Source organism: Trichosurus vulpecula, chromosome 5, assembly GCF_011100635.1.
Source record: "Trichosurus vulpecula isolate mTriVul1 chromosome 5, mTriVul1.pri, whole genome shotgun sequence".
Lineage (NCBI taxonomy): Eukaryota > Metazoa > Chordata > Mammalia > Diprotodontia > Phalangeridae > Trichosurus > Trichosurus vulpecula.
In genome coordinates, this window is record NC_050577.1 from 58333624 (window position 1) to 59330094 (window position 996471).

At 36.7% G+C, this 996471-nt stretch overlaps 1 protein-coding gene across 1 annotated transcript; it reads left to right on the plus strand.

The window, feature by feature from the left end:
* Positions 1-54404: 54404 nt before the first annotated feature.
* MALRD1 (MAM and LDL receptor class A domain containing 1) lies at positions 54405-936046 on the plus strand (the record flags this gene model as incomplete). The annotated part of the gene is made up of 42 exons (XM_036760519.1): positions 54405-54597; positions 64025-64165; positions 82784-82878; positions 82966-83127; positions 98540-98636; positions 117868-117987; positions 121783-121929; positions 139127-139281; positions 165625-165717; positions 168808-169015; positions 183351-183497; positions 189142-189239; positions 211710-211883; positions 219101-219221; positions 221397-221531; positions 241252-241404; positions 242201-242306; positions 247494-247861; positions 254097-254509; positions 306645-306732; positions 325891-326067; positions 347374-347536; positions 403229-403385; positions 408222-408332; positions 410909-411122; positions 430104-430351; positions 436397-436688; positions 504151-504396; positions 506309-506466; positions 592962-593145; positions 671531-671659; positions 706794-706955; positions 741144-741301; positions 772529-772730; positions 806800-807063; positions 833972-834097; positions 840368-840434; positions 905292-905374; positions 905462-905558; positions 931857-931929; positions 933581-933646; positions 935966-936046. Coding segments are annotated over 42 exons (6672 nt in total), but the record flags the coding sequence as incomplete, so codon positions are not given.
* Between the last annotated feature and the right edge of the window lie 60425 nt (positions 936047-996471).

The window sequence follows — 996471 nt, forward strand, 5'->3', positions numbered from 1 at the left end:
CCCAGCCTATTACTTGACTTTTTACTGTTTGTTAAAGAAGGGCTCTACTTCCAGGGTAGAGGGCACACTGTCCCAAGTTTCAGGGGTTTTGTACAGCTATTTTCAGAAATACTTCTAGGGACCTGTAAGATTTCATTTCTTCCAAGGTGGTATGATTTAAGGAGAGGTGTTTACTACTCTCCTGGCCTGTGCTCTGGTCTGTGAGCAACCACAAGCACTCTTTTCTGCCCTGAAACTGTGAGGGGGGACCCTTCTCCACTGCAGCTGCAAGGTCTGCTGTGAAAGTGCTCCTCTTTGCCCTGGGACTGCCATCCAGGACTGCAACTGGATCTCAATGTGAGCAAAGCAACAGAGTATGGCCTCAGTGCTAGCAAAAAGACCCCTGTAATCTCCTTCTGACCACTTATTCAACCTCTTTACTGTCTATGGACTGGGAGCGCTGGAAGTAGCAGCTGCCTCTGTCATTACCACTGCTGATTCAGTCACTCAGAAGGCCTCCTCCTGGTTTGCTGGGGAAGGGGCTGTGCTGGCATGGCCTGTGCTAGACTGTGCACTTCTCTCCCTGTGGTGCAACACACCTTTCCTGCTGACCTTCCAAGTTTTCTTAAGCTGCAGATTTGTTTCACTCCATCTTTTTTTGTGGGTTCTGCAGCTCTAGGATTTTTTTAGTCATTTTTAAAGGTATTCGGAGAGTTTGAGGGGAGAACTCAGGCAAGTCACTGCCTTTACTCTGCCATCTTGGTTTGCCTCCCAGGAATAGATTTTTTAAAAGTGGAGAAGAAAGAGCAGGGTCATACAAAGCTGAGCCAGAAAGAACCTGCAATCTACTGAACAACCAGTGAAAAGAGAAAGAAGGCAGAACTGAGCTTCGGCAGAGTAAGGATATTGAAAACAACAAATAACCTTATAGAAATCTCAGAGCCAAACTCTAGTGTTTATACAGATATATTCACCCAAGGAAGTTCCTAGACAAAGGTCTTCTTGTTTCCCAACTTCCCCTCCCAGTGACTGTCTACCCATTATCTGTTGCTTCAATATCAACATAATGTGTTCCTTCATTGGACAAATGTTTCTGGCTACCTGAATCTTGTGAATCAAATAAAATGAGACAACATATGTAGGGACTTTGCAAGCCTTAAAACACTATAAAATACTGTTGTTGTTATTAACAACCATCAGGAGGCCAGAGTTTGACTAGAGATGTATATGCATTTAACTTAAGGCAGAGATTCAAAACTATGCCTAAATGTTAGGAATTGTCCTAACTGGGGGCTCAGAGAAATTTTGATTGTACTCATAACTTTTTTTTTCTGAAATAAACTCCCTAAAGCCTCAGAGGAGGAAAGCAAGTAGATGTTTATCTTGCTCCTAGGCATTGTTGTTTAGACACTTTTCAGTTGTGTCTGACTCTTCATGACTCCATTTGAAGTTTTCTTGGCAAAGATACTGGTTTCCCATTTCTTCCTCCAGCTTATTTTACTGATGAGGGAAGTTAGGCAACCAGGGTTAAGTGACTTGTCCAGGGTTACACAGCTAGTAACTGTCTGAGATTGGATTTGAAGTCAGATCCTCCTGATTCTAGAGCCAGTGCTCTATCCACTATGCAATCTAGCTGTGCAGCTAGGCTTAACATGAACTAATTACTGTAGTTATTGTTACAGGATACTACAGTAATAACCTAAGAACATTTTTTGTCCTTTTAAAAATGTCATTTAGATGATCCATAGATCTCCTAGAATTCCTGAAATTTGAGAGGCAGTGTGCTATAGTGAATGATAAGCCAGCCTTGGATTCAGAAAACGCTGGGTTTGTATCTTGCAAATCTCTATATGTCAAGCAATTTTCTAAGACAACAAGTTACATGAAAGTTGTCTGTCAGTGAAGGGATTTCCCATGAAGACTTTATTATGCTGATGAAATAATATGTCTGGACTAAAATAAAGCAAAATAAATTTTTGCTTTTGGATGTATAAAATGGAATCTGAACTGAAATGTGTTGCAGATTGTTTCATTTTGATTCTATTGAGAAAAGTAATAAAAATGAAATGTTAACACAAATAGCCCAACTTAGATTTCCAGATCTAAAGTAGAGAAGAAGTAAAATGTACATATCTACTAATTCTTACCTAAAAATCTCTTTGTATCAAATGCTTAGGTTTGAACTCGGGAATAAAATTTTTGCATACTGAAAATATTTGACAATGTTTTCAGTAACCAAATAGCTTTTGCAGTTGTCTTCTTGAATACTTCTATCAGAGATGTAATAAAAATATACAATCTGAAAATTAAGTTTGAATTGGCCTAAGTTTTGAGAGGAAAGCCAGAGAAAATATTGATGAGACCAGGATTATTGTTTTAGCATAAAAATTTGTTTGGCCTCAGGCCGACACTCTTAGTTTCATAGATATTATGTAAAGCTAAAGTATTCATAAATATATAAATATCCATTGTACATGTACACTTAATTTCTGAAAAATATGCTAGTTAACATTATTTTCTATCTTATTTTGTTCACGTTTTTAATTGATGAATTTTAGTTTTGTATCATGTTACTTTTCTAATGTATCCTCTTTCCTCTTACCATTGAACTTTTAACAAAGACTGGAAGGGAAAAATAAAAACAAAATGGTTCAGCAAAACCAAACAGTACATTATATATGTCCAGTAGTTTATGTAACATTCCATATCTATCATCTTTAACCTCTGTTGTGAAGAGAGGGCAGGGAATTTTCTCAACTTTCTCCAGAGCCAACAAGGTACAGTGGAGAGAGTACTGACCCTGCAGTCAAAAAACTTAATTTCTAATCCAACTGCAGGCATTTACTAGCTGCGTGACCAAGGGCAAATCATTTAACCTCTGTTTGCCTCAGTTTCCTTATTTGTAAAATGGAGATAATAATAGCACCCACCTCCCAGGGTTGTTGTGAGGATCAAATGAGATGATAATTGTAAAAACTTTAGCACAGTGCCAGGCACATAGTAAGCACTATATAAACATTAATTATTTTATTCAACCACACTCAGTTACCCATCCCCACCCCACCCACTATTCTTTCTGTTAGACATTGTTTCCCTGTTGGTTCTTACATCACTTTCCATCAGTCATATAAGCCTTCCTTATATATTCAATTATATTCATCTGTTAGAGTGCACCCATAACACAAAACCATTCCCCAGTTGATGAATACCCAGTTTCTTTTTAGTTGTTTGCTACTATCAAATGCTACAATGCATGTTTAAGCATGTATGGGTCCTTTCTTTTTGTCTTTGACATCCTTGTGGTATAGACCTAGTAGTGGGCGGTCAGAAGGTATGGGGATTTTAGTCACTTGTTTTCATAATTCCAAATTACTGTCCTCAAAGATTATTGGACCAATTCACATTCCTACCAGCAGTTTATTAGTGTGCCTCTCTTTGTACGACCTCTCCAATAGTTTTATCTTTTATCATCATTGCCAATCTGCCGGCTCCTTTCCTGGTTTCTATCTGCTTGTCTGACCTTCTCTTCCTCCTTTTGTGTCTTCTCACCCATCTACCACCCACCTCTACCTTCTACAGTGGTTTCCAGAATTTTTTTTTCTTGCTTTAGACAACATATCTACTATGCTAAAATACTTACTATGCCAAGAAGGCAAGTGAGATTTTGTTCACTTCTCACGTCCTCAGAACACATTGATGACCATGACATATCATTATTTCTATTATTGTAGAAGCCTAGCAGCCAGGTGAGAAACTGTCAGGAAGAAATCTGAATCAGGGCTTAATTCCCTGGGCCACTGGCTTTTACGACTCATTGTACCTTTTACTCTTGGTTATATCTTGGTTCAATGGTTAACAATTGTGGGCAGGTCCATGTGAGAGGTTGATTTTTTATTTTTGGGTGAATGCTGAGATTTTCTTGTGGATTCAAATTCAACAAACATTTATTAGGCATCATACTATGTGTAAGGAATAGGTAAAAAAACAAAACAAAACAAATTGAAAACCAGTCTTTGCCTTCAAGGAGCTAGAATATATGTATATACATATATATATATATGTAGAACTATATACACAAGACAAATTTGAGAACGGAGCAAGTACTAAACTTCTGTCCTTCTTCAACCTTCTTTCCCTTTAAGTATCTCAAATTAATATGATGCAACTTCCCTGGGAAAAATTGCCTTCCAAGTTGTGTGGTGAAACTTGAAGCCAAAGGACTTCTTCTATATATGTATCTTACTACCAATATCTGGGTATTGTCTTATACTCTTCCCCAACCCATCTTAAATCCAGTTCTTTTACCTATTTCCTGTTTATCTTGTATACACTTTGCTTTGTACATATTTGTTTGCATGTTCTCTCCTCCATTAGATTGGAAGCTCCTTGATGACAGCGGCTGTCTTTTACCTATTTTTGTATCTCCAGTGCTTAAAACAGTGCCTGATACCATATTAGGCACTAAAAATACATGTTTATTGAATTGAACCAGTATGCAGAACCCTGTAGCCCATTCCTATCTAGAAGTGTCGGAATTAATGAACTCAATTAATTGATGAAATGAAACCAAAGTTCTGCTATTCTATTCATCACCCTACCGGGTGCTTCCATATACTTGTCATCCTATTTCAGTACCCTATGTAGCTATTGGTTTTATTTTTAAAAATATTTGAATACTTACGATATGTTGGGCAGTGTGGGAGGTGAATGAGATAATTTATCCTTCAGGGAGTTTACAGTGGGTGTGAATTTAGGGATTTAATCTGACTCTCTCATTTTATAAACCAGGAAACCAAGGCCCAGAAGAAGGAAGCAGCCTATGCAGAAGTAGTATTTATGACAATCATTTGGTTCCATTAGTATGTATCCTTTTGTTCTTACCCAAGTAATTTAGGCATTTTTTTCCCATTTGTTAGCAGAGTTGTATTAATCTTCAATTCCAGTATTTTACTCTTAATGCTAGTCTTTCTGTCCCAAGTAGAATCAGAGAGGTGGTCAGTTTAGATCATATCCAACTCCAGAAATGTATCACATGAAGAATAGCTTCCCTGGTGCATCACTTTCTCATTTCCAGCTCATTTACTTTCCATCTACAAAACCATTTGGTGCTTCTATTACACAGTGAATGATTTTCCAATTTAAACCATATTCATTCATATTTTACTTAGTTTTGTTTTGCCATAAAAATGCTCTTTAGGTTAAGACTTAATGTTTACCTCCTGATTAAATAGTTTTTAGACCCATTTAATTCGTTTGAAGCTTCGGTCTGTAGAGGGGGTTTGGGGCATTATAATTCAGTGCATCATGTTTCCATGCAATTGGAAAGGAAATATTCTTGACAAAATCATTAGTGGCTTTATGTGATATAAATATGAATGTCTACTTTTGACCCTCCAAATCTTCTCAATGATGTATTGTTATACTTACGAACAGAAGACCAGCTGGTTAGACCATCTTGTTAATGAGGTCAAAGTCCATTTACTCAAGAGTCTATCTAGTCCAGTTTGCTATGCTATGTTCCATTGTGCCATCTTTTACTAAACCATTTTTACATAAAAAACAATGGCTGACGTTTGTCTAGTATTTTACATATATGATGTAATTGATTTAATTTTTACAATCCTGTAATAGACGTTTTTTTCTTTTGGAAGGAGAGTGTCCAAACTTGTGATTTCATCCTTGTGTGGAAACTGTCCATTAGTTGCGGATAAGCAACTCATCTTTAATTTATAGTCTTAGAGACAGACCGTTGCATTGGGGCCCTGAGAGGTTAAATGGCTTGCATGTAGAGCCACAGACAGTATGTCAGTAGCAGGACTTGAATCCATGTCTTTTTGATTCTGAGACTGGCTCTATTCCCCCATTGTCCTTTGAGCTTTTGTTTACAGCTGTATTATCATTCCCAGTTTACACATGAAGGATCTGAGATTCAGAAAAGTTGAGTGAGCTACCCAAATGCACAACACACAAATAGCAAGTAAACATCCAAAGCAGGACTGGAGCCCAAGTTTTTCTTAACTCTATTTCCAGTTCTTTCTCTACAAACTCTATTTCATGCTGTCTCTCAGCCACCTGTAAAGATAAGCTGCTGTTCACACTGGAGAAGAGATAAACCATGGGAACATTTAAGTCAGCATGGATCAGTTGCCTCTTCTGAAAAACAAACAGTATAAAGCAGGCACCAATCCTATTGATGGTGGTCAGTGATGTCAGTGGTCTTTGATTACAAAAGACCACACACATACAGGGGATGCATGGTCCTATATGCATGTGCAATAACCCAGAGCTGCCTCCCTGACCAAGCTTGTTGGGTCTTTCAGTGTCCATTGTGCCATATATGAATGGCCATGACATGTCGAAAATCTCCATGTTGGATTTGGACTAGGTCATTATTCCCTTGTCCTCTCAGTATTTTAATCATGTTTTATTTGACATCTTTCCCTCCCTTCCTTTCCTGTCCTGAATTTAGATTTTTTTTTTCATGTAAGATTTTATTTTGTGGATGCAGCCAGTGTCAGCCAATATCGCCATGGCTGAGGTTTATGATTTACTGAGTGACAGGAAAGGGTATATTAAAGTCTCATGTCTTAAAAATGGATCAACTAATTTTCAAAAACAGACCTGAGGATAATGTTGGTTCCTAACTGCATGTTCTGGGTTTTCTGCTTTGTTTTTCATTTTTGCCTTTCCACAGTGTGACATCTAGTTGTCTTTACTGAATGTAGTTTTTCCTATTCATTTTCTTCTCTGCATTAGATAGGTGCATGTATGCCAATTGCTGGCCTGATGAAGGAAATGAGCATCCTTACAACTCTCTTCTTTGTGTTTCTGTGTCTTGGTTCTTTTGTCCAGGGTTAATATATTGCTTAATATCTACCTGTAAAATTCATAACAGCACTTTGTGTATGATCATGTTTATATGATTCACTTGGGAGATACTTGGAGGTCATGGAGAAGATCCGCAGAAAAATATTGAAAGTAAAGGGTAAGATAGATCAATGATAAAAGAGTTTATCTTTCACAACTGAGAAAAGAGAAGACTCGGGTTTGACTTAGTAGCCTTCAATACGATTAAAGAACTATTATATACACATTGGTCATAATTTGTTTTTTATTTCTGCTAAATGTTGAAAATCTGGTGCAAATCAAAGCAGAAGTATTTAAAGGAGAGACTCCTCTTGGGAGTTGGGACATCCCTTTGGTGACCTGTGGTGCTAATTAGAATCTTTTATACCTTTTTAGACTGGGGATAGGGTAGTACAATGGTGACCTGCCACACAGAAAACTCTGCCTAGTGGTCTGGTGACATGGTGGTGTGTCTGACCACTTTTGTGGAGTTCACATGAATCTGGTTTAAATGTAAGTGTGAGATACACTATAGATTATGACTGGGTGTTAAAGAAATTTGTGAATTCCCTTTCTTGGGAAATTATGGGACTATCATAACTGTCTTTTATACTATAGGTATAAATCATCCAGGTCAGATGACCTCATTCTAATAATGATGATGATGATGGTGATGATGTTAAAAATTATAATAGCTAACAATGAAATAGTATTTTAAGGTTTGAGAAGATATTTGTCCTATGGGACTCAGCTTGGGGAAGTTATTAGATAGAGCTAAAGGATAATAAAAATACTACTGTGCCTTGATATTTGTGCATTATCTGATTATCTTTGCTACTTAATTAAAACACACACACACACACACACACACGTGCACACACCCATTCTCGTAATTCTTGCTGTTGTGTTCTTAGTAATAAAACAAGAGGGGACAAAAGATGGGACAAATGTTCTTCCATAAGAAATCAACCGTAAAGAGCTGAGAGACCAAGTTTGTGGCTGGTCAACTGTGACTTAGTAACAGCCACAGAGGGATTTGATATTTTCAAAATGAAAGTTCCTGGCTATGTTGCTTCTTCATCATACTAGCTTCTTTCAACCTCTACCTCTGCTGTGATATTTTCTGTAGATAAAGGTAATGATTCTGTCTATGTGCCCAAGCTTTATATTCTGGGAATGAAGATAAAGGAAAATAAATGTTGACTTTGATATTCTCTGTGATAGCAATTGGGTTTCACTAAGTGGCAAATGAAATGGCATTAGACATGCGTCATGAGAAGGGGAAAAGGTAGCTCATAGAAAGCAGAAAGCAACCATGAAGGGAACTGAAAGGGATTTCAGTAGAGTGGTGCCCATTTTGGCTTTCCCTTGAATTATTAAATAGGCCATATAGCTTGTGGTCACTGTAACTGCTCTGACATTATCCTCTAGAAAGTTTTTTTTTTGGTAAAGAAACCTCTTGGCCATAGGGATTCTGGAATACTTATTACTTATTCAATATAGTTTGACATCTTGCTTTCTCTTTTTTCTTATAAAGAATTTGATCACTACCTAGAGATGGAAAATATCTATATTTGGATTAAAATGAATACTAGGCCACAGTTAAATGCCCTAATAACTATTGTTCTCAGGACAAGTCAAATTCAATTCAACAAACAAAAATTGAAAAAAGGCACAGGTAGAGTGGAAAACGTACTGGATTTGCAGACAGAGAATCTGAATCCTGGCTCTGTCTTTTACTACTTTGGGTAAGTTCCTTAAGCCCTTTGGGCCCCAGTTCTTAATTTATAAAATGAGGGGATTGTATTAGATAGCCTCTGAGGCTTCTGGCTCTAAATCAAACATATTATCCTATTATTTATTGTGATTATGAGATGCTAGGAGCATTAGGTCATCCCCCTCTATTTGTCTCTGGGAAAGACATGCATGAAAGATGCATAGGAGGGGCAGGCTTGGATGGGTTTTTATATGCATTTTGGAGAAAATAATGACATTGATAAGTTCACAGATTCCCTTAAGTATCTGAGTATTGAAAGTACAATGAACTCTTCATGTTGCTAGAAAGTAAGTGTAGGCAAACAGGTTCCCCTCAGACTCTTCAGGAAGTGGAATATTAGTACCCTTAAGTTCCAAGATCCATTGGTAGTTAATATTTGTTCCCTCTAACTTTTGCTTTGATTTGTGACTTATTATTATGAAGTGACATTTGAAGAAATAGCAGAACCTTCTCAGAAAGTGAGCTTCCAACTTCCACGCATTGTAAGCAAAGTTTGACTGCCTGTGTCCAAGTACAAGATTGCACAAATTCAATTTTAGCCTTAGGCATGAGGAGGCTGACAATCGTGAGAAACCTAGAAGTTTTTCTTTTAGTCAACTGTAGTTTGAAAAACCATAGGCATCAGCACCAGAATACAGAAACAGATAGCTAGACAGCTAGAATAAGACTATATCCTTTCTAATGGCTTCTGTGTTCACCGTACTATATTTTCTCACATATAAGAAAATATTGAATGCCCATTTTATTCTGGTTTCACATAATGGAGTTTGAACATAAAACAATAACCTAAGCTTTAAACAGATCTTAACAATAAAAGGAAAGGAAAGAAATTGAAGGTGCTTCTAGATAATTCTCACTTTGGCCTATTTTGCATTTGTCCTATGTGAATCCAGAAAGAAGGAAATTTTGGACAAATAAAAGGCACTACGATCTTTAAAATGCATGCAATAAATTTAGAGTTTGCTTTCTCCAGAGGTATCACAAGTAGAAAATAGGAATACCTTTAAGAAGTATTTGTATATACTCAGGATGATAGATCTAAGATGTATTATTAAGTGACATAAGGAATGTTTCAGGGCATATCACACACCTTTTGAAGTTTAATTCTTGCAGGGTCAACAGTAGTAGCTCCCACCAAAGACCACTTTGTGCTTTATACAGAGATGGTCAACATGACCACTTTGGCAATTCTTACGTCCTCAAACAATCATTGGCCAAACACTAGGCACTTAATACAATATTGTTAAATTCAATTGGCCAACCTAGGTTGTTAGATTATTTAATTTGGGCTTAATATACCTTAATCTAATTGTAAATATTTTCTTAGAATTTCTGATTGTGATGATGGATGATGGAAGCACTGTCTATGGTAGTAGGACAGGATACAGAAATTCGGAAGCTTTCTCTGAAATCCACTTCCTACTATAGGGAGCTGGAAATAATTCAAGAACTGGTATCTGGACTTGAGGGATCTGTGATTTAGGTTGATCTTTTGGGTTCTTGTAGATGATTTTAATAATCATTTGTTAAACACTTGTTATATGCAAGGCACTGTGGATACTTTCATACTTTAATGAATCTGTATTACCAACCTGGAGACCTGGGAAAGACCTTCGTTTAAAAAGGCCAAGCTCTCTCACTGCATCTGGGGCCATCTCTAGTTGTCCTGATCTATTCTTGCCACTGGACTCACATGGCTCCAGAGGAGAAAGTGAGGCTGGTGACTTTGCACAGCCCTCCCTCACTTAAATTCAATTCACATAAAAGTCACGGCATCACCTTCCTGATGTCATGGTCCTCTTTCAGAACAATGGACAAACAACATTACCAATCTATGCGTACTCCATCCAATGAGACAAATCTCAATACATTCGTGTCTTTTTATTCTGTGTTACTCTTGTCCATGGCTATAGAAATACAAGGCTATAGAAATACAAGATGAACACTTGTCAGATACATTGTCTATGGGGACTTTTGTTGCCCTGGGTTGGACTAAGCCTCTGAGTTCTCTTCCAACTCTGAGATTCTGTTACTCTGTAATTCCTAATATTAACCTGTGACTGGGAGGGTACACTCAAAGTGGGTGGGTGGGGGGGAATATTTTATGGTACTATGGAAAGAGCCCGGGCTCTGGAATCTGGACTTGGCCTCAAATCCTGGCTCTAATACTTAATTAGTTATTCGATCTTGGTGTAACTCACTTAACCCTTTTAGGCCTCAAGGTCTTCATTGTCAAAATGAGGGGATGGGACTAGAGGGCAGTGACAGACAGAGCAGAAGAGGCAGCCAGAAGCTCAGACTTAAGAATGCCTCCTTAAGCCTCTACTCTAGCTGCAACATGGGGGCAGTCACCATGCTTCTCAGATGGGCCCACCCTTCCTCACTCCTCATAGGACAACGTAGAATTATACAGTGCTACCTAGAAAGTCAAGGCAGATAGAATTACTCCTTTTTTAAGGTCCACTGAGTAGGTCAATCTCCCTGTCTTAGTGGCCAAACATATCCTGAAACACCTTTGATACAGACTCCCCTTTTTTTCCTAATCCATTTGAAGTGAGGGACCAAGGGGCTACTCAGAGTTTCCTGTACTATCCCAAAGCAACAAGGCCTTCAGGAATGAACTTATACTTTCAGGATGTGGCCAGGGAAATTTAGCAATCACTACATGGGGTGCAACCCTAGTTAAATAAACATTATCAGTACAATTTAAGGGAAAGGTAGGCTGGTGGCCTCTGGTAAATCACAAACCACTGAATACAAACATGATGCTGACAGGTCTAAAATGTCACAGAAGATGGATAAGGCCTGTGAAAGGATGTCAGAATGAAACCACTGGTATTACTTGGTCACATCCTTCCATCTCAGTACCATTTAAAAGTAGGTATTCATTTATTGTCATTTTTTCTCCTAATGGAAAAAGATATACATAAGACTTCTTAGTAGAATATAAGCTCCTCGAGGGCAGGGAGTATTTCATTTTTGTCTTTGTATCTTCTTTGCCTAGTACATAGACTTGATAAATGCTTGTTGACTTTAATTGAATAGAAAATGTCATCTTTGACTTCATGAGAGATCACCAAACACATAGTATCATTGGATTAGCTCTATGCCAGCAACATTATTACTTACTGCTATACATAAGCACTTCACACTGTTTTGTATTCTGGTTGTCTTAAACAAGATACACTACTTGACAGCTTTCATTAGGGTGTTTTGGCTTCAGATGGTATCGGATTCATTTCCATTATTCAAATAGAAATTCTTTTCTACTTAGAGGAGAAAAGCACCTGACATCTCCATTCATTAACTTCAAACAGACTGATTGATTCTGTAGTAAAAATCTAACGGGTACAATTCAGATGATCATTCTGGTAATGCTGCTTTAGCAGTCCCATAGGAAAGGTCCAGCTTCCATTGTACTTATATCCCATAAAGGATTGAATGCTTAACTGTGACCAGATTGGTTTTGTATTTCTCAGCATGCATGTCTGGGAGGAAAGATGGGAAAGATTATGATAATCTTCTGATTGCATATATACTATGTGGTGATGGCACAAAACAATTCCTGTATCAAAACCACCAAGATTAGAAAGCGTCTAGGCCTTCCTTTTTAGAATTTGGCAAGCTGCATCCTACTACCAGGAACACTGCTGTATTTGCCTTCTATATAGCGATAGGGCAAATGGGCATAATTTGAAAAGGAGTGTTTTGGAATTCATCTTTCTATAAACCAATCAGAACCCTGCCCCGCTCTCATCTTTTCCCAGCACCAAGTTCACTTTCAGAACATTCAAAGAAATGTTTTCAGAGTTGTGTTGTGTGATTTATAGCAGTTTGGGAAAGATGGGAATCACTGTATACTGGAGAGTTATTTCTTAGGCTCATAGATTTAGAACTGGAAGAGGTTGTCTAGTTTAATTTTCTAATTTTATGAAGGGGATATTGAAGCCCCAAAGAGGCAAGATTCAAACTTGGGTCCATTGACTCCAAATCTAGCATGATTTCCTTTATATTACATTGCCTCTCTTAATTTGTTGGTTTAAAAAGTAAAGCTACTCTGGCTCTTTCTAGATTGGTATTTGCATTTTATTCATTGTTGCTTGTTAAGACTCTGAGCACTGTTACTTATTAACGTGCTTAAATCCATTTTATCAAGATTCAATTTATGATCTAATCTAAGTATTCAGTTAGAATATAGGTCTTGAAAGTTGCTCTTAGGGAAAGAAAAGGGCAAGCAAATATATTAACATATAATACTGATATTGCTTCCCATCTTGGCATACTACTAGGTACCAGATGAACCAGAGATTTAATGATCTGATGACTCTACGCTTATCAACCTAGAGAATTTAAGAGGTAGAAGAAACTTAAGGAGTCATCTAGTTTAACTTTGTTTTATATGAAAAGAAATAAGGGAAAATTGATATAAACTTGCATACCTTAAAGAAACCTTAAAAGAATATCTATTTTTTTCCTTTCTTCAGGGTTTGCATTCCTTCCTAAAAAGTTCTTTACTTGACTTCTTGAAAGTCTCCAAAGAAAGGGATGAACTTTACAAATTTTCTTTATAAGCTAATTCAGTATCTCAAGCTATTGCATAAAGAACTTAGCAGGTTTGTTTATTAAGCACAAGGATGTAACAGACTGGCATAAAATTGAATATTTCATTTGTTGTCCATACCTACATTGATTTTCAAGGTGACCCAAAAGAGTGGATTAGATGCTGTAATTAATTTTTTTCTTGTGTTCACAAAACCCCAAAATATAAGAAATGGAGGAGACCTTAGGGGCTGTATCGCCCAACTGTTACCTGCCCAAGAATCCGCTCTAAATCATCACTGACAAGTAGTCCCCCAGCCTCTGCTTGAAGACTTCTGGTGAGAAGAAGCTGACTACCCTCAAGAAGCAGGCCATTCTGTGTTCTAAATGGAAGTTGTTTATTACTTCAATTCTTAGACTGTTGTTGTTTTAGTTGTTTTCAGTCATGTCCAACTCTTCATGACCCCTTTTGGGGATTTTCTTGGCAAAGATACTGGAATGATTTGCCATATACTTTTCCAGCTCATTTTCCAGATGAGGAAACTGAGGCAAACAGAGTTAAGTGACTTGTCCAAGGTCATATAGATAGTAATTGTCTGAGGCCAGATTTGAACTTAGGGCTTCCTGACTCTAGGACTCTATTCACTGCTCCATGTAGCTGTCCAGTCCTTAGACTGCTATTCTACATCTTCTGCCCCCTGTTTCCAGTTTTGCTTTCTGGAACCAGGCAAAATAAATCTAATCTTTCTTTCACATGACTGCCTTTCAAATACTTATCTGCTCATCCTTTTCTCTTCTCGGCCAAACATTCCTAGTTCCTTCAATTAATTCTTTTATAGCATGATCTCTAGTTGTCACGTCATCTTGGTGGTTTTTCTCTGGATATGCTTCAACTTGTCCACGTCCTTTTTAAAATGTGGCACCCTGAGTGGGACATGGCACTCCAGAAGCATTCTGACCAGCTCAGAGTACAGTAGAATTATCATTTCCCTCTCTAGACATTATACTTTTCAGACAGCTAGTTAAGGATACCATAGCTTTTCTCAATGTCACATTGTACTGTTGACTCTTACAGAGTTTGCAATCTACTAAACCTCCCACATCTTTTTCAAAAATAGGCTTGTTTGTCTACCTGTATCTTCCTTATCCTATATTTGTAGAATTGATTGTCTTTTGAACCTGGAAAGAGAACTTTAAATAAATCTCTATTGAATTTCATATTTCATATTATTAACCTTAATCTCTTATTCTAGACTTTTGAGAAATCTTTGGGTCCTAACATGGTCATGCAATGTCCTATACACTAACCCTCCTAGGTGCATCATCTACAAATCTGACAGACATCCCCTGTGTGCTTCTCTCTTAGTTATCAACAAAACTTTTGAAAAGCACAAAGTCAAGGGCCAATCCCTGGGTCACTCTATTAAAGTTTTGCTTCTTTTACTAAGGTCATTCAGTTAGTTATAAATCCAGTTAATTGTGTATGATCATTGACCATTCCTTTAGTCATGTACCCTAGAATTTTGCTATGGCTAGAATTCAGTTTTACTGCTCTATCATTATAGATTGCAGTCTTTCTTTCTTAAAGCAATCATGATAAGGCTTGACCCTTTTCAATCTTGCAGAGATCACTAACAGTGGGTCACTAACCACAGTCACCAGTTTTTATTCCAGGTCCCTAAGAGTGACTTGTTCAGGACAAGTGGCAGTGTGCTGGGTGTTTTTATATCTCCTTACTTATCTTCAGATTCAGCTTCCTTGTTATACATTTTTGTTATACCTTCTCCAGTCACATGATTACAATGCTTGAAAAAGAAAATGGAAACAGAATAACAACTAAACAGTTCTATGTTCTCCTGGTTGTCATTATTGTGCCTTTCTTCCTGGTCCAGTCCCTTTTTTCTTCATCCTCTTGCCCACAATAAAGCTTAAAAAGACTCCTTCCTTCCTTCCTTCCTCCCTCCCTCCCTCCTACCTCTCTCTGTCTCTCTCTCTCTGTATGTGTTTGCATTCAGACAAAATAATGAAGAGGGAAAAAAGATAATTTTTCTTTTTTCCTGGGGAAAAAGTACCTCAAATTCTAGGGGAAAAAAGTCTTAATGTGTTGAATAGAGTATGGCCCAATTTCATTGCTATGGCTCATCTAGTTAAGCCAGTTATATAATAACCTTGGCCAAGATCTTCTTTCTGAAATTGTAATGGGTAGTACATTAAAAAGTTGTATTTTTTGAAATTAATTTAGTCTAAAATAGTTTCATTTTCCATAAGTATCTCCATTTGCAGCTTAATGGTTTTTTTCCTTGAGCCTGAAAGTGAAATTGAGTGGAAGAGTTTTCTTTTTATCTTAAATACCGTAGTGCTTTTAACCCTAACTTAACACCAGGCTAGTATGAATTCTTTAAGTTCCCATCTGAAGTAAGTAATATTTTATTCACTCATTCAACAAGCATTTATTATATGACTACTATGTGAAAAGCATATAATAGGTGCTAAGAATACAAAGAAAAAAATAGTTTCTGCCTTTAAGGACATGCACATTCTATTGGAGAGAAATGATGTATACATAGAAAATTAAATACAAAACATACAGAAAAGTAATTTCTGAAGGAGGGCACTAGCCACTGAGGATATTAAGACAGGCATTCTCTATTAGGTTGCATTTGAACTGAACATTTGAAGAAAGGGTACATTCTAGACCTGAGGGAAAGCCGTGTGCAAAAGCATGGAGACAGAAGTTAGAACTTCCTATAGAGAGAATAGCAAACAAGTCAATTTGCCTGGACCATTGAGTGTGTGAAAGAGCAATGTGCAATAAATCTAGAGCGGTTGGCCAGAGGAAGATTACAAAAGGCTTTAAATTCCAAACCAAAGTTTGGATCTTATCTTAGAGTCAAGCTTCTTGAGCAAGGAAGTATCATAGTTAGACATATGCTTTAAATTTTTGCCATCCACTTAGTGGATGGAGTGGAGAGGTAAGAGACTGAAGGCAGGGAGACCAACTAGGAGGCCACTGCAATAGTTTAAAGACATGAAGAGGATGGTAGCTGTGTGAGTGGCGATGGGATATTTTTGTGAGACACTGTGGAGGTAGAATTGACAACTGATTGGATATGAATAATGAAGAAAAAGGGATAGATTTGCTTGATTTTGAGGTTGGGAAGGATGGTGGTGCCCCCAAACAGGAATAAGGAAATTAGGAAGAGATGAGGGTTTGGAGCAAAAGAAGAGTCCTGTTTCAGACATGGTGAGTTTAAGATGCCAATGGGACTTTATTGTAGGTATCTAATAGACAGTTGGTGATACAGGACTAGAACTCAGGAGAGATACTGTTGGGCTAGGCATACAGTTTGGCCCTTTCACATAGAGGCAAAAGTATAAGTGACATTATCATGACAGTTGTCTTTCTCTTTCTTTGTGTCTCTCTGTCTGTGTCTCTCTATCTGTGTCTCTCTGTCTCTGTCTGTCTCTGTCTCTCCCTCAGAAAACAAAACCCATTGAAGTAAATATTTTCTTTTTTTTGTGACTGGCCTAGGCTTAGACCTCAAAGTTTCCATCTTTTATTATAGCTGATAGTAGTGATATATATTGGGATAGCTGTGTTGTCTGGAATCTATTTTATTTGCTTCTTTCTAGGGAAGGCAGCATCATATACTAGCATTATATGCTTAGAGTCTAGTGACTTGGGTTTTAGTTCTTGGCTAAAACATTTATTAACTGTGGAATTATTTTTAAGTCACATAACTTTGCTGTGCTACAGCTTCTCTATTTGTCAAATAGGGCTATAGCATTCTACCTACCTTTCAAAGTTGTTTTTAGGAAAGCACTTTACAGAGTGACCTTATGGTGCAGTAAAAATGAGTCATTATTATTTCTTTTATTAGCAACTTGTTATGGTCAAGACGATGAACTTAGTTGGCAAATATTTTTGTGAAAATGAGAGAAGCCAACACAAAGAAGGGAGTTGGTCCTGTCACAGCAAGCACCAACATTCCTGTTTGTACAGATATCAGATTACAACTTAAATTACTCTCTTGTATTAGCTTGGAATTACTTCAGAGCTGCAAATGTTTCTTATATTTTTGTGAAAGAAGGTGAAAATGAAGCAGAAAATTTGGAATGAATTGGGTATTTAGAAGGAAATTTTAACCTTTAAATATCTGGTTTAGATTTGAATCTAGTTGGAACCAGTCAGGATAATTTTTGATTATTTCATTCATCCATTCATTCAACAAATATTTACTGAAGGTTAAGACACCAACACTAGTAGAATGCTGGACATGGTATTAGGCAGATCTTGTGACACTAGCTATTTGACCCTAGTGTGTTGGTAAGCAAAAGGGGCTCTTAGCACTTACTTCAACCAAGTGCCCTTGAAGAGTTTGGCTTTTGTTTCCTTTGAGTAATTCAGTATATTTCATTGAGCCTTACTAGGTGCTAAGCCCCAGGCCCAAACCCCTGTTAGGTGTAAAACCTATGTGGGTGTGGATTGGTAACTAAGGTGGGGCCTGAGGTGGGGCTAACTCTGGGGAGGGCCTAGTTTACACACGAGTTTGAGTGACATATCTTGGACAGCAGAGGCATTTAGACCACGTGGGTTTAAGTTGCCTCTTTGTGACGATTCTAGGTCACATGGGTGAGTTGCATGTGTGACTCACCCCTGACCCTGAAAAAGATATAAAACCAGGGGTTGGCTTTCTCTTCCCCGGAGCTCTTACCCACAGCAGTGGTGGCGCAAATGATTCTGGGCCAGCCCACGTTATAAGCTCCCGGGCTGAACCTAGATGTTGGTAACTATGAATCTGTATTTGGTCTGTCTGTCGATGTTGGTAATTTGTTTAGGGCTGTCACTCACGATGGTGTTGATGTGGAGACTCCAGGCAGCTGTAACTAAGAAGCCCTTCAGCTCATAAACCCCGATGCTGAGATTTTGTTAAACTCTGGTAACTATGAATTAGGATTTGAATCAGACAAGGTCTGTCTGTTGATGTTTGTAATTTGTTTGTATTTTTCTCTGGAGTTCAGGGTGCTGGTCTTTTCCCCTGAACTAAGTGAATGATATTTGTATGTTGAATTAAAGTAAGCTTGTCAACCCCTTAACGTTGCTTTCCTTACTAAAGCAGATCAAAAGAACCTGTGCTTTTGCAGTGTGTTGGCAGCTTTCTGGGTGCTGGTTGTTGGTGGATCTTACACCCCCACAGAAGCTGCTAGCCGGATTGTTGAAACACCTAGGCACCTAATTTCTCATTCCCCTTTGGCAACTCCCTTGTCTTATATCCTAATTTAGAGGTAGATCTCTCTTTGGGTTAACTGAAGGCAGACCAGACACCAATGAAATCATAGGACTTTGGCATATTGCTGTATTAAATTGACATAAATCTAGCTAACTGTCATGCCCATTATTACTTAAAAATATGTTAGAGAAATAATGGGAAATGCAAATCAAAACAATTCTGAGATATTACTTACTAGCAAAGATCACAAAACTTGATAATGGTCAGTGTTAGAGGGGGTTACAGATAAAGCAGAACACTAATATACTTGGGGTGTGTGGGGAAATTGGTCTAAGCATTTTGGAAAGTAATTTTGAATTATGTTAAGAGAGGTGACTGAAATGATGATACCCTTTGACACAGAGATTCATATCTAGGAATATACCTGATGGAGGTCAAAGACAAAGTAAGAAAAAATACCTAATATAAATGAAGCACTTTTTATGCTACCAAAGGTCCAGAAACAAAGTAGATCCTCTTTGTTTGGGAAATGGTTAAGAAAGTTTTAAATGAATGTAATGCTACTGTGTTGTAAGAAAAAAATACATATGAGGAATTCTGAGAAACATGGGAAGACTTCAATGAACTGACATAGAATAAAGTGAACAGAATCAGGAAAATATTCACAGTGGCTATAGGAATGAAAATAACAATAAAAATAAAAATAGACTGGAAACTGATCACTGTATAATTATATTAAATGAGTTTTGCACCACAAAAGAGATGAGAAAATATTCTCTCTTCATAGGAGTGTGCGACAGGTGTGGAATATTACATCCTCTGTCGGATATGGTTTTTGCATCAGTTATTTTGTTGAACTGTGCTTTTCTTTTTTTAATCCTTTGTTATAAGGAATGGATCTCTGGAAAAGAGGCAGCAGATATACTCAGAAATGAGGGTGATAAGAAAATAAAATATACAAATAAAAAGAAAAAAAGGAAATGATATTAAAACCTTTTTTATTATGGTTATTGTCAAATGATAGTTTCAAATACATTTTTCAGTCTGTAGGGACTTTATTTTTTTTTAAATTCTGAATTTAAAAGACACCAAATAAAATGGACATTTCCATATAAAGAAACAGCTTAGAAAAAGGTGGCTTGTACATGAAAGTGCAAATCATTCAACATGCAATTTTCATACCTATTCTGCTTGTTTATGTTTCCTTCTGTTCCTTTCTCTGCATTTAAAAAAAGTTCTTTGGTCACCCTCTTTTTTTTCTTTTTTGGTCAAGATTATTGCTAACCCTATTTTCTCTCTCCTCGGGGTTTTCTTTGGGTTCTACTTGCTTCATTCTGAATAAGTTCATGCAAGTCTTTCCAGGTTTTTCTGAAACTATTCTTTTGTCATTAGAGCAGTAGCACTGTTATATTTGTGTGTTATAATTTGTACCACTATTCCCCATTTGATGTCATTGTAAGCTCTTTGAAGGCAGGGACTGACATTTGCTTTTCTTTGTATCCTCATCATTTAGCATAGTGCCTGGCACAGAGTAAGTAATTCAGAAACATTTATTGAATGATGGAATGATTGTTGATTGATAAATACCCCTTTGTTTCCAGCTCTTTACTGTAACAAGAGCTGCTTTAAGTATTTTTGTACAAATGGGTCATTTTCCTCCTTCTTTGATCTCTTTGGGGTTGCAGGCCCAACAATGGTATTACTGGATCAAAGGATAGCCACAGTTTATGACTTTGGGAGCATAGTTTCAATTTAATTGCAATGGCAGAACCAATTCATAGCTTTACCATCAGTGAATTAGTGTGCCTATTTTTCTGCAGACTTTTCAAAAATGGCTATTTTCCTTTCTTGTTATCTTTGAATATATGAAAAATTCAACAGGGAACCTCAGAATTATTTTAATATGCATTTCTCTAATTATTAGTGATTTGAGCACTTTTTTGTATGTTGGCTGAAAGCATGAATTTCTTCCTTTGAGAACTGCCTTTTCATATCATTTGACCATTTACCTGCTCGGGAATGGTTCTTGTTCTTATACATTTGAATCATTTTTTATTTATTTTGGTTATCAGATTCTTATTAGAGAAACTTGTGGCAAATATTTCACCTCATTCACCTGTTTCTCTACTCATTTTAACTTAATTGAGTTTGTACAAAAGCCTTTTAATTTTATGTAACAAAAATTTTCGATCTTCTGTGATCTCTGTGCTTTGTTTATGAACTTCATGCATTTTGGGGACAGGTATTTCATTCCTTGCCCCTCGGATTTGTCTATGATGTGACTTTTTATATCTGTCATTTATCCATGTGGAACTTATCTTATGGTGTAAGATATTGGTCAATACTAATTTACGCCACGTTGCTTTTAAAATCTCCCAGTAGTTTTTGTGGAAAAATGAATACTTATCTTACTAGTTGAGGTGTTTGAATTCACTTGAAAAGAATACATATTCTTTGCTTCTTCAAATTAGTTCATCTGTTACTTCCAACTTATTGGCAATTCAAAATCCTTGGTTTCTTTGTTAGCTTTTTAATTTTACTTGTCATTTTCTGAGAATAGAGTATTGAATTCCCATCCTATTTTTATATATTTTGGTTGTTTCTTCTATCACTGTTATTAAACAAAGTTTTTTGTCCATTTAAGTGAAAAATTATTATATATTTGTTATTCACTTTTCTTCCACCATTTTGTAATGTAATTATGATTATTTCTTTTTTCTAATTCCATTTTCAGATACCATTACTAGAACTGTTATGTTTTTGAATTTTTAGTTTTATGAAGAGTTTTGACCCATCTTTTTTTTAAATCTAGTTCTATTTTTGCATTAAATATTTCCTCCCTCTGAACAATAAATTTATGATGTTCATTTCTTCCAATGAGGTATTTCACATTGTCTTCTATTTTTTCGTTCTTTTGATTCTGTTTTACAATTTCTTGATTTAAGGTAGTATTTTCTTCAGTGGTCTTTTGGACCTCCTTTTCCATTTGGCTATTTTAAGGCATTCTTCTCCTCATTGGCTTTTTGGAGCACTTTTGCCATTTGAGTTAGTCTATTTTTAAGGTGTTATTTTCTTCAGTATTTTTTTGGGTCTCCTTTAGCAAGTCATTGACTTGTTTTTCATGATTTTCTCACATCACTCTCATTTCTCTTCCTAATTTTTCCTTTACTTCTCTTACTTGCTTTTCCAAATCTTTTTAGAGCTCTTCCATGGCCTGAGAGCAATTTGTATTTTTCTTGGAGGCTTTTGATGTGGGCCCTTTGACTTTGTTGACTTCTTCTGGTTATATGTTTTAATCTTCTTTGGCACCAAAAAAATGATTCTGTAGTCTGAGTCCTTTTCCTCTGCTTGTTCATGCTCCCATCCAGCTATTTGACCCTTGAGGTTTTTGTCAGGGTGTGGTGGCTTTCTGAGTGGCAAGTACTTTGTCCCAAGCTTCAGGGGTCTTGCACTGCTGTTTTCAGACACAGTAAGCTCTGCCACACCAGCACTCCTCCTCCCCTGAGAACCACCAGCTAGGACCGCGACCCAGATCCAAGCAGGACAAAGCAAGAGAACCCTGCCTCTGAGCCAGCAAAGCACTCCCTGCACTCCTGCTCTGATCTGCCACTTGATTCCTCCCACCAGGTGGGCCTGGGGCTGGAAGCAGCTGCTGGAGCTTCCTGCTGCTGCTGCTGCTGCAGCACCTCTGCCACCCCAGAACTGGGGCTGGACCATACACTTCTCTCACCCAGATCCAGAAGTTTTCCCACTGATCTGCTAAGTTGTCTTTGGCGTTTGTGGGCTGAGAAGTCTGGTAACTGCTATAGCTTGGTGATTCATGGCCCTAAGGTCTGTTCCACCTGATCTATTCCTGGCCTGGTCATTCCTGGTGTGGTCTATGCTGGGCTGTGCTCTGCTCCCTTCCCAGTGACCATACAGGCAGTCCTTGGCTGGAGACCTGCTTCCCTCTGTTATTTCATGGTTTCTATAGCTTTATAATTTGTTCAGAGCCATTTTTTTACAGGAATTTGGAGAGATTTGGGGGACAACTTAAGTGAGTCCCTGTTTTCCAGCCACCACCTTGGCTCCTCCCCCATGATATTCATTTCTTGATATAGTCTTTAACACTTTTTCTTTTGGTTAGAAAAATTTAACCATTTATATTTATTGTTATCTATAATGATTGATTTGCTTTGTCTTTTCTTCCTGGTTTTCTTAATATTGCCTAGATAGAATGAAATCTATTTTGTTCATCTATAATTATTTAAAGTCATTAATTTGCAAATTATTTTCCATTTAAACTTTCTAAAGTAGACAAGATTGGGTAAAACTCTGAGAGAACATATGATATAAGAAATTATATTAAAATATTAATTACATTGATTTCATATTCATAAAAAATAACAGAGGAAAAATGTCAATATTGGACCAAACTAATTAAAAATAAAAAATTGAAACTGAGTTGTAAGTGACCAACAAAAATTGTAATATACATTAAACCTATTACTTCTTATAGTTAAGATTTAATGTACATTGATGGTAGTGGGATGTATGTATTCTTTTTAACAATAATAGAAACAATTACATTAGAACTTGGAATATAATGATAGCATGATGATGTATCAACAATCCAGCTAGCAGCTGCTGTGAGGGTGTAAAGCCAGCAACAACCAGCTCACAGAACGCTGCAAGCCCAGGTCCTTTTCATCTGCTTTATTAAGGAAAGCAACATTAAGGGGTTAACAATCTTACTTTAATCCAGCATACCAATACAATTTACTTAGTTCAGGGGAAAAAACCAGCACCCTGAATTACAGACCAAATACAATTTGTACTTATCAACATCTGAGTGTTCAGCCGGGGAGCTCATTAGAACGGCTGGCCCAGGGTCACATGCCACTCCTGCTGTGGCTCAGAGTGCTGAGTGAGAATGCTAACCTCTGTGCTTATATATCCTGTTCAGGTGACCTCACCCAGGCTGGGTATGGAGAAGTTCCCCGTCCCCAATATCACATCAGATACAAATTAGTGGCTCCCAATTGTCTCAGTGCTGAGAAATACAAAAACATCCCACTTTATCTGCCCCATTCAAACAAAGGCCAGAATCGTTAAGGGTCAACAGCAAAAAGTCCCACCTTAATTACTATTACAGATGATGAACACAAAAGGATAAAGAATGCAAAAAAAATCCTTATTTACTACTAATAAAATACTTAGCAGGTAGAAAAACAATAACAAAAAATTCAGTAGATTAGAAACAGAAACGTAAAAATATCAGAGACAAAACTCCTCTATTGAATATCAGGAAAGCACTGAAGTAATAACAAAAAGCAGAGGCATATTATTTGCTTTATTAATTTTATTTGAGGTAGTTGAAATCTAGTTTGACCTTCTGTGAATATTTATGTTTCAACTAGTTAATTCTCACATTATCATAGCTTCTTAATTGGTCCTCCTGCCTTCAATTTATCCTCTCTCCATTTTGTTCTTCACACATGCTGTTGACAATGATGATAATAACAGCAGTAATAATACCCTCCATTTATGTTAATAGCATGCATTTGCATTATTTCTAGTAGTTTTGTGGCTTTCTTAAAATGATTTTGTGAGCTTTGCCATGCAAATATTATCTTCATTTTACCAATGGAAAACAGTGTGACACTGTGGATAGAGGGCCCTTTGAAACTAGGAAGACCTGGGTTCAAGTCCCACCAATGACACATGTTGGCTTTGTGGTTTTGGGCAAGTTATGCCCCCTCTCAGTGCTTTAGGACTATAGTTGAAGACTTTATGTTGCAGAGAAGTGACTGACCTCCATTGATTGAAGGAAGTAGCTCATCTGGGGATTCCCTATATCAATGAAGTTATCATTACTGGTCCAGTCACTCTCTCCATTCAAATGAGGAAGGTAAGGTTTAAGGAGATTAAGTGACTTGTTCAAAGTCACACAACCTGCAAGTGCCAAATGAAGGACACAGGTATAGTTTTTTAAACTATTTTATTTATTTTTAATATTCATTTAAACATTTTGAGTTCCAAAATTTCCCTCCCCCACTCATTGAGAAGGTAAACAATATGATATCATTTATGCTTGTGAAATCATGCAAAACATATTTCCACATTTGTTGTGTTGTCATACTTATCAGTTCTTTCTCTGGATATGGATAGCATTTCCATTATGAGTCCTTTGGAATTGTCTTGGATCACTGTATTGAGTAGAGTCCCTGAGTCTTTCATAGTTGATCATCATTACACTATTGCTATGCACAATATTCTCTTGGTTCTGCTCACTTCACTTTGAGAAGTAGTTCTTCTGCCTGTAACTTCAGTGTTCTTTGTACTGCACCACATTTCCTCTAAGGACAATGAGATCTAGACATGTTTACAGGTACATGTACAGTTAGCAAAAGTACATATAAAGGTCTTTTAACTCAGTGAATATATTACCTAATAAATTTGACTCATAAAGTGAATTAAATTTTGACATTTTAAAATCTGACATGAGTTCCCACCAATTCCATTTCACAATACATCAGGCTGAAAATTTTTAAGGAGGTGTTTAAGATGGCAGTGAGCCCCATTTATGCTAGGCATTTTAGTATACCAGGAACTGTTTTATTCCTATATATGCTACACAGTCCATTTATTAATTAACTTGTTTTATAGATCTTTCAATGTCATAGAGAAGATTCCCAGCTCTGGGAATTATCTATACACTACAGTGTATAGATAATTGGCCTTGGAATCATGAAGACTTGGGCTCAAGTCCCCTAGACTATATGACCTTGAGCATGTAATTTAACCTCTTAGTGCCCCAGGCACCATTCTAAGACTATAAGTTGTAAAAGAGTTAATAACATGATTCAGTGAAGGGAGTTTTCTTACCAGAAAATTCCATAGAACAATTTAATCAAATTTTATTGAGACAAAAATAGTTATCTTTAATATGTTAATGTATAACGCAAACTCCTTGAGTACTCATATGGGGAGATTTTCTAGCACAATTTGTTTCCCACATTCCCTAGTGTATGTCCTTTCTTCCAAGTATTAGATATTCATTAAATATTTTTGATCTGATAATTTAGCACCTGCATTATTAATTTTGTAAACAGAAATTCTTTCTAGTAGAACAAAGGACACCTATACTTCCATATATGTACAACATTAGATAAGTACATTCTCACCAAATGGCCTATAGGACCTTAGGACACAGTTCCTTTATCTGATTATTATGGTTTCTTGTAGAAAGAACTGCTCTGCTTATGATTTTCCTTTGGAAGGAAGGAAGAGCTCTCTTCTGCTTTTTTCACCCTTCTAAAAGCCCTGAACTCACCTTAGTGCATTTTTATAAAAGAGAATAACTTCAGGCTTATCAGACTGCTTTCATGGTATATTAAATTTCTGGGCAAGAAGTTGGTCTATTATATCATTCTGGAATGAATATTTTTGATATCTTTAATTGGAGATCCTGAATTTTAATGACCTCAGTCAAATGTTGAAGAAGTGACATAACCGGCTGAGCTTCTTTTTCCTGTTTTTGTCTTTCAGTCATTCTTCACGGGCTTTTGAAGCCTAATACCTATTTGACCATGACAAGTCCATTTAAACACTTCATGTTCCTCTTTCCCTGTTTTCTATATCTGAGAGCTGTATTTGAAGGTTTTTTTTCCTAAAGCATCATTTCAGTTTAAATAATTTATAATCAATGTGATATTTCTAGACTGATCATTTATATATCATATGCCTGGGTGTTTTATTTTTGAAATAGAATTTTAATAGGAATTAAGTCAATTAGAATATATCTGACAATCACTGTGGCTTACCTTCATGTAGAAAAATAAGCCTTTTAAAATCTTTTCATAAGGAGAAATGTGCCTGTTTGCTAATACTGCGATGAGGATTGCTTGTGAGTCTCTCATTAAAGCTGAGGCTTACATTAAAATGATTCCTTGTCTCCCTAGTTTAAGGAAGATTGGCTTTACTTGAGCCATGGGTTTTGATTTGTTTCTTTTTCTGCTTGCTGAGTGAACAATTTTCAAGTCAGCAGTTTCTCAGTGAGACCTTTCAGAGTATCTTTGCCAAGTTCTGAATGGAACAAGACTATTACAATTTGCATTTTAAATATGGTATAGACATGATGAGAGTTCTGTTTAATTACTAATGCTGATATGGTCAACTCCGATTTTTCAATTTCATCATCTTCATCCTCCTTTTTTTTGACTTCTTGATTCTTTTCTTCATCTTTTGTTGTCCTCTTCCTCCTAGACTCAACTTTGAGGCATTGTTTCCAGTTCATTATTACCTCCACTAGAGCCATACCCCAAGAGAAAACAAAGAAGGTAAAGCTTACCTATTCAATTGTACTTGTCTATGCCAAGTAAAAGACTAAAAGGAAGAGGTTAAGAATCTTGACTAAAAGGACATTTCCCCAGAAGAGTCCCAGATATTCTCTTAGTGGGACAATGTGGAAATTAGTCAGAGGGTTAGCTTTGGAATATGAAAAGCTTTGGTTCAAATCCTACCTTAGACACTTACTAGCTGTGTGACCCTGGACAAGTCACTTGACCTCTTTGATACTCAGTTTCCTCAAATGTAAAATGAAGGATTTGGATACAGTGGTCTGTTAAGTCCCTTCTTGCTCTATGATCCTATGAGATGATAGACAACTGTACTTTAGGAAATTTAAAATTTGTCCTTATGGTATGATTTCAAAGGTATCATAAAAGATTCTCACCACTTGAGACCAACAATATCTAACTTGTCTCACTGCTGCCCAAATTCTACCATTCGTGTTTCGTTGTTTTGGCTTAAGAGATTTTCTTCTGAAAATGAAAATACCCCAGAAGGATAATTTCCCCTAAATGTTATTGGTAACTTATGCCTTACTGTACATGTTTCATACTTTCATGTCAGGGAACTGAAAGTGTTGAATATGACTGACTACGTCAAGACAAGATAAGAAGCTACCAAATGCCTAAAGGAGAAGATGTCACAGTGTAAGAAAAGTGTCAGAGGGGAGAAGAAAAGCACTTGGTTTTTGCATAGGCATCAATGCTCAGTTTTAAACTTCTCATTCCACATAAATGGTGCCCTGACTTTATCCCACATAGGGGCACCTATAAACTTGGGTGAGTTCTTAATGCTTTCCCTCAGCTTTTATAAAGCTACATATGGACTCCTGAATAAAATGTGTGTGTGTGTGTGTGTGTGTGTGTGCATGTGTGTATGTGTATGTGTATGTGTGTCTGTAACCACTCTTGTCACTTGTGAGGTCATAGGATACCAAGATGGGGAGTCACTGAGACCCAGGCCTGAATTGTGGACTCCTTTAGATCTTGTCACTTTCAGAGTTCTCCATAAACTCCAGTGATCCTTGGGATGGTCATCACAGATAACTGAGAATTGTCTTTCTTTTAACAACTTTCAATCTAGGAACTGTCTCCAGAAAGGATTAAAGAGGCCAGATTCGTGGCTCGTGTCCATTACCCATAAGTTATAGCTGTCACTGATAATTACAAAACAGCTCAGTCCACACTATGCTAATGGCCATAGAGAGACAAGTTGTGTTGGAGGATGAATGCCAAAGCACTGGGGGAATGTGCCCAAATTGTAATTAGCTTGTGGAGTTTGAAAGACTTGAACATGATTTGAGCCTTCTGATGATCTAGGTTCGATTTTTCATTGTTTAACATTATCATTTACTCATTTATTCAGCGTAATTCATTCTTTTTTAATTCAGAGTGATCATGGCATCACATACACCCCATGTTGGGAAAAGCAAAATGAGTTTATGACTGGACATATACCTGGTATTACATGGAATCATTAAAAATAAATTAATCATTTGTTAATAACCTTAAATGCCAGGTAACATGCTGGGCTCTTGGTAACAGAAGACACAGTCTCTGACTTCAAGAAGCTTATATTTTACTGAGCGGGTACAACATGTACAACCAATTAACATATATTTGTTGAGTGTTTACTATGCACCAGGCCCCGTAAACAGCTAAGTAAATGCAAAGTTTTTTTTTTTTTGAGGGAGGTGGGGAAAGAGGCACCTGAGATTTAAGACGTATATTTTCAGTTAAATAAGAGCATGCATAAGAAAAAAGGCAGAGGAGGGAAAAAGCAGTAGTAGAGATTTACTAGTGAATACCAAGGGGTTACTAAACCTCCCTTTTGGGAAATTATTTTCAAATACTTTTGATTAGAAGAAAGTATTAAAAATAATTGCCTATGCTCATAAATTTTAGTTGCTTACAGGGACTAATATCTAAATTTAATAGGAGGGACAGGATTTTTGGATTGCAAATGAGATGGTTTAAATTCTGATTCCAGAAATTTTATCTGTGCAAGGGAAATTCACAGCAGCAACAGCATTAACTCAGCCATGACCTGGGTCTGGAATTCAGAATAAAAAAGGAAGTCTAAGTAAAAAAATCCAGGATGTACCCAGAGCTTCTTGAGTCTGCAGGAGGACGAAACATCTTGTGTTCCCCGTATCCAGCCTCAGTTATCACTTAACATGCCATGAATGTACGCATAACTTCAGAAAGACTATTCTGAGGCAAAATCTGCACAAGCCTTGGTGATTTCATTTACTTCCACAGAATTGATGACAACCTCTGTAGTGATGATTCTTTAATCTGTATTTCAATCTTTGTCTTTTCCTTGAACCCTAGAATCGTATTTCCAACTACCTGTTGCACATTTCTTCCTGGTTGAAAAATAGTTTTCCACGTTGACTACAGCATGTCTAACTTCCTTATTTCTGTCCTAACAAATATTTCTTTAATGAGTGAATAAACGAGTGAAAGGAATGCTTTATCTCTTGGAAAAATAGAATGCTTCATAGGACAGCCAATTATTATAAAATAATGTTTTAACCTAAGCATAGGGCAGGGAGGAGGAAGAAGGCATGTATAAGTATGAAGATCAGTGAAGTTGATGGCTTTTCTTTTTAATAGTTTGTATAAGCGTAAGGTTTTCAAATTTAGTTACTCAACACATGCATTCAGTGTTTATTAGTAGTACTAACTGTAAACGTTGCCATTGATGGTTCAATGGATTATTGGTCATGTCAGTGCGAGTTCTCCCTACATGTCCTCCCATCTTGTGGATTATCATCAAAGTCTTTCTGTAAATCCATTGTAGAGGATCTATTCTACTTGGTAAGGACCTTCCTTTGGCTCTTTGAGAATTTTGTCAGTACTGGTACAACACATGGGCTTTCCAGTTACTATTTATCATTTTTGTTACCTGGCACAGAATAAGAAGTACTAACAAAACATTGCCCTTCACACTTGGGGCATACTCACTCATAAACACACATGGTGTTACGGTGAGAAGAGTAGACACAGAGAAAACAGTAGAGAAAGACACATGCAGGGAATACACATGGCTAAAGCAGCTCACACTTTCCACACTTTTGGGCTTTTGTATCTTTTATCTTCTTTGCTCCTCTCTGAGCAGGATTTTCTGCAGCACTCTCTGCACCTGCTCCTTTTCACAACTCAACTCTGCAGCAAGACTCTCCGGGCTAGTTCTCTGCTGTGTATGGCATCTTCTGTTGGGTGAATTGCTCCACTGCATAATACCATAATCAAGCTAGTCAAGGAGGAGAGAGATATCTCCCTATTTGTTGGTATCTGAAAGAAATACAAAAGGAAAATGCGAAGAGTGATTCCTTCTCAAGGCCTAAGTTCTTCTTCCAATATTAACTCTTTTCAATGGATAGGGATGACTCTATCAACTCAATTGACAGTATTCCCCAGTTTAGAATGATGAGATAAAAGATGGTGTTTGCTTTTTCTAGGCTACCCCTTTGGGACCTGACTGATCATTCAGTTAGCCAATGACTAGAGTTCTACAACTTCATCAAGTTTGATTGAGGAGACAATTCACACCTACAAAAGGAGCCAACAAGTGTAAATAATTCTTTACACTTCTTTTGTATCTCTTTTTACATACAACTGAAATGTTATGAAAGGTCTGAGAAGACTTCTTGAAGGAGATAGCATTTGAGCAGAATCTCAGAGTACAGGCCAAGTTGGGGAGTGTACATTTCAGGCATTGGAAATAGTGAGAGTAAAGACAATGGAACTGAGAAAGCTCTGGGACATCAGTGCCCTCTATGAGTTTATGATCTTTGAGCTATCTCCCTTCAAAGTTTACACATATGAAAACAAACTTATTTTGTCCCTTAAACTAGCTAACTCTAGCTAATTTCCCTATTTCTATATGTCTGTTAGTCACCTTTGGCTGGTAATATCAGTCTTTTGTAGTCCCTTTTCCCTTGCCCTCCATAACTATTCACTTGTGAAATCCTGTTGATTCTTCATTCAGAAGATACCTTGAATTGATCCCCATTTTTCACTTTTTAAGGCCACCAGACTACTTATTATATGTTCTAAGTATAATGGCCTGTCTTCTTCCTTCAACCTGTATTGTAGTTATTCACGAAGGTGACTTCATTGTTTCTTTTTCTCTTTATTCATTCACCAAACTTCTAAAATGGAAAACTCTACTTTTCTTCTGAATTGGTTCTTTGTTTTAATGTTTTCACTAAAAACTAAAACATGTATTCAAACAGATAATAATTTGGGTGCCTGGGAATGTAAGGACAAGAAAGAAGCATCATAGCGAATGTCTTCCTTATCTCATGTAAAGGTTAGGTAAGTTGTGGCAGCTGATTGTAAAGCTTCTCTGTTTTTCTAGGACAGTATCTCTGATCCCTTTAAATGCTAAAACTGCAGCTACACAAATAATGTTTTGCCAGAAATGTGATCATTTAAGTACTATAGGTGCTAATAAGCAGTTCTCATCACTTTGTGGAAATAGTCTTTGGGGGTAATGGCACTGAGATTTTGGTGGTTTCATTTAAGGCAGGTAGGTGGCCTCAGAAGGTAGAGCACTGGACCTAAAGTCAGGAAGATTTAAGTTCAGATATTGCCTCAGACACTTCCTAGGTGTGTGACCTTGGACAAGTCACTTAAGCTCTCTCAGCCTTAGTTTCCTTATTTATACAACATGGACAATAACAACTGCCTCATAGGGAGAGGTGAAGGTCAAATGTCATCAGATTTGTGAAGTACTTTGCAAACATTTGTGAGGAATATAAATGCTAGAAATCATGATTTTGCTCCTTGGATTGATATGATTTCTTGAGGATTTGTGCTATAAGCACTATCGTTGATTTCTATTCCTCTATGACACTTCCTTCTGTGTGAATTTTCAGTTCATACCAATTAATCACCAAACATGTATTATTCATCCACCACATGTCAGGCACTCTCTTGGGCATGGGGGAACAAAGAAACCCTTTTCTTAAGGACCTTACATTCTTTCAGAAGATATGATGTTTATTTATAGACAAGTATATACCAAATAAATACAAAGAAAGGCAAAGTAGTTAATTAATTACAAGGCAATTATGGTGGGAGAGCAGTAGCTACTTGGAGGAGTCCAGGAAAGTCTCCATGTTGAAGATGACGTCTGAGAGACATTTTGCGAGACAGAGGTGATGGAGACAACATGTTATAGGCATGTGAGGTAGGACAAAGACACAGAAATTGAGGGAGTGCTGTGTGAGAGAATGAGGGAACAGGCCAGTTTGGCTTAACTGTGGAATGTGGGGGAGGCAGTCATGTCTAATGGAATTGAAAGGAAGGGCTGGGGCTAAGTTGTGAAGGACTTTAAAAGCCAACCCAAAGAGGTTAGACTTGATCCTAGAGGCAATAGGGAGTCACTACAATTTCTTGAGAAGGGGAGTGATATGGGTCAGATCTGAGTTGATAGAAAATACAGCTGAGTGGAAGATGGATTGGAGTGGGAGGAGATTTGTTAAGAGACCAGTGTAGGAAGACAAGTTAGGAGACTTAGGATACCAATTGGGATAACCCAGGGGTGGGGAACCTGTGGCTTTGAGGCCACATATAGCCCTCTAGGTCCTTGGGTGTGGCTTTATGACTGAGTTCAAGTTTTACAGAACAAATTATTTATATTAAGGGGATTTGTTCTGTGAGGTTTGGATTTAGTCAAAGGGCCACACATGAGGACCTAGAGAGCCACATGTGGCTGCAGGTTCCCCACCCCTGGGATAACCCATCGTTCTTTAGGTGAGAAGTGATGATGACCTGACCTAAGATGATAGCTGTGTTAGTAGAGATGAATTGGCCCTGAGAGATATAGGAGTAGAAATGATAAGACAAGGCAAGGGATTAAAAATATAGACCTAGAGTGAAGAATTGAGGATAATGTTCAAATTGTGACCCTGGGAGACTGGAAAATGGATATAAGGAAGCTTTGAAGAGGTATGGTAAGAAAGATAATGAACTCTCTTGTGACATGTTGAGTTTGAGGTCTCTCCAGGATATCTAGTTCAGAATGTCCAATAGGCAACTGGCAATGCTTGTGTGTATGTATATATGTAGGTATGTGTGTATATGTATGTATAGCTGTGTAAATGCATACACATATACACATATAAAAATGTATGTGTATTTCCTATCTCCCCCTTGTTTTGCCAATTTTGTCCTACACACACACACACACACACACACATCTGAGTCATCTAGACAGATCTAGTTAAGTGTCTGTGACCAGGTATCCCTGACTGCCGGCCCAGCACTTCTATCTGTTGCATCATGTAGCTGCCAATGGGTAACACCAGTGACATAGCCTATTTTTTTCTTTTGGTAGTGATCATTATTCCGAAGTTATGGTGCTGCACCTCCTTTGATTCACCCAAGCTAAAGTTATTAATGGGCTAGAAGTCCGGGCAAACTCAGAATAGCTACTCAGGCCATTAAATCATAGTCATTTCTTTCTCCCCAAAAGATGATTCCTTTTTATCATTTATCAGCAAGTATTTAGGATAATGTCTTCTATCAATCTGGATCATATAATGAGATGACATACTTGATTATGCAGTTTGCTTCAATGAATTCATTTGGTGAGTAGCTACAACCCTGAGCTATTCAAGGAGAAAGTTAAGAACTTGCAGAACGTACAAATTACCAGTCAACTCTGTCCTCACTTCTGACTAGAATCCTCCCCTTCCTTCAAGGCTAAAACCAAGTGCCCTCAAAGTCTTCCTGACATACACTATTATTAGCTATTTCTTCCCTCAAATTATATCCTATTTATTCCTCTGCTTATAAGTTGTATCCTCACTGTGGACCTTAGTGGAATACAATCTCCTTGAGGACAGAAATTATTTTTCAATTTATTTTTATATCTTTATAGTGCCTTGCACATAGTAGGAAACCTAATAAATGCATGCCAACTGAGTTGAGTTAAGTTTACATGTAAAATCACTAGGTAGTCTGTAAATATAGAAATAAGGAAATTGTTTTGGTAAAAAACACATGAAGTTTAAACAAAATAATAACATTACCTTTTAGGACAGATTTTCTTAACGTGTGTGTATATGTATGGGTGTGTGTGTGTGTGTGTGTGTATGTGTGCATGCGCACATGTGTGTGTGGTGGATCCCTTTGGTAGTCTGGCAAGGGCTATGCAGGCTTCAGAAAAAAGTTTTTAAATAATGGAAGGAAACATTAGTTTTCCCTTAGTGTTTAGTGAAATAAAGATGTATTTTTTCCCATCCAAGTTTATAAACCCTCTAAAATCTATCCACAGACCTGACCCAGGTTAAGATCCTCTGCTTTAGAGAAACATTTTCAATGCAGTTTTTTTTTATTACTCTCTCTAGTCCTGAAAATAATTTGGATAAAAATATGGTGGTGACATTGGAGCTCGAAGCTGAGTCATCTCTTCATAGCAGATGAATTTAACTTAAATTTCAATTCTTCCTACTTGTTTTGTCCACTATTTGGTGAAAAGACTAATCATGGTCAATGGAATGGAAAAGCAGAAATGAAAGAGAGAAGCCACGGGCCTGAATTATCTGACCTTTAGGTAATTGAGAGCTGGCTGTCCTCAATGCTCTAGAAAAATCAGCCCAGAGTCCAATTTAATCAAACATATTTATAACTTAGGCCTTTACATTTGTAATTTAACAATTGAATTAGTTCCATTTTACTGAAAGCAGATGGTATGTAATGATTGCCATCCTGATTGGAAAAAAAGGGGGACTGTCAATACTTGTTAAGTATGGATTAAGCCAAGGGTTGCTGTGACTGCTTGGGTTTTCATTAGTATCATTCATCCCATTTCAGTTTTGGCAGGTAAAATATGGAGAAATCACATACATTGCCTACCCACCATCCATCTTGGCACATCTGCCTTAAAATTAAGTAGTTTAGGAGTTGTGAATTCTTCTGGAAATAATTTTTTTCATTATTTTAGCTAGAAAATAAAATTGCTCTTGTGTAAACACAGACAGCAGTTTGCATATTTTAAAATGCATTACATTTGTGAAATTTTACCCTTAAGCGCAGAGTGCTGTGAGATGGTTGTGACTATGCACATCACATTTCCAGTTAGGAGGTATATAGTATGCTGCATAAGATTATGTTAAATTTAAATGATGCTTTCTGTTATCAGATTCCACTACCATATTTTGCTTTGTGCAAATATAGTCTAGTAGTTATACAAAACTATAAGGCCAATTGTGCTGAGCCTTACTTTCCCTTTTCTGCTTTCTTCTTGGAAGGAACCTGGAGCCATTGTAATTTCATGTGGAAGTATTCTGATTATACAGAGAGGAACAAATGGCTAAATTATTCATTGGATCATTCATTCAATAAACCCTTGTGAAGCACTGACTATTCATCAGCTGTTAGGAAAAAAAAAGTTCAAGCTATTTTTTCTATGTCTTGTTAGTGTGAGGAATGACTTTTTTTCTCCTGGAATAATTTGCATTGGTGAAATATTTTTTATTTTTAATATTTCTTCCCCCTTCTCCAACCAAGAACCCATGCTAATCATTGTTATTGTTTTCAGGGAAGATCCTGCTTTAGGGATGGACATGGTTGGTGGTCCTTGGTGTGGACACGTTTATCTACTCTTGGGGCCCAAATTATCTTTAGGTTGCAACCATCTTTATTTCCTGTTGCTTCTAGGAGCTCATATCTCATTTTCCTTTATCTTCCCTTATAATCTTCTTTGCTTAATTTTAGAGCAAGAAGATATTCATTTTTCAAGGATGGTTTCAAAGCATTTACTTTTTCTTTGTTCAGAAACTTCCACTATAAAAGGAAAATGATGAGAAAAAGAAAGTTTGTTAATGCACTTATGGCTTGAGATAGGAGGAACAGGAGAATATTTAAATGTGGCAGAGAGATACTAGGTCATTTTCCCCAAGCAGCCATTGTGCATCTGGCCTAACATCTCTAGGAAATTTGGGATTGGTGATATAAAAAAATGATACAATGGGAACCCTTTGAGGTTTCTTATCAAAACAGAAGTTTTGCTGGAAGATGAGGGTTTAAATAAAATGAGTCATGACTTAAAAATGCAGGGTGAAGCACAAATTATTTCTTATATTGTCCTCACTTGGCCTTACCTACTCTCTCCCTCTTCTCAAGTGCCTATGTTTTTTTTTTTTTTTTGCAGGGCAAAAAAGGACACAGAAATATATTCTTTCAGGACAGATGAGGAGATAAGCATTTTTGTAAGCAGATGTAATAGATGTCTGCAAACGGACACTATGAGGTTTATGGTTCAACTAATCAATTGAAATTTATTAAGCACTTTTTCTGTGCCAGGCACTGTACTAATTTCTGGGTATACAAAAAGAGGCAAAAGACAGTCTGCCCTCAAGGAGTTTACAGTCTTATGGGGAAGATAACATGAAAATAAATATAAGCAAATAAACTACTTACAGGACAAATAGGAAACAATTAATAGAGGGAATGCACTAGAATTAAGAGGGGCTTTCTGTAACATAAGATTTTACTTGGGACTTAGAGGAAGCCAGAGAAGTCAGTAGGCAGAATTGAGGAGGAAAAATGGTGTAATGGCAAGCAAAGTGGGACTTATTGCTGTTTTTTCTTTAGGAGTGCTTCTCAGCACTGAGGGAACCAAGTGCCTTTGATTGAGTCTTGCCTTTGTTTGAATCAGGAGTCTTAGAGTGAAACAAGAGTCCTTGATTGGAAAGAGAATATATTTAGAGAGGTGAGCTTTTGCTTTGGGGCTCACTCATTGGAAGAATGTTCACATGTTTTGGCCAGATGAGACTCTGGGTAGCTGTTAAGGGACACCCTGGCTTTGAAAGCCCAGATGTTGATGTTTCTCTCTCTGGTAACTGTATTGTTATATTCTGTATTGAAGTATTAGAAGCCTGTCTGTTGATTTGTGTTATCTTTTCTGTTTATAATTTCTGTTTGTATTTGCAAAGAAGTTCAGGGTGCTGACTTTTTCCCCTGAACTAAGTGAATGACATATGTATGTTTAATTAAACTAAGATTGTTGACCCCTGAAACAGCTATCTTCCCTTAGCAAAGCATATCTAAGAACCTGCACTAGCAGCCATCCTGGGTATGCCAGTGTCGTTGCTGTTACATGTGGTTAGAAAAAAAAATGCCCTTATCTAAGAGATGGAGTGTCTTATTTATTGTATAGTGGCCAATGTCACTGGATAGAAAAGCATATGGTAGGGAGTAAGCTGTAAGAAGATTGGAAAGTGGGAGGGGGGCTAGGTTATGGTGGGCTATCCCCAAATAGAGTGTTTTATATTTGACCCTGGAGGCCATAAAGAGGTACTAGAGTTAAATGGGGAATGACATGGTCAGACCTGTGCTTTAGGAAAATCACTTTGGTAACTGAACAGAGGATGGGTTGGAATGGGGAGAGAGACATCTATTTGCAATAGTCCAGGCATGAAGTGATGAATGCCTGCAAAGTGGTGTAAATGTCAGAGGAAAAAGGGGATGTAGTTCATTGGAAAAAGCCTTCTCTGGTAGCCCTGAGAATGATGTGAATCATTGCCATTTTGGAACCAGAAGATAGATTTGAATCATACCCAGGAGTTTTTTATTTTATTTTTATAATTTTTTTTCATCTTTTTATTATTTAATATTTTTAATTTTCAACATTGATTTCTACAAGATTTCGAGTTACGAAATTTCTCCCTGTTTCTACCCTCCCCCATGCCAAGATGGCATATATTCTGATTGCCCCATTTCCCAGTCTGCCCTCCCTTCTGTCACCCACTCCCTCCCCCCCCAATCCCCTTTCCCTTTACTTTCTTGTAGAGCAAGATAGATTTCTATACCCTTTGCCCATATATCTTATTCCCCAGTTGCATGTAAAAGCAAATATTTTTGAGCATTTGTCTTTAGAACTTTGAGTTCCAAATTCTCTCCCTTCTTCCCTCCCCACCCACCCTCCTTGAGAAGGCAAGCAATTCAACATAGGTCACACATGTATCATTATGCAAAACACTTCCATAATAGTCATGTTGTGAAAAAACTAACTGTATTTCCCTCCATCCTATCCTGTCCCCTGTTATTCAGTTTTGTCCCTTGACCCTGTACCTTTTCAAAAATGTTTGCTTTTGATTACCTCCTCCCTTCTATCATCCCCCCTCTCTTATCCCCTTCCCCCTACTTTCCAGTAGAGTAAGATACCCAACTGAGTGTATATGTTATTCCCTTGTTAAGTCAAATCCAATGAGAACAAGATTCACTCATTCCCTTTCACCTGCCCCCTCTTGCTTTCCAATAGAACTGCTTTTTCTTCATGCCCAGGAGTTTTAAAGGAGATACAGCCTATAAGAAAGGAGAGTGAAAGAAAGGAGTAGGGACAGCAGCAGCCTTGGGGAGAATTCCCACCCCTGCCCAAGACTTGATAAACTAAGTTGGAAAGAATTGGTAGCACAGGGGTAATGGATAAAAGGGGTAATTAAAAAGGAGAACTGAATTGTAGTGGAGAATGACAGGATCAAAAGGGACCTTTGAGTTCTTGAAGGTATCTTAGAACAGTTAATATAGATTGAAATGGCCAGCACTTGTCACTTCTTCAAGGATTGAGGGAAGTGTCTAAAAAGGTCGACGCTTTTCCTGAATCTCCTCCTGCATCTATCCAGTAGTTGACATTGTAATATACACTGCTTGCTTCTTTCTCTCAGTATTCCCTGTATACTGATCTTGCTATAAGTGTAACTAAGCAAGGGTCAGTTGGAAATATTAAAAAAATTAAATAAGGACAAAGTACCCAGACTATCTGGATATCAGGATTTTTCTTAACTGGGGGCTGTGAGGTTTTATAATTATATGAATAATTTGTATCAGATATGTCTACAATATAGCAGAGGAAGAGAAACCTAAGTGACATTATTTTGTCCCTTGGATAAAAAATGAGTTAATTGTTGTGAGTGATTAAATCCTCAGAGAGAAGGGTACTATGAAGGAGAAGATGCACTTAAGAAAAGGTCATAGTAAGGTATCAATAAAGGCAGCTGGCCCTATTAAGCAGGAAGGCAGGAGAAGAAAGAATAAAGTACTTACCTATCAACTCTGCCTTCCACAGTGACACCCACCAGGATTGCACAGTCAGTCTCATTTCGATTAGAATTAAAATCATTGTATTTAAGAGTTTCAAGAGATCTTAGAGGTCATCTAGTTCATCCTCTTCATTTTGCAAGCTGAAGCCAAGAGAAGTTAAATGATTGTCAAATGTCCCACAGAGCAAGAGTACACTGGTTTGGTCTTTTTTTGAAGCATTTTGGGGGCTCATTTAGCTAATTTGAGGAGTTGTTTCTATCTCTTATGGTACTATTCCTTTATATATTTACATTCCTTGTCCAGCAGGCTAGAATCTTTGAGCTAGGAGACTGTGATGTAGTGGGGAGGACCTTGGCCTAGGTCCTGGTTCTGCCATATAGTTTCATGGTCTTGAACAAATCAGTTTTTATCTCTGGGCCAATGTTTCCTGATCTGTAAAATGTGGAGTTTGAATGATATTCTATGAATCTATTATCAATCTATTTGCCTCCAAGTTCTGTACCCTTTTTCTTATATTGCCTTCAGAGAACAAATTTTATACACACATGTATGTATGTTTACGTGTATGTGTGTACATATATGTATACACACATGCACATGTACACACACACTAATAATGATTTGTTTAGCTTCAAAATATTTGCTCTTCTTTTTTTATTGAGTTCTCCCCTTCTGCTTCCCTATTGTTGAGCAGGAAATATAATATTTTGTTCTCTGCATAATTTTCTTTCCTCCTGTTTGTATCCTTCCCCGATGATCTTCTGATGAATAACAGCAGTCTTGAAGCTCTCAAGACTGTATTCACATGATCATCAATTTAGAGCAGGAAGGGAACCATAGGAGTCATCTAATTTTCATTTTACATATGAGAAAACTGTAGCTTGGAAAGGTTAAGTCATTTGCATAGGGTCAAACAGGTAGCAAGTTAGAGAACTAGCATTTTCAAAAGGGGTATAAACATGGCAATTGAATAGGATTTTCAGTTCAGGAAGAATGGACAAATAGACACTAGTTTTCTCTCCATCTGCTATAACGTATACTACTCAAAGAGTGCACTCCTTTACATTTGATTACACTCAGATATAGCCAATCTGTACTTAAGTTGATTTTATTTTCTATGCAGAATTGAGATAGATTAGAGAGAAAAACTGAGCAGAATGAGTGAAGCTTGCCAGGAAGTAGAAAACAATTTTCTTTGCTTCAGGAAGCATTTACTAACTAATGACTATGTTCTAGGTACTGTGTTAGGTTCTAGGTGAGATACAAAGGAAAAAAAAAACCAACAGTCTCTCCTTTCCAGGAGTTTACCTCTCACTGAACAACTGAAACGGATGCAGTTATTGAAATCAGGTTCATGTTTCTATCCTTTCAGCCTCTTTGTACTCATCTGATTTTCTCTCCTTGAATCTTTGTTAATGTTGCTGGTCATAACCCCCTTTGGGCTGAAAGCATCACATTTGTATAGAACCGGAAGTCAATGTTTTGCAGTTGAAAGAGTATTGATGTAAATCTGGAACACCTGGGTTCAATTCCATTATCTAAAACTAATTACTACCTTGGGCAAGTCAACTAATTTCCTCGTTTGTAAACTGAGTGGGTTTTTCTAGATGGCCTCAGGTCTTGCCTAGTTCTAGATCTATGTAACTATGACACAAGGCAGATATCTCAACCTTTTCCCTCTTTTTCCTTTGCTTTCTTTCAACTTTAATATGTTCCTCAAAGAGAACTAAAATTGATCATCTTTTAAACATAGGAATGAGAAGCAGATCTGGGAAAGAATGTTCTAGTCTAATTCATTCCAGTGGAATAAGGTAAAGAGGAAAGGAGCCCAGATATCATTTAGTTTTTCATTGACATCTTAAAAATCCCTGGGCTCTGAGGCCACTCAGTCATCTTTTTTTTTCTTTTTGAGCTTCTTATAAATTTTCTTTCCATGAAGCCTGATAACAATAGATACCCTGCCCCTCTCCTCTCTTTCTCCTTTTGCCAAATATTAAAAGGTGAGGGAAGGGTGAAACACAAATGTAAATGTCAAGACACTCTGTACCTCTGAGATTTAATTATATCATCTGGCAAATTTCATGTTTTGGTTATTTGTCCAGCTTATATTTTTAAGCCTAGAAGGCCAGGGTTGTTTTTTGCCATATGCCTTGCCAAGGGCCAAGGGTTTTAGTCATTCAGCTAATAGCCACACTCTTGTTACTCAGAGTTATACCTTATTCTACAAAACCAGACTATTCCTCTCCTTCCTTGGGAATTATCCCAAGTGTGCACTGGTAGACATTCCTGTTTTTGTTCTTCTCTTGCCAAGATGTTCATATCTAGCTGCTTTAATCTTTTCTCATAAATCAATTCCTTCTTTCTTCAAATCATTTTTCTTTGGCATGACTCTTTGGACTCCCTCCAGTGAGTATAATCTTTGAGGAGCTGATGCCTCAGAAGAGGAATGTGATACTCTGTCACCTTCCCCATGTACAGAGGGATGATTATTTCTCTGTCCTGTGATCAGCATTTCCTGCTGTGAAGTCTAATAGCATTAGCCTCTGTTGTTGACTTGTGGGGGTGCCAAGTGATATTGAATGCTTCACCCACTCTCCCTCCTTAATCTCTTCTCATTGCGGCTCTCTATGTTTCTCCCTTTCATTGGAAAACCAGAGAAACACCTGCTGATTGTCATCATCATCTACAAATTTATTAAGCACCTTCTGAATAGATGCCATCATTCTCAAGGCTCAGATCCAAATTTGCTTAATACAATTTTCTTAACTGTTCCACTATTAATTATTGAAAAATTCAAGCCAGGTTGTTGTATTTTCAAAGTTAATGGAGAGTATAGAGACCAACCAAACTGACCCATTTGTGTTTTGTCACTGAAATTCCATATTTGTGTTGGATTCAGAGTCAGGCAAGCCTGGATTCAAACCTCATCTCTGACATTTACTGCATAGGTGACTATAGGAAAATCATTTAATCTCTGTGATTTGGGGTAATTGATTCATCTATAAAGCAGGAATAATAATACATCTAGTGTTGTGCTCTTGTGCCCTAGGGTTGTTGTGAGACTCAAGTTAGATAAGATTGGTAAAGAGCTTAATAATTTTCTTTTGGAGGGGGGAAGGCAGGGCAATTTGAGTTAAGTGACTTGCCCGAGGTCACACAGCTAGTAAGTATGTCAAGTGTCTGAGGCTGGATTTGAACTCAGGTCCTCCTGACTCCAGAGCAGGTGCTGTACTCACTGTGCCCTAACCTTCATAAGTTTAAAAACTCAAGGTAGGTGTCGGTTATAATTATTTATATAATGCTTTCCTCACACCTGTCTTGGGAAGGAGTGCAAGTATTATTATCCCATTTAATAGGTGAGGCTCAGAGGGAAGTAACTTTCTTATGATTGTATAGTTAGTGTTAGGTTTGAGAAATGAACCCAGGGTCTTTGCCTCCAAGTTCTGTACCCTTTTCCTTATATTGCCTTCAGAGGACAAATTTTATACACACATGTATGTATATGCGTATGTGTACAAGTGTACATATATGTATACACACATGCACATGTACACACACACTGATAATGATTCGTTTAGCTTCAAAGTATTTGCTCTTCTATTGGCTTATTTTCCCCACTTGTATATGGCTCATCTCTGTAGACATTTCCTAAGTAAGCTACCATATCACTGAGGCTAGAGGCATTGTTTGAAATAAAGTGTGAACTTCTTCAACCAATGAATTTTAACTCTAACATGAGTTACATAAAGGGGAAAATGTTCCTGAGAAATACAATTGTTTTCTTTTCTGTTTTAAAATGCATGTTAAGCTGATCATAACCGAGAGTAAGAAGTCTCAAATCTCATACAGATAGCTGAAGTAGTAAATTGAATTTATGTAAGACTGATAAAATATCTTTGGGCTTTTCAGCATCAGAGACTCCCAATGTGGAACCCCTCTCAAGCAATTGCAGACTGCCTGTGACTTAGCAACTAATACCTGGGCAGTTATCTGAGAAGTCCTGAAAAATTAAGCAACTTGCCTAAACTGTAAAGTTGGCTTCAGTTGGACTTAGGTCTGCCCAACTCTAAGTCTACCACCCTGTCCATATGCTGCCTCTCCTGAAGCATTTGATTAAAAAAAATAATTATTTGATTTTTAGTTTTCAGCATTCTCTTTTATAAAATTTTGTTTTAAATTTCCCCTTCCCCTCTCCCCCATCCCCAAGATGGCACACCATCTTATAGAGGCTATACATGTACAATCATATTAAACATCTTTCTATATTAGTCATGTTGTAAAGAAGAATCTGGAAGCATTTGTTAACCAAATGCCTTGCAAGAAAGGATAGAAAAGATGTCAAAGACCTGAACAATGAGAATAGGAGGTGGGTGGCAAGACTGAGGAAGAACTTATGGACAAAATGCTTTGCTTATATCAAGGACATTCTGCAGCATTCTTGATGGTCAAAATCATGCAGGCTTGTCAGGGCTGTGATCTGTACAAGTAGTAGAAGTACCACCTGGATAAGATTGGAAATCCTTTTGGGAATCAAAGTAGATGGAAAAGCTAAGGATAGTTGTGCTTGAGAATTGAGGATGGATTTTTCTCTTTTCATACCTCATAGTTCAGAAGCCTAGGAACTACAGATAATCCCTTGAGGGTCAAATAGGTAGGAGATAATATGAAGGCAAGAATTTTGTGTTAGGAAAGGGACAGAAAAATCTCATTTTGAGGCTAGTTTTTAAACGAATGAGGATTGTTCTTATATTAACTCTTTGAGCTTCCAGTCATAGTACATTTTGGGTTCATTTCCTATATCCATTTCCTGTACAGCATGCACTTCTTGTCACTCAGTGGTATTAATCTCACAACTGTTTTCAAGAAAGAATAGCTCCAGGCAAAATGTTATAACTGGATATATCGACTTCTGTATCATGGAGACAGAACTTAAACAGATGTGTTATGTAGGAGTCCTTCTCTAGGTAGAAATTCAACTTCCTTTCAGTGAAATACTTCTTCCTATGAAGCTGCATTGTTATCACTCCAAGACAAATCTGTAATTATTCTAATGTCTACCCCAAGCCAAATTCCACTTTTCTCAGTACAAATCCGGGTGTTATTTACCACTAAAAGAGCTGTTATAAGTATTTTGGGGCATATGGATCCTTTTCCTCAGAGTCAGGAGGATCTGAATTGCATCCTATATTGCATATACTAACTAGTTATGTGATACTGGTAAGGACAATTAACCTTCATCTGCCTCGGTGTTCTCATCTGTAAGATGGGTATAACAAGAACACCTACGTAAGAAGGTGAGGGTCAAGTGGGATGCCATGTTTAAAGTGCTTCCCATGTGTTAAAAACTGGATAAATGCTCATGGTTATCTTCTTGTTTTTCTTGTTCTTATTCTTTTCCCTTCCTTCCTTTCCTTCCTTTCCTTCCTTCCTTTCCTTCCTTCCTTTCCTTCCTTTCTTCCTTTCCTTCCTTCCTTCCTTCCTTCCTTCCTTCCTTCCTTCCTTCCTTCCTTCCTTCCTTCCTTCCTTCCTTCCTTCCCTAATCTCTCAATTCCAGTGCTTTCTTTAACCTATTTCTTACTTTCCTGCATATAGCTTGTTTGCATGTTTTCTCCCCCATTAGATTGTAAGCACCTTGAGGTCATGGACTGTCTCTTGCCTCTTTTTTGGGTATCCCTAGCACTTAGCATAGTGACTGGCACATAGTAGGTGCTTAACAAATATTTCTTGTTTGATTCATGATAATTGACAACATAGAGAAAGTAGAACAATCCATATTTATCTTGCTTTTTTTTCCTTTTGTACCAAGAAAAGTAAACTTTGGATTGGAAAAGACCCAGCAAACATGACTAACAGGGAGTTGTACATTAGACCCTGGGGATACAATGATGAGAGATGACATCATTCCTGCTCTTAAGTGAATAAGGCAGACAGAACAAATAAAAAATATGCTTGGTATGAGGCAAATTGTTCTAATGGCATAGAAGAGAATACAACATACTTAACAATTTTTAGGAGTAAATAATTTACCATGGAAGGGATCAAAATGGCTTTTTAGAGGAGGTTGGTACCTGATAAATGAATAAGAAACAAGGCCTCAAAAACCTAGCCTATGTAGTTTACATTACCAGAAGCTCACAAATGGGAGAGTGAGTCTTGTTTTGGTAGATCTTGCATTTATTCAAGCGACTGCTCTGTCTTGTCAGACTGGCTCAGGGCATTTCAGGAAAACATGCTGGTAGCAATGGCCTCACTTATTTAAAAAAAAAAACCAACACCTCAGAACAAAAGGAAATACAACATAGCAAATGCCATTTTCCCAGTGTGTGAAGTGGTTCAGAGAGTTTATCTTTGTGCTCTTATAAACTTTTTGAAAAATGAAGCATTTCCCATTTGTTTGTGAAATCTTAGCTCTTAGACGATAGCTCCATTTTTAACAGCTAGAGCTCCTGACTTTCCCCCCTCCTATCTGGTTATTTGTTTTTCAAGGCAGAACAAATTATAAGCAAAAACATTTATCTTTCTATAGGGGATAGACATGGTACAAAATGCTTATGAAATATAAGCCTCCTCTGGATAAATAAACTTGAGAACAGTATTTCATTCAACAAATATTTGAAGGCCTGTTATGTACATAACCCTGTAATAGACTCTGTGGGTAACCTAAAAAGTGTAATACAGTTCCTGCTCTCATTCAGTTCACAGTGGAATGAAGAAGGCAAATAGGAGGATTCTTCTTGAATGAAGAGGGCCTTCTAATGTCCTACAAATAGAAAAATTCTCTACAAATTGAGTGCCTTCAGTTGAACCTTTTTGTGAATGACATTATACTAATGGCATCAAGCCATTCTAAAACATAACATGGTCCCCCTAAATGAGACTGGGATAGTAACCGAAATGGGAAAGAACAAGGCAAGTAAATATAGAATATTCAGATTATAGCATGCTGGTAGACCAGCAGCCCTTTGAGTCAGGACATTAGCACATGTGTCTCAGGCACGCATTAAAGGTGAACAATGAACTGGACCCAGGAAAGATGGGGGTGGGGAAGATCAGGGTTGATTGCTTTGGGGGAGTTATATAATGTGTTTGCTGATGCTCACTGGTGGAAGAAAACCTGTCTTTGAACTATCTTTAAAACATTAATCCTCAGACTCCCCCACAATTATATGAGGTTGGGAAACATTGAACCCCATGACCTTGAAAGAATCACAGTTGCTGATGACCTTAAAGCAATGGATTTAAGTGAACTATACTAGCTCGTGTGAATAGAAAGATCAGTGTCATGTGGAACTGGAAAAGGAGGTAGTCTGGTTAAGGACAGCAAGCATGGGATAGTTGATGGAAAGTTTAAGGGCTCTACTGCTTACCAAGAAATGTCGCCAGAGGAGAAAACAGAACAAAACTCAATCAATTGCCCTACAAATAGAAGGATTCTCTACAAATGTTGAGAGTCTCATTTTTACCTTTTGTGGATAAGTGAATAGCATCGAGAAATTCTAGAACATTTTAGCCATTCTCCATCATTGTGGAAAGATCCTCTGTCGAGGATTTATGGAAAGCTCTCTACTATACAGGATGAAAAAAAGTGGGAAATCATTGCTTTCTGCACTGGTGGAAGTATATCACACTAATCAGATAATATAGCCATCAATGTAGAAGTTGGAGGGAAAATAAGATATATGCAAATAAAAGGACATGCAGTGTATACTACAAAGAATTATGCGAAGTTAGTAAGATAGAGATAGGGAGAGAGAGGGACAGAATGCTAGACTTGAAGCCAGGAAGACCTGGGCTCAAATCCTGCCTCAGATATTTAAGAACAGCTTGTGATATTGTCAAACATCTTCTTGTAGATATTATCTTCTCTTCATGAGTCTTCATGACAATGCTCTCTCTCCTACTTGTCTGACCATTCCTTCTCAGTCTCCTTTACTGGATCTTCATCTGGGCCATGACAATAAACTCTTGGTTTCCCCTAAGACTCTGTCCTGTGCTCTCTTTTCTCTTCCCTCTATGCTATCTCACTTGATGATTTCCTAAGCTCTCACATATTCATCTCTATGCAGATTATTCTTTTTTGTTTTTGCAGGGGGGAAGGCAGGGCAGTTGGGGTAAAGTGACTTGCCGAAGGTCACATGGCTAGGAAGTGTGTCAAGTGTCTGAGACTGGATTTGAACTCAGATCTTTCTGACTCCAGGGCTGGTGCTCTACTCACTGCGCCACCTAGCTGCTGCTATATGCAGATTATTCTTAAATTTTTTATATAGCCCTAACTTCTCTCATGACTTCTAGTCTTGCATCTCCAAATAGATACTGGCTATCTCAAATTAGTAATCTGGTAGATATCTTAAACTGATATATCCAAAACTGAATTCAGTATTTCTGCTTCCCCCTCTCAGCTTCCCCCATTTCCTAGTTTCTTTATTACTCTTTTAAAAAATTTAAACAAATGCTAGAACTTAAATACATAATAAGAAAAGAAAAAGAAACATTATAAACTCAGATATAAAATAAGAAGAAACATATTATGTGAACAGCAGAACATAGGAGGGGATTCAAAATATATAGCAATAACTTATTATTTAAAGAAAGCCTATACATTAAATACTGTGCATTAAGTTGAAAACTCAGTCTTTGCTTCCTTGTAGGTTTTCTTTTGTTCTCTGCCGTATAGTTTTTACTCTGTTCTTTTTTCCCCCTTCCTCCCTCTTACCTACCATCCCAAGGCTATAATTGAGCGTGGATATAGTTTTATATATATATGTATTGATATATACATACATGTATACATATATACACATACACACATACATAAACATATACTTTCCCTAAGAGATTCTACTCCTAATCCCATTTTTATGTTTGCGCTTATCTTTCCCCCCCCCATTTCTCCTAGCTCCTCTACTTTACTTCTACCTGCTACCTTGCCCTCCTATTACTTAACCTACCCCCACTCCAGCAATGCCTCCCTTTTCCTCCCATTCTCCAAAATCTAACCACCCTTCTATACACCCTTTTGACCTATTCCCCCATCATCCTCTCTAAAGATCCCTGCTTTATCCTCTCCCCCTCCCTATCCCCTTAGAGTTTTAGTTCTTTTTTAAATTTAGAAGACTTTTATACTCTTCTACATGTATATGTGTTTTCCCCTTTTAAACTCATTCCCAATGAAAGTAGGTGTCCAGAACTAACAGTTCCCCTCCCCCATCTGATTCCTCTGTATTGGTTCTTCCTCTTGCACCTCATTTGTATAGGATAATTACTCTTTTAGCTGTTCTTGAACAATTTTACTTTGTGAAGTCACATCATATTCAGGTCTACCCCCAATCTTCTTATAAGCTACCTAATTACTAGTAACAATCTTAGACATAGGCTTTACATTTTTCCATACATAAAAGGTAAAAATATTATCTTTATTGAATCCCTTGTAATTGGTCATTGATATATATTGTTCTATTTTATATTTCTTATATTTCTCTTGGCTCTTGTATGTCAAATCTTCTATTGAGTTCAGGGTTTTTTTTTTTAAACAGAGTCCTGAAAGTCTGACAGTTGATCAAATGTCCATATTTTTCCGTTCACAATTATACTTAGCTTTGCTGGGTGTGATATTTTTGGGCAGAGGCCCAGTTCTTTTGCTCTTTGATATAATTCGAAGACCTGCGATCTTTTAGTGTCACCAATGCTAGGTCTTGTGTGATTCTAATTGTGGTACTATCATATATAAATTGTTTTTTTTCTTGTTGCTTGTAATATTTTGTTCTTGATCTGGGGGTTTTGGAATTTAACTATAATATTCCCATGAGTTTTCCTTGTAGGATCTCTTTCAAGTGGTGATCAGTGGGTTTTTTCTATTTCTGCTTTCCCCTCTTCTTCTAATGCTTCAGGACAATTTCCTTTAATTATTTCTTGTATTATTATATCAAGATTCTTTTTTATCAGAACTTTCAGATAGTCCAATTGCTCTTATGTTTTCTCTTCTTCATCTGTTCTCTAGATCTGTTGTTTTTCTTATGAGATGCTTCACATTCTCTTCTATTTTTTTCATTCTTTATATTTTGTTTTTTTTTAATTACTTTATCTCTTGTAACTTCTCTGGCTTTCCCTTGCCCAATTCTGATTTTCAAGGAGTCATTTTATTCCTTAAGGTTCTGAACTCCTTTTCTAATTGGTTGACTCTCTTGCCATAATCTTCTTGTTTTCCTTGCATTATTCTTATTTTTCTTTTTAATTTTTCCTCAGTTTCTCTCATTTGATTTTTAAAGTCTTTTTAAAGTTTTTCAATGAATTCTTTTTGGGCAAGTGACCATTCGACATCCCTCTTTGTGGTAGAAGAGGGTTTCTTTGCTTCAGTATCCTCCTCTGAAGTTGAACCCAGTCTTCTCTATTTCCATAGTAACTCTCTATGGTTGTATTCTTTCTCCTTTGCTTGTGCATTTTCTGGTAACAATTTAGTTTTTATGATCACCTGTAGTTCTGGGGCATGGGGGATGGTGCCTCTGGCCTCTGATCTTTTTCAGTTCTCCCCTCTGACCCTGAACTCAAACCAAGATATCGAACCTCCTGTAAGTGCCCACACTCAGTGGTGCCCCTGTCCCACCGCTTCTGTACTTACCCACCATCTGCTGGTTCCTTCTCACCCCCACCATGTGTCTGCAGCAAAGCTGGGTCTGGCATTCCTTGTCAGCAGAGGTTCCTTAGATCTTACCCAGGTCAGATGCCCAACTCCCCTCACTGTCCTGGGGGTAAAATTTTCTGTGGCAGGCTGAGACAGCCTCTTAACCCTGTTAACCCCAGGGCTTGCCTCTAGTTGTTAAAGCAACTTGCTGCTTGTTGTTAAAGTGGACCCAAGCCTGGAGGTGTTTATTCTTCACAGAGAGGAAATCTAGTCCTGGGATTTTTCTTCCGGTCTTGTCCAATTGTCCCAAGAGGACCCCTGTTCTGCCCCCTACTCTTAATTGTTTTCATGGCTCTATGTTTGAGGAAAATCTTGAGAGCTTGAAATTTTCTGACCTACTCTGTCATCTTCCCAGAATCCTCTCTCTCTATTACTCTTAATGGTACCACTAGCCTCCCAGTCAGCCAGACTTGTACCTAGGGATCATGATTGATTCTTCACTCTCATCCTCCATATCTAATCTGTTGCCAGGTCCTGTCAATTCTACCTTCACACCATCTCATTTAAATAAGCTTCTTTCTTTCCTCTGACACTGACACCGCCCTGGTGGAACCCCTAATTAATTCACATATGGACTATTGCAACCGCCCTTTGGTTGGTCTCCCTAATTCAAATGTCTCTCTACTCTAGTCCATCTTCTCCTCACTTGCCAAAGTGATCTTCTTAAAGCACAGATCTGACCATGTCTTCCTACTCAGTAAACCCCAGTGGCTCCATAGTGCCCCAGGATTAAATGTAAAATCCTCTATTTAGCTTTTGAAGCTATTTACAACTTGACCCCTCTCTACCTTTCTAGGATTCTTATACTTTAAGCCCCTCTACATACTCCACAATACAGAGACACTGGCTTTCTTGCTGTTGCTCACATTAGATACTCCATATCCTAACTCCATGTGTTTTTCTTCCTTTTTTTGAGGTGGCGGGGAGAGGCTGTCCTCCATTCCTGAAATTCTTTCCCTCCTCACCTCTGCCTCATGGCTTCGTGAAAGTCTCGTTTAAAATCCCATCTTCAGCTGGTTCCCCTTCAATGTTAATACCTTCTTTCTGAAATTATCTTCAGTTTACCTTGTATAGAACTTGCTTGTACATAGTCATTTGCATGTTGTGCCATTAGATTGTGAGCTCCTTGAGAGTAGAGACTTGTTTTTGCTTTTGTGTCCATAGTGCTAGTGGAATATAATAGGCTCCTAATAAATGCTCATTGACTTGAATTCATACACTCTTTAAGCCTCAGACAATCTCTAAGACTATAAATTCCTCTAAGTTAGTGGTAGAAGAATTTCCCACATGGACAAAATCACAGGTTCTTGATGCATTGTATGTCCTTTATGAAGGACAGAAATAAGCAAAGTTTTTCAGAAGGCAATGGGGATATAAATCTGCTAATATTTTTTGAAAGGAGAAATGAAAATTATGGGCAAGTACCCAGAATTCTTGAAATCCATTTGAAAGAAACAAAGGAAATAAGATTGCATGCATTCTGCAAAGATACTTGATACGATGATTATACATGACTGTATCTTGGCAACTTGGAATACTGTCACCTTTATTAATCCCATGAAGGCCTTTTAAAAAATGCACTTGGAGATTATCTTGTGTTTGTATTGCTTTGTAATCTTCCAATAAATAGGATGGAACCATCATAACTCCTATCACTGCTTGATTACTATGGGGTTATTTCTTTTTTTTTCTGCCTGCCTAGTTGGGATGGGGAGGAGAGGAGAGGGAAATCACCATATAAAATGATAAAAGACATTCCATTTAAAAAATATATTTTTGGTGGAAAAACCTAGTATTTTGTCACATAAGATGTAAGAGCATTATATTGAGTTATGGTAGGTGTTATTAACACAGCACATGATTTGTCTAAATGATAAAGAAGCCTTAAAACAATGTGTATTATTGTTGTTATCAGAGGTTAGGGTATCAACAGTTAACAAAGCAGTATACAAGCTGGAATTAATCAATAAACAGCTGTGGCACCAACACATTTTTTTTTTCCTCTGTGGAAGACAGTGAAACTGTGAAGATACTATGGAACATGAATTCAGAACTGGGCTACTAAGGGTAATCATTCAAGCATTCTGATCTCCCTTAGTTTGCCTGCCTCCCAATAGCTTTGATTAGAGAAGAAAAACAGGGAGCAGAGCGCCCATTTAAAGTCTGAGTTTAGTCATTTACTTTGTAATGGAGGATGATGGAGTGTTGCATCAGAATTCTTTGGCCATTAGGATGGGTTATAAGACTCTGACATCAAAACGCCATTCCTTGAAAAATAACATATGAATTTATGCTATTGTGAGGGCATGCCAAGCGATATGTGCCTTCTATAGTACAGAGCTGCTTTGTGCGTGTGTGTATGTGTGTGTGTGTGTGTGTGTGTGAGTGTGTATGTTCTCTTTCCAATGCACTTAAGTTTTTAATGAATGTTAATTAATTCCAAGTTCCTAGCACCATGTTGGGCACATATTAAGCAGTTACTGAATATTTATTTTTGTTTATTAAATGGAAAGATGGGCAGAATGACATTTGGGAAATGGAGGAGAAAATTTATAGAACAATAGAAGAAATTCAAAGAGGTAAAGTGATTTCCTTGAGTTAGAGACAATTGAGTGGTAGATCAAAGAGCCAAGCGGGAACCCAATTTTCTTGGTTCTCAATTTTTTTTTTTAATAAATGAATTCTGTTTTAAAAAGAATTAGTAGCAATTATTCATACACTTTTCTAACACTTAGTCTTTTGAAATACTAAGATATATTTCTAGTTTTCTCTATTTTTCATCCTTGAATTTCTTCTCAAAGTACCATGAGACATTTGGTTTATGGTTCTACTTCTTTTATTAATTAAATCCAAGCTTTCTTGGTAATACAACTGAGTATGCCTTAATAAAAGCAGACTGTCCAGAAAAAGAAAAGTGATATGCCCAGGTTGATCAGAACCATATCCATAGGGCTATATTCTGTTTTAGGTGCTACCTTTTAAGGGTGGCATGGGCAAACTAGAACATGGAAAGAGAAATAATGATGATAAATATCTTTATACTATTATGTGAAGAAGAGTTTCAGGAAACGAAATTATTTAGCCTAATAAGAGAAGACCTAGAGAAGGACATAATTGCAATCTTTCATTATCTGAAGGTTTAGAATATTACAAAACAGTACAGAACCTTCTTAATGAGAACTTCCTAAACCCCTCAATTGCGTAATAAGACACAAGTTAAAAAACAAAATGAATGATGAAGGCCCATTATCCAGACTATATATAGTATGCAGTTCAATGGATAGTCCATGTAAGTGGTCCAAAAGTACATAAGTCTTGGAGAGACACTGCAGATTGATCAAAAGATAAGCCCAGAATTGAATGGAAAGAAAATGATTATCTTGATTGTGTTGGAAAAATTCTTTAATGCTTTCAACAATTCCAAATTTCTTTCTGAAACAGAAATCCATCTCTTGTTTTTTTAAATACCAATGTCTGTCAAGGTTAAGTGGCTGTAAGTTATAGAATATTTATAGTATTTGTAGTACTTATATTATTTATAGCACTTTACGGCTGGCAAAGCACTTTACCTATGTTATCTCACTTGATTTTAAGAATAAGCCATAAAGTAGGTTCTATTATTCTCAGAACTTTTAAATGAGGAAATTGAAATTTAGAGAAATTAAGTAATTTCCCCCAAGTCTGCTAAATGTCTGAGGAAGAATTTGCATTCAGGTCCTCCTGATTCCAAGTTCAGTGCTCTATCTGCTATTCCGCCTACTTGCCTTATGACAATCTTGAAAATTTCAAAGTTGAAGGTGACCCAAGGAGTATGTACGGTGAGATATATGGTAGATGTAAATGTAGCATATTACCAGCAATGAACTGAATGGAAAAAATTGATACAAAAGAAATGAATTAGTCAGAATTTAGAATGAATGTTAATAAGTAGAAGCTTCAGGAAAGGAGATTTTGGTTAAATGTTAGGGAAAATTTTTTTTAGCATATGACATGGTCCAAAAGTGTATTTTGAAGATTATTGAATGCTCTTCTCATTGTGTTCAAGCAAAGGGTAACTAATTACCTGTCAGGGTGCTCCACCCCTAGGTGGCTCAGTGCACAGAGTGCTGGTTTTGGAGTCAGGAAAATATAAGTTCAAATGCTCTCAGACACTAGCTATGTGACCCTGGGCAAGTCACTCAGCCTCTCAGTCTGTTTCTCCAACTGTAAGATGGGGATAATAATGGCACCCATCTCCCTGGATTGCTGTGAGAATCAATTGAGATAAGGTATATAAAGCACTTTGCAAATTTTATGTAAATTATGCTCATTACTGTTTGCCATTATTAATTATCGAGTGAGTTTCTACCTAGGATAAAAGTTTGGATTGAATGACACCTGAGGTCCTTTATAACATAATAATTTTGTGATTGAAAGACCTTGTGAAATTCACTTCACTTCCCTAGCCTTCAGTTACCTCATTTGTCAATGGTGTTTCAGGTCCCTTTCAATCTAAAATAAATCCTATGATTTTATGTAGATTGAATTTAGAAATCCAGGGCAAAGATTTTCTATAGATGATGAATAATTCATTTTGATGACTTAGTCTAACAATGAGGTTTACAGCTTTGGTGCCTGCACAGCTGCTATAGCTGCTGTCTTCTCCTGCTGTAGGAAGGGTGCCAATAAGCATTTTGAATTATGTAAAAGTGATATGCACAGTCTATATAATTCATGCATTGCTATCTATAGGAATGGTGCAATTATTCAAGTTAAATATTTTCTAAAGACACACCTCTGAAGAGAATGAATAAATGGACTTAGGAGTCATCTTTAATGAAGAATCCCAGAGAGTCAGCAAGTTTGTTGTATTGGTGGAAGTGGGACAGGAAAACACGTTGGATAGGGAGAGAGTTAGATGTGATGATGGCATTGTTTCTAGTCATTGACTAAGTATTAATAGTGAGGGGTAATATTTTTTTAGACCGGACAGTTTCTTTAGAACATTTCCAATGAACAAAGTTGGTTGCTTCCTTCAATTTTTTTGTGTTTTCACTTCTCTGCTAATTCAAGAAGGAAGAGGGATCCAATGCAATACTGGGTTCTCTTTGACTCTGGACAACACATATAATAACTTCACAGGTCCCTGTGAAGATAACAACGATGACTTGCCTTGTAAGTAAATGCTCTTGTCCCTTTGTTAAAAAGTTCATGTTAACTTTGCTTATTATATTGAGCTTAAATTCACGGGGTTGAGATTCATTGAGTTATCTGCTATTTGGAGAGATTCTGGGACTAGAGATTCTTGGATGTCTTTTGTGCATAATGATGAACACTATTTAATAGTGGTGGGCATCTATTTTACTTTGATGTTCAATTGGATCCATGATCTCATGGGTGCGTATATTGCCTCCAACAATGCAGTTTGCAACCCATCCATATTAGTCCATATTGCATGATTCTTGTATGAATCCTCCCTAAAGTTGGCCTTAAAGGAGTCCATCCAATGTATTTGGAGCAACCTATTTATTTTGCTACATAGACAATGTTTAATCATTTCTGGTTTAAATTAATTGGAAAACTGAGAGAATGCTATATGCTATTTTATTTTAGATTAGATTCTTTGATAGGGACAGGAAAAAGAAACTAAAAATTAATGCCACAATCCCTTTTCTTTTAAGCTGTGGTGAAAGCAAAATTCAACAAAAGCTTTCTTTTGTGGCTAACTCTTCCACCATGTAATCAATCTGAGGGCATATAATGGTAATGAATATTGTGGGGGAGAAATCAGAATTCAGCCAAGAGAGCATTCTCCCAAATGTAGTTTTTACATTGGTGTCTTTAAAAAAATCCTCCACTAATATTCTAATTGGATGTTTTGTTGTGATGTGGAAGTGACTTTGAGCTCTCGAGAATCATTGCCAGAAAAGTATGAGCTCTCGGTGATCCTTCTAAGCTGAAAAGTCTTCGAGTATGACTCTGGTGATGGGCCTGGAACCAACTGTCTGAGTGTGAACCTAAATAAATTTGGAGAGGCTCATGGCCTAGTCGGCCACAGGTTGATGGATATATTTGGTCCCAGAAATTCTTGAAGACTATCTACTAAGTCACAAAGGAGTTATGATCTGTATCAGTGGAGAGAATGCACACATGGACAAAACTTCTCATAAAAACATATATACCTGTCAGGAGCATTGCTAAACAAAGCTTGGTTCTGTTCTATTTGTGTGTAAAGTGGACTATGAATAAAAATTCTGCTTAGTTGTTCACCTCATGACCTTAAAGTGAGGTATTTGGATCTTGCAGGGTAGCTGAATCTTAGCAAGTAAATTGGTTTGCTGACTCTCTCAGTCCTCCAGTCTGCCAGTCTATTTTGTCTCTTTATCCATTGTCTCTTGTTGAGGAACCAGGCCAGAGAAAGAAATGTGTCTTTGTTCTACATGTGGCTGTCCCCATATGTTCTTATACAAAAATGTCAGTATGTGAGAATGTTGTATTTCAGCAATGGAGGAGTGAATATCCATTATGACTGATCTTGTATTTGGGCAGCTTTAATGGAATATTTTGAGAGAAATATTAGAATTGGCTGTGGGGATTAAAATTGTCCAACCTACAATAAAAGAGACTGAGGCAGAGCTCTAAGCCAATGGCATTTTATTAAAGGGTCCTTGGTCCCCTCTAATAAAGTGGACCTCAGATCTTCCTCACAATCTGTGATGCCCCTGTCTTGTCCTGTACCTTGTTTTTATAGCATTTGATACCCAAATATGCAAAGACGCATAACAAAAAACAGAACTCATGGGTTGATAGACCTTGCTTTTGAGGGCCAAAAATGACATATTCTTGTGGGGGGGAGGGGCACAGGTTGGGTGAAGCATGGGGCATCTCCATTGACTTTGTGGTCATAAGATGGTCACCTGCTTGCTTATTTTGGACAAGAGAGAATGGTGCAAAAGTACAAAGATAACTTGGGGGACTTTCCAAAGCATCAAGACATCCCACCCATGCGGTGTTTGGACATGGATTTTGAGTAAAACAGGCTGGAGATATCTTTGTCAGTATTCTCATGGTAGTGTAAGTGAGCCTTATACTTGATAAACAAGTAGTGAACATTACATTAAAGTTTGAGACCCACTATGAGAACCTATCTATCTCCATATTACCTATGTAGAATATTAAACTGATTAATACTGATTGGAATAGAGTAGGCATCCAAATGAATTATTTCTCACATGGAACTAACTTTTAGAAAAGGAATATGTAGTACATTAGAAAAAAAAAAAACAACAACCACTGGCTTTAGAATCATAAGACCTGAGTTCAAATGCTAGCTCTGCTACCTGTTACTTAAGTGAACTTGGGTAAGATATTTTCCCCTTTTCTGGGTCTCAGTTTCCTCTCCTTCAAATAAAGAGTTTGGACCAAATGATCTCTAAGTCCCTTCAAGCTCAAAATCCTACTATCCACTGGAAACTTTTACTGCTTAATTACATGTGTTATCTGAGGCTAGCAGGCCTTTAGTTTGAGTAAATTTTTTAACTTGAAAATGGGCCTAACTTATCTGCTGTTTCATTTTTATGTTTCATTTGAGAAATATTAGTGGGTGATTACAATGAAGCTGCCATATTTCCTTGTGTGGTGCACTGAAATTGAGTTTCTGATTTTTATTTTGTACTTGTTTGTCTTGCATGGATGTAGGCTGCTAATATTAGTTCCACTTAATGAAAGTCATTACTGAAAAAAATTTTCTTCGCCATGGAGCTAAAGCAGGTTAATGATTTTCTTCCTGCTGTTTAAAAGAGTGATCATATTGTGGGTACTTAGAAACTGTTAAGTGCTTGGACAAAGTTCAAGGGAGTACAAGGATTCATTTGTATGTGTCCAATTTCTCCATGGAAGCTAAATGTGAGGGTTCTGCCCCTTGCTCCAGACTCTGTAAAGGACTCTTTCCCAGATGCTTCCTTTGCCAAGTCACAAAGATGAACTACTCGGCCAGTTTGACAAGATGTACAAAGTCCTTTCTTTTATTGATATCTAGGAAGCTCCTTTTTAGCACTCTTGCTGTGATAGCATGCATGGCCCTGCTTCAGGGAAAAGGTTAATGTGAAAGCAGGAGGAAGCATTTGAGTGGGAAAGGTCTCTGTTGCATGAAAAATTCTAATAACTGTCAGCCCTGGAGAAGAGCAGGGGATGGATCTGTAGAGTAAACAGATTTCAATTTAAATGTTACATTGTGCGGTCACCTCTTGGCTTCTAAAGTTTTCCATTTTCATCTCTGAGTAGTCTCTGCTTTGATATTTCACTTGCAAGGCAGTGAGAAAAAGCTGAAGATAAATTCAGGATTACTTTTAAGAGTTGAGTTTCTTTTGTTGACTCTTCTCTGGGGAAGAAGGTTGTGAAAAAATTATGATTCTCAAGTTATTTCATCAAATACAATAATGTGTTTGTGTCTCTGTAGGGATTAGTTCCTTTAAAAAGAAACCCAGCAAACTAGTGGAGCCACAAAAATATATATATTTTTTCCCCTTCTATTTAATCCATTTCTCTGCTTCAAACAAGATAAGCTATTTTTAACCAACATTCAACCAATCAACATGCCTTTCTTAAGTACCTCCCATGTGCTAGGTACTACACCAGGTGCCAGATATATAAATGTAGCTCTAAAAGACTCTGAGAATCCTTTTTCCAACTCGCATTTGTACTGTCAGGTTGTATTCCCTGAGCTCAGCTATAATTCCCCCTCAGAATTCTAGGGGTATTCTCAAGCCTACGGATGACAGATTTAATTATGGAAAGTGGTTCTTTCAGCTATGTTGATGTGACTATAAACATGTATACAGAAGCTCCAAGCAAGATAATTCAAGAATTATTAGAATAGTTTTCCAGACACTGTAATACAGTGGAGAAGAACAATGGCTGGAGTCAGAGGACCTGGGTTCAAATCCTGCCTCTGAAACTCACTGTCTGTATGATCTTGGAAAAGTCATTTGATGTCTCTTTGTCTCACTTTCCCCAACTGTAAAATGAGAGGGTTGAATTAAATGACTTCAGAGGTCTCTTGCAGCATTGAGTCTATGATTCTGATTCACTTAACCCTGGGCCTCAGTTTTATTATTCAGTTGTTTTCAGTCCTGTCCATTTGGGATTTCCTTGGAAGAGACACTGAAGTGGTTTGCCATTTCCTTCTCCAGTTCATTTTATAGATGAACGAACTGAGGTGAATGGGGTTAAGTGACTTGGCCAGGGTCACACAGCTAGTAAGCATCTGAGGCCAGATTTGAACTTGGGAAGATGAGTCTTCATGACTCCAGGCCTGCTATTCTATCCACTATACTTCCTAGTTCCCCTCCTCAGTTTACTCATCTGTAAAAACATGGAATTGTACTGGATGACTTTTCATCTCCCTTTTATCACTGGCTCTATGATCTTGTGATCTTATTAGGTTAGGAATAAAGAAGATTTTTAAAAAACACCTCTTCACAATATACTTTTAAATAACCTAGCTGTTATTGGTGATTCATCAGTGTCTTTTGCAAGAGTTAGCTGAACATATCTGATCATTAGACTAAATTTATAACAAGGAGAAATCCCCTGCTGAGAATCTCCTGAGGAAAGAAAATATTTTCATTATTTTTTGTTCTTTCTAACACATCTAGAATTCACCATCATCCTGACATATGTTAAGGCATAAAGGGCAGTGCTAACAGCCACCATGCTGAAGAGTTGAAATACTTTTTGTAGCTGGTAATTTCAAGCTTTTTAAATATGGTTGGCATTCGTACACACATGTATGCTTGCCTCTGTAATGGTATAAATAAGCTAAGAGAACAGCATTTGTAGAACCTTATAAAGTACATCTTCAAGTAACTTCACTGCGTGGCTAGAACAAAGGCATCATGAGAGCCACTCCTGTATATTCCGTGTGTCATAATCGATATTTGTTGGGTTCATTTGGTTTAGATTACATAGTTAGGTGAGATAATAGAAGTAAAAATGAAACTAAAAGGCCGCCAACTCTGATTAAAGCATAATTGCCCAACTTAGTCCTGTAGAACAGATTGCAAAATGCTTCCTTTCTTTCAGTAGAGAAATATGGAGGACTAGGGATGTGAAATGGTACCTGATGTTGCCAGATGCAGTGGCTATGTTGGTAAGTTTTCTTGTTTTCCCCTCTCTTACTGGGGAGGGTTACTTCAGGAGAAGGGAGTATTTATCAGAAAAAAAACAATTTCATTTAGAAGAAAAAAAGTATCAGTAACACTTGACAAAAGATAAATAGGTGTACTGGATATTTGGCAATAAGGAAAACACTGGGCTATGAAAGGCAGTGGGGGAAGTAAGGTGACACAGTGGATTGAATGCTGGGTCTGGGGTCAGGAAGACTCCTCTTTCTGAGTTCAAATCTGGCCTCAGCCACTTATTAGCTGTGTGACCCTGGGCAAGTCACTTAATCCAATTTGCCTCAGTTTCCTCATCTGCAAAATGAGCTGGAGAAGGAAATAGCAAACAACTCCAGTATATTTCCCAAGAAAACCCCAAAAGAGGTCACAAAAAGTCAGACATAACTGAAAACAACTGAAGAATAATAACAAATGAAAGGCAGGAGAATTGGGTTATAGTTCTTAGTCTTTCACTACCTAGCTGTTTTACATTGACCAACCAACTTACCCTCTCTAATTTTCCTTTCTAATGTATAAACATAGGGGGTGAATCCAGTAATCTTAGAGGTTCCTTTCAATTTAAATTCAATTTAACCAACATTCACTAAGTTTCTTCATTGTTCCAGGACTTGTGCTAGGCACTGCAAATATTAAGATAAACAGTGATTCCTTGTCTTCAGTGAGCTTACTATGGGGATATCACATGCACGCAAATATTATAATTATTAATACAAGTTGGAGCTTGGTTGGGGCAAAGGACAAAGAAATCCAGATGTAATACTCTAAGAAAATTTGAGGAGGCAGATATTATTATGGTATCAGGCAGCAGACTTGAAACCACTAAAGATTTTCAGTTGAGGAGATCCAGGAAGTTTTCATTGTGATATCTGAGCTAGGCCTCAAAAGAAGAGAGGGATGTTAGGCTGTTATAGGAAGAGCAGTATAGTCCAAGCTTAGAGAATGGCATATGCAAATAAAAAGAGTTGGTACAGTGTAGTATAAAATGGGGGATCATACAGTTTGGTTGGAATGTCATGTGTATGAAGAGGATTGGTTTGGAATGAAATTGAAAGTTTGGTTGGGTACAGATCATTGAAGGCCTAAATATCAAGTTAAGAAGACCACTTTCTGTCATAAATGAAGTGGGAACCCATAGGGATTTTTGGGTAGGGGAGTGACTTGGTCACTTCTGTGCGATAGGTAAATGATTTTGGAAGCTGTGTGAAGGATGAATAGGAGAAGGGAGAGATGAGGCAGGAAGACCACTCTGGAGGGTATTACAACAGTCCAGGGAAGATATCCTGAAATAGGGTGGTTGGAGATAATATGTAGGGGCCATAAAGGCTGGTGGAGGAGATATTATGGAGGAAGAATGGAAGGGTTGTCCTAAAGTCTTTACTCAGTGAAGACATATCTGCAGAGGTTGGAGATCCTAAGGCCCAAGTATGTCTCTTTGAGATTTTACCATGAGCTCAGCCTGCACTAATTGGGCTACAAAGAATGAGCACTGTCTTCACAATGTGTCAAGATTCTGTCCCTAGAATTTGTTTGGCAAGTGATTTTGTTTATAAATTCACATAGATTAGAACGGGTAGAGACCATGGAGGTCATCCATTCAAACTCTCCTCATTTTTCCAATGAGATAACCAAGGCCCACAGAGATTGTGGTTTGCTATGGGTCATGCAAGAGGTAGATAAAGATCCTGAGATTTGAACTTAGGCTCTTTGACTCCAATCCATTGCTTTTTATGGTATGCCATGATGATGGAGATGTGGATGTGGCTGATTAAGGAATGAAGAGAGTAAAAAATGACTCCAAGGCTGGATAAGTGGGATGATGATGATGCCATCAAAAGAAATAAGGAAGTTAGCAGGAGGACTAGGTTTGGAGGGAGGGGCAAGTTAATTTTCCCTTGACTGAGGATCATGGCTCTTTGTCGGTTTTCTGCTTCTTCTCATAGAAGTCTAGGCATGTTCTACTGCAGGACTACAGAATCAGCACTGCATGAAGACCATAGAGATTTAAAGTTTGTATAAGAATTTAATTTTCCACAAACTTTTCTGGGACATCAAATTGGCATTATTAAATCTGAACAAGAGTAAAGTGGAAGCTGTTGCTATAGGGTACAGAAAGACTATTATATTTGCTGCAATCAAGCTTTATTATGCCTTTCCAGATATATTTCAAATGACTTCCCCTCACTTCCTCTATGTTACAGACATCAAGGATTGGAATACTTGCTGTTTCACACACAGAGAATTCAATAGATCAGTAAGTCAAGCAATTAATAAACATTTATTAAGCACCTACTATGTGCCAGACACTGCACTAAGCATTCCATTACCATCACTTGTCTTTATGCCTTTACACAGGCTGTCTGCTGTGTTAGGAATATTCTCACTTCCATTCTTGGAGTCCTTTTCCTTTCTTCAAGGCTCACCTCCAATTGGAGTCTTTGCTTATCAACTGGGTATTTCCTTATCACCTAGCCCTGCCCCTCCTTGAATATTTTGTATTTATTTTAATAGTGTTGACTTCTGGGCAAACATATTCTTTTCTCCTAGTAGAAGGTGTTTAGTGTACAAGGTTCCCTTGAGATGTAGGAAAATGAGAGAAACTGGATCATCAGCTGAGAAGAATAGCTAACAGGCCCCATGCCCTTTGTGCCATTGGTGCAACTATACGTGAAGTCTTGTGCCATGTGCTTTGACCCTTTCTGTTCCCTACTGCCTTTATTTGTTTTTATTGTCTTCACCTGATAATCACTCCTCTCCACCTACCTCCTTCTTTCTGCTCCCTGTGGAGATTCTGGAATATAGACATAGCATTGATGAAGAACCAAAACCACATTTCTGTTCAATAAAAAAACCTTCTTGGGGACTTATAAACTTCTGTCTTAAAGGTTTTTTTTCCCATTTAATAAAATGTGAAGGAAAGAGGACCAACAAAGCAGCATTATGGTTCATTATCCCTGGGAACATAGGAATAACTTTCTAAACGGATGCTGATGATTTTACCTATGTCACCAAAATCCTCAGTGTTTTAGTATTAACTTTAGTCATGGTGATATGCCTAATAGCAATCCTTTTGAATAAAAATAGGGAATAAATAATAGAAAATTATGTTTTGTATTCTGCCTGCCTCAAAAAGGGAGTTGATATGACATACTATGTTAAAAGATATATTTAACAGGAAAATTAAGAATAAAACCAGAAGAAAAACCAATTGAAAAATAGAGGAATAGAGTACCAGACAGTTGGAATGAGTTGGTTCCTGTAGGTAAGCACTGAATCTAACTTTGAATTCCCTAGCAGCTAAGGCAAAAACAGAAACACATTGGATTATGTAGTATTTATTGCCCGATAAAAGGAAGCATGCATAAGAATTCATTTAAAAAGACAAACTTTTTTCCCTGATGCTGAATTTTAGAAAGAACTTATCACATGAATCCTAATATAAGGAACAGGCAGTAACCTAATAGATAATATCTTTGACTCTGATTTTGCAAAGAATGAAGAACCATTCTTCAAATGGATTTAAAAAAAGTTAGTTCTCTTTAGGGAATGAAAGCAAAACCTTAAATCTTAACTAAGTGAAGATATTTCTGCAGGGGACTGAGAAAAGATAGTTCATATATGTTACTTTTTGGATTTTACCAGGAGCCCAGCTTGTACAGATTAAGTGAAAAGGATTGTCTTTAAAGTACTGAATTTGTTGTATCATTTTGCTGCCCCAAACCTTCAATGGCTCTCCATTGTTAGTAGGATAAATTACCAACTTTTCCACCAAACATTGAAGGTCCGTCACTGTTTGGTCTCAACTTTCTTTTGAATCTTTATTTCTTTTTACTTCTCTACACAACCCCTTTGCTTTATGGATAAACCCGAATATGTCTTTTGCTTTCTAATTAAAGAAATTTATGATGGTTTTCCCACTCAAAGTACTTGTGTCCATCGGATCGTGGTTCTCTGTTAGGAATGCAGAGGCTGTTGGAGGAGGAGGGATGCTGGATGAAGCTTTAAGGGTTATCATTCTCTACTATTAATTCATACGGATTTTACCTTTTTGAGATTCTCTCTTCTTTTGTCCTATGGATTCAGTTGCACTTGTTCTATATCTAGTGTACAATTCCTCTTCTTTTTTTGGGGGGGGGAGGGAGTTTTTAAGAGTTAAAGAGGTCTGGAGAAAGTGTGTACTATGCCATATTTCTGGTCACATGACCCAGAAGTCTCAGACTCATTTCTTTAATCTGCAAAAGAGAGAAAACCATACTTATACTAAATATCTTTATAAAATTGTTGTAAGGAAAATATTTTGTAATCTATTAAGTGATAAACAAATGAGCTAGTAAGTGTAATATTATTACTAGTGGAACTAGTGCCAACAGAAGCTAAAAGCCAAATTGAATTTTGAAAACTGAAATGAATTCTTCTCCAATTAGGTTCATCTGACAAAAAGTGTGATTTTGAAGTTGACTTCTTCGTGATGACACTTGATGGTAGTATCCAGGTGGGCTGGACTAAGAAGAATGGAATTACTAGTACTTCACCTCCATACTACAATCACAATGGAAATGAGTCTGGTAAAAATGTTTAATTAATAGTTATTTTCTGATTTTTGGTATATCTATGGGGGTATTCTAAGAATTCTCCTTCTTAAAACAAAGGAAAATGATTTTTATTTATTTTTATATTTCTTTGCTCTGTTGATTTGAGGATGATATAGTTTTACAAAATTAATAAAAATTCTTCTCAATGATTCAGTGAAGAGAATAACTTTCAACCACTATTACTGATGTAGATGCTGCTTGATTGGTTGTGACTTTCATTGGTAAGCTATTTTTTTAAAGTGGTGATATTTTCACACCTTAAGTAACTTATGGCTACTTTGATTTCATTTCATGTTGTCTGCTTTTTGTGCCTTTTACTGTCTTATCTCAAATATTCACCATCTCTCAAAAAAAGCAAACAAACCACAAATAAAAATTCTTCTCAGTTGCACATGGTCTATAGTTACTCTTCTTTCTCTCCCTAACTCCCTACCTCCTTTTCCTTCTATCCACTGTCCCCTTCTGGTGCTTTCTCTCCCTCTTTAGGTATGTCACTTCTAAATTTGATTGTCTGAATGAAAGGCTAAATTCAAGACATTTTCACTACTTTTAAAGAAGCTTCATCATAGCAAACAGTGACTGAGACTAGAAGTAAGTTTAATTATGTGCATTTAATAATAGCTGATAGTTCTAGAGTACTTTAAAGTTTGTAAAATGCTTTACATTCTGACAACCTGGTGAGGCTAGGTACTATGAGCATTATTATCAGCAGTGTTGTCTCATAAAGCAGAGAGGGGTAGGGGAGAGTAAATCCAGTTTAAAGAAAAACTGGCAAGACATACAAAATCATCCCAAGGGCATTTAAGAATGAAAATGGAAGGAGGAGAACAGACAGAAGAAAACAGAAAAAAGACCTGCAGACCTTTCTAACAAATTATTTTTTCCATCAAGGACAGTGAAGTCAAGATACTTACATCAAAACATTACAGTTTAAGACATGCTCAGAGGGAAGGTAAAAATGGTGCCAGAGAGAACAAAGCAGAGATGGAGAAATCAGATGGATTGGAATATTTTTATACACACACACATATACACACATATATGTGTTTATTCTCTCTATGTATATAAATGCTAATATATAATATAAATATAGTATGTTGTATAATATATGTATATATGTATATATACATATATATGAGAGAGAAAGAGAGAGAGAGAGAGAGAGAGAGAACTTTGCTGAAGTGACACAATTATGAGGGCATGAGGGATTGATAGATAAGTTATCTGAGGGAGGGGGAAATACCAAAAAATATAGTTAAGATAGAAGGTGAGTGAGAAACATCAATAGCCACTGATATTTATGTCTACTTTCCCATCTACAAAAGATCTTCAAGATTTATCTATTCATGAAAAGGGCATTTTCATGAGAGAATTGGTAGGGAACAAGAAGGCTTTCTCAAGAAATATTTATCATTGGATCTAGGGTAGGTAGGTGGTGTACTGGTCCTGGAGTCCGAGCGACCTGAGTTCAAATCCAGACTCAGACACTTGATACTTACTAACTGTGGGATCCTGGACAATTCACTTAACCCGATTGCCTCATACACACACACACACACAAACACACACACACACACACAAATATACACACACAAAATAAAAGCCAAAAGAATGGATGACATTTATCATTTCCCAACTGAATAAAAGATGTGCAAAATAGAAGATTCCACTGAGCTTTTTGTTAATTATGAAAAAACCTTAATGTTACCTTTTCAACAAACTTCCCATTCTTAAATCAAAATCTTACAGATTCCTTGGAAGATGCAGGGATAGGCCCAATCAAGGTCCCATTTGATGAATATAAGCCTGAGCGAGGCAAGGCATAAAACAAGGAGTTATAAGTTTGCCATAGGTGTTTGCCACAGTGTCAGAGGAGTCCCAGTGCACGGTTTAGGACAGTTTCTCTGTGGAAGGACTCCTTATGCTTTTGTATAAAGATGATGTGGTATTGATTACATCAAGCCTCAAAAGCTTGCAGAACTTTCTCTTTGAGATCTATATAATCATTTAAAAGAATTTTGTCTAAATACCTTACATAGGGAAGACCGAGCAGAGGACATATGTCTTTTGATCATATTATACAATGTATTTGATGGGGAAACTATAAAACTTCTCCATCAATATGAACATCTGGGAAATGCAGCACATAGCAATAACAAGTTGGGACCAGGGTTGAACAGCAAGAGGAGAAAGTGAGCTGGATTGCTTTTGGGAAATTTTAATGTTCCTTTAAAGACCCCAAACTTCCTAAGAAAGCCCGGGTCCATCTTCTTTAAAACCCAAATTATACCAGGGTTGATGTGTGGAAGCAAGACACAGAATACTGCAATTAAAAAAGAATATCTTACAGAGGGCAATGAAGACATTCATAGCAGATGTGAAGACACTGCAACATATAATCAATATGGAACTTCAAAGAACAGAAGTAAAAGATATCTGATAGGAAGAGAAGATAGGTGGGTCAGGTGGCAGATGAGAGAGGAGCAGCTTGTGTGCTTCTCTGATATCTTCACAATGTCAGGATAAATCATTAAAGGGCTTCACCAAATTGAGCGCAACTTCTGTAGTTAAATAATGGAAGGACTTGTATAACAAGCACCTAGGATGATTGACAAGAACTTCCAAATGGATGTGATTAAAGATCTGTTTGCATATTTACACATAGAAAAATTGAGGTTAAGAGTTTGAGGGACTTTGCCTGTGGGCACACAGCTAATAAATATCAGAGTTAGCATTCAGACTTAGGGTTTTCTGACTCCAGATTCATCATTCCATCCATCCTATTAGTCTATGATGTCTCCACTTAAACACCTATGTTTCTGAAAACAGATTATTTATTTTGAAACTTTCATTTGAATCCATGGTGATTCAGTCTTATGATATGTGTTCAGTATTCTAGTTAAACACAGAAATGCAGGTTAAAAAACAAATGTTGTTTTCCAGTCTGCCTCTAAAGAACAAAACTGATGCTTAGTTGTTTCATTGTTAAACATTGGCCAATTGGAATCTCTTTTTCCAAGTCACAAAATTACCTCTTAATTATTATAGAAAATTTTTGAATAATTAACTTTATGGAATTATTTCTGCCTCTGCTCCAAAATATTGCTTGTATTGTTCCACGTATAATCAGTGCTTTCAGAAGTTTTGAAAGTCAAGGATGAAAATCTATTAGAATGTTTAAAGTATTGTTCGGTCAATATTTGAAATCTACTAAGACTCAGTGCAAAGTAATTAAAGCATCATATTGATTTTTGTAAAATATGGAATTGGATTCAAATAAAATCCTTGTGATTAAAGCAAATTCAAATAAGGCTCTTAAACATTTTTAAATGAAGAGAATCATTATATTAGTCTTAACAATAATTAAAATAGTGCCAAGAAGAGAAAAATAGTATGAGTCTGAGACTCATTTTTCTGTTCCTGAGTAAGTAGATGATGCTTTTAATAATTCCAGGGGTCAAGTGATGTCAGAGTGGATTTATTCTGTTATTTATAGTGCTTAATTTGCCATAAATATGAAATCTAAAGGTTGTTTATGATGTCCTATAATTTTATGTGAGGAAAGTAATTTACCCTGTTAGTTTAAAGTTTTAACTGTAATATGTTTTTTCTTTTATTCTTAAATAGCAAGGAATTTTTTATTCTGATCAACTAATAAATTATGGGCTGAAATACATGAATAATGAAACACGTGCAATATGTCAAATTATCCAAACTGATTTAATATAATTTTTTCTATTAGTTAATTGTGTGACCTTGGCCAAATTGCTTTGCACCTTAGTCTCCTTATCCATAAAATTATATTTCTGAAATACCGTAAGGTATCTGTGTTGCTCCATTGCTCCAAAACCTTCATTGGCTCCTAATTGTTTCTAAGATAACAGATCTTCAGCCTAGTTCTTCACGGTCTTGCAGCCAGCTACCTTTCCAGTCTTACTCCATGTACCTTCCTTGACTTGCTGTCCTATTAGCTATTTCCATAACCAATCTTCTCTTTTCCATGAAATATACTTCTTCCTCACCGTTGCCTTTTAACATTTTAAAACACATCCTTTAAAATATGTCTCAGGTGCCATCTCCTAACAAGAGGTCTTTCTTAATTCCATTGTATTTCCTTTTAATGCCAATTGTTAGTGTTCTCACTCTCTTGAAATTGTCATATGTAACACTGTAATTTTTAAAAATTAACTTATCTGGGTTCATGTTGTATTTCCCCAATAGGATATAAGCTTCTTGAATGCATAGACTTATTTTTTTTTCTTTAAATCTTCTATGACTAGCATAGTGCATTGTATACAGTAGGCACTTCATAAATGTTTATTGAATTGGTTTGAAGAGCCTGGTCCAGAGAGAGGTAAAATTCCTTTCAGCTTTCTCATTCAATGATTCTATCACTCCTATTTCCTTTTATCTAAATGACTCCTAGTGTGATATTGTTCAGTCATCTTTTCAGTTGTGTCTGACTCTTCATGACCTCATTTGGGGTTTTCTTGACAAAGATACTGGAGTGCTTTGCCATTTCCTTCTCCAGCTCATTTCACAGATGAGGAGACTGAAACAAACAGGGTTAAGTGACTTGCCCAGGGTCACACAGCTAATAAGTGACTGAGGCTAGATTTGAACTCAGAAAGATGAGTCTGCTTCCCTTCAGGCCTGGCAGTCTATGCGCTATGGCACCACCTAGCTGCCAACTCCTAGTGTAGTCCAAGTCTAAATAGAATCACTACTGAAACATCCATTTGATTATGTGAGGCTGACTTAATTCCAATGTATTTATGCAATGGATATGCGTTGCAATGGACATTATTGGCTGACATACATACGTCTCTGAGATCATACGTTCATCAAAATATTGAACAATTGAAAATATTTCATGGATTCTGCTTCAGATTTGTTGAATTGAATATGTTACTGATAGCTATTTAGTCTGTGTTTGAGTGCTCAAGACCTCTGGGCTTTTATTCAAGAGTAATCAAAATCTATAATCCAAAGACTGATGAAAAAGCCTATTTCACACTTCTTGACAAAGAGATAATGTACTAGAGATGCAGTATGAGAAGCGCATTCTCAGATGTAATTAATGTGTTGATTTGGCTTGTTGGACTATGCATATTTATTACATAAGAGGGATTCTACTGGGGCCTTGGGATAGATTGGCTAGATATGCAAAGAAAAAAGGACATTCAAATAGACTTTAAAAAATAAACAAAAGAAAACCAAAGAAGGGTAGAAGGGACAAAATCAAATAGTACAGTTTTGTTGCTACCTATTAAATATTATATGCAAATGTTTCTTTAAAAGCTGTAGGCAACAGAAATACATTGTTTCTTATAGAATAATCTTGTGCTATGTATATTCAAATGTTTGTTGATGAGGAAGTTCACAATAAAAAAGAAAATTGAATTATCTTAAAAAATTGATAATATGGGGAGGTACGCACCGATGTATATTTCTAGGATATTTTGGTGCTATGTGCTATACTATATAGTGGATGGATTAATGGGCCTTAAGTGAGGAAGACTTGGGTTTGAAATTGCTTCAGATATTTTCAAGCTAAGTTATGTGACTCTGGGCAAGATGCATAACTCGTCTGAACTTTTATCTCCATATCTGTAAAGGGTGGACAGAATGCTCATAAAACAGTTAAAAATTCAATTTTTCAGAACCGGAATTTTGAAATCAGTTGACTTTGAAAAATACTGTAAATTGAATGAATAAATGAAAAAGTACTGTGTTTACTGTATGGTCTAATCAAGATACCCAGAAAACTCTTTTTCTCATTAAAAAATGGTCATTTGTTTTGGTTCCCTTTCAGCAGAACAGTACGCAAAATTGACTTTTACCTATAGTTTCACTCTTTACTTTTATTAGTGTTGAGGGCAGCATCCAGGTAAGGACAACTATTCAGTGATGGTTGCTGATCACTCAAGGGATCGTGTTACTTTTTATTTTTTGATGTTTTCAGCTTCAGGATTGCTCCTCTCCTTGCCCTCTGTCATTGTCAGTTTTGTGATACTTTTAATCACTCTTTTGTGTTTCTGCCATTGCCCAGTTGGACAGCCATGGAGATAGAATAGTGCGGGTGTGTGGTGGTGGCAGATGGGAAACAGCAGGAAATTTGGGAGCGAGTACATAGGAAGAAGAAGAAGCAATCTATATCAACTCTGATTTGTATTTGTTAGAGGCCCTCTTTTCCTTTTGGCAAGTTTTTAAGCATTGTGTATGCTTCCTCAATCTCTAAACATCCATCTATATACTATATTATTTATATTACAGATTACTAACACAATATTCTAGGGGTTAGATGGTATGCTATGATTCACCAAATAAAGTTTCATTGTTTACTGGATAATTGGAATTCTGGGTTTTTATCTCTTCCCTTCTCCCACACCACCTCCCATCCCAGTCCTTTGTTTGTTCTGTTGCTTATATATCAAACTAATAAAATTTTAGAGTGAGTTCAATTCTGACACGATTTTGAATCCACTGATGTATCAATGGGGGTTTGCAACAAAATAATTAGTAGACAGACAAAGTTATAAATAACTTTCCACCATTTATCAGAGCCACATAAAATAGTGCTTTCTTTAGTTTTCCCTAGAGAAATTTTTTTCCTATGGAACATCCTGTTACCTTCTGGTAGGATTGTCCCTAAATGATAGAAGACAGATGGCTTGTTTATTTATTGATTAAATTTATAAAGTTGTGCTTCTCCAAGGCATAAATATAAAATCATAGCTAACAAATATGAAAACCTTAAATAATATTATATGAAAATAAAATATTGTTTTACTTACTGCACCCCTTCTCTCAGAATTACATTGCCTAGAAGAGTAGAGGTCAAAGGATTTGAACAAAAGGTCATCAGAATTATTTTGTGCTGTTATATTACGCTTTCGGTTCCTTGAATAAAGAATCTAAAGCTGATATCAGGGACATGCAAATTGTCTTTAAAATATCTTGGTAATGAGGAAGAGAAGTCTTTAAGTTACCTGGGGTTGAAACTTTAGGCTGTGATGAGGCAACATGGTTTTTATAAAGAGCTTTTTCTTTGAACTCAGAGGAAATAGGTTAGAATCTTAACTCTGATACTTACTGCCTATATAATCTTAGGCAAGTGATGTATTTTGAGAGCTGGCTTCAGAGCCAAGATGACCTGTGCTTAGGATCTGCTTCTGACGCTGACCCAGGGTCTGTCCCTTTGCCCTCTAGGGCTCCAGGCAATTCTCTTAAGACCATAGGTTTCAAACTAGGTACTAATTTGCACTGGTTTCTTCATCTGGTAGTAAGTTCCTTGAGGGCAGGAACACTGTCTTTCAACTCTTTTTATATCCCCAGCATTGAGCTCATGGTAGGCACTTAATAAATGTTTATTGATTGAATTGATTGATTGGTAGTTTCCTATGAAGTCACAAGCATAGGCCCTATTTCCTTAATTGGTCTCTATATTTTGAGAATATTTTGTTCCACATAGCTTAGAGATTGTGAGTATTTGATATGATAACATCTATGAAAAAAGCATTCTTAGCTTTGTTTTTTTACAGATCATTGTTATTTCTGGATGATTGTGGGCAACAGTCATATTTATGATAATGGTTTGCTTTCAGTCTGAATTATTCATGGAATTTTCATATTTTGAGATATGTGTTTATAGTGTAGGGATTTGTCATCTGATCTATTAACAATGGCAAACTTCTGATGTATAATTCTAGTGGTCATGTTGTTATGTCTTCCTACACAATTTGTTCAAGCATTCCCCAACCAAAGGACATCCCTTTTGTTTCTAGGTTTTTTGTTTTTGTCTCCACAAAAAGAGCTACTAGCAATATTTTCATACATATGGGACCTTTTTTTCCTTTGTTTGATTTCTCTTGGTATAGCACTAATAGTTGTATAGCTGAGTCAAAGGATTTTGTTTAATAAGTTTCTTTTTTGTCTTTTTTTTTTGGAGGGGGGAAGGCAGGGCAATTGGGGTTAAGTGACCTTGCCCAAGGTCACACAGCTAGTAAGTGTGTCAAGTGTCTGAGGCGGCATTTGAACTCAGGTCCTCCTGACTCCAGGGCAGGTGCTTTACTCACTGCGCTACCTAGCTGCCCCGTTTAATAACTTTCAATAATTGCTTAATAACTCTTTGTGTGTAATTACAGATTTCTTCCATAATGCTTATACTCATTCATGGGCCCATTGATAGTTAGTCAATGTGCTTGTTTTCCCATAGCTACTCTAACATTTGTCATTTTCCCTTTTTTTGTCATCTTTGCCAATCTTCCAGATATGAGATGGAATTACTTTGTCTTTTTCTTTATGAGTAATTAAAAACATTTTTAAAAAAATCTGGAAACAGCCTGGATTATTCTCTCTGATGATTGCCTTTCAGATCCTGACCTAGACCATTCATCAATTGAGGAATGGCTCTTGTCCTTAAAAGTTTAAATCCCTATATTTAAATTTAAATCCTTATATTTCTTGGAAATGAGGCCTTTATCAGAGGAACTTTTTGCAAAGATTTTCCCTTTCCCCCAGTTGTTTCCTCTTTATTCTTCACTTTATTGGATGTTTTTGTGCAAAGACTTTTTAAATTTCATGCAGTCAAAATTTTATAAAAGAAAAAAGATGAAAAGAATAAAATGAATTTTAATAACTACAATTCCTGTGATTTGGCCTTTAATGGATTTTTCTTTCTCAAATAGTCTAGAGAAGATGCTTGCATGCTAGTTCATTTATTCAATTACCAAAAAAGTAATAATTTTATCCACTTTTGCCATAGTCCTCTGAAAACTAAGTGGGAGTGAGCCATAGTACAATAATAACTTGCCACAGGGCCATTTCAAACTCAGTTCCATTGAATTTAAGAGAAGAATGAGAACCATAATAGCAATTGTAATAGTAGTTAATATTTCTGTAGTACTTAGTGGTTTATGGGACACTTTACATACATTATTCCAATTAGGCTTGCTGCTTAACCACCCTGTGACTGTTGTTATTCTGTCTTTAGAGATGAAGAGACTGAGTTTAAGAGGCAATATAATTTGTCTCAGGTGATATGGCCAGTTAGGGGCACAAGTGGAATTCAAAAGTCAAGTCTTCTCTGCCTAAAGCCAGTGTTCTTTCGAGCACGGCACTTCAGAAGTGAGGCCTAGTTTCAACGTCTCCTCTTGCTTATAGTTGTCTGGTCAACCTCTTGAAAGGATGTGTTAAGTAAAATATTGGTTTGATTAAAAGTAGTATCTATTCCATATAGAAGTAATCAGGTTCAAAGATTTCTGAGATATGGTAAGTATTTCCTCCCTGTTATCTGAACTTAGCCAGATTCCAGTTACAATTGAATACATATTTCTATTTCCAAACCTTTTGAAGGTGTGACCTTGGCTTTAGGCCATAGACCTTGTCCTGTTGATTCATCTCTGTATGTCTTTTATGAGCACTGCAACTTGCTTTACTTGGGGCTGTTGTAGAAAATAGACATTAGACTTATTCTATTACTTTTCCTTCTTTCAAGTGCCTTTGGATCTGTTGGTTACTCCATACAGGCTGTAGGAAGATTTATTTTCTTCTTTTTATCCTGAGGTGTGAAAGTATTTGATGAGGGGGAGGAAGGTCCAGAAATGTGCTTTCATTTATTTGTGGAGTACATGCTGTGGAAATTCCTTCCTATGATTCAGATGGGCCATTTTCCCATCACTTGGAGTTTTAGAAAGCTATCTACTAGCATCAAGAGGAAATTGCTCATGGCCATGTAGTCAGTGTGTACAGGGGGCAAGCAGGACTAACACCCAGGTTTTTCTGAATCCAAGGTCACCCCTTAATCCATTCTGCAACCTGACTCTCAGAAGTCTTATGAGAGTTGGAATGGTTTTCCTGTTACATTTCAAAAGAAAAGTGGCCTAAAGAATGGCTCACTTTTTTTTTGAGGTTCAAGAGCTGTATTCAGTCCAGTCAAAATGACATGATGTAGTCTTTGGTACTTGGCTCTAATGCCTTCTTACTTTCTGTGCTTTCCTTTTCTTCCACAGACTTCGTTCTGATTATGGCATGTTCTCCAACATCTAACCAGTTAAACTGGAAGTTCCCTTTGTTCAGCAAGCACTGAAACAGCTACATATGATTTAAGAATACAAAACCTGAAAGTTTGCTTTGATATTGTTATTTTGTAATCTTCATAATTGGTCCATCGGGCATGTTTTATAACGCAATTACTTTAAATATTTGCTGAGTATTTGCTTTATGGGAATAGGTTTAAAATGGCAGATTTATGAAGCATATAAACAAAACTGAAATTAATATGGTGCTAAGATGAATGGGACATACAGTCTTTGTAAATTTTGTATTTATAGGCAACCTAACTGCAGAGAAAATGAGAAATCTGTTGTGAGGATAGTAAAGCGCCTTCCTAATGGCCAAGGCTGGAAGTCTGTCATCTCAGCCTCTTAAGGCTTGCTTTAAAGAAAAGACTCTCTATCTACTCCTGAAGTCAGAAGGAGGGGCAGAACTAGGTGGTGGGTGAGAGAATGAGTATGTTAGAGATATTGGAGCAGGGCTACTTTGTATAGTTCTGAATCTCTCCTCATGGCTCACATATAGACTTAGGATCTGAGGACAGCGGAATGAAAAATGTGCCTTGGGCAGTGTTGTATCTTTTGCTAGGAGCTGTATACTGTGAAGCTACGCCACCTTGAGTAAGTTGCTTCATTCACTCCTCTGGGCCTCAGTTTCTTTACCTACAAAATGAGGTCATTGGTCCAAATGATACACAGGTTGCCTTTGAACCACAAAGTTCTCTGATCTTCAATTTTTTTTTTTTTTGCTATCTAAAGTTCTGTGATTCCATTATTTCATTTCTCTTAATAACTTAAACACTTTTTATATACTAAAGAATACAGCAAAAAGCTAAGCATTTTATTGGGAGGAGGGAGAGAGGGAAAGGATTTCTACCATGCATTTTTATAAGCAAAAATTTTAAGGTTGAAGAAAAGTTTGAAAATCCTTTCCCCTATGCCACCTGACAGTATATTATAGACATTTTTTCTCTCTCCTTCATGGGGAGCAGGGATAAGAATCCTTAATCACACAGAAAAAATGAGAATGTTTCTAAATTTAAATTTTCCTATTTTTAAATTTGAAGGTGAGATTTTAATTTACCATCTAACATGATATAGGCTAATTCACAGTGTTCAATTAAATGCAGAGATGGCAGTCTAGTTATCTTGTAATAATCCCAGATGAAATTTATAAAGAGCTTCGAGTCTTGCAAAGTACTTCAGATACATTGGCTTATTTAAGTTTCAGAATAACCTGCGATATTGATATGATTATCCCATTTTAGAGATGGGGAGACTGAGGTTCAAAGTTCATGGTAACAAATGCTAATCATTATTAGAAAAAGATGTAAAACCAGAACAACTCCAAGGCCAATACTCTTATTCACTATTCCATGTTGCTCTCCCTTCATAAAACTGCACTGCTTACATATTTAAACAATTTATATGTTTTGATGGATGCTAGTTCAAGTACTCTTTTATTACTTGAAACAGCATGTGCCATTAAACTTGATTTCTGTGACCAAAAGTTTTTTTTTTTAATAAAGATGATGAATGGAACTTTTCAAAATGCTTTCTTTAGAATGAGAATAATTTTTCTTCCAAGCCTTGGGGTTGTCCTTTGTTAAATGAACAATTATAAAACCAATTTAAGGCTTGCTGAATGTGAGTATCATTCACATTGCTAATAATGTAATAATTAAAATATTATTTGGGAACAATTCCCATATTGTTCGTTATAATTATTTGATATTTTATATAATTAGCATTTGCTTCTTTGGCTGAATATGAAATGAGCAAAACTCAATGGCAGTTAATTTCTATCACTATTGCTCCTGGACTTTGTTCCAGTGTACCTTAAAAGTTACAGGATAATTCATTTTATGAATGGGAGTGTCAAAGTCCCAATGTCTTGCTTTCACATTTCATGACTTCTCAGGAATTCCCTTTTTTCATCCTTATGGGCCACATGGGTGGCCTTTTCTTTCTCCAAGCAATATGCACATTGCTCTAGAATCTTTCTATTGAACATGGGCTTTCAATAAGAATGGAGTTCTTAACCATTCTGGGGGCCCTAGATCTCTACAGTAACTAGCTGGCACTGAGCCTGGAATCAGGAAGATCTGAGTTCAAATCCATCCTCAGATGCTTCCTAGCTAAGTCACTTAACTACTTCAGTTTCCTCAACTGTAAAATGGGGATAGTAACAGCAGGTACATCCTTGTGAAGATAAATGAGTTAGTATTTATAAAGCACTTAGTATAGTGCTTGGTACATAATGGGCACTTAGTAAAATGTCTATTACTTTCCATTTCCCTTCCTTTAGCAGTCTGATGAAGCCTATTGACTCTTCAGAATAATGTTTTTAAATATGTAAGATTAAAGAGGAAACTAATTATATTGAAATATGGTTATTTAAATGTTTAAAATCACAAAGTTCATGGACTGCAGGTTAAGCATCTCTACCTTAGAAAGTAAGACTTGAACACTCTTGAACTTGGGATTACTCTCAAGGTAACTCCTGAGCTGGTGCTGCCCAAGAAATCTTCCCTGTCTGCTAGAAGGATAGATGTTAGGATTATGCTAATTATGACATGATACTAATAATAAAATCTTATATTTGTATAGCACCTACTTTATGCCAGGCAGTGTACTTTACAATTCTTATCTCATTTAATCCTCACAACAACCCTGGCAAGTAGGTGCTATTATGATTGCCATTTTACATATGGAGGAACTGAGGCAAACAGAGGTTAAGTGACTTGCCAAGGTGTAACAACAATGTTGCTAGCAGCTACTGTGGCTGTGTAAGACCAATAACATCAGCACACAGAAGGGCTGCCAACACAGGTTCTTTGATCTGCTTTTCTAAGGAAAGCACCTTTAAGGAGTTAAAAATCTCACTTTAATCAAACATACATATATAATTCACTTAGTTCAGGGGGAAAAGCCAGCAGCCTGAACTTCAGAGCAAATACAAACAGAAAATATCAACAGATCAAATAACACAAACCAGTAGACAGGCTTCTAGCTTTCTGTCCAATATCTCAGTACATGGTTACCAGGGAAGCAACAACATCTGTTTTCAAGCTGGGGGGCTCCTTAACAATGGCTATCCAAAGTCTCATCTGGTCAAATCAGACAACACTCTTCCAGTGAGTGACAGCCCCAAACAAAACACTAACCCCTGAGTTTATATATCCTGTTCAGGGTCAAAGGGCATCACAACCCCGAGATTCAAACCTATGTGAAATAGGCTTTCTTGTTTCTTAAGCAGGTAATCAGAGACTTCCAGATTTAATCAAAGAAACAAAGGCCAGACTCATCAAAGGCACTTGATTACTTCAGTGCTCCAAAAGGGAAAACAGTAAAAAAAAGTCACCCCTTAATTACCAATACACAAGGGTCATACAGCTAGAAACTCTCTAAGGTGGGATTTGAAAAGAGGTCTTCCTGACTCTATGCTCAATGCTTTGTCCAGTGTACCCCTAAACATCCCTATTCTGGTTGATTTTATAAATGACTATTTAATAGACTTACATCTGCATGATAGGAGTAGGAGTCCATAAAATCCTACTCCAAATCCTCATTGTGGTATAGAGGTGATCCTGAGGCCATGGAGTCAATCCCAGTGGAATGCAAGAAAGATCTAGCAGTTCCTACCAAGCTAGAAAGACTTTTAGTACAGACTTTGAAACACTTTTTCCACCCTGAGGACTGACCCAGTTTAGGACAGAGAATAGAAGTTAAATACCAGCAGGCTGCCCCAGGGTGATGAATATTTTGGCCATGGTAATTCATGAACCAGAGAAAAATACAAAATGCTTCTTGGTCCTATTCATTCTCTTATGAAGTAATCAAGGAATGGACATTACTTCATAAGAGAATAAATTTACATTCTTGATACTGAAGAAATCAGAAGACAAATGGAAGTTGTGGTTAAATGAAAGAATGGCTCACAGCTTCTCCTTACAGGGGCAAGTAAGGGGATTGGTGGACTTGGTTTTATCATGTGTCCTTGGGTCCTTTGGTGTGAATAATAAATCTTATGATGTGGTAATATGCATTTGAGTTTAGACCATTCAAAGTTATAATTATGGCAATTGGTTCCACCCCGAAGGAATTAGGCAGTGCTAATTCAAATAATGTGACCACTCCACAGGATTCATTATTCACACTAATCAGGACTTAGCATACAAAAAAAAATAATGAAAATAATTACAGCTTCTACACCAAGATTTGTGGTTGCTAATGAAGAGCTTGACAAGACCCTTCAAATAAAATTAGCATACACTTTGACATCCAGTGACTTCATCGCAAAGACGAACATAGGAGAAAAGGGCAAAAAAATCTTGAAAATTTAGAGATCAGAGATTTGTAGACTTATTTGGAATCTTTTCATGATATTTACTTGCAAAAAGAATTTTTAAATTTCCGTGACTGCCAAGGTAAAATAACATTCTTGCATCAAATTGTTTACTCTAGTGTTAGGAAAAATCTTTTAATTGCTTGCTTTAATGGTATTTTTTCAGTCTTTTCACCTATCTGCTGCATTTGACATTGTTGGCCATCATCTTCTTCAATATTGTTTTCTCCCTGGGTTTTTGTGATGCTATTCCTTCTAGGTTTTCCTACTACCTATCTGACTGCTCCTTCTCAGTCTCCCGGCTAGCTTATCTCTATCTGCCTCCTAATTGTGGATGTTCTTTAAGATTCTGTCCTCATCTTCTTCTTCTACACTGTCTTTCTTGGTGATCTTATCAGTTTCCATAAGTTTAGTCGTTATCTCTACGCAGATGACAGATCTAGCTATACCTCCTCCTGAGCTTCAGTTCCACATCACCCATTGCATATTAGGCATCTTGATTTTGGTGTCCTAGAGACATATCAAACTTGATTTGTCCAGAATAGAACTCATTATCTTTCCCCAATGCCTTCCCCTCTTCTGTTCTCCATTTAAGCTAAAGGTACTTTCATTCCTCTAGTATCCCAGCTACATAAGTTTGAAATTGTCTTTGGAGAGTAGACTGAGCCAATATAATAAAAATGACAATTCTACCTAAATTAATCAATTTATTCAATGCCATACCAATCAAACTACCAAAAAATTATTTTATAGAGCTAGAAAAAAATAACAAAATTCATCTGGAAGAACAAAAGGTCAAGGAAATTAAGGGAATCAGTGGGAAAAAATGTGAAGGAAGGTGGTCTAGCCTTACTAGATCTCAAACTGTATTATAAAGTGGTAAATATCAAAGCAATCTGATACTGGCTAAGAAATAGAGTAGTGGCTCAGTGGAATAGATTAGGCACATATTACATTATAGTAAATGACCATAGCAATCCAGTATATGAGAAATCTAAAAATGAAAGCTTTTGGAACAAAAACTCATTATTTGACAAAAACTGCTGGGAAAACTAGAAAATAGTGTGGCAGAAACTAGGTATAGAGCAATATCTTATGCCATATGCCAAGATATGGTCAAAATGGGTACATGATTTACACATAAAGGGCAATACCATAAGTAAATTAGAAGAACATAGAATAGCTTATTCATCAGATCTATGGATAAGGGAAGAATTTAGGACAAAACAAAACATAGAGAGCATTACAAAATATAAAATAGGTAACTTTGATGATATAAAATTAAAAAGTTTTTGCACAAACAAAACAAATGTAGCCAAAATTAAAGAAAAGCAGAAAACTGAATATTTTTTTTTGCAACAAGAATCTCTGATAAAGGCCTTATTTCTCAAATATATAGAGAACTGAGTCAAATTGATAAGAATGTGAGTCATTCCCCAGTTGATAAGTGGCCATAGGATATGAACAGGCAGTTTTCAAATTAAGAAATTAAAGCTATCTATAGTCATTAAAATACTCTCAATCACTATTGCTTACACAAATGCAAATTAAAACAACTCTGAGGTGCCACCTCACACCTATTATATTGACTGATATGATAAAAATGGAAAATGATAGATGTTGGACAATAAATGATAAAAAATGATAAATGTTGGACTAGGACACTAATGCACTGTTGGTGGAGTTATAAACTGATCCAACCATTCTGGAGAACAATTTGGAATTATGCCCAAAGGGATATAAAACCATACATACCCTTTGGTCTAGCAATACCTCTGTATCCCAAAGAGTTTTTTTTAAATGGGAAAAGGACTTATTTATACAAAAATATTTATAGCAGCTCTTTTTGTGGTGGCAAAGAATTGGATAATGAGAGGATGCTCATCAATTGGGGAATGATTGCACAACCTGTGGTATATGATTGTGATAGAATATTGTTGTGCTATAAGAAATGACGAGGAGGATGATTTCAGAAAAAAAGTTGGAAAGACTTACATGGACTGATGCAAAGTGAAATGAGAAGAATCAGGAATACATTTTACACATCAATAGCAATATTGTATGATGAAGAATTGTGAATGACATAGCTATTCTCAGCAATACAGTGATCCAAGACAATCTCAAAGGACTTATGATGAAGCATACTATCCGCTTCCAGAGAAAGAACTGTTATTGACTGAATACAGACTGAAGTCTGCTATTCTTAATTTCTTTCTTTTTTAAATTATTTTTTAAAATTCAAGTCTTCTTGTACAAAATGACTAATATGGAAATATTTTACATGTTTGTAAAACCCATATTGGATTGCTTACCATTTCAAGGAAGGCATGGAGGGAGGGATAGAATTTGCAACTCAAAACTTTAAGAAATTGTTAAAAATTGGTTTAACATGTAATTGGGGAAAAATAAAATATTATTTTTAAAAAAGAATTGTCTTTGACTCCTCATTCTCCTTTGGTCAAAGTGCATTGACAAATCTTACCTTTTTAATACTAACAGAATAGTCTACATAAAGCCTTTCTTAATTTCACCCTATTGCTAGTGTCTTCCCTAACTACTTTGTATTTAAGGACCCTGCATTTATTATATATTTTGTCAGTTTTATTTATTCTATATGTATGTGAGTGTGTATATATGTTCATCCATACACATATTTTCTCCCCTAATGGCATGTAAACTCCTTGAGAATAGAGGGGTTTTTTTTGTATTGGTATACCAAGTGCCTAGCAGAGTACATGGCAAATGGTAAGCATTTAATAAATGCTTGATGAGTGATTGCAAATTGTGTGTTGGTGGGGAGAGTTAGGGGAAATTTGTCTAACTAGGACTTTACACTATGATCCTACAGTAATATAAAAAAACCTACACTAAAATGCCATTATATTCATAACTGTATGTGTTTGGTCATGGAATTCAGATGATAAGACAAATTTTCCTCATTTAGGGAGTTAGATGGCTTAACAGAGAGAGTGCTGAATTCAAATTTGACACATAATAGATGTGTGACCTTGGGTAGTCACTTACCTATCTCTGCCTGAGTTTGTTCATCTGTAAAAACGGGGATAATAACAGCATTTACCTCTCAGGGTTGTATGAGCATACAATGAAATAGCACTTGGATTTTGTTTTCTGCAAATTTAAACACATTATTATTATATCTTCATAGAGAAGTGGGAGAGCATGGGATTGGAATGTCACATACACTAGCAGATGGTTGCTTTTTGGTTAGTTTTTCTCAACTGCTTTGCTCTGGTACAAGGAAAGATTTAGTGCTGGGATCAGTATGTTAGAGTTAGTTATTAATGGTATAAAAATGTAAAGACAAAAACAGAATAGAATCCCTTGAAAAGACAGGAAAACAATGGTATTCCAAGCAATAGGCAACAATGATGTCAGAGTGTTATGTTGGTGATCCACTGACATGTTCCATAAGACAGGCAAAAGGGGTTAAAATGTATATTTCACACATCTAGTAGTTTCGTGTCGTTCAGTTGTTTTAGTAGTGTCTGATTCTTTGTAACTCAGTTTTGGGTTTTCTTGGCAAAGATACTGCAATAGTTTGCCATTCCCTTCTCCAGCTCATTTTACAAATGAGGAATTTGATGCAAACGTAGTTAAGTGACTTGCCCAAGGTCATACAGATAGTAAATGTCTAAAGCTGGATTTGAACTCAGGTCTTCCTGACTTCAGGCCTGATGCTTTATCCACTGTGCCATTTAGCTACCCACATATCTGCTGTGGGATATTTTACTAAGCTCCCTCTTCTACCAAAATCTATTTTGTATTTATTTCAAGCACTTACTAAACTCCTATTCTATGATGAGGCACTGAACTTGGGGTGCACAACTTGATCTTTGCTCTAGATAGTCTTTCTGCAGTGTCTATGCTGTTTCTAGTTGATGTCACCAAGTAGAGGTATGAATTTCACAGAGCATTTTATTATGTTGACTTCTGTAGTAATAAATCAATTCAGTAAGGGGGAAAAAGGAATTGAGTGGAAAAAAATCCACTAGTCATGTCAAGTGACGGAATTCTCATTCTCTACCCCACAAATGCCAGCATTATGTAGATATAGCCCCGAGAATGTATCACTTTCTCTGTATAAGTGATATTTTATCTTATACCACTGGTATTTTCGGCGTCTGTGAAACCTGTAACTCTAACATTCCCATTATTCTTTTTTAACAGCCTATTTCCTCTCACTGTCCTCCAAAGCTGGTTCCTCTCCTGCAAACATAAAAAGCAGAGTTCTCCTTCCAACTAATAGCCGACAGCCTTGCCAGGTACTTATAAGCACCCTTTTTCCATTATCCTTTTTTCTTTGTGGGTACTTTTTGGTTATTAAACACATTTTTATCCCCCCACCCCAGGTCACATTTTATCACTATTCCAGCCATGCGAAGATGAATATAAGTGTTGGTCTCCAGACTATATGTGGCAATCATTTTCAGAACATATGGCAAAACTCAGCAGGGTCCCCAAATCAGTGGGAAAAGGATGCCATCGAGATCAATAGCAGTCAGAAATTTCAGGTATGGATGCTTTCATACTCAGAGACCCTTTGGAGAGCAGATGCTATCACAGAAACATGGATGTTATCCCTAAAGTCACAATAAGCCTAAAATAAGAATTTTTTTTTCTTTTTTTAAAAAATTTATTTATTTAACATATTTAGTTTTCAGTTTGTTTTTTAATTTAATTTAATTTAATTACATATTTAGTTTTCAGCATTGATTTTCACAAGAATTTGAATTACAAATTTTCTCCCCATTTCTACCCTCCCCCACCCACTCCAAGATGACATATATTCTGGTTGGCCTGTTCCCCATTCAGCCCTCCCTTCTGTCACCCCACTCTCCTCCCATCCCCTTTTCCCTTCCTTTCTTGTAGGGCAAGATAAATTTCTATGCCCCCTTGCCTGTGTATCTTATTTTCTAGTTGCATGCAAAAACTTTTTTTTGTTTGTTTTTGAACATCTGTTTGTAAAACTTTGAGTTCCAAATTCTCTCCCCTCTTCCCTTCCCACCCACCCTTCCTAAGACGTCAAGCAATTCAACATAGGCCACATGTATATCATTATGTATAATCCTTCCACAATACTCATGTTGTGAAAGACTAACTATATTTTGCCCCTTCCCAACCCATCCCTCTTTATTGAATTTTCTCCCTTGACCCTGTCCCCTTTTGAAAGTGTTTGTTTTTGATTACCTCCACCCCCATCTGCCCTCCCCTCCATCATCCCCCTCCCTTTTTTTATCTTCTTCCCTCTTCTTTCCTGTGGGGTAAGATACCCAGTTGAGTATGTATAGTATTCCCTCCTCAGGCCAAATCTGATGAGAGCAAGATTCATTCATTCCCCCCTCACCTGCCCTCTGCCCTCCTCCCACAGAACTGCTTCCTCTTGCCACCTTTATGCGAGATATCTTCCCTTCATCTTCAACTCACCCTGTGTCCTCTCTCTCTCTCTCTCTCTCTGTGTATATACACACACACACACACACACACACACACACACACACACACACACATACATATATACATACATGCACATTCACTTATATATATATACAAAAACACACACACACATATATATATGCATATTCTTTCAGCTACTATGATATTGAGGTCTCATGAATCATACACATCATCTTTCTATGTAGGAATGTAAAAAAAACATTTCAACTTTAGTAAGTCCCTTATGATTTCTCTTTCTTGTTTACCTTTTCATGCTTCTCTTGATTCTTATGTTTGAAAGTCAAATTTTCTATTCAGCTCTGGTCTTTTCACTGAGAAAGCTTGAAAGTCCTCTATTTTATTGAAAATCCATATTTTGCCTTGGAACATGATACTCAGTTTTGCTGGGTAGGTGATTCTAGGTTTTAATCCTAGCTCCATTGACCTCTGGAATATAGTATTCCAAGCCCTTCCATCTCTTAATGTAGAAGCTGCCAGATCTTGGGTTATTCTGATTGTGTTTCCTCAATACTCAAATTGTTTCTTTCTGGCTGCTTGAAGTATTTTCTCCTTGATCTGGGAGCTCTGGAATTTGGTGACAGTATTCCTAGGAGATTTATTTTTTGGGATCTATTTGAGGAGGCGATTGGTGGATTCTTTCAATTTCTGTTTTGCCCTGTGGCTCTAGAATATCAGGGCAGTTGTCCTTAATAATTTCTTGAAAGATGATATCTAGGCTCTTTTTTTGATCATGGCTTTCAGGTAGTCCAATAATTTTTAAATGATCTCTCCTGGATCTATTTTCCAGGTCAGTGGTTTTTCCAATGAGATATTTCACATTGTCTTCCATTTTTTCATTCCTTTGGTTCTGTTTTATAATATCTTGATTTCTCATAAAGTCACTAGCTTCCACTTGCTCCAATCTAATTTTTAAGGTAGTATTTTCTTCAGTGGTCCGTTGGACCTCCTTTTCCCTTTGGCTAATTCTGCTTTTCAAGGCATTCTTCTCCTCATTGGCTTTTTGGAACTCTTTTGCCATTTGAGTTAGTCTATTTTTTAAGGTGTTGTTTTCTTCAGTGTATTTTTCAGTATTTTTTTGAATCTCCTTTAGCAAGTCATTGACTTGTTTTTCACGGTTTTCTCGCATCCTTCTTATTTCTCTTCCCAATTTTTCCTCTACTTCTCTAACTTGCTTTTCCAAATCCTTTTTGAGCGCTTCCATGGCCTGGGACCAGTTCATGTTTTTCTTGGAGGCTTTTGTTGTAGGCTCTTGCACTTTGTTGACTTCTTCTGGCTGTATGTTTTGGTCTTCTTTGTCACCAAAGAAAGAATCCAAAGTCTGAGACTGAATCTGGGTGTGTTTTCGCTGCCTGACCATATTCCCAACCAACTAACTTGACCCTTGAGTTTTTCAGCGGGGTATGACTGCTTGTAGACTAAAAAGGTCTATGTTCCACGTTTGGGGGGGATGCGCCAGCTCTGCTACACCAGCACTCCTCCTTCCCCAAGAACCCCCAACCTGGACTGGGCTTAGATCTTCAGCAGGCTGTGCACTCCTGCTCTGATCTGCCACTTAGTTCCTCCCACCGGGTGGGCCTGGGGCCAGAAGCAACAGCAGCTGTAGCTGCCCCATCTCCGCTGCCCCAGGGGTGGTGGCCGAACTGTTAACTCCTTCCACTTCCGAAGCTTTTCCCACTAACTTTCTCTGCTTTCTTTGGTGTTTGTGGATTGAGATGTCTGGTAACTGCTGCAGCTCACTGATTCAGGGTGCTAGGGCCCACTCTGCCCGGCTCCTGGTCTGGTTGGTCCCAGCCGCTCATGCTGGGCTCTGCTCTGCTCCCAGCTCCCAGCTTCCAGCTCCCAGCTCCGTGTGGGATAGACCTCACCCAGAGACCATCCAGGCTGTCCTGGGCTGGGTCCCTGCTTCCCTCTGCTGTTTTGTGGGTTCTGCAGTTCTAGAATTGGTTCGGAGCCATTATTTATAGGTTTTTGTAGCGATTTGGCAGGGAGCTCATGCTAGTCCCAGCTTTCCAGTCCTAAAATAAGAATTATATGGTAGATACTCAGTATTTGTTAAATGTCTTAATGCTGAATATTTGTGCCATTAAAATGTATCACTCGAGTGGCTATTTTTAGTTTAAATACATAAAATGCTTTAAGAGTTTAAATATAAATATTGGTTATTACTGTTATTATTTATGTATCCCCAGTGCTTATCACAGTGCTTATCAAATAGTAAATACTGAACTCTTGCTTTTTTTCATTCATTCATGTAATGTGATGTATGATATACTGTGTGGGACACAGAGATGATCTAGAGAAATATCACTGCCTTCAAAGAGTTCAAAATATTTTATAATATTTAACTTGCCTTGGAGTCGGGAAGAGTTGGGTTCTAAACCTGTCTTAGAGACTTACTGGTCATGTTATTCTAAACAGGTCACCATACTTGCTTCCATAGAAGGAGTGCTGATCTGAAGAAAAGACCAGTTTAAATCTAGTTTTAACCACTTAATATGTGTGGCCTTGGTCAAATCTCTTTACTTTTTGTGGGTCTCAGTTTTCTCATTATGAAAATGAGTTCATTAAACTCTGTCCTCAAATGTCTCTTCCAGCTCTAAATGCATGATTCTGTGATTTTTTATCTTAATATGTTAACTTCTGCTTCCTGAACCTGTTTTATTGACTTGTCTTTTCTCACACATTTTACCACATAGCATGGTAGAGAAAGCACTCATCTTGAAGTCAGAAGGGCCCGTTTGGAATACCAGCCGCCAGCTCAGACATCTCTCAAGTCACTGTTTTTATCTGATAGATCTGTGATTTAGTTGCCATAGGTAACTCCTAATGATTAATCCCAGTCTACCAAGGTAGATTAGTGTTTGTTTATTTTGCAAGTCATAACCCTTGAGAATAGCCTGGGAGCAAAGAGAGATTAAATGACTCAATCTCCGTTATACAACTAGTATTTGTCAGAGACAGGACTTGAACCCATATCTGCTTGAAGGGAGCAGGCTCTCTACCCCCTATCCTAATGCTGCTTTTGAGACAAGTCATTAAACCTCAATTTCCTCATTTATATCATGAGAACTGTAATTTGACTCTATCTGTGCATTGTAGGGAAAATGCTCCATTAACCTTGAAGTGAAATATGTCTATTAATATTATTATTCCCCCTTTTTGGTGCCATGGTAAACAGAGTTTTTAATCTAAATCCAACACAGGCAGGATGACCTAAGTTCTAATCCTGTCTCAGGCACACTTAATAGTGATGTGAGCTTGGACAGGCCACTTAACCTTTTTTTAGTAACAACAAGTACCACCACCACCACCTTACAAGGCTTTTGTGAGGCTCAAATGAGAAAAATATATAAAATATTTCATAAATCTTAAAGTGATATACAAATGTTAGATGCTAATAAGGTTTTTTCTTATTATTCCCTTTTCTCCCAAATGATAATGTCCTTTTTTGACTTTACTCTTCCCTGTGCTTTGTGGAGAGAGATTGACATTGAGAAAGTGGGAGGAAAGAGAGTATTTGCCACAAATACTAATTTCAGCTGCAGAGAATTTAACTCTAATAAATATTCCATTTATTCCATTGACTATCCCAAATAGGAAACAAGACACATTTTCAGAATCATTTTGAGAATTAAGCCAATATAGCCCATAAAGGACAAATTGATCTATGCATCACTATAAAACCCAAATATTGTGGAAACCATCATCAAATGTTTACAATGAGAAGTTCAGGAAAAGTATTACATATTTTAACACTTGGGGCAGCCAGGCAAAAATGTGAAGATCAGAACAGAAGCCCATGGTATTTTACTTAGCTACTGAAGTGCTCATTCTTTAAAGCTGGTTTGTGGGCCTGCGGCAACCAAGCAGCTCTGCTGAAATTAATCATTTCTTATCATCGATGAATACCACTCATGATGAATGACATCACCAACTCACATGTATTAAGCACCTGGAAGCTGTAGAGAATGGTCCGGGAATTAAAATACTCAGCTTCAAGTGTGGTCTCTGTTGCTTACTGGTTGTGTGATCTTGGGTAAAGCACTTAGGCGCCTTAAGCCTCAGGTTCCTAGTTTAAAAATGGAGAGAGTAGCACCTATATGTTCTACCTTACATGTGGCTGTGACAAAATGAAAGAATGTATGTAAAGTATATTTTAAACCAGAAAGCATTATATAGATATCAGTTGCTATGATAATGATGATCACAGTCTAGGTTTTAGGGAAGATAAAAGCATACAAGATGTGGTTCCTGCCTTCAAGGAGACTGTAGTCTACAATAGTAGGGAGCTTATACTTGACCATTATTAGATTTTCTAATATAGTCTTTAAATTTTTTTAACTGGGCCTATCTCACTCAGCCTAGAAGTACAGGGGTACTCATGGATTCCACCCCACTGCTGATTGGCATGGGAGCTTTGACCCGCTCAGTTTCTTACCTTGGCCAGTTGGCTTTTCCTTAGGCAGCCCAGTGGCCTTCTGCCCATGGGGCTTAGCATACTAATGCCGAACAATTCAGCTAAGTCAACTGCAGTTCAGAAGTCTCAAGCTCAAGAGATTGATCAATCTCAGCCTTCTTAGTAGTTGGACTTACAGCCATGGGCCACCATGCTAAGTCTAATATATCCTCTTTGGTTGTGATCTTCTTTGTGATGCTATCACAACTCGTGATCAAATGTGATAGTGCATGGGTTAGCCCTTTGTGGACTAGGAAACTGTAAACTAGTGTGAGATAATGTAATCAGTAACATCTGGCACAACAAATTAGCTAGCAGGAGACCTGGAACTGAATCTCTGCTCTAGTTCCTTTGTTCTGGAAGAGGGAAATGGATTGGGAAATTTATATGAACACAGACATGTACAAATGTACAAGGCAGGATAATTATGTAGAAGCTGGGCCTCCCAGAATCTCAATTAGAAGGAGTCCAACCTGTGCCAGAGGGGTGTGTGTGTGTGTGTGTGTGTGTGTGTGAGAGAGAGAGAGAGAGGGAGGAAGGGAGGGAGAGAGAGAGAGAGAGAGAAAACAGCTGTCATCAAGTATTTAAAGAGTTATCACATAGAAGAGAGATTAACTTTTTCTGCTTGTACCTGGAGGACAGAACTAGAAGATATGGGAAGACATTTTAAGGAGGCAGATCTAAACTACATGTAAAGAAGGAAGAAGGGAATAAGCATTTATTAAACGTCTTCTAGTTTATTAAGCCCCCTGTGCTAAGTGCTTTAAAAATATTATCTCATTTAATCCTCATAACAACCTTGACAGGTAAGTGCTATCATGATCTCCATTTTACAGTTGAAGAGACCAAGGTTGATGGAAATGAAGAGACTCGTCCAGGGCAACACTGCCAGGAATTGTCTCAGGATAGATTTGAACTAAGGTCTCACTGACTCTACTCCCAGTGCACTATCCACTGTGCCACCTATCTGCCTTGATGTAAAGAAACAGTTCCTGATAGAGCTTTCCAAAAGGAAAATGTTCTGCCTTGAAATGGAGAGAGCTCCCCTTCACTAAAACCTTTGAGTGAAGTCCATGATGTTGTAGAGGAAATTTTATATTTTTATCCCAGGACTCAGCACAGACACTCATTTTTTTCTCTAGCTTTTTTCTTACTCTTCAGTGTACCAAAAAATCAGGGACACTTCCCAGGAATGATGGGGACACTCACTCACTAATCCCACGAGTATTTGTCCTGTCTGTCTCTGTCTCTCTTCTCTCTGTCTCTCTCTGTCTCTGTCTCTCTCCCTGTCTCTGTCTCTCTGTCTCTGTCTCTCTCACACTTATACATACATGCACACACACACACTCACACACACACACAGTTTTGGTCTATCAGCAGACCTGAATCATTGGGGGGGGTATAGATAAAAAAAATCTACCTTTTAAAGCTTCTTCTTTTTACCCTTTGGTAGCACTTCCTGCATGAAGAGTGGCTACAAAATGCAAACATAAGACAGTGATTAAATGTGTATAGTGGCTAAAAATATCTCACTGGGCTGAACTCCAAAATATGCCATCTCAAGTGTCAGTCCTCCGGAGCTGAGATAGCAGGGCAGTTCACTGGAGTGCTTTAAAATGCTGTGGTGGCTTAAGGAAAGCAGATGCATATATATTAATCTTTGCCTCCCTCAATACTTTATTTGCTGATGTGAAAACGGTTCTTCCACCTTCGAGGCTTTTTAAAAAGCAGGAGGCCTATGACTCCCTGGGGGCCCTTTAGCTACACAAATCTTCCAGGCTGCAGGTATGCCATAGCTGTAGCCTGTTGGCAAGTAAGCAGATGTTTGTTTCCTTTGTTTGGATGGCCTGCTGCAGGCCTATGCTGGACTGGTAACACAGGCTTGCCCAATTTAAAGGATGTTGCTCCTGAAAAGTTTTCAAGGGAGCCTGCTTGCAGGAATTCAATGATCCAAACGTCCCCTTGTATTACCTTCCACCTCGTTAATTTCCAAGACTGCAGACCACTCAGTCCTCCCCGACTCCCTCTCCACCTGGACTTCTGATGTTTTCAGCCCTTTAATTTTTAGAAATCTTCAAAAGAAAGACTTCTGTTCCAGCCCAGGCTCTGGAATATCACAGACTTGGAGAAAAAAATCTGCCTGCTCTTTCTCTTTCCATGTCCTCCATCTCTACAGCATCATATGAAATGGAATGGGAATGCATTTTATTCAGTGCTTATTATGTGCCAAACACTACAAATAGACATGGAAATACAAACATACACACAAATACATATACAGCCACTGTTCTCAAGGAGCTCACACTATAATTGGGGTAAACAACACATAAAAGAAGGCTCAGTTCTTGGCAGACCAAGGAAATGCCAAGTGATACTTAGGTTATAAAAGGAAAACAGTAGGGCATATGGTAAGGACCTTTGGAGGCAATGGCAGGGCCAATGGGCATTTAGTACGTAGTGGGAACTGGATAAATGGGGCAACAGGGTTGTGGCTGGGGAAGGTAATGGTCTGTGGCTCTGAGACATCTCATCTGGTGGTTCTGGTCCCTTTGTTCAGGTACCCTTTGGCAGGTTGAAGTGGAGAAGTGGAAGGTCCCTTGCCTTCCCTTTGGGGTGTCCAAGGATGGAGTTGATCAGTGGTCAGATTAAGGCAAGAACATGTCAAACTGGGACTACAACTTCAAGAGTCTTCTTCTCCCTTTTTAAAATAAATTAAGCATTTATTAAAAGTGCCTACTATATGTCAGGCAAAGTACCAGGCATTGGGGATGCCAAAAAATGAAAAATGAAGTAGTTCGTATTCTCAATGGGGATTACATATTGATGGAAGAGAAAAATTTACTTCTACATAGGCATGTAAAACTATATACAATAAGTACAAGATAAATTTATGGAGGGGCACTAGTAGCTGGTGGCAGGGGGCAAAGAGGATCAAAAAAGATTTCATGTAGAAAGAGCAACTGAACACTTTTTGAAAGGAACCAAGGATGGTTTCAAGGATGGACAGATGTCCAGTACTTAGACTTGTTTTGGGAATGATGCCCAAATAATTAAGAGAGGCACCTTTTCTTTTAGAGCACATATTCTTAATTGGGGGTGGTGGTGTCTATAAACTTCATTTAAAAAAATTGATGACAGCATTTCAATATGATTGATTCCTTTTGTTATTCTAGAGTCTTATATTTGAGAAAGTTTTTATTGAGAAGTAATTGCTTATTATAATTTAAAGAAATGCCTTTTCCATTATATTAGCTCAAGATTATATATTAATCACATATCATATGCTAGGTATTGAGGGAACAGCCTAGGAACTGTACTTTAACTGTTTACAGACATTGACCAAAATAAAAGACAAACTCTGTAAAATCTCTTCTTCACTGGGTCAATTGATATCGTCTGGGTATTAACAGATGAGGGCAATCCCTCCCTCACCCCCTCCATCTTCCCCTTTCTGTTTCTCTAAATGTACATGCATACATATGCTTACATATACATATGTTAAATTTTAGCCATAAATACTTGATTTTACTATTGTCCTGAAGTAAAATCAACGAGGCTAAAAATAAATTATATGAAGCACAAAGCAGAAATCCGACTCCAAAGTCAAAGTGTATCACATCTGGAGGCAGGGCTATAGATTATTTTTAGTGAATGCATTGCTTTAGTGGAGAAAAATTAATATTCTTTATTAGATAAATTGCTGAATATGATTTCATAGGTGAAATATTTCAACTGTTAAGCAAAGTAAGCAGAATTGATGTCTGAATTTTAAAGAGGTATTGAAAGAATGTATTGATTTGCTATTATCTAGCTGGCATTTCTTAAAAATGCTTCTTAATATAAGAAGTTTCTTTGTAATATTTTATTTGCAAAGAACATGATTGATCCATAGAGATATTAGAAAAAAGCACAAGTCAAGAGTTATAGTGTCAGAATAAAAACTCCCAGGTACTATCTGTTGGCTTGGGTACTTTTTTAATTTTTCATGAAGATGGAAAAACAAATATTATTTGTGTCATGGTGGTCTGACTCTCACACAGAGCATCTTAGATCTGTCACCTGAGGCCTTCTGCACATTCATTTCCCCATTATACTTGCCTTACCCCATTTCACTTAAAAGAACTGACATCCCTAATATCATCTTCCTGCAACCAATTTTCTGATGAGAAATTAATGTACGAATAATCCTAATCAAGACAATTTTGTTACATGGATCTTGGGCAAGAAAATTTTAGCTGATCTGGGCCGTAATTTTCTCAAATGTGCCTAAATGGACTAAATGTAACTAAACGGACTAAATGTATTCTGAAAATCCCTTTGGTTCTAACAAACAAAGATTCTCTCTTCCTTTACTGACTTGATTTGTCTTTCAATTGAATTAAAAAAAATTAAGTACCTTTGATAACACTTCAGTAACACTGTGTTGATATTGTTAGGTATACAAAAAGGTAAAAGACACTGTCCTTGATCTCTAGCAGTTTATAATGTGACTTGGGGAGATAACACAATTAAAATGTTTCTTAAATATTAAGCTAAATCCTTTGAGTATTTTCATACAGGCACTAGGGAGTTATTGAGGATTTGGGGTTAAGGGAATGACATGGTAAGAGAAGTTTTTGGGAATATTGATCTAGTAGTGGGGTACAGAATGACTTTGTAGGGAAATCATCTAGTTCAGGGCTTCTTAAACTTTTTCCACTCAGGACCCCTTTTTGTGTTTTAGCAGCATTTTCTAGCATTGTGTTCACTAAGGGTGTGTGCAGTGCGAAGTGCACATACTTTTTTTTTTTTTCAGAACTAGTACTAGTGAAGTTGCCTGGTGCACTATGGGCAAGTACTGCCAGAAACACCTTGGATTCATTACGTTTGATTTTTTTGGGTGGGAGGGGGGAAGGCAGGGCAATTGGGACTAAGTGACTTGCCCAAGGTCACACAGCCAGTAAGTGTGTCAAGTGTCCAAGGCCACATTTGAACTCAGGTCCTCTTGACTCCAAGGCCGGTGCTCTACTCACTGTGCCACCTATCTGCCCCCCACATTTGATTTTTAATTAATTTTTGGTTGTTGCGTGTTCAGAAATCTTTTACTGTTGCCATATTTTTTGTTACTGAGACCCATGGTTTAAGACACACAACTAGTCAACTTCTATGTTATCCCAGGTGTGAACTGTCTCAACTACCATTTGACAGGTAGGAAGGAAGGGAATAAGGAAGGAAAGGATTTGAGAGGCAGAAAGCATTAAGAGAAATGAATGACTAATTAATTGGACATAGGAGTGAAGAAGATAGAGGCATCTGAGATTTTGTGCCTAGATGACTGGGAGACTTATGGTTAATTTGACAGAAAAGGGGAAATCAGAATAGAGAACCAGTTTTTGGATATAATGTGGGATTTCCTTTTAGAAATATTAAATATGAAGAGATTTCATTCTATTAAAGACACAAAAAAAACCTTATCCTTCCATTCATCCCTCTCAGCTCCACTGTCTCTCCCTGCTCGACTGCCTATTCCTTTCAATATGCCTCAGATTTTAAAGTCATCATTATAGATGGTCCTAAAAGCCCAGAGGATGCTTGAATTCTCTAAGAAAGAGAGCTTTACTCTTAGTTCAGGAAAAAATAAAGCATAACTGCTTGGAAAATCCTTCAAGGAGCATAAAAATTTTAATCTGGAGAGAAGGGCTTTTGCATTCTTCTCCTATAGCACTATTCATGCAGCAACTTGAGTCCCATTTGTTAAAATTGTTATAAAAACAGTTCTGCCAGAATCATCATATTTTTCAGTTCTTCTCCAACATGGTTGTTTCCTTTTTATTAGTCATATAATTGTTCTGTCCATTGTCAACAGAACAGGGATTTTCTTATAAAGCATATATTTGTGAGTTTCTGGGTAATTTGTTGTTTAGTTCTCAGTCTATTGGGTTTTGAAAAGCATGTCAGGGAACAGCTGGTTTAGTTTGAAATGGCTTACTCTGGATGACTAAGCATAAACCAGTGGATTATTGCATTGCAAAACTAACCACTACGGACCATTGGTGGGTTTTGATTTTTTATTTTCAATTGAGAAAACACCAAATTGTGAGTTTCCATATACATAGCAGAATAGAAAAAGCAGATTGTGCTTGGAAGTGCAGATCTCTTTTAATATATAGCTAGCTTTGCTTTGGCTCAGTGATTGTTAAGATCACTAGGGTAAACTGTACTGACTGTTTTGCCAAGTCATCATGTGGGGTGGACCGTGAATTCAGCCATCACTTAACCACACCACGAGTGGCTCTGTAGCATGAGTAACACATCGATTTGCATTGGTCACTGTAGCAAATGCCCAAATATTATCAAAGGATTATATTCAGCTGATTCAGGTAGTTGGTTGAATAATTCCATTCTGATTCACTTAGTTTAATAAGGCCAGGGTTATTTCTTTTGGTACTGACCTGTGCTAGGTCTTTGCATGTGCAATAAATCAAACAGCCTAGATACTCTTTTTTTTTAGCCACTTTAACAATCAAATCCTGAGTCATTTTGGCTATTGTGAATACCCAAATTAACTACGAAGGCCCCATGAAGGAAGACACTATCTGCATTCAGAGAAAAAACTGATACATAGAGTTATGTATAGAATGATTTTACATCTATATATGTACATACATATGTATCAGTGTCTAACGGTAAAAAAAATCAAACACTACACTGTGGCTTTAGACAAGGTGTCATGGGCAGACATCAGTATTGTCTGCAGAAAAACAGAAGTTTTAAGACAAGCCTAAAAATATGTTAGAGTTTAGGAGTAGAACAAGACAGATTCAGTGATATTGAGACCAGCAATTAAAATGAACTCCAAGATGGATCAAAGGAAGGTGAACAGTCAAGAGTTAGGAAGACCATTCAAGGAAATTTTGAAAAAGAATGATGAGTTTAGGAGGGAATATAACGAGTTCAATTTTAGACATAGTGAGTTTGAGGAGCTTATAGTAAATGTAGGTAAAGATGTCCTTTAGGTGCTTGTTGATGCTAATCTGGAGTTGAGTAGAGAGATCAGACCTAAAAATTCTATATTTGCAGGTTGATAAGATCACCTGTGGAGGCAGAATAGTGGCCCAAAGTGTGCATAAAAGAAAACTGAGACCAAGAGAAGTTCAGCGAATTGCCCAAGATTACACTGTATAGTACGGAGCAAAGCTAAGGTTCGAACTCAGGTCCTCTCATTCCAAATCCAGTGAGTATAGTCTAGTTCTTGGAAAACTTAATCTACACGTGTTTCCAATTGCTATCTTGGGGCTAAGCCTTCTTGATTAAATGCAGATTTGCCTAGTCCACTATATTTTGCTTGATCCAGCCAAGCCTGGACTATGTTTTACTTCGTATTATCCAGACTATCCATTCGTGCCATCCTGCCATTTGCCCTGACACCTATATAACCTGTCTTTCTCCTCTATAACACCCTTGTTGTAGGCTTCATAACAAAATTAGTAATGCCATTGCTTTTAGAAAGGACATGTCCATTGACTACCATATGTATCAGTTCATCATCTTTGTGACCCACCAAACCATCATTCTCTGTACTCCTATTTCTTATATGTATTATCTCTACTTATTGCAAAGTAGATGCTAATGAGAGCAGGGACTGCCTCACTTTTTCTTTTCATACTCCTAGCATTTTAGCCGTATCTAGCACAGGGTAAGTATTTAATAAATGATTTTTCATTCATCCATTATCTCAGATGCTTTATGCTGGGACATCATGTAAAGACTTCTTCTTGTAGTGTTTCATCTTTTCATAATCACCGAAGCCTAGCTAGCCTCAGCAGACACTGCATTTCTGATCACCCCTGGGTGAGCACATTTTCATCTTCCATCAAGAGGGGCTATTGGCATATTACTAGCCCTGCCTCCCCTTTGTTTCCATGATGCTGTTCTTTCAGAATTCTCCTCCTGCTTACTCTTTTACTGGTTCTGATTCTTTCTCCATCCCCTAAGTCTAGGAGTCTCTCAAGGATCTATTTGGAACTCTCTTCTACTCTTTACTCTATACTCCCTCTGTTGGTGACATCAGCAGTTCTCATGGGCTCAATGATCATGTCTATATTAAAAAAAAACCAAAAAACCTCTTAATTCTATATTTTCTCCTGAAGTCAAGACTAGCATCACCAAGCACCTGCTGGACAAGTACTCTCTATGACTCTCATAAGCTCCTTAAACTCAATTAAATGTACATTATATTTCCTCCCAAAGTCACCTTCTTTTGAACTTTCTTGCTCCTGTTAAGCCTAACACTGTCTTTCTAATTACCAAGGAATATTTTTTTGATTCTTCCCTCTTCCTGTCCTCTGTTTCTCTCCCCTCCCTTCATCATATCCAGTCAATTGCATATCCTGTCATATCTGCTTTTACAGTATCTCTCCCATCTACCTCACAAAAACATGACCATAGTTTAGGCCCTCATTACCTCTTACCTGGATTATTATAATAACTTCCAAAATTGGTTTCTCTGATTCTAGTCTCATCTTTTTCCTAATCATCTTCTGCATAGCTGCCAAAATAATCTCCTCAGCCAAATATCTGATATTACTTCCTTGTTCAAAAATCTTCATTGGCTCCCTATGGTCCCTAAGTTGAAATAAAGACTTTAGAGACCACTACTGAAAGTTTTGCACAATCTGGTCCAAGCCTGAGTTTTAAAAGTTATTTAGCATTATAATGTATGTTATCTTTCAGCCAAACTGACTTAACTTCTTTTCCCTGATATTGCCATCCCATCTCCTGCCTCCATATTTGTATGCAGTCTGTCCTTTATGCCTAGAATGTACTGTCTTCTCACCTTCTCTTCCAGAATCCTTAGCTTCTGTTGGCCGCTAAGCTCAGGGACCTACGCAAAGAAATTCAGCAGGCTACTTATTAGTGCTCTCCCTCTGCTAAGTTTTCTTGCACTTACCTGCCTGCTTACGTGTTCCAACAGTGGACTATAAGTTTTTGAGTCAGGGACTTTTAAAAAAATCTTTAGGGCAGTGTTTTATACACAGTAGGTGCTTAATCAGTGTTTATTAAATCAAATTAAACTGAGCCAATCCTAGCATGTGGCTGGCTCATGCAGAATGGTTAGCTTAAAAACAACAATAACAACACCGATGCTAGCAACAGTGGTATATTACTAACATTTATATAAAACTTATAGATCTGCAAAGCGCTTTTACAAATATTATTTCATTTCAGACAACAACCTAGTGAGGTAGGTGCTATTAATTACTTGTGGGAAGAACTTCTTGGAAGTTCAATTTACTCATAAGAGAGTTTGATGTAAGTGCCACCATTAAATTTAAGTCATGTATTTAGTTATATCTTCCTAATTCCAAGTCCAGTGTGTGATCTAGCTTAGAAGGCTAGCTAAACTACAGGCTCTACTTAGAGGAGGAGTTGTATTTAGGTTAGCTTAACTAGAGTGAAGCATCTACTAAGAGGAGATCTGACAAAAGTCGATTGGTATTGTTTGTGAAGATAGCCAGACAAGTCTGTTCTGCCATGCTTGTATCCAGTCTGGCTGTCTCTTACAGACAGAGATGTAGCGTCAAGATGGATATTAGCTTAGGTATAAGCATTTTGTTGTTCGGTCATTTCAGTTGTGTCTTTGTGACACCATTTAGAGTTTCCTTGGCAAAGGTACTACAGTAGATTTTTAGTAAACACTTATGGGATTTTCTATTTCCCTCCCTCCAGTAGTGGTTTTTTTTTAATTTTTATTTTTTTGAGGCAATCATGGGTAAGTGACTTGCCCAGGGTCTCACAGTTAGTGTCTGAGGCCAGATTTGAACTCAGGTTCTCCAGATTCCAGGGTTGGTGCTCTATCCACTACACCACCTAGGTGGCCCCCTCCAGTGGAGTTTATGTGATATGTGCTAACATCTATTTCTAAATATATTTTATATTCCCTTCATTCATGTAACAGTTTCCTCTTTATAACTCATTTTATACAAGATAGTGAGACACTGATGCTTCCTTTGCCTTCTTTTGCTATACAACAGGTTGTTATTCAAGGCCAAAGGTTTTCAACTGATGAAGAAGAAGAAACTATAGCGATTGATGGTATATCATTCAGTGAAGGATGTCAACCTGACCTCAGTAAGAGCATGTTCTTTCCTACCTTATCGTCATTAAACATAGTAAGGTCAACGTAATGTCACCATTGCTATAATTTTAGAGAGGTTTTCATTTGGTGTTTAAATTTTGGTATGGCTTATTTTTATTGCCCTAATCATTTTCTCAATGGTTCAATTATTGGAGTATATAAATGAAGTAAAGAGGTTGAAATTTTCTCTTTAATTTGACCATTATAGTTAGTGAAACATGTTAACCCAGTCTCCCTAACGACTGGGCATTATGTTTCAGAATTGTATGTAATGGTGTTACATAGGAGTGGTGTGGATTGTGGGAAGCATGTTCATCATGGTAGATTTTATGGGAAATGAAATTTCATGGGGAAAAGAAAATGGGTGTGTCTACAAATGCATACTTCTGCTTTCCTAGAGAAATGCATACATTATTCCTTTGAAAGATATAATTGGCTATCCTATTATTTATATGATATATCAAATAATTTTAGGCTATTTAGCTAGCCATACCAGATATTTATGGGTTTAAGATCTACTTTTGGGTCTGCATTATGTATAGATGGATTAATGAAAAACTACTTAATTGTGGACTCTCACATCCATTTTCCTCTCTATGGATTCCATTTTAAGGAAAATCAATATGTTAACTTCAGAGGTGGGGGTGAAATCAATTTTATGCAACAATCAGTCAATTTAACTTTGTGTAGATATAGCAATCAGTTTGTTGATTCAACTTTTCACTTTATAATTGGTTATTGCAATGTCATTTGGGTAAAATCGAAGAAGGAGGTTTTCCTGGTCATTTACATGTTCTGTAAAAATGATTAAATGCTGCTTTTCAGAATTCTGGATTTACGCCTCAGATAGTCCTTTCAAAGGCAACTTTTTTCTTGACTGTGAAGTTTGAAACCAAAGACTTCCTTCATGAGCCAGGAAGATCAAAACTTAGAGTAGAAATATCATATGATTAGCATTATTAAGTATATGAAGCAAGTGTGAGCTTTTGAGTATCAGCAGATGGATAAAAATTTTTCTAATCAAAGTACAGGGGAAAGATTGGACATTTCAGTGTTAAATGAATATTGTTTAATGAGACTGAACTTCAAATGTTATTTAGTTAAATTAACAATGCCTATAACCAGATCTTAAAAAAAGTAAAAATAAATTTCCTCTCAATCTTGAACATGTTTTACACATGAAACCTCTTATCAACAAGGAAGTTGATGAGAAGTGTAATTCTTGCTAGCTGGAAGGAGGGGCTGGAAGCTAATGGCAGGTAAGATTCCTGAGGGATGAGGGAAACCTTGGGATCTTTTGAACTGTGCGAAGAGGAGAGGATTTTACAGGTACAGTTGTGTGCTAGTGACGAGCTGACTGAAAATGGAAGGAGCTGATACCCCAAAACAAATATAATTGTTGGCGGTTGAAACCTTGTTGGGCTAACTAATTTGATCAAAGAGTTATTTGGATGAATATAACTGGATGCTTGTATGACTGCTTGCTGCACAGCAACTAGGACCTGATGAAGGTTTGCTTTCTATTCTTCATACCATGGCTTCCTTTCCTTCCCCTCCTACTCTTCAAAAATAGCTGCTTGGCCGACTGGTATCAATCAAGTCTCTGTCTATTTAAAATCTTGTTCATTTTCTCTGTGTACTTTTAAAATGAAGTTTTGTCTTCATATAAATGTAAGCTGATCTTTTTCGCATTCTGAACAAGTGTTTGCTATAATATAATGGATAGCTCAGGATGGCTGAAAAACAAAAGGGAACCACTGTGATCAGTTGTCCTAGACTTTGTAAGCATATGGTAAAATCTCTCCATTAACACAAAGTGAGGCTTCATGTATGAAACATGCAATGGAATATGTGACTAATCATCTCCTTTTGTCACCTCATTGTCACATGCCTCTCCCTTCTTCCCCCTTTATTGCTTAATTTTTATCCTCAATTGGTTGTTAGAGCCTACTACCATCTTCCCCTCTATCCTTTATATAATTTCCTTCTTATCTGCTAGGCCTTTCTAAATAGAAAAATATGCAAAACTCATTTGCTTCCATGCTAGGTATCACCTGTCTTTTTTCTTTATCACAACACCATGTTTGTATCTCTCCTTTGTTGTTAAGCCTGGAGTTGGCATTCTGCTTTCTGCATATCTCTGTCAATAAATGTGTAGGATAGTGACTTTGTGAGGTCACAGAATCCATCTTTTCTTTGATTAGTCTCTTTATTCAAGCACATAGGAAGATAGTGAGCCCTCAGTCGATTTTGACTTTTTCCAACTGATAATTATTTTTTTGAAGGTGCTAGTGAATTTCTCTGGGTTAAATGAGATCCAAGTTTCTGAAAATTGAGCTTGAGGGAAATTCTACATTTACTGGGTTGCTCTGGAAGAATGCAGATAACATGTTACATCTAAATAATAAAATTTAAAGAGAATGTCACAATCATGTTATGGGCAGCCACAGAATAGGATGAGAGTGTGCCACAGGCTAGAAAGCATGACAGTTTTTGAGAGTGTTGGTAGTTTTTGAATGTTTTTCCATTATAGATTAATACTCTCATAAATATAAATAGGGAAACAAAAGAGAATTTCATGCCCAATAAAATGATAAAAATCTATATATTTTGACTGAAAATGGTATGAAATTAAAAAAAAGAAATGCTAGCTATTTATTGACTTTACATTCCCTTCTACTCTTTTAAGTTTGTGTACCTTTAAAGTTTTTGCCATTTTTTCCCTGAGCAAACATTTGCTCTGAATCCGATAAAAATCAGCTTATATTGATATGAAGACAAAAATTCATTGTAAAAGTACAGACAGAAAATGAACAAGGTTTTCAAAAAACAGAAACTTGGTTGATACTGGTTGGTCAAGCAGTTGTTAAGGAGAAGAAGGTAGAAAGAAGTCCAGGATATGAAGAAGAAAATGCAGACATTCCCTTTTATTCATTTTTGGTTGGTATTGCAAATAAAGCAGTATGAATACTTTTTGGAGATGATTGCTTTATTTCCTTATAATCATATTTCTAAAATATATTCTATGAGAGGGATTGCAAAAGCAAAGGATATGCTCAACTTTTTGTTGCTTATTTTATATTGCTAGATTGCTTTTCAATAGGTTTGCACCAATTTTGTTCAGTCAACAATGGAATAGGGTATATTTTCCTTGCAGACCTATGAACATTGAATTTTAACCTTTTCTATTGTTTTCCCAAATTTGACAGATTTTACTTAGTTTTTATCTGATAATCAGAGTCTTCATCAGTTTTAGAGCTGAAGGAGACTTTGAGGATGCCTGCCTCTCATTTTCCAAATGTTTTGTAAATAATTTTCATTATAAAAATGATTTTATCTTAATATTCCATAATTTGTCCTTTTTATTCAAAAGTTTCTTCCATTTGTTTGATGGGTATAATGTTTCTTTCCTCTCCATAAATGAAATAATATATTATTCCTTTTGTAACTTTATCTTTTTATACTGTATGGTATTAGGTATAGTTCTAAATTATTATTATAATTTTGCAATTATGCTATACAATATATTCTCAGCATTTTCATTGAATAATTATTCTTGTCTCAATGAGCTTTTTTCTATTTTTTGCTGTGAACTTAGCAAATACCAAATAAAACAAGCATTTCCATATGTACTGTGGAAGAGGAGAGGATTATACATTAAATTATAAATTCTGTTATTCAGGGCTTGCTTTTCTTTTTAAGTAAATAATAAATTTAACATGTGATTTTCTTCCTAGAAATTATGTAGTCTTTTAATGTTTTCAAGACAATCTACGTCATTTCTTGTTTTTGTTTTTAAAATTTTATTTTTTGTAATTCATGTAAAAACAATTTTAACATTAATTTTTTAAAAAAAATCAATTTCCTAGTTCCCTCTTTGAGATGGCAAGGAATCGGGTATAGGTTATACATGTGCAGTCACACAAAGCACACTTTTCCATGTTAGTTATGTTGTAAAAGAAAACACAGACAAAAAACTTCATAAAAATAAAGTGAAAAATAATATTCTTCACATCTGCATTCAGACTGCATCAGTTCTTTCTCTGGAGATGGATAGCATTTTTCATCATAAGTCCTTCAGAATTATCTTGGATGTGTTGCTGAGAATAGCTAAGTCATTCATTGCTGATCATTGTACAATACTGCTGTTACTGTGTAGTGTTCTCCTAGTTCTACTCACCACACTCTGCATCAGTTCATATAAGTTTTTCCAGGTTTTTCTGAGAGCATCCTGCTTGTCATTTTTTATAGCACAGTAGTATTCCATCACAATCTTATACCGCAATTTGTTCAGCCATTCCCCAACTGATGAGCGTTCCCTCTATTTCCAATTCTTTGCCACCACAAAAAAGCTGCTATAAGTATTTTCATACATGTGGTTTTCTTTCATGATCAATTTTTGTGTAGGTTGCACGTACAACTAAGAAAAAGGTATATTCCTTTTTATTCACATTGAGTTTTCTCCAGAAGTTTATCATAGCTAACTTTTCTGAAATTCTATTCATCTCTTTAACTTCTTTCTTGTGTATTTTTGGTTAGATTTATCTGGTTCTGAGAGGGGAAAGTCAAGGTACCACATCAGTATAGTTTTGCTGTCTATTTTCTTTAAGAATTTGCATGCTATACCACTTAGTGCACATATAATGTTCTCTTCATTCTGCCAAATTTTATTAATGTCCTTATTTCTGTAGAACTTCCATCATCTGTCATTTTTACCAGTCTGATGGGGTCATACAAACCACAAGTGTCATAGCTATAACTTTAAGACCCCCTGATCCTCAGTTTAGTCCTCTTCCCACTTCACCCCTGTTGCCTCTCTAAAACTAAAATATTAATAACTAACTTTTGGGTTGCAGTTTACAATTCACATAGCTCTTTCTATACCTTGTTTAATATGATCTTCCCAAACAAACTTGTTATGTGGGAAGGACAAACACCATAACCCTATTTTACTTCAATTGACCTGTAGGTACACATAATATGCCCAACAGCAAATGCTTAATATCATGAAGGTCTGAAGAGACTATCTTTAGAGTGATTACAGTTGAGAATTGAGAAAGAAGGTGAATTAATTTCCTTCCTCCTCCAAATCAGAAGGACCATATTGAGGTAAAATTGAAGATTACTAATGCCTTGACTACATCTCTTTTTGTTAATTTTTTAAAATTTTACATTAAACAACCATTAAATAGAATGGGGATTTGCAGATACACAGTAGAAGAGGAAGCTGGCACTGTGGAACACTTGGAGCTTGGTTAGACATTGAAGGCACCATGGTTATCTATTGCATGCTGAACCATCCCCACTTGTTTTGACTTTTGTCTTTCCGCTGGATTCTGATGACTCTGGAAGAGAGAATGGGGCTGATGACTTCACCCAACTCTGCCTCACTTAAATTTATGTATGAATCAAAAGACACCACCCATACTATTTTACCATTTTTACCTATCACAAAGTTCTGTGGTGACTGATAAGTGATGAAGCAGCAGGTGCAGATATACTGGAAGATGTAGTCACCACCCTGAAAACAGGCATCCCAGGCCATAGAGTCATCTCACTGAGTTGAAGCGGCAGTGGGATTCAGCAGCCCCCTGGGTCTCTGAGCATTTTTTTGAAGAACCACATTGCTCACCTCCTGGTGTGAGTAAGGGGGGCTAGAAAAGTTGCTCCAAAAAATCGTCTGCTTCATCCAAGCCTAGCTTGTTTACTGTGACCCTGTGGTCAAAAGACAAAAAAAATGTAAAGCTGATATAAAAAAGTTAGTAAAGACGATCCCACTCAGTATTGGTACATGGAATATGTGCATGCTTATGGGAGACACAAAATACAGTAGATCTGAAAGATAAAGGTCTTGTTGAAAGAGAACTCAGTAGGCATCACATCCAAATGGCAGCCCTAAGTGAAATAAGGCTGGCAAATAAAGTCTAGCTTACCAAAGTTACAGCTGCATACATGTTTTTTTCTGTAGTGACTGCAGTGAAATGGAATGCTGTGTAGGTTTTGTAATCAAAACAAATCCAGTCAATAAGCTTGTATGCCTTACCAAAAGGAGAAACAACAGACTCATGTCAATGCAACTGCCACTTGTAGGAAAGCATTTTGCCACCATCACAAGCATGTATGCTCCCACCTTGATGAACCCTAATGAGGTCAAAGAAAGAGAACAAGTTTATAATTCTGGATGACTTTAATGCAAGAGTAGGTGCATACTGTAAGACATGGGAGGGAGTCTTTGGGAGGAATGGAGTCAGAAACAGCACCAGCAATGGTAACTTGCTACTGAAGACTTGTGTGACTCATGACCTTTTAATCATCAACACTGTTTTATGTTTACCTAAACACAACAAAACTTCATGGATGTACCCTTGCAGCAAACATTGGCATTTAATAGACTATGTCATTGTAAGGAGAAGAGATAGACAGAATGTGAGAGGGATGAAGGTGATGTGTGGCACAGAGTGCTGGACTAATCATAGACTTATCCTTTTCAAGCTAAATATTCACATTAAAAAAGTAGCTGCTTTAAGGCAAAATGACTACCAGAAGACTTAATGTCAACAGATTAGAGTACTTCTCTGAGTGGAAACAGTTTGTTGCTAACTTGAAACAAAAGCTAAGATACACAGTTGGCAATAGTAGAGCAGAAAAGGATTGGGCAGCTTTCAGAGATTTGGTGTAAGGCACTGCATCTACTCATCTGGGCTAGAACACTTGCAAACATCAAGACTGATTTGATGAAAATTATGGGTAAATTCAGAAGCTGCTTAATGAAAAACAAGAAATCCACAGGGTTTACCAGCAGTGAAGTTTAGAGAGATGCAAGATTTTTGGCTCAATTAAAAGGCAGATGAAATTCAGTTTTACCCTGATAGTAATAATCCAAAGTGCTTTTATGATGCCCTGAAGGCTATTTATGGGTCAAAAATCCATGGTCCATCTCAAGTACTCATTGTGATAGAGCCATATTGATTAGTGATAAAGACATGATCCTGGAGAGATAGGCTGAACACATCCATAGTGTTTTCAACAGACTGTCATCAATCAATGCTGAAGTCAGTCCCACTCTATCTGAATTTCCAACTGAAGAGGAGGTTTTGAATGCCGTTGGGCTCCTCTCATGTGGCAAAGTGCCTCATGCTGATTCTATTCCAGCTGAGATTTGCAAGACGGAGGGACCACTCCTCATACAAGAGCTGACTGAAATATTCCAGGTTATACATAAAGAGGAGGTTGTCCCCTGGGAATTCAAGGATGCCTCCATTGCCCATCGGTAAAGAAAACAGATTGTCCTGTGACAACCACAGAGAGGTCTCTCTGTTAGCCATTGCTAATAAGATTCTTGCCGGAGTCCTCCTTAATATGCTGATCCTTCACCTGGAAGGTAGTCATTTACCTGAGAGCCAGTGCGGCTTCAGAAAGTGTTGAGGAACAGTTTATATGTTGTTTGCTGCCCACTAACTCCAGGAGAAATGCCAGGAGCAGAATGTAGGTTTGTATACAGCATTCATCCAAGACCTTTGATTCTGTTACTTATGAGGGCTTGTGGAAAATTATGTCAAAATTTGGCTGCTTAGAGAAGTTCATTGTATGTATTGCATGTCAGTTTCATGATGGTATGCTTGCATGGGTTCTGGCTAATGGACGATGTTCTTTCACTTTCCTAGTCACCAATGGAGTGAAGCAAGGCTGTGTGCTTGTTCCCATGCCTTTTAACACAATGATTTCATCAATGTCAGATGCCTTCAATGAGGATGAAAATGGCATCAAGGTCAGCTACTGAACTGATGGAAAATTATTTAACTCAAAAAGGCTACAAGTCAAGACTCAAGTGGAAGGAAAGTTGGTACATGATTTTTTATTCTCAGATGATCGTTCACTCAGTGCAGTCTCTGAAGCTGAGATGCGACAAAATATGTACTGATTTTCCACTGATTGTGTTAATTTTGTCCAAATAACTAACACCAAGAAAACACAGGTTCTCCACCAGCCAGCACCATATCATCCATACATGGAACCATCAGTTACAACAAATGGAGAAATTTTAATACAGTGGTTAAGTTCACTCACTCTGGCAGTATAACTTCCAGGGATGTACACATAGAAGATGAGGTTGATGCATGCATTGCTAGAGATAGCTCAATATTTGGGAGGCTCTGAAGGTAAGTGTGAGAAAGAAGTTTTGGCCTGCCTACCAAACTGAAGGTTTAGAGAGCCATTGTGCTGACCTCATTTTTGTATGCTTGTGAAACATGGACAGTATATATCAGTAGCTTCCCAGGACACTGAATCACTTCCATTTGAATCATCTGAGGAAGATTCTGAAGATCACCTGGCAAGATAAGGTACTGGATACTGAGGAGGTTTTTTGAACTAAACTGCCAAGCATTCAAACTCTGCTGCAGAGAGCGCAACTATAATTGGCTGGCTGTGTTTTTTGAATGCTAGATGTATGTTTGCTTAAAATACTATTTTATGAAAAACTCACACAAGGCAAGCATTCACACTGAGACCAGAGGAAGAGATACAAGGACACTCTCAAGGTCTTTCTGAAGAATATCAGAATCAATTGTGTGAGATAGAAGATGCTGGCAAAGGACTGCTCAGCATGGTGTGCCTATATCAAAAAAGGCTCTATACTCTATGAGTGACTTAAAAGCAACATGGGATGTGCAAATTTAAAGATATCTCCACTCCATACGTTCTTATGGACTATTTGTGCCTGGCCTATGGTAAAGCCTTCCAAGTTTGTATTGGTCTGATCTGCCATAGTAGGACAAACTGCACCTTGACTCCAACCAGGTGTTGCAACAATTCAGCTAGCAGCTGTTGTGGGGATGAAAGACCAACACAAGCCCAACAACAAGAACACTGCCAGCACAGGTTCTTTTGATCTGTTTACTAAGGAAAGTAACATTAAGGGGTTAAAAATTTTACTTTAAACTAACATATACATATAAACTCACTTAGTTCAGGAGTAAAAGGCAGCAGCCTGAACTTCAGAGCAAATACAAACAAATTACAAATATACACAATAGAAACAAACCAAATCACAATTCATAGTTACCAAGAAACCATCAACATCTGGGTTGACAAGTCAGGAAGCTCTCAGAGTAGCTGCCCAGATTCCCATGCCAACACTCCTCCAGGAGTGAAAGCCTCAAGCAAATAGCTCTGTTCTCTCTTTTTATACAATCTTTGGATGTCATCAAACATCATCTGAGCAACCAGAACTTAAGCGCCTACTATTGGCTCTGGTCTTAGCAACTCCCCTTAGGGCCCTGGGGGCTTCACACCCACATCTGCTTAGCACCTAGTAATTAGGGTTTTGCACCTAGTAAGACTCAATCAAAAACACTTAACTAGTTTAGCATTCTAAAACAGCAAAAAAGGTCCCCACTTAATTAATATTATACCAAGCAATGTCATTTTTGTCTTCCTTGAGAACAAAGGATGACAACAATACAAGTAGAAGAGAAAAATCAAAGATCGTACGTGCAAGTCTAGGGCTCATGTATAATTTGTTTTTCTTTTTAAGCATATGTTATGATCAATTTTTAAAGCTGCCTTGTTTGTCTGGTCTTCTTTTAAGCCTTTCCTTCTGTTCTTTCCATTTAAAAAAGAGATGGACTTGATCATATTTTGTCTTAATCTTCTTAGGTCCATGTGAAAAGGAGGTATAAAAAAACTATTTACCTTTGTGTATTGATACTTTTTCTGGAAATCTTTATGTCTCTTTAGAAGTCCGTGTTTTATTTTCCCCTGATTGTGCATTCTGATTGACAGTGATTGACAGATATATGTTGATCAAGCCACATAGATGTTTTTAAATAGTGAAACAAAGTACAGGATCTTTAGCCCATAGAAAAGACGACTGGGATCTAGCAGACAGAGCAGCTTTCTCCAAGTATTTGAAGGGCTTTCATGTTGAAGAAACTTGTTTTGTTTGGCCCCAGAGGACAGTATTAAAAACTAAGGATGGAAGTTGTAAAATGGTAAATATGAGCTCCTTTGTAAAGAAAAAATTCCTGACCATTAGAGCTGTCCCCAAAGTGGAATGGACTGCCTCAGAAGGTAGTGGGCTGTTTCTCAGTGAAGAGTTTCGAGCAAAGGCTGGATGACCACATGCTGGGATGCTTTTTGTAGGGAGGGCAGTCTTGTTCACTCACAGGTTTGACCAGATGGTCTGTGAGGAGTCTTCCAGCTCTTGAGGTTCTGTGATGTTTTAGTTATGAGCTTCAAAAGGAGCACTGCAGTTGGCTGGGCAGAATGCAACTTTTTTTTGGCACTGCTTGAAAAGGAAGTTTTTATTTAGGAAACTTAAACCTTTGACAGCTGGGGGTGGGTACACCATAAACTATTTTTCTTAATATGAATTTTAGTTTAAATATAAAAACATGCCATGCAACATTACTTGTCAATACTTTAAAATATATGATATTTATTCCTTCAAATGTGGGGATTCAGGATGACTAATTCTTCTATCCCATCATTAATGCAAAGGCAGGCTTCTAGAGCACTGAAATCTGGGCTCTAATTAAAAAAAATTAAGTGTGTTATACTTAGTTTAGGCTTTTTTTTTTCTGTCGAAGATGAACATGAAAATCTGTTCTTCCCTGAAGCCATGCATTGTGCTGTTAGCTGAATAAAATTAATCAGAGCCATGCTGTTGCTTTGTTGTACCAAAAATCTGGTGGTGCTTTCAAAATGAGCTGTACTTGTCTCATCTCTCCATTTATCCTTGGAAAAATCCCTTTTCAAACTTAAATGCTTGTTAACAGTCATTAATTAAAAAATTCCCTCTTTGGAGATTGAGCAAAATCTACTTTTTAAAACTTTAGGTAGAACTGTTAAAATCAGTCGGTAAACATTTATTAAGTGCCTATTACATGCCAGATATCCTTCTAAGTGCTAGGGATACAACAAAAGATGAAAAACAGTCTCTGATCTGAAGGAGCTCACAGTCTAATGGTGAAGACAACATGCAAACACTTATGCTTACAAAAAAAGGTATACATAGGATAAATTGGAGATAATCAGGAGAAGGAGGGCATTGGAATCAAGGGGGATCAGAAAAGGCTTTATGTAGAAGATAGGGTTTTAGCTGGGTCTTGAAGGAATCCAGGGAAACCAGAAGATACTGCGGCGGGAGACAATTCCATGCATAGGAAGCAGCCAGAGACAATACCCAATCAGGAGATGGAGTGTCTTGTGTGAGGAACAGAAAGGTGGCCAGTGTCATGAGATTTCAGGGTACATGACGGAGTGGTATAAGGTATAAGAAGGCTTGAAAGGTGAAGAGGGAGCAGATTATTAAGGGTGTAAACAGAGGACTTAATATTTGATTCAAGCAGTGATAGGGAACCATTGGAATCTATTGCGTGTGTGTATGTGTATGTAATATGTGACATGATCAGAGCTATGCTTTTAGATGATCTCTTTGACAGCTGAGTGGGAGTTGTACTCAAGTGGGGAGAGACTTGTGACAGGGAGGCCAACCAGCAGGCTTGGTCTCCCTGCCATTTAACAGAAATTAATAAATTAATTAGAATGTTGTTCATCACACCTAAATATAATTAATAACAAAGAAGTACAAATTCGGGGTCTTCTATGAGATTATGAATTAGGGAAATTCCAATGTAGAAATTCCTTCCTTTGATGCATATTGACAAGTCTATAGCTCTCACCGAGCAGATCTCTGGAAAGCTTGTGAAGCCTATGGACACTTTCTTAGGAATAATGTTTTTAAATGCATAAAATAAAGTACATGGGATTGCCAAGGAGTTAATTATATTGCTATATGGTGATCAAAATACAGAAAAATGTTCACAAACCAGGGTAATTACCCTTGACTTAAAGAGTGACTTAGGGATACTGACAATTTAAGTAACTTGCCTATGTTCAGTCATTTTTCGATTATGTCCTATTCTTCGTGACATCGTTTGGGATTTTCTTGGTAAAGATATTGGAATGGTTTGCCATTTCTTCTCCAGATCTTTTTACATATGAGGAAACTTGAGGCAAACAGAGTTAAGTGATTTGCCTAGGGTCACACAGCTAGTAAGTATCTGAGGTTTGAATTCAGGTCTTCCTGAGTCCAGGCCCAGTGCTCTATCCATGGCTGCCTGTAGTCACACAATTACTACGTATCAGTGGTAGTACTTGAATGCAGGTCTTGCTCAGCTCAGGGCCAGCTCTTTCTCTGCTATGACATGCTATCTCTTGTTGCTTTTCATTGTTAAATATAATTAATAATAAATACCAGTACAGAACTATGAGTTTGGTAGGTGCAATAAATGCTTATTGAATTGAATAATAGTGGTGTATGATCATTTGAATATCCAAGTTGTGAAATATCTGAAGATCAACAGCTTTTATACACTTGGTTGAAACATATAGAGTTTCTCATGTCTGTTCCAATAATTTAAATAAATGCATATCAAGTAATTCCCAGAAGTCAGAGCCACAGGGGTGAGTAATTAAATCTATCAACAAAAGTTAATTGAGTGGCTACTACCTGGCATGCGCTGTGCCAGGATTATCAACAGACAGCTCTAGGGAAAAATAAAACTCTTCAAAATTATAGGACACAAGTTTCAATTGTAAGAATTTCATCCTTCGTTGCTTGTTAGGTTGGGAATTTGGTACCCAAACATCCAGGAAATATATTATCCCAAAATTAAAAGTATAAACTTAAATAAAGTATGTATTCTGATAATAGAATGTAGAGGTTGTGTTTCTTTCTTTTTCTTTTTTAAAACATTTTTATTTAAAGTTTTGAGCTCCAAATTCTATCCCTCCCCTCCCCGCTCCCTGAGACAGTAAGCAATGAGATATAGGTTATACATGTGCAATTATGCATAATATTTCCACATTAGTAATTTTGTACAAGAAGACTTGAATAAAAGAAAAAAATGAAAGTAAAAAATAGCACGCTTCAGCCTGTATTCAAACAATATCAGTTATTTCTCTGGAGGCAGATAGTATGCTTTATCATTTGTCCTTTGGGATTGTTTTGGATCATTGTACTGCTGAGAATAGTCAAGTCATTCACAGTTCTTCATCAAACAATATTATGGTTACTGTGTTCAACATTCTCCTGGTTCTGTTCACTTCACTACACATCAGTTCATGTAAGTCTTTCCAGGTTTTTCTGAAATCATCCTGCTTGTCATTTCTTATAGCACAATTATTATATTCTGTTACAATCACATAAGGCTTGTATTTCTAAAGGAATAAATGTTTTAATTCTTCAGCAGAGAGTTCTTTATCTCTCTTCTATCAAGGGAAGGCAACATGAAGTAGAGAATGAAATGCTGGTCTTGGATTCATAAGATCTGGTTCAGACACTGCCTAGCTATGTGATTCTTCTGGGCAAGTCACTTAACCTTTCTGAAACTCAGTTTCCTTATCTGTAAAATTAAAAGCTTAGACTCAGTGATCTCTAAGGTCCCTTACAGCTCTAAATCTATGATCATATGAAAAGGGATACAGCTATCTTTTTCATTTGAAAAAAAAACCTGACAATGAAGATGTTGACTCTATATAGTTGATTATTTTTCTTGTTATGTTTAGAAAAACAAACACGTTGTTCCATTTGTTTTAATATTCTTTTAAATTCTTTTTTTTAGTGAAATTATGTAATGAATCTTAATTAGGAAAGTAGCTTATTGCATGGATTACTCAATGGTTTCTGGAAGGCTTGAACTTTTGGAAGCAGAGCTAAATTTCAGTTTACAGGATCACATGATGGGAGATCATGTAGTCTTTTTTATGTCTTCACATCATACTCTTCATTAGTGTGCTGGTAAAGATTTAACAATCAGCCCTCTAAAAATGCTTGCACAACATTTAAGTTTAACCAGCATTATTAACATTTTTCCCTATCACTTTATTGTCAACAAAACAATAAATCAAGCCCCAATTTTTAGTGTTTGGCTGTTTTCAAGGGAAAAAGGCTCAAGCTGAAAATCTAACAGCTCTTGTGTGGTGGCTTGAGCTAACTCCAGCATACCTCTGATAACTGCCCAAAATAAAGGAAACTCTGATATCTAGAAATCAATTATTTTTTTTTCTTTTTAACCTGGTAGAGAAACATATTCCATAACTTCATTTTGTAGCTTTTTAAAAGATTACTACAAAGCAATAACTACCAAGACAAGGTCCCTATGAATCTTGAGGGACAGACAAGAGCTTGTCTTCTCAATTCTGCTTTTATAACAAAAGACAGTCACTTATATTTACTGACATTATATGCCCTGGTGATCACACTCTTGTGATCCGTTGCACTAGTCAGTTAGTCAGGGCTGCTCTTTTCTTTTAGAAGACTGTTAGGTCTCCAACAACAAAGCCTCCTAAAGATAATCTAAATCACATTTAGCAATACCTGGCATCTTGCTAAATGGTACCACACCTGATGGAACACAGTATAATAGAGAAGACACTGGCTAGAAAGCCAAGAGGACCTGGGTTGAAATCCAAGCTTTATTACTTACTATGTCAATGACCATGGGCTTTTCTCGGCATCGTATTTTATTCCAACCCAGGGCTCTTATCTCTAGAATATAAACTCCTAGAGAGTATGAATTATTTTGTTCTTTGTATTTACATCCATAGTGACTAGCACCTTGCCAGGCTCTAAATAAATGCTTAACAATTGACTGATCTTGAAAATACTCCTCTTAAAGAAGCGATAGTTTCTGGGTGGGGCAATAAATAACTGATTTGTGGGTATAATAGATGTTGACATAATGTAGTAAAGAACTTTGTAAGTAAAATATTATATCTGTTAATTAACAAGCATTTATTATGCAAATATGTGCTAAGAGCTGGGGATATAGAGAAAGGCAACAACTGGACCTTGTCCCTAAGGAGCTCACATTCCAATTGGGGAGAGAAAATGCAAATAACTATGTGCATACCAATAGAAACAATATAAATGAAAGATTGCCTCAGAGGGGAAGCACTAGCAATGAGGAGGACCAGGAAAGGCCTCTTGCAGGAGATGGGATTCCATCTAAGTTTGATGGAAGCTAGAGAAGCTGGAAGGAGGGGATGAGGAAGGAGAACATTCAAGTCATGGGAGATAACCAGTAAAAAGGCACAGATTAGGTAGATAGTGGACTGTGAGCAAGGACAGTGAGAAGGCACTGTGTCACTGAATCAAAGACTACAGAGAGGCAGTCAAAGTATCAGAAAACTTAGTCAGGGACTAAGGGGAAAACCTAAAAAGAGGGTGTTTATATTTGATCCTGCAGATAATAGGGAGCTACTGGAGTTTATTAAATAGGAGAGGGTGTGATATGGTCAGTCTTGTGCTTTAGGACGATCACTTTGGCAGGTGAGAAGAACATGGATTAAAGTAGAGACTTGAGATTCGATCAACCAGAAGGCTCTTGCAGAGTCTTGGGGTGAGGTTATAAGAGCCTACACAAAGGTGGTAGGTATGTAAGTAGAGAGAAAGTCATATATACAAGAGATGTAAAAGTACACATTACAGGACTTGGACAAATAAGACCAGTAGAGTGAGTTTGAAAGAGGAGTCCAGGATGACAGCAAGATTATAAGGCTAGATGACTGGGAGGACGTTTGTACCCTAAATAGTAAGTAAAAAAAAATGGGAAGAGTGGAAGAATTTGGGAAAGTAGGGCAATATAATGAGTGGAATTTAGACAATTTGCACTTGAGATATCCAAAAGGCAGTTGATGATGAGAGATGAGCTCGGGAGAAAGTTCAAGATGGTTTTATAGATATACAAGTCATCTACATAGATATGCAGCTCCCTGTGGGAGCTAATGAGATCACCAAATGAAGTAATTTAGAGTGAGAAGAAAAAAGGGCTCCACATAGATCCTTGGGAGACAAAAATATTTAGTGGCTATGACCTGGATGAAGATCCAGAAAAGGTGACTTAGAAGGAGTGACCAGGTAGGTAGGAAAATAACCAAGAGAAAACAAGACTAAAAACCTAGAGGGTAGAGAGTATTCAAGAGAAGAGACAGATCAACAGTGTCAAAGGCTGATAAGAGGTTAAAAAAGAGGAGTCAGAAAAAAGCCATTAAATTTATCAATTAAGATGTAATTGATAACCTTATCAAGACATTTCATTTGAATGATGAGGTTGGAAGTTAGATATCATGGGGTTTATAATTGAGAAGAGAAAACAGGAAGAGAGTGTAGAAGGAGTTTAGCTATAAAAAGAGAAGAGATATGGTATGATAGCTAGTGTGGATGAGATGAAGTGAAGGTTTGGATTTTTTTTTTTGAAGGAGAATGTAAGGGTGCATTTGTAGGCACCAGAGAAGCAGCCAATAGTCAGTGACAGAAGATTAGTGAGAGCCTGGGGATGACAGAAGGAGCAATGTACCGGAGAAGATAGTATAGAAATGCCATGATGATGATGGTGCCTGTGGTGGTGGCAGTAATAGAACAAACTCCCAAATGCAGATATATCACACTACTATAACATAGGGTTCTGAGATTTGGGCCCTGAGCTGTCATCATATCTGGACTTTTGGCCAGGTTCATATTACCTGTCTCTGTAAGATAAGATTTTCAATGTGGCCATGTTCCAGGAACTGCTGCCACAAAGTCTGAGATGTTGGCATTGCCTCAGACTGGTCATGGCTGACAAATGGAGGATTTTTAGAAACTGCAAAGGAATTTTCCACAGCAGCTCTTGGTGAAAAGTGAGAAAGATAGTCAGAAGTTTGGCCAGGTATTGACAGCACTTTGTGATAGTGGAATCTGAAACTGTTCCATATCTTTTTAAGGAGTAGGGAGAGGAAATAGCTTTGTCTCCTTCTCTTAGAATATAAACTCTTTGCAATCAGAGATTGTTTTATTTATTCCTCCTTTCAAAGGAAGTGCATCCCTGAAATGTTCTGGCCATTTAACATTCAAATATGGGCCTATAGTCTTTGTTCTACAGATGGAAGCCTACTCTATATCTGTTGTGACCATACTGTTCCAGCAGTTCACCAATGCAGAAGTTCCCTTCCTATTTACTTCATGCCAATTAACACAACTTCATTTTTAATTCCACACAATTTGTGCTTAACTACTTCACTATTTTTATTTACAGTAATTTCCATCTTTTGACTTGCATGAGCAGTGACAAATTAGAGAGATAAAGTACACTATTCAATTGAACTATGGCCAATACTTAATTATGTAGCTCTAGGGGCCACAGATTTGTAGCTATTATATGAAGTAACGAAAATTATGGGTTTAATTGTTTCATGGTAATTGTTATTGTACAATTTTTGGATCATTTATTGCCAACCCTCCCTCAATTGCATATGCTATTTTATTTCTAGTGGATCCTACATTTCAAAGGATTTGCATATTCATAGTCTGCAAACTCCTATTAGGAGAAACCAGATTATGTATGCATCCATAATTCATTTTCATAACCAATTACTTTAGTTTTTATCACAAACATATGAATAGATAAATAGGTCTTCTCTATTCAGCCATAGATGACTGGAGTTACCCTTAAAACTCTTGATCTATATTAGGTTCTATTTACCTTTAGAATACTGTATAATAAGCCTTCAATTGATGGGTTCTTGTTTCAATTCCAAAGCTAGACTGGAGGTCCTACGTCTCTTCAAACCTCCAAGTAACTGAGCCTCATGAGTCTCCAACGGGACCTGATCTTCAATGAAGAGATGTGTCAGCTGGGGCTACTATTGTTACTAGCACAAATACAGATCTCCTGGTCTCTGAGATTTGTCAGTGGAAGCTCTCAGAGAATTGTAGAACTTATCTTACTGTCCCAGTGGGAGCTACACCTTAAGTTGCTGGATGGGGTAGAGGAAATAAACAGGTAGAAATAATAGTGAGAGAACATCAAAAGAACATCCTCATGGTTTCATGATATGGTCAAGTTTGGCCACAGAGAAAGGAAACAATCCTATGGATGGAATGACTAAAGGTGCCCTGTGGTGCATTGGATCATGGTGATTTCTTTGATGTTATTGACAATGCTTCTTCCTTTCTCTAGAGAAGGCTAGTATCAAAACACACAGTCTGTATTAGGGAATATTAGAAGAAGATAAAGATAATAAAGAGAAAAAAAAACCTTATACAAAAGATTCATGTTGGAAGTATATGTCACAGCATCATGGTGAGGAGTAGTAGAATAGTATCAAGAATGCCAGATGTGGAGTCAGAAATTCTTTGTTTGAATATAGGGTCAATCCATGTGTTACTATCTGTATGATTTTGTCCAATACACTTAACCTCTCTTGGCCTCTAATTCAGTCATAGTTTGAAGCCTGGCTCTGCCATTTATTACCTCTATGATTTTGGAAAGTTTCCTTAGGCTCTCTGAGCCTTGGCTTCCTCATCTGTAAATTGAAGATGTTGAACTCCATAGCCTCTGGGACCCTTTAGAGCTCAAGTGATCATTTTATGATCCTAGGATCCATAAAAGTAGGAACCTGGACCAAATGAACTCCAAGGCTCTTTCCAGATCTAAATTCTATTGCCCATTAGGGTTAATTTTTGAAGGTTAATCCAGTAATCATAACTAGGAGGGTATACCATTGAAGAGAAAAAATAAAAAAACAAAATCATGAGCATCCTTTTTGTTTAGACAATTATAGATAATGGCCACCCATTCAGAAAGAACTCTCTCTTTCATCTCCTCCCTTAACTATAAACATCATTTAATCACAATAGTATTGATTTTTGAATAATCCATTGATGAAACTATTCTCAGATATTGTGATAATTAGCTTGAGCCAGAGGAAGGAGTGTTTCTGGGGAACAGAGAAATGGGTAACAGAATTACGGATCTGGACTTAGAAGCAATTTTAGAGGTTATCTGGTCCAATCCATTTATTACATAGATGAAGAAACTGAGTCCCAAAGATGTTAAATGATTTTCCTAAGGTCACATGGTGGTCAAACTAGCATTTGAACCAGGGTCCTTGGACTCCAATCTAGCACTCTTTCCATTTTTCCATCTGGCTCTTCTAATTTCTCTCTCTAAACTTGTTCGCAGTGTAGACAATGAGTTTCTCCAAGCTTAGTTTCTTTTCCTGGCCTAGCTAAGAGATTTGCTTAAAAAAATAGAGATTGAGCATTGTGGAGAGAAGGGCATCCTCCTGGACAGTTGGATAACTTTTTTCTGAAAGAAAAGTAAATGCTGTCCTCCCAAGTTCTTTAGACTTTGCACATAATAATCACATTTCACTTTTTGCTAATCTTTTTAACAGGTGAAATCTTACCATGTCAAGAAAGATTGAATACCTGTGATTGGACACACCAGCCAGATACAAGTCTGTGCTGTGATGAAAATGGCTTTGACCATGAGGTTGCAAATGAAAAATCCTGCTGTAAGTGGTAAAGTAGAGAGACTGCCTGGGCCCCTCCTTGATTGGTGAATATTGTGTAATCATTGCTTTTCTGGGAGGGTGGCAGTTCATAGAACTCAGGGCACAATAAGAATGCTTATTAGTTAATTTCCCTTCTACACGAAAATTATTACTCAATTTCTATCTAGATAGTGATAGCTTGCTAGATACTGATAGCCCAAGGTATTGCCATATTATTCAGAAAAAAGATCTCATTAAAACTATCTTTATTTAATAAAAGAAAATTCAGTAGCACATTGTAACAACAATGTTGCTAGAAACTGTTGTGGGGGTGAAAGACCAATAACACCAGCACGTAGAAGGGCTGCTAGCACAGGTTCTTTGATCTGCTTTTCTAAGGAAAGCAACTTTAAGGGGTTAACAATCTCACTTTAATTAAACATACATGTACCATTCACTTAGTTCAAGAAGAAAAGCCAGCACCCTGAACTTCAGAGCAAATACAAACAGAAATTACAAGCATACATTATATAAACAGAGCAAACACACACAGAAATCAGCACGCAGTCCTTTATCTGTCTGACAGGAGAATTACATAGTTACCAGAGAAGCACCAAAGTTTTCAAACTCTGGGGGATCCAGCAGCTACCCAGAGTTTCATCTTGTCAAATCACATGACACTCTTCCAGTGAGTGAGAGCCCCAAACAAAATGCCAACCTCAGAGTTTATATACACTTCTTCAGGATCAAAGGGCATCACAACCATGTGACTCAAAACCATGTGAACTAGGCTTTCTTGTTTCTTGTCAAAGACTCTTGATTCAATCAAAGAAACAAAAGACAAGGAATAGTCCACTTTGCTTGCCTTTACATTTGAAAGGCAAGACTCATCAAAGGTACTTGATTACCTTAGCATTCTAAAAAAGAAAACAAAAAATCCCACCCTAATTACCATAACACACATATAGTAGGTATTTAATATTTATGAATTTGATTCTTAAAATTCACAAGGTTTCATTAAAATTAAATCATTTATGGTTGTGTGATAAAGTTGGTAGAGGGGGTGACCTTGAAATCACAAAGACCTAGGTTCAGTTTCTATTTCTGGTACATACTGGGTGTGTGACCATGGGCAAGTCATTTTATTTCTCAGTGCCCCAGGAAATTGTCTTAAGATTGGAATTCTTAACCTGGGGTCAGAAAACTTTTTTTTTTCAACATAAGTTTCCTTTATAATCCTATAATTTTACTTTATGCATTTATATACATTATATCTGAGAAGGTTTCTCCAGGCTTTACCAGACTGCCAAAAGGCCCTGTGACACAAACATGTTTAAAAACCCAAATTGCTAATTTGTGTCAGAGGAAATGGGGGGGCATTCGTTTACCCATGAAATCATAGGTCAAAGTACTGCCAACCCATCTACAAAATACATGGAAACACATAATACTCTATCTCTTTGCAGCAGAGTGATAGGACTCCATTTAATAAACAGGAGAATTGAGGTGAGGCTGGGTGGGCTTTGCATGCTCTGCCATCTGAAGGTCGGCTTATACTTCTTTTTTCTATTTTCCTTCCTGTCAAAATTGGTACCAAGTCAGAGATGGGTAGCAGAATTTTAACTGGGATTTGAGAGAGAGGGGAGCCCAATCCAAATGACATCTCTAGTCTGGGCTGTTTGATTGAAAATCTCTCTACCCTACCCCACTTTTCTTGTGTACTCTGCACTGTCACCTTCTCACCATCTTATTCCTTGACCATCAAATGGAATGAGGCTGTCCTAGAACCTGGGGTAAGCCATAGGTTGGATAGGAGGGGGAGTAGTGATTCTCACTGTCTTCTAGTGGCTTAGATTTTGGAAAAGAGAGAAGGTGCTCACAGTCTTCTTCATTTTCACCACCTTTGAGTGGCCTCCTCTTGTCTGTGCTTTGCCTTTGGAGTTCAGTTTTCTTTCCAGTTTGCTTGCTCTGGTCCCCAGTTTCTCAGGGACAGGTCTATTATTCCCCTCACCCCAAGTTTTTCAGCCACCTGGGTTTGGAGGTACTCCTTTTCTCTACTAGCTACTTCTCCCTGAGTTCAAGGATTCGGTTATTAATAGAGAGGAAAAAAACATTATATAGCCCCTTCTAGGTGCCAGGCACTGTGCTAAGTGCTTTTTACAAATATTATTTCATTTGATACTACCTTGTTTCATTTAACCACATGACACAGGGTTAGCTTTTACAAAGGAATATTTACTTCTAAGATATAGCCAGAACGAACATACATTTTTCCTGACACATTTGCGATAACTCTTCCTTTACCAGCTCAGTCTCTTAGGTATAGGGGAAGAGATTAGGCTGACAATTTATCTCAGTTACTTTGGTTCTACCAACTTCAAGTCCAAAGCCTTTATCATAGCCTGGCTTCTGCTGGGCTGGACTCCCAAATGTCACTGTCTAAGGATAATTGCTTTCTGCTCCTAAAAGCCTCAGTACTGGGCTGACTGTAACACCTGACTTGTATTCCTGGACTCCCTGATTCCCAAGGCTCATATCAGAGAGACCCATTACCTAAAGCTAGAAGGAAAAAGAATGAACCAAAAGGCTGAAGACTCATGCAGGCAGGCAACAAAGTATTTCTATAGTGTTTATGATATGCTGGGGATACAAATAAACATAAACAAAAAAGAAAAAAAGACAGCCCCTGCCCTCATGGAGCTTAGCTTCTAGTGGAGTAAGACAAGCTATAAAAGGGAGCTGAAAAGCCCCCAAGGAGGGCAAGGAGGTGAAGTCTGGAGATTCAGAAGCATGCCAGGGAGGGAAATGAAGGACAACTGTCTTAGGAACCTCCCCAAAACAGAGGACCAAGAAGGAACTCTTTAGTGGGAGAAACAGTACTGAAGGGAAGAAAGTTCTAGAGTGAGAAGACCCAAGGTACTCAGGAAAGTTCCAGGTGCATGGGGGGAGGGAGGCAATTTGGCTTGGGAGATGGAGAAGTAACTCCTAAACCTAATCCTCTTATGGATGGCAAGCCATGGTTCTACTCCCTCTAAGAGGAATGCATTAAAAGTCCCTAACTCATGATGATTCAGATGTTTTGAAGAAACTGATAGTTTGGGCTATGCAACCAATAGAAAAGATTCCTCCCAACTAGGTGGTAGGACATTGCAGAATGTTCAAACATGGTTTTTCAGTCTCCCAAAAATAATTACCGAGGGCCTTTCACAGGGATAACACTATCTTAGGTAGTCTAGAAATGTAACAGACCTCCTTGTTATATGCACTGGCTATCATCCAGCTATGCAGTATTGCTGGTTCCCATGTTCACATATCCTCTGCCTCTCCACCACCTACCATGCTGTCCTCCCTCACTCCCACTCCTACTCTTATCATCCCCCAATCTTCACAGAGTTTGAGGGACCCTTAATTGATACAGTGGAGATTTACTAGCTTACTAAACAGTGAATCTATTTGGGAGGCAGGGGCCCAGGGGATTTGCCCCCACCTTTTCTAGAGCTTCACTTTCTATGAATGTCCCCCACTCCTCGCCCTCAGATTAAGGCATCTCAGAACCTCTGGACACAGGAGAGAAGATATCCTTCTTAGGATGATGGTGACCTAGAACATGGAACAATTAAGGGAAGGAGGTCCAGAAGAGAAGGCAGAAGGAGTGGCCCCATGTTGTCACGGGTAGTAACTTAACAATAAATTGCTTAAAAACAATTCTGAGTAATCAGACACAAAGTAGTTTACCCAAGTTGAATCATGAGAGAATTAGGCGTAGGATTCTTTGTTGTTCCCTCATAAAAAGCAGAGCTTTTTCTCCCCCTGTAGCATGTCAGTTTTGTGGATTTGAGTCTGATATGTGTGGATGGAGTTCTGCAACATCTGCCAAAGAAATTTCCTGGGTGCGTACAAAAGCAAGAGAGAAACTAGGGTTTAAATCAGCACCTCTGAGGGACCACAGTGGTGATACGGAAGGTAAGGAAAGAAGGACGTTGTTTTGTGTTAGTCTTAGGAATGTGTTTTTATTGCAGGAATATTAGAAAATGCCACTGGGTGTTTTGATGGAAATACTATGTGTTAAAAAGGTTGAGATTGGTACCATAGCTATAGTCTGAACACTTTAAGGATAGTGATTTCTTCAGCAAGGGTCCTTCTTCCACAGATACATGTGGCAAATCATCTAAAGTAAACCAATGGTGTCAAACTCAAATAGAAATGAATCTCTGCTGCTTGCATATTGATTAAGAAAACTGCAAATTAGCATTGCCTCTGTTGTATTTTCATTTATTTATATTGGATTTTTATAATTCCCAATTACATTTTAATCTGGTGGGAATTAACAGCCCAAGGATAGGAAGTTTGTCACTTCTAAACCACAGGTTCTTAACCTGGGAGCCAAGGAACCCCAAGGAAGTGTGTGAATACATTTCAAAGGCTCTGTACACTTGGGTGTGGGAAAAATTACCTCTTTATTTTCACTAACCTCTAATCAAAATTGATGCTTTTCTGTAATTATTTAAAAAATATGATTCTGAGCAGAGGTCCATAGATTTCACCAGTCTATTGATGGGCTCAGTGATACAAAGAATGTTAAGACCTTTGCTCTAACCTGCTGTGAATAGTTTTGACCTTGCTCTAAATTGCTGTGAGTGGTATTGGTTTGCGGCATTTATGACTAGAGGCCAAAAAGAATTCGTTAGCTAGTGGCCAACCTTCTAGTCATGCGCTTCTCTAAAGTAGGCTAGTTTGGATAATAGATACCAAATCCATCATGGGATTTGTACGTGAAGCCCTTCCAGACATTTAAAGTTTCTTTTCAACTGGCCTTCAAGAGCCCAGGATTACCCATGTGAGGCTTTGGAGCAGGACTTGAATGAAAATGTCTTTCTACTTATTAGAAACTGGTAGAAAGGTATCTCTTCCCTAGATGTTTAGAGATTGAGTTACCCTGGATTATATTTTTACTAGCCTAGTTTTTATTATTTTATTAATGCCAGAAAAAAGATTATACTCAGTGACAGACTTGAAAAAAGACAGAAGCCATTTTGTATTCTACTTCCTTATCCTCCCTGTCATTGCAGTACTGTTAGTGAGTTGTTTTTCCTGCTCCACCCTGCCTCCCTCCTCCAGTCTCTAACCTCTAATCACCATCTGCCAGTGTACTCTGATCACATTTATTGAATTCCCATTATTATCAACACTATGCTATGTACTGTGGGAGATAGAGGAAAACACATTGCATATGCCATTAAAGTAATCCCAAAGCATTAGGAACAATGACAGCAAAAAAGCTAAATATTCTCCTTGATTCCTGAAAGTACTATTAGTGTTGTGAGTGTTTGAGTAAAGGAGGCAGATGTGGGTTTTAGTCCTGGATCTATTACTAAAAATTCTTCATGGTCCAAGCAAATTGTTAAACTTTTCTAGGCTTAGTACCCCAATAAGGCCTAATAGTACCCAACTTATTTATATCAGCTACATGAAGTAAATTAAAATATGTGAAGGTTTTGGAAAAAATGAAGTGCCATACAGTGTCAAGATGAAATTCATTTCGAATTAATAATACTTATTAAGTGTCTACTATTTATGAGGTACTGTGCTACACAGTGAGGACACAGAGAAGAAAACAACAGTTTCTACTCTCAAAGATCTTACAATCTAATAATTATTGTATTCTGATATACAAAGAAGTATTTTAATAGGTAGAATGTGATGAGAGTAAAGAAGATCAAAGAAAATACCAAAAGAAAAAGAAAGAAAAAGAAACCTTTTGAAGAAGAACAGGTCATGATCAATTGGGGAAAATGAGGGGAATCTTCATGAAGGATATAGGGCCTGAGCTGGATTTTGTGGAAAAAGAATTGAAATAGATAGAAATAAAGAGGGAACATATTAAGGCATGGTGGGTAACTGTACAAAGGCATATACATGGCAGAGTGCAGAACAAGATCAGGGGACAGCTGGTCCAGTTTGGTTAGAACGTAGCAGAGTACACAAAGGGCAGGGAAAGTAGCATCAAATATGTTAGATCTTTTTCTAGGTTTAACCCAGATCAAGGAGAACCATAAATATCAGGCTGAAAGGTTTTAATTCTAGCACAGAGATAGGAGAGAGACATTGAAGATGATGGCTGCTGATGTTACTATTTTTATTATAATCATCAACCAATCAACCATAAAGCGTTTTGTCCACTTTATGCCAAGCACCATGCCAGGCACTGGAGATACAAGTATGAGTCAAACAATCTCTAGTCATGAGGAGCTTATACTCAGCATCATTATTTTAAACCTGGACAATCAAATGAGATGGACAAGGGATTTCTATTTTATGTTTTATCTGAATTGTATTCAGCTTCAGAGAATATTGTTATTGGCAATGATAGGAGCACCACCCTATTTGGACCTGGCTACCTCAGTATGCTGTGTCCTCTTTTTGGAAGTGGTGGTGATACTGAAGAAGGTGAAATCAGGAAGAGAGGCTGAGTCAGACCACCCACATAGAGAAGAAATTTGTGCTGGATTTTAAAGGCACACAGGGATCAGTTTTCAGAGTTTCTCAAAGAGGGAGAAGATTCCAAAAGAATGAAAAAAGATGACACTCTTACAAAAAGAAAAAGAAGATACAATGGGAACACATTTGTATCTACAGACCTCTAGGCCTACTTTCTCATCACTCTAAAATCTTTAGGAAATTCCTCCATGCATATATCAAGGGTATTGTGAATAAAATCACTAGAAGGGAATAGTTAGGCTTCCCCAAATGATTTTCTTCTACAATCCATGTTCCCACTATTGTATCCTAACTAAGAAGTAGGGGAAATTCAAGATTTGGCCTCCATAGATAGCTGTTAATTTAAAAAAAATCAGTTGGCTCAGTAGACAATATTGCAGTCTCTCATCCAACAACATGTCCTTCTCATATATGTTAAAATAATAGAGGATTCTTTAGTGGTGTGTCAATTACTTGGCATAAGCAGTTATTGTGATATACTTTCATTTTTTCACAGCATTGGTGCTTCTGTTGATGAGAGGCTAACTCAGAGCATATTGTCTTTACCAGATGAAGTCATATGGAGCTTTATCACCCACTTTAATTTACTTACCTGTTGAGAGCTGGATTTTATGCCATGTACAAGTGTCTCACTGTTCTCTCTTTGTTGTTATTTTTAATTTTGTGGCTTTTAAGCATGGATATCACTCCAAGGACATAAGCCAAAGTTGAGGCACTTAAAGAGCACATTCCAGGGACTCTTGGAGACATTGAAGTAGCTGTTGGTGTGGGGAAGTGAATCATTTTAAGGATCACTCAAGTCCCAAATGGAACAAGATCAGTCAGACTGACTGAAGCTCAAAAGAAAGTACAGTTGTGAACATAAGAATATTGTCAAGAACTGACAAAATATTTCTGCAAAACAGCTGAATTTACCCTCTGAAAACAAGCAGAAGGCTTTATTGTTTCTTTAACAAAATAGCTTGGTTTTCTTGAAGGTGGAAGACCACAAGGAGACCAGTTTGAAGAAAAAAAGTTAATAAACATTTCAATGAAGAACAAAATACTTGTCACAGCCAAGACAGTACAAATACTGAAGTATCAAAAACTAGAAAGAAGGACGTCTTTATTCATAGAACTCATTTTTTCAGGAATGTTTATACAAAACCATTTGATCAAAAGAAAACCACAAGTTGTTCTTACATCTTTCTCAGCCTCTTCTCTTTCAGATTTATTGTTCTGCTAACATATCACTTACCATAATCATCAATTCTTTTATCATGTTCTAGTGTGACCTTTATCCAGGCTAGCTTCCTATTACTTTCTCCATGTATTAACACTCTGTCGAGTCAATCAATTAACCAACAAGCATTTATTAAGTATCTGCTCTGTGCCAGGAACTGTGTTTGGCATCTAGAATGTCAAAATTCTGATGCCCTAAATGCCCCAACTAATTACTTTTTCTCAGCCTCTGACTGTTTTTCTCTCTGTCTGTTCATCTAGGTCGCTATGTCCTGTGATTTTATGGGGGACAAGAAATCATAGGTCTTTTTTGATGGTGGAGAGTCCAAATGGTGGATGGTTAGATTTTCCAAATGCTTCTTTTTTTATAGACCAAGGACTGAACCTCAGAACACTTCAAAGACTCCTCAGTGAAACTTATACTCATTTGAAAGAGATTGATCTAACCAACCATCCTGGTTGAGCTTTATAACCTGAGTTCTGAAAACTTAGAAAAAAATTTTGGGTATTTTTGTATTTGTATTTGAAATACTTGTATATTGTATTTATGTATTAAATACTTGTATTTCAATATGATTAGTTTCCCTTGTAATCCTATGTATTTGATTTGATGCAGTGAAAAGCCATTGCTCTAGGAAGTGGTCCATAGGCTTCACCAGACTGAAAAGGGGTCCACAATATTAAAAAGTTAAAAAATCTTCTTGAATAAAGTCCTCTAGCATATTTTGGGTAAACCCTTCACGGAGGATTTGTGGAGAGATATGGACAAGAATTGCATAGGAGCACAAGGTATAGATCTGCCCCAAAGGAGGAGGCATCTGGCTTGATGGGGTCATAAGTCATAGAACTGCAGAATTCTAGAATCAGAAGGGTTCTTAGAGGTCATGCTTTCCAACCTGTGCCTGAGAAAGAATCCATTCTACAGCAGCTGTGACAAATGGTGTACTTAAAGACCTCGAGTGATAAGGAGCCCATGACATCCGGAAGCAGCTCATTCAATTTTTAGGCAGTTTTAGTTGTCAGTAAATTTTCCTTCACTGCAAGTTGAACTTTAACCCTTAGCAATACCTTAGTTCTGCCCCCCAGGGCCAAGGATGTAAGAATACAGATGTATCGATCTATGTGAGAAGCCAGAATACACTGCTCCTCACTGAAACATCAATAGTGTCTTTTACTCTGTGACTACTAAATCATATGTCAGAAGAAAGCAGTCACTACTCTTCAGTGATACCTTTTTGCTTGTCTCGATGTGAGAAAAGGGATTTTTCATTAAAAAATGAATGTTTTGTGGTGTCTACATATTTTTTTAGGAAAGGGAGTTAGAGCATCTTTATTAAAGGAAAAGTATTAAATAATATTTAGTAGATACTAGTCTTCTAAATTATATTGACCTGTCTCAATTACTGTGTTTTGCATGTTCATTTAAAGAAGAATCTGAGAGTTTTCAAAAGCATAGAAAAATTGAAGTGACTTTCATTAGTACTATTTCTAAAGGAGATTAATTGGGATTTAACTTCTGCTTTCGAATGCAATTTTTCCTGCCATAAATTTGGAAGAAAGACTAATTAAGTTATGAAATCATGAGGAAATCAGAATTTCCCCCCAAAATGTGGTTGTGCTACTATTACTCAGAAAAATAAAAAAACAAAAAGATGAGAAGATTATACAAAACAGCACAGGGAGATCATATGTAGGAAGGAGATACTATGCAATCGACTATATTTTAAATTTATCCAAATTTATTTTAATTTTCCACTTTTCTTCTATCTGCAATTTTTATAGCATGTAATCCTCCCAGTAGATAGGGTGCCAGGCCTGGAGTAAGGAAGACTCATCTTCCAGAATTAAAATGTGGCCTAAGACACTTACTGGCCATGTGACCCTGGCCAAGTCACTTCATCCTGTTTGCCTCAGTTTTCTCATCTCTGAAATGAACTAGAGAAGGAAATGTCAAACCTCTCCAGTATCTTTGCCAAGAAAACCCCAAATGAGATCACCAAGCACTGGACATGACTGACCAACAAGCCCTCTTACACATCTCTTCCTTCCTGATACTTTCTTCACTGTCACCTGTGACATTTTTCACTCATTCATCTTCCTATTTTCATGTGCACATTATGTAGAAAACAGGCTGCTGAATTTGAAGTTAGGAAGACCTGAGTTTGAAAGCTGTCTGATTCTGAATAGCTGTGTAACCTTGGCCAAGTTATTTAACCCTTCTGAGTGTCAGTTTACTCATCTATAAAATGGAGCTATTATACTTGTAGTATCTGCTACATAAACAGAGTTGTTTTGAGGATTGAACGAAATAAATATGTTATTGACTATCTGAATGTCCCTTCCCAGCCCTCTTCTCTTGTTCATATATTGCTTTCAGTCTCACAAATCTCTGTCCTTCTCTCTTCTTTCTTGATCCAGTGTTTAGCACAATGTGTGGCATACAGTAAATGCTTAATAAATGTTTATTCATTGACTCATCTACTTGCATGGCTTCTATTATCAACCATATACAGAGCTACACCTCCAGCCCCGAATGCTCAAACCCCTCCGAGCCCTGCTTCTGCTCTGCAGCTGCTTTCTGTATATCTCTACTTGGATGTCCCATCAGCACCGTTAATGCTCTATCTCAGTTGTAACTTCTTTGACCTTCTCCCCACAATTTGCCTCTCCTTTACCAACTACATTCAGCCACATGCCAAGTCCTATCAATTCCAAATCTATCATTTCCCTCTGCCTCATCCCTGTATTTAGATTCCTCAGCTATGTCCCCAACTCAAGTTCATTCTTATTCCTAATTAGTCTCCAGGCTCCATCCTCTTCATTCTCCAAATCACAACACAGCTGCCAAAACCATTTTCCCTAAGGCAGAGATCTGACTGTGATTCACCCCTGCTCAGACATTTTTGATAAAATATACTTTCACCTGGCGTTTAAGATCCCCAAGCTATATGCCACAACCTGGTTTCCAGGCTTATTTGACCCTGTTGCCTTCACGCATTCTCTGTATTCTAGACAAATGGGATTCTTTGTTGTTGCCTGAGCTCAACCTGGCCTCTCCAGCTTCTCTGCGGTTTTATAGGATTTTATCTACTTGGAATGAAACCCCTCTTCCATCCTTGCCTGTTCAAATCACTCTTCCTTTAAGGGCTAAGTCAGTGGTTACCTTTGCCATGAAGCTTTCCCTGGTCTCACTACCTGGAAGCAATCTCTTCCTGCTTGTATTTTCTTATGACATTTTGCTCCTCTATTGCTCATAAAACAATCTTCCTTTTGTCACACTTCACTGTGTATGTTAGATTTTAGTAAGCTCCTTAATCATAGCTAACATTTATATACAGCTTACTATGTGCCAGGCACTGTGCTAAGTGCTTTATAATTAATATTCTATTTGATCCTCAAAACAGCACTGGGAGGTAAGTGCTATTATTATCCCCATTTTACAAATAAGGAAAACAAGGCAGACAGAAGTAAAGTGACTTCCCCCAGGATTGCACAGCTAGCAAGTATCTGAGGCTAGATTTGAACTTGGGTCTTCCTGGAACTAGGCCCAGTGCTCTAGGTAGGCACTCTGCTGCCACCTACCTCAAGGATAGGGACTGTGTTGGTTTTCATCTCTCTGTCTCCAATGCGTGCACAATGCCTTTCATTCTATAGATAATATGTTTGTTGGATTGCAGTTAATATGTTCTGTGATGGAAAGGGCATACTGGGCTTGGAGACAGAAGACATGGGCGGCTTGTGTCCTCATTAGCTCTGTAGCCAAGCGGAGATCTTTTCAACTTTCTGGGCTTCTGTTTCCTTATATGTAAACTCAGATGTCTGTGTTTTGGATTCAAAATTCATCACTTAATTTTCTTTTTATAACTTTGTGTAAACTGTTTGATTTCATTTCCTTCTTCATGCTTTCTCTAAATCTGTATTGTTCTTAATCTTGCACGCAATGACCAGAGCCATCTTTTTTGTTTGTTTGTTTGTCTTTGTTTTCACAACTCTAAGTCTATTAAGCAATTTTTTATCTCTGTAAACAGCCCTTATTTCTGCTTCAGTGGAATTTCAAACTGTGCTGCCTGGTTCTTACCTCTTGATCTTAAAAAGGAAATAAACCATGCCTCTATTTCCAAAGTATTCTTCAGCATAGACTTTATGGAGATTTTATTGACAAAGAAATTGGGAGTAGGATAATATAGTTTAAGTTGCCTGAAATGATTTAAGATATTTTGTTACAGCTTTAAAAAAATATATCTTCTACATTAAAAGAATTTGTTACTTTGCAGAATTCCTCTATATCTTTTACTTCTTTCATTTCAATAAAAGAAACTTTCCTTATCTAATATCTATTCCTGAGAACTCATTTGCTTGGTTTTCTTGCAATGTGACTAAATAAATATCTCAAGTTGGCCTGAGTTTTACATTTATGTACTGTTTTTTTTTTGTTTTAGTGGATCAAACTGTGTAGGTATTAAGCATCTAACTTTCTTTTCCTTTCCCTGTATGTGTACAAAATTCTGGCTCAGTCTAACAGCTCTATCCCCACTTGATAGAAATCTGGATTATTGTCTTGCCTGCTGTCATCACATTTTAGAAGACTTTGTCACTCCTCCTTGCTATTCATTAAGTAACACTGCTTATTAGCCTCCCTTTTCTTTGTTCTCCCTTTTCAATCTTCTCTGGCCATTTTCTTTTTTCTTGATAAACTGTCTGCTTTTATGCCTCATTGTCGCCTTCTTGCCAGAATTGTATCTTCTATCGAACAAAGGGAGCACCCTATAGTTTGGCTGGCCTCAAAGGAATGAGCTAGCACAGTGAATTAAATGATAATTTCAAATCATCAGCCTCTTATAAAATACAGTTATTATATTTGAGTGCTTGTTATTATGTAGTCATAAATGTGTGGAGGATATAACACTCACATCATCTGTATACTAAAGTATCTGATAGGGTTAAAATGGAATTTCAGCTAAGATTTTCAATTCATTTAGTAGCTACAGCATACAGTGAGCCCTCCTCTCTTTTGTACTTTTGGCAAGACTCAAGTGATGTATTGCAAAGAGGAGAGACTAAAGAAAATATGTCATTGGTCCTCATTTTCCATTATTAACACTGCATGTCCATTCTATCCCTTAATGTTTTCATTGATTTGGCATGTAGGTGGTACAGAAGTTAGTGTCTTGGGCTTGCACATGAGTACAAATCCTAGCTGTGTGGCCCTGGGGCAAGTCACTCAATCGCCCTCACTCTGTTTAGGAATTGGACTGCTAATGTCCCTTCCAGCTTTCTGTGTATGATTATGCATCTTTTATATGTGACTGGATGGGCTACTCTCTCCCTGAGTGTAACCAGGTTGAAAAAAAAATCTTTTCTGATTCCTGGCTTTGTGGTTGTTGTCTGGACCACATTTTCATTGGTGTTGAGAATTCTTGGCAGTCTCATTCCTGAATTACGAAATGAATGAGTGAAAAAAGCACTTATTGAGAATTTACTATGTGCCAGGCATTATACTAATACAAACACAAAAGCAAAGATTATCCTTGACCTCAAGGAACTTACTACAGAAAACACGTATCGGGGAATGGTGAAGAATTCAATTCAGCAGCCATTGATTAGGTTCAAGGCACCCTACAAAGTCCTGATGATGCAAAGCTAACAATGACACAGGTCCTGCCTTTAAGAATTTACCATCTACCAAGAAGGATATGGCATCTACACAGACAAGTGAAAAACAGGGCAGGGTGTGATGGAGACAAAGGAAAGATTCACTTAAAAGGCTTTAATAAAATTCAAGGAAGCAGTGACAATTTGAACCCTATTAATTAGGGAAGTCTTTAAGAAGAAAGATCCACCTGAGCTGGGCCTTGAAGGAAAAGAAGGATTCTGAAAAGCAGAGACATATTGGATGTGAATATACAGATATAGGAAATAGCAGGTCACTATTTCCAATACCTATATAATTTAGTCTGCCAGGAGTAACGCTAAATAAGATATAATCATGTTAAATAAGGGGGATTACATCCAGATTGTAGAAGATCTTATTCCAGGCTAATGAGTTTATACTATGAATATAATATAATAATATATAATATGTGAATAATGAGCCAGTAAAGATTTTTGAGCTGGAGAGTGGTATGACCAAACTCATACCTTAGAAAAATTCTTTCATCATCTGTGTGAAGAATGCATTGGAGAGGAGTGAAACAAGAAATGGATATTAGTTTGGAGATAACTATAATAATTCAGGTTTACACATGTTCAGACTCTGAACTAGGGTGATGATCGTGTGATTTGAGAAGAAAGGAAAATGTGAGACATGTGGAGTTAGAACCAGGGCCTTGGCCACTGATTGGGTATGAGGGAAGGAAAGGAATGGGAAGAGTCAAAGAAGAGTGTAGGGTTCCAAGCTTGGATGACCAAAAGAATGTTAATGCCATCAACAAAAATAAGGAAATGGGAAGAAGGCACAAATTTAGTGGGGGATGGTGGTGATTCTGATATGACCATGTTATATTTGAGGTGCTAGGACATCTAAGTCAGAGGAAATAGTTGAAGAAGCAGTATTGACATCTGTGGACAGATGTGCTTCGAGAATATTTGTTGTTGCTCAGTCATTTCAGTCTTGTCCAACTCTTTGTGACCCCATTTGGGGTTTTCTTGGCAAAGATCATGGAGTGGTTTGCCATTTCCTTCTCCAGCTCACTTTACAGGTGACAAAACAGGCAACTACAGTTAAGTGACTTGTCCAAGGTCACACAGCTAGTAAGTGTCTGAAGCTGTATTTGAACTCAGTTCTATCTACTGTGTTACCATCCATCTTAGACAATGAACTCAAGAAGGGAGAGAATATAGAGAGAGAACAGAAGAGGACAACAAGGCAGACACTTAAACAATACCACACTTAACAAGAAAGAGAGTGATACTGAACCAGAATAGGAGACATTTACACATATGTATGTGCAGTTTACTAATATTTGCAACTTGAATTTCTGTGATAATTGTGCTTGACACATGTTCTACAAACCAAATATCTCTTAATGAAATTGGTTTGGATGATGAGAAATCTGGGGCAAGTCTGCTCTCTCTCTACTTGAACGCTCATCGGAAGTGAGGAGAAAAGGAAGTGACCTGTGTCTGGTTCAGGTTTCTTGGCTTCTGACTTTGCTAAAGAAGTAGGTGGAGCTATTAAAGACAAAGGCTGAGGGAAGGGGAAATGAAGAGGAGAGAGGACAAACAAAGGAAAAGTCAGGGAGGAATGAAAAAAAGGAGAAAGGGAAAAAAGACTATGGCTTTCAGATGGAGAAAAACAACGTGACATAAAATTTGTTCATACTCCTTGCAGGTGCAGAGATTTTTGCCCGAGCAAAGGTGGCATGCTGAGGCTTAGATTGCCTAGACATCTTCACCTCTCTGAGTATGGCAATGTTTTGAAAAAAGTGGGAGTACCCCACTTATTTAATTGGAGAAGGCTGGCAAGCTACCTCTCATCGGGAAGTGCTCTGCTAGGGAGAAAAAAAGAATCCACATTATGGAAAACATATTTTTGCCTCCACTGGTATTTTTAACTTTGCTGGTTAAATTTCTACAATGAACCGTGTACCTGGAAATAATTTTGTCCATTACTAGAAGCACTACTGTATCTTAATCAGGGGTCCATGAACTTGCTTTAAAAATAGTTTGATTATTACATTCACAAATAATTGGTTTCCCTCATAATCCTATGTATTTTATTTTGTGCATTTAAACAATTATTCTGAGAAGGGTCCATAGGTTTCACCAGACTGCCAAAGGGGTCCATGACACATATGAAAAAGATTAAGAGCCTCTGCTCTCTGTATTTTTTTTTCTTTTGGTATGTGTACTGAAGAAGCAGCTAAATGGGATAGTGGATAGAATGCCAGACTTGGAGTCAAAAAGGTTTGAATTCAAATCTCGCCTGAGACACTTAATGGCTCTGCTCTCTGGGCAAGACATTAAACCTTTCCCAGCCTCAGTTATGTCATTAGTAAACTGAGGATAATAATAGCACCTACCTCTTAGGGTTGTTATGAGGATCCAAGGAGATAATAAGTGTAAATGCTTTGTAAAACTCAAGTGTGATGAAAATGCTAGATAAGCAAACAATAATAACAGAGTTTCTAAGAAAGCTGATACTTACTCAGACCTTTAACATTTATAATGCACTCTTCAGGCATTGTCTCACTTGAGGTACTCAACAACCCAGTGAGATGAGCATTATGGATATCATGCCCATTTTGTAGTTTTGGAAGTAGAGACTGGGAGAGGTTACGGAATTACCCAATGTTCCACAGCTAACAAATCTGAGAGGTAGGACTCTAACTCTGGTCCTCTGACCAGTACTTTTCAGACTAAATTTTGCAGAAATGATAAGAATATTCTTGTGGAACAGATTATTATACTACCCCTTTTTCCCTATCTCACCCATTATTTGCTTAGAAGGCCTAGACAGCATCCTCCAATCATAGTTTCTGAAGCGACTCCCACCAAGGCCTCTAGGGCACTGTGCTAAGCTAGGCTTCTATACCAGAGACCAAAGAAAGAGGGAAAAAGTAGTATGTACAAACATTTATAACAGTTCTTTTCAAACACCCAAATATTATAAACTAGGGGGCTATTTAATGAGCAATGTATGTATATAATAAAATATTATTGTAACATAAAAGTGATAAAGGAAAAGTGATATAGGAAACTGGGAAGACCTCTATGCACTACAGTGAAGTAAACAGAGCTTGGAAAAAAAAATTGAATAATGACAACGAAAACAATATTGCAGGGAAAACAACTTTGAAAAATTTAGGAACTATGATCAATGTGAAGATAAACCATGAATCCAGAGGATTAAAGATGAATCAGGCCACCTACCACTTGCCAGAGAAGTGATGGACTTCGAATATAGAATGAAATATACATTTTCAGGAATGCATTGTTTACAAATTTGCTTTGTTGGACTCTACATGTTTGTAATGAAAATTTTGTTTTTCTTCTCTTTTTCTGCCTTTCTTGCCTTCTTTATTTTTTCCTTCCTTCCTTCCCCCTTCCTTCCTTTCCTTTCCCTTCTCTTCCCTTCCCTTTTCACAAACATATTTTACCTTGAGTTATAGTAATTTGTATGCATGTGATATCTCTCTCCCTTAAACTGTCAGTCATCCTCATTCCCTACATATTTTGCTTTTTTTGGAAGTTTTCTGTGTTCAAGGATTAGGTCATTTGTATCATTTTTTATGCTGCAGCCTTGCACAGTATCTAACACATCATACACATTTTAAAAACATCTTTGTTGAATTAAGTTGAATTCAATGCCTGATAGAAAACTTTGAAAATCTTCCCTTTCAAGAATTTGACATAACATAACATGATATAACCTGAATTTTTTTCTTATGTACTAAAAAACTACTTGAATTCAGTACTTTAAATATACTCTCTTATCCACCTGATTCTTGTTTCCCAAACAAATGTATTATCTTCCTTTGGACTATCATCATTTCTTAAAAGGAGCTGTGGTATCAGGCCCAGAGGGCTAGGCCTCTTTTGATGAACAAACTAATGCCGAATTCTTGTTGTACCATAAGTTAGATTTCTGAGAATCACACATACTGAAGCGATTTCATTATACTTTAATTTGTTCTTTACATGTTTTGTTTTCCTTTTAAAATCATTTTAGTATGTGAAGGAGGTGCCCAATACCACTAAAACAACATATACTATATTACCACAAACTCAGGATGAAAACAAGATTTTTAACCTTTCTAGTGACTCATGATCTTTCTTCTAAAGTAATTAAAAACCCTGTAAAGATTAAATTCATGTGGTAGTAGCAGTTTTGCTCATTAGCCTAACCAGTCTGCACAAATTTACTATAATGCACTTATAGTTTTCATAAGTGCAGGTAGAGATGCCAGGCACTTGGTAAAAAAACAAGCAAACATGAATGATATTTATGAAAGACTTTGAGTTTTGACACTTAGAGTCAAAAACTTCTCTATTGGATCTTGGTATATGGTAAATCAAGAAAGATCCAAAATGGTTTTCTACCTCAGACGAAAAGATAATGTTTCCATTTTGTTCTGTGAAACAGAACTTAAAACTGAAGTTGCGTGGGGCTCTGGAAGCCTTACATTTCCTGGTTCATTTTGTGAAATGCAGCACATTTTCCTCTCCCCACTTCCCATTTCACGTATTATATACCTCAAAGTTAGTTCTATATATCAAAGGGATACCCAACAGTAAAAACTGAAAAGCTACTGAGAAAGCAGTACAAAAGTTCTAGCAACACCGCGCCCAAACAAAAACAAGAATGATTAGAGACTAACTGAAAACACAAGGCTGTCAAATAGATGGTGCCATATTTGAGGAGATAGAAATTATTCTAATAGGAAAATGATTCCAGTAATTCTAATTCCTTTCATCTTCATCAAAATTTATCTTTAGAAATTAGAAGATTGGATATCTAGTAGACTATGTATTTATAATAAAAATTTACCATGTATACATCATATCATGAACTAGAGAATAGTACAAAAGTTAGAAGGTACCTTAGAGATCATTTTAGCATAGTGCCTGATACATAGTGGAAACTTAATAAATGCTTGCTATTTGAGTGATTTGTTGCATCAGGGATGATTTGTGCTTCAGTCAAGTCACATTACATGATCAGGGAAGACTTTTTCTCCTCTGGGATTCCATTCAATTAAGCAAATGTTTATAAGGAACAAGACACTCCTTGTCTTGGCCCTGGACATTTTCTCTAGCTTTCCCTCTTGCTTAGAATTTTCTCCTTTGTCATATCTGCCCACTGGATTCCCTAGTTTCCTTTACATCCTAAATAAAATCCTATCTTTTATAGGATGCATTTCCCAGCCCCTCTTGATTCTAGAGTCTTCCCTTCTTATTTCCTATTTATGCTATATATAGCTTGTTTGTACGTATTAGTTTACTTGTCTCTCCCATTAGATTTTGAGCTTCTTATGGGTGAACCTGTCTTTTGCCTCTTTTTGCATTCCCAGAGCTTTACACAATACTTGGTACGTAGCCAATGATTAATAAATGCTTATTGACTGATCGTATGCAAGGCATTGTGCTAGGTAGTAGGGATACTAACAACACTCAGGCTCAGTTAAGTGGCAATCTCATAGGATAAGATATATATACTATCAAGTATTATGCAGGTTGAACAGGATAACTGCAAGACAGATTCTAGACAAAGTGTTATAAGGAATTTGGTAATTTGAGGAGGAAGCTAGTAGACCAAGGAGAGTTTCATGGAACAAGCAGCACCTGAGATGTGCCCTTTGAATGTCAACAAGCAAAAATGTAAAGCATTCTACTTTAGGGGAAGAACCTACAGATGTAAATGAGGGCAGGAGACTATAAAGTAAGACTGGGAGAGAGTATAATTTGACTGTAACATAGGGACTGTAAAAGGAAGGAACATGAAATAAGCTTGAAAAGTGGTTAGAAGGAAGATTGTGGAGGGCATTGAATGAGGTTCAGAAACTTGCTTCTTATACTGTAGGTAATATGGAGCAATGGAGGAATTTTGGGCAAAGGAATGATGAAGAATGATCACAGAATCATAGATTTGGAGCCAGTGGGGATGTATGGCACCATCTTGTACAATCCCCTCATTTTAAAGATGAGGAGGTTGAGATCCAGAGAAATGAAGTGATGACCAAGGTCATCTAAACAGTAAAGATGAGGGACAATAGAGATGATAGAAAGAATATTGACTTTTTCTATTGTGCCATATGTGATGAGATCTGTGCATTAGAGAGATTATTTTTGCATCAGGATGGCTTTAACCAAGCACAACTAATGTCAGAGAGACACGTTTGGAGGGCTACTACAATAGTTCATTGGAAAAATGTGGACTATGATAGTGCCATTGTGAATGAAGAGAAAAATAAGAGAGATATTGTCAAGATGAAATCCAAAGGAAATAGCAATTGATTGGGAGTAGGAAATAGAGAGATAAACCAAATATTATTCTGAGATTTGAAACTTGGATGACTGGGAGGACAGTGTTGCATCAGTAGAAATAGGGAAGGTGGAAAGATGAACAGTTTCTGGTAAGATTATGGTGATGAGATCAGTCTTGTATGTATTGAATGTGAGAAGTGATGAGAAGTCCATCAGATAGAAAAATCTCATAGACATTTTAAAATGTGTACATAGAGGTAAAGGGAGAGACTCTACTGGGTATTTGGAATCTAGGTAATTTGCAGTCATCTGACTAGTAACACTAACCGAAACCTTGGTAATCAATGAAATCACTTATAAAAATAACATAAAGAGAAAGAAATATTAAATATGGAGTCTTGGAAGGTTTCCAAATTAAAGACACTAAAGAGGAATAATCAAACAGATCTGAGAAGAACCAGAGCAGTATCACTGGAACTGAGGCAGGCAAGAGTAACATTAAGAATGGGGTGATTAACATTGTTAAATATTTCATAAAGGTCAAAGAGGTTGAGCACTAAGAGGGGGCCATTATACTTATAAATTAAAGGCTTACTGTTGACCTTGGGAGACAGCCTGGCATAGTGGCTAGAGAGCCTACCTCATTGGACTCTGGAAGGATCGCTCAACTTCTTTATACCCAGGGTGCCTCTTTGAAAAGTATGTTACTGATACAGGGACACTTGCACATATTTTTAAACAGAAGAGAAATAATCAGAAGAGAGGGAGAGACGAAGGATGAATAATTTAAAAAAAAGTTCAGTAGAGCAAGATCTCAGAGAGCACTGGATGGGACAATGGTGATGATGTGATTAAGGGCATAAATAGATGAGTCAGCTTTGGCAAGATGAGGCCCATTTGTCTTCTTAGCCTAGAAGAAAGAGGATTTAGGTGGTGACACAAAAAGATTTTGAGAAGTATAGATGAATGAGTTCTTGGCATAACAACTGGGTGACATACATGGCAATACTCTGCCAAGTGAATAGAAGGAGTGGCATGTAGCAATGAGGCCAGTGGAAGGTAGACACCACGAATTTGTGGTGTAGTATAGATAGCACCATCCTTTCTTTCGTTTCATCAGTGGTCTATAGCTTGACTCTAGGAATGGAGGTTGATGGTGGAGGGTAGCCCAGGTTTGATGGTCCCATGAAGGACACAAAGTAGAGAATCAAGTTTAGAGGATGGTGCATTGCCAAATGGCTAACTTTAAAGTCAGGATTTGAAAGGAGGGAAGTGGTACTGGAAGAGTGGTGATTTACTAAGGGAACAGGCAGGAACCAAAGAACTAGAGGTTATGATGTGCTAGAGAAGCATTCTATAATTTCATTTGATTCCATTGATTGGCTGTTTTATACCCTTTAAAACAAAGCAGTTCTATTTTGGTGCCATTTTGCAAAAAAGTATATAAATATAGTAATTTTGTTTAAAAAAGTAATGAAAAATATAAAATGTCACATGCTCCCCTTTTTCTTTTCAGGTCACTACATGTGGGTGGGAGCTAATAATGGCACATTTTCCAGAAGTGCTTATCTTACCAGCTCCAAGTGCTACTGCTTTGGGAAACATTGCCATCTTCAATTTTATTATTCTATGGCAGACAGTGTTCTGACTGTGGGACTGTATAATAATAAGGTAAGGAGACGTGTTCACTTTTAGATTTGATAATGAAATTCCTTCTCTTATCAACATGTTTATCTACTTAACAAATATTTACTATAGGGCACGGCTGCTCAGAGATGGGAGAGACTTTAAAGGTCAGCCGTCTAGGCCAACTGATGCCCCAACAGGCAGCCCTTAAACAAGAACCCAAACTCTAACACCCTTGACCAGTAATCATCTAAGCTCCATTCAATGATTTCTAGTCTTGGTGAACTTACTGTCTTATGAGACAGCCCATGCCACTTCTGAATTCCTTTAATAATTGCAACATATTCCTTTAAATTGAGCTAAACAGTACCTGTCTACAGACCACTTCTTTGTCCTAGTTTTACACTTTAGGGTCAAGTAGAAGAATCTTTATTCCTCTTCTTTTTGTCAGCATTTATAATATTAGGATACACCCTTCTTATCCCCTGAAGCCTTGTTTTTTCCTGGGTACCATTCTTCCAGTTCCTTCAATCCATCCTCCCATCTTGATAGTCAGTAGCCAGTAAATACTTATTAAGAGTCTCCTATGTGTTATCACTGTACTAGGAATACAAATACATAGTACTGGGAATACAAGTACTAGGAATACAAATACATAAAGGAAAGACAGCCCCTTCCCCCAAGAAACATACAATATATCAGGGAAAGACAATAAACAAAAGGAAGCTAACAGGAGGGTGGGGTGCCAGAGTCTGCCATATTACACTACAAATTCATATTGAATTTCTACTCAGCAAAATCTAGTCTATTAATGGATTATCATCAAATGTGGATACATATATTTATTTACATGATCATACTGTATATTTACTGTAGTTTGAATCCTGATTCTGCTACCTACTTCTGTGTAACTTTGGGCAATTTACAACCTCTCTCAGCCTCAGTTTATACATCCTATTTTGAAATGAGCTCCAAATCTTGGGTCTGATGAACCCCCTGATCTCTATACCTATTAGACCTCTATATCTATTAGAAATGAGCAATCTACAATTAATTACTATGAGAATTACTCTAGAATTTAATTTCTGTCATATTACATACAGGGATAATACATGATGAATGTAGGCTGCTTGCTGTAAATGAAAGTCATTTCACAGTTAGTAATTGCACATAAAGTCTAGGACACCCTGGGGAAACTGATGAAGCAGTTAAAAGAGAAGGCTGGAGGAAACATCGAAAAGATCAAATGTTCATTTTTTTCTGGTTGTGTACCATTGAACCTAAGTAGCCCTTGATTCCTGTCCTTTTTCTTGACCTGTGTGGCCTCCTCTTGAATGCCAACAGTTGAGCATCAGGGGGCTGAACAGATATAGCTGTGCCAAACCTCATTGTTTGATGTTCAGCCAAGTGGAGATGCTGAGGGAAGTCGTGGAGTGAAGCCAAGGTCATGTTGGAAGGGATGGTAGAGATTTGGCACTTCAGGTCAGGTAGAAGGGCAGATGGGGAGAGGACCAATGTCATGCTACCTTTTGCTTCAGGGGTGAAGGAAAAAGAGTGTTGAGTAAATCTATTGTGGTTTTTCAGATGACATCAAGGGTCCTCAGAGATAGATGACAAGAACAAAAGTAGAATATTTGATCAAAGCATGAAGTTGAAACCATGGCAGCATTTTCTCTTGCAGCCTTAAGGCATGCATCAAAGCCAAAATGCACTAGTTATCAGCACCAGGCGATGGTGATAATGACTTTTATCGAAAGAGTCAGTCCCTCTTTGATAATTTAAGACTTTGTAATTTATGTGGTTGTGCTCTGTAACAGGTGGGGGGGGAGTCTAGGATGGAGTAAACTGTAGAAAAGGATAAGTCAACTGGGGCTTCTCTGATGACAGCTTTGTGAGGGGAGAAGAATCAAGATAAAATGGAGGGGACAGGGATGGATTTGCATACGGCACAGTGGGCCCAAGGACATCTCCAAACACTACCTTGTGTTTGAATGCTTAGCCCTGGACATATTTACTTCTTTTGTCTAGAAAATTTACTCTGTGTTGGAACTGAGCAGGTCAGAGGTGAGAATGGGTGGAATTGGGTAAACAAGCAGATGCCAGTATAGGTACACGGGGACATTCCGTATTCCTTCCTTGTGCCATGCGTATCTAAGTTTTCACCTTCTTCTATATAATTTATCATATCCAGATTGCAAAGTAAAAATTTAGGGCTTATAAAGCCACAGAAATAAGAAACAGAGTGGTTAGTGAAAAGAGGGCAAGATTTGAAATCAGAAGAATTCGATTTTAATTCTGGCTCTGTCCCCAACTACCCGTGTGACCTGGGGCAAGTTACTTAGCCTATGTGAGTCCCAGCTTCCTCATTTGTAAAACGTAGGCATAGAATTAAATGATTTCCTCACTATTTGTTCCTTCCACTTTCAGATGACCTCCCATCTAACTCCATCTGTATCTTGCAAGCTCATAGTTTTTTTTTTAAATATATTCTCTCCCCTATTTCACTATGAGCTTCTTGAGGGCAGAGATGTGTTTTTATCTTTCTTTGTATCCCCAGAGATTAGCACAATGCTTGGTGCACAGTAAGTGATGAGACTGATTGGCTGACTGGCCACTATTAGTTAACAACAACCACAACAGTAAGAACTCATACTTTTGTAGTGCTTATTATTTGCCAGGCAATGTGCAAAGCACTTTATGTATCTCACGTGATCCTCACAAAATCCTGGGAGGTAGATGTTTCTGTTTTCATCTCCATTTTACAAATGAGAAAACTTAGTGAAAGAGATTAAATGTCTTGTCCAGGATCATGCAGCTATTAAATGTCTGAGGCTAGATTTGAAATCAGATCTTCCTCACTCTAGTTTGGTTCTCTCACCCCATCTAGTTGCCCAATAATTTTGAAACCTAATTTTAGCTCAATCTTATTCATTCATTTTTTCAATTAGTATTAATTAAGTACTTACTTTGTGTCAGGTACTGCAATAAATTCTAGGAATACAAAGATAAAAAAAAAGTCTTCCTTTTAAGGGCCTTACATGCAAAGTAATTTCAAGAGTGGAAGGTGGAGTGGCATATGAGGTCAGCAACGATTTTTTTTTTCCATTCTATTAATTGGTTGGCTGAGATACAGAATATAGTTAAATTTCTGAGTAGAGAGGGAATCAGTTAACCATCAAGCATTTATTAAGCACCTATTATATCTACATCATCACACTAGACACTGGGACTATAAAAGGTGATTTGAAGAGATACTGTATTTTAAATGCTATATAAATACAGGCCATTATAATTATCCTTCTTTGTCCTGTCATCACATGGGACTAGCAATTTTCTGGGTATTCTGCTCCCCTCTATTTGTCTTTGCTTGGGGTAAAAATAAAAAGAGAAGGGAAGGAGCTCTGTACTTTGTCTAGGACTCCTCATTCTCAGTCGACCAATGAAATCCCAAGTTATTAGTTAGAATGCTGTAACAATAATGTTGTAAAAAAGAATATTAAAATATTCTTGCTCATTCTGTGACCAAGCTGTTGAACCCCCTGACCTCTATACCTATTAGACCTCTATACCTATTAGAAATGAGCAATCTACAATTAATTACTATGAGAATTACTCTAGAATTTAATTTCTGTCATATTACATACAGGGATAATATATGATGAATGTAGGCTGCTTGCTGTAAAAGGCCTTCCCTTTGGACAAAGAAATTAAAGTTAATAATACATTAAAATTACTTATTCCAAGTATGTATTTAATATCCTTGGTTTCCTTTTTTTAAATCATTCTTGTAGGGGCAAGGATTATTTAAACCTGTTTTTTTTGTTACCAACAAAATACAGTTTTAAAAAAGTTTCAAAGTAGGCTTTCTAGAAGTTGAGAATCCTGGGAGGAATCAGATAGAGGTGTGTACAATAGTTCAAGATCATTAATTATCAATGTGCCCAAGCTATTTAAAGTGAATCAATATCTTGTTTTGCCACTGGCGATCAAGTACATTTGAAATGGTGATAAGGAGATCTGGCCCTTGCATTTGTGTATGAGATAGGAGGTCAAGAAATTTTTTAATAAGTGAAATTGATTTGAGGAGTAATGAAGAGAGAACCATAGGAGATACAGATAAAGGACTGGCATGGTGTTGAGCCCATGGTGAGATCTGCATGGGAAAGTGAGAGGCGATGAATCTAGTCTGGACTTGAGCATTTGTCTGTATGTGTACACATATGTATTTATATGGGCTGGAGTTTTGAATCACTAGGTAATGATGAAACATTAAATATAATAATTCTAGTGATTTGTAGAACTTGGCTTCAGCTTAGCCACCAAAAAAAATTAACATTTTTATTTTAGCTCCATTGTGCCTTCTGTCCTGATAGGAAGGAAGAAAATGTTTACCAGACTGGGCATAGTTAATGAAAAAAATGGAGACAATTTAATGCACATACCAGAACTGGCTACTGACTAGCCTCAGTTCAATCTGACTTTATCCTGCCTTTGGAGAATGTCTTACTCTTTTTGTTGTTCTGATTCAAAGTTTCTTAAATTGGGGTCCTTAAACCTACTTTTAAAAATTTGATAACTCTATTTCAAAATGGTTTTCTTTGTAACCCTATATATTTTGTACATACAGAAACACAATTTTGAGAAGACATCCATAGTTTTTGCCATATTATGAAAGGTACACATGGCACCTAAAATGTTGAGTCTCCTTCTCTATTTTAATTGCTATATTTTGGATATAGAAAAGGTATGTGAACTGTTTCATTTTCACAATGGAATAATTCACTGCTATGATCCCATTTAAGTCAAAGATTCGTGTTTTATTTCAAACTTTGATGGAAAAGTACTTGAGTCATCCATTTGCCCAGATTAATCCCACTATAAATTGAACCCTAAGGCTGTGAAGAAATTTAAGAGCTTTTAAAGGTAAGTGGGCATGACCATAGGCAGGCAGTGTGGTGTAGGGAATGGAGAGCAGGTCTCAGAGTCTGGAAGATCTCAGTTAAGTTTCACCTTCTACATGCACTGATTATGTGATCTAGAATAAGTCACTTAATCTCACTGTCCCAAATACTTCTCTGAAATGACAAATTTTAGAGGAGGTACCAAACTGCATTGGTAGGAGGAGTTGCTTCATTGGGAATTCCAATTCTCAATAAACTCATAGCTCTGGACCAAAAAATACAGAGCTATAGAAAAATTTTACAAATAGAAGTCTAGTCTATGTCTTCTTAGATTGCCAAGTATATGTCTTTTTGATTGCTAAATTTTGTTTTGAATTTAGTCCTTTTTTGGTACAAGGATATTGTAAAGTATTATCCCAAATGGAAGGGGGAATTGAAGGATCCTGAGACATGGAGTTCATTCAATTTGGGGGGTACAGATGAGTGCCAGGACAGCAAATAGTTTGCCTCACTCTGCATTCAGACTCTATAGTTCTTTCTCTGGATGTAGATAGCTCTCTCCTTCATGAGTCCTTAAGAGTTGTCTTTAAACCTTGTATTGCTGAGAAGAGCCAAGTCTATCAAGGCTAGTAATCACAGAATACATATATCTGTGGTTCTGGTTCTTCTCCATTTACTCAGCATTATATCATGTAGGTTTTTTCAGGTTATTATGAAGTCCGTATCTCCCCCATTTCTTATAGCACAATAGTATTCCATTACATTCATATACCACAACTTGTTCAGCCATTCCCCAATTGATGGGCATTACCTTGATTTCCAATTTTTTGCTACCACAAAAAGAGCCCCTATAAATATTTTTGTACATGTGGGTCCCTTTCCCACTTGTGTGATGTCTTTGGGATACAGCCCATTGTATTGCTGGGTCAAAGGGTATGCACATTTTTATAGCCCTTTGGGCATAGTTCCAAATTGCTCTCCAGAATGGCTGGATCAGTTCACAACTCCACCAGCAATGTAACAGTGTTCCAATTTTCCCACATCCTCTCCAGCATTTATCATTTTCCTGTTTTGTCATGTTAGCCAGTCTGGCAGGAGAGATGTGATACCTAAGAGTTGTTTTGATTTGCATTTCTCTAATCAGTAGTGATTTTGAGCATTTTTTCATATGCCTATAGATATCTTTAATTTCTTCCTCTGAAAACTGCCTGTTCATATCCTTTGACCATTTCTCAACTGGGGAATCACTTGTATTCCTATAAATTTTGCTCAGTTCCCTCTATATTTTAGAGATGAGGCCTTTATCAGAGACACTAGTTATAAAGATTTCCTCCCAGTTTTCTGTTTCCCTCCTAATCTTTGTTGCATTGGCTTTGTTTATGCAAAAACTTTTCCCTTTAACATAATCAGAATTATCCATTTTGCATTTTGTAATGCTCTCTATCTCTTGTCTCATGAATTCTTTCCTTTCCCATAAATCTGACAGGTAAACTATTCCTTGCTCTCCCAAATTGCTTATAGTATCAGCCTTTATTCCTAAATCATGAACCCATTTTGACTTTATTTTGGTATATGGCGTAAGATATTGGTCTATGCCCAGTTTTTGCCCTACCATTTTCAAATTTGCCCAGCAGTTTTTGTGAAATAGTGAATTCTTAGCCCAGAAGTTGGATTCTTTGGGGTTATCAAAGAGTAGATTGCTTATAGTCATTGACTACTGCGTCTTGTGTACCTAACTTATTCCAATGATCTACCACTCTGTTTCTTAGCCAGTACCAAGTAGTTTTGATGACTGCTGTTTTATAGTACAGTTTAATATCTGGTATGGTTAGGCCACCTTCTCTAGTATTTTCATTAATTCCCTAGATATTCGGGACCTCTTGTTCTTCCGGATGAATTTTGTTATTATTTTATCCAGCTCTGTAAAATAATTTTTTGGTAATTTGATTGGAATGGTGCTGAATAAGTAAATTAATTTAGGTAAAATTGTCATTTTTATTATATTAGCTCAGCTTAACCATGAGCAACTGATGTTTTTCCATTTATTTAGAGCTGACTTTATTTGTGTGAAAGTGCTTTGTAATTATGTTCATATAGGCCCTGGGTTTGTCTTGGCAGGTAGACTCCCAAATATTTTATAGTGTCTACAGTAACATTAAATGGAATTTCTCTTTCTATCTCTTGCTGTTGGGCTTTGTTAGTAATGTATAGGAATGCTGAAGATTTATGTGAGTTTATTTTATATCCTGCAACTTTGCTAAAGTTGTTTATTATTCCAAGTAGTTTTTTTATTTGATTCTCTGGCATTCTCTAAGTAAATCATCATATTGTCTACAAAAAGTGATAATTTAGTTTCTTCTTGGCCTATTCTAATTCCTTCAATTTCTTTTTCTTCTCTTATTGCTACGCTAATATTTTCCAGTACCAAATTGAATAATAAAGGGGTGATAATGGACACCCTTGTTTCACCCTTGATCTTATTGGGAATGCATCTAGCTTATACCCATTACAAATAATGCTTGTTGATGGTTTTAGGTAGATGCTATTTATAATTTTAAGGAAGGCTCTGTTTATTCCTATGCTTTCTAGTGTTTTTAATAGGAATAGATGTTATGTTTTGTCAAAGGCTTTTTCTGCATCTATTGAGATGATCATGTTTTCTGCTATTTTGATGTTTATATGAACAATTATGCTGGTAGTTTTCCTAATATTGAACCAGCCTTTCATTCCTGATATAAATCCTATGTGGTCATAGTATATTATTCTCCTGATAAGTTGCTGTAGTCTTTTTGCTAATATTTTGTTTAAAAATTTTGTATCAATATTCATTAGGGAAATTGGTCTGTAATTTTTTTTCTCTGTTTTGACTCTTCTTGGGTTAGATATTAGTACCATATCTGTGTCATAAAAAGAAGTTGGTGGGACTCCTTCACCTGTTTTCCCAAATAATCTATAAAGTATAGGAATTAATTGTTCTTTAATTGTTTGATAGAATTCACATGTAAAACTATCTGGCCCTGGAGATTTTTTCCTAGGGAGTTTATTGATGACTTGCTCAATTTCTTTTTCTGAGATGGGGTTATTTAGGTATTTTACTTCCTCTTCTGTTATCCTGGGCAATTTATATTTTTGTAAATATTCATCCATTTCCCTAAAGTTATCAAATTTATGAGCATGCAATTGGGCAAAATAATTCCTAATTATTGTTTTAATTTCCTCTTCATTGGAGGTGAATTCACCCTTTTCATTTTTGATACTGGTAATTTGGTTTTCTTTTTTCTTTTTTTAATCAAATCGACCAAAGTTGTTATTTTTATTGTTTTTTTCATAAATGTCCTTTTTCTAGCTTTTTCAGTTGCGTGCCCAATTCATTGATCTCCTTTTTCCCTATTTTATTCATGTAAGCATTTACAGATATAAAACTTGCCCTAAGGACTGCTTTTGCTGCATCCCATAAGTTTTAGTACTTTGTCTCATTATTGTCATTCTCTTGAATGAAGTTACTAATTGTTTCTATGACTTGTTCTTTGACCTACTCATTCTTTAGAATTAGATTATTTAGTTTTAAATTAATTTTTAGTTTATTTTTCCATGGTTCTTTATTACAAATAATTTTTATTGCATCATGATCTGACAAGGATGCTTTGACTACTTCTGTCTTTCTGCACCAGATTGTGAGGTTTTTATGCCCTAGTACATGGTCAATTTTTGAGTATGTGTCATATACCGCTGAGAAGAAAGTATATTCCTTTTTATCCCCATTCAGTTTTTCCAGGGGTCTATCATATCTGCCTTTTCTAAAATTCTGTTTACCTCCTTAACTTTTTTCTTATTTATTTTGAGGTTAGATTTATCAAGTTCAGAAAGGGGCAGGTTGAGGTCTCCCACTATTATCGTTTTGCTGTCTATTTCTTCCTTTAGCTCCCTTAACTTCTTCTCTAAGAATCTGCATGCTATACCACTTGGTACATATATGTTAATTAATGACATTGCTTCATTGTTTAAGGTGCCTTTTAGCAGGATGTGGTGTCCTTCCTTATCTCTTTTGATTAGATCTTTCTTTGCTTTTGCTTTGTCTGAGATTAGGATTGCTACCCCTGCTTTTTTTACTTTAGCTGAAACACAGTCTATTCTACTCCAGCCTTTTACCTTTACCCTGTGCGTATCCCCCTGTTTCAAATGTGTTTCTTGTAAACAGCATATTGTAGGATTATGGTTTTTAATCCCTTCTGCTATCCACCTCCGTTTTATGGGAGAGTTCATCCCATTCACATTCACAGTTATGATTTCTTTCTGCATCTGTTTCTTCATCCTATTTCCTCATCCCATTTATGCTTTTATTTCTCCCTTTCCCCTTTCACTCCTCAACAAAGTTTTGTTTTGACTGCCACCTTCCTCAGTTTACCCTACCCCTTGATTCCCCTCCCTTATCTTACCGTTTTCCACTTCCTGATTCTTCCCTCCCTTCTGACCACCCCTCTCCCTTTTCTTTCCCTTTTCCCCTCCTACTGCCTGTAGGACAAGTTTGATTTCTATATCTATCAGGGTATGTTACTTTCTTCTTGAACCAAATCCAATGAGAGTAAAGTTCAATACTGCTCTTCTCCCTCCCTTCTTTCGCTCTACTATAATATGCTTTTGTGCCTCTTCATTTGATGTAATTTACCCTTTTCTGCTACCTCCTTACCTCTTCTCCCAGAACCATCCCTTTATATCTCTTAATTAAATTTTTATCATTACATCAGTCATTTTATACTGACACCCACAGTCTATGTATATCCTTTTCAATTGTCATAATAACTGTACTATTCTCAAGACTGACATATGTATAAAACATATATAAAACAAAACAATCTTATATAGGGATGTAACTAATTTTCCTTATTGATTAACTAGGGCTTTTCCCCCCATTTTCCTTTTTAGGTCTCTCTTGAGTTTTATATTTGAAGATCAAATTTTCCATTGAGCTCTGGCCTTCAACTCACCCTACGCCCTCTCTCTCTCTCTCTATATATATATACATATATACACATACATATATACATACACATACACACACACATATATATACATGCATATATATATATGTATGTATATATATGTATGTGTATATATATATGTATGTGTGTGTGTATATATATATATATATATATATATATATATATATATATGTCCATATTCCCTTCAGCTACCCTAATACTGAGGTCTCATGAATTGTACACATAGGTGTCATTGCTTATAACATAAGAGGGTTGGACTAGTTGACTTCTGGTCATTACCAGTTGTAAAACTGTGATCTTATGAAATATATTTTATTTGATGGTTTTAAGATACTACTGTAAAATTTTAAAAGTGTTACAGCTTTCTTTAATTTTGTAGTCTGGTGTTAATTCCCTAGATATTTTGGCATTGGTCTTTAAGTTTTTATCTTTTCATTTTTCTGGCTGAATTGTTTTTATGTAAATATATAATTTTTAAAAATGATTGATATTATTGATATACTTTCCTTTATGTCACTCTTAAATAGATCATTACCTACCATTCTCCTTTAATTTTAATATTCAGATGATTTATTCATTTTGAATTTATTGTAGTGTGTGGTGTTAGATATGTCTAAACGTAACTTTTACCAATTAACCATTCAGTTTTCTTAGAAGTTAACGTATAATAACTCACTCCTATCCCAATAATTTTTTAAAAATAGTATTTTTATAATTATATGTAAATACAATTGTTACATTAATTTAAAATTTTTTGAGTTCCAAAATTTTTTATTCCTTCTCTTACTACCTCCTTCCTAAGGCAGTTAGCAATTTGATATAGACTATGTATGTGCAGTCATGAAAAGCATATTTCCGTATTAGTCATGTTGTGAAAGAAGAAACAGGACAAAAGAAAAGAAGAATGAAAAAAATAAAGTGAAAATAGTATCCTTTGATCTGCCTTCAGCTGCCATCATTTCTTTCTCTGGATGTAGATAGCATTTTCTATCATGAGTTCTTTATTGCTGAGAAGAAATAAATCATTCTTGGTTGATCATTGCACAATATTGTTGTTATTGTGTACAGTGTCCTCCTGGTTCTGCTCACTTCACTTTGCATGAATTCATGTAAGCCTTTTCTAGTTTTTCTGAAATCTTCCTGCTCATTATTTCTTATTGTGCAATAGTATTCCATTCCATTCACAAACCACAACTTGTTCACAACTTGCCCTCAGTTGATAGGCATTCCCTCAATCTCCAATTCTTTGCTACCACAAAAATAGCTACTATAAAATGTTTTTGTGCATTTAGGTTCTTTCCCCTTTTTAATGATCTCTTTGGGATATATTCCTAGTAGGGGTATTATTGGATTAAAAGGTGTGTACAGTTTGATTGCCCTGTAGGCATAGCTCCAAATTGCTCTCCAGGATGGTTAGATCACAACTCCATTAATAGTGCATCAGTGTTCAAATTTTTTCACATCCTTTCCAGAATTTATCATTTTCCTTTTCTGCTATATCAGCTTATCTGTTAGGTGTGAGGTGGTACCTCAAAATTGTTTTAATTTGCATTTCTCTAATCAATAGTGATTTAGAACATTTCTTCATATGACTACAAATAGATTTGATTTCTTCATTTGAAAATTGCTTATTCATATCTTTTGACCATTTATCAACTGGGGAATGACTTGTAGTCTTTTAAAATTGACTCAGTTCTCTATATATTTGAGAAATGAGGCCTTTATCAGAGATACTTCCTATAGAGATTGTTTCCCAGCTTTCTGCTTTCCTTCTAATATTGACTGCATTGGTTTCATTTGTGGAAAATCTTTTAAATTTAATATAATAAAAACTATCTACTTTATATTTCATAATATTATCTATATCTTGTTAGGTCAGAAATTCTTCTGTTGTCCATGGATGTGAGAAGTAAACTATTCCTTGCTCTGCTAATTTGCTTATGGTTATCACCCTTTATGTCTAAATTATGTACTCACTTTGACTTTATCTTGGTATATGGTTTAAGGCGTTGATCTTTGACTGGTTTCTGCCATACTGTTTTCCAGTTTTCTTTGCAGTTTTTTGTCAAATGGTGAATTCTTATCCCAGAAGTTGGGGTCTTTGGGCTTATCAAATTATTATGTTACTAGGGTTATTTACTAATGTGTCTTGTGTGCCTAATCTAGTCCACTGATCTACCACTCTGTTTCTTAATCAGTACTAGATAGTTTTAATGATTGTGGCTTTATAATATATTTTGTAATCTGGTATGGCTAGGGCACCTTAATTTGCATTTTTTATTAATTTTCTTGATATTCCTGACCTTTTGTTCTTCCAGGTGAATTTTGTTTCTATTTTTTCTAGCTTTATAAAATAGTTTTTTTGAAGTTTAATTTGTATGGCAATGAATAAGTAAGTTAATTTAGGTAGAACTGTCATTTTTATCATGTTGGCTTTGCCTACCCATGAGCAATTGATATTTTCCCAATTGTTTAGATCTGACAGTATTTGTGTGGAAAATGTTTTGTAATTGTTACTGGATGTATCTTGGCAGGTAGACTCCCTAGTATTTTATTTTGTCCATGTTTATTTTAAATGGAATTTCTCTTAAAATCTCTTGCTGCTGGACTTTGTTTGGTAATATATAGAGATACTGATGATTTATGTGGGTTTACTTACATTCTGCAACTTTATTAAAGTTGTTAATTATTTCAAATAGTTTTTTTTTGTTGAGACTCTAGGGTTCTCTAAGTATACTTTCATATTATCTACAAAGAGTGATAATTTTGTTTCCTCATTGCCTATTCTAATTCCTTTAATTTCTTTTTCTTCTCTTTTTTCCAAAGCTAGTATTTCTAGTACAATATTGAATAATAGTGGTGGTAATGGGGATTCTTGCTTCACCCCTGATTTTACTGGGAAGGTTTCTAGCTTATCCCTATTACAAATAATGTTTGCTGGTGGTTTTAGATATTACTTATGCATTTAAGGAGAGCTCCATTGATTCCTATGCTCTCTGGTGTTTTTGATAGGAATGGGTGCTATATCTTGTCAAAAGTTTTTTCTACGTTTGTTGAGACAATCATATGATTTCTGTTGCTTTTTTTTATTAATATGGTCAATTATGCTGATAGTTTTCCTAATATTGAATCAGCCCTGAATTCCTGGTATAAATCCCACAAGGATCACAATGTGTGATCCTTGTGATATATAGTTGTAATCTCTTTGCTAGTATATTATTTAAAATTTTTGCATCAATATTCATTAGGGAAAGTGTTCTATAGTTTTCTTTCCCTGTTTTAGCTCTTCCTGGTTTAGGTATCAGACCCATATTTGTGTCATAAAAGGAATTTTATAGGACTACTTTGCCCATTTTCCCAAATAGTTCATATAGTATCAGAATTATTTTTTCTTCAGATGTTTTAGTAGAACTTGCTTGTGAACCCAGTTGACCATGGGGATTTTTTTCTTAGAGAATTCATTGGTTACTTTTTCAGTTTCATTTTTTTCTAAGATTGGGTTATTTGAGTATTCTATTTCCTCTTCTTTTAATCTGGGCAATTTATGTTTTTGTAAATATTCATCAATTTCACTTAGATTGTCAGATTTATTGACATATAATTAGGAAAAATATTTTCTAATGATTGCTTTAATTTCCTCTTCATTGGTGGCAAATTCGGTCTTTTCATTTTTGATACTGGAAATTTGGTTTTCTTCTTTCTTTTTTTAAAATCAAGTTCACCAAGGTTTATCTATCTAATGGGTTTTTTCATATAGCCAGCTCCTAGTTAAATTTTATTAGCTCAACAATTTTCTTGCTTTCAATTTTAGTAATCTTACCTTTTGTTTTCAGGATTTCCAATTTGGTCCTCAATTGGGGATTTTTTAATGTCATCCCCTTAAAGTTACCTTATATCTGTACCCTCTGTCTATGTCTACTCCTTCTAACTACAGTAATAGTGATACAATTCTTTAGAATTACATGTATCATTTTTCCATGTAGGGATGTATTTATTGAATCTCAATTTTTTTCTCTTTCCTTTTAAGCTTTTTATTCTCCTCTTGAGTCTTGAATTTGAAAATCATTTTTTTGGTTCAATTATGGTGTTTTCATTGGGAAAGCTTGAAAGCCTTCTATTTGATTGAATGACCATTTTTTCCCACCAGAAGCATTATTCTCAGTTTTGCTGGGTGTAGCATTAGCTCCTTTGCCTTCTGGAATAGCATATTCCATGACCTATGATCCTTTAATATCAAAACTGTTAAATCTTGTGTAATCCTGACTATGACTCCCTAATATTTGAATTGTTTCTTTTTGGCTTCTTGCAATATTTTCTCCTTGACCTGAGAATTTGAAATTCTGGATTTGGCTATACTGTTCCTGAGACTTCATTTCGTGATCTCTTTCCAGAAGCGATTAGTGGATTCTTTCAATATCTATTTTACCCTCTGGTTCTAGCATGTCAGCACAGTTTTCTTTGATAATTTCTTGATATATGATGCTCAGGTACTTTTTTGATTATGTCTTTCATGTAGTCCAATAATTCTTAAATTATCTCACGTGGATCCTTTTTTCAGGTCAGTTGTTTTCCAATGAGGTAATTTACATTTCTTCTATTTTTTTCATTCTGTTGATTTTATTTGATTGATTCTTGATGTCTCGTAGAGTCATTAGCTTCCACTTGTCTAATTCTAATTTTTAAGGAGTTATTTCCTTCAGTTAGCTTTTTTACTTTCTTTTTTATTTGACCAATTCTATGTTTTAGGGAGTTATTTTCTTCAGTAAATTTTTGTATCTGTTTTTCCATTTTACTGTGCTTCCTTTATTAAGCTTTGAAGCTTTGACTTTTTTCCCCCATGATTCTTTTTCATCACTTTCATTTCTTTTCCCAGTTTTTCTTCTACCTCTCTTTTTTATTTTTAATCTCCTTTTGGAACTCTTCCAGGAGTTCTTTTTGGGCTTGAGACTAACATATATCTTTCTTTGAGGCTTTGCAAATAGATATTTCCACATTGTTGTCCTCTTCTGAGTCATCCCTGTCACCATAAAAACTTTCTATGCTTAGGTTCTTTCCTTCCTTCCTTCTCTTTTTTATTCATCTTTCCCAGCCTATATCATTACTTTTAAAATTGAGCTCTGCTTCTGGGGTGGAAGGGACACTGTCCCAAGCTTCTTATGTGAGGGGCTGCAGGCCCTGGCTTTTTGCATGGTGCTGTGCTGGTGCTGTCCTGAGGCCCACAGGGGACCCTTGCGCTATGCTAGGCCAGTGAGCGTCTGGTGCCTTGCAAGGTCCTGTGCTGGGGTGGAGTTGGGGACAGTTGGTGCTCTGTGGTGCCATGTAGTACTTCAAGGGTCTCATGGCTTACCTGGTACTGCACTGAGGCACATGGTGGGGCCTTGCAGTGAAGTCTGCCCATTTGCCTGGTGCTGTCCTGGGGCTCAGTCTCTCCCACTGGCTTGCTGAGGCAGGACATGCTGCTGGCTTGTTGGAATGTTGCCTGCCCTGGCCTGTACTCCTGTTTTTAATTGAGTGAGACAGACATTTCCTGTTGACCTTTTTAGCTGTCTTGGGCTAGAAACTTGTTTTACCTCATCTTTTTGTTGTTTTTGCCATTCCAGAATTTGTTTTGGGGTGCTATTTTATAGTTCTTAGGAGGTGAATATGGGAGAGTTTAGGAGATTTTCTGCTCGATCTATCATCTTGGCCCTCAGAAGTCTGTCCCAATAATTTGTTTCCAGTGTATCAAATAGTATGTCGCGTGTTCGGCGTTAAATCTCTCTTATATACTCTATTCCATTAACTTACTTTTCTATTTTTCCAGATAATTTAATAATTTTTGTGTATAATATTTGAAATCTAGGAGAAATTTCCTTTTTTTAATTTTTAGCTTTACATATGAATTTTATTATTATTTAATCTAAAAAGTCTAATTTTGCCTAATTCAATAAGATATCTTGATGTTATTTAGATATATCATTAAAATTATGCAGTAATTTGAGTTTTTTCATCTTTATTGTATTAATATTGTTGTCATGAATATTGAACACTGCCTTAATATTTAGTTTGTCCTTATTTTCTATAAGAGCACATAGTTTACTTTTTTTGTAAATAAATTCTGTATGTATTTGGGCATATTAACTACCAGATATTTATTTTCTTGTTATACTAATGGTTTTTTTCAATTCATTTCTTTTTAAAATTATTTTATTAATAACACATAGACGTACTGATATTTTGTGGGTTTATTTTGTGCAGTGCCTCATTTCTGAAGCAATTATTATTATTATTTATTTTGCTTTGTTTTGTTTTTGTTTGTGCCCTCGAATTTTCCAAATAAAATATTTGCAATTTGAGATAGCTTTGGCTCATCTAAATACATTTCTGGAAAGGTTAAATTTGAGATTACTTGCTGTTAGTATCTTATGAAGTCTATAATGTTTCACTTTGTCCTATTTTCAATTTCAGACTCATTCATATTTTTCTGGGAGATTAATAACTCCCAGGTACTTTGATTTATAGTGATCTCCAGTCTTCTAGTGCTATTTGATTATTTTGTCATCAATTTTTGTATTTTTGTCTTCCATTTGGTCTGTTCCATTCCATTGATTTATTAAGATTTTCAACTCATTATTCCAAGTTCCTTTTCTATTCCTTTACTGATTTCATCTCTACCTTTATAGATAACAGGTCTTTATGTCATCCAAAAATTTTTATTAGGCATTTTCTATGCGTAAGGCACTATTTATCTAGCTAGGTTTATTAAAAATTCTTAAGGTTCTTGTGATAGTCTTATTTTTAATTCTGCGGTGATGATGGCCTGTTCTTCACTCCTTCCAAAAACTTTAAAAGCTTACTTATTTTTTCTTTCATTTTGATATTTTTTTCTTGCTTACTAATTTTGTCAATTGTTCTGACACACACATGCTGGGAGATGATTTTTAGAATATGTGTCTTTTACATTCTTTTTTGTTGTGATATTACTTTATTTGGCATATTTGTTGTTATTCATAGGTTAAGAAGGTAACTAGTATGAGTCACAACCACTCTCCCATCCTGTTACCCAGAACCACTTTATTTTCAGGAAGCTCTATCACATGTGGACTAGAAAAGAAAGAACAAGGCAAACTCATACACAGGATTTAGAATCTTTTATAGCTAGCCCAGGTTTGTGGTAATTCCAAGTCAATACCATCTGATCATTCTTGGGAATTAAGGGATAGTTTTTGGTCTTTATCCAGTGCTTTCTCATAGGTGGGGATCCACACCATGAGTCAAAACAGATGGCACCTTTGTTGACTATGTGAGGCAAAGTTCAGTGTGTCTTGGATACTTCATTGCTGATCCACTAGGTTGGTAATCTCTCTCTAATGCTGAAACACACTGGCAAAGACATCTGTTTATGTTTGTGGGGAATTTCAGGTCAGATCTCGTTATATATCTTTATTTCCCAAGCATACCCCTGACATTTTTAATGTTCGCTATATTCCCTGTAAGGAACTAGAAAATGAGAAGAGTCCTAGATAAATTTAAAGTAGATTTTTACTTTCACTGTGTCTTTTATTTTGAGAATATCTTGCTGAAAACTGTTTCTCCTCTAGAAATTTACTTAAAGAAATGGAATTAAGCTTTCAGTCAGTAAGAAAATAGAAGAAATGTCAAAAAAAATTGTACAGGAAAATTATGAAGCAGGCAGATACATAAAGAGAGAGAGAGACACAGTGCAATCAACGAATCCACTAAGTGACATTTTAAAAAAACAATTCTTAAAGCAGAAGAAAAAGGTTAAGGATGGAGTAAAAATAGTCTGATGATTCAGCAAACAACTAACGTTTATTAAATGCCTGCTACTTGTAAGATGCTATGCTAATGTCTGGAAAACAATGTAAAAAATGAAAATTGTCATGCCCAAGGTGCTTAAATTCTATCCAGAGAAGTAGAAAATGTACATTATTAAATATAGTACAAGGCAAAAGGAAAAAAGGAACCAAAAGGGGGTGGGGTGAGATAGTCCTCTATGGAGGAGGTAGTACCTGAGTTGGTCCTTGAAGGAAGATACATTTTTTTGAAGGGTCAAAAGAAGAAGGGAGTGTGCTGCAGAATTGGAAAACAAATAGGGTCAAAGACTTGGAGTTAGGAAATGGAGTCTCCAGGTTGAGTAATAGCTTATAGTCCAGTTTTGATGGAACACAGAGTTTGTCAAGAGGATAGGGACTGACACATATTTCATTGGTATAGACTCTCTAGTATAGAGACTTCCTATACAAGGAAATATCCTTTATGTAAGCAGGTCAGCTCCTTGTCTACAGTCTAGACTTTTAGAAAGTTAATCTTCTGATAGGTTAAATTACTTGTCTGAAATCATACAGTTAGTATTTATTAGAGGCAAGACTTGAACCCAGATTTTCCTGGCTCTGAATCCGGTCACTATACCATACTGAAGAGGAGCATTTCTATATAAGACTGAAAAGGTAGCTGGGAATCAGACTGTCGTGGGTCTTGAGATTATTTTGGCAGCTTGCGAAGGATGAGTTAGGGAGGGAGGACCATTAGCCTGTTATGGTAGTACTGGTGAGAGAGATGAGGGCTTAAAATAATTATTGGATATTTGGATAGAAAGTGAGATGAGACATGTTGTGGAGGTATGATCAGTAAAACTTGGCAATGATAGCTCTGAGAGTGATGATGGAGAGAGAGGAGTCAAGGATCATTCCAAGGCTATGAATACAGGGACTTGGGAAGACCTGGTTACCATCAATAGGAATAAGGAAGGTTGGAAGAAAAGGAGGTATGTGGGTGGAAGATAATGAATCTTGGTTTGGATGTGCTGAGTTTGAGAAACTCAACTAGCAAGTCTTTGCCAAAGAGTGACTAGAGCTTAAGAGAGGTATTAGGGATGGAAATTTAGATTTGGGAGTCATCTCTATAGAAAAGTGAAGAGATGATGCTTGGGAGATGAGGAGCAGTAGAAGAGATTACATGTAGAGAGAGAAGAAAAAAAGACCCAGGTCAAAGTCCTAGGGAGTTCTCATTCTATGGGGAAGAGAGAAGGGTGGGAAATATATAATAATAGCAAAGGAGACTGAGGAGCAAAGGTATTCCCAGTCCTCTTGTCAGCCTCTTCTTCTGTCTAGAGACTTTAGATAAAGCATAACCATCATGAGGAGGTTTTAGCCAGTGGGTCAATGTTTTCTGCTGAGACTCAAGTTTCCCTGATCATAAGAATGTGGAAAGTTACTGAAAAGAAGAGATTGAGGATAAAGGGAAAGATTAAGCGGGAGTTCGAGGTGGGAAAGAGAGAAAGCCGAAATGTCCATGGGAGTGACAGAATTGAGCTAGATGGATACAAGAGTTGCGGGGAGAGGTTGGGGATTTTGAAGGGCGGGGAACTTTCACTATGGGGGACAACAACCCTAAGTCAATGGTATTCAGAAACCAGAATTGTGAATTTGGGAGCCAATTTAAATTGGCTTTAATTCAATAACATCTGCTGAGTGATCACTGTGTAAAGACTTTTTCCAGGCCCTCAGTTGAGACCAAAAAGGAGCAAGTTGTTCTCGGTTAGTTGTGCAGAGGTCAATATACAGCATTTTAATTGATACTAGGCCACCTCTTTGAAAACAAAAGTGAGTCCACAAAGGTTAGGTTTAAAGAATTATTAGGTTAAAGAACCAGCACATGCTTTAGGAAAGCAATAACCACTATCTAGGGATATATCTATATCTATATCTATATCTATATCTATATCTATATATATATATATATATCTATATATATATATCTACATATATATGCACATATATATTAATTTCTACTTTGGAAGCCTTTTTTAGAACATTTTCTTTGAAAAGTCTTATTATCCATATCAGAATTTTCCTTACCAATAGTTCATTTTCAGTTAGCTTTTCATCATTTTATTTTTAAAAAATTATTTGAATGAGAGAAAATATTTTTGGAAATGTTATGACTAGTTTGGCACACCATGTGCCCTTTAATACCAAGAGGGAGATGATGACCATTCTCTAGGCACTATTGGAATCTTCAGTATTGCTTTCTGCTCCTCTCTTCTTGGGACCTCTAAGCTACACTAACCTCCCATCATGGCCACTTTTGTGCTGGATAGTGGGCATGAAATCTTGAGCATTCCCAGGAGGGGGAGATGATTTGCTAAAGAGGAAAATGCAACCTAGAATTGATGGCATTTCAGACAAAGCTATCTGGCTCTGGTTCTTAGTCATTTACCATTTTTGGCCCTATGACACTGAATCCCAATATTAATGGGGCCTCAGAGGCCACCTAATAAGCTATTACCTGAAGAATTCTCCCTACTGCATGCTTCAGGAGCAGTCATATACATCTGCTTCAAGTCCTCCAGGGAAGTCAACATTTCGGGGGCAACCCTGTCACCCTAACCAGGTCAGAGTCTAGGGTTTGCTCACTCCTCCACTTTAATGCTGTAGCTCTTATAGGGACAGTGACCTGTCCCTAACCCTTCCCCTACAAAGACATGGATCTCTGGGCGTTCAATATTTTTAATGATCGGTTGTTAATTTTCTACTTGCAATGCCTGTTATTAACATGTAGATGTCTGGAGTTTACAGTAATAAAATTTACCTTTACTTTAACGAGGGCTGGGGGGAGGAGAGAAGGCTATAGAATCAACTTTTCTGTACCTGGGGTTTCACCAAAGTAGCACTACTACCCTGGACTAGATAGGCTTCATATAAATTGAGTGGAAGGTCTTGTTTTAACATTCTTTTCCCTAGTGGGAATGAGGAGGTCAGGTTGAGAACAAAAAGAAAGAAAAGAAAGAAAAAAGAAAAGCAAAAAAGGGACACTTTTAGGGGAATATTTTCCTTGGAGGTTAAAATAGTTCTATCAGCCTCATCCTAGGAAAGCAAAAGGAGTTTTTGTGACTAATAAAAAACTAGAGCATCGTTTGAAATATTTTTTTAGGGAGCTATTCAATTTTTCTGTGCCACCCATTGAGGTTACATAGATATGTGTCTGAGAGCAGGGCACAGAAATAGAATAAAAGCCCATTTCATTTTTTGTTGTTTAGAGGAAGGTGATTTTTATTTTATGATTCGTGTCATCAGTACAGAAGAGAATGCTAGGAAAATCTAGATCTCATTCATAATATGCCATTATGTTTGGGGCGTGAATAGCCATTTCAGTTTGGAAAGGGCTTTGATGAATTTGTGGGGAAAATGTAAATGCACTCACTCCTCTTCAACTGGAGCTTGGGGAGTCCATTAGTCATTTTGCAAAAAGAAGCCCATTTGCTCTAAATTACTCCCAGAAAATAGAAGTGGGGGAAACTGATGAATGCTCCTTGACACAACAGTTAGACTAAAAGCATCTATGGTTGGCGCTGCTGAGGTCTTTGGTGCTGAATAATAGAAGTTGAGGAGAAAATAATAGAAAGAAAAATGCAAGCCTCTCCTAACCCTAACCCCAACCTACCCTGGCATAGCATCGCTAAACACAATAACTATCAGCTGCTATAAAGTGGGCACTATAAGGCTGTCCCTTAGACCTTGTTGTCCTCTGAAGGTTTCATTAGCTAGCATTTGTATAGTGCCATAAAATTTATAAAATATTTTACAAATATCTTTTGTTTTGTTCTCACAACAGCCCTAGGAAATAGGTACTATTACTCTACTTTACAGATGAAGAAACTGAGGCAGGCGGAGGTTAAATAACTTGCCCAGGATCACACAACTAGTAAGTATCTGAAGTCACATTTGAATTCAGGTCTTCCTGACTCCAGGTCCAGAGACCTATCCACCACACCACTAGCTGCCTTTTAGTTACTACTCTTTAGCAGTAACATAGCCAGAATGTTAATTTAGTGTGTTTATACTGGTCTATGAAATGAACAGTTGAGATATTATCGTTAAATGGTTTTGAACAGGAGGAATAATATTAACTTAGATGTGTATACCATTTGTAGATATAGAGTAACACAATACTACTTTGTCAAGTCGACAAGCTTTATTGAGTACTTATTTGCCAGATGCTGTGCAGAGCGCTTTGTAACCATAACATTACACATGATACAAAAACACATTTATTAAGCACAAAAAAGCATTCATTAAGACTATGTATTACTATGTAGCTGATTCTGTGCTGGGTGCTGGCGATACAAAGGAAAAAAAAAACCAAATCAATTCCTGTCTTCAAGGGGAGAGAATAAACAGGGAAATGGAGGCCAGGTCAGGGGGTTTTAAACTCGTGGGTCACAGGGATGTTGAGTTGATGTCAAGTCAAGTCAAGGTGCATTTTTAAAGCCCCTACGATGTGCTAGGCACTGTTTGAAGCTCTGGAAATATAGAGAAAGGCAAAAAGACCCTGCCCCATAAAAACCCTAACTCTAGCTCTCAAGGAGCTCAGTCTATTAGGGGAGACCCCCCTACAAAATTGGAGGTGATCTCTCTGGGAAGGGACTAAGATTAGTGAGACTTTAGCTGAGACTTGAAGGAATCCAAGGAAGTCAGGAGGCAGAGATGAGCGAGAACATTCTGGGCAGTCAATTAGCATGCCCTTTTTGGAAGGTATTTTAGTATTGACTTGTTAAGTGTTTAGAGACAGAGGTAGAAAGCTGGAGAAAGGGGATATATGATGGTAGGATAGACAAGATGGCCCCACTAGATCAGATGGGAAATATGGTCTGGATTAGGGCTTTATAAATATAGTGGGCTGGGTGAATATACACTTGAATATCCAGTGGTAGGATTCAAATGAATTAACAACCTGTTCTCCAGGGAACTGAGAAGAAGCACTGCCCCCACAGCTGATGTGACAGGTGCAGGCCCCATCCCCGCTAACAACTGGTTGCAGACCTAAGCCTAAAATTAGGTAGGGGTTCTACCGAACAGATGCGAACTGGCTGAATCTCGCCACTGTCAGCATATCTATGAAAACAGCTCAGCAACAGGGAAAGAATCCCAAGACTAAGTGGGTTGACTGCCCCAGGGACTTTGATCATGGTTTCTGGAGGTCTAGTCTATTTCAGGAAAAGTGGGTCAATAGTAGGAAAGTTGCAAAAACGTAAAGGATGGAATGGGTCTGGGGCTAACTAAATACAGTAGGCTAGGTAATTTTGTACTTATTCACCAATCAAGAGAGCTCATTAGCATATGACTGATTATTTTTGTTAAGAGGAAGCATGGTACAAATTCTAGTGATGCCTCAAATCCTGCTTCTGCTTCGCCTTGTGACTGTAGGAAGTGATTGATCCTCTCAGTGCCTCAGGATGCCTCCTAGGACTTCTCTACTGGCATACACACTGTTCACTATGCAAGGCATTCCATCACTTGGGCTGTACCCTTTAACCTGGATGCACTCCCTCCTCTCTATTGTCTCAGAGGTTTACTCTCTTCCTTTAAAACTCAGTTCAGTCCTGATTTCCACCTCTGCAATTGCAAATGACTTCCTTCCAGAAATGATTGTGTATCTACTTTGCATGTATTTACAAAGTAATCTCTTCCCACTGTAATTCCCCTTTCCCATAGAATGTAAGCTCCTTGAGGGCAGGTTCAATTTGATTTTTTTTTAATCTTTTTTTGTCCTAGCACCCAAGACTGTACAGTGCCTGGCACTTAGCAGGCACATGAAAATGCAAGCTGAATTAATTAATAAGCTATGTCATAAGAGAGTTGAGATGTGTGTTGATGGAGTGAGTTTCCATGATGAAATTATAAATGCTTTGCTACTGTTAAAAACTATTCAGTGATAATATATGGTTTGTCATATTGATCAGTGTACTTACAGCTGTGTGAATGCTGATGGTATTAACCCTATTTTACAGATTATGAGATCATAGACTTAGAGCCGGAAAGAACCTCAGACGTCATTTCCAATGTGTAATTTTTTTGCCTTTGTATCACCGATGTCTGACATAGAAGAGGTGCTTAATAAATACATGTGGATTAGGTGATCTGAGATGAGTCAATGGAGAGCAAGCAAGATTAATGAGCAAAGTCAAGTTGCTAGTAAATGGAGAACCAGAATTCAAACAGAGAAGGTCTGACAACAAAACTAACTCTCTTTCCTCTGTACCAAGTGGTCTCTTTCAACCTAGACTCATTGTGCATGTGTGTGTGTGTGTGTGTGTGTGTGTGTGTGTGTGTGTGTGTGTTTGGTGAGGTGTAGTTCTGGGACTGAAGTCAGGAAGAACTGGATTCATATATGAGCAAAGACACTAACTAGCTATATGATCCTCAGCAAGTCACTCTGTTTGCCTCAATTTCTTCAACTGTAATATAGGGGTGATAATAGCACCAAACTCCTAGAATTGTTAGGATCAAATGAGGAAATCATTGTAATATGCTTAGTGCATAGGGCTGGCACATAGTAGGTACATAATAATTGCACATTTCCTTCTTCTGTAATGAATCAAAATATACATGCAAATATATGTAGGATATACTCTAATATATTTAGAATTTGAAATTCAGGGCAGCGACCAGAGAGCAAAGGAGTGAGAAATGGATAAGTACAGGGGAACTCTTTGGGAAAAATGAAATAAATGAAACAAAGTGAAAGTATTAGGGTAGGAAAGGTTACTAAGTAGATAAATGCTTACATTGAGAAAAATGCACAGCATGTAGAATTTGGTTTGAACCTAAATGACATGGTCAAATATAGTTTCTGTGCTCATAATAAAGGTAGAAATAGAGGGAATCCCAGGTCTCAGGCTGAGTGATTTTGATGTTATTCAGTTCATTTTCATGGTCCCAATGCATGATGGGAAATGACAGAACAAAGAGGCAAGCATCTTTGAACATCAGAGTCAATGTCCTCACAGGAGGTGTAATACATGGGCAAGTCAAATTGACGGACATTTTTATAGAGAAGATTAAGAGGGAAATGTGGTTATCTTCCCAAATACTAAATCATCTTTGTTATAATGGATGAATACATGGAGCTATAGTGAACGTTTTGGATCTGGCCCTTCGTAGATTAGTAATCTTTGACCTATAATCTAGAAGCAACAAATTAGCAACAAATTATCATTTTACTCTACACACATATGTATGTATATATACACATACATGTATACCTACATATATACACGTCTACATACACATATACAGACACGTATGTGTATATACATATATATGTATATATATATGTGTATGTGTGTGTGTGTGTGTGTGTGTGTGTGTGTGTGTGTGTTCTTGCCTAAACACACAGAGCCTGTTTCCTCCCAGGGCTATACCAGACTTCCTCCCTTCAGCTTATTGTAATAGCACCAGTGATTGAACTCTATTTGGGTTGCTACCTCAACCTTACTACATTTGCCCCAAGTTGAAATATTCCTCATTAAGACTATATATATGTATGTATACATACATACCTATATAAAGAGAGACAGAGGGAGAGATGGGGGGGAGAGAAAGAGACAGAGAGAGAGAGAGACAGAGAGAGAGAGAGACAGACAGACAGACAGACAGAGACAGAGAGAGAGAAGGAAGAAAGAGAATGTAATAATCACTTATACCTAGCCAGGATTGTATACCAGTATACACTTGGTTCTATACTCTTGGGGAAAATTTTTTTCCTTCCAAATTCAATTGGAAGGGGGTAGTGCAAGAACCCACATTGTCCCATTTGTGGCATTGACTGAGGTGACGGGGGGAAGCCACTGCTAGAGTTTTGGCAACTTTCAATCTCACCATTTTACTTCATTTAAGAAAAGACAGCTCTCTACACTTGCGTATGACTTACACCATGGCAGGCACAGCTAATGACACTACATTTATTGCTCGTGGGGTAGTTTTGTTCATTTTAAGTTAGTGTTACTTTTGCTGAACTATTTTTTCTTTATTATTCTTTGTTACAAAGGATAGCTATCTGGTTAGAGAAATAGAGGGGGAGAGATACCTTTGAAATAAAGATATGTATATATCTACTGCTTATATCTGTGTGACCTTAGAGCAAGACACTTAACCTCCATGGGTCTCAGTTTCCTATTGTATAAAACTAAGGGGTGCTTTAGATGATCATTAAGATCCCTTCTAGTTTAAGTCTATAATCTTATTAAAAATATAAAATAAAAAATATGAGAATGAAATTGGGGACAGGAGGGAGTAATTTTATTTTTTTTGTTCTTTTTTTATTTGACTTTGTTAATTTATTTTTAATTTTTGACTTTCATTCCACAAGATCTTGAGTTCCAAATTTGCTCCCCATCTCTTCCCTTACCCTCCTCCAAGACAATGTGCACTCTGATTATCCCTTCTCCCAATCTTCCTTCCCTTGTATCACACCCCCCCCCCTTTGCTTATCCCATTCCTTTCTACTTTCCTGTAGGGCAAGATAGATTTCTATACCTCATTGCCTATATATCTTATTTCCCAGTTGCATGTAAAAACAATTTTAACATTCATTTGTAAAATTTTGAGTTCCATATTCTCCCCACTTTGAGTTTCATATTCCCTCCAGAAGGGAGCCATTTTAAGAAATAACATTCAAATGTTCTTTTTTCCTGCAATCCACAGGGGAAGGAAATACTATGGACAAGTAATGCTTCAACTGTGGGTGACTGGGTGAAAGGAGAAGTGTCTGTGCCAGAGACCATGACACAATTTAAGGTACTAAAGGGGAAATGATCAATATTTATCTCTTTTATAAAAGTTTCATATGCATTTTTGATTTGACAGCATGCAATCCATTTTCTCATATAAGCCTCAAAATTGGGACTGTACTCTTAAGGTTACTGGATGCTTCTGGCACAGACTAGGTCAACATGACATGAGTAGGACAACTATAAAATTGTTCTGGCACAATGGATGGAGTGCTAGACTTGAAATCGAGAATAACTAGGATCCAATTCCACCTCTGACACTAGATTTGTGACCCTGGGTAAATCACTTAACCTCTTTGTGTCTGAGATTTATTATATCTGCATTACCGGAAAGAGTTCCTATATTGCCAAAATCACCACTCCTTAGTAGAATAGAGGAGTCCTAACGCGCTCTGGTGCTACTTGTGTGGTTTTCATTTTCCTCAGCTTCACTGAGAGCCTTGAGTTGCTTTTCCATAGAACTATATCGAACATTCAGGCAGGCAGAGAGATAACTTGTTATTTTGACTTCACCTGTGTATTAGATATGGCAGTGTCCTATATGGGGCCATTTATGTTTCTGTGTGTTCATGGCCAACTATGTAAACCTGGGACATACCTGAATTTCTGCTACTTTTAAAAACTTGATGGGAGGCTACTGAGATTTTATATTCAGCAGGGCATTGGGAGTATTAATAAGGCTTCTTTTATAATGGGGAAGCTCCTCTTCTGTTTGCATTTACTCTGTCTGGAGTGAATTAAAATAGGAACCGGTGTGGGTTATGTCTATTTATACAGCGATATAATTATACAGTCATGGCAAAGATTTTTGCATTTGGCTGATCCTATCAGTCTTGTTGCTTTGTTCTCCAGACTCAGAGCTCTGCATTCACAAATAAGAAGCAGAAGAGGAGAAACAAGGAGATAGGTAGAGAAGACCACATTTTGCTCTTTATATTCCATATGATACATAGGCTGTCTTTCCTGAACTGTATCATTTTTGTAGCAAACTCCGAAAACTTCAGTTTTTCTCTTGGCCTCTTACACTCACCTTTCCACACACATACATTCTTATTTTTGTTTCCTGCTGACATCTAGTTTTTAACCCCCAAAGGTACCACTGTTACATTGGTTTTGGAATATTATTTACTGTATGTAACTGAAGGATAAAATTTGAATGAAGTTTCAGGTTCAGATTTAAAGTGAAAAACAGAGATCAATAGATATTGTTGCTGTGGTCATCGAATGCCTGGAGGATAATAAATGCTTAATCAGTGCTTGGTGCCTTGACTTGTTGGTAGTATTGCTGTTTTTAAACTCACTGGAAGACGCTTTTGGTTTCCAAACTCTCATCATGGCCACCTGCACTTGACATCCAATTAATGAAGAAACAGGATGATTTCTATGATCTAAATGTGACATCGCATCAAGTTTTAAAATCTAAATTTTTTCACCAAATATTTGATTGCTGTTTTTCTGTGATAGCCCAAAGTTCTAGTAGAAATTTTTTATAATTATCATGGGACAAGGTTTTTAGTTAAATTCTATTTTTCAAAATATTTATTCCAAAATATCAGTGTTTTAGTTGACTGTGGCATAGTGAACAGAATGATGGTTGTAGGGTCAAGATGGCCTGGGTTCTATCTATGGTGCATATTACTTGTGTGGTCATAGAAAAAATAACTAATCCCTTCAAGCCTGTTTCATCATCTCTAAAATGAGGACTAAGAATGCCAATTATAGCTGTCTCACAGAGTTGTTTGCAGCAGATTGTGGGTTAATCTATATAACACAGTAGGCAAACCTTGAAGCATTAAATAACTATAAACTGTTACTAATTTTGTTCTTATATGAGATACAATTTAAGGTTTACATTCCTTTCTAGGACTAAGTGTCCTTACCAATACTTCATTTTAGGTAATGTATACATATATTGTATATATATGTATACACACACACACACACATATATGTATATATATATATATACATATGTATGTATATATATCTATATATATATTGTACCATCTCTGTCTTTCTTTCTCTTTCTCTCTCACTCACACACACACACACACACACACACACACACACACACACACAATTAACTCAGGAGTATATATAAATTCAGTTGAATTTATATAGCCTGTTAAGAAATAGAAAACATAAATCTTTTAATAACTTTACCTCTTGATCTCTCTATTTTAAAGGACTGTTAAGAAAACATAATCATGGTGTTTGTGGCTAGGATTATTTCCTAAATAGAGAGGTAATGGCTTAAGGGGTTCCCAGGAGATTTCTGATCTGTTGATTTGGCTACACCCCATTTGATACAGTTAAGAAATGTTTCCTTCAGTTAAGTGAATAAATGAAACTTGAAACAGGCTGAGCTCAGATTTGAGATTTCCTCAGAATGCTCTATCTGCATGGGGCACAAATGGCCCCAAATTTTCCTTGCGAATAGGAAAGGAGAGGATGAAAGCACAAGGTCAGTCTTTTGATCACCTAGTGTGGCTTCTGATTCAACCCACTCTTTGTAGGGCCAACATCCTTTTATATGTTGTAAACCAGTCAACAAGTATTTGTTAAAGCAACTACTATGTGTTAGGCATTGGGGAGGGGAAGGGAACAAGCATTTATATGGCCACTGTTATTGCCAGGCACTGTGCTAAGTGCTTTAGAAATATTAAATTATTTGAGCCTCTCAAGGTAGGTGAAAGGTAGGTGTTGTTATTTGCCCCATTTCACGGTGAAGGAAATTGAGGTGAACAGAGGTTAAGTGACTTGTCCAGGGTCACACAGCTAGTAAGTTTCTGAGGCTAGATTTGAACTCATCTTCTTGACTCCACACCCTGTGCTGTATGCACTGTGCCACCTAGCTACTTAGGTGCCGCTGGGGACATTAGTACAAAGAATGAAACAATTCCTACTTGTGAAACCCTCACGTTGTATTGGAGAAAGTAAATACACATAAAAGTGAATAGAGCATAAATATGAAGCAGTTGTCCACTCTACATTATTTTTATTATTCAGAGGCTGTATTAACACTCCTCATTCTATAAGTGATTTTTTTAAAGACTCATTTTATGTTCATCAAAATGTTTAAAACTCAATTTCGATAGTTTGTTTTTGAAGGGACTACACAGAGTGAGTTGGGTTTTATTGGCCTGGATAGCCTCCAGGTCTATGCCTGTGAAGAAGCACAGACGCAACGTCTTTGCCGAGCAGAAGAATTCTCTTGTGCCAGTGGCCAGTGCATCCCTTATGAGTCGGTATGTGATTACCAGCAGGACTGCTCTGACCATAGTGATGAAGATCCCTCAGCATGCTGTGAGTGAATTAAGGCTTGTCTTGGTGTCATTCATCTATCTCCATCTGTTCTGATTAGGGGGATTGCTCAACCCATTAAACAAAAAAAGGAAAGCAGTATTTATTTATTTAATTAATCTATTTAATATTTTTAGTTTTCAGCATTGATTTTCACAAGAGTTTGAATTACAAATTTTCTTCTCATTTCTACCTTCCCCCCACACACTCCAAGATGGCATATATTCTGGTTGCCTCATTCCCCAGTCAGCCCTCCCTTCTGTCACCCCACTCCCCTCCCATCCCCTTTTCCCTTACTGTCTTGTAGGGAAAGATAAATTTCTACGCCTTGCCTGTATATCTTCTTTCCTAGTTGCATGCAAAAACTGTTTTTGAATATCTGTTTTTAAAACTTTGAGTTCCAAATTCTCTCCCCTCTTCTCTCCCCACCACCCTCCCTAAGAAGGCAAGCAATTCAACATAGGCTACGTGTGTATCATTATGTAAAACCCTTCCACAATAATCATGTTGTGAAAGACTAACTATATTTTGCTCCTTGCTATCCTATCCCCCTTTATTGAATTTTCTCCTTTGACCCTGTCCCTTTTTGAAACTGTTTGTTTTTGATTAGACCTTCCCCCATCTGCCTTCCCTTCTATCATTCCCCCTTTTTATGTCCTTCCTCCTTCTTTCCTGTGGGGTAAGATACCCAATTGAGTGTGTATGTTATTCCCTCCTCAGGTCAAATCTGATAAGAGCAAGATTCACTCATTCCCCCTCACCTGCCACCTGCCACCTCTTCCCTTCCTACAGAACTGCTTTTTTGCCACTTTTATGCAAGATAATTCACCCCATTCTATCTGTCCCTTTCTCCCTCTCTCAATACATTCCTCTCTCATCCCTTAATTTGATTTTATTTTTTAGATATCATCCCTTCATATTCAACTCACCCTGTGCCCTCTGTCTGTCTATCTGTCTTTCTGTCTGTCTATCTATCTATCTATCTATCTATCATCTATCTATCTATCTTTTCCCTTCAGCTACCCTAATACTGAGGCCTCATAAATTATACGCATCATCTTTCCATGTAGGAATGTAAACAAAACAGTTCAACTTTAGTAAGTCTCTTGTGATTTCTCTTTCTTATTTACCTTTACATGCTTCTCTTGATTCTTGTGTTTGAAAGTCAAATTTTCTATTCAGCTCTCATCTTTTCACTGAGAAAGCTTGAAAGTCCTCTATTTTATTGAAAATCCATATTTTGCCTTGGAGCATGATATTCAGTTTTGCTGGGTAGGTGATTCTTGGTTTTAATCCTAGCTCCACTGACCTCCTGAATATCATGTTCCAAGCCCTTCTATCCCTTAATGTAGAAACTGCTAGATCTTGTGTTATTCTGATTGTGTTTCTACAATACTCAAATTGTTTCTTTCTGGCTGCTTGCAGTATTTTCTCCTTGATCTGGGAGCTCTGGAATTTGGCAACAATATTCCTAGGATTTTTATTTTTGGGATCTTTTTCAGGAGGCGATTGGTGGATTCTTTCAATTTCTATTTTACCCTCTAGCTCTAGAATATCAGGGCAGTTCTCCTTAATAATTTGTTGAAAGATGATATTTAGGCTCTATTTTGATCATGGCTTTCAGGTATTCCAATAATTTTTTAAATGATCTCTCCTGGATCTATTTTCCAGGTCAGTGTTTTTTCCAATGAGATACTTCACATTGTTTCCCAATTTTTCATTCCTTTGGTTCTGTTTTATAATGTCTTGATTTCTCATCAAGTCACTAGTTTCCACTTGCTCCAATCTAATTTTTAAGGTAGTATTTTCTTCAGTGGTCTTTTGGACCTCCTTTTCCATTTGGCTTATTTTGCCTTTCAAGGCATTCTTCTCCTCATACCCTTTTTGGAGCTCTTTTGCCATTTGAGTTATTCTATTTTTTAAGGTATTATTTTCTTCAGTATTTTGGGGGGTTTCCTTTAGCAAGTTATTGAATTGTTTTTCATGGTTTTCTTGCATCACTCTCACTTCCCTTCCCAATTTTTCCTCTACTTCTCTAACTTGCTTTTCCAAATCCTTTTTGAGCTCTTCCATGGCCTGAGACCAGTTCATGTTTTTCTTGGAGGCTTTTGTTGTAGGCTCTTTGACTTTGTTGACTTCTTCTGGCTGTATGTTTTGGTCTTCTTTGTCACCAAAGAAAGATTCCAAAGTCTGACTCTGAATCTGAGTCTGTTTTCGCTGCCTGTTCATGTTCCCAGCCAACTTACTTGACCCTTGAGTTTTTTGTCAGGGTATGACTGTTTGTAGAGTAGAGAGTACTTTGTCCCAAGCTTGAGGGGCTGCACTGTTGTTTCAGAGCTATTTCTACACAGCAAGCTCTGCCACACCAGCACTCCTCCTCCCCCAAGAACTGCCAACCCGGAGGGGACTCATATCTAAGCTGGTTCTGTACTCCAGCTCAGATCTGCCACTTAATTCCTCCCACCAGGTGGGCCTGGTGCTGGAAGCAACTGCAGCTGTTGTTCTGTAAGCAGCCTCAGAGCTGCATCACCTCCATGGCCCCCGGCCAAACTGTGAGCTCCTTTCACTCTGTCCCAGAAGCTTTTTCCACTAACCTTCTCTGTTATCTTTGGTGTTTGTGGGTTGAGAAGACTGGTAACTGCCACAGCTCACTGATTCAGGGCGCTAGGGCCTGTTCTGCCCAGCTCCTGGTCTGGCTGGTCCTGGCACGGCTCACGCTGGGCTCTGCTTTGCTCTGCTCCCAGTTCCTTGTGATAGACCTTACCCAGTGACCATCCAGGCTGTCCTGGGCTGGAGCCCTGCTTCCCTCTGCTATTTTGTGGGTTTTGCAGTTTTAGAATTTGTTCACAGCCACTTTTATAGGTGTTTGGTGGGACCTGGCGGGGAGCTCACACAGGTCTCTGCTTTCCAGCTGCCATCTTGGCTCCGTCCCCAGGAATGCAGTATTTATTCTTGTTAAACTCACCCTTTGTAAAAATGTGATTTCTTCAGTCTCCTTGGGGGCTCACTTCCTCCTTTGTCCCAGGTAAGGTTACATCCATTTTTTCTACTTAGCAATTAAAAAAAGGAGCACTGGAGAAATGGATGAAGGGCCGAACCTGATCTTTAAAAGACCTGGAGAAGAGAAGGCTCAGGGTGAATGTGTTAACTGTATTTAATTATTTGAAGAGTTGCTACATGGAGAAGAACTTAGGCTTCTTCTTTCTTGCCGTAGATGGTAAAACCAGGAGCTGTGGGTAGAAGCTGTGAACCAAATTTAGGCTTGATGTGGAAACAATTGCCCAACTATTAAAGCTTTCTAAGAGTGTGATGGCCTGCCACAGATAGTGATGAACTCCTCCTCTGTGGCAGGCTTTTAGCAGAGGGTAGATAAAATTTGTTACATATGTTAGAGTAGCTTGGCTAAGATAATTGCTGATTTCTTTTTCAACTCTCAAAATGATGTGATGCCATAATTTTAATACTGACTACAGACAAGTCAATTAACCTCAACTCTTTAAGAGTATAAGGTAGAAAAGTTGCCCATTTGTGACAGTGGGGAGTTTCCCACATTGATGAGAGACCTCTTCTTTTAACCAAAATGAACAGGCTCTATGTGTTTAGGAAGAGGGCGCTGCATGGGAAAGAAACTCTCTGTACCTTCAAAAATATACTGTGTAGGATTCTATCTCCACTGAGCCTAGTACTTTCTACTTCCAGCCAAGTCAGAAGTTAGCAAGTAGGACTACCTTGTCTCAAGGTAGTATAGCCACAGAAACCCAACACTTGGCTCTTATTTTTCCCCAACGATGGGCACCTACAGAGATCGTGTGGGGTAATGGGGAGTGCTGAAAACCTGAGTTCAAATACACATCTAACATTTATTTGCTGTGTGACCTGGGGTGAGGCACCAGACTTCCCTGTTCCTTAAGTGACTCTATGCAACTTAATTCCTTAGTCATAGAAGTGTTAGAATATACCTAGTAAAATTCCACACTGAAAGTTTCCCATGTTGATGACATCATAACCCCTTTCATGTATTCATGCGTGCGCTTGACATTGACATGAGTTGGTTTCTAAGGGTCAGAGAAACCAATACTCCTGAACTTTAATGAAGTCTCTTTCATTGTGGCAATACCAACCAGGGAGTACTCTTTTTATTGAAATGTAAGTATTTGAAAACCCGTATGTCAAGCACCTGTAATTTAATTGATTTATGAATTCCCATCATGGGAACTCCTTCCACCAGAGGAAAATTGCATTCCATTTATAACTTAAAGTCTCAGAGGCTCAGAGAGTTTGCACGTATTACCCAGCCTCATTCAATTAGTCAAGGCTGGAGCAGAATTTGAAAACAGGTTTTCCAGACTTCAAGTCTATCATCCTATACGATGCTGCCTCTCTCTTACTTGAAAGAAAATGTAATTTAATTTAGGACTTTCATGATGGGGTATGCTATGTAATCTAAGAATTCGTCTGAAGTCACTAAGACTTTTGTGGCTTCTTACAACACAAGTATTCTGTCTCAATTAGTTTCCTGTCTCTATCAGGGACAGTAGTTTTCATTTAAAAGTTGACATTTTTTTGCTGAGGTGATTTTAACTTAGTGAGATATCTTGTTGAACAAGAGATAAATATGGCAGTAAGATAAATGCCAACTTTTTAATGAAAATTCCTGTGTAGGTATATTAGGAAGGCAGAATTTATGATTTCAAAGAGAATCTCATATATGCCTAAAAGGTCTGGAACTGCAAGATGTAAGGAATTCTCTAGGCAGAAGGCAGGAGAACTAAAGCGTGTATTTACACTCCACAGTAACAAGCCCACAAACCAGCGCCCCCATTTTGATATTTTCATCAAAAGCTTCCAGGCCCAATAAGTCTGCCTTACAAGGGTAACCAGGAGGCCACAGAGAAGTGAGATGGTATAAGGCAAAATCGTATACATGCTTCCCCTCTACGGTAAGAAGATTACCCACTAGCCTCTAGTCAGCTCTGCTACCGACAGCTCAGCTTCGGCTGTAGGCGTCTCTGGCTCCAACCGGAAAAGGAAAGGAGGATCTTCAAGCTGTCCTCTCCCCTCTTATAGAGTTTTTGACATCATCAAGCGCCGCCTGAACGACCAGGGCTGATTGGTTCTTGAGTTGGCCCCTCCCCCTAGCGTAGACCACATTAACACACCTCCCCTCAGCCAGCGCCATGACTCGTCACACAGGAAGCTCTGGTCCTGCCCTGGAAGAGCAAGCCCCAGCGTCCAGGGAAGCTCAACGAGGCAAGCTGAGTCATTCAAAGAAAACAAAGTCCATTCTGGCTACAGTAGGGAATGCTTTTGATGATAGGAAGGAAGGGATAAGACAGAGAGAAGAGAAAGACACAGACAGACGTAAGAGGGGAGAAGAGGGAGAACCCCATGGATGGTCAGCCTGTCAGGAAACTCTAAGTAAATTTTAGTTCCTCAACTGACTGAGTTAGCTTGTTTTCAACCTCTTAATAAAAAAATGTCCAGCGGGAGTTACTTGGGGATTTTATGGGACATAGAGTGAAGCCTGTCCTCCCTTGTCATGATTAAATCTTTTAAAGTATGAGATGAGATTCCTGTTCTAGGTATTATTTGCAAAAGTGATAGGATTCTGTCTGGTGCTCACCATTTGGTGACTTCTCTTAGGTAAATTCATCTTTCTGACAGCCTCCATCCCTCTTAATACCAGGTATCAAACACACCAGCATCACCTCACTTTTCAATTAAACATTTTGACTCACGTTTGTGTTCCTGTAATTAAAAGATTCAGCATGTTTTCTACTTTTCTTTTCCTGATCAAAATTCCTTCCTGGTATACGGGTACATGTCTTACATTCTAATTTTGGATACAATCCCAGTCTCTTCTTTCAATAAGGTTCCTCCTGATACCCTCCTGGCATATCTCCAGCAGTACAGTATCTCCTGATACTCTTCTGGCATTTCTCCAAGACAGATGAAAACAGAAGCAGCCATCTGCAACAGATAACAGATAGTGTTATTTCCTAGGATTTTAAATTTTCTATATAATGGGATCCTCTTTGACCAAAAGGAAAATAACCCTTTCTCTTAATTGCTGCCAAGTTGATATAGCAGATGTAACATAAAAATGTCATGGTCATTATAAATACTATATCAATTATTTACACATTTTATCCTAACATTGAGTATTTCATGCTAATAATTTTACATTTATTATTCCTCTGGGAACATGTTATCCTTCACATACCACAAAAAGCAAAAAAATATGAATCGGAATACCACTTTAAAACTTCTAAAATATAGCTTTCAAGTTTTAGAATTTGCAATTCATGTTTTTTCCTCAAAAATAATTCATAGGCCATGTGATGAAAAACCTCCAGTACCACCTTTCCTGTATGCTTAAGAATAAAATCTTTAGGTTGCTGTATCTCTTTTGCATGGTTTGAATAGCATTTAAAATACCTTCCGTATTTGGGGACTTCTGTCATTGTTACTTCACAAAGATCATAGTGTATACACACAGACACTTATATACATGTGTATGTGCATATATACATTTGAATATGTGCATATATACACACCCACTCAAACACACCCACACAAACACAAACATGAGTATAACTACTATGTTCAAGGAAACATGCTAGGTTCTAGCAACATAAAAGCAATGACTATGAAGTTGCTACTCTTTAGAAAGTTGTTTTTTACTAGGGAGACAAATGTCCCTAAGAGACAGACTGGGTTCTTTCTTCTTTCTCCAGAGAAATGCCTTTCCATGTGAATGATTCAAAAACTTTCTCACATTTTAACATGAATTATTAATCAAGTAGGCCATTATTGGGTCATGTGCAATGCTCTAGAGATACAAAGAAAATGAACTATGTTCAATAATGTAAAAATAATAATTTTAAAAATTGTATATTCTTGCAGAATGTTTTCAATGAATAAAATTATATTTCAACACCTCAGTTTTCTGGAGAAATTATCCATAATTCAGTTTAGTAACTTGAGCAAAAAAAAAAGAGCATTAAGCAACCAAAATGGATATAACAGTCTATGTTCTACTCCTAGGAAGCCACAAAGGGCCCCATCCAGGGAATTTTAAATTATCATTTCAAACACAGCTCTACTAAGCTTGATTATCTCATTTCCTAGTCTACAGTATTTTGAAAGCAGCTGATTTGAAAGGCTGTTTTCAGAATTGTTAGAGTTAATTTACTGACCACCAAGAGCAGCAAGAAGTGGTCATTGTTAGCTGGAGACAGAAAAACTATAAAAAAGACAAGAGCACAAAAAAAGAAACAATCTGAAAACATTTAGTGTAAGGTCAAACAACCCTATGCTTTTCAATGATTCCTGAGAAAAACAGTATATTGTACCTCAGTTAAATAATTGACCCTATGTCAATAAAAAGTGAATTTTATTCAGTAGAAGATTCTCTTTTTAAGAAGATACAATTCTGGAGGGGTAGTGTGCTACCCTGAGAGTGACAGTACCCCTCCCCCATCACTCCTGGTCTAGACTACCAATCCTCTTTCGAGTCTAGTCCTCCCAGTCATCATCTGGGAAAGCAGCTCACCTGGAGAAGGGGTCAACTACTGAGCAATTACTATCCACAGAGGAGGGAAGCCAGTCTTGCTGAAGAAGCAAGGGAGACACGGGGGCAAATCAAACAACCATCACCACCTTGACCAACTTTTTTCATATTCTAGTGGAAATATCTCAAGACCCTGAATCCCAAAACCTTGGGGTTAGCAATTCTTCTGGTTGTCTCTTCAGCCATCATCTTGGGAAGTAAATCCTGTGGATATGCCACCTACAGTCATAGTTACTGAAAACCTAGAGAAGAAAGTTCTTGGCATAAATATCCTTGGTGCTATCAAATCATTCTAAATCAGAAACTGATGTAATGTTATCAGACATGACATTAGAGACATTATGGTGCTACTGCACTGTAAGAATTATAAGACCTTTCTACCTCACCTGCAACCACAATTGTCCATATGTATTATCTTCCCTAATAGGACATTAGCTCCTTGAGAACAGATACTATCTTAAATGTTTATTTGTATCCTGAGTACTTAACAGCATGCTTTGCATGTAGTAAGCACTTAATAAATGCTTTTTATTCATTTATTCATGAATATCATCTCAATTTTTCCAAGTATGTCCTAAAAAGACATTTACAAAATCAATTATCTGTAAAATCCACTTATGTAGAACTCAGTGCTTCTCCGAAATAATGAATAGGAGGAATTGCTGCATAATAGATTTGAAAGGGCACTCAAATGTTTAAATGTATATGTGATTTTGTCAATGCAGACATTCATTTAAGTGATTCAGATGGCCACCCATCCTCCCTAAACCCTTTCCTAGGAAACTCTCAACATTGTATCCCAACAATTCAACTCAAGGGGTCCACGCAACATGCTGAAGGCCTTCCTCACTTTATTTTGACATCAAGAAAACATGAGAGTGCAGGGCCCCATTGGTGATCATTGCTGATTTTTGCCACATGATCAGTCCATCTTCTTTTTTGACCATATTTAATTTTGGTGGCAGATTTACTCAGATTCCTCTTTGTTATGTGGCTGCCTGCTTACAAAAATTATACATTTTTCCATTGCCTTTTGAGTGAGTGATTGGCTTAATTCTTTTGAGTTTATAACTTTCATCCTGGAGACTGAAATACTTCAGAGTTTGATGCAATCTAAGAAATTATTTTTGCCACAGTAGCATCTGGAGGACCCCATCATCTATAGAGAAAGCCTCTTCTAGTTGGAATCTCTACCACATCTCCACCATGACAGTAGCAAACATCTCTAGTGAACATAAATATCCATGTTTTTTGCCTGACCTGGTAATATTGATCAGAGATTGAACAAGGTCAACACACAATAGTGCAATGGAATCTTGCATCTCCATCTTTTAGTCAATCACATGATGATAGAGATGGGGTCTATAGTGTAGTATATTACTCATGAAAGGCTTTCCATTTGCTAATTGTATCCTTATTAAGGATTTCCAGTTACAGTGTGTGTTATTCTCACCATTTTAAAATCATTGAGCGATCAATTTATGAGGTATATGAAGGAGGAGAAGATGCCAAAGTCTGGAAAAAATCTTTCATCTTTTTAATATCTCCCCCTCCCACAAAAAAGAAAGACAATGAAGATAATATATTAAAACTATGTCCACTTACTACTGAACAAATATTAAGAAATCTTGATTCTACGTCTCTTTTTTTTTACTACTGAATGCTAGTTCTTTACATAATTGTAGCACCTAAACCTATGTAGATAAATACACCATTAAGTTCCTCCATGCACCAAAAGACATTGGACTGTAGGCTTGGGTATGGTACAGATTATAGGAAATTCAGTGTTTTACTTTATTATAACCTGATCTTGATTTCTACCATCAGAGATTTTTCTTTGGTTATTATCAGTTAATCCATAAGAATTTCTTAATTGTCCATACGCACCAAATTTTTTTTAAACTCCGAATTGAACCCTTGATCTTTTAATTTTTGTCTCAAAGTGCTTCTAGTTCAATAACATATAAAAATATGGATTTATGAAATTTTAGGACTGAAAGAGACCATAAAAGCCTCCTCCTATTAGAGAAGTGTAGATTAAGGGCCATGGCTGGGTGAAGGGATTTGACCAAAATCTCATAGCTAGTTAATGATAAACCTGGATTTAGAATTAAATCTTTTGATTCTCTGGGTCCTGTTGTAATACAGAAATAAATGTCTTTATCTGTATTTGGTTAATTGTAAAATCTTGCATGTGAGTCTGAGCCTGGTAGTGGGAATAATACTTTTGAGTCGGAAGAGTCCTGGATCTGATGCATCCTGATTGCAAGACCTTGGTCAAGTCCCTTAAACTTTCTCTAACTCACTTTTACGTGAAATGTTTATGTTCCATATTAATTAATGGAATTATTGTGACAGAAGTATTTTATAAGCCAGTGGTATCAAAGTCAAATAGAAATTGAGGTCACTAACTAAACATAAAGATCCTTTCAGGCCATGTACTGACATAGTTTTATAATGTAATATCTATTTTTATTGTATTTTTTATTTTGTTAAGTATTTCCCAATTAATTTTAATCTGGTGCAGACTGCATTTAGGAGTATTATGGGCCGTATGATTGACATCTCCGTAACGTAAATTGTAAAGAGCTAAAGAAATGTAAGCTACCATAATGTTTCATTGCACAATATCTTTGAGTGTCTGGTCTTGAAAAATTCCCTACATAGGATCAAACTTTTCATATTAAAATGTAGGCTTCTTAAGGACAAAGGATATTCCTATGTCTTGGTTTGGCATACCATTGAGCACCTGATAGGTGTTCAATAAATATTAACCAAAAATATTAGCAGTCAATTTCTGCACCAATTAGCCATTACTTATTTATTCCTGTATCCTTTTTCTTATGTCATACAGAAATTCTTCACTGCTGAACTAGAAGCTTTGTAAATATTTGAATGTATAAGATTGGAGACAATTTGCCTCATTTGTGAAAAAATGAGGCTCCTTTTGCTTTGCACGTACAAAACTGGTTCGCTAGACAGCGAACCAGAGGATTATTGTACTCCAAGAACATTGCTCATCATACTGATGAATCTGCAGTGCACATTTTCTCAAATCATTAGTGGTGTTATGTCCCATACTCTGATTATGGATAGAGGAGTGTTTCCCATAATCACAAACACTCATAAAAAATATTCAAAGGGACTTGATAATGAAGGCAGTTTTCAGTTTGGACAGGGATAGAATATTCTTCAGGTTTTATTAATGTTTGAACACCCAAAACTATCCTAGGAGATTGCACAACTTAGTTGCCAGAATCAATTTGACTCTCAAGACTTTCTTCACACTTGATCAAACTTTGCTCACTATACCTTAACTTCCTGAATTATGTAGGGGATGGGAATTAATGGAAGACACTTAACTCAGCTGATTGAGCTTGACTCGTAATTTATAGCTCAGCCATTTTCTGGAATATTTGTACTTAACTAAAATCCAAAACTTACTAATGCTCAAATTATCATGGGAAAAACATTGTTGGACAGACAATTAATCCACTATGGTGTTGTTGTCATTTGTCCTTCATTCTCGAAGAAGACCAACTTGTTTTCAGATTGTTGGACGCTGATAGATCTCAAACATTAACCTTCACAAGGACGGTAATATTTACTTTTTTTTAAAGTGAAATGGCTGACCTATGTAATGGTATAAAATGTAATGGGATCTTTTTCTATCCAAGTTACATTTGTAATAAAACAATGGTCTGATTTTGGTTCTTTGTGTCCATGGCCAGCTATGTACATATTCATACACACATATTACACACATATAAATACATGTGCATGGTCTCTGTATAGGATGATGGGGATCATAGATGTAGACCTTTAGAGGTCATATAGTCCAAATGACTCATTTTACACATGAGAAAACTGAGTCTTAGAGATATTAAATGACTTTCCTAAGGTTACACAGCTCATCGGTGGCAGTAAAAATTTGGACTCAGGTCCTCAGCCTTCAAATCCAGTGATCTCTTTACTGTACCACACTATGAGAAAAGGTAGTTTTTGTAACTTTCAGTACTTTGGTATATATGTATCCACTTGAGTTCTCCCTCTTCCTACCACTGGTCATCCATTACTTACTGCTGAAAGATGAGGTAGTGCTGGGTGGGTGCTAGCTACAGTGGTGAGGGCCAGATTTTCCTGGACATAGACTGGCTCCCCTGGGGAAAGTCTTTCTTTCCTTGAAGGGTCAGTGTTCTGGGGAGAGGAGGTAGCTTAGCTAGCAGAAGAGAGTGCCCTGGGCCAAGTCTTTAGTTCTGATTTCCAAGAGAAATTGTGTCTTTAAAAAATTGTATCAGCTCAGGCCAATGTTCCACTTGAGGCTCTGTATGTTTTTCTAATTCATAAATCACTGTAGAATCAGTATAGAACTTTTCTCCTGCTAGGTTATTGGCAGAGAATAAGGACTTCACAGAGGGAGGAAGTGTTGGAGCATGTTTTAAAGGGCTAGTTACAAACTCTTGGGCAGCTGTCTAGGTGACCCTTGCCCATTGCCTGATAGCTCACAATCTCTGCAACCCTACCATGCCACTCTTTATTCAGACAAGGGGATTTCTCTTTTGCAATATAAACACTTTTGGTATTGACATTTTGTCAACTCCTCTCTGTATCCAGAGATGACAAAAGAAATGTCCTAGGAAACAGGAGATTGCTATTTAACAATACTATTGAATGATATGGTGTAGGCATATCAGGGCTGAGTATGTTTTTTTGCAAAGGCCTTCTGATTAATACAGTGCAGCCAAGCCCCTCATTTTGTTGCCTTGGAAATTTGTTTAGTGCAGAAATATATAGTTAAGAGAATCAAAACATACCATTTGTGCATTTTCATCTTGTCTTATAGGATAACTGCCTAAGTAAGCATTGCAGCACCTAGAGGTCCAAGCATTTAATCAGCATACAGATAGCTTTAGCAGTATTGTGGTTTGTATATTCCACTTTAATGTGTTAACAATTGACATGTAACTAATGAGCTACCAGATCAAAAGGCCGGGCATTCCTATTTAAATAAATGTGAAAATTCTATAATGACCAAGATCTAGTTAGCTGTTGCAATATATAAATATATAAATGAAGAATGTGATATTATTTTTGATGGAAATTCATTTTAGGTTCAATCTATTGGTAATGGAGTCTTCCTGAACTTCAGACCTTTCACTGGCACGGTAGCACTCACTGGGAGGTAGTTGTGTCATTGTGTACCCCCAAATGCTGATAGAACATTTGCATACAGCTTCATAGTATATTTTATTAACTCATCCTCACCACAGTCATTGGAAATAGGTCTTTTACAGATGAGGATATTATGGAAGACAGAAGTCTTAACATACATTTTCCAAGGTTACAAATAAAGATAGCAAAAAATCTTAGTTTAGGCGAAGCTTTAACAAGCTGGTAGATGTGTCAGTGAGAGAGAGCAGACTTTAGAGAGTAGTTGGGATAGAGAAAAGTGTCAAATGCCTTTCTTTCTTTTCTTTCTTCTGCCAGTCCTCCTTCTTTCTTTCCCATTTCCTTCCTTTTTTCTTTAGTTTTCCCCTTTCTTCCCTTCCCCTGCAGTTTTATTGGTGCTTTTAATATTTTATGTCCCAATCATTTCCTGATAGTATTCCCCTTGCTGGTCCTTTCTCACCAACCTTCCATTGTAAGAAATAAAAGTAGTTACAAAAAGTGGATGGAGAAGGTGACTGTTTCTGCCAATGTAATACTCCCATTCCCTCACCAATCTATTTCATTATCTTTTGAACACTGGCCCTCATATTCAATTTGACGTATAAGCTAATCGTGTAACCCTAGGGTACCTAGATGGTGTAATGGATAGAGTGCCAAGTCTGGAGTCAGGAAGACTCCTCTTCCTGAGTTCAAATCTGGCCTCAGACATGAACTAGCTGTGTGACTCTGGGCAAGTCACTTCACCATTTGCCTCAGTTTCTCATCTATAAAATGAACTGGAGAAAAAGATGGCAAACCACTCCAGTATCTTTGCCATATGAAATCGTAAAAAGTCATACGCAACTGAAGTAACTAAACAACAAAATCAAATGCCTTCTTTTCTCTTACCTTTTCCAGACTTGGCTTTTAATTCACAGCTTAGCCCTCTGGAACCACGCTGCCCAATATCCCAGCTGTGGTCCTGCAGCTAGGTGAAGAAAAGAAACCATAGATTGTAAATACCTTCTAGAATTTATTTTCTCTTGGTGATAAAGAGAGGAGCCTTTACTAACAAATTAACTTACATGCTAGGAAAAAAAAAGTTGTGGGGTATAATCAACAACTTAGAAGGCTTAATTCACCAATAATTCCAAATGGCACAAATTTTTTTAGATAGTGGATAAAACTATTAACTGAGAAAGCAAAGTGAGGCAAACAGTAAGGGACCTTACCTGGAATTAAATTTGTGTCTCTTCAAAGATTTTCTCACCACAACGCTCAACAGGTTTACATTTGACAAGCAAATTAGTCGCTCTCTGAAAAGCAGTGAAGTTTCACCTAGTTTCATTAAAGGACCCTGCCAATCAGAATGTTGTATGCCAGGCCATGGAATGGAAGAATTTAGGAAATCGTGAGGCCTCACATAATACATGTTAAGCTTCGATGGGTTTAGAAAGACTAATTGTGACTCAATGGCTAGAAAACAGTCTTTTTCAAATTGGCATGATTTTTTACTTGTAATGACCCAGCTGTACTGCACACAACTGGTTTGATGTCATGTAACATTTTACTTAATGTTCTCACATATTTTGTTTTTTTTTTCTTCCTGGGCCTTAGCAAATTATACTATGTGTAATTTTGAGTCTGATTTTTGTGATTGGAAACCATTATGGACAAAGGAGTCACCCTGGAAAATATCGAAAGGATTGACTTTCAGAGAATTTGCTCTACCTCGCACAGATCATACAACAAAGAGTGAATATGGTAGGACTTTTACATTTTTTTTCTTATAGTGAATTGAAAGTTTGGTGAGAATTGCTGTATTGAACATTTTTGTCATGGGTACGCAGAATCTGGTGGAATAGTGGATCAGTCTTGGGTCTCAGGTCAAGAAGATCTGTATATATATATATATATATATATATATATATATATATATATATATATATATATGAATTGTGCCTCTCCACATTCATGAAAATCACAAATCTTACATGTATTTAAGTATTTAACCTTTGGAACTATTAAACTATATCTTGGTTCCTCTGACTTCCTCAACTGATCTATACAGGGAGCAGTAAACTTATATAAGCATATATCCCCTATTTTTCTTCAATATTTTCCCTCAATATATAGATTTGAATTAGTGAGAAGTGTAATCTGTCACTTTTTTGTACTTCTAAAAGTTAAAGAAAAGTTAATACAGATAAAACTGCTATTAAAATTCTTCCTAGTGGCCTCAAATTATGAGATTTTGTTGAAGTGGTTTAGCAGAGCTACTCTAACCACACAAAAACAAAGAAAAATAGTTTCATCTTCCCTGTGCAAAATAGCAATATTTTAGCACCATCCATGTAGCAAGTCCTCAAGTAGTGGGATGTAATTAAGCTACTTTTCATCTTTTCCATTTTTGAACAAACAACTCCTTTTAATCTGCTTATTTTCACTAATTCTATAATTTTTCCGTATCTTTCTAAAATGATCTACTTAGCACCTTAACAGAAACCCACCAAATGCCAAATAAAAGAAATGATTGCTTAAACATCCCAAGATCTTGTTCACTTTTAAAAAATAATGACACCAAATTGTAAATTTTTTGAGTTTGTGGTTCACTGACCTCCAAAAGTACTTGTTCCTACTTAACATCATCCTGATTTATTTTTCTTTGGTAATTTCTAAAGAAGAATACCAAAGAAATAGCAGCCAGTACAGTCTTTGACCTTTAATCTGCTAGACAAACCTCTTAAACTCAGTTAATTGTGTCATGACAGAATAAGTTCTTTGTCTTTATGTTGGTGCTAATCAGCTTCATCTTGGCACTAAGATTTTGTGCTCATGATAGTGATGTTAAGAAGGTGGAGACAGAGTCAAGTTGGATATAGCTGGTTATAGATGTCAGAAGAACATTTTATCAAGAACTACATATTGTCTACTTGAAAGAACTGTTTTCATCTACTAAAAACTGGTGCTATGATGTGATGAACCAATAATGCTGTGTCCTCTGCAAAGAAAATCCCATATACAAAATGGCATTCTTTTTCATTTAAGGAGCATTTTTTCAGTACCACTATATGTGTGTGTGCATATACACACATATATGTTTACATATTACATATGTATATACACATACATATATGTGTATACATGTACTTAGGTGTGAGGTGAAGGTATTCATGAGGCTAGGTGTGAGGGACACAAAAAATCATAATTAAAATAGTTTCTTTCTTAAGGAACTTACATTTAAATGGAGGAATACAGCATTCATAAAGTTTAGCAAGTAAAAGAAAATTGAAGAAGAGAGAGCACTGACAGCTAGTGAGGTCAGGAAAGACTTCCTGTAGGACCTGGCACCTCCCTCTGTAATATCAATTAAATTGGGACTTTTTTACTGTTTTAGAATTATAGATTAATTAAGTGTCTTTGATTGAGCCTTACTAGGTGCAAAGCCCCAGGCTGAAACCCTTAATTACTAGGTATTAAGCCTATGTGGATATGAAGCCCTCAGGGTCCTAAGGGGTGTTGCTAAGACCAGAGCCTATAGAAAAAGCATAAGTTCTAAGTTTGATGATGGCTAAAGAGTGTATAAAAAGAGAGAACAGAGCTATTTGCTTGAGGGTCTCACTCCTCTGGAGCAGTGCTGGCAAAGGACTCTGGGTAGCCACTTTAAGAGCCTCCTGGCTCACCCAGATGTTGATGGTTTCTTGGTAACTATGAATTGTATTTGGTCCATTTATAATGTATGTTTGTAATTTGTATTTGCTCTGAAGTTCAGAGTGCTAGTTTTCCCCCCGAACTAAGTGAATAATATTTATATGTTGGATTGAAATAAGATTATTAACCCTTTAACATTGCTTTCCTTAGTAAAGCACATCAAAAGACCCTGTACTGGCAGCATTCTTGTTGGGCTTGTGTTGGTCTTTCACCCTCACAGTAGCTGCTAGCCGAATTGTTGCAACACTCCTTTAAGCCTTGAAGATTTCTATAGTTTGAGTTGAGGAAGTACTGAATTCCAGGAATATCAGACCACCTGGGACAAAGCATGGACACTGGAGACCATGCTAAATTCAAGATTTTAACCAACTAGTTAATTAAGAAGCATTTATTAAAAACTTACTATGTGCTAAGCTCTGTGCTAAGTCCTGCAGCAACAAAGAAAGGCGAAAAAAGAATTCCTGCCCTGTCAGGAACTCACATTGTAATGGGGAGAGACAAGATGCAAATAACTACTTAGCTAGGTACTTAATCTTGTGTGTGTATGTATGTATGTATATGTATGTATGTATGTATGTATATGTATGTATGTATGTATGTATATGTATGTGTATGAGAGAGAGAGAGCGCGAAAGCACAAATGTAAGATAAAATGGAAAGAAAGGAAAAAGCACAAATGCTTGGCCTGGGAAATACCAACTGGCTGAAAAGAGAGTATATAAAAGAGGGTAATATGAGTTAATCTGGAAAGGTTGGCTGAAACCATATTGTGGAAGGCTTTAAATTCTAAGATTTAGCCCCTGAAAACTTGGGTAAGCGAATGACAAGTCAAATATTCTATTTAAACTGAAATAATAGTAGTTTATAAGCCCACATTATGGATCAAATCTTACACTGAACATATTGTTGTTTTTAGGCCTACCTAATAATGGCAGCCTGTGTAGGATGTATTCTAAAAGTTTCCTAGTAAGTCACCTGTGATAAATTTTATATTACCAGACCCTCTTTTTGTTGTTGTATAGTATAAACAATTTATAAAAATAAAGCTGAGCTCATGAACCTGGGGACCAATGTCCAGATCTACCTTGTGAAGATAAGAGAAAAGACAAGTTTTGACTTGTAGAAGGTGAAAAGGAAGATGTCTGAACTAGATCTTACAAACTCTTTGGTCCCAGGGGTAATTGAGGATTACCTATCTTCCATTGCCTTCCCTTTTGGATTGCTTCCAATTTATCTTACATGTGCACAGTTGTTTGTGTTGTCTCTTGGATTAGAATACAATCCCCTTAAGTCCAGGGTCCATGTTTTTGCTTTTCTTTTTATCCCCAGTATTTAGCACAGTGTCTGGCCTATAGCAAATACTTAATAAAAGTCTGATGGACTGCCATTTACAGACTTATCAGCATAAGTGAGTAAACAGAAGAAATAGAGAGAATGAAAGGGTAAGGAAAAAGTAGATAGAGAAGAGAAGGAGAAAAATGAAGGAAAGGGGAAAAACTAACCAATACGTTTGTGGAAGGCTGGTGATGGTAGAGTTCCATGAGCAACTCAATTCAATTTAATGTTTACTAAGGCCATCTCTCCTTCTCTCTTCTATCTCTCTGTCTCTCTGTCATCTGTCTCATAAGACACAGTGCTAGTTGCCCAGGATATGCAAATAATAAGGAATGGACCTGTGACCGCCTTTGTATAAGGAATTTCTGGATTAGAAAAATCTCTACCTCTACTTTCCTTGATTTCCTATTCAAGGGTACAAAAGAAATTGGCCTTGTCCCCAAGGAATCTGAATCCTACTGAGTGATGTAGCATGAATGCATATAAGTAACTGTCGAATTAATGTGAAGTGATAATTTCAAAAAGTAGTGCTAACAACTACGGACATTACAAAAAGCCTAGTACAGGTAGGAGATGGCCTCTGTTTTTTGCTTTGAATGACCAGTAGAACTTTTAAGAGGTCAAATTGAGGAGGTGCCAAGGATATGCTTTTCCTTCTTTGGGGATTCTTCTTTGTTGATTCAGGTTCTCATAAAGGTTTGATGTTCAAGTTTTGCTGTAGTTCTGAGTTGCTCAAGTAGGGGATTCTTTGGAAGTGTCATCAAACCTACCATTTTTAGATGTCCAAATTTAACATTACATGGAGTTTTAGAATTAGAAAGGGCCCGTACGTAATTACAGATAATTACATAACTATAAAAACATAAGGTAAAAACTAAGATTTAAAACCAAAGAAGGGATAATGGTGATTAAGAATGGTTGGGTATGTGCCCATGGACTATAAATAATTACATGTATTACACAGTTATATATCATGTATATAGGATCATAGGACTCTTCATTTTGCATGTGGTGAAATGAAGGAAGAGTGAGATTAAATGATTTGTTCAGAATCCTTGTTATTGTCTAAGGTAGTGTTTGAACTCAAGTCTCTCCGACTGCAAGCCTAGTATGTTTCCCATTAGATTGCCTTGCAGTTTCTGTTTTAGAATATAAACTTCTCAAGGGCACCTGCCATTAGCACAGTTGGTTGGCATCTAATCAGAGCTTAATAAATACTTATGACTTGATTATCATCATTTTTTCTATTTCAGATTCAAAACATGAGTTTGATTTGTCTCAATTCAGTCTCCATTATTTCTAGATATGGACCTTGGAATTCTTCTCTTCTTCCTACTCCACCAACTTTTTCCCTTGTTCCCTAGTTAAATAACTTCTTTTGGTTTTGAGATTTTAAAAACTACTTTAAAAACCACACTACCAGTGTAGCTAGATTCTAGTGTTACGGATTCCCACTGCAAGTTGGTTGGTTCAGTCTGTGGCACTGCATATCAAATATGACTTGACATTTAGCTCTGAATTTCCTTTCCTTCTGTGTAATTGCATTGACACATATCTATGAAAATGGTGTTCAGAACCTGCTCTTGTTCAGTCACAATGGCTGACTTGCCAAGTTGCACATCAGTGTGTGTTTATCAGAGGGCAGGTTCAAGCCTTTGATGTTGTTTTGCAGAGGAAGCTTCCTTGTAAGTTTTCACCATTCAGTGATGCTAACCCTGACAGCAGCCAACGTGTGTTAAGGTTGGAGACGATATAAGATGTTATCCTCTTCTACCCTTGCCTTCAGCGCATCTGCTATAGTCAGAATCCTGAGGCAGTTATTTTGCCAAAGTTCAGATTAGATCTTTAATTAAGCTTTCATCCCCACTAGCACAGATAACAATGTCGAGCTGGCAGGCCCCAGGAGAAAGGGAGCTTATTTCATTGGTCCATGCCATTCAGAACTTTGTGAAGATGTTTAAAAAATAGAGCTCTCATGGGAATTTCATAAGGGCAAGTTGAATACATAACAGTGAGCTTAGATGCCTAATTTAATTTTGATTTCAAAGTCTATTTACATGACCAATTGTCAGTGGAAAACATTCTTTAGGGGTTACAGATGAAAACTCATTTTAAAAAATCAATTAGACTTGATTCATATCAAAATACTCAGTATTATCAATAGAATAAAATTTAAAGAAAGAATTTTTGATTATTTGCAAAGTTTACTGGGTAGTGAGTAGAAATGTAATTTATGTCATATCTGAATAATAAAATAAATTGGGTATTTGGGAGGATTTAATGTTAGAGAAAAGAGTTCCTGATACTAAATGGATAATGATGTAGTTTTAAGTATATCTAATGCCACTTTATTTATTTTTAGGGTCATTCATTTATTTTGGTGCAGGCCTACATCCTGGTGTGTCTCATCTTGGTGGTCCTTTCCTTACTGCGTTACATCCTGCCTCTGCTTCCTGCCAGGTACCCAACTCTTCTCAATCACTGCTACCAGTTCATTAGTTTTAAATTGAAGCCTCTGACACATTTAGCTTATTACCTTATGTTTACAAAGTGCTTTGTACTTTTACAAAATGTTTTCATTTCATGTGATCTTCCTAAGAATTCAGTGAGTTAGATAATGCATGTGTAATATTATTCCATTTTACACATGAAGAGACTGAGACTCTGAGAGATTGTAACTCACTCTAAAATGACCCAGATAGTAAATAGCAGAACAATGTTTTGCTATCATGTTAATGAGGAATTGGATGATTTCTTTTATTCGCCACCCATCCTGCCATCCCAGGATGCCATTTGTCAAAAACTATAACCCTCTTTTTAGACACTGGAAATTGGTATTGATAATACTAACCATTGTGGCCTTTTTCCTTTAACTATTTTCCCCCATTCTGTTCATTCAATAACTTAAAATATGTATATAATGCCAACATGTTAAAATGGTACAGTTAATTCAGTTGAACAACCAGTAATTTCAAGTGTGTGTGTGTGTGTGTGTGTGTGTGTGTGTGTGTGTGTGTGTTGAGTTGGTCAAAACAGTTGTCAAGTCTTCCTGACTGTAGAGTCATTGCTCTATGCACAGGCCACCTAGCAGCCTCATTTATGTACATGAAGAACATTTATAAAACAGATATGGGGCAACACTGGGGGCATAGGTAGAGGGATGAACTAGCAGTTAGAGAGATGAGGAGACCCCCTCGTATGGAGGGGGAGGTTGAGCTGAATGTTGAAGGAAGCCAGGCATTCAAAGTGGCCAAATAAATAATCATCTCTAATCAGACCCACTTTCTCATCTAGTTCCCAGGTTCTACAAACTCCTGAGCTCACTAGCACAAGGCCAACCCCAGTGTTTTGGGGGCATTTAATTTACTGGTCAGTAACTTTCCTCTCCTTCTCCCTGTCATCACTTAACTTGGCACAAGGTGGTAAAAATAAGAAAACCATCAAGAGATCAATAGTTGTCACTTTCCACCTCATTGCCCAGACTCAAGAGGTTGAAAGGATTCATCAGGCTCCACTAGAGATCAATTGGGCATGAGCAGGGGTTACGAATCAGATTACTTTCAGAATCCAATGTGGAACAAATTGAAATGGGATTTTCCTCCATTCCCCCATTCCATTTCCCCAGGATGCCTTCCTCTTGACCTTTCTATTTCTTATTGCGTGGTTAGTTTGGATGATGCCTAACCTTCCCTTCTTTCCTACTTCTATTTAACCTCTCCTGTCTCAGCAAATTGGTAGATTTACCTTTAAATAACCTGGAATCACTTAATTTATTGTTTAAAGTACTTCATGAGCTGTATATAAATGCTATTACTATTAGTCTTACTGTAAATAGGCAGACAGAGCTAGATGGAAAAGTGGATAGGGTGCTGGGACTGGAGTCAGGAAGACCTGAGTTCAAATCTAGCCTCAAACACTTATCTATTAGCTGTATATCCCTGGAAAAGTCACTTAACTTCTGTTCACCTCAGTTTCCTCACCTATAAGATAACAATGGTTAGTATATTTGTCACCACATTGGACCAAAATGCAAGGTTTAATCATTGGCATTAAAAAAAAAACTTAAGTACTTGCTTCAGCGGCACATGTACTAAACCTGGAATGATGCAGAGAAAATGAGCACATCCTCCTAGGAGGGATGAAATATTCCATATTTCTATAGAAGTGGATGTATGATATACCCTGGTCAAGTCAATGGTATACAATGAAGAAAAAAATTACTTTTGGAATGTTTCAGGGAGAACTATTAGAAAATGGGAAAAAGGAAGGAATTGGAAGAACAGAAAAGAAAAAGGGAAAAGTTCAGTTCAGTGGTGGGAGGGGGGTCCCACTGAGTAACACATCCATAAGGGGAGAGGTCTGTTTTGTAATAGGGGATGAGGACCTGACAATGATTAATCCAGAGGGAGCTGTTGCTCAGGGAGCCCATTTTCTGAGAGGGTATTAAACCTCTATGGACTGCTTAATGCGTCAGAAGAAGGGGACTCAGAATTTCTCAGAACAACTGACATGTAGAAGAGCATGGCTCTACTGAGGAGATTTCATGGAAAATGGGAAAGAAAACGATCATGGGGAGGACGGGTTAGAAATGGATAACATGATCAAGGGACACAAGAATATCTCTATCATAGGACAATACTTCTATCTTTACCTCCTATAGGAACTGATACTTTTAAGAAAAAATGAAGACTTCTAAGAATAAGTCAAAGTGACGGTAAAGAGAGGAAGGTCTGCAAAGTGATTAAATTTTATTTAGAGATGAATCTACTCTATATCACCCCCAACAAGTGTGCATCTTTGGTTGGAGACCCTCAATAAGGAAGGAGAAATCTATCCCCAGCTGCCAACTTTGCTTGCTTGTACCCTGCTTCTATTGTTATATCCATGAGATCATCTCAGCTGTGCCTCTCCCTCTCCCTTTACCCCCAGGTCAGGAAGGCTTCAGTCAGTGCTATGGAAACATGTGGTGCCATATCTAAGAAAGACTTGAATGAAAAGAGTGGGATTGTGGGATCATACATTTAGAGCAAGAAGTGGGGTCAGAGGTGATGTAAATCAATGCCCTCATTTTACTGATGATAAAACTGATGCCTAGGAAGATGAAAGGACTTCACCTAAAGTCCTACAAGGGAGCAAATACCAGCGGCGTGACTCAGACCCAGACCTTTTTTCTCTAGAGTCTGTCTTCTTTCTAAGGAGACTGCGAAAAGTACTCTGGCTCTGAAGTCAGAAATGGTTGTTGTTCAGTCATTTCAGTCATGTCTGACTCTCTGTGACCCCATTTGGGGTTTTCTTGGCAAAGATACTAGAGTAGTTTGCCATTTCCTACTCCAGCTCACTTTACAGATAAGGAAACTGAGGCAAATAGCGTTAAATGACTTGCTCAGGGTCACACAGCTAGTAACCGAGGCCACATTTGAACTCATGAAGATGAGTCTTTTCATTCCAAGTCTGGTACTCTATACACTGTACCATTCAGCTGTCCCTGGAATCAGAGAACCTGGCTTCCAATCCCACTTGTGATGCTTACTTCCTTATAGTCATGGGCAAGTCCCTAGGCCTCAATTTTCTTATCTATGCAAAAAAGAGAGAATGAACTAAAATGACCTCTTAATCTAGCTCTAAAACAATGCTTCTGTGATCTTTCTACACTTTGCTTAATCCTTCTGGAGAAGGTGCCTGCCTGCTGCCTTTTCTTTCTACTAGAAAGATGAAGGATTAGACCTATTTACAGTTGAGATAGGGTTAATTGGTTAGTGCTGCACTGTTTACTCTCTAGAGGGAAAGCAGCAAGGGTTTTATTGGGCTGTCTGGGACAGTATTTGCAGACTGGAATTAATTTGATAAATACTCCTTGATTTAAAATTGTCTAAACATATACATATTTATATGTATACACATACATATCGCATTTCACCATATGCCTATATATATATATCATGTTAACATAAGTGAATAGATAGCATATTATATATATACATATATATATATATATATCACCATATGTTAATATCCCCTATATTAACTCATGGTGATATATGTTGTTTTGGTATAAAAGTTCCAGTAAAAAATGAACATACCAGGGGCTTCTGGTAATTAGCTTTGCTGGTCAGTCATCCTGATCAGAACATGCTGTTAATAGTTGTCCTTCCTGAACAATAGGTACAACTTATTATAAAAAGTTGTAGAGGGCCAGAATGAACATCCTTTCATCCAAAGAAAACCTTCATTAGGTGATTATGTCATTTTCCCCTACAGCAAGCAATGTACAAGCCAATAGAGCTAAGTCTTTCTTTTTAAGGATTTTGAGGAAATGTGGGCATCTTTTTGAAGCTAGTTTTCCCAGCGCATGGTTTTAGGATCATTTAGCAAGGCTTGCCCAAGCTTGATGTATGGTCAGCCCATACCATCAACAGGCACATATGTTCTGTAAATAATCAGTACTCAAGATGTAGGCCCTCATTTAAAAGCTACAGCACCACTACCACCTTTGGCGTCTGGTGGAAACTTGGCATTTTTCCTTGGAATATCCAGGAGGTATGAGGATTAGGCCATCTGGCAGCCTGGAGCTAATCATTCTTGGGTGGGACTTAATGCACGTTTGTTCATTGTTGTCAGTGAACTAGAAAATACAAAATGAGGTGGTTAATAAGCCTATTGTCATTTGTAGAGCTTGACTATTTGGGATATTGTACAAATTGCAGAAGGTTTGCCATGTAGAAACTTAAATAAAACAAGGGTGAGGGTATAAAATTAATGGGGTCTTGTATTACCATGTATTGGGAATGGCTAGCTATGATTGGAATATGATTGAAATGGTGAGTGAAGGAGAAATAATATTTTTTCTTAAAAAATAAAATTAATGGGCTCTTTTTAATTGTTTTTGGTACATAATAATTAATTGGCAAAGGAAGGCTGAGAGAAAATCTGCATAAGCAGACTAAGACATTTTATACTGTCCTGTCTTATTTGATAGGGTTTGGAACCAGAGAACTTGAGGATGCTAAGCACTGGAGAGATCAAGGAATTTGCCCAAGGTCCCATAGCTAGGTAGGGCAAGAATTGGGAGAAGAACAATCTGTAGTGTTCTAACCACTACACTATTCCAGGTCTTGATGATGTTGGTAAGAAAGAATGTAGGTATGAAGATATGTTAATATGTGTAGAAAGAGCAGGGGCAGGATTGCAATGGACAAAAAAGAGTAAACTGAAGGAGATAGAATAGGCAGAAGAGCAAGTGGAAGTGGGGAAGAGGAAGAAACAAGTATTTATTAAGCATTTACTATGTGCCAAACACTGTGCTAAGCACTAAAACTTTTATCATATTTGATCTACATGACAACCCTACAAAATAGGGGCTATTATTATCCCCATTTTATAGATAAAGAAAATGAGGCAGACAAAGGTTAGACAAACTTTCCCAGGGTCACCCAGCTGGCAGCTAGTCAGTGAGGCTGGATTTGAACTCTAGTCTTGCATACCTGTCCAACCCCAGCACTCTATTTACTGCACTACCTAGCTGTAAGTTAAATAAATTTGTTATATTATTCATTCTTGTCAAAAGGATCATATGCCTTGAATGATGGGTTAATACATGTACTTTGCAGATGTAAAATGTTATATAAACATTAGCTATTATCATTCCTAGTAATAATATTATTTTTGCTACATTTGCCTGAGTGGCAGTTATGTTTAACTGATAACAGTCTTTGATACAACCTTGATGGTATAAGATTGGATTAATTAGGACCATTGCCCCTTTGAGAAATCATGTTCTTCACACGGTCATGCTCAGTAATGTCAAATATTGAGTCAATAAGAAAGTATAAAAAGAAGTAAAAATCAAAGGAATGGGAGAGTGATGTACAATGATAGTGCAGAAGCAGCTGAAATCAGTTTTGGGACCCCTTTTCCTGCCTCTAGCCAGTCATTCCCCAAAAGTGATGATGCTATGGCTTAGGCCAGTATTCTGATGGCTCCCTTCTTTTCTGTGTTCTTTGGTCAAGGTTTTTTCTAGAGATCCATAGGCTCCTTAAGGGGAAAGGCCATAGGGCCTTGTGACTCAAAGATCGCTGTGTCTATGCTATTGAGTGTCCTGAGGAAACTTTCTGTGTAGGTCTGGAGGCAGGAAATAGTGTTTCTCAATAGAGCAGGAGTCTGATTTTTGAGAGAGAGCTATTTCGGGGAAATGGTGGCTTGTAGGGCATATCAGATGTGGAAAAATGACTGAGGTATAGAAAAGAGCAACATTAAAAAAAAGCAAGCCAAAAGAATGGGCAGGACATTCAACAAGCACAGAGTTGGAAGAAGGCATTCCAAGAACAGCAAACAGAATGAAGCAGTTACAGAAGTAGGAAACTTCAGCAAGTATAAGTAGGTGGGGATGTAAGAAAGAGTCCAGTTTGTCCGGAGTGAAGACTATGTAGCAAGATGAATGAGCTAAAGCTAGAAAAGTGGGGCCAGATAACAGAGGGCCTTGAATGCCAAGTGCTGGAGTTCAAATTTTCTCGAGACTCAATAGGGAATGTTGGAAAGCTTTGGGCAGAGGGATGGCAAGAGGGATAGCTCTGAAAATAGGATTAGTCTGGCAGCTTCGTGAAGCATGGGTTGGAGGTGGGAGAAGGAAACGTGGAACTTGAGAAAATCTATAGGAAGGCATATACATTAGTCCAGGTGGGGTGGAATGATGGACTCTGCTTGTAGTGCATTAATAATGTTCTTAAAGAGGAGACAGATCCCAGAGGTACTGGGAGGTGAGGGAAGCAAAAGCCATCTAATGAAAATAAGAGAGTGAGTAAAAAGGAGTACCATTAATAGAATTAAGGATGTTAAAAGGAAGAACAGGATTAAGGAAAAAGATAATAAGCTCAGTTTTTGTCATGTTGAGTCTAAAGTGTTGTCAGGAAATCAGGGTTAATAATGACGATGTCCTTAAGGTGCCTGAAGTTTTGCTCATGGCATTTGGAAGATGGAACAGGGCTAGAGGTTCAGAATGGGTAGCTATTTGCATAGATACATAGTTATTGGTTGGTTGTTGTTCTTCATTGTCAAAGAGGACAAAAATGACGTCACTATGTCGGATTCAAGGTACAGTGTGTCTGCTCAGACCAACATAAGCTCTGAAGGCTCTACCACAGGTTGGACATAAATAATCCAGCTGAACATTTGGAGTGGAGATGTCTCTAAATGTGCACATCTCTCATTTCCTTTGAGGTGCTGCAATTCTGCTTTACTCATAGAGCACAGCACCTTCTTTGATACAGGCACGCCATGCTGAGTGGCCCTCTGTCAGTGTCTTCCATGTCTCACAATCAATTCCAAAGTTCTCCAGTGAGACCTTGAGCATGTCCTTGTATTACCTCTTCTGACTACCATGTAATTCGTAGATGTAGAAGCTGTGTAAATGGAATGCACGAGACTGCTAAAGGAGAGAGTCATAGCAATGATGGCCTGCTTTTATATAGTGTTTTGAGGTCTGCAAAGCACTTTGCAGATGTATCATTTTACTCTCACAACTGTGCGAGGTAAGTGCTATTATTATCCGTATTTCATAGATGGGGAAACTAAGGCAGACAAGTCAAGTGACTGACTGAGGATCACATAGAGATGAGATCAAAGTGTAGAACAATGATAAATGTTCACAGTGAGGGAGTGGAGAAAGAAAAGCACTCAATGATGGTGGGGAACAAAGGACCATTACAGAAGTAGCAGGAAAAGCAGAAGATTGGAGTGTCATCAGAGTCAAAGGGAGTGAGTGTGACCAGAAGGGGGAGTAGCTGACATTGTCAGATACTACACAGAGATCAAGGACTAGGAGGATGGAAAGAAACTTTTTGCATTTTCTGATTATATCATTGACAACTTTTGAGAGGCAGTCTCAGCACAACAGTAGGGATTGGAGTCAGTTGGGAAGAAGGAGTGTGATGTGGGAAACTTTTACAGAAGTTTGAAAGTCAGAGTAAGAGAGTCAAGGGAAAGGTTTTTATACAACTGTGGAAACCTGAGCATTATTTTAGGCAGCTGGACTGCAGTACATTTCATGAAATGACTGTCTTCTACCACCTCTCACCAAATACCTTATCGCTCTGTTAAGCATTTTTGGTTGGTATATAAGGGAATAGTCTGACTCCACCACCACCAAATGTTGATGTGATCAGCCAGTCCCTTTGTCATCACTGCCCTAGCTGAAATTGACACCTCTCCACCTTCTCAATATACCAATATCCTGATAGTGATTACTGGCTGGACAAGGTCTTGGAGGAGGTTCATATAGAAGAATTAACCCGGGGTTTCTGAGCTTCCCTCTGGGAGGTTAGACAGAAAGGGAAGCTGGCTTCATTCAGTTAGAAGGAGTTGCCACTGATGAGAACTATCCCCATAAAAACCTGGTTTATTTTTCATCTAGCACTATAACTTGGAGCCAATCCTATTTCTTCTGTTTGATCAGTTTAATATCTAGGAAAACAGTCAGAAGTCTCACCCATGGAATACGTGGACTACTAGCCATGGAGCTTTTAAAATCGTGGATTATTGACAAAATGTGCAGGTTATTCTTAGAACTAAAAAGTCAGGTTATGTTTTTAGAGGAGATTTTAATATTCTGCTTGTTGTATTTAAATGGATCATAACAATTAGAAGCAGAATTCTATAGCCACGGACACTGTTTATGGTAGAATGTGAAAACATCATAGGAATGACAAAGTAATTTTTTTTTCAAAATTGCTATGGCAGCAGTTTACTGATTTTAGCAAATTTTAATGACTGATGTTTTCCCCTTGGATTTGTATCCAGTAGGGTACAGAGCTATACTACTTAAAAATCCATTTTTTTTAGTATAAGAAATCTGTTGTATGATACCTGACTGATAGCAACACAGGGAGTCATACCTGAAATGGCAAAGAAGATAGAGAAAGAGTGGGTGCTCCAGGATTAGGAAAAAGCAGAATGGGGATGAGAAGAGAATAGAGGAATACTGAGGGAGGGGAAGAAGTAGAAGCTAATATCACTGAGTAATATCACAATTAAGCTAATATCACAATTAAGGAAGGAGGAGAGTTTTATAAAAGAAATAAAAGAAAGCAGAACAATAATTGGGGAGAAAAAGATGAAGTGAAGACTTTAAACTTCCAAATTTTGTTGTTGAGTCATTTCAGTCATATCTGACTCTTATCTCATTTGAGGTTTTCTTGCCAAAGATAGTGGAGTGTTTTGTCATTTCCTTCTCCAGCTAATTTTACAGAGGAGGAAACTGAGGCAAACAAGGTTAAGTGACTTGCCCAAGGTCACATAGCTATAAAGTGTTTGAAGTCAAATTTGTACTGAGGTCTTCTTAATTCCAGGCTGGGTGGTCTATCCTCTGGAGCACCTAGCTGCTCAAACTTCCAGATAATGACTTGTACAATGCTGGCATCCCAAACATAATTGGTTTTCCCAATGGTTACTTATTTCCTCAGTGTTTTTTTGTGGCCTTGAGCTAACAAAGCTTGTTCTTTGAAAGCAGAAGGAGAATACAACATCTAAGATCTTATGATCTTAGGGAATCTTTGCCTCATCCACAAACTAAAATATGTGGTCTCAGATAACATGATGTCTCCTACATTTTCTGACTTGTACCTAATTGGCTGTTTTTGCTTTAAGAGTAAAGAGAGATATTCAACATCTTCTGAAAATGAGGAGACAATTAAAAGATTTAAAACATTTTAAGCTTCAGATTTTTCCCTCTAAAATATGATAATAAATCTAGGTTTTTAGAAATTATCAAACCACTTGAAGTTCTTGGCAACAGAACAAAGGTCAAGGGTCTGTGACAGCAATATAATGTATTTAAAACTCTTGGGAAATGGGAGCAAGCTGCCTTTATTAGTAGCATTTTGATTAATTTCATTTTAGTGAGTTGTTCATGGAACACAGTTCATTTTATCTGAAAGATAATGGGGAAAACATTCTTTAAAACTGATAAGTGAAGGAGGACGTTTTAAAAGGTCAGCTTAAAATATTATAGTTTTGATGAGGCTTGGAAATAATTAGAAGCACTTTTCGAATATTACTTTTTTCATCCCACTCCATTTCTTAAGTAAAACGAAGGCTTTCCGAAGGCCTTGCCTTCTCATTTAAAACAACATGTGTTTGCTGTTTTTTATTTTGGCTAATTGGAGGCTATGTGGTTGTGTAAGGGAGAATTGAATTCAAACAATGGTTTGAGTTGGAGGAATAGGCTGTGTTTTCAATAGAAACAATCTGAGAGCAAATTCTCCTGTGTATTAATTAACTCCATCAATAGAGGAGATTTCATAGCAATACATCTGCCCCTAGAGGTTGGAGCCAATGGATGCAGTATGGCGGTTGACTAAACCCCTATAGAATCAGCCTATGTTTTTTTCTGCCCAGACTGCTTTATCATTTATCAGAACTGGATGGATGAAACATTCAGTGATTTGGGGTCTCTTCTGATTGGATTGTGGTTGTATAGTTATAATCTCAGCCCTTATATTTCTCTACTAGGTTTTTATCTGACCAGGTCACTTTGTAGATAAGGTCTGGGGAGGGAGTAGAAAGTAGAAATCTTTTAAGTAAAAGGCTTCGTTGATTCCACTATGTAGATGAAGGCACACCCAGAAACAGACAAGTCCACTGGCATGCACACTTACACATTTGTAAATGCAAACCGTAGATAGTTGCTAAACTCATGGAGAGCAGGTCCAATGGTGGTGATGTCAGAGGGTCAGGTGGAGCACTCTGGTGTGTATACCATGAAATCTTGAAAACAACCTTATTTCAGTGGATTCATTTAATTCTGTAAAGTTCTGGTGAGTGTTACTTAAGTGAAAAAAAGGGATCCTTTGTATCTTTGGTGATACGTAGTCTCACCGATTGAAAGACAATGAACACTTCTTTGTCCTGTGTAGAAATAGCTTCAAATGGGGCAGTCTGGGGAATGGCACTAATCAATCTCATTTTATTCTCAGCTGCTTCTAAGTTGGGGGGGCATTGCTTATTATCTGCCAACTTTCTAAATAGAGTGTTCATCTGAGATAGTCCTGGGTGAGAGAAAGGGGGTATTCTGCAGTCCTTTGATGGAGTTGTCAGCCTGTAATTTATTTTTGTCTTTCATATAAATGAATAAACACGTTCAAATAGTCCCTGATTTAGTAGGACTAAAATAATTTTACTCTACCAGTTAGAAGGTTAACAAGTCATTAACTGAGCATACATATTGCTTCACTATAAGTATTAATGCATCATTCATACCATAGTCTCCACTGGGGTAGCTAGGTGGTGCAGAGAATAGAGTGCCAGTCCTAGAGTCAGGAAAACCTGAGTTCAAATTTGGCCTCAGACACTTCCTAGTCGTGTGACCCTGAGCAAGCCACTTAACCTCAATTTCTTCATCTATAAAATATGGATGATAATAGCATCTACCTCCCAGAGCTGTTGTAAGGAGTGAGAATCAAACGACTTAGTGATTGTAAAGTGTTTACACAGTGACTTCAATTATTAGTACTAGTACTACTACTACTAGCACCTCTCACATCAGTCAGATTTGACCCTTTAAACCTTTAATTCTAGATATTGATATCGCTACTTATCCAGTCAATATGGGAGTTATTTTATATTTGTCATTAATAAAAATTTAGTTTCACAGGTTGTCCCGAGGTAGAAGTCACATTTCTTCTAGGGCAGCCAGAATTATTTCAATTCAATTCAGTACACATATATTAAGCACTAACAGGATGGTTTTAAGTTGGTAGAGACAATATATATATATAGTTCCTGGCACATAGTACTTCCTTAATAAAGTTTTACTTATTACGTGATTGTTTTGCAAACTTTAGAGAGTTTATAGATGGCTCAATAAATATATACACACACATACACCGTATATGTGTATATATATATATATATAGATATAGATATATAGATATAGATATACACATAATATACACACGTATGTATGTGTTTATATATGCTTAAGTACATATGTATGTGTGTATATATATTTACACTACATATATACATTATTATATGCAATGTTGGTCATGGGATCATTTAAAGCACTGTGCCATATCTCAAATGTAATGGAGCCTATGTTTAATCCTGGGTCCAACTCATCATTCTCCAGTCAGGGGACTGGCCATATAACTATATAGCATAGTCTTATTTTAGGCAGTTTTTACCCATTTACTTTTCCTTGTATGAATTTTTAGGCAGATTTGTTTTGAATTATCATACATCTCATTGACAAGGCCTCTAATGTTTTGGAGCTTGATCCTATCAATATTTCATCCACAAACAGGAACATCTGGAATTCTTCACCATTTATAGGGAATTTCTCTTCTATTTGGAATTTTTGCAAGAAATGTTCCATGGCTATATCTCTGTTGAGTACACACCTTCTTGGCTTATGCCTTTTTCTCTATTAATAATCAGAGAGCCATTGGATAGAATTGTTTCCAAGGCTTAATTTGACAAGGAATCGTGTCTAATCTTAACATATGCATGATATACTTCTCATTGGGGGAAGGTTATTAAGGCTGCATTTTCCCCCACTACATAAAATTCTTTTTTGGTGATCCACAAACAATAAACACGAAAACATCTTGTACTCATTTTCTGCATCTTCCAGCCAATTGTGTGATGGTAAAATTATGGTCTCCTCTGCAGACCTCTTTTCTCTTTGTATATTTCATTCTTATAAAGATTTTATAACAACGAGTAAGTAGGCACATGAGTCAGTAGTTATTTTCCTTTCAATGCAGAAATTCTTCTGGCCCTGTTGTATGGTTGCAAATCTTGGAACATCATGAGCTTCAAGGAGTAAAACTTATAGGAAACCTAAAGGCATTAGTTCTCCATGGTAGGCACAAGTAGGTCATGGTTTATGGTTATTGATTTGTAGGATCAGAGATTTAGAGATGTAAGGAGCCATGAGGACATCCAGTCTAATTCCTTCATTTTACAATCAAGGAAGAAGAGGCCAGAGAGGCTAAGCAATTTGCTGAAGGTCTCACAGGTAATACATGATATAACCTGAGATTTGAACCTATTTTCTCTGACTCCAGATCCAATACTCTTTCTTTTAAAGCATACATTTAAGGCATGATTTAAAGGCCATCAATGAGAAAATTTATGATCAGAAGAGAAAATGGACTGGTTATGTGTGCAGTGTGAAGGATAATAAATAGTCCAAGTATTCCAGTAATACCCCACAATATATGATCTAAAAGAAGGCCTTTTAGCATATTAGTGGAACTTCTATAGAGGAATTGTGAAAAAATATGGATAAGGATCAACAGAAAAAGGAGACACAGATGGGTCACAATTTGCACATGTGGAAGGAATATTCCCATTGATGACCTCACAGATGCAAAAAAATTATTAGCATATTGCTTGGTATGTAGGGGGAGTTATATAAATGCCTATCTCTACCTCTACTGATCATGAAAGCCTTGAACTAACAGTTCTTACATGCAGGATAAGCACCACAAGAACACATCTGGGGTAAGAAGTAAGAAAAATTCAGTTGAGAGAGGCAGAGAAGACTCCAGGCCTGGCACTCCATCTACTGCACCATCTAGCTGCCCAGCACCTAGTGTGGTGTCTTACATATAATAGACGATTAATGTTGAAATGAATCTTACAGAGTTGGTGCTGAATAAATAAATCTTGGTTGCATTCATTTAGTCTTAAGACTCATAGAAAGTACACAGAGAGTAAAGGGGGAGAAAGGGAGAGTATAGAGGTACAAGGCAGAGATGTTACAGCTCTACCTTCTTTGTATTATTTGGATAACATTCTTTATTGGAACAGTCTCGCTTGAATAGGATATTGGACCATGGCACAAAAGTGGCATGACATAGAGGGTGAAGGGAGGCTTCCTAAAGGGTAGAAGGTTATGACCTACACAGTTGGTAAAACCTGTTTAAAATGTATTTTTTAATCTGACTAGAGCAGAAAGTGTGGGGAAGAGAATGGTTGGAGAGGACATTTTTCAAATAAAAGAATACTGGTGGACTTTGAAACCTTAGTTCCTAATATGTCTTAGCTAAATATATTTTGGGAAATTTACAATATGGTAATTGAGAAAAGTTACCCTGGAAACTTTGTTTAGAATAAATTTTAAGGGCTAAGACCATAGGTAGCTGAGGAGACTACAGTTCAATTGAATTTACACTACAGTTCCACTTGGGCTCAGATTTCTAATATTCATATTAGTTGAATATTTAATATGTAAAATGGCATGGGAATATAGAAGTGACCAAGACACAGGATCAAAATTTCATAGATTTAGATGTGGAAAGAAACTTCAAAACCATCGAATGTCTTTCCTTCATTTTACCTTTGAAGAAACTCAGGTTCTGAGAATTTAATTGACTCACCCAAAGTCTCACAGGTGTTAAGTGGTTATAATACCTATTATAAATTATTATAATACCTATAGTACCTACCTAAAAGCAATTTGCAATTTAGTAGGGGGAAATTCTGTATATATTTTTATGTTTAAAATAGACCATCACACATTAAAGTATAAAAAACCTTATATTACTTGTTTTTTTATTCAAAAGATATATTTTTCATGAAATATGAGAATTTTATTGACCCCATAATAGGAAAAAAGTAACTCTTTTCAAATTTTTATGCAAATCCTGTAAAAATGGCAAATTAAATAAAAGTTCTAAAATCCTTGCCAGTTCAGGCTGGATCCCTTTGGTATTTGCTCCTGCTACATGATTAAAGTATGGTTATGTAGTGAATGACAGTTTGACAGGTTGGAATCCAGGTGGGGCTTGCACCTCTCCTGTACAGCTCATTTTCTGGTGTTCGCTATTGCATATTAACAAGCCCAGGACATGTTGTAATTTATGGTAGGAAGCTACAATTTAATTGTCATTGGGGAATACTAATTAAATCTTTCAACAATATTTTAATTAAGATACAACCATTTTGATTCTGAGTTCTTATAAATGTGAAGGCTGAAACTGGCAGTAAAGCATTTAAAGTTTGGTCCCTCGAAAAGGGTTAGGGCATGTGTTCATTTGGTGGCAAAGACAGAGCTAATGTGAAAACTGAGAGTAAAACTCTAATATAAGCTGAAGTAATAGAAAGGGCCCTGGTCCAGGGGAGCTGTGGTTTCATATTTTGACTTTGGTCATATCTTATTAGCTCTTGATGAATCACTTAGCACCTCTGAGTTTCAATTCCATTGTGGTTATTTCACAATAACACTACTTTCCCTATCTACAGCTCAGGTTTGGAATGAAGAAGGCACTCTGTGAACCTTAAAATGATATTTTAAAGTGAATTAATATTATCTCTTGAGCTGAAACATTAAGAAAAGGGAACAAGTTTGCGAATGGTTGCTTTCATTGACTCTGAACTGGTTTCCTGCAGGGTTATTAACAGCAGACCTAGAAAAGAACAAAGCTGCAAAAATAAAGGGATAGATGCTTAAGGATGAAGGAAACAATGGGAAAGGATATGAAAACCCAGAGCACCTGAAATGGATCCCCTCTGTGCTTTTAGAAAAGAGTTCTATTCCTGACAGTCTTTCTTTGTTCAGTTCTGTGTTCTTTCCATCTTTAAATTTTAGTGGTCATCTCTTTGTGGGAGGATGAGATGGCCACTTTACAAATTTAGTATGTTGAAATCATGTCAGCACAGTATTTTCAGCTATAAAGTTGTAAGAAGACCAGATAGTAGGGAAATAAGAAGTGACTTTGGGAAAGCCACTTAACCCCTCTTGCCCTCAATTTCCTCAACAGTAAAATAAAGAGGTTGAACAAGGTGGCATCCAAGTCCTCTTCTGGATCTAAATCTAGGTCAGTATGATCACAGTGGTGTGACCTATCTTGTACTAGCTAATGACTATTGCTCTACCAACTCTCCTATAACTTTTGCTTCACCATAGAGTCAGTTACCAGATTTTAAGGTGGTGTAACTGATAACTGTCTTTTGTATTAGAATCCTTGGTAAGAAAGTATAAAGGTTAAGAGGGGCAAGAGATTTAAGTCTCTCTGAATGCCTTCTTCCTCTAAAAAAAGAGCTATTACAATGATGATAGGTTATTGTTAATCACATGAGTGTAGGATGAGACAATTAGTATTGTGATAGGTTAGGGAGATGTGCAAGGAATATGAGTGAAGGAGTGTGTGTGTGTTCTTAGAAGTGGTGCTTAATGTTTTATGGGCCCTTGCAAGGATAAACACATTTTAGGTGGGTTTTGAATGCACGCTAATCTGTCTCTTAGTGAGCTACATTCTGCGTGGATAATAAAAGCAGTAAGATCAAAGCATTGTAGAGGCAGGGGTAGAAGGAACCTTGGACATCCCTTTTTAATTTTTACAAAAGAGGAGCTTGAGTCCTAGATAGGATAAGGGACCAGTCCAAGGTCACATAGTTAATAAGCACCAGGGGTATGGTTTGAACGGAGGGATCTTTCTGATTTGAGAAAGAATGATCTATCCACTATTAGTGCATGTCATAGAACCCTCAATTTAGAGCTTGATGGGACTCTGGAGATAAGCAAGTCCAACTCTTCATCTGATAGATGAGAACACTGAAAACCAGAGTGGCTAAATAGCTTGCCCAAAGTCACCTGACTCAGAGTCATGATTCGTAGCCAGGTCCTGTGACTCCAAATCCATCACTTTTCCCAGTGTACCATGTACTCTCCTAAAAACCTAAGTTCCTTTACATCTGTAGGGGCTGAAATTATATAAGAGGTAAAGAACACAGTGTCATATAAGCCTTGTAAGTTCTGTGGTGAGTGAATCAAATAAAGTGAAAATTGGCCGAATAACAATTCATACAAATGGATGTGAATATGCAGGGTGTTGCAAAAGTCTCAGTGCAGTTAAGATTAAACAACTTCAGAAGCACAAATGGTACAATATTACAAATATGTCTCTTGAAAATGTATCTACATTTTTATACTTGTGTATTATTTTTTGTACAATGTCTTTAATTTTAAAGTTGACGAGATAAGACATCCTGTCATCATGCATTTTTTGTGTGTGACAGTTTCTGGATACCACTTTCTCAGATTAGTGGATTGGCAGGGGAGATCCTCTTGTTTTGCCACCTTGGTCACCTGATCTATTGCTATCAGTCTTTTTCTTGTGCAGTTATGTTAAACTGTCGTGTATGCATCAAAGCTTCATTCTTTGGATTATTTTAAGGCAAGAGTTACAAATAAAATTTTTTCAGTCACAACACCAATTGATGAGTTTTACAAAGGTCAAAAACTGACTAGAGGAACAAGGCATTGTTGAATTTTAATAAGAAGATAATCAACATTTAAAAATATTAAATATCTTTTCAAATTTTTAAAATGTAGTATTTTTACTTCTGAAGTTATTAAAGCTTAAAGCTATCCTAAGATTTTTGGGACATGGTATATTTGATAACTGAAAATTTCTTTTTGAAATAAGAAGTGGGAACAGCTTGCTTATCTCCATGCTTCCTTCATAGAGGTAAATAGCTGTCCAGTTCCAGCCGTCTTGTAAACAGTCTATTCATTTCTTTAAAGTCATGCCTAGGAAGCTGGATGACAGCATTTCAGGAAAGAAGAGTTCTGGGCCACCTTCACAGGAGCAGAGTAATACTGCAAATGACCATCCTCTTGTAGATTTGTAGATTTTCATGGTAATATAGTAGAGTGTCTGTGTACTTCCGTTGTGCTCTCTCTGTCTCTGGTGATTGTGTTCAGGAAGAGAAACCAATGGTATTTCTCAGTTCTTATCCTCCTCCAGTACAGTATTTAACATTACTCACCAACACCCTTATTATTTTTTCCTCCATTTACTTCTGTGACCCTGAACTCTTCTGCTTTTCCTCCTATTCTTCTGGCCTCTCTGCCTTTCATTGATTCCTCTTTCTTTTCTTGTTTCTTCTACAGAGATATTCTCCAAGATAAAGAGCTTCTCTCTCTCTCCCTCTCTCTCTCTCTTTCTCTCTCTCTCTCTCTCTCTCTCTCTCTCTCTCTCTCTCTCTCTCTCTCTCATCCTTCCTTTAAAGCTCTTATCTATGTATGACTCCAACTCTCACTTTTATGTGGATGACGAAGAAATCTCTAACTCAAGTTCCAACCTTTCCCCTGGACTCCAGGGCCGTGCAGTTTCAGCTGCAGACTTGTTGGAGAGGGTAGAACACTGGACTCATAGAATACCTGTATTTTGAGTCCCGATTCTGCCACTTATTGTTACTTGTATAGTTTTGAGCAAGTCACATGATTCACCTGAGCTGCCTATGTGCTTGTGAAATGGGCACAATAGTATTTGCACAACCAACTTTACAGGGCTATTATGAGAAAAGTGTTTTATTAACTATAAAGGATTATATCAACGTAAGGGAAGGTACTGGAGCTGTGACTTCACTTGTGTAGGGACTTCCCAGGTGAGGGAACTCTCTTTTAGTGTAGACCAGCCTCTGTTTTACAATTTATAGTTTTAGAAAGTTGCCTGGGGGCACTCAGAGGTTAAATGAGCTGCTCATGATCACACAGCCAGTATGTTTCAGAGGTAAGACTGGAACACAGGTCTTCCAAGGCTGGCTGACTATCCACTGAGCCAGGCTGCTCCTCTAGAAACTTAAGCTGTTATTGAATGTCAGTCAACTGGATAACTGATTATCCTGCTGGTGTTTTGAACAAAAGCTGCCTTAGATCTGTTCTTCATCTTGAGTTCCCCTCTTCTGTCAGTAGAACCTGAATCTTTCCAATTATTTGGGCTCCAGATCTCAGTCAGTCATCTTTGACTCTTTCTTCTTTATCTTTCCTCTGCCCAGACTCTTTTCTAAGCCTACTGGACTTGAGACTGAATTTTATCACGATACTTCCATTGAGTGTACCTCCATAATGATCCCTTTCCATTTCCACTCTTTGTTATCACACCACTACAGTAGACTCTCATGAGCTTTTTCCTGGCTCATTGATATATCCTCCAAAGTGTTTCCCCCGACTCTTCTCCCTCTACTTTTCTATTCACCAATCTGTGTTTCACATCCCTGTCAGGATATTTTTTTTACTTTTAAAAAAAATATTATTTTATTTTTAATTTACAACATTCAGTTCCACAGGTTTTTGGGTTCCAAATTTTCTCTCCCTCCATCTCCTCCCCCTGCACCTCCACCAAGACAGCATGTAATCCAATGTAGGGTCTACATTTAACTTCACATTGAACTTATTTTTTTAATTTATTTTTTAAATCATTTTTATTTATTTAATATTTTTAGTTTGCAGCATTAATTTTCACAAGAGTTTGAATTACAAATTTTCTCCCCATTTCTACCCTCCCCCACACTCCAAGACAGCATATATTCTGATTGCCCCATTCCCCAGTCAACCCTCCCTTCTGTTGCCCCACTCCCCCCATCCTCTTTTCCCTTAGTTTCTTGTAGGGTAAGATAGATTTTTATGCCCCATTGCCTGTGTATCTTATTTCCTAGTTTCAAGCAAAAACCTTTTTTTGAATATCTGCTTTTAAAACTTTGAGTTCCAAATTCTCTCCCCTCTTCCCTCCATACCCACCCTCCCTAAGAAGGCAAGCAATTCAATGTAGGCCACATGTGTATCATAATGCAAAACCCTTCCACAATACTCATGTTATAAAAGACTATGTTTGGCGCCTTCCTATCCTATTCCCCTTTATTCAATTTTCTGCCTTGACCCTGTCCCTTTTCAAAAGTGTTTGCTTTTGATTACCTCCTTCCCCTATCTTCCCTACCTTCTATTGTCCCCCCTTTTTTATCTCCTTCCTCCTTCTTTCCTGTGGGGTAAGATACTCAATTGAGTGTGTATGTTATTCCCTCCTCAAGTCAAATCAGATGAGAGCAATATTCACTCATTCCCCCTCACCTGCCCCCTCTTCCCTTCCTACAGAACTGCTTTTTCTTGCCCCTTTTATAATAATTTACCCCATTCTATCTCTCCATCTCTCCCTTTCTCCCTCTCTCCCTATATTCCTCTCTCATCCCTTAATTTTATTTTTTTAGATATCTTCCCTTCATATTCAACTCACCCTGTGCTCTCTATGTGTGTTCGTATATATATATATATATATACACACACACACACACACACACATATACACACACACACATATATATATTTATGTATATTCCCTTCAGCTACCCTAATACTGAGGTCTCATGAATTATACACATCATCTTTCCATGTAGGAATGTAAACAAACAGTTCAACTTTAGTAAGTCCCTTATGATTTCTCTTTCTTGTTTACCTTTTCATGCTTCTCTTGATTCTTGTGTTTGAAAGTCAAATTTTCTATTCAGCTCTGGTCTTTTCACTGAGAAAGCTTGAAAGTCCTCTGTTTTATTGAAAATTCATATTTTGCCTTGGAGCATGATACTCAGTTTTGCTGGGTAGGTGATTCTAGGTTTTAATCCTAGCTCCATTGACCTCTGGAATATCCTATTCCAAGCCCTTCGATCCCTTAATGTAGAAGCTGCTAGATCTTGTATTATCCTGATTGTGTTTCCACAGTCCTCAAATTGTTTCTTTCTGGCTGCTTGCAGTATTTTCTCCTTGATCTGAGAGCTCTGGAATTTGGCGACAATATTCCTGGGATTTTTCTTTTTGGGATCTTTTTGAGGAGGTGATCTGTGGATTCTTTCAATTTCTATTTTACCCTCTAGCTCTAGAATATCAGGGAAGATCTCCTCGATAATTTCTTGAAAGATGTTATCTAGGCTTTTTTTTATCATGGCTTTCAGGTAGTCCAATAATTTTTAAATGATCTCTCCTGGATCTATATTCTAGGTCAGTGGTTTTTCCGATGAGATAGTTCACATTGTCTTCCATTTTTTTCATTCCTTTGGTTCTGTTTGATAATATCTTGATTTCTCATCAAGTCACTAGCTTCCACTTGCTCCAATCTAATTTTTAAGGTAGTATTTTCTTCAGTGGTCTTTTGGACCTCCTTTTCCATTTGGCTAACTCTGCCTTTCAAGGCATTCTTCTCCTTATTGGCTTTTTGGAGCTCTTTCTCCGTTTGAGTTAGTCTATTTTTAAGGTGTTATTTTCTTCAGTATTTTTGGGTCTCCTTTAGTCAGTCATTGACTTGTTTTTCATGGTTTTCTTGCATCATTCTCATTTCTCTTCCCAATTTTTCCTCTACTTCTCTAACTTGCTTTTCTAAATCCTTTTTGAGCTCTACCATGGCCTGAGTCCAGTTCATGTTTTTCTTGGAGGCTTTTGATTTAGGTTCTTTGACTTTGTTGACTTCTTCTGGCTATATGTTTGGGTCTTCTTTGCCATCAAAGAAAGATTCCAAAGTCTGAGTCTGGATCTGAGTCCATTTTCGCTGCCTGGCCATGTTCCCAGCCAACTACTTGACCCTTGAGTTTTTTGTCGGGGTATGACTGCTTGTAGAGTAGAGAGTACCAAGCTTGAGGGGTTGTGCTATTGTTTTCATAACTATTTCTACACAGCCAGCTCTGCCACACCAGCTCTCCTCCTCCCCCAAGAACCGCCAACCTGGACCACAACTCAGATCTTAAGCAGCCTCTGCACTCCTGCTCTGATCTGCCACTTAATTCCTCCCACCAGGTGGGCCTGGGGCTGGAAGCAACTATAGCTGTAGTTCTGTAGCTGGACCACCTCTGCTTCCCTCGAGGTGGTGGCTGAACTGTGAACTCCTTTCCTTCTGTCCCCTCAGCTTTTCCCACTAACCTCCTCTGTTGTCTTTGGTGTTGCCCACTAACCTTCTCTGTTGTCTTTGGTGTTTGTGGGTTGAGAAGTCTGGTAAGTGCCACAGCTCACTGATTCAGGGCACTATGGCCTGTTGCACCCAGCTCCTGGTCTGGTTGATCCAGGCACAGCCCACACTGGGCTCTGCTCCCAACAGGGTGTAATAGACCTTATCCAGTGACAATCCAGGCTGTCCTGGACTGGAGCCCTGCTTCTCTCTGCTATTCCATGGGTTCTGCAGCTCTAGAATTTGTTCAGAGCCATTTTTATAGGTTTTTGGAGGGCCCTAGGGGTGAGCTCATGCAAGTCCCTGCTTTCCAGCTGCCATCTTGGCTCTGCCCCTCCACATTGAATTTATTTACATAATACTCCAGTTATAGAGAAGAGTTGTAACTAATGGGATGAATCATGAGAGAGGAGAAACAAAACCAAAAAAAAGGAAAAAAAGAGAGCAAATAGTTTGCCTCAATCTGCATTCAGATTCTATAATTCTTCCTCTGGATGTACATAGCTTTTTCCATCATGAGTCTTTTGGAGCTGTCTTTGAAACTTGTATGGATGAGAGGAGTCAAGTATATCAAAGTTAGTCCTTACAGACACCATGTTTCTGTAATTGTGTATAATGATCACCTGGTTCTGCTCCCCCGACTCAGCATCAGTTCATATGAGTCTATCCAGGTTCTAACGAAGTCCATCTGTTCCTCATTTCTTATTGCACAATAGTATTCCATTACATTCATATTCCACAGTTTGTTTAGCCATTCCCTAATTGATGGGCATTCCCTTGATTTCCAATTCTTTGCTACCACAGAGAGCTGGTATAAATATTTTTGTACATACAGGTCCCTTTCCCAGTTATGTGATCTCTTTGGGATATAGCCCTAGGAGTGGTATTGCTGGGTCAAACAGTATGCACACTTTTATAGCCCTTTGGGCATAGTTCCAAATTGTTCTCCAGAATTGCTGGATCAGTTCAAAACCCCACCAACAATGTAGCAATGTTCCAATTTTCCCACATCCTCTCCAGCATTTATCATTTTCCTGTTTTGTTATTTTAGCCAATCTGACTTCTCTACCCATCTTTCTTTGGGTGACACCCATTCCTTGAGGAAGAGTAAATCGAGAAGGCTTAAGTTATAAAAATTATTTATGCCATTAAAACTATGTAAAATATGATTGATATATGTTAATATGATCTTTTTTATATTCCCTTAAAATCTTTTCAACAGGTACGGTTTTGGTATTATTTGTCCCAGAATTCACAGCTCTCAGTTTTTACAAGGACATCTGTAGATAGTGAGTTACAGAAGCAAGGAGACCTTCTAGAATTTCCCAAATCTCAGTGGACACAAGCAAATATCCCTGTTCATTCTATGTCTGGAGAATCATTTCTGCCTTTTCAGGTAAGTAAGGAAAAATATCATCAAAGTAGTTTATGTGATGTCATATATGTTAATTGCCAGCTTCTTTTGAGTCAATGGAATCAGTATCCACCCCCACCCATTCATTCATCCATCTCTCTGTCTAACCATCCATCCATCCATTCATCCATCTATATATGGCACTTTATTATGCATGAAATTCCAATGTGTCACATTAAAGTATAGGACATCAGTAGGGAGCTAAGGAAGATTTTATACAAGAGAGTGACACAGTCATGACTGTGCATTGGTAAGATTCCTCTGGAAGTGGTGTGAAGGATGATTTGGAGAAAAGGGGTTGTAGTCAGTGATGACAAGATTTAAAGAAAGCCTTCCTTTGATGCTTCATATTATGAGTTTGAGCTGGTGTTCTCAAAGATCATGTTGATGGAGCAAAAACTCTACTAGTTCTATTAAGTGTGAAAGGTAGGAGTTAAGTAAGGAACTACATAATTCTTGTCTAAGGACCATTCTAGGTAAGCTGCAAAAGGCTCACCAAATCAAGGTGATGGATCTTTTGATTATGATAGTTCTAAGAAAGAATAGTATCTACTAAGTCATAGAGAGCTGCAATCTGCTTCAGATAAATAAAGAACCCTTGCCAGGAAAATCATAGATTGTTGAAATATGTTTAATATACATGACCAATATTCTATTAGTTAAATATTTATAATATGACAAACTGGTTATCTACATTTATTAAAAAAGACCTATCTTCATGGATTCTGGTGAGACGATCAATCAGTTATTAAGTGAGGATGTATTGCTAAACACTGTTCCAGGCACTGGGTACAAAGAAAAAAATGAAACAGTTTGTACCTTCAAAATATTAGTATCAAGGAAGATAATAAGTAAGAGGCTAAGGGTGAGCTCATGAGAAGTGGAGAAGAGAAAAATATTTTGGAAAATCATTTTATTTTCTGCCAGAAGTATTGTTGGATATGACAGGTGCTGAGAGAGGGAACTGATGTGAGATCAAAAGTCCTAACTCTGACTTCTCCAGGGTCACCCAGTTAGTAAGTGTCTGAGGCTGGTCTTAAACTCTGGTTTTGCTAACCCCAAGTCCTGAGATCTATCCACTCTATGACTAGCTGCTTCAAAAAACACACAGAGCCTCTACTCAAAACCTTTTCAGATGTGTGTAGGATCTGACAGAATTTTCAATCTGTTGGTTTAGCCTTTGAGAACCTTGGGTTATTCTCATACCATGATGTGGTATGTGACTTAACTGAAGCTAGATAATTATATAAGAAAAATTCTGCTAAGTCAATGGTTTCCTGTCTTTCTAGAAGTCCTTTTATTCATAGTAAATAGGGAGGCAGTTCCAGAATTTTGGTTTATCTTCTAACAGGAGCAAAAATCAATTTTGTTCTGAAAATCTGGTTTCAATAGTAAAGGCAATCTTAATTCTTTGAAGATCTTGGAATTAACTTGGTTTTTCTGAGTCCTCCAATCTGAAGATGGCTCTTGGTTAATCTGAATTTTTTCATTCTATTCTGAGTGTCTCTGGGATTTCTCTAGTCCAGGTCGTGGCTTCACTAATAAGTCTGAGAAATAAATTCCTCATGATTTTAGTTGCCGGTCATTTTTGAGCTGTTGCACATACCAGGAATTTATCCCATTCTGAAGTTCTTATAGATCTAAATGTATTTTAGTGCCTGGATACCACCAAGTTTTATGTCCTTCTGAACTCACCTTTTCTGACTTCTAAAATCCATGAGATGTTAGCATATTGGTTTATTGTAACATATCAATATGCTCAATTCTTAGTCACAGCAGACTAATGTGAAAACAGGCTTTAAGGTCAGCCTCATTCAGTCTGGGAATTTTAAAGGACTGAGGCACTAACTGGTCTCTAATGGGCTATCCTTGAATGTATGGTTATTTAAAAGTCAAACTGATGATTTCCAAGAGTGTATCATTCCTCATATACAGAAAACTAAGAGGCCAAACTTCGGATTTCTTCAACTTATTATGGAAGGAAAAATACTGGGTAATCTTTGAAGTTTTTCCTCTTTATTATAGCAGTTATAGAGTTAAGAAAGCTTCCATGTTTTGCCATATTGGTAGGTAATATTTTTATTACTTTATTTTTATAAAAGAGCTGTAAGGTAATTAGCAATAATATTTTCTAATTCAGTTATAAATTTTGACCTGCTCAGATTTCTCATTTGCTATACTTAAAAGTTAAGAGTGAAGGAATGAATGAAAAGTCATTCATCAAACACTTATGATGTATTAAGTGCTATGCTAAACATTGGGAGCATATAAATATGGAAGGGATACATTCCTACCTTCAAAAATCTTCCATTTTATTTGGAGGGGGGGCATTGACACATATAAGCAATTGAGGACAATTGAAGAACGTTTTGGTCTAGGAAATTATAAGATTCATGAGTGGAGCCATAAAGCAAGTTAATTGAGGTGCTTTGTTCAGAAGAAATAGTATTGTTAATTTTATTATCACTGTCAGAGGATAAGAAGGGGCTGAACAATGCAAGAATATGTGACTGGTTAGATGTAATATTCTCTTATTATTAGATATAATAATTAGGCTAGCATGGCCAGAAGGTATGATTTCTAAGGCTCAGTAACTGAAGTCATCATTTCTGGAAAGACTGTTTACAGAGTCCAGCAACAAAAGGGTGATGCGGTAGGACAATGTCCCTTGTGAAAAATGTAATAATGTAATATATACATGGAGCAGGGGAAAGTAACTGGACTTTGAACTGGAGGACTTAGATTTAAATCCTGTCTCAGCTGCTTAGTGTCTGTAAATCAGTTGGCATCTCAATTTTCTCACCATTCAGTGAAGAGATTGGGCTAGATGTCTTCTCAGGTCCTCTTTAAATCTAAATTAGAGATTCCATGAGTTCTCTTTCTTTAACTTATGTCCCCAACTTTAGTGATGAGGCAACATCAAACCATTAGACTAAAAACTCTTGAGAGCATGGGTTGCTCCATATTTCCAAGTACCTGGCATATAGTAAGCACTTAAATGTTTCTTGATTGACCATCTATAATCTTTAACATTTACAAAAAACTTGTGAATATTGTATTTCTTCATAGGCACACATCTTTGGAGCCTCACACTGATACCATATTGATCTAGGTTCCTTGCACATTTACTATTGTTATGAATAATGTATGTCATATAAAATAAATTTGACATTTGTATTTGATTCTCTACAATAATGACTGATACTAGGTGTCAAGTATTTACTGGAGTCAATAATTATAATCAATATTAATTTCTTGACATTATTTGAAAGTTTCACTGAAAGTTAAGATTTATAGGTAGGAGTGAAAATGTATTCTTTCTGAAGTTGTTTGGTTGTTGGTGATCTGATTCTGGGCCTTCATTAAAATTTATTTTGTAAGGCAACACTTCTATAGTATTCACTCTAACTCAATGGTCTCTTTATCAAATTACAAAGAGATTGTTCTGTTCCTATTTTCCTTCCTTTCTGCTTATTACTCATAGTCTCTCTTTTTCTACCTATTTTCTCTTCTTTGTCTTCTCCTCTCTCACCTTTCCCTTTCTTCCTCTCAAAAGCAATCTATCTAAATAATTATAATAGAACCAAAGGCTAACTTAGCCTGTTGAGAATTTCTTTGGAAAATCAATGCTTATTTTTCCAAAGATGAAAAATGAAGTAAATATGACATGTACTTAAAATGCAAAATAACACACAGGAGTTTTAAACTTTATATATGTAAATATAATACTTATTTTGGGAATCTGGGCCATCTAAGATTGATTTAATTTTTAAATTCTTAAATTAGATTCTGCACTTCTGAAAGTGGAGGCTCTCCCTTTTTCCTATGTGCCTTTTGTTGAGGCAGCTTTTCTGAAACTCTCGAAGTTTATGCTTTGGAAAATGTGTTGATTGATTGATTAATTTCCTATCAGAAGTACTGGCTTTAGCTTGAACTCAATAATTCTGGTCAGTTCAAATGATTAAATTTAAGAGCTGGGTTATTGTTCAGTCATGTCCAATACTTTGTGACCCCTTTTGGGGTTTTCTTGGCAAAGATATTGACTTGTCATTTCCTTCTTCAAATCAATTTATGGATGAAGAAACTGAGGCAAACAGAATTAAGTGACTTGCCCAGGGTCACACAGCTAGTAAGTGTCTGAGGCCACATTTGAACTCAGGAAGATGAGTCTTACTGACTCCAGGCTGAGCACTCTATCCCCTTATTTTCTTATGCCTTAAGGTGAGAATTAATCTCTAACCAAAATCAAGGGATACCTTTTTTTGAGAGACATGTGATTTTATTGATATAGGGAGATTCTGGTAAGGGCACCCCCTCCACCAATGCAGCTTAGGGTCTGCTCAGCTACTTCTTGCCATATAAAATTCCATGTGTCCCTGCAAGGTTAAGAGCCTTGCCTGGGGTCACACATTCTGAGTGGGGCAGAGACAGGACCAGAGTCCAACTCTTCTTTCTGGCTGGTGCTCTTTAGCTTTCTGTCTACGATACCCAGCTCTCTCTCCCCAAGTGGGGAGGCAGGATGAAGGGAAGAGAAGGATTTCTTTTATTTCTTTTCATTTATTTAAAGATGTAAGTACTATAATTAAGTAAATAGTTAACAGTATGATCTGTATTAGTGTAGGAGAACAAAGATGTGAATAAATTCTATATCCTTTTATTTGGATTTGGAAGGTTGACATTGAAATATAAATATCTGGACCTTTTGGCAATTTTCTTAAGGAAGGCAATGTTACCACATTGTAAAGACTCAACTGAAGAGACCCAAAATATTCTCCAATGCTCCAATTAGCCTTGGCTTCAATTCTGAGAATAAAACAGTATTCCTCCCAGATTGATGCAGAACACCAATCTGAATAGAGCTATTACTCTTTCAAGTATCCCTTAGAGAAGGGACAATGATTGCTTTTGGCTTTGCATAATGAACCTGAAAGCTCCATGAAAAGAGTAATAAAAGAAGTTTGAGATGTTGACAAAGGAAAAAAAAAACAAGTAAGTAGAGTAATTGATTATTTGCAGCAAACTTTAAAAATTTGAAAACAAGGTTTCCTGTAAGTAAACTTCAATGTGGATAAGTTCTCCTTTGATAATAAGAATTGATGATAATTTGCAAAAACTGTGTTTGTTAAAAAAAAAAATCCAGTCACTTAAACCTGAGTAATAAGGGTATATATTCAGGTGCAAATGAATAATGGTTTTCAAAAAAGAATTATCAAGGCCTTTAAAGAGTTATAAGAGGGTCATATTGCTCTCAGTCACAATCAGAGTCACAACTGCATCAATCACAATCTGGCTACATCCGTCCACCGAATGTGTACTTTCCATCCTCAAAAACACAGTCAGTGGGTCTGAATAAAAACAAAAGTCAACAGGCAAAGACTTTACTGGAATGTTTAGTTATGAGCTGAGGATTCCAAGTGAATCTGGAGACCTGATGTTTTGGGTGACATGGTTTGTTGGCCACAAGAAAGATGGGTGTGAGGAAGAAAGGGTCAGGAATTCCTCACAAATAACTTGGATAAAGGACACAAGGATCTACTTCACCTAGTCTCAGCTTTGCTAGCCACACCCTATTAATATGTTTGTGTCTTTGAGTAAATGATCCATTTAGGCTTGGCTTTCTTCCCTTTCTTATGATCTTGGCACCTTGGGATTGGTACAGTTGTGCAGTTAGGGCATCATGAAGTGTTCATATTGAAGTGATCTGATGGGAATCACTTGTTATGAGTCTTTATCATGGGAGGACCCAAATAGTTGTTTCCAGGGTGAATGGAGGCCTGTCTCTGTCAGAGCTCCAGCTCCTGTTTTTTTTTTTAACCATGTTCCCTTTAAAGCTTGGAGAGTGGCTCTGACTTAGGCCTTCCCCTTTTGGGTTTCATTACCTATCGGTGGCTGTATTTTTCACTGCTTCACCCTTCTCTGCCATGCCCTGTGCACATCCTTACACACTGAATAGGAAAAAAAAATACTTTGAAGTCAATCACATAGAAACCTTCTCTTTGAATTGCCTGCAGATTTATCTCAATGTCAAAGACATAGCTTTCCGAGTAGTGTGAAGAAGGACTTAGGTAAGCTGAGTCAATGTGAGAAAGTAATGCAATACTCATGTGCAACCAATTTGTTTTGTTTCTGCAATGGATGCAGATTTCAGTGCAGTGACCTATGAGTTTGGCAAATTGTATCAGAAGTAAAGATGTCTAATACGAATTTTCTGACTATGCCATGGTCTGGCTATTTTATGCATGTCCTTCTCCAGAAATGCTTTTGAAGTTACTCCTGACACTTTTTTTGTAATCCTTGGTTTGTTTTATTTTTTTAACTGAGGGATAAGGACTACACCCAAGATTTCATTAGACTAGAGGGAACTCCCAGGTGAGGAAACTCCTTCTTCCAATGTGGATCAGCACCTTTGCTGCAACTTAAAGACTTAGTGAATTCTTTAGAGTACTGAGAAGTTGTGACTTTCCCAAGGTCATCCATTCAGTATTAGATGTGACTCTTGTACTCAAATCTCCCTGGTTTTAGGGTTGGCTCTCTACCTCATTTATCTCAGAGGATAGCAAAATTGTATCAGAAGTTATTATGAAGAAAGTATATACATATATATATATGTAATATGTTGAAAAATCACATCAGTAATTGATAAGAGTGTTAGATTTAATTGCATTTAAATATATGGCTTACGGTTGTTTTAGAATATGAATTTTATTAATGAGTGGCTGTGGGGTTAGTGTTTGTGTTATATATCTTTCTAAGTGTGTTTATGTATGTATATCCACAAATATATATGTATGTATTTACATATTCCTGTATGGAAATATATCAGTGCCTTCAGCAGGCCCATTACAAATTAATTCATGCCTCAATTAAATTGAGTTGTAAACCACCACAGTTGATTACCAGAAGTAGCTCATTTACAATGCATATCACTCTTAATGGTTCCAATGGGAAGCCATCCCTTCAGATGTGATGAATGTTGCCATTTTTATTTGAAACAAGGTTATCTAAGTTATGAAGGTGACCCAAGTTGCTGTCAAAGCATTTGTGGCCTTCTAAATGTGGGATTTGGTTTCTTTGGTTCCCAAAAGAATTTCCAGAAACTGAAAAAACTGAGTGGTTGCAAAATGTTTTTACTTCCCATCCTGGGAATTTTCTAGAAATGCATTTTTTGGAGGATAAATTTTGTGTCTTTGCCATTACAGCTCATTTTACAAGCTACTGTTTTTTCAAAAAATGCCACTGCTGCCGTAGATGACATCAGTATAACTCCAGATTGTGGCATTTCTCTCAAGCCGCTTTCAAATACAAACATCAAAAGGAAAGGCAAGTATTTTATTCCTGTTACTACAACCATTCAGGCCTGTTTGACAGTAAAGAAAAAAAATGCATGAAAATCACATTGTTACCTGTCTTATTGTTACACTAATTTGGATCTTCTGGTATTCAGATAGTAACACAATTTTAATGAGGGAAAACATATTTCATAGTGTGCTTCACAAAGCCATGGGCCCATTTCCTGACATCAGCATTATAAAGACTTGTCATGTAGTAATTGCTCAATAAATATTCTTTTCTTCCCTCCGCTCTCCTTTTCTCCCTTTATCCTTCCCTACTTTTCTTTTCCCTTGCCTTCCTTCATTCCTCTCTTTGTTCATTCATTCATTCTTTCATTCTCTTCTTCTCTTTATTCTTTCTTTTTTCTTTCTTTCTTCTCCTTTTTGACTTAATTCAAGGCAGAATTTCTTGCCCTAGGTTCACAGACACTCAAGTGGTTTCCTTGAATAAATTATAGAGGACCCAAAAACTTGGATGGGAAAAAATAATTCAGTAGTTGGTTTCCTTTGTAATCTTATATATTTTATTTTATGTATTTAAAGAACAGTAGTCTGAAAAAGAGTCTGTAGGATTCACCAGACTGCAAAAGGAGTCCATGACATACAAAAAGCTTATGGATTTTTGCTTTAATAAAATAATTCCACAATAGGTTAGAAATCCTTTTACATACTCTTTCAGACAGCTCTGTGAAAGTTGTTTCCTACTAATATGAATTTGACAGTGCAAATGAACATATAATGAAATTCATTTTTTAGAGGAGGAGTTGAAAGGAGTTCAAAAAATTGTCAATTTTCCCCTTGTAATGCTTAAGTTCATCTAGATAGTTAAAAAAAAGGTTGATGTTAGGGTGCTTAAACTTATACACCTCTAAAGAATGATTGGAACTTGCTTTATATGCTTCATTATTTTGTACATAGAGAATTGAACACCATATTGATATAATAAGGACAAAGTGAATCAAAATCATCAATCTTGTTTTGTCTTGTTTTCTGGTCTTAACTATTCTACTTACCATTTGCAGTCTTCTGTTTCTTAAGCTCTACAAAGATTCTAATACTAATCCTTCCCTTCACCTTCATTGTGATCTCGATTTCTTGACCCTTTTCTGTTCTTCTGGTCTCTTTCTCCAACTCAGTTCTCACTTGTCTCCATTGGAGACAAGTGGTCCCATGATGTATTGCATTTATGATTCACTTCCCCAATCCCAGAATCTCTTACCACCTTAGATCTGTAATTTTCCAATTCTTGATTTTTCTGTTGCTGTTCTTCTGGGCTTAGTCAGGGCCTATGTTTCTTTCTACTGTAGTGGATCATAAATTTGTGGAGAGACATATATTCAGATAATTATTTAATTCCTTAATTTAAGGCCACAAATGACAGTCTACCAGAAGTTGTTGCCATATTGTTTATTATGTCTGTTCACATGTGATGAATGACTTTGCTTGGTAAAATGGAAGATTTTATGCTGATTTCAACCTATATCTATTTAATTAAGCTCATCTCTAATCTGAGCTATAACTAGACATCTTGATAAATTGAGAAAATTAGATGGCAGAGGAGGGGGACATTGTCATGCAAAGGCCTGTCTGGTCCCAGCTTTACATACGTATAACAGGAGAAGAGGTGGCTCATTTCTCAAAGAGGATGGCTCTGAGACACTGGATGTGGTAACCTGGAAGAGGCCTTTAAATTGAGGCACAAAGATGATGGTTGCTGCAGAGAACTGTGCTTCTCTTGGGATAATATGCTACTCCCTCCTTCCCTAACACCACAGACATAGGATCAGAGTATCATAGATTTAGAGGTGGAAAGAAATTAAAGAGGACACCAAATTTAACCACCTCAATTTATAGATGATGAAAATGAGAGATTAAATGACTATCCAAGGTCACAAAGTTAGCAAGTGTCCAAGGCAAGATTTGAACTCAGGTCTTCCTGTGTCCTAGTCCTAGGTCCTATTCATTTACCTAGAGTCCCCAGGAAAAGCTCTGCTTGCCATTGTCCTGGTCACAGTGAGGACTCTGATTTAATTAAACAAAATTCAACCTGATTTAATGCAATTCAGACTGTAAATTCTTTCAAAATCCGACCTTCTTTACTGTAAGCCTAGGTTTCAAAAAAAATGTTCTGATGGCAATTATGCATTGTGTTTATCTTCTGAAGGGGAAGAGACTGTTGCTCAGCCTGGCAGTTGTGAAGTTGGGTTTGTGCCATGTGAAGATGCAAGCTGTATTTTATCTAGCAAAGTGTGCGATTTTACACCTGACTGCCCAAATGGAACCGATGAAGCCCATTGTGGTATGTGAAACCACTGAGTAACTACTCACCCTGCAAATATTTGTATGCGTTTTTACTTTGTACCTTAATGCTAAGTGCCTATCATTTCATTAAGAGTGGCTAATGAAGTTGATAAGAACTCAATCTTCCACTAAGCACAGAGTTGTCTTGACCCCTAGATGTACTCAGCTCAGTCCCTACATATGGAGCAACCTAAAGCAAATTGGAGAGGAGCAAAGATAGAAGGACAGTGATCTGTTACAGATGTTCTTTAAATGACTAACCTTGATACATCCAGTGTACTTGCCACCATCTTGATGAATAGTGATTACTTTCTATTGTTTATGATTAATTACAGCTATTAGCATTTACATAGAGTTGTAAGGTTTGCAAAGCACTTTACAAATATTATCTCATTTGATCCTTACAAGAAGGCTGAGAGGTAGGTGCTCTTACTATCATCCACATTTTACAGATGAGGAAACTGAGGCAGACAGGCTGAGTGGTTTGCCCAAGGTCAAAAATCTAGCACGTCTGAGACAAGATTTGAATTCAGGTCCAGGGCTGTAGCCCCACAATAGTGTTCTCTGTTTTGGCTGCTACGAGCTGTAGCGTATGACCAATAAACTAGTCAAAAGGTTGTTATAATACTGTAACATTTGTTTTAAATCCTTGGCAGTGCTTTTCAAGTTTTTCCTTTTGAAGGTAAGATTTCCCCTCTTCTGGGGCAGTACAGCTTTCATATCATGAATTCATACTTGTGTATATGGTTGAACACTGGGATAGATGAGTGATCTCCCTGATCTGCCTCTTTCCCCCCAAAAGGCCTCTTCCTTTTTTGTTCTTCCTTGTATATCAAAGATGTTCGTGTTTACTGAAAGTTAAATTCATAATCAAAAAGAAAAGTTAAAATCAATTCAATTTAGTAAACATTTATTAAGCATTTATAATATGCTAGGCACTGTGCTAAGTACAGGAAATGCAAATAAGCAAAAGGGTTGTTGCCCTGAAGGAGCTTACAATCTAATGGGAGAAAAGAACACAGAAAAGGAAGCAGGAAGGAGAGGACACCAGGGGATGTCCTGAAGATAGCCTGATCCAAGGAGTCAATCAAGTGGAGAAGCTAGTGGAAAACAGAGTTATTTGGAAAGTTGAGATCCTGGATGTCTGGAAGGTTTGGATAGGATTTTAGTGCACCACCCTTTGGCCTTCCAGTCAGAGGGGAGAGGCAACTGAGGGGATTGGGTATCAAAAACAGAGTCAATTAGCAAGGAGATGAGATTTCAGGTTAGGGATCAGCTTATCCTGAGTTGGGCATGATATTGCATGGAATCAAAACCAAGTGAAGATGCAGATGGAAAACTCTGGTCAGGAAGCAGTGTTCTAAAGCATGTATTTAAGTGATCAGAGACCTTCATTTATCCTCCCAAAGAGGTGAGATTGTCTGTTATGAATCTTATGCAAGTGTTTAGTGTACTAGAGTGGAAGCAAGGTGATTTTCTGGATCTGCTGCTCACTTCTTCTGGCCTGACAACCATGGTGGGAAAGGGGTTGGGAATCTATATGTCCATCAAGCATTATTATTTTGATCTTCATTCAATGAACATTGAGCTTCAACAACATATATAATGTGATTATATTATGGATAAGCACACTCTCTTCTAAACTCATTAAATAGTATGTCTTGCAAATGTGCTTACTATTTTCCAAATGTATGTAGCTTTGGTTGTGATAGAGTACCAACTGATGTGAAAGCATTACTATATGCATAATAATTTTTTCCCATGGTAGATTTTCTCAATTGATAGAGATTAGTAATACATATACTATGAAGAATGCTGCTCAGTGGAAGGATCCCTAGATTTGAAGTTACAGTATGTGAATTCATATCCTGGCTCTGTAGATTTTCTCTCTTAGATAAGCCAATTTACTCGTTGGACAAGCCACTAATATCCTTGAGACATCAACATCTTTACCTGTAAAATGAGGCAGTTGGATTAGATTATCTCCAAGTTCCCTTCCAGCTCTAAATCAAGGTGTGGATGTATGAAATTGTTTAAAGAGTATTTTATGTTTTTACAACACCTCCCAATTCATACTTCTCACTTCCTCTCAGAATTGTTAGCCAAACTAACCAACACATTTAAAGCAGCTTAACATCCATTTTGTTATTGTTGAGTCACTTCAGTCATGGTCAACTCTTCATGGCCCCATTTTGGGTTTTCTTGGCAAAGATATCGGAGTAGTTTGCTATTTCCTTCTCCAGCTCATTTTATGGATGAGGAAACTGAGGCAAACAGGGTTAAGTGACTCACTCAGGGTCACAAAGCTAGGAAGTGTCTGAGGCCAGATTTGAATTGAGGAAGATGAGTATTCCTGATTCTAGGCCTGGCACTCTATATATACACTGTGCCATCTAGCTTCCCCTAACATCTACAGTGTTCAGTTAAAAAATAGTGATGTTTATTGGTGTTTTTTGTTTGTATATTTTCTGCATTTCCCATTGTGTGAGTTTGTTTGCTATTAGGGTTTAAATTCTTTTTCAGTCAAGTAAAATGAAGCTTTAATGGCACTCCTCTCTGAAGATATCTCATGCATTCATAAAAATCATACAATGTTCCTTGGTGCATGGGACCATAGAGATAGATATCTTTGTTTAATAATCTTCTGATCATTAATTTCAAGGGAAACATAAAATAGGCAAGAGGTATATGTTTTTTTCTTGTTTTATTCTTTTTTTAAAATCAAATTAATTTATTTTTGGTTTTCAACATTCACTTCTATAAGATTTTGAGTTTTAAATTTTCTCTCCTTCCCTCCTCCTCTCTCAAAGATAGTGTGCAGTCTGATATAGACTTTACATATACATTCATATTAAACATATTTTCACATTAATTATGTTCTAAAGAAGAATTAGAATAAATTGGAGCAAACACAAGAAAGAAGAAACAAAAAAAGAGAGCACATAGTATGCTCCAATCTGCATTCAGACTCCATAGTTCTTTTTTGGGATGTGGCTAGCCTTTCCCATCATGAGTCTTTTAGAGTTGTCTTAGATCCTTGCCTTGGTCGGAAGAGCTAAGTCTATCGAAGTCAGTTATCATACAATGTTGCTGTTAGTGTGTACAGTGTTCTTCTGGTTCTGCTCACTTCCCTCAGCATCAGCTCATGTCAGTAATTTCAGGTTTTTTGAAGTTCACCTGATCATCATTTCTTATGGAACAATAGTATTCCATTACATTCATATGCCACAACTTGTTCAGCCATTCCCTAGTTGATGGGCATCCCCTCAGTTTCCAATTCTTGGCCACCACAAAAAGAGCCGCTATAATTTTTTTTTTATATATGCGTGGGTCCTTTTCCTATTTTTATGATCTCTTTGTGATACAGATGTAGAAGTGGTATTGCTGGATCAAAGGGTATGCATAGTTTTATAGCCCTTTGGACATAGTTTCAAATTATTCTCCGGAATGGTAAGATCAGAACACAACTCCACCAACAATGCATTAGTGTTCCAATTTTTCCACATCTTCAACATTTATCATTTTCCTGTTTTGTCATGTTAGTCAATCTGTTAGGTGTGATATGGTACCTCAGAGTTGTTTTGATTTGCATTTTGGCACGTGTTGAGAAAGCTATTTGCCACTGTCAGGGAAGGTGTTTAACACAGAGTCTGGAGGGAAGACAGAGTCCCTGTAAATGATGAGGCCCTCTAAATGCTCCTATTTTCAGATGGCATTGAGATATGATTATCACATGTTATAAAACATTAAAGAGTCATAAAGGAAATAGATGTATATGTAGGACTCTATCAAGGAGGATGTTTAGGACAGAGTTCAAAGAAAATTCCTATGGATGGAGAAGTGTTGCAGAGGCACTTTTCTGCAAGTAACATTGTGCTGATTATATAGAGTCCTAAAACATTGCAGAGTTCTTTCCCCATTCCAAAAGTGAGATCTATGATTAATCCTAAGTATCCATGTGGGAAAACTAAGTGGATGAATAATGCATGCTTTTGAAACCATGATTTGCGTTTGGATGGAGAGTACAAAGAAATGATTCGTTACTACATATTTCTCGGACATATTATAAATGGATGATAAACTGAGCTCAGTTCTGTACTGAGTAGGAACAGTGTGGGCTATATTACATTTTGTGAATTGTGCAGAATTTTTTTACTGTCATTTCACTTCTATTTGCCTAATTAATCTTAAATATCCTTGATTTTTTAAAAACTACATGTGATAAAGATGAGAAAGCCCATAAGTAACTAGAAAAGCTCCACAGATTATAATGATATATTTTATATCTGAGATCCCATTTTATGTTTTTGAACTCCAGCCTAGAGTATGCAATTATTTATTATTATTTTAAATGTGGAACTCTAAACTTACTTGTAATTTGGAGCAGGAACTTGTTTCATTTGTCCTACATGTGATAAGATTTTGCCTGATGTCATAATTCTGAAAGACATTTAAGAAGCATGATACAGTACAGGAAAAAAAAATATGATTTTGAATGTTTTAGATTTTTGGCTAAATGCTTGTGTGAATCACAGAAATAGAAATGTGTTTGCTTTCCAGAAGAGAGAAGGGCCTAAGATAATGTTCTAAGAAATAATATTCATACTAAGTGATTTTTTAGAAATAGTTTTAGTGCTTTGAAATAAATTGTATCTATGGTTTTCTCATTTATCACTCCAGCTTAATAGTAGATTTGATCTACATGGGCAACTCTTACTAGTTATCTTTCATGATCTAACTGCACTGAATGAAAGTATTAATTCCCCACAGCCTCCTTTCTTTCTACTTTCTGTTTTCTGTTTGTGTGTGTCATAGTCTAATGATCAGTCCTATTTATTTAATATTTGCTAGAAATTATGTATTTGAAAAATAAACTTCTCTGGGTAGGTCTGTCGGTTTTAAACTTTAGATCTTGCAGATTAAGATATTCCTATAAGGCACTTATCAATATGATTATAAATTGCTTTTTATGAAACTTTTATAGTGATATGTTCAGATTATGGGCATTTCCCTTTTCCCATATCTCATTTCTTCATCACCTCTCTGCAGACTAGATTAAAAGTTCTCTCAAAAGCATACTATGGTAAATAAATCATTTCCAGCTGACAAAAGTTAAATCATTTTTTTAATCCTTCATCTTAATTTTCTGTCCTCAAATTAAAGATCCAGATGCAGGATTCCAGTCCCCAAACCACTCAAGTGTTATATAATTATGGAAAGTTGTAATACGGTGTTATTAGTGAAGGATTATCATTTCAGTGATGTCAAGCTAACCAATGAAGAGAAACTCCATTAATTCTCATTCATGGTAATTATTGATCACCTGGAGAAAGAAAAGAAATTGTAGTAACCTCAGCAAGTCCTGTTGGTATGGGGTTAGGAAGAAACTGTTGGTTGGATTAGTCTTTGCTTTGAATGGCTCTTTTTTAAACTGAGGAAGATAAGAAAAGGAGTAAAATAGCATAGAGAAATGTAAGGATTTATCTTCAGTTGTTTTTTTTCTAATTGTAATTTTCTACCAGCAAAAAATGATGCACAATGAACATAAGTACATCATATCATGTCACCAATAATGATCAGCAATAACTTGGGCATGAGACATAGTATAAAATATATCATCAATGACACACGACCAGAAAAAAAGTACTCTGTGTGTATTGAGATGGACAAACAAGACAGATAAATGGATACCTCAACTGCTACTTTGGTAGCATATGTTAAATAATCTGTTCTTCGGACACAGAGATCTGGGGGTCTTTATAAGTTGGATATGCATAAAGTTTTGGCAAAAAGGCACTCTGTAAAATAAACATATAATCCTACTCAAAAAAGGAGAATCAAGATGAACTATATGAAACAAGTCTATAGGAAAAACTATCAATTCCCAGTTGATAGATTCTCATACAATCCTGTCTTGTGTTCCAAGGCAGCCTGAACATAAAACCAAGCAGAGAGAGATAAAGAGTAAGAGAGGATAGAGAAGAAAAAGAAAATGGAAAAAAAGAGACTTGAGATAGCTCTTCCACTCATCAGAAAGCTAGCAATTTGTCTACAAATAAATGTGTGTGTGTGTGTGTGTGTGTGTGTGTGTGTGTGTGTGTGTGTGTGAGAGAGAGAGAGAGAGAGAGAGAGAGAGAGAGAGAGAGGGGGGGGGGGGTCGGGAAAGAGGGAGAAAAAGGGAGGAGAAAGCGAGGGAGAGGGAGAAGGAGAAGAGACATTTCAAACTGATACTTCCCAGAGACCAACCATGAAAGAAGAAAGCAAGAAACATAAAGAATGGATACCCAAGAAAAACTGGATAAAGCCCTGCCTGCTACTTTGGATCAAAGTCATCCATATCCACTTATGTGCCCTCCTTCTGAGACAAAGACTTTAATCCTGTTGCTTTAGACAGAGAGTAATAGTATATTACTCCTCTCCAAAATGTATGTAGTATCTCTTATCCAAGCTCTTTTAGTAGAGTAGGTGATAAAGTGAAGATATTTAGGCTAATCCTTAATTTTCCACTAATAATATCTTTAATTGTTTCCTAGAAAACATTTGCTTTGGGAAAAAGTTATCCAGTGGATTATTCTACTCATCTGATTATCCAGCTTGTTTCTAATTGTTCTTCTGTCTTCCATGTACAATTGACCTAGTTCAGTTATCATTTTATCATTGTCTTTGTCTTTTTTACTCTCATTTTATTTTTTGCCAAATTAATCTTAACTATCCTTGGTTACTTTTTTACTGTAAGTGATATATTTGAGAAAGCTCACAAGTAACTCAAAAAGCTCTATAAATTATAATGATATTTCACATATCTGAGATCCAATGTATGTGTTAGGGTATAGGAGGAAGACACAACAACAACAACAAAAAAAACAATTGAATTCCTCATCAACTTTTACCCTTTATAACTTTACTACCAGGACCAATATGATCTCTCTTTTTTGTTGTTATTGCTATTGTTGTTGAGTTGTTCCAGTTGTGTCCAACTCTTTGTGACCCTCTTTGGGGTTTTCTCGGCCAAGATACTGAAATGGTTTGTCATTTCCTTCTCCAGCTCACTTTTGCAGATGAGGAAACTGAGGCAAACAAGTTTAAGGGACTTGACCAGGGTCACAAGCTAGTAAGTGTCTGAAGCTGGATTTGAACTCGGGTCTTCCAGATTCCATGCCCTTCACTCTATCCACTTCACCACCTAACTTCCCTAAAATATGAATGAATTGGACTGGATGGCCTTTAGAAGCTAATTACTTTTATTAAGGACCTTATTATCTTTTAGTTGCTCAGTCATGTCTGATTCTCTGTAACTTCATGGACCATACCATCCATTGTGTTTTCTTGGCAAAGATACTAGAGTGGTTTGCCATTTCCTTCTCCAGTGGATTAGGGTAAACAGAGGTTAAATGACTTCTCCAGGGTCACAAGTCTAGTAAGTGTTTGAGGCCAGATTTGAACTCAGGTTTTCTGACTCTAGGCCTAGTAATTTATCCACTGAGCCACTTAACTGCCTAATGATCTCTCTATCCCTCCACGAAACTGGAGAGTTTCTTCTATAGCACCAAGTTGATTTAAATTTACCTAATGAGCTGACCAGAAAAAAAGAAGTGTTTGGATGGCTATGTTAGTGAAACACCAATGGGCATTTAACATGGAACAGTGTTTCTTATACGCAACATTCAAAGAGTCTTTGTTGAATATTTAATCTTCAATCTATCAACAAATGCCTCTCAGGAAGACAAGAGTGTCCCAAATGAAGCATTTAAGTCGCGTTTGATAGTGCAGGATTGAGTACTCACTGGCTGTAAGGCATTGTGCTAGGTGCTGTGGGGCTTATAGAAAACTAGAACATAAATATGCTGTCCTCAGGGAATAGCATGGTAGATCACTGGACTTGGGATGAAGAAGATCTGTGTTTGAATCCCACCTGAGGTGCTTATTGTAATACTTTGACCAAGTTGCTCAATCTCTCTGACATTTTCTGCAAAATGAGAGGTTCAGTTGGATGACCTCTGTGGTTCTCTCCAACTCAAATCCTGATCTTATAGCCTAGGCGAGATGGAAAAGACATGAAAGTACCAGGAAATGTTCTGGACATACTGTAGAAATTCAGAGAAAAGAAAAAAAATACCAGATGGAATGATTAATGAAAACTTCATGAAGGAGATGAATCTTAATTGATTACTTTACATAGGGTGGGGAATTTGAACTCAATGGGGTGAAATGTCAAGACAGTTCTATGGCTCAGTAGATAGAGCACTGTGCTTAAAGTGAAGAAGAACTGAGTTCAGACACTTACTAACTGTAACTTTGGGTATGTCATTTAACTTCTCCCACGTGCAGTTTCCTTCTCTGTAAATTCCCAGTCTCACAGGGTTGTAGTGAGGATCAAATAAAAGAGCATAGGAGTGCTTTGCAAACCTTAAAGGTTTTATTAGTATTTATAGAATACTAGCTGTTATCATCATCATTATGACATTACTATCATTAATAATTATGAGAATAAATTTAGTATCACAATGCAACTATTTTTTCCAACAGTTTTCTAATTGAATAATGATTCATTGCCCTAGTATTTTTCAGTCTTGGATTTATCAAGTGGTCATCTCTTAAATATATTAAGTACTGTTTTATAAGATCCTCGGTGAATTGTTGGAGGTTTTAAATAGCAGTAACTCTCCTCTAGCTGAACTCTTTTCCTTGTGAGGTAGCAGATTACTGCGATAGACTTCTGATTAGTCTCTTTGCCTCATCTCTCGCCATGCAAATTTATCCTCAACTTTGCTGCAAAATTGATTTTTCTAAACACTGGGTCTCACCATGTGATTTCCAGACTCAATAAACTTCACTACCTCTCTAAGATCAAATATTAAAGATTCCTACTTATTTCTACCTCCTGGCTCCTTTCAAGGCCACCCTCTTTCCCCAATACCTCCAACTTTAATTATGTGGCAGCTAGGTAGTAGAATGGATAGAATATTGGACCTGGAGTCAGGAAGACCTGATTTCAAATCTAGCCTCAGATGCTTCCTAACTGTAACCTCAGGCAAGTCACTTAACCTCTGTCTTCTTTGTTTTCCTCAACTGTAAAATGGGAATAATGACAGCATATTTGTAAAGTGCCTAGCCTAATGCCTAGCACATAGTAGGTGCTATGTGTATATGTATGTGTGTGTGTATACACATATATGTATATATACGTATATATAAAAATACATACATATATATATGTATATATGTATATATATATATATATATATAATAAAGTAGTAGTAGCTAGCTAACTATGCTATGCTATAAATACTTTGTAGTTGAATATCCAGCAAGGGAACTGACTAGTTGAGTAGGAAAAGTGAAAAAGCTAAGAGTATCCAGAAGAGGCCAATTGTTAGTGCCTGCAGAGAGACTGAGAAGGATGAGGATTGAGAAAAGGCCTAAGAGATCATTAGTGATTTTGGCCAGAACAGTTTCAGCTGAATGAAGAGGTCAGAAGTCAAATTGCAGAAGGCTTATAATTAAATGAGAGCAGAGAAAGTAGAAGGAGTTAGTGTAAATTGCCTTCTCAAAGAAAGTATCAAGGAAGGATATGATATGATATAGTAGCTAATAAGAATGGTACCATCATGTAGGGATTTTTTTTTTCCTTTCAGGCTGGGGAAGACATGGGCATGTTTTTAGGCAGCAGAGAAAGATGTAGTAGATTAGGAGAGATTGAAAATTAGTAAATTGGGATGATAGAGAAGGCATTTGGATGGAGAAAACAGGAAGGAATGAGACCAAGGATACATGGAGAAAGGTGTGGTATGGCAAAAAGAATGACCACCTGTATTGGTAACTAAGGTTGGACTTGCTTACTGTTTTAGAATGATAAATTAATTAAGTCTCTTTGCTTGAGCCTTATTAGGTGCAAAGCCCCGGGCCCAAACCCCTAATTACTAGGTGCTAAGCATATGTGGGTGTGAAGCCCTCAGGTCCTAAGGGGAGTTGCTAAGACCAGAGCAAATAGTAGGAGCCTAAGTTCTGTGCTCAGATGATGTTTGATGATGGCTAAAGAGTGTATAAAAAGAGAGAACAGCGCTATTTGCTAGGGGCTCTCACTCTTGGAGGAGTGTTGATGTGGAGACCCTGGGCAGCTGTGGTTAAGAGCCCTCCAGCTTGTCAATGCAGATGTTGATACCTTCCTGGTAACTATGAATTGTATTTGGTCTGTTTATGATGTATCTTTGTAATTTGTTTGTATTTGCTCTGAGATTCAGGGTGCTGTTTTTTCCCCTGAACTAAGTGAATGATACATGTGTATGTTGGATTAAAGTGGGATTGTTAACCCCTTAACATTGCTTTCCTTAGTAAGGCAGATCAAAAGAACCTGTGCTGTCTTTCACCCCCACAGCAGCTGCTTGCTGAATTGTTGCGACACCACCTCTTCTTGTGAGATGGTGGAAGGAGAAGATAGTAGGGGAATCCATTTGAGTAATGGGAGGTGAGGAGAAAGAGATAAGAGGGGGCTTTCAGTGAATGTTCTTAATTGTTTTTCCCTATCAAGTATGAACCAAGGTAAAAGGGTAGAAGGAGAGGGTGCCATGGAAGACAAGGACGGATGAAAAAAATGGAATAGTCTCTGTCATCAATGAGAGTGATTAGAGAGGTGTGAAAGGATTTCAGTGCTGCAGTGAAGAGATCCAATTGAGTTGATGTAACATAAATCAGTGGTGAATCCAGTCAGTATGGTTTTGTGACTTTCTCTAGCTTCGATCAATAACGCAGGAATGAGAATAGGTCACACTGTTTATAGTTTTCTCTTAGCTCTGACTCCTTTATTACTTTAGGTAAGTGGCTTTAGAAACTTCTAGCTCATCTTTTTAGTATGTTTTGAAGGTCTTCTCTCTTCTGCAGATCTGGGGAGGGGGAGATAAAGACAGGATGCTTGGAATGCAAATTTCTTGTATAGATGATATAAGCCTGTAGAAGTTGAAATATTTTTCCTTCATATTCAACTTTGATTTTGCATTAAAAATGGAGATTTTAGAATGTTTGATGTACTTTTAAAGGAATAGACTTCAGTGGATTCTGCCCTGCCCCTTCCACCCCCTATATTCTAGTAATTACAAAAGGAAACTTTAAAAGGCAATAAGCCTGCTGTCATTTGAGACATCAGTATTATTGAGGAAAATCATTTCACTTGAAAAGAAAGCCTTGAAAAAGACAGTTTTTGAACTATTTCCAGAGTAATTTATTATTGTGTCCTTGGGTATGTGTGGTTTTATTATACTCCTCCCCCGCCCAGCCCCATTCAGCTCACTCCTTAGATTTAAAAAAATCATGATCAATGTTCTGTTTCCTGTTCTAAATCAACTTTAAAAAAATAATATTGCAAAAAAATGTTTGTTCAATCACTAGGCCCCTGAAGAGAACATAATAAACATATTTAAAATTCTTCTGCTTTAAGAAATGCCTCAAGAAAAACTTCAGACACCACCCAATTCATATATGCAAAGACAGGGGGCTTGTGCATCCATTAGGGCCTTTTGTTGAATGATGACAGGATCCCACTTACACTCCCATAGGGAAATGATAACGCAAGAATATTTCTTCTCTTGGTGCTGCTTTCATACGATATACTAGCTCACAGGGTAAAAGGAGATGATGGTGCCTCCCCCCCCCCTTTTTTTTTTAAAATAAAGACTTGGTCTCTCTATCTTGCCAACTCTGAAAGGGCTGGGGCTACACACAGGTCCGATCTCAATTAAATCTTCAAGGTAGCTTTGATTTGCTGTGTTACTGACCTGGGATAATTCCTCCCTACAAGGCAACCTAGAGCTCACCTCCCTCTACAACTCCGCGCCCCCCACCCCATGCCCAGAAATCATCATGTTAATGCAAAACTTAATTTTAAAAGCCTGTTGGCTTAGCCCACTATAGCTCAGAACTCTTAAACTTGAGTCATTCAGTAGCATTTAGTCTCTGTTTCCCCAGTAGTTGGGACGACCATGAAACCAGACAGCCTCTTTTGGTGATTGCTTTATTTTTTACGCTTTAAAGAACTTGTTTTTTAATGACATGTAAACATTTTTTACATTAGTTTTTAAAAAGTTTGAGTTCCAAATTTTCTCCCTCATTGCCCTTCACTCTCCTTGACAAGGCAAGCTCTTGGTTTTAGAGAGATACTACTGATCACTTTAAGGAAAGGTCCTTTTTTCCCCTATGCTTTCCAGTGTTGTTGTTGTTGTTGTTTTTAATAGGAACGAGTGTTACATTTTTTCAATAGCTTTTTCTGCCTCTGTTGAGATAATTGTATTATTTCTGTTTTGTTATTGCTATGGTCAATTAACTTTGCTAATATTGAATCAGCCCTGCATTTCTGGTACAAATCCCACCCTGTTATTGTGTATGATCTTTGTGATATATTGCTGTAATCTCCTTGCTATTATTTTATTTAAATTTTGGGCATTGATATTCATTTAGGAAATTGGTCTATAGTTTTCTTTCTCTGTCTTTGCTCTTTCAGGTTTCGGTTTCAGCCCCATATTTGTGTCATAAGGGAATTTGGTGGGACTCCTTCTTTGCCTATTTCCCCAAATAGTTTATATAGTATTGGGATTAATTGTTCTTTAAATGTTCAGCAAAATTTGCTTGTGAATCCGTTTGGTCCTGGTGATTTTTTTTTCTTGGAAAACTCATTGGTGCCTTGCTCAATCTCTTTTTCTAAGATAGGGTTATTTAAGTATTCTATTTCCTTTTCTGTTAATGTTAGTGATATATATTTTTGTAAATATTTATCCATTTCAGTTACGCTATTAGATTTTTTGACCTATAATTGGGCAAAATAGCTTCTAATAATTGCTTTAATTTCATCTTTGCCCTTTTGGTTCTTTTTTTTTAATCGAATTAACTAGTAGTTTCTTTCACTTTTTTTTACAAAACCAGCTCCTAATTTTATTTCTTAGTATGTTTTTCTTTCAGTTTATTAATCTCTCCTTTTATTTTCAGGATTTCCAATTTGATGCTTAATTAGAGTTTTTAATTTGTTCTTTTTCTAGTTTTTGTTAGTTGCATGTTCAACTCACTGATCTATTCTTTCTCTATTTTATACAGAAAGGTGTTTAGAGATATAAATTTTCCCCTAAGTACTTCTTTGCCTGTATCCCATTAATTCTGGTATATTGTCTCGTTGTCATTCTCTTTAATGAAATTATCATTTTTGTGATTCGTTCTTTGATCCACCCATTCCTTAGGATTAGATTATTTCATTTCCAGTTAATTTTTAATCTAGATTTTGATGGCCCTTTATTGAATGCAATTTTATTGTATTATGATCTGAAAAGGATTTATATGATTGTTCTATTTTTCTGCATTTAGTTATGTGGCTTTTATATCATAATACGTTGTTAATTTTTGTGTAGGTTCCATGTACCACTGCAAAAAAGGTACATTCCTTTCTATTCCAAATCCATTTTCTCCAGATGTCTGTCGTATTTAATTTTTCTAAAATTCTATTTACCTCGTTTACTTTTTTCTGGTTTATTTTTTGGTTAGATTTATCTAGTCCTGAGAAGGAAAAGTTGAAGTCCCCTACTAGTATAATTTTACTATTTCCTCTTGAAATTCATTTAACTTTTCCAGAATTTGGATGCTATACCATTTGGTACATATATGTTTAGTTTTGATGTTACTTCATTGTTTATGGTACCTTTTAGCAAAATATAGTTTCCCTGCTTATCTCTTTTAATTAGAGCTGTTTAAGCTTTTGCTTTGTCTTAACTCATGATTGATACTGCTGTTTTTTTAACTTCAGCTGAAGCACAATAGATTCTGCTGTAGTCCCTTATTTTTACTCTGTGTGTGTCTCTCTGTTTCAAGTATATTTCATGTAAAAAACACATTATAGGATCCTGGTTTTTAATCCACTCTGCTATCCAGTTCCATTTTATGGGTGAATTCATCCCATTTGTATTCATAGTTATGGTTACTAACTGTGCATTTCCCTCCAACCTGCTTCCCCTACTCCCCTCTCTAGCTTTCTCTCTCTTCCCTTTCATCCAGTCCCAATTCAAAAGTGTTTTGCTTCTAATCATTGCCTCCCCAATTCCACCCTCCCTTCTATCACCACCCCCTTTTCTTACCACTCTCCACACATACTTCTCTATAAAGTAAGATAGATTTATCTTCCCAACCGAATGTTTATCTTATTCCATCTTTTTTTTCTCCCTGGAAGCTCTGGAATTTGGCTACAATATTTTTGAGAGGTTTTATTTTGGAATATTTTTCAGGAGTAATCAGTTGATTCTTTCAGTGTTTATTTTATTCTTTGGTTCTAGCATTACAGGGCAACTTTCCTTGGTAATTTCATGAAATATGATGTGTAGGTTCTTTTTTTGATCATGACTTTCAGATGGTCCAATAATTCTTAAATTATCTCTCCTTGATCCATTTTCTAGGTCAGTTGTTTTTCCAATGAGATAGCTCACTTCTGTTTTTTTCATTCTTTTGATTTTATTTTGTTGTTTCTTGATGTCTCATGGAGTCATTAGCATTCAATTTCCTGATTCTAATTTTTAAGGATCATTTTCTTCTGTAAGCTTCTGTGCCTTCTTTCCCATTTGGCCAATTCTACTTTTAAGGAGTTCTCTTCTGTGAATTTTTATACCACTTTTCCCATTTGGCCAATTCCCCTTTATAAGGAGTTCTTCTCTTCAGTGGATTTGTGTCCCTCTTTTACCATCTAGCCTATTCTGCTTCTTAAGCTGTTATTTTCTTCAGCATTTTTATGCCTTCTTTGCCAAGCTGTTGATTCTTTTTTCATGATTTTCTTGCATTACTCTCATTTATTTCCCAAGTTTTTCTTCTTTCTCTCTTATTTGTTTTTTTAAAATTCTTTTTGAGCACTTCCAGGGCTTATGACTAGTACACATTTTCTTTTGAGGCTTTGCATGTAGCTGCACTGATTTAATTATCCTCTTCTGAGTTTGTGTTTTGATCTTCCCTGTCACCGTAGTAACTTTCTGTGGTCAAGTTCCTTGTTGTTGTTATTATTGTTTGCTCATTTTCCTAGCCTATTTCTTGACCGTTAACTTCATGTTAAAGTTGGCTCTACTTCCAGGGTAGAAGGGGCACTGTCTGAAGCATTAGCATTTTCATGCTAGTGTTTTCAGAGCTAGTTCTGGAGTCTATATGTTTTCAGTTCTTCCAAGGTGGTGTGATCTAAGGAAAGGTATGGTTATTGCTCTCTCTGCTTATGCTATGGTCTGTGAACACCCACAAGCACTCTTTTATGACTTGGAGCTGTTACCCTTCCCCTGTAGTTGCATGCTCTATGGTATTAATGCTCCTCCTTACCCTGGGAGTGTGAAACAGAACTGCTTATGGACAACGCATCAGAGTCCTGCACTCTGTGTCAGCAAAGTTCCCTCATATTCTCCTTCTGACCGGTTATCTGACCCCCTTACCATCTATGGGCTGAAAATTCCAGAATCTGCCGTGGCATATATAGCCACTACCAAAGTCTGGGGCTAGCTTGCTAAGAGACAGTCTATGTAGGCACAACCTGTGCTGACCTTGTTCCACTCTCACTCCAGTGAGACAAACTGGCTGACCTTCAAAGGTGTCCTGGGCCTGGAAAATTGTTTCACCTCTTCCTTTTCTTGATTCATGTTGAGGCATTATTTTAATGTTGTTTATACCTGAAGTTGGGAGAGCTCAAGCAAGTCCTCACCTTTACTCCACCATCTTGGCTCTGCCTTGTGATTACTTTAAAATGCAAAACAATAAAATGAGGGGAGAGTGGACTATGCCTCCTTCTCCTTTTCCTCTCACAATTCTTTTTCTTTCATGCCTTAGCTCCAATGTCTCCTTCTCATAAAGAATTTTTTTTTCTGATTTCCTCTAGTTATTAATGCTTGCTTCCTCCTCAAATTATCTTGTATTCATTTATCTGTATCTGTTTTGTATCACTCTCATCCCCCACCCCCAAGGTCCTTGAGAACAATGGCTGTTCCTTTTTCTTTCTTATCATTGCCCTTGGCAGAGGAAAAAGCCTCTGATTTCCTTCCTCCCTCCCTCCCTCCCTTCCTTCCTCCCTCCCTTCCTTTCTCCCTCCCTCCCTTTCTCCCTCCTCCTCTTCTTCCCTCCTTCTCTTCTTCCCTCCCTCTCTTCTTCCCTCCCTCTCTTCTTCCCTCCCTCTCTTCTTCCCTCCCTCCCTTCTTTCCTCCCTTCTTCCCTCCCTTCCTCCCATCCATCAGAACAAGAGCTCTAGTTGATGAAAATCTCTCTGCAAATACAATGCAGTACAACTTATTTTATATTTATTTTTATTGTTGTTATTACTCAAAATTGCAAATTCACAATTCCAGGTGACTTTCTATGAGGATGTGGGATGGTATTTATTCCCAATTTGTAGCTCAATGCCTGGGGCATTGAGAGTTGAAGTGGCTTGTAAATATAATACTTTTCATTAACAATATGTATTTTTATATTGTTCATTTTAAAAAACCAGATATTCTGAAATTTTAAGTGTTTCAAGACTATGATATTCCATGGTCCCAGCCATATAATATCTCCAGGCTAGGATTATTGTTAAAAAGAAACAAAGAGGGCACTTTGCTCCAGAGAGTAGCTTGGGGTCATTAAAAGCACTAAACGACTTCCCAAATGTAAGATGGGTATGAGCAGCCTGCAGAATATTACTAACGTAAAAGTGCTCAGGAGAAGTATTATAACTGATAGCAGAGAAATAACATGTGATCAGCACAGGAGATGGGGGAGGACATGGAATGAAGGCAAAGGGTCAATTCATGGAAAACTCATGTATTCCATGGGTACCTTAACAAAGTCAAGAAATATAGGGGAAAGACCCCAGCACATTGAGTGGGCTCCTGGCAGAGTATTTATGAGGGCACATAGACAACAGTAACTGGGCTGTGAACTGCACCATTGGAGGGAGTATACACACTGAAGGTCACAGATCTAGCAAAAGACTAAAGAAGCAAACCAGTAGACTTAGCAATTAAACATACAATTCTGTATTGCTGACAGTCTGTATGGATATGTGTTAAGCTTAGGATTTTACTATTTTATTTGTTCTCCTCTGTTACAATGTAAGTTCCTTAAGATTAAGGAAATGTTTTCATCATGTTATAGAAATTGTGTACAATAAATAGTGTTATACATGAAATACTGAATCAATTTTAGATTGTCAGGGTGACAGCAACATGATGACTGAGTATTGTCTTGAAGGAAATGAACAAATTGATTATAAAGTCCTTCTCCAATATAAAATATCATAAAAACTCTAACATGAAAATTCAGCATTGCAGAGTTAATCTTCCTTGTGGTTGGTATATTTTCCACTCCTTGATTTTGGATTAGGCTCAAAGTAATTATCTGAAAAGTGTAAAACATTATAGAAAATCAACTGAACACATTAAATGTCCAAGTTCTTGATGCTATTTAGGTGCAAGTCTTGGCTACAGCTAAATGAATCCCTCACTCTGTAATCCAAATACAAGTGTCACCACATTTTCTTTCTTTTAAATTTAGTGTCAGTCACATAGGATTCGACACATATTCATTTAGTTGAAATTCTTTTTTAGAGAATATTTTTCTCTTCTAGATATAACCATCTGTTTTAGAATTTCTTTAATTTTCTCCCCATGGTAAATCAATCATTGTTCCTGGCATGTTTTCCCCTAATCCCCTAAAGTAGAAGCTGTTTTTTTTTCCTGAAAGTGTGAAGTTCCTATATTATTCCTCAATAGCTCCTTAATTTCTTACATGAGTTCTTTCCCATGGACATTATAAATATTTTAGTTGAGTTTCTACCTGGTGGACATCCTTTCATTATCTATCATTTGATCTAAACATTTTGGTGATCACACAGAGGTGTATTTCTTTTGGCATGTTCAATATTAATGATTTCCACATATAGTGTACAGCTTTGAGTCTTTCATTCTGGTCCTTTGCTATATTTCTTGGTTATTTTTTATTTATTAAATATACATACATATATATATATACATATATATATACATACATATATTTCTCTATGCACCTTATAGAATTTAGGAAGTGCACTTAGCTAGCAGCTACTCTTTGATGAACAGTGGCTTAATATTATGGGTTGATGACAACTCACCTTAAGAATAGAATCATAAATCCAATCCCCAAGTCACACGCTAGATATTTTATGCTTTAAAAATATCCCCAAGATTCAAAATTGAAAGAAGAAAGAAAACAAAAGGAGAAAATCAGAAATACATGGAATATCACTTTGGAGATTTCTTTCAATCTCAATTTAAAGAATTGTCATAAAAGTTCACATTTCTGTATCACTTTACAGTTTAGAGAGGACTCATGTCATAACCCCATGAGGTAAGAAGTACAGATGTTATTCCCTTTTTGTGGGAATAGAACAAACTAAGGATGAGATGAGAAAACTAAGGCTGATAGGCTCACTGTGATTTAACTAGAGTCATGTGGCTGTTAAGTGGCAAAGCTTTTGGATGTTAAGTCCAGCGCTTCTTCCACTCTATACAAAACATCTTTTGGTGAACTGGCTACAACTTAACCTCTATGCAGTTTCTCCTTTTCTCATCTCTACTTTTTCATTAGTCTTCAATTTCTCCTTTTCTACTAGCTGTTTCCCTACAACCTACATATATGGTCTTGTTTTTCCATCCTCCAAAAAGTCTCACTTGATAAAATGTATCATGCTAGCTATTATCCCATATGCCATATCTCTCCTTCCTTTTGTGGCAAACTCCTTGATAAGGGCCGTCTTCAATCGATGCACTTATTTCCTTTCCTCTCACTGTCTTCTTAACCTTTCTGGACTCTGACCTCGTCATTCAACTGAAAACTGCTCTTTACATAGTTTCCAGTGACCTCTTGATTGCAAAATCGAATGAGCCTTTTTCCTTCCTCATCCTTCTAGTCAATCTCTCTGCAGCCTTTGATACTCTCAGTCACTCTCTAATCCTTGATATTCTTTTCGTCTGGGTTTTTGTGAGAACCTTTATTTCCTGGTTCTTTTCTTACCCATCTCACCGCTGCCTTTGCTGGATCTTCATATAGGTCAAGCCCATTGACCGTGAATGTTTCCCAGGTCTCTGTCCTGGGCACTCTTCTCTTTTACCTTTAGACTATTTCACTTGCTATCTTATTGCTTCCCATGGATTAAAATATCACATCTCTGCTGATGATTCTTAGGTTTAACTTTCTTAGCCACATTTTACAGTTTGTGAAATGATACATGTAGTACCTGCCTCATATTGTTATCAAGAGGTTTAGATAGGTTAATAGATGTAAAATGCTTCCAAAAATATAAAGTGCTATAAATCATTTAGAGTATCAACTCAGGCTGATATCCCATATAATAACAGGATGGTATCAGGGATTTTCCCATTTCTTGGGTCTAAGTACCCTGCACAGCAGGAACAAGTTGCTGTCTCATTGCTTCTTGGACCAGATATTGGTTCTGGGAGAAATTAGGGAAGAGTAGGTGAAGGGAATAAACATTTATATAGCCCTTATTATGTATCAGTCACTGTGCTAATTTTTGTTTGTTAGTTTTTTAACAAATACTATCTCATTTGATATTGGAATAGAAGAGCCTTGCTAATGCATAAGAAAAAGTTCATTTCCAGATAGAAAGGGAGCTATAGAAGTCAATCACATCTACCGAAAAATTGACCAATTTATACAAAGAGAAACGTAGGACAAAATCTGTGTTTGTTTTTCAGCTTCCACATGTGACTTTGAAACAGACAGCTGTGGTTGGTTTGAAGCACACAGTGGGGATCATTTTGACTGGGTCCGAAATTCCAGCAGTACCCTCTCCATGGACTTTCAACAGCAGGCCCCAGCTCAAGATCATACTTATAATGAACCTCAAGGTAAGGAGGGAAAAGTGGGGTACGGGAACGTCTCACAGTTTCTCAGTCATGACATTAAGGAAGAGCAGGTTTAAATTGTATCTATTCTGACACCACGACAACCAAAAGGATTCTGTACATGCCACATGTGGAACAAAGTCCGCCCTTTACCCCCCAAAATGAGTTGAAAATTTGTTTGTACTGAACTGATTAAACTTAACACTTGCTTTGGCATTTTCTTGCGAAAGCTTGAGTCAAAGACTAAATTGGAATGCACAGGAGGGCAACTGGGAGAGTGAGGAATGCTAGATTCACATAAAAGAATTAATTGAAGAAAAGAAAGGTATTTAGGTCAGAGAAAAGAAGAGGGGGACACACAATAGCTGCATTCAAGAATTTGAGATGGTTTAGGTTTCTTAAGTTTAGTCCCAGAGTGCAGAATTCGAAGCAGTAGAGGCAAAGCTTGACTAGGTGTCAAGGTAACCTTCCTACATTAGGATTGTCCCAAACCTGGGCTTTCTTAGGGAGTAGGTTTTCTCCTCACTGGAAGTCAAGGCTGGATGACCATCTGCTTGACAGTGTAGAGCAGCATATAAAAAATGAATTGAACTAGGTGGCCTGTGAGTTAGCATCCAACCTTCAGACAGATTATGTGAACCATTAAGTACTTTAAAAAAAACCCAAGATGTGTTGGTTAAAAAAAAATTAGTCCCTGTTTGGTGTGGTATAGGCTAGCCTTAGAGAGGTCACAATCTTTGCTCTAGTACATGACATTTTGTTTCCATCCAATAGGTGAAGCCATTTTTTTTCTCAACAGGACACTTTATGTTCATTCTAAAGACCAGCAGCAGCATTTCACAGGTTGCTGAACTCCAGAGTCCAAGGTTCAGCCAGACAGGACCAGACTGCAGTTTTTCTTTCTGGTAACTATTAAGTGCTATAGTAAATTGATGAAACATCTTTCTTTTGCTCTGCCTGAGAACGAAGCTGGACTTTGTAGTTGTATACTGTGTATTTCCTTTGAAGCAATTACTGACTCTATTCTTTAGTGGTTAATTAAAATTTCTATCCAGTCAGAGGTTGAGGAATAAAATGATATCCAGTGGATTTTGACATTTTGACTTTTTTTTGTTTTTATCTTCAAAAAAACTTTTTTAAACATATGAAAGTTTTTGCAAAGCTCAATATGTGCTTGTGATAAATGGCCTTAGATGGAATTTTGAGGTTAGGGCATTTTTGGAGAAATATTCTTCTTTGAAGTAATTTGGAGTTTCTAAAAAGGCTTTTGGAGTCTCTAAAAAGAGTGAGAATGATTCCCTTGAATATAGTCTTATATATGAAATTCCTGCATACAGCCTGCCCAAAAGAACGTGATGAAACAAGCTTTGGGGTTCTCTTTGCCAGTCCTTTTATTCATTAATTTTTTTAATGACCAAGTAAAGCATACACTTGACCAACAATATCATACCCAAGTTTAGGATAAGTCTTTTCAATTTAACTAACAATTTCCATACAGTTATCAGACACTCATCCACATAGACTTTGATAAATAAATGGTCTCACTGATGTGTTGCAGACCAAAACTTATCCCTGACTTCTCATCCCATCCAATTCTTGTCTGAACTCTTGCCCAAGTCCTTCCAAGATGGTCTATATGATGTACAGGTTTTATTTTGAGTCTTTCATTATTTTGTAGATATCAGCACAGGATTCCACTTGTTATCTCTTGCTCTTTGCTGCATGTTTGGTTATCTCGTTTTCTAACCATACATGTCCTTGATGACATATTTTATATGTCTTATGCTCATCATCACTAATATACTTCAACATATTTATGGCTACCATGTGTCTTTTCATCACCCTTTGTATCATGTGATTTGGATTTTGTAGAGATCACAGTGTTGAGCATCTAGCTTTATTAGATTAAAACTGCATTAAGATTTGGGAATATACTATATAATATGAACCAGATGTAGTTTTTTGTGGGCTCACTCCCTTAATTTACTCATGCCAACATGTCAGGACCCCAAGGAAGACTACTATTCCCCTTAAGGTTTTAGGGGTAACCCTCAGGGTTATTGTTTTCTAATATTATCAATTTTGAGCCCCCATTCATTGTGTTCCCTAATATCATTCAGCCAGTAAAATCCAATTACCTTTGAGAAAAATAATTTACTGAGGAGGTATATTAAGAGCAGTACCTACAAAAACTTCACCCCATCCCATATAGGGATGAATTTTCACATTTCATATACAAAATCCTTTGGAAGAGTGGGTTTATAGTTAAACTACAATGGTAATTTAGCATACTTGTAAATAACATATGAAGGCAATGGGGTTCTTGGATTTCTTTTGCCAGGGATATCTGGCCCCCAAAGTCTTTTTATTTGTAATTCAGGTTATAATAAAATTCTCCTTAGGCTCAACTCTCAGTTGGACTCAATAGATTAATTCCATTCCACAGTCCATAGCCAGCATTTCTTTCTTTTTCAAGGAGTCATGATCCTTGAAGATGCCACCATCCTCAGGGGACTGTCTTCACCTTTGCTTGTAGGTCCTTTCTTTGTCATTAGCTTCTACCACCCTAATAGACTGTCCCTTCAACTATAATTGAGAGTTGGATCTTGAATAAATCTCTTGGTCACCTGGACACTTTCCTGTTGGAATTTTTAATTCACCTAACATCAAGAAGGAATAAACATTAAAGCAAGAGTGGGCATCATGTTCTTACTGCCACGTACCTGGATGGGAAAAGCATCATTGACTTATGTCACACCTGGCAACTTATATCAATTTTCATTTCCTTACTGCTAGGAAGGCAAAAGGATCACAAAGAATCAGAACACTATTTTTATATATAGACTCGCTCAGTTTTAACTCAGCAACTCATGAATCACCAGTTTTGGCTCTTCATCCAACCATACGACTCTTTATCACTACACTACCAGTCACTCAAAGGTAGAAGTAGTTTTGCTAAACCTTCATGTGTTAGATTGGGCAGGCAGAGGATATCTGTCCATGTTGGATATGATCTACCAGCAAGAGCAAATCCAACCATATTCTAAATCCTGTGGATGGTACAAGTGGTTTATTTGGTATAAAAAAGAAATCCTAAACACAAAAGACTCATAGCGAACATTAGCATACCAGCTCAAAATGGGATTAAATAATCTAACATTAATTAACTTAGTAACTATTGTTACATATATTGAAAAGCTGCTACCTAGTCCTCATAAGCATACCCAGCCATTTACAGGGACTACTAATTAGACATGTCACTTTTTCACCTCAGCTTTGCATTGTACAAATAATTTACAGTACAGGTCTGCTGATTTAATAGTCAAGTTTGGGGCATTTCTCTTGTTAGTAGCCTTTTTCTCAAAGAACACTGAGTTACTTGTTGGGGACTCCACTCATTGCTGTCTTTCAGTTCTAACCCAATGGATCCCAGGACCTTCAGACATCTTGGAATCATAAGGTTGCCTCTGGGCATGGGTGCTTCCTTTTCAGCATTGATAGTCATTCCCTTTAAATTAGGACAGAATAAACAGAAACATGAAAAAGGCATCTGGGCCATAAGCAAGGTGCGAGTTCATCTAGTTGAGTGTGCTTGTACTGCTAGAGTGAGGGAAAGGTCACCATGATGCTATGGTAAGATGGACCAGCATTACCCCATGATTCACCGGAAGTCTCATTGTTACTTAATGTCACCTGAAGAATAGAACCAAGAGACCAAGCTGGTAGCTGTTTCTTATTTTAATTTACATAATACCACCAAGTCCTTCCATAATTATAAGGCAGAGGAGGACTTAGGTGCTACTCAGCATTTGCCACATAGTGGCAAAATGTTGTCTATTCATTGCTGGTTCACTACGTTATAATCAGGTCTCAAAAATTCAGAAAAGTCCCAGAACCAGGAAGGGCAACTCCCAGCACACTCCATGAAATGACCTCTGTATACAGTCCAAAAAAATGTACCATACAGTTAACTCAATGGACTTGTCATAGAGCTGCTTGTCATAATCTGGGAATATATATTCTTCATCCACTTGATTTTTACTGCATGCATTAATAGGGCCATCTCTTTTGAGTTTCAAGGATTTTGTTGACAACCTCCTTTAATTGTCTAGAGCTTGATGCAGTCAGCTTGATTCACAACATGAGTTTCTGAAGAGCTCCACTTTCTGAAATCATTCTTTTTAGGGATGTTGTGTAGGATGGGTTCCGTGGCAGGTGAACATCTTTGGCTAGCCTCTATGATTGTGTCTATCAAAGAATCTTGCAGATTGGTTTTAAACAAAGCACTTTGCAAACTAACAGAAATCTGAATAGCTTTTATTTTGCTCTATCCAGTCATGTTTTCCCCCTGGTAATCAGTCAGTCAATATACATGAAGTTCCTATTATTATATCAAGCACGTTGACAGCAACAACAACAAAAAAACAACAACACGTACAACAAAATCTGTATTATCTATGTTTTTTTTTAACTTTAGTGTGATTCTGAAGCTGTGGTTGGCTCTAAAGCATTTCCTCTGTAATGTGGGAATGGGGCTCACCCTAGACCAGTGGGAAATCCTGTCCTTCAGACGTGCACAGTATTTCTCTTTCTGAAGTCTCCTATATAGAAACTGAGTAACTTGCATTTGGGCAAGCTAAAAGCCTGCTTGTTTTCTTCTCACGTGTTGGTATATGCATGGATCCTTTTGATAAAGACCTTAGATGGAGGAGAGGGCTGGCATATGGGTTGGTCAGTGATATCATCTTTTTTAGTTACTAATGACATCTACAATGTTTTCCATTCACTTGGAATCCTTTCCTCCTTGAGACATTTTGAAAATCCCTCCCTGTATGCCTTTAAAATTACACTAACTCCAAGATAGATTTCTCTTGCACATATTTGATCAGGCCCAACTGCCTCTCCTGACTGCTCTTTTGCAAGTGATATTTCCTTTTTCCAATGTAGCACACGTGTTACTAAAGTATTAGAGTCCAAATGTAGTGATTTTCCTGCTTGAGATGATAAGAATAAATGGCTATAGTATTGCTGGCAGATATACTCCATTTCACATCTATTTGTTCTCTTCCTTTTTAGCTTTAGTTTCATCTGTAAATGCTGTCAAGATGATTGGACTTAGTTGCTTATAACACCAAACTTGATGGATGCTCCTTTTCTTCCCATTGTATTGTGAGCCTATAATGCTCATAATCTTCCATCGTGTTTCGCAAATGAGCTTGTGTTCTAAATAATTACTGCATTTGACCACACCCCTTTTCTGGGCAAAGGTATCAACTCTGCTGGCTGAAACAATTTCCATGCTCTTTTGGCCTCCTCAATGTGATGATTGTTTTATACTAGTTAAATATCTCAGAAACGACAGTTGCCACAGACATACTCTTAGCTATTTCTATTTTTTTCAGGATCAATAGTAGCCAATAAACAACCAATAAATATTTATTAAACTCCTACTATGTGTCAGGGACTGTGCTAAATGCAGTTAATCGTTTGTTGGGTAGGACCTTTTGTAACTGGATATAGAGTCTTTCTTTATCTTGATGCTGGATACTAATGATAAGTAAATAAACATTTTCACTCAAAGAAAAGTTTACTGCATTTCAGTCTCTTTTCATTAAAAAAAAGAAAAGACTTGGAAATTCATTTATTGAAAGCATTTACAGAGCATAAGTTGCAGGCATGCTCTTGCATTTATTAAGCATTCTTGTTTTCCTCTGTAGAAACTTTTAAGAAAGGTACTGCATTAAATTCGCACAATTAACATTTTACTTCAGAGTTCATATTGTCAGAATTTATTGTGTTCATTTCTAAAGATGAGAATTTTTCTATCCAACTGTGGATTATAGTTTAATCACGCAGATTCCTACATTGTATACTAAACTCCTTAGAATGGAAATATAGGATCCTGAAAACATGAGAGGCTGAGCAGTGACAGAGAAGCTAATGCCCATATGGTGTAATATGTCTCAGGAAATGAAGAGAAGAAGCATTTGTTTTACTTAATGATTCATTGATCCAGCAGAAGCCAGCATCATTCTGAATTGTTCATATGTTTCACAAACCATTCCATTTCTCTCTTTTCTGTTCTTTTCCAGGTTTTATAACTATGGTGAGGCAGTGGGAGCGGCAGAGATGCAGCTACATGTAGAGGGGACCAATTACTCAACCGCTCTCTGGAGAGTGTTATACAACCAGGGAAACCAATGGTCCAAAGCATTCGTTCAGCTTGGACGCCTCACTCAGCCCTTCTATTTGTCACTGGTAAAAGTCAGTCTTAGAGGTTATGATGGGATCTCAGCTGTTGATGATATCACATTTGAAAACTGTGCCCTTCCTCCTCCTGCTGTGAGTTGTGAAGGCCCCGATCATTTTTGGTGTAGACAGACCAAAGCTTGCATACACCGTCTTCTATTATGTGACCTGGTGGATAATTGTGGCGATAACAGTGATGAGGCTCATTGCAGTAAGTATTTCTAGCCTCTCTTTTATCCTGTTTCTTCTCTTTCAATTCACTGTGCCATTTTTATCCTAGGTGGATGGCCTTAGACTTGATTTCAAAGGTAATCTAGGTCTCTTTGTTCACTTGAAGTTCTCAGGGCTTGCCATTTGAACATTGTCATACAGGGGAATCTCTAATGCGCCTGTTCCAGAAGCTCAGTACAACAGGCCAGATTCGAGTTATCTACCAAGAAGACAATTTTTGCTCTTCTCCTGCAATGACATAGGTCACTTGCCAAAAGGTGACATTTTCTCCTTATTGCTACATTGTATATTTACTAAACAGCAAAAAAAAAAAAGAAATTATAAATTCAAATGAAACACGGACAATGTCATTAGCATTTGGAATTTACAGATGATTTAATAAAATAGTGGCTAATGCAACTCAAGGCTTGACAGTGTTTTGGAGGTAGCCAAATTGGACCTGCCATAAATTCCAATGGATGCAGTTCTTATACTTCATAGAGTCTGTGAGCAGCTAAGAAGCACAGTGTACAGAATGCTAGGCTTAGAGTCAGGAAGAACTGAGTTCAAATGTGGCATCAGGCACTTTATAGCTGTGTGACTGTAGACAAGTCACTTAACTGCTTTCTGCCTCAGTTTCCTGAACTGTAAAATGGGGATAATAATAGAACCTAATTCACAGGGATCAAAGGAGGAAATATTTGTAAAGTATTTAGCACAGGGCCTGGCACATGGTATATAAATGTTAGCTATTAGTGTTGTTATTATCTTTATTATTAATTGTTATGCTTAGCACAGTGTCTGGCATATAGTGTTTAACCAAGTCCTTATTCCCTTTCTTCCTTGCCTTTTTAATTCATCATTGTCATTATGCTTTCCCTCTATGGAGATCACACCATCTCCATGCTTTAGTAGATGATTACAAAACTCCTTGTGTCCAAAATTAAATAACTAACTGGTTGTCAACACTCTAAAGATGAATGTGTTCCAGCTTAACTTGGCAATGTTTCAAACAACACTGCTACAACAGGATTACTACTGAAACCTTCCCAGTTTACTAGGAATTTTTTTTTGTCAAGACAATTGGAGTTAAGTGACTTGCTCAGGGTCACAAAGCTAGTATGTGTCAAGTGTCTAAGGCTAGATTTGAACCCAGGTCCTCTTGACTCCAGGGCCAATGCCCTAGTCTCTTCACTGCACCACCTAGCTGCCCCAGGAATTTATAGTTTTATCATATCCCCCTTCATTTAACTTTTGGTCTACTCAGATTGGCCTTCTTCCTGTTCCTTTAACATAATATCCCATTTCCAGTCTCCATGTCTTTGCACCAGGCTGTCCTCCATACCTGGAACATACTCTCTCTTCACCATTTCCTTAGTTCAGGTGTTTCCTATGTATGATCTTTTATTATCCTCTAACTGCTAGTGCATTTTCCCTAAAACTATTTAGTATTTTGTGTATTTTTTGCATATACACAAATGTGTATATGCTCTCTCTGCCATTGAAAAAAAGTCCCTTGAGGGAAGGAGCTGTTTGATTTTTGTCTTTGGATTGCCAGCACCAAGCACCGAATATTAGGGTGTCCCAAAAAGTCTTAGCTAATTAAGCTTTAATAGCTTAACACTGTACTGACTTCAGAATACCCTGTATAATTGGCTCTTAATAAAATGCTTGTCAATTTACTGATTGGATCTCAGATTTTGTGCTTTACTGGAGTCTCCTTTGAGAACTCCTATGAGTAATATTGGACTGAAACATTCAAAATAGAACTTTGGTGGAGGCACTGAATTTAGCTATCTAATATTTAAAGGTATATTCTGTTATTATCAGTGGATGATCTTGATAAGAAGTATTGACAATGTTCATAGTTTTATGCAGTGTAGCTAGGCAAGCCAGACTTTCAAAAAAATCTTTCAAATTAGTTGCTGACTAGGCATAAATAGGCACACATTAGCCTTGAGATCAGCTAGGTAGGGGTCTAGCTGCACATTCTAATCTACCTTTTATCTTTGTTGTATTGTCTGAAGGACCCACGGCAATGTAAGTAAGGACAGTATTTTTTAAAAATAGCATTTTATTTTTCCCCAATTAAGAAATTAAGATAATTTTATTAATTTTAAGAATTAATTAAGAAAACTAAGAAAAATTTTTAGCATTCATTTTTACAAGATTTAGAATTTCTAATTTTTCTTCCTCCCTCCCTCCCTCCTCTCCTCCTCTCTCCCCTTGCCTCCTCTGAAAATGGTATGCAGTCTGATATAGTTTATATGGCGCTATTATGTAAAACATATTTGTCATGGTCGTGGAAAAAGATCAAAAGCAAATAAGACCACGAGAAAGAATAAAGCAAGTGATAAAAATATGCTTTGATCTGCATTCGGAGTCCATCAGTCCTTTATCTGAATTTGGATAGCATTTTCCTTTGTGAGTCCTTTGTGCTTGTCTTGGATCATTGTGTTATGGAGAAGAGCTGAGACATTCATAATTGATCATCACACAATGTTGCTGACACTGTGTACCATGTTTTCCTGGTTCTGCTTATTTCACTTTGCATCAGTTTGTACAAGTCTTTCCAGGTTTTTCAGAAATTTGTCTGTTCATTTCATATTGCACAACAGTATTCTGTTACATTCATATTCCACAACTTCTTCAGTCATTCCCCAATTGATGGGCATCCCCTCAATTTCCAATATTTTGCCACCACATAAAGGGCTGCTATAAATATTTTTGCCCATGTTGGCCCTTTCCCATTTTTATGATTTCTTTGGGATACAGACCTAGTGGTAGTATTTCTGGGTCAAAGAGTATACACAGTTTGTTGCCCTTTGGGCATAGGAATGACATTCAAAGAAGAATAAAACCTTCTATACCTTCAAAAGGTAGGGCAACATTTCCTGGTGTATGTATATGTATTTACTTTGTTCCTTTTAGGGTAGAGATGGGTACCCCCTTCACCTGACATAGACTTAGAAAATGAAAATTCACTATGTATGTAGTGTTCAGTCAGACATCATAGAAAATGCCTTACCTTTTGTGCCAGTTAAAAATAAAATGCATTTTAAAGGCTCAGACGCCTGACAGTCTACTGACACCTGGGGAATCACACTGCATGTTGCCCAGTCTAACTCACAGCTGGGTTTGATTATTCACAAGTGAAGAAATATCAGATGGAAGTTTACCCCTCATTTGACATTTACTCACTTGGTTACCTTCGTTAGGCCTGAGAGGAAGCACAGCAGTTTTTGTGAGTCGGATGATTTGGGCTTGCTCCACTGCATTTATTCATAGACAATTTTGTTTATCGCATTTTAGTGATTCTTCACCTTAGGCTCCAAGTGCAGTTGCAGAGGTGGATAGTTAAAGATAACTGACATGAAATTTCTAAAACATTAACCTATGGTAATGAAGCTAAAAAAAAGTGGAGACCATCATTTATTCTCTTCATTTTTCTTTCACTGTCCTCCAGCCACACACCATCTCCATGTCTTCTCTGTCCTTCCCAAATAACTCCAAACAACCACATATATGAAGTTGCCATCCTATAAAATCCTGGACTGGATATAAGGATATCGAGTAGACCTGTGATTTCATTAGTACAGAGATTTAAGGAAACCTCTTTCTCCCAATGCAGGTCAGCGCTTTGCAAGTACTCATCAAAATGGAAATGCTAAATACCTTCTAAAGGCATAGCAGTATTTCCTATTGTATGTGTAGGTACTTAATTCTTTTAAGTGTAGAGATGGATAGATAACCCCTTCTCCCACCCTGCCCTAAAATTTCGTGGAGACTGCAACCTTATTGGGGGAGGAAGATTTTTATGCTTAAAACAGCCCACTATACAAGTTTAAAATTAGCTGCTAAATTTATGGTAGATTCCCTTTGCACCTTCTCTTGGCTCCATCCATTTCAATCCAATTGAACCCAACAGGCATTTATTAAGTACCTTGTATGTGTCAGGAGTTTTGCTAGATGTTGGGAACATGGGAAAAAACAAACAAACCAAGACAGTCTCTGCCCCCAGAGAGCATATATTCTCTGGTAATGTAGTTGTTTTTTGTTCTCTTAGAGGACCAAAATGATATCACTATGTTAGAGTCAAGTTACAGTGTGTCTGATTGTGGCTGATAAGACCAATAGGAGCTTGAAATGCTCTACCACCGGTTGGACACAAATAGTCCATATGAACATTTTGGGTGGATTCTCTCAATTTATGCATCTCATGTTTCTTTTGAGCCACTTCAAATTCTGCTTTGCTCATAGAGCACAGCGCCTTCTCTGATGAGGGCACGCCATACTGGGTGGTCCTGTGCCAGTGTCTCCCGTGTCATGCAATCAATTCCAAAGTTCTTAAGAGAGACCTTGAGAGTGTCCTTGTATCACTTTCTTCTGAACACCATGTGAGCACTTGCTCTGTGTGAATTCTCTATGAAATAGTCTTTTAGGCAAGCATACATTTGGCATTTGAACAACATGGCCAGCCCATTGGAGTTGTACTCTCTGCAGTAGAGTTTGAATGCTTGGCACTTTAGTTTGAGAAAGGACTTTAGTGTATTTTCTTTAGTTATTCTGCCAGGTGATCTTTAAAATCTTCCTAAGACAATTCAGATGGAAGCAATTCAGGTTCCTGGCATGGTGCTGGTAGTTCAGATTACACAGGCATACAACAATGAGGTCAGCACAATGGCTCTGTAGACCTTTAGTTTCAGTTGTCAGTCTAATATTTCTTCTTCCCCACACTTTCCTTTGGGGCCTCCCAAACACTGAACTAGTTCTGGCAATGCATATGTCAACCTCATTATCAATGTGTACATCCCCGGAAAGTACACTGCCAAGGTAAGTGAACTTATCCATAGCAAGGTGTAACTCATGGTTCCACGTCCCATGATGTGGTGCTGGCTGATGGAGCACCTGTATTTTCTTGGTGTTAATTGTTAGGCCAAATTAGCACAAGCAGCAGAGAAATGACCCATAATTTGTTGCCTCAACTTCAGAGGCTGCCTTGAGTCCATGGAAGAGATAACTGGGAACGATCATTTCAGGAAGAAAGGAGATCATTTTCAACAATTATACTGCATCTCTCCCATAACTGAGGGACAGGTTATTTCTGCCTTTAAAAATGATAATTTGCAATTCTGATAAGCATTAATGTACTTATAGAAGAACGGATTCTGAGGGCCTTTCTTCAATCTTTGTCCATTCACTGAATATTGTGCTAAGAGCCTTCCAAAAAGATTTATCATATAGCATTTCTTTTGACTCATAATAATGTGAATAAATAAAACAATAAACATGCATAAAACATGACAAATAAGGAAAAATTGTGTGAAGTCCATAACAATTAGAAAAAAACTCAAAAGAATATATGATTGATAGGGGATGGAGTATACAGGCAAGGCTGTGTGGATGAGTAAATAGGAGATAACTATTGAAGGTTGTGTAGGATTTGAGTAGGCAGAAGATGGGACAGAGGTTATTCATGGTGAAGTAAATTATTTAAAGTTATTCTGATGTGACAATGTGTGTGTTGCATGTGGAATAGAGAGGAGGCCTTAAAAATATGGATAGTTAGATAGAGTAGGATTAGCTTTTTCTCTTAAAAACTAGGCAAAGAATGTCATGTTTGATAACTAGAAAAATTAGGGAACTATTAAAAGTTAATTTGGCATTGGTATGAAGGCTGTATTAGAAGGAACCTTGAATCTGGAAGACCAGTAGGAAGAGTTGGAAGATTTTTGCAGCAAACCAGGTGTGAATTGTTGGGCCAAGGTGATAGCAAAAGAAATGGAGAGAAAAGGATGGATGTAAACAATATTTTGCATTAAAAAACAAGTTAATAATAGGGACTTTTGATGTGATTGTTTGGGAAATTAAAGTTAATGAATAATTAAAGCCTAAAACTTTACCTCTGTGAAAACTTTTCAGGGATAGGCTTTGGATTTCATCAACTATGGATACAATTCAACAAAACATTTAGAATATGTAAAAAATAATCTTAATCTTGAAATAAGCAAGTGAAGCTGCAGATTCAAGCAGATTTTGTCCTCGGACAAAAAAGCATTGATGTTTTTGATGTGCTCTAAACAGCTGTAGTTAGTTTTAAGTCACTTTAGTCTGATTTTGATAATGGAGGGTTAACTTGATTGGCAGCAGGTGGAGCCACCATACAATATTCTCTACTGAATTATTGTTTCTTTCTGTTATTTGTCATTCATCCTTTGGTTATTTGTCAATTGCAGCACCTGAACTCTATTGTGATTTTGAAAACGGGCTCTGCAACTGGGAACAAGACAAACAGGATGATTTTGATTGGACAAGAAACCAGGGCTCTACTTCAACACTCAACACAGGACCAATGAAAGACAATACTTTGGGTACAGTTAAAGGGCATTATCTCTACATAGAGTCTTCAAAACCACAGGTCTTCCAAGACAGAGCTGTGTTGCTCAGTCCTATTCTTAATGCCACTAACAATCAAAGTTGCATCTTTCGCTTCCACTATCACATGTATGGAAAGCATATTTACAAGCTGGTGATCTATCAAAGAATTTGGAATAACACAAGGGGAGATATGCTGTGGCAGATGTTTGGAAATCAAGGCAATGGATGGAAAAGGAAAGCTCTCAACATTACCTCGACTCAGCCTTTTCAGGTATGGTTTCATGATAAAGTAGGAAATCAACAAAATGTTTTGAGATTATGAAAAATTACCATTTCTTGAATTAATCAAGTTGAGGTGAGTAATTTGATCCAACTTACTGTAGCCAACTTTTATCACTTAATCAAATGTCTTCCAAGTAACATTTAGTTGAGTACCCCTCTTCCGTTTCCCTCAATAAGGAAGGAAGAGATTTTCTAAAGGTGAATGATATTGAAAACAGCTGTAGGTTAGGTAGAGGCTTTCAGCAGCAGTTCCTTTGGAATGATAACTCTCCTGAAAGATTTCAAATGTTTCTGATAATGGAAAAGGAACAAGGAATCTTTGAGGTGCTAAATATATACATATATAGTATGTATGTGTGCATGTATGTATATACATACATACATACATGTATGTATGTGTATAAACCTAGACACTCCAACTTTACAGATGATGAGGACCAGAGAGGTGAGAAGATATCCCTCCCAGGTCATTCAGCTGTGATTGGAATCCAGGTTTCTTCTTTCCAAATCAGCAAATCCTGCCCCTCCCCCCCACCCCACCCCCCACTGCACCTGTTCTTCCTTAAATTTAAGTGAAAATAAACTTATTAAGAATTTGTTTACTTTATTATTGGTCTAGTGAATTTTCTTATGAAACAATGAAACCTCTTGCTTGTTTCATTCAAACATATTTCTTTTAGTTGAACAAATTTCTTTTAATTTTACATTTTTGTTAAGCTTAGGTCTTTAACCGTTCTGGCCATGATTCTATTCCTCATCAAAAGATCTGGATTCTGGTCATAGACTAAATGGTAGATAGCAGATTATTATGATACAAGATGTGACATGTGATACATTGGAGATTCATAGGCTCATAGATTTAAAGTATAAATGGCCTTTAGAGGCTATTTAGTCCAATCCTCTCCTTTTTCAGATGAGCAAATTCAGGCTGAGAGAGGTGAGTAGTCAAGGGTCATACAAGTAGAAAACATCTGAGGCAGGATTTGAACTCAAGGCTTTTTGATTCCAAGTCCAACATTTTAATCCACTGTGACACCTACTTACATTTTGGATATTATATGAAATAATCATACAGTATGAAATAAGATGAGATGATATCTAGGGAGGAACTTGGCATAATGGATAGTGGGCCCCTTTAGGAGTCAGTAAGCCCTGTTTCTGATGTAGCATATGGGAAAGTCACTTAATTTGCTCTGTGCAATTCTCTGAGCTATATCTTATAAAAAAGGTTGCTAATCTTCATCATTTAACCTGATATAAAACAACATATTTAAGTGTTTTACATAATAGATTAAAAATATTGACCACCTAATGTCTATAGATATTGATGGTATATGACTTCCTAGAGACTCCATTCAGATTGGTCTGATGTACAGATGGCTGTGTGATGATGGCACAAGAGTTAATGTGCCATACGGGGTGTGAAATCTTACTGTGTTGTCACGGTATAAAGGCACATGCAAATCTTTTTAAAGTATCAGAAAATAGACTGTGTAACATGGTCATGACGACATGTTATTTGATTTGAAAAAAATAATTGTAAGTAAATTGTGGTTTAAGTAAAATTTCCATTTCAATGTTAAGACTCCTTAATTTTATTTCCCAACTTCTTTATGGGCAGTTATAAAAAAAGAAGGTAGTTTGGCGGGTGTGAGACCTCACAGGGTTGGTTATGAGCTAGCAGAGAAACCAATTGCCCTGGAGTCTAAAGCATTTCCAGGGAATGAACAATAACCCCTGTTTGAGTTTGAAGCCAGCAGAAGAGTTACAGATGGCCTTCTCCATGTGGTAATGCCCAAGGGTTCTCCTATCCAATTGTGTTATGAAATTTAGACATGATGACTAGCAAAACAGAGACTTTGCAGTTGTACAAATTCATGTCTAAATCTGATACTCAACATTGTTTATTATATAACCAATTTGACATAGTCTTATAGACCATAGAAAAATATCCCAGAGCAGTGATCCCAAGAAAAACCTCATAAGGGCTATTCCCTGAAATTAAAAATCAAAGTCTCTAGGGATAGGATGAGAGTATGACTACTTCTACACTCACTGTGGCAGAACTATTCCTTAACTGATTGGTCGGTAACTGTCAGTTCTCCCTTCCATATGCCATGCATAGCCTTTGGCAGAGACCCCACAGAACCACTATCACCTAGAGAGAATTCAACTAAATGATTCACCCCCCCATATCTATCTTTAATACTTTGCCATTACTTCTCTTGTAGTATATGTGCAAAAAATGGTAGATTTTTTTCCTGTTGCAGTAAATGACCTCTTAATCCATAATAATGCCATCTGACTTTGATCTACAGATCATTTCCCCAATTTATCACTTCCCTCAATGTGTAGATAATGTATTTTTTTCTCTCTTTGACTCAGCTTATTTTTTATTCTTTTGTCTTTTCTATGCTACAGATTTGACAATCGCATGGATTGGGTAGAAAATCCTAGTACTTTTTTATGTTTGTCAACTCTTCTAATGCATTACATTTACATGTGTCAGAAAAACTGTACACTTATCATGAAATTCTGTTGAGTAGTATATGGGAGCACTTTATACGAGGAATCTCTCTGTAGTCACCTTTGCTCACCCATGAAATATTTCATTTGCCAAGGATGCTGTGGAGTGTATTCTTAGGTAGGTTGGAATAGATGGTCTCCAAGGGGTCCCTTCCAGCCCTGAACTCCTATGATTCTACTGCTACCGCCTGTCATAATGAATTTTAGAAAGGTGGATCTGAATATAAGAAAGCACCTATGGAGATATGAATCCAAACAACCCTAAAGAATAGTTAGTTCATTGATAAGCCACTACTCTCACCTACTCCCAAACATGAAAACATGGGTTAGTGTCAGTGTTTCTGCCCCTAGACTGATTCTACACCCCCAGACATCCTATTGTGGAGTTTTGGGGTTGTGGAATTCCCAGAAGTACAGAATTCAGGGCTCTTCCTCCTTACAGGATCATAAAGCCAAAGCTGGAAGGAACCTAAGAGACAATCGAGTCCATCTCCCTCATGCTAGAGATGAGGAATATGAGTTCCAGGGAGGTTATACAATTTACCCAAGGTCACACAGCTATTGTGAATCCATTTGCCTCAAGGGTTGAAGTTCTTTCTGCTGTGCCAAGCTGCCTCTCCTCCTGGTCACAAGTTCATTCTAGTTTATAAATGTGAAAATTTGAGGATATAAGATAGACACATAATAAAAATGATTTTACTTGAAGGAGTGAATATGTACTTAGCCTGAGCATTAAAGGCATTTCTGTTGTTCCTCTGTGTTCATCTACCACCTTAGCTTGTTTTCCTTCAGAATACTCTTCAGTCCTATCTCTAAACCTTTTCTAATCATTGTAAGAAATACGGCTTTCTTAATTTTCTAAAACAAAAACACAAACAAATCTGTTGCCCAACCTTTTTGAAATCCCTGCTAACTCCTTTCCACAGTGGGCCTGTTGGATAGCAACCAAGTACAATACATCATGTTCTGTGCCACCTGCATGAAATTTCCTTGGGAAAATCAATCGGGTACAGCAGGCTGCTGTACAGTGACACTGCCCTAAGGGACATGGAAGAATTCCTATATAAATGAGGAGTGACATCTGCACCAGTCCCTCTTGGAGTGGTCATTGAAAGAGAACTAAATAGATAGAGAAGTCCATCTTGGACATTTTACGAGAGTAGACGCAGGGATAGGACCTGTGATTTTAATAATAAAGGAAACTCCCAGGTGATGAAATTCCCTCTGCAAATGTATATTGACACCTCTGAAACTGTCTTAGAGATCTGCTTAGAACCCTGGGAGTTATGACTCTGACTTACTTAGGGTCACACAGTACGTATTAGGAGCAGAATTTGGACATAGCTTAGCTTTTAGGCAAACTCTCTAGTCACCATACCATTTTGTATTCAGTTTATAAATAATTTTATATTCACAATTTACATTCATATTTACATTAATGATCCAAAGTCCTTTCATATTCAGTGTAGTAAAGATTACAAATTCATTTTCAGACGTGGGTAAATGTGGAAACTTGTTTTCCCAGGCCAGGTAGAGACATATTGAAGGAATTTTTAAAAAATGATCAGTGATGATGAGGGGAGTGTAATATGACAGAAAGATGAATAAAAATACTTCTTAGTTGAAAAATTTGAGATATTTAAAAAGAAGAAAAAATATGAAACAATCTCTGCTCTTGAGAAGCTTCCAGCTGGTTTTCAGTTGTTTTAAATGTCATGACATTATAATTGCTACGATGAATTTGTGTCAGTGAGGACCAAAGAAATAGTTGAATCTAGATTATAAATCTGTTAATGCTACCTGAGGCATGGATTTTGCTGGTTTACTTGGACCTCCTCTAGCAAAACCCGGTGTGTGTGTGTGTGTCTATGTCTGTATCTGTATGTGTGTGCATGTGTATTCAAAGAATTGGAAGAGCACCCTGCCCCTAGCCTTCATTAGCCTTTCTGATGAACCTAGTGCCTAACCACAGCTGTTTTATGATCGGGCAACAAGTAACTCTAAAACAATGTTTCTAATGTTATTATATTTTGAGTTGAATTGTATGAAATGGCCACTATCTCCTTTTTAAACTCTAGACCCTTCCTATTAATAGATTCTATTTTCTTTTAATACCTTGTTCATTCTTGGAGATGATTATTTATGAAGAATATTGAAAGATCAAGCTCCTCTGCTAGTTTGAAGTTGACCAAACTTGTATCAAAATGGAAAAAAAAAAACATTAAATTCTAAGGGATCAAAGTCAGAACCCACCAATTTTTATCTTACTTACTGTGGATATGAATATGAAAAAATAGATTGTCAATAGGAACATCTGATTTAAGGTTCAAGGATTGATGGGATCTGACTGAAGAACCAGAAGAAGGGTCACATAGAGGTAACTCTCATTGCAATACTAATATGTTAGCCAGAAGAGAATCAAATTCCTTGATGCCTACAGTATGTCAAACCATGATCCTGGTCTAATGAAGCACTCTATTAAGCTGGTACTACTTTAATGGCAGTGGCAGCAGAATTTGTTTTTGCACTCCCAATGTTAGTATAATAAAATCAGGGTATGCTGATGATTGAATTGATACAAAAAAAGAAAATTCCACTAATTAATGACTCCTAAGCACTATACATTATGACTTACAAATATGATATTTATGGTCTATTTTCATACCTATCTTTCATTTGGGAGGGTATTTTTAAAAATATATAATTAATATGTATTATGATTGTGTACCTGTGTCGTCTATCCAATAGAATGCAGCCCTAGAAGGCTGGGTTTGCTTCATGTTTATTTTCTTTATAGCCAGCATCTAGTTTGGTACATAGTAGGAGCTTAATAAATATTTGTCGATTGATTTGCCTGTTTTCCACCACAAATTTGTTGTGAATGAAGTGCAAATTACAGCATCGTAATTCATGTGACTTTCTGCTTTGGAATATCATGATGTGCTCCAATACGTATGTTTTTTTTGAGGGGGGGGGAGGTTAAAATGCATTTAGACACTTTTTGACAAAATGTAACACTTTTTTTCACAGCCTATCGTTCAACATATACACCAGCATATATGTTTATCAATCATATCTCTTGGATTTTCTGGGGCCAGTAATTCAACTGTCTGGCAAATAGTAACTGAAAAAAAAAGTCAAACCAGTAAGAATTGCAGTAAGCCTAAAATAGCTTACAAAATATTGAGGACAAAAACAATAACTATAAATTGGAGAATCATCACAATTGCCTATAAAAATCGGTGCCTGTTGGTTCAGTTATTATATATTTATATCTATGTATAAAGCATGCATAATAATCTCCCATCTATAAAGTCCTTTAAGACTTACCAAGTACCTTCCTTAAAATAAGCTCATGGGGTAGATAACCTGAGCATTATTTGTCCCATTCTATAGATAAGAAAACTGAGGCTTAGAGAGTTTAAATAACTTGCCCATGCTTATGTATCTAGCCTAATCTAGGATTTGAACACAGGTCTCCTAACTTCAAGTTGATGCTCTTTCTAGTCACAGAACTGCCTCACAGTGCAGTACCAATCACAACTCTAACATATTGTGTCACTCATCCATTTGGTACTGAAGATGATTTCCATTGGTCTGACACGAAACACTGGCTAAAGATGTTAATTCAGAGACCTAAGCAACTGTGGCAGTGAACCAAATTTCATTGGCTTTGTACCCTAGTTTTTGGTTTGAAAAATACGGTTCTTGAGAATTTATAGCAAACTCCTTCCATAGCAGTCAATAATTCCTGCTCCCTCTACCTCCTTGTCAAAATTGGAAGGTGGAATAAGAACACCCAGGACTATATTCCTTTCCCAGGTGTCTGCTGCATACCGCAATAAGCATACATGGCACGTACACAATCATGGCATTGAATTTACTCAGTGCACTTGCTGGATTGAAGTGAGAGGGCAAAGGTGGCATTTCATTATCAATTCTGAATTATTTTTCTTCCCCAAACTGTACCGTTCTACAGCACGTCTGCTGTGGATATTCTCAGCAGGTGATACTGAAGAAGAAAAAAAGATAGCCAGACAATGATGGGGAATCTGGTTTTAAAACTTGAAAAGAAGGGGTTATTTCTGTTACATGGAATGGCTCAGTCTTATCCAGATAAACACAAGGAAAGTTCTTTCAAATGTATATTTATCTTTGATGATCTAAACTCATTTTAATCTTCTGCTTCACTTCAATTTTGTGTTTTTCTCCTAAGTGATTTTTGAAATGGAACTAGAATATTGAATTGTCCGGGCCTGCTTGCTTATATTGATAAAGCCTAGTGCTGGCTTGAATCTTTGGTGGAAAATCAATGCCTGACATAGTTCCTGCTTGGGAAAAGAAAGTACCAGGCTCCTCTGTAATTCTTTGAAATATCATCACTTTAATTTGATTTATGCCTTCAAACTTTTCCACATTCAGCAAAAAAGCCCACTGAGATGGTTTGTATGAGTCAAGTAGCCAATACACTTAGTTTAGCCCACTTCAGTACTGTCTGTGGAAGTTAGAGAATCTATGTGGATAAGGATGACAGGCTATTCTCTCTCCAAAACTCTTCTACACCTCTGATATACATATTGTCTTGAGGTATCTTCAAATTATCTTGATAACATATAGTTTAGAAAAAATGTGTTTATTTTTTCTTTGGTGTGTGAAAGGTACAGAATTCTGGACCTGTGATTGCATTGGCATTGGGAGTTCCCCAACTGGTTTCCACTGGGGTAAAAATTCCCTCTGCTGATACAGATTGACAACTAATCTATCACTTGTAGGCTATGAGAATTATAAGCAGTTGTACATAAAATAAGGTGTTTATGTGGAGATTCTTATTATTTCTATTAGGATTATAGGGTTCAATGATTTTAAATGCCTCTTGTCTTCATTAATTAATTCAGTATAATGATCTTGAACCTGATTTAATAAATTCATTGAAGTTAATCAAAGATGTTGTTTAAAAAACCTATGGCTTCTCCATGACTATGAGGCAGTCTTATAATTCATTTCTAAAAAAGAGAGCTATTTGTTTTTCCTCCCTTTAGAGTTTATAATGACCTTTATGTTCATTTTCTTATTTGACCCCCAACAACATCTCTATCAGGAGGGCAACAGAGAATATGTATTATAATTTCCATTTTCATTATAAGTAAAAAGAATCTCAAGGAGATTATGATTTGTTCAATGTCACACAGCTATTACATGCCACTGCCAGGACTCAAATCCAGATCTTCTGATTGCAAATTCAAGGTTCTTCCCATTATAATACCATTGCCAGTGTTAAATGAGCTTCAAGAGACTGCTTTTCAGTTACCTTGTTTACTAGTTCCCCAGACATGACCTAGTTTGTTATAACATTTATAATGGAGAACATTTTCAGCTACCTTTCCCTGAAACTTTTATGCTGTCAGCTCAATAAGATTAGGTCTGCTTTTTAATTTAGTAGATGTCTTTCTTTAAAGGGCTTAACATAAACCTATCAAGGAAAAATAAATATTAATTGATGATGGCCTTACTGAGGAAATTTAGCCAATTTGTGGAATGCCCCTCTCCCTCATCTTCTGTAAGATATTTGTGGATAGTGACAGAAGGAGAGAAAAAAGAGGGGATAGATGGAAGGACAGAGAAGGCATATTTCTTGTAATTAAGAGGTTTAGTTTGGAACCTTATATTATACCTGTGATTGTTGGGTATATTGTAGAGGAGCTTGTTGTTCAGGGGGATGGGAAGGAGAATGGAATAAGCATTTATTAAGTTAAGAACTTTTAACAAATACTAATTTGATTTTCATAACTCTGGGAAGTGGGTGCTACTATTATCCCCATTTTATACTTAAGGAAACTGAGGCAGACAGCGATTAAGTGAATTGTTAGGTGTCACACAGCTAGTAAATGTCTGAGGCTAGATTTGAATTCAGGTCTTCTTGACTCCAGGTCCAGTGCTCTATCAACTGTACCACCTAGCTGCCAAACTTCAGCCATGAGTTCTACCATATGACTTTTGGGATCCATTCTAACTGAGATTCTTTGAGTCTGCGATTTACCATCAACATTTGCAATTTCAACCAAATCTCTAGTGCATATGTTAAGATCACACATAAGATTTTATAGAGGTGCACCAATGCTCCTCTGATTATCAATATCAAGCATGAAGCTGAGGTATACACTTGCCAGGTTGCCATGAAGGGCTGCTTGCATTCAGTCCACCTAGAAGGATTCTATAGAGAGTATGCTCCTCCAAATGCCCTAGTTTGCAAATGGCATTGTGATCATTACATCATTCTCTGGAATGATTCCATGCCTCCTAAACAAGATGCATAACCATACACAATGGTTTGGCTTAGCAATCCCTATAGGAAAAGTCATGTGGATAAAGTGCCTCTAGGTCAGACTGAGATATGAAGTCAGATGGATAATCCATTGAGCCTGTCTCTCGGCACATGTATCCTGGACAAACAGTGCATATAGATAGTGATCTGGGTTCAGAATTGCATTGATGGGAAAGTTCAGACTAGATTATATTTGGGAATTTGGACAGACCTAGCTAAGTAAGGGCTTCTTTGTTGTATGGTGAAGCCATTGTTTAGGGCAAGGGCATAAAAGGTGGAGCCATGGATGATTCACACTCTGCAAGTCTAGAGAGAGTACTCAAACTTATGAGATCACAAACACATCATAAAATTATTGTATATACCAAAGATAAAGCAATTGAATTGCATTTTAAAATATTTGGCAGCTGTTCTATGTATTTTATTTGGCTTGATGCTGGGGATTAAAAATACACATTTCATATAAGCAGATGCTTTTGTTCCGAAGTACAGTGATTCCAAATTTGTGATTTAAGCAGTATGGTGTAGATAGAAAATCATAGACTGTTAGAATGACAAGAGACCTGAAAGATTATCTTGTTCAGGGGTTCTTAACCTTTTTGTGCATATGTCATGGACCCCTTTGGCAGTCTGATAGAGACTACTTCAATGTACTGTTATTAACTGCATAAAATATGATACATAGGTTTACAAGGGAAATCAATTTTACTGAAGTTATCAGTTATCAAAGGGCAGCTAGGTTGCACAGTGAATAGAGTCCTGGACCTAGAGTCAGGAAGACTCGTCTTCCTGAGTTCAAATCTGGCCTCAGACACTTTCTAGATGTGTGACCCTGGGCAAGTCACTTTACCCTATTTGCCTCAGTTCCTTAACAGTAAAATGAGCTGGAGAAGGAATGACAAACCACTCCAATATCTTTGCCAAGAAAACCCAAAATGGGGTCATGGAGTCAGACATGACTGAAATGACTGAACATCAACACAATGATCAAAATAGTGAAACTTCCCCCTCCAAAATTTACAGACCACAAGTTAAGAGCCCCTGATTCTATTTCAGCTGCCTTCATATTTTACACGAAGAAATGGGCCAGGTGACTTTAAGTGACTTCTTGAAGATCGCAGATCTGGGACTCACGTGTATCTCTTGACATTTGGTCCAGCTCACATGATGTCTTTTTTTGTGTCAGTTTTTGTGTATGTCTAACCATCTGGCTCTATGATCTATTGATATGAGCACTTCTTTAACCAATGACAATTTTGTACGCTCTTACAGATTGTAGCCCACCCATATCTTGTGATCACTTGTAGGAATCTTATCTAACTCTTGAAATGGGAGAAAGATGTAAAAAGGGGGTGAATTACATATGCCTTAGGTGTTGGCTTTAGCCAAAGTACAGGTAAAAAGGATGAAACACGATGGAAAGACAGAAAGTGGTAAAATTTGGCTAGGATACAGCCTAAATAAAGCAAATCAATGTGAAATTAAGTGAGGGAAAAGCCATATTGCAGAAACCCTTGGAAGCCTGACTTAAAGAGTCTTGATTTTATTGAGTAATTTGTGGGGACTCAACCATTAAATTTTTTTAAAGAAGGAAAGTGCTGTTAGGTGGCTATTTCAGTAATCTAGGCAAGAAGTAGAGGGCCTAAAGTAGAGTGCTGGTTTGGGGAGTGAAAGAAAGAGAGAGAGGAAATTTATTAGATTTAGAATTCAATATTACTGGAAGAAAAAGGAAGTTGAGGCATAACGCTACTTAAATTTATTCTTAGTGTTGCTTCTTGCTGATTTTTTGATGTATTAGATTCAGCTCCATGAAAAAGACATAAAATGCCATGATACAGTTATTTGTTAGATTTCCCTTTCATTATATTTATATTCTATAAATTATATTCTATAATATAATATATTACAGGTACCTGGCATGTAACGGGCACTTGAAACTTAGTGCCACCTGCAATGTTGTTTGACTTAGCATTTACCAAGTGAGTTAATGACTTTAGGCAGGATATGCCTATAGAGTTATTTTTCCCCATGAAGCCTCCAAATATATTTTCTGCTCTCTCTTATTTTATTTTAGTTTTGATATGAATCTCTGATTTCATTATTGTAGAGAAGTCCTATGGAGGAAAACCCCCTTTACCAATATGTCTGGCTAACTTCCCTGCAATTTACAGTTTTGGAGAATTACTATAGACATTGAAAGATTAAGTGACTTGCTAATGGCCACACAATTAGTACATGTAGAAATGGCACATGGATTTAGGGCCCCTTGATTCCCTGTCCAGCCTTGTATATACTGTGCCACTCTGATTCTCATCGTGTGATTCACATACTAGTACTGCAACTAGAATTCAATAGTATTCCGTATATAGTGGAGTATGTCAGATAAGGCCTATTCCACAGAGGTTATATCTTAGTTGTCAAATCCAAAGGCCTTTTTTCAATCCTATTTCTCCTTGACCTCTCTGTAGGCTTTAGCACTGATCACTCTCTCCTCCCTCCTCAGCATTGTCTTCTCTCTAGGTTCTGAGGACTTCACTTTCTTATTTCTCCTTTTACCTATTTTATAACTCCTTAACTTTCTGCTTTTCTGGATCCTCTTCCATGTCATGCCTTTTAACTGCGGTTGTCCCTCATTGTTCTGTCCTGGACCCTCTTCTCTTCTCCCTTTATAACTTCACCTGGTGATCTCAACAGTTCCCACAGATTTAATTACCATCTTTATGTATATGACTCTCAAATCTATCTACCCTGCCTCAAATTCTGCTGACCTATAGGCTCTTGTCTCCCCATTAGATTGTGAACTCCTTGAGGGCAGGAACTGTCTTTTACCTGTCTTTGAATCTCTAGTATTTAACAAAGTACCTGACATATAGTAGAGGCTTCATAAAGTTTACTGATTTTTTTAATTGATGCAGCCATGTAATCCAACATTTTGGTCAAAGATTATTTTAAGCAGCCATCTAACAAAGATCTATATCCATCTACATATCTTTTTCACTATTAAATAAAAGGGTTTGGGTTTTTTTTGGTATAATCTTTATAGACACTGAAAAATTTAGACTCCATGTGCCCATCTTCTTGGGATCTAAGTTGTAAAAAACTGGAAACTAAACTTAGCACTGTATGTACAAAACTATGTAATATCTTTACAAAGGTTTGCGTTGGCAGAGTGAGTTACATTATTCAATCAATTTTTGTTCCATTTAGTCAGGTAGCAATTACAAGCACCCAAAACAAGGGCCCACATCAAATAGTCACAAACACAAACCAACAACACACACACAACAACAACATTGGTTTAAATTGTTTTATCATCTAGATCTTTCTCCTCACTCTGTCTCTGTCTCTCTGCTTCTATGTGTCTCTTGGTCTCTGCCTTTGTTTCTCTTTCTGTCTCTCTCTCTCTCTCTCTCTCTCTCTCTCTCTCTCTCTCTCTCACACACACACACACACACACATAACATACCCCTTTTGATATGTTTGTGGTTCCCCTGTCCAGTATAGGAAACAACTAAAGGGTTGATCATTTTCATACTGAGATTTCTATTTGGGAATTACTTAATAATAGCCAGATTAATATAGTCAGTCTTATTTCACCCTGAAAAGGAAAAAAAATCCTAAAACCTTCACTTCAAAAGGTGGACTATGGTGATTTTTTTTCTTGTTTACATCGATGTTGTCTTTGAAAAGTAAAACAAAAGAAGAACTTTGTTGGTTTTCAGGAAAATCCTGATATTAGCATCGTTATATTTTTATGATATGTTGGATGAAAAAGAAGCACATATGTTGAAAGCTCTTGAAAGGTATTGGCATTGTAGCCTGAAGTTGTTGACAGTTGAGCTGGCTGTGATGAGATCAATCAAATATATCTTTAACCCTTATGTACACATGGGCATACAATATTTTGGAACAAACAGCATTCTATATTATAGTATAGTCATTCTTGTCTTGAGAAGGAGACTGAATTCATCCTGCTAAGGCATATCATCGAAAATTTACCCTTGATTAATGAGTACTAAGAGAAGATGATAGCCAACACTTTAATTACTGACTCACCAAGATAGCTACAATAATATCTATATACCATTTTTCTTTTATTACTTAGTTTCCTCAGAGCTACACTGTATGAAATGATGAAAGAAGTGCCTTATAGATTCAGAGCTCATAGATTGAGAGTTAGATATAATCTAGTCCACCCTTTTCATTTTACAGATTAAGGATCTGCCTAAGTCACCCAGTTAGGAAGCATAAGGTAGAATCCTTACCCATGTCTTCTGGGTAAGATTCAAAATCTGGGTAGCTTTAACTTTGCCTGATTTTCTATAATGGTTGTCATGGGATTCCAGAATCATAGATTTAAAGCTGGAAGTGATGTCAAAGTCTTTCTTGTCTATCTCCCTCATTCTTAAAGGAGGAATGTGAGGACAATAGAGGTTTAGTTACTGGTAAGTGAAAGAGGTAATATTTTTTTCAAAAATTTAATTTATAAATTAACAAGTATTTTCTCCTTATTCCTCTATTGGAAAAAAAGAAAACAAAAAACTTCATAATAAATATGAATTTTTAAGCAAAACAAATGCCCACATTTTATATGTCAACAAATGCATATTTCATTCTTCATCTTAAAACCATCACTTTTTGTAAGGAAGTCATATAGCATATTTCATAATTCATCATCTGGAATGCTGTTTGGTCATTGCATTGATCAGAATTCTTAATTCTTTCAAAATTTGTCCTTAGAATATTGTTGTTATTATATATACATTGTCTTCCTGGATTATTCTCTCCGCATCAGTTCACGTGGATTTTCTCAGATTTCTCTGAAACCATCCCTATAATCATTTCCATCATGTGTTTATCTGTTCCACAATTAATGGGTTTTTACTTAGTTTCCAGTTCTTTACTAGCACAAAAAGATTGCTTGAAAATCAACCACCTTGGCTATGATTTATTTGTATAGAAGTGTTTAATAAAATGGCAATATAATTAGAAGTCAGGGGAGACATTGTATAGTAAAAAGAACATTGGACTCATCTATCACCAGATGTCTGTGGGATCTTCACCAACATACCCCACCTCCTTTCTGTGCCTCACTTTCCTCATCTGCAAGATGAGAGAATTCTCCTAAATGATCACTAAAGTCTTTTCCAATTCTATATTTCCATAAATGAATGCATTGTGCAACTTGAAAAACATATCTTAGTCCTACCTTGGCACTGAAAGTTCAAAAATATTGTTCCTTATTAGTCCCAAGAAGATAACCTTTTAATACTCTTCTACTGTGTTGTTGAGATGAAAAAATGGCACCATATTAAGCACTAGGAACAATGTAATGAAAAATTAGATTGTAATAAAAAAACGAGATTGACTCTAAAGTCAATTTGCTTCAATTTGAAATGCTGAATTAGAGTGAATTGTTTTATGTTCCATCATGTTTACATAGACCTTAACTCATTCTTCACATTGTTCCTTTTGTTGTGGGAGGAAAAAAGTTTTACCTTTGTAAGAAAGAGTCCCTAGTTAATTAGCCTATTAGCTTAGCCCCTTTGATGTTGTTGTTCAGGCATTTGCAGTTGTATCGGACTCTTTGTGAGCCCCTTTTGTTGTTTTCTTGGCAAGGAATGGTTTGCTATTTCCTTCTCCAGCTCATTTTGTAGAAGACACTGAGGCACATAGGGTTAAGTGACTTGCCCAGGGTCACACTGCTAGTAAGTGTCTGAGACTCTATTTGAACTCAGGTCTTCCTGACTCTATCTACTGTGCTGACTAGCTGCCTTAGTTTAACCCCCTGCAAAGCTTGTCATCAGTTGCTTTGGTTTGCTTCTAATGTGAACTTTATTTGATAACCACAAATGTTTATATAGGATGTTATGGTGAGTTATTAAGGTCACTAGTTCTTCAAATATAAAATTAGGAAAATACAGTTTTCCAAGGAGGCACTCGTAAAAAGACTACAAGACAGAGTCAGGAAATGACAGTTGTATTAGTTCATTCCCTTCCTACTCAGAATTTGAGTGACCATAGGTAAATCATGAAACTTCCCTGGATCCTGCTTTCCTCATCTTTAAAACGAGGATGTTGTACCATTTAGCCTTAGAGATTTATTCCAAATGCAAAATCCTCAGAAATCTCAGATATTTTGGACCCTTGAACTAATGACTAAACTTTGCATTTCTGGGAACCTTCTTATACAAGAATGTGACGCAAAATCTAATATTGATCTAAAAACTTTTTCCATAGAAAAAGGCATTAATTTTTTTTTTGAGGCAGTCAGAGTTAAGTGACTTGCCTGGGGTCATAAAACTAATGAGTATCTGAGGTTGGATTTGAATTCAGGTCCTCCTGACACCAGGAACAGTGCTCTGTCCACTACTTCACCTAGTTGTTCCAAGACATTATTATTTATTATTATTTTTCAATTTTTTAACATTTATATTTGAAATTTTGAGTTCTAAATTCTATCCCTCCCTCCTTCCCTATCTACCCTACTCCCTGAGATGGTAAGCAATCAGATATAAGTTATACATGTGCAATTATATAAAACATTTCCATATTAGTCATTTTGTACAAGAAGATTCAAGTAAAAGAAAAAAACTAAGTGAAAAAGTGAAAAATAGTATGCTTCAATATGTATTCAATCAGTTTTCAGTTCTTTCTCTGGAACCTGAAAGTATGCTTCATCATTAGTCCTTTGGGATTGTCTTGAATTATTGTATTGTCAAGAATAGCTAAGTCATTCACAGTTTTTCACTGAACAATATTGTTATGACTGCATGCTTGTTCTGTTCACTTCACTATGTATCAGTTCATGTAAGTCTTTCCAGGTTTTTCTGAAATCATCCATTACAATCATATACCACAGCATGTTTAGCCATTCCCCAATTGATGGGCATCTCTTTGATTTCCAATTCTTAGCCACCACAAAAAAGGGATGCTATAAATAGTTTTGTGCAAATAGGTCCTTTCTCTTTTTTGGATGTCTTTGGGATATAGATATAGCAGTGGTATTGCTGGATCAAAAGGTATACACAATTTTATAGCCCTTCAGAAATAGTTGCAATTTGCTCTCCAGAATGGTTGGATCAGTTCATAACTGATGTCCCAGTTTTCCCACATCCCTTCCAACATCCAACATTTTCCCTTTTTGTTATATTAGCCACTATGATAGATGTAAGGTGATACCTCAGGGTTGTTTTAATTCATGTTTCTCTAATCAATAACAATTTAGAGCATTTTTCATATGAATATAAATAAATGGCTTTGCTTTCTTTGTCTGAAAACCTCCTGTTCATATCTTTTGACCATTTATCAATTGGGGAATGACTTGTATTTGTATAAATTTGACTCAGTTCTCTATATGTTGGAGAAATGAGACCTTTATCAGAGATACTGGTTGCAAATATTCCCCCTAATTTTCTGCTTTCCTTATAATTTTGATTGCATTGGTTTTGTTTGTGCAAAAGCACAATCTAATCTAAATTAGATTGATTGATTAATTAATTAATTAAATTAGATTAGATTGATTAATCTAATCAAAATTATCTATTTTATATTTTGTAATGTTCTCTATATCTTCTTTGCCCCTAAATTCTTCCTTTATCCATCTAACAGATAAACTATTCCATGCTTTCTTAATTTGCTTATGGTATCACCCTTTATGTGTAAATTATATACCCATTTTGACCTTATGTTGGTATATGGTGTGAGATGTTGGTCTATACCTAGTTTCTGCCATACTGTTTTCCAGTTTTCCCAGCAGTTTCTGCCAAATAATGAGTTTTTGTTTCAAAAGCTTAGATCTTTGGGTTTATCATATACTATATTACTGTGATTGTTTACCATAATGTAATTTGTACCTAATCTATTCCACTGATCTAGCACTCTATGTCTTAATTAGTACCAGATTGTTTTGATGATTGTTGCTTTATAATGTAGTTTTAGATCTGATATGGCTAGACAACTTTCCTTCACATTTTTTTTCCTTGATTCCCTTGATATCCCTGAGTCTTCTAGTTCTTTAATGTGGAACCTGCCAAATCCTGTGTAATCCTGATTGTAGCTCCATGATATTTGAATTGTTTCTTTTTTGCAGCTTGCAATACTTTCTCCATGATCTGCGAGCTCTAGAATTTTGTTTATGATGTTCTTGAGAGTTTTCATTTTGGGATCTCTTTCAGGTGGTAATTGGTGATTTCTTTCAATTTCTATTTTGTCCTGTGGTTCTAATATATCAAGGCAGTTTTCTTTGATAATTTCTTGAAAGATGTTTTCCAGGCCTTTTTTTGATGATAGCCTTCAGGTATTCCAATAATTCTTATACTGTCTCTCCTAGATCTATTTTCTAGGTCAGCTGTTTTTCTAATGAGAAATTTCACATTTTATTCTATTTTTAAAAATTTTGTTTTATAATATCTTGATATCTCACAGAACCATTAGTTTCCACTTGTTCAATTCTAATTTTTAAGAAATTGTTTTCTTCAGTGAGCTTTTCTACTTCCTTTTACATTTGGCCAATTCCGTTTTTTAGGGAGTTATTTTCCTCAATATTTTTTTGTACATCTTTTCCCATGCTATTGACTCTTTTTTTTCATGATTCTCTTGTATTGCTCTCATTCCTTTTCCTGATTTTTCTTCTCTAATTTGCTTTTTAAAGTCTTTTTTAAAGTCTTCCAAGAATTCTTTTTGGGCCTGAGACCAAATTACACTTTTTCTTTGAGGCTTCACGTGTAGCCATTTTGACACTATTGTGCTTTTCTAAGTTTATGCCTTGATCCTCCCTATCCCCATAGTAACTTTCTGTAGTCAAGCTTTTTTTTAACTCACTTTTTTTCTGAGGGTTTTTTTTTTTTTTGTGACTTGGTGTTTTTATGTGAGAGTCGGGTGCTGGTCTAGCGCTGTCCAAAGCTTTTAGTGCTGAGGCTCTGGGTCTTACTGATGATTTTCACTGGCCTTCAGGGCTTAGATGCTTGCTTTTTCTGGAGGGTAGGTTACCCTTCTGGCTTGTACTAGGGTGGGGAGGGGTGGGGCTTCCTGTTGGCCTCCTCTCAGTATGGAGTTTAGTTGCTAACCTGCTCCAGGGGTGGGGCCCTGATGCTGGGTTGCTGTGGAAACAGGGTCTCTCTGCTGGTAGGCCTTAGATTGGGGTTTCATTACTGGTCAGCAGTTGGGTTAAGGTCTTGCAGGTGGCTTGTGCTGGGGGTGGGGTCATTGGGGTGAGGCCTTGCTGCCCTGCACAGACTGTTCATTGGTCTACAGGGCTACTGGCTTGTAGGAGGATGGGGCCTCTCTGGTGCGTTGATTCAGGCTTGGAGCCTTGCTGCAGACCCCTTGCTGTGAGGCTTGCTGCTGCTGCTCTTGAACCTGGCTCTCCTTCCACCCCAGTGAAATAGAACTTTCCTACTGGACTGATAAGCTGCTTCCCTGCTCCTATACCAATTCTGAGGCAGTTTTCTAGTTGTTTGGTGGGGAATTTGGGAGGGCTTCAGAGGATTTCTTCCTCACTCCACCATCTCGGCACCAGAAGTCAGGCATTAACTTTTAAAAAAAATTCCACAGTTATATTTATGTCATTAATTCTTGTATGCAAAATACTATACATCCTACAAATGTTTTTTTGTTAATCTGGATGAAAGTGAGATGCATCTGTTTTCATGTGAGCTAGTGGCACATTTGGAATACTAAGAAGATAATCTTTTAGTCAGTATGCTCCCCCTTAAGCTACTTTCTTCCTCTGTTTGATTGTATTTGCTGTGTAATCTAAAATACTCTGTCTTCAACAATAAGTGATATGATTATTATTGTTTTAATGTTATATCTTATAGAGGCTTGCATTAATCCCTCTTCTGCTCTTTTCTTTGGATCTTTATTATCATTAATGAATGGTGTTAGTTTTGTTCACATAAAACCTTCTCCATTGGTGTCAGAGATGGAAGAAAAATGGCAAAACACTTTATTCCTTGACTTTCCTTCCAATAATTTTGACCTGCCTCTAAAAGGACACAGTGCTAAGACTTAAGTATTGTTTTAATTTCTTCTGCTGGAGAGGGCTGGTTTTTAGGGCTTTAATGATCATTTTCTACTGCATTTAAGTTTTTTAGTAATTAGAAATTATAACAACCATTTTTGTGTGTGTTGAAATTGATTCAGAAATCTACTAATTGTAAATTACCTTCAGTTCTAAATCTTTTAGTGACCCATGTTTCTATGCATAAATTTTTCTAGCTATATAACATGCTATATAAAAGTCTAGTACCTCAGTACAGGCTGTAGGTAACTCTGGGTTGTCTATCAAAGATTATCTCACTGAAATCTAAGACTTGGAAGGTCCAACCAAATTGAAAAGACTTTAAGTACTCCAAGAGGTTGTCCACCTTCCTGTCAAACTTCATACAGCAAGCAAAGAGATATTAGGATATGTAAGATATCTAGTATCCACATTGATCTTTTGAATTGCTTAAGGCATATGCATAGAAGGTAAGGATAGTTCCATTTCCGAGGGCTCGAGAGTAGACCAAAGTTGGTATTCTTTTCATGTGAATGAGAGAATGTAGTATTCCTCAATTCCCACTTGAACAGATTAAGCTCTACTGTGCTCTTTAGAGAAACATTTCAAGATATCTTTTGTTGCCTATTTCTGATTGTGATGACTCCAAAAGAACATGAAAACAAGGTCAATTCAAAGTTGAATTGACTGCTCTTTATCTACATTTAGGCTAATCTTTTACCAAAAATGCCTTAAAAGAGTAAAGTTATGTGTTTGTCTTATTGGAAATATTCCTTACGGTGCAAATGACTACAACAACACATAAAATGTATATTGGGCTCTTTATACAGTTGGAAAGAAATCTTATGACATCCAGATTGTATTCATTGGATCATAAAATTAAAGGTAGAAGGAACTTAGAGTTCATCTAGTTTACTTTCTTTATTTTATGGATGGGGACACTCAGTGTGTTTAAGGTATTTGCAAAGGTTACAAAGTGACCTGAGTGGTAAAGAAAGGATTCAAATCCTGGTCTTCTAACTCTAAATTTCATGGCTCGTTTTATTGAAGAGGGAAGCACAATGTCACAGTGGATAGAGTGCTGGGTCAGAAGCCAGGAAGACTCATTTTCCTGAGTTCAAATCTGGCTTCAGACACTTACTAGCTGTGTGACCCTGGGCAAGTCACTTAACCCTGTTTGCTTCAGTTCCTTACCTGTAAAATGAGCTGGAAAAGAAATGGCAAATCAGTCCAGTATCTTTGCCAAGAAAGCACTAAATGGGGTCACAAAGAATTGAACATTACTGCAATGTCCAAACAGCAACAACAAATTTTATTGAATCACTCAGTATTACATACTGCACTCTGTTTAAATTATTTGCTATGATTCTCAAACTCTTCTATTTGTATCACATATTCAAGGAGGAAAGCTAATAAAAATAATCACATTTTAGATACTATTCTTCAGGAGTTGATTTGGGTAGAAGTAGAGAAATATGTCTTTTTTAAAGCAAGAAACATTTTGAATACTTATTTTCCCACTGTTCCTATGAATAAATTTAGGATGGGAAAGGTTTTGGGGGGAATTTTTTATTGTACTTTTTACTGATCCTGTCAACCAAGAGCTTAATAAAGAATGATGGAACAGGTAGCTATGTCTTGATTCTTTTGATCTCATCTCACTGCTTTCTTTCAGCTTGTTACAGTTGGGGAAGTGAAATATTTTCTGCGCGTTGTAGCTCTTGTGTACATCGAACTTTCATTGACTTCTATTTCCCTGACTGTAACCATATAGTGATTCTAAGGACCTTTCTGACTGAAACATTGGGTGGTCAGTCTAGTCCTTGTGACTTGTCCAAATGGCAGTGCTTTCATGTCTTTGTCAATCAGATTGTTGTGAAGAGAGAGCATGTTGATCAGCTTAACCAAAAGTAAAGCTGGAATGATTACAGGAATTTTCTTCTCTGTGTATAAGCACATAATATGTCTTGATTGGTTTATTTACATGTAGCAATAGCTATTTTGGTTGCTGATTAGCCAAAGAGGATGTTTGTCTTAATGGCAAGAAATAAGATCTGATGAAGAGATTTGACTTCCTGGAAGACAAGAATGGAAACAGATTTTTTCTCTCTTATCACATCATTGACCGTTAAAATTAGCACCGTAACTGTCACCAAAAACACTGGTACTTCTGAGTAAAAGGTTCGACTGGTGGTTATGATTTTGTCATGATTTTAATATAATTCTTTTTAATAAATGGAATTCTGAAATGACGAGATCTGACAGTTTTGTCATCTCTCTACAGCTCTTTACATGGTATGAGAACTCAGATTTTAAAAGAATTCTAAAATGAAAGTTATTTTCAACCGTTATCAAAGTACAAGGGAGTAGTCACATTATTTATATAGTATAACTGTGGGGATTAAAATTGTCCAACCTACAAAAGAAACTGAGTCAGAGATCTGAGCCAGTGGCATTTTATTAAAGAATCCACGGTCAGTCTCCAACGAAGTGGACCTCAGATTTTCCTCATGATCTGAGATGTTCCCTTCTTCTGGGCCCTTCTATTTAGAGAGTTTGCTACCCAAATGTGCAAAAGAGGCATGACAAAACACTGAATCTCATTGGTTGGCATATGATATAAAATCTAAAATAAGCAAAAATGACTAGTCAGCAGGGTCACCAGTTGTGTGAAGCAAGGAGTATCTCCAGTGAGTAGGTGGTCATAAGATGGATGTGTTCCTCCTTAGGTTAGGTAGTAGGAGATGGTACAAGCCATACATATGCTCCAAGAAAGTATCAGGGCGGACTTGGTTTGGTCAGGGAATTTGAGCAAAACAGGATGGATATGTCTTTGTCAGCACTCTTGTGGTTGTACCAGTGTATTCTGTAACTGTTAAATGAGTAATGAAAATTGCATTGAAGTTTGTTTGTATTCCTATGTGACTTATACAGCGTATGGATTAATACACTGCTTATTTTTATACCTACTATTAAGTGATTGAGTAAATATGAATTACTAGATGAATAAATGATACAAAAATAAGTAAAATAAAATAATTGCTAACAATTATTACCCCTTATTGTTGTGGTTGTCCTTCGTTCTCAAAGAGGACCATGACATCAGGGAAATGATGACATGACTTGCAGTTGACTTTGATTTGAATGAGGGAGGGCTATGCAAGCTCATCAGCCTTACTTTCTCCTCCAGAGCCACCTGGATTCAGTGACCTGATATTCACCAGCATGACTGGAGATGGCCCAAGAAGAATTAGGAGACCCTGGCCCTTTCAGGCTAAGGTCTTTTCAGGTTTTCACTTTGAGTGAGGTAACAACCATTCAGTGAATAGGACTCTTTAAGAAGTTAATCAATGGATGGCCCCTTCAATCAAAACTCAAAAAAATCAAACTGGGAGGGGAAGACCCTCAGGGTTCCTGGCCAACACAACCTGTGAGGAACCTCTGCCTCTAGCTCTTACCCCTTATAGAATCAAAATGAACTGATTAATACTGATTAGAGTTTGAGTGGGGGTCCTCAGTGAATCAACTTTCTCCTAACTAAACAGTTAAAAATATAAAGACAATCCATGTCAAGTTTGGTTTTTGATCTGAACATGAAATAGTCATTCTCTCCTGCAATGTTGGAGGCATTGGAGTGTCTCCTCATGAGGGGTCATGATAGCATAACAAAGTTTGGACAAATTCCTACCTTGCTGAAAGGCTTTGAGTATTGACTGAGTTGTATTTTGACCATGAGCTGGGTGGCACAATGGATAGAATGTCAGGCCTGGAGTCAGGAAGACTTTAAATCTGACCTCAGGCACTTACCAACTGCTTGACCCTTGGTAAATGACAACCTCTGTCTACCTCTGTCTCATCTGTAAAATGGCAATAAAACTGAAATGGTAAGGAAGAGCAATGTTCTCTGCAAAATCCTTAAAATCTTTCGACTGGTTTCTTCAGATCGCCAGTAAGGCCCCAGACAAGTTAAATGTTTTACTCGTTTGGCTCAAGTGTGAAGAACCACTTGATACCCTTAGTGGTTCACCCTCGATCAAATATAAAGGCGTTTTTGTATTCTTTCCTGGAAGTTTGTTTTTAAAATAAATTTTTGTAGCAAAACTTACACACTTTGGCAGTCCTCTTGACCGCTCTTGCATAGCAACACTGACAAGGTATATTTAATTTCATAGTTCATTCAGTTCCACTCATATACAGTGGTGGTTTGCTTAGAGTTCTGAGGACTTTGATATATTTTTAAAAATTCATTGCTTTTTATTCAGATCTATTGAAATCAAAACTTAAATGGGAGGGAGGAAGGTATGGTGGATAGGACTTGGAGTCATTTATTTAATGGTTAATAAACATGTGTCAGTTACTGTACTGAGCACTGGAAATACCAAATATAAGGGAGAAAAGATAGTCCCTGTCCTCAAGAAGCTTACAACCTAATGGGGGCATAAAATACATCAAGGGAGCTCAAAAGCAGGGGTGGGATGGGGAAGGTACTGGATATGGGGGGACATGGTTGAAAAGTCAGAGAAGTCCCAGAGTAGTAGGGCCAGGAAAGAAAGGAGATGTTCTGACCTGGGCTCCCTCCTTCAGTGGGGGGTTTGGAGTTCATGACTCCACCCTCCAATGAGAAGAACTGAGAGGTGAAGAGGTAGAGGCAGAAAAACCTGGATTCAAATCCCACCTCAAATCATTCATCCTCTTTGTGATTCACTTTCCTTATCCTGTGATAAATAAGTGAATCTTTCAGTGCCCCGGATTTACAACTCTGAGGCTGTAAGTTACATAGTAAGTGATGATTGGCATTTGTAGGGAACATCTCCTCACCTGGGAATTCCTGACATCAGTGTCAAAAAAGAACCACCACCTAAATTTCAAGGCAATGTGATGGGACTGGCTGGCCTTGAAAATGGAAGGACCTGGGTTTAAGACCTGTGTTTGGCACATTCTGGCTGTGTGATCACAAAGTCATTTAATCATTCAGTGGTCCAGTTAACTATTTAAGATTATAAATTAAAATGTGTTGCCAGTTTTCACTGGTAGAGATAAAGCATGAATGTACTTTAAATCAGTAAGTCTCCAAACTAATAAATTCCAAAGTCCTGACATCCTCCTGCTCCCCACCCCAAAAGAAAATCTAACTGTAGGGTAGATATCTTGTTGAAGATACATGCAGTTTAAAGGAAAGAAAAAGTTAGACAGGAGAAAAACAATATTGCTTTACCTGCCAGGCTTAATTTTATTCCCATCTTTTATCAGTCCACAAAACATTGAATGAATGTTGGGGTTGAGTAAATTGGTGAGACCTGAACCTAGAGAGACCTGGCTAGCATGTAAAGCAATGTTGTCTGAGTAACAAGAACTGAGAACTGAGCAACAGGAACTATCTAATACTAAATCACATTGAAACTTCTGAGAGAGACCCTGCCCTCGGTGATCAGGTATTAAGGTTACAAAAATCTGTGTCTATATAGAAGTCAATATTAATATCTATACCTATATCATCTATCTACCTAAACCCAGTTCCTTATCTGCCATGCTGTGCTGCCTCCAATTTACACACACACACACACACACACACACACACACACATACCACACACATGCACATTTATGTAGATTTATAGATATAGCTATAGATATAGGTATGCTTAAAGCTGGAGTGTACTATTCAGTTGGATGGTTATTCTCTTAACTTGGCTTCTGACTCTTAGAACTCTTTTTATGGAGGAGAAAAAACCAAGTTGTTAAGGGTTTTCCCTCTCTTCCCCCTCCACCTACCCCATCTAAAGACTCAGTGCGCATGTGCTCTTCCTTTCTAAAAGAGCTACATCTTAAGTCATGACTAAGAAAAAGAAATGGGGGTGGTGATGAGGAGTCAGAAAGATCTGAATTCAACTTCCACTTCAAATCACTAAATCTCTCTGTTTGATTTTCCCTAACCCATGATAGATAGCTTAGCCTTTCAGCGCCTCTTTGAAGGAAAGTGTAGCACTTCGGTTAAGGACTCCAATGGCAGCAAGAAAATAGAATCCCAGAGAAGTGCCCCATTTGTGCCCGGTGGTAGTTATCTGCAGTGACTAAAAGTCTGGTGGCACATATCGGCAAGTAGAGTAGGTATTAACTCCTATATTGAGTCAGTGGGAACAAAGTAGTAAGACTATCCGAAGACAATGGAGGCTCTGTAGTTTGAGAGGTGTAATTTGCCCCTTCATGTGTGTACCTTAGCCTCATATGCTGCCTAAGTGACTGCCCTTCCAGGTTTGTCTTTTGCCATATATTTTCTATATGTACCCTTCTACATTTACTCTGGCCTCACAGTCCCTATATGTATGACTTTCCATGACTTTAAAAGAGTTAACCTCTCTATTAAAAAAAAGAAATAGAATGGAGAGACCAGCTAGAGGAGACAGCAAAGATTCTATAGGATCTCTAGTCAAGGGAAAGTGTGTTATTTACTCTCTAAGGAGAAGTAATGATCTTTCCCAGTTGGGTTTACCTCTTTATTTTAAGAGAGTATTTATAAACCTCTTTCTGTCAATCACTCCTCACCTTTTCCAAAGCCAAAAGCCTTTAAGTAGTCAAAGGTTTTCAATATATGAATGTGCTTTGGACACATATTTCCTAATGTCGTGCCTGTCCACTGTGTTCCCTGAACACACATATCTGCAATACACACCCCTCCACACAACTACCCTGGCTATACATGTCCTCTACATATGTCTCCTCCTCATTATTATGTGTGTTTGTGAAAAAGCATACCTCAAATTCATGGGAGAAATGCTTATTACTACCTTTCTTTTTTTTAATTTTTAACATTTTTAAGTTTTGAGTTTCAAATTTTATACCTCCCTCCTCTCTTCTCTCCCTTAGATGGTAAGCAATCAGATATAGGTTATACATATGCAGTTATGTAAAACATTTTCATGTTAGTCATTTTGTACAAGATGACTTGAATAAAAGAAAAAAATGAAATAAAGTGGAAAAAATAGCATGTTTCAGTCTATATTTAAACAATATCAGTTCCTTCTCTGGAAGTGGATAACATGCTTTTATCATTAATCCTTTGGGATTATCTTGGATCATCTTATTGCTAAGAATAGCTATGCCCTTTGGGATAGTTCTAAATTGCTCTCCAGAATGGTAGGATCAGTTCACAACTCCACCAAAAGTACATCAGTGTTCCAGTTTTCACACCTACTTTTCCAAATAGTTTTTGTAGTGTTAAGATTAATTGTTCTTTAAATGTTTGGTAGAATTTGCTTGTGAATGTAACTGGTCCTGGGGATTTTTTCTCAAGAAGTTCATTGATGACTTGTAAATTCTTTTCCTAAGACTGGGTTATTTAAGTATTTTATTTCTTCTTCTGTTAATCTGGCTCATCTATATTTTTGTACATATTCATCTATTTCATCCTTTTTTATTTGGCCAATTTTATTTTTAGGGAGTTATTTTCCTTGGTAAATTTTTGTATATCTTTTCCCATTCTATCAATTTTTTTATGACTCTCTTGCATTACTCTTATTTTGTTTCCCAATTTTTCTTCTTTTTTCCTCGAATTTGCTTTTAAAAATTCTTTTTAAGGTTTTTCCAAGAATTCCTTTTGGGTCTGAGACCAAATGACATCTTTCTTTGAGGCTTCACATGTAGCCATTCTGACACTATTGTCCTCTTCTAAGTTTATGCCTTGATCCTCTCTAACCACATAGTATCTTCCTTTAGTCAAGCTCTTTTTTGGGGCTCATTTTTCTGCCTTTTATGTGTGACTTGGTGTTTTTATGTGAGAGTTGGGCTCTGGTCCTGCACTATCCCAAGCTTTTTGTGCTGGGGCTCTAGGTCTTACTGATGGTTTTCGCTGGTATTCAGGGCTTAGCTGCTTGCTTTGTCTGGAGGGTAGGCTTCCCTTCTGGCTTGTACGGGGGGTGGGGCATCCCTGTTAGCCTCCCCTGAGTGTATGGTTTCACTACTGAGCTGCTCCAGGGGTGGGGCCTTGCTGCTGGGTTGCTATGGAATCAGGGTCTCTCTGCTGGTAGACCTCAGAGGTGGGGTCTTGCTGTTAGCCAGTCCCCAGGTAGGGCTTCACTACTGGTCAGCAATGGGGTCAAGGTCTCCCTGGTGGCTTGTGCTTGGGGTGGGGTCTCTGGGGTGGGGCCTTACTGCACTAAACAGACTGCTCACTTGCCTAGGAGCTACTGGCTTGCAGGATGGTGGGGCCTCACTGGTGGACTGCCCCAAGCTTGGATCCTTCTGAAGGACCCCTGCTGTGAAGCTGGCTGCTGCTACAGTTCTTGGACCTGACTCCCTTTCCACCCCAGTGAAATAGACCTTTCCTGCAGGGCTGATAAGCTGTTTTCCTGCTCCTAGATCAATTCTGAGGTGGTTTCTAGTTGTTTGGAAGGGAATTTGGAAGGACTTCAAAAGATTCCTTCCTCACTCCACCATCTTGCCTTAAACCGAAATCACTCTGGATCTCATGAATTGGACAACAATAGGTCCTTGCCCAAGCATCACTTAATGGTTATTTTTTGGGCCCTCCTGGCTCAGAGTGAATGTCAATGGTAACTGTTTCTCTTTTGACTAGCAATCCTCCAAGAAAAGAACTAATGTCCAACTAGTGTGGTAGACACAGATAGACAGCTAGGTGGAGTATGGGCAGAGACTTGAAGTCTCTTAATAGGCACTTAATGGGCACTTAATAGTTGTGTAACCCTGGGTGAGTCACTTAACTTCTGTCTGCCTCAGTTTCCTCAGCTGTAAGATGAGGTTAAAAATAGCACTCACATACCAGTTATGTTGCAGGGATCAAATAAAGTAATATTTATAAAGTACTTTGCAACCTTAAAGCTCCATAGGAATGCTATTATTATTATTAAAACTATTATTATTTTGGCCTTACAAGGAAAAAAAAAACCCTTTCTTACAAATAGAGGTTCTAAGAAGAGAATAAATTGTGACTAAATTGTTTTGAAAATGGCAAGTTTCTTATCATTGGAGGTATTCAAGCAGAGAGAGGTTCTAAATGAGTATGTCGTAGAGGAAATTCATACCCTCCATGGTCCCTTCCAACTGTAGGTAAATGATGTTTTTAGATCTTCTGCCATTTTTCAATTTCTTAATAACTAAATTTTCTGATTTTCTCTTAACCAAATGCTTCCCAGGTTTACAAGAGTTGACATTATATTATAACTGTTTTTCCAAAATGTCTATTGTCTTTTCCTACATCATGACGTTTACCCACTTTGGGTTTTTCTGTTTTCACTCTTTGTCAGCTCATAGTTGTTTTCTGTGAATATCTTAGTCAGGAATATTGGTGACAGAGTATCCAAGCCTTGTTTCTTTGTTGTTTAATGATTTGTCCACTATTAACATGGTGGCTGCCTTCCTGACTTTAAAAAATAAAGTTGTTTAGCATTTTTTTAATTTCCCAAAATAAGCCATGAGACGTAAAATAACACAATGGAGTTTGCAACACTGAATTAAAGTTGTTTAATAATGGCCTTTATATCTCAACTGTCACAGTTCAAAAATATACCTGATAAACAAGCCAAGGACTCGATGTCTTATTTGCCTAAAACATCTAGAGCCTTTATTTACCTCTGATGTCACCAAGTTTGACTCAAGAACACATACAGCTGTCACTGCCAGATGGAGCATCCACCACACACACCTCCCACACATGAGCAATTAAGGAAAAACATAAGGAGAGCTATAGTATTTTCTCCTCCCAAGTTGCCCTGTTATAGAAATAGTATACAATGACTTTTATGCATGGACTGGAGCACTGGACAAAGCAAACCTCTCCAAAGCCCAGTGCTGTATATCATGCATAAATAGCTGGCATAAATAGTATATTGACTATGCCACATTTGATTCAAAACTCTGCTTTTGGCATTTCAGGAGACTGGGATATTCCACAGAGATGCTGAGATGACTGCGTGATTCAGCCTTGCTCTTTATCATAACAGAAAGAACTAGTGAGATGAGTTCTTCAATAAAAAGAATTCTATTAAGCTTGTCAGTAATGAAAAATAATAATTTACTGTCACTGCTATAGTCAGTTGAGGATCCAAATAATCTAGGGATATCAATAAGGTCAGAAAAACCACTCTCTGAAATTAATATTTAAAATAATTAACATATCATAAGTGAATGAGTGAGAATACAAAAAAGTCTCGAAAGACAAGAAAATTATATTGAATTGAAGAAGATTAAATTTAATGGGGATAAATGTAAAGTCTTATACTTGGGTTTAAGAAATTGACTTTATTGGTATGTGATTGGGGAAGCATGACTGGTCAAGAGTTCACTTGAGGCAGCTAGGTGGGGCATTGGAGAGAGTGCTGGACTTTGAGTTATGAAGGCTTGCATTCAAATCTTGCCCCAGACATTTATTAGGTGGGTGACTCTTGGCAAGTCATTTAACTTCTGTATGCCTCAGTTTCCTCATCTGTAAAATAGGGATAGCAATAGCATATACTTCCAGGGTTGTTAAGGATACAATGATACAATATTTATAACATGCTTTGCAAACTTTATGTTGCTATACAAATGCTAACTCTTGGAAAAAAGTATAGGGGGTTTAAGTAAACAGCAATTTAAATATGTCCTAATAGCATCAAATGGAAGTCAAAAAAGCTTACGTAGACTTCGGCTGCATTAAAAGAGCACTGTGTAGGTAGATACAGACAGACAGCTAGGTTGTAGAGTTCTAGACTTGGAGTCCCAAAGATCTGAGTTCAAATCTTGCCCCAGATACTTACCGTTTCACTCAGGGTAAGTCACTAACATCTGTCTGCCTCCGTTTCCTCAGCTGTAAAATGGGATAAAAATAACACCCATGTCCCTGTTATGTTGTAAGGATCACAACTTACCTGAAAGTCTCAGCTTCCAGCAACAAGGAGATGATATTCTTGCTGCCTCCCTTAGACTATACTTGCATCTTGTTAAGTTCTGGGCATCACATTTTAGAAAGGACATAGATAAACTAAAGATTATCCAGAAGATCATCAGGATGCAGAATTTTCTTGAATCCATACTTCACGAAGAACTGGGAATGTTTAATCTGGAGAAGAGAAGACTCTGGGGAGATATGAGAGCTGTCTTCCAATATTTGAAAGACTGTCTTGTGAAAGAGGGATTAAGCTTACTTTGTGTAGCCTAGAGGGTAGAAGTGGGAGCAGTTGGTGGAAATTGCCAAAACACAAATTTAGGTTTGATGTTAGGAAAAATGGCCTTAATGATTAGGACTGCCAAAAAGTAGAATGGACAGTTTCAGAAGGCAGAAGAGCTCCCTGTCATTGGAGGGCTTTAAGCAGAGGGGCAGGGGGAACCACTTATTGGCTTTGTTGTTAGAGGGATTCTTGTGTGGCTAGAAGCTAGGCCAGAGAGCATTTGAGATCCCTTTTAACTTCAATATTTTGTAGTTCTGATCAACTCTGGGTGAAATTATAAAATCCATTTCCTTAATTTTCATTACTGAGTACCAGACCTCAAAGCTCACCAAGGGGCCATCCCAACTTGAGGCCATGACTGAAAGACCAACTACTGTTTTACTCAGCAATAGTGTGCCTTTGCACACAGAAGAGAAATAAACATAAATGAATCTAGACTTTCCAACTGATAGTGTAATAGGAATTTTTCAGTCTGTTCTCTGCTTAAAGACTGCCTTGCCTCCTGAACAGGGGCCTGGGCAGTGACTGGGAACTACAGAGACAAAACAAAAAGGCAAAAGTAACTAGGTAGTTCTAGGCTGAAGCAGAGGTGACAGCCCTCAAATTTTCCTAAGTTTTCCTAAGACAGAATTGTGCCAGTGATCTGTTCAGCAAAACAGCACCAAAAGCCAAAGGTAGAGATTGCAGTGATTCCCTTTATTCTCAGCTTTTGTTCTTAAACCTGAAAGATAGACTCCATTGTGAAAGGCAATGAGATAAAATCCCAATTTGCAAACATCTTGTATATTACAGAACAGTATTTTTAGATTTGTAATAGGCTTTCAAAATCTAGTCTCAATCTCTCATTTTACAGAAAAGGAAACTAATGGCCAAAGAGGTAAGATGACTTATCCAAGATCTTATAGCTGATGTTACAAAGTCAGGATGACCTGGGCCAGCATCATAGTCAATGAATTCATACTGTGATCACTCAAGAGTTGTTAAAAGGTATCTCCATGTTTAACCTGCTTGCACATGTATAACCTATATCAGGTTGCTTGCCGTCTTGGGGAGGGGAGATGAGAGGCAAGGAGGGAGAAAAAATGTGAAACTCAAAATCTTATAAAAAATGCATGTTGAAAGTTATCTTTACATGTCTTTGGAAAAATAAAATAAAATACTATTTACCAAAAAAAGAAAATAAAAGATATCTCAAAATTTGGTTCTCACATAAGATCCAGGAGAAGTTAAAAAAAAGGACAAATTTTCATTTTTTCTCATGAACATTGTGTACTGAACTCATATTCCCTTTGCTAAATAGCAAAATATGGCATATATGTTTTTGTTATAGGAAGTTGACAACATTTTGCTGATAATTTTAAAATAACCACTTACTTTCAGATAGCACTGATGTAGAATGTGAGTCAAGTACCATTCTTTTTTTAATTATTATTTATTTTTAAACATTAAGTAAACATTTGAGTTCCAAATTTGCTTCCTTCCTGAAGCCCCCACCCCACCAATTGAGAAGGCAAGTAATATGATATCAGGTAAAATCAGGTAAAACATTTCCATATTAGCCATGTTGCAAAAAATAAAAAGCAATAAAAAGAAAGTGAAAAAATGTTTCAATATGCACCCATAGTTCACCATTTCTCTCTCTGGAGGTGGAGAGTACTTTTCTTCAGGTGTCCTTTAGAATTGTCTTGGTTCATTGTTTTGATTAGAATAGCTAAGTCATTCACAGTTGATCATCATTACAGTATTGTTTTTATTGTGTACAATACAGTCCTCGTTCTCACTTCACTCTGCATCAGTTTAAATATCTTCCCAGGTTTTTCTGAAACCACTGCCTTCATCATTTCTCATAGCACAATAATATTTCATCACAATTATATACCATAACTTGTTTGGCCATTCCCCAGTTGATGGGTATCCTCTCAATGTTCAATGCTTTGCCACCACAAGAACTGCTATAAATATTTTTGTACATAAAAGTCCTTTTAATCTCTTAGGGATACAGACCTAGGAATGATATTAAGTACCATTCTTTTAAAAGTTTTACTATTAGAAAGAGATAAATCGTGCTATATTTGTAACTTAGGGATAATAGCTTATTATTATTGAATGATGTATTGTTGGGCCACTGTCAGATACATTACGGGAACTAGAGTTCATGCGTGTCACCCACATTCAAATTATGGTGCAGAATAGGCTATACTCTTTCAAGAAAAGCTTCTCTGTTTATAGGTTCAGAAATCTTAGTAGTTACTATAATAAATATATTGAAGTGGGACGTGAATACGCTGTAGAACAGTGGGTTTATATTTCTGCGGTAAAACTATTTTGAAGCTGTACTTTATTTCAATGTAATTTTGCATAATAACAATTCAAGTGAGCTGAAGAGAACAACAGAAATCAGTTAGAGTATCTGGCATCAGTCAACAAAAGGGAAGGAGTCAGACAACTTTCTTTTTCCCTTATTTCTTTGGGTTTACTTGTAGGAGGGAAAAATTCACATTTTTGTAGTCAATCACAATTGAGTTCCAGCTGACCATACCTTTAGGATATTAGGTCCAAATGCCGGGGTCAATTGTTTAGTGGGCTCTGGGGCTGGTTAAATTTTCCCAAGTCACATAAATCTTGTATTTTTTCAAAGCAAAATGAGCAACACTCTGAAAACATGTACGCATCTTGTTGACAAAATAGAGACACAATGAGCATAACAGTTATGCCGAAATGCAATTCTAGTCCAACTGTTCTTGGCCCATTACTTAAATGAGGCCATGTGTTTACAACTTTATGCTGTGGACTTAATGATATTTTAAATAAAATGTAAAAGCGTCTCAAATTTGAAACCTGCTTCATGATGCTGAACAGAATAATGGATCATCTTTTAGCACCCGCGTAGTTAGACATTTTACAGAAGGCAAGACACAGTCTTTTTTAGGTTCCTATTGTAGAATTCTGTGAATTGGAAGGGAATTATAAATGGGATATTAGGTATCAACATGTTGAAAACTGGTTTTGTAAATCTTCTATCACTATAGAGGAACTCCAACCTTTCCATAGTAATAAATTTCATATAAAATGGTTTTTCATAAAATCAGTTTCTGTAAGTTTAGGTGTTTGGCCTAAATTTGAAACATGTTTAGTGTCTAGGTATTTAACTATTCAGTGTGGTTGTAATAGAGAGAGCACTAGACTTGGAATTAGGAAAATCTGGGTTTGAATCCCTTTGTTGACTGTGTGACTCTGAAAATGTTACCAAATGTCTCTTGGTCTCGGTTTCTTTATCTGTAAAATGAGAGAGTTGGAACTAATGTCCTTTGAGGTACTTTTCAACTCTAAGTATACGATCCTATTTATTTATTAAATACTAAAATACATATTTTGAAGTCTTTGAAAATTTCAAAAACTCTTTGCAAATGTAAGATATTGCAATATGACATTAAGGCCACTAGGTGGTGTAGTGGGTAGAGTGCCAGACTTGGAGTAAGGAAGACCTGACTTCAAAATCTTCCTGACACTTATTAGCTGTGTGAGTCTAGGCTTAACCTCTCTCAAGCTCAACTGAGGTAAATGATTTCCGACTGATCCCATAAGTAGTAAATGGCAGATCCAAATTCAAATCCAGGTCTTTGGGCTCCAAATCTGCCATCTTTTTTGTATATTGAACTGCCTTTGATTGAAAGTGAATTTTGGAGTCATCTTTAGATTCCACAGAAACCCTCTCTTTTTTTTCATTTTCTAGCACAGTGATGTTAATGTGACACCATGATTTTCTGGAACTTAATTCCTTTATCTCTAATATTAAAATTTTGGACTGGATGCTCTAAGGTTCCTTAAAAATTCCATGACTATGATTTTGTGATGTCCTCCCTACTCTCACCCCCAATCTTGCAAGACTTATCAGCTTAAGATGGCATTGAGGACGTAATACAGTTGAATAATCACTGAAAAATAATTGTGTATGTCAAGCAGAAAGTGGTGCTTGACAGATGGAGTATTCAAATGTAACGAGGGACTATTTGGTGATGGGGGCATTGTGGGCAAATTTGGGCAAAAAGTAAAAGGAAAGCTCAGAAGGAAGGAAGGAGGGGAGGGAAAAAGGGAGGGAGAGAAGGAATGCCAAGGGAGCTAGGGAAGAGTTTTGAAGCAAAGGATAAGGATTGTCTGATTCTAACTTACAGGGTGATTTGGAGGACTCAAGTGGTAGGGTAAGCAAGATCAAAGTTATAAAGACGATACTTGGCTTTAGGGCCAAGTGTTCACTGTGGAATAATGATGCTTCAGACAAAGCTCAGATCGATTGTACTAAATTGACCAGGCATCCTATTGTATTGCAATGGTTATAGAGAAAGAACATCTTGTTGACAAACTAAAGGCATAATAGAACTGTTGTGTCACGATGAGATTTTATTTAAGTTTAATAGCAATAAATATTATGCAAGCAAAAGTGTGAGTACTTGTTAACAGATCAGACTGCAAATTGATGGGCAATGGTGTGTCTCAAGACCCCAACATTTCATTCTTTGGAGATTGCTAACTTGGGCTGAGAATGGAAGGGACTAAGGTGAGGGTGATAGATGAGGCTTCACCTTCTTTTCATATGGTCCAATTTGAGGGTCTGACATCCAGCTCAAGATAACATGGGGACAAAGTGGTATAAGGAGTGAGGACAAGAAGCGGAGATTGGATATGTGTTCAAATCAAGGCTTAATTCTCAGATCTGCTTTCTTTTTCTTTAGCTTTAGTATTTTGGCCGGGGGGGCGGGGAGAAGGACTGGCACAAAAAGGAGGGACTAGAAATGACAATTTTAGTTCACATGAGGGATTCCACCTCTGTTACCTTAATTTAAATTAATCTCATGGTGAAATAGTAAGATCTGATTGCACCTTCATTTTATAATTATAATGTTTAAGCCTATTGAAGATTGAAGTTAATTTATCTCTTGATTGTAATATGATATATAATTTAGAAATACTAAAACTCTTTCTGGCAGGGAATTTAGCTCTTCACTTGGAGGTCCTTTATGACATAGTCAATTGGAAGAGGTATCACTATAATGTATTTCTTATACCCTATTTTTCTGCTTTGCATAATAGAGCTCCATCTTCTTCACTGAGCAACCAGTCATTCTTACTCTCTCACTATTTTTTTTTATTCCTCATAGACAGACCTTATGCCAATTAGATGTTGCTTTGTAACCTTCAAGTGAATAGGGTCTGCAGAAGTTCTTAGAACTGGAGAAATCAGGAACTATTTATCCTCATTCAAATAATAAACGAGATGTGAAATGAACTTCATGGTAGATGATTCCCCAGAGGTTGTTCTATAACAGCACATGAGTCTGAAGAGTTGCAGCTAGCAAATTAATTTAAAATTGGTCAACATTTGTTCCTTTTAAAATCCACTTAGAAGAGTTTCTAGAGAGACCCAACTAAAAATTGGGAAAATGATCTCAGACTCTGACCCTCCTCGCATGTTTATAAGTGGCAGAGTGGAGTGTGCCTGAAATAACCTTTGTGTTTTGTGAACAGCTGTCTTCTTTGGAAACAGGAAATCAAATAAGTCTCATATGGGCTGAATTCTTAGAGATGATATTTTTCCAGGTTTTGTTCTCACCTATTTAAGAGCAAGAGCACAGAGACTTCCCAGTTGAAGAACCAAGTGCAAGGTTTAAAATTACCCTGATTCCTGGCACAATCTTCCTCCCTCCTTCCTTTTCTTCTTCCCTCCCTCCCTCCCTCCCTTCCTTCCTTCCTTCCTTCATCTCTGTCTGTCTGTCTGCCTCTCTCTCCTTCCCTCTCTCCCCACCTTTAGAGAGCTGTATGAGGAAAGATTGTGGAGGCGGAGAAATAGCCCAGCACTTGTAGCAGGTGGGTGGCCATGCTCCACAGGGCCCCAACAAATTAGAAGCATTCAGTAAACATTCCAGGACACAGGTTTCTCCTCTTGCTCTCATTTGTTTCTGTGCTAAATTGGAAACAGGCTGAATGAAATTGCATAGGGAAATGTGTGGGGTTACAAATAAAACAAACCACATGATTCCAAGCCTGTTTGTGTACAGATATGACTGGAAAGAATGAGGGGAGCTAAAGAGTCATCAGGGCTGAACTAAACATATCAGTGGACTCTAAAAAGGGTAAGTGTGGTAACAGAAAGATATACTGCTAGAATCTTTGCAAAATCATCTCATGGTCACCTCTCCAATTAACTCTGTCTAGCCTGTTCAGAGCAAGATACCTTCATTTGACAGTGGATATGTAGTCAAACTCTGGATCAAAATCCTCTGCTTGTCATTTACTACCTGGGTGAATTTAGCCCCATTATATAACCTCTCCTAGTTCTGCTTCCATAGCTGTAAAACGAAGGAGTTGATTATGTGCCCTCTCATGTTACTTCCATCTCTAAATCTATGACACTATGATAAATATTCATTTGATTTAAACCTCTATTCCCCGAATGATTACTGTATACAAGGCACTGTGCTTAGCTGGTGCAGGGATCACAAAGAAGAGTCCCTGTCTTCATAGGACTTAGCATTTAGCTTAAGCTAGAGATAGGAATTGGGCCTATGATTTCACTGGCATAAAAAAGCTTCTTCCAATGCTGGCCAGCATCTCTTTGGCTATGCAGTGTCAAAGAGTGGCCAATAACATTGAAAGGTTAAGTTATTTGTTCAGGGTCACACAGCCAGTATGTGTCAGAGGCAGGATTTGAATCCAGGTCTTTCTGACTTGGAAGCCAGCTTCCTTTCTATTAGGCAATACAATCAGCTAGCAAAGTAATAAAAAACCCAAACAAACATGGATACATAAAACTGTAATGTATGGAAAAATGTGAACATTCTGTGTGAAAGGTCCAGTCATCGGGAGCATGCCTGACTACTTCGTCAGCTCTACCTCTCCACGTCTTAGCTTCCTTCATGGCACATATCAGCTGCCACCTTCTCCTATATGTACGTGCTTCGTGGTCTCTTCTCCCCTGTTATTCATTCTCGTTCTCCCTCCCTCCCTCCTCCCTCTCCCTCTCTCTCCCTCTTCTTCTACTTACTCGACTAAGGTAGTTAGGTAGTCCTATGGAGAGAATATTGGCCTTGGAGTCAGAAACACCTAAGTTCAAATCCTCCTTCATACACTTACAGTAGGATTCTGGGCAAATTACTTTATCTCAGTTTGCTCATAAGGTAATATACATACAACTCTTTTCAAATCTTTGTTGTTATTCAGCCATTTTCAGCTGTGTCATACTCTTTGTGACCCCATTTGGGGTTTTCTTGGCAGAGATGCTGGAGTGGTTTGCCATTTCCTTCTCCGGGTCATTTTACAGTTGAGGAAACTGAGGTAAACAGGGTTAAGTGATTTGCCCAGGGTCACACAGCTAGTAAGTGCCTGCGGCAGGATTTGAACTCAGGAAGTTGAGTCTTCCTAACTCCAGGCCCGGCACTCTATCCACTGAACCAGTGGTCATTTTCTTCATTGTTATATTATACTACATTGTATCTGTCAAGTGTTATATAGGTGTTTTTAAAAGGTTCTTTAAAAAAAGAAACTGTTTCACCATTGTCTATATACCTCAGCATTCAACAGTCACTTTTCCTATTTGTGTAGAACTGAACGGAGTTTAATTGGATTGTGTTAGGCAGTATCTGTATGCATGCCCCCAACTCCAGCTCCATCCCTACCCCATCTGAAGAGTTCCTGTTTCCTATCTGAGACACTCCAACGATGTCACCAGCTAAAGGCCTTGCCTTAACATCAAACTTAGTATGTCCAAAAAAGAGCTCCTTATAGGGGCAGCTAACACTGGCCCTGGAGTCAGGAAAACCTGAGTTCAAATGTGGCCTCAGACACTTGACACACTTACTAGCTGTGTGACCTTGGCAAGTCACTTAATCCCAATTGCCCTGCCTTCCGCCCTCCAAAAATAAAAAAGCTCCTCAAACTTCTTTCCTCCCCACCCCAAATATGATACTTCTCTAACTTTTCTACTTTTTCTCTTCTGACACCGCCAGTCACCCAGCTACTGTCTTAAAACCCTGGAGTTGTTTTGGTGTCAAGTACCCCTCATCCTTCACTTCCAATCAGTTGCTAAGTCCTGTCAGTTCCACCTCAGCAATATTTCTCTCACCTAGTTCCTCCTTCCCATTCCCTTTCCAACCAGCCCAGGTGGAGTCCTTAGCCAAAGAGTGCTTCTTGCCTCCCGTCTATTCACTCTCTCATCCACACCTGAGACGTCTTCCTCTCACCCCACTCTGATAATACTCCTTATTTCCCAATAAAAAAAACCAATAACAGCTTTAGCTTGCAGAAATTTTTACAATACCATGTACCTATTTTCCTTAATAATTTTGACAAAGGTAGTACAGAATCAAACTCTCAATCCCGGCATTCAAGGCCACCTAAAAAAACACTTTAACTCACCTGCCTAGCCTTGTATCATACTATCCCCCTTTACATATTCTACCTTCCAGTTAAAATGTAGATTACTCCTTGTCCCAGTTTTTACCCTACCTTTTCCCTTGGCTCAAAATGTCCAACGTACCTTAAGTGGAATCTCCATTTTTCAACTCTCTCTGTTGATGTCTCTTTCTTCTTGTAAGGCCCAGTGCACAGGCCATATGGTCCTCCTGACCACCTCCATCTACAAACGGAATGTGACCTATCCTCAGATTTCTCTCAGAGGGCAAAGGAATCAGCATTTTTATAGCATCTACTGTGTACCAGACACTAGTGCTAATATCATAAAGATGATTTACAAATATTATCTCATTTTTATCTTTACAATGTTGTGGTGTAGGTGCTGATGTTGTCCCCGTTTTCCAGTTGACGAAACGGAGGCAAACAGATTTTTTTTAAAAAGTAACTCACCAAGGGCACAAAGCTAGGAGGAGTCTGAAGTCAGATTTAACCTCAGGTCTTCCTGATTCCAGGACCAGAGCTCTCTGCCCTGAGCCACCTAGCTGCCCCCTAAAGAAAGAGGGCACCATACAGTAGAAAGAGTGTAGGACTCTGGGTCACAAAACCCAAGTTTGAATCTTTTCTCCAAAATTTACCCTCTGTGTGTCCTTAGGCAATTTGCTTAACCTCTATGAGCCATAGTTTACTTATCTGTGAATTGGACCTAATAACATTTGTACTACCTTCTTGACAGGATGGTTGCAGGGGGGTATGCTTTGTGAATATTCAGTCAGGAAGACTCATCTTCCTGAGTTCAAATCTGGCCTCAGACATTTACTAGCTGTGTGACCCTGGGCAAGTCACTAAACCCTGTTTGCCTCAGTTTTCTCATCTGTAAAATGAGCTGGGGAAGGAAATGGCAAACCACTCTAGTATCTGTGCCAAGAAAATCCCAAATGGGGTCATGAAGAGTTGGGCAAGACTGAAAAATGACAGAACAACCACAAACAGCAACAAAGCACAAAAGATGTGTGAGGTATTACTTTGTCTGAGACTTTCCTTTCCCCTTATTGTAATCTTTCTTGGATCATAGGTGTTTGTGTACCTTCTTTATCTCCTAAATGTGGTGAGCCACATCATAGCTACATTTGTATCAGGATTGCCTTGATACTTTAATGGATCAGTAAACACTTTCTAGTGTTAGTCAGTGGGGTCAAACTCAAATCATGCAGATTTACTTAGAAAATCACAAATTACCATTGTATATGTTGAGTTGTATTTTTTTTTATCATTTTGTTAAACATTTCCCACTTATATTTTAATCTGCTGCTTGGGGCTGTGGCCCTCAAGTTTGTTACCCCTGAATTGTAGATCATCACCCAGTCATACCCTCCTATTCTCAGTCTCTCTTTTTTCGTATCTTCTTATAAAGCATCTATAGAAGGACAACCAAGAACAAGGAATCTGCCAATTGTGGCTTCACTAGTGGTTTCTATGAAAGAGGGATTTAGTGGAAGAAAGAACTTCAGGGGATGCGAAGCCTGAGTCCAAGGGAAGAGGTGGAATAAGCATTGTTGGAAATAGTAGAGCATGCATGGAAATGTACCTTCTTAAGAAATGGGATTCCAAAGGTCATGGTGGAAGACTTTAGGAGAGGGATAAGAAGAGGTAGAGTGAACTTGGGAGAATTGAGTTTAGTTTTTTTTCAGTTGTGTCTGATTCTTCATGACCTTCTTTGGTATTTTCTTGTTTTGTTTTGTTTTTTGGGGGGAGGGAGGGATCAAAGATGCTGGAATGGTTATCTATTTCTTTCTCCAGCTCATTTTATAGATGAGGAAACTGAGGCAAACAGGGTTAAGTGACTTGCCAGGGTCACATAGCTGGGAAATGCCTGACGCTAGATTTGAACTCAGGTCTTCCTGATTCCAGGCTTGGTGCTCTTTAGAGGAAATGGTGGGGGAAAAGGAAGGAAGCATGTTTAATATGTATATTGGAAGAGTTTGTATGTAATAGAATGGAGCATGGTATAGTGGAAAGAGACTTGGCTTTGGTGTCAGAGGATTGGGATTCAGATTCTACCTCTGCTGCTAGGAGTGTGACCCTGGACAAGTCATTAAACTTCCCTGGGCCTCAGTCCTCATCTATAATATGGGGAGGCTGAAGTAGAAGGACTCTGAGGTTACTTTTTCTCTTTAGATTTATGATCCTTAGACTTTCCTTATCCAGTTTGGCAGGCTTGGTAAGTGACAAGTTCTCTGTATGGGTAGGGCATCCTACTGCCTTCTTTCTTTTACCAGTGAGTAGTAGTAGTGGTAGTGGTGGTGGTGGGGGTGATAGTGTCAGTGGTAGTAGTTGTAGCAGTAGACTCCCATTTATATAATGTTTTGCACTGTATATATTATATTGTTTGGTCCTCCCCACAGCCCTGTGAGGTAGTTGCTATAATTATCCCCATTTTACAGATAGGAAAGCTGAGGCTGAGAGAGAGAGCACTATACATTAAGCTGCTGACATAATAAGATAATAAGTTATAACATCTTTCTCAGTCCACTATTCTGAAAGCTTCAAAAATATTTTGTCTCATCTTGGTGTCCACCTAAGGGACCAAGTTACACTTGGCAGTATGTCACAGGAAAAAGATTTCCTGGCTTAGAACCAGGAAAGATCTATAACCAACCTTTACCTCTCTTATCAGCTGTGAAGTTATGGGCTTATCCCCCAACTTTTGAGACTCAGTTTCCCTTCTTATAAATTGGAATAATCATAGCCCATAACCTCCTAGACTTATTGTGATGACCAAATGAGATCGATTACTTGAAACATTTAATAATTTAAATTTAGTTAAACATTTAGTAATTTCAATTTAGCATTTAAGTCCTATATAAATATCAGCGCTTACTGTTGTCCTGGATTACTTCACCACCAGTGAGTGGTATCCATTTTATGGTTTCTTATCCACTGCCCAGTTTTTTGCGCTAAATAGAAATACACTTTATGAACCATGTTTCTAATGATAAATGACTGATTTTGTTCCACTATTATAGTCATTTTGCTAGCTCTGTGATGCCTTTTCATTTTGCCGCTACAGCGCTAGGAGCCAAGAGTTAGAGAAATAAAATTTATCAAACTAAGTCTAAGTTTTGGTTCATCAAATCTAGCTTCCAGGGTGTGTAGGGAATAAATGGCCTTTCCAGAGATGATGAAAACCACTTATAATGAAGCAGGCAAATACTCACTTCTTGAAGTATGAACTTTCAGATTTCCAAGTCTAAGCTGGTCTGCCAGGGGCTCCCTAAATAATTTTGATTATATGGTAAAGTACAGGACTGTTGACCGAGTGTACAGATGGGGATTTCTCCTTCAGTTTTAGGCCCCTGCCAGAGGCAAGGTATTGGCTCGCTCCACATGACAACTTTAATTTTCCTTTCTTTCTGTATTAATGATACTGGTGCCAGTAGATGACAAAGAAGTTTATACTTCCTAGAGTTGTGGGGGAAAACATGAAGGATGGTTGATTGAAAGGTTGCTCAAGGAGATCAGTGTAGTTTTTAAAGGGAAAACTTGAGCTGAACTCTTGAAAAATCGATTAAAATACTTGAGTATTTGGCATGTGATCACTTTGTAATGCTTTCCAACACATTAGTAACAGAAAAATTGCAACAAAGCTATTGAGATGTGAATATTTTCTGGTGGCATAAATGAAAATTTCATGTGGAATGTACTAAAAGAAAAATCTTATTCTTTAAAAACAAAGTGAAAAGAATCTTTCAGCATGGATTACTTATTATTTACAAAAAGCTTCCCTAGGGTATATGTTATTATTATACGCTAACTTCTCCTAGGGGTAGCTATGTGGCATAGCAGATAGAGTGCTAGGCCTGGAGTCAGGAAGACATGAGTTCAAATTTGGCCTCAGACACTTACTATCTCTGTGACCCTGGGCAAGTCACTTAACCCTATTTGCCTCAATTTCCTCATCTGTAAAATGAACTGGAGAAGGAAATGGCAAACCACTCTAGTATCTTTGCCAAGAAAACCCCAAATGGTGTCATGGAGAGTCAGATACGACTGAAACAAGTAAACAATTTCTACTGGCAACTTTTTTGATTTTTCCCCTAACTCCACACTAATTCACATAATAGCTTCAAGAAAAATAGGTTGTAGGAACTTTGGTTTCATTTTTCAAGGTAACTTCCCTGTGGAATATATACTGGATATTTGAAAGCACTTAGTTGTTTCTAAATTCCGATTTTCTTATAGCACTTTATCTGGCTTGCTCGTTTATCTTGATCACGTTCTACCCAGAACCACATTTATTTATGATCTCCCAGTTAGATTCTAAGTGCCTTGGAGTAGGAACTGTGGTATTTTTCATATTTGTCCTGTTACTTTGTAAATAATATATTTTTAATAAGTTTTTGGTGAATTGAATTGTTGACATCAACTGAAACTATGGTTGTTACCTAAACGATGGCAAAAATTTAAATAGAAATTAGAAAAAATAGTTTGATCCTCCAAGTGTTTCTAAATATTCATATATTTTATATCTTCGTACACATAGACAGAACCTTTGGGTCAGATTGGAGCTAATTTGAGTATGAGGCTATTTGATTCTATTCTAAATAGAACCTCTCATAATTCAGGAACAGAGTGGAGCCAAATGAACAAATTACATCACACCTTTTGTAATCTTTGAAAAGTTCTCATTTGTGTTGTTCCTCATGCATTACTGAAATGATCTCTCACAGCTAAGGGCAAAGTATTTGGATCCAACTAAAATATGTCCTGTACTTTGTACACCAAGCCAGTCATGGCAATTAGAACTAAAACTAGGACTACCCAACTTTTAGGTAATCTTGGAGCAAGCGAAATAACGGGATAGGGGAAGCAAACACTTAGGTACTTCAAAAGACCATCCAAAAGCTTTTCTCATGATGATAATTGGCATATAGATGTGGTTGGGAACTATCCCTTGGGAGTTTTGGGTGGAATGTGTCGAGATTAGAATATTATATAGACAACAGAGTGTGGAAGTACAGATCAGGTGCAGAATACTGGAAGGAATATAAGTTGAAGGAGAAAGCAGGTCTCATTATGGCTGACCCTAAAAAGCTGATATTATTTTCAGAATGAGGGAATGAGTCTTCAGGTATGGGCTTGTATGTGTTGAATAGATTCCAGGGCATTTTCTAGTCCCAATCAATTCCCATGGGGGGACATTAGCAAGGAGACCAGAGATGGCAGATCCTTGGCAGATGCAGGTGTATAATTAAGCATATTTCACTATCCTTCCCCTCTTCCTCCTATCCAGTACTCTCTGCATGAGAAATGGGTTTTGAGGAAGAAACCAAAGCCTCCAGACTATGGATGTCTTTATAATTAGTGATAAGTGTTGAGGAGTTTAAGGATACATGTAAGTAGGTATAGTTGCTAGGGTGATGTACTTACTGTGTATATGCATATATGTTTTTTTCCCAAGATATTTTTAGGGAGACATACTCCAGAAAGAACAAATGGATCCCTCAGAGCAAAGAATTTTTCATGGTTTGGTTTTCCTCTGGCTATATTACCAAAAAATACCATCCATTTGATAAACTAGCCTATTCCTTGTATCTGCAAACCTCTTTAAAAGATCAAATTAACTACAAAACAAAAGGAAACTCCAACCCAACCTTAACATTTTTTTGGGGGGAGTGATATTTTTGAAATGTGTTTTATTATCAGAAAACATTCTTACCCCAATGTCAGTGACATAGTTGGCTATTCAGGGGATTCTGAGATGGCAATAATACAAAATACTACTTTTAGGATCTCGCATTGAGGCTATCACTCGTTACTCCAATAATCCAATGACTCAGTGATTTCACTGATGTGGGTATTCCCTCCAACAATAATGATTATGGCTCATTCATTGTCGTTTATCTTGTGCTACTGTTGTCCACAACCTCCCACAATTTTAGCGTAGGTGAGCAATCCATTGGACTGGAGAGCTTTCTTATTTCTCTTTGATACATGAATACTATTATGGGGCAGATGGTCTATTTATTGGTTATTGCTTGGTCTCACCATGTAAGCAGATTTATCTTTTTTTGCTCATCCATTTCTTTGCTGATGCTCTTAACTCCAATTCTCTTTCTCTTTGTATGAAATGTGTTACTGGTTATTCTCATTATTGGACTTTTCATTACCTTTTCCGTGATTTGTGTTTTCAGTTCTTCAGAGACTTCAGTGTTCCATAGCTTATAGCCAAACACAACAATAAAAGCGTATTCATCTTTTAAAAAACAACACCTTTGTTTCAAGGAAATGTTTGCAGTCATTTAAGAAAAAAAAAGCCTTTTAATTTCCTGAAGGCAATCCAGACTATTCCCTTGTTCGGCTCAATTTTAGCCCTAACCCATTGTCCGTTTGAAGTGCCTGTACTGTACACATACTGAAGAACATAATTTAATATCTATCCAACTGCATTTCTTAGACTGGGCAACAAGCATTATCCATCCATGTGCTGTTTCCTGTGCAGATAATTAGGTGAATCCTTCTAAGTGAAAATAGATTTAATTTGAGACAGCATTTTAATGTATGGTGGAAAGAAAAGAGGACTGCATCTGTCATCAGAAGATGTAGTTTCAATGCTGCGCCTCACTCCACTTACATATGTGACTTCAGGCAAGTTTTTTAATCTCCTTGGGACTTTTCCTCATCCTCAAAATGAAGGAGTTGAAGTAAATTCTGTCTGTGGTCTCTGCCAACTCTAAAACTATAGTCCTATGTTTCCATAATCAGTTTGCTGTGATAGGTACACAGGAGAATTTGAAAGACCAGATAGGAGGATGCTCTCTTTCATTTGTACTTAGAAACCTCATGTAACAGTGTAAACATCTTGGGCAAGCACATGCATCCCTATTTTATGTTTTGCTTGATATAAATTAGCTCAGGATAATTTAATAAGTATATCTTAGTTATTATATTTTATCTTAGTTATTATGTTTTATAGGTATATGTTTATATTTATTATATTATATTATATATTTATAATATATTATATTTATATTATTTATTATTATATTTGTATCATATTTTTTCTTAGTTATAATTTGCTTGATATAAATTAGCTCAGGACAATTTAATGAGTATATCTTAGTTACTATATTTTAATTAATTGAGTAGTTTAGCATGCCTAGGAGACATGGTTCAAGGAAATTTTTTGAGGAATCATTTTACTTTACTGAGTCAGATGCTTCGTTGAATAGCCAACAAAGTGTCATGGTGGGATCTCATATTCTTTAGGCCTTTCAGTCAGTTGGGTTAAGGATGTAGCTTCCTTTGGAATATTATTTATGAAAACCTGCCTATTCTCTTCTAATACTCATGTAAAGAACAACCTTTATGACCATATAGAATGTCTATGTAAAATTGTCATGTAGGATGGAAAGTGGTCATATGGCTTAACAGATATTGATATTCTTTTTTTCACTAATCTTTCGGTCAGTAATAAGATTCATTTATTTGTACATTTGTTGCCTTTGATATCTTCAGATGCCTTAAACATTAATCCCTCAATGTCCTCAAATTTTTATTCCTTTGAGCAGGGATCTCCTTTGAGTAAGCTTGGTCTAATCTAACTTTTTCCCATGTTTACTTTCTTCATATTCTTGTCTGTCTCATAAACACACCTAAAAATTCAAATGTGGTGGTTCTTCAGCCCTTGATGGTGAAGTTTTTTATAAAGATCATTGCAGACAATTTCTGTCTCTTTTTCTTGGTTGTTTTCCTGATCTAAGTTTCATTCTTAATCAATTGGTATTTTAAGCACCTACTATATACTAGGCACCATGCTAAGTTCTGGGGTTACAAAATGAGGCACAGGACAGTCCCTGCCCTTGAGGAGCTTGTTGCAGTCTAGTGGGGGAGACTACATGCAAACAAACACATACAAAACAAGCTTTATATGGAATAAAGAGGACACAATTAAAAGAGGGAAGGCCCAAGAATTCAGAGGGTTAGAGAGGTTTCTTGTAGCAGGTTTGATTTTAGTTGGGACTGAAAGGAAGCCGGGGAGGTCAGTAGAAGGAAGTAAGAAAGGAAAGCATTCCAGGCATGGGGTACAGCCAGAGAAAATGCCCAGAATTGAGAGATGGAATATCTTGTTTGTGGAACTGCCAGGAGACCAGTGTCACTGACTGAAGACAATGTGTCTGGGAGTAAGCTGTAAGAAGGCTGGAGAAGTAGGAGGGATCTAGGTTCATAAAGCATGCTGTGAATGCCAAAAGGAACAACCTCTATTTGATCCTACTGGAGCCACTGGAGTTTACTGCGTAGGGTAGAGGTGGAGGCTAGTGCCATGATTGGACCTGAGCCTTAAGAATTACTAATGGCTGAATGGGGGATGGATTGGAGTGGGGAAAGATTTAAGGTGCCATCATCCTGCCTTAAATCTTTCCCCACTCCAATCCGTCCCCCATTGATGGGCTATTGCAATTTTCCAGGCATGAGGTGATGAGGACCTGCACTAGAGTAGGAGCGGGGTATGACTTTGCTTAGTTGGGCAATTTGCAAGATTTCTAAAAACTTTTTTTAAAACCTCAACTCTTCCCTTTGTTTTATGAAACAACATCAATAACAGTCTTCTACCATCCTTCTATATAAGCTTTTATAAACAAATTCATATTCTAAACCAATGTTGCCCATAGATAACTCTGCTTGGTAACTAGGTCAGGTTTTGTTGATGAAGGAATCTTTCAACCTGTTGGGTCTTCTTGTAATAGCATTTGATTTACAAAGGTTAATTAAACTTCTATGTGGAAATTAATTTGGTCAGTTTCAATATCCCTTTCTCCTTCGCCTTCCAATTTGAGGCGTCAGTAACCTTTTTCAGTAGTACAGATTGCAGATCTTTTCATTTTGTACCACATCTTTTATTATTTTTATTATTTTTTGAGGCAATTGGGGTTAAGTGACATTCACAGGTTGACACAGTGTGTGAGGCCAGTCTGAACTCAGGTCCTCCTGACTGTAAGGGATGCTGTTCTGTCCACTGTGCCACCTATTATTTTAATTCTTTTAACTTTATATTAACTTTTATCATCGCTCTAAGAAGTCAGTATTCTTTTTTATACAAATTCATTAAGGAATGACTTCTACATCAATAATTCAGCTCTTCCTATTTGCTAAAAATACCAAAGAAATTCACTTTTTTGATGGTTGTTATATTTACCAAGTCCAAAAGCTTCTTATTCCTTTCTGAGAGAAATTATTTCTAATATTTAGATAAGTGGCTTCTGTGTAGCCTATATGATTGATGTTTTTCATTCATTACCCTTGGGTTACATTTTTCACTGTCATCTTTGATTTAAAGTCACTGAAAATCAAAATACATATTGATTTAATTTGGAGGATTTTAGGAAGTTCTTTGTAGAATTTATCTACCTCTTCATTCTCTGAAATAAATATTGACCCATTGACTGCAATTATTTTCATAATTGTCCACTTGCAAATACTTATTGTGAACACTGAATGTGAGATGACCAAATGTGCTATTAAATTATCTTTCTTATTGTCTATGGACCTTTGACAAAATTGTTCCCCCTTCTCTCCACTTCCCATACCCACCACCGCCATCTAATCTACTTTATTTTTTTTTCCTCCTAGGAGAACCTGTGAGTCATTCTCCCCCTTACTATAACTCCCTGCTATTTTCTGTTTTCATTTTCAAGAATTCAAGGTTGATTTAATTCAATTCCTTTGATAGTATGTTCATTTGTTCATCACTGGATAAGGAACTCACCTTGAGAGTACTAATAGCTAAGCTAATGTTTATAAGTAGTCGGCAAAATATATGATTATTTATACACTTTTCCCTTTTCTGTGCTGCCACCATTTCTGGAGAAGCAGAAAAGGGTCACACAGGATCAAGGGACATTTTGCATTTAACTTTATATCTTGGGTCACTAGGGCCAAATCGATCTTAGTAGTCATAAATATATCCTACACAAGGGGTGGGTAACCTGTGGCCTTGAGGCCACATGTGGCCTTCTAGGTCCTTAAGTGCAGCCTTTTGACTGAATCCAAATTTTACAGAACAAATGTGAGATTTGGCTTCAGTCAAAAGGACTCACTTAAGCATTTAGAAGGCCACATGTGGCCTCATGGCTGCAGGTTCCTCACCCCTGTTCTATACTTAAGCTTATCCTCAAAAAATTGGTAGTCTGTCTAATTGGTAGGCCTATATTCAGAGGTTTTTTGGAATGGTTTGCATTCCATTGACATAAGCATTGATAATCTAGGGTCACCTTCATGACATGAATAGGTATCAAAATACCCTGTTGTGGAATTATGGCTCATTATTTCTAAAAACAATTAGTGACTCAGAAAATCATGATATCTCATTGGCTCCAGGTGATATCTTTGTTACCAAAATATTATTTCTCTTGATATTAAGCAGTAGGGAAGATAAAGAAAAACAGATCCTTTTATAAGTACTCTATTAACTTATCACCAAAAGGTTAGCCACCAGGGCATAAATTCATCTCACCTCAGCAATTCGTCTACTGAGCTACTGGGAGCTTGATATTCACATCAGTTCCACACATACCACTGAAATTATAGGTCTTTCCCCTCCATGTAATGCAAGTTCCTATAGGTTATCTGTGTTTAAAGTTTGTCAGTATAATCCTAGAAGCTAACAGTGAAGTGCCTCACATATTGAAAGTACTTAGGAAAACTTGACTTATTAGCAAAATCTCATTCCTTGCTAAAGGTTTAGGGCATTGAATAATTAGTTAATTAACTTATTGGTTGAGTTGAATTGATATCTGGTTATTCCTCAAGGTGGGATGGAGAAGTGAGAATATGACATTTTGATGGGAATGGTAGATCTCAAGGTATTTGTAGAAAGCAAATTCTTTTCGAGTCATTTTCTTTTCCAGTGTGACGTTAAAGAAATAAGAGATCATCGTTAACACATTTAGCAAAAGCCCAACATCTTATGTCTCCATCCTATCCCCATAACCTAGTTCAGGTTCTTTTTCCTCTTGCCTAATTTCTCTACTTCAAATCTCTATCCATCTTCTATTCTACTCCATCCACTCAACTTCTATTCAATAGCAAAAGTAAGTTTTTGAAACTTGAATGTTGTTGTTGTTCAGTCTTTTCAGTTGTATCCAACTCTTCGTGACCCCATTTGAAGTTTTCTTGGCAAAGATACTGGAGTGATTTGCAAATTTCTTCTCCAACTAATTTTACAGATGAAGAAACTGAGGCAAACAGAGTTTAGTGACTTTCCCAGGGTGACACAGCTTATAAGTGTCTGAGGCTGAATTTGAACTCAGGTTTTCCTGACTCCAGGCCCTACACTTTGCTGTGCTACCTCTCTGCCCTTTTGAAAGTCTAGGTCTGACTGTATCATCCCCTGCTCATTGAGCTGTGATAACTAGCTTTCTGTTACCTCTAAGACCAAATGTAAAATCCTGTTAGGATAATGTACTGGTCCCTTCCTACTTTCTTGACACACTCTGGGACCTAGAGACACACCGAGTTGCTTGTAGTTCTTTAAACACCAAGCTATCTTTCATTCCTATACCTGCTGTCTCCCATGCCTAGAATGTTCTTTTATCTTATCTTTGCTTCTTCACTTTCCTGACTTCCTCTAGGATTTAGAATAAAATCTCATCTTCAGGAAGCCTTTCCTGGTTGCCCCAGTTATATTGCTTTCCCCTTTCAGATTGACTTTGACCTATTCTGTATGTATCTTGCATATGCCTAGCTATTCACATGTTGTCTTCTCCATTATAATGTGTGCTTCTCTGTGAATCAATATAACCACTTTGGAAAACAATTTGGGATTATGCAAATAAGGTAACTAAAATATATCTACCCTTTGACTCAAAGTTTCTCCTACATTTTTATCACTCAAAAAAAGGAAATGCCCACATACACCAAAATATTTATAACAGCTCTTTTTATGGCAGCAAAGAAATGGAGAAAAAATAGATGCCCATCGATTAGAGAGTGGCTAACCAAATTGTGGTACCTGAATATAATGTGATACCATGATCACATGATGGAATAATGTGATAATTTATGATGAATAAAGAAAATTATGGACTTACATGAATTGGTACAGAGTAAAGTAGGTAGAGCCAAGAAAACAAAATACAATGAGTACAACAATTAGAAAAACCACCATAAACAACTGAAAATGAATGTTGAAAAATTACAAAGAACAAGCTTGGCCCCAAAGAAGAGACAGGAGAAAACACCTCCATCCCACTTCTTTACAGAGGTGGAAGCCCAATGGTTGTAAAATATTGGATATATTTTTGAATATTTACCGTTTATGCTGATATTTCATTTTCCTTTGTTATATGGGATGTCTTTCTCTCTGGAAAGGGGTTGGAGTGTGTTTCAACAATCTGGCTAGCAGCTGTTGTGGGGGTGAAAGACCAACACAAGCCCAACAACAAGAACACTGCCAGCACAGGTTCTTTTGATCTGCTTTACTAAGGAAAGCAACATTAAGGGGTTGACAAGTCTACTTGAATCCAGCATACAGACATCATTCACTTAGTTCAGGGGAAAAAGCCAGCACCCTGAACTTCAGAGCAAAATACAAGCAAATTACAAACATCGACAGACAGACAAATATGATTCATAGTTACCAACATCTAAGTTCAGCCCAGGAGCTCATAACAAGGGCTGGCCCAGAGTCACACATGCCACCATGGCTGTGGGTTAGAGCTCCAAAAAAGAGAAAGCAAACCCCTGGTTTTATATCTTTTTCAGGGTCAAGGGTGAGTCACACATGCGACTCACCCACATGACCTAATCGTCACAAAGAGGCAACTTAAACCCATGTGGTCTAAAAGCCTCTGATGTCCCAAACATGTCACTCAAACTTATGTGTAAACTAGGCCCTCCCCTGAGGCAAGGAGTTCACCAAGGTCTCTCAATCTAATCAAGGAAACAAAGGCCAAACTCTTCAAGGGCACTTGGTTGAACTGAATGCTAAGAGCCCATTTTGTTTACCAACACAGGGTGGCATACAGGAGTCATGCAAAACAAAAAAAAAATTGTCAAGAAAAAATTATTTTAAATAAAAAATATAAGTTCTTTGAGGGACAGGGGCTATTTCCCCTTTATTTATATGACCAGAGCTTAGCTTAGGGATCGGCACATAGTAAATGCATAGACTAAATAGAATCTAGCTGAGAAGAGAAAAAATCATTAGCTTCCTTGGACAAACTTGGTGAAATATAAGAGGACAAAAAGGTTGTATTTCTTCAATTGTCTTTAGTGGTCCTTAGGTGCTATATTATCAGATTCAATGGAATGCCTACTAAGTATGCAACCCATTTGCATAAGTATTAAAATAATTCATCTTGATTAATGTTATTATAGTAAATCTCAGAACTAATCACAACCCGCCATTTCTAATAGGCATTTTATAAGCATTTTATATGTTACTGAAATTTCAGTGGAATTGTAGCTCTTCTAAGCCTCACAAATGTCATAGGAGTTGACTGTGATTAATGTGAATGAGAAAGAGATATAATAATGATTAGCCATTTTTAAACAGTGTCACTGTCTAAAGTATATGTGGGAGAAAAGTCTTAAGGCTGATTTAGAAATGTGTAACCTAGCAAATCTCTTGAGTAGCAATTCAGGCTTAACATTTAATAGGATGTTCATGCCTTCCATACTCCAACCATTTGTGCTGATTGCTTTCTCAGATCTTGGTGGAGGCTGCAGTTGGGGATGGCTTCATGGGTGACATTGCAATCGATGACTTCTCATTTATGGACTGTGCCCTCTACCCTGGTAAGAGAATAGATTTACTGTGTCATTTTATTAGCATTACAAAGCCTGGGTTTTTTATTTTTGTTTTCTTCTTGGGGCAGGTGGAGAGGAAAACATTATGTTGGAAATGTGACAGAAAAACCGAAAGTATTTTCATTCCTATGTATTTTCTGTGTTAAATCTACCTCTTCCCTAAGTTTTCTGTACCCTGTGCTAATGTCCACTGATTTGAATCAAAGAGAACTGGGCTCACAGTTTTACTATGGGCAAATCGCAGTCTCTCTGAGCTTTACCTTCCTCACTCATCGAGCAGATGGGTAAGTATACTAATAAACATAGACTCTATATAGCATATACATAATGTGCCACTAATAAGCAAGTATACTAATACTTGCGACCTGACTTGTAACTCACAGGATTGTTTGTTAAGATTCAATGGGATAGTTTCTCTAAAGTACATTCTATATCATAAAGCACTGTGTATATGCATTCTAATTATTTTTATTATTGTCCTAGGGCCAGATTTTACTTAACTCATGCTTTCACAACTGTTCTGATTGATTATGACCATGAGAAAAATTAATATTTACAATATAGTAGGTATAAGGAAGTGTACTAGACTCTAGACATACAAGGACAAATATGAAATAGCACCTGTCCTCAGGGACCTTACTTTCTTTTGGGAGATTAGAAGCAAACAAATTAATATAAAGTTTATACTTGATAATACAAAGTAATTTCATGGGAGAGAGTCTTAACAATTGGGGGAATTAGAAAACATTTCACGTAGGAGGGTGGCATCTGAAACTTGAAGCTTTTGTTTATATCACATATATATGCATATGTATGTATACAACACATATATTCGTATGTATATATTTATATGTGGTTATTTCTACCTATGTGTATATGTACTGTATAAACATACATACATACATATATGTATATATAGTGTGTGTGTATATGTGTGTGTGTGTGTGTGTGCATATATGAAGGAAATGGCCAACCACTCCAGTATCTTTGCCAAGAAAACCCCATGGACATTACGGTCCATGAGATTTTGAAGAATCAGACCCAACTGAACAACAAATAGCAGGAAAAATTTCCAGGGCAAAAGGAATGCTTAGACTCCTTCAAAATATTTTTTCTTTGAATAGAGAAAATCTGTATAGCATTTTCCTCCTTTTCAGTGTGAAAAAATTGTGGTGTTCCCCCAAAAGCCCCCAAAGACTTTTCTGCACTTAAATGAACTATAAATAAGCATCACAATATCTCTAAAAACTTTTAAAAGGTGGAATAACAGATGAACCATGGGCCTACAGCTTTGACAATAGAACAAATTACTGTGAAATGTTAAAAATGTTGTCACAGAATTCCAATTTGACTATTAACTTATTGATTTCATTTACTTGAATATCTACTGTAGACCTTCCCGTCTTGCATTCTTTTCCTCAAAACAATCAGGAATCAGTATTTGCAGTAACTTGCATGCTTTAAATATTTTCTTAGAAGCTAAAGGTCTGCCAAGTATGACCAGACTTACTCTAATGTCTCAAAAATATTAGCATTTTTTGTCTCATTTTTTAAGGTTTATGTTTTCAAATAGAGTTTAGTTATAAATTAAAACAATAAATTTAGTTGTTTTGATTTCTTTAGTTTGTTGAATATGAATAATGTGTTTTATGATTGAGTATTCAATAAACATTCATCTTAAGGAAATGAAAAATAAAGTCCCAGGGTGCTCACTGTAATGAAATATACTATGCATGTCTGTGTTGGGAAGTAAAGAAAGGCTTAGAGCTGAATGACCTACTTCTCCTGAAAGTATTGCCTTAGGTCTTAGCAGTATGAGGATTTGGCCTGACAAGTCTCATGGTGCCCATGGACAGAGTATAAGACTTAGATTCAGGGAAAACCTAAGAACACACTTTGAACCTTGTGTCAATGTGGCCATGGACAAATTGCTTAACTTCTTATAGCCCCATTTAACCTCATATGTAAAAGGGGAAAATAATAGCACTTCTCTCACAAGATTCTTTTGAAAATCTAATGAGATAGTGTAAGTGGAACCCTTTGTAAACCTTAAAGAACTAAATAAAAGAATGGGAGTTGTGAAAGGATACATTTTTTCTTGATGTAAAGGAAAAAAATAACTGTAGTTATTTGAGCTATCTAAAAGTAAAATGACTTGCCTCTAAGGGAGGAGGCCTCCCCTCATTTGAGCTCTTCAGACAAGACTAGATAACCAGTTATCAATAGGGAGAGTTGATTCTTGGTACATTGTAGAATAGATTCTTGTTGAGGTAAAGTTTGACAAATGGTAGCCTTTGAGGTTCCTTCCAGATCTGAAGTATGGTAGTTCAATGAGAGAATTCTTGGGCATATTGCTGACAACATTGACCACAAGTTGTGTCCTTAATCTGCCTTATCTATCCCCCTGCTAACTCCCTGCTCCAAGACAAGCAATGGAAATGTTTTTGTTAACTCTTAGCAAATTTATGATTGGTAAACAGTTGAAGTGAAAAGATGAGGGTAGTAGTTTTGACCCACGGCTTCTATCTAATGCTCCTCTTATCACAGCTGCACTACTTGGGGAACAAAAGAAATGCACAAGGCTTTGCCTGCCATTCCCTCCTTCCCTCCTCATTCCCTGGCACTAATGCTGGCCATCATCATGGCTCCAATTTCAAAAGGCAAAAGACTTCTCATTTCCCCTAACAAAACATTGGCAGTAACCCAAAGAGGTCGTGGCATTCTAGGCCTGAGAGTAAGAAGGAAGAGTTGTGATTAGTGATAAATAGGAGGAGAAACGAACACAGAGGGCTCTCCTCTTCCATATTTTGCCCTTGTTGTTGTCCTTAATTATCCTACTGATTCCTTTCCACCACTGCTACTTCAAACAGGGAGGTAGGAGAACAGCCAGAGGCCGGGGCAGAGATGTGAAAAATCAGTTGCAGACTCGCGCTAGCCCCAGGCTTCTGGTTAGAATTTTGGAAGAAAGCATGGAACTTTCATCCATGTGGTTTTTGTGTTGGCTTCATAACAAAAGAAACTTTGTTTTGAAATTGCAAAGCCTGTGGAAACCATAGGTTTTATGGAGGAATTGATGAAAATGTCCCAGGAGGTTCAAATGAAAACAAAATTTAGTGGAACCTTCATGGAGAGAAAAGTACTTATTCTTTCAATCCTGTTTTGTTCATGGCTCATTAGTGTAAACAAAAGAGTGAGTATGTGGAAGTGTAGACATGTTATTCCTATGTACTCATGAACAGAACTGTTCTTGCTTCTCATCTAAGCTGAGAATACATTTGCCACCTTCTTACTGTTTATTCTCCCCCTGACCTTCCCCAGTGAGGCACCTAAGCCAAATTTTGCCTGATTTAAAAATTGAGGCATCCTAATAACATACAATATAAAGTAAAAAACTGCTTTTCCTTTTTTGATAATCAGCTGGTTTCTTACATATCTGCTGCTTTGCTGCTGTTCTTTCATTCCTCCTAAGTTTGACATTGTAGACTTTGCCCTATATAGTCTTTCTCTGCTAGCCCAGATTCATTCTCTAACCTTCTCTGGTTTCTCATTTAATTTCCACTGGACCTTCAATTGTGATTCAGCTTCTTTTTGAACTTTTCATCTACTTTGCTTAATTATTTCCTTGACAGAAAAAAAATAGCTCTAGGTTTCAATGTAACCTAAAAAGAAGATGAAGAAAAAGGTCTTTCAAATAAACCATTAGATTTATTCTCGAAGGAGAGTGTTAGCCATGCAGTGTTAAGGGGTAAGATAGCTCTTCTGTGAGGAGATCCTTTGCATTGGATGTTATGCTTTTCTTTCCATTACCTGAATACAATGGATCACAAGAAAGTATGAGGGCTTAGAGGAAGCAGGAAGAATCAAGAAAAGTGTCAAGCTTTTCTGGGGCAGTATTTTTACAGGCAGGGATAGTTGTTAGGAGTATTCTGGATTTTGATAGTAGAGGCAGGAAGGTAGTACAATAGATAGAACTGTGACCATGGTGTCAGGAAGGCCCAAGTTCAAATCTAGCCACAGATACTTATTATCTGTTTCATCCTGGGCAAGTTACCTCTGTCTACCTCAGTTTCCTCATCCGCAAAATGGAGATAATAGCTCTTAGGGTTATTGTTAGGATCAAATGAGATAATATTTGCAAATTACTTTGCAAGCCTTAAAGTGCTATATTTATTATTATCAAATACACTAATATTGACATATAAGTCTGGCAAGAACAGAGCAGCTAATGATTCCTCATCTTGCCTTAGCGATAATTTTATCCTTCAAGAGTAAACAGTTCTATTATGCATTTGAATTATCACCAACAAGAAGAAACTGATTGCTGGAAAATTTGATGATAGGAAATTTGGCAGGAAATTTTGAAGTGATGACTCCATCTTGGAAACTGTGATAAAGAAGATGAAAGATATACATAATCTGATTGTACTCTGTGTATGGGGAGAACAGATCTCAAAAGGCTGAGAGAAAAAAAAAAAGGTAGGATCCTAAGGACTGAAATCTTTGAGTGGAAGGCAACTTAAAAAGGATGGGAAATCCCCAGGAATTAAAATTCAAACACAAAAAGAAAAGTAATTCAATTTAGGAGTAACATAGCGAGCTATCTAAAGAAACAAATATGAATGTTCAAGATACTCATCAACTCATTTAAACTTTGCAAAATACATACTGAGGATGGAAAGAGGAGAAAATAATGGTGGATTCCTACAAAAGTATAACCCAATTCTATAAGTACTATGTGTCAGGAGTGCTGAAGTTGAGTATCCCCTGAGAATGGTGAGGAAATTGAAGACAGCCAAAAGATGTTCTCCTTTCAGACATGTTGGAGAAAAGAAAAGGATCAAAGAATGGATCAAAAATTGGTTCATTTCCTAGAGGAGGTAGTAATTTATGAGAGAGAGGAGGTAGAGCTCCTATTTCATTTCTTTTTTTTCCTGCTCATTAAAATGATTTAGATTGGAAAGTTCAAAACAAAATTCATAGGGTGTTCATACCTAAGAGTCTAAGATGTTTCCATTCCTACGACTTTATTACTCTGTGGACCTTCTATCTGTTGTCTTCGAATGAGTACTGGATTTTAGAGTCAGGAGACCTGGTTTAGAATCCTGGCTCTGTTTCCTGACTGGCTTGGTGGCCTTGGGAAGCTCACTTAACATCTCTAAGCCTCAACTTCCTTATCTGTAAAATGAGGATGATCCACTTTGTACCTCAAGGGGATAGTGAGGAAATCCCTTTGCATGCCCTTGCTGTTCTGTTGGAATGTAATTGATTTTCATTGTTCTCCTCCATAGCCCAGTCAGCAGTAAGATATATACTTCTCTTGAAAGAAAAGGTGGTAAGTTGACTCAGTTAATTTAGAAACCCATGCTGCAACTTTAGAATGTGGGATCACATGCAAATGAAAAGTTTGCAAAACTTTTGATGAGTATCTTGAATATTCATATTTGTTGCTTTAGATAGCTCTCTCTGTTACTCCTCAATGGAATTATTTTTCTTTTTGTGTTTGAATTTTAATTCCTGGGGATTTCCCATCCTTTTTTTTTTTTTTTTGAGTTTTTTAATTGTTACTTTTTTTAAATTAAATTTATTTATTTAACATATTTAGTTTTCAACTTTGGTTTTCACAAGAGTTTGAATTACAATTTTTCTCCCCATTTCTACCCTCCCCCCCACTCCAAGATGGCGTATATTCTGGTTGCCCTGTTCCCCAGTCAGCCCTCCCTTCTGTCACCCCACTCCCCTCCCATCCCCTTTTCCCTTCCTTTCTTGTAGGGCAAGATAAATTTCTACACCCCATTGCCTGTGTATCTTATTTACTAGTTGCATGCAAAAAACTTTTTTTTTTGTTTTTGAAAATCTGTTTTTAAAAACTTTGAGTTCCAAATTCTCCCCCCTCCTCCCTTCCCATCCCCCTCCCCAAGAAGTCAAGCAATTCAACATAGACCACATGTGTATCATTATGTATAACCCTTCCACAATACTCATGTTGTGAAAGACTAACTATATTTTGCTCCTTCCCAACCCCTCCCCCTTTACTGAGTTTTCTCCCTTGACCCTGTCCCCTTTTGAAAGTGTTTGTTTTTGATTACCTCCACCCCCATCTGCCCTCCCCTCCATCATCCCCCCTTTTTTTATCTTCTTCCCTCTTCTTTCCTGTGGGTTAAGATACCCAATTGGGTATGTATGGTATTCCCTCCTCAGGCCAAATCTGATGAGAGCAAGATTAATTCATTCCCCCCTCACCTGCCCTCTCCCCTCGTCCCACAGAACTGCTTCCTCTTGCCACCTTTATGTGAGATAATCCACCCCATTCTATCTCTCCCTATCTCCCTCTCTCAATATGTTCCTCTCTCATCCCTTAATTTGATTTTATTTCTTTTAGATATCTTCCCTTCATCTTCAACTTACCCTATGTCTGCTCTCTCTCTCTATATATATGCACATAGATATATACATACATACACATTCACATATATATATATATAAACATATATACATATATTCATATTCCCTTCAGCTACCCTAATACTGAGGTCTCATGAATCATACACATCATCTTTCCACGTAGGAATGTAAACAAAACAGTTCAACTTTAGTAAGTCCCTTGCAATTTCTTTTTCTTTTTCTTTTTCTTTTTCTTGATTACCTTTTCATGCTTCTCTTGATTCTTGTGTTTGAAAGTCAAATTTTCTGTTCAGTTCTGGTCTTTTCACTGAGAAAGCTTGAAAGTCCTCTATTTTATTAAAAATCCATATTTTGCCTTGGAGCATGATACTCAGTTTTGCTGGGTAGGTGATTCTAGGTTTTAATCCTAGCTCCATTGACCTCCAGAATATCGTATTCCAAGCCCTTCGATCTCTTAATGTAGAAGCTGCCAGATCTTGGGTTATTCTGATTGGGTTTGCACAATACTCAAATTGTTTCTTTCTGGCTGCTTGCAGTATTTTCTCCTTGATCTGGGAGCTCTGGAATTTGGCGACAATATTCCTAGGAGATTTCTTTTTGGGATCTATTAGAGGAGGCGATCAATGGATTCTTTCAATTTCTATTTTGCCCTGTGGCTCTAGAATATCAGGGCAGTTCTCCTTGATAATTTCTTGAAAGATGATATCTAGGCTCTTTTTTTGATCATGGCTTTCAGGTAGTCCAATAATTTTTAAATTATCTCTCCTGGATCTATTTTCCAGGTCAGTGGTTTTTCCAAGGAGATATTTCACATTGTCTTCCATTTTTTCATTCCTTTGGTTCTGTTTTGTAATATCCTGATTTCTCATAAAGTCACTAGCTTCCACTTGCTCCAATCTAATTTTTAAAGTAGTATTTTCTTCAGTGGTCTTTTGGACCTCCTTTTTCATTTGGCTAATTCTGCCTTTCAAGGCATTCTTCTCCTCATTGGCTTTTTGGAGCTCTTTTGCCATTTGAGTTAGTCTATTTTTTAAGGTGTTGTTTTCTTCAGTGTATTTTTCAGTATTTTTTTGGGTCTCCTTTAGCAAGTCATTGACTTGTTTTTCATGGTTTTCTCGCATCCTTTTCATTTCTCTTCCCAATTTTTCTTCTACTTCTCTAACTTGCTTTTCCAAATCCTTTTTGAGCTCTTCCATGGCCTGGGACCAGTTCATGTTTTTCTTGGAGGTTTCTGTTGTAGGCTCTTTGACTTTGTTGACTTCTGGCTGTATGTTTTGGTCTTCTTTGTCACCAAAGAAAGAATCCAAAGTCTGAGACTGAATCTGGGTGCGTTTTCACTGCCTGGCCATATTCCCAACCAACTAACTTGACCCTTGAGTTTTTCAGTGGGGTATGACTGCTTGTGGACTAAAGAGTTCTATGTTCCACATTTGGGGGGATGTGCCAGCTCTGCCACACCAGCACTGCTCCTTCCCCAAGAACCCCCAACCCAGACTGGGCTTAGATGTTCAGCAGACTGTGCACTCCTGCTCTGATCCGCTGCTTAATTCCTCCCACCAGGTGGGCCTGGGGCCGGAAGCAACAACAGCTGTAGCTGCCCCACCTCCGCTGCCCCCGGGGCTGGAAGCCGAACCTCGAACTCCTTCTACTCCTGCAGCTTTTCCCACTAACCTTCTGCGCTGTCTTTGGTGTTTGTGGGTTGAGAAGTCTGGTAACTGCCGCAGCTCACTGATTCAGGGCGCTAGGGCCCGCTCCGCCCGGCTCCTGGTCTGGTTGGTCCACGCCGCTCAGGCTGGGCTCTGCTCCACTCCGTTCCCAGCTCCCAGCTCCCAGCTTAGTGTGGGATAGACCTCACCCAGAGACCATCCAGGCTGTCCTGGGCTGGAGCCCTGCTTCCCTCTGCTGTTTTGTGGGTTCTGCAGTTCTAGAATTGGTTCCGAGCCATTTTTTATAGGTTTTTGGAGGGACTCGGCAGGGAGGTCACGCTAGTCCCGCTTTCCAGCCACCATCTTGGCTCTTCCCCCCTTTCCTATCCTTTTTATGTTGCCTTCCACTCAAAGATTTTAGTCCTTAGGATCCTACCTTTTTTTCTCCTCTCAGCCTTTTGAAATCTGCTCTCCCCATACACAGGGAACAATCAGATTATGTATATCTTTCATCTTCATCACAATTTCTAAGATGGAGTCTTTATTTCCTCCCCCCTGCCAAATTTCCTATCATCAAAATGAAGGTTTTGGTTTACGAATTCATGATTATTCTGACTTAATTGCAGTTTTCCTGATTTATAATAAGTGAATTGACTTACTAATTATTTCTGATGGTCGAACTGACTAGTTCATTAGTTATCATTTTAGTTACATCCTTAATCACCATCTTTATTCATGTAACATTTTTAAAGATTTTTTTCTTATGTCTCCCCTGCTTTTCCTATTTTCTCGGCAGAGGTTCGTGCTAGTCAAAATAAACTAAAAAATGGTGAGGAAGAGGGCCAGAACTTGGTCTTTGTAGAGTACCCTTTTAGTATTAAGCTGCTTAGTATTCTTTCTGCTTTTCTCAAGAAGATAAAGAGCTATATTAATATATAGCATATTAAGCTTCCCTTTCCCTCTGTGTTTCGCTAAGGGGTGTAAAGGCCTCCTGAGAAATACTGAATATCAACATAACGGCAAGAACATGGGGGAAATGCAAATAAGTTTAGGATATTAATAGTACTATAAAAGAGAATGCGGAAGAATCAGAAAGTTCAGTTTTAATTTGTCTGAACTATCGTTGGTTTTTTTGTCAGGCTACCATACCATAAACTTTGAAAGTGGTTAGGTATGTAAATTAAAAGCCTTCTAGTTGGGGTCACCACAAGTTAGAATTTTTATTGTGTTTCTAAGGTTCAAAAACAAAACCAGGAAATATGGAGAGTCAGCTAGCCCAGTTACTCCATTCGAAGACTACAACGGAAATGCTTTTCTCCCTTTTATTTATGCAAAGGCCCATGTCAGAAACAGAGAAGGCCCATTAAAATACTCACATTACAGTTAAAAGGCAGTTCAATTGATATTGCACTTTGCCTGTAGTTAATGTCCATGACAGAATGTCTGGGAAGATGATATATATCAGAGCCTGTTGTACCGTCCAGAGTGTGGTCTGAAAAATGCCGTGTCTGTCATTTGTTAAGACAGTAGTGTGCCAAAAAGGACTAATGGTACTCTGCGTGATATATTAACAAACAACTAAATCTGTTCTAATGGAGCACAAATAAAGAATAACTGTTTTTGAGTAAAAGAGGCTTTCTGCTTGGAAATTTGAAATTAGCAGTTACTCAAGGAATAAAAATATTTGATATTATAGTTGGGTGTCTGGGTGGGGTAGTATATTCTTGATTATTATTATTAATCACTCAGTAAGCAGTTATCAAGTACCTGGTAATCTCAGGCACTGAGCTAGATGTTGCCATTTCTGAGACATAAATGAAGCGGTCCCTACTCTCAAGTTGCTTCTGCACATAAGATCCTAGAATAATAGACCCGGAACTAGAAGAGACCTTAGAAGCCATCTTGAATAATCCCTTCATCTTAAGGAAACTAGTATATACATGTATACATACTTTTTTTTAAAAAGGCTTGACTATGGTAGTTTGTGTCTATGATAGAATGAGATGACAAATTACCAGAATCTACGGGACCATCCAAGAGGCAGCTAGATAGCTTAGTGGATAGAGTTCTGGCCCTGGAGTCAGCAAGACCTGAGTTCAAAAGTGACCTCAGACACTTACTAGCTGTGCAACCCTAGGCAAGTCATTTAACTTCTCTTTGCCTTAATACACTAGAGAAGGAGATGGCAAACCATTCTAGTATCTTTGCCAAGAAAAAATACCACATGGCGTTATAAAGATTTGGGCATGACTGAAAAACTGAACAACAAACTGTACCATCCACACAATATGATCTGAACAATTCCATGTCTGCCATTTGTCAAGATAGTAGTGTGTCAAAAAGGACTAATGCTATCTGTACTGGCAAACAGTTAAATCACAGTTGGTTGCATTTAATTGAACTTGTGTACTATATCCTCTGGACATCTCTCTAGGACTATCAGTTGCAGAGAAAATGCCAGCCTGTATATCAGCAGAGAGAATTTCTTCATTTGGTAGTTCTCTTTATCAGTAAAATCACAGGTTAGTTACCATTCTTTATATGCAAAACAATGTGTTACTTGCTAAAGAAGATACACAATCTTGGCCCTGAGAGCTTACAGTCTAGTAGGCTAGACAGTATACCTACTGACAGTTCAAGACAGGGCAGTAGAAAGTGTGTAGGAAAGTACCAGGGAAGCAGAGGGGAGAATTACTTTTAGTTGGTGGGACTGAGAAGGCTTCACCAAGTTAGTGACATTTAAGCTGGTCCTGTAGGATGGATAAGCTATTAACAAGCAAATACTATAAGCAGATTCCAGATGGAGGGACCAGCTGGGACAAAGGCATGGAAGCATTGTACTAGGAAAGTATCTCTGGCAACAACATGCAGGTTGGATTTTATAAAGGGGAATCTGGAGGAAAGGGAACAGAGAGAAGGTTATTGCAAAAGTACAATTGTGAGGATAATTATGATAATGTAAAGAAAATCAAGTGTTTTGTAATTGTATTGATGAAATTTGGTCTAAGGAAGAGATGAGGAAATATTCCTTTTTCATTCCCTTGGAAAGGTGGGAGACTACGGATACGGCATGTTGTATATACTTTCAGGCACATTTGCTTTGTCAATTGGTTTTGGCTTTTCTTTGTTACGATGGAAAACTTAGTAAATGGTTGTGGGTCATGGTGAATGTGAAAATGCTATATTAAATGAAAGGTATGCATTTTTCTAATATAATAAAGCTATATAATTTTAAAATTTATTTAAAAATAACTATTACAGCTGTTAGATAATAAAGGTACCAACTAGAATTTTAGCTATGGGCATACAAAGGAGGAAATGGGAATGAGAGGCTTTGTAGAGGTGACGCTGGTGACATTGGAGAGGAATCAAAGATGAGTTTGGGAGTTTAAATCTGAGTGACTGGGGAGACAGTGGTGCCATCAACAGAGCTAAACAAAGGAATCTCTGAAGATGAATAGGTTTGGGGGTAAGGGAAAACATTAGCTCATTTTGTCAAATGTCAAGTTTGGAATTCCATGAGGGAGGTCATCCAGGGGGAGGTCCCCCTCAGGGAGCTTGCATTCTAGTTTAGAATGGGGATACAGAAGAAGGCAAGAATTGAAATATACGGAGCCAATGAGAAATTTAGAGGGCACTAGGGATTGAAACTCACTACAGTCTTCTACCCCACCACCCCCTAGTTCTGAATAGAGCTATTAGCATTAGGCACGTCACTTTCTGAATGTTTCAATTAACATACAAATTTATACAATACCTACATCCAGGAAATAGTGTGGAACTGATTGCCACCATAAATTCAGTTTTTAGAAAAAAAAAATTAAATGTCCAATAATCTAATTAAATCTAATCAGCGTTTGTTAAGTGCCTACTTATGTGGTAGGCTGTAGAAGATGCAGAACCCCAAGTAAAAACTATTCCTGCCTTCAAGGAGCTTCTATTCTATAGCAGAGACAGTATGTTATTAGGTAAGTATATATATGGTATTTTGAGGAGCAAAAGTGCATTGACAACTAACAGAATCAGGAAAGGCCTCAAAGGTTTAGTATTTTCTAAATTAATTCAGCCACTTTAAAGTTAATCTTATTACCTCAAAGCCCAAAGGAATTTAAAACCTATGAGAATTTTGCTTGAGTAGAGACCAAAGAAATAGGTTGTTTCTGAACTCCTGAACTGAAATGAGAAATTATTTTTATAATGAAAATTTAAAATCATAGATTTATGGCTCAAAGGGTTCTGGGAGGTAACAAACTATAAACAAAATCTTCTAGCCTTTTTCTCTCCTTTGGTTGTTCCTGCTATCATATTTCATAGCTTTTTCCTCTTTCCCCTGTCTTTTTTCTTCCATTTTCCTCAATGTTAGCTCTCTATCTCTATAAATATAGTTTTCAGTGGGCACTTGTTTTTCCATTATTCAAAAGGGAAAAGAAGGTGGATGGGCAATCTTCCCAGGATTCAGAATGCCAATGAAGGTGATACTCAAAACTTTGGGAGTTAACGTACAACGCAGATTGTTGAGAGAGGGAAAAAAAGAAGCCTGAGAACAGTATTAGAGGGTGTAGAAGACAAAAAACAGGCCAATATGAAGAGCAATTAGAGACATTGAAGTAATGAAATGATACATAATGGATATAGAATGGAGAGGGTTTTTTTATGTCCTGTAGCATTATTTTTATTAATTTATTTATTTTTAGTTTTCAACATTCACTTCCACAAAATTTTGAGTTGCAAAGTTTCTCCCCATCTCTCCCCTCCCCCCCACACCAAGACAGCATGCATTCTGATTGCCCCTTCCCCCAATATGCCCTCCCTTCTTTCACCCCCTCATCTCCTTCCCTTCTATTTTCCTGTAGGAGGAAATAGATTTCTATACCCCATTGCCTGTATATCATATTTCCCAGTTGCATATAAAAACAATTTTTAGCATTTGTTTTTAAAACTTTGAGTTCTACATTCTCTCCCTGCCCAACCACCCTCATTAAGAAGACAAGCAATTTAATATAGGCTATACATATATAGTCACGCAAAACACTTCCATAACAGTCATGTTGTGAAAGACTAACTATATTTCCCTCCATCCTATCCTGCCCCCCCTACTTATTCTATTCTCTTCTTTGACCCTGTCCCTCCTCAAAAGTGTCTGCTTCTTATTACCCCCTACTCCCATTTTCTCTCTCTTCTATCATTACCCCCATCCCCTTCCCCCCTACTTTCATGTAGGGTAAGATAGATTTCTATACCCAATTGAGTGTGTATGTTATTCCCTCCTTAAGCCAAATCCAATGACAGTAAGGTTCATTCATTGCCTCTCACCTCCTCCCTCTTCCCCTCCATTGTAAAAGCTTTTTCTTGCCTCTTTTATGTGAGGTAATTTACCCCATTCTACCTCTCCCTTTCTCCTTCTCCCAGTACATTCCTCTCTCACCCCTTAATTTTATTTTTTAGATATCCCTTCATATTCAAGTCCCCCTGTGCCCTCTGTCTGTCTGTCTATCTGCCTATCTTTCTATTGATTATAACTACCCTAATACTGAGAAAAGTCTCATGAGTTACAAATATCATCTTTCCATGAAGGATTGTAAACAGTTCAACTTTAATAGGTCCCTTATGATTTCTCTTTCCTGTTTACCTTTTCATGCTCTCATGATTCTTGTATTTGAAAGTCAAATTTTCTATTCAGCTCTGATATTTTCATCAAGAATGCTTGAAAGTCCTCTATTTCATTGAACATCCATTTTTTTCCTCTGAAGTATTATACTCAGTTTTGCTGGATAGGTGATTCTTCATTTTAATTCTAGCCCCCTTGATGTTCAGAATATCATATTGCAAGCCCTCCAGTCCCTTAATATAGAATATGCTAAATCTTGTGTTATCTTTATTGTGCTTCCACAATACTTGAATTATTTCTTTCTGGTTGCTTGTAATATTTTCTCTTTGACCTGGGACCTCCAGAATTTGGCTACAATATTCCCAGGAGTTTTCCTTTTGGGGTCTCTTTCAGGAGGTGATCAGTGGATTCTTTCAATATCTACTTTCCCCTCTGGTTCTAGAATATCAGGGCGTTTTCCTTGATAATTTCTTGAAAGATTATGTTGAGGCTCTTTTTCTTTTTTTATCATGGCTTTCAGGTCATCCAATAATTTTTAAATTATCTCTCCTGGATCTATTTTCCAGGTCAGTTATTTTTTCAATGAGATATTTCACATTTTCTTCTACTTTTTTCAATCTTTTGGCTTTGTACTATAATTTCTTGATTTCTCATAAAGTCATTAGCTTCCACTTGTTATATTCTAATTTTTAAGGAATTGTTTTCTTCAGTGAGCTTTTGGACCTCCTTTTCCATTTGGCCAAATCTGCTTTTTAAGGCATTCTTGTCCTCATTGGCTTTTTGGACCTCTTTTGCCATTTGGGTTAGTCTGTTTTTAAGGTGTTATTTTCTTCATCATTTTTTGGGGTCTCCTTTAGCAAGCTGTTGACACATTTTTTCATGATTTATTTGCATCACTCTCATTTCTCTGCCCAATTTGTCTACTATTTCTCTTACTTGATTTTCAAAGTCCTTTTTGAGCTCTTCCATTACTTGCAATCAACTCATATTTTTCTTAGAAGCTTTGGATATAGGAGCTTTGACTTTGTTGTCTTCTTCTGGTTATATGTTTTGATCTTCCTTGTCACCAAAGTAAGAGTCTATAGTCTGATCCCACCCCACCCCCCCCAGTCCCCACACTGTTCATTTTCCCAGTCAATTGCCTGTCTTTTTAGCTCTTTGTTAAGATAGGTCTCTTCTTCCAGTGTGTAGTACACCGTACTGTTCCAAGCTTCAGGGGTTTTGTGCAGCTGTTTTCAGAGATATGTCTAGGGACCTTTCAGTTTCCAATTCTTCTAAGGTAGAATGATCAAAGGAGAGGTGTTTACTCCTTTCTGGGCCTGTGCTCTTTCTGCCTGGGAACTGTGAGGAAGATTCCTTCTCCATAGCCACCACAAGCTCTGCCACACCAGTGCTTCTCCTTGCCCCAGTACCACCACCCATCCCTGATCCAGATCTAAGCCAGGCAAAAAAAGAGAATCCTGCCTCAGCTCCAGCAAAGAGATCCCTGCAATCCCCTATGATCAGTGCTTGATCCCCCACCATCTGTGGGCTGAGAACCCTAGAAGCAGCTGCTGCCACCACTGCCTCTGCTGCCTCAGTGTTGGAGCCAGATCATACTCCTCTCATGTCAGACAGACCTTTCCTACTGACCTTCTATGTTGTCTTTGGCATTTGTGGATTGAGAAGTCTGGAAATCACCACAGCAGCCCATGCTTAACCACATTCTTCTTTCAGACTGGTGCAGCAGACCTTTCCTGTTGACCTGTAAGAAAAGGGGGAACAGTTTTGTTTCCACAGAGTTGAAAGTATTCCACTTCCTCCCCCTCTACCCTCCAGCTTTAGCAGAAACCAGGCCTCTGCTCAGTCAAGTGAAAGGTTAGACACATGCTTAAGCGAGCCATTTGAGAAGGACATGACATAGGCAGTCAGAGGTTTGCATCTGGCCAATGAAGAGCCTGGCAGGAGATTCGAGGTAGGGATCAATAAAAGGACTGACATCCATCTGAGTCCTTTGTACTTTCTCCTGTACTCTTTTCAAAGGATGTACCCATTTATTCAGGAGTCAATGTAAACTATAATTAAAATGTACATTAGTATCTGCAAGTCATTCCTGATTACAATAAACTCCCACAATGTTTAACCATGTACATACAAGATATAGATAGATAAAAAAGCTATCAGGGCCATTTCTAATCATCCTGATCTATACCTTGCCACTGGACCCAGAGAGCTCCAGAAGAGAAAGTGAGGCTGGTGGCTTTGTACAGCCTTCCCTCACTTAAATCCAGTCTACTTGGAAGTCATGGCATGACCTTCCTGATGTCGTGGTCATCTTCAAGAACCAAGGACAAACAACAACAGTAACAGAGATAAAATAGAAGGTAATATTAGAGGAAATGCACCAGCAGTGGAGAAAGAGAAAGGCTTCCTGCAGCAAGAGGATTAGAGCTCAGTCTGGATGGAAGCCATTGGTGACCTTTAAAATCAATCACTCAATCAGTCACTACATATTTATTAAGTGCCTACTAGGGTAAGGAACTGTGCTAAGCACTGGGAATACAAAAAGAGGCTAAAGACAGTCCCTGCCCTAAAGGCATTCACCTTCTAATGGGAGAGACTACAAACAAACTTCCTACAAAGAAGACCCAGAAAAACTAGGACTAATCAGGAGAGGGAAGGCCATAGAATTAAAAGGTGTAGGAAAAAGCTTCTGGTCAATGATGGGATTTCATCTGGAATTTTAAAAACTCAGAGATGCTAGGGGGAGGAAATGAGGAGTGAGAGGAGGGAGGGGAGACAGCCAGAGAGAATGCAGGAAGACAGAGTGACTTTGAGGAACAGTTGTGGAAGACATTTTTATACTCATTTATGGTGGGAGACCCTGAACAGACAGAAGCAAAGCTATAGAAAAGTATGTGTTCCTGTGGGAGTTTTATTCATTTAGAAATTCAACCTTCTGAAGCTTAAATATGTTAAAGTTTCTGATGGAAGAACTCCTTTGAATAAAATTTAAATTTGGGGTACTAAAATTGAATCTCTTTTGTAAATACAGAATTTGTGTGCCAAGTAGCTCCACACTGTTTCCTGGAAGTAGATGTTATATAAATACGCACGTTAATTGAGTTATTCAGAAAGTCACATGCATAAAGCCAGTTCAGCTTATATAGTACTAGGACATAGGGAAGTTGGTTTTACATATTTTAATATCAGTGGAGTACAGGCTGTAGGGAGGGCAGGTTAGGGTAAAACAAACTATGAGATGGAAACAATTGGTTCATCGGGAAATCTCCATAAATGAAGAATGAGGATAGTAAAAATATTTGTTACAGGATATTTATAGGAAAAATAGTTGAAATATGGTATCCAACTTGGGTTAGACAATCCTCTGAACACTCTGTCAAATATGTCATATGCTTGGAGTTTTTTTTTTTTTGGCAGTTATTAAAAGTTGTGCCAAGCCATACACTCAATTTAACTCTTAAAATGAATACTTTTAAGAAAGCTAGATAAGTTAGGAGTACATTCTATGGCCAAAGAACAGTTTTCTCAGTCCAAAATCACTCACTTTTATGGGAATAAAAACTGTACTTTTTGTCCTGTTAGAGCCATGGGTTATACCATTCTGCATTAACCAGGCCAGACAAATCTGTGTCATCTTGGATTAAATACAAGTATAATTAGAGTCATTTTTCTAAGTGCACCTGTTCCTTTGAACCCATCCAAAGAAAGTCACCTTCTTGATGACATTCTAGGTTAAGGAAGATTCCACAGAAACTCTGTTATTTGATTGCAGCAATGTACTGTTTATAAAATGTATATCACATGTAACCCCCCACCACTACTAGCATCACATCAACACCACAACCACAACTCTGGTGTCTCAAAATTCCCAGCATCCTGAGATGATTAGGCTAGAGGAGGATATTTTAGCTTACCCAGTATTATTGTTGAGGCATCTCAAAAGATTTTTATTCTATCTATTCCCTTGAGACATGTAAAACTTCACAGTATTTTTTTTAGATTTACTATTAAATACTTTACACATCCTAGCAAATTGACTCAGCATTGCTTTTTTAGAATTTCTTCACAGCTGTGTGATTGAAGGAGGTGTTCTTCCCTCCAAAATGTCTCAATTACCAAGGTACAAAAGAAAACTTCATTTTCCTCCACCTGACTCTCATTGGAAAGTTTCCTTTCATACCTTTAAATAAAAGATAGAACAGATTTCCATGGGAGTTGTGAAATTCTCAGCATCCCTCTGGAGAAAAGCTTTTTTGGAATTTTTGAGATCACTCAGGTACATTCCTAACTGATTTCATAGGATGGGGCTTAGATAAGGAGAAGTAGATGGCCTCTCATTATTCTTTTCAATCTGTAGTTGGAGAATTTCAGTTATTTTAGCTTTTAAGTGATATACTAAGAGCAGAAATGACTTTGAGGGATCCCTTCCAAGTTTACTGGCATATTATTTTGGAATTTATGCTCTCTGATTATTCAAATTACTGCTAAAGAGAAGCAGCATGGCCTAGTCACTAGAGTGAATCTTTGAAGTCAGGAAGACCCGGATTGAAGAGCTGCCTCTTGGAACAGTGGCTGGGTTATCCTTGGCAAGCCATTAAAACTCTCAGTGACTCAGCAAATTCTTTAAGACTATATCTTACAGAGCAGATGTCAGTCTATATTAGTTGGAGTTCCTCATTGCAAGTTCCCTCTATTGATAAAGTTGCAGATGTATACCCCAAAAAGTACAGATACATTTTTATGAATTTAATCAAATTTCTGAAATTTTTTTTTAACCCAAAGGATATAGACTTCAGACCAAATCATTCATTTGTTGAGGTTTAGGGGCGCTGGGATCCCAAAATAGCAACACACGGGTCCTGCCTTGGATGAATTCAACCCAAAACTTCTTTCAGCCAAAGATGAGGTTTATTAGGGTGGGTGTGATTCTAAAAATCCACCATATTGGCCATACTCTTAAGGAATCTGAGCACTTTAAGGGAGGCAAGATGGATCTTAAATATAGTGGTCAAGGAATGGGAAGATCTGGATGGGAGTGGACAAGTGGTCTGGGGTGACTGTGAGAAGAGATCTAGAAGGAATGAAGGGTGGGAAGTAGCAGGAGGTGATCTGGAGGTAACAGACAATGAAGGGCTAAGGCTAGGTTAGAGGGAACAAAGAATTGGTGGTTTGGGCATGGTGCCACAATGAAAGGCCAGTTGACTGGGAAGGGTCGATGCCTCAGGCAAACGCCAGAGACTTGGCCCTGCGGGAAAGTTCAAGGAGGGGTTTCCAGCCCCCATACCCAATCACATTCACTAAAAGATTAAAAATAAGGCAACTATGCAAAAGGTGAAAGCAGGTGTGCAAACCACTGGAGATTTATTTCCTGTGAATACTAGAATTATCATTGGAGTCTTGATTATCAGCATTGTTCATTACATTTTAATGGAATTAAAGAAACTAAAAATCTGTTGAATTAACATGGGTTTATTATTTCTTCTCCAGGAAACTTGCCAATGAATTTAACACCACCATCAACAACCTTGACTCCAGTAACTCTTCCACCCCACAACTGCACAGATGATGAATTCGTGTGTAGGTCAAATGGCCATTGTATTGAAAAGATTCAGAAATGTGATTTCAGATCCAACTGTCCTGACGAGTCAGATGAGGCTTTTTGTGGTAGGTAAACTCTTGAATGGATGCTATAGGTTCACCTCCAAATAAGCAACACTATTTACTTTTCTATGCATCATAGAATCTCATGACAAATACAGGAATGGTTCACTAGGTTCAGAACATTAGGTTAATTTCTTAATGTATGGTAGATATAAAATTACTGTAGAATAATAATGGGCCTTGGTCCTTCTGAAATTGCAATAAGGTCAAGATAACCTGCTGTGTCCCACAAGGGGCTACATGTCTCAGGATTTATGCCCCAATAACAAGTACAATGGTATAGCATGGTCCCATCAGCCATGTTTTCCAAAGAGATTCCTCATAGACTATCAGAGTTGGAAAGGACCTCATCTAGTCCAACAGATACCTAGATGAGAGAAACGATTATTTTTTCTATTCTTGATAACCAATTATTAGCAGATTAGTCATTAGTAGTGTTTTTTTTTCTTTCTTTTTCCTTATTCAGAGATCAGTCATAGAGTTTCTTAAGGACTGAAGTGCTGATGCTGAGATCTGCCTAATCCCTCAGGAATAAGAGAGTTTACTTCTGATTAAAGTATAAATAGATTCTCCTTTAAGTGAATTCAAGCCCTAGAGCATTAGCCTCACCTCTGGGAAACTCTCCCATTATTCAAATTAAATGGTTTGGGTGGAGATGGATGCTTTTGTCCAGAGCAGCTGAGTCTCATCTAGCAATTTTCTCAGCAGGAGGAGCTGAAGGCTTTCAGCCCACCTTCTCATTCATGCCCTGAAGGATTGTTCATTAATCAGGGTTGATCTCAATTTTCCAAAGGTATTTAATCATTTGGTGATATCCATGGTTCTTCTTTGGCTATCAAGCTACTGGCCATCAATTTATTGATTATTTGCTAGCCTAATTAATAAATTGATTACTAATTACCCAGAAACTCTATTTTTTGTTCTTTTTTTATTCATGTCATAGAGAAGAATGCCTTCTATAATTTCCCTAAAAAGGGGTGTCATCAAGCTTTTTCTCAAAGTCCTCCAGTGAGTGAAAATGAACTATTTCCCAAAGTAACATATTATACTTTGTGATAGCTCTATTTGAATGTATTTTCCTTTTTTTAAGACTAAATTTAACTATTTAACTTGGAAATGTTGTTCTTTAATCTGCCCTCTGAGTCCAAGCAGAAAAGGTTTAATCTTTCTGTATGAAGACCCTCCAAATACTAGAAGAAAGTGTCCATTCCTCTTCCCTCTATATCATCTATTTTCCAGGTTAAATAAGCATCACCAGTTCTCTCAGTTGTTCCTCATGTAATATAGGAGGACCTAAGGTTAAATTGAGCTTCACATACTTACTAGCTACGTGATCCTGGGCAAGTTGCTTAACCTCTGTTTCCTTAGTTTCATCATCTGTAAAAAGGGCATAATAATAACACTTCTTTCCCAGGAATGTTTGATCATAAAATAATATTTGTAATGTGCTTTGCAAACCTTAAAACATTATATAAATATTAGTTTTTATTATTTTAATTATAACATGAATTTGAGATCATTCATCGTTCTAGTTGCCCTTCTCTTGACACTCCAATTAATTGGAATAGCCTTCCTAAAATTTGTTGTGCAGAACTGAATACAATCCTCCAGATTTGGGCTAACTAGGAAATAGTACTGATTTGTCATTATTCATGCCAAAAAATTATACCTCTTTTAATGCAACCTAATTTTTCTTTTTCTTTTTGACAGCCATATCATACTGATAACTCACACCGAGTTTACCATCCCATAAAATCCCCATATTTCTTGCTTACAAAGTGCTGTCAATCATTTCCTCTTCTTTATTATACTTTATCACTATTAAATGTCATTTTATTGAATGTGACCAACATTCTAGCTTGTCAAGACTATTTTGCATCTTGACCGAGTCATACAATCTGCCAGCTATCACTCTTGTGTGAGTATCATCTGAAAATTAGATATTTGTGCCTTTATCCAAATCATTGCTAAAGATGTTAAATAGTACAGAGACAAGCATAGATCCCTTGGGGTAAGCTGCTAGATACCTTCTTCCAAGTTGTAATCAAATCATCAATAAGTTCACTGTGGATCTGGCTATTTAATCAGTTTTGAGTAAAAATAAATATACAATCATTGAGATAACATTTGTTCATCTCCTTAGAAGAAAAGTATGAGAGACTTTATCAAATTCATCACTCATATATAAACTATACCTCTAGCATTCCCCAGATCTAATAAACTAGTTTAGTAACTGTCAAAAAAGGAAACGGAATTAGTTTATAATGACCCATTCTTCTTGACTCCAGGATGTGTTTTTATGACTGCATCTTCTTTTCTACATTTTTGAAAAATTAGAGTCAAACTGAATGGTTTATAATTTTTGGCACTGTGTTCTTTCCTCCAAATTAAAATTTTTGTTTTAACCTTCTCAAATCCTGTAGTACTTCTCCCATTCACCATAATCATTAAAATGTCACTGGTAGTAGTGCAAAATTCAAATCTGCTAGTTTTTATTTTTATTTTTTAGCACTTTTCAGTTTGTCAGGGTCTAATTAATTGAATTCATCAAAGGCAGTTAGTGTCTTATTAAAAGCCATGACAACCAATAAGTAAATAAACAAATAAATAAATGCAAAATATAGAAATAATTTCTTTTTTTAATTTTTTTTAATTTTAATTTTAATTTTTTTGAATTTCTTTATTTTTTTTTTAGTTTACCACACACGGTTCTACATAGTTTTGAGTTCCAGTTTTTCTCCCCTCCCTCCCCCCTCCCTCCCCAAGACGGCATGGAATCTCATATAACTGTCATGTATAACTTCGCATTGAATTAATTTATGCACTAGTCAAGTCGTGGAGAAGAATTTTGACCAATGGAATGAATCATGAGAAAGAAGAAACAGAACCAAAAAAAAAAAAAACCCCAAAAACAAAAACAAAAAAGAAGCAAAAAAGGCGAGCATGTAGTGCGCCTCGATCTGTATTCAAACTTCGCAGTTCTTTCTCTGGATGAAGATAGCATTCTCCATCATGAGTCCCCTGGAGTTGTCCTTGCCCCTTAGGTTGCTGAGAAAAGCACAGTATGTCAGGGTTGGTCCTCACGGAATCCATATATCTGTGGCTGTGCACAACGTTCTCCTGGCTCTGCTCCGCTCACTCAGCATTATGTCGTGTAGGTTTTTCCAGGTTGTTATGAAGTCTGCATCATCCCCATTTCTTATGGCACAATAGTATTCCATCACCTTCATATACCACAGCTTGTTCAGCCATTCCCCAATTGATGGGCATCCCTTTGATTTCCAATTCTTAGCTACCACAAAAAGAGCTGCTATAAATATTTTTGTACATATGGGTCCTTTTCCCGCTTGTGTGATTTCTTTGGGATACAACCCTAGAAGTGGTATTGCTGGGTCAAAGGGTATGAACATTTCTATAGCCCTTTGGGCATAGTTCCAAACTGCTCTCCAAAATGGCTGGATCAGCTCACAACTCCACCAGCAATGCAACAATGTTCCAATTTCCCCGCATCCTTTCCAGCATTTATCATTTTCCTGTTTTGTTATTTTAGCCAATCTGACAGGAGAGATGTGGTCTCTAAGAGTTGTTTTGATTTGCATTTCTCTAATCAGTAGTGATCCAGAGCATTTTTCCATATGCCTGTAGATAGCTTTAATTTCTTCCTCTGAAAACTGCCTGTTCATATCCTTTGACCATTTCTCAATTGGGGAATGGCTTGTATTCCTATATATTTGGCTCAGCTCCCTGTATATTTTAGAGATGAGGCCTTTATCAGAGATACTAGTTGCAAAGATTTTCTCCCAATTTTCTGCTTCCCTCCTAATTCTTGTTGCATTGGCTTTTTTTGTACAAAAACATTTCAATTTGACATAATCAAAACTATCCATTTTGCATTTTGTAATGCTCTCTATCTCTTGTTGGGTCATGAATTCTTTACTTTTCCACAAATCTGATAAGTAAACTATTCCTTGCTTTCCCAAATTACTTAGAGTATCAACTTTTACTCCTAAATCATGAACCCATTTTGATTTTATTTTGGTATATGGTGTAAGATATTGGTCTATGCCCAGTTTTTGCCCTACCATTTTCCAATTTTCCCAACAGTTTTTGTGAAATAGTGAATTATTAGCCCAGAAGCTGGCCTCTTTGGGTTTATCAAAGAGTAGATTGCTAAACTTGTTGATTTCACCTACTTGTGTACCTATGCTATTCCACTGATCCACACCCCTGTTTCTTAACCAGTACCAGCCAGTTTTGATGACTGCTGCTGTGTAGTACAGTTTAATATCTGGTGTGGCTAAGCCACCATCTCTAGCATGTCTTTTCATTAATATCCTAGATACTCTAGACCTCTTGTTTTTCCAAATGAATTTTGTTATTATTTTGTCCAGCTCAGTAAAAAAATTTTTGGTAGTTCGATTGGTATGGCACTGAATAGATAGATTAATTTAGGTAAAATTGTCATTTTTATTATATTAGCTTGGCCTAACCATGAGCAACTGATATTTCTCCATTTATTTAGATCTGATTTTATTCGCGTGAAAAGTGTTTCATAGTTTATGTTCATATAGGCCCTGGGTTTGTCCTGGCAAATAGACTCCCAAATATTTTATAGTGCCTTCAGTAACTTTGAATGGAATTTCTCTTTCTATCTCTTGCTGTTGGGCTTTGTCAGTAATGTATAGGAATGCTGAGGATTTATGTGGGTTTATTTTATATCCTGCAACTTTGCTAAAGTTGTTTATTATTTCAAGTAGTTTTTTACTTGATTCTCTAGGATTCTCTAGATAAATCATCATATCATCTGCAAAAAGTGATAATTTAGTTTCTTCTTTTCCTATTCTAATTCCTTCAATTTCTTTTTCTTCTCTTATTGCTACAGCTAATGTTTCTAGTACCAAATTGAATAATAGGGGTGATAATGGACATCCTTGTTTCACCCCTGATCTTATTGGGAATGCATCTAGCTTATCCCCGTTACAAATAATGCTTGTCGATGGTTTTAGGTAGATGCTATTTATAATTTTGAGGAAGGTTCCACTTATTCCTATGCTTTCTAGTGTTTTTAATAGGAATGGGTGTTGTACTTTGTCAAAGGCTTTTTCTGCGTCTATTGAGATGATCATATGGTTTCTGCTAGTTTTGTTGTTGATATGGTCAATTATGCTAATAGTTTTCCTAATATTGAACCAGCCTTGCATTCCTGGAATAACTCCTACCTGGTCATAGTGTATTATTCTCGTAATGAGTTGCTGCAATCTTTTTGCTAATATTTTATTTAAAATTTTTGCATCAATATTCATTAGAGAAATTGGTCTAAAATTTTCTTTCTCTGTTTTAACTCTACCTGGTTTGGGTATTAGTACCACATTTGTGTCATAAAAAGAATTTGGTAGGACTCCTTCTTCACATATTTTCCCAAATAGTGTACAAAGTATTGGAATTAGTTGTTCTTTAAATGTTTGATAGAATTCACATGTAAAACCATCTGGCCCTGGAGATTTTTTCCTAGAGAGTTCATTGATGGCCTGCTCAATTTCTTTTTCTGATATGGGGTCATTAAGAATTTCACTTCCTTCTCTGTTAGCCTGGGCAGTTTATGTTTTTGTAGATATTCATCCATATCTCTAAGGTTGTCAAATTTATGGGCATACAGTTGAGCAAAATAATTCCTAATTATTGTTTTGATTTCCTCTTAATTAGAGGTGACCTCACCCTTTTCATTTTTGATACTAGTAATTTGATTTTCTTCTTTCTTTTTTTTAATCAAATTGGCCAAAGGTTTATCAATTTTATTGGTTTTTTTCATAAAACCAGCTCTTTGTTTTATTTATTAATTCAATAGTTTTCTTGGTTTCAATTTTATTAATCTCTCCTTTGATTTTCAGTATTTCTAATTTGGTATTTAATTGGGGGTTTTCAATTTGCTCTTTTTCTAGCTTTTTCAGCTGTATGCCCAGATCATTGCTCTCCTCTTTCCCTATTTTATTCATGTAGGCATTTAGAGATATAAAACTTCCCCTAAGAACTGCTTTTGCTGCATCCCATAAGTTTTGGTATGTTGTTTCATTATTGTCATTCTCTTGAATGAAATTATTAATTGTTTCTCTGATTTGTTCTTTGGCCCACTCATTCTTTAGAATTAAATTATTTAGTTTCCAATTAGTTTTTTAGCTTATTTTTCCATGCTACTTTATTAAAAATGATTCTTATTGCATCATGATCTGAAAAGGATGCATTGACTACTTCTGCTTTTCTGCACTGGATTGTGAGGTTTTTATGCCCTAGTACATGGTCAATTTTTGAGTATGTGCCATGTACTTTTGAGAAGAAAGTATATTCCTTTTTATCCCCATTCAGTTTACTCCAGAGGTCTATCATATGTGCCTTTTCTAAAATTCTGTTTACCTCCTTAACTTTTTTCTTATTTATTTTGAGGTTAGATTTATCAAGTTCAGAAAGGGGGAGGTTGAGGTCTCCCAATATTATAGTTTTGCTGTCTATTTCTTCCTGTAACTCCCTTAACCTCTCCTCTAAGAATTTGTATGCCTTACCACTTGGCGCATATATGTTAAGCAATGATATTGCTTCTTTGTTTATGGTGCCTTTTAGCAGGATATAATGTCCTTCCTTATCTCTTTTAATTAGATCTATCTTTACTTTTGCTTTGTCTGAGATTAGGATTGCTACACCTGCTTTTTTTACTTTAGCTGAGGCACAATATATTTTACTCCAGCCTTTTACCTTAACCCTATGTGTATCCCCCTGTTTCAGATGCGTTTCTTGTAAACAGCATATTGTAGGATTATGGTTTTTAATCCATTCTGCTATCTGCTTCTGTTTTGTGAGAATGTTCATCCCCTGTACATTCAGGGTTATGATTTCTATCTGTGTCTTTTTCTCCATCCTTATTCCCCCTGTTTATGCTTTTATTTCTCCCTTTCCCCTTCTCCTCCTCAACAAAGTTTTGCTTTTGACCGCTGCTTTCCTCAGTTAACCCTCCCTCTTTATTCCCCTCCCTTGTCTTACCATTACCCACTTGCTACTTCTCCTCTCCCTTCTGCCCAGCCCCCTCCCTTTTTCCCCCCTTACCCTCCCACTTCCCGTAGGACAAGTTAGATTTCTAAACTTATCAGAGTATTTTATTCCCTTCTTGAACTAGATCAGATGACAGTAAAACTCAAAAACTGCTCTTTTCCCTCCCTTTTTTCCCTCTACTATAATATGTTTTTGTGCCACTTCCTTTGGTGTAATTTACCCTTTTCTACTACCTCCTTACCACTTCCCTCATAGCCCTCCCTTTATATCTCTTATTTATGTTTTATATCTTTACATCAGTTAATTTATACAGGCATTCACAACCTATGTATATCCCTTTCATTTGTCATAATAGTTGTACCATTCACAAGAACGACTTATATATGTATATGTGTATATATATATATATATGTGTGTGTGTGTGTGTGTGTGTGTGTGTGTGTGTGTGTGTGTGTGTGTGTATATATCCATAAAAAACATACATAAGATGATATAATCCCACATAAAGATGTAAACAACCTGCCCTTATTGGTTAATAAGGTTTGTGGGGTTTTTTCCCCCTGGTTACCTTTTTATGTCTCTCTTGGGTTTTGTATTTGGAGATCAAATTTTCCATTGAGTTCTGGCCTTTTCATCAGGAAGGTCTGGAATTCCCTTATTTCATTGAATGTCCATCGCCTTGCCTGGAAAATTATGCTTAGTTTTGCTGGGTAGTTGATCCTTGGTTGTAGTCCCAGCTCCTTTGCCCTTCGGGATATCATATTCCAATTTCTCCTGTCTTTTAATATGGAACCTGAGAGATCCTGCGTGATCCTGACTGTAGTTCCACGATATTTGAATTGCTTCTTTTTGGCTGCTTGCAGTATTTTCTCCTTGAGTTTATAGCTCTGAAATTTGGCTATAATATTTCTTGGTGTTTTCAGTTTGGGATCTCTTTCAGGGGGTGATCGGTGAATACTTTCAATGACTATTTTGCCCTCTGGTTCTAGGACCTCTGGGCAGTTGTCTTTGAAAATTTTTTCGAAGATACTGTCAAGGCTCCTTTTTTTCATTGTGGATTTCCGGTAGGCCAATAACTCTCAGATTGTCTCTCCTGGATCTATTTTCCAGGTCACTTGTTTTGCCAATCAGATATTTCACATTTTTTTCTATTTTTTCATTCTTTACGTTTTGTTTTATTACTTCTTGATGCCTCATAGATTCATTAGCTTCCACTTGCTCAAGTCTAATTTTGAATGACTTAGTGTTTACATTTTGCTTTTGAGTCTCCATTTTCAATTGGTTGATTTCGCCTCTCAGGGTGTCCTTTTCTCTCTCTAGATTCTGAATCTCCATATCCTTTTCACCAATCATATTCTTTAGGGACTTGATTTCATCAGTGAATTTTTTTTTCCATTTTTTCCATATTTTCTTTTAGCTCCCTAATTTGGTTTTTAAAATCCTCCTTTAGCTCTTCCAGCAGTGCTTTTTGGGCTGGAGACCAGTTCATATTAGCTTTTGAGGTATCTGATGTATCTACCGTGTCATTGCTATCCTCTTCTATGTTGATATCTTGATCCTGCCTGTCTCCATAAAAAGAATCTATTTTCCTCGGTTTTTTTGTGTTCTTCTTCATATTGGTTTGCCTTTTGCTGGCTTTACAATGAATTTCTATCTGTGGGTCTCAGGGCTTTCTGTCCCAGCTTTCTTATTCTGGGGTTTGTGAGTCTATAATTATAACCTTCAGTTTCCTGAGGTGTGGGGGAGGGGTCTGGCTCCCTGGTGTCACACTCCCTGTGGGTGCTCTGCAGCACTTGCTTTTCAGCAATGGTCTCAGCTGTTTGTTGTTTGAGCTGATGAATGGCACTTCCCCTGGGGGAGCAAGGTTATGTCTGGGCTCCTGGCGTTGACCCCTGCTGACTCTGCCCCTATGGGACTAATGAACTTCTGCTATTTGACCACTGAAGCCCCACTACTTTCTGCTCAGTTCCAGCATTCTTTTTTTTCCCCCCAGGGATTCTCTGGGTGGGGAGGGGAGGGATTAGAGCTGTTTACCTGGACATTAAGATCTCCCGGAAGTTCAAAAAGCCACGGTTCATACGGTTCATACGTTTGGGCTGCAAACCTCTGGAATCAGTGTATCCCGGTGGCGTTGCGCTGCCTCTCATCGCTTCCACAGACTGCCGTCCTGTGTTGGGAGTCCTGGGGATCTCCGCAGGTTTCGGGCGCCCAGCTTTCTCCCAGCCCATCTCCCACGTGGATTTCTCGGCCAGCCGCTTTCTAAAGTACTGATCTGTGAATAATTGAACCCGTTATGACAAAATTCAAAATCAATACCAAATCAAAAGAAAAAAAATATCACATGCAATTAAAAAAATCTTCTAAAGTAATCTTTTAAAATGATCTTTTGGGTGGGGCAGAGCCAAGATGGCCACATGAAAATAGCATCTTGCTGAAGCTTTCTCACAAGTTCTATCAGATATCTCTAAAAAAGTGAATCTGAGCAGATTTGAGAGAGTCAGAAGCCACTAGCAGACTGAGTGGGGCAAATTTCCAAGCCAGGAGAGTCCAAAAGGTCGATGAGACAGATCTGTAGGCTGGGAGAGTACCCGGTGTGCAGAGTTGCACCAGAAAGCACCAAAGCAGAAGCAGCTGCAGAAACCAGTCAGCGATTCAAGCTAGCAAAAAGCTGGGCGCCCAAAACTGGCAGAGATTCCCCAGGCCTCCCAACACAGGACAGGAGTCTGTCAAAGTGATGGGAGGCAGTAGTGTCTGTGACCATGAGACATCCACTCCTGAGGCTCTTAGCCCAAAGGTTTAAAACATGCCTTCTTGAACTTCTGGGAGACATAATGTCCAGGTAAACAGCTCTCATCTGTCCCTCCCTCACTGACCCAGAGAATTCCTTGGGAAAAATGCTGGAATGGACGATACAGAAGTGGGGCTTCAGTAGCCAAACAGTGGGAATTCTTGAGTTCCAGGAGGGCAGAGTCAGCAAGGGTCAACACCAGGAACCCAGATGTGCCTTTGCATAGGCAGGAGAAGGGGCAGACACCAGCACAGGCAACAGCTGAGACCACTGGTGCTGGAGAGCACCCCCAGGGAAAGAAGAGACTTCTGGCAGCTAGATGACCCCTCCCCCACCCCTCAGGAAACCGAAGGCTATAATACACAAAGCCAGTAACTAGGCTCACAATCCCCAGAACAAGACACTTGGGACAGAGATCCTTGAGCCCCAAAAGCATAAATCCACTGTAAAACCAGGAAAAAGCTAACCAACATGAAGAAGAACATGAAAAAACTGAGGACCATTGATTCTTTTTATGGAGACAGGGAAGATCAAAGTACCAATTCAGAGGAAGACAGCATTGACACTATACCCACATCTGATACCTCAAAAGGGAATGTGAACTGGTCTCAAGCCCAAAAAGCATTCCTTGGAAGAGCTAAAGGAGGATTTTAAAAACCAAGCTAGGGAGGTAAAAGAAAAAATGGAGGAAAACACGACAGATGAGATCATATCTTTAAAAAGTAAAATTGGTGAAGTGGCTAAGAAGATTCAGAATCCAAACAGAGAAAATGACACCCTGAAAGGTAAAATCAACCCATTGGAAAAGGAGAATCAAAAGCAAAATGAAGAGAGCAACTCATTAAAAATTAGAATTGAGCAAGTGGAAGCTAATGACTCTATGAAGCATCAAGAAGTAGTCAAACAAAATGTAAAGAATGAAAAGATAGAAGAAAACATGAAATATCTGATTAGAAAAACAACTGACCTGGAAAATAGATTCAGGAGAGACAATTTAAGGATTATTGGTCTACCAGAAAGCCATGATGAAAAAAAGAGCCTGGACAGTATCTTGGAAGAAATTATCAAAGATAACTGCCCAGAGGTCCTAGAACCAGAGGGGAAAATAGTCATTGAAAGAATCCACCGATCACCCCCTGAAAGAGATCCCAAATTGAAAACTCCTAGAAATATTATAGCCAAATTTTAGAATTACAAAGTCAAGGAGAAAATACTGCAAGCAGCCAAAAAGAAACAATTCAAATATTGTGGAACTACAGCCAGGACCATGCAGGATCTCTCAGCTTCTACATTAAATGACAGGAGAATATGATATTCTAAAGGGCAAAGAAGCTTGGACTGCAACCAAAGATCAACTACCCAGCAAAATTGAGCATAATTTTTCAGGCAAGAAGATGGACATTCAACAAAATAAAGGAATTCCAGACCTTCCTGATGAAAAGGCCAGAACTCAATGGAAAATTTGATCTTCAAATACAAAACTCAAGAGAGACATAAAAAGGTAAACAGGGGGAAATCCCTCCCCCCACAAACCTTGTTAATCAATAAGGGCAAATTGTTTACATCCTTATATAGGATTATATTGTTTTATATATGTTATATATATAAGTGTGTATATATATATATATATATATATATATATATATATATATGGCAATCTTGACAATAGTACAGTTATGATGATTGAAAGGGATACACATAGACTGTGGGTGTCAGTATAAAATAACGGATATAGTGATAAAAACATAATTAAGTGATGTAAAAGGAGGGTTCTGGGAGAAGACGTAAGGAGGTAGTAGAAAAGGGTAAATTACATCAAATGAAGAGGCACAAAACACATTATAGTAGAGGGAAAGATGGGAGGGAGAAGAGTAGTATATGGGCTTTACTCTCATTGGATTTGGTTCAAGGAGAGAATAACATACTCTGAAAAGTAAAGAAATCAAACTTGTCCTACAGGCAGTAGGAGGGGAAAGGGGAAAGAAAAGGGGGTGGGGTCAGAAGGAAGGGAAGAAGTAACAAGGGGAAAAGGGTAAGATAATGGAGGGAAATCAAGAGGGAGGGCAAATTGAGGAACGCAGTTGTCAAAAGCAAAACTCTTTTGAGGAGCAGGAGTGGGGAGGGAGAAATAAAAGCATAAATAGGGAGGGGGGAAACAGGATGGAGAAAAAGACACAGCCTGCAATCATAACTGTGAATGTGAATGGTATGAACTCTCCCATAAAATGGAGGTGGATAGAAGAACGGATTAAAAATCATAATCCTACAATAGGTTGTTTACAAGAAACACATTTGAAACAGGGGGATACACACAGGTTAAAAGTAAAAGGATGGAGTACAATATATTGTGCTTCAGCAAAAGTAAGAAAAGCAGGAGTAGCAATCCTAATCTCAGAAAAAGCAAAAGCAAAGTTAGATCTAATTAAAAGAGATAAGAAAGGACACTACATCCTGCTAAAAGGCACCATAGACAATGAAGCAATATCATTATTTAACATATATGCATCAAGTGGGATAGCATGCAGATTCTTAGAGGAGAAGTTAAGGGAGTTACAGGAAGAAATAAACAGCAAAACCATGCTAGTGGGGGACCTCAGCCTCCCCCTCTCTGAACTTGATAAATCTAACCTCCAAAAAAGAAAGAAGTTAAGGAGTTGAATAGAATTTTAGAAAAGGCATATGTGACAGATATCTGGAGAAAACTGAATGGAGATAAAAAGGAATATACTTTTTTTCTCAGCAGTACAAGGCACATACTCAAAAATTGACCACATACTAGGACATAAAAACCTCACAATCCAGTGCAGAAAGATGGAAATAGTCAATGCATCCTTCTTAGATCATGACACAACAAAATTATTTGTAATAAAGAACCATGGAAAGATAAACTAAAATTAATTGGAAATTAAATAATCTAATCCTAAAGAATGAGTGGGTCAAAGAACAAATCATAGAAACAATTAATAACTTCTTTCAAGAAAATGACAATAATGAGACAACATGCCAAAACTTATGGGATGCAGCAGAAGCAGTTCTTAGGAGAAGTTTTATATCTCTAAATGCTTACATGAATAAAATATATAAAAAGGAGATCAATGGAATGGTCATGCAACTGAAAAAAACCAGAAAAAGAACAAATTGAAAATCCCCAATTAAATTCCAAATTAGAAATACTGAAAAATCAAAGGAGAGATTAATAAAATTGAAATCAAGAAAACTATTGAACTAATAAATAAAACTAAGAACTGGTTTTATGAAAAAAATCAATAAAATTGATAAACGCTTGGTCAGTTTGGTTAAAAAAAGAAAGAAGAAAGCCAAATTACCACTATCAAAAATGAAAAGGGTGAATTCACCTCCAATGAAGAGGAAATTAAAACAATAGTTAGGAATTATTTTGCCCAAATTGTATGCCCATAAATTTGATAACCTCAGATAAATGGATGAATATTTACAAAAATACAAATTGCCCAGGTTAACAGAAGAGAAAGTAAATTACCTAAAGAACCCATCTCAGAAAAAGAAATTGAGCACATTGTCAATGACCTCCCTAGGAAAAAATCTACAGGGCCAAGTGGTTTTACATGTGAATTCTATCAAACATTTAAAGAACAATTAATTCCCATGCTATATAGACTATTTGGGAAAATAGGTGAAGAAGGAGTCCTACCAAATTCTTTTTATGACACAAATATACGACTAATACCCAAACCAGGAAGAGTCAAAAAAGAGAAAGAAAGTTATAAACCAATTTCCCTAATGAATATAAAATATTAGCAGTAAGACTGCAGCAACTTATTAGGAGAATAATATGCTATGACCAGATAGGATTTATTTCAGGAGTGCAAGGCTGGTTCAATATTAGGAAAACTATCAGCATAACTGATGATACCAATAACAAAACTACCAGAAACCATAAGATTATCTCAATAGATGCAGAAATTTTTTTGACAAAATAGAACATCCATTCATATTAAAAACACTAGAAAGCATAGGAATAAACGGAGTCTTCCTAAAAATTGGAACTATCATCTAGCTAAAACCATCAGCAAGCATTATATGTAATGGGGATAAGCTAGATGCATTACCAGTAAGATCCAGGGTGAAACAAGGATGTCCATTATCACCCCTATTATTCAATTTGGTACTAGAAATTTTAGCTGTAGCAATAAGAGAAGAAAAAGAAATTGAAGGAATTAGAATAGGCAAAGAAGAAACTAAATTATCACTTTTTGCAGATGATATGATGATTTACTTAGAGAATCCTAGAGATTCAAGTAAAAAACTACTTGAAATAATAAACAGCTAGCAAAGTTGCAGAATATAAAATAAACCCATCTAAATCCTTGGCATTCCTATATATTACTAATGAAGCCCAACAGCAAGAGATAGAGAAATTCCATTTAAAGTTACTGTAGACACAATAAAATATTTGGGAGTCTACCTGCCAAGACAAACCCAGGGCCTATATGAACACAATTACAAAACACTTCTCATGCAAATAAAGTCAGATCTAATTAAATGTAATAACATCAGTTGCTCATGGTTAGGCCAAGCTAATATAACAAAAATGACTATTTTACCTAAATTAATTTACTTATTTAGTGCCATACCAATCTAACTACCAAAAATTATTTTACAGAGCTAGATAAAATAATAACAAAATTAATCTGGAAGAACAAAAAGTCCAGAATATTGAGGGAATTAATGAAAAGAATTGCTAGGGAAGGTGGCCTAGCCATAACAGATTTCAAAATGTGCTATGAAGCAGCAGTCCTCAAGCTACCTGGTACTGGCTAAGAAACAGAGTGGTAGATCAGTGGAATAGGGTAGGTTCACAAGATATAGGAGTGACCAACTATAGCAATCTACTCTTTGATAAACCCAAATAATCCAGCTTCTGGTTTAAGAATTCACTATTTCACAAAAACTGCTGGGAAAATTGGAAAATAGTATAGCAGAAACTGCGCATAGACTCATATCTTACACCATATGCCAAATAAAGTCATAATGGGTTCATGATTTAGGAATAAAGGCTGATACTATAAGCAATTTGGGAGAGCAAGGAGTAGTTTACCTGTCAGATTTATGGGAAAGGAAAGAATTCATGAGACAACAAGATATAGAGAGCATTACAAAATGCAAAATGGATAATTTTGGTTATGCTAAACTGAAAAGTTTTTGTGTAAACAAAGCCAATGCAACAAAGATTAGGAGGGAAACAGAAAATTGGGAGAAAATCTTTACAACTAGTGTCTCTGATAAAGGCCTCATCTCTAAAATACACAGGGAACTGAGCCAAATTTATAGGAATAAAAGTCATTCCCCAATTGAGAAATTGTCAAAGGATATAAACAGGCAGTTTTCAGAGGAAGAAATTAAAGATACCTATAGTCATCTGAAAAAATGCTTTAAATCACTATTGATTAGAGAAATGCAAATCAAAATAACTCTTTGGTACCACATCTCTCCTGTCAGATTGGCTAACATGACAAAACAGGAAAATGATAAATGCTGGAAAGGATGTGGGAAAATTGGAACATTGCTACATTGCTCGTAGAGTTGTGAACAGATCCAGCCATTCTGGAGAGCAATTTTGAACTATGCCCAAAGGGCTGTAAAAATGTCCATACCCTTTGACACAGCAATACCACTCCTAGGGCTATATCCCAAAGAGATCACACAAGTGGGAAAGGGACCTGTATGTACAAAAATATTTATAGCTGCTCTTTTTGTGGTGACAAAGAATTAGAAATCAAGGGGATGCCCATTAATTTGGGAACGGCTGAACAAGTTGTGGTATATGAATGTAATGGAATACTATTGTGCTATAAGAAATGGGGAAGATACGGACTTCATAACAACCTGGAAAGACCTACATGAGCTGATGCTAAGTAAGAGGAGCAGAACCAGGAGAACATTATACACAGACATATTGATTCTGTGATGACTAACTTTGATAGACTTGGCTCTCCTCAGCAATACAAGGCTCAAAGACAGCTCCAAAGGACTCATTATGGAAAAAGCTAGCTACATCCAGATAAGAACTGTGGAGTCTAAATGAAGATTGAGGCAAACTATTTGCTCTCCTTTTTATTTCCTTCTTTTTTTTCTTCTATCTCATGATTGATTCCATTGGTCATAACTCTTCTTTGCAACCTGATTATCATGTAAATAAGTTTAATGCGAAGGTTTATGTAAAATCTATATAGGACTGCATGCTGTCTTGGGGGGAGGGGAGGAAGGGGAGGGAAGCGAAGAAAATTTGAAACTCAAAAACATGTAAAACTAAGTGTTGTAAACTAAAAATATAAAATCTGATTAAAAAAAAAAGAATGTAAGGTTAGTACCCAGGGGTACCGGATCCTGTTCAAACCACCTCGGGAGAGCTGATTGTTCGATTTTTAGCTACAAATAAAGGCTTGATTGATTGTTTTTTTAAAAGAAGATCTCAGTTCAAATCTTGTTTCAGACCCAAGTTGTGTAACTCTGGATAAGTCACTCAACTTCTCTGAGCCTCATTTTCCTCATCTGTAAAATGAAGAAATTGAACTACATGGCCCCTTCCAAATCTAAATGTATGATCCAAGTAGTTATGCCAAATCATCCTTAACAGGATGGAAATGACAATAAAAGCTATCCAGCCCCCAGCTCCTTCATTTTACAGGTGAGAAAAGTGAGAGCCAGGGAAGTTAAATGACTTATCCACAGTCATATAGGTATTGAGCATCAGAAGCAAAATTTGAAAATCTTTCTTATTTGGGATCTGTGTCTGGGAGAAAGAATGGGGACAATAACAGGAAGGAAATTTAGGTTGTAAAAAAGTATAAATGTAAGATGTAAAAAAAATCAATAAAAATTGTTCATTAAGAAAAAAAAAATAAAATAAAATGGGCTGTTGATTCTAGAAAATGGTAAATAAATAAAAGAATAGACATTGATACAGACTGTCACTGTCTCCTAAGCAAATTTAACTCATGAACTAGTTAGTTGTCATATTGAGAGAAAAGGTACCCACAAATGACCTTAGTCTGGAAATATTAGATACCATTGCTGCATCCTGGGCCATCTCGTCCTCCTAGTGAATATCAGGCCACTGGACCCAGATGGCCCTGGAGGAGAAAGTGAGGCAGATGACCTTGCATAGCCCTCCCTCACTAAAATTAAAGTCAACTGCAAGTCATGTCATCATTTCCCTGATGTCATGGTCGTCTTTGAGAACAAAGAATAAACACAACCAGATACCATTGCCAACTAGAGAGATATTGATGACAAAAGATGCTATAAACATTGGTTTATACTTTTCATTTGTCGAATATTTGTGTGTATATCTGTGTGTGTGTGTGTGTGTGTGTGCATAATATGTGTAGAATTTCATGAAAGAACTTCATGGAAAATCATGAGCAATATCAAATCATAAAACAGTGGGAAATGGTGGAAGGAAATTCAAGTTTACAGAAAGCCTGAAAAAAAAAAACATTTGAGTCAGGTGGTTGAAAAAAAATCAATGCTGAATTTTAGGAGAAGGCAACAAAAAGACAAAAGTGGAAAGGATTGTCAAAATTAATAGAAGAAACTTTGTTTCCTATCAATGATAGAGCAATCAACACATTTGTACTCCAATATAATAGTTTCTAATATTCTACATGGAGAAATAGAAATGACACTAGAGAAAATAAAAGCAAGAAATGCAGTTGAACTGGGCCAAACGTACAGAGGATAGATCCTTATTGGAGGCAACACAATTTTGAGAGTATTACTGTGCCAATTCTCAAGATATTGGAAAGGAGAAGATATAAAAAACTTGCAATAAATCATGGATATTATTACTTATGGCCTTGCAAAAGGAAATTGAGGACATGTTAATAACTATTGACCAATATGCATTTTAATGGCTACAACATCTTTATTAAAATGATCCAAATTCCACTATAAAGGTGCAGATGTTGAAAGGTATGTTGACTCAGTATCCCATTGATCCCAGCTCTTTTTATCAATTAGTGCTGGGAGAGTTTCTGGTGGGGAAGGCGACTCTAAGCCTGCAGCTTTTTTGTATTACGTGCTTTTTAGTTCTTTCTACCTTGGGAAGGAACTGAGATGCAAGAATTCAACCTCTTTTGCTCAGGTGGATCTATTTGGATTGTCTTAAAGTCACCTATAAAAACTGTCCCCACCTTGAAGCTATTGTTAATCTTCAGTCATGGCCCTGTCAATGTGTTGCTACCTTGTCATAATTAGCTCCTCGTAATTCTCTTTTGTCCTGAGTTTTGCCTTGTTGATCAGGGTGAAAAGTCCAAATGGAGAATTTCCGTTTCAACACAGAGAACACATACACGAGAGTTAAAGCAGAAAACTCTCAAGGTCATAATGCCAGTTGTTCAGGCACTGATGAGATGGAGGAGAGAGAATATGTAGGGATGCATCTTACCATTTCTATCAAGGCGAATAAGGCAAAAAACAAAATTAATTGTAAGCAAGCCACTTCTTAAGTGGATCAGTGAGCAAGACAAGGCCTCAGCTGCCCCTGACTGTATGCATTTTGGAGAATCAATGACCTTCATTGGTACTAGCTCACCACTGTTACATATTAGTCCCAGGTTGTTTCTCTCTTTACAGAGAGCAAATGTTCTCTGACTTGTCTTGAGAGTCACCCTTGTCCCACGATTCTCTAGTCCCACCTTCAGCTGGGAAAAGAAAATCTTCCCACAAGTCTCTCTGTCAATAAAGAACTATGTTAGCCATAAGAAACCTAGAAGACACGATATGTATGATACCTGGTAGAAACAAATTTGAATGTACTGAAAGCAGGCCAGTTCATACCTTTCCAGGAAATTTTCTGTGCCAAAACTTTACATTTGAAATGGAACTACTCAATAATCATTACCACTATGACTGAAGAAAATTTAATATTTAATAGATTGAATTCGAGATCAGAAGCCATGAACTTTGGAACATCATTCCTTTTTGCCCCATGTAGATTATATATTTTTAATAGGAACCCTGTCACAGTAATGAGAATAATTGAGTAGATTTTCTTCAGCCAGGTATCAAGTGAGTTTGCATCATGGCACACAGGTTTCACAGTGCCTTGAAAATACAGGCTATAAAGTTTAACTCTTATTTAGTGGCTTATAACTATCTTGTCATCAAATTCCAGGATTCATTTTTAAATGGATACTCTTGGTGTTATATTCTCTTAACCATGCAAAAATAATTCTTAATGAATCTACACACCATAAATTTACTAACCAACCTAGACTAAATAATTCATAAAATCCAGGCTGGTGGTGACTCACTCTGTATGAATATGATTGGATAATAATTATCTCAAATTAAAAAGGGAATTATATCATGTACCACAGATGGAAGACAATACAGTGAATGTTTTTATGCACACATTTTCTCATGGGAAATCATTAAGATCACTAATGTACTGTTTCAGAAATAAGTGAGAAGAATTGTTTTTTTTTAAGATCTTAAAATACATACAAAAAAACTTACTATTCACAATCCATGTATGCCTTTCAGAGTCTTCTAGATTTTCTAATTTCTAATTTGGTGACTTTAGAGATAGAATTTATGGTTTTGGGCAATCAGACTTTTGATGACTTCAAAGTGTTCAAATGAATTTCCATTTGGAACTATCACTATAGTAATCTTGGAACCATTCTGTTTACTTATAAAGGGATTGAAAATGAATGAATGTCCTTTTGTACTGAAATTGACTCTCTGACCCTCCTAAGTTTGCCACATCTTTGTGTGATGAAACTATGATGAACACGCTTTTGTTAGCTACTTAGTGTCTGGAAATCTATGATGGCTTCCAGATTAACCACATTTCCCCCCTTCATTGGCAGTAGGGAGGAAAGAGCTTTACTGTGTCAAATCTTTTCTCAAAGAAGTTAGGTAGATATGCATCCATATGGTTATAACAATTAATGTGATTCTATTTGCTTTAAAGATGTTCCCTTACAGATTATTTTATTAGAACATAGATATATTTGGGAAATGGTGGTGGTTTTTTGACCCACTAGTTAGATATTCATAAAACTGAGAACTAGAAGGGAACTCAGAAGCCATATAGTCCAGTCTCCTCATTTTAGAGAAGAAATTGAAGACTAGAGAGGGTTATTAACTTGCCTGAGGTCCCACAAATAATAAATGGTAGTTGATGTCCTTTTTCTCCAAACAGTATACTTTCCATTGTATGGAGTCAAATAACATTGAATACTTGTCATCGGCAGTGTCCTAAACTATCTTCCATTGCAACAAAAAGACTTCATATAAGTAGTATATTGATGAAATGACACTGGAACAACTGAAAAACAAGAGGTTGATATTGTAAAGTGACGTATTGTCATTTCATGGACCTGCAACTGATGAAAACTGCAGACCCTTCCATAACTTCCTAGGCTTGCATTTATGAGCTGCTGACATATTAAAGAGCCTAATTGTCAGTCTCCAAATTTAGTTAGACTGGCCTTTCAGAGGACAATTTGTCCCAGACCTGTTGTAGTATGGTGTAACCTGATAGAGGTTCCATAGCCTTAGGATCACCTCCACACTACAAATAAACATTTTACTGAAGGCTAAGATATATTGAGTAATGCTCAATTCTGTCTTCAATAATTTAGAATTCATAGATTTCCACATTGGAATTCATAGAATCCCATAGATGAAAATTCATAGATTTTTTTACATTATCAATATGAGTGGGGAAAGGATTTTATAAACAAATGAAGAGAATAAAGAAAAAGCTCTTCCATAGGTGGAAGAGAGATCAGGATACAAGAAATATAGCTACCTAGAAGAATAAAGTTTTAACAAACATTAGAAATTGCATTTTTAAAAATAAACAAAATAATGTCAATATATTCAGATAGAGGCCAATTTATTTTTTAAATGATAAATACAATTCAATCTTAATTGTTTACTAAAGCAAGACTTTTGCCAAGAAAATATAGGCTAAGTAATTTTTAAATGTCTATTTAAAAAGATCATCCACACAATTAGTTTAAATTGTGTCTTCAACTTGAAATATATTGCTCAACCAAATCTCAGAAGAAGAGAATCCCTTCTCCACTCATGTCTTCCAGCGGTACTCATCCCTCCATGCAGTTGTACTTCAGTTTTGAAGGCTATGATGAGATGGCACACAGTTTGTTAGATCCTACGAAGTTAGAAAGGCATTAAGTACCATCCAAGTGATGAATGGACAATTTACTGGGTATTCAAGAATCAGCCTTATTAAGCTTGAGAGGTTTACCATCATGGTGGCCACAAAGTGATGCAATTTGCTGCCTCAGAAACTAGAGGGTGTTACTACATTGTAGAGGGGTTGTTATCTATATTAGTGGAGAAAGTATCCTCCTGGAGAAAATCAAGGACTTTTGAAATTACTGAGATAGGACATAACTGAAGATCAAATTTCTATCCACTCGTGCATTTCTTATGACCAACGTCTTATTATTTTATTTCTTCAGTTATGGAATTCTGCAGCTTTGAAAATGGAAATCTATGTGGATGGTATCAACCAGAATTGATGAAAAGAATTCAAGCTGTCAATACCTTTAGGTGGGGACTTGGAAATGGAGCTAGTATACGTTATGCAGAGGAAAAGCACAGGCCATCAGTGGACCATACAAAGTAAGTGACTGTCCATTTGGATAGCTTTCTTAAGAAGTGTTAACTCAGTCTCCTGGGTCATTAAAAAAAAAAAAACCTGGTTGGGCTAAAAGCATCAGAAGAGCAAAGTTTAGAATTTTAGTGAGGAATATTTCCATAGTTAAATTTACCTGTCTTCTTCCCCTGAAGAACTCTTAAAGAATGTCTCATTCATCCATGTGTGTTTATACATATGCATGTATGTGTGTGTGTATAAATATGTATATGTAGTTTTTTATTACTAGAATAATTTTTCTGGAGTCATATAAAAAAGTGATGGTTACAAAATTATTTGAAACATTTACACATGTATACACATGCTACACAAAATTGTGTATACGTACACATATATACATATATGTAGATGTATATGTGTATATGTATGTGTGTATATATGTATACACACAACACACACATATGTGTGTGTGTATATCTATACATACATATATATATATATATATATATATATATATATATATATATATATAGAGAGAGAGAGAGAGAGAGAGAGAGAGAGAGAGAGAGAGAGAGAGAGAGAGAGAGAGAGAGAGAAAATTTTGGGGTAATTCATCATTTTACTAATGTTAGCATTTTATTACCACAAGAGTTATTGATATTCTTGAATGCCAAAGACCCTTCATGGCAGCAGGCTTACAGTTTATATGCCCTTGGAAGAAAGGCATGAGGATAGCCATCAACTCTGAGTAGTTAACATGCAATGAAAGAGAATGAATATTACAATGAGAGGTGGACCCATTCTGTTGAGGGACTAAGGGAATGTAACTTTGATTATGCCATTTGCTTCTAAATTGCCCAGCTTTGGGCAATCTAATCAAAGACTTTATCCCCACCCAAACCTGTGTAGAACACAAGGGGCTTCCCCAACTTAGATTGAATTCCTTGTAAGTTTGGATGAGGTCTGACCAAATTGAGGAGAAAGTTAATTCAGCCTTCAGAGACAGAGCTTTGAAATGAGGACTTTAGAAAAAGGGGGAATTCTTGATCTCCCCAAATCATTAGTTATTAATAATCATTTCTCTTCAACATATTAACTTTCTGAGACTGATTATAAAATTAAAATATTACTGACATACATATATATGTGAGCTCCATTATCATCTTATAATATCAATCTTAGAAAGTTAGTATGGCCTAGTGAGTAGAGAGGCAATCTTAGAGCCAGGATGATATGCCTTCTAGATCTCATACCCACTGGCCATGTGATCCTGGGCTAGCCACTCAATTTTTCAAAGATTGAGGCAGTTCTTTAAGACCAATGGTGCCAATATCATATAGTAACAATGGCCACTAAACTGTACATGAAGATACGCAGTCTTCATATTGACCTAGAAAACCACATATTAACATTATCTGTGTTAATTAATGTTACCTATGTTTTATTATATTTTTATTTGTTTTGTTAAGTGTTTCCCAATTAGATTTTAGTCTGATTCAGCCACAGTCAGGAATGTTGGTGAGCCACATGTGGTCTGTGAGCTATGTGTTTAACACCTCTATCTAACATCATAAATTGCAGAACAGATGCTGATCCATATTGGGAAACTAAGTTGCTCATTGGGAGCTTCCTGTACATTAAAAATCACAAGTCTGATAAAATCTATCTTAAGACATTTCTATTCTGTAAGCAACAGTGGACTTGACTTTAAAAGACTTGAATTTGAATCCTAGTGTATAAATTGAATTCAGTTTCTTCATCTGTAAAACACAACTATCCCACATAATTGTTGTGAAGTTCATATAAGATAAAATACCAAGAATAGCATGACGCAGTAGAAGAAGTACTAATGTTGAAATCAGAAGGCCCATGTTCCGATTTTAGCTCTGATGCTTATCTCTATGACCTAGTTCCTGTCTCACCTCACATCATCCCATTCCCAGTAAAGAGTCAGGTCTTCAGAGCAAGATTACTTCCCAGCATTGTAGGTATACCCATAAGGAGGGAGGAGTGATTCCCTAATGCCATTTTGCTCTAGGATCTACCAGTATTCTTCTTTCCAAGATTATCAATTGAGAATATGTTTAGTCAGCCAATCCTAAGTAGCTTTGGAAAAATAGGTATTTTTTAAGGTAGTAACTGTAAGGACAATTGGTATGAAACCCTCTCCTCCTCTCACCAACCACCCCATGTGGCACCCTCCCCTCCTCCACTAAGTTTGTGACACCTTCTATCGTAAATACATACCGTATCCATGGGAAAATAGAATGTTTAGAAATCACAAGTGGCAAAGGATTAATTACTAGTTCCCAGTTATCAGAGGTCCTTTTCTCCCATGTGTGGGGAGCTCCAAGCAAAGTGAATATGCCCTTGGTTCTCAATGGAGATAATGCTTCTGTCACTGGGAGATGATCCTCGAATGTTGATGAGTAGGTCACAAGTCCAAAATCTCCTAGATCTTTAAAGCTCACAAGGCGTCACCCTCCTACCTGGGAAAATGGGAGTAGGGCAGGAGGCTGGTCAAGTCTGAAGTGAATAGCTCTCTTTCCCTTATACTCCTCCCCCTTAGGGATTTTACTGGAAACATGTCTGCTCAAATTTCTGGAATACTCTGATTCCAGCAAACTGGGCACATTTATACAGGACTTAGAGGACATGATGCAATCCCTCAGTTGGTTGGAACCTACTTCCTATCTGGCATCATTATACTTGAGCAAATGCCTTGCAAAGAGTTTCCATTCTTAGTCTGACCTATGTTTGATTGATTGAGCATCTTTTCTCTTATTTTAAGTGAAGTGGAATTAAATCTGTCAACCCTAAAATTACATACAAGGTTGCAGATGTGGTAGAGTCTTCAGAAGTCATCTAATTCAAGACTCAATTTTTCACAGGAGGAAGCTGAAGGCTACATACAGTGTAACTTAGGAAGCTCATAAATATATGTAATAAAATAAATATATGTAGTACAATGATAATAATAATAATTGGAATAATTTGGAAAATAATAAAAAATGTATGCAATAAAATAAGTAGGAAAACCAAGAACAGAACCCAGGTTGTCTGATTCCAAATTTAGTACTCTTTTCACTGTACCCAACACCTCCATTTGCTCATCTCTAAAAAGTTAGAATGGGGCAGCTATGTGGCACAGTGTATACAGCCCTGGGCTTGGAATTGAGAAGAGTCTTCATGAGTTCAAAGTCAGCTTCAGATACTAACTAGCTGTGTGACTCTGGGCAAATCACTTAACCCTATTTGCCTCAGTTTCCTCAACTGTAAAATGAGTTGGAGAAGGAAATGACAAGCCACTCCAGTATCTTTGCCAAGAAATTCCCAAATGGGGCCGTGAAGAGTCAGACATGACTGAAAAATGACTGAATAACAAAACAACAAAAAGTAAAAGTAACACACTATCATATGTGATTATCAGGAAAATGCCTTATGTACTCAAAGTGCTATAAAAACATGAGTTCTCTTTCCTTTAAATATTACAATTTAAAATTGCTTAAATTTTAAAATATGTTTAAAATTTAAAATATCTTATCATACTTCTAGACCTTATTATCTTTTATCTCGGTCTGCTATAATTTTTTTTAACTACAGCAAGATTTAGTGATAAACACATTGGCTCTGGAGTCAAAAGATTTTTATTCAAATCCTGCACAAGGTGCTTACTACTTGTATGACTTTGGGCAAATCACTTAACCAGGTCAGGCCTCAGTTTCCTCATCTGTTAAATAAAATGGATTGGACTTTATGGCCTCTGTGATCCCCTCCAACTCTAAATCTTTGATATATTATGACTATTTATTATGCATCAGAAACCGTGCTGGGATAGAAAGAATGGCCAGAGAGCATGTTACTTCAAGCTTGCATTCTGATTGGGGGAACAATGTGCAAAAAGTTGTACATGTCAGATACATACAGAGTAAATGAAAGGTAACTGAAAAGGAAGGCACTTGGTTAGGGAGCATGGACTAGCCTCTTGCACAAGGAGGGATTTGAACTGAGTTTTGAAGGAAACCAAAGGTGGAGGTAAGAAGGGAGAGTACTCCAGACATGGTAGACAGCTAGTGAAGAGGCATCACAGCCCTACGCTTTTCCACTTTTATTTTGCCTGCTCTTTTCCATTCATCCCAATTCCTCTTTCTTCTCACCATGCCAATCACTCCACACATTTTATTGATGTGGGTCAAGACATCTGATTTTCCTTTGCTTTTCTGCAATCACCTGACCTTTTTTTCCTTCTTCCTAAAACACAGTAGCTAAATCTCTGGCCTGGTAGGTGTTAACGATTTTATTAAATACGCAACATGTGCTGTGTTGGAAGATAAAATCTTTCACCTTTTCCTTTGTTGACATTGTGAAAACCTTACTGAAAATGACATTGGAATCCCAAGTCACATGCAGGAAGTACCTTTCTTAATAACTATGTGTTAGATCTTCCTCTACTTCTTGAGTTTTATATTCTATCAGGCTGAAACTATAATACTTCAAAGAAAGTCAGATCTGCAGATAGTGTCCAGCTCCTATTTGCCTCTGGCCAAAATAGAGTTATACTCAAGGAAAAACATTTTACCTAAAGCTTACAGTTAAAAGTACATTTCACAACTCTTTTTTCCTCCTTTTCTCTCTGGCTTTGTTTGGTATATCTGTTATTTTTCTACCCTTTAAAATGAGTTGTAGTTAAACATCTCTTGATTTTAAAGCTCAGCAGCATTGATCAGCATGCTGAAATAATATACAACAGCCATGATTAATAATACTGTGTTTTGATCATAGCTTGACAGTTGGCTACCGTTTGTTGAAATTTCACTGTTGGAGTTTTGCTTGTACTGCCTTGGACTGACAAAAAAATGCGGAGTTAATTGACAATTCTTCTGTGGTCCGTCTGAACATGCCATAACTCATTATCATTCTATCACATCTCCATAAATCTTGTGAGTTTGAAAAGGGAAAAAAGATCATCTAGAATCATGTTCACTCCTAAGTGATAGATAATAGCTAGAATAGTAAGAGCTTCATATAGAACTTAGAGCTTTAAAGTTTGCAAAGAGCTTTACGTGTATTATACTATAACAACCCCATGAGGTAAATGCCGTTATTATGCTCATTTTACGTATGTATATATGTAAAACCTGAGATTGAGAAAGATTAAGGGATTTGCCTAAAGTCCCAGCTAGTAAATGTCCGAGGAAAGATTCAAACATACATTTTTGTGGCTCCATGTCTGATACTGTCCCCATTCTTTCTTCTCAGTGCCTGATAAACATGAAAGTAGAGACATCAGAATGGAATCTAAGGATTGTAGGCTTGATACTTTTATTGCTTCTACTTTCGCAATGTAATGGCACAGCATTAAACTATATTTTCATTTTGAAAACAGTGCAGTGGGTAGATTTTCTTATTTTATTAATTTTTTTTAGATTAGGCTCTGCATCCAAATCACCATGCTCACTTAGTTGGCAGAGTGAGTATAGTTTTTATTCTATGTATTCAGCAATTTTCAAAATGCTAAGTAGTTCTTGCTATTAGCTGGCTTTGGTAAGCATGATAATAAATACACACTCATTCATCACAGATTCTTTAGCCTTCAGAGGCTCCAGTTTCTAAGTTGGTACCTGAGTACTCAGCTCTTATATACAAGATTTGTTTGTCCTTGCTATAATTGTGTTATATTATTGTACATCTACTCTGAGCCATGTTGGTGATTGGTATGGTTTTTATAAAACTAATAAATGGAGAAGGAGTCTTTACTCTCTGTGTCTTTTCTTTCTCCCTCAAAATTTTCAATATACCAAGGAGACTTGGAATCTAATGAAAGACAGTGTAATTGACAAACATGGTATAGTAGGGAGGCTGGGGTATGTGGAGGTAAACTGCTTTAGGAAAGAGATATCACATTTAAAGTTTAATTTATTTTATTGTTATTAGAACAGAAGCTATTGTTGGTCAAAAAGAGACTTCTTGGAAAAGTGAGTTTTAAGAAAAATAATGCGAAGAAAAAAATCTGTCAACCTAAATGTTTAGACTTGACTATAGAGAGAATTTAAATGGCATATTGTAAATCCATTGAATAAAGACCACATTTAAGGTGGTAAAGCAAAACAAATTCCACTTTGGTCATCCATGTCCAAAAATATCTTCCTGGTTTTGCATCTTGAATCCATCACTTGTGTTGTGTTCATTTTTTTCTTAAAGCACCCAACTTGTTTTGGCCTAGGAATGTAGGCAAAGTCCTATAGAACTAATTATTTCATGCTCTGTGCTTCACTGGATCCAATAAGTAATGTACATGCAACTTGATGCTCCTACTGGGCTTCCAAGTATGATTTGTATGCTATACTATTTAATAATTGTTATGACGTTTTCCTGGAGAGGGATTTTTTAGTATAACATCCATCTTATTAACTAATAAGTTGAAGCATAGAATCATAATCTGGTCCAAAGAAAAAATAAAATGGACTTCCTTCCTTGAGCAACACTGGTGACCTGAGGAGAAAAACTTGACCCTATCTCACTGAAATTACTTTTAAAGATTCTTTCATTGAAATGTTATTGAAGCAGAAATGTTCAGGAGCACCTACATTCCAGAGCGTGCAACTATTGCATATTTAAAATATGTCTGAGGATAGAGCTGGAATTTGAAGTATTATATAACTTTTGCCATTTTGAACTTTCCTATGATCTCAGGCCTCTTGTTGTGACCTTTAAAATCAGCCTCATTAGATAAGTCCCTCTCAGCAATGCAAAAATGCTAGTCCCTACTCAAATGTCTATTGTTTGGCACTAGCAAATTTATGTTAAATTTTATCTATTATGAACAGAATACTTTTGTTTTACTCAGTTTGTTAATTTTTTTATCTCTGTAGACAAGGAAAGTCAGCTTTTGAATCCTTGGGTCCAAACATCCATTTTTTGAGTAGATTTCCCTACAATCAGTTGTTTAATAACACCCAAAAGAGGCCCTGTAAATATAAAATCATTGACTCAACAAGACTGATCATTCTAGACCACACTGTTCACCGGGCAAGATGTCTATTTAAATCACTCTATATGTCTGTTGACTCTCAAGAGTGACCACAAAAATGAACTTTATATGTCACAAAGAAACCCAGTGATAACAACTATGTACTCTATGAAGAAAATCATTAGTCTTAACCCTTCTTAATCAGAGTGAATTTTACAGGTGTGCTCTGAATTTTCCTATTAATTATATAGTACTAATCATTTCTGAAAATTCCTTTCATCTTCATTTTCTTTTACCTTTCTAATTCTAGCCAAAGGGGAGCAGGTCTTTCTTTAGCTCCCAAATGGAATGGATTCGTTTTTGAATTTGCTAACTTAAACTATAGGGCTATTTATAAGTAAGAGGGGACAACTGTTTTTAAAAGTACTCTAGGTTACAAAATTTATTTTGTAGTTGTTATGGAGCTATTTGGACATGAAACATCTTATTCAGAGTTGCTGTGGCAGAAGAGAATGCATCAGTTTCTTAAGAGGAGTACATATTGGTAAAGTCTGGGTATCTAAATTGCCCTATTAATACTAGAACACTAACCATTCTTTTGAAAGTGAAAATAAATTATGTGCCCCGTTGTTACAAGTACACCAGCATTCCTGTGCATTTGTTTAGATTCATACACTTTACAGACTGTGCAGGTCCTAAGTAATGCAGGCCGTCTTCACAGGGCATTTCTGAATTTCATCACACTCTATATCTAACTGCTGGATGTGGACATCCTTAACAGCCTCTGTAAAATTGAAAACATAATAATGTATTCTGCTCTACAATAATGATTAGTTACATAAATTTTAGTTCCCATAACATTAAATACTAGCCTTTTTGCATAGATCCTTTTCTGGGAGGAAGATATGCTCTTATTTCATAGATATACTTAGATGTCTTTCACTACCCCCAAATAATTTCTGTCTTCTTGAGAATTTTTTTATATCTGAAGGTAATGCCCCACTATAATTTTAAAGAAATATAAATGAAATCACTACCAGTTAAATTCAAAATAAACCGTAATAATTTGCTTTTACATCTAGGAATACTTTTGTGCAATCAGAATTCATTGTAGTATGATCATGGCATGAAAGTAAGTATAATTGTGCCTCTAAATCCTCAATAATGGCAAATACTCTTATATTGTAATGTACCGCAGTTAAGTTCCCATTCTTTACACTTCTAACATATCAATAATCAACTCTTGCTTTAATTAAGTGAATGAAATGGGTTTTTCATTTTAATTAGACAGTTTTAATATAATGTCATTTAACTCAATGAGAACAATTTTAGCCACATAGGAGCTATATTAGGTAGCGATGGTTGTTACTGAATGGAATATACTGAAGACAACATTCCCAAATTATGTCTCTCTGTGTCTGTGTGTTTATGTATTCTGTGTATGTTTATAAATATATATGTATATGTATATATGTGCGTATATAGATATATGTGTGTGTATATATGTATACATAAGTTAGTTTATTAGATATTCATTTAAGACAGAAATATTGCAACTGATATACAATATAAATTATGTAACTTATGTAACTACATGGATACTAAGGTATGTAATTTTCCTTCTTGTTATAAAAAATATGGCATTTATTGAATATTTTATAATCACATGACAGCTTTTTTCTACATGATAATTGCATTTTAAATATTTCAAATACATTTTCATTGTATATTTCTAGTTTATTTTATTAATAAAATGAAAAAAATCCCTGTCTTCTTCTGTATCAGTAATTAAGGTGGGGCTTTTTACTGTTTTCTCTTTTGGAGCACTTATTTAATCAAGTGACCTTGATGAGTTCACCCTTTGATGGAGGAGTGTTTGATGACCTCCTTACTTCAAGGGAAAGCCTAGTTTACATGGGTTTGAGTTGCATGTTGTGACGCCTTTTGACTCTCAACAGGGTATATAAACTTAGAGGTTGGTGAGTTTTCCTTCGGGGTCTCACTCATGGAAGGAGTGTTGAGACTCTGGGCAAGCCATTGTACCTGCCCCCCAGCTTTGCTAACCCAGACCCACTGGTTCTGTGGTAACTATGAATGGTGCTTTGGTCTGTTTATATTGTCTCTGTAATTTATTTGTATTTGCTCTGAAGTTTAAGGTGCTGGCTTTTCCTCCTGAACTAAGTGAGTTATATTTGCATGTGTGATTAAAGTGAGTTTGTTAACCCCTTAAAGTTACTTTCCTTAGTAAAGCAGATCAAAGAACCTGTGCTGGCAGCTCTCATTGCTAGTCTTGTTGGGTCTTATACCCCAAAAGTTTCTGCTATCTGGATTGTTGTTACATCTTCCCACTGCAGAAATTTTAATGTACTTTAGAGATACATATCCACTAGAACAAAGGAATACACACACACATATACACACATATATATATATATATGTATACATACATACATACATATATATATTTCTAGTGAAGATAATATTAATCTCCCAGAACAGAAAAAATGCATCAGCAAATGAGAATACTCACTCCCCTACCCTTCCATCTACATGACATAGTTGTATGGTAATGCTAGTATTATGACAGAGTTGTCTCAAAATAAAAATTCAATTATAGAGACTTTTGAAAAAAATAAATATTAAAATGTACTGAAATTTTCAACCAATTAGACACCTTATCGTCCACAAAATCTTTTTCTGATATTTCACTGCAGTATAAATATGACCTTGCACTTTGAAAGGCTGTGCCAATTGTTACTTAACCTCTTAGTAGCCCCAGGCAACTGTCTAAGGCTAAGTTGTAAAGCATTTACATTAGTAGAATGAGTTTCTTCACTTTCAGTTCCCTAACTGAATGAATTTACAGGACTAGACCAAAAAAGAAATAACTATAGATGTGTAATGTGTATCAATCTGTAAGTATGTAAATCTGTAAAAATAATGTTACTAGCAGCTGCTGTGGAGGTGTAAGACCAACAACAAGACCAACAGCATCAGCACACAGTAGGGTTGCTAACATAGGTTCTTTGATCTGCTTTTCTAAGGAAAGCAACTTTAAGGGGTTGACAATCTCACTTTAATTAAACATACATACGTCATTCACTTAGTTAAGGGGGAAAAGCCAGCACTCCGGACTTCAGAGAGAATACAAACAGAAATCAAAAGCAGAAATTATAAACAGAGAAAATAACACAAACCAACAGGCAGGCTTCTGTCTGACCATAGCAATGTATACATAGTTACCAGAGAGACAGAGGCACCGACATTTGGGTTTTTAAAGCCTGAGGGCTCCTTAAAGGCTACCCAGAGTCTTGTCTGGTGAAATTACAGGAACTGTCTTCCAATGAGTGAAACCCCAAGCAAAATGCTAACCTCTGAGTATATATGTATACTTCTTCCCAGTCAGAGAGTGTCACAACAATGTGACTCAAACTCATGTGGCTTAGACTTTCTTGTGACTTAAGGAGGTCAGCAAAGACTCTTGATTCAAACAAAGACTCAATCAAAGGCATTTGATTACTTCAGTGCTGAAAAGCACTCCAAAAGAAAAAACAGTGAAAAAGTCCCCCTTTGCTTGCCATTACAAAATCTCTTTAGCATCTACTTGTATTTATAATGCAAACGCACACATTCTGTAATTGTATGTTATTCTCTTACCATCTCAGAAGCACCCAGTATATTTCAAACTATGTTAGTCATTAAAGAAGACTGCTTAAGTTTTTCATGACAATGAAATAATGAGGTAATTTATAAAGTCACACTATTTGGCATATATTATTTCATTGGCTTCAGATCCAAATGTGGCAGAAGTTACTAGATTGATCCCTGGAATGGAAATTTAACTTTTGTGGCAGTTGTTCAGTCATTTCAGTTGTGTCCAAATCTTTATGACTCCTTTTGTGGTTTTTTGGTAAAGATATTGGAATGGTTTGCCATTTCCTTTCCAACTTATTTTACAGATGAGAAAACTGAGGCAAACCAAAATAAGTGACTCCAGGTCCAGAGCTCTATCCACTTTATTTGCCCCAGTTCAATCTACATTGGCTAATTAAACTTAGACAAGCAATTAACTCTTTCATTCCAGATGAAACAGAGGTTTAAATAGCCCTTTTTGTTTGTTTGTTTAGAAGAATGGTTGCCTTCAGCTTTCTTGGAAAGACTAGGATTTCAAATTTTAGGTACAGAGATACTAGATCACACTCTATAGATGCATGGAGACAGAACTTCTCTCAGAGATAATCTAGGCCTATCTATATCTAAGCAGGAATCCAACCTACAATACCTCTGACTTTAGTGGAAGACCTTCAGAGATGGGTTTTCATCCAATACCTCCCTAGCAGTCCCTGTTACACTTTTGGGCAGCTCTAATGATTCAGAAATTTTTCAATATACAGGGATGTAATCAGCCTTTTTGCAACATCTGCCAATCAGTACTTATTCTACCCTTTTAGACCAAGAAAATCTTTGAGACAGAAATTTGTCTTGGGATTTTGGTCCAGGGAGAATATCTCCAGTTTCTTCAAAATTCTTATGGCATGGTTTTGAGTCATGCCATATATTTGGATTCTCCCTTCTAGATGGCTTCAGTTTGCCAATGTCATTCTTCCCATGTGGCATTCAGAACTGACTCAACACAATATTGCTTTTGCAATTTAATGGAATAGAAGACCCTGACTCTGTACTTCATGCTTCAGTTAATATAGTCTTCTATCACATTAACTTTTTGGCTTCTGTGTTTTACCATCAAATAAGTAGATCTTGTACCATTCACTACCACCTTCAGATTTTTTTCACATGAACTTATGTTTGACCCATCCCATATTGGTCCATATGAATTCTGGAACCAAAGTATACGCCTTTACTGTTATCTCAATTTTACTTTAATTTTTGGAGTAGATAATTCTTGAAATTAGTTGTCATGAACCCATACCCCTTTGTTTATTTTAAAGAAAGCATTTCAAGGAGAGAACTAGGACACTAGCAGAGGTACAAAGTTACATGTCAGGTATTTTGTGATTAATCTTCTTTTTAAATCAAATTTATTTCAGTGGACAAATGTCTATTTTCTTTCCTTTCTACCTCCTGCTATTGAAAAAGGAAAAAAAAAGAAACTTTGTAATAAATACATATAACCAAGAAAAATCTGGTCACTTCATTATGTCCAAAAAAATATATGTTTCAACCTTTAATTTGAGTCCATCGCTTCCCTGTCATGGGATGGGTAGTGTGCTTCATCACAAGTCCTGAGAAATTGTCATTGGTTGTTGCATTGATTAGAGTAGAGGAAGTTTTTTCTTCTTACACCAATAAAATCATGGGGCCAGGCCTTATCCCTAGGCTAAATTTTCCTAGAAAATAGTGGCCATTTATGTTGATGTCTGGAAGAAAAAAAAGCTATTTACACTACAATATGGAGTTGGATGTACAAACACTGCAAATGAATAATGCAGCCAGAATTAAATAGTATAAGGAGAACAGATTGAACTACTTTTGGGAAATAAAGCAGTTTTTGAAAGACCCTAAGCTCTCCCCTGAAACAAAAGTTCATCTCTTTCTCCTAATGATTCTTTCTGTGATAACATATGACAGAGAGTAATGGAATACCACAATGTCCAGAGAATTAAAGTTGTAAGTGAGAGAGGCACATGGACACCATGAGTAATCTGCAACATTCTGTCATTGAAGAATTGCATTGGAAAAGTGGTGTAAGCACCAGCATGAGATAGGTATATATCTACTACAGGAGGTGGACTAGTCATGTAAGGAGGGACAGGGAAGAACAAGCCATCTGTTTCATTGAACCGAATTTTCTTAGGAGGTCTAGAGACAGACTCCATCATATTGTGGAGATATTCTGGGGAGGCCATGGATAAGAGTCCCATGGACAGGTTACAGTCTGTACCATAGGAGGGAGTGCCTGCATTGTTGAAAGATATGTTGCTTTTAAGTTTGTTTTAGATCTTGGTAATTGTACTTAACAAGGGTTTGATAATGATATGTTTCCTATGGGGTTTATTGGATGAATTTTGAAGGGTATTTTGAGGTCTCTGTTTGTAGAATGATGATTTGTCACCGGTCGGTCCTTGGAAGACAGTGAGTGCCAGATCATATCATCTTAGGTACTTGCTAGGCAACAAGGTTTTGCAGTCTGCAATATGTTGCACATTTCTTCTCTTTTCTTGTGTTATCTGAATTGACCAGTAAAATTTGATTAAGGACAAGATCCTTAAGGATCATCCCTCTTTAACTTCTGGTGCCAAGAACCTGGTTCTAGATTTGATCTCATTTTTGGCTCTTTGCTGTTTCATGAGAACGCAATGTAATAGAGGCAACAAATTTGATATTTAGAGTGAAGGAATCTTGGTTTAAATCCTGACTCTAACACCTATTGCCTTTTGATGATGTTGGACTAACAATTTCATCTCTCTGGGAATCCATTTCCTTATCTGATAAATGATATGTTGTGATAAAAGTCTATGCTAAAGAGGAACTGAGGCATAAAGGTATGAGCACAATCAATTTATTAGCCAGACCAGCAATTGCCAATAAAAGGGTGTCAATGGTTACTCAGTAACCAAAGACACTTTTGACAGAGCAGCTTTCTATACAGTTGGTTACATAAGGTCCGGTGATGCAGACCAAATTCAGATTGCGATTGGTCTATAAGAAAGGTGAAGAGTAGGATTGTATTTTGCTTATTCATACTTAATTGCAAGAGCAGATCTCCAGAATCCCTGGCAAGGGGCAAAACACAGAGTGGGTCAATATCTTCTTGAAAGTCTCATGGTGGGCAAGCGTTTTATGCACCAGGTTGACATATCCCTCTATGGTCAGCAAAAGCTCACAGCTTACAAACTCTGCAATTGAGGGCTTTACAGTTAATTCCAAATCTGATCCACAAGTATTGACATATACTGATTAGATATAATTCTTAATAAATTATACAAAATAAAGTGGGGTATCAGCTTTCACTTTCACAGAAAGTGTTGGATAAGATGGCTTCTGTGGTTCCTTCAAGCTCTATATCACTGTTATGATCCTCTGGTTTTAGGATACATCTTGAGAAACAAATTATGGTTATATTCAACAAATTCTAGCATATAAATGTCTTATTATTAACCTTTACTATTGTTTGACTAAAGGATGCCTATTTTTCCCCAAAATATTTCTATAGATTTTTTATCATTTTTTATATGTTCTACAAATGCTTCTTATTTCTCAGGTTCCTTTTTGGTTGACTTCTCGAGGACATTTTGAGGTTTATATTTGTGGTTTGAAAATTTATCATCTGCCAATCCATGAAAGATAGTGACTTTCTGATGTAAAAATCTAGACATTAAGTCGTGCTTTTCTAATAATTTGATAACTGTTAGTATTATTTTTTCATCTTGCAATGTTGTGTTATGCTGTTACTATTGTTTCTTTGTATCATAGACATTGATCACAGAATCTGGGCTCCTTAGGGAGCACTTTTTTCTTGTGACAATGACCTGATCCTGAATTGCCGTCTTGAACTCCTCAATTTCCACAAGCAAATCAGTATGACTCAGATATTTGGTTGATATTTTCTTTTTTTCTTGACACTTTGTTGATGGAGTTCACAGAACCATTATCCATGGAAGTAATACTACTATTATTATGATTAATATGACATTTCTGGTCATTTTGCCATTTTGTCATAAAAGGGCATTCTATCCCTAGCTTTCCTTTTTGAAACAAATCTTTAAAAGCCTTATTGTGTAATCTCTACTATTTTCCCCTCAGATCTCTGAGTTTTGTCTTCTCTGGAATTCTCCTTACAAGTGTATGCTATTACTGTTTTCATTCTTGCTTATGCCATCGTCTTTCCATATTTGGTGTTTTTAAAATGCCTGTTTAAAATCTAAGCTTTCTCAGACCTCCCTGAGCAGATATTTTGTTTTCTCTAGACAACCTTCCACTTTTTTTCTGTGTATTACAATTGATTTTTGGTGCATCGTTAGAATTTTTGTTTTTCAGATGCACCCCCCCCATGCATAGATTTATATCTTCTTGGTACAATTCAATTCAACAAGCATTAATTAAGCACCTACTAGGTGCATCATCAATGTTTTGTCAGTCTGTGGGGACTCAAAGACAAAAATAAAACTGCCCCGTCACTGGAGAAGATTATATTCTACTGGCTTTGTTACTGAGCTCGATGTCAGAGAGGAGACTTTGAGGGAAGATGCTCCTCACAGTCTATACCACTATTCTCTAATGTGTTTGCATTCCAAATCTGTGTGAGAGGGGTAAGACAAAGTAACTGGGATATTCTAGTCTTTGATCAAGACAGCACTTATGAAGCAGAACCCCAAACAACAAAGGTACAATTTTGCTCAAAAGAAGGATGACTTTTGATAGGAACTATCAAGCATATAGATCATTACGGCAATACGTAGCTATCAAAAATGACACCTACCTCACAGAATAGAACATTTAGCGATAACGATAAAAATTATAAGACATAATTATTCCTGGAAGAGAACTGCAGTGGGTTAACAGCAAAACCTGCCTGGACACAAGGAGAACATGAATGACTTATGGTCATGTTTCCAACTCCAAGACATTGGGGAGCCTCCTAGGCTTCTTAGAGCTCTGTCTTTCAGAAGAGAAGAGAGCCACAAAGACAATTTAGGTCAGTCCATGTCTTTGCTACTCCTTTTCATGACTGTTCAGAAGGAGGTAGCGAGATGGAGCAAAATCAAGGTAAAAAGATGTCAGCAGACCTTATTGAAGCCCTCCTTACTGTTTCCAGTCAAATAAGGTCATGTGCCTTCTATTTTCTTGTTAGGATCAAATTAGACAATGATTATAAAGTGCTTAACCCATTACATGGCACATAGTGAATGATATATAAAATTAGCTGTTATTATTAATGTGATTATTACATTTATTTGAAGATGTTGGTGCTTCAAATCTAATAACATAACCAATCTTTGTTATTAAATCTTTTTTTTCAGATTGACCATTGGTTATCTTCACTTTTTTCCATTTTTACTTAGTAAACCAAACTGACTTTTCCCTGAAATTCCTTTTTTTTAAAAACAAAATATTAATCTTTCCCCCAAACTGGTTCTATTTTCTAACTTGACCATTCACTACACATAATATTAGAGTTGCTCAGACTTTAATATGACTATCATTGACATAGCAATGATGTGGCATTCTGTCTTTTAATTCTGTTTCAAAATAAATTATAGAAATAATAAGATATTTAGAAACGGGATCTTCATTTCTGGAATGAATTGGATCAAAGGGGATAGGAAAGCATGTTTGTCAGTTCAAGGCTGCACAAAAAAAGAATAAGGTAAAATATACATAGAAGACAAAGACATTTCTCTGAACATCCACTGCTATAATATATTCACTCAGTAGGCATAGACTGTGGATGAGGGCGTTGAAGTAAATTTCATTTATTGTGCTCAATTTTTGGATGGGATGTTCTGACTTTTGCATTTTAAATTAGTATTTCTTTGGAATAAGAAATGGTCTAATTTGATTGAGGTTCTGGAAGCAAGAACTTAAATGGTTTGCATAATGTTCAGGTATTCCTAAGGGGTAAGAATGGGTATCATGTGATGATCATCCACTTCACAGATCTATACTCGAAAACATTATTCAAATCCTTCTAAAAAGTGATAGTATTTAGAACCCCCGTGAAAGCCCTATGTCCTGAGGACTATTCTCAGTGGCCTTTATTCTCAGGGCAATTGTGCTGTTGACCGTGACCATTTTTCCCAAGAAGATGGTCCTGTCTTAACTTCCTCAACTGAAAAGTGATGATGTTCAACAGATTGATTTCTAGGATCCTTTCTGGCTCTAAAATTCTCTTATTTTATGAATCTAAGATGCTACTTTAAGCTTATGGTAGGTAATTCTTTGGAATAATGAAAAGAACAGTGAATTTAGACTCAGAACATGTGAATTTGAATGCTTGTTTCATGCTTCTTATTACTTGTCTAAACTTGGATAACTTCATTCACTTCCTTGAGCCTCAGTTTCACTATCCATAAAATTGTAGAGTTGGCCTAGATAATCTCTTAGTTTTTCTAGTCCTAGACCCTGTTGTAGTATTTAAGGGGCGGGGAGCAAGCTCTTACTGTCCAGGATGAGGGCACATTTTTCTTTCTAGTTTGAAGCATACAGAAAGATAAAAGGATTAGTAGTTGAAATTTAGCAATGTTAGAAAAAAGAGTCCTGTTGTCTTTTTGGCTTGGACAATGCATGTATCTCTCTCTTTGCATATTTAATACATGTAGGCACTCATTAAATATATGTTGATTAAGTGAAATCTCTAAAGAGGCCTTTTGAGATGACTACTAAAATTGTCCAGTGATACCGTGGAATTTTCCCTTAAAATAAAGTCTCTTCTTTGCATTTTAAAAAAATTAATTCAATACACATTTAAGTGCCTGCTATATGCCAGACAATGTGCTTAGGTGCTGGGGGCTGAAAGATGAAAATTTTAGTTTCTGCCCTGAAGGAATCTATATGCTATAAAGAGATGTTGCCATGTACATAGACAAATATAATACAGTGTGGAGAGTGATAAGGGAAAAGGGAGACATCAAAACAATTTCAAAAGAAAATTTAAGGATGGAGAGGGCACTTTTAAATTTAGGGACCATAAAGGGCTACATCAAGGAGGGAGAACCTGAGCCAAGCCTAAAGGGAAGTAAAGGATTCTGAAAGAATGAGATGAAAAATGAAGGCATTTCAAGCACGGAAAGTAACCTGCACACACACACACACACACACACACACACACACACACACACACACACACCTGTGGAGTTTGGAGAAGAGCTTAGAGGTTAGTTTGACTTCAGTATAGAGTGTGAAAGAGCACAGTGATATTATAGCAGGAAAGATATTGGAAAGAGTTGGAAGTTATCTCAGTGGCCATTTAGTACAATCTAAGAATCCCATCAGCAACATATCTCCAATAAGTGCTCATCCAGCCTCTGTAGAGGAGATCAGGAACTCCTGAAGTTACCCCATTCCACTCTCAGATACATATAATTGTTAGGATGTTTTCCTTTAAATGTAGCTTCCACCTGTAGTGTATATCTGCTGCACCGTTTCCTGCCCATTTAGATCAAAGAGATTAAGTCTAATCCCTCTGCAGTGTAGCAGCCTTTCAAACACTTAGAAACAATGAATATATCCTCCCTTAATCTTTCCTTCTTTAAGTAAGACATTTACTATTCTTTCAGTCAATCACCAGGCACCATAATCTACCTAAAGGTCCTTCGCCATCTCAACCTCCCTTCTCTGAGCATTCTCCAGTTGTCCAGCATCCTTTCTAAACTGTGGCGTTCAGAGCTGAATGCAGTAGTCTAGATATGGTCTGAATAGGGCAATGTACTTTGACACTATAGATCACCTAATATAACCTAAGATTTTCGTACACTTTTTCGATTTCTATGTCACACTCATATCGAGATTACAAGCCACCAAAATCCCCAGATCTTTTTCAGAACAGCACCATCCTGCTTCTTGTACTTCTGAACCAAGTGTATGACCTTACATATATTTCTATGAAGTATTATCTTATTATATTTGACTCATAATTATAGTGTCAATATCCTTCACATTCCACTTCTGTTATCTACTTTGTTGTGCCTCCCACCTCTGTATCATTCACATATTTAATAAGCATGACACCTATGCCCTCATCCAAGTCCCTGGTTAAAAAAAATAATAATTAGCACAAGACCAAGGATAACTTTCTGGCACATGTTCACTAGAAACTCATGAATGACTCCTGTTGGGGTGGGATCATTCAAATAGTCCTACACCCACCTGCCTGTGTTACTGACTAGTGTGCATCTCTATTTTTTCAGTAGGGTGTCAGGTGGGACTTTTTGTGGCAGTCAGGTAGTGTAGTGGCTAGAACACTAGACTTGGAGCATGGAAGACCTTAGTTCAAATTCTGCCTCAAACATTTACTAGCTGTTTGACTTTATGACATTTAACTTCAGCTTCAATTTCCACATCTGTAAAGTGGGGATAATAACAGCATCTAATTTACAGGATGGTTGTAAACATCAAAAAAGATACAAGGTGTAGCACTTTACAAACCTTAAAGTGCTATAAATACTGGCTATAGTTTGTATTGATATAAGTAACATCCTAAATGTAACCAAGGATCTCATACCTAACAAAGTACCCGTACCACAATAGGATCATCAGTACCCTGTGTGCATCTGATTGGAGGGCTGGAAGGTGGAGCAAATAACGTTTCCCCAAGTTTCCACTTAAGAAAGTCTCCCATAGCAGCTAACTCTCCATTTCTTATTAGTTGTACTCCTTGGACTGGATTCCAACATGATCATAGTCCTAGGAAACCTTATTGCCAGAAAACTCATCATCTTGCAAAATTGCATCATCAGCTTTGGTATTCACACTTTATCAGTACCTTTTGTGTCCTCTGCCCCTCTGATTGGAAGACTTAAGTGCAAAGCAAAGAACTCTTCCCAAAGCTTCCATTTAAAGAGAGGAACCAACTTTTCATTTCCCACCATCTGCTTTTCTTGGCCTGGATACCATCATGCCTTGGGACTGGGTACTTTCTCTTCCCTCCCAACCTCCTTGCCCCCTTTCAGATATCTTTTGTGTGTTCTCTTTCACCATTAGATTTTTTGGGGGGAGAGGGCTTGGCAGTTGGAGTTAAATGACTTGCGCAGGGTCACATAGCTATTAAGTATCAAGTGTCTGAGGCTGGATTTTAACGTAAGTCCTCCTGTCTCTAGGACCTATGCTCTACCCACTGTACCACATAGCTGTCCCCCTCCCACCTCCCCCCCATTAGATGTTAAGCTCCCTGAGTACATGAGCTATATTTCTTTTTCTTGTTTGTATCCTCAGTACTTAGTGCCTGGATATAGTTGGCACTTAATAAATGTTTGTTTATTGACTGCCTGTAGGAACCACTTATGTAACAGGAAGAAATGGTAAAACCAGTACTTCTGGCAGGTAGTTCTGACAGCTGTGTGATGTATGGATTGAAGATGGGAAGAGACTGGAAGCAGACTTGAAGGCCAATTAGAAAATCATTGCAATAATTGAGGAAAGAATGGGGTAATTTACTTAACTCAAATAAACTTCATCATGAAAAACATAGGTTCTTTTAAACATAGTCAGAAACTTGTATTATTTGGGTCACTTAAGAATGAAATTCAGATGAATTCAATAGTTTGAATAGAGGACAGACATATGACATTAACTGTATATTTTTCATATACACATATATGTGAATATAGTATGTTTTATTTGTATACATGTATAAATAAATAAATCTACATTTTATATAACTATATATTAGCATTTTTTCTATGCCTTTTACTAGTCTGTAAGGCTCATGAAGACAAGGGTCCTGCTTTATCTAAACATGGTACTCCCCTAGCACCTAGCCCACTGTAATTATTCAATAAATTTTTAAAAACTGAAATAGCTGTTCTAGCAACTTTTTGCCTATGAACAAAATTTTCTGAGCCAATGACTAGGCTTTCATGTTGAAGATATAAACTTTCTAATCTTACCTCTCATAGAGCAAGTTTTAGAAGTGAAATTTGCCTCCTGCAGCCTCCTTCTCCCACTCTTCTATTTCTCCCCTTCCTGAAATTCATGTCTGTTTCAAATTGGTCCCCTGAAAATAGCCGTGCTTCACCATGTAACATGTGCGATGACAGCCAAATGAGCAGTGTTTGGCCCCTCAAACTCGAGGGCTATTTATTGCCTTTTCAAAAGGACAAAAATAGGATGACTGTATTATCAGATTCCTGTGCTCCAACAAAGGGGCAATTTTAGGCTTGAAATATTAGTGCTACTCCCAATTCCAAGGTCTTTTTCAGTTTCTCATAGGCTGAAATTGAATTAAAAGGATAACTTTCTGACTATTCCTATCTCTTCAACTGCCCATAATTTTTCAAACAATTGTCCTTTGGGGATGAAATGTTTAATTTTCAATTCTAAAGAACACAAAAATTAAACCTCTCTCTCTTTTTTTGGCTGATAATTATCCCCCAAACCTATATAACTTAATAATACATGGGTCAAACTCACATATATATATATATGTATATATATATATATATATATATATATATATATATACGAATCATGGAGATATTATCTCATAAATAAGCTCACTTAGAATTTTTAGTCTTGGTAAAGTTTCATAAATCCTCAATTAATTAGAACTTCATAGTAGGATGCATTTGTGGAGGATATAGGGTACAGTGGTCTCCCTCCACTGGTGGCTAGTATTACAGCTCTCATTTATTTTTGTTATTTTCACATTTGTAAGTACTTTAGATACATTTTCCCAGTTGGTCTTTGTGCCCTGGGTCACCCATCTAGTAGGTGGTGGAGCTGATATGACTTCCTAATCAGGATTGCTGAGTAGAGATAGCTAGCTGGTAATGACTTAAGTTAGAAACTTCATGTTATGATATCGATAGATTTCCTTACGAGTAAATATTTCCATCCAGCATTAATGAATTCCTGATGGGCCCAGAAAGGCTGAAGGACCACACTCACCATTTTTTCCTAAGAGCATCTTCTGCTCAGGATGCAGACATACAGTATATTCTGGGTTTTAATAAGTTATTTTGGAGTTTAATTAGAGTCAATCTGTCCCCCAGAGTCTGGTTAGGCTGGGATAACTAATAAAAATGTAATTCTGAGGCTACGGAACATAGGACCAGATCTTGAATTTGTTGGTCAGGCTACTTCGCCTTTCTTTACCACCATTTTTACTGTAACACTATATGCTCCAATTCTGTAGGATTTGCTTTAATTTGAATAGCTTTCTAGTATATCTTTTCGTATTATTTATTTTTTTTCTTTGGTCTTTTGGCTCATATCATTTTATTATTTGCTAAAATCAACAAGAAAACTGTGAAATGGTCAAGTTGCCATTTCCAGACAAGTTCAATCCAATCCAGTTCAGTAAACATTAATTAATCACTTATTATTTGCCAATCACTATAGTAGCCGCAGAGGACACAAAGATGTGCAAAGACACTGTTACTCACTTAAAGGAGTTTACCACCTTGTTGGGGGAGGTGGGGGTGGGAGGAGGGTTGGAGTTTGGCATGTACACAAATAACTATAACACAAATTTAACAAATGTGAACTAACTGCTGTTGATGGACAAGTAAGCCCCAAAGTCCCTGTGATAACTATCTCTCAAACCACTGACCTTGCTTCCAACACTGGATCCCCAACCACTGTCCATGAAATGAATCCATGTGGACCATCTGTCTGCCCCTAAACCCTAAGGATCTTAGGTCCCTTTCATCTGAATTGCAGATAAATACTCCTGTATATGTGGTCTCCATGTGTTAGAAGATGAGCTCCACGAGATCAGGGGCTTTCTTTTTTTTATTTGTATCCAGCACTTAGCACAGAGGTTGGCTTATAGTGAGCACAAATAGTAAGTATTTAACAAATGCCCTTCCTTCCCTCCCTCTCTCTCTCCCTCCTGTCCCATTCCCTTCACCCCTCTCATTTCATTCAGTGAATAAATGAGTAAAAAGGCATTTCTTAAGAGCTTACTACATGCCAAACATTACATTAAATACTATTCATGCTAGAACAAGTGAAGGTTCTCCTTGTCCTCAAAGGACTTACATTTTGATAGAAGGAAACTACGTACACAGAGGGGTAGGGGCCAGGGAAGGTGTATATTGCTTTAGAAAACTATATCATTGTAGAGTGGAGCTTTAGGGGAGTAGAATGCCACACTTTTTCTAGTGGCAATATTTATTTATTGTTCCAAAAATGAAAAGAGCTAGGAAGGGAAGTGGGAGGTTATGATATAAGCTGGGTAGGAAAATGGTGAATGAGTCAGGAAGTCAAGTGAAATACGATTGGAGCCTGCTGTACTGAGTGTTGTGTAGGACAATCACCAATTGGGGCTACAAGGTGATACCTCTGGAGCTGAAAGGATTAAGTCAGATTGGTACAATAGATCTAAGAAAGAATGCCTCACTTCTAGCTAGCCTGGTACAGAGCTGGGGTCTGGGCTCTGACCTCCTACCTCCCAATCTAATGCTCTTTCTTTTAGACCAAAGTAGATTCTGAACACGGCAATGATGTGACTTGGGACTACTGTTTGGAAATGGAACTCTTATGCAGATAAGCCTCCTTGTTCTGGCATCAACAATATTGTATTTTAAATGAGCCAAGTGTGCAGACCTCCACAAAAATGCCCAGGCCAAAAGGGAAGTCTTATCAATGGCTTTCACACTGCAAGGAGGATGTCTGTCTATTCATGACAGTGAGCAGGATGACAAATGAATTGGCCCCTTCATGAGCCAATAGATTTAACGGTGGAGGATGCCTAAGCGGTTCATGAATCCTGACAAAGGAGCTTCCCCATCTGTAAAATGATGGGGTTAGACTTAATGATCTTTAGGGTCCCTTCCAGCTCTAGAGCTGTGGTCCAGTGATTGAAGCTATAAATACGTTCATCCTTTTGAGCTTGTACTTTCGGCAGCTCTTCAGGCAGCCACCAGAGCAGGATGACCGTTCCCAGAAAGCATTCAGTCATAAAAGCCCAAGCCAAGAGATGATTGTATTTATCACAGGGTGAATTGAGAGAGCCCACGTGCTCTGCAGGGTAATGTCAATCAGGATCATCCAATTAGAGCTGCAAGGGACCATAGGAGTTATCAAATCTAATCCTCTCGTTTTACAGATGGGGAATCTGAGGCCTAAGAAACTGAAATAATTTGCCCGGGGTCCCACAGCTAGTAAGTCTATGGCAGGATTTGAACAAATGTCTCCCTGGTAATGTACCTAGATTTCTTACAGTATGGTACAGTAAATCTAGAATTGATATTCCAGACTTTTGCCATCTTTCTTCAAGATATTTTGTAACACGTGATAAGATCTTATTGTGTTATGAATAAATGAATAGAAAGTGCCTAGTCTGTGCAAAGCACTGGGGATACAAAGAGAAATATGCTCATACATGATACTGTGACTGGCTCTGAATCTGCATTGTGGAGCCACTTATCATTTCATACTGAATGATAAATTAATCTGTTTCTGAAATGTCAGCCTTATTCCCTGGAAGCTGTATTCACTACACCACCTACCCTACTGCCATCGACTAGCTCTCCACAAGGGCTAAAGGTTACAAAGGCCAAGAAACGCAGTTTAAGAATGCTGTACTGCTGGTAAATGGAGGCAGGGATTCTAAAAAGCCAGAGGTGAACAAGGAAAGCATTCCAGGCATGTAAGACAGCTTGTGCAGAGGACCCAAGGTGGGAAAGAGGATGTCACGAATGTGGGAATATTAAATAAACCACATTTCACTGGACAGTGGAGTGCACCTAGGAGAGTGATAATGAGTTGGACATCAATAATTCTGCGGAGATATGTTGGAGTTAGAGTCTCCACCCTTCCCAAATTAATTAATTTTTTTTGGCATCTACTCATCTATGTATGCTTTGTTTTGCCCATCCTTTTCCCAGAAGAATGAAAGTTTCATGATAGCAGCAGATATTTCTTTTTTTTCTCTTTGGAATTGACTAAACCCAGTGTTTGGCACACAATTTGGGGTTAATAAATGCTTTTTGAGTTGACTGAGACATCATAGTCAAGGACACATGCCTTATACATATGATGTGGAGAGTCTGGCTCAGAATCCACAGTAATGGACATCGTGCCTCCTCTGTCAGGATAATGTATAATTGTTAATTAGCAAGGAGCGTACACCTAGTCTATAGGCTCAGGTCTGAAATACCTTCTTGCTATCTAAATATGGATGGAATAGCAAAGTGATTCTAATATTTTGAAAAGAACAACCTGTCATTTGTTGGCGGGGCTCATCATGTTTATGTGATTACAGCTCATTTACTGAATTTGAAACTAAAATGGTAGCTTCTTATTGGGGGGGATCTATCTAAAAACCTTTGCCTTCATGTTAGATTGTGGCACCACTTATCATTTCATACTGAATAAGTCAACCTGTTCCCAAAATGTTAGCTTTACTCACTGGAAGCAACCTGAAAAGGCATATTATGTGTCATCAGAAGATTCAGAGCCAGGAATAGTGTCATATATGAGCATATCCTCAATGCTTTGCATATAGTAAGCATTTTATTCATTTAGTCATGTTACAATAAGATCTTGTCCCATGTTCTAAAATGTTTTGAAGAAAGATGGCAGAGGTTATATGATATTCCAGGTTTATTCTACCATACTGAAAAAAAAACATAGCTACATTAACATATTGCATTGATAACTAAAGTGGCACTTTCTTACTGTTTCAGAATGATTAATTAAGTGTCTTTGATTGAGCCTTACTAGGTGCAAAGCCCCAGGTCCAAACCCCTAATTATTAGGCGCTAAGCCTACGTGGGCATGAAGCCCTCAGGGTCCTAAGGGGAGTTTGCTAAGACCAGAGCCAATATTAGGAGCCTGAGTTCTGGTCACTCAGATGATGTTTGATGATGGCTAAAGACTGTATAAAAAGAGAGAACAGAGCTATTTGCTTGAGGCTCTGTCTCCTGGAGGAGTGTTGGCTTGGGATTCTGGGCAGCCACTCTAAGACCCTCCTGGATCACCCAAATGTTGATGGTTTCTTGGTAACTATCAATTGTATTTGGTCTGTTTGTAATGTATATTTGTAATTTGTTTGTATTTGCTCTGAAGTTCAGGGTGCTGGCTTTCCCCCTTGAACTAAGTGAATAATATTTGTATGTTGGACTGAAATAAGATTGTTAACATTGCTTTCCTTAGTAAAGCGGATCAAAAGAATCTGTGCTGGCAGCCTTCTTGTTGTTGGGTTTGTGTTGGTCTTTCACCCCCACAGCAGCTGCTAGCCGAATTGTTGAAACACATCTTCACCAACCAAATGGTAATAGGATCTACAGTTAAATTCATGACTCAATTTAGTGACATACTATTATTTTTCCCTTTGTCTGGAATCTCTTATTTCATCTGTCTGAAAACTTCCTCCATGAAGCTGGTTGAATGGCAACTCATATTTAACTTAGGTCAGTGATTGAGCATTTATTAGGTTCCCATGGCATGTTGGCACTGAGCTTGCTGCTAGGGGTACAAAGTCGACGCAAAATAGCTTCTGTCCTCAAGGAGCTTATACTCTCAATGAGGGAGAAAACATGTACACTTATAAGCATATGAAATATATGAAACAAAATAAATACAATTGGGGGATGAGGTACTAGTAGTAGGGCAGATAATGTTATGGTTTTACAGAGTTGTCAAGTGGAAGTGTGAGGCTAAGTGAGTATTCTGGGATCACATAACTATTAAGTGTAAGCATGGGGGCTATATCCAGTTCTTTTTGTTTCTGAGGCCTCTATTCTATTCACTTACATTTATCATCTACTGTGCCTCTCATGGGTTAAGACCGGTTTTTAAAAAAATTGCTATGGTAGATATTTCTGTTCCGTTTGAGGAGAGTATAAGTTTGCAAGATGACAACATGAAAAAAAGATATATCTTTTGCTGTAGCCAAAAGAATTATGGCATTTTCCTGGACAAATTCACAGTTGGCTGAATTCTGGCTTTCTTTGCATGATTGTGTTTTGTTATCTGGTGATCATGGGGTGTAATAATAACTAATGTTGATAAAGGCTTTTAAAGTTTGCAAAGGACTCTCACTCTCTCCATACATATATATATATATATGTGTGTGTGTGTGTGTGTGTGTATGCATATATACACACATATATATATATACATATGTATATATCCACACATATTTGTGTGCATGCTTATAAACATGCACATATATGTATACTTGTGTGTATACATATACATACATACATACAGATATATATGTATGCGAGAACTAATTTTAGCCTCACAATAAACTATGAAGTATATAATGTAGTGTGATCTTCATTTTATAGATGGAGAAACTGAGGCCCAGAGAAGTTATATATCTTGCCATAGTTACTCAGATAATAATTGCATAAAGTGGGATTTGAACCCAACTCTTCCTGACTGCAAGTCCAGATATCTATCTACCATCACATTGCCTCTCCACATTGAATATATGATTACAGTATCTAGTCAATTGTCTGTTTTTCCCCATGACTCTTCATTTGCTGTCATGGTAATAGTTTAATTTCTCTCGTTAATGCCCATTTACTATTTTTATCAAAAGGTATTTTATTTCATGTATGTGTTTATTTTTATCATAGATATATTCTTTTAATTTGATATTTAATTCTTTGTATGAGTGATATGAAAGACTCAACATTGTGTAGTGGATAGATAACCTTGAAGGGGAAAATGTGTGTGTGTGTGTGTGTGTGTGTGTGTGTGTTTGTCCTTTGTTCTTGAAGAGGATCATAACATCAGGCAAATGATAACATGACTTGCAGTTGACTTTGATTTGAGTGAGGGAGGGTCGTCCAAGGTCACCAGCCTCATTTTCTCCTTCAGAGCCATCAGGGTCCAGTGGCTTGGTACTGACCAGGAGGACTGGAGTGAGGTAACACCCGTTCAGTGAATAGGCCTCTTTAAGAAGTGAATTTTGGGGAGGCAATCAGGATTAAATGACTTGCCCAGAGTCACACAGCTAATAAGTATTAAGTATCTGATGTTGTGGGGGTATTGGAGAGAGCACGTGTATACCGAGGAGGCTTGGAGCGCCTTTATCCTAAACAACACATGTATGCCGAGTTGGGGTATAGAGAGCCCACGTACTGACTTATCAGTCCAAGGGCAAGAACAGGCCCCAGGGAAAACCTAGCCTGTATCTATATCCCAGAATGGACTTTCTCAGAGCTGGCCCTCTACAACTTAATATTTTTAAGAATTGGAATGTTTGGGGTAATAAGGTTTGGAGGCATCTTAACTTTTAGAATTATTACTTTTATCATATCATCTTTTGTTACCAGTTTTCATCCATACATATCTGGTTTTTTGTGTCTATATCTTTAAAATATGTGTGTATATACAAACAGATATTGAAGATATATATGTATATATACATATATAAATTTTTATATACATACTATATATATATATATATATTCATTCATTCATTCAAGATATTCTACCAAATTCTAGAAGGTTACAAGTAACTATTTTCCAGCATTTTTTTTATGGTATCAGAAGTCTATCTCACAAACTGTTCAATAAGCTCAGACAAACTAAATAAACCAGATAGGACAATTTCAAAATAATTCTGTTATAATCTTGACTCTTCCATTGAAGAGTTTTATGAACTCTCATTTGAGTTCTATTCATCTTCACTGTTTTAGACTTTTGCCCTGTCATTATTCAATGTTTGCCTACATAGTGGTATTTTTGTTTCTCTTGCTTTTGTTTTCCTCTACTAGTCTATGAGATGTTTTGTTCCTTTACACTTCCATTAGTTTTCAAACATTCATTATTGACTTTTAGCCTTGAATTTATGGGGAGCATCACACAGTCATAGATTTGTACTTGGAAGGGGCATTGGAGGTCACCTGATTCAACTCTTATTTTACAGATGAGGACATCTAGCTTAGAGAATTAAATGACTTATCCAAAGTTCTACACAGCCAGTAAGTGGCAGAGCCAGGATCTCTGCCCTGTTCCTCTAAGATCCTACATTTCTTTCACTGCACCAAGATTAGAACTAATGGTACAAGAAAGGAGAAGTTAGCCATTGTCCACAGACATGACTGCCACAAGTGCATCTGCTATAATATTGGGGATTTTATGAAGCCAGCTTATATGGAAAGAGTAAACAAGATGACTTTGAAAAATCTTGTTATAGAGCTGTGTTGTATCATCTGTAGGTCTTTGATAAAGTCTCTTAAATGTGTATTGTTGCATAAGGATTTTGCAAGACATAACTATAGCAAAAAAGGCAAGGTAGATGGTGCAATGGATAGAGCTCCAGGCCTGAAGTCAGCAAGACTTGAGTTCAAATTCAACCTCAGATACTAGCTGTGTGACTCTAGGCAAGTCACCTAATCCTGTGTGCCTTAGTTTCCTCATCTGTAAAATGAGCTGAAGAAAGAAATAGCAAACCACTCCAGTATCTTTGCTAAGACAACCCCAAATGGAGTCATAAACATGACTGAATGACATGATTGAAATGACTGAACAACAACAACAACCATAGCAGATATAAAAATTGGGGCAACAGAACTCGCTACCAGCTAGGGTAACAGCTAACCCTCCTCTCAGCTGAATAAAAAGATTCTTTTTTTTCATTCCATTAACCTGTCATTAAGAGTGTTGGCTGATAAATTAGCTCCTTCCCCTTCCTTTCTGTAGCATATGTTGGCATTATGCAAGAGCACAATTGTCCACTAAAGGTCAATGATCCTGATAGCTGATGCCCATTCAAGAGATGCATTATCCATCAGTTTCAGGTATTCTGAGTCAATTGCAATGAGTAAACCATCTAGCTTTTTCATCCAAGAGAGAGAAGAAATTAACAATCATTTGGCATGCCCAGCCACGAAAAGAAGGACATTGAGACATAATTATAGGAATTTTAATGAGATACCTTTACAGAGGATATTAGATTTCTCAAGTAAAGGAATGGAATTTTACCTATATTCTCTTAAACTATAACTTAATGGCATCCAAATGAAACTTGGTAGCGAGAACTATATCAAGAAACTGGAGGAAAAAAATTAATTTTCCATAGCTCTTTTAGGGATGTTTGACCTTCCTTCTAATTCCTTGCTTATTTCCTATCCTCTATCCCTCACACTCTGCCCATGCATTCCTCCCTTTAATGCTGTCTGATAGTGCTTTCATTTTCCTGAATCTGAAGGCATTTCTTTCAGAAATTCTTGCCTCCTTTTTCAGTAGCCAGTTTTTCCAATCTTGAACAAACATTACCAAGCATCTCATATAAATAGTTACTGAGTTCTAGAACCTATATGATAGTCCATTCTCATTCTAAGCAAGATGCTGCTGGGTTTAATGGGTGAATGTGTGTTTACACATACATATGTGTATGTATGTATGTATGTTTATGCAGATATTTGGACCAGACTTGTGATTCCATGGCTTTGGGGAACTCCCAGGGAGGAAAATCCCTATCACTTCAGATCTACATCTCTTCTGCAATTTATAATCTAAAGAGAATTTCCATAAGCATTGAGAGGGCCAATGCTTTGTCCAGGGTCACAAAGCTAGTATGTATAAGAAGTAGGACTTAAACTCAGATCTTTCTTGACTATTAGACCAGCCTTCAATCTTCTATACCATCGTATTTCTCACTATATAAATTTATTATACAATAATTTACTTGCCATCTGAATCCTCAATTGTGTTGCAAACTAGAATTGGTAAAAAATGAAAAGCATTACAAATTACAGGGTATAAAGGTTGTAGTTCCATTGTTTAAAAGGTCATCTTAGTAGGAACTTTAAAACCCCATTAATCATTTGCTTTAGAAATGAAGTATTCTATTTTTCTTTTTTATGAGATTTTTCCAACTGAGAACACAGATATGTACAAATTACATTACACATTATTCTGGCAAAATCAGATGTTCCAGAAAAGATTTCAAGTTATTCTTTAATATGGCAATGACTATCCACTTAATGATATCATTTTTGTATGTTTATTCTTACAACCAGAGTGATTGGAGTGAATGAAATTTCCAGCTTCTCCTGCACATGCCATTTTCTAGACTGGGACTTGATAAGGCGATCAATTAATCAATCAAAGGGCATTTGTTAAGTACCTACTACTTTCAAGGCACTGTGCCAAGTGCTGAGGATACAAAGAAAGGCAAAATTAGTCCTTGCCCTCAAAGAGCTCACATTTTAATGGGGAGACAATATGCAAACAACTATGTACTTACAATATGTATCCAGTATACATGGGAGATAATCCTAGAGGGAAGGCTCTAACAATTGAGGTGGGCATGTGAATGGCCTCTTGAAGGAGGTAGGGTTTAAACTGATTTATGAGGGATGCCAGAGGGCAAAGGTGGAGAGAGGGAGCATTCCAACCTTGTGGGACAAATAGTGAAAATCAAAGACTTGGGGAAATGGAGTGTTAGAAATAGAATATCTGGATTGTGGAGAATGCAGGAGAGCAAAGTATAAAAACACCCAGTAGGGCCCAGTTATGAAGGGCTTAAAAGCCAAGTGGAAGATTTTATATTTTATCCTAATGGCAACATGGATCAACTAGAATTTATTGAGTAGGGTGGGTGATATTAGACCTGGTTTAGGAAGATCACTTTGGCAGTTGCATGGATGATAAATTGGAGTAGGAAGAGACTTGAAACTGGAAGTTCAACCAGAGTAAAAGCCAAGGCATTAGGTGATGAGATCCTGCACCAGAGTCTATCAGTGGATTGATTGATATGTCTGAAAGAAACTCAGAGTCTGAACTGATCCTTCACTGCCTTTCTCTTTATTATTTTACAAAGTAGTAATGAAACCATTTTCCCCCTCTTACACATGAGTTTTTAAGAATGATTCTGAAAGTTCAGAGTTTCATTAAAACAAAATTAGTCTCTGGCAGGCTAGACCTATGTGTTTTAATGTGTTGCTGAAACTGTCCTTTGTGTTTTAGTAAGGTTGGGTTATCTCATGGGTTATATATGGGAGCCAGTCTCTGTTGCTGTCCACTGAGTGAACTGTCTCTGTTATTGTTTCTGTTTCTGTTAATGCCCTTTAAATCAGTTTACAATAATCAAGATGGGAATAAATATAGGGAGAGTAATGGACTGCTATCTCTGTGATTCTGTTTTTAATGGGAAAAATTTGTTCTACACAGAGTCAGAAATATGGAGGCACAAATAAGGCAAAGTGTGTCTAGGGATGTATCCATAGATCATTTTGATAGAAAAGATTTTTCTAAAGGAATTCAGCATAAAATATGTTCAATAACAATAAAAATCCTTTATTAATCACCTACAGTGCACATGATACTATGCTAGGCATCAGAAATTCAAGAATAAATACAAAACAGTCTCTGCCCACCGAGAACTTATTTTCTAGCTGAGAAAATTGATATTTTTGAGTGTCAATTAGAAAATCTTTTTTAAAAATAAAGTCTTATATCTACTATATGGCCACTTGATTACTGTGTTCCAGTAGATTTTAAAAAAATACATGGATTTGGGCACTAGACTAGACTATGATTTCATTGCATGGGAAGTCCCAGAAGAGGAAACTCTCTCCTTTAATGGAGAGGAATAGCTTCTTTGCAATTTATGCTACCTATGCCTCTCAAAACATGGATTCAATCAGTATGATTTTATTTCAGGTGAAAATTACCCTTCTGCATGAGGAAAAATAATACAAAGTCATTATGAAAATGTCTTGAGATTTTCTCTGTGGGGAAATTATTTTTAAAATTAAATTTTGATCACATAGCCTACAAACTAAAAAATAATTTCTGCCAGTATTTTCTTTTAATTCTCTTTTTGACTGATAAAACCTACATATGTTATATATATTGAGGACTAAAGCACTGTCTGACAAAACCCTTTTATACTATACTCATACAGTATAAATTCTAAAGGGTGTAATGTGGGTCAGGGGAAAATCTTTGCTTTTGGTTGTAGAAAATATTGCCATGTTTAAGAATAAATAAATATTCTAAAATACATAATATTGAGCACCTGTCAGTGTATCCTATAAGGGGTCATAAAGTATTCCATAAAAATGAAAGAAAGCCATTCTATCTTTTGTTTAGGAAAATGTGCTTTTATAAATGAGACCATATTCTTCCACACTTTAGGCCCATTCATTTTTTATATAGTTCTCAGAACAGGTAATATATTTGTACTCTGAAAATTACCAAAAAATCATCTATATCATACCATTCTCCAGCTTATTGAAACATTACCTAATTGAGATTTCAGTGGTGTTGTTGGATATGCATGGTATGGGCTTTTCAGAAAGACATATGTGAGAGTAATTCACCATCTGAGGTTATAAGCCATTTAAAAGACTTCTAGTTTATACCTAAAATTTTTGCATATTTGGAATACTTATCACCCTTTCCATCAGAGAATAGAAATGTAACAAACAGAACAATGGCAGTGCTGATAAGTCGTTATAGAACAACATAAAGGTCAAGGGATGACAAGTTATGGCCATCTTTTCCTAAATATATGAGGCATTAAAAGTGATATTGCACACTGGTGACAAAATCCAAAGAAAGAATGATGCAGAACGAATCTTGTCTTGTAAATACCGTCATAAGAAAGAGAAGAACAAAGGCTGACTTATCTCTTCACCCAAAGAGCTTGTAAGTCTGAGAGGCTGCTTTATGTACCTGACCTGAGAAGGATCTACTAGCTCTACCAGAGGCCACTGCCATGGTCAAAGGTGATGCATGTGAGTTCACTTTGCAAACAACAGAAAACTGTGTAATACAAGTTATTACTGGAGAATGACTGAGTGAAGCTTGATGCTGTCTTAGGTTATCCCTTGTTTTTGCCTCTCCCTAGAACAGGACTCTAATTGGTCTAAGGTACTTGGTTGGTCACAGCTAAATTTTTAATTGCAACTCAGATTTGGTACAGATAATTAAGTTATTACTGGTGAAAATGATGGGAATGGACACTTACATAGTGCTTGAATGCAAAGCAAGGTTCAGCTAGGTGGTACACTTGATAGAGTGCTAGGATTGAAGTTAGGAAGACTTTATCTCTCTGAGTTCAAATCTGTCCTCAGACACTTATTAACTGTGTGATCCTGAGTGAGTCACTTCATCCAGTTGGCCTCAGTTTCCTCATTTATAAAATAAGCTGGAGAAGGAAATGGCAAATGACGCTAGTATCTTTGCCAAGAAAACCCCAAATGGGATCATAGAGAGTCTTATACAACTGAAACGGCTGAACAACAAACAAAAACAACTGAATGCAAAGCCATTGGTAGACATTTTTTCATCTGAGCCTCTTGACAACTTCAAGATGTTGGCACTACAAAAAATTTTCCTCCAAACAACTATGTGAGTTAGATTGCATGAGTATACTCATTCCTATTTTATGGACAAAGAAACTGAGGCTCTTTGAGGGCTTAAGAGTTTAAGTGGCTTGCTCACAGTCACACAGTTTATTGAATGTGTTTGTGAGAAGCCTGGGATTTAGGCTTCTCCATTCCAAATTCAATAATTGACCCATTTTTCCTATACTTTCTTTGGACAAATTCCAAATTTGAAAATAGAAATACTTTTATGGATATTAAAACATTTTCCTTTCTTAAAACAACCAAGGATAAATAGACATAGTTCGATTCATTGACATCTCATGTCTCTCCCAATACTTTAATTTATGAAACCATTGAAGACATCAGAATATGACAATGAGTGACTTCTTGAGTTGCCACATTAGCATACTTATAAGACCAGGATTTATCCTGACAAATTTATATTCTCCTAGGCTTTTGCTGAATTTTCCCCAGCCCCTCAGTTCTCTGTGTATGTATCACCTAAGGAATGAAGAAAACTTTTTCAAAATAAAGGCATTTTGAATGGTTAGTCTTTTAAGTAGAATGATTATAGAAGACAGAAGATGCAAAAGGCAAATATAAGAAAGCTATCCTTCCTGCTTTGAGGCTCTAAAGAGATAGGGAATGCAGTATTCTGTATGGATACTGTGAGAGTGTGTCTAAGTACACATATAGATGGGCATATGCTGAATTGCAATCAGGTATTTTAGCACCTGGGTCTGACATCATATAACATGCCCTTAAACCAACTTTTAAAGATGAATTTGATTTGAGGAAATGGGAAAGCCCTGCACATTGCCTGTAGTGGGGGAGTCAGAGATTCCAGAAATCTGAACACAAATGGAGACCCTGGAGTACTGAGAGACTGTTGCTATTGGAGAGGATTAATTATTCTTGCTAACTAGACACTAAGATTAGTTGTTTCTATACCACTGAAGGTGTGTAAATGTGTTGGATACTTTCTAAATTCTGGTGCCCTGGGGCAAAGCCTTGTTTGCTCTGCCCTGATTATGGCTCCAAGTCATTGGGATAAGTCTCAGATTCTGTCCCTTGACTGTGACTCCAGGTCATGTTCCATAGGACCATGTACAGATATAAAACATTCAAATTTTTGAATTGTTTTCTATGAAACAGACCAGAATAATTTCAATTAGTTACAATGGAGGCAAAGAAGCTTCTATATAAATATGAACCTTATTAGGCACAGTGTAGATTGTCTTTATAAGTCAAGCTACAAAGAAATAAATATTTCATTTTGCAGGCATACACCTCATTTTATGGATTTTGTTCAAGTGTCTTTTCTAAATGTGTACTTGTTTTTTGTTCTTTTTAATTTCAACTCATTTCCCCATTCTGGGCCTCAATTTCCTTATCTGTAAAACATGAAGTTTGTAATGTATCATATTCTAAAGTTCAACAGTTCTGAATCCATATTTGAAAGCCTTATCTCCCTGTTCCAGATAAATTGTAATCTGCTCAACATCAAGAACTGTAGCTTCTATTTCTTTTGCATTTTGTAAGAAGTGATAAAATGATACTTTTAGTAATTTGATGTGATTTCCTAGTGCATCATTCAGTGCTGTGACACTATTAATTTTCAAGAATACTCTCTTAAATGAATAGATACATCCCTTTTGATGGACCAGTGACCAAACTTAAAAGGAGACTAAGCCATGCAAAATGTTTATATAGAACATGTGATCTGACAAGGGCAAAGAACACCAAGACCATCAATTCCCTGGTCCTATATAGTATGCCTCTTTAATACACCTTAAGTTTATTTCACCTTTTTGATTTGGCATTTACCGCAGGCAGAAGTAATGATATCAGCACTCATATTGTAAAAAGTCATTAATAAAATTGTTCCATCTGTGAAAGTTAGAAATTTGGTCATGGGACAATTTGATGCAGTTTTTATTAGTTACGAAGAATGAATTTTACTTTGGGCTATTTTTAGTAGCCATTTTTTTCTTTTGATTTTTTTAAATTTAGTTTTATTTTATTTTTAGTTCTGAATTATCCTCTTCCCCTTTCAATACAAATAGTTAATCCCAATACAAATATTTAAACCCAATATCCAATACCCAATCTTTAACCCAAATATTTAAACCCAATTCAAATATTTATATTCAAGCAAAACAAATTCCCACATTAGCCATGCCCGCCCCAACCCATAATAAAGAAAAATATACGCTCCCATCTGCAATGAGTTTATCACCTGGAAATGTATAACATGTTTCATCATGGGTCTTGGAATGATGGTTGGTTGTTGCTTTTATTGGTCACTTATGAAGAACAGAATGAGTGATATTGTAGCATCACTGCTAGGTTTGGAATTGGTAAATACGTGGGAAGGATCTAGTCCAACTTCTTTTTGAATTCAAGAAGTCTTATTAAATGCTTATGATATGCCAGGTGCTAGGTATTGTGCTCAGTACTGGGAGATCCAAAAATAGGCAAAAAACAATGAAGTGGTTGACAAGCGATCAGCCATTCTTTGCTTGAATACTTTCAGTGAATGGTAATCTCCTACCTCCTGAATCAGACCATTTCACTTTGGCATAAATGTAGTTGTTAGGAAGTTTTTCCTTTTATAGGCCTGCTCAAAATATGGCCCTCAGGCCCTCCCACCAAATGACTTCAAGCAGCTGTCACATGACCCATGGAAACCAACCATCATTAGTAACTAGAGACAGAGGCAGGCTGACCTTACATTAATCCTCAATATAACTCTTCGCAACATTTAGCCATTGTTCTTAGATTGATCTGACCTATGGAACAAACCACAAAAAGTCTAATACCTTATGAACATGACCCTTCAAATCCATCCATGCCTTCCAAACACCATATCTGTTAGATAAGCCATGGGTATATACAAGACTTACATGAGTAGTATACACACCTCACTCATAGAAAATAATTGAGGTAGTGAAAACTATTTAGACTGAATGTGCAATCTAGAGGTAGACGTATAAATTGATCTCCACAAAGTGACAAAATATTATCTACCTTCTGTGTAGACCAAGTTGTCCCCTCCATCACCCTAACTCTTCCACTTATTTTCAATCTCTCCTTCTCTGGTTGGCTCATATCTGTGTCTTACTTATCCAGAAAATAACCAAAATACTCATTTGATCCTAGCTAAACTATCTTGATAACTAATGTCCTTGAAAAGGCTATCTATAGTAGTTTCTTCCACTTTTCTCTCACTCTCTTTTCAGCCCCTTACAATCTGACCTTTGACTTTATCATTCCACCAAAACTGCTGTCTCTGAAGTTATTAATGATCCTTTAGTTGCCAAATCCAGGTCTTATCTTTTCTCAGTCCTCATTCTTTCTGACCTCTCTGAAGCCTTTTACACTACTGATGATTCTCTCCTCCTTGAAACTCTCTTCTCTCTAGGTTTTTGGACACTGTTCTTTCCTTGTTCTCTTCTTTCCCATTGAGTATTCCTTCTCCAGCTCCCTTGTTTCTTGCTCCAGATCACTTCCTTTAACTGGAAGTATCTCTCAGTTTGCTGTCCTGGACCCCCTTCTCTTCTATTTCTGTACTACTTCATATGGTGATCCCATCAGCTCCCATGGTTTTAATTTAACAGCTCTATGCTAATGATTCGCAAATCCTACCTCTCCTGCCCCATCCTCTCTACTGACCTCCAATCTTACATTTTCAACTGCTTTTCAGACATCTTGAACTAGTTTTCCATTTGACATCTTAAACTCTACATGTCCAAATCAGAGCTCATTATCTTTTCCCCTAAACCTTCTCTTCCACTCCCCTGATCCCAACCCCCACTACATAGAGGTTATCACCTCCCTCCCAGTCCCACAGGCTGCAACCTAGCAGTCCTGCTGAATTCCTCATTATTTCTCACCCTCCAAAGCCAAGCTGTTGCCAGGGACTGTCAATTTCTCTTTTGCAACATCTCTCCAATATGCCCCCTTCTCTCCTCTGCTACTTGTGCCACTTTGGTATAGGTCCTCATCACCTCATGCCTTGATTATTGTAAGCCTGCTGGTAGGTCCACCTGCCTCAAGTCTTTCCTCACTGTAATCCCTTCTCCATTCAGTCACAAGTGATTTTCCTAAAGCACAGGTCCAATTACATCACCCCGCACCTACTCCCTACTCAATAAACTCCTAGGATTTCCTGTTGCCTCCAGGAACAAAAGAGAATGCTGTTTGGCATTCAAAACCCTTCATAGCCTAGACTCCACCTATCATTCCAGTCTTTTTATACCTTACTCCTGTGTTGGCAACCAAAAATGGGCTCCTTAGCACTTAGTCAACAAGTGCCCTTGACTAGTTTGGCTTTTTCCCCTGAACTGAATGCTGTTTGTATGTTGGACTGGAGTAAGCTTGTCGGCCCCTTCACCTTGCTTCCCTTGCTTAAGCTGATGGAAAGAACCTGTGCTTTCCCGGTCAACCCCTTCACCTTGCTTAAGCAGATTGAAAGAACCTGTGCTTTCCCTGGCGTACCTTACACCCCTGCAGTAGCTGGATGGTTAAAAACAACTTCCATTGGAGCCAGAGGCTGCCACAGCTACAGCCACAGCCACAGCCGAAGCAGGAGCTGCCAGTGGCAGAGCTGACCTATGGGAGGAAGCTGAACAAGGACTTCAGGCCAGTGGGTAATCTTTTTACCATAGAGGGGGAAGCATGATTTTGCTTTACGCAATCATGCTTCTCTGTAGCCTCCTGGTTACTCTTTCAAGGCGTACTTATTGGGCCTGGAAGCTTTTGATCAATATATCAAAATGGGGTTGCTGGTTCATGGGTTGGTTACTGTGGAGCCTAAATATATGTTTTGATTCTTCTGCCTTCTACTTTGAGAGTTTCTTATATCCAGCGGTTCCGAACCTTTCAGACATGTATATGATCCTCTTTGAGATTATAAACTCTGCCCTCCTAATACAACTCCCCAACAAGTGTTTTTCAATCCTGTGACATTAGCCTCCTAGCTATTCCTGGAACAAGATTCACCATCCCTTAGCTCCTGACATTTTCTCTGGTTGTCCTCTATGCCTGGAATGCTCTCCCTCCTCTTCTCTGACTATTGACTCCCTGACTTCTTTTAACTCCCAACTGAAATCCCATCTTCAACTGGAAGCCTTCCCTAACCCCTCTTAATTCTAGCACCTTCCCTTTGTTAATAATTTCCTATTTATCTTTGTTACTAATATGTTTGTTAAGAATTTTTGATTCCTTTTGTTAATAATTTCCTATTTATCTTGGATATAGCTTGCTTTGTATGTAATTGTTTAAATGTTGTCTCCCCCATTAGATTGAAAGCTCTTTGAGGGCAGGGACTATATTTTGTTCATTTTTGCATACAGTGTCTGGCACATAGAAGGCACTTAATAAATATTTGACCAAGTATTATATGAAGGCTAGCCTAGCTTCTATGAGTGTATACAAAATTTAAAGTATTCTATAAATATAAAATAGTATAAGATTGCTTAAAGACTTAGTACTTTATGAATCTTTTTTCATTTTGTTCTTGGATTCTTTGAACATTTTTCAGCAAATCTATAGTTAAATTTAAGGTAGCTTATGAATCATTATAACTGTTCCTTCAAGTTTGGGAAGTGTACTAACAAGTTAAGGAGTAAATAGTCACTTGTGAGCTAACTAGAAATGCCTAAACGAATTTTCAAACCATATATTTAAAATAAACATGCTCTTAAATTCCTAAACATTTGAGCCTTCTGTGTTGGCAATTACCTCTGTCATTATCATTTAAATGCTTTCCATGTTCATTTTCATTCCTAGAATAAAAAATCAGATGGGAGAGGCCCAATCAGTCAACAAAACCCCAAAGCAGACTTATGGAATTTTGTACCACAGAATACATATCTAAACATTGGAGTTGAAATCTCTGATCATCATATCTTGGCAAAATCATTCATTCAATGACCATTTACTCAGGACCCACATTTTCAATCTGGTTACAATGCATATTTTTTCTACACACTCATACACATCTAGGCTTATTTGAGTGTCTGACTGACACAGAGGTCAGATATTTCACCATTTCATTATTTTAGTGATAGCAGTTCATGCATTTGTCTATATATTTGCAAATTTCATGTACTTAATCTTTCTTAAGATTACCTTGACTGTGCTCTGTATACATAAGATTAACAGTTTTGGTACAGGTAACCAGAAGTGATTATAGAATACTTTGTAAAAACAAGAAAGGCTACACAAATCTTATAGAATTAAAAGATTTTTCAACGGGATAATTTAGTACTAGGCTTAAACATCTGTGGTTTGGTAGGTAGTTTTCTTCGCATGACTCTTCCTTTACTGGGTTACAGTTGAGGTCAGAAATGAAAATTCCTTAATCCCACGTGACTGTATTTATTTGGAGCTTGGGTGCATGTTGGAGTAGTGGAAAATCCCAGATCATCCACTTCTGGGAGCCTGATATATAGCTTTGGCAAGCAGGAGTTGTGTGGGCAGTCCAGAGGGACTTAGTACTGCCAGAGTTTGATGTTCATCCAAGCTACTCAACCTTCAGTGGTTTACAAATCATTGATGATAGTGTTTCTATTGGCACAAAAGCTCTTCAGCAAAACCACACATTTCATTTAGATTCTTTCTGCACACTTTTTTATTTGTCAATGTTTATTTTTCTTGAAATCAGCTTTTTCTGGCCTCAAAGTGTTGTTCACCAATGAGGGTTGCAAAACCTTGATGCAGAAACTATGACTGTTCCTAATTGAAGTACTTGGCATTTCTAACTTAGTTGTTGGAGAGTGAGTGGTAAAGTCCTCTAGGTGGTTTTTATAAAATATCCACAAATGATATTCATTAGTTCATCTTTATTTCCCAAGTCCAAGGTACAATTTACATCTAAAGCCACTTCATGAAAATCGGAAGTAGTTGTTATTTCAATGTCGAGTACCCTTGTGGTTGTTGAATGAAGTTTAGTGTAGAAAAACAGTGCAAAAAATCCTTCATGGAAAATCTAGAGAGCATCTAATTCAGTCTCTGCCACTACCTTGCTTTATGATCTTGAGGAGGTCAAAAACTCCATAGGTTTTAATTTCCTTAATGAAACAATTGGATCAACTTGACCTAAATAGAAAGGGTCACTTCATTAAAAAACTAGAACACTGGAGGAGGTAATGAGTGGGGGTGGGGGTAGAATAGAGAGAATCACAAAAGAGAAAGCTTTCAGTTTCACGTACATAAAATCTAAAAGTATTTATAGGAGCAAAGAAAAGGTGGTATACCAGATATCTCTTATAAGAATCCAATTTTCCTTTTCCCAGCAAATTTAAGTTTTAGTATTTAAGTTTATAATGTTTCTTTTTCTTTTCTTATTGTATATTTTAAAAAATAAATAAAAAGGAAAAATAAAAAAAAAGAATCCAATTGCCAAAGTATATAGCAAATTTAGACAAAAATATAAAACCAAGAGCCATTCCCCAATGGGATAAGTGGTCAAAAATATGAACACAGAATATTTTTAAAATGAATTGCAAACTATCATCAACCAAATAAGATTCCTCCAAATCAGTATTAATAAGAAAAAATAAACCCGACTCTGACATTTCACCTTACACTGAGAAAATTGGCAAAGATGACAAAAAGTGGAAATATTCTATATATTGGAGGAACTATGGGAAGACAGAAATAACAATACATTGTAGGTGGAGCTGTGAACTGGTCCAATTTTTCTGGAAACTAATTTGGAATTATTTGAACTAAGTCCTTCAACTATTCATTCCCTTTGATGCAGAGATCTCATCCTAGGCATACACTCCAATGATGCCAAATGAATATACCCTATTTCCCCATATATGATGCTCTCTTTTTTGAAAAATTTGGAGTCTAAAAACTGGGTGCCTCTATACAGTGGTTGTAGATTTTTTTACTTGCATTTCCTGCTTTCTCATGCTTGTTATCTTTGTGCTCATTGTTTTGCATTTGTTATCAGTATATTAGGTTATGTTTTGCCATGTTCTGCCCAGAAATGGCTCAGAAAAGATTTTCATACAGTGCTGAATTCAAGTTAAAAGTGATCCAGTTTGCAAAGGTGAATGGAAATCGTGCTGTTGAACATAAGTTTGGTCCTCCTCCAACTGAGAAAACAATCTGAGACTGGCTACGGGAAGAAGAAACCCTACTGAAAACTCCATAGCAGAAGAAGGCCATGAGAGGCAAGTCAGCAAAATGGTCTGATTTAGAGAGGGAATTAAAGATATGGATTGAAGAGCATAGGGCAATTGGAATTCCTGTGTCCACAAAGATGGTTCAGCATGAGGCAAGAAGAATTGCTGATGAAAAAGAAGTTACTGATTTCAAAGGAGGACACAATTGGTGCATCAGGTTCGTGAAACGGAATGGACCAAGCATGTGTACATGCACCGGACTTGCCCAAAAGATGCCTGAAAGCTATGAGCAAATGAATAAAACTTGAGTTCAATAACTTTATGTAATACATTTTTTTTTTCAAATTTCAGGCCCCAAAATTAAGGTGTATCTTATACGTGGGAAAATACGGTGATAATTGACATTAAAAAAAACACTAAAAAGCTTTACTGCGATAGTACATCTTGATTCTGGAGGAGAAAAAAGATGAAATACATTTCCTTCCTCTTGGTAGAGAAGTATAGAAATATGGGAGCAAGATGTTACATACAGTTTCAGATCAAGTATTTTTAATTGCTTTTCCTTAATGGTCATTGTGTGTGTATGTTTGTTTATGTGTGTGTGATTGTGGTTTAAAAAATAAGGATTAATATACCTTTAAATAAAAGGTAAGGGTTTAAGGAAAATCCCATTAACATCTCCACATTGCTTTGTTCAAATCTGTATAGGTTGAATGTATAGGAATCTATCCACAAATAAGATATTTCATTATTTTGAGACACTCATGAAAGAGAAAAGATGTCACTTTCTTTCTTTTGGAAAAGTGAATGTGAATCCTGATAACTTAGGAGTACAGAGGTTTCTTTTGGTGTCAGATCTGGGGTTGTCAGCGAGTCTTGCCCTACCTCACAATCACCAAATAAAGGTAACAGGCATGTGGGCAATTAAACTCCATTTATAAAATTATATAGAATAAGTTTCATCCCCCAAAAGTAATATGAGAACAGATGCCTTTCCACTCCTTTGCAGAGGTGGACCTGCAAGGAAGGTCCATGAGTATGGAACATTGTATATATTGTCAGATTTAAAAAACAAACACGTATTGACTGGTTTAGTTGGTTTTTTCTTTATTCTTTAAAAAAAACCCTTTTTTCATATACAATAGCTGAAATATATCAGATCTTCAGTCTATGTAGCCTGAGAAATGATTGTAAAGGTTTTTATGATTTCAGCATGTTGCATTGGACAGGGTAGATTTTCCATTAAATAGTACAGAATGTGAACTGGACTCTTGTTCGTGTGTTTTAAGAATTCTTTACATACTTTCACCTTTGCTCTAGTATGGCACTTCACTGAAAATTTTAGTTTGTATAATGTTTCTGTGGTAGTGAGAAACAGTAGTCTAATGGAAGAGCTACTGGACTTGGAGCCAAGGACCCAATGTCCAGTGAGGCAGAATCTACTAGCACCTGAGACGGCTCCTTAATTTTTAGATGATGATGATGATGATGTTGATATTTCCCTTTCCATCAAGCCTAAATTTGCCACTAAGCATCTTTCAACTTTTGTTCCTACTATTACCTTCTGAATATGGACCAAAAATTCTAATTCTTTTTACATATGGCAGCTCTTCAAATACTAGAAGGTGCCTATCACTCTGACTATATTTTCTCTTCTTCTGACATCCACAGTTCCTTTCATTCTTATGGTATGAACTCAAGCCTTCTTGCCATTCCCAGCTTCTGGATCCTTTCCAATCCTTTGATGCTTTTCCTAAAACTTGGTAACCAGAAATGAACATAATATTCCAGATGTGGTATAATCATGCATGGCAGAGTACAGAAGGAATATCATCTTCCTAGGGCACAATACAAGGCAGTTCCTAATGTGTATCGAGTCACATTAGTTTTCTTGGCTGCCATACCACACTGCCAAATTCCATTGAGCTTGAGGTCCCCTAACAATCAGATGAGTAGTGGTTAAGCCACACCTTCATTATCTCATACGTGTGCAGTTTATTTTTGGAAACCAAGTATAAGACTTGACATTGAACTCTATCATACTCCAAACCAATGTCAAGATTTGTAAGAGCCCTATGTCATCCAACATATTAGTCATCCTTTCAAGTTTCATGTTATCTGGAATTCGGATAACCATAAAATCTATCCCTTTATTCAAGTCAATAATTAAAATGATTAACTCTATAGGTCCAGAGAAAAGGATCCTTGGGGATGCCTTCTTCCATGATGACAGTGAACCATAAATAACTACTCTTCATTTCTGGTCGTCAACTAACTGTGAATTCATCAAAATCTATTATTATCCACCCAATATCTGTCCATCTTACACAAGAATGTTATAATACACTTCCAATAGGCTTCACTAAAATCTAGTTTAACAGTATCACCTGCCTTCTACCTATCTATCATTCTGCTGACAGTGTCTCAAAAATTGCATTAGCCAGTTTCTTGTGTAATCATCACTCTAGTTTTTCTGAATCGGGTGACCTGAATCCTCAAAGAAAGTTAAATGCTTTCTTACTTTCCCCCATTTGTCTTAGTTATAAATGCTCCATAATTTTTGTTCTCTCATTTCTAGTCCACAGATCATTTTCAGAAGAGAAAACAAACAAAATAAAAGTATCCCCACCGTCTATGTCCCTGCCTGTTATTGTTTCATCCATCGCCCAAAGCAGGCATATTGCTTCTTGGACTCTTTTTTTTTTTTCCATGAGAAAGTTTAGAAATCCTTTAAAAACTGTTCTTTGCTTCCTTTACTAGCTTCTGTTTCCTTCTGAGCTTTAGCCCCTGACACCGGAGGATCAAGACACTTTAAAAATACAGCAACTTCTTAGCTACTCTTCCCTCTCTATCATTTTAAATTGAAATTGTCCAATGAGGTCCCTCTGAAGCACCTGCTCAGACTCATAGATACACCATCCGCTTCTCCCTCTCCTGGCTCCTTTATATAAGGCATATATTTCAAGAATCATATGCAAGGTATGGGGCACATTCCATTAAGGCTTAGTGATTCTGATAAAGCCCACTTTGCTTCATTGTCTTGGGATCCTTCATCTCGTTTGTTCCCTATACAGTATACTTTCACGTGTAGACATTTAAGGCTGTGCATTCTGTGGCTTTCACCTTTCTATTATTTTGTTTCCTTTGCATTTCTAGGTGTCTCAATTGCTTTTTTTCTAACTACATTGTAGCTACTTTCTTCGGTAACTAGCTTGGCAAATAGAAATAACTTTTCCCCTACCTTTCCTTTTTTCATTTTGAAACCCCGTTGATTTGCTTTACAAGAATCAAGGCAAATCAGTTATGACCAACTCATTTTAGATGCACTCCATCCCTGGCTGCAAGCAAGCTGGATGACATAGTAGATAGAGCACTAGAGTTGGAGTTAGGAAGAACTGAGTTCAAATCCTATCCCAGACATTTACTGTGACATGGAAAGTTCATTTAACCTCTGTGAGTCTTGGTTTCTTCATCTGTAAAATGGAAATAAAGACAGCATCAGTGTTACAAGGTCATTGTGAGGATCGAATAAGATAACACAGGTAAAGCTTTTTACAAACTTTCAATCTCTATATAAATACTAGTTGGTATTTTCTTCTCATCCTTATATTTTTTGGTATAGCCCAGATATTTAAATGCCACCGACATGACGTGTTTTCACAAACATCTGTCGTTAGAGATGCATTGTGGTGCAATGAAAAGAAAGTTGGGAAAGAACTCTGAAATGAACTAACAGCATGACCTTAGGCAAGTTCTGTAAATTCCCTAAGCCTCAGTTTTTTCATCTATAGAATAGGGACAATAATCCTTATTCTTCCTACCTGGGGAGGTTTTTTTTTTTTTTGTGAGAAAACCATCTTGTAAGCCTTAAAGTCCTAAAGAATTGGGAGTTGTTTCTATTCTATTTTATAAAACACATTACTATAAAATATAACTCTTCCTTTCCTGTGTAAGAAAAGGGTGATAGGAGCTGCTCCTATTTTCTGGGTGACAGAAATGTTATCTGTGATCATTACTGTTGTTGATTTCTCCATGAACTACATGCTTGAATAAACCCATCTCACACCCTGGTGAGTGTTTATGTAATTCTTCATTTTTCCATTAGGAATCACACATCCATCATATACCCCAATTAATGCCTCTGTGACCACCAGCTCCATATTATACTGCTGCTCTGGTCCAGCATTCATTGCCTGAGTTTAAAATGCAAATGTGACTTGCTTGTTGTTAGCTTTAAAATTTATCCTCTGGCCTTGCATGCCTTCCTTCCCCCTCCTCTGAAAGTGTGTGTGTGTGTGTGTGTGTGTGTGTGTGTGTGTGTGTGTGTTTAGAACATTTAAAGGATTTTTTTTTGTTGGAAATTTACTCAGCAATTTACATTGTTTGACATGATTTTCCTTCCCCTTTCTTTCCTTCCCCCTCTCCTGAAAGTGTGTGTGTGCGTGCGTGTGTGTGCGTGTGTGTGTGTGTGTTTGGAACATTTAAGGAATTGGTTTTTGCTGGAAATCTACTCAGCAATTTATGTTGTTTGACAAAATGATTCTCCTTCCCCCTTGCCTGAAAGTGTGTGGGGTGTGTGTGTGTGTGTGTGTGTGTGTAACATTTAAGGGATTGGTTTTTGTTGGAAATCTACTCAGCAATTTATGTTGTTTGGCATAATGATTCTCCCTACTAGGATTGTATTGGTTTAGAGAAAATATTTCATTTTTTATTTTATTTTGTGCCGTCAAAGTTGAGGGAATAGATAGAGGTGTTTAATCTTGAAAACACATTGTTTACATGTTGGTGTACAACAAGACTGTCTTTATTCTTAGTGGCAGCCTACCTCACATATTCATGTCTTTTAATAATAAAAATAATGATAACAATAATTAGCATTTATATAAGCACTTTAAAATTTTCAAAGTATGTATATTCTCAGAGCAACTCTGTCATATAGGTGCTGTCATTTTCATTAGTTTATAGATGGGAAAATTGATCCTTACAGGGGTTAAGTGATTTGCCCAGGGTCACACATGTAGGAATTGTCTGAAGAGGTATTTAAGCCCCAGTCTTCCTGATTCCAGGCCCAGAGTTCTATCCACAACATCATCTAAACGCCCTTTTTCCCTTCCCTGCAGGCCTTCCTTTCTGGACTACTTATCACCCAAGTATCAATACTAATTCCCTTTTTATAGGACATTGCTCTTATGTGGCTGACAACTAATTTCTCCTATATTAACTGATAACTAATGTTTTAGTTGATGGAGTGTAGCCCTCCCAGAGATATTCATTTCAACCAGAGATTTTTGAAGACTGAACAGTCTTCAAAACCCAAAGGAATAAAGATATAACAGAGGAATGACAGGTACTGAGGTTGATCTTTGAGAGGCATGGAATTTTGCTCAATTTCCTCTCAAATGATCCAATGAGGACAGTGCATACTTTGGCAGAGATTTCATTTTTCTTAGTTTGGGCTCCATATCTTAAAGGGTCATGTTTCTTGACTTTCTGAAGGAATTGATTTAGATAACTTTCAGACAGAAGAACATTTAAGTAAGAACATTTAACTTTTCAAATTAATTGGCTATGGTAAATAACCATAGTAAGTCACTATGGAGAACTTATATTGTCCAAGTTCTCCACTCAATTTTACTAGTCCTTTTCTGAATACCAATGCCACATAACTCTATCTATTTACTGGTTGTTCTAAACGAGAAGCTTCTTCAATACATTTTCCTGAAAAATCATGTTTAAAATGAATATATATGTACATATAAAATCTTTTCTTCTAATCTTTTTTGGGGGGGTGAATGAGGACCTACGACATCTTGGTTTGAGGAAACTGTCTTTCCCAATGCAGATTAATAGCCATTCTGCAATTAATACTCTAACAAATTTGCCTGGGACACTGAGAGCTGAAGTGGGTAAGTAACCTTGGATCACACAGCCAGTGTATGTCAAATGACTTGAACCAAGGTCTTCCTTACTCCAAGGCAAGGAGCCTTTAATCTTTTTTTTTTCTGTCATGAACACCCTTTGACCCCCTCTAAGAATGATGTTTTAAAATGCATGAAATAAAATGCATAGGATTAAAAAAGCAGACCATCATATTGAAATACAATTTAAAAATATTTTTAAGGATAACTTGACTGACCCCAGGTTGAAAACTCCTTCTCTGAGGCCAACTCTTTATCCTTTGTGTTATGTTAACTCTTTTAATTACATGCATAATAATAATCACATTTAACAATGCTGACAGTTCACTTAAAGGGGATTTGTGTTTTTTTTTTTCATCACTACTTCAAGTGCATTTAATTCTCGAGTAAGAATTTCTTTCCCTCTCTCTCTCTCTCTCTCACTCTCTCACTCTCACTCTCACTCTCACTCTCTCACTCCCTAATTCACATTTCAGTTTCTTTATTTGAAAAATGAATGGGTTGGATGAGATGGACTTTGTGTTTTTTTTAATACCCGGTGTTCTCTGACTCTATGTCAGAAAACAAAATCTTTACAGAGATTATACATTAGAATAATGGAAATAGAAGCCATGTGGGTAGCGCCACTAATTTTGGACTCAGGAAAACCATAGGATCATGTGATCATAGATTTAGAGCCAAAAAGGACATTAGAGGCCATTGAGTCCTATCCCAGTCATTTTACAGTTGAGGACATGAAGCCAGAAGAAGTTAAATGAATTGTCCAAGGTCACACAGCTGAGTTTAGTGTCAGAATTCAAACTCTATTCCTCTGATTCCAAATCTAACACCCTTTCTACTGTACCATGCAGTCTGTCTCCAGAAAATTTGGTTTCAAAATCCTCATTTTAAAATGTATTCATAGCCTTAGGCTAGTCACTCTAATGAGGCTGTTTCCTATCTGCTGGAGGGGTAGAAAAATACTTAAGCATTTTCTTCACAGCCTTGTTGTGAGGAAAGTACTGTGTAAACATGAAAGGACTTTTTAAAGTAAACTATTATTCCCCTAATACAATACAAGGTCCTTGCAAAGAGGGAAAATTTCTTAGAGAAATGTTATCTCTCCTCTACCACCTAGCAAGGGTTCTGCATTTAAGACAGGCATTTGATAAAGGCATGTTGAGTTGAAACTATTAGAAACACCCCTAGATTAACAGATAATGTTTTTTCCCTGACCATTCCCACTGATGCCATGCTCCAAGTACTCAGGAGAACTCATAAATTGGAAAGACCAAATGGAAATATCTTTTGACCAGAGCAAGGCAATTGAAGTGAACTAAAATCACTGGGTTTTAAAGAATAGAACCATAGAATTTCAGAGCTGAAAGGGACTTGTAGCGGTCATCTACTCAAATCTTCTGATTTTACAGCTTAGTTTAATGGCTGTTAGTCTGGTTTTCTAACACCCCAGCATTTACCCAGTGATCCCAAGGAGAAGAGAGAAATTATCCAAACACAACTGCTCGCAATTAATTTTAATTTAAAAATATAAATTTTACATATATAAATATATTTATGCATACACATATATGTATACATGTGAATAGATAGTTATCTATAAAACACTTTAATTTGGGAAAGAAGGTATTAGTAAAGGAATATCATTCCAGAAATGGTTCAGGCTCCTCTTTTCTTTACTGTTTTGAACAAAAACTTCTTTTTTTAGAAGCTCTTTGATTTCTCTGTAAAAGCTATAACTTGAGTGATGCAAGAGCATGAAGGTAGCTTTGTACAGGGCAGGGAACGGGGGGGGGTGGTGGTGGTGGGGGGTGGAGGGTGGGGAGGAGGAATTCCGAGTTGGTTTCTGGATGTTCCTAGATTCTGGTCTAAGGAAAATGTGCATTTTTGCACACTGTACAAAACCTACATGGAGCTAAATTTGAATCACTCCATGTTTAGTGAATAGGGAAAAGAGAAGCTAAACTTAAATGAATAGGAATGAAGAAGAGAGGAAGGAAAGGAAAAAGAAAGGAAGGGAAGAAGGAAGGAAGGGGAGAAGGAAGAGAGGGAAGGAGGAAGGAAAGAAGGGAGAGAAGGAAGAAAAGAAGTGAGGAATTATCAAGTGCTCTAACTGCTATGAGTAAAAATAGAAGACAAAATAAGCCCTTCTCTCAAGGAGCTCATATTTTAATGGGGGAGGAGACACATAATGCAAGATTTTGGTTGAATTTGGATGTAAAGGACCCATGATCCTTAGGTTACAGGGGCAAAGCAAATGCTAATGCCTCTTAAATTTTGTGTGTGATTTTTTTAAAAAAATAAGTTTTTATTGATATTTTCTATTTGTTATATCACCACACCATCCCAAGTGCCCTCCCCTCACCCTCTGAGAGAGACACCCCATATGACAAAGAAAATGTTTTTAGAGAGGCAAAAAGGCACGACTGACAGATACGTTGAAAAAGTATGGAAACTGGTGATGGGTAACAATTGTGGATTTCCCACCTCCCCAAAGAGGAGCTAATGAGACCAAATCAAGCTTCTACATTCTGGAGATGGGGTCTCCATGATATTGGAAAGAGAGAGTGGGGACCAGGGTTTAGGAGCCTGTGTTGTGTCCTTGGCCCTGTGTCTTTTTTACTGTTTTCCCTTTTGGAGCACTGAAGTAATCAAATGCCTTTGATGAGTCTGGTCTTTGTTTGAATGGGGCTGGTAAAGTGGTATCTTTTTTGTCTTGTAATGTTTCTCAGCTCTAAGACAATGGAGAGTCATTGAATTCTATCTGATGTGGTACTGGCGGTTGGAGCTTTCCCACACTCTTATTTCTCATACTCTAAATGGTGAGCCTCCAGCCCTCAGGGTCCTAAACAGGGTATATGTGTTGGAAGGTTAGCGTTTCACTTTTGTGGGGTACACTCATTGAAAGAATGTGGGTGAGACTCTGGGCAAGCCATTGAACACGCCCCACCCCAGCTTTGTAACCCACACAGATGTTGGCGCTTCTCTGGTAACTATGTATTACTATGGATAGCCTGGTTTGTGTTAGTTCTCTTTATAAAATGTATGTTTATAACTTTTGTTTGTATTTGCCCTGAAGTCAGGGGGCTGATCTTTTTCCCCTGAACTAAGCGAATGACATATGTATGTTTGATTAAACTGAGATTGTTAACACCTTAAAGTTGCTTTCCTTAGAAAAGCAGATCAAAGAACTTGTGTTAGCAGCCCTTCTGCCTGTTGGTTGTTGTTGGTCTTTCACCCCGACAGTAGTGGCTAGCCACAGTATCAGTACAGCCTCCTGGTGCAGCCTTTCCACAGTTGCTAGTGTGGGAGGTGAAGGAGGGGTGCTAAGTCAACTCAAGGTCAGTGAGCAGTGGTTCATATGCTTTTTTTTTTAACCTTTTGCATTCTGAGTGTCCTAGACTGTGGAAACAGCTAAAGTTACTTTTCTTTTTGGTGCATAATTTCTGTTTGGAGAGGTTCAAGAGGTGGTAGGGATCAGAGAAATGTCTTGTCTGCCATACTGTTGTTCTCCTGACCCAGAACAATACCTCTTTTTTTTTTCTTTTAGTCATTTCCACTAATGAAATGATACCAGCTTCTGATGTTAAGTCACTTGACTGGACCAAGGTTGACTCACAACATTTTTCAGAAGTGGGCCCACTTCTTTTACTGTGTCATGTACTACCTCTAAATTCTCTTCATTTATTCATTCATTCAATAAGCAAGTATTAATTGACTTCTGAGTGACTTTATTAGGCCCTGTAGAAGATAGTCATGGCTCTCACAGATCCTACCCCTCACTACATCCATGCTGCATTTTACAAAAAAAAAAAGAAAGAAAAAAAAGGAAGAAAGAGAGAAAGAAAGAAGTGAGAGAGAGAGAAAGAAAAGAAAAGGCACTCTGATAAGTTAAAAGGCACTGGCGGTAGTATTCTGTGGTGGCCAAAACAACCACAATGGGCTAGAGTACTTTCAGCCAGTTCAACCTTCTTGAGAGTTGATGTGATGGAGATTTGTATACCAACTATAAAATATGAATAAACCTCTATCCTATATTATACCCTATGTCTTTTTCCATTCATGTACTGCTGAAAGGAGTTTGAGGAAGCTGTAATCCTACTGAGTAGATACACATACATATTTATGTCATCTAATTTCAGCTGACCTTTCGCTAATTGAATCTCTATCGAATTCACTTCAGTGGCTTTTCACACCTTCTCTTGTCCTCTCAGGCTCCCCACAATAATATCTCTCTCTACCCTCCCTGCTTAGAAGCTTGACTTTCATTTTGCTCAGAAAATCAAGGCCATTCATTCTGACCTTCCTCTTCACTCTCTTTTTACCTGTCACAAACACTTGATATCATATCCCACTATTTTCCTCTACTCCAGATCCTAAAGAGGATTCTTTTCTCACCAAGGTCATTCCCTTAACATATACTCTAGAGCCTATCCCCTCCCATCTCCTTCAGAAGATTGACCCTTTATCATTATCCCCTTTCACTATACAAATTTCATTTTTTTTATGTCTACTGGCTCTGTCCTTTCAATCCACAAATACACCTAAATCTCCCCTATTGTTAAAAAAAATGCTCTTCCTAGGTGCTACCCTCCCTGTTAGCTATGATCCCATATGTCTCCTTGCTTTCTCAGTGAGACTTCTTGGAAAAAAAAAACAAACCAATAAAAAAAAACTGTCTATACTCAAGGACAACCTTTTCATATCATTAAGCCATTTAATAATTGGGAAATGGATTTTATTTTTTATAAATTAGAATCAATTTGTTGTATATCTTAAAAATTAGACTTTTATTTTAAAAAAAAAACTATTCCAAAGATTTATTGCCAACCGTTACATATTTCCTTTTTAATATCAGTGTTATTAGATTTGTAGAAGCAAAAATCTTTTAAGAATTCATGTAGTGAAAATAATCAGTTTTATCTTTTGTGATCCTCTCTATCTCTTATTTGGTCATAAATTTTCTTCTGTTGATATATTTGATACTTAATCACTTCCATCTTTCTTTAATATATTACTAATATGACTTTTAAAAATCTAAGTCACCTTCCTATTTGGAGCTTATCTTAGTATAAGGAGTGAGGCATTGCTATGAATCTAATTTCTTCTATATTACTGTCAATTTTCCTAGCATTTTAAAAAATGAAATAGTGAGTCCTAGAAAGCTGAAGTTTTTGTGTTTATCAATACAAAGCTCTTAAATAATTTATTTCTTTATGTTGTGTATCTAATTTGTTCTATTGCTTAATCTCTCAATTTTTAAACAATACCAAATTGTTTAGAGAATTACTACCTTACGGTGGATTTGACATCTGACATTACTAGGATCCCTTTGGACCCCCCCCCCATTATTTCCTTTGAGATTACTGACTTTTTTTTGCTTATCTATAGCCATAATTAAAAAAAAATGCTCCAAACAAGTACTAAGTAGAAAAACAGATATTCAATCACTTCTAAGATTCCATTTCACTCCCGTCATCTTGACAGAGATGACAAAAAGGGAAAACTCTAAATGTTGGGGAGGCTGTGGCACGTCGATGTATCATGAAGGGGTGTGACCATTCTGGAAAGCAATTTAGAGTTATATTCTTGAAATTTAGCAAATATCACATGACCTTTGACCAGGCTATCCCGTTGCTAGGTGTTTAACTCTGCCCTTCCCCAAATCAAAAGAAGATGAGAAGGTCCTTTATGGACAGAAATACTTAAAACAACTCTTTTTATTGTAGAAAAAACCAAACTAGAAACTAAAAGAATGCCCATAAGTGATGAATGGCTAAATAAATTGTTGTATTTGAATGTGACAGAACTCTATTGTCTCATAAGAAATAAAGGAAATAGATTATTTCAGAAACATGGAAACACTTTTATGAACAGATACAGTTAAATAAGCAGAAAAAACAATTTATATATAATATCAACATTAGAAAACAATTTTGAAGACTTTATAAACTGATAAAGAAAGAAATGAGCAGAGCCAGAACAATTTATACCACAACAACATTGTAAGGAGAATCAACTTTGAATACTTTAAAAACTATGATTGATGCAAATGATTTTAAAGGACTAATGAAGGAATATATTGTGTACCTTTTTTCAGTCTAGCTTCTAACCTCATTGTTCAACTGAAAATACTCCAAATTACCAGTGATTTCTTAATTGACAAATATGATGGCCTTTTCTTAACGCTACCTATCAACTGCTCATTCTCTCTCACCCCACATATCTTAACAATTACTAATCTTGCTGTTTCTCTGACACCTTCATTCTCTTTTCAGAGACCCTCGTCACCACTTGCCTTGATTATTACAAACAGCCCCCCAATTACTGTCCCTGCCTTAATTCTCTCCCTACTCCATACATCCTCTGCAACTCTGTCAAAGAAATTTCCCAGAAGAACAGATCTGATCACATGACTTTCCTGTTCAACTGACAACTTCTACAGCTTCATTTTACTTCAAGGATTAAATAAAAACTTTGAGCTTTAGCTATTAAAGCCATATACAACCTGGCCTCAATCTGTCCTTCCAATCACATTGGATATTACTTCCCTTCCCACATTCTTTGACCCAATTCAATTGGCTTTGTCTCAGTTCTTCCCTCATGACACTCTCATTTCTCATCATTCTGCTTTAGTCTTTGATATCTGGAATGCACTCCCTCCTTGTATCTATCTCAGAGAGTACCTCTTTCCCCTTCCTTTATGATACAGCTCTCTTCCATAAACCTTCCCAGTCATCCAAAGTGCTAGTCTACCAAATTGCCTCCTATTTAAAGTTTAATGTATAAACTTATTAACTTTATACACAGACACACACGTATGTGTTCATGTACATACACATATATACAAATTTGTTTCCTCCATTAAAATGGAAACTTAATGTGAATAAGGATTATTTCATTCTTTGTACTTGCATCTCCAGTGCTTAGCCTAGTGCCTGGTCCACAATAGGCACTTCTTAAGTACTTGATACTGAATCCCAAAAGGAAAGACTATCCTGGAGGAAAGAGTGGTCAACAGAGAGGTCAATGAATCAAGATATATCAACAACATGTACACATTTAGTGCCTATTATGAGTGCATAGAGATAGATTATGTCATTCGTGGTACTTGTATCCCCAGTGCCTAGCCTAGTGCCTGGTATAGAATAGTCTAACACACTGGCTCTGTATACACAGATATCAGATTCATCCGTGCAGTGATAGTAACTGGACTGTTTCCTCTTGGTTTTTCCCCTACCTTTCTGAACTCTCCCCAGTCTCCTTTCCAGGATCATCATCCATGTCCCTTACTCTAAATATGGATACATCCCAATGGTCTCTTTTGGGCCTCCTTTTTCATCTGTATATTTCACACTTGATGACTTTATCATTTCCATTGATTCAGTTATTATCACTCTGAAGATGAATCTGAGATCTGAGTATATAGCCCCAGGCTTTTTCCTTTGCTACATTACTGCATTGCCAATTGCCTTTTGGACAACACAAACCGAATGTTGATGAGGAAACTGAGGCAAAGAGGGTTAAGTGACTTGCCCAGGGTCACACAGCTAGTAAAATATATAGTCATGGACAGATCACTTCACCTCTCTGGGCCTCAGTTTTTAATATCTGAAAAATAGGGATAGTAATTTGCAATGCATACCTCAATAGGGTTATTATGATGAAAGTCCTTTGAAAACCTTAAAGTAGCCCACTAGTATATTGCTGCTAATTTTATGGTTTCTTTTTCTCTAATGAAACAAATCCTTCTTCTCTACAGAAACACCACAGATGGCTATTATCTCTATGCAGACAGTTCATATGGAAAGTACAATCATACTGCTGACATCGTCACTCCGGTTATTTCACTCACAGGGCCAAAATGTAAGATAGTGTTTTGGAATCACATGAACGGAGCCACAGTCGGCTCTCTCAAGGTACGGCTCCAGCAACTGAATTTTCCATTCCCTGTAATTTAGTGTTATTAAAATCTAGCCTGCTAATAAATGAAAATGAACAATTCACTGCTTCCAGTATGGTATGATTGAGAAAGGTAATAGCAAGAATAAGACCTGAAGAGGTAAATTTCTGTACACAATTTATGACCTTTATCACCTCTCAGAAGTTACAGTTCCATGCAAGTCAATCTGATTCTTGGAATATACTAGACAGTTTTCAGAATCAATATCCTGAGTTCGATGTGGTCAGGTGGACCTACACAAAGCCGTAACCACTCATGGGATCAGTTGTTTTGAATTTTACAACAATGTTCTCCTCTCCAGTGGTCTTTCTTGGCCTGTTCAGACAAAGAGCATTCCCTCTCCCAATCACTCTTGGCATGCACACATCCACACAAAATTTCCGATGTTATTTGGACTGATGCTTCCAATCTTTATTAATTCCACCTTAGGCTTCAGGGAATAAAGTGATCACTGATTTAGGAAAGAAAGGCATGACTTCTCAGCCTGGCCTTGCCATAAGCTAACAATATATGACCTTGGCCAATTTGCTTCATAACGTAAATATGTCTTGAATCCACCAAGTGTGGTTATGTGACTTTCTCTATCTGGGGTAGGTCTATAGCAAAAGAGTAGGAACATCTAAGTCTAGTGGTGAGAATAACACAAGAATGGGCAGGTTGTTAAGCTTTCTTAGTTTCTTCCTCCTTTTTCTGTAAAATGAGGAGGTCAGAGTAGGTGACTTTTTAGTATTCTAGGATTCTATACTTCTCCCGTGGTACCTGAGGTCATAGATTGAGAGTTAAGAGGGACCATAGCATCATCTATTGCACTGAGGTCAAACTCAAATTTGAACATTAAGATCCCCACAGACTGTAAAAATTACATATCAACATTATGTTCTAGAGTATTTTTGTTTGTTAACTATCTCTCAATACATTATGATCTGGTTCAGGCACACTCAAGAGCCTCGTATTAATACATCTATCTGGTGGAACCCCTTCACTTTACACAGGAGACGAACAAGGCCCAAGGAAATTAAGTGACTTGTTCAAGGTCACATTGGTGGCAAGTGGCAAAGTCAGGGTTTGAAGTGAGGTACTGTGACTAGAAATCTAGTGCTATTTCAGCAGTCCTGTATAGTCCTTAGGACAGATTACATGATTCAATGATTCAACTGTTTGCTCTATGACTAGAACGAATGTGTCTGGGTATGACTTTTCTCAAACCAGGCCTCTGGTAGTTTAGATAAAAAAATTAGATGCTCCTAGGTCATTCGACAGTTAAATAATGGTTGACTTGGCGATAGTATTTTCAGGTTACTGAGCAAGGGTCTAACACTTAGCTGCATTCCACATCATACCAGAAAACATATTGAATCAGGAAGGCAGAGTCTGGTGACATTGGGGACCTGTGGACATATTCCTAATACAAATTGCCCAGGCTCCACATGGGCAAACCTTTTATGTTTTTAGGTGACCGTGAAGCTGAAAAACAGCCTGAGATTACCAACTATGCTTAAAATGCCCCCTGCCAAATATATTGTAGGGACAGCTTCCTTGCCTTTTAGGGAATGAGCTAGCTTAACCTACAAGGGACCAGGAGGACCCTGGTTAATATCGATTCTGTTACAGAAGGACCACTACCGATTGTCATCACTTAAGAGACAAACACATTCTCTTGAAAAATTAAAAAAAAAAGAAATAGCAAATTATTGTTCTTTTTTTTAGGACTACTACCTAACATCCTTTAGGCTCATCCTGTTTTTCTTTTGGGCCTGGGAAATGATCATTTTAATTGGTGGTTTAACATATTATTCAATTTCCTTAAGTCAAATGTATGTTTCATCACGGTAAAAGATTTTCCATCTAACCTAAGCCTGTTCTTCTCTCCAGTTGTCTGTGTGGGCAATCTTCCAGAAAGAAAATATCCCACTTTTTATTTTTCTTAAAAAGAGAGTCATTCAGGCAGAAAGACTGCTAAAGATACCTTTGTATTTTAAAGAAGAGTCAGGCGTGTCGGTATTCTGTATGCCAAGAAGGTATGGAGAGTTGGGACCAGTCTGGCCCTAGGGAAGAATTGTAAATACACAATCTATATAAGCTTATTGTCAACCTAAATATTTTATTAAAGGTTCCACTGCCCATTTTGTTCATAGTCCCCAATGTTGTACCCAGGTGGAGACTAAGGGCCCTGTACTACAAGAACTTTGCTCATTCTTTTCCTTTCTCTGTCCTTTATATACCCATCAGCATTCAAATATCTATTTATATTTATGTCTACATATCTATCTTTATAGAGGGATAGATACCATATATACTAAGTATTAATATAATGTATGTAGATAGGCACATAGATAGAAAAGAGAGATTAAGATTCTTTCCCCAAGATAATATTCATTGTTATGTGAAAATGAGTATTAACGGGTTGATTAATTAGATAAACTAGTGTGAACTAATATAGAAATAACAGCTAATATTCATTTGTATCTTCATAATTTAAAAAGGCTGCTTTACCTAAAGGATAGCATTGGGTCCTCATAAAATTTGATTTTCTTTTTTTTTTTAACTGTAAACTAAGCAGTCATGGACAATAAGAAATGTAAGATTCTAGGAACAGGAAAGAATACCATACAAGAGATGTTGAACTTATAAAACATACAGTCCTTTGAAAACACACGTGTGCACACGCGTGCGCGCACACACACACACACACACACTCTTCCTTCTCTTCCTCCTTGTCTCCTTTCTTCTCTTCCCTTCCTCCTCTTCCTCCCTGCCCAACATCCTCTTTTTCCTCTTTACTCTTGTCTACCTCATCTTTGACTTCACTTGGAGCACTGATAAAGGAATTTTAGAAAACAACGTGGATGACATTTGGCTAGGATTGTAAATTTAAAGGTAGAGCAGACCTTAGAAGTGATGCATCCAATCCCCTTTTATATTTGAGGAAACTAAGGTCAAGAGAGGGCAAATGATTTGCCTAAGGTCATTAGGTAGTAAGTGGAAGAAACAGGAGGAAAAACAAGGTCCTCTTATTCCAAATCCAAGGAATTTTCTGCTTCAACACTCTAATACTCAGTCACATTGAGAAACTTGAACTTTAATTTCTGAGATGTTTCTAATTTTATTAAAAAAATACAAGTGTAGGAGTTTTAAATAAACTAAAATAGAGATAAAGTAGTCTTGTGGGTAGAGAGGTGGAACTCATTATTTCCTTTTTTAACTGGCATCAAATCAGATGTGGGTAGACCACCTGGTATCTTTCATCTTCAGGCTCCATTTTTACAAAATGGTAGTGGTTTGAACTGTTTACTACATGAACAATAGATATTATAAGGTTAATTAGTAACATTTTCCACGTTCTGTTATTTTCTCAGAGAAAAATGTATTAATAGAAAGCGTTGTGTCAACCTACATCAGAAATTGGGAAAAAATGCAGCAAAACGATGAAAATCCTAATTCTATAAGCAACAGTAGAATCATTTCTGCACATAGATAATGAGATACCAAATTCTTGTAGATTCTGATATTTTTCCCTTGAGTGCTTTGTTTAAAACGTGGAAGTCAGAGGAAGGCAGACACAGGCATAATTTTCCATTCCTAATAATGACTCTTTACAAAAGCTTTTTATTTTTTGGTTAGAAATTGTGCTTTTGCTGACTTTGATAATATGTTGAATTAACTTGAATTTTATGGACCAAGAATTTTATGACAACTAAGTTGAAAGAGATGATGTTTTGCATGAGGATCAGAAAGTTTGGCTTTGCAAAAAATGTCTTGAAAATTGTTCTAAAAAATAAAGATTATAGTGGCAACCATAAAAGTTAGCTTTATTCTCCGAAATCCAAGGCTCCAAAAACTATTTTAAAATGATTCTTTGGATGTCAAAGATGTAATGTTTCAAAAGAATAAATTAAAGATCCCTTAAGTCAATTATTTTGAGCCATTAACTTCTCTTACTCTTCCTGATGATTGTCAGTAGTTCCCTTGAAGGCTTCTTTCTTGCCATCATAAAGAGAAATTTCTATTATAGCTTTGAGCCAATAAACTAATGTTACTCTTGTACCTGCTGAGACTTATCTGAATTCTCCTTTGGGGGGGGGGGAGGGAGGGGAACAAACAAGGAAAAAACCCAAGAATCTAACACATTGTATTCATTTAATAATTGAATTGTTATTGAAATTGAGATGGCATCTAATCTCTTTGATCCTCAGTTTCCTCACTTTTAAAATGGTGTTAAACTCATTGATTTCTAATTTCTATGGTCATTTCAATCCTGAGAAGTGGAATTCTATTCCAAAATCTTCAAAAAATGTCATTGAAAAAAGGCTTTGTGCTTGACGGATGCTTGATAAATTAACCATTTATAGAGATTATTTTCAAACAGTATACACTGACATATTCATTTATCTTAACTTTCATCAGACAATATTTATTAAATACTCTTACTGAGGCAGCTTGGTGGTGCAGTGACAGGCCATTAGACATGGAGTCAGGATGTCCAGAGTTCAAATCTATCCATAAGCACTTACCAACTATGATCCTGGGCAAGTCACTTAATTTCTTGTACAATGAGGACTTATCTCCCAGGGTTGTTGTGAGGATAAAATAAGATAATATTTAGAAAGGCACTGTGCAACATTCTATAGTAATAATTATTATGATTATTGAACAGCGCTAAATATACAAAGGGAGCACAGGCTCAGTTTCTTCTGTAAGAAGCTTTGATGGCGGGATTTTAGAGTACATTTAAAGCATACTAAAGCTAAATACTGCAGCTAAATACTATTGATAGGCAATTTTTTTTCCCTAGGTACTCATTACGAATGATAATGTGACAACCAGACTTTGGGCACAGACTGGCCCGCAGGGTGACCAGTGGAAAAAAGTAGAGGTGTTTTTAGGTATTCAGTCCAATATTCAGGTTTGTAATCCAATTATTTTCACTGTGAATGTTTGTTGTTGAACTTTTCATTTTAGGTTTGCTCCATAGTATTTTTTCTGAATTAAATTCATGCCCATATATATTTTTCTCTCACCTCATCTCCCCCATCTGGTTGGTAAATCCATGTATTTTCAACTCTTGATTATCTACATATGGATTCTCTCTCTCTCTCTCTCTCTCTCTCTCTCTCTCTCTCTCTCTTTCTCTCACTCTCAATCTCTCTCTCTCTGTTCTGCTTTCTTTCTCTGTCTCCCTCCCTCCCTCTGATCTTCCCTTTCTTTCTGTCTCTCTCCATATTCATGCAACATATATATGTATAGATATATATACACACACATATGTATGTGTGTATATATCTATATGTATCTATCTAGTTTTTTTTAAATGAAAATGCTACTCCCTAACCCGAAATCATCTCAATGGTATTTGATTTAACCCAACAAACATGTATTAAGAGAATACTATGTGCCAGGTACTGTATGAGGTGGTGGGCATAGAAAGTCAGAAACAAAACAGTCACAACCCTGAGGCAGCTTACTATCTATTTCTTGGGTATCTTCCTCTACTGGACAGTTTGTATATTCTCATGGCTTATAAATGTATTTTTTTCTTTTTAATTTTTTTCTTTTTTCCAACTATATGTAAAATTTTTAACATCCATTTTTTTAAAAAAAATTGAGGTCCAAATTCGTTGCTGTCATGCAAAACATATTTCCATATTAGTCATGTTGTGAAAGAAAACAGATAAAAAAACCTCCAAGAAAAATAAAGTATGCTTTGATCTGTATTCAGACTCCACCAGTTCTTTCTTAAATGGATTTTTAATATTAACTTCAGCAAATTATGATTAATAAAATGGACTTATTGAAAAATCATTACACAGAGGGATGTACATTGCTTTTTGAAAGATAGACTTAGTTCAGCTATTATTTATTGAGGAAACATTATATAATTGACAGATTTTTTTTTCCTTCCAGATATTTGTCCTGGGCACACAATCTTTACAGCTTTCCTAATTTTTCCTTTGCATAGATTATGACTCTGTGTGCTCTTGTGTCTTCTGTATTGTTTTTGCTATAATTTTTATTGTTGTTTTCTTTTGTTATTGGATAGTTACTCTAAAAGTTTCTCTTTTACAAATGTTTGAAATTTGAAATTATTGAAAAATCTGTTTAATTCATCTCCTTGCTGTAGTGAGAGATCTAATGGTAGTAACACTGTTCTACTAGTCGAGTACTTGAAACACAAGTACCTCAGCACAAAATGGAATAAAAAATTTGGCACGTGTCTCTTAACACATCAGAAAATGTAGGTTGGAAGTGAATTTGGGAAGCCTGACGACAACTGAGTTAAAGTTGGAATATCATCATATTTCTGAAGAAAAGAACAAAGTTTATGCTCAAAATGCAGTGTGAGGGTCAAAGCGACCTTGTCTGCCCATTATTCTTTAGAGCTTACAGGCAATCATTCTAAATTCACTAAAAAATGAGAGAAAACTTCCTGTGATGAAAGCATATTTGTACCTGGGGGCTAAAATAGAGTGTAAGAGAAACCCATCTAGTAGTCTCCATTAAAAGTTGGGATGTAAAAGTAAGAGAATGTTTGTGTTGTTGAAACAGTGTTTTCATAATTGTCAAATCACCTTGGTTTGCTTGTTCGTTTCAAAGTGCGACATTAATCCTTCTTATTGTGACTTTCTTCTTATTTTTTTAGGCTTTTGATTTCTACAATAGGTACATTTCTTTCAAACAAAATGAAACATTAGAACTCTATTTGGCACACAAATGGATCAAGGGAAACTTACAAGCATTTTACACTCAATAGATTTGGTAAAAATACAAAAAAAAATCCACTCAAAAATAAAAACCTGGTAGCTAGGTTTGGTACCTTTTGCTCATCTGGACAAGTATATTTGGAGGCAGATGAGGAAGTAAGGTAAAAGAAGAAAGCAGCTGTTAGGGAGGTAGCATTGCACAGTGGAACACTGATGACTTTGCAGTCAAGAGCATATGTCACTTTCTACGTATGTGACCTTAGGCAAGTCCCTAAAAGAGACTTTCCTTGCCTAGACCTCAACTTCCTCATCTGCAAAGTTGAGGGACAGTGAACCACATTGCTTTGCAAACCCATCTAGTTCTAAAGCTGTGATGTTATGAATTCTCTTCCTTCAGTGAACTATGCAAGCCAGTGCTTAGCATGTTGCCTAGTACATAAGAGGCATTTAATGAATGTTTATTGACTAATCGACAGGCCAACTCAACTCTTCATGTTTCTCCCTTCCAGATCCAATAAAATTATGAGATAGGAAAGAAGTTATCTCTGATTCCCTTCACTGGTAAAAACACCAGTGCATAGAAATGGTGCATTGACTTCTACCCTTTCTACCAACTTGCTCTACTCCTATGCTTCCTGACTTGGCTCTATCTAGATATAAACTGGTTCCCAAGATTTCTGACTGTACTGAGTCAGCCTTCTAGGTGGCAACTATTTCAGAATTGTCCCCTGAACTTGTTGAATGACAACTCTCTCCAATGGTTCTTTCCATTACTTTGTAGATTGTCTTCAGGGCAATACATGGTGTCAGTTACGTGGGAGATGTAGCAGTGGATGATATTGCCTTTCAAGATTGTTCCCCTCTAATCATCTCAGAGAAAAAATGCACTGCTCAGGAATTCCTGTGTGCTAACAAGCACTGCATCCCAAAGGATAATCGATGTGATTTTGTAGATGATTGTGCTGACAATTCAGATGAGAACCCTTTCATTTGTGGTGAGTAATGTTGTTCTGTGCTGTCATTGCCTTGCCAGTCCCTTCCTTGTGTTTCCCTTCATACAATATAAACTCCTGAGTCATGAACAGAAGCAAATATACTCAAGGATTCCAAATGATTTTTTGTACTAAGATTAGGAAGGAAATGCCTGTGTGTGATGTAAGGACTTATCTCCTAAAGGCCGGTTCATCCCTGATAACATTCACCCCTGATAACACTCATGACCGGGAACTGACTTTTCATAATTTCCTCATGATGACTTGAACCAGATGGGGAATATCTGTACATTCTCCAATGACTGCCCTGCCACCCTTCCCCACCCCAACCTCCATAGGCCAGGCCAGTCTACATCTATTAAACTTTAATTAGATACACAATGTTGATATGAAGAAATTTCTGGAGGAAAATTCTGGGAAAGCAACTGGGGAACACACATAGGATTCCTGCAAGTTACCACTTGAGCTGAACTTTATTTCAAATGGGTTGAGTGGAGGAAGGAGCACTTTTTGAGTGAACAGCCTCTGAAAATCCACAGAACTGAGAGTCAGAATATTCTGTAGAGGAAACAGCATGTGGGCCAGTCTGGCTGGAGTGTAGGGGATGAATGTGAAAAGGCCAGAAAAAAAATAGTCTGGGCCTGGATGGTGAAGGGTTTAGAAAATCAGGTAAAGGAATTTATATTTCAATTCCAAAGGCAAGAGGGACCTACAGGGGCTTCTTGAGCAGGGGAGTGACATGGTCAGATGTAATGAACGAAATTTCAGCATTACCTTATATTCTCACAAATTTTGTATGTAGATTTGGGCATTATCTGGCTAGAGATGTTAGTTAAATCCTTTGCAGCTATGATCACTGAGAGAAAGGACAGAGAGAAAAGATTACCTAGAAGAAAGCATTGGAAAATAGCCATGATGAGACTATTGGACATATGTGATAATGCATCAAAAGAGATTGAAATGTGGTATGGGATCTATAGGAGTTCAACAATTAGAACATAGTACTTTGACAATTGAGGAAGGAAAGAGAATTCAGAAGGAGAGAATGATCACCAGTGTCATAGGATCTGAATGGGATCTTTGAGGTTATCTAGTCCAACTGTTTCATTTTACAGACAAGGACTGAAGCCCAGAGAGATGAAGCAACTTTTCCAGGGCCACACACATAGAATGTAGCAGAGGCAGAATTCCAGCTCACGTCCTCTGACTCCACTACTTCTACCTCACTATGTTGCAGAGAGATCAATAAGGATTGAGCAGGTGAAAGGCTATTGTAACTGTATTTATTGATCAAGAGGTCATTGGTCTCCTTGGAATTAGCAGTCCTGGGTCAGTGGTGGAATCAAAAATCAAAATAGCAGGATTGAGAAGTGAGGAGGAAGAAAATTCTATATGACTTTTCTAAAACTTTGGCAGTGAAGGGAAGGAGTCATGTTGGATGACAACTTTATAACTTTTCTATAGTGTTTATTGGGGTCAACTGGAGGTTCTTGGAGGCTTGAAGAAGGACCTAAATGTGTTTGTAGACAACAAGAAGGCAACCCATATGTCAAAAGAAATTGAAGATAGTAGAGGGAGAGCAGTGATGATAGAAAGGCTAAATAGCTTTAGAAAATGGAAGGGGATAGAGTTGGTGAGGAGAAGGGCTATCTATTAGTGGAGCAAAGAAGGAAAAGGGAAGATAAGGGCTTAAAGGCTAGGATGGAGGAAAAGAGGTAGTTAATGATAAATAGCTTCTCTTTTCTTATGAAAATGAGTTGAATTCCTTTGGTGAGAGGACTACAGGAATGTATGTATCAGATCCTAGAAGAAAGAAGGCTTGGAATAGTGTTGCGGGGGAGCAAGACATAGAGTCAACTATGGAAGACTAAAAAGTTTACCATATAATAGGCAGGGCCCAATATAAATTTTCAAGATCCTTTTCAAATGGCTCACAACTTCTTCAGTACAGGTTTATAGCACATGGGAAAGAGAAGGTTGATGATGGAAATAACCCAGCATTAGGCAGGTCACTAACTTTTCTGTTTCTCAGTATCCTCATTTGCAAAATGATGGGGTTGAACCAGATGACCCTTTCAGCTCTAAAATTCCTACCCAGTAAAATTGGTTTTTCATCTGCACCTAACAACTCCTCCCACCTCTTTTTTTTGGCTTATCTCTTCAGTCATTTTCTGTGTCTGTAACTTGCCCGTTTTTCTTTCTATGCTTTTTTCTTTTGATCTTCACAACAACCTTTTCTGTTAAGTAGGGCAGGTGTTATGCTTTTGATTTTTACTTGTAATTTCACTTAGGCCTCTTCCCCCTCCCCCAAAGATGTAGCTTAAAGCAAACATTTCAGTTTTTGAAGTTTAAATGCAGTCCTGGACTTGTTGGAGCTGCTTGGGCTAAGGATCTAAGAGCTGTCAGAAGTCTTTCCCCTCCCCATGAAAAACTGGCCAATTTTGAGATACTGCAAAGTATGCTGAGGTGTTCTTGCTTACAAAGGTAGGCCCATGTCTGGTAAGACAGACAAAAAGTCATTTTTACCATTCCATTTTACCCCTGGAAGTTCTTTTTGGATAGGCACTTGAAGGGATGTAAGGTACAATACCCAGAGACCATAACAAGGAAGAGATCCTAGCCCTTCAGTGGACTGAAGGTCTTCTTTGATTAAACACACATGGGTGGCCACTTGCATAATTAACATTGGGGTGAAAAGGCTCAATGAATTCCTGATGTTGTATAGGGGAAAAAAAAAGGAAAACTTTCCAGCCCTTAAAAAACCCTAACACAATAAACTTTAGAATAAAGTTTAAGAGGAATCCACATATTCGACTTAGTTTCTCATTTCACAAATATTTATGATAACCAAAGATAGTGGTTTTTGACTCCATATTGCTTGTATTCATTATGTATTTTCTCTGCTTGTTTTTCAGTATGTGTTACAATCTTTGTGTGGCTCATGGCCACCCGCTGAACTATGAATGTTGTTATTATCCCATGATATGTTGCCTTTGGCAAAGCTCTAAAATCTCAGGGGAACAGAAAAGAGGGAAAAGCAGTATCACTGAAATTGTATTCAGGTGTTTGGCTGAAACCCAACTGATTGTTAGATCCAAATGACAAATTCATTTTTAGTTAGAAGGCTAAGTTAAAAAAAAAGACGTTAGGATTGTAAAATCCCTGGCAGACTATGAACAGGTAGAAACCTATCAACACAGTATGTTTCAAAATCAGAGAGGAGTAGAAGATGTAAATCCTTTTTCTTCTAACACCCACTGGATTTAGAGTTCAAGGACATGTATTCATATCCTGGCACTACTACTCTGTGTTTGTGAAACTTTGAAAAAGATATTTGTGTTCCATTAAACTCAGTTTCTTCATCTGAAAATTAGCGAGTTGATTGCATTCAATAAACTCAACAAGATAAATTACTTGGGGGAAGGATTTCCCAGTTGACAAGGACAACTGGAAAAACTAGAAAGTTGTCTGGTTTACAAAAAAAATTGGTGTGGATCAGGATTTCATATCAGCATCATATACCACAAAAATTACAAACTGATCCTCTATTTAAATAGGAAACATCATAGCACTTTTAAGAAAGGGGGAATAAAGGGAGTGAGGTATTTCTCACAACTATGTTTAGGGGGAGAATTTTCAGCAAAACAAGGGATAGAGATGATTACAAAAGATAAACTAGATTTTCAGTTATGTGAAATTGATAAGCTTTTAAAGGAAACAACATTAGTGAAACAAAGATAAGAAGGAAGGCTATAGAATAGGAAAAAAAATCCTTGCATCAGTCACCCCTGGTGATGGTCTGATACCTGAGTTATTGTATAGAGAAGTAATACAAATGTGTACAATCAAGTCATTCCTCGCTACGTAAGCAGGCAAATTTCTCAGAGGAGAGAATCTCATATCATTAATAGATTGTGCCAAATCGCCAATGATAAGAGAAATGTAAATTAAAACAAATGTGACACCATTTCCTGTGATTTGGTCCACCTATTGTATGCAATTATGAGGAAAAAAAGTAACTGAAATATCTATAACCTATGACCCAGAGATCCCAGTGCTAGTAACATACACACAAAAGAAAAGGCCAAGGACAAAAAGAAGTATCTCATGTATACACATACAGACACATACACATGTACATACACACACACACACACACACACATATATATTGCTTGTATTTACCTTGATATGCATCTCTCTCCCTCCCTTTCTCTCTCTCTCTCTCATTCTTTCATTTCTTCTGATAGAATATAAGTTCCTTGAACTCAAGGAGTACTTCAATTCTGTCTTTATACCCCTAGCAACTAGTGCAGTTCCTGGCATCAAATAAGTAATAAATAAGTTCTTAAATGATTAACTGCTTTTATGCCACAATATTCACAGCAGCCTATAAATATCTTAGTAAAAAAATGGAAGGAAGTTGAGAGTCGGTTGTGTTATCTGAAAATAATGAAATATTTCTTGCCCATAACAAACAATAACTATGAAATATTCAGAGAAACATGGAACGACTTTTACAAATGAATGCAAAATAATTAAGCAAGACCAGAAAAATAATCTATGTAATGTCTGTAGCAATTTGTTTAAAAAAAAAAAAGAATGCTGAATACCATGTAAGTGCAATGGCTAAGTCTGACCTCAGGAAAGATTGGTAACTTCAGGCTAAATAGGTGGGCAGATGTGAAGGAGTATATTTGCAAAAGGCTATTCTGTAAAAATAAAAAACATTATTTCAGCTAGATCTCCTCTCCAAACCTTTGCAAGTATAAATTTTATGGTCGTATGCTAGTGTCATCATTGTATGAGAAATGATCATAGTTTCATGGGTTTAGCTGTGGAAAGGACCTCAGAAAGCATATTGCCCAACCTTTCTCACTTTATAAAAGAGATGTCTTGGGCTCAGAGTAGTTTAGTGCCCAAAGTCACATAGATAATAACTGTAAATGATAATGTACACTCAGGTCCTCCGATAGCTTCCTAAAAAATTGTTGAAAGATTAATGTTGGATGTGGAGTCAAACTATAACATAGTAATGATGGCAGTCTAGATTTTTTAGGGTAAAAAAATCCAACTCTTTTTGATCTTTTAGACCTTAAATACTTTCTTGTACAGTTAGAATATAAGATCTTTGAGGGCAAAGGCTATTCCATTTTTTGTCTTGCATTCCTACTACATAACAGAGTGCATTGCACAGAGTAAGTGTTTAATACATGGTTATCCAATCAAACTGAACAGTCAAAGGCTTCATTCCATAAATAATTTAACTGAGACACAAAAAGTTCAGCAAATATTTTGAAATTATACACTTGGTCAATGGAAGAACTGAACACGAAGTGAAACTTTCTGATTCTTAATGTTCTTTACCTGATCTATGTAAAATCTAGACTTTCCTGAAAGAAGAAAATCAGTGAAAACAATTTTGAGAAGATGGGAAATCTAGCCTCCTCACTTTAAACATAGTCTTGCCATAGATAAGGATTTATTTTTCCCTCTCATTACTTACTGGCAAGGGCTCAAGAGAGTTGGAATCTAGTTTCAACATTGCAGTGGTACATTTCTATTGGAGAAACATTTGGCGTTCTCAAATAATTCAGTTCTCAGAGATTTTTATGTCTGATATCAAGTATCAGACAATCCTGTGGTAGAAATGTTGCAAGAACTGGTAATGCAAATCTAATGGCATGCTTGTGTGGTACTGGAGAAATCAGTTATTGCTAAGGAGACCCCTGCCCCACAGGCCCTGAGAAAACCCCAGTTTGCATAAGAAAGAACAGACCTTTTGGCATTTAGTCCCTGGGGCTCCATGACTTCTCCAAGGAATGTCAATAGATAAGATCATCCCACCAAAAGATAACCTGTCAGAATCTTTGATCTGTCCCTGTGCCCCCAGACCACCTTGTGACCTGGTCCATAAATTTCAAGAGATAATTAACCACTGCACCCTGTTTTTTTCTGTATAAATACTACTTTTTCACCCCAATTTGGGGCCATTCTGATTTGGATTGAACCCCAAATGGTTGTAGGCTAATAAATCCTCCATTTAAAACTTATGCTCTGTGGTGTGTCTCACTCACTCTTTGTATACCACTTGTTTCACTGATCACCATTTTTAACTATCATACTTCCAGTCTCTTTGACTAAAACTCCTTGGTGCCATTTAAACAAGTGTTATTTTTAATATTTTAGAATGTAATCTCCTTGAAGGCAGGGACTCTTTCAGTTTTGGTTTTTTATTCCAGCAGGGAGCACAGGACACTCTAAATTCAGAATCAAATAAAATAATTTTAGCAACCTGAGTTAGGGATGGGAAATGGGAGACGTTCTAAATGTAAGGAACAGTGTGAGCATATATACAAAGACTAGAAAACATGATGTTTTAAAAGGTGGTGATCAATCTGATTTAACTAGATCATAGAATATACGAGGGCAAGTCATTTATATATTGTCATCCTGAAGGTTTGGTTAAAGGAGGCAAATGGCTAGGTGATATATAAATTCATATAGTTTATTCCCTTGAAGCTAGCAGATACATGATCAAGGAATCAGAAGCTTTGGATTGACTACAAGAAGAAAGACAAGGTTTAAGTAACAAATCCCAACTACAGTTTATGATCTCCATATTAAAGAAAGGAAGTTCTTAGGTAAACAAGACAGTTGACAAGGGAGGGTCATTTAGAGATTATAATCACAAGATGAAAATGTCTCTAGCTCACTGTTCAGAATGTTGTAGACATTCTGTCACCAACAGGAGAGATACCCCTTGTCAATCTTATCTGGTCTTTGAAGTTGCTGATACAGAAAGGGGGATTTTTAGAATAGAGCAAAAGCAGTTTGGAGGCTTTGGATATTATTGGGGTTCAAATAATCTGAAAGGATTGATAATGTCTATGATTTAACCACATTATAGTAGGGTGAAAAGGCAATCTAGAATCTTGAACCATTACTAAGAAACTTAAATACAAATATTATCTGAAATGATGGTCAATTTACACAAAGAATGATTTTAGCAGCCAATGATTTTTGGAGACTGTGTAAATTAGTGCAGAGTTAAGAAGAGCAAGGCTGAGTCTTGCCTCTGAGATTTCCTGCATTGTCTCCATGACTGGAGCAACTCTCTAATCCTGCTAGTTTCAGAGCAGGAGTCAGCTGGAAACATCAGAGGGGGTATCTTCATTTTCTCCTACACTAGTCCTTAATCCAGTCTCTATCAGGATAAAAATAGTATAGCTACTGATCGTAGGATAATAACACTACTGTATAGTTCTGATCAACTTTGGTGGATAGAAGTTCCCTGTATCAGCAAAATCACAGGTCTACTCTCCTTCCCATCTCTTCCAAAAAACTTTGACAAAACCAAAACAAACAGAAATCTTTCTAGGGCTTCTTAAACTTCTTCCACTTGTGACCCCTTTCTTAGCATTTTGGCAGCATTCTTGGCCTGAGGGCCTGCATTGTGCAAAGTATGCATGCTTTTTATTTAGAACCAAGCCTGCAGTAGTCCCTCCCGGGCAAGCTCCACCCCAAATACCTCAGATTCATTATGCATTTGATTTTTAATTAATTTTTGGTCATTGTGCATTCAGAAACCTTCTACTGTGGCCAAATTTTTTGTGACCCCACATTGGGTTGCAACCCACAGTTTGAGAAGTGCTGGACTTTAGACAATCCATTAATTATAGGCAAAAGGAAGGAGGTTATGCCCAATTTCTTATTGTATAACCTCATGCACTCCCACAACTTCAACTAACACCTTCCTGTGGATGCTCCAAAATCTCAGTCTCCAGATGTTGTCTTCCTTCTGAAGACCAGCTCTACATTCCCAACTGCCTATAGAATACCTCTATCTTTCTGTCCCACTGGCACTTTCAAATTCACCACATTGAAAACCAAATTCATTATCTTATCCCCAGTTCTCTTCTTCCTGCGGATGTCTCTACTAATATATGGGTTAAAATCATTGTCTAAATTACTCAGGTGTGACGCTTCAGAGGAATTTTTCATTTCTCAAAGTCTCTCATCCCTCCTGCTAAGTTAATTTGAAAAGGTCTTTTCTTGAGCTTTCCAATTTTACTACTCATATCTCATTTGGAACATTATAACAGCCTCCAAATGAATCATAACATTCGCCTCCCCTACTCCCCAGGCCATTTCCAATTCTTCCTGAAGGGCAGTCACCCTCTTGCTTCCCTTTCTGTCTCCTCCTCTTCCATTAGAATATAAGCTCTTAGAGGGAAGAGAATATTGTGCTTTCCTGCATTTAAATAGCTAGATAAAGCAAACAATTAATTAGTAAATGCTTACTTACTCTGTTCTAGGCACTTCTTTTGGATCCCTGGTACCTGGTTGTATGATAGTAAGATTAATAAATGTTTTGTCATTCATTTACTGATGAAATAAGACCAATACAAATCAATCTATATGTATATATGTATATACATACACATATATATTATTCGGGGGCAGCTAAGTGATTTAGTAGATGTAGTATCAGGTCTGGAGTCAGGAAAACTCACCTTCCTGAGTTCAAATCAGGCCTCAGACACTGACTAGTTTTGTGACCCTGCACAAGTCACTTAACCCTGTTTCCCTCAGTTTCTACATCTGTAAAATGAGCTAAAGAAGGAAATGACAAACCACTACACAGTATTTTTGCCCCAGATGGGGTTACAAAGAGTCAGACATGACTGAAAATGACTGAACAATTACAATTATTTACTGAGGTTTTGTTATTTTTATCAATATGCAAGTGACAGCATGATATAGTGGAAGTCAGAAGGTACTAGAGTTCAAATACAAGCATGCCACTTAATAAATATATGATCCTGGAGAAGTCACTGAACTTATCAGGATCTAAATTTTTCTCATCTGTATAATGGGTAGCATAATACTTCTGCATAATACTTGTACTTTACGTGGATTTTGTGAGTAAAGCAATTTTTAAAAAGATCTTAAAGCATTATAGAATCTGAGTAGTTATTACTTACATCATAATTCAAGAAAATGGGCCTTACTCTTCTAAAGAAATGAATACTTTAAAAAGTAGGCAGTGTTTCTGTGATTTTATTGAGTGAATGTTGAATGGCTTTTGTTTTACTTTGGAAGATTATGTTAGAAAGTAGGTCAGGCATCTTAAATGTTAATAGGCCCGGCTTCACTAGGACGGATCAGCTGTTTTGAACCCCTGGGATTCATTAGTCCAGGCTGTAACAGAGTGATTGAAGCTCAAAAGCTTTTTCATTAGGTCTCCAAAATAATCAATGGTAGTCCCCTGCCCAACTGAGAGAATTTGTTCTAGTCGTCTACTATAAAGATTTTTAGAATATGTAGTGGTTTCTGTTTTGATATTGGAAGACTGAAGGAAATTACTCTCTCATGGATAATAGTGGTATCACCCATTGTCCTAATTTTAGAAATGCTATTTAATTGTGTGAAGAAAATAAAATGTGAAGACTTCACAGGGAAGATTTGTGTAAATATATATATATATATACTAAGAAATGTTTAAAAATCAAGAAATAGGGAAATAGGGAAGTGGAAAATTCTGAGGACATGAGAGTCTGATGGCTGAGCCTCTGGGAAAGTTTACCCTGAAACTTTTTGTGCTTTTTTTCTGCTTCTGGTTTAAAGATTTCCTCAGTAAGAATAGGGTTGCTGTGACCTGCTTTCCTTTACTATAAAAGTACTGTAAAAGAATGGAGAGGGTCTCCCCCTCCCCTTATTCTATTCTCCTTCTTTAGATTTATAGATGTCACCACAGTTGTAATCATTAACTAAGGGAATGGGAATTGGAGTTTCTGTGCCTTGATTTCTTGGTTCTCTGTCTAGCTTTCATGCTCAGATTGTAAGGCCGCCTCCCAGCCAATGGTGAGAAGGGTCAGAGGTGGGCGGGAATTCTCTTGTGTTAGGTATAATTATTGGTGCTTTGCCTTTTGTAAAGCACCTCCCTTGCTAGGTCTGTTCTGGCAGAGGACTCCCTATTCTTGAGAACTGAATAAAATTTATTTCTGTTCCCACCTTGAGATGGCTCCTTATTATGAATTAACTTTTTAATTGGTGAGGGTCTTTCATCCCACACATTTGGAAAAAAAAAAACAGGATAAAACAGAGAACAGTAGATTGCTTGAGTAGCTTTTATTTTTAAGTAAGAAAAAGTAGTTTGAGGGAAAGCACTATTGTAAGAAGAAACTAAGCATTGGATATATACATGGAAGTCGAGAGTTAGCCATTAAAATGATAAAATAATAGACTCTTAGAATTGCAAAGAACTTTAGAGGTCTTCTAGTCCCTCTGCTTGAATTTCCTTTCCATCTTTTCTTATTAAAAACTGAAGACAATGATATGGGGAGACTGAATACTTTAACAAGAATTCTGTTATTGTCAAACAACTCTAATTATTGAGAGTTTGTTTCTTATACAAAGCCAATTCCATCTCTTTGTAATTTTTGCCTATCAAACATTAGAAGACTTCTCAGTAACTATCCTGTATAGTAGTGTTGGGTTTGGAATCAAAGGAACCAAATTTGAAACTTAGCTTTACCTTATAACTAACTGTGTGTGTGCGTCCATGGGAATTTCTTTCACATCTCTGAGCCTCTATTTCTTTGTGTGTAAAATGAGGAGATTGGTTCATTGATCTATAAGGTCTAAATCTATGATCCTAAGTGATTCTCCTCCTCCTTCCCCTATGTTTTTTCTCTTCAAGGCCATAGCTAGCATCCTTAACTATATGTGATATGATGGGGTTTCTGATCACTTACCATTACATTTACTTTCCGCTAAGCACATTGCCATGTCCCTTTTTAAAGGAAGCCTCATTCCAGATTACAGTGGATATTACTTCCCTTGATCAGATCTCTTGATATCTCTCTCTCTCTCTCTCTCTCTCTCTCTCTCTCTCTCTCTCTCTCTCTCTCTCTCTTTCTCTCTCTCTCTCTCTCTCAGAATATCATCAGAATAATCTTTTCTTTTTGGACTGCACCTGTGATTTCGTTAGAGAAGGGAACTCCCAGAATGAAATTCCCGTTCCCATGGTATCTTTTCTCCAATTGATATTCTTAGAGAGTAGCTTGGAGGTGTTGAGAGATTCAGTGACCTACTTAGAGGCAGATAGCCATGAACCTATATCTTCCTGACTACACCAAACTCACTCTCTGACTTGGACTCTTCATACTTCCATGAATGAAAACCATTACTGCAACATCTTTTGTAGCAGCCATCTAGCATTGTTGATGAATATTGATATGAAGGTTAAGTAAAACTTCAGGTCTTAAACAAATACCATAAAACCAAGTACTCTCATCCTTTATCTATACAATTTCTTTGAAGAAAATATAAATGCCAGAGTTTGCATATATCTGTATGAATTTATTTCCTTAGATTTTTTTTTTTAAATTATGCTTGACTGCCCATTTTCCTATTTAGGTCTGGTAATGAAATTCAACTTCACAGCAGCCACACATTTTGCAATGTCCTTTATAAAGAGACCTAGATTTTCAAAGTAACACCCCCACCACCACCCCAAATCCCTCCTGTTTTGGGGGAACTAAATCAGTGACTAATTGGGAAGCAGTAGTCCCCACATTTAAAGTTGAGTGCTTTAGCTTTAGAATGGAAACATTGGGCTATTATTTGAAATCAATTTTTGTTGTCAAGGTCTTCTTTAATGTAGTCAAGGCAGGTAAAGTATGCCTTATAGGATCCTGGTTTTAGTCTTAAACTGTTGGCCAAACAAAAATCACATCACAATGCGCAACTAGCTCTCTCAAGCACATTGCTAATTCATTCTGCCAGCAAGTTGCGTATATGAAAATGAAATGCATCTTTTCAGCTTGTAATGCTGCCATTGCTTTCCCTGCCTCTAAAATCAAGAAAAGAGAATAGAGAAGCTTGGAAAGTCATCACTTTTAAAGTATATTTAGAGCAAACAGAACTGGGCTGTATACTCTTTGGGCCCTTGGTAAATACTTGTTAAGTGACTGATGACTCATTTTTAGTGATTGCTTTTTGCTCTCACTCCTAGGTTTGACCTTTAAGATGATGGCAAACATAATCCTGACACACTTCTGTATTCAAATAAAGAAGCAGTAGCCTTGGCCTCCTGACTTATCAGATAGATTAGCTTCCGTAAGGCTTTCTGGGCAAAAAGATCTGGTTTCAAGCAGTTACTTTTAGGGCTCAATCTGTTGATGGTAGGGCCATCTTTACTACCCTCTATGCATAATCAAGTATAAACAGATCACGTAATAGCTTTGTTTAAAGCCAGTGTATAAAGGGAGAAATGTGAATAGAGAAAGGGCATACCATAAAACTGAAAATCTATGCTTCTCCCATCTTTCTGATATTTTTTTTTTTCTTTATGCTTCTCTCAAGTACATTGTAAAAGTGCCGTATAAATGATTACGCAGAGGTAGTTAGAGAACATGGCAAACATTTGGGATATGCTACTGTCCGAATTAATGTATTTTTAAATGTATCAAATTTTCAGAATCATAATTGCTTACTTTTCATGAACCAAGACATCCCATATAGTCATACATACATACATCCCATATATTCATACATACGTACAATAAAATTATGTTATTTCACAGTTGCCTGCTTAATAATACAGCAGACATAACTCTACCCTATTTAAATCATTAAATGAATGAAAAATAACTACACTTGTTTTTAGAAGGATAGGGCATGAAAGTGACAGATATGGTCAGAGGTGGTACCTCTTTTGATGATTTAATCATCATTAAGTACAGTGGACAATTAGCACCAGATTTTTTTCCACATGTCTTTTCCTTGAAGCCATGTATGACTCCCATTCATATCCTCTTCTCTCTATCCCCAGAAAGGATTCCCATTTCTGGCCTGCCAGAAATTACTTAGTAGTTAGGTTCATAAACTTAAAACTGGAAAGGATTTAAGAGGTCGTTTATTCCAACATTTTTATTTTGAATACGTGGAAAATCAAGCCCAAAGAAGTTCAAAGTTTTGTCCAGGCTGGATAAGAGGCAGGATTTGAACATAAGACTGCTTACTTCAGAGTCATTGTCTCTACATACATACCATTTCCCCAGTAGAATTAAGTATCGTGAAGATAGGAATGGTTTTTGTTTTATCTTTATGTTCTTAAATCCTAGCATGGTAACTTGTAAATAGCGTGGGAAGCTTCATATACATTTGTTGAATTAAAGTGGAATTACATTTTCAAGAACAGGAAGCTACTATAAAGATTACTTTCCCCCCCTCATGTTACCAGATAAAAAACCACAGAACATGAAAGTTTCCACTACTCACATCTCATTGCAGTCAGGCAAGATCAAAGAATTCATGGTTGCATTTCTACATTCCTCACTGATGATTTGGTGTCAAAAAATTCTGGAAGCGTATCTTCACATGTGTATTTAAAATCAATAGAAAACGTTCACAATGAAGTCTTGCTTTATAACCAGTTTTTCAAAACCCTTTTCATCATATGAAATAAATTGCACATTCATTTTTTTTGAGGGGGGAAAGCAGGGCAATTGGGGTTAAGTGACTTGCCCAAGGTCACACAGCTATGCACATTTACTTATTGTATATTTCTTTAAATTGAGGTTAGATACTCTTCAAACAATAAACATTTTTATTTGCTTGCTCAGTCTTACCAGCCTCATCTGGAAGGTCAATATCCTTCATTCTAGGATGATTTTCTCTGTATGAAAAAAATTACATTGAAACAATTCAGTCTGTAATTCTAAAACAAATAGAATGATAAGGCAAATGTAAGAAACCTTTCCATTCATGTCTATCATTTATTTGGTCTGTTCCCTAATCAATTCAATGAGATTCCAACCATAGATCTTTAACAGTCATCTGAGAGATACCTCCCCATGAAGTGTTGGAATGCCCATGGGAATAGTGCTGATAGGATACTGGTAAATCAAAATAATTGATTAAGTGAAACTTGTGGGATAGAAAGTCTGCTTAGAGGAGTCACCTTTCCCTGTGCTATATAAAATGTCACAAGAGACTTTCTTGGGCCTTGACATATGACAAGTGTTAGATCTAACACATGGCAGTGTTAGGTACTTGCATGCATCCTAAGAAGATAATTCGTAGGCAGTGTTCCCAAACTCCAATCTTTGAGTAGATTGATTGGTTGGCTGATTGATAGAGAGGGCAATATACTCCCAGAATTGAGCTTTCTGGCTAGAGAAGAGAAATTCCTGAGCAATGCTTACTCAAGACAGTCTATCATGTGAGTCACTTTGAGATTTCCTGCAGAAGCATTCATGCTTACTCAATACAGTCTATCATGTGAGTCACTTTGAGATTTCCTGCAGAAGCATTCTTCCTCAGCACAGTTTCAAGAGTTTGAAATTTCATAGATTGAACCTTCTAGAGAGGAGAAGATACCTTAATGCCATTTGCTCCTTGGAAAAAGATGTTTGTCTGTATTTTCCCTGTATAACATTTCTATTTGGAGAGCAAAGCTGGAGAGTTATCTAGACACCAAAGTCTAATCAGAAGATTATTTTGTTCAGTAATCCTCAAAGTATTTTTACTTTTTAAGAAGAGAGTCAGCTACAGTATGGTACTATTAGATTTTGGTGGACTGTTGGGACAGAAACACAGTGAATTTGTTGGGTGTTATGCATTTTCTGTGGAGGGGGAAAAAGTACTTTCATAGATCCAATTTTCATTTGTCTTATTGCATGCTGAAGATTCTATTACATACATTTGGGGAATCTTTGAATACATTAGAAGATTTTATTGGAATGACTCCAGGTGGGGAAAATGGTCCAAACAAAGAAAAAAAATGACTCAGAGTCATTTGATTGCAGAATCATAATTGCTTACTTTTCATGAACCAAGACATCCCATATATACATGCATACACATATATATATACATACATAGTAATTATGTTATTTCACATTTGCCTGATTAACAATCTAGCAGAAATAAGTCCACTCTCTTTAAATCATTAAATGAATGAAAAGGAATGAAAAATCCTCTAGCAATGACTCTAAAATCTTCAAGAGGTAATGTTGGAATCAGAGCACTGAAACATCTCTTTCTCTCTCTTTTGTCTTTCACACATACACATTCATGCTTTTACGTCAAGTAATCATACATTTTCTAAATAATGGCAAAAGTTTAAATTTGCTTTGAATTTAGAATAACAATTTGAATTATTCTTTATTTTAATTAGATTTCTATTCTAGCCATTTGAAACCTCTCCCAAAAGGAAAAAAAAAATATCTAGTCTTTGATAGTGGCCTATAAAGAAATCTATGGCCACTGCAACCTATTAGAGAGGAGAAAACAAATTAAAGTTTGAAACATAAATTTAAAAAATGAATTGGCATTTATAAGGGAACTAGCTATCCTAATGATTTGATGACAGAAATGAGGAATGAAAGATTTGTTTTCTGTGAATAGAAATATTAGAAGTCAAGGTTAAAATAAATATAAAATTAAAAATGCTCTTTTCATAGCCTTTCTTTTAAAGTATTTCTTAACTTTTGAGTCTCAATGCCTTTAAATGCTGTCTGATTTTCTTATTGCTACTTTGCACTGTCTTAAGTTCCTTGTTGGGAGATGTGATTAGTCATCTGAGATTAAGACTATAGCTTCATATCCCCAGAAAGATACTAAAATGATGCTTTTATTTAAAAACATCTATTTCTTGAATTTTTTGAAATAAGGAAGCAATGATTTTTTTTGAGTTTTTATATTCTAGCATAACCCAACATTGTCTTTTTTTTTTTTGCCATAATGGTAAGACTATCCATAAAGAAGTTAGAACATTTTCAAGCTAGGCAAAATTTGCAATATTATCATTCTCACTTCTGATTGGAGTAGGAAGTTACCCCTTGGTTATTCAAGTGGGAGTTGCTATGGTAATTTCCCAGGATGCATTTCTGTAGTCATATAAATTGTGTTCTAGAGAGCATTTTGGATGCTGAAACAACAAGTTGGGGTCTGCTTCTGAAAAGTGGATTCAGATCCAAGTTCTGACAGTGATCGATAAAGGGATATTATATATTTTAAAATTCCATGACTTCATATATTCAATGAAATAACATTACTTTGGTAAATATCTGAGTAATTACTCAGAGTATATGTGAGAAGAATGTCTATGCATAATGATCCATGAGCTCCAATTTATAGTCATTTGAAGCCATTTTGGATTTGTAGAAAAACTAGCACATTTTTTTTTTTAATTTTTCAATAAACAAAGCAGGGCTTTTAAACAGTTCCACAAAGCATTTTCACTATCTATTTTTATCATACTCAAATATGTCACCCTTAGCACTCAATAAAGAACATAAAAAGAACATTAATTTATTCAATCATTTAGCAAATGTTTAATGATTATCTATCATGTACATTGAACTGTGATGGTTATAGATGGAGATGCACATGTTTAAATGATATTTTCCCAAACCTTAAGCAATTTCCCATTTCATAGAGGGGATAAAATATGCAAATAATGCCACTAAACAATAACATTCTAAATAAGCATAATAGAAAGAAAATATGATAAATGTCAAAGAAGAGATGTATAATATTTTACTGGTTAAGGTACAGAGCAACTATACTGTTGGGGGGGGATAAAAAAAACAAGCAGTTTAATAATGAATGACACTTGAACTGGGCCTTGAAAGATCAGCAGAATTTTGGTAGTTTCACCTGGTTGGGAGGTGATTATGGGAGAAAGGAATGCTGTAAGTAAATAAAAAGAGGTGGGGAAGTTGGATAAAGTATTTATAGATCTATGGTCTTATTTGTGTAGATACTCCCTTAGTATAACTAGTTCATACCTTATTATCCAATGCTACTCTTATTCCTATACCCTCAATACTGCATCAAGGCTCCACTCAATATGCTAAGAATGAGACTTGTAGTGTTTTAAACATGATTTATCTCATGACAGATTCATTGCCATTTCTAGAGCTTTTTTAAAAATTTACCTTCTCTTGTTCATTCACTTATTATCCCCTCACCAGGCATTCATTAATGATGTAGCAGCATTATTTTTCCTAGCTTATTCAGTTTTTTTTTCTTTCTCCTTTTGCATAAAGTCATTTTCCTTTTGAGAATTTTTGCCTTTAAATTTTTTTATTATTTTCTTTGGTAAATTTGTATTTTTGTGTTTTAAAAATGATCTCTATCTTTTGCCTATTTTCTCCTTCTTTAGTGTCACCTATTTCTAAGAAAGATGAACCTATGCATGTCTTAAAGGCATCTGTAATGAAAATATGAAAGTATAACAGGTAGACCTTCACAAATGAAATTTTTCACCAGACCGCATATTGACAGTCACATAATTCATTGATTATATACATGCACACTTATACATACATTCATACACATGCTTAAAATAGGGAAATGTTTCTTCACCAGTGGTGTTAACCACTCTTAGGAAGATGTTTATCTTGCAGTCTAAGGGGAAAAGGAATAGGAATTCCCTACAGATAATGAAGTTTTTCAGATGGCATTTACATTTGTCTCATTACATTGTCCTAGTTGTATCAGGTTCTGGGTTAGCATAGATTCTCTTGAGATCTGCAAACATTAAAAAAAATAAATAAAATTTGAACTGACAATTAACATGGCAAAAGACAACAACAAATGGATGAAGAAGGCCATCTGTTTATATTTTGACACAGTTGGATGGACAGTCCATAGCAGTTGTGTACCAGCACCTAAATATAATGCAGACACTGATCATGGTCAATGAATTGGACCTATAATTTAAAAGCATAAAAAAAGAATGGGGTAGATTGCTTTTGGGAAATTATGCACTTCTTTTAACAGCACAAACCTTCACTTTGAAGCAATAGCTCACCTTTTTAACAGAAATATTCATCTGGTATGGTCATGAATCTCAGAACTTCACAGTCTCCAAAGAATCAAAATTCAGGGTGACCCAAAGGTCAATAGAAAGATGTATGGCAGCTATAGCCACATAATAAGTAGCCAGCCACATATTACCACTTATGACATGCATGGAAGATGTGACATAAAAGATGTCTAGGGGAATTATGATGGCAAAGGTAATAGGCCTGTCATACAGTGAGAGAGAGCTAATGGGTGGAAAACTGGAGTGATATACTAATACCCATATAATATTTCCATTTTATGTTTCCATAAAACATCCTCTGTAAGATTTTAAAATGAATTTTAAAAAATTTTTTGTTAAGCTAAGCAGTATGCTACACACTGATGTACATAGAAAAGGATGCACATAGAAAAGAAAAACAGTTCCAGCCCATTCAAGTGGTATGAGCATATATGTCTCTCTCCCTCTATTCCAAAACATTGTTGGTATTGACTAATATATCTCTTCACTAGACATAGAGACTAAGATGGCTTCTAGATTTATTTACTTCCTTGTTGTAGCAATTGATTTATATTACTAAAACTTCCTTAGAAAAGCGTAAGAGTGTCAGTGACTTTTCCTTGTTATAGTTCTTTTCTTTCCTTTCCCCTTTTTCATTTGTTTTCTGGTGTCAGTAACTTTTCTGAATGGGCAAAGATGGAGCTGTTGTAATTGTATATGGTATCTTCTTATTTTTAACCTTTCTTCTAATTTAGTTTTGATTTTTATATGTTTTCTTAAAAGCTGATTTCATATATATATCTTGGTTAGCAAGATATTAAAATTTATGAGTATCTAAATAAAGTAACTAAATCATAGCATTTTCAAGGATAAAAGCTACACATTTTGTAAGGGTATGTTAATGGTCTTGCAATTGTATTTTGATGTTAACTTTGTAAGGATAAGGAAATGAATTAATTCATGGAATCTGCCCAACTTTTTCCCCCAAATCTCTATTTTTACAATCAGTTTCCCACTTATTAGAAAGTTACAGTTTTAAAAGATCTTCCAATATTAAGTTCTGTCTAATGTATAAAGATTGCTCTTTATTTTGGATTATTAGCCTTGATTCAATCTATTTTTCTTGTTTTTTCCTACCTTTACATGGATTTTTTTTAGGTTCATCCATTGGGCGCTGTGATTTTGAATTTGATCTTTGTTTTTGGGAGCAGAGTCAAAATGATATCTTGGACTGGAATCTAAAAGCTGCCAACACCCCACTTACAGGCACTGAGCCAGTTGCTGATCATACCTTTCAAGACCCATCTGGTCATTATATCTTTATAAGGAGTTTATTTCCTCAGCAGCCAATGAGAGAAGCTCACATTTCTAGCCCAATGATAAGCAGAAGGAGCAAAAACTGCAAGGTATGGAAAAGGAAAGAAAAACTTGGTGGAAACTTGCTGACCTATACAGTCAAATTCAGCAAAGTGAGCAAAGATGTATTCCATTCCCAAAACAAAGAAACGCTGGTTATATTCACCCTGGAACATTATTGAGTAGAATGAAGGTGGGGGTAGAGGAAAAAGGGGCACATAATAAACGAATATCTCCTATAGTCAGAAGATGTGTGGGAGACACAAAGTAAATATAATCCCTTGTCCTGAACAAAACGTATACACTTGTAAAAATAAGTGACATAACGTAGTAGTTAATTGGTAAAAATAGTTATGAGATCAGAGTAGAGCCGGACTAGTTGGAAATGACTTGATGGAGGAAGTGAGATTTGTTTCATTTAGAACTAGAAGGAGTTGGATCATGAAGGGTGGAGAGGATTTAACTAGGTATAGTTAGGAAGGACACTATTTCTGGAGATTGAGGAATAGTATAAATAAAGGAGTAGAGGTAAGAATAAACATGAAATATTTGTCAAGCAAATGGGGACACTAGCCTTGCTGGAATTGACTTCACATTGAGGTAAAGTGGGTTGGAGAATAAGGTTGTACAGGGAGTATGAGTCCATGTTATGGAGGCTCTTCTTAAAAGTTAGGCTAAGAAGTTTGGACAAGCATTGCAGAAAATCTTTCTAAAAATGTATTAGTTTCCTTTTTTTTCTTTAGTAAATCTAGTATAATGAACATAATGTTGTTTTTAATTTTTTTCCTCTTGAAAATTTTTGTTAATGGAATGGAGCTATTTTATGGCTGAGGATTCTCCCTGGTGGTAATTTTGAACAACAGTTTTTACTGTCGAGTTTTTTTGTGTGTGAGCAGTTGTAGGTGTCGGAATCTGAGCTCAATCTGGATTGGTTCCAAATAAAAAGGACTGAAAAGTTTTTATGTACATAGTTGGAATAATTGCCTCATATCAGCACATTTGCTAAGCATACTTACAATGTTTACTTTGTTATTTGCTATTTTTTCTAAAAGCGAAATGCAGAAAGGGAAGAACTTATAGCTAATTGAAGATTCTGATTGAGTCCTGGTTAAGATTTCACTATATTAATCTATAGTTGACTCAGGGCAACCAAAAAGGGATATGTCAAGCCAAAATTCTTTTTTTTTTCAGCTTTAGATGTTTTGGACAATTCATTTTGGTAAAGATGTTCAAGATCCCAGACTTACTATAAAGTATTCCATGCACAGAGTTCTGGAAGCCCCAGAATTTTCCAGTCATTTGACAATGACTAGGCCCATTTTTGATAGAGATGACTATGGAAAGATTAATAGCATAGTTCTGAAACGAAAATAGTGATGATCACCATATAAGACCCAATTATTTGGCTTACGATTTTCAAATTATCATGGTATTGATAATAGAAAGCAGGCTCTAGTGTCTGAATGCCTTATTTTTCCATATGAAAATACAACAAAGAACTGCTAAGTCAGTGACTCATAAATATACAAAGTCATCATTCTCAAAATTTATGACATATATGTGTGTTTTTCTTCTTTTAATTATCTTCAATTTATCCTATATATTTATACATCTCTCTCTCTCTCTCTGTGTGCATGTGTGTGTGTGCTTGTGTGCGTGTGTGTATCTTGTTTTTATGTAATTGATTTTATGTTGTCTTCAAAATCTTGACAGAGAAATGATGGACTAAATATGCCAAATGAATGCACATATGGGAATTTGTTTTGATTTACTACGAATATTTACTATGACTTCTTTTCTTTCTTTTTTTTCCTTCAGTAGAGTAGGCTGGTCAGAGAGATAGAAAATAAGTACTTGATAATTGAAAAAAATTCGATCAAAAAAAATTTCAGATTTCTCCTAAAATCCTGGGGGAAGATATAGTAGCCTTATTCTGGTAACATGTTCTGCTGTAGTACAGGTTGGTTTAGTAGTTTCAGAACTTTCTCTCTCTCCCTCCCCCTCCCTCCCTCTCTCTCTCCGTCTCTCTCTCTTTCTCTCTGTCTCTCTCTCTCTCTCTCTGTCTCTGTCTGTCTCTCTCTCCCTCTCCCTCCCTCTCTCTCTCTCTCTCTCTCTCTGTTATATATATTTATATTATCTATATCTTATCTACCTCTGTCTCTTTATCTATCTCTAGCATTTATAACTATCTAAACCATCTCTATATCCATCATCTATATATGTGTACAAGTACACAATACACACATATGTATATATATACCTATGTGTACAATACATACCTGGTATATGATTTATTACTTTTTCTTACCTGATCGTAAAGGCACAAAACAATCAAACTTTATATATAACTCTTGCATTGTGAAAAAAGTAAGTGTGGAAATTTTTGTTTTGTTTTGTTAAGACAGGACAAGGGCCATGGAATGTTACCTTGTAAGTAGACGACTGACTTTGGAGCCAGGAAGAGCTGATTTCATGACCGACCTCTGATATATGTTGTCTGTATAGCCCAGAGCAAATCATTTAATCTCTTATCACTCCAGGCAACTCTCTTAAGACTATAAATTCAGAGCTATTGCCAATACTCATTCTTTGTGCAGTTGACTCATTGAAGTTAGTCTGGTAGAGCAGAGGATGGTTCCTGAAATGCTACATGCATGTACATACATGTGCACACATGCATATGTTCCTTTGGTGCTGACTTGTTCATTTTGAGTTAAGAAAGATAGCATTCAGGAATTCAAATCTACTCATCAAACACTGAGTCCCTAATATGTGTCAGGCACAGTATAGGCCCTCGGGGTACAAAGACAAAAAAGACAGTCCCTGCTTAAATTCTATTAAAGCAATATGACATGGACCTAAAAACTTCAATACAGAGATACTAAACTAACTAATTTTAAGACAGAGAGAAGACTAACAAGTGAGAGATACAGAGAAGTGGCAAGTGTGTTGTGCTTTGAAGGAAATTTGAGTATCTACAAGGTAAAGTTGAGAAGGGAGTGCATCCTCACACTGGGGACCACTTGTGGCAAAGTACAGGGGTGTAAGAGGCTAACCCAGGAAAGGACAATAACTATGAATAATATCCGGGAAAGGGAATGTGTGAAGGGGCTTAGTATGAAATTATGGAAGAACCAGATTGAATCAGTGGCAGGTGGAGGACTTTTGCAATAAAACGAGACCCACAGATTGCTAGAATTATGAAAACAATAATTCAATGGCTACAAAATGTGGGCAGAGTTGGCATTCATTTCATTTTATCCAGTCATTTTGTTGCTCCATAATAGCTAGACTTTTTGGCTACCATAGAAGCAGGTTTTTCCTATTGATGAAGATATGCTGAGCAGCTTCTATGAGTTAGGTAGATGTACTTTAGACCAATTTATACAATAAATTAATAAGCTTCAGTCTTCTGAGCAAAATCAATTTAAGACACTAGTATCTTTGCAAACGTCACACTGCTGGAAATAGAGTAATGTTGGTTTAATCATTGTTAACACATGAGTATAGGAACTATTTTAGAATTTTCAAAGGCTTTTTTGATTGATCTGCTTTGTAAAGGAAATTAGTCTTGTCATAATTACTTCAAGAGCAAATAATCTTCCATTCCTGCTGTGTGATATTTCATTCAACTTATTTCATCATTTAAATCCTATTTTATCTAGAAGTCCACTTGGCATAATGCAAAGAGTAGCAGGCTTGCAGACAGAAGTTTAGAATTAAATCCTGACTCTGACATTTACTTGCTGTGGGTTCTGGGCAAGTCACTTAGCCTCTCTGATACTGAGTTTCCTCATCTGGAAAACTAGGATGATAATACTTAGCTCACTGGCTTATTGAGATGAGATTAAGAATGTGAATGATTATTTTATTGTTCTATTTCCTTAGTGTGTTGGAGGTATATTTTCTCTCTCCCCCCTCCCCCTTCCCCCTTCCCCCGTGTCTGTCTGTCTGTCTGTCTCTCTCTCTCTCTCTCTCTCTCTCTCTCTCTCTCTCTCTCTCTCTTTTTCTCTTCCCTCTTTCTCTCCCTTCCTATAATATTTTAATGGATATAAATTATATAAGAATTTCAAAGTTCAAAAAAGTTACCCTTTTTACCTCCCTTAAACATTCAATCCTTTAAAAAAATCACTAAAGAATTAAAAAAAGTTCTACAATGAATACCAGGTAAAATAATGCAAATTAATAAGAAGAAGCATTAACATAAGTAATCATAAAAGAAAGACAAAATTCTAATTTAGTAACAATTCAAATGCTATTTTTAGTCAAAGATTTGTTTAAAATTTTTTAGTTCAATAATTCCATGATTTTTAAAGAACCTTTTTGCAACCGAGTAGGACTTCTCCCTCTTTTCTTTCCTATCCCCAGAACCATAGTCCCTGCTGTTATAAACATCTGTGAGAATAATAAAGCATGCCTGGAAGAAATGTAGAAAAATTAATGATGAATAGCTCATTGTATGAATATTTATGATATGTATTGAATACAGAGGAGTAAGTGAAACGTCAATGCTGGTAATGATTGGCTCTTGCATGTATAAAATATGTTTATCAGGTAAGCAGGGTTACCTGCCAATTCCAAAGAAAAACACCTTTTATGCTTGACCTTGTGAAACACCCTAAAGCAGCATTTTTACAGAGTTTAAACTGAGTCTTCTTGAAATTTCCACTGAGAAAGAACAAATCCTTAGAAGGAGCTAAATTTGAAGCATATTTTTTATGATCTTGTGTTGTCCTGGTGATTAGTTTACATGGCCCCCAGCAGGAATGTTCCCATTATCCAGAAAAGGAACTGTGAGATATTATCTATGGAAATTCTTTTGTTATTTTTGCATGTGGGCATGATGAAATGGTGCAAGAAAATGGGAAAGTGGAAAATCACACACCAATCATGTGCCTAATTTTGAGTTGGCTGACAAAATTGGAAAAAAAAAATTCCATTGTGCTAAACTAGGTAGCCAAAGGCAAAACCATTACAAATTCTCACCAGGACTATGTTCTACAATTCACTTAATGCAGGACTGGTTAGAAATTATAACCAGGTGAGTTTTCTCCATTTCATTCTGATGCTAGCAAAATGGTTGGTTCTCTGCACCATTAACCTTCAAGGTACATGATCAATTCCAAGGCTGGTCAAGTTTATTTATGGACACCCTCTAATGTTCATGTTGTTTTTGTTAATTTGTTTCAGTTGTGTCTGACTCTGAATGACCCTATTTGAGATTTTCTTGGTAAAGAAACTGGAGTGATTTGCCATTTCCTTCTCTAGCTCATTTTGCAGATGAGGAAACTAAGGCAATCAGGGTTAAACGACTTGTCCAGGGTCACACAGCTAGTAAGTGTTTGAGGCCAGATTTGAACTCAAGTCTTTCTGGCTCCATGTCTGATACTTCATCTATTTTACCACCTAGCTCCCCTAACATGCATGTAGCACCTAGTAACTCTATTAGCACTAAGTGGAATTTGCATTTATTTGATAACATATTTTTATTTTATCAGGCAAATGGTAATCTGAACATCAGTGAACCAGTGTAAAGAGTCTTCAATTTGGAACCAGAGGACAAGGATTTAAACTCTAGCTCTGTCACTTGCCACCTCTGTCCCCTTGGATAGGTCGTTTTTACCTCACTTGGCCTCAGTTACATCATCTATAAATTGAGCAGCTCAGACTAGATTATCTCTTTCAATTTGCTATCTTTGAGAGACCACAGATATGTGATGTGTGAATGTAGATATGTGATCAGATGAGGTCAATCAAGGTGGTATACAGAAATAAATTTTGTTCTGAGGACTCATAGAGGCATAGATATGACCTGGTTTTTCAGAGACTATGTCAGGAAAGTTCACTTTCTGGTAAGTGCTACCTGGTAAGCTGAAATTTTTGTGGTTCCATTCACTAATTTCTTTTTATTGAGTTTTGAGCAATCCTAGCTGTTCTGTGGGTGACTGTGTTTGCAACTGAATTCAGAAAGGGCCAGAGTGGTTAAATATCCCAACTAGTTTCCAGGCATTATAAATAAAAGGGCATATTGTAGTATGAAATCATTGAAGATGAAGAAAATGAATAGGACCACATTAAATGCCATTTTTTTTTAGATAATTTTCCACTATCACATGTATGGAAAAGGTATTGGAGCACTCACCGTTTCTCAGATATCGATCACAAATAAGACGAATGTCCTACTCTGTCTTACTGGAGAACAAGGCAATTACTGGAAGAGGAAAGAACTAATTCTGCACAATGAGGAGGATTTCCAAGTCACCTTTGAAGGTCAAGTTGGGAAAGGTCACAGGGGACATATTGCACTTGATGACATTGTGCTGTCGAAGGACTGTTTGCTGTCCCATTACTCCATTGTCAAGGAATCTCTAACATCACTAACGTCAGGTAAGTTTTGAAATACATTTTATTGATATATTTTGTTTTAACATCTCTCCAATTCCTGCCTGTTATCCCTCTCTATTTAATCCCTTCTCATGAGCCATTTTTATAAGAATTTATTTTTGAAAGCGAGGAAGTGAAGAAAAATTAGCAAAACTGAGTGAACTGAAGAAAAAAAATAGCCAATATATGCAATGTTCCACACCTGTGGACCTCTTCGCCTCCCTTTTTCAAAGTAGAGTGAAGTATTTTCTCATATCTCTATGGAGGCCAAGGTTGTTTGTTGTAATTTTGTAACATTCATTTTCCATTTATGTGTGTGTGTTTTCAATTTATGTTGCTTTCTTGGCCCTGCTTTTTTTCATTTTGCATTAGTTTTCATCTTTCTGTGCTTCTTTGTATTCATCCTATTTGTGATTTCTTAGTTATATTTATCTACCACATTTTGTTCAGCCTTTGTCCAAAGAAAGAGTTTTTACTTTGTTTCCCATTTGCTATCACAAAAATGCACAGCTATAAATACTTTGAGGTTCATAGAGTATTTCTTGTTTTTGGCCTCTCTTGGCGATATTTCTAGCAGTGAAATCTTTGAGTCAATAGGTATAAATTTTTAGCCACTTTATTAGAACAATTTTAAATTGCTTTCCAAAATGGAAATTTGCAGCCTCACCAACAATGAAATATCTTTCCACAATCCCTACATTGACTATTTCCATCTTTTAACATCTTTGTCATTTTGTTGGCTGTGATGTAAAAGCTCAGGGTTGTTTTGATTTGCATTTCTCTTGTTATTAGGTGTTTGAATTTTTTTTTTCATATGATTGTTAATAGTTTGTAATTCTTATTTTGAGAACTGTTTGTTTATATCTTTCGGCCACTCATCTTATAGGGATAGATTTCATACATACATACATACATACATACACACACACATAGAAGCTTTTGCACCCCAAATTAACACATTAACATTAATAAATCAATTAAAATTAATATATAAATATATTTTTACATGCATCCGGAGAAAGATGTAGACAGAGAGGGAGGGAGGGGAACGGAGTGGTGAGCAAGTGGGAGAGAGAGATCTATAAGTTGCCTATAGATCTCAGATATCAAACTCTTATGCAACAAAATTGACAAAAAAAGATTTGTTCCTACTTGATGGCTTCCATTCTTATCCTAGAAGCATTAATTTTTGGGGGGTGTAAAAGCTTTTTTATTTAATGTAATAAATATTGTCTATTATATCTTTTGTAATTGCCTCTTCCTCTTTTTTGATTAAAAATAAAAAAGTGTGTTTCTAATAGATTATATGTTTAAGTCTGAGTTGTAAGAAAAGAGGAAAAGTAGGTGTGATGGCATATACTTGTAATCTGGCTACTAGGAAGGCTAAAGCTGGCAAATCCCTTGAGCTCAAGAGTTCTGATCTACGGTGGGGTATTTGAATCAGTTATATTCTTTGCATGGTATCAGTATGTTGGGAATGAGGGAATAGGAGGCCACAAAGTTTCCTATGGAATGGGCAAATCAGCTGTGATTGGAAATGGAAAAGGTAAAACCCCTGTGGTGATCACTGATAGGATTGGGCCTGTGAGTGTGCACCTGTACTTACAGGCTGGGCAAGATGGGGAGAACAAGTCAGTTTTTTTTTTAAAAGAAAGAAAAGAAAAAAAAGGAAAAGGGAAAAAGGAGGAAGAAATTAAAATGAAATCATAAAAAAATCTAATTACCTCATGTTTTCCAAAGAGGAAAATTAAAGCTAACTTGAATTTAGGAAAGATCCTTAAAGTATTTAAGCTTGTGAAAATGTTTATTCTTCTACTATATTCTATGCCCAAGTCCTTATTAAATCATCAGGGTAATTTATCACAAGTTTTCACCTCCTATGAAATAAATTCACAGTTTGCTCACTTACAGAGAATTCTGTAACTTAAAAAAAGAAGTATCAATGCTATTTTACATTACTACTTGATAGACCTGTGGACGTTTCCTTTGTAATGATTAAGAAGAGTTAAACAAAACGAACAAAGAAATCCCATCTGATAGTATATACAATACTCTGTACCTATAGTCTTCCATCACTCATTTTAGAAAAGACAATCTGTTTCACCTGGTCTTGCTGACAGACCAAAATTTTCATTACATTTAATGAAGTTCAGGGACATTTTGGTATTGCTTTTATTTGTATTATTACAGTTATTGTGCATGTTGTTTTCCTGGTTCTTCCCTATTACCTCTGTTCATACGAACCTTTTAATTTTTCTCTTCATCACTTTCATCATTTGCTACAGTGCAGCAGTGATCAATTGCACTCACTTTTTGTCTAGGTTTGTTGTTGTTACTGTTGTTCTTTTTGCTACATATACTGCAGTGTAGTAGACCCAGCTCTAATAAGCTTCTAAGAGTTAATTGTAAAATTTTCAGCGTGAATATTTATACCTCAGAAATAGGTGGTCACTACAAAGAAGGGTTATGTTTATCACTTTTGTGGATTATCTAGGCCACTCAGATCCCAGTTCAGAAAATGGGAAATAGGAACATCTTTCATCTTGGGGAGGGCCTTACTATTTTGGCCCTGGACTGCTAAGAACCCATGCAGCTGCTTGATTACTTATCTGGCTTGAATTCAATAGGAGTCACCAATTTTATTTCTTCCAGGAAGATGAAGGGTCACTGGGGTTATCACTTGAGCATCTTTTATTTTCTCCAGACTTTTACCGCTGTCATTTGACTTACTGATATAGTCTAAGGATCCCTAGGTCTTGAAATCTACCCTAATTGGTTGTTGTCTTTTAGGCTTGAAGAGGACCAAAACAACATTACTATGTTGGGGTTATCTGACTGTGGCTGACCAGAAAAATATGAGCTTGGAAGGCTCTATCACAGACTGGGCACAAATAGTCTATATGAAGTCTGTATTTGGAGTGGAGATATCTCTAAATTTGTGCATCTCAGATTGATTTTGAGCTGCTTTGCTCCTAGAGCATAGTGCTTTCTTTGAAGAGAACATGCCATATTGGGGAGTTCTGTGCTAGCGTCCCATGTCTTCAAAGTTCTTCAGAGTGTCCTTGAGAATGTCTATAAATTGTTTCTTTTGACCTCTATGTGAGTATTTGCCTTCCATGTGTTCTCCATAAAACAGTCCTTTAGGCAAATGTATGTTTGGCATTTGAATGATGCAACTAGCCCATCAGAATCCCATTGTCTGCAGTAGAGTTCGAACGTTTGGCAATTCAGATGAAGAAAGGACCTGCGTGTCCAGTAACTTATCTTACCATGTGATCTTTAGAATCTTCCTAAGACAATTCAAATGGAAGTAATTCAATTTCCTGGGATGGTGCTGGTATACTGTCCAGGTTTCTCAGGCATAGAACAATAAGTTAGCCCACTGGCTCTGTAGATGATCAGTTCGGTAGGCAGCCTAATACCTCTTCTCTCCCACACTTTTCTTTGGAGCCTCCCAAACACTGAGGTAGCTCTGGCAATGTGTGTCAACCTCATCTTCTGTGTGCACATCCCTGGAAAGTATACTGCCAAAGGTAAATTCATTTACCTTGAGAAATTTAAAAAATTTCTCCACTCGTTGTAACCAGTGCTCCTGGCATTTTTCCTGGAGTTGTTGGGCAGCAAACACCATATCACCCATTCCTCAGCACTTTCTGAAGCCACACTGGCTCTCAGGTGAAGGATTAGCTCATTAAGGACCCTGGCAAGAATCTTGACTGTAATGACTAAGAGAGAGAGCCCCCTGTGATTGTCACAAAACAACCTATTTCCCTTCAGAGATGGAGAGTGGAGGCATCCTTGAGCTCCTGGGGGTTAACTTCCTCTTACCATCAAACCTGGAAAATTTCAGTCAATTTTTGTGTAAGCAGTGGACCCCTTGCTTTGTAAATCTCAGCTGGAATAGAATCAGTACCAGACACTTTGCCACACAAGAGGATCATAATGGCATTCAAAACCTCTTCTTTATTTGGAAATTTGGCTAAGAGAGGGATTGACTTCAACTTGAGGTATACACTCAAAGGCTCCAGCATTGGTTGATGATGGTCCATCGAGAATGTTATGAAAATGTTTATCTCATCTCTACAGGATCATTTCTTTATCACTAATCAATGTGGCTCCATCAGCACTGAGTGGTTCAGATACACCATAGTTCTTTAGCCCATAATTAGCCTTCAGGGCATCATAAAAGCCCTTTGGATTGTTACTATCAGTGTAAAACTGAATTTCACCTGCTTTCTTACTGAGCCAAGAATCAATTCTGCATCTCTCTAAGCTTTACTTGCACTTTACTTTTAATGGTTAAATGTTGCCTTCTAAGTGATGGAGGAGTTTTTGTTTTTCATTGAATAACTTCTGAATTCCCCATCGTTTTTGCTAAACCTTGATGTTTGCAAGTGTTCTGGCTCAGATGAATGAAAGGCCCTACACCAGCTCTCTGAAAACTGCCATTCCTTTTCTACTCCACTATTGCCAACCGTATATTGGTTCAGCTTTCCCTCCAAGTTGACAACAAACTGTTCATACTTGTAGAATTACTCTAATCTGTTGACATTAAGTCTTCTGGTAGTCATCTTGCTTTGAGGCCACCACTTTTGTTGAATGAGAATGTTTCGTTTGCAGAGGATAAGTCTGTGATAAGTCCAGCACTCTGTACCACACATCTCTTCCATTGCTCTCACATCCTGCCTATCTCTTCTCCTTATAATGATATAGTCTATTAAATCTGAATATTTGCTATGAGGGTGCGTCCATGAAGTTTTATTGTGTTTAGGTAAATGGAGGACAGTGTTGGTGACGAGGTCATGAGATGCACAAGTCTTCAGTAGTAAGTAACCATTGATGTTGCTATCTACTCAACCATTAGGATTTCTAAAACTTTCCACCTACCCAATAGATAAGCTTTCTTTTATGTGTAGTATTTCCAATTTAGGGTGTGAGATTCTTGAGAACAAGAGCTAAATCACGTTTTCTATTTGTATCCCCAGCACTTAACACAATGCTTGGCATGTAGTAAATGCTTAATAAATGTTCTATCTTATTTTCTTCCTCCCTCCCTTTCTTTCTTTCTCTTGCTTTTTCCCTCTTTTCTTTATCTCTCTTCCTTTCTTTCCTTTCTTCTTCCCTTCCTTCTATCTATTCATTCATACTTCATATATCTTTGTAGAAACAAAAGACCCTTGAATAAAGAATAAACTAGTGGGTTTTCTTTGAGCAAAAGTCAGTCAACAGAGGGGCAAGTTATTCTTTCTCCTTTCATTTCAAAATGTTTGTTTAAATTATGTCAAGGGAAGATTCCTAAGGAATATTTTCTCATTTGATAGTCAATGAACCTGCCTTAACTTTGGCAGCTTCTTGTGTCCTATTTTCAATAAATATTACAAGGCGTGTTACACTTTGAAATGCATCAGGGAATATGTAAATTCTCAGCTAGAAAAACCCCACCAAAATAAAACAAAAATCCCTAACACATGATCACAGTCTTCTGCACCAGAAAGTCCTTTGCCACAGTTCCTTAGAAGGTCAATCCCTTTCATGGTCCCTAAGTATTTTAATAAGGGCTACTTAGATGGTAACTATCCTGTGTTATCTTCAGAGTCCATTTATGTTATAGAGCATCCTTATATACACTAAGATTTGTTTTTCTTTTAACAGAGGCAGAGAGGGGAGTGAATCTAGTCTTGGTTCTGTAGGCAAGAGGAAGCTGAGTTCAAATTCAGCCCACATCCTCTTAACTGTATGACCAGGGGCAAGTTCTATAAACTGACTGAATCTCAGTTTCTTCGTTGGTCAAATAAAGGAAAGCAGCTAATTCATAGAGTTGTTGTAAGACTTAAGTAAGATAATGTATATAATTTTTGCGATTGTTAAAATGCCTTTAAATATCAGTAATGTCAAAATTAAATTGGATTTTGTTTAAAATGATCTTATTACATTAAAAACTGGAGCAAGGATATTTTTGGAGTTGTATAAACAAATCATCAAGAAAGAATTTCTAAGCTCCTATATCCAAAGAACTTTGTGTGCATCTGTAGAGGACAGTAAGGCTGAGACCTCATCATTATCCTCAGAGAGCTAAGTATCTGATAAATAATGATATTTAGAGAGGCACAGTAACATAGTACAGGAAGGGAGGGGTTAGGATTAGGGAGATCTCGGATAAGGCCTGTCTAATCAGCACTATTCTTATGTCTAGCACAGTACATGACATGTCGGTGATTAATAAGTGCTTGTTGATTGATTTTGTAACTATTCAGAAGTCATTTAAATTCTTCTTGTCCCAGATAACTCTCTTAAGGAAAAGTTACGGAGGAGTTGCCAATTAACTTTAGTGGAGGACATATCAAAATGCAGATTCTAATACCAATGAAATAATAATCAACAAGCCTTTTACTAAGAACCTACTATGTGCTAGGCATTGGAAACACAAGTAGAAACTATGAAGCAATCCCTACTTGCAAGAAGCTTATAGTCTAATGTGGGAAACAAATACACATAAAAATATATACAGAATAAAAATAAAGATAATAAATGCAAATAAATATGAAGTAGTCAAATATATGTTATTTTAGGAGGGAGGGCACTAGTGGCTGAGGGAATCATGAAAAAGATTTGCATAGGAGGCTTTGTGTGAGCTTCACTTTAAAGAAAGTGATTTTATGAAAAGAGATGAGGCTGAAGAACATTACTGGCAAGGGGGACAGCTAGTACAAAGACATGGATTGAGAGATGAATAGAGATCCAGATGAAAACTACAATAATGAATTTAATAACAGTGTGATAAAAATAGTAGCTACAAGTTCTTACTAAATGAGTTGCAAAGAAAAATAGATTTAAGAGAGGGAGAGATCACTTCATGCTGGGATATACCAAAAAAACTGTATAGAAGAGATAGAATTTGAAGTAGGTCATAAAGGACAGGATTTGGGTGAGCAGAGAAGAACAAGATAGGGCATGGCAGGTAGAAAAACAATAGTAAAAATACAGAAATGAATACAGAGAAAAATACAGAGGGCTGTATGAGGGATAAGACATGTGCAGGGAACACTGAATAGACAATTCTAAGGGTCTCAAATATCAGATTAAGAAATTTGGCTTTTATCATGTAATAAAAAATAAACTTGCAGGGAGTGAGTATATGGCATAATCTCAGCAGGATAGATAAGAAAGAATTAACCCAAGAAGGGTTAAAAAAAAGTTCCTCCATATTAGATAATAGCAAAGGTTATGAACAGCTGATAAAACTAGTAAATAAATGTCTATGTTAATAGGAATGATTCTGAAAACTAAAGTGCTAAGTGAATTTGATCAGATATATGCTATAAATCAAAATCATTATCGAAATGGTACATGCAATTAGTTTCAATAAGTGCACATGTAATGAAGTTGATATCAATGTACTGAAAATACTTTTGACTGTATCTAATAAGAGCTGACCTTCATGCAGCACTGTAAAGTTTACAAAGTGTTTTACATACATTTTCCCATTTGATCCTTAAGATCATATGAGATTCTATATTTATTATCACCATTTTATAAATGAGGTAACTGAAGTCATGATTTCACTGAGGTGGGCAGCCCCTGCAGTCATGCAGATTTTAACTCCTTCATAGCTTTGTTATGTCTTCTTCTTCTGTGGCTAGAAAAAACTGACATGAAACAATAGGATTAATTTCTATTTATAAATTCTCCCCAAAGATGGACTCTAAATAAGGCATCATTGTATTTCTCTGCACATAATTTATTCCTTCAAATTGCAAATTCTTGTTTGTGTTATTATCAATGTACTTCTTACTCTCTGGAATTATTGCATCCCCAAAGGAAAAAAAAGTATTGCCCTAACTTTTTTGAAAATAATTTTTCAATTTAATTTTATTTATCTGCGTATTTATGGTTTCTTAGCCCATGATTGTGGCTCCTGTTGCAACAGAAACAATCTGGGAAGACAATGGAAACATGTATGGGGAACAAGATGATGGATTTTCAATTCTTCCAATTGTATTTTTTTTAATAATCAGCATGAATATGCTCTGCTACCCAAGGAAGCATCCTTGATATTTATAGTCTTGTTCAAATTATCCTCCCTGTTAAAAATACAAATGTAATCATTAGTTACTACTTTGACTGCTTAAAATTAAGGTTAAACGAATATACATTATTCTGGTCCAAATGACTTTCTGGATAAAAGATAAAGTAATCCTTAGATTCCGTTAAATTTAACTAACATGTAATATGTTGAAAGTCTTCTTAGACAATAGTCAGTCTTTTCCAAAATGATAATTTAAATGGTGGAGTATTATTTAAAATAACAGAAAGTATGTTTCTCAGAGTAAGAGTGGCAAGGGAGAAGGAAAGATTATTAGTGACAAGATATCATTCATGTTCCAGTGGACTGAAAAGATGTGGAAGTTGGAGCTCATCTGAAATTGGTATTTGGCTTTCCCACAATTATGTAACTGTGGTGAGATACTTAGTTATAAACGTTCTAGTTGGGAACTTAAAACATTGTTTACAGGAAAATATACTTTCTACAATTGAGGATTATTTCAATATAAACCATGTCATTCATTCTGTGGGAAAAAATGCCTGGAATCAGGGTATCTGAGTCCTATTATTTTGACCGAGTTTCTGAAAGCCTAACTCATGATGTGTCTCTTGCTGCAACAGAAGCAATCTGAGAAGGAAGAAACATGTTTTGAGAATTAGATGTTTAATTTTTCAATTTCTCAGATTGCATTTTTATATGTCCAGCATGAATTTACACTGCAACTGAATATTCGTACTATCATAGAATCCTAGAGTTGGAATTGCCTCCTGATGGTCATTTAATTCAACCTTTGCCCAAAACATTAATCCTTTTTTCAAAAGCACTGACAGTTGATCACTTAATCTATTCTGAAAAAAAAAAAACCTCTCATGACAGGGATTTTCAACCTCTCAAGGCAGTCCAGTCCATCTTCAGGCAGTTCTCTGACTGGACAGAAGCTGTTGCTTATATTAAATTCAAATCTATTTGCATAATTTACACTCATTGATCTTAATTCTGTCTTCTGGAAATGCACAGAACAAGTCTAATTCTCTAACATGGCAGCATATAAAATATCTGAAGGCACCTTTGCATACTCCCCATTTCAATATCTTCTCTAACCAAACAAGCCATTAGGTTTAAGCAAAAAAAAAAAAAAAAAGTTGTATGGCGGTTTGAGTTCCGTATAAACGTATACTGCTTCATAAAATACAATGTCCTGGAAAAAGCAGTAAGCTTGCAAATTGAATTTCTGCATATTGGATCCCACTAAACCATGGGCTTTTATTATTAAATTGGGAGTATGTTCCTCCCGAAGAGGAATGGCTTCTAAGATATAACGAAGTCAGACAAAACAGGTAGCAATCTTTTTTCAAACCCCCTATTTAAAGAAAAATAATAGATTTACAAGTTAATCAATTAATCAACATTCATTAATCACCTATGATGTGCTAGGCATTTTGCTAGGAACTGAAGAAAACTTTATCCTTGAATAAAGAAGAATCAAATTAATTATTAAGAAACAAATAAGCAAAGTCAATGTTTTTGTTCCAGGTCTCCTTTAAAGGCTGCCTCTGAATTCCTATTTCCCCTTATTTTATTTTTTTCATTTCTTCTTTCCACTTTTCCTTCTTTCTTTCTTGTCTAGCTGTTGTCAGTGTGTAATCACTTCTAGTTCTGCTAATTTCACTCTGTATCATCTGTTATAGGTCTTCCTTTGTGTACTTCATATTTATCTCACTGGCCATACTGTTAACACACTTCATTTCATCTGGTCCAACCATTCTGGAGAACAATTTGGAACTATGCCAAAAAGACTATAAAACTGTGTATCCTTTGTCCCAACAATACCACTACTAGATTTGTACCCCAAAGAGATTTTTTGAAAAAGGAAAAGGACCTATATGTACAAAAATATTTATAGCAGTTTTTTTTAGTGCTGGTAAAGAATTAGAAATTGAGGGGTAGCCATCAATTGGAGAATGGCTGAACAACTTATGGTACATAGATGTGATGGAATACTAAAACGATGAAGGGGATGGTTTTAGAAAACCTTGTGAAGACTTATATGAACTGATACAAAACAAAATGAGCAGAACTGGAATAATAACAGCAATGTTGTAATGATAATCAACTGTGAAATGTTAGCTACTCTGCTCAATACAATGGACCACAACAATTCAAAAGGACTTATGACAAAAATGCTAGCCCCCTCCAGAGAAAGAACTTAAAAAACTCTGAGTATAGATTGAAGCGTATTTTCTTCTTATTTTTTCTTTTTTTTGTAATATTACTAGAAATATTTTACATGCATAATGGATATCATATTTCTTGCCTTCTTGATGGGTGGGGGAGGGGTTGAAAGGAGTAAGAGAATTGGGGACTGAAAATAAAAATTAAAAAAGAAAAACAATCAAACCAAAAGCTCCCTTTCACCTTAGAGCTCTTCATGTCACATTCATTCCATATTTTTCTCATTCTCAACAAATTCAGACTTTCTTTAGAAGACATTGAACCCCAGGATAGCCGGGCCAATGTGGCTTTTTTTCCTTTCATTTCCTCCTAACACAGTAGTTAAGGAGGTTAGCACACTTTTTGTTCTTCATTCCTTCAAGCTCTCCCTCTACTTTCATTAGTCGGCAATCTCATTTCAGGTTATCCTTTCCACCTGTACACTCCTGACAATATCTTTCTTCCTATAATATTGCATTCTCTAAGTTACTCTGTCTTTTCTCTTAAGGAGTTGAATGTCTGCCTTATAGTCCTTCATACTTGGAGACTGCAATATACACTTTTATATTCCTTCAAAAACTCTGGCTCCCTACTTCACCAGTTTCTTCAACTCCCATAAACTCCAACATTATTCAATGTCCAGCATCCAAAGGGATGCTCATGTCTTAGATCAAACAATTACCTGAAAGTGTGCCACTCTCATAACCTTGATCTCTGCAAGTAACTTCTCTGGTCATAATCTCCTGTGTTTCCATCTTCACTGTGGCCTCCAGTCTCTCTGTCCTTTTCTGTTCTTCAACTCATCATCCCTGCACTAACCCAATTTTCCTGTCTTTACACTCTTGACCTTACAGTTAACCATTTCCACCATACATTGTCCTCTATCATTGGCTCCCTTGTCTCTTTATCCTAATGCCATGCACACTGACAAACTTCAACCCTGAGTCACTCTCTGTCTTTACTCTCCTCATACTGAAAGCATGGGAGGAAGTCCCAATACCTTGCTGATTAAATCCATTACAAATTAATGTTCTCTAATTCCATTTGGTCACCATCGTTGCATGAAAATGCTTTTATTCTGTTTCTTTTTTATTGACTCTTTACTTCACTCCATTAAGTGGTTGTTTAAAATTTAGTCTTCAAGTACATTGTGCTTGTCCCACTTCCTCTCTCAGAAGACTACACCCCCTCTTTCTTTACAGAGAAATTAATGCTATCAGTCATGAGCTCCCTTACCACTCCCCTACTCTGTTCTTCAAACTCTAGGCTCTGTGAAAGAGACTTCTCTTTGTCAAGGTTGAGCAGTACTCTTTCACTGGATCTCATCCCTTATTTCTTTTTCCACATCCTCATATCCCTATATCTTCTAGGAGATTGCTTTCTAGAACATTACCTTCCTCTTTTACCTTCAGACTCCTTTCTTTTATATCTTCCTTTATTGCCTATAAATATGTTCAGGTTTCCTCTATCTTCAAAATAAACAAAAAGCCTTTACTTGACCTACCTCAGCCTTTTAATTATTTCTTCTCCCCATCACTATCAAACTTTATTGTCCCTTGAGGCTCTGCCTAAACCTCTTTCTCTATTCCCTCTGTACAATCTTCCTTAGTGATTTTCTCTTTCATTTGCTCGAAGGCAGAAAAACCGAGATGTTGAGGGAGAGCTTTGTAGTAATAGGGAGCAGCAGTTGGGCCAGAGGCAGTGAGATACAACATGGAGTATCAAGTATAGTATCCAGTGTAATTGGATTCTAAAATGTGTGGAAATGCAGGAAAAGACCAGGTTATAAAGAGTTTCCAATCTCAAACTGAAGATTTTATATTTGATCATGATGATAACAGCTAGCAATTGATTTGAGGTATGTGTGACATGGCCAGACTTGTGCTTTTGGAAAATCACTTTGCAGTTGACTAAAGAATGGATTTTATTGGGAGAGACTAGAGGCAGGAACTCCATTTAGAATGCTATAGCAATAGTACAGGTGAGAGGTGATGAATTCCATGAAAAAGATGATGGCTATGTGAGTGGAAAGAAAGTAATGTATAGGAAAAATATTGTGATAGTAGAAATGTCGAGATTTGTCAGTAGACAAATAGGATAGAGACTTAAGGGACAATGACAAACAGGCAATGAGGTGATAGTGGATAGAACCATGGAAGTTCTCAGGAAGACCTGAGTTCAGATCTGCCATGGACACTTACTAGCAATGGGATCCTGAGCAACTCACTTAACTTCTGTCTGCCTCAATTTCCTTATTTATAAAATGGGAATAATAATAGCACCTCCCCCCCAAGATTGTTGTGAAGATAAGATGAGATAATTTTTGCATAGCGCCTTGGTTTTCATAATTTGATGATAATGATCATCCCAGCAAGACTGATTAAATTCCAGAAGTGAATGTTAGCCTGCTGAATTGCATATGCCCTACTATATCTATAAAGTACTGTTTACCTATGGTCCTAGAATAGGGGCTACAGATTAATCAGACACTTATAATTACAACTGCCCAACATGTGATTACAATCTTTGTATATACACATGCCCAATCCTTTCTGCCCCTTCCTTTGAAATGTGCTTGGGGCAGAGGGTCAATGGGAATTTGAGAAATGAATAGACAATCAGGGTGCAGTTAGGATTGCCTGATTGTACAAATCCCACAGAAAATGACCTGACAGGCTTTGCAGTTGTACTCTAATTTCATAGTCCTCGTAAAAAATTTATTTGCATGCTTGCATTGGAATTAGAAGCAGCTATCCAAGTGAATGACAGTGTCCTAGTCATATATATATAATATATATGTATATATATATATATTCATAATTAGGTTTTTAAAGACTAAATATGCAAAGTACACTGATTTTTCCACTTTGTGAAAATGCATTCATTGCTCAAACCTGTACTTTTCTGTTCATGTTTGGATTATAAGCAGTGAGGTACAAAGAAAATAAGAAGATCTGGCTGTTCCATTTAAGCAAAGATTAATTTTTTTAAAAAAAGAAAGAATTATGGAGTAAAACACAAGGAATAGGAATGCTGACAGCGAACGTTTACCATTTTGAATGGCTAACCCTTTGAAGTAATGGACACTGCTTCTCAGATCTTTCTCTAGAACTTTAGAGGAGAAAGCTGCTTTCAAAGTGAGCTAGGATCATCCCGCTACTTGTACAAGAGATTTTGTCTGCCCTGGTGCACAATTTTTATCTCTCTTTGTCTGCATTCCTAAACTTTGGCCTAAAGAACTTGAATGTAACTTTGAAATTTCCACCCTACCATGAGATTCTGACAGCTTTCTATCTGTCTTTTCCTATGACCCAAATATCACCATGGATTAGGATTAGAGAGATCTGGGATTTGAATATAGGTCCTCTTGCTTCAGTTCCACTACACTATCTCAACAGCTTTCTGAGAAGTTGCTTTGAGAGGCCACTAGGTGGTACAGTGAGTAGAGCTAGGTTGCGCAGTGAGTAGAACACCAGCCCTGGAGTCAGGAGGACCTGAGTTCAAATGAGGCCTCAGACACTTGGCACACTTACTAGCTGTGTGACCTTGGGCAAGTCACTTAACCCCAATTGCCCTGCCTTCATTCCCTCCAAAAAAAAGAAAGAAAAAACAAGTTGTTTTGAGTCCTTTCACCTCAGCATATTTATTATTCATCAATATTGTTGCTTGCAATGAAAGGAGCAAGGATGGGACCTTTGATTTCATTGATGAGGGAAGGAAAGAAACAAGCATTTATTAGGCACCTACTCAGAACCAGGCGTTGTGTTAACGTTTACAAATATTATCTAATTGAATCTTCATAGCAACCATAGGAAATAGGTGCTAATATTAGCCTTATTTTACAGTTGAGGAAGCAGAGGTTTAATTAATTGTCCAGAGTCATAGAGGTAGTATCTAAGGCAGGATTTGAACTCTGGTCTTCCTAACTCCAGCAGCTAGGTGCATAGTAGATAAAGCACGAGCTCTGAAGTCAGGAAGAAAATCTTAGATACTTACTAGCTGTGTGACTCTGGGCAAGTCACTTAACCTTGTTTGCCTGTTTTCACATCTGTAAAATGAGGTGGAGAAGGAATGGTAAACCATTCCATTGTATTTGCTAAGAAAACCCCAGGTGGGAAAGTGAAAAGTAAAACATGATGAAAAAACGACTGAACAACAATTTCCTTACTTCTGGCCTAGCGCTCTATCGACTGAGCCACCAATTTGCTTTGGTGAACTCCTCGATGAGGAAACTATGCAAATGCAAGTTGGTGATTCTTCTGAATGGCAGAGCTCTGTCCTTGGAATAGAAGCATAGGCAATTTCTTTAAATGGCAACTGGGTCATGACATGAATAGAGCCTTGGATTTAGAGTAAGGAAAACCTGGGTTCAAATCTTGTCAGACACTACTAGCTGTGTGACCCAGGGCAAGTCACTTAACTTTTCTCAGTTCCAGTCTCTCTATGTGTAAATTGGGGATATAACCACAGCTGCCTCACAAGGTTGTTACCAAGGCCAAATGAGACAATATGTGCAAAGCACTTTGCAAACCTTAAAGTATTAGATAAATGGTAGCTATATTAGACAATGCTACATGTCCAGAGACAAAGATTGCCCATGAGTTCCAAAAAAAAAAATGGCAGGGTTGTCTGTGTAAATCCATATTTTCTAACACCCAAATCTGGAATGTGCTCTTGAGATGACATTTTCTGTTTTAGTACGGATGCAGTGTTCAGACTTAGAAATGTATTATCTTAATACCATTGACTGGTCCTTTCAGATGAATTAGGAATTCTAATGGAATACTCTTCAACCTAAATGGCCACATTAAGTCATTGAAGATTCATGCAATGGTGTTTAGCATGCCTGACACTGACTACTTTTTGCAAACAATAATAAGGTATATCACTGCAAAGCACATGTCCAGAAGACATGGAGTGCTGGATTTAGAATTGGGGTTTTATATATACATACATATATATATATATATATATATATATATATATATATATATATGTCATACACACACACACACACACACACACACACACATACATATCCATTTTCCCACTGAGGTAGTAAGATCCAGAGAATTTTAGTGACATTCCCAAGACATCATCAATCAACCATCAAATATTTATTAAGCACCTACTACACGCTCTGTATTAAGTGTCAAGGCTGCAGATACAATAAATGAAAGTTCCTACTTGCAAGATGCTAACATTCTGGGGAGAGGGGTGGAGAGAATAACATATATAAGTATATTCAAAATATTAATCAAAAGAATAAATCCATAGCAATTATATGCAAAGTTTGAAAGGAAACGTTTGAGGAGACCAGATTCTGAAAAAAGGTGCTACACGAGTCGCATTTTGGGATAAGAAGAGTAGCAAATATTAGAGTTGGGAATGAAACCCAGGTCCCTGACCCCAATTCCAGCTCCTTGTGTTGAGTCTCCAAGCTAGGCTCTTATCAATATAGTCCGAAAAGTTAGTTTGAAATTTGTTTTTGGCAGTTATTCTTTTCTTTATCAATTTTCAGCCTTCCGAAAAAAACCCAGGGTCCTTAAGGTCATATTACCTGATAGTGATAACCACCATCTGATTTGGGGAGGAGTATATTTCTGTTTAGGAGATAGAGGTCACCAATATCCACTGAAACTTGGAACTACAGAAGCTCTCCTTTTGTATTATTTGTTTTATTTTTCAATTATCAAAACTTTATTTCTCTCCCTTTCACCCCTCCCCCCCATAAAAGAAATACAAAACCCTTTCAGAAAGTACGCAGTATCAAATGAAACAGATTCCCACAGTGACTATGTTCCAAAATGTGTTTTTATTTCTGAATATGAGGTCACAACCTCTCAGTCAGGAGGTAGGTGCTATTCTTTATCATTGGTCCTCTGGAATCATTGTTGGTCTTTGAAATGAGTGGAGTTCTTAACTCTTTCAAAATTGTTTTTTTTTAAATTTCATTGATGTTTTAGTGTCAGATGTTTACAGGAGTAATTCTTTTCCCCCTTTATTATCTCTCACTCTTCAAAGACACCAAGAAATAGGACTTTCCTTTCCCTCCACCCATCAAAATGTACCTGTACAGTTCCCTCCTACTTCTCCTTTCTGCTTGCCAATCTGTTCAATTCCATAAACATTTATTAAATACCTACCTGTATTAAATACCTTGGCAACTAGGTGGCATAGTGGATAGAGTGCCAAGCCTGTTGTCAGGGAGATTCATTTTCCTCAGTTCAAATCTGGCTTCAGATACTTACCAGCTGTGTGACCCTAGGCAAATTACTTAATCCTATTTGCCTCAGTTTCTTCATTTGTAAAATGAGCTAGAGAAGGAAATGACAAACCACTCCAGTACCTTTGCCAAGAAAATCCCAAATGGGGTCACAAGGAATCATACATGACTAAATGACTGAATAACAACAAACAACAAAATACCTACAATGTACAGTGTACCATTCTAGGCAGTACAGATGCAAAACCCAGTCCCAGCCCTCCAGGCCCTTAGATTTTACTGGAAGGATGAAATAAGTGCACAAATAAATACAAAGCAACAAAGCAAAACAGAATAATTTTAAGAGGGAGGGAGGGCCAATATCTAGATAGAGAAAAATCTTGTGTGAATTAAGTAGGTGTTGATGGCTAAAGGGTAATCTTTTTCACGCAACTAGCATGTTTGTGTTTTAATAACTTCTTGAAACAATTGCATTCGTATCTCAAAAGGGATATTAATAGTTCCAATATTAGTAACTTCAATTTAATGGCAGGAAAATATTTCAAGGTTGCATATGTATCCTCTGAAAGAGTACAGCATGCATATTAAAGTTGTACATTTTCCTTTAGGGGTATGATGCTAAAGTCACATCTGTTTTGATTAAGGTTTTCAAATTAAAACCAAAAGGTTGTCTGAAAACCTCATAGAATAGCTGTAACTTACAAGTGATTTGTATTTCATTCTCAATATTGACTTTACAACTTATAAAATGTGAATTATGAATAAGAAGCTGAAAGGTGAAGGGTTACCATCTCTTCCCAGTAATTACCATTTTTTTTAATTAATGACTAACTGTTTAGCTTTTGTTGGTTGTCTTAGATCTGGGAATGCCAGCTTTGATTTTATCTAGTATCTTTGATCTTGGAGGCAGAGTGAAGCTATTTTGGCAAAACTTAATAATGTTCCCAGCCAACTACTTGACCCTTGAGCTTTTTGTCAGGCTATGATTGCCTTCAGAGTGGAGGGTGCTTTGTCCCAAGCTTCAGGGGTCTTGCACTGCTGTTTTCAGAGCTACTTCTACACAGCAAGCTCTGCCACACCAGCACTTCTCCTCCCCCAAGAAGTGCCAACCAGGACTGCAACCCAGATCCAAGCAGAGCAAAGCAAGAGAACTGTGTCTTTGTGCCAGCAAAGCAATCCCTGCACTCCCACTCTGATCCACTGTGCTGCTTGATTCCTCCCACCAAGTGGGCCTGGGGCTGGAAGATTCCTGCTGCTGCTACTGTACCATCTCTGTCACCTCGGGGCTGGGGCTGGACCTCACACTTCTGTCATCCAAATCCAGCAGTTTTCCCACTGACCTGCTAAATTGTCTTTGGTGTTTGTGGGTTGAGAAGTCTGGTAACTGCTACATCTTGGTTATTCATGGCCCTAAGGCCTGCTCCTCCCAGTCTCTTCCCGGCCTGGTTGTTACTGGTGTGGTCCTCGCTGGGCTGCACTCTGCTTCCAGTAAGGTGCAGTAGACCCTTCCCAGTGACCATCCAGGCAGTCCTAGGCAGGGGACCTGCTTCCCTCTGTTATTTTGTGGGTTCTGTAACTCTAGAATTTGTTCAGAGCCATTTTTACAGGTGTTTTGGAGGATTTGGGGGAGAGCTTAAGCAAGTCCCTGTTTTCCAGCCTCCATCTTGGCTCTGCCCTTAAGCACATTTCTTATTATTTTATGTCTGCCAGTACTAGAGGATTTTATCTCATAGGATTGTGTTTTTTAATCAAATCTGTATTTTCCTCAGTATAAGGAACTTCTGATGAGGAGCTCCCTAGCTTCCCCTGCCAATACAGGTAAGTATCTCCTATGCATTTAGAGTATCCTAAAGTTCTAAAGTCTAGAGTATTCTAGAGTTTTCTAGAGAACTGAGACATGAGAACTGAGAAAGCAGTTCAGTGACCTATCCAGGGTCCCATAACCTGTATATGTCAGAGGCGGGACTTGAACCTGGCTCCTCCTGAGTCTGAGTCAAATTATTTTTCTTTCATGCCATGATACTTCTCACAGGATTTCCAAATACTTAATATCTCCTATCAACATCCCCCTATCTTGAGTGAAACATGGCACTCTTCAACCCCTAAATCTTCACCCTATTTTATTTTGGCTTCCCCAAGCTGATGCTATGAACCTTGAGGGATGATCACTACCTCTTATACTTTGTTGTATAACTCACAGAACATAAGATAATTTAGGTATGTTGAGTAGGCACTCAATAAATACTTGATGAATAAATGAAATGACAAACTAATTTATTTTTCATGACCCCAAAATTGTGAACTTAATCATAGATTTTCAGAGTAAAAGGCCACTACATACTAGATGCATTTCATGTTATAATACATGCCAGTGGGAAAATTAGGATGTCTTTTAGAGGAACTCCTCTTTTTCATAAACAAATACAATTCAGGGTAGGTAACCAGTATGGCCAGATAGTAGACATTTAGCATAAAGAGATTTCCGCCCTGCCCCCCCACCCCAAACCACAGTAATATAAATGCATAACAGTGGTAAATACTTTATTCCAAAACTCATATTAAGAGCCATCCAGGTCAATTGTCTTCACCCTGGATCATTTTCGGCAGCTTGGCAGGGGAATTTGCCCTTCCGCACATTCCCACAAACACTCTGAAGCTCTTGAGGATCAATTTCAGTTAATGCTGAATGTTACGATTTCTCACCACCTCTTGGTCTCTACTCTAGGGTACAGTGTGCCATAGAGGGGGAGAAAGAGAAGACATTTGGAAAGAAACAGTGTGCTTAGAATTTAATTCTGATTTCCTAAAGGCCAATTTATCATGAGAAATTTAGGCCTTTTCTGCAGTCACACTGTTACTGAAATTAGTGGAGAGAGCCCAGAAAAGTGCTTCGTAAACTATAGATAAATACGAGTTATTATTAATTCAGCTTAAGTGGAGAGCCCAGACTGTGACATTTTAAATATTATTTAGAGGTGACACAATGTGCCTGGACCCACAGTCACTTTATGCCTGGGCTCTGACATTCAGTAGGTTGTGAGATAGGGGATAATTGACATATAACCCCTTTGATTCTTAGATTTGTGATGCTTGAATATTCTCTTAAGCAGGCCATACCTACACAAAATTGTGTGGTGGGCAAAGTTTTCGTTTGGCTTGTTTGTCATCTTTGTGTGCCCTTTTCATCTCTTTGAGAAGCAGCATGGAGCAGTAGATAAAGGGCTGGAGTGAAAGTCGAGAAGGTCTAGGTTCAAATCCTTACTCAGACACATAGAAGTTGTGTCTTCATAGTGTGTTTTCACGTGTCACTTAAACTGCCTGAACCTTAGCTTCCCAATCTGCAAAATGGTACCTTTTTTACTTACCTCACTTATTGTGACTTATTGGGAGGCTGAAATGAGTTAATTTTATGTAAAGTGCTTTGCAAACCTCAAAATACTATAAAATTTCAGTTCTTATTATTATTTCACTGCTGACCAGATATGCAAAGTAAGAGGCCAACCCTATTACTGAGACATTAGCAGGCTTTAATGCCATGGTAGTATTGTTTGCTTAACTGTGTGGCTACTCCCTCTACTGCTGCAACTAGAAACCCTCTCTGAATGTCTTAAAATTGTTCAGCAGTTGCTGGGGCAGAAAATGAAATGGTCAAGTGATGAGCCTTTTCAAACTTAGCTTACCCGATCCTCAGGTAACAGGCACAGAGTTCTTTTTCGGCTTGTGCCAGAAGGCTTGCCAAGGTAATAGGACCTGATAGAACTTGGGCCCTCTTGGCATAGCCTTCCAAAACCCTTGGTCATTTGTATGTGGGAATGAAGCAGTGGAGGAGAAATGTATTGGAGGAAATGCCAAAGATTAAGACTTGTCCTTTCCCCAAATCTTGAAATACAGAAATTGCTATGGGAGGTTCTTATTGCCAAGTTGTAAGAATATAAGTGAAATACAGTTTAAATCTATCTATCTATCTATTTATCTATATGTGTGTGTACATACACATACCCATATACATATATATGCATGTACACACATATGCAGACATATGTTTAAGACTACACAGATAGGCTTCTAAAGAGGAGCAGTATGAAGAATTTTTCTGAATACATCTGCTCAGCCCTGTCACCTGAAGTAAGGGGATCATCTAGAAATCACCCTAGGGTTAAAAAAGGTTGAAGGAAAATCAGATCTGGCTTCCAAAGCCCCTCCATAACTATTTTTGCTTCAAAAAGTAAAATGAGGATAATACTGCTTGTATTATTCACATCACAGAATTGTGAGGAAAGCACTTTATAAATCTTAAAGTACAATAAAAAAGTATTAGCGTACCCATTTTGCAGATAAGAACACAAGCACAGGGATCTTAAGTGGCTTGTTAAGGGCATCCCAGCTGGTAAGGGTTACCACCAAGTCCAGAACTCAGGCTTTCTTATGCTAAGATCAATTATTCTTCCTCCCATACCATTCTACCTCCAGCAGAACAGAGGTTAAGTAGTAGAGTGTATGGATTTCTTGGTTTTGGAGTAATGAGAACATCAGTTCAAATCCTGCCTAAGATAGTTACTCCCTGCATGGCCATGGGTAAGTTACTTGAATACTTTCAGCCTCAGTTTTCTCATCTGTAAAGTGAGGGTGATAGGCTGGATGGATAGCCTCCAAGGTCCCTTATATCTCTAAATCTCTGATCTCTTCAGAATTTCCTTAAGAAGCATATTAGATTTAGAAAAAAAAAATCTATATAGGATTACTGTAAGGTAAAAGTACAGCTTTCTTTCTTTCTCTGTCTCCTTCCCTCCCTTCCCCACTTCCCTCTCTTTTTCTCTCTCCACCCTTATTTCTCTCCCTCTTTTTAAAATGTGTTGAACTCTGAATAATAGGAATTACAATTTAAGTTTGTCATGTCTTTAGTGATTTTTTCAACAAAATAAAGGAATAGATGTATTTATTAAGCATTCCTGAAAAAAATAAATATTTATACATGTTTATATACTTATAGCTGCTTATACATATAAAAATATTCACAAAATTCCAGTATTATCTTTTCATATTCCAAATTATTTGAGTATCCCATCCAAAGGAACAGATTACAGCCCATCTATGCCTGCCCAACCTGTATGACTTTGTATGTGACTTCCAATAAGCTGACTGCAGAGGTTCCATTTTAGGTGTTGGAGCTTTCTTTGAGATATCTTGACATTACAAGGATCTCAACAGAATGTGTAGGTTGTCCATAAGTTATCCCCCTCCCCTCCATGTGACTAGTCCATCATCTTTACAGATCATACTTGTTTTAGTATTGTGAATAACTTATTGTTTGTGATGTATTTCAGTTATGTCTGACTACCATATGTCTCTCTTTTGGAGTCACCCTCATCTTCAATTTTTTGAAAGTTGTAGAGTTTGAGGTCTCATCGTTATACAGCGTCGCTGAAGAAATTATGGTTTTAAAAAGATGAATATTTGTTTAAGAGGAAAGCTTGGGGCTATTTAAATAAACTTGAAACTTCCTACAGTTAATCCAGCCCATTCTTCTCCTCCTCCTCAATTGCTATTCCATTCCATTGTTCATTTGTGATGTCTTTCCAAGATTTTTATAAACACCCACATACATTTCCATATACACAGGCTGAAGAATAAGCTCTTTAGTTCATCCATGTAAGTACAAATCTTAAGTTCCTTTCATTATTTTTTTTCTGTGTGACTCCTTAATCCAAAACTCTTTGAATGGTTATGGATCTCAATTTGGAGGCTCTGTAATGTCCTGGAACTTAAGGAATCATTGCAATATGAAAGGCAAAGAATAGCATCTGAAGGAGTTCACTATCCATCAGGAATTTGGCTTATACTCTGCATGGCCTCTCTTACATGACAGCAATGAACACCTTTGGAGATCGTGGCTCATTTTGGTTTTTATCTTTCTTGATATTACTAAGCAGAATGTTGCCAAATGAGGCTTTCCCTTATACGTTTCTTTTTTTTTAAATTTAATTTATTTCATATATTTAGTTTTCAGCATTGATTTTCACCAGAGTTTGAATTACGAATTTTCTCCCCATTTCTACCCTCCCGCCCACTCCAAGATGGCATATATTCTGGTTGCCCCGTTCCCCAGTCAGCCCTCCCATCTGTCACCCCGCTCCCCTCGCATCCCCCTTTCCCTTCTTCTCTTGTAGGGCAAGATAAATTTCTATGCCCCATTGCCTGTGTATCTTATTTCCTAGTTGCATGCAAAAACTTTTTTTGTTGTTGTTTTTGAACGTCTGTTTTTAAAACTTTGAGTTCCAAATTCTCTCCCCTCTTCCCTCCCTTCCCACCCTCCCTAAGAAGGCAAGCAATTCAACATAGGTCACATGTGTATCATTATATAAAACCCTTCCACAATACTCATGTTGTGAAAGATTAACCATGTTTTGCTCCTTCCTAACCTATCCCCCTTTATTGTTCTCCCTTGACCCTGTCCCTTTTCAAAAGTGTTTGTTTTTGATTACCTCCTCCCCCTGTCTGCCCTCCCTTCTACCGTCCCCCCTTTTTTATCTTTTCCTCCTTCTTTCCTGTGGAGTAAGATGCCCAATTGAGTGTGTATGGTATTCCCTCCTCAGGTCAAATCTGATGACAGCAAGATTTACTCCTCATTGGCTTTTTGGAACTCTTTCGCCATTTGAGTTAGTCTATTTTTTAAAGTGTTGTTTTCTTCAATATTTTTTTCAGTATTTTTTGGGTCTCCTTTATCAAGTCATTGACTTGTTTTTCATGGTTTTCTCACATCATTCTCATTTCTCGTCCCAATTTTTCCTCTACTTCTCTAACTTGCTTTTCCAAATCCTTTTTGAGTTCTTCCATAGCCTGAGACCAATTCATGTTTTTTTTGAGGCTTTTGGTGTAGGCTCTTTGACTTTGTTGACTTCTTCTGGCTGTATGTTTTGGTCTTTTTCACTGAAGAAAGATTCCAAAGTCTGAGACTGAATCTGAGTGTGTTTTGGCTGCCTGGCCATGTTTCCAGCCAACTTACTTGACCCTTACTCTTGAGTTTTTTGTCAGGGTATGACTGCTTGTAGAGCAAAGAGTACTTTGTTCCAAGTTTGAGGGGGCATGCTGTTGATTTCAGAGCTATTTCTATACAGTCAGTTCTGCCACACCAGCACTCCTCCTTCCTCAAGAACCACCAACCCGGACCTGAGGCAAATCTTCAGCAGGCTCTGCATTCCTGCTCTGATCCACCACTTAATTCCTCCCACCAGGTGGGCCTGGGGCTAGAAGTAACTGCAGCTGTAGTTCTGTAGCTGCACCTCCCCCGCTGCCCCCCAGGGCAGTGGCCGAACCTCGAACTCCTTCCACTCTGTCCCCCACAGCTTTTCCCACTAACCTTCTCTGTTGTCTTTGGTGTTTGTGGGTTGAGAAGTCTGGTAACCGCCACAGCTCACTGATTCAGGGTGCTAGGGCCTGTTCTGCACAGCTCCCTGTCTGGTTGGTCCTGTCACCACCCATGCTGAGCTCTGCTCCCCTCTGCTCCATGAGCGACAGACCTCATCCAGCAACCGTCCAGGCTGTCCTGGGCTGGATCCCTGCTTCCCTCTGCTATTTTGTGGGTTCTGCAGTTCTAGAATTTGTTCAGAGCCATTTTATATAGGTTTTTGGAGGGACGTGGTGGGGAGCTCATGCAAGTCCCTGCTTTCCAGCTGTCATCTTGGCTCTGCCCTTCTCCTTTATACATTTCAATGGAATCTTACTTATTTTTGAATTGTTCATGAAACAGACCTTGTAAAAGGGTGATCTCTTAAGGCAGGAATCTACTCAACTGTGTCTTTTTTTTTAAAGTAGCTAACAAACAATTTCAGTGGGATTATGTGCTCTCTCCATCTTTCATTCAGTTGTGTGAAGGAGAATGTGTGGTACAATATGGGATGTCCATTGTGAAATTTTTATGTTCCTTCTGAAAGTGTCTGAGACTAGATTTGAACTCAAGTCTTCCTGACTCCAGGCCCAGCACTCTATCTGCTGTGCCACCTAAGTGACCTCTCTTTCTGAATGACCTTATCAGTAATGACCTCCATACATGTGTAGATTATTGTTATAAAAATTTGTAGGGATAAAAATGAAGCCTGTAATTTTATTGAAATTTAGAGTGCTCTGAGGTGAGGAAATTCCCTGTGCTGTTAGAGGTTGACAGTTTTCTCCAATTTAGTGATAGAAAGTTGTCGGAGCATTCAAAAGTAGGGGGGCTTACTTAGGGTCAACAGCCTGTATATGTCAGAGGCAATACTTGGAATCTCCTGGCTCAAAAGCCACCTTTCTGTCCTTTATATCCATTGTCTCTCATATTGTTGGAAAAGTATACACATAGGTCCCTACTTATTGATATTACCTTGGTAATATAATAATAATAAAATCCAAGTTTTTTTCCATACTTTTGTTTTATTTACTTGTAGATATCTAAATAGCTCATCTCTTAGTGCCTTTAAAACTGCATCATCTCTAGCATAGGCCATGTCTCTATATAACTGATTTAGTCTAGCTGCTTTTTCTATGATTGTTTTCATTTGAGTCATTTTCATTCCCTCATAATCATATCTATTAGTGTCCAAATGTACTTGCTTCACTCTTCTTGATGGTGAAAAGTTTGTTGTAAAAATTTACTTTGCAGATCTTTTCCATCTTTTATCTGTTTGCTGCCCTCCTTTTATTCTTAAAGATTACGATTAGTACTTTGTTTCTGCATAATGCAGGCTCTCTTTAAACTTTTAAAAATTTATTATTCACTTAACTCCTTCCCACAATTTAAGAGATGATGATGCTCATAATTTCCCATGACCTTTTCCTTTAATAATTTACAAACTTGTGATCTAAACTAGTGAAATCCTTGGGAGCTGTATATCTCCACTTGGTAAATAAGTCAAGTGTTGCCTAAGGTGTTTCTTAGGCTCTTTTGGTAATCTCCACATTATGGTAATTGATTGATACTGGTTAATCTTCTATGTGAAATAGTTTGAATTGTTTTGAGTATCCTTTCCTCAATTTAGTTCCTAATTTTTGGCATCTACAAATTTTTTAAATAGCTCAGATTTTAATTGGTTTGATACTAAGTCTGGAATCAAAAATATTTATATTTTGGAGGGAATAAATGGAAATAATGTGATTTATAAAATTTATAAAATTTTATTTACATATAAAATTTATAAAATTTCCATCTCCTTTTTTTGCTAGCTGTGGTCACCAGATTGTATTTGCTCCAAGATCTGTTATTTACCAAATAATTCAGAAAATGAGAATTAGATCATCCCAGAAAAAAGAATCTTTCAAGACTCCACTTGCCAGTTATCTTTGTTTTAAGCTATTGCTTTAGACTCTCAACCCTACTTCTCCCCTCTCCCCACCCCCAAGGATGAATGCACGTGAAATTGATGCTAATGAAAAAAAATGAAGCTACAACATGCAAATAAACCATTCCAGCTGTTTTATCACAACTGTACCTGCAGCAACGCAGCTTTTCTCATCTTAATGAAGATATTCATGAAATGCCAGGAGAGAAAGTGACATGACATTATTACTTTCATGGTATTACATTAAAGCTTGAAGGCATGTAAAATACCATTTATATGCTTTTTCAAAGAACAGAATGCACCTAGAATGATAGAGAGAATGCTGAGCAAATGTTTGCAATCAATTTTATTCCACAAGAGTGAATTAAACTGTTAGGTCTGTTGCAGGCACATTAGCCAAATGTCTTACTTCTAATAGCTATCCTTATAGATATGTTGAATATTGCATTCTCTAGCATTTTCTTTATTACCTCATTTTAAAGGAGTTATTGTTAATGTTATGGAACACAAAACAATATAAGAGTATAGAGGAAAGATGTTTTCCAATTGGATGAAGCTATTAACTGAGTTTCCTACTATCTCTTCAAAATGATAGTTTGTTTGAAATACTAGAAAGGAGGCTTTTCAACTTGTCCAAGTAGGGATTGAAGTGTGTGTGTGTGTGTGTGTGTGTGTGCGCGTGTGTGTGCCTTCAGAGATGCCTTAACCTTGAAAATAGCATTTCTCAACCTCAACTCTGGATTCTAAGATGCTATTATTTCTCTTAAATATTAGCAGACTTCAAAAACAGAGAAATTGATCAAGGAAATTGATATTTAGGGCTCACTGTTTTGAGCTTGTTTAAAAAAAAACAACTTTCATCCAACCTTTTAAGATCATTCATAAACTTACAATATGGCTGTGTAATCCCTCCCTGGTTGTATGTGATGACAAACAGATGTAGACAAAGGAGTCAGTCATATTCTCAGTACTCTTTCTATATCAGAATGATGGGCAAATGTCTCCAGTATCAAAGAACCCAGTATGTTTTGGCCATTTTTTTTTGAACGGTCAAACTGTTGAGGATAATCAAGTTGAAATGTAAACCGTGGGGCTAAACTGCTATACTGGATTGTATTATGCAGGCAATTCTGGATCAGGAGTTGGAAGAACTGGCTGTTTGAAATTAGTCAAGTCATGTAATTTCTTTAGGCCTTGGTTTTCTCTTCTAAAAAAAAAACCTGAATGAGCTTTGCTTCTTAGATAATGTTTAAAGTCTCTTCCAGGTCTAACATTATATGTAATATATGTGTATATTATATATACCTATTCACACACGTATATACACATGTATGTATATATGTATATACATGCACACATATACATACATTTACATACATACATGTGGATGTATACTTTTTCGACCGAGCTTGTGATTCAGCAGTAGGTAACTCTAGATGCTGAAACTCCATTTATCAATGTACCTGCTTTGAAACTTATAATTTGAGATATTTTCCAGGAGCTTTGAGGGATTAGCTGACATTCCATATGAGTCACAGGCAGAAATTGACCCTGGGTCTTCCTTACTCCTAGGCCTATCTGTTATACCATGATGTCTCTCAGATGCATATGTAAATATCTGAATATTTACAAAGGGAGATATACATATATGCATTTGCATGTAGATTACATACATGACTCATGTATGCATACATAGTTACTGTATACACATACATACACATGCACACATACTGAGAGAATATTATTTCCTCTATTAGATAAGCAGGTTCCATGAGGCCAGGGGACTTATTTTTTTTCTCATAACTTTCTCAGCCTGTAGGATCATAACTATCTAGTGAAAAGGAGAGACAGAGATATTGGCTTATAGTTAAAACTGCAATGTGTGGAATTTAGAGATTACTTAAGCTCAACCCCTTATTTTACAGATTAAAAAAAAAAACTGAATTGTCCAAGGTCATACAAGAGAGGAATGGTCTCTTGATTGGTAGAAAGAAAGAAAGAAGAAGAAAGGAAGAGAAAGAAAAAGAAAGAAGAAAGGGAAGGAAGGAAGAAGGAAGAAAAAGAGTGGAAGGAAGGGAAGGAGAGCTGATAGGGAAAAGAGGAGGGAGGGAAATTCCAAGAACAAAGTCTAAAAGAAATCATGAAGGACTACCTAGAAGCAGACAGGGAGCCCCATAAAAATTTAATTTATCTTGTCCCTTTTTCATTTCCTCTTATGGGAGGAGAACATGTATCCTTAACTCAGCAAATTCAATAAATATTTATTAAATGTCTCTTTAAAACACTTCTGTGAACTAAACTGGGAGATATACAGATATAGACAGCACACTCCCTGCCCTCCATGGAATTGAGAGGAAACTCATTCACTGGACTGCAAACTATAAAGATATAAAGCTGCAGAGAGTCAATTGGAAGGGGAATATATGCCCTACTACTGCAGAATGGCTAAGTGATCTATGCTGTACAAATATAATGAAATATTGTACTGGCAAGAATAAAGAATAAGGGCAATTCAGACAAATGGAAGTCCTGTAAAAATAGAGTGAAACTCAAACTGCACAAATTTATCAATGCTTCTTCAACAGTCTCCTTGCCATTTGAGAAAGGACCTTCCTTCATTCCTAGATTCTGGATCCTAATAAGGACCCATGTTCAAATCAGTACTGAAATCTGGATTGAGAATGTCTATTTTCTACCCAAGTCCCCATTTGTGTGCCCCTCCCCAGGCACCACCTGTGTTTGTTGTTTTCTAATTAGACTGTAAGCTATTTGTGGCAAGAACTATCTTTGCTTTTGTATTTGTATACCCAGAGCTTTCACACAGTGGTTGGTGCATAGCAATCACTTCATATAATAGAGAGGCTTTTTTTAAATTGCTCTAAGAATGGTAAAGTGTTTTATAAATATCATCTCATTTGACTCTCACCTTGTGTGTTAGATGCTATTATCATGCTCATTAGAGCAGAAAACTTAAACAATCGGGAGTTCAGTGATTTGCCCAGGATTAAAAGTAATTGTCTGAGTTTGAATTTGAGCTTAGGTCTTCCGGACTCCAGGTCCCAGCACTCTATCCATTTAGTTGTCTGTTTGCATGAATGAATGAAAAAGCATTTATTTTATATCAAGTACGGTGCTGTGGGCTAGGGACAAACAAGCCAAATGCTTAGTGGAAACAGCAAAATAAAAAAAGGTGACAAAACTTTAATTAACAACAGTGGAGGATGTCAATTTTGTAATAGCAAAGTGAATATATACACATACCTCTGATCTAATAGTTGTTCTGCAAAAGTGGAAAGTGACGCACTATTGATTGTAATCACACAGCTAGGAACTTTTTGCTTTACTTTTTTTTCAGGGAACATACTTTGGAGAAGGATTTTTCTTTTGGAAGTTTATTAGGAAGACTCTGCTGTGTCAAAAAAAAATACACAGATAACAAGATATAAAGATAAATGACACGAAGCCTGCTTTTGATGCAACCCATAGTCTAATAGGACTGTGCTAAATTGCAATCTTCTTGAGGGCAAGGTCTTACCTTATTTATTTTTTTTTATTTTTTTTAAATTAATTAATTAATTTTTAGTTTAAAACATTCACTTCCACAAGCTTTTGAGTTCCAAATTTTCTCCCCTTCCCCCCTGCCCAAGACGGCATGCAATCTGATAGAGGCTCTACATATACATTTACATTAAACATATTTTCACATTAGTCATGTTGCACAGAAGAATTACAACCAATGGAATGAACCACGAGAAAGAAGAAAAAGAAAGCAAATAGTATGCTTCGATCTGCATTCAGACTCTGTAATTCTTTCTCCGGATGTGGATAGCATTTTCTATCAGGAGCCTTTTGGAGTTGTCTTAGAAAGTTGCATTCCTGCAAAGAGCCAAGTCTATCAAAGTTAGTCATTACACAGACTGGCTGTAACTGTGTACAATGTTCTCCTGGTTCTGCTCCCCTCACTCAGTTTCAGTTCATATAAATCTTTCCAGATTTTCCGAAGTCCTGCTCATGATTTCTTATAGCACAATAGTATTCCATTACATTCATATACCACAACTTGTTCAGCCATTCTCCAATTGATGGGCATCCCCTCAACTTCCAGTTCTTTGCCACTACAAAAAGAGCTGCTGTAAATATTTTCGTACATGTGGGTTCTTTTCCCATTTGTATGATCTCTTGTGGATACAGCCCTAGAAGAGTGGTATGGCAGGGTGAAAGGACATGCACATTGTTATAGCCCTTTGGACATAGTTCCAAATGGTTCTCCAAAATTATTGGATCAGTTCATAACTCTACCAACAATGCATTAGTGTTCCAATTTTCCCACATCTTCTCCAGCATTTATCATTTTCCTGTTCTGTCATGTTAGCCAATCTGACAGGTGTGATATGGTACCTAAGAGTTGTTTTGATTTGCATTTCTCTAATCAATAGCGATTTAGAGAATTTTTTTCATATGACCATAGATATCTTTAATTTTTACCTGTGAGAACTGCCTTTTCATATCCTTTGACCATTTATCAACTGGGGAACTCATTTATTCTTTGTATCATTAATGCCCTACACAGTGCAGCAGGTAAAATCAAATTGGAGTAAGACTTTTATACAGATAACCATAAAACAATAAAAAAAAACCTCTGTAGAAAAGATTCATACTGTATAAAAAAGTTAAAATCTACAGTAACAACAATAATAGACAATGATGATAGCTGATTTTTGCAGAACTCAGGTTTATAAATTGTTTTACATAAATTATTTTTAAAAGAATAGCTAACATTTATATAATACTTTACTAAGTCCTTTACAATTATCTCATTTTGTCCTCACAACGACACTGGCAGGTAGGTGATATTACTATCTCCATTTTGCAGATGAAAAAACTGAAGGATAAGAACAAAGTTACATGAGTTGCTGAGAATCACAGAGTTAGTAAATGTCAGGCAGGATTTGAACTCTGATCTTCCTGACTCTAGGCCCCAGCACTCTATCCAGTGTACCAGCTGCTTGCCTTGATTCTCCAGATGGCCCCCTGAGATAGGAGGAGCAGATGTCATGAGCTCCATTTTGGGGAAGAGGAGACTGGAGATTTGAGAGATTAAGTGACTTGCTTAATATCACCCAGGTCATTCTAATTTCAGATTCAGTGTTCCTTCTGTATCCTACTACAGAATGCTTATATAACCCCCACCGCAGCCCAAACTGTGGGTTCCTAATGGCCCTATTTCTTTTGTACTGAATATACTGAGGGAGTCTTAACTACTTATTACTGGAAAGATTATTGAGCCTGCTATAATAGGTACCTGCTATATTGAGTCCCTGCGTAAGTGGAGAAAGGATTTCTTTGGATTTGGAAAGACTATTGAGAGGTAGAGAAAGATTTCGATAGAGGATGTTGAGGAGAGTCAGTACAATGGAGTGTTTCTCTCCCTGGAGCCTCAGATATATGGGGGAGATGATCCTCAACATTTTCCTTGATTTCCAGCACCAGCTACATACATTGAGGGGTAGGGAGGGAAGAAAGAAAACTTAGGAAGTAGAACAAGACAACTATTAAATATACCTCATACCCATATGAAATCTATAGAATTTTTGTGCTCCTAGTAATGTTAGAAACTATTCCCAATACCCTGCTAAGTTAGGAATGATAGAGCATGCGTGACTTCATAAACTCTTCTTTGTGTTTGGGAAATTCCTCACTTTTAAAGCACTTAGTTTCAATAATATTGGGCTTGTGCACTTCTTGGGTTATATAGTATCTCTTTTTCCAGGTAGGACCAGATTATAATTGGCAATTCTACTGCCATATGATTTGAAAGAGAGCAGAATTATTTCTTTGACTGTGCCTTCTATCTTGCAGAAAGCAACTTACTGAGTGTTCATTTCAGAGATTCTTTTAGGAAAGAAAAAGCTTGCTTCTCTTCTCATTTTCAGTTGAGGCTTGATATTTTAGCAAAGATCTGTAGCTCAATTTATGAAGATAAAATAGCTTCTTATGGAATATAGTCATAAATAATTAAAAATAAATTATGCTTTTCAAAGTAAATGAAGGAAGCATATTATGTGATATGGTAAAATTGTTTTATGTTGTTTCACCAGGCAAAATTTGCCATTTTCAAGGTTGAACACTTCCTGGTTGTTGGACTTAGTACTGACATAATAAATAAACATATATTTACGTCTATCACATTTCAGACTTGGCCTTATGAGCCTTACCTTTTCTTGGGGGAAATAACATGCACATATATAAGCATATACAGAATTAAAACAAGGTAATTAGGTAGGCATTAGCATCTGGGAAAGGGATCAGGGAATCTTTCATGTCAAAGGTGATACTTGTGTGTGCTTTTAGGGCAATAAGGGATTCCAAGAAGTTGAGGTAAGGAAAGAGTACATTCCAGTTCCCTTGGTACTGGGTATAGCTGGTACAAAGGCATGTTTATTGATTGATTGATTGATTGATTGAGGTGGGAGATGGACAAACATTATTAGTAGTCAACACTCTTACAGTGCTTCTCCTCCTTAAAACCTGTCACAATTAAACTTAACTAAGGGTAACTTCAGTAGCAGTTTGGTAGCAGTGTAATTAAATAGGCTTTTGTTTAACATATTATAAGTTTACCAAGGAAAACAATGCCAGGCAAAGACTTATCGCTGAAGCATAAGGTCTAGATTTTCTATGGAATCTATGGAAATATATTAATATTCCAGAATTATTTTTAAAGACACTAAACTGAAGTGCTTTAAAAAATCCAAGACTATCTTACAATCAAATATTGAATACATGCTGAGTTTTCAGGATTGTACCAAGCATTCTGTATGATGCAAAAGAAGGAAGACATGGTTCTTACCTTTAATGAGGTTATCATCTATCTGTATAAACAAGGTTAACATGCATAACAAAGAGAAGACTGGATCTAAGGGGGGGAAATATATTTGTGAGAATAGAAAGGCTGACATAAGAGTTAGACATAAGAGAGTGAGAAAAATCTATGTGGGGGAGATGCGATTTGTTCTGAGATGTATAGGGTGGTTCAGATTGCAATGGATAGAAAAACAAATAAGGACATTCTAGGTGAAAGGGAAGACCATGATCAAAGGCAGACGTAAAACATGAGCATGGCATGTGTGAGAAGCAGTGAAAAGATCAGATTGAATGCAGAAAAGAAGAATGGTAGTGAATGGCAGGAAGTGAGGGTGAATACCTAGGGTCTAGCCAGATGTTGGAGGAGTTGAAAGACAAGAAATAGTTGTGGGTCTAATATGGAAAGTAATAATGAATTTTACAAATTCTTGAGTGAATGGAGAGTATAAAAACTAACGAAAGCTGTGTTGTCAGTATCGTGCAGAATGAATTAGATTTGAGTGTCAGAGGCAGGTGCTGACAGCAATAATGGATCTTAGAGGACATCTTGTCTAACTTCCTTATTTTACAGATGAGGAAACTGATGCCCAAAGTGGAGAAATGTCCTCCAATGTAAAAACTCTTCCTAGTATGCCTCTTTTATGTGATATAATTTTCCTCATTCTTCCTTTCCCTTCCCTCTTCTCCCAGTACATCCCTTTTCCTTACCCCCCTTTTTTAGATCATCCCATCATAGCCGAATGAAACCTATGCCATCTGGCTATGCATGCTTCTTCTAAATGCCCTAATAATTATAAAATTCTTTGGATCTACAGGTATCATCTTCCCCTGTAGAAATATAAAGAGTTTAACCATATTAAGTTCCTTATGATTTCTTTTTCATATTTATCTTTTTATGTTTTTCTTGAGTCTTCTGTTTAAATGTAAGATTTTCAATTCAGCTCTGTCTTTTTTTTTTCATCAGGAATGCTTCAAAGTCCTCTTTTTCATTAACTGTCCATTTTTCCCTTCAGGATTATAATTAGTTTTCCTGGGTAGGTTATTCTTGGTTGTCATCCTGATTCCTTTAACTCCCAAAATATTGTATTCCAAGCCCTCCATTCCTTTAAACTGGAGACTACTAAATCTTGTGTGATCCTGACTGGTTCAATGATAGCTGAATTGTTTCTTTCTGACTGCTTGCAATATTTTCTCCTCGATAATTTGGCAATAATATTCCTGGGAGTTTACATTTTTAGATCTCTTTCAAGAAGTGATCTGTGGATTCTTTCAATTTCTATTTTACCTTCTGCTTCTAAGATATCATGGCAGTTTTCCTTGATAATTTCTTGGAAGATGATGTCTAAGCTCTTTCTTTTGATCATGTCTGGTCAGGTAGTCCAGTAACTCTTAAATTATCTCTCCTTGATCTGTTTTCTGAGTCACTTGTTCTTCTGATGAGATAGTTCACATTTTCTCTGCCCACCCCCCAATTCTTTTGACTTTGATTGCTTTTTGATATAAAATGGAATCTTTAGCTTCCAGTTGCCCAATTTTATTTTAAGGAATTTTTTTTAATGGGCTTTTGTGCCCCTCCTTCCATTTGCCAATTCTGCTTTTTAAGGAGTTCCTTTCTTCAGTGAATTTTTGTACCTTTTTTTTCAATTTGGTCAACTCTTTTTAAGAAGTTCTTCACTTCAGTGGATTTGTGTATCTCTTTTACCATTTGGCCAATTCTGTCTTTTAAAGTGTTGTTTTCCTTCAGTATCTTTTGTGCCTCTTTTACTGAGCTGTTGACTCTCTTTTCATACTTTTCTTGCATCACTCTCATTTCTTTTCCCAATTTTTCCTCTAATTACTTTATTTGAAAGTTAAAAATCCTTTTAAAGCTTTTCTGGGAATTCTTGTTGGGTTTGAATTCAATTCACTTTTTTCCCCTTGAGGCTTTGCTTGTAGTTGTTTTGATATCATTGTCTTCTTATGAATTTGTGTCTTAATTTTCCCTGTCACCATAGTAGCTTTGTTGTTGTTGAGGTTCTTTTTTCTTTGTTTACTCATTTTCCAGCCTATTTTTTGACTTAATTTTTTTTGTTGTTGTTAAAGTCGGGCTCTGCTCCTGGGTGGAGGTGGGAGAGCACTGTCCCAAATTTCAGGATTTTTTTTGTGTGCTTCTATTTTCAGAGCTAGTTCTCAGAATCTGTAAGTTTTCCATGCTTCCAAGGTGATATGATCCAAGTAGAGGTGTCCCTGCATACTCCCCTGCAACTTCAAGTGCTCATACCCCTCTTGACCTTGTAACTGTAACCAGGTTCCTTGCTCTCCTGCAGCTAAAAATGTTAGTGCTCTTTTCTGCTTTGGGACTGCTACCAGAGGCCCTGACCTCTTGTTAGTCACCACAAGTACTCTGCCTTGGAACTGTGACTCAAGCCTCTGCTCCCCTGCACAGGTGCTAGTGCTCCTTTGCTATGCAAAACACCTGGTTACTGCTGTTCAAAGGAGCAAGAGAAATCAAGTGGTATGGAAGAGATAATCTCGATTTGAACTGAATTTTGCATTTCTTTTCTGCTCTTAAAACCATGAGCAAATCAATTACCCCTACTGTGGCTTATTTTTTTCTCAACTGTAAAATGAGACAGTTGGGCTAAATGACATTGACAGCCCTTTATGACTCTCAATCTATGATCCTGTGATCCTATGTCCTTCTGCCTAGGCTACTATAATATTTATCGGGCTTTTTGCTTTTAATTACAGGGTAGTAATAAATGTCTTGCTCAGATATCTTACTACAATAATATTTTGAGCACATCATTCATTTTTTTTTTTTTTTGCTTTTTGGCAGGGCAGTTGGGGTTAAGTGACTTGCCCAAGCACATCATTCATTTACTCAAGATTTTTAATGGATTTTCATTACCTATAGAATAGAGCCCAGCATTCTTTTCTTAACCTTTTATGATTTCAGCCCAAATGATCCAAGTGTTTCTTCCCTTACTTTTTTATACAAACTATCTACTCCTTCCAGAGCAGTCTGGTTGAATATACCATATACTTTTCTAACCTTGTCTTACTGTCTATTCTGGATTATTCATTACAAGTTGTACTAACTTGTTCTAAGGTTCTCAAAGGTGGGTCACCACGATGATACTATAACTCACATTTTCTCAGGGTCCAAGAACTAACCTGGTGTGTGTGTGTGTGTGTGTGTGTGTTGTATGACTGTACATTCCTCCTCCTCCTAACTACTGTAGTTCCTGAGACCCCACTAGTTGTTTCCCATTTACACATAATCAGTCTCTGTTATACCATTAACTCAAATATAATACTATAAGGCAATAGCAAGAACAATCATAGTTTTAATTACCCACACCAAAGAAATACAAGAAGAATCAAAACAATACAATCTACCCATAAACCTCAGACACAGTCTCCCACTCATACACACAATGTCCATGGTAGAATGTGGGCAAATACTTATAGAAACCTAGTAGGGAAGGACATGAGGGAGGGAAATCCATAAGTTCAGAGCATTTCACTATTCTATATTGCAGGTATTATATTCTCAGTCCGTTCAGGAAAAATCGGTAACTTTTCTTTGCTAGCTGCTTTCCTTCAGGTCTTTACCTTGCTTGGTCAATTCTTCTTACCTTGCTAGGCAAATCTCTTCTTTTCTTCTCTCAAGCTGATAAAGCAGTGCAAGTTCCTTTAACTTTGGAACCTTTAACAAGGCATTGTGAAAGTGTTGTGGTTTTAGTGACAAAGAGTTCCCTTAACCAGCAAATTGCAAAGCTTCTCAGTTGGATTCTCTGGGAAATTTAAACAAGCCTAGCAAACTCTTCACTCAACAAGAATCGGCTTTAACCAATCAGTTCCTGGGTAGTGAAGTTGCTTTTTGTTGCAAAACTGACTTCACAGAAATATAGACATAAAACCAGTTTTTACCCCTGTTTCTTTCCTTCAAAGCAGAAAGGATAATGGAGACCAATTAGGTACTTCCAATAGATTTCCTTCTCTCAGACTATAGATGTCACATGAGGGCAATAAACTTAAACAAGAGCAGAATGTGCCTTTTTTCCAATAAGCTTCACAGTTACTCCTCCAGCCTATTGTTGTGTTTGTCCTTCATTTTCAAAGAGGACCATGGCATCAGGGAAATGATGACATGACTTACAGTTGATTTTGATTTGAGTGAGGGAGGGCTGTGCAAGGTCACTAGCCTCACTTTCTCCTCCAGAGCCATCTGGATCCAGTGACCAGATATTCATCAGGATAACTGGAGATGACCCAGGATGCAATGGGAGACCCTGGCCCTTTTAGGCTAAGGCCTTTTCATGTACTCACTCAGAGTGATCCCATTTAGTGAATAAGCTTCTTTAAGAAGTGAGTCAAGTGATGATCCCTTTAATCAGAAAAAGAAAAAAAAATTAAGCCGAGAGGGGAAGACCCTCAGGGTTGCTGTTCCAAAGACAAACAGTTACCATTGACATTCACTCTAAGCCAGGAGGGCCCAAAATGCAACCATTAAGTGGAGCTCAAGAGAGCAAGGAGGGAGGCTTGGCTATGAATGTGAAAGCTGAGCATTTTGTATCTGATTTTCAAAGTGATTAGGGAATCACTGGAATTTATTCAGTAGGAGGCTTGTCCTTATGTTTCAGAAAATCACATGGAAACTTAATGGAAGAAAGATTGGAATGGGGAGAGACTTGAGGCCAGTAGACCTACCAGTCATTTATGATGAGGAAGAGGGGAAAAGAGGGCTCTCAAGCCAAATAGCTTTTTTTCCTATTAAATGGGCCTCATAGTGTGGCCAAGGTGTATCCATGTTAAGTTTGAAGAGGGATGAAAAGATTTGGAAGAGCACAAAAAGGCAGAAAATACATATTCGTTGATTTACCAATTCTTATAAAGTATATGGTCATCTAATTTCTCTTCTAAATTGCTATCATTTGCATATTTGATTTCACTTTAAAAATTATCCTTTTGCCTCTTAAAATAAGCCTGTGTGTTAGGTAAGTGGCAATAACCTTGTTTTCATAAACGAGAAAATATTAGCATCATGGATCATTAGTTTTGGAAAGCACACCAGTGGTAACCTAATCTATCCCCCTGCTTTTATAGGGAAACAAACAAGCCTAGAAATAACGGCCTTGAACAAAGCCAAAACATGGTAAATGGCAGAGATGGAATGAGAAACCTAGATCTTTTGTGTTAGAAACACACTTGACACTGAAATTCAGGTATCAAGGACAATTTGTCATGGAAGAATCCAAAGGAATTGGAAAATGTTTCTGGCTAGAAGCAGACTGTTCTTCTTTAGGGAGAAGGAGTACAGAGTACAGAAGGGAGAAAAGTTATATAGGTTAGTTCAGCACATTCCTGCCCTTCAGAGAACGGATTGGTCCATTCCCTTCTGGGTTACACTCTTCCTGATATGCCTCCAGTATGTTTCCTCCTAAATATGGGCAAGCATGACCCTCCTCCCTCATCATACATCCCATGTTCAGTTAGCGAGGCTCCAATTTTATTCAGAGTGGGTCAGGTAACATGTATGAAGTTCATTAAGCATGCTCATTTGTTAAACACTTGTTGACCAGGAGTTAACCCCCACTGGTTTGTGCCGGATTGGCCAGCATCCTGGACCTGTGGTTTTCTCACAATCACTGGTTGTTTTCTGATTGGCTGTCCCCTACCCCCATCTTGGTTAATTTTTTTATTCCCTTTTTTAGTCAAGCTGACAATTAATTATTCTGTGGAAACCTAACTTTTACTAATCTCTCACATTTTGTTTCCTGTTTCAATGCTTATTCTCACATGACATAAAATATTCTCATTCTCTCTCTCTTTCCCTCTCCTTCTCTCTTTTCTCTCTCTCCATCCTTCTATCTGTTTATCTTTGTCCATCTATACATCCTCCCTTCTTTCTATCTATCCATGTATCTATCTATCCCAGACCCTGTAACTTTGTGTAATGTTTGTATGGATAGTGAATAAGGGAGAATAAGAAAAAATATATAATCTCTGTACATAGCTATGCACATACACACACATATATGTATACACACATATGTGTGTGTCTTCTGTCTGCCTGCTCTATGGCTTTTATGATGATAGTCATCAACTTTGTAGTTCACAATTTAAAAATTCTCTAGAAGTTCTTATACAAATGCTACTCCCTCCACATGCCACCAATAAGTGTTCTGAGCCTTTAATGTGAATGGGTAGGGGTTATCCTGGAAGAGGTTGCTGGAGGAATGAGGGAACATAGGGAGGAGCTACATGGTTTGAAAAATAGAAGGGAATAATGAAAATTTCAGGGATGTAAGGGAGAAAAATGATTAATCAAAGAGATCAGGAATAAGGAAAAGCTAAAGAAAATGAAAAAGTGAGAGTTAAGGAGCATCTTAGGTGAGGGCAGACATTCTTGTTTGTGTAGTTTGACCCTGGGTTCCACAGAGTTAACAGTAAATGATGTAGAGAAAGGCCAACCTCTTCATAGGGGAGGAAAGAGCTAAGAAGGAAGAGATATTCTAAAATAGAATTATTAGGAATAATATTGGAACAAATAGGAAATTATAGAATTTGATAAATTCCTGCCAGTGAAATACTGGCTCATCTTTTAATTGCTTTGATCTGCATTTTTTGACCATCTTTCTTCTCCTTAATTTTCCTTATCCTTCTAAAACCATTATGCTGGGTATAAAATCTGACACTTACAAATTTATTTCAAATATTTGCCCCTTGACTTGATTTTCTTCAAAAATTAGGGACAGGATATTTCTTTACATTTGTTCTCACTGTAAATGAGGTTGTTTTCTGTATTTTCTCAAAAAAGTTGGAAGAAGTGATGAGTTCTCACCTCTACTCTTCATTATTTTAAGTACTTTAATTCAATTGCTTTTATCTCCATTGTATTCTAAATAATCTAAGGTTCCTCCCTCTTTTCTTTCTCCTTATTTATAAATCCTGCCATACTTCTACATATCTTAACTACTTATCTTTGAATTCATAAAGTCTCAGCAATGTCTTTCTTAAGGTAAAAGCATCTAAAAATCTGAAATTGAGCTCAGCCATCTACATGGAAGTTTACTGTTTGATAGAATGGCATTATCGCCATTCTCAGCTGGAAGTCCTTTTTTGCATGTCTGAAAATGGAGAAATGCATTCCCCTTCCCTGTTTTAAAATTTTTTCAACACCTGGGAATAATAACTTCTTTGAGACTCAATGCCCTCATCCCTGTACCCTGCATATGTAAGAACAACCAGCTTCCTCTTGCGGCAGAGCAAATAGTGTCTTTTCAAATAATTTTTTTCATTTCAAACACTTAAAATTTCAGAATTCTTTAAGTCATTGCAATTTTTAAGCAATGCTTCTAAAATGAGGTACATTATTCACATTCCCCTGGCTGACATGTCATTACCTTTACATATTATAAATGATGAAGAAAGCCCTTCACTTGGGAAGCTGTGTCCTTGGGTAATATCAATGAGGGAGTTTGAAAACAAAATTCTCTGATGAATGACATGGAGGATCAAAAAACCTCCAAAACACATATCTAATCATCTGATAAAAAAGCTTAGTGATATCAGGATTGGGTGCAAATGACAGTGTGATACAGTGAAGAAAAAGCATATGGGGAAAATAGATACATTTCTTGGGCCATGATGGTTAATGACCCATAAAAGAAAAATAACAGACCATTTCCTAAGTACACAGAGAGTGAGCCCTTAGGATGAGCTTCAAAAGAACCTCTTGGGTGAGTTAAACTTTATGCCTGTGTACAATAAAAGCTTAACTGGATTCCACTGAACCTAGAATTGCTGGCTGCCTTCTCTATCTTATAACCATCATATTCACTTCTAGCTGGGACAGATAAGGTTCTTACTTCATTGGATCTATTACATCTGTGACTGTTTACAAGGTGCTATTCTTCTTTTACTTCCATTTTCCATCTTTTCTTACATAGAAAGAGTGGATTTTTACCAAGAGAAACTTGAGCTGATGATGTGCCACTTGGCTTTCAATCCAAATTAAGGTGGGCAGCCAGAAACAATTTTCAGTGACTCAAGCCACAGCCATCACTTGAGCCTAATAATTCTTGAAGATAAATAATTTAAATTTGAATATGGATAAAATAGATGGCCATTTGCTCTATTTGCTTTGAAGAGCTTCAATAAGTCGATTTGCACACTAGCCTGTCATAGGGATAACCTTTCTTCCTATGTGACTTTGTATTCCAACCAGTATAATGGTAGCTATTATATTTATTATTATTATAGTATTTAGCACAGACAAGGGACCTTCTCTATAGAAGGCCAGTTAAAGTTATATGTTGTCTAGGAGCCAACGAGGAAACAACATAGAACACAGATCTCATTAAAGTGTGGCAGTGATAGGTTCTGAATGTCAGAGGCAGCCTGAGGTCAGCCATGCCAAAAAGGTAGGTCAGTGAATTTTTGGGATGAATGCTAGGCTAGTGAAATAAAGGTAATTGTCCAAATGATGAGTACCAAGTGGAAAATGGTTGCCAAATAGGAAGTAAAGGAGGCTGAAGCAGGACAAAGTGATAAATTAGTAGGTTGTTTTCAAATCAAACCCTCAAAACACAAATGCTACCATTAATCCTTTGGTCTATTTGTAAGGGGAAAATAAAGTAATAATAGCTAGAGAGCATTTAAAAGTATTTTAATGTTTGTAAAGTGCTTCGTTTATGTCAAATCATAATTATAGTTCATTCTTAATCTATAGAGTACTATAAGAGACAGCCTTCATTAGTCCTGAGAGTTGAGAAATTTCTTCAGATGGGAGAGGAAAAACAAAGTGCTCATAATGTTTTCCCTTCCCTCAATCAATTCAGTAACCAGCACCCGTTAAGACCTGCCCTATGTCTGGCACTTTGTTAGATAGAAGACATGCAAAAACAAAGACCAAACTTTTCCTGCTCTTAAGGAGGTCACATTTTATCAGGAGATACAAGGGCAAGTATGTAAGTGTGTGGGGTGTTCAGGAGAACTAGCACCTCTGGTGTGAGGGATTGCTGAGCTTTTTCAGGGCTGCTCATCCACTTTTGGTATCCACCTTCGCTCAACTCCCTCCTGTGACTCTAAGAAGTTTCAACATGGGCAGCGGGCAAGCTTGTAAAGACTTCTGGCAGAACGGGCAGATGAGAATAATTTATTCCAACAGCCATGAAGGTGGCTGAAGCAATTGCTTGGTCAGACATAAAAGATGCCAAGATCATTCACCGAAACTTCTTAATTTTTGTCCTGCCACTGGACTTTGATAAATCAGGAAGAAAGAATGAGGAAGAAGAATTTGTGCAACCCCACCTCACTTAAATACAGTTCAAGTACAAGTCAAGATATTGCCCATCACATTGTGATGTGATTAGTCCTCTTTGAAAACAAAAGACCATCACTACCACCACCAGCACTACCAGCACCACCACCACCACCACCACCACCACCACCATTTACCACCACCACCACCACCAACATATCCATATAAATATAACCAAGCCTGAACCAAAGCTTATACCAGTTAACTCTTGACTTGCTTGTCCCTAAGAACTTCTAAAAATGTTCATTTGTGGCCAAGCCAATTGAAGAACTAGTGCCATGGTGGATGTTTTCTCAGGTAGAACTTTAGAAATCAGGACCTGAAGCAAAGATATTTCCAAGTGGTCAATTGCTAGTATGTGATTTAAATGACCCTATTTATTGCTTCACAGGCTCTGTTTAATTTTCTAGTTCCTCTTTTGATCAAATTTGGCTACATACAGCACATACTTGTATATTATCTAATGTAAAGATATGTCCATTTTCATTTAAGAATGGATTTTCAAAGACTGTCTTGTTTGTTTGATGTTCATAGCAAGGACAGTGTATCACATAGCATCTTCTAAAGAACTCATTATGTCTTCAGTTGTCTTTGGACATATAGAGAATATAACAACATTTATGTTCACCAACTAAAAACACCTCACAGAAATAATATTTTAGAAGCATCGCAACGTGCTGGCTAGGTTTCTTCTTTGAAAAATATTAACTTTTGAAAAGTGGTCAGAAGTAGATCGACATCTTCTCTGGATCATTTAACTTTCATTAATGCCCATAATTTTTGAGCTAAATGAGACTTTAAAGATTGTTGATCTTGTTTTCCTTCTTTTATAGAAGAGGAAAGTTAAATTTAGAGAGGTAAACTAACTTGCCCAAAGTTATAGGGCATAGAAATGCCAAAGCCAGAAAGAAATTCAGAATTTTTGACTCTCAGGCAACAAATCTCTTGTTAACTGACTTGTGTATTCTTTCAACTGGCACTTTGTTTTTTCTGTTCAGAAGTCATGGGTAGTTTTCTTATATTATTTCTTGTATGATGCTATTTTTTCACTTGTGTACTTTTGGGAGATCTATAATCCTTAAATTGTATTTATACATTCTCCCTAAAAGATTAATGTATTTTGCCATACCACTGCCTTTTTCTTTAGTGTTATTCCTTTTTGCTCTCTTCTTCTGGATTTCCCTTTACTTCTGTGTATTTGGATTCCAAATCGCTTGTTTTTTCTTTTATCTCTTTGGTAATTTTCACCATTATTGATTCAAATTTTTCTATTTTGCCAACTATTTCTGTTTTGCAGGCTATAAATTTTCCCTTCACAATTCTTATTTCTCTCTTAAATCATTTCAAAGTGTTCTGATACTCTCTTAGGAATCTACAAGGTCCTCTACTAATCATATGTTTATTTTCCTTTGTCTTGCAATATTTATTCACACACACACACACACACACACAGACTCATTTAGGTGATCTAGAGGTGATATTCCCTTGTGTTGTTAATTTCTTTCCTATTGATTTGTGTTTGAGGTTTTTATTGAGTTTTCTCCCTTCTGAGATCTGTGACAAATTCAGTGTTTTTTTCCCCTTCATATTACCCTTTAGTTCACTTTCTGTCTCTTTCTTTTTTGATGGTGGATTTCACGATACTACAACTCAAAACTGTTTTAACCTCCTCCCCAACTAGGTCTTTAGTATCACTGACTTTGGTCTCTTTCCAAGTAATTTTTAAGTGAACAGGACCCATCTGAATGATAGCCCCCTGTTTTCAGGCCTGGTGGAGTCCCAACCAATGCTATCACACTTCCCCTGTTCCTCAGCTCTGTCTTTGGGAACCACTGAAGCATAAAATGTTTATAAACTGCAGTCCCAGTCAGAGTAAGCTTCTGGCTTTTGCCTTTCCACAGAAGGGGGATGGGGATGGTGAGATTTAAATTGTATTGCAAATTGGCTTCCAAGGATCAGCTTGTGCACTTCTGCTGGAGGGTCAGGGTTAGTGCAGTGCAATGTTCCTGTGTGGGGATGTTGAATGAGTGGGTTTGACATTAGAGATTAGCCATGCTCTTGGTGTTTTAAACCATAGAGATACTTGAAATAGTTTTATCTTTTACCATTACTCCAATTTTGAAAAGGTTTGAGAAATGGTGTGGTTTGGGGAAAGTCCTCTACCTTAGTGGTCATGTGTCCTGTATTCTCTTTTTATTACCTTACAATGTCTGGGAATTATTGAGCCTATCTCCAGTCTTTACTTAGCACTCCCAAAAGTCACCCACATCCTCCTATGGGGAATCCAATCTTACTGAGGTCTTCCTTGACATTGTGCTAAAACAAGATTGATTCATAGCAGTTCACACAGTTAAGCAAATGCATGCAAACCTATAGACGTTCATAGAGCCAAAAGTCATAATAAATACTTATTCATAGACTGAGAAAAGTCATGACAACATGTATTATCTCTAAACCTTACTTATAGTTCTGCTACAACTTCTAGTGCATGAAAAATTCCTATTTTGTCCTAAGATGGGCTTCACCCAGCCATGTGCAAGGTGGTCATTTATTATTCTTCATTTATTTCATTATTCTTTCAGCTTTGTGCTGGAAATAGCATTTCAGCTTATTCATTTTCAAGTGCCATTCCTTTATTATTATGTGTTATCATCTTTCAAATGGTAAAAACCAGGAGATTATATGACCATTTCCAATAATGGGTTGGGACAAATTCCTATTCACCTCTGGTTCTTATTCCCTGCTATTTGCTGTTGTGAATATATTTTTTTTCTTTACTGTGGTACTCTTTATATCCCAAATCCCTTTTTTTCTGTCAAGATGGATAGATATTCCCATAGCTCTCACTATATGAATATTGAAAAAGATTAGCAATAGGCTTTTTTGGGTTTTTCTATAGTAGAATATTCTCTTGGCATTGCACAAGTTCCAACCCCACCCCCTGCCAAAATCCTTCCTGAAACTTATTATGTAGAGTTTTAGGGAGAATATATGCAGCTTATATTAAGGAGATTCATAGTTCCAATTCTCTGCTATGCTTCTTGCTATGCAGATTCACATTTCCAGAGCTGAATGTGAGTTCAGAAACCAATTAATCCGAACACCTCTTTTTTTGGTAAATAGTACTTTATTTTCCCCCCAATTACATGTAAAGATAGTTTTTGACATTTATTTTTTATAAGATTTTGAGTTCCAAATTTTTTCTCCCTCTCTCCCTCCCTTCCCAGGATGGCAAGCAATCTTATATAGATCTTACATGTGCAATCATGTAAACATATTTCCACATTAGTCATGTTGTGAAAAAAGAAACAGAAAAAAGGGCAAAGCCATGAAAAACAAAAAGAGAAAATAGTATGCTTGTATCTACCTTCAAACTCCATAGTTCTTTCTCTGGATGTGCATGGCATTTTCCATCACAAGTGTTTTGGAACTGTCTTGGATCGTTGTGTTCCTGAGAAGAGCTTAGTCAATCATAGTTGATGAACACACAATGTTGCTGTTACTGTGTACAATATTCTGGTTCTGCTCACTTCACTCAGCATCAGTTCACATAAGTCTTTCCAGGTTTTTCTGAAATCTGCTTGCTCATCATTTCTTATGAAACAATAGTATTCAATTACATTCATATACCACATCTTGTTCAGCCATTCCCCAACTGATGGGTATATCCTCAATTTCCATAAAAATTTTTTGTACATTTTGGTCTTTTCCCACTTTTTATGATCTCTTTGTGTTACAGACCTAGGAGTGGTATTGCTGGATCAGAGGATATGCACAGTTTGGTTGCTCTTTGGGCATTTTTGCTCTTCACCAACAATGCATTAGTGTCCAATTTTCCCACATCTTCTCCAACATTTATCACTTTCCTTTTCTGTCATATTAGCCAATTTGATAGATGTGAAGTAGTACCTCAGAGTTGTTTTAATTTGCATTTCTCTAATCAAAAGTGATTTAGAGTATTTTTTCATATGGCTATAGATAGCTTTAATTTCTTCATCTGCCTGTTTATATCCTTTGACAATTTATCAATTGGGGAATGACTTGTATTCTTATAAATTTGACTCATTTCTCTATATATTTGAGAAATGAGGCCTTTATTAGAAATACTTGCTATAAACATTGTTTCCCATCATTCTTTCTTTCTAACATTAGTTGTGTTGGTTTTGCTTGTGCAAAACCTTTCAAATTTAATATAATCAAAATTATGCATTTGGTGTTTACTAAAATTCTCTATCTCTTTTTTGGTTATAAATTTTTCTACTCTGACAGGCAAACTATTTCTTGCTCTTTTAATTTGCTTATGATACCACTCTTTATGTCTGAATCATGTGCCCATTTTGACCTTATCTTGGTATATAGTGTGTGATGTTGGTCTGTGCCTAGTTTCTGCCATACTATTGTCCAGTTTCCCTAGCAGTTTTTTGTTAACTAGTGAGTTGTTATCCAGAAGCTGGAGTCTTTGATTTTATCAAACAGCAGATTACTATAATTATTTACTACTGTGTCTTATGTACCTAACCTATTCCACTGATTCACCACTCTATCTCTTAGCCAGTGCCAAATAATTTTGATGATTGCTGCTTTGTAATATAGTTTTAGATCTGGTATGGCTAGGCCACCTTCCTTTGCATTTTTTTTTCATTAATTCCTTTGATATTCTTGACCTTTGTTCTTCTAGAGGGGAAAGTTGAGTTCCCCCACTAGTATAATTTTATTTTCTATTTCCTCCTGTAACTCATTCAACTTCTTCAAAAATTTAGATGCTATTGTTTCCTTCTTTATCTCTTTTAATTAGATGTATTTTTGTTTTTCCTGAGACCATGATTGCTCCCCCTGCTTTCTTTACTCCAGCTGAAGCATAATAGATTCTGCGTCAGCCCCTTACTTTTACCTTGTGTGTATCTCTTTTCTCCAAAAGTGTTTCTTGTAAACAGGATATTGTGCGATTCTGATTTTTAATAAAATCTGCTATCTGTTTCTCTTTTTATGGGTGAATTCATCCCATTCACATTTATAATTATGATAAGTAACTGTGTATTTACCTCCATACTATTTCCCCCTTGTTTGCCCCACCCCTTACACACCATCCTTTCCATGCTCACAAGTCTTTTACTTCTGATCATCCCTTCCCCAACATACTCTACTTTTTATTTATTTCCCTACCTTCTATTATCCTTGTCCCTTTTTACTTCTTTATAGGGTAAGTTAGGTTTTTATATCCAACTGAATGTGTATGTTATTACCTTTTTGAGCCAATTTTGTTGAAAGTAAGGTTTAAGCTTTGCCTCACACACCTCTCTCCACCACTCCCATCTTTCCCTCCATTATATTTGTTAGACTGATTATTGTTGTCTCATAGAATCATAAGCTTCTGCTTGTCTAATTCTAATTTTTAAGAAATTATTTTCTTCAGTTAGCTTTTGTACCTCCTTCTCCATTTGGCCATTTCTACTTTTACAGGAGTTGTTTTCTTCAGTGGATTTTTTCCCCATTTGGCCAATTCTATTTTTAAGAAGTGGTTTTCTTCAGTCAATTTTTGTGCTTAGTTTTCCAAGTTATCAACTCTTTTTTTCATAACTTTCTTACATAATTCCCATTTCTTTTCCCAATTTTTCTTCTACCTCTTTTATTTGATTTTTAAAATCCTTTTTAAGCTCTTCCAAGAGGATTTTTTTGGGCTTGAGACCAATTCATATTCCCCTTTGAGGCTTTGTATGTAGGCATTTTGATGTTGTATTCCTTTTCTGTTTGTGTTTTGATCTTCCCTGTTGCCATAGTAGCTTTCTTTGGTTAGGGCTCTTTTTTGTTTTTTGTACATTTTAAAAAGTTGAGCTTTGCTCCTGGGTTAGAGGGCATTGACAAAACTTAGTAAATGATTTGATTTGAGAAGCAATGGAGAGGGAAAGGATCATGAGGTTATAAGGTTATATCTATGAGAGACTGGGTAACTGTTGATGACAGAGGGTGAATTTAAAATGAGGGACAGGTTAAGTAGAAGCTAATGACTCCATGAGACATCAAGAAACAATCAAATAAAGTTAAAAGAATGTAAAAACAGAAAAGAATGTGAAACATTTCCTTGGCATAAACAACTGACTCAGAAAATAGATCAAGGTAAGACAATTTAAGAATTTTGGACTATCTAAAATCCATAATTTAAGAGTAAGTCTAGACATCAAATTTGAAGGAATTATCAAGGAAAACCTCCCTGATATCTTAGAACCAGAGAATAAAATGGAAATTTAAAGAATCCCCTGATCCTGAAAGAGATCTCAAAAATGAAAACTCCCAGGAATACTGTAGTCAAATTCTCTGAGCTCCCACGTCAAAGAGAAGTCACTTAAAACAACCAGAAATAAACCATTCAAATATCATGGAGTCACAGTCATGATCATTAGTACATATCACATTAAAGGAGTGGAGGGCTTAGAATATGATATTTCAGAAGGCAAAAGAGCTGGATCCAAGAAAACCTATCTAGTGAAATGGTATATAATTTTTCAAGGGAAAAAGAGTATTTAAGGAAATAGAGGACTCTGAAGGATTCCTGATGAAAAAGAGCTGGATAGAAAATTCGACTTTCAAATACAAGACTCAAGAGAAGCATATAAAAGGAAACATGAAAGAGAAATCATAAGGGACTCAATAATGTTAAACTCTTTACCTTTCTTTGTGGGAAGACAATAAATGGAACTGTCATTATTAAGGAAGTTAGAAGAATTCTATGTTGAAAGGAGCAGGAATTAGTTGATTATTTTAGGGTAATGTTAAAAGGATGGATAGGCAAGAAAGAGCAATGCATTGGGGAAAGGGGCAAAGGAGAGGAAGCATGGGGAAAATTATCTCACATAAAAGAAGTACACAAGAAAGAGGTTTTACAGCGAAGGAGAAAATGGTGATGGTGGGGTGGGCAATGGACCTAACTAAAAGGAATAAGTAGGGAAGCTACATCTTACTAAAGGGCACCACAGATGATGAAGTAAAATTAATAACAAACATATATGAACCAAATGGCATAGCATCCAAATTCTTTAAAGAAAAGTTAAATGAATTATAGGAGGAAATAAGCATAAAGATATACTAGTGGGGGACCTAAACTTTCTCCTATCACAGCAACATAAATATTACTATAAAATAAAGAAAATATATCTAGATTTGGTAGACCTCTGATAAAATTGAATGGGAATAGAAAGGAGAAAACCTTTTTTTTTTCTCAGAAGTTCATGGTATCTTCACAAAAATTGCTCTTCTCTTAGGACCCCTAAAACCCATGACCAAATATAGAAAAACAAAACTATGAAAAACATCGTTTTCAGACCATAATACAATGAAAATTGCATTCAATAAGGGTTTGTGGAAACAGATTAAAAATGATTGAAAATGAAATAATCTAATCTTGAAGAATGAGTGGGTCAAAGAAATAGAAACAATCAATTTCATTAAAGATAATAATGATAAAAACACCCCAAAATTTGCCAGATGCACCCAAGTCAGTACTTAGAAGAAAATCTCTCTCTCTCTCTCTCTCTCCTCTCTCTCTCTCTCTCTCTCTATATATATATATATATATATATATATATATATATATACACACACATATATATGTATATATGCATATATACATATATATATATATATATATATATATCAACAAAAGAGATAAAGAGCAAATCAATGAATTGGGCATTGAACTAAAAAATAACCTAGATAAAGAAGAAATTAAAAATCTCCCATTTAACACCAAAATGGAAATCCTGAAAATACAAGGAGAGACTAACGAAATTAAGCATTCCGCTAATAAATCGAACGAGGAGTTGATTTTAAGGGGGGAAAAGGTGCAATAAAATAGATAAACCATTGGTTAATTTGATTAAGGAAGAGAAAGAAGAAAACCAAATTACTAATATTAAAAAATGAAAGAGGTGAATGTACCACCAATGAAGAGGAAATTAGAACAGCTATTAGGAGTTATTTTGTCCAATTATATGCTAGTAAATCTGACATTCTAAGAGTGGCTGAATATTTACAAAAATATAAACTGCCCAGATTAAGAAGAGGGAAAAAGAATGCTTAATCCTATTTTAGAAAGAAAGAAATGGAACAAGTCATAAATCAGCTCTCTATGAAAAAATCCTGAGGACCAGATGTGTTTACAAGTGAATTCCACTGTACATTTATAAAAAAAAAAAGATTAATCCTAGTAGTATATAAGCTATTTGAAAAAGCTAGATTAAGAAGTTCTATCAGATTCCTTTTATGACACAAATATGGTTTTAATACTTAAATCAGGGAGAGCAAAAGAGAGAAAGAAAACTATAGACCAATTTCCTTAATGACTCTCAATGTAAAAAATTTAAATTAAATTCTAGTAAGGAAATTACAGCAATATATCATGAAGAGCATACATTATGATGAGGTGGGATTCATACCAGGAATGCATTGCTAGCTCAATATTAGGAAAATTATCAGCATAATTGAGCATATCATTAAAAAATGACAAAACCTTATTATATTTATTGACACAGGAAAAGCCTTTGACAAAATACAATGCCTATTTCTATTAAAAACACTAGAAAGCATAGGAACCAATGAAACCTTGGTTAAAATGGTAAGTAGTATCTGTTTAAAACCAAGAGCAAGCATTATCTATAATGGGGATAATCTTGAAGTTTTCTCAATAAGATCAGGGATAAAACAAGGATGTCCATTATCACCATTGTTATTCTGCATTGTACTAGACATGTTAGCTATAGCATGTGCATATCCTTTGCTCCAGAAATAGCTCTACTATGTCTGTATCCCAAAGAAATCAAAGGACCTACTTGTACAAAAATATTTATAGCATCCCTTTTTGTGATGGCAAAGAACTGGTAATTGAGAAGTCCATCAATTGAGAATGGCTGAACAAATTTTAGCATATGATTTGATGGAATACTATTGTACTGAAAAAAATGACAAGCAGGTGGTTTTAGAAAACCTTGGGAAGACTTATGTGAACTGATACAAAATGAAGTGAGCAGAACTAGGAGAACACTGTACACAATAATAAAAACATTGTAATGATAATTAAGTAGTGAAAGACTTAGGAACTCTGATCATGAGAGTGATCCAAGACACTTCCAAAAGGCCTATTTTAAAAAAAGCTTTCTACCTCCACAGATAGAACTCATGGACCCTGAATACAGATGAAAGTATATACCCTTTTCTGCTTTCTTTTTTTTTCTTATTTTATTTTTTTGGTCTGTGTTTTCTTTAACAACATGGCTAATATGGAAGTATGTTTTGCACGACTTCATATACAAGTGATATCAAATTGCTTACCTTCTCAAGGAAGGGATGAGGGCATGAAGGAGGAAGAGATTTTAGAATTTAATTAAAAATATTGTTAAATTTATTTTACATTTAATCATGAAGCATTTAATGAATAAAATATTTAAATTATTTGTGTAAAAGTTTTGTTTATTTAAAATTATTGTTCATCTTGAGAAAGTGCTTAGCAATTGATGATCTAGCCCCGTTTAAGTGTCTTTTCCCTCATTCTCTTTTGGTACAATGTAATTGCTTTTTTAGAAGACCCCCAAATCCTGAGGAGCAGATTCATTAAATGAGTATTTATTGACACTGAAGACATATAAGACAGATAGCCACGAGTCCTTGAGGATTGCCATGTTTCAATTCAACAGACATCCATATAAAGCATTTTTGGAGCAAAAGTATGATTAGAAAACTAGTTTATGGGACTAGAGATAATTTATATGGTATTCCACCCTTTTAAAATATGTACTATATTGCTGTTCTTTTAAAATTTATATTAACATTTATTACTATAGATTCCAATTTTTAACAAATTTAGATATCAAATGTGCGTTACATATTAAAGGAGGCCTGACGAGCACAGTGGAGAATATTGTTTACAAATTGCTGTTCTTGTTTGGAGGTATATTTCTGTTTATTTACTCTAGTTAATATCTGTCTATTTTCTCTTTGATCTGTTTCTCTGTTTCCTTTGCTTTGGATAATAGTCATTCTTCATTCCTTAAATGTCAGCTCTTTATCCTGAGAATAATTACTTCCCATATCTTCCTTCTTCTGCAAAATGCCTGTTATCATGTAAAAGAATCTGTTGCAGCTGTTATAAAGAAGACCCCAGACTCAATTCTGAAGTTGGCATCTCAAGCGTTTCATTCAAGAGGCTGAAGGGTTTCCCCTTTAGATTATTGAGAAGAGGACACAACTCAGAAAGGAAGAGTGCACTGGGTACAGAATCCAGAGAGTAGGCTTTATAGGATTAGTAACTTAGTAACTGAACCTCCAACCCGACCCATTCATGGATCAGGATCGGTCCTGATCCTTCCAGATTACAACATTCCCTATATGCCCATTATAGTTACCAAGCAGTTGCTATACTGTTGCTGACCAGAACTTAACTCTAGCCATTTTGAGCCAGTCTGCCTGAGGCCCCTAACTTTGTGGTTTCTGAGTTCCTCCCATGCATTGCTGACTGGTCAAGCTTTTTATCTTATTATCTCAGCAGCTTTTGAGTTGTCACAAGATTGGGGGCCCTATGGCTCCATCTGTATGGAAACTTATTTCACAAGATTGTCACAGGGGCCCCGTGTCAGCAACCTGTAGGTTGTTACAGGGTCTGGGTCCTCTATGTGGAAACTTATTTCACAAGAGGGGCCCTATGGCTTCATCTGTGTGGAAACTGAACTTTATATTTTACGATATATGTCTTATCCAGCTAAGCATCACTTCTTGTTGATCACCTGCTATGACGCTGGAACGACCATAGTTTATGCAACCAAGAAGCACATGAGCATTTGAAAACTGGGATTTGAATTATACATTTGGTTTGGCTGCACCTGTGCACAGGACAAGAAGATGGTATTAACAATTCATCTTTAGGTTCAATTCAGCGATGACAATAACAAAACCCCATTCACTAAGTGCTTGTTCTGTGCTAGGCACTTGAGATACTCAGACTCAGATGAAAGAGTCCCTGCCCTCATGGAGTTTACATTCTGTTGTATGGCCACAGATGAGTAAATGTAAAAGATAATGTAAAACCGTTTCAGAGAGAGATAGAGAGGGAGAGAGAGAGAAAGAGTGTGTGTGTGTGTGTGTGTGTGTGTGTGTGTGTGTAGGATGGAGAATGGAGGAGGGGTCAGGAAAAAACTCAAGTAGGAGATGGCCCTTGATAGAGATGAGATGAAGAGTGAGTGCATTCTAGTGCCTTTGTTCTCGAGATCAGGCACAGGCTTTGCACATTTTGCAGAAGAAATCAATTTTTTATTGATTGCTTAGATTTATTTTTAGTTTGATTATAGGATGAGACTCCCTTCTTTGGGAAGAGCTAGCTCCAGTAGCTAAGCCAGACTAGCACAGATAGTCCCTTAAGTCTAGTTACCTCTAGATTTAGTGAGTAGACAGTTGAGAAGACTTTATCATTTAATGGCAGATAATTTAGAAGAACAAAATAACCATAAGATTATAAGGTTTTTCAGAAGGTGAAATCCCCGCATCTAGCAGAAAGAAGGGTTGACCAGAGGCCGAGTTCCCCTTTCTGGAAGGTGGAGAAAGGTTAACCAGAGGTTAAGTTTAGCCCCCTTTTCTTTTTCTTTAGCTAGTCTAAGTTGAATAATGGACTCTACTAAAGAAAATGTTGGAGAGTGACTGCTAACCACTGACCACAAGTTCCTCTTACCCAGTACACTTTCTGGTTGCAAAAAGTACCACCTTGAGGAAAGGATGTCTGGTATAGGATTAAAAAGTCTGGAAGAAGCTAACTAGTCAGGTGTCCTCCCTTGTGTGCTTGATTTATGTTCAAAACAAGTTTCTATAATTTTTCCAATTCCTCTGTTTTGTTATAGAAATTATCTCTGTAAATCATTCCTTCTCTCTGACTGCTGAGGAGTCAGGTGACCTGGTTTAATGTGCAAATGCTACCTTCGTAAAGTAAATCATAGTTGGCGCAGTGACTTTGTCCTCATTTTCCTTTTTACTTCAGATAATCAATTTTAATAATCCTTCCCATAGCAGATATAAATAAGCCTTGCACATATGTGCTTAATCAATATTAGTTGAATGAATCAATCATTCCCCATAAAATCTATTAGGCATTAAAAGGAGTTATTGGGAGATGCTAGCTACTTTGAAAGTATTATTTTGTTTATATCTAGGTGAATACCACTATACATATGCTATATGATACCAGGGAATCAAAGTAATTTTTTTAAATGCCCATCTAAGGATAGTACAGGTATTTACTGACATTTTGAGATTCCAATTGAGTCATTAAGTTTTGGAAGTACTCTGTAAAAGCTTTCCTACTTAATGCCCTTTTGGTGTGCAGCAGATCATCTTAAGTGAGTTAGTATTTGTTGTTCAGTCGTTTCAGTTGTGTCTGACTCTTCATGACCCCATTTGGGGTTTTCTTGACAAAGACACTGGACTGGTTTGCCATTTCCTTCTCCAGCTTATTTTACAGTTGAGGAAACTGAGGCAAACAGGGTGAAGTGACTTGTTCAGGATCACACAGCTAATAAGTGTCTGAGTGACACTTGAACTCAGGAAGAGGATTCTTTTTGAATTGAGAACAGACAATTCCTCCCAGTTAATATTTATTAATCACCAAATTGTGCCAGGCACTGGGCTAAATGTAAGCTCTGGGATAGGAAGAAATTCAAAAGATAATCTCTACTCTCAAGGAACCAGTGAGAGTAGGAAATCACAGTATGTCTCTCTCTGTGTGTATGATTAGTGTACATACACATAAATATTTTGTTTACCAGTAATCAGCTGAATATTAATATATGAGGACATGCATAGGATTGAATGCCACCCACAAGCTAGGGTTTGAACAAGCCTGGGCAAAATGGAAAACACTATATAGCCATTGGGAGGCTGGAAATTATAGTGGACATTTACAAGTATTGGGTTAATGATGATCATTGACATGTTAGCCTGTAGCTTATATGATATTGCAAAATCCTGGGGAAAGGAAAAGAAAGGGAATAAATATTTATGTAGTACCTAATGTGTGCCAGGAACTATGATAAGCATTTTACAAATATTATCTCATTTGATCCTTAAAACATCCCTGTAAGGTAAGTGCTGTTTTGTCTTTTTTTTAACATAAAATATTTTTATTATACATGTTTGGAAGTAATTATCTTGCTTCTTTTTGTTTGTTTGTTTTGGAAGGGGGGAAGGCAGAGCAATTGGGGTTAAGTGACTTGCTCAAGGTCACCCAGCTAGTAACTGCATCAAATGGCTGAGGCTGAATTTGAACTCAGGCCCTCCTGACCCCGGGGCCGGTTGCTTTATTCACTGCACCACCTAGCTGCCCCTGTCTTTTTTTTTTAATCCTCATTTTATGGCTGAGGAAACAGAGGCTAAGTGGCTTGCCCAGGGTCACCCAGCCAGTAAGTATCTGGGGTCAAGTTTGAACTCAGTTCCTTCTGTCTCCAGTCCCAGTGTTTCATCTACTTAATGGCCCCCAGAGGGCAGTGTTTAATCAAGCTTGTGCCAAAATACGTTTCCTGTCTCTTTGTTTCCTTTCTTAGCACATCTATCTAATGATAAACTCTTGCAACTGATATTTGGTTTAGTGCAGTTTACAAAAGATACAAATTGGAAATCATTTCTCCTTAACACCAATGCAGACCTCTGCTAACATTTATACTCTATCAATAAAAATAGCCTCAGAAGAGATCTATCTAGAAGTCAAATAGTCCTTTCTTACCTTTCTCCCTGAGTTTGTGTAATGGCTTTGTTCAGCTTGACCTTAGTTCATGGCTTGGCATGAAGCCTCTTGCTATTATGTTCTTTCTCTGTTTCTGTGCTACTCTGCCGATAGCCATTAGAGAGATTATCTAGCAAGATAGCTTAATCGAATTACCACATGGTCTTCTACCAACTGACAATCACAAACATGTAAGCGGCATTTTTTTGAGAATGAGCTCAGAGGCCATTATCATTTAGCAAGCCATAAATGGTTGACTTCCTTGGCTCAGTCTTTACACTCACCATACTATTATGCTCACGGCCAGGGCCCTGGGAATCCTTTCAGACATTCTTGACACCCACTCCTCAACATGCTGGATTTCCTCCTTGTTCTTTCCTGGCTATCAAGAACCTCCCAGAAGAGTGCCCCAGAAGCCCTGCTCTTCTTACATATTGGATTTTCCCCTGCCTCCTCAGCTGGGGCTCACACTGGAAACCAGGAAAGCGTTAATGACCAAGAACAGTTTTGTCTCCTTTAGGGCTCTGTGGTCTTTAACGGAGGAAGTATATAGAGAGGAAGCTTTCCAGCTGCAGTGTTGGGATGTTTTCTTAAGACAGAAGCAAAATCCGCTCTGCTTTGAACCACCTCAGCTCCTTTTTGCTCCTCTTCTGTAGATTTTAACCCTACTTTCTTTTGGATTTATTTGTCTGATGTCTTATCCTAGTCAACCCCTGCCCCTTATTAGTTTGTAAACTACTGAACAGTGATCCTTATTCATTCAGCTTTGCCCCTCGCCCTGTTCCTAGATTTGTGAAATTCACAGAAAGAAATTACCTCTGATAGGGACATTCACAGGGGGTTAGGGAATGCACGGGGGACAATCTTTTCAGTCATCCTTCAGATTAAACCACAGAAGCAGCATCTACTTAGTCTGTCTACATGTAAGACTGACTCTCTTTCAGAAATTTCATGAGTAGCTCACTAATAATTCAATTTTCTATTTATCTGTTCTTTCCTCATATAGTGTAAAGTCCTTGAAGGCTGGTCTGTTTCATTTCTGCCTTTGTATCCTTAGTGTTAAGAAATACAGATTATGATAGATACTTAATAAATGTTTGTTTATCGATTGTTCATTGGCGTGAAGTCAACTTAACCTATGTTAAGTGCCTACTGTTTGCCAGCTACAGTGCTGCATGCTTGGGGAGATGGAAATGAAACAGCCCTTTTCCTGAAGGAGCTTTCATTCAGTTTGGAGAAAAATAGAATAGCATATAGACAGAAAATGAAATGTAAAATATATGCACAACACTTTCTTTTGCAGGAAGGCATATATCTAATATTAAGGAAAATTTGCTAACAATATAATGGAGATTCCAGAGGTCATATTGGAAGGGAGTAGGGTCATGTGAGGGATGAGACTATCAATGAAGGTTTGTGGAAATGTGGAGTGGTGTTTAGGAAAAAGAGCATTAACCAGGAAGATTATTACTTGGGATGACAGGGATTCTGAGTGGAACCAGTGAAAAACAGATTGCCATGACCTCTAGAGTAAAAATCATGATATAATTGTCAATCCCTGAATAAGGGCTGTGTGTGTGTGTGTGTGTGTGTGTGTATGAGCACACATGCCACAAAGGAAGAAAAGATGGTAAGTCTGTGATCCTGCCTCATGCTTCAACCAGAAATGAGGTTGGTGGAGTCTTGGTGTCCATCTGCTTTTTAGGGGTGTGAGACACAGTTTGAGGTATTTATCCCCAAACCTTAGCTAGGCTATCTTTCCCCCCAAGTAATTCATGTATTAAATAGGTTGTCTCCACCTGGGAGAGCTGGGTTGGGATAATCTATCTAAGACTGTCAGTAGGGTCTTTGGTACTGACCTGGCATCTTGTGTGGAAGAGGAAGGGCATCAAGTCAGATTGGAAGCCACCTATTGTTGTTGGGGAAGATCAGATAATGGTGACAAGAACAGCTGACATTTATATAGTCCTTTAAGGTTGTTGCTTTGTAGATGTTCTCTCATTGGACCCTTGTAACAGCCCTGTAAGGAAGGCGCTACTATTATCTTCATGTTTATAGATTACAAAAATTATACTGGTTGATTTCTTAATTGTTCAAGGTTATAAAGTTAGTATCTGGGGCAGGGTTCCACATCAGATCTTTCTGACTCCAAATCCAAAGTCTATTAACTATGATGAGTAGCTGCTCCCAAGAACCATTTTGGTATTCCTCCATTGACCTATTTATTGAAGTACCAAAAGAAACTCCAATTAGGAGAGTACAGTACTTAAAATGTATAATAGGATTGAGCAGATGATCAAGTGTGGCTAACATTATGGCAATAAAATAGTTGCTAACTGTTACTAATGGGTACTTTCTGGGGGACTGATGCTTGAGTGGGATTGCTTTTGGGAAAAAATAATTACTTTTCTCAAGAAGAGCCTATTACCTGCCTTATATTCATTGACTAAAGTAAAACAAAATGCCAAAGTAATTAAACTGGAAATATATTTTTTGTGGGAGAGGGAATCTCAAGCATATAAAAGTACAGTAATTGCTCATTTAAATCTATAGAGGAACTTTGTTTCCTTGTTTCCTTCTGATTCAGAGATTCTTGTTTGTAGCTTCATATGATTAAAATGTTTAGATTGAGAATAAGCCTATTGAACAACTTCTATGCAACAAATAAAGGCCTATAGTTTAAGGGCCAGGTGAAGGTAGGAGGTCTTAGTAAGTTCACCAGAAATAAATGAAACCATTCAAATGAATACTCATCCCTTTCAGATTTGTTGACATAAATGTTAAGATTCAACATACTGATACAAATTCTTCTGCTTAAATAGTATAATCTTCTGAAACTAGCCATTAGACTTACATGTTTATATACATCATATATATCAGTATGTTGATTTGTTTCTCAATAGAGTAATTTAGTTTTCACTTAGATTTTCCTTTTTATTTTTTAGCATCTGTGTTAATTTCATTTTTATTCAAGGACAGAGATTATTTCAAGGATGAATATGTACGTCATTCAAAACAAAGTGTATACACCAAATAAAGTGCCCTTTCTACATTCAAGTCCAACTTTCGAGGCCTAGTACAAGACTCACCTCTTACCTAGTCTTCCTTGATCACCATCTCCTGCTGTTTTAGTACTTATTCATATTCTGCCTTATATTTTTTAACTTCCTCTGGGTTTATGGTATTTGCCTCTTACCTTCCCAGATCAACTATTTCTTATTTTTTCTTACATCCCCGGAAGTGACAGGACCAGTGCTTTGTAAGGAGTAAGTGTTCAATGAGTAATTAGCAAACAAAATGTGTATTAGGGGACTCTTGAAATTTCAAATTGTCAATCCAGATCTACTTGGAAGTTTTTGAAGGTAAGAAAATAATTTTTTTTCTTAGTTTAGGGAACTATTCCCCCTGAAGGTATTTGTAATTTCTAGGTAAATAAAGTTCACAGGTTTTAGAGCACTCATTATCCTTCCAGGTAATTCTTCATTTTGCATATTGTCAATATGAAAACCACCTGTAATTCCTTGGGTTCCATTATAGTGCATAAGATCAGAATACAAAGACGGATACCAGGGAACAGTATAATGAGTTGAAAAGAGTGAATAAAAGTATGTGCAACATTATGGCTGATAGATTCCTATAGTGTTTTGCCTGCTCAGAATTAATCCACTGCCCCTTATATGCTACCAGTCTTCATAAGCCCAAACCACCAAGAAACTGTTAAAATTATAAATTTGTTAAAATCCAAAGGTACTCACTGGACTGTCTTCATTGTATCTCATATATGGCTAGGTTTTAAACCCCTGAAAGTTAAGTTATGTAATGAATGCACCTCACTCTATTCCATCTTGAAACAAGACACATTATAAACTCAGTTAGGAAATATAGTATTGTTTTATACACACACACACACACACACACACACACATATATATATATGAATGTGTGCCTGTCCATATATACATACATATATACACATACACACATACACACATACATACATATACATATATAACTATACACATATACATACACACATTTATATACATACATATATGCATACACATATATACACATGTGTATGTGTGTATATATAAGTATGTATATATATGTGTGTACATATATACGAATATGTGTGTGTATATGTGTATGTGTGTGTATGTCTATATATAGTTCAACAATTCTTTTCAAGCCAGAACCATTAAAGGCTATTTTTCTTTGCAGGTAACTTAGGATTCCACACTTGAGCTCCTCTTATTCAGAGTGATTTTCCAGTACAGAATTGGAGTTAGGGTTAGGTCAGCAAAAAAGGATTTCTCAGACCTTAACTATTATAACTTTGTTACTCTAGAAATGTGAGAAAATAAGCCATGGTGGCTTGAACATGCTCCAGCATTTAAGCATGTCTTAACCTAGAGGCAGTGTGGCAAGGTGGGTAGGTGTTGGTCTTGGAGTCAGGGAAACCTGAATTCCAGCCCTGCCTCTGGTACATAACCAGCTGTATGATTATGGCTAAATTATTTAACCTCTAAGGGTGTCATAAAATTCCCTATAATCTACCCCCTCAAAAAGAAGGGATTTCTCATAGTAAGAATACCTCACCCTGATGAAAACAAAACAAAAACCAGGACCTTAACATAGTTATTTCTACCTTGACCCAATTCTCCCCACTCCCTACTGCCCCCCCAGCCCCCAGCCCTGAATCATGCCCAGGCCCACCCAATCTCGTTGGTAATTATGTAAACTTTGACCTGGTCCATTTTGAAACTGGGTCACTTAGCCCCTTCTTAAGAAGCCTTGTGACACTCCACTCTTAGGGACTTTCCGTACTGATATTGATGCAGTACTTGATGCAGACACCAGATCAGCAATAGCCTTCCTTCATCTTGAAATTCCTGAGCTCAACTGACCCACCAACCTCTGCTTATACCAGGAATCACAGGGATGTGCCTCCATGTCAGGTCAGGCAAGGTAGCTTATTTAGTATTAAATATTAACATTAAACATGCATTTAATACTTAGTTATCACTCTATTATAAAGAAGTTGGCTACTCAAAATCAGGTGTTAACCTTTTATGGTGAGTCATGGGCCCCTTAAAGGCACAAAATAAAATATAGAGAATTACAAAGGAAACCAATTATGTTGACATGCAAGTATCAAAAGACTGTTTTAAAACATAACTTAATAGACGCCCAGTTAAGAGCAACTACTCTAGAGATATTGTTTGGCTGAGGGCTGGTCTCAGAACCAGGAAGACCTGAGTTTAAGGTCTGCATCAGATACTCATTGACTCTGTACCCTTGCTTTGGTAGAAGAAATTCCTCATCTGGAAGTTTCCTAAGCTGATAATATCCACAGATGTAATTTTAACTTTCAGGACTTCCCATGTGGGTCAGTTACCTTCACATGGAAAATAAATCATTATCTGGAGGCTGTAGCTACAAGAGTGTATCTTAGTAGTTAAATCACTAGTTGTGTCCAGAACATTAAGACAGGATAAGAACCCACTCTTCCCTTTCCTCTTTTGGCCCCTTTCTTTTTCCTTCCTTTCCCTTTCCCCAAAAGTGTTAATTGATAGATCTGCACCTTTTGGGAGACGATTGGGCTCCAGGTCTCTATAATTGATGACGTCCAGTACAACGTGTTCCCATCCCTCCCCACCAATGACTTGAAAGACATAAAATCACATTCCCCTCCCTCTCCCCCCTGGGTAAAACAAATCTCATGACAAAATTTTGGTTTACAGAGTTATTATTTTAAAAATATTTGCCACAAATGGAATAGTGGTTTCAAATATTTGATGAAGATCACATGAAGTTTGTTGTTTGGTTTTAATAATAGTAGTACAATTAGTTGACAGAAATTTAGCTTCACTGTTATTTCACATGAGAGATTCCTAGGGGTACTGGCTGACTATAGGCTCCATCTGAATCAACAGTCTATCCATCCATACCATTGGAGGGAATGCCTCCATCAAATGCTTACAAATAAGTTCACATTCTAAACCAACATTAGCTTTGGTTATCATGTTTTTCCTATCAAAGTGATTAAAAATTGAGTCAATTGTGTTTTTTTCTTAGGCATCTTCACTGTGGTGACTATTTAGTGTTATTCTGTAAATATCTCTAAAAATGGGTTGGAGAGCCATTGTCTTAATTTTTGACCATTTCCCATTTTTCAGAGGTAATAGCTTATTGCAGCACTGTTAAGAGCAACGATAACAATAAATAATATGTTTTCACTTTTACCTTTTCTAATTTGATATTGCCTTTGGTATTTGTTCTACTAACTGATAACACATAGGTCATTGACTCTAAAGTCACTTATAGGTATAGGAAGTTGTTTGCTGTTTATGTTTAAAATGACTTCCTTTTTCGTAGGGAATTCTTTAGTATTCACCATATCTGATATCTTCTGACTGTTCTTGAAGATAGTATGTAGGTTATGTACATTTGAGTATTCTGAGCAGTCTATTTTTGGTAAAGAAAGCACAATTTAAGCCTGATCTCAAGTCCATTTAAATGATGAGATGAAATCTGAGTTCCACACCTTCCTCTACATAAGCTCTAGATGGATAGCAATAAGAGCATAAATTGCAGTCACTCTAGTGAGAATATAGAAAAGAGGGAATAGATGCAAAATGCATTACTAAAGTAGAATAGATATGGAAATTACCATATTTCGGACATTGAAATTAATATATTTCAGATGCAAGGACTTGGGAATAGTCAAAGATTGCAATAGAGATTTTAAAAGAACAACACCATTGCTATTTAGAAGATATAAAGAATTCAGAAGGAGAAGCAGGTTTTTTGGGAAAGATATTAAATGTTTGTCATGTTAAGTCTGGGGTTTTAGTAAGACATTCAGATAGAGGCATTCAATGAATACATAGGTAAAATGCACATCTGTATTTCACAGAGATTTTGGATAAGACATAGAGATTTCTGAAGGCCAGTTGTAGGGATGTTAGTTGAAGAATTAGGAGTAGGCAGAACTAGTCAGAAGCTATGGGGAGGAAGATTGAGGACACTTTCACTAGGTAATTGGACTATCTCACTTCAGTAGAAGCATTTAAGTAGAAGCTAGAGGATCACATCTATAGAGTGTTATAGATTCCTAAAAGGGGCAGGGATTTGTGTCAAAATCCTCTAAGCACACTTTCAACTCTAAGATTCTATAAACTTTTTTAGTCTATTATTTTCTATTAAAAACAATTAAGTACAAACCATCTCCAAATCCTTTTTTATATTTTACAATCTCCATTTGAATCTATATGCACTTGGGAAGGGGCAGCTGTGTGGCACACTGGATAGAGTGCTGGTCTTGGAGTCAGGAAGATTCAGTTTCCTGAGTTCATATCTGGTCTCTGACACTTAACCCTATTTGCCTCAGTCTCTTAATCTTTAAAATGAACTAAATAAGGAAATGGCAAACCACTACAGTATTTTTGCCAAGAAAAACCCAAATGGGGTCATAAAGAATCAGACATGACTGAAAAATGCTTGAATAACTATAGTGATTGGCAGAGTCAGGTGACCTAATGGAGAGAGGGCCAGACTTAGAAATGCAGGTTCAAATGCCGACTTTTCCACTTAGTAGGCATGTTGCTTTCATGTGGGGACACCATCTCAGGTGGTTTGGGCAGGTATGTATGTGTGTATACTTGTATATGTGCATGTTCTTACAGTGTGGAGAGAATGTAGTATAAAGACAATGAAGGATATTCTACTTGCATATTTTCACTACAAACTCTCAAGAAGTATCCACAGGGTAGAAGATACAGTCCCTTATTATAGAGAAAAGGCAAATATTTTCACTTGCTTTTAAAATTATTAGTTTCTAATGCACATAGATAGATGTTTCATAGGTTTGGCTAGTTTGACATATCAATGTTTGCAGATTCAAGTTTAAAGAGATTTATTTGTGTTTCCAAATTTGATTATGATAAACTCCATAAGGTAACTACAAGCTTGGCTGCATTTCCTGTGACCCAAGCAACCTCATGCCATGGGTGGTCTTGTTTGGGGATGATATAAAGACACATCTTGTTGGTAAATTAAAAACATAACTTTATTAAAACAGCTAAGTCCAAGATGGTTGAAAAATTTATATTTAAAGACACAGCAATCAAATTCATGATTTCCTTACTAATCCATAACTATTATCAGCATCCTATAACTTTAGCTAGATTTAGCTTTTGTACCTTAATCTCACCACCAGCTTTTTTTTAACAATACTTCTTCCTAACTCATTCTATGTCCTTATATCTACCTCTGAATTCTCCTAAGTCTGTTAAATACCTCAGCAGTTTTAACTCCTTAAGACAGTTTCATATCAAAAGCCCCAAGAACATCTTAAAGTTGCTAGCAGATTTTCTTGATTGCATCCACAAGTGGTTCATTTGTTTTATACTATTTGAATTAATTAAGCAAAGGAAAGGTTGTAGTTTGCCCTTCTATGCCCCTTAACATTTTAAGTCCTCTACATGTTTTTCACATAGATGAAGCTGAGAGATATTTTGTTGTATTTTGTTTTGTTTTCTGTACAGAGCTGAGATTTTATTGTTATAGGGAGTTTCCTGTTGAGGACCTTTCTGTCATTATAAATATACGATTTCTCTCAAGTTTATGACACTGGGATTTTAAGTGGCTTACCCAGGATCACACACTGTCTAAATTAGGATTTGAATCCAGGCCTTCCTGACCCTGAGGCAAGCTCTTTATCTACCATGCCATGCTACCTCTCAGAGAAATTATAGCCATATAGAATTGCTAGGCAGCAATATTATAATATGAAACCTGCCTGAGCATTTTCCCCTTTAATCAAATAAAAGTATTTTCCCACTCTTCCCTGAAAAAGAATATTTTTCCTTCCCAATATCTACCCTGTCAAATATTGCTTGAAATGTTCAACAGAATCATAAACTTACAGTTGAAAGACACTCTTAGGTCTCATCTAGTTCAACAACCCACATGCTGGGCAGGCATCCTTTTTAGAACATTCCTTATAGAAGGTCGTCCATTATAACAAACATAGTGCCCTCTTCTTATCAGAGGCTGCCACTAGCAATCTATAGTTACAACCTTCCTTTTCCAAAGATCCTCAGAAAATGCTCCCCTAAAGGGACAACAACTCTTTTGTAACAAAACATTTTAAGTAAAATTTAAAAACAACAGCATGAAAAACAATGAGGTTCTGAGGTAGCAAATTAAAAGTTCTCTTTTAAGCTTTCTACTTTAAAGAAATGTATTGATATCATTTGATAATACTTTGAGTAGCTCTTTAAGTAAGAGCTTGCTAAAAATAGGTTGAAGAAATATAACTCACCTTTTCCTAAATTTTCTTTCCCTAAAATACTATTTGCTTTTGATGTATTAAGACAAATCATACTTTCCCTCTTCTCTTTTAACGACTTGTCCCCCAATGTTTGGCTAAGAGACATCAGTTTTAGTTTTGAGTAGTTCATTCATTGGGAAAGAATGTTGCTACAGGGACCAGATTTTGTCTCAGAATCTCAACTGAGAGAAGCTTCAAGGAATATACAAGCAAGAATTACCTCTGTCTTGTGTCCAAGAAGCAGTCATCCAAACTTTCTTTTCTTGAAAACCACTTAGAGTCCTGAAGTGGCTGTATAGTGGTTAGCGTAGGCTGTAGACTTATTGTCTCAATCCTTACTCATACTGGCAGGTCAAGTACTGAGGGCTTAGTGGACCTTTTCTACCTCTGGGTGCTAGGGATATTCCTGAGGGGTTGGGGTTTTTTTTTGCTAATGCCACAAAGCTCATATGCCCTAACTGGCATTGTTCCTTCCTTGATTATGGGTTGATTATCAATTGGTCAGTCAGACCATTTTACTAAATTTACTATATTTTAACTACAGCAGTATGATTGACGGCAGTTGTTTTTATTGTTCCGTTGTATGCATACCTTTGTAACCCATGTCACAACCAGTGACATAGCACACCAGTACTGTCCATGGGATTTTCTTGACAAATGATATTGGAGAGGTTTGCCATTTCACCCCAAAGTCTGGGACATGCTTTCTACCAGTACGTAGAACACTTGGGGAAACTGTACACAAATTTACAGAGTAGATGTGGCAAAGGTGTAATTCCTCGTGTCTTGAAGTTCACTTGCTTGCACCAATAAGATGTTCTCCTTAGGTCTGGTATAGCTTTCTACTTGGCTCTAAAAAGACATGAGTCTGTGTCTTTGGTCCCTGTGATTTCTGATGAAGACATTGTCATAAGCTCATCTGAGTACGCTGGCAGGCTGATCATAGGACACTAGAAAATCACCAGGACCTCTGAGTTTCCTGAGGTCTTCCATCAGCAAGAAGGGGACACCAAAACTATGGCTAGGGGCTGTAATCCTTTCCTCCACCCCTAACTGAGTCATTTCACTGACATAACTCACTTGTTTAGCTGTAATATTCTCTTCTCTACACTTTTTTTAAAAATCTCTCTTAATCTCATGTTTTAAACTAGTTTCCCAATTGCTTTCTCTTTTCATCCGTGCTCCTGGCTTGCCTGGCTTAAATGAATACTTCTTGGGCTTCCTTTAAGTCCCAAATAAAATCTCATCTTTGACAATAAGCCTTTCCTGACCCCTCTGAATTCTGGTGCTTTCCCTCTGTTAATCACTTCCTATTTATCCTGTACATAACTTGTTTGTATATATTTGTTTGCATTGTCTCCCCATTAGATTGTGAGCTCCCTAAAACCCGTCTTTTGCCTCTTGTTATATTCCCAGTGCTCAGCACGGTACTTGGCACATAGCTGATACTTAGTAAATGTTTATTGATTAATTAATTGACAGAAGTCCCACAGGCTGTTCTCATTTCCTCAGCCAATCCATATACTCTTCTTATGAAGCATCACTCCAGTTGATTAATGATATTTTTGAACTTATTGTAAAATTTATGATTGATACTTGTTTTCAGCTATTTAAGTTTACAAGCCACATAATTTTATCACTTATTATAGGTGGGGGGTGATCTAATTTGATTTATTCAATCCACCTCCACATTTATGCCACTACTACAATATACCCATGACCTCTCTGGTACTCTATTCCAATATGGGATGTATCTGATTGTTAGGAAGTATTTTTCAATTCAATTATTTGTCTCTTTGCAACATCCAGATCTTGGTCTTAGTTCTTCCTTCTCCATGCAAGTAGAACAAGTGGGAATTGGTGGGATCAATTTAAAACTCAAAAGGGTATAAAATAAAATAATCCAGGTATTTTCTTGGTTTTCAACATCTATACCAGAAATCATGCACCAAGAAGGCAATAATACTTTTCTAGCTGATCTTTTTGTTCAGTATCTCTTTGAGAAAGCCAAGCTCTGTAACTGAAACCTTAAAAGTATTTCCTCTTGTTCTGAATCTGCTACAACTAATTTTAACACTATAGGTAAATTGAAATGGTTCAATTCTGTAGAACACAAAAGGGAAATGCCAGTAATTAAGCCAGATTAGAAAGCATTGTTATATGGGGAAGAATGCATAGATGGAACTTTTCCTTAAAGGCTTTATAAGGGGAAAAAAGTTGATAATGTAGGCTATGTTTATATTTTATACAAAATTAGTAAAATGATAATAGAATGAAGCTTAAGGTACATTGAAGGTATTTCCTTAAAGTGCTTTGGACCCACCCCCTTTTTATTGAGATAATTATATTAGCTCTAACTTTCTAAAACCCTTGCTGGATGAATCATTGGTACCTCCCTCATTCTTCTCTCTTCAGATTCCTGCCCATATGGCTATAGGGAATGTCAGAATGGCAAGTGTTTCCAACCAGAACAGAGCTGCAATTTTGTAGATGACTGTGGGGATAATACCGATGAGAATGAATGTGGAACCTCCTGCACCTTCGAAAATGGCAGCTGTGGTTGGCAAAATTCCCTGGCTGACAACTTTAACTGGATTCTAGGAGTTGGCTCGCCTCTGCTTCTGAGCCCTCCCAGAGATCACACATTTGGAAATGCTACTGGTAAGTCATCAGCTCATTATTGGGGACCTCATCACATTCACCATGCTCATCACGTTGCCTTCCCTGAGAGGGAGCTGGAGAGCTCCGGAGACGTAATTATAGTGCTGTTGCACAGAGAGGCAATATTTAGTAAGTAATCAAAATCTAGTATTAATTACAATGGCTATAGTGTCTTTAGAGGAGAGAAATAGAAGGCTCCATAAATTGACTTTCTTTCAGATGGTATAATGTGAGCTAGATTTTTATTTGGAAATACTACTAGAGATGAGTACTGTGGAAAGAAAAGAAGCATTGGACTAAGAGAAGAAATGTGTTCAGATTCCAGTTGATAGATTCATTGAAGAATAGATGTAGAGCTGGAAAGGAATACTGAGGTCATCTAGTCCAAACCTCCATTTGACACATGAGGAAATTGAGGCTCAGAGACGTTGTGACTTGTCCAAGGTGACATAGGTTGTGAGAAGGGCCAAGTAGTGACTCTGCCGCTCATAAAGAACATGACATACAGAAAAACAATAGACTTCTCAGACCTAACTCTGTCTCTCCTTCTGTAAAACAAAGATGATTTGAGCAGATCTACCTGCCTCATGGTGAGGATCAAATGAGATCACATATGTGAAAGTATGTTGGAAATTTAAAAGTGCAGTGCAGGAAGAAGCCATTTTTACAGTTGTCGTAAAAGATCATTTCTTACTGAGTCAGGGAGGGGGGACTCCTTGGGGAGCTGGGAAGAGAGGGCTGACCTGAGAGTAGGAGGATCTGAGTTTAAATCCCAGGCCTGTCACTTACCACCTGTGTGACCCTGGACAAGTCCCCTGGCTTAGCTGGCTACCAGTTTGCTCATCTATCAAAGGAAGGAGTTAGACTAGATCACCTCTAGGGATGACCATGTGTCACCGTCTGACCCTATAGTGCCCATAGAAATTGGCTCAAGGGGGAAGGCAACAAAAGGGAAGCAGTAGAATAACCTTTAAGTAAATCGAGTGTCCATATGCCCAAAGTCCCCAGGCTTATATTACCGATAGAACTAAAACTCCTTGAAATAAGGGCTTCATTTCATTTCTCTCTCTCTATTCTTTGTCTCTAACATTTAGTAGGCAGTTAATACATGTTTGTTGAATTTGAATATGAAGGGAGCCTAACAGGCTAATCTCTTCTGGTAAATTCAGATTCAGTCCTGTACTCGAGCCAGAGAAATATTTTTAAAAGTCTGTTACAAAGAGCCACACGGCCTGGGATTCACATCTTGGATGCAAATACAAAGCTGAAGCAATTCGCTTATCGCAGTTTGGGTGACCATGTGTTACTTATGTTGCAATTATGGATATGAGGATGCCAGCTCTCTTATTTGCACAGTCAACACATGATGAAATGTGAAAGCTGGCTCGATTTCATTGTTTATATCTCACATAGTGATTTGATTGCATTTAATCATGGTGAAGAAGTATGCCACATCTGTTTCACAAAGGCTGTCCGTTCCCTTTCTTGACCTTAGAGCACCTAGTGAGCAGCTATGCATTGCAATGGCACAATTTTACAAATAAGGCAAAGTTGGCTTGAACTGCCTCCATAAACTCAGGTCCTCCCTGTATGGAGAAGGCTCATAGAGATGTTCCGAGCTGATTAAATGGTCCTATGGTCCCTTGCTGAATTGGTGGTATAAACATCCCCTTCAGATCACCTAATGTTCCCAGTAAGTGCAGTAAAGTACATTTCTCAAGCATTGCCTGTTGGAAATTGTTTGGTAAATGAGTTGGGGACTCTGCTGTTAGGCTTCCTTTTGGTTTTAAATGGAAATGTGTTTGGCAGTTTAGAGTATATGAAATTTAATTAAAAGCACTAATGAAGAATGGAAGCCCCAAATACTTGCTTCACTATTATCATTATAACTGAGTCTATTCCTTGTTCTCAGGGCATTTCTTATTTCTGGAGGCCACTCCAGTAGGCTGGAAAGGTGAGAAAGCCCATCTGAAGAGCACTCAGTGGCAAGAATCTGGTACAGCTTGTACCATGATTTTCTGGTACTTCATATCCAACGAAGCTACAGGATCCATTCAGATACTTGTTAAGGTATGGTTTGAATGTGCTAACACTTTAGGGTGTCTCCTGAGCTGCCTTAGAGATGGCACCACCCAAGGGGATTTAAAACCAAAGGCGGAGGAGCATGTTTTCTTGAGAAAATTCTCTCTTGGCTAGTGTTGCTGCTTGTGGTCAGTGTTTATTGTGAGGTGGAGATGAAACTGCTAGGGGGAAGTGGAGAAAGGAGTGAATTCTGTATCTTTGAGTTCAAGGTCCCAGAATAGGTACCCAGAGCCTTACCATGTATGCATCTTGATAGCCAGGTTATTTCCTTTAAGGTAGACAACTTTCTTTATCTATGCAGCAGGTAGCTAAGGGATGTCCTAGATAGACTGCTAAAATTGGGAATCAGGAAGAGTTGAGGAAGAACTCTGTCATAGACATTTATTAATGTACTTCTGGACACATCACTTATTCTCTCTCAGCCTTATTTTCCCCATCTTTGTGAATGACTGAAAGAGAATTCATTCCTCAAACACATACTATGTGCAAAGCCCTGGGGATACAAATGGAAAAGCTAGAACAATCCCGCTTTCAGAGAGCCTGCATCTAATAGGAGACAACACATGAAGGAGTTTTCAGCTACAAGTCAGATGGGAAGGCCCCATGGTCTCTAGAATTCAGCAGCAAAGCAAATGGTCATGAAGCTTCTTTAATATTCCCACTATTAAAATTATATCCATTGCTGATCTTAAACCATTTGACAGTGCCAAGGACTTTCATGGAAAGGCTTGCTTTTCTTAGTCTTCAGTCACTGTAGCCTGGTATTCCCAGGGCTCTTGGGCTCATCGATGGCTCACTGTGCCATCAGGGTGAGCAATAAAATGGTAGTTAGAGTGGGACTTGGTAGCTCAACTTGCCAAACACATGCTACCTCCTGTCTCTCCCTCTGAGTACCTTGCTGTTTCACCTAGGTTGGCTTCTTGTCCTGAGGGTGGCCCATCTCTACAGGGGTTGCTCTCCTGAATAATGAGGCTGGGGGCTGAGCTGAAAGCAGGGCCAGGGAAGCACTGCCATTCCATGAGATCTTTGCTTTAATGGTCTAACTGTGACAGTAGATCAACAGTTGGTATTGCTGGTGGTATGAAATGGGGATAAGGGTTGTTGGGAGGATCAAATAAGATAATATACATAAGTTGCTTTGCAAACTATTTTATATATAAAACTATTTTAATGTTAGCTATTTCATCATCATCATCGTCATAATCAAAATCATTCATATATTTTACTTTCCCAGTATTTAGTTTGCCTCCCCAAGATAAGTATGTGCATGTGATTTCATTTTTGATTATTTAATAAGGGAATTAATAATAGACTTTAAGATTGTAAGCATTCATAGTGCAAAGGTATTTGGAAAACTAGCAAAGAATTATTCCTTTATTCCAATATTTAGGAAAAATACCACATGCTAACATATTTTTACCAAGGACTGATTGTTTCTTCTGGGAATCTAATTCAGACTTAGAAAGGAACAATTCTTCTGAGAAAAATAACAAAGGGAAAGTGCAATATTAATGTCTCCTGCATTATGTTTCTTTATTTTTAGCAGAGTAAAATGGAATTAACTGAGAGCTGTGTTTAACAAAACCATAAGGTGTGTGTGTGTGTGTGTGTGTGTGTGTGTATGTGTGTGTGTGTGTGCTTGTGTATTCTTATTTGTATGTGTCTGCGTCCCAGGTCTCTAGCTGAAATTACAGGAATATGTACTTTACAAAGATGCTTTACAGGCTGCTACTGTTGTGTTACCCAGTAACACTGGCAGGTCCTGGGTGCTGACACTTTGTGCAGATGTCTGATCTGAATAACAAACAGTTTAACAGCTCTGAAGAGCTAATGCTAACCAAATCTGTGTTTTAGCTACCAAGGGTGGGGAACCTGTGGCCTAGACCACAAAAATCCTTTTATTGGGGATTTATTTTATGAAATTTAGATTCAGTCAAAGGGCTGCATTTGAGGACTTAGAGGGTGACACGTAGCCTTGAGGCCGAGGGTTCCACACCCCTGCTAAACCATCAGAGACTCATTTGAGTATTTTTTCCATTACTATGTGTTCTGTCATACAATAATACCAGAGTAAAGAATCACAAATGCAACCAACTTTACTACAAGGATGTAATTAGCATTGAGAGATGTAAGGCAACACCAATGTAAAGGATAAGATCCTCATGGGAATATTTCAATTGCTTCTTTATGTACGTCTAAGTGCCATCTGAAATTTCATCACTACAAGGGAATTGCCAGGATAGAAAATTCCTCCACAGAAGTCCTTACCCTCAAATTCTGGTGGGGGAGACATGTTAAAAAGCAGACGTGTTCAGGGTACATACAGAGTACATTGAAGGGAATATCAAATGGTAATGCTCATGTAGAATGACCTCAGGCTACTCAGTGGTTAAGTGGATAGAGAACTGGACCCACAGGTAACAAGACCTGAGTTTAAATCTGGCTTCAGACATTTCTGGCTCTGTGAAGGTGTGTAAGTAACTTAACCTGTGCCTGCTTCACTTTCTTCATTCTTAAAGTGGGAGTGATAATAGCACCCACCTTCCAGTGTTTGTGAGTGGATCAAATGATATAACATTTGTAAATTGCTTAATAAAGAGGCAGGAATATAGTAAGTGTACAATAAATGATTTTTTTTTAAAGAATGCATTAGCCTTCTGGGAGCCAAGATAGCAGGGTAAGCAGTAAATTGCGGTAACTCTCCCATATTCACCTCCAAACAAATCCTCGAACAGCAGAACCAGCAAAACTGACAGTGAAGCAGTCTTTTAGCTCGAGAAAATTGGAAGATCGGCAAGAAAGGTCTGTTTCAATAGGGTAAAAGATAAGCCCAGTCCAGGACAGGAAATGTTCCAACAGGCCAACAGCAAGCCCCACCTCAGAAAACCAGTGGGAGATCCTGAGTCCCAGTGTGGTGGAGCAGGTGAACACCAGCACAAGGACCCCCCACATGCCTTAGCATAGCCAGAGGAATGGGCAGACTCCAGCTCCAAGAACCTCTACTTGCTTCAGTCTAGCCCTGGGCAAAAAGACAGCCACCAGTGGCCAGACATCCATGTGCTTCAGTATGGCTTCAGGCAAAAAGGTAGATGCCAACCCTATGAATGCCTAAGCAAACAGGGAGCCTCCAGTGCTGGTGCTTCAGTGTTGCCCCTGGAGAAATGCAGAAACACTTCACCAGCCTCAACAAAGCCAGATGCCACCACTAGGATCCTGGCTCAGCATCAGGTAAGCTGCCACACCCCTACAGCCTCTGGCAGTGCCAGACACCCCCATCCCACCCCCCAGCAGAGCACCAGACAGGAGGGTCCCCAGTGGGCCTCAGGGCAACATCACTGCAGCACCAGGTAAATGGCCAGGGCCTGTAGCCCCTGGCCCAAGAAGCCTGAGACAGTGCCCCTCTCATCCTGGGAGCAAAGCTCAAATTTAAAAGAAAGGAAAAAAAAGCTAGTAAAGATGAGCAAAAAACAACAACAACAAAAGATTCTGACCATAGAAAGTGATTATGGTAACAGAGAAGATCAAGATACAAACTCAAAAGATGACAACAATGTTAAAAAACACCTATGGGCAAAAACCCCCAAAAGAAAACAGGAGGTGGTCTCAAGCACAGAAAGAACTCATGGAAGAGCTCAAAAAGGAGCTTAAAAGTCATATGAGAGATAGAAGAAAATTTGGGAAAAGAAATGAGAGTGATGTAAGAGAACCATGGAAAAAAAGAGCCAACATCTTGGAAAAAGAAAAGAACTGCTTAATAAGTAGAATTGGCCAAATGGAAAAGGAGATACAAAAATCCATTAAAGAAAACAAGTCTTTAAAAAGTACAATTGGCCAAATGGAAAAGGAAGTAAAAAAAGCTAACTGAGGAAAATAACTCCTTAAAAGTTAGAACTGGACAAATGGAAGTTAATGACTCTATGAAAGATCAAGAATTAATCAAATTAGAAAGAATGAAAAAATACAAGAAAATGTAAAATACTTCATAGGAAAAACAACTAACCTGGAAAATAGATCAAGGAGAGACAATGTCAGAATCTTTAGACTATGAACAACTAACCTGGAAAATAGATCAAGGAGAGACAATGTCAGAATCTTTAGACTGTCCAAAAGCCACAATCAAAAGGAGAACCTGTACAGCATCTTTGAAGAAATTATCAAGGACAACTGCCTTCATATCCTAGAACCAGAAGGCAAAATAGGCATTGAAAGAATCCACTGATCACCTCAGGAAAGAGATCCCAAAATAGAAACTCCAAGGAACATTATGGCCAAATTTCAGAACTATCAGGTCAAGGAAAAAGTACTGTAAGTGGCCAGAAAGAAGCAATTCAAATATCAGGGAGCCACAATTAGGATTACAGAGGACTTAGCAGCTACAATATTAAAAAAAGTAGAGGTCATGAAACATGATATTCCATAAGGCAAAGCTAGGACTACAACCAAGGAGGAAAATTGTCATTCAATGAAATGGAAGGATTTCAAGCTTTCATAAGTGGAAGATCAGAATTGAGCAAAAAATTTGATTTCCAAATATCAAGACCCAAAAGAAGCTTAAAAAGGGAAAAGAAAATATAAGGGATTCAATGGAACTGAACTGTTTATGTCCCTATATGGGAAGATGATAGTTGTAATTCTTAAAAATTGTACCACTAATAATGCAACTGGGTGGAATATATATAGGCAGAGGATACAAATATAAGGTTAATTTGAGGGAACGACAAAAAAATTAAATGATGAGAAAGAGGAGTACAATGGGTTCAGAAGGAAGAGGGAGGTAGAAAGGATAAATTTTTTTCAGATGAAGAGGCACAGAAAATGTTTTACAATGGAGAGAAAAGTAGAAAGGTGGGAGATAGGCATTGATTGAACCTTACTCTCATCAGGAGGGAATAATATACACAATCATCTATCTTACCTGGTGGGAAAGTAGGAGGAGAAGAGATTAAGCAAAGGGGGTGGGGGGAGGCTGACAGAAAAGAGGGCAGAAGGATGGTGGCGGGGGGGGGGGGAGGCAGTAGATAGAAGCAAAACACTGTTGAGGAGGGAAAGGGTGAAAGGAGACAGAGGACAAAAAGGAGGAAAAATGGTTGGTGGGATAGTTGGTTGGTTGTTGTCCTTCGTTCTTGAAGAGGACCAAATGACATCACTATACTGCTGTCAAGTTTCAATGTGTCTGACTGTGGCTGATCAGACCAATATGAACTCGGAATGTTCTACCACAGGTAGAACACAAATAGTCCGTGTGAACATTTGGGGTGGAAACTTTAAACTTGCACATCCTGCATTCCTTTGAGCCATTTCAATTCTGCTTTGCTCATAGAGCCTAGCACCTTCTCTGATGTGGGCACACCATGTTGAGCGATCCTGTGCCAGTGTCTCCCACATCACACAGTCAATTCCAAGGTGCTTAAGAGAGACCTTGAGAGTGTCCTTGTATCACTTCTTCTGACCACCATGTGAACACTTGCTGTATTTGAGCTCTCCATAAAATAGTCTTTCTGGCAAGCATATGTTTTGCATTCGAACAATGTGGCCAGCCCATCAGAGTTGTGCTCTCTGAAGCAGAGTTTGAATGATTGGTGGTCTAGTTTGAGTAAGGACCTAAGTGTCTGGTACCTTATCCTGCCAGGTGATCTTCAGAATCTTCCTGAGACAATTCTTATGGAGATGATTCAGTTTCCTGGCATGGTGCTGGTATACTGTCCAGGTTTCACAGGCATACAACAATGAATGAGTACAATGGCTCTGTAGACCCTCAGTTTTGTAGTCAGTCTCCCATATGTTCCTTTGGAGCTTCCCAAACACTGAGCTAGCTCTGGCAATGCATGCATCAACCTCATTATCAATGTGTACATCCCTGGAAAGTATACTACTAAGGTAAGTGAACTTATTCACAGCATTCAAAACTTCTCCATTTGCTGTAATTGATGGTTCCACATATGGATGGTGTGGTGGTGGCTGATGGAGCATCTGTGTTTTCTTGATCTCAGACACAGCAAAAGCAAAAATAGACCTAATTAAAAGAGATAAGGAAGGACACTACATCTTGCTAAAAGGTACCATAGACAATGAAGTAATATCAATATTAAACATATATCCACCAAGTGGTATAGTATCTAAATTTTTTATAATTAATTAATTTTTTGTTTTCAATATTCACTTGCCTAAGATTTTGAGTTTCAAATTTTCTCCCCATCCCTGTCCTCCCCACTCCCCAAGATGGTGTGCAATCTGATATAAGCTCTACTTATACATTCACATTAAACATATTTTCTCATTAGTCATGATGTAAAGAAAAATTAGTACTAATGGGAGTAACCACAAGAAAGTAGAAACAAAACAAAACAACAAAAGAAAAGAAGAGCAAATAATATGCTTCCATCTGCATTCAGACTTCACAGTTCTTCCTCTGGATGTGAATAGCATTTTCCATGAGTATTTTGTAGTTGTCTTGCATTGCTGAGAAGAGCTAAGTCTATCAAAGTCAGTCATCAAAACTGTGTACAATGTTCTCCTCGTTCTGCTCATTTCACTTAGCATCAGTTTGTGTAAGTCTTTCCAGGTTTTTCTGAAGTTCGCCTGATCATCTTTTCTTATAGCCCAATATTCCATTATATTCATTGCAACTTGTTCAGCCATTCCTAATTGATGGACATCCCCTTGATTTCCAATTCTTTGCCACTACCGAAAGAACTGCTATAGATATTTTTGTACATGTGGGTCCTTTTCCCTTTTTTATGATCTCTTTGGTATACACACCTAGTAATGGAATTGCTGTGTCATAGGGTATGCACAGTTCTATAGCCCTTTGGGCTATACTCTTCAGAATGGTTGGATCGGTTCACAACTCCACCACCAATACATTAGTGTTCCAATTTTCCCACATCTTCTCCAACATTTGTCATTTTCGTATTTTGTCATACCGTATAAATTCTTAAAGGAGAAGTTAATTGAATTATAGGTTCATGACCAAACAAGAGATAGAGAGCATTATGAAATATAAAATATATAATTTTGGTTATATTAAATTAAAAAAAAACTTTTGCACAAAAAAACCAATGCAACGAAGATTAGAAGGAAAGCATAAATCTGAGAAACACAGCAACTGTCTCTGATAAGGGCCTAATTTCTCAAATATATGGAGAACTGACTCAAAGTTATAAAAATACAAGCCATTTCCCAATTCACAAATGGTCAAAGGATATGAACAGGTAGTTTTCAGGTGAAGAAATCAAAGCTATCTACAGGCATATGAATCAAAGCTATCTATAAGCTCTAAATAACTTTTGATTAGAGAAATGAAAATTAGAACAACTCTGAGGTACTACCTCATATCTATCAGATTAGCTAACATGACAAAAAAGGAAAATAAGTGTTGAAGAGAATGTGGGAAAATTAAGACACGAAGGCATTGTTGGTGGGGTTGTGAACTGACCCAACCATTCTGGAGAGCAATTTGGATCTGGATTCAGAGTTCATCAGTTCTTTTTCTGGATATGGATAGCATTTTTCTTCATGATTCCTTTGTACTTGTCTTGTATCATTGTGTTGTTGAAAAGAGCTGAGTCATTCAGAGCTGACCATCACACAATGTTGCTGATACTTTGTACAATGTTTTCCTGGTTCTTCTCATTGCATTTGCATCAGTTTCTACAAGTCTTTCCAGGTTTTTCTGAAATCTGCCTTTTCATGATTTCTTAGTATTCCATAGTATTCCATTATAGTATTCCATTATATTCACATATCACAGCTTGTTCAGCCATTCCCCAATTGACGGGCATCTCTTCAATGTCTAATTTTTTTTTGCCACTACAAAAAGAGCTGCTGTTAATATTTTTATACATGTAGGCCCTTTTCCCATTTTATGATCTCTTTGGCATACAGACCTAGTAGAGGTATTGCTGTACCAAAGGGTATGTACAGTTTGGTTGCCCTTTGGGTATAGTTCCAAATTGCTTGAATAGTATGGCTAGGTTTAGATGCACTGTGATATGTATTATTTCAGTTAACATTCACATTGATAAGCTCTTCCATCTGTTCGCATATTTGAGCATAAAATTCCTAGTAATTTGTTTCAATGATGGATTTAGGACAAATCAACTAAATGATATAATCTAAAGCTATGTAGACCTGTTGACTATGCATGTAGTTGGTATTTTGATTTTGAATGTTGAATATTTTTTTGTTCCCCAGTACTTGAATTTCTATTAGTCATAGAACAGTTGGTTCTTCTGAAAAGATAATGGTCAAAACAAATGTAATGTTGCCTTTTAGGTACAGGCAATTGGTGCAAAGCAGTTGAATACTTAAAAATTATTGAACATTTGAATACCCATCACTCTACTTTTGGATTTATTTAGTTACAAATAACACAGAAAGCAAAATAACAATATCAATCTTAAAATGTATGGATGAAATTTTGAAAAATACAATGTTTTTTTCTGGACCCTTACATCCACCTCAAATAAGATGAACAATGTAGCAGAAACATGGGTTTTAACAAGTATTTCACATAGCCTATACAGGTCCTGCTAATATTTAGCAAGCCACATCTTCCTCCCAGTGTTCAATCTAGGATAATTACTTCAATTCCAGTTTACAAATTTCATTAAAAATCAAGCCTGGGTGTTTCACATCTATGATTTATCATCATCATCATCATCATCATCATCACCATCATCATCATCATCATCATCATCATCATCATCATCATCATCATCATCTTTTCTTGCAATACTTGGTTGAAACACCATTTGGAGTGCGGCTGAGATATAGGGTAAGGAGTCTTCCATTTCTCTGATAAGAATTATCCTGTATTTGTGTATCAGTGTCTTATTTCATTCTCTAGTCAGCTTGATCAATATCCTGATGATCCTTCATTTCCATAGTACTCTTCTGGATGCCCCTTCCTGTAGTGCCAATCCTATAGTCAACTGGCAAATCTTATGCATCATGCCGAAGGATAAATGACTTGCCTTTCCTTCCCTCTGTCTTGCCCACCCTTGTGTCCTTGAGATAGCATCCTTGCAATGGTGTATTTTTTTGAAGCTTTACAAGTGAATATTTATTTTGAAGTTATAACAAGAACAGACACACAAATATGCTGCTCTACATTCCTTTGGGGCATACTCTCCCCTGATCCATGACTTCAATCTCTGAAGGAGTAGTTTATCTCAGTTCCCATACAGCATTGATCCCAAGTTCAGATATATTCTCCAAACAAAACTATTAAGGTGATTACAAATGCAGTTAATGGGTATGGATTTGAAGGGACCTTAGAGATGAGCCATCTAGACCAACCTGAACTTGAATAATAATCCCATCTACAACATATGGGTAAAACTTTTAATTACATGAACAAATGGGTATTTGGGAGAGAACCATAATGCTTTCACTGTACTGGACAGATTGTTTTTTTTTTTAAATGGGAGCTCTTTCCAGTACCATCTTGAAACAAAAGATACTTGTATCTTTTTAGACAACCTTTTGAATGAGTGACAAGCACTAACAGCTGCTACCTGAAGAGTTTCATGCTATTTCAGAACTCTTCCCTCTTAAACAAACTAATTAATTTTAAACACTCATCCTGACTGTATGCTTTGGGAGTGTGGAAGAAACTCAAACCTATCCTTTTTTCAGTTCTGATAAAAAGTCCATGTGTTATAGACCAAAATGGACGAGAACAGTAAATACTTTTGGATAAATGGCACTCCTCATTGAAACATACTAGTTCTGCTGAAAAACATGTTAGGTTCTTTTGGTGCCTCATTTTGCCTTATATGGATCTTGGTATTTTGGACATAGCATGAATCTGAAAGGTGATCTAGCTCAATGACTTTATCATCTATGTGAGGAAACTGACGTCCGAAGAGATTAAGTGATTAATCTACAGTTAGCTAGTAGTAGGTTCAAGCGATGCCTTCTCCTGCTATCCCATCCTCATTTGTACAGATGACTACTTCTGAATTATGATACACATTCCTCCTCTTTTCTTCCTGTCTGTATCCTTTTCCCTTTCCATTCCTTTTTAAGATCATCAAAGCATAAATCAAATTATTCTCAAACCCTCCATTTTATTTGATTCCCTCCATGACTCATGTTGACATGACAATTCTTAGGGGATGATTGTATCCACCCCTCCACCACATTCCAAACATGCCATTAGAATAAAAACACTTAATCTTTAAGAAGTCTGTTCTAATTGCTGCTTATATGTGCTTTTTGTGTTTTTCTACACCTTTATATTTGTATTTTAAATTTTCTATTAAGCTCAGGTTTTTTCATCCAAAACACTTAGGAGGCTTCTATTAAAAGTATTTTTCTAATTTACTGCAGGATTACAGAATTGTGTTGGATAAATTATTCTTGATTGTAAGCCTATATCTTTTGGAATATCATATTATATATACTCTACTCTTTTATGATGGTAGCTGGTAGTCTTTTGTAATTCTGACTGTGGTTCATCAGCACTTGAACTATTTCTTTTTGACTCTTTGCGTAAATTTTTCTTTGACCTAGAAGCTTTGAATTTTGGTCATAATGTTCCTAAGTTTTCATTTTCTTGAGGCTTTCTTCAAAATGTGACCACTAGGTTATTTTTTCATCAGTAAACATATATTATGTGTCTACTTTGTGCCAGGCACTGTCTACTATGTGCCAGGTATTGTCCTAAACAATGGGGATTTAAAGATGGGCAAAAGCCAATCTCTGTCCTCAAGAAGTTTCCAATCTAATGGGGGTAGAAAACATTTTTTAAAATAGATAAAAAGTGATGGGGGGTGGTAGTTAACCTGGCACAGGAACATGATGAAATCAGGAGTGATGCTGCGTGAGAAAAGATGAGATGGTTGTCCCATGCATCCACCTTTAATGGAGGATCTGGGAGGATCTACTCTCTACTTTCTTCATTTAGAGGGAGCGGGTCTGGGTGCAATGAATACTGAGGCACTATGAGATTTCAGGGTCAATTTGATCTTTCAGGATAATGAGATTCCAATAAGTTTAAAAGTAAAGCCATAAAGTATAGGAGGGAAGCCAGTTGGGAAATGCCCTCTCCATCTAAGGGATCTGAGCAGTTTTCTTTCATGACTTCTTGAAATATGATAACAAGTCTTGTTTTGTGGTAATAACTTTCAGGTAGCCCAGTGATTTTTAAATTACCCCTATTCAATCTATTTTAGGTCATACATGCTATTACTATATCTTTACAATGACTCCAGAGGGTGGAGTATTAAAATAATGGCCTCATCAGATAAGCTCCCAGGGCTGGGTCTGAATTGGCTTGTCTGGGAGACTGACCTCTGCTGAGAGCCAATGTAGCCATGGAACATAATGTTCCTGGGTGACCTGGGTCAGGATGCAGACAAATCATCATTTATTTTTCCTGTTTCTTCTTGTTTAAAGCTTTTCTGAAGTCCAAAGGCTTACCTGGGTCAGTTCTTGTCTTGTCTAACAAGACAGTTCTCCCCAAGATAATACAGTTTTGTGGTCAATTTTATAATCCTTAAATGCCTCTAGCTAAATGCCACTTTTCTACCCTCTGGAAAAGTGGCACCTTTCCTTAAATTGTATTTAGTCTACCTGCTCCACCTAACTTCCATTTGGGTTCTCTGATGGAACAGAGCTCATAAAGCTTAACTTTTATATATTATACTATATCCCTGTTTATAAGAAGATAAATTTGGGGCTGTCAGTACACCTAATCAATCTTGTAGATGAAGAAATTGAAGACTAAGAAGGTTAAATAATTTACCCAAGGTGTCACTTGTATTAAAATGCAGAGATGGAATTTGAACCCAGGTCTTCTGGCTACACATATCTTTTATTTACTATTGCATCCCATTGTTCTACACTAGATTATAAGCACAGGGTACAGTGGTATAAGGGTACAGAGACCATGTTTATCCAAGAAACTTTACAATGGTAAGGGCAAAAGATTGTGTCAATATTTTGCAAGTGCTTTTGAATGTTCATGAAGAAGAATGCCATTGGAACAAATAAAAATTTATATTTATAGAAAGATGAATGACAAATTTAATATGTTAATGAACTAGATCAAATGATTATTCAAAAAGGAAAATTGTGATCCTTACACTGGCACAAAATAGTCTTATAGGATATTTTTCTGCTCTGTGTGTTCTCAAGGGGCTGAAACTTTTACAAACACACTTTTGCTGATATCATTGATACTGAGACCTTGCAGATAATAGGCTGAATTCCCATTGTTTCAAAGTATTGTGGGAGAAATGTATTATTTTTAACTGTATAGACTACCAGGTCATTTTGCGTATCTGTGTCCTAAGGACCAATGACATGTGTATAATTATTTCCAGATAACAAGAGAAATCGAGATGTGTGAATATCTCTATAGGAATTTCAGGTCTGAAGTGAACCACATTGAATGAATTCCTCTAGGCTCTAATGATTGGAAACATAATGCCATTGTATATCAGAGCCAAGTTCAGAGCAGCCTAAGCAGAAGCAGTCTTGGATGCTGCCATAGCTCTGAGCTCTCCCAGACAGACTCAGCTGTGGGCCCATGGCCAGCTGGAACCAGCAAGTTGCCAAACTGGCTGTTCATAGATTAATGTATTTGGAGGATTTGTCACCTGGATTTAGGGAGCTCTTTCTCAAATGTCATATGTGGGCATAAGTATTGACATCTGGACTAGTATGAGATAAAGGAAGAGGGGGGCAATATGCTAAACTGTGGTTTACCTGTCTCTGGATTTCAGTAACCAATATGCTTAAACTTAAAAAAATTTCTGAGCTTTATTTTGCTACAATGTGAGTAATGATGTGAGTATAATGTCAGCATATCAATTTATTAAGTGCTGGTTAATTTGTTGGTTACTTATTTCCTTTAAAATATCATTTTTTAATTTAAAATACCAGTCTTATTAGAAATAGTCTTTTCATCTCTTAAAAATGGAATTTATATGAAAATTTGTAAAAATATGAAATCAGTCCTTTGTTACTTTTTTGAGTGGTATTCCTTATAAAGATAATGATCTTATCCATTCTGTATGCCTTGATCATAATGATAATGGCATTTGCACCATTAAATTAGTGTCAAACATCTGTTAGAAGTGGGATAGTTTTCCATATGGACTTGGCTTCAACTTACATTCCTTTTAGAGAAGATTGAATCAAGAGTATTTATTTGAGAATAATTATGAGACTGGCTCTGTCATGTAAGAATATTGTTGTGAACTAAAGCTCAGAAGAATATTAGTACTGAATATTAACTGAAAACTAAATATATTTTAAAGGGGCTCCTTTGCCAAACTGGAAGTAGGAGAAAATCAAAGATGGATTCCTTAAGAGCACTGCTTATTTTAGATAGGTTAAACAACAGAGAGAAGAAGGCAATGCTTATTCGTACAATGATTCAATAAGCATTTATTTAGTGCCTACTATATACTAGGTATGGTGTAAGACTTGGAGTATCTAAAGGAAAAAAAAAGTTTCCTACCTTCAAAGAGCTTATATTTTGCTGAGAAGAAAGCATGGCAACCATTAAATACTCCATAAGACTCATAGGGATCTGTGATCTCATTGCCCTGTCAGAAGCTAGATCACAATACATCCATGCCCAACCATCCTTTGTGACTTTTGTTTGTGTCCTCTCCCAAATACACAAGAAGCAGCAGGCAATAGTGGATAAAAATAAGAGTTATGGAAAAATGGGTTCAAATTCTTCCCCTATTACTCATTATCTATTGCAGACCGTGGGTGAATCATTTAACTGTTTAGGCCTTTCTCTCTTGACCTATAAAATTAGGACAGTGAGATTAAATGACTTCTTGGGTCCCTTCTATCTCAAAATCTGTGATTCTGTGGTCTTTCAATATCCCTACTACCTTCAAGATCTAGTCGGATAAACAGGACAAAAATCAGTGAAAAGTGAGATATAATAAATAGCAGTTCAATAAAATAATAAAAATAAATGTCACAGGGATATACTTGAATAGTGCTAGTAATAAATGTCATTTTCCAAAGGTTCATGTAATCACAGAGGGCTGGAAAGACTTTATGAGGGAGCAAAGACTGGAACTGTATTTTTAAAAAATAAGATGGGTGGAATATGGATAAAAGAAGAGAAATAGGAAGGGGCATTTTAAGTTAAAGAGAAGAATATGCACCCAAGTCTGAGAAAACACATTTCTTACCTTCATGCTTTTATACATGTGGTCTCCTTATCTCAGCTTTATAGAATCCTGAGCTTCCTTCAAAGAAAAATTTTGCTGTTTTAAATGCTATACTTTTTGGACTGCCCTCCACCCTAAAGTCATTAATGTTCTCTCCTTCTTGAAATCATTTTTATTCCTTTATCTTTATTCGCTCATGTTTATTCTGTATCTCTCTATTAAACTATAAGCTCCCTCAGAGCAATGACTATTTTCTTTCTGTCTTTGTGCTCCCAGACCCTAACAAACTGTTTGCACATAGTAGATCCTTAATATATGTTTGTGGGATTGAACTGAATATATATTTAGAGATCACTGAGTGTGTATATAAATTTAACACTAGCCAAGTATTTTATTGTGTCATATTAAGCTATTTAAACATTTTATTATTATTTAGCTAATTTTTTATTGATATTAACTTTTGTTATGTTTGTCTTTTTTCTCAGGCAGATTGTCAGTTCCTCTAGAAAACATCCATCCTTCTTTGTATTTGTCACAAACCCTGGAACAGGGCAATTTGCATAGTAGATGCTTACTATATTTTTGTTGATTTGATTTGATATAAATAATCCTAAGGAATTTGGAATGAGTTTATTCAGAAAATTTGAAAGCACTTCATTTACCATTAGGTTGACGGTTAAAAGGCAGGGAGGGGAATGTGTTTCAGGTCCTGAAGTCAAGACTAAGGAAAATATTTATTTGCCTGGATGAAGATGAGAAATATAAGCACATATGTATGGTATCTCTTGTGCTAAGTCTTGCTATGAAATTAGAGAATACTTTCGTTCAGTTGTTCAGTCGTGTCTGACTTATCACCCCATGTCCTATAGTGTGCCAGGCCCTTCTATCCTCCACTGTCTCCTGAAGACTGTCCAAGCCCATGTTCATTGCTTTCATGATGCTATCTATCTCATTCTCTGCTGAAGGCTGATTGCCTTCAATCTTTCCCAACATCAGGGTCTTTTACAATGAGTGCTGTCTTACCAAAATGTTTTATGACCAGAGTGAATTAATTGGCAAATCTGTAGCTGATATTGGTATCCCAATGACTTTCTTCCCCTTGGTATACAATTAGGGGCTCTGTCCTCTACAATGATTATAAGTAGTTATGTGGAGAAAATAGTTAGCTTCCCATCTTTAATGACAGAGGGATGAATTGACAACTGATAACCAATTCAAGTCTCTTAGTAATAGCAGTGATCCTCGGATCACTGGCCCCACTTCCAGCCCAGTCCTGACAGACATTGTGAAAGGAGCCACCCTTATGGAAATGCAACATGGCATCTGCTCCTGCAAGTGCTGTGGCCCCCACCTCCTCAGCAGTCAGAAGACCCTGAAAAAAGTAAATTTTAGCTGCCAAAGTCTTTGGTACTGTGAAATGTTTCAGCATCAGAAATGGATTTATTCATGGAAATGGGCTTAAGGAAGTTATATTGCCATCTGTTCTGTCATTGGACCTTTTATTAGGATACGAGCTTCTTGAGAGCAGGGACTGTCTTTTCTATTTGTGTCTTTAATACTTAGCATAGTACATACTAAGAGCTTATTAAATAATTGTTCATTCGTTCATTTATGAGCTCTAGGGAAGCCGAAGAATTTTAGGTACTGCATTTTTAACGGGTTAACTTGACTGTTATTAGTCATAGGCCGGTTCACCAAATGATATTTAATCTCAGAAATTTGGGCATTCCCACCATTGATGTAGATCACAATACATTGTATGCAACCATGATCCAAGTCCTTCCAAAATTTTGCCACATGGCATCCATTCAATGGGTTGGGGGGGGGGTATTCTTTCATTCTTTCCATACAGGCAAAGGAATAAAGTCTGAATCTGTGAATTTTTTGGTTTGGGGAGCTCCAAGGTGAGGAAACTCCCTCTACTAATGCAGATTAGTATCTTCTCAACCCATGCTTAGAAAGTTGCCTAAGAGCACTAAGAAGATAAGTGTCTTGGCGTATAACATACCCAGTGTGTATAAGAGATGGGACTTAAACTGAAATCTTCCTGACGTTATGTCCAACTCTCTAGCCATTGTTTCTTGATACTTCTCTTCAGATACAACAAAGAAAACCTAATAAAATGAGGAACAAAGACAATGCATGAAATATGGAGTCTGACAGAAGTTTTGTGAGAATTTCTTGCTGCCTCAGTCCCAAGTCATGAAATATTTCCTTGTCAGTCAGTCAAGTATTTATTAGGCTCCTATTATATACTAAGCAATTTGCTAAACTTTGGGGATATAAAGATGAAAGACAGTTCCTGCTTTCAAAGATCTCACATTCTAGTAATTGTTTGTCTTGAGTCAAAAGATGAACAAAAATCCTCTACATCCCAGAAGTCTAAGCAGGCCCTTCTTATCCCCTCCAATTGTTTGAAAACACTTTCAGCTACTTGTCTGAAACAGTAGTTTTTCATAATTAAATTTTAATAATTTTCCATTAGAGCATTCCTGAATTTTTGATAGGGTATTGTTTCTTTATATTTTTAAAGTTGTATTTAAATGTTCCTTATAGTCAAAGGAATACCTGGCTGAATGAAAAAAAAGTATCTGTATCATCAAATGGACAAGTGAAAAACAAGTTTCCAGTTGACCCCAAATTAGCTTAGCTTTCACAGAATGATTTTGTTTCTTAAAAGGAATTTGTTTAAAACATATGATCTAAGCAAGGGATAAATAGAGGAAAAGAACCATGATTATCACAGGGCTTGCTTTCTGTTTGAAATGGTTTTCACATTTGAGATGCTAAAAGATAAGAATATGAATGGAACTGGTTTAACTTATTACATTTACTAGGACAAGCAAGTTGGGAAATTGTCAAAGTCATTGTTTTCCTAGAAATGGCTGCTATCAGGGTTGTGAATTGTTTTTATCATGTCCTTTATTTAAATTACGTCTGGCTTAATCGTGCAATATAATAGTTTGAATGAATTGAAACAAAATTTGAAAACAGATCTTTCTGTGCTTAGGAAAAACATTCACCTATACTTTGCCAAATAATTGGAAGTATAGTGCTCTCTGGGGGCTCCAGATGATTTATCTTGGGTTAGTTTGAATGGAGTACTTGCACATCACAATAGAAATTTCCTTACTCTGGTGCATCCTCTAAAATTCCTGGAAACTTTTTTTGTGCCAAATTCTTCAGACATGTATGTAAGTGATCTTTTTGAGGTAGTAAAGTTAGTCCAATTGTTAGAGGAATTTCCCTCCTTTATATGCATATGTTATTCTAGGAGTTAATATGGAACTAAGTGCATGCTAAATAATTGTATTTAAATTCTCTTTCCTTCTCTAATGCTTAATAGCTGTGTGACCCTGAGCAAGTCACTTCATCTCCTTAAGTCCCAGTTTCCACACCTGTAAAATGAGGGGTTTGGACCATTTGCCCTTTGAGGTCCCTTCCAGCTATGAATTTGTGATACTATCATTTATACAATTACAGACTCACAGCATCCTCTCAGGCTTCCAGCATACATAATACTTCTGTGCTTCATTTCCTATCAGTAAGTCAATCAAGTATTTATTAAGGACTTAATATGTGTCTGGTGCTATGCTAAACAGTACTATCTAAAAATGTACTTCCTTATGAGTATAGAATTATATGGTTAACAATGAAATGGCCTTGTGATCACACCTTAATGAGGATACATTGAAGGAAAGGAGTGTTTACCTGTAATAGTAACTAGGCAGAACTTTTTGACTTTCTTTCTCTTAAGTGCCTTTAAGGAGTCTGGCCTTTGTTTGAATGGGGCAGGTAAAGTGAGATTATTTGTCTTGGAATGTTTCTCAGCACTAAGACAATCAAGAGTCATTGAACTATATATGATACGGTACTGGTGTTCGGAGCTTTCCCACAGTCTGGTGTCAGTGATTTCTCACACCCTAAATAGTAAGCCTTGAGCCCTCAGGGTCCTCAACAGGGCATATGTACTGGAAGGTTAGCATATGACTTTTGGGGGTTACACTCATTGAAAGAATGTGGGTGACAAGACTCTGGGCAAGCCATTTGAAGCCAACCCCCCAGCTTTCTAACCCAGATGTTACTGCTTCTCTGGTAACTATGAATTGTGATTTGATCAGACAAGGTCTATGATGTTTGTAATTCCAGTTAGTGTTTGTCCTGAAGTTCAGGGGGCTGATGTTTTCCCCCTGTTTAGTTAAATTGAGATTTTTAACCCCTTAAGGTTGCTTTCCTTAGAAAAGTAGATCAAAGAACATGTGTTGTCAGCCCTTTCTGTGTGCTCTTGTTGTTGGTCTTACACAGCCACAGTAGCTGCTAGCAATGTTGTTGTTACATTACCCTAGAGAAGAGAAAACTGGAATGGAAAGAAAGTGAGGAACAGTATACGGGTAAATATCTTAACTATTTCATCTTGATGTAGATTGTTCCCAGATCTGTATTGTTATTGTTGTTCAGTCATGTCTGACTCTTCGTGACCAATTCAGTATTTTATTATCAAAAATACTAGAGAGGTTTGCCATTTCCTTCTCTAGCTCATTTTACAGATGAAGAAATGAGGCAAACAGGGTTAAGTGTCTTGCTCAGGGCTACACAGCTAGCAAGTGTCTGATGCCAGATTTGAACTCAGGAAGATGCCTTCCTGACTGCAGGCCCAGCACCACCTAGCTCCTTCAGGTCTACATAACCAACTCTAGTTTCTCTCTTGAGCAAAAGTTACACTCTGTTCACTACATTTTAGACTTTTTAAATTGGATGTTCTCTAGACATTCCAAACTCAACACACAATTCATTACGTTCTCTACCCCCAAACAAAAAAAAATCTCTCCTCCCAACCTTCCTATTGCTCTTTAGGACATTACCATCTTCTCAATCCCATTATCATCACCTAAGTATCATTCCCAACTCCTCATTCACATTTACCTCATGTCCAATCTGTTGCAGATCTTGATATTTCTATCTATTTTGACAATCTCTCAACATAGATATTCCCTTCTCTATACGACATACCCTACTGCGCAGGTTCTCATCACTTTTTTTCTATGATTTTTGATTACTGCAAAAGTTTTGTTTGGTCTTTTGCCTCAAATTTCTCCCTAGCATATCCTTCACTCACCTACTAAAGTAATCTCCTTAAAGTATATCAAACAATGACACCCAGCCCCTACCCCCAATTCAGTAAAATCCAGGGACTTCCTGAGACCTCTAGGATTAAACAAAAAAAAGCCATTGTGACTAAATATCTTCAAATAAGACTCTCCTTCCCTTGAAGTCATGTTTTTTTCACTTGTCCCTCATGTCTGAAATGCTCTCCCCCCTTCACCATTATCCTCTAGCATCCTTGTCTCCCTTTTAGACTCAACTCAGTACGTTCCTGTTCCAGAAGGATTTTCCCCATCTCACCATTGTGTTATTTACACAGTATTTATCTGATATGTACTTAATTATTTGCAGTGTCTCCTTCATTGGAATGTGAGATTCTTAAGGGAAGGAACTGTGATTGTTTTTACCTGTTTTTATACCATGAATTTAGCAAAGAGCTTGGTGTATAGTAAGTGGTTAATAAATGCTTATAGAATTATTAAACTATTAAATGATTATTAAATAAAGGCAACTAAATCCCAAAGGGGCCATGTAGCATTGTAAATAGAGTAATGATCTTGAATCTGGAAAACCTAGGTTCAACTCTGATTTTCACTTTTAAACATTTGTACTACTACTACTACTACTACTACTACTACTACTACTACTACTACTATAACTTTGTACTGCTATTATTATCACTACTACTAATTATTATCATTATTATTAATATATATCATAATTAATACAGGAATAAAAGAATTATTTTATATGATAGCTATTGTTTACTGTTATTAATATTGTTATATGATTAATATGACAATCATTCAATAAATTAAAATTAACATTATTAATAAATAACATTTAATTATATTTTAAATATAATTAATTAGTATTGACTTTTTAATTGAAATTAATACAATAATGAGGTATTGCTAATATTCATAAGCACATTAAGATTTGCAGAGTACTTTACATATATGCCATCACAGTGAGTATAGCTCAAACCAAATTAAAATGTAATTGGGAAATATTTAACAAAATAAATAAAAATGCAATAACATAGATAATATTACATTTTAAAATTAAGACCCTGTGCAGTGGACAGGGATCCTTACATATGATTTCATTACTATTATTTCTATTTGAGTTTTATACTGCTGGTATAGAGGGTATTCTTTAGGAGCTGGTTGAAATAGATGGCCTCAGACGTCTCTTTGAACTCTAAGATTCTGTGATTCCTAAAGATTATATATTGTGTTCAGTTCCATATTAATTTTAAAGTAAAGCTAACTAAGATAAAAGTCAAATAGACTAAGATAAATCAGCCTTTCAGAAACCATATTAATAATTTTCTTTAAAAAGCCTGAGGAGCTGAAACTTCCTGTTGAATTTTACATATAAAAATATGTGAAATACTATGGCTTTAGAATCCTAACCCAGTATGTAGCTTCCAATTAACTTATTTTAGCTTTCCATCTATGGCTCCTACCAAGCTGGAAACTCTCCTGAAACTGTAGAGAGCATAGAACAAACTAGCTAATTATTCTCTTTTCTCCAAATTCTTCATTAGTGTTTCTTTCTGTTAACAAATTACTCATTTGTTATAAGTACAAATGCCAAAGAATCAAATTAATAAAAGGCAAATTCTGCAAAAAAAAAATCTTACTCCAAATTTCTGGATCCTATCTTTCATTATTCTTTTTTCTTGAATATTACCAAATCTAGCTTAACAATTGGTCACCTATCCTTTTCTATTTATTTTTTTTTTCTGAAGGAAGATAGAAGGAATGTTAAAATGATGGTTTGGTAGACTAGTGTGAAATGATTCATCCTTCAGATTGGAATTATACATAGTCTTTCACATCCCTTTTATTCCTAGGATTATATGAGAATTAATGCCATATAGTGTGTCAAAGTTTGTTGTCTCCAGTCATCTCACTTTTCCCTGCTCATCTTTTTTTTCTTATTTTTAAAAACTTATTTGTTTTCTTTTAGTTTTCAACATTGACTTCCATAAGCTTTTGAGTTTTAAATTTTCTCCCCCTACCTCCCTTTCCCCCTCCCCAAGACAGCAGCAGGCAATCTGATATAGGCTCTACAAATACATTTAGCAATCATTTAATCAACAAACATTCATTAAACATCTACTATGTGGTATGAACTATGCTAAGCACTAGAGATACAAAAAGAATAAAAAAATAGTCTTTGTCCTCAAGAAATTTACAATCTAATAGGGAAGAAAACATACAAACAAATATATTCAAAGCAATAGATATACAGGATTAATAGGAAATAATTAACACAGGGAAGGCACTAGAATTAAGAGGTGCTGGAGAAACTTCTTGTAGAAGGTGAGATTTAAGTTGGGACTTAAAGTCAAGGAGATTAGTAGTCGGAGTGGAGTAGAGAGAGTATTCCAGGCATGGGGGACCGCCAGAGAGAATTCCCAGACGCTGCTCATCTTTTGTCCGTTATACTATAAAACAATAAACATAACAGATACTTATTTAGTATTTTGTTATGTATTTTGAGCCACACAACAATCCTATGAAGTGTTTATTATAGTTATTACCATTCCCATTTTATAGAAGAATAAATCTAGGTTCAGAGAGGTTGTGACTTGGGCTATGGTGACACAATGAGAAACCATCAGATTAAGGATTTGCACTCAGATCTTCATGGCTTCAAGCCCAGCATTCTAATCACTAAGCCAAGCTATTTCTCCATTAGGTAGATGCACTAAAATTATGAGATAGCATTATTCAGATCAATATTCTAAAGGGCCCAGTCTGCCTATGAAACTTCAATCCTCTCAAAAACTAATCTCATTTGCATTTGATTATCTAGTTTACTCACATACTCATTTGGATTTGTGATATCTTTGATTTGGAAAGGCATATTAGAACCTATCAGTGCCTGCCATCATACGCAACTCCTGTCCTTATACTCCCATAAATTCGTTGAAAAAGAGTCCTCGCAACCTGCTCTAAGCCTTCCTTGCTTCCTTCTGACATTATAAAGATACCAGTGTAGTGTTTGAATTACCAACCACATAAACAATATGTCATCCTTTCCTGTCATCCATGGACCTGATGGCACATTTTACTCCTCTTCTTCTTAGGGGCATAAGATGATAGATTTCAAATAGAAAAGGGCCTTAGAGAACATCTAGGCCAACCCCCTCATTTTTACAGATGAAGAAACTGAGACCAAGAGAGAGGAAGTGACTTGTCCCTGGTCAAACAAGTTGTAAGTAGAAGAGCTGGCTTTGGAACTCAGGGATTCTGACTTAAAATCCATCATACTTTTCCCTGTACCACAGTTGTTTTTCAAATTCCCAAGTCGTATGGAAACCTGTTTAAATTTATCATGTACCTCTCCTCTCATCTAATTTAAACAGGATAGAAATGATTAATGAGGCTATTTTCTGGAAATTTACATTTTGAGAGTTGGTTCCCTTTTGAATTAACTCAATAGATAAATAAATTTCTCATTATAAGCTTTGAGGGAGTAACCTGAAAGTGGACTTCTTTTGAGGGAAAAGGGTTTATTTTTATTTTGGGAGACAAGGACTCCTTTCTTCAATATGTGACATTAAGCTCAGTAAATGGCTGCCTATTGTGCCTATTTGTAATGCCAAAACAACCTGGTAGTCAGGAGGAATCCCTTGTTGTAGAATTAGAGGTCCTGAGTCCTAATCCTTAATCTGTTGCTTTCTATTTCTGTGACTTGGGACCAAGTCTGAGTAACAAAAGGTCCCAAAAGTGAAACTTGTTAGTTTTGATCTGTTGGTTTGAATAAAATACAAAATGTCACAGTCAGGAGAAATGGTATTAGATGGTCGACTAAAGAGGAAATATTATGTGTTTAACTTCATTTATTAAAAGAGGTCAATCAATGCTTATTGAAATTGAATTTGAATTCCTGATCACCACAGCATGGACACAAAAGATAACATTGACTAACTTCAGTTTAAAAGAATTGGGGATGAGTTGGGCATGAAACTAAAACAAATCTAGAAAAAGAACAAATTAAAACTCCCCAATTAAATACCAAATTGGAAATCCTGAAAATCAAAGGAGAGATTAATAAAATTGAAAGTAAGAAAACCATCAAATAAATTAAACTAGAAGCTGGAAAAAATGATAAAATAGAAAAACCATTGGTTAATTTGATTTAAAAAAAGAAAGAAGGAAACAAAATTATTAGTATCAAAAATGAAATAGATGAATTTACCACCAATGTAGAGGACAGTAAGACAATTGTTAGGAGCCATTTTGCCCAATTATATGCCAATAAATTTGACAATTTTAGTTAAATGGATGAATATCTTAAGAATAAATTACCCAGATTGGCAGCAGAAGAAATAAAATGCTTAAATAACCCAATCTTAAAAAAAGAAATTGAACAAGCCATCAATGAACTTCCTAGTAAAAAATCCCCAGGATGAATTGGATTCACAAGCAAATTCTACCAAACATTTAAAGAATAATTAATCTCAATACCATATAAACTATTTGGAAAAATAGGCAAAGAAGGAATCCTACCAAATTCCTTTTATGAAGCAAATATTGTACTGATACCTAAACCAAGAAGAGCAAAAATAGTGAAAGAAAATTTTAGACAAATTTCCTTAATGAATATTGATGCAAACATTTTAAATAAAATATTAGCAAAGAGATTACAGCAATATATCACAAGAATCATACACTATGACCAGGTGGGATTTATATCAGGAATGCAGGGCTGGTTCAATACTAGGAAAACCATCAGGATAATTGAACATACAAGGAACAAAACCAAGAGAAACTATAGGATTTATATCAATAGATGAAGAAAACGCCCTTGCCAAAATATAACACCCACTCCTATGAAATACACTAGAGAGCACAGGAATAAATGGAGCCTTCTTTAAAATGGTAAGAAATATTTATCTAAAACCATTAGCAAGCATCATCTGTAATAGGGAAGACCTCCTAGTACAATCAGTGGTGAAGCAAAGAGGCCCATTATGACCTCTATCATTTGATATTGTACTAGAAATGTTAGTTATGGCAATAAGAAGAAAAAGAAATTGAAAAAATTAGAGTAGGCAATGAGGAAAGAAACCATCACTCTTTGCAGATGATATGACATACATAGAGAATCCTAAAGAATCAACTAAAATTTACTTGAAATTATTAACAACTTTAGCAAAGTTGCAGGATACAAAATAAACCCACATAAATCATCAGGGTTTTTATATATTACCAACAAAGTTCAGCAACAAGAGAAGAAAGAGAAATTCTATTTTATTAGCTGTAGAAAATATAAAATATTTGGGAGTCTACCAGGCAAGACAAACCCAGGAACTATATGCATGACTACAAAACACTTTTCATACAAAGTTAGACCCAAACAATTGGAAATATATTAATTGATAATGGGTAGGCCAAGGCAATAATAAAAATGATAGCTAAATTAATCTATTCAGTGCCATACCAAACTATCAAAAATTATTTTATAGAGCTAGGAAAAATAATAAAATTCACCTTGAAGAACAAAAGGTCAAGAATATCAAGGGAATTAATGAAGAAAATGTGAAGGAAGGTGGTCTAACCATACCAAATCTCAAACTGTATTATAAAATAGCAATTATCAAAACAATATGGTATTGGCTGAGAAATAGAGTGGTAGATCAATGGAACTGATTAAGTACAAATTACATTATAGTAAATGACCCTAGTAATCTCGTATATGATAAATCCAAAGTTCCAAGTTTTTGGAACAGAAACTCACTTGACAAAAACTGCTGGGAAAACTGGAAAAATTTATGGTAGGAACTAGGCATAGGCCAGTATTTCACACCATATACCAAGAGAAGATCAAAATGGGTACACAATTTAGATATAAAGGATGATATCATAAGCAAATTAGGAGAGCATTGAATTGTTCATCTGTCAGATACATGGATAAAGGAAGAACTTAGGACCAAAGAAGATATAGAGAGCATTAAAAAATGGAAAATAGATAATTTTGATCATATAAAATTAAATAATTTTTTTGTATAAATTAAAACCTTTTGCAACCAAAATTAAAAGGAAAGCAGAAAAGTGGGAAAAAATTACTGCCAGTATGTCTGATGAAGGTCTCATTTCTCAATTATATAGAAAAAATTATATTGAGTCAAATTTATAAAAATGCAAAACATTCCCTAATTGATAAGTGGTCAAAGGCTATGAGAGGCAGTTTTCAAAGAAATCAAATATACCTATGGTCATATAAAAAACTCCAAATCACTATTGATTCGAGAAATGCAAATTAAAAGAACTCTGGGGTATGACCTCACATATATCAGATTGGGTAATATGACATACAAGGAAAATGGTAAATGTTGGGGAAGATGTGGGGAAACTAGGACAATAATGCATTGTTGGTGGAGTTGTGACCTAGTCTAACCATTCTAGAGAGCAATTTGGAGCTATGTCCAAAGAGCAACCAAACCTTTTGATCCAGTAACACCACTGCTAGGTCTCTATCACAAAGACATAAAAAAGGGGAATGAGGAAAGGGCATATTTGTATAAAAATATTTATAGCAGTGGCTAAGAACTGGAAATCAAATGGATGCCCATCAAGCGGGGAATGGCTAAACAAGTTTAGTATCTGATTGTAATGGAATATTATTGTGCTATAAGAAATGATAAGCTGGATGATTTCAGAAAAACTTTGAAAGATTTACATGAACTGATGCAAAGTGAGGTGAACAGCAATGCAGTAGAGCATTATACACAGTAATAGCAAAATTGTATGATAAAGAATTGTGAATGACTTAAGTATTGTCAGCAATACAGTGATTCAAGAAAATCAAAGGAGTAATGTTGAAGCATAATATCAGTATCCAGAGTAAGAACTGATATTGTTAGAATGCAGACTGAAGCATGCTATTTTTTACTTTCTTTCTTTCATTATACAAAATTACTAAAATGGAAATGTTTTATATGATTGCACATATATAACTTATATGTGACTGATTACCATCTCAGAGAGAGGGGAGCAAAGGAGAGAGGGAGAGACAGAATTTGAAACTCAAGACTCAAAAAAACCCAAATATTAAATTTATTTAACATTTAATTGGGTGAAAATATATTTTAAAAATGAATTGAAAAAAAAGAAAATAGGGAGAAATCATTTCAATAAACAGTAGCTTTCATTATGTTCTCATTTCATCTTTCTTTCACTTTGAACCCTGAATTCATTATCTCTGTTTGTGTAAATGTAACATCTGGTTGACTGGATGAGTAAAGCTTATATTCTCTGATAGCAGAACCATGATGACATTCCGTTCTACAGTGTGTTCCTAAAGCCTGGACACATAGGCAAAAATACATATTTTCAAGAAATGAAATAAATGAAAATTTCAACAACATTTTTAATTGGAATATTAACAAGTAACATCTTCAATGTGATTTCCATCATTTGTGATGCAAAGGTTGATGTGCTTTGCAAGATTCACATGAACTCGATGCAGCAACTCCGCATTGCCATCAATTTTAGCACATTCACTCTTATACATTCAATCAAGTGTGTTGCATCTGTGATTTTCATTGAGTACACCTTCTTCTTTAGCATACCACCAAAAAAGAAGTCACTGAACAACACAGAGTCTTTGGTGAAATGGTTAATGAGATGTTAGTGAGATTGCCTATGTGTCTAGACTTTAGGGACACCTGTACTTCAAGCAGACTGCCATATCTATTCCTATTTGTTTTTACAATCACCTGCCTAAGACCGTCAGTCATTTAGGAGATGTTAGAAAAACAGAATGTTGTCAGGAGGCCCACTTATTCTTGTAATATAAAATACTCAAGAGTAAGTTGTTTATTCCTTAAGGACATTGAGATTTGTGGAGATGTTCCATTGCAAAGACCTTTTCCTCTTTTTCTGGTGTGATCAATGTCCACGTGGTCATTATGTCTCAAAGAGAGGAGGATATTAACATGACAGTATATCAGACAATTCACTTAATAACTGTGCTGAGAAAATATAGTCAGTCTCCAGGCCAAATGAAGGTACTGCTTTTATACATTTATAGTAAATTCTAGTGACATGTTTGGGGCTGATTTAAGAAATGAATTAGTCACTTAAAACAAGTAAGAATGCAAAAGGAGACAGCTCTTTAGTCTTAGATAGTATTCTATTTTTAAAAGTACTTCAGTGGTTCCCAACTGTTTCCCCCCCACCCTCCAGACAACCCCTTTTAACAATAACAAAATATTTGTAAACCCTCATGGTAATGTAATATGCTATTCATAGTATTCTTTTAAATTTCTTCATGAAGTATTGAAAATAACAACGATGGTAACTTTTGCTCCCACAAGTCCACATTAAGTACAAAACTTTTAAAATATAAAATTTCATTCTACCTATAATTATAAAAATTCTAAATACAAAAGTCTAAAACTCTAATTATAAAAACAGTTACAAATACTTTATGTGGAAGATTCTATAATCCACAAGACCTTTTATACTTACTACCCATCTATAAGACTTTATATTAAATATTATTATTTAAAGCTTTTTCTTAAACATTAATACCATTTTAAGTGAATTAAGTTAGAAATTGGAAGATGTTTAACATAATACACCAAGGTTAATTTAACATAAGGATATAAGCTTAATTTCAATATTTTTTTTATTTTGATAAACTTTGGGAATATATGGCTCAATGCAAGAAATATAGTTTTAAATGTGCTTCCACATTAAATTTATTTTTGTTTTATCTTAAGAATACTGTTTTTACATGTAGCTGTGGAAAATTAAATACCAAACATATGAAAAAAAGAATATGGAGAAAATTTTCATTCATAGGACTATGTGATGGGATAAAGTAAGAAAAATTCGAAAGCTCTTGAGAGACAGATTTTTTTAAAAGAAATTTTAGCCACCTGAGTAATTGTTAAAAATGAACAGCCATTTTAGATATGAAATATTTATTCCTTTACTAGCAAATGAAAAATACTGTAGTAAATGATAAATGCACTTCATTTTTAGCATTGATTATATGTAAACCAGACTTTTAGGGAAAGAACATTTCTTTCTTCTCTTTTACCACTGTGCCAACTAGAGTTAGAAAATCAACTATATTCTCAAAGAAGCTAATGAACGACTGACTGGTGTCGCCTATCAGTTCATTTGAAAATCTTCCAGGTGGAAGAACAGTAACACAAGTGGAGAATAAGTTTACATTTGAAAACAGTCTTAGTATTGCAATGAGAGGTAATAAAAGGTTTTTCCTCCAGAATGTTTGTGATGGTCTGTGGTGGTTTTAAGATGGTTTATAATGCATGTTCCCGGTGAACATGTTTTGAGAGCCAGAATGTTTTTACTTCAAGAACATAAACATTCATGACATCTTGGTCACATGAATTGACAGGTAATAATATGCAATTACTGGGTAACAGAGGGTATTGAGGAAGCTACTCTGGCATAGTGCTTCCAGGGAGGCTGCCTTCCATATTGATATTGAACTACTTTGGTCCAACCATTTAATTAGTTTGAAATCCAACTACCTAGCACTTAGTATAATGCCTGACATGAAGTAGGTGCTTAATAAATAATTGTTGACCTATCATCTAAGCCATATCTTTCCAACTTGTTCATATAAATAGCATGTGTTTCTTTGTAAAAATAAAAGCTATAAAAATAGCTAGGTAAACTATTCCCACATAATTTCTCTGATGTACCAGTCTTATAAATCCATCAAAGAATGAATTCATTCTGTTGTAGTTGAAACCATGATTGCTTTTTGTGATTACCAATTGATTTTTTTTAAATATTCATTGACAAAAATATGCTCTAGAACTTTGTAGGTAATTGAAATCAATTTTATTGACCTATAGTGTGCCAACTATTTTGCTACCATTTTGAAAACTATCACAATTTTTCCTTCTTTCCTGTGGCAGCTCTCCTGTTCTCCATAGTCTTTTATAGATCACTGAAAATTGGTTAGCAATAATTTATGTATGCCAGGTTTTCATATAGTTTATCTGAGCCTAGTGTCTTGAACTCAAGTGCAGTTAAGTATTACCATATCCATATATATGTGTATATATACATATATTTGGTCTTTTTCTAATCCATTTATTATCACAATCCTAACTCGTAACTCTATCTCTGATTTTCCTTTTTTCTTCAATATAACTCTGAGGCCATTTCTGTTTTCCTTAGATTTTCTTATCAACCCCCGCTCATTCTGGGATTCAAATCTTTGGACACTATTCTTTAAGGATCATGCCATGTTTTTGTATCCACCCTCTTTTACCTGTTCCTGTTTTCATGTTCTTTACATGTCTTTTAAAACTCTAATTTGATTGATAACACTCTATGCAGCAATAGGAAACTCTATGGCGGTAGTTACTATGGTCCTCCTGTGTCATCTTGTGATTGATGAAAATCTGCACTCCCTTGGCTTTATCTTGGTGTCATAACTCTCTTAGTTTCTCAATAACTACTGGGTACTCTACCTAAATGTGAGAATACCACTTTCTTCCTGAATTATAAGTCTACAGTGAATTCAGTAAACCCCATAGCAATAAAATGCTGAAATCATGGAAATAAAAGATGATATAGCAATATTCATGTCAATATTTTATTTATTTATTTTTATTGTTTGATTGATTGTGGAGGCACTTCTTTCCCTGAAAGAGATTCCAACTTTATCAGTGCATTCAGTCATCAAGTTTTTACGGTAGCCTTAAGTAATTTCTGTCCCTGCAAAATCGATTGGTAGCTATCCCTCTCATATTACATTATGCCAATAAATTCTTTTTTTTTTTATGTTTTATTTATTTTATTTTTTTAATGCAATTTATTTATTTAACATATTTGGTTTTCAGCATTGATTTTCACAACAGTTTGGATTACAAATTTTCTCCCCATTTCTGCCCTCCCCCCCCACTCCAAGATGGCGTATATTCTGGTTGCCCTGTTCCCCAGTCAGCCCTCCCCTCTATCACCCCCCTCCCCTCTCATCCCCTTTTCCCTTCCTTTCTTGTAGGGCACGATAAATTTCTACGCCCCATTGCCTGTGTATCTTATTTTTTAGTTTCATACAAAAAGTTTTTTGTTTTTGAACATCTGATTTTAAAAACTTTGAGTTCCAAATTCCCTTCCCTCTTCCCTTCCCACCCACCCTCCCTAAGAAGTTGAGCAATTCAACCTAGGCCACACATGTATTATTATGTATAACCCTTCCACAATATTCATGTTGTGAAAGGCAAACTACATTTTGCTCCTTCCCAACCCATCCCGCTTTATTGAATTTTCTTCCTTGACCCTGTCCCCTTTCCAAAGTGTTTGTTTTGATTACCTCCACCCCCATCTGCCCTCCACTCCATCATCCCCCTGCCTTTTATTTTTTTTTTTATCTTCCTCCCTCTTCTTTCCTGTGGGGTAAGATACCCAACTGAGTATGTATGGTATTCCCCCTCAGGCCAAATCTGATGAGAGCAAGGTTCACTCATTCCCCCCTCACCTGCCCACTCCCCTCCTCTCCTAGAACTGCTTCCTCTTGCCACCTTTATGGGAGATAATCCACCCCATTCTATCTCTCCCTATCTCCCTCTCTCAGTAAGTTACTCTCTCATCCCTTAATTTCATTTTATTTCTTTTAGCTATCTTCCCTTCATCCTCAACTCACCCTGTGTCTGCTCTCTCTCTTTTACATATATATATATATACACATACATACACATACATACATATACACATAGATACATGCATACATACACATTCACTTATATATATACATAAACATATATATATGCATATATATATATGCATATTCCCTTCAACTACCCTAATACTGAGGTCTCATGAATCATACTCATCATCTTTCCATGTAGGAATGTAAACAAAACAGTTCAACTTTAGTAAGTCCCTTGCAATTTCTTTTTCTTGATTACCTTTTCATGCTTCTCTTGATTCTTGTGTTTGAAAGTCAAATTTTCTATTCAGTTCTGGTCTTTTCACTGAGAAAGCTTGAAAGTCCTCCATTTTATTGAAAGTCCATATTTTGCCTTGGAACATGATACTTAGTTTTGCTGGGTAGGTGATTCTAGGTTTTAATCCTAGCTCCATTGACCTCCGGAATATCGCATTCCAAGCCCTTCGATCTCTTAATGTAGAAGCTGCCAGATCTTGGGTTATTCTGATTGGGTTTCCACAATATTCAAATTGTTTCTTTCTGGCTGCTTGCAGTATTTTCTCCTTGATTTGGGAGCTCTGGAATTTGGCAACAATATTCCTAGGAGATTTCTTTTTGGGATCTATTTGCGGAGGCGATCGATGGATTCTTTCAATTTCTATTTTGCCCTGTGGCTCTAGAATATCAGGGCAGTTCTCCTTGATAATTTCCTGAAAGATGGTATCTAGGCTCTTTTTTGATCATGGCTTTCAGGTAGTCCAATAATTTTTAAATTATCTCTCCTGGATCTATTTTCCAGGTCAGTGGTTTTTCCAAGGAGATATTTCACATTGTCTTCCATTTTTTCATTCCTCTGGTTCTGTTTTATAATATCCTGATTTCTCATAAAGTCACTAGCTTCCACTTGCTCCAATCTAATTTTTAAAGTAGTATTTTCTTCAGTGGTCTTTTGGACCTCCTTTTCCATTTGGCTAATTCTGCCTTTCAAGGCATTCTTCTCCTCATTGGCTTTTTGGAGCTCTTTTGCCATTTGAGTTAGTCTATTTTGTAAGGTGCTGTTTTCTTCAGTGTATTTTTTAGTATTTTTTTGGGTCTCCTTTAACAAGTCATTGACTTGTTTTTCATGGTTTTCTCGCATCCTTCTTATTTCTCTTCCCAATTTTTCCTCTACTTCTCTAACTTGCTTTTCCAAATCCTTTTTGAGTTCTTCTATGGTCTGGGGCCAGTTCATGTTTTTCTTGGAGGCTTTGGTTGTAGGCTCTATGACTTTGCTGTCTTCTTTAGGCTGTATGTTTTGGTCTTCTTTGTCACCAAAGAAAGAATCCAAAGTCTGAGACTGAATCTGGGCGCGTTTTCGCGTCCTGGCCATATTCCCAACCAACTGACTTGACCCTTGAGTTTTTCAGTGGGGTATGACTGCTTGTAGATTACAGAGTTCTATGTTCTACGTTTGGGGGGGAGGTGCCAGCTCTGTCAGAGCCGCACTCCTCCTTCCCCAAGGACCCCCAGTCCAGACTGGGCTCAGATCTTCGGCAGGCTGTGCACCCCTGCTGTGATCCGCCACTTAATTCCCCCCACCAGGTGGGCCTGGAGCCGGAAGTAACAACAGCTGTAGCTGCCCCACCTCCGCTGCCCCCAGGGCTGGAAGCCGAACCGCGAACTCCTTCCACTCCCGCAGCTTTTCCCACTAACCTTCTCCACAGTCTTTGGTGTTTGTGGGTCGAGGGGTCTGGTAACTGCTCACGTATTCAGGGCGCTAGGGCCCCCTCCGCCCGGCTTCCGGTCTGGATCGTCCACGCCGCTCAGGCTGGGCTCTGCTCCACTCCGTTCCCAGCTCCCAGCTCCCAGCTCCGTGTGGAATAGAGCTCACCCAGAGACTATCCGGGCTGTCCTGGGCTGGAGCCCTGCTTCCCTCTGCTGTTCTGTGGGTTCTGCCGTTCTAGAATTGGTTCAGAGCCATTTTTATAGGTTTTTGGAGGGACTCGGGTACGGAGCTCACTCTAGTCCGTGCTTACCAGCCGCCATCTTGGCTCCGCCCCTTGCCAATAAATTAATAAATATCATTAGGGCATTTTAGTCTTCTATACTTCAGTGTATCTAGGATTTTATTATGTGGAGACTTATCCAGTTACAATCCTCCTATGTCTTCCCATCATGTTTAATTCTTATCCTTTTTTCCCATAAGGCCTCTTTAGAAGGTCTACAGAATACCTTGGAGAATTTATGTGTGTGTGTGTGTGTATGTGTGTATGTGTGTGTGTGTGTGTGTGTGTGTGTGTGTGTGTGTGTAAACATTCCCTATGTACTAATGCTTTACTGTGTCTTTTCTGTCCATCTATCATCTTTTATGTTTGCTCTGTGATTAGCTCATCTCCTTGGCTAATCATGTTTCTTGTATGTGACTTTTTTTCACCATGCATCTATCTGTATCTTTCTGGAAAATTCCAAATTTGTGGATGTTGTGGAATTCCATTATTTATAGCCACTGGAAAAAATTGTAAAATAAGTTACTTAGCAAAATGAAATTTGGAAATGTTGATTTATCAGACCAAGTATAGATATGCACACATTCATGCTAAAGATGAAGCAATTCTGAAAGAAATGAGGAGCAATTTTTCAACATATCTGAGAAAGTAGAAGAGATCGAACAGGGAAACATCCCCAAAATGTTTTGTCATAAAAGGAAAAAGTGATCAAGAAATCACATGTTAATGCTTTCTCATGTACCTATATTCTCATTACATCAAAGCCTTTATTTATATGATTGATTAATATATTAATGATATTCTTCAAAAAAGGTAGAGAGAAGAGGTAGTCTTTGCAAACAACTTTCTATAGCAGATCACATGTTTATAACTGAACAATTGACTGAGAAGTTTAGAATATCAAAGTTTCCTAAGAATTGAAATTGAAGGTTACCTAAAGGCAATTAGATTACTATATTTTTTAAAATAGGCTTTCCTAAACTAAATAATCATTGGGATTATAAAGGAAAATAAAAATTTTACCATGAGTTACCATGAGTAACTAACAAATATTTCTTCCCATGTTTTAAAAGAAATATTTCCAAGTGGAGCTGCATATTGCTTCTTTGGTGAAAATAATGTGAATTTTTATGAGCTCATGAAATTTATTATTGAGAAAGAGATCACATTTCTGTAGACATAAATTTTTGGTAAAGATTTATAAAATGCATTTATTTACTGGCATGTCAGTCTAAAGTGTCAAAGCAAGTTTGGGTTTTCCAATTGTTCATCCTTCATTATCAAAGAGAACGAATGACATCACAAGGGTGTTGTCATGACTTACACATGGATTGGATTGAAGTGAGGCAAAGCTGTGTGAAATTGTCAGCCTCAGTCTCTCCTCAAAAGTCATCAAAGTCCAGTGGCAAGACAATAGTCAAGATGACTGGCAATATCCCAGGATGCAGTGGATGACCTTGGCCTTTCTAAATTAAGGTCTTTCCCAGGACTTATTTGTCTAAGGCATTCCCTATTCAATGACTAAGAGCTAGGTAAGAATTGAGACAAAAGATAGTATAATTTACCATCAAAAATATTAATCTGGGAGGGAAGACCCTCAAAGTTTCTGGCCAGAACAGAAAAAACGTTATTTACACTCATTTTAAGGTATCAAGGGTTTTCCAGTTGGCAAAAATGTGTTTAGATCCCAGTTCTGCCTCCCTTTTTGTGATCTCGTGTTCTTGGGGAAGCCACTTAACTTCCCTCAGCCTCAGTGTATTCATCTGAGAAGGCCTTTCCTACTCAAGGTTTATGATCCTCTAGTCCTATGACTTGATGGCCTCTGAGGTTATTTACAGCTCTTCATCTACTATCTAGATGTCACAACTCTTTTATTTTAGCCTTGTTAATATTTATAATACTTGCCTGGATTACTTTATTGACTTAATCAATTATTTTAGCTCTAGAGGAACTAAATTTTCTTAAACATAACCTGAAATATACAAGAATAAAAACACATTATGATGCAGTTTTCCCACATACTTCCTGTATCCTTAGAAACAACTTAAATCAAGGGAAGCTTATAGCAAGGTTGAAATATAGCAAGAATGGTATTAAACTCATGATGAATTGTGCTATGTTAACAAGAAGTGCATTATGTTATAGCCCAGGGTAGTTTGGGTTCTAATTCCTTTCTTTCCACATTCAGTTGTAGAGCACAAATTTAGAACTGGAAATATCCTTAGAAGTCATCTAGTCCACTCCTCTCATTTTGCAGAACAGGAAATCAAGGTCCAGGAAAGTTAAATGACTTGCCAAAAGTCATACTGGTAGTAAGTGATAGATAGACTTGGGATCATAGTATCACAAATCCAGTTTTGGAAAGGACCTATAAGGCCATCTATTTGCCCCCTCTTTCATAAGTCTAAGTTAATATGGAATTTGGGGGGGGAAACATAACTGTAGCTTATCCCTGTGATGGCTGTAAAGACATAAACTCAAATCCTAGTTAAATGGTAACAGGGGAGTAAAAGCATGGGGTACATCCCATCATTTCAGATTCCTTCAGGCCCAGAGAGAAGTGTGGAGGGCAAGGATAGAGAAGGTTTCTCTAATATGGAATAACTAGCCACCTGCTTTACTCTAATGGTGAACAATCATTAGAGGTGGAGAACTTAAGTCTCATCAGTTACCTTTGTTCTCGGGTAGATGAAGAAGGCAAAATGTTAACAGTGAGGACATTTTGAGAGACAAAAATGGGTTTAATTTTAATGAGGCTTTATAAAGAATGGTAATAATAAATTGGAAGAACCCCTGCACTTCATTAGAATATTGAAGACAAGAAAATGTAAGGCTAGATAATTCTTGTGTCTAGTTCTTATAGACATTTAGCATAGTGCCTGGCACAGAGTAGGCACTTAAATGCTTGCTCCTCTTCCTCCATTTCACATTCTCAGAAGTTCAGAATATAAGCCCTCAGGAGCGATCTAGCCCAACCTGCATTGGCTAATGATCGATATGATTGGTACCCTTGACAAGTGGTCATCTAGTCTTTGCTTAAAGACCTCAAATTAATGTTAAATCACCACCTAAACCTTGTCTTAGACAGTTCTAAATTGTTAATTTTTCATTATATTAAGGATACTTCACATTGACTAGATTGAAAAAGAAATTTCAGTTAATAATGGAACAAGACCCCTTGAAAAGTAGGTACTTCCATTGATCTAATAACGTGCTGGCCATGTACCTAGAATGAAAGACAACAAATGTTTAGATTCAGTGGTACATTATGTGTCACATATTAAGCAAATCAGAAAAATTATCCCCCACTCCCAGTCATGACAGATGGACCTTCCATGGAGAATTTCTGGAAAGATGTGGATAAGTTGAGAAGCCATGAAAGGGTTGTGAACTTGTGGAGGGAATTCTATATTATTGAACTAACAGAACCATTAAGCTGTCAAAGTAAAAAGGGAACAAGCAAGAAAAATTTCCCTTTTCTATGCTCATGCATTTCTCCTATGTAGGAAATTAATGCGTGTATCTGAGAATAAATAAAGCAGTCAGTTGGAAACTTTTATCATAATACATCATAAGGCTTTTTAACAAAGGAAGAACATTGTTGTTGTTTTTAAATACATTTTTATTGATACCATTGTTTTCACATAGCCTGCTTCCTCCCGTGTCTTTCTCCACTCCTTGTAGAGAGTGTTATTTATAACAGACACTAGTTTTTAAAGTAAGAAAAAAAGAGGAAGGGGAAAAATTATAAAATCCATCAATCCATTAAAATACATTAAAAATGTGACATTGTATGCAGTGACCTGTGCAACTATGGTGCAACGTTACTACTTCTGAAAAGAAGTAGGGAAGTAGTGGATGATTATTTACAACAATCCCCCTAACATGTTGCCTAATATGTTGAGGTCCAGTGATCTTAGCTCTTCTTTGGCAATTACCTTGGAGACACCTGGTAAGTTAAAACCCGTTAAATAATTATTCTGCAGTAGAATGAGAGGGAAAAAAATATATGGGAGGGAGGGAGAATGAGTACTACCAAAAATGTGGTTTATCAGGGAAATTCCTAGTTCAACATGAGCATCTATATCCATCAAAGTGGTATATACATATTTATACATGATAATTAACAAGAACCTTGCTTATCAAATGTGCTCTTTCCCCAGCTGTCTACCATGCCTGAAACGTTCTTCTTCAACTCTACCTTTCAACTTCCTTCGAGACTAAACTCCAATCTTACCTTCTGAAAGAGGTGCCCCACATCGTTAATCTCTTCCCTCTGAGATAACTTTCCATTTACACTGCATATGTCACAGATATACTATGTATGCATAAAGCTGTTTGCATCTTTTCTCTCCCTCTCTACTACCCACACAGCTCTCACCCCCTTGCAGGCCCTCATTATCTCTTACCTGGACGATTGCTGGAATGTTTTAGACGTTCTCCTTGCCTCAAGTCTCATTCCACTTTGAACTATCCTCCACATGGCTGCCAAAGGGATTTTCTGAAAGCACAAATCTGACCATGTCATTTCCCTGAGATTTCTAAGATCAAATATAAACTCCTCTGTTTGGCCCTTCACAGCTTAGCCCCAGTTGACCTTTCCACATTCTATGTTCCTATCAAACTGACCTTGTTACTATGTTCCTCATTATTAAGTCTCCATTTCCTGTCTCTGCTTTTGCACTGACTTTCTCCCATGCTAAAAATGCCCTTCCTCCTCACATCTGCCCCTGAGAATCACTGATTTTCTTTAAGACTCAGCTGAAGCTGCACCTTCAACAGGAAGCTTTTTCTTTTCTTTTTTAAATGTTTATTTATTTTTTCATTTATGGAATAAAACAAGCCTTTCCATAACATAGTATAATTAAAAAAAGATGATTACACATTAAACTGCAAATCCATTATGTATAACTTGCTATTCCTTTTAAATATATGATAAAGTTATCCTGTAAATTTCTTTCTCTTCTTTTTATCCTTGTCCCCTGCCCTAGAGATGGCTACCATTAGACACAAATATGTACATGTGTATATATATATATATATATGTGTATGTATGTATATATATATGCGTGTGTGTGTGTATATACATATATAATCATTCTATACAGACTTCTATTTATCATTTCTTTCTCTGGCTGCAGATAGGCTCTTCCTTCATACATCCTTTGTAGTTAATTTGGGTATTTATAATAGTCAAAAAGGCTTATTCACACAAAATTGTTCTTAAAACAATGTTGCTGTTATTGTAAATGATGTCCTCTTGGTTCTGTTCATTTTACTATTATTTCATGCAGGTCTGTCCTCATTTTTCTCAGATCATTGAGATCCTCATTTCTTATAGCACAGCAATACTCCATCACAAACATGAAGGTTTTTCTTAATCTAGTCACTACCACCCCCAACTACCTTACATATAATTTACATATGCCTCTACCTGCACACATTTTTCTCCAAAATAAAATGCAAGGTTTTTTGGGGGTTTTTTTTTGGGAGCAGGGACCATTTCCATTTGAGTTTGTGTCCTTAGCACCTAGAATAATGTGTGGCACAAAAGAGAGACTTAATAGCTTCTCAGTGATGGGTTCCTCCCAGGTTAGGCAAGAAGGTAAGAGCAAAGATGTAAGATATTTAGTGGATAGTGAATAGCCCAATGCCACTGTAGTGGTTATCTCACTTCTTTGGAAGTGAGGGAGGAAATGTTGAATGATCACTCTAAGAATGCAACATGCCAAGCTTCCTTATCATCCTACAGAGAAATTTTCATTAGTAATTATGGTACTCGTGCCATTTATAATTCATTCATAAAAGATGAGTCATTTAATTGGCAAAAGTTACCAATTCATCAGTTTTGTAAATGGAGCAGACTCCTTTATAATTGTTTATCTAGAAAGACTTCCTTGACAAATATAGAGAATAAATCATTTAGTTAGATGAGTTCATTTAAACATAAAAAGTTGTCTCAGATAGAATTCTTTACATTTTATGAGATGTCTCTTCAGTCATCCATCAATTAAAATCTCCACAAAGGAAAAGAGGTACAAAACAATGGCATTTTCTTGGATTTTAAATGAAATATTTTTTTCCTCCACCCTTTAACATGAATATGTATGCCATTTCTGAATCAATCAATCAGTATTGTTTTTTTTTTCCAGAATGGAGGGCCTTAAACAGTCCTTTGAGCCTTTGATTCAACTTTGTAAGCAGGACCTCAAATCTTGGGAAATAATTGTTTAAATTGAAGCATAATCTAGAGAATCTCATTCTCTTGCCTTAGCCTTCTACAAAATAAGGATGAAAATAAACCTTCTTCCTAACACACATTAGTGTGTGTATATATATATACACACCCATGTGTGTGGATATATATGTGCATATATAAAATTATTAATTTTACAGACCTAGATTGCTCTTAAGAGTATCATCTTCTGGAATGAAGTGAAAAGAATTTCATCTCTAAATAGCCCATTGTAAAGTTTCTTCTTAAGCTTAAGTAAAGTCTCTTCTTAAGAACCAAAGTGCACAAATACAAAAATAGCCATACTCTATCAAAACATATTTCCACACCATCCATGTCCTTAGTGGGGACTATGAATTTTTCTCCTCTCTATTAGGAAACAGGAAATGTTCTTCATCTTCAATCCTCTACAATCATTGCTGGTCATTTCATTAGTCGGAGTTCTTAAATCTATCAAAATTGTTTGTCTCTAGAACGTTTGACAACAAATTGTTCTGGTTCTGTTTACTTCATTGTATCAGTTCATTTAAATTTTTCCACATTTCTCTGAAACCATCCCTATGTTTTTTTTCCCTAGATCACATGTGATTTCCTTCTATAGCTCTATTCTTACTCTTACTAATATTACTTATTTTAACTAACTTTTTTCTTTTTTACCTAAAAAGAGTCCCTCAGCAAATGATTGCATACTAGAGATCTCTTAGTCCAATAAAGGTTGTCTCCTAAGATAGATACTACAGCACAGGCTAGTTGGGTTGAATATATGATATACAGCATCCTAACTCTCACTCAGTTAGCAAACATTTATTAAATGACTACTCTGTGCCAGGCATTGTGCTAAGAGCTGAGGATACAAATACAAAGCAGAAAAACAGTTCATGCTCTTAAGGAGCTTTTAATCTAATGGGGGAAAATAACACAAAAGGAAGCTAAAGAGGGGAGGGGAAGGGAAAACACCTGATCTGGAAGTATGATGAGGTCCAAGGTCTCTAAAGATGGATGGTGGAAAGAAAGGGGAGACCTTAATTCCAAAAGAAGTATGGAGAAGTGTAAGTTGTGCTCAGCTAGAGCTGAGATCACTGTACTTCAGTTCCTCTAATTTTATGATGGAGAGCCAACATTTTGCTCCTGGATGAGAAAAGGAGTGTTGTAGCCTTAGGACTACACACCTGTAGTAGAGGCATGAGAGGCCGTGTTGCATAGTGGGTATATTATTGAACTTAGAGTCATACTTGGGTTCTGATTCTGATTCTGATTTTATATGTACATATATGTACACACATATAAAATATTCTTAAAATTTAAATAAATCTAAAATAATGTAAATAAATTTTTATAATAATTAATATATACATATGATTTATATGTATATGCATATATCTATACACACACATGCACACATATATGGCATATAACCAAGGGGAAATAATTTAACCTTTCTGAGCTTCAGTTTCTTCGTTTTACAAATGAAAAGGCTGTGCTAGGTGGCTTCTAGGGTCCTCACTAGCTCTATACCTAAATCTATCCAGTCAAATGAAATGACCACTAACTGAAAAGACAGAAGATAGCTCAGGAAAGATTGAAAGAAAACTTACCACCATAGGAATAGAAAGTAGGAAAAAAGAATTCCTTTTTGAGATCTGTTTGCAAGACAGTTCTGTAAGTTGTTTGTTTTTAATTAAATGATTGGATATACGTTTTAGTTTTGGACGAAGAAGGATCTCTCTCTCTCCCTCTCTCCCGCTCTCCCTTTCTCTTTCCCTCCCTCCCTCTCTTTCTCCCTCCCTCGCTCTCTCTCTCCCCCTCTTTCTTTGTGTCTGTCTCTCTTCTCTGTCTCTCTCTTTCTATGTCTCTCTCTGTCCCTGTCTTTCTCTCTCTGTCTCTGTCTCTCTGTCTCTGTCTCTTTGTCTCTGTCTCTCTGTCTCTCTCTCTCTTTCTGCTTCTGGGTAGCTAGATTACATCAATGATTAAAAGAAACAAGAAGAAAACATCCAATTCCCTTGACTTCAAGATAAGGCAGTGAGTGGTAGTTTAAAGAATGAATTATCACAGTGCCTCTGGTTTATTGAATTAGGTATCCAAAGACTACAAAATAGTGAAAAACTCCATAGGTTTTTTTCCTTGTAAAACAGAAAAGAAATTTGCATGAATACTTCCCCCAATAGAGAGCTGCTCTTTCAGACAGAAAGACCTGAGTTCAACTCATGCCTCTGACATATACTGGCTATGTGACCCTGGAAAAGTCACTTAATGTCTCATATCTTCAGACAACTCTGTAAGTTTTAGAGAAGGTTGTGATATCCATCCATCCATCCATCCATCCAATTTCTTATCCTGTTTCACTGAGTAAGTTCAGACTCACAACTATGGGGCTTTTAACATTTTAAAATTAAAAAATAGGTATTTATACAGGCCACCTCTTTTTGTAAATTACTTGATTTCAATGGGGATTGAATGCCACATAATAATTGAAAAAAGTTGTTGAGAAATACCTTGAGTGCTTACGAGATGAGACTGTCACACTTTATTAGGTAAAAATTTCTAGATATATCCTATTGCCATTAGAAATTCAAGGAATTATTACTTTGCTAATGGTCTCCATGACCTTTGCTTTTGAGCATTTTCTAGAAAATTCTATATGTTGTCTCTGTATAGAAAGTTGTGTTATTTTTAAAAATTATGCTGTATGCTCTTATATGCTTTAAATATTATTCATTCCTTTTATACCATAGTAATTTTCTTATAACCCCCAACATTTTATCACTCTCCTTCACAGAATCAAGAACAAATAAGCAAAACCAACTGACACAGTGACCATGACTGATGAGTACAACATTTAGTGACTTCCCCATTTCTTTACTGATAATGTGAAGAAGCATTCATTGTCATTTATCTAATAGATTCAGCATTGCCTTTAATCAGGATTCAGTTGCTTTTCAAAGCTGTTTCATTTAAATTCTTAAAACCATCAAACATGTTGTTCTTCTGGTTCTGTTCCCCCCCATCCTATTTTAGCTCATGTATCTTATGTTTCATTGAATTCCCCATATCCCTCATTTCCTCAAACATAGTAATATTCTGTTACATTCATAGGATCTCCCCAATTGATTGCCACCCTCATTGTTTCTGGTTTGGGGCTATTTCAAAGAAAAAGGATTATTTTGTATATTTTTGTGTATATAGGGTCTTTTTGTCTTGGACCCTGTGGCTTTACATTTTTTTGATCAGCAGAAATTTCTGGTTGGCTGGTAACTAATTTGTCTGCTGGTTCCCACAAGGAACGGGGGTTTCTAAGCAAAATCACATCTCCCCTAATAAATAATGCAACCATCATGCCACTGGCAGCTTAGAAAATACAAGGTACTATGGTACAGTGTTCTGTCTGAAGGCCTGGTTTCAGTCCTGCCTCTGACACTTACTGTTGTGACTATTGGCAAGCCGCTAAATTTCCCTGAACCTCAGTTTCTTCATCTGTAAAATGAATGGGTTGGATTAGGTGCCTTTTGTTGCATAGCCAAGCTTTAGATCTATGATCCTTTCATTTTAAGAGCTAAAGGGCTACTTCTAATCATTACTAAAACATTTTCCCAATTAAATGAAATAGGTAGACAAGGTCATGGCCATGGGATGATAGGAGCATAGATTCAGAACTTGAGGAGATCTTAATCTTCATCTAGACCAGTCCTATTATTTTGTAAATGAGGAAACTAAATTCATCTTAAATTTAGTTTAGATGTGAGTGAAAAAGAAAGGATGTCTTATTTCTCAACATCATATGAAACTGGCCTAATGTCAAGAAAACACACACACATAGACGTACACACACACATAAACGTGTGTACATACATGTGTGTGTTCCGAAGACAAAGCTTGATGTATAGTTCCCAGAAAATTGAGCTTTGCAATTAGCATGTTAGAAGAGCATTGTACTAGGCAGAGAATAGCTCAAAGTCTAACCAATAGAAGATGAACTCCTAATGCTTTTGATAAAGCTCAGTGAAGTGGAGGATACATAATTATTTTGGTCATGTTTCAATCAAGGTTACTTTATCATGGCATTTTATGAACTTGTACTAGTGACATACTATTTGTAACAACTTCGATGGGCTTGAGAGCCTCTATGATTCTCAAGATCCCAATTAATAGCTACCAAATACATGTGCCTGCCATCTAGTGGTGAAAAAGCACACTGCAAACAAAGTATGCATCTAACAAGTCTCTTATTTGTAGTAAAATGTTACGTATCCATTTTATACAGTTTCCATAAAGTGAAAATGAAGGCATCAAACCCTCTGCTTATGCATTCTGCATGGATTAGCTGTAATTCTGCCACCTCCACAAAAGCTCTGGCCCATTTTGGTCTCTCTTTACTCTGAGTTTCTTCTATACTTTATCCCACATTTTAGCCCTTAAACACATACTCTATCTTATTATTCCTTATTGTTCCATTGTCTGAGAAAAGGATTCTGCCATTTTGCCATCCATCTCTTGTGCTCAATCAGTGACTATGCCTAGGTCTCTGTCCTCGTTCTTCTCTTCTTGCTATATACTGTCTCTTGGTGGACTCATTCATTCCCATGTGTTCAGTTGTCAACACTAACCACTAAAATAGATATTTAGCCTTCATCTAACTCCAGAAGCTCCATTCCTGAAGCTCCAACCACCTGATAGATATTCTATAGGCATTTCAAATTCAATATGACCAAAGTTAACCTCATCATCTTTCTCTCCAAACCAACACTTCTTCCTAACTTATCTCTTTCTGTTGAGGATATCACCACCTTTCCAACCACCCAGGTTTGCAAAACCAGAATCATCTTCCACCTTGAGTCTTTTTTCCCACAACTCCATATCCAGTCATTCACCTTGCCAATTCAACCACCATCTAAGTTTTTTTTTTCAGCCATTCCTTCCTCTTCTCTTACAGAGATACCACCCCAATTCACTAACCCATCACCTTCCTCCTGGTCTATTGCAAAGCCTTCTGGTTGTTCTCCTTTTCTTTAGTATCTCTGTTCTCAATTCCATATTCCACCATCCGCCTCAATATTATTCCTAAAGCACAAGCCTAATCAGGTCCCTTCTCTGTTCAAAAAAACTTGAGTGAGTCACTCTCTCTTTAATGACTACCTATTGATTCTAGAATAAAATGCAAATTTCCCCAATTGGCATTTAAAGACATTTAAAATCTTGTTCCAGGTGATACCTCCAGATTAATTTCACACAATTGTCTCTTATGTCCTTGATGTCATAGCCAATTTGGACTAGTTTACTGTACCCAGTACAGAACATTCTATCTCTTATTTCCATGGTTTTGTGCAAATGGTTTACCATGTCTACAATGTCTCCTCCATCTAATGGAATCATTGGCACCATTCAAGACTCTACTCAAGTGCCATATCCTAAATGAAGCTATTCTGAGTACTCCAGCTCTTCTACCTCTTGAAATTATTTATTATTCACTTTGTATGTATTCCATATTTGCTTTCATTTCACATGAATTCTATTCATTTTAATCCAGTAAATTCTTTAAGGTGCTATGTCAGTTTAAGAATTTAATTTCTATGTAAAATGAATCCATTCCATCTCATAGATATTTATAATAATTTATTTTTCCTTAGGAGTCATTGTCAGTACTTGTTGGTGAGCTATCCATTTAGTTCACTATTACAAAGGAACAAGTCGTCAATAAGAAAGGCATGTACAATATCTGAGCCAGATTACTTTCCTCGGATGCATTTTTGATTGCTAAAATCATTGCTAAATTGGCATTTGTCACATTGTGTATTTTGAATGCCCTCCAAAGAACCACTTTGGAGAATCACATTGAAAGAGAAAATGATGGTCTCCCTTCCATAGATGTTGCCCATCTCTGGCTCTGCTACAGTCAGTACTGTTATTTTGAAAGAGGGGGAAAAGTTCACAAGAACTTTATGAGAATTACCATATTTGCTGCCTTCTATTAAAACCCAAACAAATCTTCTTTATATGAAGTACAGTCATAGATTATAATTTTAAGTCAGTTCTTTGTTTTCATGGTGTTCTTTTGGAGAAATTCCATTTTTTATCATCACATAGAGAAAGAGGCAAGGAGGGTCCCTCTTAAAGACTGCCTTGTGCTCAACTGCTACTCAGCAGTGATTCACATGTTGAGTTGAAAACCATTTAATCAGACTTCAGCTTGATAAGGAGCTTGTTATATTTTTTTCAGCCTTGCTATTGCATCTCCCCTGAGCCTGCCCAAAATTTACACTATGCCCTTGAATCAGTGCCTTGTTTCTACATGCCCAGTAGTAATCCTGGAAAATGAAAAAAGGGGGGCATCATCTTATGCAGGGACTAGAATATGCAGCAACTGGAGAGATAAGCAATTACATAAATGAACTCCAGAGAAGGAAAAGTAGCATGCCCTGCTTTTCACGCCATCCCCCATGTGAATCAGATCACAAAGAAATGCCTGAGTTGGCACAAATTATGTCCACTCAAGCAGGAGTTCTTATTGCTAAATAAAAATATAGTGTTTAATTATATTTTAATTTTAATTATTTTTCATTCCTGGGTTTGCATATAAAGGTTAGCTGGAATACCTGGTTTCACTCCAATATTTCTAAAAGTCTGTGACTTGATCAGCATAGGGATTCCTTCCAAGGATTCAGATTATAGAGCTTCCACATCCTGGTAGGCTGTTCCCTGACTTGTAGTCACCAAAACAATTGATCAGCTGGTGGTCTGTCTTCTGGTGATGAGCTTCTTTGAACTCAGCCAGACTCTTATTCAAAAGGCAGTGAGATTGGGAATAGGGCTCTCACTTTGGAGTCAAGAAGAGTTGGCTTCCAATCTTATGTATAATACTTCCTGGTTATGGGACACTGAGCAAGGCATTTGGCCTCTGTGGGACTCGCTTTCTTCATCTGTAAACTGAAGGGAAAATTAGCACTTACCTCACTTTACCATTGTGAGGATCAAATGAAATAATCTTATGTAAAGTGCTTTGCAAATCTAGAGACCCTTTAAGATTTGATAAATATCAAATACTGATGTTACATTTATTCTTATATTTTGTTGATTTGGGGTAGAAATGGGCATAGAACAAGGTGGATAGATAGAGATATGATAGAGAGATAGATGATAGATAAATATATACATAAGTTAAATATAAACATTTTATGTTTAATGTTTGGTGGACTATTGCTCATGTAGCTAAAAGGATTATTTATTGGAATTTAATAAAAATAATGAGATATAAATGCATCTTCTCATAGGCTTAATGAAAACATCTTTTGTACATTTCTATTGGCAGAGAGGACTAGAACGATGAGGTGCATTTATCCTGTTCTAAGAAAACTTGTATTTTTCTATTTGATGTCTATCTTTGGAGAGCCTTTAATTCTAAATAGTTTGGGGGTTAGGAATATATTATGTGGTCACATTTATTTAAAATATTCTTAATTTAAATTAAAAATAACTTTAGATTAAAGTTTGGTGGGTAGAGTGCTGAACCTGGAGTCAGGAAGAAATGAGTTCAATTTCTGTCTCAGACACTTACTAGCTATGTCACCCTTGGCAAGTTGCTTAATCTTTCTTTGTCTCAACTGTAATGGGGATGATAATAGCACCTATTTTCCAGGGTTGTTGTGAGCATCTAATTTTATATATATATATGTGTGTGTGTGTGCGTGTGTGTGTGAGAGAGAGAGAGAGAGAGAGAGAGAGAGTGAGTGAGAGAGAGAGACTTCATTTCTAAGTGCATGCAATATTTAACCCTGATAGTCCCAACCCTTTTTCCCTTACCTATTTATTGTTTAAGTGCTTTTAAAAACAATAAACAGATATCTATTTTCTTTCCCTTCTCCCACTGAAGAAAAAAAAAAGAGAGAAAAGAAACAAAATGTCTAGTAACAAATGTGCATAGTCAAGCAAAATACCCTCATTGGCTGTGTGTGTGTGTGTGTGTGTGTGTGAGAGAGAGAGAGAGAGAGAGAGAGAGAGAGAGAGAGAGAGAGGGGAGAGGCTTCATCTGGATGTCACCCTTAAAGGTCTTCCAATTATGCTCTTGAATCGTAAGTTTTTCATAGATCCCGTCTGGAGTTTAATCAATAACATTTAATAAGACCAGTTCATAATGTTAGCCATTACAATTCCTCTGAGAAGTGCTGCCTGTTTCTTCCCTCCTCCCACCCCAGATGTATTCTAAATGATTTTAACCTACTTGTGTGACCTGAGAAAACATCTATCATTTTCCCTTTATTTTGATGAAGGAAGGGGAGAAGGTATTCATTTTTCCCAAGCTGCTTATGGTAATTGGCCCTAGGTTTAGTTGACATTGTACTTTCCCCCCTTTAGATCATTTCTAAATCTATTGTTGTCCTTTTTACTCTCTCCAAACTATGTATTAATCCTTGTATTACAAAGGCATTACATGTTCTTCCCATTGAGCTTTGTCTTCAAGATGCCAATAAAGTGTTTTGATAAACACTGCCATAGCATTTACTTCAATAACTTTATTCTTTATATATCTTGTCTGGAGAAGAGCCAGGGCTTTATAAATATTGTCTTCACCCATTTACTCCATTTGACCTCCAGGTTTATTCACAAAGCATTCAGTTTTTACTTTTTATTGGTACATATAAAGATTTTCACTTATTGGGTACAAGTGATATTTTAATATTGATATTTTGACATCATTGGAGAAAATTTTCGAGATGAAGCTGTTTCATACGCTTTTAGTGGAGACATAGTACTTGCCATTCACATGTATCAAGTTGCCAACAAGATATTTCACTATGATGCTATTAATATTGTTATTCTCATCTTTCTTTCATGAATTTTAGATAGAATTGGTCCCAGGACAAGTCACTACCCTGCTATTATTCTCTTATATTTAATGTTCTATAGATTACTGCACTGGATAAAATATTTTTTTTCTTATAAGTGAGTAAAAGTATTGGGATATAAGTTCATCTTCTCTATGCTTAACAAAAGCATTTTCAGTATTCTAGGAATGACCAAAATGATTGGTATTTCATTCTTTTCCCACATGGCTTTGATTTCTTCTGTCTCTATGTTTTTTTTCTTACAAAATATAGTATGTTTTCCAAACATACATAAGAACAATTTTTACATTATTTTTTTTTACAAAAGAGTTCCAAATTTTCTTCCTCTCATAGAGAAGGCAAATAATTTGATGAAGGTAATACATGTACAGTCATGCACAATATATTTCCGTAGTAGTCATGTTATGGAAGAAAACAGCCCACCCCCTGCCAAAACTAAAAACCCCAAGAAAGTAAAGTAAAAAAAAATATGTGTTCACCTACATTCAGATTCCATTAGGTCTTTCTCTGGAGGTGGGTAGCATTGTTCCTCATAAGTCCTTCAGAATTGTCTTAGATCATTATATCTCTGCTGAGAATAGCTAATTCATTCTCTGTATCTTACAATATTGCTAATACTTTGTTCAATGTTTTTGTGGTTCTGCTCACTTCACTTTGCATCAGTTCAGGTAAGCCTAGGTTTTTCTAAAAGCATTCTGTTCATTTCTTATAGTAAAATAGTATTACATAGCAATATACCATAACTGTTCAGCCATCCCCTAAATTTCTAATTCTTTGCCACCACAAAAAGAGCTACTATAAGTATTTTTGAATATATAGGTTCTTTCCCTTTTTTAAAACTGTGATAGAAATCTAGTAATAGTATTGCTGATTCAGAGGGTATGTACCATTTCATGATCAGTTTGGCATGGTTCCAAATTGCTCCTCAGAATGGTTGGTTCAATTCATAACTCCACCAACAGTGCTTAAGTGTATCAATTTTCCCCAAACCCCTTCATCATTTGTCACTTTCCTTTCCTGTCATATTATTTGTATTTCTCTAATCAATAATGATTTAGAGAAATTTTTAGACAGAACACCAAGGATAGTTTTGACTTTTTTTCTTCTGAAAACTGCTTGGGCAATGTATGTCTCTGTATTTTGAAAGTGCTATTGTGCCACATATTTTGGAAGTATTTGTCATCCTTATATTTATTAAAAGACATTTTATTATTAAAATTATTATATTATTCCTAAGTAATGGGGCTAACAGCATTGATAGTGATGATGCTCCTGCTATGGTTCAATCTATTAGCTGAATTCTCCAGGATATTTTGAGGCCTGTATTTCTACTTTGAAGATTTGTTGACTACTAAATTATAAAAATCAGCAGGCTTCTGAAGTAGGATTCAGGTCCCCTGGCTCTTTTTTCCTGGGTCTTCTTAGGTGCTAAATTTTGGAACCTCCACTGATGTGTTACAAATTGTCTAGTATTTCTTTACATAATCTGCATTAATCAATGTCTGGGCTTCTACAGATATTTTATCTCCAGTTTCTGGGGGCAGTGACTTGATCCTGAAGGGTCATCCCAGCCTTCTCTGTTTCCATAAACAAATCTGCCTGACAGCAATTTTGTTGATGTTTCTTTGTCAACATAACATTAATTGAGATCATATAGGTGTTGCTCATGTAGTTCCTTTGGATTCTTCTCTTGGATTTTTGCCATTTCATAGGCCCCATCTGGAGGCAATCCACTTTCTGTTATATACAATAATCCTACTGGCATACACTTCTTGTCTTTCCTCAGTTTTGCCTGGTAAAGTGATATTGTCCTTGATTTTTGCCTGGTGAGTTTTGTCTGTTTTTTATCTTAGTTTAGCGTGTACACTCAGGACATCTAATAAGTCTTGCCTCTGTGTGTGTGTGTGTGTGTGTGTGTGTGTGTGTGTGTGAGGGAGACAGAGACAGAGAGACAGAAAGAGAGGGAGAGACAGAGAGACATAGAGACAGAGAGTTATTCTTTCAATGCCTGCCATAAGGAGATGGGTCCTAAGTTTCATTAATATTGTATGGTTTGTTGTAGAGATACATTCCAACATCGTTTCTATCCTTTTGTAGTTATAAAAGTGCATATTGTTGTCACTGTTTTCTTTTGTGTGATGTTCAGATAGAAACTTTAACAACAGTCACCATTATTATCACTGTTAGGATGGCTGTATTATTGCTGTTACCAAGCTCATATTTGAAGACATTTTATATATAGATATACATATAGATATAAGTGCTTATAAACTTAGCATAATCTTTGAAACCTTCTTTGCTACAAAGAGGACTTAGAGGAAGAATTTACTGAAGGTCCTTGTAACACAGCTAAGGAATTCTTCTTTTAACTCTTGGTACTCATTAACAAGCATAGTTTAATGAAATAAGTAACGCACATTTATTAATTACTTACTATATGCCAAGCACTGTGCTCAGCCCCTTAGAAATATCACATTTGATCCTTACAACAACTCTAGGAGGTAGGTGCTCATATTATTCTCCCTTTACAAGTGAGGAAGCTGAGATGGACAGAGGTTAAGTGACTTGCACAGAGGTACACATTTAATAAACACTTGAAGCTGGATTTGAGCTAAGGTCTTCAGTTGAAGATCCATCTTCAGGCATATAGCCTACAAATCATCTGTTCTTGTCTTTTAAGTAAGGTGACGTTTTGTACTAAGATTTTTTTTTACCTTTGTGAGGAATGCATATGATTAGAATAAATATTATCATACAAGGACTAACCACTCTCAACTTTGACAAGTCCACAGCAGGATTGGGTGGGGATAGTAACCGTCAAGCTTGTCCCATCTTGTACTTTTGAAGTTTATATATGTGCCCAGGCATAGAGATGAACATTTATCAAAACAAACAAGCAAATCCTGGCACCTTATAATTGAGAGTTCCGAACATGTTTTTTTTCCTTTTTATAATGCCTAAGTCCTACCTTTCTAATATGTCCTGTGTCTCCCCAGTCAGATAACTCAAGACTAGGTTCCTCCACTTTCCCTCAGTGGACCCTCCTCCATAGGATTATGCCTCCAAAGACACCCTGCCTAAACAAGAACCATCAACATCATGAAATGCCCACTTGTAGCAACCCATTGGCTTGCCATAATGACTTTTTAAAATATATATATTTTATTTTATTTTATTTCATTAAATATTTCCCAATTGCATGAGAAAAATTAACATTCACTAAAAATTCTTTTGAGTTCTAAATTCTTTCCATTCCTAGCGCTCTCCCACTACCATTGAGAAGCCAAGCATCATGACATTGATTATACATGTAAAGTCTTGGAAAAACTTTTCCATATAAGCCATGTTACAAAAGAACACACATTCACACACACATAAACCAAATGTATATATGTATATATATGTATATATATATATATATACACATACATAATGTAAAAAAGTATACTTCAATCTATAATCAGAGTTCATCATTTCTCTCTCTCAAAGTAGATAGCATGTTTTGTCATGGCTCTTTTTGAGTTTCTTGGATTATTGTCTTGATCAAAGTAGCTAAGTCTTTCATAGTTGATTATGCTTACAATATTGATATTACTGCATGCAGTGTTCTATTGGTTCTGCTCACTTCACTTTGCACAAGTCCGCATAAGTCTTTCCCAGAAAGAAGTTGGTTATAAACTTAAACATAGATCTGACAAGTATGTTTACCCATTCTCCCCTGATTTGCTTATAATATTACCTTTTATGTCTAAATCTTTTATCTGTTATGAACTTATCTTTGTATATGGTGTAAGGTTTTGCTCTATGCCTAGTTTCTGCCAAACTTCCTCAGTTTTCCCAGCAATTTTTGTCACTTCAGTTTTTATCCCACAAGTTTGGATCTTTATATTTTTTGAAAAATTAGATCACTATGGCCATTTTCTACTGTGTATTGTGTACCTAATCTATTCAACTGAAGTATTTCTTGATTTCATAGCCAATACCAGCTTGTTTTCATGATTGCTACTTTGTAAAATAGTTTGAAATCTGGTACTTCTCAGCCACTTTCCTTTGTAGTTCTTTTCCCAACTGATTCCCATGATATTCTTGCCCTATTTTTCTTCCAGATGAATTTTGTGATTTTTTTTTCTAAATTTAAATCAGCACACCTATAGGCAATTATTTCTCTAATTATTTAGATTTGTCTTTATTTGTGTGAAAAGTGTTTTATAATTGTGTTCACATAATCTCTGGGTTTGTCTTGGCAGATAGGCTCCCAAGTATTTTATATTGTCTACAATTATTTTAAGTGGAATTTCTCTTTTTACCTCTCCCTGCTGAGTTTTGTTGGTAATGTATAGAAATGGTTATGACTTATCTGGGTGTATTTTACATCCTGCAACTTTGCTAAAATTGTTCTTTGTTCCAACTAGTTTTTTAGTTGATTCTCTAGTGTTCTCTAAGTATACTATCATATCATCTGCAAATAGTGATAATTTTGTTTTCTCATTGCCTATTTTTATTCCTCCAATTTATTTTTCTTGTCTCATTGCTGTAACTAGCATTTCTAGTACAGTATTGAATAATAGTTGTGATTATGGACATCCTTCCTTCACCCCTGATCTTACTGGGAAGCTTTTGAGTTTATTCCCTTTACAAATAATGCTTGCTCCTTATCATGTTAAGAGAGGATTCGTTTATTCCTATACTTCATAGTGTTTTTAGTAGTAATTTCAAAAGCTTTTTCTCTGTCTATTCAGATAGTTATATGATTTTTGTGGTCTTTGTTACTGATATGATGAATTATATGTAGAGTTCTCCTAATATGGAGCCAGCCCTGCATACATGATACAATTCCTCCTGGTCATATTGTATGATCTTTGTGATATTACTGTAATCTCCTTGGTAGTATTTCATTTAAAATTTTTGTATTGATAATTGTTAAGGGAGGTGGCCTATAGTTTTCTTTCTCTTTTTTGTTATCCCTAATTTAGGTATCAAAACCATATTTGTGTCATAAAAGGAATATTGTAAGACTTATTTATCATGTTTTTCAAATACTTTATATAGCATTAAGATTAATTGTTCATTAAATGTTTGGTAGAATTCACTTTTCATCCTTCTGGTCCTGGAAATTTATTCTTAGGGAACTCATTTAGGGTTTTTCAAAATTTTTTGAAATGTTGTTATTTAAGTATTGTATTTCCTCTTCTATTAACAAGAGCAGTTTATATTTTTGTAACTATTATTTCATTTCACTTAGATTGTTAGTTTTACTGGCATATAATTCCTTCAACTGCATCTTCATTGATGGTGTATTCACACTGTTAATTTTTGATACTGATAATTTTTAATCAAGTTAGCCAGTAGTTTATTTTATTGTTTTTATAATAAAACACAACACCTAGTTTTATTATTTCAATGTTTTTTCTTTATTTGCAATTTTATTAATCTTCCATTGTTTCCCAGGATTAAAATTTTGGCATTTAATTGGGGATTTTAAATTTGTTCTTTTTCTAGTTTTTTTAGTTGCATGCCCAATTCATTGATCTGCTTATTCTCTCTTTCATCAATTTAAATCTTTAGAGATATGATTTATCCCAAAGTACTTTTTTTGGCTGCATCCCAGAAATTTTTGTATACTATTCCATTATTGTCATTTTATTTAATGAAATTATTGATTGTTTCTATAATTTGTTCTTTCACCCACCAATTTTATGACATTAGATTATTTAATTTCTGATAAATTTTTAATCTCTGCTTCCACAGCCTGTTATTGAATGTACTTTTTATTGCATTATGGTCTGAAAGGTATACATTTAATATTTCATCTTTTTTTTTGCATTTGGATGTGAGGTTTTTTGTGACCTAATGCACAGTTTTTGTGGAGGTACCATATACAGCTCAGGAAAAAGATATACTGTTTTCAATTCCTATTCAGTTTTCTCCAGAGGTCTGTCATATCTAAGTTTTCTTAGATTCTATTCATCTCCATTATCTTTCTTATTTATTTTTTAGTTATAATTATCTAGCTGTGAGAAGGGAAAGTTGAGGTCTCCCACTAGTATTGTTTTACTGTCTATTTCCTGCAATTCATTCAATTTTTCCTTTAAGAATTTGGATGCTATGACATTTCATGTTATATGTTTACCATTGATATTACTTCATAGTCTATGGTGCCTTTTTAGCAAGATGTAGTTTCCCTGCTTATCTCTTTTAATTAGTTCTATCTTTGCTTTTTCTTGTTCTGAGATCATGATTGCTACCCTTGCCTTTTTCACTTTAGCTGAAGCATATTAGATTCTACTAAGTCTATCATTTTAACTCTTTATGTGCCTTTGTTTAAGTGTGTTTCCTATAAATGACGTATATTTGGATTCTGGTTTCTAATCCATTCTGCTATTCACTTCTGTTTTATGGGCTAGTTCATCCTCTTTGAACAGTTAGGATTACTAACTGTTCATTTCCTTCCATCCTACTTTCTTCTGTTTATCCTATCTCTCACTTTTCATCCTGTCCCTATTCTAAAGTCTGTTTTGCTTCTCATCACTGCTTTTCTTCAACCCTCTCCCCTGCCTTTTCTTATCTCTTTCCCCTTCTACTTTCCTTTTGTGTAGATTGATTTTTATACCCAATTGAGTGTGTATATTGTATACATTTTTCATTCTTTGAATCAATTTAGATGTGGGTGAGATTCCAGCATTATCCTCATCTCCACATCATTTTCTCATCCAACTTAAAAGTTTTTTGCTTCATGCCTTTTTTTGTGAAATATTTTCCCCTTTTTCCTCTTCCCTTACCTTCTTCCAGAGCATTCCTCCTCCTCACCCATCATTTTTTAAAATATCATCCCAACATAATTAACTCACTTATGCACCCTCTTTCTAAGTAAAATCTTTCTAACTCCCCCAATAATAATAATGCTCTTAGAAGATATACTTATCATCTTCCCATATAGAAAAGTAAACAGTTTAATCTTATTGTGTCTCTCATGATTTCTCCTTCATGTTTACCATTTTATGCTTTTCTTGGGTCTTATATTTGAAAGTTAAAATTTCAGTTCAGCTCTGGTCTTTTAATCAGAAATGCTTGAAAGTCCTCTATTTCATTAAATATTTACTTTTTCCCTTGAAGGATTACAATCAGTTTTACCAGGTGAGTTATTCTTGGTTGTAAGAATAGCTATTTTTCCTTCTGGAATATCCTATTCCAAGCCCTCTGCTCCTTTAACATAGTAGCTGCTAAATTATGTATGATCATGGCTGTGGCTCCATGCTGTTTGAATGATTGGTTTCTGATTGCTGTAAGTGTTTTTTCTTTGACCTGAGACCTCTGCAATTTGGCTATAATATTCCTGGTAGTTTTTGTTTTGATATCACTTTCTGGTGGTGGTTGGTGGGTTTTTTCAATTTCTATTTTACCCTCTTGTTCTAAGATATTGGGGCAGCTTTCCTTAATGATTTCTTAAAATGTGATGCTTAGGCTCTTTCCTTTGATCATATTTTAGATAATCTAATAATTCCTAAATTATTTCTCCTCAATCTGTTTTCTAAGCCAGTTTTTTTTTCTAATGAGGTAACTCATATTTTCTTCTATTTTTTTCACTTTTTGACTTTGTTTATTTTTTTCTGACATTTCATGTAATCATTAGCTTCCACTTGCATAGTTCTAATTGTTAAGGAATTATTTTCTTCAGTGATTTTTTGTATATGTTTTTTTTTTCATTTGGTCAAGTCTGCTTTTTAAGGAGCCATTTTCATCAGTGAAATTTTGTACCTCTTTTGCCATTTTGCTCATTCTGGTTTTTAAGGCTTTATTTTCTTCAGTATTTTGGTGGTTCTTTTACCAAGCTATTAATTGTCTTTTCATAATGTTCTTCCTTTGCTCTTGTTTCTTAATCTAGTTTTTCCTCTACAACTCTTATTTTATTTTTAAAATAATTTAGTTCTTTTACAAATTCTTATTAGGCTTGTGTCCGTTTCCCAAACTTTTTTTTCTTTGAGACTTTGTTCCAGCTGTTTTGACTTCATCGTCTTCTGCTGAGTTTTTGTCTTGATCTTCTATGTCACCATAGCAGCTTTTTATGATCAATTTCTCCTTTTTTGTTATTGTTTGATCATTTTTCCAATCTATTCCTTCACTTTGAATTTTATGTTAAAGTTGAACTCTGTTCCTGCCATGGTGGAGGCACACAAAAGTTTCAGGCTTTTCTGCCCTGTTGTTTACAGAGCTAGTCCTTCTCTTTGGAATTTTATGGTACTTCCAAGGTGGTGTGACCTGAAGAGAGTTGTGGTCACTGCTCTCCTGCTCTGTGCTCTAGTCTTTACCCACAAAAGCCCCTACTTCCTTTTGACCAGAAATAAAATACTCCTCATGGCCCCTTTTCCTTATTTATTGAATGTATTCCTCTCCACCCTTGAATTGTGATCCAGAAGTAAGTTTTGGCAATCAAGTAGCCAAACAGTGTTCAGTCCAGATGCTAGTGCTAACATAGGGGTCCCCTGTAACCTCTTTCCGGCCAGTTATCAGATTCCTTTACCATCTCCAGCTTGAGAGTTCCCCAAATCTGCTGCTGTTTCTATCACCATCACTTAGTCCCACCATTGGTGTTGTAGCCACATAGCCTATGAACCAGTTTCCACCACTACGTCACAGGTCTCTCCTTCCATCCTCCTAAGTTTTTCTTGGGCTGAAATAATGTCTAAGTATGACATTCTCTTGACTCTTCCACCCCAGAATTCAATCTGTTGCCTTCTTTAAAAGTTTTGTTTTGAAGAGAATGTTGGGAGAGTTCAACTGAGTGTTTCCTCTATTCTACCATCTTGGATCCTGCCATAATAACTTAAGAGGGAATCATGCCACAATAATGTGTAGATTAAAAATGAACGTCGATATAAGGCATAGCATGTATAAGTAAACTGAAATCCTTTTAGTATTGGAAAATATGGCTGAACTATCTATTGGCTGAAAAGTTTTTGCCATATCTGTTTTATATGGTGAGGATTTTTTGAAAATCATCTTATTGTTAAAAGCATAACCAACTGGCACAACTAACTGGCTAAAATGTTCTTTATGTAAGGTATCCCAAAGGTCTTAGGGCAGCTTTAAACTATTAAAGCTTAAATATGATTACAAAGTGCAGGAATTCAGAGTCAGAGGGACATCTGAGGTTATCTAGACAAACCCATACTTGAACAGTAATGACTCACTTTACAGCATCCCCTGCAAGTGGACATGTAGCCTTGCTTCGAAAATCTCTAGTGAAAGACAACAGCCCTTGCTTTCAGGCATAGTCCATTCTACTTTTGGGTAGCTCTGTTTGTTTCTGCTTTTCTTGTGATTTCCCACCATTGCTCCTACTTCTGGTCCCTGAAATTAAGCAGAATGAATCTAATCTCCCTTCCATGATAACCTTTCTAATACTTAATGAGCTCTCCCTTCGTATGTTTTCTTGTCATCAGTTCTCTGATCCTCAGTTCCTTCACCCTATATTGTACAATCTCAAGGTCCCTTACCATTATAGTTTCCCTCCTATGGATGTTCTCTAGCTTATCAGTGTCCTTCCTAAAATGTCACTTTTAGAATGGGGCATGGCATGACCACATCTGCCAGGACTAGGGACTTTTTATTTCTGTCTCTCAAACTTCTCCATGTCTCATAAAACCACATTTGCTTTTTTGATTGCCATGTTGTGCTGATGACATGGGTTGGGCTTTCAGTACATGATATCCCTCAGATCACTTTCAGATGAACTGTTATCTAGGCATACCTAGTCAACTTTACTTGTGAAATTCATTTTTGTATCTAACTTTAAGCCTATGTTTATCTCTATTCAGTTTCCTATTAAATTCTGCCCAGTGCCCTTGTCCATCAAGATCTTATTAGATCCTGACTCTATCATCATATTCACTATCCCTTTCAGATCTGTTACATTTTCATATTTAGTAAGCATGTAGTCTATGTAACCCATCATCCTAGGCCAATAGCTCTTGATTTATATAGACTAGGTCTGGGCTTAGGGATCACCGAACAATATTGTTCCTTTGTCTTTTCCTCATTATGCCCTTATCTATAATTTGTTCTAGGAATTCTCTGAAGAGAGCTCATGTCTTTATTTCTACAGATCTGATAAGAGGAATATTCAGTTCCCATAAAGCACACAAGACAAGGATACATTTATCAATTACAACAGAGCTTTTACCTTAATACACAGAAAATATAAAGTAAATAAGCAATATATTTCTTCCCCAGTGATTCCTAATTTCTTCCAGAGTCCTAAAGTCCTCCAAACTTATAGCCAGTCTCTTCTTTTCACTCTCCTAGGAAGGGAGCTAAACTTTGGGTTGCTAGTGGTTTACCCCTTCATTCCCTCATATACCATATTATGGTGAATTCTTTTTAACAAAGGGAACATTTCCTAGATACATAGTACCAATAAGTATAGAGTACCCTCAGAAGAGGAATTAACTTTGAGCTTCTAGACAGATAACATCTTGTCATCATGGTGAATTCTTCTTCCCTCCACATAGATGCTTAGCCTTATGCTTTTACTCTAGACAGTTTAAACTCTCCTGGAGCAGAAATGTAATTGGGGCAGCTAGTATACTGTTAAGTCCCTTTTTCTTACCACAGAGACCTATACAAGCATATGGTATTACACTTGGATTTCCCTGGAAAGAAATACATTTGGGATTGCTAGACTGGAAACCTAATTTCTTATATCATTCACACCATCCAAATAACCCACATTACAAGAGAACCTTGATCCTGGGGCAGCTAGGTAGTACAGTGGATAGTATTGTTGGTGATGGAGTCAGGAAGACCTGAGTTCAAATCCTGTCCCCATCATTTACTAGATGTGTGACCAGGATAAGTCATTTAAGCTCTCTCAGCCTCAGTTTTTGCCTTTATAAGTGGCAATAATAATAGAATGTGTTTCACACTCGATGTGAAGATCAAATGATGTAACATGTGTAAGGCACTTTTCAAACCTTAATGCACTATACAATTAATGGCTATTATTATTACCATCATTATTAATAATGATTAATCATCTTTAATCGTAAATGTCACCATCATTGTTAATAATTAAATATCCATTATATTTTGGCTCTTCTTTCATTATAATGTCATATTCCCAAACTGTCAGACTTGTGTTATTTTCTTGGCAACTCCCAGGACTGATACTGTTCAGAAAAATCCCCATCTTGCTTGAAATCTAGATTCCAAGACCTTAATGCTTAGAAAAGCCCTTCTCTCTGGTTAGATGTAACCAGAGTGACCTTTGTTTTCTTTGAGTGACTCAGCTTACCTCATTGAGCCTTGCTGGGCGCTGGGGCTTCACTTCCGGGTCAGCACGCTCAGAAACCATGCCAGGAAGAAGAGAACTTCCTGTGTGATGAGTCATGGGGCTGGCTGAGGAGAGGTGTTGACTCCAGAACCATGCCCTATTGGGTGTTAACCTAGTCTACGCTAGGGGGAGAGGCCAACTCAAGAACCAATTGGCCCTGTTCATTCAGGCAGTGCTTGATGATGTCAAAAACTCTATAAGAGGAGAGAGGACAGCTTGAAGACCTCTCTTTCCTTTTCCAGTTGGTGTGGGAGCAGCAGGGAGTATGACTCTGGGCCAGCCCTTGCTCTCGGGCTGAGCCCAGATGTTGGTAACTGTGAATTGTATTGGGTCTGTCTGTTGATATTTGTAATTTGTTTGTATTTTGGTTTTGAGGTTCAGGATGCTGCTTTGTTTTCCCCCGAACTAAATGAATGTTCTGAACTTCAGGGTCCTGGCTGTTTGTTCCCTTGAACTAGCTGACTGTAATCTGTATTTGGCCTGCCTGTTGATGCTTGCCTGTATGCTCCCCTGAACTAACTGAATGCTGGCGTTTTTTGCCCTGAACTAAATGAATGTTGTCTCTATGCTAACTGAATGCTGGATTAAAGTAAGCTGGTCAACCCCTTCACAGTGCTTTCCTTGTTTAAGCAGATAAAAAGAACCTGTGCTTTCCCAGCATCCTGGCAGCCTACTGGGTGCCAGCAGCCTCCTGGATGCTGGCTGTTGGGGGGGGTGGAATCTTACGCCCTCACAGAAGCTGCTAGCCGATTGTTAAAACATTAGAAGACCAGGTTTCTTGACCCTTGGACTTGGAGTTAATAGACAGGAACCATTTACTTATATATTTCTTCTTTCCACAGCTACCAATTAAAAGTTAAAATGTTATGCTGCTGCTCCAGAGTTAGAATCAGAAACTTGACATTGTCCAAGAAATCTCCTCCAAGTTAATGAGAGCAAGCACATGCAGTTCTTATGTCCTTCTACCTCAACATCATGATTCGTTTCTTTTGTGGGTGACTCTTCCACCCCTCCTCGAAAATCTTTGGGGTTGTATGTATTCTCAAGACCTCTCTGGAAGAAAGTTAAAGAAAAAAAAGGTATAGAAGGGAGTGTAGACTCTTTTTATAGGGCAGCATAAAGAACACGCTCACCTCAAACAATTTAAACCACTTCAGTGAAAGCCAATAAGTTCATTTTTGGGGTAGCTAATATCAGTGAAACCCGATTTCCAGAAGAAACCAAGTTGTATGGACATTCCTTGCATATGGAAAAGCAAAAGTCCCAGATAAGATTCACCATCCAGCAAGATTATCACCATGATCAGTGATTATTTTATTAATACCTTTTAAAACTTTATTCTAAAAAACCGGCAAAATTTTAAGTGCCCAAGAGCCAAACTCAGTCTCTAGGACTCTTCTTTTCCAACTTGATATCAAACCATTAATGACTTTTTTAGGTCTGCCTATTAAACTAGTTCTAAAAACTCTTAACTGTAAATTCCCTTGTAGTTCCAAATATGTGATATAACATGATTATTTAGGCCACATTTCTTTTTTGAGAGAATAATACAAGAGGTTTTCTTGAATGCTTAGGAAATGTCTTGTGCATCTAAGTGGCACAGTGGATAGAGCCCTGGGCTTGGAATCAGAAAAACCCATCTTCATGAGTTCAAATATGGCCTCAGATACTTACTAGTTGAATGAGCCTGGACAAGGTACTTAACCCTCTTTGCCTTCGTTCCTCATCTATAAAAATGAGATAGAAAAAGAAATGGTGAACTACTGCAGTATTTTTGCCAAGAAAGCCCCCAAACAAGGTCACAAAGACACAACTAAAATAACTGAACAACAACAAGGGAAATTCTACATAATTTGTAGCTATACAATTCCCTTTGTCTACCAAACTAGTAACTGTGTGTGGGGGAGGGGGGAAGTGGGGGAAGTTTAGTCTAGATGATCTGTTTTTGGTGAAGTCATGTTGACTCTTGATAATCACACTTCTTCTTTTAGATGTTCACTATTTCACTGACAATCCCTTTGAGAATACATTATGCAATTATTAAGAAATGAAGTCAATTTCACTGATATGTAGATTATGGATTCTGTTCTCTTCCCTTAAAATGTTTTTTCGGTTCTACAATAATTTCCACTCACTGTTATTCCACTTGGCTTATGAGCTATCTCATTAAAATGGCATTGTGTGCCATTGAATAGAGTATCTATTTTATTTTTCATATGATCAAATGGTTCTATGCTTTCATTGACCTACAATTTCCTTCCAGTGATGCAGATCCGAAGGAATCTAGACCTATCCTTTCAATATAAATCTTGTATATATTCGCACACAGGTTTATCAAAGGGAGTCCACCAAATGTGCTGAAGCCTTACTTTAATATATCTTGGCCTTGGGAGAATACTAGTAGAGCCCTGAGGCTGCTTTACCTGTCTTTCTTTAGTCTTAGTTTATAACCAGCCCATCTTCTCTTGCCATCATTTGTTTTCCTGATGACAACATTTACCTGTATTCTTCTTCCAAGTTTACCATTGCTTGCCTTTGCCAGTTTGCCTCTCCATGACTTTCTATATGACAGTCACTTTTCTGTTCTTCAGAGACTGTTGTGGTCCATAACCTGTATCCACTCGATACTGCATGATGTCTTCAGTCAGTCCACTTATAAGATGGATGTGAATTAGTCTCAGCAATTTCTACATCCTTTACTCATGATGGTCTCATTTTTAATAAAACTGATTTTGAAATACTTCAGATCATCAGATGAAAGATAATATGTAACTTCCAGATCTTGCATTAGTGTTATTTGCTAAATACAACCAAGAAATGATTTATCTTTAAGGTATAAATTTCAAGGCTTAGCCTATGACAAATTGCACCTTTTACAGCTGTGAGTTTTTAACTTAGATTTCCTAAAGCTATTGATGCGATTAATGTTCCTTAGATTTAAAAAATAGATACATAATAGAAACTAGCCAAATAATTGTATAGCAGAGGGTAGTACAGTAGAAAACAGTAATAGTAGTCTGATGTTAACTGAAGAAATAAAAAGATGAAGATCTGAAGATTCCTATGAAAGTGACAACATCTTCAAGGGCTTCAGAATAGTAGCAAGATAATTAATACCTTCTGGTATTTGTGCAGAGAACAGTAATTGCTTTCTGGCTTCACAGAAACTGATTTAGAGTAGAATGTTAACAAATGGGTTTGCATTTTGCTAATGGGTGGTGAGAAGCTGAATACATCAGATCTAAGCCTTACTGGAACAATGTGCAATAATTATAACAAAATCATGCAATTTTTTAAGCCAGATTTTAATTTGGCCAGAATTTTTTTCTAGGAATAATGTGTCAGAGTATTTGTTTTCCTTTCAAATAGAAAGATGCGGTTGTAAGCCATGAATAAAATTTATGAAGCCTCAATAATTTAGCCTCCAATTTTAACTATGAATAAACAGTGGAGAGCAAGTGAGAATATTTCACTGAGTATTGATATTTAATCAGTGCTTGAAGTAAACCCCCCAAAGAAGCAGACTGATTCTTCATCACCATCCTGTTTTCCCTGGCAGTGAACCCATTGGCAATTGTTACCACTGAGCAGTGATCTCATGGCCACCACACATTCTATGCAACCAGGCGCCATATTAGACAAAGTGTTGGCCTTGGAGGCTAAAAGATCTGAGGTCAAATCCTGCCTCTCTTAGTTAATGTGTGACGCTAGGCAAGTCACTTAACTAGGGAGAGGAATAAAACTATGGTGGTCATGTTGAAGTCATTTCAACTAGAGATTTTGTAAAAGTTTTTTATAAAGACCAGGTCCCCAAAGGGACTATCATATCCTATTGTGAAAATGAATTCTAGGTATTGTGACACAAACATACTCCATCAACCAACTGAACAGAAGAGAACTACTTGAACAAATTACTCTTTAAAAAATAATGATGATGCTTCAAAGGACAAACACACCTGACCGTCAATCACAAGGGAAACTATGGGCCTGGAAGACAGGCTTTGATAAATAGCAAAAGAATAAAGGTTAGTGGAAGTCTGGAAGCCAAGACAAAAGTTGCTAAAAGGAAATAAAATCATGTTTCCAGAAGGATAGCCACAGGTTTCATCCCAGATTGTACAAATTCTTAATAGTCTCTCAGTAATCGGGAAGGTACAAGTCTGACATGGCATTCAATAGCATAGATTCAAACCACCCAGATACAGGATCTTTGCTACGTGTGAATTATTGGCTATAGAAAAAGGGTGCAGAGATTTCCACTCCATGCAAAGAAAATTTTTCTATGAACTAGAGTTTTAAAATGGACATAAAAATGAGCTTTCCAGCAAAAGACAAATTCAGACTGTTCTTTCTTCAGAACAAACTTCAGAAGGTATTGCAGAATAAGACACTTTGTTCTAGGTGACTTTTAAGGTCCCTGAAAAAGTTAAGATTTCATATTTTTAAGTGTACAGAAGAGAACATTTAAGTCTGTTTTTGCCTCAGTCTTTTGTTTGCATAAAAACCAATGATAACATGAAAATTATATCAAAGATATATTTGAGTGCTTCAAAGGATGTGTGCTCACATAAATATAGATAAATCCTTAAACTGTGAAGATAATATTTAATCCTGCATAAATCTTGTCTGTATTTACCTATAAATATTTGGAGGTTCACCTATTGATCATCCACCCTCTTCCTCTTATTTAACTCAGCCCCCAAATAATTGTGAAAACTACAAGATCTGTCATATACATATGTGTATACAAATTTGTATGTATCTCATTTGATATATATGTATATGACAGACACATGATATATACATCATGTATGTGTATATTTACATTCATGTATACATACATATATATATGTCTATCAAGTAAACATACCAAATGAGATCATTATAAAGCACTTATCATACTGCCTGACACATAGTAGGCGCTATATAAATATTAGCTATTATCATTATTATTGTTATTATTATCTACTTATGTAAAAATATGTATATCTGTATGATATTAAAATATTTGTCATCTACATCTATGTGTATATACATATAAAAAGTCAGTCTCTATGTGTTTATGTATGTGTATTATATATTGTCTATTGTGTGTGTTATATACACGTAAACATACATGTATGCAAACACACATGCGTACCCATACACATGTATGTACACAGAGATGTACTTGCCCTATGGGCTTTCTATTTAACTGTATGTATGATCCTGGATGATAGGAATTTTCATTTGCTTCTTGTTTTTCCTCCTGTTTGTGTAGTTAATGCTTTTTGAGTGATTACAGATATTGGTGTTTAGAGGCTTCAAAATATTTTGGGCAATCAGCACACTGTAATATGCAAATGATAGTACCTGGAGGACCTCAGAAGGTTAAAAATAATTTCAAAGGTAGCCTATGAAACTGATTTTGATATTTCAGTATACCACTGATTTCATCACTCTGGATATACCCTTAACCTGAGTAGATCACAATCTATCCAAGTCTCTTGATCTCATATTATTTGTTTCAATGTACTTTAAACATTCCCCCAAAGATGATTGATCTAATCATTCAAAAGTGCTGGAAGACTTCCTCGAGTTCTTTTAATATATTGTGGAGACCAGTTCAGGCCTTAGGATATCCATCTGTTTTCCATTACTGTCACAAGACCATCCCATCTTTTTTCTGATCATAAATCAAATTAGAAAATGGACATAAAATCCTTTATAAACTAAAGAGCTTTGTTTATGTCATTTATTCTTCTTATTATATGTTCTGGAGGATATCTTTTACCCTACTTCACCATTCCAGTCATCACTGCTAATATACTGAAGTCTATGATGCTGCTCAAGGGTCTCTAAATCATTCTTTGAGTTAATTGCAATTATAATTGTTCAAAGATTTTGGTGTTCTGTGATTTGCAGTTACATGGTGCTGTCAGGAGAATATTGGTGTTTTAAGGATAGAGTTTTATTTTCCAAACTCAAACTTGTCAGAATATATTCTCTGATAGCTGCTCACTGATGCTCCTTTTCCTCACATTCCGTCTTCACAGTAAATTTGGCAGGCCTTTGAAGAAGATTCATGTTCCTATGAGTTCCTTTGTACTCCTTTCTACTTATAAATATGGAATAGTAACTTGTTTGCAAGGCCAGACTGGAATAAAAAAGAGATATGGAAGGATACTTCTATATATCCCTTCCATATTAAAAGTAGGAGTACAAATGATATTTGTAGTTTCTGCATGTTTATACATTTGAAATACACCCGAATCTATGTATATAAATACACTTTTGATAGAGTGGGAGCCTCTTTTTGTTTCTTGCTTTCAAAAAGGTTAATTTTATTTTGTTTATCCTCTTACTTCCTTTTTCTTCTTTTTCCTCCTCCTCCTCCTTCTTCTCTCATCATTGTTTCTGAGGGTTAAGAGACTCAAGAATTCTCCTGCTTTTTCTCCCAAACCTACTATTTCAATTTATTCCATGGAAAGGCATCATTATTGCTCCTTCCTACCTTCTTTATGCTGTGATCATTAGAAATTGGATCCTTCACTTTTTCCTCTAACATTATTTTTGTGTATGTACATGTTCACTTCATGGAACTTAATACTGTCAATAGCTTTTCTTCATGAAGGTGGTCTGTATTCCAGGAGTTAAGCTAAATTCCTGTTTCAAAGTAATTATCTGATTGACTTTATATCTGTTTTGATGAACAGTTATTTAAATATTTTTCTAGAAGCTAAAATTTCTCCAATGTGATATATTTTCACATTAAATATGTATACATATGTGTATATATGTGCATGTATATATACACACATATATGTCTACATATGATTTGAAATATATTCTGTTTGCTTAAAACATTTAGCCTTCTATTTTCAAAGGAAAAGCTGTGTGTGAGTTGAGGGTACAACCTGTCAAAATATAGTATTATAAAAGTTGAAAGGCCTCACATACAAGAGACTCAAAATAGGTGTAAAAATAGATTACATCAAGCATATGCCCATGAGTGGTGTCTTGCGAAGAACTCACAATGTGACTTTTTTTCAGAAATACTAAGAAACTCTTGGTAAATTTATATTGAAGAAGAGATGTTCACATATAAAGTGAGTGCCTGAGTATCACTGAAACACATGAAAGTTACTTTTCCTCCTTTGATTCCTGAAACATTCATAAATGTCTAGATGTTTCTCAATAGCCTGCTTTTAGGGAAAACAGCTTTAACATTTTTAGTTTGAATCAAATCAAAATAATCTCCTATAATTTCTTATGCAATCATTGCCTTTGTTCGACATTCTGAGCCCGGCCACATTCAGTCAAAATGTAATCCCTTTATCTGGACGTGGTCAAATGTGAATATTATCAACAATGATACTTAGCATATAATCATTTTACTTCTGCTAATCACAAATGGGAAGTACCCTGGGGGAATAAAATAAGGGCTAGATGTAAAAACCCTATGAGAACTTCCTGATTTTCCTTCTTCATGCTATTTTTTCATTGTCTTTCTTCTACCCACTCTATTAATAAAATAGTAATACTCTGATCTTATTTCTTCTATCCAATGTGATAGTAAAACAGGGTCATTAAATCACAGGGTAGTTAATGTGTTTTCTTGCAGAGATGACTGTTTTTGGCTTCTGATTAGCTTCATCAGTTTAATTATTAATTTAATTAATTATTCATGTTTAGGCATAGCAGAAGCGCCACCTTCTACACAACACCTTTCTTGACCTTCCCCCATTCTCCCAATTATTAGAATTCCCTCCCTCTTGAAATTACTTTGTATTTATTTCGTTCATATGTACATCATATTTACTTACTTGTGATCATATTGTGTGCCTCAGTAGATTGTAAACTGTAAGAGCTTAGGGATTGTTAGCTTTTTCTTTTGTATCCCCTGTACTTAACACAATATCTTGCAATTAGTAAGTTGCTTAATAAATATTTGTTGAATTGAAATAGTAATCTCGATGGTAGGGGCTATTAGCCTCACTCTCTCTTCCAGTTCTCAGCCCAGTGGCAAGACAAAAGTCAAGATGAATGGTGATGGCCCAGCTTATAATTGCCACAGTACCAAGGAGTAGTTTTTTTTTTTTTTTAGCCCAGGTACTGATTCTTCAAGTTTTTTTTTTTTACAGTTTTTTCTTCCTTGGTTGCTTTCTTCACTGAGGCCTTTTGCCTTCCTCCCACTTGTAGTTCTCATTGGTTGAAGTCTTTTAAGAGCCTGCTTACTCAGAGTTACTTATTATATCCTTGAAACACAAAACTACCCTAATTTCTCCTGTCAAATCATCGATAGTCGTATCTTAGTTCCCAAATGTTCATAGATTTTTTCACTTTCTTAGTTTTGCTCTTTTAAATCATAAAACATCTATATGCATATTTGAAGTTCCTATCATGATTCAACTCTGAAGTTTCCAGCAAACTGTCAGTTTGGGGCCCTTGAAATTGTATTTTTTGTCCTTCCTATTTCTCTAACTTTTAATAAATATACTGTATTTTTCTGACATTATAACATTATGTATTGTGTATAACATTATATTAATTAAAAACATTATAATAATTACATATAGCATTATATATTATAATTATAATATTAAACCATTCCTATATAAGCAAGAGAACGCTTGACTTTTTGACAGATCCAAGCATTCAAATCTACACTACAGACTTTTTTCCTCTTCAAAACACCCCCAAATTCCATCTGAAAAGTTGTTTCTTCATGTACATTTTTAGCAGTGAATATTAAAACAAAGTTAATTTTAAAATCACATTAGGTATCAACATGCTCTTCCATAAGAGAAGCAGTACTCCATTTCACTTCATAATCAGTGAAAATATTGTATTTTGTACAAAAATGCTTTTACTTTCTTTTTTATATTAACAATGACTATTTTTGAAAAGGTCAGTGAAGAGACAATAAACCTAACCATATAATTATTAATGCTTAGGCACATCCTGTGAGATTTAACTGCAATTTGAGTTTACTGCCACTAGATGGAAGTGTTGAGTAGCAGAGCCCTTATGGACAAATGTCTCTCAAGGTACTGGAGGACCCTTGAGACTTCGCTAAGACTATTTTGTCCAGCCACACAAACTCTCTCAACACATTTGTCTACATACTAACAAACTTATGCTCCGTACAAGACATATAGGAAACAAGATCACAATTTAAAATAAGAACTGAAAGAAAACTGGTCAAATTTGAACCATCCATGATTTCAGTTGGTTCTTCCTGTTTTCATTTTTGCTTCAGGTATCCTCTAGACATATAGGCCTACACTCATTTGCCCTGTTTTTAACTGTAGCTTCTCTGGACATTTAATCTTTATCTACACTGCACCTAAATGAATTACCCAACTGCCTTTGCTGTTTTGCTGTTTGGAGCAACTCATGTAGAATTGTTTAGATATCCCTGGAACTGAAGCACTAACAAGTATTTTACATAAGTTCATCTGCAAAGATAGTTATTTATAGAAATAGTTTTCTCTGTATGTTCACATGAGTCCCATAGCCCAGAATGGTGAATTGAATTGCTCACGGCCACAGAGCTCCTAGGTGGCTGAACCGGGTCTCAAACAGGACAGAAACTGAACTCAGAGTCAAGCAGGTGGCAACTCACTGCTTGTCTGTACCTTGTTCCCTCCATGTAGCTATCTATAGTCTACCCCAGGGGTGGGGAACCTTTGGCCCTGAGGCTCCAGCTCCTTGAATATAGCCCTTTGACTGAGTCCACATTTTATAGAACAAATGTTTTTTTAAAAGGGGATTTATTCCGTGAAGTTTGGATTCAATCAAAGGGCCACATTTGAGGACCTAAAGGGCCATGTATGACCTTGAGACTGCAGGTTTCTCACCCCTTTAAAGGGAAGCTGTGTATAAACAGGAAATGTGGGTTTCTAAGTCTTTCACAGAATGTAGGAAATAAGATATTTTTTACTTCATCCCTCTATTTTCATTCCTGAGAGCTGATCATAACCTCTGTGGGGCTCAAGCCAATTCAGTACACATGTGGACTATTTAGACATTTCTTTGCTTCTCCAACAGAACCTCAGATGTTACCTTGAGGTCCCCTTTTGGAAGTATCTCTTCTAAACATGTTAAACAGTCTGATTTGCTTCAAACATATATAAACCAGTAAAAACAATTTAAACTATATTTAAAAAAAGCTTTGGTTTCTTCATTGTATCATAGATATAAGTTAAATGTGAATATTCTACAGTGGGTTTATGCCTTAAAAAACCTAATATGATTTGTTGCTAGGTTACCCTCTAATTTCAAAGAAAAAGAAAAGTAAAAACAGATGAGCACTTTAGGGGAAAAATGAATGCCCTAAATAAGATTAAATGGTCCATATAGCCAGTTAAAAAATACAATATAAAGTAAAATTCCAAATGAAATTAATATTTTTGTTCGAAATACCCAGATAAGTATAGGAAAGTATATGTTTTACTTAAAATGTACAAATGATTGCTTTAGTTCAGGGGTTGGAAACCTGTGGCCTCAAGGCCACATGTTGCCCTCTAGGTCCTCAGGTGCACCCCTTTGACTGAATCCAAACTTCACAGACCAAATCCTTTTAATAAAAGGATTCATTTGGTAAAACTTGGACTCAGTCAAAAGGCTGCACCCAAGGACCTAGAAGGTCACATGTGACCTCAAGGCTGCAGGTTCCCCATTCCTCCTTTAATTCTTTTCTTCTTCCAGGTATGGACAAAATAAGTCATCGGCATCATCAATAGTAAATGTGTATGAAGAATAATGCTCTAAGTATAAAATGAGGAGCTTACATCACTTAGAAAAAAGTATTAAAATATATAAAAATGTGTGTATGTATTATATGTGTGTATATTATATTACAATAAAAAGAGGCACTTAACACTCATAAAGGTCAACTATATGTGAATCAGGATACAATTTTTACTTTTGGTAACTTAAATTTAAACAATATTTGTGTACCATGCAATATATAGTCCCCTTAAAGGTAAAATGTTTTTGCCTTTCACCTCTCCATCTAGTTAATGTTTTAACATCTAACTGCCAAATTACCTCTCTCACATGACTAGAATGGTTAGGCTAGTAAACCACTGGAGAGCATTATGTCTGACATTTTAGAAGAACATGCTTTTTGTGCTGAAGATGAATGTAATGTAAGCTAAAACATATGGATAAATGATCCATCTGCAGCATGCATATCTCCCAGGAGTTGTGTAACCCACCATATACTAATAACACTGCTCCTGAAATATGTTCATGCAAATGAATTCCATAAGTAGGAAATGGATTTTTGACATGCCTTGGCAAAATTTAAAATGCCCACTTTCGTCAGCATCTAGCATTTGGAAGAACCATTGTCACTGTTGGAATATGTAAACAATAGGCATGAGCTAGATAGTTTTTTCCTAAAGTCACTGTAATATAATTGGCATGAATTTTGAAGATGACTTGATAACATATTAATAATATCTGTCAGAAAATTATTTAATTAGTCATTCTTGAAACAAAAAAGCCCAACGTCATGTTCTTACATATAATTTTTGTAGAACAAAATAATGCTGGAATCAAAGGTTAGCAAATGAGAAATGCCCATTGTGAAATTGGTTTGGGGGCTTGCCATTTGACTTGAGGGGCTAAAGAAACTAACAAGATATAAAACAGCAACATGTCAAAAACTGTAAATGTTTTTAATATTAAAAACATGATTCTCAACAAACATGAACAGATCATCAATCTATGTTTAGGGTAAATCTTCAAGTAAAATCCTAAAATTCAAATAATTTATATTTTGATGAAAAAAAAGTAAACCTGAAAGACTTTTGACATGTATTCAAATTAAATAGAATGAGTTTTGACGAAATATCTTCATTTTTTAATTGTGTTACTGGGTTCAAAACTTTTTACAAACTTCACACCAAGTTGGCCTAACTATGGTATTTATTCATAAGATACTAATAGGTTTAGTGGATATTCTTCTTCATACAAAAAAGACACAAGATATATGTACTTTCCATCTTCTGCCTCATTTCCCTCCCTTGATTTCTACTTTGCCCTGCTGTGGGCAAGGAAGTGGAAAGGATAGGTAGCTTAATATGAAAAAATAAGTTAAGTCTCAGCAGCCAATTGGATAGATGGCCCACATAGAGAGAGGACTGTGGGATTTTATGTGGAAGTAAGACAAAGGGAACTGAAGCCTGTTAAAAATGGATCAATCTTAGGTTAAGCAGATAAGGCTAAATGAAGAGGTTGGCAGAATTCCCTTAGAGTAAGAGAGTGCATTCATGTATATTCATCAGTTCCTCTAATTGTCTCTATGAACATAATCCTGCTCTTCTCAGTGAAGGGGTCTGTTCTAAGCAGCCTACATTAATCATCCTACAATTCAGCAAGACTGAGTGCAACACCAATGAAGACTAGCTTAAGCTAAGTAGTGTGGAGGACATCAACAGAGAAGTATATAAACAGAAAAAAAGAGAGGTTGTTCATTTAATAAAAGTTAAAGATGACTAGTACCTAGCCTATGTGTTCATTAGACTACACATGAAAATCAGGAATTAAATAGGAAGCACCTCAGTACTTGGGTTGGTCCTGATGTGGAATACTTATTGAAAAACTAAGCAAGAGCTGCACAGGATGAGAAGGTATGACAGGGTTGCCTTCTGTGTCAATGTAGAGGGTATCCAAATGGATGAAATCACACATTCATCAACATGTCATATATAAGGCAGCAATTTCAAGCCTTCATCTTGTAGGCAGTATTTCCTTACTAAATCGAAACATGTATTTTGACTCGAGAAAAAGTGACTCTGTGGATACTAAATTTTAAAGGAAGAAACCGTACAGGAGAATGTTTAGACTTTAAATCTGTATGTAATTAAGAGAACTCTAAAACTGAACAATGAAAGTGTAACACAACAGTTCATCACCACATCAACTTTCATTTTTTAGCTATTTATTCAAAATTGACTCAGACAAGAGTTGGCATGGCTGCGTCACTTCTATAAAACTATTTGAGAAATATTGGAGATCTTTTTAACTAGCCTGTACTTGGTGCTACTGTCAGCTCAGTTAAGATAGCACCATGCACATAACCATTATGAATTTTCCATTTTCACAGGCCACCTTCAAAATCAGAGTCCAATATTTTCAACACTTTAGTTGAAGCGATAGGGTAATCAATTGATCCAATTTTGAAAAGAAAATCCTTTTAAGTATATTACACATTCTTATAATCATGAACTCATTCTCACTTTGTTTTGCTTAACTTTTTTAACCATGTATTTTAAAATCACATCATACACACTCTTGACTCTTTAAATCTTTCAGCAGGCTCTAGGCAAGAGCCATCTAGTTCTGACCTCATTTTGTTTAATGCCATACATCAGCAGCAGAGCTAATATCAGGTGCCATAGAAATCTATCAAAAGTTGAGGAAGATTGTAACTATTTAAAAAATGAATGTCAGGGGACTTGTACATGAAAGAATATGTAACAGAGGGGAAGAAGGAGTATAGAAAAGGCTACTTTTCAAATTAGTGATGTACGTTTAATGACATCATTAAAAAAGGCTTTTAAAGAGCCGCTTCTTCCTCATCTCTTCTGCTACTGCTCTGCCAGAACAGAGTTGCATTCCAAGACAATGGGCATCTGCTCTTAAATGATGATGTAAAGAAAAACCAATCCACTTTTTATAAGCCTTTTAAAATCTTCCTTTTCCTTCCCTGTAGCTGAAATCATAGTATGGTGGCTTTTTGTTTTGACATTTTACCCCCATTATGGGAAAATCAATCAGGGTCCATCAATAGTTTCTGAATCATCCACTCCTCCATGCCTACATCATTAGTGATGCTCACCCTTTAGGGAATGAAGGGGCAACCTCTGACCATGAAGAAATAGTAGCCTTTAAATTAGGGTGGTAAATTGGGTGAAATTGTGGTTAGGACATACTTCTTTCACAAGAAATAAATATATGGAAGCTGGGGAAAAATTAGATGAAGAGCATATGATTTAAGAAGAGGAATCTTAATGTGATGCCTCATTATGGTGCGAAGAGTACATAAGTTCTCGATCAGTATATTGGCTGAGGGTAAGCTCTAATAAGTTCTGCCAAGCAGAAATGAATTCATATAGAAACCTGGCAATATAACAGACACTCCTGCCATAGGATTATCAACCTAGTTAAACTACACAACTCTCATCATTAAAAATGTGGCCACCAGGGACCATCTTATGGGGTTGCTTGGTGGTTTTGGGGTTTTTTTTGTTTCTTGGCCTAGCAGTGCATGAAGACACTCTATCGTGGTGTCAATGTCTTCATTATTGAGAAGAAAATGAGACCATGAATATATCCTTAAATAGTGAAGTATGAGAGAAACAAAAATCTAAATTAACTGTGCTTACTGAGACCCATCAGTAAGAACTAATCATAGAATCAGATCCAGAACTAGAATGGTCCTCAAAGGGCTTGTGGTCTGTGGAAAAAAAAACCAAAAACATCATTTTCAACATTGTTACTATAGAAAAATGTGTCCGAAATTCTAAACAACCAACTTACAAATGAAATCTTGGATGTCAACCTCTTTGTAAACTAGCTCTGTATTTGATTTTGTCAGCACATATATTTGTCACTTGTATTCATGTATTAGAAAAAAAATAAAACTTAATGATGTCTTATCATAACACTCCATTTTAATTTATGTGTATAAAATTCTACATTATTACCATTTCTAAAATATCTCATCCTTTCAAGAAATCACAGTGTATAAGGACATCTTATCTTTTATGCTGTTAAATGGTTAGTGAATTTAAGTAAGACACAAATCCTCTCTTTTACCTATATAGTCCTCATGGGTTCTTCTGCCCTTTTTGCCTATTCTTTTTTTTTCACTTACTGTATGGTTTAGTAAGCCTATGTAAATATAGCCTTGAGATTTTAATTTTTTTCATACTTTATGACTCTCATAGATTGCCTATTGAGACAGAATTTGAATCATAAAATTTATAGTTTTCCATTTTAGTGAAACTAATGTTTTACTCACCCTAGCCTTCCCCTACTTTCTTGCACATAAATTTCATGAATGCTTCTGAGTTGAGATTTTTAGCCTTGTGCAAGAAATACTTTAGTTATTTGGTGTATCAGACTTCATTTTCATGTTATTATTGCCATCTTAATATGGGTCTATCACTGAAATTTCCAATTGTACAACCCTAATGATAAACACATTTTATTAATAGTATAGGTCACAAGTCAACACCAGGTGCTTTGCGGAGAAATTTTTGAAGATGAGGGGTAGCAAGAGCAGCAGTTCCATTTGTTGCATTTATTAGATCACCAAACCACTGCTTTGTTCCCTTTCTCATTCCTCCCAGCCCCATGAGAAAACAGATGAGCTGAGTTATGGCCAATAATTTTGTCATAAAATGCTGTTGAGCTGTTTGTATTGAATTGTTATCAACTCTCATGAATGACAGTGTGCCAAGGGACAGAAACATTCACTCCTAACTGACATCTTCTTCATGACCTTGCTGCCTGCTGTCATTATTCTTTCTGTCAACTGCTTCCTAAGGAGTCGTCGATTCTGTTTTTTACAAATTCTTCTTCTGTGGTCAACCAGCTCATTTTCTTCCCTCATTCAGGAGGAACATTCTTAGAATGTTACCAAATGCAGTTTGGAAGACAGAGCCTGTCTGGCAACAATCCCTAGAAGGGAAAATAAATGGCAATGTCCTAGTTTATGATGCTGTTGGATCACTGAGACTCTACGTATGGAAAATAGCAGGGCCTTAAGAAAAATTTAGCAGTTATGACTTTCAAGCAGACTGGTGGACCTTGGAGAGTCTCAGTGATCCTACTTAGCATTTCCAATGCCTGAAGTGGCAAACCATTTTTGCTCTTTGCCTTCTTTATTGAAAATCTTGATTTGTCAGTGTGACTTTAGGTGCACCATTGTCATCAATTTAAACTTTCATAGTTGAACAAATACGTTGCTTAGTGAGTGTTGTTGTTGTTGTTTTTTATATTGTTATTAATCTAAACCATAAAAGGAAGGTGGCTTGATATAGTGGAAGTCTCCCTCTAGTGCCTGTGGGCAATTCATTTAACTTTCCTGGATCTCAGTTTCCTCGTGTGTAAAATGAGAGGATTGGATTAGATGGCCTGTGTGATAGCTTCCAGTTCTAAATCTATGATTCTAAGTGAAAAGATAAAAAAAAACCTAATATTACCTCCAATTTCTACTGTATTGATTTCTACTTTATTGATTCTACAATATAATCAATTTCATGTTGTATTAACTTTTATAATTGAGTCTACATCTACCTAAAGCCACATTCTATGTTCTTGAGTTGAGCTCAGGAATTCAGTTTTCCTTCTGAGTTAGTTTAAAGTTATAGTGAAAAGAAATGTTGTTCTCTCTCATACTTCTAGGATATCTGTTTGATATCTTTAAGCCCCACGAGTTAACATGGTACTACTCCCAAAAGATATGTAGTTTTTTCTTGCCTGTCCTTATACAATTAGCATAGTTTTTTCAATCTCTTCCAAGGACACAAAAAGTCTGGAAGTTTCAATACCCTCGCAACTATTATTAGATGCAGATGGATCCCATAAAACAATTGACATTCCTTAATTTTCAGATATACGTGTGATTAGCCTCATAAGAATGCCAGTCCACCTTTCTTAGTGTAGTCAATCATAGTGTTCCATGATGAACAAGAACCCTTCTTTCTTGCGCATCAATAAAGAATGTCCCCTCCTTCTCATTGGGGTCACTGGTTTTACTGAGGTTGCCAATCTGGCCCACTTTATTAAAAATTATACACATCACTGTTAATAAACTGATCTTGTTTGGAGTCAGTACCTCAGTCTACATTTAGCAAATTGACTTGAGACATAAGTAAAATTCAATGAAAAAAGAGGGCCTGACTATTTTATAGACTATCAAAGGTTTACAAGTAGGTTGAAAAACATGATGAAACCTACTAAAACCTCTCTCTCTCTCCCTTTATCCCCCTCCCTCTTTTTCTCTTTCCCTCTTCTTCCCTCCCCTCTCCCTTTCCATATGCAATATATATACATGTACATATATGTATATATGTGTGTATATATATGTTTATACACACACACACACACACACTATGCACGTGGAGGTGGATTGACAGTTTTGGTGTGTGTGTGTGTTAGAAGAGGCATGGGGGAATCTTATCTTTTGGGTTTCTTTTTTTTTAAGTTGGAGAAAATAAAACCTGGGGAGATTAAACCACTAAGTGGCTCACTGAAAAAAGAGCCATTTTGAAAAAATATTCCCTAAATACCAAAAATGTTCCTATAAACATAAAAGCATTTTGACTTCCAAGTTAATGCCAAGGATAGTAGCTCATTACCAGATGCTTCTTAAGACACTGTACTGTGCATCATGCAGCTATCCTATATGTAGGAGCCTTCTCAATTTAGTTCCTTTTAATTATATTTTTGAAAATTACATCAGAATAAGCAAGAACTTCAAAAAGAGCCTACATAATTGAAGATTTTTAGAATTTTCAAGCAACCAAGAGAATGAGTAATGAATGAACCTTTGGAAAATATTCAAAAATTCAAATATGAACTATACTAACTATATTTAAGAAAAGTATAGTTTTCTGAATTCAAAATTCTAACTCTCCTGATTTCCATTTTGTCACTTAAATATATTTTTATTTTCTTTGCTATTTCCCAGTAACATTAGAAAAACTTTTATCATTCATTTAAAAATATCATTTATTCCAAATTCTCTCGCTCCCTCCTAACACTGTCCCATTCCTTGAGAAAGCAAACAATATGATATTTGATTATGCAGGTGAAATCATGCAACTTATATTTCCATATTATCCATGTTATAAAAGACCACACATAAAAATAAAGAAAGTGAAAAAGTATGCTTTGGAACTGTCTTGAATCATTGTATTGATCAGAGTAACTAATGCACAATTAATAATCCTTACAATATTGCTGTCATTGTATACAGTGTTCTCTTGGTTCTGCTCACTTCACTTGGCATCAGTTCATATAAGACTTCACAGGCTTTTCTGAAACCATTCTGTTTATCATTTCTTATAGCACAATAGTAAATGTTCCATCACAACCATATACCACAATTTGTTCAGCCATTCTGAAGTTTATGGGTATCCCTCAAATTTCCAATTCTCTGCTATCACAAAAAAAGCTACTATACATATTTTTTCCTGTCACAAAAAGAGCTGCTATAATTCTTTTCTTTGACCTTTTTGGGATACAGTATTAGTTGTATTGTTGGGTCAAAGGATATACGGAATTTTATAGACTCTTGGACACAGTTCCAAATTATTCTCCAGAATGGTTGGATTAGTTCTACAATACTACCAACAGTGCATTAGTGTCCCAGCTTTCCATATGCTCTCCAGCATTTGTCATTTTTCTTTTCTGTCATGTTAGCCAATGTGATAGATGTCAGGCAGTACCTCAGATTTGTTTTAATATGCATTTCTCTAATATGTAGTGATTTAAAGCATTTTTCATCTATCAATAACTTTGATTTTCTTCTTCTGAAAACAGCCTGTCCATATCCTTTGACCATTTATCAATTGAAGAATGGCTCATATTTCTATGAATTTGGCTGAGTTCCCTATATATTTGAAAAATGAGGCTTTTATCAGAGAAACTTGCTATAAAAATATTTGCCCAGTTTCCTGTTTTCCTTCTAATTTTGGCTGCATTAGATTTGTTTGTGCAAAATCTTTTTAGTTTCATGTAATCAAAATTATTCATTTTATTTTGCATCACTGCTCTATCTCTTTATTGGTCATAAACTTTTCCTTTATCCATAAGTCTGACAGGTAAATTTTTCCATCCTCCCTTAATTTACTTTTGATATCACCCTTTATGTCTAAATCCTTTTTTCATTTTGACTTCACTTTGTTGTACAATGGAAGATATCATTCAATAGCTAGTTTCTGCCAAACTGCTTTCCAGTTTCCCCAGCAATTTTTGTCAAGTGGTGACCTGGGAAAGTCACTTAATCCCTTTTGCCCTATCTGCAAAATGAGCTTGAGAATGAAATGGCAAATCACCCCAACACCTTTGCCATGAATAGACAGACACACCTGAAATGACTGCACAACAACAACAAAGATTACTATGGCAACTTACTACTGGATATTACATGCCTAATCTATTCCACTCATCCACCACTCTATTTCTTAGCCAGTACCAGATTGTTTTAGTGATTATCACTTTGTAACATAATTTGAAATCTGGAACTCCTTGGCTTACTTGCTTCACATTTTTTTCATTGATTCCCTTGATAGTGTTTACCTTTTGTTCTTACAGATGAGTTTTATTATATTTTTCTAACTCTATAAGATAGTTCTTGATTGGTATGGTACTGAATAAATAAGTTAGCTTAGGTAGAATTGTCATTTTTATATTTCTTAATTTGTTTAGAACTGGCTTTATTTGTGTGAAGTATTTTACAGTTGTGTTCATGTAATCCGTGGTTTGTCTTGGCTGGTAGACTCCAAAATATTTTATATTATCTGCAGTTATTTTTAATTGAATTTCTCTTTTGATCTCTTCCTGCTGGGTTTTGTTGGTAGTATGTAGACACATTGCTGATTTATGTGAGTTTATTTTATATCCCACAACTTTGCTATAGTTGTTAACTATTTCAATAGTTATTTAGTTGATCCACTAGAGTTCTCAAAGTATACCATCATATCATCTGCAAAGAATGATAGTTTTGTTTCTTCATAGCCTATTTTTATTCCTTCAATTTTTTCCTGCCTCAGTTCTATAGCTAACATCTCTAGTACAATATTGAATAATAATGGTGATAATGGACATCCTTGCTTAACCCCTGATCTTCCTGGAAAGGCTTCTAATTTATCCCTGTTACAGATGCTTGCTAGTGTTTTTAATAGGAATTGGTATTGTGGTTTGTCAAATGTTTTCTCTGCATCTACTGGTATAGTTATATTATTTTTGTTTTCTTTATGTTGTTGATATGATCAATTTTCTTTAAGGCTTTAGTAGCTGTTTTGATATTATCGTATTATTCTAAATTTGTGTCTTGATCTTCCTTGCCCCCAAAACAGTTTTTCATAGTCAGGCTTTTTTTTGTTATTTGCTTATTTTTCTAGCCTATTTCTTGACTTTGAACTTTATGTTAAAGTTGGGTTCTGTTCTGGTATGGAGTGGAAGAGGAACACTTCTAAATTTCAGGGTTTTTTGCACTGCTGTTTTCAGAGGTAGTTCTGGGTATTTGGAAGTTTTCAGTGCTTCCAAGGAAATATAATCTGGGTAGAGCCTTGGGATCACAAGCAATCCTGCCCCTCACAGATCCTACTCCCTTGTAACCAAAAGTTTTCCTCTCTGCCCTTGAACTGAAGTAGATGCTCTGTAAATATGTGATTAAATTCTCACATATATTAAATATTTTCATGTGTCATTCCTTTGCTTAAATTCACAATGGATTTCAGTCTTAAGGGAACATCAAACTTCTCTTTACAACAAAATTTTCTGTAGTTTTCTTACTGATTGAATTCCAAAAGTTTTTTTAATAGCAAAGCAATTGTAAAACAGATGCTTAAAAACTTTTCTTTTTAAACATGAAATTCTGGGGATATATTTTCAAGTTTGATAAATTGTATGTGCTTTAAGACATTATATCATAATTGAATAAAAAGAGCCATTCATTTTTTCAGTCTACTATTTTTGAATTAATATAAAAATGATCTTTCAAGTTTACTATGGTAGACCCAGAAAGACATGATTTAGAGCACAGATTTCCTGAAAACATGGGACATAGAAAAAATGAGCTAGAGATGTTATCGTTAGTTTTCATGTTTTGAGAACCCGCTAGATACACATGGGCAGAAGCTCTAGCATATAAAAATACATAGTGATTAATATAACAGAAGGACATTACATGTCATTAATTTAAATTGAATGTAAGAGCTATTTTAGCTATAATCAAGAAGAGATCAATGCTCAAAGTCTTTCTGATAATGTGAGTATTTCTAGCTCAGCAGGACCTAGTAGAGTTGGTAGAATAAAAGTAGAGTCTGAAATGGAGTGCTGCCTAAATTCCCCAAGGAACCATAAGAGCTGAACTTTAGAGGACACTTATATTGCTTAAAAAGAATAAAATCATGCTGGAAATAGCCCGCGCTATGTGTATTATTTAGACATGGTGCCCACTTTTTTTTTAACAAAATGCATCAGTCATATGACTTTCTTTTAGAAGGTTTTGTGGGGATAATATGAATAAAGTATGTGTAAAAATGCTCTTCAACAAAGTTGGATGTAGGGGTATCATGGTAGAGCATCTTGAGGATTTCTTTGGATTTGGAAGAATTGGTTTCACATCCTAGTAAGGCTGTTTGTTACCTCTGTTACTTTGGGCAAATTTCTCGTATGATCTGCAGCTCAATTTCCTTATCTGCCAAGTGACAGTGGTCTAGATAATCTCTAATGTCTTTTCCTGCCATATGACTATGGTTGTTTGAAGTGCGAACTGAAGACACTTTCTCTTAATAAATTTCTCTACAGTGAACAATGATGTTTCAAATTAGTCCAATGACCTAAGAACTGATTATAGTAGTATACATTTATTGTTGTAGATATGTTTATCCTAATGAAAGACATTTTCCAAAAGAAGTCATCCAACATTTCTCTCCTCCAAATCCAGTCTCACTACTCAGTCCCTTCCAAAGAATGGTGCCTACATGCTTTACCCTTCTCAACCCTTTTCACTGGAACCTGGATTCTACTCCCTCAGACCTTGAGCTCTGAAGGGTGAACATTCTCACTATCTTGCTGGAAAATAGGCTTCTACTTCACTTCCTGGGATTTTCCAAGCTCAGCCACCGTTTTATGTTTTATATTCCCACATCAGAACATAAACTCCTTGAGGTCAAGAATGATCTTGCTTACTAGTATTTTTGTTGCAGTGCTTACTGCAGTTTCTGGTACATCGTAAGCATTTAATAAATGCCTTTTTATCAGTTCATTACAACTTGTTTCGAGTGTCATGTGAAGCTGTGCCTAATAGTATGAAGCAATATTACTAGGGAACATTAAGTGCTGTGAAATCATTTTGCCCCACCCTTCTTATCCTGCCACACCCAATTCTGCCAATATAGTTATTTTTTCAGTCTGCCCTGTCAAGGAAGGTCACAGTCGAGTCCTCTACAAAATATGTTCGGCCTAAGGACTCTCCAAGAAACCAAATACCGAGTACCTCCTTGATCATTCTTCTGTGCAACTCTTTTATAAACTAAAATTAGTGGAGAAAAACCGATAACTAATGACACAAAGCAAGTTTAGAAAACTAAAAATGTCATAGGACCGTAGGTTTAGAGCTGGGAGTTACATGACTAGTCATCTAGGCCAATTCCCTCATTCTACAGGCAACTTGGGCTCAGAAATGTTAAATATCTTGCCCAAGGTCACACAGATAGTGTCAGTGGCAAGATTTGAACTCAAATCCTAATTTAAACTCTAGAGTCATTGATTTTTATCCTATAACACAAAGTATATACATTAACTTAATTTCTTGATATTAGAACATGTATGAATGGATGTATACTGTGTGCTGGAGTCTATGTTAGGCATGTGCAGAAACATTCAAATAACTTTGGTTACCTCTCATAGTATTGGATTGCCACCAGCAAATTCACACTTCATTTTTGGGAAAACTTATAAACTGTGAAAAATGATTTTTCTTAGTAATCAGTATCTTGGAGACTCAGAGTCCCCCGCCCCCTAGTCCCATTCTTCCAAAGTTCTTGAGAAAGATATAACTGATAGTGAGATTACATTGAGTCTTATCCTGGTCAAACTCCAAAACAAGCCGGAATTGATTTCATCAAAGTTATGGAAGCACCATGGTCTTCTGCTGAGGTTTGGGTGGAGGCAAATTATTCTGCCTAGATAGCCCCAGGCTGGGAGTGATCTGGTATGGTTGGACGGGTGATCTGAAAGATTTTCTTCTGTTGGGAGGTAGAATGATAATGGGGTGCTATCAGCCCCTGTTCAGAATGTATATAAACTGGGCACCCCAAACCCCAAGTGAGCCAATTATGGAGTGGCTCCCTTGGGGGGGGAGACCAGTTCTGCACTGTAACTCCCATGCAGTGCATGTGTGTTGCCAGCTTGAGAGAAATTAAAAGCATGGACACAACCCAATTTCATTTGTCCTTTCTTAGAACAAACTTAGGGAAGGTTGACAAAACCATTGCAAAATAATTTGCATGGATTTTTAAGGAAGGGCTCAAACACATTTCTCACTAGAGAATTGCCTAAGACAAGAAAAGTGCTAGTCATTCACTCAATAAGCATTTATCAAGCAGCCTACTGTGTGCCAGAGATTATGTTAAGTGCCAGGGAAACAAAGAAAAGCAAAAGATAGTCCCTACACAAAAAAACCCAAAATCTTCTCAGAGTCATTATACTATTTTTTTAAGAATCCAGTGATAGAATGGATAGAGTCTGAGAAGTAAGACCTGGGTGTTAATTAAGCAATATTGAATTCAATGGAGTGGTGAAAAGAAAAATGGAGAGAAACACCTGCTGACTGCTTGCCGTAGAACCTCCAAGTTTCTTTACATGTATGGGGATTGATGCATTAACAATTCTAACTATAAAAACTAACTATTTAATATCAAGGATTTTGTTTTTTTTTTTTTTTAGTGGGGAGAAGTATTTGTTATGTGCAATAAGGGCATGTTATATGCAAATTTGACCCCATACTTCCCATAACAGTAGAGGATCATGTTTTCAATCGGAATATTTTACCTGAGCTGCTGTCAGGGAGATATGGGATGTTACTATCTCCAAAGAACCAAAGTTAAACATTCCATAGTAGGTAGTGGAAACAATTCATAGTGGATGTTGGCACGTTGCAATATATAACTAATGAGGAACTCTGAAAGAGAACAGGAGTAAGAGATGTTACCAAAGTATTAAGTGATATAAAGAGAAGGTAGTTGGTCAGATAATGGGAATGATAGAGATGACATATGGATGACAAGAATGTACAAGGAGTATTCTCATGATGTTGGAAGAAATTGAGCAAGTCATCTAGCATATTAGATAGGTAACCTGTGAGGATGCTTTTGGAAATGCACAAGAGTCAGTCCAGATGAGAATGCATAGACTGCGATTTGTATTACTGGTGGGAACCCTTGAATTGATGAGATTGCAGATTCATTTGAGAATTTGAGTTCATTTGGGATTCTCTATAATGTTGCAGTATTTGGTTATTCAAGTGAATCTTTTCTCTATTCTCACTACATAACATAAGCAAGAAATAACAAAATGTTAAAAAAATCTTTTTTTCATAGGAAACTCAAAGAGAAGACTGAAGAAGTGCTCTAAATTTTACAGATTAAAAGAATCACCTTCTTGTAATGATATTGTTTAAAAACCATCTTGGGGCTTGGCATACTTAATGAATGGGTATGTAAGAAACAGGCAGATTAATAGAAAATCTTCAGAAGTATAGCCAAGATAAATGAGTTATGCAAATTAGAATTGATTTTCATCAATATCCACATCATTTATGTTGCTGGTCATCAGACACAATTCCTCTACTTATAGCTTTAATTTTAACTAATTATTCTATTGCCTCTAAACCAGTAAGATCTTAATGAAGGAGCTGAAGGCCAATTTTGAAGGGGACTTCTGTCTTTCAGTTAGTACAGATAATTAGCCATCATCATGGATGCATTTTAATGCAGTGAGAGAAAGCCTAGTATTGTGGATAAAGTGCTGGCCTTAGAGTCCAGAAGACCTGGATTCAGGTCCAGCATGTGATATTTACTAGCCATGTGACCCTGGAGAAGTAATTTAATTGTTCAGTGCCTCAGGCTCTTCTATAGGATTTAGTGTCTACCAAAGTCACAGTTGTGTCACAGCTGTTTTAATGAAACTAGTTCCCTTGTGAGGAAGACATTATAATATGAAGACAATATGATAAAAAAATCATCAGCTTAATCTGTCAATCAACTGAAGAAGTCTGTTTGATAATCTAAGGCTTCCCTACAATTAATATAGTACTTTCTTGGATACAGTGACTTTTTTTTTTGCTTTCAGTTGAGCACTTAAAATTCAGTTAATTGGGTATAAATGTTCTACCTACTTTAGCTCTGAGATATGATCAATGCTGTCACTTACTGAAGCCAGGACTATGCTGTGTCTAAATATGGAGATCTCTTATTTTGGAAAGGTGGTTAGCAGATATATCTATAAAGTAGTAAATTTTGTATTCAGAACATCTGCCTACCTAAGCTTTGTTTCCTCTCTACCAGCCCAGGATGGGAGGACCACTGCTTTTCTTAGCTAGGCAAGTTAGGTGCGTCCCATATTAGCATAGGCTGCCTCCCGGAAAGACGATACAGTGGAGAAAAGAATGGATTTGGAAGGCACAGTGACTGGATTTGAATCCTGAACCATTATTGATGAATTGAAAGTAAATGACAACTTTTCTGGCCCTCAGTTTCTTCATATACAATGAGAGAGTTCGAACAAATGAGCACTAAGGCCCCTTCCACCTTGAAATCTATGGTTATATGTCACTTTCTCTTTCTAAGGCTCCCTTCCATGTCATGTAAAAATGAGTATATTAATACCTATAGATCCCACCATATAGGATTATTGTAAGCAGCAAATTCAAGTGTACATAAAGCATGCTGTCAATCTGAAAGTACTATTTATATGCTGTTATTGATGATAAATCTGGAAGGTTTTGCTGCTTCCCAAAGTCTCCTGATTAAAGATCCTCATTTTGTCATGTTCTTGCTTTGAGTTTGGTGACATATATACTTTCATAAGGATCTAGGAATTGAATGGCACAATATAATATAAAGACTTAGCCCCTGTCCTTAAGAACATTGCCATCTGCCTTTCTTTATCACTCATGTGAGTTATATGAGATGATAGATCTCTACTCCTTTGATTATAACTAGCTTCCACCTCATATTGCAGTTGGGCTGCAATTCAAATAGTATTACTAGTTTGACTTGGATTTATATTCATTAAATTGTAGACCTGAAAGTAATTTCTTTAATGAGCCTTCTCTTTTGATTTTTTCCCTTACAGTCAGCAATATCTGCTGCAAAAAACTGCTGTGCATCGCTCTAACTGTACTGGAATCAATGAATTTTAGGAAGTAAAATCACAACTGGACTCAAATGAGCAGAAATGAATACTCTAGAGTCTTAATGATTGAAAAAGCATCAAAGAGATGTTTTATTTTTGCCATCCATATTCTAATGAAAATCGGAATATGAAGAAGAGTTGATCACATAACAAGAGCAAAAGATAACTTATAGATATACTATGTGTTCTCCTGATACCCTTGCATTATCAGGAGAAAACAAATAAGAACCCTCCCATTACCCCAAAATGCAGGCTAATTTCCCTGTGGCAAACATGGGAGAGTATGGACAAGAGTCTCATTGGCTGTTCAAGTATGAATGAGTTGTGATCTGCCTCAAGGAAGTGAATACATCTTTGAGATAATTTACTCAATTGAATATTTGAAAATAAAGACTATTGAAGGGAAATATCTACAGAATATGATAAAATAAATCTCCCATTTTGGGTAACTCATTACTGTTGAAGGAGAGTCAAGTATATTGTCTCCTTGAAAGAGTCAACATAAGCAAAGCAAATATATAACCTCACTAATAGAGATGGGCGATTTCATTGTTTTAAGGAGAGAACTGTGCTTCAGTGGATCAGTGATCTCATTGATACAAGTACTCTTCAACTTGGCAGTTTCACCATATTCATGCCTTTTCATTTTGTGTGTCTATTAACCACACCTTATCACAAATCTTTTACAGGATTACACCCTACATTAAATGCTGGGGATCTTCCATTAGCACCTTTGATACCATGTAGAGACCAGTAGAGTATGTAGTATAGGTTTCAGTTACCAGTCCCTCTCATCCCATGAATGGGCCAACATTTTTTTCCAGTCATACATATCTCTGGTATCATATTTTCTTCCCCTTCTCTTATCTAATTCTTGGTTTGTCATTGATGGGACTATGCTTTCTCAAAATGACAGCACTAGAATAGATGATTTCTAAAGTTCCAACTCTACTTCCAATGATCCTCAATGTAGCTATGGCTCTTTCCATAATTAATTACTTTCTTTTGTAAACTTTAAATTTTCAGACTGAGAAAGGACTTTCAAAAGTGTGGACAGAAGAAGGACTGAATCCTAGCAATTACTGGAAGAAGGCAGAAGTCCCTCTAGGAAAGTTAAGAAATTTTGAAGTTATATTCGAAGGCATCAGAGTAAGGGATCTGGAAGGAGGAGCAGCAATCGATGACATAGAATTTAGGAATTGTAGCACAGGTAAGTCCAAGGCAAGGATTGCCATTAGAATCACTTGCCACCTTACTATTTTGTCTTTATTAAGTATAGATTTACAAACTTTGTTATAACTGTCATCTACTCAAAATAGATGTCCATATTTGTGAAACTTAGATGGACACATTACTGGCTAATATTATTTTCACTCTCTACTTCCCACAAGTAATCCCCTCTCTCTCAGTATTGAATTCCTCACCAATTCTAATATTTGGACATGTTTCTCCTCTTTCAGAAACATTTTTGTAAAGGCCTGTTCAATGTGACAAATTGAATTTGAGCAATTGGAATTTATGAAGTTTATATCAGTAAAATAAATACAGTAGAATGGAAGTAGGAAGCTGGCTAGGAAGGGGTGGCATTTACACATAGGAATTTGACCTGTTCAAACTCTCTTGGCCAAATAGCATTTCTGAGTCAAATGACATCATAAAAAATTCAATAAAGATCTTTAAGTATATCATATTAACTCTCAGGTTTGACTCCTCAGGCACAGAGGCTAAGCCCTAAATCTATAACTATAATTTTAGTTAATTCATAATTTTAATATAAAGTCTTTATTAATCTTTTATCCAAATATTAGCCTTTGAAAATCAAATCAACCAATCTATTATCAGTTACATACTCTATGGCAGACATTCTTAACTATGTGTGTATACACACACATACACACATGTATGTATATATGCACACATGTATATATACAAATATGTGTGTGTACACACACATGCACATGTGTTCATATGTATATAATCCCTTTGGCAGTCAGGTGAAGCCTGACTCCTCAGATTGTTTTGAAATGCATAAAATAAAAGACAAAGGATTACAAAGGAAACCAATTATATTGAAATATATTTATCAAAATATATTTTAAAGTTCATGGAACCCACCTTCTTTATGGTCCACTACATAGTGTGACTTGGGGATTAGCTTCTGTGACTGAGCCATTGAACCTGAATATTAGTTTAAAACTGTGGACCTTCTATTAAAATGCTATTGCAATGAGACCATTCAAAAATGTGGTTTGGGCTTATAGTATCTGCATTTTTGTAAGTAGCACTGTTTCAGAGGGTTCTGCCTAGGAGCAAACTTCAATTATGTTTTTCTCCTTCATTTCCCCCACAAGACACTCCCAGCCATACTGAATAAATCACAGAAAACCAGACTACATGAACTTCAGATGATTTATAGAACAACAAGAAACTCAGAGTACATGGGTCAATTGGTAGAAAGAGGATTGTCTCTGGAGAGAATGGGTGTGACTTTAGTCTTAGTTGTTTGAAGAAAATGGAGTTACAAAGCAAAACATCACATAGCAAATCTGACGTCATAAAAGAATCTCAAATTTTTCCCTGGTAACTTCATTCTGATCCTATTACTCTTGTGGCCAGTAATTGAATCTCCAAATGATCTTGGCAACCTGAACAGAAAAAAAGATTCTTTAAACAAATTCTCCAATGCATTAGAAAGAAAGAAAGAATGGAATTTAGGACAAAGAGGTGGGAATTGAGAGTTTTAATCCCGGATTTGGTCTGTGTTTCTCTTTACTGTTAACCTAGTTGCTATGTTCAGGTTTCCTTCTTTTATTCCTTTTGCTTTCCATGAAACTTCATATCTGCCCTTGAGAGTTCAGCTACTACCTATAATTCATGTGTCCCTTACCTCTTACCTTAAGATATTCCCTATTAATGGTTGCTTCAAGATAGTAAGTTCTCCCTTACTTAAGATCTTCAAGCGAAGACTGAATGATACTGGAAGCCAAAGGTGCGTAAATTCTAAAGAGATTCAGTGACTTGAAGAAAACTGAAGATCTCTCCTCTATCCTACTTTCTTCAACTCACCCTTCATGCAGGCAAAGAAATAGATATCCACCAATGAGTAAGGAGTTCCATTTTAATGGGCTCTGGGACTGGAGTTACATTCCTTCCCTGAGCTAAAACTCTTTGCAGTACCTTGCAAAGATTGTCTGGGGCATATTCATAATCTGTAACCGTAAATACAAGCATCAGTGTTTTAAAACATTTTCCTGGCACCCAACGTAACCAACTTTCTGAACCATTGACACTTAAAACATTAAAACTAATGTACATCAACAGTATCTGCAATGAACATAGAACTATACATAGCATCATCTAGAAGGATACTATAGTAACAACATGCCTACTAGGTGCAGGATGTAATATCTGCACATTTCAAAAGTGTACTCATATATAATACATAGTAATGAATCAAAAGAAATAAGCATGGCTAGCTAACAAATAAAAGCTAGATAGCTGCATATAATACAACTCAAACATAACCAATTGCCCATGATATGAAATATTGCCAAATGAGTATAGCAGTAAAAAAAAAAACAAGCATACTCAAACATGTAGTAATTATCATGTACAGCAGTAAATATGTATTTACATCCATGACGATGTTCACATGGACAGTGTCTAGTATCATTGCCTAGATACATATGTATCCATGAGTATTTTCAGGTTTGTCTGTAACATCATAACTTAGCCTAGTGACTGGTATAATTGTCCTAGTTCTCCTGTCACTCAGTGATGGTTCTCTTTGTCCCTGTACCAGGGCTAGTAGTTAATATGAGCTGACAATCAGAATCATTATAGACTTGTGTACTTGTGGTGGCAGGTATGTCATGTTAATCATCAGTATGTGGATTGAATCTGTACTCTTTGAGTCTCTATAGAAGTTTTGGGGAAGGAAGGAGTCACCTCTGGGTTTAGATCTCTTGCTCTGTAATAATACAACATACTTCCTTCACCGATTGCATCATTTTCAGAAATACCCACATCTGGGTCAGAATGTCTTTGTACAGCTGGTGGACAGTCTCTTTTCTTCAGCCTTTGCCTTGGTTGCCTATTAGTTTTCTCTGTGTGGTCATTTGAAAGTCTAGTGAACTCCTATGGGCAATAGGTGGTTGCAGTGAATAGTCTTCATAGGACTCCCTCCATTTTCAGGGACTATTTTGTAAACAGGTAAGTTGCTCAATCAGACTGGTAAAATCCAGATAGACATAGGAAAATAGTCATTTCTCTTCTTCAGATATAGGTATCTGTTAGTATCCACTACACAAGTTCAAGATTAAAAACCCCTGGTTGCCTCAGAGACAATCCACGATGTCTTGCACCCATGGCATAGTGTGCTGTACTACTTTAATTCTTTTGTTCACAGTTCAGTAATCAGCACATCTCTGTATCTTTTCATTTTCCTTGGTCTCACCACTATCAGTGAAATATAATGACTACTAGAATCTGTGATGATACCATTAATCAGTATTTCTTTGAGACATTTTCTGAGATCTTTCATCGCAGACAGAGGAATACTCTAAGATCTTTTTCTGAGAGGTCAGAAATCTGTGCGCTGAATTTTGTGGGTTGAACATCCCATAGTTCACTCATATAATGAGAACACATCTGTTCTCTTGCTGAATTTTAGCCTCAACCTGTCCTTCTACTCTTCTGCTAATAGGGAGTCCCAAGGTAAAATACTTCAGGATTCACTATAGAAGGTGAACTGTTTGGGCTCCTGTGCTCACTGGAACCTCTTTATCTATTTTTTCCATCCTCATGGATGGTCAGAGTGTGCAGATAGTAGGCATAGTTTGTTGCTTGAAATAATCCTGCTAGAATTAAAAAAAAAACAACTGGAATTAATTCCAATTGATGCTGACACTTCAATGAGTATTGGAGGGTCTGTACATACCAGAGCCAGAGCGTCCACTTTTCAATTGATATAGATGACTTCCTTTGGCAAGTCGCATAACTTGTAATTGCCTCAGTTTCTTCAATTGCAAAATAGTGGTAATGAAAGCTGAGCTCCCAGAGTTATGTTCAAATGAGATAGTATTTGTAAAGCTCTTAGCACTAAATGTTAGCTATTAAAATTGGAAAATGATGATACTTCTAACTTGCTGTCATAGCTAGGTGGTATGGAGCATTGCACCTAGAATCAGTAAGACATGGGTTAAAATACAGCCTTAGATATTAACTAGCTAAGTGATCTTGGGCTAGTGGCTTAACCTCTATTTGCCTCAGTTTCTTCACCTATAAAAATGGGGATAATGATAGTTCCTACCTTCCAGGGCTATTGTGAGTATTAAATGAGATAATATTTTTAAAGCTCTTAGAAAGTGCCTGGCACAAAGTAGGTGCTTAAAAATGTTTATTAATAATTGACTTATTACTTTGTTGTTTTCACATTACTGTTTTGTGGAGAGGGATTTTATACAGTAAGGTACTGAATCAAATGGCCTCTTCTGATTCAAGAAAAGTTCTGGGCATTTTATGTCTGTCATTTTTACATCACCTTCATTTTTCCTGAGCCATCACCAGTCATCTTGACTTATGTCTTGCCACTGAACTCTAATGCCTCTGGAGGACAGAGTAAAGCTAAGGACTTTGTGCAGCTCTGCTTCACTTAAATCTAGTTCACTCACAAGTCAAGACATCACCCTCAGGATGTCATTGGTCCTCTTTGAGAATGAAGGTCAAACAACAGCACAAACTTTCACTTCCAAATACATCACCTACCCTATTCCTCACAGACAGTGATTCCTTTGAACAAAGAATTATAAAAGATCTTTAAAAAAACAAAAAACCCAATTAATTAAAATTAATCAATCCATCATCTAAATCCAGCATTATATGCAGTGTTCCGTACTCAATGTACCTTATTCTGCAAACTATCATAAGGGGGTGCATTCTCTTCTTGGCACCAGATGTGAGTATTAGCTTTGTACAGCATTCGGATTTGATTTTTCCCATTTAGTTTGGTGTACTCATTGTGTGTATTGTTTCCTTGGTTCTGCTCACTTCACTTTGCATCACTTTAATGCATATTTTTCATGTTCTTTTTTTCTTACAGCACAGAAATATTCCATTGCATTAATGTACAACAATTTGTTTTATTTCCTAGTGAATGGGAATCTACTTTGCTTTGGATTCTTTGCTATTTTTTTCTGAATCTAAGGTTCCTTGTAAGATTTTTTTATTGTATTTTTATATTTGTATTCCCAGCAGTTAGCACAGTACCTGACATATACTAAGTGATTAATAAATGTTTATTGCATGATTAAATTATACAATTGTAAAAGGAATTATAATCCCTTTCATTATTATTCCTATAGGCTGAAGTCAAAACTTAAAATCTGATATAAAAATGATGCATGGAAGGAAATACACTATCGGTTTTCATACCCATCTTGATCTGAATAAGAGAAACTTTTTCTACGATTTTTTTTTATCATTCTGAGTCGCCCTCTGTGGCTTATCCTAAAGCTTTCTGTATCCTCTACAATCCTTCATAAATTACAGTGTAGAATTCTTCCTGAATTCAGATACAGAAAAGAGACTGTTATTTTTAGAAAACATTCTATCTCTTATTTTTGAAGGGCAATATCTATGACCCCACAAGTCAAGGCTACAGAACTCCAGTTCTCATTGCCTTATAGAAAAAGTTCATTGTCAATATCTTGCAAATCATATCCACTTAACTAATGTATATGGTTATTTTGCTAACAATTTTCATAATTAATCAAGCTCCTTGACACAAGATATTCATATTCAGAAACCTTGTTGATTCCAACAAGTATAGATTTACGTTTCATAATGTTGGCTAAATTCTCATCGACACTCAGCTACTCTTCCACATTCAGCACTTTTTGTTTTCATATCTCATTTTCCACAGTGGTTAATACAGTTATCTGCTCTGCCACCAATGACCACTCCCAACTTTATGCTTGTTAGAAGTAACATTGCCACTTTTGTCACAAAGACAATTGAAGTCACCTATTGGGAGATCTGTTAATCCCCCTCTTCCATCTCTGAAAATTTCAGCATTTCTTTACCCATTCTCTAATCTTCCCTTTCTGTTCCACTGGAAAGTTCATCCCTACTTCTCTTAAAGCAATGGGTTCTTAAACTGGGTTCTGTGAACTTTTAAGAATGTTTGTATAACTATATGTGATTGGTTTCCTTTGTAATCCTATGTATTTTACATTGTTGCACTTAAAAATATTATTATGAAAAGATATCTATGGGCTTCACCAGTCTGCCAAAGGGATCAATCACAGACAAAACAAAACCAAACAAAAACCCTTAAAAACACCTGACTTTTTAAAATATATATTTATTTCCTTAAATATTTTCCAATTACATATTTTTAAATATCCATTTTAAAATTTTGAATTACAAAACCTTTTCCTACCTCTTGCCATGACCCCCTCACTGAGAAATTTGAATATAGATTGTAAATGTGAAGTTATGCAAACCATACTTCCATATTAGTCATGTTACAAAAGAAAACAGAGACAAAAAGCCCAAGAAAAGTAAAGAAAGTAAAACATATGCTTCAATCTGAACTCAGAGATCATCAGTTTTCTCTCTGGAGATGGATAGTATTTTCCATTGTGACTCTTTTGGAATAGTCTTGTATCATTGTCTTGGTAAGAGTAGCTGTCTTTTATGGTTCCTAAACTTGTGTTGTTCTGAATGTGGCTCCATGATATTTGACTGGTTTCTCTCTGGCTTCTCTTTCTTTCTTTTATTGTTGTATGTTTTTGAGACACAAATTTTAACCTAACTATTGCTTTGGCTACATCCCACAAATTTTGGAATGTTGCCTCATTAGTATCATTCTCTTTAATAATAGTGAAATGATTGATTCTCTATTTTGTTTTTTGACATACTCACCCTCTATGATTAGAATATTTAATTTCCAATGAACTTTGTGTGTATGCTTCCTGGCCCTTTATTGAATGAAATTTTATTGCATTACGATCTGAAAAGTATGCATTTAATATTTATGCTTTTCTGCATTTAGTTGTAACATTTTTATGCCCTAATCCATGGTTAATTTTTGTGAAGGTGCCTTGTATAGCTGAGAAAAAGGTGTACTTCTTTATATTCCCATTAAGTTTTTTTCAAAGATCCATCTTATCTAACTTTTCTAAGATTCCATGCATCTTCTTAACTTCTTTCTTATTTCTCTTATGGTTATATTTATCTAACTCTGAGAAGGGACACTTGATGTCCCCTCTCTTGTGTATTTTTACTGCTCATTTCCTCCTTTAATTAATTCAATTTTTCCTTTAAGAATTTGGATACTATGCCATTTGGCACATATATATTTGTATTGATATTTCTTTATTGTCATTTTATGAAAAATATACTCCCTGCTCTTTTTTTGGACTTTATATAATTATATAGTAACACAAAATAATAACAAAATTATTAATATATTAAAATGGTTATATGAAGAACAATACATTAAAATATCCATGTAAACCCAGATCATACTTTCCCACCAGTACATTCAATGGCAGTGGTAAAGAATGAGCATACACTCGTTAGTGTCCTGGCATGGAAACACATGATGGAGGGTAACTCATGTACTTGGGGTGGTTCACAATTCTAGACTTCAGGTTTCCAAGTTATTGGTCTTTTCAGGACCATCTATACCACACGAAAAGGCTTCTCTGCTCACTGCTTGGCCATTTATCTTCACTACATTTCATCTGGAAAATTTAATTCTTCTCTATTCAACTATAGCCTTTCAAGCTCTTTCAATTAACCATCACCTTGAAAATAAAAGAACTTTAGAAAGTATTAGCTTTTAATGTGAATATCAGTTCTGTTTAAGCCAGAAAACTTCCAGTCTCATAAAACTATCTCTGGAGCTATCTAGAACAGCGTAGCCAAACAATCACTCTCTTGGGTGCTGTGCTGTGCAATCAGAAAGGACCTCATTGAGGAGCTCAGATTCACTCTTTTTTTTCTGTAGAGAGTTCTTTTTTAATTTATTTATTTAACATATTTAGTTTTCAGCATTGATTTTCACAAGAGTTTGAATTACAAATTTTCTCCCCATTTCTACCCTCCCCCCCCACTCCAAGATGGCATATATTCTGGTTGCCCTGTTCCCCAGTCAGCCCTCCCTTCTGTCACCCCACTCCCCTCCCAACCCCTTTTCCCTTCCTTTCTTGTAGGGCAAGATAAATTTCTACACCCCATTGCCTGTGTATCTTATTTTCTAGTTGCATACAAAAACTTTTATTTTTTTGTTTTTGAACATCTGTTTTTAAAACTTTGAGTTCCAAATTCTCTCCCCTCTTCCCTTCCCACCTACCCTCCCTAAGAAGTCAAACAATTCAACATAGGCCACATGTGTATCATTATGTATAACCCTTCCACAATACTCATGTTGTGAAAGACTAACTATATTTTGCTCCTTCCCAACCCATCCCCCTTTATTGAATTTTCTCCCTTGACTCTGTCCCCTTTCGAAAGTGTTTATTTTTGATTACCTCCACCCCTATCTGCCCTCCGCTCCATCATCCCCCCCCCTTTTTTATCTTCTTCCCTCTTCTTTCCTGTGGGGTAAGATACCCAATTGAGTATGTATGGTATTTCCTCCTCAGGCCAAATCTGATGAGAGCAAGATTCACTCATTCCCCCTTCACCTGCCCTCTCCCCTCCTCCCACAGAACTACTTCCTCTTGCCACCTTTATGCGAGATAATCCACCCCATTCTATCTCTCCCTATCTCCGTCTCTCAATATATTCCTCTCTCATCCCTTAATTTGATTTTATTTCTTTTAGATATCTTCCCTTCATCTTCAACTCACTGTGTCTGCTCTCTCTCTCCCTCTCTCTCTCTCTATATATACATACATACACATTCACTTATATATATATATACACATATACATAAACATATACATATATATATATATATATATATATGCATATTCCCTTCAGCTACCCTAATACTGAGGTCTCATGAATCATACATGTCATCTTTCCATGTAGGAGTGTCAACAAAACAGTTCAACTTTAGTAAGTCCCTTGCAATTTCTTTTTCTTGTTCTTTTTCTTGATTACCTTTTCATGCTTCTCTTGATTCTTGTGTTTGAAAGTCAAATTTTCTGTTCAGTTCTGGTCTTTGCACTGAGAAACTTGAAAGTCCTCTGTTTTATTGAAAATCCATATTTTGCCTTGGAGCATGATACTCAGTTTTGCTGGGTAGGTGATTCTAGGTTTTAATCCTAGCTCCATTGACCTCTGGAATATCATATTCCAAGCCCTTTGATCTCTTAATGTAGAAGCTGCCAGATCTTGGGTTATTCTGATTGTGTTTCCACAGTACTCAAATTGTTTCTTTCTGACTGTTTACAGTATTTTCTCCTTTATCTGGGAGCTCTGGAATTTGGCGACAATATTCCTAGGAGATTTCTTTTTGGGGTCTATTTGAGGAGGTGATTGGTGGATTCTTTCAATTTGTATTTTGCCCCGTGGCTCTAGGATATCAGGACAGTTCTCCTTGATAATTTCTTGAAAGATGGTATCTAGGCTCTTTTTTTGATCATGGCTTTCAGGTAGTCCAATAATTTTTAAATTATCTCTCCTGGATCTATTTTCCAGGTCAGTGGTTTTTCCAATGCGATATTTCACATTGTCTTCCATTTTTTCATTCCTTTGGTTCCTGTTTTATAATATCTTGATTTCTCATAAAGCCACTAGCTTCCATTTGCTCCAATCTAATTTTTAAGGTAGTATTTTCTTCAGTGGTCTTTTGGACTTCCTTTTCCATTTGGCTAGTTCTGCCTTTCAAGGTATTCTTCTCCTCATTGGCTTTTTGGAGCTCTTTTGCCATTTGAGTTAGTCTATTTTTTAAGGTGTTGTTTTCTTCAGTGTATTTTTCAGTATTTTTTTAGGTCTCCTTTAGCAAGTCATTGACTTGTTTTTCATGGTTTTCTCATATCCTTCTCATTTCTCTTCCCAATTTTTCCTCTACTTCTCTAACTTGCTTTTCCAAATCCTTTTTGGGCTCTTCCATGGCCTGGGACCAGTTCATGTTTTTCTTGGAGGCTTCTGTTGTAGGCTCTTTGACTTTGTTAACTTCTTCTGTCTCTATGTTTTGGTCTTCTTTGTCACCAAAGAAAGAATCCAAAGTCTGAGGCTGAATCTGTGTGTGTTTTCACTGCCTGGCCATATTCCCAGCCAACTAGCTTGACCCTTGAGTTTTTCAGTGGGATATGACTGCTTGTAGACTAAAGAGTTCTATGTTCTACGTTTGGGGGGGATGCCCCAGCTCTGCCACACCAGCACTTCTCCTTCCCCAAAACCCCCCAACCTGGACTGGGCTTAGATCTTCAGCAGGTTGTGCAGTCCTGCTCTGATTCGCCACTTAATTCCTCCCACCAGGTGGGCCTGGGGCTGGAAGCAACTGCAGCTGTAGCTGCCCCACCTCCACTGCCCCGGGGGCGGTGGCCAAACCGTGAACTCCTTCCACTCCAGCAGCTTTTTCCCACTAACCTTCTCTGCTATCTTTGGTGTTTGTGGGTTGAGAAGTCTGGTAACTGCCGCAGCTCACTGATTCAGGGCGCTAGGGCCCACTCCGCCTGGCTCCTGGTCTGGTTAGTCCATGCCACTCATGCTGGGCTCTGCTCCACTCCCAGCTCCCAGCTCTGTGTGGGATAGACCTCACCCAGAGACCATCCAGGCTGTCCTGGGCTGGAGCCCTGCTTCTCTCCGCTGTTTTGTGGGTTCTGCAGTTCTAGAATTGGTTCAGAGCCATTTCCTATAGGTTTTTGGAGGGACACCTCCCTGCTCTTTAAAAAGCCTTCTCTTAATCTTTCAGTCCTCACAAGCTGGGGTTCCATCTTTCTCTTTTTCTACTATCTTTTCCCTGCCAACATTCTTGAAAAGGTAGTTTATACCTGATGCCTCCACTTCTAGATCAACTACTTTTTAGTCAACTTCTAGTAATCTTGTTCTCCTCCACCCCATATCCTCCAAATCATAACCAGTTCTTCTTCTGAGAATAGTTAAAATATGTATTAGTGTCTGTACCAGTCACCAGGTTTTCTATGTTTGAAAATCTGGTGTTATATTTGATTATCTAACCAGAATAAAGATTTTTAGAAGAGTGACTGGCATTTTTATTTTTGTATCCCCAATACCTAACATTGTTAGCACATAGTAGGCACTTATATGCCTATTTAATTTAATTGAACTACCTTTACCTCCCAATTCTAATTGCATGCTTGTTTCACTCAATTTTGCCTTCATAATGTCTCTTGTGGCATGTTTTTAAAAACTTCCGCTATCACCATTCTAGTACAGACTTTCAGTACCACTTAAATAGACTAGTTCATTAGTTTTCTGATTGCTCATTCAAACTTCACCTCTCCTCCCCCCATTCCCACCCTTATACTCTATCTTATATAAGTCTTCTTTAAGACAGAGCTAATCAATTGTTTTCTCTGCTCAAAAGTTGTGGACAAATCCTAGTATTTACCAAATAAATAATAATTTCTTAGTCTGGAATTCATGGAGTTCAATTCAACAGATATCTCTAAAGTACATTCTCTGTTTAATATATCAATCCAAAACATTCATTAGATACCTGCTGTGTGTCCAGTCATGAAAGTCATCATGGCATGATGTATAGTCAATAAAACCTGGCCAAACGATTGCTTCTTAAGCTTTGTGAGCAAGTCACATTCTCTTAGTGCACCAGGTAACTGAGTACAAGGTGAAAGATATGAACAAATCCTCATTGGTAGAGGGAGTTTCTTCAAATGAGTACCCTTTACAATTGAAATCATAGATCTGATTTAAAAGGGACAGGGGGAAGAAACAGATCGGCCAGGCTCTCAGGATACAAACAAACAAACAAAGGCCCAGCCCTTTCCATGAGGGAACTGTTATTATGTCTGATGAAACATATATAAGTAGATATTTGTATGTATGTGTGTATATATATATATATATATATATGATATATGTTTGTGTGTCTGAGTGTATACATGTATACACACATACATATTAAATACAAGGAAATGAGAGGGAGGCAAGACAGTGGAGTGAGAGCTAGCAACTTTTTCTCCAATTCCCCCAAACCTCTTCCCAAATGACCTAGTTATCTGTTCATATGAGATTTTAAAATAATCCTCTAAAAGTATGTAATTGCCAGCAGTAGCTCAATAATGAAGACTAACGAAAAGTCCTGGATCTACAGGATGGCCTCTAGCATCCTTTCCATCTCTAGATCTAGGATCCTATGGGGATGATGCCTGGTTTAAAATCCATGGATTGCTGCTTTTTAGAAATCCCATTGTCCAAGGTCACACTCTGATTACAATCTATGACTGGAGGGCAGGGCCATGGGCTTTAGGGCCTCTGTTTAAAAGCGAAAGCTTACCACGGTGTTTGTCCCAATTTTCCAACAGCTGCACTGCTGGAACTTTCCAACATGTTACTTTCCAGGTACTTTCTTCTCTCCTCTTGTCAACTTTTCTTTGTGTGTTCTTTTTCCTTAGATTGTAGTTCCTTGAGATCAGGGGTGTCTTTGTTTTCATTTGTATTTTTATCCCCCATACTTAGCACAGTGCCTGGCACAGAGAAGGCACTTAATATATATCGATTACCTGACTAACTATTGTATTCTTTATGAGTTCCTCCTATGGGCATGGAATGGCTCACTGAAATCAAGTGTTCTGTTTCAAAATTCATAGGATTGTAGGGTTTTGAGCTGAAAGAAATCTTATGGATAATGTAGTCCATCCCCATGATGTTAGAGATGATGAAGTTAAGATCAGAGGTTTTATGACTTGTTCAAAGTATGGTAGAAAGAGTACTGACTCTGGGCCACAGGATGTTCATTCAAGACCCAGCTCCGTGAGTTCCTCCCTATCTATACTCACTCATTAAGTTAGAATCAGACTTGAAACTAGGTCCTTCTGCCTTCACTAGGGCAACTAAACTATTTAAATGATTATTCTTTGCTCTCAGTACATAAGTAGCCAGCCCACTGTCTTTTCTAGTCATATGTCATATTGGATCTTTTTTGCAATTTTTCTTGAATTTTCTTGGTTGGCAATGTAGGACTCATAAACAAAAAAATGCTAAAAATTCAGGGGAATGATGGTGGGATTTCTGACATAGAGTGGTAGTAGTAAAATTGGGGAGGATGGTAGGGAGTAGGAAATGGCATAGTTATTCCATGTGATGCACTATGGGTAATTTTTATGACTTTGATTTTGTTATTGTTGTTGTTAATACCTTTTTTTTTCTCTGGGTTGATATTTTTCCCCCAAAGAAAGACAGCTTAGGAAGTCCTCTCCCTTTAGTGCTTCTTCATTTTTGTGTCAGAATATTCTGAAATTAGGATTTGTTTGCATAGAGTAGTTTCTTTGATAATAGAAATTTAAGCAATTATATGTAGTTGATTGATCATGGGACTTAAGAACAGGAAGGCCTGAGTTTCGATCCTGCCTCAGACACTTAATATTATAGATGGGTGACCCTGATCAAACCACTTAACATCGCTCAGACTCAGCTTCCTGTATTTGTATAAAGTGGAGGTGATTATAACATGTTCATTACAAGGTTGTGGTGAGGTTCAAATGAAAATAACATATGTAAAATGGTTTAAACTTTATATACTATACTTTATATACTTTATGTACTAAAGCAGTAAAAAGACGCTACTTGTTTATTATCATTAATGTTATTTTGTCATTGTAAGTGCTGTCTTATCCCTTGCCAGTTAATGATACTGAAATCATAGGGGCCTTCGCAGTGACCCTCATCTCACATCTTATGAATCCGCTACCTTCTTATAGATCTGACTTTGCTTCTAATGAGGGGCAGCATGGCCTCCCATAGAACAAGTTCACAGTGCTAAAGAAATAAAGAATAATGGAATTTAAAAGAGACTGGTCAATATCATTCTACTTTTGATGTTTAATTCATTGTCTCCTGAATAAGTTTCCATAGACAATCTGAAAAAATACTTTTTTCTCCTTACCATCTCCTTATCTTCCATTATTTTTTCTTTGAAAAAGTGTATATGACTCATATAAGTACTTTAAAGAGTAATTGACCTGCCCTAAAAAAAAAGAGGCTCAAGAATAATTGTTTCAGCAAAATGCAACCTTGGATTAAAGTTGAACCTATGAAATCTCAGAATATACGTAAGAATTTGTAAAGAAACAAAGCAAAAAACAAAAACACTGTTAGGCTTCTAGGCTTATCTTCCTCATTGCTTATAAATGTGAAAACCATATTTTGTCTAGATATAAGGAAATGGACTTTTTCATGAGGATCAAATGGGATAATATATGTAAAATGCTTTACAAATTGTAAAGCCCCATATAAATATGAGATATTATTTTGTCATGCATAAAGTAAAATATGCATTACAATTGCATCATGTCATTTTAAAAAGTTTATTGTAAAGAGACAAAAATAGAGGACACTACATTTTCCATGCAAATTTGAAAAATGTGAACTTTTTGAATAGTTAATGATTGTGGAATGAGGATTCTTGACCTTTATGTGTGTGTGTGTTGCAAATCTCTTTGGTATGCTGCTAATCCTTAGGGACCATTTCACAGAAGAACATTTTAAAATATAAAACAATAATATATATGTATATATATATATATATGATCACAAAGGAAACTGATGAAATTAAAATATGATTTTCAATTTCAAAGAATACACAAGTCTCAGGTTTTAAAATATTTTATTTCATTAAATAGTTTAAAATTTCATGTAAAATTTTTTGACAATCTTCTTTGTTTTTAATTTGAGTTCCAAATAGTTTCCCTTCCTCCCTCCCCTGACCTCTCCTTGAGAGGGTAAGCAATTTGATTATATGTGGGAGGTCATGCAAAACATTTTCATATAAGATGTGTTGCAAAAGAAAACACAAACAAAATAATCCAATTATAATTTTAAAAGTTTAAAAATATGCTTCATTTTGCATTCAGATTTCTTTAGTTCTGTCTATGGAGGCAGATAGTGTTTGTCATCCTTGGTCCTTTGGAATTGTCTTGGATCATTGATTTCATCAGAGTAGCTATCTTTCATAGTTGATGATCCTTATAATATTGCTTGCTGTTACTGTGTACAATGTTCTCCTGGTTCTGCTCACCTCACTTCACTTGAGTTCATATAAGTCTTCCCAGGTCTTTCTGAAACCATTCCACTCATCATTTCTTACAGCACAACACTATTCTGTCACACCCCAACTTATTCAGCTGTGCCCCGATTGATGTGCATTCCCTCAATTTCTAGTCATTTGATAACACAAAAGGAGCTGCTATAAATTTTTTGTACCAAAATTTCCTTTTTTTTCCTTTTTTTGATCTTTTTGGGATACAGACCTAGTAGTGCTATTTCTGGGTCCCAAGGCATGCACAGTTTTATATTCCTTTGGGTATAGATCCAAATTGTTCTCCAAAATGTTTGGATTAGTTCACAACTCCATGAACAGGACATTAGTATCCTTATTTCTGCACATCCCCTCCAGCATTTGTCATCCTTCTTGGTCATGTTAGCCAGTCTAATAGGCATGAAGGGTATCTCAGAGTTGTCTTAATCTGAGCATATATTATAAACTACTTGGGCTGAAGGAAGAAATAGATGAGCCATTTGAGAAATGGATCACAAATTTGTCATGAAAGCTTAATATATTAGTGATGGGGAATTTCATCTCTCTGGAAATCAGTAGATCTCCCTTCTCCCTGGCCCTCTCCCTCCTCTTCCTCCTCCTCCTCCTCCTCCTCCTCCTCCTCCTCCTCATTCTCTCTCCCTCTCCCTCTCTCTCTCTCTCTCTCTCTCTCTCTCTCTCTCTCTCTCTCTCTCTTCCTCTCATCTCCTCTTCTCTGTCTCTCCCTCTCCTCCATCTTTTTCTCCTTTTCTTCCCTCCCTTGTATCTTTCCTCTCTTTCTCCTCGCCTTCTTTCTCCTCTGTCGTTTCTCTCCCCTTTCCTACACCCTCGTCCCCCAAGAAAAATCATAGCAACTAAGCAATTCTTAGCTAGCTTTAAAGATAATTCATCCATTATAGAACTGAGGGAGCAACAGGAACTGCTTCTCTGGACCCATTCTGACCAACAAATGTGTTGCAAAATTAGAAATGATGGGAACTTTGGAAGCTTGTGGCATGTCTTTCAAAGACTGGTGGCCACTTCTGATTAGCTTACTAGCTGAAGAAAGAGAGGGCAGACATTGTAGGCATAGGGAGCATCATGAATACTGAGAGTTTTGAGAGCATGGTGCATTTTTGTGAAAGATGGCTAAAAGGTTGTTCAATTGATTGGAACATAAAGTAGATGGCAGGAAGTAATGGTGGACAAGGCTGGCAAGGTCTTACAAGAGATATATTTATGAGTGCTTGTCTGTACTGTTTAGTATCCATGTGTCTGCTTATTTAATTCATGATATTTGACATAATATTTTCAAAACCCTTTTTTAACTTCTGACTTTTTCCTCTGCTCTTTTGCATTCACTCAAACCACCATGTTAATGATTGATTTTTTTTTGAGATGTGGGCATTTTGGAGATTTAAGAAGCTCTTAAGTGAACTTCTAGAGAACCTGAAGTATTTCCAGTTTATTTCTGGCACTTGGGGCAGCTGCTTGTTTGATTTGTTTAGCTGTTTGCATAGTTGCTCTTTTTTGGAGCCTTCTTGCAAACCACAGTGTGTCTTTTGTACCTTGAGATGAAATTTTCTGCCAGGAATTGATATAATTTGTTAAATCTATCATTTATGTCAGAATCAATGCATATCTTCAAATTATATCTGGCCCTTCATGTGACATATTGGTTGGGTAAAATTCCCAAATGCTTCTCAACTGAGAGAAAGCTGTATTTGAAATGATATCAACTTTACATTTCAGCAAATATCTTATCTAGCTCTCCTTGCGGGGGGGAAACCTGCCAAGGTCATATTTGGAAATATTATGATATATGTTGCTAATATAATATTCTGACTATTTCCTCTTCATTGAGGCAGTTAAATCAATGCTCAGATGATATTTCTGTGTATGAAGGAGTGACCACTATGACCTTCAAGTAAGTCACAAAAAGTTAAATGATTTTTGACTCATTTGAAAATAAAAAGGTAGAACTGACTATTCATGTCATCACAGGTCTTTACCTAATAATGCATTATTTTTTCATGTATTACTATGAAACTTTAATATTTTGCATAGAGAATTATAATTTAAGATTTGTATCATACCTGATCTGCTATTTGTAACCGTAACAATTTCTGAGATTTCATATATTACTTTGGTTAATATTCAGTATGACCAGATTATAATTGCATTATCTAGGGAGACAAGTTCATATGTTCTAAGCAAGTTCATGAAAATCACTATGGTCGTACAATGGCTGCCTAATCACCAAGGCTGAGGAGTAGTAGGTTAAAATCACAGAGAAGGTCACTACTTTTTTTACCATCCTACTACACACTGCTGATTTTTGTCTTGATAGACATTTGCCTTCCCTTCTTTGCCTCAGAATTCCTTAGTTACAACTACCTCTTTTTACACATAAGTAGAACTTGATCCCTTCTCCCACCACTTGTTGACCAGGCTAATTGGGCTTACATATGGCCCAGTTAGTCTACAAGTAAATATAAAGACCAGAATTAGAATACCTTTCCTATTTCCCTAGAGATAGACATAAGTGGAATAGCCCTTGCCCTAAGAGAGCTTACATTCTCTTTGGGAAACAAAATATACATATTTAAGTTGCATACACACACACACACACACACACACACACACACACACACACACTATGAGAAAGATAGACAGACAGGCACACACACACAGAGTGTCAGGAAGACCTGAATTCAGATTCTACCTCAGGCACTAGAGACAATAATAACACATGCCTCCCAGGATTTTTATGAGTCTAAAGTAAGGTAATACTTGTGAAGTTCTTTTTCAAATCCTAAAGTGTTATATAAGTGCTTATGATTATTATTGACTTCTTTCATATGCCAACTAAATTTCTATCTTTTACAGGAAGTCTTTCCCACCCCTCCCCCACTAATTCTAGTGTATTCCTTCTACTAATTATTTATAATCTATCCTGCATATAGATTGTTTGTACCTATGTGTTTGTTTCTGGTCTCCATCATTAGACGATTAGAGAGAGGCCTTTAAGATTACTGGCTGTATGATCCTGAGATAATCCTTTAAACTCTTTCTGCCTCAGTTTCTTCATCTGTAAAATGATGATAATGATAGCACCTACCAGCATTGTTGCAAGGATAAAATGAAATAATATTTATAAAGCACTTTGAAAAATTTAAAAGCCCTATATAGATGCTATCATTTTATGATCACAATAATCTAAGGCTATATGAGGTGAATTTCATTGAATAAGTGGTGGTAGTAAGGCAGAAGCATTAATTATTGGGGGGGGTGAAGGGGGAATGGCTCCATTTTTCAAGAACTAGGATTTCAGTCACTTTCTCTCCTTTCACAACATCAAGCAATGATTTTCAAGGAGTTCGCTTCCCCCCAGAAACCCAGAATGTTGCTACGAGGCTCTTTTTGCTCATGTAAAGCCTCACCTTCCATTCAAAATTACACAGATACATCATTGTAGCTGACAGGATTTACAGAGGAATCAGCACCTGACAGTCTATGGTGATGATGATGACGATGATGATGATGGTGGTGGTGGTGGTGGTGGTGATAATTCATAGTTATAAAGTGCTCTAATGTTTGAAAAGTGCTTTACAAATATTTTCTCATTTGGTCTTCACAATAATCCTTGGAGGTAAATGCTTTAATTATAGCTATCTTATAGACAAAGAAACTGGGGCAGACAAAGGTTAAATGCTTTGCACAAGGTCGCTCAGCTAATATGTGTCTGAGGCTGGATTTGAATCCAAGTCCACCACTCTACTTCCTGTGTTACCTAACTGCCAAGAGATATAGATAGATATTGATATCAATATGTAGGTATGACAATAAATAGCAATATGTTATAATATGAGGGTCATAGGAAAGGGTTCTTATCTTAAACTACATTTATCTCTGGAAAGGCAAGCTTCCATCAGTCACAGTCACCAAAATATAAATGAATTTATTAGATTACTAGCTGAGTTCAAGGAAATGACACTCTTTAAAAGGGAAGGAAGAAGAGCTGAAACACATCAGTAACTGGTTTGTGAATATAGACCTGTACAGGATGCCTTGGTAAGGGAGGAAAGGGACATTCATAAGTTCAGTGACAACTCTGGAAACCTATGTCTAGGATAGGATAGAGGAATATTGATGTAGGAATAAGATAAGAGACAATGGTGATAGATAAGCATTTTCTGTTTAGAATTTTACTTAGAGCCAGCCTTTATTGTAGGAATAAACGTTCCCTAAACACTTCCTCATGTGATAACAGACATGAACCTCTTATAATGGCTTAATTTTGTTGCATCTGTATTATGCTAATTAGTGGCAAGACTTGTAAGAGATGAAGGGGAAGAATGAAGCTAAGATGTTTGGAATCAAAGGAAGAGAGTAAAGAGAGCTTTTTCTTTCATCTTCACTCATTTATTTCTGTGATTTATAGACAAACATCATTATCAAGCATCTTTGCTCCCATGTTGAATCACTGAATTTAGAGCTGGAAGAAATTTTAACAACGATTTCAACCAACCCCATCATTTTGTATATGAGAAAACTGAGACAGAGAGAAGTGAAGAGAAACATATAGGTAGGAAGTAGCAGATTCAAAATTTGAATTTGGAAGTTCCAATTCCAAATCCTATGTTCGCTCTCCTACACTAACATAGGAAAAAGCATTGGATATGTAAATTCATTGGTATATGAATTTACCAGTGAGAAACTTCCCTCTATCAATGTAGGTTGGTACCTCCCCTGAAAGTTTAGGTCATCAAGAGGTACCTGAAGCACTAAGAGGTTCTTTGACTCATCCAGGATTACATATTATGTGTCAGAGTATTGACTGGAATTCTGGTCTTCCTGGGCCTGGAGACCAGCATCTATCTCTCCACTTTGCCATGCTATGTCTCATTCCTTCACTACACTTATATTTATAATTCAGCATTATTATTTAAATTCCTATATATGGCATATAAATTGTCATTGTCTATGTTTCTATATTGAACTTACTGTCAACTAAATACATGTATGTATCCATGCATATATATAGAGTGGCATGGAAACATGATAGAAATTAGATATAGTAGGTTCACCTATTTCATCCCAGAGATGATAATATTGACTATATTGTCATATGTAAATACACTAATGACTCAAAAGGCCATTGGGTGACCAGAACTTCTTAGCCTCCTAAGCCTAAATTTTATAATTCAATAAAGATTAACCAGTTCTGAAGTCAGCTGAAAGGTAATTTTATAATACTGGCAATTTATACCCTTAGTTTTTGTATCTCAGCATCTGGTGTATGTTTTAAGCAACTGAACTCTGCTGTCAAGATTAAAGTAGGGTTGTTATCTAATGCATCTGTTTCAAATACAGAAATTCAGAGCCATGACAGAATCAAATTATTTTGACATTGCAAGAGAATCATTTGTCATTTACCTTGAAAATCTTGGACACTGTTTTCTCTTTGCTGGAAAAGCATGGACAAATGAGTTTGTCATGTCAAAGAGGTTTATTTTTTAGGGTATAATTTTAATCATGAAATTCAACTTAAATTTGAAATGAATGTGGTGATAAGTGATTATAACCCAATCAGAGGAGTATGACTCTCTTCATTCACAATGTTCAGAGGTAATAATTACCTGAGTAGAATTTTGAGTGAGGTTTAAATTGCTTTTGATAGCATCAAGTACATTGGAGGTCTTCTACAAATCTAAATACTAGCATTATCCATAGTTCACTTAATTTCTAATTGAGATTTGTTTCACTTATAATGAACATTTACATACTTGTGATTTGGGTTAAGAGGGCTACTTACATGGACTATTTATGAGAATATGGAATTTCAGTTACTAATTGTAGTATATTTTAAAATGTGATATTTGAAGTGAATGCTGACATCTTAAATCTGTCATTTTTACAAGGCATCTCTTGATTTCTATATTATAAAAATGAGGTATGTCATCAATTATTGAAAATATAAGTGCTGAATATAATTAAACTACTGTCCTGAACAATTTTGTAGTATTTTAGGTTGGATTGATACCAACCTGGAGGAATATCTCTAGGAAAGTAAGCTGTTGCCATGTTCTTAGGCTTTCCAGCTTTGTACTTTTGTCAGTGACTCAGATGAAGATATAGAGATTTTGCTTACCAAATACGTAGAAAATACAGGCACAAAGAGACCTAGAGAAGCTGGAAGGATGGAGCCAACCAAATAAGGTATAATTTTTATTTATGTGGAAAAACAAACAACCTAGAGACTTTATATACACCCCTAGAATAGGATAATAGATTTAGAGCAGGAAGGAACCACAGAATCTTTGAGTTATAAATTAAGATATCAGTGCCCACTTTTACAGAACTACATATTCAATATGAGTTAACAGTGAGTTCTATCTCACCACCAAAAGTTAATATTATCTTTGTTGTAATATTTATTCCTATGAAAGGAAACACTTGTTCACTGACCATATCAATGGAAGAGTAGCGAAAAAGAAGAGCTAAGCCTCAACCAGTGATCATCGATTACCTTCAACTTAGCTGTTGCTTCTGTACCTGTGGAACTCTGTCCAATGGATAGTCATAGTCATTGTCATAGTCAATAAACATTTATTTAGCATCTACTGTGTGTTCAGCCCTGTGCTAAATACCAGGGATATAAATAAGAAAAAGAAAGACAGTCCCTGCCCTCAAAGGGCTCATAGTCTAATAGGCTTATGATTGGAGCCATGTGAATTTTATCAGTCAACATTAATATTATAAGCGAAACCAAAAGAATGAAGCTAAGTTGAAGGACAGCTGAAAGATTCTTCTGGGAGAGACAACAAGCAAATGAGAGTTGGTCCTTAATGGAATTTTTTTTCATTACATCCAAAAGTTACCAGATATGGCATTTATTGAAACATTTGTTCATCTACTCATGATAACCATTTGGCAGAATAGTATCATGAAAATTTTCATAGTTTCTTTATGAAAACCTATTGCAAATAGAGAAGAAGCAGTAAATTTCGAGAACTTAGTGAACTGTGACAAACCAACAGATTTAGAGAGTGTAGACAGTTTTCCTTTACCAGTGAAATCAGTGGTCCAGTGCCTACCCTATCTCGTACATGAACACATGGTGACATCAGTGTACAGATGGCAATAGACAAAGCTAGTGATAACAATTAGAAAATAAGGATCAGACATGTGTGGAAGGAGGAACCAAAGACTCGTAGACAACCTAAAGGCCTCACATATATGCATCATGAATATTTTCTATGAGAAAATGAATCACTCAACAAGCAAGGAAGTGTGATAAGTGCTGGGGATACAAAGAGTGGCAAAAGACAGTCCCTCCCCTCAAGAAGCTTATAATGTAGTGGAAAGGATCAAAAGGGACTAGATATGATGAGTACTAAACAACATCCTCTAAATTTTAACTTATTGTATTTTAAGAGAAAGTAAATGACTCATTACTGACATGGGAGTCATTCCTGAATGAGCTATGTGCAAACTTTCAACTTCTTAGACTATGTAACCAAATTAGTTTAAACCTACAATTATGAATGAAAATTATATATATGTATGTGTTATACATATACACATACATACATACACGTGTACACATATGTGGCATGCAGTGTCAAATACACAGACATATATATGTATATATGTATATATATGTATATATATATATGTATATGTATATACACAATGAAAAAAACTCAATTTTGAACTATTCAAGTGAGTTATTGATAATGAAAAAGGGTAATAGCCAGAAGAAAAGACCTAGACATAATATTGTTATATAGAAGTTTAACCATTATAAATCATTTGCAATAACAAGGAGACCAAAATAACCTGAAAATTGCCTCTGTCAGCCAATACTTATTTGCATATTGTACAGAGATTGTGGTCAAAGGCAACAGCTGCTTAGAATATATAAATGCTTGTAAAATCATGTGGAGCAAAATGGAAAATTATGAGTAGTATTATCTCATAAAGCAGAGACACTGAAAGGAGGAGAGAACAACAGCTACCGAGTTATAAGCCTAGATTGACATCTGTATAAAAATTTTCTGAAAATTATCTACAAACATATAAAGGGTGTCCTTGATAAAGGTAATAGTATGGAGCACTCAGATTGTCACAAGGAGTTTTCCACAGTAGGACATATCTTCACATAGGATCATAAATTTACAGCTGGAAGGGATCTTAGATGTCCCTGAGTACAGCTTCTCATTTTACAGATGAGGAAACTGATGCTCAGAGAGGTTGTAATTTTCCCAGGATCATGTAGCCAGCAACCCTTGCAGGTGGAATTTGAACCCATGTTTTCCTGGTTCTAAGTACATCTTTCTATTTAATGTATAGAAAGATGGAGAGAATTCAAGAACTTACTCAAATTATTGCTCGTTATTTATTTTTGAAAATAAGTCATTAGAGCAAAATGCCTCCTCAAATGCTCTCTTCCAATAAGCTATGTACATATGTCAACATTATTCAAGATTCTTTGAAAGATGTAACTGAGCTAACATTTTTCAAAAAGCCTCTAATTATTGGTCTCAGGAGATGCACAAAACCAGCAGTCTATACTTGCAAAGTTGTTTATGACTGTGGTAGAAGAGATCTAGCAAAAAGTCCAAGATGAAGAAGGACTCCTATGAATGATAAGGTGCTCAGCATATACCTATTTGCAACATCACACAAAAGAGTTTGGGCAAACCACACACACACACACACACACACACATGCAGAGACAACTAAGTAACCAAGTGTTCAAAGAATTTTTATGAAGATTAAGTGAGATAATAATTCAACCTGTAAATATCAGTTATTCATCAGTTGAATTGAACATAATCTACAAAGAGGAGGAATTCTTAATCTTCTTCAGTGTCACTGACCTGTTTGGCAGTCTAATGAAGCCTATGTACCCCTTCTCAAAATAAAGTTTTTAAGTATATAAAGTAAGATAAATAAGATTACAAGATACCAGTTATTTTGAAATAAAGATGTTACTTTTTATCCAAACTTACAGACCCCGCCTTAATCTATCCATGCATCTCTGTTAAGATCCTCCTTGAGAAACTTTGAAGCATTCTGTCATCGAAGTTTTAATCTAAAGGATTTTAAGGAGAAATAACAAATGGGTCATTGATCCTGAGGAAGCCCCATGGTAAAAGGGTAAAAATCATGGGGTATAAGAAGATAGCAAGAGAGGAAATTCATACTTTATGACCAAGTATCTTCATTGAAGCCTCTCATACCTACTCAACTGAATGTTAATATCTTCCCTATACAAACTCCTGTGGTACTACTAATCTGAGCTCTATGTGGCAACACTACATTTGCACTTTCTTGTCTCATTAACTTCTGAAAATTCAGCTTTTCAGTTTCCGAATATTCATCATTTTCAATGTCACCAACTATTAAAGAATAATTTAAAAATGCTTAATTAATAGCATACCAAATGGTTGCGAATAAATACCTGTGAATGGTCAGATATTTTATGCCAGGGAAAGGGGGATTCATAATTTTTTGACAGAAATGCAGTTACAGGAAATATTCCTTCCTCATCATTTCATAGGGAGAACTCTGCCCTCTTTCAGCTTTCACACAACCTCTATTTCTATTTCAATTTACAATCACAATTCCTCTATCAAAGAACATCCCATTCTGAATTTTAACTATTCTGTCCTCAAAAAATAGATGTATGATGGTAGCTTGGGCTAAAGTTGAGAATATTATTTTCTTAAGTTATCTTTATTTAAGCCCACTTAAACTATGCGAATATGAATAAAAGAAACTTTACTCCCTGTCTTCTCCCCTTTAGCCAACTTGTTTCTTTATGTTAAATTGTAAAGAGAGAGAAATATTGTATAGTGTAAAGCGCGTTGTACTGACGCTCTGAGGACCTGAATTCTAGAAGTGGCTCTGTTATTAATTATCACAGTCACCTTGAGCAAGTCACACTTACCATCTCTGGATCTTCGTTTCCCCACCTTGTAAAAGAAAGGTATCAACTATAATGTTAGTTATAATCCTGAAGAGTTGGGTAGTCTTACTGCATCTTTTGAAGCCTATGAGAATTTTCTCTCCAACAATACTACAAGCTCCTTGAAGTAAACAGTTATCTGATTTCTTATCTTTTTTCTTATAAACTCCATATTGCCTATAATTGGGTTGAGTGTCCAGTTGGGCCTTGATGATATATATGGACTGGAATTAAAAAGATGATGAATTGTCTGTGAGGGCTAACTAGTACTCAGGAAACTAGGTGGTGCAGTGTATTGACAGTTGAATTCGAAGTAAGGAAGTCCTGAATTAAAATTTTTCCCCTGGCTCTTCCCAGCTGATTGACTCTGAACATGCTGTATGACCTCAGCTTCACTTTTATCATCCCTAAACTGTAATTAAAAATAACACCTATCTAAAGGAGTTTTATAGAGATCAAGCAAAATAACATGAAATGTGCTTTGCAATCATTACAATTATTAAAAATGTGATTATTATTATTATTATTAAAGAACAATGCATCAATAGATAAAGTATATAGAGAAAAGGGTAATTTGGTAAATTCAGTAATTTTGTCACATTAGGAAGAGTTTTGGGTCCATCCCTAGGAGTTCTTTTACCTTAAGATCTGACCTATTATCAGCTTTCGAAAGCTGTGTCATAAATGTTTGAGTTTGGAGCTTCCACTTATTTCAAAACAGTTTTAAAACATGTATCACTACAAACTGATGACAGTTAGAATCTGGTGTTTTGAACTTTCTGACAGTTGAGTTGAATAAATCAAGGAGATAATTGCACCGTGGAACTTCAGGACCGAAAAAAAGACCTTCGAGATAATCTGGTCTAGCCCCCTCATTTTACAAATGAGGAAAGTGAATCCCAGTGAGGTTGTGATTTGCCTCTTCTATCTAGTGGCAGAGCCCAACCTGTATGAAAGTCCTTGGAAAAATACAGGAGCATAGAAATCTTAGGATATTTTTATAACCATTGGTTTGCTTACAATATCTTCTTGAAGACAATATCCTTATGGACTTACCTGATTTGGTGTCATATTTTCATGATATGGAAAAGTAATTTATTGAGGATTTATTACTTCACAAACTCTGTGTGTATATGTGTGTGTATGTGTATGTGCATTCAGAGGGGGCAGGTGATACAAGAAGCCTACATGCTCCCCAGTAAGAAGTTCAACTGTAGAAATAAGACATGAATATTAAAAGTGATAGAAGAGCTTAATAATACTCCAAGACACTATGAGACAGTACAAAACAATCTGTAATTGTATGCAAGATGAGTTATAAGAACAATATAAATTCACAGGTATATGCAAGAAACCACTTGGGATGGAAGGAAGTTTTAATGACTGATGAACCAAATTACAAAGTATTTATTGCATGTCTACTAAATGCAAGGCACTATTGTACCAGCAGATTTAAGAATATAATGAGAATGCACATATATTCTTGGTTACCCAAATTCCCAGAGGTAGGTTACATTGACATCTTTGAGCCTCAGTTTCCTCATCTGTAAAACGAGAAGCTTGACCCAAAGGACCTATATTCTGAAAAGTAAGAATTGCCAAGGGTATCTGGTAGATATTACCCTGTCTTTTAGAGAGGATCCTTAGGCAGACTAGCTCATGTGATTCTCATTTCTAGGTCATTGTCTCACATATATAAATATGAAGGTTAAAGACTCTCCTTTTCATACTACTTTAGAATAAAGATGACTATAATCCAAGTTCTATCTAAAACTTTTATAACTTATGAAATAGGTAGCTACTAAGAGCTATATAAGGGATTATAAGCACTGGGAAAATAACTCATCCATTATGGAAAGAAGCTGTTTGATTTATATTTATTATTTCCTATTTCACATGTCTGATTTCAAAATGAAAGCAGCCTGGTTCTACTTAATTGATGTGATTGCTTCCAATCATGGGATGACCTTTCTAAAGATGAAAATTAAGTCATTTTGTGGATGAGGACACTGAGGTCTAGTGAGGTTGTTACTTGCCCAGTACCACCCAAGTATTTAGCAAGCAAGGTTTGAACCTAGGTTCTCTGACTTGAGAACCGTTCCTCTGTCATTTTAATTTTTTATGGCCAGGGAGTACATGGAATAGAAAGACATCTAAGCCATGGTTTCCATTCTTAAGTAGCTAATAATGGAATTGAAGAGGGGAAAATGATAATGTGGTATAGTGGAAAGAGCACTGACCTGTAGGGCAGAGAACCTGATTACCTGCCTGCTTTTTCACAAGTTAATTTAACCACTCTGGGCCTCAGTTTTCCTCATGTAGGTGGCATAATCAATAGAGTGCAGGACCTGGAGTCAGGAAGACCTGAGTTCAAATGTGGCCTCAGGCATTTACTAGCTGTGTGACCCTGGGCAAGTCACTTAATTGTTTGCCTTAGTTTCATCATTGTGAAACGAGTCCCCAACAGGGTCATTATAAGGATCCAATGAGATACTTGTAAAGCACTTAGCATAGTTGCCTGGCTTATAGTAAATGCTATATAAATGTTAATTATTGTTATTTCTATTATAGTCTGTAAAATGAAGGGGGTGGGCTATATAGCCACTGAGGTCTCTTCTAGCTCTAAATCTATAACATTATGATCCTCATCTATAAGAACTACCAAATGGGCAGTCTAAATAATTAGCACCAGGGAGTTCAGAGGGAGAAGAGATCACTGCAAATTGGGAGGACCGATGAAACAAAGGAAAAGAAGAGGTTAGTCTCAGCTCCAAGAAGAGGAGCAGCATGTGAGATAACATAGTGGTGACAATTAACTTACTTCATTCAGGATGGTGAGGGAGCTGAGGCATACAGGAATAATTAGTACGTGTTCAGGGACAGAGAGTAGGCCAGTCTGGCAGGGGAGGAGGTAGAGGAGTATTGGTGAGAGATTGAGGTTGGAAAAGTACTATGACATCTTGCGGGTCAGTGAACTTAAATGGATGGGAGTGGGTGAATTTAATTCCGGAGATCACTATATAAACTTTCATGGGCAAGAATGCCATAGAAGAAATTGAGTAGTCATTATAAGTCAGTAAAACAAAGAGAAAAGCAATACCGGTATAATTTCAAAAATGACAGAATATCTGTTTGCGTTCAAGACAAACCATTCAAAACCATAGTAATATAAGTCTGTGCTTCAACCACTGATGCCAAAGAGGCCAAACTTAATCAGTTCTGCAAAGGCTGACAACATCCTCTAGAAACAACACACAAAAGAGATGTCATATTCATCATAGGGGGGTGGAATGCTAATGTGGGAAATCAAAAGATAATTGGAAAACAGGCTAGTTTGGCCTTGGAGTACAAAATGAAGCAGGTCAAAGACTAATTGGGTTTTGTCAAGATAACTTGCTGGTCATAGCGGAGACTTTTTCAACAACCCAAAAGGCAATTCTACACATGGTCATCACCAGATGGTCAGTATTGAAATCAGACTGATTATATCCTCTACAGCCAAAGGTGGAGAAGCTGCAATAAGTCAGTTAAAACAAGACCTGGAGCTGACTGTGGCTCAAATCATAAGCTTCTTATTGCAAAATTCAGACTTAAATTGAAGTAGGGAAAGCCATATGATCATATAAGTATGGCCTAAATAACAGCCCTTATAAATATGAAGTGGAAGTGAGGAATAGACGTAAGGGATCAGATCTGGTACATAAGTGCCTGAAGAACTATGGACAGCAGTTCACAATATTGTACAGGAGGCAGCAACAACAACAAAAAAAAAAACGTTCCAAAGAAAAAGGGAAAGAAAGCAGAAATGACTGACTGACGAGGCATTTCAAATAGCTGATTAAAGAAGGAAAATGAAAGGGAGAAGAGAAAGGAAAGTAAATATATATGTATATGTGTATGTATGTGTATATATATATATATATATACATATACATACATACACCATACACATACACACACACAAACACACACACACACACACACACACAAACACACATATATATACACACTCAACTGAATGGAGAATTCCAAAGAATAGAAAAACCGGGAGAACATTGTACATAGAAACAACAACATTGCATAATGATCAACTATGATATACGTAGCTCTTCTCAGCAATATGATGATCCAAGACAATTCCAAAAGGAAAATTTGTCCATACCCAGGATAAGAACTATACTTTTTCATTTTTTTCTTTCTAGTGGTTTTTTCACTTTGTTCTGATTCTTCTTTCATAACATGACTAATGTGGAAATATGTTTAACATGATGTATTGTTAATGTATTGAATGTATTGTTAATGCAGTGGGAAGATCTTTCCCATCCAATTTCCCATGCCCAGGCCCATGTGAACTGCTTAAGTCATATGGAAGCCTAAGTCGCATGAGTTTGAGTTACATGAAGCCTGTGGTGGGAGGAGCTTGTTGAATGGGTGGAACAGGAAGGGGTGGAGCTGAAAGGATGGAGCAGAGCTGAGAGGAAGTGAGACAGAGCAGTCAGAGCTGGGAGAGAGATCAGTTAGTGTAAATGAGAGCCAGGGAGTGATTTTTCTTGAGGCTGTTCATTTGTGGGAAGGCCCTAACAGAAGGAAGGCTCAGGGATTGTGGTGCCCCCTGCATTGCTAATGTGTATAGATTTCTTGTTGCTATGATAGATTTGACATTCTGGTCGTTGGGATTTGGCTTTTTTGTGTTTGAATAAATGTTTTATTTATGTCTTCCATGTGGAGAGTCTGTTGTAGTTTGTGATTCAGAACTGTGCCAGCATATTTATAGCCACTATAGGCACTGTGAATATCTCATTGGTGCTACACACGATTGTACATGTATAACTTATGTCAGATTGCTTGGTGCCTTGAGGAGAGGGAGAGAGGAAGGGGAGAAAAATTTGGAACTCAAAATCTTGTTAAAATGAATGTTGAAAACAGTCTTTACATGTATTTGGGAAAAATAAAATACTATTGAAAAATAGCAAGGAAAGGTAAGAAGCTTTTCTTAAATGAGCAATAACAAAGAAATGGAAGAAAACAATAGAATGGGAAAGACATGAGATTAATTCAAGAAAATTAGAGATATCAAGGGAACATTTCATGAAAAAAGAGATGTGATAGAAGACAAAATGGTAGGGACATAACAGAAATAAAAGGGATTAAGTAGATGTGGCATAATACATAGAAGAAATACATAAGAATGATCCTAACATCACCAATAACCACAATAGAGTAGTTACTGATCTAGAGTCAGAAATCCTGAAGAATGAGGTCGTTGCTAACAATAACGATAGTAGAGGTGAAGGAATTCAAGTTGAGCTGTTTAAAATCCTGAAAGACGGAGCTGTTAAAGTTCTGCTTCCAATACACTAGCAAATTTAGAAAACTCAACAGTGCCCACTGGATTGGAAAATATCAGTTGACATTCCAATCCTAAAGAAGCATAATGCCAAGGGATGTTTGAATTCCTGAACAATTCCACTTGTTTCACATGCCAGCAAGGTTATTCTTAAGATTCTGCAAGCCACACTTCAGCGATATGTGAACCAGAGGCAGAGGAACTAGAGACCAAATTGCCAACATTCACTGGATTATGGAAAAAGCAAGGGAGTTTCAGAAAAAAAAAACACTTTTGCTTCATTGACTACACTAAAGCCTTTGTGTGGATGGTAACAAAATTTGGCCAGTCCTCAAAGAGATAGGAGTACCAGATCATCTTACTTTTCTCCTGAGAAACCTGTTTCTTGGTCAAGAAACAACAGAATTGGACATGAAACAACTGATAGGTTTAAGATTAGAAAAGTAGCATGTCAAGGTTGTATATTCTCACTTTATTTAACTTTCATGCAGAGTACATCATGTGAAATGCTAGGTTAGATTAAGGTTGTCAGGAGAAATATCAACAATCTCAGATATGCAAATGATATTGCTCTGATGAAGGAAAGTGAAGAAGAATTAAGAAGCCTCTGGATGAGGGTGAAAGAGGAGATGCTGGTTTGAAGCTTAACATAAAAAACCTGATAACTTAAGATCTTGGCAGCCATTCCCATCACTTCCTGGCAAATAAAGGGAGAAGAAATGGTAGCAGAGACAGACTTTATATTCTTGGGCTCAAAGATCACTGCAGGTGGTGATTACAGCCATAAAATTAAAAACTGCTTGGTCTTTGGAAGGAAGGATATGGTAAATCTGGACAGCATACTAAAAAACAGAGACATCACCTTGCTGACAAATGTCCTTACAATCAAAGCTATGATTTTTCTGGGAGCAATGTATGGCTGTCAGAGTTGGAATATAAAGAATCTGAGCCCCACAGAATCAGCAGTTTTGAATCGTGGTGCTGGGGAAGACTTTTGAGTTCTTTGGCCAGCAAGAAGATCATATCAATCAATACTGAAAGGAATTAATTTAGAATATTCACTGGAAGGTCAAATATTGAAGCTGAAGCTTAAATATTCTGGCCACATAATGAGAAGACAGAACTCCTTGAAAAAGACTTTGACATTGGGAAAGATTGAAGATGAAAGGAAAAGGGGATGGTAGAGGATGAGATGGATAGTGTCACAGAAGCAATGAATATGAGCTTAGGCAGACTTCAGGATGATAGTGGAGAATGGAAGGGCCTGGCATGGCCATGGGGTCATGAATAGTTGGACATAACTGAACAGCTGAACAATAAATAACAATACCCAATGGGAAAGAAACAAACTCAAATGCATAAATCCATAGCCGTCATGAATGTATGACACATTGAGTTGCTTTTCTGTGTGGACAGGTTGAACAGTAATTCACAAACATGCATGATATGAGAGATTCTCTTTGGAAGTAGAGCTGCTCCCTGGCCACTAAAATTGAAAGTAGTTAGCCAGAGCTATAGTTCTCTGTTCTAAAGATGCCTATAATTTGGATGTTTCCTTCAGCCTGCTTTCTTAGCTAGTTGAAAAAAAAGTTATTGAAGAGAAGAAAATGCAAGATGCTGTATCTGGGACATTCGTGGTAGAACTTATGTTCAAAGTAATTCCATTCCTTTGGCACTTTGGACTCCTTCAAATGGTCCTCTGTGAATCAATGTCTCTCCCTCTATGTGTTGGGTCTTTATGATCTGGCACAAAAATGATGCTATTTTTCTTCATAGAGTGAGTTCGTTGTGGTAAGAGATTGGTCATGGCTGGTACCACCCTAGGGTGACCACGTTGCTAGTTTCTTAACTGAAAATGTGGCGCTTGAAGCCTGACCTATTTCTATTGTCAAGGGAAGATATACAAGGATGAAATCATGGTATAATTACAAAGAAAGGTATGATATAATTAAAAGACTATTTTACTGAAAATTTAAAAAAAAACACCCCACCTAGGTTGTAGTTTGCTGCCCACTAAAGATCAATTATATACCCTTCATTGTTGCTTAATTTCTTTGGGTTTCTTTTTCTCCTCTGTAAAATAAGTAAAGTGACATTAAAAGTTCCTTCTGTCTTTAACATCTTGAATTTATGGTACAGAAACAGCAAGGTTTAGTGAAAAGAACACTGGATTTGAAGTCAGAATACCTGTGATTTGCAATTTACTGGCTATATTACCCTGAAAAATTCTTTTCACCTCTCCAAGTAGCAATTGCCTCCTATGGAAAATGAAGGGGTTGACAGAACCATACTGGAAGTTCTGTTCTAGCTCTTTGCTTATTGTTCAGTTCTTTCAGCCATGTCTGACTCTGTGACTCCATTTGGGGTTTTCTTGGCAAAGATACTGTAGTGGTTTGCCATGTCCTTTTCCAGCTCATTTTATAGATGTGGAAACTGAGGCAAACAGGATCAAGTGACTTGTCCAGGGTCACATGGCTAGTAAGTGTCCAAGGTTGCATTTGAACTCAGGAAGATGAATCTTCCTGACTTCAGGTACAGAACTCTCTCCACTGTGCCACCTAGCTACAGAATCTAACTCTAGATTCTGTAAATCTAGATAATTCTTAATGTCCCTTTAAAGTCTAAAATCCTAATGAATGAGGGGAAGGAGAAGAAGGTCAGGCATTTATCTCACGATCGAGACTGACAGAATATTTTTGCGTAGCATAATCATAATAAAAAAGCCCTTTAAAAGTACTAGAGGTGAGTCAGTTGGATCCAAGTTAGAAGCCACTTAGATTCCAAGCTCTTTCTACCTCTGTGGGCTTGGTCAAATAATTTAAACTCTCAGAGATCCTAGTTTTGGAATTAGGGGTGAGCAAAAATAGGAAAGGGACAGATATCAGAAAAAAAGTAGAAAGAGGAGAGGAGAGAAGTTCAGAGAAACACAAGAATAATCTTTTTGAATGTTTCCTACTTATTTGTAAATGAGAAAGAAAAGAATTAATGTCACCAAAAAATTTTGTATCACTTCTTACATTTTGAGAACTGGTTTCTACTATTCTCGAAGTCAGAGGACTTGGGTTCACTTCCCAGTTCTTCTATTTGCCATCTGTTGGACGTGTAAACAGGCAATTACAACATCACGAGACTTATGTGAAAACCAGGTTTATTACAAGGCAAATGAACATTCATGTGGAACCTAAAAGAGTTCCCAATCCTTACAGAAGTTTGCATATTTATGACGTGCAACAAAAGCAAGAGATGAAAACAGAAGGGGCCATGACATGGGAGGGGAAAGATGCAGTGACCGCCCCCCCACCAAGGGGAGAAGCAAGACAATGACAGAAACCTCTTTCTTTTTCCTTGGGTACCTCTAGACTACCAAGATAGGATGGTCTGCTTATCTGTTATGGACCCTGGCTACACAAGCATTTTCCTGGCCTGCCACAGACTGGCTAGTGCCTGTCTTGCCTCCCAAGGGCACACAGGGAGTCCAGCCTGGAGTGAAAACACCAAATTATGTGAGCTCAGGCAGGGCTTCATCTTGACACATTCAGGGCCTTCTGCATGCTCTGGTTCCAGTGTTTCTGGAAAATATGGCAACTCAAAAAGACAAGTTCAGGGGACTCCTTAACAGCCCTTAACCAATGTTGAGCAACTCATTTAACCTTTGTTTACTACTGTTCTTTTATTAGATAAGGTCAGTTTGAGTCAGTAGCATGATATGACAGCTAAAAACCTGGATGCATCTTAGGGTTCATCAGCTGAGTCATTCAATCTGGGAATAAGAAGCCTTTAATGACACAAACAGAAAGAACAGACAAAAAATCCATACATCATTATGAACTTCCTTTAATTGTGTTTAACTTGATATATAAATTAAATTTAACAAATTAATATCCAATTCATCCCATTTTATATGCTCTTTCTTTTGTCTCATTTTATGTATAAATTCCAGATCTCTGGTCATTGTCATTATTATTTATATAGTTATAATGACTGTATATATTGTTACTTCAATTCTAATTTCTTAACACTACATCACTGTATATCAGTCTTTAATATTTATATATGCATATTCTTTGTGTTTGCCATTTCTTATGGCACAACAATATTCTATTACATTAATATCCCATAATGTGTTCAAATGTTCTCTGTTAATTCTACTTCATATTTGTATCATCTTGACTGGGAGAAAAATCATGATTAGAAGGTATGAGGAAGAGGAGGAACCTCTGAAGGACATGGACAAGTGATTAGCAGGATAAGAAAAATAGGCATATACGGTTACAGAAAGAGGGATTTTCATTAAAGAAATTATTCAGTGATATCAAATGGATTTTCTCTTTTTCTTTCCTGTGAGCAATTAGTTGAAATTAAAAATTATTTGTACTCAGTCATCTTCATTTTCATAAGATCTGTAGTTAGATTAAAACATATTTATGCTTTATGTGTCCTCCAATATTGTTCACACAACTCCCCAACATTAACGCATCTGCTATTTAGTTACCTGTCTGACTTCAGACAAGTCAATAGTGCCCTTAATCTTGGTACCCTTATCTTTAAGATTTGATGATTGTGTAAGAAGATCTTTAAGTTTATTTCTAGTTCTAAACACAATCCCCTACAGTTCCTGCCCTCTTTTATTTGGCATAGCCTGAACACATTTTTAATATTGCACAAAAACATTTGTTATCAGTTTTGATGTGAATACCAATCATGTTCATAGTTGTTTTGTTAACATACAGATGAACCAACAAGTTTCAAAAATCTCACACAGTAGCACAGAATTCACTACTTCTACCTCCCTTTCCCCTATACTTGTGTAATTTATATTCTTAGAAATAAAACTATATATTTTCAGTTTCATTGTTTTGTGCTTTGCATCATTGTAGATCATGCTTTTAGATTTAATTGTTTATTTCTTAATGGTTAATTAGAATTCTCTTAATTGTCCCACCCTGGTGGGGACTGAAATGTGGAATTAGGTGATTATACTGATTATCAAAGGCTCATAGGAATTCACTTGGCTGGAAGATGCTTTCATTTTCTTAACTGCTTCAAAAATAAGCATAGTTCAAAGTAATAAAATATATTTAAAACAGTATTAAAGCAAAATGACTCAACTGAAATAATAGGAAAGGAGATGTTAGAAAATTTTAAAAATTAAATTAAGAAATAGATCATTTTCTACCAATTGGTATTTTTAACTTCTTTGGGCTAGAGAATTATAAATGAGACAGGTTCTTTTCATTCAAACTAACTCCACAATTATTAGACTTTTTGAAAAAAAAAAGATTTTAGTAATAAACAGTAGTAATAAACCCTTACTTTGAGCTAAGAACTCAATATTCTCTGAGTTGACATGAAAGATGGGCCAAAAGTATTTATTTGGTTGGTTGTTTACTTATATTGGCAGGAAAAAAGGTGATCAAAGAAAGGCTAAGACCTTTGCTTATGATGGATGGGATAAAGATCATTTATGGCAGAGAGAAAGCAGAGGGATACTGATTTTGCTTCTGTTTTCTCTATCAAGGAGAATGACCTTTGCACTGGAAATCACACAACAAAAATGACTGACAGGGAGTTGATGCTGAGAGCACTTAAGAGAGTTGCTATCAAAGGGTAGAAACTTTGATGTGTTGTCCCTAGTCCCGCTTGAACTGCATCCAAGGATACTGAAATCATCAGTTGGTCTGATTGTTGAGTCATTGTCAGTGATATTTGAACGATCGTGGAAAATGCAATATGTACTGCAAGAGTAGGCAAGGGTAAATGCTGTCCCAATTTTCAAAATAGGGAGGAGAGGAGAGTGTGCAAATTATAGGCTTGTGACTTTGAGTTCAATTCCAGAGAAATTCTAGAGGGGATCATTAAAGAAAGGATTGGTGAAAATCTGAAAAGGAAAGTTGTGATTATGTAGAGAAAGGATGGCTACAGCAAGAACATGTCAGACGAACCCCATTTACTCTTTTGTATTGTAGATAAAAGGAATACTATGGATAGATTTTTTTATTAAGGCTTTTGCTACAGTGTTTCACACTATTGTTTGGAGAAGTTGGAAAAATATGGATTGGATAATAATTAATTCGATTTAGAACTGGTAAGATGGCTAGACTCAAAGAATATTTTTAATGGTTACCTATTAGTGTTGCATCTGGCCTCCAGCGGAGTAACACAAAGATCTATTTGACCTCAGGCTGTTCCAAATTTTTTATTTTTATCAATTTTGTTTTTTCTAACTTTAGAGATTTCTCATATTTTCTCCTCTCTACTCACATAGCCACAATCCCAGTTCGGGATTTCATCATCTCTTGACACTACTTCTCCAAATCTTCTAAATAGCATCCTTGCCTCGAGTCCTTCTCTACTGTAATCTATCCTCCATATAGCAATCAGATTTTCTGAAAGCATAAGTCTGACTGTGTCACCTACTTCCCCCACCCACACACATTCACAGTTGATAAATGCCAGAGGCTCACTATTGCAAGTCAATAACCATTTTTGGAATGCCTACTATAGGACAGGCTCTGTGTTAAACCCTAGGGATATAAAGATAGGCAAAACCTGTCCCTATGCTCAAGAATCACACATGCTAATAGAGAAGGCAACATCTTAAAAACTAGAGACATAGTAAATAGTAAGAAAGTGGATGGAATCAGGAAAGATTTCTTGCAGAGTGGAGCCATTTCAATTTATTAACTAGGGGAGAGATATAGTCAGACATGCTTTTAGAAAATCACTTTGGGAACTATGTGTAGAATATATTGGAGAGGAGGCCCTTCCAATTCCATTGTACTCCTCAGTTTTGTCAGTAATTTGGATGAAGGCATAGATGCCATATTTAAAATTTGTGGGGAACATGAAACTGGGAGGGACAGCTAATGGATGGTAGGTTTGAGATTCGAGAAAAAGACCTTAATAGACTGGAATAAGGGGCCAAATATTGTACTTAATAAAAACAAATAAAAGTTCTACACTTGTTTTTCAAAACTTAATTATATAAGTATAGGCTAAAAGATGGCAACTAGATAAGAGTCCTCTTGAAATACACTGAAGTTTCAGTGGACTGCAAAGTCAAATAGAGTTAATAATATCATCTTATTTCAGTGATTCCTATTTTCATTATGGTGGGTATTTCCTTCACACAGGCCACGAACCATATATAATTTAGCAAATGATCTCTTTGAGTTACTGTAGCTAAAAATAAATGAATAAAAGTAATTATTAACCTGTACTGTCTGATAATGATTTTCTTAGAATTTAGGTATGATGGTTCTTAGACTAAAGATACACAATCCACTACTGAGTGAAGGTCGGTGGTACAGTAGAGTGCTGGGGTTGCAATCAGGAAGATCTGAGTTTAAATCCGGCTTCAGATGGTTACTACCTATGTGACCCTGGGTAAGTAACTTAAACTTTGTTTGCCTTAGTTTCCTGTAAAGTGGGGATAACAATAGCACCCACCACCCAGGGTTGTTGTGAGGATCAGATGAGATAATATTTTTGAAGCATTTAGCACTGTACCTGGCACATACTAGGTGCTATGCAGATACTGTGATGATGATGATGATGATGGTGCTCAGAGCCTTTCCCTCGAGGAGCTTATATTCCATTTGAAGAAGCAACATGCACACATATGAAAATCTTAAATATATATATATATATACTCAGTAGATATGTGGTAATTGTGAGGGAGAGGAGGCTCTTAGAACTCAGCAGATCTGCATAGGTGCCATGTAGGAGGTACCATGTGACCTGAACTTGGATGGAAACAAAAGATTCTAAAAAATAAAGGTAAGAAGGTGATTGAAGACCAGTCAGAGGGGATAGGAGCCTATGCGATATTGCAGAGATGGGAGAAACAATGGCCTGTGTGAAGAAGAGAAAGTAAAGAAAAAAATTATCTGTAGAAGCAAACCCAATCAAAGAGCTGACCCAAATTGAACACCTAGAAATGTTCATTTTGAAAGTGATATTGTAGAGATTGAGTGAAATTAGGACTACTTACTAAATATAGAAACATTATACTATATAGACTATACACAGAGATAAAGCATTTCGAAGAATGATTGTGTTAGCAGATATATTTAAGGTTATAAATTAAAAGAACAAAGGAGAATTTATTAGCAAAGCATTATAAACATTATACTATATAGACTATACACAGAGATAAAGCATTTCAAAGAATGATTGTATTAGCAGATATATTTAAGGTTATAAATTAAAGAAGAACAAAGGAGAATTTATTAGCAAAGCGTTATAGGTTGAATTATTTGATTCTGTGTTTGTCTCCTTCTTGGAAATTATCCACTCTAGGGGAAATTTAGAGAATTCTGTACCAGTTCCTTAAAATATATACTTTTACTTTTCATAGCATTTTAAAAATCATGACTAAATATTATTATATATGTAATGTATATAGATGCAGTTTCTTAATGTCCTAAATTTAGTTCTTGCCATAAACCTATACTACTTCCATTGATTTCTACAAAGATGAAACTGGAATTCTAAAATCCAAGAGGCTCTGATTTCATTTTTGGATCTTCTGACAGTTGCCAGAAGGTTGAAAGAAAGGGTCAGAGATAATGTTATACTATGATCAAGCTTGTTTGTATTCCTTTTTGTCCAGAAAAACACAACTTGACCACTTATTAACCCTAAAATTTGCACATAAATTGAAAATCATGTAACCAAGACCTTCAGTGAACAAAATATATAAATAGAAGATCAAGGAGACTTATTAAAGATATAAAATCATATGACAGTGTCAGATAATCACTAATTCTTTATAAAGGTCTTTTAATTTCATTATCAGTGCTGCTTCTAGGGCATTGTCTAATTTGACATATTTTAAATTGTGTTGACAATTTTTTTCTTTTATAAAACATTATTGATTTATGATAGCATTTAAGTGTGGATATTTCCTCCCACTGCTAGAACATGTCCCTGTCTATCCTAGCAGAGATGCTATCCTCTTATTATTTTTTCTTTGCTAAATTCTTCTTTCAGAGGCACCTCTGGGGGCATAAAAGGGTGTCATCCTTCTCTTGACATAAAACCCCGCCTACAGTTCCTCCTCTTCTTTGAGGTTCACTTCATCCAGACTTATCACCCAATGATATCCTGAAGGCAGTTCTCTATTAACCCTAGGTCATTCCCCCCCCCCTTATTTCTCAATTCATGTAGTATCTGACACAATCTTCTCTTCCCAACCCTTTGATCTTTTATTTGGGAACTTCAATTTCCATGGTGATATCCTGTCAAATGCACATGCTTCCCTGTTCAACACCATTCTCCTCTCCCTTGAATCTACAGGAATAGACATACCTTTACATCATCATCACTCACTTTTTCACCTTCACAATCTGTAACTATGAAATTCCTCTCCCAGAACATCACCTCCAGGCCTTTCTTCGCTTGTATGTACTTAAATCCTCCTCAGCCCATTATTTGTTTTGCTCCAGGTGAAATTCTCCAGTCCACCCCACCCCCTCCTTGCTTTCTCAGGAAAACAACCTTCTTATGGCCTCGCTTCATTTGCTTCAAAATATTGACCTTCCATTTAGCCAATTAAACTTTCCATGGTCACATTACCCTGAATTCTTTGGCCCAGTGTCCCGTTCCTCCTCATTCCTTTCCAAACAGCCTGGATCACCCCTGGATCACTTTCTAGTCATGTGCTACAGAACACTGCTAGAATACTTCATAGAACTATGTTGCCTCATTCCTCCTTTTGGAGGGGGGGTCATGAGCTGTCAGCTCTTAGCCAGTCCTTCACTTCTGCACAAAAATCCTTTTGTTCTCCCTTCATTGATTCTATCACAATCCCTGAGTAGCTGGTGGAAACCCTTTCTCTCCTTCAGTCATCTGCTCCATCCCTTATGCCTTCCTCTCATAAGAGGACCTAAACTAATACTTCATTGAGGGAAACAAAACAAAACAAAACAAAACAACTGAATCTGTGTCCTAATCTCTGTCTCATCCTTAATTTCATACTTCAAAAAATCTCAGCATCATTCTTCATCCTGTGCTCATTTTCTCCCATCCCAGAAAAAGAAGGGACCTTTCTCCTTGCCAACACTAACCCCTTGACTTGTAGACTTAATCATATCTTCTTCTGAAGGTTACTTCTTCAGTCACCCTTGTTCTGTGCAGAATTTTTAATTTTTCCTTATCCATGGGCTGCTACTCTGCTTTCTATAAAAATGTTTGGATTTCTCCTATCTTAAAGAAAAAAAGGCAATGTATTTTGCCATCCCTTAAAGCTATCCTATATTTCTCCTTCTTTTTCAGAGAAAAAGCCATCTTTGTCCTTGTCTCTACTTTCTTACATATCATTCCCTCCTTAATATCTGGCAATCTTCCTTCTGTTGCAACTACTCTACTGAAATTGTTCTCTCTGAAGGCACTGAGGACATTTTTATTGTTAATCCAAAATTTTCTCGTTCCTCACCTTTCCTGACATCTTTGAAGCATTTAACATTGTGGAACACTCCATTTTCTGGAATTTCTTTCTTCTCTGAGCTACAGGGTGTCCCTAAAGTCTGGACGCATAAGAAAATTGACAGCAATGTGGAGTTATTGCATCGAGTTCATGTGAATCTTGAAAAGCACATCAACCTTTGCATCACAAATGATGGCAATAATATTGAAGATGTTATTTGTTAATATAATTAAATAAAATGTGATTGAAAATTTCGTTCATTTCATTTCTTGAAAATATGCATTTTTGCCTACGTATCCAGACTTTAGGAACAACCTCTATTTCAGTCTCTTTTGCTGGATTACCATGCGTATCCCACTAAATTTCATGTGGATGTTCCCCAAGACTCTGACCTTGTTTCCTTCTTTTCCCATCATCTCTCTCTGTCTCTCTCTCTCTCTCTCTCTCTCTCTCTCTCTCTCCCTCTCCCTACACACACACACACACAGAGAGAGAGAGGAATGTATCCCAAAGTCCATTGGTATGGGACTATCTCTTCATTGGTGGAAATAAATGCCCTGCTTCTTGGTGGTGAGGTGGGGTCAATTTAGCAAGTATGGGAGAGCTTCAGTCTCATTAGTTTTCTTTAGCTCTTTTCGTTTTCATTGGGCTCTTCAGTCTTGTTGGGTTCTGCAGTCATTTAGAGTGTTTCTGGCTTCCAGCTTTAAAAGAGAAGATAGAAAATGCCAATATGCCTTCAAGTTGCTAAGGGAAGAGATACTGGGAAAAGCCTGAATGAAAAGAGTTTGTTGTCTCTATCATGACTTTACCTTCAGATTCCCATATTTGGGACTTCAGGGAAATTCTCATTGGGTGATTTCTAGGACTCTCCCTCATTTGGGCTTTTACCTCACTCCCAATGGGAGAATTTCTTTCCTCTGTATTGTCTGGCAAATATTCTCATATACATCCTTTCTCTGATTTCTATTTTGCTATTAACTTGGATAAATGAAATTTCTTTACTAATTGCTATATATATTCATTGTGGAACCAGTATTTGATGGGAATGGAGTCAAGTTTTGGATATAAAGCTTGGTCCTTCTACCGCAATTAATGAATAGTGATCAGAAGTTTATCTTGAACCTGAAAGCCATATCATATACGCATGTGTGCATGTGTTATATACATACATATATATTCTTTTTTGAATTCTTTATTATTTTTTCATTAAGATTTTTTATTTTTAGTTTACAACACTCAGTTCTGCATGATCCTGAGTTCCAGATTTTCTTCACCCATGCCCCCCTCCCCAAGACAGTATGGAATCTGATATATCTTCTACATATAACTTCACATTGAACTTATTTACACAGTAGTCAAGTTGTAAAGAAGAATTATTACCAATGGAATGAATCATGAGAAAAAAGAAACAAAAACAAAAAAAAAACCAAAAACAAAAAAAGAGAGAAAAAAAAAACAAAAGAAAAAAAAAGAAGAGCAAACAGTTTGCCTCAATTTGCATTCAGTCTCTGTAGTTCTTTCTCTGGCTGTAGATAGTGATGTAGATAGATCTCTCCCTCATGAGTCCTTTGGAGTTGTCTTTGAACCTTGTATTGCTGAGAAGAGCCAAGTCTATCAAGGTTAGTCATCACAGAATCCACATATCTGTGGTTGTGTATAATGTCCTCCCAGGTCTGCTCTGCTCACTCAGCATTATATTGTGTAGGTTTTTCCAGGTTATTATGAAGTCCATATCATCCCCATTTCTTATAGCAAAATAGTATTCCATTACATTCATATACCACAACTTGTTCAGCCATTCCTCAATTGATGGGTGTCCCCTTGATTTCCAATTCTTTGCTACTACAAAAAGAGCTGCTATAAATATTTTTGTACATATCGGTCCTTTTCTCACTTGTGTGATCTCTTTGGGATACAACCCTAGAAGTAACATTGCTGGGTCAAAGGGTATGAACATTTTTATAGACCTTTGGGCATAGTTACAAATTGATCTCCAGAATGGCTGGATCAGTTCACAACTCCACCAGCAGTGTAACAGTGTTCCAATTTTCCTACGTCTCCTCCAGCATTTATCATTTTCCTGTATTATCATTTTAGCCAGTCTGACAGGAGAGATGTGGTACCTAAGAGTTGTTTTGATTTGCATTTCTCTAATCAGTAGTGATTTAGAGCATTTTTCATATTCCTATAAATATCTTTAATTTCTTCCTCTGAAAACTGCCTGTTCATATCCTTTGACCATTTCTCAATTGGGGAATGACTTGTATTCCTATAAATTTGGCTCAGTTCCCTGTATATTTTAGAGATGAGGCCTTTATCAGACACTAGTCATAAAGATTTTATACTATTCCACTGATCCATGACTCTGTTTCTTAGCCAGTACCAGGTAGTTTTGATGACTGCTGCTTTATAGTACAGTTTAATATCTGGTAGGGCTAGGCCACTTTCCCTAGCATTTCTTTTCATTAATTCCCTAGATATTCTAGACCTCTTGTTCTTCCAGATGAATTTTGTTATTATTTTATCCAGCTCTGTAAAATAACTTTTTGGTAGTTTGATGGGTATGGTGCTGAATAAATAAATTAATTTAGGTAAAATTGTCATTTTTGTTATATTAGCTTGGCCTAACCAGGAGCAACTGATATTTTTCCATTTACTTAGATTTGACTTTATTTGTGTGCACAGTGTTTTGTAATTATGTTCATATAGGCCCTGGGTTTGTCTTGGCAGATAGACTCCCAAATATTTTATAGAGTCCACAGTAACTTTAATGGAATTTCTCTTTCTATCTCTTGCTGTTGGGCTTTGTTAGTAATGTATGGGAATGCTGAGGATTTATGTGGGTTTATTTTATATCCTGCAACTTTGCTAAAGTTGTTTATTATTTCAAGTAGTTTTTTTACTTGATTCTCTAGGATTCTCTAAGTAAATCATCATACCATCTGCAAAAAGTGATAATTTAGTTTCTTCTTTGCCTATTCTAATTCCTTCAATTTCTTTTTCTTCTCTTATTGCTACAGCTAGCATTTCCAGTACCAAATTGAATAATAGGGGTGAAAAAGGACATCCTTGTTTCACCCCGATCTTATTGGGAATGCATCTAGCTTATTCCTATTACAAATAGTGCTTGTTGATGGTTTTAGGTAGATGATATTTTATAATTTTAAGGAAGGCTCCATTTATTCCTATGCTTTCTAGTGTTTTTAATAGGAATGGGTGTTGTATTTTGTCAGAGACTTTTTCTGCATCTATTGAGATGATCATATGGTTTCTGCTAGTTTTGTTATTAATATGATCAATTATACTGATAGTTTTCCTAATATTGAACCAGCCTTGCATTCCTGGAATAAATCCTATCTGGTTGTAGTGTATTATTCTTGTGATAAGTTGCTGCAATCTTTTTCCTAATATTTTATTTAAAAATTTTGCCTCAATATCATTAGGGAAATTGGTCTGTAATTTTCTTTCTGTTTTGACTCTTCCTGGTTTAGGTATTAGTACCATATTTGTGTCATAAAAAGAATTTGCTAGGACTCCATCTTCACCTATTTTCCCAAATAGTCTGTAAAGTATAGGAATTAATTGTTCTTTTAATGTTTAATAAAATTCACATGTAAAACCATCTGGCCTTGGAGATTTTTTCCTAGGGAGTTCATTGATGGGTTGTTCAATTTTGTTTCCTGAGATGGGATTATTAAGGTCTTTTATTTCCTCTTCTGTTAACCTGGGCAATTTTTATTTTTGTAGATATTCATCCATATCCCTAAAGTTGTCAAATTTATAGTCATATAATTGGGCAAAATAATTCCTAATTATTGTTTTAATTTCCTCTTCATTGGAGGTGAATTCATCCTTTTCAGTTTTGATACTGGTGATTTGATTTTCTTCTTTCTTTTTTTAAATCAAATTGACCAGAGGTTTATCAATTTTATTGTTTTTTTCATAAAACCCAACCAAGGTGGAGCTAACTCCAGGGAAGGCCTAGTTTACATGTCTGGGACAGCAGAGGCTTTTAGACCACATGGGTTTAAGTTTACCTCTTTGTGACAATTCTAGGTCACGTGGGTGAGTTGCATGTGTGACTCACCCCCAACACTGAAAAAGATATAAAACCAGGGGTTGGCTGTCTTTTCTTTGGAGCTCTTTGCCACAGCAGTGGTGGCATGTGACTCTGGGCCAGCCCTTGTTCTGAGCTCCCAGGCTGAACCTAGATGTTGGTAACTATGAATTGTATTGGGTCTGTCTGTTGATGTTTGTAATTTGTTTGTATTTTGTTCTGAAGTTCAGGGTGCTGGTTTTTTCCCCTGAACTAAGTGAATGCGCTCTGTATGCTGGATTAAAGTAAGCTTGTCAACCTCTTCACCTTGCTTTTCTTGGTTAAACAGGGCAAAAGAACCTGTGCTATTGGCAGCTTTCTGGGTGTTGGCTGTGGGTGGATCTTACACCCCCACAGAAGCTGCTAGCCAGATTGTTGAAACAGCTGTTTACAAGAAACACATTTGAAACACGGGGATACACAAAGGGTAAAGGTAAAAGGCTGGAGAAGAATATATTGTGCTTCAGCTAAAGTAAAAAAAGCAGGGGTAGCAATCCTAATCTCAGACAAAGCAAAAACAAAGATAGATCTAATTAAAAGAGATAAGCAAGGATGCTACATCCTGCTAAAAGGCATCATAAACAATGAAGCAATATCATTATTTAACGTACATGCACCAAGTGGTATAGCAGGCAAATTCATAGAGGAGTTACAGGAAGAAATAGACAGTAAAACCATGCTAGTGGGGGACCTCAACCTCCCCCTCTCAGAACTTGATAAATCTGCAATCAAAATAAACAAGAAAGAAGTTAAAGAGGTGAACAGAATTTTAGAAAAGGCAGATATGATAGATCTCTGGAGAAAACTGAATTGGGATAAAAAGGAATATACTTTTTTTCTCAGTGGTACATGGCATATACTCAAAATTTGACCATGTACTAGGGCATGAAAACCTCACAATTCAGTGGAGAAAGGCAGAAGTAGTCAAAGCATACTGTTCAGATCATGATGAAATAAAAATTATTTGTAACAAAGAACTAGGGGAAAATAAGCTAAAAATTAATTGGAAACTAAATAATCTAATTCTAAAGAATGAGTGGGCCAAAGAAAATCAACTCAGAATCAATCAGAGAAACAATTAAAACTTCATTCAAGAGAATGACAAGAATGAGACAACGTACCAAAACTTATGGGATGCAGCAAAAGCAGTTCTTATTTCTTATCTCTAAATGCTTAAATGAATAAAATAGAGAAAAAACAGATCAATGAATTGGGCATAAAACTGAAAAAGCTAGAAAAAGAACAAACTGAAAATCCCCAATTAAATACCAAATTAGAAATACTGAAAATCAAAAAACCCACATAGGTTTCGCACCTATTAGGGGTTTGGGCCTGGGGCTTAGCACCTAGTAAGGCTCACTGAATTACTCAAAGAAAACAAAGGACATTTCGCTTACCAACACAACAGCATATTGTAGGATTATGGTTTTTAATCCATTCTGATATCCCCTTTCGTTCATCCCATTCACATTCACAGTTATGATCACTATCTGTGTCTTTTTCTCCATCCAATTTGCTCCCTGTTTATGCTTTTGTTTCTCCCTTTCCCCTTCCATTCCTCAACAGAATTTTGCTTTTGACCGCTGCCTTCCTCAGTTTACCCTCCCTCTTGATTCCCCTCCCTTATCTTACCGTTTTCCACTTGCTACTTCTTCCCTCCCTTCTGACCACCCCCCCTTTTTTCCCCCTTCCCCTCCTACTGCCTCTAGGACAAATTAGATTTCTATACATATCAGGGTAGGTTATTCCATTCTTGAACCAAATCTGATGAGAGTAAAGCTCTTTTCCCTCCCTTCTTTCCCTCTACTACAATATGTTTTTGTGCCTCTTCATTTCATGTAATTTATCCTTTTCTGCTATCTCCTTACGTATTCTCCCAGAACTATCCCTTTGCATCTCTTAATTATATTTTTTATCATTATATTGGTTGTTTTATACCGATACCCACTTTCTATGAATATCCCTTTCCTTTGTCATAATAAGTATACAATTCTCAAGATTGAAATATATATAAAACATATATAAACAAAATAATCCTATATCAGGATGTACCTAATTAGCCTTATTGATTAACTTGGGGGTTTATTTTCCCCTGGTTACCTTTTTATGTCTCTCTTGAGTTTTGTATTTGGAGACCAAATTTTCCATTGAGCTCTGGCCTTTTCATCAGGAAGGTCTGTAATTCCCTTATTTCATTGAATGTCCATCTCCTTGCCTGGAAAATTATGCTCCATTTTGCTGGGTAGTTGACCCATGGTTGTAGTCCAAGCTTCTTTGCCTTTTGGAATATCATATTCCAATTTCTCCTGTCATTTAAGGTAGAAGCTGAGAGATCCTGCGTGATCCTGACTGTAGTTCCATGATATTTGAATTGTTTCTTCCTAGCTGCTTGCAGTATTTTCTCCTTGACCTGGTAGTTCTGGAATTTGGCTATAATATTTCTTGGAGTTGTCAGTTTGGGATGTTTTTCAGGGAGTGATCGCTGGATTCTTTCGATGATAATTTTACCCTCTGGTTCTAGGACCTCTGGGCAATTTTCATTAAGGATTTCATGGAAGATACTGTCCATCATAGCTCTCAGGTAGACTAATAATTCTTAGATTGTCTCTCCTGAATCCGTTTTACAGGTCAGTTGTTTTTCCAATCAGATATTTCACGTTTTCTTCTATATTTTCATTCTTTAGATTTTGTTTGACTGATTCTTGATGTCTCATACAGTCATTAGCTACTACTTGCCCAATTCTAATGTTTAATGTTTTGCTTTCTTCCTTTATCTTCTCTATCATCTCCATTTCCATTTGGTTGATTTTACTTTCAATGAGACATTTTCTCCATTTATATTCTGATGTTCCTTAACCAATTTCCCGATTTTACCTTTTATAAAGATTTGTTTTCCTCGTGGAATTTTTTTTCCATTTTTTCTGTTTTTCTTTTACCTCCCTAATTTGGTTTTTAAAGTCCTCCTTGAGTTCTTCTAGGAATGCTTTTTGGTCTGGAGACCAGTTCACTTTCCCTTTTGAGGTTTCAGATGTGGGTGTAGTGTCCATGCTGCCCTCTTCTCAATTGGTATTTTGGTCTTCCCTGTCTCCATAATACGAATCCATCATCTTTGACTTCTTAGTGTGTTTTTTCGTGATGTTTTTTTTTTCCTCCTGGCTTCTAAGGTGGGATCTCTGTTTCTGAGGCTCAGGGGGCTCTGTCCCAAGTTTCTTGTGTTGGAATCTGTGGGTGTGCTCACTGACTTTATGTTCTATGGCCTCTGGTTTAGTGAGGTGTGGGAGAGGGGTGATCTGGCTGCTGGGGGGTCCCCTCTTCCCCAGCACTGTTCTACAGAACGGGTGATCTCAGCACTTGTCTGTGCCATTTCCCCTGGCTGTGCAAAGCCCAGTCTGGTCTGGTGCCTTTGGGTTTTACCGGGGTTGGAGGCCCGTGGGCTAGTTGCTCCAGAGGCTGCAGGCTCTGTGCTCCGACAGACAGACTGCAGTCCTGGCCTGAGAGGCCTGGGTCTGGATTGTAGCTGTAGCCAGTACTTCCGCCCTGGGCCTGTACCTACTCTGGTGTTTCACTGGCCCAGTGCTCTCCCAGACCTGTGTACTGGCTGGATTCCTCTGCTGTTTCTGGTTGGTTTGGTCTGGTGCTATTCCGGGTGCCAGATGCTTCTACCCCTCTCAGTCTACTAGTGGCTTCTAACTCTCTCAAATCTCAGATTCACTTTTTTAGATGTATCTGACAGAATCTGTGAGAGAGCTCAGGTAGTTCCTTCCTTTCACAGTGCCATCTTGGCTCCGCCCATACATATATATTCTAATGTAGCCCATTACCCCCTCTCTGAGGAAAACAGAATGGCTAAGCCTTTGATCCCATCTTCCTGTTTCCCCACCTGGAAGGAATCAAAGTCTCCAGTTATGGCAGAAAGGCTAGAGATATTTATTTTGCTTCCCTTTGAGCCATGCAGTGAGATAGCCCTCACTACATATGCATGCATGCATGTATATGTGTGTATGTATGCATATATCTTCTGGCTTCTGACCTTATCATTCTATCAAAACTCTTCTCTCCAAAGCTACTAGTAATCTCTTAATTGCCAAATCCAATGGTCTTTTCTCAGTCCTCATTCTCAACCTCTCAGCAGCCTCTGTCACTGTTGATCATTCCTCCTGGATACTGTCTTCTGTCTATGTTTTCAGGACACCATTCTTTCCTGGTTTTTCTTCTACCTATCTGACTGCTCTTTTCTCCTTTGCTGGATTCTCCCCTATATCAAACCTTCTAATCCAAGGTGTACCTCTGGGTTTTCTCCTAGGTCCCCATCTCTTCTCTCTCTATATTATTTCACTTGGTGATCTCATCAGCTCCTATGGATTTAATGATTATCTTTATGCTGGTGCATCTCAAATCCTACCTTTTTTGCCCCAGTCTCTCTGCTGACCTTCACTCTCACATCTCCAACTTCCTTTCAGACATTTCAAACTGGATGTCCAGTAAACCTCTTAAATTCAGTAGGTACAAAATAGAACTCATTGTCTTTCCTGTTTCTGTAGAAGGCAACGACATCTTCCAGGCTCAGAGGTCATCCTTCACTCCTCATTATCCTTCACCCCAATATCCAATCTATTGCCAAGATCTGTTGATTTCATCTTTGCAACATCTCTTGAACAGTTTTCCTTCTCTCCTCTGACAATGCTACTACTCTAGTGCAAGCCCTCATTACCTCATACCTCAATTACTTCAATAGTCTGCTGGTGAGTCTGCCTCTTTCAAGTCTCTTCCCACTCCAGTCCATTCTCCATTCAGCCACAAAAATGATTTTCCTAAACTGAAAGTCTAATCATGTCACTGCTCCCCCCCGCTTCTCAGTAAACTACAATGTCTTGCTATTGTCTCCAGGAGGAAAAATAAAATTTTCTGTTTGGCATTCAAAGCTCTCTCCTACTAGCCTTCCTAACTATCCCTCTCCTACTGTTCCAATCTTCTTGATGCCTTACTCCCCAAAATGTACTCTTTAATCCAGTGGCATTGGCCTCCTGGCAATTCCAGGAACAGATACTCCATTTCTTACCTCTAGGCATTCTGTCTGGCTATCCTCCTTGCCTGGAATGAGCTTTCTTTTCCACTCCAACTACAGACATTTCTGGCTTTCTTCAAGTCCCAATTAAAATCCCACCCCTATGGGAACTTTGCCCCAACCCTCCTTTCCCTCTCTAAAGCCCTAATTCTTTGATCCCTCTTATTTTTCTAATTAACTATCTAAGTATACAAGAATACTTTGCATTTGTAGTGATACTTTGTCCACTTCTTTTCTAATCTAAAGAAACCAGCCCAGCCTGCTGAGCCAAATTCTCCTATACAACTAAAGGTTATCTCTCTAAGAATTCAATTACTCAAAAATTTTGACCAAAATATGTTTTTGCTATTTGGTGCTCATCAATGGGGAACAAAAATGTTTACTTGGGGCAATTGGGGTGTGTGTGTGTGTGTGTGTGTGTGTGTGTGTGTTTATGTGGGGTTGGGTAGGGATAGTTAGGTCAACCAGCCACCAATTGAAACCTTTGGGCCAGAGTCAACATGGCCTTCTTTCACCATGAAGAGACTGGGAGGCCAGAGAGGCAGCCTGTGAAAGAAGAGCAGATGGCTGCTTGGAACACAGGGTGAATGCTGAGCCTGGGCTGAACAGTGAATCTAATTAATTTTAAATATATTGGGGAAATTCATTACTCAAAGCCTCCTCATTAAGAATAGTTATGAGAAAGAATCCCAGCCATCCCAAAACAATTTAAAGAATTGATGGATTCATGGTACTTGCCAAGAACTGGTACAAATTTGAGGGGGAAAAGATTCCATTTCTGAGATTTTTCTGTCAACAAGGCAGATGGCAAAAGATGTGTTAGACTTGGTGCTGGAGTTTACTGGGCATCAGGGTGAGGAATAGTTTAAGGAGGTACATAATGGCAAGCTAGCCTGGTACAAGTAGAAGGCACAGCGCCTAGAAAGACCACCATCTCCAATCCCCTTGTATGAACTTAAATGAACACGATGAATTCCTTCTCTCGTTGAGTCCTTTAACTAGGGTAACACAGGTGAGGTCTTTTTTCTATAATAGTTCATGAGTCAAAAAGGACATATTAAGTGCTTACTATGTGTTAGGTACTAGGGCTACAAATATGAAAGTAATACAGTCCCTCTTCTCAGGGAAATTACATTCTAATAGGGCAGGGGTTCTTAGTTTTGGATCTGTGAACTTTTAAAAGAGATGGACAGAGAGAAAGAGGGAGAGAGATAACTGTATGTCAATATAATTGGTTTCCTTTGTAGACACAAAGACACTTTCCCCAGGTGTCACATTGGATAGATTATTGGAGCTAAGAAGACTTGCATTCAAAATTGGCCTCACCCACTAACTAGCTGTGTAACCCTGGGCACACTACTTTATCTCTATTTGCCTCAGGTTGTTTTCAGTTGTGAAATAAGGATCATAATAACAACTATCTCACAGGATTGTTGTGAGGGTCAAATGAAATAATGTTTGTGAAGCACTTAGCTAGTACTTGGCAGAAAGGAGGAGCTAAATGAAGACTTCTTCCCTTCTCCTCCCCTTCCCCCTTTCTAATTAGATGAATTTTTGAACTGAAAAACATTATTCTGAATACATAGCTTTCACCAGACTGACAAAGGGATCCATGATACAAAACAGGTTAAGAACTCCCGTAGTAGGGAGGCATGATATGTTTGCAGATAAAAATACAAGAGATAGAGGAAATAGTTAAAATATCTATGTATATGTGTGTGTATATATACACATTCATATATACATGTATATGTTTGTGTGTGTGTGTGTAGAAAGAGGCACTAACAACTTGGGAAATCAGGTAAGATCTCTTGAAAGTGGTGGTACTTGACCTCTAGGGAACTCTAAGGGAAGCAGGGTTTCCAAGAGGTAGAAGAGGGGATGAGAGCAATCCAGCAATAGGAGAGAGGATGAAAGCTTTCCAGTGATAGAAGTAATCTTTCAAAGGCAAGTAGACAGAATATGGAATAGCACCTAGGTCCATTTGGCTGTGAAATCTAGTAATTAACCCAGAAAGATAAAATGGAGGTGAAGAATCAGATTAGGTTAGGACCTAACAAAGGGATTCATATTTGATACAAGAAGCAATAGAAGCCACTAAGGCTTTTTGAGAAAAGGAATGACATGAGCAGAATCATATTTTACAAATAGCAATTCAACAAAAGTGAAGGAAATTGGCAATGGGAAACCATTTAGGAAGCTATTAGAATTTGAGATGTAATGAGATCCTGAACTCAGGTGGCTATGGTATGAATGAAAATAAAGGGGCAGATGCAAGAGATGAGTAGGTAAAAGCCCAAATACTTGGGTGAAAATGGAGATATTAAGATAGAAAGATAAGACCTAGGTTGCAAATTGGTTGACTGGAAGAAGAGTGCAACTATGGACAGAAAAAAAAAGAAGTTTGAAAGGAGTTTTAACCAGCAAGGGGTTAGGTTGTGAAGGGCTTTGAATGACAGAAGTTTCTATTTCCTCCTGGAGGCCATAGGAAGCCACTGGAGTTTATTGAGTGAGGAGGGGAGGGTGGGTGGATAGTGTGATTGGACCTGCACTTAGGAAAATCACTTTAGTTGCTGAATGGAGGATGGATTGGCATGGGGAGAGACTTGAGGAAGGCAGAGCCACCAGTATCTCTTGCAATGAGGTCTGTCAGCTGACAAGTTGCAGAAATGGAAATTGAGTTCTGGTGTTCTAAATTCACATCCAGTACAGTTTCCGTTCTAGACTTCATCAATCCAAACTCTCATTTTAAGGATGAGGAAATTCAAGTTCAGTGAGATTAGTTGATATTGCTGGGGTAACACAACCAGCACACACTTAGAAGGTTTGGAACCCAGGTCTCCTTGAATCCAGTTCTATTTACAAAATCACATGTCCCTTACAAGTGTGTCTACTGTGTGCATCTGAGGGCAACTGAGAGTATAACTCTAAAAATATGGATCTAAGAGCCAATATTGAAAGTTTCTTCTAATCCAGTTTTTTCTTATTTATTTAAAGGTCTTCATATAACCATAGGTCCCTTTCCTCAGTACTTTTGATCTTGTCACATAGTCACAATTAAATGTCTAATATCTATTTCCAATTCTTGCCATTTGGGGTAGCAATAATCTCTGGAAATCATCTTTCATTGAATTCAGTGGCATTCACTCTTCTTTTACTTTAAGATTCTTAGAGTCACGATTTCCTAGGTACTAGCATCAATTGTCTGACATGTGTTTTGGCCTCTCTTCAGAGTTACCTCATCTTTTGAGTGCATGATCAGTTTTATTGGACAAATAGAACATATTCAAAAAGTGCCAGTTTTCAGAAGATTTCAAAGGCTGAAGTCTTCTCTAGTTTACAGCTAAGGGCTTTTATTTTCATTATCATTATTTGCATCTCCTGCCTCTGACATTTATTCTCCAGAACTAACATAGGCCTGCATGAGAATGGCAAGCCATCTGTGAATAAAGGGCTCATGTGTACTATGTCTTCCCAACCATTTTGTCTGTTGGATATTTTCCCTTTTATTATCCCATATGGTTGCATCTCTATGCAAATCTGTATGGGCTGCGCTCTAGCAAAATCTGCCTGAGCCCTCCAAACTTATTTGATTATAATTAGTTGGCCTTCTTTCTTGTTAAACAAGACTACCCCCTGACTATGTTAGAGGTTCTGATGAAGGGAATAATTGAATGTATTATTTTTCCAAAGCAAAATGCCCTCTGAGGCCTCTCTGAGTTTTGTCTTCAGCTGCACAGGCTGACTGATCTTTCTCATGAGTCAGTTCAGATTTGGAAGTAAGATGAGCTCTTTCAAACATACAAAGATAAATAGATCTTTTCCTGGGCTTCCTAGGAAACCACTTAGCTATCACTGTTCTAGGAGTTGTTTTAGTAGCCTGGAAAATTGAAGGAGCATGGCTTAATAGGAATTGCAATGGGAACCAAGAAAACCTGGGTTCAAATCCTGGCTTTACCATTTACTAACTTTGATCTCATGAGTAAGTCTCTCAAACTCTCTGATCTTTCATTGTTCCAACTGTTAGATGGGGATAATTACACTAGTTCCACCTAACTCACTGGGTCATGATATCATATGTTTAGAGTTGGGAAGGATATAACATCCCCTTCCCCCAAATTCCCATTTTACCAATGGAGCAAAAGATTAAGTGATATGTTTCCCCCTAAGGTCAACAAATCCTTTCTTTCTGACTCTAAACCCACTACTCTTTGGATGCTACAGTGCTGTAAGGATAGTGTGATGATGAGGATGATTGATCAATCTAATTGACTGTTAATTATATACATTTATCAAGTACCAGTTACTCTATGTTAACTATGCTACTGCTAGAGATAGTGTATTTACATGATATTTTAAGATTTGTAAATCATTTTACATGTTATCTCATTTAATCCTCAGAACAGCTCCCTAGGAGAGATATTATTATATTCTCCACTTTACAGGTGGAGAAACTAAGATTCAGAAGCTAGGTGACTTGCCCATGAATGTGAGTTGTTATTATTAGCTTGAAAAATGCCTACCTAGGCCAGAAGCAGCAGGATTTGGGAAGCTGTGAAAAATAATCTATAAAGGTATTTTAAAAATTATATTTATAGAAAATGTGTATCTTCTACCCCCAACACATTCACAGTAAGGCATGTATTGTTCATGTGTGTATATATGTTTTTTATATGTATACATATACAAATATGTGTATATATGTGTATATATATATATAACATGCCTATAAATAATATATGGTGATCTATAGTATGTGGTTACATTTGTGTATGTATATAAACATAACGTGTTATATAAACATAACCATATATTATTAATAGTTACATAGTACACACATATACATATATATGTGTAAAACCATATACGTCTATTTTGAAATACCACAAATACCAAGATCAAATTGAACCTGAAGGATATTCTCTTAAGTAAACTCAGAGAAAAGAGCAGCAAACATGCTCGCTGTCTGTTCTTTATAGCACTGGTCCACACTAGGTAAAATCATATTGTTTAGATAACGCGGTTTATGTTAGATAAGAAGCACTGTTTGTTTCAAAAACTGGTGCATATGTTTGGGAAGGGATGTAAGTATGTGTTAATTACTTTTGAAATTCATGATTTAGAGAAATAGACTATGAGCTGCTCATTTTTAAATATTATAAATATACTTTTTTTCAACTTGTTCCATGGACAATTGGTAAAAAAAAAAAAATATTCCATGAGAACCACTCTCACTGATTCTACCATGGAGTTTAGCCTGACTTTGCACCAAAACTCAGTTAGTTTCTCCTTTGGATGTTATACTTCTATAAACAGAAATTTTCAATGTTTGAAGAATGGGAAGAAAAATATTGGCCTTTTTGGGAATCATCCAGAGAAGCCATTTCCAGTCGCCAGCAGCTACAGTCAGACCAACTTACTGTTTAGTTTTTTTCTACACACCTAGACAAAGAATGAAAGTCTCATTAGTGCAACTTCCACTGATTTTGAAATTGCTGTTTAAGACGTGTTTTACTATAGTCTGTTCAAAAATGTTTAAATGCTCAGAAAGAAAAATGGCCAGGTGACATTAAGAATTCAAATTTGAAAGGATAAAATGGTTTTTGGTAAGAAGCAGGCCTGAGGTTATAAAGGTAATGATTGTATGCTAATATCATATTTATTCCTCTGGATGGAGCCAAGGAGTGTTGACCCATTTGCTACCTCCCACTACAGAGGTGAACCTTAATAAGGGGTTACTACTTAACCTCTCACTATAGAGAAGTTCAACGGCACAAAGAGTGCATGGGAGAGTTACTTAGCAGGTCAGAAGGTTGGTTAGGCAGGGTAACAAAAATATTCTGATTGGATAGTGAGATCATGGAGTTAGTCAAAAAATGAAGGCATCGAAAAGAAATAGAGGATTTTTGTCCTCCTTTCCCCCTTCTCTGCACTCAGGAGGAAGCACAAAAGTGAAAGACAAGGACTAATTTTAAAAGGCTTTGGAGTGGAAGAAGCCACAGTGAGAGGTTAGATGTCTTTGCAAATAGTAATCCTGAGGAAGCCAATTAAAGGCAATTAACCCAAAGTTAAGGAGAAATTCTTGAAACTTCATTCTGATTGAGGCCTTTGATGCTGAACTTGTGCAGAGTTAGCAACAGAAAAGTGGAAATCAGCAGGCAAACTTTCTCAGACCCCAGGGCAGCTTCTCTGGGAAAGGAGAAGAAAAAAAAATACTAGCCCGAAGAGTTCCGACAGTAGAAGAAGGTTTTTGAGTAAGTTCTAATGAGCCCTGGGAGAGAGTCCAAAGTTTGATTAAGTAAAATAGAGATTAATTAGGTGCATGTTAGTTTTCTGGATGCATATATCACAGGATTCTACAGCCAGGTAGGGTAGTTGATAAAACCCTTGACTTGGAATAAAGGATACCTCAGTTCCAATCCTCTGTTACACATATTCAAACTGTACGACCCTGGGAGAGTCACTTAATGTATCTAGCTTCAATCTTTTCTGTAAAATGGAAATAATGGTAGAAGCTATTTCATAGGGTTATTGTAGGTCACAAATGAGATAGTATTAGTAAAGCACTTTGCAAACCTTAGAGTGCTATAAAAATGTTTTCTACTTTTTTCTTCCCCCTCTTCTTTTTATTGTTTTTTACTCCTCCTTCTCCTTTTTGTCTTCCTTCTTTTTCTCCTCCTCTTCTTCCTTCTCCTTCCATTATGACTACAATAAAAATAATGATAATAGTAATAGCTAACATTTATATAGTATTTGCTATATGCCAGGCACTGAACTTTACAATAATCACAACAATCCTGGGTGGTAGGTGGTGTTATCATCCCCATTTTTTACAAATGAGGACACTCAAATAAAGAGAGATTAAGTGACTTATCCAGGGTCACACAGTTAGTGTCTGAGGTAAAATTTGGAATCAGGTCTTCCTGGTCTGCTGCTATAACTTCTACCACCACCACCACCACCACCACCACTACTACTACTACTACACTCTAAAGATTTTTAGATAACTATCTTTGCCCTAAAAGAGGTTTCTTTCCAGTAGTGGCAGCAGAGGAGAAAGGAGATGGGGATACAGATATACAAGAAGAGATGGGGAGTGATAGGGATAAAGGAGGGATCACACAGATTGTCCTGGAAATTTTTGAGGAAATAATACTATTTTTCTGAGAAAAATGATAAAGGCTACATATGGAACGAGCCGTACCTGAAGTGATATGGAAAATAAAATGATTTTGAAAGGTGAAAATGAGGAGAGCGTAGTCCTTTTCTGGGGAATGACTTGAACCATAGAATGGAATGCCAAGAATAAGAAAGAATTAGTGGTCCATTCTGACTGGAATGTAGAGAACATGAAGGGGAATGATGTAGTGTAAGACTAGAGAGGTAAGTGGAGGCCATATTGTGGAGGGTGTGAAATTTTTGGCTATGGAGTTCATAGTTTGCTTTAGAGGCAGTAGAGAATTTGTGAAAGTTTAGAGGAGGGGATGAGAGGCATATGTGGTCATAGTTGTGCCTCAGAAAGAATATTTTCTCTGCTTTATGAGTGATAAATAGAAAAAAGGGAGAGACTGGAGTCTAGAACATGACTTGGGAAGAAAAAGTTAACTTTGGCTAGAGGTGATGGGAGCCCAACCCAGGGAGGTGGCATAGTGTAAGTTCTAAGAAGGAGATGATTTTGAGAGAAGTTGTGGAAGTAGAATCTGCATAATGGATTGAAAGTGAATTATGAGGGAGAGCAAAAGTTACTCAGGTCTTGAGAATGGGTGACTAGCTACTGGCTAGGAGGGGTGTCTTCAAAACAAGTAGAGAACTTTGGGAGAAAGGATGATTCATGGGTAGAAACGATGAGATTGGTTTGTGACAGACCGAATTTGATATATCTTAACACAGATTTGTCCTACAGGCATTTGGCCATGTAGGATTGGAATTTGGGGAAAAGATTGGGCCTGGATATGGATATGGACATGTGTGTAATCAATCAGTAAACATTTATTAAGCACTTACTTTGTGTTAGGCACTGTGCTAAACATTGGGGACACAAAGAGAAGCAAAAAAGACAGTCCCTGCTCACAAGGAACTTAGAGAGCATCTGTACAGAGGTGACTGGAAGATGAGAGTAGAGGAGATCACCAAAAAGAGAACGTAGAGAAAGCCAAAAGAGAAGGGCATAGGAGAGGATAGGTAACCTTTAATCACTCAGAGTATAGGAACAGTAACTCAAGGATTCTTTTTTGTTTTCTTTGGCTTATTTGCACATGGAGAGAAAATTCATAGATAGGTTTAGTCAAATTTTGAGAGGTTTCCATGTTTTTGTTTTTATTTTATCTTGCTGATTTCAAGAAAGCTATTACTAAAATGGGGCAACCAAGCAGCTTAGTGAATGGAAGTAATAGTAGAATCTATTTCATAGGGTTATTGTAGGTCACAAATGAGATAATATGTGTAAAGCACTTTGTAAACCTTAGACTGCTATAAAATGCATTCTGCTTCTTTTTCTTCCTTCTCCTCTTCTTTTCGGATCTTGAGAATGGGATCTTTTGAGGAAAACTCATCTTCCTGAGTGCAAATCAGGCATCAGACACTTAATAGCTGTGTAGGGCAAGTCATTTAATTCTGTTGGCCTCAGTTTCCTCATTTGTAAAATGAGCCGTAGAAGGAAATGGCAAACTGCTCTAGTATCTTTACCAAGAAAACCCCAAATGGGGTCATAAAAAGTCAGACACAACCAAAAAATGACTGAACAACAGCAATAATTATTAAATTATTTATATTAAAAAACACACATTACAGAACAAGTATAATAGAAACTCAAATACTCTTTGTCCTCCAACACAGCACACACACACACACACACACACACACACACACACACACACATAAATACAAAGTAATTAACACAAGTTATTCAGGGGTCATTATCTACAGCTATTAGATTGAGAGTTTGAATAGAAAACTACAATTTCAAATATATTTTAAAATGAACACTTCTCCATGCTCACTTCTGCTTCACAATATATCTTTCTTAAAGTGTTATTAATGACAGGTTGCTTTTTTGTGTGTTTGATGAACTGCTTACAGCACACATTTATTTCATTGCTGTGGACTGGAAGGTATTATTCATAAATACAGGGAAATTTTGAAAAAAATAAGTTGACAAATAATTTCTACATTTGCTCATGTTTCAAATGAAAAGTTCATCTGGAGAAATAGATTGGTTTTAGGTGGGTTTTGTGACATGTCCTACTGTAGGTGATGATTAGTTAGAAATGAACAAGGCTGTACATAATACTAAACCTTCAGCTATTTTTCATGTTAACTGAGTCCAACAGGGATAGATCAGATCATAGATTTAGAGCTAGAAGGAACTTTAAAGGTCGTCCAGTCCAACACCCTCATTTTACAAGTGAGGAGGCTGCGGCCCAGGGAGATTAAGTGACTTGCTCATGGTCATACAGGCAGTTAGCAGCAACGGCAGTCTTTGAACTATAGTCACCAGACAGCAAAGCTAGGGCTCTTCCCAGTATTTCCTTTACTGCTCAGTTCACTGATTCATTATCCACTGGCTCCAAAAGGAATAAGTTTGAAATGTATTGGTTGCAGTATATTCTGTTGTGTTTAATTAAACAAAAATTACATAGTGGTAGTTATGTGCAAAGTTTAGGTACAACCCCATTCCTTTCCATATGGAGATTCCAGGTTAGTAGGGGGAGATAACACATACATAATTAACTATAAGTACAATGTAATTTGTATTAAGTGTGGTAGGTCCAAATCAAGTATTATTATAGTTCTTAGGGGATTTCAAAGAGGGTTTCATGGGGAAGATGGCATCTGACCTAGGGTTTAAAAGGTGAGAAAGATTTCAACAGGCAAGAAGGAAGGCCTTCATAGGCTAAGGGAATAGCATGAGCAGAGCTTCGAAATAGTTGAGGGACAAAAGTTCGTGAGCAGGATGGATGTGCAGGAGAGCAGTACAAGTTTGAAAAGAGTAGATGAGAATTGTAAAGTCTAAACTTTACTCATTAGGTAGTAAAGGGACAAATGAAGTGTTTTGAGTGAAAAAGCTCTTCTCTCCTTCAACATAAAGTTTAGTTGCTACTTACTACACAAAATTATTTCTGTTCCCTTCCTCCAGTTAGTGGTGCTCTGACCACCAACAAATTTATCTTGTATTTGTTTGCTTATTTATCATCCTTCCTTCCTTCCTTCCTTCCTTCCTTCTTTCTTCCCTCCTTCCCTCCCTCTCTCCTTCCCTCTTTCCCTCCCTTCCTCCCTTTTCCTCTTCTTCTCTTTCTCCCTTTCTCCCTCCCTTCCTTCCTCCCTTCCTTCCTTCCTTTTTCCCTTCCTTTCTTTCACCCTTCCTTCCCTATGGTGATGTTCACTAAGTCATTGAAGTTGCAGTCCTGAAACTCAGAATGGTCAGAGACAAAGATAATAGCTGTTGAGGAAACCAGATGGCTGGAGCACTGAACCTGAATGCAGGAAGATCTGAGTTCAGATGTGACATTAGAACAAGAGTGGGGAACCTGAAGCCTCAAGGCCACATGTGGCCCTCTAGGTCCTCAAGTGTGACCCTTTGACTGAATCCAAACTTCGCAAAAAGAGCCTCATCTGAGGACCTAGAGGACCACATGTGGCCTCGAGGCTGCAGGTTCCCAATCCCTGCCTTGGATACTTTGTCACCCTGGACAAGTTACTCTGGCTCAGGTCCCCATCTGTACAATGAAGAAGATAATAGCATCTATCTCCCAAGGTCTTTGTGAGGATGAAATGAGAAATTTGACAAGTGCCATGCAAATGTTAATGTAAATATAAATGCTTATGTTAATATATATATTACCAACAATACAACTGCTTACTATGGTTGTTGTTACTTGAATGGAGTTGATATTTTGAACCACAGAACTGAATGAAATAACCAAGGAAGACAATGTAAGAGAGAAGAGGGCCACATACAGTCATGAGAAACACCTAAATGATGTGATATTGAGGAAGAGTGTGAGTCTGCTAAGGAGAGCCAGAAGGATTGATTAGGGAATTTAGAGGAGAATGGGATAAATGTTAACCGATTTGTCTGGGACCACTTAGCCAGTAAATGTTTCTATATATAGCCAGTAAGTCTATATTGTCACCCAACTGACTTGAGAGAGAACAAAAATACCCTAAAAGAAGGAAAAAGCATCATCAGTGTCAAGTGGTGCTGAGATTTTAATGAGAAAAGAGACTAATTTTTAAGTATTTATTTGTTATTTTTTCCCCAATTGTATGTATGAACAATTTTCAACATTCTTTTTTTAAAATTTTGAGTTCCAAATTCTCTTCCTCCTCTCCCCTCTCATTGAGAAGGCAAGTAATTTGACATCGATTATACATGTGCAGTCATGGAAAACATTGCCATTTTAGTTGTAAAAGAAAATATAAAAATAAAGAAAGTTTTTTAGAAAGGTATGCTTTGATCTGTATTTGAACTACATCAGTTCTTTCTCTGTGGATAGGTAGCATTTTTCCTCGTAAGTCCTTCAGAGTTGTCTTGGATCGTTGTATTGCTGAGAAAAGCTAAGTCATTCACAGTTGATCATCTTAACAATATTGCTGTTATGTTCTCCTGGTTCAACTCATTTCATTTTGCAAGGAGGCTAATTTTTAAAAGGTTATTTGATCTGGCAATTAATATGGCATCAATGGCTCCTGTGAGAATGATTTCAGTAGAGTTTGCAGGAACAGAAGTCAGATCATAAGGAGTTGAAAAGAGTGAAGGGCAGAAATTGCACAGAAAGGATTTTTTTTTATCCTCAGACATGCTGATGTGAAGCTTCCTTTTTTAGTTTCTTCTAGTTGGCAACAGTAGTGCTAAGCTAGGATGTGTTCTCCAACTATCTCCGTGGTGAAATGGATGAAGTCTTTCTATAGGATTACTTTTAGTGCCTGCTGACCTGGCCATTCTCTTATCTTGGAGCATTTCCTGCTTCTCTTCCTCATATAGTGTCTATTGATGCCTGGCACAGTGATATGTGTGTGTTATTGCTAAAAATTTGCCTCTTCTCTCGTCTTGACAATGAATTCTGGTAGACTATAAAATGTGTTTTAAGTAGTGATTTGAATCCAAAGACAAATTTGTTAGAGTTCTTTGCTAAGGCTTTTAGAATTTGTGTGAATTACACACACACACACACACACACACACACACACACACACACACACTCACACACACACACACACACACACACACTGATTCTTAACTACAGAAGATAGTGAAAGTGGCCTTCAGTTTTAAAGTCCATGTTATCTGTGTCTGTGTCAAGTTCTCACATTAATGAGTGTTCCGTCTCTTAAACATTTCAAGATAACCACCTCCCAGAATTCCTTCTGACTTTTGTGGACTTATGGAGTAAAGCATCAAAATCCAAGGCCACAACCATTAAGAGAGTTTAAGGTACAATCTTGAGAATTTGAAGCTTCCAGCAATTTAATTTTATGATGTAGCAAATAGGTAACAGGAGAAAAGATGGAAGGGAGTTGAAAAGGAAAAGAAAAAAAGACAACTGTGGTGGTTCCAGTTTGTATTCTCAACTTAGCAGGAAGACTTAAGCTGGTGGATCCCTTGAAATCAAATTCTAAGCTGCAAGTGACTATTCTAATCAGTTGTCTGCACTATTTGGCTTTAATATAGCAAGCGTCCTAGAGTGGATGGGCTTCTTGGTTGCCTAAGGAAAGGGCAAACCAGTAGGTCAAATCTCCTATGTCACTCAGTAGTGACTATAGGCCTTTGAGTGACCCCTACACTTCCAGCCCAGACAAGATGGGAGATCTGGTATTTATATTTAAAAAAGAAAAAGCAAATATGTGACATTGACAGTGGTCTCTAGGGGGAAAATGGCTGAAGATTATAAATATGTTATGGTCAAAAGAATTCTGTATCCCTTTTCATTTGGTTTCACCTTTGGGGATTTCATTGCTAAGTCTAAAGCTGAACTCATTATCTTTCTCTTGAAAGCCTCCCTCATACTTTTTTTATTACTGTAGAAGGCAACACCATCCTCCCAGTCTATCAGGCTCACAACCTAGGAGTCATGCTAGACAGGATCCCCACTATCCCTCATTCCTCCATATTCAAGCTAATGCCAATGGCTATTGATCTCACTTTTGAACATTTCTCATATATACCCCCTTCCCTCCTCTGGCACTGCCACCACTCTAGTGCAGGCCCTCATAACCACATGCCTGGATTATTAAAATAGCCAGCTGGTGGATGTGGCTGCCTCCAATCTCTCCTCATGCCAACCCATCCTCCATTTAGTCACTAATTCCTAAAGCAAAGGTATGACTAAGTTGGTTAGTCAGACAGCAAACTCCAGTGGCTCCCTATCACCTCCAGCATAAAAAACAAAATCCTCTGTTTTGAATCCTAAGCCTTTCAGAATCTAGCCCTCTCCCATCTTTTCAGTTTTCTTAGACCTTACATCCCTATAAGTACTTTTTGATACAGGGATACTCATCTCCTTTTTGTTCCACAAATAAGGCACTCCATCTCTTGGCTCTGGCCATTTTTTCTTCCTATCATGCATGCCTGAAATGTTCATCCTCTTCTTCTTTGCCCATTGGCTTACCTGGCTTCCTTCAAGTTTTAATGAAAGTCCCACCTTTCGTGACAAGCTGTTCCCAGCCCCTTTTAATTCTAGTGGCTTCCTTCTGTTAATTATTTCCTGTATATACCTTTATCCTGTATATACCATTATCCTGTATATACCTTTTTCTGTGGACATGTGTTTGCATTTTGTTTCTCCCATTAGATCCTAAGCCTATTGAGGTCAGGGACTGTCTTTTGCCTCTTACTGCATTACCAGCACTTAGCACTATACCCAACACATTGGTAGGCTGTAATGGCAAGTAAAGTGGGACTTTTTGTTGTCTTTTGTTTTAGAGTATTTTTCAGTACTAAGGCAATCAAGTGCCTTTGAGTATTGCCTTTGTTTTGATCACCACTCTTCGATTGCATCGGGAGTCTTTGATGACTTGCTTAAATCACAGGAAGACCTAGGTCGAATGGGTTTGAGTCACATGTTTGTGATGCCCTCTCACCCTGAAGAAGTGTATATGTACTCTGCAGTTAGCATCTTGTTTTGGGGACTCACTCATTGGAAGAGTGTTCCTGTGATTTCCCCAGGTGAGACTCTGGGTAGCCGTTAAGGAGACCCCTGGCTTTGAAAACCCAGATATTGATGCTTCTCTCTCTGGTCACTATGTATAGTTAGACATAGATAGACAGAAGCCTGTCTGCTGATTTGTGTTATTTTGCTCTGTTTATATAACTTCTGCTTGTAATTTCTGTTTGTGTTTTCTCTGTAAAATTGAATTGGACAAGAGGACCTCAATGGTATCTTCAAATTCTGAATCACTCTCCTCTGTTCTGTCCTTGATGATATTTAGAGAATTTTGAGTTAGAAAGATTGATGTGCTATATTGTTTGCCTTATTAACCTTTCTATCTTACTATATGATTAGCTAGTAGCTGGAACTTGAAGGAATGGCAAACTCTATCAAAGACTATATGTAAAGATGATTTGTACTGCTAGGAGCAACAGGCATTGTTAGCTCAGCCACTTAGTCATTGGCCCAGAGCAATCCAGGTTGCTCCCCAAGCTTCTACTGCTCACTTGGAGCCCAGAAAATAGAACCACTGATTACACTGATTTTCATCATATACAGAAGTTGTCTTGTCTTTTAAGCCATTCCTTTTGCTATTATATCAATGACCATCCAAAACATTTAAATCCAACCACTTGAGTCCATGTACAAGAGGAAATAGTAAGTATTTAATATGTATATTCTTATACACATATGTGTGGTCTCCCCAGATAAAATGTAAGCTACTCAAGAAACAGGAGAGTTTCATTTTTTGTCTTCATATCCCTAGTGCCTGTAGGTACTTAATAAATGCCTGTTGATTGATAGTGATCTTGATTTCAAAGATCAGTGTTTCAATCTCCTCTATAAGCCAAACTCAGCACAATTAAGCAAGTTCTCCTGATGCCTCCTGTAACTTTTGGATTCAGCTCTTTCTATTTTCTCATCCATCACAGTAAACAAGGCCAAAGTCAAACTCTAGATTTTCCTCTTTGTTCACACCAACTTTTACATATACTCTTACCTCCAAAATCCGTTACTGCACACTTACAAATTATAAAATAATGATAGTAGCTGTCATGCTTACAACACTTTAAAGTTTATAAAACCATCCATGTACATTCTTGTTTTGTACTCACAATTCCATCTGCATGAGATAGGTGTCATAGGTTTGGGTTATGAACCTGTGGTTTTATCTGATTGGGGAGCTCTCTCATATGGAAACTCCCTTCAGCGATGCAAGTCACCAAATCATCTAAAACTTCTCATCTTAGAGAATTTCCAGGGCTACTGAATCATTAAATGATTAGCCATAATCATACCATTTGTATGAATCAGAGGCAAGACTTGATCCAAGTCCTTTCTGAAACAAATGGTGGCTTTTCGTCCACTATTCCTCACCTTCTCTTTTCCCATTATGGGTTTGTAGTCACCATTTTTCAGTTGAGGAAAATGAGTCTGGGTGTTGTCAGGTGATTTGCTCATTGTCACACGGCAAGTGCTAGAGTTTGGATTTGAACCTGTGTCTTCCAATATCATGATGCCTCCCTGGAATAACCTTGATGACCAAAGTCATATTTCATTCTCTTTTCTAACAAAGGATAATCATGGGCTAGCTGATGAACAGATCTGCTATCTCACTTTCACTGGGATATTTCATGGCCAAAAGGAGACCCCATTTTCTCTGCTATAAACTATTTGCATATTAATTCAACTACTTACACTCTAGTGAGATTCATAGATTTTAGAGCTATATTTTATCCCATTTCCGTATCCTAGAACAATAATAACTCATCCTTTTTATGTAGTTTCAATTCTAGCTGTGTGAGATTGGGGAAATCATTTGACCTCTGTTTGCCTCTGTTTCCTCATCTTTAAACTGGGGATCATAATAGCGTCTACCTTAGAGGGATACTGTGAGGATAAAATAAGATAATATTTACAAAGGACTTAGCATGGTACCTGGCACATATCAGATGCTTAATAAATATATGCCCCCTTCCCTTTTTGAAATGTTAGATTTATCTACTCTCCTAGGAAGTGGTTTCCCACTTGGCCCTACCATTGTCTCCCCAACATATTTAAATGTCTCCCCAGCTGCTTAATCTACTGTATACGTGTTCATTTTTCTTATAGCCTTCAGTTATTTTATCTTTCTATATTGATCATATTGTAACAGATTCTATTTGCAGTATGGAATTTGTTGGGGTTTTTCCCCCCTCATAGTGATTTTTAGGATTATGGTGTTTTTCTGCTTACAGTGACATAGGTGAACTTTTCACATGTCCTCCCTACTTCAGTCGTTCAGATTTAAGCAAGGATATGAGCCAAGAGAAAATGGATAAAGTTAAATCCTAGAAAATAAGGAAAGCAACCCCACATATAACCTGTGTGTCTTGAGACCGTTAGCTTGATGGGCAGAATCTATAAAAAATCTGTTCCTTTTATTTTTCTCTAAAACCTAGCATTTGCAGTATTTTTTTCCACTAAACTCAGAGAAGTGTGACTTCCTACTTACACAAATCTTGTTTTCTTTATTTCTCATGCTGAAATTTCTCAATTAGTATGTTGGCAATAACATTGTTGTCAGCTCCTTAAAGAGTGCCTGTCTTGCAGTTGCGGTCTGCATCATTTGTTAGGGTAGGAAACTGGCATCCAAAGAGCCTGACAAATGCCAAGGGCCGGGAATAGAATAAAGGAGCAGCAAATTGAAAAGCCATATCTATCTGAAAGTGAGACCCCATCCATGGGTCAGCAATGAAATTGACAAGGAGGATGAAAGGCCCACAGGAGCATTAGGAATCTGTGTAGGTCCAGGCACAGAACTGGAGGATAAAGCCAGAGATAGAGGAGTATCAGATAATCTAGGAGATGGGACCATAAGAGGAGGTCAGGCTCTAGGGAATCCAGTGACCATGGTAGATCATCCTAGGCCAGGGAATCAACCCATCAAAAAGCATATATTTAAGTGCCTACCCTGTACCAGACACTGTTTTAGGTACTCAGCATACTTGTTTGTCCTTTGTTCTCAAAGAGGGAGGTGATGCCATGACTTGCAAGTGAATTGGATTTAAGTGAAGCAGAGCTGCACAAAGTCCTTAGCTTCACTCTTTCCTCCAGAGGCATTGGAGTTCAGTGGCCATATATGGATCAGGATGGCTAGAGATAACCCCCACTGAGCATACAAAGACAAAGGCAAAACAGCTTTCCACTTGGAGGAGATTATATTCTATGAAGGGAGCCAGTAGGTACAGGGGACAGATCATACTAGCAGCTAGGGAGATAAAAAGACTTCACGTTAAAGAGAAACTAGAGGAAGTCAAGGAATGTAGTAGTACTTTGTTCAATCCAGTTTTGAGGTGATTTCCTATAATCATTCCACAAATAAATATTAAGTACTATAGAAAAAATGAAGAATCTGTCTTGCTGGTGCTCACAATCCAGTGAGGATCATTGAAACAATTTCTTGCACCTACTTGTAGATTTTTTTCTTCTTTTTAAATTTTTTTCCCTGTGGCAGAAGCCAATGATCAGCTGAGTTGGGCTAGTACAGTCATGTAAATTGAGGCACCTGTCTGAAGTGAGGAATTCAGAAAGAGAATATTAACATCAGTTCCTGGTGAGTAGAGTCTGACACCTAGGTTTGTAATCATTTGACTCTTTATCTTCAACGTTTAATCAACAGATATTTTTAAAGAACCTACTATGTGCCAGGAACTGTGCAAGTTTTGGAGGATGCAGATACAAAAGTAAATCAGTACTTGTTCTTTTAGAGGTTGGGGATAGTGTGTGTTGTAGGTGTGGCTTAAGTTCAACACTTTCTTAATTCAGGTTCTATATTGGGGGAAAATGGGACACTCATAAAGGAAGTGGTTTACTTTGCCTTAACACATCCAGGATCTGCAACAAAAATTCAATGGTACTTAGCTTAACTGGCCTTGGCCTTCTGGGTTTCCATCTGGAAACATCATCTGACTGGTCAGTCGGTCATCAGGGTATGGTCACTCACATGATCTTAAGAATGTACCAAGCTTGAGAGACCCCACTTACATGTAGCCTGGACCTTTAATGCACTAGGAAGCTGTATTAGGGCAAATTATGTGGAGGAGGAAGTTGTGTCATGATTAGGGAAGCCAGGTCAGGAGGCTGCTGGTCCTATCGAAATGTTTTTGTATGAAATTGATATCAGATAAGTATATTTCAGAGGAGGCTATTAGCTGGAAAATCAGGATTCCTATAGGAGGTGACACCTGAGTTCAGGGATATCGAGATACTGGAAATTGGAGGTAAAGAGTGCATTTCAGCTTAGTTCGAAGGCATGGAAATGAGAGAGGGAATGTTCCATCTGAGGAACTGTAGGAAGGAGATTGTCTGGACTCATAGTGTAACTGAAGGGGAGGAGTATGTAAAAAGACTGGAAAGGTAGGTTTGCACCACATTATGGAGGGTTTTAAATGACAAAATGATGAGTTTCTATTTTATCTTATAGGTAATAAGGAACCATTAAAAGTCACTGAGTACAGTAGTGACATTATTTGACCTGTGCTTTAGGAAAATCCTTTTGGCAGCTACATAGAAAGGATGTGAAATAGCAAGACCAACTAGGAGAATATTGCAATATTCCAGGAAAAAGTGATGAGACCTTGAACTAGCTCAATGTCTCTGGAAGCGTAGTGAAGGAATCACATCCAAGAGATGTCATGGAGAGAAAAATGACAGGGTTTTACCAAGTACTAATGACAATTTGTCCACTGTCTTTCTGAGCCAACCCTTTCTAACCATTATCATCATCAGCCTGTTTGGCCAGGTTTGAATCAGAGTTGGCTTGATTATTGTAGCAATTTATGAGCTTGTGTCTCTACTCCCATCCTTTCCCTAATATAACTGATCTACAAAACCCTCCTTGCTTTTTCTTCCTCTTTTTTCTCCCTTGAATGATTTTTATTTGACAAAGCAAATTCAGTACTTACATTTTGCAGAGTACTCTGTTAGGCCCAAGTAGAGATACAAATATTAGACAAGATATAATCCCTGTCTTCATAGAGCTTATATTCTAGTTGGAGAAAAAGACTTCACTCTTAGGTATTTTGATAGATTTCTGATCTCACTGACTGTGGTTATTTCCCTCAAAAAGTGAAGATCACGGCCCTCTATGCCTTTTGGTGCTATGCACTGTCTCCCTCTCCCCACAAATCTTCTACTCAGGGTCTCCCCAGTCCTCAGAAGGCCTTTCTTTAGCTCTCATGAAACCAAAGCAATATTGATAACTATAATACAAAATGAAAGGTGCTAAGTGCAAAAAAAGAGTTTATAAATCGGTCACCTTTGCTCAGAGAATGAAACACAAAAAAAGAAAAGACACCTATTTGTGGATTCGAACACTGGCAGTCCCATGGATTTGCTGCCTTGTTGGGATGGACATCTGTGGAGTTGTTGTGGAGAAATGTGGAAGGGAGAAAGGTCTTCTGCCCCACTGCTGTTTGAAGGCCAGACCAGAGCAGTCAGACTTCTAAATGATAGGCATGGAAAAGTGGATCCCCAGAGAGACATTTATAACGGGAAAGCCAGGGTTGCATAGCAGAGAGAGACAACCACAAGGAGAGACCCCACCTCTGGCACATACTAGCTGTGTAACCCTGGTGTGTCTGGCTCTCTGGTCTTTAGAGAACACTCTAATTAATAATCATAATAATACTTATATGGCCCTTACTATATGCCAGGTATGGTGCAAAGTGCTTTAAAGGCATTTCATTTGATCCTTATAACAACCCTGGGGGACAGGTGCTATTATTATCCCCTTTTTATAGATGAAGGGAAACTGAGGCTAACAGAGGTTCAATGACTTGCCCAGGGTTACAGAGCTAGTAAGAATCCAAAGGTGGTTTTGAACTTGGATCTTTCTGACTCCAGACCTGGTGCTCTAACCACTGTACCACTTAGCTGCCCTGAATTCTTATGGGACATTTCCTTACCCAAGATTTTCCATAATGTTATTTGAAGCAGGAAATATTTCTTTTCTTGCTGCAGTCCATTAGCATATTGCTCTTTAAATTCTTTCAGTGTCCTTTTGGTTCCACATTTACTGGGGAGGTTTACCCTGAGCAACATTAGTGAAATACTCTAGTTAAGACATATTTAAAAGAGTCAAAGAACAGATTACTCAAATTGGCCTCAATTCTCTTCTTCCAGGGTAATTATGTGACTTTCCTTCCTGGGGCATAAAAAAAATACAAATACTCTCAAATGCATAGATGTTCATGTGAAATAAGGTCTCCTGGCTGCCCTGAGTTAACTGCACATTTCACATTGCTGTTAATTACAAAGTGTATGGCAGGAGTCCTAAATGAACATGTATGCTCTGAGTTCTTTATTTTCATGGTGCTCCCAGTTTGAATTCTTGGTGATGCTTCAGCTGTGATGCCTTGCACTTCCTTAGTTAGATGAAATACTATTTGTAGGGGAATTCTGGGAACTGGGCTGCTTTCCCTAGCATATCCTGGGAAAGAATCCAGTACTTAGGAAAATACACCTTCAGTCATCAACCTTTCTATAAATGAACACTTTGCGCCGTGGCCAACTTTGGCCAAAGCTCTCCTTGCCCCAGGCCTCTCCACTTCAGGATAATAATTACCTATATGGCAGAAGTATTGCTGGACTATGTTAATTTGTTGAAGTTAATAAAGCACATATTTTAAATGGAAGTGACTTTGAAACTCTGAAGTATTTAATGTTTTTGTGAGTTGCTTGCACTAGGATGGAAGACCTATTCTCACTGTGACCTTTCATATCCTTCTACCTCTCTCTGACTCAATTCCATCATCTGCAAAATGCTGTGTTTTATAAGGATTATAGACAGAAAAAAGAGGGAAAGATTGTAAATGACATTTTAGAAAGAAAGGGGTCCATTTGTAACACTTTTAGTGAATTTTACCAGGTGTCCCTTATAGAACGAGATGCATCATTCAATATTGGTGTCATGATGGATAGCTCACGGCAATTCATCATGCCTATTACAGAATGCCTTGAGTCCTAAGACTACTGAAAAATTTTTTGTATATCAAAATTAATGATAGTTCCAATTGCCTAATGCATTTCCCTTATCCATGGGGACTGTTAAGTCACTGGAATCCTCACAATAACATGTACATATTTGAGAAGAGTATTACTTTGTTTTGGTTATAATCATAGCAAGACCTAAATAGGTTGTCATCTAGCTGACTTGCATGCTTTTGGAATCAACACCCATTTAGTCTGAGGACAAGAAGGAGGTTGGAAAATATGTACTCATCATTACCAAATAAATACAAGAGGTTTCAGCAGAGACTAGCTAGTCCAACCCAGACCTGTTAAATAAGAATGCCTACATCATACTCAACAAGGTTCATGCAGTCTTTGTGTAAAGATGTCTCATATAAAAGTCCACTTCTTCCCAAGGCACTACTTCCCATCCTGCTTTTTGGTAGTTCTAATTGTTATAATATTTTTCCTTCAATTGGGCCTAAATTTGCTTCTTTGCAATGTCTTCCCATTACTACCTTCTGGATAAAATCAAACTTAGTCCCTCTTTTACATGGTCATCCTTAAGATCCTTGAAGACAACTGTCTGCCAGCCAATTACTCATTTCCTGGTACTGTGCTAAATGCTAAATTTCCCTTCACACATTCCTCCCTCCCACTTTGTCTTCTCTTCTCTTCTCCAAATTGAACAGCCTCATTTTCTAAAACTGATCTTCATTTGCCATGACCTTGATCTCCTTCACTGTTCTGCTCATCATCTTCTAGGCATTCTCAAGCTTGTCAATCTCTGTCCTAAAATGTGATGACCATAACTGAAAACCATACCTTGGTTGCAGTGTGTCCAGGGAAGAGTACAGCAGTACTGTTGGCAGTGCAACCCACAATCACACTAGTGTTTTGGCTGTCATATCATAACTTTTGACTCATAACATGCTCACTCTCCCCTAAAACTTCCAGATATTTTCATTGCAAACTATAGCCTAATAATTCTATTTTTGTCTTGGGAGATAGCTTTTTTGAATCCAAATGTAAAACTACATTTTTATTTTTTATTATTAAATTTCATACTCATTAAATTTGGCATAGTGTTCTGGCTTCTAAAGATCTTTTGCATCCTGGCTTTTCCAACAAATTCTACCCCTCTTATTTTAAAAACAAGCAATGGGAGACTCAGAGAGGTAAAGGGATTTGTCAAAAGTTAATCAATTTCTACACATTGACAAAATTAAGAACAAAGTCCAGGCCTCTCGATACCTAGTCCAATACTCTATCTATGACATGGTCTTTAGTAAGCATTGTAGGGAAGCCCTCCCTTTTTATTGAATCAAGTCTTCGAACTTTTATTACAGTGTTTTTACTCCTCCCCCTTCCATAGCGTCTACTAAAGATCCATACCATATAATTCAATTAATTATTAATTGCTGTCACTGATGTATACTCAATAGACAATTGCACAGGAGAAGATGAAAGGGAAAGATAGGTCAAACCAATAGTACTGCACTGTGGAACACAAGGACATAACTAAATAATGAGGCCAGCATTTGATCTACTAGAGGAATATCATTAATGGCATTTGGGTTATGTCCCTGTCATATAGATTAACAGAAACTCAGGAGGAAAGCTGGTAGTATGAAAGACTAAGATTAGTATTCCGTCTTCCCTTTTGTCTGCTATGTGACTGATTCCACTCATCTGTCCAACTGACAAAGTAGAAGAATAGTTATAGTAATTTAAAAATGATGTTGAAGATGGCAGCTGGTAAGCAGAAACTAGTGTGAGCTCCGTACTGAGTCCCTCTAAAAACCTATAAAAAATGGCTCTGAACCAATTCTAGAACGGCAGAACCCACAAAACAGCAGAGGGAAGCAGGGCTCCAGCCCAGGACAGCCTGGATGGTCTCTGGGTGAGGTCGCTCCCACACGGAGCTGGGAGCTGGGAACGGAGTGGAGCAGAACCCAGCCTGAGCGGCGTGGACCATCCAGACCAGAAGCCGGGCGGAGGGGGCCCTAGCGCCCTGAATCAGTGAGCTGCGGCAGTTACCAGACTCCTTAACCCACAAACACCAAAGACAGCGGAGAAGGTTAGTGGGAAAAGCTGTGGGAGTAGAAGGAGTTTGCGGTTCAGCTTCCAGCCCAGGGGGCAGCAGAGGTGGGGCAGCTACAGCTGTTGTTACTTCCGGCTCCAGGCCCACCTGGTGGGAGGAATTAAGTGGCGGATCAGAGCAGGAGTGCACAGCCTGCTGAAGATCTAAGCCCAGTTCGGGTTGGGGGTCGGGGAAGGAGCAGTGCTGGTGCGGCAGGACTGGCACCTCCCCCCCAAACGTGGAACATAGAACTCTGTAGTCTACAAGCAGTCATACCCCACTGCAAACCTCAAAGGTCAAGTTAGTTGGCTGGGAATATGGCCAGGCAGTGAAAACGCACCCAGATTCAGTCTCAGACTTTGCATTCTTTCTTTGCTGACAAAGAAGACCAAAACATACAGCCTAAAGAAGTCAATAAAGTGCAAGAGCCTACACCAAAAGCCTCCAAGAAAAACATGAACTGGTCCCAGGCCAAGGAAGAGCTCAAAAAGGATTTGGAAAAGCAAGTTAGAGAAGTAGAGGAAAATTGGGAAGAGAAATGAGAAGGATGCGAGAAAACCATGAAAAACAAGTCAATGACTTGCTAAAGGAGACCTAAAAAAAATACTTAAAAATACACTGAAGAAAACAACACCTTAAAAAATAGACTAAATCAAATGGCAAAAGAGCTCCAAAAAGCCGATGAGGAGAAGAACGCCTTGAAAGGCAGAACTAGCCAAATGGAAAAGGAGGTCCAAAAGACCACTGAAGAAAATACTACTTTAAAAATTAGATTGGAGCAAGTGGAAGGAAGTGATTTTATGAGAAATCAAGATATTATAAAACAGAACCAAAGGAATGAAAAAATGGAAGATAATGTGAAATATCTCATTGGAAAAACCACTGACCTAGAAAATAGATCCAGGAGAGATAATTTAAAAATTACTGGACTACCTGAAAGCCATGATCAAAAAAAGAGCCTAGATATCATCTTTCAAGAAATTATCAAGGAGAACTGCCCTGATATCCTAGAGCCACAGGGCAAAATAGAAATTGAAAGAATCTATCGATCACCTCCTCAAATAGATCCCAAAAAGAAATCTCCCAGGAATATTGTCGCTAAATTCCAGAGCTCCCAGATCAAGGAGAAAATACTGCAAGCAGCCAGAAAGAAACAATTTGAGTATTGTGGAAACATAATCAGAATAACCCCAGATCTGGCAGCCTCTACATTAAGAGATCGAAAGGCTTGGAATACGATATTCCGGAGGTCAATGGAGCTAGGATTAAAACCTAGAATCACCTACCCAGCAAAAGTGAGTATTATGCTCCAAGGAAAAATATGGATTTTCAATAAAATAGAGGACTTTCAAGCTTTCTCAGTGAAAAGACCAGAACTGAATAGAAAATGTGACTTTCAAACACTAGAATCAAGAGAAGCATGAAAAGGTAATCAAGAAAAAGAACAAGAAAAAGAAATTGTAAGGGACTTACTAAAGGTGAACTGTTTTGTTGACATTCCTACATGGAAACATGATGTGTATGATTCATGAGACCTCAGTATTAGGGTAGCTGAAGGGAATATGCATACATATATGTTTATGTACATATATATATATATATATATATATATATATATGGGTGAATGTGTATATATGTATATATCTATGTGTGTATGTATATATATATATATACATATATATATATATATATATATATATATATATATATATAGATAGATAGAGAGAGAGAGAGAGAGAGAGAGAGAGAGAGAGAGAGGGAGGGAGAGAGCAGACACACAGGGTGAGTTGAAGATGAAGGGAAGATATCTAAATGAAATAAATTCAAATTAAGGGATGAGAGAGGAATATACTGAGAGAGGGAGATAAAGAGAGATAGAATGGGATGGATTATCTCCCATAAAGGTGGCAAGAGGAAGCAGTTCTGTGGGAGGAGGGGAGAGGGCGGATGAGGGGGGAATGAGTCAACATTGCTCTCATAAGATTTGGCCTAAGGAGGGAATACCATACATACCCAATTGGGAATCTTACCCCACAGGAAAGAAGAGGGAAGAAGATAAAAAAAATGGGGGGATGATGGAGGGGAGGGCAGATGGGGTGGAGGTAGTCAAAAACAAACACTTTCGAAAGGGGACAGGGTCAAGGGAGAAAATTCAATAAAGGGGGATGGGTTGGGAAGGAGCAAAATATAGTTAGTCTTTCACAACATGAGTATTGTGGAAGGGTTATACATAATGATACACATGTGGCCTATGTTGAATTGCTTGACTTCTTAGGGAGGGTGGGCGGGAAGGGAAGAGGTGAGAGAATTTGGAACTCAAAGTTTTAAAAACAGATGTTCAAAAACAAACAAAAATGTTTTTGCATGTAACAAGAAAATAAGATACACAGGCAATGGGGCGTAAAAATTTATCTTGCCCTACAAGAAAGGAAGGGAAAAGGGGATGGGAGGGGAGTGGCATGACAGAGGGGAGCGCTGACTGGGGAACAAGGCAACCAGAATATACGCCATCTTGGAGTGGGGGGAGGGTAGAATAGGGAGAAAATTTGTAATCCAAACTCTTGTGAAAATCAATGCTGAAAACTAAATATGTTAAATAAATTAAAAAAAAATTCTCTGAAAAAAAAATGATGTTAAGTCATATTAACTTAGACCTGTCCTCCCAAACCCTTGGCAGAGGTGTGACATCCATATTATATATTACATACATTTTCAAACCTGTTCAATGTATTGATCGCCTCTGCTGATTTTTTTCCTCTTTTCTTTCTTTTTTTCTTTTTTTGTCTTTAAAATACGACTTGTTGAAATGTTGTCATTTCCTTATGAAAAGGGCCTGTGGCCATGGTAGGAAGGACTTCGGAAAGAACAGTTATTTATCTTTTTAAGAAGGATGGTAGTAATAAAAGCAGGTCAGATTGGACCAAGAACTAAATATTATGTCCATTTAATTTTAATAAATTGATGTCTGCTTTAAAAAATAAAAAAAAATTAATATACCACTTATTATACATGATGGTTTTCTTTTTAATTATTATTTATTTATTTAATATTTTTAGTTTTCAGCATTGATTTGCACAAGAGTTTGAATTACAAATTTTCTCCCCATTTCTACCCTCCCCCTCACTCCAAGGTGACATATATTCTGATTGCCCTGTTCCCCAGTCAGCGCTCCCTTCTGTCACCCCACTGCCCCCATCCCCTTTTCCCTTACTTTCTTGTAGGGCAAGATAGATTTCTATGCCGCATTGCCTATATATATTATTTCCTAGTTGCATGTAAAAACTTTTTTTTGAACATCTGTTTTTAAAACTTTGAGTTCTAAATTCTCTCCCTTCTTCCCTCCCTACCCACCCTCCCTAAGAAGGCAAGCAATTCAACATATGCCACATGTGCATCATTATGCAAAACCCTTCCACAGTACTCATGTTGTGAATGACTAACTATATTTTGCTCCTTCCTATCCTATCCCCCTTTATTCAATTTTCTCCCTTGACCCTGTCCCTTTTCAAAAATGTTTATTTTTGATTACCTACTCCCCCTATCTGCCCTCCCTTCTGTCATTCCCTCCCCCACCCCCTGCTTTTTTTATCTCCTTCCTCCTTCTTTCCTGTGGGGTAAGATACCAAATTGATTGTGTATGTTATTCCATTCTCAGGTCAAATCCAATAAGAGCAAGATTCACTCATTCCCCGTCACTTGCCTCCTCTTCCCTTCCAAAACAACTGCTTTTCTTGGCACTTTTATGTGAGATAATTTACCCCATTCTATCTCTCTCTTTCTCCCTCTCTCAATTATTCCTCTCTCATCCTTTAATTTGATTTTATTTAAGATATCATCCTTTCATATTCAACTCACCCTGTGCCCTCTGTCTCTACACACACACACACACACACGCACACACACACACACACACACATATATTCCCTTCAGCTACCCTAATACTGAGGTCTCATGAATTATACACATCATTTTTCCATGTAGGAATGTAAACAAAACAGTTCAACTTTAGTAAGTTCCTTATGGTTTCTCTTTCTCATTTGCCTTTTCATGCTTCTCTTGATTGTTGTGTTTGAAAGTCAAATTTTCTATTCAGCTCTGATCTTTTCACTGAAAAAGCTTGAAAGCCCTCTATTTTATTGAAATTCCATATTTTGCCTTGGGGCACGATACTCAGTTTTGCTGGGTAGGTGATTCTTGGTTTTAATCCTTGCTCCTTTGATCTCCAGAATATCATATTCCAAGCCCTTTGATCTCTTAATGTAGAAACTGCTAGATCTTGTGTTAACCTGATTGTGTTTCCACAATACCCTATACAATGGTTTTCTGGAAGAGGAAGCATTTTGGGAAATTTTGGTTATGTAAAAAACAAAGAGGAATCAATAAAAATAATTTATAACACATTAACTGGATCATGATCAATACAATAGCAGGGAAGAACTATGAAAAAGAGAACAGGATGAAATAACCTCTGTTACTCATATCAGCTTCTTTTAGTCACTGTACATAATAAGTTATTCAATCAAAATCAAAATGTTGAAATGAAATAAATCAGAGGACCTGTATTTCAATACCATCTCTGTACCTTTTTACCTGTTTGACCTTGAACAAGTCAATTAAATTCCGTGGGCTTCAGTTTCTTCATCTGCAAATGAGGGATTTAGAGCAAATGAATTCCAATATCCCTAGTTCGTATAGTAGACTCAGAGTCAACAAGATGTGACTTCAAATTTAGCCTCACACACTTACTAGCTCTGTTCCCCAGGACAAGCCACTTGGCCTATTTTTGTCTCAGTTTCCTCAATTATAAAAAGAGGATAAGAATAGTACCTACTTCTCAGGGTTGTTGTGAGGATCAAATGAAATAATATTTATAAAGCAGTCAGCCCAATCTGGCACATAGTAGGTACTATGTAAGTGATTATAGATCTTATAAATGGTAGTATGATCCCATGAAGAGAAGGAGTATATTTTTATTTAATTAAATATTGACTTAAAACAGTTGTCAGAGGTAGCTGAATATACTGGATAGAAAGTTGTACTAAGTCAGAAAGGCCTGGATTCATAGCCCGTCTCTGTCACATGGCAGCATGGTTCTGGAAAAAATCACTTAACTCAATCCCTTAGCCTAGACAATGCTGTAAGATCATAAATTGCACATGGTTTCTCATCCTCGTCCAGGATTTCCCTATACTGATGAAATCCCAAGTCCTTTCCTCATCCCTGTCCTTATCTTTATTCCTATCTCTATTCTATTGACTTGAATTTCCTGTTGGTTTCAGTTGGAGAGTATTCAGAGGTCTGCCCAGAAGCCACAGATTTCCTGTGTCAAGACAAGAAGTGTATTGAATACCATCTGGTTTGTGACTACAAGCCTGACTGCATGGATAGGTCTGATGAAGCTGATTGCAGTGAGTATTTCTCTCCAGCTTAACATAATGACTTATATGAAATGTATGCTCACAATAACAGTCTGAAGGGATTTATATAATTGTCAGAACTTTCCAGCCTCCTTATGGCTTGGACAAACCAAAAGATTTTCCATAACCTCTCTATATGTCAGCTTCAGCTATTTACTTCATAATGAATACCAGCCATGCTAGATTGTTATCAGGTCTTAACTGTTTGAACTTTGGTAGTTGAATAAAGTCTGCAAAAGTCTGGATAGCCATTGAAAAAAACCACTAGATTTTTCTTTTTCTTCATTGTTTCTATTTATATGAGCTAAACCAAATGGTTTTAGCTGGAACGGATGTTCAGGAGATTGGCTAAATAACATATAAGCTAGAATGTCTTATTAAATAGGTTATTCTGTCTCATTAGAGAGTCAAAAAGAAAGATCTACTTAGAGTTCCTTAATTGTTATTGAACATACTTAAATTATCTTAAAGGGCTGCTAGGTGGCTCAGTGGTTAGATTGTGGTGCGTAGAATCAGGAAAACTCATTTCCCTGACTTTGAGGCAAATCTGGCCTCAGATTTAATAACTGTATGACCCTGAGAAAGTCAGTTAACCTTGTTTGTCTCAGTTTCTTCATCTGTAAAATGAACTAGAGAAGGAAATGGCAAACCCCTCCAGTATTTTTGCCAAGAAAACCCCATATGGGGAGATGAAGAGTTAGACATGACCGAACAACAATAACATCCTCTTAAACGATTTCTTGGAAATTCACATTAATCATAGTGTCCAAAGGGGTAAGTTAAGAAAAAAAACTACAAAGAATATTTAGATCATCATGATAAATTGGAAAGAGTTCAGACAACTTAGGCTCACACTCTATCTCTAAGGCTTAGTTTTTGTGAGACTGTAACTTACCTGGGCTTTAATCTCCTTTTCCATTAAATGAGATGTTTGGACTAGAATTCTAGTTAGATCCCTTTTATCTGCAGATCTATTATACTATGATTCCCAAAACTTTTCTTCCATTCAGGTCATATTGACCTACTTTCACTCAGTCCAGGGATAACAGATTGCTCATTCATCTCCAAATCGTAAATCCTTATGAGAAAGATTTCAAATGAGTCTAATGTTCTTTAGGTCAAGCAGGGTTTCTTAACCTGGAGTCTTTGAACTTTTAAAAAAAATTTAACAATTGTATTTTAATATAATTGGTTTCCTTTTTGGTTCCACTTTAATTTATCCATTTAAAAACATTTTTTTCAGAAAAGGTTCATAGGCTTTAGAAGCAGCCTCTGTTAAAGGAATCTGTAATACAGAAAAAGTTATGATCCCCTGCTTTACAGGTTATCTCATAACTTTTGAATCTATAAGCAATGGTTCAAGTTCTCTTAGAGCATATGAAGTTCCTAACAAAACATTATACATTCTCTTTTTTTTTTTGAAAGTCTGGCTCTTCCTATTACACCCAAGCTGGAAGCACAGAGGCTACTCATGGCTTGATCCCACTGCTGATTGGTGCGGGACCTTTGCCCAACTCTATTTCCATCCTGGGCTAGTTTGCCCTCCTTAGACAACCTGGTGCACTGTCTCCCTTTCCCACCCTCCTACCTCCAGTCTCTGGTACTTCCAAGGTGTCATCTTATTGAAGCCAACATTAGACACCTAATTGGAAGAGTCTCCTAAAGCGTAATAGTCCCCAGATCAAGATAACCATTGGCCTTAGCCTCCTCAAAAGGTGGGATTAAAAATGTGTTCCTCTATCTCTGGCTATACATTTAATTTGATAAAACCTACAGTTATTAAGTGCCTACTATGTGCAAAGCACTGTGGCACACATTGAAGATATGAAGACAGAAGCAAAATAGTCCCTGCCTTCAAGGCACTTACTTTTTCAGGAAGGGAGTGAGAGAAAGAGAAGCCACCATACATGAAGATAAGTAGATACAAAAAACTATACAAAATAAATACAAAGTAATTGTGTGTGTGTGTGTGTATGTGTGTGTGTGTGTGTGTGTTTAGAAGAGTATTAACAATCCAGGATATTAGGAAAAGCCCTCTTTAGGAGGTTACATTTGAATAGTCTTGGAGTCCCAAGAAACACTGAAGGCATATATTGACTTCCTCTACCAGCATAGAAAAAAATACCTTTCAGTAGTATTTGAACAACTATTTCTTCAATGAGCACTGAAATTGCCATACTAAATGTAGGTCCTGATTAGTGTTAATGATAAATCCCAAGAAGAGATCACATTATTTGACTTTACTTTATTTAAAATATATTTGTATTTAAAAAGTAGTAATTGATTCCAGCCCAATGGAAATCTGCAATATGAATTTGACCACTCAGAGAAATTATTTGTACTAATCAGCTGTCATTACCACTGCATCTTAAAAGACTTCTCCAGAACTTTAGGAATGACATAAACTTTAGTTCTATCAAGACACAAATAGAGGAAACAATTCATATTATGAGCCAGTTTGACAAACAGTAATAAAGAAGTCAAAATCTGGGGAAAATTTATGAAAAGTTGCCTAGCAATGGAATATGAGTACGGCACCATTTACCATTCAAAAGATCATGAGGAGCCAGGCTGAAAGGTACTCAGAGGAATTGATCACTGCTAATAAATTATCCTTCTACCTTACCACTCAAGAGTAAATATCTCCTAGACCACCTTACTTTATCAACCATTTCACTGGGGATATCTCTTCTTCCATTACAAGTCTATGCAAAAACATATGAAAAAAAGATACACAAAACACCAAAGAGCATGTTTTAATTGATATAGTGAATATGTTAATTTTGGAGATTATTAAGATTTAATCCTTAAAATGTATTAATCTTTGATATAGAATTATTTTGAGCTTTATAGAGAATGGATGTTCAGTCCCAAGGATCCCCTATGATGATACTGACTGAACACCAAGATTTTTATGAATCATTGGGTCAGTTACAGAGAGAATAATATACATAGGTGAAATAATTTAAATGTGACTGAAAATTTATAAGAGAGGAAGTGTGGTTTAGTGGATAAAGAGCTGACCTCAATCAGAAAGTTCTAAATTCCATACCATCTCTGATATATATATATATAAAAGCTGTGTGACTGTGGGCAGGTATCTTTACCTCTTAGTGACCCCAGGCAATTCTCTACAGTTTTAAATGGTCAAGCATCAGGTTCCAGTCTGTGTTGATAGAGAGTTTTCTAATTGGGAGTTCGCAAAACCAATGATATAACCATTACAGACCAAACAATTCTGGAAAACACGATGCCTAAGTAAATTGTAGTAACTAATCTTGGCCTAGGAATGACCCAGAATTCCCACAGGGAGGCTCGGATGACTAGGACAGAATGATATACAAAAGTTGCATTTTTCCCCCTTTAGGGCAGGATTTCAGAGAAGGACTGGTTACAGAAATTGTGTTATGATGAATTTCACTGACTCTGTAGTTAAAGGACCTGTCTTGAAATTTTACTTCTGTCTCATAGTTACTTAAGTGACCTTGGTCATCCCTTCATCTACCTGTATATTAGATTCCTTACTTTAAGGAATAATAAAGTTGGATAGATGGCCTCTGAGATCTCTCCAGATCGTTGATGCTATTTTAGTAACATTTTTGGTCTCACTCTCTCAACACACAGTTAAAAAAATAGCTTGAGGCCCCCAGAAGGCAATATCTATCAATGTTCCAGGGATGACCTGGAAGTATTGGGCTTTCTGGTACCGTTGCTCATGAGCCCCCACCAGTGTGATAGCCAGTTGAATTCTATTGGTTTTCAGAAAAGAGGGTTCTTGAGAAGGTATAGCAAGATTTTTTAAAATAAAACAATACCGCCCCAAGCTGTCCTCTTGCCCAACAAGGTCCCAAGGTACAACCTCAACCATAAAATCCTGTAGAAATGAGGCAGATGTGTAGAGAACATATGTGCCATAGGGATGCCTTCTTATTTCTGGCTCTGGAAATCTTTTTCTCCCTTTGTGGAGGCCTCATGAAGTTCACTTTATGTATATCTCTCTGATCAGGTTAAAGGATAACTACCATTTTAGAATCCATGGCTGACACTACTCATTGTTACAAAGACTTATAATCTTTGATGGCACTACTGTCATCAAATGACTTCCTTTCCATGTTTCTCTTTCCCTTTGACTTCTGCAGTTTATTCTCTTGTCTATTGCTACCAATTCTGGTCACCACTGGGATTTTGGACGGGGCTTCTCCCTCTCCAAAATTCACACAGTTTCCTTGATATACTCTTAGAATGCTGGGTCACCCAAGAATAGGAAAGAAACAGAAGAGACACATAGCAGCTGGGTGGGACAGGGAGCAACCACTAATCCCCCTAACCAGCAGCTCACAGCAGTCCTCTTCTCATTTGCTTTCAGACCAGAAGAATGAAAGATGGGCCTGCCATTGTATACTCACTCATTTCTAGCCCAACACCCACTGAATCCTTAGTTCTTCTAGTTCTTCAGCCATTGGAAGATTTTTTTTGTCATCATATATTATTACCGTAGCAAAGTGTCACCACACAGTGGTTACACAGTCACATGTGGCTATAAATAGGCTTCCAAGGTCCATGTATTTGATTAGAATCAGGAAGAAATATCTAGGCATGCTGTGCATAAGGAGCCACAAGAGGCAAAACTTAGTATTCTTTAAGGACTTGTTGTCCAGTCCCCCTTCTAAGCTATTTTCTTATCAAAACACTAAACTTTCTTTTAAAAATTATTTAATATTATAGTTTCCACAAGATTTTGAGTTACATATTTTCTCCCCATTTCTACCCTCCCCCCACTCCAAGATGGCATATATTCTAATGGCCCCATTCCCCAATCAGTCCTCCCTTCTGTCACCCCATTCCCCCATTCCCTTTCCCCTCACTTTCTTGTAGGGCAGGATAGATTTCTATGCCCCATTCCCTACATATCTTATTTCTCAGTTGCTTGCAAAGATGAATTTTTCTTTTGAGCATCTGATTTTTTTTTATAAATTTCTTTATTTATTTTTAGTTTACCACACATGGTTCTACATAGTTTTGAGTTCCAGTTTTTCTCCCCTCCCTCCCCCCTCCCTCCCCAAGACAGCATGGAGTCTCATATAACTGTCATGTATAACTTCGCATTGAATTAATTTATGCACTAGTCAAGTCGTGGAAAAGAATTTTGACCAATGGAATGAATCATGAGAAAGAAGAAACAGAACAAAAAAAAAAAACAAACCCAAAAACAAAAACAAAAGAGAAGCAAAAAAGGCCAGCATGTAGTGTGCCTCAGTCTGTATTCAAACTTCGCAGTTCTTTGTCTCGATGAAGATAGCATTCTCCATCGTGAGTCCCCTGGAGTTGTCCTTGCCCCTTAGGTTGCTGAGAAAAGTGCAGTATGTCAGGGTTGGTCCTCATGGAATCCATATATCTGTGGCTGTGCACAACGTTCTCCTGCCTCTGCTCCGCTCACTCAGCATTATGTCGTGTAGGTTTTTCCAGGTTGTTATGAAGTCTGCATCATCCCCATTTCTTATGGCACAATAGTATTCCATCACCTTCATATACCACAGCTTGTTCAGCCATTCACCAATTGATGGGCATCCCTTTGATTTCCAATTCTTGGCTACCACAAAGAGAGCTGCTATAAATATTTTTGTACATATGGGTCCTTTTCCCGCTTGTGTGATTTCTTTGGCATACAACCCTAGAAGTGGTATTGCTGGGTCAAAGGGTATGAACATTTCTATAGCCCTTTGGGCATAGTTCCAAACTGCTCTCCAAAATGGCTGGATCAGCTCACAACTCCACCAGCAATGCAACAATGTTCCAATTTCCCCACATCCTTTCCAGCATTTATCATTTTCCTGTTTTGTTATTTTAGCCAATCTGACAGGAGAGATGTGGTATCTAAGAGTTGTTTTGATTTGCATTTCTCGAATCAGTAGTGATCCAGAGCATTTTTCCATATGCCTGTAGATAGCTTTAATTTCTTCCTCTGAAAACTGCCTGTTCATATCCTTTGACCATTTCTCAATTGGGGAATGGCTTGTATTCCTATGTATTTGGCTCAGCTCCCTGTGTATTTTAGAGATGAGGCCTTTATCAGAGATACTAGTTGCAAAGATTTTCTCCCAATTTTCTGCTTCCCTCCTAATTCTTGTTGCATTGGCTTTTTTTGTACAAAAACATTTCCATTTGACATAATCAAAATTATCCATTTTGCATTTTGTAATGCTCTCTATCTCTTGTTGGGTCATGAATTCTTTACTTTTCCACAAATCTGATAAGTAAACTATTCCTTGCTTTCCCAAATTACTTAGAGTATCAACTTTTACTCCTAAATCATGAACACATTTTGATTTTATTTTGGTATATGGTGTAAGATATTGGTCTATGCCCAGTTTTTGCCCTACCATTTTCCAATTTTCCCAACAGTTTTTGTGAAATAGTGAATTATTAGCCCAGAAGCTGGCCTCTTTGGGTTTATCAAAGAGTAGATTGCTAAACTTGTTGATTTCACCTACTTGTGTACCTATCCTATTCCACTGATCCACACCCCTGTTTCTTAACCAGTACCAGGCAGTTTTGATGACTGCTACAGTTTAATATCTGGTGTGGCTAAGCCACCATCTCTAGCATGTCTTTTCATTAATATCCTAGATACTCTAGACCTCTTGTTTTTCCAAATGAATTTTGTTATTATGTTGTCCAGCTCAGTAAAAAAAAATTTTTGGTAGTTCGATTGGTATGGCACTGAATAGATAGATTAATTTAGGTAGAATTGTCATTTTTATTATATTAGCTCGGCCTAACCATGAGCAACTGATATTTCTCCATTTATTTAGATCTGATTTTATTCGCGTGTAAAGTGTTTCATAGTTATGTTCATATAGGCCCTGGGTTTGTCTTGGCAAATAGACTCCCAAATATTTTATAGTGCCTTCAGTAACTTTGAATGGAATTTCTCTTTCTATCTCTTGCTGTTGGGCTTTTTCAGTGATGTATAGGAATGCTGAGGATTTATGTGGGTTTATTTTATATCCTGCAACTTTGCTAAAATTGTTTATTATTTCAAGTAGTTTTTTACTTGATTCTCTAGGATTCTCTAGATAAATAATCATATCATCTGCAAAAAATGATAATTTAGTTTCTTCTTTTCCTATTCTAATTCCTTCAATTTCTTTTTCTTCTCTTATTGCTACAGCTAATGTTTCTAGTACCAAATTGAATAATAGGGGTGATAATGGACATCCTTGTTTCACCCCTGATCTTATTGGGAATGCATCTAGTTTATCCCCATTACAAATAATGCTTGTTGATGGTTTTAGGTAGATGCCATTTATAATTTTGAGGAAGGTTCCACTTATTTCTATGCTTTCTAGTGTTTTTAATAGGAATGGGTGTTGTACTTTGTCAAAGGCTTTTTCTGCATCTATTGAGATGATCATATGGTTTCTGCTAGTTTTGTTGTTGATATGGTCAATTATGCTAATAGTTTTCCTAATATTGAACCAGCCTTGCATTCCTGGAATAACTCCTACCTGGTCATAGTGTATTATTCTCGTAATGAGTTGCTGCAATCTTTTTGCTAATATTTTATTTAAAATTTTTGCATCAATATTCATTAAAGAAATTGGTCTATAATTTTCTTTCTCTGTTTTGACTCTACCTGGTTTCGGTATTAGTATCATATTTGTGTCATAAAAAGAATTTGGTAGGACTCCTTCTTCACCTATTTTCCCAAATAGTCTACAAAGTATTGGAATTAGTTGTTCTTTAAATGTTTGATAGAATTCACATGTAAAACCATCTGGCCCTGCAGATTTTTTCCTAGGGAATTCGTTGATGGCCTGCTCAATTTCTTTTTCTGATATGGGGTCATTAAGAAATTTCACTTCCTTCTCTGTTAGTCTGGGCAGTTTATGTTTTTGTAGATATTCATCCATATCTCTAAGGTTGTCAAATTTATGGGCATACAGTTGGGCAAAATAATTCCTAATTATTGTTTTGATTTCCTCTTCATTAGAGGTGACCTCACCCTTTTCATTTTTTATACTGGTAATTTGATTTTCTTCTTTCTTTTTTTTTAATCAAATTGGCCAAAGGTTTTTCAATTTTATTGGTTTTTTCATAAAACCAGCTCTTTGTTTTATTTATTAATTCAATAGTTTTCTTGGTTTCAATTTTATTAATCTCTCCTTTGATTTTCAGTATTTCTAATTTGGTATTTAATTGGGGGTTTTCAATTTGCTCTTTTTCTAGCTTTTTCAGCTGTATGCCCAGATCATTGATCTCCTCTTTCCCTATTTATTCATGTAGGCATTTAGAGATATAAAACTTCCCCTAAGAACTGCTTTTGCTGCATCCCATAAGTTTTCGTATGTTGTTTCATTATTGAATGAAATTATGAATGAAATTATTAATTGTTTCTCTGATTTGTTCTTTGGCCCACTCACTCTTTAGAATTAAATTATTTAGTTTCCAATTAGTTTTTAGCTTATTTTTCCATGGTACTTTATTAAAAATGATTCTTATTGCATCATGATCTGAAAAGGATGCATTGACTACTTCTGCTTTTCTGCACTGGATTGTGAGGTTTTTATGCCCTAGTACTTGGTCAATTTTTGAGTATGTGCCATGTACTTTTGAGAAGAAAGTATATTCCTTTTTATCCCCATTCAGTTTTCTCCAGAGGTCTATCATAGGTGCCTTTTCTAAAATTCTGTTTACCTCCTTAACTTTTTTCTTATTTATTTTGAGGTTAGATTTATCAAGTTCAGAAAGGGGGAGGTTGAGGTCTCCCAATATTATAGTTTTGCTGTCTATTTCTTCCTGTAACTCCCTTAACCTCTCCTCTAAGAATTTGTATGCCTTACCACTTGGTGCATATATGTTAAGCAATGATATTGCTTCATTGTTTATGGTGCCTTTTAGCAGGATATAATGTCCTTCCTTATCTCTTTTAATTAGATCTGTCTTTACTTTTGCTTTGTCTGAAATTAGGATTGCTACACCTGCTTTTTTTACTTTAGCTGAGGCACAATATGTTTTACTCCAGCCTTTTACCTTAACCCTATGTGTATCCCCCTGTTTCAGATGCGTTTCTTGTAAACAGCATATTGTAGTATTATGGTTTTTAATCCATTCTGCTATCTGCTTCTGTTTTGTGAGAATGTTCATCCCCTGCACGTTCAGGGTTATGATTTCTATCTGTGTCTTTTTCTCCATCCTAATTCCCGCTGTTTATGCTTTTATTTCTCCCTTTCCCCTTCTCCTCCTCAACAAAGTTTTGCTTTTGACCGCCACTTTCCTCAGTTAACCCTCCCTCTTTATTCCCCTCCCTTATCTTACCGTTACCCACTTGCTACTTCTCCTCTTCCTTCTGCCCACCCCCCTCCCTTTTTCCCCCCTTACCCTCCCACTTCCCGTAGGACAAGTTAGATTTCTAAACTTATCAGAGTATGTTATTCCCTTCTTGAACTAGATCAGATGACAGTAAAGCTCAAATACTGCTCTTCTCCCTCCCTTCTTTCCCTCTACTATAATATGTTTTTGTGCCACTTCCTTTGGTGTAATTTACCCTTTTCTACTACCTCCTTACCACTTCCCTCATAGCCCTCCCTTTATATCTCTTATTTATATTTTATATCTTTACATCAGTTAATTTATACAGGCATTCACAACCTATGTATATCCCTTTCATTTGTCATAATAGTTGTACCATTCACAAGAATGACTTATATATGTATATGTATATATATATACATAAAAAACATACATAAGATGATATAATCCCACATAAAGATGTAAACAACCTGCCCTTATTGGTTAATAAGGTTTGTGGGGTTTTTCCCCCTGGTTACCTTTTTATGTCTCTCTTGGGTTTTGTATTTGGAGATCAAATTTTCCATTGAGTTCTGGCCTTTTCATCAGGAAGGTCTGGAATTCCCTTATTTCATTGAATGTCCATCGCCTTGCCTGAAAAATTATGCTTAGTTTTGCTGGGTAGTTGATCCTTGGTTGTAGTCCCAGCTCCTTTGCCCTTCGGGATATCATATTCCAATTTCTCCTGTCTTTTAATATGGAACCTGAGAGATCCTGCGTGATCCTGACTGTAGTTCCACGATATTTGAATTGCTTCTTTTTGGCTGCTTGCAGTATTTTCTCCTTGAGTTTATAGCTCTGAAATTTGGCTATAATATTTCTTGGTGTTTTCAGTTTGGGATCTCTTTCAGGGGGTGATCGGTGAATTCTTTCAATGACTATTTTGCCCTCTGGTTCTAGGACCTCTGGGCAGTTGTCTTTGATAATTTCTTCGAAGATACTGTCAAGGCTCCTTTTTTTCATTGTGGATTTCCGGTAGGCCAATAACTCTCAGATTGTCTCTCCTGGATCTATTTTCCAGGTCAGTTGTTTTGCCAATCAGATATTTCACATTTTTTTTCTATTTTTTCATTCTTTACGTTTTGTTTTATTACTTCTTGATGCCTCATAGATTCATTAGCTTCTACTTGCTCAAGTCTAATTTTAAATGAGTTAGTGTTTACATTTTGCTTTTGAGCCTCCATTTTCAATTGGTTGATTTCGCCTCTCAGGGTGTCCTTTTCTCTCTCTAGATTCTGAATCTCCGTAGCCATTTCGCCAATCTTATTCTTTAGGGACTTGATTTCATCAGTGGATTTTTTCTCCCTTTTTTCCATTTTTTCCATATTTTATTTTAGCTCCCTAATTTGGTTTTTAAAATCCTCCTTTAGCTCTTCCAGCAGTGCTTTTTGGGCTGGAGACCAGTTCATATTAGCTTTTGAGGTATCTGATGTATCTACCGTGTCATTGCTATCCTCTTCTATGTTGATATTTTGATCCTGCTTGTCTCCATAAAAAGAATCTATTGTCCTCGGTTTTTTTGTGTTCTTCTTCATGTTGGTTTGCCTTTTGCTGGCTTTACAACGAATTTCTATCTGTGGGTCTCAGGGCTTTCTGTCCCAGCTTTCTTATTCTGGGGGTTGTGAGTCTAGAATTAAAACCTTCAGTTTCCTGAGGTGTGGGGGAGGGGGTGGCTCCCTGGCGTCTCACTCCCTGTGGGTGCTCTCCAGCACTTGCTTTTCAGCAATGGTCTCAGCTGTTTGTTGTTTGAGCTGATGTCTGGCACTTCCCCTGGGGGAGCAAGGTTACATCTGTGCCGTTGGCATTGACCCCTGCCGACTCTGCCCCTCTGGGACTAATGGGCTTCTACTATTTGTCCTGTGAGGCCCCACTACTCTCTCCTCTGTTTCAGTTCTCTTTTTTTATTCCCGAGGAATTCTCTGGGTGAGGGGGGGAGGGATTAGAGGATTAGAGCCTTTTACCTGGCCATTGAGTCTTCCGGAAGTTCAAGAAGCCGAGTTCCTGGGTTTTGCAAGCGTCAGGACTGGGTGTTTTCACGGCCGGCGGCGTTGCGCTGCCTCTCGTCGCTCCCACAGACTGCCGACCTGTGTTGGGAGTCCTGGGGATCTCTGCCGGTTTCAGGCACCCAGCTTTCTCCCAGCCAGTCTCCCACGTGGATTTCCCGGCCGGCCGCTTCCGCTTTGGTCTGGAGCAGCCCCACAGCTGAGCACTCTCCGAGCCTACAGGATCGTGTCTTCAGCCTTTCAGACTCTCCCGGCTCGGAAATTTGCCCCACGCAGACTGCTCGCGATTTCTGACTCTCTCAAATCTGATCAAATTCACTTTTTTATAGGAATCTGACAGACCTTGTGAGAGAGCTCCGGTAAGACGCTGCCTTCATGGGGCCATCTTGGCTCCGCCCCTGAGCATCTGATTTTAAAACTTTGATTTCCAAATTCTTTCCCCTCTTCCCTTCCCACCTACCCTCCCTAAGAAGGCAAGCAATTCAACATGGGCCACACATGTATCATTATGTAAAACCCTTCCACAATACTCATGTTGTGAAAGACTAACTATATTTCACTCCATCCTATCCTGTTCCCCTTTATTCAGTTTTCTCCCTTGACCCTGTCCCTTTTCAAAAGTGTTTGCTTTTGATTACCTCCTCCCCATATCTGCCCTCTATTCTACAGACCCCCCTTTTTTATATCCTTCCCCCTACTTTCCTGTGGGGTAAGATACTCCATTGAGGGTGTGTGTTATACCCTCCTCAGGTCAAATCAGATGAGAGCAAGACTCACTCATTCCCTCTCACCTGGCCCCTCTTCCCTTCCAACAGAACTGCTTTTTCTTGCCACTTCTTTGTGAGATGATTTACCCCATTCTATGTCTCCCTTTCTCCCTCTCTTGATATATTTCTCTCTCATTCCTTAATTTGGTTTTATTTTTTTAGATATCTTCCCTCCATATTAAACACACCCTGTGCCCTCTGTCTATGTGTATGTATATTCCCTTCAACTACCCTAATAATGAGAAAGACCTCATGAATCACACACACCATCTTTCTGTGTAGGAATCTAAACAAAACAGTTCAACTTTAGTAAATCCCTTATGAGTTCTCTTTCTAGTTTACCTTTTCATACTTCTCTTGATTCTTGTGTTTGGAAGTCAAATTTTCTGTTCAGCTCTGGTCTTTTCACTGAGAAAGCTTCAAAGTCCTCTATTTTATTGAAAGTCTATATTTTGCCTTGGAGAACTATACTCAGTTTTGCTGGGTAGGTGATTCTTGGTTTTAATCCTAGCTCCTTTGACCTCTGGAATATCATATTCCAAGCCCTTGGATCCCTTAATGTAGAAGCTGCTAGATCTTGTGTTATCCTGATTGTGTTTCCACAGTACTCAAATTGTTTCTTTCTGACTGCTTGCAGTATTTTCTCCTTGACCTGGGAACTCTGGAATTTGGTGACAATATTCCTAGGAGTTTTCTTTTTGGGTTCTTTTTGAGGAGGCAATCTGTGGATTCTTTCAATTTCTATTTTACCCTCTGGCTCTAGAATATCAGGGCAGTTCTCCTTGATAATTTCTTGAAAGATGATATCTAGGCTCTTTTTTTGATCATGGCTTTCAGGTAGTCCAATAATTTTTAAATTCTCTCTCCTGGATGTATTCTCCAGGTCAGTGGTTTTTCCAATGAGATATTTTACATTGTCTTCCATTTTTTCATTCCTTTGGTGCTGTTTTATAATAACTTCATTTCCCATAAAGTCACTAGCTTCCACTTGCTCCAATCTAATTTTTAAGGTGGTAATTTCCTTAGTGGTCTTTTGGACTTCCTTTTCCATTTGGCTAACTGTGGCTTTCAAGAAAATCTTCTCCTCATTGACTTTTTGGAGCTCTTTTGCCATTTGGGTTAGTCTGGTTTTAGGGTCTTATTTTCTTCAGTATTTTTCATCTCCTTTAGCAAGTCATCTTGCCTCTCTCTCATTTCTCTTCCCAATTTTTCCTCTACTTCTCTAATATGCTTTTCCAAATCCTTTTTGAGCTCTTCCATGGCTTCAGACCAATGCATATTTTTCTTAGAGGCTTTTGATGCAGGCTTTTTGACTTTGTTGACTTCTTCTGGCTGTATGTTTTGTTTTTCTTTGTCACCAATAAAAGATTCTAGGGTCTGAGTCTGAGTCTGTGTCCTTTTTCACTGCCTGGCCATGTCCCCAGCCACCTACTTGACCTTTGAGCTTTTTGTCAGGCTATGACTGCTTGTAGAGTAGAGAGTGCTTTCTCCCAAGCTTGAGGGGTTGTGCTGCTTTTTTCAGAGCTACTTCTATTCCATTGTCATTGCAAGCTCTGCCACAGCAGCCCTCCTCTTCTCCCAAGAACAGCCAACCAGGATTGTGATCCAGATCCAAGCAGGGCATAGCAAGCCCTGCACTCCCATTCTGGTCTGCCACTTGATTCCTCCCACCGTGTGAGCCAGGGACTCTGGAAGCAGCTGATGCTGGAGCTCTGGAAGTAGCCACAGGAACTTTTTGCTGCTGCTGTCACCACTGCCACACCACCTCTGCCACCCCCAGGGCTGGGGCTGGCCCGCTTTCTAACTCAATCTAGTAGTTTTCCCACTAACCTGCTCCATAGGCTTTGTTGTTTTGGGGTTGAGAAGTCTGGTAACTGCCACAGCTCAATGATTCATGGCCTAAGGCCTGCTCCAGGCTGACTCCTGGTCTGGTCTGTGCTAGCTCGGTGCACGCTGGGCTGTGCTCCACTCCCAACACCATGCAATAGACCCTTCCAGTGACCATCCAAGCCATCCTAGGCTGGAGACCTGTTTTCTTCTGCTATTTTGTGTGTTCCACAGCTGTAGAATTTGTTCAGAGCCATTTTTTACAGGTGTTTGGAGGGATTTTGGGGAGAGCTTAAGCAAGTCCCTGCTTTCCAGCCACCATCTTGGCTCTGCCCCAATACATTAAAATTTCAAAAAGAAGTCTACCTTTTCAGACTAATGAAAATAGTCCATGATTTTAAAATAATTTTCGTTCTTGTCCACTTGATTATATCTTTTGTAAATTCATTTTCAAAGCAGTATACTCAAATCATGAAACCAAAAGCTCATGTGTTACTTTCTTAAAACAAATTTTTTAAAAATATAAACCTTTGAGACAGATAGTATTCACCTAGTTTTCATTCAGCTCCAATGTTCTTTAGAAATAAAAATGATTACTGACTGTCACTGACAAGATTTTTATCATTTTCCACTCAAATAGTAAACTTAACTCTAGATCTGACTAATGGGAGAGATGAGGAGATTCTGAACTTTCCATTTCTAAACTTCACACTGAAGAGGTCTCATCTACTAGTTAAAAAATTGAAATTGCCAAAGGGCAACATCATATGAAAGGAGAAAAAGAAAATGTCAGTAATGTCATGAAGCCATTGGAGTTAGCCAAGATCCAGCAAGCTCACTAATTCCTTGAAACTTTCTTCCTTTACTTTTCAAGAATCTTTTTGTCCCTGTCAAAAAACAAATGTAATGATTATATATGTAGTAATGAAAGTACTTGCTTCAGTAACCAAATGGTCTCATTTGAATGGCCACACTATCTTTAAATTGAAAAGGACCCCAAAGGTCCATCTAGACCATCTAATACCCGAACAGGGTTATCCACATTGTCCTTGACAAGTGGTAATCCCAGCCTCACTGGGAAGAACTCACTGCTTTACAAGGCATCCCATTTTGCTTTTATCTGGTCCTGATCATTAGAACTTTTGCCTTACTTCAATTTTCCATCTGCTACTGTACTTTGAATTGTTCCTACTTCAGTCCTCTATATCATGTCATGTCTCCCCTAATACTTCACTTCAGCCTAAACAATTTCTAGTTCCTTTAAATGATCTGCATTTGGCATAGCTTCCAGTCCTCTTAACCAGTCTGGTCTTGCCTTTGAATATGTTCCAATCTATCAATGTCCTTTCTAAAATGAGGTACTTAGAATGCAACATGATACTCTACACTTGCTCAGTTTTTGTACTTATAAATGAGAAAGAATGAATGTGTGTATAGATAGATATGTATCCACATATTTATACAAATAAACATATATCTAAAAATTAATGTGGCATGTATAAATACATGAATGTATACATATTTATATGTAGAAATTAATATTTTATATATAGAATTTACAAACATATGCATAATTTAAAGTTTTTAGCATAAGTCTTAAAGAACATTAACTGTTATTTATATTTTGTTAGCCATTAAAAAATTGCTTAGGCTTTGAATTTTCTATTTAGGTTTATCAAGCATCCTTATATAGAGCTTTCTTTTCAAATTTATTTAAGCCAAGAAATTTCTGTCTAGGGTATTTTTACCTTAGCATGCAGTTGAAACACTTGATAAGTATATCATTGTTGTTATCATAGTCTCCTATATTATGCTGTCCTCAATCGTAGAGCTAGAGAGGACTTCAAAGGCCATAGCCAAGCTCCTCTCCTTTTACGGGCAAAGAAACCAAGGGTTATTGAGATGTACTAACTGCCAATTATATAGGACTTCAATGTTTTTCCAAGGGCTCAATGTTCATATGAAACTCACACTAGTCCTGCTAGGTGGGTACTACAGCTATTACTTTTACCCCCATTTTACAGATTAGGAAACTGAGGCTGAAAATCTTTAAGTCACTTGCCCAGCTTATACAGTTTGCAAGTTTTAGAGGCAGAATTTGAATCCAGGTTGTCCTGACTTTAGGTCAGATCTCTTATCCACTATAGCACAATTCCTCATGAAAATTCTCCAGTTAATTGCTTATGCCATCATTTCCTCTCCTTGGAAATGAGGTGGTGATAATAATATACCAAATTCATATCTTTGGTGATGGTGTTGAGGAAATGGGAGTCTGCTTCCATATGTTTAATCTTTTCTTCACTTTTCTACCTGATTTTCCCTCAGACATCAAATATTAATTACCAAAATACCAAGCAGCCTTATAATTTCCCCTGTGACAAGTGATGTTATGCTAATATTATAAATCGAGGTGTAATGAGGTTACAACAGCAAGCTCAAGTACAGAACAAAAGGCCCTTGAATCTTAGCCCTGATTTGCTCTATCTAACCTATAGCATTGAAGTATTATTCTAAATTTAAGGAAATGTTATATCACACACCTATAAAATCCTGCTTCTTGGTGTATGCAGATATGTAAAGGCAGGGTAGACAGTGAAAAGACTTGTTTTTTAAATAAAATTAAAAAGTACTTAATATGTGCCAGTTTCTAGAGATATAAAGAAAAGGAAAATATGGTTCCTGACCTCAAGGAGCTCACAGTCTAATGAGTAAGACAAGCAAACAACTTTTTACATTCAAGATATGTACAGAGTAGATAGAAGGGAATGTCAGAGGGAAGTCACTGTAGTGAAAAGGATTGGAAAGGGCTTCTTGTAAAAGGTCAGATTTGAGTTCAGTCTTGTCAGGGCCTAGTGAATCCATGAGGTGAGGAGGGAGAACAGTCAGTATGGGGGACAACATTTGAAAATTCATAGAATCTGGAGATGGGGTGCTGAATACAAGGATTAGCAAGCAGTCCATTGTCACTGGATCTTTGTTAACATGTGGAGAATAAGATACAGGAAGGCTGAAAGGAGGGAATGAAGAGCTTCAAATGACAGAGTGTTTAAATTTGATACTGGAGGTAAATAAGGGAGTCGTCTAACTTAGTGAGAGGAGAGTGACATGGTTAGACTTGTGCTTTAAGAAGAATCACTTTGAAACAACTGGAAATTGTGGGGATGCTCACCAATTGGGGAATGGCCGAACAAGTTGTGGTATATGATTGTGTTGGAATACTACTCTGCTATAAGATATGATGAGTTCAATCATCTTAGAAAAACATGGAAAGACTTGCATGAAATAATGAAGAGTGAAATGAGCAGAGCCGAGAAGCTGTATACAGTAAAGCAATATTGTTTTAAGAACAACTTTGAGTGAATAAGTCATTTTGACTATTGTAAATACCCAAATTAGCTAGAAAGGACTATGAAGGAAGACACTATCTGCATCAGAGGAAAGATTGATAAATAGAAGTATGTATAGAATGATGTGTGTGTGTGTGTGTGTGTCTAATTGTAGCCATCCCTAGGATGGATGGATGGGGAAAAAAGGAAAAGGAAAAAGATGCATGGTAACTTTATTATTTTATTTATTTTTTATTTTATTATATTATTATTATTATATTTATTTTTAAATTTTTATATTATATTATATTACGTTATGTTATATCATATTATATTATGTATTTATTATAGTATTATTATTTATTACATTTAAAAGGAATAGCAAGTTGTACATAAATGATTTGCAATTTCATGTGCAATAATCTTTTAAAAATCCTACTATGTTATGGAAATGCTTGTATTATTTCACTAATTAAAAACTGAATAAATAAAAAATTAAGAAAAGAATCACTTCGGCAACATAATAAGGTATGAATTAGAGTGGGAAGAGACTTGAGGCAAGAAGAGTAATCAGTAGGTTATTGAAATGGTTGCAGCATGGAGTGATAAGGGTCTGCACTACCATGATTTGTATAGTGGATGGATGGGACACATGTGAGAGATGTTGTGAAGGTAGAAGCTACAAAACTTTCCAAAAGATATCATATGGAGGAGAGTGAGAGTGAAGAGTTGAATATGACACTGAGATTGTAAGCCTGGATGACTAAAAGAAGGGTGGTCATCTTTGTGGTGTTAGGAAACTTGGAAAGAGGGTGCTGAGGTTAGGGTAAAAGATGAGTTGTTTTGGCTCCATTAGACTCAAGATGCCTCCAAACATCTAGTTTGGGCTGTCTAAAAGGCAGCTGGTAACACAGACTAGAGCTCAATAGAGATGTTCTTGCTGGAAGTACAGATCTGGGCATCTTCCACATCAAAATGTTCATTAAACCTGCAGGAGTTGATGAGTTCATTGAGTGAGGTTTTATATAGGGAGAAAATAAGAGGGCCCACCTGGAGACTTGAGGGACATCAACAATTATAACTTCATTTTTGGCGGCCTCAATTCACTCATCTATAAAATGAAGGGATGCTAGCTATTTGGTCTTTAGGTTCCCTTTAGCTCTAAACATTCTATGATGCAGTGAAATAGGTGGTTTAAAATAGGCAGTTATTGTACTTAAGTCTGTATTATATATGAGGGACAAATGACAGGAGTGACTAGAATACCATATATTAACTTGCCAAAATGCAGCATTTTAGAACAAGATCTAAAGACTCAATATTTTGTAGCCGACAGCAAAGCATATCTAAAAATTGAAGGAAACAGCATTTCTCTATCTGATATAGCATTTCCTGAAGTACCAAACATCGTAAGAACTTGATATTACTTATTCCTTTGCCCACATTTATTTTATTAAATTATATAATCATGTATATCTGCATAATATTTTAATTCAGTTATACTCAGAATGTGATCATAATGTAGCACATGATATAAAGCAAGGTGCTGCCTATACCAACAAACATAAAAAAAAATCAAACAATCCCTGCCCTCAGAAAACTAATATTCTACTAGAAAAGGACCAAGCTGCATTAATAGACATATAAAAATATGAAATTATTTTACTTATATTGGTTTTTAAAATGAAAATATGGAGCCTTTTGTTCATTAGTTTTTTGTGTATCAAGTTGTATGCTCCCCATGATTTTGAGTATACTACCCCCTCTACTTTATTCCTCCAAAATTACATTTAAATTGGTAGACCATGTCTCCAAAAAGCAGCTACTTCTTATCAATCAGAGTTTTGGTGGTAATCCCGAGGGACCGTATTCCTAATAATATTGCTCCTGGTCCTTCACTGCTGTCCTCATTGTTAACAATCAACCAGTAGATATCAATTTGCTTTTAAAAAGGGATCCACAGGGAAGGTATGGAAAAAAAGCAATCAGTACAAAACACCATCACCTGAAATAAAAAATACCTCTATTCTCCCACCAATACTTTCTCCAGAGAGAGAGTAGGCTCTAAGTTTAAGCATAGTAGTAAAGAACTTATGTACAGAACACTTAAGGTGTTCTAGTCACACTTGGCACACTTGGAATACTTTCTTAATATTTTCCCTTTGTGGAGTCTTCAAGAAGTTTGCTCTGAGATACAGAGGCAGTAGTCAAGTCCCTCTGCTGCTCAGCTGGGACTACCTGTGGCTGAAGCAAGCCACCCTACCTGCTTCTTGGCCAGGTACCTTCTCTGTTGGCCTGGCCTATTCTACTGATCTCTTTCTGGTGACCATTGCTAATCTTTCAGTATAGCTCTGGGCTTTGGGGAGACCTTGGACAGAACCTCTGAATCTCTTAAACTCATAAAGTCATCTAGGTACTTCCATCTCAGGAATAGGCATTAACCTAAGATGAGGAAAGGATAAAAACAAAGAAACTAAGGCAACCTTGTGCTCCCAGCCAGCATGACTTCATTGGAGACAAGGTTAACACCCAATGGCCCTCGCCCCCCTCATGGGACTACCACAATATAAGCCTGCCTAACAGCCTTAGGAGAAAGAAAGAGAATAATGAAGTTGTTGATCACCCTTGTTGTGTATAAGCTTATTTCTGGATCAGCAACTTAAAACCATCAGTTCTTCCAACTCGGTGGTCATTTAGAGGGAAACAGCCCATCATCACACAATGCTAACCTCTTAGTCGTGTGTTGTCTCCCCTTTCCCCACCACCCTGAAATCTGGGACAGAACCTAGGCAACAAATAAATATGCATGTTTCAAGGACTAGCCCATACACATCATTCTACCCTCATTTACATGAGTTATTCCATCCAATGCTCTTGGAGGTATTGATATGAAAAAAGATACAAATAATTAAATAGTTTCACTTTTCATGAACCACAATCAATTATGTAACCAGACTTGATTAATGGCCAGGATAGACGATGAGCCACATCAAGCAATGTTTGAAGTATTGAAGTGCAAGCTTCTTTTGCTGACTAAGGGAATGGTAATTTCCTTGCAACTATTAAATAGATTCTCTTTGCAGTAAAAGAAATGCATAGCGTGTGTAGACATGCAGATGATTTTATCAGTCCCACAAATGCACATCATAAATATTTATTATTTACGGTGTTGTGAATACATTAAGAAGGTACTGAAGCTGAATCTCCACATTCAGATAATCTATCATGAATAGCAGATAAGTTTCAGGTTCATTTTCTCTTTGATCTCTTTCAAAATAGTACAAGCCAGTTGTACTTTCTCTTGAGATTAAGCCTTCACATTTGGTCTTCACTTACCTGTCTATTTTTACTAATTTAAGAAGAAAAACATGTTCTTCAAGGTAGTACTATGTGAGAGCAGTCTGAATCAGTACTGTAATAAATTTTTTATGTCTCTAGTTTTAGGTATTCAATCTCTTTTTAAGACATAAAGAAGGAAATGAGTTTTTCACTGCAAAGAGAGGCAGATCATCATAGTCAAATTGTGTTTTGAGGTTATGTTCTATTCTTGATAATATTGTGTTAGGAAGAGGTGTACACGTGGTCCCTTCATGTCAAGAAGCTCAAAATCTTTAAACAGATTCAAATGGGCTAAAAGAAAGTATAAATACCCAAGAATTCATATGGCATATTCACAAGTCAGATCACAATGGTTATTTTGAAAGAGGGTGGACAGCATACTTTGGATCCATTGTAGGTCTTTTAGAAATTCCATTAAAATCCTAATGAAAATATAAATGAAGGAAATTTTGGTTTTTTGCAAAAAAAATAGCTTTCAGGATAGGATTTTCTTTGTAGATTGTAGAAATAAATTAATCATGAACATATTATATGATATATGCTCCTCTGTATTGATGACCTCATCAATGTCAGTATTCCCTCAAAAGCTCTACCAGTGAGACTAAACAGATACTGTTTAAATTACTTGGGACAAAATAAAATAATTGTATTTATTGATAATTAATAAACCTTACAACTTTTTTACATGTAAAGTATTATATACTTATGCATATACGTATACATATACATAGTGGTAGTGATTAATAATAACCAACATTTATATAGTGCTTACTATGTGCCAGGCACATAGTAATTACAATTATTGTCTCTCTTGATCCTCACAACAACCCTGGGAGTTAGGTGTTATAATTATCCTCATTTAACAGATGAGTAAACTGAGGCATGCATAATTTAAGTGACATGCCCAGGGTCACAATTTAATATGGTATTTGAACTCAGGTCCTCCTGACTCCAGGCCCAGCACTCTATCCACTGTTCCCTAAATATATGATTTGGCAGTAAGTTCAAAATATTTGAAACATCTTTGATTTATAGACCATTGGATAAGCCTGTCTTTGCCAGAGAACCCATTTTTCAAAGTCTAGCCTTGATTATAACACATATTTTTTCAATAGGGTTTGAATAATTTGAGTTCACAGGACATGCATGTAAATTTATCTCTGTCTCATCTAAATTTATCACTCTTGTGTGATGTTTGGCATTATTTAAGGTGGTGTTTCACTATTCTGTCTGTATTTGGAAATTTTTTTGTTAACTTAAAAACAGTCTTTTTATCTCAGTATATTGAAAAATAGAGTTGTTCCAAAAGTCTTAGTGCAATTTTAAACTTTACTAGCTTAAATAAAAAGCTCTGATAGTTTTAATAGTTTTTTATCAGAGACCATAATTTTTTCAATGGCATAAATTTTTAAGTTCATTTTTATTTTTGATAGTGGATGTTTTATAGTCTAATGAAGATACTCAGACCCTATCTGCTTACCTAGATGTCTTCTGACAGTAATTTTGGTGTAGTCTTGAAAGAAAAAGTGAGTCTCATTTGGAAAAAAAAAAACTTTTTCCCAGGCTTCAGTATTCCTTTGTGTTGTTTTGCCATGACAAGCATTTATATTAATGGAAATACGTTGTAGCTTTAAAATATATACATGTATGTATATTGGAGTCAGAGCCAAGATGGTGGAGAGAAAAGCCAGGAAGTTGCCTGAGCTCTCAACAGTTTCCTTCAGAAGAAAAATTAAATCAAGCCCCTTAAAGAATTTTATAGTGTCAGAGTCCACAAAAAGGCAGACTAAAACAATCTTCCAACCCAAGAGAACTTAGAAGGATTTCAGGAAAGGTCTTCCTCACTTGGATAAAAGCTGAGCAGAGGTGACCTCAGTGGGCAAGACACCAGCAAATCAGGCCCCACAGCAGAAAGCTGGTGACCAGGCCCCTGGTCCCCAGAACAAGAAACTTGGTACAGTGCCCTCTGTACCCCAGGAGCAGAACTCAACTTTTTAAAATGAGCAAAAACCAGAAAAGAGAGCCATGACCATAGAAAGCTACTATGGTGACAGGGAAGATCCAAACACAAACTTGGAAGAAGGCAACAGTGTCATAACGCCTACAGGTGAAACCTGAAAAGGGAATATGAATTGGTCTCAAGCCCAAAAAGCCTTCTTGGAAGAACTTAAAAAAGATTTACAAAATCAAATAAGAACAACCACAGATATATTGATTCTGTGATGACTAACCTTGATAAATTTGGCTCTGCTCAGCAATACAAGGTTTAAAGACAACTCCAAAGGACTCATGATGGAGAGAGCTATCTACATCCAGAGAAAGAACTATGGAGTCTGAATGCAGATTGAGGCAAACTATTTGGCTCTCCTTCTTTTCTTTTGTTTTTTTTTCTTTTTTTGTTTCTTCTTTCTCATGATTCACTCCATTGGTCATAATTCTTCTTTACAACTTGACTATTGTGTACATAAATTTAATATGAAGTTATATGAAGAAGATATATTGGATTCCATGCTGTCTGGGGGAGGAGAGAAAGAGGGGGAGGAAGAAAACCTGGAACTCAAAATCATGCAGAACTGAGTATTGTAAACTAAAAATAAAAAATCTTAATTTAAAAAAAGAAAAAAGTCAAATAAGAGAGGCAGAAAAAAATTAGGGAAAGAAATGAGAGGTATGCAAGAGAGAGTCAACAAATTGGAAAAGGAAGAAAAAAATTGACTGAAGCAAACAATTCCTTAAAAAAATACAATTGAATTGGCTCAATGGAAAAGAAGGTACAAAAGCTAACTGAAGAAAATAATTCCTTAAAAATTAGAATTGGCCAAGTGGAAGTGAATGATTCCATAAGACAACAAGAATAAGTCAAACAAAATCAAAAGAATGAAAAAATAGAAATTACATTTTCTTCTATTTTTTTATTCTAATTTTTTCCACATTGGAAAACAACTAATCTTGAAAATTGATTCATGAGAGATAATTTAAGAATTATTGGCCTACCTGAAAACCATGATCATAAAAAAATCCTGGACAGCATCTTTCAAGAAATTATCAAGTAAAACTGTCCTGATGTCCTAGAACCAGAGGATAAAATAGTCACTGAAAGAATCCACTAATCAACTCCTGAAAGAGATCCCAAAATGAAAACTATAAAAAATATTGTAGCCAAATTCCAGAATTATCAGATCAAGGAGAAAATATGGCAAGCTGCCAGAAAAAAAACAATTCAAATATCAAGGAGCCTCAGTCAGGATTGCACACAATTTAGCAGCTTCTACATTAAATGATTGGTGGTCTTGCATTATGATATTCTGGAATGCAAAGGAGTTGGGATTACAACCAAGAATCAGCTACCCCGCAAAATTGAGCATGATCTTTCAGGGGAAATATGGACATTCAATCAAATAGGGGACTATCAAACCTTCCTGATGAAAAAAACAGAGCTGAACAAAAAATTTGAACTTCAAATACAAAACCCAAGAAAAGCATAGAAAGGTAAACAGGAAAAAAATGTTATTCAATTAGGTTAAACCGTTTACATCTTTTAAAAACTGTTTACATCTTTATACAGGAAGATGATATTTGTAATTCTTGAGAACTATATCTCTATTGGGATACTTAGAGGTAGCATACACAGAAAGTGTGGGTATAAATTGACTTTGATGTGATTGTATTATAAAAAACAAGAAGTGTAAAAAAGATTGTATTTGGGAGAAGAGGAAAGGGGGAGGCAGAATGGAGTAAATTACATCACATGAAGAAATGCATAAGTCCTATTGAGGGAAAGAAGGGAGTGGGGTGAGCATTCTTTGAACCTTACTCTCATCAGATTTGGCTCAAAGAGGGAATAACATATATACTCATTTGGGGAGAGAAATTTATCTTAACATGTAGGGAAGTAGGAAGGGAAAGAGGAAAGAAAAGGGAGACAGGACTGATAGAAGGGAAGGCAGATTGAGGAAGGTGGTGGTCAGAAGCAAAACAGTGGTAAGGAAGGACAGTATAAAAGGAAAGAGAAAAGTATAAACAGAGGAGAAAATAGGATGGAGTGAAATACACAGTAATTATAACTGTGAATGTGAATGTGATGAACTCTCCCATAAAATGGAATTGGGTAGCTGAATGGATTAAAAACCAGAATCTTACAATATGTTATTTACACGAAACAAAGCTGAAGCAGAGAGATATACACAGAGTAAAGGTAAAAGGCTGGAGAAGAATATATTATGCTTCATCTGAAGTAAAAAAAAGCAGGAGTAGCAATCCTGATCTCAGACAAAGCAAAAGTAAAAATAGATCTAATTAAAAGAGACAAGGAAGGAAACAAATCTTGCTAAAATAGACAAATAGACAATGATGTAATATCAGTACTAAACATATATGGACCAAGAGGTATATCATCTGAATTCTTAGAGGAGACGTTAGGTGAGTTACAGAAGAAATAGACAGCAAAACTATACTTGGGGGTACCTCAACTTCCCCCTCTCAGAACTAGACAAATCTAACCAGAAAATAAACAAAGAAGTTAAGGAGGTGAATAGAACTTTAGAAAAGTTAGATCTGAAGAAAATTGAATGGGGATAGAAATGAATATAACTTTCTCTCAGTGGTACATGACACCTACACAAAAACTGACCATATATTAGGGCATAAAAACCTCACAATCAAATAAAAAAATCACAAATATTAAATGCATCCTTTTTAGATCATAATGCAATAAAAATTGTGTGTAATAAAGGGCCATGGAAAGGTAGATTAAAAATTAATAGAAAACTAAATAACCTGATCCTAAAGAATGAGTGGATCAAACAACAAATCACAGAAATAATCAATAATTTCATCAAAAGAAGGACAATTGTGATACAACATACCAAAATTTATGTGATGAAGCCAAAGCAATACTTAAGAGAGATTTTTATATCTCTAAATGCTTACATGAATAAAATAGAGAAAGAGTAGATCAGTGAATTGGGTATGGAATTAAAAAAGCTAGAAAAGAAATAAATTTAAAATCTCCAATTAAATCCCAACTCAGAAATTCTGAAAACCAAAGGAGAGGTTAATAAAATTGAAAGTAAGAAATCTATTAAACAAATGAATAAAATTAAGCTTTTTTATAAAAACAAAACAATAAAATAGATAAACCTTTGGTTAATATGATTTTTTTAAAAAAAGAAAACCAAATTACTAGTATCAAAAATGAAAACAGTGAATTCACCACCAATGAAGAGGAAATTAAAGCAATAATTAGGAGATACTTTACCCAAATGTATGCCAATAAATCTGATGATCTAAGTGAAATGTATATTTATAAAAATACAAATTGCCCCAGATTGACAGAAGAGGAAAAAATATATTTAAATAATCTCATTTTAGTAAAAGACATTGAACAAGCCATCAATAAACTCCCTAAGAAAAACTCTCCAAGAAGAGATGGATTCTTTCAAATTAGTGAATTCTACCAAAATAGTTTATTCTAATTGTTTAAAGAAAAATTAATTCCAATTCTATACAAACTCTTTTGAAAAATAGGTGAAGAAGTAGTCCTACAAAATTTCTTTTATGACACAAAATAAGATGCTGACACCTAAGCCAGGAAAAGCCAAAGCAGAGAAAGTAAAGTACAGACTAATTTCCCTAATGAATATTGATGAAAAAATTTTAAATAAAATGTTAGTAAAGTGATCATAGAAATTTATCATGAGGATAATACACTATGAAAGTACAAGGGTGGTTCAATATTAGGAAAACTATCAGCATAATTGACCATATCAATAACAAAACTAACAGAAATCATATGATTTCTTCAATAGATGCAGAAAAAGCTTTTGACAAAATACATCCTCCATTCTGATGTAAAACATGAGAGATCATAGGATTAAATGGAGCTGTCCTTAAAATTACAAGTAGTATTTGTCTAAAACCATCAGTAAGTATTATTTATAGTGGGGATAAGCTAGAAGCCTCCCCAGTAAGATCAGGAGTGAAACAAGGATGCCCATTATCACCACTGTTATTCAATATTGTACTAGAAATGTTAGCTTTAGTAAGAGGAGGAGAAAAAGAAATTGAAAGACTTGGAATAGGTAATGAGGAAAGAAACCTGTCACTCTTTGCTGATGATATGATGTCATACTTAGAGAATCCTAGAAAATCAAGTAAAAAACTACCTGAAATAATTGACAACCTTAGCAAAGTTGCAGGATGGAGGATAAACTCACGTAAATCATCAGCATTTCTATATATTACCAACAAAGCCCAGGAGCAAGGGATAGAAAGAGAAATTCCATTTAAAATAACTGTAGACTATATCCAATATTTGGGAGCCTACCTACCAAGACAAACCCAGGAACTAAATGAACACAATTGCAAAACACTTTTCACACAAGTAAAATCAGATCTAAACAACTGGAAAATATCAGTTGTTCAAGGGTAGGCAGTCAATGTAACAAAAATGAGAATTCTACCTAAATTAATTTACTTATTCAGTACCACACCAATCAAACTACCAAAGATACTTTATAGTGCTAAAAAAAATAATAACAAAATTCATGCAGAACAATAAAAGTTCAAGAATGTCAAGGGATTAATGAAAAAAAATCCAAAGGAAGGGATTATAAAGCAGCAATCATCAGAACTGCTTAGTACTGACTAAGAAATAGAGTGGTGGATCAGTGGAATAGGTGAGGAATACAAGACACAGTAATAAATGACTATAGTAATCTATTATTTGATAAACCCAAGGACTCCATCTTCTGGGATAAGAACTCGCTATTTGACAAATACACACACACATATGTATACATTATATGTATTTACACACACACACACACGTATATATGTATATGATCTTGCTGTCAAGTTTATGATATACTTTATTTTATGTGCTATCACATTTGATCTTCACAATAACCTTATGACATAGGTGCTATCCTTATCCTCATTTTATAGATGAAGTAACTGAAGGTAAGAAGCGAAGTAGCTTGCCCAGGTGACATGACTAATAAGTGTCTGAGAGAGAATTTGAAATCAAGAATCCTGACTCTAGGTCTTGCCCTCTATCTGGTCTGTCATCTAGTTACCACATTCGTGTGTTACCAAATTTACGTAGCTTTACACAAGATCCTTGTAATGGCAAGTAGGGTGGGACTTTTTTGTTGTTTCTTGTTTTGGACTACTTCTCAGCACTAAGGCAATCAAGTGTCTTTGAGTCTTGCCTTTGTTTGAATCGAGTCATTGAAATGAAACTACATATATACATATATATATGTGTGTGTGTGTGTGTGTGTGTGTGTGTGTGTGTGTGTGTGTGTATATATATATATATATATATGTGATGTGGTGCTATAAAGATCTTTCCCACACCCTTTTTCTAAGTAGATACTAAGCCTTAGATCTACACCCTTTTGCTAAGTAGGAGCTAAGCCCCAGGGCCCTAAGCAGGGTATATATGCTCTGAGGTTGGCATTTTGCTTTGGAGGCACATTCATCGGAAGTGTGTTGGTGATTTGGCCAGACAAGACTCTGGATAGCCATTGGAGCTCCCCCAGGTTTGAAAACCCAAGTGTTGATGCTTGTATCTCTCTGGTAACTGTGTATGTATTGCTATGGTCAGACAGATAGAATCCTGTCTGTTATTTATGTTATTTTGCTCTGTTTATAATTTCTGCTTGTAATTTCTGTTTGTATTTGCTCTAAAGTTCAGGGTGCTGACTTTTAAAGTGAGATTATTAATCCCTTAAAGTTGCTTTCCTTAGAAAAGCAGATCAAAGAACTTGTGCTAGCAGCCCTTATGTGTACTGGCATTCTTGGCCTTACACAGCCAGAGTAGCTGCAAGTAACATTATTGCTACAATCCTATATGAAATTTCTTCCATCCCAGGCTCATCACAAGGTGGCTTCTGGGCAGTATCAATAAGTTTGGAAGGCAGGTATCCTGCCCACAAGCTTAAGCTATGATAGGGCCACAGATGACCAGGCTAAACACAAATTTACCTAGATGGTCTCTTAAGGAGGAAAAATGCCTGATGAATGGAAGCTTCAAAGAGTAGGCTACATAAAATTGAAGTCAAATATCACCCAAAGGTCCATGGAGAGATCAGATAAGAAGATAAGAGGAAGTTTACCACACATTATAAATGAGGATTTATTCTAGATAAGTAGCATAAAGGTTGTCATCAAGGAAACATATGATAAAAAAAACTGGCTGGTAATAGAACAAGAGAAAAGTATAACTGATGAACCACCAGTATGTTCAGTCACATAAGTCAGCAGATAGTTATTTATCCCTTACTTAGGAACTCTGCATGTATTCTTCTGTGGGGGAACGGAAGATAAACAGATCATTTATAGCATTATTTCTACCTTTAATGATTTGATTATCTATTTTATGATACAGACCCAAAATGTATAAACTGTTCAATACAAGAGATGCCATCAGGGAGACAGTGTACAGTTAATTAAGAAATGCATAGTATGGACATTCTGCAAGTGCTTTGAGATGAGTTGGAGGAGAGATCATTGCAGGCTATAGGCACCATGGAAAAATGTACCATGAGCCGACCTGGGGAAAAGAGGTGGAAGAGAGAAGGGAGAGGAAATGGTGTTTCAGGAAGAAGGAGTAGTATGAACAGTCATTAGACACAGGAAGCTTCAAGGAGAGTTTATGTAGTGGAGAAGAGGAAGAGAAACCTGAAAAGGTACATCGAAGTCCCATTAACGAGGGTCTTGACTGCTTTGCTAAGGCTTTTGCCCTTGATCTCCCAGATAATCGAATTTGAAGATTTTTTGAGTGGGGGAGTATCATGCTAAGGTCAGTGATTTAGCAACATTAATCTGGCATCTATTTATAGAGTGGATATTGTAAACTGAAGTGACTGGAGACAGGAAGATTAATTAGCAGCCTTTTATAGCTAGGCAGGCAGGCAATAAATATTTAAGTGCCTACTATGTTTCAGCTGCTGTGCTAAGCCCTGGGCATCCACAGGTGTTAGAGGACCACCCCCCTTCTCAAGGAGCTCACATTCTAATGGAGGAGACAACAAGAAAATAACTTTGCATAAACAAACTATGTACAGGATAAAGTAGAAATAATCAACAGGGTAAAAGCACTAGAATTGATGGGGACTGGGAAAGGCCTCTTGTGGAAGGTGGGATTCTAGACAGGACTTGAAGGAAGCCAGGAGTTGGGTAATGTGTCTTGTTCAAGGAACAGCAGGGAAGCCAGTGTTATTGGATTGCAGTGTGGGGTAATGTAATTAAGATTTGTGAAAGTTGGAAGCCAGACTTCAAGTTCAAAAGAGATGGAAAAGAGATGACATAGATTCACTGATTTTAGAGACTGTGAGACCAAGAGAAGGCAGGCTGAAAATGTATATTTGGATGTTATCTGGATAGAAGAAAAAAATGATACTGTGGGATTAGACAGGTAATGATAAGATAGAAGGGAGATCAAGATCAAATAACATGTTTGTGTTTCAGGGGGTTTTATTTTTTTCTCCAGGCTTAGGGAAATCTAAGCTTGTTCATAACAGCGGGGAATCAACAGAAAGAATGAAAATATCAGAGCAAGAGCAAATGATTAAAGGAGCAAAATGTCATAGAAAGCAGAGAACAGAAAGAAAGAAATCAAGGACATGAGTGATTAGACATGCTGTGGGAGAAAGTAATCTCTGAGATGACAACACAGGACCATTCCATCACACCATATGATCTCATGAGCAAGAGAGAAGGGAACAGAATAGACATGTTGAGACAGATACTGTGAGCAAGAAAAGGTGGAAAATGAATTGGTAATGAATGGCCTCCATCTCCTCAGCAAAATAAAGGCAAAGCCATTTCAAAGAGTGAAGAAGGAACTATGAAGCTATTTGCTTGAGGATGACAGAAGAAATTTCAACTTGAGAATCATTGAGAAGGTTTCAAAGAAAAATGAATGGTGGAGATTTCATGTTAAAGCTGTATAAAAACTTCAAGATCACCTAGACTTGTTGTTCAAGCATTTCAGTCGTGTCTGACACTTTGTGATCACATTTGTGGTTTTCTTGGCAAAGATACTGGAGCAATTTGCCATTTCTTTCTCCAGCTCATTTTGCAAATGAGGAACTGAGTGTAACAACAATGTTACTTGCAGCTATTGTGGCTGTGTAAGGCCAATAACACCAGCACACAGGAGGGCTGCTAGTACAGGTTTGTTGATCTGCTTTTCTAAGGAAATCAACTTTAAGGGGTTTACCATATCTCTTTATTCAAACTTAGTTCAGGGGAAAAAGTCAGCGGCCTGAACTTCAGAGAAAATGCAAACAGAAATTACAAGCAGAAGTTATATAAACAGAGCAAATAACCCAAAGCAACAGGCAGGCTTCTATCTGACCATAGCAATAGTTACCAGAGAGAGAAGCATCGGCACTGGGTTTTCAAAGGTATATACACATATATATATACTTCTTCAGGGTCAGAGAGCATCACAACCATGCAACTCAAGCCCATGTGGCCTAGGCTTTCGAGTGACTTAAGCAGGTCATCAAAGGTTCCTGATTCAATCAAAGACTCTTGATTGAAACAAAGGCAAAACTCAAAGGCATTTGGTTGCCTTAGTGCTGAGAAGCACTCCAAAACAAACAAAAAACAGCAAAAAATCCCCCTCTGCTTGCCATTACACTGAGGCAAACAGGGTTAAGTGACCTGTTTAGGGTCATATAGCTAATAAGTGTCTGAGGCTGGATTTGAATTCAGGAATCTTGCTGACTCTAAGCTCAGTCCTCTATGCACTGCAGCTGTTCTTTGTTGTAGAACCGTAAATCTAGAGTTGGAAAGGACCTCAAAGAACATCTAGTCCACCCCCTTTGTTTACATTTCAGAGCATTAAGGCCCAGAGGGTCAAGTGACTCTTTCACACTCCCACACCTAGGTCTTGGCCAGAGCAGGGATTCTAAACTAGATTCTCTGAATCCAAATCCATTACTCTTTCAAAAGCTTGCTAGTGCCAGTGATAAATAAGAATGTTTTCCAAACATGCAGGTGGGAATGTTTCTCTATATTTTTAAGTCACAGTGCCTTTCTTGTGATTGGAAACATCTAAATGTTTGATGTGTAGGCAGAACATCTGCATGATTGAATTTTTCACTTTTCATCCAAATGTTTAGGCCTAATGTAAACGCACTCTAAATCATACAACAGTGACATAGACAGGCATATAAAAAGACTTAGAAACCCATAAATAGGTATATAAATCAGTGAGATATTTACATCCTGCACAGTGAATAAATGTAATTCATTTGCACGCAATCCAAAAGGTTTCCAGGTTTTCAAGATAAGATGAAATTCCATTTAAGAGGTGAAATGCACATCTTGTAAAAATACCTCTGGAGTGGATTCATATACCTTTGTTCATTTACCTTCATAGTATTGAAGCTTTTTCATTTATATTTTATAACACCAGTTGAGTAATATATTTCTACACAGATAACATGCCTTCCTTTTCTTTGTGATTAACTTATCCCCTTGTGGTAATGCTTTGTGACCTAACCAGAATTGATATTTAGAAACTATCTGCATAGAGCCAAACCTAGATTGTAGTAATTGGGCCTCTATCCCAGATGATGTCATTCATCACCCTCTGGCTTTGGTTTTTGATTGATTATTCCTTTATCCTGCCCAAAGTTACCATTACCTAGGTTCCCATAATAGCACACCCTTCTTTGGACATCCTTCCCATTATGGTGGAATTGACTTCTCCCTTGACCTAATGGGTCTCCTAATATTAAAATCCATGGCCTAATATTAAGCACAGTCCTTGATACATAATACTTGCTTAATAAATAGGCTTTCTTTCTTTTTATCTTTCTTTCTTTCCTTCCTTCTTCCCTCACTCCTTCCTTTTTTCCTTTCTTCCTTCCCTCTCCCTCTCCCTTTCTCTCTCTCCCTCTCAGTCTCCCTCTCTCCCTTTCCCTCTCTCCCCCCATTCCTTCCTTCCTTCTTTCCTTCCTTCCTTCTTTCCTTCCTTTCTTCTTTCCTTCCTTCCTTCCTCCCTTCCTTCCTTCCTTCCTTCCATCCTCCCTTCCTTCCTTTCTTCTTTCCTTCCTTCTTTCCTTCCTTCCTTCTTTTCATCCTGTCTTTCTCTCCTTGCCAGAAAAACAACTCCTTACTGGCTATACTAGTCATGGGTCCTGCATCTTCCAGTCTCCCTCACAATAATAAGCTCATCCCTGGTTCTTTCCCATTTCTTACCTCCTCTGCCCTCACTTTCTTTGGCATCCTCTGAGAAAACTCTTGATTGTGCAGCAGTGAAAAGATAATTGTGCAGCAGCGAAAAGATAAGATTTATGGTAAGATTTGTATTCAAATTTTACCTTTATTATTTGCTAGCTATATGACCTTGACCAAGTCCTTTCATGTCTCTGGGTTTCTGTTTCCTCATCTATAAAATGCTAGAGTTGAACTAAATGACCTCCAAAGTCCTTTCCATTTCTCAATTTATGATCATAAATTCAGGGCAATGAGGGACTCCCCCCTCCTATATTTTGCACATAAATAATTGAGACCCACACAGGTTCCATGACTTTCTCCAGTTTACAAGGCTAGGGCCCCATAATTATAGGAAAATACTTTAGCCCTGAGTCTAATCCTCTCATTTAAAAGATGAGGCAATTAAAGTCAGGAGATTCAATGACTTTCCCGGGTCAGCCATTTGATGTCTTTGAGTGAGAGATTTGGATTTATAAGTGACCTTAGAGGTGCTCTGATCCAACCTCCTTATTTTATAGATGAGAAAATGGAGATTTAAAGCAGTTATTTGTCCAAGATTATACATCTATTAAAAATTCAAAGCAGGATTTGAATCTCTATCCTCTACCTCTGAATCTAATGGTGTTTCTTCCATACTTATCGAATTTTCTCTATCTCATGATAACTCACTGGAACTTGGCTAACGCTTGATGACATTTTATCTCTTGAAACCTTCTCCAAGGTTGGAAACTCCTTTCTTTCACATGACAATATACAAGGACAAGAGGAAGAGTTATGATTCCTCTCTGAATTCATTTACTCTGGCCCCATTGTTCAGCAAAAACCTCACTGCCTTTCATGCTAATCTAGTCTAGATTCTTGCTGCTGTCATAAAGATACATCCATGTCAGTTTCTCTCCCAAATAAGTGCAATAACCACCTCAGTCATCTTCTCCTCTCCAACGTCATCTGTCTTTGACTATCTTGTCTTTCAACTTCCACTCTCTTGTCTACCTTCCTGCAAATATGAGTTATCACAACATCTATGCCACCCTTGATGCCCTCACCTAGATTTGCCCAAGGCACAAAACATTTATATTTAGGTCCCTACATCTGCATAGAGGGTGTGGGAGAACAGTCAGACAAAAGCCACTTCTTTTTAAAATGTAGAAAAGCAAAGGTAATCTCTGTTGATTTATGTTGATGAATTCACCAAATAAGTCATTTAACTTTTGCATCAGGGATTCATGGATAATAGCTGTCTCAAATACACACACGCAGGCATATACATAGAGGGTCTCAAAAGTTTAAAGCCACTGAAGATTTTTGGAGCACCTTGTACAAGGTTTGAAAAAAAAGTCATGATACAAAATGAAGGTTAAATTAGAAGTAACTTCATGATTACTAAAAAATAAAAGTCCTTCAAAGTCTTTGTAGTTTATGATGAATTGGAATTTTATAATTTTTAACAGATACTAGTTTTTGTTTCTTATTATCTATGCATAATATTACATAATAAAATAATATATATGCATATATGTGTGTTTCTGTGTTTATATAATCAGTCAGTTAGCATTAATTAAACATCTACTATGTGCTAAACCCTGCATTAAGCACTGAGAATACAGCAAAAGGCAAAAAGACAGTTCTCAAGCTGCTCACAGTCTAATAAGGGCGAGCCTGCTTTAAAAGGAGGGACATGATGAAGTCTTGCAGTCAGGTGGGGAACGAGGATACTCTGGGCAACCTCCTTAAATGAAGGATCTGGGAGGAGCTCACGGAAAGTCACCCTCTACTCTCTGCAATTGGAAGGGAGGGAGGGACCTTAAGGGTAGGAGGTGACGAAGTGTGAGTTTTAGACCTGATGACATTTTTCAAGATGATGATTTTCTGGAGAATATGAAATCCAGGAGAAGATCTGGGTAGAACATATCTATCGATGAATCTGTACATATATGTGCATATGCATATATACACACAATGTATATATGCACACATATGTGTATATGTATAACGTGTAGGTACAAATGTGTATATATACACACACATATATTATAGTTATATGTTATTATGTCACAGTCATTTCTGGTAATATTCCCCTTCTTTTTAACAAAGACAAGCAAAAACATCTGTTATAGAGACCATGACTGCCATGCCTACAATATTTGGCAGTTCTACCCTAATAATCCTTCCTCATTCTCCATTGTTAAGAGGTAGGTATGTTTCTATTCTCTGGGACCCCCAAGCAATCATTTTCTCCGAAGGACTCAGCTCAGTATTCTTTTGCCCTTAGGTTCATTTACCAGTATCCCAGGCAGTTGCAATTTTGAAAATGCCCCCCACAACTGGACCTCGGCCTGTCACCTTACTCAAGATACACAAGATGATTTAGACTGGAGCATTGGCAACTGGATTCCTTCAAAAACAGAAAGTCATGATTCTGATCACACTCCAGGTAAGGGCCCTTTGAAGTTACCTCTGCTCAGCTGACCCACCAGATTAAAATTGCAATGGCATGAATGGAATCATTTCATGATGCCCAGTTTCCCCTTCCCTTCTTGCCAGGGAAATATATATGTATATATATCCTCATGGTTTGAGCAAGGAGGAAGCTGAGTGATTGTCTGACTCTTCTATTTTACAGATGAGAAGACTGAGACCCAAACCTTTTTTGTTCCCCTCCTCCTTGGTGCCACTATAAGTATTGTTTTATAGCAAATTGTCACATTTATTGTTATTCTTTTACATTAGAAAGTTTAGACAAAGTCTAATTTAGTTTTCAGCTATTAAAAATCTTTGTAATTCACAGGAATTGTGCAAGAATAAATATATTAATAACTCATAAAGTAGTTCTAGGTCATTGTACAAAAACTAATATCCATGGACCTAAACTTTGAGGCAATTCACCATATACATACTGTACAAATTCTGATTACCAAAACACCTGCTAGGATAATCCTTAATATTTTTTGAACACCAGTGAGTTGGTCTGGTGGCATAAGGTATCCTGTTCCAAAGTAGGAGGTAGGTGTACAGGTTTGTCACTGATTTAGAGGTGGAAGGCACCTTGGAAGGCTTTGAGTCTTTCCTAACTGTTTATTTTGTAAGTGAGAAAAATGAAGTTCAGAGAGGTTCTTAATGTTCTGGTGATAGAATTGCAGATTTAGAACCTGAAGGGCCCAGCAAAATAAAGGTAGAAGCAGAGTTTGAAGCAGGCACTGTGGTACAGAGAAAAGAGCACTGGGTTGAAAGACATGCGTTCAAATTCCCTCTCTTCCATTTACTGTCTGTGTGGTCATGGATAAGTCATTCAGCCTCTGAGTCTTAGTTTCCCTCATTTGTAAAATGGAAGGGTTGGGCTAGAAAACTTTTTGTGTCCTGTTCAGCTGTATGTCTCTACTCCTGTGATACCTTCCCCTTCTCCCCCACAGTGATCCTGTGATTTCGCTGGGTTAGAAAGTTTGCAGTGAGGAACTCCATTTACCAAGATTTATATGCACCTTCTCTGCCACTTATAAACTCTGACTTAGGTGCTTATGCCCATTGAGAGGCTTAAATTACTTGCCCACGGTCACACAGACAAGACATATCAGTGGTAAGATTTGAACCCAGAACATCGTGACTCCAAAGTCTGCTATTTCTCTGCTCTGTCACACTACTTCTTTTGATAAATTGATATCTATGTTTTTACTTGTACATATATCTATGTCCGTATCTATGTCTCTCTGTTTTTCTGTCTCCCTCCCTCTTTCTCCTTCTACCTCACACTCTCCTCTCTTTATTTCACATATACATGCATCAATATATGTATATATACGTATATACATATATATATTTTAATGGCAGAACTAACAGCTGATGAGATATTCCTCCAACACCTTTTGATAACATGGAAGTAACCCAGAGCCCAATGCCCACGCAAGCTCTGGTAGATCCCGTGTCACTGGCACAGCTTCTAGCATATGTCTAGAAATAAACTTGATGTTCAATCAAAACCTGCACGACTCGTAAGGGAAGTTCATTACTAGAAGTATGACTGGGAATTATACTGTCATATCAAGTCATGATATAGGTCTATCTTGTTTTGTCTGAAAAAGTACCATGTGAATTGATGTAATCCTTGATTCTTATTGTATAGAAGTCTGAATTTCAAAATAAAAACTAAATCTATGGCAGCATCAGTTGAGGTAATATGGAATATAAACCTCTCATATTCAGTGACAGTTTTGTCTATATCTTTTGTATCTCTAATGTTAGCCTAGTGCCTGGCACACAGTTGATAATTATTGGATGTTTATTGAGTTAAAATATAACAATATTGATCAACAGAGATTGATGAGAACATTTTCATTCCTTTTTTTAAGAAATATTATATTGATATTTTCTCATCACATTCATTTCTCTCCCTTCCATCCCTGCTCTGATAGAACCCTTTCTTGAAACAGAGGCACATATTTTAAGGAGAGTAAAGTAAATGAGAAATCATTTCCCCATATCATATTCTATTTATTTTGCCCATACATATGTTTTTAATCTTGTCTTTTCCAGTGATATTAGAATCTCCTTGGGGGAAGGGGCTGTCATAAAATCACAGAGTTTCAGAGTTGGAAGGGCCCTTGGTAGCCATTTTGTCCTCTATACAAGAGTATTCCTTATTATAATGTGTTATTTCACTTTGTCCTTATGTCTCCACTTTATATCACCCTGTCTAGTTCTTAGCAGATGCTTATACAATGATCATAGGCCCATAGATTAAGAGCTGAAAGGGACCTTAGAGGCCATTGAGTCCAAACTACTTTGATTATAGGGAAAGAAAAGGAAGCTAATAGTTACACGGTTACATAGGTTGTATCTCAAGTCTTCTAACTTCAAGCCCCTCCCTCTATTCGCTGTGTCAACTAGCTGCCAGAATGTCTATTGATTGATGAATTTAGCTGCTCTCATTGGCTATTTAAGAATCTATTTGCCTCATTCTACACATTTATTACATCAGCTTATTGCAGAGAGGAGGAAAATATGCTTCAGCATCAACCTTCTGAAGTCCATATAGGTCTCAGCATTAACTAGAGCTGTAATTGCCTTTTGTGTCTCTTGCTAAGTCCATGGCACTTTCGAATGAATCAGAGAGATGGTTTTATCACTGGAAATGACATTTAAGAAGATGTACGATCATCTACTTTGATAATATATTTTGAAGACCACTGGCTCTTTCTGTCTTGTGGTTGAAACCTTCCATATAAGTTGTCTTTCCCTACTAGTGTCTGAGCTTCTTAGGAGCAGATATTGTTATGTGCACATACACACACACACACACACACACACACACACACATACACACACACACCCCCTCAGGTTTAGCGAAGTGGTTGGTGTATACTAAGTATTTAACAAATACTTTTTTCACATTCATTCACTCATTCTTTCTTGGTTCTTTTACTTCATTTGTGGCAGATGAATACTTCCCATTTTTTTTTGAAATTCTTCATATGTATCTTTTCTTATGGTACGGTTATATTTCCATTTTACAATTTTATTTAGCCACTACCCATTTGATGGGCTTTCTAGACTTTTGTTCCTGAGAGGACAAAGACTGCAATAATATGTTTAGACAGACATGCTGAAGTGACTCTTTTATGGAATTAATTTTGAGAATACCTTAATTTATTTAAAAGGAAGTCATATCTTTCCTTTGCATACAAAATGTAAAATGAGGAAGATAATAGCCCCTTCCTTAGAGGGCTGTTTTGAGGATCAAATGAGATAATATGTGTAAAACACTTAGCAAACCTCTAGAAATGTTTATCAAAATAAAGTGGAAAGTAAAACTAAGGTGAATGCTGAGATCAAGGCAGCAAAAATCTCCTAAAGTGGACAAAGTGAACAGATGGAATTTTTTATTGCTATTGTTGCTGTAACAAACAATGCCATTCCTCAGACAAATAAAAATAGTTTGACAGAAAAGCTTATTATCATCTATTTTAATCATTAGTTGAGTCAGAGACAGTGTAATTTTATAGATTGCTCTTTTCAAAGCAGCTCTGATTATATCATTCTTGATACACTACTATGTCTCAATGCACTTGTTTAGGCGTCTCATAGACAATGGGCTGCTAAATAAATTGTAAGGATCCTAATTAATTTTGACCCTCTGGGAAAAACAAACTTCTTTATAAGAAGGCTGGCAGATTAAATAAACCTAGGACACATCTTTGCACATCTGCAACATTGCTGTTAATTAAAGCTTTATTTATAGACCTTCTTCACTTAGCCTGACAAAGATGAAAAATTGGATACTGAGGAATAGTACTCTAAGTGCCAATCATAGAGTTTTCTGCAGGCCTTTGCCAAGTGATTACCCTAGTTTTGCAGAATGGCTACTAATATGAACCTCTCAACTTGACACATAAATGCAGTACCTAAGCATATTCATTTCTGGAAATTACATATGGAGAGTATGAATTCACAGTAGCATCATGCCCAACAGTGCTGTCTATTTTTCTTTACTCCTCCCTTACTTTATTTTGATTTAATTGGCATTTTGTGGTCTTCCCCAAACCTTGGTAGAAACCTGAATAGTAAGCATCATGTGTTTTATACTTCATATATAACAGACCTGGCTCTCTACTGCGACACTTTACCTACTAGACATCTAGGCAGGCCATCCATACTGTCACTTGTCCATGAGAATGACAGCGGCTTGCCATCTCATCTGCATCTGAACCATCCTGTATCTGTTATCTTCTTCTCCTTTATTCCATGAGCTCCGTGAGATCAGAGACTGTATCACTTTTTTTTCTATTTGTATCCCCAGCACAATGATTGGCTCATAGTAAGCTTGATATTCTCAAAGCATCTAGTATAGTGGTAGACAAGTTATAGGGATTCAAATTCAGTTCAGGAATTGCTTAGGTACCTACTTTTGGCCAGACATTGTAAATATGTGCTAAATAGTATGGTGGCTATAGTCTATATATCACTTTGAAGATAATTACTCCATCTCTCTGTAGCATCAAGGAGATATGAATGTATAATCCATTTGCATAATGGTCTCAGATAAAATGCAATTTCTACTCTTTATTGGTCATATAATTCTGCCATGACATCTAGAAGCCCCAAAATACAAAATCCTTTGGAGAAAAATTCACTTATATGAAATTCTCATTGGCCCTGTTCTGCATTCTTAGGACTTTTGTACCTGGTGCTAATTTGTCTCTACCATAAGTTCAACTCCAAACCTTAATCTGAAACTGATTCTGTCTCTTAGGAGGAGAAATGAAAGGAGCCCTAGGTCAGTAAATCTTGGCTTAGCATCACATCTGTTTCACTGATAGCATGCTGTGACTGTGTACTCAGTTTCTATGAGTCATTCCCCTTTCTTATCCCTTAATGCCTGAGACCTTGCCTTGTTTCCTCATTCACAGTTTAATCAACTTTAAACTGAGGCACTCAGTTTCTTAATTGACAATTAATTGATTGCTAAGATTCAGATTTATGCTCCCCCACTCCACTCTAATTTTCCAATTTTTTCTCATTGAATGTTTACTTTAAAACTTCTTCTTGGGATAATGATGACTCTGGATTCCCAAAGGTTATTCTTGTAGTGTCACAGATAATAGCTTAGTTGCTTAAAAGACCCCTTGCAGAATATCTAGTCCAACGACCTCATTTTGAAGATGGGAAAACGGGCCCAGAGAGGGTAAGTAAATTGAGTGACATCTGTGTGTTTGCTATCTCTTCCAGTTTGTGTCATCTCTAATTATGATAACATATCTTCTATCCTTTCACTGAAATCATTGATAAAAATGTTGAATAGTATTGAGTCACAGGCAAGACCTCTTCACTAGAGTCATCTCTCAGAATTGACTAAAACGGTCCATTAGTTCCAAACCCACATAACTGCATTATCATCAAAACGTCACCTTGTTGAGAAGGATGAGATTTTTATCGTGATGCTAAAATCTAGGTAAATTATATCTATCTATAGCATTCCCCCTCTCTAGCAATTTGTTAAATGGGTCAAAAAATGGAACTGAGATGAGGTTTGTTTGACATGTCCTGCTTTTGATGAAGCTCCTCTGAATCTTGGCAATTAGCCTTTCCTACTCTAAATTTCCATAGCCATTTGATAAAATTACATAATCATTTATGGGGGTATGTTATGGCGGATATGTTAATAGTGGGATTCTTTGCTTACATGGATTGACCTAAAATGTTCCTTCCACCTAAAATCCTGCAATTTAGTTGGTTTGCTAAGAAGTGAGATCAAGTTAATTGGCCTACATGTGTACTCTATTCTTTGTCCTTTAAAAATAAAAGAAATAATGATATTTTCTGTCTTCTTAGCCTATAGCACCTCTCTTGTTTTCAGTGATTTTTCAAATATCACTTTGATTTAATAACATCTGCCAGTTTAGCTAAGTATTCTCTCTGTCTCTCTCTATCTCTCTGTCTGTCTCCCTCTCTATATGTGTGTATATGTATATATATATATATATATATATGCGTTTATATTTATACAATTGCATATGTAAGTACTTATAGATAATATATGTTTGTGTGTTTGCTTAGTTATATTCACATATGCACACAGATATATTGCAAGTAGGGTTTTTTAAACTATCTCCTCAGCATCTCTTGTTTCAAATCGCTGTTAATCATTTTTATTCTCTTTTTTATCCAAAGACCATTCTTCACAGCAGAAAAAATGAGTGAAGTGAGAATTGAATAGTCATACCTTCTCTCCATCATCCAAGTCAAACAGCAGTCCTATCCCTTCTTTCTTTTGTTTCTTCCCTCAGTATAGCTAAAGAAAGTAATCTAATCTTTGTTATCCTTATTCAGTGTCCTTAGTTCATGTTTAGATTTAACACCTAAGATTCTATTCTTAAAATGCTATTCCGTGCTTTTGATTCCCCACATTACTTTCCCTTATTTCCAAATTTTAAAGACGTCTTACCAATCCGTGTTGGTTGGTGATATTCCTACGCAAACAGGTATTTTATACAATTTTCCTGCTCTCTTTCTTTTCTAATAATGGCAAATTATTTTCTTTGCTTCTTCAAAATTTCATTATTGACAGTTTTTCATCCACCCTCAACTTATATTTCCCTACAGAATTTTAAATCTTATAAATCTATATATTCTTTCTCTGAATTCTTTAAGATTCACTCCCAAATTCTAGAGTATATTTTACACCATGCTTGGCTTTTCTCCTTTCTGTCAGTATCAGAGGCAATGTGGTATACTGCAACAGTAACAAATTCAAATAAAATTGGATTGCAATTAAACAACATCTAGGTCACCTCTCACCCCTCACATTTTCTAGATGCAGGATGAATGCAGCTCTCTGAGCCTCAGTTTCCCATATGAACAATAAAAATTATAACATATGTATTTATATACTTCAAGGAGTAGGATTCAATGAGATAATTTATGTCAAGTATTTTTTATGGCTCTAATTTTTTTCTTTTGGAGGGGGGTTAACTGACTTGCCCAAGGTCACACAGCTAGTAAGTGTCAATTGTCTGAGGCCAGATTTGAATTCAGGTCCTCCTGACTCCTGGGCCAGTGCTCTATTCACTGTACCACCTAGCTGCCCCAATGTGAATTATTTTTTAAAGCCCAGGTTGATACATGTATTAGTGGTCTCTTCATCCCTAAATTACCATAATTTCTCTTTCAGCAATTACTTCTTCCTTCATGGTTAGAATTGGGTTCAGAATAGCATTGATTTCCTCCATCCTTTGAAGGATGAAATTATCATGAAGAAAGCCAATGATTTATTAGCTATTCTGCTTTCACCTAAAAGGAAAATTCCAACAGATATCCTAATGATTTTACTATATGATTGTTCTGCTTTAGCCCTGTGATCTGTTTATTGGATTTCTCATCTATTTTCACATGTCCAGTTAATCTGTAGTATGTGTCCTTAATGATATCACTTCTGTGTCTTCCTCCACTGATCCTGTATTCACTTAATTATTTTATTTTTCCCAATTCACAAGAATTTATTTTTCCTCCCTTCTACTTTTGCATATTGAACACCACCAACAACAACAAGGAAAAAATAAAACCCTTATGACAATTTCTTGAATGGCCATGTCTCAAAATGTACATCTCATCCAACATTTTAAATCCATACCCTTCTATCAGGAGGTCATCTCAAGTCATGGTCATTCATTGCATTAATCAGCATTTTTATGTCTTTCAGAGTGGTTTTTCTATTTAGCATGGTAGTCATTATGTAAATTGTTCTCTTGTATCTACTCTCATCATGCTGCATCAAGCCATAGAAGTCTTCCTAGTTTCTTCTGAAACCTTTAATTTTATCATTTCTTATTGAGCAATAATATTTCATCACCAGAATTCTGGAGGTAGAGCCAAGGTGGTGGAGTAGAGAAATGATTCAGCTGACTTCTCCCAAGATTCACCTTCAAAAAACTTTAAAATAATGCCTGAATTCTGGAGTGACAAAGTCAGTGAAAGGTCAGAGTCAGTCTTCCAGTCCAAGACAACTTAGGAGGTCAGAAAGAGGATCTGTGACATGGAGGTAGAGACTGATCTGAAGCCCCATGAATGAAACACCAGTGGTGGGAGTAAGTGGTGGTGACAGAAACAGCAGCAGCTTCCAGACTTCCTAAACTAGATATGGTAAAGAGACCTGGCAACTGGTTAGAAAGAGATTACGGGGGACTTCTATGCAAGTACTGGATGTAGGATAAGACACTGTCAACTTCATTGCTTATACCCACATCTGGGTCATAGTTCAAAGGTGCAGGGGAGCACTTTCAGTCAAGAGGGTGCAAAAGCCATGAGAGGCAGTATCACTTTTGGTCACAAGGGATCAGGGACTACCTGAAAACCATGATGAGAGAAAAAACCTAAACTTTATACTTCAAGAAATCATTAAGGAAAACTGACCCAACAAGCTAGAACTAGAAAGTAAAATAGAAAGTGAAAGAATTTATCATTCACCTATTGAAAGAAATACCCAAATGAAAACTCCTAGGAATATTATGGCCAAATTCCACAGGTCATATATCACAGGAAGAAAAAAACTTTAAGCAGCCAGAAAAAAAATCAAATACCATGGAACCACAGTCAGGAACACACATGATTTAACAGCTACCATGTTAAAAAAGCTGAGGGTTTAGAATGTAATATTAACAGGAGGAAAAAAGCTGGGATTATAACCAAGAATAGCCTACCCAGTAAAACTGAGTATAATTCTTTGGGAGAAAATTGGATGTTTAATAAAATAGAGGATGTTCATATATTCTGATTAAAATACCCAAGTTCAATAAAACAATCTGACTTTCAAATATATGACTGAAGAGATATATGAAAGATAAACATGAAAGAGAAATAATAAGGGCCTCTATAAGGTTAAACAGTTTACCTTTCTATAGGGGAAGATGATAAATGTAATGTTACCATTATTCAGGCAGTTAGAAAGATTTTCTATAGAAAGAGGGAGCAGCAATAAGTTGATTGTGTTGGGATGATATAAAAAATGGACACGTTAGAAAGAGGGATGCCCTGGGAGAAGGGGGAAGGGAGAGGAAGTATGGGGAAAATTATCTCACATAAGAGGTACATAAGGACAGTGGAAGGGGAATTTGGGGGTGGGGTGTCAAGCAATGCTTGAAGCTCATTCACATCTAAATTGATTCAAAGAGGGAAATTCATATATGTGTGTATAGATATACATTAATACACACATGCATATACATACATTCAATTAGTAATAGAAATTTATCTTACCCAATAGGGAAGTAGGAGAAAAGGTGGGTAAGAGAAAAGTTAGGTATCATAAAAGTAAGGGCAGATAAAAGAAGGCAGTGGTCAGAAGCAAAACAAACTTTAGAGGAGGAACAAGATAAGAAATGAGAGAGAAGGATAAACAAAAGGAAACAGGATGGAGGGAAATGCACAGTTAGTGATGATAACTGTGAATGGGATGGACTCACCCAAAAAATGAAAGCAGATAGCACAATAGATTAGAAGTCAGAATCCAATAATATGTAATTTATAAGAAATACACTCGGAACAGAAAGACACACAAAGAATTAAAACAAGGGGGTTTAAGCAGAATCTATTACGCTTCAGCTTAAGTAAAAACAAAAATTCACGGGTAGCAAACATGATTGCTGAGAAAGCAAAAAAATCTAATTAAAAGGAATAAACAGGGAAACTACATCTTGATAAAAGGAACCATAGACAATGAAGTCATATTAATGACATATATATGTACACATATACATATATGTATATGTGTGTATCTACACACGTATGTGTATGTACATATGTATGTGTGTCTATCTATCTGTCTTTCTGTCTATCTATCTATCTATGAATACATCAGATGGCAGAGCATCCACATTCTTAAGGGAAATGTTAACTGAACTACAAGAGGAAATGGATAGTAAAACTATACTATTGGGAGACCTCAACTTTCCTCTCTCAGAGCTAGATAAATATAATGATAAATGAAAAGGAAAGAAATGAAGATTTATAAATCCTAGAAAAGTCAGATATGATAGTCCTCTGGAGAAAATTGAATGAGAGAAGAAGGGAGTATGCCTTTTTGCTCACCTGTACAGGGCACCTTCAAAAATAATTGACCATGTCTTAGGGCATAAAAACCTCACAATCAAATGCAGAAACGCTTAAATATTAGATGTACTCTTGTATGAACCCAGTAAAATAAAAATATATTCAATAAAGGTTCATGGAAGCATAGATTAAAGATTGTTAACTAAATCTAATCCTAAAAAAATGAGTGGATCAAATAACAAATAATAGAAATGATCAATAATTGCATTAAAGAGAATTGCAACAATGATACAACATCCCATTATTTGTGGGATGCACAAAACCGTACTTAGGAGTAATTTTATATCTCTAAGTACATATACCAGTAAAAGAGAAAAAAGAGCAGATCAATGAATTGGACACGCAGGACAAAAAGCTAGGGAAAAAAATTAGAAATCCCTAACATCAAAATGGAAATCCTGGATGTTGAAGTAGAGATTAATACAATAGAAAGTTAAAAAAATAAATGAATAAATAAATAAAACTAGTCTGATTTTATAGAAAAAAATAATCAAGTAGATAATTTGATTTAAAAAAGAAGAAAGCTAAATTACCAGAATTAAACAGTTTGAAGTGTGAAAAGAAGACTGTGTGTTACAGAATATTTAAAAGAGTAGATTTGATATAGGAACAAATGTTAGTTTTTATTGTATATCTGGCATTACATTATTTAAGCAATTGGGTTGCACAGTGGTTAGAGTGCTGGCCTGGAGTCAGGAAGATCTGAGTTCAACTCTGGCCTCAGACATTAGGCTGTCTGACCCTTGGCAAGTTACTCAATCTCTGTTTGCCTCAGTTTCCTCGTATATAAAATATACTTACCTCCAAGGATCAAATGAGATAATAACTATAAAGTACTTAGTACATAATAGGCCATAGATAAATGTTAGTATTATATTGCTTTTTAGTAAAGAATATATTTATTGCTTGCAACTTTCTGTTTAATCATTAGAAGGACAAATTTAGGGAATAGTTTAGGGAAGTATATTTTAAATTTTACGTAGATTTTTCTAGGAAGTTAAACTCCATTAGAAATATATATATATATATATATATATATATATATATATATATATATATATATATATATATATATATATATATATATATATATATATATATATATATATACAACTCTTCCGAAAGGAGGTCAAGGAGAGAAAAATTCAACAATCACTGAATTTCCTGAAAAATCATTGTTTTTGTTTTAAAAAGCCTGGAAACATTATTTTTAATTTTAAAGGAAAACTGCCCAGATTTATTAGAACTAGAGGACAAAGTTAAGATAGAATGAATCTACTGAAGAAAAAATAAAATAGGCAGTCAAAAAGAAGTTCACCTATCAAGGGACCACAAGGATCAAATAAGACTTTGCAACTTCCATGTAGCATTTTAAGAATAAAGATGAAAACTAAGTCCTGAGCAAGTTGAAACATCTAAAAAGGGGGTGTGGGGTGGGGACAGGAATGTGAATTACATGTGAATACAGGGGTTATCTTTTGGGATTATCACTGAGAGGAAAAATAAGATTGACTGATGGACTAGGTTGGATAGTTTTGATTGAAAGAGATAACCAAGGGGGGCGGAGCCAAGATGGTGGCTGTAAAGCAGAGACTAGCGTGAGCTCCCCACCATGTCCCTCCAAAAACCTATAAAAAATGGCTCTGAACCAATTCTAGAACTGCAGAACCCATAAAACAGCAGAGGGAAGCAGGGCTCCAGCCCAGGGCAGCCTGGATGGTCTCTGGGTGAGGTCTATCCCACATGGAGCTGGGAGCAGAGTGGAGTGGAGCAGAGCCCAGCATGAGCAGTGCAGACCAACCAGACCAGGATCTGGGCGGAGCATGCCCTAACGCCCTGAATCAGTGAGCTGCCACAGTTACCAGACTTCTCAACCCACAAACACCAAAGACAACAGAGAAGGTTAGTGGGAAAAGCTGGGGGAGTGGAAGGAGTTTGGGGTTCGACTACCACCCCGGGGGCAGTGGAGGTGGGCCAGCTACAGAACTATAGCTGCAGTTGCTTCCGGCCCCAGGGCCACCTGGTGGGATGAATTAAGTGGCGGATCAGAGCTGGAGTGAAAAGCCTGCTGAAGATCTAAGTCCAGGGGAAGGACAAGTGCTGGTCTGGCAGAGCTGGCGCTTCCCCCCAAGCATGGAACATAGAACTCTTTAGTCTACAAGCAGTCATACCCCGCTGAAAAACTCAAGGATCAAGTTAGTTGTTTGGGAATATGGCCAGGCAGCGAAAAGGCACTCAGATTCAGTCTCAGACTTTGGATTCTTTCTTTGGTGACAAAGAAGACCAAAACATAAAGACAGAAGAAGTCAACAAAGTCAAAGAGCCTACAACAAAAGCCTCCAAGAAAAACATGAACTGATCTCAGCCCATGGAACAGCTCAAAAAGGATTTGGAAAAGCAAGTTAGAGAAGTAGAGGAAAAATTGGGAAGAGAAATGAGAAGGATGAGAGAAAACCATGAAAAACAAATCAATGACTTGCTAAAGGAGACCCCCAAAAAATACTGAAAAATATACTGAAGAAAACAACACCTTAAAAAATAGACTAACTCAAATGGCAAAAGAGCTCCAAAAAGCCAATGAGGAGAAGAATGCCTTGAAAGGCAGAATTAGCCAAATGGAAAAGTAGGTCCAAAAGACCACTGAAGAAAATACTACCTTAAAAATTAGATTGGAGCAAGTGGAAGCTAGTGACTTTATGAGAAATCAACATATTATAAAACAGAACCAAAGGAATGAAAAAATGGAAGACAACGTGAAATATCTCATTGGAAAAACCACTGACCTGGAAAATAGATCCAGGAGAGATAATTTAAAAATTATTGGACTACCTGAAAGCCATGATCAAAAAAACAGCCTAGATATCATCTTTCAAGAAATTATCAAGGAGAATTGCCCTGATATTCTAGAGCCACAGGGCAAAATAGAAATTGAAAGAATCCACCGATCGCCTCCTCAAATAGATCTCAAAAAGAAATCTCTTAGGAATATTGTCGCCAAATTCCCGAGCTCCCAGATCAAAGAGAAAATACTGCAAGCAGCCAGAAAGAAACAATTTGAAGAAACAATAATCAGAATAATAAAAGATCTAACAGCTTCTACATTAAAGGATCGAAGGGCTTGGACTATGATATTCTGGAGGCCAATGGAGCTAGGATTAAAACCAAGAATCACCTACCCAGCAAAATTGAGTATCATGCTCCAAGGCAAAATATGGGCTTTCAGTAAAATAGAGGACTTTCAAGCTTTCTCAGTGAAAAGAACAGAGCTGAATAGAAAATTTGACTTTCAAACACAAGAATCAAGAGAAGTATGAAAAGGTAAACAAGAAAGAGAAATCATAAGGGACTTACTAAAGTTGAACTGTTTTGTTTACATTCCTACATGGAAAGATGATGTGTATGATTCATGAGACCTCAGTATTAGGGTAGCTGAAGGGAATATGCATATGTGTGTGTGTGTATGTTTATGTGTATATATATAAGCATAAGTGAATGTGTATGTATGTATATATGTATGTGTATATATATACATATACATATACATATATATATATATATATATATATATAAAGAGAGAGAGAAAGAGAGAGAGAGGGGGGGGGCACAGGGTGAGTTGAAGATGAAGAGAAGATATCTAAAAGAAATAAATTCAAATTAAGGGATGAGAGAGGAATATATGGAGAGAGGGAGAGAGGGAGAGATAGAATGGGGTAAATTATTTCACATAAAAGTGGCAAGAAAAAGCAGTTCTGTAGGAAGAGAAGAGAAGGCAGGTGAGGGGGGAATGAGTGAATCTTGCTCTCATCAGATTTGACCTGAGGAGGGAATACCATACATACTCCCCACAGGAAAGAAGGAAGAAGATAAAAAAGGGGGGCTGATAGAAGGGAGGGTAGATGGGGGTGGAGGTAATCAAAACAAACACTTTTGAAACGGGACAGGGTCAAGGGAGAAAATTCAGTAAAGGGGGATAGGTTAGGAAGGAGCAAAATATAGTTAGTCTTTCACAATGTGAGTATTGTGGAAGGGTTATACATAATGATACACATGTGGCCTATGTTGAGTTGCTTGACTTCTTAGGGAGGGTGGGTGGGAAGGGAAGAGGGGAGAGAATTTGGAACTCAAAGTTTTAAAAACAGATGTTCAAAAACAAAAAAAAAGTTTTTGAGTGCAACTAGAAAATAAGATACACAAGCAATGGGGTGTAGAAATTTATCTTGCCCTACAAGAGGGGAAGGGAAAAGGGGATGGGACAGGAGTGGGGTGACAGAAGGGATGGCTGACTGGGGAACAGGGCAACCAGAATATATGCCATCTTGGAGTGGGGGGGAGGGTAGAAATGGGGAGAAAATTTTTAATTCAAACTCTTGCGAAAATCAATGCTGAAAACTAAATGTATTAAATAAAAAAATAAATGGGAAAGAGATAATCAAGAATGGGCATGGACAACTATCTTTATTAGATAAATTAGTTGTCCATCAGCCTACAAATAAACAAGGGATAATTACCATGATGATATGTTTAAATCCCATTCATCTCTCTACAAATATATCATTTGTGGAAATACTTTGAAATAAGTACTATGCATATATAAAATGGCATGACTAATAATTTAGAAGAACTTGAATTTTAATAGTAAAAATCCTACTGAGCAAGTCCATTTTATTTATCTCATTAGTATGGAAAATTTCTAGACATAGGAACCGGCTTATGTATAGATGAAACACTTTTAAATAGCTGCTAAAATATGTGAAGCTAATTAGGTTGCTGACTTAATATTGATGTTCCCCATTTTCCATATTTTATCTACTTCATCTCTCTATTTTAATAACTTCTATAATTTTTCTAGCACAAATCATACAAAGTTTCACAATTTATTAATTTTAACATAAAGCTTATTTCCCGCCATACCATTATTTGTTTCTGGGTTATCATGGCTCCATCCTGGACATCTTGAAATTTTCTAAAATGTTCTTAAGTTTGTACTTAGACCATATATTTTGTCCATTATTTTATTCCATGTTAATGGTCATTTGCAATAGCTGATTGCCACCAACATATGAAGTTTCAGAAATTTTTATCAAGCTGTAGCTATTGAAGAACCACATAAAAGAATCATAATAATATAGACATTTTATATAGTCTGTGCCTAAGACCACAGGCAGCTTTCAACACAGCCTAATTTATGAAATTTTCCCAAACACTCACAACATTCAAGAACATAAATACAACAAAACAAGGAAAATCACTTAGGTAACTAGACTCCCTAAAGATGTGCTACTTTGCCAAAGATGACTCCATTTTAATTTTCTTCCTGTCAGCTCATTCAGTTCAATAGCCACGGGAAGGACCATTTTAAGAATATTACTCTGAATGCCTGGACTAAAGTGGTTGGCAACTTTCTTTAGAGCTTTTAGCAGCTGCAATTTTTTTTTCAAGGAATTGTATTCAGTTCTTTCACTATCCAATTGTGGTTTCTCTCAGGGGCACCTAATCTTAGCCAAAATTCTATTTTGCTCTATGGTAGCAAAAGTAGTCTCTTCTTCAGTTGAATCAATATTCTTTAGTGGAATCAATAATATGTCACAATGATCCACCATGGAGATAAAAATTCCTTTTTTTCTTGACATACTAGCAATTAATTTTATCTATATTTATCATCTTGTGAATTGCTGGAAAAGGAACAATCTTGGGTTGCTCTAGAAAAACAATCAAACAAAAAAATCCTTAACTTCCTTTGCTTTTTCAAAAATTATATAGGTTTAACTCTGGAATCAAGACAGATAGGTGGCACAGTGGATAGAGTGCTAGGCCTGGATTTGGGAACATTCATCTTTATGAGTTCAAATCTTGTCTCAGACATATACTCGCTGTGTGACCCTGGGCAAGTCACTTAACTCCATTTACCTCAATAAATAAGATAAATGAGATGGAAAAGGAAATAGCAAACCACTCCAATACCTTTACCAGGAAAGCCCCGAAAAGGTCACTAAAAATTGAACATGACCGAAAAACTACTGAACAATGGACTATGGAATCAATCGTGACTGTTTTGAAGTGGACAACTAAAAGAATGCTCTCTATTTCTATATCTGGATTTGTGTCATTCACATGATTCCTTCTGTATTAAATTCCATTTTCTCAACTATGATTATGTATAATTGCTCACTTTACCAAATTTCTAAAAATTTACTCTAGGAGTAATATTTCAGCTTTGTAACCTGTAAGAATTACAAACTAATGACGCCCTTGCACTATTCCTGTTGGCATGGGATGGATTCTTCCTTTAATCGCTAATTTTTTGCTTACATATGCTGATATCTTATATGTGATGACATTTGGATTTACTTTTAAAGATATTAAGATGTATTTTTAGTTTCTCCCTGTTCTTCTCTTCTATTGATTATTTTTCTGAACTCTTCAAATGACTAGATCACACACAGAGTGTTATGTTACTGGGAGATAATGTAGGAAGAATGGAACAAGTAAATAATGCTATTAGCATATAATTATAAGTAAGGGGCATCTTAAGGAACATCACATTATACCTTCAATTACAACCATGGATATACTTTTTAAATTGCTAAGGGCTTGTATTTTCTCTTTAGAAACGATCAAAGATTAAGTTGATTATGAAGTCCTATACTTGGATTAATGAAGCTTCGGAGAAATTTACTAGCTATTTACTAGTGTCTGTAGACTGGTCACTTGACCTTTCATCCTCAATTTCCTCTTCTGCAAAATAAAAGAGTTAGACTCAGGGGTCTTATAATGCCCCTTCCAACTCTAAATTTATGATCATTTTAACTATTTAAAATAATAAGACAGTGACAGGTCTATCCTCTCTTATTTTCTTTCCTCTTTTATTTTTCCTTAATTTTCTTTTGTTAATCTTTTGATTTCATTTTAATATTTGTTGTTATCACAGATTTGATTTCAGTTTCATCTATTCTAGTTTTCAGGGAGTCTGTAACTAGGGTAAGTGTTCCCATTTCTCTTCTAAACTATTTATCCCTCTCTTAAATCTTTCCTTCAGAATATCTTCATTTTTTAATCTATCGATTCATTTCTTTTTAGTAGTCTGGAAAATCTTGTGCAATCCATTTTTTCCTTTGAGTCATTGTTTGCTGTTGTTATGAAGTTGCTTGCTCCATTGGGAGGATCTCTAGATTCTTGATACTGATTGGAGTTACCTCTATACCTTTAGTTCCCAAATTACATGTGTGTGTATGAGTTTGTGCATGTTGTGTTGAATGTGTGTATGTTTAGACAGGGTTAGGTGCCACCCCATTTTGTGCTTTCATGTGAGTCTTGCTTGATCTCATCCTGTTCACCTGGGTTGCTGCACTGCCCTTCACCCCCCATCTTTGAGGTTCACTTTGAACCTCCAGAAAATTTTTAGTATATTGAAACCTCAGTGTGAGTGAACATTGTTACATGGTAGCCCCCAAAGATAAAGTGATCTTAGTCTGATTTTAAAAGGTACTCCAATGGGAAGAATTCATAAATTCTTTCCTTATGCACTATAGACTAATATTTATCTGAAAGGTAACAAAGCTCTAAGAATTGGGTGGACCCAAGAGGGTAAGGTTTTGGCTTCCAGATTTTAATTTAGATTCTGGTAACCACTGGCCATATTTACATTGCTTCTTGATCACTTATTTAAAAAAATCGTGTGTGCACATGCGGTGCCCGTATATGCACACACACACACACACACACACACACACATACACACACACACACACAAACAAACACAAACACAAAACTGGGGCCCTTCAGATTTACAGGACTCCAAGGTGCCACAACCTGTCCTGCTGACCAGACACATTTCCAGGGACTGTATAATAGATAGGCTAAGTTTTGGGGTTTTCTTATTGAATATCCTTTCTACACTATGCCCAACTAACCTTATTTTTATTAACTGTTAGATGACCTACATATGTCCTATTTTATTCCAACATTGAATCTGAACTAATATGGTTCTGGCCTGAGTTGGACCTACCCCTGAATAGATGGCTAATGTACAGAATAGGATGTGTAAGAGCCTCACTATATTGTATCATCATCAAGCCACATCTCCAGTATTATTTTCACTTTTAGATGCCACATTTTAGGACAGACTTTGATAATCCAATGACTGTCAGGAGAAGGTCGTCCAGACCAGTGAGAGACCAGGAGACCCTGTGACGCTTACTTGAAGGAATGGGAGAAGTTGAGCTTTGAGAAAAGAATTGAGGTGGAGATGACCGCTTTCAAATATTTGAAGTTTGTTGACATTGAAGACTGGTTGGAATTATTCTTCTTGCCTCTATGGGTCATAACTAAGAGTAGTAATGGAAGTTTCAAATCGGCCAAATTATTCTGTTATAAGGAAATATTTCCTTATAAGTAGTTATCCAGAAGTGAGAGGGGCTGCCTCAAGGAGGTAATGGATTCTGCTTCATGAAAGGTCTTCCATACAAGGCTGGATCACTTCTTATCAAGCATGTTGTTCAGGGTCCTTGAAATAAGACATGTCTTACTCTGGACAGTTATCTTGCACAAAACAAACTTTTAATCAATATTTGTTGAACGAATTAAACAGTAAAACCTTCTGACCTATTTGAACTATAGGAAACCCAAATATAGTGTTTTCAGTATTTGCTAATTCTTACAAATGAAATTCATCTGAAGAACATATAAGTTAAATTAAGACTTAGAAGAGAGTTAGCATCCATTGTGCAGACTCATAGACTCATTCATCATGCAGTGATTTTCTTTAGTTCTGGTGGAAATGTTTGATATTTTTTCTACTTATGGCCCTCTTAAACACTCAGAAGATGGAAACTTGATGGATCCAGGGAATCTGGCGTGAACAATAGCTGGTATGATATATTTCTCTTCAACCATGTATGTTCGGGCAAACTGAGGCTGATTTTAGAATTCTGCGTCTGAAAATTGCATCTCATGGCACTCTAGGAAGCTTTGCATTTATTCTATTGCTATTGATCCATTTTATTACAAAAGACTATGTGGTTTAGATGCAACACAAGGCCAAGATTGATGCATAAATAGTTATCACTTAGAATATTTTTAATAAAACATTGGACTTCAGCAGAACAGCAAATACATACTAGAAGTCAAAAGAATATTCACTTTATTTTATTAAAGTCAGTCTAAAAGCATTTATCAGTCAACTGCTATGTGCCAGGCACTGTGCTAAGCTGCTGCCATGTGGACCTGGAATCAGGAAGGCCTGAGTTGAAGTATAGCTTTATAAATCTACTAGTTCTGTGACCCTGGGCAAGTCATTTAACCTCTGATTTCCCAACCTGAAAATGAGAATACTAGTGTCATCTACCTTGCATGATCGTTATGGGAATCAAATTAATAATATTTGTAAAATAACATGATGCCTGGCACATATTAGGCACAATATAAATGTGTATTCCCTTCTGTTCTGGGGATATCAGAAAATATAAAAACGCTTGCACTGAGGGAGAGAAGAAATCAATAGGTGGAGATGAACAGGGAGAGGGTTCTAGGCATGGGGCATGATGAGAGATAATGCGCAGAGCTGAGAGATTGAGTACCTTGTGCATAGAGCAGCAATGAGGCCACTGTCACTGGATCTATTTATGGCAAACACAAGGGCTAGTTAAACCAGTACTTCTTCCATTCCTTGATGCCTTATACCACCTCATGGACTATAATAATTGACATTTATATAGTACAATAAAATATACAAAGTACTTTTTGTATTTTATCTCTTCAGAAAAAACCTTTAATTTTTGAATGGAAAAATCTAGTGAAAATAAATGTCTGAAATATAAAAATGTAATCAACTTTGTCATTGCATTTAATCAGATGCATGATTTATATAACATGAGAAAGAAATATGTATGTTAATATCTGAATTTTAAAATAATTCTGTAATTCATACAACATGAAGTTTATATATTTATGATTGTGTGTATATATACATATATATATGTATGTATGTATATATCTATATTTAATGTTCACTCTTATATAAACCCAGTTTCATTAGGTTTTTTCCTAACAGTTATCCAAAAGAGTCAAATTTTATTTCAATTCTCCAATTGAAAAGATGTCATATAAATTTTATGAAGAAGCCTGTTCTTGTCTTGCTTCCCTCTGTATGCTTTCACACTAAAATAGTATATATCAGGTAGCAGTTTGACAGTACAGCAACGCGTATAAATCACCTTCATATAAATGAGTCACCAGTGCAGGATTTCCAGCATCTCTTGTCAATCATCCTAAGAGCCAGGGAGATTCTTCAGAGGTTTGGGAGCCCTCATCTCTGACCAGAGCTTACCATGGCCTGTGTGACTCTGTGTGACTGAAATGCCCTTGTTGCTAAGGAAATCGAGTTGACAAAATGCCTCAAACCTATTTGGAGTTGGCATGTCATAACTTGAGCCCCCTGGTTTTTCATGGCACAGTGGTACACTGGGAAAGTCATGCTCCTAAATCAAATACAGTGCTCAAATTGAACATTCTGCTGTCCAAATGTTGTTATCGACAGCAAAGCTACTATCAATGAGAAATGTTTCATAAGGGAATTATGCCTTTGAAAAGACAGACCAAACAGATATAACACACCTTGTTCTTGCTGTACTGAGTTCTTCAAAAATCAAATAAAAGGTATTTAGTATCAGAAGGAGAGGTAGCTTGCCAGAGTGCACAAGGGTGTGTGTTAGAGTCAAGAATCAATCCATCAGTCACCATCATATATTGAGGGCCTACCATGTGCCAGGCACTGTGCCAGGCACTGGTTATACAAAGATAAATATGAAACAGTCCCTACCCTCAGGCTTATACTCTGTAGGTGAAAAAATGTTAAGTATATACTAGATATTTAGATAGAGACTGGACTTCTGATTTCACTGATATCGCAAACTCTCTCTGAAAAACTTCCATCGGCTAACCCAAACCAGCACCTGCTTGGCATTTATGGGCTGAGAGATTTGTTTGCCTTGAGTGTGTAGCAGTTATGTATCTGGCCCAGGAACACATATATTTTAGAGGCAAGGCTTGAACCTATGTATTCTTGCTTCAGAAACTGATTATCCACTGCTCCAGGCTGCCTTTCATATTTTAAACAAAATATAAAAACCACCAAGCAGTTTTGTGGGGGAGGCATCAGTATCTGAGAGGACTGGAAAAATTGTCATGTAGGAGATCACTCGAGCTTCACTATGAGGGAAATGAGGGTTTTTAAGGCGCAGAAGTGAGAAAGGAATGAATTCCAAGCACAAACATATGATGGAGTTTTCATATGGAAGGAGGGCCAGTTTGACCAGGCCATGGCGTGCTGGAAAAGAAGTAATTCATTAATAACTGTAGAAGACTGGTTGGATCCAGGTTGTGAAAGGCCTTAAATGTGAAACAGAAGAGTCTTTTATTCCAGAGGGAAACACTGGAGTTTACTGAGTTGGAGAGTGACTTGGTCAAGTTTGTGTCATCCCTTTGGCATCTGTGTATAGGATGAATTGTAGATCGAACGCAGTAGAGACAACTACATGGCATAATGGATTGAGTGCTGGATTAGAAGTCAGGAAAAACTGAGTTTGAATCCTTTCTCAGATACCACATAACCAGGCTAATCACTTAACCTCTATCTTATCAGTTTCTTTATCTATTAAATGGAGAATATAGCACCTACTGACTAGAGTTGCTGTGACAAGAAAATGAAATAATACAGGGTGTCTCAAAAGACAGTACAGTTTATAAGGCAGTTTGCAAGCCTTAAAGGGGTTTATAAATGGTAGATTTTATTGGCTATATAAGGTGAAGAAGTGTGAAAAAGAAAACAAGACTTCAAGCTTATGAACCTTGATGACTAGAAAAATGGCGGTGCACTTGATGAAACAGTAGTTCAGAAGAAGTATGGGTTCCAGCTGAATGGAGGTTGATGAGTTCTATTATGAATATATTGAGGTTGGGATGCCTTTGGGATGTACTGGTCAAAATGTTCAACAGGTAGTTCATGATGTGGGAATAGATCTCAGAAGAAAGACGAAGATTGGCTCTATAGACCCGTATTCAAATCTTGCCTCTAACCCATACAGGCACATTCAAATAACATTCAAATTATTTAACCTCCCCATGCCACCAGAAACTTTAACACTATAAATTTCAGATGAGTTGCTCATCTACAAAAGTGGAAATAGTTTGAACACAAACAGTTCTGCACTGATGAAATCAGAGGACTGAATCAGGGGGAGAAAAAATAGCAAATCCACTAAAAAAAATCAGTTTGACATTGTATCTCCTCTCTGGTTTCCATTTTAGTAGTGAAGAATAAGGCTTTTTTTTCTTTGAGCACACATCTATTTTATAATCTCTGAATATAATAGCCACAAACAACCATTAACTTAGAAAACCAGGAAAAGAAATATGAATACAAAAAAACCATTGAGGGCATTTTAACTGAAAGCCACTCAAAACTTCCTATTTCAGTTTGAGGTCCAGTCAAATTGACAGAAGATTTAGGGTACAAGTAAGTAAGTAAGTCTAAGTCAGATCTGAGAAGCATTTGAGGTTATGAAAGAGTAGAGTATTGCTGAGAATTTTAAAAATTATTAGATATATTATGAGTGTGGATAGGAAAGAACTAACTTCCCTGGAGAAAAAGGCAGGGATTTAATTCAGATCACTCCAAGTGGGAAATCATCTTTTATATTTCTACTCTAGTGCAAATGAACATGACCCTTCTTAAGGTAAGGAAGCAGGAAGAAAATAGATGTCTGACTTTAAAGTTAAAAATCAGGTGAGATTGTGCTGTCCTTGATATTATTGCTGTGCCTTACACAGGCCTGAAGTTCACATATGATGTAAATAATTAGTACAGCTCATTTTTGTCTTCCTTCACATCTGTAAATTTTTACAAAGATTCAAATTTTGGGTAATGTGAGTAAAATTTCAGGTGATTTGAGGGAAATTTCTTTCATATATTCACCATTAAATATCTTCCTTTCCTTGTCAAAGTATGAGAAAGAACAGTCTCAACTCTCTGCCTATACTTTCTCAGTAACCATTTATTCCTCAGCTCCTCAAGATCTGGCTTTCATTGCACCAATCTACCCAAAAATCTCTTTCCAGTCACTAATGTCATTCCCCCTCCCCCCCCCCCCGCCAAATCTAAAACTATATTTTTGGTTTCCATTTTCCTTGACCTTCTTGAAGCATATGAATATTGTGGACTCTCTCTTCCTTTGTAAAGTAATCTCCTCCCTTGGCTTCATTTTCACTTCAGTATCAATCTCTCCCATGATTCTCCTCCTAACTTTTGAGATTTGCCTGTCTCTTCTATGGGCTCTTTATCCTCCTCCCAACAGTTAAAAATAATTATTTCCCATGGTGTTGACCTTAGCCCTCTGTTTTATGTTGCTCAACTCATCATTCATTTAGCATATCTACTGTTATGACTCCTAAATATATATTTCTACTCTTAACTTCTCCTCAGAGCTCCACTCAGATATTTCCAACTACTTGCTAGATACTTCTAACCTAACATCCTGTTTATATCACAAGCCTGCTACCAACTCAAGCATTTTTATTTCTTTTAAGGGCATTACCATTTTCTTTGTTACTCTGACTTATTATCTTGGAATCATCTGTTAATTTTCCCCTCCATACTCTATATCAAGTTATTTAGAAAATCTTTTCCTTTTTATTTCAATAGCATCTCTCACATCCCCCCTTTCCTCTCAATTCCTATTGTAAGAAAACAAGTTAAGGACCTCATCTATATACTCTAACCTAGAATATGGTAGTAACCTCCTGGGTGTTCTTTCTGTCATTAATGTATTTTATCTCTAATCTCTTCTCTAGTCTTTATCCAAATTAAACTTCTCAAATACATGAGTAGAATGACATTCCTCTCCTCAAAAACTCCAAATTGCCTACCCAAAATGTACCATCCCTTGAGTATAATATATTAGGGCTCCATAATCTAGCTCCATCCTTATCTCAGATCTCTTTATATATTAATATTCTGACTACCTGGGCTACGTTTCATCATCTCTTCTCAGGTTTCCCTCCATGACTTCCCCCATTCTGTCCTCTAAGCCTAGAATTCTGACCCATTCTCAGCTGCCCCCACCTTTCATTCTCCATGTTTTCAAGTATTTCCCTTGCTTCAAGATTCAACTCAATTTCCACTGGCTTCATGAATTCTGGAAGAAGTCAGGAAAGGTCTTCATCTCTGTCAATCTCTATCTCTGTGTGTCTAACTCTCTGTCTCTCTGCTTTTGTCTCTGTCTCTCTCTCTACACACACACTCACACACATGCACAAATATGGTCTGCAGTTAAATACTACCAGGAAAATTTTTGTTTATAAAAATAAATCTAGATATATAGATGTTGATCTTTCTATATATTTATCTCTTTAGAGATATATATTTTCTTTCATATATGTATATATACATACATATGGTAATATACATACATATACACATATGTGGGGAGTTGGGGTTGGGTGAGAGAGATAGAGAAATGGTCTGCCTCGTGGTATTCGTTTAATTGTAGAGTGTAAGTCTGTGGACGACAAAGTCTAAACAGACCCCAAACACTGGGTGCAGAAAACTCTGTCTTGAACTCCTTAAGATGCTGAGATGCTAATGCTTTGGAAGCTTAGCCAATGGCTACCTGAACTTTTAAAACCAGGGTTTGCAAACTACCATTTAAGTTACCCAGGAACAAGGAGAGGGTGCTTAATGACAAGTCACCATTGTGATTTTAAATAAATTGTAGCAGCTGAGGCTGTTAAGATGCATTTTCTGGTTTGAAAAATTCTGAACTTTATCCTGGAGGCTAGATTGATCTTGACCTTCGCTCAAGGTTTCTGCCAGATAAAAATAGGTAGCTCTCACTGAAGTGAAAGAACACTTTATAAACACCTGGAAAATAGGTCTAGTCTGAGCTTGCTAGATAAAGAATGAGTCTGATTCTGAAAGCCTGGCTCAATGTAAGGTCTCCTACCTATGCATTGCAGTGCATAGAATACTGGATAATTCACACATTGCTATAAATAAATCCTAACCATTAGCAAATTTTCAGCTTTTTACTCTTCTTTTTGAAAGGAATAGCTTCACCACAGCCTAGCCCCACCACCCCTGGAAAAGTCAAAATCTAACTACTGCTTATTTTCTAGAATTCAGAGTCCGCAAGTGCCAAGTTTCCAGTGGCCACTTCTGACTTGTCAGGATTCATTTTGCAGTCATATTTTAAAGGCCATAAACTTTATGTAAAGTTGAGCTCAAAGACAACTGTTCAGGAAAATCTCAGCCAGCATCCTGATTTTTGTCCTCAAGTGTATGATTTTATGAGCCCCAAATGGAATTATGTAAGTCACAAAAGGCCAGGTAGAATGTTCTTTGAAAACTTTCCCTGGAGTCCCCAAGCTTATAATTATGATTGCCAGGTTTGATCAGTGTCTTGCCTGGCCTTTTTGTCTTGCAGTGAAGCAAATTTTCTCCAATAAAAAAGGTTGTACTGCTATGGCTGATGGAAACAAGTTTCTGACTTACCATATAATAGACCAGAACTGTAAAAATTTTGAAAAGATGTTTGATCTTGACTGTGGAATAATGGTAGCTCATACCTTGAGAATTCCTTCTAAATGAAGTGTGGAGAACAAAATTAATTGAGTTTGAAAACATATTGCTAGTGCTCCTTGGTGGCAGTTATTTGTATCCCTCCCCCAATAAAGCTTCCATTGTGTAATTCCTAGTTTCACCCTCCAAGTGGCAGGCCCTTCTCTAAGAAAAAGTGTTCTCTAGATATTCATACCTTGAAACCATAGTTCCCAAGTTTCCCACTGATCTGTAGTTTTAATGGCCTGTGATAAAGGAAATAATTAGTTGACTGTAAAAGCCTTCAACAGAATAGCATCCCAAGAAAAGTAATAACAAGACAATTCCTTGGGCATAGATAGACTTGGGCATACTCTTCCACAAATTCATCAGCAGGTAGAGTGAACACATGTAGGGAGTGTTTGTGACAAGGGAACATATAGAGGGATTATGTCACACATGCAGGAAGCCTGACATAGATACACATATTGAGAGGCACTTATGGAGGGAGAAGATGACTGGGGGTTTATAGGAATAATATATCATTGGGAGTCTCCAGAGTCACTTCCAGTGATCTTATTGCATTACTTCTTGTTTATCTCTACTGTTCTCTACTAGACACTCTTCTGCTGTCTGAGTCTTGAATAAACGCTACTCAGTAGCTTCCAGATTCTAGTTAAGTTGAAATCCTTTGCTCAATTCCTTCCTTAAAGAAGATTTTACACTGGCATTTTCTTTGTTCTCTTATCTTGCTGGTAATGGTGTTTTGGCTTTAGCTTTGTTTTCTTAATTCAAATCTTCCAGAAAGGAAGAAACTCTTCCCTGGGACAAGAAAAAGATTTCTTCTCTTTGTTCCCTTCAGTCCTCTAAAGTCTTGTCTTGTTCCCTCATGTTCTTGGCTATGTTATGCAGTCTCACATTTCTAGAACAGGAGATTTCCAAACCCAGCTACCAAGTCTCTAAGAATAAAATAGTTATCCTAGCTAGTTTATAAGGGCATAAATGCTAAGTCATCAAGCATAGTATTTTCTTTTAAAAATATATTTAATTGATATTTATTTTTCCTTAATTACTTGTAAAAACAATTTTCAACATCATTTTAAAAAAATTTTGAGTTCCAAATTCTCTCTCTTCCTCTCTCCCATCCTGCCTCATTGAGAAGAGAAGTAATTTGATATAGTTTATACATGTACACTCATACAAAACATTTCATATTAGTCATGTTGTGAAAGAAAGAAAACACAGACCCCAAAACAAGAAAAATAAAATGAAAAAGTATGCTTCAATTTGTATTCAGAATGTATCAGTTCTTTTTCTGCAGATGGTTAGCATTTTTTATCTTAAGTCCTTTGGAATTGTCTTAGATCGTTGTATTACTGACAATAGCTAAGTCATTCATTGTTCATCATGATATGATGCTATTACTGTGTACAATGTTCTCCTGGTTCTGCTCATTTCACTTTGTATCAATTCATATAAGTCTTTCCATGTTTTTCTGAGGGCATCCTGCTTGTCATTTCTCATAGTACAATAATATTCCATCACAATTATATGCCACGAGTTGTTCAGCCATTTCCCAACTGATGGGCATCCTCTCAATTTCCAATGCTTTTCCACTGCGCAAAGAGTTGCTATTAATATTTGGTTAATATCAATCATTTTTCCTTTTAATTTGTTTTTTAATCTCTTTGGGACACAGGTGTGGTAGTGGTATTGTTGGGTCAATAGGTATGCACATGCTTTTATAGGTATAGTTCCAATGTTCACTATGGTGGATGAATCAGTTTACCACTCTAACAGTGCATTAGTGTCTCAATTTTCCTACATCCCCTCCAACATTTGTCATCTTCCTTTTCTGTCATATTAACTAATCTGCTAGGTAGGGGGTGGTACCTCAGAGTTTTTTTTTAATCTACATTTCTCTAATCAATAGTGATTTAGAACATTTTTAATATGATTGTAAATAGTTTCTGCTACTTCATCTTAAAACTGCCTTTTCATATCCTTGGACCATTTATCTACCAGAGGATGGCTCTTATTTTTAGAAATTTGACTCATTTCTCTATAAATTTGAGAAATGAGGCCTTTATCAGAAAAACTTGATGCAAATTTTTTTCACAGTTATGATTACTATGTTTTCCCCTCCATCCTATTTTCCCCTTGTTTATTCTGTTGTCTTTCTCCTTTCACCCTTTCCATCCAGAAAAAAAAAGTTTTGCTTCTGATTACTACCTCCCCCAATCTGTCCTGCCTTCTATTGGCACCCCCTTCCCCTCCTACTTTCCTGTAGGGTAAGATAGATTTCTATTCCCAACTGAATGTGTATATTATTCTCTCTTTGAGCCAATTCTGATGAGAGTAAAGTTCAGGTGTTTCACTCTCCCTTCCCCCATTTTCCCCTGCACTGTAAAATTTCTACTGTGCTTCTTTTTTATGAGACAACTTACCCCATTCTTCATCTTCCTTTTTCCACTCTCCCTGTGTATTCCTCCTTTTCACCCCTTATTTTTTTTAGAAATTCAACTCATGCCATGCCCTCTGTCTATGTATACTTTTTCTAAGTGGCTCAATAATGAGAAAGTTCTTAGGAGTTACAAGTATCATCTTCTCACGTAGGAATACAAATAGTTGAACCTTGATGAATCGCTTATGATTTCTCAATCTTGTTTACCTCATAATCTTTTCTTTAGACAAAACTTCTTGGTCCCTTGAACTGAAGTCTATATACCACTCTAGTCCATGATCAGTATTCCACATTCATCCCAATTTTAATCTCTGAAGGCTGCATGGTAAAACAGGTAATGGTTATTTTTACAATAGCTACCAAATAACCCTGTGGCTTGGGAACCCTCAGTTTTCAAACTCTAGGCCTCTTCAGTTCTCCCACTTAGGTAAGTACAATAAGGAAAAGGCACAGAGGAAAACCTAAGCCCAATGAGACAAGGTCATTGCCTTTTTGATTTTTTATGCAAGTTCCCAGCCCTTCTATATATGTATGTGGCAAGTCAAAGTCTGAAGGATGCATTGAAGTAGACTCTTATACTTTTAACATAGAATTAGTTAAGCAAAAATGAACCATCTCCATAATCATTTTTCCAAATATATATGTTTCCAAATCTATAGTCCATCTGTACCTAGAGGTTGGATAAATATTTTATAATTAGTCATCTGAATTTTGGTGTTTTTATTATTTTTTTAGTAATTGTATACATAGCATTGCTAGTTATGTGTATGTGGCTTGGAAACAGTTCACATAAATCTTCCCAAATTTCTTTAAGTGCCTCATATTATTTTTCAAAATGCAATAATATTCTACTACCTGTTCATCAATTCTACAGTCAACAAGCATTCATTAAACACTTATTTTATGTGAGGCATTGCACTAAAAATTTACTATAGTCTAGACACTGCATTTAATCCTTGCATGTTCAGTACCTTGAACATAATAGGCATCTTTAAAATGATTTCCATTGAATTGTGTCAATAAGAAAGTAAAAAAAAAACACTCATTGATTCTCTTCTTCCTCTCTGCATCCCCTTATAGCCCTACCTTCCCTTCTCCACCCCAACCAAACAATAAAAAAAGAAAATATTAGCCCTCCAAGGTTACCACTGCATTTCCTTTATCTAAATTAAAATCTGATATCAGTAGGATGCCTCAGCAAAAAAAAAAAATTGCTTAGGGCGTTGATTCACTATGCAAGACAAATCATCATTATCATTTATTTTCCTTTTTGTACATTTTAATTTTTTTTAATTGTTAAGTGCAGACACAGTGTTGCTCCATCTTGCACCTCTTGCTTCCATGTTTTTAGGTCATATGTGTCTCTCATGAGCCTGATAGCTTTTTGGATTTCCGGCCTCAGATCTAGGTATATGGTATGGCTTGGAGATACAAATAAAGGGGGAAAAACAGTGCTTGCCCTCAAGGAGCTTATGTGCTAACTGGGAAGAAAAAATATACATAAGTACATACATACAAGATATATTCAAAATATAGGGAAGGTAATCTGAGAGAACAGAGTGAAAAACTCCTGAAGAAAGTGAGGCATTAGGAAGTCTTGAATGAAACCAGGGAACCCAAGTAGCAGTGTGCAAGGAACAGAGCATTTTTCAATGAACAGCCACTTTGTTTCCAAATTTTGACTACCACAAAAAGTGTTATAAATAATTAAATACATATTGGACTATTTTTGTCTTTGACTTCAAATGATCAACAGTGATATCATGAGGTAAAATTATTTGAACAATTGTCCAGCATGGTTCCAAATTGTTTTCCAGAAATATTGGACCAACTCACAGCTCTGTCAGTAGTGTATGAGTGTGCTTGTCTTTACATAGTTCCTCTAACTTGAATTGTGTCAATTTCTATTTTCTTTTTCAGTTTTTTGGGTGTAAGATCAGAGATGTTTAACTTATTTCTCTTATTGTTAGCAACTTGGAGTATTTTCATGTGGTTATTAATAGTTTTCTTCTTTTGAAAAAATGATATTCTTTGATAACTTACACATTATGAAATGTCTCTTTATCTTATAAATTTGTGTGAATTCTCTAAATATTTTGATACCAAATTATTGTAGTTGTATTTATTATTTTCCTATTCAACAATTTGTCTTCTATATTCCTTAATTTTTCCTCCAAATATATATATTTTTAATTTTATGTATTTATCTTTTACTGATCTTTGCTTTTTATAGTTCTCATATATATCTTTCACAAAAAACAGACATATTAGAAGTTTCTCCTTCCAACTTCTTCAAATTAGCTTTTAAGGTCATATAATATTTTACATTAAGGCTTCTTATTCACTTGGAGTTTATTTTGGTATATGGTATAAATTGCTGGTCTAAATTAAATTTCTGCCAGACTGCCTTCAAATGGATTGAATTTTTACTTCTATCTATAAACCCGTGGTTTTTTTTCTTTTCTAAATAAGCTTTTTCTATAATTTCCCCTACAATATTAGTGCACATGCCTAATTGCATTGCTGATATAAATAGAGTAGAAATTTAAGAATTCAACTTCTATTTGTGATAATATAAGGGATAGACTGAATCTATTTTTGCAGTTAGTATGAGGGAAATCCAGTAAAGACTTGATTTTAAAAATATACTCAAAATGTTTTATTTTAAAAACCACAAGAGTTTATAATAGATTATAACATTTAGAGTAGAGACTCAAAAAAAGAAAAACATGTTCTCCTAGGAGTTGATTCACTATGTGAGCAAATCATCATTATCAGCTTTCCTTTCCCTTTACTTTTTCGCACATGAAAAAAAAATCGGTAGGTACCGATATACCATTGCTCTCTGCCATGTACCTCTTGCTTCCATGTTTTCAGGTCACATGCTCCTCCCATGCTCCTCTGAGCCTGATACTTTTTTGGATTTCCAGCCTCAGATCTAGGGCTTGCACCTTTTTTGCTTCAGGCTGATTGATTATCCTTTTCTAAACCGAAGCCTTAACATGCATTCCTCCTGGCCTTACTCTGCTTCCACAGTAAATTGGTAAATGAATAGCATTTTTGGAAACATTCGAATTACATAAAATAATCATTTTCAAGCACTTCAGAAAACCTATTTACATGCAAACACTTGAAATGCTAATTAAAATTCATTTAAAAATCTGTTCATCAAAGTAACTTTCCTAAGAGCTTAGCTTGTAATAATCCCTTAATGGTGACATTTTTCATATATAGTCATTATTTTCAAAATATACATTTTTATATATTACATGCATCTACGCACACATACATGTATATAATTCACATGTCTACAAAGTCTATCTTTATTAGTTTCTTTAATACACATACACACACATATACAGAGTCTGCCTTAATTAGTTTTTTAAAAGTTATATATATGCATATATATAGTGATATATACAAATATATTCATATATGTATATATATGCATATTTCTCTACATAAAACTAATTCTATTTATATATATATATAATTACATGTAAACTAGCTATATATAATGAAAAGTTTATATAAATGAGTGAAAAGTGAGTGTGTATACACATATATGCATACACATACACATTCATTCATACACACACATATATGTGTGTGTACATATATATATATATATATACACCTATATATTTAAAAAACCCTAATTAATATAGACTTTCTGCTCAAGAGGCTACTTTTTTTAGTACAAAGAGCCTTGAACTTGGAATCAAAAGACATAGGATTCAGATCCTATCTACAATAACAGGTACTTGTATGCCCTCGCACAGCTTTGATCTCTCTGGGTCTTCTCTTACCTATAAAACAAGAGGGTTTGATTAAACTAATTCTCTAAGGTCTTCTTTATCTCTAAATATATGAGCCTATAACTTAATCTGAATAAGTGAAGTTGAATTGGATATGTATCTTTTTAACAACTAAAACATGATCTTCAAATATAATTTTCTCCTTAAAAGCAAAACTCTGTAGAGTTGATTAAACTTGGTTGAAAAATTGCTTCAATGAGCATCAAGTCATTCTTTCCCATTCATTTCTCACATTTGCCTCCTACAGCTGGGTTCTGCTACATAACATAGTGGAAAATAGATGTAAGTCTTTAGTAGAATTATGGTATTTTACTGAGATTGAATAGCCATACATTTTTTTAAAAATTCACATTCATTTAAGGGCTCTGCAGCCTACAATATTTTAATGCAAACACACTTACATGAATTTAGAAAATCTTTCAGTTTATGACATCATATTAAATATGTAACTAGTAAATTCTATACTTTAATGAAAAGCTATGATTTTGTTAGATATGTTTAATGAAAATTTTTCATTAGATATGTTTAGTAAAAGCCATATTCTATTTTTATAGTGTTTGGAATTATACCATTGTCTTTCTGGACAGAGACAGAAAGAGAGATCACAAAATGGATTCTACATAATTAAACTAGATTTGAAAAATAGGTGTCAAATATTGGAATAACAAGTAAGGAAAAAGCAAACAAAAATGCCTATGTAATCATTTATGAAGAATGACCATGGTTCACACACAAGCATAATTCCCATGAAAGAAGGTCATCTGTATGCCTTTACTTTAATGCTATCTAAAAATAATAAGGTAAAATCCCCTTCTATGTAATTATGACATAGTTGCCAGAACAGTACCTTTTTTTTTTGTTTGCATTACAGTGACTAGCATTATTAATGGTCCTTCTTCCTTATTTTCAATGAATATTGTGGTAGAAGCAGTATCTTGTCATGTAGACAGGGACAGATTTGTTGTTGCTGTCAGGTTTTGTGCTTTGCTTTTTTTTTCCTAAAAGTCAGGTCAGATAGATTGTTCTTAAGACTTTTGTGGTCTAGGAGACTAGGACTACAGCTGTTAATGCAGCTTCCTGGTCATGTAAAGAACAAAAACATCTCCGCACAATCCAGAGTAGTCAACTATCCTCCAACTTCGTAGATGTCCCATTATTTGGGAAATCAACATACTCTTTTGACCAGATGAATTTTGTTATGGAAATGTGGGAAATAAACCAGTGCTGTAAACTTGCTAATTTATCCTTTCTACGCTACTGTTGAGAAAACATTTATTTTTGTTAAAAATTAGAATGTCTGCAGGTGTCTTATTTGTTTCCAGGCCCCAAGATTGACCATAGAGACAGCCTAGGTCAGACCTGCCACAAAATACAAATTTAAAATAATTAGCATATGGTGGAAGTTTTTCTGTAACTGGTTAGTCCCATGAAAGTAATTTTGTTCCTCAGGAGTCACTTTTACAACCATGGTTTCAGTTGAAGTTTATCAAAAATGGTACCAATAGAATGAGTACAACTGTGTATCAACACAGGCATCTTTTATTTATTAGTGCTAGAAGGACCAGGCAAAACAATCAATTCAAAAATATTCTTGGTCCCTCAACATATTCTTAAATTCTGTCTTTTTCTAGTTTAATATATCTGCATAAGTACAAAAAAAGTCACAGGAGTAATTAAAGCAAATAGTCTGATGCCTCTCAAAATTAAACTTCACTCTCCAGATACTTTTGCTAATTATTATACTTGTTAGTTTTAAATTTGTCACAGGGATTAAAAATGTCAGTCACTTGGTCAGTTACATCTACTGAGCGACTACTCTCGTCAGCCCTGTATGAGGTGACTTTTTCTCCTTGAAATTTTCGTGTAGGAGTTGCCAGATTAGGAAACTTGAATAGAGAAGTGAGCTTCTGTAGGCAAGATAAATGTTTGGCAACAACAAACTTGATTCAAGCTCCCCAAAGGAGCTTGGTGAGTGTCATGGTCAGGCTACCTTTTCCTTATTAAAATGAAGTACCAATTTTTCAGATGTTGTATCTTATAAGAATAGGAGAAGAATTTCTTGGATATTTGTCAATGGTATGTGATATAAAGAGATTCTGTGTCATTATTTAAAACATATCACTGCACTAAAAAAATTCTTTATTTATATGTTTCAAGGCAATGGACAGTATTTTCTCTATGTCAATTCATCTGGCCCCAGAGAAGGATATACAGCAAGAATTACTACCACCCACTTCTTTCCAGCAAGCCTTGGAATGTGTACAGTTCGGTTTTGGTTCTACATCAATGGTCCCAGTGGGATGGGAATATTAAAGGTAACAAAGGAGAAAGAACTTTTTGTAGCAATTGTCAAAGTATTGAGGTTGCTACTATCTACAGATTAAGGTGTTTAAACAATCATTTAATTGTCACATTTTATTAATAATCAGAGTACCAACTCCTTAATTTACTACTTCTGGTTTTGTTTGTTTGTTTCAGTGGCATATCCACTAATTGGAACTCCTGTTGTTTGTAATAATTACTGAAATCTCGGATATTTTTATCTTTAAGCTTAAATCCCTTTATAGGTCCAGAGTTTAAAAGATTGTATATTGTGCATTTTTAAGGGAGAATAGTCAGGTTTTGTGTTTTCCTCCTAGAAAAAAAATTGATAAAGAATAGTTTTATTTTGATAATTTTATAAGTGTGAATACTCCTTTCACCAACATAGATTGCAACCTCTCCATGCTTATGAAACCTTTATCAGTCAATATGTATACAGTGCTTTAAGGTTTACAAAGCACTTCACATATATACATGTGAGCTATCATTTGAACCTCATGACAACCTTTATGAGGATACGTATTATAATGATCCCCATTTTACAAATAAAGAAATAAAGGCAAACAAAGGTTATGTGAATTTCCCTGGGTCATAGAGCTCATTAATGTCTGAAACATGATGGTGGTAGTGATGGAAAGTGCTAAAATGATAGCTTTTAGATTAGCTTTTATTAATGCAGTACTTCTTTTCATTTTCACTTGGCCTATGTTTTCTTTGGTGTAACAAGGACACAAGATACAAAATTATACCCACACTATTAGAGGGAAGTTGGCTTTCTTTCCTGGCATGTACACAGGACTCAAATTTAAGCAACAAAAGTTATAAGGAACACATTTAAGCAATATTTAGGCCTGAAAGATATTTCATGACTCATGACCATGGGAGTCTTTTTCTACCTTTGTGTAATCACCATCAAGTTCACTTCTGTATGTGGACAATTTATTCCCTTGCTCAGCCTCCTTACAGTAGATGTTTTTGCTGATGGGGCAGTCACTGCTGGGCTAGATGAGGCAGATCTCTCCATTGCTTAATTAATTCCTTAATGGACCCAGCTGCTATTGTTACTAGGTCCTGTGAACTCTGATGTTGAGGACCTTTGTTGTCTCTTTTAACCATTTGTAGTTCACTAGGTGGCAACTTAGTCAATTCCATCTCTGGAAACCTGTTCACCTAAAGTTAAGGAAATAGTAAACACAGAAGAAACAGAGTTGGCATGTGTTCATGGCTACATGCCATCTACATGGTAAATAGGGCAGCCATTACCCTCTCCAACTTGGCAGCCCACAGCAATTCTCACCTTACTGGCCACCAGGAAGGAAAAACAAAACAAAAAGGCTGAGGGAGAGAGTAAGCCACTGGGTGACAGGTATGATTTTGTTTGCATTCTTAATTCCAGCTTAGCGCCTTCTGAGTCATTGGCTCCTCTAAGATCAGAAAATTCCTTGTCACCACACAGCATTAGGCTCCTAGTCATTCATGGCCAGAAGCAGGTTCACCAAGCTTTCATGTGAGATTGGATTGGAACCATGCAAGGAATATCTGTGTATGGCTTGTATAACCATCCAGGAAGGGCAAATCTGAGGATTCTCAAAAGACCTGGTCTTTGGTGGTCAGTCCCCCAGTTATATTACATTAACTTCTACTGGGGGAGCTAAATTGTATCACTATTGGCACTGTCACTTTGAACAAACAACAACAAAAACAGAAAAAAAATAGGAAATTGCAGCTAAATGGTAGCATTACTGACAGGTTATCCTCACAGAGGCAAGTTTAGAACTTGGCCTAGTTGGCCTTAGGCAAAAATAAGGAATAATCACAAGAGACATTTAAAAGTTCTCAAAGCACTTTACATACATTAAGGAATTTTAGCTTTACCATAATCTTGTTAGGTGACTACCAAAGAAAGAGAGAAAGCTTTATTATCACCATTTTAAAAATGGGGAAACTGAGGCCCAGAGAAATTGAGAAATTTATGATCAAGTCTAGCAATTATTAGACAGAAGAAACAAATACATTACTCCCTGATTCTAAATTCAATACTGCGTTCACTACATCATATTTTCTGCCTCATGGTTTTATGGCCACTTAGTCATTTCAGATTGCCATATTCATGATGAGCATAAGCAAAAAAACTATCATGCAGATAATTTCAGTTTTTGTGCCAGTATCTGTGAGATAGGATGAATAGACATTGAAAATCTTTGAAAAACTAGATGATCTCAAAATCAAGTCAACATATGTTTTATTCCTCGATGATTTAATTACAAAGATGTATACAAGGGAAGACAACAAAAATAAGCTTCAGAATTAAGAAATAAAAGAGACTAAAGGCTTATAAACCTCACAGAAACTTGACATAAGTTTTTGTTCAAAAAGACTTCCAAAAGACAATGGAATGTGGTGACACAAATTTTTTAAATGGAATTGCCCCTATCTTTTTGAATAGGATAAGTCTGGTTCCTAACATGGAATCATTTCAGAAGCAGCTGTCTCTCTGCTGTCAGATTATCAGGTAATTGGAACAAAAGTCAAAATAAATGACACATTAGAAGAAAGGACAATGATGAGAAGATATGATATGCAATTAATTAAAGAGCTCCAACCTTATCTATTAAAACAGTTCTTTGAATCTAAAAAAATGTAAAATGGATAAAAGTTAAGACTTTGACTTTGATTCATGCCACTTCTTACAGAAGTTTAACTAAAATAAAACCGTTGTTATGAAGAAGAATCCAGAAGAGTTAGGTAACATCTCATCCAGAAAACAGTTCATCTGCTTTCTAAATGGAGAATTAAAACAGACAAAAGCAATCTTGCTCAATTGAGACTATAAACCTATTTATAAATTTTTGTACTGAATCCTAGACGATTTTATTTTTTTTTCTGAGCAACGTCACCATAGAAAACAGGGAAATTCTTTGGAAAGCTTGTCCCAAAACTCAACTAAACTATATCATTCCAAGAGCATGTATAGAGAAAGTGGAAGGACAGGCCATTGATAGAAAATTCAGGATACCTATCAGCATTTTACAATCTATTGTCATATGTGATATTTTTACATCACAGTCATGGTGCTACCTTTCCTCTGAACCCTAACAAACTTCATGTCCTAAATAAAGAAGTAGAAATGACAATTAAGAGAAAGCAAGTCAGGAAAAACACCTGGACTAAACCAAATACACACTGAAAATATCTGTTCTGAAAGAAACATATTTTTTAAAAGAATGAGAGATAACTTTTTAAAAGATGTCATGAAAAAAATTTAAGATACCCAATACCACATATGATATTATCACCAAAAAAGGCAAGCACAAGTACATCAGCACTTACTGTTCCTTATATCTACTTTGCCCTCCTGCAGTACAATTTTTATGGCAATAGTCTACCCATGTTTTGAAGGTACCCTTGATGAAAATGAAGAAAGAGAACAAGTAGGCTCTTGCAGATGATTTTCCACTGCAGTAGCTTTATTATAATCAAATGTGATATCGACAAGAGTAGATAATCTTTGCTTGTGAATTGCAAAACAATATTTAAAATTAAAAAGCCTTTAAGTTGGGAGACCAAAAAAATCTTCCATGCATATAGAAGATCTTACAAGATACATTGATACATGCTACTAAAAAGGAGTGTGTTCTTAAATGCTGAACTACCAGCTTTTGGGGGCAGGGGGAAGGATACATATATGATGTACTTTCAAGGTTAATCTTTTTTATTAATATTTTTGTCACTTTACTAAATCTAAATAATCAAGAAAGAATAAACCAAGCCCTGATTAGTAGTAGCTGTTGATTCCTTTTCTGCAGTGTAAATACTGGCACTGAAATTTACCAATCAGCCTCATGGACCAGTTTAAGTTGTTCCCGCACACCCTTGCTATTATAGTTGTAAATGTGTGCTACCATCTCTGATTATTGAAATCAGGGCCATTTGACAAAAGTGTTTATCACTGAACAGAAGGCTGTTCAATGCAGAGTAGGAGAGGAAAAACAATTTCCTGGAGATGAAAGTCTTGTGGATGCTCATAACTTTGTTCTAATTGCCTAAAACCGTACTATGCTATAGCTCCTCATCAATGTCATTTATTTTCGTGTGTGTGTGAATGTACATCTGTGTGTATGTGTGTGTGTGAATGTGTCTGTGTGTATGTGTGTGTATATGTCTGTGTGTTTATGTGTGTGTCTGTGTGTGTGTAAATATGTGTATGTGTGTGTGTGTGTGTGTGTATGTATTTGTATGTGAACTCTTTGATTTCATCAGTATGGAGAACTACCTGTACAGAAACTTTTTTGTTGTTGATGGTGACATAAATCACCACCTCGTCTGTAACTTATAGTCCTAGAGAATTGTTTGGGGAACTGGGGGATTAAGTGACTTGCCCAAAGCTATACATTAAGAATATATAAGAGACAGGACTTGAACCCAGACCTTCTTAAATCCAGTTCCTGTAACCATTTGGCTACATTCATTCTTACGATACAACCACTAAAAAAAAAAAAAAAGATTACAATAGCTAGCTTTTATATAGTGCTTCACGGTGGGAGAATTGCTTTAACTCTAATACCAGAAAAGCCAAATGGATAAAAAAAGGACTATCTTGCAGATTATAATATGCAAATTAATTTATCAGTTCATATGTCTTGGATAGTCACTGCACGTGGGCATTCAGCTGGCCCAGGACTGAATAGGAAGAGCAGAGGGGACTGGATTGCCTGAATGGACTGCATTCTGTGCCATTGGAATGAGATTTTGAATCCATTGAAATACTGAAGTAGAATGAATAAGTACTGACCACCGAGTACTTCCCTGAGATAGTATTTCTATTGTTGTCGTGTGGAATATACTGTACAACTCTTCTTGAAAAGGACACTGCTCAGTGGTGAATTATTACTTGTACGTTCAGGTTTTACTGACCAATGAAACACCAATAATCCTTTTCACCCTGAGCACAAGTGAATACTATGTCTTGATTAATGACTGAAACCTCTGAAATCCAAAGTGCCCCTCAACGGCTGCAATCATATCTACTAAAATAGAAAAAAGCCAATTTTATTAGTAGGCAAAGTAAATCTTACCAGCTATATCCCAGTTATGGCATAGTGCCTGAGGCTGTGTATCCTTTTGTGTATTGGAGGACAAAAAAATATTAGCCCTAAAATTCTGAGTTTTCCTTTAAGAAAGCTGACCCTTAGGATATGCTGACTGTGTTAAGTTAGCAGCTGAGAGTAATGGCGAGCACTGAATAAAACACTGGACCTGGAGCCAAGAATATCTGAGTTCAAATTTGGCCTCAGTGAGTTACTAGCTATGTGACCCTGGGTAAGTCACTTAACCTCTGTTTACCTTTATCCACTGGAAAAGGAAATGGCCAACCACTCCAGTATCTTTGCCAGAAAAAATCCTATGAAAAGTAAGATCCATGAGGTCACAAAGAGTCAGACATAACTGAATGACCAAACAATAGCAAGCGTAATGGTACTTAGAAATTTTCAGTTGTCATAAATAACTGAGGACATAAAACAAGCATGCTCATAAAGCCATATAAATGTCATATAAAACATACAAAAAGCCATATAAAGACATATTAGAGAAAAAAGACACATAAAAGCTGTATAAAGACATATAAATGGTACTAAAACTGAGATTTCGCCTTCTGTTTGAACCTGCTCAGTTATATCTCATGGATTGGACAACAGCAGATCTCTGCCCAAGCACCATTATTAATAGTTTTTGGGGCCCTCCAAGCTCAGAATGTAAACAGTAACAGTTTCTCTTTTGGTCAGTAACCCTGAAGGTCTCCCCTTCCTAGTTTGATTTTTTTTTTTAATTAAAGGGGCCATCCCTTAACTCACTTCTTAAAGAGGCCTATTCACTGAATGGGCATTACCTCACTCAAAGTGAGAACTTCAAAAGACCTTAGCTTAAAAGGCCAAGGTCTCCCACTGCATCCTGGGCCATCTCCAGTCATCCTGATGAATATCAGAGCACTGGACCCAGATGGCCCTGGAGGAGAAAGTGAGGCTGGTGACTTCCTCACTCAAAGCTAAGTACATTGCCAGTCATGTCATCATCTCCTTGATGTCATGGTCCTCATCAAGAATGAAGGACAAACCACACAACGACACAATCTTGGTTATAGCAACCAGGGTGAAGGTTCAGGGGAGGCCAAGCCTCTGTTCTATTCCCTATCAGACTGAGGGATGGCTTCATTTGATACAAGAATTCCTGCCCTTTCATTTCTCTGAATATCTCAGTCATGAAAACCATCTTTAAATGGAAAAAATACTAATGACACCTAAGCAAACTTGTACTGAGATCCAGGGTGTGATGATTTCACTTAGAAGCTAGGGCTCTTCATAGCCTCTCCAACCTGGGCACAAGAAGACTCTAGCAAATGACCAACAATTGTGCGCTGTAAGAGATGTAAAGAATACTATTGAGGAACTGTATTCTAGGAATGGGAGTTGGACCAGTCCTCTACTGATTACAGGTGATGGACAGCCTGTATTATTCCTAATACAAAGAGAGTGATTTCTGCAGAAGAGTATGCTACTGTTAGGTATTAAAGGGTGACTGTGACTTCCTTGGTTAAATGTGTCAGCATATCTGCCTCCTGAATCATATAACTGTGGGTACTGCTGGATCAATGTGAAACTGATTTTCACCTTAGCAGATCTCATAGGGATTGGGATTTGGATGTCTCTAAGGGAAATAAGCCTTCTTGGAGAGAGATAATAAATCTTGACTTGTTATACTACTTTTTATCATCAGGTTAAGTTTTGTTGTTGTTGTTGTTAGGAAATGTCCAACAGCTTAATCACTGAATTAGTGCCATTTTTTTCAAAAGGGCACTTATGGTAAAGTTGAAAGAGATCTGATTATGGAATCAAAGAATGCAGATTCCAGTCACACCTCTGCCTTATCTTAGCTGTTTGATTTTTCAGCAAGTCACTCTGACCTGAGGCCTCTTTTGGTTCCTGTTTCCTCATCTGTAAAAGAAACAAACTAACAAAAACAGCAGAGTGTTAGACTAGATAGCCTCTAAGGTCCTTTCCAGTTCTAGTTCTATGATCCTGCAATTAAATTAATTAACTATAAAAACAGGAATTCAGAAAAAGAGAGGTTTTTTTTTTTTTTAAGAAGGTGGGAGATCTCTACTTTATCATCAAAGTAGCAATACACAAAACATCAAAACATGGAAGCGAGTATCTGTCAGTTTTGAGTCAATATCTCATATGTTTCATATACAGCTTTGCCAATGTAACTTTTATTCTTCTAGGTAAGTTAAAATAGGTGTAATGGCATTCCATTTTTAAAATCTCTCCACCTACCTATCTATTCATTTCTGTCTGCAACATTTTAAAAAGCATGTTGGTAAACTAGAGGTAATCCATGATATATTCAGGCTGCTTGAAGGAAACAGACATGTCTAAATTGGAGAAGAGACAACCTGGGTGTTACATGATACATTATATTACATCGATTGTACATTACATTACGTGATATTTCATGGTTCTATCCTCGAATATTTGCCTCAGGCCCCAGGATGCTGAAAGCCTTCATCATTGAGATATTATTTTTGTGCCCATGTTGGTCATTTAATGTGTATTGGGTACTTACAATGTAGAATTTGTTTCACTGATACAGAATAGCAATTTATCTATAGAATATAATCCCAGACAGTTGCCTCTACCACTGAGAAGTTAATTAGCTTGCCTGAGATCAAAAAGTTAGTATATATCAGAGGTAACATTTGAACCCAGGTCTTCCTAAACCTAATTCCTATATCTATTATATTTACACTGATTCTCAGGAGGTACATAATTCCAACAAAAAGATTAGACTAACAATCTAAACAGCAGAAAAAATACAAGTGGATGAAAAATTCCTTTGGCTGACACATTGCAAGGGCTATATAAATATTAGTTGTTATTATTTTGAATAGTCTGTGATATGAATGCACAGTCCATTAATTTAATCAACTAGTCCATTTATTTTGGATAGCTGCTGCAAAATAAGTGATGAGCTGGCCCCAACCAAATGGAAAGAACAGATTGAAAGAGATTGAGAGAAAAATCTGTAACTTATACCGGAGAGATGAGATAACGAATTAGTTGAAGTGTTGAATGGATTTAATAACACGACTACTGTGAGCATCCCTCCAAGAAATATTTCTATTGTTATTTTATGGAAGAGATTGTATTATTGTTCTTGAAGAAAATCATACTCAACGGTGAGTCATGAGTTGTGTGGTGGTGTTTGAACTGGCCAGTAGAATCTTTTCATGCTAAGGGCCAGGGTATTTCAGAGCCCAATTAGAGTTATCCAGAAGTAGAATGGATTGCTTGGGAAGTTAGTGGGCTCCCCCTCATTGTAAGTCTTCACAAAAGGAGTGGGTTATCACTTATTGAGTAGGGTATAGAGTTTGGGTGACCTAGAAGGCTCTTCTAATTTTGAATTTTTCTGTGAATCTGTAATATTTAGAGAAAGAGGAAAGATTCCTTAAAGATACAGAAATTCTGTTTAATATCGCTTTTTAAAAATTTTTACACTTTGCCATGGTAGCTACAAGCAAAACCAAATTAATTTCCCATGAGATAATACAGTACCAACCATTCCCACTTCTCTGGCTGTGTCAGACATTTAATATTAGCAGAAATATTTTGAACTGAGTAAATTTAGGTTCAGGACAAGTAAATTTTACTAAAACTGGTTAATGGACTTTTATTATGCCAAGTTCCTTTTAAAAGAAATAAAAAAGTGAATAGATAACAACCTATGTAAATATATATGTATGTATTATGTATTTTCCCTTAAAGTGTGGTAGTGATATTAGTGGATGAAATATAAAACTTTACTTAGATTTTTCTAAATGCTCCAAATGAACTAGTTCATACAGCTCTCTATAGAAGTGATGAATGAGCCAGCATGGCCAAATGTAACTCTGAGAACCCAAGCTTTACGTATCAGTGATAGCTCTTAGATTGCTATTATGAAGTTAGCCATTGCCTTTTGATGAAGGATAACAAGATTGCATTGTTCACCATAAAACCTTTAAAATATAATTAGATCTGACATTTGCCATTTAGTGTCTTGTATAAAGGAAGATACCACATTTTGGGGGAGGACAGTAATGTCTTAAATGACTATAGAGCAGAGGACATTCTAACAGGAAAATAAAACCAACATGCAGAATCAGACATCTTATAGTATGGTATGTGATCCTATCCATAATTGTACTATTCAAAATTGACTTCCACTTTTACCCTTGGTTGCCAAAGTCCAGTGGTCTGGTCCAAAATGCATGCTATTTTAAAAATTGTTGCTTCTAAATTTTTTAAAAAGTAGAAATGCTTTTTCTCAGTTAAAAAAAGCATGTCTGCTTTCAGAGAACCAGGTTAGTAAACTACTGCTGAGAGGCTAAGCAGTAGCAGGTTGACCATTAGGTGAAAAATTCCTTCACCATGGATAGGCGTGTTCCAATATAGAGATACAAAACGGCCCTCAATCCTATTTAGTCTCCTTGAGCTTTAGGAGTCTATCTCCTCAACAAGATGCATGTTGAGTCAAAAGAGATTGCCATTTACTGCATACAAGAAAAAAATAGATAAAGACTCCATATTGCCTATTTTATGACATGCAGTTGGATGGCTAATGTGATTGGTTACTCCAGCAGAACATATACATATACAAGTACTACAAACAGACACTTATCTGGACCAAAAAGAAAGCTTAAAAGGAATTTAGTGCCTTCAATTTTGTGAAGAACTGTCAGAAGAAAAATGAGTTACTCTTGTTCTGCTTGAGCCCAGATTACCAAAAGAAACAAGCAGAAGTTGAAAATATATACATACATACATACATACATACATACATACAGGAAAAAATACTTCCTAAAAATTAGGGATTGCCTCAGGAAGTAATGGATTCCCTCTTACTAGATATCTTCAATCAAAAGTTGAATGACCACTTGTTGGTATTGATATTAAGGGGATGGTTTTTGTTCAGGTAATGTCACCTAAGATGAGCGGTGAGATCCTTCCAAGAGACCTTAAATATGGAATAATTTCACTTTCAGGTAACCAAATGAGAATAATCAAAAAGATCGTTATGATGATCTAAGTATCATACTTTGAGAACTGGAAGGATTCTTAGATAATTAGAGTATTTTCATTAACATCTGATACAAAGAATGAGAAGTTAGAGAAATTCTCATATGAACTAGACAAAGCTCATTAAATTAATTTAATACTTAGTAACTTGGTATGGTATTCAATTGGATGGACAACCCATAGAACTCGTTATTCCATGAAGATATCTTGGACAGAAACACCAGATGTACATGTATCTTGGGGATGCTGTTCATGCCTAATGACCTATGTCTAGAATTAAATAAGGGGTAGAAGAAGCTAGGATTCCATTGAGCAAATAGTCCAATGCTTTCAATGATCCCTAAGCTTCTCAATGAAATAAAAAAAAAAACTTTTAAAAAAAATTTCACTAGTCTTCTATGATACTATGGAGTTATAAACATTAAAGGATAATTATTTCCAAAGAATCAAAATTACCAGTAATCCAAAACGACCATGGAGAAATGTTTGCATGATGAGAGTAACTAGATTGCCGTCTGTTATAAATGACTTACATAAAAGAAGAGATTTGAGAGATAACAATTCAGGAGATTTATGAGAATACAAAGAGCAAACTAGTCACAGAAGCAACAAAGGATCCCAGATGGAGAGCAAACATGCCATGTTAGTACCCATATAATGGCAAGGGAAGTTAATTTAAGTCTTCCAGTAGACTGGGCACAGTCTCCAAAGTTGAAAAGCTATGAATGAGTTTTAATTTGGTCAGTGGTGAGAAAGTGCAGATTAAATCATAACACAATCAGATGAATGCAGAATTGGTTGGTTGGATGGCCAAAATAAAGAATCATTGTTAGTGGTTCAGTGTCAGCTTATCAAGAGGTCTCCAGTAGAGTACCCAGTAATTTGTGCATGGCCCTGTGCTATTTAACAGTACCCAAAATAAAGACATGGATTGGATGCTAATCAAATGTGAAGATGATAAAGCTGGATGATAAAGATGATAAAGAGGGATAGCTAACATAATAATGGATGACAGAGTTAAGATCCAAAAGAATTTTCAGAGTCTAGAGCATTGAGTGGAATCTAATAAGATTAATTTCCGTATGGATTCAACTTAAAAATGAACTGTGTGTAAGATATGGGAGGATAACAACTGTTCAAAAAAAATGTGGGGGGGTTAGTGAATTGTAAACTCAGTATGAATTAGCAGTGTGATTTCATAGCTATGAAAGTTAATAATATCTTGGGCTGCATCAAGGACCATAGCTTTGAGAAAAAGACTGGTAATTGTATTACTGTAATCTGTGTGGGAAGGCTAGGTGGTGCAGTAGATAGTCAAGTAGATAGTCAAGAAATCCTCATGTTCCTGAATTCAAATCTGGTCTAACAACAATAAAAACAAAGACAACCACCACAACAACAATCTGGTTTTGTTAGATCTAATCTGCACCAGATTTTTGAGTACCCCAGGACATTGATAATTAGGGGAGTCTGGAGGAAAGGAAACAGAACAGTGAAGACCCCTTCAGTCCATGACATAAAAGGATGAATTGAGGGACCTGAGTATGTTTATTCTGGAAAAACAAGAAGGGGAAACATGATAACTGTACTTAAGTATTTGAAGGACTGTCTTGTGGAGGATCTATTAAGCTTGTTCTGTATGGCCCTAGTTGGCAGAATTGGTAGTAAAAGGTGGAAGTTATGAAAAGCCAAATTTAGGTTTGATGTTACAAGGCAGTGGGTCCCGTTCCATTGGAGGTCTTCAAGCAGAGGTTGGGCAATGACTTGTCAGTTACATTACAATGATGATTCATTTGATGGATAGATGAGACTATACGGCCATTGTGAACTTTTCTAATACTCAGATTCTGTCTTTCTATGATCAGAAATAATGAGCAGAATAGAAAAAAAACTCAATCCACAGTGGCAGGTTTCTGAAGAATCGAAAAGGGAAATAATACAATACAAATATACTGACATAGGCAATCTATTAGAAAAGAAGACACAGTTAATAGTATTAAGCAGATACAGTGGCTCTATAGGAGCAAAACACGTTGATCTCAAAGAGAGTCTATGCAGAGACTTGAGGATGAAAGCTAGCCCTTTGCTCTTCAGGGTCTCCTAAACCCTGAGAGGAAAACTAGCTGCCGCCCTCTGGGATTTCAGCCTACCAGTATGAGTGGGGATCCAAAGAATGAGTATAGAGCGCATACTTTGCATATATTGTTAGACAATAAGAAATACTGATTAGCTTTTTTTTTAGTTTTGCTGTACTACTTGTTTTCACTTTTTAAATTTTTTGTTGCAAGTGCATGGTAGACATTTGGTAGGGGAGATATGTTTGAAAATGAAGGTGATATTAATATGTAAGACAATTAAAATATTTTAAATTTTGCTACCATCTCTCATGTCCACATACATCCACACACATGAACTCATACTTATTTACATATACATACACAGAGACCCTTGGCAACTGTATCATAATTATTTTGTCTTTACATTGGAATGTGCCCATCCATATTTTTTCCTGAGAAAATGAATTCCTGGTAATCAAAGAACTGTCTTTTGAATTTATACTTGCATTTTTTCAGGCTGCCACATTATCATTTTGTGCACTGAAGCAATAGTTTGCCAAATGATAACCTTGAGGTCTGGAAGTGTTAATGAGCCTCTCAAAGGGATTGTACTTATTCTGAGAAGGCTTTGCCACTGAAAGAATCGGTTCAGCATCCAGTAATCTGTGTCATTGTCTACAAGCAGTTCATTTAGACAATAACACATTTTAAGGGAAGCTAGAAATGAAGAAAATTGCAAGCCTCTAAAGCGAACAGCATAAAAAACACGAGGACACATTTACTTCTCTGTTTGACATTCAAAACCCTTCACAGCTGGTTTCCATTGAACCTTTTCAGATTTCTTATATATTATTTCCATTCACCCAGTCTCCCGGTCATCCTGGCCTTCTCCCTGTTTCCCAAACACAGTATCCCCTTTCCTCTTTACTTTACCTCTGCACAGGCTGCTGCCACAACTATCCCCCTTAACTCTCTCCCCATAACTGGAATGCACTCTCTGCTCTTCCCCTTACATTCTTAGCTGCCATTAAGACTTGGCTCATGTGTCATATCTTGTCCAAAGCCTTTCCTAGAGATCTGTGCAATATTTCCTTTTTAATACTTAATCTATTTACAAAAGACATTTCCCACCCCCACACTATCCCAGCCCCATTCATACTCCAAGTAGAATATAAATTCTTTGAGGATAAACCCTTGATGTACCACATGCCTACCATCCACTTGTAACAACAACAAAAAAGTGACAAAAATTCAGCAAATAAATCACTACTTCTTACAATCTGAAAATATATGCAATGTGTTCTCAGTTCATTCTCCTGATCCTTACTCATACTGGTATGCTCAGTGTCTCAGTACTAGTACTGGTGTCCTCAGCTGAATCCCCCTCTACTTTTCGTCTCAGAGTTCTACGGTAACCTGGAGAGCTAGGGGCTATCTTTCAAATGTTACAGCTGGGAAGTCTCCATCGATGATCGGTTGATTTCCTTGAGTGATCCCTGCTTAAGCTTCAGTTCAAGATTCACATGTTTTACTTATACAGATATCGTGTTTTTCATTTTTCCTTGTGATAGTAGATATTCTGAGCTTAACTCCTGCTCTCTCTGATACATGGAGTGCTTTGGATTATGGCTACTACATCCTCTCCAGGCTCTCATGAAAGCCTTGAATAGATGGGTCAGGGCTGGGGAACCTGTGGCCTCAAGGCTACACCTGGCCCTCCAAGACCTCAAGTGAAGCCCTTTGACTGAATGCAAACTTCACAGAACAAATAAAAGGCCATATGTAGCCTCGAGGCCACAGGGTCACCACCCCAGGGATGGTTATTATAGTACTAATACTAATACTAGAAATGCAGTCTGAACATTCTTCTTGTTCAATGTCACTTCCAGTTCTTCCATTGGCTTAATAGCAACTTCTGAATTGATCAAAGCCTTTTTATACTTATTTGGAATGCCTTTGGTTGATTTAATTCAACTAAGCTATGTTCCTAGCTGGTTAAGGAAGTGTTTGGTGAGATGAGGTAATTTGGTGATTTACTCAGTTGACTCCACCCCTTAAACTGTAGCCATGTTTTTGATATTTGCTGTTCCCAGAAAATCTATTGGAGTGTGCTTAGCCTCATCCTTAGTCCAAAATCATGGATAGATCTTTAGTGATGTAGGGAGGTTCTACTTATCTTTTTTGCATGACTCCCTGAGGGCCCCATGGTAAAGAGGTTCAGGAAAAGTCTGTGAAGCAGTTTTTATTTAAATAAAGTAATTAATAGTCTTACATACTTCTAAATTAATGGTGATAAAATTTTACAAACTTTTTTTTTACAGAGTTCTGATAGGTTGATGCCTGTTGTGTTACTTGTTAAAAGACCCTCTTTCCCCCATCCCCATGCTTAAAAAAGTTAATAAAGAATAGAAACAGGAAAAGAAAATCTAGCCTCTTGTCTCAGAGAAGGAATTTGGTCCTTCATAAAGTTCCTTGAGTATTTAAGATTCTATAGGGATTAGGGACCTGGAGTTGACTGGAAGTCACTTGTTCATCCTTCAGGTAAGAAACCAAACTGGTTTGCTTGATACTTGAGTAGCAAGACTGGCTCATTGGCTTCAGTGGGATTCACTTTCTTCTTCCATGCAGGTACGCCTCTACTCTGGGCTCAGACAAATACTGAGTACATTTGGTTTGGTACCTAAATTGAGCCCCGAGTCCAGTGTGGACTAGGGTACTTTACTGCCTCCCCCTCCCTCTAAAGTGACATGTTGCCACTGGACCCACACATTTAAGCTGGATTTAATCATAAACTAAATTTAAAAGTAAAAGAAAGTCAAGCTTACATTTTAGAAAGAAAACCTAATCCCTACAGGAATATAGAACAATTAAGGCTCTCCACATAGGAATTAGAGACCCAGAATCCACTGGAAATTCTTGCCTTATCCAATCAACCCCACCCTTACATTTGTTGCCTTAGGGCCAAGCATAATCTCCTATTTATCAAATAGTTATTGGATTGAATGGAATTGATTCATTAACTATCTCCCCTGTGGGTTCAAAGTCATAAAAACACTATACTGTATAAACCATGAACTTTAGAGTCATTTTTTTATTATCAAAGAGTCTCATCTTCTTCCTATTGGCATCAGTAATATTCTCATTAAAACCACACTATTGTGATTGTACCTAAACCTCTTAGAATTCTGGGCATCTCTCTAAGATTATACATTGCCTAGAGGTCCCAACCTACTTTATAAGAGAGAGTTCCTCGCTAGGAACTGAAGACTATAATAAAATCACAGGTCTAGTACCTAATGCAAATTAATGAATTGGGTCAAAATTCTACAATTTCTGAATAGCTGCTCACTTGGGCACATTTTGTCACTTCATTTTCAAGTGTCTTAAACCTGTGTTTCATCAGACTATTCATGCTCAATCTATTATTTGGAGGGTGAGCTATGGAGGGGTTCCTGGTTAACTACATGGCCCTTGATTTTTCCTGTAGGGTTGTCTTTACCTACCAGAAGATTATTATAGATGAGGGAGTCATACATCATTACCCTGAGAATTATGTCCTGCATTGCTACACATTTACTAACCATGTGTCAACTAAACTCCTTGCAAAAAAGCTAAAAAACTACTTGTAGGATAAAGCCTCTGAGGCCTCTAATTGATGGCTGTGGTGTGGGAGTTAGTATGTGGAGTAAATGGTTTTATCCAGGTGAGAATATAGGTCCTACTAGGAAGCAGATGATTTGGCAAGCTGACCTGAGGGAAAACCTTACTTATATTCTTTTAGGTGCAGAGAAATTCCCCTTTATCGTGAGTATTGGCTGGGTCAGTAACAACTGAGAAAGTCATGTTTCATCCAAAAAACACTATTCTAAAATGGCAGGAATCCAGGAGCAGTACAACATGGAAGACAGTGAAAAAAATGCAAATGTGAATAATATCTTCTGACCTTCAAAAGTACATGACTTCCTCTTGAAATGTAATCAAAGATGAAAAAGCAAAAGTAAAAGATGATCCCATCTAGGCTAGCTGGACTGCTGAGCATCTGAACTGAGTTGTCACAATTTATAAAGAGATTTGTAAAATGGAATTTACTCAAGAATACCTTCCTCACACCTGACTGCAAATTAACTGGGTACAAAGGCACCTTGAAGAAAGACCAGGAAGTAACTAAAAAAGCTTCTCTCAGAAGCTTTCTGTGTCCCCAAACTGAATGTGGAAGTTGAAAAAAAAATGTGTAGCTTAATGAAAGGTAAGGGATGGCTTTGGCATATCCCTCCCCAATTCCTTGCATTTATAGTTGAAGACCATGAAATCTTGCAAATGAAATCTAAAGTCTGGTTGTGATACTATTAGCTGTCTTAGAGTCTGATTTACTTTAATTTGGGTGCTTTATGGCCATTAGTTTCAGCAAAAAGCATATAAGGATAAGATTGAATGTCTTAAAGCCTTTTCATCATTGACTTTTGGTATGTTTTGCAACTTTAATGGTAATTGTTCCTAAGTAACAGCAAGTAGAAGTGAGATTGCCGCACTGAAGAGGTCCTTTTCTGCATCAGAATGCTTAGTGGCTTTCAATTCTTTTTGTTGTTCAAAAACAGGAGACTTCAACCTCTTGTGTGTCAGGGACCCCTCTATGAAACCCTTCTCAAAATAATTTTTTAATGTATAAAATAAAATGCATAGAATTACACAGAAACTAATTATACTGAATTATACTTACTACATTATTTTAAAAAAAAATTCCCAGTCTCCAAGTTAAGAATGACTCCAAGTTAAGAATGACTCTTCTAAAGAAAAGTAGAGGCAAAATTGAATTGAGATTTTGGGACTGAGTTGTAACCAGAACATGGCCACTAACCTGACCCAGAGCACCAAATGCAGAAGGTACTGACAGCATTTAAATCTGAAATGTAGAAATATTGGAGTCTAGTGCCTAGGCAGTGATGACGATTGATTAAAATCAAAAGCTGCCAGATTAGTAAACCATCCTAACCGAGTTCTGTTTTACCTATCTTCTATGTGTCATAGGGCCTACCATTGATGAAAAAAAAATGGTGCAATACTCATAGCTGTTTGGAAGCCCTGTATCCTAGTCCCAGCTCTCTCACAAACTGGTTATGTGACCTTGTGGAAGTCATTTCACCTCCCTCAGTAATGCTTTTTCATTTAGGAAATAATAATTTATTGCTAAGATTCCTATTAGCACCCACTGGCACACATATAGGTGCCATAAATTTGAATGCACTTCATTTTTAGATTGAATCCTCATCAAAACTTCCTAGAGTACCTGCTCTAGATTTTTGTTTTCATTTTCTACTTCATCTTATGCCTATCTGTGTAGAACCGTGTCTCCCTAGTAAAATGAGCTCCTCAGAAGCAGTGTCTTTTTAAAGGGATCTTTCTAGATGCAGCCTCAGGACAATATTGTCTACATTGTAGGTGGTTAATAAACATTTGTTGAATTGAATTCCAAAAAGATAATCAATCCTCTGTGAAAAAATCAAATTGACACAGTCAAATGATTCAACATCAGAAATACATATCCTTTTATCAGTGGAAATGGCATTAAAGAAAATGCACCACCATTTACTTTGCCTCAGTACCCTAGGGACCATGGGGTCTTTCCATCTGATGTGTAGCTGAAAGATCCTGTATGAGCTCTCTGAGTGGTCTCCCCCATTAAAATGTGAGCTCTTTGAGAGCAACAGGGGTCTTGATTTATATTTGTAGTCCCAGTCATTAGCTCAATGATAAGCATTTAATAAAAGATTTCTTTTACTTTTTCCTTCATTCATCCACACCTTTTGGTTCATCTTTACAAGCAGTGGCTATGTCCTGGTCTGGTGATAATTTTTTGCACACTTCATAGATTCTCAAAGCCACTATCATGAGATCTCAAGCTATAGAAAAACTCTTCCTTTGCTCTGAAGGACATGGAAGCAGACTGTAAAATTCTTTGAATTTAATTCAATTCAGCCAACTTTTATTAGGTCTATTATGTGCACAGCACTGTACCTTGCCGAGAGTTATGAATCACCAAAATCAGAGAGATGGAATGGACATTAGTTAGAGGTCATCTTGGTCCAACCCCTTCATTTTACAGATGAGGAAACAAGCCAAGAGACAGAGATTTTGGGTCAAAAAGATAGTACCTAGTGACACTAGAACCTGGATTTTAGACTTGTCTGATTCTATATCCAAAGCTCTTTAGAATTTTTTATTCCGTTAATAGTGGAGAAGGAGGTAGGAGAAACTAAGAGTTCTGCCTATTTGACCTTAAAAAGCAGACCTCAATTTGACTTGCAAATTCTAATTGTTCTGAATTAGTCCTTTCCTGATCACTTATTCTCCAGCTTGCTTAAGGTGATCTCATTACAAAACTACTTTGGAGCTTCCTGACTTTTACATTAGGTTTCATATGAAGCCAGAAAGAAAACTAAGTTGGTCTTAAAGGTGAGACTGATAATTTTTAATCATGGAAGTTAGAGCTATTTCCTAATCCTAAATATAATTTTAAATAACAAACTTTTGAGCAAAGAGGCTCCCCACCCCTATTTCAAATGACAATATGAATATGGTATATGGGAAAAGAGCCATTGTATGGATGTATTGCCATCAACTCTCTTTGTAACCTTGGCCAAATCTTGTTCCCATTCTGATTTTCAATTTCCTCATTTTCTTTCATTTAAAAGCGGTACTATCTATGATCTCTAAGCTTCTTTATAACCTTCATATTCTGATTCCTAAACTCATCCCTAAAAGCTTTGCCTTGCTAACTGTACATGAAAAGAACTCTCTTAGGGAAGTGCTGCTTTATCTGATAGAGTCCTTAAGTACCCATTGTCCTATAATAGACCCAATATCCAGAAAAGGCTGACCCAGTAGAATTTGAAAGTGAAGTGGGATTTTTGCCCTTGAATTTACAGCGGAGCTGCATTGAGGTGAATCTTTAAGCCTCTAAGGACTACAGTCATGAACTGGGATTGCTGTTGGTAATGCAGAAAGTGATATGCATCCTGCCCTTCAAATAACCAGGCGATCCTGAGATCCATTTTGTTACAAAAGTTACCTTTTTCCTTTCCCTCCTTAAAAATGTCTACTAGTGTTCTAACTTTCTCCTTCTCACCCGACCCACCCCCCCAAAAAAAATTTAAAAGGAAGAAAAAAGACAGAAAAAAATGCAGTTTTAATTATCTTAAGAAGACAAGGAAAATGAGAAATATGTTCTTATATAGTTTATAATTGTTAAATAACACCGGTTACAATGAAAAAAGGAACCAAACTGGCTTCAGATATGGAATGCCCAATGCATTATCACACCATTGTTCTTAAAGTGACTACCAAGGTGTGCCTTCTTATTGCTAAAAGGAATTTGCGGGAGGGAGAAAAGAAGGAGGAAAGGGAAGGAGAGGAGAAAGCAAGAGAAAGACATTTTGTAATAAGGTCAAGGGAAGAAAATGGTGAAAATAAATTGGTTGAGACATGAATTTCTCCTTGACTTGGCATTAGCTACCAGTTGGAAATATACGATGTGTAAGGAAAGTTTGCTGGTATACAAACCAGCATTTGTCAGCATGTAAGCTGTAACGTACTAGCAGAAGAAAAAATAGTCAAATGAAAATATTTGTGTTTGTATGTATGTCAGAGTATTGATGAGAGAATTTTTTTTGAATTATTAAGAGGCCGTGCAAGAGGATGAGCTAGTAGGAAGAACACGGTAGTAAACAGCAGAAAGCCTTGGATTTTTGTCTTAGCTCTGTCATTAAGATGCAGAGGCTTAATTTTCCTTTGTCTTAATTTCTGTGACTATTAAATGGGCATAATATTTCTTGCTTGAGGGGGAGAGGTGGTAGATGGGAAGAGAAGGGCAGGGTCCCATGTATCCTCAGTGCAAAACATTGTGCCTAGCATATAATGCTTAATTTAATGAACTATTTGCTTGATTGACTGACAAGTAAGATTGAAATTGTGAAAACATTTTAAAAATGCAAAATCACTTCTCAGTGCATAAAGTATAGTTGCCTATGCAACTTTTCTTATTTTACTTAAAAACCTTGGTATACTATGTGCTTAAACTACTATAAGGCCACCAGAGAGCTTTTCTTTCTTTTTTTGTAAGTGAATTTTGCTTTAGGTTTTCTCTGATTGAACTGAATTGTGCTATTTGAAGCCAGAGAAATTGGCATATGGTGGGGACTGGAGCAGTCTCTCAAACCAATGTTGTCTGTCTCTAGGTGAGATTAGATAGGAATATGATGGTAGAGTTGCTTAGCTGAATAGGTGGAAAGAGGAACCAAATTTTTCCATCGTTAAAGTGTGTATACATATGTGTGTGTGTATAATTTATTATATATTTTATTTAATTATATTACATATAAATATATTTATTATTTATGTTTTGTTTATTATATTTATTTTATATATTCATATAATATTATATATATGTATATATAATTTTTAGTGAACTGGGGAGAAAAAAAATGAGCAAAGTTCTCTCTGCCCAATTTGAAAGAAGGTATTTCTAAGGCCCAAGGTTGTATATTAGGCTATTTACCCTTAAAACATAGTTTCATGGATAATACTGAAGCCATTTGTACTAAAGCCAAGTTCTCAAATTCAGTACAGTAAAAATGAGGTTGCCGATCCGTTCAATACAGTCCCTGTTGTCCATTTACATGCCAAGAAATTTGGGCACTCATGGTTTCAAAGTTAAAAAAAATCTGTAGTCTTGGAAAACTTAAGAAAATATTATTTTGATATGATTAAGAACACTGGGCCTGGCACATAGTAAGTACCAAACAGATGTTTACGTTCACCCATTCATTAAGATATAGAAGCAGTACTTTTCCTGAAAATCCATTGTTGAACAGTATGGTGAAAAAGAACCTTTTTAAAATGGCTGTATACTCTGGAGTGGATTTAGAGGATGTGGGTCCAAATACAGCACTACTGACCCTCCCTGTATAACCTTGGGCACATCACTTTACCTCCCTAGGTCTTAGTTCTCTCATCTGTAAAATGAGTGGATAAGAAAACCTCTGAAGTACTTTTTAGTTCTAGATTTATGATCCTCTTTTCAATCTGATATCTAAGAGCCCTGGATTTAGAATGAGAGATCTTAGGTTCAAATCCTAGTTTTTCTACTTATTCACCGCATGACATGTGATGTTGTTATGGTAATTAGGGTGGGACATTTGGTTGTCTTTGTTTTGGAGTGCTCAGCACTAATGAATCTTTGATTGATTTGGGAATCTTTGATGACCTGCTTAGGTCAAGGGAAGGCTTAGGTCACGTGGATTTGAGTCACATGGCTATGTAGCCCTCTGACCCTGAGGAAGTGTATATATACTCAGAGGTTAGCGTTTTGCCTTTGGGGGCACACTCATTGGAAGAGTATTAGTGATTTGGCCAGACTAGAAACTGCGCAGCTGTTGGAGCACCCCCCACCCAGCTTTGAAAAACCCAGATGTTGTTGCTTCTCTCTCTGGTAACTTTGTATATATTGCTATGGATAGGCTGGTTTGTGTTATTTGCTCTGTTTATATAATTTCTGCTTGTAATTTCTGTTTGTGTTTGCTCTGAAGTTCCAGGTGCTGACTTTTTCCCCTGAACTAAATGAGTGATACATGTATGTTTAATTAAAGTGAGATTGTTAACCCCTTAAAGTTGCTTTCCTCAGAAAAACAGATCAAAGAATCTGTGCTAGCGGCGCTCTTGTGTGCTTTTGTTGTTGGTCTTATGTTGGTCTTTCACCTCCATAGCATCTGCTAGCAACATTGTTGTTACCTATAAATCATTTCACCTTTCTGGGTCTCAGTTTCCCCATCTGTAAAATGAGAGTTGGACTAAGTAAGTTCTATGTTCCCTTCCAGTTCTGAATCTATGAATCTAATGATCTCCCCTGTAGAGGTTACTAAGGAAAAATCAGCAGGAGTGTGGCTGATTCTAAGGCAGCATCATAGAGTACACAAAATCCTGGAGTTGGAGTCAAGAATACTCAGGTTCAAATCCCGTCTTAGATATTTACTATATAGGTCGCCCTGGGTGAATTATGTAACCTCTCTGTGCCTTAGTTTCCTCATTGTAAAATGAGGCGATTGGATTTGATGGTCTCTAAAATCTGTTTTAGGTCTAAACAGATGATTCTATGATTTCCTCAGCTCACCCTAACCAACACACTCTGTTCCTACTACCTTAGGTCTGCAGTTAATACTGACAACTGGCCCTTTGGGTCTTGAAAGTCTGAGAATTTTTGGGTATGTTCTAAAGACATACATTACTAGTTCATGAGGTTAAACTGGACGATCTCTGAGGCTCCTTCTAACTCCCACATTCAGTGATTTTTTCAAATGAGTGCTCTGGGCACCTTACAACCAGTCATTTGATCTAATGATTTCTAACTTTCCTTGACAGAGCAAATATCTTCAGTTAATCTTGAAGATCCTATGACTGGCAGTGCTAATTTTGCAATATTATTTCTTAACATTGTGGTGTGAAAAGCCTTGACACGATCTCACTAAGAATTGGGTCCATTGTGAGTGGTACGGTCTCCATTTTGGTGATGACAAAGGAAGAGTTAAATGAGTGAATCATCTCGAGTCAGCATGAGACGCAAGGGAAAAAACAACTCAAAATTTCCAACTTCTTTAGGTCTACAGCCCACTGTTATTAAAGCATATTTAAAATGTACTGATGGATTTTGTTAAGTCAACTCCACAGTATCCTGCCCAATTAACCACATTTTAGGGGGGTGGGGCAGGGTGGGACAAGCCAGAATAGCAGGCCTACTGAGCGTCACTGTCAGAATACCAAGTACTTCCCTATTTTTAGTATGAAAAAACCAACATGTTTTGAGTTATGAAGTCAAACAGAACAAGGAAATCAGTGTAGCTTCACTCCCTCCTCTTTATTCTGGGTCTTTTTTTTCTGGGTCTTCCTGAAGTTGGCTGATTCTTTCTCAAATAGCTATTGCATGTTGCCAGTCACATTATTTAAATCTTTGACTTTATAGGAAAGAGAGATATGATGAGTTAATGACGTGCTTTAGAGATATTGTTAATCTTTAAATGTAAACTATTATTACAAGCAGGGTAACTGAGTTAGGAGAACCTAGAAACACAACACAAGCCATCAGCTAGGCAAATGGGTCAGTGGACAGAACAAAAGATGTGAAGACAAAGATTGCATTGAATCCTGACTCTATTCATTCATCTCTGTTTGTCATAATGGTACAGTGGCAAGATGGCAAGATCAGGGAGAGATTATCTTGAGTTTATATCTTAGCTCTGCCACTTCCAACCTACTTGACTTGGAATGAGTCACCTACCAGTTTAAGCTTCAATTTCCTCATTTGCAAAATAAAAGGGCTGGAGTAGGAAATTTCCTAGATCTCTCCCAGTTTTAAGTCTGGGAGTATTTATTCTCACTGTAATTTATTCCACCAGAGAAAGCTGTGTTCTCTGAATTGAACAAGGGGGCATTGGTAGAATCTCTGTTCTGGCCTTACTAGCCAAGAACTAAGTTAAATTGCCTGGTTCTGATTTTACTTTGTGGTTCAGGTTTTACAGCTAAATACCTTCTTCACATTCACAGAAATGCTGATATAACCATTTGGGAATCCACTGGAACTACTTTTATATTGATTTCAATTCATAGAATATTAGCTACTATTTTGATTCTGGTTTTTCTATGCTCTCAAAATTTTGAATATAGAAATAAAAACCAAGTCATGATCTCTCTCTAATAGACCAATTCTTCAAAAGTTATCACTGAGCTCAAGGAATTAGAATTAATTGCATTGCACTTTCAGTCCATTCTTTGCCAACAGAATATACAATTGGTTTAACAAAAATTGAATTCCTTTTAAACGTTTCTTTCTGAGGTCTCATTTTCAATTTAAAATATTACATTGCTTTCCCAAGAATGAGAGCTATGGGAGTTAGATCTCTTAGTGAAATATTTTTGGCTCTGATGGTTAGGAAGTACCATTGGACTTGAGTTCAAATTAACTTGATCTTATTGTTCCTTAACTTTGTTTGACTGTGAAATGAGTGTGTTGGTGTGTAGATTGCTTCTGAGATCCCTTCCAGCACTAACTCTATAATCCCCTGCTCTAGAGAGCTCACAATAGACAATGCTCCAATCAGGAAGGTCTACTTACTCATTGTTCCTTTAATACAACATGAAAGAGAGATCAAAACAGGTTAGCACCATTGGGGTCCTATGGAAGGAGGTTCCAAAACATTTTGGGTTTTTATAGGGTTCCTATCTAGGTTAAATAGGACCAAGAATTTGGGATAAGGGAATTGGCACACCTAGGAAATTGACAGCTAATTGATATTCAAACTCTCCCTGGTGGGAAAAAGGTCTTTGAGCCATTCTTTGTCAGAATGACACAGGGGACGTGAGCCTCTCCAGTTGCTTCTTCATTTAGCTTGGCAAATTGGCTACTTAAGTACTTACAGATCCCCTGAAACACTTGAATCCCAGAGTGTAAGTTTTTAGATTATTAATGCCTTATTCTGTATAATTAACTGGGGATCTAATTAAGACTTTCCCTCTTTGGAAGGACCTTGACCCCAGGGGTAGTTTCATCAATCTAGAGTATATACCTATAGATTACTGGGCAGAGTAAAAGCACAACAGAAATGGAAAGACTTGTTTTCTTTATTGAGTGTTTTTTAATTAAGTAATGGTTTTGGGTGAGTCCTTAGAATTTTCTTTCAGGTTAAATGAAACATTTCCTGTATTTGATGACTTAGCCTCAGTGTTTGCTTGAGTGGTAAGGATCCTTTTTCTTTTTCATGATGAGAGTCAATACATTTCCCAAGGGAAATCCTAAGTGGAAAGACGTGAGCCATATAGAGTATTAAATATTGAACAGTCTTCAAGAGTGAACCCAGTTTATCTGCCTTCAGTTGAAACATGGGCTACATCTGTATCTCTTCCCAGTGACTTGCCCAGTGCTCTACACATTACTGACACATAAGAAGTGTTTGTTGAGCTGAATTGAACTAATTTAAAAAAAAAAAACATAAGCTGAAAGGTCATTGTTGCCTAGGAAACAGATATAACGTATACTTTTGTAGAATGTCCAGTTTGATTTTAATTTTTATTCCCTATTAAATTGCTTTACATTTCCATAGGGTTAGATAGTTGTCCATTAAATTCTATCCAAGTTCAAGATGTCTTGACTTTCAGTGTCTTCCATTTTTACTGCAACTTCATAATCATTTGGAGCTTTAGACTTGGAAGTAGAATTTCTCTACTAGTGAATATTGGGAAGACAAAAATGGAGGCCCACCTTATTTCTGGTTTTCTGGAATGTTATTGGTATTCTATAGGCTGCCCAAAATGTCAAAACACTTGCTCCCCCTACTGCTGATGCCTTGCCATATCATCATTACTTTGCTGTTTTGGAATACCTAAAGTGGCCTTGAAAGAAAGAAGTATGGATGGGAATTAATGTTGACTAAAGCATGAGTAATGACTGTGAGACCATAGGAAGAAACCTGATGATCAAAAGTCTTGTTCTAAGATGGAAAAAAAAATCCTAGCCATATTTTACCCACTAAGAAAATCCTAGTAAAAACAGAAAAGACAAAATTGAAATAGCATGTAAATCATATGGAGTTATTTCTATCTTTTTTTTTTAATTTGCCAAGAATTTCCTTAAAAAGCCCTGGGACAGCTCAGAACTGTTTTTACTTCTATTATATTTCAAACAGCATGATTAAACTGTCAAAGAAAATCAGTTTTGCTTGCATTAGACCTCATCAGACCTTGGGTAGTTGTTTTCAAATCAAAATCTATTTCCTCTATAAAACATTTTTCCTTTATATTTAAAAAAATGGAATATTTATGACCATTCATATAGAATTGTTAGCTGATTTAAACTTAAATCAAACTTTTTTGTGTCAACTAGCTTGGATTCTGGCAAAACAAGACTAATTTATACCCATACATATATATTATAGAAATGCTCATCTTATCAAATCTCAAATCCTAGTTTTGATTTAAAGAATCTCCTTAGCAGTCAGAGATTCCAGCTTCATGTCTGTTTGTGCCTTGGCGTTCTATGGAGATAGTAATGTTGATAGAGTATATTTTTGGTGCCCTTATATTAGTATGACAAAACCATGAAGCAGTCATGAGTCAATAATTTCCTCAAGTGATGTACATCTCTGAGAACACACCATGACCCACCAATGTCTTGTTTATTTATTCAGTCATGTCAGGCTCATGACCCCATGGACTCTAGCACACTAGGCCTCTCTATCCTCCACTATCTCTCAAAGTTTGTGCAAGCTCATGTTTGTTGTTCTAGTGACCCTATCCGTGTCATCCTTTGCCATTCCCATCTCCTTTTGCCTTCAATCTTTTCCAATATCAGGGTCTTTTTCAATGACTCCTGGATTCTTATTATGTGGCCAAAGTATCTGAGCTTTAGTTTCAGTATTTGTCCTTTCAGTGAATAGTCTGAATTAATTTCTTTAAGTGTTGATTGACTGGATCTCCTCCCTGGCCAAGGGACTTTCAAAAGTCTTCTCTAGCACCATAATTTGGAAGCATCGATTCTGCAATGCTCAGCTTTCATTATACTCCAACCCTTACTGCCATACATTACTACTGGAAAAATCATAGCTTTGACTATATGGACCTTCATCAGCAAGGCAATGTCTCTGCTTTTTAGTATGCTATTCAGATTCATCACAGCTTTCCTTCCAAAAAGCAAGTGTCTTTAATTTCATGACTACAGCTACTATCTGCAGTGATCTTTGAGCTCAAGAATATAAAATCTGAGACTGCTTCCATTATTTTCTGCCTCTATCCAGGAAGTGATAGGGCCAGTTACCAAGATCTTCATTTTTTTAATATCAAGCTTCAAATCAGCTTTTACACTCTCCTCTTTCACCATCTTCAAGAGGCTTCTTAATTCTTTTTAATTTTCTATCATCACAGTAGTATGGTCTATACATTTAAGATTCTTGATATTTCTCTTGGCAACCTTAATTCCAGTTTTTGATTCATCCAGCCTGTCATTTTACATGACATACTCTGCGTATAAATAATATAAATAAGACAAATGTCTTCTGCAAAAATAGAATTTTAGGCATGGAAAGAATCTCAGAGGTCATCTGGTCCAACTACTACCATATCATAAATCCTTCCTGGAGCACCACAAAAAGAAGTCATCCATCCCTTAGTGCACCCAGTGATGAGGAACTGAACTGACTTCCTACTGAGGCAGCTCACTTCTCGTGGACGTAGCAGTAAACACTAGTTGTTAGGATTTAGAGTTGGAATAGGCTTTCAAGATCATGTGGTTATGACTTTAATTTTTTATAATTGAGGAAACTGAATCACAGAAGCTCATACAGATGGTAAGTAGAATACTCAGTATTTGTACCCAGCTCTTAGGATACGAAATCAAGTTCTCTTTCAACTGTATTAGGAAGATGTATTGAATCAGGAATAATCAATTGACAAGCATTTGTCAAGCATCTACTCTGAGACATGCACAGTGCTAAATGCTTCAGGTGCAAAGAAAGGCAGGTAGAAATAGCTGTGGTGTGCAGGGAGATTATAGTCCTATGTGGAAGGTAATATGAAAGTACTAAAGAAGATATGAATTTACATCCTACCCCAGACACCTAATAGCTGTATAATATCAAGCAAGCCAATTAACCTCTCTCAGCCTCTGTTTCCTCAACTGTATAGCGGGCATAATAACAACACTTACCTCACAGAGTAGTTGTGAGGATCAAATAAAAAAAAAGTAAAATCCTTTGCAAACTTTAAAGTGCTGTAAAAATGCTTGCAATTGGCAGAGCCAAGATGGCAGCTGGAAAGCAGGGACTTGCATGAGCTCGCCCCCAGGTCCCTCCAAAAACCTATAAAATGGCTCTAAACAAACTCTAGAGCTGCAGAACCCATGGAATAGCAGAGGGAAGCAGGGCTCCAGCCCAGGACAGCCTGGATGGTTGCTGGGTAAGGTCTATCGCATGGAGCTGGGAGCAGAGCCCAGGGTGGGCTGCACCTGGACCAAGCAGACCAGTAGCCAGGCAGAGCAGGCCTTAGCACCCTAAATCAGTGAGCTGTGGCAGTTACCAGACTTCTAACCCACAAACACCAAAGACAACAGGGAAAGTTAGTGGGAAAAGCTTCTGGGACAGAGTGAAAGGAGTTCGCATTTGGCCACTGCCCCATGGGTGGCAGAGGTGGTGCAGCTCTGAGGACAGAACTACAGCTGCAGTTGGTTGCAGCACCAGGCAGATCAGAGCAGGAGTGCAGAGCCTGCTTAAGATCTGAGTCATGGTCTGGGGTGGCAGTGCTTTGGGGAGGTGGAGAGCTGGTGTGGCAGAGCTTGCTGTGTAGAAATAGCTCTGAAAACAATAGCGCAACCACTCAAACTTGGGACAAAGTACTCTCTATTCTACAAGCAGTCATAGCCTGATGAAAAGCTCAAGGGTCAAATAGTTAGCTGGGAACATGGCCAGGCAGCGAAAACAGACTCACATTCAGACTCAGACTCTGGAATCTTTCTTTGGTGACAAAGAAGACCAAAACATACAGCCAGAAGTCAACAGTCAAAGAGCTTACATCAAAAGCCTCCAAGAAAACATGAACTGGTCTCAGGCCATGGAAGAGCTCAAAAAAGATTTGGAAAAGCAAGTTAGAGAGGTAGAAGAAAAATTGGGAAGAGAAATGAGAGTGATGCAAGAAAACCATGAAAAACAAGTCAATGACTTGCTAAAGGAGACCCAAAAAAATACCGAAGAAAATAACACCTTAAAAAATAGACTAACTCAAATGGCGAAAGAGCTCTAAAACGCCAATGAGGAGAAGAATGCCTTGAAAGGCAGAATTAGCCAAATGGAAAAGGAGGTCCAAAAGACCACTGAAGAAAATACTACCTTAAAAATTATATTGGAGCAAGTAGAAGCTGGTGACTTTATGAGAAATCAAGATATTACAAAACAGAACCAAAGGAATGAAAAAAATGGAAGACAATGTGAAATATCTCCTTGGAAAAACCACTGACCTGGAAAATAGAGCCAGGAGAGATAATTTAAAAATTATTGGACTACCTGAAAGCCATGATCAAAAAAAGAGCCTAGATATCATCTTTCAAGAAATTATCAAGGAAAATTTCCCTGATATTATAGAACCAGAGGGTAAAATAGAAATTGTCCAACAATCACCTCCTGAAAAAATATCCCAAAAAGAAAACTCCTAGGAATATTGTTGCCAAATTCCAGAGCTCCCAGATCAAGGAGAAAATAATACAAGCAGCCAGAAAGAAACAATTTGAGTATTGTGGAAACACAATCAGAATAACACAAGATCTAGCAGCTTCTACATTAAGAGATCAAAGGGCTTGGAATACGATATTCCAGAGGTCAATGGAGCTAGGATTAAAACCAAGAATCACCTACCCAGAAAAACTAAGTATCAAGCTCCAAGGCAAAATATGGACCTTCAATAAAATAGAGGACTTTCAAGCTTTCTCTTAGTGAAAAGACCAGAGCTGAATAGAAAATTTGACTTTCAAACACAAGAATCAAGAGAAGCATGAAAAGGTAAACAAGAAAGAGAAATCATAAGGGAGTTACTAAAGTTGAACTGTTTTGTTTACATTCCTACGTGGAACGATGATCCGTATAATTCATGACACCTCAGTATTGGGGTAGCTGAAGGGAATATACATACATATATATAGACATGTATATATATATATATATATACACACACACAGACAGAGGGTACAGGGTGAGTTGAATCTGAAGAGATGATATCTAAAAAATAAAATCAAATTAAGGGATGAGAGAGGAATATATTTAGAGAGGGAGAAAGGGAGAGATAGAATGGGGTAAATTATCCCACATAAAAGTGTCAAGAAAAAGCAGTTCTATTAGGAGGGAAAAGGGGGCAGGTGAGGGGGAATGAGTGAATCTTGCTCTCATTGGATTTGACCTGGGGAGGGAATAACATACACACTCAATTGGGTGTCTTACCTCACAGGAAACAAGGAGGAAGGAGATAGAAAAGGAGGGACAACAGAAGGGAAAGCAGATAGGGGAAGGAGGTACTCAAAAGCAAACACTTTTGAAAAGGGATAGTGTCAAGGGAGAAATTGGATAAAGGGGGATAGGACAGGAAGGAACAAAATATAGTTAGTTGTTTACAACATGAGTATTGTGGAAGGGTTTTGCATAATGATACACATGTGTCCTATGTTGAATTGCTTCCCTTCTTAGAGAGGGTGGGTGGGGAGGGAAGAGGGGAGAGAATTTGGAACTCAAAGTTTTAAAAGCAGTTGTTCAAAAGAAAAGTTTTTGCATGCAACTAGGAAATAAGATATACAGGCAATGGAGCATAAAAATCTATCTTGCCCTACCAGAAAGTAAGGGAAAAGGCGATGGGGCAGGGGGAGTGGGGTGACAGAAGGGAGGGTTGACTGGGGAACAGGGCAATCAGAATATATGCCATCTTGGAGTGAGGGCTAGGGTAGAAATGGGGAGAAAATTTGTAATTCAAACTCTTGTGAAAATCAATGCTGAAAACTAAAAATATTAAATAAATAATGATTAAAAAATAAAATAAAAATATATGCTTGCAATTAAGACCAAAAAAAGAGAAAGAGAAGCAAAAATACTGACAAAAAAATCTAACTTCTTGCACCATCCTATAGAATCAAGCTGAGCAAAGTTAATCTGTCTTCCACATGAAGAAATGAATTTATATTTGAAAAACACTTAGCACGGTGCCTGCAGTAGGCACTTAATCAATGCTTGTTGACTTCTCCCACCCTTTGCGTATGACAAACTTTCAAATGCTTGGTCTGCTTTTATATGCCCCTCTGAGTCTTCTTTCCCTCTAGGATAAGTATTTCCAATTTCTTCAGCTGGGCCTAACATTGCGTAGCTTTAAGTCCAGACAGCACCCTGAGTCTTTGTGACATTACCAAATCTCAAGTTTCTAGTAGTTAAAGTAGTGCCTCTAAGCCACAAATTCTAAAGAGTTGTTTTTCCTTTGGTTTTCCTCTCCTTAGGTATATATTATAGAAGAATCTGGACTGGACATTCTGGTGTGGTCTATGATTGGAAACAAAGGCAGGGACTGGATGTATGGAAATGCCCCCCTTTCCAGTAATGGCCCTTTTAAGGTGGCCTTTGAAGCTGACCTTGGAGGAGATGAGCCCACTTTTATTGCTCTTGATGATATCTCTTTCACCCTGGAATGCGCATCTGGAGGTAAATAATGTAAAAAGAAACCTGTTTCCTATTAATAGTGGCTGTTCCTGTATATAACTGTAGAGGAAAGGAGACCATCTGGTAAAGTGCCTTTGTGGCTAACGGTATTTACACACACAGGTGGAGTAGATGATATATACTGAGATGAAAGGAGCACCATATACATGCCTAAATTTTTGTCTTTATTTTGTTCTACTGCCTCTAGAGATCCGTTCATTTAATTGGCAAACATCCATTTCCTAGAGAATGCTCCTATGTGAATACTGTTAAAAAGACAATTCATTTACACCTTAGTGTGAATTAGCTTATTCAGATACTTCTTTTCCTAATAATTGACTACAATGGCTAACAGAAAGAACAGGCATTTTGAGATGGTGGAAGGTTCACAAAGAAAGGCTATATTTGGAACATTAGGTGGTATTGCCTCATTAAAGCAAGTCTTGGTGAATATTTGGGTGGGGGTATAGGGCAATCAAAAATGATCATTTGAGGGTTCAGGGTATCTGGGAGGTCAGCAGAGGTCACCTTCCTCTCAGTTTTGCTTTGGGCATACCATACTTTTTGTTACCTAAGTAATAGCTGCATGTTCATAAGAGAAGAATATGCTGACCAGAAAAATGAAACATGCAGAGAAAAGGAAATATTCTTAACCTACAGCTTCCATAACTGTATTTTTTCTTGACAATCTCTGCAGTCTCATAAGAGCCAAGAATAGATTAGTGTCATTCTTTGGGATGGAAAAAGACAATTTATATTTTTAAGTAAGGAGACCATTAATTCAATACTTAACCACATTTTTAATAATTGCTGTTAACTGTACTGTGACATCTTAATATTTGAAACAATCTCAACTTTATTCCTTGTTTCACATTTTTTCACTCTATGAATCTTCTCTAAGAAGAAAAATGAAATTTTAGAAAATCAGCTGTCTACTTCAACCAACTATGATGTGAAACTCGAATTTGCCAACGCATCAGCACCTCAGCCTTTTCCTATTTATACTCTCCAATTGTCTTCCATCCCAGAAGTTTGTAGCTTAGACGCTTTTAATCTTTCCTCTGTATCATATTTTATCCTGGAATTTTTAGTATATCTTTTTATAAAAGCATTTCTGTTTCTCTCTTTACAAAAGACCCTGGCTCCAGTTACCCACCGATACCAAATTCCCTTGATCACAGAAAAGTTTTTGCTATTTGGTGTTGATGGTAGTCACAGGTCCTCATAATAAGACCTTGTCTCAACTCGCCCTTGTTGTTTTTGGGGCCTCTGTTCCAGCTGTTCATCTGAGTTCGCCAACTCATTCCACACTCAATAGTCAGTAGAAAATAATTACTATTGTCACCTTCTCATTGGAGTCAAGGTTAAAATGAAGAAATTAGGTTGAAAAGCTATCTTTATCAATCTTAAGAAAATCAGACATCTGAATGTGTGGGCAGCAGCTCCAATGTATAGCTTATGTGTGAATTGGTTGTCTCTCACCGAGTGCAGAGAAGTAGTTCTTCTGTCAAAGATGATGAAACCAGAGGTGAGAACTGGAGAATCAGACCATGACCTGCCTTGTCATTTATAGAGGTTTTGGTCCTCAGAGGATTTTGAAGTCCAGAGGGCTTTTGAATAGTTTCTTCTAAATGGCTTCTATTAATGATTCAGGTACATGCTTTTAGGATGCTCTGAATTGGGTTGTTGCTTACTCGCATCACCATCACCATTTCTTTTCCACCATTATTAACTTATTAACAAAACGAGTGCTCATAACATGGACTGACATGTCTTTAGGAGGGATTTATTGATGTGGTTATATATAGCATATAGTGATTAATTTTATTCAAATAAAAAAGAAAGCCAGTTGATTACTAGAAAATCATCCAAGATGTCGGGCCATAGGCAAACCATATGAGATGATATTTTGAAAAAGAGATTGTTGTGGGTTCGATTTGCAGCTTCCTCAGCATGATGAAAACAATAGAACAGTATAACTTCATTGGATCTATCTATTGGATTTATAATTATTGTGTTCGGAGGATAAATAAATGATGAAAAATATTTTCACAAGGTGTGTGTGTGTGTGTGTGTGTGTGAGTGTGTGTGTGTGTAAAGGGGTTGGAAGAGATCTCCTCTGAGATCAGTTACAATTCTAAATCTGCGATCCTGTTATCATAGGATCACATATGGTCTCAACCACACGTACACATGTATGGAATACACACAAATGTATTTATACACATACAATTATATATATATATGTTTACATGTGTTCATATGTGTGCACATACATATAGTGACAGGATTAGAGTTGTAAGGCATATTAGAGGACATCTAATGCAGTCTCCTCATTTACTTTTGAAAAATCTGAGCCTCAGATAGGTTAAATGACTTGTCGATGTCACAGAAAATAGCAAGTTTCATCAATAGGATTTGAACTACTAAATGGACGTCCTCCATTTCATGCTATGACACATCATCATCATTATCATAATATTTTGCATTTACACAGAACTTTACAGCATGCAGGGTACTTTAAATATATTATTTCATTTTATTCTCAAAATAATTCTGAGAGGTAGGTGTTATTATTGTGTCCCTGTGGTACAGATTAAGACATAGAGGAAGACAAAGGTTAAGTGACTTTCTCAGGGTCACAGAGCTAGTGAGTATCTGAAACTAGATTTAAACCTTCTTGATTCCAGATCCAGCACTTTAACCAGTCTTCTATAGAGCTGCCTGAGTGTGTGTGTGTGTATCTGTGTGTGCACATGCACACATGCGCATGCTGGTTATATGGTGTATGCGTAGTGGTTATAATGCTAGACTTCAACCTAAGAAAACCTATGTTCAAATTCTGCCTAAGATGCTAGCTGCATGACCCTGGAAAAGTAATTTTATCTCTCTCAGCCTCAGTTTCTTCATCTACAAAGTGTATATAATAGCAAAACCTTGAGGGTTGTTGTGACAGCTGACCTTAAAGCACCACATAAATGCTAGCCATTTATTATTACTTGTGTCTATACATACATTTGTACATTCATACATACACACACACATGTACATAGGCCAGTTTCAAGAGAGCCCATAGTTTTGTGGGTGTGGGTACTCCTTCCTACAGTGCAGACCAGAGCCCCTTCACATCTGCATAAACTCTTCGTGAGTTGCCAGTCCCTACACACACACACACACACACACACACACACACACACACCACCACCACCACCACCACCACCACTACCATTACCAGTACGACTGTCATTATCGTCATCACTTAGTGGCCAGCCTTCTAAGGATATATATCTTAAAGTTAGCTAGGCTAGTCCTTTCATGAAATTCTGTCATCAGCCTTAGGCTGAAACTTCTTATTGTTAGGTCTTGCTAGAGTTTCTGTTTCATTGTTATGACTTTGAAGTCAGGTATTCAGCAAGCATGTATTAAGTTCTCACTGTATGTCAGACATTGTTTTAAGTACTGGAAATATATTGAAAGAAGAAAAGATGATCCCTGCCCTCACATTCTAATGGAGGAGACAATGCATAAATAACTGAAAATATAAAGGCTATATAGAAAGTGTTGTTTTTAGAGGCTCTTTAGTCATGTCTGACTCTATGACCTCTTTTGAGGTTTTCTTGGCAAAGATACTGGGGTGGTTTGCCATTTCTTTCTCGAACTCATTTCATAGATGAGGAAACTGAGGCAAACAGGGTTAAGTGATTTGCCCAGGGTCACACAGCTAGTAAGTGCCTGAGGCTAGATTTAAACTCAGGAAGATGAGTCTTCCTGATGATTGGACTGGTGCTCTATCCGTTGTGCCGCCAGCTGCCCATATGGAGAGTAGAAGGGAGACAGTCTCAGAGAGAAGACTTAAGGTGGAGATCAGAAAAGACCTCTTGTAAAAGGTGGAATTTCCATTGAGTCTTGAAGTAAACCAGGGAAGCAAAGAGGCAGAGGTGAGGTAGGCTGAGCATTCCAGATGTAGGTGACAGCCAGTGACAAAAAATAAGAGGAAATCTTCAGTGGAGAATAGACAGGCAGCATTTTATGGACCCACTCTCCTGACCTTTAGAAGCTTTCAAGGTCAAAGACAATTCCAATAACCCTTCATCTAAAAGCAGAGAGAAGAAATACAAAGAATCAAAGAAGAGAGACCCAAATGTGAAGGTCACATGGTACATCCAGAAGCTTCCTACATGACCTCTCCCCTTCAAAGAGCATCTGGATAGGCATGAGGAGATACAAGGAATTCCTTTTGGCCAAACAGTGCCTTCTGACAGTTCTCAGCTGTGGCTCATCTCTTTGACCCCAGCTTACCAAATCATAACCAGTTCCAGAATCTCTGCAGATGCTCCAAATGGACAAGTGGGCTCTGCCCTCACACATTTTAATGCCTTTGTAGACTTGGACTCCTTGGCCTCTTTTGTCTAGAGATCTCATCAGATGAGCACATAGAACATGCCTATCACCCCCAGCCTTTTAGTATATTCTTCTTCAATTGAAAAAGTTTCCTTACCTTGGCAAATTGGCTGACATGTGTTTTGAATCTACTATTCAAGTCCTCAGTCCAATATTGTCCGCCAAGGTGCCAAAGAGGCATAAACATCTCCTTCCATTTGCTTCTCCAGTGCCATACAGAAAATAATCTCAAAAATAGTAGCCCCACATGTACATGTGAAAATCACAATTGTCCCCAAATATAGTTATGCAGATTCAACAAATGAAGAATATCTCATAAAGTTTTCTAAGGATTACTTTTTTAATTCAACTTATTTTTTGTTACATTTTAAGTTTAAACTGTCTCACTTCCTCCTTCCCCCACCCCACACTGATTTCTAAATATATGTAAAACCACACCGTACATACTTCTGTTTATCAGTAAAGCACTGTTTGTGGAACTGTGAACTGATTCAACCATTTTGTAAGAGCAAGCTGGAATTAAGCCCAAAAAGTTATAAAACTGTGTATACCCTTTGACCCAGCAATAACACTATTAGATCTGTTTCCCAAGGTGATGGGGAGAAAGGAAAAGAATCTATATGTTCGAAAATATTTATAGTAGCTTTCTTTGTGGTGGTAAAGATTACTTCTTGCTTAGTACTTAACCAGTACCTGTCTTGATGCTACAAATTGCCTCCCCCAAGCGAAGACAATAAAAAAAAAAAGACAAAGAAAATCAGCTTTTTATTTTTGAAGGAAACCTTGGCCCTTCAGTGCTTCCCACACCAAATGGGGCTTTTCCCAAGGGGTTTAGGACCTGAGGTATACTGGGAATCATTCCCTTCAATCTTGGATGAGAAAAAACCAAACCATTTGACTTGCAAAGCTGCTCTAGGTTCCATGGGAGGTGGATCCCTTCATTTTCTCCCTGTTCTTCTAAGCTCCTCCCCCCACACACTCTCGATCCACACTCACAGAGCAGATTTAATGCTAGAAAATAGAGTTGTCAAGCTTACACATGGCCCCTGACACTCCCAAGATTAAACTAGGTTAAAATGTAATGGGGAACTAGTTAATAAAAAAAACGCAAATACAATAAAACATAGATAATACATTTTAAAGCTAAGTCAATATATGGTCATATATATGGCTTAGTGGATCTTGTTTCTATTTTGGTTTAATGCTATAAAACTCTTTAACACTGTACACTGCTGTAAAACACCATAATAATAGCTGACCTTCATGTAGCCTTTCGTACGTGCCAGACACTGTTCTAAGGAAGTGCATTACAATTAGTATCTAGTTTGATCTTCAAGACTCTGAGAAGTAGTTGCAGTTATTATCACCCCCATTTTAAAGATGAGGAAACTGGGGCAAACAGATTTTTTTGAAGATACTTGTCTGAGGTCACACAGTTAGTGCATGAGGACAAATTTGAACTCACGGTTTCCTAAGTCCAGGCCCAGTGATCAATCTACTGTACCACTAAGCTATGGAGAAAACCCAAATTATCTTCCAGGATTCCTGAAACTCAGAATTCAGCTGAGCTCCAGATAAAGTCTCCAGGCATCCTTTACTTATACAGGGTGTACTCAGATTCGCTAATAGATCCCTGATACTACAAAATCAATGTGAGTGGATGTCTAGAGTCACCCTACAGAAGAGTAAAAAAAAAAAACTCCTTTTGAGAATTTCACAATCAGATAGGTTTCAGACTAAGGGGAACTTCCTGAGTTCCCTCCACAAACACAGCCAGGAGGCTATGAGCTACCCCTTTGCCATGTGCAATCACTGAGCTTGAATCTCTTTTCTTTCTCCTGGACTCTGTGTGTCCTTTTGGTGGAGGACATCACGACTGGGGGTTTTTTCTGGTGGACAGGCATTGTACCAACTGTTCTTCCGATTCTCCATGTGTAAACTCCTCTTTCTAATAAACTACTTGAGGATGGCTGACTAAAATAAATCTAAACTGAACATTTTGAGGGGGAAGCACAGTGATAGGGGACTGATCCAATGGTAGTAGAGAATTACCCTTGATTCCTCCAAGGTACCCCTTGAAATGTGAGGGTAGATATAGCCTTGCTCTGGGACTTAAGACTCTTCTTTTAGAGCGAGTGTTGGCGGCACAATGGATAGAGCATCGAGTTATCTATGCATTTGAGATAGCCAATTATAAAGTAACATCCTGTACTGATGCCTCAGCATGATACATCAAATGCTATTAAAGAGGCAGCGTGGTGTTGTAGAGGGAACTGGGAAGGGAATTAGGAAGACCTAGATTCAAATCCCACCTCTGATAGTTGGGTTAGTAGTTTATTTACTAGCAGAACCTCATCTACCAAATGGAGATGCCACCCATTATAACTCTGTCACATGGCTGTTGTGAGGCTTAGATGAGATCATGTGTGTATTACGCTCAGGACATTTTAAAGCATTGCATAAGTGACATCTATTAACCATATTACAAAACTAAAAACTTTGAGCCTCAGTTCAAGGATGTACTTCTTTCATCTGCAGACCAGCTTAACTAAGTTCATTGAGACTCATCACTGGTTTGGCTTCACAGTAATATGGTCTTTGGGCAAAGCAACACTTGAAGTCTGGGTTGCAATCTGTGACTTTGGAGGGACTCCCTACAACAAAAATCATGGATCCTTGAAATATTGAAGCCTCCTGTCATATATTCTACTTACACAAATGTCAGACTTCCAGCAACTTCATCTATCCAGAAGACAGGCAAGAAATTGAGAAACAATTAAAAACTATTTCTGAGCAGAGCAGCTGAAATATCTTTCATATTGTGGAGGTACTAAAGCCAGTGCCATTTTTTTGTAGGAAGGCCTCCTAGTTTTCACTCAAAGACTATTGACTCTTAATTTATATATACTTCTAACAAGTGTGGTTTTCTAGCTGACAGTAGGCACTTAATAAATATTTGTTGATTGTTTATTAAATTGACTGACATTAAATTAGAAGGATTGGGGGCTCCTAAAAGCAAAAAAAGGGGGCAGAGAATCACAGCAACTAGGAAAGGACAGAAGGTAGCAGTGTTCGAATCTCAAGAAAGCACACATGGGGACTTGAGTATCCCGAAAGGCATCACTACATTATAGCATGGTATCATTATTGGTTTTCAAATTATGATGAATCATTTCCATTGGCTTTCAGTCATGTCTCGCTCTTCATGACCCCATTTGAGGTTTCCTTGGCAAAGTTACTGGAGTGGTTTGCCATTTCCTTCTCTAGCTCATTTTACAGATGAAGAAATTGAGGCAAACAAGGTTAAGTGATTTGCCCAGGGTCACAAAGCCAGTGTCTGAAGCCATATTTGAACTCAGAATGATCAGTCTTCCTTACTCTAGGCCAAGAATTCCATCCACTGTGTCACCTAGCTACCCTCACAATGAACTACAATCCATAATTGTGCCCCTAAGCCAACAAATAAAAAAAAAAGTTCAATTATTTTCAGGCAAGCATCATGTTGCAGTGGACAAAGCAGTGAATTTGGAACCCAAATACCAGAGTTCAAATTCTAGCTCTGTAACTTATTACATAGTGAGCTTAGAGAAGTCACTTCCCTTTTCCAGGTCTGCGTTTCCTCATTTTAAAACAAAAAGAAAAAGGAGGTGGTTGGGTTCACATCTTAGCTCTTCCAATAACTAGATGTATGAATTTTATATCAATGGACCTTAGTTCCCTCTTCTGTAACATATGGCTGTTGAACTAGATCTTTTGTGTTCCTACCAGCTCTGAAATTTTATGGTTCTATCACTTCAAGCTTGAATAGACTTTTAAAGCATTGTTATCTTTATCATCATCATCCTCACCTTATAAAGGTCTAGAACTCAAAGGGATTTCAGAGGACATATTGTTCAACTCTCCCTCCCCATTTAACAGATTATAAACCTAAGATTTATGATCATTAAATGATGTGTCCAAGATTACATGGCAAGTAAATATCAGAGGTGTAATTTGAATCTAGATTGTTATACCCCAGAACCATTGCTTTCCCCTTGACCCCTTCTGTAAAGAATTTTGAAAATCATAGAAAAGGCCTTCAATCACTAAAGTGTGACTTGTAATATGGCCCACCTGATTGATCCAATTCTTAGTTAATTCAATTTAGACATAGAGACATATAGGCCATCTCATAGATGAGTCCATGTGACTTACTACTGGGGTTGAGTAAATCATCAAAACAAGACCTAGATTTCTTTCCCTCTGAAATCTGACTCCCAGACTTTTATGTTCTTTCACTATTCAGTGATTACAAGCAGCTAACTTGAACCCTCCCTTCACCCATTCCAAGTCATGCTTTTGACCATCAGCTCCCATGGGGAGTCAAGGAAATGTGTAACAACAGGCTTTCTGTTGAACTTTACATGTAATTTTCTTCCTATTTAGAAGATGGGCTTGTGACTTCAGGCTCTCCTTTTTATTTTCTACATTATTACTTCTGGATCCTCACTTTAATTACTTTAGGTTTCCCAGGACAACTTGTCCTAAGTGGAAGCTATTGTAGCACAGTTGGTTGGCATCTTGGAGCAATGACACATCACCAGCCACTCTGAGTCAGCTGAGAGTTTTATTGGCTTTTAGATTGTATGCTTTCATTAGTCAAGTGAGTTTTTAAAGGTGTGAGCTTTTTTTAAAAAATAAATTATTTGAAGCAAAGAGGAGCCAACTTATCCTGTATCAGTCATGCTTAAGAAGTGTTTAAGCCCATGTTTTGAAATACTGGCCATCAGGGAAGTAATAGAGCCTATGGAATATCAAGCCAGCATTGGTATGAAGTCATGCTGCCTGAGGGCATTGACCACATCTACTTCCTCTAGTAGCCAGTAGAAGGCTAAGCATTTTGGACAAATCAGAGGGATTGATTCAACTAATCATAAGTACAGAACTTAATAATTCAAGAATCCCTGATTCAAGCTGTGACAGCACTTTCCCATCAACACAAATATGTGTTACTTTGGGTGACTGGCCTCTCTAAACTCAGCTAGGCCAGTCTTTGAACTATGGACATATGGGCCATACATGATGTGAATCCTTTGCACCTTGGTATAGTCTGCATGAGTTTGTACTCTGGTGTAGTGTGAAAAGATCAGTTTTGATCAGGGGTGTGCTAAAGTCAGCTCATACTTGCTCTCAAAGTCTATTGTTAAATTTGCATTGGGAGAATTTATACTTATTATACTTCAGAAATTGCCCAGTGCCACAAATCAGAGCTTGATTTATGGTTTTTTTCTAGATGGAAGAAAGCAATAGAAAAAATGTTAATAATGTAGGTTAAACTTAAGCGTGGTATGCATACATTTTCTGCTCAGAAGAGCTGGTTGTTAAATATCTCCCAGCACACTCCTGACTTGAAATAGTGTTTCCAATCTTGTCTGATACTTATTAGGTAAGTGACTATGGGAAAGTCACTTAACCTCTCTGTACCACAGTTTTAGTGCCTGTAAAAATGTAAATAATAATTCATTTAGTTCTTACCACATCGTATTATTTTGAATAGGAAAAGAGATAATCTTTTTATTTCTCTTTGCATGCCTTATAATGGCTGTCTGCCAACTTTTATTGGAATTTTTATGTATGCTGGGTACTCAAGCAATGCTTGATGAATGAATGATTCACTGAATGAAGAAAATTGAAAATGTATATCAAAATCTCTAGGTTTAAGGAAAATAGGCTTATAAAATTTTAAAGTTGTAACATCAATATTTAAAATCAAAATACTTTAATTTAAAACTCATAAAAATGATTTAGTTACATTAGCTTGATGACAACATGGTATGATAGACAGAGCGATAGACTTTGATTAACAAGACCTCAATTGAAATACTCTCTCCAACATTTATCAGTTGTTTGGCTATGGTAAAGTCATCTAGTATCTCTCTTTTCTCAGTTTCTTTCTCTGTAGAATAGATATGATACCAGTTGTAATAAGCAGTTTACAGGATTGTGAAAGGAGAATTTTGTAAACTATCGAGCACTGTGTAAATATGAACTAGAAATTGTGGTCAAGAAGCACCAGCTAGACCACGGAGAGATCCAAGTATTCTCATCTCTCTCCTCCACTATGAGGAAGACTGTTCATTGCTTTAGCCCCATAGCAAAGCTATAATGGTCAAATGAGGGAAGAGTTTTCATGAATACAATTGGCAATGACTAAAACAGGGAAAAATAATGAAATAAAAATAAAATATTCCTATTGTGAGTAAAATATAACAAAGTTGAAGGTCTACTTTTAAAAGACTTAATGTCTGACTTACATTTTTAGTTGTTGGTCACTTTAAGGCATTTTCTGTATTTTTGTGTGTGTCCGTCTGTCCATCTCTCTCAGATAAGCCCTTCCCTTATTTTCTCTTCCCTCATTTTAAAAGGATGTGGTGTTCAGTTTATGAATCCTGTGAGAAAATTGCTATCACTCAATTCCACTTCACTTATTGGGTTGCATAGATATGATTAGGTAATAAGTCTCCGGAAAAACACAAGACGCTCACAATTTATCAAAGGATGTGGTAATTCTCTTTGCTGCTGCAGTTACATTGCAAGTGAAAGACGCAAGTGGCAAAAAAGTCATTTAAAACTGGTAATAAACCAGCCCAAGGGAGGAAAACCTGTGCTCTCTGCTATCCTGCTAATGGAAGGAGTGCACTTATTTTGGTAGGAGACTGCTCTCACATAGCTTCTAGTTGGCTGCAAGACTAGCTGGCAAGACTTCTGCATTCCTGCTTGAATAAGGGAGTAAAGGAAGCTAAATAGTCATTGTATGCCAAAATCTCTAATTTGTGGGTGCAAGGCACATTAGGCTAGACTGAACAAGTGTTCCAAACTGAACCAGAAGTTTTAAATTGTTGTACTAACTCTGCGCAATATGTTTACTCTCATGGAAAAAGAATATTTCTATATATCTTCTTTAAATAAACATGATGTGGTAATTTAATAATTCATCAGTCATCTTAAAATAATATTCAGTTTCTAAATGCTAAGAAACAAATATTACTTGTATCATTAGCTCTTGCCTCTCCCCCCATGCATACTCCAATGGAAAGTCAACACAATTGCCTAGATTCTCTGACTTTTCAACAAACTGTTGTCATTCTGACCTATTTTCTCCCCTCACATTGTAAGAACCTATCCATTTTATTATATTTATTCTGTCCTATTTAGAGTATATGGTATCTTACTGCCTAAGACACACATTTGGATGAATAGATAGTACATGTCTATGAAAATGTATTACTTCAAAATAATGCATGGGAGAAAGTAAACCAATACCATAGAAACTTCAAGTTTTTAAAAATTTCCTTCCCGTGGAAAACTAGATAATTATACTGTGAAAGCATTTTCTTCTTCTATTATGGTATTGACAGGTGAAAACATTTTGCAATTGGGAACTGTCTTTTTCTTTTACAAAAGACAGATAATTGAGATAGAAACTCTCAGATTTGACAGTGAAGCTGTCTTCTCATTCTTTCTTTCTTTTTGTCACCTTGTCTCTGGCTCATACTACATCAAGTTTTACAGAATCATCAAGTTAGGACTTCAGAAGCCAACTAGTCTAATTCATACCTGAGCAAGACTCTCCTCAATAACATACCTGATAGGTGATGGCCCAGCCTTTGAAGATATCCCATGATTCCAATGATGTGGAACAAATTACTTCATGGGATACATTCAATTTTTAGATATATCTAAGTTTTGTGGATTTTTTTTCCTTCTGTTAAGTCTAGATTTCCTTCATTGCAGTTATGTTTCATAGCTTAGTCTTCCCCTTTGGAAACAAACCAAACAAATCTAATCCACATAGCTGCCTTTCAAATATTTGAAGATAGCTTTCATACCTTCCCTCTCTTCTTCTGGCCAAATATCCCCAGTTTCTTCACCTAATTCTCCTATGGTATGAACCTGAGGCCTGTCGCCGTGCCAGTTATCTTCATCTGGATATGTGAATGTCTTTCTTAAAATGCTGTGCATGGACATGAACTTAAAACTTAAGACATGGTCTACACAGGGCAGAGGTGCATTGCACCTAGAATCTCTCCAGCCTGGAACAAGATGCCTCTTTTTATGTAACCTTTGATTATATTAGCAAATCTAGCTGGTATATCATACTATTAACACTTTTTCAGCTTGTTGTCCACTAAAATTACCATTTTTTAGGCAAAATGTCATCCTCTTCCTTTCCCATCTTATCCTTGATTTTTTAAAAATTTACATTCATCCTGATTGCATGTCATCTTATTTGATCCACCCCAATAAATTTTGAATTCTAGCTTTGTCATTCAATGTCCTTGCTATCCTTCCAAGTTTTGCTTAATCTGCAAATTACATAAATGGATCACCTATATCTTCATCCAAACTACTGGTAAACATGTTAACAAGGGCATGGTTAAGTTTGAGTACCTAGAAATTCTCCATTGGTCTCCAAGTCAACATTGAACCATTAATAAATACTCTCTGTGTCTACACATTAAACAAGTTCCAAATCTGCCTAATTAATTATATTATCATCTACCCCACATATCTCCACCTTTCTGTTAAAAAAAACCAAACACTCCACTTTGCATCTGCTGCTTTGTTTGGTTTCAATTCCATGGAACAAGATCCCCCTGTTCTGGGTACTCCTTGTTGCCTCTCCTCCCAATTTCCTGCCTCCTTTTGTGCGTTGTCTTCCTCCATTGGATTGTAAGCTCCTTGAAAGTAAAGGTCATTTTTCCTTTTATTATTTGTATTCCCAGCACTTATCACAGTACATGGCACATAGTAGGTGCTTAACAAATGTTTATTGAATTAAAAAAACAACAACATGAAATCCATTCACAGTGTCATATGTAGGTAATTCTTGTTTACTTGGGAGTGTATGAAGCTATGGATCCCTTGAACTCAGGAATTCTGAGATGCAATAGGGCTAAAGCTGTTCAGGTATCCCTACTAAGTCTAACACTAATATAGTGAGCCACTGACGTGATGCCTGGGGGTGGGGGCCAGGCTAACCACAGAAAGAGATGCAACCCCAGGTTAGGACTGGATCAAGTCAAAGCTTATGTGTTAATCAGTAGTGAAATCAGGCCTGTGAGTGGCCACTGCATTTCTAGATTGGGGAGAGGAGAATCAGTCTCAAAAAAAAAAATTAGCCTGCAAGACTTAGACTTTGATAAAATCTAGATAAGTTATCCATATCCATACACATATGTGTATAGTTGTGTGCATTTATATAAATGTGTGTGTAATTGCTCTGACCTACCAGTTTAATACCTCTCTGTAAAAAAGGAGATGAGCCTAGTCTGGTATGATATGTTCTTGAGGAAGCCATACTGGTTCTTCAGGATTACTATTTTCTTTTCTAGATATATAGTAACCATCCTTGTAATTACAGATCCTGGAATTTTGCCAGTACTTAAAGTTAAATTCAGTTAAATTCCTTTAGCTTGAAAACTGTGTTTAATCTACCAATAGTATTTATTAAGCACCAATTGTATTCCATGAACTGTATTAGGCACTGAGTATACAAGTATATAGTATGAAATAATTCCTGCTGGCATTGAAATTAATGACTTCTATTCCTTTTGTTTTCTTTAATTGATACATTTGTCCTTTTTGCTATCCTGTGGTACTTATCCAGTTCTCTAAAATTACTCAAAGATCACTGATAGTGGATCAGTGGTCACATCCACCAGTTCTTTTAGGCACTAAAGATATGTTCATCTGAACCATGTGACTTGAAGTCATCAAGGACAGGTAGATGTTATCTTGCCATTTCCTTACATTGGTATCAACTCCTCATTAGCCATTTTTGTTCTGTCATTTCTAATTCAGAGGTCATTCTTCATGGCAGAGAAAAATAATGGTGGGAGCAAAATAAGAAAAGGTTACTCTTCTCTCTATTTGTTATCATTGTCCCATTCACCCTAAGTAGTGGCACTACCAATTTTTATTTAACATAGATTTAAAAAAACACCTTTTTGTTACCCTTAGATTTAACATTTATTTCAGAAATTCTGGCTGTTAGCTCTTGTGAGACTCTTTTTAAAGTGCTGTGCTATTCTTCTATCAAAATATCAGTCAATCGATAAGTATTTGTTAATAGAGTTCCATGTGTCAGGCACTGTGATGGATGTGGGGAAACCAAATACAATGAATGAAATATTTCCTACTGGCAAGGAGCCTTTTAGACAATTGGGGAAGATTGCAACTACTGATACGGGTATATAAGGAACAAATATAAAGAGAATAAATACAAGGAAGCTAGAATTGAAGGTACTAGCATTGGAAGAGATGCTTTGTATTCATCCTCTATTACTAGCCCTTGTTTCCATTTTCTAAACTTATTTTAACATCTAAATTGTTTTGTGAATTTCCTATGTGTATATAGTAGATTCTTTTGCCAATTCTCCCTTTTCTTACTCATGAGAAATTTTTTTTCTGTGTCTCTTGAATTTCCTTCTGGAGAGCTTCCCATCTTTTTCTGGCTGACTTCTACTCTCAAATTATAGTTTATAGAATCTTACCTGTCCTTTCTCTGAAATCTTTGAAACCTATTCTTCAAAAATCTAGGGTATATGATTTCCTGTCTTCTGTTACAAATTATAAGTTGTATTCTTCACTTCCCCTTTAAGTTCCCACCATTTCTATTTAAGCATTTAGTTCTTCATGGGTAAAAATTAGTACCAGATCCCTTTGTTGGTTTTTCTACCTTTTGTAAGGTGAAATTATCATTAAAGTACATTAAGAAATGCTTATCTCCTCTACTTTTGGCAAAGAGGGTACTCCAACAGATGTCCAGAGAGTCGAAGCCTCTGATCACTCCAATGTCATGCTTTTGTGCCAAGCTTCTCATGTGTTTCCTCATAATCACAACATAAATCAATTCAAAAATTTCATAAATGCCTTTCCGTTATGAAAATATAAAAATCGCTTAAAGTTAACAGAAATAATCAGCCTTTGGTAGAGTGGACCCCCAGAGCAATGGCAGTCAGACAACCGACTCCTCTCTGCATGCATGAATAGGTGAGTCATGAAGCCAGATAAGGTCCCAAGATCCCTCTAAGATGACTCATGTTCTCTGCTGTTTTCATTCCTATCCCTTCTAGTTGTAATGTTATATTTATAATACTGATTTGTAAATAGATTTTATATGGAGTCTGATAACAAGATTTATGTCACCATGTGTGTTTGTTGAATTTAATTTAATTGTCTGAGTAGCCTGGATGCACTCAGAGATGGTTGGTTGCCTGGTAGACGTGTAATTATAAAGGGTTGTGAATAACCTTTTATAAAAGGCAAAGGACAACAGATATGGAATCAGAGAGGACCTATATTTGGATCCAAGCTCTGCCACATATTACCTTGTATGACTTTGAGTCCCATAAGATTTTAGACCTTGGTTTCTACATCTGTAAAATGACACGCTTAAATTAGATAATCTCCAGTACATCTTTCAGCTCTTCATTTTATATCTTAGATCTTATATCAACTAATTGGAAACTAAATGACTGTTTTTTTTTAGTTTTATCACAATGCCAGAAAATAGAAAGATCTTTGTGAGGTGGGAATATTTTGGGCCTCTACCACCTACCATTGTGCCTGACTCACACCAGACTCAGTAGGCCACTTATTCATGACTCTCCAGTCAGAAAAGCATAAAATGAACAAAAACCACTACTAGTAAATGTTTATTGAACTATAGTCTTATTCCTGAATATTGGTGTCAGCATTGAGCAAAACCAATTTAATATGTTAACGTTATTTGTATGTATGTGTTTGGCAGCATTGCTATGATAAATGTCAGTGGTTGTCCATATCTTTGTCCTCTTTGGAATGATAAAATCAGGGCCACACATCCCCTAACCTATAATAATCCTCTCTTTCCTGATACCTCATTGTACAAGCTTAATTTTTCTTATTCTTCTGAACTATGTTTCCTTTAGGTTTTTCACCTATTCTCCCCATGAAATAAGAAATATAACTCATTAATAGTTTAAAAGATTGCCTTCTGTCTATAAAGAGGGCCTGGTAAATCACAAAACCCTGGGCAAATCTTCCACCTCACCATACCTCAGAGTAAGACCACTCTTATCTAAAAAAGGAAATATGGAACACTGGTTTTTGAACTTGTCATTGTGTGACACGTCAAATGTTTCTAATGGAATAAGATAAGCCATGAAGATGGATTTAGCCAATAATACTGGCCTATTAAATAGGAGTCAAGAGTTCAGCATTTTTAGGATTTGTTAAATGTGAGCTAAGGTCACTGTTTCATATTGGATAGAGCCATCAGTGAGCAATGGTTATTTTACTAGGCCAAGTATGTAATCTAGTCCAACATCCTGCATGATAGAGGCCCTGCTGATAGAGATGTATGAGGTCAGTGACTGGAGTACCATCTGGATATGATAAAGTAGGAATTAATCTGCAATCCACCAGGGTTTTTCTGGGGTTCCAGTATTTATAACTAGAAAGAAATAACTTGCCATCACCCTGATGTCACATATTTATTGTGGGTTTTTTTCCTCTCAACTCCAAATGATTTCAAGTTATTTGTAAGGCAGAAAATTAGTTGAATTTTTATCTCTTTTTGAATCAATCATTCAAGAAACATCTATTAAATTATTACCATAAGTCATACACTGGGAATCATTTTATAAAATTTTATCCTATCTTATGGAAGGAAGGCATTAGAGTGGGCAGAAGAGAGGAAGGGGAGGAAGATAAAGGAAATCCTCATAACAAATATGTGTCATCAAGCAAAGTAAATTCCTACATTGGTCTCATCCTTCATCTTGAGTCTACCACCTCTTTTTCAGGAGGTAGTCAATATGTGTCATCTTCAGTTCTTTGGAGTAGTGGTTTGTAATTGCATTATTCAAAAATTTTAAGTCTTTCAAAGTTGTTTTTTCTCTTAATTTCATTGTTATCATACATATTGTCCTTGTGCTAATGACTCAACACTTCATCAGTTCATAAAAGTCTTCTTGGTTTTCTCTAAGATTATTCATTTTAACGTTTCTTATGGCGTACTGATATGCCATTATATTTATATTCCATAATTTAACTATTCCTATATAGATGGGCATCCTCCCCTTTAGTTTTCAGTTCTTGACTACTGCAAAAAGAGTTGCTATAAGGATTTCTGTACATAAAGATCCTTTAATCACTTTCTTTAATCTCTTTTGTCTCATGGCATTGCTTGGTTAAAGGGTATAGACTTTTTAGTGAATTTATCAGCATAGTTCAAAATAACTTCCAGAACATCAGTAATAATTCACAGCTCCACCAACAATGCATCAATGTGCCTGTTTTCCCACAGTTCCTCCAACATTTGTCTTTTTTATTTTTTGTCAATTTAGCCAATTTGACAGATGTAAGGTAGAACCTTAGGGTTTCTCTAATATGCAACTTTTATCATTAGTGACTTGAACCATGTTTTCATGATTGTTTATAGTTTATATTTCTTCTTTTAAAAACTACCTGTTAATATTTTGGCCATTTATTTATGACTCTTAACCATATAAATTTGAATGAATTTTTATTTATGTTGGACATAAAAATTTGATAAGCAAAACTTGCCACAAAGAGTTTTACCCTAGTTTCTTGTTTGTTTTTGAATTTTAACTTTATTGGTTTTGTTTTTGCAAAAGCTTTTAAACTTTTTTCTCTAATCAAAATTCTACACTTTACTGGAAGTGGTCTTCTCCAACCTTTGCTTGGTCATAAATTATTTCTCTTCAATAAATCTAAAAGATAAATTCATTCTTTATCTTCTATTTTGTTTATGATGATACTTCTTATGTCTGTCATTTATCCATTTGTAGCTTATGTTGTATATATTATTGTATATGTTGTATATATTGTCATATACACATGTATGCAGTATAAGTTATTGTCTATACTGAATTTCTACAAGACTGCGCTCAAATTTTCCTAGCACTTTATTGGGGTCCTTACCCCAGTAGAAGCAGTCTTTGTGGTTATCAAATATTATGCTGCTGTGTTCATCTGCTTCTGTATACTCCATACTTAATCTGTTTCACTCATCAAACTCTGTTTTTTAACCAGTACCAGATAGTTTTGATAATTATGGGTTTGTAGCATAGCTTGAGATCTGGTACTATTTGATCCCCCTCCTTCTTACTTTTTAAAAATGATTTATCTTAAATTTATTGTTTATTTGTTCTTCCAGATGATTTTATTGTCATTCTTCCAACTCCATAAAATAATCCTTTCAGAGATTGATTGGTATACCATTAAATTTATTTAATAGCTAGAATAATGGTTATCATTCAGATGTCACATTAAAGTTTGCAAGGCAGGTTATACACATCATCTCATTTCATCCTCACAACAAACCTGTAGATACATGCCATTATTATCCTTAGTTTAGAGAGCTTAAGTGATTGCTTAGGCTTATAAAACTAGCAAGTATCTAAATCAGGATTTAAACCTAGGTCTTACTCAGTCCAAGCCCAAGCACTATCTACTTTGCTACCTAGCAAGCCTTAGGTAACATTGCATTTTTACTTATATTAGCAGAGTCTATCCATGAACAATTAATATTTCTCTAATTATTTTGGTCTCTTTATTTCTGCAGAGTGTTTTATAGTTTTACTTTTATATATATATGCATATATACAAATACACATACATACATATATACATACACACATTATATATATATATATATACACACATCTATACATATAAATATATATGTGTACATATATGGTTCCAGGATATGTTGTGCTAGGCAGACTGCCAAATATTTTATATATTATATAGTTATTTTGAAGGGAATTTTTCTTTCTATCCCTTCTTGCTGGCTTTTGTTGGTAACACATAGGACACTGTGAATCATTTTTAAAAAGTATAGTAACACACATAATTCATTTTAATTCAATAATACTTTCATGATCTCATTCATGTTGAAAAAACTCCAATGAATGTTCTGTGTCTTTAAGCAAAATGCTTTCTCCCCCACTCTCCTTTGTTCTGCACTGAAACAGTAAATAAATTTTGTGATTTTCTTTATGGTATATATTCTATTCTAAACAGATGGTACTTGTCCATCTCTAGGAATTAATAGTGATATATAAAACATTTAATATTCCAAGCCTTGGGTCTCTTTTTGACTAATTTTGGAAACTTGCTTTTCTTCTTTAATCAGGGAAAACTGATAGAAAGATTTTGAATTCAACATATGAGTATATTCTTTTTCAGTTGATAAGATAAAAGTGATGTTCTCAAGGGAGATTACCAGAAAAAATGTTGTGATTCTTGAATTCCAGTTGTACAACATCTTTACTTTCTGTAACCACAGGTTTTCCCCCCTCCTGCTCTGTCATCACCATTGTGTTTTTAGTATCTCTATTTCAGCCTTAGCCATGATGCTCTGGAGAAAAAGAGGGCTCATTCCAGTGCAGATTCACTTCCCTTCACATTTCTATTCAACCTGTCACTGCATCATTTTCCCTGATTTTTTTTCCCTTCCATTTCCCCACTTTTTGCTTTCTATTGGCATGTGTGCACTTTCCCCTGACAGTATAGGACTCAAGAAAATAATCTTTCCCAACTTTAAAAATAAGTGGATTTTTCTCTTTCTTTATACCTCAAAAAACTTAGTGCAGTTCTAAATTTTAATAGCCTAAAACTGCACTAAGAATTTTGAAGTATCCTTTATCTTGATTCTTCCTCTCTCTCTCTCTCTCTCTCTCTCTCTCTCTCTCTCTCTCTCTCTCTCTCTCTCTCTCTGTCTCTCTCTTTCTCTCTCTCTCCCCCTCCCTCCCTCCTTCTCCCTCTCCCTCTCTCCCCTTTCTCTTCCCTTCTTCCTTCACCCCTTTCTAACAATATGGCATAGTCAATAAGGCATTGAACTTACAATCCAATGAGATGGTATGCATCTTATTTGTATAAAATCACTCACTGTGACATCATAACTCTTAAACACAAATCATTTATTTGACAATAGTGTAAAAGCAAGAAAAATCGTATTTAATTAGTATAAGGCAAATGCAGTAATAATCACTATACCACATTCAACACATAAACCTAAGTCACTGTCTCCCCTCAGTGTAGCCCATGAATGTGTGGTCAAGAGTGGGCATGCATTTATAGAAACCTATAGCAGGGAGGCTCCTAAGTGAGGAATGTTCTTTGTGCTTAGGCCAACACACAATTCTGAACTCAAGACCTTGAAGTCTTTGGGTCCTTCAGGAACTACTTTTACTACATAAAGTAGCTTTTCTATTTTATCCTCACTTTCTGCTCTTTCCCTGTGGGCAAATAAACCTTTCTTCTCTACTGGTGCTGATACAATGGTAACAAACTCTTTTAGCCCATAATCACTCTCTAAAAAGCCACTGAGAAAATGTTTTGGGATAGGGAATATCCTTACATCTAAGAACAATTTCTCTAGGTAATGCAGACAAGTCTAAGCTGCTTTTTCCCTCAGCATGATGTTGTGTCATCTAGTTAGTTCTTAGCATCTTATAATAGCAAAGCTGATGAAAAACCTATTTTTCCCTTTCTAGTTCTTCCTCTCAGACCACAGTGGGCTATGGAGGGTAATTACCCAGTTTTAATAGGTCTAACCTTTCTCAATATGAAAGTGGCTCTTGAAGGCAATAAGACAAACTACAACAGAGTTTGAGTCATTTCCAGTGAGCTTCTGGCCTTTTACCAGCCAATCTGCAAACACCCAGCACAGCAACTGAAGTCCTCCTATCAGGTGATAGAATAGCCTGCCAGATTCTTCCCATTAAACTCCTAATCTCATTTAATTCTTCTCCTGCTAGCTTCTTAACTCAGCACCATCACAGATAGATTTTCTAATATCCCTGTGCCTCAAACCAGAACTTCTGGATGGTCAATGATTTGTCTTTCTCTTATGAAGTAAAACTCGCAAAATCTTTCTTTTATATATACAGACAATAGCCCTTCTTTGATCTTCCTATCATCTCCAAACAATTATAAAATTTTTCACTTTGTCAATTTTAAATTTTCAAACTCTAAAACAGTCAAATGCAAATTAGCTGAGGGATCCCAACACCCAATGCTTGCTCTGAGTTAGCAGGTCCTCTCACTGATCAAGAAGCAGTTTTCTCTACAGTCCTCCAAATTGTTTATGTCTCTCCTCATATTTTTTTAAAATTATTATTTATTTATTTAATATTTTTAGTTTTCAGCATTGATTTCCACAAGAGTTTGAATTACAAATTTTCTCTCCATTTCTACCCTCCCCCCCACTCCAAGATGACATATATTCTGATTGCCCTATTCCCCAGTCAGCCCTCTCTTCTGTCACCCCACTCCCCCCATCCCCTTTTCCCTTATTTTCTTATAGGGCAAGATAGATCTCTATGCCCCATTGCCTATATATCTTATTTCCTAGTTGCATGTAAAAACTTTTCTTTTGAACAACTGCCTTTAAAACTTTGAGTTCCAAATTCTCTCTCCCCTCTTCCCTCCACACCCACCCTCCCTAAGAAGGCAAGCAATTCAACACAGGCCACATGTGTATCATTATGCAAAACCCTTCCATAATACTCATGTTGGGAAAGACTAATTATATTTTGCTCCTTCCTATCCTATCCCCCTTTATTCAATTTTCTTCCTTGATCTTTTTCCTTTTCAAAAGTGTTTGCTTTTGATTACCTCCTCCCCGATCTGCCCTTCCTTCTATGGTCCCTCCTTTTTTATCTCCTTCCTCCTTTCCTGTGGGGTAAGACACCCAATTGAGTGTGCATGTTGTTCCCTCTCAGGTCAAATCTGATGAGAGCAAGATTCACTCATTCCCCCTCACCTGCCCCCTCTTCCCTTCCAAAAGAATTGCTTTTTCTTGCCACTTTTATGCAAGATAATTTACCCCATTCTATCTTTCCCTTTCTCCCTGTCTCAATATATTCCTCTCTCATCCCTTAATTTGATTTTTTTTTAGATATCATCCCTTCATATTCAACTCACCCTGTGCCCTCTGACTATATCTATATCTATGTCTATGTATATATATATATGTGTGTGTGTGTGTGTGTGTGTGTGTGTGTGTGTGTATGTATGTATGTATATGTATATTCCCTTCAGCTACCCTAATACTGAGGTCTCGTGAATTATATGCATTATCTTTCCATGTGCAAATGTAAACAAAATAGTTCAACTTTAGAAAGCCCCTTATGATTTCTCTTTCTTGTTTACCTTTTCATGCTTCTCTTGATTCTTGTGTTTGAAAGTCAAATTTTCTATTCAGCTCTGGTCTTTTCATTGAGAAAACTTAAAAGTCCTCTATTTTATTGAAAGTCTATATTTTGCCTTGGACCATGATACTCAGTTTTTCTGGGTAGGTGATTCTTGGTTTTAATCCTAGCTCCATTGACCTCCAGAATATCATGTTCCAAGCCCTTCAATCCCTTAAAGTAGAAGCTGCTAGATCTTGTATTATCCTGATTGTGTTTCTACCATACTCAAATTGTTTCTTTCTGGCTGCTTGCAGTATTTTCTCCTTGATTTGGGAGCTCTGGAATTTGGCAACAATATTCCTAGGTTTTGGTCTTCTTTGTCACCAAAGAAATATTCCAAAATCTGAGTCTGAATGTGAGTCTGTTTGTGCTGCCTGGCCACGTTCCCAGCCAACTCCTTGACCCTTGAGCTTTTCTTCAGGTTATGACTGCTTGTAGAGTAGAGACTACTTTGTCCCAAGCTTGAGGGGCTGTGCTGTTGTTTTCAGAGCTATTTCTACACAGCAAGCTCTGGCACAGCAGCACTCCTCCTTCCCCAAGAACTGCCAACCCAGACCACGACTCAGATCTAAGCTGGCTCTGCACTCCTGCTCTAATCCACCATTTAATTCCTCCCACCAGGTGGGCCTGGGGCCAGAAGCAACTGCAGCTGCAGCTCTGTAAGCAGCCTCAGAGCTGCACCACCTCTGCCACCCCCAGGGTGGTAGCCCACTGTGAACTCCTTTCACTCTGTCTCTGCAACCTTCTCTGTTGTCTTTGGTGTTTGTGGGTTGAGAAGTCTGGTAACTGCCACAACTCACTGATTCAGGGCCTGTTCTGCCCAGCTCCTGGTCTGGTTGGTCCAGGCATGGCCCATGCTGGGCTCTTCTCTGCTCTGTTCCACTCCCAGCTCCATGAGATAGACCTCACCCAGCAACCATCAAGGCCGTTCTAGGCTGGAGCCCTGCTTCCCTCTGCTATTCTGTGTGTTCTGTGGGTCTAGAATTTGTTCAGAGCCATTTTTATAGGTGTTTGAAGGGTCCTGGGGGAGAGCTTTAGGCAAGTCCTTGCTTTCCAGATGCCATCTTGACTCCACCCCTTCTCTCCTCATATTTTAACAGGAAAAAATGTGTTTCTTCATACTTAGTTTTATTAATTTTTATGCCAAATGTTCCTTTCCTGACCTCTTCAGCAAACAAATTTTTCATGTTGAAAACAGACAGTAATTTATATCCTCCACAAGTTTCTTAGCATAATTTTGTTTTTCTTCTGTCCCTTTCAGCAATGAAAGTGCTCATATGTGAAAGAAATAGAGTCTTTACAATTAGGAACTACACTCTAGTGACACTGGGCAAGAAATTGGCATTGCAACCTTCTAGCTATGCTGTCATATTAATAATCTTCAAATAGTCTCCCTTAAATTAGTTTATTTTAAATCTTTGCTTCTCTGGCTTGCAAATCCCCAAAATCTTATGAAGGAATGTAAACTTGTGACTAATCTTTCTCATTTGATGACTCATTTTTTAAGTAAAAGGTATATTAGCAGTTCATATTACATGAAGGTACACACAATAGAAATCAGAACATAATTAGCTGGTGACTCAAAATCTGCTAGACCAAAAGAACCTCCTTTGTAACAAATTAAAAATTAAGCCTCTGATGAATTTGGAGTATTAATCATGTACTTCATGGTATCTTTGCTTTTTTGGATGTGTTTTTAGTGAATATACCTTTTCGAGATATGCATATCCGTATGTCTTCTTCTGGCTGAATTAAAAGGTTATCCTATCAGCACGCCACCATTTGTTTCACAAAGAACAACATTTGCTTTGGAATACCTTTATTTTAATATTTAGTTTCCAAACCTGAATTTTCTTGTTTTTTTTTCATTTTGAAACAAGATCAGTTTTGTTTGTATTAAACATATTATTCATAAAAATAAATGCATCATTCCCTGTATCCTCAGGAGTGTTAGATACTTTCTAAACTTATATGAAATTTTGAAAATGTTTCATTGGATTTCATTATAAGTTAATATTATGAAAAAAATCATTTTTTGGTTCTTTGGCAAAGGAATTCCATGTGCTCTTCAAGCATAGATGAACAAAAGTACACAGCAGCCTGTGAGAGAAGAGAGAAACACTTAGAGTTTGGGATACTGTGTCCATCTCTATGCACAATATAAAGTGGAAATTTAGGGACTGTAGTAAAAGCTCTGCTGTTTGGCCTATTGGGTAAATAGAACATTCCAGTTAGTCAAGAGTTCTAATTAAGTCTTATTCCCTATTGTTCCAGGAGGGCTTCCTATTTAGAGAAACAATTACTTTTCCTTCTAAGATGTAAATGAAGGGGCAAAAAACCCTAACTTTACACAAATGAAACAATAATGTTTGCAAAATCTATGTGTAGAAGAGATTTAATTTTTTTTTGTCCCAACATCCATTGAGAAAAACAAAAACAACTTCCAGTAATCACAGGAGAGAGTTCTGGATTTGGATTCAGATGACCTGGATTTAAATCGAGGTTCCATCAGTTATTACCTATGCAGCCTTGAGCAAGCTGCATAATCCCTATGGGGAGGGGTATTGGGATGGCTTAGAGGAGATAATGGATGTAGAGCACTTTGCAGTTCTTAAAGCCCTCAATAAATTTGAATTATTCTTTACAATTATTATAATTAGCAACATTGTCTTTATTGTTGCTAGCCTTAACTCACCAGATCTTGTCTGGCTCATTCCCTAAGCCTTCTGCTGCACTCCTGCTGAGCTCAAGGAATGTTTATAGGGAAATGCAGTAAGTAGTGTGCTGCTAAATGTTTAAGAACTTGGTTCTCTCTAAAAATAAAAAAAAAACATGCACATACTTTTAAGTTTGATCTAGATTAATACTTTCTCCAATCTAGACAATTCACAGAACAATAAATCAAATTCTGATTTGCCCATTTCTGAGACGTAAATTTGCAAATACTCCCACTGACAACTTAAGGATGGATTATCCAAGTGGTTAGAACTCCAACACATCCCTGCCCGTGGGCCCAGTTTTCTTAAATATAAAATGAGGTTGGAACTAGGTGACTTCTGAGGTCTTCTCTAGTTCAAAACCTGCATTTAGATGATTGAATTATTTAGAATTTTAAATGAAGCTATAGCATTTCTCTGTCTGGAAGTCTTTCAACCTTAGTTCAATCTGCATTTAGGTCTGACCATTAGCTCTTCTATTTGGTAAGTTACCAAGTTCAAAAGTGATAATAAGTAGTTTTGCCTTCTCTTTGTCATTCACAATTATCAGCCCATCCACCTTCATCAATGATATTTTTTCCCCTTAATCATCCTCTATTCTCTTCTGTAGACAAAAAGAACTCTTCTTGTATCAACAGCTTTACCCTTCATAGTCAGCCTCAGTGCTAGTCCTTGTGACACTATACCTACAAAACAATTTACATGGATTTTCTCCTTTGTTCCTCACAATAATCCTGTGAGCTAGTTATATCATGCCCATCTTGAGGCCAAGGAAACTGAACCTCAAAGAGGTTAAGCTACTTGCCTCAAGTCACATAACTGGTCAGGTTTGGGGCTGTCACATGAAGCCAGGTCTTGTGATGACAAGTCCTATTGTTCGTCTGAACTGTAGTGTCATACGCTTTTTTGCATCATAAATGCCTTTGAATGTTCAGTGATGTCTCTAGATCTCTTCTTAGAATAATGGTCTTATATCCTTATAATAAAATACATAGGATGACAAAGGAAATATTGAAATATTGAAACTATTGAAATATGGTTGTCACAGGGTGTTTTTGCTGTTATTTTTGTTTTTGTTCACAGATCCTAGGAAAAGCACTGGTGGCCTAGATTTGGGATCTGTCTTAGAGGATGTGATGAAGTTTGGCTTTTTGAGCATCCCAATTAGCAAAGCTAATCAATAAATACAAGATTATAAAAACTTCCTTTTTTTGCTTTATTTAATCACTAGAGAAAACTGATCTAGAGTAAGTATGAGGCAAAACATATAACTTTATACATGTACAAATATAAAAATTGAATAAAATTCTTGTGATGTATTGCTGTCAACTCATGGGGTTAATTTCTATCAAAACTAAAAAGTTTTTCCTTGTAGAACTGTCTCAATAACTATTAGAATTATCATTCTCACTGTACTTTGAAGACTATGTGAGTCTAGCTAGCTGTCATATCAAAGACATCTCCGTCTCTCCATACCAAACCTGGACAAACATATAAACATAAGGGACTCATTTGGGGGTAAGCAGAGATTAAATGTTTGGGGTGGGGCAAGTATTTTGTTCATAAAAGGCCTCTGAATTGTTCTTCACAAGAAGTATGGCATGTATTTCACACTATTCCTAAGTTACCAAAATGGACTCTGGTTGTGGGGCCAAACTTATGTGAGAATACTGAAGGGATGAAATCTATAAAGACAGATGAATAAAGGAAGAACAGGGTGGAAAAGGAAGAGGAGGAAAAAGAAAATTATAAGGAGGAAGAGAACATAAAGGAGGAGGAAGAGGAAGAAGAGGAAGAGGAGGAGGAGGAGGAAGAAGGAGGAGGAAGAAGGAAGAAGAGGAGGAGAACATAAAGGACAAGGAGAAGAAAGAAGAGGAGGAGGAGGAGAGAAAGAAAATGGCTACAGAGCTACAACTCTCTCCCCAGGCTTTATCATATTCCACCTGGCTTTTCAGATGATAAGGCTCAACTCCTGAATATGCTGGACATAGGGCATGTTGCAAATTCTTGGACTTTTCCGTATGTTTGCTGTTGTCAAATTTTGGATTTAGTAGGATCATAGATCTAGGGCTGCAAGGGATAACAGAGATAATCTGCTTCATTCCCCTCATCATAAGGATAAGGAACCTGGAGAGTTTAAACTTATCCATGGTCATAGAGGGTGTAAATATTAGTGATAGGGTTGATCCCAGGTAATCTGATGACAGAGACTTGGGCTTCATAGTGTACTACAGTATGAATATGTCTTCCAAGAAATGCTGTAACTTCACTTTTCATTACTCTCGTATAATTAAAGTATTATTACCCTCATGGTTTCTGCATTTAAAATAAATGTAGAAAAACTAAACAAAATAAAATAAGGAAAAGCAAAACAAAATGATTTTAAGAAATAAAAACAGGTCCTGAGGCATGTGAAAGGAATTGGTATTGTTTAGTCTCTAAAAGAGAAAGCTTAATAACTTTCAGATAAGTAAAGAGCCATAGAAGGAAGATATTTACCAGTTGCTGTTCATCTCAATGGGTGACAAGGGAGAAATGGTCTCACATGGAAAGGATCTTTGGTTAGGTAAAAGAAAGATCCCTACTCAAAAAGATGATTGAATTACTTAGAATATTAAACCATACTATAGCATGTCTCTTTCTGGAAGTCCTTAAATCTTGGTACAATTTGGATAGCAATATGTTTTATGCATTCTGTTTCCTAAGTGGCAGTATTTGACCTCTAATGTCCTCTCCAGGAATTTGGTGATGTGATTCTATGAAAGTGATTCTTAAAAGCAGAGGTTATTCCCTTTTCTACAATCCCTTGTAGGGGAAAAATAGCTGTGGAACAGTATGAAAGTACTGGCCATCTGATTGTTATTTTTTTTTCTTTTATAAAATTTTAAAGAATCATCTTGAGAATTAGTTGAAGCAGAGAGAATTGATTCCTCTCTGTTAGCAAAAGCTTAATATTTTAAGCCCAGCAAAATGGAAGTACTGTATTAAAGTAATTCAGATCTTTTATTTTCATTTTCAGCTGCAGCTGAAATGGAAATAAGTTATGGAGAGAGTCTATTAAGCATCTTTAACCTTTGGTGTATTCTTCAAGTGAGATAATATTTGTAAAGCTCTTAGCCTGGCCCATAGTAGGTACATTGTAAATGCTAGGTGTTCTTATTATTTTATTAATTATAGAGAGAAATTGCATTCATGAACTACTTTATCTAGGAGAACTTCAAAACACACCAAATTAGAAACAGACACATTCAAACACACATGCACACACTATATCTTCTTTCTTATGCATGGAATTAACATGATAGAATTAAATTGTAGAACCAGTCACTCAAAGGCTGTTCATAAGAAAAAAATCATTTGACATAATCTGAAAGTGGAATTTATTTGCCAAGATTAAATTAATAATATATATATATATGTATTCCAGAGCACTAAATTTGCATATATTTCTCATCAATAGTGATTAGCTCAGTTGGTAGTACCATGATGCTCAAGGCACCAAGATATCAAGTTCAGTCTCTGAGCATGTCAATTAGTTTGGCTTGTGTTGTCTTGCCACATGATATCCAAATCCAGCTAATATGTGATTTGACCTTATCATGCTATTGCCCAATGCTCTAGGAGTATTTTGTTCTCCTCTAGGGTAACATATTTTAGGAAGAACATTGATAAGCTGAAGACCACCCAGAAGAAGGCAACAAGCATGAGATAGGTCATATGAGGATTAATTGAAGGAAATAGGGATTTTGACTTGGAGAAGAGAAGACCTTGTGACAGCATGGTGGTCTTCTCCAAGTACTTGAAGGATTCAAATCTGAAACTGGGATTAGACTTGTCCCAGTTAGCTCCAGAGCATAGAAATAGGAGCAATAGGTAACTATTGATATGGAAAAAATAATCTATGCAAGGAATTCTTTTTTACCAGTTCAAACTTTGCAAAAGTGTCATGCCTTAGGTGATAGTGGCTTTTCTTTTGCTAGGGATTTTCAAGCATAGGCTATATCACCAATTATTTATATCGTAGGGGAAATTCTTATTCGGATTCAGATTGAGCTAGATAATCTTTGAAGCCTTTTCCAACTCTAAGATTCTGTGATTCTTCTCTGATTTTATCATAAGAGAAGAGAGTCTGGATGTATTAGTGAAAATCAGAGCACTATTACAGATATCAGTATAGATGCAGACATAGAAATAAATATTGATGATATGTATAAATCTGTATTATATACATATATGTTGTAGAGATATAAATACCTATAGGTACAGATATAGATAATATGTGTGTAAGTGTATACACACACATATATACATATACATATACATATACATATATATATATATATATATATATATATATATATATATATATATATATATATATATAGGGGGAGAGAAAGATATAGATATAGAGGTAGTTGTAGAGATTAGTTGTGGTCTAGTCATTTCAGTCATGTCCAATTCGTTAAGATTTTCTTAGCAAAGATGCTAGAGTGGTTTGCCATTTCCTTCTCTAGCTCATTTTTACAGATAAGGAAACTGAGGCAAACAGGATTAAGTGACTTGCCCAAGGTCCCACAGGCTATAAGTGTCTGAGGTCAGATTCGAATTGAGGAAGACAAGTCTTCTAGACTCCAGGCCCTGCACTCTATCCACTGTGCGCTTAGCTGCCTTAGATAAAGTTAGACACCTTTATGAGAGTTAACTACTTGATCTAGGTGTATAAAAGTCAAAATTACATTACTACTTTTAATGGAAGATGGAAATAGATCTAATAGAGGGGACTCTCAAGTGTTTCTTCATGACTTGCCCTGTAACCTCTCCCTTGCCTGTACCAATGGCACCACTAGCAGTAAATCAGTAGGCAAGCTGTGTCCATGTATGAAAATGAAAGTCAAAAATTTTATTGAAATAGTGACTTTCAGACAGATCATCCCATTCTAATCTCACTGCTTCAAGGGTAGAATGGCATTGCCAGTTTGATTAACTGTCACCACTTCTCTCAGTCACCACTGCTTCTGTTGTGCAGATACAAGCATGAACTCATAACAGATCATTCAAAACCAGTGGGCAACATACAAAGTGACAAAATCATGTACATGCCAAGAGTGCAGTGGTCCAACCTTGTCAAAAACTTTAAGAGCCTATTCCTCCTGGAGGTTGAATCACACACTTTAGAAACGACACAAGCCATGTCAAATCATTGGATTTCCATTTAGCACACTGACATACTAATTTGCCAAATCATTCCCTAGAAGCCGGGGCGGGGGGGAAGTGATTGTAGGTAGCTTCTAAATGTAACTAATTTACTCTCAGATGGTACTTTTACAGACTTGGAGAACCTGTGTCAGAGATATGATTTGAACACACAAAATAACCTCATAGGGTCATAGTTTCAGAGATGGAAGGGCCTTAGAAGACATCTAGGCCAACCCTTTATTTTATAGGTGAGGATGTACAAGCCTGGAAAATTTAAGTGGTTCACCCAAGGTCATACAAGTAAGGGATAAAATAAAGATTTGAGCCAAGGTCCTTTATTGATGTTTATTTTTAATGTTATTTATACCTTTTTTAAAAAAAAAATCTGAAATCCTCAATTAACAAGACTGGACACCAAAAATGGCAGAATAAGTAGAATTAACAATTTTCTTAAAGGGACTATTTTTCTGCACTTTTTTTAACTGAACCTGTGATTTCATTAGTCTAGGGAAATGTCAGTGAGGGAACTCCCTCTACCAACGTGGATTTATCAGGTACTCTATAACTTATAGTTTCTCTCTCTCTCTCTCTCTCTCTCTCTCTCTCTCTCTCTCTCTGTATATATATATATATATATATATATATATATATATATATATATATATATATACACACACACACACATATACATACATATACACATATATGTATATATATGCTGTTTATTTTTATTTTGATATTTTATATATTCCTCAATTACTTTTTTTTTTATAAATTTCTTTATTTATTTTTAGTTTACCACACACGGTTCTACATAGTTTTGAGTTCCAGTTTTTCTCCCCTCCCTCCCCAAGACGGCATGAAGTCTCATATAACTGTCATGTATAACTTCGCATTGAATTAATTTATGCACTAGTCAACTCGTGGAGAAGAATTTTGACCAATGGAATGAATCATGAGAAAGAAGAAAGAGAACCAAAAAAAAAAAACCCAAAAAACAAAAACAAAAGAGAAGCAGAAAAGGCGAGCATGTAGTGTGCCTCAGTCTGTATTCAAACTTCGCAGTTCTTTCTCTGAATGAAGATAGCATTCTCCATCGTGAGTCCCCTGGAGTTATCCTTGCCCCTTAGGTTGCTGAGAAAAGCGCAGTATGTCAGGGTTGGTCCTCACGGAATCCATATATCTGTGGCTGTGCACAACGTTCTCCTGGCTCTGCTCCGCTCACTCAGCATTATGTCGTGTAGGTTTTTCCAGGTTGTTATGAAGTCTGCATCATCCCCATTTCTTATGGCACAATAGTATTCCATCACCTTCATATACCACAGCTTGTTCAGCCATTCCCCAATTGATGGGCATCCCTTTGCTTTCCAATTCTTGGCTACCACAAAGAGAGCTGCTATAAATATTCTTGTACATATGGGTCCTTTTCCCGCTTGCGTGATTTCTTTGGGATACAACCCTAGAAGTGGTATTACTGGGTCAAAGGGTATGAACCTTTCCTTAGCCCTTTGGGCATAGTTCCACACCGCCCTCCAAAATGGCTGGATCAGCTCACAACTCCACCAGCAATGCAACAATGTTCCAATTTCCCCACATCCTTTCCAGCATTTATCATTCTCCTGATTTGTTATTTTAGCCAATCTGACAGGAGAGATGTGGTATCTAAGAGTTGTTTTGATTTGCATTTCTCTAAGCAGCGATCCAGAGCATTTTTCCATATGCCTGTAGATAGCTTTAATTTCTTCCTCTGAAAACTTCCTGTTCATATCCTTTGACCATTTCTCAATTGGGGAATGGCTTGTATTCCTATATATTTGGCTTAGCTCCCTGTATATTTTAGAGATGAGGCCTTTATCAGAGATACTAGTTGCAAAGATTTTCTCCCAATTTTCTGCTTCCCTCCTAATTCTTGTTGCATTGGCTTTTTTTGTACAAAAACATTTCAATTTGACATAATCAAAATTATCCATTTTGCATTTTGTAATGCTCTCTATCTCTTGTTGGGTCATGAATTCTTTACTTTTCCACAAATCTGATAAGTAAACTATTCCTTGCTTTCCCAAATTACTTAGAGTATCAACTTTTACTCCTAATTCATGAACCCATTTTGACTTTATTTTGGTATATGGTGTAAGATATTGGTCTATGCCCTCAATTACTTTTTAAAACAAATTTTAACATTCATTTAAAAAATTAGTTCCAAATTCTCTCCTTCCTCTTTCCTCTAATTAAGAAGGCCAGCAATTTAATATAGGTTATACATGTGTAGTCATGTAAAACATATTTCCTTATTAGTCATGTTGTTAAAGAAAACACAAACAAAAAAACCAAAGAGTTAAAAGAAAAGTCTGCTTTAATTTGCGTTCTGACTTCATCATTTCTTTATCTGAAGATGGACAGCATTTTTCATTTTAAGTCCTTTGGAACTGTCTTGGATCATTGTATTGCTGAGAATAGCTAACTCATTCACAGTTGATCATCATAAAATATTGCTATTAAAGTATACCATGTTCAGGGCAGTTAGGTGGTACAGTGTACAGAGCACTGGCCCTGGAGTCAGGAGGACCTGAGTTCAAATCCAGCCTCAGACGCTTGCTAGCTCTGTGACCTTAGGCAAGTCACTTAACCCCAATTGCCCTGCCTTCCTCCCTCAAAACAAAAATGAAAATAAAGTATACCATGTTTTCCTAGTTCTTATTTCACTTTGCACCAGTTCATGTGGTCTTTCTAGGTTTTTTTCTGAGAGTATCATGTTCTGCATTTCTTATAACTGCACAATAGTATTCCATCACAACCATATAACATAACTTGGTCAACCATTCCCCAATTGATGGGCATCTCCTCAGTTTCTAGTCCTCTGTCACCACTAAAAAACTACCATGATTGTTTTTGTTAATATAGGTCCTTTTCCTTTTTGTTTTTTATTTCTTTGGGATACAGACCTAGTAGTAGTATTTCTGGGTCAAAGAGTATGCACGGTTTGATAGCCCTTTGGGCTTAGTTCTAAATTGCTCTCCAGAATGGTTGAATCAATTTAGAACTCTACTAACAATGCATTAATGTTTCAATTTTCCCACACCTTCTCCAGCATTTGGCATTTTCTTTTTCTGTCATATTAGTCAATCTGACAGGTATGAGGTGGTACCTCAGAGTTGTTTTAATTCGTGTTTCTCTAAGCAATATTTAGAGCATTTTTTTCATATGACTATAGAGATCTTTGATTTCTTCGTCCAAAAACTGCCTATTCCTATCTTTTGTCCACTTTGTAACTTACAGTCTTAAAAAGATGTCTATCACCTAGAGAACTAGGAGGTTAAATGACTACTCAGGACCATACAGTCAGTATGCATCAGAAGCTGGATTTGAACCCAGGTCTTCTTAATGGCTGTCTCTATGTTTCCATACATGGGTGTAGGAACAAGAATATTCTGTAATTTCTTAACAATGGATATTATGATAGTTGGCACATCTTTTTTGATAGAATTTTGTTTTGTTCTTTTATCCTAGGCTCTGTCACAACACTGCCAACACTCTGTGAGGCTGATCAGTTCCCCTGCATTTACACACCCCAGTGTGTGCTGCTGTCCGGAAAATGTGATGGGGAGGAAGATTGTACGGATGGAACTGATGAGTTGGATTGTACTCCCAGGCTTCCTCCTCAAAACTGTGGGAAAATGGAGTTTCAATGTTCAGCAAATAAATGCATTCCATCTCTCCTGCTATGTGATGGAGTAACAGACTGCCAATTTAATGAAGATGAATCTATCTGCTGTAAGTCACTTTGTTGCACTACTACAAAATGATAATGAAAAATCAACAGATGCAATAAAAAAAAACTCTAATGGTCTTAACCTGAGTGAACTATCAATTGTGTATAAATAGATGTGTGTGTTGTATACACACACATATATTATATATATATATATAATTGTATGTATGTGTATATACATACATACGTATATATTGATATGTGTGTTGTGTGTACACACACACAAATATAAGTGCATGTATGTGTATACCTATGTATCCCCAAGGAAAGGATGAATAGTATATACCTAACTACTCTGAAGAAATTCTATACTCGGGTATTAGGAAAACCTATTGAGCTCTTAAAATTTATATTGGGAAAATATAGTTACTCAGATAAATTTTGGTTACTTTTAAGATAAGGGTTTTAGATTGTTCAGTTAGGACAATAGGTTAAGGAAATGATTCCTTTGTGCTTTGTGCCCCATTGTTACATGGTCAAAACAGTGAACTATAAACCATAATTATCCATTTGGGAATAAAGGCAGAGTAATAATTGTATGAAGAAACTCATAAGGCCTGGACCTTTGACATGAAAAAGGATTAAGACAAAACTAGGAAAGTGCTATCATAAGAAATCATATTTTCATGGGAATTTAATAATGTTATATGTGTACATAATCGACATGGAGGGAATGGGATGGAGGACGGGAAAAGTCATGATAATAACCCTTAAATTGATCAAGAAATTATGGAGATTTCTGAAGCACAGGGCCTACAGTTAGGAATCAAACACAGTATTAGACACTCAATAGCTGTGCCATCTGGGATGTCACTTAACCTTCGTCCACCTCAGTTTCCTTAACTGCAAAGTGTGCATAATAACAGCACCTATTCCTTAGGGTTGTTGTGACAATCAAATGAAATAATATCTGTAAAGTATATTGTGCAGTTCCTGGCACATAGTTGGCACTTAATAAATGCTTGTTTCCCTCCTTTCTTCTTCTCTGTCAAAAGATGCTTCAGTAATAGGAGCATAAAGAGTATTAGCAGTGTGTTTGGGGGAAAGACTGACATGGTAGTGTAAACATGACTTGTTGTTAGTGGCAAATGAGGAAAAAGGGCAAAGCAATTAAAATGAGAAGAATTTCAGTGAAGCCATTGAGGTGAATACCTTGGAGATTTTGCGGGTTCACCTTCAGACCACCACAATAAAGTGAGTGAGATGAATCTTTTGATTTCTTAGTGCATACAAAAGTTAGGTGTACACTATACTATGGGCTATTAAATGTGCAATATTACCACGTCTAAAAAATGCACCTACCTCAATTAAAAAATACTTCATGGCTAAAAACATGCTAGCATCTGAACCTTCAATCAGTCATAATATTTTTGCTGGTGAAAGGTCTTGCCTCAATGTTGATGGCTGCTGACTCATCAGGTTGCTGAAGGTTGGGGTAGCTGTGGAAATTTCTTAAAATAAGCCAACAGTGAAGTTTGCTGCATTGATTGACTCTTCCTTTCACTTGAACATTTAGATGCCCTTGTAGAGTTGCTAATTGGCCTAGTTTCTATATTGTCATGTCTTGGAATGGGGACACCAAAGGAGAGGGAGAGGAATGGGGAATGACAAGTTGGTGGAGCAGTCAGAACACACACATTTATCCATTAAATTTGCTGTCTTATATGGGTTCGGTTTGTGGTTCCCCAAAACAATTACATCTAAGATTACTGATCACAGATCACCATAATAAATAAATTGATAATGAAAAAGTTTGAAATATGAGAATTACCAAATGACACAGTGACATGAAGTGAACATATGCTGTTGGAAAAATGGCACCAATGGACTTGATTGCTGCAGGGTTGCCACAAACCTTCAGTTTATTAAGGCAATATAATGAAGTGCAATAAAACAAAGTTATGCCTATGTAGGATTATTCAATTACTTCATCAGTAAGCATTCACTAAGTGTCTACTATATGGCAGCAGTGTCTTTAGCACTTTTGAGAAGGCTAATGAATGGAAACCTTAGGACAAGGATCACGGAATAGAGATAGAGATATTGGAAGAGAAGTAAATGTTAGCTGACTAAAAATAGAAGGCCTCAGATTCCTCAAGAATTGGCAAGAAAAATCAGGTCCAGAGTTTTGTTTGAGGTCCTTGTTAGTAATGGTATCCAGTATACAATATTGATTTAAGAAGGAAGACAATGACTCCATCTCCTTATTTGCATCCTAAATTTGTTTTTCCATGTACATTTAGTTTTGCAGAATTTGTTTTTATAAACTGTTGTAAAATTTTATAAAATTTTGTGATGTTTTATAATATTTTTTTCATAATGCACTTAGTTTTGTAAAATCTTATGATATTCTGTTTAAGACAAAGATAAAAAAGGCAACATTGTGGTGGAGGGAAGGAATGGAACATCTGCTGGCCACTAAGTTACTCTGATCCAACCAGTATTTGAATTTGACTTTGCTAGTGATAGACACCATTGATTTCACATTACCAGAGGAACAGCATATTGTGGACCAAACAGAAGGCTCTTTATAGAGCATAGGACACATATTGTTGTCTTGCAACAAGATGGATACCGTAACCCATTTGATAAAAACTAACAAATTTCTGGACAAGCTGGAGATGAAACAAACACTTGTTTAACATAGTTGTTGTGATGAGATGGGAGGCATTTTGGTAATGATTAATAATCTCATGCTATATTGTCTACTTGGAGAACTACATAGGAGACAGTGATATCTTGGCACACAATGATATTGAATGATAGATGATGAACAGAGTACTTGTCTTTGTACACATAGAAATAGTCAGCAGTTGTTCTTGATCAGGGAAGGGGTCTGTGGCCAGAGAGTGACTCAAGGTCACACAATGGTTACAGAAATCCATTCCTAGTATCAGCATCAGCAAGAGTTGGTATTTTAAAGGTCTTTTATTCAACACAAAATAAATTTCCAGCTCTTAGACTTTATAGAATGATCCTACATACTTTTAAAATGAATTCATATTATATGGTTATTTTTTCTGCAACAAAATCTTTATAGTTTAAAAAGACTCCCTTCAAATTCAGAACTACTCTAAGCCTCAGATATAAATAATAGCTCCCATTTGACCACAAATAGAATTTGTAGAATGTTAAAATAGGAAGGAATTTTGCAAATTAGCATAATCTAACACAACCTCCTTGTTTTACAAGTGAAAGAATAATACCTTGAGAGATAAAGTGACTTGAGTCTAGGTTATTTGATCCCAAGTCAGCTATTCTTTTCACTACTGTGCTTTTCCTTTCCTAAGGGTCATAGTTTCATAAATTTGAATGGATGTGGCTCTCTAAGAGATATAAAAACTGAGTTGCAGAGAATGAGTGAATGAATCAGCATATATTAAGCGTTTATTGTATGCCAAGATTTTTATTAAGTGGTAGGGGTAAGTGCAAAAGCCCTACTCTCCTCTAATGAAGAAGATGATACCTACAGGGTAGAAATTAAATGATAACCCAGATCCTCTGGTTCCAAATTGAAAAGTGACCATGTTGGAATTTGAAAACCTTTATGGCAAGAAAGTTTTACATTTAGAAAATCTGGTTTATTGATCACCCTCTCCCCTTTGTAACAATTTTCTCTGATACTAATTCCAATACAAACTAAGTCTTTGGAAAAGTTATTTTTACTGATCTGAGACTGAGTTTGTTCAACTGTCATTTGAGAGGGTGTTTCAACAAGTTGACTAGCAGTTATTACAGGGGAGAAAGACCAACACAAGCCCAACAACAGGGGCACTGCCAGCACAGGTTCTTTTGATCCTCTTTGCTAAGGAAACTAATGTTAAGGGGTTAACAATCTTACTTTAATCCAACACATACATATAAACTCACTTAGTTCAGGAGGAAAAGCGAGCAACCTGAACTTCAGAGCAAATACAAACCAGTTACAAACATACACAATATAAACAGACCAGATCACAGTTCATAGTTACCAAGAAACCATCAACATCTGGATTGACAAGCCGGGGAGCTCTTAACAGTGGCTGGCCCAGAGACACGCACCATTCCTCCTGTGGCTCAGGGCCCCAAGCAAACAGCTCTGTTCTCTCTTTTTATACTGTCTTCAGATGTCATCAAACATCATCTGTGCAACCTTAACTTAGGCACATACTATTGGCTCTGGTCTTAGCAACTCTCCTTAGGCACCTGGGGCTTTGCACCTAGTGAGGCTGATCAAAGACACTTAATTAGTTTAGTGTTCTAAAACAGTAAAAACAGTCCCACTTTAATTACCAATATAGAGGGTTAAAATAAATAGGCTCTAAGTTTCCTTTCAGCTCTAATATCTTGTGATCTACACTCTATGAATGCTATCTAGGACTGTGGGGAATTCTTTTTATCTGGCTGTTTTTTTATATTGGGTATGCACACATCTGACAATGAATAAAAACAGAAGACAGGAAGAAAGATTATATATCACATTCACACTGTCATTTTGTTCCTTGGAATTTATCGGTATTTCATAAAGGTGAATATATTTGTAGTGGTTGATATCATGTATATTTATGGATAATAGCTTAAGATATAATTATTTGAATCCAAAGTCCTTATAGCTATATAGCCTGTCTGGAAATGATATTTTCATTATTTTACTAAAGGTTCTTTAGTGTGCACAGTATTTCAGTGGTACTTTTATGATAATAGGGAAGGCAACACGATCGAATTGATGGGATTAGAAGACAGCAATATTTTGCTTGGAGGTGATATTTATATTTCCAAATGGTCTGGCACAGTGATTTTTTTTTGATTAGTCCAAATATTTCATAGGATATAGAGTTGAAAAAAAATCTTCGAGATCATCTGGTCAAACTGTCTTACTTTTACATAGAAAGAAACTAAGGGTTAGAGAGTCAGGTGATCTATTTAGTGCCTTGCCAATACTAAATGCTTAATTAGAGTTGAATTTCCCATGGTCACTCAGGGAGTAAATACAGACCAACTCATTGTGAATGAACCATTTGTGCATCACTAACATCATCATAGAGAAAATCTAATGCATAGTGTGCCTAAAGGAAATCATATATCAGTCAAATAAGCATCTCTCCATTTCTCCCATGTGGGTTAAGATGAAATCTGTCATAAGCTTTTATTTAAAAAATTTGAGATACTCTAAGCATCATGGGGTTGTAGATAGACGGCTAGCCATAGTCTTCACATGTGTCCTCTTGCCAGATTTAGAGAACAAAAGAAGTTTCTGAGTTTGGGTCCTTAGGTTGCAAGGAATGGAGGGGATGAGAGACAAAGGACCAAGGTAGAGTCTTCAGAATAATGACATGTAAGAGCTGGAATGCTCCATGTGACTGTATTTGCCAAAATGTAAATAGGTAACACAATGGTTAGAGGGCTAAGCTTGGAGTCTGAAAGACTTGAGTTCAAATTTAGCCTCAGTCACTTACTAGCTGTGTGACCCTGAGTGTCACTTCCCTTCTGCCTCAGTTTCCTCAAGTGTAAAATGGAGATAATAAAAGCCCTTACTTCCTAAGGTTGTTGGGAAGATCCAAAGAGATAACATTTATAAGATGCTTAGCCCAATGCCTGGCACAATAAAAGGTAATTAGTAAGTGCTTGTTTCATTCCTTATTTCCTCTCTTGCTTTTCTTCTCTGAATGTATTTCAGTAGCACTCTACTTGGGTAACTCCAAGAGGTGAATTTTTTTTTAAATCACCTCACATGTATATTCCTACATTGATCAAGTCAGCAGGTGTTTATTTAGCCCTCATTCTATTTTATTTGTGCTCAGCTCTAGTAATACAAAGGCAAAAAGAATGCCTGTCTTTAATGGGCTTTCATTCTAAAAAAAAAAAGACAACATTTAAATATCTAGGCACATACAGGGATATATACTGAGTATATGAAAGGCAATCTCAGAAGAGAAGGCACTGATGACTGGGGAAACCAGCAAAGATTTCAGGAGTGAAAAGTAGGATTTGAAATGAATCTTGAAGGAAGCCAGGCAAACCAATAGATGGAGTTGAAGGGACAGAGCAGTCCAGGAATAGGGTACAATCAATGAAAAGGCACAGTGATGGGTGATCAAATGTCAGAGAAGTAGACCAGTTTAGCTGCATTGGGCTGGGACTTTATAAAGAAAAGTGATGTATGAGAGGACCAAAAAGGCAGGAAGATATCATGTTATGAAGTACATTAAATGCCAAGCAAAGGAGTGTATGTTTGATCCTGGAGGCTACAGAGAGCCCCTGGAGTAGTAACCAGGGGGTTGATGTGGTCCCACCAGCGCTGTAGGGGGAAAAATCATTTTGGCAGTTGAGTTGAAGATTGATTGGAGCTTGGAGGGGCTTGAAGTAAGGAAAGTGGTGATTGGTTAATTGAAACAGGCAACATGTGATAAGGGTCTGCCTGAATTATAGGGACAGTCCTGTTCTGGAAAAGAAGGAAACATATTTCTGATTTTGTATATGCAAATCCTTGCACATAATACGTTCTCGGTAATGTTTACATTCAAGTGAATTCCTGACTATAGTAGAGACTTCTTTTTAATTTGTGGCTAATGGGATATTGGGAAAAAATCTAAGTCTAAAAAATTTGTTTAAGAATAAAAATAAAAATAAATCCTGAAAGTCTTTAATCCAAGTAGAAAAACTACAGTTCAATTATAATTTGGTCATTTAACACTGATTGCCTTGCAAAACAAAAACAATTATAATTTGAGCTGTTCTGAGGCCTAGTTTTCTAATTTCCTTGTGTTTGGCTAAGTTCTAGATAAAGGATTAATTAGAGGTGGTGCTAGAAGTGGGCAAGGCAGTCAAGTTGTAATAAATAGATTCCATAATAAGGAATGATGAACAAGGTTTTATAGCAGAACATTGTCCTCTCCATGACTCATAGTTACTTATTTTGTGAGAAGTCAAATCACATACATTGTAGTGAAAAATCTACATTAGGCAGTAATGCACCAAGTAACAATGTCCAGATTTTGCCTAAGATGTACCTATGTCCTACCCTAGCTCTCGCTGTTGCTATGTATGGGCAATCAAAGTTGGAGGTTAAGCTCAAGGGTTGAAGATGAATGTTTGTATTTTTGTTTCAACTGTACAGGAGACATTAACCAGTTATCATCCTGTATTTTAAACCTGAGTTCTAAGGCAACAAAAAGTTATATTTTGATATTTCCTCGTTAGCTACCGTAGCTCTGAGCTCCTATCCCAGTATATTAAATATTATTTATCGAATGAAAAGCTTTCACTCATATTTCTTGACATTGCACTCTCTAGTATTCTAGTCTTAAATAAACATCAAAGATGACTGGATATACAATTTATTGTGTAAACAATTAAAAAAGGCAAATTATTATTTATAATGCATCATTTGTGAGAAAGGTCACAGCCAAAGTCACTCCAGTTCCTTAGTTCTCTATTCTGGAAACATAGTTCCATCAGTCATCTTTCTTAGGATGTTAATTAAGGTTTCTTCTCAATAATTCTCATTTTATTTACAAGTTGATGATTAAGATGGTTCTTTCAGAAACTGAGTTATCTAGTTTTTTTTTCTGTTTTCTTAATTTCTCTCAAGATGTTAACAGTCTCTACAGAATGGTTGTTAAACACTTTTAGTCTCCTCACAGACTCAAAAAATGATTAAAAATAATCTGTTACATATAAGGACTTACATCTGGAATTATGGATTTTCTTCTTTTCATTATAAAGTTTCTCTCTAATTATAAACCCACTATAATGATAAATATGAAATTTCTGCCAGTACTGTTGCTGATAGATGATATCAAATCACTTGTTTCATTGTTTTATATAAATTAATTACATATAATAATTATTACATTTTAATTTTCTTATAAATGGTATTTAATGAGTAGTTCAGCATTACTGGTTTTCTAAATGCAATGATTATTTGAAAAATATTTTAAAATGGCAACTGATGTATTCAAAAATGATTATGAGTTGTTGGACATAAAAATATCTGGGTGTATTTTGACCTTATGAGTAAATACTACATAAGAATAAGGGCATAATATTTTTTAAAAAAGTAGAGAGACAAAAAGTGAAAATTAATAGGACAAGACCAAGAGAAATTGTTCAGTCAGTACGTCTTTTAATTATTAGACCAAACTGACTACTCTAAAATTCCTGAAATAGTGACAGTGGATGATGGTACCTGGAAATTGATTTCTAAACTATCCTTTGAGGAAGAGTAGTTAATTTTTAAAATGGAAGATTTTGTTCATAGAGATTTATCAGTTAAAAAAGACCTCAGAGATATGCTTAAATTAGGGGGGAAAGCTTAAAGTATAGATAATTTGGAGTATATATATTTTTATATCACAAAAATATAACATGTAAGGAATTTTCTCAGGTCAGAATCTCAGCTCCTATTAAAGAATCAAGAGGTTTGGATGAGGCCCAATACCAAATTGTCACAATGCTAGTAGAAATCTGAGTTGGGCAAAAATGTGACATTTAGTCAGGCATCAACCAGCTGTGCTGTTTTTAAATTAGTCAAATTAATGCCTTTGTTTTTATATCACAATCATTTCCTGGATATTATAAAACCTTTCTCCCACCCTACCCAATCCTTCCAGTGGCAATTGATCTGAGAAGGAAATTAGATGTGAAGTGGAGGTGAGGGCAGGAATTGCTTTCTAAGCATGAGAAACAGTCTGAGCAATGATGTGGAAGATAGAGTGCTATATATGGGAGACCCAGTAGGACCTTTTGCGTAGTAGAGAGAATGTGTGAAGGAGAGTAGTGCAGAAAAAGCCTGGACAGGTAGTATGGAGTAAGATTATGAAGGTCTTAAAAACCAAACATTGGAGTTTGTATTTTGTCCCAAAGCAAGAGAGAGCCACTGGAAATTCTCAAGCAGGAAACCAACATGCTCAAGTCAATGTCTTTGCGATATCTATTTGGAGGTTGTTCTCGAGAGGGAAGAGGATAAATAAAAGTCGTCTTGTGTTTTGCTGAATTCCCAGCCACAATTTCTTGATTCACAATAATGTTCAATTGCATTCTTATACAACAGTTTATTCATCCATTCCCCGTTCAGTTGGTACCAATTTTTTCCCAGCCCTTTGCTATCACAAAAGTTACTGCTAAGATTAATTTGGTAACTATGGGGAAATTCTATCTTTGATCTCCTGGGACTTATGCCCAGAAATGAGTCAAAGAATATGAATAGTAAATTTTCTCAAATAATTCAAAATTGTATCAACCTGGTTTTGAATACTAATATTGACAGAGAATTCATAAATGTGTAAATTATTAACTTTGTGTGTATATATGTATGCATGTATAAATGTGTTGGTACACACTGTGTGTATATATGTATATATATGCATATGCGTATGTGTATACATATACATGCATATACATACACGTACATGCATACATATATGTGTGTATATAAATTTAAAATCATAAGTTGGTTTTGCTGTGCCATCCGCCAGGCTCTCTGTTTGCTATCATTCCTCCTCCCCTCCCACTCCACCCTCCCATTTATGATTTGGGGTATATAGAGAGAACATTATTTTTAATATTAGCCTTAAGGAGAAAATATGGAAGAGGGAAATGTATAGAAGAATCACTGGATAATGCATCCTAATGCCAAATTTAAATGTCTTTGGCTTTTTGTTGCTTTATATATTTATGAGGCAGTGTCATCTACTGTGTTTAATCTAGAATTGGCTAAGCACATGCTCTTTTTAAATTTTTTTTAGTGATCTCAAGTATAACTAGTATGTACATTTGTATTGGACTAAGGTCAAGGAAAAAGAGAACAGTGGTGAACAGCAGCAAGACAAATGAACTGAATCAATTGCAAACCAAAAAGTATTGGCATGCCTTTATTGCAGTCTGCCTCCCTGAATCTTTATAAGGGTTTGGTGATTATTATATTCCAACCTTAATTAGTTTTAAACTTAATTAGTTTTTCTTTTGTCAATTTATAGATTGAAACTATTCAGTCCTTGGTAACTAGACTACTGTCACAGTTGAACGAGATCTCTTTTATCTCCTATATCTTACCCTTTCTCCACTATCTGACTCCAGTATACCTTATATATCTTATCTACTACCACACTCTTCGTTAGCACAAAAGTAGGGATATCAGAGTGGAAGAATACAACTGTGTTTGTGAGCTACAATTGAAAGTCAGAATTTCCTTCTTGCTTCAGCACCAGAGCTAAGTAGACCTTTAACTGAGGCAGGACAGCCAGACTTTGGACAAGGACATTGAAATGTAAAGGGTACTGATGGCTGCTGCATTCTTCCAGCATCAATGAAACGAGTCAGCCTAACATCTAGTTATCAAGAATAATTGGCTAAATCAGAACACAATGACACCGACCTCCACCCCACCCCCAACAACCTCCAGGGAGAATATGTTCCAAATGAACTCCATTCTAGCAGTGGCCTCATTGTGTCTCAATCTCACATTTAACTGAATTTGTCTTAAAAGGTTCATTTGAGCAAATATTTTGTACTGCCTAGCCCAGGTACATTTTCTGAGGCTTACAAATGCTTCAGTTGCTGTATCCGGAGACAAGAGTGTTATTAATAAATAGAGTTAGTACTGAAAGAAGGCAGCACTGATTGATATTCACCAAATATACATGATCCATAGACCAGTTAGTCAGTTGAGGTGAGATAAAATGGAATATAAAACGTGGAATATTTTCAGGGAGAAAGGGTAGGCAAAAGTAGAAGAATTAGTGTGGCCACATGACTGTGATTGTCTAGGACAGAGTTGTCCAAAACATGGCCCGTGGGCTGCATGCGGCCCACAGTGCGATTTTATGTGGCCCACCTGTGGGTTTTAATTTTCACGAGCAAAAAAAAAATAATAATTTGCATGGAATGCATATTAGATTTTTTAATTTCAACACTAATAAATTTCATTGATGATAATTTTTTTGGTGTTTTTAAGCAGTATTATGGATGGAACATATCACACAGAATTTTCAATCCATCTGTGGGATGCGTTCCATCTGTACATTGCAGACTAGTCAATATACACCTACCTTTATACTGTTGTGTTGTCGCTTTGTTATTTTGTGTTTGCTTTTGCACTTCATGCCTTCGCCTGTCGTTTTGATGACACCTGTTCCCCCACTTTCTATTAGTGTAGTGTATTTTTTATTCTGGGAGTGGCCCTCGAATAATTATTTTAATGTGGTCCTAAGATAACTTAAGGTTGGACAGCCCTTGTCTAGGACTTTTGGATGTTTTCTCCTTTGAGTGCTGTCTGCACATCTGGGTATTTGCCTAATGGAGAGGTTGTCAGAAGCTTATATGGTTTGTATTTGGTCCTTGGCATCTCTGGGTCTGAGGTTTAGTCCTTTGATGCTCCAGAGGTAGGACACAGAATATGCCAAAAAAAAAAATATGCTAGGATGATATGTGTTGATGGCTTAGCCTGACATTTGAATTTCTGAAATTTAATCTCTCACCTCATTTCTTTATCCATAGATAACAGACCCTGCTAATTACTACAGAAACATCTACAAAAATATTCTACCTTAGCCTAGAGAATTTCCTTACTGTTCTCTCAGGGCACCTTGTGATTTCTCTCCTTTATCTATGTGTTATGCTGTTAGACCAGCCAGCCTGGTATGCTACTTCCCCACCTCTCTGATTTTATCATTCCTTCAAAATTCAGATCAAATCCCATCTTCTTCTAAAGAAAGACATTGTCATCACAGAAGCCTCTTCTCAACAGCTATTGGCTTATCTCCTTTATTGATAACTAATCATTTACTACAAGGTGGCATCTCTTCTATGTCTCTTGGTTTGAATTATTATCTGAATCTTATATTATTGCTCTGTTTTTTTATGTGTTGATCTCTCTCTTTCTCTCTCTCTCTCTCTCTCTCTCTCTCTCTCTCTCTCTCTCCCTCCCTCCCTCCCTCTCCTCAACCAGATGGCCTAGACAAACTCAATGAGTAGTGGGGTAGGTGGGATGGGCTAAATGTGTAGTGTAATAAAAAGAGCTTAAGATTCAGAATCAGACAATCTGGGTTCCAATATTAGTACCTGTGTGGCTTTGGACAGGTCACTTATCCCCTCAAGATCTTAGTTTTCTCATCTGTAAAAGGAAGTTGGATAGAGAATGTCCAAGTGGCTATCTAGCTTTAAACAGTCAAAGGGAGAAGATGGCATGCCAAGGTAGTGGGATAACATGAGAAAATACATGGAGGTAGGAAGGCACAAGGTAGGTTAATGAGACAGTAAGAAAATTAGTTGGGGATCATTTTATATATTAATGATCACATGAACTAAACTTCAAAGCTGAGTGATTGTCACCTTTCTTTGCATCTCTTCTATCAGCTAGTATGTGGTATGCATTCAGTATATGCTTATTGATTTTACCCAACATAGGATAAATTTATAGGAGAGGTACTGATTAGGCCCTTGAGAAAAGGGCCTTGAGAAAAGCTCTTGGGCAAAAAAGGCGTTACTTTGATTCACCAAAAGCAATAACCATTCATTAGTAAAAATGATTTTACTCATTATAATGAAAATTCATTCCACAGGAAGTCCCTTCTGGCTTCTGTTTCCTCCAAGTTATCAGCTTAGCTCAAAAAGCATTTTCTTTGATTGTCCTTATCTTCACATAAGTAACTTCCTGGATCAATGTCACAATTATCTAGTTTCTCTGAAATCCATTAAAAAGGTTTCCCACATTGACCTTTCTGTGGAAGAACTTGTGTGCATGTGATATAAATCGGTAACATGGCCTTCAAATATTCAGCTTACAGGTTTTGTAATATTGTTTATTCAAGTAAATATGAAGAATTGATGAAGATGTTTATTGATTGAAAAAAAATAATTGCAGATAACCTTTCTCTGAACAATGGGGTTTTTTGGGTGGGTATATTGCTTACAATTTGAATATTTGTAACCCTAATCATATTTTAAATGTTGTTTGGGATTTTTTATCCAGTCCAATGCTTACCTCCTCTTCCCTCCCAAAAACAAAACAAACAAAAAACCCTTTTAGCATAGAGACTATGCTTTATTCATCTTTGTATCTTCTCCATAGTACTTATTTTTGTACCTTTGACACATCAGTCAATCAATGAACACATATTTATTAAATGCCAGCTATATGTGAGAAATTATGCTCAGTGCTGAGGTTACAAAGATAAAAAAGAAATCATTCCTTTTAATCATTTACATCTATAAATACTCATACAAAATAAATGTGTATGGGGAAGGAAGAGAATGGGGAGGAAAGGGAAGAGAAAGAAAGGAAATATATGATCAAGGGACAACAAAAAGAATTTATGTTTATTGACTGACAGATGAGGAAACTGAGGCAGAAAGAAGTTAAATGATTTTCTCTGGGCTACACAGCTAGTAAGCATCTGAGGACCACCCAGGTCTTTCTGATTTCATGTCCATCTTTCTATCCACTGTGACATTTCATTGCCTTCAACAACATGTTATGTCATGTTTATCAAACCTGTAGATAATATAACACTAGGAAAGATAGCTGGCCTGCTGGATGACAGAGCTAGGATCTAAAAAGATCTTGACAAGCTAGGATAATGGATTGAATTGAATAAAATTAAATTTAATAGAAATAAATATGGAGTCCTAAATGTTGATTCCTAAAATCATATAAGTTAAGGGTGGGGTAGGTATTGGTAGACACAGTTCATATGCAACATTTTAAAGAGTTTTAGTGGGTAGTAAATTCATTATAAACCAATGATGTGAAATATGAATTAAGAATACTACTTCTACTTCATTTTTTTTATCCTTATGGTTAAGGTTACCATGATTTTATTAGTATGTAGAAATCCGATAGTATGGCCCTCCTGCATTGGTACTAATGTACTGATGCAGATAGGTCAGCCAATATTTGTTCAGTGCCTAATCTGTACCAAATACTGTGCTAAAGGCTTGGGGTGCAAAGACAGGCAAAAGATAGCCCCTTGAGTAGCTCACAGTCTAATGGAAGAAACAACTTGTGAGCAACTGTGTACAGATAATCTAGATGCAAGCTAAAATGGAGACAATCAACAGAAGGAATGCACTCATTAAGGGGGCTTTGGAGAAGCTTCTCATAAAAGGCTGGATTTGAGCTGAGACTGAAAGGAAGTCAGGGAAACCCGGAGACTGGCAGGGACATTGAGAGATTAGATGATTCACCCTATATCATATCGCCAGCAAATGTCAAAGGTTGTACTTGAAACCAAGGCATTCAGACTTTCTATCCACTACCACCATCTCCTTAGTCCAAATGTGTTTCATTAATAGAAACTTGTTCAGAACTAGAAAGGTGATATACTATCGCTCTTGCCAATCCTTATCAAATAACATCTAAAATACTGGGTTTACTTCTGGGTACCATATTTTAAGAAAATTATTTATAAATTGGTTCTTCCCCAGGAGGGTGAGTGCAATGGTTTTGGAACTCTAAAACATTCCATAGGAAATATCCATTAAATGTATGAATTAATCCAGTTAACTGGATTTTAATGTAGGAAAAGTGAAGACTTGGGATGTGGGTAGGGATAGGGTTATTTATTTCAAAAGTTTAAAGGACCGCCTTTTGGAATAAAGAGGAATTTTCTTTTACTTGAGCAAGATTCTAGCTCAATATAAGGAGAATCTTCCTAATGGGACTGTTTAAAAGTAGAACCAGATGTTTCCCAACATATTTTATTATGTTTAGTTATTGGATGTCTTTCTTCAAGCCGCTGCTCACGCAACCATCTTCTTTGGGAAGGCTTTCCTCATCTCCCAAAATGTTAGTGCCTTCTTCATTGTATTTACTTAGTGTGTGTGTGTGTGTGTGTGTGTGTGTGCACATGTGCATGTGTGCATGCATGTGTGTTTTACTCCTGGAATTTCCCTATACTGATGAAATCATGATAAAAAAATTATTGGAGTAGATTTTTTGATCGATAAATCACAGTGTTTTGTATATGTGTGTATACAAATGTTTATGTATTAACTTTATATTTATCCCATATATATCCCATTATATATAATATCTACTTCTCTCTCTATTTATATATATATATATATACATATATATATATTACTGTGTATGTGTATGTATGTGTATATATATACATACTCCTCCAGGAGTATATAATCTCACTGGGAGTGGGGATTGTTTCATTCTTTGCACTTATATCTCTAGCACTTAGCTTAGTGCCTGACATATAGTAGGTGCTTAATACATATTCATTGATAGTGATAGTGTTACACTGATAGTCTTCAAGCAGAGGGCCAGATGACTCGTTCTGGGAGAGGTTGCATAGTGGATTTGTGTTCAGGTGCATATAAGACCAGGGGTCCTCACTTGTCTCTTCCAACTCTGAGGACAGTCTACAATTGCTTAATAACCATACAGAATTCCTTATGAATCTTTTTTTCTTTCCTGTGGATGTATTTAGTGGGTATTAATTCTTAAAAGCCTTACCTTTCTGGTCTTTTGTGAGCAGCCAAGATGCATCTAGCTTATTTTGTGCTAATAGAAGCACTGGTATTAAACATGTGAGCATTCCCAGGAGGAGATACATCAGAGTAGGGGCATGGGCTCCTGATTACACCTCAATGGCACCATTATGTTTCTAATTGTAGAGATAAACAGATAATTTCCATATTCAAGCCTAAGGGTTGTTTTGGTTTTATGCTATCCAATCAATTAGAATAATTAGAGTACTTCCCAATGTTTATTCTCTCAGGGAGCTAATACTCAGAAGTGTTTGGTATTCCACGAAATTGTCAAGTCAAAATGTGTTGGTTTCTGGGAAGGAATGGAAAATTCTTGGTTCTAGATATGTGCTATTTTAAACTTTTTTTTTCTATTTCTGAAGTTTCAGAATGAGAAGATAAGAGCAAGGCTGTCATGAAGAAAACATTTTAGGATTAATTTGCTTCTGTGTTTATTTCTACTCCATTAGCTACTATTGACTCTGTAATTCTGAAAAAAAGAATTAGAATAAATTGTAAGCAACATTCTCTGAGCTATGATGAATTGTAGTATTTTTCAATAGTTTCTTTCAGGATACAAGGTCATGCTTTAAAAAATTACTCTTTTCAGGTGACCCTAATACTCAAAATCAATTAAACATACCTACACAGTACATAGAGAGGTAGCAGAGTAGTGGAGAGAGATCTGGCCTGGGATACCACCAGCCTGTCACATTTTCCTTTTGGAAGAGATTAATGCACTGACCCTTTTTCCTAATTCTTCCCTTTTTCTCCAGTCCTTTTCTTCCACAAGTTAAAAATATCCTTCCACTCAATCAGGAATCAGAGCTGAGGTCTAGAGAGAAGGGGAAGAAAGGAAAGTATAATTAAAAAAAAAAACCCAGCAACAACAACAACAAAAGCTAGCATTTATACGGTATTTTAAGATTTATATGACACTTTCTAAATATCATTTTATGTTTATATATAAATATTATTATAAATATCATTTTATTCTCACAGCAACCCTGAAAAATAGTGTTATTACTACTCCACTTTTTAAATGAAGAAATTGAGGCAGGCATAGTTTGAGGGTCTTATCTAGAGTCACACAGCTAATAAAGTATTTTAGACAGGATTTGAATTTAGGTCCTTCTGAGTCTAAGTCCAGGACTACGTTAACTATGCCATCTAGCTTCCAATGAAAAATGTGATATGGAACTGAGAATTAGCTGCAGTAGCCAGATTAGTAGCAGATAAAGTAATAATCAGTTCACCTTGTTTAGCCAAGAACCTGTGAATTAAGCCCCAAAAGATATATGTATCATTTGTGTTGCAGTGGAAAGGATTTGGAGAAAGAGAATCTGATTCACATTCCAGCTCCATTCTTTTATTAAATATGGGACATTGGGAAACTCTTTTAAACTCTGTACAATTGTGGGAGGTGAGCTAAATGACCTCCATGATCTCTTTCAGATATAAACCTAGTGATCTTATGGTAACTGATTAGATGACTGCATCAGTTGGGTTCATGATCTCTAGAAACAGAGGCAGATTTTATTTGTGTTACCATCTTTTCTATCATGCTTGCTGTCAATGAAATCTTTTCTGTCATATAGCCTTATAACTTGGTCATGTTGTTCTTGTTGAGATGTTTTTTCAGTCATGGCTGACTTTTTATAAATCCATTTGGGGTTTTCTTAGCAGAGAAACTGGAGTGGTTTGCCATTTTCTTCTCCAGTTTATTTTACAAATGAGGAAACTGAGGCAAACAGGGTTAAGTGATTTGCCCAGGGTCACACAGAAAGTCCAGCCTGAGGCTGTATCTGAACTCAAAAATTTGCATCTTCCTGACTCTAGGTCTAGCATTCTATCCACTGAGCTACCTAGATGCCCACAGAATGCCCATAGCATTCAGCAAAAGCATGGTAACTTTTAGTTACAAATAGTCATGAGTTTTGTTTCACTGATATGCCAGGTCTCCATCTTATTCTAGGCTGAGACCATGAGGCTGTATACGGGAATAACATTCAGCAATCTCTGCTGCCCCATCACCTTATGTGGCAGAGGGTAGTCCTGTTACAGACTCAGGGAGAGCCTTTTCCAAATTCACCAATCTAGAATAAGAACAAGGACTCATTTCTTATGCAGACCTCAGGCCCTTTCAAATTCTCTAACCATGAGTGGGTCAGATAAAGATACACAAAAAAAATTTTGCTTTTAGGGTCAATGCTTATGGACTCCTTGGTCATTTTAGCTGCTTCCATTTATAAGTATCGCCTTTCCTTCCTCTTCTCCCTGCAGCTGAAGGGCCCTGGTCTAGATAGCCCACATCAGGGGCTGATGTTTGAGGTCACCTAGTACAGGCCATTTGCTAATTGGGGACACCTATTTTTGAAACAAGAATTCTTCTTCTAGTCCTCTTAGTGACTTTGGAAGGTCATTTCGATTTTCCTGAATCTTTAAGTTTACTCAGCTATGAAGGAAAGATAATAACACTTAATCGCTCACCTATTGCTCAAGGGTGTTGTGAGAAATAATTAGTTAATAGTTCTAAAGCAATCTTAAGATGTGAAAAAAAAGTCATAAGTAGAATTATTGAGGTTCTTTAATATACATTCCATAATCTATGGGCGACCTATCATTTCAAAAAGCACCTTTCAGTTTACTGACATCAGCATTATTAAATCTAAACTTTGAGATTACATTAATATGCTCACATATAACCACGGCTATGTGACAAAGGAAGAATGAAAATAAAATCAAAAGAAATAAGGTAATAGAAATTACTGTTTGAATTTATGGTCAAACATCCCACTTAGGACCTAATTTCCTAACTCTGTACCCTCTTTATCCTACCCTTCTTGCATTCTTCAGTCCACCCAAATTGGCTTTTTCCTCTGTCCCTCATCCATGACAGTTTTTCTGCCATCTCTTTGCCTTGTTTCCCATGCCTACAATGCATCTCCTCCTCATCTCTACTTCTTAAAACCCCTAGGTTTCTTCAAAGCTCAACTGAAACACCACCTTAAAATGGTGTTTTCTGATCTCCCCAGCTACTGTTACCACCACATGGAAAATAACCTTGTATTTACTTTCTAAATATTTTTCTATGTATTTATGCAGTTTTAGGGTAGGAACTCTTTTCATTTTTTGTCATTATATTTCAAATGCCCAGTCCAGCGCCTGATGTATAGTAGGTACCAAGTAGGGAATCAGCTTGTTGCAATGTAGAGAGACCTGGCCTCAGGGTCCAGAACATTGAGGTTCAAATCCTATCTCTGACACATGCTGGAGAAGTCTTTGAATCTCTCAGTTCCCTAGGCAACTCTCTAAAAGTATAAATTGCAGAGAAGCAGTTGGTAAAGGAAGTTCCTTACTAGGAGATTTTTACACCAAAGAGATAACAAACAAATTTCCAATCAAAACAAACCAAATTTGGCATACACTAATTTCATGGCATGTGTACATGCTGTTCCCCCCAGGATATTTACGCTCCCAGAAGGTAGGGACAGACAATGAGTCAATTATTAAGTGCCAGCTTTGTGCCAGGCACTGTACTAGGAGCTGGGGATGAAGTACAAAGAATGAAAAAATTGCTATATATGGTAGGCTTACATTTGAATTGGGAGAGAGCAAATACATACATATGTGTGTGTGTGTGTGTGTGTGTGTGTATATATTTTTATATATATATATGAAAAACTATATGCAACATGAATATAAAATTTAAAAATACACATGTATTTATATGTAAAATGTAGAATACATCTATGTATAATATATAAAATTTAAGCATTTATGATTTGCATGTATTTATAATTTAATTTTATATCTTTATAATTTGTACACATAAAATATTTGTTCACACATTTACTGAGTAAGCATAAAGTAGTTTGGGAAGTGAGGCACTAGGGGGATTGGGAAAGTTTTCATGCAGAAGATGTTGCCTAACCTGCATCTTAAATGAAGAGAAGTTTTCTATTATATGAGAGGAAGTAGAGAATGCATTTCAGGCATTGGAGATAGTCAAGGAAAAAGCAAAGTGATGGGAGATAGAGGGTTATTTGTTAAGAAAAGAAAGGGAGCTAGAATGACTGAATCATAGACTATAAGGTCAGATAAGATTAGAAACATGGGCTGGGGCTAGGTTATGTATGACTTTGAAGAGAAATTTATATTTAATCCTAGAGGCAATATGAAGCCACTGGATTTGGTTGAATAGGGAAGTCATATATTAGATATGTGTTTAAGGAAAGTTACTTTGGAAGTGCTATGTAGGATGGGAAAGGATTGGTGAGAGAATAACGGGATAGAGACTAATTAGGAGACTGTTGGAATTATGGTGAGCAGAGATGATGGGGGCCAGAGGTGGTAGCAGTGTGAGGAGACAGAGAAGACATTATGGGGGGGGGAGAGAGAGAGAGGGAGGGAGGGAGGGAGGGAGAGAACGATATCTTGGAGTCAGCTACATAATGATGACAATTAAACCCATGGGAGCTGTTGATATTACTGAGAGTATAGAAAAGAAGAGGGTCTAGGACAGAACCTTGGGTAAGTCTCATGGTTAGAGGTATTAAGTGAATGATGATGTAACAAAAGAGATTGAGTAGTAGTGGTCAGACAGGTAAGAGGCAAACAGGAAGAAAGTACTATCATAAAAAGCAAGAGAGGAGAGAATATTCAGCACAAGGGTGGTCAACAGTGTTACATGCAGCGTAGATGGCACATAATAAATGCTTAGTGATTGAATGATTGAGAATAATAGTAAAAGTCAATAATAATGTGCAAGGAAGAACTGTAGCAAAATAAACATTTATTAAACACCTGGTACATACAGAGCACTATTCTAAGCAGTGGAGAAAATGTTGTTATTGAGTTGGTACAGTCATGTTCAACTCTTCTTGACCCCATTTGGGTTTTGCTTGGCAAAGATAGTGGAGTGCTTTACCATTTCCTTCTGCAGCTCATTTTACAGATGAGGAAACTGAAGCAAACAGGGTTAAGTGACTCACCCAAGATCACACAACTAGGAAGTGTCCAAGGCCAAATTTAAACTCTTCCTGACTCCAGGCTCTATCTATTGTACCATGTAACTGCCCTGGAGAAAATATAGTTTAGCTAAGACGGGGTCTGTACCTTCTCTTAGGTCACAGACTAATATTGGACACATACACAAGCAATTATAATGCAATAAGGATCTATCACATTTGCATAAATCTGCAGTGCTTTTAATAATCCTAACTTCTCCCTGTTGCAAAAGATTCAGCAAAACTTGGGTCTAAAGTCCACTTCTGACACTATAAACCATATAACCACAGGGAAGATACTTAACCTCTCTGAGTCTCCATTTCCTCATTTGTCAAAGGAGATGTTAAGACCTCTAGTGCCTACCTCACAGGGTTGTGTGGCTCAAATGAGAGAATGCATATGAAGTGCATTTAAAGTTTATAAATATGTGTAAGTCTCAATTATCACTGTTAGATTTCAAACACTGATATTTTTCTGGTGATTCAATGTGACTGTGAATCCTAGGACACTGTGATCTCAGTAGACTCAGTATATTCAGTGACCCAAAGGGCAATGGAAAGATTCATGGTGAATTTAAATAATTCCAATTATGACCTGCAATGTGAGAAGTGTCATAAACAACACTGAAAGCATTTATGACTTAACAAGATGATACATCAGTCATGTTATGTGAATGAGGGGTAACAAATGAACAGCCCAACTTCTGACTATGAAATGTTGCATGGAACAGAGGAAGGCATCAAGGAAGTTGTGGAAGTCCTCTCTATGTAAGATATGTATGTATATATGTTATATATTTACATATATATCATATACATATACATATATATATATATAATATATTACACAGTATGAGAAGAAATGGCTTGATTGCCATAACAACAAAAGGCAATATTATAGGAGATAGAGTGAAGAAGACTGAGAATGGATCTTGTCTCTGACACAGGCACTATATGAAAAATGGACAGGTCACTAAATCCATATGTACCTCAGTTTTATCTTCTTGAAAAAGAGAAATAATATCTAAGTGGCATTACCATTGAGCTACTAGAAAGCCAGTCTTAAAGGTGAAGCCAGCATGCCTAGTTCAGTTCCAGTCTCTGAAACATACCTATAAGTCACTTAACCCCTCTGTGCCCCAGGTAAATCTCTTATACTGTAACTGTAGAGAAGTCACATCTACATTGGTAGAGGGAGTTTCCTCAACAGAAGTTCTCTATGCCAAGAAAATTATGGTTACAGTTGAAAAATTCCAAAAAAAGCAATAATAATCCTTATAGTACCTGCTCTTCTCCCACCCTCATCATGAGTGAGTATTTAAATACTTTGGATACCACAAAAAGCCCTATTTAAATGTAAACTTATTATTCTCTTTACCCTCTCAGTCTCTTCAGTAATGTAATTTCCTCAAAGCTAGGTAATCCCCACCTTCTTGGTTCTACTCCTCAGTTGCTAAAACTATAGATGAAGTTAGTTTACATCTAATATAATGCGATTAATTAAATTTGAATTTAATCTGTTGAAGCTTAAGTGAATCTTCATAGTTATATGAAGATCCCATTATTCATTGCTAACATTTTGTAGTGAAAAGATCACGGGGCCTAGAGTAAGAAAAGACCTAGATTTTACTCTTGGCTCACACACTTGGTAGTTATGTGACCAGTGATCATTTGTCTCATGCATATCCAGTCTCTCCCTCTCCACTGGCTCCTTCTTTTGTGCATAGAAACATGTCCAGGCCTCAAATACTTCACTTACTCCTGTTGCCCATCCTTCCCAAAACTATGGCCCTATTTCTCTCCTCACAGATTTCTGGAAGGAGTAATTTATATTCATTGAGTCCAATTCCTTATGGGTCCAATTCCTCACTCTTTAACTCCCTGCAATCCGGTTTCGGCTCTTATGAAACTGCTCTCTCTAAGGTTCCCCATGTCCTCTTGATCACCAGATCTTTTCCCTAGTCTTCATCTTTCTTGAATTTTCTGCACTGTTTGATACTGTCAACATGTCCTCCATCGTGGTGCTATTGGTTCTCTAGACTGATTGATATGGATCTTCTATCTTTTTGACCACTGTATTTTGATTTGCTTTTCTGTTCCTTCTTTTTAATTCTGACCCCTAAGTGTAGGTTTGCCCTAGGGCTCTGTCTTTGGCCCTCCATTTCTCTTTTCACTCTTTTGGTCAGTCATGTTCTGGATAGAAATTAAGCAACTTAAGAGTGAGGATTGTTTCATTTATTTTGACTTTGTATCGTTAACACCTAGCATAATGACCAGCATTTAGTGCTTGATAATTGCTTGTTCACAGATTGATCGATTGATGATCTTACTGACTCTCATGGCTTCAATTATCATCTCTTGCCAAATAACTACTACGTCTTTATATACAGTGTCAACTTTTCTTCCAAAGTCCAATTCAAAATGTTTAGTTGAGTATACACTTATTTGAATGTCTCCAGAATGTTTATACCAATAGTGGCTGACATCTGAAATTTAGTATGTCCAAAACCGAAATCTTCTCCCACAACCTACCCCTTCTCTTATCTTACTTGTTTTTCTCTTAACAACTCTACCATTTTCAGTTATTTAAAGTTATTACACAGTTCCTCTGCCCAGTCACCATTGCCTCCCTCCCCAGACCTAATCATTTGCCAAGTACTGCTGTTGCTACCAACCTTGTTTGGTAGAGTTGTCTTTACTGTAATTGACTCCTGACTACTCTTTCTACCTTGATATCTCTTTCCATTCACTGCTATAAATGTGATTTTCTTAAAGTAGCGGTTTGATTTCTCACTCCCCTGCTCAAAATTTTTCAGTGGTTTCCTGTTACTTTTTAAGCAAAATGCAGCCTTAACCTGAATTCAATAGCTTCCACAATCTAATTCTAATTGCCTTTTGGGCCTCATTTTACAACAATGTGTTGCATACAGCCTACACCAAAAATGAACAACACTATTCTTTAAAAAAAGTCTAGATAACCATTGGTGTAGAATGTACAGGTGGTTCCTTTTCAGGTTTTGGTTAAACTAGATAATATCTAATTTCCTATTTACCCCCAAGATTCTGTGTCTATGTGGATCTCCCCTACCTCCATCATTTTGCACCTTGTCCTGAGCCTCAAATTGACCTCTCCCACACTTCCGCCTATTAATTTCTTTTCCTATTTTTCAAAGACTAGCTCTGATGTTACCTCTTCCATGATGCTTTGGTAAAAGTGGTATCTGTTGTATGCAGGCTGAGCTGGTTCTTAAAGGGAGTGGGGAGGTGAGATTATGTTTTGGTCAGCTCTTGGAATTAAATCTTGAACCATTGATATATCTTCCTTGTGTCTGAGGCATAATTGGTTGAGCCTATGAGGAGTTAATTGGTGTTTCTGGGTTTGATGAGATTTCCATTCTTTTGAGGATGTGTGGGGCTTGTACATTATGAACAGGGGAATGTGGGGGTAGAGAGGAAACTTGGCCACTTGAATCAGTGTTGTATCCTTATTTATCTTTTTTATGGTTGAGTAAATGTCTCTTCATTAAATATTTCATGGCTCATGAGTGTGTTATTGTTTTTCACTATTAAGCTTTAACTACCATTCTGGTCTCAGTTAGATTTGATTCAGAAAAGGTATTTTCCCTCATTTCTCCCAACTAGTGATCGCTTCCAATTCTAATCACTAATGACACTGTGATTGATGTCACCTATATATTTAATCTTTCAAATTTTCTCAACTCCTCCCTAAATAAATTGTAACCTTCTTAAAGTGAACGAATTTTGTCATCATCCATCTATACTTTTGCACATGGTAGTTGGCTTTTGTTTGGAACTAATCTCTGCTGCTAAATCCAATAATTTCTTATGAATCTTCATTCTTCCTGAATACACTGCAGTTTTTGCTACTGTTGACTACCTGTTTTTCTGGATACTCTCTCCTTCCCTTGTCTTCATAACACTATTCTTCCTTTGATCTACTTATAGTCTATTCCTTTGTTAAATAATCATCATCACAAATGGATGAATGAATAAATGCACATAAATTAAGCACTTAACTCTGTTTAAAACACTTTGCTAAGTACTGGGGATAAAATAAGAAAAGTAAGATAGTCCCTGCTCTCAAAGAATGCACATTCTAATGAAAAAGACAACACATATGGACAACAATGTATTCCCATTATTCTCTCATCTATTAGTAGTGGACATTATCTAGAGTTCTTTCTTGCTCCCTCTTCCCTTCTCTTTCTTCACCCTGTCCATTGCTGGTTTCGTAAAGTTCCATGTGTTCAGTTGTTATCTCTGTTCAGATAATTCTCAAATCTATATCTCAAACCTCAATCTCTCTTCTGAAGTTCAGTCCCACGCAACTAATTGCTATCTGGATATCTGCGAAACAATGTGCCAAAGGCATCTCAAATCAAACTGTGTAAAATAGAATCCAAAATCATCTCTCCTCTAAACTTCTCCATTTCTGTTGATGGTGACTTTTTTGGGGCAGGGGGGAGCTACTTTTCTTTTTTAAATTGATTTTATTTTTAATTTATGGAATAAAATTAGCATTTCCATAGCATAGTACACTAAAAAATGATTGCACATGAAACTGCAAGTTTACAACAAAATGATCATGTTGGTTTCTTTTTTTAACCTCCCCCCCTCTAGGATAGAGAGCAAAGTTAGGGGGCTATTTTTCTGATGGCACTTCTCTCATCCATGTTCTTAACTTTCACTCTTTCCTCTTCTTCAATCCCCTGAAACCAGTCAATTGTCAAGCCTTATCAGCTTCACCTTCATGACATCCCTCCTATCTCTTCCATCTAAAATTTAATACTGGTTAAGGTTCTTTTTATCTCTCACCTGGACTTTTTCAATAGCCTCCTAATTGGTAGCCTATCCCCAGCCTCTTTCTTCTTCAATCAATCCTCCATTCAGCTGACAATCTCATATTCCTAAAACACAGATTTAACCATATTTCTCACCCAATCCTGTCCACACTAACTTTTTCTTTTATAATTTCCCCATGTATTGCCTCTAGGATAAAATGTAAAATCCACAACCTGGCAATTCAAGGCTTTCACAATCTCTTTCCTGTCTCCCTGTGCAGTTTTTTTTAATATTATTCCTCATACAATGAAAGCACTTCATCTTTCATAGCTATTTCTTTTGCACAAGGTGTCTTTCATATCTAGAATTCTCTCTCCTCACCTCTGCCTCCTGGAATCCCTTGATCCTTTAAAATGTATCTCAAGTGTCACCATCTACATGGCACCTTCTTTGATCTCTAGTTGTTAATACTCTTCATAAAGAAATTATTTGTATTAATTTATAATTTCATGAACACATATATTCTTATGTACATGTTGTATCAGTCCAATAGATGTAAATGTTTTCAGGGCAAAGATTATTTCATCTTTGTCCTTGTAGGCACAATGTACATTACCACGCACAAAGTAGGGGTTTAATAAGCATTTTTTCTAAAAATCTATGAGATAAATAATTGTCAAATTGAATTTATAAGTGCTCAGTAATCATAGGTGACTTAGACTCCAGGGCAAATTGAAGATTTAGCCATTGATCATGTTGTCCCTCACTGTCCATTCAGAGGCACATAGAATGAGGGACCATAAAAGAGCAGCTGAGACAATAGCAGGAACCACATGCCTACTAAGGTGTGTAGAAATGTGAAGGGTGACTCTGGCCTCTAGCAAATACTGAGAGAAGCACAGACTAGTGTATATCCTGAAAAATTATCTCACCCTCATTACTACAATTCAACTAAGTGTCCGTGTTCCCCCACTCAATAATTGAGACAGTCCATAAAAAAAGAAATTTATTCTGAGAAAGCAGGTAAATGCAAATGAGGAAGACCTTCCAGCACATAGAGAAGAGTTTTTTTTTTAATTTTTTTTAAGTCATGGATTTTGGTAGAATGGTGAAGATTATGGAGATCTTTCCACAATAGTGTTTTTAAATGCATAAAATGAAATACAAAGGATTACCGAGGAAAAATGTCATCTTGAAATACCATTATTAAAATAATAGTAAAAAAAAATAAGTTCATTACCCCCAGTTAGGAACCCTAGATTTAGTGGAGTAATAATAATTAACATGATAATAATTATTATTGCCACCTATATAATGCTTCCTTATTTTAAAAGTGGCATATAATCTTATCTGATCCTTTAAACAGTGGTGTGAGAGAAGTTGTTAATAACAATCCCCATCTTACAGATGTGGAAAATGAGGCTGAGAGAGGTTGACTTACTGGTTGTGTGACTCTAAGGCATTTGAATGACTCAAGTGACTCACTCAGGGTCTCACAACTAGTAAGTGACCAAGTTAGGCTCAAAATCAGTTCTTCTGACTCTAGGTCCTGTGCTTTAGTATGCTAAGTAGCTATCTATTAGTGTAGGCTCAGTGAATAAGAGACGTGTTTGTAATTATAATCACTATTATTTTTCAGCCAGTAGACATTGTTTGGATGGCTCTCTGTTGTGTCCATCAACTAATAGCTGCATCCCAGCATTCCAGCTTTGTGATGGCTTTGTGGACTGCGCTGATTTCCAACTTGATGAGTCCAGCTGCTCAGGTACTCCTCTTTTCATTAAAATACCATTTACAGTAGACACCTGGAGTGATTTTTATTAAATCTGTAGAGTAAATAAAATAAAAGCTCATATTCTGAGTAAGTCTGGAGTGGAACATAAACTGCTGTGATGAGTTGGAGGTAGCAGGAGGAAAGGTAGCACTTCTTGCTACCTTTGAAATTTAATCATAGATTTAGAGCTATAAAGGACCTTAGAAGGTAATCATTCCAAACTCCTTCATTTTAAAGATGAGGAAAGTGAGTCCCAGAGAGGTTGAATTACTTACCCGAGATTATGCAGCTAATGGTGGTGGAGCTGGGACTTGAAAACACATCCTATTCATTTATTAAATACAAAAATAAAAACAGGTAAGTAGCTAATGATATGTAATCACCTTTTTTTTTAATAAAATGCATTACGAATAGTAACAAGGAAACCTGCTATTATAAAAAACAATCCATATTCATATAGTGATTTACAAAGTGCTTTACATAGATTATCTCACTTGAGCCTCATAATAATCTTTTGAAATAAGGACTACATTTGTTATCTTCACTTTACAGGTGAGAAAACTGAGGCCCAGGAAGGGGGTGGGGTTGGAATGTATCCATGGTCACACAGATAACACATAACAGAATTTGAGATTTTGTCCCAAGATTTGGGGATTCCAAAACCAGGAGGTACATCATCTGTGCTACCATTCTGCCTTACTTTACAACAGAAAACCAAATATGGTAGTGATAGAAACCTACACATTTCCTAACTCCTCTTCTTCATAAAGGAGATGGCCTTTTCAGTTGCACGATCTCTTTCCCTCTAAAAAAGCTGATTGAAGTTATTCTTTAGTTCTCCATGAAATCTACTGTAATAGTCCTCCCAATAATCCAAATTAGACTATGCCATGGAGAGTATATGTCAAATAATGAACAGAACTAGGGCTCTAGAGTTCTGAGACAACTAAGATAATATAAATCAATGATTAAAAATATATTTAAATTCATGATTTTATTAATAATTGGGGTGGATCTGACTAATTCAAGTGTATATATATATATATGTATCTATATGTGTGTGTGTATATATATATATACATATATATATATATATATATATATATATATATATATATATATATATATATATATTTTGGTGTGCAGGGGAGTGCATATAGATAAATGACCAAAGCAGGGTCTTAGTAATCAAATTATATTCCTTGGAATTCATTTTTTCCAGACCAGTAAACTGTCCATGTGTCTTTCATAAAAGAGATTTGCCACAGAGAATATTTATCTTAGGAGACTGGGAGTTAACATAGCGAGTCTTACTGACATGGCTCGATGGACAAAAATTTGAATGTATTTTTCACAGACTAAAATGATTGGCACTTGACTTTAATATTTTATTTCAAGTTACCATGTCCCTATTTTGGATTGGGTACTAGGAGGTAGATTAAGGAACTAAGTATACATCGAGATGTATACTTATGGTATACATAAGGACTAAGTATACAGCAAGATGAATCAGGAGAATAAGGCAATCCATTTCTTCTCTAGTTTTAAAAATAATGAGGCATAGGACTTAAAGGCAATAAAGAAGTCAAGCATTAAACACATAGATAGAAAGACAGATAGATAGATAGATAGATAGATAGATAGATAGATAGATAGATAGGTAGATAGATGGATATTGATTATGCACTTACTATGTTGTAAGCACGATGTTTAGTGATGACACCCTCTATGTCCAAGCCACTATGCTAGCCACTCTAAAAACAAAGATAAACAATACAAAATGGTCCCTGATCTGAAAGAGCTTATATTCTCCCAGGGAGGTAAAAACAGAATAGAGATCTTTGTCTATAGTTTACAGACTCCATTCTCTCTCTTTTGGTGAAAATTGAGATATTCCAATTTGTTAGATCAAGCAACACTTCTCTTATTCTTTATGACCATTCAAAGAGCAAGGACGATGGCTCAGAAATCACTTCTGCTCATTCTTTCAGGACCCTTGGATGTAGCTCATCAGTTTCAGGTGACTTGTATATTTTTCTAGGACAGTTAATTGTTCTTTTACCTCTCTTCTCTAATCTTTGGCATTAACTCCATATAAGCCAGAGTTTTAAGCTTAAAACAACAACACCAAACAGCAGAAAGTAGATTGGAAACTTGAATCAAAGTCTTCTGACTGAACTAAGCTTACTTTTCACTCTACATCACTGATTTGGTCTACTAGTCACACAAACTGATCACTTTTCAGTAATCAGGAAGTTTTAATATGTTGGACTGATATAAAACAATGATTAGTTATATTTGAAGACAGGGTAAAGGGGACAGAGTGTGTCATCAGTTGATGTGGGTAAGGTTGATGTCATTTGGGGCACTGGAGACAGAAACCTTGGACAGAGGAGAAGATCATTGCCAAGAAGGCTGATAGACATGATGGTGGGGAAGAGCTTATCCCAACTTATCAACGAGTAATTTGCCATTTTATCTAATTAATTTTGCGAACTAGATGTCAAGCTCTGCTTTTTCTACACTGGTGAAATATTGAAAGTGTTGTTTTTATCTTCTTAATTTGGATCTCCTTTGAATCAAACCTCCACTCCCATTCAGTGTTTTCGTCACCGTATTTGTAGCTTTGTTTTCATTCCTCCATCATTCACAAAGTATTTATGGCATCTCAAAGAGTACACAGACCCAGCTTTTGAGTTTGAGTGAAACAAAGAGCTCTGCTTTTTGATTTCATCTTTATTTTCCTTTAAGATGCCATGATCATGCAAATCATCAATGGCAAGTAAGATAGAAGAATGTGATTTAGAAGACTGACACATTAAAGTGAGAGCTATGAACAGCGGCTTCAGACTTGTCAAATGTTGTTGATATGTCAATACAAATTACATCAAGTGACTGAATGTGTCTTTCCTCTTAAGATATCAAATAGTGTTAAGGTCATTTTTCCATGAATTTGATGACTCCATGTCTCATAGCAGCCAATAATTACAACAGTGGTCACATAACAGATGGTGAACATCTGGTCTCACTTCACCTCTATATTTAAGCCATTAACACGAATATCAAGCTTATACACACTGAATAAATGTTGCAAGTTAAATATATATGTGTATATATATACATATATTTAAACTTTTCCCTCTTTCTGAATAGAATGAGTAAAACATAATTCTTAGGACTACATCATTTGTGAGAGATATAAATGCAATGGTTTTATTTAAGGTTCTATTTAAGCAAAAATTTCATTGTAGTCAGTTGGACCTAGGGTTTCCTTCAAGTGCTTATTACTCCCATAAGTTCATGGGGTGAAATGATTTTGTAATTACTCTAATTATCATATCTTGGGATAAAGAAGTTGATCAAAACACTACTTATGTACTACAAGAAACATTTAGACAATGAGTTAAATAACAACATTAGTAAGAAGCAAGATGGAATAGTAGGTTAAAGGACCAGCCTAGATCTGTGACTTCTACAAAATCCTTTACTTACCAGTGTCCCAGGCAATTCAAAAATTACCCAAGAATTATTGATCTGCACCAGCAGAGGGTGTTTCCATATGGAGTATTCTCTATACCAATGAATTCACAGTTCCAGACACCTCTTCCTATCTGTAAAACAAAATGGTATTAGGTAAACAGGACCAGAAAACAAAATGGAAACATTCATTTTTACAGATGTCAGCAAGAGTAGATCTCTGTAGATAGATACATAAGTAAAATAGTGGACATTTAAATGAGGTATCAAAGGAATATGATTAGAACAGAAGATATTAACCATTTTGTATGTCATATCTCCCCTCAACAGTCTGATGAGAAACCTTCTCAAAATAGTGTCTTTAAATCTAGTGTATATCATACACAGGATTACAAAGGGAGTTAGTTTTTTTCAAATACGGTTATCCAAATATGTTTTTTTAAGTTCACAAATAACAGGTTATAAGCCCCTTCTTAGAAGATTCAAAAATGTTAGGGAAATATTATATAAAATACAGAAAATACTACTTTTAATAGTCCTCACCACCACAGGATTGTATGACACTTAAGCAAGGATAGCAGCCCCCAACAGAATTGATGTTTGTCAGTACAACTAACTCTAGTTAGCAGCTAGGTATGCACAGATGTTGTAGGAAGTCTGATGAATAAGGCTAAGTCCTGCTGGTTCCCATTTAAAGTTAAGCACCTATTTAAGTAGGAATAATATGTTTCAGTAAGACAAATAGTAGCAATATAACATTGTATCCAAATATGGCCTAGGAGGCCTTGTATCCTTTGTTATGAAAGAGATGTTTTTTCAGCTAAATCAACAGATTCTTTTTCATGAAAATTCCCAATGATCCTCATGTGAGCTCTCATTCCCAGATCTTCTATGTGGGTTCCTTTGGCTAATTCCTGATGAACAGGAATCCCTGCTGCTTCCATTACCTCTGATACTCTGCAGCTTTATTCTGATTCACCTAACAGGAGTACATTGGAAGAGAATAGTTATTTCTAGTTCATACAGAAGATTAGAAAACTTTTGAAACAGAAATGATGCCAAGTTGCAGTTCAAGTTGGCTCCTAGAATGTTTCCTGTTTCTTTGATGACTGTGGTATATACGTCTTGGTTCTTCTGGCATCTGCCAGACTCTTTTTCCACTTATCTCAGTCACAAAGATTTCCCCTCCTGCCATCCTTAGTGACTTTTATTTTTGGCTTCCTGCTGCCTCTAAATCTATCTACTACTCATTTCTCCCAGTTTTGTAAGTTGTTCTGTGATCTCTCTTCCAGAAGGTCTGCCTTTCCAAGTTAGTGTCTATCAAAGTTTGATGAGACCAGAGACTATGTGTACCATTTGCAACTACCATTAACACTGTATACATTTTATATTGTTTGCATAGTCTTTCCCCCATTAGAAAGCAATCCCCTTGAAGGCAGATCTATATTTGCCTTTCTTTGTCTTCCCAGTGTTTGAGAGAAGTCCCTGGCACATCAAGGTATTGACTAACTGACTACTTTAATGTATCCCCATTGGGCCTTAGAACAACATTTTGCCAATAGAGAATGGTCCATACCTGGCAATTTGGCAGGAAGATTATAGAATCTGTTCCTACAGCAATGAAGAATTGGGCAGGAAAATTTTGGGATCTGGTGAGATAATAGGGATTTCAGTCAGGTGAGAAAGATTACAGTGAGGAAGGTTGGTGATCCACCAGCCATATCCATAACTAGCAATGGGTCAAGTCAAGTTTAAAGACAAATTCAGTTGAGAGGGAATAAAAAGAAAAGCCCCCGTACAACTGCCTGTGCCTGGGAAGTGGACATACTTGGGACACACTGCCCTGTCCCTCAGAGAAGTTTGGGAGTGAATAGAGCTGTGTTGGACTGGGGAAGAACGTGACTTAGGGTGTGGCCTAGGAGTGTGTGGAGTAATCACTTCACCTGGTAGCCTCTTCAGCTTCTTATTTCATTCCTGCTGTGTGCTAAACTTGGTTGTTTCCACTGGCTGAAGAGGGGAAAGTGCTATATTTCAATGGCTGGAAAGTGAAATGCCAGCTGCATGACTTGGTTACAGCTCTGCGGCCAATAGAGGAGTTTTGATAGTGAAGTAGGTAAACTGGGGCACAAACCATAACACCAATAAGAGAATGGTTGCCAACCCTGAAATTTCAATTTGGAAAATAAAATGGAATTTTATGCTTATAAAATGAGGTAGAGTGGAGAAAGCAATTTGAAAAGTTAAAATTATTGTGCAAAGATAGGGCATTGTTATTTTAGACATTTCTAGCAGCTCCTTTTAACTCTAGGTTAGGTGAACAGGAGTGTATGAGTAAGCCAAGTTTTCTATGAGAGTCACCCCCACATAGCATTTCTCTGCTTCCCTAACAGTTAATGCCATGTAGAGTGCAGAAAAGAAATGACTGGCCCCAAAGAATAATGTAGAGTCCCAATATGTCACATGGACATGTTCTAAATAAGCACTTTGGACATAGTCCTATGGCAGAAAGACTACCCTCTTATAGTTATCCACTCAGGCATATGAAGTGAATGAACTCTTCCAGGACAGCAGGGGACCATTGAGTAAATTTTTTTCAGAGCATTGAAGGGTAACCTAGGAGAGTCCTTTCACGTTTTACTGTAAAAGAATAGTTCACTTTGAGGGAGCCCCCAATTGTTTTTCATCATAGGCTTAACCCCAGTAATAAAGAACAATGCTAATGTTTCTGTCTTGTTCTTGATAATGTTTATAATTAACTATAGCCTCAATGATTTTTCTCTTTAGAGTGCCCAATAGGATATTGCAAAAATGGTGGAACTTGTGTTATTGAGAAAAATATCCCCGTCTGTCGGTAAGAACCATTTTCTAATTCTTTGCTTGTAATTGGAAAATTTGCCTACTTTCAATAGACTGAAACAGAATATCAATGTATACGACTTTATGCAGAGTGTACTTTTATATGATGGTTTTTATCTGTACTCTGTTGAGTTAGAATAAGAAAGATATGAAAATATTTTAAGACAAATATCAACTATTTATCAATTAGTTTTTTCCAACTTTCAAAAGTCATTAGATGGAAAGTGTCCCTTTATAATAGCATTCACCATTTCCTGTATTTTATACTATATATGATGTTTTAATATGCATCCTCATGAAAAAAATATTGTGTTAATGGGAATTGGAAACAAGATTTGCCGAAATCTCCATTTCTTATTTAGGATGAATTTAGGATTTATTTTCTCCATTATTTTATCTTCTAAACCTTCATTTTCTGTTAATAAAAGGTAAAATGAATTCAATAATGGGGATTTGTTTTTGTTTGTGGAATAGCTGTTGATTACCAGTTAAGGTTAACATGTAGGTAAAGATAGAATTTGCATGTACAGTGAGAGAAAAAATCAAAAGCAGAACTTGAGTTTTCTTTGGGGAATTATTTATACTGCTTATCAAAGGTATTTCGCATTTTTTTCTGAGCCTTTGGGAGTTGTATGAAAGTTCTGTGAATTCCAGTGGAAATAATGCATATTCTAGGATATTGTTTTCTTTGATTGTTTAATCTAATAGTTTTTCCCATAAAATTATTTTACTTATAAGAGAATTGATTGCAGATTGGTCTTCTGGTATAACTTTTTTAGTTAAAACCCATCACACAAAAGTTTCCAGAATACCATGTGCTATGAGTCATAGCCCTCTGATGGTATTTAAACTGACATATGCATGTGAATATGTAATCCTCTTTCAAGGGAAGCAGTTATCCTTCAAAGAAATAAAGAAGCATAAGTATGTGATAATAATATATGTATTATGTCATAATACATATGTTATATATTATATATGTTTTATATTATATAATACATGTATATGTATTATCATATCATATATGATATATAATGCATATACAATATTTAATATGTTATATATAATACACCATCTATAATAAAATAAATCATAATATAATAACCAGATAAGTATATAATAATAATAACTAACATTTATATAGTGCTTTAGGTTTACAAAATCTCTTACATACATTATCTTATTTAAGCCTTACAACAACTATGTGAAGGAGATACTGCAGCTATGCCTATTCCCATTTTGCAGAGGAGCAAAGACTTAGAAATAAAGTCACTTGGTTGTGTTCACAGTAACTCTCAAAGGATGTGTCTGAAGCGAGGTCTTTTACAAATCCCAAGTTCAGCACCTTGGCCACAACTCCATGCTCGATAAATATGCCTACATTTACATAGGCATATATATAGGTATATATGTAGATAGATAGATAGATAGATAGATAGATAGATAGATAGATAGATACTGTGAAAGGCAATTTTGCATAGTGGATAGCATATCAAATCTAAACTCTAATAGTTATCATCTGTGTAACCAAGGACAATTCTTTTAATCTCTCTGAACCTCAGTTTCTTCATCTGTAAAGTGGGAACAATAACTTCTGTAGCATTTACTTCACAGGGTTGTTCTATGGTTCAAATGATATGCACATTGTACAAAACGCACTTTGCAAACCTTCTTCAAGTGTGGTGTAAATGTCAGGTATTCATTTGATTTAATTTGGTTAAAATTCTTAGAATTATGGATTAAAAGATCTTTCAAATTTATCATGTAATTTTCTTCTGAAACAGATTCTTAGAATCTTAGCAATATTTTAAAAATATAATTTTTGTTATGTAATATTCCATGAAAATGATTTTATTACAACATGTAGCTCGATGGCCTGACAAGATGTCTAATTTTGATTTGTAAACTCCACTGACAAATTAAAGTAAATTCTCCTGGAATGTCAGTTGTTTATTTTGTGGAGACAAGTTTGAGGTTCTAGTCTTGCCCTTTCAACTTTTCTTCCACATGCCAACAAAGTTTCAGAAATTTAAAATACTTTAGTTAACCCAAACTAAACTCAGTAAGATATTACCATTCTTGGCTGTGTCCTCTCTGGCTCAAATAGGAATTTCGTAAATGACATTCAAAGGTTATGACCCCCAGTTTCCTGATCTCTGTTGAAGGTGGGACAAAGAGAGGTAGGCATATGGAAGAAAACTGACAAGGATAAAATATGGAAAGGAATTCACTAAAGGGAATTTCCCCTCCTCTAAATATTATTTTTTGTTGTCATGATAAGCAACCTCTCCAGCATCAAATGGCTTCATTTATCAGCTACACAGATACTTATGTCTCCTTTGGAATCTGTCCTATCTACACTGTTAATGGATCTTTGGAAGAGCTATCAACAGTAGAATGCAATGCTGTCATCAGAGAATGGAAAAATTGCACCACATAACCAAATTAAAATGTGGGATCATTAATGGAGAGCTGGAAGGAACCTTAGAAGTTATCTAATCCATTTTGCAGATGTAGAATGTGAAGCCTGATGAAGTAACTTGTCCAAGGTCACACAGGGAGGTAGGAGCAGGGCTGGGAGTGGAATTTGGGCCCTTTGACTTTGAATCCAATTCACTTTCCACTCTGATTTCCATCTGAGACTGGTATCATAAGGTCTTTCCACCCGTTCAATATTTTTTGTAATTCTTTTTTATTGTATTTTCTCCCAAAGATTTTGTTGTATTATAAGGTCTTTCAAGATTTAAGCTTGAATGACCATTATAAGGACAAAGCTTTGGTTTTTGGGAGATTGGAAAAAGAGTAATAATGCTTACTCTTCTGAATTATATGTGATATTTTATCTTTTCTTTGGCATAACATGCTATTGTATATTTTCTTCTTCCCTATGTTTGGATTCTTCAAGTGAAGAATTTCTACTTAAAATCAACAGCTCAGAACTATTAAAAAATAAAAATGAAGCACCATAGTTCTTTATGGATAAGTCCGTGACTCATCACATAAAGAACTTTTAAACTAAAACTTCTAAGCTGTCTCTTAAGTATCATATTTCCTGCTGTTATTGTCCACGTTTGAAATGCAATCTTCACTTATAAGACATGGCAGTCTAGTTAATTGCCAGGGTATACTTACTAGCATTAGTATTTAACAGGTCTATTTACTGGATGTTTGGATACCTGTCTATTATATATTATGATAATAATTGCCCAGTGGGTAATCAATATTTGTTCTACTTTTCATCATAGAGCATGGAATTACACCAGTAACAGTGGGAAACCTGAAGTTTCAAAAATTCCATCTATTGAGGAAATGTCTCTATGGGGTTTCTTTGGTTTTCTTACTTATTTACTTAAAATATATTCACATTTGAGCCAATAACCTTTCCAAAGATCCATAACTATAGGTGAATGCAGAAAAAGCTAGAACAAGAAGTCCCTTAACTGGGCTAAACATACCTAGTTTCTTCAAATGATCAGTCTTCATATCACATGAACTTAAGGCCCTTCACCCCACTGGTTACCCACTTCTGGAAGCTCTCCATCATATTCTTGTTCTTCATAAACTAACATGCCTCCATTGGAACACAACACTATGGGTGAGATCTGATGAGGTAAAGTAGAGTGGGATTATCACCTCCCTATTTCTGAAAGCTGGGGTAGTTAGATGATACAGTCGATAGAGTCCCAGGCCTGAAGTCAGAAAGACTTATCTTCCTCTTTTCAATTTTGGCATCAGATACTTAATGTCTGCGTGACCCTGGGCAAGTCACTTCACCCTGTTTGCCTCAGTTTCCTCATCTTTAAAATGAGTTGGAGAAGGAAGGACAAATCACTCCAGTATCTTTGCCAAGGAAAACCTAATTGGGGTCACTAAGAGTCAGACATGACTGAAATGACTGACAACAGTTCCTGAAAGCTATGCTTCCTTTAGCATAGCCTTCTGTGACCTATTTTTGACATCACATCACCCTGATGCCATATTAGGATTGCAATTCACCAAAATGCTCAGATTTTTTTTTCAGAATATCACCTGTCTAGCCATGCTTCTCATTCTGCCTTCTGGAGCCCAACAGTGTAAGCTTAATCTGCCCTCCACATATTATCCCTGTCAGTACTTGAAGACAGCTAGTATGCTTCCCCTTTCCCTGCAGAGACTATCCATGGCTTGTCAAGTTAATTTTTTTTAATTAAAGTGAACTACTTTGTAAAATCCTTTTGCTCTGAAGACAAATGAAAAGAAATTGGTAAGAACATCTCCATCCCTCTTCTCCAACTCTATATTTCTATTATTTAGATCTCTTATGATGAAAGATCACAAGTGGTTTTTTTTCCATCTTGTGAGAGCACCGTGGTGTAAGGAGATAAAATGTCCACACCCTCTCTCTCAAGATGAATGCTTAAAGGAATGATAATATCATCATCATCATCATCAACATCAATAACTAAGATTTACTTGGTGTTAATGTTATACTATACTAACTTTGCACTAATTCATACAATACTAACTGCCCCACAATTATTTTCTCATTCGATCTTCACAACAACCCTGGGAGATAGGTGCTATTATTATCCTCATTTACAGTTGAGGAAACTGAGGCAGATAGAATTAAATTACTTCCCCAGGGTCATAGGACTAATAAGTGTCTGAGGGCAGATTTGAACTCAGATCTTTCTCACTCCAGGCCCACTTCTGAACTAAGGAGTTGGAAAGGAATAGAATGAGATTTTAACTTAACTCCGCTTAATCATGGCACTCAATATTTACTCAGCAAGCTTTCTGTACCTACTTTATCAGGTTCAAATGAGATAATGTTTGCAAAACAATTTAGAAACAGTGAAAGCTTTTATCTCTAGAATTCTAGCCCTTGTCCTTCCCTTCTCCTCTCCATGGCCATTGATAGGTGCTTCAGTTACTCACAGCACTCCCCCGTAATCCTACTAGCTCGGTATTGTACTCCACTTTTGCTGCCCCTTCAAACAGATGCATACCTTTCCATTTCTAGAACTGTAATCCCATCAGTGCTCTCTTTGGTCTTGGAAGAGGAATGTCAATCTCAACTTGCCACCCTGTGACTTTCTAAACCAAAATATCCTGCTCTGGTCACCACTGTCATTTACGTGTTCTGTCCCCCCAATTATAATGTAAATTCCTCGAGTACATGGACTACCTTATGGTTTTTTGTTTGTTCGTTCGTTTTTTGCAAGGCAATTGAGCAGAGTCACACATCTAGTGACAGGCATCTGAGGTCAGATATGAACTCAGGTCCTCCAGACTCCAGGGCTGGTGCCCTATCCACTGCACCATCTAGCTGCCCCTACTTTCTGCTTTTTATTTGTATTCTCCAAAAGAAGCATTCTTCTTGGCACATAGTAAGCACTTAACGAATGGTTTTTTCACTCATTCGTGTTAATGTTATGTATTCTGTTGTTGTTCGATGCCAATTCAAAAGTTAGAAGAAATGTCTTCTTATATTCATTCTGTATAGCTTTAGATGGTGAATGAGAGCATCCCTACCTCTTTTCCATAAGAGATACACAGTTCCTCTCTAAGAATTATATGAGGATTCTACAGGAAAGAATATACTATTTCCATCAAGAGAAAAGGTTTATTGATTTTATCAGATCAAAGTTTTTTTTTTCCTCCAAGACCTTTGTTCAATGGAAACTATTATTTGAGCACAAGATGGTAGAGCAGGCCTTTTCTGAAAGCAATATCTTAATGGAAATGTTGGCCTTTCCTGACTCTCCTTCTCCTAAGAATTCAAGTAAAAGTCTGTGGTTTATTAACAGACTTAGTCATTTTTTCCCTTAACTGCATATTTCCTCTTCCCTTCAATGACTAGATTAGTCCATCTGTTTACTAAGCACCTACTGAGTGCACAGTACTGTTTAAATAGTTCCCATTCCTGTTACAATATGCTCTGTGAGTCACCCATCTTCAGAGGGCTCACACCAGTCACACTCTTGAACACTAGCATCTCTTTAAGCACCAAACTTAGGAATGTATAAAATCCACCATTTTGTGTCATGAACTTGCTCTTTTACTTAATAATTATCATTACAAGGGGATATTACTTATTCTTACTTTTTAACTTGACATAATCATTTGTGATATTCTGACAAATCCTGGTACTTCAAATAAACCTTAGTCTTTTTTCTAGTAGAACATATGTTTCTTGGAGGCAGGAAATATTTCATTTTCTGTACTGTTAAGCATGGGGCATAGCACATCATGTGTACATAAGAGACACAATTGTTGATTTCATAACTTAACTAATGTAAAAAAGTTAGGAGGGAGAGAATAGGAATGAGAGAACGTGAGAGATGGGAAAAGATAACTATAGCACAATGTCTGCATATACATATATGTGTGTGTACATATACACACATACATGTAAACATACCTAACACATATTCTTTTCAGAGTATTTTTGTAAGTACTTAGAGTTATAGGGTAGGCGAAGGGAGGGTGAAATGCAAATACATTCTTATACAGTTTATCTTACATTCCAAGTCTAAGCTCACTTACTAGAGAGTAAATTGAACTATGGTGCAGTTTATTATGTGTCCCTCAATAACATCTTCCTCCCTCCCTTCCTTCCCTCCCTTCCTTCCCTCCTTCCTTCTCTCTCTCTCTCTCTCTCTCTCTCTCTCTCTCTCTCTCTGTATACACTTGTGTGTGTGTGTGTGTGTGTGTGTGTGTATATATATATATGTGAAACTTCTATTCAAGGGTGATGGATAAAGATAGATAGATTGCAGAGTAGATAGAGCTCAGGACTTTGGACTCAGGAAAACTATGTTCAAATCCTGCCTCAGACATTTATCTGCTGTGTGACTCTGGGCAAGTCACTTAAATTTTCTCAGCCTCAGTTTTGTCTTCTATTAAAATGGAGATAACAAAGAACCCCCAAAGATGTTGTGAGGCTCCAATGAGATAACAAATCCAAAGTGCTTTCCAGAACTTAAAGCACTACATAAATGCCAGCTCTTCTTATTATCATAATTTTTTCCTCTGGTATCAACCACATGACTTCAACAGTCAAACCCAATCCAACAAGTATTTATTAAGTGCACACATTGTGCAAATTACTGAGAAAAGCCAAAGGAACCTGGAAGAATGAAGCTCTCAGAACGTTTTCTCTCCCTCACGCAAATGTAATACTCACATGATAAGGATAAAATAAACATTTTTCCAACTTATAAGCTTTCCAGATGATTGAAGAGCAATATTTAGAGGATTGCCCGAAATACTTTATTACACTTTGTGAACTTGAAAAGACACACAGCACTTTTATTTTTTTCCATTATTATTATTATGTTGTTTATTGATGTTTCAAAGCCAACTCCAGGAGGAAGTTGAAATAAGCTGGCTGCTCTTTACGTAGTATCTTTAGGATAAATGAACCTTCCACAATTTCCTTTTCTCAGATGCCAAAAAATGTTAGCTCCATTTGGCCTAGTACAGATATAAGCAAGCAAGGAAAATCAGGCTTTGATGTAGTGAAAAAGATGGGGCAAATGGCCATTCCTCCACTTTTCCTGTCCTCCCTCACTCTTTCTCCAGACTTGAACTCTGTTTACATCAAAAAATGTAAAGGAATTCATAAAAGTAAAAAGAGCAAGAGCCAATTTTTCTGTACTAGCAAAACTCAACTCTGTATTAAGCTCATGGAGTGTTTGTGCACTGGACTATTGGGTTGTTTTTAGGTTTCTCGTGCCAACAGACTGCTTTCTCAACTGAGAACTGCTCTGCTTTGACCATCTGATGTAAGTGCCTCATGAGTGACCCATTGCCTCATCTAGGGAAGGCATTCTTTATGGAAGCAAAGGAAATGGCCCAGGATTAGTTCATTCATCTTCTATGACAGTGAGTCCCTTTCTCATCCTACAAAAAAGGAATAGAATATTTTATACCCTGTTTAGGCTGCTAAGAGACTTTTTTAAGGGTGATAAGCATCCAGTAATTTAATCTTTAGAAGCTTCAAAGACCTAATGGCTGAGTTAAATCCAACCTAGCTGGACGAGGAAATGTTTTGCCTTTTTGCAGAACTGTACCTCATTTGTCAGCTATGCTACCATGGCTAGGATCAACCTTGTGATGCTGGGCTTGGGGCAGTTGATCCAAACAGCAACCTTGAATTTTGTGTGTCTTACTGTGTCTAATGAGGGGAAGGGACCCCAGTGGAGCTGAGGTGACTCAAACTTGGAAGAAGACTTAGACAAAGTCATGGCTGACACTTCATTTTTTCACCTCCCTAAACTAGACTCCCCAGTGGCTCTCAGACTGTGGGTCATCTTGCTCTGCTCTGCTTTGCTTCCTGCTCAGCCAGCATGAATTTAACTGTCTCTGAGTTGAATCCCTTTGTGCTGTTGCTAGGTGGTTGATGCCCAGCTGCAGAGAAGCAACATCAAGCAAATGAAGGAAAACTTTTTGAACTCCAGCTGCTTGCTATTGAAATGTTGACAGATCCACACAGCTCTTTGCATTTTAATTCTTTAAAAACCCCTGTGGGACTTTTCGTATCCTCTGATAGCTTTTTAAAAAGAAGAAGTCTGCATTGCCTTAATCAGCTATCCATCTTAGGTGAGCTTTGCCAATGGACATTTCCTTTACCTTCTAGGACAGATTTTGTTCATATTCTAGACTGTTGGATTAATGCTTGTGCATGTCAATGTATCCATGAACAGTCCAGTCTGTTTATAATTCATTTAAAAAAACACCTTGAATATGGGCATGAGGTAGAAATGCTTGACAATTGAGATCTTGAAAAATGGAACATGTTACTGGGTTAAAAAAATCAGTTTGCTTAAAATATGGATCACTGTGAAAACAAACTTTCCAGTTGACTAGGGATTTTCACATGTAGAAAGTATTAGAGGATCACGGATAGAGATCTGGAAGAGACATTGGAGGCCATCTTGTCTAATTCCCTCATTTCATAATTGGGGAAACAGCCCCCCAAGGAAGTTAGATGATTTCTTCCAACATCACGCAGGCAGGCAACGGTCAGGTCAACCTAGTAAAGTGAACCTAGGACCTCTGACTTTGAAGCCAACACTTGAAATGATAAATAAGAGTATCGATACCTATAACTGCTAAGGAGGAACTTGAAAGGAGAGATCTATCTCTTTTTTATTTAAAAATCAAAGGTAGGGCCAGTTTTCCAATGCTGTCTTTTTTTTTCTTTCTTGTGGGTTCAACATTTGAACTTATTCCACTACTCCAGAGGGAACCTTTACCTTTTGACACCAATGACCTCATATCACTGTTGAGACTAGGCTCCACACACTTTCTGATTGCATAGGGAGAGTTCAAATCTCATGATTCACTATTCTAGCAATTGGGTTTATTGCTTTTAGCTCACAAGGGGAAACCACAGATTTCTGCCTAAAGGGCCAGAATACAAGTGGGTGGTTTGGCTTACTTTTGGGACTGGAACAATGGAAAATAAGGTTTGGATGTGTTATTTGATTCCATGTTATTCAATCAAAAATATTTTTTCTTTTAGGCTTTCTCTGAGTTGAAAGTAATCATGAGCAGGTACGGGTTTGGAACATTGAAGGGTTGGGAGTAAAATCCTTTCAGTCCCTGAAACACTGACCTATGAATAGTCGGCTAATTAACTGAAATGAGTTCTCTTAAGATGCAAACATTCATACTGACAGTGACTTTTTGCATATTTTCTTCTTAGAAGACTAGCGCAGTATATAGAAAATAACCAATCAGGAAGTTAATAGTTATATATTTTGTTGAGGGCACTCAGTGACATAGCTTTTCATTTAGGAAATACTTCTGAACACTTCATGTGTACAGGGCCCTAAGGAATAAGAAGGATAAGACTCAGTTTGTGGAGCCTCAATAAATACACACTTAGAAAGCATTGACTATGTTCAAGGGAATTGGAGATGCAAAGCTAAAAGGGATAGACTGTCCTCAAGTAGCTTCCACTCTATTGGTGGGTGGTTGAGGTGAGGAGAATGACAATATAATGTATATATGGACTGCATTTGTCTAGCCATATTAGTATCCTTGCGTTGTATCTTCTGTTTTCTGTATCTTGGCACTGACCATTTGCCATATGTCTAATATTCTCTCATCTCTAGCTCTGAAAGTGCCTGTTTTACTTCAGGGATTAGCTCAAGCTCTGCAACCATCTAAGAAGTACCTCCTAGGATCCATGTATTATGCTAAGTGCTATGGACTTAAGTATATACATATGTACATGTACAATACACACATATAAGATACATACATACTTATGTATACTTATACACACATATATTACGCACATATTATGTATAAATATGTATATACCTACATATATGTATATATTTATGTGTGTATGCCAGTATATACATATACATATATGAATGTATATGTGTGTACATTATTGTTCAGTTGTTTTCCAGTCACGTATGATTCTTTATGACCCCATTTGGAGTTTTCTTGGCAGAGAGACGGGAGTGGTTTGCCATTTTCTGCTCCAATTCATTTTATAAATGAAACAACTGAGGCAAGCAGGGTTAAGTGACTTGCCTAGAGTCACATAGCTAGTGTCCGAGGCCAGATGTGAACTCAGGAAGATGAGTCTCCTTGAGTCCAGGCCTGGCACTCTATCCACTGTGCCACCTATCTGCCCATTTGCTTGTGTGTATACATGTATATGTGTATACATACATATATGTATACATGTATATTTATTCTTCCCAGTACTTACATACACGCACGCGCGTGCGCACACACACACACACACATATACATATAAACAGTGGATGTAGCCATAGAGCATGAGAGTTATTAGGTCCTTTGTTTACTGAGAAAGTGAAAGGAACACCTACTGATCTTTACATAGGCTGTCTGGCCCCAGACTGTGTTTCTTAATAATGAATACATACATATACACATGCACATACATTTTTATATAATGGATATATACACAATACATATATGTGTGTGTGTATGTGTATATATATATATATATATATATATATATATATATATATATATATGGTTGTATTTATGTGTGTATGTGGCACAGTACATGGTATATGGGAGGCACTTCTATCTGGTTGTTGAATGATTGATTGATTGATATATAATACAAGGTAAGAAGTGGTCAAGGGAAAGGAGAGATTCAACAAACTGTAAAATTTTTGAGGAGGGAGAGAAAACTTGTAGTTGGAGGTCTTAGGCACTTCACAGAGGGGATAGACCTAAGGCTAAAATCTCATTAGAGAAATATTCACCAGTGAAAAGGCAAATAATAATAGAAGGCAGTAAGTTAATTGATTTTCCTTCTTTCTCCTTAGTGTGGAACCTCAATATATCTATTCTCCTTAGCATCCCTGTCGTTCCCATCTCCTCCTCACCTCTACTTTCCTCCATTAGTTAAATGAGGCCATCTCCAGTCATTCTGACCTATATCTGGCCATTGGACACAGATGGCTGTGGAGGAGAGAGTGAGGCTGCTGATTCTGCACAGCCCTCCCTCACTTAAATCCAATTCACTTGCAAGACATGGCATCACCTTCTTCTGAAAAGGAGGACAAACAACATTTGTTTAAGGGCTCTGCAAGTATTTCTAGGGCCCAAGTAGTACCAAATTCCTAAGTATGGCCCCATGGGAAAGTATAGGAAAGGACAGATAGGGACGTGATTGCAAAGGAAACACTGACAAAGACTTGAGGACAGAATGGTACATTTGAAAGAACTTGGCCTGGACCAAGTCAAGAGACAGGGATCATAGGATCATAGACTTAGAGCTGCAAGAGATTTTAGAGTCCATTGAGGCCACACTACTCATTTGATAAATGAAGCAACTGAGGTCAAAAACCAAGTTACTTGCTCAGGACCATATAGTTAATAAATGGTCAAAGCAGGTTTTGAACTTGGGTCTTCCTGACTCCAAGCCTAACACTCTATACTCTGTATAACCTGGGTGTCTGAGGCTCTGGTCCTATTTCTGTCACAGATTTGGAGTATGGCTTCAGGCAAGACTTTTCACTTTCTTGGCTCAGAGTTTCCTTCCCACAAAATGGTTATCTTCAACATTCCTTCTAGGTCTAAATTCCTATGATTCTATGAAGACACATTAGATATGGTGGATGAGAGAGAAGAGTTAATAGAGATACCCAAAATATCCATGCTAGGAGACTGGAAAAATGTTGATATCATCAATGAAAAAGGGAAAGTAGCCCTGGATACTAGTCTTGTCAAGGACAGGAAGAGAGCTATTATCTATTTTTCTTTCTTTAACAATATGCTACAATGACATCTGCTGCCACTTTAAGAATGTGGACCCAGCAATCTTTTTCTCCTTCCCACAACCAGGGTTTGTCTCCAGTTGCTACAGCATATTTCTCAGGCCTAGTTCTCAGATTCCAGTGAAGTCACCACCCACAAAGTATTGTCTGTGGAAGCTGGGTGTTTGGCAGCGGCCTTGTGAAAGAAGGCCCAAGCCCAAACCATAAGAGACATGTCAGCAAACAGTTTAACTTCCTTTTTGCCATGTGGGTGACCAGAGCAACAGGAAGTCTGGTTTTTATTGAAACCTCATGCAAAGTCAGTTCTCAAAATTTGCTTTAATTGGGGAGAAAAAGAGGTCCAGATCCAAGGTGAACTCTAAGCACAGAAGAACTAGCTCATAAAGGTCAGAGTTGAGAAGAGCAGTGAAACAAGGGTGGAAGGAAAGCTGAGGGAGCAGGAAAGAGGCAGAAGAAGTGTCAACAATGAACATGATTTGTTTGTGATGGAAAAAAATCTTCTTTGTATCACAGGGAAAAATTTGGATAGAGAAAGAGGAGAAAAACATTTTGTTCTGACAGCTTTTTAAATAAATATTGGAAGTGGTGAAAATCTGAACATGAAAACCAGGAAAATTTCTGCTGTGGAAATTAAAACATGGTAAAATTATTCTGAATATGAAGTTTATATTGTTAATGGGGAACCAGACTCTGACACAATGAAGGAATGAAACTGGTGTTCCCTATGATCCTTCTTTGAAATGACCAGGACAACCTGTTCTTATGGACACTTTTCTGAATTCACTTCCAGCTTTATACCCCTATGATTCCCAATGATTAATGTTTATATCTGCTAGATCAATATGTCCTCAGTGGCTGGTATTGTTATTACTAATGGCTATTCCCATTTGGGAATTGATGATTAGTTAAGTGATGATTAGTTAAGGTGCCTTGTAATGAGATGACACAGAGCTCCTAAATAGCAAAGTTGGGATTTCAGCCCTGGTGGTTTGATTGCTAGTGGCTAGACCAACATTCTTTCCACCCTACCAAGCAGCTTGCAATGATGGTTGACATAAGCATGACCTAGCGTGCTCTGTCTACCATCTGCAGACAGCCAAGACATTTATCTGATAACTTTCCAGTATATGTAACTTGTCTCAGTGGGATGGCTAAATAATAAACTAGAATCCCAAAATTCATCTTAATTTGGATCCTTGGACAAGTCAGTCACTTAGCTCCTCTGAGTTTGCTCCTCCTTTAAAAATATGAGCTAAAATTTAGATGATATCAATCTATTTCCATGTAATTAATGCAGAAAATAACTAATATCAATTATGCATTATTACAATTATAGAGTACTAAATAATATTAATTAGTGGCAATAATAATATTAATAAATATCTAGAATTTATACAATTCTTTAAAGTTTTCAAAGTGCTTTACAAAATACTTCATTTTATGTTGACAACAACCGTGGGGTGTAGGTGATATTATCATCCCTATTTTACAAATGATGAAATCCAGGACAAGAAATGTTTAAGTAACTTGCACAGGAGCATACAGCTAGCAAGTATCTGAGGAAGGATTGGAACTCAAGTTTTTCTTACCTTAGTTACAGAGCTCTATCCATTGTGCAACCTAGCTGCTTCAAAATAGTAAAGGCACATCGAGTAAACATGTTAAAATTGGGTAGTCATAATTTCCTCTGAATTTCTCCCTTTTTATGCCAAACTAATCTCTGATTCATTTTCTTGGTGTATATGCATAGACTTTTCTATACTGGCAGAAAACAGGACCTATTTTTGTTTACATTTAGCTGATGCCTTTTATTTTTACATCACATAGACATTTCCATTTAAGCAAAGGAGAAGAAACTACGTAAAACTATGTGATAAAAGTCATATCTAACCACATGCAATATTCTACACTCATAGTCTACATCCCACTACTCCAGTGAAACAAGGGATATACATTTCTTTCCTTGGAGCCAAAGCTTCATTTGGGGATTTTATTATGATTACTTTCCTGTAAACATTTGTATACCTTACTGTCCTTTATCTGCTTATCTCAGTCTGCCTCAGTTCATATAAGTCTTCCCATGCTGCATTCCTCGTATTTATCATTTTTGTGGCACAGTGATAGCACTTTTCTGTATGCTACAATTTGTTTAACTCCTCAAAGAATACTCACTTCGTTTCCAGTTCTTCGCTCCCACAAAAAGTGTTTCCATGAATATTTTTGGCCTATATGGAATCTTCTTTTTTGTTCAGAGCATCATTTTAGAAATCAGTGTTACAGTAACTAAGTTTAGAGAGGCAGCATTCCATGGATTGAGCAAATGTCATTAGGCCTACTTAGAGCCTTGGAAGGTACCAGCTACAAATCTATATATTTCTTTTTTTCTTTTTGTCCTTTCACCTAGACATCAAATTAGGTTTGGGCAACTAGGTAGAGCAATGGATAGAACACCAGGCCTAGAATCAAGAAGACTCATCTTCCTGAATTCAAATCTGGCCTCAGGCACTTAAATAGCTGTGTGACTCTGGACAAGTCACTTAACTCTGTTTGCCTCAGTTTTCTCATCTATGAAATGATCTGGAGAGGGAAATGGTAAACCACTCCAGTATCTTTGCCAAGAAAACCCCAAATGGGGTCACGAAGAGGTAAACACAACTGAAAAATGAACAACAACAAAAAAGTTGGTTGCCTGTTGACCTAAAAAAATATTTCTTGACAGGCAAAGAATTTCTCCCAAAGAACAGTAGAACAAAGATATTTATATTAATTTGGCTCCTTATCCCTTCCCCCCACCCCACTTTTCATATGGGACTGTTTTCCACACAGGGGAAAATACTACAGATATGGTGTAGAATATAGAAACAACACTCTGCCAGATAGTGATGATGTTTTGTGTTCTGCCCACCAGCTGAGATTCCTAGTGTTGCCTTTGAAGCACCCCAGGGTGTAACTGATTATTTCACATTCTAAATAAATAAATAAATCCCTCAATTAGAAATAAATACATTTCTGCTACAGGAGCTTTACAACAGTATTCAGTTTTCATCACCAACATGAGAAATGTACATCGGACTTTCTTCATTGACTTAACTGTGTGTTAAACATTTTGTTATTGTCAAAGAATTCACATGGAACTGCTAGCAATGAATTTCCCTGTCTTTCAATGTAAACAATATTTTGGTTGGGGAGAGGAATTAGTTGTAATTTGAGGGCTTTGCTGTCTTTGTAGAAAATAAGGATAAGTGACACTGATTTTACTGTACTTCTACTATCCAACTGGAGATAAGCTAATAAAACCTTTCTGATCTCATGATTACTTGTGTAGTTAAGACTTATATTTCTCTCGAAAACTCTTGATTTTGCTAGCATTCCTGGAGAGACGTCCTAGCTTAGGGACTGGCCTCTGATCAAGGAAGACATACATTCAAGTATCCCCTCTGATTCTTACTGGCTGGTTATTTAACTTCCCACTGCTCTGTGTAACTCTCAAAGGCTACACAGAAATCACAGAAAAGATGCTGACATGCATTAATGATGGGAATTTCTTTATCTGAGTTCCCTATACCAATGAAATCACAGGCCAGTCTTTATCCCCAGGAGAAGTGTCAATACATGTAAAATGAAAGAACCAGTTACAGAAACTTATGAATTTTCATATAACCCTGAGAATATGTAGTTTCTCTCATATGGGTTTTATTTTTGTCTGGGAGCCTATCCAATCTTCTAAGTTTTTATTTTGGGGTTTTTTACCCTCAATGTACAGTAAATGATAAATAGCACCATTTCTGGAAGCAATATCTAAAAACTCATTTCAACTTAAAATTATTGGAATCATATAGTAAGTAACAATAGAGAAACCAAGAACTAAAGTGCACACTTAGAAGAATCAATCAGTAATTATATGGACTCTGATTGCTGTTCTTTGATCAACAAATAGAAGCTAGGGTAAGGAACCCACAAAGGAAAACAAATACAGTATGAAATACACAAAAGGCCTGTGGGCTGGAGTGGTGGCTGATGATGAATGCAACTGCTCTTTTACCTTAGACCTAGGACTAAAGAAATTCACCCTGACTGAGGCACAAGTCTTTGTTCATCTTTGCAATGAACAATTGCACATTTTTCCCATTGAAATACTGAATTCCATGTAATTTTCTTGGTCTGTCTGTATTGTTGCTAAATAGGGCTCTCCATAGGCCACAAACAACTTAAAAGTGAAGGAAAATTTGAGACCATCCAGTGAGAAATAAAAGTTAAAAGCAACAAGAGTCTTTCATTAGTTTCTAGAGTGAATATGTTTCATTAGCAGAGATTTGATGTTGCGGATATGTTTCCTGCCTATACAGTCTTGAGGAGGTTTCTTTTTTATTTTTTTAATAGTCTCTGATCATGGTTGATAAGCAAGCTTAAATAATATGAATATGAATAAGTTTTCCAGTTTGGTGATTTTTCTCCCAACCCAATAGAACTTTAATGCTTTTTACATGATTGTCTTACCTAGAGTTAATTTTTAAGGTAATATTAATTGTATTCTTATGCATTTTTATACATTGCACATATTTTTATTATATTAATGGCATTTATGTTTCCTTTTTCTTTTTCAATCTAATAGTAATATCTCTGCTTATGAGGCTTAGAGAGTAGTGATCTCCTTTGAGAGAAATGAGTATATTGTGTGTGTGTGTGTATGTATTCTTCCTTCCTTTTCTCCCTTCCTTCCTTCCTTCCTTCCTTCCTTCCTTCCTTCCTTCCTTCCTTCCTTCCTTCTTTCTTCCTCCTACCTTCTTTTTTTCTCCCCCCCTCCCCTTCCTTTCTTCCTTTCCTTCTTTTACATCTTTTCCTTCTTTTACCCCCTTTAGTTTGGTTCTCTGTCTCACTCAGGTTGGAAGTAGAGTGGCTGGTCATTGGCCTGATTCCATTGCTCATTAACATTCATGATCCAAGTTGCTGTTTCTAGTCAGGGCCCATCTTTCTTTCCTAAGGCAGACTGGTATCCCTGTGCCCCAGGGCACCCACCATATTGGTGTGATTATTAGTACAGACACCCCATCGGTTTTTGTCCTACTGCAACTTACAATTCCAAAGCTCAAGTGATCTGCCCATTCTAGCCTTCCTAGGTACTAGGGATTATAAGCATTCACCACTACATCCAGTTAGGATGATATCTCTCAAAGGTACATTCAATCCTACAAATTTAAAGTAAGCACTTATTAATTGTGTATCTTTGAAGTGTAAACTCAAGCTAAAGTATTGAAATAAAAGTAATATTTATGGTATAATAATGTCTCCCATTTATATAATACTTTATACATATTATCTCATTTGATCTAGGTGAAGATTAATACTGTTTTATAGATTAGGGCACTTAGGCGCATAATGGTCAAGAGATTTTCCTATAGTCAACCATGCTGAAAGATTCAAATTTATATCTTCATGTCTCAAAATCCAATGCTCAATCTGTTCTGCCAGACTGGCTCTCTGTTTTAGGATTTAAATTAAAGAGAATATAATGCCAGTAATCTAATAGTTTATTCACATTTGTGTATTGGTATTTATATGCTGGTCGAATAGGGAAGAATGGAACTATGCACTAAACAAGGACACAAAGACACAAGTCCCCAACCTGGGATCAATGGATCCCCATTGATAGATTTCAGGAGATACATGAAGTTGAATGGAGGAGAAATTACATCTTCATTTTCTCTAACCTCTCACCAAAATTTAATATTTTCTTTAATCATGCACTAAAAATCCTCATTATTCTGAGAATAAGGTCACAAGCTTTGCCAGACTGCTGAGGGGCCTACAACATTAAAAAAAGTTTAAGAGCCCCTGCTTTACAAGTTGATTCATACCTGGATGAGAACCCGTGACCAAGGCTGCATAATAGCTCTAATTTTTTCTTGCCCGTGGTAGATTCTTAATATTGCTCATTGAACTGAATTGAACTGAACAGTATGATTGAATTAGCCAGCACTGTGCCTAAAATGAGCCATCATTTCAGACCAGGTAAAGGAACCACTCTATTGAGGTTCTTTGCTTTAAAGATGAAGCACCCGTTGGTGTGCCTTATTAATAAGATAGTATATCCTATGAGATTGAGTGACAGCATAGTATGGCAAGTGAGCAATTACCTTATGATTAGAGCTCAAAATGGACCAGGCAAGGAATCAGATAATTATCCTCAAAGATTCTTGAAAGACTGGCCAGGTTCTATGAAATCTCAAACAATGGTGACTTTATTCAAATTCTAAGAAATGGATTAGAATAAAGCTTGTCAATTATAAGCCTAACAATATCTTTTCCTTTCATCTTTCTTTCTTAAGATAACACTTGTTTTACTTGGTCTCATGGTTCCTTTTTTCACTATATAAAAGTTTGACAGTGTATATAAACAAGCATATTATTTTAGTAAAGCAATGTTTTGAAATGTGTTTTTTCCCTTAAAGCAGATGTAGCTTTTGTGTTTAAGCAATATCCTCTGAGAGACAAAGTCAAGTGTAAGAATTTCTTTTTCAGTGGTTTATTATCTAGAATACCAGCTTGAAGCTGCCATCTAAGACCTCTAATGGGGTCATCTACTTAACCGGCTTATCCAGATTTTCTAGTATATGGTTTCCATACAATGGCTGATCATTAATCACAATTCAAGGTACTAATGTAACTTAAAATCAATTAAAATTCTTTTAAATATGTATTTTAAGCTTTGAATTTAAACCTCTAGTAGAGCCTTCAAGTATTCTTATGGGATTCTTTCTCATAATGCAAACTCTCCTAGACTCTCAACAAAAACAAGAAGAAAAAAAAAACTTTTAGCAAGTCTAGAAATATTGGTTTAAAGAAATACATATCTTTTCCTAAAACCTTATTTTAAAATCATTGTTAACAAATAAGAGAGTTTAGAGTACAGTTACAAGAATAACTTTTTTTGGTAAAGAAAGCCCTTGTCAGAAATTGTAACATGTGCTTTCTAAAGCAATGAGGACCATTGGCAAGCCAAGTTGGAAAATTTGAGATGCAATTTAAGTATAAATGTCACTATAGTTATGGAAACTATTCCAAATATTCTCTTTTCACCTTAAGCCTTCCATGCTTTCGATTCTCCCTGCTCCATAAGCTAAGAACCTTGCCCCTTTACTGAAAAAAAAAAAAAAACAAGAGAGACCATTCAAAGTAAGCTCCATCCAATTTAATGTTCTTCTTTTCAAAATTCCTTGATACCATCTCCCACTAGCTTCCTTTCCCCAGTCTCTAGTGATTGTTCTTGACAAAGCTGTTTCTTCTACATGTGCACTTTATCCTATTTCCTCCAGCATATCACTTTCTCAATCATTTCCTCCCTCTTCCCCAAACTCATCTTCAGCTAACCTGCTTCCTTTTACCATGTCAAGTCCCATTCATTCAAAAAAATACCTTCACTAAATTAAAAAAAAAATTACCTCACTAGACCCTACCACTCTCTCAAGTTATATATCCATCAAACTTTGGAATAGGTTGTCTTAACTTCTTCTCCTCTTACTTCTTAACCCTTGGCAATCTGACTATGTGTATGTATATATAAACATATATATATATGTATATGTTACATATATATCTACACACATAAATATATATGTATCTATATGTATATAATACCACATATTTGTGTATATATGTATGTGTGTATTAGCCCATAAACATCCTATTTGATATTTCAATGGATTGTCATAGAGTAGAGGTGATCTTAGGTACAGAAGGCTATGGCAGTGGAGGGTAAGTTGTGAATGGTTCAACCAAGCTGGAAAGGCTTTAAGGATGAACTGTATGGCAGTCTTCCATAAGCAACATAAGCTAAGTTCAGATGTCTTCCCCTTTCTGCATTCTGGGTCCAGTTACTGTGCTGTCTTCTGAAACTTTGCAGCACCTATGTTCTGATAGATGGACACAATTGACTATCTGACTGTTAAAATCTGGTGTACAAAAATCAAAATATCAAAATCCCCAAATAGGTATTTTCTCATCTACTTTCTGTGTCTCTTTTTCATACCTCACTTAATTTAGATACCTAGATTAGAATAAGGAATATTTTGGGTTTTTATATGTGTGAAAGACTCTTTGTTTGAACAGAGCTTGTAAATACGTATTTGGTTATATTGACCCAAATTCTATTTTTAAAATAATCAAGAATTGTTAGGCAAAGAATCTTATATTCTCTTCACAGTTCAATCAATTATATGACTGGGGAAATGTGACATTTTCTAGAAAGTCTCTCTGAAAAACTTGCCTATTCTCTGCTCATACTATCATCAACAGTGATCTTACTCTGAGCATAAATCATTCTTATAAAGATTTTTATAGAGATGAGCTAGTAGGCATATTGGTCAGTAGCTGCTAATATCTTCTTACTCTTTTTTCATTCTTTGACAGTTTCTCTTCTCTGAGACTTTCAGGGACTTTTTGCTTTTGTTTTTATTTAAACCATATATAGCAGAATATGTTGCACTCAGTATGCCTGGTTTGTGATTAGTGTTTAATAAATATTTGTTAGATTGAATTGGATTGCATTAGATTTACTATTCAGTAGTTCTAATACCATTTTCCTTCATTACTTCTGTCAGCATAATTTGCCTTTTTAAACATTTGGTCTTTTACCAAACTCTCTGCAGGTTTCTTTTGCCCTCAGATGCCCACCAGTTTATTAGGAGATGACACTGCCTCTAGCTTTCCTAGATCCTCCTCCACTATGATTTGTATATGCAATGATAGTCATTTTATATCCATGTTCCTCTGCTTAGCCTGGAGATCAAGAGTTTATTGACTGAGATCATCTCTGTGTAATTTCAGCCTCCTCATTGTGGTAACTGTTTTACATCAGCTAAATCCTTACTAAGAAATTATGATAAATGTATTTTGTCCATTTCTCATTTAATTTTGGAGTTGACATTTTATGTAAACAAGTCATCTATGACTGCCTGCAGTGTCTTCTGCTTACTTTCATTCTTTATCTACCTTGGGGTTGTTTTTGACTGTTGCCCTAATGATTGATGGTATAAAAAATTTCTGAATTACAGGGGTGAAGCTCATGAGTAATATACAAGCCTTTGGTCTCTTTTACTTCCTGACCCTTGAATCTTTGTCCTCCCCCTGTACCCACTTTCTCACTGAAGACATCACATGTCAGGAAACATGTTCAACAGTTTTTGAGGATCTTGTGAGGTTTATCATGGGATTTTTTCTTCATCCTTTATATATATATTGGTGCATAAAATATAACTATCTTCATGATGGCCTTTTCTTAAGCTTATCATGAGCATTATAAGGTGAGATGAAAAAATTTCAATGAAATTATGCTTTTATTGCTTTTGGAAACATCATGCAACTAATTTCACTGACTCTTTTATCCTCCCTCCCTAGGGAGAACCTCTGAGCCATATTTTCATTTATCTTCAACTTCTTTAGATCTACTGTTTAAATTTATAGGGAAAATGGCAATATTGATACATTCATTTTCTTCAGTAACATATCCACTCATGGGTCACTGAACAAAGATTGCTCATTAAGAGCATCAGGCATTAAATAATGTTCATAAATGTTCTAGGAACTGTTTGATTCTTAGCATCTTTTGCTCCTGGGATTATACTTATATTCTTGGAGTATTCAACTAATAATAGAATATTCTCTATACTAACAGGACAGAGACTGTGGAAGCAAATTTTGTAATAGTATTGTGAGTTAGTCAGTGAATTAACAATTTGTATTTTATAACTATGGTAACTGTAGTATTTGAAGTGAGGCTGATAAATGAAATTATGCCCTGGAATGGGATATATGGATTAGCATCTTACCTCCAGCACTCTCAACTAGATATGCAGGATTGCAAGGTTTTATTCTCAATTATATATTTTTAGAAACTGCTTAAGACTCCTAAGCCTTCAACAAAGTAGCCAGACCATAAACCTCAATTTTCCAAAATCCTGCTCTGTGATGATTTTTGAAATGAGTTTGTACTCCAAACTCATGTTGCCCTTGGCTACCATGTCCCTCCGCTTGGCAAGGAGATCAAGCGTTTTCTGGCTGAGGTTGTTTCTAAGAAATATCAGCCTCCTCCTTGTGGCATTCGTGATTAATAGAAATCATAGGTGCTCATGCTAATGTTAGCAAAGGATGACAAATAAGAAGCAGAATATAAGAGTTTTCCACCAAAATTTCACAATATAAAGAGTAGAAAGCTATGAAACTATATTCTCTTTAAGAGATATTTTAAAAAATAATTCCAATCCAACATGTACTTTTTAAGTGACTACTGTGTTCAGTAGTAGGCATTAGAGATACAAACATATGAGAAGTTAGAGTTGTCCTTCAAAAACAGTGGAGCTTATTTTTGAATCCCCAGTGCCTAACACAGTGCACATGAGATTTGCATAATAAATGCTTATGGATATTTTTATTGATGCTAAATACTTACATAATAAAAGCATCTATAATTTCACTGGTATGGGGCTACTCTCCACATACAGAGACGGCAAACCTTCTTTCCTTTATTAGATGATAGTCCTAGGCCTGTGACATGATATTGCATCTATAATATGCCCTTGTTAGTAGGAATCTAAACTATAGACAGACATTTTCTTTTCTTTTTCTTAACTTTAGACCAGGAGTTCTCAAAATTTTCTGTGTCATGGACCCCTAACACAATCTCTTAAAATCTCTGGACTTCTCAAAATAATGCTTTTAAATGGGAAAAAATACATAGGATTACAAAGGAAAACAATTACATTGAAATGTAACCTTTTAAAAATATTTTTTTTAATTTCCTAGACTTCAGATTTAGAACCTATATTTAGATAAAGACAATATTTTCTATCAGTAAATTTACACGTATATGTATATATGCATTTATGTGGCTATGGATGTATGTGTCAGGGGCTTATAAGGGGGGATCGATTGCTGCCCTGTGTTCTTGAAGAGGACCAAAATGACATCACTATGTTGGAGTCAAGATACAGTGTGTGTGTGCATGTGTGTGTGTGAGTGGCTGAATGGACCAATACGAGCTCAGAAGGCTCTATCACAGATTGGGCACAAATAATGCATAAGATTATTTGGATTGGAGATGACTCTAAATTTTTACATCTCAGGTTTCTTTTGAACTACAGCCATTCTGTTTCACCCATAGGGCAATATGCCTTATTTGATGCAGGAATCCCATGCTGGATGGTGCTTTGCCAGCATCTCCCACATTACTCAATCGATTCCAAATTTCTTCAGACAGATCTTGAGAGTGTCCTTATATCACTAGTCTGACCAATATATGAGCATCGGCCTTGTGTGAATTCTCCATAAAATAGTTTTTAGGCAAATATACATCTGGTATTTGAACAACATGACCAACCCATCAAAGTTGTGTTCTCTGCAATAGGGTTTGAATGCGTGACAGTTTAGCTCAAGAAAGGACCTTGGTACCTGGTACCTTGTCTTAAAAAGTGATCTTCAAAATTTTTTTTGAGATAATTCAGATAGGAGAAATTCTGTTTCCTGGCATGGCACTGGTATACTGTCCAGGTTTCATAGGCATACAGCAATGAGGTCAGCACAGCAGCTCTGTAGACCTTCAGTTTGGTAGGCAGCCTATTACCTCTTCTCTCCCACATTTTCCTTTGGAGCCTCCCAGTGAGTTAGCTGTGATCATACATGAATCAATGTATGTGAGTAAATCTATGTGTACATTCATAGAAAGTGTACTGCCAAGGTAAATGAACTTATCCACAATATTCAAAATTTCTCCATTTGCTGTAACTAATGGTTCATGCATAGATGGCGTGGTGCTTATTGGTGGAGAACCTGTGTTTCCTTAGTGTTAATTGTTAGGCCAAATTTAGTACAAGCATCAGAGAATGGACCCATACTTTGTTGCATCTCATCTTCAGAAACTGCATTGAGTACACAATCATCTGTAAACAAGAAATCTTGCACCAGCTCTCCTTCCACTTTATCGTGGAGGCTTGTAGCCTTTTCATGATAAATAATTTGCTATTGTTGTGGTAGCTGAACTTGATACCATTTTGTCATCATTGAAGGCATCTGACAACATTGTTGAAAATATCATGCTAAAAAGTGTGGGAGAAAGCACATATTCTTGTTTCACCCCATTAGTGACTGGGAAAGCTTGAGAGCATTGTCCATTATCCAGAACCCAGACTAGCATGTCTTCATGAAACTGAAGCACAATACTGATAAACTCTTCTGGGCACCCACATTTTCCCCTAATTTTCCACAAGTCCTCGTGACTAAAAGTATCAAACGCCTTTGTCAGATCAATAAACATTGTGTACAGACCACTGTTCTGCTGGTGGCATTTCTCCTTGAGTTGCTGGGTAGCAAGCAGCATATCAATCATTCCTTGGCTCTTTCTGAAGACACACTGGCTCTCAAGTAGATGACCATCTTCCAGATGAAGGATCGAAGGACTCTGGCAAGAATCTTGCCAGCGGTGTCTAAGAGAGAGATAGTCCTGTGATTGTCATAAGACAATAGGACCTTTATAAAAATGGACACTGGAGACATCCTTGAACTCCTGAGAGATAACCTCCTCTTGTAATATGACCTGGAGAATTCCAGTCAGCTATTATATGACCAGTGGACTCCTGGCTTGTAGATTTCAGCTGGAATAGAATCAGTACCAGGTACTTTGCCACATGAGAGGAGCCAAATGGCATTCAAAACCTCTTCTTCAGTTGGAAGTTAGTCTGGAGAAGGATTAAATTCAACCTGAGGTAAATAGTCATTGTCTGTAACATTGATTGATGATGGTCTGTGTAGGACACTATGGAAGTGTTCAGCCCATCTCTCCAGAATCATGTCGTTATCACTAATCGATGTAACTCCATCAGCACAGAGTAGTTGAGATACACCGTAGTTCTTTGGCCCATGATAGCCAAGGCTATCAGGGCTTTTATAATGATAAAAGTCCTTTGGATTTTCAATATAAGTGTAAAACTGAATTTTGTCTGCCTTCTTACCAAGCAAAGAATCTTGCATCTCTCTAAGCTTTGCTTGTACTTTATTTTGGATGGAATTTAATGCTGCCTTCTTTGAGATGGATGAACTATACTGCTGGTAAGCCCTGTGGAGTTCTTGTTTTTTCATTTAGCAGCTTATGAATTTCCCTATCAATTTTATCAAACCAATCTTGATGTTTTTGAGTATTGTGACTGAGATGAGCAAATGCAGTGCTGTACACCAAATCTCTGAAAGCTGACTACTTCTTTTCTGCTCCACTGTTGCCAGTAGTGTGTTGGCCCAGCTTTCCCTCCAAATTAACAACACACTGTTCACAGAGAAGTGCTCTAATGTGTTGACATTAAGTATTCTGGTAGTCTTCTTGCCTTAGAGCTTCTGCCTTTGTTGAATGTGAATATTTGGCTTGGTCCAGCACTCTGTGCCACACATTGGCTTCATCACCCTCACATCTTATCCCCCTATGATGACATAGACTAGTAAATGCCAATGTTTATGGCAAGGGTATATCCATGAAGTTTTTTTGCATTCAGATAAACAGAAGACGGTGTTGGTGATGAGGTCATGAAATGAACAAGTCTTCAGTAGTAAGTGACAATTGCTATTGCTGTTTCTAATTTCACTCTTCCCAAGAACTGCCTGCCATGTCTGGTAGTCTGTGCCTACTCTTGCATTAAAATTAAGCAGAATTATAAGCCTGTTCTCTTTCAGCACCTTGAGGATGAGGGTCTCCAGGTCATCATAAAATTTTTCTTTGACTTCAAGGTCCATCATGGTGGGAACATATACACTGATGATGGTGGCATGGTGCTTTCCTGCAAGTGTCAATCAAATTGTCATGGATCTGTCATTCACTCCTTTGAGGGGGCATACAAGCTTGTTGACTAGATTAGTTTTAATTGCAAAACCTAGGTCAACTTCACAGTGTTCGCATTCACTGTAGCCATTCCAGAAAAACATGTATTCAGCTACAACTTCAGTAAGCTGGCCTTCATTTGCCAGCCTTGTTTCACTCAAGGCTGCTATTTGAATGCAATACCCACTGATTTCTCTTGCAACAAGAGCTGTTTGTCTTTCAGGTCTACTGGACTTCATATTGTCTGTGAGCATGTGCACATTCCATGTACTAATAGTGAGTACAATCATCTTTGCAAAAGTTTTTGTACATTTTTTTGTGTGTATTTAAACTGCAGGGATCCCTGCCTGCTGTAGTAAGCAGTCCAGGGTTGGAAGAAGCAGTCAAATTTTAAGGTGCCTTTTCTAGCCCCTTATTCACAACAGGAGCTGAGCAGTGAGGTCCTTAAAAAGACTGCTCAGACACCCAGGGAACTGCCAAATCCTCCTGTTGCTTCCAGAGATAAGACAACACTATGGCATGGGCTACCTGTGTGTAAGTTTGTGACTACAGCTCTCAGTGTATCTGTACCTGCTGCTTCTTCACTTGCCTGTTGCCACAGGACTTTGAGATATGTAAAAATAGTAAAATGGTGTGGGTGATGTCTTTTGTTTCACACAAAAATTGAATGGAAGTGAGAGTCGTGTGAAGTCATTGACCTCACTCTCTCTTCCTGAGTCATCAAAGTGCAGTGGCAAGACAAAATCAAGATTACTGGTACGGCTTAAGATGTAGTGGAAGACTTTGACATTTTCAATATACAGCCAAGCTCTAGTGGATGAGTCAGGTGGACACCAAAGGGGGAAAGCAGCCCTGAAAAGGGCTCAGCAGCCCTAACACCAGTGTTCTCTGAACGTACTTTATATGCCCCCACACACAAGTGCATGTGTGTGCATATGTGTCTGCATATGTATATATGTACATGTGTATAGATATAGATATATATATACATATACACATGTCTATATCTATATATGATAATGCATGCATGTATCTATAATGTATATATGTGTATAAAGTAATAATGTATGTGTCTCTATGTAGGTATGTAATAAAAAAGTGCCAGGAAATATGCAAGATCCTCTCATTTAAAAACAACAAAAGGAAATAATCTTTGCCTTCATGGAGTTTCCATTTGACTCATCAATGGACAGTAGAGGTTGAAAGCACAAAAGAAAAAGAAGAGTGTTGAAGAGTTGATTAGCAGTTGCCCAGCCTCACTTATTCTTTATCCCTGTTTGTTTACTCTGGTTTTGTTATCTCTTGCTTCTGTCCTAAATGAACTCTTATCTTTCCCATTCAGAGTATCCCCAGGAAGCTCAAACGAATATATCTAAGGCTCCATCATTTCCCCAAAGGGTTCCTCTTATCCTATGTTGATTCACATATGGCAGAGTAGATCTCTACTAAAAAAACTCTTAGATAATCTAATTTGTATTCTTTGGATTACAGAGATTTTATTTAATATGCCATTTTTGTTTGTATTTGTTTATATGTTTTCTACACCAGTAAATTGTAAGCTCATTGAGAGTGTTGCGTAGTCACGTCAGCTATGTCTGATTCTTCATGACACCATTCAGGGATTTCTTGGCAAAGACACTGGAGCAGTTTGCCATTTCCTTCTCCAGTTCATTTTACAGATGAGGAAACTGAGGCAAACAGGGTTGAGTGACTTGCCCAGAGTCACACAGCTAGTAAGTGTCTGAAGCCGGGTTTGAACTCAGGAAGATATCTTCCTGAATCCAGGCCTGGTGCTTTATCCACTGCACCACCTAGCTGCCCTCATTTGGAGTAGGGACTTTTTTTGTTTGTTTTATTTTTTGTTTTATTTTAACCTTTCATTGTATCCCTAGAACTTGGCACAGTGCTTAGCACATATTAGATGCTTAATAAATGTTTATTGATGAGTAACTGATATTGATTTATGGTTTTTGATAGCTGTAATGAATAAACATAAAATCATAAATTTTTTCTACCCTTGGAGTTTTTAATAATAACAACAGTAGCACTTTATATAGCACTATGCACCAGGCACTATGCTAAGCACTTTATAAATATTATACTATAAGAGCCTCACAACGACCTTGGCGAGTAGATGTTATTATTGTAAAAATGAGGAAAGTGAGACAAACAGAGGTTAAATGACTTGCCCGAGGTCCCAGAGATACTAAGGCCCGATCTGAACTCTGATCTTCCTGATTCCAGGCCCAGAGCTCTATCCACCGTGCCACCTACCTGCTTTTAGAGAGGAAACTTTGGTGTGCAGATGTTTGGCCCTTCGGTATGTCAAATGTAGAGCAGCAGCTAGACATTTTTATCACTGAAGACCAAAATGGTTTTTTGATGAGACAGTTGTTCTAGTAAGAATAGAGAAAACCTGGGCTGCCTGGGTCAATTGATGGGAGGACCCATGGTGAGCAACAGCTCGTGCAATACTGCACTGGGCTTGGTGGCTTACCCATGCCAAAGAACCCTGGAGGTGTTGTTTGTACTACATGGACTACCGCATGGTAGTAGACCCTAAGATAAGCTATGAAGGTGGCAGACACAATGCTGTGCACAACACATGCCCTCAGAATCCACTCTGAATCAATTGTCAGGACCTCAAGGGAAGGTTGTCTGGCCTCCATCTTAGTTACAGCTTTCCTCATGGACTGTCTTGGATATTGATAGATTTTGCCCCTCCATGCCTGAAATCACTGGTTTCAAATGTTGAAAAGATCTGTAGTTTCAAGAAGGTGTCAACAATCTAAGTCTGAGTGATCCTCAAGTGAACCAAGTGAGACAGGTGGGGGCCAAGCCCCAAGTTGGGCCTTAAAAGAATTGGAATTGGAAGATAATCTACCATCCTCAGAGAGCCAGATTCAAAAGTAGTATTACTTTTTTTTTTTGGAGGAGGGAAGGCAGGGCAATTGGGGTTAAGTGACTTGCTCAACGTCACACAGCTAGTAAGTGTGTCAAGGGTCTGAGGCTGCATTTGAACTCAGATCCTCCTGACTCCAGGGCCAGAGCTCTACTCACTGCACCACCTAGCTGCCATGGAAAGTAGTATTTCCTTCAAAGTATAATCAATTGTATTTTGAATATGAAGTTTCTTGGGTGATTGCCTGATCTTTGCACTTTTCAATGTGGAAAATACACAATTGCATAAGGGACAATCTGTAAAGATGCATTGGGATATTCCTGTGAGAAGAAAGAGGGGTTATATTTGTTGTATTGAATTAAATCTTGTAGAAGAGGTATGATAGAAGGATCCCTTTCATAAAAATAATGTTTCTAGTAAAATGGAAATAAAGTAATTTTTAAAGTTAAGAAAATTAATTTCTGGGCCTAGTCCTGTCACTAACTAGACATATGGCCTGATAATACATGGTTTGGAATCAGAAGAATGGAGTTTGAGTCCTTTCCCTGATGTTGGACAAAGCACTTAAACTCTCTGATGCTGCATTTCTCTACCGAAAAGGTGGTGAAAACATTTAGTCTTCCCATTTCCAAAGGGTAATGTGAGAGAGTAAGATATAAATGTGTATTTTTTTTATTTTTTTAAAAATTTTATTTATTTAATATTTTTAGTTTTCAGCATTGATTTCCACAAGATTTTGAATTACAAATTTTCTCCTAATTTCTACCCTCCCCCTCACTCCAAAATGGCATATATTCTGATTGCCCTGTTCCCCAGCCAGCCCTCCCTTCTGTCCCCCCACCCCCCATCTCCTTTTCCCTTACTTTCTGGTAGGGCAAGATCAATTTCTGTGCCCCATTGCCTGTATATCTTATTACCCAGTTGCATGCAAAACCTAATTTTTTTGAACATCTGCTTTTAAAACTTTGAGTTCCAAATTCTCTCCCCTCTTCCCTCTCCACCCACCCTCCCTAAGAAGGCAAGCAATTCAACATAGGTCACACATGTATCATTATGTAAAACCCTTCCACAGTACTCATGTTGTGAAGGACTAACTATATTTTGCTCCCTCCTATCCAGTCCCCCTTTATTCAATTTTCTCCCTTGACCCTATCCCTTTGATTACCTCCTCCCCCTATCTAACCTCCCTCCCATCATCCCCCCCTTTTTAATCTCCTTCCTCCTTCTTTCCTGTGGGGTAAGATACCCAATTGAGTGTGTATGTTATTCCCTCCTCAGGTCAATTCCAATGAGAGCAAGATTCACTCATTCCCCCTCCCCTGCCCCCTCTTCCCTTCCAATAAACTGCTTTTTCTTGCCACTTTTATGTGAGATAATTTACCACATTCTATCTCTCCTTCTCTCAATGTATTCCTCTCTCATCCCTTAATTTGATTTTTTTAGATATCATCCCTTCAGATTCAACTCACCCTGTGCCCTCTGTCTATATATATATATATATATATATATATATATATATATATATATATATATATATATATATATATATATATATATATATATATATATATATATATATGTTCCCTTCAGCTACCCTAATACTGAGGTCTCCGGAATTATACATATCATCTTTCTATGTAGGAATGTAAACAAAACAGGTCAAGTTTAGTAAGTCCCTTATGATTTCTCTTTCTTGTTTACCTTTACATGCTTCTCTTGATTCTTGTGTTTGAAAGTCATATTTTCTATTCAGCTCTGGTCTTTTCACTGAGAAATCTTGAAAGTCCTCTATTGTATTGAAAATCCATATTTTGCCTTGGAGCATTATACTCAGTTTTACTGGGTAGGTGATTCTTGGTTTTAATCCTAGCTCCATTGACCTCTGGAATATCATATTCCAAGCCCTTCGATGCATTAATGTAGAAGATGCTAGATCTTGTGTCATCCCAATTGTATTTCCACAATTCTCAAATTGTTTCTTTCTGGCTGCTTGCAGTATTTTCTCCTTGATCTGAGAACTCTGGAATTTGGCTACAATATTCCCAGGAGTTTTCCTTTTGGGAATTTTTTCAGGAGGCGATTGGTGGATTCTTTCAATTTATATTTTACCTTCTGGCTCTGGAATATCAGGGCCATTCTCCTTGATAATTTCTTGAAAGATGATGTCTAGGCTCTTTTTTTATCATGGCTTTCAGGTAGTCCAATAATTTTTAAGTTCTCTCTCCTGGATCTATTTTCCTGGTCAGTGGTTTTTCCAATGAGATATTTCACATTGTCTTCCATTTTTTCATTCTTTTGGTTCTGTTTTATAACATCTTGATTTCTCATCAAGTCACTAGCTTCTACTTGCTCCAATCTAATTTTTAAGGTAGTATTTTCTTCAGTGGTCTTTTGGACCTTCTTTTCCATTTGGCTAATTCTGCCTTTCAAGGCATTCTTCTCCTCATTGGCTTTTTGGAGCTCTTTTGCCATTTGAGTTAGTCTATTTTTTAAGGTGTTATTTTCTTCAGTATTTTTTGGGTCTTCTTTAGCAAGTCATTGACTTGTTTTTCATAGTTTTCTTGCATCACTCTCATTTCTCTTCCCAATTTTTCCTCTCCTTCTCTTACTTACTTTTCCAAGTCCTTTCTCAGCTCTTCCATGGCATGAGACCAGTTCATGTTTTTCTTGGAGGCTTTTGATGTAAGCTCTTTGACTTTGTTGACTTCTTCTGGCTGTATGATTTTGTTTTCTTTATGACCAAAAAAATTTCAGAGTCTGAATCTGAGACCATTTTTCCCTGCCTGTTCATGTTCCTAGCCAACCTTGAGCTCTTTGTCAGGGCACAACTGCTTGTAGAGAGTACTTCATCCCAAGCTTGAGGGGCTGCACTGCTATTTTCCGAGCTACTTTTACACAACAAGCTCTGCCACACCAGCGCTCTTTATCCCCCAAGATCTGCCAACCAGTATTGTGACCCAGATCCAGGCAGGGCAAAGCAGGCTTTGCACTCCTGCTCTAATCTGCAGCTTAATTCCTCCCACCAGGTGAGCCTGGGGCTTGAAGCAACTGCAGCTCCAGCTCTGGAAGCAGCCTCAGAGCTGTACCACCCCCACTGCCACTGGGGTACTGGCCTACTGTGAACTCCTTTCACAGTGTCCCAGAAGCTTTTCCCACTAACCTTCTCTGTTGTTTTTGGTGTTTGTGGATTGAGAAATCTGGTAACTGCCACAGCTTACTGATTCAGGGCCCTACTCCTGTTCTGCCTGGCTCCTGGTATGGTTGTTCCTGGCACAGCCCATGCTGGGCTCTATTCTGCTCCCAGTTCCATGCAATAGACCTTCCCAGAGACCATCCAGGCTGTCCTGGGCCACAGCCCTGCTTCCCTTTGCTATTTTGTGGGTTCTGCAGCTCTGGAATTTGTTGAAAGCCATTTTTATAGGTGTTTGGGGTGACCAGGTATGGTGTGGGGGGGGAAGGTGGAGGGAGCTTAAACAAGTTCCTGCTTTTCAGCTGCCATCTTGGCTTCACCTCCTCTAAATGTGTATTATTATGATGATTATAACTTTATCCAATAAAATGGGGAGATTAAATTAGGTAATAGATTATAAATTGCTTGAGGAGCAGGTGTTGACTACAAGATGTAAGTCACAGAACCCTAAGCTCCTCAAGAACAGGAAATGTTTTGATTTTGTCTTTGTCCTCTAGAATTTCACACAGAATACATATTAGATGTTGAATGAATGAATCAATGAATCAATGAATAAATGAATTGGTGACTTCTAAGTTCTTTCAGTTTTAACTTTCTCCAATCCAATTGCCAGTCCGCTGATAAAAAGAAGTACTAATGTAAATTTTTAAATTAAACTATTATGAGAATGATAAACATCATGCCCAATATACCCTGTGACTTCCTGACAGTGAGCACATTATGAGGAAGAAGTGTTAGACTTTATAATATAATGTTGTCGTCTCCTCTGGGAGCCAATGAATTTGTGATTGTCTCAGAGTGACAAAATGATTTATAATCTTCCATATGTACTGCCATCTACCTGGCAGGAGTAATGTCTTTTCCTGGCAGGCTCAGGTGGGAGCAGACCATTTTGATGGATAAAAAGACCAAACTAAGATTACAAAAGAAGAGGATTTTGTAATCTTTTTTTTTTTTTGTGATTATTTTTTTCTTAACGAGTTATGTGGCATCCTGCATCCAGTGAAGTATGGTCATCACTCAAGTGTTTCAATTGAAGCCTGATTAATTTTATCACCACCTTGCAGATTCAAAAATTTGAAAGGTATTTATGAGCAAACAGCACTGAAAACTAGATACACAGCTCAACTTGGACTGGGACAAATGACCACTTTCAGGAGAGACCACAGAACTGATCTAGTAGAATAGTTCTGCTGTCCAACATCTAACGATACCTTCAGACATGGATTTAGCCTGTTCTAGCAAGTGGCCCAATTTCTGCATTTCTACAGACTCTCTTTTGTAGATGAATAGCTTTCAGTTGACTTGGAATTTAAAATATCTTAAATCAAGAAAAGGTTGTGACAGAAAAAAATAAGAAAGAAGCTCCTTATAGCAATGAAAATTAAATATAGGAGGGAATGAGGTCATGGAAAAGTATAGCTGAAAATAATCAAATACAGAAAGGAATTCAGGAAGGATTGAGTTAGCAGGAAAATAAGAAAGATAGTGAGGTATAGCTATTCTTCTGTGTGTACTGTGTCTTGGTTCTTGAATATTATTGAATGTTTTCTGCTTTATGAAAGCTGTACAAATATTTGACATAGATACACAACAGAGAAATGTAGCCTTTCCCCTTAGTTTATTTCACATAGCTATGTAGAACATTAGCTTTTTCACCTATAAAATGGGGTTAATGGTCATATCAATCAGTACTGTCTCCAGGAGTTTTTGTCAAGATTGAATCTAATGAAACTGTATGTAAATGCCTTTTCAATTTATGATATAACTTACAAATATGTGGCATATTATTTTCAAAATTCAGGAACCAATAAGGGCCTATTATATGGCACTGTCTTAGATATAAAAGATAAGGAAAGAGATAGTGCTAACCCAGTGACTGTATCAGTACAAAGAATGACTGGATGAGGAAATTCCTTCTTACAAATGCAAATAAAATTCTCTACAATTTACAGTCAGAAAGAGTTGCCTAAATTTGAGCACACACTAAGATATTAAATGGCTTTCCTAAGGTCACACAGCCTCTATTTGTAAAAGGCAAGACTTCTCTCTCCACCTCCTTCCCTTTCTGCCTCCTTTCTGATTCAGACTGACACTATCCACTACCCTATGCTGATCCAATCCTTTCTCTCCAGAAATTAGAATTCTAATAGGGGGAATTAGTTGTGTTTTGTTGTTGTTCTGTTGTGTCTGACTCTTCATAATCTCATTTGAGCTTTTCTTGGTAGATACTGGAGTGGTTTGCCATTTCCTTCTTCTCCATCTTGTTTTAAAGATAGAGAAACTGAGGCAGATGGGATTAAGATTTTTCCAGGGTCACACAGCTAATAAGTGTCCAAAGTCAAATTTGCACTCAACCCCTTCTGACTCCAGGACCAGCACTCTGTTTGATGTACCACCTAGCTGCCCAGGAGAAATTAGACAAGTAAACAAATAACTCTTTTATATAATGGGAAATATGTACAAAGAAGCACAAAGTAGATGCTTAATAAATGCTTAATGATAATGTTAATGATGGCATTTGTTTTACACACAAGAGACAGAATGAACTCAAAAATCACCAGGAAAATTATTTTCACTTAAAGCCCAAACATCTTGGACTTGAATGTCTTGCAGTGTAATCTATCTAAGCCAGGGGTTCTTAACTTTTCTGTGTCATGAACATTTGAGAAAACAATTATAAAGGGCTTAGCTTAGTGCCTTTCACATAGTAGCTGCTTAATAAAGACTTTGCTTTCCTTCTCCCCAGCCTCTTTGGCAGTCTGATGAAACCCAGAGACCATTCTTAGAATAATGTTTTTACATTCATAAAATAAAATGTAGAGGATTACAAGGAAAACCAATTATATTATAGTAAGTATGAAATTAATTCTGATCTAAGTTCATGGAGTGCTTGAAAGCTATCACAGACCCTAGGTTAAAAACTCTGAATCTAGGGAATGGGACATCATGATTTAATTTAAAGAGCTCTGGACTTGAATCTGACTTCTTATCCTGTCTCAGTTTGTAACTTAGATTTTGAGTTTGGCCAAGTCATTTGATATGTCAAGATTGGCAGAGAGATTATAAAGTTAGAAAGCAGCTATTAACCACCTATTAACTATTAGTCACTATGCAAGGCATTGTGGTAACTGCTGGGAATAGAAAGGAAAAAAGGAAAAACAGTTTCATCTCTCAGGGAGTTATATTTTACTGAGTGAAGTTGCAACATTTAAAGAAAATGCAATATACAAAATATAATTTAACTAGGAAGCTATTGCTAACAAGGGAAGCAGAAAGGGTCTTATAAGAAGTAACCCTGGGTTTGGATCTTGAAGGAACCTAAGGATCTTTAGAGGATAAGGTGAGGAAGGAAGGAATTACAAGCATGAGAGACAGCTTCTGCAAAACCATGAAGGAAAGAAATGGAATGTTCAGGGACCAGCAAAGGAAGCAGTTTGGCAGGGGTGGAGAATTTGTTCAAATACATTCTGACTCTCCTCCATTTGCCTGCCATGATGCTAATTGTGTCTCCTATTTTTTTTCTCATTTACTTTGTACTTCAGTGTTGGCAATGGTTGAGATAAAACCATAGGTCTCCTATATTTGGTTTGACCTCCAAATGCCATCAGCTGATGATGTTGATTTTATCCAGAAGGATGCCATTAATAACAATCATGGATTTTTCAAGAAGGAAAGAAAGAAAACGCACACTTGAACCAATATTTCCTTTGGAAGATAAATCTCTTAAGTGTTGTTCTGTTAATGTTTTATTTGGCTGAGTGGTAACAAGTCTGTTTAGAGAACGGACCATAGACCATTTTTTAAACTAGAAATCATTCAATGTATTTATCTATTTCGGGGGCATTTAGCCATTAGTGTTATTTTAGGACAGTGAACTCTCTCCTCCATGTCTATAGCCTTAAGTGTCTGTTATTCTCACTTGACACTTGCTCCCATGCATTATTTCTTATTAAATGACTATTTCATCGTTGCCTTATATTTTTCTTTTAAATGTGAGTCTTATCTGCCAAAAAAATTGTATGGCTCTTCTGGGCAGTACCCATGTGGCAGAATTCTATATCTTTGAGGTATAACTCAGAGTGTATGCTCAAAAAATGTTTGATGGCAGATATGAAAATTCTCTTAATCAGAACACCAAAGAATTAGCCCCTTTCCTTTTTTTGCTTACTCAGGAGCTAAATTCTCCTCTCAAAAATCTACTCTCTTGTCAATTTGATTTTACTTTTTTTCTCAGAGATATCATCTTTCAAGTACGGAACCAGGATGGTTTAAATTCACTAAGAAGGCAAATTAAAAGCTGTTATTTACAGAAGAGAATTTTTTTTTAAAAAAATGGTAAGGTATTTTAAAGTCATGTGCTGCAAATACTGATATAAAAATGAAAGCAATCCCTGCCCACAGGGAGCATACAGTATATTGAGGGAATACATGTTCACTGAGAAGTATGTGCAAGAGAGTGAGAAAACACGAACAAATGAGCAGAATTGGCAAAGACTTAATCTAGAAGGTGATACCTGAATTGTGCTTTGAAAGAAACTAGGGATTCTGAGAGATAGAGGTTACAAATGAGTGCATTCCAAACATGGGGGACCACTTATACAAAGTCATGGAGATAGAAGATGGATGATGATAGACAGTAAGAGGTTAGAATGACAGTCACTGGGAAGTGTATGAGTTCCTAGAATAGGAAAGAAGAGTAACATAAATAATTCTGGATAAGTATAGGGGAGCCATATGATAGGGTTATAGAATAAGAACCAGAAAGAACCTTAGAATTGATCAGTCAACTAACATTTACTAAGAACCAGGCATTGTGCTAAGCACTGGGGAGCAAGACAAAGGAATCTTGATTCTCCTTAAATCTGTGCCTTCCCTCTGCTAATTATCTCCAGTTTGTCTTGTTCATGGCTTCTGTGTACCTAGTTTGTATGTTGTCTACCCCCAGTTAGACTGTGAGCTTCTCAAGAGCAGGGGCTATCTTTAGTGTTCTTTGTATCCCAGAGTTTAACTGGAACATAGTAAGTACTTAATAAATGTTTGTTTACTGCTTGACTGATTGAAAAGACTGTCATCATTTTCAAGAAGCTTAGTTCTTATTTATTTCTTTTAAAAATGTATTCATATCCTTTTATCATTTACCTATTGGAGATCAACTCTTTTAGTATATATGAATAAATTCTTTACATGTCTTGGATACCAGACATTTATAAAAAATTGATGTGAAGATTTTTCTCAGTTACTTTTTTGATTTCTAATTTTGACTACCTTGCAAAATTTTACCTAAGAATGCTTTAATTTTGTTTAACCAAAATTGTCTATTTTATCCTCTCTGTTCCTCTCTTATCTCCTGTTTCATGATAAACTCTCCCCTTAGCCATACATGGGAAAGGTGAGTGTTTAGCCAGAAGTAATGTTTTTACCCCATCATTTTTTCTATTTTTTAACCAGAGCCAAACAGTGTTAATGATTATTGCTTTGTAATATATTTTGAGATCTATAATTGCTAAGCCAATATCCTTTTCCCTCCCCCCTTTTTCTCCTAGATAATTCATTATCTGTTGTCCTTTAAAATAAATTGTTATTGCTTTCATGGCTATGTGAAGAAATATTTTTGTAATCTGATATAGCATTTGATAAGTAAACTAATTTAGGTAGTATCATTTTTATTTCATTGGGATAGCTGTGAGCAATTCACATACTGGCAAATATATAGTTCTATTTCTGAAAAAAATATTCTGTAATTGTATTCCCATGTTTCCTGTGTGTATCTTGGTATGTAGATAATTAATTACATTGAATGAAATTCCCCTTTATTAGTCTTCCTCCTAGGTGTCATTGACAATATACAGAAATAATGATAATTTCTGCAGGTTGTTTGTTTGAGGACGAAACTCACTATCTTGCCCAGACTAGTAGTATAGAAGCAATTCATGGTCCAATGCCACTATTGATTGGCACAGAAATGTTGACCTAGTCTCTTTCTGACATGAACAGTTTGCCCCGATCAGGCATTCTGATGACCTCTCCCCCACTCTCATAATTGTTGCTAATATAATATATTACGTTTACCTTTTCCTTAGTACTGAGTCCAGTCTACATTCCTAATATAGATAAACATGGTTATAATGTAAAATATGTTAATAGGATACTCTTCTTTCAACATATTATATTCCTTTTTGCATTAATATTCATTAGAAGTATTCACTAATAGTTTTCTTTTTCTTATTTGTCTCTTGCTTGAGTAACAAAAATATTTATATATCTTGGAAGGAATTTGGGAAGAACTTTTATTTTACTATATTTGCAAGTAATTTAAGTCATATTCTTATTAATTATTCTTTGAACATTTGATAAAATTCATATCTCAAGTATGTGAACCTGATTTATTATACTTCCACACTAGACGTATGACTTATTTATTTTGTTTTCTATGAAATTGGATTATTTCAATTTACTCCCACCTACCCTCCCTAAGAAGGCAAGCAATTCAACATAGGCCACACATGTGTCATTATATAAAACACTATATATCTCTGTTGTCTTTGGTGTTTGTGCGTTGAGAAGTCGGTAACTGCCACAGCTCACTGATTCAGGGCGCTAGGGCCTGTTTTGCCCAGCTCCCGGTCTGGTTGGTCCAGGCGCAGCACATGCTGGGCTCTGCTCCACTCTGCTCCCAGTTCAGTGTGTGATAGACTTTACCCAGAGACCATCCAGGCTGTCCTGGGCTGGAACCCTGCTTCCCTCTGCTATTTCATGGGTTCTGCAGTTCTTCTCTGTTGTCTTTCATGTTTGTGGGTCAAGAGGTCTGGTAACTGCCACAGCTCACTGATTCAGCATGCTAGGGCCTGTTCCACCGGGCTCCCAGTCTGATTGGTCCAGGCACAGCTCATGCTGGGCTCTGCTCCACTCCTAGTTCTGTGTGATAGATCTTACCCAGCGACCATCCAAGCTGTCCTTGGCTGGAGCCCTGCTTCCCTCTGCTATTTTGTGGGTGCTGCAGTTCTAGAATTTGTTCAGAGCCATTTTTATAGGTTTTTGGAGGGACTTGCGGGGGAGCTCATGCAAGTCCCTGTTTTCCAGCTGCCATCTTGGCTCCACCCCCCAATTTTATTTTTTTCAAAGCTTCTAGTCTTATCAATTCCCTACTATTATTCTTGTTTGACTTTCACTTTTGACTGTATCAAAAAAAATTGTTGTATTGTCTCATGAATGTCATTTTCTTAGATGAAGTTATATATTGCTACAATTATTTGTTCTAACCACCAATGCTTTGGAATTAAACTATTTAGCCTTTAATGAATTTTAATCCTTTTTTCAAAAATACTTTCTGCCTTAGCATATCATCTTTTATCTTCTCTCTTTTCCCTTTTAAGGCAATCAAAATAAATTAACCCAATTCCAGGCTATCTGTTTATTTATTTACTTGACTCCATGATATTTGGAAAAAATAAAGTTCTGAAAGGACATTTAATTTTTCTCCACCCATGTTTCATTCATCGTCCTATGCCCTTTCCAAGCATTCGAATGTATTTACCTTTTTAGTTTTCCTTTGACACCAGTATTTATATTTCAGAGTTTCTACTCAGCACTGGTCATTTTGTCAGGAATTCTTGAAAGTCCTCTCTTCCAGTAAGAGTCCATTGCCCTCTTTAGGATTATACTCAGCTTTACAGAGTCCTTGATTGTAAATCTTTTTTTTATTTGTCTTTTGAAATATTATATTTCAATATCTCTTTTCTTTTATTGTGGTGGTGTTCCTTGATTCTTCAACTCTTTCTTTCTAGCTGCTAACAATATTTTATCTTTGTCTTGGAAATTCTAGATTTTGTCTATTATTTTCATAAAAGTTTTTGTATTTTCAGGAAGTCACTAGTGTCTTTTTTCTATTTTAATTTTGCCCTTTGATTCCAATAAATCTTGATGACTTACTTTTATTATTTCTTGAAATATAATATAGGGCTACTTTATTTTCTCATAGATCTCAGATAGTTTGGTTACTCTTCACTTGTCTCCCTTTAGTCAAAATTTCCAAGTTGATTATTTTAAATAGGAAGTACCTTATATTTTCTGAGATTTTTTCTTTTATCAAAATTTTTGTTCAAGTATTTCTTTATTTCAAGGAGTCATTGGTTTCTTTTTTATTCTTTTAAAATTATTTTTATTTATTTTGTTAGCTATTTCTTAATTTCATGTAAAAATTTTAAAAATTTTCAGTTTCAAATTCTCTCCCTCTCTCCTGTGCCTCCCCCTTGTTAAGAAGGCAAGCAATTTGGCATCAATTATACATGTAAAGTCTTGCAAAGCATATTTCCATGTTAGCCATGCTGCAAAAGAAAACACATTTGAAGTAAAATAATAAAAAAAAATAAAGTAAGAAAAAATATGCTTCAATCTGCATTCAGACTTCATCAGTTCTCTCTCTGTGGGTGGATAACATTGTTCATCATGAGTCCTTTGCAATTGTCTTGGACCATTGTCTTGATTCCTGCTTATCACTCTTTATAGCACAGTGATATTCTATTACAGTCTTATAAGTCAGCTTGTTCAGCTATTCCCCAAGTGATGGGCATCCCCTTAGTTTCAAATTTTTTGCCACCACACAAAAGCATCTATAATTCTTTTTATAGACAGGACATTTCCCCTTTTCTTTGATCTCTTTGAGATGCAGACCTAATAGTGGTATTCCTAGGTCAAAGGGTATGCACAATTTTATAGGCCTTTGGACACATTTCCAAGTTATTCTCTGGAATGGTTGGGCTAGTTGAGAACTCCATTACTGTTCCATTTTTTTCCCACATCACCACAAGCATTTGGTTTTTGTATTTCTGTTATGTTAGCCAATCTGGTAGATGTGAGGTGGTATCTCAGACTTGTTTTAATTTGCATTTCTCCAATCAACAGTAATTCAGGCATTTTTATATGATTTTTGAAATTTTTGATTTCTTTTTTAGAAAACTGCCTGTTCATATCTTTTGACCATTTATCAACTGGGGAATGGTTCTAATTTTTATAAATTTGGCTCAGTTCTCTACCTATTTTTAAAATGAAGCCTTTATTAGAGAACCTTGTTACAAATTTTCCCCTAGTTTCCTGTGTTCCTTCTAACTTTCACTTCATAAATTTTTTTGTGCAAAAAAATCATGTAATCCAAAGTATCTTCTTTATTTCCCATAATCCTATGTATCTCTTCTTTGGTCATAAGCTCTTCCCTTATCCATTGATCTGACAAGTACATTTTTCCATACTCCCCTATTTTACATATGGTGTCACCATTTATGTCTAAATCATATATCCATTTTGACCTTATCTTATTGTGTGCCTAGTTTCTATAAAATTGTTCTCCAGTTTTTCTAGCAATTTTTGTTAAATGTTGTGTTCTTACCCCCAAAAGATTGAACCTTTGGGTTTTTCAAACGCTAGATTACTACGGACATTTACCACTGTATGTTGTGTATCTGAACTCTTCCACTTATCCAACACTCTATTTCTTAACCAGTATTAGACTATTTTGATCACTGCTATCTAGTAATATAGTTTGAAATGTGCAATTGCTAGGCTGCATTCCTTAACATTTGTAAAATTGGTTCCCTTGATATTCTTGACCTTTTGTTTTCTACTTGAATTTTGGTACTATTTTTTCTAGCTCTATAAAATAATTATTTTATAGTATGATTGTTATGGCACTAAATAAGTAAATTAATTTAGTGTAATAGATTCTGCTACAGTCCCTTATTTTAACTCTGTATGTGTATCTATATTTCAAGTGTATTTCTTGTAAACTACATATTGTTGGACTCTAATTTCTAATCCGTTGTGCTGTCTGCTTCCATTTTATGGGTGATTCATCCCATTTACACTCACAGTTTTTATTATTAACTGTGCACTTCCCTTCATCCTGTTTTCTTGTGTTTCTTCTTCTCTTTCCCTTTTTATCCTGTCCCTCCTCTAAATTCTGTTTTGCTTCTGACCATTGAATTATTTTATCTACTTTTCCTTTTATCACCCCATTTCCTTTTTCTGCTTCCTTTCCGATTTCCCTGTTGTGTAAGATAGATTTCTATTAACAATTGAGTGTATATATATATATATTTGTAATATACACATTCACATGTATATGTATACACATATACATATATATATATATATATATATTTCTCTCTCTCTGAACACATTTAGATGGGAGTAAGGTTCAAAGGTCCAAGCATTGTCTGCCCCTCCACTTTCCCCTCCACTATAAAAGCTTGTTATTGTGTGCCTCTTTTATGTGAAATAATTTTCCTTTCTCACCTATCCATTTTTTGACATCATCCCAATATAATTTATTCACTCCCACTTCCTCTTTCTATATAGAATTCTTCTAACTCCTTAATAGTGATAAAATTCTTAGAAGATTCTGATATTACCTTTCCATATAGAAAGGTAAACAGTTTAACCATATTATTTATATTTTAAAATTTTAATTCATTATTTATTTATTTTTAATATTCTTTTCTTTTTAAATTCTGAGTTCCAAAATCTCTGCCTCTCTCCTATCCTGTCCCACACTCACTGAGAAGACAAGCAATATAATATCAAATATACATGTGAAATCATACAAAATATATTTCTATATTAGCCATATTTCAAAAAAAGCAAGAAAAATAAAGTTGGGAAATTTGCCCTCAGAGTTCATCAATTCTCTTTCTGGAGGTAGGTAGAATTTTCCCATCATGAGTGGGATTACATTGGATCATTTTATGTATCAGAGTAGCCAAGTCTTCACAGTTGATCATTATTACAGCATTGCTATCATTGTGTACAATTATTTCCTGTTTCTTCTCATTTTATTTTGTATCAGTTCATAAAAGTCTTGTCATGTTTTTTTTCCCTGAAATTACCCCCTTGCCATTTCTTATAGCACAGTACTACTCCAACAAATCATATGCCACAACTTGTTTAGCCATTCCCCATTTTATGAGTATCCCTCAATTTCCAATTATTTTAAACAATTTTATCTTTTTGAGTCCTTTATGATTCATCTTTCATGTTTACCTTTTTTATTTCTATTGAGTCTTGAACTTGAAATTCAGATTTTCTATCCAACTCTGGTCTTTTAATCAGAAGTGCTTGGAAGGCCTCTGTATCATTAAATATCCATTTTTCCCTTGAAGGATTATACTCAATTTTGCTATGTAGGTTATTCTTGGTTAGAATCCCAGGGCCTTTGTTTTCCAGAATATCATATTCCAAGCCCTCCACTCCTTTAATGTGGTAGTTGCTAAATCTTTCGTGCTGCTTTTGTTTCTCTCATCACTACCTAGTCTCATCACTGGTCTATCATCCACATGGGCCCCAGGCCAGCCTCCTCTTATTGTAACAGATCTCTTTTTCCGACCTCTTATGTCATCTTGGGCTAGAAGAATGTCTCTGATCTTTTGTTGGCTCTGCCATTTCTAGAATTTGATTTGTGGTATTATTTTAAAGTTATTTGAAAGAGAATGTTGGGAGAGCTAAGCTGAGCACTATTCTACTCCAGTATCTTGGTTAAAAAGTTGTACCTCTGGAGACATTGATTTCTGATAAGTGCATTCAGATTTTCAAAGAGTTTCTTTTTATTTATTTTTTATATTTTATAAATTTATTTTTATTTAATATTTTATTTTTCCCCATTATATGTAAAAACAATTTTAATATTTTTTTTCAAATTCTGATTTCCAGGTTCTCTCCCTCCCTTCATTCCCCCCTTCATTGAGAAGGCAAGCAATTTGACAGAATTTATACATGAGTAGTCATGAAAAACACATTTACATATAAGTCATTCTGTGAAAGAAAACACAGCCAAAAAAAATCCAAGAAATATAAAATAAAGAAAAAGTGTGTTTGATCTACTTTCAAGCTCTACCAGTTATTTCTCTGGAGATGGACAGTACCTTTCATCACAAGTCCTACAGAATTGTCTTGGATCTCTGTATTGTTGAAAATAGCCAAGTTATCCATGGTAGATCATCATACAATTTTGCTATTATTATGTAAAATGTTCTCCAGGTTCTGCTCACTTCATTTTCTATCAGTTCATGTATGTCTTTCCATATTTTTTCCCTGAAAGCATCCTGCTCATCATTTCTTAAAGCACAATAGTATTGCATCACAATCTTATACAACTTGTTCAGCCATTCCCTGATTGATGGATGTCTCCTCAATTTCCAATTCTTTGCCACTCTAAAATAGCTGCTCTAAATATTTTGGTACACACAGATCATTTTCTTTTTTTGTTTTTTTAATCTCTTTGGGATACAGACCTTGTAGTGGTATTGCTTGGTCGAAGGGTATGCATGGTTTTATAGGCCTTTGGGCATAGCTCTGAAGTACTTTCCAGAATGGCTGAATCAGTATACAACTTCACCAATAGTACATCAGTGTTTTAATTTTCCCACATCCTCTTCAACATTTTTCATTTTCCATTTTCCATTTCTGTCATATCTGACAGGTGTGAGGTAGTAGCTTAGAGTTTTTTGATTTACATTTCTGTCATCAATAGTGATTTGGCACATTTTTTAATTTGACTATAGATAGCTTTGATTACTTTGTCTGAAAACTACCTGTTCACATGCTTCGACCATTTATCAACTGAGAAAACTTTCTTTCATAGGTAACGTTCACTGTCTTCTGTTCAAAGCCATTAATTTTCCTTCCATATCTTTCCTTCATAGCTTTTTTATTAATTTCTTCCAGGTAGTCTTATTGTTCCTATGGCCAAGCCATTTTCTTTTCTCATTCTCTGCTTGTGGTTGTTGTTGCATCATTATCTTCTTCTGGTTATTGTTTTTGGGTGAATTCCTTTTGGATGAATCTTGACTCACAAAATTTTTTCCTAATATTTTCTCACTTGAGTTCTTGATTTATTGACAAGGCTAAAGTCTATCCATTCCTATATTCTTATATAGATTGATCCAAACATTTTTCTTCTGAAACTTTTTTTGTCCTGTGTTCCTATTGGGGCTTCCACCTACATAGTATTTCATCTTTAGTTTTCCCAGCCAAAGCTCTAGAAGGTGTCCCTGGTCAGAGCATTAGGTGGTCATCTATCTTCCCTGTGCCCTTTAATAAGGGCACAGTCTCATCTCTGCCCTTTCAGATCCTCTTCATCAAGATATTGCCCCTTCTAGTCCTATTAGGATTCTCCATGGTTAAAATACTGCAGAGGTCTTAACTCCCCAGAGTTTTCTCCATAAGAGTACTTTTAGGTGCTCCTGAGTTGAGAACCTTCTGGTATTTTTGACCTACATTCGTGCTGAATTTATTGGAAAGACCCTCTGCTAGTATCTGAAGCTTCTGGCTATATTTTGGTTTGGCCATGGGCTACGTGAAGGAACTACTGAAATTTCTATTTTGATTTTTTGTTCCTTCTTCAATCTACTGCCCCTTTTAGATCACTGATGGAATAAAAATAGGAGAGTTGGGTTCCTCTGTACCTTTTATAATATTTTACCTGGAAAGGTCAATATTCTTCTCTAGTGTTGTACTATACCTTTACCTATTTCTGTACTAATGCAGAATTTCTTTAGCCCTCTGGAACAAGAGCTAAGCATATATCCTATAATCCTATATTCTTACTAACAGCCTGCTTCCCTTCTAATAATAGGTACAAAATGATGTTATCGAAACATCTAATACTTGAAATGAATTCTTGAAAGCCTTTCAAATCCCCTTCATCCTATAAAAAGGAGAAAGAACACAATTAGCTACAGTGATTATAGTGCCATTAAAGTCTATTTTATCACTCCAGTTCGCTTATTAAACAGGAATATACTTTCCAGAGGTCCTTTTGGTAATGTGAGTTGATTATTTTTGCACGCTTATAGCGACAACAGACTTTCTCATCTCTGCAATGTCATCTGTCCTCATACTCTTAAAAGATTTTCATTTGATAGGAAATAACAAATAATAAGATTACTATTAAGACAGGCAAACAGTCACAAAAAGCCAACCCTAATAAATGCCCTCATCTACTATTACCAGCAGCAGTGTATTCAGGCCTTTTGATTTGGCTCTGAGATAGTGACATGCAAGAATTGCCTGCTTAGAATTGAAAATGTGAGGCTCTTAAATAAAAGTTTTAAACATGATTTAATCAGTTTAGCACATTCTCTCAGATGAAAAAGGATCATAGTTCTAGAGTTGGAAGGGAGGATAAAGATCATCTAGTCCAAGACTCCTCACTTTACAGATAAGGAAACTGAGGCTCATAGAGAAGAATCAACTTGTCAAAGGTCACACAAGTTGGCACTTGGGACAGTTGGAATTACAGGTCAAATTGTATGACTGCTAATGCAATGTTCCTTCCACTATACCATCCTCCTTCTCCTGATGACTACTTCTGACATAGCAGGCATTCTATGAGGGATTAATGAAATTCTAAGGTTAGTATTGCTGGGCAGCTGGTTGGCACAGTGGATAGAGCACTAGGTTTAGAGTCAGGAAGATCTGAGTTCAAATCCAGGCTCAGACATTTATTACCTGTGTGACCCTGGGCGAGTCACTTAATCCCTGTTTGCCTCAATTCCTCATCTGTAAAATGGGGACACATTGGAGAAGGAAATAGCAAACCACTCCAGTATCTTTGCCAAGAAAACCCCATGGACACAGTCCATGAGATCAGGAAGAGTAAGACACGACTGAGCGATCAATAACAACAGCAACAAATGGTAGGACTATTTTTATTACTAATTGGATATCAGTCAAGTCATTATCGAAGCTACTGCTACTACTAGTTTATAGGTAAATAACACTTTATTCACAATAGCCCTTATAAATAACATAGTATAATTACTACTAGATCCATTTTACTGGTCAAGAAACAGAAGCTCTGATACTTCAAGTGATTAGTCGATGATCATGTACCCAGTAAATGCCAGAGTTAGTGTTTCAGTCCGAGTATCTTGGCTAAAGACCCAACCACTATATTCTTCCAAGTCTCAGTATTCAAGGCTGCTTAGAAATTACATCAGATATCAGCAAGTCAGACTGTACCAATAAGTACTTGAGGTTTGATCAGTTGTGTCCCCTTGAAACTTTGACCAATCCATTCTTCCCTTTACTAAATCTTTGAGGCTCAGGAGCAACATTTAACAATTTAAAAGCAGGGGAAAGACGGGTCTTGGAGATCTTCAATTCAGCTTCCTTCATTTTACTGGTGAGGAAAGTGGAGCTTAGAATCCATTGTTCTTTAGGGAACACAAATGGGCCTTTGTTGTTATTTGTAAGAGTAAAAATAGTGATAATTTAACTGTGTACATGCATTATTCTTGAGAATTCAACAAGCCCTCTGGCTCATTAGCCAGATCTCATTTTGGTTTTATTTGCTCCTTTCTCTTTATTCACTTTTCCGATCCTCATTCTCCTTCCCTTGCTTTTCTTTTTCACACACACACGCACACACACACACACACACACACACACACACACTTTCCTTGTATTATAAAGAAATATGTCCTTCATAATTTTAAAGAAGTTTGAATTTCATATAGGACTAGAGATTGAGTAATCGCAGGATCATTGGAAATCATTTATTCCCACTTTGTCATTTTTCCACTCCATTTAAATTTTTTCATTCTGAACTTAAACACCAAAGAAGAGCATTTCTGTATTGATGGTATAATACAAAAAAGATTGTACATGAAACTGTGAATTTCCATTTCATAGTGGCTGTGATTTTTAATGTAGTATATAAATTGTCCTGCTTAACTGTCCTTCCATTTGAAGTCCTATCATCTTCATGTTTCAATGGCTATCTTTTTTTTTGGTGGTGGTGGTGGGGAGAACATTACTATTCCTCACCCTTCTACCCCAAATCATTAACTAAGAGATAAACAACAGGCCAAACCTTCTAACACATAATTATAATCAAACAAAACAAATCCACATAATTGTCACATCTGAAAATGTATTGATTTTTCTATACCTCATGTCCATCCCTTCTCTGGCAGGAGCTGAATTTTACCATGGCTTTTCTAGATACATGATTGGTTTCTGCATTCATCAGAGCTCTTCAGTCTTGCAAAGCTGTATTTCCTTACAGTGTTACTGCCACTTTACATTGTTTTCCTGGTTCTGCTGGCTTCCTTCTGTGCTGTTTCCAACACTCATAGGAGGAAACTAAGGCCCATAGAAAAGTTATGACCCAGGTGGTAAGCTACAGAGCTAGTAATCAAATCCAATTCCTCTGACCTCAAATGACCCTGTGTTTCACCATGCGGCTCATTTTTATGTAAACATCCAAAGTCAGATGCCTCGTGTTCATAGGTGAAAAATAAAGAGCACTGGATAGGAATCCAGAAATTGGGGTACTGCTGTATTATTGCTTAAAGGTTTGGTTTAGGCAAACTGTTTCACTTCTCTGAGCCTTGGATTCCTCATTTGCTAAATAAGTTGGTTGGACGAGCTAGCTGCAGGATCTCTTTCTGCCCTAATATTCTATGGTTCTTTTAAATTATAAACCCATTATGATCATGGATAATGATCCTGTACTCAGGAAAGACAAACTGTGTCTCTTGTCTTGTCATCTCTAACATCTAGCCTATTGCATAAAATTGTGATTAGCAATTATATCATAATAAAGGAATCACTTGAGACAGCTATTTTGTGACAGTTTTAAAGAGCAATTCAAGATGTTTTATCTTAGAGAAAAGAAACCAATTAAGTAGTTAATTATTTCATTTAATAGCAAAAATCCAAATTGTTCCCAATATTTTTCTGCAAACCTGAAATTTCTTTGGTTTTGGGAATTGCACTTTAAACGATTTGCCCAAGGTTGAACAGCTAATCTGTGTCAGGGATAGGTCTTGAATCCAGCTCTTCCTAGTTCTGAGATCTACCTCCTCTTTATCCACTTATCTACAATGCCTCTCTGGTATAATTTGAAGTAAAGATATCTTGGGAAAGGTATTCCTCTCTTTAGTGTAAGTCTATCCAGCCAAAATGATCTCTGTTCTGTCCCCACATGACCTATAGACTTTTAATAATGGAGTCAATCCCAACTCGACGGATAGAATATCTTGAATTTAAGGCACTGTTGAGTAAGGTTGGGACATTGTGAACAGAATTCAAGCCAAGATAATTTTAAAATTGAAGCACTTCACTCAGTCCTTTAGACTTTACTGGGTGAAATAAAGGCTCCAAAACTCAGGTTCTCACCAGCATCTTACTCCATGTTAAAGAGGCTCCTCTTAATTTGTTTTCTTTCTTCACCTAATAAGCCCCAGGCACTCAGTCATTTCATTAATCTAAGAGGCAACCTCACAATTCTTTCCCCAAACCATTATCCCTTTCACCTCACACTCTGGTAACAGTCATCAAATTAGTACTTCTATTGTTCTGGAAAGGGTATGTCCTTTGATTGCTCCATAGCTCTACTATTCAAGTGACCTCACTCTTCTAGGGACACCCTTTCCATGTTATCTTCTACCATAATGAATATAAGCTGCTTGAGCACAGAAACTCTCTCTACCTTGTATTTGGATTTCTGACCAATAGCATACACAGTACCTGGTATAATGTAAGGGATTAATAAATGAGTGAATATTTATTAATTAATTAACCCATTTGGTTCAAATCCTGACTCAGACACTTACTGCTACAACACCCTGGGCAATTCACTTAGCCTTTCAGCCTCAGTTTCCTCATCTGTAAAGTGAACATAAAAGTACCTACCTGAAAACCAAATGAGATTACATGTGAAGTGTTTTGTGAGATTTAAAGTGTTAGGTTAATTGTTATTACCTTTTAAGTCTATTGCCACATCTCAATTATGCAATTTGTGGATTGTCCTGTTTGCCTTTCTTATTTTCCTCTGACTAAATTTTCTGAAGATGTTGCTTCAGGTATAGTCCTGAATCAAAGGTCAGTTAAGAGAAAGAAAAAAACTGCAAAAGGTCATGGTCAGCATTGATAGCTGAACCTAACATTAGGTTAGCCCCACACCTAATTATTTGGGCCCAATGGAAAAAGAGGAATCTTTTCTTTCTACTGTGTTTCTGCATTGTAGTCATTGAAATGTTTATTTCTCTGATGGAGAAGATTTTTTTTAATAATTTATGAAAGTGGTTTCTTCGTTTGCAAATCTATCCAGTTCAACTAGTCGTTCAAATGGAAATGTTAATAAAGGCCACATAATAATATTTTATTTGCACATTCTGTAATTTGTCATCCACTAAGGGTAGAACCTGATATAAACTCAAAGTCAGCAAGGCTGTGTGGGTAGTGCTTGGGGCCAAAGGAAGAAGAATTTTGTGCCACTGTAATGGGCTCCTGAATTAAGCTCTGGGTAGCTCTTTGAATGCCTTTAAAAAGAAAATAAGTTTTCATTTGTCTGGGACAGTTGAAGTGTCTTGCAGTCTGATGAGATGACCTCTCAAGGTTCTTTACTGGCCTATAGTCTACTTACCAGCAACTTGGGGTGTATTACCAAAAGTACCAAAGTGTTCCTCTATTTGGGAAGTACCTTGACCTCTTTCAATCACAGCCTCAATTCCTTCATCCAGAAAAGAGACAATCAAACCTCTTCTCCCTACCTTAAAGGAATCTTGTTAGAATTCAATGACATAAGGTAGACAAATGCTGTTCAGACCTCTAAGGATGATACAGATAACAGGTGCCTGCATGGATATTGGATTTCAGTGATGTGAATAATTTCTTCCACATAATAACCTATTCATGCTTTCTCATTCTGCCAGATACTTTGCTGTGTTCTCCTATGATTCTTCCACAGGAGATACACAAAATTTCAGTCAATGAGAATTTGCTAATTTCTTACTGTGGACCAGGCATTGTGTGAAGCACTATGGATACAAAGGAAGACAAAAATATTTCCTGCCCTCAGGGAGCCCCTCGTTCTAATAGGGGAGACAGCATGTGAATAACTAGGTGGTTCAAGTTATACATAGAGTGCAGGGAAAGTAATCTCAGGGGGAGCCCGTCATCTAATAGGGGATACAGCATGTGAATAACTAGATGCTTCAAGACATATACAGAGTGGAAGGAAAGTAATCCCAGGGGGAAAGTGCTAGTAGTTGGGGGTGGCAGGAAGGGTCTCCCCCAGAAGACAGAATTTCAGTAGTCTTGAAAAAAGTCAAGGAAACTAAGAGGTAGGTGTGTCTTTGGGAATGGAAATAAGCCAAAGTAAAGGTACAAACGTGGGAGATGAAAAGAAATGAAAGTAAGGCATCATAGTTGGATTATAGAGTTGGATTGTAGAGCAGCTAGGTGGTGTAATGTATAGAGCACTAGACCTCAAGTCAGGAAGACCTGAGTTCAAATCTTAGCTCAGACACTTTCTAGCTATGTGATCCTGGGCAAGTCACTTAATACTGTTTGCCTCAGTTTATTCATTTGTTAGATGATCTGGAGAAGGAAATGGCAAGCCACTCCAGTATCTTTGCCAAGAAAACCCCGAATGGGGTTATGAATAAAATAACTAAACAACAGAATAGGAGGGAATCAAATATAATAAGATTGGAAAGGTAGAAAAGGACTAGGTTGTAAAGAGAATTAGATGTCAAACAGTATACTTTATATTTGGTCCTAGAGGCAACTGGGAAATATTGGAGTTTATTCAGAAGAGAAGCAAAATGATACATCAGGAAAATCCCACAGCTTGGCAGCTGAATAGAGGCTAGATCAGCATGCAGAGAGGAGGTAGGTAGAGGAATTAAATTGTAATTGTCTGGGTAAGAGACAATATGAACTTCAATTAGCCTGGTGGTTGTATGAGTGGAGAGAATATAATGTATACAAGGTGTTTTGTAAAGGTAAAAATGGCAAAATTTGTCACTGACTTGGATATGTTGGGAAATTGAAAGTGAGGAGTTAAAGCTGACAAGCCAGGGTCACTAGGAGGATGTCAGTAGCATCCACTTTTTATAAAGAAGTTCAGGAAGTATTTTTTTTTTGGTGTGGGGGGGGGGTCGGTGCAAGATGAATTAAACCCATAGAAAGTGATGTGATCAAATGAGAGTGTGTAGAAAGAGAAGAAGAAAGCTCCAGGAACAGACTCTTCCAGGGATACCCGTGATCAGAGGGCATAAGCTAACTGGAGTTTCAAGAAAGGAAACAGAAGAATCACTCAGACAGTTAGGAGGAGACTCAGAAATAAGTCATGTCATGAAAACATTGAGATCTTTGGACATTGCCCAAGTGGGATATTATGAAGCCTGGCCCAGTGACTTTTCTGGTCATATAATTGTCTTTTAATATCCCTTATTCCCCTTGTACTGCCCAGTTTTTTGGTTGGTATTATATTGTAGCCTTTCCTTGTCCACCATATCCCCATCTCTCCATTGTCCTTTGGTTCATCAGCAATATTATGTCTTCAGAGAACCTAGAGTTCCATTATATATTTTCACACAGCATCACTGAAAAAATATTGAGGTTAAAAAGGTGAACCTTTATTTCAAAGGGAAGATTGTATTCAATAAAAATACTACTCAGTTTCCAGGTCATGTGTCCAACAAGATGGAGGACAAGACATTTTCTTTGATTCTCATGACTTCTACAAATTCTTCAAAATAGAATTTATGTGAAGAGATAAAACAGTTTCAACTGTGTCCATAGTCTAGGTCACCAAGAACCCATATGAGTTAAAAACTCGGTGAACGAAGAGCAGAGACGTCTAGTCACTTACACATCTTACATCTAACTCACTCAGCAATCCTTCCTCTGCTGCCTACTATACAGCCAGGGCTCACGTGAGCTGGCTGGAACAGGCTTGCAATAGAAATCAGCTCTACCCCTCCTTCCTCCCAGTGCCGTGGAAAATCAAAAGGAAGGAGCTGGTTCTGACTGGGACAATAGCAGGGCAGCACTCTGTACTGTAACAGCGCTCAGTTAGAAAAAATGAACAGAGCAGATCGCACCACAGGACCCATTTGTGCGGCTGTGTGACACTCCACTAAGCTTTAGGACAAAAGCCCAGTATCCAGCTGGGTCCAGTTCTATCCCCCTCACAGTTCACGTGGGGCAGAGACTGAGACTGGTAAATGAGGAATTATCTGGCATGAAAGGTGGGAGAAGGCTGAAATGGCTCAGAGATCCTTCCCCCAGGTAAGAGAGCTTTAAAAGAGGAGTCAGAAAGTGAGCAGTAAGAGAAAATAAGGTTTGGGGCAGAGGGGGGGGGAGTAAAATTATAAAACATCTCAGGAGGAAAAGAACTCACTTACATACCTTGCAGCACAAGCAGATAAACCAATAGGGAAAATATTAATAACAGAGGGGAATATGGCCTCTAGATCAAATAAAAGAAATGAGATATCTGTGAATAAATATTGCAAAACAAAGGAAAATGAATTGGCACCTGATGAAGCAGAGGGACCTGGGGATTTCCAAAAGAGCATGGTACCACAGCAGAATGTTCCCGAGTAGTTTAACAAATATAAAAATTGTTAAAGTAGAATTTATGACCTACACAGCAGAAATAATTGGAAGAACAGAAAAAAAAAACTTGAATCACATGTCTTAGCCTGTATTATGATCACCTCCTCTCCCCACAAAGAAAAGAAAACAAAACAAAAAAAATAACAAAAAAAGCAACACTTCCTCATTTTTCAAATATAGTTGAGTGTGCCTAGGATGTGTGTACTAACGGGCAAGTTCTGCAACTGTCGCCATTCAAGGCAATAAGAATTCCTTATCCATTTGATTTTCCCTCTTGGTGTTATTAGGCCCAGTTCTTTTCAGTGATAATTGATATTATTTAGGAGGCTCAGTGCAATCCTGGATGGTTCTCTTAATTTATAGTATCACAATGCGTTTGACTTTAAAGGATAAATGTATAGGGGAAGTTGACTGACTCTAACTTTGTTTTTCTTTGATACTTAGGTCATTCAGTGGATAGAGAACTAGACTTGGAATGAGGAAAACCAAGTTCGAATCCTGCTTTAGATGCTTATTAATTCTCTGATTTTGGGCCATTCACTTAGCCACTTTTATTCTCAGTTCTTTGTCTGTTAAATGAAGAAAATAATAACCCCTATCTCACAGGGTTGTTGGTGAGAATCAAATAATTGGTAAAGTGCTCTGCAAAGTGCTATATAAATGCTAGCTGTTGTTATATTAAAAGAAAACCTCTTCAAGTAAATTTAAAAACAAATGTGAGTACCTCTGTGCTTTCTTTCCTCTAAATTTGTTAAATAATATTAACTGTAACCTCTCAAATCCAACATGCTACTCTCCATGTCATGAGGTGAGAGGCAATGACAAGATTAAGGTGGAGCAGAGGATAGAATGCTCAGCCTGGAGTTCGGAACACCTGTGTTTAGATCCTACTTCAGAAACCTACCAGCTATGTTATCTCAGGGCAAGTCACTTAATCTTTTTCTGCCTTAGTTTTCTCATCTGTAAAATGGGAATAATGGTAACACCTACATCCTAGGCTTGTTGCGAAGATCAAATGTGATAATATTTAAGTGTTTAGCATAGTGACTGGCACATAGTAAAAGCTGTGTAAATGCTAGCTCTCCTCATCATTCTTGTTATTATTGCTTTACTTTCATTGCTATTTATTTTTATTATTATCATTATTATTATTATTACAACAGTGACTGTGTTCTGAGAGTAGACTCTTGGGAGAACAGGAACTCCAAAAAGCTAACTAATGGGCTGCTTGAGAACAAGGACTGTCATTTTTTTCTTTGCCTTTCTTTGTATCCTCAGTAGTTAGCACAGTGCCTGGAACATGGTAGGTGTTTAAAAAATGCTTGTTGACCAAATTATTAGTTAATTTTGCTCTGACAAAATTATTGATTAATTTAGTACCCCAGCTACTGTGTTACAACTGATCCTATGAAATAGATAGAACTGCCTAAGTTGCAGGCTAGCCATAAATGAAGCTCTTATATTAATCAGCTTGATACAGAGGACAGTGGAGCCAGTGACAATCTTTTGTGTTCTGATGCCATAAGAAGTCAATGTACATTGGGTCAAATAATAAATACCAACATTCCATCTGTTAGAAATGCTTAAATCCCAAATGTGATGACTACTACAGGGAGGAAATCATTACTACATGTGAAGTGGACTGAAGAAATGGATATTTTAATGGTATGTTAGTACAATACCATGCCAACATACAGATAAGTTCTCCACGCCACTTTTTATCCATGGGATTTCTGTGTCATGCAACATATGTTGCCAATTAGTCCAGGGCAAGAACAAAAAAAGAGCTATATGGTGGCCATGGTCAGAGTCATAGGATGAAAGGTAGAGGTACCAAGAAATACTGCAAGAGACAGCTATCAAGAAACACTAGGGTAGAACACTAGAGCAGAAGTGATTTGAGAGAACTATTGAACATCTATGAAAATGCCACGGAAGATTATAGAAATATCCTGCTAGTTCATGCGTTAAAATGTTTAGGTGCCATATTGTCCATTTAAAGGTGACAAAAAAGAAATATTTAGAAAGGAGGAAAACAAACAAAAAAACCATATCAAATATTCTAGATTTTTTCAAAAGACATATGGCTTCACTGAAAATTATATTAAAAAGCTCCTTCATCTCATGAGATCTTTGTCCAAGTAGACTTGTCTTGTGGACTTGATAAGTGTAAACTTTTTAATGTATGCCAAGGAAAGATAAATCCTGAAGACTTTTAGCTTAAATACAAAGGTTAAATTGAACCAGATGGTAAGGCAATGCCTTAACATACTTTGATTTCCTCCAGGCAACCCAAATGAAGCATCAAGATGGCCATTAAGAAGATTGAGGCTGGTGGGAAGAAGCCATTTAAAGCAAATAACACCTACAAAATACCAGGCTTAAGTTATGGTTCTGGCTTCTTAAAAAAGAGCATCATTTATGTTGAAGTATCCTAAAAAAAACACAATATAAAACAGGGATCATCACCCTAAGGGAACTCCCTTGCCAAAATAGAGAAAGATATTCTTAGAGCACTTACTTGATAAACAGTTCATAAAATATCCAGAAATACTTTTTTGGAAGAAGCAGACAGCATTTCACCAATCAATAGCAAAGTCTGATAATAGGTATATACCATCGAACTTTTAATATTACCAAAAATGGCTAACCTCTAGGTACAGGAAATGTCTGAGTCCCACAAATGTATTTCAAATGGCCCTCTAGGCTTGACATACAAATACATACATTGACAAAGTAGAAAACAAATTACTAAGTCACATTTGTGGAAATGAAAGGGTTGTGATACTACTGAGGTTATTACAACCATAAATAACCTGGACTTAATGATCAATTTAAATTATACAAAGGAATTATAGAAATTGTACCAGGCATCACCAAAGACTATAAAAAATTAGCCCCTATAAAATACTTAACAAAATATTACTAGTGGATAAAATTTTACATTAAAAGTTTAATATCAAAAAAAAAACAAAAAAAAAATAAAAAAAAGTTTAATATCTTCTGTGACTGACAGATGAGAAATCCGTATTTTATAACTACAGGCCTCAAAATATCCTGGAAAACAACCAATTCTATATAATTGGACCATTTTCAGAGTGAACTGTTATTGCTCACAAGAACCCAGACGTAACATTGATATTTAAGAAAAAAAAACTTATGAACAATGTTTTTAATAGATTTTATCTGAAAACAATGTTCAATTTACACAAAACAAAAGCTTTGAAGATATAGAAACCTACCATAGAAATTAAAAATAATTTTGGAACATAACATGTTACATATCATTCCAGGTCTTTATTTTGGTAACAAAATTGTACCAAGGATGAATTCAATGACTCCCCAAGCCTCAATGGCCTTGAATCCTAATATTTTCATTCAACCACCCATATCAGTTAATACATCAACTGTTCAATGATCCAAGGAATATTAGATAGAATAGAATAATAGCAAGACTACAATGTATATTGTGCTTTGTCACCTAGAGAGGTTTTTTCTGGAGGTGACATGTAGATTTTTTTCAATTGCCAATTTGTTTTCTATGGTCAGTTATTTTAGAGAAGTTTCCTTTGTTATTTTCTGTTTTGAGGTATTCAGGTGTTTCTTTTTAATTTTCATGGTTTTCTTTCTTTTTCCCCCCCTAGGTGCCCTTCAAATACTTGGAGTGTCTCTTTACATCCTGTCTTAAGAGCAATACGTTTTGTTTCTATGGAGATCATGTTTGCTTTTAATTTTATTGCTTTTTGACTTCTCCTCTTTCAGATTGTCCTTCACTGCTATCTATTTGCATTACCAGTTATTTTTTTTTTCTGTCTTTGTGAGACCTACATTGTGGCTCCAGGCTTGTATTTTTTTTCTTCTACTCTTCCAATTATTTCTGCTGTACAGGTAAAAATTTCATTTTTCACAATTCTTATTTATCTTTTAATCCACTCTGGAATATTTGTGGTATTGCATTCTCCAGAGAAAGTTTATCCCTACCACAAGGAGAAGGAACCCAAATTAGAGTCAATTTCTGTTGTAGGCCTTTCAGGCACTTTATCCAGCCCTGTTACTAGAGCATGGTGGGCAGAGGTTAAAAGGGTCCTGAGGGAGCACATCAGTGGCTACTGAGTTGCTTTCTCTGCTGTTAATTCATTGAATTGCTACTTTGTTTGGATTCTTGGTGTCCTACGTAATGGAGATAGTTGAAATTGCTTTTTCTCTTGAACATAAATTCTATTTTGGAGAGGTTCAAGAAAACGTCTAGTCATCCATTTTGTTGGTTATGTGACTCAGAAGTCAAACTAAACTATTTTGATTCCAAGCTTGGTTTTCCTTACAATACATCTCCATGAATCATGAACATAGGAAAAAAAAGATTTGTCATTTGCTTTCGTATCCTTTTCTGTTTGTGAATATTAATGGATTGTGAATAGGTATTTCCAGTCATTAACCATTAGGAGTCATAATGCAAGTGACTCTCCAATTTTAAGCTGCTGAGAGGAGAAAACGTGTTAGGATTCAAAATAGATGTGAATATGTGCTTTGGTAGGAAGGAATATAATTATGATTTATTATGCTTTTAGCTCCTTCTTCCTGTTTGTGTTCAGAAAACAGGTCCCCTTGCATGAATGGGCAGGAATGGTTATCTTTCTGTTTCAGATGGGTTCTACATAGCTTTTATAAACAGTGCAAAATGTGCAGCTGCTAATTAGTCAAGGAGCAATTAGTCCAAGCAAATTAGTTGCTTGTACTTAATATGGAATTTCAGAACCTTTTAGCTCAGGGAATTATTTCATGACTTCTCCTGACTTCCCGTCTTCAAATAAAATGAACTGATCCATGGCAAAATATAAAAAAGTAACTCATTAAAGGATTGCCTCATAACCTTTCATTCTTCCTCCTGCTTGTAGGCCCTCAGCCCTTGGCCCAAATGACACACTTGGTCTTGATGTTTGGCTTCCAGTCTTGTTCCGCTCAGTGCTAAGAAAGCAGTCATTCAGTTAGTGAGTCAAAGTTTGCCACCTCACAGAAGACTCTGGAAAATCATTGAGCAATCCCACTTTTGAAGTGTAAGAAAGGAATATGGATGGCGGTCAAGATGTTGAATATTTGGTTTTTCTTAACCTCTGGGTGACACTTAATCAAGAGTGCTCAGTCATGCTTCCAAAAGGGAAAAAGAAATTTTAAAAATTCTCTTTTTTTGATGACACTGAAAAATCTAAAATATAAACATGTCCCTATAAAAAGAACAGAAAAAGGCAAGTTCTCCATGAAATGTCAGGTTTTTTAAGTATGTGTTAAATTTAACATGGTAGTACCCACATTGTCTTGCTTGCTTATATCTCCTTCCAAACCTTCTTCTGCTCTCTTCTATGTAATTTTCCACTTTTTATTCTTTTTTCCTGTTTTGACATTAATATCAATAGCCCCCATACACAGCACATTCCCTTCTACCTCCCCTGCCCCAAAAGCCTTTCCTTGGAATAATTAAGTAATGGCATACAAAGCAAAAGTTGTTCATATCTGAACATGTCTAATCCAGGGATGGGCCTCAAGGCCTCAGGTTTCCCACCCCGGTCTAACTGGTACCTACTGTGAATCACTTTTCAGCTGAGACATAGGAGAGCCTTCTTCATTAGGCTTCTGGAGTCTTGACGGGTTTTTAAAGCTTTTATTTTAAATCACACAATTTACAAATTATCAAAACCAAAGGCTTGGCAGGAGCAGAGGAAGAATTTTAATAGCCTACTTGGGCACATAATGGCTTTTCCCCTGCCCCCTAAACACTGCAGACTGGTTGAGACACGTTGTTGCAAAGGAATTAGTAGGGAGAGAAACATCTTTCCCCTAGTTCCTAGATGGATGAATCTGGATGAACAATATGAAAATTTTTTTTCTATTCTTTTGGTCCAGACCTGTGATTTCATTGGTTTATAGGACCCTTCTTACCGAGGCAATTTTCTCTAACAATGAAGATCAGAATATTTTCTACAACTAAGAGTCTCAGAGAGTTGCTTAGGAAGTAGGAAATTAAATACCCTTGCCCAGGGTCACACAATCAGTATATGCCAAAAGCAGGACTTGACCCTAAGTCTTATTAGTTCAGAGGCTAGCCTTCTACCCACTACTCCATTATACCCTCCATTTGACAGAGCTCCTGAGGCTTATGGGAGAAGAACCATTCTTGAATATAAATCTAATATTTGCCCTACATTGTAAGAGAAGGCAATGATCATCTATGCCAAGCTATAGAGACTATATAGTGACATTTCTTTGGTAATTGTATGTGATCTGACAGACAGAAAAATTCTTCACACCATAAAGAAAAACAGAACGGAAATCATTCCCAAACTTCATTTTTCGAGGGAACCTACTAACATAAATGACCATATTTTGTCCAAGTACAGTAGAAAAATATTTACTAAATTACCATGTGCAGACTGAAGCTGATTATTGTCTTCTCTCAAAAACATATGGGCAGACAAACCAAATCTGGAGGCATGTAATAGTAAAAAGATCCCTCAAGACAAGAAACATGAGTCTTAGACCAGACTCTCACACTAATTGGCTTTGTATCCCTGGGCAAGTCACTGAGTTTCGGTTTCTTCAACTGAAAATAAGAAAGGGGAACTAGATTATCTTAAATGTTGATTATGATTCAGTAACAGGAACATCACTTCACTGGGAAGTATATCTCACAACAATTGCTATGTAGACGGTCATTTTCAAAAGTCCACCTATTTTTATGTTATCCATAACCCCAATATTATATATTCAAAATGTTAGTTATATCAAAAAGTGTCTTCTTTCTAGGTTCTAGAAGCCAGACATAGCATTACATAGAAAACAGAATCTCAACTTTTTGGTCAGGGGATTTAGGTTTTAATTGTAGGTCTAAGTACACATTTGGAACTTATAATGGAGAGCTTCAGGGGCTCCGTTTTTCCTCCAAAATAAAATATTAACTCCTTTGTTTGCCATTTGAAATCCTCTATTCTCTGGCCTTAGACCATCTTTTCAGGCTAATGACAATATTACCTATTTGCTTCTCCTTATGGCATTCCATTTCACAGTATTACCTGTCCCATGCAAAGACACTGAGGATGAATTCAGAATGTTCTTCTTTTTCTTGGTATCCTTCATTCCCTAAAGGTTTGGATCTAGTATCCTTCAAGGCCTTTCCTGATTTCTCTCAAGTTGTTATTGTCCTAACTTGCCCAAATGACTTTGCATCTATTTGGCATATGTCTTGTTTTGTTTATCTACGTTATTCTCCCTCTTTCCCACCTGCTCCCCCCCCCAAGTAAAATGTTATATCCTAGAGGTCAAAAGCTATTTTTAAACTTCACATTCCCAGAATAGCACTTGACACTTAGTAAGAACTTAATTAAAACTTGTTGAATCAATTAAATAATTGGAAAAGTCACCTTGAATTTCTATCAATATTTCCCTTTCTGTTAAATACAAACTTCTAAAATGTTCCTTTACCTATTTGTACAAAATGAATATCAGAATGATAAAATACTTGTTTAAAAAGTTCAGTACTCTTTGGAAGAAAAATTCTATATATTTTTGCAAACTCAAAATTATCTAAATAAGAATAGTAACATTTCAGACATAACACCAAACCCAAATTTTGCTCATCTTTGTTGGAGATTCGGGGAGGGGGGGCGTGGTATTGGCCTGTAGAAGAACAATGATATTTAATAGAATAGCTCTTCCTAATGAGAATCTAAGTTTAAATGTCATATTTCTAAATGGCACTTGGGATTAAGTTCATTCCCTTTGATCATCTGCATAAGTTTTGATTTTGGACATCTCTGTGAAACTCCTAACATTCTTTCAAATGGGAAACTCCTGAGTTCATACAGCGGTAGATGAATTCCACTTCTCCTTCTCTGCCCACCTTGAATGTTTCTCTTTTCTCTGAATTCTCGTGGAAATGATCATATCATTTATTTGTTCAAGAGTTGTATAACAAATTCTTACACTTTTTCTAATATTGCCAAATATTTTAAAATATTCATTATCATTTATTGATACTTATGGATCTATAATGTAGCGCTCTGGATTATCCTAATCACAGTATGAGCATCAGGACTTTTTCATCTATTTGTTTTCTTCATGTGAGTATATTTAGGCCAAACTCTTGAGAACTCGTTCTTTTTCATTGAGGAGATGCTGCAGTTATTTGGAGTTGTTCAGTCAGCACAATATCATCTACAAACAGACACATCTGGAGGACATCACCGTCTTACAGATGCATTCTTTGACCTGATATCTGTGCTGGATCTCCTCCATCACTGTGGCAAATGCCTTTGATGAGAATAGAGCTCCTTGTTATATGCATAAGACTTAAATATGATATCATTGGTCAGAAGATCATTGAAAGAGGTTATTTTTGTTATTAGCTTTCTCCTTGGGAAGTCCCATGAAATTTACACTGGATTCTATTCATGACATTCATATTGCTTCCATGTTCTGTTTTTTTTCATTATTTTCCAACAAAACATTTCTGCATAGATATTTCAAAATAATAATAATAATAGGAAGAAGAAGAAGAAACTTACTAAAGATTGAAATTATTGTGGGCCTGGTGCTAGTGAAATGTCAGTTTTAAAATCCAAAGAGACCCAATTAAAAAGAGAATGGAAAAGGCTGCATGCTCCTTTTAGGGAATTCATTCATGTTCGTACACATTATGGTCCACGTGCTTGGGTGAAGATGAATGAGAAATAAGACAGCCACCAAATATCTTACAAATGACAAAATAATATACAATCACCTAAAATGATAGATAGATAGCTAGATAGATAAATAGATAGATATATACAGATATAGCATAAAATCTCATGCAATAGCAAAAAAGCAAAAAAAAGGCATTTATTTTTTTGTTTATTTGTTTGCTTTTAATTTTACCTTTACAAGAACCCTAATAGGTACATAGAACAAAGTAGGAGGACCTCCCCCTATCAAATATGGCTTAGTAGAGATAGGCTAGAAAGTCACCTAAAGAGGCTAGAAGAAAATTGACAAACTGGAGAGCATCAAGAAGGGAATAACAAGGATGGTGAAGGGCCTTGATGCCATGACACATGAGGATTGGCTGAAAGAAGTGAAAATTTGAGTGTGGAGAATAAAAGAGGAAGAAGGATCAAGGTATCATCACATATTTGAAACTTGTTGTCTTTGGCTCCAGAGGCCAGAACCATGAGCAAGTCAATAATGGATCAAAGTTGCAAAGTTACATTGACAGTTAGTGTAAAGAAAAACAAACAAAGAAACAAAACTGCTTAACAATTGGAGTTATCCAAAAATGGAAGAGGCTTCCTCTGGAGATGATGGATTCCATCTCGTCACATGTTTTCAAGCATAGACCGAATGGCCTATTGTCAAGTACATTATACTTGGACTCCCTTTCCAGTATGAATTAGGATAGGTTGTTGCTGAGATCCCTTAAGAATCTAAAATCCATTGACTTCATAATTCTGCTAATGGTGGTATTTGAACCTAGGTGTTCTCGGTCCCAGCTTCACTCTATCCTTTTTTTCATTTTACAAATGATGAAATTAAGGATTAATGTGGTTAAGTGGTTTACCCACATATAATTAATAAAAGGGGAGAGGCTGCTCTAATTACAGGAGAAGTAATCGATTCCCTTACTACTCTACTGTGCTGAATTTTCACTACCAGAAATGAACCAAGAGAAGAGCCAAAAAAGTAAATGATAGTAAATGAGATTTGGATCAGAAAAAAATATAGCATTCATTATCAAAAACTGAACTTATTTTGAGTGCTTTGGAAAACTTTTAAACTATAAAGGTTTCTCCTTTTGTAAAGGACTAGTTGATTTTATGTCAAAATAGAGATAGATATTCAGCAGTTTACAGTCCTGTGGTGTCTTCTGTGTGGACTTTCCCCTTCATTGTTACAGATCATAGCCCCTGGATGTTGATAAATGGTCTTTAAGAACATTTTTAGAGTGGAGAGGAGGTGGAAGAAAGGAAAGAAAATGTCTCCTTTTGCATCTTGTATCCATCACCCCTCTATAAAGAGGTGGGTAGCAGTCTTAATCATACTAAAGATGTGGATGCTTAGTTCACCTTGAACATCTCTCTTCAGGAAGAAATTAAAGGTTGAAAAATATGGTGAAACATTGACTGTATCAGTCATATTACAGTGTAATGCTGTATAATAGTAAAAACATTACATTCTGTCTGCTGGCTCATTTTGCAAAATTTTATACTGAGTATTATTTAAGAGAATCCTCTTATGCTGGGGAAAGTGACTTAAGGTTGTCAAAGGTTGTGACAACAGAGTATGAGTTCTGGTAGCTCTGGAGGTTGGAAGATGGCCAAGACCAGCTAAGTTCAGAAAGTCTACCAAGTGAATTTTGTTTATAGAAATTTATAAAGACCATTTTAGTCACAGTGAAATTACAACGTGTCTCAATGCAGTCAGTGCCAACATAGATGAAATCTCAAATCCTCAACGCACTTGAAGCATAATGAGCAGAACAATTCGTATTAAATGGCATTAAATGCAATGTGATTACATCTTACATCTCTACATACCTTTGTAGTGATTATGCCCTGTGCCTGGAATATGCTCCCTCCTCAACTCAACCTTCTAGAAACCCTCATTTGTTTCAAGACTCAGCTAAAGCACTGCTTGCTATATGAAGTCTTTCTTATCTCCTGCAATTGGCTAACGACCTTCCCTGAAAAACTGTCATGTATTTACTTTGTATATAACTATGTATATATAAAAACTTTGTATATAGCTGTATACGACTATATATATAGTTTTACACACACACACACACACACACACACACACACACACACATACACACATACACACACAATTTCCCCAGCAACACGTAAGCTTCTTGAGGAGGAGTGTTTCATTTTTATCTTTGTATACCCAGGACCTAGCACCATGCTTGGTACGTAGTAGATACATACATGTCAATTTTTAATTTTAATTTTATATTTAATTTTATTTGGATTTACTGTTATGCAACACCAGAAGGAATCAATAGCATAAATGGGGGAAAATCATGGGCACATTGAAATATTTGAGTATATTCTATTTAGATGCTTTGAGCATCTTTTACGAAGTCAACTGAACTGTATCTTGTTTTCACAGATGGTGTTTACAGGGATCCTTCTTTTGATTTTCTGACAGCCCTATTTGAAGGTGTGCCCAGATACTTCTTTCACACATGATTTTCATCTTATTTCCAGATGTAAAAAAGAGTGGAAAGGAAAACGATGCCACATCCAGCTTAACCCTCCTTCACCACCAGATGTCATGTTCACCCAGAATGGTAAGTGCCTTTGAATCCATATAAATTACTTAGTCATTGCTGCTTTTTTTTTTTTATCATTGATGTTTGATTGGTTTGGAATTGCAGATATTAGGACCATCTTGAGCATTGGATTGGCTTTCCTGACAACTCACCTAGCAGTTGCTCTCTTCAGTTTCCTTTATAACAGAAAATGGCCAAGAAAGTAAGTGATATCTTTTATCATATGTTCAACAGAATATTCCATTGTGGCACAAAGCACTGGATAATTGCCTAGCTTCTTTGGTTTCAACTGATAAGCTTCCCTTGGCATATTCTTCTCAAATACCAAACCATAAAATAAAACCTGGAATTGAAAAGCCAACTAACCTTAATGGACCTCAAACTGGGAGCTATGAAACCTGAAAAAGTTATAATATAACTCTTTGTTCTCTAAATGGTAGGGCATTAAACTTGTCAATGCTGGTAGGCATTCAACAAATTTTCCTAGGTGGCAGGAATAAAACTAGTGAGAGAACTTGAAAGAAGGTTTGGATCTTCATGAATTCTCTAGGACTAGACTTGGCAACCTTTGGCACTTTATCCACTGAGAGTTGTTTGGTGCTACTATATTATTGGCATCTATCTTTCTTCCCATATATTTTGCTCCTCTTTCTTCTCATTCCTCCTCCTTGTTTCCCCCCCCCCCCACTTCATCCTCCTCCTCTTTCTTTTCCTTCTTCCTCTTGCCCTTTCTTTTTTCTTTCCCTTTTACTTTTTCTTATACTTTAGGCTGATTAATTCTGCCTAAGGCATTGGTATTACTTATTCCCACTAGTAACCATTAGAGGTAAAGTAATAGCTGACCTATATCCTCAGAGAAATGATTTGTGAAAACATAACCATAGAACAAATCAAAGGTCAAAGATGGAGGAGACTTTAGATTTACAGATAGAGAAACTGAGGTCCACTGAGGTAATTTATGCAAGGAAGTAGCTAGTAGCAAGGGGTTCCCTGATTTCCAATGAATTCTTCCCTGAGCAATGGCACATTGAAGGGAAAAGAATAACATTTATGGTAACCATTTATTTCAAAATGACTAAATAAAAATATGGATAATATCTTGTAGAGACTACCAAATTTTAAAGTTCAATACGGAGAATTTAGGTTAGGGAATACGTTTTTTTAAAATTTTTCCAGAGTATAATCTGATGATAATACACAACCAGATTGCAAAGACTACATGTTAGAAATTGCAGGGCTGTGGCAGGGAGGGAGGATGTGTAGCAAAAGAGGCCTTTTAGAGGCTTCTAAAGTCAATATTCATATTCTAAAGCTATTAGTATTTAAATCATAACATCTGCACAAACCTTTATAATCTATTATTGTCCACAGACAGCACTGGTACCTGGGGAGGAGGTGCTCATAATTTTTGTGTTTTGTGTGGGTGGGGCTTCTTAACCTCTCTCGTACTTTCTTTGAAATCAGGGGTTAATTAACCATTTAGAATTGGTCCTTCAAAAACATGCTTCTAAATCCAAGAGATTTTGTCTTAAGATGCTGCTAAGGGCAAATTGGCCCTAGAAGCCTGCTTCCTTAGCAAAAATGAAGTAGAATCATCTGGACAAAGCTTATAAAGCACTTTCTTATCAGAGCAAAACTATGCCTGGAGCTAAAGACTGAAGGACAGGAAGGAGAGGGGAGAATCTCAACCTTACCTTTCTCCTACCTGCAGACAATGATATGCTCTCCCTCCACTGCTGTAGATTCTGTGTTGTTCACCAAAGGGAAAATTAATCACATGATACCTCAGTCACTCTCCTGAGTGACATTAACCCATTGCAGACAACGGCAAAAATGCCTGACTCAGTCGGGGAAAACCGAGTTGGACTCCTCCCTCTAACACTTTTTAGGTGTGGGCCTTGAATAAGTCTGAAAACCTCAATTTCTTCATCTATAAAATGGTCATGAGAATAACATTCACTTCACAGGATTACCACAGGGAAAATTGTTTTAGTTTCTTGCTTAGAGATTGTTTCATTCTTTGCATTTCTATACCTGGCCCCTAGTTCAGTTCCTGGAATATAATAGTCATTTTGTTATTAATCAAATGATTAATGAGTCCATCAGTGCATGGAGAGTACTTTGCAAAACTGAAATAACCTTTCTCTCAACTATAACATAGGACTGTTCTAATTTGCTGATAAAATCAGCAAGGTAAAAATGTTTTGTTGGTAAGAAGTTTAATAATAGCTAAGTTTTTTTTAAAAAAAGCTTTAGTTTACAAATCATATAGATACATATATATATGCATATATCTATACATACATCTCTATATCTATGTATATCTGTATCTCTATATATCCATATATATAATCTATATATATATATATCTATAGCTATCTATATGTATATATGTGTGTGTGTGTGTGTAGATATATATATAAATTTGATCCTCACAACATCCCTGGAAAGAAAATATCACTATTATCCCCATTTTACAGATGAGGAAACTGAGGCATAAAGTGATTAAGTGATTTGCTAAGAGCCACAGAGCTAAGAAGTATCTATGTCAGATTTCAATACTCAAGTCACCATACCAACTAGTTGGGCTACAAATAAGTAAAGAATGAATTAATGAATGAATGAAAATTAAAATGAACAAATAAGATGTCTCTAAGAAATAGGATTCTTGAAAAGGTTGGGATTAAAACATCTCTGAAATAGCTCAGTAGAATATGAAGGATGCAGCGTGGTGCTATGTAAAAAGCTCTGGATTGGAAAATAGGGGATCAGCCAGGGATCCTGGCTCTGTCACTAAAACTGGTGATGTTACTTTGGTCAAGTCACCTTCTTGAGTGGTTGGACTAAATGATTGCTAAGATCTATCCTAGGTCCTGGATTTGATAATGCATGTAGAATATTAAGTCAGATCCTCTTGTAGAGTATTGAGTCAGATCCCTTCACTACTTAAATAACTCTTGCTTATAAATTACATATCTTGGGAACATGAATTAAATCTTTCAGGGAATTATAGTAATCTTAAATATGAATTAATGCATGGATGGATGGATAAGCATTTGTTAGTGCTTACTATGTGCCAAGCATTGTGCTAAGTGCAGATGGCAATAGTATCCTACTTGTAAAGTAATAAACTCAAAGGGGGAATTTTTGTCCTGAAGGCACTTAATGTAAGGAGAAATATTTAAGTTTAGGAGGAATTTGGCTCAATATTAATATCAAATTGCCTGGATCTGAAAGGCAATGTATTCTCTTTGTAAACGCAGAGAAGAGAGAGGCTACACCAGCTATCTTTTCTAGCGTGTTATATGGCTTATTATGAGCATGTAATTAAATTCCTAATTACGCAGTTGATATATCATATGAAGATATTCAGTTCTGTAGTCCTGCATCCAAATCGTGGAACTAATTTCTAGACTATATGGGCTAAATATGCCTAAACTATATGTCTGAGATTTCTTACAAAGTTCAAGAAATAATCAGACCGCTTCAAGATTTTGAAACCCTTCCATGTGCTAAAGGGGGTGGGAGTGAGGAATTGTAAAAACAAATAGAATTCAAAAAAGGAATAATTTGATTTTTAAAAGCTAATATATTTTATTCTAGTATTTTATTTCATGCACATTCATTGAATATTAGGGGAAGGGTAAGAATCTAGGTTTCTGAAATAGCAAAATTAATATGAAGGTTACTGAAACAATTCAAACATTCTTGACGTATTTGCTTCTTAAATTTGAGGGCCCATCTGAGCTAGCCATTTGTGCCAAATGACCCTCTTCTCCTCTCCCTCCATCCCTTCTGACTGATCTCACATAGAATGAATGTACAGAAAGTGTCCTTTTCACATGAGCAGATTTTAACAGTGGTTTTTGAGTCATTACTAATCCAAGGGTAGTTGGCAAAGTCACCAGGGAATGTCATATTGACCTCTTACTTCACCCTAATAATGAATCAGGAAACAATGAAACTAGCTTAGGGTGTCCATAGGGTGATATTGATTTTTTGAATCTGAACAAACATTCTACATTTCAAAGTAATATATTACCCTAGGCATGAGGCCTCCCAGACCTCAAGACTTCCATTAGAGAACTCCCTCAGCTGTTTCCTAAAGCAGGAAGGGTAGTTACTCGGTTATACCTGCCAAAAGACTTGGCTCTCTTCCGGGTCTTGCAGGCATCTGGAAAAAATCCAAAGCTGCTCACCATCCTGGGGGGATGCGGGAGGGGAGTGGAGGGACATAAAACACTTGCCTGATTGCCAATTTTTCTTTAATGAGGAGATTTCACACCCTCCCCCATAATAACACCTTTTGTACTACTATGTTTCTTAGACAGGACATTTTTCAAAACCAACTGTTCTCTGCATTGAGAAAATCTGAAGTGACAAATGTATTTCAGGGGAATACGTGCATTTTAGAAGTATGCTGTGCTACATATATGTGCATACATTATATATAATGACACACATACATACTTATGCACATATTCACATATGTATAATTATGTATATATTATATGTGTATAAGTATATGCATGATATAATGCAACATACCAATATAACATATGCATACATGCATATATGTGTATATGCATACACAAATATGTGTATGTTTATATATATACATTAAATACATTAAATGACATGGAATAGAAATTATTTGGGACAAAGGAAACAATTAGATTTATTGCCTTATATAATAATCCTTACAACTTTTTACTTCTTTAAAAATATAATGCTATACATTCTCACTTATTTTACATGATTTGGCATTGAGTGTGCAAGATTATAACAGGTATTCTTTAATTTTTTATCATGAAATCATGCTTTTATTGCATTGGATATTAAGCATTTCATTGATTAATAGTCCATTTTTCCAAGTCTAGCCTAAATTATAACCCAGAGGTTTTCAATGGATTTTAAATTGTGTGAATTCCCAGGCTACTGGAACACTTTAATTTCCACTTCTTGGACAAATTTCTTAATTATTAATGATATGGGTCGTATCACAAGGTCATCTTGCAGCATTCTTGTTCCTTTTAAAAAAATTCTATAGTTTCAGAACAATTGTGGTTCTCAGTATGTCAGTATATTTATTGGAATTCATCATGCGCTCAGTAGAAACAAGATTTGCAGGCGCTGGGCTGCATTGTGGATAGAGCACTGGGCCTGAAGTCAGCAAGGCCAGAGTTCAAATTGTACTTCAGGGATTCTTCTTAGCTATGTGACCCTGGCCAAGTCACTTAACCTCTGTCTTCCCAAGTTTTCTCATCCATAAATTAGAGATAATAGTAGCACCTACCTTCCACGGTTGTTAGGATTATTAAATCAGGTAATATTTGAAAAAAATATTATGTACCAGCACAGTGTCTGGTACATAGTAAGCAGATTTAGAGAGTAAGCAGACATAGTAAACTATGATTATCATTATTAATAATAATAGTAGTGATGATGATGATGACTATGATGATGATGATGATAATGATAGAAATTCCTCAAAGTATTTTAGGGGAATGGGTATTTCACAGTCTGAAGGAGATACCAGATCTTACACACTCACCTGGACTTCTTGTGACAATTATTTTGGCATAGCCTTGAAGGGGAAAAAAAGCTCAAGGCAGTTTTTACATCAGCAGAAACTATTTTGAGTTCTGTGGTTTTCAAGACTGGTATAATTCCAAGGAAATGTGCAAAAGTCATAGTCATTTAAGTGCACACTTCAGTGACTAGTAGCACTCTCGTAGTGGCTATTGGGATGGGGGTCAAGCATTTAAGGATTATTTAATAACGTAATGAAAAAAATAAGTCATATTGAATCATAAATAAAACTATACTGAAAGCTGAAAAAATGAAAATTTGTTCAATCTTTATTATTCTGATCTTTGTACTATCTTTCCCATGGAAAGCATTTTCTTTTGTTCACAGCAACAATTAGCACATTTTTATTTCTTTTTCTTTTTTTGGAGGGGAGAAGGAAAGAGAATTGGGGTTAAGTGACTTGTCTAAGGTGACACAACTAGCAGATGTTTTTAAGCTGGAATTATATCTTCATCAAACTTCAAGAATACATATCTTACTGTCAAACAATCAATAAAAAGCTTTATTCCAGCTGCTGGGTCCCTCTGAAGGTAGTTGCCTATTTCCCAAGAATTAATTAGAACCTTTTGTAGGAATAATTTGTCAGTTTAGTGGTGGGTTCTTAATTTTTTTTTTCTTCTCAGTTTTCACTACAATTTCATTTGTGATTCAATGTAATTGATTTTTTTTTCATTATGGTATTGAATAAACTTTTAATGCCAGATTGTCTCATACCAAAAGCTACTGTAACAGAGCTACTAGTCATTGAAATGTGCCCTTAAAAAGCTATGATTTCTGCGTATTTTCTTGGCTTTATGTCACTCTTGAAACTCACAGAATTCAAAAATGAGCAGTAGAGAGCAAGGAAACTTGTGTGTATGGCATGAAATCCAGTGCTAAACTGCAGAGGACTGACTAAGGATGGGGAAGCCAAATCAAAAAGGTTTCATCAGTTCAAAGCCATATATTTTGAGTCAGTATAGTGTCAGTTGAAGCACACATTAATGACCACCGCTATCACAAAATGAAACCATTTCAAAATTACTGCTTGTGCCATGTTATTCACATATCATGCACCATACATGGTACGTAAATACTTTGAGACACTGGGTATGCCCTCCACTGCTGTAGACTATCTAAAGGCCCCTTTTCAACCTTTTAAATGTGGCTTGAACCAGTCTCCTAATTCCAATATGTATGTGCATATGCCTAGTTGATCTTTGTTATAGGCTTGTGTATGTAAATATGTGAGTAGATCTATACATAAAGAGATACATATGCACACACTTATGGAGTTTTTCTACTTTTACTTTAAACAACATTTTACCAATACAGTTTAAAACTTAATTTCAATTGCAAGAATACATATACAAATTCCCAGGAACATGCTCATTGTATAACACAAGATGCCTATGTGTGTATGTGTATGTGTGTGTGTATGTAAATGCATGTGTGTATGTGTGTATATATGTATACACACACACACACATATATATATATATATATATATGTAATAGGATGTATTCACGTAGTGCTTTAATATTTACAAAGTTCTTTTCTCATAACATACCAGTTAAGTTGCAAGTGTTATTCTCATTTTACTAATGAGCCTAAAATTGTTATATAATTTCCCCAAGGTCACGTAGTAAATGAAAGTCCAGACTTTGAACATAAGTCTCTTATCCCATAAACATCTCTCTTTTTCTACCATACCCTACTGCCTTCCTAACTTGTATGACTACCAGACACATTCATGATCTTCTAAGGAAATAAATTTCAGTTGAAAGATATGAAGTCTATTTTACTGCCTTCCTTAATATATGTAATACCCATTATATTCAGTTTTAAGTTTCATTTTTTTTGTGTTTTATTTAATATTTTAGTTTTCAACATTGATTTCCACAAGATTTTGAGTTATAAATTTTCTCCCATTTCTACCCTCCCCCCACCACTCCAAGATGGCATATATTTTGATTGCCCTGTTCCCCAATCACCCCTCCCTTCTGCCATCCTATTCCTCCCCCACTCAACTCCTTTCGCCTTACTTTCTTGTAGGGCAGGATAGATTCCTATGCCACATTTCCTATATATCTTATTTCCCAGTTGCATGCAAAAGCAACTTTTTTTGAGCATCTGCTTTTAAAACTTTGAGTTCCAAATTCTCTCCCCTCTTCCCTCCCCACCCACCCTCCCTAAGAAGGCAAAAAATTCAACATAGGCCACACATGTATCATTATGTAAAACACTTCCACAATAATCATGTTGTGAAAGACTAACTTTCCCTCCATCCTATCCTGTCCTCCTTTATTCAATTTTCTCCCTTAACCATGTCCCTTTTCAAAAGTGTTTGCTTTTGATTACCTCCTCCCCCTCTCTGCCCTCATTCCCACTTTTTAATCCCCTTCTCCCTACTTTCCTGTGAGGTAAGATACCTAATTGAGTGTGTATGTTATTCCCTCCTCAAGTCAAATCTGATGAGAGCAAGATTCACTCATTCCCCCTCACCTGCTTCCTATTCCCTTCCAACAAATTGCTTTTTCTTGCCACTTTTATGTGAGATAATTTACCCCTTTCTATCTCTGCCTTTCTCCCTCTCTCAATATATTCCTCTTACCCCTTAATTTTGTTTTATTTTTTAGATAGCATCCCTTCATATTCAGCTCACCCTGTGCTCTCTGTCTATATATATATATATATATATATATATATATATATACACACACATATATATGTACATATACATATATATGTATATATACATATATGAGTGTGTGTGTGTCTGTGTGTGTGTGTATGTATATATGTATATTCCCTTCAACTACTCTAATACTGAGAAAGGTCTCATGAATTACACACATCATCTTTCCATGTAGGAATGTAAACAAAAGAGTTCAACTTTAGCAAGTCCCTTATGATTTCTTTTTCTTGTTTACCTTTTCATTCTTCTCTTGATTCTTATATTTGAAAGTCAAATTTTCAATGAGAAAGCTTGAAAGTCCTCTATTTTATTGAAAATCCATATTTTGCCTTGGAGCATGATACTCTGTTTTGCTGGGTAGGTGATTCTTGGTTTTAATCCTAGCTCCTTTGACCTCCAGAATATCATATTCCAAGCATTTCAGTCCTTTAATGTAGAAACTGCTAGATCTTGTGTTATCCTGGTTGTGTTTCCACAATACTCAAATTGTTTCTTTCTGGCTGCTTGCAGTATTTTCTCCTTGACCTGGGAACTCTGGAATTTGGTGACAATAGTCCTAGGAGTTTTCTTTTGGGGATCTTTTTCAAGATCCCCAAAAGTGGATCCAAGTGGATTCTTTCAATTTCTATTTTACCCTCTGGTTCTAGACTATCAGGGCAGTTTTCTTTGATAATTTCTTGAAAGATGATATGTAGGCTCTTTTTTTTTTTGACCAGGGCTTTAAGGTAGTCCAATAATTTTTAAATTCTCTCTCCTGGATCTATTCTCCAGGTCAGTGGTTTTTCCAATGAGATATTTCACATTGTCTTCCATTTTTCATTCCTTTGGTTCTGTTTTATAATATCTTGATTTCTCAACAAGTCACTAGCTTCCACTTGCTCCAATCTAATTTTTAAGGTAGCATTTTTTTCAGTGGTCTTTTGGACCTCCTTTTCCATCTGGCTAATTCTGCCTTTCAAGGCATTCTTCTCCTCATTGGCTTTTTGGAGCTCTTTTGCCATTTGAGTTAGTCTACTTTTTAAGATGTTATTTTCTTCAGCATTTTTTGGGTTTTCTTTCACAAGTCATCAACTTGTTTTTCACAGTTTTCTTGCATCATTCATTTCTTTTCCCAATTTTTCCTCTACTTCTCTTACTTTTCTAAATCCTTTTTGAGCTCTTCCATGGCCTGAGACCAATTCATATTTTTCTTGGAGGCTTTTGATGTAGAATCTTTGACTTTGCTGACTTCTTGCTGTGTGTTTTGATTTTCTTTGTCACCAAAAAAATTCTATAGTCTGAGTCCTTTTTTGTTGCCTGTTCATGGTCTCAGCCAACTACTTGACCTTAGAGCTTTCTGTCAGAGTATGACTGCTTGTAGAGAGTACTTTGTCCCAAGCTTTAGGGCCTGTGCTGCTGTTTTCAGAGCTACTACTATTCCACCATTACCACAAGCTCTGCCACTGCAGGACTCCTCTGCCCCCAAGAACTGCCAACCAGAACTGTGACCCAGATCCAAGCAGGGCACAGCAAGAGAACCTATCTCTGCACTAGCAAAGTGATCCTTGCACTCCCACTCTGATTCTCTACTTGATTCCTCCCACTGTATGAGCCAGGGACTCTGGAAGTAGCTGATGCTAGAGTTCTGGAAGCAGCTGCAGGAGCTTCCTCTGCTGCTGCTGCCACCACCATGCCATCTCTCCCACCTCCAGGGCTAGAGCTGGACTACTCTCACACCTATTCAGAAGTTTTCCCACTAATATGCTGTGTGGTCTTTGGTTTTTGTGGGTTAAGAAGTCTGGTAACTGCCACAGCTCAATGATTCATGGTCCTCTGGCCTGCTCTGCTTGACTCCCGGTCTGGATGGTCCTGGCGCAGCCCACACTGGGCTATGCTCCTCTCCCAGCACCATGCAGTAGACCCTTTCCAGTAACCATCCAGGCTCTCCTTTGCTGGAGACCTGCTTCCCTCTGCTATTCTGTGGGTTCTGTAGCTCTAGAATTTGTTCAGAGCCATTTTTGCAGGTGTTTGGAGGGATCTGGGGGAGAGCTTAATCAAGTCCCTGCTTTCAAGTCACCATCTTGGCTCTATCCCCCAAGTTTCATTTTTCTAGTCTAAAAATTTGGTATCTGAAGTTGTTAGCTTTCTAGTGCCAATGATATTCTAAGCAGGTTTCAGTCTATTTTTCACAGTCTTCTTCCCCTAGGTTTATTGTGTGGTGTTTACTGAATGGAGAGCAGCATTCAGGAATGTTGCTAGATTGTATTTACTACTCTATCCCTATTTAATCAAGAGATAGAAAAGAAATTCCTGGAGGAAAGAGCTGTAGAAATCCTGAGATATGATATCTGCAATAAAGAAGGATAGAAACTCTCAAAGAGAGATAAAATATATAATATTAGTGAATGACATAACAATTCCACAAAAAAGGCACAACTTATTTCCCAACTGTGGCTGGGGAGTCATCATTTTAAATATTGGGACCTTTTTGGTTATAATTGAAGGGAGGCATTGGGGTTGGCTTTTGCTTCTTCATTCTGTTTTCCTGTAACTATTTTGCTACCCTCCTGATACCCTCTTTTCTCTGTTAAAATTTACTTTCATAACATTTTATCTTAAAAGGTTCCTTAAGGAGACTCTTGTAACTTTCAAAACCTATTTGTTGTCATGAAATTTCAAGCTCATTAATGAGAAAGGGATAAAATAAAATTCACCACTAAAAATTATCTTGCTTCTGCCTCCATAAGAAATAAATTCTAAAAAACAATTGTGTTCCAAATTATTCTATTCATCTACATTCAGTGAATAATAGTTTTACAGTAAAAACAAAATTGATTCCATAGCATATTAAGTTTTATGAGGGATTTTATGCTTAATTCATTTAATCCTTATAACAAAACTGTGTTTTAAATGTTAGAAGTATTATTATTATCATTATTCTTTTCATTTTTTGGAGGAAGCACTCATGACCTAGAGAGGTTGAGAGGGGTTCTTATTATGATCACATAACCACCATAGTAAGTGTAGTGGTGGGAACTTGGGTCTATTTCTTAAAAAAGGAAGGAAGGAAGGAAGCAAGGAAGGAAGGAAAGAAGGAAGGAAGCAAGGAAGGAAGGAAGGAAGGAAGAAAGAAAGGAAGGAAAGAAAGAAGGAAGCAAGCAAGGAAGGAAGGAAGGAAGGAAGGGAAGAAGGAAGGAAGGAAGGAAGAAAGGAAGGAAAGAAGGAAGGAAGGAAGGAAGGAAGGAAGGAAGGAAGGAAGGAAGGAAGGAAGGAAGGAAGGAAAATAAATGTTAGTTCTTTTGTACTACCTCTACATTTGAAAATAAGAACATTTAAGTTAAATACAAGGAAGTGTCAGATTACACAGCAGTTACAGAATTCATTTCCCCAAGTGTTGGCACAGATTGAAAATAAGCATTCAAGAAGATTTTTAGCTAAAGTTTCAATGAGCAATATGGGGTTAATTTAAGGGAAATTCGAGTTGTATAGATTATTATTGCACATGCTTTCTTTTAATCTGAGGTACAAAATGTTCTGGTCTGTTATAAGGTATATGGTAACTTTCTGGTCATATAAACCTTTCTGAAGTGGTTTGTGATAAAGCCAATTGTTAAAGGCCTCCAAAGGGAAATCAACAATCTAGGGGTGATAATCAGTATACTATGTAGATTTGATTTAAGGCAAACAATGTAAACAAACAGAATGGCAAACTATGAATGGTCATATGAAAGATTGCTCTAAATGACTAATAGTATGGAGACATGCAAATAAAAAAAACAACTCTGAGGTTTCACCTCATATCTAGAAAATTGAAACTAGAAAATTGGCAAAGAAGACAAAAGATGGATATGGTCAATTTAGAAGGGCCTGTGAAAATACAGGCACACTAATATTTACAATTGGTGGAACTGTAAATTAGTCCAACAATTCTGAAAAAAAAATAATCTGGAATCATAAAAAAAAAATCCTAAAATATCCGTACCATTTGGCCCTGACATCCTGCAGCTCACCATATACCCAGAGGAGGTCAAGGATAGAAATAAAAATCCTATATTCACCAAAACATTCATAGCAATACTTCCTGTGGTAGCAAAGAACAACTTCAGAGTAAATGCCCTTCAATCAAGATTAGCTAAACAAATTGTTTGCTTGGATACATAGCTGTCAAGTTAATGAACATATATTAAGCACCTGCCATGCTCTGGGTACTATGCTAAGCCATGGGAATACAAAGAAAGGAACATAAAAACCTATATTCAGGGTGCTCACAGTGTCATGGGGGAAGCAGTTTGAAAAGAACTATCTAGATACAGTTTGTATACAGGGTAAATTAGAGATCATATGACAGGGAAGGCATTCAGACTAAGGAGGACCAGAAAAGGCTTATGGTAAAAGGTCAGAAATTAGCTGAGACATGAAAGAAGCCAGGGAAGCTAGGGTGGAGAAAGTTTTAGGCCTGGGGGAGAACCCTTGAAAATGCCTGGAGTCAGGAGATAATGCTATGTGGGAGGACCGGAGAGGAGACCACTATCACTGGATCACAGAAGAATGGGTGAGGTTATGGAGGTTTTAATAAACCAAGAGGTGATGGGAAGTTCATAAAGTTTATTGAATTGGGGTAGGGACCTGGCCAGATCTACACTTAAGGAAATACAACTCAGTGGGGGAATGGTCTAGAGTAGAGAGGCTTGAGGCTGGGAGTCTAATCAGTAGTCTGTTGAAATAGTCCAGGCATCAGGTACTAATACTTGTACCAGAATGGTGTCTGTATTAGAGGACAAAAGGGAAAGATGTTATAAAAGTACAACAGATAGGACTTGGCAACTATTTAGATATGGGGATGGCAGAGAGTAAAAATTTTAGAATGATACCTAGATTGAAAGACTAGGTGCTTGGGAAGGTGGTATAACTGCAACCCTCAAAAATGATAGGGATGTTAGGAAGAGCAAAGGATTTTGGCAGAAAAATCATGAGTCCAGCTTTTGATATGTTGAGTTTAATATGTCTACAGAACATCTAGCTTAAGATGTCCAGAGGTTATTGGGAATGGGAATCTGGTGATTTGGAGAGAGTTTGGGGCTAGATAAGTAGATTTGAGAATCACCAGCATAGTGATGATAATTGAAAGGCTCTGTCCTGGGTCCTTTTCTTCATCTATACTAACTCTTTTGGTGATATCATCAGCTGTCGTAGGTTCAATTATCATCACTTGTACATATGTAATATATAAAGATAGATGAAAGATAGATTAACTATAAATAGATATAGATATATCACATGGGGGAGAGAGAGAGAAATGAAGAAGAAAAAGAACAGAAGGAGAAGAAGAAGAAGAAGAAGAAGAAGAAGAAGAAGAAGAAGAAGAAGAAGAAGAAGAAGAAGAAGAAGAAGAAGAAGAAGAAGAAGAAGAAGAAGAAAGAGGAGAGGGAGCATTGAGATAGATATAAATACTGTAGATGTATATATATATATATATATATATATATATATATATATATATATATAGATTAGAAGTATAGGTAGAGATACTGATACAGATAGATATAGATTACATCACTAATATCTTTCCTGATCTCTTTTTCTCTTTTTGCCATTCTTTGTATCCCTATCACTTAGCACAGTGCTTGGCACATAGTAAGCACTAAAGAAATGGTTATTAACTGACTGACAAAATGTTGTAGAATATTGTTGCTTTGTAAGAATTAATTAAAAAGAATTTAAAGAAACATCAAAAGATAGATGAAACATTATAAAATGAAGTAAGCAGAACCAGGAAAACAATATATACATTGACTACAATAACGTAAGTGGAAGAACAGCAATCAAAAAGAAAATAGAAACATTCTGATATTTTATCATTATAATGACTAAGCTTCAATGTGTAGAATGCAACAAGCATTTAATAAGTTAGTAAATGTTGGCTTCATTACCAGCACTGAACTAAGCAATGATTGGAAAAATTTATTTCCTTTCCCTTTTTGCAGAGGTTGGGGAATATGGTGGAGAACATTGCAAAGATTGTCCAGTATGGTTGATAAGTTGATGGGTTTTCCTGACCTGTTTTTTTCTTCTCTTTCTTTTTAAATCTTTTTTTAAAATTCTGCAAGGAAAAACTCACATAGGGAAGATATAGGAATATATTTGAAAATGAAAATGACATGAAAATAAACGTAATTGTTGTCAAAAGGTTAATCAAAATAAAATTTGTTGTTCCTAAAAAGAGAATGAGGAAGAGGAAAATTAAAATCATTCCTCCCAGACATCAAGCTGCCTAGGGGAAAAATACGTCTTTATTATGAAGGAGAAAGCAACATGTCTTTTTATACTTCCCAGCAGAGATTTTACAATTTTCTTTTGAAGACAAAAAGAAATTGAAAAAGGAAGTTAGAAATGAAAGTTGAAAAAACTCTGGGTCATTGAGGCTTCCTCTCCATTCTTGACAGTTGATCTTCATCTGATAGCTGAAAAAAGAAAAAAAAATCTTTTAACTAGTATATAGTATGAAAGGTCTTTGACACCAAGCAAACCTGAAGAGGAGATGACAAGAAGACAAATTGCCAGGAGGACCTTTTAAAAAGGAAAAAAAAAAGTCAAATAGGTGAAGAAAGGGAGTGTCCGTTTCATCTTTATCTCCAAGCATCTGGATAAAAAGGACAACAGTTAAGAGTGAGAAAAAAATGACTAATTGCTATAATATGCTATTATATATTTTGTTTGAAAATTCATTAGAAAACTTTACTATTATACATGTTTAATGTTTACTTAAATTTACCAAACATTTAACAAGCATTTATTAATTCTTGCTATATCCAAGTCATTGGGTGGGAATATAGTAATAAAAAGCAAATATTCCCAACCCTCAGTGAGCTTATGTTCAACTAGGAGCATGTAATGGGAACAGGGAACTAAACACAAAATAATTTCAAGAGATTGAGAACAGTAACAGTCGGAAAGTTTAGGAAAGACCTCTGAGTTGGGAATTCTAAGAGATGGACGTAAGAAGGGAGTTAATTCTAGGTGAATAAAGCTTTGAGCAAGGACCAGGAGTGGGGGCAAAGACCTTGTTATTTCTTCTCACCTTGGGAGACAGGAAGCCAGTATGAGATCAGGAATGGAGGATGGGCTTTTTCCTGTTACGGGGGAATGGGGATTGATGATCTATCCAGAGGGAGAGGAAAGAGAACAAGGAGTGGAAAAGAAGGAGGTGGAGTTTTCCTCCTCCCACCTTCCTCCACTTACTCCCTGTTTTACACACTCAGTAGCTTCACAACTGGAGGGTGGTAGGCTCCCTTCATATACTCCAAGCCTCAATGGGAGTACATGAGAGGTGACCTATAGGTGAACAAGCAAAGAGTTATGTGATTTTTTTTAAATCACCCCTGCTTACTTTGTGGTAGAGTCCTGAGAGAAAACCAGACAAGAGGAAATAACGGTCTTTGGTCCAGTCCTTGCCTCCCTGACACTGGGTGAGATGGACAGACACTTTTAATTATAAAAATTTTAACGATATTTAAAAACCACAATTGATGGATCAACTCTTATTTCTCAAAATACCTATGTTTGATGCTGGCCTTATGTTCCCATGATCAAAAGGAACAGCTCTGGGCACTTTAATGGAGAAAATGACCTTTTCTAGAACAGAAGTGAGGATCTCTCTCCCTCTTCTCCCCCCCTTAATCAAGAGCCATCTCATAACTATACTTCCAATGGCAGAATTACTATAAACTTAGGACAAAAGCATGCAGTCATGGCATCTCGAGTTCCAGGAATAACTAGTAGGCCAGTGTGGCTAAAATGTAGAGGACAGCTAAGAGAATAAGATGAAATCAGTTTGGGAAGGTAAATGAGGGATAGATTGTGCACTTTTAAACATACCAGACTAAAGGGCTCACATTTTATCCTTGGAAGAATAGGAAATGAATAGGGAAAGAGATTCTGTAGTTCCTGTACTTTAGCAATATGCCCTTTGCATCTATGGGAAGGGCAAATTGGAGGCAATAGTAACTGGAAATAGAAAGACTAACAAGGCAGCTTTTGCAATAGTATGGGGAAGAAGTGAGCTATGAAAGTGGGCACTGAGAGTGGAGAAAAGTGTTTGGAAGGCAGGGGTGTTTTGGAGCTAGCCTCATCCCCCTTTTAATGAATTATAGAGAGACAAATATTATTGGAGAAAAGATCTTAGTTCCTTTGGAAATCTGGGATTCAAATTTTGAAAATTACATTTTTCAAAGTTCAGATTGATCTTACCAACTCATTGTAACTTCAAGCCCTTAGTTTGTCATGACACAGTACTATTTTCCCCCATACAGACTGATAACAGCTCTCTCTGTCAGAGGGAATGCACTGGATAAATTGGGCAACATTTGGTTTTGTCTTGAGGTTAAATTATAAGAACCTAGTTTCCCACCATCTACATTAATTACAATCATATTCATGTATTGCTGCCCCTTAAAAGATAATATAAATAGCTATTCCTTTTAATGTTGCCTGGTTTTGTGGCTAATGATGTTGTCCTTTCTCCTAGGGGAGGAGATTGGGGGGAGCATTTGGCAGGGGGAAAAGTGGGAAACCCCTGGAGCAATTCTGTATCATGTGAATGAATTTACCAAAATTATCTGGTTTTCCATGTGATCTGGCTTTGTAACTCTGCATGATTAATCCTTTCCTTTTCTTTCTGTGGTATTTTTTTGTTATGTTAGAAAACCCAATTCTCTGAACTTGTTTCACCCAAACATATGGTTCATCTGGTTTCTTAAGGATTTGGAACTGCCCAGTTGCACATTTAGAATTTCTCCCCCTTAATTGGGTCCTCCTTTCTGGAACTCTATTTGTTTGGGCTTGTTTAGTTTGTTTGGCTTCTTTGTTAAATTGGCTTTTAACACCAGTAGGACTAGTAGCAGCCACAGCAAGGATTATAGATTCATGTTTCACTCCAGCCTGCTTATTTGTAGTCTGCTTGTTTCTCTCTCTCTCTCTCTCTCTCTCTCTCTCTCTCTCTCTCTCTCTCTCTCTCTCTCTCTCTCTCTTTCTCTCTCTCTCTCTCTCTCCCTCTCTCTCCCCCTCTTTTCCTTCCCCCCCCCCCATCCCCATCCTCTCTTCTTGTCATGCAGCATATTGCCTGGCACATAGTAAACATTCACCCATTCTGAAATCATTCCACTGTAGTCCTAAGGTCTAAGAAAGTACAAAATATATTGCCCCACACTGCAGCTGTGGGTTATTAACTTCCAATCTGAGTAATCCTTTGGTGAGGTTGAACAAAAACAAGTATGACAAGAATGTGATTAACATTAGTTGCATTTGTTCTCAATATTCAGCAAAATTATCTACATAAACAGGCTCAAATCAGGGTGCCAGGTGTTAGATACTTGGGCTAATATCTGCTCCTTTGTGAAGCAATGTCCAAAAGAACAGGAAGTTGATTTGTTGGAAGCATTTGGTACTGGCCATGACCACACTGAACATGTTGCAGTTAGAAGGACACCTCATCTCTTCATTTAATTATTCTGTTTCCTTCATTCAGAATGTAGAGCCCCTATTCTCAACAGCAAGCTACAACCCAAGACAGTGGATATTGTATTGAATGAAGACTCTAGGAATGTTCCTGAAGAATTTGGAAGGCTTTTTTTCCCTAGCAGTATAGCTCATTAGCCATATCAGCATGCTTCCCACATAATTATCCAGCTATTATCCATTAGTAAGCTAGATCTAATTATCTTTAAGTAAGAATTATTTGCTAGGGGAGTATAATAAGACTAGCTGTTATAAAATATTTTTTCTATCAGAGGTCTATGATACCATTGCCCACAAGAACTAAGTCCAGGGGAAAGTGGACTCAAGCTTAGGATAGATGTGTGACAGAGGGGTGACTTGCTGCTCCTGGAAGTTCTTTGGTTGAAGTCCAAAAGAAGTTCTTAAATATGATATAAGTTTTCTGCTGGGCTCCTTGTAGGGCTTTGAATTTGCCTTTTGTAGCTGTGTCCAGTCTGTCCTCAGTTCCCCAATGGAAACACCAAAATTGACTAGTGTTGTTCCAGAGACACTTCCAGAATACAGGTGAATTTGAAATTCACAAGTTATTCTTCTGGGCAAGGTAGGAAGAAGAGACTGAGATGTTCTCCACTCCCCAGCATCAAGTGATTATTATTTGGCTGGAATTTTTCAGAACTGAGCTCCCAGACTCCTGAATCTAGACTATCAAACTGGTTTTATAAAATCCCTGCAGATTTTAACTAAGTCCCTTGACCAAGTAGGTGAAAGTTAATAATAATAATAATAATAATAATGTATTATTACACATGATAAATAATAATAAACTATCATTTACATGGTGTTTTAATGTTTATAAAACACACTGTGCTATGGGAATACAGAGAAATGCAAAAACAATTGTGTAATAGAAAGATGTTATCTCTCAGAATATATTTTGTAAAGACCTGCTTATTCTTTTTTCATACCTTCATACATGTATGAATTATTACCAAAAAAGATTTTTGTAGAAATAGGAATTTGATTATATAGAACAGTAGTTCTTAATGCTTTTTCTATCATCTTTTCTGTAGTAATGATGTTCTGAGGTCAGAAGGAGAAGGCTATTATTGACTGGAGACAATGTAGGAAGGCTGCATGAAATAAATGCTATTTGATTCTACTTTCTTCATTCTGTAATACTTCATATTTGATTTTCCACATTGAATACCACAACTCCACATTTGAGCCCCACATTTGCTTGATATTATTGCTCATAATGTTCTAGTGCATTCATTTCCCATAATTTAATTAACTCTGGCCTTATCAGACATCTGGATTGTTTATGATCCTTGACTGCTAAAAGTAATTTCCCATGACTTAAAAGAAACGAAATCTGTACTCCTCACTCTTTGGTAATATTAGGATACTGTTACAAATAAAGAAATCTTTGAGTAAAAAAAGTATGAACAGATCTACACATCTTTCCTGAATGTGGTGATGATTCACAGCATCATAGGTATGTCACTATTCAAGCTATATTTTCACCTTTTTTTTACCCTTTTCTTCTGTATCTACAACATATGTAGAGATATCTATTTACCTGATTTGAAGGATTTTATCAAGTTCTTCATGTAATTTCCCTACTTCTTTGTCCTCTCTACCAGCTGTGGTTATCTTCACTGTAATTGTCTTCACAGTGGTCATTTAATCATCAAGCATCCTATAAAATGGTGTTTCATTATCCTTTGGTTGCATTGGGGAATAAGAAAGAGCCTAATGAAAATGTTCGGTCATTTATCACTTGAATTAAGCCAAATAAACAAAGCAAGCCTATCAGCACAAGTACTAATGAGCTGATTATCATGCCAACAGTTAAATGTTGATAGAAGGTTTGAGAACTGGGTGATTCATAGATCCCTTTGTCCCACTGCCATTTTCTATCCCTTTATCACTATAGCTAGAAGGGAAAAGAAGGTAGCCACCCAAGATTGAGGGATTTCTTCCATGGGACAACTTATCAAAGAAATTCATAACTATGGCCAGGATCCTGCTGGTGTTGAACTAGGCTAGTCCTCACATATTAGTCACAATCTTTCATTAGCAATATATGCAAAGTATCCTGGTAGTTCTCTAGAATTTTTACACTGTAAATATAGCCCTTGAAAACCCTGAGTTCTAGTTGAGGATTGTAGAAGGAGAAGGTTAAGGAAGAAAAGGGTGAGGTCAGCCTCTGAATTGAGCCAATAAAAAAGAAAAAAGAAGCCAAAGGTCCCAACAACAGGCAAGATCTAGTACCAGACAACCCATCCAGAATTATTAAAGAAGCGATTAGAAAATGAAATTAGACAGGACAGCTTGAGGGGAAAAAAAGGACAGGTAAGTAGATAGCTTAGAACAGAAAACAGAAAACCTGACCCAAGAAGTAGACTCTCTGAAAATAAAATTAAGGAAACAGAACTCAGTGTTTCCATAGAAAAAAGCAAAACCAAAACAAGGCAACAAAGATGGCCATGTAAGGTACTTAATTTTGTAAGCAACTGATCTTGAAAACAAATTTAGGAAAGATAACCCAAGAATCATTAGAATCCCTGAAAACCATCACCAAATGAAAAAAAAAACCTAGATAACATATTATAAGAAATCATAGAGGTGCCCAGAACTTTTAGAAACAGAAGGCAAAGTGAAATAAAAAAACCCTCCCCTAAAATCCCACAAAGTGAAAATAACCAGGAATGTTAAAACCAAAATCTAAAAAAGAGGTATTCAAATACCAAGGAAATCTAGTCAGGATCACACTACCACAAAGGAAAGAAAACCTTAGGACATAACATTCCAAAATATAAAATATAGGCTCACAAATAATTTGCCCTGAAGTAGTGAGCATAATCCTACAGGTGAATATACATATGTGTGTGTGTGTATTTAAGTACTCTTGATAGAAATGAAAAATATGGATAGAATCTTTAAAATACAAACACAAGAGAAAAGAGAAAACTAGAAAAGTAGAAACATTTGAGCATTTGGAAGAGACTATGTGAGTGAAGTTACTACCTTTCCAATGGTTAGTTGGCTTTTGTCCTTCATCCTTGAAGAGGACCAAAATGACATCATTATGTTTGAGTCAAGATTCAATGTGTCTGACTCTGGCTGATCAGGTCAATATGAGCTTGGAATGCTCTACCACACATTGGGTACAAATAGTCTCTGTGAAACATTTGGGGTGTGTACTCCAAACTTACACGTCCTGCATTTCCTTTGAGCTGTTTCAGTTCTGTTTTACTCATAAAGCACCCTAAAGCACAGCACTTCCTCTGATGTGGGAACACCATGCTGAGTTGTACTATACTGGAATAAGGAGTTCATAGTCCTAGTCACTGAATCCGGCCCCATAAATGCACAGATAGTTGGTTTTGTTCAGTTCTGAACACTACATTTTTAAAAGGTCATTGATATGCTAGTGAACATCCAGAGGGAGTTCTCTGGCTTGTCGAAACTTGGGGTCAGGGCAGTTTCATGTCTAATAATTTAGAATATTCGTCATCTATCATAACCAGAATATGAAAACAAAATGCAATGTGTTGCAGTAGAAAGAGCTTTGGATTTGGATTCAAAGGACATCCATTCATGTCCCAGATCTGACACTTGTATCACATTAAGCCAGTCTCTTCACTCTTCAGTTTGCTCATCTATAAAATAAGGGTGAGAGAGGGGTTTCCCTACATGGCCTCTAAGGTCCACCCTCCATATGATATGTGATCAATGACCTGAGGATTGATAAAATCATTACAAAAGCTTTCAAAGCCTCTGAATTCTCATTGTTTCTTTCTACCAAATTAATGTTATCAATTCAAATACAAGATGACCAGCCATTTAAATTCTGATCATCTTTTTCAAAATATGTTGATAGTTTGTGAATGATCCTAAGTGGTTTGGCATACTTCCAAAGGAACAGCAACAAGAATAATTAGCACATCTTACACACATGGTTACACAGTTATGTCACTGGCCATTTTTAGAGACCACAAATGGCCATTTGATTTCACTTTTATGGTTGTTGTTAAGGTGCTCACATAATCCTTTCCTGTAAGAATATCATCAGACTTCTTTGGTTTCTTTGGTATAAGAAGCTTACAGATATTTTGGTAGCTATGAGTAAGCAGCCTAACCATTTCAGTATATTTTTTTATGAAACCAGATATACAGAAGTAAAATAAACGTACAATTGTAAAAACAAAATTTAATCAATTTATTTTTAAACCAAGAACACTAGTTATCAAATTAATATTTGCATAATAGTCCATATTTTTGTTGCTTTAACACTGAGGGGAAGCCAGCACAAATAGTTTATGATAATTACATCTGTGTCTACTTTAAGTCAGTTTCACATCCTTTTCCATTACAGACTTACCAACTCTCTTCCCTGTTGCGTGTTTGACAGGGTTCTGACAAATCATAGGGAGTTGCTTATGCTCCCTGATCCTCTGTTGCCCTTTAAACCTTGTTAGGGGCTTATTATTCCTTTTACTTACAATCAGATGGTGAACCACAGCTGTCTACACTGATCTTGCTCAATTATTTCTGAAATACACTCGAATTTCTTTTTCATTTGGTGTTCATAGCTTAACTATGCCAGAGATACTTTCCCCCTTCCCCCCATTTGAATCAGCCTTCAGTTCAGAGCCTACCTCATTGAAATTGATGCTTTCCTCCAAGATCCATCTTGCAGTATTCTTTCTTAGCAGTATCCGTCTTCCTGTTAGCTACACCCAATGACATTGAAATGATTTTCTCAGTTTCCCCATTAAGTGAATTACTTTGGGTGTACACGCACTCCCTCCAAATTAAAATTGGTATATCCAGGTCAGAATTACCCTCAATTACCCTCACTCAACCTTCATGGACATTTGTCTCACAGGCCTGGTAAAATCTGATTTATCTCTTTGAAGCCACCATCAAAATGACTTTTCCCTTATTAGCTTCAACCACTCACTCGTATATTCCAAAAAGTGACAGTGTTTAAAGGGCTGTATATATGCTCATATTGTTACAATACAGTGCAATATCTATACTCAATACAAATTTTTGTAGAGTCAAGAATTTTCAAGTTAGTAGAATCTATGGAGATCATCTTGACCAGCTACTCATTCTTGAGCAAAATTTACACAAAATAAGTTTTTCATCCCTCTCATGCATAATGTATAAGTAATTATTTTTCCTTGTAAATTTGGGGCTCAAAATAAGTTTGCCATATTTCCTAGGCTTCTCTTTTATGCTTACCACATTCCATCTTCTACTTCAATTACCCCTCTCTATGAAATTTTAAGCTCCCTGCAAAGATCTGTGTCTTATCTAATTTTGTATCCTCAGTGCCAAGCACTGTGCCTTGCATATATTAAGTTTTCAAAAAAACCTATGTGAAATGGAAAGGATGAATGAATAAAAAACATTATTTAAATGATTACTATATTTTAAGAACTATAAATAAAAAGCTAAACAGCCCCTGTTTTCAAGGAGCTCATGTTCTAATTGGGGGAGAGAACACATAACAAGTCCAGCTATAGGCAGATTAAAGAGCCTATAGTTACAAAATCCTATCCATAGTCATAGCACAGCTGGCAGTGGGCAAGGAGTAGGGGAGAGGCATGGTAGGATTGGGAGAAAGGAAGAGAGAGTAGGAACAGGGAAGATTGTACTTTAGCATGCAGTAGCGGGGCAGATTTTAAAATGTACTGTTCCTCAATCTCATCGGATGGAGATGGGTTAGTGCATTCCATTTCATCTAAGCAGCAAAGACATATCAGGAGTCAAGAATCTAGATGGATTCTAGGACAGATGGGGGGAAGGGAATGTGGAGGGAAACACCTGCAACAGTGAAGATGGATTTTCTTACTCATTAGCTGTCTCAGGTTGAATTTATCTGAATCAGAACAATAATTCTTTTCACGCAAATGGAACTATCAATCTCTTGTGGCTCCAGGCTGGAATTCATCATTCATTACCAACTGTGATATTTTAGACTATTAGTCTTCGTTTTTATGAATACTAAAGAAAGACCTTTAACCTCATCAGTTTGAGTGCTTCCTTCAGAAATGTAAATAGCAATCCTTCCATGCCTTCTTATCCCATGTGATTCACATCCCTGCCCTTCCATAGACCCTATAGAAGATCAATTCAAAGTACTATAGACTTTTTCTCTCTTTTAGCATTTGAGCAATGCCAACACAACAGGTAGGCTGTCCATCTCTTGCCCCCACTTCCTACTATTATACATGGTTGTTTTGCCTCCTTTTCCATCCATATGTGTACTTGCAGATATTATCTAAGATAATTCCTCTTCAAACATGTCCTTATTACTAGTGCCATTCGACTTATAGCTACCATGTGTCTTTACATATACCTTTTGGTTATCCTCAGTATTAATCCTTCTATGATTGTGTTCTGTGCACTGTGCAATTTGTACCTGTAGTGTCACAAGGAGATTATCTGTGATAAATCTGAGATATTTAGCAGCAGAAGGCAGTTCAAGATTGTGGAGAGGCCAGCAGAGTTCCTTGAGTATAATTCAAGAGCTATGTATAGACCTATAGTCATAGAATGCAGCCCAGTCTAAGATAAAATTGTGTATCTGATTTTATAGCAAATTATTTTAAAACTATAGAGGTCTAGAAGCAAGAAAGATGATTTGGCCACTTAATCCACATGGATAATTTAATGCTCCCCAAGCACAGTCACACTGAATGGAGATAACTTAAGGCATTCAATCACTTATATTCAAAGAAAAGCATCGTGCTTTTTTTTCTGTTTTGATGACTGTCTTCCCCACTTGTTCCCAGTGTGACTGTAATAGGCCAAGATCTTGTGTGGCATTATGGTTCCTAAAGAAACTGTTTAGGAAACATGGAGTTTCTCTAGTTGCTGTAAGTATTGGAGACACTTCCAAAGCCTTGAAACCATGAAAATACTGAAGCTGTATTCCTAGATTCTGGAATGAACACTGTGTTTTGAGTCAGAGCACCTGGGATTAAATCTAATTCTTACGGCTAGTAGAGATAGGTGGCAAAGTGGATACAATGCAAGGTTATGATTCAGGAAGCCTGAGTTCAAATTAGGCCTCAGACCACTTACTACCTGTAGGTAGCTGGACAAGTCATTTAACTAACTCTGATTCAGCTTAATCAACTGTAAATTGGGGCTAATAATAGTATCTAGCTCCCAGAATTCTTATGAGAATTAAAAGAGGTACTATTTGTAAGGATGATTACTTTTACAAATTAAGTGGATGCTTAATCAGTGCTAGTTTCTTTCTTTCCTTCCTACCTGTTGAATCTTGGGAAAGCCACTCAATATCTTCGTGCATCATTTTTCTCATCTGTGAGTAGGTCCCACCAAGCTCTAAACTTATGATTGCTTATTGGAAGAGGAGAAATTAGATATTCTTGTGGAATGGCTATCTCCTAAGATTTTGAGGATTTGTTTTTTTGTGGGGGATGACTTGAGCTCATTACATTTTGCCATACTTCTCTTATGTGATTGGGTGAAGATCTCTCATAATTATGCAGCTTTTTTCTAGCTACTCTCAAGAAACTAGTTACTACTTGATAGGTTCTCTGATTTTTTTTACCCTTTTCTGTAGTTTATACTTCATCAGATATTCCTTAGATACTTTCTAGTTATGTGCAGTTTTTTGTTTTGTTTGTGTATTTTTGTTGACTATGACTTCTATTCAAGAGCTTTCTGGCAATTAATAAATTTTCTTTCGACACCTACAATATCATGTAAACAGAGGCATGATCATTTGAAACTCTATTTGACCATAGCAAGAAACATAAATTTAGACCAGGGAATGAATACACCAATGGCAGGCTTCAGTAAAGACAGAATATGAGAGTCAAATGGAAGTGTGTAAAACCCCATTCAAGTCTTTAATGATACTTCAGAACTATTAAGCAAACAAATAATACTTATTCAGAGCAATATTGCTTAAAGGCCGCTGCCATGAGGTTACATTTTAGTAAGTCAGTCTCTTTAGACAGGTACCTCTCCCCGTAATCTAAACTATATGGTGGACCAACGACTAAATTGGCTTATCAAGGACCAGTAACTGCACAGAAAGAAGGAGACTAAAATGGGAGGAGCAGGACACAGGGAGGAGAATAAAGGGAAAGAGCAGAGGGTGGAAAGAAGACAAGAAAAAGAGACAGGAGGAAAAGGAAGAGAAAGGGGATAAGGGAGAAGAAGATAAAGAAAAATAGAGGGAAGAGATGGCTAAGATTACCAAAAAAGTGTAGGAGGAGAAAAAGGAATGAAGAGGAGAAGGAATGGGAAGAGGAAAATGAAAGAAGGTGGAATCCAGTTTTTATTTTTACTTTATTGGTTTAAAGAAGTAAGAACCTTTCATAGTTAAACTTTGCCCTGGACTCTGTGGGTCCATAGACTGGTAAATGATTCTTCTGTTTTCTCTTTGGCTAAAACATGGAGATCTTAAAATCACATGCGTACATTTGGAGATTAAAAAAAAAACTACTTTTGTCACTTTCTTAATTCAGCTGCCTTTATCTGGAAGTCTGATGGTTCAGAGTTCAAATTACATTTGTCTTCAGGAATGTGGTTACTTCTGGAATCTTTGAATCATTTTTGCTTATGGTAATGTATTCATTAAAAGTAAGCACTTGTTGGCTAGACAATGTGTCTCTCTCGTTGTTTTCTACAAGTTATAACTTGAAAATATACTTAAAAGCCTCTTTTAATTCCTACCATTCTATGTGACACGGTGTTTTAAAGGAAACCTGAAGAAACTGCTCATGCATTTGGCAATCCTACGTATGAAGATGAGAGTCGTTCAGAGAAAACAGAGGTAGGTGGCCATGAGGGCTGCATTGTTTCAGCGATGGAAAATCTAAAACCACAATATCGTTCTTACATGTTTCCACATCACAAATGAACCAAGTTCTTCTGTGGAGTTATTCGAATAAGGAAAATGAAGATTTTAATTTCTCTAAATTCCCAATGGGACATTTTTGGCTCAAATATATTCTCAATATGCTAGTAAAGTCAGCTCAGTGTTAAGTGACTGTGGTTACTGTTCACATTCAAACAGTGCTGACAAATCTGGAAAATATCAGTTTAAGCCACAGAGTATTAGTCAGCTCTTCACAGCAAATGTCCACTGGATGTCCTCCAGGTTTTTGTTGGTTTTTTCCTTATTCCCCAAAGTAATAAAGGGGGAAAAATGTGTTCAACAGATATTCTACTCTCATTCAAATTCAACTGTATGGAATGAGGTCTGTTACCCAGATATCTCAGAAGGAAGGGGTAGGAAAGGAAATTAAAGTGTGTAACATCTACCTAGTTTCATTTTGAGGCCACCTCTTATCAGTGTGATAAGAATTAGGCGAGAAAGGTGATGGCAAAGAAAATTTCTTATCCCTTCCTCAAGCAATTAATTTGAGATTCCGCTTGAGCATTAAATAGGATTAGCTGTGACACATCACTTAGTTTCCATATAAAGTTTCTTCACATCAGATTTTAGACACTAGATCAGCTTCATTCTATTACAAACTCAGGCCTTTAGAAACCCCATGTTTGAATTTGTGCCCACTTTTCTCATGTTGGTTGGCCCTGTGTGATTATATTTGAGTGATTTTGTTGTTGTTGAGTCATTTTTCAGTGGTGTCTGATTCTTCATGGTCCCATTTGGGGTTTTCTTGGCAAAGATAGTGGAGTGGTTTGCCATTTCCTTCTCCAGCTCATTTTACAGATGGGGAACTGAGGCAAACAGGGTTAAGTGGCTGGCCCAGGGTCACACAACTAGTAAGTGTCAGGTTTGATTTGAACTCATGAAGATTGCCTTCCTGATTTCAAGCCCACTGCTCTATCCACTACACCACCTAGCTGTCCCATTAAGTGATAATAAGCCCTTATAGTCCTTGTTTATATGGAGATTGGAATAAAGAAGAAATGTGTTAGGTTACACATTTTTTTTCTGGGCGGTTTGCAGAGCCTTAAGCACTGCAATTGAAACCCAGGGCAACTCTTGATTTTTTTTTTCCTCTTTGTTTCTTTCAAGAAAGAGGTGATATAGCTCTCAATAATTCTTTTTGTAGAAGTAAAAACAAAGGCTAAGATATTTCCCAGAGCTCGAAGTAAATTAACTTTGGGTGATTCATGCTGCCAATCAGGACATATGGTAAAACTGTAAGTGTATCCCCAGCTTGGAGATGAAAAAAAACAAGAGATAAATATTTTAGAAACTAACTTGGATATACTTTCATTATTGGGCTGAGAAATCTAGCATAAGCATTTTTATTCTGATTGAGGAAAAAAGGAGAAAATTTAATCGCATTTCATCTTTAAATAAGTTTAACTTTTACCATCTCAAAAATACATATGTTATGTTGAATCCAATCAGTGTCTTTCTTGGCTGGTATTGTGTTCCCTGAGATAAAATCTAAAAAGTAGTCCCTAGTTAAAAATGTGGAGGTAATGCCGCTGCCCATCTTTTACAGGCTTCAGGGAATGCTGTCTTCCCAAGGGTACAAATCAGTGTCTCTCCTTGGCAAGAACACACAGAGGTATGTACCAAGAACACTTTTCAAGATGCTATCTAGTGTGTACACACAGCAGTCCATTTAACGACTGAAAGGAACTGCAGACACAATTTATTTTACTTTTCTTGCCAGCTAAAAGATTTCCAGCTGTCCTCCATTCTCCTCATTCCTTTCCTAAGAAAGGCAAGAGAGATCCTGTCTCTGTCTCCTGAATTTTATTTCCAGATTAAGTTGCACCAGTTGAAAAATGATTTGTGTTAATTGAAACAAGGTAGCTCTACTGGCCATCAAACAGAGTTTGCTCTCTTGCACTGAGTATGGACCTGGGTCTATTATGTTTCTGCTTTTTCCTCATTTCTTTCTCTTTCTGTCCCTATGACATAAGAGAAAATTGACTCCTTTGATATGTATATTCTATTGAAAGTGTATTAATTTAAAAGACTGAAAGAAAATGCTGTTGTTACATGATCAAAAGACCAACACTACTTATTCTTCATTTCCTTTTTTTAAATTAGCTTGTTGATATCATGTCCATATCATGTCCAATATCATAGGATAGTTATATTGTTCAACATGAAACAAGGAAAACATAAGGTTATTGATTTCAAGTTAGAAGGGTCTTTTAGTAGCTGGAAAATCTAGTCCCTTCATTTTAATAGACTGGGGCACAATGAAATTAATGACGTCACACAGGTTCACATAGCTAGCAAGTATATAAGATAGGATGTAAACCCACATGTTCTAGACTGGAAGCCATTTTCTCTGTTCACTTGGCTACCTGGTTTTCATTGATGCTTCTGATCTGTAATGGATCTTTGCCCATAGGCAAGCCATTTAACCTCGTTGTCCCTAGGCAACTCATTAAATATAAACTATAGATGAGAGGTGGGGGAAATGAAACCATAGATCTAAACAGCCCCTTCTTCCTCCATCTTACCCATCCAGAAAAGAGTTCCTTCAAATCAACTTTTCTTTGGTAGGAGAATTTCATTTGCATTCTTGTAAAAACAAATCTCTCATTTATTGTATTTAAAAGTCACAATGAAATATCTTCACCTTTTCTGTTCCTCATATGTCTCTATCATGGTTCCTGCATCTGGTACAATGGACCACTCCAAGCTTGAGAGCTAAGATATGCAATTTCCTTAATTAAAACAAATATATCATTCCTCTTGTAAAGCAACTGATTTAGAGATAAAAGCAACACATGAGAAAATTCTTATAGAGTCTTAGAGCTTCCTCCTTGCCCAAGGGTCCATAGCTGAGACCCAGGTAAATCTACCTGGGAGCAAAGTTAACTCAAACTGCCCAGGTCTGATCCACAGTACCTATGCTCAAATCAGCCAGAATCAGTTGTATGGGAATATGGCAGTTCACTCAAGCCTTCCCAGTTTCACTACTGTACCTGGCCTAAACACAGTGTGGGCAAATACACTTATTCAGGAAGGGCCAGATGTGAGCCTCAGGGAAAAAAAGTGGTACTTATTTATCTTCTTGGTGTCCTTACACCATCCAACCACCAGCAAAGCTGTGGAAGGAAAAAGTAATTCCACAGCAGAGAATATGACTGCTTCAGCGATACCTGTCCACAAATGAACTGGGAGCATATAAGCAGGAGCGAGGAGTCTTCAGAAAACTAGGCTCTCCCACCATTTAGGGCTTATATGCGCTGAGTCATTTTACAATGATATTCTAATGATTCGAATCGGAAAGTGAGATCGGAAGTTTTGCCTGTGTTCTGCTCCTAACTTCCCAGTGCATCGGCTCCGCTATCTGCACGTCAAAGTGAATAGCACCTAACTTCACAGGGATGTCTGAAGTTGTTTGTTTTCCCTAATCTAACAACTACCCCAGTATCCAGATGGATGGCAGGCATTGTAGGTGCTTCCAGTATAATCTCCTTTTAAGAATAAGAATTATTCATTGACGACTGCTTTCTGCTAATTCCTTCCTTCTTCCCTATTTCCTCCACCTCCTTCCCCCTCTTCAACCCCCCTCACCACTTCCTCTCCCCTTCACAAACAGAGCGGCACAATAAGCCCAGTGACCAGGACACAGCTGTGAAGAGTGCCATGAACTTCATTAGAGTAATTTTAGCTCAACGACTTAACGCATCTCATATAGATCACAGTGTCTTTGTTTGATTCTTATCCTGAAGGCTCCGCTTTCTCTAGAAACTTTCTTTAAGGCCAAAACATAAGATGTTTTGCTTGGGCAGTAAATTATTTTCCCAAAGTAAAATCCATTAGGAAGCCAGTCACATTCTGGCTTGAATTTTCTAGATGGAGCTTGTTTTTACCGCTTGAAATTCTAACTCTTCAAATATGTTTTTTCTCTCTTTAGAATTCTACATATTCCTTTGCCAATCCTTTGTATGGCACTACTTCAAGAAACCAGGACAATATTTCTAATCATCTTCAATAGTCAAATAAAACGCAATTAATTCAGTTGTTCAACTTGATAGAAAATCCCAGTTTCTGAAATCAACTAGAAATGATATTGCATATAACGGTAATGAGCAAAAATGAATGAGATTGCTCATGTGAGCTGCAGCGTTAAAAACCTTTTTATTGAGAATCATACATTTTCTGAAACCATTGTTTTGATCTTCATGCTAGCATAGGGTCAGATGGGTAACTATATTTTCATTATGCAAACAGCAGAAATTCCAGTGTATTAATAAAAGTATTTCACTTAATAAAAAACAGCTTTCTCATTTTCCTGGTGTTTTGATTTTGTTGCTATCATTGAAAAAAAATGAAAACTTAAATCTTTTCAAACTCTGAGCTATACAGAGACTTTAAAATGCTTATTTTGATGTTTAAAGGATCAGAAACAAAGGGTGAACTAGCAAAGCATCCAAATAAGCTGAACCAACCAGAACAAAGCAATTTTAAGGCGGAATTAAAAGTCTCTGGTCCTGCATATTAGACACAAATGAAGTCAGTTAATATTCCATCCTTACCTTCTTATAGGCATAAAAGCTAATGCATAAATTTAACAAAAATATTTCTAAATGGAGGAATATGTCTTTCTCCAGGTGTTCCCTATTTATCACATCCAAAACTTCTGACCTTGGAGAAATTTTCCACCAAATGGGATGGCAGGTGGGAGAGTGGGGGGGGGGGTTTAGGTGGGGAGGGAGAGGTGGAATAAGTAGTTTTCATTATATTAGTGTTTGAATGGATTGACCTCTCTCATAGCCTGTACCTCAGTCTTACAGATCCTGTGTATCTTTGAAAATTTCTTTCGTTCTGATCTGGAACTAGTTCCCCAAAAGAAACAGATGAATGAGTCAGCTTGGATCAACTTGATGAAGACTTGCATATGTAAAGAGTCTCACAATGGACAGGAGACTGATTAGCCAGATGACACTGGTCTCGTGTCCTTTGCAGGATCCTGGGGGACTAATGAGACTTACGGCTCCTCCTTATGAAAGCCAATGAAATGATAACTCAGATTGATCAACAGAAAGTGGAAATTAGGCAACAATTCAGTATTTATTTAAATTTCTCCTTGAAACCTAAATTGATCTCTGTACTTTACAACATTTTCAAATCAAATCAATTTTCAAATTGTGGAACATATTTTATTTTAAAAATACATCTTATTGATGCCCTTCCCTTTTCTTATATTTCTACATCATGTGGCACAGTACTGGGCTTACAGTCAGGAAGAGCTGAATTCAAATTTAACCTCAGACACTTACTAGCTGTGTGACTCCTAGCAAGTCAGTTTCTTCAACTGTAAAATGGAGATATTAACAGCACTTACCTCACATGGTTATCATGAAGATCAAATGAGATTTCTCATATATATATATATATATATATATATATACACACACACACACATATATGTATATATACATACACACATATATGTATATATACATACATACATACACACACACACACACACACACATATATATGTTTGTGTATACACAAAAACACACACATATATTTCTTAGCATGGTGCCTGGCACATAGTAGGCACTTAATAAATGCTTGTGCCCTTCTCCTCCCCACCAAACCATAGAACTTTGTCATAACAAATATGTACAGTGAAGTAAAATAAATTAATTCTACCTTCAGAGTGAGTCTCAGAATTTAGAACAGAAAGAGGCCCTAGCAATCCCTGTTACCACCCTAGAAATTGTAAAGTGCTCCTAAAGGTGAACAATTATCTTGGTGACTTCTGTGATTGATGTTGATGTCAGCTATGGTAATAATGATGATGATGATGAATTTCTATTATAACAATAATAATTAATTTATATAACAACTAATTTAAAGTTTCCAAAATATTTTATAAATGTTTTCTCATTTTCTACTCATAAAAACTCAGGGAGGTAGGTGCTATTATTATTCTCTTTTTACAGTATAGGAAACTGAAGCTGACAGAGGCTAAGTGACTTTTCCAGGGTCACACAACTAGGAAGTGTCAGAGGCCAAATTTGAACTCAGGTCTTCCTGACTTCAGGTCCAGTATTCTATCCCTTGTGCCACTTAAGAATCATTGTAATTATTATTATATCTTATATAATATATTATTATATGTTATATTTTATATCACATAATAATAATTATTATTATTATTGTATAAGCCATATTATTAAGGCACAATGGATCATAGACCTAGAACTGGAAGGACCTCATAGGTCATCTAGTTCAACTCTTTCATATGACAAAGAAACCAAGGCCCAGAGAAGTTAAGTGATTTGCTCACAGTCACATAGTGTCAGAGATGGGATTTGAACGCAGGCCTACTTAATATCTATATGACTATGAAGTGACTTAACTTCTCTAAACCTAAGATTACCCTAGAAAGCAGTGATTTAAAGATAGGTTGCTACTTATATTAAACATGATCCCTTGACAGAGAATTTTTAATAATGATAATAATATCATATATTGTGTTGTATTTACTTGTATAGTAATTTAAGATTTTTGAAGTGCTGTCATATGGATGATCTCATTGCTCTGATCAATTTCCCATACAGTTATTAATAAAGACTGAAGTGATAAAAAGTGGGAAGGGACTGCAAAAAAGAAGCAGATTTGTATGGATACTCTAGAACACAATTTTGGCTCAGTTCTACCTAAATAAATTTTCTTTTGGGTAGAGAATTCCTTGTATAAGCAATGGAAAAATCATAAGTAGAATGAGATAGAACTGCTGGGAGAATGGGTAGGCACTGACCGATTATTCTGGATTTCTAAAATCAACTTTATATTAAAAAGCAAACACTCTTGTCATTTGAAGATCAGGCCAACAAATCCCTTAAATATCCTTATAGGGTTAATATGTAATAATGCAATTAACCTCCCAATTCTCCAAATGCCTCTGAGCTATAGACTATAAAATATTCCATGTGGTGTAAGCCTATAAATAAAACTTTCCAAGGTTTCACTGCTATAAATACTAGAATAACTATATGTAAATCTTTAAGAAATTAACCTGAAAAATCTCTTCCCATTATGGTTTGCTGACAAGAACCAGCCAATTTTAGCTCAGCATACCATATTACAAAGAAGATAGTTCTACTTGTAAACAACCTAGAAGTGTTACGAAGTGCCGAGACCCATTTTTAATAGTGCTTTCTTGTCACATAAAATGAGTTATACTTCCTTCTCTCTAGCTATTTCTTGCAACTGTAATTGACATCTTTATTACAAATACCTTTTTTACATTTAGATGGTATTTTGAAGGAATATGTAAGGGCTCATTTCATGCCTTTTCATCCCCTTGACCTTCCATCATTTTTCACATTTGTTGCATCTTGAACAAAAGATTCATTTATATCCCTTAAATGATTGCTGCCTTTTTCTGGACACAATAGTACTGGTCAGGCTTTGTAGACAGACTTCTACTGTATTCACTACATGATGATTTTCAACTAGGAGCCTTATATGTTATTATTTTAAAGTACAAATAAGAGGAATTAATTTCATGCATATATGTATGTGTATATGAATGTATGTACATATGTACATATACATTTATATGCATATACATATGGACATATGCATGCACATATATGTGGATATGTGAATATATGCTTGTATATTAATTCTTCCTTTGAGAGCACAGAGTGGTTCAGTCCTACTAAAAGTCTTTTAAGACTTCTAAAAAACACTGTGGAAAGCAGCATGATATAATGGATTGGGCAGTGGTCTCAGAATCAGGAAGACCTGGATTCAAATTCTGGTTCTGATACCTATAGGCTCAGTGACCATGGACCGTGAATTCTCAGTGCTCCAAGCAATTTTCTAAATCTTTAAGTGTCAAAGCAGTTGCTGATCTGCATTGGTGGAAAGAACTTCTGTCCTTTACTTGACCACATAAGAGGTAGTAATTGTATGAGGGAGAATGAACCTGAAGCAGTGCCGTTGTGATGTCACTGAGTGTGAGCTACAAGGCATGTGAAAGAGGAGAAGGTATCAAAGGCATGTGAAAAATCTCAGGTTTTGTTAGTACAAAAATAAACACAACCAAGAGATCAAGACTACCAACTTACATGCCTATTTTTGGGGGAAAAACACACACACATATGTACATAAACATATATACATATATATTATGTATATGCATTTTTATAAAAATCATCTATGGTTGCCTTGAGAATATCTTTGATGAGGCTATTAGTGAAGAATAGACAGGTGCTCACAAGCAAAATTCCACAGTGGACCACATTATTGTCATCCTACAGTTGAGGTAGGTAAAGATGTAGAGAAACTAAGATACAACTATATTTATTGTTTCTTAGCTATGAACATGTATTTGATTAGCCGGACCTAACAGCAGGTTTCCTTGATCTTGTTTGTGTCATAGACCCCCTTCAGCAGTGTAGCAAGGCCAAAGGATACCTTCTTAGAATAATGTTTTTAAATAGTTGAAGGAAATGCTTAATTTCATTTAGATATTAGTGTAAAATATGTAGTTTTTTATTTTTCCCATCCAAATTCACAAAACCCCGGAGCCATGCATCCCAATGAATCCTGATCTTAAAAGCTCTCTTCTAAGCAATTGTCTCCCATCCACCATCAAGATCACTCAAAATTCTTGAAACAACAAACCAGATGTAACAGTGCCTTAATCCTCTGATAATAAATGTCATACAAGGTATAAAACACAGAGACATGCTGTAAGGTCAATAAAAGTATTTCTCAGTATTATGGAGAGAATTTGGCTTGGAGTTCAAGTTTAAGGGAAATCCCTTTTGGAGGGGGAAAACCTCCAGAGTTTCCTTCTTTTGATGATATTATGTTGGTTGTTTCAAGTTTTAGAACATGGAAGTGTCTCCTGGAAGAGATCCAGAACCACTCAAAAGAATTTTGCCTGATCCACACAAGAAAAAAAACAAGTGAATGAAAAATGTCTATTGCCTAGATTATGATATGCAGTTGTAGAAACAAAGCATGGAAGCTTTCCGTCTTTATGTATCTGTCTTTGTGTCACGATGCTCATACGCAATGCTGGTTTTGAAGCTACTTCCTACAAGTTTAGGACAGCCAGTGCTAAATTTCTGGTATAAACTTTAATTCAGAAATTAATTTAATTAATTTAATTCAGTCCAATTCAGAAATTGTAAGTGCTACAAATCTGGATTTAATTTACTGCTTTGTTGATTGTCTAGACTTAAGAAAGAGATAGAGAAAATGTTAATAATGCTGATTAAACTTAAGAAGTATGTCATGTAGTTTTTTGAAGAGTAGTTTCTTAAAAATTTATCAGCATATCCTTGATTACATTTGTATGTGATATAGTTACATTTGCACTTTATTTCAATACGTGGATATACATGTTGAAATTTAATTTGTTACAAGAAATATGTTCAAATTTACTTCATATGCTATATATGTATGCACGCAATCATATTTATTATGTGTCTATTTGTATTATGTGCATCTATTATGTATGTATGTATGTATTTGTGTATATCTAGGACAGACACATCAAATGGCAGAGTTGGGCGCAGAATTAAACAGGAGAAACCAGTAATGGCTACATTGCACTTAGAGAGTTGGAAAGCTCTTTTAATAATTCCAAACTTCTAGAAGTAAAGGTCTATCTTTTTACCATCTATAGTCTGCCAGTATTGTTTTGTGACTGTGAGAAATGGATGACAACAATCTCCAAAACACTGAAAATTAGTAGCCACTGGAGGGAAATGAAGAGATGCATGATGGGTAAGAAGAGGCTGCTCAAAAAAGAACAAAAGAGGAACTTGGAAGAATAGGAGTGAAAGACTTATTGGAGGAGATATACAGCTGAAAAAGAAGATGGCCTGGTCACTCAGTGAAGGCAGAGGATAATAGGTAGACTGTGGTGGTGCTCCACTGGTATCTTTGTCATGTCAGTAGAACATGGAGAAGCCATGTGGGGGGACCCCATGGCAGATTTATAAAAGGAAACCTCCAACACTTCACAGAGGATTTACAGCCCTAGGCAGGGTGAGAGCTGCACCATTGAAGGGAACATTCAGATCAAAGAAACTAGGGATCCATTTAAGTATTTTGAGTGTATGCAATACCTAATACAGTGCCTTGTACTTAAGAAGCAGTTAATACGCATGCTATTTTATTGAAGTGAATAAAAATTTTGCCAATAATAGTGAGATTTCCTGATGAATGTGTAGGATCCTAAGAGTATGTAATCAAATAGAGGGCCTTGAATTTTCATGTTTAGAATGGATGTATGTTATGAGAGAGGCAGCTAGCTAGCCCAGTGGATAGAGTGCTGTGGAGTCAGGAGGACCTGAGTTCAAATTTGGCCACAGACTTTGACTAGCTGTGTGCACCTGGGCAAGTCACCTAACATCTGTTTGCCTTAAACCACTGGAGAAGGAAATGGCAAATCTTTCAGGTGTCTTTGCCAAGAAAACCCCATGAACAGTATTGGCATGCTTTGATCCACAAAGTCATGAAGAGATGAACATAACTGAACAACATTATGTTATGAAATCTCATTGAATTCCAACTGAATACTTCCTTTTATAGTTCTGATTCATGGTATAAGGGTTCTATGAAGGTTCTTTCACCTGGTTTCAGTGAAAGTAGGGGTCCTTCCTGTTTCCCTTTCCCACTCTACAAAGTCACAGTTCTGTGATCCAGTCAACCTGGTGAAGATTTGACCCACACACCTGGATGGCGCTTGCTGGAAAACCCATGTTTATGCTACTGTAAAGAATGTGGACAGCTGGGTGGTGCAGTTGTTAGAGTACCAGGTCTCACCTCTGCCTTTTAGGACATCTACCTTGCTTCAAGGCTCACTTCCAGGGCCACCTCCTATATGAATTCTTTCCTAATTCTTCCAGTTGCCAGCTTACCCCCCCGCCCTACCCTCAAGTTATTTGTGTATATTTGGAATTTATTTAGTCATTGATGTAGTTGGTGGATAGAGATGCAGACTGGGTTCAAGCTCTGACTCTTACATTTATGGGATGTATACGTGACCCTGGATGAGTCACTTCTTATTGTTTTAGTCAATGGAGAATTGCAAATAATGTGCTTGCCTGGATTGATAGTTTGCTCATCCATGACTTCCCTTAACCAAGGAAATCAATATCTGGTTTCTGTCTTTATCCCTTGATCCCTACTTGTCTGTATTTATGTTTCTCCCCCAAATAAAATATAAGCCCTTTGAGAGTTCAGAGGTCATTTATTTTTTTTTGTCCCTAGAACCTAGCACAGGGTTCATATCCAGCATATAGTAGGCACTTAATAAATGCTTGATGAATAAATGAATGAATATGCCTAATAGATCTGTCATATTGAGGATTATGTACAAACTACTAGTGTTAAAAATAATATATTTTCAAAGGAACTTAAGTTTCTTGAGAACAAAAAAAGCCTCATGTGCATATACAAGGCATTAATATTCTCTCCTAGGTTTCTAGAAAACACACAGGAGTGTGGGAAAACATAATAGGAACCAGGTCAGTACTAGGTGAGCATTGGGTGAGTTAAGTGTCAAGCTTCACTTCGTGTCTGTGATAAGCCCCATGTCCCTCCAACGAGCACCCAATTAGCAGCATTATGGAAATTTAAGAAATAAATAAGTAAATCACAGTAGGTTGATAGTTTCTTGATATTTTGAACGTTGGTGTAAGTAGAATTCTGGTGAAAAAAATATTTAAATGTACCAAGTAATTACTCTTGGATAGAATACAATCTAGCTTTCTCAGCAACATCCACTTAACCTGGGATTACTCAACAATGCTTCTCTGATGAGGCCTAGGTGTTATGATGTTATGTTCCTAAGAAGTGAAGACCCAGGGTTGTACTATTTTGAGATGGTTAAAAAGAGTACGAAATGAGCAGCTTTAAGCACAGGAAAAAAAGTACAACAAAGAGTTCAAAATTAGTAAATTATGCAGAACAGTAATTTGCAATAAGTTGAAGGCATTTACTGACAAATTAAAATAGACTTATTATAGAACTCAACATAATCATAACACTTAATGTCATAATTTCTCAGAATTTATCAAATTAACAATAATTTTCTAGATAGGATAAAAAAAGGAAATGTATTCATTGAAATAATATTAATCATATCCAAGAAGGGAGGCAGCAAACTCCCATACAGATGTAGCCCTGAAACTGTACACAGAATTTGCTTTAATATAAAAGAAAGTATAATGACTTTAATCTCAGTGACTAAGTCAACATTATGAGTTTTGCTATTGCCTAAAATGATCATTTTTGGATCTTGATGTCTTCTATGTCTTACCAGACTTTAGGAAGAGAGAGGGAGGCTGACCACTTTATTCAACCTGCCTCACTTAAAATCTAATTTTTGCACAAATCAGGACATCATCTGTGATGTCATTGTTCCTCTTCGAAGATGAGGAATGAACAACAAAAACATTTTTAGATACTGTATAAATGGTATTTTTGGAAATTTAGAATTTTCAGGAATCTCTTTAATTTAGATGGGTAAATTTAGATAGAACTCAGAATTTCTTCAGATATGATATATTGCTACTACTAACAATGAATTATATTTCTATAGTGACTTAAAATTTACTAAGTTCTTTCCTAAGTGAACTGTCAAAGAGGCAAGCAACAATCATTAGCATATACTCTGTGACCGATACTAGGCTAAATGCTGAGGAATCAAAGATAACAAAAAGTGCTGTGCCCTCAATGAGATTACATTCTAAAGGGAGTGACTATATTTAAACAGCTAGGTAAGTATGAGTTATATACAGAGTTGATGAAAGGTAATCACAGAGGTGAAGGCAAGAGGAGGCGGGCAGACTGGGAAATGTTACCAGCAAAAGGCAGGATTTGAGCGATTCTTGCTGGAAGCCAAGCAAACTAGATGGCTAAGGTGATGAGGGAGTGAATTCTCAGCATAAGGGCTGCCGGGACAAAGGGACACCAAAGAGAAAGCTGTTGTAATAGTCCCAGGCAAGAGGTGATGAGGGCCTAAATTATGGTGGTTGCTATGTGGGTGAAGAGAAGGGAATATATCCAGAGATATCATGAAGGTAGGAATCCCAAGATTTGGCCATAGACTAGCTATGTGGAATGAAGGGAAACATCGGGAGCCTAAGTGACAGCAGGACTTCTTAACTCGTTTTTCCACTCTCGACCCTCTTTAGAAGTTCAGCAGCCTTTGTTGGTGTTGCATGGCTTGAGGATGTGCACAGCACAAAGTGCACAGGCTTTGTTTTCAGAACCAAGGCTACAGTGAAGTTGCTTGATGTAACATGTGCAAATGCTGCTGCCAGAAACACCTCGGATTCATTAAGTCTGATTTTGAATTAATTTTCAGTCACTGACAGTTCATAAACTTTTTACTGTTGCCACATTTTTTGTGACCCCAAATGGGATTAGGACTCACAGATTAAGAAGCGCTGACAAGATGGTGATGCTCTATATAACAATGGGAAGTTTAGAGGACAGGAGAGGGTTTAGGAGAAAAAAATGGCTTCTTTTTCTGGTCAAGATATTTTAAGTTTGAGTTACCTCTAGGACATATATTTTATCTATCATGTCCCAAACACAATTGGTGATACATGAGTATAGCTCAGGGGATAGATTACAATTGGATTCATAGATCAGGGAACCATTTTTTGTCTTTCTTATCCCCATATTTAGAAGAGGGCCCGATATACAGTATGAGCTTAATAAATGCTTGTTGGCTGATTGAGTGACATAGAGATGATAACTATAACCCCTATGTCAGAAACCTTCTCATGACTCGGAAGCCCTCAGACATTCTTTATGTTTTTATTATGAAGTTATTCATAAGTAAACACAATCTTTCAAAATATAAGAAAGAAAGAATTATAAATGAAACCATAAATTATTTTGTATAGCTCATTTTTGAAGTGCATTTAAAACTTTACAAAATTACCCAGTTTATGTCCCCTTACGAATTTTTTTGTTCTCTTCATTATAGTTTGAATGTTTTATTGATGTCCTTTTCTATTTTTGTTTTTACATTTCTACCACTACTCACCAAAGCACCTCCACCCACCCAAGTGGAAGACCTCCCTTGTACAAATAAGTCTAGGCAAACAAAGGACATCAACACATTGGCCATATCTGAAAGTGGCTATTTGGTTCTACAGCTCTAGTCTATTATTTCTCTACCAGGAGGCAGGTAAATACTTCATCATTAGTCTTCAGAAGTAATGACTGGTCACTGTATGGATCAGAGTGGTTTTCTTTTATTTTTATTGTTGTAGTCATCATGTGATTTCTCCTAGGTCTGCTCATTTCATTCTATATAATTTTACAAAAGTCTTATTAGCTGTCTCTGAGCTCTCCATATTTACTCTTAAGTACAATAATATTCCACTACAGTTATATAGCAGAATATGTTCAGCCATTCCCTAATTGAAGAACATCTACTTTTTTCCTGTTCTTTGCTTCAACAAAAATATTGCTATAAAAGCCTATTTATTTTTATTAATTATTATTATATTTGTTATATATACCTAGATTTTCACACATGAGTCCTTTCTCTCTGTCTTTGATCTCTTTGGGTCGTATTCAAAGCACATTTTGACAGTTTCTTGCTGTGTTGGCACACAGCCCCCAAACCCACAATTCCAAGGAAAAATAAATACCATACATTGTTTCCTTTTTTTTCCATAACATGCTGATACCAACTCTCCACTTAAAGGCATGCAGTTCACATTGTTACTAAATGATATTTTATTTAAAGGTCAAAGAAAAAAATACGACTCACAATAGAGATCTTTGAAAATAGACACCCACTTGTCCAAGAAGCCACAGTATAGCAGAAAACCAGCAGAGAGCAGCAGCAGCCAAGTGCAAATGCCCAGTGGAATGTGGACACACCCAAAAGAAGAGCTGAGAATTCTTGGATGGCATCACCAGAGGATGCGGCTCTATAGTTCTGAAAATCCAAGGTGTCTAAATCCTCCCTCCTCCCTAACCTCCTGTATGATCCTCCAGGTGGGTTCCTTGGTCACGTATGTTCCCTAAGTCTGACCCTCTCCCCCATAGTGATGGTGTACCCATGGGAGAGTAGATTCATATATAAATGGAGCATAACTTTTCTTGTCATATATTTTGCTGTTCTGTTTAATTAGCTATGCTGTCTTATTTTTAACAAAAGATAAATAAGGGAGTTAGAGAAAGGAAAGGGAAACAGAAAAGGAGAAACAGGACAATGTAGTCTGACTTGGAGTCAGGCAGGTCTAGCTTCAAATCTGAACTCAGATACCTTCTCTGTGACCTGGGCTAGTCATTTTACTTCCCTAGGCTTTAGTTTGCTCAATTGTAAAAAATATGTGAGAATTGGCCTCGGTGGTTTCTAAGGTCCCATCTAGCTTTAGACCTATGGATGTCTGATCCTATGGAAAGCTCTAACAATGAATCTATCCAGGGTCACTGACAGTCAGAAGCAGCCTCTGCTCTCAACATGTGGCTTCTCTTTCAATTACGCACATCTCCTATTAATGACTCTTCCCACAAGTCTGCCAACTTTCAGCAAGTGGCAGTTATGTGGTGTCACTTCCCCTTGGCCACGCTGGCTTTGCAGGAAGCATACTTCTTTCCATGTCATACCTTTAGTGACATATTGCAAGCCGAGGGACCCCCTTTCCCTGAAGTTCTTTTTCTTGCTCCCATTCGTACCAATCTGTCTAAATATTTTTGACCAGGGAATTGGAATCTTCTACCTTTTTTGTCTCTAAGAGAGTCTGTGTCTTCATTACCAGGTTCAGATACCATGACTAAAAATCCCAATGCCTTTTCTCCCTCGGATTCCCAGAAGTGTGTCTGATAACTGAGTAAATATCCCTTCCTTGTTTAAGAGATGAAAAAACACTCTAGTTTCTCCCCAGTCATCACTCCCAACACTGAAATAATCATTTTAGGCCAGTGAGGTAGGATTGCTCAAATGATGCTAGGATGTTGCCTGCCATGTCTGGAGTGAAACAAATGGAGTAGAAGTTCCCAGAGAACAGCTGTTTATCACAGAGTGGTGTGCTGAAGCCAGCTAACACCAACTGAAGAGCATTGATTGTTAAATTTTCAGTGTGAGTTTTACTCCTTAGAGCTGTATGACCAGGCCTGATTTAATATTTTATTGATTTCTAGACTTAATAAAGGGATGAAGAAAATGTTAATAATGCATGTTAAATTTAAAATAAAGTCTTGAATACATTTTTTCAGAGTGCTGATTGTTAAATATTTACCATCACACCTTTGGCTACAATGTGTAACAGGGATCATGTTTTTACTCCTCTTTGTATCCCCTGTGCTTAGCAAATAGGAAGTGCTTAAAAATATTGACTGGCTGACATTTTTATATCTCCAGAATAACTCCCACAACAGAAAAGCATTTATCAACATGTTTCTTGGAAGCTTTTCTTTGGAAGGATAATTGACACTGAAAAGTCAGGGATAAAATGCTGTAACCCACGACCTTCTGATTAGTCTCCAAAACAAGTAAGTAAACATTCACATCAGATAGTATTTCTGCAAATCACTTTAACAATCTACCAGTCTGTCAGTGGCACATATTAAGTGCAAAGCAACCAGGCAGGCAGGTACGAGACCGAGATAAAATTGATGTGAGCCTAAGAGGAAAGGAACAAACTAATGTTTTGGGAGAAAACAAGTGGGAGAATTCTGAAAGAGCCCAAAGAAGTTTGCTCCTGATGTGTACCTGTTAGGCGAATCCCTAAAGGCTCTTGGGCTGTGTCCAGTTCAAGGTGTTTGGCTGATGGATAAAAATACAAAAATAGATGATTCCTAATTCAAAAGAAGCCCCTTTTTATGGTGAGCATCACACATTTCAAAGGCTGATCTTATTATGTTGTCACAGTAATTAAAAGCATTTCCTTGGTATTGAATCACTGCTTTGATGTATCTTAAATTAACTGTAGAGACCCTACACACTGAGAAAAATACAGGCAAGTGAGAGTGGCTATCCTTCCCCAAATGGGCTGGGCCCCAGTCGATAATTTTCATTTGATGTACCATAGTCAGCTTTCCATTCCAGGCAGAATCCAATTGTGTACAATTCACCCAGCCTTGCAATGACAGATGTATAATGGATAGTATTGTAGCTGTTCTCAACATTCCTGTTCCTCATCGTCACTGCATATCACACCATGACATGAAAATCAATGAGCACCAGGGAACAGCTCCCATCCAGAGGCTTTGATCCTTCTGCAATATCTAAAGTGAAAACTAACAAGAAAGGATTGGAGAAGAAATAGAGGGAGGATAGGAAAGGAAAGGAGGACAGACCTCATTTCAGGAAGTCAGAGTAGATGATGATCATTCCCATAATATCAAAGTATCTCCAAATCAAAGATGAAGATGATCACTGATCAATAAGTAGTTCAAAGAGAAAAGACTAATTTGGTTTTCTTGTCGATAGAATGGCCAAATTTTTATAATCTTTTAACAAGTACTTATTAAATGATTCAGGTCAGGTAGGTAGTACAGTAGATAGAGTGCCCCAGGTCTTGAGTCAGAAAACAGTCATCTTCCTGAATTCAAATCTGGCCTCAGACACTTAGTATCTGTATGACCCTGGGCAAGTCATTTAACTGTTTGCCTCAGTTTCCTCATCAGTCAAATGAGCTGGAGAAGGAAATGGCAAGGCAGTATCTTTGTCAAGAAAACCCAGAATTGAGGAGTGAAGCTAAGAGGGTGGAGAAAAGGCGGGGGCTTGCTGGAGCTCTCCCAAATTCCCCTCCTAAAAAACCCCAAATAGGGTTATGAAAAGTTGGATATGACTGAAACAACTGAACTACAGTAACAGGCACTATGCCAGATATTGTGAATACAAGTACAAAGAATAAAACAATATCATAAGAAGCTTACATTCAAGGGTGGAAGGGAGAGATGGGGAAAAATTTGGAACTCAAAATCTTATGGAAGTGAATGTTGAAAACTAACAATAATTTTTTAAAAAGAAGCTTTTATTCTAGCAGAGGAGATAAGAACATATATTAGTATATACCAAATGACTAAAAAGAGAATGAATACAAGGTGGCAAAATGCAAGGTAGCCTCACTTGTAAAGCCCTAGAAGTTGGGGTATCCAGAAAATGTTCCATGGAAAAGGGCCTGCATGAGCTGAGGTTTTGAAGGAAGAGAGGGGTTCTCTAAAGGATGGTTAAGGAGGAAGTGCATTCTAGACGTGGGGAATAGCCAGTGCAAATTAACTGAGACCAAAGGTAACCTGTATTTGGTAGGGTACAGAGAGATCAGTTTCTGTATTTGTTGATTTCCAATACTCCTTAAATTCACAAACACAGAAACAAAAAGCAATGCTTGGGCTTCCTCATTGCCCAGTTTTTAACTTTTGTATTGACTGAAGAAAACATTGAAGGAGCTTCTTTATTTTTAAAGTCAGAAGGGTCAGCTGAGAGAGGACTTAGAGAGAAGCACTGAAAAAATATTTAGGTGCTTCATTCAAATTAATTTAAGTATTTATAGATTTAAGCAAAGGTCTACATTGATGTTAAATCTTAAAATTTAGTAAAAAAAAAATTCATTTTAAAGGTTAATGTAGAAAAAATGGTTTGCACCCCATTAAAATATCTATTGGTGAGGGGGACAGAGACAAGATGGCACCTGGAAAGCAGGGACTTGTGCGAGCTCCCCCCCAGGTCCCTCCAAACACCTATAAAAATGGCTCTGAACAAATTCTAGAATTGCAGAACCCACAAAATAGCTGAGGGAAGCAGGGCTCCAGCCCAGGATAGCCTGTATGGTTGCGGGGTAAGTTCTATCACACCGACCTGGCAGCAGAGCAGAGCCCAGCATGGGCCACGTGCACCAACCAGACCAGGAGCTGGGCTGAACAGGCTCTAGTGCCCTGAATCAGTGAACTGTGGCAGTTACTGGACTTCTCAACCCACAAACACCAAAGACAACAGAGAAGGTTAGTGGGAAAAGCTGCTGGGACACAGTGAAACGAGTTTGCAGTTTGGACACCACCCAGGAGGCAGGGGAGGTGGTGCAGCTACAGAACTACAGCTGCAGTTGCTTCAGGCCCCAGGCCCACCTGGTGGGAGGAATTAAATGGCGAATCTGAGGGTGAGTGCACAACCAGCTTAGATCTGAGTCTGGTCCCTACTGGTGGTTCTTGGGGGAGGGGTGCACTGGTGTGACAGAGCTTGCTGTGTAGAAATAGCTCCGGAAACAACAGTGCAGCCCCTCGTTTGGAACAAAGTACTTTTTACTCTACAAGCAGTCATACCCCTACGAAAAACTCAAGGGTCAAGTAAGTTGGATGGGAACATGGCCAGGCAGTGAAAATGGACTCAGATTCAGACTCAGACTTTGGAATCTTTCTTTGGTGACAAAGAAGACCAAAACATACAGCCAGAAGAAGTCAACAAAGTCAAAGAGCCTACATCAAAAGCCTCCAAGAAAAACATAAACTGGTGTCAGGCCATGGAAGAGCTCAAAAAGGAGTTGGAAAAGCAAGTTAGAGAAGGAGAGGAAAAATTGGAAGGAGAAATGAGAGTGATATGAGAAAACCATGAAAAACAAGTCAATGACTTGCTAAAGGAGACCCAAAAAACACTGAAGAAAATAATACCTTAAGACTGACTCAAAAGGCAAAAGACCTCCAAAAAGCCAATGAGGAGAAGAATGCCTTGAAAGACAGAATTAGCCAAATGGAAAAGGAGGTCCAAAAGACCACTGAAGAAAATACTACCTTAAAAATTAGATTGGAGCAAGTGGAAGCTAGTGACTTGATGAGAAATCAAGATATTATAAAACAGAACCAAAGAAATGAAAAAAATGGAAGACAATGTGAAATATCTCATTGGAAAAACCACTGACCTAGCAAGTAGATCCAGGAGAGAGAATTTAAAATTATTGGACTACCTGGAAGCCATGATCAAAAAAAAAAAAAGCCTAGATGTCATCTTTCAAGAAATTATCAAGGAGAACTGCCCTGATATTCTAGAGCCAGAGGGTAAAATAGAAATGGAAAGAATCCACCAATTGACTCCTTAATAAGATCCCAAAAAGAAAACTCTTAGGAATATTGTCGCCAAATTCCAGAGTTCTCAAATCAAGGAGAAAATATTACAAGCAGCCAGAAAGTAACAATTTGAGTGCGGTAGAAACACAATCAGGATAACACAAGACTTAGCAGCTTCTACATTAAAGGATCAAAGGGCTTGGAATATGATATTCCAGAGGTCAATGGAGCCAGGATTGAAACCAAGAATCACATACCCAGCAAAACTGAGTATCCTGCTCCAAGGCAAAATAAGGCTTTCAATAAAATAGAGGACTTTCAGGCTTTCTCAACAAAAAGACCAGAGCTGAATAGAAAATTTGACTTCCAAAGACAAGAATCAAGAGAAGCATGAAAAGGTAAACAAGAAAGAGAAATCATAAGGGCTTTACTAAAGTTGAACTGTTTCGTTCAGGAGAAAATTGGATAAAGGGCGATAGCATAGGAAGAAGCAAAATATAGTTAGTCTTTCACAACATGAGTATTGTGGAAGGGGTATACATAATGATACGCATGAGGTCTATGTGGAATTGCTTGCCTTCTTATGGAGGGTGAGTGGAGAGGGAAGATTGGAGAGACTTTGAAACTCAAAGTTTTAAAAGCAGATGTTCAAAAAAAGTTTTTGAATCCAACTAGGAAATAAGATATACAGGCAATGGGATATAGAAATCTATCTTGCCCTACAAGAAAGTAAGGGAAAAGGGGATGGGGGCGGAGTGGGGTGACAGAAGGGAGGGCTAACTGGGGAATGGGGCAACCAGAATATATGCCATCTTGGAGTGGGGGGAGCGTAGAAAAGGGGAGAAAATTTGTAATTCAAACTCTCATGAAAATCAATGCTGAAAATGAAAAATATTAAATAAATAAATAAATAATCCAGAAAAAAAATTTAAAAATTTAAAAAAAGATAAAAAAATAAGAAAGCCTCCTGATTTAGACAAATATAAATTAAAACGTTCTTGAAAATAACACTTTACACCTAAAAAAATATCTATTGGTAAGATATGCATCATGTGGAACAAGCTTTTTGAAGGTACTTAGCATATCTGAGCTATACTTGCCTAAGCAATGATAATTGACTTTGTGATGTAAGTCAAAATAGTTTTCCATGCCAAAATGAGTAATTGGAAGCCAGAGGATTCCATGGTAACTTTACATATCAGAACAAAAACAGTTCTGCTCTCTAGTTTCATAATGGAGATAGGGAGAGAGATTGGATTGGTGAGCTCCTCAATGTGCAGAATCCTTCTCTGTCCTTTATGGTCTTAAAGAGTTTACCAGAACAGAGAACTTATAACGTGGGGTCAAACAGCCAATATCTGTTAGAGGCAGGTCTAAGGTCAGATCTCTGTCCATTTATATCACACTGTCTCTCTAGATAATGGAAAGATACTTAATCAAGACAAGAAGCTCACAACTTAAAAATATAACTTTGGCACTGTGTACTCCAGATAAAGATTCATCTGCTACATTTACAAACTAACTTTTTTAAAAAAAAATCAATAGTACTTTATTTTTTCCAATTACATGTAAAAATAATTTTCAACACTCATTTTTTATAAGATTTTGAGTTCCAAATTTTATTCCCTCTCTCCCTTCCCACCTCCCCAAGAAGGCAAGCAGTCTCATATAGATTATACACGTGCAATCATGTAAAACGTTTCCACATTAATCATGCTGTAAAAGAAGAAACAGAACAAAAGGAAAAAACACACACAAAAACAAAGAAAGTGAAAGTAGTATGTTTTGATCTGCATTCAGATTCTATCAGTTTTTTCTCTGGCGTTTTCCATCAGGAGTTACAGACTAACGTTAGCATAACCAATGGAAACTAGGCTGCTTACTTTTGAGTTTGGTGAGGGCTTCTTTGATAAGTTTTGCTTTCCTTTGATAATATATCTCCTAATTTTCTAAAATATTTTCATAGCAAAACAATGGTAGTTAAATTTTAATGACATAAAACTGATGGGCTCTACCATATGAAATTGTTCCTGTAAGATTACTTAGATCTACCATATGCATGTATGATATATTTATAAACATATATTCAATATCAACATTATATAATATTCACACACACACCATCGTCCTTCAGTTCTTAAGATATATCTCCTCTACCTATATTTTCTCATTGATCTTTACTACTTTCCCTATACTTGTAAACTAATTTTCCGATTTTAAAGAAATATCAACTAACTTTTCTGTTTCAAATAAAAAATCAACATACATTTTTTTTAAGCAGGAAAAGTGATTAAGTAGAGAAAAACAAATTTCCTGGGGAAAGGGGACTTAACACAATTGTGGTCCTACCAGTCCTTTGTCTATGAAATGTCTGCTAATCAGTACTATCGGAGTCCAGGTAGATGTCTCTTTTGTAACACATTAATATCTTTTCTTTCCTAATAAGTTTTATTCTGCTTTAAAAGGTTATTCCTTTTAAATATCTTTCTAACTGACACACATGTTCAGACCTTATAATCCTTATGCTTCCCTTTCTCAGGATATTTAAGCAAAAGTCTATAGAAAGAACTTCAAGATAATGATCAAAGCTTCGTAAAATTCATTTCACATTATCAAGACTTGGAATATCCATTTCTGGGTCCCAGAGTCCTCAGACTCTGGGATCCACAGAGTAGTACAACTGTCACCAGAGTAATAGCCATCCGGGAAATTCACAGGAACAGGGTTTTTATATAATAGGGGGAATGATATCAGAAATGCATCAATTAATTCCCAGACCCTAGGAATGGACCCCTGGGGATCAAGCATTACAACATGAACAAATGATAGACGTGGACAAATCAAGGGAATCAGGTACTAGAACATCTGTACAGTACAAACAATCCTCAAGATATAAAAGGGAGGCAAGAATAATTCAAAGCCATGAAACTGCTGTAAGGTTGTCACAGAGCCTTCCACAGTCTACACTAATTAGGTCCTGCAAATTGCTATAGTCTGACAGTTAACCTTACAAAAATGTGTCAGACTAGATCTATTCAGGTAATTTCTTTGCAGGATAGCAAAGGCATCATGGAACAAAAGAAAGACAGAAAGCTAGTGGGAATCATCCCGTTTAGCTCTCTTTGTTGTTTGTCCTTCCTTCTTGAAGAGTACCAAAGACATCAGAAGGGTGCTGTTGGGCTATGCAAAGTCATCAGCCTCACTCTTTTCTCCAGAGTCATTGGAATCCAGTGGCAAGACATAGGTCAGGATGACTGGTGATGGCCCAGCATGCAGTGGGAGACCTTGACCTTTAGCTCCTACATGGTCTCTGGAAGTGCTTTAATTTTATAAACTTGAAAAAGCTCAATGAAAATAAGGACAAATGTTAGAATTGACATGCCTATAAACACTTTTTAAAATGTCATAGTTAAAGCTAGATTCAGTTTAATTCTGTCTACATTTTGTATCCCACTCACCCCTAAAGGAATATAAGTTCTGTAAGAGAAGGGACTCCTGTTTTTGTTTGCTTTTGTTTTGTTTGTTTGTCTTTGGATCCCTATTGTCTGAAAATCAAAAATACCATTCTTCTTCCTATTTTTGTCTCTATCCCCAGTATGTTATCTTGCATATTTAACTATATTTGTGTATATGTATGTATATATTGTATTTATATGTATGTGTATATATATACTTATGTATATATATATATATATATATACATTAATATTTATATTGATTTTGGTTTCTGCACCCTCTACCAATGTATATTATCGAATTCTATGCAACTTACCATCTTAAAAAGTTGCTTGAGCCAGCGAAGTTAAGTGATTTTTCCATGGTCACCGAAGGAAAGGGACAAGGGAATAATCATTTATATAGCACCTACTATGTGCTAGGGACTGTACTCTATGCTTTTGCAAATAGTATCCAATTGGATTGTTTGATGGAGCAAATATATCAAAGGCAAAATTTGAACTCAGGTCTTCCTGACTCACAGTCTAGCTAACTTTACAACCTCTCTTGCATTATCATCATCATCAACAGGAATTTATTAAGTACTTACTATGTGACACGTAGTGGGCATCTAATAAATGCTTATTAAATCACATTTCCAATTATCAATTACTCTGTGTCTGCCCCACCCATACCCCCCTCATCCTTACAACATGCCCAACAAGGAAATATTTAACATCTGCTCAAAGGGGAACACATTACCTCCCAAGACAGCACCTTCCACTTTTGGATAATTCTGATTCTTAGGAAGCTCTTCCTTACACCAATGCCAAATTTGTCTCTTTTCAACTGCTGTCCAAAGTTCCAGTTCCACTGGACACACAGAGGCTCTTAACCTGAAGTCTGTGAGATTCGATCATTTTCCTCACCTGTAAAATGGAGGTCTTTCATTCTTTTTTGGCAAAATACTACTACATTTCTGCCTTTCCTTTAACCCAAGTATTTAAAGTATCTTTTCAGAATGCCATCTAGGAAGGAGATTGATTTCAATTTATTTTCCCTGTTGCTTGTACATCTTAGGAAATTCCTGGGACACTGGTTGTTGGGGAGGGAATTCTGCTCAGGTACACCACCTGCTAATGCTATAGAAAGGAACAGCAATGGATTCTAGAGTCATTCTAGAAGATATAATTATATGTTCAATGACCCAGTTTATGTTCTACATCTGAAGCACAGTGGTAATCAATCAAGCATGGACACGCACAAGCATGGTTAGGAAAAGTGAACATGAGGTAGGTTCTTTTTCTCCCCCATTTTCTATAAGCAAAGAAGCAGATGGGCCCTTCCGTTAGGGGAACACAGATTGGTTGGGGCTTTCTGGGAGTTGATTAAAATATGGAGCAAGCTGTTGTTAGTGAATTGATTTAGAATCTTCAGAATTTTACTATCAACTTGCCAGAAATAAGAATCTTCATCCAATGTTCCATAATTCATGGATGAAATAAGTGAAAGTTTATGATAATGTAGACATATTGGAGTTCCCCACACACACCAAAAATAAATATGTCCCATTTCAAATGATCAAAGAGTATTTTTAAGCATTTTCCAGGCACAATACTAGGCACCAGAATTACAAATATGAAGAAAGAAACAGTTTTTACTCTTAGGAAACCTCCATTCTAAAGGGATGTTATAGCCCATTCTGGCCTTCTTGTTGTTATTCAGTCATGTCTGACTCTTTATAACCAAATTTGGGCTTTTCTTGGTAAGGATACTAGAGTGGCCTGCCACTTCCTTTTCTACCTCATTTTGACAGATGAGGAAACTGAGGCAAGCAGGGTTAGTGACTTGCCTAGGGTCACATGGCTAGTAAGTATTCGAAGCTGAATTTGAACTCAGGAAGATGAGACTTCCTGACCTGGCACTTTATTTACTGTGGCACCACCTAACTGCCCCTCCTCCTACTAGATGATCTGTAAAATACCTTTAGTCTTTAAGTCTTACGATTCTGTTATCTCCATCACTGTACCTTAAACTCTCAGCAATCCATCAACAAACATTTATTCCTTGATGTGTCCCAGACAATATTATAGGAAAGTAAATTAATGAAAAAGAACTTAAGTTATTAGGGCTCTTTTCTTTGGGGGAGAGGGGAAAAGGACATGGAGTTTTATTTTCCTTTGAACTCATGAATAGCAAAAGCTCTCAAAATATTTTCATTCTTAGTATCCTTCCCACATTCACCTACTCCATGATATTGAATCAACTAGCTTTACCTCATTAAGCCTATAGGTTTTTATTCATATGCAAATATGTAAATAATGAATGATTTTTCAGTATAAGCAACTTCTGGTGTGGGAACTTCCTCCACTAAGGCATATCAGTCTATCACTTAGCAGGTAAGTCCCGAGCAGTTTGTCAAGGTGACAAGTTGGTCTATGTTTAAAAGCATGCTCAACAAAGTATAGATGTATTGTTAATTATGGAGGATTTTTTTATTCATCTGAATGGTTTCAGTCTTCTTCCCCTATTCATTTGGTTATTTTTGCTATTGTGTCTACTACAAATGGAATCACTGACACATTCCTGCACACAGGAATACTAACTATCTTATATAACTTACATCTCTCCATTCGTTGGTTACAGAAACAAAAAGCCCAAAACTGGTGTTGTAAGCTTCTTGTGATAAGCCTCTTGGACATTACCTACGTAGGTCATAGGATCCCAGACTCTCAGGATTAGAAGGGATGCCCGGATCCACTTAACCAAATTCATACATGAACAAAAATCCCTGCCCCACCCATACCCCCCACATGCTTACAATATGCCCCAAAAGGAAGCATTTAGCATCTGCTCAAAAGGGAACACCTTACCTCCTAAGACAGCACCTTCCACTTTTGGATAATTCTGATTCTTAGGAAGCTCTTCCTTACACCAATGCCAAATTTGTCTCTTTTTAACTGCTGTCCAAAGCTCCAGATCCACTGGATACACAGAGGTTCATAACCTGAAGTCTGTGAGATTCTATTAAAATGTTTCTATACATACCTGAATATAATTATTTTCATTTGTGTGGCAATATATTTTATTTACTTAACTTAAAGACATTATTCTGAGAAAGATCCCATAAACTTCACCAGTATTACAATGGAATCTATGATATACACACGCAAAAAAAATTGGGATCCTTTGGTCTCAAGCCAACAAAATAGGTAATATTCATTTCTACGTGCTATGCCATTTTTCCCTCTTCACTAAAGCTGAAAAGCTATCCAGGGGTGGGGAACCTGCAGCCTGGAGGCCACGTGTGGCCTTCTAGGTCCTTGGGTGCAGCCTTTTGACTGAGTCCAAGTTTTACAGAACAAATCCTTTTATTAACGGGTTTATTCTGTGAAGTTTGGATTCAGTCAAAGGGACTAGAGGGCCACATGTGGCCTCCAGGCCAGAAGTTCCCCACCCCTGAATCCCTTTCCTCGTAGTTATTTCACAAAACTAATTAGTCATAGATTAATGGTGAGTGTATTTCAGTACTCAAATGGATACAGGATCTCACTACTTTGAAAGTCCCATCCAAATACACAGATTTTAATCATCCCTACTAGACCAGTTTGCCTATATTTTTCCATAAGTTCACCACAGGGATGTCTATCCAGTGTGCTGAAGGCCTTCCTCACTCTTTCCTGATATGGCAAAGGTACCAAAGAAGCACTCTGGCTGTCTATCCATCATCCCTCTGTCTTGCCATGTGACCAGCCTTCTTTTCCAACTTTCTTGCACTGCCAGGCATCTCTCTATTGCCTCTTTGTGGTATTCATGTTTAATTTTGCAGAGATAGTTATACTTCAGGTCCTGCTCCCATATAGCAATACCTGTAGAATGTTGATATTAAAAAGATAGGCCTTTATTTCCAGGAAAAGATATGGGTCATTAATGAATCCCTGCAATTTCCCAGAGGCAATTCAATTCTACTCTGAATCCTGTTCTCCTAACTGGTTCCCTCTTAGCTTAATCCATAGTGTCTCTGCTATGCTTACCTTATCTTATTTTATGGTGGACCTCTTTCTCCAAGCCAACTTATCCTTTGGTATCAGCCTACTTTTGCTGCTGCTGCAATCACAATTTACTGCTTCTGTAGACATTATGACTGCTTCTTTCATGGCTTCTCAAGATCTCATGACCTTTTTTCTTTTTTATGTTTTTTAATTATTGTTTTAAATATTTTCCAATTACACCTAAATTTTTTAATTTTCACTTTTAAAAATTTTGAATTCCAAATTCTCTCCCTCCTAGACCTCCCCCACCCATTGAGAAGGCAAGCAATATGATGTTGAATATGTGAAGTGATGCAAAATATATTTCCGTATTATCCATGCTGCAAAAGAAAACACACGCATGAACATACAAAGAAGAAAAGAAGAAAGTAAAAAAAAAGTATGATTCAATCAATGCTTAGAGTACAACAGTTTTCTCTCTGGAGGCAGAAGGAGTATTTTATCATGGATCCTTTGGAATTATCTTGAATCATTGTTTTGATCAGAAGAGCTGTCTTCCACAGCTGATCACCTTCACAATATTGCTATTACTATGCATAATGTTCTCCTGGTTCTGCTCACTTCACTTTGCCTCAGTTCATATATGTCTTCCCAGGATTTTCTGAGAGCATACTATTCATCATTCCTTATAGTAGAATAGCATTCCATCACATCTGTATAACACAACTTCTTCAGGCATTCCCCAATTGATAGGGATTTCCCCAATTTCCAAAAGTTTACTGCCCTGAAGAACTTTCTATACATAACTTTTTACATTTTCCCATTTTTTTTTATCTCTTCTGGATACAGACCTAGTAGTGGTATTTCTGGGTCAAAGGGAACATAGAGTTTGATAACACTTTGGGCACAAATTATTTTCTAAAATGATTGGACCAGTTTATAATCTTAACAACAGTGCATTAGTGCCCCCATTTTTTTCAGATCCATCTCCTCCAGCATCTGTCATTTTCATTTTCTGTTCTGTCAGCCAATCTGATAGGTTTGACGTGGTATCTCAGAGTTGCTTTAATTTGCATGGCTTTAATCAATAGTCATTTTTTAATGTGACTATTTATACCATTTATTTCTTCTTCCGAAAACTGCCTGTTCATATACTTTACCATTTAGCAACTGGGGAATGGCTCTTATTTTATAAATCTGGCTCATTTCCCTATATATTTGAGAAATGAAGCCTTTATCAGAAAAATGACCTGTAAAATCATTTCCCCAGTTTCCTTTATTTCCTTCTAATTTTGGCTTCATGCATTTTATTTGTGCAAAAGCCTTTTAATTTCTCATAATGAAAATTATCTAATTTACTTCCCATGATTTTTTTTATCTCTTACTTAGTCATCATCATTTCTCTTATCCATAGATCTGACAGGTAAATTTTTCCATACTCCCCTAATTTATTTAGGCTATCACCCTTTATATCCAAAATCATTTAACCATTTTGACTTTATCTTGGCATACAGTGTGTGATTTCATCTATGCCTAGTTTTTTCCATGCTGTTTTCCAGTTTTCTCAGCTATATTTTCAAAGGGCAAGTTCCTGCCTCAAAGGCTTGGATCATTGGCTTTATAAAACACTAGAATACAATAGTCATTTACTTCTGTATATTGTGTATCTAATCTATTCTACTGATGTGTCACTGTATTTATTAGCCAATACTAGATTGTTTTCATAATTACCACTTTGAAATATAGTAATATTGTAAAATACTGCTACTAGGTACTACTCCTTAATATTCTTTTTCATTGACTCCCTTAATAGTATTGACCTTTTGTTCTTCCCAATGAATTTCATTATTTTTTCTAGCTTTATAAAATGATTCATTATAGTCTGATTGTTTTGGCACTGAATAAGTATATTAACTTAGGTGGAATAGTCATTTTTATTATATTGTCTCAGCCTACCCATGGGCAATTATTATTTCTCCATTTATTTAGACCTGTCTTTATTCGTGTGAAAAGTGTTTTGGAATTGTGTTCATATAGTGCCTAGGTTTGTCTTGGCAGGTAGACCCCTAAATATTTCACACTGTCTGCAGTTGTTTTACATGAAATTTCTCTTTCAATCTCTTCCTGCTGTGTTTTTTTTTGGTAGTATATAGAAATGATTATGTGGGTTTATTTTATATCACGCAACTTTGCTAAAGTTATTAATTGTTTCAAATAGTTTTTTAGTTAATTCTCTACGGTTCTCTCAGCATACCATTATATTGTCTCAAAGAGATAGTTTTGTTTCCTTATTGCCTATTTTTATTCATTTTTTTTCTTGTCTTATTGCTATAGCTAGTATTTCTAGTACAATATTGAGTAATAGTGGTGATAATAGACATTCTTACTTTAATCCTGATCTTATTGAGAAGGCGCCAAGTTTATCCCTATTACAGATAATGCTTGCTTTTGGTTTTACATAGCTACTACTGATCATTTTAAGAAAAGCTCATTTTATTCCAATGGTTTTTAGTGTTTTTAATAGGAATGGGTGCTGTATTTATCAAAAGCTTTTTTTCCAGTACCTGTTATAATCATATGATTTTTGCTTTTTTGTTACTGATATGGTCAATTATGCTGATAGTTTTCCTAATATTGAAACAGCCCTGCATTCTTGGTATAAAACCCACCTAATCATAGCATGTAGTCTTTGTGATATATTGCTGTAATTTCTTTGCTAGTATTTTATGTACAATTTTTGCATTGATATTCATTAAGGGAATTTCATGACCTTTTAAAATTCATAAGGTCACCTGGCCTCATCTATCTTGAGGTTGTTGCTTAGTTACCCAGTTAGAAAAGGAAATAAACAAAATAGTTGTGCCCTACCAGACCGAGTCTTGCCTAAGTAAGACAAGTTTTATGAGGCTGGGTGACCAATCAGTGATCTGCCAATCCTCTTATTATTCTTTCTACAGACACATTTCCAAATAATCTGCATAATGCAAAGCTGGAAATAAATGTAGAGGAGCTGTCCTTCACATTTAGCATGGGAGGGTGGTAATTGTGTAGCTTGAAGGAAGGCAGAAGAGACATCAGTAGCCTCTTCTCCTACCACCCTTCTCCCAGGGAGTCTTTACATTTGCCAGGAGGTATAGCACGAATTTGGGTCCAGAAGCTTGCCATTCTGTTCTCCTGAGAGGGAGGGTATATGAGGTTAAAATTAGAGCTCTTGGATCCCTTAAGTATTATTAATCCAGAGGGTGTGTTTTTCAGGTTCAAGCTAAATATCTGACTGGTTTTGTTGTTGTTCTGTTTTAATGAGGAAAGTTGGTTTTGTTGTTTTATAGTCGTTTCTGACTTTGTGATTCCTTCTGGGGTTTTCTTGGCAGAGATACTAGAATGATTTGCCATTTCCCTTTCCAGCTCGTTTTACAGATGAGGAAACTGAGCAAATGGAGTTATTTTGCTTGCTAGGGTTGCACAGCTAGTCAATGTGTGAGGCCAGATTTGAATGCAGGAAGATGAGTCTTCCTGACTCCAGGCCCAGCACTCTATCCACTGCACCACCTAACTGCCCTGAGGCAAGGAGGGGACCAAGCTTTATATCCAATGCTTGACTTCCTTCCCACCAAATTCTAGCTCCACAATGAACACTCATATTGATTATAAAAGAAACCCATTTATCTAGGCTGATAATAAAACAGAAATCAGAAAAGCACATGTAGGAGAATATATATAGCCAGCAATATACAATGAAGGAGTTTGTCCACTGGGATAAGATAATGGAGAGAGAGAGAGAGAGAGAGAGAGAGAGAGAGAGAGAGAGAGAGAGAGAGGGAGAGAGGGAATGAGAGAAGAACAAGGAGGAGGAGGAAGAGGAGGATGAGGAGGAGGATGAGGAAGAGGGAGAAAGAAAGAGACAGAGAGACAGAGAGAGAAGAGAGAAGAGAAGAGAGAGGAAGACCTAGATCTCACCCAATGGAAAATTCCCCCAAGTCTCTAGTATAGCAAGCTAGGGATAGGGACATGATAGAGGTCTTCTCATATCAGTTTCTTTACAGAGTTTTATTTACCCTTCAACAACAAGAAGAGTGGTTGGCATTACCCATCCTCTTTTTCAAAGCTGGAAGTCAGAAGTACCACAAGTGACATAGGGCCTGAAGAGACCCAAAGAAAGTGAAGTGACTGCCAAACCTGACAAGAATGGATCTCTCCTCTCTCTTGTTCTCCCCAATTCTGCCTTATTCTCCATGAAGTTGGGGGACATTGATCTCCACCAATGAGGAGAGAGTATCATACCAATAAGCTTTGGAACTCGGGTTACAGAAAAATCATCAGATTTTTATCATATCCATGTAGCTCTGGCACAACACCTAATGTAAGGGAATTGGCAGGGGTCTAAACCCAACAATGAGTCATGCGTAGTCAGAAGCAGGCAGAGAATATCAGGGCATGCCCAGGGTTCCATTGGGGTGGTAACTGAACATGCTCCAAAAGAAGCTTGGAAGCACTCTCACTACATAAATATCTACAAAGGACTATCCCCCAAACTAGAAAGGTTCCATTTAGATTTCACACAATTTTTAAATGAATAAAACTACCATAATTTAACTTTAAACAAATTATGTTCTATCAATTAAAAGTAATAACTATCTTTTCCAGCTTTCTTTGTAAAGAAGAGGGCATATGTAAATTATCCTTCAAATGAGCTATGAATCTGTTTTTAGTTGAAAAAGCAGTGTTTCAGATCTCCACACAATTATCCGCAATCTAGAATGTGTAATGTACATGTTTTGTTGTATTTTGTTTCCCCATACTAACTACGGACAGGCACATGTACAGACCCTATCAGCTTGCTCATTTGATGCAATTTTCCGCATGGATAGTCTGGAAGCCTATGTCCCCAATTACATGTAAAACACAATTTTCAGTATTTGTTTGTTTTAAATTTTGAGTTCCAAATTCTTTCCCCCTGTCTCTCTCCTCCCCCCTCCCCAAAATGGTAAAGATGTTTTAAAAAAAAAATACAAAGAAAGAGAAAAGGAAAAAAAACACTTCAACTAGTCAATACATTGAAGAAAAAAGTGAAAACATATGCAATGTACAATATCTGGAGACCTCCCATTTCCACAAAGTGTGGGTTGAGGACAACCTTTTATATATCTTTATTCAAGTTGTTTGAGATTTATAATTTTGCTACATTCATTTTTAATCAGTGTGTGTGTGTGTGTGTGTGGTTTCTCTTTTCATTTACATTGTAGTGGTCATTGTTTTCTTTGCTCTTCTTGTTTCACTCAGCATCAGTTCTTGCAGACATTTACATGCTTTTCTGTATTCATTCCATTGTTTATTTCTTATATCACAGTAATATCCTATTACATTCGTATAGCTGGTTTAGCCATTCCTCAACTGATGGACGTCTGCTTTATTTCCATTTTTTTTCCTATCACCAAAAGAGATGCTATAAATATTTTGGTGGGACGTTCCACTTTCTAAGGGTATAAGCCCAGTAATGGAGTTTCTGAATCAAAGAGTGTGGCCATTTGAGTCATTTTATTTGCATAGTTCCAAATTGCTTTCCAAAATGGTTGCATTGGGGCAGCTAGGTGACACAGTGAGTAGAGCACAGGCCCTGGAGTCAGGAGGACCTGAGTTCAAATCTGGCCTCAGACACTTGACACACTTACTAGCTGTGTGACATTGGGCAAGTCACTCAACCCCAATTGCCCTGCCTTCCTGCTCCAAAAAACAAAACAAAAACAAAATGGTTGCACCATTTTGTTTCTCTATCTACTAGTATGTCTATCATCACACAACTGCTCCAGCATTGACCATTGCCATTTTTGTCATCTTTGCCGGTTTGCAGGGTAGAAACTAAAATCTCAGGGTAGTTTTGATCTGAATTTCTCTTTTGGAACTTGGTTACAGAAAAAAGCATCAGAATTTAAGCCTATCCACGTAACTCTAGCTCAGCGTCTAATTGGCAGGGGGTGGCAGGAGACTAAACTCGACCATGAGTCATTCAGAGCCAGAAGTAGATAGAGGACATCTGGCATGCCCAGGTTTCCACTGGCTTGGTACCTTGACATGTTCCAAAAGGAAGTTGAGAACCCCCTCACCACACAATCATCAGCAAAGGACTAGCGCAAATAATGTAAATGCTCTGTTTAGATTTTGCATAATTTTTGTTAAGTGAATAACACTTATAACAACAAAGCTATTTTTGAACATGAACTTGGTGAGACCAAAGATATGTATTAGCTAAGTTGAGCCTATCTATTCTCTTTCCCTTTCTGTCTTCAGAGATCCGGGTTATATAGGCGGGAAATGTTTGTCTCTTTTGTCTCACTAAAACTTTGAAATAAATATCCCTTTGATAAAGGAAACTAATGTTAAAAATGGAACTGGCATTAGTGGCCCCAAAGACCACTTATCTGTTGGGGCTCCATTTTCTCTTTATTTGATGGGTACATCATTCATGCTATCTAATGCTGTAAGAGAAGGGGCCATAGGCCTTCTCCCTTCTGCGGCCATGTGGTCCCAAGTATTAGGCCTTGTTCCTTGGTCTCTGAGTTTGTTCTTTTCCCTTTTAGATGAAGGAGATTGGAGCCATGGCACCATGTGCATTTAAAAAGTCAAGGTGGTGTTCCAACATTCTGGCATTTCAGAGTGTGGGTTCCAGAGTTACTGCATCACTAATGCCCTGAAGAGTAAGGAGTGACCTTCAAGAGTCACCTTCAGCGGGACCCCATCTTAGTGGTGGCTGAGATGAGGACTCTTCTAGCAATGATGCCACCATAGAACATGAACTTGGTGGGACCAACGGTATGTAGGAACTTAGGTAAATTGAGCCTACTTATTCTTTCTCCCCTCCTGTTTTCAAAGACCAAGGTTATATAGGAGGAAGAACATATATTTATATGTTTTGTCTCACTAAATCTTTGAAGTCAATATCCCTTTGTAAAGGCAACTAATGCTAAGTAATAAAATGGAACTGGCATTAGTCACTAGGCCATGACAACAGGGTGGGAGGGTTGGAAGAGCAGCACAGGGCAGGACAGCGCAGGACACAGCTAGTGGGAACTTGAACCTGATAACAGAAAAGAGCACAGTCTAATCCCTTAGGTTACCCAGGAACCTCTTGGTACCATACCCCTGGAATCCTGAGGCAGATAATGCAGCTTTCCTTTGGGATAATGGGCTGTGGGGTAGTCCCTCCACTAATATTCCCCTAATATGCCTCACCAAAGACAATGAAGAGCCTCTGAAGTCAAAAATTAAAATGAAATGATATTTAAAAAGAAAGATCTCTGGGAAATGATTGCTCTGTAACTAAACCTGGGTTGTTATTTATTGTAAGGAAAAGGGGGAAAAATGAAAGAAAGATGGATTATTGTAATGGGTAATATTTAGTTATAGATAATCAATGTAACTACAAATACAAAGACCAACTAATGAGATGATAAGAATAAAGGGTAAAGTATATCACCAAATTGAATCAACATTGAATAAAACATTAATAACCTTATTCTTAATTTAAAAGTAAAACTTGAGACCTTCACAGCTTACTCAAAGATAGTTACTAGATTTTAAAGTTTATTTGTGCTCTGTTTTAAGCTATAAGCTGAAGAAGTGTGTGTGTGTGTGTGTGTGTGTGTGTGTGTGCATGCCCTCATACATGAATCCACACATTCTTATATTTTTAAAAGAAGGAACTTTGTTTACTGAAAGTTTTGAGGCCTATAAGTAACTGGAAGCCAAGACTGATAAAAATTGTTGTATTCTCATGAGCAAAGAAATCAGTCAGGAAAGCAAATAAATCAATAGATGAAAATGAATGAAAAAGCATTCATTAAGCACTTACTAGGTCTTTTATTGCTGTTAATTTTGAGCAGCAATCCTCAAAACTGACAGCTGAGATTTCCATAGTGTAGAACATCTTTATGATAAATGCTCCTGTAAAAGTATATTATGATTCTTCATAATAAAATATTTATAATGGAAACTTGCTGGGGCCTTGAGAGATAGAGAATCTTCGGTGAAGATCAATCATATTTTCTCATGTCTCCGCAGCATGGGTTCGGCCTTTCTTTGTAAGTTGCTGAGACTTGACTTCCCAACTTCTAGAAACAACTCTTCTCCCCAGCCCATGAATAGGCTTTTTCTCTCCATTTAGTCACAAACTTGTTTCTGCTTCAAATGACCTTCTGTCTTTTTTCTGCCAATTTAAATCTCACCTGTGTTTTGAAGCCCAAATCAAGACCAGTCTTTTCTGTGATGCCTTCTCTGATGAGCCCAATCTATGCTGACTTCTCTCTCTCCTCTCTGGAGGTATGCCTCTAACATTTCTCTGTACTAGGTAGCTGGGTGGTGCCGTGGATAGAACACTGGGCTTGAAGTCAGGAAGACCTGAGTTCAAATTTGACCTCAGACACTTACAAGCTTTGTATCTAAACTCCTGAGTGCTTCCAAAAGAGATTAAAATATAATTGGTAAATGTTTAAAAAATAAACAAAAATATTATACAACATAAGTAATGCTATTATTTAGTTTTCTAAGTCAATATGCAGCTAGGCATCCATTTCCAGTAGAGTCTGACACCACTATCCTAGGCCTTAGCATCTGCCCTGTGTCTCTGCTGGGCAGACTCAAGAACAGTCAACTGAACTATTGATGGAACATGACCTATTGGCCTTTACCTCTTTCTACTGTACTTTTAGGACCTCTAGGCTTTCACATCTGCCTTACAACTGAATTTCCTTTTATTCTCTTCTTTTATTTCTCTTATTGTATCTCCTAGTTAGAGTGTGTTTCTTTATAGAAGAGACAGCCTAACTTTTTCTATTTGTAGTACATTGCTTGGCACCTAGTAAATACTTACTCAAATAATTTTCATTTAGTCAGATCAAGATTTCAAGTCACCAATTGTCAAGAGTCACATAGGGTTAGAAAGTGGGGGAGAGGAGATCTAGCAGGGACAGTTATGGCTTAGGAGTGATTGCCAAGCAGATCAGAGATCCACAAGCCCTGAATGATTCTGTGTTCTCAAGGAATTATATTGCCCCAGTCCTAGAAGGGAGATAAGGTATGCTACACCAGATTGAAGGCCAGTCCTAAGTGGCCACTACTAAAGTGAGATTGGTGTGGTGGAAAACCATCCCACAGACATGGCAGGAAGGGGGTCTCTTGATTGGATCAGTTTCCACTATGGCCAAAATGGGCTCACTAGGAGTGTTCAGGTTTCAAGAGTTTAGGGATTACAGCTCCTGTTTTGCTTGGAGCTTGGGTGTTGGCTCATTTCCTGCACCTGCTTCATGGTGGGAAACTACATTAGAGGGAGAGGCAGTGTGGTGTAATGCAAAGAGCAATGACCTTGGAATTGGAAAAAACCTGTGGTCAAATATTAACTTTTGCTCCTACTAGCTGAATGACTGTAACAAAGAGACCATATCTTTCTGAGCTTATGAATTCTCACCATATCAGGGGATCTACTAATACTTGTGCCACCTATCTGACAGAGGAGTTGTCAGGAAAAAAAAACCTTTTGTAAACCTAAATGTTTAGTAAGAGTCTGACCATGCAACAGGAAAACTACAGAAATTCAGGTGTGTACCCAGGATTGAATAAGCTGCTGAGGTTATGAACTTTGTGAAGGCTTTGAGGGTTGTTCTCAGAGAGTTCTGGGAGTGAGATACCTGATGACGAATGTAGAAAGCCCAACCCTGGTGTGGTTAGCCCTAAATCCTAATCCCTGCCCCTGTGCCAGCTAGACTAGTTCCCTTTTTTCTTAAAAGGTATGGAAGCTATCTTGAGATTGGATTACTTTAGAGGACTAAAGGCTTACTTCCTGGTCTCTTGATACAAAACAGTCATGAAGAATTCTAGGTATTCTTTGATTCTTGGTTGGGGGATCATGATGGGCATCTCAGTCAAAATAGCTTCAGCTAACTAAATCAACTTAAAGTGTTCCTCACTGTATATCCTTATTGACTATTGGCCTACCCTGGATGCACAATCTTCTTTTATTAAATATTCAGTGACCTATGAATGTCTTATTTCATCTCAAGGTCGAACACAATCTATCATGGGACTGGCCTAAGTCAAAACTGGCCCAGAGGGCAAGAGATTTTATAGAGTCAAGTAGTTAGCATCTGATTTGGGTTTCTCTAATCTTTGAAGAGACAGAAAGAAACAACTTTTGCTACCTCAGCGTAGGCTGCCTGGGTTAACAATGTAGTAGAGGTGAGGCAAAAATGACTGTGAGCTGAGCCTCACAGAGGAGGGTGGATGAGATGACTCTTGCTGCCCTGAAGGCAAATTACCACTCCCATGGCTCTGAGGCAGACCAAGACAGCTGCCCTCAACTCTCTCCCAGAAGAAAAAGTTAACTTCCCTGTGGCACCTGGAGCCACCCATCATCATAGACCCCCAGCAATGCCCCTTCCTTGAACCCTGTAGTTTCTGCCCATTCCTTTTCCACTGGTTACTCTGGTGTTCAATAAAATGTAATAAAGACCACTGCCATTTATTTGCGTACTGTTAGGTAGGCTAGCTAGGGTAGATTGGAGCCACAGTGCCTAGAATGGTGCAATAGACTCATGTAGGCCATGTGATAGAGGCAGGTACCAGGCGAGTAGCAGTGAGCATATATATATATGTATATATGTATATATACGCACATATATATATATATACATATATAAATACATGCATACATATTTACTTATGTGTGTATATGTGTATGTAAATATATATATATATATACATATATATATATGGAGAGATAGGGAGAGAGAGAGAGAAAAGAGAGAAAGACAGAAGGGGGGAGCACTGTTATTTAATTGTTTTCAGTCATGTCTGATTCTTTGTGACCTCATTTGAGGTTTTCTTGGCAAAGATAATGAAATAGTTTGCTATTTTCTTCTCCAGATCATTTTAAAGATGAGAAAACTGAGGCAAACAGGGTTAAGTGACTTGCCCAAGGTCATGTAGCTAGTAAATTTCTGAGGCCAGATTTGAACTCAGCAAGATGAGTCTTCCTGACTCCAGGCCTGGCACTCTATTCACTGTGCCACCTAGTTGTTACGCACACATACACATACATACACATATACATATGCATATATACACATACATATATGTATACATGTAAATATATATACATATATAAATATAAACATGTGTGTATAGAACAGCTTATAAAAATTAGATGAGTGTTCTAATGGACAAAACTTTTATATATATGTTAAGACAGTCCTGAAATAGTTATCCTAGGAATTTTCAATCTAGGCTTTTAGTTATATGAGAGATTTAAGACTGGGAAAGGTGTCTAAAAATCGGCAACATCAGCCGTATTGTGTGTGTGTGTGTGTGTGTGTGTGTGTGTGTGTGTGTGTGTGTGATGGACACACATATGCATGTAGGTATCTATCTATTTATCTATCCAAACTAGCAGTCGTACCGAATGTGAAGTACAGAAGGCTGTCCATATGTCTACACTTTTGTTGTATTAGTTCCTCAATAGGCACATGTATGAAGAACAAAGCATACACCACGGAAAGGGGAGAAAAAGGAGGAGGGATCTTAGAAAAAGGGATTCTTTTAACACTATAACCATAGAATAAATACAAAGATGACCCGACTGGCCCCTAAGCAATTGGGTATATGCCTGTCTTTTTCTTTGTTTGTCTTTCCTGGTAGTGGCAAAGATGTGTTCTGTACTAAATCACCCCATTCTCTTGCTAGGTCCATCATGAATAATGACAACCTTGTGTGATTTGATTGTTAAGGGATAGGAGTCATATTTATGCCAAAGAGATTTCTCAATGATAGTTATTAGTCAATATTTTAAAGATAAATTTTTAGAGAAAGTTATTGTGATTTTTGTAGGCTTCAAAGTAGAAGGTAAGTCTGAGAAACTCTTTCTCCTACAATCTTAAAACTCTGAAGGGAATCCATTTTCCTCCCTGAAAGTACAGAACATGAAATTTAATTACAGAGAAAGGGAGAATAAAAACACAAAATTCCTTTGTCTTTTCCCTTTGAACATCATTCCTCTTCCTTCACGCTGGAGAAAGTACACTATTAGAAAACTTTTCTTGCTGTGCTGCACTTTCATGTTTTAATATTTCATCGACTTTGAAATGTTCTAGTGTGGGTTTTCTTTTTTATGTGCAATGATTAATAGAGCAAAGTTCATGTTTTTATAGGGACATACAATGAATGAAACATTTTAGCATTTCCATATGTTGTTTTAAAGATTCTAAAACATTCAATTTGTTTTCATTAATGTGAAGTTGAAAATCTTAATGCAGCAACTTTTCAGTGAAATTGATTAACATTTCCTTTGTGTGTTTCTATCCTTCTCATCCTCCCCCAATTCTACAGAGTCAACTTTTCTTCTTGTCTAACATTGCAGCATTAAGTTTCTGGAATTCAGTACTGTCATTTTTGTTTTATTATAAGCATCATTTACTTACTTAAAGGCATGTAGATAAAAGTAAACATTAGCCAAAAAGAATTACAGTAACACCTCATTTATCTGTCACCATCAAGGAATAAAGGGGCCCAAAGAAGTAAAATTTGAGGAAATTTGAAGTCATTGTCTTTAAGAACTTGAACTTTAAGAAGAATAACTGTTTTGAAGGGAAATGTAACCTCTCTGTCTCAGTATTCTCATATATGAAATATTATGGTTGGATTTAATGGTCCTAATGTTCCTTCTAGATCTCCATCTATACACCTATAAGGTCTTCCTAAAATGTATCACAAATGTCCTTGCCTTAATAAACAGAATATGTGGACCATAGTTTAATTTTTTCATGATAACTTAGGGTCCTCACTTATAATGGCTCTCATGACTTCTGAAGTTACTGAAATGTGAAGTTCTGGGTGACCATGCACAAAGATATCCCACTCTATCTTGGTTTTCTATGTAATTTTTGTTTTTGTTTTCTTTTCCTTCTGGGTTCTTTTTGATGCAATCATTGCATCAGTTATCCTGTGCAGAACAAAAATTTGTTAGCAGCAACCTGATTAACAATACTAGATAAATCAGTCACCTCATTTGTGTTTTTAAAAAATGCTAAATCCACAGGCTACGTACATAACAATGACGCCACTCTTTTCCAATGGAAAAAAAAGATACATGGGCTTTGTGTCAACTATTACCTTGGTGCTCAGGGACTGTTCCATGTATCACAGTCATTAGGATTCCAAAAAAATTGAGGCTCCCACAAGTCTGACTTATGTTTAAGTAGGAGAATTACTATACATAGACCCTGTCCTCTAGGAAGTAAAAGGCATCATTCAGTGACAGCTGGCACATATTATCTACAGCACATGTGGAAGAAAATATCTATTATATGAATTGATGGCCAGAACATATTGACTGACAAGAATTATTAGCAAATGAATTGATGGTTTCTTTACTGATAGTTCAATTTTGTGTTGTTTCTTAAATTTCATTGGTAGAGATAGTTTCTCCACCTAGGAATTCCCTAAATCAGTGAAATCTCAGTCCACCTCCACTTCTTCCCCAACCACCTCTGGTTCTATGTATTTTATATTTTAGGCCATTCTTTCCTCACAACATTTTGAGATGGGTGGCACAATGGTCAGATTGCTCTTACAGTGGCTAGAGAGGTGATCTTTACTGTGTGATATAGTGGATAGAATGCCGGACTTGAGGTCAGGAAGACCAGATTTTAGCTCATCTCAGGTAATTCCTCACTATGTGACTCTGGTCAAGAGACTTATCTTTTTTGAAGCTTTAGTTTTTTTCAATTGTAAAATGGGGATAATGGAAGTGCCTGTTTCCCAGGGTTGTGAGCCTCAAAGCATGTGTAAATGCTAGCTTTCCCCTTCCTTTGTCTCCTCCTCTTCCTATTCATCTTTATAATCACCAATCATCATCATCATCACCATCACCATCATCATCATCACCATCCTCAATCATCCCCATTACAGATTTGGAGCTTAAGGAAACCAAGAGAGTTTAAGTAGCTTACCTGAGGTCATATAGCATTTGACTTCAAATTCAGTACTCTTTTCTACAAGAGACATGGGAAGGGATGAATGGGGCAGAGGACTTGCACCATAGGAGCTAATCTGGGCACTTGAATGTGGCACAGAGTTGAATAATTTGATAATGCTCATTCACCATAGAGCTTGAGATGGAGAGAGTAGTTAAAATCAGTTTCATATTAGGAGAATCCCAAATGGGTTCAGTGTTTTATCGGTTAGGAGAAAAGATATGCATTTCTCTATTCAAACAAGGCCTTGGGAACACTGAAAGTAGAGGCATACTACATAAATACTTGGGGCAGCTAGGTGGCACAGTGGACAAAGTGCTGGGCCTGGAATCAAGAAGACTCACCTTCCTGAGTTCAAATCTGTCCTCAGATGCTTACTAGCTGAGTGACCCAGGGCAAGTCACTGAACCCTGTTAGCCTCAGTTTTCTCATCTGTAAAATGAATTGGAGAAGGAAATGACAAACCTCTCCTGTATCTTTGCCAAGAAAACCTCAAATGGGGTCATGAAAAGTCAGACACAATTGAAATGACTAAACATCAAATAACAGCAAAAATTGATTAAGCTGAGTTTAAGTAAATAAGGATTCATATATAAGCAGTTAAGAGGCGCTTTATGATTTCTTTTGAGATGATTGTTGAGATGTAAGAATTAGAAAAGCTTTTTTTACCTCCAATAGCAAATGATAGCTCAGATTTTAAATTTTCAGAGGAGGGATGGCTGAATTTTTGTCACTAAGATGAAACATTATGTGATAGTATAATCAGGGTAGGATAAAGTAAGTCTGGTTTACCGTATCTAGGGTGATGCAATGTTCTATACTTGCCCAGAGAAAATGAATAGCCTGGGTTGGAGAGGTTGGAAATCATAGGATTACAGCCTCACAGCTGCAAGGGAGCTCAGAAACCACCTAGACCCAAACTATACTGGAACAGAAATGCATTGCAGAATACACGATGTAATATTGAGATCTTTATTGTTAGAAGTTGGGCTGGGGGCAGCCAGGTGGTGCACTGAGTAGAACACTGGACCTGGAGTCAGGAAGACCTGAGTTCAAATCCGACCTCAGACACTTGACACACTTACTAGCTGTGTGACCTTGGGCCAGTCACTTGACCCCAATTGCCCCGCCTTCCCCCCTCGAAGAAGAAGAAGAAGAAGAAGAAGAAGAAGAAGAAGAAGAAGAAGAAGAAGAAGAAGAAGAAGAAGAAGAAGAAGAAGAAGAAGAAGTTGGGCTGATGATTTCTTTCACAATTTGGAGTTGAGGCTAATGATGATGTTCAACTTACAGCTCAAATATTCCTACCCCCACCCCAATACTCCTACTCAAAATTAAGATGAGGGTTATCAGACAGCTTGTGAAAGAAAAAAAACCCATCCTCTGAATTTCTGTTTGAAAAATGTGCAAATATAAAACTGGAACCATAACTATGGTGGTACAATCAGGTCTTTTGCCTAGAATGCCAGAGGTGCTAATGGCACTTGTAATTCTTCAGGAACATAGAAATAATAGAAATTAACTCTCCATTAACAATAATAATTCAAATAAAATCGTATCAAATGTCATGCTGAAGGTCATATTCTGCTCTTCCCCAGATGAACCAGAGCCACTGTAGTATAACGAAAGAACACTAGCTCTCAAGGCAGAGGTCCTGGGTTCAGATGTGGCCTCTGACCCTTACTACCTTTATGCCCTTGGCATGTCACTTAACTTCTTGGTGCTCAGTTTCCTCACTTGTACAAAGAGAGGGTTAGACTAGATGGCCTCTGGGATATCTTCTAGCTCTAGATTTATGAATACCTGATCCCAGCAGTGAAATCATACTGGCATCCCAATGTCTGTCTTCCTGTTCCCGGTGGTGATATCCAACCCAAACCTTGGTCAGCTGAGGATCTCATGTATTCCACTTCCTCTGGGTACAGTTGGTGATGCTTGCCTCAATGCAAATTACAAATTACAAGTAATAGCTTGATGTAAATGCTCTGTTTTTCAATGAGCTGAAGTTATTTATTATATTGAAAACAGAGACATGTTTACCTATATAGACAACACGCAAAATGTCAGAAGCAAAATGTAAGGGTTGATTCCAATTTGCTTCTTTGCATAATATAGGGAACCTTTGTCCTTACTATGACTATTCCAGTGAAAGCCACTTAAAATATCATATTATTTGGAGGCTGGTGACTGTTGTTTTCCATTTTCATTTCTTTTCCTCTCCTCAACAAAAATTCTGGTGGGAACTATCCAACTGTGTAGGCTGCTGCAGCCAAAGTATTTAGAAAATACTTTTCCATTGCCTGGACTAAACCAGTGGTGCCTTTTCTTTGCTCCAGGGAAAGTGGCTACCAAGCATGACGTATGCTGATTAATCTGACTCTGTAGAGGATAACAGCTCCAGGGAAAAGCAACATTTAGTAGAAAAGCTAAAGAAGGAAAAGCAGAATATCCCCAAAACATTAGAGATGTGCTAGGAGTGTGTAAAAGGGGCAGACATTTAAAAAGTATTTGCTTTGCCTAAAATGATTCAAGTAGAATCTGCATAACATTTGATGGGCTAGTTTAGTTTTACAAAGGATGTAGCATCCTTGACTGGAAGCTAAAAGGGACTATCAAGGTCAACTAGTTGAGTACTTTCATTTGAAGCATAAGGAAACAAAGGTCCTGAGAAATGAGGTCACTCAACTAGTGTGTAGGAGAAGCTAGAGTGAAACTGAGATCCTCAGATCCCAGATCTAGCACTGTTTTCTCTGCCATGATATATGCTGCATATAACCTAAATCAAGTACCATTCAAATGTTTCTCTAAATCTATTTGGTGTAAATTAATCACTTCTGTGGTTCTAAGAACCTCCTACGAGTACTCAAGGTTGGCCATGATATTAAGGTGAGCTCAGAGATTTAAGACTGAATAGCATCTCTGAGGTCATACCTTCGCTGTACAGATGGGGAAACTGAGGATAAGAGAAGTCAAATGACTTGTCAAGATCATACAATTAGTACTAGAGCCAGAGTGTATGTATAGCTCATGCTTTAAGCTAGCACATCTAGAGTACGAGCTCAGTGAGGACAAAGACCATATGTATTGCTTATCTTATATCTTCTCTACAGCCTATCAAGGAGAATGATAGTTACATATTAGATATTCAGTAAGTGTGTGTATAATATGTATGTATGTATATGAATAATACATATACAGATTCATACATATATACATACATATATTAACCTTTGTCACAAAACAGATCTATACTTGTTGAATAATTTCTGGCAGTTCACCAGGTTTGGGGGGGGCGAGGGGGAAAGGAAAGGAAAGGGAAAGAGAGGAGTGAGGGGTAAGGAGGGGGAGGGAAAGGAGGAGAAAGGGAAGGGTTGAGAAGGAAAAGAGGGATGGAGAGGGAGAGGGGAAAGAATGGAGGAGAAAAAAGGAGAGAGAGAAAGGTAGAGATAGAGGAGGTAGGAGAGGCAGAATGAGAAGAAGGAAGAGGGAGAAGGCAAGACTAAAAGGATAAATGTAGATCCAGGACACCATAGGTAAGCCATGGTGCTGGAGGCAGCTCAGAATATCAAATTCCAAAAATGGTAGTAAAATGTAAGCTCCAAAAAGCAAAGGCTTTTCTTTTGCTTTTTTTTTTCTTCTCAAAGCCTCACACAGTAACTTTTAAATTGAATTGAACCATTGGTACTAGATTGGAACAGAGCCTAAAGATAGGGAATGGACACAGAGGTCTATAATGATTACGCTTTTCCACCCTCCCCTCCAAAAACATTAAGAGATGTTTGCTGGAATGATGAAGTGCTAGGAATACAGTTTAAAAATTACAGGTGTAGTTCAATGAACCAATAGATAATTGGATGGCCTATTTTCACTTAGTATAAGTAAATCTTAATCCCCATTTTACCTTTTTTTTCTCTAAGAGGCACTGACAAATGCAAAAAATGAGTCATTTCAATTTCATCTCTTTGCCTATTTCTTTTCACTTACTTGTGGAGATGCTAATAAGCCCTGAAATAGCCCCCTCCACCCCTCCAATAAAAAAAGGCGATGGTCAACAGGAAGTATTATCGAAGGGCCAGATAATCAAGCAGAGGATAAATCTAATAATCTCACTATCTAAATTAGGCCTCATTCTCATCATTAAGAGAGAGAATATGACTTTCTCTGTGCCTACTTAGAGCACAAAGATACCAAAGAGTCCAGACTCATGGCCACTCTCATTACACTGGGTTAGTTAAACAAACGCAACTCCTGGAAAGGCAAAATTCTAAGCATTTAACTGTAATCTCCAAGTACTTTTACTTAAACAGTTCTGGATGTTTGGGTCTTTCCGAGTACCCACCATTGGAAAATGCATTAAGCATAGGCTTTAAGGAACTTTTATTGGTGGTGACTGCCATGGTAGAACAAACAAACAAGGGGAGTTATGGGAGAAGTATTAGATTTCATTTAGAAAAGTTACTTGGCCTTTTATTACTATTCTTCCTCTGTAGATTGTCACTCTCTTTTCCCTGTGTCTTCTCACTCTTTCCTCAATCCTTACCCCCCACTCCCACCCACTCCCACCATATTATCCTTTTTTTTGGCATTTTCTCCATTTGTAAAATGAGTTAGATTCACTGATCTCTAAGTCTTCTTATAGTTCTGAAATACTAGGAGTGACTCTTGGTTAGACAATTAATTAAATATCTATAGGGAACTTGAGAAGATGCAGAGCTGAGGACAAAAGTTGTTACATGTCCAGAAAATGGGAACAAAGAATACGGTTAAAGGCATTAGAATTATTACTCTTGGAAAAGATGAATAATCTTAGGATTAATAAGATCAAGTATTTAAAATTAAAAGATCTGAGAGGTCATCTAATTACCCTTCCCTTCCCCAACTGAGGCCCTGAACGCTTAAAAGTCATACAAATAGGTAGCAGAGTTAAGATTTGAACCAAGGTTCTCTGACTCCACCTCCAATACTCTTTATCCTGAAATAAAGCACACTGCCTTCCAACAATGACTTGTTTTAGCAAATATATGTTCATTGCCTTATCCAGGCAAGAAGGTATTGGATTGGTTCCCAGCTTCCCAGTTTACTAGCTCTTTCATTCTGTTATGGTAACTTCAACTCTTTAAACTCAGTTTCCTCATCTGTGCTTTATTGTTTCATCTGATTTATAGGTATGTACGCCAACATGAATCATAATTAATCCATAATTTAATATATCATCTTGGAGAGTTTCAATGGTGGGGAGAAAAATCATCACTTTTTAGTCAATCCAGTGAAAAGTTTTCCACATTTAGCTAGGCTGGTCCTCAGGTAATAGATAACATTCAGTCTATCATCAGGCCCATACTCAGTAACCCTCAGGGTGGTAGGACCTCTCAGTTCTGACCTGGTCCAGCCTTTGAGAGTGCAGTTATCTCTACCCTATGATGAATTCTCTCATAGCAGAACTTTAGTATATTTCGTGCAATGAAGATAATCACGTTTCATAAACCTGAAGGTGTTATGAAACAGTGAAGTATTATTGCAGGCCCTTAAGATGATGGATTTGGCATTTGTGTTTTAGATGGTCCTATTCGGCAAAGTTCTGGTTAGACAATATTCTTCTGCCTTAGAGCTAGCAAATCATTCCATTTTACTTGTTAATGTCCTTTTCTAACCTCTGCCATTTAGAGGCACTTCCTACCTAGGTCAAAAACCCATCTTGTTCTATTTTCTCTATGTAGCTCATTTTCTGAGTTCAAATCTGGTCTCAGATACTTACTAGCTGTGTGACCCTGGGCAAGGCATTTAACCCTGTTTACCTCAGTTTCTTTCTCTGGAAAATGAGCTGGAGAAGGAAATGGTAAATTACTCCAATATCTTTCCAAGAAAAGCCCAAATGAGGTCACGAAGAGTCAGACACAACTGGGTTGACTGAACAACAACACCCCATCCCTGTGTCTCCTCAGTTCTTCTCTTGCCTCCAACTTTTCCATTGTGTCTTCTGTATTTGGGGGTCTATTATTATCGTACTCCACTTCAACCTTGAATGCTTCCTTTTATTCTCCCCTCTATCTTCTGAAAACTGGCTTTCTTTTTAAGACCCTATAGCTCTCATCACCATCTCCACTGCTGGACCTTTCTGATCTCACAAGGGCTGAATTCCACAACAATGGGGCAAACATTTCTTGTGTCTACTGTGTGAGAGGCACTGAGCACATTAAGATCAAAATTAAATGCCCCTGGCCTCAAAGAGCTAGCTTGATCCTTGCCCCACCTTGGCAGGCATTTTCAAACACTTGCTCAGCTGCCATCACCCTTTACAGACTTGCTTTGTTTTATAATGGTCTCTGAGAGAACAAGAGAAGATGAATCTAAATGTTTAATTAGATATGTGATTTAATTGTAATAGAATTTAATAAATTACGTGCAACCAAATATATATCCATATATACATACATACATATATATGTGTGTATATATGTGTATACACACACGTATATATATACATACACACACACACATATATATATATGTATATATATATGTGTGTGTGTGTATGTATATATATATATACAGGGTGTCTCAGAAGCCTAAGTACAGTCTGAACTATTAAAACTTTGGAGACACTGTATATATGGGCAACATATGCATCTATCAATCTCTGAGAATTGATTAAGCTTTTACTATATGCCAGGCACTGAGGGAGAATATAAAGGCAAAGGGAATAGTGCCTGCCCTCAAGAAGCTTACCTGTGATCATGGGAGACACCACCATGCTTGGGAAATGCTTAATAATTTATTTTTTTCAGCTATTCACTCATGTATGTATGTGTGTGTATGTATTTTTATCTATGTCAAGCAAGTGAGTGAGTGAGCCATAAGACAGGGTTATAGGGCTTCCTAAATTGTGTGTGTGTGTGTGTGTGTGTGTGTGTGTGTGTGTGTGTGTGTGTTGGAGCACTCTGGCCCCTCTACTGAAGTTTATGATTGTCTTAGAATGCTTTGAAATGTACAAGCTAAAATGCATAAAATTACAAAGAAAATGTTGAAATGTGCTTATCAAAATATTAAAAAGGACAAGTTCAAATACACCAGGTTAAGACCTCTGGCCTAAGGTATATTTATTTTCTTGCTTAGGGCTTCATAATCAGAGCTTCAAATGAGTTAATACATTTAAGTACTTGGCAAATTTTGAAATACTTTATAGTTTTTGGCTTTTAGTATTAAAGCTGAGTAAACAGTTTCAGAGAGGTTGATGATGGCCACAAAGCAGAGAGTGGAGTCAGGATGTGAAGCAAGGTCTTCCTGATGCTAATTCCAGAACTCTGTCTCATGCTGCCCCTTATCAAGCAGAGAAAGCCAGAGACAGGATATAAGCATCCTGTTTTTAATTTTGTTGTTGTTTTGTTTAGACTTTAGATACAGAAATGAAAGGATAAAATAAATCCCAGAAGAATTGGTTTGAATGGATTTTTTTAACTCCAAATCGAGAAAGTGAGGGAGATAACTGAAAATATTTTGTCTAATTAGACAATGCGGTTTTTTTTCAACCAGGAATTTCCAATTTGGGAGATTGATATTTTCTTTTTATCTAAACTCTTATTATCCCTAATCATCCATTCCATTACATAACATGTCAAATACTCTATTCAGGCAGTATCTAAAAAGTAAAAGTTAAATACTCCATTATTAACAGATGGTCAAATGATATAAAATCTAATAAGTTGGCATTTGTAGTTTATCCTTTAAGCACATTTAAAGACTATCAAATCAAAACCCAGATTATACTTTACTTTGTAAAATGAGAACCTTGGTTTTGCATTTAAGCAGAAAGAATCAAATCATTGTTGGTTTTTCCAGTTGATGGGAATGACAGGAATGAATTAGCTGATAAAACTATTCAGGAGGCTGGTACAAATTACAAACTGGATCAGGGAATTAGGGATGCAAAGAAATGTTTCAATAACTGGAAACAAAGACTGCATAAAAACTGAATGGTGGCTTGACAGGGAGAGAGAGCAAAAATTATGGAGCTGAAACCTAAAGAGCACTCCAATAATATTCTCTCTGTGGAGGAAAGAAATAATAATAATAATTTCTATTGTAAGCCAAATAATCACTAGCCTCTGTGCATCAAATCTTCCATTTCATTACACATGTGTAACACCCACTATTAAACAGAATGACTCGGTGGTCGTCCTCCACAGAGAAATTGCCTCTCTATTCTGTTTTAAATGGATTTTAAAATTAATGTTCAGGTGTGGTGACATAAAGGATGTCATCGGAAAAATGTGTGACCAAAAAAAGAGGGTCTATTCATGTGCTTCATTGGAATCTATTTAGTGTTAGGAGATGTAGAGGAAAGTCTCTCAACTTTTGTTTTGATGTTATGTGGTGGGAGGATAAACTTGGATGATTTGTGATCTGCATTGCTAGAAGGAGGACTTCTAGCAATGTGAAATGCTAGACCCACTGAGGTATTCGATTTCAGGTGTAACTGAGATTTTACAACTCCAAGTCCTTTTACATAGAAAAGGATTTTTCTAATTGTAGGAGTTGGAAGTTTATGATAAGGAGACCCATTTTTTATGAGCAAGCTAAATATTTTCATTGAGGGGGCAGCAGTGACTTCATCTCAAAAAACAGTAAATCCAGAGAGACAATTAAGTAGAGAAAAGCTTTTCCTGACATGGAAAAATGTGACATTTGTTCATATTTCTCTTTTTTTTCTGTTTCTGATACCTAAGGAAATTCAGTGACTAGGAAGAAAGGCAAACTGATACTTTCCTTCGGTGTAATTTTTAGATGTCTCTAGAGAGAAAATCAAACGCTAAAGAGAATCTTTCTACAAGGAAATTTAGCTAATGGTGAGTAGGAATTGATGTTTCTTTAAATTGTGTTCTATGTATATATCTTTCCAACATAGTGTTCTTTAAATGTATGTTTAGTTATTTATTTAAAATTACCCTAAACTAACACTCTCTCTCTCTCTCTCTCTCTCTCTCTCTCTCTCTCTCTCTCTCTCTCTCTCTCTCTCTCACCCTCCCTCTCTTCCTCTCTCTCCCTCCCTCTCATGCCTCTAGGAAACCACACTATTCAGACTACAAAACCATAACCAAGGTAGCAGGGCCTACCTAATGGCAACACATCTTAACTTAAGGGAATATAACTTAGGATTTCTTGAATTAGTTGGAACCAAATTTCTATCATTCTTGCCATTAATGAAAGTCCCAATGCCTCCATATCTTCTCATACCTCTCTCTCTGTCTCCCTCCCCCCTCTCTTTCTGTGTGTGTGTGTGTGTGTGTGTGTGTTTCTGTCTGTCTGTCTTTCTCTCTCTCTCTCTCTCTCTCTCTCTCTCTCTCTCTCTCTCTTCCCCTATCCCTCCTCCCTCTCTCTCTCTCCCCCTGCCCTTCCCTCTCCCCCTGCCCTTCCCTCTCCCCCTCTCCTTCCCTCTCCGTTTCTCCCTCTTTCCTTCCCTCCCTCTTCCTACATAGGCCAAATCCCACTCCTGATAAGGATGGGTGATTTCACCTTTTTTTTTTTCTGACATGGGCCAGTTCACTCTCTTTGGCAACCTGGTATCATTCCCCCTTACAGTTCCCAGTTGCTCACCACATCGTTGCTACACTTACTGCAGATACCCAGTTGTCTTAGCTCACTGTAGCTCAGAACTCCCAAGTTCAAGTGACTTACTAGCCTCAGCCTAAAGCATAGCAAGGATTATAGATGTGTGCCACCATGCCTGGCATACCTGTCTCTTGCCATGTCTTAAATAGAAGATCCATCCAAAACCCTGTAAGCCTTTCCCCTGCCCTTATGATATCAGAAAGGTATCAACCTACCATTTCATTTAATCTTCCATCACCATTATTTCTTGAAGCATGGTACAGCAGAAAGAACCCTTGAATTGGAGTCAAAGGACTTGGGTTCAAATTCTATTTCTGATACCTGTTGCCTTGGGTAAGTCACAGGCTCTGTTGGCATAGTTTCTTCTTCCGTAAAAAGAGGCAGTTGGACTGGATAGCTTTTGGACGGGATGGCCCTTGAGGTCCTTTTGATCATTAGATGTGCAGTCATTTAATTGACAAACAACTTTTCCTCAGTAATGTCTTTTATTCTGCATTTTGCACACAAGATCGCATTGATGCCATATTATAGGCTGCTTTTTCCCCACTGTGCATCTTCGCATTGGCCTTTCTGTTACATGTAATTTTAGGTTGGTTTTTGCTTGTTTCTGAGAAATGTGGAGTTCTGGAATTTGTAGCTACATTGCATCTTTAAGAGATTATCAAGGTCAAAGTGATGGACTTTTGTGGTTGGAAGCAGTCTGGGATCATTGAAAGAATTTTGCATTTTCTCAAATGCAATTTAATCCATTCTCCTCCCCCCACTCAAGCAACTAGGCAGAAATCAACAGCTTCAGAAGTGCTGGCCTTGCAAATTCAAGGCCATAAGAAGACTGCACATAACACCCAGGCTATGGTTCCTCTGGTATATGGCAACACCTAGTACAAGGAAATGCAATCCATTCAAAACTCACCTGCCTGGGTATCACATAAGCCTACTTATGCCCCAAAATGAGGAAAGAGAAAGCTTATCAGATCAAGTATAGGGCAACAAAGAATCTTAGTGGACAATGTAGCTGCTCATTCTATGAGTTACAGTGACCTGTAACCTGTACCAAGTTTACAGGTCCAACACATCCCATTTAAAAATGATGGCCAATGGGAAAAAACAGAGTTCACTATAGGCCATTTGGTGTTTTTGCTAACTCTGCTAGAACACATTAATGGAGAGGTCCACCCAAGAATGGAAAGTTCCACATTCTGAGTTTCCTATTGACTCACTGACTATGTAACCTTTGAGCAAATCGTCTTGCTTTCCTATACCTCACCCTAGTGACAACTAAGTACACCCAGCCACGTATTGTGCCCCCAAAGTCAGGTAAACACCCAGTAATTGATGCAAATGAATAGGAGTGGTAAGGGTGGAGATAAAAAGCAAAGAGTCTATGCGTAGTACTGAATTTTTGTCCTCTCTTCACTTTCTCATTCAAATCTACTGACAGTTACACCCTCCTGGAGTTGAGTAGAGTCTGGGAAGGCCAAAAGGAAATGAGGCCAACTGGAACAAGTGAAATATGAATAGTGCCTGAAACTTACAGGATTGGGATCAAGCCTTGGAGTTGAGGAAAAGTGCCTTTTAACCTGCAGATGGGGGCTGGATCATACAATGACTGGTTTTTACACTGTTGGAGATCAGGGTCCTGAAAGAAGCAGATGCAGGAGCTTAACATTTTGTTGGGAAGGAGGGAGTAACAATTGTGTGACACTGGAAGAGAAAATGTAGAAAACAACACAAGGCAAATTTTCACTGTTTCTGTTTGTAAATACACAATCCGTTTCTACTTGCTTCTTTCCATAAAACTAAAGTTGAAATAAACTTGTGATTCCTTTTATATGTCAAGAAAAAAAGAAAGAAAAGTGCATAGTTAGCCTTTGTCCCCCCCAACTCCACCACTTTGACTTCTCTACCCCTAATTGGATGGTGATTCTTTGTCCCTCCTTTAAAAAATGTTTTGTTGATGTCCTTTATTTTAATATATGTGAATATATACCTTCCTTCCCCCCATCCCTTCTCTTTGAACCCTCCACTGTAAAAAAAAGCAAGAAAAAAATAGGTAAGGAAAACCAACCAACATAATGAATAGATTTGACAGTATAAATAACATTATTCACCTGTAACCCCACCCCTTACACACACACACACACACACACACACACAAAACCCTCAAAGGGAAGAAGTACATTACATTATCTCTTTTATCCATGTTGAACATTAGTAATTATTCTTTTTAAGATTTCCACTTCCTGTTAGTGTCATTTTAATTTAGATTATCATAATTATATATAGATTTCTCTCAGTTCTGTTTACTTCATTCTGCTTTAGTTTATGAACTCTTCCAAAGTTTCCTTGAATTCTTCATTTTGTCTTTAAAACAAAGTCATGTTCCATTACATATCATAGTTTGTTTAAACACTTCCCAATGAATGGGCACCCACTGTATTTCTGATTTTTTTGCTAACTAAAAACACTACTATGCACGTTTGAAAATACGTATCCTCTTTCTTTTTGTCTTTGATGTCACTACATCAAAGAATGTGAAAAATTTACTGACTTTTATCATGTAATCTCAAATTGTTTTCCAGAGGTACTGGACAAATTCACAGCTCCACCAATAATGTATTAGTGTACCTGATTTCTTTGAGCCAATATTAAACATTTTCATTTTTGTCACTTTTGCCAATTTGGTGAATGTGAGTTGAAACAAAAATTGTTTTTTATATTTCTCTTATTAGTAGTAAATTAAAGAAATCTTGTATATAGTTGTTAATATTTTGATATTCTCTTTTGAAAATTATTTATTGGTTCCATTCTTATGTTCATTTGGCTGTTGAAGATAGCATTTGTGGAAAAGCATGTTTCGAGGGATATTCCAGCAGTATCAATGTCAGCCATGGGTCCACACCATTCTATACTATTATCAGTCAAAGCAACTGGAAATTTTGAGTCTGGAACAAAGAAGACTGAATAGAGACATAATCAGTCATCTGTTTGAACTCTTCTCTGGGATGCCATAGGAGAGACAAAATTAACATCAAGAATAAAAATAAAGCAGCTATAATGAGATAATGATGGGCTATGGAGTTGACATTTCTATTCAGCAGATGTTTCTGATGCCTTCCTTCAATTACATCTGCTGTCCTTATTTTTAAGGGCAGGCTTGGGTGGGGCCAAGGAGTGTGAAGCACTGAGGAGCCAAGGCATATTACCTGAAGGCAAGGAGGAAAGCACAAACACACATTTCTTGCTTCACTCCTTCACTTAGTACCCTCCCCGATACTGGGATATTGTTTGTCATATGGCAATTTCATTGAAATTTCATCACTTTCTTTTATCTTAGTGGAGTAAATAATGACCACTTCTTCTGTGGTTTTAATACAAATTAAGAATCATAATTATAAGAGGAATTAAACCCTGAGTATATTTGACCCTGTTTTCAAATCATGCTTTTATCACTACCTGCGTGACCTTAGTGGACTCTATTAAGTTCACAGGACCTCAGTGTGCTTAGATTATAATGCAAGAAAAGAAACCTATATTCTTGAAGGTCCTAGCAGCTATAGATATATGAAGATCATATAAATTAGCCTCATTCTCTCAAGTCTTTCCCCCCTCGAATCCATCCACACAGTGTCAAAAGCATAGGCATGATCATTTTATTCCCTTCTGCAAAAGTTCAAGTGGCTCTCTATTGCCTCCAATGTGAAATTGATTTCTTTCCTTGTTATATAAAGCCCTTTGCTGTCTCTATTTCCTCTGCCTTTCAAGATTAATTGTATATCAGTATGTTAACCTCCGTACACTACTGTCCACCCAAACTGACCTGCTTGCAGTTACTCACAGAATTCCAATTCCCATCCCCACGTTGGTTGGCTTGTTTTGGCAGTCCATTCCCAAAGGTCGGTATGTGTCTCTGCCCCATAAAATCCCTAGCTTCCTTCTGAGTTCAGCTCCAAAACTCATCTCCTGCAAGAGACATTTCCTAGTTCTTCAGCTCTTGGTACCTCCTGCTACTTCCCAAATGGGCTCATATTTTCTTGGCATATTGTTTATGCTTACTTCTATGTAAATATGCTGTTTCCCCCAACAGAATACAAGCACATTGAAGGGAGGAATTACTATTTTTTAATCTTTATATCCCTGGAGCCTATCACTGCACTAGTTACCTAGGAGAATGTAGTCAAAGCCTGTTGATTGATTGATTTACCAATGATACTTATTTTTAGATATTTGTATAGATTGAAAATCCAAAAATACATAATACATACCTAGTTTTCAACTATATGTAATGCATTAGAGTGATGCTTCTTTAAAATCCAAAAATATTTCTTGTTAATAATATCAGGATTATAAACCAGAGACTCTTGCTGGAAACAAATTATTCTGGCTTCAGAGAGCTAGCCTTTTTATTTCTTAGAAAAGAAGATTAGAATGTGAAATGAAGAAAAGCAAAATGCTAGAGTTGGAACCCCTCTATATTGAGAGTTTTCCCCGCCCCAGAAACTAAATGATGCAATTAAAATGTATATAGCGTCCCAACTATTAATTTAAGATGCGTAACTAATGTGATCACAGTTTCCAAATCTGCCAATCTGGCATCAGCGTATTCATTGCTGTGTCCTGTGAAGTAATGGCAATAAAAAGGATATTGTTTCCCATACTGTAACTCCACTGTTTTGTCAGAGTAGCAGCAGAGTGACTTAGCAGCTCAACTTAAGAATAGGTTTCTTTATCAAGCTTCATCATAATCAGATTCTGAGTAAGAGTTCCATTTGAGTCAAAGCTGTTTTGGATATGAGGATAGGGATGCTTCCCTGTTGTAGACTATAACAAAATTAGGTTTAGATTTTTTTTATTTATGTAACAATATGTCAAAAAAGAAAGTGTCTGAAAATAAAATATGGATTTATTTTAGAGCTATAATTATAAATTAACTTTTTTTAATGTGAATATGGTTGTTTGTCTTTAAAAGGACTCATTAGAAAAAGCAGTATGCAAAATTGATAGATGAATCAGCCTGACCTAAAATACTGCTTAGTCTTAATATTCCAAACATTGGCATTTGGACCAACAATTTCAAAACTGCCTTTCTTAATTTTTATAGGGAGAAAATATATGTTTTAGCAAGTTGTTTTAATTTTATTCAATTGGCATTCACATTTATAAAATAAATATTAAAATATTCTTCAAAATGTTGAGAAAGATTAATTTCAATTTCCAAGGCAGACAAACAACTCTTTTATTCGTTATGAATTTATAAGATTGAACTTTGATATATAATCCTTTAAGGTTGATTTAAAATCAAGTTTTTTTTTATATTTTTGTGCTAAATGCAGAGAAAACTATATTGGGTAGAGGCATTAAATCAACTCAATTTTATAGTAAATGACATTGTAGAGTACAACAGTTGTTACTAAAGTCCCTGAGCTTTTTAGCATCAAAACATTTTGCAATCCTGGCATGATAGTGACTTTGTTGTTAGTTTCCATTAATTAAGAAAAGAGAAAATAACAAAAAACTACTAGGAATTCAGTAATTCTATCACATTAATGTGCTGATTTTTTCATTACATCTAAATATAATTAAACTAGTAATACATAGATAGGTGTGACATTATTCAGGCTTCCAAAGATACATAGCACAATTGCTTATCTCTTTTACTGAATTGTGATGCACATTTTGTTGGTGCTAAACAAGACTCAAAATGAGTGTTTACTGTGCATACTAGTTCAAGGCTACTTTATAACAAGCCTGTGACTCCCCAGGGGTCCACAGCACCCATACTGGGAATTGCTGCTCCAAAGACTGGCATAATTTGTGTTAGATTCAGTGCAAAGACAATATTTTACTCATACTGTGAGCTCTGTTGGCTTCAAACTTTGACAAAAGTTATAAATAATAAACCCTATACTAAATGGGAAAAAGCACCACATTATAAATAAGGAATGATTGTATCAAGAATCAGAAATGATTTTATTTCTTGGCTGGAAATAATTATTCTGCAAAATTATGAGGATGTATGATAGAAACAGTACTTTACTTAGAGTTTGATTCTGGCTCCTCTATTTTGAGACCTTGGGCAAGTCATTTATCTGTTCATTCATTCATCCTCTCAGGAAACATTTATTTACTTCCTTCTAGATTTTATATGTGAAGCAGTTAGGTGGTTCAGTGGACAGAGCACTGGGTCTGAAATCAGGAAGACCTGGTTCAAAACTGGCCTCAGATACTTATTAGCTGTGTGACCTTGGATAAGTCACTTAACCTCTGTTTGTCTCAATGCACTAGAGAAGGAAATGGCCAAGCACTCCAGTGTCTTTCCCCTGGAAAGTATGGTCCATAGGGTCATCAAGAATTAGACATGACCGAATGTCTAAACATAAATATTCCATGTGTAATAATAGACTCTGGGGATACGACACTTAAAAATAAGTCCCTGTCCTCAAGGAGCTTCCATTCTGTGGAGGAAAAACAACATGAACGACAACATAACAGTGAATACTATAAAAATACATACAAAGTAATTTCCATGAGAAGGCACTTTCACGCATTTGTTGGGGAGGGCTAGTGCAATAGAGTCAGGATAGGCTTCTTATAGGAGGTGTCATTTGAACTGAACCTTGAAAAAAAGTTAGGAACTGTCCAGGACGTAATCAGAGTGTGATTGCATTTTAGTTGTACAGGATAATGTATGCAAAGATACAGAGGAAAGTGATCATTCAATCCATTAATAAGTATTGATTAAATGCATTTTGTATGCCAGGCACTGGGGATACAAAAAGAGGCAAAAGAAAGTCCCTGCCCTCAAGGACCTCACAATCTAATTGGGGAGACAGGAGGGGTAAACAAATATATACAAAGCAAGGAATATATATGACAAAGAGGAGTTAATTAACAGAGGGAATGCACTGGAATTGAGGGGATTGGATAAGGTGAATATGGGATGTAGAATAGCTTAACACCAGTTTGGATGGATTGTAAAGTGTGAAAATGGGAGCAATAGAAAATAAACAGAGAAAGCTAATGTGGAGCCAAATTGTGAAGGGCTTTAGAAGCCAAACTAAGGAGTTTGTATTTTATCCTAGATGCAATACAGAGACACAGGGGACTTTTTGAGCAGGGTAATAGCGTGGCCTTTGGGAATATCACTTCGGCAGCTATATGGCAGAGGAATGAGAGTCGGGAGAGACTTACAGTAGGGAGGCCCAATAATTCAGGCAAGAGGTGATAGAGGCCCTGAACTAGAACACAAATGGAGAGAAATGGATGTATCTGAAAGGTGGTGTAAAATGAGAATCAACAAGACTGCAACCCCAGGGTGAATGGGAGGATGGAAAGGGTCATAAACCTGTATAACCGGAAGGATGGTTGGGCCATGCCCTGAACAGAAATGGAATTGAAGAGGGGTGGATTTGTGGGAAGAGACAATAAATTTGGTTTTGTACATGTTGAGTTTGAGATGACTAAGGGATAAGCATATGATAATATGGACTGTCTCTTGTACTCAGTTTCTTCATCTCTAAGATGAAGATTATGATCCCTATAGCCTTTTCTGACTCTAAATGTATATGCTTCTATGAATAATAACCTCTGCCTCATAATGAGGAGGATCCTATAATATCTGGAGAAAGGTTAGTATAATAGGCATAAACATATGTTTGTTCATGCCTATTACAACAGGCATAAATATATAGAATATAAATAGAGCATATGTATGTATGTATGCATGTGTGTGAAGAGAGAGAGAGAGAGAGAGGGAGAGAGAGAGAGAGAGAGAGAGAGAGAGAGAGACAGACAGACAGACAGAGACAGAGAGAGATGAATGAACCATTTTTGTAAAGGAAGCTAACCACTTTGGTAACTAATGTTTTTAAATTTCAGTTGGTGCAATGCACACTTGAAGAACTATCTCATGAGATGTCCATAGTCTTTTGCTTTGTTATTGCAGTATTTATTTGTTTCTGTCTGGATGGTGCAAGCAAATTATAGTTATAGGAGCATTTGCTTTGTGCTTAACTTTTTAAAGTTTTGTTATTTTATTGATATACTTTGTTTTCATCTCTCTTGAATTTAAAAAACTATCCCTCCCCCCCACTTCCACACACAATGAGCCATCTCTTGAAACAGTGCCAAAGAATATAAGAGAAAGGGGTGGCACAGTTTAAACAAACTGTCATTACCAAATAAACCAAGTCTGATGGTGTCTAAAATCTTCTAACTCCCTCCTCACACTTCTTCAAAGAAGGGAAGAAGGTACATTTTTCTCTTTTCTTTTTCAAAACAAGCTGGTCATTATAATTACGTGCTGTAAGGTTTTTGTTTGTTTATTCTTTCCATTTATAATCCTATAGTGATTATGCATATTAGTGATTCTTAATCTAGAGTCCACAGACTACCCCCACCCCCGTCATCCCCGCAGTGTGTCCATAGATAGTTTTTATGGAGTCCATGAACTCAGATGGAAAAAAAAATATTTATCTTTATTTTCACTAAATTCTAACTAAAATTTATCATTTCCTTCAATTAAAAAATTGTTTTGAGAAGAGACCTATAGACTTTATTAAACTGCTAAAAGGATCCATGACAGATAAAAAAAATGAAAGAAGTTAAGAACCCCTGTCTATATATATTGTTTTCCTGGTTTTTCTTACTTCACTTTGCATCAGTTCATTTAAGTCTTCCCCTGGATCTTTCAATTCTTTATATTCATTCTTTTTTACAATGTAGTAATATTCTGTTTCGTTTACGTGCCATAATTTTTTTTTTAAAAATCATCTTATTCTGAACTTGAAAAATTAAAAAAAAAACATTTCCCACAACTTATTTTGACGTTGTCCAATGAGTATCCTCTACTTTTTTCTAGGTTTTGTTTTCCTTTTTACTATCACAGAACACACAAGTTTTAATTCATATTTTTTTATTTTATCTTTCAGCTAGATCTAGCTTAAATATTTTTAAATGCACATCAATTATCTTTCTATCTTTCTTCTGCTCTTACTGCCCATCATGGGAAGGAGATACAGAATAACCTACATTAATAAGCATGATTTTGTGATAAAAGAAAACATGGAAAAATATCATAGCTCTCGGGAATTTAGTTCTCGAATCCTTTCACATTCTAAATTTAGGAGGTTAGTAGATATTGTCAAACATTTTCCAAAATGTCCATTAGCTAGAGAGCCCTTTATGTGAGGGGGAGGGGTGGAGTATTTTAATTTGATTCCTTCTAAGTAAAGAGTAGTTATAATATGTTCTATGGTATCTTTAAACTTTTGTGGGAGTTGCTGGGTGATGGTATGCTATTGGGACATCAAACATGTAGATGGGATATAATTAGGGGGCATTAAAGCTCACTAAATTAGACTCATTGTTAATAAATTGCAAAGACATTTGAAAACTATTTAAAATGCTGACTATACATGAGCAGGAATACCTGGCTAAGTGCTTATTGCCTAATATCGGATATATCAATAGGATTTTTAAAAAATATTTTGCTTAGAATAGAAATCTGGCTTTTAATTTAGGTCATTGATGTTGACTTTGGACATACTTGTATAGTTCAAAAGGTTGGATACACAGTTCATGAGGTGAGCTAATTATTCCTTCCCTCTGGGATATCCCTTAGTACAAAGAAAGGGATAATTAAGTGGTACCCTGCTGTCTGTTCTCTGGTCTTTTCTTCCCTTCATCTCCCTTAAGATCAGTGAGGATTCTTCAGAGAGGTCCTTCAGGAGTTTCTGCTATTTTTCTCTTGGAATATTTTACCTTCTCATATTTCCATATTCATTATTTATGCATATTATTCTCTGAACTACTTCTCCCAATGACTTACCTAGAGCATCAATTATCTCTTTGTATTTTTGAAGATTGACTTCAAAATCATTTTCCTCTCTCCACCCCCCTATTCTCAATATCTAAAGTCCATTTTTGCCCTGATACTTCTGCCACCTTCTCAATATCTTCCACTTCCAAATTAAATTATTTATTTTTTTTAACATATCTCCAAACTGTCCCCATCTTCATCTTCATTTTTCAGGCCTTTGTCTAAAACAGAGGAGTCAAAAACTCCCAGGTCCTGCCCAAACCAGATTAAAATGGAATTACAAAATATTTAACAAAGTAAACACCAATAGAATAAAACATAGATGATATAAATAATTGATCTCCCAAGTCAGTATGCAACCAGCAAGGATCTTATGTATAGTTCAGTTTATATATCTTTGTACTTGATACCACTGGTCTTCACTATGAACATGCCTTATTTGAGTCAGGTAATCTGTACATTTCAAATCCCATAACTTGTCTTCATTGTGGAAAGTAAACCATTAACTTATTGATTAAGAATGAATATCTTGCAGCTATCTGCCAAAACACACAAAAATCACTCAGCTCTATTCCTGTACTCTTAAAATATTCTAATTGTCTTCTCTGTCATTGCCTTATGAATTCTGCCCATCTAATCCTTTTTTTCCCTGTCAAATTCCTGCTACGTACTCATTCTACTCTTAACCATTCCCATGCCCCCAGGCTCTGGTAGCACTGATCTAGGAATATACAAAATTTCATATGAATTCAGCTTAGGCATTGGTATTAACTAGGTCATTTGTATACAAGTCTATTTACTTCCTGATGCATGCATCCCTCTTTTGTAAATACCAAAAATCCTTATTTAGATATGTAGGGTACCCAGAAGAAAGAACTCTATGTTTAGAGTCAAAGGACCTCATTTACCAATATATTTACCCTTTTATTAGTAGCAAGGTGGCTCAGTAAATAGACTGTCAGGCCTGGAGTAAGGAAGATTTGTCCTCACAAATTCAAATCTGGATCCAGACATTTACTAACTGTGGGACCATTTAATCCTGCTCATGTCGATTTCCTCATCTGTAAAATGATCTGAAGAAGGAAATGGCAAATCACTGCCAAGAAAACCCCCCAACAGGCCACAAAGAGTTGGACATGACTGAAAACAACTGAAGAACAACAACCTTTATTCCCTTTGACAAGTCACTTAAATTCATTGTGCCTCAGTTTACTCATCTTTAAAATGAGACTAGACTAATTGACTTCTTCATGGTTCTGCAGCTCTAAATATCTCTTCGTTTGCCCTAACTAGGGATCCAATATCATAGGGTAGAGAACTGCCAGAAATATGTGTAGCTAGTGCAACAGGAAATTGAGGCGAAACTTGTACATTGTTAAAGGAAGCAGAACACTTTCTAGAAAGTTTCCATTTCCAGAGTGCATTCCAGAATGCTAACTTCCCTAATGCTAACTTAGAATATTTTACAAATATTGGCAAAACAAAATCCTTAAACAAGGGTAATGGGAAGATATATCTAGAGCTAGAAGGGACCTTAGATGTCACCCAGTTAGCCAGTGGCTCAGTGGACAGAGCACTGGGCCTGGAGCCAAGATGACCTGAGTTCAAAGTCAGCCTTAGATACTTACCAGATGTGTGACCTTGGGCAAGTCATTCATCCTCTGTTTGCCTCAGTTCCCTCATCTGTAAAATGGAGATAATAATAGTCCCTATCTAACAGGATTGTTGTGAGGATCAAAGGAAAGAATTTGTGAAAATGCTTAGCACAGTGCCTGGCACATAGTAGTTGCTATATAAGTCCTTATTTCTTTCCTTGTACCAATTAATCCAACTCCCTAATGTGGAGACCAAAAGAGGTGAAGTCTGCATAGCTAATAAGTGGCAGGTTATATCTTTAAACAGAAATTTTGTTCTATTCGATTCTATTTTATTGATTAAAAAAGAATGACATTCAATAATGAATAGCTGGTGATCGTTAAGCACATTAAGAATCATCATAGTAAAACATTCACCACTCTCTGGGAAACATGAAGAGGGTGCATTTCTTCATATAGTGCCCTGCTCCATAGTAGGTGATTAATAAATACCTTAAACTAAGTTAGCTGTTAATTAAATTAAAATTAAATTAATTAAAATTAAAATTTAATATTAATTAAAATTTGCAACCAAAAGACAAATTGGATGACTTTAACATAATTCCATCTCAGACCTAGGCTGTAAATCTTGGCCGAGGTAAAACACACTTAAAATTTGGAGACTCAGAAAGAATTTCTGGCGAATTCCATGATTCCAGGAAGCAAAAAGCAATGATTTTGGAGGAATGATTTTCAGATTGGCATAGACAGCATTTTATCCAACATACCTTGGCCAAAAACATAAGAATCTAATAGATGATACATCCAATTACCTTGCACATAATTTTCTAAAATTTTGGTAGAAGTGGAATGTTTGTAAGGTCTGTATTTTAAAAATGTATTTTATTCAATTTTACTACATATATGTACACATATAATATACATACATATGTGTGTATGTCTTTCTCTTCCTTTCCCTTTCTTCTTTTCTCTTTCCTTCTTTCCTTTTTTTCTCTCTTTCCTTCTCCCACCCTAAAAGACAGATCTCCCTTTTTCCAAAGATTAATGAGTCAAGCTTGCCATTATATTAATGCCATAGAATTCCCTTCAGATTTTTTAAGTTATTTTCCCATTTATATCATTTAAGTTGTTGTGCATACTTTTTTCCAGGTGCTACTTATTTCACTGTTCCTAATTTTATATATCTTCACTCATTTCTCTGTATTCATAATATTCATCATTTCTTACAATGCTATAATATTCCATTATATTCATGTATCATAGTTGTTGACATTCCCCAAAGCAGATGAACATATATGTTATTTCCAGTTCTTTAAAACTACAAAATAATAGTGAGCTCCATATTAACACTGGCATGGTTCCTGTTTATTTGCTTTTTGCTACTTTTTAAAGCAATATTTATCATCAATATTTTCCTAGCAAATTTCTTATTTAACATCTATAAGTTGCAAAGTTTGCAGGAAGATACAGAGGGAAAACAGTATTTCACAGGATGAGAAATAAAACAATGAACTGAAAACTAAACTGTAGTTAGAAACTTTAGCCCATAAAATTTTGGCTGAAATACAGAAGTTTGGCATAACAGGAAGAGAAAGTGGAAAATAATTGAGAGTGAGGTTGTCTGAAACTGATGAGCCATTTCCACTACAAATGCATAAGGAAAAAGCATCTGGCTACTAATGATGGATGATTTAATCAGAACATCTAGAATTAGATGAGAAAGGAAGAATATATGCAGGTGGTAAATTTTTTTTTTGGTAAAATATTTTAAGTCAGACAAAAATCAGGAAAATATTTAAAGTTAAAAAGACAGTATTGGGAGAGTAGACCTTTTAATAACAAAATATTTTAGGTATTAAAAACAAACATGTCATAAACTATGCTTTTAAGTTCTGTAAAAGACATTTTAAAAAACAGTGGTGCATTGATGTTGCTTAA